General features: G+C 37.5%; 4 protein-coding genes, 1 non-coding gene and 1 pseudogene across 8 annotated transcripts; 4 read left to right on the forward strand and 2 right to left on the reverse strand.

The window, feature by feature from the left end:
* Positions 1-72495: 72495 nt before the first annotated feature.
* On the forward strand, positions 72496-938661 carry IMMP2L (inner mitochondrial membrane peptidase subunit 2). 4 transcript variants are annotated; one of them, XM_032304756.1, is made up of 8 exons: positions 72496-72550; positions 73084-73156; positions 108601-108659; positions 115577-115713; positions 142494-142597; positions 659854-659919; positions 730610-730712; positions 937788-938661. In XM_032304756.1, the coding sequence occupies exons 4-8, from the start codon at positions 115579-115581 to the stop codon at positions 937905-937907; spliced, it is 528 nt and encodes a 175-aa protein (XP_032160647.1). In that variant the 5' UTR covers positions 72496-72550; positions 73084-73156; positions 108601-108659; positions 115577-115578; the 3' UTR covers positions 937908-938661. The 4 variants fall into 4 exon arrangements, with proteins under 4 accessions (XP_032160647.1, XP_032160644.1, XP_032160646.1 ...); XM_032304753.1 differs by lacking the exon at positions 108601-108659; XM_032304755.1 differs by lacking the exon at positions 108601-108659 and having other exon boundaries at positions 72538-72559.
* On the reverse strand, positions 220792-221408 carry LOC116568922 (annotated as a pseudogene).
* On the reverse strand, positions 476277-512441 carry LRRN3 (leucine rich repeat neuronal 3). The gene is made up of 2 exons (XM_032304750.1): positions 511802-512441; positions 476277-478842 (listed from the first exon to the last, which is right to left on the reverse strand). Exon 2 carries the CDS (start codon positions 478481-478483, stop codon positions 476357-476359), a length of 2127 nt encoding a protein of 708 aa, XP_032160641.1. The 5' UTR covers positions 478484-478842; positions 511802-512441; the 3' UTR covers positions 476277-476356.
* Positions 641553-642921, forward strand: LOC116568920 (annexin A2-like). The gene has a single exon (XM_032304752.1). It carries the CDS (start codon positions 641603-641605, stop codon positions 642620-642622), a length of 1020 nt encoding a protein of 339 aa, XP_032160643.1. The 5' UTR covers positions 641553-641602; the 3' UTR covers positions 642623-642921.
* On the forward strand, positions 884159-885977 carry LOC116568919 (transforming growth factor beta-1-induced transcript 1 protein). Its single transcript, XM_032304751.1, has one exon. It carries the CDS (start codon positions 884167-884169, stop codon positions 885559-885561), a length of 1395 nt encoding a protein of 464 aa, XP_032160642.1. The 5' UTR covers positions 884159-884166; the 3' UTR covers positions 885562-885977.
* Positions 919135-919281, forward strand: LOC116569708. The gene has a single exon (XR_004277148.1). It is a non-coding gene; the product is annotated as a U4 spliceosomal RNA (small nuclear RNA).
* Positions 938662-1153433: the final 214772 nt, after the last annotated feature.

Genomic DNA, 1153433 nt, shown 5'->3' on the forward strand with positions numbered 1-1153433 from the left:
CTCTGTGGAAACCAGTATGCAGTTTCCTCAAGAATTTATATATAGAACTACCATATGATCCAGCAATTCCACTTCTGGTTATATATCCAAAAGAAATGTAATCATTATCTCGGAATGCTGTCTTCCCATGTTCACGGCAGCATTTTCATATAATCAAGGTATCAAATGGTATGAAAACAACCTAGGTGCCCATGAACACACTGTTAAAGAGACATGGCATATATATTCCAATATATATATATTGGAATATATATATATATATATCACTCAGCTGTGTGATGGCCACATGCCAAAGGAAATTCTGTCATTTGCAACTACATGTATGGGGATTTCCCCCACCCCAACCAATTCCAACTCACCTACCAGATAGGTGTCCTACAATTCAATTCTGACACTACCTGGAGTTAGCACAGAACCCACAGGATAAGGCTCAGTTCCCCTAGACTTCCTCCCACTTCAGGTGCCAAGAGTAAGTAGTCAGACCCTGGATGGCCTATATAACCGCCCAACTTGGCTACAAATTGGTGGTTCCCATGACTGCCTCCTCAGGTTCAGTAATTTGCTGTAATGATTCACAGAACTCCAGGAAACACTTGTTTGCTGGTTTATCCCATAAGATATGACAAAAGACACAGTTGAGCCACATCTTGAAGAGGTGCACAGAGTCTGACAAGGAAAGGTCTGGACTTCCAGAAGCTTCTGTGCCACCTTCCCAGGCCGGGGATATGTTCACCAACCCAGAAACTCTCCTACTCCCAAGCTTATGGAGGCTTTGCAATGTAGTGTTGTTTATCATCTCAATCTCTGGCTCCCCTTCTCTCCCCAGAGGATGGGGAGTAGGGGTTGAAAGTTCTAAGCTTCAAACCATGGCTTGGGCTTTCTTCTGGCCAGCATTCATCCATAAGACCAGTGGGAGTCACCTCATTAAGACAAAACATGCTCTTATTACCCAGGATACACCAAGGATTTAGGAGCTCTGTGCCAGGAAATAGGATCAAACACCAAATATTGAAACAAAGGATGCTCCAAGCACTTCTTTTATTTTACTCTTATCAGGAAATGACAAGGGTTTTGGGAGATCTGGGTTAGGAACTGAGGATAGAGATGGACACATTGTTTCCCTCAGTTTACAGAATGAAACTAGCATCTATAGTTTAGTTAAGACTATTCCATCAATGTCTATTTCCTGGGTTGGGTATTATAGCACAGCTATACAAGAAGTCATCACTGGGGAAAGAATATACAAGACTCTACCATTTCTATAACTTCCATTGAGTCTTCTGAAACTATTTCAAAGTAAGTAGTTGTTTTTTATTTTTATTTTTTAAGTACACTTGATCTTTCCAGAAATGCAATGATTATTTTTAAGACCAGGGACATGACATATGTGATTTCTACTCTATCTACTCGAATGTGCAGAAGCACAAGCACATTTCTGTTCTCTACCCAAAAAGTGTGAGAAAATCATCAACAGGTGTGAACCTGTGTAAATTTTCTCAGAGATGCTAACAAAAATCCATTCTCTGGAGCTAGAACAGAAATATTTGCCATAAGAATTAGTTCGTCTCCTGTTTACCTGCTGAAGTTGCAAAAAGGATACTTACGGCCAAAACTTTTTGAAAGGATGAAGAGAGGAAATACCAACATAGCCTCTTTTGCAGAGGAAAGTCAGCAGCAGGGGCTGCTAGGTTTCCGTCTGGCTCCTGCAGGCTACTCCCACACTTCGACCTGCTGGGTGTGCTATAGGGTTGGGGTCGGGAGAGAGACACATTTCTTCTCTCCAGGGAAACTCATCACAAATGAAAAATAAATAGGTGTCAATCGCGGTGAAACTCAAATCCCCCATCCCGAGGCAGCTCATTTTCTTGTTTCCCTTCCGTGGCCTTTGTCTCATCAGCCACTCCGCATGTGGGCGCTCCGTGAGATTGCAAACACGCATTCTCACATAGTGACCCCCCTTAACTAACTTGAAAATTCTTTTCATCTAAAAATCCTGGGACTTCAAACTCAGAAATCATGTCTGAAGCAAAAAATAACAAAGGAAGCCTTGTATAAAGGCAGATTGTAATGCTCCTTAGGTGAAGCCACTTTCAAAACCGTGGAAGGATCTGGAAAATCAGCTTTGTTCTGTGGAGTGAATCAGGCTTTGAAGGTTCTGCAGTTGTCAGAGCCCCAGAAGGTCTTTCTTGCGGCTGTCACCTCTCAGCACACTTGAGGGCCCAAGGGCTACATTCCCAGAGGAGAATTCAGGTGATTACCTGGACAGCTCAGGTCTTCCCTAAACCTCTCTCATCCTTGTGAATGTGACCTGTAGGGAACAAGTGGCTTGGGTTCACAGGATTCCGTCTACACTCAGGTGAGGCTCCATAAAGCCATTAGAGTCACCCGGTACTCGAGGAGCACGAGCGGATTATTACTTCCCTGGTGAATACCAATCATGAACTTCACAAACATTTCTGCATGCAGGAGAAGCAAGGACTTTGGTGCAGAAATGGCGTACAGTGTACTGAGGCCCGGGGCTGACTTGGTGGGTTTTTAAAAAGTTTTCATTCTTCCACGTACGCACGGCCCAGAGTTAAGCTACTAGCTCTAGGACCAATTTTTTTTTTTTTTAAGAGATTTTATTTATTTGACAGACACACAGCTAAAGAGGGAACACAAGTAGGAGGAGGGGGAGTGAGAGCCGCAGGCCTCCCGCTGAGCAGGCAGCCCTATGTGGGGCTTGATCCCCTGGATCCTGGGATCGTGACCTGAGCTCAAGGCAGACGCCCAACGACTGAGCCACCCAGGCACCCCTTTAGGACTATTTTCCAAAGGCTACATTCCCCTGCTTCCCAACTATCCATACGAAAGCTTTTTCTCATGATGAAGCAGAGAAACGTTTTAAGACAACAGTGTGAGGAGAGGCTCCTGTGTAGTTCAGCCGGTTAAAGGTCCGACTCTTGATTTTTGGCTCAGGTAATGATCGCAGTTTTGGTATCGACCCCATGCACAGAGCCTGCTTCAGATTCTCCCTCCCTGTCTCCCTATACCCCTCCCCGCCCAAAAAAACCACAACAACTGTGAAAAAACAACAAATGGGGGGAGCATCCGCCTCTTGTCAAGGAAGAGTAGCACGCAACTGAACACAGCTTTGAGCCCAGAACTTGAAGAGAAGCCGGCCTTACAGATGGATGTTTGCAGCCTTTGAGCACTCGATGTCGGTCACCAAACATCTAAAGACATATATACCAAGAGGTGCACTTTCTATCCTGAACTTAAGGATCATGGCCTTGTTTTAGTTTCCTCTTTCTGATCTAACAGACAACGTCAGCAACTTAAAACAACCCAAACCTACTCCCTTACAGTTCTGCAGGTCCGACGTCCGAAAGACTTACTGAGCTAGAGTCAAGTGGTTGGCAGGGCTGCATTTCTCTTTGGAGGCTCCAGGCTAGAACCGGTTTCCTTACCTTTCCCGGCTCTTGGAGGTGGTTCGTGTCCCTTGGCTTGTGGCCTCCTTCCTCCATCTTCAAAGCCAGCGAGAGGAGTTCAAGTCCCTTTAATGCAGCCATGTCTCTGGTTTTCTGCAGCTGAGGATGCTTTTCTGCTCTTAAGCATCCTGTGAAGAGACTGGATCCACCTAGATAATCCAGGCTAATCTCCCCATCTGCAAAGTCCCTGTTGGCCCCGTGGGAGACATTCACAAGGTGCAGGGATTCGAATATGGGGCTATTTTGCCACCACAGGCCTCTACACAGACGTGCGCCAGGCTAGACGTATACGGTGTGTCTCAGTCAGTCTGGGCTGCTGTAACAAAGCAGCAGAGACTGAGCGAGCGGCTTATAAATAGCAGAAATCGATTTCTCACAATTCTGGAAGCTGGAAATCTAAGAGAATGTTGGCAGCCTGATCAGGTTCTAGTGAAGGCCTTCTTCCAAGTGGCAGACCATCAATTTCTTTCTTTTTTTCTTTTTTTTTGTTCAGACTGTCAATTCCTTGTTGAATCCTCACATGATGGAGAGCAGAATGAGAGGAAGCCAGTGCTCTCATGTTTTCCTCTAAGGGCATCCAGCCCACACCTGAAGCCTCCACCCTCATGACCTAATTATCCCCCAAAAGGCCCACCTCTTAATACCATCACACTGGCGGGTAGGATTTCAGTGTATGAATTTAGAGGGACACAAACCTCCAGCCCTTATCACCATAGTACCCTCTCCTGGTGCTCCTGTTTTACCAAAACACAGATAATGGGGAACTTCGGAGGTGACTGCAGTCGACTCTCATCAGCCGTTGCTACTCAGAAATTTACATTTCAAATCATGCACAGCCCTGTTGCTTTGATGACGAGGCTGTGGCTGTTTTCACAGCCCGGGAATTTTTAGATCATGTGGCGGGAAGCTCATGACATACCATCTGAGGAGAACAAGAGTTCACCCAAATTAAGTTTCTACTCTTCAAGGAGACTCATCCTTACGAACGGTATCACACATGTGCATTTGCCCTCTGCTTAAAGGGTTGGTCAAGGTCTGCACTAGCAGATGGCAGGGGTGTGATGGGAACTTGAGGAATTTGTTGTCAGTCCCCAACCCTTTTGAGCCCGGTTTGGCAGTACCTATCTTCCTCTACCTGAGGTTAGAACTTCTACTGGCGTTCACCTCTCCCTTGGCTACAAGTCTTTCTTTCCGGGTTTCGGGAGCACTCCTTCCTTTCGGTCCTGAAGGTTCAGAGGTTGTAACGGCCCCCACTGTTGCTAGCCTGTGTATGCTTCACCATTCCTTGCTGATCCTGCTTATTCCTACCCACACCATGACAAAGACTTCCTTTATTAAACTCTTTTCCATTATCTTGTTTATATGTGCCAACCATCCCTTGCCGGTGCCCCGCCTGATACGACTGGATGTGTCAGGATCTTGTGATCTTGGCCTAATTACTCAACCTTCTCTAACCTCAGTATTCTCATATGTAAGATGGAGATAAAAATAGCTACCCCTGTGATGGTGGCAACAACTAAATTATTTAATTCATGTACAGCTTAACTTAACACAGTGTTTGGCACACAGTGAACATTTAAGTGTATTTTTGTCAAAATAAAGGAAATGAATTCTCTGAGGAACTGAAAGCTCCATCTGGATCCAAATGTTCCACCACATCATTTCTTAAAAGGTACTTTTGGTTCCATGAAAAAGTACTATTTTGAGCAACTATTAAACTCAGGTCTTCGGATTTACCAATAACTAACTGTTAATGATGCTGCTCAAGGTATCACCCAAATAGTCCTCATGCACCAAGGGATGTACAAATTCAAGTATATTTACTTTTTAATTTGATTTTCTGGAATTACCTAGATACTGAGTCTCTGCTTTCTATTTTTTTGGATATGGAACAATTTAAATAATGTAAGCAGAGAACTGTTATAGTAGAATAGATAATATTTAGGAAATAGAAGTCTGTCTATAAATCAGTTCAGACTCACTAACTGCTTCTCAGCTTACAAAAGTTTACACCATGATCTACTTACAGCTATAAGAATATAAATATAGAATTTTTAAGAGGACATTCAACTTTTAAAAGGTGATGCTCATCATGGAGTCAGGAAAAGGATGAAATTGTAAAAGAACTACAAGAAATCCTTCAGTACTTTGGTACACGCAGATCCAAGTTGAAAGAGACAGAGACAGAGAGGTATCTAGAATTGGAACGTCCCACGTCACCTTTCTAGATATGGATGAAAAAAACTTTTAACAGCTGGTATCAGGCTCTTTTTCTTTTTCTTTTTCTTTCTTTTTTTTTTTTTTTTAAAGATTCTATTTATTTATTTGAGAGAGAGTGAGGAGAAGACTCCAGGAGCATGACCTGAGCTGAAGGCAGACGCTTAACCGACTGAGCCACCCAGGCGCCCCTGGCATCGGACTCTTTAGGCAGTATAGCTGTTGTTAGTTTCAGAGGGAAAATGAGCCTCTAAGGGTACGATCTATATGAACTTCTCTGAATAAAAAGTAACAGAAATTTGGTGGTGAGAGAAAGCAAGAGAAGGAAAGGGAGCAAAGGTGTGGGTGGCAGATACAAGAAGAAAATCCATAATAGTTGGCTAGAAGCTATATAAAATTTAAGGTGTTTGCCTTGCTGTGATTTAACTACTCTCTTTCCCAAGGTCTTTGGTAAAGCCTGCTACACACACAAATGCCTCATCTGTGTGATTTTCTCAAGAAGGAAATGGGGCGCTAGTCCACATCTAGGTCAGTACGAGTCAGAGAAAAGAGGCGTGGGGGTGGGGAGGTCAGACAAAGGACACTAAGAGGGCAGCACAAGTGGGAACAGAGGGCAAATATATCTATAGAAACATGAGTTCTAAGACCGTTGTGAAAGTATCAGGGAGAGCACTAGACTTACCATAGGAGAGAGAATGAAGAATTTCAACCCACTTTATTTAAATCTGAAAGGACAGGGTGACCTCAGCTGATATCTGAATTACAATTTGTCAGGGATCCAAGTGAAAAAATAGATATATGAAATTAGACCTACTGGTGTCAATCTGTTAGGATAGCTGTAGTTTTATTGCTAGTATTTTCTTGACCCCGTATTTCAATAGTTCTGACTGAATCTGTACAAAAAACAGAGTAAGAGTTTCAAGTCCATTAAAAGATGAGTCAGTTTTTCTTTCTTTGATAAAAGACAGCCATTGCTAAAACACTGTATCAACTGCAGAGAAAACGTGGTTCACGGCCTTGGACTTAATCACACGAAGACTTTAAAATGTCTTATTTTGTTAGTCAGTCACTTACAGTCAAGTATTTATTGAGTTCGAAATCTATGCTGGCACATTAAATGACCACAAACCATTGCCTTATCCTGTGATGGCTCACAATTTAGGGGTTAACCACAAAATACTAGATGATATCTATGCTCACGACTCAAGAGCACTGTTTTTCAAAAAAACAGGAAGACCTGTGCCCCACCATCCACACGCACAGACCCACACACACCCTCTTAGTCTGGAGATCTACAGGGTTTTTTTGTTTTGTTTTGTTTTTTAAAGATTTTATTTATTTATTCAACAGAGAGAGATCACAAGTAGGCAGAGAGGCAGGCAGAGAGAGAGAGAGGAAGAAGCAGGTTCCCTGCTGAGCAGAGAGCCTGATGCAGGACTTGATCCCAGGACCCTGAGATCATGACCTGAGCCGAAGGCAGCGGCTTAACCCACTGAGCCACCCAGGTGCCCTGGGAATCTACAGGTTTTACAATGATCTCTAAACCCATGTAGTTTGCACTGGTCACAACGGTTATGAAAATCTTAACAATTTGTAATGATCATAGCCTCTTTGCAGACTTCTTGTGGGGCTTAAGATTTTTGCCTAGGGCTTATGGCTTCACGTGTTTCCCCAAGCTGAGAAGAGCATTATGTAACATTGACATTCTAGGTCATTGTCCATCAAAGAACCCAGGTTCCGTTGAGCCACCTACAGTGGAAGTCATTGCTTGGAGGATTTTTCCTATTTACCTCTTAGCTTGTGTAAAAAATCGAATATGACCTTTTTTAGAAAAGTAACTGAGGAGCGCCTGGGTGGCTCAGGCAGTTAAGTGGCTGCCTTCGGCTCAGGTCGTGATCCCGGGGTCCTGGGGTCAAGCCCTGCATTGGGCTCCCTGCTCAGTGGGGAGCCTGCCTCGCCCTCTCCCTCTGCCTGCCACTCTGCCTGCTTGTGCTCTCTCTCTGTCAAATACATAAAATCTTAAAAAAAAAAAAAAAAAGGAATAAAGAAAAGAAAAGTAACTGACTAAGCTATATAACAGAATAGTTCTCCAACATAACAGAGAACTTTAGTGGTGAAAGTAAATTTTTGATTTTTATTCATTATGTTCCCTTGGCGTCATTATACGAAAGTCACCTCATATTGATCAATCACATGGCACCTGGGTGACTCAGTCGGTTAAGCATCCAACTTTCCATCTCAGCTCAGGTCTTGATCTCAAGGTGGTGAGCTCTGGCCCCACATTTGACTCCACACGGGGCATAGAGCCTACTTAAAAACAAACTAACTGGGGCGCCTGGGTGGCTCAGTGGGTTAAAGCCTCTGCCTTCGGCTCAGGTCATGATCCCAGGGTCCTGGGATGGAGCCCCACATCGGGCTCTCTGCTCAGCAGGGAGTCTGCTTCCTCCTCTCTGCCTACCTCTCTGCCTACTTGTGATCTCTGTCAAATAAGTAAATAAAATCTTTAAAAAAAAAAAAAAAACTAACTAACTGGGCGCCTGGGTGGCTCAGTGGGTTAAGCCGCTGCCTTCGGCTCAGGTCATGATCTCAGGGTCCTGGGATCGAGTCCCGCATCGGGCTCTCTGCTCAGCAGGGAGCCTGTTCCCTCTCTCTCTCTCTGCCTGTCTCTCTGTCTACTTGTGATTTCTCTCTGTCAAGTAAATAAATAAAACCTTTAAAAAAAAAACTAACTAACTAACAAAAACAACACAACAACAAAATATTTATCCATCACCTACTTTCCTGGAAATCTGTGTGCCCAGGGAGTTTATAGATAAGTACAGAGGCAAAGCAAGCAAATTCAAAAAAATTTATATTTGGAATACCCTACTAATGATGTCTAGCTTTGTGTGTCAGCTTTGCTAGGCCACAGTGCCTACATTTTGGTTAAACATGCTAGGTGTTTCTGTGAAGGTGTCTTTCAGATGAGATTAACATTTAAACTGGTAGACTTCGAGTAAAGCACGTTTCACTCCATAGTGTGGGTAAGCCTCATGCAATTGGATGAAAACCTTAATAGAACAAAGACTGACCTCTCACCCTCTCAAGAAGGAATTCTGCCTTTGGACTCAAACTACAACTTTTCCCTGAGTCTTCAGCCTACTAACTTTACCCAGCAGATTTTGGTCTTGCCAACCCTTTACAATCAGATGTGCCAATTCCTTAAAATAAATTATCTCTCTTTTTCTCTCTCTCTCTATATATATCTCCTGTTGGTTCTGTTTCTTTGGAGAACCCTAGCTAATATACTACCAAAGCCATTTTTATAATTTACTAGAAGTAACATCCATAACAAAAAGTCTTGGCCAAGTACTCACACTTGTAGGATTATTCTAGAGGAAAATTTAGATGTTGTTGATTGAGTTTTAAAGTATTTCAGGTAATCCTAGTTTCAGTTTGATCTCCTGAGGCAGACGTTGCCACTCCAAGAAATTGTGCCTGGTAGTCCTTCAGCAACAAATAGGGTGGGGGTGGGGGTGGGGAGCTATTTTATGCAAAACACTGTTGTAAGCACTGAGGATAAAGCAGTGACTTTTGAGACAAAAATCCCCATTTTCATGGAGTTTTTATCCGAGTAGAAGGAAATAGACAACAAATAAATTTATATTAGACGGTGATGAGTGCAAAGAAATTAAAATAGTCACCCTGCTTTAGGATGGAGAATGATGAGATCATTGTGTTTGTGTGATTTCACAGAGGGTGTTTGGAGTAAGTGACATTTCAGCCAAGACATAAGTGTCATGAAGGAGAGAGTCGTGCCGATTTATGAGTAGGAAGGGTTCCAGGCGCTGAGAACAGGAAGGGCAAAGGCTGTGGGGCAGAAATGAGTCCAGGGTACCAGAGAAACACAAGGAGGGCAGTATGTTGAGAGAGGAGTGAGCAAAGCAGAGTAGAGGAGACAAAGCCAGAGAAGTTTCCATGACTTGTCTGTGTAGACACCAACAGAAATGAAAAGTCTGAGGACATAGTCTTGGGACACTCCAGAGTTTAGAGGTCAGGAAAGGAGTTGCATGGAGTCAAGGGGACGGAGGAGGAGGAGGAGCCAGGGAGGTAGAAGAAAAACCCACAGAATGCAGGGTCTTGAAGGAAGTGTTTCAGGTAAGGAGGAGTGGTCAAAACAGGTCAAGTAAAACGAGGACTGGGCGTTATCATTGGGTCTATCCAGTGGAGGTTTATTATCATCTTGCTAATAGGAAGTTGAGTACAACAGAAGAAAAAAAAGCACAACTAGAGTCTGTTCAAGAATGACTTAGAGGAGAAGTAGAGACAAAAATATTGGCTATTCTTTTCACAGTTTAAGGCAAAAGAGAACAAAGAATGAAGTTCTGGTAGTGTTAGCTAGAAAGGGACATAGGCAGGGGTTTTAAAAATGTTTTGGGGGGGCACCTGGGTGGCTCAGTTGTTGGGCATCTGCCTTCCACTCGGGTTGTGGAACCCACATCGGGCTCCCTGCTTGGCAGGAAGCCTGCTTCTCCCTCTCCCACTCCCCCTGCTTTGGTCCTTCTCTCGCTGTGTCTCTGTCAAATAAATAAACAAAATATTTTAAAAAATATTTTGGGTTTTTTTTTTTTTAATTTGTATTAGGCTAGAGATTTCCTGACATGCATGTACCCTAATGGGAATGACCCAAGGAAGGAGGGGGAGAGGTGTCAACTCATAAGGCAGGATGGGAGGGAACAGAATCAGGCAGAGCTCGATGCTAGAGGAAAAGGGGCAAAGTTTGGGATCTAGATACAAATACGCTTGTAAGTTTAGGGATAGGAATGCGGGGAAGCTCTCTTTTAACTGGCCTGTTTATTACAATGAAATATAACACACGAGTGAAGATAGGGGAAGAGATGTTAAATGCCAGAAACTTTCTTTCCTGACAGTGAGTCTCTGTTTTCCTCAGTTGAGTTTACAAAATTATAAGTGGGAGGCTTTCTATCCTATCCTCTGCAAGCAGAAGATATTTACAACTGAGGATATATTTGAATTTTTGAAAAACGATTGACCAAGAACACCTGCCAGCTGTCTCATTGCTTAACCTGCCACTCCACTGCTCCAGGTACCAGGGGCTGTTTAGTGACATTACTAATGGGAATACGACTTTAGACTGATCCTGACTTCTTCTCTGTAATCTTAGATAAGAACTTATGAATAAGAACTGTGTTTTAGATATTGCACTGGCTCTTGTTACTCCTGCCTTGTTCTCAGAGGAGGATCTAATCCCAAAGGAGTTAAGAAACCTTTTTTAGAATTATTATTAAAAACTCATTCCTGGGAAAGGGAGTGAGGGGAATGGGGTAGGGGATCAAGAGATACAAACTTCCAGTTATAAAATAAGTAAGTCATGGGGACTGTAATGTATAGAAGGGGAAATACAGTCAATCACATTGTATTAATCTGGTGGCAGATGGTAACTGGACTTATTGTGGTGATCAGTTCGCAATGGATACAAATGTCGAGTCACTATAATGTATGCATGAAAATAATAAAACACTGGATATCAATTATACTTCAATAAAAAATTCATTCCTTCTGACAACTTACAAGGCAAATACAGCAAGCATCTACTAAGTACCCACCATGTGCTTGGGACTAATCCATTTTTTTAAAATCATAGTTGATATACAATGTTATATTAGTTTCGGATGTGCAACATAGTGATTCAGCTATCTATAGGCTATGCAATACTCACCACAGTAAGTGTAATCACCATCTGTCACCATACATTATTACAACATTATTGACTATATTCCCTGTGCTATACTCTTCATCTCGTTGGTTTGTTTATTTTATAATTGCAACTTTGTATATCTTAACCCCTTTCACCTATTTTATGCATCTCCCTACCACTCCCTGCCCTGCGGCAACCACCAGTGTCTTCTTTGTATTTGAGTCTGCTTCTGTTTCTTTGTTCTTTTGTTTTGTTTTTTAGACTCCACACATAAATGAAATCATATGGTATTTCTCAGTCAGACTTATTTTGCTTGGCATAATACCTTCTAAGTCCATTCATGTTGTGGTAAATGGCAAGATCTCATTCTCTTTTAAGGTGGAGTAATATTCCATTATGTATATATATCACATCTTTATCCACTCATCTCTGGATGGACACTTGGGTAGTTTCCATATTTTGGCTAATATACACAACACTGTGATAAACATGGGGGTACATCAAGTATCTTTTCAAATTACTGCTTTTGTTTTCTTTGAATGAATTCCCAGTAGTGGAGCTACTTGATCATATAGTATTTCTATTTTTAATATTTTGAGGTACCTTCCATACTGTTTTCTAATATGCAGTAGTTGTGCCAATTTACATTCCACCAACAGTGCATAAAGGGTTCAGCATGGGATTAATCTTTTCTAAGATTCATGAAGTAAAAGCAGCAGTAATTCTCTGACTCGCACTGACCTTCAGCCGGTCAATTTCTTAAAATTTTTAAAACCTTCCATTAGCTAATTAACTTTGAAACATCCTTGCAAAAATATTCCACTTGATGACTAAAATATTATTAAGGGATAATGTTTTGATCTAACAGAGGCTTTAAGGCCCAATGCTAATATTTTTGTTTCTTGGAAGATTCCGTTTTCCTTGTGAATCTCTGTATTGAATTCAGGGCTCTTCCCTCCCAATTCTAGCCCCACTACAAGAGTGAGAAAAGAGGCAGGAAGAAGAAAACTAACATTTACCATCCACTATCTGCCAGGTACTTTCCAGGGGTTATTTAAATTTTAAAAGAATATCACAAAACATATCTCCGAATCTCCATTTTTGCAAAGTAGGAAACGGGTATAATAAAAGTAGCTCTAAACCACTTGGCATCATAGAGAGCTGTTACTTAATTATAGTGCCTCAGAAAATTCTGGAAATACAACACTGCTGAATTTTGCTGCAATATGCCACAAACTCTCCTGCATAGAAAATCTGCCCACTGTGTCTTGGCCGGGCATCTGGGCGTTGAGATTGTCCCACTCTACCAGCCTGACTTAATCAAGGTCATTGAAAGCTGTTCCTGTCGTGCCACTGTAAGAAGCTGCTCCAGATTGATGTTATCAGCAAATTTATTAAGCTTACGCTCCCTTCCATCACTCTGTGGATAACTCTGGCCCACAACTAGCCCTTATGGATGGACACCACTTGACAAATGTTCTCGGGATGAGAAGAAGGCATTGATAGCTGTTCGTTGATTGCGACTCTTCAGCCACTTGACAGCACTGTGATCCAAGCTATGTATTACCAGCTCGTTGAAAAAAAAAAAAATGTCATGTGAAATGGTATCAAAAGCCTGACTGAAGTCTGGATTTATATCATCTAGCCCTTCTCCTTTGTCAGTGTGTCAAAGAAAGAAATTACACTTACTGGCTGGTTTCTCCCTAAAGATAGGTTGGTGACTACCTGACCACTCTCATTTTGCAAATTTGCCTATCAATGGATTCTTCCTGTCTTGCCCAGGTTGAGGTTTTTGCATTGCAATGAAGGAGCATCCTAACTCCACATTCTAAAAACCTTCAGATACTTTTAGATGGTCTTTCTTTAGACTCTACTCTGACTCTTTAAGGCAGAAGAATAAGCTTTTAAGATCCAGGGAGTGGTGAAAATATTCCCTTCGTCCATTCACATGTGCTCTATTTAAGCTCACTTCAGACAAACAACTACTGGCCGCTGGATAAGAATGTCTTTATATTCCAGTTCTGACTGCATTAAAGAGGTGTTTTTGTCAGCAATCACCCAACCTCTGTGAGAAGGGGAGGATCGGGGTGCAAGTGTATTGTGTTTGTGTGCGAAAGATGATACAGAGGGGAGAAGGAGCCAGGCTCTTTCAAGGAAGGGTGAATTCTTTCCTACTACTCTGCCTTCATTCCTTCCCTTAAGTAAGGTCATAGAGAATTTTCCTCCCAATTTTCTACATTGCTAATGAGTGCAATTCAATCTACAGAGTAGGAACTAAACTTAATGCACTTGGGTGTGTGTTTTTTTTTTAAAGATTTTATTTATTTGATAGAAAGAGACACAGCGAGAGAGGGAACACCAGCAGAGGGAGTGGGAAAGGGAGAAGCAAGCTTCCTGCTGAGCAGGGACCCCGATGCGGGGCTCTATCCCACAACCTTGGGATCATGACCTGAGCCGAAGGCAGACGCTTAATGACTGAGCCACCCAGGTGCCCCTGCACTTGTGTTTTGAATGGTAGATTTGGTTTGCTGTTTCCTGTCATTCCCAGTGACAAGTCACCTCTTTTCCCTGACATCACTTCCCACTTCTTTGCCCTGATGTCACTTCCCATGTCACCTCCCTCATTGTGGCCACCAACTCTTTTGATATACTAATCAACATCCTCCCATTCCTGGTGGAGATGATTAGGCTTTGGGATTGATGCTGAACCCTTTCATAGTTCATATTTTTCATCATGCTGTTCTTACTTCTGGGAAGGCGATAGAGCATGGCTGATAAAATATATGGCACTCCTCCTCCATGTAGATAGCAGACAAAAAAAAAAAAAAAAAAAAAAAAAAGTCAATCCAGCATTCTTTATTCCTGAGACTAGCACAGGAGTCTTCCCAACATAATACCCTAGACCAGGGATCTGCAAACATTTCTGTAAAAGACCAGACAATAACTAGTTTATGTTTTGTGGACATACTGTCTTTGTTGCCCCTACTCAACTCTGCCATTTCAGGGTGAAAACAGCCACAGATAATATGGAATTGAGAAAGGGGCAGTTGGGGCTAGGTAGGGAGAGATAGATAGGGAGCTCTGTGATTAAGTTCACAGAAATCCCCCAAATTGTGGATGCATAAGAAAACTAGAGATAAGGGAACACTCCAGACCACCCCGCCCTAAGTGTCTGAGGGGAGAGTCTTATTTATGACAGACTCCTGTATTCAACAGAAAATAGCCAGACCCTAAAAAGAAGTAACCCATTAAAGATGTTATTACTAGTCCTTAATCAATGGTGCTGCCAGTAGAAAAGTCAAAAAGATTTAAGTTCCCTGGCTAGCTTTCTATAAAAGACCAACCCTAAAAGCCCTCAGTGGCAATCCTGTCAGGACCCTCTCATTCCTGAGAGTTTTTTTCTTTATCCTTGCTTAATAAACTTCTACGACTTTACTCTCTCTCTTTTGTCCATGAGATTCATTCTTTGACTCCGTGAGACAAGAACCTAACTCTCCTGCTTCAGAATGAATGAGCATGGCTATGTTCCAAAAAAAAGTTATTTACTAAAAGAGGGGACTGGTTGATTTTAGCGCATGGACTTTTGTCTATAGTTTGCCAGCTATAGTTTGCAGGTCCTTACTCTAAATACCTACCACCAACCAAAGTTGCCATCTGAAGATGAAACCTATCCAGTGTTCTTGGGCTCAAGTACAAGATGCTACAAGGCATCAGTGTTGACTCTATTAACCTGGAGACTTCCACCCACGGAATTGATAACCCAGTTTTGGACCCTCTACTCTGAGTGTCTTAAAGGGAAAAGTCACTTTGGGACCAAGGAGAGCAAGTTCCAAGCTCTACCCATTTTCATTCTCTTCAACTTTGTCAGTGCGGCTAGCATGGGAATTCTATACATTCATTATCCAAACATGCAAAAAAAAAAAAAATGACATGAAATACCTCCATCATTGCCTTAGAATAGGTACTATTATGTGTAACATTCCAATGAACCAAAAGTTCACCCCCCTCTTCCCCATCAGATTAAAAAGAGGCAAAACAACAACCAAACAAATCTAAATTACATTTTAATAGGATAGGATGAAATGAAATTCAACTGCAGCCTGGTAACCACCAATTATATCTCAATTATTTATGAGATTTAAAATGCTCAGAAGTAGATTAAACCATTCTATTCCTGATTCTTGTGGGCTCTTTAGCCAAACAGACCACTGAGGTGAAGATAGATAGGGCTTTGAAAACCTAAAGGGGCATTTCAGGCAAAAAATAAAATAACAGTGCCTGGGTGGCTCGGTTGGTTAAGCACCTGCCTTTGGCTCAGGTCATGATCCCGGGGTCCTGGGATGGAGTCCAGTGTTGGGCTCTCTGCTCAGCTCAGAGTCTGCTTCCCCCTTTCCCTCTGCTACTCTCTCCAGCAAATAAATAAGATCTTAAAAAAAAAAAAAAGATAAAAATAAAATAAAATGAGAAAGATTAATTTTTCCCAGAAGAGTATTGCTTGAATTAAATGTCTCTTACTGTCTTTTAACAAGGATAGTTAATAAACCCATTAGACCTGTTAAATATTATTATATAATATACTTTCATATTTAAAAAGAAAACTTCTCTGATTTCAATGATAGGATGTTAACATGGCTCCTCTCTTAGGAAGTTGTTTAATGGAATTCATTCTCCTCTCTTAGGCTGGCACTAATCATCTACATGCATTTTATTCTTCTCCTGCCATCGCTTCCAGCAGAGATCATAAATGTCCTCTTCTCAGATTATTATCCAGAAGAAAAAGCACAAAATTCTTCATTTGATCCTTTCAAGCCCGACATTATGTGAAAAGACAAGAAATCTATTTTTATATCCACTCATTACCCTCAAACTCTCTTTAATGCAGCTTTATCAATTTGGACAATAAAATCTCATTAATTTGTACTCCATCACTTTGGAATTTGAGATAATTTGGGCAGGGCTAGCCTGAAGATGATCTGTTCAATATTTATGGGAAAATAAAATTATTCATGCTGATGATTAATGCAAATAACCTACCAAAGCAAGCTAAAAGTTCAACTGATATTATTAAAGTTTATACTCATCAGTAGGCTTTCAAGGTCCTCTCTGAACTAGCCAGAACATACTTCCCCAGCTTCATGCCCCAACTCTATGTAGCTACTGCCATAGCCAAAGCCAAAGATCACCTTGTGTTTTCCTTTTTCTGCCCTACATGAACTGTCCTCTCTTGGAAATGCCCTTGTCTTCTTCATCTGGTTCTAGCTCTGAAAATCTGATTCTTCCATCAAAAACCAAACTGAAACATCACCAGCACTGTGAAGACCTCTCCAATACTGCAACCAAGATGAACTCTCTTCTGACATTCTGGGACATGACAGTATATGTGACACTGGCATACTGGACTACACGTGTGGCTGAGTCACTGACAGTGATTTCACATATAGGTCCACAAGTCTGACTACTTCATTATGTTTTTATGTAAACATGTCTGAACAATTACAAATTGATATAGATATTTTCTCCTTAATTACTTTTCTTTATTCTTTGTCTTACTGTTGGGCCATTGCGTTAAAAAAGTTGAAAAAATACGTATATATGTAGGTTAAATGATCCATGAGTTTTCAGTATAGTCAGAGGATGTTACAAATTTTTTATGTAAAAAGAACATGTTATATTTGATAGGGCTGAGAATATCTGAAAGGGATTATGGAAAGATCTGTTCCCCATTCATTGATTTCTATTTCAGAGAATGATACTACCAAAATGAAATTTTTCAAGTTGGGAATTTTGATCAAGTCGGGAATTTTAACATCATAAATTCTTCCTTCCACCTCCTCCCCCATCTAATCAGTTACCAAGACTTGTTGGTTCTACCTATGAAGAGTCCTGTCATTTCCAGGCCTCTGGCCACAACTGTTAAAAGACTCATCAGAGTCTTATAATCTGTGATACAGATTATTTCAACTCTACCAGTTTTCTGAAGATTTTTAAAAAACATGTAAATCTGATTATATTTGCACTCAAAATTATTGTCTACTCCCTATGGCATACAGAATAAATAGCCTCTTAACATGAAAATAAGACCTTTTATGATCTAGCCCAACATCTCTACCCAGTGTCGCCTCCTATCTAATGTCCTCTCACTCCTGCAGTTCTCACCTTGCACTTTCCACTCCAGCAACATAAACTACGCTTTAATTTCCAACCTACCTTGCTCTTCAAACCCTCAATGACTTTGCACATGCTACTTCCTCTATTTTAGATGTCACCTGGAAAACTCTCCTCTAAAAATATCCTGACTTCCTAAGGAACACTTTTCGTTTTCACGAAGGTTGTCCTATTTTCTTCCACTTTGCCATCCTCCCTTTATGTTACTTTTTCCTTTTGCATGTGTGGTCTTAAGTTAATAAATAACCAGGTTTTCTGTTTCAACAGTTAAGTTTAATTCACATAAAACACCCATGCTAAAAATATTTCCTTCCATTTTAGCAGAAATAATTTTAAAAGAAGGTCTCCTTTTAGAAAACATAGAAATCTCTCCCTGGGCAATTTTATTCCCAGATTTACAATTTGAAAAAGACAGCACACTTAATATATAATATACGTATTACATATATAACATTCATGGCATTATTGTTTATCATAGTAAACTGGATAGATAAGAAATGAATTAATTAAATATATTTAATGAAGTGCTCTGCAGCAGTTTAAAGGAATGAGGTAGAGCTCTGTATGCTCTATAGAGATGTTGGGTTACATTAAGCTAAAAAGATGAAGAACAGTAAACATAGTACAATTCAATTTCTGTGCATAATACAAAGAATATGTATGTACATGCTAACGTTTTTCTGGGGGATAATGAGAACCCTATAGTAATTATTTAAGGGAGCGGGAGTTTGTGTGTGTGTTTGTGATGAGGTAAGGGAGGTTTTACCTCTAACTTTCTGTTTTACATGAGTATACATTTTTATCTTTATGACAGGAGTAGAATTATGGGCCATTTTACTTTCTTATACTTTCCTGTATTAAAAAAAGACATATAAAATTCATATTAAAAATGAACATACACAAGTGACTCTCAAATTTTATTGTGTATCAGAATTACCTCAAGTCCTTTTTAAAAAGCAGATTCCAGATTCCTACCTCAAACTTCTGTATTAGAATCTCTATATGTTAGGGACCTAAGAAGATGAATTTAACAAGGATCTCAGGCCATTCCGGCACAGGTGCTATGAGCAATATTCTCTGAGAAATTCTGCAGAGCAACTAACTGATACTTCAGATACATACCTCTGTATGTTTAGGGCACCTCTACCAGTCGTTATAATAATAATAAGTTCTGAGGATAAAATTAGATAACGCATATAGATCACTTAGTGCAGTGCTATGTGCTGAGCAAATGCTACTGGGGGAGTGGAGGTATCCATTGTTTGGTTTAGTCTGGTGTTTTCCTTATTGTTGTCCATTTCTACTTTTAGTTTAAAGATTCCCAAGAGGGCACCTGGGTGGCTCAGTGGGTTAAAGCTTCTGCCTTTGGTTCAGGTCATGATCCCAGGGTCCTGGGATTAAGTCCCTGCATTGGGCTCTCTGCTCAGCAGGGAGCCTGCTCCCCACCCCCCACCGCCAACAACTGCTGCTCTGCCTACTTGTGATCTCTGTCTGTCAAATAAATAAATAAAATCTTTAAAAAAATCCCAAAAGGAAACCAATTATTTAAATAAGCTGAGACAAGAAATTGTACATTGAGAAAAATTGTTCTTTGAGAACTTTTTAAAAAATGTTTAGTGTTCTTTCCTATTTTTCATTGAAAATAGGTACTTTTTCATTTGGAATAACAGTTACATATAAAATCATATGTAACCATTGGATGCTATTATTTTATTATAAGGTTTTATTTTTCCATTACATATATGAATTTTCAAGATGCTTTAGAATCGAGGTTTTATCTCGTGTGACGATACATATCTTAAAAAACAAAAAGTCAAAAAAAGGTCAGTAGCAGATTATTATTTGATTTACAAGAGTGCAGTCTTCTTCACATTTTTTCAAAACGTATTACTATTATAAGGTAATAAACAAAACTATGGGGGAGACCTACTGCTGATTCTACGCATTATGATTCATACTCCATTTGCCATTTCTCTGGTGAAGAGGTTCAGAACGAGCCCCCCCCCAACTTTGTCACATGGATTATTTTGAGCTGAAGACAATCAAACCCCAAAAGACTCAGGAAGAGCTCTTTATGTCCTCCTTAACTAAAAGAATTGAGATAGAGAGCCTGGTCTAGGAAGAGAGCTATCACCAGGGATACTAGAAAGAGTATGGACTAGTAGTGGTGGGGTGAGGGTGGAGTTTGGCAGGGCAGGTTTGTTCAGATTCCTCTCAGCATCCAGTTGTCTCTGCAGGCATGGCAAACATCTAATTATCAAACATCTGCTCTTCTTGTCATCTTGTGAATCACCTTCCGCCCCTTTGAAGTCCGAAGTCTAACCTATTCCTTAGCTCAGGATGGCATTTAAGCCTCAACTGTCTGACTCATCCTTGGGTCTCATATTTTTTACGGGGCTCCTGAACATATATAATTAAATTTGTTTTCCTCCTGTTAATCTATCTTAGGTCCATTTAGTTAATAGAGCAACCAAAAGAATCTAGAAAGGTAGAGAAAAATTTTTTCCTCCTCTATACTAGCATAGAAGGTGTGTGTTTGTAAGTCCTGTGGTCAAAAGATAGATAGTAAATATCCTGGCAAACACTGTAATCAGCTTCTCATGCTACATGTTCACCAGAAAACTGACAGTGAAACACAGCCAAGAGCACAAAAAATAGCTAGTGGATTTGTAGCCAGTTGTAAATCTCGATCGACCAGCTTCACTTACTCCATCTCTGATGACATCTTTTGAAGTTCCAGGGACAAGCAGAGCAGTCTGTCACATATAACTCATTTAATCTTTCAAGGCATTGCACAAATGTTATTGCTATAAAGGAAAAAGGGGCATAGCTATGCATTTTTCAGGGTTCCCCTTTTCAAGGGTATTCCGATGGCCACCTGGGATCTGGTTTAGTGGAGTTTTATCTGAACCTGCCCTCAACAAGCAGCCTTACTTAGCACATATCTTGGCTTCCTCATCAAATGTTAACTCTACTAATGATTTGATCCAATCTGACAAACTATATCTATAAAAAGTAGCCATAGACAGATTACATGGTAACAGGATCCCTGTACTACCTAAATCTAAAGATTGAACTAATGTGGAAATTTGGGGCTCTAAAGTCAGTGAGTAGGGAAGTGTTTGTCTTTTGTTTTATGTGGTGTTGGGACTTTGAAAAAACATATTTTATACTCAACATTATCATTTTATATGTTAAAAAATAAAAAACTCCATCATAATGTAAGCTGTAGAAAATAAAGTCCTCAACTCAGAAGAGATTCAAAGAAAAAACTTTGATGTTCTTCTTTTAAAAGATTCTCATTGAGGGAGGTGGAAGCTTCCCCAGTGACCAGTTGTTTTCATCAGGGTGTGTGGGAGTGTTAATGATTTTCAAAGAGCACATGAACTGAAGAGGTTAGCAACATTTCACTAGTCTAATTAGTCTGTGTCCTGAGTGATGTGGCTGGGCGTGCCCACTGATACTTCTCTGTCTTTCCTCTTCTAATTTCTGGGCCCTGAAAATATATAAAAGGGAGTTCTTCCACTAACTCACCAAGCCCAGCCTTGTTACTCCAACTCCAATAACCTTAAAACTTTGGGATATGATCTTTATATACTCTTTTTACTAGGAATACTATCTGATACAAAGCATTCTTTTACTTTTAAAATATTACTCAAAGGAACTTTTGCTGAGGAGTTCTACTCTTTTTAATAAGGTAATTTAATACACCCTACTAAATTGTCCTGGAAAAAAATCATACCCTCTCAAAAGAGAGCAATCTACTGGCTTCTTACCAGCAAACTTGAGCTGAACTCAAATGTCTTTTGAGCCTGACAACTCGTAAGTGAGTGATTTCTTGATTGATTTTTAGACTTCTAACAATGCTCTTCAGAGCTCTCATTCACTCCCTGAAATGTCACTAACCTTGGTTCTGGGGTGCTGGGAAGTCTATTAGACAAAATAATCTAGAAAATAGGATTCTCTTTGTCTGAAAGAGTTAATACAATACAAGAGAGGAGAAGTGTAATTGCTTCTCATCCATAGGTTTCTTAAATTCTTAAACATTCTAATTTTAGTAACCTGCCAGTACATAAGACAAGGATAGCAGTGAACGAAAGAACCTATGTAATGGTTTTGTTACATTCTTAGGTAAGATTTACGCTTTAAGATATGTACTGTTAACTGAATATGAAAATGTTTAGGGAAATATGAAAAATGGTATATAGACCTAAAAGCACTGGCATTCTTTAGCTTAGTATATATATTTTATATTAAACTACAAAATAAATGAATGGTCATTATTTGATCATTTAGAAACAAATGGAAAGAAAGTGTACTCTTTCTTCTTGCACATTATTGACAGAGTGTGAAACAGTATTGCAGAGAATAAATTTTTTTTCCTAGCATTTCTAAAATGCAAAGGTAAACAGAATTTAAAGTTGCTCTCTAATCACTAATATATTTCGAATGTTTTGAGCTGTATTGTTTCCATTAAAATCTGAAGCTACGTGGTTAGAATAATATGGAGTAGAATGCTAAAAACATCAGAAAGTTAACCAAAAACATAGTTAAGAGCCACCAGTGATAGGTAGGCACCTCTTTCTTCTAATCAAGCACTTCAAAGTAATCATCTCCCTCTTAAAATCCTTCACACAAGAAGAGATCATGTACCGCTGTGAGCACAAATATCTGGGCATTTTCTCCCCTGGCTGACATATTATATAATAAGAAACCAACATGACATTACAAATGAGAGCTTCTCTAACTGCTTCCAGGAGTCCAGGCCAACCAGCCCACCTGAGAGTCCAGAATCATTCTGATACAATTTACAAATACTCCTTCCTGGGAGAAGATGAAGCGACATCGGTGTTGAGCGGCCTCAGACAAATGTAACAGGGCCACACACCATGCATGCTATCATCTGCTCTTTCCCTTTCTTCCTTGGCATTTGAGCAAAAGGCCGGTGGGTGTGTTGATAAAACATTGCAGATTTTACATGCACCATAAATACTCTCCACAAGTCCACCACAGTGTTCCAAACTGAAGTCAAACTCCTGCCCTTAGACCTACCTTAGTCTGTGGATATTTTTCTCCAGGTAGTTCATGATTTCTCATTGTTTCAAAGTCCTCACAAACCAGGGCAGATTTTTCTAAGAAGTGCATCTAAGGACAGGATCAGAGATCTATAGGAATATAAAGTTTTCTCAAAAGAGTAAATTGAAAAAGTTTTTAAGGAGGAAGTTAAAAATTTTTTTAAATGGCATTGGAAGAACATAGTAATGAGAAAATGGCTGAGACTCAGGTATTTAAAACTATTTTTGGAGCCACTGGTCTGATACAGCTTTCTCTTCCATCTAAGTTCACAAAACTGCTCTCCCCAGGCTGCGAATCCCTTGAGAGAGGCTCTCACTGGCTCTGGTTGGAAGAGCGCAATGGGCCAAGCTTGTCTGGGGTACCTCTGCTTCCGCCGGCTCCTTCTTCTCTAACTGCCTCCCTGTCCCATGTTCAAGCGCTTATGGAGCCCCTTGGTGTTGGGGTCCTATCTCTGAGTAAGGAGCCATCCATATTTAAACCCTTTCCTCTGTTTTTACCAACCCCACCCCACCCCTAATTCAATGTGCCCCTCCCTCACATTTTATTCTCATAGATGAGAAATTCTTTTTTTTTTTTTAAGATTTTATTTATTTATTTGACAGACAGCGATCACAGTAGGCAGAGAGGCAGGCAGAGAGAGAGAGAGGGAGAAGCAGACTCCCCGCCGAGCAGAGAGCCTGACATGGGGCTCGATCCCAGAACCCTGAGACCACGACCTGAGCTGAAGGCAGAGGCTTTAACCCACTGAGCCACCCAGGCGCCCCATAGATGAGAAATTCTTAAGAGGCCCCTGGGTCGCTCAGTCAGTTAAGATTCTGACTTTTGATTTCAGCTCAGGTGATGATCTCAGGGTGATGGGATCAAGTCCTGCCATGAGCCCTATAGAAGGCTCTGTGCTCAGCAGGAAGTCTGCTTGAGAGCTTCTCTCCCTCTGCCCCTCTCTCCACTTGCGCTCCCAGGTTCTCTCTCTCTCTCCCAAATAAATGAATAAATATTTAAAAAAATTTTAACAGCATGATTCATTTTCTAGCGAAGCTTATCAGATTGGGGCCAGTAGGTTTTTGAGTCACGTATCCCTCTCTCTCTCTCTCTCTCTCTCTCTCTCACACACACACACACACACACACACACACACACACACACATCACCGTGGGAATGATGGGGGAAAGGTATCCTTGGCTTCCACTCCTGGTACCCACTAAAAATTTATAAGTGGAGTAGTAGTTAACAAAATTGCCTTGTGAGTGGTAATGTAGCAGAGAGCCTTGTGGCATTAACAAAGTAACTGGGACTTGTTAATGAATCAATGAATTTATACTAAACTATGTCTAAACTAAGATCCATTTTATTCTAAAACCGTGTAATCCTTTAAAAATAGAACTGATTTCAATGTTGAGAATTAGAATAGGTTGGATGGGGCAACATTTTGAGGCACTCTTTCTATTTCCTAAGAGGCAAAGACCTCCTCCCTCACATAAACCTGGGTGTGTGGAGTTAGCCATTGAATATGGACACACACAATGGGGTGAGTCTTCCCTAAAGACACAAAAACAAAACAACAAAACCAAATCCTGCCACAACCCACACAGTAAACTCCAGATAATATGGCTGAGGCTGTCCCTTCTCAGAAGGGACTAGAAGTTGAATTTGGAGAATTCTAGCCAATACATGGATACTTAATCTGTCTTAGATGGGATGAGACAATGAAGCGGTACAGTTGGGTACTGATGTGTCTCTGCCCTACTCACCTACCCCCTGCTTCCACTGTTCAAATCCTCAACAAGGATCATGGCTGCAGGATGAAACCAGAAAAATAGGCTGGCTCTATTAAAATTGTTTTATACTTTTTCTAAAATACAATGGGAAGCTATTTGAAGGATTTTGAACTATGGAGATGATATTAAATTCAAATTTTAGAGAAAAATCACATTAAAGTAAGATAATTTAACATTCTAGTACTAACTACCTGAGTTAAAATCCTGTTATAGTTGGGCACCGCTGATTCAAACTTTAAATTCTTATTAATTCTTATTATTTTTCTATTTTATTCTTTTATTTCTTAAAGATTTTATTAATTTGACAGAGAGAGAGAGAGAGAGAGCACAAGCAGGGGGTGCAGGAGAGGGAGAAGCAGGCTCCCCACTGAGCAGTGAGACTGATACAGGACTCGATCCCTGGACCTTGGGATCATGACGTGAGCCAAAGGCAGACACTCAACTGACTGAGCCACCCAGGAGCCCCCTTTTCTATTTCATTCTTGACAATTGAATATCATTTCTTATTTACACAAGTAGTTCCTAATGCTATGCTCTTTCTTGCTTTTTGTCTACACTCTTCAGAAACTTCACTGTGATTCCAAATGTTCAAAATATTTATATGTCTTTATTTATATCTAAATACAAATGTTATTCAGTAAACACGCACTATTCACTGAGCAGTACAAACCAACAAAATGAGATGGCTTTTCTCCAGTGAGCAGTGAATTCAAACCAGAAGTGGTGGGGCTGGAGTATTAGTGCTCCGTCTTGTTTTGTTTAAATGCTGACGGGAGCCAAACTTAGGAATTCAACGTCAGCAGAGAAAAGCAAAGGGTCAGGGTAAGAGTGGAAGAATTAGCTAAGAGGAGCTGGAGAGGCCAGGTATGCCCTGATTTGTGTTACAGTTTTAGATTTTTTAAAAAAATTTATTTGACAGACAGAGATCACAAGTAGGCAGAGAGGCAGGCAGAGAGCAAGAGGAGGAAGCAGGCTCCCTGCTGAGCAAAGAGCCTGATGCAGGGCTTGATCCCAGGACCCTGAGATCATGACCTGAGCCAAAGGCAGAGGCTTTTTTTTTTAAGATTTTGTTTATTTATTTGACAGACAGACATTACATGTAGGCAGAGAGGCAGGCAGAGAGAGAGGAGGAAGCAGGCTCCCTATTGAGCAGAGAGCCCCATGTGGGGCTTGATCCCAGGACTCTGAGTTCATGACCTGAGCCAAAGGCAGAGGCTTAACCCACTGAGCCACCCAGGCACCCCAAGGCAGAGGCTTTAACCCACAGGCACCCCTGTGTTACAGTTTTAAAAGAGAGGTTGCCTGCAATGTAAGAAGAAATAAGGGATGCAAGCCAAATAGTAATTTTTCTCAAAGCTGACTAAAATTTGACTGGGATTTATGAGCCTTGAGAGCTCTCTATGACTGCTCCATGTTTCTTGTATGTTTTTTTTTTTTCTTTCTGTGTATGTTTTTCATCCCTTGCAGTATGTTAACTTTGGAGTTTCTTAAGAATTAAATTAAAGAATTAAAATAAGCCTAATAAAAGTTCTGGGAGTAGAATTTTTGAAGAGTTTACAGGATGGATGAACATTTCATGTGACATTTACATGTCTCTACATGGAAATACAGCTACATGTTTATTTTATTATTACTATTTTTATAAAGATTTTATTTATTTATTTGACAGACAGAGATCACAAGTAGGCAAAGAGGCAGGCGAAGAGAGAAGGAAGCAGGCTCCCTGCTGAGCAGAGAGCCCGATGTGGGGCGTGATCCCAGGACCCTGGGATCATAACCTGAACTTAAGACAGAGGCTTTAACCCACTGAGCCACCCAGGCACCCCAGGTTTGTTTTTATTATTGAACCAGGAAAAATCCTTGCCTGAATATATGATGTCAGATCTTACACCACACTTGCTAACTTATAATTTTCAAAAATGTATAATGATAACTCTTACAGAAATATAAAAAGAACACATGTCAATTTTTTTAAACTCGTTTATGAATAAGGGAACTGCTAAGATGTTAAAGCTAGTTCCCAAAAATGTGAAGAACAAACATCCACACGGGCTACCAGAATGATTTCATGAACTTGTTAATACATGCAAATTGGCTATTATTCTATAGACCATAAAATGTAATATTTGGGGATCATCTTTTCTGAAAGGTGGAAATCAAATGTAACTCTGGCAGACAATATTTGCTTGGATTTTTATAAAAAAGGAACATTTGCATTATTATGGATAAGAAACATTTGCATTGTTACCCACTGCCTACAAGTAACTGCTTTCTCTGTAGGCTGTAAGATGAACTAACCAATAAAGGACAAAGAGGGGCACCTGGGTGGCTCAGTGGTTAAAGCCTCTGCCTTTGGCTCAGGTCATGATCCCAGGGTCCTGGAATCGAGCCCCACATCAGGCTCTCTGCTCAGGAGGGAGCCTATTTCCTCCCTCTACCTCTCTCGCTCTGCCTGCCTCTCTGCCTACTTTTGATCTCTCTCTGTCAAATAAATAAAATCTTTTTAAAAAAAGGACAAAGATACAATATTTTATATCAAAAAATTACTATTTCCCTCTGGCAAAATAGGCAATCAAAGGTTGTGGCACATTTACTTTTTTCCATGTTATTCTTCCCAAACTTAATACCCCAAACTTCAAATAATCTATTATCTTCTTTTCTCTCTGAAAAGCTCCATTTTCAACTTAAACATTTCAGATCAAGTACACTCACTCAAATTCTTTCTGCAATGTGCTCTCAAAACACCCTGTACTTTTTATTCTTCTCTATTTCCATAATTTTGTTTGATTTGAAAAGCTACTTGTGTAGTTAGGTCTCTCCACCTGACCCTAGGTCTCACAAAAGCAAAATGCTTGTCTGTTTTATTCATAGGTGTATCCTTCAGCCCTAACAAAATGCCTAGTACATAGTAGATGCTCAGTTAAGTATCTAATGAGTGAATGCATGTATTGCCTAAGTGCATCTCCTCCCTCTGTTGGCTTCCAAGTAGGAAACTGACAGAGGTAGAATAACATTGATTTTTAAGAGGATTTTAATATCAGGTTGTCTGGGCTAGAATTTTAACTCCCCACCATTTGTTAGCTACAGTAAGGACAAACACAAATTAAAAATAAAAGACTTAATTCTTGCAGCACCTGGGTGGCTCAGATGGTTATAACTTCTGCCTTCAGCTCAGGTCCTGATCCCCAGGTTCTAGAATGGAGTGCCCAGTCAGGGTCTCCATCCCAAGTCAGGTTCCCCAAGTGGGGAGCCTGCTTCTGCTCACTCTCTCAAATGAATATGTAAAATATTTTAAAAAGGGGGGGGGGCTTAATTCTTCCAGTTAAAAATAAGAGTAGAGATTTGCCTTCCATCCTTTTCCTTAAAGCCTTTACTTTAGAAAACTTTTAATCATAAGTACTTTCTCCTCTTTTTGAAATGCATATATATCCTTTCGAAATCCAGATAAACCTTTTGTCAGCTTTACAATGCAAGAATGTTTTTCTGAAAGACCTGAGAGCCATCTCTTTGAAGTGCAAACATTAAGGGAGTGAGGGCCCGTTTCCCAGTTTCCAGGGAAGTCGAGGAGTCTCGCTTAGGTGGGCACCTTGCTCCCAGCTGCAAAATTCTCTCGCCATAAATAAATAAGAAGTTTGTTCCCTCTGAATAAAACCAATTTGCTAACACAGATGGCTACCCCAAGTGCCAGGTAAAGTTAGGATGAATTCTGTATGATTAAAGGTACTAGCCGGTCCTTACCAGAGGACTAAGTTATTGTTTATGTAAAGAACATGTACGTAATGGGTTGTATCTGCTTGGCTACCCAGAAAAGTGAGGTTTCTTCTGTTTCTGCAGTCTCTTCATGGATTGCCTATCATGCATATCGCATTCTGCTTTGATGCTTATTCCATATTAACACCGTTTCCTTTCTCTTCTACCTTTGTGAAGAGACTTTTCTGGGTTGGCAGGTTTTGTTTTTAATTATCTTGCCCCAACACTGTAAGCATATGTAAGTTATTTTTAACTCTAAAACAGTGCCTCAGAGGGCGCCTGGGTGGCTCAGTGGGTTAAGCCTCTGCCGCCAGCTTGGGTCATGATCCCAGGGTCCTGGGATCGAGCCCCGCATCGGGCTCTCTGCTCGGCAGGGAGCCTGCTTCCCTTTCTCTCTCTGCCTGCCTCTCTGCCTACTTGTGTCTCTCTCTCTGTAAATACATATGTAAATACATATGTAATTTTATGTAAATACATAAAATCTTAAAAAAAAAAAAAAGAACAGTGCCTCAGTTGCCTTGTCTATTAAATAAGAATCATAATGGCGGGGGGGGGGTGGGAGGTCGGGGTACCAGGTGGTGGGTATTAGAGAGGGCACAGATTGCATGGAGCACTGGGTTTGGTGCAAAAATAATGAATACTGTTATGCTGAAAATAAAAAATAAATTAAAAAAAAAAGAATCAAATTGGTACTATTTGTGGGGTTACTGTGGAGATTCAGTGAACGAATACTATTGGGGAGGAAAAATTTCTTCTGCCCTTCAAGGTCCTTCTAGCTGGACTAAGAATCAAATTGACCCGAGACAGATTAATAGGAGAATATCAAATTTAATAGTGTGGGTATGGGAAATCCACACAGATGTGGAAAGTCCAAAAAATGAGGCAATTTGAGCTTATATGAGCTAAGAAGAGGAATGGGGGGGTCAAGGATACAAAGGAGAGAAAGACCATTAACAGGAAGGTGAAAGGAGATGTTTGGAAAACAAAGATTGCCCTGTTAGATAGATCCATTTCTTAGGTAAAGAGGAATCTCTGTTAATACCGCTCTTCTTGGTAAAGTGGGCAGTTGAGAGGGAGATAAAGATCTTTCCTGAATCTGCTGGGTTTTTATTTCTTTTAACTCTAAATAATGTTTGTGCCAAAGTGGCCCATTTTGGGGCAGCCTGCCCTTGGCTCCTACAATACTAAAAAGAACTTGAAACCAATCCTGCTGCCAAGTGCTAGGCCTGCCTTCTATAGCAAGTCCCCTGCTCAGCCACAGGGATCTCCAGTTGCAGGGCAGGTCTTGGAGCAGCACCTTGGTGAGAAAGGAGTGCAGCATGGGGTCTCCCAAGGAAACTGGAGGCAAAGCTCCCCCCTGAGGGGGGAGCCACTGGCTGTTGCACACTTGCTACGTGGCCACTCTAAATTGAGATGTGATACAATACTCACATTGGATTTTTTTTTTTAAAGATTTTTATTTATTTATTTGACAAAGAGAGAGACATAGCAAGAGAGAGAACACAAGCAGGGGTAGTGGGAGAGGGAGAATCAGGCTTCCCACTGAGCAGAGAGCCTATTGCAGGGCTTGATCCCAGGACCCCAGGATCATGACCTGAGCGGAAGGCAGACACTTAATGACTGAGCCACCCAGGCGTCCCTTCACACTGGATTTTGAAATGAAATGTACACACTGGATTTTAGAGATTTAGTAAGGGGGGAAAAAAAAGAACTTAAAATATCTCAACAGCTTTTATATTAATCATAGGCTAAACTGGTAATATTTTTGACATACTTAGTTAAATAAAACACTGTTACAATTTCAAAACAAATAAACAATGCCTCCTTGAAGCTCCTAGCTGGCTCAGTCAGTGGAACATGCGACTCTTGATCTTGGGGTTATGAGTTTGAGCCCCACTTTGGGAGGTAGAGATTACTTAAAAATAAAATAATTAAAAAGAAAAAAAACACCTCCTCTAAATCAGGAAGTCGATAAACACTGGTTAGTAATATCATACAAAATTGATCACCATAGCAGCTTTGGAGATGATGCTCTGAGACATATCTGCATTTAAAAATAGTAACCCAGGAGCACCTGGGTGGCTCAGTCCTTAAGCATCTGCCTTCAGTTCTGGTCATGATCCCAGGGTCCTGGGATCGAGCCCCACATAAGGCTCCCTGCCTGGGGGGAAGCCTACTTCTCCCTCTCTTGCTCCCCCATCTTATGTTCCCTCTCTCGCTCTGTCTCCATCAAATAAACTTAAAAAAAAAATTAAAAATAGTATCCCAGAGGTCACTGTGTTCTAGACGGAAGTACTATTGGAGGCTTGACAGGTAGAAAGGAAAATGTTGCTGCTTGGCTCATGTTTGTACTTTGCTGCGTGTTAGTTTCCCATCTGTTCACGGTTTATGGGGAGTTCTGGACATACTTTTTCACATTTTGTAGTTTAACTTTTGGCTATTTTTTTTTTTAAGGCAAGGACAGAATTTTTATTCTTATTTGTCTTTTCAAACTCGTCTGATCACTCAATATTTTCCCAGGTTCCAAGTGACCCCTTTTGGTTATACACCAATTCTACCCTTAGCCATTTCTGTTTCAGCTGTGTTTTCAGTATTCTGGTCTTGTGTTTTTAGCAATTCTCATTTCATTATGTTTCTATTTTAATTTCTTCTCAAACAGTTTTTTTTTAATGCATTATTAAATAGGAGGCAAGGCAATTTGAAGGGGAAAGGAAGCTATTTTGGTGATAATACAATAATAATAATTTTGTAACAAATTGTCCCTGGGGGTTATATGATAAATTCCAAAGCTGTAAAGTATGTTAGCCGTAAACATTTGCAATAAAGCCAATGCCAACTGCATGGAGGTTATTTCAGAAGTTGTAGGTCAGTGTTAGGGCTGAGTTCAGTTAACTAGAGACAATTCTTTGACATTAACAGCTGAAATAGGGCCACATTAGAAGTGCTGTTGTGTGATCACATTTTAGTGCCTATTATGTCTTGATTAAGACTCCCCTGGATATTCCTTTTTAATGGAATTTGAGGAATTAAAAATGGCTTCACAAATCACTTTTTAATCTGGTGAAGTAAGCAGGGAATGAAAAACACCACGCTGTCATCTTCAAGTGCAAGGAAAGTTGTAAATAAAGAAAACAAATTAGTGGCTGGTTCACACCTCATCAGCTACCTAACAACCTGTTACCAGTTAATTACACACCTTTAAAACGCATGTACAAGGGAAATTATTCAGAAAGGGGAGGGTGGCAGACAAGTACCATTGCAGAAGAGGCTCTATTTAACTATTTCAATAACCAAGCATAAAGGGGAAAATTTTTTTTTCTCAAGAATTATAGTCCCGAAAGCGTCATCTCTTAGTAGTCTAGCCCCAATGGCCTCCACACCAATTATTCACTCTAGAACAGAAAAATATTAGTTGTGGACCTCCTGGGAAATACAATCTCTGATATTCCCTTGTGACCTATTCTAATCTCCTCTGTCAGCAGCCTCCACTGGTTGTTTACTATGTTCAGAGCCCAATCCCGAGCAATGAGAGAAGAATTAGACCACAGATGACCAAGCTAAACACCACTGCCGAGAAGTCCGAACAGTCTCGCTGTGTTGCTTCCCATTCTACAATATGCCAATTTCCTCTTGCTTTGCTGTAGTTGGAGTAGAAGGCAATTGGAAACTGTGTCTACTGGACAAGGAATGAATTTGGGGTGGAAGCTGAGACGATTATATGACCTTGTCTATACAAAGCCTTATGGAGGGACTCACGTGTGCATGAGTGTGATTTATTTTTTCAAAATTATTTTCAATAAGTGAAAGACACCAAACTGTGGCTTGGTAAATGCTAATGATAGGAGAGAGCTGTCCTCCAGGATTTTGGTTTTGATACTGGCTTTGACTTCATGGCTTATCTGGAGTCAATCCTTTTCTTACTCCATGCTCCAAGTTAGTCCTGTTAAACCAGGATAATCATAACCTCACTGGACTGCTTAGAGGTACAACTGATGGAAATAATCCCAATGCACTAAACCTGTGGTAAAGGTTAATTACTATTATTTTCCATGGTATTTATGAAGAGTGAGTGATGAGATTGGTTTTGTTGCCTGATCAAATCTATTTCTCATAGCTCTTACTGTAGCTTATGATCTAAATTTTTAAAATGGTAATATGCTACGTACCTACTAAAGGTTCTACCTCAAATTAGTCCATTTTGAAATTGATAGTCTAAGCAGTTTGAAATCAGTTAACTCCACAAATTAATATACTGTATGTTCATTTCATTTGAATTATTTTTATTCCTAAGTGAATATTTACATGATGTGTATCCAGGGTCAATTAGCATTAATTTATCATCTAGCAACTTAATTCTTCAGGGGGCACTATAGCCAAAAGACATCTAGACATTTCCGTTTAAAAAAATATGTATGTCGGGGCTCCTGGGTGGCTCAGTGGGTTGAAGCCTCTGCCTTCGCTCAGGTCCTGATCCCGTGGTCCTGGGATCGAGCCCTGCATTGGGCTCTCTGCTCAGTGGGGAGCCTGCTTCCCCCTCTCTCTCTGCCTGCCTCTCTGCCTACTTGTGATCTCTGTCTGTCAAAATAAATAAATAAAATCTTTTAAAAAAATATGTATGTGTCTATACAAACTTATGTACACGCACACATTTTTCCACAGTCTATAAGCTGTTCAAAATCATTTGGGTAAAATTCTCCTGGTTATTTGCCCAAAGGCATTTGTTAGTTGGTTAGGTAAATGGTTGAATGCATGATTTGAGCAGGATGTATGGATTTTTATTAAATCTTTGCTGAGATATTGAGCATATCCATAGCAAATCTTCTCAGAGAGTAATGACCACTCTGCCCCCATGTAGGTCAAATCCAGAATGCCTTCAAAATTATTTTAAAATAACACTCCCCAATCTCACTGATAAGCTTCCTAAAAAACTAGTTAGTTAGTATGATATGGTTCATCATGGAGTAGTGGAAAAGATACTGCATCAAGTTTTGATTCTCTGATAATTGTATCTTCCATATATTATTCTAGCATGTTCTAAAAGTAATGCAAACATATAAAAAACATAGATCAAAGGACTCCCATAGTTCCATCCCTCCAAGATTACCACTTTATATATATGGCTTTTAAACAAAAAAATGCATTATTCTATATACTCTGTTCTGAAGCAACTCCTTACTGATGAGAATTTAGGTTGTTCTCAAGCTTTTCTATTATAACAATCCTGGAAATAAACATCCTTGGACTTACTTGTCACTTACTTGTGCAAGTATCATCACTTACTTGTGCAAGCCTTTCACTGGTTAAATACCCAAAAGTAGAATTGCTCATTAAAGAGTATTCACATTTAAATCTTAATAAATATTACGGATTAGTCTCCTAAAGATACTAATGAACGCTCACTCAGAAAGCAGGAATTTGCTTTTTCCTGTCACTCACTTGCTTGTACCAGTTAGTATCACTCTTTCATGTGTTTGCCACTCTCAGATGAGAAAAGATAGATCTTATTTTTTATTTGGGGTAAGACTATTATGGGATTGACCACTCATTCACATGTTTTTGGTCATTTTCATTTATTTTTCCATTAATTATTGTTTACCTTTCACCTTCATCTCACCCCTATTTTCTAGTTCTATCACTTTGGACAATTCAACCTCTCTGAGATTTTATTCATTATCTATACATTGTCCAAATGAGATACATCCAACACCTGTGCTCTTACCTTTGTCTCTTTCTCACCAACCTGATTTTCATCTCCATCTCACTTTGAAAAGATAATCTTTGTGAAAAGATATCTTTGTGAAAAGATAATTCCACCCCCCCCAAAAAAGGTAAAATGATGGCTCTCATCCCAACATAAAAATGAACATATTTTGTAAATATTTTACTTACTTATTTGACCGGGGAAGCAGGCAGATGTTATACCAGTTCAATGAAAAGTCAAAGGCACATATCTCTGTGGAGTCAAGCAATGGAATTGCAAATGGAGGACATAGTGGTCTTTTCCTAAGGGAGGAAGGAAGTCAGTTGAAACTCCATCAGACAAGACAGAATGTACTGTCTATCAGTTTTTAAAGAGTTGTAAAATAGTTCAAAGACTAGGAAAAACTAGAGTTTGATAACACTGAAGTTTATGCCATATGTAGATACTGCACAATTTTCCACTGAAACATAATATTTTCTACAGTCTCTTCCCTTTTGATCAAAAATAATCTCAAAAGATTATTCTTGACTACAAAATAAGAATGGTATTAGTGAATTTGGCCTGGTTATTTAAATAGGAAACACTGCTTGACCATAGAGGTATTCTTACGTTTGCTTTGCAGGAAGATTTTATAAGGAATCTCAGAACGGACTGTTAAAAGCCCCTTGTTATTTGCTATTCTGACATTAGGAGACTGGGGTAAGAAATCACCACTAGATTTCACCTGCACTATCTATAAATCTGGGCAAATTCTTCTCTTTTTCAGTTCCGCAAAATACCCTGACATTCCTGCACCTACCAGGAAGTGACCCTCCATACTCGCTTGGAAGACTGGGAACTCTCTTAGCCAGGTACCAGGACAGTTTGCTTAATAGGGCTTTGTAAGCACTTGTGCATGAAGTCTATTAACGTTACCTTGTTTAAAGTACATGGTCACTGGGGCGCCTGGCTCAGTCAGTTAAGCAGTCAATTGATGATTTCAGCTGAGGTCAAGATCTCAGGGTCCTGGGATCAAGCCCTGGGTTGGGCTCCATGCTCAGTAGGGAGTCTGCTTTAGGATTCTCTCTCCCTCTGCTCCTCTCCCCACCCCAAGTAAGTGAATAAATCTTTTTTTTTTTAAGTATGTGGTCATATTTGATTAAATTAGCATCATTCTCAAATATAATGCCTGGGTGTCCATATACAAAAGAATAAAGTTGGACTATTTTCTTGCATTATACACAAAATTGACCAAAAATAGATTATGGACCTAAAAATAAGAGTTGAAACAATAAAACTCTTAGGAGGCAAATCTCTGTGACCTTGGGTTAAGCAAACCCATCTTAGGTATGACCCCAAAAACATAAATGGTAAAAGAAGAATTTGATAGGACTTTATCACAATTTACTTCAAAGGGCACTATCAAGAAAATGGAAAGACAACACACAGAAGGGGAGAAAATATTTGCAAATCATGTATTTTGTGAAGGACTTGGAGCTAGAATATATAAAGCAATTCAATGATAAAAATTAATAATGCAATTTAAAAATGGGCAAAAGATGTGAATTAATATTTCTCCAAAAAAGACATATGAATAGCCAGCAAACCCCTGAAAAGATGCTCAACATCATTACTTATCAGGGAAATATCAATCAACATCATAAGGTTATACCACTTTATACCTATTAAAATGGCAATAATCAAAAGGCAGATAATAAAACTGTTGGCAAAGAGGTGGGGAAATTGGAGCCCTGATATAGTGGAATATAAAATGGTGCAGCCATTTGGAAAACAGCTTGGCAGTTAAACACAGAGTTACCTTAAAAACAGTTAACATGGAATTACCATTCGACCCAGCCAATCTACTTCTAGGTATATACCAAACAGAAATGAAAACATCTGTCCACACAAACACTTGGACATGAGTGATTATAGCAGCATTCCAAAAAGTGGAAAACAACCCTGAGTCTCTTCAACTGAGAAGAAGATAAATAGTGTTATATTCATACAATGGAATGGTATTTGACAATAGCAAGAAATAAAGCACAATCACAAGGAAGGAAGGGAATCCAATCACAAAAAGGAAGGAAGCCAATCATAAGAAAAATAACCCCACATATTGTATGATTCCATTTGTATGAAACATCCCCAAAAGGCAAATCCAAATTGGTGAGTTTTTGGAACAATGGGGAGTGACTGCCCATGGGTGCCAGATTTCTTTCCGAGGTGATAAAAATGTTCTAAAATGGATTGTGCTGATGTTTGCAGAATACACCAAGAATCACTGAATTGTACACTTTAAATGGCTGAACTTTACAGTACATGAATGGTATCTCAATGAAGCTATTACATAAAGAAGAATAATTGAAAGAATGACTGACCATTCATTCATCTGATAATCTGATTCATTCAGACTGTTGTTGCCTGATATCAAGCAAAGCAGTGCCAGGACTCTGATAAATGGAAACACATTTTGGGCAGTGAGGGCATTAACTAAATCTCTAGGAACTTCATTGTCTGACTTCAATTTCTGAAATGTTTGTATTAACAAGACTTTACTCATGTAAGTTTTACCTAGGATAGGCTAAGCATCTCTTCTGGACTTGACAACTCTTCCCAGACAACTGAACAATAATAGTATATCAAATAAACCTACTTTTTTTTTTTTCTAGCACCTCCCTTTCTATTACATGAAAGAACAAATCTTTGTGATTTCAAAGGAGCCCTCTGAGAGATTTTATAGAAGATTTTAGTTCTTTGGGGGTCCTCTGTTGACTTGAAGAACACAAAAGAGTTTGGACACCAAAGATGACCTACTCCCTTCTGACAAAACTAGTCTTCCTTAAAAAATAAAGAAGTACATACACAGCTGAAGTTCTCTAAAACTATGGCTCCTAAGTATGATCTAAACCACATTAATTCTAACTTTTAATAAAAATAACAAACTTCTGGGACATGTGGGTGGCTCAGTTGGTTGGGCCTGGGCAGATGCCTCCGGCTAGGGTCATGATCCCAGCATCCTGGGATCTCGTCCCACATCCAGCTCCTTGCTCAGCAGGGAGCCTGCTCCTCCCTCTGCCTGCCATTTTGTCTGCCAGTGCTCACTCTCTCTGACTAATAAATAAATAAATGAATAGTCTTAAAAAAAAAAAAGTAACAAACTTCTAATTCAGAGAAAACGGGGGAGGGGCTAATTGTCTGTCAGTCACACATCAGCCTTTTGTAGCACAGTCGGAGAGCTCATGAATACACATAAGGCGGCCCTCTCTACCGCCACTTGCCATCATTTATATACATTTCCCAAAGTGGCAGAAATGAGCCTACTCATTATGGACCCAAGAGATAGCCTCATAAAAATGAGAAGCAAATGGATATAAACTTAAAATTATGATCACTAATCAGTATTTCAGTATTCTATCGTACTATCTTGAGATACTTGCTATCATACTAATTATCAAATGAATGTCCTTTAATTAACTCAAGTTAGTATTAGCCTAAGGTTTTAAGTTAACTATAGATCTTGTAAATTGTCTTCAAACTGACAAATGACAAAATGTAATTACTGTTGAAATGGAGTCGATCAGAATAATGATTTAATTTGGGTAAATACAAATTTACATATTTCATAATCTTAAACATTAAATAGAAGTAACATAAGAAACTTCAATCAGTAAATCTGTTTAAGATTAGAAAGCATATATCCAAGTAAAAATTTACTCTTTTATATACATGTATATTTATATATATGTATATGTATATATCACTAACAAAGCAGAGAAGACATAGCTATTTTTTAAAAAATAAAACAAGTAATCCTAATTTGTCTCATTTAGTAAATTCTGTGAAAGTGCATTCTTAAACATTTCTGGGCTGAATACTTTTTAAATCCATCACATTGAAAATATGAGGAATTCAATTTCCTTATTTTCTGAGAGTTTTGGGCTTATTTTAGTGATATGTGTTTAACTTTATAAGTCAATCAAAATAAAATTTCTTTAATTTAAGAGACTTTATAATCTAATTTATTAACACTATTGAAAGTAAGAAAATAGTACATACTAACAGAGTGAGAAAGAAAGGTTTTTCTGAATTATAGTAACATATACGCACACTGAGAGAGAGGAAGAAAGCTTCCAACTTGCAATCTGAAATTTTAGCCATGGGTCGAGTGTAAACAGAGAAATATAAAACTCATCAATTTAAATATCACCTTCCCAGTGGGCACAAAATTCTTAGTTAATTTGATCTCAAAATAGACAAACAGGAAAGACTGAAACACCAGATTTTCTGCCATCTCTCTTCCAGCAGAGATCTCTATAAACTATTAATCCACTTACAGAGATCTTCAGATAATCAGATCATAAAACCAAATTCCCATTAATTACTGGAAAATAATGTATTGGCTACTGTTAAATAACAGAAGTTCAACCAAGGAAATTTAAAAAATCTAATTGGCTTTATTAATCAATTCATGAATCAGGCAGCATCCTGCATAGCAACGAGAGGGGAGCTCCAAAGGGCGACAGGAAAGGTTCTTAAAGGTATGTAGGGTGTGGAAAAAAGGAAATTATTAGCGAAGGCCAGGTCACCCTACCATGGTGAAGAGAAAGGGCTTATCAGTAAATTTCCCAGTGCTGATCAGGAAATAACCCGGTTAAAGGTTACATTCCTAAAGGGGTTGAAACTGTAGTCAAGTTAGGTATTAAGTTAGGTTAACTTACTTCTTAACCTAAGTAACAGCTTTTTGGGCCTTTTTTTTCTTTTCTTTTAAAGATTTTATTTATTTCTTTGAGAGAGAGATAGTGAGAGAGAGCACGAGAGGGGAGAAGTTCAGAGAGAGAAGCAGGCTTCCCCTGGAGCTGGGTGCCTAATGTGGGACTTGATCCCCGAACTCCAGGATCATGACCTGAGCCTAAGGCTGTTGCTTAACCAACTGAGCCACCCAGGTGCCCCTTTTGTTTTGTTTTGTTTTTAAGCACCGCAAACAACTGAAAACCGAAACCCAAAATATAAAACAGGAGGAGAGGAAACTTAAAATTAGAAAAGCAGTGAGCAAAATTCTATTGCTGGATTTGGATTCACTTTTCGGAACCAAGGAGAAGTCAACTTGGGCATACACTGCCTACAGAGTGTGCTTCTCAGCTTATGAAGTTTTCCTGTCTCTGGTAGGTAAATCCACTGGGTACCTCAGTGGAACCTCAAACACTGTTAAAAGATAATTTTCTGAGAAAGGTAAAATCACGACTCTCATATGGATATAAAAATGAGCATGTGTTAAAGATTTTATGTTACTCATTCAAGGAAGGAACCAGGTAGATGTTATAATAGGCTTATAGAAGTCAAAAGGCACAAAGGAAACGGAATTGCCAATGGAACCAAAACCACTGTTCACACAAGAGGATGGGAAGTCTATTGAAATTCTCCAGAGCAGACAGAATGTGCTTGTCTCTCAACTTTTACAAAGAGTTGTAAAGTAGTTCAAAGATTTTGAAAGGCTAGACTCTAATAACCCAGAAGGATATATGCTATACGTAGATCACGCACGGCTTTCTGCTGAAACACAAATTTATTTTTTCTGCAGTCTGTTCTTCTGGACGTCTTTATATAGCAGCTGTTCATGTCTCCTGTAGACCCCATAAATGTTTAATTGCTCTTCAGAAAAAACCTGGCTCTCACAGAACTAGCAGTTGAGAAAAGATTTCTACTTATGTGGTAAATGCAAAGTGGTTTTATTAATACTTTTCCCCTTTATGTGATATTGAGCTACCCATTTAAGTGATTTTTTTTTTCCATTTCTCTATTATTATTATTATTATTGTTTGGGCATCATTATAGATAATATGCAAAAGAAAGTAAATTGCTTGTAGCTGGGAACAATTGAAGTTATAGGCTGAAGTAAGAAGAGGCCCAAAGATCACTTAATTAACGGATTGGTTGATTTCATAATCACTCATGGGTTGTTCTCCGTGTGCTAGGCACCATGCTTAAAAAAAATGCAGTTTCAGCATTCAATAATTTTGAGTTTATCTGGGGCAGTAGATGAGGAAATAAGCACCTATAGAGAGCGGTGAGGATATTTATTATAATACAGGTATGCAAAGGATGTCTTAGGAGCACAGTCGGGGAGTCAAAGTCACCCAGACACCTAAGCTCAATCCTCAAGGAGCGAGCAAGGTCAAAGATGTCAACAGGGAGATTCAGGGAGAGCAAGTAACAAGGCCAAGGGTCGGAAAGCAAGACAGCGGACTTCATTCTGGAAACGACAATTCCTTCCCGGAGCTGGAGCAGGAAGAGGGGTGTGGGAGGTAAGGAAGGGCGGCCAGATGAGGTAGGGGAGGAAAACAGGATCACACCGTGGAGGAACTGAAGAACCAGGGCCCTCTCCAGCAGGTGAAGCATTTTAAGTTAGGGATTTCCACGATCAAATTTGCATTAAAAAAAAATCAGTCAAACAGCAGGGGAGGAAATGGATTGGTAGCACTAATGTTTCCCAGTGTACATTTCATTAATGATTCAGCACAGACTTTTAACTGATGCTCTGGTTCCCCCCTGCAATCTTTGTTTACAATGTTTTTGGCCCCTAGCCACAGCTTTGCTGCATTTTGAGTGTAAGACTGTGACTTTGACATATGGAGGATGAATGAAAAGAGATGAAGGGAAAAATGATGAAATGAAGCAGGGGGCCGCCAAGTATGGCTTACAGGTCAAAGTCCACTGCCCATCATTGTAAAGAACTCTTTATGGGCACATGGCCACGCCCCTGTCTCAGCCTTGTCCCTGGGTGCTTTCTCGTCACACAGTGGACCTGAGTAGTTTTTTTTTTTTTTTTAAAGATTTTAATTATTTATTTGTCAGAGAGAGAGCGAGCGGGAGCGAGCACAGGCAGACAGAGTCAGAGGGAGAAGCAGGCTCCCTGCAGAGCAAGGAGCCCGATGTGGGACTTGATCCCAGGACGCTGGGATCATGACCTGAGCCGAAGGCAGCTGCTTAACCAACTGAGCCACCCAGGCGTCCCGGACCTGAGTAGTTTTGAGAGGCTGTACAGAACGCCAAGTTTGCCCACCCCTGATAGAAAGGGTTGAAACGTCTGTTAACTTAGTTAGTTTATCTGATCACTTATTATTTATTCCCGATATTCCAGAGGATTTATGCAAATATTTGTGGCCAGCCCAGTGCAAATTTTCTAACCTTGAAAGCTGGGCTGGTCATAAAGCTTTTCAAAATGACAATATTAATGCCATGTAGAAGATCATCCTATAGGACATTAATTCTTCCAAAATCTTCTAAGAAGGAACAGAAAGATCTGGTTTATATGCTATTGAGCTTGATTTATTTTCGTTCAAGGAGAGATACTTGGAAACAGATACATTTTTAAAATAGTCTGTAAAACTTTTAGGACCTTGAATTTGACACTCTCAAAGACAGAAAGTACAGTTGGGGCACTGAGTATTAATAGTTATGATTTTTCCTGGATTCCTGTTTTAATATATCTGGGCTTAGCATCTAACACCCCATTGGTGGGAGAAATACACTGTAGTGTTTTGTCACTGACCAATTTTAGCATCTTCTCCAGTCCCTATTCTAAATAAGACTGCCTTGGATTGCATCAAACAGGCACTTTGCAGAGGCTACAGACTGGGAGAGCTCACACAGTTCACAGCGAGGGCCTGCAGTGCCCTTCACCAAGCCCCACAAGCTACCTGCTCAGCCATCCTTAGCTCAGACACTTGGAATATTTGGAAATTTAAAGAAAAGGAGCAAAAACCTGTTAGGTTTAAATCTTCTGTAGTGTCCTCCGGAGACTGACTGGGGACACATGCATGAGTAGCATTTACTTAATAAGAAACTCCTTTGAGTAGAGTGGAAGCCCAGAAAACAGTGATGTTTAAAAAAAAAAAAAAAAGAAGAAGAAGTATATGTCGGTCCTTGATTGAAATTATCCAACATTTTGGGAAAAGTCAATTTGCATAACAGTTGGTGTTTCACCTCCTGGTGTTAAACCCATCTTCCCTACGCTGTCTTTTTGGATCTGTTAATCAAGTTTTCTGCCTTCTCTAGACAGCAGTCTAATTGCTTATGTCCTGCAGAAACCCCTTACTGAGAAAGAGATTTAATTTGTACCTTAATCCAATATTTTTATGCAGTATGGTAAAACACTATTACTTGCTACAGTATTTTGTCATCTTCATCATTAGTTCCTAATAGAATTCCTTCCTTGACCTTAATCTGACTTTTATTTTTCTGCCACCTCTGTCACAACTTCTGCGTTTTTTTGTTTGTTTGTTTGTTTGTTTTGACCCAGCATATCCTTTTCTGCCAGAGACAAATCATCATCACCACCACAAGAAATATTGATTGCTTGCCCGCAGGGGGCACTTCACTGTACCTTGTAGGGTGGGATTTTTACCAGATTTCATTAGCTTTCTTCTGTGATGCAACAGAAAAACCAAAACCAAAACCAAACCAAAACAAAACAAAAAACAAAAAAAACACCCTCAAACAAACCAAACAAAAATGCATTTAAAAAAACCCCCAAAACCAAACAAACCAAATCCCAACAATCACCCACTTTGTGTCATTCCTTATATCTCGAGAAAATGAAAAAACACTTGGCCGCAGTGTGAACCACACACTAATGTGGCTCTCAAGAGAGGTGATTTAATGAGAAATGTATTTAAACCTCTAAGTCCATTAGCCCTGCCCTTCCACCCTCTTTGGTTTTTTTGTTTTCTTGCAGGCATGACTTTCTCTTCCATCTACCCTTTTCCTTTTGCCCCCCTCTGGCCTTCTGACAGCAGCAGAATGAGTGTTAGCGATGTACTATTATTTGACATCCTTCTTTTTATAAAATTGAATTTCTTTTGATAAATGTCAGAAGGGGACACACATTCTTCAGTAAAATGAGCTCAGCCTGGAACAGATTTGTCACTGCCACCTCTCCAGTGCTCTCTTTTGCTTCTGACAAATACAGTATGTCCTGAGCTTGTCTGTCCTTGGTGACCTTAGAGAAATGGAAAAGCGATCCCATCCTTTCTGATTTCAGCACTCCGAATTGTCAGAGAGGGCAAGTGAGAGATGATTTAAATGTTTACATATTCTTCCTTTGTTGCTGTCCTCTCTGAGCCAATGTATATCTGGAAAGATGGCAGAAGAGAGCAATGTGAAAGGCATCACATTAAACAAGGCTCTTTTGTATTTTGGTTTGGAAACTGTTAAGACCACAAAGATTCTCTCAGGTGTTCATTTCCTTTCACATTCCTTTTAAGTATCCTGATAGAGGGATCAGTTTGAAACACAGCTGATTTCTCAACATGGACGTCCTCTTTATGGAATAGATTAGAAAATGAAAATTTACATGAAATAAACTTCAACTTTACTGCAGTGTAGGGAGGAAAACTGTCTTTTTCTTCTATCTTTCTAAGGTCTCTATTGGGAACCCTTCAACAAAAGACATACTAAGGAAAGAAAAGCATACACATTTATTTAATGAAAGTTCTGTTGGGTCCGTAATCAAAGGAACAAGGCTGATAGAAAGCGAAAGTCAAGCAAAGCTTTATTTCGCGCCAAGCATCGAGAATCAAACTGACCTTTCAGGGCCACCTCTTACAGAGAGGGCGACCACCCCCAGCCTCACAGACAAACTTTTAAAGGGCAAAGGCCATGTGGTTGAGCCCGGCCACACACAGGTGGCCAATGAGATTGTAACACACAGAGAAAGCTGCACAGTCATGCTAGGTCACACATGGGTGGCCAGTTGAATTACAATTTACCCTATAGTAGATATTTGAACTAGCCTGTCATCTTGGTCAGAATTGGCACCCAAAAGGCGCCCAAAAGGCAGGGCCGCACTCCTTGGTAGCTAGGGAAACAGTATACGTGCTTCACTGATTGGATGTCTCCACCTGGCCTGACCCGCCCTTGTATCTGGGCTCTGTTACCTGGGACTGCTTTTAAGTAAGTTCCTGGGGGTTCGGGGGCAGGGTTAGTTTAAGTATTACTGCATAAACAACAAAATCACTGTTTAACTGGATGGAGCTGCTTTGGCTAAATAGGCCCTTACAGTCTATGTAACATGGAGTCTACACAAAGAAACAACGACTCAAAGAAACGGTTTCATCTGAGTGTTTCCATGCTATGTGTGATGAAGAGCAGGAAGTCATGGAAAGCTAAAACAAGGTAAAGAGTCTGAGCTAAGTGTAGTGCACTGGGGAAGAAGTGGTACGTTGTAAAGCCTATTCATTCAGATTTCTTTCTGGGTCCCTTCATCTTTGGAGATAAGGATGCTCCTTTCCTCCAGGTGTAGGTAAGATGAAGAAGCTGAAGGACTCCTTAAAAATCTGCTTTTTCCTCCTTCTCCTGCTTCTGTTCTTGCTGGGACCTGCACTCCCACTTTACACTTGACTCATAATATATGTCCCCTTGTAAAGGGCTAGGAGTTAATGATTTATTTAGAGACTTTCAGTGGAATAGATAACATCTAAGGAGGAACCAGGCAAGAATAACCGGAAGCAGCTGTCCTGTGCTTATTCCAGACCACTGGTGCTAGACATCTAGGTACCAAGATCCCACGGCTTCAAGAAGTAAGTGACTTACGGAGGACACCTGGGCCCTTGTCCTTGTTCTAACCAGTTCCTGGATGCACAAAAGGACACATACACCAAACCACAGTCCTCAATAAAAACCTCAACCCTGAGCAAAGATGAGACTCTCTCTCCTTTCCTTTCTGAGTCTCCCACTCATCTGTTCTTGTGCTCTCTCTGTATCTTCAGTGAACTCTGCTCTCACCTGCCACTGCCTCCCATTTGATTCCTATCTTAGGCGTAGCCAAAGCCCCTCTAGGCTCATCCTCCCAGACCTCCTCTGGGTCCACAGACCTGGCCTGAGAGGGAGGGCACCTCTCACAGAGCATTGCATGGCCTGCTGCAGGGGAAGTTTAGGAAGTCTCTCCCGTATGTATCTTTTCCCAAATTTCTTCAGCTCAAAATATTTAAGACATCAAGTTGTCATATTTTGGGGTAACCTTTCCTGAACCCAGTGAGTAGATCAGTCTTTTTCTGTATGCATGATAACATTGTTATGTTATTCCTGTGTCAAAGCAGCCTTGAACAGCAGAAATGGGGTAAAAATGATTATGCTAATGTAGTGAAACAAGGTATTATCTTCTTTTCAGGTAGTTATGCTGTTTGGTGAGTTAGAGACTAAGGGGGGTGGGGGGAGTGTCACACAAAGGAAACTTGATTTGCAGCAAATATGGGGATAATTTCCAAAGCCTTTACTTCCTGAGCAGAGATGAGTGGGTTCCTTTTATTTAGGGTGAGGATGAATATTCAGAAAGGGGAGCTTTGTCATCTCGCCTAAAGATAGCCAAGCCTATAGGAGTATCCTATATTATGTTAATGAGGCTTAGGCTCCTCCTAGGGCAGAGACTTTAACATTATAATAAAGTAACTCTGGGGCCAGAGGAAGGAGCTCCAGATAAGATCCCAGATCGAGAGCTGGTATCAGCTGGACGGGGTCTTTGGATCCACAGCTCCGGAAGGAAAGAGGCCTTGCTTACTTTTGAAACAGCACTGAGAGTCTTTTTTTTTTTTAAAGGTCTTATTTATTCATTTGAGAGAGAGGGAGAAAGAGGCTCCCGGCTGAGCCAGGCGCCAGATGTGGAGTTCAATCCCAGGTCCTGGGGATCAGGAACTGAGCCACTTTGGTGCCCCAGCACTTGGGAGTTTTTACCACTGGTTGTGTCTGATGTGGTTAGGTTAGAGACTGTTCGTTTTTTTGGATTCCCTTTGTTCCCTTAAAACTCTTTAACTACTCAAAGTTTTACATTTCTTTGTGATTTTGACACCTCCTAGGAAGTTCCGTATTAAGTGTCTTAGGACGAGTAGTGTCTGTACGGCATAGATCACAAAACTAGCTGGGGGACTAAAATGACTTCTTGTTCTTTTTCGGGGACCCCTAACTTTTTCTGCTTACAGCCTGTCCTGGAAATAATACCAAGTCCTTCTTTTCCAGATCTGCCTGAAAGACGATTATTACCACACCTTACCTATTTGTTGATGGAACCTGGACTGGATCCTGGCGCAAGAACCAAGCAGCGCTCGGAGACGTGGGAGGATGGCAGGTTTATGTGACGTCGGCAAGCTCGACAGCTAACACCAAAACGCCTAGTTCAAAGTCAAAATGATAGGGGGAAAACTGTACTCTCAGATAGCCGACCAAACCAGCAAGGGAACTCCAGTCCCTGTCTCAAAGCCCTTCCGGTTCTTCTTTCCTACCCCATTTCGTGCGCGCAGGGGCACGTGTCAAAAGTACCTAGTGAGCCGAAGGAGAAGGGTATCAATTACCCTCCCTGCTGGTGCTCGGGGCTCAGAACTTTGGAGAACAGCCTCCTCTGAGACCCCCGGTGTTAAATAAACCTCCGATCCTCCAAAGTCACCGAGTGCCGCTTGGTTCTTCCGCCAGGATCCAGTCCAGGTTCAGTAACATTTGGTTCCCTGACCGGGAAACCCAACCGTGCTGGCCCACTGTTGCCGCAGGTTGGGGGCCATGGTGGGGCAGTGATGGAAGGAGGGATCCTCAGGGAGAAGGTGCGCCCTGCCTAATCTTCCGCTGTCTTTCCCCCGTTGCCTTAGGCTGGTCTGCCGTGATGTTCTCACCCAGACTCAAAGGAGATTTGGCAGGTGAAGACCCGGTCCCCCCGTTGGATTCTGGTAAGACTTGGGGCCCCAGGACCCAGTCAGGCCCACCCGTGAAGGTGGAAGGGGTAATTGATCACTTCCCAGATACCTCTTAGAGGCCTCACAGGTAGGGACTCTGGTGGAGGTAGGGGGAGGTCCTTAAGGTCAGGAACCCCCAAAAGGTCACGATCCCAGGTGTCCCTCAGGATGGGGACTTTAAGGAACGTTCCCGAGCATCTGCTGAAACTCCCTTTGTTTGGGGGAAATTCCCTGTCTTATCTGGCCGGACATGGACTGCTATCCCCCACTTGTTGGCGGGAAAACATGGCGTCTGCTCCTTTGGAGCTGATGAGCTCCTGAACTCGGGAACCCTTTCTCTGCCCTTTGGAAGCATTTTGTCTCTTCTGCCTCCCCAAACCCCTTCTCCTGTTTCTGCACCACCTTGGGTGCCTGCAATAACTGGCTTCTAGACGGTCCTCGGTGCCTCAGGCACCATGGCTCCTCCCTTCACTGTCAAGGAGCAAGAAGAGCACACCCAGGACAGAACACGAACCTCTCCAGATTTCCCCATGAAAGTTGACCATGGAGAGGATCCAGGTGGAACATAATTCAGCATTTAAACTAAGTTCGTTGGTTTAGTTAAGACAGATGTGTCTTTTAAGTTATCTGTGGTAAATGTGAAACTTTTATTCTATCAAGGTTTACTGAAGGTCAAATAACCTCGTGTTATCTCTATTGAGTTGTTGGTAAAAAGATGACTAAAATAGTAAATTGTCTCATCACAGTTTTCATCGGCAATTGTTAAAATAGTTTTCAAAGTCTTTGGTAACCTGAAACTTTATAGTTTTGCTTGGATGACAAATGGAATCAAATTTGTTGGACATCTGGGTTTTTCCAAACAGGATAAAGTGCTAAAGCATTGATTGCTGGACATAGGTTTGTGCTTTTGACTTACTGCAAAGAACTGAGGATATATAAATCTGTTGGTAAACATGTTTTGTACTTAACTGATTCACAGATTTGCCATTTAAGAATTCTGGTATAGGGACACCTGAATGGCTTAGTGGGTTAAAGCCTCTGCCTTTGGCTCAGGTCATAATCCCAGAGTCCTGGGATGGAGCCCCTCAGCCCCTCTGCTGAGCAGGGAGCCTACTTCCCCCTCACTCTCTGCCTGCCTCTCTGCTTACTTGTGATCTCTATCAAATAACAAAATCTTAAAAAAAAAAAAAAAGAATTCTGGTGTAACAGTTCACACTTGTTTACTCCTTAGTCTTCACTAGAGATCAAGGTTTCCAAAGAATGCAAAATTCTGCTAACTCTAAGACTGATGGAAATAAGGGAATCAACTCTGTATGTGGAAAAGTAGGAGATATATAAGAAAGATAAGGAATGGGAATGCATTTTGTTGAAGGTAAAAGAAGGTAATTTTGTCCTAAATGAGATGGTTGTTTGGAAAGAAATGGCTTGGGACAAAACCTGAATGCGAAGGAAAGTTGTAGAAGATTTGTGAAGGAGATCTTTGGAAATGAATTCTAGGTGTGATCAGGATGGACTAAGATTGAAATGAATTTTAAAAAGACATGGGTATAGAAAGTTGGTTTTCTCTCTGTTCAAAAAGACAAAGTATTCTCAATTGTTGGTCTGCTCTTGGTAAGAAAATGCAAATAGTTGTTTTCTCTCCGCCTGCTTAGAAAATTCAGTTTCTATGTCTTGTGTTTATCAGGTCTTTAACATCCCTAATCCTATGGAGGCATGTGCTTTAAAACTTTCTAACATTTTAACAAACTTCCCCAAGATTTAAATCATGAACAATGTCTTGTTGACTAATTAGGCTTGCTTGTTTGGTATGTAATGTTCCGCTTCTGGCTATTGAAGTGTTATATATCACAGAATAACTGAGTTTCCTTGTCAATTGTATCATAGTGAACTCTCCCATCAGATCATTAACCATGTCATTTCTGAGTATGTCATTTATAATTGTTCTAATTCTCTTGTAAAATGAGTTATATCTTCAAAGAGAGTCATAAAAGGACTTTTAGGATAGATACACATATTCAGTATATTAAAAATCCTAAAACTGAAGTGAGTAAGAACTTCCAGAACTAAGAAGCTGCATTCAGACTGAACAAGAATCAGTAACATGGGACTAAATGAACCAAAAAGATGATTAAAATTTTATTATCCTTGTTTGAAAAACATTGATGCTCCTTAATGTTCACTCTTCCTGATTAAGGAAATGTAATATTTCTACAACATACAGAAACATGATAAAATAATAATTTGTAAGCAAATTAAACCATTCAACTTTTCTCTCTATCTGAACCCTCTGAAACTCAAAAGGTCTCAGTAAGTATTTCTTCTTCCATGGCCATCAGTCGTTTGCATAAGTTTAGTGAGAATCTGTTCTCTTGTAACAGGACACCATTGGAAACATGGGTTATTTTTCCAAGGCTTTGACTGGAATGTCATATTTGAGAAAGACATGCATAGATTCAGATATGACCAGATAGCTTTAAGGAACCAAGTTTGACTTTATGAAACATGGAGCCATAAAGGCTCTTGGAACTGTTGGCCTGATATCTTTCTTAGAGAGGTCCCAGGAACCTCATCAGATGCATAAACAATGTCACTTCCTGGCAGGTACAGGACCCTCAGGATACTTTGGGGACTTCATGAAGAGGAATCTGCCCAAATCTTAGAGGTATTGTAGGCATGTCTGATGGCAAGTACATGGCTTGGCTTCTGGCCTGGAGAGGCTACTAAAAGTTCAACCTAGTGATTCATTATAAAGTTCTACCAAAGCAGATTCTAAAAGTTCTATATGGTCACTCACTGTTCTTGTTGAGCTAATGTAAATAATTGGGCCACATTTGTTAGAACTGAACTTATTTCTCAAGTAATTAGTCCTGATTCGACTATCTCTGGAAATGAGGGTTATTTTAGAGAGAAAAATTACATTTAAATAACACAACTTTGTGGAGGTAAGTTCTAGATTTGATTGTCTTTAAATGATTGTTGTTTACCTAAGCTAGACAACTTGAGGTAAACTTCAGAGAAGTTGCACCAATACCTCATTTAGACAATCTTCTTGTTTTTATTCTGTGGGGATAATAATAACTGGACCCCATGGCACATGAGTAGACAACTGGAAAATGGGATTGATTCCCCCCAAATTGTATAGCTTATCACCTTGACCAGTTCTGTGTGGCAGGGATAATGAAATCATTATCATCATGGTATCAGAGCATACCCCACTCCACAGGGTTAACTATGGACTTGCGGGGATAATGGATGACCCCACTTTCTTTATAATTGGATTAGGTAATGCACTTGGGGATAGCCTTATCTCCTGAGACAAGTTTTTTCCCACTTGCCAGTGATTCTTTGTAATTAGAACATAAACTCTTTACTTCAAAGAGGTCTTACTGGTATTTTTCAGTAATATTTATCCTAGAAGCCACCTCTATTGAGGTACAATTGCAAACAAAAGCTTTAGCTAAGCATACAACAGTGCTCCTGGTTAAAGACATCTCAAAGCTCACTATGTGACAGCACCTGACTGTAATGACTTCATATCAGGTCCAGAGTGTCTTAGAAACCAAAGGCCACCATTGGATGAAGGAGGCCTACTTATTAAATACCAAGCTATGCTGATAGATATGCCCGAAATAACACCTAAAACCTGTCAGACTTTAAATCCAGCTACCCTTTTGCCTGGACCTAAATGTCGTACTTCTATAGAGCATAACTGTTGGAGTTCATTGATCTTGTTTATTCTAGTCAACTAGATTTAAAAGATTGCTACAGCTATAATTCACCTCAAAGGCTCTATGGCAGGCCACCCCTGTAATAAGTAGGCTTAGAGGAGACCTCCAACAGATTGGAAACTTAGAAGTGTCCCAACACCTCCAAGCCCTGGGAAAAACTCAAAGGCACATCTCCCGAGAAGCTTTAGAAAGGACTCTCTCCAACCATGGTGGACAGGACCCCACACTGTTGTTCTAACCACCCCTGCTGCCCTCAAGGTCTTAGGTGTCACCCAATGGGCCCACTACTTTAGAGTAAAGAAGGCTCTTACCATTTGGATGAATCACACCACTGGAAAGCCCATCCAGATCCTATGGACCTGCTCTGTCTCCACCTTTGATGAGACCCCACCGACTGTTGGACATCTGTTCACCATGGTCCCTGGCTATCGTTGGCACAATATCCCTCACCTCAGGAGTTGGACTTTACGTTGATGCCTCTTCTCCCAGAAACTTTTTATTGTTGTTGCGTACCAGGCAGCCTTAGGAACCTAAAGATGGATTACTAAGTTCATAGAAAACATTGTTACCAGGCGAGCCACTCCCCAGATACTAGCCTTGCAGGACCATTGTAATAGATGATAATGATGCCCTCTATACTAGGTGTTTAAAAGGGCATCAAAAGGGGGGAATGGTAAGGGAAAAAACTGTGCTCTGTGATGGCCAACCAAACCAGAAAGGGAACTCCAGTCCCTGTCTCAAAGCCCTTCCGGGTACTTTTTTCCTATCTCATTTCCCATGTGCACATCAGGAGTACCAAGTATGCAGAAGTAGAAGGGTATAAATCCCCCTCCCTGCTTGTGCTCGGGGCTCAGACCTAGAGAACAGCCTCCTCGGAGCCCTCCCGGGGTTAAATAAACCTCGGATCCTCCAAAGTCTCCGAATGCCACTTGGTTCTTCTCGTCAGGATCCAGTCCAGGTTTTATAACATTATGAGAAATATTTCAATTAGATTTTACAAATTCTACAATAGTTATTCAATAGTCATTGAATGAAGTGGATCATTGAACAATTTATTGCTTGGACAAACTGTTAGTAACCTTTACTAGATGAATGAGGCGCTGAGCAGAGCATGGACGGAAAACTAGACAGACAAGGTTCTTGCCTGAAAGGGACTTAATTGTTAGTAGCCAAGTAAATTAATCTACAGATTAGGACACTGTCACCAGTTGAGGTTGAAATCAGATCACGATGGGTCCTCTTCCCCATCATGATTATTTATTGTTGATGAACACCTATCCTTACCATTTTAACTAATGTCTGGCTTCATCTTTGACACTTACAAGGACATGCTCATTGGGTATAGGGCCCATCCTAATCTGGTGTGATTTCATCATGATCTTTACCTTATTTACATCTGCAAAGATCTTCTTCTTTTTTTTTTTTTTTAAATTTATTTGACAGAGGTCACAAGCAGGCAGAGAGGCAGGCAGAGAGAGAGAGGGGGAGAAGCACGCTCCCTGATGAGCAGAGAGCCCGATGTGGGGCTTGATCCCAGGACCCTGAGATCATGACCTGAGCAGAAGGCAGAGGCTTAACCTACTGAGCCACCCAGGCACCCAAAGATCTTATTTCTAAATGAAGTCTTATTTTGAGGTTCTGGGTGGACAGACATTTTAGAGGGACACTGTTAACTCAGTCTACCCCATATACTTGACTAGTCATTATGGCAAGCTATTGTCCACCTAATACCCAATGCCTCTTTATTCCAGGATAATTACATCCCCTCCCTGCAAAAAAAAGACAATGTGATCAGCCCTTAGTTCTAGACCATGGTCAATCTTGGGCAATCAAGACATTCCTGTTTCCCACTTCCCCAGTGTCTGCTGTGGCTAGAGGCTGCCATGTGACTCTGCTCTGGCTAATGACACCTCAAGTCAGCTGTGAAGGAGAAGGTTGTTCAACAACATGATGCAAAAACAAGAGAACTTAGAAATGTTGCTAATATTGTCAAAATTCTGTACCAACACCAGCACCTGCCTACCTGCAACTGCTTAAGTAAAGTAAGCCTCTACATGGGAAGCCCCATTTAGCAAAAATTCTCTACCTTGCATGCAAATGCATCTTTAATTGATTTACTCATCAAGTTCAGTTAACAGGCCACCCCAAAATATGCCAAAGTGGCATATTGATTATTCTGAATTAAGATTACTTGAGAAACAGCTGGTGCAAGAAAGATACCCTGACCCTGCTTTCTGTCCCCCCGAAAGCAGGAAATGAATCTCCCATGCGTGCCAGGAGATAGAGTGACATCCTTATCAAGGAGATAGAAAAGTCAGAAGAGAGAAGAGAGAGAGAGAAGACTCTGTGAACAAACTCTGCTTAGCCTAAGTTTCTGGTCTTGTCAGTTGTTCCCAAATTTATTGTTTTGTTTTTGTTTTGTCTAAAAGGTATAAAGAAGCCTACTTTGGTTGCTTTTTGGGTCCTGTATCTATGAGACCTCCATATATATGAAATTAATTTCTTTCTCTCCTATTAATCTGTCTTGTGTCAATTCAATTATTAGACCAGCCAGAAGGACTAAGAGGGGTAAGAGGAAAATTTCCCCTCCCTGACACTTCCTTTCCATTCAATCAAGTCTTCCTCATTTCTCACTAGACAATTATAACATCCTAATTAGCCTCCTAGCCTCCCTGCCTCATTCTAGACTCATCTATTCCCTATGGACTCAGGAGTAATTGCTCTGAAACACAGATTATGCTCTCTGCTCAAAAACTTTCCTGAGCCCCCAGTTACTAAGAGAAGAATGTCTAAACTTGCCGGCACTAAGGATCTGGCCTCAGTCTATTGTTTTCTGGTCTCATTTATATCCACGTCATTCACGCCCTCTATAGTTTGCATATCAAATTATTTTCCTAGACATATTGTATATTCACGTCTCAGCCTCTCTCCTCAGTTGGGAATAATTGTGGGAATCTTATTTATCCCTCCGAATCTAGCCGTACGTGTCCTCTTCCTTGAAGGCCCCCATAGTCATCCAAAGGAATTCATCCGTGAACTCACGTACCATGTTGTTTGTTCTTTTTGTCAGGGAGCAAGAATTCCTATCTCCTTCGAGGGTCCTTCTAGCAGGACTAAGAACAAAATTGACATGAGACCATTAACAGGAGAAAATCAAATTTAATAGCCTTTGTATGGGGAATCCACACAGACATGAAAATTCCAAAGACATCAGGCAAAATGAAGTATATACATCATCCTGAACTAATAAGAAAGGGGGGCGTCTGGGTGGCTCAGTGGGTTAAAGCCTCTGCCTTCAGCTCAGGTCATGATCCCAGAGTCCTGGGATCGAGCCCCACATCCTGCTCTCTGCTCAGCAGGGAGCCTGCTTCCCTTCCTCTCTGCCTGCTGCTCTGCCTACTTGTGATCTCTCTCTCTCTCTCTGTTAAATAAATAAATAAAATCTTAAAAAAAAAAAAAGAAAGGGGTTGGGGTCTAGGGCTTCAGAGGAAAGGAATGCAGTTTACAAGACAATAGGAGTAAGAGCAAATGTTTGGTAATTAGATGTTTGCCCTGTCATACAGGTGGGTCACTAAGATAAAATTTATCTCTGCTAATAACCCTTATTCTCGGGAAGACCCCCAATTTAGAGTCTTCTATGTAGTTAAGGAAGGAATAATAAGTGCTCTATGCCTGCAGTCTCTCTCTCTTTTTTCTTTCTCTCTCCCTTTATTTCTTTTTCTTTTTTTAAGATTTATCCTTTTAATTTAGACAGGCAGAGAGAGAGGGGGTGTGCATGTGTGCATGCGTGTGAGCAGGGGGAGGGGCAGAGGAAGAGGGAGAAAATCTCTAAGCAGGCTCCCACCTGAGTGTGGAGCCCCTGGGGATCCCAAGATCATGACCTGAGCTGAAATTAAGAGTCAATCACCCAACTGAGCCACCCTGGCACCCCAAGTCTTATGGTCTTGATTGCCCTTAGCTTGGAATAATCTTCAGGGTAAATTGGCCCATCTTAGGGCAGCCTGCCTTTTGCCCTTACATTCTATTTCAGGTGGTCTTAGGCTTTAGAATGTTTGACTTTCAGGTAACTTGCACCTCAGTCCAGTGTACACATCTACACATCTCCTTTTTCCTATGCTGAATGTAGACTTTCATCTTTCACTGATAAACATTTTCCATTTTCATAAGGTGCTTCTGACTGTCAGATGTTTGATCTTAGCAACGTCATTATCTCCTTTATAATGCTGGTGCAATTATTTAAGTATCCTACTGCATTTTACTCAATATTTATAAACATGAAAGTGATACTATTAATGAAACTATAAATGAGACGAACATTAAAGTCATGAGTTGTCTCAAATTTGCTCTATCTTTAGATCTAATAAAATGCTATTAAGTACAACTTAATTGTTCTTAAATTGGTACACCATGTTTAATTGGGAAGAAATGGTACAAAATTGGAGAATATGTAGAAAATGCCCGAGTACATTGTTGAAGGTTGTGACTTGAAATCCAGGTCTAGTAATGGGAGAAAAGGAGACATATTTTAAATGGTGGAAAATACATTGCAATTATTGCAGTCATCTGCAAAATACATTGTAATTATCCAAAGGCAGAGAGAAAAATCACAGGTCCTGAAAGCTGTTAATTTCTTCTCTCAAGAAAAAATGAGGATTGATGCTCTTTTTTTTAAATTAAAAGTGTTTAGACATTACATTCCACCATTTTATCATCACAATTTTTTTTTTTTGTGAAATCCCCATTAGTAAGTCCTTCCCAAAATAGAAATAACTTTTTAAAAAGGAATATTAAATGCCATCTAAGAGAGATAGAGAAGTGTACACTGAGGTAAGAAATTACTTTAGAAAATTACTTTTATTGTCTTTATTTAATGTTGTATCTACAAATAAACACATAAACATTCTAGAACACTTAGGGATAAGATAAACCACACATTCGTACCATAATTACAGATTGCATAATACATTTAGCTCTGTATAAAGAGAATCCTCCACTTTTGCAGTCACAGGAAAGGGGGGAGATATCAATTAATTGGGCTCTAAGAGAATAAAGAATTCCTGATCCAATAAATTTAGGAATACTGGTTCCTAACTCCTGTTTTGGAGATTCAAAATACATATTAGCATTTTGAAGAAGTTCCATTTTTTAAAAAATCCATTTAACTTTGTTTAATGATTTATTTGTTAAGAGGAAGAATTTTTTCCCTCAGCATACCTATTAGCAACTCTTTCAGGATGCCTGGGTGGCTGGCTCAGTGGGTTAAGCCTCTGCCTTCGACTCAGGTCATGGTCTCAGGGTCCTCGGATCGAGCCCCTCATCAGGCTCTCTGCTCAGTGGGAAGCCTGCTTCCCCCGCCCCTGCCTGCCTCTCTACCTACTTGGACAGATCTCTGTGTGTCCAATAAAAATAAAATCTTAAAAAAAAAAAAAAAACAACCCCTCCCCCAAAAACCACAATTCTTTCTCAGCAAAAGAAAGAAAACCGTATAAAAAGCTAAGCAGCTTTCTCTTAATCTCAGTTTGAGAAGAACTAAACCATCGATTTCAGGGAAAGAAATAAGTCTTATATTGAATTTTCTACTGTGCCTAGCACAGTGTTTAGTATAAAAGCTCTCAAATGCTCATTAATTGATTAACTTCACAAAAGGAAAAAAAAAAAAAATGGGAAGACAATTTGGAGTGTTTGGTGCTCCAAAAGAGTTTTGAAACCTACTTGAGTTCCAGGTAATAATCTTTGTATGTGTGGTAACTACACATAACATAATTTTTACCCTTTCTTTAAGAGTACAATTTTAGAGCATTAAGAACATTCATTGTAGTGCAACCACCACTGCTATCTATCTCCAGAACTTTTTTATCAAACAGAAACTCTGTAACTATTATAGGGGAGGAATAAAGTTTTCCTTGACTTTCTTAGGGTCCCTGGGGGCATCTGGAAATTAAAATGACAAAGACAAATGAACAGAAAAGCATACAAGTTTATTTAATGTAAGTTTTACATGACATGGGGACCTTCATAAGGAAATGAAGATTCATAGAAATGGTTAAACCTGAGTTGTTTTTTTCTTTAATTTTTTAAAATGTTTTTTAAAAAAATTATTTATTTATTTAACAAAGAGAGACACAGTGAGAGAGGGAGCACAAGCAGAGGGAGTAGGAGTGAGAGAAGCAGGGGGGCAGGTGTGGGGCTCCATCCCAGGACCCCAGGATCGTGACCTGAGCCAAAGACAGACATTTAACGACTGAGCCACCCAGGTGCCCCATTTTATTTATTTATATATTTTTAAATATTTTATTCATTTATTTGAGAGAGAGAGAGAGCACAAGCTGGGTGAGGGGCAGAGGGAGGGGCAGTCTCCCTGTCCAGGAAGGACCCCAATGCAGGGCTTGATTCTGGTACTCTGGGGTCATGATCTGAGCTGAATGCAGATGCTTAACTAACTGAACCACCTAGGCACCTCAAACCTTTTATGCTAGGTTTGGTGAAGAGAAGACAGTCATGGGAAGGTGTGATAGGACAAAGATGACCTAAGTGTAGTAAACTGGGGAAAACCTAACAAGACTTGTTCATCAGATTCTCCATGATGTTCCTCCTTTTTAGAGATAAGGATGCTCTTTTTCTCTAAGCATAGGAGGATTCCTTCCATAGGAGGGTTTTATGACTGGCTTCAGGGGAAGGTCATAAAGTCCTTTCTGCACATGCCATTTCTCACATTCCTTTAGTTTGAAACATTCAATATGGGGGAAAAAAAAAGTGAATTGTTTGTATCACTTGGTCCAGATTCAGTGTTCCAGGGAAGAGAATCAGATTGGTTGAGTTTAAGTCATCTGTCTTTGTTCTAAAAACCAAAGAGGTTAGAGCTGGAATTTTTGCCCACCCCACCTGAGATTCTCTATAATTAGAAAAGTGTTGGGGCGCCTGGGTGGCTCAGTGGGTTAAAGCCTCTGCCTTCGGCTCAGGTCATGATTTCAGGGTCCTGGGATCAAGCCCCACATCGGGTTCTCTGCTCAGCGGAGAGCCTGCTTCCTCCTCTCGTTCTGCCTGCCTCTCTGCCTACTTGTGATCTCTGTCTGTCAAATAAATAAATTAAAAAAAAAAAAAAGAAAAGTGTTTGGATGCTGGACAGATACCACTGATCAGGGATAAATTAGGCCAATCAGATTTTCTCCTTGAACATTGCTGAATGGAAACTGCTTATTTTAGCCTACCATCCTTCATCTGTCAAGTGAAAGAGGTATAAACTTGGGAGATGTTGAATGGCCATGATCTACCTGGTGTATGAGAAAGCAGAGGAAGCCTGTCTCCTGAGGGAGAAAAAGAAAGCAAACATGCAGAAGAAGAGATGAGAGATGAAGAAAGAACTGGTAGATTTTCAGCTCCTTCCTTGGGCTTGACTGCTCTTCTATACTATTAAATTATTTTCCTGCTGAGGTAGGCTCAAGATAGTTCCTGTGGCATATGGTTAGGGGCAACAGAGGCTTCTCTTTATTTTTTTTTAATTTTTATTTTTTAAAGACTTGATTTATATGACAGACAGAGATCACAAGTAGGCAGAGAAGCAGGCAGAGAGAGAGGGGCAAGCAGGCTCCCCGCTAAGCAGAGAGCCTGATGGGCTCGATCCCAGGACCCTGGGATCATGACGTGAGCTGAAGACAGAGGCTTTAACCCACTGAGCCACCCAGGTGCCCTGAGATTTCTCTTTAATACAAAGTTTGTACCAGGGGCAGAGTTTGGAATAAGACATTCTTAATCAGAAAAAAATAGTGAAGTCAAGGCAGGCTGTGTAGCGGAGGGAGCAGGGATGCAGGGAAGAGCCCCCCCCACAGCCCCAGGGTTGGTATAGAAATTTTTTGATCTTATGCAGCATTAAAGTAACTAGTTAAATTTATTTATTGTGTCACAGAGCTGAGACCATTGTCCATCAAACTAACAGGGGCCTTATTAGAAAACATTACATGAATTTTTTTAGCTGTCAGTAAAAGAAGAATTTTTTTTCGCTGTCAGTAAAAGAAGCTAAAAGCAGAAGAAACGCCATCAAGTTGAATTTGCATGACTGGAAGTATAAAGAGAAAATCTGAGCTTCCAAACAGATTGCCGAGGTTCAGATGAAGAAGGAAATCAAGGGGGTGTGACTCTCCTTTTTGTGGATAATAAAAATGTCCTAACTGGGATTCTGGAAAGAAGAATGAGGATATTCTGGAGGAATCAGAAAAGTTGGGAAACACTTATCTTCTCCTTACCTCTTCACCCTCATCCTTCCAATGTACCTTTCGCTAGATAAAATGGAACAGGGGCCATGTACCGCAGCTGATCAGAAAGAAATTCTGGCAGTCTGACTGCCACACCTCTGACCAGGTTTTAACTCACATCCTGGAGCACAGTGTGGATGACAGAACCTTCAGAATTGCTTCAAAAACAAACAAGCAGGGGCGCCTGGGTGGCTCAGTGGGTTAAAGCCTCTGCAGTTGCCTCAGGTCATGGTCTCAGGGTCCTGGGATCAAGCCCCGCATTGGGTTCTCTGCTCAGCAGGGAGCTGCTTCCTCCTCTCTCTCTCTCTGACTGCCTCTCTGCCTGCTTGTGATCTCTGTCTGTCAAATAAATAAATAAAATCTTAAACAAACAAATAAGCAAATAAGCAAACAAAACATAGAGGCCTGAGTGGAGTGGTCAAGTCCTGGTTATTCAATTTCAGAAGGTGGAAAATTCTCAGTGCATAAACTAGCCAGACTTGTTATGTTGGATTTCAGCAAGTGGAGTCTAAATGAATGTGACAGCCAGCCAAGAAAACTTTATAGGGGTTGCAGTGCCAGTAAAAAAAAAAAAAACCTAAATGTGGTAAGAGGGACCCTTAGTTGACTCAAACCAGAGGGAAATGGAGACTCAACTCTCAGGAAATCTTCCAAGCCAATCCAAAGGGATAGTAACACCAACTGAAGTTCACCATGGCATCACTAAGAACATTGCCAAAGGATTTAAGTTAAAATTATGCTCTTTGAAGTCACTGGTTCGTTTGTTTTTCATATCACTGGCTAACAGAATAAATCACATGTTCTGAACCAGTAACCACTATGTGTTTTCTGTTTCTCTACATGGGCATTTCCCTCCAGTATAATATATTAGCTGTATTTGGGGGCGGTTCTATTTGTAAATCAATCCACTCATTGTAAGAAGATGAGAACAGAAATAAAACTGGTTTAGAGGAGTAAATGAACATCACATGGAAATCATGTAGAAGAGAAATGGCCCTCAGACATCATTTTGGGGTGTAATGGATTATCCGTTACTTTGAGTAGTCTTCCGCTGGGAAGCATATATGAGTAATGTTGTGTGTGCTTGTACTTGAACATGGAGTAGTTGGACATTAATATCAGGAGTAGCTTTGTAATGTAGAGTTAAAAATGTGTGCACTTCTTAAATGTGTGCAAAGAGAGAGCGTTTAAATCCTGATGCCTTCCCCATGCAATGACGTGAGTATACTTATTGGAATATCTGCCTAGCCATTTTTCCAGGAATTGCCTGTCCTATCCATAATAGCTATCTACTGCCAGCCATGGGTTTTCCTTGAGTGACTGTGCTAGACCTATAACTGGACCTAGATGACCTATAACTGGTTTGGAGTGAGCCAATTGGTTTTCCTATTTCCAGACATAGAAATTGGCAATTGTGGGAAGGGTATCTTCTTTCCATCTCCATGCCTTAGTCCATCATATAAAATTCTCAATCTCTTGAAAATACTGTGGAGAAAGTTTCTTCCCTTCTCTCCATCTTTCAGTTTCTCATTGCTGTGGAAGTTGATGGAGTGTTTCATTTAATGGGTGAGTTTAGGAAAAGCGTCATTGAACGTGTTCTGACCAAGTTCTTTTCCCTCTTCCGGTATGTATGTAAGTGGAGTGTGCTCACTTCCTGCATGCCTTCCCTGTGAGGTAAATGTGAGATAAGCTCACCAGGTCAGGCCTGCTTCTGAGATGGAAGAAATGCAGTTGCTTGTTAATCTGTCTGTGACTGAACGCATTCAGTTCAAGGAGAAGTTGCAGAAAACTCTGTTTCTGCCCCAAGTACAAATCATATTCTCCAGTCTAGTCTTTGGAATCAGAAAGGAGAATGTTGTGATGAACCAGCACGGTAAAGTCCAAAATAATTGAGACAGCAGGTCCTTCTGGGTTTGTTTCTTAAATAATAGAGATGTAAACTAGGGAGGTTGGAGTAAATATCTTCTACCTATCATGTGGCTCGGAAGCACAAAAATTACATCTGTAGAGAAAGAGAATGAGCAATTTATAGAAAGAAGCAGAGTCAAGACACAGAGCTCTGATGCCTTCTGTCCCCATTTGGAGCCCTTCTGCAGTAAACTAGCCTTAGGTTCTCTAAAATAGCACTCAGTCTTATCCTGTCTTTTATTTTTGCTTAGGCTAGCTGAAGTCGCTTTTACAATTTACCAAGAATCTTAACCAATACACTCTCTGAATTTCATTATTCGTATCCATAAATGGCAATTTTAATACTTGCCCTATGTATCTCACTAGGAGAATAAAATGAGATAATAGAGACAGATAGAATCATAAAGTCTTAAGAGGCCCTTTGATAATATCCCCAATAAGTGGTTGTCCAGCCTTTTTCCTTGACAGGAAATCACTATTTCTTGAGGCAATCTGTTCTCTTTTCAGAGTTCTCTAGTTGCTAGAAAATGGATATATATATGAAATAAAAATTTTCTTCCCATCTCATTTATCCTAATTCCATCCTCTTGGGTCACAGAGAATAAATGCAATCTCTCTTGTTCAGGACAGCCCTTGAAGTATATGAAGATAGCTATGAAATTCTCACCTACGCCTTTTCTGCTATAGGCTGTGTGTTTTCAGGTTGTTTAAGCATATATCATCATTTCCCCACATCAGAGTGCCTAGAGTGACCAAGTGGGTTTGGACACGTGAGTTGGAGAACGAAAATATTTTGATTAAGTCCTTATCATTGAACAAAAGAAAAGAGTCTTTTTGTTAATAAGGCAATCAGTCAAGAGCAGCACCTTTTTATAGTGCTTCCAGATTCCTAATAGATATCTTCATGATTCAGGAGAAAAGTAAGAATTCCCAGAAATTCTCAAATCATAAGTTATTATGTATTCTTTATTGTACTTACGTGTTTTTAATAATGATAGGTGACTATAATAACAAGCAGCGTATCATTTTTCAATGGTAGGGCTGTACTAAAAGTTTTAGAGATTTTCTGTAAACATAAGGACAGACCAGTAAATGCGTGTTACAGGAGTATATATTTCAACATGTCAAAAATGATCTTTAACTGGTAATAGAAAAAATTTTAAAATTAACATTAAATATAAAATAGAATTGATTTAAAAATTGACAAAATATTAACAAAAATATTTAAAAGTAACAGGTATTTGGGTGCTTGGGTGGTTTGGTTGGTTATGTGTCTGACTCTTGATTCAGCCCAGGTCTTAGTCTCAGGGTCATGAGTTTGAGACCCTGTGATGGGTGCCATGCTGGGTGTGGAGCATACTAACCAAAAAAAAAAAAAAAAAGTAATAAATATTTTAAAAATTTCTAAAATAAATATAAATTTCACGTTTATATATATAAATTAAGTTATAAAATAACTTCTAAAATGAAAAAAATTTAGAATGCATAAGCATAAATTGCCCGATCTGGTAGACTCAATCTCTTTTGTAACAAATGACCTATACATAGAAAATTTTCTTCCATGTTAACATTTGTGGAATTGTTAAAAATGGGTCCAAAAGCATCTTGAAGTTGGTATTGTAGCACACATAACTTCATATAGGGTCATTTATTTTGTTTGCTTGCCTTCATTTTGGAAATTGGTATTGATAATTTGCTTTTGATACTTTGGATTTTAGATTAGTTTCTGATTTCATGTTGTAATAGTTCACAACAATTCCTATCTTCTTTGCATTTCCTCTCCTAAAGTAAATACAAAAAGGACTTCTGGTTCTGGCCAAATTGAAATATCCTCATTCCTTCTAGGTCCTAATTCCTACAACTAAAATCCCCAAGCATAGTTCAAAAATAAGCATAGGAAGACTCTGTAGGTTCAAAAGGAAATGGACTATTTGCACATCTTGGAACTTGAGGGTTGACATGGCAATGGGTCTCCTGGGTTTCGTTGTTGCCTCTCGCGTGTCCTGGACAAGGCCCTGCAGGAACTTCTAATCTGGAAGCACCAACATACACGTAACAAAAAAAAAAATTAAAAAATAAAAATAAAATGGACTCCAAGAAAAGCCTGTTTAGGCACAACTTTTTGGCATTCCCTGCCCTACTCCAGTCAAATACCAGTGGAAAAACAGTGCTCTTCCCTTTCTTGAGGTTTTATGAAGGCGGAGGAGAACACTGACTCTCCACCCCATTCACTGAAGGCAGGCAGCCAGCCTCTGACTCCCACACGGGGTGGTGTTGATTGGTTGCGTGGGAGCTGACCTCTGACCCCTTCTGGCAGAGGCAGGTCTTCTCCAGTTCTTCATCAGTGTGGTATCAACAGGGCCCAGCACTGAGCTGAGCTTACCTCTACACTTGGCAGCAGCCAGACTTAATGAGGTGAGGCAGTGGGGTGTAGGTTTGTCACAACAATCCCTGGGTTCCCACCTCACCAGCTACCCACTGCCAGGTCAGTGGGGCCTAGGAGGGAAAGCCTCCATTCCCACACAGTACCAACAAGACTGAACAAGTTGGCGGGATTCAAGTCTAGTCAGTGCTCCATTTTCTACCTGAGCCCCCATACCCACTGTTAAAGGGCCCAATAGGTTGCTGAGCCTCTACTCCCAGAGGAACGGCTAGTTGTATCTCTGCTTTCTCCCCCTGCTATCAGTGAGGCCTGGAACAGAATTCAGAACTAAGTGCCACCCCAGTCCTGCAGTAACAAAATGGTGTGCATCGCCTGTCCACTTTCCCTCTCCCTGGTGGCCCTTCCTTTCGGGCATCTAGGCAGTGCAAGTGAGTGTTTCACTTCCTTTGGGAAGGCACCTCACCTGCCGGCATTGGGGCAGTGTGAGTGTGTGTTCCATTTCTGCCTGTGGTATTGGTGGGACCCAGTGGGAGGCTGAACAGAACAAAAATCCCCTGGCCCTCCTGCTACACCTTAGCAGGGCACTCACTGCTTGTTTAAAAGAGAGTAAATGAAATCCAGAGTCGTAGAAGAGCCACAGCATACAGGATATAAGTGAACATTACCCATCACACAAGAACAACAAGGAACATCACAGCTTGAATGAGAAAAGAAAATCAGAGGCCAAAACCAAAATGAATGAGATGTTGGAATGAGCAGACATAGATTTTAAAGCAGCCATCATAAAACTGGTTCAATTAACAATTGTGAGTTCTCTTGATACAAATGAAAAAAGAGAAGAAAGAAAAATTCTATGTATTAGAAAAAGAGCCACACAGGAATTGCAGAACTAAAAAACACAATAACAAAATAAAAACCCTATTAGATGAGTTCATTTGTAGAGTGGAAATGAATTGGTGAACTTGAGGACAGATCAATAGAATTTACCCAACCTGAACAACAGAAAGAAAATAGACTGGGGAAAAAAAAAATGAACAGAGTCTCAGGAGCCTGTGGACAATAACAAAAGAGCAAATATTTGTATCCTTGAAGTTCCAGAAGTAGAGGAGAAAGAATGTGAGACTTACAGTATTTAAAGACATAATAGCTGATAACTTCCTAAACTTGGTGAAAGACATAACCTTGCAAATTTAAGAGGTTGAGCAAACCCTAAGTAGGAAAAAGAAAAAAAAAAAAGAAACAAACAAACAAACAAACAAAACAGAGAAATCCATTGGCAAGACATCCCAATGCTTCTGCAAACTAAAGACAAATAAAAAAAATCTTGAAAGCAGTCAGGGAGAAATATTACAGTGTTTACAGAGGTATAGCAATTTGAATGAGAGCAGGCTTCTCGTCTGGCAACAGTGGAAGCCAGAAAGAAGTTGTCTTTTCCTTTTCAACATTTTTCAACTATTGAAAGACAAGGATTGGCAATTCTCCATCTGGTGAAAATATCCTTCAGGAATGAGGGAGATATAAAGACATCTTCAGATGAAAGAAAAGAGAGAATTTGTTAATTATATACTTTATTCATGAGCAGTTTAAGCTGTTGATAAATTATTTTATATTGATTATTTCTACTAACACAGTGTTTTCAGTTTTCAGAGTTATCAACAAGAATGAATTTGGGTTTTTTTTTCCCCCACTTTAACAAATTTTTGCTATGTGCAGTTTTCTTTTGAATTGTTTCTTCCACAAATAATTATTATGGATTGTTGGTTTGTAATTATCCTCTGACTAATTCATGAGAGAATGTAAGCCATCCTTTCAGATATGTTAGGATTGTCAATCAAAAGCCAGTTAAAAGGACTGCAAATGTTACCACTGCATAGTGCCAGGAAACCCGTGGACAAAATACATGGCAGGTCAGGGTCCTCGGTGTCACGATTTCCTTCCTTTGTGGATCTAAGGATTTGTTCAGCTGTTGATAGGAGAGAATCATTTAGCAAGGCTTAGACCTTTCCATTCCTAAGAGATAATTTACACAAGTCATGCATGATAAGGGAAAGAAATGAAAAAAGAATGAAAGGAATGAGCTATTCTTTAGCCTTTAAGGTTGATGCTGTTTATCTTGTTTGCTGCTTTGTTATGTCTCTGTAAGAGAATGGAAGAACCCTGCCTCTCAGTGTACCGAATACAAATAGCCACTTGTTAGCTGGACGGCATCATTATTAATTATCTTGTATATGAAAAAGTGAGGTAGGTCTTCTATCTGTGGAAGAGCAAGGAAGGCCTGTCCACGGAACTTGATTTTTGATGCTTCTCTCTTATTCTAGTGGTTACCAGACCTTTAAAATCCAACATGGATAACGTCAAACCATGAGCAGAAAATGTAGAGACTTCGCTGAAAATGCTTCTGATCGATTTTTATGTTTTAGGAGGTCTGACTCTTTACCTGACTTGTACAAATATCCCATTAATTAATTTGGAGGAAAGGCAAAGAGAAGGAAATGCTCTTTGACCATTGATCAAAAATCATCCTATACCACTCAGAGAAAAAAGTACTATCTCAGAATATGTGAATCTGAGTCATTCATGTGTTCTAATCGGTGTGTGGACTGGGTCCTGACTGTCCTCACTGCAGGCTGACCAAAGAGCAAACAGCAAAGAGTGAAGACTCTCAGGGGTTAAACAAGGTAAAATTTTTCTGCTTCGAATTTGGCAAGGCAAGGCGGACAGATTCAGACCATAAGGAAGCAATAAACCATTTTTTAGATTCAAACAGGTTATGACTTACTTACATAGCAAAAGCAAGTGGAGCCGAAGGTGCCAGCCCCCATGTTATTTACATGGGGTGACAATGAAGAGAGGGCCCAGCTAACTGTAACTCGGAGGACAGGACGCTCTTCATTTGAGAGTCAATGCCATGCTTCACATAAGCAGTTTCATAGCCTGCAGGCCTCCTTTCAGAGGGTGAGGGAGAAAGTTTCCTACCTCATCAGAGCCCAGGAGGCATTCCTCACAGATAGGGAGGCAGAAGAGAATGGTGTGGCCGACAGCCGCTGTTTACAAGCCTCTCTGATCCCGTGTTACGGGAGGATCGAAGGTCATTCCACTAAGCCTGGGATCTGCTGTGGTTAGGCCTTAGTAGGACTGTGAGGAGATGTGTAAGCTTTCCGGGGCACCATGGTAGAGCCATTCCTCTACATTTAGTTTCTGCAGCCATTTGTGTGATTGTGATTTTGTTAATCAAAAATAATGACTTTGGCCTGCACAAAATTTCTGAGATAAAAAAAAAAGATCAAGCAGAATGATTATTTTAGTAAAAAGAAGTTATATTAATAAGAAAGTCTTCACTGAACCTGAAAGTCAGTGATTGGTTTAAATTCTAGATTGTTATAAGAAATCAATCTCAGGGGCACCTGGGTGGCTCAGTGGGTTAAAGCCTCTGCCTTCAGCTCAGGTCATGATCTCAAGGTCCTGGAATCGAGCCCCGCATCGGGCTCTCTGCTCAGCAGGGAGCCTGCTTCCTCCTCTCTCTCTCTCTCTCTCTGCCTGCCTCTCTGCCTACTTGTGCTCTCTGTCAAATAAATAAATAAAATCTTAAAAAAAAAAAAAATCTCAATCTCAGTCACTTTATGAGATTCCGTTATTTCCCTCTTGGTTTCTACTCTCCTGCCCACTTCTACCCCCAGCCTTTTTCTCCACGTTTGCCCTGCTTTGTGATGAATGTGATGAACATTGATGAATGAGAAACAGAAGGCAGGAAGAATCTAGTAGAAAAAATTGCTTGTTTTTTCTCCTTCTGAAGGACAGTTCTGCTACAGTCCCGGGTGGTTTCATAGGTCTTCCTGAGATGTCCCTTGTGACCAAACAGTCAACTGTATACGGAGTTGATCCTTGAGCAACACGGGTATGAATGTCACAAGTCCGTTTACAAAAGATTTCTTTAAGGAAATACAGTGTTGTAAATATATTGTCTCTTTCTTACTATTTTCTTAATAACATTTTTTCCCTCTAACTTACTTTATTATAAGAATGCAATATATAATACATATACAAAATTCATGTTAATCCGCTGTTTATTTTATTGGTAAGGTTTTTGGTCAACAATTGGCTATTAGTGAAGTTTTCAGAGAGTCAAAAGTTATATGTGGAGTTTTGACGGAGAGGGGCTTGGTGACCCAAACCCCCCTAGTTGTCAGTAGTGGACTGTACTGTGAACCTAAAACCAGCAGGTAACATACCACCTACATTTTCCTTCTTCCTGTCCCTCCCTCCCTCCCTCTTGCTTTTCTAGGACTGGCCCCTCCACACCCAATAAAGGTTTAGCAGGTAACTTTCTCTCAGGCACTGTTTTCCAGGAAATCTGGGCAAAAGCCGTCACATTTAGTTTCAAAACTGGATTATGAAAAATGTCAGACACATATGAAAGCTGAGGAAAAGTCCAATGAACCCCTGTACATTCATCACCAGACTCAATAATTACCCATTTTTTAAAAAGGTTGTATTTATTTGTGACTCCCCGTGGAGCTGGGAGCCAGATGCAAGACTCAATTCCAGAACTCTGGGATCATGGCCGGAGCCGAAGGCAGTTGCTTAACCAACTGAACCACCGAGGTATCCAATTATTACCCATTTTGGCACATATATGTCATTTATCTCTTCTCCTTCCTTTTTCTTTCTTTTCTCTCTCTCCTTCCTTTTCCCCATCCCCATTTTGCACCCTCTCTTCCTTCCTTCCTTCCTTCCTTCTTTCCCTTCTTTTTTTTCTTCTTTCCTTGTTCAAAGTATTTTATTTTATTTTTGAAAAGATTTTATTTATTTATTTGACAGAAAGAGAGACAGTGAGACAGGGAACACAAGCAAGGGAGTGGGAAAGGGAGAAACAGGCTTCCCGCCGAGCAGCGAGCCAGAGCTGGATCACCACCAGAGCCAAAGGCAGAAGCCTAAGGACTGAGCCTGAGCCTTGTTAGAAGTATTTTAAAGCAAGTCCCAGGGAGTATGTCACTTCACTTCAACATACTTCAGAATGTCTCTGCAAAGATGATGGGCATTTTCTTACATAAACATAATGCCATTATTACACCTACTAAGACAACAGTATTTCTTCAACATTGTCTAACAACAGTCCATGGTCAAATGTCCATGATTGTCTTACAAGTCTTTTTACTGCTGTGTGTTTGAATCAGGACCCAGACAAGGTTATTGTATATTGGGTTGCTACCTGTCTTTAACCTAGAGCTTCTCTTCATTGTTTCCCTCTTCTTTTTGTCCTGTTACTAACTTGCTGTGAAGATAATGTCTGTTGTTTTACAGACTGTCTTGCACTGTAGATTTATCTGTTACTTTCTTCATGGTGCCATTTAACTTGTTCCTCTAACCCTCATGTTTCCTGTAAGCCTGTGAATAGGAAGTCAATTTTAAGGCCTGCTTAGATTCTGTTTTTTATCTTGTTTTGTTTGCAAGAAGGCTTCAAGGGGGTGTTGAGTGCTTCAGATGGCATCAGATTAGAAGGCCCCCAGTGTCTGGAGTCTCATTCTGTAGCACTACTTAGACAATGAGACAGATGTAGTGACACCCTGATTTCCATTGTAAAGTACATCATTGAACTTTTCATGTAATGGTTTCATCCACTGAAGATTGCTGCCTGAACCTTTTACTTCACAAAGGATTGCTAAATTGTAATATCTTAATTCTCTTACTTATTTCACATTTATTATAAGAACCATGTTCACCTCAACAGTGATGTGATTTTCTGAAATACAGTTCAAACAGGAAAGGCAATATGCGTTCTCATTCTTTTCCTTTCTTTTCTTTCCCGTTGAATATGGAGTTAGTGCCCTTGTTGCTTGCAAAAGTGTCCAGTCACTTGTTTGTTTGTTTTTGTTTTTGTTTTCTCACCTTTGGAGTTTCATTAAGTGCTCTTGGATTTTTATATATTCAGTATGTTTCAGACAATTGCATTCATTATTTTTGTTGGTGCTCAAATTGTCCCATCTCTGGCCAAAGCGACTCTGTAGTTTTGGTGTTTGTGACCTTTTGACACCTTTATTTGTTATAAATGAATTTCTTGGCTTTGTAGCACAAGATATCTCATACTCTATATATCCTGCCACAGACCTGGATGGATGTTATTTTATTTGTAGTAAAAATGAGAGCTTATATATCTAAAATTTTATTTCATGGCCGTAGCTTTAGAATCTAGTATTTATTTAGGTAATAAATAAAACTATAATTACTTGTTTTATATATTATATATATATATTTCAAATTATTTATATAAAAGAAAATGTACACATTTCATTATAAGTATATGGAAGATTGGATTAATAACTGTATAGCAATGTTTCATTTTTCCAGGTGGCACAATTTATATTCAAAATTTCCCAGGAAGTTTGAAATGAGGAATATAAAGGAAATCTCAAATGTTTTCATATGTATTCAAATAAGAGTATCAGTTTCATCAGAGTTGCTATAGTAAAAGCTTTGGAAAAACTTTCAGAAAGGTGATGGTTTGATAGAGCTGTCAAATTTGAGTTTTAGCTTGGAATAAGTGAAGGGCTATAATTTCAACTGTTAGCAGACTTTGGTGTGGGAATGCATAATATTGAATTTAATGAATGCAAAATTTGGCTGCAGTTCTCAGAGTAAGTTTGGAGGACCCTTGAGGTTACTGAGACCCTTTTTAGGGGGTTTGCAGGTATTCCCTTTTTCAACTACAAATTTGACTAAGGGCTGCTTTTCTTCATTATATTCTAGCTGTAACAACATATTGCAACAGATTGAATGCAGAAGTGGAGTATAGGAATTCACCTGTTTCTCTTAAACCTGAGAGTAAAGAGATTTGAAGAAATGTAGAAAGTCTATTTTTTCTCACTGAGTTTTTAAAAAAGGTAGTCAGTATTCAAAAAAGTTCATTATAATAACATGTAATAGGCTTATATATTTAAAAAATAAACACATATCTAAAATTTTTGTCTTAGTTTTTAATACAGTAAATATAGACATATATAACCCATACAAAAAAAAAAGCTCTTTAAAGTTCTCTTTTTAAGACTATAAAGAAATCTTGAGACCAAGAAGTTTAAAAACCTCTGTGATATCTTGGGCTATTTGCTTACCAATTGTAAGTATGTGTGAACAGAAATAGATTTGAAATATATATATTCATAGAGTTTGTAAATTTAATTATTTCAGGTTAACTTTGCTTAAATATCTCCTTGAATACTAGACGTGTCTAACCATACTTTAATTTTATACCTTAGCAAGGAATACATATAGGATTCATTTTCTCTCTGATGACATTAATGCTGTATGGAGGGCTATTTGAATATAAAATGACAAATCATTATATCTCAACTCCACAGATAAAGCCAAATATTCAGTTTAGAATTTAATTGATGGGTTGAAGAAAATGGGATGTTCTGAGGATTTAGCCCAGCTTCATTTTTAACAGACTATTTTTTAGAGCACTTTAACAGAAAAATTGAGCAGAAAGTATAGTGCCAATATATTCCCTGACCCATTTGCACGGCTTCCTCAACTCTCAATATCCCAGCACCAAAGTGGTATATTTGTTACAATCGATGAAGCTACATTGACACATCCTTAACACACATTGTTACTCAGAGTCTATAGTGCATGGTTACTGTTCACTCTTGGTGGTACATTCTTCAGGGTCTGACAAATGTATAATGCTATGTATCACCCTGATAGTATCAGAATATTTTCACTGCAATAAAAATCTGTGCTCCACCTACTCTTTCCTCCCCCCAGTCCCTCAACCCTTGGCGGCCACAGTTTCTTTTACTGTCTCCATAGTTTTACCTTTTCCAGAATGGCACATAGTTGGCGTCATATGCTATACCATAACCTTTCTAGGTGCCTTCAGCTTCTTAAGCCCATTTGATGAATCTCAGTGACGATGTTCAGTCAGATTTAGCAACACATCTTGTATGTTAATTAACTTTCATTATACTAAAAATCACACATACCTGTCTTTGTTATTTATCCATGTACATTCCATTCCAAAGAGTCAACTATAATGGCCAGGAACTCCGTCTGTTTAATTTGGGGTCATCCACATTGATTATTATTAGTACTGTTAACCTAAAAAATAAAACAGCCACTTTATCAATAAAATGGGTTTATTTAGGAATAGTAGAGAATTGTGGTTTTGGACATGCAAGCTATGGCAAATCCACAGGCAAATACAAAAAACAAAGGAGAGGACTGTTATTTTATGGGGAAGGAGGAAGTCTGGAGGTGTTGTTTTCGACATAAGCCCATTGGAGAAAAGCAAGAGCGTAGAATGATGATGGTTTCTCATTGGCTGGGTTCCTCATTTCTTGTAGGAGATGCAGTGTACATCTTTCCCTGTTAAGGACTGTCATTGATGATGCTTTCCTGTTGAGGATTGCTCTGTTGGGGTTCTGTAATTAATGTGGAGTGGGTGGTACAGTGGTAGCTTCCCAACTCCATTTTAGTAAGGTTTCCCTTTATTAATTTCACAAGAGAGTGCAATCGAGTTTGTAGACAGGTTGCCAATGCTATTTGATGATGGTGGTCCTCACAGCTAAGTGCACATGGAATTAAATCCTTAAGCTCTGGCAGAGAAGAACTTGCCCTACAGTAATTCTTTCAGTGATGAATGAGAAAAACTACAAAACTGGCACATACCCTCTTTGCAGGAAAGCAACTTTATTCTCAGGAGATGCCAGGGGTTCTAGCTATCAGGTTGAGTCTCTGAGTAGGTTCTTAAACCTTTAGAATTGATTTTGACAAAAGTTCAAACAAAAGCATCTGGTACTAACATTTGTATTAAATGATTTGAAAATGTGCAGAGTAGTTTGTCATCATTCGCAAGATAAAGACAGAAATAAAGAGGGATATAAAGGGGAGATAAAAGAGAGAATAAATATTTTATATCTGTTTGGTAGGTTTAGGTTCCATTTTGTTTGTAGGTTGTTATAAACCCATAAATTTGTACCACTTGAAGACAAAAGCTTAGGTATGAAATTCCAGCTTTTCCAAAGTAAACCCCCCTGTTCTAGATTATTCGTTTTGGTTTGCCTAGAGAAAGCAAAATTGAAATAGTTTTCCTGTTTACACTTTAGTAGAAAAAATGCAGTAAAGGTGTCCAGAGGGAGAATCTGGAGAAGCTCTTTGCCCCTATAACCGTACACTCCAAGCAACTGCTGGGGTCTCCATTTCCTGATTTCTATAATAAGGGAGGTGGACGCCTGGGTAGCTTAGTGGGTTAAGCCTCTGCTTTAGGCTCAGGCCGTGATCTCAGGGTCCTGGGATCGAGCCCCCATCCGGCTCTCTGCTCAGCAGGGAGCTTGCTTCCCTCCCTCTCTCTGCCTGCTTGTGATCTCTGTCAAATAAATAAATAAAATATTTTTTTAAAACTTAAAAAAAAAAATAAGGGAGGAACTGAGACCAAGTTTCACAGAGTTTCGGCTCCCTCTTGTCTTTTCTGTCATTAGTACAGTGTAGACCTTAGAGTAAAGGCTCAGCTATTGCTTGCTGAATGAGTGTTACCTTTGATCCGTTGGAAATCCACGACGGGTTTTGGGTCTAACCCAGGCGGGCTCCCGCGTTAGCGGGGGGAGGAGAGGGTGGTGCCGGTTTTCCGCCGGGGGCGGAGCTTCGCGCGGCTCCCGCGCGCCAGGGAATGGAGGCGGAGCTTTCCGCCGGCGGTGGGCGGGGCTAGCGCGGGGACTTCCCCTGGGCTGAGCTGCGCAGCGGGTGCGGAGGGTGGGAGCCCGGTGGCGGTTCGGGGGGGGCTTTCGGAGAGGATGGAGGGGGTGGGTGGGTGTTCAGCCGCCGGCCTCTGGCGGTCCCCGGGGCTTGGGACCCTAACGGGGGAGTCGTTTCCAGGCGGGGCGGGAATTGCTGGGAGGTTGAGGGCTGCTCGGCCGCGAGTCCTGCGGTGTCGCGAGCATGTGTGCGTGCGCGTGTTTATCTGAGGCCCCGCGCGGCCGCCGGCCCTGCCGCCTACTCCTCTGGCTAACCATGATTGCAAACCGGCGCCTAGCCGCGGCGACACCTAGCCCGGAGGCGGCTCGCTCTTCCCCGCCAAGTGGGCACTCCCCGATCGCGCCCTCTCCTCGTCCCCCTCGTAGGGGACAACTCGGGCTCCAAGCCCCGGCCGTGAGAGGGAGCGCTGTGGGGACGCGCTGTCCTCTGCCTTGAACTGTTGGGCTTGTGGTGGGAGTCCCTGAGGCTTGAACACCAGGGTTTTAAAGCACCTGTCTGTCTCTTGTCATTTTTACTTTTAGGGTTTTGGCCAAATTGGGCGAGGGCACAAAATAACCACTTACCCCTTCTCACCGAGGACGAACGGGAGAAAGGGTAAGTAAGGAATGATCAGGGGTGGAAGGAGCTAGGGCTGTAGGAAGCAAGACCAAGGGAGAGAAAAATCCAGATCCACAACTGCCCCTGGGGGATTTAGGGGCTAGATTGTTCCATTTCATCAGGAACCTGAGGCCCACTTTCAAGGGTCACAGGCTCCAAACCCAAGAGTTTTTTCAGGCCTGGAATCTGTAGCTTTGGCTGGGAGTTTGGCGGCTTGGCAAAGATCCCTTTTAGCCATTTGACCTGATAGAACTGTCCTTACCCTTCCCGTCTTTGGAACGTGGGTCTTGGGGTTGTCTCTCTCCAGGCCATGTCTCACTCGAAGCTAACTTTGATTAATCCCAGAGACTGAGTATTGAAGATTCAGGGCCCTGCTCAATTATGGACAGGATCTCCACCCACGGATCTTTACATTTTAAAAAGGGACTCCTGTAAAAATTCTTTAGAACGCCAAAGGGTAAAATTAATTAGCGAGGTGATACCTGTTGAAATCCTTTTAGGATCTTCTCACAAGCTCATAGAGGAAGATTTTTTGTTTGTTTGTTTTTGTTTTTGTTTTTTTCAGTGTCGAGGTTGACATTACCAGGCTGGGCCTTTTACTCTTGACTTTCACTTTGATACCCCTCACATATTCTATTCACTTCTGAAAAGTAGCCAAACAGCACACTGAAGCCCTTGGAGGTTTGCTGTGATTTTCAGTGTGATCTCTTTCAACAGTTGTTTTGTGCAAATTTTCCGTCAGTTTTCCAATATACCACTCCTTCTACCTTCTTACTGGTGAAATGAAACAGCCCCTCTCCAAAGTTTGGGAATACCTTCTGTATCCTATGTGTCCTGTATCAACAAACATTTTAAATTAGCTAGAATTCAGGTTAGCCACAAGCAAGAATGTTGCAAACCATTCTTGGATACTTACAGAGGAAAGCTAGAATTAACCTCTGTGTCAAATTGACATTGGCTGCCTATGCTCTGAATCTGCCTTATTTGTCTGGACTTAAGTGATAGATAGCCATATAATTTAGGTAAAACCAGAAAATAGTTGTTTATTGATGATGGTTCATTCATTGATGCAGTAGTTATTTATTCTTTTCCCGCCAAGGTGTGGGACACTGATACATTAGTAGGATGGTAAAATGAGACTGGGTTTGGAGATGGCCATTTGGAGCAGGCCTTTCTCCAGTTTTCTGTAGGTTTTTGGAGTACTTAAGTATTTAATGTACAAGACCTTCCCTGTACTATTGATCTTAGTTATGTGCAGGTCTGTACGTGTTGTGGGGGACAGTACTATTTTTCTGCCTTCTAGTACTTTCAGTGATAAACTTTCAAGGATTACTGACCATGGTGATTTGTGTCCTGTTTTAGAATAGTGTTACTGGACAGAGAATCAGTTGCAAACTCAGGTTTGGCTGCTGGCAGCTTGAAAATCAATACTTGAGAGCTAGGTGAGAGACAAATGGGAAAGAAAAGACTGTTTTATTCGGGAAGCTGGCAACCTGGGAGGATGGTGGACTAATGTCCCAAAGACCACCTTCCCAGTCCAGGTGAAGCTGAAGAGTTTTAAAAGGGAAGATGTGACAGACGGGGCAGGGGGCCCAACGTGCAGGAGAAGCTGGGGCCCAGGTGGTAATTGGTAGGTCGACAGGATCCGGAACAGACTTGCTGGCATCAGCAGCAGCTGTTTTCAAATGTGATTAGGCATTATCTTCTGGGAAAGTTTAGTCCTTCACTCCTCAAGGCCAGCGGTTTGCAAATCTCAAGAAAGTAGGTTAGTTTGGCTGCAGACCAAGGGACTGAGGTTAGCAAGTAAGGAGTGCATAAGCTTGAGACGGGTTAACCCTTAAGAGCAATTGGAACACCATTATAGCTTTGTAGTCATTTTGCAGTGTATTAAATATAACAGTATAAAGATCAGATGAGGATAATATTTTGGATTGTTCCATAAAGATGACATAAGATGAGAAAACATGGAGTGTTAAGGATAATGCACTTAATAAATATTAGATTGTTCACGTGTATGAGTTTCTGTACATTTAACCTTATTTTTTATTTAAGATAACTTTTTCTGGTTACAAAGGTTATATAAGATTAAAAAAAGTTATTTAAAAAGGAGTCTTGCAGGGATATAAAAGGTAGAAAGTGAGTCTCTTATGAACTCTCAGAGGAACCCTTTCAACTATTTGTGTTTCTTTCTTCAACTTTGTTTCATGTTATATGTTACTATTTGGCAAAACTGTAAATGTCTGCCTTTTACCTCCATATTCTTGGCTATGTACCACCACTCCTTGTTCCATCCCCAGTCCCCATGTAGAAGTGACATGTCTTTTAGAGTCTTCTAGAAATGGGTTCTAGTCCTGGCTCTTATCTCATTCGCTCTGCGACTTTGTGCCAGTTAAAACTCTACTCCCTAACTTCTCACCTGTCAAAACAGAACAATGAGTATATTAAAAAGTATGCAAAAAGACAGCATCTGGCTTACGGATACTAACTTAATTTCCCTCCCTTTTTATTTGGTCACCTATCACATTCTTAATTATCCTCTTTGCAACTGAAGCAAGGGATCTCATACTCAACATTCCTGCAGGTGGGTGTTTGCATTTTCACAGTGATCACCTGTTAAATCGGATCCTCAAATTTCTGGGATAACACTGGCACCTGAAGTGGTTTGAATCCCCCTCCCCATTCCCGCCTTGTAATCATTCCACAGCCATGTCTAACGAGTGTCAGCTTGAAAAATGAAGGGAAGGAGTTTCTATAAATGTGTTTAAAAAGCTCTGACACTGTTCCCAACGTGGGAAAGACATAGTACCGCATTTAGCTGAGTGCTTAAATTTAGGATTTCTATTTCAGAAATGTCTTTGGTTTATAAGAATTACAATAAAAATGCTGATGCTTCATGTCCAAACTGTCATGATTTTTGCCAACTTGTGGGTTTAATATACAGCTAAGCTGTGTGTTTAGTGTGTCTAATACAGCTCTGGAAGCCAAGAAAGACAAGTCCACAGACATCAGATTTTTACACCAGACATCTGGTTTCACTTTGCTAAGGAGTACATTTTGTCAGTAGATTATAGGCATATCAGCTGTACTGGTGTAGTTTGTGGCATTCTATCATAAGGTCTGGGTCTGTAGGGTTTAGTGTGATGTTTTATTCAAACGACAGCACACTATGAACGAGCACCTGGTCAGATAAGCATGCTTCCCACAGGTGTCTTCTAGTGTCATTGTTCTTACACGTTAACAAGGTAAAATCGTTTCTATCCTTGGGGTTTTTTTGTGGAAGAAAAATATTCTTAAAAGCCTTGCTAAAGATTAGCCCGTTGTATTCTAGAAATTAACTTTCAAGTCCATTTTTGTTTGTAATGTGGAACAGTGTACTTACAGGAATAAAATAACAAATGGCATTTAGGTTCCCAGATCAGGACCCCAAAGCTATTTTATGTTATGTTATGTTATGTTATTTGTTTTTTAAAAAAAAAGCTACTCCGAGATTAAGACCTGAGCTGAGATCAAGAGTTGGACACTTAAACCACTGAGCCACCCAGGTCCTCCACCAAAGCTATTTTAACTCATTGTATGCCTATTATTAGTGGTATACTATAGACTTTAGCCAAAAGTTATAATAGTGTTTTGGAGAGTGATATATTCTGAGGTGCCACCTAGAATAGCTAGACCACATCTCTTTTCATTTTGAGGTAGTCTGGAGTATAGAAATACTGTTATCTCTGGGTCTTCAGGTAGGCTCTGTGATTACTTACCTGTGATCTTGGATACAAATTCTTCATCTGTGAAATGGGATAATTACTCATGGTTACTCTGAGGTTTAGTGAGTGTTTGTTAAGTAGCACAATATGTAGTACAGAATTGGCCCTCAGTAAATAGTAGTTTCATTTCTTTTCTCTAGGTCCTGGCCACAAGAACAAAGATGGCAACCTCCTAACCCCTGCCTTATATCTCAGACTAATCCACTGGTAGGACCTGTGGCTCCAGCAGAGGGATCTGAAATTTGGGAATCTGGGATTTAGTAGTGGGGGCTGGGAAAAGGCTATGGAGAATAATGACAAAGGGGAGGAGTGGTGAACTGACAGAGAAAGTTGCCAATCTTTTTTTTTTTTTAAGATTTTATTTATTTATTTGACAGAGAGAGATCACAAGTAGGCAGAGAGTCAGACGGGGGTGGTGGGAGGGAAAGCAGGCTCCCTGCTGAGCAGAGAGCCTGACATACTCAATCCCAGAACCCGAAGATCATGACCTGAGCCAAAGGCAGAGGCTTAACCTACTGGGGCTTAACCCAGGGGCCCCAGAAGTTGCCAGTCTTTTGATCAGTCCATGGATTTAGCCGGATGAATTTTTTATTTGACGAGTAGAAAGAACCACCTTCATCTCTGGCTTTTCAGTTGATCTTTTGTTAGCAGCTCTATTGGTCTAGCTCTCCTGTCTACCTCCTTATTGCCTGCTTAGCCTATTGATAAGTTCTTTTTTTGTTTTGTTGGTTTTTGTTGTTGTTGTTGTTTGTTTCCTTGATAATACCTGAATAATCATTTATTTCTATTTTTTTAATAGGTGTGACTTATTAATAGATGTCCGTACTTCCCTAGGATCTGGACTTCTCCTATACTTAAAGTCCAGTTGATCTTCTTATCCTTTCATTGGTCTATAGTTCATTAATTCCTTGTTTTTCTTTTAAACTATTTGCTGTGTACATTGAACTTGTGCTGAGGATATAAAGATGAAGTCACTGTCCTTGATCAAGGATCTTATAGTCTAGTAGGACAATAGACATCTTGACCAACAGTCCAAATATTATGTGCTATTTCCCGTAATGGAGATATAAGTGCAAAGCAAGGCTAGCAGGAGCTCTTGACCCCTGATGGGAATGCCAGAGGAGGATTTTAGCAGTGGTTGTGTTTGAGCTGAATCTTGAAAGCTGAGTAGAAGTGAACAGGGTGACAAGCAGCAAAGAGCATTTCCACACAGGCCTAATGGCATGAATAGTTGTATGGTATTATGAGGGCCTGGTGTGTTCAGGGAGCTATATGTAGGTCAGTTATATTGGAGTATGAAGGGCAAAATCAGCAGTGAAAGGAGATGAAACCAGATAGCTAAGTCAGGGCATACTTCCTATGCCACGTGCAACATTGTGAGTGACGTGAAAGGTCACCATGAAAGCGGTGTGCTGTAGATTCAGGGGCAGTGAGGGGCCGGGTGGGGAGGAAGACTAAAGGCCTGAGCTGACGGTGCATTAGTATGGAAACCTGAGAGCTGAGACATGGCTGGATGTAGTGAGGATACTTGGAAATTAGAAATTTTTGGAAAAATATTTAGGAAGAGGGAAAATTGGTTGGTCTTTGTGACTGTTTGAATGTAACAGGAATGGGAGCCTGAGGATGCTGCAGTATGGGTAGTGGGAGGGAAAAGTGAAGAGGAAGTGGGTGTGAGGGTCAGCTCGTGAGTTCAGGTTGGGACATGTGATTAAATTGCTTGCAGGACAATTTAAACTTGGCGAGTTGGGGCTGTCTAGGAGGTGGCTGGATATGAGGTCTTGGAGCATCAGGAAGAATGTGGAGGCTGGAGATGCAGATTTCTGAGTGCTTACTCTATGGAGAGTCGTTAAAGGTGTAGGTAAGGACAAAAGGCTTAGAGGAACTGCATAAAAAGAGAAGAGAAAAGGACTCAAAGTAAACCCTGGAGAATATTGAAATTTTAAGGACAAACCAAGACAAAGACAGAGATATGGTTGCTGAAGGGGAGTGGCCAGAGGGGCTGGCAGGAAAGAGAAAGCATAGCTTTTCATGCTGACTTGTAGAGTTTCAAGAAGTAGAACCCAGTTAAGCTTGAATCATCAAGTACGCGAAGATTATAAAGTGCCTGTTGGAAGTCAGTGGTTCCCTTGGACTGGTGGGGGCAGAGACTGCACTGCATGGGCAGAGGAATGAGTCCGAGGGAAGGAAGGGAGGAGAGTGGAGGTGCGCCTGGGCCCCTCCTCAGATTCTGTCCTCATCGGTCTTCCGTCCAGAATTTTCAAAGCTCACCAAGGGATTCTAACATGTGTCTGAAGATGAGAACCACTGTGGCCCACTGCTTTTTTTGAGGGGAGAGAGAGCATGTATTTATGCTGAGAGGAAGGAGCCCCATAGAGAGGGAGGTGTTGAAGAGGTGGTTGCCTGTAATCACTGTTCTTTGTCATGTTTTCTTGTGGGTAAAAATCAAATTGTCACTGTCTTTGCCTAATCTTCCTTTGAAACAAACAAAAGGCATATATGACCCCATCCTTCAGTATCCTATTGACCCTTTTTCTCCTGGCTCAGAGTTCCACTGCTAACTTGCTCTCCCCAAATCTGGCCTTTTTCTATAAATTATTCTCTGACCTAATCCACTTGTGGGGGGAAAAAAGTCCCCATTTATTAAAAATGGAAAAATTTCAAAGGACTGTGTACTAGGAGGGTAAGGGGAAATTTATCAGCCAAACATTAAAAATGATCTGATTTAGCAATACTCATTAATAATATCTGCTGTCTTCAGGGCTATCTATGTAAGATGGAACCTTACATAAGATGGGAAGGATGAATGTGATAGGGATTCTGCCCTAAAGGACTCCTCAGGTCAGTGAGAGCAATGGATGTATGAGTAAGTGACTTATGCAATATATGCTGTTACATAGGTTCAAAGTAAGATGGATGCAAAAAAAAAAAAAAAAAAAAAAGAAAGAAAAAAAGGCCTTTCTTCTAAATGATCCTGAAGACTTCACAGAGGAGGCAACACAAGCTAGAACTTGCAGTGGAATTAAGGCATGGGATGCTGAGGTTCAAGGAGTGGGATTGAGGGAATAAAATATTTTGGTGGCCCCATGAGAGTGGCAGAATGGGTTTGAGTTTTTCATCTCTTCTTCCTCCTGTTCTACTTGGTTGATTGCAAGTTATCTGTTCTTTTAGGGACCTTTGGGGGATAAAGATGTTTTAGCTTACATGGGGAGATATCTGCAGTTTCTCCTTTTGTAGTCTAAGCTTTCTGTGAATTTACCACTACCGGTTTATTATATGCTCGATGGCCAAAATAGACCAGAGTAATTAAATCAGTCTCTGGGGATGACGTTCAGGTACTGATATTTTTCAAAGTGTCCCCAGATGTTCTAATGGCAGCATGGGTAGAGAACCAATGGGCTAAAATACAATTCAGAAGAAAAGATTGGGACTTGGAGCTAAAAAGTTATAGGCTGGGTTTCTTTAAAAAAATATAGTTGGATTTTTATGATTCTTTTTAACAGCATGTGTCCTCAGTTAAGTTACTTAGACTGCTCTAAGCCCCATCATCCTTTAGAAAATGGGAGTGGTAGTAAACCTGTCCCACCTTGTAGAAATGTGTGGATCAAAAGAGGTGATTATATCAAGGGACATTGCATGCAGATGTGGTTGTGACAATGAAATATTCTGTTGACTTTTTCCAGGAGTAGACAGGCTAAGAGCTGGCCACCTTGCCTGGTAAGGTAGTAACAATTTCATGAATTAGAACTTAAGATTTCACCATCATGAACATTTTGCTGCTCTATTTTACTACATTTGTGTAATGCTAAAATGTTGAAGACCTAAAGCAAAAATGCAGATCCTTAAAAAATCAGCTATTGAGCATTTCTTGTCTGACATATTATTTAAAATGATACAGATGTTTATTGTGATTAAAATTGTAAAGTATATGAATATTTTCAATGTCAGTAATATGATTGTTGAGTATTAAATGCTTTACAGAGGTTTTTGTTCTTAAAGTCTGTACATTAAAAAAAAACAAACAGAAATCAGGGCGCCTGGGTGGCTCAGTGGGTTGGGCCTCTGCTTTCAGCTCAGGTCATGATCCCAGGGTCCTGGGATTGAGCCCACAGTGGGCTCTCTTCTCAGTGGGGAGCCTGCTTCCTCCTCCCCTTCTGCCTGCCTCTTTGCCCACTTGTGGTCTCTCTCTCTGTATCAAATAAATAAAATCTTAAAAAAACAAAACCAAAAAACAGAAATCTTCTAGAAAACAGTAAAAAGCCCACTAAGTACCATGGAATACCATGAATTCAATGATATTGCAGGTCTCATCAAGTCTGTCAAGTATATAGGAACATATGCTGTGCCTCTCTCTCTCTCTCTTTTTTTTTTTTAAACTGTGGGATACCTGGTATTGGTGCTTGTGGTATAATCACACTGAAATGATCATTGTTATGGTATTATAACTTATTTTACTTGAGAGGTAAGTTTAATGGCAAGAAAACTGAACCTAAAGCTTAGAGATTAGATTCCAGACCTGGTTTCCCTGCCCACTCCTAAATGGTAGTAGATAAGTTAGTTTCTCGGAGACTCACATGCATCAGTTCTCTGTTGCTTTGTAACATAATCAAAATCTCAGTGGCTGAAAGCAACAATAATCATTTTTTAAAGATTTATTTATTTATTTATTTGACACACACAGAGAGAGAGAGAGAGAGACAGTGAGAGAGGGAACACAAGCAGGTGGAGTGGGAGAGGGAGAAGCAGGTAATCGAATACGGTACTAGATCCCAGGACCCCAGGATCATGACCTGAGCCGAAGGCAGATGCTTAATGACTGAGCCACCCAGGCACCCCAGCAATAATCATTTATTATATCATGTTTGTGTCAGTAGTTTGGGTGGTTCTGGCTCAGGATCTCATGTGGTTGCTGTCAGATGCCAGCAGGAGGTGCAATTATTGGAGGACACACCTGGGGCTACAAGGTTCCTTTCCAAAGTGCCTATCACATGGCCGGCAAGTTGGTGTTGGCAATTTGGTTCCTCTCCATAAGGGGCTTTCCATGGGGCTGCCCCTCCCTGGGAGGTTATGGGAGCTGGCTTCCCCAGAGTGACATACATGAGACCAAGGTGGAAACTGAAGTACCTTTTATGACCCATCCTTGGAAGTCCCCTAGCACCATTTTTGATGTCTTAGTGGTCTCATGGGCCAGCCCTGATTGAGAATGAGACACAGGATAGGAAGCATGTATCATCGGGGACCATCTTGAGAGGTTGGTTGCCTGACAGGTTGACAGCCTCTACCCAGCATAGCATAACTTTGGGTTTCAGTGAGGAATTTATGGAAAATCATTTGCAAAACATTAAAGTAGCAGATAAATTTTTCAAGTTTTTCACGTCTTCTAGTATAGAAGTGGTACATCTATCTCGTGGGAGAAAATTATGAGCATGAACAGTAACCATAGCAAGACCCTGTTGGTCAACTGGTGACCATAGGTTTTATCCAAGGTAGTCTGTCTCCTTGATGAAATCTTGGAATGTCTGTTTTTATGTCTCTTTCTTGGCATTTGCTCTACTTTGCCTTGGTACGAGTCATGTATGGACGTGTCTCACCCTGTGTTGGACTGGAAAGTTTTAGAGTGGGAACTACATCTTACTCTTCATTGTCTTATGGCATTTTTAACTTAATGCTTGGCACTTCATTGGTGTTTAATTTCTATTAGCTGAACTGAATTGGATCACTAGCACAACTCCTGTCTTTATGCCTCCCCTGAAATTTCAGATGCAAATAATGAAATTATTATCAGATGGTATTGATGGGAGTGGTAGCTCCTTCTGGAACCATCTCTAAGCCTGTCCAATGGGTCCCTGATTTGCCCTGATAGCCTTTAGCCTCTCCTAAATGGCTCACATATTTGGATGTGTCAGGGGCTTAGCCTGTTCTCATTGATGACCAAAGCAAGCAAGCACACACACTGCACAATCATTCCTATATGACTGTTTCAGAATCTCATTGTACCCACACCCCATTTGGTAACTCATACCAAATTTTCGACTTCTTAGCTGAAGAATGCCCAGAAGATAAAAGTTTATATCTTTCTTCCATGTAATAAATCATAAAAATTTAATCTTCACCATTTTATCCAAAAGTTTATTTTGAGAGCTAGGTCTTTGTATGGCACTTTGACACACACCCTTTCATACATCTTTTTTTTTGAAAAATGTTTGTAGCATTTATGGTCAGCTTTTGAAAAATCATCCTGCTTGTAGCTGGAGGACACATTGTAAACACATTTTCAAGTTCTAGTTCTTTTTTTTTCTACTTTTAGAATTGTGTTCAGCAAAGCCTTTTTTTTTTTTTTAAAGAAGGCAAATGTTTGTAACATTGTTGTATTTGTTACAGCAATGTTACATTTGTAACATTGCATTTTAGAATAATCTATTTCATACGGTTTTCACGTTATGTAGACCAATACATTCAGAGTATCTCAGGACTGTTTTCTCCTTTCTGTTCTCTCATGTGGACTTTCCTGCTGATTACCCTCGTTAGGAACTCTTTGCTTCCTTCTCCATCACCTGCCTTCTCTGTCAGTTGTCTGTACCAAATTTTCTCCCTGTCTTTGGACTTAGTCTACAATGCCACGTTCGAGTATGAGCAGGCTGCAAGGGGCAGAGCAGGCATTGTGATTAGCACTGAGTGTAAAAAGAAGAGTTCAGCTGACTGTTAGGGTTGATGGTCAAAGGTTCTTTGCTAAGTAGGTAATAGTGGACCTATAGAGCAACATGTGTTAGGAAAAGATTAGAGATGCCACAGTTAATTTGTCTTAATTTTTGAAAATAGATTTTTTTTAGCCCAGTTTTTTTTTTTAAAGATTTTATTTATTTATTTGATAGAGAGAGATCACAAGTAGGCAGAGAGGCAGGCAGAGAGAGAGGGGGAAGCAGGCTCCCTGCTGAGCAGAGAGCCTGATGTGGGGCTCGATCCCAGGACCCTGAGATCATGACCTGAGCTGAAGGCAGAGGCTTAACCCACTGAGCCACCCAGGTGCCCCTAGCCCAGTTATTTTTATAGTAAATTTTTTTTAGCCCAGTTTTAGGTTTACAGCAAAAAAATACAGATTTTTCCTATGTACCCCACATGCGTACATGCGTAGCTTCTCCCATTATCAACAGTACCTACCAGAATGATACATTTATTACGACCAAGGAGCCTACATTGACACAGCATTTACATGAGGGTTCACTCTATGTACATTTGAATAAACGTGTAATAACATGTGTGCATCGTTATAGTATCATACAGTAGTTTGACTGCCCCAAAGTCTACCATATTCTGCCTATTCATCCATCTCTCCTCACTAACCCCTAACAACCATAGATCTTTTTACTATCTCCATAATTTTGCCTTTTCCAGAATGTCATGTAGTTAGAATCATACAGTATGGAGCCTTATTTCCTTAAATTTTAGTTTTCCTGGTTTAGCAGATTATTTAAAGCATTTTGGTGTTTTTCCAAGAGTTTATTTTTTAATGAGTTTTATTAGTGTCAGATTCAAATACTGAGTTAATGTTTTTTAAAGATTTTATTAATTTGACAGAGATCACAAGTAGGCAGAGAGACAGGCAGAGAGAGAGCAAGGGAAGCAGGCTCCCTGTTGAGCAGAGAGCCCGATGCGGGGCTCGATCCCAGGACCCTGGGATCATGACCCTAGCTGAAGGCAGAGGCTTTAACCCACTGAGCCACCCAGGCGCCCCAAGTACTGAGTAATTATTATTCAGTTTTGTTTAATAATAACTATTTTGTATCATTATATAAGGATAGTTTGAGGCATTTCATAAACTAGCTTTCTTATGAGTCTATTTCTCATGTGTAAGAGAAGTTCTATAGTCTGCACACACAAGTTATGACAGTAATAGTTTGATAGTTTGAGACGTGTATATGACTGCATGATGTTAATATTCTAAACATTTCATTAAAACCTTTGTTTTAAAACTTAAAAAATAGATATTAAATATAAATTTCTAGACTTTAAAGAGGTGCTGTATGGTGAAAAGAATGTGGCTTTATTCGAGTGCTAGCTCTATCAGCAATATGAACGTGAATTTTTTTTTGTCTCTGAATTTCATTTTTTAAAAAGATTTTATTTATTAATTTGACAGAGAGAGAGAGAGAGAAAGCATAAGCAGGGGGAGCAGCAGAGGGAGAGGGAGAAGCAGACTCCCTGCTGAGCAGGTATCCCTTTGCTGGGCTCAGTCCCAGGGCTCTGGGATCATGACCTGAGCCGAAGGTGAACACTTAATTGACTGAGCCATCCAGGTACCCCTGAATGTCTTTTTTTTTTTTTTTTTTGAGAAGTGGAGATAACTTGTACTTTATAGGTTATTTTTGAGCACTATATGAGCTATTGGTTAAAATCCTATGTAAATATTTTTTTTAGAGAGCGTGAAAGAAGGAAGGAGTGAGGTAAGGGGCAAAGGAAGAAGGAGAGAGAGGGAGAGAGGGAGAGAATCATAAACAGACTCCGTGCTGGATGTGGGGCTCAATCTCATAACCCTAAGATCATGACCTGAGCTGAAATCAAGAGTCAGATGCTTAACCGATTGAGCCACCCAAGCAACCCAAAATCCTATGTAAATTTTAACTTGTTCTAAAGAAATGTAAGGAATTAATCATTTAATGAGTTGTACTTAGTTATTATATCTTAATTCTTCTTCTTCTTTTTTTTTTTCGTTTTGCAGACAAGTACTAAAGGGGAAGAATGATTTGGGTTTAAGAAGGTGATACTGCTGAAAAGATGGTTATTTGAGTGTGTCTGAGAAAAAATGCATTTTTTTTCTCTGAATATATCTTGTTGATTAAACCTTCTTTTTTCTTATTAAAAACATCTATACTTTGGGATATTCAGCATGTGTGCTTGGCTCCTAATCATACTTATTACGTAGTTGTCAGTTTGAGATGTTAGTCCTCTCTCCAAAAGAACGAATTATATTGCCACCTTCTGTATGGGGTCAGAGACACATTATTTACTCTTTGTGATGAGAAAAGGCTAGATTCTAAAGTTCTTGTGACCGGTCTCTATGTGACTGAAGCAATGAGGGCAAGGCAGAGTTAGGTAGAAAGATTTTGGGGGAAGAGAATACAGATGGTCTTCTGAGGTTGAAATCTTGAGGCAAGTGATATATTAAATGCAATTCTAGTTTCAAGGTGTCCTTCTAGTTTAGAATACTTAGAGGAGTGGTCAGTGACATACTCATGCATTATGGCTAGAGAAAACTCTACACTTCCGAGTTTGAGAATGTCAGTGTTGATTAGTTCAAGATAAAACTCTTATTCCTATTTATTTTTTCAAAAAAGATTTATTTATTTATTTAATTATTTGAGAGAGGGAGACTGGGAGAGAGAGTGCCCATGAGGAGGGAGAGGTCAGAGGAGAAGCAGACTCCCCACTGAGCAGGGAAGCGCGATGTGGGACTTGATCCTGGAACTCCAGGATCATGACCTGAGCTGAAGGCAGTTGCTTAACCAACTGAGCCACCTAGACGCCCCTCAAGATAAAACTCTTTATAGTCATGTCCTTTATTATTAACATTTTTATTATATAGCAACCTTATTTTTTTATATCTCTACTGATTTAGAGTTCTTTTTTATCTTCAAAATATATTATACGGCCAAACACATGACAAAGTGCTATTTCCACCACATCTGCTGTCAGAACACACACGTTTATTGGTTAAATTCACTGTCTTTTCTGGGCATGATTTGTCGTGCTTGCTCCAAATTGCTTGTAATTGCTCCAAAGCAATTACAATAGTAACATCAAGGATCACTGATCACAGATCACCATAATGAATATAATAATAGTGAAAAAGTTTGTGAGAATATTGTGAGAATTACCAAAATGGGATACAGAGATATAAAGTGAGCAAATGCTGTTGAAGAAATGACACTGATATGCCTGATGCAAGGCTGCTACAAACCTTCAATCTGTTAAAAAAAAAAAAAGCAGTATCTTTGAAGAATGATAAAGAGTAGCACAGTAAATCCAGGTATGCCAATATAGCTTAAAGTTATTGAGGCCACTGTCTGTTCTAGGTTGACTTTTCCTTGCTCTGATCTCCCATAGCACAAAATTCATTTGCTTTTATATAATATAAGAGACTCACACTAAATAGTTCTTGCATCCGTCTGTGGTTTTGTGTTTGTGGAAAGAGCAGAGAGATCATCTGGAACTAACCTTTGAAGGAAGAAAGAACATTCAACATAAAAGATATGGTTTGAACAAAGACATAGAAGAAGGACCTTCTTCCTAAATTTAGAGGCAACGAGAAACTATTTGACTACAGTAAAAGTCCATGGGACATGTAGATTGAGGTTGGATTGTGAATGACACAAATACTCAACTTAGTAGTCTGTCAGACTGGCAAAGAAACAAAAAAATTGAGAACATGATGTGCTATTGAGGGTATAGAGAAATAGGCAGGGTCATCATTGCTAATGGGATTTTTGCAGGTTTCATTGAGACCAATTTGGAAATAGTTATCAAAACTTAAAATACACATATCATTTGATTTCTTATTAGAATTTATTCTACAGGTCTTGTACTTGGATGAAATAATATATATTTAGAGATAGTCTTTGCAGGAATAAAAAACAACTGAAGTTCCCATTCTTGGGGGATTGGACAAACAAATTATGGGACATTTAGTAGATATGTAGTAGTTGTTAATAAGGCAGTTTATGCTGAAATGGAATAATTGGTAAGTCAAAAAAAGGTGCAGAACAGTTAATAATGGTGGTTAATATTTTGGAGGAAAATAAATTAAGATACATATTTTCTTGTATATGCACAGAATTTCTCTGGAGGGAATTATTAGAAAGAGGAAAATGCCTCCAGTGGGTAGCAGGAGAACCGGGATGGGAGAGTGTCTTATTTTCTATTGTATACCCCTTTTTGGATATTTTGAATTTTACATTATACAAAATTTTTTTTTAAAAAGAAGACACACATTCAACTCAAAATGTATTTCTGTATTACATATAATCTACTCTGGAAAATTAGGGAATAGAAAGGTAAATTAAAAAAAAAACCTTAGTGGTTCATTTGATAGGAGGTTATTTGATAAGGGATTAATATTCGGAGTACATAAAAACTCCTAGAACTCAACAACAACAACAGAATAACCTAATTAAAAAATGAACAAAAGGGGACCTGGGTGGCTCAGTGGGTTAAGCCTCTGCCTTCGGCTCAGGTCATGATCCCAGGGTCCTGGGATCGAGCCCCACATCAGGCTCTCTGCTCTGCAGGGAGCCTGCTTCCTCCTCTCTCTCTGCCTGCCTCTCTGCCTACTTGTGATTTCTGTCAGATAAATAAAGAAAAAATCTTTAAAAAAAATGAACAAAAGATTTAAGTAGATATTTCTCCAAAGAAGATATATAAATGGCTGATAAAAACATGATAATGTGCACAGACTCTGCTTGAGATTCTCTCCCTCTTCCTCTGTCTCTCCTTCAGTGTCACTAATCATTAGGAAGATGCAAATGAAAACCACAATGAGACACTATGAATGCCCACTCATTAGGCTAGCTGCTATTAAAAAGTATTGGTGAGGATGTGGAGAAATTGTAACTCTTGTGCACTCTTCATAAGAATGTAAAATGGTATAGACACTATGGAAAACAGTATGGCAATTCCTTAAAAAATTGAAAATAGACCTCTCATATGATCTAGCAGTTCCACTTTTGCAAATATATCAAAAGGATTGAAAGTGGGGGTCCCTGGGTAGCATAGTCGGTTAAGTGACCACCACTTGGTTTTGGTCAGGTCATGATCCCAGGGTCCTGGGATTGAGCCACTCCGTGCACAGACTCTGCTTGAGATTCTCTCCCTCTCCCTCTGTCTCTCCTGCTCATGCTTTCTGTCTCTCAAACAAATAAATCTTAAAAAAAAAAAAAAAAATTGAAAGCAGAGTCTCAAAGACCGTGTTCGTAGCAGCATTAATTACAATAGCCAAAAGTTGGAAGCAACCCAGGTGTCCACGGTTAGTTGAATGGAGAAAGAAACTGTGGTATATACATATAATGGAATATTATTCAGCCTTAAAAAGGAAGGAGATTCTGAAATGCTACAACATGGTTGATCCTTGATGACATTAACTAAGTGAAATAAGCCATTCACAAGAAAACAAATACTGTATGATTCCATTTATATGGGGTACATAGAATAGTCGGATTCGTAGAAAGTAGAATGATGGTTTTCAGGAGTTGGGGGTAGGGAGGAATAAGGAGTTTAATGGGTACAGAGTTTCGGTTTTGTAAGATGAAAAGTTCTGGAGATTGGTTGCACAATAATGTGACTGTATTTATCACTACTGAACTGTACACTTAAGAACAGTTAATAGGGTAAATTTTACCACAATTTAAAAAAGATAACCTATCCCCCCCTCCATGAGAACCCCTAGGTATAGTGGTGGGGAAGATGAATATGTAAAATAAATGGGTGTGATTCAGAATATAATCTAAGTGTCCACAGTGAGATATAAACAAAGCTTTGGGTGCGATAGGGTGGAGTGTAAGAGGTTGGAAATTGCCTGTGACTTCACAAAATAGATTTTAAACTTGTATTAGGAGACTGTGGCATTAAGTGAGTGGAGAGGTTGGAAGGAAAATCTAGGCTGAAGGAGTACCACGAGTGAAGGTGTAGAGAGGGAAGGTGCTGGGAAAGAATCCCATCACAGGCTTTTCTTTGAATGTTGACTCACATTTTTCCTACTTACGTTTGTCTCACCCTTGTTTTGTTTGGGGTGTAAACCACTTTCAGGGCTCCTTTAGTCCTTCTGCGAATTTTTTTCTACCAAAGCTGATTGTTTCCTTACATTCCTTTCCCTGTAAAAAACCATTTTTACGTATGTCGACTGGAAAATCCCTCCTTCCCGGCTCCTTTTCTTTCATCTTGTTGTGCTTCTCTCTTACAGAGGGCAGAGTTGCCCTCTGCCCCAGAGGCCATCTTTTTTGATATTGCTTCCAGCCAATGGAGCAGAATATGTTTAGTATACAAAAAGCTAAAGACATTGTATTTCAGAGTTTTTCCCTAAATAAATCAGTGCAGTATAAATTCATTGGGCCTTATTGATTTTCTCTGTGACAGGTGAGGTATCTAATTTAGTTGCTTGGCTGATATGGCACTGTTTTTTCTCTGCATGCTATCACCTTTTCATTAAAGACCTGAATTCATAGAGTTGATAGAAACATACTCAATTTTAAAGATAGAATTTGTCCTGTAGCCAGGCATTAGATTGCTCTGTTTGTTTCCTTGATCTCTTTTTCTTCCTAATTTTCAGGTGTTGAAGGCAGTACATGGGGATGATGTGCATTCTGACTTCATCTGTCTTGCTAATTTTAATCTCCTGGTAGTAGTGGTGCAGGAAAAAAAAAATCTGAGAAAAAGTGTTTTCTGATCAGCTTCTGCTGAAACTACTTAATCAAAGTAGTCAAAGGGGAAAGATATATTCTCAACGATTGCTACTTATGGAATTAAAATTGTGAGAGTGGTGATTTATCTCAAGTGTGATTCTCTCTTGGGGAAAGTTTGCCATCCCATTAGCATCTATTTGCATATCTTTTACTTTTAACAAATATATGATTGGATCTGAAGATAGAAGACTAGATTTGCTCTTACATAAAATTTAATTTTATGGTAATATTGACTACCGAATTATTATCTTTGCTTTCAGTATCTTTGACTGAGGAGTCTGGTTGGTTAGAAACATTATGTTGAGATCAGTGCCTTGGAATTAATCAAGGTGGTCCTGTTGCCTTACAGAGAGGGCTCATCTTGGCCCTTGTTCTGAGGTTTATTTTAGTTCTCAAGTAAACGGATACAGCTAAATTAGGGGAAAATCAGTCATACTGGTAGGCCTTACAAATTACAGAAAGTGACTGGGCTTGGGTGATGGTTCTGTCAGCTCTGTATTTTAAAAGTGAAGCATACCAATATGGTTATGAATGTTTGATAATGTAACTACTGCAGAAAAAGTGGTGGTTTAAAATTAATTGCAGTTTTTGTTTAAAAAATGTGGTTGATTTTTAAGTACTTTGTTCTGTATTTGCTTTTATGTTTGCTGAAAATATTACACATGAAGACTATGCTTTAAACACTATAAAATGTTTTTCTACTATTAAGTAAATGATTGTGGAAAATGTTACACTTTAAAGGTCATGTTGATTTTGTGGCATTTCCAATTTTATATTTTATATATGCTGTTGAATTGGTTTAGCTCCTAGTTGAATGTTTAAAGATCTGGGTAATAAATATAGAAGGGAAATTGCAAAAGAGTACATTGTTTTGGAATGCACATATCTTCCAGCTTTCTTTTCTTTAAACAGTGAAATTTTAGATTCTGAGAGCCAATTCAGAGGGCTGAATGGATAGCAGGATAATAAGAGTTTTCAGTACTTGTTAGGTCTACAGACAACTCTAGTGATGTCTTTCTATTAATTGATGTTGGAGATAAAGATTTGTACTTTTCTCCCTTTAGTACCCCTCTTCCATTTGGAAATTTATTAGAAATTAATGAGACTTGAGCACTTACCTTTTATATAGTGGATTGAACTAATTGTGTATTCAGTGGTTGTGAAATAAATAACTCTTGTTATGTTTATTGGGAGTGGTGAACACTTACTGGGGGTGGCAGCTAAGTGGGAGGCAGGGAGCATAGTGCTTAAATGCCAGGCCTTGGGGTTAAATAATGTGGATTTAGCTTTGCTGTTTACTGTGTGTGTGACTTTAGCAAGACTTGTACACTGCGAGCATTAGTTTATGTCTTTGAAAATGGTTTATGTATGAGATTAATTGAGGTAACAAAATAGGTTAACAAAAATTTTTATTTTAGTATTATTATAGTGCTACAGTATTTTAGATACCACAAGTGAATATTCTTTACTGGAATGAATTTTTTTTTCCATTGGTTTCAAAGTCAAATTGTTTCTTACAGTTTTTCTTTCTGTTTCCAATTAATGCTGCTTTTAGAGTTTACAGATCTGATAATAATTTGTGGAAGAGTATTTCTGACTGATTTTGAGAGTGGCTTCCAATCACTCCATCCTTATTAAAAATGAAACAAAACCTCATTGTACTGTTAGTTAAAAAATTTTTTGTGACTGTTTAATGTTTGTACTGAAGTTAGCACCCAAAGTATAGCAAAATGTTGGTATAATTTTGGCCAAGGAAAAATAGTATTTTAAATATTGTCTGGGGGATTCTGTTATGTCTATCTCACTTTTAAACTGACCTTTCATCTGTGATTTTTTTTTTTATGGCTCTTTTTGATAGACACATCTGAAGAGGTGAAATTGCCACTTTTCTTTGTAATTAATTGGATAACCAATTACTTGGCTTGGGAAAGGGGAAGGGCCCTGAGTGATATGCTTATTAGTTTTTTGTCAAACAAAGGTGACTAGATTCTGAAAAACTTCATTATTCAAAACTGATAGATATTAATTTAAATTGCTTTGAATTTCTGTATGGCTCATGTATTTTTATCTAGCTCATATACTTCCTAAAATATATCAAAATCATTACTAAATTTTCTTTCTGAGCCATTTACCATAACAGTCATTGTGATGTTCCCTAATATCATTTGATGTTGATGAAACAATAAAATTAACTTTGATACAAAATTGGAAAGATGAGGGAATTATTCTCAGGGCCACTGAACTGTTATGCTGACAATAACCTATTTGGTGACCTGTATGAAAATAATTTTATTTATTATTATTTGTGCTTATTTACAAATGGGGTTATACTTCTTTTTGCTGCTGAAAGCAGAAATGTATTAGAAGTTTCCCCAAGTGTGTAGGTTATCTTGTATTATCCAACCAGCCATGTGACATGTGTTTGTTAAATGAGCACAGGTATGAAAATCAGTCAAGAAATTTAACCATGTCATCATTAGAAGTGAACGTGATTTCATGACAAATACTAACCTTGCAGCAGAAGTCAGAAATGATCTTGGAGCAGGGCGTGATGATGATGATGATGATGATGATGATAGGGTGTAGAATGGAAGAGGGGTAATTTTAGTAGTGGGGAAAAGAGGCCATTCCATGGATTTCTGATATGAAAGGTAAAGGCCTGATGTTAGACTCAGAATCACAGATGGTTGAAGCAAAGAACCTTACAGGTGGTCTTACTGAAATAGATGAAATGAATTGCTGTGCTATTGACATGGCTTGGACCTGAATCCAAGTTTTCTGATCTCTCATTTGGTACTGGGCATGGAAAGAAAATTAACAACTTGGCTCTAGAATAAGATGGGCACTTGGTTCTTTGAGAGTAACACATACAGGGAGGTACTGTATCAGATGGTTGGGTGGCTCCCAAAAGGCCGCTCTGGCCACCCAGTTCCTCTCTTAGGCTCCTCACTGGTATTTAAAGGAATGGAGTATCTGACACAGTCATACCACACTGTCTCTCCAGCAAGATTACAAGTGGGTGGTAATATAAACCATATCTAAAATTAAGCAAACATTCAAGAAAAGTTTACTTTGCACCTGCAAATGCTAAGACCTTCAGGGTTTATAGAGAGGACTGAGACATGGTACTTACCCTTTAGGGGCTTCCAGTGTAGTTGGGGAAAATGGACATAACTATAAAAAGATAACTAATAATACTAGGTGCCAAATGAGGGTTTGGCTAACATATACCAGAGGAGTTTGGGGGTGGATGGCAGTGCTAGGGTTTAGAGTACTTATCTAAGACTTCTTGGAAGAGATGAAAATTAGGTTGGTTGCTTCTCAGCTCATTAGATCTTAGGCATAATTATATGTGTTTAGCTCTAAAGATTTGGATTCACCTCGGGTGCCTGGGTGGCTCAGCGGGTTAAGCCTCTGCCTTCGGCTTGGGTCATGATCTCAGGGTCCTGGGATCGAGCCCTGCATCGGGCTCTCTGCTCAGCAGGGAGCATGCTTCTCTTGCTCTGCCTGTCTCTCTGCCTACTTGTGATCTCTCTCTGTCAAATAAATAAATAAAATCTTAAAAAACAAGAAAAGATTTGGATTCACATAACTTAGGAAGTTACAGAGCTGAGAGTTTTCTAGTATTTACCTGACTTGTAGTTGAATACCATTCCACAATTCCAATGACATGGTGCAGAGGATGGCTGAAGGTATCCGTTTAGAGGCTCCCATTTCTGCTTATCACTCCCGAGTGCGTTTACCAGAAGATAGAGTTCTCCCTCCTGATGTTCTGAGAGGTCTTCTAAATGTTGCAATATCAAGCAATCCCTGGTTTCAATTATTCCCCCCCCTCCTTTTTTTTCTTTGTTGGCAATATAGTTAAAATTGCTACTTAAGGGTGAGTTTGGTGAAATTTCCTATTTAAGTTGACATTTCTACTAAGAAATTATTAAAGTGGGGTGGGATATTCATCTATTGAACATAAAACAGAGCTGTAGCTAGCATTTACAGTGGGCTTTTCTGTTGTTCATTATATTATTTGGGTATTCTGTGTTATGAATCATTAACTTGAAACTTGGTACATAAACAATGCCATTAAACATTACAAGATAAATAATCTTATAGCTGCATTAGAGAATAAATACACTTCTCAAAACCCATGTTTTCACTCTACCTGGATATCTCTGCATTCAAATGCTGTTTCTCCTTTTAGTGCTATAAATAAGGGCTTATAAACCTGACGGAGATGAATTTAAATAAGAAATATGAAAAACATTAGGGCTTGGCTTATATAGTTTGAGCCTCAATCCACATCTATTTTTTAAGGTAGTGGTTTTTAACCTTCTTTTCTTCTTATTTTTTTATGTAGTGAATCCTTCAGAGAAAATATTTTTTTGGAATTCTGTTATTTAAAAAACCAAAAGATAGAAATGTGTGATTTTGACTGAAGAAGGAAATCAGGACTTGGAGTTTAGGTTTCTTTGTGCCCGTTCCCTTTGTCCCTTGTGCCTCTAGGGAACCCTTAGGGCCACCATAGAGTTTGGACTGTAAAACATTGCTTTTAAGGAATAACATGCTAAACACTTCCTAAAAGTGACCTTTCAATTGAAAGAAGAATTCTTGGGGCACCTGGGTGGCTCAGTGGGTTAAAGCCTCTGCCTTCAGCTCAGGTCATGACCCCAGGGTCCTGGGATTGAGCCCTATATTGGGCTCTCTGCTCAGCGGGGAGCCTGCTTCCCTTCCTCTCTCTCTGCCTGCCTCTCTACCTACTTGTGATCTCTGTCTGTCAAATAAGTAAATAAATAATCTTTCAAAAAAAAAAGAAAAAAGAATTCTTGATGTCTTACAGTTGAATAGGTTATGAAAAATTACTTGACCTTTGTTACCCCTCTTTATTGCCTTTGGACATGAGTGCTGTGCTATGATTTATTGAAGAAAAAATACCCCCAAATCAACCTCTTGAAGTTCAGTATACATAAACATACACATACATAAATATATATAATTTAAAAAGAAACAGTTTCCCAGTAAGTATTTTCAACTGTCAAGTAAAGCTTATCAGATGAGAGACAGGGTCGTCAGACACATGAACACGCTCACCCGTGTGCACCGACCCAGCACACACACACACATACAGTTTGTTGCATGTGGTTAGGCAATGCCTTTCTCTCAGTCTGTGCCTCCACCACGTCCATCATGTCCTGAATATAGTGCAGATAGTCTGTATGGACAGGAAAGCATGTTAAAAATTATTTTCAGTAACGATTGGAACTCATTTATTGATTTTTTTCAATAAAACTGTATTGAACATCAAACATTTCAGTGCAAGGTGCTGAGATCTGGTAGTGAACAAGAGGCCATCACAGAACTCAGAGCTGATCAGAGGTAAGGATGAGACTATCAGGTTTGGTAAATGCTGTGATAGAGGAAGCATAGGATTTTATGGGAGCACATAGGAGGGGCATCTAATTCAGACTTGGAGACTCAGGGCAGACTTCCTGATGGGTGACATCTAAACAGACCTGAAGGGTCAGTAAGAGTTGGTCAAGGCAGGAGTGTCTGGCTGGCTCAGTCAGTAGAGCCTGCGACTCTTGATCTCAGGGTTATGAGTTTTCAAGCCCCACATTGGGCATAGGGCTTACTTAAAAAAAAATATAAAAGAAGAAGAAGAAGAAAAAGAAGACAACGATGAAGAAGAAGAAAACAAAAGAGTTGGCCAAGACAAAAGAAGGTGGGACGATTGATGAAGACAGAGGAGAACATATATAAGGGCCCAGAAACAAGTAAAACAGGCTACTTTGTAGGAATTGCATGTTGTTGGGTGTGGAGCATGATGTGCTAATGAAAGATAAGTGGATGCTAAATGTAAGGAGCTTGATATTGTGCTGTAGGATCTGGAGAGTTACCGAAGGATTTCAAGCAGGAGGAAGTTGTGATTTGTGGTTTTTTTTTTTTTTTTTTTTCAGTAGAGGGCAGTTTGGCTAACTACTGTGTTGACCTTGGGGCAGCCATTTGGATGATAGAGTCATTTTCTGACAGTAGAAGGACCAGAGATTATAGAATACTGTGTAGTTTGTCTTTCTATAACCTCCCCAACAGCCTATCTCTTTTATAAAACCTATCTTTCTTCATTTTAGTTTTATGGCCCTGGTAACCTTATCACAAGGCTAGATTAATTCAAAAGAACAATGTTTAATGTTCAATATCTATATAGATACACAGTTATATCTTCATTCTTTCTGTATAGAAAGTGGCATAATGCCTTGTACATAGCAGGTACCCAAATGTTTATTGACGTAAAAGAAATACCAAAGGAAGAAATGCCAACTTAATTCTCTCTCGCTCTTTTTGATGATCACTTCTCTGCTCTTTCCGGTGCTCTGTACGCTTAGATAATTTCAACACCAGCTGTTTCTTAACAAACCACAGGGGTCTGACTGTTGTATACTAGGACTAATGATAATAAAATGTGCATTTAAAATAGTTCGAATTCACACCTTTGTATTTTACCACTGGATCTCATAGTCATGTAACAGCTGGACATGCAGATATAAAATCAAAGAATAGTGGAAAGCCTTCTTTACACATCTCAATAATTATACTTTTGGAAATTATATAGATGGATGATTTATGAAATGAAATTTTTTTTTGTACCTGCAAGGGAACTAGCTTCATTTAAGATAATATTTTGCATTTTATTAAACTTAACAGTTTTTTAAAGACTTTCACGGTATTACTTATACTAAATAAAATTCGCATTACATAATTTACCTTTTGAGGCTAAATACCCAGTTCTATAATACTACCAATTTCAGAAAATAAGCAAATCCAAAGGTACTTTCTTGTAGTTTATAATTATTACTGATGTTAGTTATTTAGTGATCAAATTTTCCTATCCTTCAGGCCGGCTCCTGGGTCCTGCTGTTCTTCCATCATTTTTCTGAGCACCTCTTTACTTAGTGGTGTAACAAAATGTTCCAGGCTCATCTTGTACCTTCCCAGGCCCAGCCCTGGAGTGAACTCTTTCTGTGAAGAGCTTGAGTTCCTTATAGTGAGGAATCGTATTAGAAGCTAAGATCCAGATACTAGAAATACTTGTCTCCTCTGGGTTATCTTTGCTTTTAGGTCTCTAGAGGATTTTTTCTTGACTTCCCTGTGTGTGTTTATAGCTCTTCTTTCCCACCGCACCTTGTTTTCCCGCTAACTCCTTAATTCCTCTGGTCATTGCTACAGTGTATCTAAAATAGTTTGAGAGCTGCTTCCCTCACTGTTTGCATTTCTCCTTCCTTCCCTCTCGGCTGAGGCTATATAATTGAATACTGTATTTAAACTTAATGGGATTAAAAGAGGGTGGGAGGAAACTTTTGCAGTTGTCGGGTATGTTTGTGGAATATATTGTGCTGATGGTGTCTCCAAACTTTTTAAGGAATATCCATTAAATAGGTGCAGTTTTTGTATGTCACTTACACTGCAATAAGGTGTTTTTTCTTTTTAAAAAAAGGAATGATGATGGGTGAACTTCCCTGATGGACAGTACAGGGTCAGAATGAACTGCCTGCCTCTGGAATTCCTTTATATGAGAAAGAAAGAAATATCCCTCCTGTTTGTGCCACTGGGGTGGGGGTGGGGGGAGTTAATTGGATTACTGACTCTTCCTTAGTTGATGCCTGTTTAATTCTCTGTCTTGTTTAGATTTTAAGTAGATAGTGGAACAAAGGCCATTTCTTTTTCTTTATATGTGTAACATGCAATAAAAGTATGTGGTATAAATCATGAATATTGAAATTGTTTTGCCCTGTGTTTCAAATCTTTCATTAGAAACTATGGCTGAAGCAAAATAAAGTTTAACATTTCATTTCCCTTTCTTTCTTTCTTTCTTTTTTTTTTTTTTTAACTTATGGAATGTTTTTTCTACCTCTTTGCGTTTTACTCAGAATAATATAGACATTTCTCTATTAATGCCACGTTTGCATTCCTGAAAGATATTTAATTCTGCAATATTGTGCATTTCTTCATCTGCACTCTCAGCTTCCTCCGGTAGCTTAACATACACAGTGGAAGTCTTGAAACCACTAAATGGAATTTTTCCCATTAAGTGTGAGAAAACTTGCTCCCGATGTGCTGGGGATAATTACATATGAGCCAATACAACTGATACCATTTTCCTGCATATGAGCTAATTTACACTGAAGAATTATCTGTTGTAGCAGAAAAGACTAATGCTAATTTGCTTTAGTTTGTAAAGATAATATGTACCCATTATTGAAAATTTAAATAATACAGAAAAATACAACAAAGAAAGGGAAAATCCCTTGACTACCAATAAACACTCCTGTCATGATTTTGATTCATATTCTTTGTCACATGACTTCTTTCCAAATTATGATGATGATGATGCTCTATGTGTGTATAAAATTTCAAATAAACAAGTTCTTATTATACTTAGAGTTTTCCAGTTTTTTTTTTCAATAGTGAATGTCAAGCAATATAGATATACAATATACTTTTTAATGATTATAAATGATTCTACTTCATGCATGTCATAGTCTACTTATGTATTCACGGGCACTTAAATTGTTTTCAGGTTCACTGTTAGTAGTAACGGAGCACTGAAAATCCATGGTCATATCTTTATACCCAAAACCTGCACAGAGGGGTGCGTTCATGTAACATGTTGGTGCACATTGTCATGTTACATTCAGGAAAGATTCTACCTGTTTGCACTACCAAGAGAACATGAGAAGTTGTATTTTCACACCCTGGATGCTTTTAGTTCTCTATATCTTTGTCAGCTTGATAGATTAAAAAATGTGATTTTTACTTCTATTTGTTTTATTATTAGTGTGTTTAAACATCTTTTTATATCTGTATAAACTTTTTATATCGCTATAAAATATCCATATTTTGCTTTCAGTGAAATGCCTTTCATGTAGTTTGCTTACTTTTCACTCAGAATGTTTGTCTTTTTTCTTATAATTTGTAAGAACTGTATAATTTTAGACACTTTGAGGATTAATACATATTGCAGCTTTTTATATCATGCTGATTATCTTTTAACCTTGTTTGTGGTATGTTTTGATTTTTATGTAGTCATACCTGTCAGTGTTTTTCTTTTATTTTTTTTGGGTTTTGTAAAATGTTCAGAAATGCCTCTTTCCACCCCTAAAAGACTGTTTGCCTTTATTTTCCTTTATTAGTTTTATGTGTATATTTTTATTTTTTATATTAATCTTTAGGTTATGTGGGTTTTTTTTTCTGTAATGAGTTAATTAAATATCCCCTTTGATTTTTTTTTTCCCCTCTTCAAGTTGTGCCTGGTTATTTCAACATGATTTGTTAACTCAAACCCGTCAATATTAATATCCTCATCATATAACATGTTTCTTTGTGTCTTTGGATCTATTTCTGGGTTTACTATTTTAATAGGTGTGTCTGCCAAACAAGTTACCCCCAAGTGCCGTGGCTTACAGCACGTATCATCTCTCAACATTTCCACGGGTCGGTGGTTTAGGAGTAGTTCACCTCTGCAGTTCCGATTCAGGGTCTCCCTTATGGTTGAAGTTAAGATTTCAACCCAAGCCACAGTCATGTGAAGGCCTGAGGCAGGAGGACCGGGCCTGCAGTTGGCTCACCCGCATAGCTGGCCAGGGTAGTGCTGGATATCTGGGGAGAGGGAGGCCTCAGTTCCTTTCCAGCTGGGCCTCTCCTGTGGCTCGCTGTTCTCTGGATGTGGTATTGGCTTGCCTAGAGATAGTGATGAGGAGAGAGAGCTGGAAGGTAGCATTACTTTTTATAACTGACCTCACAAATCATACAGCATCATTTATGCCACCTCTTTGCTAGAACCCAGTCACTAAGTCCCACCCACCCTAAAGAAGATGGGGATTTTGAAAGAGGCCTGTCAAGGAATTTGACGTAATATTTTGAAGCCACCATAGCTCCCTTTTGTTCCACTCATATTTGACCATCTCTGCCCTAATATCGCACCCCTTTTTATTTTTTTTAAGATTTTATTTATTTGTTTGACAGAGATCACAAGTAGGCAGAGAGGCAGGCAGAGAAAGAGGAGGAAGCAGGCTCCCCGCTGAGCAGAGAACCCAATGTGGGGCTCAACCCCAGGACTTCAGGATCATGACCTAAGCCAAAGGCAGCAGCTTTAACCCACTGAGCCACGGAGGCACCCCAATATCTTACCTTTTAAGAGTCTTGTGCCAAACCAGTGGAATGTCACATAAAGCTATGTCTACTGTGTTTGACATCTATTGGCACTTACTGGTCATATATCTAAAAACAGGTGTACAAAATAGTGTTAATAATAATCTGGTGACATTTTAGGTTGCTTTATCTTCCCAACTTCTCATGCTTTTTTAGAATTATGTAGTAGGGATCATTATATTTCACTGAAGGTGCCCTGCTTACAGCCTTTTAGAAAAATTGTTTTCCATTATTTCATACTGCTGTGAGTAATTTTGAATGTTTTGATTGGCAGATAGCCCTAGCTTCAGGGCATTGCATTTTGATAGTTTCACAGGTATCTTAAATAGTTACTCATAATCAGGGCACCTGGGTGGCTCTGTGGGTTAGAGCCTCTGCCTCCAGCTCAGGTCATGATCCCAGCATCCTGGGATCCAGCCCTGAATCGGGCTCTCTGCTCAGCAGGGAGCCTGCTTCCTCCTCTCTCTCTGCCTGCCTCTCTGCCTACTTGTGATCTCTGTCTGTTAAATGAATAAAATCTTTAAAAAAAAAATTACTCATAATATACAGGCAAGTAGGTAAAATCAAAATAAGGCATTTATATGTGGGGAGCAATCTAAGTAACATCTCAGCTCCATATGCTGTATACTCACCAGGGACTCATTATGATCCCTGGACTTTCTGTGCAGCAGACACTTGAGTCCAGAAAGTGCTGTGCTCCATCTGCCTTCATCTCCAGGCTGCACGGGATGAGCCTCTTGGTACCCTGACCTCTTGGCTGCTATTTTTTTTTTAACTTATGTTGCCTGCCGGGCCTTTGTTGCCATGTCAACAAGTGTGTGTACCCCACCCCCTATGCTTGCGCTTGCAGATTTAAAGGATCCTAGTTACTTCTTCCAAAGGCATTAGTTATTGTTGCTTTTACCTTAAATTGCATAAATCTTCTCATCTGGCTTGCATCTTTATCCAACACTGAGCCTGCACTGCTCTTGTTTGAGCTCCCTGTGGGCATGCAGCTGCCATAGATGGGCTGTGGGCAACCTTCCAAAGCTTCCGACCATTTGGACAGGTTTTATTTTTGACAGACTAATCAGAGCTTTAATATGCTTCCCTGCTGGGGGAGCCAGTGTTTCTAATTTTTATCTTTATCATTCTGTAAACAGTAATAATAATCCCTGGGCTGGTGGTGTTTGCTGGTTACATTGTATTTAACAGTCCCACTTTTTTTTTTTTTTTTTTTTTAATGACCTTGCTTTCTCATCTTTGCCCCTTTAGGGTCTGGTTGGCCTGGGTTATTTTGAGAAACTTTCATACTTCCCATCCCCAAACCCAATCAAAGGAAAAGCTGTGTTTTTCTCCTTATCTCTTAATGTGAATTTGAGCTGATGTTTTATATTCATGTACAGGCGTTTGTAGCTCAGTAAAGAAAGCAGTTTATTTGAGGCATGAAGGGTAGAGGTCAGAATAGGATTTTCATGAGACCCTGAAATCATGCTCTTTTTAAAAAATTGCTTATTGCACTTACTCTCGAACCCATTAGAGACCCTGTACCATTTAGAAATAGGGCAGAAATAGGGTTAGTGTGAATAGTAGCTAAGATAAATGAATATGAAGCAGTTATGAGAGAATAGGCCAGAATCTGAGATCCCGAGATAGGTAAGGAACAGCAAAGCTGATTCTTCAGGTAATTGTGCTCCAGGAACTGTGTGTCACCTGGTGTTTTCAGGGACATTTTCCCATTACTCATGTTATTGCCTGATGCTTACTTTCCAATATTCTTCTTATTTACTTTATGCCCTTCTTTTTTTTAGGTTCTCAATGTTATATTCTTCTCATTATTTCCCTTCACTCGATTTCTTAGTTTAGATTTTTAAAGTGTTTTGAGATTTTCTTTTTTGAAAAGGATACTTTTTTCTTTTTGTAGGCTATTAATTTTTTAAAAGCCAATTTCACACATAGTGAAATACTAAATAATGTAGTTTTTTAAAAAAGATTTTATTTATTTTTTTGACAGGGAGAGAGATCACAAATAGGCAGAGAGGCAGGCAAGAGAGAGGCAGGTTCCCTACTGAGCAAAGAGCCCGATGTGGGGCTCCATCCCAGTACCCTGAGACCATGACTTGAGCTGAAGGCAGAAGCTTACCCACTGTGCCACCCAGGTGCCCCAGTAATGTTTTTTGTTTTTGTTTTTGTTTTAAAGCTACTCAGTAAGTATTCTGATGCTGAAAGTATGTTATTTTGCTAATTCAGAATGTTATTGTTTCAGGAATAAATAGGTTTATGGTGAATAGTCCAAAATTTTCTAATTATTTTGTTTGGATTGTAGATGAGTACCTTGTCTGTTTCATTTACACATATATTTAAGTTGCCATATTGTTAGCTTAAAATCCACATTGCCTTTAGCTTCTACTTAATGACAGAAGTTATGCTTTTCTATTAAACTAAAAAACAAAAAGAGTGCAGTATTGATATCTAAATTTTGTGATTATTAGAGTTGAAGCTTACCAAGCTTCTCCTTGCTAATGGCTATCATTTAGTAGGGTTTTTCTCATGCTATAGAAAGCTATTCACTTGCCTGCTAATTCTTATGGTAAACTAGTTTTGCAGAATTTATGGCATTTTAATAATTGAAATTTGAGATTGGGCCTTAGTTGTAAATGTGGCCGAGTGGTATCTATATGGAGTTAAAGAATAAAGATAATTTATAGGATTAGAGTGGACTGCACCAACTTTTGGAGAGGCTCATAATACCATGGTATTGTGGATTTAGTTTTATATGGTTTTCAAAAATATTGGAGTCATGGGGTTTCCATATTGCTAAGGAACAAAACGTAGTAAAATAAAAAATAAGTATTAAAACCGGCCTTATTCCTCAATTCTCTTAACATGCGCTGTTTCTTGGCCTGGGCTGCATCTCAGTATCTGAGGCCGTAGATGAACCTTTCTTTCAGAATCATATTTTCTTCTTGTCTAGAAATTTACCAAATATAACTTATCCTTCTTTTATTTCCCACATTTTAATGGCGATTTTTAAACATAATGGCAATTTTAGCAGATAGTCTTAAACCCACCTTCTACATTTATTTTTTAATTTTTAAATTATTAATTATTTTTATTAACGTATAATGTATTATTTGCCCCAGGGGTACATGTCTGTGAATCGTCAGGCTTACACATTTCCCAGCACTCACCATATCACATACCCTCCCTGATGTCCATAACCCAACTACGCTCTCCATACCCTCATCCCTCCAGTAACCCTCAGTTTGTTTTGTGAGATTAAGAGTCTCTTATGGTTTGTCTCCCTCCCGATCCCATCTTGTTTCATTTTTTCCTTCCCTACCCCCCAAACTCCCCACATTGCCTCTCAAATTCCTCACATCAGGGAGATCATATGGTAATTGTCTTTCTCTGATTTACTTATTTCACTCAGCATAATACCCTCTAGTTCCATCCATGTCATTGCAAATGGGAAGATTTCATTTCTTCTGATGGCTGCGTAGTATTCTATTGTATATATACACCACATCTTCTTTATCCATTCATCTGTTGATGGTCATCTAGGTTCTTTCCATAGTTTGGCTATTGTGGACATTGCTGCTATAAACATTCAGGTGTATGTACCCATTTAGATCACTACATTTGTATATTTAGGATCAATACCCAGTAGTGCAATGGCTGGGTTATAGGGTTGCTCTATTTTCAACTTTTTGAGGAACTTCCATGCTGTTTTCCAGAGTGACTGCACCAGCTTGCATTCTTACCAACAGTGTAGGAGGGTTCTTCTTTCTCCGCATTCTTGCAGGAATCTATCGTTTCCTGACTTGTGAATTTTAGCCATTCTTACTAGTGTGAGGTGATATCTCACTGTGGTTTTGATTTGTATTTTCCTAATGCAAGGGTGATGTGGAGCACTTTTTCATGTGTCTGTTCGCCATTTGGATGTATTCCTTGCAGAAATGTCTGTTCATGTCCTCTGCCTATTTCTTGATCAGATTATTTGTTCTTTGGGTGTTGAGTTTGATAAGTTCTTTATAGATTTTGGATACTAGCGCTTTATCTGATATGTCATTTGCGAATATCTTCTCCCATTCCGTCAGTTGTTTTTGGTTTTGTTGACTGTTTTCTTTTCTGTGCGAGAGCTTTTGATCTTGATGAAGTCCCAATAGTTCATTTTTGCCCTTGCTTCCCTTGCCTTTGGTGATGTTTCTAGGAAGAAGTTGCTGAGGCTGAGGTCAAAGAGGTTGTTGCCTGTGTTCTCAAGGATTTTAATGGATTCCTATCTCACACTGAGGTCTTTTATCCATTTTACATCCAATTTTGTGTGTGGTATAAGAAAATGGTCCAGTTTCATTCTTCTACATGGCTGTCCAAGTTTTCTAACACGATTTGTTGAAGATACTGTCTTTTTTCCATTGGACATTCTTTCCTGCTTTGTGGAGAGATTAGTTGACCATAGAGTTGAAGGTCTATTTCTGGGCTCTCTCTCTATTCCATTCCACTGATCTATGTGTCTGTTTTGTGCCAGTACCATACTGTCTTGATGATTATAGCTTTGTATTAGAGCTGAAAGTCTAGAATTGTGATGCCTTTGGCTTTAACAGGTTTGGCTTTCTTCTTCATCATTCCTTTGGCTTTCTTCTTCAACATTCCTTCTGGTTCCATATAAATTTTAGGATTATTTGTTCCATTTCTTTGAAAAAAGTTGATGGTATTTTGATAGGGGTTGCATTAAATGTGTAGATTGCTTCAGGTAGCATAGACATTTTCACAATATTTGTTCTTCTAATCCATGAGCATGGAATATTTTTCCATTTCTTTGTGTCTTCCTCAATTTCTTTCACAAGTACTTCATAGTTTTCTGAGCACAGATTCTTTGTCTCTCTGGTTAGGTTTATTCCTAGGTATCTTATGGTTTTGGGTACAATTGTAAATGGGACTGACTTCTTAATTTCTCTTTCTTCTGTCTTGCTGTTGGTGTATAGAAATGCAACTGATTTCTGTGCATTGATTTTATATCCTGACACTTTACTGAAGTCCTGTATGAGTTCTAGCAGTTTTGGAGTGGAGTCTTTTGGGTTTTCCACATAAAGTATCATATCATCTGCAAAGAGTGAGAGTTTGACTTCTTCTTTGCCAATTCAGATGCCTTTTATTTATTTTTGTTGTCTAATTGTTAAGGCTAGGACTTCTAGTACTATGTTGAATAGCAGTGGTGATAGTGGACATTCCTGCTGAGGCAAGGACTTCTAGTACCATGTTGAATAGCAGTGGTGATGTTCCTGACCTTAGGGGAAGAGCTTTCAGTTTTTCCCTATTGAGAATGATATTCGCTGTGGGTTTTTTCACAGATGGCTTTGATGATATTGAGTGTGTACCCTCTATCCCTACACTTTGAAGAGTTTTGATCAAGAAAGGATGCTGTACTTTGTCAAATGCTTTTTCAGCATCTGTTGAGAGTATCATATGGCTCTTGTTCTTTTTTTTATTAATGTATTGTATCATATCAATTGATTTGCGGATGTTGAACCAACTTTGCAGCCCAGGACTAAATCCCACTTGGTCGTGGTGAATAATCCTTTTAATGTATTGTTGGATCCTATTGACTAGTATTTTGGTGAGAATTTTTGCACCTGTGTTTATCAAGGATATTGATCTGTGATTCTCCTTTTTTTCTTAAAATATTTTATTTGTTTATTTGACAGAGATCACAAGTAGCAGAGAGGCAAGCAGAGAGAGAGAGAGAGAGAGAGAAGCAGGCTCCCTGCTGAGCAGAGAGCCCCACATGGGGCTTGATCCCAGGACCCTGAGATCATAACCTGAGCCGAAGGCAGAGGCTTTAACCCACTGAGCCACCCAGGCGCCCCTGTGATTCTCCTTTTTGATGGGGTCTTTGTCTGGTTTTGGGATCAAGGTAATACTGGCCTCATAAAAGGAGTTTGGAAGTTTTCCTTCTGTTTCTATTTTCTGAAACAGTTTCAGAAGAATAGGTATTAATTCTTCTTTAAATGTTTGGTAGAATTCCCCTAGGAAGCTACCTGGCCCTGGGCTTTTGTTTGTTGGGAGATTTTTTGATGAATGCTTCAGTCTCCTTACTGGTTATGGGTCTGTTCAGGTTTTCTATTTCTTCCTGGTTCAGTTTTGGTAGTTTTTGTGTCTTTAGGAATGCATTCATTTCTTTCAGATTGTCAAATTTGCTGGTGTATAGTTGCTCATAGTATTTTCTTATAATTGTATTTCTTTGGTGTTTGTTGTGATCTCCCTTCTTTCATTCCTGATTTTATTAATTTGGATTCTTTCTCTTTTCTTTTAATAAGTCTGGCCAGGGGTTTGTCAGTCTTACTGATTCTTTCAAAGAACCAGCTCCAAGTTTCATTGATTTGTTCTACTGTTCTTTTGGTTTCTATTTCATTGATTTCTGCCCTGATCTTTATTATTTCTCTTCTCCTGCTGGATTTAGGCTTTCTTTGCTGTTCTTTATCCAGCTCCTTTAGGTGTAGGGTTAGGTCATATACTTGAGACATTTCTTGTTTCTTGAGAAAGGGTTGAATTGCTATTTACTTTCCTCTCAGGACCACCTTAGCCGTGTCCCACAGATTTTGAACAGTTATATTTTCATTTTCATTTGTTTCCATGAATTTTTTAAATTCTTCTTTAGTTTCCTGGTTGACCCATTAATTCTTCAGCCTCCATGTATTTGAGTTCTTTCCAACTTTCCTCTTGTGATGGAGTTCTAGCTTCAGAGCATTGTCTACCTTCTACATTTATTTTTTATTTCTTTTAAAGATTTTATTTATTTATTTGACAGAGAGAGAGAGAGAGAGATCACAAGTAGGCAGAACAGCAAGCAGAGAGAGAGGGGGAAGAGGCTGCCTGCTGAGCAGAGAGCCCGATGCTGGGCCTGATCCCAGGACCTTGAGATCATGACCTGAGCCAAAGGCAGAGGCTTAACCCACTGAGCCACCCAGGTGCTTCTACCTTCTACATTTAAATTCATTTTTTTCTTTATGCTTTTTCTCCTGAAAAAAAAAATTTTTTTTTTCCAATTATAGCACCTTTCTTTCTTCTTCGTCGTCTTCTTTTCCCCCCAGTGGCTATTTTAGAACTTGTTCCTGTGGTCCAATTTGGCATTAAGTCATAATTTTTCCTTTATTCTGCTTTTAAAAAACCCTCAGATCACCTAAGACAGTGCCATGATGTTGGCAGTCCATAATTCTTGTTAATTAGCCAATATCAATAAATATAATAGTCCCTAACCAGTTAAATCCTAGAAGAAAATTGAGTTAAAAGCAGAACAAAAGTATCACTCTGTTTAGTAGGTATTCCATTACTGTAAGATGAGCTTTACTGGTTTTATTGCATGTATCAAACTTCCTTAAGTCTATTCTTTTTTTTTCTCCCTCACTGAGGCATTATTTATTACAGCAAAATACTTGAAAATAAACTAAATGCTTACCTTAGAATTCTGTATTATCAGTATGTATGCAAGTCTAATGTTCTTTTTCAATTTGTTACTGCTAACCCCTTTCTTTATACATGGCTAATGCTTTTACCTGGAGAAATATCTTTTATTTGATGATCCAGCCTTTGTTCTTTAATATACAAATACTGTATTCAGATACTAGCTTTATGGGACTTTATTATTTTTCTTCATACTTGCTTACTTTTTTATTTTTATTTTTTAAATTTTTATTATTTAAAAAAATATTTTATTATTTTATTTTATTTTATTTATTATTTTTATTTTATTTTATTTTATTTATTTATTTGACAGAGAGAGATCCTGTCAATCCTAGGATTGAACCCTGAGATTGTGACTTGGGCCCAAGGCAGAGGCTTAACCCACTGAGCCACCCAGGGTCCCCTACAAATGCTTACTTAAACAGAACAACGTGTGTGAACATTTTACACCTTCAAAACAACCTGCACGTTTTCTCAGATGAAAAAATTATGCGTCCAAAGTCACATGATTGAATCATGATTTGAACTGAGGCCAGTTAGATATAGAGGCCACCAATTTTATACTGACTTTCCCTCCTTGCTGATACTCTCCCTGCAGAGCACAGCTGGCCTCTTCTCAGACAGAGGGAGGACTCCCCTTCTGAGGCAGAGATAAAGGTGAGCATAAACGCTGTACATTTGCAAATTGGAGTCCTTACCAAAAACTCATGAAGTTTCATATCCTGGGTGTTTTCTGATGGTGTTTTCTCTCAACACCAGGTGTAGTAGGGCATAACCCTGGAATTCACTTGTGTTTAAACATTCCTGACTTAAAATTAAATATGTCAGTTTTAATCTCTACTCTCTTAGTATCCAGATGCGCAGCAGTTTTAGGTCAAGACGGAGGACATTATTATCTTCACTAGGCTACTAGTGTTGACTTTTATTGGGTATCTTTGCCAGAATATGGTTCACTTCATGTCTAACTCCATTTCATTTATCCTCTTTATTATTTTTGGCTAGTTTTTCTTTATTCTTTTTTTTTTTCTTAATGTCGTGTCCTTTCTGAAAATTTTTGAGTGAGACTGCTAGCTAAGTCACATGAGTTAAAAGATAAAGGAATTGATGCTGGAGTTCACATTCTGAAGATTATCCATTGTCTATTTTATAAGATTGTTTACTTGTCACGTGAAAGGAGCATGGTGGCCCTGAATTTTTTAAAAAATTGATTTCCATAGATTACTTTCCTAGATCTGCTTCCAGTAGAATCAAAGTCGTTCTCCTTTAGGGGCACCTGGTTGACTCAGTTGGTTAAGCAACTGCCTTTGGCTCAGGTCATGATCTCAGGGTCCTGGGATCAAGTCCTGCATTGGGCTTCCTGCTCAGTGGAGAGTCTGCTTCTCCTTCTCTCTCCACCCCTTCCCTGCCCCCTGCCGACCTCCTCAACCCTGCTTGTGGGTGCTCTCTCTCCTCTTTCTCAAATAAATAAAATCTTTTAAAAAGTTATTCTGGTTCATTAGTTATTATTTTTTCTCTTGCATTGGTTTGTCCAGATGTATCCAGATTCCTCCTGGGTTCGCATGTTTAGGTTGTTTGTAGACTGAGGTTATTGGTAGCAGGAACTCCTGGAGAGATCCATGGAGGAGGGCAGTCTGATCATGCATGGTCATCTACTCATTTCTTATGATCTTGTAACAAGTCCCCCTTGGATGGAACTTGACTTTGGCTTGTCTTTTTACCTTTGGTGTCTTAGCATATAGTGTCTAGCAAAGTAGATAATGTAGCAAGAATGAAAATGTAAGCTCTGTGTAGCCCAGGACCACACCTACCTTGTGCATTGTGTACTCATCCCTTAGCCCAGTTCCCAGATGCTTAGTAGGTGAACAATAAACACATATTGAGGAAGCAGAGAATTGGGTGTCTGATTTGCTTGGATCCCTGTTCTTATATTCTCTGATGTTTATAGTTTGATATATGGCTTGAGTTTAGAAGTAAAATCTTGATTTGGTTATCCAAATGTGCAAGCTTATTATTATGATTGAAAGATTACATTTTATATAAGATACTGCCTTGTAATTTATTATTTTCCTCTTACCTTCAAACCTCCCACACAATTTTTAAATAGTCCTTGTAATGAGGATTACTTGAGGTGTATTTATCCACCTGGTTGCTATGGATGAGTGACTGGTGACTTTGTAGAGGCTAAAATGTAGGCAAGTTTAAGAATCATTTTAGATGAATTCATGCATGATCAAGCCATTACAAGTCATGAGAGGAAAGAGGCATTTATGGCATAGGTCATTATGTGGTTGAGGTCAGCATCACCAAAAAACTTTCCTTTGCAGGTGCTATGTGGCAGGTGGCAAATACGGTTTCAACTGAATCTGAAAGCTTATTTAAAAATATTCTCAGTTCAGCAATGAAGCAGGTGTGCCTACCACTTAAGCATCAATTTTCTCAGGAGCAATGTTTTGAACCTAAGTGACTTGCGTGGTTACTAGAAGAATGAGGTTACTGATAAAAATTGTTTCCTTTTTGCTGGGGATAGTTTTAGTAGCATATTATCATTGCTTAAAAGAAATTTTCTCAGAGGAAACAGGTGTTAGGTGCTTATTAGTATGGAGGTTTTAAACATTGAGGGTGTGAACAAAAGACCACATCATTCCAATGATTCTTTGGCAGTTTCTACAGAAATAAAAAATACATGAACTTTAACAAAATATGAATGCCATAGAACTTTAAACAATTTATTTGTACAATTTGACATGGAAATGTAATATTTGTTTTCACTTATGTATGGTTTATCTTAGTGATAGTTAGAAGCTTTTAAAAGTGTTTGACTTTTATGTGGTAGAGGTGTGGTTTGCATTTCAGGTGGGACAGGAGTATACTGAGGCTTTTGAGCTTCTGAAAATAGTGACAACTTGTTTGTAAGGTAGCTTAAGTTTTTCCCTTGGCTTGGGTAGCATCTGTGCACCTTCACATTGGCACTTCTCCCACATGCTTTTTGAGAGTCTCACAGTAGAAAAATACTTGTCTTGACTCTGTTGTGCAGGAGATGGTCAGCAGTGGAGTTATGAAGACAGGAAGTGAAAGAACAGTGGCTTTCACTATAACTAAATGTTCTTTGACATGATTTGCACTTGGTCCAGCTTCTTCTCTGTCTCTTTTTTTTAACTAGCTGTTTAATAAAAGCAAAGTCTTTTTTTTTCTTTTTAACACTTGGAGTCTCAAACCTAAAAGGCAAACGCCTGTCTTTTCTTAGTAATAATCTGAGTGACTTTTTAAGACTGAAGCTGGGCACAGAAAGAACCTTAGACATTGAATCTAACTTCTCTTTTTACAGACAGGGAAACTGAGGCCTGAAAGTGAGTTGGTGAGACATGCAGCTAGTTCTAGGCCACCTCATGCCCTGGACTCTCATTACTATGATCCTTCCTGGGGGCCACAGTGACCAAATGGAGTAGCAGTGTATGAGAGAGTGGATATTGGGAAGGAAGGGGAGGCGCAAAATTCTGGGACTCCAATTCTAATACAACTTACATTCTTCTTTCCCTTAATTTACATTGTAAGCACGCATGTTGCCTTATAACTGGGATAGCTGCGGCATCATCATATTTGAAAACATTCCCAGTTTCTATTCTGCCCATATCCCTACTCATTTAGTGAAGGTCCATGCATGCAGGAAACAAGGAACAGCAAAGATAGCACTTATAATTTCATTCTGTCTTATGTTTGCTTTTTTAATTCTAAGAGCCACGGATGTATAAGAGCATGTTTTTCTATTCACATTTGCTTAATAATTATTAATACTTATTCTTGTTTAATATTTAGATGAGCATAGGTTTATATGTTTCAAAGCCAGTTTATTAATTACTTAAAATAGTCAAGTTGTCAGGTTGGTTATAATATGGGTTGTCAGCAGGTTTTTCCTGTTTGAACCCAAATGCTACTATGGGTGAGAAGAAAGGTTGGACTTTCTAAGGCTTTTCAAACTCTCAAGAAATTTTCCAAAGCATGTAATATTCCAACATAGACTATTTTGGTTACATAAAAGAATTGCAGTCAGTTACATTGATTGCTGCATAATTAGGGAAGAATCTTACTCGGTCTTTTTTGTTACCCATAGAACAGCATAGAGACTGGACTGAGAAAGGGTAGTTTATCATGATAGGAAATAGATCAAGACTGGCATCATCCTGTAGTATCTATATACTAAAGTGACTTCATAGCACCATATTTCTTTTTTAAATGCTAGAAACCAGTGGAAGTTCAAAGAAGAAATAGTCATCATCTACATTTCCAGCATCTAGGACGAACCACTCAGCATTTTGATAAGTCTGCTTTTTCTATCTCTTTTTGTTCTTCACTAATTATACAAGTGACATGGGTGGTTAGTAAGTAGTGAGCACAATAATACGAGTAATACTCTATTTTAAATACTTTTATATGCTTATACAAATTTACATATAAAATATAAAATATTGTTTTTGAGAGTTTTTAAATGATATTATATTGTATGCCCAGCCATCTTTATATTCTCTTCCCTTAGCATTGGTGTTTAGCAGTCAATAACTAAATGTTTACTAGAGTAGGGTATCTGGGTGGCTCAGTTGGTTAAGCGTCTGCCTTTGCTTGGCTCAGGTCATCATCCTAGGGTCCTGTAATCGAGTCCCGCATTGCGCTCCTTGCTTGGCAAGGAGCCTCCTTCTCCCTCTGCCTCTGCCTGCCGCTCCTTCTGCTTGTGTTCCATCTCTCTCTCTCTGCCTCAAATAAAAAATAAAATCTTTAAAAAAAAGTTTACTAAAGTAAAAATTGAAGATCAGCAAATAAATTGTGTATATATTTTATCCAAATTGAACTTCTTTTTGTTTCTTAAAAAGCTACATTTTACTTCGCTCCTAGGTCTTTACATATGCGGCTCCTTGTGCCTGAAATGCTCAGGTCCCACCTCAGTTGCTGTTTCCTTGGCAGCCCTTTGCTGATCGATTTCTGACGGAGGGACTTCCTTGCTCCATATTCCCATGCTTCAGGGCATGGCCCTTTTCAATACTCATTTCCATTTAAGAATGTTCATTCAGGGGCATCTTTCCGGAATACTGTTAATCCTTGAGAGCAAGGACCATATCTACTTTTCCACTCCTATATTCCTAGCGTCCAACTTATGGCCTTGTCCTTAGTAAGACTGAGTAAAGGTTTGAGAAATTGAATTACGAGCATGTTTTTATTACTTTGGAATGCAGTTCAAATGCAATTAACAGTCCTTTCATAGGTCACTACTGCCTCTTGACACTTCTTCTCTTAGTTCCTATCCCCTCTCCCTCCATTGCCCATCCACATCCAATCCTGTCTTTTTAACCTCCAAAATATGTATCATAAGTCTGCTCATTTTTTTTAAGTAAGCTCTGTGTCTCATATGGGACTGGAACTCACAACCCTGAATCAAGAGTTGCCCGCTCCGCTGACTGAGCCAGCCAGGTGCCCCAAGTCTGCTCATTTTATTCCATGTCTGTCAGCACCAGTGTGGTCCAGACTACTATCATCTCTTGCCCTGGACCACTAGAATAATCTGGTCTCCTGACATTCATCTTGTCTCATCCAAGGAAACAGAACAGACTAAAATGATAGCCTACTATGTGATAAGTACTGTTTTGTGAAACTGTTTTCAATTCTCATTTGCTGCACTGTGAGGGTGTATGTGTAAGTTGTGTGTGTATGTGAGTATTTGAGTACTTGGTTGCTCTATAGAATGTATTTCTTATTATAGGATATGGTCAAAACCGTTGGAAAGCCATTGTCCTATACTGGTAACTCTGGAGAATTCTTGTGCTCTGTCAGGATCAGAAGACTACGTATTTTTCATTACCACGTGACCCTCTTTTGTATGTGTCTTTAAAGGAAACATTCCTTTAAAATAAAAGAAATGAAGTCTTTTGAATAAAGCTGTTGGGAAGTGGTCCCATCCTTTCTTTGTATGTTCCTCTGTCTCTCCTTTCAAGTTTAAATTATATAGGTCAGCGGGTAAAATATTCAGATATAAGTACTCAGACTGAATTTAACTGTAATTTTTCTGCTTTTATTCACTTATGCAAATAAGTAAATATACTTATTTATTTATTTATATTATTTTCCTGCTCTGTCTCCCTATATTGCTCATGAATATATTTCTTAGTCTTTTTCTTCTCCTTCTTATATTCTTACCTATTTTTGGCTTCTTTTCATGTCTATAATATTAATATTATTATAACACTGCTCTCATTGGAAGTGTGACTTTTGGGAAATTAAAAATGAAAAGCCTGAATACTGTCCCAGTGTATGCTTTTCTGGTAGATGCCTGGTGCGAATTGCATTTCTGGACCCTTTTGAATCTGCTCTCAAAAGGACAAATAATCTTCAGTTATCACTTGGAAGCAAACTGATATGTGGGTTTAGGTCTAAACAAGCCTTGTGGTTGTATTAGAGAACTTTTCAGTTGCTCTGATCTAGTGGCACACTGCAAAGGAGAGGTCAAGAGACCTCTAACGTTAGCACCCCCTTCACCTCCTCCTTCAGTCTTGGGTAGCACATGGAGCTTGTCTAAGTAAGACTGAAAATAAAACAGTCATTTATCTTTCTCAACCATGAAGCTTCTTCATCTTTGGACTGTGTTCGGCTCCTTTTGGTCTGGTAGGGTAGCGTATCTTAATGTCTCGCTATTTTGTTTTTCATTGCATGAGACAATTAAGGGATTGCTTATCCCTAGAAAATCTGAAAATTAGTCCAGTGGTTATAGGGTGAGTGTTGGTAATTATTTGTATTGAATCCACATGCAGTGGTTTTTTTCTTTTATTATTTTTTTTTCTTGATCTATCATAGATTTCATTGTTGTATTAGGATCAGTTTGGCTGCTGTAACACAGACTCATATAGCAGTGATTTGGTCATGATGGAAAGTGGTGGGTCTCTCATTTAATATAATAGTTCAACGGTAAGCAGTGCAGCACAGTTATAGTCCCTCCACGGTGCTGGGAATCCAGGACCCTTCTATTTTGTTGCTTTGCCATCTTTATCTTGAGATGGCTACTCCTGCTCCTACTACTCCATTGTTACAATGGTATCAAAAAAAGGGAAACAGGAAGGGCCTCCCCATTTTCTTTTTCAGAGCACAGTGTGGAAATTTATCATTTTTACTCATATGGTATTCATCAGATGTAGTCACATGGTCACAGTTAGCTGCAAGGGAGGCCAGGCAGCTAAAACTTGTGGGACTGTGGAAGAGAACAGATGTCAGAAGTGTGAGAAGCATCTCCACCGTAATAGCCAACAACCTGAAGGGATTTACTTTTGGACTGCTTCTTTGTTTTCTAACTTACGGCTTTGTGAAGAGAGAGTTTCCACTAAAGTTATCAAGTGGACTTCAGTTACTGAAAAGAGTTCATCTGAGTTAGTGTATTTGCCTTTGGGATTTAAATCAGATTTATTCCACTGCTTGTAGGGATGCATGTGAAATATATTAAGAGATGAGGTTGTTTTTCCTTAACTCTTGCTTTTCCTGTGCTGCTTTTGTTTTTTCTTTTTTTACCTTTTTTTTGAGGCTAATTTTGTACTTGTTTTCAGGTATGGCACAGTCACAAGGCTGGGTGAGAAGATATGCCAAAGCATTCTGTAAGGGCTTTTTTGTGGCGGTGCCCGTGGCAGTGACTTTCCTGGACCGGGTGGCCTGTGTGGCCAGAGTGGAGGGAGCATCAATGCAGGTAAAAACGGATGTGGCTTCATTCTTTATAGCACATGCTTCATGGTTTCTCGTGTACTAGCAGTGGGAGTTCTGTATATTATTTCTGTGCTGGGAACTGAAAAGTTTTGAAAAGGCCTTGACCTGAAATTTAACTTTACTAAATTGTTTTAAAAGGTCTTTTAATGTAATCATATTATAAACAGGGTGGAGGTGAATAAACATAATTATCAAATCGTTCTCTATATCTGTAGGGTTTTTTTTTTTAGTTTTTATTTTATTTTATTTACTTTAGTATTGTAAGTAGAGATTCTAAGGCAATTTTACTAAATGACACCATTTTCTGTAGCTATGACCTGGGATTTTAAGATATTTTAATTATATTTGAATCCACACTTAAATATCCTTTGATATTGTATTGATAGTGTAGTCATAGGATGGGTTTGGGTCAAATTCAGTTACTGTGTGTGTATGCATATATATATGTATATATATACATACAGTTACTGTATCTATCTATCTCGGTATCCATATACATATTAGTATGCATATATATGTACTTACACCCAAAGTATCTATATATGTATAAAAAATATATATACTATATTTATATACAAGGGTGTATACATACATAAATACACATATGTGTTCATGTATATATATGTATATATGCATATGTGTATAAACATACACACTTTCAGTAGGTAGAATAGTGTAGAACACTGGTCCCAGATATTCTGGGTGTGTTCTTTAAGTATGTTGCTGATTGAAAAGATTAAATGCACTTTATGTTGGAAGAATTTTGCAGTGGAGATTTCCAAAACTTATGTGCAAATAGTCTTCTGGAATAACAGAGAAGACTTTGTTCTAAGTTGATGCTAATAACCTAGCTGTATGAGTAAGTTTATGTAATTAAGATGATTTTGCATTTTGTGATATGGTTTGTTTTCTTCCATTGTGAACATGTATTAAGTTCACATTGTTCTAGATAGCTGTATAAAACAAATAAGTAAAATGAATATGTAAACTTGTAAGAGCTTAAAGTTAAAGTTATATAAAGAATAAATATTTATTTTTTTTTTGTTATTGTTTTTAGTCAGAACTAGTTCCTTAACTAGTTCCTTAACTCCAGCTTTGAGGAGTTAGAATGAGTATGCATTTTAAAATGTAATTATTGTATTGAAAATCAGATCTCTTCCTGAGTTCTGGTAGTGAGTGCTACTTTGCTATACAACCATTACTATACTGAGATAGATTTTTCCAGAACACAAAGCCTTCTTACCTTGGATCTAATGATATTCCAGAGGATCGTGCAACAATCATAGTATCCTAAACTTGATGATTTAGGCCAGTACAGACCCACTGAATATCTTTGTTCATGGCTTGTGCTAAGAGGGAATTCAGTAAAAAATAAAAGAAATTGATTGTCTTATGAAAAGACAAGGCTTACCCCCAGTTAAGAAGACAGTGAAGAAAGTGTTAAATATTAATGTCATTCTGAAATGCCAGTCTGTTAAATCGGATTTTTTGCTGCAGGTACATTTCCTGCAGATACATTTCTTACAGTGTTCCTGGGCCCTACTCCCAAGAAGTCAAATTTGTTACCTTGTAGTTTGTCTGGTATATTATGTAGAATTTCCTTGGCTACTGATTACAGGATAAGAGCTTGAATTGAGTTAGATATACAGGAGAGTTTATTGGAAGGTTTATTATGTACCCAGGAGGAAGGCAGAAGTGTGACAATCAGCAGGGACAACTGGAACCAGGGATTTGGACACCGCAGGGTGCTCTGTCTTCTGTGTTTCTGCCGTCTGTTTCTGTCTGCATCTTTGGCTTCGTTCTCTCAGACCGGCTTTCTTCACCATGCTGGGCACAGGGCTGCTGGCAGCTCTCATGCTTTAAGATGCCCCATTTCGTCACCACTTGAGAGAGATCTCTCCTTTTGCCTTAATTTTACTTTGAAAGATCTTGGGAAAGGACTGTGATTGATTGTTTCAGTCATGTAGCCTCATCTATACAAATATAGATCAACTTTGACCCGTGGGTTAAGGTGCCATGATTGGCCCAGCTTCAGACAGGTACACAGCCCTAGCCAGGGCTAGGCTCAATAAGAAAATGACAGAATATATTTGAATCAACTTTCGGGGTAAGGAAGGGGTGACATTTCCCAGAAGAGAGGGTATGCTATTTTCAGAATAAAAGAGGAAAGGATATTCTGAGAAGAAAATAAACATATATGTTTATTACAGTTGGGTCTATATTTTAGGATTTTTTGACTCCTTCTAAGTATAATAGAGAATTTATCTATAATTTCATTAGATATTACTAAACCATACTTAAAATTATTTAGGAGCAGAAATTGCAATAATGGGATATAGTGATTAATTAATTCAGCATTTTTGAAGACATCTTTGCTACTACACAACTTTGATGAACTGAACATGTTTAGACTGTGGAATTCAGCAGAATTTTTGACCAAAAATTTGACAAAAATTCTTGTCTTCAAATTTCTGTAATGACACAAGTACTAAATAGCTGGCAGGGTGTGTGGTCATGACTGGAAGTCCCCAAGCATCCTGCAAGGAACACACCTGCTCTTATTGACTCTGAGGCCCGAGAATTATATCTGGTATTTGGCAGTTGGTTGATTTGTTGTGAAGGAACGGAGTTCTCTGAATGTATAATGATGCCTTCTTGTACCAGGTTTAGAAGTGAGAGAAAGGGAGAAAAAGCAAGTGGCAAGAAATGAAAAGAAGTGTGGAGAAGAAGAGGAAAGAAAGTTACCTAGATCGGTTGGGTGATAGAGGACAATGGAGAAAATGAGACTGGCACAATCAATGATCAGGAGGCAGCGTGGCAGAGAGGACCAGTGTGAAAAAGACTCAAGATGGAAATGTGCTCCCCTGAAGGCTTTGCTGGGCCCCCTTGTGAGACCTGCCTTGAACGCTGACATAGCTCTGTGGCATGTTTGTGTGCAGCGCCATGAGACATGTCATTCTACATCTCAGTATTCATTGAAGGACTCTGTGCCTTTTTTTTTTTTTTAAAGATTTTATTTATTTATTTGACAGACAGAGATCACAAGTAGGCAGAGAGGGAGGCAGAGAGAGAGGAAGGGAAGCAGGCTCCCTGCTGAGCAGAGAGCCCGAGGCGGGGCTCGATCCCAGGACCCTGAGATCATGACCTGAGCTGAAGGCAGAGGCTTTAACCCACTGAGCCACCCAGGCACCCCTACTCTGTGCCATTTTGAAGGAATTCATGTTGGTGTAGGTTACCAGTCTTGAGCATCATTCATTGTGCACTTTAGAATACATGTGTGTTCAGGTGGAAAGATCATATCTAGTCATTTCTGTCATTTCAAGTATCTGAATCATTTTGTGACTCAGGAGGTCATTTTGAGATTTGAACAATAATGAAAAGCAGAGGTAACTTTGAGTTGGAATAGGGAGTCATTTATCAATGGCTAAGAAGTGTGAAACACTATTTTAGGTGTGGTGGGGGATGGCGAATCAGGTATGGATTCTGTCGTCAATGTACTTTTACTTTAGTAGAAGAGTTTCAAGGCTATTAACCCTGAATAATGGATACATTTTCAGATGAGAAGGTATCAAGCTGTCAGATGTATTTGGCCAGTGCCTGGTACTGAAATGAAAACTGGTTTGCTTTAGCATACTATTTTGGAGCATAGATCTGGAAGTTTTAATTTGGAATAGAGTGGTGCCGAAGAATAATACCTTGAGCCCTTTTATTGTTGGTCATGGTATTAACTTTTACTATAGCAATAAACTACCCTACGATTTCAGTTGCTTGCATTCAAATCATTATTTCTTACTCATGGGTGGGTAGATTAACTTTAGTCACTCTGGACTCTGGGTTTGGTTCATTCTACTTCATGTATCTGTCTTTGTGGGACCTACACTGAAGGAGCCATGGCTACTTGGGGGTATGTTTTCATGGGTGATAGCAAGATATCAGAGGGTGAGTAGAAACACTCAGAACCTCTTAAAGACTCTGTTCAGAACTTCGACTCCTCTGTTCAAATAAGTAAGTCATGTATCAAAACCTAAAGTCAGTGAGATTGGGAGTCATGGCAAAGTGAGGAGGGAAGGAAAAAACTGAGTAGGTGAGTATACCTACTATAGCCACTATGACTTCAATGGTATTTGGTTGACTTCAGAGGTAATCTAAAAAGTTATTTTTCACCTTTGAGTCTACCTACAATGACCCTAGTCTTTGAAGTCAAAGACTGACAAGATTGGAGTAGATTGAAATTTTGAGTCATTGCATTCTGGAATAGGTTGATCCATTTTAGATGTCTTTAAGCTGGAAGTCATCCAGGGCCACTTGGATCATCACTTTAGAGTGACTTTTCATAAAGGTCACTCTGCAACTTGTAGACATGTTATTTAAGAAAATCCAAGGACTGAAAGATCAAATCTCATTAAAGAGATATATTGTACCAGTCTTTGGAGTGTATTGAATAAATGCTGTTATAGCAACACTGGAAATTCACTTTGGTAGCAAATTTTTCATGAGAACTGTTTTTTATGTCTTTTTAGAATTCTGCTGGCTTGGGATTTAATAGGAGAAGCTTGTTTTCAGGATTCCGTCTTACAAGAAATCTTTATTTTTTGAACACTATGGAGTAAGTTAGGTTTCCCAGCATTAATTTATAATTTATTAGGTATCTGAATAGAAGGACAGAGGTGGTCAAACATGAGGACTCACAGCTAGTTGAAGATAAGTCATAAATGAAAGTAAAGTTTTTAATGATAGAATGACAATTTGATGGGAAATATGGTACAGTTTATCAAACATTTGATTTTTAAAATAAAGTTGTATAGGTATATCCACTTTATTGGATGAGATGTACCTTTTGCAATGCTCTACACACAGGGAATGCTGGCAGAAATTATTGGTTAATGATTACTCATACTGAACTATTCCCCTCTAGTGTACATGAATCACTTCTACTAGTTGCTGAAAGGTTACTATGAAAGTGGATGCACTTTTTTTTTAAAGAAGCATCGCATTACTCAATATTAATTTAACTCAGGAAATGAAGACTGATACTGCATACAGTTGAAACTACAGAGGGAATTTATGTTGGTGGTATGCAATTATTCAAATTAGAAGTTCAATTGCTTACTGAGGCTTTTAGAGTAAAAGAGGTGCCCTAGGAATAGTTTAATGACCTCATACCAAAGTTTTAGATTTTATTTGAGTGAGAATGCCTGTAGCAGGGTCACTGGTTCTTATAAAAGGTGTATGCCTTCTTCATTTAAAATTAAGACTTTAAGGGGCACCTGGGTGGCTCAGTGGGTTAAGCTGCTGCCTTCGGCTCAGGTCATGATCTCAGGGTACTGGGATCGAGCCCCGCATCGGGCTCTCTGCTCCGCAGGGAGCCTGCTTCTCTCTCTCTCTCTCTCTGCCTGCCTCTCTGCCTACTTGTGATCTCTGTCTGTCAAATAAATAAATAAAATCTTTTTTAAAAAAATAAAATAAAATAAAATTAAGACTTTCAGAAAGCAGGTATCACCGTCCTGTTTTGTTGGCGTTGCTATCTGTAGCATATAGTATACCATCTTCTTTTTTCCAGTTGGCATAGCCGGAGGGGAAAATACTTGAAAATATTATTCCACAATTATATCTCTCTAGCTCAGACTTCAGAGAATGATTTATGCAGAATAAATTAGAAAGTTAGAGAATGGGAGGGAAAATGGTTTAATCAGCATTGAGGTATTTACTAATCAATAACACACTTCCCTTGGTTCAAAATTGTCTTGACTTTCAGCTATCTGCAGATGATCCTGAAGAGATTGGTTTGTAAGAAACATCTTAGACTCCTGCTTGGCTCTTTGCAGTCATTATCTGAATTTCCTGCTGAGCTTAAAATTAAAAGTTCTGTCAAAAAAAGCGAGCAAAAAGGCTCACGCCCTCTCCTTGTCACATTTATTTATTTTATTTTATTAAAAATATTTTAAACCTGTAGAGGCCTTAATATTCAACAGTTATCATTGGTTATAACTATTATTTTGACACTCTGAGAAGCTAGATACAAATATAGACTCTTAAGGAAAGAGATACATATATTGTGATTTATGCGCCAGAATTTATTGTAGAGTTAGGGAGCTTTATGCTACCTGCTGAATTTGCACTTCCAAGATGCTGGGAACCACAGGGCACACATTTCCTGCGATGCTGAATGCTCTGTGTTCTTACTCCCCTTGGTCGTCTGCGGCTGACTTTGGAGGAAGCTGGGAGTTAATGTTGGAATGCTTTCTCAGCTGATGTGTGAGCTTTCTTCCCAAATTACCTTCGGCTCAAAAATCTCACCTAAGGTGTTTACCCATCAGGATGTTATACATTTTTATGTAGTTCTGCAACCTGTCATTAATAGAGAATTCAAATAGATCAGTTTGTATTTATAGCAACAAACATATGTGAGATTGAAACAGTTGGTGAGTGATAACTTCATAATGTCCCTTCATGGATTTCCTTTACTTCCCATGATAGAACAGTATGCTTCTGTTTTATGTAGCCAGGGTTATATCTGTTATTTAAATGCTGACTTCATAACACTTTTAAAAAAGATGTTGAAGTAATTTCAGGCTCACAGAAAAGTTGTAAGAGTAGTACAGAGAACTCCCATGGGTTTCTGCTCAGATTCATCAGTTTTCAATATTTTGCTGCCTTTATTTTCTCCCCTTTTCTTTTCCCCTCCTTCCCCTTCTCTCTCTCCCTCCCCTTCTTTTCCTCTCTCTCAGACATGGGTATTTGTGTCTCTCTGTGTACACACACACACACACACACATACGTATATACATGTATACACACTCACAAAAACATTGTTACTGAACCATTTAAGTTGCGTACACCATGTTCCTTTAATAAGACTTTTGTGTACTCTTCTGAGTCATGATCATTGCTGATTGGCATACTAAGAGTTTTCTTTTACATAATTTTAAATTTAATACTTTATTCAGATTCCCATGGCTGGAACTTTTTTTTTTTTTTAAAGATTTTATTTATTTATTTGAGAGAGAGACAGTGAGAGAGAACATGAGCGAGGAGAAGGTCAGAGAGAGAAGCAGACTCCCCGTGGAGCTGGGAGCCCAATGCGGGACTCGATCCCAGGACTCCAGGATCATGACCTGAGCTGAAGGCAGTCGTCCAACCTACTGAGCCACCCAGGCGTCCCCCAACTGAGCCACCCAGAACTTTTAATACATGAAGGTATATTGACTCTAGCTAAACTATACATTTAAAAAAAACTGAGGCCAAACATTGGAGATAATTTACCTAAGCTCACACAGCCATCAAGTTTCGGAACTGACTCCAACTAACTCTGGTAAGGCTTTCCATTTTACTAAATGATAACTAATAAAAGTCCTGCTGTATCACTGTTGTGTAATGCCTCCCTATAATAATGCTCACAGAGATATTTTGTTCCATTTTATTTTTGTTTTTGCAGTGGTCTGATTGATAAGAAGTTATTTAATTTTGGGTGGTTCTGTGGTACTTTTCGATCTTAAACAAAGATAGAAATTAATGTTATGGTGGGAGGTAAAAGATTTCAAACTTTGAAACCTAGGTTGATGGAAAATGCCCTATTCTAGACTGAAGATTATAAACTTTATTAGGCTTCTTAAAAGAAGGAATTAGATTTCATTTTCTGGAAATATAGCAGAGTAGCTATCTAGAAAATATTCTCAATGCAAAACTCATAAAAAAGTATAAATAAAACATGAAAAATCTTTAAAAATGCATAGTGACCTTGCAGGGAGGTAAGGGAAATGATCTGAAACCACAAATAAAGGGGAATACATTTCCAGAGTAGTCAGTATGCTTTGAAGTCTGAAGCGATCCTACAGACATTTGTCAATTCCTGGTAACTCAGAGTTTTGTTTTATTTGTTTGTTTTTTTGTTTTGTTTTGAAGATTTTATTTATTTACCTGAGAGAGAGAGAGAGAAAAAAAGTGTGTGTGTGTGGAGTGTGAGAGAGATTGAGAGAACATAAGAGGGGAGAGGGTCAGAGGGAGAAGCAGGCTCCCGCTGAGCAGGGAGCCTGATGTGGGACTTGATCCCAGGACTCCAGGATCATGACCTGAGCTGAAGGTAGTTGCTTAACCAACTGAGCCACCCAGGCGCCCAGAGTTTTGGGTTTTAATAGCCACATGGGGATCAGAAGACAACGCCCTGGGCTCATACAGGGTTGGGAGGTGGAACAGAAATTCTGAATAAATTTAGGACCATGGAGGAGACACATATTTAGGGAAGGCGTACACTAAAACCAAAATCTGTTCTGCAAGAAAAATTTTCTAGACTCTGAGTAGAGGGGAAAAGCCCCTAGTGGCAGACTGAGGTTTGAATTCACCTTCACCGCAATTAAAACACCCTAATTTGAGATTGTCAGTCACTTTGGACTCGCCTCATGCACCTGGTGGGAGCGACCACTGATCCTCCTGGGCACAAAGTTTGAGGAACAGGATCTCACAGTAAAAATATCACACAAGGAAACGAGCACTATTCTAAGTGAGAGTCCATAACATCCTTTGGCAGAATCAGACCTTAAAGACAAGCTCTTAGAACTATCAGCTGCTAAATGTGATACGTTTAAAGAAATAAAAGACAAAAATGAAAATATGAGAAAACAACAAAAGATTATTTAAAATGGCCAAAGTACTATTTTTATCAGTTGTGCTTTAATATATTTTTTAAGGTATAAAAATTGTATTGTTGTTAGTTTGAAAAATCTTCTATAGTATTTGTCACATAAAATTTGCAGTAAAATGTGTAATAGCTGAGATTTACTTTATTGTAATACGGGAGGAGGAAGAGTGGAGTGATGTTCAGATGAAACGAGACTGGCCATGAGTTCATAATTTTGGACCTTAGATGATGGGTAACAGGGTAGTTTATTATACTGTACTGTCTGGTTTTTATTATTTTTAAAAAATATTTTGTTTATGTATTTATTTGACAGGCAGAGAGGCAGGCAGAGAGAGGGGGGAAGCAGGCTCCCCGCTGAGCAGAGAGCCGATCTGAGGCTCAGTCCCAGGACCCTGAGATCATGATCTGAGCCGAAGGCAGAGGCTTAACCCACTGAGCCACCCAGACACTCCATCTGTTTAGTTTTTTAAAAAACAGTTTTATTGTGGGCTAACTCTATACTGTTGAATTTCTCCATGGTGAATGATTTAGTAATTTTTAATAAATTTATGGAGTTGTAGAATCATTATCTTTTAGAACATTTCCAACCCCCCCAAATGATCTCTCTTGTCTATTTGAAGTTAATTCTTACTTTAACTTATGCTTTTTCTGGGCATTCTCTGCAACTAGAACCATTTAATATGTGGTCTTTTGTGTCTTGCTTCTTTGACTTACCATAATGTGTTTGGAGGTCTATCCACGTTGTACCATATATCAATAGTTTTTTTTTTTCTTTTTTCTTTTATTTTAATTTTTTTTTATTTTTTAAGATTTTATTTATTTATTTGACAGAGATCACAAGTAGGCATAGAGGCATAGAGGCATAGAGGCAGGCAGAGAGAGAGGAGGAAGCAGGCTCCCCGCCAAGCAGAGAGCCCGATGCGGGACTCGATCCCAGGACCCTGAGATCATGACCTGAGCCGAAGGCAGCGGCTTAACCCACCGAGCCACCCACGCGCCCCTTTTTTTCTTTTTTAAATTACCAAAAAGAATTCCATTGTATGGACTTTTTTTCTTCCATTTTGTTTCTACTTGCCAGATGATGAACCTTTAAGTTGTTTCCACATTTTCGTTATTGTGAATAACGCTGCTAGGACTGGAATTGCTAAGTCGGATGATATATGTTTCATTTTTAAGAACTTGCCAAACTAATCCTGGGGTAGCTGGTAGTGTGTGTGCTGACTAACATGGCCTGCATTTTCATTCTACCTCTTGTTCCAGGACTGGGGGAAGTGAAGGGAAAGTACCCAGTCTCACTGATGCTGCCTGTGGCTGGAGCCCCAGTTCCCTGTTCCACCCATTAACACTCTGGTGTTGGGGCAGAGTTTCCTTCAGTGTTTGCCTGGATTAGGATGGTCTTATAAGAAGTGTTTTCTGTTCCGCTTGGGTGTCCTTTTCCTGGCCCTGTGGCTGGAAAGTAGCATTTTCTTTCTTTCTTTCTTTCCTTCTTTCTTTCTTTTTCTTTAGATTTTTTTGTTTATTTATTTGTCAGATAGAGAGAGACAGTGAGAGAGGGAACACAAGCAGGGGTAGTGGGAAAGAGAGAAGCAGACACCCCACTGGGCAGGGAGCCTGATGCAGGGCTCGATCCCCGGACCCTGGGATTACGACCCAAGCTGAAGGCACACACCTAACTGACTGAGCCACCTAGGTGCCATGAAAGTAGGCTTTTCTTCAAGCTTTTTTGTTCTGCTTTTTGGTGACTCCTGATTGCAGGCTTCTCCAGTGTGTTATCTAGAATATATGAGAAGCAAAAAGAAAACCCAGGAACTTGCCACCATGTCATTCCTTAAGTCTTTATGTCCCTAGCCTCCAGTCTTCTTGCTACCTTTTAGAGTCATCCTCCATTTGTTCTTTGTCTTATGTTTGGGGTATTTTAGTTGTAAGAGAAGTTATACACCAAGTGTTTGAGATTCTTTTTATAGGCCGTTCACCTTGTTTGGCTATGTAACAAGACTTATTACTATACCTTTTCCTTTTTGCTTTTTCTATCATGTGCTCCCTTTTTAGGTTAAACTCAAGCCCTACCTTCTTCATGAAACCTTCCCTAATTCCATCGTTCACTTACTTGAACTCTGACAGCACTACACGTTTAACTCATGATTGTAAATGTTTTGTATTGTTCTCTAGTCTTCTATTTATTTCATGGGTTAATGCTAACTCTACTTTGTAAGCTTCTAAAAGAAAAGGGCCATATTCCTCTCACCTACCCTTTCAGAGTAATGTTGAATAAATGCATATTAAATTTGTTCTTTGAAGCATTGAAGTGCCTGAATAATTAAACCCCACAGAAATATGATGAAATGAAATTATCATCATTAAAATTTTTTTCTTTGACTTTGAGGGTGTTTCTGCACTCTTCACCTGAAAACTTTTTAGTTTCTTGATGAATCCATCATATTCTTTATGGCAGAGGTTTTCAAACCTTTTTACTTATGACTCATTAAGTAATATAGTTTTTCACTGTACATATATACACACAACTGAAACAGAAGTTTCATGTAACAATACTAAAATTGTAATTACCGTCATTATGTGCATTGCCCTCTGATATTTTCTATTCTGGTTGCATCCCATTAAATTGATTCTATGACTCACTCATTGGTCATGACCTGTAATTTGAAAAATGCTGCTTTATTGCTGGAGGGAGGCTTGAAAGGGTAAAGCAGCTCAAATTGAGCTATAGCTAAGGGAATGGAGGATTTTAGCTTTTGAGTCTGAAATTTTAAATGTAGGCTTGTCCTAAGGGCTTCAAGCAATAAGTGCAATGCAAAGGATGAAGAGGCCCGTGGTCTGAGAAAGCCCTTTGAGAGTTAGTGTCATCCTTAGGTTTTTATTAGTACCACCTGGGGTGCCTTATTCCTGAAGGCTCCTGAGCCCTGTCCCAGTGCTATGAAAATGGAGTTATTGCTACGACCTCGGAATCTGTGTTGTGACAAGCTCTGTAAATACTCAAGTTTGAAAAAAAATTCTTCACTCTGTATGGTGGTGGATGGTAATAAGACTTACTGGGGTGAGTCATTTTGCAATGTAGACAAGTGTTGAATCACTGTATTGTACATTTGAAACTAATATAATATTATGTCTCAATTATGCTTTAATAAAAAAAATATACTTGAGAAACCTTTTGTTGTAGAGAGCCCCCAACTCTTGGGTAGGACAAGTTGTTGGGGCATTTGCCAGACGTGGGAACTGTTTTTGCTTCCAAACTCCTGGTTCTCTGGGTTTGCTAAGCTTTTGAATTCTAAATTTTAGTACTTTTAAAAGTGTATTTTTCTTGTGTTGCCTAGGTGGGTCATTCGGTTAAGCATCTGCCTTCCGCTCGAGTCGTGATCCCAGGGTCCTGGGAGAGAGCCCCACATTGGGCTCCCTGCTCAGCAGGGAGTCTGCTTCTCCCCCTCCCTCTGCCCCATCCTCTAGCTGATGCTTTCTGTCTTGCACATGTTCTCTTTCTCTCTCAAATAAATAAATAAAATAATAAGAAAATAGACATAGAAAGAAAGAAAATAGAAAAAATTTTCCATTCTCCATACATTGGTCTGTTAAATCATTCATCAAACATTTATGCTAATTTTAGCTTATTTCATTTCTTCTAATCCCTTGTATCAATGGTTATATCAATGTATAATTTTCATTTTTTATTTTTCTTACGAGTTGTAATCTTTGTTTTTATTTCTTCTTTCTAGTTTTAATTTTGTATTATCTTGTTACTTTATTTTTTAGCTTTTAAATGTGTGTTCTATACTTTATAGCTTAGCATGTTTATCTTTTAATTTTTTGTTTAGTTTTTTATTTTGCCAGCTAATCTTCTTTCTTTCTTTTTACAATATAAACAATCTTTCACTTTTGTAGTTTTTAATTTATTTTTATTTTAAAAAATATTGTATTTATTTGAAAAAGAGAGAGAGAGCATGAGTGGAGGTGGGGGGGCAGTCAAAAGAAGAGGGAGAAGGAGATGCACCGCTGAGCAGGGTGCCTGATTGGAGGCTCAATTCCAGGACCCTCTGTGACCATGACCTGAGCTGAAGACAGGCACTTAATTGACTGAGCCACCTGGGCATCCCATCTGTAGTTTTTAAAATGACCAAAAAGAAGCATAGAGTGTCATCTGAGAATGGCCCATTGACTTAGCACGGGAAATGTGTAGATTTTTACAGTTATGGCTCCTCAATGAATCACATTTCCTCCCACATTGAATCTGGCCATATGACTTGCTTTAGCCAATTGCTCATCAACAAATATTACTCGAGTAGGAACTTCATCAGTGCTTGTGAGTGGGGAACATGCAAGAAACTCAGGAAGTCCTGCTAGAGGGGACACTGGAGAATAAGTGAGCATCCTGGTCAGGGAGTTCCTGTTAAGTGCTTGATGTGTGAGTAGGGCCATCTTGCCCTTTCCAGCCCTTTTTGAGACACAGATGATGGCAGCCACATGAATGGCCTCAGGAAAGAGAGGCTGACAGAGGATCTGCCCCTCCGAGTGAAACTTATGTTGCAGGATTATGAAAAAATAAATGGTTTTTCTTTTTAGGTTCATAGTTTTGGAGTGGTTTGTTAGGAAACAAACAGGTAACCCAAATTAGTGAGGTGCTGCCTAAACAAAATTCAAGAATAGATGGCATTGGTTTGGGGACTAGATGGCAGCAGAGGGCCTAGAAAAACAGTAGGGGATTGTTGGCCAAAGTTGGACAAATGGTATACAACTCTTACTAAAAGCTGGAAAGGTGGTGATGAAACTGATCTTGGAGACTGGAATAGTGGTGACCATGTGTCATGGTACTGTTGTGGGTTTGCTTGCACAGTGGAACTTGTCCTCTGGGACCACTAGTATCTCCACGATTGTAGCTGCCTGAGTGGTATCACGTCAGTCTAGTTGACTTCCACCTAGCTAAGCAGAGCTTAAATTGCAGAATCAAGAGCAAATACACAGTTTTGTATTAGGTTTTGTAATGTTTATTTTGTAGCAATAAAGAAGCAATATAAGGACTTCGGTCTCTTTTATCTGTCTCAGTGCTTTTTAATTCCTTTTAACATGCTGTTTGTTTCCTACGCAGTTGAACCTGCTAATTCTGATTGCTTTGATTCATGTAATTCAGGGGTCTTGAATTTCTACTGATATACTTTTCTACTGCTAGAATTTTTTTTTTTTTTTTCCTATAGGATGCCACATCGAGTAGTAATGAGGAACTAAAGATCTAAAACCACGGTCTCATCTTTTTGTTCACAGATTTTTTCACAGATGCTGTACAAGTAAAGTAAATAGATAGGTATGCCCTGGTACCTGGGACCCATTAGAGAGATTATAGAGCTATCAGGGAATAAGAAAGCTTCATTCAGTTTTATGAGGCAGTTACGGATTTGTCAGTCTGAGGTGTATCTTGGTGCCAATGTATGGGTGTATCCATGTAGCTGGTTTATACTGCATATAATAGCCTGTCTTGTTGATAATATGTAGAGATGTTTATATAAATTTTATATCTCATTAATTATACACAACTTATTTCTTGTCATGATTAATTAGAACTATTAATTTGGAAAGCTATGTCAATATCTGTTTTATTAGCAAGGAAACACTATACATATATTTAATGGTAGTGTTTAATAGTTATTGGACTATTGCATTGAGCCAGAAAGTTTGCTGTCTAGTTACAGAGATCTGAACTAAGGGGATGCTTAAACACTCAAGAAAGTTGTTAAGGAAGAAAACATACTTCATAAATACTTGTAATAAAAAGATGTAAAAATCAGATGGTTTTTCTCTTTAAAAAACTAGTTCTTACTCTAAGGCATTGCATATTGATTGAAGAAAACTTGGAAAATATAGAAAAATATGCAAAATGAAAATAATCTATACCACCTTACAGAATAAATTAATTTTAAGATGTTATTCTATAATAATAGTAGTTGGAAAATATTGAATGATCTCTGTATTTTGGGTGTTAGAATGTAGTATTCACTGTAAATATACTAGTAAATTTAGTATCTCCCACAACCCTGTGATGAAGGCACTATTATCCATTTTACAGATGAAGAAATAGGAACAAAAAGATTAATTTGTTAAGAATTAAACAGATATAAGCCCAGGCTTTTGACTTCAAAATTTGCCTTTCTCAACCATTATAAATTCTTATCTTTTTCTGTACTGTTTTCCTTCCCCCCCACCCTCTCTCCCTTCTTTCTCTATATTTCTTTTTAAATTTATTATATTTTCACCTAATTTATTTTGCCAAACATATCCAGGTATCCTAAAATGTATTTTTAAAGATTTTATTTATTTTTACTTGCGCGCGCGAGAGAGAGCAAGAGAGAGCACAAGAGCAGGGGAGAAAGGGAGAAGCAGGTTCCCCACTGAGCAAGGAGCCCGAGGGCTCCATCCCAGCACCCTGGGATCAGGACCTGATTTGAAGGCAGTGGCTTAACTGACTGAGCCACCCAGGCACCCCGCTCCCTTAAATATTTTTCTGTCATGTGATTGTTAATGGCTTTTAGTATTCTTGTACCATATTGTTTAACCAAATGTAACACTTCCAGGTCTAAGGATAAGACCACTTTAAAGACTTTAGATATGTTTTGGCAAATTACCTTGTAGATAGTTTGTAAAGATTTTTATTTGTACAAGTAATATATGAGAATGCCCGTAAAATTGTGATGTGTCACTCTATGTGCATAGAAAAAATCAAAAGTTTAGGAGAATAAAAAATTAGCAACCCATTACACTTCCAAATTAAACTAATATAGTGTATGTCCACTTTAACTTTGTTTTAATATAGCTTTAAAGACCTGCTTTTTAAAGAAAAAATAAAGTATCTACAGAAGTACACGTTATTTTATATGAGTGTGATTCATGCAGAAATGTCAAAAGGGGGAAGAAAATACCCTAAGTGGGGAATGCTTGCTTGAAGAACTGGACATGTATAAAAAAGAGGATGAGAGGGGCGCCTGGGTGGCTCAGTTGGTTGGGCGACTGCCTTCGGCTCTGGTCATGATCCTGGAGTCCTGGGATCAAGTCCCACATCGGGCCCCCTGCTCAGCGGGGAGCCTGCTTCTCCTGCTGACCTCTCTCCTCTCATGCTCTCTCTCTCTCTCTCTCAAATAAATAAATAAAATCATTAAAAAAAAGAGGATAAGATTAAAACAAAGTTATTTTTAAAAAAGACTCTCAGATCTCTGAATAAAATGTGATTAGGCCCAAATCTGGATTTGCAAGGGTGAAATATCCCATTGCCTAGCACAGTGCCGGTCAGAGTTGGAATTCAGTAGTTTTACAGCGACAAAGGAATGAACACATGAAAGAAAACATGAATGAATTTTTTTTTTAATAGCTTCACATCCTTACCAAAGGCTTCCTTTTCCTTTCCTGTTGTTGTTTAAGTTGCACATGTGGAGAATGTATCTCTTGTCCTGCTTCTGTGGGGCCTGTCTTGAGTCTACACATGTGCAGAAAGAGGCTGCCAGATGGTTTGGACAAGGTGTTGTGCCTGGTCTAGAGCAGAGCTCTCAAGTGACTCTGTAAGGGGGCGCTTTCTAGTGGGGACTTCATGATATCGCCAGACACCCCTGTGGGGGAACATCTGGAAGCTGGAGCAGGCACGAAGAACCCATTATTCTGTACTTATTAATAAAGTGTCAGATGTAACTTCAGCTTAATAAGTCTAAACTTCCTGAGATGCCTTGGGATTTGCATTTCTTCTTTCCACCCTCAAGCATAATGAGTGTGTGACTCTAGGTTTTAATAGCCTTCCCAAAATAAGGGACCTATGGGTAAAAGTTTGAGTAATTTTTGAATTAGATGGTTGGTCACTGAAAGGGGTCAAGTATTAAGGGGTAGGGATAATAAGTATTCTTTACCTGAAAGGAATGGTCCATTTCTAACTTAAATCTTCATGCGGACTTGGACACAGTTATTATTCATTTTATTTTGTATACTTAGTGAGGCAAATCCAAAAACTCTAGAAGCCTCAATAACAAGGGAAGGGGGCACCTGGGTGGTTCATTCGGTTAAGCATCTGCCTTCTGCTCAGGTCATGATCCCAGGGTCCTGGGATTGAAACCCTCGAGTCAGACTCCCTGCTCAGCGGGGAGTCCCTTTCTTCCTCTCCCTCGGCCCCTCCCCACCATACTCTGTTTCTCTCTCTCTCTTTCAAATAAATAAATAAGTAAAATCTTTAAAAAAAATAGGAAGGAAGATGACATTTTAGAGCATTTTACCTATAGTCTTTCAAAAGTGTGGCTTCTCATAGTAAGAATAATCTATTATCAGAATATACATTTATTTTAATGGTATTTCATGCTTCTTCGCCAGTGCTGCAGTTAAAAAAAAAAAAAAGACAACCCTGATTTCTCTAATAATGGTTCTTCAAAAGAAATCTGAGAGCTACTGCTGGTTCCTCCTGGTTGTAACTGGGGACCATCTCTTTGAAAAGCACCATATGTAATATTCAAACATTTTTAGATTGTATATTGCCAGTGTGGGTGGTGCTCTTTATAGGCCTGAAGGGGTTGAAAGCACTGTGCCCAGAGAAGTGAGGTTAAAACCAGGCTTTGTTGGTAGGTAATAGGCAGTGAATTACAGGTTGGGAACTTTTTTTTAAATTAAAAAATGAATATACAGAAACATTAATAAAAATTTATAGAAAAAATCAAAATCAGAATAATATCATTTACTGATTGATGGCTGTGGCTAAATTTTACAAGGTAAGAAATCCATCATGTCTCTCTTCAGTTCTCTAGGGGAGTTTCATTTTTCTAAACCAAGACATAAATTCCCCAAACTGTCATTTGGCTTGAATTTAGACACAAGTTGAGAATTTAGGATACCTTGACAATAATATTTGTTTGTAGGAGAAATAAAAATCCTTCTGCATAGTCTTTGATCAGAGATAGCATTAAAGCCCAACTGCTGTGTTGTACTTGTTCCAAAAGTAGGTTTGAAATCTGCTATTTCTAGGCTTAGCATAATTTATTAACATCTGCTGAAATCTGCTGACTTATGTTGTCTTTCTTAGCATGAATGATATAATACTTAGGGCAGAGGAAATCATACCATAACCTTTTTAATGTTACAAGAATCCCCCAACCGCCCTCCCCCCACCCCAAAAAAGGGGAAAAAAAGGAAACCATAATCTCGTCAGTCAGAGCTAATGACTTGGATTTTTGATGAATATCTTTTTATATATGCATGTGTATGTGTGTATGTTAAAAATGGTAATTTAAGACATAATGGATATAAGATTTTTACAGAAAATATTTTTAACTAGTTGTGCACATTAAATTTGGGGAAGATTAATTCCTAAAAGCAGAATAATTGAGATCCAAAATAAAAGTATAATGACTTGGGGTGCCTGGGTGACTCAGTTGGGTAGGCTTCAATTTGGCTGTTCAGTTTCACCTCAGGTTGTGATCTCAGTGTTGTGAGATCGAGCTCCTGGTCAGTTTGCACACTGGGCATGGAGCCTGCTTAAGATTCTCTTTCTCCCGCTCCCTCTGCCCTTCCCCCCATCTCTCTCTCCTTCTTGTAAAAAAAAAAGGTATGTTGACTTTACCCTCTTAAAAGAAATGGAGAAACAGTCCACCAAGCATTTAGAAATAAGTGGTAGAATCTTCAGCCAGAAGACTGCCAGTGTAGTATTTAAAAGAAAAAACATCCGGAGCCGTATGCAGAAGCTTATTCTTATCTTGAATCTGACAGAAAGAATACTGTGCTTCCTTTTGTCCTATTGTTGCTGGCATCCTCTTTATCACATTAATCTGTTGACTGTTTACTCTCTATCATGCACTGGGTTAACCCTTTGTGGACCCTGTCTTTATTTCTCAGGACTGCCCTGTGACGTGAAAATGAGGCTTAGAGGGGTTTCATGATCTGTTTAAGGTAATCTGGCGAGTAAGGAAACGGTGCCAAGATGTAAACGCAGTTCTCTGTCTTTGGAGCAAGGGCTATCCAAAAGACTTCTCCAAGTTGATTTTTTAAAAATTTAAATTTGATTAGTTAGCATGTAGTATATTATTAGTTTCAGAGGTAGAGGTCAGTGATTCATCAGTCTTGTATAACACCCAGTGCTAATGACATCATGTGCCCTCCTTAATGTCCATCACCCAGTTACGCCATCCCCCAACTCCTCTCCCCTCCAGCAACCCTCAGTTTAGTTCCATGATTAAGAGTCTCTTATGGCTTGTCTCTCTCTGATTTTTGTCTTGTTTTATTTTTCCCTCCCTTCCCCTATGATCCTCTGTTTTGTTTCCTAAATTTCACATGCTAATGAGATCATGTGATAATTGTCTTTCTCTGATTGACTTATTTAGCTTAGCATAATACCCTCTAGTTCTATCTACATCATTGCAAATGGCAAGATTTCATTTTTTTGATGGCTGAGTAGTATTCATACACACACACTTATCCCTCATCTTCTTTATCATCTGTAGATGGACATCTGAGCTCTTTCCATACTTTGGCTATTGTGGACATTGCTGCTATAAATATTGGGTGCAGGTCCTCTTTTGGATTACTACATTTATATCTTTGGAGTAAATACCCAGTAGTGTAATTGCTGGGTGATAAAGTACCTCTATTTTCAACTTCTTGAGGGATATCAATACTGTTTTCCAAAGTGGGTTCACCAGCTTGCATTCCCACCAAAAATGCAAGAGGGTTCCCCTTTCTTCACATCCTTGCCAACATCTATCATTTCCTGACTTGTTAATTTTAGTCATTCTGACCAGTATGAGGTGATATCTCATTGTGGTTTTGATTTGTATTTCCCTGATGTTGAGTGATGATGAGCATTTTTTCATGTGTCTGTTGGTCATTTGTCTTTTTTGGAGAAATGTCTGTCTTTGTCTTCTGCCCGTTTCTTCATTGGATTATTTGTTCTTTGCGTATTGAATTTGGTAATTCTTTATAGATTCTGGATACCAGCCCTTTATCTGATATGTCATTTACAAATATATTCTGACATTCTGTCAGTTGTCTTTCAGTTTTGTCAACTGTTTCCTTTACTGTGCAAAAGCTTTTGATCTTGATGAAGTCCCAATAGTTCATTTTTGCATGTGTTTCCCTTGCCTTTGGGATGTGTCTAGTCAGAAATTGCTGTAACCAAGGTCACAAAGGTTGCTGCCTGTGTTCTCCTCAAGGATTTTGATGGATTCTCCTCTCACATCTAGGCCTTTCATCCATTTTGAGCCTATTTTAGTGTATGGTATAGGAAAGTGGTCCAGTTTCATTCTGCATGTGGCTGTCCAATTTTCCCAACATCATTTGTTGAATAGTTTGTCTTTTATCCATTGTACATTCTTTCCTGCTTTGTTGAAGATTAGTTGACCAAAGAGTTGAGAGTCCATTTTTGGGTTCTCTATTCTGTTCTATTGATCTATGTGGCTGTTTTTGTGCTAGTACCATATTGTCTTGATGATTATAGCTTTGTAATAGAGCTGAAGTCTGGAACTGTGATGCCACCAGGTTTGGTTTTCTTCTTCAACAATCCTTTAGCTATTTGGGATGTTTTCTGGTTCCATACAAATTTTAGGATTATTTGTTCCAATTTGGTGAAAAAAGTAGATGGTATTTTGATAGGGATTGCATTGAATGTGTAGATTGCTTTAGGTAGCATAGACATGTTCACAATATTTGTTCTTCCAATCCATGAACATGGAAAGCTTTTCCATTTCTTTGTGTCTTCCTCAATTTCTTCCATGAGTAGTCTGTGGTTTTCTGAGTACATATCCTTTGCCTCTTTGGTTAGGTTTATTCCTAGGTATCTTGTGGTTTTTGGTGCAATTGTAAATGGGATTGACTCCTTAATTTCTCTTTCTTCTGTCTCATTGCTACTGTATTGAAATGCAACTTATTTCTGTGTATTGATTTTATATCCTGCCACTTTGCTGAATTCCTGTAAGAGTTCTAGCAGTTTTGGGGTGGAGAACTTTTGGGTTTTGTGTAGAGAGTGTCAGGACATTTGCAAAGAGTGAGAGTATGACTTCTTTGCTTTTTTGGATGCTCTTTCTTTCTTTCTTTCTTTCTTTCTTCCTTTCTTCCTTTCTCCCTCTCTTTCTGATTGCTGAAGCTAGGACTTCTAGTATTATGTTGAACAACAGTGGTAGTAGTGGACATCGCTGCTGTGTTACTGATCTTGAGAATGATATTTGCTGTGGGCTTTTTGTAGATGTTCTATGAGTAATGTTCCCTCTACCCCTGCCCTGTGAAGAGTTTTAATCAAGAAAGGATGCTATACTTTGTCAAATGATTTTTTTTTTTTGCATCTTTTGAGAGTATCACATAGTTCTTGTCCTCTCTTTTATTAATGTAGTGTACCGCACTAATTGATTTGCAGATATTGAACCACCCTTGCAGCCCAGGAATAAATCCCGCTAGGTCATGGTGGATAATCCTTTTTAATGTACTGTTGGATTCTATTGACTAGTATCTTGGTGAGAATTTTACCATCTGTGTTCTTCAGGGATATTGGTCTGCAATTCTCCTTTTTGGTGGGGTCTTTGTCTGGTTTTGGGTAAGTTGTTGATTTTTAACCTTACTGCTGCATGGTGGGAGCCCATGAATAGATTGCACTTGAAGATGCCAGTCACTGAAGGAAAGGTGGGCAGAACAGCTGTGGGGTTTGTAATCCCAATGATTATCAGTGTTTTTTTCCTTACAACTCAAAATCTCCTTGACTCCCAGGAGGAACACGTATCATAGTCACACATTTTTGAAATGGAGGTGGAAACTCCTAGATTAAATATTCTCAGGTTTCCTTTCTTTCTTTCTTTCTTTCTTTTTCTTTCTTTCTTTCTTTCAAGATTTTATCTATTTATTTGAGAGAGTGAGAGAGAACACAAGAGAGATGAGGGTCAGAGGGAGAAACACACTCCCTGATGAGCAGGGAACCCAATGAGGGATTCAATCCCGGGGCTCCAGGATCATGTCCTGCGCCGAAGGCAATGGCTTAACCAACTGAGCCATGCAGGTGCCCCATTCTCTGAGGTTTCTTACTTCCAAAGTTGATTATCTTAAGTTGGTTATAATTTTGATGTTGTCTTGGCAAATCTGGGATTTAAGGTTTTAACAATATGGCAAGAAAATACAGACTCTGGTTACATTAGTCTCCAAAAGTTTATGATTTTTAATTTAGATTTCATGTGTGTAACTTCTTTGATTTGAAAAGATTACTTGCTCTGTTTGAAGCATAAACTGCCATTCCCACAAGGAAAAGTGAGATGTAAAATTTCTAAGTAATAACATGACTTACTAATTTTTCTGAAATAGCATTATTTGAATGAGCTTTTCATATAAATTTTTCATTTTGAAGTTAGTGCATTATTTTTCTTCTCAAAAGTTGTTTTAGGAAACTCAGGAACTTAAGTGCTTCTTCTTTTTAATAAGTTTTTAAATTGAAGTACAAAGAACTATGGTTGTTATAGTCCCATAGAACAGTTTCCCAATTGAAGAAAATTTTTCTATAAGTATTATTCATATTCATAAATGAACAGTGAAGAAAAAATTTTATTCTGTTGTGAAAATTTTATTCTGTTTTATTCTATTTCACATAATGAATTCTACGCCAGCATTATTTCATTATGCATAATAATAAAGCACTCCTCAACTTTATTGCTAGTGTTTAAATTGCCTAACTTGATGCAGCACAAAAGATTTCTTACTAGACTTACCTAGAATATGTTTTTATGAAAAGAAATGTATATATTGTTTAGATAATGTACATTGCCTAGGAACCATCTTATTTAAAAATGCTTTTAAAACCTTTAATATTTTAAACTTTTAAATACAGAAATACTATTTTCAGCTCTTCTTCGGGGCACACAAACATGGGTAAGCCATGATTTCTGCAAGTGAAAAGCTTACAATTGAATGAAGGAGTCATGTATGTAGGCAGGTACCTATAACGAGGTTTTAAGAAGTATCGTTGAAGTCAACCTCAATAGCAAAAGGAGCACAGATGGGGGAATGATTAAATGTAACCTTGTAGAGGAGAGGAAAGGTAAAAGAAAACTGTATTGTTTCCTTTATAAAATCAAACAAGGTTTTCCAGGTATTGACTGATGATTCTAATATTTTACTGTTTGAAATTAGACATGCTTCCTTCTGGGATTTTTTCCCTATATAGATGTTTTGTTTGCAACTCATTACCTTTTGATTCTAACAATTGGAGTTAGAAAAGTGACAAGTGGTTGACAAGTGATCTATAAGGAAAAGATGAATCCAAGTGTCAGGATTGGAGTCTATGGGGATTCTTTGTCCTCTGGCTTGGAGCACCAGTACGTAATTTCCTAATTTCTATAAGGGAACTGCAGGTATTTTTTTGTTTGTTTATTCAAGGCTTCATACAGAAGTCATCATCCAAGCTGTGCTTTGAGAGATAAGTAGAATTTTCCAAGTAGGAGAAAGGTATTCTGGGCAGAGGAACAGTCAGATGATGAGAGACCAAAGGGAGAGCAAGAAAGTGAAGCTAACTCAGGAGTATTTTAGTCTGTGGAGCAGGGTGAGTGGTATACTGTTAACTAAGGAGGGGAATACAGAAATAGAATTGGGAGCTGGAGTGGAATATGACCTTTCTTCTGGGCATGTTAATTTAGGAAGTTTGGGGGGAATTTCAATAATTGATATTTCTCAGCCTTTCCACTGAAAATTATTAATCACCCTATGTGCCTAGATGTCAAGTACACAGACATAAGAAACAACATATTCTCAAAAGGCTTACAGGATCTTGGAAAGAGAGATAAAGCAATAATTAGAATGCATATTAAAATATGGTGTGATAGAAATGATCACAGGTTGGTGATGGGGAACTTGAGAGTTTTGATTACGTAATGGACACTGAAGCTGGCAATAGGGAGAAGCAGAAATGAGGGTTAGGAAAGAATTCCTGTGAAATTGCCTCATGAGATGCAAATGCTCTTTTGCTGTGTGAGTTAACAAGATGGCAGAAAGTGGAAAAAGGGAACATTTCAGGCAGAAATATTTGCTTATATGATAGCTCGGAAGTGTCAGTGAATACGCTACTTATGGTTTAATTTAACAGGTAGGAACTATGTAAATGGGGAATGATAGGGTCCTGCAGATCATGTATGTCCTGATTTTGATTTTGAAGCCCATCATATTGGTAGTATTAGGAAGTTAGTGAAGGATTTAAGGTAGGGGAATGACTTAACCAGATGAGATGTCTAGCAACCACTTAGAGCTGTGAGTTCTAAGAGAAGTAGTTGGTGTTGGGAGTATAAAATAACTATGGGTTACCATGATGGATAAAAATGCTTCTTGCTTAGTTGTAGAGACAGACAGGTAAGCAAAAATTACATTACAGTCTGCACGTGCTATCTTGTGAAGTGCTGCAGATTGAGGATAGAGAAAAGTGATTTGGGGACTACACATTTAGATGTCATTGGTATGTGGATGGTATTTGCAACTGAGAATGTTGATGAGACTTTCAGGGGAAGAATTAAAAAACCCTAATGAATGAACTAAAGGTGGAATTCTGGAAAATTGCAACAGTCATAGGATAATGGTTAAAGAAGAATTGTCTAAAGTTAGGATTTTAGCACTGTGGAATGCAACTTACTAGTCAGTTGCAAAATCAAGACAGTGGATGTGAACTTAATTTGGTTGGTTATAGACAGAATTTTCAAAACAGATTAGGAGAGAATAGAAAATACCAGGGTACATGTCATAAAGGTAATTATTGTCTTGTGGAATTTTGTTCAGAATTGTGTTTGTCCATGTGTGTTAAATGCATTTCTCATTATGAGCGGTAGCCACAAACTTTTGAAAAACAGCAATAAAAGAGACTGAAGAAGAGCAGTCAGATTACTAAATCACTTTGTTCTTCGTTAATCTGGTGTCAAGGAGAAGAAACAGACCCAGTGTAAGTACAATGAGGAGATTTTTCTCTTTATGGTTCAGATGGCCTCTCTTATTACATCAGTTGTATAGGGGGAGAAATAGAAAGAAATAAGGGAAAAAGACTTGTAAGATAGTAAACTCAAAGACAGAGAGGGAGATAGAGAATAGGAATGAGAGAGAATGAACCCCCATGGAAGCTGAATTTTTAATCTAACCCTACTGTGTGATGGCAAAAGTTCCATTCCTTAGCACATGGCCCGAAAAAGCCCCTTGGATTCATCCTACTGTATCAGCTCTGTTCTTTATTATGGAGCCAGAAGAACCTGAGAAAGGACACAAAACTACCTATCATTAAAATTGTTTAATAAATATTACCAGTTATAGAGATTACTGAGAGCTTATCTGTGGTTCAAGAACTGTTCTATGCCCTTGAAGTGAATGATCTCACCAAGTAAGTTAATATTTGTAAAACTCTTAGAACAGTGCCTTGCACATGGTAAGCACTCACTATGTCTGGTTATCATTAAAAGAACAGTTGAGCACTTGGTCATACTGGTTATTATTGTGTATTATTACTAATTAGCTAAGTTACTAATTATCACCACTTTACTAGTAAGGAAATGGAAACATAATAAAAAAAACTAGCTCAAAATCATATGGCTAAAAAGAAATGGAATCATTCCTTTCTGATTTGCAGGTGAAAATGATTAGTTATATGACAGTTGGTGCTTCAGTTATGTTAATGGGAGAGGGAAGAGGAAAGATGGACCATAAGTGAAAGACTTCATGAAGAAAACAATAAAATTCCTTAGTTTGGTGATTGGTTCCATATGAAGTAAAAAGATAACCAAGATTTTTAGCTGGTTGACTGGGAAAATGGTAACTAAGATATAAGAAAATAAGAAAGAAAAGCTTTTTTTGGTAAGAAAGAATGACAATTTCCATTTAATTGTGTTGAATTTTACATGAGATAGTCAAGTTAAATGAGTAGCCCAGAATTTAAAAATAAAGATAGTGATACTTAGGCATATCACGTAAAGGAGTTGGTAGAAGCTGTGGGAGTATTTGAGATCTTCAGAAATGTCCAGTATATTTTGGCCATGAGAAAATGTGGGGAGTCACAAAAAGATCACGATAATTGCGCCCACACAATATTTTTACAGCTTTGCTCACATTGGCTTTATGGAAATCTTCAAATAATTTCAGGAGTCTTTGAGAAAGAGTGTATCCCTCCTGCTCCGGAGGCTGGCTGTTGTGTGGCATCCACTGTTTTCCGGGCTTCTGCCCTGGGCTGTGCTGCCCCTGTCAGTGAGGGTGGAGGGGCTCCACTGTGGTTTGGCCCTTTCCCCACTACCACAGAGACTGCGCTTTCCCCTCGTGGCATGCCCAGAGACCTTGGAGAGTCAATGGCAAGAAAGCTATCCTAGTTTTCCCTATTCTCTTTTTATTTTCTCTGTTCCCACCTCAGGTTTCAGACTTGTTATTTACTGGCTTTTTTGGCACCCCTGTCCAAGTGACAGGTGTGTTGTCTTCATGGTTCCTCAGATTTTTATGCCTTAATGGTTCCCGACCTTCAGATGAATTCTTACATAAAACATGTTTCAGTTTTTGCCCCATCCGTCCTCAGGCACATCTAGACTCGTATGAATCCTAAGGTGAAGGTCACTTACTAGGTTGAAACTGGGACCTGGATACTCGCTCCCTGCTCTCTCTAGAAGAGAGAGGTCAACGTGGGAAATGCCCACATCTCCTATGATTGTCCCATCCCTTGTTTCTTCTGTTCCCTTCTCTTTTTCATATGGCTGTTTCCCTGGTTGATTGGAGATTATTTATTCTTTTTCCCAAATGGAACAGTGATGTGCACTACTGTGGCATTAGATCCCATCTGAATATTCCTTTGGGAGGTATGATTCACTTCTTCCTCCTTTTTTTTTTTTTTTTTTAATAATCCTTCTTAAAGCTTTTCATACCTCTTTACTGGAGCTTGTAAAGATTTGAATATCTAGCACATTTTCCTTTCAAATGAGTATTGGTGATGTATTCCCCCCCCACCCCATTCACCTGTGAAGAATACCGATGAGTCTTTTTGAAAACTCATCATTGGCAGTTACTTTAGAACAGCAATTCATTGAAAGCTACTATATTAGAAATGTTTTATTGCACTGCACTAAAGCTGTGAAGTGCAAGGAACCATGAAGATTGAAAAATACAAATGATAGATGTGTCTCTTTCTTCTTATTTTCTAGCCTTCTTTGAATCCTGGGGGGAGCCAATCATCTGATGTAGTGCTTTTGAACCACTGGAAAGTGAGGAATTTTGAAGTACAACGTGGTGACATTGTGTCATTGGTGTAAGTAATCAGAAGCATATTATATTTGTATATAAAGATACTTATAATTGGTTTAACTGATAATTTGCTGTTAATATCATTGCTAATTACTAAATTAATAATACATGTTAAGTTAATATATTTTTAAAAATCAATTTTGAAATGTAACAATGCTATAAAAAAGGATTTTTCTTTTATATTTAAAATATATCAGTTGGTCGACATACTTGAATTTGGTAAAATGTCTTTGACGATATGTTGATTAGAAATTATATTGGTGATCTAAAGTACATGTATTTGGTATCAGTTTGGATTATTTTGAAATTTTGCTCTTGGAAGCAACCTTAATGTTAATTTCATTTTTATTAGTTTGTGTAGGTACACAATATTTCTAGAAGATGATAATTGCGACATGAAGTTCAGTGACATTTTTATGGGTGTCTGAGTGATTGAACTGAAATAAGGCAGTTTGGAAGATTAGTAGACTGGAGGCTTTTGTTTGGGACCAAAAGGTGGCACTGTTTCTCTGTTAAAGTATAACTTGTCAGGAACAAGAGTTTCATGCCAGTCTTAATGTAGAAAAAGAACGCCCAAGTGTGCATGACTGATGCAATGATATAATACATAGACCCAGCACGTGCTTAAATGGTTTAGGTTTGAGATTTGTTTGTTTTAAAAGTAAATTCACACTTCAAAGACTAACAGAACTTGCCTGATTTCTGGTTTCAACCACTTATAAAAATGTTTTCCTATGTTTCCCTGTGACGGCAGTTAGTACATCTGGGTAGCAATTAATACGGCAATTACTGTCATTTGTTTTAATGATACTCAAATCCTGGTGTTTGGTGAAGACTTCCAGTTTATATTTCTGGTTCTTTAATTGGAATATTTGTTGTTTTTTTTTTTGTTGTTGTTGCTGTTGGATGAGAATGTAATTGTTTGGTAAACATAAAACATGATCTACTTGTTCGTACTTACTTTTGGCTAGCTCTTTGTGGAAATAGATGTTTCACAAAGGTGTCTCCTTCAAGCCTGTTGTACCAGGATTCATTCAAAAACATATTAATCAAATCTGGTTACTAACTGATAAAATAATTACATTTGAATGGAGTTTTGTATGGCAGAAATCCAAGGGTGGGGATTTAATGCTTTTCATGTTATTGAGGGCTTTCTTTAATATAAACCTACTCTTTGGACTCTACTTCTGTTTTGTCATTCAGAGTACTTGTTTTGCAACCTCCTTAACAACCTTTTCCATGCTGGGTTAGCCTGTTGTGTGCTCATTATTCTTTTGCCTTCGGTTTGACAAGGTTACATTCTCACTTAGTCAGTGATGGAGAAGGATACCCACCCAAGTGAAAGAGGTCACACTATAAGCAGACAATTGTGCAGGGTTTTTTTTTTTTTTTTCCTAGAGAAACATGCTGACTATCTCTAAGCAAGTAAATTTGAATAGGTAATTGGGAAAAAAAAAGGTCCCTTGAAATTCAGGGTTGCTTGGGTCCATAAAAGTATGCTAGCATGTTATGGACTATGTGAGAAAGAGAATAGTATTCTCTTATGTAATTATTAAACTAATTGATATTTATTATATAAATTAATTTAAAAATAGTATATCTGAATTGGGGTTGATATAATAAATTATAACTCCTTGGGTTGAACTGTATTTTTAATGAGTTAATTATGTGTTGTATTTCTGTCATGTGCAAATAACACAAATTTTCTTTCATAATGCTGGTTGCTAGAAGGAACCGTTTACGTAAAAGAATGCTTAGTGATTGGTATTATATTATTTAACAACAAATAATCATTAGGTAATGATTTTTTTTTGAGAAAGAAACAAAAAGTCTTTTGCTAAATTCTTTTTTACCATATAAACACATTTAAAATATCTTTTTAGTTTTATGAGCAAAAATGTTTTCTAAATGTCCTTAAATTATATTTAGACATTTTATAGACTGCTTCATTTGAAAAGACTGATGTTGGTTTGATTAATATTCATGAATATATATTTAATTCATGTCAACACTGAATATTTGCTTTTCTTACAAAATGTATCAGTCTGGTTTTAACTTAGATGATAATTATCATTGTTATATCAGAACATTCTGTCTATTTAAGAGATGTGTGATTCAAGAAATGAATGACTCAATTTGTATTTAAGGCTAAATAGAAAATATAGTTCCTCATTTTGTTTATAAATTGATATGACACATTTCATTGACACATAAAATCTTTGGAAACAAGGTAGTAAGACAGTTTATATCTAAAAAAATCCTGGGAGAGTGCTTTATATATTCAGTGTATATGGAAATACAGCATTTTTATTATTATATATACATTTCTGGAAAAATTACAGTTTGCAAATTCATAAAGTAGTAGGGCTAATGCAACTTTGTAACTAGAGCACTAATGAAAACAATAACAATTCAGTAAAACTGCTAGCACAATTGAAACAACATGAAATTTTTTATAAATAAGCAGTGCAGTAAATGTAGGATATATTTAAAACGATAAAGCTGAAGGTAAGTTGGTGGAAGGCAATGTAAGGAAGGGTTGAGCTTGTCTGTGTATACAAGGGCAGAGGGACATTTTCATCAGAAGTTACAAATAGTGAGAAGATTACAAGCTTTGTACAAAATGTACTGATACCAGAGGTTTATCCTCTGCTTATTGTTCAGTGTTACCTTCATATATAGATATATATGTATAACATAATATAATATATAATATAAATAATATATATTATATATTATTATATATGTGTTTTACCTTCATATGTATATATAATTATATATAATCTGTTATATATAATATAATATAAATATATATATATGTATATATATTTTAAACAAAGATCAGGGTTGAACTTGCAATAAGCACTTGTAAGAGAAGGATCAAATATATAATACTGATTCCTTCCTGGCTTATTACTGTTAGTGTACTTAGCCTTCAGTTGCTATTATTAATGAGGCAACACATTAATGATCTGGGAAAAAATTCCATGTGAACTAATGCAGCTTCTGCATTCTCCCTAGTCCCTATGAGCCGATTCATGTTACAGAAACACATGCTGTAGAACAGACTTTCTTTTTTATTGCAGTGGGTTTTGTTCAGAGTTTATTGACCAAGGCTGTTCCCTAAAGGGTGGAGGGTCTGAGGAGGTACATATTAGAATATGCTTCTTTGCATCTCTTCCTTATCTTTTCCTGTTGCTTTCTTTCTGTGAAAAGTTGGTCTCAGTGGAGCTGATATTTAAGCATGTTATTCAATAATGTTAAATCAAAAGATACATTTGTTTAAAAACATTGCTTGTCACATAAAACATGACTTGCTGTCATCAAGTCCTTGGTATTACTGAATGTATGTAGGTGACATCATACTCTCTTAGTGGATTTGTGAATTAATAGTGGTGATTAAGGTGGATTTTCTATACCTTGGAATTGACTTTTCATTAACTTGTGTGATGGCCTTACTGCAGTAGGCTTAACATAAGTAGCATATTTACAGTGATATGTCAATTAACAAATCCATTGGGACAGAGTTTTCTTCATAATAAAGTCTCAAATAATCACACTTTAAAGTGTTCTAGCTTTTTAGTTTGAAATGATACTAGACCTGAAGAAAGGTCATAAAAATAGTATAGAAAGTTCCCATATAACCTCTAGTGTTGTTTTTTTCAGCTTTACTGACGTGTAATTGACAAATGAATTGTGATATTTAAAGCACACAGTGGGATGATTATATATATATATATATATATATATAATGATAGGATTCACCCCATTGAGTTAACACATCTGTCACCTTACATAATTACCTTTTGTGTGTGAGAACATTTAAGTTCTACTTTCTTAGCAAATTTTAATGAAACAACACAGTGTTCTCAGCTGTAGTCACCATGTTATCCCTTAGACCAGCAGACTTTTCATCTTATACCCCCCTAAATTAACATTGTACATTACCATGGTACACTTACTGAGATGAGGAACTTGACCTTGATACAATAATACTATTGTTTATTTTATTTATTTATCTTACTCACAGACCTTATGTGAGTTTCACCAGTTTTCCCACAAATGTTCATTTAGGATCTCATATTTCATTTTGATTTTTTTAAAATGTCTCTAGTCTCCTCCAATTTGTTACAGTTCCTCATTTGTCCTTTGTCCGTTTTGATCTTGACACTTTTGAAGGGTTCTGCCAGTTATTTTGTAGAAAAATCTTCACCTTTAGAAATTTTGAGGTCAGTGTATGTTCCAGTGGGGAAGCATTGCTGTTGATGGCACTTGCTGGGGAAGCTGTAGCAGTGGCAAAGCTACAGGCAGATGAGATAGGGACAGAGAAGGAAATGCTCTCGCCTAAGTCATTTTGGATTCTAAGGACTCCATACTTGGGTCATGACTAAGAGACTCCTGGCTTCCCGAAGTCCACACAGTCCCGTTTACTGCTGCTAGGAAGCAAGGAGGGAGAGCTGTGCAGGTAGAGGAAAGGCTAAAGCTTATAGTACAGATGGAAGAGAAGGAACTAAGGCTGGCTCATAGATCATACTACATTGAACCCATGTTCAGTTCTAGAATAGAAGATGCGGGTAGGGAAATTCTCATTTTATGAGTACCCCTGTATATCAGACATTGTGCTATGCACTTTGTGCATGCCATTTTTACTTAATTCTCATAACAGCATCTGGAAATGGTTATTTTTAACACAGTGAAAATGATATTTAGCAAGTAAATAGCAAGTGAATAGCAGAGCCAGAATGCAAACCTAGGTCCACTTGACTCTGAACCTGTCCTGTTTCACGTAACAGGCAATGTGACTATTGAGCAGCTGAAGTGGTTATTGCCCCTTGTTAAAATGGTATTTTGGGTATATGCAGTCAGATAAAGTACCTTATTAAAATGAACTTAAATGTTGCTTTTTTTTTTCTTTTTAATGTGGCTACTAGAAAATTCAAAATTGAACATGTGACACGCACTGTTTCTATTGGACAGACATCACTGTGTCTTAACCTTTTCCCATCAGCCACTGCTGCTTTCCTGGAGTGTGTCTAAGGTCAGCTAATGTGAGATCCTAAAGTCTGTGGTGGTACAGTACTGGGATATTTGCTGTGAAGCAAAGGCAGACATCCCAAGATAGTGAAACACTTTGTATTGGGAAGAGTATTGGGGTGATCAGGTCCAAAGACAAAGAAAAAAGACATGCAGTCTATGAGAGAGAGAAAAAAAGGTATCCTCAGCAGTTGCTTGTTTGTTTTTTAAGTAGACTCCATGTCTAGTATGGGGTTTGAATTCATGACCATGAGATCAAGAGGCACATATTCAACCAACTGAGCCAGCCAGGTACCCCCACAACAGTTTTTAATATGTATTGACTGTTGTTTTCCAGTCACTGGGTTAAGAGTTCTATTTCGTTTTTATTTAATCCTTATTCTAACCACCCCTGACTATAGGTCCTGTTGTTATTCCTATGTTGTAGATGAGAACAGTGAGGTATAGAGAGAATAAGCAAGTTGCTTAAGGACATACAGCTAGTAAATGGAAAAGCAAAGTTTTGAAGTGCCTCTCATCAACTCCTGTATTCTTGACCTTCAAACTATAATGCCTCTATGTGTTGTGGTGGTGGTTTGGTTGAAGACCCTTACTCATTCTCAGCAAAGAAGTCAAGTGGGCCCTAATATCTCGGCATCTATCATATCATTTCTGTAATGAATTTCTGATACAGTGGTTCATGAAATGTAGTCTCTTTGTTAATAGTGATATGACATTACTATGAACATATAGTTTGCATACAATTTCTACAGCTGGTTTGTGACATGCTAAACTGATTGCCATTTTCTGACACATGGCCGCTATAATGGCTACCTCTCTAGCAGAGAATGTGAGCAAAGACTTCAGCCCGGGAAATAGATGAAACAATTGAGCCTTTGGAAAAAATGAAAGGTGCTAGTTTCTTTGTGTCTTGAGTGCTTGTAAATCTTTAAAGATCCCTTAATCCACCAAGGTAAATTAATCTGCTAAAAAACCAAATTCAGGTTTTGAACAAAATGATCAGAGCAATGACAATACTGAATCATGACCTCTAATTGTATTAAAAGCCAGTTATCTGTTGAGCTGGAGGAAGGTAATTGTGGATGCTTATCTGTTGAATCTGTACTCATTCACAATTTGTCATTTTGTTTATAGCCAAATATTTTTCTTAGTTTGTAGGTAATATTGTACGTTTGAGGAACACAAAGTTACAAATACCGTGACTTTCAAAGAAAGCTTCATAAGCAAAATTTCTTATCTTTTTTTTCTTTTTCTTTTTCTTCTTCTCCCCCTCTTCCTTCTCCTCCTCCTCCTCCTTCTTCTAAAATTAATTGACTGTGAAAATGGTGGACAGTGAAATCCATTTTGCAGTTAATTTTGATGAGACATTTAGTTTTCAGCACTTTCAATTACCCATTGTAGTTTGCAGTCATTACTAGGTATATTTACAAATGATACTTTAAAAAATAAGACAGTTTATTTATGTAATAATAAATATTTATAAATAAATAATAATATTTATTTAATAATAAATAATAAATATTTATTATTATTTATTGCTAGTATTTGATATAGAGTAAACTGATTTTGTAACTGCTCTGTATAGGCATACAACAAGTTAGTACCTTTAAGGTAGTCTTTAATATTAATTTGCTTTTCTGAGTAGGATAAATAAACTGCTTCCACAGTTGTTATACATTTAATTATGCAACAAAACATTTCCTCAGTTCTGAGCTAGGAAATGTTTCAGTGATCATAAATTTCAATTTTGAATTATCGAGATTTTATGGTAATACAACTATAGGAGATATTCATAGCTTTTGCTCAACTCATTTCCTAAATCTTATATCCTTTGAGCAATAATGGGAAATTGTCAAAGAACAAAGTTATACAGGCAACATTCTATGAAATAGTAGCTACTTATGTTTGTAACTGTTTTATAGTAAACAGTTACTTATGTTGTAACTCTTTTATTTTTACTGTGAAAAAATCTGGTATCTGAGAACACTGTAACTTTTATTAAAAAAAAAAAAAGAAACCTCAGGACAGCACTACGTATTACATGTAATCAGTCAGATTGAACTCTTAGGGAGAAGCATTTTGAATGTAAGCTTAAATAATAATGGTAGCAAAGAAATAATTATTTTGGAGAAGCAGACAATTTAAGTTTCAAACAGTAAATATAACTCAGAAAAATAAACTGTTACATAGTTTATTTAAATACATATTTATTAATTTTTATTTAAATACATATTTATTTAAATACATATTTATTAAAACAGGCCAACCTGTTTTAAAATTCTTCTGAAACCATTAAGATATAGATACATATATAAAGATAGGCTACTAAGATCAATCAATATCTGATTTCTATTTTCATCTGGGTTGGACTAGATTATTTCAAACTAAGGGCTATACTGAGAAACATAAGAAAGCTGCATTAAAACAAAACAAAACAAAACAAAACAACCTACATGCATTGTGGCTCTGTCAAAGAGCAAAGATGCCAGAGTGAAGAGAACCACATTGAAGTGCACCCTGTATTCAGTGCCACCTTTTATCTTGGGTTATTTGTCACTTTGTGGCACCTTGTGAGTGGCAGCTAAGATAGTGAGATGCTGAGTAGAATCTTTGACAGTTTTATACCCCTAGTGAATCAAACTAGAATTCAAGGAGGATGAGGCAGGACCTTGTTCAAATGCTCCATATTTTTATTTATTTTTTATTTTTTAATTTTTTAATTTTTTTAAGATTTTTATTTATTTATTTATTTATCAGGGAGAGAGAGGGAGAGAGAGCAAGCACAGGCAGACAGAATGGCAGGCAGAGGCAGAGGGAGAAGCAGGCTCCCTGCTGAGCAAAGGAGCCTGATGTGGGACTCGATCCCAGAACGCTGGGATCATGACCTGAGCCGAAGGCAGTTGCTTAACCAACTGAGCCACCCAGGTGTCCCCCTTTTTTTTTTAAGATTTTTTTTTAATTTATTTTCAAATGCTCCATATTTTTTATTGGGAGCCTTGAACGTATATCCCAGGAGTTGTGGAGAACTAGAAATAGACCACGACTTACAAAAATTGAAATGCAGCCTCTGATAAACTCAATCCTGATTTTAATGCAATCTGCCTTTACTTAAACTGTCTTTGCCAGAAGCAAGAGACATCATGCAGAGTTTCTATAAGTTTTTGTGCCCAATAGTTGGCATTCAGTAAAAAATCACCATGCATGTCAGAAGCCAGGACCAAGACAAAAACAAAATAAAACAATAAATAATAGAAACAGATCTTATGGTGATCTAGCTGTTGGAATGATCAGATATGGGCTATAAAATAATTATAATTAGCATATTAAAAATTGGTGAAAAGATGGATAATATCATCGGAGAATCAGAATGTATTAAAAAAACCAAAATGAATTCTAGAAGTGAAAATTAGGATAAATGAAGGTTAGAATTCAGTTGATGTGGGCATGCCTGGGAGGCTGTCATTAGGCATCTGCCTTCAGCCCAGGTCATGCATGATCCCAGGGTCCTGGGATTGAGCCCCTCATTGGGCTCCCTGCTCAGCAGGAAGCCTGCTTGTGTTCCCTCTCTCACTATGTCTCTCTCTGTCAAATAAATAAATAAAATCTAAAAAAAAAACCCCAAAACAAAAAAAAACAGAAAAACCTCAGTTGATGTGATTGACAGCCAATATGATACAGCCATGGAGAGGATTCATGAACAGGGTGAAAGGTCAGTTAGAAAATCTCTACACTGGAGTATGGAGGGATACAAGATTGTGATATACAATGAATAGTGCAAGAGGTATGTGTAGCACATAGTGAAAAAGGTTGATGTCCATCTAATTGGAGTAGCAGAAGAGGAAGAGGAGGAGAGAGAGTGGGACAGAGGAAGCAATATAAATAAAGGCCAAGCATTTTCCATAACTTTTTAAAGAAGATTTTATTTATTTATTTGTCAGAGAGAGAGAGAAGAGAAGCAGTCTCCCTGCTGAGCAAGGAGCCGGATATAAGACTCCATCCCAGGACCCGGGGATCATGACCTCAGCCAAAGGCAGACAGATGCTTAACTGACTGAGCCACTCAGGTGCCCTGCATTTTCTATAACTTATGAAAGACATTGACATATAGAATCAAGAAGCACTAAAAACCCAATCAGGAAAAATACAGTGAAAAAATACATTTAGGGCACATGCTAGTCAAACCCCTGAAAGCCAAAGAAAAATAGAAAAATCTTGAGAAGAAAAAAAAAAGGCATATCATCTTCAAAGAAGTAAAAAGATAGCTGACTTCTTAACCGGTGGGAGACAGGAGATAACTGAATGATATCTGTAAAGTGCTAAAGGGGGAAAAAAAATTCCAGCCTAGAAATTTGTACCTACAGGAACTATTCTTCAAAAATGAAAGAGAAATAGCCTTCTTTTCAGACAACAATCCCGTAGCATATGCTCTATTGTCCTATTGGACTTCACTTACAAAATACATTCAAAGTGATAGGAATTTTAAGATGGCACCTGAAGAGCATTAAACCCCAAAACTGTGGTTTGTCTCAGCCTCAGATCCATGTTGACTGCATTGGTCAGTTCCTTCTGAAGCTTGCCCTGTGATTGGCACAGGCGGTCAGCATTGGACATCAACAGGGCTGATCTGAGCCATTACTGGAGATAGAGATATAAATATTAGGTGAAAAGTAATATTTTTGTTAGAGTTAAGTGTGAACAATATGGATCTGTTAAAAAAAAAAGTCACATTTCCTTGGGCGTCTGGGTGGCTCAGTTGCTTGTATCCGATCTTGATGTCAGCTCAGGTCATGGTCTCAGAGTTGTGAGATCAAGCCCCATGCTGGGCTCCGTTCTTGTGGGGAGTCTGCTTGAGATTCTTTCCCTCTTCCTCTCCCTCTGCCCCTTCTGTGCTCTGTCTCACTCTCTCTCAAAATAAATAAATCTTAAAAATTCCCAAACCAGTCACATTTCCTTAAGTTTGTGTAATAAAATAGATGCTAAGTATAGTAGGCAGAATTTTGGTCTCCAAGAAGATTCTATACCCTAATCCCCAGGACAGTGAATATGATGAGATATCATGCCTGTGAATCTACGACCTGTGTTGCCAAAAGGACTTTGCAGATGTCATTAAGGTTGACCTTTAGTTGAGCATAAAATAATGAGGTTATCCTTGATTATCCAGGCCCAATTTAATCACATGAGTCTTTAAAAGCAGAGGCTGAAGTGAGGGAGATATAGAAGAAAACGTCAAAGAGATCCAAATGCAGGAAGGATTTGAAGCGTTATTGTTGCTGGCTTTGAGGATTCTAGGGCCCTGAGCAGAGGAAAGTGTGCTGCTTCCAGAAGCTGAGCATAGCCTCTGGCCAAGGCCCCCACAGGAATCAGGACCTTAGTCCTGTAACTACATGGAATTGAATTTGGCCAACAACCTTATAAGCCCAGGAATAGATTCTTCCCCGTTCTCCAGATAAGGGTACAGAGCAGCTGACACCTTGATTTGGACTTTCTGAGACCCTAAGCAGAGTACCCACCCAGACTGGCCAGACTTTCCTAGAGAATGGTGAGTTAATGAATGGATGCTGTTTCAGACCCCTGTGTTTGCTTTAATTTGCTATAGTGGCAGTAGAAAATTGTATTAAGCAATTAAAAATAATAAACAGTTCTAATACTACCCTTAAACTGTATGGAAAAGGAAAATGAACTTTTACAAAAGATTCTTTTCTTTTTTTAATCTTTTATTTTTTATTTATTTATCCGACAGACAGAGATCACAAGTAGGCAGAGAGACAGGCAGAGAGAGAGGAGGAAGCAGGCTCCCTGCCGATCAGAGAGCCCGATGTGGGGCTCAATCCCATGACCCTGGGATCATGACCCGAGCCGAAGGCAGAGGCTTCAATCCACTGAGCCACCCAGGTGCCCCGTTACGAAAGATTCTCATAAGCATTTGCGAATACTGATTTTATTTAGGTACTCGATTAACTAATTAAAAATTATTTTCTTTTGCATAAAACAACTCTGTCAGTCTCTACCTGCCAATTTCCTGGCACAAAACACAGGACAAAGCTTTAGGAGATCTTGTTTTTCCTTCAGCTGCATTACTTGTTAAGTGGCTTTGTGACCTCAGACCGGTTATCTTTATTTATTCTTTGTGTCAGTTTTAGCATCTGCAAACTATGAAGTATAGACTAGTCGATCTCTAAGGTCTCTTTCATTTTAAGATTGCATGACAGTAGTTTTGAGGAGCTGGACATAAGAATCAATCACTCAGAATATCAGAAAAATGCAGACATTTGCATCCTTTTGAAGCTGGAGTCAAAACCAACTGGAAAATTTTGGAAGAAAAGAAGCCATGTTGGTACCTTACACAGAAGTTTTAGAATGGATGAGGAGACTTTGAACACCAGCTCTTTTGGTCAACAGCATCAAATGAATCAGTGTTTATTAAGATTATGTCTTTGGTGGAAATGATTGAAAATGGAGAAATTAAAAGTTGGCAGGCAGGTGTTTTACAGGAGGATGAGAGCAAAATCCTTTCTTCCTTGCTTAAAATCATTTAAAGTAAGAAACCTGTAGAAATCTTACATTTATTTAGTCCTTATAATTTACTCTGGGAGTTGAGTTTTTAAGACTCTAATAGTTAATCTTGTCCTGGTTATCTCTGTTTTGTCAGCTTACAATGCACTTCCCACCAGTAAACACTCTGTTCACTTGCTCTTACCAGAAATGCTAGAGTCCACAGTCTGTTTCATAATTCAGGTCCCGGAAATGTGGAAGGAATCTCAAAACTTGAGCATAATCTTATTCGATCCAAGGTCAGTAGTTACCTCCTATTTTTCTTTACCTTTTATAAAGAAAGGCACTGTTTTTGGTGACTGGAGGTGGCAGTTGCTGGGAAATGTGGCTGTGGCTGATAAGAGAGGGAAAGGGCTTAAAGCAACAGCCACCAAACTTTATCTGTGCTTTGGAGCTCAGGGAAACATTTCTGTCCAGGAAGGAAGAGGAATCCTTTTTTTTTTTTGCTGTTGTTGTTTTTTGCTGTTTATTTCCATTAATAAGAAGCCTCGGTGCCCTGTATTATGAGAGATTATTCCTTGCATAATCTAGTGACAGGTTTATTCACATTCCGAGGTCATGTTAATATTTACTGAAGGCACCACAAATATAAGTTTCACTTTATTAAAAATTGTATGGATGTTGAAATTGCTGACAGAGAAGCTGGCTCAGTTGGATTTGGCTACGGATATGATAATTATAATATGGCTTTTTGTGCTTTTAGAGGTCATAAGTTACATTGCAAAGATTTACGTATTTGGATTGCTGTAAAGTTACTGTAGAGTGTTACGACAAAACAGTAGGAAACATTTCATTGTGAGTAGTATGTCTCATGTAAATCTCATTATAGAATTAAGGAAGAATCATTAAAATATTCCAGGTTTATTAAAAATTCATTACTCTACTAGAGGATCTTTAAAGTGCAATAAGAACTTGAAGAAATAATAGAAAAGTTTTGGTAACTGTGACAGTGTGTTAATTGAGTGGAAGGAAGGTAAAAAATGTATTAACAGAATGGATCCAAATTTGGCAAAACAGATTTATAATAAATCAAGAAGGGAAATCAGTTAATAAAGAGGCCAATTATCAGTGAAGGAGGGGTATATATTTAATGATTCTAAATGAAAGGTTAAACTGCTCTAGTGAATTTCAGTTGAACAAAAAGGAAGAAAAGCAATATGGATAATTAGGCAGTAATAAGATCATACTGAAAAAAAAAATCAGAAAACTGCCTTAGGTGTTAGGGGAATATTGGCTAACGAACTTAACCTCCTGCAATTATCTTTGAATACTCACTTTTACTCTAGAAACAGAGGCTAGTGATGTTTTTAGTTATCTTCAGAGTCATATGATTTTTTAAACACATTTATTGTGTGTAGATTTTTAAATGGTAACAAATAATGAAATGGAGAAAAGTAATTTCTCATGAGAATAATATCATAATCCATTAAATACTGTAATTTTTGCTATAATGTATTTTTTGTTCTTGATCAATTCTTTAAATTTGGATTCTCTTCTGTGTTTGACAATTGAAACATGTTTAGAGTCTGCAAGCCTAATTGAAGCATTCAGAGAAATGCAGTATAGGAAATTAGGATCTCTGTAAGGGTTTCTCAGTTCAGGTCTTACTAAAAAAATAAATGGGTAGAAATCCCAAATATTGTCTAAAGAAAGATTTTTTTCTCTCAAATTAACCCAGTAATTTATATATACATGGAAATTATTAAAATTTTATAAAGATGTTGATAAATTCTTGTTTTTATAGTTTTTATTTTAGGCCTCTGAATTGTGGGAAGATCTGGGTAATCATTTCTGGAATCAATATAAGGTCTAATTTTACATGACCTTTGTACTGATGATCAGATAGAATGGTAATCAGGATAATTAAGTTCATAGATGATTCCAAATTTAAAGATGGTATGAATATAGAATTTGGGCTAATCTCTGCTTCTGTGATGCTATGTTGAGAAAAAGGTCATCAGATTCATACAGAAATATCTTTTATAATTACAGACTTTTTTTCTGGTCACTGATAGTCTTATAATTACCTTGATTTTTCTTTTATTAGATATCATATTAAATGTAGTTCTGCATTGTATATTAATGTGGAAAACCAATGAAAAAGTCTGCTTTTCAAAATAATGGCAGTTCCTCAACAGGTTATTGGCTCAAGTAGATAATAACCCAAGGGGCAATCATGATTATCTACTCAGAAAAGATTTGGACAAGATACCAAGAGACCTGGGTTTTAGGCTAACTCTGGCACTAAGGGACTGTGTGTCAATTAACTTTGTGGATTTCTTTTTTTTTTTTTTTTTTTTTCATAAAATGCAGAGATTGCACTCAATAATTTCTAACATGCCCTTTAACTTGACAATTTTTTTTTCTGTGATTATTTTATTTTCCACATGTGTAGGTTAATTATTTTATAATATGAGGCATATCAGTTTTTAATGGATACCTATATACCATTTTATTATATTTAAAAATGTTGACAACTTATTAATCTGACAAATACTTTCTACGGGATTACTCTGGGCATAGAACTAGCCACTCTGATAGAACAGTAAGGAAAACAGGCAAAAGCACCTCCTTTTGTGGGACTTAATGATTCTGCTGAATGAATGTGTCTTGAATAAAAAAGTATTTTTGAGACTTGTCAAAAGTGTGGCAGGTGGGCATATTAGGAAGGAAACTACATATTCATTAATTAAGCAGTTGTGCCCAACATCGTACATTGTCTTGAACTGGCTCCCAAGTCAGTGTGTGCATTTCCTCACAACACTGCATTTGGTGATTTCATGTTGGTAACCTGAAATCAGTGAGTATTTGTATGAGTGTGAGTATTTATATGGTGTATTTGTATCATGAAAATTGGTGAACACTACACATCAGGGCTTTAAAAAAAGGTTTTGTTTTTGTTTTGTTTTAAATTAAGTGATATGGTTGAACCGTACACCATTGGTGGTGAGTGTTTTTAGATGGCACAGCGAAATGGAGGCATAGTTTTTACTCTTGTGTGTCCTTGATCAACGTAGAGGTGAGACAAAGATGTGGTGTGTGATGAGTTTATGAGTCACACAAAAGTTACACAAAATGTGGTGTGTGATGAGTTATAGATGTGAGTTACAAAAAATGTAGTGTGTGATGAGTTTATAGAACCCTACAAACAGTCATTAATAAGATACTGAGACTAGGGAATCCCTGAAGGAAGAGGAATTGAAAGAAAAATAGATGAGAATTTGAAAGTAGGTTTTGAAGATGGGGTGGTATGTACTTGATCAGAGAAGCAGCAAGAGAGTTTTAGAGATGGCACGTGTGAAGATTTTGAGGCAAGCATGAAAAGTTGTGTGGAGGAAGTGGTGAATAGGTTTGTTGATCTAGAACAAGGTGTTAGAGCTTAGCCTCATATGAGTGTGACCATGTCTAGATCCCGTATTAACCTGTACTAGTGAAGTCCTAACCAAAGCTGGGTTTTTCACTACTAGCAGTGAAAAATGGGACTGTCCCCGAATTTAGTGACCTGATCTCCATGATGCCTTCAGAGTTAAGGAAATAAAAAATCCCTTCTACCAGATTTAGGCTTCATATCAAATTGATGGACGTTATGTGTAGAAGACTGAAATCTAGTCTACTACCGATCCTTATGCAACCTCCCCACCCTCCCTGTTAAGTCACTTACTCTTAATATAAAGTCGGCTGCCATAAAAATGCCCAGCCCTGTGATGCAGCCTTCCAGCATTGAAGGAGAGTGATGCTCTGTAGTACCATGCTGGATTAGGCTTTGTGAAGAATGGATGACTGTGGGACCCTTAGTACCTACTATGCAGTAAGCTACATGGCACATACAATGAGGGAAAACTGGAAAACTGTTCTAAGGATGTCCTGCCTCTTGGCTTTAAATGATGCCTGGATCTGTACTTTTAGATTACTGCAACCCGTGGGCAGGCTGTCTTCTGGGGGTCCACACTGGAATAGCTTTGAAATGGATGAGAGCACAAACTCCAGTTATTTGATGAGGGGCCCCAACTAACAAGGCAAAGAATTGAAAACATGTAGATCAAAATTGAAAACTTTCTTTGAAGTGCTCAGTCACCCCGTGTGTGCCTAACTCCATGCTAGGTTCACATCAGCGTTTTATCTGTGTGATACATTGAGATAGCAGCCGATATTCAAGAAGTGGGGGCTAGGATTCTTCATTTCTGTCAGTCTCCATAATGTCATTCTGGAATACCAACAGTAGATTTGTTTTTTATTTTTATTTTTATTTATTTATTTATTTTTAAAAAATATTTTATTTATTTATTTGACAGAGAGAGATCACAAGTAGATGGAGAGAGAGAGAGAGAGAGAGGGAAGCAGGCTCCCTGCTGAGCAGAGAGCCCGATGCGGGACTCGATCCCAGGACCCCGGGATCATGACCTGAGCTGAAGGCAGTGGCTTAACCCACTGAGCCACCCAGGCGACCCGGGAATACCAACAGTAGATTTGTTTTTTAAAACAAATACAGGGTGGGTATACAGAATGAAATAAACATGCTGTCTTATCAGACAATCTATTTTTCATTTTCCAGCTCTGTATTTTGGAGCAATAACTGTATGCTGAAAATAACTATCATGATTTTGGCAGTTATTAGCTTATTAAGCTATCTCACAAAATTAAGTACTGTATAGAGCTTAAAGTGATGTTTGTTTTTCAATTTTCGCATGGAAAATTAGCATGAAAAGGAAATGTCATAAATGTCATTCCTTTCCTCCCCCGCCCCCTTCTTAATGTGCCCTTTCTTATCTAAGACATGTAAGTATATTTACAATAGCTTGGAGTATTCAAGAAAATATAGCCAGAGATTTTGGTTGATTATAATTTTTTTTTAAGGATTTTATTTATTTGACAGAGATCACAAGTAGGCAGAGAGGCAGGCAGAGAGACAGAGGGGGAAGCAGGCTTCCCGTTGAGCAGAGAGCCTGATGTGGGGCTTGATCCCAGGACCCTGGGATCATGACCCGAGCTGAAGGCAGAGGCTCCAACCCACTGAGCCACCCAGGCGCCCCAGTTGGTTATAATTTTGTTGGTGATCATGAAACTGAGGTTGACCTTTGACCTTTGACTATTTCGTCCTTGAATGAGCTTTGAAGGTTTCATTGGGAGAACAAGTGTGGAAATGATACCAGATATTGAAATGTGGTTTATGATCATATATTACAGGAATACTATGAACTTTCTCATTCTTAACTTGCTAGAGTATTGTACTTAGGCACACAATAGTGTCTTAGTGAGTTACTGCTCGCAGGTAATGGCACAATAGTTAAGAAGTAAATTCTTTGAGGCACCTGGGTGGCTCAGTTGGTTAAGAAGTAAAGTCTTCGAAATTGTTCACATATGTTTTCTTACAACTGTTTTTCAAGAGGTATATACTTGAAAGCGTGATGCTGGCTTTAAAATTAGTGAGGAATTAGGTTGAAGTAAATTCAGAGTGTATATATATCCAAAGTAAAACAAAAGCAAAACAAATCCTGGGTTGATATACCTTAAATTCTTATATCATAGGTTGGCTGGTGCACATAGGAAACTCAATGTTTATTGAGGTCATGATTTTAATATGTTTAGAGGTTATGTTTTTTATTATAAGTAGGCATTTTATTGGATGTGGTATAGAATGAGATGTACATAATAGTGAAGCTACTATAGTTTTTAAAATTCAATTTGTTAAATTTTCACTGCCATCTCAAGAAGTGAAATAATAGAGGTAAACTCCTAGATGAGTTCTCTGAGTTTTCCTTCTAATGAGACAGGTGACCTGAGTAAGCCATCAAAATCAGTTAGGCCCTTAGCTTCCTCAGCTACACAATCATGAAGTTTTCCTGGGTGTCCTCTTTAGAAACTTCAGCCTTAATGTGATACGTACGCAAGGGCCGATTTTATTATTTTTTTAAGGTTTTATTCATTTGACAGACAGAGATCACAAGTAGGCAGAGAGGCAGGCAGAGAGAGAGAGGGGAGGAAGCAGGCTCCCTGCTGAGCAGAGAGCCCGATGCAGGGCTCGATCCCAAAACCCTGGGATCATGACCTGAGCTGAAGGCAGAGGCTTTAACAAGGGCCGATTTTTACAGAGCCTTTCTGATCCTGCTCTTTTTCCAATCTCATATGCATTCTCTAGATCAGGGCTGTCCAATAGAAATATAATGTGAGCTATATAGGTACTCTTGAAGTCTAGTTGGCGCGTTAACAAAGTGAAGAGAAGCTGGAGAAGGTAATTTTAGGTGTAACAGAGTAACACTCTTGCACCCAATAGTAACAGATTCCAGTCCCTGGAATCAGTCATGATTTTGAATCAAATTTGTACATTTTCTTTATTTTCAAACTTCTAGAAAGGGTAGTCTGTGAATTCTCTTCAATTCTAATTCACTTATTCCTTCAGTCCATTGAAATCAATCTAGATCTTAAGATTAAGGAGTTTCCATAGAAACTCCTTGGGAACAATTCCCATACCTTCTCAATGTTTACGATACTAATGCTTCCTGATATCTTAGCAGAATCAGACACTGTGTATGTACCTCCTCCTTGAAACTTTCTTGTCCCTTGTCATACACTACACTCATGGTTTCTTGGTTCTTCTTTGAGCTCTCTATTTTGCTAGTTACTTTCTCAGTTTTCTTTGCTCTTTGCCCACTGTCCTTGACTTCTTGCCTATTGGACTTCTTTCCTAAGCATCATTCCTTAATTTTTAGCTGTCTACTGGGTGTATCTGTATGATGATATTCTGTGCATTTTTTTCAACACAACGTGGCCTTCTCTCCCATACCAAATGTATTCTCTCCCTCTGTGTATAATTTTGATTTTTGACATTACTGTATTTAGTCACAAGTCGCAGTGGGAGACATCTACATAGAGTTAGATACAGAGTCTTTTGGCGTCCACCTGTGAAATATGTATTCAGTATTTCTCTCTTCTCTTTCTTGCAATGTTTCAGTTCAGGTCCCCTCACTAAGATCGCACATGGTCTTTCTTTGACTTTGTTTTTTCTAATATATTTTCCATATTGCTTCCAGAGTTCTTTTCAACAGAACCAAGATAACGAGTCTGTTTAAAACTTGTGCTGATTCCATTTGTTCTCTTCCTATGTGGCATATAAATCTTAACTGACTCTTCCATTTCTAACTCTGGATGTTCTCTTCTGTATTTCCCTCTCTTCTGAAATCCTTTAAGACTGAAATTCATTTTAGTGATGAAACTTGAGGCTTCTTGATGGTTTGTGAAGATACTAGTCATGAAGTGTGATCAGCATGTCCTGACAGTACACCTCTACCCGTAGCAAATGGTCAAGTATGTGGTTTACTTATGTGATATTTATAGGAGCTAGGTTAATAAGTAGATTTATTTGGTTTCTCTGTAAAAGAATCCCTCTAGAGATAATTTTAGTTCCTGAGCAACAAGATTAATGACATCCTGATAACAATGAATGACGTATCCTTTATTTACAGATAAGCTTTCTATACTTGAAAACTATTACCAAGAAATACCTTGGTTAAGCTATGCAGCTTGGCTGGCTTTTATAGGAAAACAATAGATTCCCTGAGGTAATACTAATATAAGTAGAAAGTAATGCTGGCAGTTAGTAGATCTAGTTGGGCTGAGAAAGAATGATTTTAATTGTCACCTGTTTCTTAATATTTTTATAGTTGGTTGTCTCCTGGCTTCTTAATTCTTCTAGCATATTTCAGTTGGTTGAGATATTCATTATTTATAATGTAACATATTTTTTCACCTGGCTAAGTCCCATTGTTGTTATCCTCCTATGCCTTAGCTGGCAACTGGCTTCCCTTTGGCAGCCTAGTCGTCGATGCTGTGAGGAAGAGAATAAATATTAATTGGAGGGTGTTACTTGTGGGAGACCTTTAGGAAGGACTAAATATGCTGAGGGAAGTGGTTTTTGCTTCTATTTCATGAGTGTTTGTTTAAAATCTAATTGCTTGATTTGAAAGAAAACTAGAGGTCATAAACAGCAATGAATAAATTGTCAACGGGAATATTTTTATATTTAGTAAGAATGTTTTGCCCTTTTCTCAAAAGGAAAACAAGGCAATGGCCAATCATCATGCTTAAAATGGTAATTAACCTTCTCATCTTTGTAATTCTAAACAAGTCCAGCCATGAACTTGGGATCTGGAATATTATCTCCAAGGTAAACATCAGTGATCATTGAAAATTTATTCTCTAAAATCACCTGTACTGTGTGTGTTTAAGCGAGTGTAAGCAGTGTGACTCATGGAAGTAGTAGGAAACGAGCCAAAAACTGTTGCTGCAACAAAATTACTCTTGTTACAACCAATTCCGTCGTTGGTAGAACTGTGTATAGTTCTCAACAATAGATAGAGTAGGAAATTTTAGGACTACAAGTTTCTGAGGACCTACTACGTGATTGTTCTAAGTGATTTATATACATTACCTCAATTAATTGTCCCAGTAACTGCGTGAGGTAAGAAATGTTGCCATACAGTGAGGAAACTATGCATGCACAGATGAGTTAACCTGCCCAGGGTCACCCACGAAATGCTGGAGTGAGGATTCAGACTGGGGCCTTTTTCCCCTCAGAGCTGTGCTCTTGGTCATTCAGCCTTTCTGCCAGTTAGTCATTTAACCAGGCAGTCAGTCTGCTCTTATAACAATGAACTCTACAGCTACTACTCTCAATTAGACACAAACAGTACATTTCAATGTATCTCATGTGTTTTATACAGTAACAATATTCACTTTTTGTTCATTATAGTTGTTGCAGCTGAGTTATGTTCTGCTAAGCCAAGTAAGGGCATTTTTTTTTTTTTTAAAGGCTTGTGTTTATTTTTAAGTTAAAAGAGGGGTTACAGTTTCCAAATACCCGTAAGATTTTCTTTTCACAGGTTTTCTCCACAGCTCCTTACCCATTCCTAAAAAGCTACTAAATTTGGTGTTTTCTCCTGTCATTTTTGCGTGATGTCTGAGCTCAAACAACATCTGTTTCCCCCACAATTAAACAAAATCAAGCATAGGGGTGCCTGGGTGGGTTAGTCGGTAAGCGTCCAACTCTTGATCTTAATAATTTGTTCTTGATCTTAGCTCAGGTCTCGATCTCAGCGTCGTGAGTTCAAGCCCTGTATTTGTCTCAATGCTGGGTATGGGGCCTGCCTAAAAAAAACAAACACAACACCCACCACCCCCACCATCCGTGGGGTTACTGGGTGATGGGCATTAAGGAGGGCAGGTGATGTGATTAGCACTGGGTGTTGTATGCAATTGATGAATTATTGAACATTACATCTGAAACTGATGATATACTATATGTTGGCTAATTAAATTTAAATTAAACCCACCCCCAAACAAAACAAAGCAAAGCAAAATCAAGTATACACATTTGGGGGTGAAAATCACTATAAAGTGCCATTTCCCTGGCTAAAGGAAGGATTTGGTTAGCTTTCAAATGCCTGAATATAATTTGGGGTAGTGAGTTGAGAGTGGTGTCTTACATCCACCCAGGAGTAGCCTGGCTGGGGGGAGTGATGAATATCAAAATCTTGACTGACAGTGAAGTAATCAAAAATGAATTATAAGGACATAAAACTCCTGAGGATCTAAGATGTATCTAAGATAGGGGTCAGAGATCCAGTTATAGCAAGAGTGACAGGTCTTATTGACCTTTTGAATGATAGGTAGTTTGGGTAGTAAAAGTTAAACCCTTTGGCTCTATGTTTGTATATTCCTAGCATACTTTTGATAGGGGAGGTAGGGTCCACAGAAAATAATTGAGGCTAGATTGACTTGGTTAATGATTGGTTATATGTTGAGAGTTACTTTAGTTGTGAATTTAAAAAAATATACATTTAGAATGTTTATTGTTAAAATTAAGGCATATAAATGAAGATGTTTATAAAAATCACTGGTAATTTCAACCCCCTAAGAAGACGCCATTTTTATTAGTATATGCACTTCTAGGGTTTTTTTCTTTTCCGTGTGTGTGTGTACATATGGGTATGTATATAATATATGCAAGGCAGAATTACGTCACATAAACATTTTTGTAGCCTACATTTTGAAATACTGTGCAGCCCCTGGAAGTGATACAGTAATGATTGCTTCTAATTTTTGCTAAACAATACTATGATATAGTTTTGCCTTGTAAACAACAGTATATAAATACCCCTTAGATAAATCATTGTGTTATCCAGTTGTTGTTCTGACTGGAGTCATCTTTCCATGATGAACAGAGCATATAAAAGCAATTGCTAGTGTCAAGAATCAAGTAAAAACTCAGAAACCTATCTCGATAGAAAAAATGTGTAGGAGGTTAGAGACACATGCCAAAGTCAATGTATAAACAAAGACTCGAAAGAAAAGAGGATGTAAAGAAGCCTTCACAATAAACCTTCAGGTTATGTTGGGATTAAAAATGATTACAGCCCTTAGGGAAGCAGTCTGGCAATGTGCCTCAAGAGCCTTAAACTTCCATCTTTGCTAGAATGAAAAAAAATTTCATATTCTTGGAATGTGGTCTGCTTTTTATTTTTGTTTGAACATCTTATTCTAAAAATTTTTAACATGCATCATCTTGTTTCATCTGTACTTCCCATCCACTTCCCTGACCTGTATTAGTTTGTTACAAACCCAGAAATCATATTGCCTTTTAATTTTGATTATCATTTTTGATATGTAGTAGTTCAATTTTGAGGAACATATTCTAAGAAAAGATTTTGAAATACAAGAAAAACTTTTTGCCCAATATGTCCTTTACAGAATTATTTATGATGGTAAAAGAAATTGAAGGCAAGTACCCAGCACTAAGGCAAAATATAAATTGCGAAATGCTCACTTGATGGAATGTTGTATTAAAGTGAAGCCTGTAAATAGATTGAGGTAACATGAGTAAAAGCTTATGTTGTTATGTTTCATAATAAAAAAGAAGAATTAAAGTATATAGAAACAAATGAACAAGCAAAAGCTTCTTTGGGAAAAATACAACGGGGGAAATATGCCATATACCAAGATATGAAGTAATGATTCACGTAGATCACAGTTTTGGAAGTGGTATTTCCCCCCTTTTGTCTGCGGTTTATTGTACTCCATAGCTCCTACCTTGACCATAAATTAGTTTTATGATGGAAAAAATATTAAAATAAAAAATTTTTAATATAAATAATATAAATATACTTATATATTTCTATATAATATAAATAAAAATAAAAAATTAAAATAAAAAATTAAAAAAGCAAACATTTATTTAAAAGTCTCTCCGAAACACCTTTACTTATGTAATACAAATGAAACAATTAAGAAAATATCCTACTCTTCTACCTTTGTGAAATGCCAATTGATTGGCATTAAACTTGCTTCTCATTTCCATTTGGACTTTCTCTAAATTCTTTTAGGTCTTGCAAGTCACACTAAAACTCTTAAACACCAATGTGTTTAGCTGTAGAAAAAATATATTCTTTATCTAATGGGATTTAGATCATAATGGTTCAAATTTCTTCAGAAACTCAAATTACATGCCCAGATCTTCATACATTTGTTTTGTTTGGTTTATTTATTGCAGTTAAAATATATCAAGTTGAAGTATATTTTATATCTGAGGCTCTGGTTACCTTCTCTTCTTTATCTCCTCTACCCTTATGCTCGGGTGCATTTCAGCCCATATATAGGAATTTTAAAATGAGGCACGTTGCCTGGTTTCTTGATGCTTTTTTGGGGCTTCTAGAGCTGCAATAAAACTATCTTTGAGCTGCACTATGAAGCGTTTTTATTTCACTGAAATCTAGCAAAACTTTATTGGAATTCTCTGAATTAAAGTATTCTCTGATTTTCAAAGTCAGCTTGATCTCAAAGCAGAGTCAAGGATGCCTTCTGACTTTAGCAGCTTCCTTTATTGCTCCGTATTTTTTCTTAGGACTGGGACTCCACACCTGTAATGCTCCTATCAAAAGGCCTTCCCGCATGGAGTTCTTTTTAAGGGCATTATCTGCAACTTTGTGCTTAATAAAAGGGAGCATTTCAAGGAAAAAAAAAAAAAACCTTTACACTTTACTATGTGAAAATACTAATGATAAATAATAATTACATGAAGAGAAACATTTATCTGTTGTCTTGATTGCTCTCACAGGGAAAAAGAACATGGCAAATGGCTCTTAAAGCTTTTGCCTGAAAATATCTCGTGTCCTTTTTGCTCATATTTTGTTGGTTGAAAGTTGATATGGCCATTCTTAAAGGGGAGTGGAAAATAGAGCAGGGATTGAAAGGATTGTTTACTTAGTATGGGTAAACACTTTCATAAGGCTTATTGGCTGATTGATTCATATATTTAACTAAAATTTATTGAGCATGTACTGTTTGCTGCTTATTGTTGTATTACCGGTGCTTGTAGTACACAGAAAACAGACAGGATCCCTGTCTCCTGGAGCTAACATTTTATGATAGCACCATTTTGGAAATCATCTTGTCACTGTTAATCAAGAATCTTAATCCTTATACCTTATCATCCAGTAATTCCGCTTCTATATTGCTAGACTAAGGGGTTATTTTTGAACATGAAAAGAATTGTAATAATGAACATTGTAATTTTATTTTTAATACTGAAAAATTAGAAACAAATGTTCAGTAGGGAAAGAGTGAACCACAGTACATTTACTTACAGACTACTGTGAACCCCAGGAGTGCCTGGGTGGCTCAGTCGGTTAAGCTGCCTACTCTTGATTTCGATTCAGGTCATGATCTCAGGGTCCTGAGGTGGAGCCCGGCATCTGGCTCCTCACTCTGCAGGGAGTCTGCTTAAGGATTCTCTCTCCCTCTTTCTCTGCCCCTTCCCAACTCTCTCAAATAAATAAATCTTAAAAAAAAAATACTATGAACTTTTCAGTTTGTATTCAAAACAGTCATCATAATTTTTGTATGTGGCTATTTACCATGACATTTTAGCATCCTGCAATGAAATAAAGCAGTCAACCTAATTGATTCTGGATTTGTGGTTGGCAGTATGGTGAGGATTTGAAATTGTTAGGATTACTTAGGAGAATTAGATGTCCCAAAGTATGAGATTAGGAATAGCGAGATTGGGAGGATATAGAGAAACTAGAAGTTTTGAATTCTAATAGAGTATTATGTCATTCAAATAGACCTATCCTGAAGGCAGCTGGAAACACAGGATCAGAGATTGGTCAGAGATGAGGACTGAAATGTTCTTGGGGATTCACCGGTGTAGAAATGTTCGTTGAACTTGTGGAAGCACATGAGCTATGAAGAAGTGAAGTAAGAGAAAAGCAAAATGGACAGAGAATCAAAGGGGAGAAAGGATGAAAAGGATCCCAAAGAAAGGGATGAAAAGATCGGAGAGATAGCATTAAAAAAATTGGTTCTTTGGGAAATTTTTATTTTTTTAAAAAAGTTTTATTTATTTATTTATTTATTTAGCGATCACAAGTAGGCGGAGAGGCAGGCAGAGAGAGAGGGGGAAGCAGGCTCCCTGCTGAGCAGAGAGCCCGATGCGGGGCTCGATCTCAGGACCCTGGGATCATGACCTGAGCTGAAGGCAGAGGCTTTAACCCACTGAGCCACCCAGGCACCCCTCTTTGGGAAATTTGTAAAGAGAGAACTAAAAAAAAATTTTTGTAAAGATTTTATTTTTTCAAGTAATTTCTGCACCTAACATGGGGCTTAGACTCAACCCTGAGATCAAGAGTCTCTTGCACTCTTCTGTTCCTCAGAGAGAATTTTTTGAAGGACATAGGTCAGAGAAGCAAAGGAGAAAGGGATTGGAGGAATCTTGTTACTGATAAATTAGGGCAATTTTTTTGGTACATTAGGGTAGTACAGTGGTAGTGCATTTCTTAAAGCATTATCATAGGAATTTGATGGTAGTAACAGTAACATTCTCTAAAAATTTATCAAGGTTTTTTTTAATGTATCTTTTTCTTTTTTTTTTTTCTTATTTTATTTTATTTTTTTCAGTGTTCCAGGATTCATTGTTTATGCACCACACCTGTGCTCCATGCAATATGTGCCCTCCTTAATACCCACCACGACTCACCCATCTCCCTATCCCACTCCCCTCCAAAACCCTCAGTTTGTTTCTCTGAGTCCACAGGAGTCTCTCATGCTTCTTCTCCTCCGATTTACCCCAATTCACTTTTTCCTTTCCTTCTCCTAATATCCTCTCCACAAGTAAGTGAAACCATGTGATAATTGACTTTCTCTGCTTGACTTAGTTCACTCAGCATAATTTCCTCTAGTCCTGTCCATGTTGCTACAAAAGTTGGGTATTCATCCTTTCTGATGGAGGCATAATATTCTATTGTATATATGGACGATATCTTCTTTATCCATTTGTCTGCTGAAGGGCATCTTGGCTCTTTCCACAGTTTGGTGATTGTGGCCATTGCTGCTATGAACATTGGGGAACAAGTATCCCTTCTTTTCACTACGTCTGTATCTTTTGGCTAAATACCCAGTAGTGCAATTGCAGGCTCATTGGGTAGCTCTATTTTTAATTTTTTGAGGAGTCTCCACACTGTTTTCCCAAGTGACTACACCAACTTGCATTCCCACCAACAATGTAAGAGGGTTCCCCTTTCTCTACATATTCTCTAACATTTGTTGTTTCCTGTCTTGTTAATCTTTGCCATTCTAACTGGAGTGAGGTGTTATCTCAGTGTGGTTTTTTTTTTTTTTTTTAAAGATTTTATTTATTTATTTGACAGAGATTACAAGTAGGCAGAGAGAGAGAGGAGGAAGCAGGCTCCCTGCTGAGCAGAGAGCCGGATGCGGGACTCAGTCCCAGGACCCTGAGATCATGACCTGAGCCGAAGGCAGCGGCTTAACCCACTGAGCCACCCAGGCGCCCTCAGTGTGGTTTTGATTTGAATCTCCATGATAGCTAATGATGATGAACATTTTTTTCATGTGTCTATTAGCCATTTGTATGTCTTCTTTGGAGAAGTGTCTGTTCAAGTCTTCTGCCCATTTTTTGACGTGAATATCTGTTTTTTGGGTATTGAGTTTGAGGCGATCTTTATAGATCTTGTATATTGGCCCTTTGTAGTGTCATTTGTGAATATCTTCTCCCATTCTGTGAGTTGCCTCTTTGTTTTGTTGACTGTTTCCTTTGTTCTGCAGAAGCTTTTATCTTGATGAAGTCTCAAAAGTTCATTTTCACTTTTGTTTCCTTTGCCTGATCAAAGTTTTTTAACCATTTAAAAACTACTTTTAGTGACAGGCTCAATTGACAGAAATGGTTTCCATTTTAATAGAAATTTACTTTTACAAAGATGTACTCATACAAGGAAAATTAGCTCATATAACCCTTTTCATGCTAACCAGGTAGTCCAAAATACCAATTGTTTTAATTTACCAATTGAAAATATAATTTATATTTTGGAGATTGAAGGAGGTTAAGTGGCCTAAAAGCTGCAAATGAGGGGGAAGAGGTGAGAAATTTGTTTTAAATCTTTTAGGCAAAAACATCTAGGTATTTGCTTCTATTTAGAAACTCAATGATTTTACATGCTATATCTTGAAGCAACTGAAGGACATGGTGAACATTTTTCATATGTCAGAGTATTTTATATGTTTGCTTTAAAGGACAAATTAGTGATATTTGGAGACTTGACAATAACTTTATGGGAAGAACTAGGGCATGTGTAATGAGAAAAGTGTAGTTTTGCCATGTACAGAAAAAGGATGTTATAAGCTAGTAAAATATAACAGCATCCTGTATACCTAGAAGGGCTTCTGTGACAATTGTGTCTGTATAGATCTCTTTTATCAAAAAACCTGCTAGTTTGAAATGAGTATAGTCAGTGTCCTTAGCCAGGCAATGGTTGGAATTTATTAAAATTTCTGTTTATGTATTCTCTGTTTTTCTCCCACTATAGAATTTAACTGTTAAGTTTCTATAGTTTCCTCTTGTTCTTTCAACACATTATGTAAGACTAAATATCAAGAGGTAGAAAATTTAGCAGGAGATCTGATTGTTATTGATAAGGATTTAGAATATCAGGCTTTTAATTAGGAAAAGACCTTAGAGATCATCTTCATTTCATTGTGCTTTTTGCAAAGGAAGAGTTTGAGGCACAGGAAAGTTAAGTGTTGAAGTCCCACCGGAATCTGATCACCTGACCTTCAATATTATATATTTCCACTAGTCTCTGCTGTACCTCATATTACCATATCGGTGCTAAATGCAAGTGTAATCAGGTAGAGAATTATCACATTAATAGTAACTAACTCCCCGCTGAAGGGTTTTTGTAACTGAGCAAGCCAGATCTCAGGAGAAATATCATTTGTTATGTGAGGGAAGAGAGAAGAAAGGAAAGCTCCTAGCCATGGGCATTAAGTCTGTGATTATATTCTGGACCCAGAGTCAGAGGGCCTGGGATTCAGTTGTGACAACTCTACTTATTAACTGTGTGACTTTGGGCAAAGTCCTAAACTTAAGTTTCTTCATGTATTGAAGGGGAATAATGATTGTTGCCATACTTACTTCACAAATTGATGGTGAGAATCCAGGTTATTGTGAGCAGTCATGGTCAAATTTACTAATGGTTATGACTACTAGGTATTGTAGGCAGTGTTGCAAACCTCAGCAATAAGCACTTAAAATTTTATAAGTTTTATGAAATTATAGAAGGCCAAAAATTAAGAAATAAAATTTAGCAGGAAATCTGATTGATGTCATTGATAAGTACTTAGAATTTAGGACTTCTGGAAGAATTTTGTCTCCTATATCCTCAAGGAGATTACAACTAGTTGGAGTTACAGTCCTTTAAGAAAAAAGCCTTTTATTATATTAATTGAGGTGGTTGTTAAAATAACAACTTTGGAAGCTGTTACTGTTCTAGGTAGTTTGGATGACTGAAAATGGGAAAGGTATGTCACTAGTACCTCAAAAAGGGGAAAGGTGATTATTTGCTTAAGGATGGTAGTGATTGGGGTCCCTGGGTGGCTCAGTGGGTTAAGCTTCTGCCTTCAGCTCAGGCGGGGGGCCTGCCCCCCCCACCTGCCTCTCTGCCTACTTGTGAACTCTCTCTGTCATATAAATAAATAAAATCTTTTTTTTTTTTAAAGGATGGTAGTGATTTTTTTCATTATTCTATTTTAAGCCCACCCTTTCATGCTGTATCTTTCTTGGCCTGTGACTGGAGTCAAACATCTATTACTATTCTTTCAGTCAGTAAGAAGTAGATTAACCTGGGTTCATTCAAGGACCCCACATTTTCTTTTTACTTCTGAAGGGCTGTTTGCCTTCACTGAAATTTTGGGTCTTACTTTTTTTTTTTTTTTAAAAAAAAGATTTTATTTATTTATTTGACAGAGAGAGAGAGAGATCACAAGTAGGCAGAGAGGCAGGCAGGTTGGAGGGAAGCAGACTCCCTGCTGAGCAGAGAGCCCTATTTGGGACTCGATCCTAGGACCCTGAGATCATGACCTGAGCCAAAAGCAGAGGCTTAACCCGCTGAGCCACCCGGGCGCCCCCTTGCTTTTAAGATATATACGTTTCTAGCATTCTATGTGGAATTTATTAGTTCCAAGATTGAAGCAAATGATGACCGTCTAGTGGTAGGGTTTCTGACTGTAACCCATTTACCTTTTATAATCATGTTATATAGATTTATACATTTATCACAATGGTGTTTTGTGGTTTCTAAGATGGACATTTTTATTCATATGTCAGTGTACCTGAAATTAGGATGCATCTTTATTATTTTATTTATTTATTTGTCAGAGAGAGCGCAGCAGAGGGAGCAGCAGGTGGAGGGAGTAGTTTCCCTGCTTATCAAGGAACCAAATGCGGGACTCGATTCCAGGACCCTGGGATCATAACCTGAACCAAAGGCAGACGCTTAACTGACTGAGTCACTCAGGCATCCCAGGATGCATCTTTAAATTGGGATGCATCTTTAAATTGATAGCTTCTTAAATTCTCTGTTGACCCAGTGGTGATTTTTATGTCATTGTCATTGTTTGCATATGTGTGAATATGTTCCTCGTGTCATTGCTTTAATTGAGATAAGTGTATTTTAGGTACTACCATAATTTCCAAATCCTATGATTTGGTCTTGGAAAGATAAATTATATAGATACAGAGGTATGGAAATTGAGCAATGGAAAAAATGATAAACAGAAAAAAAAAACAAGAAATCTTAAATGATAGGAAAGCATTGTATCATGGTTCAGTTGTCAGCTTTTTTCCTTTCTTACTGGTATATGAACAATTAAGGAACATAATATAATGACGGTGTTTTGGATTCATTAAAGCATACTATATTATTTTAGCTTGAGTGATTTACATGGGGTGTATTTGGAGGGCAGAACTAAAATTATTATAATAAAATACATATTTCAAAATTGAGCATAAATTAAAATTAACTTCCTTACTGTTTTTGACTCATTAATTTTGGAAACAAGTATTTATTCTCATTTTCTGGTAGCTATGTGACTGACATAAATTATTACTGGAGAATTATTTGATTCAAATCAGAAGTGTTTCATTTTATTGTAAAATTGGCTCACAGTGGTTTGATGATGTGTTAGATGTGTACGAATGCATGAAGTTCCTATTGAACATAAAGATATATTTATTTAACCGTTATTATATTTATCAGTTGGTAATATACATTTTGAGTTCTAAGCCTTTACATATAAAATTCTGGCATTTAATTTGGGCTGAATTTACTTAACAAGTATTTAATGAGTGCTTACTGTATACTTACTATATTATGAATGCATGTTATTTTAAGGAGCTTTTCCTTTTCACAACTAAAAGAACAAGAATGATTGGGTTTTGCTATATGAAATAGTCATTTTTGGGTTAGCTTGAGACGTTGATTGGTAGGAGGTAGACGTTGATTGGTAGGAGGTAGCCAGTCACTTAATACCCGCCCTGCTCAAAATCACCTTGGTGACAGCCCACTCCCCCCACTGCCTCAGTCTTTTTTTCCTTTTCCATCACTGATTCAAGGGCAAATAGTGGAGCCCTGGGTGTTGTTCCATAATAACAGTAAAGTGAGCTGTTCGTTTCACTTGTTCTGAGGTAGCATTTACCTTCACATGTATCAGTTTAAAGTAAAGCTACAATTTGCTAGGAATACTTTTATATTCCTTTCATATTCCTTTGCATGTTATAGCATCTACTTATATATGCTAAATAGATTCACAAATGTGTATATGAATCTGCCACTAATGGACTTTTTCAGTTTTAAACACCATCTGAGATCAAAGTGTTGACAACGCTGTTTTCTTCAGAGGTTTTCTTCCTTGCCTTGTAGATGACTGACTTCTTGTGTCTTCACAAGATCTCTCCTCTGTCTTTGCACATGGCTTCTCCCAACTTTCTTCTTAAAAGGACACCAGCCATTTGGTATTAAGGCCTACCCTAATGAGCTCATCTCATCTTACTTACCTTTTCTTCTGCTAAAATGGGCTTTGTTGGAGTTTTTTGAGGGACACTGTTATTGGTGAAGGGAAAGTCAGAGGAGTAGGTCTACTGTAAGGGTAGGGAGAAGGCATAATGGATAAGGTACATAGAAATGGATGGAGGTAGTAAATTTAAAGAGAGAAGTATTCAGGGGAAGAGACTCTGAAGACATTGTGCAAGGAGGGAAAAGAAACAAACTAAACTATTAGATGTTTGGGTTTCTTGTGGCCATAAAATGAAGTTAGCCAAGAACATAAGTATTTTTTTAGGGTTTTAATGAAAGTTAAACTGTGGAGATACCACTTCCAGTTCTTGTGGCAACAAACTCTTACCCATGGCAATGACATTAGGGTGAGAAAAATCACGTGCAAATTAAGTAATTAGAATTGGAGCAGCGTGTGGTTTAGTTTGTGGCACCTCAGATGGGGAGTTAGGTACAGATAGAGCCCTAGGCAAAGTTAAGAATTAATTGATTCAGTGTGTTTTGAGTAGCTACTCTGTGTCAGGCACTGGATAGGTCAGGGAACAAAATTGTGTAGATCCCTGCCCGTGTGTTTACTTTCTTTCTAGTAAGAAGAGACCATTTAAAAATATATATATGTTTTATATATATATATATATATATATATATTTGTTTTATATATATATATATATATATATAACAAATGTGTAAATTATGTATTATGTTAGGAGAGAAGTTGTAGAATAGTTTGGTGTCATGGGGAACCAGGAGTGTTGGAGGAGATGACGGCGATACATAAAGGGAGTAATAAGTTGGCTTTGAGTTGGAGGGTGGGAGGAACCTGTTAATCAGATTTCCTTCCCTTCCCTTCCGACTCCAGAGAATGGGAGTTGGGCCTGCCCAAGAGAGGTTAGTGGCAGGGGAACAGGAAGTGACTGCTGGATATTTTTCAAGATGGCAATAAAATTCACTAATGACATTAATAAAAAATATACATGTAATGCTCCTTTGTCCTTTCTTTTGAGCAAGAGAAAGGGGACAGGAGATTGTCAGAGTTTAAAAACTGTGGTATTCTGTTGGAAATTGGTCTCATTTAGGGAAGATTTTGATAGCAATTGAGTCATAAGTTTTATAGGAATTTTATGACAATTTTATGTAACAAGTTTGTTGAGGGAATTCCAAGTTTTATCTACTTTTCAAAAGACCTGTACAAACAGTGTTTTCTTGGGCAAAACTTTGCATATTTTGACAGCTTTTTAAAATAATTGTTTGCTTCTGGCTTTTAATTTCAGATGTAGACAATAAATCATAAATTGCCATATAACTGAGTCCAAACTCATTCTGCTTGCCACACAATAGGCCTATAAGTCAAGCGTGAGATTTGAGCTCCTTTTATGTTAGAAAGAAAGAGTGGGGAACGGGAAGGGGTTGGAGTCAAAAGTTGACGGACATCTGTAGACATCTGAGCAGGTCTTGTGACTTCTTTGTCCTTGGTCAGTGGATCTTTGTGTACAGGAATCTGGTCATGTCATTCCTGTAAATCTCAAAGATAGCATAGTCTTTTATGTACACACTTCCTTATCTTCTCAGATGAAGTGGAATTTGGATAAAAAGCAATTTTTGCAGATCTTAACTGGAACATGTCTATATGCAGGACTAAACAGAAGTTTCTAAGCTACAGGTCACAGCAACAAGGAAAATAGAGGCAATATGGAGTCCGACATGCTAAGTATCTCCCTGCCTTACTCAATGTGATGTATATGTATAGTCATGGTAGATTATACAGAATTGTTGCTGATAAGAACCTTATAGTGAGGCTCAAAATTAAACTATAAACCTGCATCTTGATTAATATAGAAATGTTACTAGGAAAAGATAAGTCTAAACCATTCCATGTAACACTGAGTAACGTAGTATCTCCTAATGGTATCTCTCTCTCAGCTCTACTGCCCATTAGTGGCCAGAATTGTCTTAAGTTTGTACGTACAGACACCATTCGTTTTATATTCTCTGTGACCTATGTATTTTCTCTTAATTTCTGCTTAAGTCTGCCTTTTTAAGAAAGTATTAATTTCTTTCTTATTGCTACTAGTGATATATCCAGAGAAGTTGTAGGATTTCTTTATTGACAAAGTAGAATTTAGGCACCTTGTTTTGATGATACGGCATTCCAGTCATTGAATATGCCCTCTTAATTTGTGGCCTTTATGCGATTGGTTTCATAGGATTTCTTCCTTTAATATGAAATCCGTTTGCCTTGCCTCCTTTCTCCTTTCTTTTTTTTTAAGATTTTATTTATTTATTGACAGAGATCACAAGTAGGCAGAGAGGCAGGCAGAAAGGGGGTGAGGGGGAAGCAGACTCCTCGGTGAGCAGAGAACCTGATACGGGTCTCGATCCCAGGACCCCGAGATCATGACCCGAACTTAAGGCAGAGGCTTAACCCACTGAGCCAGCCAGATGCCCCTCCTTTCTCCTTTCTTTCCCACTTTACTTGTTCTTGTTGCTCCCTTTTCTTCTGTTAATCCTATTTTCCAACCTCTATCCTTTCAGCACTCCGCAAAAAGGATCCCCTAATTTGAACTCTGAAACATATCTGAAAATGCTCAGAATGTCTCAGAGAATGAGCTTGAATTCCCATTCTCTATTTGTACTTTCAAGTTTCATTATTCTCACTTCTCAAATTTCTGGCTCTTTGTTATTCACCAGAACCCTATATGGTTTTGCTCTTTGAAGGCTAAAGCAGCTTAAACTAATGTATGTATGCATGTGTCTATCCTTTCTTCTTTTTTTTTTCCCCCCATCCTTCTTCCAGGAAGGAGGTGGGCAAATTGTTAGGAAGGAGAGGATGTTTCCTCACTTGGGGAGAGACTCCGCCTTCAGCAGAGAGTGCAAATGGTGAAAAAATACACGAGGGGTTGTACTTCTGTGTTTGATGCTCCAAGGCTTTTGCGTCTCAGAACAATATACTGTAGTATGCCTAGGGATCTATGAGACCACAACTGTTTTCCTATAAAGCAGGAGAGAAGGGACAGAAGGGTAGTAGGGAGAAGGTAAATGGGAAAGGAGATCCCACTTGGAAGGAGCTTTCTCATCTCGATCGATTTTAGGAAACTAAAACTTTTTAGGTTTAGGAAACCCAAACTAGTTTAGGAAACTACAACTACATTGTACTATGCAGTTTCTGTCCCTGATTATTATTTGTACTCTCTTACTTATTTGTGTTAGGAGTGTACATTATCATCAGGGTTAAGTGTGACCTGTTGTTTTCTGAGTGTCAGAAGTGCATAAACATTATCTGTAACATTGGGTTTGATATTAAGCATTGGTAAAGACATTGCCAGAGAAATGATGATGAAGAAAAGAAGAGGGAGAGATGGAAGAAAAAGGAAGGTAAAAATAACTTTCAAAAATTCAACACTATTCCCAGATACTTAAAAGTGCCGTACACTCTTCTAATCACTTTACAAATAATCTATCTTTATTTAGTCATATTAGACCCTAAGAAGCAGTGTATTATTACTATTCTCATTTTACAGGTAAGGAAACTATGGTGCAGAGAGGTTAAGTAACTTGTCTAAGCCTGTGAATTTTACCAGTGTATTAACAGAATATAAATATGGGGTGTATCAACAGGTAAATAAATAAATGGAGATTATTTTAAAATATGAGAAAGGGCATCTTAATTAAGGGAGAAAAATAAACAAATTCAAGGGTTGATAATAAGGGAATATAGAAAATAATAACAAACTTATTTCTTTCAAGTGATAAAGAAACTGAGTTTTTATAAAAATGCTACATTTAACAATGACTCTTTGAGAAATTAAGGCTGCACATTTAAGGTTGTGTGATATATTTAGAGAAATAATTTATAAATCCAAATAGTTTTTACCCATTGAAATTTGATGCTGTCGAGATTTACAGCTTGTTTTACACCCTCTATTGTTTTACAGCTCAATTTTGCATATATAATGCCATTTACAATTTTCCTCCCTTTATAATGGATAGAAAATCAAATTATCCCCCTTTTAATTCACCACTTCTTTCTGTCATGGCTGTGTAGAAAGAAGTGACAATGCCAAAAGTATTAGAATATTTGTAATAATCCCTACATTTAAAAATAAGGAAGTGGTAGCAGCTGTACATATTTCAGTTAAAAGTTTTTGACATTTTGATTTATTTTTGAGATTTTAATAATTTCAGCCTTTTCAGTGTTAAGTCAGAACATTTGAAAAAAGGGATTCTAAAGTCCCTCTTAGGTATTTTTGAGTCCAGTTTTGATCTGCAGCAGCCCAGACTGAGAAAGAATATGTCCTCACGTTCAAAAATGTACAGAGGAGGATTGATAAATGTAGGAGTTCTGTATGTTTAGCTGTACCAAGTCACTTCAAATTTACCATGTTTCTTGGGAATTCATTTTAAATCAGAGACCACGACTATGTCTGCTGCGTCCTTGACCAGCCCGCTGAAGTTTCCTCCTCTGCTGACAGGAGTCCTAATACTCTGTCTTGAAGGTAGCTTGGTACTTTGGTAGATTTGTAAAATAATTTATTCTATTGTATTTGAAAAATGGGCTTTTTCTGTTGCCTAGGGCTAAATAATAGAGGAATTCTTGTCTAATTTATTGTGTGGTCTTGGGTGAATCACCTTTTCTTGCTTTTATTTTCTCATCTTTAAAATGAAGGGGATTGAATGAGATAATCTTAAGCCTCCTTTTTAAAAAAATATCAATGCTATTATGTGTATATATTTTTACTAACAGATTTAAATGTTTTGTTGGATGTTCTGGAAGAAGAAAGTGAAGTGAAAAATCCTCTGTATTTTCAAAGCAAATGTGAAATTGAGACATTGTAGATGATAGTGTGAGGCCTCTGTTCTGCTTTGTTATTGTTTCTGTCAACATAGAGACTTTTGTTCTTTTGTACTTAAATGGTAATTATAACTAGGTCCAAGCCAGCTCCGTTTGACTTTTCAATTCACAGGACTTGCTTGGGCACAGCAGTTAACTATATGGGGAACTTGAATGTTAAAAACACTTACCGTCCTATGATTTCCAAAGGACCTCCTGGCATGCAATTTTAGAAAATTCTGTTAGTATTTATATTCAGCTTTGTAGTGTTGTATGCTTTATTAGCTGTATTGAGTCCATTTTTTTGTGCCAGACTTTTTTTGTTGGTACTTGGCAATCATTTGAGGTAACTACACATACATACTACAGTAAACACCTGGGTCTCCTCATTAGCACAGGCCATTACTGAAGGTTAGGGATGTACTTTGTTGCCATCCTTAATCTGAAGGCTGGTTTCAGGGTTATTTTGTCCAATATCCTGGCACTGATGAAAGTTTATATTGGGAGCAGAAGGTCATTAAAAGGGTAAAATTCAGTATTGGGAAGGTCTAGAAAATCAGTCAACTGCAAATGATACAGTTCTCGAATATATGTCCCTAAAGCTGCTTCCAGTGATTGAAGCTTCTTTGAGAAGCCAAAAGCCTGAAATAGTTTTGACTGTAAGTTCTCATAGATAAATGCACTAAGGCTACCTTTGGATCGATTTGTGGTACATGGCTGGTGGCTTCCCAGAAGGAATCCCTACTCTACAGTAAATATCTGTATATCTTTGGACATTTTTATAATAAAAAGCTCAGATCACATTACCTGAAGAGCTGTCATATGTTTTCATCCTGCTTTATTTTCTAACTAGATGTGTATCTGTCTTTCTCTTATATCATGTGCCGACACAAATTTTCCCTCCTAGGTCATCAGGTCTGGGAGTGCAGTTTTGAGGTGTGAGGACACTTGAGGCAGAGAGAGTGCCTGAGATGGGGACCTGGGAGTTCTAGAGCAGGGACTGGAAGGGGCCATTGGAAAGCACCATACTGAAAAGCAGAGATGAGAATATTAGCTGTGGGATAAGGGGCTAGAAGAGCTAGGTAAGGAGACTTATCTCCAAAGGAAGCTGTCCAAGAAGAGGATTGGATACTGGGATGCAGAACAGCATGGTCTGAGGTTAGCCTGCCCTGAGTCTAGGAGTAGAAGGGCCAATTCTGACTGTTGGGCCCCATCTTGGTTTGACCTTGTGCTGGTGATTCTTCATTGTCAAATAATGTCCTCCTATGAGTGTGAAGCTCCTTTGGGGGCAAGTAGTATTTTCCTAGTCCTATTTTATTGTCTTGTACATAGCACATAGTAGAGAAATAAAAATTTGTTTCATTCCTATTTGCCAAGTTCTATTTTATGTGGGTGTGTGGCGTCTGGATGAAGGAATGAGAAGGTTATTGTTGAGTAGCTGCTAGTCATACTGGTCAGCATTTGTCCTGTAGGAAGAAGAATGGCCAATCCTATGCATTCTTTTCACATTGACCTTTGTATGCTTTCTTTTGGTTATCAGCTTTGTCCAGATTGTAAACAATAACCTAGAAGAGAAAGGTTTTATATTCCATTATCATTTCTTGTAGCCCCACAGTTTTGTGTGAATAGGCAATCTCAAGTAAAGGAGCGATTGCTTATTTTGTATTGGGTTTCCCAGGAAACAGTTCTTAGCCTTAACTTTGATTAAAAGTGGAGCTTTTGTTTCCTGTAGGATTTTCAGACATTATTATAAGAAGAACTATGTTTGGAAACAGTATGGGACACCTGAATATAATAATTTAAACTCCAAACTCCATACACACTTTTACCCCATGAGAAATGGCACTCTTTAAAAAAAAAAAAAAAAGAGAGAGTAGTTCTATAGTTTTTAATGTTTAGAATCTCTTCCTATGCTTAAAATTCTAATGGATTAGATTATGGTATACATGTAATAGTGTTCTTTGAAACCGTTAGGAAGTTATTTTAAAAATAAGTAATATGTACCTAGTGCTAAACAATTGAGTAATTTTGGGGTGAAAATATTTTAAAAAATTTACTGTGATCATGACTCATACAGATTGGCCTTTAATAAGCAACTCTGTTGGATTGGCTTCTGTATCAGAAATAGTTTGCTTTTATAAATTTCATGGAATAACAAGGGACAGATTCCTACATGCTTATGTGAAATAATGTTAAAGAAAATTTAGGAATTGAAAACTTAGAGGAGCAACTTTTTCTGACATGCATGTTGAGAGTGAAATTGCCCTCACCATGGAAGACATGGTAGTGTTAAGATCACTGGCCTTTTATGACACATATGATAATTATCCATAGACAGGCTTGTCATATTCAGTTGCACAGGTTGTACATTGTTTAACTGTAGTGAGGTACTACTATTCACGTACGTGAAACCTACATGTCTATGTGTGGCGACTCCTGGGGTTATTAATGAGGCAGAAAACACACTTTTACCCCATGAGTCTACTTGTTAGAGGACCAGATAGATGATACATAAATGAAAGAGATATGTATCAGTGAAATCAAGACTATATGAATAATTAAAACAGTGTGATATGATAGTGGCTTGATGGCTAGATTAGATTAGGTGACCAGGAAGAAATACTAAAATGAAAAGAAATGGTAATTTAAAAGTAAAATCTTTGCAAAGTGGCACCATTAAATTTATTCCATATACATATCTTTGAGACTGTCATTTTTATACTTTTATTACTGAGGATACTGAGTCTGACACAGTTCTCTATTTGCTCTCTGGATTTTTTCAAGCTGTTGTAGCAGTGAGTTTTTTTCTTTTTAAGAGCTGTTTTGGCTGATTTTCGTAAAAAAACAAGTAAGTGTAGTTTTGTATAATGATTTAGCGTTAAATTCTTTGAGTTTAACTCAGTGGAATGATTCCACATAATAAAATGGTTTTTAAAAAAATCTGAGTGACTTTATTTGGGTTTTTACATAAAGAGAAAAATTCTTTAAGTATTCAGTGATTATGTATATCTAAGCATAAGGAGAAAATATTTGGAATATAATTTAGACCTATCTTAGTTAAAAATGCATGTTTATTTAGTCTAACTTTTCTAGCTTCTTTAAGAAATACCATGAGGAACAATTTTGTTTTTGTGTTATTACAACATTTGGCTAAAACTGTTCCTTCTTTAAGGGATAGTGTAGTTTCTTTCAATCTATTGTCTATTTTTTTTTTTTAACAAAACATTTCCACATCACTACATGGGTTTTATGTCCATCATTTTGAATGGTTTCAAAATGGAAGGTCAAGTGGGTATGCCACAATTTCCACAATTATTTTGTTTTAGTAATTTTTAGTTAATTCTGGAGTTTTACTGTTAATGATAATTTTGCATTAGATATTTTGTGGCTTACAGCTTTTTTCTGTATGTTAGAATATTATATTAAGTTAGGTTGTCCACAGTGAATTTCTAAATCCTAATTCTGTTGTTGCCCAAAGAGCATAAACATTTTAAAAAAGAAATTACAGAAGAGGCACCTAGGTGTCTCAGTCGGTTGAATGTCCGACTCTTGGTTTCAGCTCGGGTCCTGATATCAAAGTTGTGAGATTGAGCCCTTTGACAGGCTTGCTGCTGGGCGTGGAGTCCGCTTAAGATTCTCTCCTTCCTTCTTCCTCTGTCTCTCCCCCTTCTCTAAAAAAAAGAAATTAGGGAAGTTTTGGTTTTATGGTAACTTCAAATTATGATTAGGCATTCTATGAAGGTTTCAACTGGGAAAAACAAGCAAAAAGAAATCTGAAGAGAAACTATAATTCTGTGATTTTCTATAAAGTTTTAAACTAGAGATTTTGGTAGAGTTTTGGTAAAGTCTGATGCAGGCAACTCTAGTAAATTGGATAATCAAAACCTGGAATTATATTTATCAAAAAACAATTTTAGGATTCAGCTGATCTAATTTATCTTCTCATATCTTAATTTCTGTCTCTGGAATCCTCTGAAAATTTAGTTCTAGTAATGTAAAAGGTAAAAGCAGATGGTTCTTTAACTAATCTTCAACTGTGGCAAATTGTTTCTTTTGCTTCCAGTCTTCAATTTTTACCACATTTTTATGAACCTCTCACCCTTTTATATTCTGCCACATTTTATGGACTTATACAACGATCATACTTTTTAAAAAAAAAAAGATTTTTATTTACTTGAGAGAGAGAGAGAGAGAGAGAGCGAGCACATGAGAAGGGAGGAGGTCAGAGGGAAAAGCAAGTTCCCCATAGACTTTGGAGTCCAGGAGCATGACCTGAGCTGAAGGCAGTTGCTTATTAACCAACTGAGCCACCCAGGTGCCCTGCAACGATCATACTTAAGAAATTATAGAAATGAAGAGTAAATAGACTGGAAGGAACATTTGTAATTTTGTGCTCTGCACATTATTTTTTGGCTAACTCCTATGGGTAGATGTCAGGATACCATGATCTCTTCCAAAAAGGTTTGTAGATGCATAAAATTCATAATAAATACTTTATTACATATGAGACCCACTGAGCAAAATGACTTGCTCATGAGTCCATAATTTTCTTTTCCACTGACCAGTAAAATCTTAAGAAAGTCCAAAGTGCACTAGTGATGAATGTTATCCTACTGAGGGCTGCACTTCCTTTCTGGTTTATCTGGGTTTTGTTATCTAACAAAAGCTCTATAAATCCTGGCTATATCCCATGGAAGTGATGCATGGAAAGTAACTAATGCTGAAATGGAGCCCATTTGTCCTCAAGATAAAAAAGGACATAGCAAATTTAAATTTAATAGTGTCCATTGTCTGTTTATTTCCTGTAGTAAGAGAAAACGGTAAAAATAATCATACACTGGTACAGGTTCTAATTTTGTACACTTAGCATCTAGGAAAATACTTGGTTACCCTACTTAGATCTCTTAAAGCTTATTTTTGTAAATAGATAGCTTAAAATAATTATCCTACTACTTTTCCTAAGTGATTAATTTTACTTGTCTTACTCAAGTAAGGATTTTGGCTTGAGATTGGACTCTCTGGCAAATTAAGGAAGAATTAATAAGAATTTTATCTGTTTTTATCTCTCCCATAGACTAGCATCAACAGATACTCTGAGACCCTATTAAAAACTCAGATGAAAAAAGAAATATATTGGACTAGGCTAAAAGGCATACTTAGCTTTCCCTAAAAATTTACATTTACTTTCTTTTTAAAATATTTTTTTTTACACCAGGAAAGATAGGAAGAATAGTATTTTGGTGTGTTATTTTTAGATTAAATAGCAGTCATTTTCAGGGATATGTTATTTAGCATACCTAGGATGCACACTGCAGAAATTGTGAAAATATCAAATACATTTTCCCTACCTCGTTAATAATTTTCAATATCTTGGGGTGCCTGGATGGCTCAGTTGGTTAAGCTCCTGCCTTCATCTCAGGTTATGATCCAGGGGTCCTGGGACTGAGCCTCACATTGGGCTCCCGGCTTAGAGGGAAGCCTGCTTCTCCCTCGCCCTCTGCTGTTCCCCCTGCTTGTGCCCTCTCATTCTCTCTCTCTCAAATAAATAAATAAAATCTTAAGAAATAATTTCCAATATCCTTAGGTATGCTCCAGTTTTGATTTTAATTATAGTGTTCTAATCAGGATTTCAAACAGGACTTTGTTATTTATGAGATAAAGCCAGAGAGAGAGATAGTAGAGTGATTCAAGGCTATAATGTATTCCCCTATGTTTGTTTTGTATACATGTCGCAGCAGTGACTGAAAGGCAAATTATATTATGATCACACTTGCCCAGGAGTTCACACTCATCCATGTGTTGTTAGAGCTAAGACCCTATGTCTTCTGATTTGATTCTGGTCCAACATACTTTCTGTAATACTGTGTTGCCCTTTACCTCGTGTGAATTTGCTTCTTGGGTCTGCATTTCTGCCAAGTGTGAGCTGATATGTCCAATAAAGAAACTTGGGATATTATTTGCCGTCATGATAAATGTTTGTGAAAAGCTCAGAGGGGATCTCTGGGAAGACCTCATTTCTCCAAAGTTCTGCTGCCTTTGAAAAGCAAAATATAGCTATTGGAATCTCAAGTTAAGAAACACAGAGTGTTTCATCTGGGTTGGAGTTCAATTAGATGTGAATCTTTAAATCCTTTATTTAATTCTTCCAGGCTATTATGAAAGGCTGATGTTTAATAAATAGAAATCAGGGAGGCTATGTTGAATTATTTTTTTTTCTGACTTTCAGTGCTTTTCTTACGTACTGAGTGGATATTATCCTGCTGCTCTGAATTCAGGAACCATACCTAGCACCATCTGTGAATGCCAGAGCTTCCCTATATGTATGGAAAGTGCTTGTTCAAGCTGCTTTGCCAGCTTCTTTTTACTCAGGCCTTGCTTCTTTGGATGGTAGGTGAAAATCTCCCTGGCAAAGTACACTTTTAAAAAGGAGTAGGTTAATTGTTTCTGGAGATCAAAAGAAGGGGCCCCTTTTGTTAATATACTCTAATAAAGAGAGATATGATTCTGTGCATCCACATGTTATCTTAAGGCACATTGTGGGAACTCAGGTGGTGCTAAGAATTTTCCTTGCGCAGAGTACTGAATGCTGATAACTGAGAACTTTTGTGTCGTAACTTTAGTCTTATTAAAAGCAAATTTTGAGGTCAGTGCCCACTTAGGCTTTTAATTTCATTGAAAAATAGTCTTAAGCAGTATAGTTGGAAATTATACTGAAGGCAGCTAAGAGTTCTGTTGTTAAGTGAGTACCCTGAGTTTGAGTGTGTCCTTAGTTTTTCTTGATATTATTAGTATGGTTTCCCAGCTTTGAAAAGACTACCTAGCATTGCTCTATCATTTAATGAATCATGCAAAACACTTTACAATAGTGGGTCTAAATCATCTTTTAGGTCGTGATACCTTTAAGAAGTCTTAATTCCAGTAAATGCATCAGTGAATGTCTGCACACACACAAACTCACACTCACCCTCTCCCTCTTTCATACACACGTTCATGTGTCTACCCACATCAACATGCATCTCTCTCATCTCTCCCTCCTTTATAGTTCATGGTGATTCATAAACCCACTCATGACCTTGACAACCTGTGGACGAAGGACTGCTACAGGTACTAGTGAAAGGAGGAAAGAAAGGTTGCATTTATTTATTTATGTTTTGCTTTGATAGATACCTGTCCTTCTGAGCATCTTTTGATTCACCCACCTGTCTATCCAGCCATCCACCATGTATCCACTTATAATCTACCTGTGCATCTACCCATCTTTTATCACATGCTTTCTATTTGTGAAAACGTGATACATTTTATTTTTCTACTTATTTTTTTCTTTCCTTTAAATCAGGAACTACATTGCTTTTTAAATACTTGTGGAAAATGAAAGAATAAGTCATGGCAACTGTGATGGTGTTCAAGTAGGAAATATATAAATAGTTGTGTTGTATAATAATATACTTTTAAGCTTTGACATATTTGGGAAGGTAGTATAGCTCGTCATTTCAGCTGTGGCTTGATGTATCCTAGACTCTTTTCTTTCTTTCTTTCTTTCTTTCTTTCTTTCTTTCTTTCTCTCTCTCTCTCTCTCTCTCTCTCTCTCTCTCTCTTTCTTTCTTTCTTTCGTACTTGGAAAGTCTTCCTTTGAACTTTTTGTACCACTCTAGTTTTAAAATGAAGCATATTGTCAACCAGTAAAGCAGAGTAGGGTTTTCTGGGGTAAAAAGATTATCAGGCACCTGGCCATTTCTTTAAAAAGGTACTCTATCAAAGTCCTCTTTAAAAAGTTTTAACTGAAATCAGATTTTATTCCTTTTACCAAAAAAGTTTCTCTTTTCTTTTTGAAATAACAGATTTATGTATTTCACATAGGAATCATTTTGTAAAGGCTTTTTTAGGATTGTATGGATTCAGAAAGTATTTTTAGACATTCAAATTTTTTGTATCAAAAATTTTTTTTTTTCCTGGTCATTACTCTTCCAACAATTATTATTAAAATCTCTGTATCTTCCGACTGTTTTAGTATTTATTTTTCTGCTACCTTATGTCTTCCTCTTTCAGTTAAGGAGCCAAGCATCTGTTTCTTTATATCCATCCATCCATCCATCCATCCATCCATTAGACAAGGGAGGCCGAGTGACTTATTTGCTAAATAAGGTCCTAATTGTCCTATCATTTTCTTTAAGATCAAAATATAAGATCAGGGAACAATAAAGAAAATGACTGTTAGAATATTGCAAATAAGAGCAACAGGAGGCTTCACATGCATGCAGTCTGCTGGCAGGATTCAGCTGAGGTGGGTAGCATGAGCACAGCTGCTCACAGCCCACTCCGATCAGGAGCATATCATAAAGATGAAAAAGTGAAAATCAGGACTAATGGCTTTTAGGTTTTTAAATGAGAATAATTAGCATTCCCTCAAAATAAGATTTATACCTGTATCTTCAATTCAGCATGTTTTAAGAAAAGAAAATGTCAGTGTTATGGATACTATTTGCTTTTATGGCATTTGTAAGGTTTAACTATTTTTTAAGTCTTTATGATATGTTGGACTAGATTTGTAATTTAACAATAAATATCTAGAATATTTAATTTTTCACTTAGCGGGAACATAACATGGAGATTAATAAACTGATCAATTTAAAGATCATTTTGCAAGGTTGTTCCCAAATTTACAGACTACTGTGACACTGCACACAACTGTCACCTTCTGTTGAAGATTTATTGACTTAGGTCACTTAACTGCATCTCAAAGTATAACCTCAAATCCTCACTTCTTTCTAGCTCAAAGTGATAATGTACTTTACTATTAAATAGTAACAGCTATTATATGTACTAACAAATGAAATCAGACTTTCTATTTAAAAATTTTTCATCCTAGAAATATCCTTTCCCTAGGGTCTCTGAATATTCTTTTTATAATGCAGCATTCAGTCCTAAGAACTCCCCTAATATTATCTTTCCTAACTGACTTTTTCAAAGCCTCTCAGAACAAAACATCTCATTCAGCCTAGGGATCATTTGAAGGTACCTATAGAAAATGGTTTGAAACAAATTACAAAGCATCTTGAGTCTGAACCTCTAGCCCAACTCAGTCACTGGGAATTTTTTTAGAGGATTATTTGAGGTCAAGGTCCAGTGATATTTCTATTCTCAGCCACTAACGGATAAATGATAAAAGAATTCTAAGGTCTTTGCTAGTGAACTCTGTAAAGAGTGCCAGTCTTGGGTGAGCAGTGAAGTAAGGAGTTTGGATCTGAAAGGGAGCAAATGAAAAGCTATCATGACATTGAAGTGGTCAGTAATGCAATGATACTAAGAGTTAGGACTTTGTAACTAAACTGAAAAGATAAGAAGAATTCTGGCTCACTTTAGCTTGTGGCCCAGAACAAAAAGCATGTCTGTGTAATTGCATGAATATGTATATGGGTAACTGTTTTTTTTTTTTTTAATATTAGTTACTACTATTTATTGAACAGTAAGTACTAATTCCTTTTCATTTTTTAAAATCTCATTTAATTTTCACATTAAGCATGTGAGATCTGTGGTGATATATACATTTTACAGATAAAATTTATTGAAGTAAACCCACAGGTATTAGTATTTTGTTTTTTAGAGAGACAAAGTAGTCATTAAAGGAAATGGGACCATCTACATGCCTTAAAAGGGAAGATATAAAATATTAAAAATACCTAAATAGATTGTCTACAATTTAGACTGTTCTTTGATATTTGTCCTTTGTGCATTTTATATTGAGCTGAGTTGCTATGTTAGCAATTTGCATTTTTAGTTGTTGCCTGGTCTGGGAAACTTTTTAATCCCTGAGTATTCACTCTTGGAATTTCAAGACATTACAACGGTACTTCTGGTTGTTAGTTCCAGCTAAAAAGCTTCTTATAGAAAACCCTTAATTAGTAATAAAATTAAAGGTAGACCAACCTTTAAATATTTAAATGCAGTACATGTAGTGTGAGGTCAATGGTAAAAAAGGAACACCTAGATTTATATTGGTGACTGAAAAGACTTCAGAACCTTCCAAAAGCAGTATATCAGGTAGTGGAAGGAGGGATCCAATGTATGTAAATTTATTTTAGATACTTTGATAAATTTAAGAAGCAACTACCATAAACTTAATTTTAGCCATGAAATAAAGTTTCTGTATTATATGCTTACTTATTCAATTTTTCACAGTCTAGAATTAACTTTCCCCTCCTTGGACTCCATCTGGAAAAATCATACTCATTCTTTATGGTCCAGAAAATGCCCTGCCAGCCATATTCCTCTAACACTTGATAAATATCACATTGTATTACAATTAAGTTGGCTTTCTTCCTTTAGCACTGTAGACATCTGGTACATAGAAAGTGATTGACAAGTATGCGTGAAATGAATGAAGGAATGGATGAATGAACTATATGTTTAACAATGTTTTTATCTAATGCTAACTATTTGGATCAATTTTCATAAATATCTAAAATTATCAAGCAAGGTGGTAACTAAGGTCATGGGCAAAATCTTTGGGAATGCTTGCTGATGCCTTTTTCTTTACTGGGTGAATATTAAGGTAGAAAGGATTATGAAGAAATTACAAACTTTAAGATGTTTTATTATGGAAGTTTTCAAACAAAGATTTTTACAGTGAACAACAGAATACCACTGTTCATATTTTAGTAAACATTTTCCCATGATATATCTCTCCATCTTTTCATCCAACTCTTCATCTGTCAATCCATCTTATTTATGATGCATTTCAAAGTAAATTGCAGGCACTTATCCCTAAATACTTCAGCATGTGTATCATTAACTAGAGTTCATTAATATTTTTTTTTTCCTCTTGAGGTAAAATTTAAATACAACAGACATGTATAAATCTTAAGGAAACATTTGCTGTGTTCTGACATATGTGTAGACCCATGTAACCCAAACCTTTATCAAGGTACAGAATCTTATTATCAGCCCAGAAAGTTCCCTTATGTTCTTTACCAGTCAAATTTTGCTCTCAAGCCCCACTGGGGACCATTTTTCTAATCATGCCCCATCCTCCATCCCAGTTAGTTTTGCCAAAAAATGACATCTTTAAGGAATCAAAATATGTAAATGTTTGAGTAATAAAACATGGAGAGGTGAATTACTTTGTGATTTGATCGTAAGAATGATGGCTGAAAAACCCGAGAGGGCAGTTGATGAAGAAAGCTGAAATGATTTATGAAATGACTAGTGACATGGATTGAGGGAAATGCCAGAAGTACCCACAGCTAGCATTCTGTTCAGCCTGTAATTGCTTGTAATGGCACAGACTGTATCAACCGGAAAGTCACCTGACCGAGGTTTTTGCCTGGTGGTCAGCAAAAAGTGACACAATTTTATGGCCAAAACAATCTTATACTTTATAAAGGCTATAAGTTGAAATACAGTGATTATTTCAGATGTTTTGCTTTGTGATAGAATTGCTTACTATTTGGTTTCAAAATGATCTATTATAAAATGTTGATGAAAATACGGAATTTTAATTATTACACAAGGAAGAAACTAGCTTTGAGATATGTAAAACTGCTCTGTATTAAGACTGTATTTAAAATAAAGTTTTAATGGTGTAGTTGTACATAGGTATGGTTGTTGTGAATACCAGGCGTTAATCACACACTTTGTATATATTGCTAACATATTTAAATTCAATAAAGAAAGAAGTCAGCAATAAAACTTACAAAATATCACAGCTTGGTCTGGGCACTGGCCCTGCCTGTCCATTATCGACTTTCAACCTCTCTTCTTCTTCTGTACAGCACAGTCAGATGCTGAGTACCAGTTGATGGGTTGTGTGTGGGAGCATATAGAACCCATTTCCCCAGCTTCCCTTTCCTCTTTTCCCTCAATTTCCTCCTTCCCTCTCTCCTTCACTTCCTGCTGATTAGATGGATATTTATTGTCCACCGCCTAGGTAATACTGTGCTAGATGGTAGAGTTACGGGAACCTTTATCTCACTGTAAAACAGGTTCTGCAGATGCTACTCAGATTATAAACATAAACTTCTGATAAATTAGGACTCATTTTAAAAAAAATCATGCATCCTAGAATTTGTGAACAGGTTTTCTAGAATACAGGTCATGTTGGTATCTGTGATAGGGTAGATTCTTGGAAGTTGATTGCATGTTCATACTGTTGACTTAATTCCTTTCTCTCCATGACTAAACAACTGGGCTTGCTGTCCTGTTGATCCCTGCCCGCCCCATCAATTGTTCATGCTCAAGGTGGTGATACAGTTTGCTATCTTTTTTTTTTTTTTAAGTTTCACTCGAACCTCTGTTCTATTCATAGCTTTTTATTTGTTGCGAAATAAGTATATTTTTAGAGAAGTTTGGAATTTCTTAGGTGATCTCTCACTTCGTATAGTGGTAGAGAAAAATGTTCAGACCCTGAAGTCAAGAAACTGAGTTAGTTTTTTTCACTGAATAGCTAGAACTTTTAATGATTCACTTAAGTACTTAGTTTCCATTATTTAAAATAAAGTACTTTTCAACTCAGGCTAAATCCTAGAAAATTTAAAAAAATACATATAAAACTGTAAGTATATTTACTTTAGAACAATTAAAAAAATTTTCAGTGATAAAATGTATATAACATAAAACTTATCACTTCAACTGTTTCTATGGCATTGAGTATATTCTCATTGGACAACCATCACCATTCATCTCCCCAAACTGAAAGTATGTAGCTATTAAAGAGTAACTCAGTAACTCCTTATTCCTCCGTCCCCCAGCCCCTGACAACTACCAGTCCACCTTCCACCTTCTGTCTCTATGAATAAAGATTTTTTTCTTTTAAGTAACAGTGACAAGTTATCTCTTTACTTCCAATCCTCTTATTTCAGTTCGTTCTTTTTTTTTTTTTTTAAAGATTTAATTTATTTATTTGACAGAGAGAAATCACAAGTAGATGGAGAGGCAGGCAGAGAGAGAAAGAGAGAGAGGGAAGCAGGCTCCCCACTGAGCAGAGAGCCCGATGTGGGACTCGATCCCAGGACCCCGAGATCATGACCTGAGCCGAAGGCAGCGGCTTAACCCACTGAGCCACCCAGGCGCCCCAGTTCGTTCTTTTTATCAAGCACGGTTAATCAGGGAAAAGGAACATACTAGAGTATGTGTATTCCAAGTCTAATTTCAGTTTATTTTTTAACATAGCCCTCTGATTTTTGTTATTTGATTGAAATCTTTTTGCCTTAACTGCCAATGTATTGTTTTTATATTAGACTAACCTTATCCTACAGTTATAGGAGGCAGCAACAAAAACACTTTTCAATAACTGTGCCTAGGCAATTAAATAAATGCAATCCATTTAAAGCTGCAGCCATTTATGTGAAATTAGGCATTTCATTTGATTTCCACCTATGGCTATGGCTTTCAGAAATTTGATTTACAATTTATTTGATGTAATTTCAGGCTGAGAATATCTTTGCAATACAATAATGAGAAATTAGGTTATCTGAAGTATGGTTTAATGAAGTGTAAAGGGTATGAAATGAAAAATAAAATGTAACTTAGGGAATATTTGCATGAATGGCATTTAGCTATTGGACATTTTTATACTCCTATGGTAAGTACATTTTCATAATACATAAAGGTGGTTTTATAATGTTGGTATCATTTAAAATAGACTTCTAAATATAATTAGAAGACTGACATTTTTGTTTGTCTTTTATTTACTTAAATGAATTGGCAAAAAACAAAACCTTGATCGTTTGAATAACTATAACTGTAATTGTATTAAGAACTTAACTGCCATTAGCAGTACAAAGCTCAGAGGCACCCAATGTAACTCAATAACCAGGACTGACATTTGTATCCATTCTAGTGAGGTGTGAACTTTTTTTGTTCTGAAGGTTGAAGAGATATCAGATAAGCTTCAGAGAGAATGAAAGGCATATATTTCAGATTAGCCCCTTCAAATTCTGGGATTCAATGATAGTGATGTGACTGGGTTATTAACTGTTGTAACACATGTGGAGTAAAGAAACAAAAATGAGAAGATTGCTAACTGGAAAGTATGTATTTTAATCAAGACATAATTTCCTAGTACCAGGAGTAGATCAGGTTTTTTGGTGGACCTAAAAAGTAGACCTTTTGGGTGGTGGTAGAGGGGGAGACTCCTCTTTAAGAAAGAAATACAAAACTACAAATACAGGTTTATGTATGAAAGTCAGCATTTATTTAGAATGAAAAAATGATTAGAGATTGCAAAAAAGGTGGCTACTGACATAATTATGACAAATGACATTTTAAAACTGTTGATTATACTTTTAAATTATTTTTTTCTACAACTATAGGATGTTTAGCATTTCATGGCTTCTCTCTATCACAATGCTTTTATAATATGATTTCCTACAAAGAAACTAGAAAGTCTTTGCTGTAGCCCAGCTAATAAAGTTTTGTTTTTATTGATGGTGAAGTGTAAAAAACATGCAATTTCACGGACAGACACATCTAGTTATTTGTAAAGTGTTCATTTGTGCTGTATAGAGTTTCAGAAAAGTTCCATTTCATGAATCCCATCAAAAAAGAAAAAAAGAACATGGTACATTTGTAATTATATTATCAACTATATTCCTAATAAGAGAAAATTTCTGATTTGACCAGGCATTGATTAAAAATCAGATTATCTGCTTATACCGTTTCCTCTCTCATGATTGGAAAAATTTCCCAACAACTTTTTTCTAGCTGCCTATGTTTTGGACGGTTTCTCTTCTTATATACCTGTGGTTCTAGTTGCCATGAGACACATTTATGTCGCCTCTGATGTTCGATTTTGCATCTTCATCTCATGCCTCCAGGTAAGTTTGAAGCAGTAGGACAAAGGTATATTCCCAGAAGCCATTCCTGCAGTGGGACATATGACATTAATTGATCACACATGGAAATGACTGAGAACCACATGCTTACGTCCCATAACCCCAAACTGAACAGATCTCTAATCCACCTTTCTCTTTGCTGGAACCTCATGTTACCCACTCACACCATTTAACACAGATGAAAGGGTGGTGAAGTGTAAGTTGGAGTGGCAAGAGAATTTTTTTATTGTTAAAACATCTTAATTTTGTATCATGTGTAAAATGCATCATTATGAGAACCCATTGCTAAAGCTCCTTCCAGGTCCCTGAAAGGGCCTTTTTAGGGGAGGATCCCTGAAGCTTCAGCTTCGTGAGGCCATTTTATGGTAAACAAGTCAAACAAGTGCTGTTTCTGCATTGATGGAAATCTGCTGTTCAGTAGAGTAGCTGCTAGACCTTCTGTGGCTGTTGAAGACTTGAAATTTGATTCGTGCAATTGAAGAAATGAATCTTTAGTATGCAGTTCTAATTATTTTAAATTTAAATAGATGTATGTGCTTGATGGCTACTGTATTAGACAGTGTAGGTCTGGCACCCACTTTAATACTATTTTTGTATAATATTAGTACTCATTTAATTCTATTAAAGATAGTACGTATTACATTTTGCTTAACTTACGATGTCATTTAGGTGTAAATTCCCAGTTGTAACCTACATTCTGTATCACATATGATACACTTATTGCCTACTGAGTCAAGTAGGCAATTCTCATAATTAAGGACAAGATTTATGCTTGTAAATAAAGTCAAACTGAAAAAATACTTTTGAAGCATTTCTTCTGATTGGAAGGTTTTGATTGTCTTGCTAGAAAATCATCTTGAACCAATCATACTGAAAAATCTTAAATTATGGGTTACAATGTGTGTTTTCGAAGTAGTGGTTAAGATCTTTTGTATGAATTACCATGTTTTTCTCTTTGGAAATTTAATAAAATGTTTCCAAAGACAAAAGGAAAGTGGATTATTTGGTTGATATGCTTAATATTTTATTTAACTTCCTAGTTTGCTAATCCTAGTAGTTCAAACCACATTCCAAAATTTGGGTTAAGTCTTATCTTGCTACAACATGGCATTGGGCAATAATTTATAAATATTGAGTTGGTAGAAAAAGGAGAAAGCATGCATATTGTTTGGTACAGTTATGTGAACTGCCTCTGTGGTATAACATTTTATACAATTTTTGAAAAATGTTACAAATATTACAATGTCTAGCACAGGACAGAACATTTTCATTATTGTTCATGCAGTGAACAGATGACCTTTCAAGCATCATGTATAAAGTTTCAATGTGTACTTAAATAGGATAGTTAATGATTTTCTGTTCATGTGCTAGTGATTTTTATTTGCACAGTTGAGTGTTGTACAGAGAACATCTATTCCCAATTTCTGTCACCTGTATGTAATAATTCAATATTTAGACTAGATCAATTTTTTATAATTGAAGTAAAATAATATAAAATTATTTCAAAGTATACAATTCGTTGGTATTCACAATGCTGAGTCCCTTCTTATTTCCAAAGAGCCATTATCACCAAAGGAATCTCCCATACCCGGAGTGGATTTACCTATATGAATATTTTATATAAATAGGAAGACATGTGGTCTTTTGTTTCTGTCTTCTTCACTTAGTATAATGTTTTCAGGGCTCATCTACCCTGTAGCATCTATTAGTACTTCATTCCTTTTTTTAAAAAATTAATTAATTATTTAAGTTTTAAAATTAATATAGAATGTATTATTTGCTTCACGGGTACAGGTCTGTGAATCATCAGTCTTACACAATTCAAAGCACTCACCATAGCACTTACCTTCCCAGTGTCCATCACCCAGCCACCCTATCCTTCACCTCAACCCCTCAGCAAACCTCAGTTTGTTTCTTGAGGTTAAGAGTCTCTTATGGTTTGTCTCCCTCCTTATCCTGCCTTGTTTGATTTTTTCCCTCCCTACCCCCCACAACCTCCCACCCTGCCTCTCAAATTCCTCATGTCAGAGAGATCATACAAAGGAAAATAGTCAACAAAACCAAAAGACAACTGACAGAATGGGAGAAGATATTTGCAAATGACATATCAGATAAAGGGCTAGTATCCAAAATCTATACTTAATTCCTTTTTAAGGCTGAAGAGTAATTCATTGTATGGCTATACCACATTTTGTTTATCATTTCATCTGTTAGAATAAATAGAATTGAGACTATGTTTTTCAGTAATTTGACTTAACCGGTTCTAAGCCTTGGTTTATGATTTTAATAGCTTTCTTAAAGTCTTTTTGTGTTAACTTTACCTTTTTTATTTCTACATCCATTTTGATCAACTGATTCCCTCTCTCCCCCACATATGGGTATTATTCTCTGCCTATTTTGCCTGTTCCTAATTTTTTTAATTAGATAATGAATATTAGGGGGGCACCTGGGTGGCTCAGTGGGTTAAGCTGCTTCTTTCGGCTCAGGTTGTGATCTCAGGGTCCTGGGATCGAGTCCCGCATCAGGCTCCCTGCAGGGAGTCTGCTTCCCTCTCTCTCTCTCTCTCTCTGCCTGCCTCTCTGTCTACTTGTGATCTCTATCTGTCAAATAAATAAATAAAATCTTTTAAAAAAAGATAATGAATATTAGGATTCACATTATTAAGCTGAAAGTTATGGCTTTGTTTCAGTAGTGTTTGACTTTTATTTTTTCTTTTTTCATTCAGTTATTTGCAAATCAATCTGATGATCTCAAGGCTCATCTTATGCTTTTATAGAATGATCTAGGGTGTTATTTATTCTGGACCTAGTTTACTCTCACTACTAAGGCATGAACTTTCTGGAGTCTACAGAATGCCCTGATTATTCAACAAGGTCTCTACATTTAGGAAATTGTTCACTTGACAGCTTCTCTGAAATTGATTTTTCCTTTCTAGTTGTTCTTCAGCTGACCTCTTGAAGTTTCACCCTAAGAAGCACAGCTTGGTATTTGAAGCTGTAAGGGGATTCCTATGCCAGTTACCACAGCTTTTTTCCCTGCACAGCTCCCTTTTCACCAGCACTGTGTCCCACAAATTCTAGCCATCTCAGCCTCCTCGAACAGTAGTTTCAGTATCTCTCCTTATTCGGTCTGTGAGGCTCTTTTTGGGGCTCCCTTTCCTCTATCACAATCTGGACTTTGCTTCCAGTATAAAATATGGGCAGTTTTGGAGAGCACCTGCTTTCTTTCCCTTCTTCTAATGATTACAGACCTGTCTTGCCCTTTTCCCAATATCTGAAATAGCTTCATATAATTTGCTTACTTTTCTAGTTGCACACATGATTGGAAGAGCAGTACTGCAGCAATCTAGCACAGTTGTTTTTTTTCTTCTTACATTTATTGTAGTGAATGTAGTTTGTTTAAACCTTAATATCAAATCTGGTTATTGTTAGAAGCAAGCTTTTTGTTACTGTGTATTTTTATTTTCAGGAATTTCAAAGAATTCTTTTATATGGAGACCAGAACATTATTTAACTGCAGTATCAAAGTTACACCAACATCTTAAAAAAAAAAAATTGGGCCTAATTTTTTCAAAGAGGTTAAGATAACTTTTAGGTCATTTCTTTTTTTGTTGTTTGTTTTTTGTTGTTATTGTTGTTTGTTTTCATCTTGTGGTTTTTTTTTTTTTTTCTGGTGGGCGGTGCAAGTTGGTGATTTCATTCATTACATTCACAACACCCATAAGTTCTTTTAAAAGGGCTGGGACTCAAAATGAGCACATGCTGTTGTAATGGTTCTTACCATAGTATGTATTGAATTATGAGAAGTACTCGTGGCTATATGTTACCCAGGAGGACTATTTAATATACTTGGTTGTAGAGATTGCAAGTTTTTAGCTATGTTCTGTTATCCATATTGAATCATAAATTTATTATTGAGGTATTGCTTTCTAGGCAGTCATGTTATGCTGTAGGAGAATTAAGGATAAGAATTAATTTTCTGTTATGGAATGTTTTCTCCATCTATAAATGAATGCATTAAACATACACATTACTAACTCCTAGAACTAACACTAAGAAAGTTGTTTAATTATTAGTTTGGAGCATAAATTAATCATAAAGTTTCCTAATAAAGGTACTAGAGAAACATTTAGGGAAAAATATTTCTACATTAATGCAATTTAACTGACAGAAGCTTGTCAGCACTTAGAAACATTTATTCTTAGTTATAAATGGTGCATTTTTCAGCACCATTTTTATTCTAGCTTTCTATCGATATATCATTTAGACAGAAAGTGCTGATGCGGGTTTTTCAGTCGTAGCCTGCAAATGTATTGAAGGTGAATGTGGTTTTAGTTAAATAGCCTGTTTCCTACATAGTCTGGGTATTGGATTTTATTAGACTGTTCAAAAGACTTTGTTGTCAAATATATAGGCTTGCTGATCATTTATATGAAGTGCCTTAGTTTTAAAAAAATTAACTACATACGGGTGGTTCATTTATCAGCTCTCTTATCTAGAGCCATTTCCAAAGTTGGAAGTGTATTATTGAAAGACATGAGAAGTTATTGTCATCAGGTCTTCCATTTATATTGGTTTACTGCCATGTGAAATTTATAACTAAACTTTCATATGAAGAAGATAAAATACACTGTCATCTCATTTTGTCCCATTGTACTTTTCAGTTACAGGAACAATAATATGCCTTCAGTTTGATGACATGGTGAACTAGAAAAATCTATATTACTTGGTATATGTCACTCAGTGTATATGTTTGTGAGTACGTTTATACATGACCCTTGCAGAATAAAGTTGTATTTATACATATCATGATGATATTTTTGTAGCTTTATGAACACACAGATTCAGTAGGTTAGATCATGAATATTCTTTGTATTTGTTTATAGTAGTTAAGTCCCTCAACAAAAGTGTTCCAATTACTGACCAAACTGTCTTATAATGAGCATATATTAATGACTGGTTTTATTGGCTAGTAGAAAGAAGTATTGAAAACTGGTCACTTATTAGACCATCTTACATATGCTACTTATGGTAAATTTACCATGTTTGTACATATAAGATGTTGTCTTGGATTTGTTGTATATAAGTAAATGCTGTTACTTACATTTCAAGGTAGAATTAGTTATTTTTATGAGTATAAATTAATACATTCTTGGTATATTACTTCTCTGATTTTGGGTTGCTTACTTCCTTGTGCCTCACTTATCTCATATCTGAGATGGGGATGAAATAGTTTCTATTTCATGGGATTATGGTGAAAATTAAATGAGTTAATATATGTAAAGCTTTTAGAACAATTCTTGATTCCTAACAAGCTCAGTGAGTATTTGTTATTATCATTATTACTACTTCAGATAATTCAAGAATCTACCCACAATCTTTTTTTGCTCTTTCCTTTGTATATATTTATTAATGTATAATTTATATCTCCTAAACTCAGCCATGCTAAGTGTAGAAATCAGTGATACATAGTGAATTTACAGAGTTGTCTAGCAATCACCACAATCCAATTTTAGAGAATTCTCCACTATTTTTAAGAAATAGTTTATTTATGAGAGAGAAAGAAAGAGAGAGGGAGTATGCCAGTGGGGGTAGGGGTAGAGACAGAGGGAGAGAGAGTGGGAGAGAAGCAGACACAAGCCTGATGTGGGGCTTGATCTCATGATCCTGAGATCATGACCTGAGCTGAAACCAAGAGTCAGATGGTTAACTGACTGAGCCACCCAGGTACCCCAATATTTCCATCATTTTAAAAGTATTCTTATGCTTATTTGTAATCACTCCTCTTACCTACCCCCAGCCCCAGGTCACCAGTAATTTATTTTCTGTTGTTAAATGTTTGTCCTTTCTGGGCATTTTATTTGCATAGAATCATAAAACAAATGCGCTTTTGTGTCTGGTCCCTTTCATGTTGTAGAAGTGTCAGTGTTTTATTCCTTTTTATAGCTGAATAGTATTCCGTTTATGTACTCCACTTTTTAAAATCTATTTGCCATTTGATGGACCTTAGGGTTTTTGCAGTTTTTAGGTATTATGAATAATGCTGCTATAAATACTCATATTTATAAGACTTTCTATAGAGTGTATTTTTGTTTCCCTTGAGTAGATTCCTAGATGTAGAATTGCTGGATTGTGTGGTAAATTTATGTTAATTTTTCAAGAAACTACCAAACTGTTTTCTAAAGCAGCTGTGTGTAACAGTTCACATTCTCATCAGCAATGTGTGATGGCTCTAGTTTCTCTATATCCTCGCCAATGTTTGATATTTTCTGTGTTTTGATTATAGCTATTCTAGTGTGCATAAAATAGTATGTTGTTGTGATTTGAATTTGCATTTCTCTAACTTCTCTAAAGCACATTTTCATGTTTCTTACCCCTGGTTTATGCCCCCTTTTGGAAGTACTGTGCATCTCATAATGCATCAGTATATGGGCTTAAAGACCCAGTCCTTTGCCTCAACTGGAACAATTCTGAAAGGCTATTTCCAACTTGAGGTTTTTGTGTCATTGGCGAAATCCTCTGTTACAACTGCATTGCAGTCCAGTTTCCTTCTGCCTGTCCTGCTTCCTTCATTTCTTTCCAGATGTTGTTCCTGAAAGCACACCCCCAAATGCATGCAAATCTTAGTCTTAGAGTCTGTTTCCCAGGAATCCAACAACAGCAGAAATAAAGTTGACAGGAGTCACTAAATTAGAGATGGCCTCTAGTCTGAAATTAATATTTGGGCAGAGCCCCATGTAAAAGGAGGAAGTGAGCCAACCAGATATCCAGGGTAAGAATTTTCCTGACAGAAGAGTGAGTATAAAGATCCTGGGCAGGACCATGCTTGACAGCAAGGAGCCCCATGTGGACAAACCAAAGAGAGAGAAGTGGTTGTAACCAGGGGCCAGATCAAGCAGAGCTTTGACAGCCATACCCTCTGTGGACCTTGAAGTATTTTTGGCAGCAGGATTCCATGGTCATTCTACATGCTCTGTGAAAATAGAATATAAGGGACTGAGAGCAGAATTAGAGATGCAATCTGGAGGCTGCAGCCATAGTCCATATGAGAAATGGTTGTTGTTGAGTCAGATTGGTAGCAATGGAGTAGGTTAGAAATGGCAAGATTCTGGATATATGTTGAGGATGTAAGTTTTTGATGGTTGGGATATGGAATGTGATAGAAACAGAGAAATGAACAATGATTCTAAAGCTTTTGTCCTGGGCAATTGGATGAGTGGAAATGTCTGTACTGAGAAAGGGAAGGTGTAGGAGCAGGTGGGGGTAGGTGGAAATCAAATTTCCAGTTTTAGACGTGTGAAATTTGCATGCCCATTAGAAATTCAAGAGTAGATATGGCCTGAAAAGTTGGAATGCAATTCTGGGTCAGGACTGAATTTAGAATTTTTGAGTTGTCAAGACATAGATTTAAAGTTGTGGATCTGAGTGAGATCCCTTAGGCAAGGGTTTGCATACCTTTTCTGTAAAAGGTCAGGCAGTACACTACACAGTACACAACTATTCAACTCTGTCCCTGTATTGTGAAATATGATAACAATAATTAAATGGGTATGGTTATATCCTAATAAATCTTTATGTATAAAAAAATAGGTTGTAGGCTGGACTTGGCCGGCAGGAAGTAGTTTGCTGACCTCTGAGCTTGACAGTGAGTAGAGAAAGAAGAGATTTTAGGCCTGAACCCTTAGCCCTGGTAGTCTAACTTAGAACCAGGAAAATGAGAAGGAAAAACCAGTGATATCAGAGGGAAACTCAGAAAATGTGTTCATGTTATAATTTATGTTTATCCTCGTCTCACTTATTTGTAAACTGGACAAAAATTTATATATAAATTTTTATAGAGATTTATATATAAATCTAAATATGTAATATCCTGACTGCCTTTGATCTTAGACATACTATTTCTCTGATAATTGTTCTTCATTGACCAATTTCTAGAATTTATGGATAGTATCATGTAAAATGCTCAGAACTCTTCAGATATTTTGTGCATGGAGTTCTATTCAAAATTTTTAGTACACTGTTCTTTTTTTTTTTTTTTTAAAGATTTATTTATTTAACAGAGAGAGATCACCAGTAGGCAGAGAGGCAGGCAGAGAGAGAGGAGGAAGCAGGCTCCCTGCTGAGCAGAGAGCCCGATGTGGGGCTCGATCCCAGGACCTTGAGATCATGACCTGAGCCGAAGGCAGTGGCTTAACCCACTGAGCCACCCAGGTGCCCCCCTAGTACACTGTTCTAAATACTTTTTTGTTTGTTTGTTTGTATAATCCAATGTGTGGGGTTATTTGTTAAGTTGATGTAGTTGAAGGTTTTTTTCCCCTGAATTTTCAGGTGGTCACTGTGTTGGGAGCACCTACATTCTCAGGAATCATCATAAGTCAAAGAAGAGTGCAGGGGCAACAGATAAATATTAAGTTGAGTATTTCCATTTCTCAAGACCTTTGAAATCTTAGTTGAAGAATGTAGTTGCACACCATCTATGAAGTAACTAAAAAATGAGCTGTGTAAGCACACGTGAACTCAGTAACCCAGATGGGTAGAAGGGATTTCCTGGACTTTTGGGATCTTGACTCAGAAAGACTACTGATTAGACATTAGCAGAGATCCTGGTTAAACTTGTATTTAATTTGTAGAATTGTATTTATAGCAAGAAATTCCTGGTGTGATTTTTATTTTTCTGATATTGTTATAAGAAATGGATTCCAGGTGAAGTAGGAATTAAGGAACTACTTAAGATACACCTTTTTTTCAGTAGCTTTTTGGAGTTCAGACACCAGAAGTGATTCTATATTGCCAACTGACAGACATTATGTATAAAGAACTCACATTATTGTAGGTCACTGAATTAATTTAAGAAAGACTGATTGACATCACTCCTTTAGGGAATTGTGGGCTGCTATTTGATATTATTGTCTTTGTCCGATATGAAAGTTTAAAATGAATTTTAGTTTTAGTGTGTAGGGACTTTAAGAATGAAGTGATGTCCTTTCCAAATTAAAAAAAAATTTTTTCGAATAGACAAGAAGTGGAGTATATAGACTTTGTTTCTACCTCTTTTCTCTAGGATAGTTAAGTGCTTGAGTGTAACAGACTATAGTCAATCATTCTTAAATGGAAAGAGAGAGTTCTAGGAAGCATTGAAAACACTTTATAGTTTTGCTCAAAAATTAATTTTTTTATTTGTGGGAGAGGGTGGTCATAATTGGTGTCCCTTATGTGCCTATTATAGTTTGAATGCTTTTGTATTCTGTCAAATATAATGTGTTCTGGATGAGATCATCAAGAAAGAACATTTTTCATTGTCGTTACTATAGCAGTTGGGCAAACATTTTTTGCTAAAAGGCTCTCAGTAATTCCTAACACTCCTGTTGTTTAAGCTCTTTGTGGTAACCATTTTTTTTTTTAAGATTTTATTTATTTATTTGACAGACAGAGATCACAAGTTTGCAGAGAGGCAGACAGAGAGAGAGAAGGGGAAGCAGGCTCCCCGTTGAGCAGAGAGCCCAACTCGGGGCTCGATCCCAGGACCCTGGGATCATGACCTGAGCCGAAGGCAGAGGCTTAACCCACTGAGCCACCCAGGTGCCCCATGGTAACCAGTTTTAATTGTGTTACACTAGTATATCATTCCATGGTATACTAATTACCTTCTCAGATGAATTTATGTTCTTTGTACTCAAAATATTTTAGAAAATAGATTGACTAGTATGAATTTATGTGGCCATCTATTTTCTAACCAAGAAGATAAAGTTCTATGAGCTAGGGCAGGGTTAAATATGATGGAAAGGTCATGCCTTCACAGTAAAACTCCTTGTATGTTATACTGTCATTTGCTCTTAGTTCATTACTAAAGGTGTATGGGGTTGTTCTAGGTATGGCCCTTATAATAATATGTCAGTTAAAAAAATAAGCATAAGCCATCCAAAGATTTCAAAATAGCGTGGCCAGTTTAGCCCCAATACTACATTTAGGTATGATAGCAATTCCACATTTGGAATTCAAGCTGCTTTTTATTGTTTTATTTTTCTTAAGAAAAATAAAGCAGAGCAGAGAGCCCGATGCGGGACTCGATTCCAGGACCCTGGGATCATGAGAAGAGCCGAAGGCAGAGGCTTTAACCCACTGAGCCACCCAGGCACCCCTCAAGCTGCTTTTTAAATCAAAGGATCCTAACTTTTACAGTATTACATGGGAAAGGATCCTTGTGTCTACCCTTCTAGGATTCTCTGCAGGATTCCTAACCATCTTAGAAGTATAGAGCTTTGGGTTTTGCGTTTGGCTTTCAAGCTGTGTGTGATTTTGGAATATTACTTTTTGTTCTCTGTTTCTTCATGTGTAAAAACAAAGCTTTTAAACTCGGTTATTTTATTGACCATTTTAAATAGCACATATATTTTGAATAATTACTGTTTGCCATGTGATATACTAAATATCCTAGGAACTAGGACAAAATAAAAGATAAACCCTCTGACTTTGAGAATTTTAACATAGAATTGCTATGAAAATAGCTGATCATAATTTAAAACAACATTTAGGATAAACTGACGGAAGGAAGGGAGTAAATATATAATAAGGAAGAAAGTAGTATGGGTTTGAAGGACCTAAGAGGACTTTTTGGAAGAAATTGTTTTGAAGTTGATCTGGGTTTGGATAGGAGGTCGATAATTTGCCATGTGAGGTTGGCCATAGAGAAAACAAGTGTAAATAGACACAATTTAACTTTATGTGTGTGTGTGGAGCTCGTGAGGTATTGTGGATGGAACAGAAAATTCCTATAGGGAAGGTAATAGGAAACAGGTTGGATATATAGATACGGAGGATCCTGAGTTCTACCTTGAGGAGTTTCAGTCTGATTTTGTGGTAAATGGAAGCTTTTATGTTTCTTCAGCAGAGAGTCATAAAAGCAGTATCTTAAGGAAGAGAGAGATTCCATTTCATTATTTAGATAAAGTCTAGATAAGAATAAGAGACCTTGATGCCAGACACCAGGAATACCAGAAGAGGTATTTCATAAAAAGGTAGTTTCAGAACAGAAGGCTTTTGCTTTGCTTTGTTTTGAATGTACAGGATATTTGCAGGGTAAATGTATGAAGATTTTATTAGTATTATTAGTATTATTTTTTAAACCATGAATCTATAATATGGGAGACAGTCTCCTAGAGAACATTTTCCCTTGATTTTATTTACTAACCTGGCATTTCAGACGATGTTTAGAAGATTGGAAATTCTAAATGTTTAATTATAAACTTGTCTTCCCAAATCTGCTGCGTAATAGCTCTTAAGTTATTCCTGCCACCTTAGTAGTCCTATAGTTGGTTTACCAGTTGAATTGCTATGTATGACCATAATTTGCCTGACATTTTTCTTATTCACTCATCGTGGATGGTAGAGGGATCTCCTGAACAGTAAGCAGTCGTCCTTTCCCAGTCAGAACCCATTTTATAGAAGTGCTACCGGATGCGTAATCAGCAGTGTATCTTTGGAAAGGACATGGTTGGGTGATTTCCCCCTTCCTTATTGCTCAAAGAAGTTCTTGAAATTCAGAAGGGTATTAGAGCTACAGTTTTAATTCTCTCTACTTACCTATATGTACTTTCAATGGTAAAACTCTTTCATGCCACTGGAGAATGTAGTTTTTGTTTTTGTTTTTGTTTTTTTTTAAAGACCATTTTAGTCTACCTTGTATTATTGGTAGTTGAGTCTGTCTCCTCTACACTTTGCACAGGTTGGCAATAGAAAAATTTGTTTAATTAAAATGCTGTTCTTAATATTTGCATATAAACATTCACTAGCAAATCAGAATTATATTTTTATGAATTTCTTTCTTTCTTTCAGACTTCAGTTTAACTCATGTTATAACTTGGATTACATTTAGAACAAGCTGAAATTTTAAGACTTCTCAGAAAGATACACGATCTCACCACATGCCATCAAATTCTTAAAAAATAAAAGCAAGTCTGTTCAGTCCAAAGTGACATTACTCTGAAACTTTATGGAAGTATTTTGAAAAACAGAGATGGCAGAAAAAGTGGAAAACACAAACATAAAAGAAAATGGTTCTTTATCAGAATAAATTTGAGAAGGGCTCATCAGTCTAGTCCTTTTTTTCTTCCTTTTTGGTTTTTTCTTTTTCTTTTGCTTTTTTTTTTTTAGTGTGATTCTAAAATATCCTGTGTCCTTTCTGTTGGTGATCATTATGGAAATGTGAGTAGTAAAATTATAAAATAGCCTTTACTACAGAGATAATTTATTTCAGAGCAGAAATGCAATCATGCCTCATGCTGTATGCTTTTCCAAAGATGCAGGCAGCATAAGCTGAGAGCTACTCTACAGACTTAGTGCTGGAAATCTCACATCACTAATACCTTCCCGTTAAGCCACACAGTGCGCCAGCATGTAAACTTAGCACAAGAAAGGTACAGTAGAAGGTATTGTCATTCAGATGACAGATAAAGGTGGTTGATCACTTACAAAAACCCCAAGGAGAGCAGGGTAGGAACATTTGAGATGGACTGTGGAGTAGGCAGGAGAAGGTCAGGACAGTTTAGAAGGACCAAACTGATCAGAACTAGGGAATACCATCAGGGCGGAGATAAAGCATCAGGGAGTCCAAGACTGGGTTCTGGCAATAGAGGTTATGTCCTTACAGAATTTTGATCTTGGAGAGATTCAGTAGATAATCTTATTAAGAAATAACCCATTTCTGAATTTGACGCCAGTGACTTATAAAGGTTAAATGACTTGTTATTTTAATCATTAATCACTGACAGACCTGAAAGAGCCTAGAAATCTTGAAATCTTGCACCCATGCTTAACCGGTATTATACGGACTGCTTTCTGTTAGCTTAGTGATAGGGATAAAATGATGCCTGAGATGAAGTTTTTACCTCCGAGGCTCTAATGGTTTAGTGGGGAGACTTGTGTGTAAGTCAGAAAGTGAAGTACAAGGTTATAAGTGTTAGGATCAGACATGTTCAGGTGGCTTGGAAAGCCCCGGGAGAAGTCCTTCAAGGAGCTGGACTGTGGGACTGGGGCCAGGAAATGCTTCTGGGGCAAGTTGACATTTCATCAAAGTTTACTCCATGCCATGTTGGTATACTGGAGGTAGTGCAGGCATTTTCATGGCAGTTTAAGATAGAACTTAGGTAACCTTATCCTCTGTTTTCACTTCTGAATCTTGTTCAATAGCTAGAGGATTGAGTATACTTTTAAGAGTAGTACGTTACACTGGGGTGCCTGGGTGGCTCAGTGGGTTAAAGCCTCTGCCTTCAGCTCAGGTCATGATCTCAGTGTCCTGGGATTGAGCCCCACATCGGGCTCTCTGCTCAGCAGGGAGCCTGCTTCCTCTTCTCTCTCTGCCTGCCTCTCTGCCTACTTGTGATCTCTGTCTGTCAAATAAATAAATAAAATCTTAAAAAAAAAAGAGTAGTATGTTACAGACATACTTGGCATGTCTGTATATTGAGCCAAAACATAGAATTTTTCTTTATAATATAGAATATTCTGTTGATTCTTTTCCTTTATAGTGCTGATAGGGTAAGAGTAGGAATGGAGGAGAATCTTCATTCTGTGCTCTGGAAAGAAGCTAAAAACATAGGATATGCTACTACATATTTATACCCTAGATTTAAAAAAAAACAAAAAAAAGAGGTGTCATAAGGTGTGAAAAGACCATTAATAATACATTTAATTTAAAAAGTGTTGATCATTTAAACTTGGTGTTAGAACAATTCTGTCTGAAAAGAACATGACTAGGTCTCCACTGATCCTATATGCAAAATACATTTTAGATGAATTAAGAAATAAATGTCCAAAATGGAAACTGTAAAATACTTAGAAGAAAGTATGGGTGGATCATTTGATAGTGGCACAAGGAAAGCTTTCTTTGGTAAAAAAACAACAACAACAACAACAAAAAAAAAAACAAAAAGGAAATGATAATGAAGGAAAGTTTGATAGATTTGATTATGCAAAATGGAGATGTCTTATTTGTCAAAAAAAAAAAAAAGCAAATGAGAACCTTGAAAAGTATTTGCAATATTGAACCTATCACTCATGTATGAAGAACAGCCACAAAAAAGGGAGGGGCAAGAGGTGTGGAGAAAAAGCATTGACTTTGAAGGAAAGTGGGCAAAGGTCATTGGTAGACAGTTTGGTGGGGGCATAAAAAGCCTGGAAAATGTTTACATGACTTTATTTAACATTTTTCACTTCTAGACATTTTTCCTGAGAACCAGAGACCAGAGAAAAGGGAAGGGTTTGTTTACTCTTACGCTATTATGGCAGTAAATGTTCTAAATGTCCAAAGTGGTCACCTGCTAAATAAACAATGACCTATCCAAATGCTGGACTGCACAATTGCAGCCATTCAAAAATCATGTTTTTGAAGACAATGTAAGGATATTGAAAATACTATTATATGGTCAAATTTTAAAAATAATTTACACGTGCTGTGTGCTATAATCCATTCTTTTGTTCATTCATTCATGCATAGGTTTTATTTATTTGACAGAGAGAGTTAGTGAGAGGGAGAGCATAAGCCAGAGGGGAGACGGAGAAGGAGAAGCAGACTCCCCGCTGACCAGGGAGCCCAGTGCAATGCGAGGCTTGATCCCACCTGGGATGGATGGATGTATGTATAGACAAAAGACTAGTTGAACATAGACCGTGTAATGTGAATATGTGTCTTAAAGTGATTTTTCTTAGAACTTAATATGCTTTTCATGTTTCCTTTGGAGAAAAATTAAAATTGCGGACTAGCAATCTATATTGAATTATAATCATACTGTATTTTTACAGATGATTTTTCAACTCTTTTTCTCTGTTCTTAGGGCAATATGATACATCAAAATTCAATAATTAGAATTATAGTTAAAGTTTGTTGAATAATACTTGTTTAGGTGAGTGTCCAAGTTGAATCAATATCTAATAGTTTTTGCTTGAGAATGTTGCAGAATGTTACTACAGTTGGCTATATACTTTTTTTACCTGACTAGAGAGGAAATGATACTGTTTTCAGTTAAATTATTTTAAATATGAGAACGGCAAAAACCATGAAGAGCTGAGTAAAGAAACAATTTCATATATAAAAATACCAAAAAGCTATATTTTTTGCCTTATTTACTCACCTTTAGAAATCGTGTAACTGTATTATAATTTTCATTAAAATCTGAATATTTCTTATATTCCCACATTCATTGACAGGTAAAATAATTCCAAAATTACTGTATGAATCCGTATAAAGTAAAACAGTATAAGTAGTAATATGAAGGCAAATAAAATTGGTCTATAATTTTAAAAATCAATTGATTGCTTTCTAATTGAAGGAGAGATCCATTTCAAGTTACTGTTTATGGAAATAGAAAAAAATAGCTGAGGGTAGAATTGCGATGTGAAAGAAAATAGCTCACATCATTTAAAAATAGGTCTTGGTACATTTAGTAGGGGAAAACAATGATAGATAGAGACATTTTCAGAGATTCCTCACTAAAGAATTGTCTTATAGTCTATTTTCCAATGAGATTCCTTCTTTTTTGATTTGGTAGCTAGTGGAAGGATCTGATGTATAAATTCCTTTGATTTGAAAATATCTCAACCCATTGAGCTTGAATACTATGAGCTGTCATTTAGCACAAACTTTAAAAATTCCATCAGACTTTTTTTTACTGTTCTTTCATGGAGACAGATGGAAACTTTAGAAAATTAGGACAGAAACAAATAAAGGCACTCAAAGAAAAAAAGTAGAATAAGGGGAGTACATCTGAACTCTAATTTAATTTACCTTTTTTTCTGAAACTTCAGTTATTGGTTTAGAAACATGATAATGATAGCAAGTAAGATTTATTGAGCACTTACAGTATGCCATTTCCAGTGCTCCCTCCTTCACGTGGATTATCTCTAGTGGTCAACCAGAGCCTGTTGGGAGAGGAAGTTATTTTGTCAAATCTCAGGTGTATCCTTGTTTTATGTGCCATGAAGAAAGAAAAAAACACTGTCACTTAGACTATACTGTCATTGACTACAATATATATCGTAATGCGAGAAATATTTGAAGAATTATGATATATTAAATGCATTGGCTGGTAGATGTGAGACTTGATTAGCAGACTGATCATTAGCTGGTTCCTATCTTGAAGATTTTTTTTTTTTTTAAGATTTTACTTATTTATTTGACAGAGAGAGGCACAGTGAGAGAGGGGACACAAGCAGGGGGAGTGGGAGAGGGAGAAGTAGGCCAAGCAGGGAGCACAAAGTGGGGCTCGATCCCAGGACCCTGGGGTCATAACCTGAGCCAAAGGCAGAGGCTTAATGACTGAGCCACTGAGGCGCCCCTTATAGGCTAGTTTTTAAAAAGGTTATTATCACTGAAAGGAGAAAATTTTACAAATGTGTAAACATGGAAGTAAAAAACAATGCTTCAATTCAGAATGAAAGTGAGTGTCTTCCACACATATCTTGGCTAACTTTAGGCCTGTCCTTCCCGGGAAAAGTATACAACACCCATTTATGTGAACAGAGAATAAAATAATAAGATTCCAAGGGGTCTGTCAGTCTTCAGTGAGGGATAGCTTTTTCTGTAAGCAGATGCTAAGCTTTAATTTCTGCTGGTTTTAGACATTAGATTGCAAAGTTGTACGCCTGGCAGTGAGGATTGGTGAAGGGGAGGATTTTTAAAGTAAAACAGTAAATGGATATTGAGAAATAGATAGGTCGTTACCAGGGGAATGTTCTTCCAGAGATACGGAACCATAAGCCATTCTTATATATGAGACTTTGGGAGCAGAATAAAATAACCCTTACTAGCATACAGAGTTTACAGATTGCATGTATTCTCTGAGCACAGTTGACAACAAAGTGTAAGTCTAATTGAAAATACGTTGTGATTTAAATCCTGCCTATTACCTGGTACAGACCTGAGGAGGGAAGAGGGAAGGAAGGAGAAATGGAAGGTGTTTTGTTTTGTTTGATTGTTTGTTTGTTTGTTTTGAAAAAAAGGTAGGGGCACCTGGGTGGCTCAGTGGGTTAAAGCCTCTGCCTTTGGCTCAGGTCAGGATCCCAGAGTTCTGGGATTGAGCCCCGCATCAGGCTCTCTGCTCAGCAGGGAGCCTGCTTCCCCCTCTCTCTCTGCCTGCCTCTGCCTACTTGTGATCTCTGTCAAATAAATAAATAAATAAATAAAATCTTTAAAAAAAAGGTAATACAAGGGGAGCAGTTGTAGGCACTAGATACTGCAATATCTAGTACAGTTTGTTCCCAGTTCCTGGCATAGAGCTCCTAAAACCCTAGGAATTTTCTAAGTGATAAAGATAATATGAGCATCTTTTGTCTTAAGAAGGCAACGCTTGGTGGGCCCCTAGATAGCTTCAGATGGGGGCTTGTCTCCAGGATAGCAAACCTTGATAGAAGCTTATAAATTTCAGACATCACACAATCCTTGGGGAAGGGAGAGGGAGTAGAGATTGAGTAGATCATCAATAGCCAATGATGTAATCAGCCATGCCTAGGTAATGAAGCCTTCATAAAAATCCCTAAATGACAGGGCTCAGAGAGCTTGAGAGTTACGCCCACGTGCTAGGATGGTGGCACACCCCAACTCTGAGGGGACAGAAACCCATGTGCTTGACCTTGCCCCATGTACCTCCTTCACCTGAATGTTCATCTGTATTCCTTGTAATTAACCAGTAATAATTATGAAAATGTTTTGCAGAGGTTTCTGAGCCATTTCAGATATTAAATCTGAAAGAGTGGGGATTGGGGGACCCACCCCCGGTAGGCAAGTTGGATGGAGTGTCTTGTGACTAATGTCTGAAGTGGTCATTCTTGGGAGACTGAGCCCTTGAACATGTGGAGTCTGATGCTAACTCTGGAGAGTTATCAGAATTGAATTGAATTGTAGGACATCCAGTTGAAGTCAGACTTCGTTGGTGTCAGGAGTGATGTGAGTAAAAGTAACTCAACCATAATTTGGAGAAGTGGGTAATGAGGAACCCATATATACAAAGCAGGCAGAGGACAGTGAAGCAAGTAGGGGAAGAACAATCTTTAACCCTTCACTGCCGTCCAGGAGGAGTTAGCCTGTGATTGAAGCAGTGCATATTGCAGATCAAGGGACAAGGGGGTTATGCTCGGTGCCATCTCTAAGAAGGCTGGAATCCCACCTGGAGAGTGGAGGCAAGTCAGAGAGAGGAGTGTTTGTGTTGCTAATATTAAAGATTTCGGTCTAGGCTTCGTTGAACTCATATGTTTGTCTCACTTATTCTTTGTCATTTTTTTGTTGTAAGGCTGGAGCTTTTTCCTTTTGACAGCCTGGAGTTTTGCATAGTCATTATTGAGTAAAGCACAGACAATGCATTATCTACAATTTTCAGTTTGGGTTATTAAGAGCAAAAATTTAAGACACAAAGCAATCTGCACGTAGAATACTTTCTAGATATGAGTAATTGTTTCCTTAATTGTCCAAAGTCTAGCTTTGTTCATACTCAATTTGTTCATATTTTTTTGTGATTCATCTTTATCGGATCTTTGCAAAACATTGTAGTTATTTTGCTAAGATACAATAATTCCTTTTTTGCACTTATATTTCATCAGATAGTGAACAGTTTAATTATTGCCATTATAGCAAGAACAACTGATAATAAGTGTGGGAACAAAACACTGACTCTCAGTGAGTGTACAATTTGGGGTGTAGGGAGAAGAGCGCGTGTATAGTAGACTGAACAACAGAGTGTCCTGCCCCAGGGCCTTGGTGTGCATGTTTCACAGGGGGAATGGAGAGCTTTGACTCCCTGGGTATTAGGTGAGATCTGGGGCTGTATTTGTGATGCTCACAAACTGTCCAGCTCCTTTGTTCCTAGGAATTGTAGAGATTCAGAGGTCTTTTGAAAATCTCTCATTTATATATTAATCATCATCCATGTTTATAATTATTACTAAAAATGAACATAATGGAATATGTTAGTAGTTGGAGCTGGTATTAAAGCAGATAACAGACTTTCAAATAAAACTTGTAGGAATTCTCAAATTTACAAGTAAATTTTTTTATGATAGTTGAATGTATTTTGGCAGTAATGGTAGGGAGTAATACTGCAAATTGATCATTGAAATCTGTCTTTTAAACTTATCCTATAATTAGAGTTTGACTCTTCACATTTCTGTGTATATGAATTTGTCTGTGTTTGCTTTGTTTTAAAATGTGAAACTAAAAATACACAGAAGTTGAAATTTAGTCCCACTGCAGTCCCATAATCTCCTCCTATTTTGTTCTGTTGCTAAGCCAGAAATTCACATTTACTAGATTATTATCTATTGCCATGGAAATCGTTTTGTTATATTTCAATTTCACTACAGGAACAAGCAGCAGGAGCTAATGGACCATAAGAGGGAAATTTGTTGTTTAAATAATGATTATCTTTTATATTTGGCTAACATGAAAAGGGGAAAGTACAATTCTTTTGTCACACAGCATGAGAAGGTAAATGGATGAGAGTTAGAGGCAGAATTCACCTCAAGAAAATTCATGGCTGTCTTGTGAGTCAGAAATTACATGACCCACTCACAAGCTGAACTGTAAAAGGTGTCCTTACAGAGCTGTGTTTCATCAAATAACAAAGGAAGTCCTCGTTGTGGGTTTGGCTCCCCAGAGGTGAACAGTGAGGTGGAGTTTCGGGTGCAAGATGTGCGTCAGGGGCTGTGTGCTGTGGCTGGAAGGGGAAGCTGCAGGATTGGCAGTTCCCATGAAACTCAGGTGGTATTGCCCTTAGGGTTGCCTCCTGTTGCCCCTGCCTTGTCGTGGGATGTGGGCAGCCCCCATGTGGGCTACAGGAGATTGAATTCTCTGGACATGGGCACTGTCTTCTGACCACACTCCCCGCACGCGGCAGTCAGCCGGTCCATCCTTGAAGGCTTATCTTGGAGACGAGTCTGTCTACGTGATCTTTTCCTTCTATGAGTATCAGGAATTTCTTGCAGTTTTATCCTTATGGTATTTATAATTCCAGGTATACATCACCTTGAATCAGGCAAGTGTTCACATTTTTTTAGACATATTGGTGATAAAAGCCCTTTTAACGTTGTGATTTGGTTTAAGTGCTTTTTGAATTATGTAGATTGTGTTCTGCCTCTAGCTATAGCATACCCTTTTTTTTTTTTTTTTTTAATTCATAGCGGACTGTGGCCCTCTATAGAAAGTTAAGGCTTTTCTGAATAGTATGTGACCATTTATAAGTGGACATATTTTTTTAAACTTTTTATTTTATAATGATTTCAAACTCAGAGAAACGTTTCAAGAAAAGGACAAAGAGTTAACATAAGTTGTTCACGCCCATTCCCTGTTACTAGTATTTTACTACAGTTGCCATATCGTACTCTCCTCCTCTCTCTGTCTCCCTCACCCTTTACTCTGATACATTCTTGTTTTGGAGTTTGTTCATTTGTTTGTTTGTTTTCTTGGGTTGAGATGAAAAATTGCAGACATGATGCCTTAGTATTCCTTTGGTACTTCAGTATTTCCTAAAAATAAGGATGTTGTTTCCTTTGCCTTTGGAGACATATCTTGAAAGAAGTTGCTGTGGCTGATATCGAAGAGGTTACTGCCTATGTTCTCCTCTAGGATTCTGATGGGTGCCTGCCTCACGTTGAGGTCTTCTATCCATTTTGAGTTTATCTTTGTGTACGGTGTAAGAGAATGGTCGAGTTTCATTCTTCTACATATAGCTGTCCAGTTTTCCCAGCACCACTTATTGAAGAGACTGTCTTTTTTCCACTGTATATTTTTTCCTGTTTTGTCGAAGATTATTTGACCATAGAGTTGAGGGTCCATATATGGGCTCTCTACTCTGTTCCACTGGTCTATGTGTCTGTTTTTATGCCAGTACCATGCTGTCTTGGTGATCACAGCTTTGTAGTAAAGCTTGAAATCAGGTAACGTGATGCCGCCAGTTTTATTTTTGTTTTTCAACATTTCCTTAGCAATCTGGGGTCTCTTCTGATTCCATACAAATTTTAGCATTATTTGCTTCAGCTCTTTGAAAAATACCGGTGGAATTTTGATCGGAATAGCATTAAAAGTATAGATTGCTCTAGACAGTATAGACATTTTAACAATGTTTATTCTTCCGATCCAAGAACATGGAATGGTCTTCCATCTTTTTGTGTCTTCTTCAGTTTCTTTTATGGGTGTTCTGTAGTTCCTCGAGTATAGATCCTTTACCTCTTTGGTTAGGTTTATTCCCAGGTATCTTATGGTTCTTGGTGCTATAGTAACCAACTTCATCAAGATCAAAAGCTTCTGCACAGCAAAGGAAACAGTGAACAAAACAAAGAGGCAACCCACAGAATGGGAGAAGATATTTGCAAATGACAGTACAGACAAAAGGTTGATATCCAGGATCTATAAAGAACTCCTCAAACTCAACACACACGAAAGAGATTATCATATCAAAAAATGGGCAGAAGATGTGAACAGACACTTTTCCAATGAAGACATACAAATGGCTATCAGACACATGAAAAAAATGTTCATCATCACTAGCCATCAGGGAGATTCAAATTAAAACCACATTGAGATACCACCTTACACCAGTTAGAATGGCGAAAATTAGCAAGACAGTAAACAACGTGTGTTGGAGAGGATGTGGAGAAAGGGGAACCCTCTTACACTGTTGGTGGGAATGCAAATTGGTGCAGCCACTTTGGAGAACAGTGTGGAGATTCCTCAAGAAATTAAAAATAGAGCTTCCCTATGACCCTGCAATTGCACTACTGGGTATTTACCCCAAAGATACAGATGTAGTGAAAAGAAGGGCCATCTGTACCACAATGTTTATAGCAGCAATGGCCACGGTCACCAAAGTGTGGAAAGAACCAAGATGCCCTTCAATGGACGAATGGATAAGGAAGATGTGGTCCATATACACTATGGAGTGTTATGCCTCCATCAGAAAGGATGAATACCCAACTTTTGTATCAACAAGGACAGAACTGGAAGAGACTATGCTGAGTGAAAAAAGTCAAGTAAAGAGAGTCAAGTATCATATGGTTTCACTTATTTGTGGAGCATAACAAATAACATGGAGGACATGAGGAGATGGAGAAGAGAAGGGAGTTGAGGGAAATTGGAAGGGGGGGTGAACCATGAGAGACTATGGACTCTGAAAAACAACCTGAGGGTTTTGAAGGGGCAGGGGGTGGGAGGTTGGGGGAACCAGGTGGTGGGTATTGGGGAGGGCACGGATTGCATGGAGCACTGGGTGTGGTGCAAAAACAATGAATACTGTTACGCTGAAAAGAAATAAAAAAAAATAAAAAAAAATAAGGATGTTGTTCCACAGAGCCCAATATAATAATCAACCAGGAAATAAATATTAATATAATATTACCATCTGTTTCTCAGATCTCATTCACAACTCACCAGTTGTCCCAGTGATGTTCTTCATGAGTCCAGAATCCGGGATCACACCTTGTGTTTAGTTGCCTGGCACAACTGGTCTTCTTCAGTCTGGAACTGTTCCTTAGTCTTCTCTCATTACATGAACTTGATATTTTGGAAGAGTTCAGCCAAATCATGCTTCTTCTCTATTTGGTTTTATCTGATGTTTCCTCATGAATGAGTTCAGATTATTCTGGGCAGGATTACCCTAGAAGTGATGCTTTGTTCTTAGTTCATCATGTTAAAAGGTAGTCAGGCATGTCTTATACTTTTCTTGTTTGTTCCAGCCTTGGAATTACTAAGAAATGGAAAATAACATTTAGACATTTAGAAACCAAGGTCTGGGTTCTAAAGATGCTCATTGCTACTGGAGTATCTTTCCTGCTAGGTCTTCTCAGGGAATGGAATTAGAAAATACAGGTTTTTACAAACTCTCTCTCTATGTCTGTCTGTCTGTTATCTATCTATCTATGCCTGGATCCTGTTAACCTCAAATGTTTACCTGTTTGCTCATTTCCCCCTGTATATAACCAATCTCTCATCTATGTGGGTCACCAATGTGGCTTGGCCCTGCTATCCCCAACCAGCTGGTTGAATATTGGGTTTTGGCTTTGCTGGTGATGCCAAGTACTTGCTCAGTCACAACCAAGAGGAAGGGACCCCAATGCATCTTATGTTTCCTATTCCTATTATTACTTTTCTGTAGGTATAAAGTACTGCAGTGATTCCAAAAACAAAATTCAGCAGAGGAGGTAGTATTTGTTATGGGCTATATTATAAAAGACATTCTAAATTAAAAATGGGATTCTCTAGTGGTTTCTTTTTTAGTTTTGTTTTTTCAAAATGAGTACTATTCTAAGATGTGAATGACAGGATTTTCGTGCTTAGCTTAAGATTCTGTTAAGGACAATAATAATAGCACTGGGATATGTGCTAAGCATTTTGATATTAAATATAGTTTCTGAATAAGAAACGATTTATATTGTTAAGGCAGATCTTTCTTTGGTTTCTTTTGGATTTATTTCTTGGTCACTCAAGTGATAGCTATTAGCAAAAACAATTTTTGTTGTGCCTTGTTTGTTGGTTTGCAATAATGAGAACAGTTATTGAGTCCAATAATTTTGTGCTTTTATTTTCAAGTAAAAAAGTGTTCTTATTTTGTGATGATACTAAGGAAAGGCAGTTTAAAAGCTAGTTTTAAAGGATCTGTAGCTTTGAGAGGTTATAATTTAGAATGGAGGCATGGTGGTCAGAGGAAATGAGCCAAAGTTAAAAGCCTTTTCTGTGCCATTGAATCTGTAACCATCCTCAAAGTACTCTGCACTTTATGTCACAAAAAAGCCTCAAATCCCGTGGGTAAATGTTATCTGCAGGAACCTCATCATTTCTGAAAACAGTTCTTTTATTCTTAGAGTGTTTGAACAAGAAATACAAATAATAGTATTTTCTTCTCTTTTTGCAGGACAACATATGGATATAGGGGTTCTGCTATTTTTGAATAAGTGCTTTGTGATATAAAAAGCAAAATCAAATTTAAAATTAATGGTTGGTTAGACAGAAACTTAAGGTGTTGGTTAAATCTCTTTTGCCTCCTTTGTGAAGCAGGGGTGTCAGTTCTCTTTTCTTGTGGGGTTGTTTTGTGCTTGATTTTCTTTTGGAAGATAAAATATAATTACTTGTCAGCCAAACAGTTATGGCATAGACATTTTTGCAAATAGCTTTAAAGGTAGATCTTGATTATATATAAGCTGTGAGGAGCACACAAGATGTGGGCAAAGCACTTGATGAGGAGTGAATGTGGTTGTACAGAGGAGAGGAGTGAGTGAAGGCTCACATCATTCTTGTGCTCTAAATATGTTCATATTGTCTCATGAGTCTTTTATGATTTCTGCTCTCCTTGTCCAGCATAACTTTAGTTGCTTCTTACCCCCTTCCTCGTCTCCTTTACTCTGTCTCTCTCCCTGATATAAACTCACTCACACACAAATACACATACAGTCATACTTGAACTTAAATAATTGGTGTGCTTAGATGTGTTCACAGCTGGAGGCCAATGTCTATAATTGTGTGTTTGTGTATACACACACATGCACACACATTCCATTTTCAAATAGTGGGCACTGAAAGTACTTGGCTTACCGTAGTACAATATGCAGCTCACGTTTGTTGAGCGAAGGAATTTGAGTCCAAAAAGACAAGTAATATTAAGGACTGAAGTGAACCGAGTGAAGGAATGGGCAGAGTCTCGTGAAGACATGATTTCTTCTATGAAGATTCGTTTGTTGTACGGATGGCTTCTCCATAATGATCTAATATTCATATGGAACAGTTGTTAGCTTGAATCCACTGCTTTTCCTCACCTCTCTGAACCAAAATTTATTTCTGATTGACAGAGGGTAGTTCATTGAACTGTCCCGATACGTCACTGGAAAGGGTGTATCACACCTTAGATGAAGGCAGTGATCTGGGTCCGGGGCCAGATACGTGTCCTTTTCCCTCCTCTCGATAGAGGTCTTCTTACTGCAGCTCATTTTATGTCTTTTGACAGCCAAGTAACACAGAGTAGAGTGAAATGACTTTTGTGTGACAGAAACCATAGCAAACGACGCAGGACATTTGCCTTTAAAAACAACAATAAAAAGATCAAACATTCTCTAGTTACCATTTTAACAGTTTACAGTTTGGAGTGGTACTGCTAGTCCTGTCAATGAAAATTACCGCTTGGCATCTTTTTGGAGTATCTAAATGTGTGGTCAGGGACCCACTTGGGCACAGGGTAGTGCTGTAAGTCCAGTTCATGATTTTCTGTACTACTTCCTAATGTGTCCGAAATGCTGAGAGCAGGGCACTGCTTCCCCTGCTACTTTTTTCGAATGTCAATATCTTCCCCTTTCTTTCCATGTAGAGTTATATTTATTCCATGGGATAGCAGCAAGTCCACTTCTAACTTACTGAAACCATTTGCCTCCATTTGGTACTAAGTCCAAAGTTTCAGGGACAAAAAAATTCTTCAAGTTGGTTATTAGGTGTAATAGAGAGTCCAGCGAAAATGCGTACATGTGTACAACAAAAGATGTACACAAGAGTGTTCGTAGCAGCATTCCTCCTAATAGCCCCACATGGAAACACCTCTAAGGTCTGTCAACAGTACAATGAATACATTGTGGTATATTCATCAAATGTGGTGTAGTCATTCATTGTATAGCAATGGAAACAAATGAACAGCTGGTCCAGGTGGCAACGTAGATGAATCTCAATCATGTTAAAGGAAGCCAGATGAAAAAGAATATATCACATATTCAATTTATATAAAGGTTAACCATTGACAAACCTCATTTTTGGTTTTGGAAACCGGGATAATGATTACCTTTGGGAAGGAGGAAGAGTAGTGACTCAGAACGGGCAGACCCGTGGTGTAGTTACTAGTGTGGGTGGCGGTTACATGGTTATCTTCACGTTGTGGTAAGTCATGCCGAATCATCACCTTTGTGCCCCTTTCTGTGTGTGTTATGTTTCCATTAAAAAACTTATTTTTAGGGACGTCTGGGTGGCTCAGTTGGTTGGACGACTGCTTTCGGCTCAGGTCATGATCCCGGAGTCCCGGGATCAAGTCCCGCATCAGGCTCCCAGCTCCACGGGGAGTCTGCTTCTCCCTCTGACCTTCTCCTCGCTCATGCTCTCTCTCACTGCCTCTCTCTCAAATAAATAAATAAATAATCTTTAAAAAAAAACTTATTTTTAAAAATTGATTATTAAAAATTATTCTCTTGTGTGTAATGTCTACTTTTTTCTGGATGCTTTCAAGGTGTTTTTCTTTGTCTTAGTTTTATGTTTGACTGTAACTTGTATAGGTGTGATTTTCATTATAATTTTCCTCCTGTGTTTCACTGAGCTTTGCGAATCTATAATTTCATGCTTTTCACCAAATTCAGAAAGAATGCTGCCAATATATTTTTAAATTAGACTTAAAGAAAGTAGAGGGACTAAGCTCACCTACATTCGCACACCCTCAGGAAAAGACGACACTGTATATACATTATTCGTTTTAAGCATATACTTTGCTTTATAGGTCAGCATCTCAACTTCACAAGTTCCTGCCTCCCAGCTGGCCCCGTAAAACTGAACTGAACCAGTTTTCCCATTTGTTCTAAGTTCTTGTCTAGCCTGTCAACTCTTAAGCCACTAACGACTAACCAGTGTATACCCTTACCTTAGACTATACCTCCTAAAGCTCTTCACAGTAGAAGGCTTTCTCTTTACCCCTGTGTTTCAGGGGCCGCTGAAGACTGGTGGTGTTGTATATATACAGGTGTATGTATAGGTGTTGACCACTCACACCTAGCTTTTGCCAGCTTAGTGCAGATCCTTTTGTGCATGAAAAATACCCATCCTTTTTTCTCTTCCATTAACTGGCCAGAGGGAACTTCTTGTGATGCCAGTTTATGTGGACTGAGGGAAAAGTGCTGAAGCATTAGGGGTAGGTACTGTAATAGTCTGAGTCATCTGCTTATTCAGCTTAGCTGTGGCCATGTTCCCAGTCTTCGAGGGAGTGGAGTGCTGTTGTGCCCATCTAGTTTTATGGTTTGGCAAATCAGATAACGGCAACTTATGATGGTGGTTTGATTATTCACCTAGTCCCTTGATGTCCTGTGGTCAGGTGTTCCAGCTCTCCCAGGGACCACTAGCAAATTGGGGGAGCAATCTTAATAAGGTCCCCAAGAATCACATGTGATTAGCACTGACGCATTGCACTATGATATTGACCATGCAGTTGTGCAGTGGCCATTTCTAAAGGCACTTTCTGGTTATAAAGCATTCACACATGTTCTATCTCATAGGGCACGGTATCCTTTCTGCTGGCCTCCAGGTCTATAGATGTAAAGGGCCCAATGTGAAATCAAGATTACACAGAGGACCTGGCTATTCTGGTGGCTCTGCAGTCCATGGTGCAACTACTACTACTACTACTATTACTACTGTTAACTACTACTCCTACTACTATTACTACTATTGCTGCTGCTGCTGCTAATACTACTACTACTACTGTTACTATTACTTCTACTACTATTACTACTACTTCTCCTCCTTCTTTTTCTCCTCTCTCTCCTTCTTGAATGAGAATTTAATGTTGGGGAAGGAACTTAGGGTGTAGCCTTTGGCAAGGGGACATGCTGGCCCTGATTTTGGGCCACAGATGCAGAAGCAGGCAGGGTCTGACAGACAGGTGTGCAGCCCAGGTGGCACAGATCAGGTATTTGTACAAGCCATAGTGACTTATGGTGCCATCTGAGTGCACAAACCTGGGGTTGACATCCAGGAAGTGGGCCCACGGGTGGCCAGTCAGTGCTACCCAGACCAACCCATTCACCCATCAGTTTTTCTCTTAAAGTGGGTTAGGGTGCTGGCCTCTGGGAGCAGTCCTGACACCATTGGTTCACCAGTTGGACGATGGTCTCGATGCCACCAGTCACTTGCTCTGCTATGTGCCTGTGGTGGTTGGTACTCACTCCAGACCACTACAGTCTTGGGCCAGATTTGTTCCAGCTCCTCATTCTCCAGCTGCCAAAGCACCTATTATGTGCTGTCACTACCAATACTGAAGTTAAGTGTGTGCAGAGAATAAAAGAGCTCCCGCCAGATCTTGCACAGGTGCATTAGATGGACCCAGGAGTCCTGAGTAAGAAGACTTTGTGTTCCTTATCTTTGCTGTGGGCTATGAACCCAGGTGTAGGGACATTCAGTGTCCATTGCCCTGCATGTCCTATACCCGCAGGGACTTGCTGGTGCCTTCTCCTCTTCACTCATCGTGGTGCTACAGCTCGTGCTGGATCCAGTGTCTTTTTTAAAGGCCAATTGCCGTATTTGAAAGAACATAAGCAGTAGAAATCCAAGATTTGGATAACAGTTGAGATTAGAACCCCAACTACTTGATTCTCTTCCTCTCCATTTGAGTCTCTGCTCAAATGTCATTTTGGCTCCCAGATCAGAACCATTAAGAGTAGAGGTAGAGGGAATTTTAGGTTTCCATTTTTAAGGCACAGTAACTCCACCAAATGGCTTAAACTGTGGCTAAGTATGATAGCTTTGTAAGTATGTATGTAAGTATTTAAGTATGTAAGTATGGCGTTGTGCCATACCCTCCACTCCAGATGCACATAGGTGGAAATCCTAGAGGGACGTAAGTGCTTTCTGACCCAAGACACATTAGACCACATTTTCTCCCTACTTTCCTCTTTGAGACCAATGATAATCACTTCTTACAGGTGTTTTGTTTGTTTGTTTGTTTGTTTTTTGTATTAGAACATAGTAAATCATGGGCCATGGAGTAGACAGAAGTTAGCTTGCTCTTAATGTGACGAATCTGTGCCTTTGGCTTTAAGAACGTTTGCTGTATGTAAGAATGAATCAGATCCTTGGTACTATAGAGAGCAACATTTGTAGCTACCATTAACCAAAGGATCCCAGTGATGACTTTATAACCTGAGTAAAGTCTTAATACAGAAAGGGTTTTTACCTGCATCTGAATTGTCATCTCTTTAGCCACTTTCACATCCATCTTTGTGGAAAACATGCTCTTTCTCCTGTTCAGAGCTGTCTGTACACCTGTGTTCTCGGTCTTCTCTTTCCCCAGCTCCTTATGCCATTGTTTCATTAATTACTTAATGGCCTTTTGAACTAGCCCCTCTTCCCTGATTGCTTTTCTGAGCTTTTGAACATGATCAAGTTTTTCTCAAGTCAAAACAGAGGTACTCAGACTCTCCCTTAATTTTGTGCTCACTGCTTGATGATTCTTTTATTCACAAGTAGGATTCTAGAAACAAGCCACTCTACCTGGCCTCTCCACCTCCTTGCGTCCCCTGTGTTGTACAGCCTTCTGCGATCTCGCTTGTTCACACAGCTCTGCTGGGAAGGTCATCAATCTCTGACTTCCGAATGTTATCAGTCTCTCACTTCCTAAATGTTAAAGGTCATCAGTCTGTGACTTACCAAATGTTCAACGTTTTTCAGTGCTTCTTTGAAAACTACTCTTAATACTTGATTCTGTTGAGTGTTAGTTCATTAAAACATTCTTCTCTTTTGGTTTCTGGGACTCTACCCTTCATGAGTTTTTCTCCTTCGTATCTAGCTACCCCCTGTTAGTGGACTTGCTTTCTACCCTTTCTCTCCTTTGTGTTGTCCTTAGTGTTCTTCCTTGGACTCCTGGCCCTTTCTACTCTAGAGCTTTCCCCTGAGTAGTCAGAACCCCTTGTAAGGATCAGCAGCCAATTATTATGGCAATTATATACTAAGAACTCCAAACTCTCAAGCTTTGGCTTAGGCCATTTTCCTGATACTCAGTTGCTTCCCAGATATTGCAATAAATATCCTGGAAGATAGAAGAAAATAAATTGAAGAATATCCAAGAATGAGGTGATAGACACATGTGATGATAACAGAGCTGTTCTTCCTCCTTTATTTGCTATTTTGGTGTGTGTAAGAACCTTGACTCCGTTTCTCAGCCTAGAATGTTGATAGGCATTTCATCCTTCCATTTAGCTCACAATAGCACAACCGGCATGGTACCTGTCATATCCTAGGCATGCAGTGTTATGTTTGGATGAATGAATGAATACATGACTTCTTTTCCTCCATCCCTTACATTCATTCAATCACCAAGTTCTGTCCCTTCCACCTGGCGTTCTTTGCTTACTGCTAGTGGAGTTTCCTCCCTCCACTTCTTCATCTCCACTGTTACTTGTCTAATTGAAGCTGTCTGTGTAGCTTACATATATTCTGTTAGCCACATTAAAAAATAAAACCGAAAGAGGTGATAGTGATTTTAATAATGCATTTTATTTGATCCAGTATATCCAAAATATTATTTCAACATGTGGTCTAATCACATTTCAATGTCCTCAACCTATACATACCTATTCTCTTTGTCTGGAAGCCTCTGATCCTTCTACTCAACAAACTTGTTCATATGGTATCAGCCTGAATGCTGTTTCCTTCATGAATCCTACCTTGAGTTATTTTGGCAAATTTCTTATACTTGTGGCTTTTGAGCTTTTTTTTTTTTTTTTTTTTTTTTTGCCATATCAAGTAGAAAGCATATTTTACATTGTGACCAAGATGTAAGCGTATGTGTGTGTGTCTTCCCATATTTTTGCCTATAACTGTACTGAAGTCTCTGTGTCTGTTTCTAAATTTATACCTATGAGAAACTGGAACAGAAGTTCAAACTTGTTTTATTTCATTTTGTACACATAAATCTATTATTGCATTTACCAGGCTGCACTAATTTATTTATTTTTTGCATATATCTCCTTCCTATTCTCTACACCTTTTCATAAAGAAATTAATAAATAAATTTTTTGTGACAAGTCCAGTGCCTGGTCAAATGTGTGTACTCAGTATATATTTATTGACTCACTCAAGTCTAGAAAAGCTGTTCATATGGGTTCAAAGACATCATTTTAACCATCAATATTAATAAGCTACAATAGTTTGTGCTGGGCTGTTTCAACCCTGGCTGACAGAAATACAAACACCTGGGTGATAGAAAGGTTTTCTTTATTCCCCGATCTTCTTATATCTGAATAAGGATCTCAGATATGTTCTCTTATTCTGGCCACATGGAAGCTGGATAGCAGTGAGAACTTGATGTTTTTCACTTAGAATCAACTCCAATACTGTAGAGAAACACATTTTGGTACTTCTTATGAAGGGAGCTGACGTTTGTACTCTGAGGTTAGCAGTTTATGCCTGGTATTTAAAAAAATTTCTGATGACATGATACAATCTCAGAGCATATCAGAGAGAAGCCAGATGGCTCATTTCTAGACCAGTTTTACTGCTAATTAAAGGGCTAATTTTTCTCTCACAAACTCAAGAGTGTGAATGTATTTATTGTCAAAATACTCGATAGCTGGACAAGCTAAATTGGTTCACGAAGACCTAATTGGGTATTTTCCATCTTGCAAAACTCTGGTGCTGATATTTAAGAGACCCTGGGGAATAGCTGTTAGTAAAGGTATTGATTACAAGTCTGCTGCTTTTTAATAGCTGTGTATTAACTCAAGAAGCTGGATTTCAGGAGACTAAAATTTTGAAGAAAAATAACATTCTCAACAGCTAGAACTAGTCCTTTCACTTCCACTTATGTGAATAGTTTTGCTTTTATTACATTTTAAGTGTTGCTGTCAGCCTGAGTGAAGAGACCCACATGACGAGATTGCTCTTACTCTGACAAAAGATCATTATCTGGCTGGAGCATATTCTAGGAATCAATAAATATATAATATGCTATTTCAGATTCTTTGAAGATATTAAGTAAAATCTCATTTTGGATGTAGGAGGTGTTTCTTAATAAATATTTAAAACCTCTATTGGCAGGGCCTTAATGTGACAGCTAATAAATACACCATTGAATAAGTGTTAACAAAAAGACATATTATGGTGAAGTACCTTCAAATTATGTAGGTGAAATAATAAAGTATCACCTTTTCCTCACAAACAAATTAGCGATGATTTAATTCTTTCATATTAATTGATGTTGAGGAATACACACAGCAAAGTTTTTGATAGAACTATTTTTACCTTCTCTTAGTAATTTACTTGGGATTTTTATTCAGATAATTCATAAACTAAATTATCTTCAGAGAAGATATATTGCCACTTGCAATATATATATGGATTTTGTTTTTACCTAAACTTCATGTACATGTATGAATGCTGTTACAAATGTTAGGGAATATTTAACCAAGGTCCTGACTTAGAAAGTTGCCTTTCATCTAAAAATTTCAAACTTGAACTGACTTGCTGCTTTTTCTTACTTTAAAAAAACCTTTTTTTTTTAGAAGATTAATTTATTTAACAGAGATCATAAGCAGGCAGAGAGGCAGGCAGAGAGAGAGAGAGAGGAGGAAGCAGGCTCCCCGCTGAGCAGAGATCCTGATGCAGGGCTCGATCCCAGGACTCTGGGATCCTGACCTGAGCTGAAGGCAGAGGCTTTAACCCACTGAGCCACCCAGGTGCCCCTAAAAATTTTTTTATTATCATATAATGTATTATTAGCCCCAGAGGTACAGGTACTTTTTCTTACTTTTTAAAATGAGTTCCTGTTTATTTGGTGAGCAAATAGTTTGCATTTACATGTTAAACAATTTTGTTATTTAGAGTTCATAATATATACCATTTTGGTATCTCTGGAATTTTCTGTCTTGAAGCTGAAAGCCTTCAGATAGATATTGTTACTATTAGCTATTATTATTTGAGAAAATGACTGGTCTTTCCACTTGCCTTTCAACATGGTAACCTTCCACTATATTCTCATCATAAGGGAACTTTGTTTTTTGGCTCGGTAAAATATGGACGGTGTTTTTCTGAGGTGCTGCCAGCTAATATGAGACTGTTGTAGGTACAATGTTATGAAATTTTAATTCACCTTGTAAGCATCATGGCCTGTCTTGCTATTGTAAAATGACTTGTATTTAAAAACCTGTAACAAGTATAATCCTGGAAAATGAAATAATAATTCATATACTCTCATTAGTAAGTCTTTGACTAGACTATAAATTTTCATTTACCTATCAATTTAAGTGGGAAGCTGACATTGTACATGGTCTCTCTTATCTCTAATATAACTTTATTTTTTACTGTAAGGTTTATGAGAAGCTTTAGGTGATACTTTATTTTTTAATTCTGGTCTTCTCTTGCTCTGGATAGATGCCACGTATCTCATTCTTCAGCTAAACAGCTCATATTCTACTGTCTCATTAGCCTTTCAGTAAATGGGATGCAAAATGGTCTCATTAGTCTTTTGATAAATATCATTTTAATTAAATATGCATAAATATGGAAAGACCTGTGTAACAATGTCTTTAAGTAATTACGATATATTTTATATTATTTTGCATTATTATGGAATTGTGTACCTATTTCTGATGCAGAATAATTACACCATTAGGAGTTTATACTAACCTGTTTTTTGTGTTTATAAAGATCACAAGTTTATCAAGTAGGTGGCTTGAGTTAATTTGATTTCACCTTTATCACAGTGCTAATGGAATTGATAGTGTAAGTTCGCCTGTGCCAAGAAGTAAAGAACTCAGATTTAATAACAGTGTTGATTCAGAAAAATGATCTGTTGCCTGTAGTATTTTTCTTAAATATAGATTCTTTAATACAATTGAATATTGTAAAAACTCTTCCACTTTACTTCTTTAGCTACTCACTAAACTCAAATTTATGATATTCCAGAGGTATTGGTTAAGAAAAGAGTTGAGAGAAAGAAAGGTCTAACTTGGATCTTAGATTTGCCATTTAGTATCACAGTGCTTTTGGGTGATTATAATAACAATACCTGCCTCAAAGGATCCTTTTTTTGAGAAATAATTAAGATAAGATTTACTAAGTGTTAAATATACAAAGTACTAGTAGTTTTATTATCATAATAATAAAGTCATGAGCTTTTCCCCCTAAATATATTTCATTTTGCTGGAAATTTTATTGATCAATATTTGCATTGTGGCAATTACAAAAAGTGGATAAGTATACCACTGTAAACTTTTTTTTTTTTTTTTTTTTTGGACCTCTTGAAGGCCCGTGTAATCAGCACATTGAAAAACATTACATAGTTCACATTTAATGAAGTTGAATTTAATTTGCATGGTTTCAACTGGTATAAAATGACTTTCATGCAAATATGCTTGTTTCCTGTTGTATCATTATTTTATAATAGTTCTGTATTATCTGCCAAAGTAATTGTAAACAAAAATTGTTTAGAAATTATTTTTTAGCTTCCTCTTACATATCTAAAAGTTTGTAAAAAAATTTTTTTTCAACCACCAAGTCTATTTAGTAAATGTTTGCTGGATTTTAACCTGATACACTTTTTTTTTTTTAACCTGATACACTTTTAAATATTTATTTTTATTTAATTTTATTTTTAATTTAGATTTTGTTAATTAACAAACAGAGCTTTCCTTCCTCTCTCTCTGCCTGCCTCTCTGCCTACTTGTGATCTCTGTCTGTCAAGTAAATTAAAAAAAAGAAAAAGAAAAAAAAATTAATGGGGTGCCTGGGTGGCTCAGTGGGTTAAGCCTCTGCTTTCCGCTCAGGTCATGATCCCAGTGTTCTGGGATCAAGCCCTACATCGGGCTCTCTGCTCAGCAGGGAACCTGCTTTCCTTCCTCTCTCTCTCTCTGCCTCTCTGCCTACTTGTGATCTCTGTCTGTCAGGTAAATTAAAAAAAAAAAAAGAAAAGAAAAGAAAAACAAACAGAGCATATTGGTTTCTGGAGTAGAATTCAGTCATTCATCACTTGCATGTAACACCCAGTGCTCATCACAAGTGTCCTCTCTACTGCCCATCACGCATCTAGGCCGTCCCCCACCCACCTACCTCCAACAACCCTCAGATTGTTCTCTATCATCAGCAGTCATTTATGGCTTGTTTCCCTCTCTCCTTTTTTTCTTTCCCCCTTCCCATATGTTCTTCTATTTTCTTTCTTAATTCCACATCTGAGTGAGATCATATGGTATTTGTCTCTCTCTGACTGACTTATTTCACTTTTAATACACGCTAGCTTTATCCATGTCATTACAAATGATAAGATTTCATTCACTTTTGTGGCTGAGTAATATTCCGTTGTATATATACAGCACATATTTATTCATTTATCAGTCAACGAACATTTGATGGGTTCTTTCTGTGTCCCTTGATTTTAAAAGGAAAATGGATAAATAAAACCATTATTCATGGAGCAGTAATAAAATCAATTATGGTATAGTCATACTACATATAGTATTAAGATGTTAAGACATTTATATATATTTTGTGCATATGAAATGATACATGCATAGAAAGAATTGTATTATGATTCATCGCAAATTATTGATAGAATTACTTCTACAGTAAGGAGTGGAGCAGTGTAATTCTTGAGTGTATATCAAGTAGAGTTTCACGATTGCAAGCAACCTAAATTGAGAGATGATCTAAGCAAAAAAGGGGAATTTATTAATGTTTGGCTGTATCACAAAATTGAAAATTGAATTGAATAAGTAGGCCTCAGGAAGTATAGATGTAGAAACAGCTCAGAGAGTTAAGTGGCAGTAATTTGTGAGTAGTTTCTATGGCAGGAGAGGGATTTGAAGACTTCTGGAACTGATAGCCCTACTAGAGTGGCACAAAATGGGGGCAGGGTGATGGGGTGGGGGATGGTAGTTCACCAAGGGAAAGGGTACTTACTGTTCATGAAGAGCGTCAGAGATTTCTACTACAGAAGGATGTTTTCCTTTGTAATTTCCTTTGTATTAATGTCTTTTTTTTTTTTTTAAATAGCTTGGTTGTGATTTAATCCATATGCCGTATGATTCAACCATTTTGAGGTATATAATTAAATGACATAGTATTAGTCACAAAATTATACATTCATCAGTACAATCACTTTTTGAATACTTTCATTACCCCAAGAAGGAACCCCATAGCCCTTAGCCATCACCTCCAAGCCATCTCTCTACTCTCAGTCTGTAGTAGCCACTAACCTGCTCTCTGTCTCTATATATTTCCCCATTTTGAACATTACTTATTAATGAAATTATACAATATGTGGTTCTTTGTGACTGACTCCCTTCCCTTAGTGCAGTATTTTCAAGGTTCATGAGGCTATTGCATATATCAGTAATTTATTCCTTTTTATGACTGGAAAATTTATTCCGTTATAGGGATATACCACATCTTATTTATCCCCTCATCAGTTAATGGGCATTTGGATTGTTTCCACCTTTTGGCTATTATGAATAATGCTGATATGAACTTTCAGCTACAAATTTTTGTCCGATTACCTGTTTTTAGTTCTCTTGGCTATATAGTTAGGCATTGTATTACTGGATCGTATGGTAACTCTATGCTTCAGCAGTTGAGGAGCCACCAAACTGTTTTTCAGAAGTCCTGCACTATTTACAATCTCACCAGCAGTGTCGGGAGGTTTCTGTTTCTCTACATCTTTATTAACAGTTTCAGTGTCTTTTTGGTTATAGCCATCGAAGTAGTGGGTATGAAGTAGTATCTCGTTGTGATTTTGAATTGCATTCATCTGGTGACTATTGATGCTGAATGTTTTCTGTGTCCTTTTTGGCTATATATATAGGTATTTATATACATATATTTATATACATAGTGTGGATATATATCTATATAATTTTTTAAAAGTAAAAATGTCAGATTTTTTTTTCTTACCATTACTTTTCATTCTTTATAATTTTGGATGTGTGTTTAACACAGAGTTAGTTGTGCATAATTTTTCTGTGAGCTGAGTATTATGACATTAAAAATAAAAAGAGCTTAGAGAAGGTAAGTAATTTGCTCAAGAACACAGGACTAGTAAGTCACATAGGCTCTGAATCCAGGCCATTTTAATTCCAGTGCCTGGTGTCCTAAACACGAGACTGTAATGTGTATTAAATCATATGTGTTCTCAAGTTTACTGTATTGTTGTTAGTTTGTTTTGCCTGCCTTTATAATCTTATAGAAACAAAGACTGAAATTGCGAAGAGATCTCATAGTTCGTCAAGTCTCACCTCTACCCAGTGTAGGTAATCTGCCCACAGGTTTGCTAAGGCCCGATTGTTTAGCCAGGATTGTATGTTGTTTTCCACCTACATCAGAATCAGCTCAGTTGTTTGTTAAAATTGCATATTTCTACGCTTCACCCCCAACTTCATAAATACGCCAGTTGAGTACCGGGCCTAGGAAACAAAATTTTAAGTGAGTGGATTGAGAACCACTCCTCTGGTGGCAGGCATCTCACCGTCTCACAAGAGCATTATTTTGCTGGACGCTTTTCATGTTTCCTGGTAGCTTTTTATCATTTGATCTGCCTCTCCTCTATAGCAACACTCAATAGGCCTGTTCTCTCTGATGCTTGGCAAATATGGCTTCAGCTTGCTGATAGAGAGGACTTTTTGTCTTTCGTTTCCATCCTGGGAGTTCTGCTGAGTTAATCATTCAGTTAAGAATCTCTTGCTCAGCACCTCCTGAATAGGTGGGAGACGGCACTGCTGTGCATGACCTCTGCTTTGAAAGAGGCAAGACTCTGGTAGGAATTTTAAGCATTAACCAAGAATATTCAAGTCCATTTAAGCATGATAGCATCTTTGAATGTACCTGATATGAAAATTTCATATTTTCTTTTCTCTGAAGACAGAAGTGTAGGCTTAGTGGTGACAGTTTTACCTGATTTCACATAAGAAGTTCCCTGAACAATGTGATGACTGCGGCTTGTATCAGATGCGGTGTCCAGTGTCTCTGCACAGACGATAACCCCTACGCTTTGTTGTCTCACTTGGGTTACCAAGCTAGGAGAGAGTACTATTAAAGGGTCAGAATCATGTGTTCAGGCTCTATTAGCTTTTGATTTATGACCCAAGCCATTTCACTTATGTCTTTACTTGTCTGACTCTCAGGATTTGACTGTCCTTTGGTTTTAACTCAATGAGAACTGTATGGATTGCTTTCTTGCCTTAATACTGTGAACAGTGCAAGGAGCCTTATGATAACTTGTACATCAGACGAGCTGTGATTGTTAGATAAGAGGATGGTAATAATGTGAAGATAGCATGGATTTGGAAAAGCTAATTTTGTAGATTTGTTAAGTTTTGTCCTCCCCCCCCCCAGTGTTGGATTTTTTTCTCCTTGAGAACTAGCTTATCACCACATTCTAGAGCTTTTTCTCAGGCATTCTTCTAGAAAGCCATTCTTTCCTTTCTCTTTCTTTACTGTCATCAGCCTAGTCCAGGACTTCAGCAGCTGCAGCATGATCAATAATACGAAAGGTTAAAAAGGTCAGAATTGAATTTATTACGCAAGTATTCTCTTGATTTATGCAAATGCATTGTCAACAGGTTACCAATTTGCATTATTCAATATTCATTTACAGGCACTTATGACACTGTCAAACTCAAGCATGTGAGCAATTTTTAAAGACTGGCTTGTGCTTGGATAGTTCAAAGCAGTTTCCATTAAATAATTTGAAGTGACTACGATTCGGACTTGTTCGTTTTTTTTTTTTTTTTTTCCCCAGGAACTGAATGGGGTCTTTACTGAAGAGGAAAGTGGAAAGGGTCAGAGCAAACCTAGAATCAGAAAGAGGTGTTTGGCATTTTTTCCCCTCCGTGATTAACAAAGCAGGAACAGGAAAGCACTTTGACGCTTCGATTTGATTCAAAACAGTGTTTTCTAAAACATAAGCCGTTCTTGTCCTTAACTTAAACATAGGTTCATTTAAATCACTGATGTATTTCCCCGTGTTCTTCATTCATTCTTAGGAGGCAGATGAATTATGAACTACCGTACTCAGCAGAGGAGAAATTAATTTGGCACAAAATATGTAGAATCATTTTTTTTTTCTCTTCTTTTTTTTTTTTTGGTAGAAGAATTCATTCTATCCTCATCTTCCCATCCTTGAAGGCATTTTCTTTTAGTTCATAATCTTCACTAACCTATTTATATCTTGTAGGAACTTAAAAGCGTTAGCAAAGGTTATAACTGAAGTTGTCAAGAAAAACAGATGAATTAAATCTACCCCAGAGCAGTTTTGCATGTGCCAGAATCTGGAGCAGCTAGGCACCAGGAAAGGGGATCCTGACTGTAGTGCCTCTTTTCCACTTTGTCTTACCTTGTAGCATTGAATGACGATTCTTTTCTCCTTTATTCAGTGTTTTTCTCAGTTTTACATTTTTACTACCTGGAATTTGCCAGGTACATTTACAAACATTATCTCATCCAGTTTTCAAAAGAGCACTCCTGGGTTGTTGGTAGCAGCCTTTATGCCAGTGAGCCGTACCCCTGGACCTCTATTACACTAGCTTTTCTGACCATTTCTAGTATTTTTTCTTTTTTTCCTTTCCCTGGAATGTAATTTCAGAGAAATTTAAGAAATACCCATTTAACAACCACTCTGTGGAAGGCATGCCATCACTCTTTTCCTATGTATGATTTTTTTATTTTTTTCTCCATTATTTATGCCACTTTTCAGTATTTGGCATAAATCACTTAATCCTCTATACTGAGAAACCTAGATAATTCTGTAGGTCCCTTCCCCTAACAAGTAACAAAACAGAGGTAATCAACACTTGATTGTCACTGTTGCCCTGACTAGTCATTTACTTTATGCGTGTAGATCTATGGGTACTTGTGAGAATATGATCCATGATCTCACAGCACTTGAAAGAGGAAAATGAAACTGATCAGAAATTCTGACTGCTCAGGTTTTTCTTTCTCTGTTTTGTTTGCCTGGTGTAGAACTAACGTCTCTGAATGTTCTTGCTCATGCATAGTGTTCCTGACCTCTTGCGTGGACTGGGAGGAAAGGGGATGGCTGTTAGAGCTCTAATTTTTTTAGATAATTCCCATATTCCATGCCACCCCCCCCCCTTCCCCAACCACACAGAAAACTTCTCCTATTAACAGCTTGTGTTAGTTTGGGGCATTTGTTATACTTGGTGAGCAAATAGTGATACATTGTTATTATCCACTCAAGTCCATAGTTTACATTAGGGTTCACTCTTTGTGTTGTACAGTTTTATGGATTTTGGCAAATGCATAATGTCATATACCCACCATTATAGTATCATATCTTGCTGCCCTAAAAATGACCTGTACTCTACTTGTTCTTCCCTTACTCCTTCCCAGCCCTGTTCGCCACCTTGTGAGCCCCTGTAACCACCATTCTTTTTGCTGCCTCCATAGTTTTGCCTTTCCTAGAATGTCACTTAATTCGGATCATATAGTATGTGGCATTTTCACATTGGCTTCTTCTACTTAAATGTCTATTACATTTAAGATTCATGTTTTTTTTTTTTTTAATATCCTGAGAGCTCATTTCTATTTATCACTGAATAATATTTCATTATATTGATATACCAGAATTTGTTTATCCATTTCCCTGTTGAAGACTATCTGTTTGCTTCCAAGTTTTGGCACTTATGAATAAAACTGGTATAAACATTTTTTGTGCAGGATTTTGTATAGACATATGTTTTGAACACACTTAGGCAAATACAATGATGGTTTTTACCTTTTAAAAATATATATTTTTTAATTTATTTGACAGACAGAGATCACAAGTAGGCAGAGAGGCAGGCAGGCAGAGAGAGAGGGGGAAGCAGGCTCCCTGCTGAGCAGAGAGCCTAATGCTGGCTCTATCCCAGGACCCTGGGATCATGACCTGAGCGGAAGGCAGAGGCTTAACCCACTGAGCCATCCATGTGCCCCTGTTTATACCTTTTTAACACTTTAGAAAATTAGAATGCTATGAATATCTTAGAGCCTTAAAATATTCCATATCAAAGATGGAAGACATGCTCATTAAAATGATTCTATGTCTTTGGTTCTGAAATATACATCGTGAACAATGGAAACCTTTTAGAGATAATTAGGAAAAAAGTTAATTTTTGAATTTTTGAAATTGAGAATGTTTATATTTTATATGAAGAGTTATGATAGAAGTAAAAAGAGGCCAAAGTAGTTCTTTTCAGATCAATGTTCCAGATCGACATTCATAAATTTGGGTAGTGTTTATGTGTGTTGAATATGTTAATTCTGTATATTATGACTCCAATCCCTCCCTTACTCCCAAAAGACTAAAATCTGGGAAGTCTAGAAAGAACAAATAAACAAAAAGACTTGTTCTCATCCCAGCATTTTTGTGTTTAAATCTTTTGGATAGTCCTTCACTGAACAATGTGAATGTACTCTCAGTGTACAGGGGATACAGCACTTAATAAAAAGACAGTTTCTGAAGGGACGGGGGGTGGGAGGTTGGGGTACCAGGTGGTGGGTATTATAGAGGGCACGGATTGCATGGAGCACGGGGTGTGGTACAAAAATAATGAATACTGTTATGCTGGAAATAAAAAAAAAAGATATAACTGACATATACCATTGTATAACTTTCTAATATACAAAATGATAACTTAATAAACATATATATCCCAAATGATAAAAAAAAAAAAAAAGACAGTTTCTACCCTCACGGGGCTTACATTTTAAAGGAAGACACCGATAAATAGAATCCACTGTGCATCACATATTTATAAGCAGTCAGGGAAAGCATAAAGTCGGTATGGGGGAGGAAGGGTCGCTGGTGGCTTTGGGGTGGTCTCACTGCCCACAGAGCTGTGTGGGAATTAGACACGACCTGGGTCTGGGTCTTTTCTGACAGCTGATGAGAAAGGGAAATGAGGCGAAATAAGATGAGTTCTGCTAATCTCTGGGACTATAAACGTGTTAAGGTTGTGAGCACTGCTGAGGGAGAGGCGGGGACGGCTGTTGGTTTGCCCTCCTGCCCGTGGCTCTGTACATACTAAGGAGGGGCCGTCCTGTCTGGAGCTCCTTGGCCTCTCCCTTTTATTCAAGCTGATGGAGACCAGGAGTCTGAGGAGGCAGTTTTTTTTTTTAAAGATTTTATTTATTTATTTGAGAGAGAATGAGGATGAGTTGGGGAGGAGGAGCAGAGGGAGATGGAGAAGCAACTCCGTGCTGACTAGGGAGCCTGTCGTGGGGCCAGATTCCAGGACCTGAGATCATGACCTGAGCTGAAGACAGATGCCAAACGAGCTGAGCCACCCGGCGACCCTGAGGAGGTGACGTTTTCTACAAAATATGAAAGCCCCAGGGGTCTTTTGTGCAGGTATAAGCTAGGTCATGTGTAGGTGAGGCTTCATCAGTGCCTTGACTGTGTCACCAAAGTCCCACCCTAGTATCCCTTCTCTGCCTTCCTTGTCATCTGCTTTTCTAAGGTGACCCCTGTCACCTCACAGATATGCCTTCTACCCACTCATCTGCAGAAAGAACAAGAAGAGATGGTAGTTCTTTCTTTCATGCGCCTCCAGTTTCTTACATACGTAGTCACCGCAAAACAAGTTTATTCCAAAGTCTTCTTGGCTGTGTTTTATTGTGTAGTTTGCTTGCCACTTTTACATTTGAGGCCAGAACCGAACTGTCAGGGTAGTGGTTGTGCAGTGCCCCTGCCCCTCCCTGGTAAAATCGGGATGCGGAATCTCTGAATGATATTTGCCAGGGTGATGGTTCTCTCCTCCAGAACTGTGGCCGTTTGTTAATGTAGTCTGAGTTTCACAGCATGAAGATGATCCCTTATGGTTGACTAGCGGAAAGCTAAGACATCCTGTGGTGCACATCTGATGCCGACTGGTTCGACTTTCAGAGTAGACCTTTCACAGTGTGTTTTGTTTGTATAGATGTTTATTTTGTTTTGCTTTAAAGAGTAGTTTCCCAAGCTGAGCTTGTTTATTCTAAAACATACACACATACACCCATCTCTTCACAATATTTGGAATATTAAATTTCCAGTATATGCCATATATACTTGTCTCCTGAGTCTTTAAAGAAATGTCCAAACTTCGTGGAGTGACTTGTCAGTTACATTTCTGTATATACAGTCTCTATGGTGAGACAGTATCTTTAGTTCTGAGCAGCCTGTGGAAGGTGCCCAACAGTCAAACGGTGTGTCTTAGAAACCATGTGGTATGTACTATGTCATAGTCCTCTTTTTTTTTTTTTTGAGATTTTATTATTTATGAGAGAAAGAGAGAGAAAGAGAGAGCATGAGCAGGGGAAGGGGCAAAGAGAGAGGGAGAAACAACCTCCTTGCTGAGCAAGGAGCCTGATGTGGGAATTGATACCAGGATCCTGTGATCATGACCTGAGCCAAAAGCGGATGCTTCACTGTCTGAGCCACTCAAGTGCCCTGCCGGAGTCCTCTTTTAAAGAGTGACTTACACATATAGTATCAGGTTGTTGTTGTTGTTGCTGTTGTTTTAAGATTTTTTTCGTTTATTTGACAGAGAGGAAGACAGTGAGAGTGGGAACACAAGCATGGGGAGTGGGAGAGGGAAAAGCAGCTTCTGTTCTGCCAAGCAGGGAGCCCGATGTGGGGCTCGATCCCAGTACCCTGGGATCATGACCTGAGCCAAAGGCAGACGCCTAACCACTGAACCACCCAGGTGCCCTGGTTGTTGTTGTTGTTGTTTTAATAAATCATGTGACCCCATTATCTTTATCACTGATTATAGAAAGGCAAGCAAAGGCACACAGTCACTGAGGGGGCTGGGCATGAGAACTCTGTTCAATGGGGTTGCTTTATAAAGGAGCATGGCCACAACCCCAGGAAGACCTTATCTCATAGGGAGAGGAATGCAGTGCACAGAATGATGCAGAAGTATGCAGAATTTCTGAGAGAAGGCAGGCAGCAGAATCCAGGAGCCTGCTGTAGCTGTGAGAAGACATTGCTGTGAGAGGGTGGGAAAGGGCATATGCCAAGAAATGAGTAGCTTAGCAAAGGAGAGAGCACATGGAGAAGAGGAGTCCAAGCATGGAAGACTGAGTTGCCATGTGCCTCCTCCCGTCACGGTGTATTCTGAGAACAGGAAGATTCTGTTCTACCTCACCTCATCTTGTATCCTTTCAACACTCTGGGTTTCCTGACATACTCAGAGTGAGTTTCTTTCCTGGAGCTGCCTGAAACTGCTGATGTCTCACAATTGCTTATTGAATAATAAATCAGTTTTTGAGAAGTGATAATATATAACTCTCAAATAAAGACCTTGTATAATAAAATAGATCGTCTAGAACAAGGCTGAAAAATAACAGGGAAGTGGAATCTCTGAAAAAGAAACGAGATTGTAGGCTTTTGTGTTTTTTTTTTCTTACCATGTACAAATTGTATGTATCTTGAAATAAAACTTATCTGGTTATAGCTCTAAAGAAACTGTCAAATGGCTTAAATGAAGGAGAAAAGGTGTGTGTATACTAAATTGGTTTAAGAGAGCTCATTAACATACTGCCTTTTTGTTAAGTCACTAAGATGCACTGATTCAGTGTGGATTTAGAGAAACCTATTCTGATGGTGAGGTTGCCAAATACACTTCATCTATAAATTTCTCTTTGTGTGTTAATTTTCATAGTTATTTCAAATTTCCTAGTTGTTACATATCTTAACACATGTAAAACTCAGAAGGAAATCATGTATGAAGAAGGAGACAGCAAAGTGTTTCAAATGTAATTTTCTATATAATTTCCTAGGGATTTTGGCTTATTTTGTTCACTGATATATAGCAGGTGCCTGGAACAGTGCCTGTCACACAGTAGGTACTCTATAAATATTTGCTAAGTGGGGAACTCCAACAGAGGTAGAAGTTTCCATAATTTGATGTAAAATACAGATTCATGTTGGAAAATGAGAGGAAATTAAAGCAAGACTCCATGACTTCCATCACAGATTAGGAAATTGGGGTCTAGGGAGGTGAAGTGAATTGCCTAAGATCACAACTAGTGAGTGCCAGAATGGGGGCTACATTCTGGATTTCCATTTCCAGACAACCTGGTCAGTGTTACATGGCCAACAAGGGAAGGAAATGGGGTTTAAATTCAGATATGACAGGATATCTGAATATAAGATAAGATGGATATAAGAGTTTTAGTATTCATATTTTTAATATTTTAAAGATTTTTATTTATTTATTTGATAGAGAGAGATCACAAGTAGGCAGAGAGGCGGGCAGAGAGAGAGGGGGAAGCAGGCTCCCTGCTGAGCGGAGAGCCCGATGTGGGGCTCGATCCCAGGACCCTGAGATCATGACCTGAGCTGAAGGCAGAGGCTTAAACCACTGAGCCACCCAGGCGCCCCTTTTAATATTTTAAATAAAGGTTTAATATATCAACGTTTTCTTTGTAGTCTTTTCTCTGCTCCCAAACAGAATTAATTGCTTCCTTGACAGATAATGCTAGATACCATCTCTTTTCTAGCATTTATCATATTATATTGAGTCTGTTTTCATGGCTGTATGTGCCTTAAGGCCAGGGACCAATTCTTATTCCTCTTTGCTACCCTGGAATTTGACATAGTGACTTACAAGATAGATGGAGTTCTCTGTGTTTTTAATTGTGTTGAGAGTTAGTAACAAATAGTATACTCAAGCTTAGATTTAGGGGCATAAAACTTTCATGACAGAAACAAAATCTCATTGGCTTTCAAATACAGTTAATGCTTGATAAATGTTAATATTAAATAACTATTATTTTGTAGACTTAATGATTATCAGTCTTCTTGGTTTGAATGGCTTTTTGAGGATGGCTCTACTTTTGAACTTTTAAAGAATTCATACTAGTACTCCTCTGTGGATTTTTAAAAAAATTTTATTTATTTATTTGACAGAGAGAGAGAGAGAGATCACAAGTAGGCAGAGAGTGGGGCGGGGGAGCAGGCTCTTTGAGCAGAGAGCCTGATGTGGTGCTCAATCCCAGGACCCTGAGATCATGATCTGAGCCGAAGGCAGAGAGGCTTAATCCACTGAGCCACCTAGGCGCCCCTGTGGATTTTTTTTTTTTTTTTAAGATTTTATTTATTTATTTGAGAGAGAGAGTATGAGTGGAAAGAGGGGCAAAGAGAGAGGGAGAGGGAAAGGGAGGTAATCTGAAGCAGACTCCGTGCCAAGCCTGGAGCCTGCTCTCGCCACCATAAGATCATGATCTGAGCTGAAACCAAGAGTCAGATGCTTAACCATCTGAGCCATCCAGGCATCCCTTGTCTTGGTTTCATACTGAAACTCTTGACTTCATGATATGCCCTCCCTTTGGCTGACTTTGATACAAGTAATTTTAGGTCTCTTTAGAAAGACTGAATCCCTGGTACTGTTAAGGATATATTACCTAGTCAGTGAACCAAACAATTTTATACAGAGTTAGCAGACATGTCTACCATACCACTAATGAATTTTTATTTATTTTTTAAATTTTATTTAAAATTAAAAAAAAAAATTGACAGAGAGAGAATGAGCACAAGCAGGCAGAGTAGCAGGAAGAGGGAGAAGCAGGCTCCCTGGGCAAGGAGCCTGGCCTGGGGCTCAATCCCAGGACCTTGGGGTCATGACCTGAGCCAAAGGCAGTCGCTTAACCAACTGAGGCACCCAGGCTCCCCCGACTAATGAATTTTAAAAGGAATTATTTATTCCCTTAAACTTGAGACTTTTATCTAAGGATGGCAATTATGCCTTGGAAAACAAGAAAGAAAGCACGTTTCAGGAAAATATTGTGATATTAGAAAATGTAAAAATTTATAGAAGATGCATTACTTTGCCTGTGATCTTGTAAATATAATAGTATTTACTGAGCAGTCCTATTTCAAATCTGTGTATTTCTTACAGCTAAATCTTCTGAGGCATGGGATGTTATTCCCTTAGGGAAGTAGTCTGAAACTCTGTGATTTCTGTTTGTCATATCAGAAACAACTATAACATTTTATTTGTGTGAAAAACAGTGTTATTTAAGAAGAATGGGAAATACTAAATTCAGTAACATCCATGTGCTAATTTCTTGAAAGAAGATGTATACTATTGTTATTATTATTAAGAATCTGATCTTTTCTACAAAACATAGTATTTTATGAATGCAAGAAAACTTGCAGTTCAAACTACCTTAATATATGGATGAGAAAAAAGATATTAAGAAACAAGAATGAATTCAACTTTAAATGTTAGAGCCAGTTGGTGGAAAGCCTGGACTAGACTCCAAATCTTCAGATTTTTTGGCCAACATATTTTCCACTCTACCAAATCAATGGATAAGAATAAAAGTCATTGAAGAGACACCTAGGTGGCTCAGTCTGTTGAGTGTCTGACTCTTGATCTCAGCTTAGGTCTTGTTCTCAGGTCGTGAGTTCAAGCCCCACGTTGGGTTCTATGTTGGGCATGGAGCCTGCTGAAAAAAGAAAAAAAAGAATAAAAGTCATTCAAAAAAATGCTAAATAAAATCGCATAATTTTATCCCCTTATGTCTTTATATTTCATTTTATGTATTTATCACCTTTGTTATTGTCATTGCCCACACAAGAAATGGACTCTGACTTAAAAGCAAAAAAGGAATTTATTAGAAGTATCTGAGATGGGAGAAGCTCCCCCAGTTGAAGGAAGGCTACATAGTCAGTCTTGGAACAGAGGGGAGACAGGGAGTTCTGAAGGTCTTGGTAGCAGAAATACTCCACAGAAATACTCAGGCTTGGTTGCTGACCCGAATCAACTCTAACTACATCTTTAGTATGTGTATGGACCCTGCTTAATATACCGAAATCCCAAGAGATTGTGTCTGACTGGCTAAGCTTCGGTTATGTGCCCACCAGCCTACACCAGGCAGGGAGCAGAAGTTCTCTGGAAGCAGTCTGCAAGGGATGACTTTGGTTTCCATAGTTAGAGAGCATGTACTTAGATGTATGCTCCCACCAGGAGAACATGGTATGGTAGAAAAGTCCCCCTAAGGGACTTGAGGTGCTGTCAGGAAGGGGCTGGGTGCTGGGTAGCCACAAAATGACTTATGGCCACTGTTTATCAATGATCACACCATATTAGAAGCTTCTTTTTCTGTATCCAGAAAAATCAGCCTTTTTTGAATAGCATACGAAGTATTTTTTTAATGTAGATTATCCAGTCTATATAGATTGAGAATATTTTAATACTGTTTCTTTTCATTGCTTTGTCTCTGGTAGCATTTCAGTTATTCAGCAACACACCCCCACCACCACCCCATGAGTGGTCAGAGGAAGAAACAGGGGAATTCAAATCTAAGGCAGTGTTAATTTCTAAATTTTAAATACAGCATTTTCTGCCCACACTGAATAGAAATAATAGCCATAATTTATGTTTTACATACCAGCTTAGAGTACTGGACTTAAAGTCCTTGGTGGGCATTTTACCTATGTTTTCAGTGCAAGAATAATTTGAGGTTAGAATCTTAAGTAGGGGAAGGTAATAAAGACACAGCGAAGCATGCTGTTTCCAAGTATGGAGTCTGGAGTGACATCCTCTGCATTCACATTCTAAGTCTGACCCTTGCTAGCTGTGTGACCTTGGGCAACTTACTTAACCTTTCTGTTCCTGGTTTTTCTCCAACTGAAAAGAGGGGAAATAAGACAATTTGTCATAACAGTGATTGTTAAATTTAAAGATAGAGAACAAATGCCTATTAGCATGGCTCCTGGCACATAGCAATATGTTAACTTTAATAACTATTTGTATTAAACTTGCTAACTGTACTACGTGTTACATTTAAAGAATACAAACACCGGTTGAGGGGGAAAAGGTACTATTCAATTGAGGGGGAAGAAAGAAAACTAAAGAACTGGTCCTAAAACCAGTATTAAATTTTTATCCCTATGTAATAAGAACAGACTGATGATTATTGCATTAGAAATACTAATTAATCCATGTTCTTTTATGCTTGCCTTGTGAGGGCTTTTCATATCTTACAGTAGTTTTGAAGGAATTAATAAAATGATTTACAAGAGCATTATTTTTTTCTTCATTCTCCTTTCTAATGTGTTGTTTTGCACACATAAGAATATGTCACAACTGTATAGTTATAAAGTGGACTAAGAAACGGAAGTCATGCCCCTGTCACCAAGACCATGGATAGCTCATGCCCATCCGTCTCTTCCCCATCTGATTCCTCTGCCTCCCTCACATTTGCTGGATTTTGTGTTTACCAAAACGTTTTATTTGGAAACAATTTTAAAGTTGTAAGGATAGTACAAAGAACACCCATATACTTGTATGTATGTATGTGTGTGTGTGTATATGTGTGTGTGTATATATATATATATATATATATATATTTATATATGCACTTATACCTTTGTGTACACTTACACACAAATGTGCTTTTGAGAGTGATTTGCTGTCATTGCCCTACTTTACCATTAAATATTTAAGGGTCACTTCCTAAGAATATGGCATTTTCTTATATCACCATGGTATACTTTTGGTTCTTTTTTTTTAACTTCGGTAAATCAAGCATCGTTGCAATCAGTTATCTCACTAACGTCCATGTTTAAAGTTTGCCAGTGCAGCCAGTAATGTACTTTGGAAGCATTTATTTTTTCTCTCCTGCACAGGATCTAGTGTAGGACCAAGTATTACTGCATTTTGTTGTTGTGTTTCCTTAGTCTCTTTATTCTGTAACAATCCTGCAGCGCGTTAGTCTTTTATAACATTGGTATATTTGAAGAATACAACATTCTACCTCTTTTTGTTTAATAATGTGCCTGTCATTTGAGATAAATCTATTTCTACATGATTTTCATTCAGATGATACCTTCCCAGGGAGAATACTCTGTGATACTTCCTTTCCAGATCTCACATCTGGAAGCACTCACAGTGCACCTGGTCAAGGTGTTGTCCAGTTTCTCCATTATATCATTACTAATTTTTCCCTTGTTGCTGGTGAGCCATCTGAGGCATTTTGAAGCTGTGCCTATCTTCTGCTCCTAAAGGAAATTTCTCCTCCTGATTTAGCATCTGTTGATAATTCTTGCCTGAACCCGGCTTTATTGCAGCGGTTGCAAAATGAGGATATTTTAATGCCAGCGGCTTCTCCATTTTTACCAGTCAGCTCTCAGCATTCTACTCTAGGAACCTTCCCTCCACTCACCATTTCCTTCTATATTTATTATTTTCCTATTCCCCTCTCCCCCCAGTGGTTTATAATTCTAAGTTCTTGTGATATTTTCTTATCATTTCTGTACTTCCTGGCATAATCAGGTGCTCCAGGGTCATTGGTGTGCCTTCTCTGCCCAGCCCTGGGGTCAGCCTTTTTTTTTTTTTTTTTTTTTTTCCTTCCCCAAAGGAATCTTTGTTCATTTTCTTGAGGAATGGCATTAAAACCCAAAAATCGGGTACTGGATTTACTGGCTCTGCAAGTTGATTAAATTGTGCTTTTGAACCACTCGGTGATTGTTTCTTCTTCTCATTCTCAAGCAACCTGGTTATTTATTGCATTTCTCTGACTTAAGATGCATCCTTCATCACCTATGATGTTTTAATACTCTTTGCTTTATTTATGGTCGTTTATGTAGTTGTGATAGTACTTCTCATGAGTGTGAGGATTGGCTGCCATGTTGTCGGACATCCAATCAGTGTTCTGGTGTGGTAGGAAAGGAGCAGCTGTATGAGATTAGTAATGATACCTGTCACATACAGGGGGAATAAAGCATCATGATGTGGGATTGTTGGAAAGGGTAAGCTCGAAAATATTTTCAATAAATGAAATATTCATGACAGCAGCTTGTGGTTTCAGAAGCTGGCCAATTTCAAATAATCACTTATTTTCTACATCCTTTTTGAAGTACAGGAAATGAAGGAAATACGGGATTGTGCAAAGATCCCTCTAGGATATTAGTATTATACTGAATTAAAATTTCAAAGTTCAGCAGGAGAAAGGTTATGACCTAATCATTTAAAGTCTGTCTATTTCTTAAGGCATTCTCTGTTGGTTTAAAGTTCTAATCAGTAGAATTTTTGCATATTGCATATGATTTTAATAAAAACAATTACTATGTATATAATATTTATATGCAATTTTTCACATGTATCCCTAATTTGATACTGCCTACCTAACATGCTCTTATAATTACTATTAATTAATATAAAGAAACTGTGACTGAGACAGATAATGTAATTTCATCAAAATCACAGAGCCATGCTCTATGGTTATATTTGTACCCTGCATATTTGCAAAAATAATTGAGGTAGAATATTAAACACACACACACACACACACATACAACTACAACAACAAAATAAAACCAAAACATAAAGACCGTCCGATAACATGAAAACACCAAAAGCATAAAATCAGGGAAGAAGCAAGGGCTATTAGAGTTGGTGCGATTAAGAATTTAATTGTATTTTGTTCAGTTGGACTCAATACTCATTACCTGCTTTACGCCGCTTATTTTTGTCAGTCCATGGCGCTTACTATTTATTTAGGGAGAAAGACATTTAAAGAAACAATCTGGATATAAAATAAGTGTTGTGGGAATACAAAGAAAATAAACTTTGCCATGTGTGTGTATGTGTTTGTGTGTGTGTGTGTCTGTGTGTTGGGGTGGTGGCATCCAGAAAATCTTCCTGGAAGGAAGATGCTTGACTTGGGCTTTGAAGGACAGTTAAGAATTAGCCAGGCAGTAAGTGGGGCAGGAGTATTCTAGGGAGGTGGACAGTGTAATAGACAGTAGGGAGAGCAAACCCACACGAGGGCGAAATTCTCTGGGAAAGTGAGAAAAAAATGAGCTCGAGCATAGAAGTGAACAATGTAAAATTTCTTACTCTTAAAGAATGTATTTTAAAAATGGATGGTGGTATATACCAAACTGGTATGGAATTTAGATTCCTTTGGTACCTCTTAAAGAGTGATGTAACTGTTGTTTAAAAACGGCATTATTTGCAACATCCTGAATATTACAGCCTTTGTAACCATTGAACTTGTGAAGAAAAATTTTTGATCTCAACTAAAAAAGTTTATTGCGGAGTTTTAGAAAATTCTTTCTAGAGTATGGGAGAAAAATCAAATGGAGATGATTGCTTGAGCTTGCCTTTCTCACTTTTCTCACCTCTCTTACTTTCCACAAGAAGACTTTTTGTAAATTTAGATGACAAAAGGAGACTCTACTCTTTGAGAGCTCATTATATTGTTGGTAATGGAGAGGATATTTCTAGGGTTTGAATAACTGATAAGTGACGATAAAGTGAGTCTTCTGCTCTCTAACGTGAGTATTGTAGATAGCTCTCTTGAGGGACTCTTTCTTGCTGAAATGTAGGAGTAGCCCTAGACTTTACCCCCAGATACCCCCACATAGTCCTGAGAAAGAAATCTTTGGATCCACGTGGGCATTTGAACAAAGGAGTATTTTGGGCGCCTGGGTGGCTCAGTGGGTTAAGCCTCTGCCTTCGGCTCAGGTCATGATCTCAAGGTCCTGGGATCGAGCCCCACATCGGGTTCTCTGCTCAGTAGGGAGCCTGCTTCCTCCTCTGTCTCTGCCTGCCTCTCTGTCTACTTGTGATCTCTCTCTCTCTCTGTGAAATAAATAAATTTTAATAAAAGAAAGAAAAAAGGAGTATTTTATTCAGACTCTGTGGAGCAAGGCAGATGGGATTTGGTCCAGGAAAAAATTGTGTGATGGCCTCAGCCATACCCAGCTAAGCCACAACTGCTGCTATAGGATCTGTAACTCTGAACAGCGAGTGGCTGGGAAATCGACTCCCAGATAATCAAATTAGCTAATGTCTATAATTATATAAAAATTACTCTATATAATCCTGGATAATTAAATGTTCAAGAATGCTTGAGAAATGCAGTGATTTTAGTTTTGATATGCTTACTGTTGAATTTGTCATATTGGTGTAAGTGAGAATAATAGGGACCAGATGCCAACCTAGCTAACAAGTTGTGAAACTGGTATTTAAATCCATGTATTCAGTACCATGTTCTTTCTCCTCCAGCAGTTAGAAAGGCTGCCTAGTATTTTATACATTCAGAAAGCTGGTTACATTTAAATAGACTTTATTGTTTACTAAAAGGAATTCTGGCAGTCTTACAGGGTTTTGCTAATTTGTTTATACTTCCTAAAAACTCTTAAAAAGGACCCCAAAGAACTTTATGGGCATTTGTTTCATCGATATTTAGCATATTATAGATTAAAACTGAGAAAATTAAAAATATGTGTTGGATTCACTAAAAAAACAATAAACCTATCATTATGTTAATGTAAATAAGGTGTTCTTGTGAGAAATAACTACATTTTTTGAAACAAAAATATTTAGTGAGAAGAGTAGCACTGTTTTACATTTTTATAAATCTCTTTAATGTCTGACTTAATAGAAACAGCTGGATTCCCATATCTGCTTTTGCGTTCAATCTGCCGTGATATGTTTTTTTGGTTGAAATATGTGCAAGAAAATCTGTCCTCACACTGATAATATATTCGGGAAAGGGAGACCTTGTGGAACCCCTCAAAGGTTCTTGGGGACCCTGAGAGACATTCGGACCCACACTGGGAGAATTGCTGCTTTAAAATACTGTCACAAGTGCTATATCATAATTTGCATGCTCATAGTAAAATGGCGGTACAGTTTTTCGAGTATGTGTTATTTTGATGTTGTCTGTCTTTGATTTTAGCTTCATGTATTATGGAAGAATTTTTCCTCAACTCTTGGATGTATAATGAAGTTTATGACAAAATTATAATCTTAACCTGAAAACATTTAAGTAAAATTACAGGGTATATAAGAATATAAATTTCAACAGGATAGAATTGTGAACATTTATCTTTAACAAAATCAATAGAAAAGATGTTCCAATATATTATAATTAAGTTAAAGTAGTTGTAATGATAAAAGGAATTCCAAACTTCAGGAAAATCTTTTTTCCGTAAATCCTTTAAAATATTCTAGATCTGACCATCCTTTTTAGTGTTTTCAAGCCTCCCTCCCTCTTTTCCCTTTTACTAACTAGGAAGCCATAACTTCTAGAACAAAGAGATGAAAGCATCCACTGGTTCAAATACAATAAAACTTTATTTCTTGCTACATCCAATGAGCATCTTTCTTCTGGTGGAGGGACTGTTCTTTGCAAAGGTGGTCAGACAAGGAAACTGTGGTTTCTGCCATATTTAGGAATCTGGAGAGTTGGGAGGCCAGCTCCTAATTGCTGGCACAAGGGCCACATCATCAGTGCCATGATTAACCTTAAAACAGTAAAACAGATGACTGGCCCTGGCTCTTGACTCTCATGAAAAGAGGGTTTGGACATTAGGATCTATGCTGCAGAGAAACCAAATTTCTCTCTGACTGATTTTTTTAAGTGCGGCAGCAGCCAGCCTGGCCTCTGCCTCACTGTGTTAACTTTCACTCAAAGTCATGCCATTGCATCTGCTTGGCCAGAGCTGGATCATGTGCCCCAGTCTAGCTGTCAGGGAATTCAGGAAGTGAACTTCAGCTTTCTAGCTTAGCCTTCTAGCTGTCTGGCCGGCAGGCATTAAAGAACACAACAGAAAAGGAGTTGAGACAACCAATCTACACATAGAACAAATGACTGAAATGAAATGTATTAAAATGTTGTTGGCAGGGACGCCTGGATGGCTTAGTTGGTTAAGCAGCTGCCTTTGGCTCAGGTCATGATCCCGGCATCCTGGGATCGAGTCCCACATTGGGCTCCTTGCTCGGCAGGGAGCCTGCTTCTCCCTCTGCCTCTGCCTGCCACTCTGTCTGCCTGTGCTCGCTCGCTCTCCCTCTCTCTCTCTGATAAATAAATAAAATATTAAAAAAAATGTTGCTGGCAATTATCCCTGGGTAGGTCAATCTACAGGACTTTCTCTTTTCCTTTACTTTCTTGATTTCTGTCCTCATCTGTGCTAATCTTTATTATTTTGAAAGAGACTTCATCTTCCCCCAATTCCAAGTATCTGATTATTAGAAGAGCACAGGGCCAACAGTTAGAACTGGTCATTTTCTAGACTTTACTTTTACCGTGAGAACTATAGAAATTTTACCCTTCCATTGTTCTTATGGGAATGGGGGTCATCTAGTGAATTGGCTAAATGAGTCTTTCAGTGAAACTGTGTATATGTTGAAATATGTCAGTCTACATCTTTACCATTTCACTTCCAGGTGTGGATTCTTTTGGGTTGCTGACTCCTGAGCTAGGACATTATGGTAACCACTGGAGGAAACCAAGATAATTTTATGTTTTGTGATTTTTCCCCTGGGCATGTCAGAATCAATCACTTTTCTCTCTCCTGCACTACTGCCTGGTGAAGATTCTATATAGTTATAGTACATAATGATACTTTGATTAATACTTTGGAGTTTCCTAAATAATTGGTTGAATCAGTAATTTATCCTCAACTTTGGGAGGTATCTTAGTCTTTGAGAGACAAATAGAGGATATTAAGATAATACACCTGTAACTATGGTGCAGGTGAAGAAACATGAATGGGTAGTTTAGAAAGAAAGGTGAATCTACACATACTAGGGTTTGCAATTCGAATGGTTTGTTTTAGAGAGTCAGACACCCAGAGGATGAGGCAAAAACAAGCCAAATGGTTTTATATTCTGAATCGAAAAGATGAGTTGTTGAGAGCCCAGTAGGGAATGGGTTTCCGGAGCTGAACTAGGGTGTCTAAAAGGTCCAGATAGACCTAGGGTGGAAAACTGGGTCTTCATGGCTCATTAGAGATTGGTGAGTATAAGGGGAGGTGAGTAAGGTGGTCATGGTGTAGGGGTGGTACAGGAATAATTTCAGTGCTGACTACTTTGCTTTGACTTCAGTTTCCTTCTTTATGGGGAGGTAAGAATGTCCCAGATGATTAAAGGTACCAGATAGAAATGGACAGTAGCACATATTTATTTTTCTGTACATTCTTTATGACGGTTCATGTTGCCAAAGGCTAAGAAGGCTTTTTTTTTTTTTAACACATTGTGCACCTCATAACAATCAGGTTGATGGATGTCATTCCATTAATCATTTGATAAAAAATATTTAGACTTAATAGCTAGAGCTGGTGGATGTTACCAGTAATATAGATTAAAAAACCAAGTGCAACATTCAGGCAAAACAAGTTAATATAGTTGACACTACTCTGCTTTATAAAAGCACAGACCAGCTTTTGAAGGGAATGCATTTAGGATTTTTAATGTGGCAATTAAACATGGTTAGGGGGCTATGTAAATTAGCATGTTTTTAACTGCATTTATGGTCATCTTAATCTGATATGGCTGACTTAATTTCATAGTCATTTGAGGATAGTTAATTCTGCTTTATAGTTGCTTACCAGGAAATTATGCCTCATGCTGTGTGGAGAGGCTTTGTAAATGAATTTAAAGAAAATTGTTATTGTTGGAAAAAAAATTCATTGTTTAAGCACCATCTAAAGTTGCTGCCTCTAAGGGATCATTGCTGCATGGTATTTAAAAAAAAGATTTTAAATGTGTTTTAGATCTTGTCAGTTTTTGAGTAGAAAGACACAGATATGTGTATTTAACAATAACAACAAAAATCTTTGAATACCATGTTGGCCTAGACTGTGTTCACATCTTCTTCTTGAAGTGGATAGTAATTAATCCCATGGCAAAGATAAGTTTGCAGTTTATGCAGTACTGTACCAGTTCATGATAATCTCCTGGTTTGTACATACATATATTTAAAATCCTGCAAAATATCTATAAAAATGTCAGATTTTTCCATCTTATTTTTTTAAACAAGGATTTTTTTTATCCTAGCTGTTATAGAAAGTTAACTAATTTTCTCAAAAACAATATTGCATATATGGGAATTCTCCTACAAGCTTTCAAATCGGGGTTAAAAAGTGAACTTTCTGGATTTGGTATTAAATAAGACATTATGTCAATGAGTTGAATGAGTTGAATTTATTTGTCTAAAAAGGAATTTGGGTCTATTTAATTTATAGCTGTTTATGTCTTACCTAATATACTGCTTTAAGTGTGTGCGCGTGTGTATAGTGTGTGTATCTAAATCGGTAAATTCTGCCTATTTGATACCCCATGTGGCTTAATTGTTGTCCTTTGGAGTTTGTTTTTCAGATAATCATTACATACTCATGAAAGCAGATATTTTAAGAAATGCAAGATTTTCTACCAGAAATAGATATTTTCAGATAAATATAATTGAAGACCTATTGTTATAAAAAAGACTTAAAGAGTACTATTACTAATGTTTAAATGTGAATTTGAGAAATATGAAGCAAAATTAAAATGGATCATACTGTATGTATGTTCTCTTTAATTAAAAAATTGCTCTTGGTTTGCTTGAATCATTCCTCCAAAGGAGAATGATTTGTTGTATTACTGAGTACAGACTACATTTGTTGTAGAGATGAAAAATGGAAACCTGACTATCAGTAACATTTCTGTACATCTTATGAGTGATTAGAAGATTTTAAAGGTTTTTTTTTTTTGGTATGTTCATTTCTTTGTTCTTCTTTGTTTTTAAACTACTTTTCTCTTTTGAGTTGAAGTTTTTTTTTAAAAAATGGTTTTAAGTACACCTGGGGAAGTTTATGAAGGGAAGTGAAGAAAAGTGAGAAAATTTGGAAAAATACTGAATTACTAATTGAGAGGATGTGCATACATTCTATAAACTAAGTAATGCTGCTCAATGATCTAGTTTACATAGAGTTTTGAAAAGAAACAATGCTTTGCCCATGTATAGTACCTCCGGCAAAAGACTCAAAGTGAATAAATTACTTATTTTCATAATTAATTTATGAAAAGAAACTATTTTACCCAACTTATTTTATGCATTAGTATTATCACCTACATTATGTTGTGTTTAAATTTTTAATATTAGTTTCACTTTTTAAAAAATTCCATGTTTATTGTAGAAAACATGATGATTGTTAAAATGACAATATTTAATTTCATCTTTCAGAGGCAACCACTCTTACTTATATTTAGTACAACATATCATGTTTAGTGTAATAGAATATATTCATGAAACATTCATAAAATGTTTTCTATTGATGATGGTGCTAAAGATTAACGCGGGGAAAATGGAATTCAGTAGCATTTTCCCCAAGGGGTCTCCTTCCTTCTCACTTTCTCTTTATTCTCTCATAGTTTATTCTAGTACCTATACAATTTTGTTGATTCTGTTGAGATCTTTAAGACATCTGGAATTTGTTTGGGAGTTTGATACACAGTAGGGATTTAATTTTTGGTCAAATGAATGATATGTCTTCTTTTTTCAGAACTTTTATGTCCTTTGGTAAAATTTTGTAGTATTCTTTATTTACACTTGCATATTTCTTGCACATTATATTTATTCCTACTTATTCCGTAGATTTTTATGCTTATGTTTCAAAAGATCTTTTTTCCCCAATAAAATTTACAATTGATTATTTCCGTGGATGGGAACATCATTTATGTCGATCTTGATTCTTGCCATATTTCTGAATGTTCTGATTCATTCTAATACCTTTTCAGTTCATCGTGTCTATATTTCTAGGTAGACACAAGCAAAACTTTATACTTCTCATTTTTTCTTTCCTTTTTTGACTCAAACCTTCATTCCCTTCCCTCTTGACCTTCTTGGGAACCCTTTTAGTATTTACCGTTAAATGTAATATTTCCCTTGGCTCCTCATATAGAAGTAAAGAAGGGTTCTTTATTCTCTGTTGGTTAAGAGGCTTTTCTGGTATTTGGTTGTTAAATGCTTATCTTAAAGTGGAGGTTAGATTTTACGTACTTAAGCCTTTGTACTAGACATCAGTCAAGATAACAATAGGTATGTTTTGTGTTTATCTGTTAATACAGTGAATATATTACACAAATAGATATCTTTAAATTTATGTGTCTCACATTCTTGTGAATAATCCCATTTGGTCATGAGGGCATATTTGAAACTATGCAACTGGATTATGAAGATTTTACTTTGGTATTTATAAATGAGAATCTATAGAGCTTTGGGGTATGTTTATTCATTTTTGGTATTAGAGATCTTCTAGACTCATATCTCCATTGCTTGTAAATATAAAGCTCTATGCCTCTATGCTCTATTCTTCATTTTACATTCTTCCTAAATAGTAGTTGTTATCACCACTCCAATTTATCTACATTTACTATCTCACCAGCTAGGTTCCTACCAGAGGATGCTCTGTAGGCAGGATTATTTGATATTTCAGATGTTTTCAGAGGAGTGAGGGGAACAGAAGAGGAGGAGAAGGAATATTAAAATTTCTCAATAAAACCAGTGTTCCCTTTTCATAAATAATATGGCATATATAACTGACTACGTTTGTGTATATGGCATCTGTTATTATACAAATGTGAACAGATTGTCTTTTGATATATTAAGCTGTATGATTTTTATAAGAAATCCTTTTTTGTTAACATATATGTACTTGTGTGTATGCATATGATTTTAATACTCAAATCCCTTTTCCCTGTTAGATCGAAGCTTATGACATTTACAGTCTTATGTCTGAGAATAGAGTTAAGCTTTTAAAACAGAGTCAAATTCTTATTTTTTGAGTTCTAAGTAGGCTGCTGAAATTTACAGTGGATGTAAAAGTCTTGAAATCCAAGATGTTTGGGTTCTTTCTATGAGATAGAAAGGGTCTTGAGTTTTTAAAGTAAAGCTCTGAAAATACCAGTACATAAATTTATTTATTTTTTAAAACTTAAACAGTAGATTGGAATGAAAATTAGCTGAAAAGTGATATGATCTCATCGAAATGTTAACTAAGTGTTGCTTGGCTGGAAGGGGATTTGCATTGGAAGCAAGAATCAGTAGACATGGTAGTCCTATACCCTACCTTCCTTTCCTCTTCAGACTGAGATGTGGGAGGGATGATGATAGAAATTCCCTTTAGGTGAAGATTTGAGCTTCACTCTCTTGGTAAAAGCCAGGAAGATGGCAAGACTTAACATAAAAGCGTACATGGTCCTTTTGACTATGGTGTGATAGTAGCATTGGAATAGTTGCACCTCCCACTTCTCTGGAACTCTAAGAAGGAACAGTCTCATGGATTGTGTCCTACACTAAAGTGACATGGGGGTGAGTAGGGTGGAGATGTTTATGAGAAGCATCTAGAGACAATGAAGATGTAATAATAACCCCCAGTTTACTGGTGATCTAGCGAGGCAGTTGGAACTTCCTGCATTCCAGGGCAGGGAAGTTGGTTGAGAGACCAGTGCTTGAAAATAACTCTCTGCTATGATGAGGGGACACAGCCCAAAATGGCAGCATGGAGTACATGACTGGAGGCCAACAAGACTATGGATAATTACTTCTCTGTAAACCAGATTACACAAATGCTGTTTACCAGAGCAGGGTACCACAAATCTGATGCCTCTCAGTGATGTCCTGTGGCTGCTGTGTGAACTGCCCCTCAACATGTAACCCTCACCTCAGAGAGAAGAAAGATGAAGAGTCATGAAATTGTGAATGTAGGTTAAACAAATTACTGAGGAAACCCAAAAGTGACTAAGTTTATGTAGAAATGACTAGATTATGTTTTCTGACGTTAGGTGGAAGAGGAGGAGCTTGAGAGATGTTTGATAAACTCTATAGTAGAAAACAAATTTTATGTTATATATCCGAATTTTTATTTTATGAAGTTATACATACACAATATCAATAATACACTTTGGAATCTAGGGTTCTTAAAATGTGGTTGAAGAAATGCTGATGGCTCTCTGAAGCCCTTCTAGGGTACCTATGTGGACAACACTATTTGTGCAATAATACCAAGAATTTCCTTGCCTTTTTTACTCTCTCATGGATGTATACTGTACTTTTAAAGAGACTACAAGACATGTGACATAATGACAGATTAAACCAAAAGCAGAATTGAGAATTGTTTCCATGCCAGATGTGAAAGGGATTTTCAAAAAAGTAAAACAATGCCACTCTTAACTGTTTTGGGGAAAAATATACTTGTTTTAAATAAAATTTTGCTTTTGTTAAAAAATGTAATGTTTGTATTATTGTTCTTTTTAAGTGAATTCACAAATATTTTATGTTCTCAATTTTAATTTTTAATGTGGCATAAATTAATAGATACAATCCATGTTGTACAAAGAAAAGGTTTTTGGGATCTTCAGTGAATTTTTGAAATGTGAGGGAGTCCTATATCCAAAAAGCTTGAGAACCATTGGCTCACACTCATTAGGGCCAGCCCCTGGATTGGAGATTGGAAAGTAATGAGTATAGAGATTGAAATCTGACTGTATCTGAATCACACTGGGTATGTTTCTCAAATTTTCTAAATCCCACATTGCTCATTTATAAAATTGGGACAATAATGTCTCAAGAACTTGTGGAGATTAGAGGTGTATGTACATTGACCACTCTAACATGCTGTTCCTACTGAGTGCTTCACTATTGGATAGATGAATGTTAAATATTTATGTTTCAGATACCATCAGGGACATCTATATGGAAATGGCCCACAGTTTTCTTTCCTACTTACTACAGCTTTTGAAGCCCATTCAAAATTAGAAAGAAGTTGACAAGATTATTAATTTTCTTTCCTTTGAAAAAATGAATACATTTATAGATACAGATTTATAGACACAGATATAAGATTCTCTGTTTGCCTAGCATTTTTTGAGCCAATGATCAATCATTAAGTATTATGTTTCCTTATGTGATGTATTCTTAATTCTTCACTGTGCATTTCTACTAACTGGCATGTCTAGATTTTTGTCACCTCTGTACTATATAAATATATATTTTTTCTCACTTCTCCCATAGCCTGCCAGACATCACCCTTACATCTGATGCCCCAGGTGTATGTGCGCTTGATTCCAAACATGCAGCTGAGTGACTGCATTTATACATTTCATTCACAAGTCTTGGTATTATGAATACATTTGTTGTCTTAATGAGAAGCAGACTGATACAAAATTCTACTTTAAAACAAAGACACCAGAAAAAGGAAGTATTTCAAGGTAGGTGAACATGTTTAAGTAAGTGAACATCATTTCTCTGAGGAATTGCAGCCTAATCCAATTCATTTTTATATTAATAAATCAAATAAAATATATTGAGATACTTGTAGCAGCTGTCTTGAAATACACGAGTCAAAAAAAATCGAAAGTGATATTTATTGGATATGTGGTACAGCAGGGATGAAACTGAGATGGATTTACTCATCTCAAAAGCATGGTTTGAAATTTAACATAACAATGAAATAATTAGATAATGAGAAAGAACAGTGAGTGTGTGACTTCCTTTTTGCAGTCTCACATTACTATAGCCACTCATTTAGCAATTTTTATCTGTAGCAACCATTTGGAATTTGCATATGTCAGAAGGAATACTTTTATTTTATTTTATTTTATTTTATTTTATTTTATTTTTTGGCCAGGAATGGAAGCAGAACTTGATGACAAAACGATCTTGGTGATGAATTGCTCCTGTTGCTGGTTATCTTGAATTGGGAGTTATCTACAATGCAGTATAAGAAAAAAGATGCCATCCCCATTCATTCTGATTTAATGGGTTGGTGTAGAATACAACATACCATCTTTTCCCCCAGTGTACATTCAGTAGTGAATTGAGCAAAAATGTATTAAGTAAGCTTTTTAGTTGTACATCAAAATCAATACCAGGCTGTTATTGCAAATTTTAACATTATGGTTTCCTCATCAATTTGTGTGGTACTTTCATCTCTTACTACATAGCAGCTGCCCATCTAACCTAATAATATTAAATATAATAATATTAAATATAATGATTGCTCCCCAACAGTTATAGGGTTCATCGTTCCACTCTAAGTAAACAGAAACTCTGAGGAAATTAATTTAATAAAATTAAAAGTAGAATCAAAAGTATAAGAGGGGAAGATCCTCATGAAGACTGTGAAAAAACTATTACATGTTTCAGATTATTTTTGGAAACATGTGAGATTCTCTTTTCATTTACTATGAAATATTCTGTAGAAAGGGAGTCAGAAAGTTGTCCTATGATGAGCTAAAGCTAAAAATCTCCTAATCAGTTAGCCACTTCAGATAAAATCGGTCATTGTGGGTCTGATTACTTACAGAGAATAAAATTCTTACAGAGAATTACTTACAGAGAATAAAATACAGAGAATAAAAAAGATAATTAGTAAGCACCTAGGTCCTCCTGTTGGTGGGAGGAATATTGTCCCATTGTAATGTATGGAGCACCTTCCACTTACTGCTTTACACTCTGGGGGGTACTAAGAAGATCCCGCCCTCAAGGTGCTCATTGCTTAATAGTTTATAATACTGTATGGCAAATAGAGGGATAGGTCCAGCAACATAACTATATATGCAAATTTAATTAAATGAAATATATTTTATCATTTTAATAATTGACATCAGGATTCCTCTTATGGAGGGAGCATCTTTGAATAAAACCACGATGAGTACCCACGGAGCAGAAGAGAGGGCGGAGAGTGCGGAGACTTCTGCGTCAGAGAACAAGGGGCATTCATTTTGCTTTGGACAGGAAGAGGGCCTCTGGGGGATGTGACCAGAGGGCTGGACTGGGAGAGCGGAGTGTCAGATCCTGCCCAGAAAAGACCGTATCTTTCTCAGGCCTGTGACTTTGTCTCCTGCCCTCAGTGTCTAATCCTGCTCTTCTTCCCACCGTACTTTTCTCACTGGTCCCACTCTGCCCCTCTTCTGCGGACATTCTTAGTTAAAGCCCGCTGTAGAGGTTCATCTGTTGGTGTTTTAACACCTGCACAGTTAAGGCTCTGAGGGCGCTCTGAAAGCCAAGACAAATTATTTGCTTGACTAAAGTTTTGAGAGAGAAGCTGATGTTTAATGTTTGAAATTTAAAAATACAAAATAAACAAATAAATAAATAAATAAATACACCTGTTTTAAATTAAGTAGCTGCATTTGTTGAATTCTTGCTCAGAACTCCTGAAGCTATTTTGTTTTTTTTTTTCAGGTATGTTCTATCTCACTTGCCTGTGTAATTCCTGGAGAGAAGGAATAATGTTTCCTGTAGTTTCATGATCATTCCTATACCTAATGTTGCAGCTGTCCAACATAGGTGCTCACTCACATTTTTCAAATAATTTATTGCTGTTAATATTAACAATTAATCTTTAATTCCCCTCTCCCTCAAATTTTAGAGAAAAACAGAATTGAGATAATAGTTCTATGTTCTGCTCCTGGTAATTAGGACTCTGGGAGGCTCCTCTGTTTTGATAATGTGATTGTAGCTCAAAAATCATCCTTTTCCTTATGGCACACTACTCAAATTGCAGGAAAACTATATCTGGAAATAAAAGAGCCTCTGTGTTCTACATGCAAGCCCAAGCTTATAAAGTATTAACTAGTACACACAGAACTCAGTCTCCTCAGGAAGAAAATGAATACTTGAAAGGATTTTTGATGAAGAAAAGATTTCTTTGCTAGTTTAAAATTATTCTAGGGAGATCATTAGGAGTCTATGATATGTACACATAAAGACAGAAGAAGAAATATTCCTTGCTTTCAGATATCCTAGCTTTTGCATGGCAGCGTCAGCTTGTAAGGAATGGCAAAGGTTCATTTTCTCCAAGAACATCTAGGGCCTATGTGGCATAGTTTAAGGCTATCTTAACAGTTTCTAAAGAAACTCACAATTCTGGTTCTATTAATGAGACTAGTAATGCCATTTGGATATGATATTAATTTAAAAAACTATAGAGAAAATGACCTTACTCATAGGGCAGATCCCTAAACACTGTTTGATATTAGGAAAATTTTTACAAATTTTCTCTCTTTTACGTAGATTTAAAATGACATCGTTGGGTTTCTAACACACTAAAATGAGGAAGTGGATGGCAGTAAGTCCAGCCAGATGACTGGGTAACTGGTTTGCTGCTTCTGAGAAGGAACGGACCATCTTCTGTGTTTTAGAGAAATTTGGCATTGAACTGAAACTGATGTCGTGGGGAAGATAAACATACAGATATTTTATCAAAATAAATGCTTTAATTGAATTTTTAACCCAATGTTGTAGGAGAGATAAAAGTTGAATTTATGAGAGAAGAGTTAGGAAAAATTCCACAGGGGACTACTGGGCTCTGAAAGGCAGGGGTGGCTTTCCTTGGTCATGCTCACCCTCCGGTTAGTACCCCAAACTTGGACTCCATACTCCAGTGCGTCTCCTTCCTCCCCAGCCTCCCTCAACTCCCTTGGATCTCAGGTTATTAGGAAATATGAACATTGTAGAGAACCTCCCTCACTTTCCTGCCATAAACCTATCCATGCTTTTGCTTTTGCCGCTTTCCTGCTTTTCTAGGAGGATCTTTGACTCCTATTCCGGGCTTATCCCAGGTGCCCATTTCCCTTCAACTGCTCTGAAACCGTCCCACCCCCTTAACCCCTTAATCACCGATACTTTCCATCTCTCCCTGTCTCCAGGCGCTTCTCTTCCAAACTGTAAAATACTTGTGTCATCCATCAAAATAAGCCACTTTCCTTCCCTGGCTCTTCCGTGCTTTTTACTTCCCTTCACAGCCATGTTTCTTTAGGAGGAACTGACTTCAGGGGGGCATTGACTTCCTACTCTTCAACTCATTGCTGCCTGGATAACCTCAGTCAGACATCTCAGGCTCCTCCTCGTCCTTCTGAGTTCACGGTCTACCTCCTCGAGCCTGCCCTTCTGCCCTGTTCCGGCTCTGAATTCACCCAGCCACTGAGTGGAGACCTTGGAGCCACCCATGACTCCCTTCTTTCCTTTCCTTCCCCCTCTCCCTTCTTCTCCATCATCACCACTAATACTCAGTGAGCATTTCTGACGCGATGGGGGACTTCTCTGAAGGCTCTGTGTCTGCCGTCACAGTTCGAGTCACCAGCATTTCCTCAAATTAGGTACTCTTGGTCCAATTTTACCGTGGCCAGCACTGAAGCCTGGCTTCAGTCACACCAGTTGAAGGGGTGCAGCTGTAATTCAAACCCTGGCGTCGGACCGGAGCCCACAGTTTACAGTCTAAACCGTCACCGAGTACTGTCGCTGCTGCTTTTAAATCTCTTGAATCCACGTACTTTGTTCCATCACCACACCACTGATGGAGTCAGACGCTTGTCCGGAGTTCACTTGAACTATTGTGAGAGCTTTCTTACTGCTCTCAGGCCCTCCTGTGGCTTTCATTTTCTCTCACTATCTACTTTCAGAGCAATCTTTTAAAATAATTTTAGTAAACGTATCATTCTAATGCTTAAAATACTCAATGGCCTCAAAACTCTGTGGTACATTCAGACTTCTTTCTGGAGCACTTGGAATGCTCCATCTTCCTCCTTGCCTAATTTAGACCTTTTTTCCCAATTAGTGGGAAAAAATGTAGTTGGTTCGTTGATCACGTAGGGGCTCGAATGTGTGGGTCAGTTTATATATTAAATAACAGAATCAGGGCTTAACAGATGTTCAAAAGGTTCTCTTACCCGTTTCCTACTCTGCCCCGAGGTAGTCCAGGAGAGGGGCTAGGCTTTGGAGTCAGGCATGGGTTCAGCTCCTGAACTTCCTCTATTTCTGTAATCCTCAGCATGTTCATTATATGATGGCGATTATAATTCCATCCTTATTAGGATTTAGTGAACTGAGACATGCAAAACACTTAGTACAATTATTGGTTCTTATTGGTAGGTTCGTACATTTGGCTTTGATTCTTGAACTAGAGCAATTGCAACAAATTTAGAAGAAACTAGTTTGGTAATTGAAGGGACTCAGCACTATGTTTTACAATAAACATCACAATTGAATATCCTACAGTGGTATATTCCAAAGACAATGAAAATGAGGCACGAGGGCATATAATAGTTGTCTCCAAATATTTGTGGGGCTATGGAAGATTAATTTGATTTATTCTGTTGGTTCTAGGGGTCATAACCTAATGGCATAAATTCAAGAGTTGAGGTAGATTTTTTACATGGTGTAGAGAACTCTGTAACAGAACTGCTTCAAGATGACCCGCCCAGTGTAGCAGGCAGTCCAGCAGAGGCCGCAGATGTCAGATGGTACGTCAGTACTTTGACTCGGGGTTCGGAACTGCTGCGTGTTCATCGCCTGGTGCCACCCCTCCCTGATGCTTGATGAGTCACTCTGTTTGTGTATAGCATATTTCCAGCCTATTCCACCCAGGCCATTTACAGATCATAGTTTCTGTGGTAACCAATCCCGGTAATAATTTGCAGCCCTCAAATAATCAAACACCGTGCCTTGTTTCTCCTTCTGTAGTTGTTTGATGTTCTTTTATAGTTCCCCAAAGTGTTAAATCTGGCCTTTAGGAATCAACATCCTGTAAACCCCCGGAGACAGTCTAATGTTGTCTGCAATGTGGGGATATTGCAAACAGCTGCTTGTGGCAGAGTGGTGGGTAGCAAATTGTACCTCAAGTGACCAACATAAACGGAATCTGTGTGCAGCAAGCTGTGCTGAAGCACAACTAAAACAGTTTGCTCTAAGCTACGTCTACTTGACATTTTCACCTGACCTCAAATTAGTAATATTATACATTCAGTGACACTAGACTTGTCCAGGAGTTATAAAGGAATTGATTGACTCATAAAATCTGGATTACATTCTGTGAGATCCTGTATGAAATTTCTAATTTTCATACTAAGTATTTCTGTGCAAGGAAGATTCTAGGAGGAAACATGAACTGTGGAATAATCAGGGTTTATATTTACTGCTAGTTCTGTCTCCCTCACATTTACTCATATTCATAGTCCTGGGTTTCTGGGACTCATATGTTGTTTTACTTCATTTTCTCTTCCAAAACCTCATCAGGTGACTTCTCCTATACTGTCACTCTTACGTGGCACTTCATTTTAGAACTTCCTGACTTACTCTCCGAAGCATTTTATTTTCTGTTTCCTCCATGGTCCTACTCATTTTCCAAGGTAACAGCTATCTGCTTTCATTAACTCAATTATATTATCCTATGCCTTATTTTAGATAATGTATGTAGTAACAGTAGACTTTGAAACAGGAGGCATCGATCCAGTTCTAGGGGTAGATGTTAGACTGTTGAAGGTGAAATTTAGAGAAAATAGGAGACCTGTGTTCACATCGAAATAGACTGCACATGTTCTGCACATGTTCTTCCCATGTCCAGGTTCCCTTCTTTTCTTCTGCCTTCCAGAAAGAAGTTCAGTTTGTCTGCTGTGTACCCAGGCATGACTCTACACATTAGGAATATTCCTAAAGGTAGAGAAGGAAGGAAAGATCTGTGTGTGGTGGTAGAGAATAATAGGAATGTGAACTGAGACAACAGTTTAGATATGGTGGACAGGAGGGAAAGTCCTTCATAAGAAATATAACACCGAGAGGCACTTGGGTAGCTCAGTTGATTAAGCATCTGCCTTCTGCTCAGGTCAGGATCCCAGCATCTTGCGAATGAGCCCTGTGTGGGGCTCCCTGCTCAGTGGGGAGCCTGCTTCTCTCTCTCCCTCTGCCTGCCACTCTCCTTGCTTGTGTGCTCTCTCAGTCTCTCTCTATCAAGTAAATATGAAATCTTTTTTTTTTTTTTTTTTAAGAAATATAACACTGAAACTGAAGGCAGGAACCAGTCCTACCAAAAAAAAAAAAAAAAAAAAAGAGGCAAAACGTGTGCTAGGCAGAGTGAAAAGCATGTGCCAAGACTCTGAGGCACTAAAAAGCTTGGCATGTGGCAAGATCTGGAAGGAGGCCAATATGGCTGGAGCTGTTTTCCGGCAAAGTTGGATGAGATGAATTTGGAGAGGCTGTTAAGGGCCATATCATTTAATAGAGCAGAAGAAGTCTTTGTTGGAGATCTTAAGTAGAGTGATGTTCAGTTTCTAGTTTGATAAAGATTCTCTGACTATGATAAATAAATTGGATGAGGTAAGAATGGAAATAATACACTTACAAATCTAGGAGAGAAACTGGATTACTGTAGGGATGGGAAAAAATGGAGAGAAATGGATGGATTGAAATACCTCTTCAGAGGTAGATACACAGACATTTTAGTTGGATTGGATATGGTAGGAGAGGGAGAGAGAGGAAACAGGTGTGGGGATTGGTTTTCTGGTTTGATCCATGAGTGAATGTTCGCCCTATGTAGGGAGATGGTGAAGTACCCCAATTAATAGAAGAGGAAGATAAAACTTGAAGAGGTCAAGTAATTTCCCCAAGGTCACCTCTTTCTCTATTCTCATTTTTCATTTTTTGGCAAACACCTATACTATGAAATTATTTGTGTGGGGAATATATTCTTATTTTGTGTTGTGTCCCAAGGACCCAGCATTTACATCACTTATATTGAGGGCTGACATTCATATCAGCCCCTCAGTTATCCAAGTGATAGTGAATTCTTTAAGTATTACTGGGTAAGAGTAGTGACAAAGGGAAATAAATGGTCCCTTGTCTTGCTGACAGTGAGGAAGGTAGGCCATTAAGCGATACAGCCCAGTATGAGACTGTGGTAGGAAAGAAGCACTGGGTATGAAGGAGACCAGGAGAATCTTTTCAGTGAAGGTCATATCTCATCTTAGCTGAACATTGAAAGCTGAGGAGAAGTTAGGAAGGGAGATCAGGAAATCATATTCTGGATGGAAGCGACAGCTCATATTTCAATCGAGGAATCCACAAAGCTCGGAGAATTTGAAATTAGAGCCTGTGGTTGAAAATTTAAATTCAGATGGAGTGATGAGAGATAAGTCTGCATAGGTAAGCAGGGCATGCTACCTCAGAAGTTACTTTAAGAAATTTGCATGTGATCCTGTGATAGAAGGGAAGCCATCCTAAGAAGGGGTATGGCTTTGCACGATCATCCTTTTAGAAAGACCACAGTAACTGTAATATGGAAAATGGGTTGGATGGGGGTACAAATAAATATTTGATAATATCCTACAAATGTCTTGTATATACAACAGGCAGTTATAAGGATTTTTAGTTTGGTTGTGTTCAAACTATGATAGATGATTTAAAACCATTATGGTATAGTATAAGCAGGGCCTCACTTATGATTAATTAATGTTTAAGCAATCTGATTTTAGTATATACATAAGTTTTTTTGAAAGTTGACTCTTTTTTGCACATCTTTTATGCTAGAAGGATTTTAAAATAAATTAAAAATAGACCCTGTAACTTTTTAGAGATTTGTATCTTTTTCTATTAAAAAGGGTGTATTTACTGACACAAACATTCTTTTTAACCTATCCAAAATTCCAGTAAAAATTAACATATTTAAAATTCTTTTAAACATAGTATTCAAGAAGAAAAAGTAGAAGAGGGATATAAAATTTTGTTGTTGTTTTAAGGTCTACAAGATTATACTGCATAGTTTAAATAACTTATGAATGTAAGATTGTATAGGGCATTTGTCATTTAATTAGTGTATATGTGCAGTAAATATTTTAAAAGCAAACGATATTTTAATTTATTTTCAAAACTCCTAGTTGCTAACTCCTGTTCTTAAAATTAAATCCCAGAAGGGTCTTGTAGGTCAAATCTAACCTCCCTCCCAGACACAATTTATTTCTCTACAATCCAGTATCAAGTTTCTCTGTCACCCCATCTTTTGAAATGTTTTGATTATTTGAAGTTCTTTGAAAAATCTGCCTTTTTGGTTCCAGCTCTATCCTCTGTGGTTTCAAGGATATGTTTAAATATTTCGTATGTTATCAAGACTTATTCATGAAGATTTATGCTGGAGTGTTAACCCCGGGGAAGGATTTACTTCAGAGTATAATGAAATGGTTATTTAAAGCTATTTTCCCTTCTGTGTTTATATGTGCTCAGAAGTGTTCAGACTGGATTGAAAGTCTCATTTGGTGTATACTTACATATTTTTTTCCCCAAACTCTGATTGCAGTTTACATTATGATTCATTCATTTATTGTGTTTGCTGCATATTTTCCATTTCTCTCCACCAGAATATAAGTGACAGGTGCCTAGAACAGTGTTTTGTACATAGTAGGCTCACAATGAGTATTTGTTAAATGAATAAAAATGATGTAATGTCTTCTTAAAAAAATCTTCATGATCTCAGTGAGGTTTATTGACTATTAGACTTGCCACTGAAAGGTTAAATTATATTGAAGATCACATGGCTGGTTAGGAGAAAAGTCCTTCCTAGAGTCTGGTAATTCTGGTTACTATTGCTGGGATGAAGTCCTTACCCCAGGATGTACCCTGAGAACAAATGTAATACACACTTAGGGACTCTATCGCCCTCAATGCTCCTTCTGTGTCACTGCCTCACCCAGATGATTTTTATTTCCATAAATTAGCTCTGCTTGTTTCCAGAAGTGTGTGTAAGTTGAATTATATAGTATATACTCTTGCTGTCTGACTCCTTTCACTCAACATTCTGTGGATAAGTTTCATTCCGTGTGTGTACAGCAGAAGTTCGGTTTTATTGCTCTGAAGTAAGATGATTCCAAAATTTATATTTCATTCTGCGTCAGTAGACATTTGGGTTGTTAGGTTTTTTTGTTTGTTTGTTTGTTTGTTTGTTTGTTGTTTTTGGTTGTTTTTTTTGTTTGTTTGGTTTTTTTTTTGCTGCTATAGATGCTGTTTAAATTTTTCTGTACATGTCTGAATTTCTCTTGGATATCGACCTAGGAGTGGAATTGTGGGGAGACAGGGTGTGTATATGTTCAGCTCAAGGAGATGAAACTAAGGATTTTTCTAGAGTGTTTGTATTATATTTATATTTTAGAATATGGTGAACACCAAAGATGTGTTTTGATGAAAAAAGGGGTCATATGGCTAAAACCATGAACCATTTTAAATTTTGAGAGATCTAAATGTATATAATTAATTAATTTTTAAAACAATTTTATTTATTTGAGAGAGAGAGAGATTATGAGAGAGTGGGATAAAGGGCAGGGAGAAGCAGGACTCCCTGCTGAGCAGGGAGCCCAATATGGGACTTGATCCTGGTACTCCAGGATCATGACCCGAGCCAAAGTCAGACACTTAACTGACTGAGCCACCCAGGCACCCTATAATTAATTTATTTTTAAAAACAACTGGAGTGGGATGCCTGGGTGGCTCAGTTGGTTAAGCGGCTGCCTTTGGCTCAGGTCATGATTCCACGGTCCTGGGATCGAGTCCCACATTGGGCTCCTTGGTTGGCAGGGAGTCTTCTTCTCCCTCTGCCCCTTCCCCTGCTTGTGTTCTACCTTGTGCTCTCTCTCTCTGACAAATGGATAAATAAAATCTTTAAAACAAAAACAAAAACCAACTGGAGTGATGTCTTCTGTACTTCTCTTTTTGTCCCAACTTTTCCATTTCATCATGGGAAAAAGTAGAGCAGGTAAGTATATTGTCCTGCAGCAGTCATCTTGAAGTACAAAGATATCTCTGTAACAGCACTTTAAAAAATGAATGCTCAGGGAACATTTTAAATTACTAAGGATGTCCTTGATGTCCAATAGTGATGATTTTTCTTATTCTTTGTACACTATAAAAAGTGAGTGACTCATAGACTTGAAGTCATGAAGAAATTTAAAGAGTTTCGTTCATTTGACATTCAAATTTTTTTTTCTTTTCCTCTCCTATACTAAGGCTTCTTGGTTATGTGTAACATGTTACAAACAATGGACAGTGTCTACAGAATTTTATATACTGAAGAGCAGTGTTAGTCAACATAGGATTGATACCTCTTTGTCAATGATCATTGCCTAATAATCCCAAATTAGCACCTAGGGCGTATATGCATTTCACCATGTGTTTTAAAACATAAGCGTTGTACTAAATACGGTTTCAGAAGGCTATTTAAGCATCAGGTACTACACTGAGCAGTGTTTGGAAGGTATTTTGATGTACTAAAGAGGTTAATTGCTCAGTTTTCACCAAATTCCTTTACTAATACAAGAGCAGGTCCAGAAGAAAAACTTGAGCTGAAGGTTGTAAGTGAGATTGGGGGATGAAAACATCACTTCCTTTCTTTGTTTATTTCATGGTCAATTTTACTTTAATTTAGCTGAGAGCAGTGGTGTAATTTGATCACCACTCTTGACTTTTGTTTTTTTCTATCAGTATTTCTGTACCTTTGGGCAAACCTTTTATTTCAGTGAGTCTTATTTTCCTTACTTGTTAATGGAGTGTGGGCCTAAGCTGATCCCTTCTAGAGCTAATTTTTGGGTGATATTAATGTATGGCGTTAGATGTATTTTTAACAAAGCATTTCTTGGAATGGCCTCTCTGGTTTCCTTTCTTCCTTGCAAGTGGAAGGAAATATTTCGGAGAAAATAACTATCCTCCCCTTTCCAGAGCTTCATAACTGGTGCTAAATGAACCAAGTAGGAGAGAGATTTGCTAAATCATGGCATTGAACTTGGTGTTGTAGGCATTATAATTTCTGATGAATGGTGTCTCCTGAGACTTCTGTAAAATGATACATTCTGACATCCAGTGACCTTTTAAACTAATATTTCTATAATATAATTCAGTTGCTTCTGTTTCCTGGAGATAATAACATTAGTTTGTACAGAGGTAGATAATGATTTTGTTAGCAATTTCCTTTGTGGTAAGTGTTTTTAAAGTAATTTAGTTTGAAGGAAGAATCGTTTATACAAATAAAATCCAAAGGAACTCACCTGTAGTGTACTATGATTAAAAAAAAAGAAGAAGAAGTAGGCAGTGACTCCTGGAACAACATTTTTGAGACTCAAGGTAAATAGTCATATTGACTGATTTATTTTTAGGAAAGCTCTTTGCCAACTATAAATATTTTTAAAATACACACATACAATATTATGGTAAAGGGATAAGACTGTGGAATCAGACATATTGCTAATTCTCTCATGAATGAGTATTAGACACCTGGATTTTTTTAATCCGCAAAACAACAGTAATAATACTTCACAAGTTTATGTAGTAAAATACATGAATACATGAAGTGATAACTGGGAGCATACACTACAATCCTTGGCATACAGTGGTGGTCAATAAATATCAGCAAATTTTTTTTTCCTTCATGGGAACTATAAGGTCTTAAATGGCTTCTAAGTTATCGAAGACAGTTGAAGTTATGTTAGTCAAGTTTAACATTAAGTTTAGCTAGTATATTCCGATTGTTTGATTCCTCTTCTGTTAACTGCTTTACCAAAGTTGATTGCTCAGAATACCTCGTCCCTTTTTATGACTGAAAACCCTTCGCTGTAGCTAGAATGACAAGGATAGGCACTTGACCTATAGTCTTAGATTTTTATCTTAAATATTTACAGTCATAGCAAAACAAGGACGTGCTAAGAAAAAAGAAGTAGACTTTGTTTCCCTCCACAGTTTGTGTCTGTTCTTTTCTCACCCACAGTTTCTGCCCATCTTCCCCCCATGCTCTCTCTTCTACATAGACCTCGTCATTGCCCATGGCCATCATCTCTGCCAGTGTGCACCAGACAGCATAACCTTCCCTTCTCCACCATAAGGCCTCCCCTCCTCCATGAAATGCTTGCACTGTGCTTCTTGTCTTCTTCCTCTGTCTCACCTTCTTGCCTCAAATTATAATGTGTCCTATGATGTGTGTTTTAAGACTACACCTGCATTATGTGTAGAGGTGGTCTTTTTAATTCTTTGGTGTATCTGACGAAACTCAAAGAGTCTTTCCCAGAGAAGGTTTGTAGTGAAAGTTTGCTGGTGGTGTTGCGGTTTCTACTCTTGCTGTTGTTAAAAAAGAATGAAAATCTACCCCTAGGGGTGCTTGGGTGCCTCAGTGGGTTAAAGCCTCTGCCTTTGGCTCAGGTCTCGATCCCGGGGTCCTGGGGGTCCTGGGATTGAGCCCCACATTAGGCTCTCTGCTCAGCAGGGAGCCTGCTTCCCTCCCTCTCTCTCTGCCTGCCTCTCTGCCTACTTGTGATCTGTGTCTGTCAAATAAATAAATAAATAAAATCTTAAAAAAAAAAGAATATCTACCCCTAGATGTATGGCACTTTGTGTAACTAAGACACTCTAGGTTTGATTAATTTGATGTGGACTTCGTTCTTTGAGCTAAATGGTTGATTCATTTCCATTTATCTGTTTGTTCATCTGCCCATCCATCCAAATAATCTATTTAATACTTTGATTACAAAGTATGTGCAAGGAGCCATGGGAAATAGAAAAAACCAATTGGTAAGGGATGATTACACTAATTACTAGTATTGGCTCTTCCTAAATAATTGTTTTGTATCTTCAAATAACTTCAAAAGACTGGCAACTCAGGATTTATTTATGTTTCTAAGTTGAAGTAAACTTTTTAATATACTGTATTACTTTTTATGATTCCTTGCTTTTAAAAAAAACTAAGATACTTCCACTTAACTCATAACTGCTGATCCTCATTGCGTTAGTTAGAATTTTAATCCTAATATAAAAATGTTAGTGAGCCAAGAAAGTACTGTAGCATTTCTGAAGGCTAAAAATTCAAATTTAAAGAATAATAATGTAGCCTTGCTTTTAAACAACTTGATTAAAATTTAAAGATGGAGTTGAAACAAGATTTGAACAACTGAGATTAAATATACATGATGTGTGCTCATCTGGTTTTGGTACCACTCTCAATTATTTGGTCTACCTTATAGGGGCTATTTTCTGTTGGACCATTTTACCTTATCCACTGTAAATAACATTAAAAAACAGAAAGTCTGCTTCTGAGAAAGACAATCTGATTAATTAATAATGGGAACATAAATTTGCTTTTTACATAAAATTAGTTTAATGGAAGGGTCTGATAAAGAGTTTAAAATAAGTGTGCTTGATTTTTTTTTTTTATGGAGATAAGTGAAGAAATTACTTACAGTGAATTAGAGCAAGAAATTTTATAACAACAAAATAGGCAGAGCCAAATACGAATGTATAAATGTAAAAAGGAACTAATTAAAAACTGTAGAATTGAGGGCTGCCTGGGGGGCTCAGTCAGTTAAGTGTCTGCCTTTGGTTCATCTCGCTTTCCCTCTCTCTTTCTCCCTTTCTCAAATAAATAAATAAAATCTTAAAAAAAAAGAAATTGTAGCATTGAAAAACATTGTGACTGACAGTAAAACATATCTATAGACAAGATAAACTCTAGAAAATAAACTGTTAGAATTTTTGAACTGGAAGACATGATTGAGGAATCTATACCAAAATCAAAAATAGATAAAAATAGAAAAGCATGAAAATATTGTTGAGAATTAAAGATAGATTGAGAAGTGCCATCATGACTAAAAGTATCTAAAATGTCTTAAGCCCATATGATCTTCATTTTTTTAAAGTCTCCCATTCACTTTAAAAAGAACTTATTAAGTTAAGATTATATAAGAATATATGAAAACATTCTTGGCAGAAAAACTCAAAATTAGGTAAGACCATATTGAGTTTAAAAGTGTAGGTACCTGGGATGCCTGGGTGGCTCAGTGGGTTAAAGCCTCTGCCTTCAGCTCAGGTCATGATCTCAGGGTCCTGGGATCAAGCTTCGCATCGGGCTCTCTGCTCAGCGGGGAGTCTGCTTCCTCCTCTCTCTCTGCCTACCTCTCTGCCTATTTGTGATCTCTGGCTGTCAAATACATAAATAAAATCTTTAAAAAAATGTATAAACCTGGCGATTCACAGACCTGTACCCCTGGGGCTAATAATACAGTATATGTTTATAAAAAAATTAAAAAATTATTTAAAAAAGCAAAAAAAAAAATTGTAAGTAACTCTTTACTTTTGTAGCCATCCACAGCATCCTTCCAGACCTTTATTTTTGTATAAAATTTTCATATCATTACGCACCTTTTTATTTTAAAAAATTCACAGTTAAAATTGTATCTCTTTGTAATTATGTGCATCCCCAGAACAGATGATGAGAAATGGAAATAATATGGTATGCAAATTTTAAATTTTGTTAGGTCCTGGCAATGTTGCTCTCCAATAAAGTTGTACCATTTTACATTCCCACCAATATTGTAAGCGAATTAATGACAGTTTCCCCACATTCTCCGTAACACAGGGATGTTATGAAGTTATTAAATTTGTAATTTCATGGAAAGAGTATTTTCACTTCTTAATTTATTAGTGATGTTGGACATCTCTTCAACATCTTGTTTATTTTTATTTCTTCTGTTAAGTGAATCTTGGTAACTTTACTTATCCTTATTTTGAGTTTTTCTTTTTTTTTAATTTTGAGTTTTTCTATATAATGAATACTAATCTTTCATCTGTTACATGTGCTATAAATGTTTTCTTCTCATTCCTTTGCCCTTTGGCTTTGTTATATTTCCACTTTGTAGACATTTTACATTTCATGTGTATAGTTGAGTTTTTAGAGCTCTTCAGGCTTATAGCCTATGCTATAAGCTTATATGCTACAGGCTTCTAGCCAATTATCCTCATTGATCTTACTAATGATAGGCATCATTTCATCAAATATAGTTTTAAATATCTTAGTTATCCATTAAGAGGAAAGGTTGAAGGAGACTACGATAAAGCTCTAGTTTGTATGTCATCTGTCGGAGTCCCATTCCTGTCTCCCTGGCTGCCTGTGCCCGTGTTAAGCTTATATTCCAGGAGAGCATCAGGAAGTGTGAATCTCTGCTGAGCTCATGGGACTTGGCCCGTTACTTGTTCTTGCCTTAGGGCCAAAGGCCAAGGAAAGCAGCTTGTCAGAGCTCTCAACAGGATGATTAATAACACAAGAATGATGTGACTGGAGAAGGAATAGGGGTGTCTCAAAATTTTGGTTTCTCTTGTTACCTGACCAGTCTTACCTAAAATCGACCTGCCTTTTCTTTCTGACCTTCTGTGTCATGAGATATGATAGAAAAAGGGAGGGAGATGGAATAAATAAAAATGATGTGATATGGCATACAGACAGTAAAAGTGAGAGATGAAAAAGGAAGGTACATTTTGTATAGTCTTGGGATCCTGGATGCTGGGATAGTGGGTGCCGCGTACATGCAGGGAGTTCCATTCCCAGCAGCTGCTGTGCACTGTCAGGGCCAAGCAAAAGGAAGCAGAGAGAACTTGCGGCGTACCTGGATACTGTTATTTCTGGAGTCATGCAGGGCTGAAACACCGTGTTATACAACTTAGTTTTTATTTTGAACACCCTTGTGAGCTGGGACTTTAATTTTTATCTACATACATACATGCATACATATATATGTATGTATATATCTGTGAATTTGTTTTCTCTCTCATCTCGGGTTTGAAGGTGTATAAGTTGTGTTTATGTGTGTAATTGCTGGATAACCCAGAATGTATATTTTACTGAAATTGGCAGAACAATGCTCCCCACACCCCTCAAAAGGTTGTGCATACCCTAAACTTCAGCATCCTTGAATATGTTATTTTGCACAGAAAAGGCACTTGGAAGACTTGATTTTTTAAAAAAAGATTTTGCTTATTTATTTGACAGAGAAAGAGAGAGATAAAGTAGGCAGAGAGGCAGGCAGAGAGAGAGAGAGAGGGAAGTAGAGTCCCCGCTGAGCAGAGAGCCCCATCCGGGGCTTGATCCCAGCACCCTGAGATCATGACCTGAGCCGAAGGCAGAGGCTTAACCCACTGAGCCACCCAGGCGCCCCAGAAGACATGATTTTCATTACCAGTCTCTGGCTGTGGATATTAGCCTGGACTGTCAGGGTGTACATGAGTCCTAAAAAGCGAAGCACCTTTTCTGACTGGTTCAGAGCTGGGACAGGAGAAGAAAGACATGGGAAGTGTGTGAGGGCCTAGAGCTGTCACTACTTGGCTTAGATGATGATTCATATACTTTTATTCTTTCAATTTCATTGATAGAAATGTTGAAGGCTATGAGTTTTACTCTGATTTGTGTTTTCAAAACATTTCCATGTGTTGTAATTTCATTTAGATTTTTAAAAGACATTATTATTTCAGCTTATATTCACCTTCTCACCCAAGAGTTGCTTTAAAAAAAAAAAAACAGTTTTTTTTTTTTTTAATCCAGGTAAAAGGGCCTTTTATAAAATTCCTTAAATAATTTCTAGTTTTATTTCACGGAGATCAGAAAGTGTTGTTTTCTAATACTCCTCTTTTGTGGAACTTACTGATCTCTTCCTTGTGACCTAAAATAGGATTAATTTTTGTGGGGTTCCAAATGTATTTGAGAGCAAGGTTAATTTTCTGTTCTCAGTATGTGAAGTTTAATATATACCCCTGAAATCAACATTATTAATTACATGTTTAGGGTTGAAAGAATCTTTGCAGGTTTAGTCTACGTTGTCTATCTTGTACTGAATGGTACGTGAAAGACTCCTATTACTAGTTTTGCTTTGTCTTTGTCTCCTCTGAGGCTTTTGTTTTGTTTTGTTTTGTTTTTAGTAGGCTCTATGCCCAGTGTGGTTCTCAATGCAGCAGGGCTTGAAATCACAACCCTGAGAGCAAGACTCAAGCTGAGATCAAGAGTCAGACGCTTAACCAACTGAGTCACACAGGTGTCCCTGGGTGGGAATACAAAGAGGGATGCTGTGTTATTTGCTACATAGATATTTATATTTATTATATATTTATTGTATTTTTGGCTTTTAACATTAAAAAGTGCCCCTCTTTTTTTACATTTAATGGTTTCTGTTTTGCATTTTATTTGTTTGCTGTCAATGTGACTTTTCATTCACCTATTGTTTTAATTTTACTGATGTATTTTTGCTTATCCCTTTATATTTGGGCTTACTGACTCATTTTCTTTTAAGGCTCTACCTTATATACAGTGTATAGTTAGGTTCTGCTTTATGAGCCAGACTAAAACATCTTTTCCTTAAAATGCATTAAGTACATTCAGAATTATTGAAAAGACTGCTGTGTTTGGTCTTAATTCTGTCATGTTATTTCATTATATATGTTATACTTGTTATTGTATATTCTTGTGAGGGTTTTTTTTCTTTTCTTTTTTTTCTTTCTTTCTTTTTTTGTTTTGTTTTTAAGATTTATTTATTTATTTGTTTGACAGATAGAGACCACAGGTAGGCAGAGAGAGAGAGAGAGAGAGGAGGAAGCAGGCTCCCTGCTGAGCAGAGAGCCTGATGTGGGGCTCGATCCCAGGACCCGAGGACCATGACCTGAGCCGAAGGCAGAGGCTTTAACCCACTGAGCCACCCAGGCGACCCTTGTTTTGTTTTCTAGCAAAGTTTTATTTTTGTTTTAGTGATCACATTGAACTTGTGCCTTTGTTAGTGCCTTTATTCCCAGTTGGAAGGTTTATGCATTGAATGTATGGTTTGGTAATATTTACTAGTGTACTTACTGTTGCCTGTACAACAAGTGTATTCTACTTTGTTTTCCTCTCATTTCTTATTTCAGTGTTTTTTTCTTCAGCATTATTTATACTTTGTGAGAACATTCAGATCATAATATATCAAATATAGCATAATATTATTTTCCCATGCTTAGTTGTCCTTGTATTTTATAGCTATAAGTGAAGATATAAATGTATACTTATTAGTTTTTTGCTTAACTTTCACAATCACTGCTTAGTTGGATTAAGTTCATCTTCTAGTATATTCTTCAAGGACTCATGGACACTGAGTTTTTTGAGCTATTATATGTTTAAAAGTGTTTTTCAGTAGCTTTGATACTCAAAGGCAGCTTGGCTGGATATCAGTCCTGAGATTGCACTTGTTTCCTGGAGTTTTATGAAAATGCTGCTCCAGTGGTGTGTTACTTTGTATCTTGTTTTTGTTAAGTCTGTTGCCAGTTTAATTCTTTTTCTTTAGTACACTCCTTGAAATTTTTTCCTGGAGACCCTGAGAATTTTTTCTTTATCTTTAATGTCTGCTACTTTTACAGGGATTATCTCCAAGAAGATCATTGCAGGTCCTTTCCTTCTGGTACCTCTTCAGTTTGTAGATTCAGGTCTTTCATTTTTGAAAATCTTATTGAATTGGAGTTTTCAGGTATTAATGCAATTCCATTTTCAAAAGTCTTATTTAGGAACTTCGTTTATACACATACTTTGGATTTTCTTTTGCCTCTCTTTCCTTTTAGTCACTTTCTCTCTGATCCTTCTTACTTTATTCTCTATTTCATTTTATTCACTTGGTTGTTTTTGCTGTTTTTCCAATATCTCTTTTTTTGTTTTCATTCACACCTATTTTTCCATTAGCATCTTGCAATTTAGTTTCCCTTTGTGGTATGATTTTGTATTTTTTGCCTTCTTTTTCTGACTTCAGCTAACTCTTGTTTTATTTCTTCCTTTATTCTTGTCATGCATTTTTTTCCTGAGTTTTTAATTGCTGTCTCATCTACCTAAAACTGGGTCTGTGGGTATTTAATTAAGCTGTGAATATTACGTTAAAGTTTCCATCTGTTTTGGCAATCAGTGGATGGGGGTGGAATTTTCAGCAACTGAATTGTTTGGGTTCTCACTTTCAGTTTTCCTTTGAAAGTAGCTTTTTGTTGACTTCTTTTCAGTGGTTTGGGATAGTTATGATGTTCGTAGTTCAAGAGCCACCCTCTTCTATCATTGTAGACAAATCTTTTTTCTTTCCTGGATGGCATGGCTCTTGAATCTTAAATTTTCTTATGTCTTCTGGGATTCGAAGTGTCCCCCCTGCTTCTATATCTCTCTATGTAAATTTGCCAAGGAAACGTTTCCTTCTGTTTTAACTCTCTTCTTGTTCCACACGAAATTTTTCTAGGGTTGCCTTGTCATGGCCCCAATACCTTTGCAAGTCCTCGTTCTTACCAGTGCTCTTATCTAAGTGTTGACTTTTCAGTATTTTCATGTGGGGGGGTCAGTTTCTAGCAGTGGTTTTAAGGTACACTTAGGCCTGTTATTAGCTCCCCTTTTCTAACTTGCAGTGTAATTCCTCCTGAACTGCTCATAGTACCCATGAAGCTTGGTGGCAGGAGACCGCTGAGATCTTACGGTGATTTAATGTTCAGTGTTGTACTTAAGAGTAAGTTGAACTTTAGAGGTTTTTGTCTGCTGGTTATGTTGAAGTCATGTGTAGTTTTATTTCTTCTTCCTATTCTTTTTTTTTTTTTTGCCCCAGAATATGTTGGGACTTTGAGATTTAAACCATTGCCACTGCTTTGATGACCCAGAATCTTCTCTATACACCGATAACACCCCAATCCTGTAGCAATTTGAATGTTTCTTAGCTTTGCTTATTATGAAATTTAAATCTTGAATATACATGAATGCCTTCCAAATGATAATGAGAAGATATTTTAACTAATTAAATTCATACATCACAAACTTTATCAGACACATAGGCTGAGAAGGTTAGGAAGAAATGGATTCTGAGGTCTTAGCAAGGTCTTAACTAATGTAAAAACCAATTGGTTTTTGTCTTTCTATTATTAATATTTAGAGTCCTGAGTGTGTTTTGTGAGGCTAAATAATAAAACAATGATCTTCTTTTTCAGCGTGATGCATCATTGACTTCTGTCTTTTTGCTAAGATTATTTGAGACAACTACGTATGTTTAGTAGTCCAAGGGCATGTTCAAGTTTCATGTGGAATAGTTACATGGGAATTTGCTGAAGCAATTACTCTGCTGTTTAATGACAAGTAATTATCCACATCACTTCCCACTTCTCTCTTGCCCTTCAGCATTGCGAACATCCCACCCATTGGCATGCACATTTATTTTGCAGAGTATCCAGCTGTTACCTACTCTAAGATGTAACACACCTCTAATTTATATAACTAAATCTAACCCTTGCTTTTGGGGCTTGTAAAATCTTCCTTATAACTGATGTTATGTATTCTTCAAACTTTGTACTACTTTTAGAATCTGTGGCCCCTGAATTGGTTTTTGTACCACTAAGGACCAAGAAGGGATAGTAACTTTCCTGCTGGAGAAAACAAAGTCATCTGAAAATGCATTCCTATTGCCTAGTCCAGCTGCCACAGATTTCACTGTAACATGTCATAATTGCACTCATATTGTTTAAATTGTTTTTCCTGAATTATATCAACTCTTGGAGCTTCTTTAGTATTTCTCTGTAACCTGCAGCAGAGTTGAAAAGAACCCCAGCCGTACTGACAATTTTCAAAATAACTTTGAAAAGCTTGTAGGAGAGTACTCGGAGAGAGCTGTTCCAATGGTGCTGTTTTTAAAAATCATACAAGTTTCTCTGAGTAAGATTGAATCATTGCACTTTCATTAGTTCTGTTAGGACTGAGAGGTCAGGAAGTGGCTACTGCAGTTAGCTTTTATCTTCTCCAGCTTAGCACTGAAAAGATAGAAAAAAAAATAGGAGCAGATCTTGTGCTTCATAAGGCACCTATTCCTGTACTTATTTCTATTATTATATATTACTATATTTACCTCCTCTCTCCAAACAGGTGATCATGTATGTTGTTTAACCCCCACTTCCGTGTTGAAATTAGATGCTTTTTCATAGGTAGATATCTGGGGAGTTCAAAATTTCTCATCTCATATGCTCCATGTTTTTCTGCTTTCACTTCTGACCTTAAGCAGTCTATGGCTCTCTTACTCTACCTTTGCATTGATCTTGGATAAACCAGAGGATTTGATGGTAGCATTTAAGTCATCAAGATGCCATAAGATTACTTTCTGGCATCTAATTTATCTCTGAAAATAGTTAAAAATACTTTTCAATTCAGAATCAATTGGTGAGCTAAATTCTCCCACTTTTTTTTTTTAATTTTTAAATTTTTTAATAAACATATAATGTATTATTAGCCCCAGGGGTACAGGTTTGTGAATCACCAGGTTTACACACTTCACAGCACTCACCATAGCACATACCCTCCCAAATGTCCATAACCCCACCACCCTTTTCACCACCTCCCTCCCCCTGGCAACCTGCAGTTTGTTTTGTGACATTAAGAGTCTCTTATGGTTTGTCTAATTCTCCCACTTCTATGTAACTGTTGTTTGTTCATATAATCATGTATTTGTCTATTCACACCAGATGCCATGAAAGATTTAGTTCAGGCTTCAGGGGTGTAATGAGGTAGATGGATAAATTCACGATTACTATACCTCATAGGAACAGTTGTGATCACTATCTATAGCAAGGCGAGAGCATGCTTACACAGTCCTAGAAAATTTCTTTACAGTGACACATTTATGTAAGCTACATTATGATTTACTATAAGTTGAGTGAAAAGTCAGATAAAGCAGGCTAAATGAGTCATTCTATTCAGATCATATTTTCTCATACATAAATTTTAAGAATTAGTATCTTGAATTAAACCTTCCCATGTATTAGTTATGTTTTGTGATTTGAGTTTAGGAGATGTCTATTGTTACCATACCTAACTAATTTTAGTTTTCAAGAGAGCAATTTGGAATCACACATTTGAAGACAAATACTTAAAATGTTCATACTTATAAAAAAGAAGAAAAACATTCTCTTCTGTAGAACTGTGACTACATCCTTGTGCCAAAGGAAGTTAATCTTGTAATATCATCTAATATTTGGTTCACAATTATCCCCAAAATATCTTTTTTATATAGTGTTTTTCTGATACCAAAACCAAAGTTCGAAGAGTTGTTGTATCTTGTACTTTTTTTTTTCTTATACATCTTCTTGAATAAAATCTAGTGCCTTCTGTTTGATACCTGTGACTGTGATGAAAAGCAGTGGCTCTCACCTAGGAAATAGCACCCCTCTCTCTCTCTTTTTTAAAGGTAGGTTGGGAGCATTTCCCACAAAATCAAAGTGGCACAAATCATAGTGGCTACATACAAGTGGCCACTTCTTTGCCTCCATTGTTGATCCAAATGGGATTAACAGTGGAGGAAACGATATTGCACAGCTCCTTTCTTTTTCTCCCCCTTTCACTTTTGTTCTCCTCTGCCTTTGCGCTTTACCCTTGGACTTCTTCTCTTCAAGATTCGTGAAGCAAGAATCTTAACATGGAATGAAAACAGCTAAGAGAATTTCTGAATCAGGTATTGTAGGAAACAACTGTAAATTGAACTGTCTTGAAACTTGACTTCAAGGGGGAGAGTACATGTTGACAATTTGGGAATTAGACTTTGATGAGTAAGACGGAGATTTGAGATTTTAATTCTAATCTCTTGTCTTTATTAAATTTTTTTCTGTGGTTTCAAGAAAATGGAAACATTAATTTTATCATTTTAAAATTAATTTTATTCATTTTATCAACTATTAATATTTTATTAATTTTATCAACTATTTGCTAACCTGCTAACATTTTGTAGGCCCCTATGGGTATCCCAATATGTATTCGCTCATTTAAAATTTCATTTTGGAATTTTTTACTGATATAATAAAATGTCTTCAATACTAATAGTAAATAAAAAAGAATGGAATACAAAATTATATTTATTGTGCCTGCTTTTACGTTGGTAATTTTTCAAAAAAATGTATCTCCAGGCAAGAATATAGAAACAAAATGTACCAATTATTACTTATAATTTAAATATAACAAATTTTTAAATGGTTTCTTTTTATGTATTTTTTAATTTATTTGGAATTTTTTAAAATCCAAACTTTAACCATTAAGAAACGTTAGTTTAAAAATAAAGAGATACTTGTTTTAAAAAGCTGTCACAATTAGCTCAAAGAATATACCTCTTTAGCAATGCATATACATTATTTTGTAATGAAAAGCTCAGATTACCTCTTTTTTGTGGACTAAGCTATTGTTGGGTTTTATGCTGGTAAAAAATATTCACTAAATATTGCATTTTCTATGAGGTGCATTTGCAAGACTCATAAATTCAGAGAACACAATTATGTCAGTGAATTGAAATTAATGAAATGGCATCTCACACAGGCACCATAATTTGCATATTAATTTCAGTTAATGTTTTTATGGATGTGACAGACTTACCCCAGTCATATTTGAAAAAAAAAAAAAATAACAGATTGTGAAGCAACCAAATGCTGAGCAGTTGTTCCAGTAGATTCATGGGATCCCAAAATAATTTTTGATGTGCTATTGTTTGGCACTTTGACTTTTGGTTTGTTTACATTTTATTGCTTTTTTAAAAAAAGTAAAAATATATTTTGTCAATAAGTAGGTATTTGTTGTAGTGAATATTTATTTTTTAACTGCTGAAGAGTATTTCTTCTCTTTTGAATTGAAATTAATCATTTAAAGAAATTACATTTAAATTAAAAATTATATTATACATGATTTTAAATAGATTTTGCTATTTGAATCCTACTACTGTTGTTAAAAATATTCAGTGGCTTTCTTTTGAGGTGACATCCCTCAACTTAACTTAAGCAATGTCTTAGGAAGTATGGTCTGTAGATGATGAATTGGTTTTACCTCTTTTCTATGCATTTTCTCAGTGGCATTCTCTCTCTGTTAAGCTCAGTTTTCCCAAATTGAATTTTACATCACTGTTTTCAAATTTGGATACACAGTAGACTTTCCTTTCATCTTATTCTTCCATTCATCTTTCCCTTTATCTCTTTGCTTCATCTCTTTTGATGATTACTTCTTCCTTGTCATGTCTTATCATTTTGTTCTTGGGTGTTCTACTCCCTGCCCCCCTCCCCTTCCCTTCGCCTTTTTTGGATAGGTTGACTAGTAGTTTGTCTGTTTTGTTGGGTATTTCAAAGAACCACTTTAAATTTTTTTCTTTTATTGAGGTACAGTTGACATATAACATTATATTAGTTTCAGGTGTACAACTCAATGATTTGATATTTGTATACACTGTGAAATCGTCATCACAATAAGCTTAGTTAATATCTGTCACTATACATAATTACAGAAATGTTTTTCTTCTTCTGATGAGGGCTTTTAAGATCTACTAAGCAACTCTCAAATATGCGATATGTTAACTATAGTAACCATGCTGTACATTATAGCCCCATTACTTATTTATTTTATAGCTGCAGATTTGTTCCTTTAGACCCTCTTCAACCATTTTTTCCTCCCCTCTCCTCTGGAAACCATTGATCTGTTCTCTATAAGCTTGGTTTTGTTTGTTTGTTTTATTTCTTGGATTCTTTCTTCTTTTTTTCTAGATTCAATATAAATATAAGATCATATGATATTTATTTTTCTCTGACTGTCTTCATGTAGTGTAATGCTTTCAGGGTCCATCAGTGTTTGTCAGAAAGCCTTCTTTTTTATGTCTAAACAATGCTCTGGTGTGTGTGTTTATGTGTGTGTGTGTGTGTGTATGCGTGTATATATATATATATATATATATATATATATATATGCACATACATCTATCAAAGGACACTTAAGTTATTTCCATATCTTTGCTATTATAAATTATGCTCCAGTGAACATAGGGGTGTATATATCTTTGCAAATTAGTGTTTTCATTTTCTTTGAATAAATATCCAGAAGTGGAATTGCTGGATCTTATGGTAATTCTATTTTTAATTTTTTGAGGAACCTCCATACTGTTTTCTACAGTGACTGGACCAGTTTACATTGCCACCAACAGTGTACAAGTGTTCCCCTTTCTCTACATCCTCACCAACACTTGTTAATTCTTGTCTCTTTGATAACAGCTATTCTAACAGGTGTGAGATCATACCTTATTGCGGTTTGCATTTGCATTTCCCTGATGATTAGTGATGTTGAACATCTTTTCATGTCCCTGTTGCCCATCTATGTATACCTGTTCTTTGGAAAAATGTCTGTTCAGATCCTCTACCTATTTTTTAATTGGGTTATTTGTTTCCTTGCTATTGAGGGGTATGAGCTCTTTATATATTTTGAATTTTAACCCTTATTGGATACATGGTTTGCAAATATTTTCTCCTGTTCAGTAGTTTGCCTTTCCATTTTGTTTATTATTTCTGTTGCTGTGCAGAAACTTTTAAATTTAATATAGTCTCCCTTGGTTTTGTTGTTGTTGTTATTTTGTTTTTTTATTTTTTTTATATAAATTAGTTTATTTATTTTCAGAAAAACAGTATTCATTATTTTTTCACCACACCCAGTGCTCCATGCAGTTCATGCCCTCTATAATACCCACCACCTGGTACCCCAACCTCCTACTCCCCACCACTTCAAACCTCTCAAATTGTTTTTCAGAGTCCATAGTCTCTCATGATTCACCTCCCCTTCCAATTTACCCCAACTCCCTTCTCCTCTCTAACACCCCTTGTCCTCCATGATATTTGTTTTGCTCCACAAATAAGTGAAACCATATGATAATTGACTCTCTCTGCTTGACTTATTTCACTCAGCCTAATGTTTGTTTTTTGCTTCTGTTGCTTTTGCTTTTGGAGTCAGATTCAAAAAAATCATTGCCAAGACCAATGTTAAGAAGTTTACTGACAATGTTTTCTTTTAGGAGTTTTGTGGTTTCAAATGTAATATTCAGGTCTTAAATTCATTTTGAGTTAATTTTTATATATGGTGTAATATAGTAGTCTAGTTTCATTCTTCTGAATGTGGCTGTCCATTTTTCCTAGCACAATTTATTGAAGAGACTGTCCTTTCCCTGTTGTGTATCCTTGCCTGCCTTGTCATAAATGAATTGACCATGTATGCATGGATTTATTTCTGGGCTCTCTGTTCCTTTGATCCGTGCATCTGTTAAAAAGAACCAGATCTTGGGATGCCTGGGTGGCTCAGTTGGTTAAGCGTCTGCCTTCATCTCAGGTCATGATCCCAGTGTCCTGGGGTCGAGTCCTGCATTGGGCTCCTCGCTTCGCGGGGAGCCTCCTTCTCCCTCTGCCTGCAGCTCTCCCTTTTTGTTTTTGCTCTCTCTCTGACAAATAAATAAAATAAAATCTTTAAAAATATTAAAAAGAACCAGATTTTTACAATTCAAAATGGATGAAAGACCTAAATATGAGATAGGAAACCATCAGAATCCTAGAGGAGAACTCAGGCTGTAACAGCTACTTACTAGACGTGTCACCAGAGGCAAGGGAAAGAAAAGCAAGAAATGAAGTATTGGTACTTCATCAAGGTAAAAAATCTTCTGCACAGTGAGAAAACAATCAACAAAACTAAAAGGCAACCTAGAGAATGGGAGAAGATATTTGCAAAAGAGATATCAGATAAAGGGTTAGTATCCAAAATCTATAAAGAGCTCACCAAACTCAACACCCCAAAAACAAAAACTCCAATTAATAAATGGGCAGAAGACATGAATAAACACTTTTCCAAAGAAGACATCCAAATAGCTAACAGACACATGAAAAGATGCTCAACATCTCATCATTAGGGAAATACAAATCAAAACCATGATGAGATACCACCTCACACCTGTCAGAATGGCTAAAATTAACAACACAAGAAGCAACAGGTATTGTGAGGAAGCGGGAAAAAGAGGGAGCCCTCTGGTTATTGGGAATGTAAACTGGTGCACTTTGGAGAACAGTATAGAGTTCCTTAAAAAGTTAAAAATAAAACTATACAATCTAGCAGTTACACTCCTAGGTATTTACCCAAAGGATGCAAAAATACAGATTTGAAAGAGTCAAGCACCCTCTTGTTTATAGCAGCAATATCAACAATAGCCAGACTATGGAGACAGCCCAAATGTCCATCCATTGATGAATGCATAAAGAAGATGTGGGGGACACCGGGATCTCTCAGGCATTTAAGTATCTGACTCTTGATTTCAAACTGAGGTCATGATTTTAGGATTATGAGATGGAGGCCTCTGTCAGGCTTATGTTGGATGTGGAACCTACTTAAGATTCTCTCTCTCTTTCTCTCTCTCCCTTTGCTCCTCTTTCTTCTCTCTCTAAAAAAAAAAAAAAAAGTAAAAAAGATATGGCATATATATTATATATAAATAAAAAAATATGACATATATACATGTACACACACACACACACACACACACACATATATATATATTCATTTATTTATCTATTTTAGTGAGCGAGGGAAGAGGAATATTACCCAGCCATCAAAACTAATGAGATCTTGTCATTTCCAATGACATGGATGAAGCTAGAGTGTATTATAAGTAAAAGAAGTCAGTGAGAAAAAGACAAAGACCATATGATCTCACTCAAATGTGGAACTTAAGAAAGATACAGATGAACATATGGGAGTGGGGAAAAATTTAAAAAGGGGAGAGGAAAACAAACCACAGGAGACTCCTAACAATGGAGAACAAACTGAGGGTTGATGGAGGGCGGCGGGTGAGGGATAGGGGATGGGCTGGGTGGGTGCTTGTGTTAAAGAGAGCACTTGTTGTGATGAGCACTGAGTATTGTATATAAGTAATGAATCGTTGAATTTTATTCCAGTATTGCTCTGTATGTTAACTAAAATTAAAAAAAAAAAAGAACCAGATTTTTAAGAAGATTTTATTTATTTATTTGAGAGAGAAAGTACATGAGCAGTGGGTAGGAGGAGAGGGAGAATCAGACTCCCCACTAAGCAGGGAGCCTAATGTGAGTTTTGGTGGATCCCAGGGCCCTGAGATCATGACCTGAGCTGGAGGTAGACGTTTACCCAATTGAGCCACCCAGCCACCCCAGGAACCATATCTTTTATTATTCTCTTGCTTTTCTGTTTTTTTTTTTTTAATTGCTTTTAACTTCATTTTTCCCTCCCTTCGCCCCATGAGCTCCCACCCTACCTCTCAAATTCCTCATATCAGAGAGATCATGTGATAATTGTCTTTCTCTGATTGACTTATTTTGCCTAGCACAACACCCTCTAGTTCCATCCACATCGTTGCGCTGGAGCGGGGAGAAACAATCTCAGGAAAACTACTGAGGCTGCTGGTGAGGAGACGGTGGGGGAAGGATAGGGCGGCTGAGTGATGGACATTGGAGAGGGTGGGCTGTAGTGAGTGCGGTGAATTGTGTAAGACGCGATTCACAGACCTGTACCCCAGAAACAAATAATACATTATATGTTAATAAAAAAATGCATAAAAACATAACGTGGGTTAATGGAAGGTATAGGGGTTCAGGGCAGACTGCCTCAAGATGGGCCCCTTTCGCATAAAGATTATTTTGAATTAAAAGTAATCAAAACCGAGGAGATGCAGGAAAAGCTCTCTGGGTCCCCCCAAACACCCTAAGTGTACATTGGAAAGCAGAGCATATACCAGGAAGAGAGTTTTTTTTTTGGGGGGGGTTGTTGTTGTTGTTTTGTTTCTTTTTAAAGATTTCATTTATGGGCACCTGGGTGGCCCAGTCTTTGGGCTCTGCCTTCAACTCAGATTGTGGTCCCAGGGTCCCGGGATCAAGCCCTGCATAGGGTTCCTTGCTCAGTGGGGAGCTTGCTTCTCCCTCTCCCACTCTCCCTGCTTCTGATTCCTCTCTTACTGTATCTCTGTCAAATAAATAAAATCTTAAAAAAAATTATTATTAATTTCCTCCTTCTACTTTTGTTTTACTTTGTTGATCTCTTTCTAGCTCTTTGAGGTGAAGGTCTAAATCACTTCCTTTCTTTTTAAAAAATATATACTTATGTAAATAAAACACTATGGATTCTCTTTAAAGAAGTGCTTTTGTCATGACCTATAAATATTAATTGTTTAATGTAGCTTGCTTTTTAATTTCCAGGCGAAAAGTTCTTTTTCACTTTTACATTATTAGGTAAGAGGTTGTTTTGTTTTGTTTTTGGTTGTTGCATTGTGATAATAGAGCACTAGTTAGTATTTGTATATACTATTATAGCATTAGTATTAATATACTAATCTTAGTATATTTCTAATTTTTTTGGATCTTCTCCCTGCTACCAATCAGACTTTGAGTTCCTTCTTCATTTTTGGCACCTGGATATTTTTCTCCCTTCATATTTGGTTATATCACCCAAAGTTCTTTTGTTATTCCCTTCTCCCTCAGTGTTTCACTGATTTGGAACATAAGTGACAGATGATTCTGTCTGCACGATCCATTTAATATTATGCTAAAGTTATGCTTGTGTATCCTTCAGTTTCAGGGTATCTTTATGATGGAAACTAAAATTCTACATACCCAGTCATGGGGTTATTTTGACCTCAGTAAATATTTACTGGGAATCTCTTATCTGTTATGTACTAATCCAGTGGGTCAGACATAAAGAAATTACTGAGACAAGCTCTTATTTATTAGTGATTGTTCAGTGGATGTCAAGTCCTTAAGTCACAGTGTTCATGTTTAGGACTAATTAGTACTTCAAACTGGAAGCCATTATCTTACATTCCTACAGGGATATCTCTTGGCATTGTTTTCTTTGGCAGAAATCCTAGAAGTTCAAACATAAAGGAAAGTACGTTACTGTGAATGAGGTATACTGCTTATAATGCTTTAAGTTTTAAAATGCATTAGGTTGGCATGCCTGGGTTGCTCAGTGGGTTAAAGCCTCTGCCTTTGGCTCAGGTCATGTTCTCAGGGTCCTGGGATAGAGCCCCGCATCGGGCTCTCTGCTCAGCAGGGAGCCTGCTTCCCCGTCTCTCCCTGCTTGCTTCTCTGCCTACTTGTGATCTCTGTCTGTCAAATAAATAAATAAAATCTTTAAAGAAAACAAAAAAAAATGCATTAGGTTTTAATATAAGGCATTTTAGGCTTAAGAATTTATATCATTATAACAAGTTATTTTAAGGTAAGTTACTTAGTCATCAAGGCAAAGATGAAAGTAGTCTTAAAATATTTTACAGAATCTTTAAAAAGGCATGCTGAAGTTTTCTGTAGTAATCACTGTATACTATACTTTTTAATTAAGTAAACTGCTGTTCATATTGTTTCCTCATTCTTGGACTTGGAAGAGTCTGTTAAGAGGATGCTTATATTGAACTCACATTCAAGTGGTTTTAATCCAAGGACTTATGAATTCAGACATTTGGGACATAGTTACCTACTAATTCCAAACTTTATATTCAGGACTACGATTTTCATTTGCAGCTTTTAAAAAGAACTTCTTTTTTTTATCACTCCCAGGATGCACTGCTAACACCTAAGTAGCTCAACCTTAAAGATGAAAATTTAGGGGGAAAAAAGGTAGTTGCAGGGTTTTTTCCCCCACTTGAGAATATTTGCATTTGATTTAGGACATTGCATATGTTATCTCAAATCAGAGATCTGAGCAGTTGTGCACTTCTAAGGAGCTCTCAGAATGGATGGAAACATTCTTTATAATTACTGTCATTTATTTAATCAGTGTGCAATGATTAAATCATGTAAGGAAGCAGGATTTTGATTAAAATCCTTTTCTTTCAATAGAGGTTCTAATCTGCTGACACTGAGCCAATTGGGTGTTGACTTAAATTCCTAGTATGGACAGGTGCTTATTTGTTATGGTGGGGAGACAGTCAGGGGCAAGTTGGATCTAAAGGTCAGCATGAATCTATAACTTCTTGATCAGTAAACTTTCCTGGATTCACTAAGAGTGTCCTAGAATTTCTGAGAAACTCTTAGCTGTTATTTTTTATTTTTTATTTTTTTTCATTTGGTAGCCCTGGAGAGTAGCTTAGCATAGTTCATAGATATTTTGGTGGACATTTTTTTTCTTTGAGGAAACACACATTTGCCTATCATCCCATCTCCATATTTATGCATTCTTTCACTCAGTAAATATTTATTGAGAGTTTCACATGTTCCAAATACTGTGCTAGGCACCATGATATGAATATGAATAACGTTTCTTCTACTTTTAAGGATACTATAGTCAGGGATGGAAGGAGGGAGGAAAAAAAAAAGGGAAACAGGACAATATAGCATGATAATTATAAGCACAGAGTAATTTTGTAGCACATGGATGGATTACAGGAGAGGTCTAAGAATGTTTTCTGGAGGATTAAAGCTGAATTACACAATGAGGAATGAGAAACTGTGGAACTGGGTGTTAAGAGAGTATGGCCAATTGAATTACCCCTAGTGCTTTGGCACTGTTGGTATGAACTGGTAAGAGACCAAGATTGAGGAGCCAACAGAATCCAATCACCAAGAGTCTTAGGTTATGTTATAGCGTTAAAACTTGGCCCAAGAGCAGTGAGATACCACTTCAAGGTGTTAGGAAGATTACTCTGGCTGTGTTTTAGAGCATGATTTTGTGTGTCACAGAACCAGAGGCAGAGAAACCAGTTAGGAAATTTGATAAAATAACCTGGATTAGAAATGCTTAAGCGGGGTGCCTGGGTGGCTCAGTCAGTTAAGTGTCTGACTCTTGATTTCAATTTTGACTTAGGTCATGATCATAAGGTTGTGAGAGTGAGCCCTGCATTAGGCTCTTCTGGACATGGATCCCGCTCAAAATTCTCTATCTCCCTCTCCTTCTGACCCTCCGCACCCTCTCTTAAAGAAAGAAAGAAAGAAAGAAAATGTTTAGGCAAATGCCAAGGCATTTGGGCAAAAGTGAATAGATTCAAGAGCTAACAGGAATTTGGACTGATTGACTGTGAAATAAAAAGGAAGAAGCAGGCATGACTCTTAAGTTTTTGATTTGGGTGAGAAGGTGGGTGGATAGTGATGCCTTGAATGAGTGAATGGAGCAACATGAGAATGCAATTTGGGGTACTGGTCTTTATCAAATGGGAACCATAGAATTAGCTCTCTCCTGGAATGATGTTCCAACCAGATGTTCTCTCTCCATTTTCCAGCCATATGCCGTATCCAGGTGTGATCTGCTGGTGTTGAAGGCTCACATGACTTAAAGTTGGGGATGAGTGATTTGTCCTCTCTTTCTGAGTAGATGTCTTCCCTTCAGGATCGGGTATAATGTGATGAGGGTATTTTTTTTTAAAGAGGCCATTATGCCTAGGATACAGTAAAAAGCTAGTCAAGAAGGGAGGAAAGGATCCCATTTAATAGTACTAAAGTCAAAAATATAGGTAAGAGAACAATAGCCAAATTGTGGAAAGAGCCTGTATGTCCATCGGCCGATGAATGGATAAAGAAGATGTGAGATACGTATACGTATATGTATATGTATATATATGTGTATATGTGTGTATATATATGTATTCGTATACGTATATGTATATATGTGTGTATATGTATATATATGTATATACACACATATATATATGATAGAATATTCTGCAGTCATCAAAAAATGAAATCTCGCCATTTGCAATGATGTGGCTTGAACTAGAGGGTATTATGCTAAGCAAAGTAAGTCAATCAGAGAAAGACAATTGTCATATGATCTTGCTGATATGATTACTTGGGAAATAAGTAAGAGGCTCATGAGGGAAGAGAGGAAGAAATGAAATGGGATGAAACCAGAGAGGGAGACAAGAGACTCTTATTCTCAGGAAACAAACGGAAGGTTGCTGAAGTGGAGGGGGGTGGGAGGGATGCGGTGTCTGGATGTTGGACATTGGGGAGGTCTGTGCTATGATGAGTGCTATGAATTATGTAAGACTGATGAATCACAGGGACGCCTGGGTGGCTCAGTTGGTTGAGCAGCTGCCTTCGGCTCAGGTCATGATCCCAGCGTCCTGGGATCGAGTCCCACATCGGGCTCCTTGCTCGGCAGGGAGCCTGCTTCTCCCTCTGCCTCTGCCTGCCATTCTGTCTGCCTGTGCTCGCTCTCTCTCCCTCTCTCTCTCTGACAAATAAATAAAATCTTAAAAAAAAAAAAGACTGATGAATCACAGACCTGTACCCCTGAAACATATAATACATTATATATTAGTAAAACAGAACAAAAAACCCCAAATAAGGCTCTATTTCTAGGGTTGTGTACAGATACAAAGAAAAAAATATAGGTAAGAGAGAAATATGAAAGCAATTTTCATGTAAAGTCATTATTACTACATCCAACAGAATGTTGCCCCTGAAATATTAACCATTTAGATATTCTCTAAAAGACCTTGGCTTACCTTGAAGTACACCCTGAAGGTATATTTTCAACTAATATTCTTGCCTTCCTTTAATTTTCTTGCTTACTTTTTTTATAATAACTGCTTTCTTGACATTTCAGGAAACTTAGTTTCAGTTACAATTAAAACCTATCTCTTTCCTAAAATGTTACCTATCCCTATAAAAATGTATTCTTCCATATTGAAACACATTATGAAATTGTTCTTCAGGGCTGGTCCTTGGAACAGTCAAGTGTATAAAATTGTTATGAGAATTTTGTTAGTTCACAGTAACATTCTCTTTGGACTCTGCTTCCTCTATATCCTATCCTAAGTCATTCCTACTACCTCACCAGGCAGAATGAGTCCTACTTTGCTATGCTATACTGTGAATCTGTTACTGTTCTAGAAATAATATTGTATCACATTTGGAAGATATTGAAGAAGTCTATACTATGTATTTAGTATGTAGCATATTAGTGTAGGAGAGTCTTCTACTTCTTATGCAGAAATGGTTTTTAGTGCTTATGAGGACTATAATTATGATCTTTAAGCCATGAGACCTCAGGGTTATGACTTGATATTGCTGAACAGTTTTCTGGATGCTGTGAGGGTGAAAAAAGGATGCTCTCAGCACTTTGTGGAGTGTGACATGATTACAAATGATACTTCACAAAGTCCTGTAAGTGTAAGCATGCCCTGTGCCTTGCCCTTCCACAGACTACCTGGTAGCTTCTACTCAGACTATCAAAGTCTTAACGTTAAGTCACGTGGTGATTTTCTGATTACCATGATGGTATGAGAGGGATGTTTTCTTCCTTTTGTTATTACAAAAGGAATTTTGTGTGGACAAAATTTAAGGTAATGTTAACAAAGATAGAGTTGGTATAGATGGCTAATTTCTGTCTAATTCGCATACTAATCTAAGAGTTATTCAGTGAAGTCTGACTAATACTGAATCTTGGGAAGAAGAGACAATGTATTTGCTCATTAATTGGTTTGAAAGAACAGTTCTTTCCACACTTGAAATGTAAATAACACGAACTATTTAATGGTCCTAATTTAGTAACTAAAATATTTTTAAGAGAATCTATTAACTAAGAGCAATCTTTCTTAATTATGTTATGGTTAGTTGGTTAGTCTTGAAGTACCTTAATAAGGTATTGTCTTTCAAAAAAAAAAAAAATGCTGCCTTCCAAGTTTGTCATGTACCAGAGCTAGAAAACCCATTTCTCATTTGAGGGGAGCCATGTCAGTGTCTCACAGTGAATGGCTTTGGTCTACATTGTGTCACATTGAGACTCACTGATCTGAGGGTTATGAGTGATTGTGTCACTTCTGTGGTAAAATCTTTTCGTGGGGAGTGGGTTTCCAGAGCTCCCCTTTCCTGGTTTCTTCAGACACCTTATGTACCTGCTATTTGTTACTACCAGACTTTACCCGCGACCCTCGTACTCAACCCTGAATTGTTTGTGTACTCAAACCCCATGCTTCGCACCCTGTTCGCTTTCTCATCTGTACTAACGGCATCTTGGGGAAAGGCTGCCATCTGCTCGGTGGACAGACTCTACCTGCATTTTAATTACACTGATGTTAGGGCCTCTTAAAGGTTCTCGCCTGGCACCTGTGACCCTCCTTCACACTTAACACTTTTCAGATTTTGACCTATCTTGGAAAACGTCGCTGCAAATTTGTAAGCCCACAAACTCTCTACTTCTCTAATCCTCCATAACCCAGGTAAGTATTGCATTAGAAGGATTGCATCATAAGTAAATGTTTATATTCTGTTGATATTTCTTTAACATACTTGGTGCACGGGCGCCTGGGTGGCTCGGTTGGTTGGACGACTGCCTTCGGCTCAGGTCATGATCCTGGAGTCCCGGGATCGAGTCCCGCATCGGGCTCCCAGCTCCATGGGGAGTCTGCTTCTCCCTCTGACCTCCTTCTCGTTCACGCTCTCTCTCACTGTCTCTCTATCAAATAAATAAATAAAATCTTTAAAAAAAAAAACATACTTGGTGCTCATCAAAGGGGAGGTTGGAAGAATGTATATTTTAGAAATAGAACTGTCTATTTAATGTTTTTCTTAAAAGTAAAAAAGAGTGAGAACATGTAGAACCTCTAATGAATTTTATTCAACCTTTCTTGACACTTTGAAAGTTTGATTTAACTCTGACAAATTTTTTAAAAAACATTTTGTTTATTTATTTGAGAGAGAGAGAAAGTGAGAGAGAGCACAAGCAGGGTGAGGGGTAGAGGGAGAAGCAGACTCCCCACTGAGCAGGGAGCCTGATGTGGGGCTCGATCCCGGGACTCCAGGATCATGACCCAAGCCGAAGGCTGTTGCTTAAGCAACTGAGCCACTCAGGCGCCCCTAACTCTGACAGATTTAAGGAAGTAATGAAATATTAAAGTCACAAACTTAGAGAATCTGATCATTGGTGGGTTTAAGGAACCTGCTTTAAGAGTCTATTTCCCTTAAAGCAACTCAACAACAAAATAAACATCCTTTACTAACCTAATGAAATCAGTGACTGACAGGCTGTCCCCAATAGTCTTATAATGGTCTCTTTTGGGCCATGATAATTGGCCTTGAGAGAATGAAGATGAATTGTTGATTTTTATAATGTTTTTTAAAATCTCATATTCCCTTTGCAAAGAAACGTTGCCTTTACTTTTTAGCCCATTAAATATTTTGTTACTAGTTTGTTCTCGTCTCTGCTTATTACTATTATATCTTCAAAATATTGAGTATATAGGGGCTCTAGGAGTGATAAACCTTGATTTCTAGGGAGTCAAATAATTTTTTTTTGTTTTGTTTTTATGATACTGAGTGTTAACATATAGTTCTTGCATTTGACCAAATCACATTCTACTTGGCTAAATCTTTATTTCTGCATTTATGTCTGTATAATGATATTTTGACAAAGTCTTCATCTATCTGTAGATCAGAATGGCTGTAAAAGTTGTTGAACTTTGTGCCGTAGCTGTCTCCTAGATGCCATGAGGTAGGCTGGATGGGGAATAAGATGTAGGGGCAGAGGTCTGGATGGCAAGCTGGCTCTTCCGTGTCCACTTAACCTCTTTGAGCCATTTTCATGCCTGTTTAAAAGAGTAAGCAAAACCGCTTTCACAGAGGTTTTGTGATAATTGAAAGCTAATATATATGAGGTCCTTTACCAATTCTCTTTTATCATATTGCTTATAAATATGACAATATTTTTCTTACTTGAGTATATAAATATTTGAGAAAATATATATTGACTATCAGATACACTCATTCATTTTTTAATTTCCCCCTTCTTCTGTCTACTTTTAAAAAATGTGCTTATTCTCTTTATTCCTTTAGAAAAGAATTTATGTGTGAAACTGAAGTCCCTGGTAGCTTGAGTCTTCTAAGCAGTAGCCCTTCAGAATGGAGTGCTAAGCACGTATAAGAACTACTATAGTGTTATAATTTCATGTGTAGCTAAAGAGTTGGAAAAGATTTTCTTTTTTCCCTATCTATGTGTTCATCCCTAAATGATACATTTAAAATCACATCAAAGAATTTTACTCTCTTGATTCTTAATACAATGAGATATATACTCTCAAATTCTTACTCCTGTTTACTTTTTGCTATATATTCTCTTTGTCTATGAATCTTCACTTAGAATGGCTAGCGTGTGCTTTGAATATATCCACTACCTTATACTCTTTGTCTCCTGTGCCATCTCCCCCTTTGCAGTTCCCTTCCACTCTTGGGGTTCATTCCTAGCTTATAGGCACGGTGTAAGTCTTATCTCTTCCATGGAGTCTATCCAGGTCACTATAGCCAGAATGATTATTTTGTCTCTTTTCTATGTAATGGTGAACTCTAACATTCATCTTTTTATTAGTTGACTAGTGAAGAACCCCTGATTTTTGTTTTTGACTTTTGTTTTTTTGTTTTTTCTTAAAGTCTCTAAGAAACCTTTCCTGGGGTGCCAATGGCCTAAATTGACCTAAGTCATTCATTATTGAAGTTTTAGTAGGTGGTGAAGGAAGGTATCGCCATGACTGCTTTAAGCAGTGCTTAACTCTGAAGCTGGGATGGAATGAATTTTGGGGACTAAAATGCATTGTATATAGTGATACTCTGATAACATTCCCCCCACCACCCTCACCTCAAAAGTAACCATGCAAATGTTTAAGAAACCCAAAAACCTTAGGAATAGTTATAAAAATATAGGTCCTTTTCTAAAGAAAAGCAGTATTTCCAGAAGCCCACTGAAAATTTTTCAAAATTAATTTTTGGTATTGAAATGAAAAGCTATGTTTATTTATGAGTGAGAGGACTGTGAAAGAATTAGTTTATTTAAAAAAGGAATTATTAAAGATTAGATTTCCTGGAAAAAGTGGAGGATAATATTTTGTCTTTGAACTTTTTCCTACTTCATCTTTTAATATTTGTCCCTTCTTTTCACCAACTATTTCTCTTCCCTTTCTTTTCTTTTCTTTTTTTTTTTTTTAAGATTTTATTTATTTACTTAGAACGAGCAAGAGGGAGAGACAAAGCGCATGAGCCAGGGGAGGGGCAGAGAAGCAGACTCCCACTGAGCAGGGAGCCTGATGAGGGACTCCATCCCAGGACCCTGGGATCATGACCTGAGCTGAAGGCAGACGCTTAATGGCCTGAGCCACCCAGGCGCCCCCTCTCTTCCCTTTCGTTAAGCATTTATTCTGCATTTATTTTGTGGCCATCCTGGGCTATGGGCAATGAAGACAAGGAATAATAATTGTTACTGCTGTCAAGGGTCTCTTATGCTACTGGAGGAGTCAGATAAATTTCGGCAAAGTGTGTTAAGTACTGTAATACAAGTATAAGCAAGATACTGAGGAAATACCACTGTTCTTCCTTGTCCTTCTACCTGTCAAGGCTAGTTCCCTGTTTTTTGCCCTCTTTGAATCTCACTGTGCTCAACTGCCCAAATTTTCCATATCAGGAATTTAATAAAATATGTTTTATGTAAAACTATTGATTGTAATTGAATAGGGCTAGCTCTTTCCTGACCAGCTGTACAAAGTAGATGTGATAGCATCACAAATAATTTGCCTTTTTTTATGAGATCAAAGAAGTCTGCGTTATTCTAGGGGAGGAAGACCTTAAAAGCAGTAAGAATCGATTCTTAATTTTTCAGTGGGTGGTATTTTTCACTGTGTTTTAAAAATACTCTCCTTTTGGTTTCCTTTGGGCAACTTTAGTTCTTCGAGTTAATATGTATGAGGGAATGTGACAGAATTTAAATGATAACCCAAACAGAATATTATTAAGAGGTAGATTTGCTGTAAAACAATCATAATGAAATAGGCAAATAAAAAACGGAATACATTCCACAGCTTAATTTACATGAACTTTTCCTACCTACTCTTTTTAGTTCCAGTCCATAAGTCTCCATCTTTTTTTTTTTTTAAAGGAAAAATCTGTAGGATAATTTTATTTACTTAATCTCAGTAGAGAAATACAGTTATTAAAATGGCACTGAAAAGATATTCATAGTTTTTGGGGTGCCTGGGTGGCTCAGTTGGTTAAGTGTCAGTCAGTTAAGTGACCTTCTCGGCTCAGGTCATGATCTCAGGGTCCTGGGATCAAGCCTCACGTCAGGTTTCCTGCTCAGTGGAGAGTCTGCTTCTCCCTCTCCCTGTGCTGTTCCCCCTGCTTGTGCTTACCCTCTCTCTCTTAAATAAATAACTAAAAATCTTAAAAAAAATTAGTAAGTTTCAATGAGGCTTAACTGACAGATTGATCAGAAACTAGGAAACTTACCTATGGAAGGACGAGGAGAGCCACCCTTTTCTTAGACTGTGGCTATAGGATGCATGAGGATATGTTCACTTTACTGCACCTTTGATGCCATTTTCTTTTGTTAGAATAGCTTTCTCACTGATCTTCCATTCCCCCAGTCTTATCCTGCCTAATCAATCCTCCACTCCTCTGGCAGTCACCTTACTGGAATGCAAACCTATTCTTACTGCACTACTGGATCAAACCCTGAAACATCCTCTGACCAGCTGCAGGACAGAGAGAGAGAGGGTCGTACTTTCCTGATCTTAACTTGTCCAGCCAACTTCTCTTCTCACTTGCCATACCAACCATATAGAGTTCTGCCACTTTCCAGGACAGCCCATGCTTCGTCATGGCTATATGCTGCTGCTCGTGTTGCTTTCTGACCTGGAATACCCTTTTCTTTCTGTGTTCTGGCCAAGCTCTAATTTTCTTCTGAGAGTCACTTTGCTGCAGCCTTCTGGACTCTTACTGTCAGTCTGGTTCTCTCCCCATCTATACCTGCCATGTATAGCCTGGTTCTTAATTATGACATTGTATTTTGTTTCTTTCCTTTGAATCTATTTTCCAACTAGAGTACAAAGTCCTGTAGTTGATTTTGCATACATATACTGCCAGCATCTGAAACAATATCAGGTACAATAGCTACAGTAAATACTTGTTAAAGGTTAAGAATGCTGAGATTAGATTGGAAATGCTATTTTGAGCGCTTTCATGATATTTGGTTTTCTTTACAGTTATCATTAACGCCATTGAAATTACTTTATAGATGGCTAAATAAGGATAAAAATGGTCATAGTTCATTTTACCAGTAGTGGTTAGTTTTTTTGTGCTAGTCAGTGCTATCATCTCTCAGCTCCATACCTGCCCATTTGCACTCTGTGGTAGTGATGAAACACCTGGGAATATGCATGCCTGACGCCATTGCTAGTAAGTTTTCTCTCTCTCTCTCTTTTTTAAATGATTTTATTTATTTATCTGACAGAGATATCGTAAGTAGGCAGAGAAGAAGGCAAAGAGAGAGGGGGAATCAGGCTCGCTGCTAAGCAGAGAGCCCGATGTGGGGCTTGATCCCAGAACCCTGGGATCATGACCTGAGCCAAAGGCAGAGGCTTAACCCACTGAGCCACCCAGGCGCCCCACTAGGAAGTTTTCTCTTATGTGTGGCCAAAAGAAGGCAATGGTAAAGGACTGGGAAATCTGTTCTTGTAACATATGTATAGTAATAATAAATAAAAATTAGCATTATTTCTCATAAGGATGATAATTTTAGAGTTAGCGATAAGTCTAACAATGCTCCAAAATACCTGTACTTTCTGTTGAGCACAGGTACTGATAAATATTACTGTCATTTATTGTCTGCATTCCTAATGGAGGGAAATTTAAATATTTACTAAGATATTAGAGAAAATAAACATAGGATCTTTTTTGCCATCCCAATACAGAATCACTCCCCGCTTTCCTGAATTCTCTCTGTTGAACTCTTTGGTGTTTGAGGGGTAAATGAATCTCATTTAGAGAACCTCTACTCTAAATACATTTGTATAACAAGATGGCCACTATCTTTGGAACTTATCTGCTTAATCATATATTTTACCATAATACTGCATATACTTTATGGGGAAACAAAATTCTTTTAAATAATGGAAAGAGGAGACCAAGTGAGTCTATGTGACTAAGTATTAATTCTTTTGGTCACTAAGATGTTATTGTAAATTAACTCCTCTAGTATGCTAAACAGTGCCTCACGGACCTTTTGCAGTGAAATTGTGAAAATAATGTTGTTGTTTTCCATTTTATCAACTGGTTCAAGCTCATTTACTTGTAATGTTCAACTAAACTGGCTACATAACATTTAAAATTTTGTTTATTTCCAAACGATTGGGTTTCCACAGTAGTCTTCACTAATTGCCTGTTGTAAGATTCTTACTCAAGTATTTACAAATGTATTATTTGTTGTGTATTTGTCAGCTTACTCAAATAAAACTGGAAATAATGAAAACAATTGCATTTTACCCATTATAGCTACAAAATAATTTCTATATTTTTTCTTCCTTCTTTACAATGTCAACCCTGAATTATGACAATTTTACCAGCATTTGAAAAATTATTATGTTTATTGGATTATTTGCAGGTGGGGCTCTGTGCTTTAGTCTACAAATCAGTGGTTAATTTAATGATGCACTAGTTTATATTTAGCAAAATGAAGCATAACAAGCTCAGCTGAAAAAATGATTCTTGCTTTAACCAGTATCTTCACACAGCTGTTTAAATACCATATTGTACTTGTTTTTTTTCCTCTTTCCTTATTTAGGATGGCACATGGTACTTGTGTAATCTTTGCTTATTTTAAGCTGGCATAAAAGAATGGCTCTCAGCAAATTGGAGGCAATTTGCAAAACTAAAGGATATTCTTATGAATTCAGGCCAACTTAAATTATTATTGAAGAATATATCTTTTTCTCCCCCAATTTTTTAAGGAATTTTTTTTTTCATTATAATGCTATGTTTCAAAGTTTATGACAGTGGTGCCTTTTCCCACTTGTTCTGTGTAATTTTCTTTCTTTTGTCTGAACATGCCATTAAAGTCAGATTGGCCCCGAAAAGTCAGATCTTTTGAAATTGTAGTAGTTCACACTTTGTGTGATCAATTTTATAATAGTTTTCTTCCTGGAAAAGATTGGCTCTTTATAGACAGATGTAAATGAGGTCCACGGAGATGGAAAGTTTTGAATAACTTTCCGTAACCATTTTTTGTCCCTCCGGACTCATCCTTACTGCTTGTCTCTTTGACTCCCCACTCCAACAGCACCAGATAAGATGTGGTTTTCTTTCCTTTTGCATTTGTGCCTACTGTCCCACAAGAAACTTCCTCAGAAGATGCCATTGTTTCATTTGCCCTTCTACACTTCCTGAACTTCCACATTTTCATGAAATCTACCATTACAGTTTCATATCATTATCATTTAGTCCCAGGACCTCTGTGACGTGGGACACAGTGCTGTGTCTGGATCTGACGTCTGCTTCACATGTGGAACTCCTTCCTGTGTATTTGCTGACCGAAACACACCCTCTGCTAAAAAAAACCAGACACAACTGAGATGGGAAGGATAAGGAAACAGACAAGTGAAACAGTTCTGTTGGCATCTCCATTTCCTGAATTGTGGAGTGTCACTTAAAATGTTCATTTGTGTTCTATGTAATTATTAGGGATTCTGGATATCATGAATATCAGGCCTGATTTTATTTAATTTTAAAAAATTATTTATTTGAGAGAAAGAGAGGACAGGGAGGAGCAGGGAGAGAGGGACAAGCAGACTCCATGCTGAGTGGGGAGCCTAACATGGGGCTCGATCTCATGGTTGTGAGATCTTGACCTGAGGCGAAATCAAGAGTCACATGCTTAACTGACTTAGCCACCCAGGTGCCCCTGATTTTGTTTTGTTTTATTTTATTTAAAAAATTCATTTGAGAGAGTGCAAGCCAGCACAGGTGGGAGGTGGAGAGGCAGAAGGAAGAGCAGCAGCAGATTCCCCACTGAGCAAGGATCCTAATGCCGGACTCCCTCCCAGGACCCAGAGATCAGTATCTGAGCTGAAGTCAGACGTCAACCCATCTGAGTCACCCGGGTACCCCCCGGGCCTGGTTTTAGTTGATCATTTTTTATTAGGTAGAACAATTGTGTTGTTGTCTTAATACTACGCTTAAATCTAACAGCTAAAAATACTGTCCTAGGAACTGTTACACCGGTGAAAGTTGTACTGCTATGGGCCTTCTAAGGAAATTAGAAATGCAGTGAGGACGTGTAGGAAACAGTTGTAAGTAAGAGAAAAACAGCCTGTCAAAGAATAAAGATAAGCAGTGTAAATTATGAGTATGGTTAAAACTTAAGGGAAACTTAGGGACTTGAAAATTATTCTATTAAATTGAACAGTATTGTACTTATAATTATATTTTATTGCAATACATTAAATTTTTGAGCAAAGTTTGTGTATTATACATAGCATGTATAATTTGGGGAGGTATTACTTTGGAGCCTTTTATATTTTGACCTGCTGTGAGGTAGATAATCATAGCTTTTCCTAGTTGAATTTTATAATAGAATAGAGCATATATGAACATGCTTTGCACAAAGTACATGATCAGCATTTTTTTTTTAAAGATTTCACTTATTTATTTGACAGACAGAGATCACAAATAGTCAGAGAGGCAGGCAGAGAGGGAGGGAGGAAGCAGGCTCCCTGCTGAGCAGAGAGCCCGATGTGGGGTTCTATCCCAGGACCTGGGATCACAACCCGAGCCGAAGGCAGAGGCTTTAACCCACTGAGCCACTCAGATGCCCTCATGATTAGCATTCTTGAGTGAAATTCGAAAGAACAGAACCAAAAATCAAAACTCAGTGGCTTAAAAGTAATGATAGAGACTATTAAAATAAAAATAATAATTAAATTATGACATTTATGCTACAGCTCTCAGCCAAATAAGCCAATGTTTAAATAAATTAAAATTTTCTGTTGTGAGATACCTCAATAAAAAACATTTAAGGGTTAAAAAATTACAGTGAGGTATTAAAGTTTTGTAGCATAATTGAAGATCTTGGATATATGCTTTTCCTTTTGACATTTTTAGTTTTGACTTTGAATTTTCCATTTTATTTCTATGTGAAAAATGGACTGAAATGTTAAAATGCATGGAGCACTGGTGTGGTGCATAAATAATGAATCTTGGAACACTGGAAAAATAAAATTAAAAAAAAAAGAAATGACAAATAATAGAATTAAAATTACTTTAAAAATGCTTCTTAGAACTAATCATTTCTTTAGACATCAGAGAGGCTTTTTAAATAATGAATGATCAATTCCATAAGTATAAAATTTAAAACTTCAGTGCTGATATATAGTGACATTCACTATAGTTTTCTCCTTCATTTTGCTGAGGGTAGCAGGCTCCTAATCCTATTAACTTATTCATTTTCACTGATTCACCCCAAGGGATAAAAGTTAGGAGACATCACCAGATTGATAGAATAATTTGTTCAAGAACTTGATTCCTGGGCCCTGAAATAAAAACAAACAAAAAAACAAACAAAAAACATGTAGCAGTCAACATCCATGTGTGCCTCTTATTTAGAGCATAGTTCACAGAAATAGCCGCTATTTCTAGATTTCGTGTAAAGACATGTAGAAAGAGGGTGACAGGCTCTATCTGGTTTTGCTTTTTCTTTCTAGACACTGTCATGAGATTATAGATCCTGATCTTACTGAGCCACCTTGAAACTAGTAATAAAGTTTGGCCATTGATTGTGCTTAGTCCAGTTCCCGAAAGTTCACATCAAAATCCCTCTACAAAACTGAGAATAATTGGCTCTTTTTATCAAGCTCCACAAAAAGCAGAACTGCTGAGTTTCAGCTGTCATTTCATTCAGTGAACTCAATTTCTTGGTAGCTCTTATATGCTAGACATTCTGGTAGCAATGCAAACACGAATAGCCCTTGGATGTTGCCCACAAGAAGTAAACACACAGTGGGGAGCACACACACACGCTTGCATGCACACACATACATATGCACACAAGGGCACAGCCCTGGGTTTTGAAGGTTGTGTAGGAGTTTTATATGTAGAAGAGAAGGAAAGGGGCCCTATATGTCATCATATGAACAGTGGGAAGAAGCATTAAAATTTTTCAAGTTGAAGTGTAATACCAATTTATGAATTGATATATTCTGTGAATATATCAATGAAACTGAAATTGCCTCTAAAAATTATAGATAAATTGTTATAACTGTGTTCCAGTCCCTGTGCTAGTATGGTACATAGAAAATGAGGTGCATTTCTTGCTGTCTCCCAACTCACTACTGAATTGGGGGGATATAGATAATACAAAATCAACTATAATTCAAGTGCTAAGCGCTGTAATAGTGTCATAACGTGCTATGGGAAAACTCTAGGTAATTAACTTATTGATTTTGTAGATTTGCTTCTCTCATGGGTTGTTTTTAATGTCTTTTTTCTTTTTTTGGAAGATCAACTCCATTGAGGTAAATTATATAAAATATTTTTTTTCTTTAAAGTTTTTATGTATTGAGGGAGGGAGGGAGCAGGAAAAAGAAGACATGAGCAGGGAAAGGGAGAGGGAGAGGAAGAAGCAGACTCCCCACTCAATAGGGAGCCCAAAACGAGACCAATCCCAGGACCTTGGGATCATGACTTGAGCTGAACGCTGATGTTTAATCAACTGAGCCATCCAGGTTCCCTACAGCACACCATTTTTAAAAAAGGGTGGAAAATATGTAGGTGAAGAATGAGACTTAGTCCTATTCTTTATAAGAAAACAATGTGAATTTGCCAATGCCCAAATTTGACTTCCTGTATTTAGATTTTTATAACATTGAAAGTATACCTATATTTCAGAAACAGGTCTGAGAAGGTATTATGGGAGCATCAAATTGAGGTGTCCTTCATGGGAAGAATAGCAACTGCTGAAGTTTTGACTGAGAGGGACGAAAAAAACAAATCAAAACAAAACAAAACCTTTATCTTTCATGCTATTTTTAAAGTACAGAGTAAAAAAAAAAAAGTATTTTAAAAAGATATATAAATTCTGAAAAGACGTTAGTTCTAAGAGTATCAAAGAAATCAACAGTAATAAACACTTCAAGGTTTTTCCAGTTAATCAGGCTAAAGATTGAATGTACTATGTATCCTTTATGTGCCTCTGAATGTATGAAATCTCAGTCATTGAGTAATACCCTAAATATTTGTTCAACCACATTATTTTATCAGGAGAGGCTGTCGTGATAGCATCTCAATCCACAACCTCTTCTGAATTACAAAAAAATGTACAAATCTATCCCATTGATCATCAGTGTGATCCCTTTTACAAAAATGAAAAACCTTTAAATGATTTCTGAAAATTTCTTCATGTTGATACCAGATAAAGCCAGATCTATGCTAGAATTTTTTCATAATTTTTTTCTTATTAATGAAATTATATATGTATTTTTTGGAAAACTTAGAAATACAAAGTAGAATGAAGAAGAAAATAAGGAGTCATTACACACACTTTGATCTCAGTTAGATGTATTTATTTATTTTAGCTTTTTAAAGTTTAAAGATCTATTTCTTTATTTTTTAGAGAGAGAGAGAGCAGGAGGAGGGACAGAGGGAGAGGGAGAGAGAGAAACTTAAGCAGGCGCCCTGCTGAGCACAGAGCTGCTGCTGGCTTGATCCCGGGATCCTGAGATCATGACCTGAACCGAAATGAAGTCAGGCGCTTAACTGGCTGAGCCACCCAGGCGCCCCTAAGTCAGTTTTATTTAAATAAAGATACCAAAATAACCCCGGAATGTTTGGGTATTTTATTTCACATTTCATGATATTTAGAGATCTCTACTATACGCCTGAAATTTGTGGTACTTTCCAGAGGCTATCTATGTTTTCTTCCACCACTTTTTCTCAGAAGCATCCTTACCTAATTCTCAACTACTTTTCATGTTAAAACAATGCAGAGAGACACCAAAGGAACGGAGCCCGCATCCAGGGTGGTGGCAGCCTCAGAGGGAGGCTGCTGTTTCAAGGACCAGGTTCTAGGATTCGGTTCTCAGCTTTGCAGGTCCTGAAAGTTGATTGCTCTCGTATGGAAAAGTTTATCAGTCTTTTTAGAATAGACCCAAAACAAATTCATGAACATATATGATATTACTGATACATACATCAGTGTGCAAATTTATTCATTGCCATTCTAGTTTAGCCCTAAGGAAATGGATTTCTTCTGGAAGCCCTGAAGCCAGCTGGTCCCATTGAGCTTCACGCTGCTGCCCTGAGTTCCTGCCAGAATGCCAGTCCTTCTCCAACAGTCTGGCCCCCTCTCCTTGCTCAGTTCATACTCTGATCCCTTTTTCCTCCCTCATTTCCCACTCTTCCCAACCCTTGCAGCTCTCTAGAGACCTCACTTCATTGAAAAACAAAAGAAAACAATATCCCAAAACAAAACAGTCCCCCCCCCCCATATTCTTAAATTTGTCAAGAAGTTCTCTTACTCCACTTCCTGTCACAGTGAAAATCTGAACTCTGGAGCCACTGAAATCTGGAAAGAAGACCCTGTCTTTCTTAGATAGTCAAACTTAGAAATTCTTATTTCTGGGGCTTTTGTTTTACAGATGTCCTATCGATCATTCTTCTTTGGGCACTTTTTTTTTTTTTTTTTTTTTAAGGAAAATTGCAAGGATCATAATTAAGTTTTCTTATTTATATTTATCTTCTATCATGCTTCCTAAAGTAGCTTATAGGTCATCTTGGTTTGGATATTGATGCCCAGGTCGTTTAATCTCCTGTTTCCAGGCTTTTTCTCAGGAAAAATATTTAACATGTAATATTTAATATATATATGCACACACATACATGTATATGTGTGTGTGTGTGTGTGTGTGTGTGTGTGTATAAATGTATATGAATTTGAGATCATGATGTTTCTACAAATGGCTAAACATTACTTTTTGACCCATCTCAATTCATTCTCAAGGTATTAACGACTTCCATTTGGGCTGCAATGTCTGCTGTCCTCCTTTTTCTCCACCCTACCGCCACTAGTATATTTTTGCTTTGGGAAAAGCTATCTCTGTAAATACCGTGGCATTTATTTTCTGTAAAAGCTTTAGTGCACATTTTACTTGGACATTGATTTCTCATCATATGACAGAAATGGCTAGGTTAGCATTTCAGAAGAGCTTCTCCTCTGTTAACAATATCTTCATCCTCTCATTAGTTTAATTCATGATAATAATCCAGACAAGCTTTGACCATTAAATCCTTTTAGACAGCAAAGTTTCCCAAAGCCCATTCTTCGTTTTTGAATAATTAGTTTTTTCAATACATTTTAGTGTACAAAGCTAATAGGATATGGGAATTCATTTTCTTCTGATGCTATAAACTTTCCATTAATGTATGAGGTTAACTTTTGTGTTTCTTTTTTCTTTTCCTATAGAGCTGACTGTTAGAGGACCCAATTGAGTATTTTGTAGTATTCAGACTAAAGCTCTTTTGGGGGGTTTGTGGTTTTAATCGGTGTTCCCTCAACTCTTCCTTCCATCACACCTTTTTCTTTTATTGCACTGGAAATGATGAGGTCGCTTCAAAAACCATTTATGAAATCCCTGGAGATCCCTGAGATTGATTTTTGTGTTTCCTTTTAAAAAAAAACATACTCAAAGAGATTTGAGAAGCTTATATCTTTGGGAAGGTTAATATTAAAAAAAACTGTCTACCCAGTTCTGAAAAATTGCCTTGTTATGCCATTATTATTTCTGACAAATGGATTGGGTATGGTTCCATAGAACAAGAGAATTAACCTTAGGTTTTTTCTTCTCAAAATTAGAAGAGAGTCTCGCAGAATGACATACAGGATATTCCAGCTTTGCATGGTCATGATTACAGAACAGAAATCTCAAAGCACTTTCTAGACGCAAGGAAAGCATTGCAGAATAAATAATCAGGATTGGCTGCTTCCAAACAGCAAGTGTAAGTCATTAAACAAATTTCTTTATGAGGCTTAGTTTTTTCATTTATTCAGCCAAAGGTTCATTAATCTTATTTTTTAAATGTGATTTTTGTCTTGAAGGAAAGACAGAACAAATTCATACTTCAAGAGTTGCTACTAATACTTACTAGGTGATATAATGGTGAAATAATTTTTGAGTAATTAATGTCTTATCTTTTTAGAACTCTACATTAGAAAGAGAGAGAGAGAGAAAAGACCCTGAAAACTCTTAGTAGAACAGAACAAGGCAATCAAAGGTGGAAATTTTATACTTAATGCATTTGGGTTTTTAAAAGTTTGCATTTTGGATATTTATGCAATTTCAGAATTCCAAATGATATTTATATAAATCCATCTTTTACTTTCTAAAGCTTTAAGGATGGGGGCAAAGGAAGCAGTATAATGAGCTATTTTAAGGCTAGTAGGATGTAATTAAGTTTGAGAAGAAATTTAACGAATACTGTGTTTGGAATTTAAGTTGCTCGGGTAGAGTGGAAAGCTACGGGTGTTGTAGCCCCAGTAATTATCTCACAAGTGAGTCATGTTGAGCAAATTCTCCTTAAAATCTATTCAATGTCATAACCTTTCCTGATATAGCAATATTTTTATAAGGGACTAGAACTAGAAGTAATCAAATAAAAGGTGCTAAGTAGTAGATGGTGGTAACTGTCAAAATCTCCATCAGAGAAGCCAAAGAGAAGAAAAGAGAATATTCTTTATTTCCGTGCTTTTTTAGTGTTGATGACTAACCACACAAACAGCCTGGGCCTGACTTCTTTCTCTGCTGGTTGGTAAGATGGATAACCTTGCTTAGGTATTTAATCCATCTGTGCCTCAGTTTCCTCATTTATAAAATGAGGACAGCAATTAACACCTCTTATGGTTATTGTTAGGACTTAATGAACACATATATCTTGAGTGCGTGTGTGTGTGTGTATGCGAGCACATTGGTATGTGTACAGAGAGATCTTAAAAGGGTCCTATAGCTAGGTATTAGTTGTTACCATTATTACTATAGTTATTACATCTATGCTAGACTTCATAAATACTTTCAACTTATTCAGCAGATATTAATTAGGCTCCTGTATGTGCCAAGCACTATTCTAAGTACTGGGCATGCCATAATGAATAAGGCAGTTAACGGACCCTGTGTTCATGGAACTTATATTTTAGTTTGGGAAGTCAAGGGAGACAATTCAACAAGTACACAAGTGATAAAAATAGCTTAGGGTGCTAACAGCCATATAGAGGATTAAAGAGGAGTGATGGGGTAGATTGGGTAGTCAAGGAATACTTTTTAAGGGAGGTGACATTTAAATGGAGAGCTGATAACAAAGAACAAATCTTGTAAAGATGTGGGGCAAGAGCAGTCCAGTGAAGAGTTTCTAAGATGTGCTGGGATTACAAAGACTGATGATGGGTAGTAGTCTGGGCCTGAGCACTATGAGATAGGATCTGAGAAGATGGATAGGGGAAGGAGGAGGTATTTGTGTCTATGAAAGGACAGCAGGAGGGATCCTTGTGGTGATGGATGATGGAATCATGGAATCACTGTGTTTCTTGACCGCTTCAATGTCAACATTCTGGTTGTGGTTTTGTGCTATAGTTTTGCAGAGATAATTACCTCTTGGAAAAACTGGATAGAAGGCACATGGCTTATGTCTGTAGTATTTCTGAAAACTGTATATGAATCTACAATTACCTCAAAACAACAAGTTTAATTAAAGAAAAGAACACATTGTTTTGATTGATCAGTAGAGAATATAGAGCCTCCAGCCCTTGGTTCTGATTTAACTGGTCAGGAGTGGGGTCTGAGTCTTGTACTTTATTATAAAGAGCTTCAGGTGATTCTACTGTGCAGACAGGATTGAGGAGCTCTGCAAAGCTGCAAGCAAATCCCTGTGGGCTTTAAGTGCATAGTGTTACCCGTGGTTTCTTTAGGTTGTGATACTTGTTACAGACTCTTGACGTTGCAAGTCTGTGATGTGATCCCAGCAGACCAGTGTCACTTCCTCAGCTGAGACCACAGAACTGAGAATGTTTGAAGTATCTATGTATCTGTGAATATCCTAATATTTTCCCCTTGAAAATAAGTTTTACTCTAATGTGTTTTTTTCCCAAAGTCCATTCAGCTTTTATTTCAGATACTTGTTGAAATAATTACTTTAATCAATTGCAGTTACTGTAATTTTTTTGATAAGGGTGCAGGCGCTGCTTATTCATGTTTGCAGATTGCTGTTCATCCTTTTGTTTTTCTTTCTCTTTAATATGGCCCCTGGATGGGCAAGAAAATCCTATGTGTACAACAGAACACATGCAAGTCTTCTTGCGTGGTAACTGCAGGTGTCTTTTTGGAAAAAAAAGAGAAAAAAAACTAATTCACATATGAAATTCCTCTTTTGAGTGCATGCTGTTTATGATTAGAAACCACAGAAATCATTACCGTATGAATAAGTTTAATACTTGATTTTCCATGAGACTGGCTTGCTTTTCATCTTTTTAAAATAGAGAAACACACCTTTGTTTTTCCTCTGACTCAGCTACACGTTTAAAGAACATTCTGGTAAAACCCCCCTGATAATAGGTTGTATTTGCTCCTGAAATTGTCAAATTCTTGTTTAATTTTTAGTGACCACTTAATTAGCATTGCATTTAGAACTTGACTTATTTGATATAGAGTTCCGGAACATGTAGCACGTAGTGGGCATTCAGTGATTGTTAACGAATTCAGTGATTGTTAGTGAATAAGACTAACAGTTATTTAGGTATCACTGCTATGCGCCAGCATTGTGGCCAGTCCCATCTTCAGTTAGCTTTCAGTTTTGTGCTTAGATACATAAATAATGAGAATCATTCAAGACTTACCATAATTTCCCACTTATTGGACTTTATGGAAACTCTAAAACTTACTGAATCCTCTTGTTTGTATGTATGTGTACTTATGTTTGTGTATGAAACAGTATGCTAGCCTGTTACCCTCTGTCTTTGCCTTTTGTCTTCTTCTTTCCTATACTTAAGTCTTATCATTTATACACCTGTTACTTATGGGTCTTATAGTTCAGGAAAAAGAGTGAAGTCTGTAGGTTGTTCCTTGAATCAAGAATGGTCCAGATAATTTTGTCTTTTGACTGTGCTTTTTCCCCCTTCGTGACTTCTAGTGCACAGAATTAGTTTGCTCATGGCAGACTCTCATCATTGATCAGTTTGTAGCCCCTCTTTTAGTTTAGTTTATTACTTCTTTTTCTCCTGTCTGCATTATTCTACCTTCATTAAGTGTCAATTTCAGGTATTTAATAGATATCCTACAATATGCTCTCTATCAGCTTCTTTAGATTTATGTGTATCCTCGAAAAAGGAATATCGTGTTTTAGTTTTTGGTATTTATTTTCCAAACAAATAGTTATATATAGCATTTTTCACATCCCAGATGCTATTTTAAGCTTTTGCCAACATTAATTAATTTAATCCTCACAGCAAGGCTGTGAGGTAGATACTGTTATCTCTATTGGCACAAAATGAATACCAGGATATTGTGTTGTAAATCCTACTTGTTTCTTTCCCTTTTGTCCATTTTGCCGTGGGTACATGAGATTCATGACCTCTGATTGCTATCTGTTAACTCTGTTGTAATACCACACTTTACAAACAACAACTTTATTGAGGTAGTATACATACAGTAAAATAAACTTATTTTAAGTATGTAATTTGCTGGGCTTTGAGAAAGGTATGCATCCTTATAACTAGCATCACAATCAACATACAGAACTTCTCATTCCCCTTGAGATACACCCTGGGGCCCCTTGCCCCCTGGGTTCCACCTCTGGCTCAAGACACCATTGATCTTTCTGTCACAGTAGATTGGTTTTTCCTATAATAGATTTTGCATAAGTGGAATCAAACATTATATGTTCTTTAATCTGGCTTCTTTTGTGCAGTATGATTTTGAGATTCCTTGATGTTGTTACATTGTTACCACACAATTTTACATGGAATGGATGTACCACAATTTTTCATACATTCATCTGTTGATGGACATTTGGGTTGTTTCCATTTTTTGACTCAGATTGATGAAGTTCTAGAACCTAGGTGAGGTTCGGTGGGCTGAGGTCCGGAGCCGATGACCAAGAAAGAATTCTTGAGACATCTTTGGTGCAAAATGATGGTTTATTAAAGGACCCGTGGGCAGGAAGAGCTGCTGCACTGGGTTGTGAGGGATGGCAGGTTATGTACCTTGTGGTTGGGGGAAGGTGAGGGGAAGGGAGGTTTCAACGGAGTTTTCATATGCTAAAGAGGGCCTACAAGGTGCCAGGATGTCCAAGGCCTACCAGGCCTTGCCCTTGTGGCTTGATCAATGTTGTCTTTAGACCAGCCATTAACATTAAGATAGTTGGGAGACTTTTTGGTGGGGGGTCACAATCCTGCTATCAATCCTCTTTGTTAGTGAGATTTAGGACATTTGTAAACCAAGGGAGACTCCTGTCTAGCAGGATTGTGAGCTCTGCAAGTTAACTATTTGCTTATTGTTCATGGCAGTCAGGGCTGCCTGAGGGATGCTACACATAGGACTGAGGGGGAGCGGATGGAGAGGGGGGAGCAAGGCGCCAGCTTTTGCTTTGTCTTCAGCCAGCCTTGTGCTCCCTCATCAAGATGAATAAAGCTGGAAAGAATATTTGTGCACAGCCTTTGTATTGACATATGTTTTCATTTTACTTGGGTAAATACCTAGGAATGGACTTCCTGTGTCTTACGAGAAATATATGTTTAATATTATGAAAAACTTACAAAATGTTTTACAATATGCTTGTGTCATTTTATACTTCCACTAGTAATGAGTAAGTTTGAATTCCTCCACATTCTTGGCAACACTTGGGGTTGTTCATCTGTCTCTTTTTTTAATAGCTTTTTCTTTTGGAATAATTACAGAGTCATAGTTGCAAAAATAATACAGGGAGGTCCTGTGTACTCTTGACCTAGTTTTCCCGCTATGGTAATATCCGGTGTAACTTTAGTACAGTGTCAAAACCAGGAAATTAACGCGGGTACAATTCAAAGAGCTTATTCAGATTTCATTAGATTCACACACACTAATTTCTTTGTACATGTATGTGTAGTTCTGTGAAATTTTATCATGTTTGGATTCATGTAACTGCCACCACAATCAAGATACAGAACTGTCCCATCACCACAAAGATTGCTCCTGTTCGCCGTGTGACGTCAGGTTAGTCACACTCATCCCCCATTGGCTCCCTCCCCTCACCTCTTGCTGCTCCCTTTGTGAAGCCCTGGCAACAGTCTCTTCCCCATCCCTATAATTTTTCATTTTAAGAATGTTATGTAAATGGAATCATACAGAATTTAATCTCTTGAGATTGGCTTTTCTTTTCCTTCTTTCTTTCTTTCTTTAACCCAGCATAATGCCCTTAATATTCATTGTCTTACATGTCAGTAGTTTTTCCTTTTAATTACTGAGTAATACGGATGTGGCACAGTTTGTTTAACCACTTACCCGTTGAAAGACATTAGGAGTGTTTCTATTTTTCACTGTTACAAACATGGCTGCTATGAACTAGAGTGTACATGCTTTTTTTGCAGACATAAATTTTACTTTCTCTGGGATAAACGCCCAGTAGGGTATGTTAAGTTTTCTTTTTTCTTTTCTTTCTTTCTTTCAAGAAACTGCCAAACTATTTTCCAGAATGGTTGTGTCTTTTTTGCATTTCCACCAGCAATGGATGATTTCTCCTGTTTTTCTGCATCCTTGCCAGCATTTGGTGTCGCTGTTATTTTTTATTTTAGCCAGTGTAATGGTTGTGTAATAATATCCCATTTTGGTTTTAATTTGCATTTTCTTAATGGCTAATGGTGCTGAACATCTTTGCATGTGTTTATGTGCCATCTGTATATCCTCTCTGATGAGATGTCTCTTCCTGCATTCTATCTACTGCCAGTGTTGAATCTTAGCCATTCTATCGGAGTGTACTGGTATCTCACTGTGGTTTTAATCTTTGTTTTCCTGATAAATCTAGATGTGAGCATCTTTTCAAGTCCCTATTGGCCATCCTTACATATTTGCGAAGTGTACGTTCAGATTTTTTTTTTTTGCACATTTGAAAAAAAGATTTTATTTATTTATTTGACAGAAAGAGGCACACAGAAAGAGGGAACCCAACCACAGGGAGTGGAAGAGGGAGAAGCAGGCTTCCTGCCGAGCAGGGAGCCCGACACAGGGCTCAATCCCAGGACCCTGGATCATTACCTGAGCTCAAGGCAGACACTTAACTGACTGAGCCACCCAGGGGCCCCATTTTTGCACATTTTAGGTTGGTTTATTTGTCTTAGAGAGTTATGAATTCTTTCTGGGTACCAGTCCTTTGTCAGATACATGTTTGTAAATATTTTCTTCTGTAATATGGCTGGCCTTTCTCATTTTTTACATAATTTTATTAGAGGAATAGTTTTTAATTTGATGAATTTAAATTTGTCCGTTTTTTCTTTTATCATTAGTGCTTTCTTACATCCTTCTAACAAATCCTTGTCTACTTAGAAGTCATGAATATTTGTCCTAGAAATTTTATAGTTGTAGATTTCATATTTAGGTCTACGATCCATTTGGAGTTAATTTTTGCCACATTTCAGTCTAATTTCCTAGTGAACTGAATAGTCACTGGGTTTACCAACATAAATAGCAAGGATGACACACTATCACACGTGGTTCCATGGGGCTATGCAGAGAAGTTATCTCACTCAGGGCACACAAACTGTATCCATGATGGTTGTACACATTCCTATGCCTGCTAGCATGGCAGGAGAGTTCCTGTTTCCTTTTTTTTGACTTCTTATCAATAATTGTTTACTGAGATTTTCCTTCACCTGCTTCTGATTTTATATTATGTTGGTCTCAGCCTGCTTCCCTGTGGCAGTCTAATGAGTCATTTCCAGTTTTTTTATAATATTTTGTGGAAGGGAAAATCAGAACTCTTACTTTGAACTGTGTCTAAATTGTGAGTTCAGAGGCTGAGTGCGTGAAGGCCTTAGGGCTGGTTCGGTGTGCAGGCATTAGAATACGTATTTTGCCACCTGGACCACTCCTTTATCTCCTTTTTTGTTCTCACCTTTTCATGATGTTGAGTTGATGACCTCAAGTAAGTCAGATATTAATACCTATAATTAAGCACCAAATTGTGTGAGGATAATATTATAATATAGTTATGAATGCCATATAACTTTAGGTGAAAATATATATGAGCAGATGGTGATGTGAGCAATAACTTAAGTACTTCAATACAGGTCACACCTTAAAAGTCTCTTATCTAGTAAAGGACAAAACCATCACGTTATAAATATGCTGCAAACTGCTGTAATACACATTTTGAAACTTCATGTATCGTAAGAAAAACTTGTACTGAACAGATGTTTCAAGTCGTAAGGGTTGCAATATAAACTAGTTAAATTTACATAATGATTTTATAGGCTAAAATATTAGTTATCTTCTCACTGAAAAGTCCATTCATTGCTACATAACACTTAGCTGGGGTAAGGAATACTCATACTAATCTTCACTGTGAAGTTCTGACTGAGAAAATGACATGTGAAAGTAAAATACTCCCTTTTTTTAGGTGTCTTTGCTAAGTTCTTTGAATATTAATATTAATATTAATTATGAATTATATTTATAGAAGCTGTTACTTGCATTAAATGTGGCTTGCATCTGGTGAGCATTATTTTGCAGGGTCAGCAATTTAGTTTAAATCTGCCCTTGCTAGTTTTGGTATCAAAAATGAAAGATATTGAGAAATCTTTGTTCATCTTTGTTTCTTTGCTATGCTTGCATAAAGTGTTATTCCCCCCCCCGTCCCATTTCTCTGGTAGCTTAGTGTTTAAATTATACAAATATCAAAACAAAAAGAAAAAAAAATAGAAATAGGGCTATTACTTGCTTACAGATTTATATGTAAGTTCAAACTGCTCTATTTTAAGAGAGAGAGAGACTTCTGTTAATACACAAATGTTTTCCAGCCATGTTTGCTTAATAGAAAAGTTTTGTTTGTTTCTAAAGCCATACTCTGTACCTTCTGGTTTGCCTAGGACAGTTCAGGTTTACATCTACCTTCCTGGTGTAGTTATTGATAGTATCCCCTTTCACTCCAAAGTGAAATATGCCTTATATTTCTCAGATCAATTTACTTTCAATATCCCCGGACTCTTGTTCTGACTCTGCCACCACTGGCCATATGACTATGGGTACAGAAAGTCATCCAAACTTCCTTTGAGTTTCTTCATCTATAAAGTGAAATAGAACAGTAGGACTAAATGATCTCTGAATATTCTGAAAAGCTTTAAAGTTTTATTTCCAGATGCTTAGTTACTTCCAGTATAACAGAGGTATACAGAAGTAGCTTTCAAAAAAAAAAGTTTATTATTTTCTCTTTTACTACTTATGCTCCTATTCTGTTCTATTCTATTATATCCTATTAAAAGAAATGCTGGTCATGACCCACTAACTCGATTTCATGACCAGAACAACCTAGTTGTTCTGGGTCAAGATTCCTATCTTGATTAGATAGTCTTAAGTATCTGTCCTAGCTGCACCCTAAACAGTGACTAACCTTCTGCAAATTTCTGTTTCCTCATCCACCCGTGTGAAGGAAGTTGTGAGGGTTAAATGACATAAGCGGCAGGACCTGGTGTGTGAAAGAGCTTGTGGCTTGTTGGTTATTCTCTATTCGTGTCGTAAACATGATTTTCCTCTGGAAAGAGTATGTTACATAGCATATGACTGCTTAAGTTTTTACCATGTTATTGAGAGATCATTTAAAATCACAGTAAAGTTATATTCTTGTAAACTGGCAATTTTGCTGCTATCCGTAGGTGCTTGGTCAAACAATAGCTGTGTTTTTGTAGAACTCCTGTGAAGGAGGGAACTCTTCAGCTGTCCGTGTGAGTTCCTCGTCAAGAGGTGACCTGTCAGGGAAGTCATTAGGGAAGACACAGTAATTCAGAAAATACAGAATTCCCTGCCCTGTTCTAGTTGGGATTAATTTAAATCTTCTAAAAAACAGAAAAGAATTTTAATCTTGCTTTTTTTTTAAAATACTAGCCCCTTGACATTGAAACATATATGCCTTTTTGAAATATTAGAATCAAAACTTGTTTTCACAGAAAGTGAAAAGCATCAATATTTTCACTGTGGTTGAACCAATAAGCCACTGTCTTTTGTAAAATGAAATGTTAAATTTTTATCTGAATAGTCTTGTATTCTAATACTCCTTAGTAACTGGGGTAAGTAGTCAAAGTTAGATGTGTGGCTTATTTTGCCTCTGTCAGCTTGCTGTCTTCTGAGTTTCCCCATACTTCTTACCTGTGCACCAGAGCTTATGGCCCCTTCTCTGTGTTGTTTCTGCTGTCCTTCCTGAAAAACAGGGGCTTGTGAGGTTTATGTTGAGAGTTAAGTCCTTTGACTTTCTGCTATTACTTTGTCCAGCATTGCATCCTGCACGTTGAGTTTCATTTCTGAAGAGGAATGAGCCTTCTTGACCTTTGCCATGGTGCTGTGAAAGTAGTTCAGAATGGCAAGGATGGTTGTTCTGTGGAAGGTAAAATAGTAAGTCCATATCAGTATTACGGGAGAGTACGTATCACTCTGCCATATTCTTTCCATTATTAACTCAGTTCCTTTCTCATGATGGCCCTGTGAAGTAGGTTTATTATCCTCAGAAAAGTCCAATATTTGTCAGACAACCCTGAAACTAGTAGAAGGCAGAGTTGAAATTTAAACCCAAGAGTGTCCGATATACATGATTTTAGGCTCATCCCAGGCAGTTTGTGGAAGTGGATTCTGAGTAATACTCCACAGATCACAGTTCTGACCCTGGGATTATTAATGGCCAAACCAGGCTAGGATCCTCGTACTCTGAAAAAGAAAAGTAGGTTCACAATTCCAAGATTATCCTGGTGAATTGTGAGAACTAGTAAATGTAAATAGCATCGCTTGGTAGAAATCTACGCAGGGCAATTCACATAAGGAGAAAAAAAAACAAGGGTTACAAATGCAAGAATAGAACATAAGAAGCTACCAGACAATTCTCTTTTCCTCCTGCAGCCCTGGTCATGACTTAATTATGTAGAATTTGGAGAGAATCCAGAGGAATCCAGCAGAAAATATTAAAAAGGTTGACAAATTTGCTCTGTGATGGAAGACTGAAGGACTGGGTTTATTTAGCCTAGAGACTCGAAGTCTGAATAGGGACTTAATTACAGTCTTCAGGTTCAGTGAAATCATAGACACAGAGGCCATGAGTGGTTCCCAGGAGAATTGTCTTTTGACAGGCATTCTCAAATATGGTTGTTTTCTTGGTTTTCACTGTGTGTGAAAGGATATTATATGAGTGATGATGAGCAGCTGTTCTTTCTTCGCTGCAGGGGGACAAGCAAGAAAGAGCTTAAATCACCACAGGAGTGATTTAAGGAGAACTTTTCAGCTGGTGGAGACTCTTCTCTCTAAGCTCTGTAAAAGTATGAGAGCACCTGTCAAAAATAGGGCCGGATGATAGGCATTTTCATGTTCTAATTTCAAGCCTAGTTCAGTTTGGTGGAACAACTTGGGAACTTTCTGAGGTACCTGTGGGCCAAGGCCTAGGAAGGTCCTGATTTTCAAGAAAGGAAATACAGATGATGTGAGTGGTCTTCTGTAAAGGCTTCTCTATTTTCTTTCTCAACCTCCTTTTTTGTTGTTTTTTGTTCCTTGAAAGCTCTCTTATGACTAAATCTCCCCAGATTGCAAAATCTTATTTGTCACCCTTCACTGCCTCTTTATATCTGGAAAAACATTCATTTCCTTACTAGTTAGTCTCATCTAAGTTTTAAGGGAGGGTTAAGGGAGGGTTGGTTTCTAATTAAAGTGACATAGGAAGGTATGGAATGCAGACAAATACCTCCTATAGGATCTGTATTTGGATTTACTTCCTTTCTTCCTTCCCCCTTTCCTTCATTTCTCCCACGAATAGCTTCTGAAATCCTGCTAAATTCTGACACTGGGGATATAAAACAGACAAAAATCTCTGCCCTGGAGAGGTGGATAGAAAATAACATATAGTGTGCTAAATAGTGATAAATGCCATTGGGAAAAATGAAGCATAAAAAAGGGATTATACAAGATCAAAAGATCAATTTGAAATATATTTGTCAGGAAGACCTCACATATCAAGGCATCAAAGACAGGTTTGAGTTGCCCATTCTGGGCTTCTGCTGCTTTTCCCGCCATACTTGCCAGAAACGGGAATCAGCAGCTTGGCACATCTCTTCTGTAGGCGTGCTGACCTCTGATACAAGTAGAGTCTGCAAGACTTACATCACTGACTTCATTTTTTAAAAAGTCCATCTATCAAGTTTTAATAAACACTAATTGTCTTTTAAAATTGCCTCTGAAGGCATTTAAAACATCCCAGTAATGATACAAATAGGGTCAGAATTTAACAAGTACATGAAGCAGTCTATTTGCGTCATTCAGTATATTGAGAAATATTTCTCTTGACTTTGTATTTTATCTCATATTGCATGTTGCACACGTGAGTGATTTTTTGCAAAGGGCACCTGGCTGTGGAGTGTGAAAGGATTCAAGAGCCCCACTCCAGAAAGCCCACTGAATACACATGATCCAGGGCTGGTGGGTCAATAGCATAACCTTTATACTTGAAGAAAGCTCTTTTAAAACAAAATTAAGACTGATGGGGAATTACTGCAGTAAGCATGGGAAGCAATTGAATTACATTCTTATTTTCTTTGTGTAGTAGCAAGTTAGGGTGGGGAAGACATTAAGAAATAAGGGTATAGGTTAGAGATTTGCAGTAATGTCTAACCTAGCAGAGGTTAGTAATTTGCAGTAGGTATGTTTGAATTGGGTATGACCCAGTTCAAGGCTTTCCCTTTGAGATGATGGATATTAAGAGAGATTTAACTGTGATAATAGTTATTATATTCATTAATAAAATTCCAATTCAAATGGCCTTTAAACTGGGGGTGCCTGAAGGCTTAGTTGGTTAAGCATTGGACTCCTGATTTTGGCTCAGGTCGTGATCTCAGAGTGGTGAGATCCAGCCCTGCATTAGCACGGAGCCGCCTTAAGATTCTCTCTCTTCCTACGTAACCCCCTTCCAAAATGAAAAAAAAAAAGTAAAATCTGGGGCTGTGTCAACATCAAAATTTTTCTGTGGGTGCAGAACACTTGAATGCATAGACTAAACAATCAAGGATAAGGGAGGTAGTTATATTTGCAATTTTTGAAGAAAACCATTGGAGGATGCTTTAGGTTTCTCTCTGGAACTCCAAAATAGTTTGGATCACTTCCCTAAAATTCCCAGAATTGCTTTTTTGATTTGTATATCCCTTTGGAATCACTGAAAGAAAAGCTGGGAAACTTGCCCACTATTGTAATTTCATGTCCAAGTTCAGGTCCACACCATCACCATTACTCAAACCTTGCCTCTGTACTTGAGGCCAGTCAGACTTTGCCATCAACTTGTCTTTCCAGGCTTTTCCCTATTTCTTCTTCTTTGTTGTGTTTTTTTGTTTTTTTAAGATTGTATTTATTTGTCAAACAGAGAGCACAAGCAGTGGGAATGGCAGGCAGAGGGAGAAACAGACACCCTACCTTGCTGAAGAAGGAGCCTGATGTGGGACTCAGTCCCAGGACCCTGGGAATCATGACCTAAGCAAAAGGCAGGTGCTTAACTTACTGAGCCACCCAGGCATCCTTTCCTAGGTTCTTTTTTATTTTTTCTTCCCTAGTTCTTAAAAAATTCCCTAAGTCCTAATTTTTTTAAAAAAAATGTCCTACATACAGGAATTGCCTCTTTTAGAATACATAATTCTTTTTGACAAAAGTTTGGTGTACCCTATAATGACCATGGTTATTCCTGTTTAAGGTTGCTTATCTATAATTGGATGCAGTCTCCTTTCTTTGGAACTCATGTAAGCACTTTGTTTAATATATATATCTCAGTGCTTCAGAAGCAACTGTAACAACAAAAACAACAAGCAAAAAAAAAAAAAAAAATTCCAAATCACATTGTAAGACAATCTTCTTGTGACTCTTCAGTAGTATAAGGTGGGCAATTTTTGATGTTTACTTATGGAGTGAATTTGATTATTGCATTTAAAGAAACTTAGCTCCTCTTGGGTTTACATTTCTCAGCTTCATGGACCAAGATGAAATATTGCACACTTTATAGACTTCAAGTATTCCTTCTGCTTTCTTGTAATTGTTGTATAGGAGGCAGCTCGGTGAATTTCCCCTGTCTTTGAAACTGTTTGAGGACAGTTTTGAAGGTCCTGGGTCCATTCCTCACCCTTGTTGGCTCTACGCTTCTGGTTCTCTGTGATTGGACACAGAATCTATGTCCTTTAAAAAAAAAAAAAAAAAGAAAAAAAAAAAAGAATGACCATCTTTTCCCCAACACTGGACCCAAATCAGAATGTCTGGCAGCTTTTAAGTTCATGGAAACTCTGAACAAAAATGGCAAGGGGTTTTGCTATTTTCATACTCAAAACCTTGGAGGCAATATCTTCTTGAAAGTGAAGACTTTGTTTTATTATTATTGTTGTTGTTGTTGTTATTTTGGTGGGGGAGTTTTGATGGGGCAGTCTGGGAGGGAATGAGTGGTCTTCATTTGTCCCGGAGATGGACACGGTCCTCACAGCCCAATAATCTACACTCTCTCCATCTGCCGTGTGGATTCTCAGATGGCGGTCCAAATCTTTCATGCCGTGGACAGTTTTGAAGTGGCAACCTGGAGAGCAACAGTTGAAGGTCCTTTCTCCGAGCGTCACCATTTGTTCCTTGGACTCTGAGGGAAGCACCAAGGCAGGGGCTTTCTGGGGTGGGGGAGTCTTGATTTTGTGGAACAGAAGTCCAAGTTACGTCTATGTTTATGATATAGGTGTCCTCCTCTCTTCACCCTGTTATGGTGCCTTTTTATCACAGTCACGGTGCCTAACAAGACGGTCAAAATCAGAATCTGTTCATGTTTTCCTGATAGCTTAGTCATTACTTCAGGCAAGTAAAGGAGAATTACGTTTGGGATTCCACTTTGTGTCTTAATAGCTTGATTCACTACTAAGTGAGCAGGGTGTATGCTCCTTCTCACTTTTCTTCCCACTGAAAGAAGAGAAAAAAATTTCTCTATATGCTCTTTTTGGAATTTATTACCACAAACTAGGGGTGGTCTATAAAAAACCCTGCTACTTAGCTGTAATTATTGTCATTAAGAATGGTTTCATGGAACTTGCTCTAAAATCAGTTATAGACATCCTGTATCATTTTATTAGTTTATTGCTAACAGCCATGTAGAGCAAATTATCTCACTTATCTGGGGAGAGTACATTTTGCATACAGTTTATCTTGAAAGATATCTTGAAGCATTGCCTAATCCTAATTATTTAAAGATGTTTTAGCAAGTCTTTTCTTTCAGAGTTTGGTGTTTGGGAATGCTGACCTTGAAAATGACTTCTCCTAAAATTGTGACCAGGCCCCAAGTCTCTAGGATCTCAAGCACCCATTCATGAGTATGCTTATGAAAACCCAGGACTGTTTCTGAGAGAAATCTAGCCTTCCTTTGCTTAAGAGTGGGATGATATCCACATGTGGCTTTTAGGTCTGCATGAGATGGTGCATTCACGGCTGTTGGTCAGCGAATTAGCAACGTTCATTATGCCCTTGATCGAGTCTTATTTCTTCTCAGAGACCACAATTTCTAACTCTGTGCTGCTTTATTCTTATCAAAACTCAGTCATGGTAAGTAATATTTGTGGACTATTCCTGAGGAATATGTAATACATCCATTGTGCTAGAAATTCAATCTTTTTACTTAATTCAGATCAGACCATCTTAGAGCTGTGTTTGGCCTCCCTTGGGAATAGCTTTGACTTTGCTGTATTGTGGCATTAGGTTATTTGCCAGATAGAGGGTGGTTCTGAATAAGCAGCCTCAGGAAAGTGATTATTGTATTCATCACAGCAGTGTTGGTAAGGAAGTGGTCCACACAACACATGGTGTTTGCTTAAAGGCCTCATTGTCAGGAAAAGCTGAACTTCAGAGCACCTATTGCTGAGAATCCATTAGCTCATGATTTTCCTGCACATCTGTAAGTAAACGTCTGTTAGACTTTTGTAACCTGCCTTGATTCCATCTTGGGTTTTTGTTACTTTTACTTTACTTCAATAGCTAGCCTTGTTAGTGTCATGCTGAGTTTCCATAAGTGGTTAAAAATCCTTTTGAAAAAAATCCTTTTGGAATGAGGTAGGGAATGAATGAAAAAAAAAATCACACAAATGAATCCTTTGATTGCACCTTCTTCCTTGATTTTATATTAAAGTAACATTTCTTTACTGAACCTCCCTACCAGATGTGAGGTCTTTTGGGGAGAGATTGCGTTTCTCATTTCTTTATTGTGTAAAAGTATTAAACACAGTGTTTTGCACTTAATAGGCTCTCCATGAATATTTTTGCATTAAATAAATATGCATTTATTGAATCTAAATACAGTTGAGTATACACATATCAATAAAGTATGGTGTGTAGCCTTAGGAAATTTAGTGATAGTTTGGAGAGACAGAAAGAAGGCTGTGTTTAAGCGCTGTCCTATGGTGTGGAAGTCTTGGGGAGGGAAGAATGGATTCTGATGGGTGAAGGTGTAGCAATGGTCCACACAACACCACACACCTTGGGGATGTTCATTCTTAGCATTGAACGTTGATTTGGGTGAAATCCATACAAATTTTGTATGCTCCAAAATCAGTTTTTCTTCAGGCTTCAAGGATTTTCCTTGAAATTGGTGTTCTAGGGACGCCTGGGTGGCTCAGTTGGTTAAGCAGCTGTCTTCAGCCCAGGTCATGATCCCAGCGTCCTGGGATCGAGTCCCACATCGGGCTCCTTGCTTGGCAGGGAGCCTGCTTCTCCCTCTGCCTCTACCTGCCACTCTGTCTGCCTGTGCTCATTCTCGCTCCTCTCTCTCTCTGACAAATAAATAAATAAAATCTTAAAAAAAAAAAAAAAAGAAATTGGTGTTCTAAAGTTTAGAGGAAAAAACCTTCTTGATGTCATGATTTTATAGACTTCAGTCTTCTCCAGCCCAAACTTTACAACCTTCATCTTTGCAGTTTATCTTGGCATATTTACCTCTTCCCTTCATTTTCTGACTATTTTAAAAGCTTTTATTTGGACCTTCTCAAATCATGTGAGATCTTTTCAAGGAAACCTGATTTGGGCTGTGGTTTTATAAATGACGATCTCTGATTTGGGGGGCACTTTTTTTTTTTTTTTTTTGGTTTTTATATTTATTTATTTATTTTTTAAATTTTTTAAATTTTATTTTTATTTATTTATTTATTTTTTATAAACATATATTTTTATCTCCAGGGGTACAGGTCTGTGAATCACCAGGTTTACACTCTTCACAGCACTCACCAAAGCACATACCCTCCCCAATGTCCATAATCCCACCCCCTTCTCCCAACCCCCCTCCCCCCAGCAACCCTCAGTTTGTTTTGTGAGATTAAGAGTCACTTATGGTTTGTCTCCCTCCCGATCCCTTCTTGTTTCATTGATTCTTCTCCTACCCTGGGGGGCAATTTTTGTTTGAATTTTCTGCACAGCGCATCTTCTTTAGAAGATGCCTTTGAGGTTGTTCTTTGGGCTGTGGCACTGTATTAAAGGCCATCTGTGGTCTCCATCCTGATGACCTTTCCAGCCTTGTATCCTTCCCCTTCTTCCTCATAAACCCCGCTGTTGCATGTCACAGGGAGCTGCTGTCTCCCCGGAAGCCTTGTTACATGATGCTCTCTATGCGGATTCCTTCCCATCCCTTCCATCCTCCCTGATGCTGTGGTCCAGCTGTAAAGCCTTTTGTGACCCCATAACCCCGTCCCTGCCTCTCATGACTCTAGGCACTTGGCTCCATTCTCTGTAAGATACGAGCTCCTAGAAGGCCACAGCCGCATTTTACCTGACTTTCTCCAATGCTTTGTAGAGGGAGCCTGTTTCTCTGTATTTGTAATTTTCTAGCCATAAAGATGCACAGTCTCACAGTATTTCACAAACCTTTTGAACTTTCATTGCCTCGCAGAGCTTTCTGTCATGGTCAAGCTCGAGATTTCACTCTGCGCTTCTTTGTAAACATGTTGAATAACCACTGTCTTAGAAAGTTTCTCTGAGGAGCGCTAGTTTAAACTACTTTTATCAGAGAAGTTCATGTTCATTACTGTCTTTTTTTTTTTTCTTTCCCTAAATAAAATATTTATTGTCAATATAAATTTAGGCAAATGCTGTTAAATGGGTTTTTTTATTTGTTTGTGTTTTTTGTTTTGTTTTGTTTTGTTTTGTTTTTGTTTTTTGCAGAAAATTTGAAGCTTTTAATTAAAAGAAAATTTGGAACATATTTTGTTTTATCATACTGATTTTGGGTCTTTGGAACTATATCCTGGCTACCTGAATAATGTTAGGCAAAGCCTTCACCTAGTTTGTGTGCTTCTAAAGACTTCCAGTCCCATAGTAAATTGATTATTAAAATCCTTTTAGAGTAAAACTTGACCAGATGCTTCTCTGCCTATGGGCACCCCTTTGGGAAATTCATATAGGTTGCTCAGATGTCGTGTTTCTTAATAGAGATCAGGAAGACCTGAGGTTATGTGTATTTAGGTGGCCATGGTTGTGCATCCCATTTACTAATAGGAAAAATGTATTGCCAGTTATCTTTGAATTTTTCTTCTGTATTCATCATAAAACTGGGTGCAAATTTATTTACTATTCTGGTTCTGTCTTTTGCTTCACTTATTTCGCAAATGAGAAGAAATTCTTAGTATAGTTGTGGGAATTGACAGCAAACTAGAAAGCAGAGACTGTTTACAAATTCTTAAAATAATTCCTAGACTTGGTCCCCACACATGGTATCCCTTCTCACTGAGAGTTGGACACTTAGTGGTCTCTTGAGATTTTTACAAAGGTAAGCAATGTCTGGGAGCCCTGTGGGTGAGAGGATTTTAGGATGATGTCTTCCCCAGACAATATGTATTCAGACAGTTTTATTTTGTGGTTATTACTATTTTCTTGCAATCATTTTGATTTTTTTTTTAAATGTCAGGAGAAACCTCTATCTGTGTTGCTTTATCCAGTTGATTTTGGAGAGTAGAAAGTGCATCCTGACAGTGTGAATTGTGTTAGGCAAAACTGGGGTTTAACTGTATGCTCTATAATTCCTTGCTGATCAAAGTCTAGTCTAGCAACCAGCAGCATCTGTACACCTGGGATATTCAGAAATGTGGGATATTTGGTCTCACTTGAGATCTACTGAACCATATCTGCATTTTAGCAAAATTCCAAAGTGATTTATAAGTACACTAGAATTTGAGAAACATTCCTCAAAGGCACATGCCCATCCCACATATTTTGAAGGTTCTGAAATCTAGGTCCTTATTACTGTTAGCAGTGTGCATACCATTATGGAAGTGTCACCTGGGAGCTTGTTAGAAATCTAGACTTGTAGGTCCCATCTCTGACCTCTTGAGGCAGAATTTTAATTTTAGCAAGATCCCCTGGTGGTTTCTAGGAACACTGAAATATGAAAAGCATTGATCTAGATTACACCATCTTCTTGAAGCTAGCTTAAATTGAATTCTAGTTTTAGAATGTGTGTTACTCTTTTTTCCAAATGCCTCTTTAGTAGTCTTAGCTATGACATGGCCAATTTAGTAAATATGACCACAGTCTCTGAATACATAAATGAATGAAGAAAGAATCTATTGCACTTCCTTAATAATTGATATACACCTCTGACATTTGCTCTTGACTCCTTAATCTGAACTCTTTAGTGGGTAATTCTACTCTCACTTATTCTCATGAAAATAGAGGAGTATGCCATATCTTTTTCCTACTCATTATGATTTCCAGAGCATTGTTCTGCAGAATTATTCAACAATCGCTCTTAAGATAACACATCTCCATGTGCATTTACTTCTCTAGTCCTGTTGTCCCAGCCTCATCCCCCCCTGTCTGCTGTGTCCCTCTGTGCGGGATCTTAGCTCCTCTTTGAGCCCTCAACTTCCTCTCAAGGCCTGCTGCCTCTCTTGTCTGTGGTGTTCTCAGTGCTTCAGGTCACAGCCATTCTCAATGGTATCAGCTTTATTTCCTCTTCACTCTTCCCACCCTTGAGTAAAGTCCTTTTCATCATTTCACTTTGCCCCTCTCCAAGATTCTTCTTCCACGAACCTTGAATTTCCCTCAAGTTTCCTTTTGGTGAAGTACAGCCTTCCCTCTCAATTTCTTACTCTGGTTCTTTCCACCCAAATCTTGGCTTTCACCACCACCTTGAGGGGTTGTATCAGTGCCCTTACTGACATCTTTGAAGGTTCTTTTGACTTTTCCTAAACTTCTCTCTTAACTCTGAACTGCCTCTGCTTTTGTTTTCAGGCGATTAAGCTTTGTTTGTGAAAATCATAAAACAGAGATGATTGAGTCAGGTAACATTTTTGGCTTTATAACCAAACCAAGCTGGACGGTCCCGTCTGCTCTATTGTCCTTTTCCACATTTGCTGTAGTCCCCAGTCCCATGTGCATGTTTGTAATTTCTTAGGAGAGGTGGGAGATATTGTTCTCATAGCAAACGGTGGTAAGGATCTTTGCTTTTAGATTAAATTTGCTGGTAGGTCTCTAAATCACGGTGCTTTTATTTCATTACAATTTTTTTTCTACAACAGTTACAATAAACGTAATATATTTGGCACATTGCTGTGTTGCAGATTTTATTATGGTCTTTAGATGCAGATGACTTTTACCTTCTTGTGGATATAAACCACAGTAACAAAGATCTGGTGCTTAATTGGTCTCATTTCCTATTGAGCATTGTCACTTTAAAAATTGCTACACAGAAGTAAGAGAAGAGGTTATTAAAATTTCTTTCCTAGTGGCATTAAAGAGTAAGGAAGCATAATTCAGTTACAATTTGTTCAGTTATATTGGATAGCCAACAAGACTGAGTAAATTAAAAAATGAAAGAAATGCTTGTTAGTTTATGGGCAAAATATCTCGAGGAATTTTGTTCTGTTTGTGCAGTAAAGAGGTAATTGTTTTATTACAGTGCTTCAGTGTCCCCAGCATTATACCAGTAGAGCCAGAGGAAGAACAAGGTATTTTATCTGACTTGAAAAGCTTATATTATACATTGAAGAGAAAATCGTAATACACATGAATACTGTGAGATGGAATGTGATATAAAACACAAGCTGATTATGTCACTTCCATTTTTACAAAGGTTAGTGTTGTCTTGTTACCCAAAAGAGAGTCCATACTGCATGGAATGGTGAACTTGCTCATTAACCACTTGGTCCTGCCCACCCTTTCTAGCATCATCTTCCTCCACTGCCTGTGCCTGCCACGTGCCTGACCCTCTAGTCAGTCACTGGGATGTGCTTATTATTCCAGAATGTATCATCCACTTTAATACTAGCTTTGGTAATGGCTTTGTTATTATTATTTAATTTCTATTGTTTTTATTTGCTTTCTTCCTGCCTTTGTCAGGTTAATTCATACTTGTCTTTTAAGATCTACTTCAAATGTTGCTTCCTCTGCAGAACTTTCTTTCATTTTCCTGGCTAGAATTAGTATCTACTCTTTATATGCCCTTTTATCTCCTTGCTAGCTTGCTTTCTATCATTTGCCACATTGTTTCTTTCTGAGCTTCCTTTTGATTTTTTTTTTCTTTGCCCCATTGGGTATTTAGGAGTATCATTAGTCATTTTGAGCTGCAATAACAAAATACCATAAACTGGGTGGCTTAACAAGACCAAGTTAGTTCTCACAGTTCTGGAGACTGGAAATCCAAGGCCAGGGTTTGGTTAGAGTTCTCTTCCTGATGCACATGGCCATCTTTTGTATTTTCACATGTCAGAGAGCAAAGACCGGGGGGGGGGGGGAGGCACTCTTGTTCTTAAAAGGGGACTAGTCCCATTCTTTTTTTTTTTTTTTAATTATAAACATGTATTTTTATCCCCAGGGGTACAGGTCTGTGAATCGCCAGGTTTACACACTTCACAGCACTCACCAAAGCACATACCCTCCCCAATGTCCATAACCCCACCCCCCTTCTCCCAACCCCCTCTCCCCCCAGCAACCCTCAGTTTGTTTTGTAAGATTAAGAGTCACTTATGGTTTGTCTCCCTCCCAATCCCATCTTGTTTCATTGATTCTTCTCCTACCCACTTAAGCCCCCATGTTGCATCACCACTACCTCATATCAGGGAGATCATATGATAGTTGTCTTTCTCTGCTTGACTTATTTCGCTAAGCATGATACGCTCTAGTTCCATCCATGTTGTCGCAAATGGCAAGATTTCATTTCTTTTGATGGCTGCATAGTATTCCATTGTGTATATATACCACATCTTATTGATCCATTCATCTGTTGATAACTAGTCCCATTCTTGAGGGCTCCACCATCATGACTTAGTTTCCTTCCCAAAGCCCCTCCCCCCACCAACACCATCACTTTAGGAGTTCAAAGTGTGAATTTTCCAGGGGGGCACAAGCATTCAGTCTGTAGCAAGGAGTGTGTTGTTAAATTTCCACACACTCATCAGTTTCTCTGTTACTAATATTTAACTCCATCCCATTGTTGTTGCAGAAAATAAATTGTATTATTTCTATATTTTCTGTTATTTCTATCCCCACCATATAGTCTGTCCTAGAGAATGTTCTGTTTGTGCTTAAAAATAATATATATGCTGTTGTTTGGTGGAATGTTCTATAGATATCTGTTGGGTTAGTTGGTTAATAAGGTCATTCAAGTCTTCTGTTTCCTTGTTGATCATCTATCTAGTTGTTATATCCATTAATGAAAATAGAGTATTAAGATCTCTGTCACTGTAGAATTGTCTTTCTCTTTTAATTTCTGGAGGTTTATGCTTCGTGTACTTCAGTGCATTGTTATTGGCCACATATATTCTTATTCTTGTTATATCCCCCTAGTGAACTGACCCTTTTATCACTGTGAAATTTCCCTCCTTTTTTTTTTTTTTAAGTTTTTATTTATATATTTCAGGCAGAAAAAGAGAGAAAGAGAGCACAGGCAGGGGAGAGGGGTATAGAGAGAAACAGGCTCCCAGCTGAGTAGAGAGCAATTATGGCACATTTATTGTTACAGTTCAACAGCATTATCATCCCTATAAACACAGGAATGGTTGTCACCATTTCTGTGGCCTCCTTCCAGGGCCCTGTCATATTCTGAGGAGTGTTGTTTACTGACTTACCTGCCTGATAACCTTAAGAAATGAAGTTTGTTCGGCTTTTGTTTTTGGTGCCGTTTGACATCAACTTCTTTCTGTGACTTGCTGTGTAGTACTCTGATATATTTGATTCTGATATACAGTGTATTTTTACACCTGTTCAATCCAGCATTCTTTCTCGTAAACATGGGTGTGGTAATACGTTTTTTGTTGTTGTTATTCAGTTTAGGCAAAAATGATGTTTCTCACATTAGTCATACTGGGTGAAACTTCTATGAAGCTTAGTAAACCTCCTCAGTATCTCTGCTCAGTACTTAGTTTATGTTTGGTTACCTTTGGATAAGCCAAAAACTAAATTTTGAAGTAATTTTGAAGACTAAATGTTATGACAGTATTCCATGGAACTGAAGCTCTAAGGCTTGGGAAAAATTCTTGACTTTCAATATCCCTGTTCCTGTAACCCATGTATTTAATGGGTTGCCAGATTTTATTGCCTTTATCTTCTAGAGGTCTCTGTATTTCAATTTTCTTTGCTATTTTTACCTATTCAGTTTTATCCAGGCCGTAAAACACTTGTCACTAGTTTGTACTGGTAGGCTCCTAATTTGTCTTTTCTTTAGTCTGTGGCTTTTTAGAAGACATACTGTACTCTACTACACAGACCAAGTTTCTTAGAATTCTAGTCCATCGTGCCATTACCTTAATGCTCATCAGAGATGTTTTCTGGTGTTTCTTATGTGCCAGTCGCTGTTCTGGCTGCTGTGTTTTAGTGGCAAAATGTTTAGTGCGTTTTGTGGACATTCTGCTCTTTTTTTTTTTTTTTTTTTTTAAAGATTATTTATTTATTTATTTGACAGAGAGAGACCACAAGTAGGCAGAGAGGCAGGCAGAGAGAGAGGAGGAGGCAGGCTCCCCGCAGAGCAGAGAGCCCGATATGGGGCTCGATCCCAGGACCCTGAGATCATGACCTGAGCTGAAGGCAGAGGCTTTAACCCACTGAGCCACCCAGGCACCCGGACATTCTGCTCTTTGTCACAGTAGATAGTAAGCAAGTAAATGAGATGCTTATATCGTGGTAAGAGCTATGGCAGGAGTGAACACAAGGATGGAGTAACTTCGGGGCAGCTCCTGCTGCTGAGTGAAGACCTCTCTTAGGAGATGTCACAGGAGCTGGGACGTCAAGGATGAGAATGAGCTGGCCACAGGAACTGGGAGAAAAGGACTCTTGGGGGAAACACCAAGTGCAATGCCCCTTGGCATGTTTGTGAGACAGAAAAGAGGCTGTTTCTCATTGAAGCGTAACGAAGGATGAGAGTTATGATGTGAGATGATGTTGAAGAGGAAGCCGGATCGTGGAGGACCTTGTTTTGGATTTTATTCTAAGAGCACTGGGGAGCCATTGATGATATTTTAATATCAGTGAGATGATTTGTTTTTAAAAGGGAATGTGGCATTGTGTGGAGAATGGTTTGAATGGGCAAGAGTAGAACTGGGAGACTACTTCGGGAGGTGGTGTTTGTTCTAGGTGAGTGATGCTGGTAGTTTATTCTAGAACAGTGTCATTTAAAGGAGGATAAAAGCAGGTAGATTCAAGATATGTGTCGAAGGTGGAGCCCATGGACTTGGCAATACCTTAGAAGCCTAACCCGTTTGTTGTTTCAATTTTCTGTGTCGTGGGCAAAATCTTTTATCAGTTTTTTCAAGGTCTCTGTAACCTGACATTTTTATATGTCAGTTTATTTTCCTTTATTCCCCAAGGTGCACTTTTTTCTTCATGTAAAAGAGAGTATAATATCACCTGCTGTGATGCCAGACTTTTGAGGTTCAAATCTTGAATTTGCCCCTTTCTATTGATCTCAGATTGAACATGCTTTGTACCTGAGTCTGGAAACAGTAGTATTTCTATTTCCTAGGGTTGCTTTCAGGATTAAATAAATTAATCCATGACAAGTATTTGGAAAACACTCTGCCATAGTAAGTACCCAATAGATGATTAGTATATTCATTTTCTAGGGCTGTTTTAACAAACTATGACAAACAGAGTGGCTTAAAACAACAGACATTTATTCTCTTGCAATGCTGGAGGTTGGAAGTCTGAATTCAAGGTATCAGCAGGATCAGTTCTGTCCAGAGGCCACGAGGAGAATTTGCTCCATGCCTCTCTCCTAGTTTAGTTTGTGGCATTCTTGAGCTTCTAGAAGGAGCCATCCAATGTCTGCCTTTTTCCTCACATGGCCTCTGTCTTGTGTTTCTATTTGTATCCCCTTTTCTTCTAAGGACCTGTCTTTGGATTTAGGGTTCATTTTCATGCAAGGTGCTCTCATCTCAAGGTCTTTTAGTCCAAAGATCTTTTTTCTCAGTAAGATCACACATATAGTTTTTTAGGTTTGGACATGGGCATATAATTTTATTGGGTTCAGGGGTCACTATTCAACTCACTACAGTTGCCTAAGACCCCGCTTAGGACCAGTTTTACTCCTATTCTGACATCTCGTAAATCTCAGCCAATTTTAATAGTCTGGTTTCAGTCTTACCACTTCCATAAAATAGCTCCTATTCTGTAAGATTTGTTCTTTTCCTCAGGTAAAGTCAGATACAAAAATATTTTTGAAACCCTGTGATGATAAAAACAGTACAGGAGCCTTACAGGAGACTTGCGCCCCAACCCCCCCCCTCCACTCCCCCCCTGCTTCTTTTTTTTTTTTTTTTTTTAAAGATTTTTCTTTATTTATTCAACAGACAGGGATCACAAGTAGGCAGAGAGGCAGTCAGAGAGAGGGGAAAGCAGGCTCCCTGCTATGCAGAGAGCTCGATGCGGGGCTCAATCCTAGGACCCTGAGATCATGACCTGAGCTAAAGGCAGAGGCTTAACCCACTGAGCCACCCAGGTGCCCCCCCACCCCTACTTCTGTGCCTTGCCTTTTATTGATCATTCAGGTACTTCAAGTTCCCTTCTCCATGTTTCCATTTTTAATTAATTAATTAATTAATTAATTACTTTGAAAAAGTAGGCTCCATGCCCAATGTGGGGCCTGAGCTCACAGCCACGGGATGAGTAATTGCATGCTTTATCGACCAAGTCAGCCACATAGGTACTCCCTCCATTTTTTACCCCTTAATCATTAGGAAAAATATTTCGTTCTCATCAAAACTTATCTCAGTGACCCAGAAAGTGTTAAAAATTATTATTTTGAATTATTTTATGAGGAATAAGATATCTTGAAAGTTGGACTGGGGATAGAGGTGTTTTTTGGTTTTTGTTTGTTTTTTGTTTTTTAGCTTATATGCAGAAATCTGAATTTTGTTTTATTATTAATGGTGTATGAAATTTCTTTCACCTTTACAACTTAGTATTGATGTTTTATGTAAATTAAGAATGTTGTCAAATTTGAGAATACCTCTATAAGATCTTTTCCATATATGAGCTGTTGGATTTAGCTAGCTCTGACCTTGTGCATTTCAAAGATTATTTTCTTTTTTTTAAAGTATTTTTATTAACATATAATGTATTATTTGCCCCAGGGGTACAGGTCTGTGAATCATCAGGTTTACACTTCATAGCATTCACCATAGCCCATACCCTCCCCAATGTCCATAACCCAACTACTCTATCCCTATCCACCCCCCCAACCCACACCAGCAACCCTCAGTTTGTTTTGTGAGATTAAGAGTCTCTTATGGTTTGTCTCCCTCCCAATCCCATCTTGTTTCATTTTTTTCCGCTTCCCTATCCCCTTGGGGATAGAGGTTTAAGTCTAACTTCTGGATGCAAATTAGGTGTAGATTTTAGGGAAGTGGGTTTTGGTCATAAAAAAACTAGATCTCCAGTGTATGTGAGAAAGGTAAAGTAATACAATACCTATGAACTAAAAAATTATAAAATGTGTTATAAATAAAAGACCATACTTAATTGGGTTTTCCTTCCTAATTTGAATTTGTAGCTTAAAGATTAAAAAGTATTTGGTTGTAGATTTCATACAAATATGTGTAAATTATAAATGATTACAGAACTTCATGCTTGATGTGTATAACTCATGTCTGTGTATATGCCTAAAGACATAAGTGGAATAATGTTTATTGAAGCATTCACAGTGGTTATGTCTGAGTTGTGGGATTTCAGGTGATTTTTTATTTTCAACTGTCAGTTCTTTCTTTCTTTCTTTTTTTTTTTTTTTAAGATTTTATTTATTGATTTGACAGTGAGAGAGGGACCAGAAGCAGGGGGAGTGGGAGAGCAGGAAGGAGCTTTCCTGCTGAGCAGGGAGGCGGGAGTGGGGCTTGATTCTAGGACCCTGGGATCTTGACCTGAGCTGAAGGCAGTTGCTTACCCCACTGAGCCACCCAGGCGCCCCTCCACCATCAGTTGTGATTGAAATTTTAACAACATAAAAGTGTCATTTATAAAGATGGTGGTTGTAGTGAGGGAAACGCAAAGTTAGAGAGGGGTGGGACCCCCAGGTCAGTTACTTCCAGTTGCACAAGCAGGTTTGCAGGCTTACCCGTGTTCCATACAAAGGTCACAATTTTCTCTTTATGTCCCAGGGCAGAAGAGGTTGGGAAACACTGCGAAATATACATGCTCCAACTTAGTGTTGCCTTGTGAATACTGCTGGGTGCAACACACACACACACAGAGCAGTACAAGTAAAGTCTGATTTGTTAAAATTGGAATTTTTATTATTCAAACTTTAATATAATTACCTGTTTTTCTTGCCACCTCCCCACGAATATTTATGGAGTGTGGGGCAGTCACTAGAAGTAGCTCAAGGAGAGAAGTACTAGTGGGGAACAATAATTTTAATACAAAGCCATTAGGAATTCAATCTAGAACATAAACTACCTTTTTAACAAGCTGATTTCCCTTGGAAATATTTGGGTTTGTTGTTTATGTGTTTTACTGTTATTTGCCTAGGAAGAGCCATTTGGGCTACATCCATGTCTGGTTAGAGGGCTCCCCCACGTTAGTGGGCGCTGTGAGCTTACTGACTTACAGGCAGCAACCTGCAGTCCGTAAGTTCCTCTGAGCAGATCTTCTCTGGGATTCCTATGAATATGCGCGGTGCAGTTTTGTGTGTGTGTGTGTGTGTGTTTAACATGAAGAAATTCAAATGGGCTGGAAACTTGCCAAGTTTAATTTTGACACATGTCAAGATTAGAGTGTCTGTGTAAATGGAAGGTCAGAGTTGTGACTTGGGGCTACCACTTTGAGACCCAAGACTCTGGGATGTCCAGCAGACAGAGCTGTAAATGCTAGTGCATGAGTGCTGTACATACTGATGGGGAATGCTGGCATCTTTCCATGTCATCGCTCTCTCAATTCTCTGAATCGCTAAAATGTTACTCTTTCTGTTGGGAATGGCCTGAAAAGCTATTCTCTCTGAATTCCCTGCTCCTGGGACATGTGCCTATTTGCTTAAAGACTGGTCTTTGAATTTCAGGTTGCAAAACACTTGTTCAGAAAACAACCACAGCAGTCTACTTCAGAAAACCCTTCTCTCTTTTGAGATATAACTGGATTGGTGATTCAGGTCTGTTTGTTAATTGCAGTGAAGCTGCTATTGTAATTTAGAATGCTTGTTAAGAATAGTCCAACAGTCCTCTAAGGGACAATAGATAACCTGCTATGTGTCTTGCTTAGGGAGCTGGTAATTATTTTACTGTAAATGAATCTAACAATAGCCCATTGGAAAACCACAAGAGGGACAAGCATTGAGGGAGGAATGTAAAAATCAAGGCTCTTCTTTATTGACTACATTCATCAGCCCAAATTACTGGCAATAAAGTTTTTAGAGAGGTTCAAGTAAAGTAAGTAAAATAATTAAGGTTCTTTTCAGTTACTGTAAAAAATTCTTTGTATGAATACATCTTACTTACTCATTTTCACCTTCCTTTTAATGGAAGTTTTAATGTTTTATATTAGGTAATGGTGATTTTTTACTTTTTAAAAGGCTACCATATCAGATCAGAGACTTATAAATTATTCTTGTAGGAACTGCTAGGCTTTTCTCACTAACTTGACATGTTAGAGCTGCCTGCTATATTGAATTTTTGACTTATGCTAATTTTTTATTTTCTGGGGAAAAAACAGGTGTAGGTAAAAGTCAAGTACGAGTAAATAATTTTGGGTGGTGTCACTAGAGTAAATAAAGGGTAAGTTAGAGAAGCACATTTTCTTTCCATGCAAGGACTTTCAAAATGATGTGTTGGCTGAGGAAACTCTAGGTAAATTATTAATTTTCAAAAATTTCAAGAAATACACACATATACATATTACTCAAAGCAAAACAGCTTGTTGTATGTCAAGCTGATGACTCAGCTATATGCACCCTTCTAGCATTAGGTCAAACCACCTTTTGGTTCCACTCTTTTCACTCTGTCCCTTTATGTCACCTGTGCTCTCCCCAAGCACAATTATTATTTCTTAGAATATTCAGTGCACATTCAAGGTTTAGGGAATAATTTACCCTCAGCCTTGAATGTTTCTAATCCCAACGTCTGTATGCCTAAAGCTTAAGACCCCTTCAAATCCCACTCCCTCAGGAAGTTACCCCTGATTGGGTGGAATGAATACCTCCTAACTCTGCAGTCCTACACAGTGTAGGTCAATCTCCATGTAACCTCAGAACGGAAGCTTATATGTCCTGTTTATCATGACCCCATTCCCGTGGTAAGATCATGGTTCTTTTGTCTCTTAATATTTCCTTTAACTTAGAGTGTATCATTCTTTATTATGGTTTTCCAGATCGTCCCTGTCACGCTAGGTGTTCTAACTTCTTACATGCATTTCTTCTCCTCCATTCCTACTGCCTCTCAGCTTCATTCAAGCCCTCATTTTCCCTCTGAATTGGCTGCAGCGACCTCCTTTGTGCCTGTCCCCCATCTTGTGCCCTTGAATCCCTTCTCCACACTGTCCTCTAGAGGTATCTGTCAGAGTTCAAATCTGACCGTGCTGGTCTTCTCCATAGGGGCCGTTTGCGATGAGAATAAAGTGTAATCTCCTTAGTGTGCCAACTTAAAAAAAAGGCTGTTTGTGATCTGACCCCTGTCCTTCTCCTGGAGACCAGATTCTTACTACTTGGGGCTTTATACCTTATATTCCAGCAGAGCCGAGCTAATCTTATATCAGTATGAGGCTTCTGATCTGTTTGATTCTGGACTTCGCTCAAAGTGTTCCTTCTGGTTGTAATGTTTTTCTTTAAAACATAGTTAATTTCTGACCGTCCATCAAAGCTCCATTATTGCTTCCTCCAGGAAGGCCTCTAGCTCAGTTAGGTACTTTCTGGAGTCTTAGAGCATTTCAATCTATAACTTGTATTACATTCTTAGTATATCTTGGTGTATTATATTCTTAGGTGTATTATAATCAGTGATATTTTTATAAGGAAAAGCTAATTTCTTATTTATGATTGCTTTCTTAAGGTCTAGCCTTGTATTTGGCACAGTGGATTCCCAGTAAGTGTTTGAATGGACGGATGGAAGAGCAGAGATTAAGAATATCCCCCACAGGCCATACGAAGAAAGGCCAGGAAGACAAATCTTGGGGAAAAAAAATCAAGATAGTAGTTTTATAGCAAAGATTCTGTTGGTGGCTTCGAACTTAAGAGATGAGTGTGTGTGGGGGATAAAGGCTAGCAGTATAACTCTTGTGGAAGGCCTGTATTGATTCTGCATAAATGTCCCTTTGGGGCAGGTAGCTGCTTAGGGGAAAGAAGGCTACCTTTCAAGATTCAGGGACTGGGCTGTGGTTGAGAATGTCTTAAAGGGATAGCCTGGATTTCATCTTTATTCATTTGGGATTCAGAGGTAGCCTGGATTTTGAGGCACAAAAGGGCTTACTGGGGAATTAGGCTGAAACGCAGGCTGAAATCTTGGAGGAGAGCTGGAGAAAAATAGAAATGGTCGCAGGCTAGCTGTATAGAAACTTGACTACTGCAAAGCTGGGCTGCAATATTTAGAAAATGCAAAAGGATTGCTGAGCAAATGAGAAACTGACTTGCAGATCTCTTTGTTCTTTCTGCCAGGGGCCTGGATTGGTCTTAGATTCTGGGGTGGGTGGGCATCAAGAGGAGGGCTTAGTGAGCACTCTTAAGAAGGTAGGAGGTCTGGTGCAGAAGCAATATCAGGCTGGACATTCCAGTGAGCTTGGCTAGGCTCTTTCTTCTTTTGCTCACTTCCCATTTCTATTAACATATCATTTTTGCTATTGCATTTGCATCAGCCAGTCAGTGATTACTTTGGGCCTCTTACTACATTTTAAGCACTGTATAAAACTTTGGGATTCGAGTGGTGAACAAGACATAATGGTTCCTTATGGAGCCTAACTAGCGAAGTAAAAGTGCTATGAACAAATAATTTCAAATGTAATTAATCACACGAAAGGGGTAGTGCACAGCAACTTGGGAGAATATAGCTTCAATTGAATTTATTCTGGGGAATCAGGGAAGGTTTGTAGTTGACATGACATTTAAGTGGAGATCCAAGGAATGAGGAATCTTCTAGGAGAAGTAGGGTGGAGAATGTCTAGCATCCTCGGTGTAAGCAGAAGTCCTGAGGTAGGATAGAGAGGCCAGATAGCAAGGCCAGCATGGTCAGGAGTTTATATGAGCCTGAAGAGCTATAGTAGAGGCTTTTTCTTGGATGCTAAAGGAAACCACATTAAGGCTTTTAGACCTTGTTCTAAAAGTTACAGAAGTCGACTACTGGAGAGTTTTAACTTCATCATGTTTGTTTTAGAATGATTGCTCTGTCGGCAGTATGGAAAATAGACTGAAGTGGGGCAAAGGTAGAAAAGGAGTATCTGGTTAAGAGGCTATTGTGATCCAAGCACGAGATGATGCTGGCTACATCCAGGTAGAAGTGGGGAAGACATCCATGGGTAGATGGGGAAGATGGGCAGGAAGAGAATAGTCGGTTTTGGCCAATTGATTAGATGTGGCCAGAAAGAGAGAATCGTTAAGACTGACTTGTAAACTTTGAGCAACTTGCTACATGGTGGGGTTCTTTTATTTTTCTTTCTTTTCTTTTCTTTCCTCTCTCTCTCTCTCTTTTTTTTTTTTTTTTTTTTTTTTGAGGTAGGTTTTGCATAGAAATTTTGTGTAGGGTATTCTCATGGGGGAGGGCTAAGTGCTCTTTTTCGAGATGCCTCTTTTGTATGCATAACATCAGCAAAATACAGTTGTATCTTTCCAGAGGACTGAAGAAAATGCTGTGAGTAAGAAAATAAGCAGATAAATACTCGTATTTTCATTACATGGAGGTCTTTTCAGGTCAAACTTGCCGTCTGTAAATTATTGAAACATAGGTATTGTCTAGAACATACTTTGATTAAACTCTTTACCTTGGAAACTACTTTCCAAGGGGTAGGATGTTATTTGGTAAGCCTTTTGAAAGTTGCTTTTGACTGCTGATTTCCTCACATAGTAGCACCAGGTTTCTTCTCTTGTGCTTCATATTTTTTTAAAAGAGGAGAAAATGTTTTCCTTTATAATGAACTCTGATAAATATGAGATAATTGATGGATTATATCTGCATAAAAAGAATCAAGTGCTAAATACAATACTCATGATAAATGGAATACATTTCGATTTTTGGTCTGAGATTGCGTTCTGTAACTGTGCTCAAGAATAATACTGAACATTTTGAACAAATGAAAAGCACATCAGTAGAAGAGGTTTCTTTAAGGTGATACTGAAGTTTATTTATCATAATGGGAGGCAGGTAATGATAACTTTCAAGTAATAGAATCTATACTATAATGCATTCACTTGACACATTTTCTCTGAATGTAGTTTTCTTTTTTTTAAATGAAAGATAAGGGAGAGCTTCCTCTTGCCCCACTTAATGGGCAGCTACATTGTAGACACTACAAAAAGCAAATTAGTGGTTTTCAGATCAGTGGAGAAGATACCCATACACACGCACACACACAGAGACAAACACACATCCAAACAAACACACACACCCACACACCTGGATAGTGCAATGAGTAGGAATTACAAAGGTTAATAATATGCAAATACCAGAGAGAGATGTCTACATTGAATCTTGAATGGCAAGGATATTTAACCCGTATGGAGAAAGGTGTTCTAGAATCACAACATAGTATGTGGAAAGAGCAGATGGACAGAGGTGTTAAAGACCATGGCACGTTCTGGGAAGTTCAGATTGTTCGAGATGGTGTGACCAGAATATTGGGTGCTTAAGAAGGAGATGCAGCAGTGATGCTAGAGAAATAGGTAGAAACCTGACTGCAAACACCTTCCTGTGCAAAGTTAACAAGTCTGACCTTTATCTTGAAGACTTGGTGGTTATATAAGGGTTTTAAATAGGGAAGTCATATACTCAGATTTTCATTTTAGAAAGATCACTGCACAAGGTTTTGTTGTGTAGCAGAAGGGACAAGCCTGGGATAGACATGAGTGGCTCCCAGGTTTTGGCTTCGAGTGAGAAGTTTGATTATCTTTTTGCTCATATCTTATTTATCAACACAGTCTCATGCTTATGAATGTTACAGAATTGGGAAAAAAGACCCAGGAAAAGTCCCAGAGAAGCATTGATCAGACAGGTAAAGGATAAGAACATGGTTTCTAGATGTGTGCATGCCTCAGAAGTGAAGAAAGAGGTTTCAAATAGAAACCAGTGGCCAACAGTGTCACATATTAGAGACAGATTGAATAAGAACTAAGGTTTCATCAAAGGGGGTGTCACTGGTGAGTGTGAAAAGAGCAGTTTTGACTGGGTTATTGAGTGTGGGATTGTTGAGAACTGGAGACTAATTATACATTGTAGTTGGGGTATATAGTTGTTTCTTCAGTTAGCTGAGCGAGAAAGGAAAAAGGGACACAGTGATAGGACATGGTGATATATGAGTGGAGCGGTTTTAAATTGTAAGAGGTACTTCTTTGGTTAGGTATAGTACGGGAGAGAAAGAGAGAGAGAGAGAGATTGATTAAAGATGCAGAAGAGGGAAGGCAACACTGATGGATGGTAGTCCCTGAGGGAAGTAGAATGAATGAGATCCAACACCAAGGTGGTGGGATTGATGATAGAAAAGATGGATGTGTTTCCCCTGAGGAAGGTGCAAGTAGCCAAGAACAGTGTAGCTCCAGGTATGTTTGTAAGGGGACTTTGATTAGGAAATGCTTAGGGAAGCATTTCTATGTGGTATCTTTGTTCATAGTCTTCTTGTGGATGAGTTAGTAGGGCTTAGTTGGAATGAAATATATGATTCCATATTTTGATAACAAAATTCTATAATTTGTTACCTTATCTCATGATGTGAACATTAATAACTTGTTTTTTAAGTGTAATACATACTCTAGCAATTAAAATTCATTTTTAACATATACATAGAGAGGAAAATACTTTTATTCATTATATAATGCTAAAAATACAACAATTATACTTTTTTTATTCTTACACTATAAAATGAAGTAAATGATACTCTCTCTGAAGAGATAGGCCATAGTATATATCAAACACACAGTTTTTGTGTTTGCTACTTATTTTTACAATTATTTGCACACTAGCATGTTTTCCAACATAATATGAGTCTGATTTGGCTTAAAAATCTTGTCATTTGCTCATTCTTCTCCATGAATTTTTTTTTCTTATACAAATTGCATTTGTTAATGCTTACATATTTTTTGAGCATGTTGAGATAATATAATAATACAAAAATTTAAAAAAGATTGATGTTTGTTGTGACAAGGAAATGAATCAAATGATGGTGCTTCTTAGATGGGCAGATGCTGCTTTTTTTTTTTTTAATTTTTAATTTTTTATAAACATATATTTTTATCCCCAGGGGTACAGGTCTGTGAATCACCAGGTTTACACACTTCACAGCACTTACCAAAGCACATACCCTCCCCAATGTTCATAATCCCACCCCCTTCTCCCAAACCCCCTCCCCCCAGCAACCCTCAGTTTGTTTTGTGAGATTAAGAGTCACTTATGGTTTGTCTCCCTCCCAATCCCATCTCGTTTCATTGATGCTGCTTTTGATACAAATTTTCAGGAAGCATCTCTCATCTCCACAGACTCTGCCCTATCACATAATCAATCGGCCTGGGTATGTGAGCTTAGATGCTGGATGCTTTGCCGGCAGACCCAGTCCTGATGCTAGTGTTCTGAGCCTGGAGTCCTCTCTCCCTGGGTGGGCTTGGCTTTTGCATCTTACATGGTCACAGGTCCTGGCGGTACTTAATTTAGAAGCAATAAAGAATGGGCAAGATTTGCAGATGCCTCCAAGTTACCAAGGACCAGCAAAGATTGTAGTTTGTACAGAATTGTAAAGTTTTACTCATATCTCTACCCTAGGGGTACAGTTTTCATTTTCTGGTTTTTTTGTTTTGTTTTGTTTTTGTTTTGTTTTTTTCCCCCTGGGGTTGAATTTTTGAAGCCAGCAACTTTACCTTTTTGCCATTGTGTTTTCCCATTGCTCCCACCACAGAGCTAAAGTCTGTTACTAGAAGGCTGCCCTGGGCCAAACTGTGAAATAGGTGAAGTTTGTCTTAAACATCCGCTACCTCTTTTTCTAACTCTCTGCCCTCACCAAACACATACTCCTAAGTTCCTCCTGTCTATGGGGTTTCATGCAGTGTTAAGTGATTGATTGCATCCTAATATCCTAAATCATCAAAGGACATAAACTTTTAAAGAAATTGTCTGGGGGGAGTAACATCTCTAATACCAGAATTTAAAGTTTCATTTTTGGGGGCGTTGATGAGTGAGAAAATTGGGGACAAAGACCTTCTAATTCTAAAACAAATGTATAATTGACTGCTTCCTCTGCTCTTTTTGAAAAATTGGGGTTATTAATAATTAGTGCCAATTAAAAATCCCTTGAATTATCATACTGGAATATGATATTATACAGGCATGAATGGGCCAACTTTTCCTTATTCTTCTGTGAAGAAAATACTCTGTAATGATATGAAGAATGAACTGAGACTATTTTTATACAATGGCTCATGAACTCACAGACACCAGGGAACAATCATTGTTTAGCATTTCAATTTGTGGTCTATCTTGGAATCATATTTTAATTAACCCAGCCAACACTTTTGTGTGTGATAAGTGATATTATCCCTGGAGTATAGCATATAGAAAAAAAGTGTAATCTAATCTAAAAGTATGAGAGGGGGGAAAAAAATACTGCTCTTATCAAATCTGTTAAAAATTGGGTTAAAGAGATAGCTCAAGGTTAAGGGTCTCCTGCTAAGAAGTTGCCCAGTTAATCAGTAAGAGAATTGGGATAAGAGCATCTGAGCTTCTGGCCTCTTTGGGCACAGAGTCACCGTTTCCTTTGAGGCTCTGTTAATAATCACAGTAAGTGACCTCAGGAGACCATGGCTTCTAGCAATGAAGCAGATGGCATGCTTCCCCCATCACCCTACAGCTCATGAGCTATAATGCTACCCAAGTGGGATGCGAATGTTAAATAATAACAAATTAGGCTGTGTTGAAATCATGGCTTTGAATATATCTCAATAACTTTCTGTTTCCAGAGGACTTTAAGTTATATTTATAACTCATTCAAACTACTTAAAATTCCTCTAATTCAAAATCACTATGCTTCTTTTCAGTGCTGAAAGAAATAGCTATCTGGTAGGACCATACATACTCTGATGGTGAATTTGTATTTATAAGGAAGAAAGGTTATCAGCCTCACAACTGGGTTAAGGTCCTATAAAAGTTTATAGAAATATAATGTATTAGTACTAAAACTTTATAGAAATATAGTTTATTCGTACTAAAAGGAATCTAAGAGGTTAGGAGGAAATGGATTTGTAACTGGGATCTTCAGACCAAACTCATTATCAAAACCACATAGATAACAGGGATTTAAATCAGTTAGTAATAGTCTTTGGAGGAGCAAGCTTTCTGGAACATTGGAAAGCTAGGGCAGAGAAATTGACCAAGGACACCCAGGCTCTGACTCTGCTTTCTCCATATGGAGTGGAGGCTGTGACCTTGCTCATGCTGGGTTAGAGTCTACAACAGGAAGAGCTGCTGTTTGTAAACATGCCTTTAAATGGAGGCACGTCTGTGAAAGCCCACGTTCTTTCTGGGTAAGTGATTTTAATCACATGTATTAAAAAAAGGGCAGTGGCATGACAAGCATTTGGTCATCTCACAGACCTGGCAGTAAGATTCCACATCCTTGGCTGATTAAACCAGGGATTTGTCTAATCCCACAGCGGGCATATGTAAATTCAGTTAGTCCCTGATTTTACAGATGAAGGAAATGCAGTTTAGAGAAGAAAAAAATGACCTCTCTAAAGTGACAGACATCTTTGGTATCAAAGCTGGTGATAGAACCTAAGTCTCCTGACCCTGATAGTCTATAGCCTCAAAACTCTGATAACACTCACCCCATGTTTTCTCTTAATGACACCTTCATATTTCAGTCACTTTTGCCTTCATTCATTTAACAAGTATTTAGTAAGTTCTTGCAGTGGTAGAGGTACAGTAGGGAACAAAACAGCTGTAAGTTCCTGCCCTCACAGCTCTTATAGTCCAGGAAGACAGACTAGTTGAGTAAGATATGGTTGAAAGTATGTTTCAGTATGTTTGAAGTGTGTCTGATGGCAGTAAGTGTAATGAAGAAGATGAGGTGGAAAAGAGGCATGGAGTTGTGTGTGTGAGCGGGCTGGGGTGCTTTTCAGTAGAGTGGTCAGGGAAGACCTCAGTGGCTAATTAGTCACCTTCCTAGTCATGTAGTCATATAGGGTCTACTCATGCAGTGTCTACCACTTCTGTCTTTCCCTTTCCCTGAATAGAAACAGAAAGCTCCCACTTCATCTCTTCCCGACCACAGGTTCTCCCTCTCTCTCTCTCTGTCCTCTCTTGTCTTATTGCGAAGCATCCATTTTCTTGCTTCCAGCCCAGTTTTCAAAAAAATCGAACCTGAGTCATACCCCTCCCCGCCTCTGAAAGCTTCAGGGACTCCTCATTCCACACAGGCTCTTGACCAGGATGTTCAAGTCTTTCCCTGTGGCCGTATCTCTTCTTCCCTCCAGCATCCCCTCCTGCCGGACAGGCCACTCTTTGGTCTCCCTATCCATCTTGACCAACTCTTTCCTCTTTTAGGATGCTCTCCTACCAGTTGAAACTTTGTCTGTCTTCAGAGTTCATCTCAAATTCTCAAATGATGTCCCTTTCCGTGAAGTTTTTTTTTCCCCCCTCTGATCCTTTCCTCCTCCATCCCTGCTCCTACCCTGAAAAAAAAAAAAAATCCAGTTTGTGACTTAAGGCTAAGAATTGGTCTTCTACTCATCTTTCACTAGCGGAACTTCTGGTCCACTGTAACTGCTCCGTAAGGGTTTGCTGAATCAAATTGAATGATACTTAAGCAGATTGGACTGACAGTCAGGTATCTCAACAAAGAATTGACATTTCAGTGTGGGTTCAATATACTGCTCCTGAAAATGTTGCCAAAGTATAGGAGAAAGAGTATTTAATAGAACATATTTCAAGCAGGAAGAGACTTTCAGGAATACAGCCTCTTCTGCGCTCAGGGACAGTTGAAGAGAGAATGTACTCACGTGAGTTTATGTGGGAAGCTGGCTGTCAGCTGAGCCATGTGGAAATGAATCTGCCTTAAACTGTTTTCTGCTAAAATAAGCAACATTTAGAGATGTTGTCTATCTCCTTAGGTTAGTACTAAATTATCCCACAGCTTTCTGAATCTCATCAAATTAATAATTGTTTCCAGTGATCTGTAAATAGGCTTACTTTAAGCAATTAACCCATTTGCTTTGTGAATATAAAAGACTGCAGGAACAAAGGATTAGAAGTTGACCAGGTCAGTTGAGGATAACTGGGTCCTTGCCCATTGGTTCGTCCCCTGACTACCGTGCCGCACAGCTGTGTACCAAAGACTTGCCTCTGGAAAATTTAGCCTTTTCTCCACCTGAATCCACATTTACCATGACGTAGGAGCTGCTTTTTCAGCAGTGAAAAGAGTCTGGGAATGGACGGCTGCTTCTATCAGCAGTATTCGGTCCCTGGCATCAGGGTGGAGGGGCAGCCTGTGAATTGGCCACATGAATTTTCCCTGGATGCTGACCTTGCCCCCAGTCTTTTCTGTCTTAATTACTCGGTCTGTCTGTCTCACTTTCTGGCTTATAATCCGTTCATGGCTGGTACTGGTATTTAGCCCTGAATTTTGCACCCATAGGTTGAATTCCTTTTGGACAGAAATCTAAAAAAAAAAAAAAAATTCCTGCTCAGAGGATTAGTTTCTTCTGGGTAAATTTTCTAGAAGTGAATTTGCCAAGAGGGTACATATAAAACAAAACAAAATAAACAAAATCTCCATCTGCTCTTTCTAGCAGAAAGGATTTGGAAGCATCTTTCCTACCCAAAGGATTAGACTCTGTTGGGCAAGCTCACAGACTCAAATCTGGATCTCTTCTCCTGGAATGATGAGGCCTTTTAATCCTACATAATTTTAATCCTACATAACATAGATGAGCCTAGTACCCTTATTCAAGTGGTAGTCATCATCTCATTTGAAGAAAAGACAGATGAAAAACAATGAGTTGTTATGCTTTGAGACACTTTTTTTTTTTTTTTTAAGTTTTCTGTATTAACATGTAGGTGTTTCACTTTAGGGGTTAATACTTTATTAGTTAGAAATTGGGAATTTTTCTTACACTCTGAAGCTAATCATGGAGAATCAGGACCATACTCCCTATGTCTGTCTGTGAATATACTATGGCTCACCCACTCACCTTAATCAGAACCTTAGGAGCCATTTTTAAATATCTAAAACCTATGTGTTCTACCTTTTAAATTTCTTTTTGTATTAGGGTCACCTGTGGCATTCATTTTGCTAAATTCATTTAAAAAGTCTCAGTCCTCATTTTTCTTGCCTACCAGTGAAAGTGATACAGACGACAATTCCCTTTTTCCTGAAATCAGTTTGTTTGCTCGGTGTCCATGGAGCTTGCTCTCCTGGTTCCTCCTATTTCCCTAGTCCCTCCTCATTTTTCTTTGCTTGTTCTTCCTCTTTCTGATCTCTCATAACTAGAGACCCTGAGTGCTCAGTTCTTGGATGTTTTCTCAAACAACACTAAGTCTCTTGATGATTTCCTGCAGGCTCATGGTTTTAAAAACCATCTGTATGAAGATCTCTCCCAAATTTGTGTATCTAGCCCAGACTTCTCTACTAAACTGCACACTCATTTATGCAGTGGTTCATTTCTCATTTACATTTAGATGTCTAATTAGCTTTGAAGTCTAATATATAAAGTTGAACTCCTGATCATTTCTATGAAACCTGCTCCTCTCATAGTTCTCATCTCAGTAAATGGCCATTTCATCCTTCGAGGTTCTCATAACCCCATAACTTGGGGTTATGCTTGGCTCTTCTTGACTCTTCTCTTTTTCTGACATTTAATCTGTCAGCAAATGTGGTTGGTTCTACCTTCAAAATATATCCACAATATCGGTAAATTCTCACTACCTCTACCTCTCCAAATTGCCATTATCTTTTACCTATTTTTTTGTAATGATCTCCTAACTGGTCTCCCTGTTTCTGGCTATGACACTGTACAGCCTTTTCTCAAAACATGAGTCACAATTACCATGTCATTCTCTACTCCAAACCCTTCAGTGGTTTCCCATCTCTCTCCAAGTAAGAGTCAAAGGAATTACAACCACGAAAATGGCACTATAATAGCCAACCCTTTAGTTAGCACTCTGAAGTCATTTTTCTGTGACTTTCCTTTCAGTCGTAATATGGCAGCCTCACAGGCCTCCTTGTTATCCCTCCCTGAGCCTACATAGAGGACCAGACTGTCAAATGAGACAAACATGAATCAGTGCTCTTAACCTGTACTAACTCTATTAGATGATATCAAGGACACAAGCAATCAGAAAGCTTGTACAAACTAGAGAGTGGTCCCTGATATCAAGGGCACCTCCTAAGGTCCTTCTTACATTGGACATGATCCTCTGGCTTGGAATAGATGAGGTTTCCAGATGAGGTTCATGAGATTACCTCAGACAGAAGGAATATTTAAATTCCGAAACATCTCCATTTTGTACTCTAGGGTGTTGTATTTGTATATGGTACAGATATGATGCATATCTAATATCATGCAGGGAGATATAACTCATAAATGTTAGCTTTTATTTACTTAGGTCATCCTTAACTAGGGACATCTTGCTATAGGCATTTCAGAGATGATTTCTTCTTCCTGGGTAAATCCCATTAGTTTAATTACCCAGAAGTCCAGATGACGGGTGTTGAGGTAGTTGTGACCCTTTTTCCCCCATCCCCCTTTCCTCCGGCTCATGCAAGCACAGTCCTGCTTATAGGGTGATCCTTGAAATGGTCTGGGCCAAGTTCCTCTCACAGCCTCCTCCTTAACTTCCTTCAGATCTTCACCCTCCTTCTTGGTGAGATTTGAAGCCCACTCCCTAATACATTCTCTTCCTTTTCCTGACTTTTCCCCTTTGATACTTCTCCTGATCTGCAATCCCATGATTTTGCTTATAGATTGTTCATGCAGTTAGAATGTCACTTTCACGAGGGTAGGGATTTTTGTTCATAGCTCTATCTGTAGTGCCTGGAATAGCATGTGACCATGGTGGGTTTGTACTTTATATTTGTTGACTACATGACTGTGTGTGTGTCCCCAGTGCCACCACCATACCATGGTTGGGGACCTCATCATTCCTCACATTGATTACTGCTGTCATCTTCTAACAGACTGCTGGCGTATTGTTTCCAGCGTGATTTCTCTCAAACTCAAATCTGCTCTGTGGTCCTATCTCAGTCCTGCTTCAGATTCTTCAGTGGTCCCCATAGCCTTCAGGATGAACTCCCTATTTCTTAGCATGACACTCAGGGCCTCTCCACTGCTCTAACCCCAGTGCAGTTTCTTTCTCTCACTCACACTTAATGTGCCTTTTCCTTTCATTTTGTTCCTGAATTTTTGTGCCTGAAATGATCTATTTCAGTCATCTGAATAGCTCCATAGTGATTTAGCCTAAAGCTCTTTCCTGTAATGTCTTACCTTATTCCCTTTTGTCTGGATTAAGGGTTCTCCTTTTGTAGCCTCAGTGCCTGCCTCTGCTACACCGTTTACATGCGATGTCGTACTTGTCTTTGAATGTATGTATATGTCTTATTCCCTAGACTCCAAGCTTCTTGAGTTCTATTCATTTTGCACCTCCAAGACACTTGATAATTTAGTTCACAGTAGATCCTCAAAATGTGTTGAATGAGTAAAGCCCTACACCAAAGAATGAAGGGCATTTAGATAGGGTAGCTTTAAAAAATAGTTCTGACTTGGTTATACGAGACACAGAAGATTGTCTCCTCCATCTCACAGATCGTGTCTCCTAGAAGGATACACAAAGAATAGCAACTAAGTAAGTATCCCTGCTAGGATCAAGTCTGGGAGGAAATGATGTTGGTGAATGCTCAGAGACTATTTTGCGATGTGTTTCCTTCAAGGTGTGGAATTGTGAGCAGGGAACTTTGAGGAGGAGGCTTATTCGTCTTTATCCCATACTTAAAAGCTCTGGAGAAATTAGCCATAATTAAATCCTTGTTGTGTTGTTAAATAGGTCAACTTAAAGAAGTTAATGGAAATTTTTGACCCATGATCTTGTTATATTATGCTGTGAGTCAAGTGTTAACTGGAGAAGAGCGCATTTTCCACTGAAATTCACAAGTCTTGGCTTGCTGGAATTGTTATTTTTGATTCTAAATGTCCAAATTTATCATTTTCAACACCACAGTTATCTCCGTGAATGTTTACACTGAAATAATGATTAATAAAAATAATCATTTATAAAATGTCATTTACCTACTGGTTTATTAATTTAGGCTGGTATATCTTTATGAAACTCCTACACATAGGAAACCTGATAGGGTAAATTGAAAAATTCTATATTTTCAGGTATTTTTGAATATAATTTATGTTCCTGTAATCTGTAATATGTTTCAATTATTGCATTGTCTTTTTTAAGAAAACAGATCTTGCTCATGTATTTCATATAAAAGTGACTAACACAGTTTTGTTTTTTCTTTTTTTTTTTAAGTAATGCAATCTGTTATAATTAAAATGGTTTAGGACATAGATTTCAGGGTGTAGAAGAGAACTGATATGAGAAGATCCTTTAGAGATTTAGACCAGCACGTTGCCTTACAGGTGTTATCCCAAAATATTGCCTTTTTTTGCTTTTTAAATCAACATAGTCTTCTTAGATTAAGTCCAGAAATGATCTACCTTATTCTGTTCTGTAGCGAATGGCTCTATGAGCAGTATAACTTAATCTCAGTATTATAGAGTTTATTTATTTGTTTGTTTATTTATATATATTTTTGTATATTTAGATTACACTTTAGATAATTGTTTCCTCAATTATGTGAAAATATACTCTTCTTCAGAAAGCCAGTATTTTAAAGGAGACTGTTACACCTATGAGCTATTATATGGAAGATATACAAACATGAATGAACAAAACAGAAGGTTCTTAGTGATTAATTGAAGTTCTTCCTGCTGTTCTGTGAACATATTTTTTATTTTACTCTTGGTCTTTTTTCAATCAATCTCTCTTTTTTTTCCTCCTCATGTATGTACGTTGTACATCTTTGTGATCACCCCACATTTGAGGATGACATGTTAGCTGATCTTTAATTTATTACTCCAACTGTCTGTTCCATTCAGATTTGTGATAGAAGGAAAGAGAGAAGGAAAGAACAATCTTTAGTTATTATCTTATTGATATTCCAAGAATTTTTAAGTTATTCTTTACTGGGCAAAGTTTAGTACAGTAATACATTTTTGTGCAAGGGAAACATGCCTTGCTTAATTACTGAATCAAATATCCTTTGGAAAAAGGTATTTTGAAGGTTTATAGGACATATATTTTATACCAAAGTAATCATTCACTGTGTGTGTTTAAGTTTATAAGCTAAATAAGCTCATGATGAGTTTTTAATTTCTAAAGAAATGAATCAGTAGGGCAAAGGGAGGTGTGAAGTCTTAGAAGAGTTTGCCTTGTGTAATAATTGAAAAATCACTTGGGTAAAATCCACACTGATCTAGCTTTTGTTGGACGAAAGAATGCAATTATATTAAAAATTAATACTTCAGTGTAGTATGAAACCAGTGCTGCCTGAATTATTACGTGCCAAATTAGGTTGCTGTAAACAATAACAAAATGGGTGACTGTGCAGATGGAAGCTCAGATTTATTTAAACTTGCAGTGCCTTGTTTAATGAGATGCATTGAGAGCAGAAAATGTTTAATTTAGTAACGGGTGACCTGAATCACTCTGTCCTACAGAATATAGGCTTTGGATTAATTTTCAGTTAAAATAAAATATAACTGAGTAACCACTCCTACTAATATATAAGGTAGTCTATTTTATATTATTCAGTTTTTAGTTAGAGAAATGGCAGCTTTCACTGGGGTTATTATGGTTTTTATGTGAAACACAGCCAACCAAATTAAGTCTTTGTTGTTTTTTTCCCCTTAGAGAATCTGAGAATGCTTTCTGTTTCTTTCTGGTTGGATTACATTAAGATAATAATCTAATAAACACCTTGAAGGAAATCTTATTTTGGTATTTGTCTGGAATATAATTGTGTAAGTCTGGTCTGCTTTTATAAATTGTAGGTGGTTTAAGATGATTAAATAAAAACAAGATGGACTGATCTTGTATTTAGAAAGATCTCTGGAGTCGATGATCGACCCAAATATTCTTTGGTTAAGTACCTGAAACTGCTTCTTGGCATTGTTTTCCATCTTTTAGAGTTAGTGCGCTCTCCTTAAAGTTTGAGTATTTTGGAAACTTCTCTCTCAGGGGGTATGAATTCACAGTTTTTGATAATTAAATGTGGCAGTTTGGGGCAGGAAGTTGAATTATTGAAGAACCACTTCGCGTCACTTAGGGATACTCAGGCTTTTTTTTTTTTTTTATGGTTTTCCTGTGATATGGAAACACACACTTACATTCAAAATTAAAGATTTTCACTCTGGGCGGCATGGTCCTCTATGAACAGTGGACATGAAGTGAACATCTGTGGTGAGAATGAGAAGTTGCAAGTGTGGTTTGAACTTCTTTGTAATTGTGAAGTACAGTTTATTATTTTAATCCCTCCTTCAATGGAATGACTCCTTGTTATATGTTATTCATTTGAAGTTGGTTTCCAAACTAAATTAAAAGATAAAAACATGTGCCATGTTAATGTAGTGAATGAAAAAGTGTCCCTAGAGTGACTTGTGTAAGCTTTTAGTGTTAGGGATGTGATTGTGTTTCCTTTTCACATCTGAACTCTGCTCAGTTACAACGTGGTATTTTTAGAAAATGTTGAATATTAGATTGAAGCATTTTTCAAATCCAAAAATTATTATAGTTCATATGTGCGTGTTTCAGGTATGGAACCTGAGATCTGTTTGGCTTAAAGGCAAAACAAAGTATTACATTTACATATGCCATTTTGTAGCTCTGTAACTTTGGAAATAAATGCTTTTGTATTGAAAAGAAAAACAGCACAATACTTTAAAAGAAGAAAAAAGAGCAGATTATTTTATGAGCTTGCTAGAATATTCTCTAAATCGAGTGACTAATTCTTTTGTTTTAAATAAAAACAATATCACTTTTCCAAGGAGAGAGAATTGAAATTTCAAGGTTTATTCTTTTAAATGACAAGACTTTAGAATGTTATAGCTATTGAATATCTCTGAAAAATAGAAAAAAAAAATCAAAAGTATTTATTGTTTCCAGAGGCAGTCCTTGGTAATTGTGGCTTTGAATAATAGGATCCAGAAAAAGCTAGTCTGTGGAGTTATTTTTTGGTTAGAAACAGCATGTAGAATTCTAATATTAAAGCTTTTGGTTGGGGTAATAATTATTACAGGATACTTTCTGCACTCTGAGTGTTCTAGAAATGCTCATATTAACCAGAGCATGAGATTTGGCTTAGTAGGCTTTAGTTCAAATTCTGGCTCCTCTATCCCTGGTTCTTTTGTTTTTCAGATAATAGACATGTTGCTCGCCTTTCCTGAGCCGCATTTTCCTCACTTGTGAACCTGTGTTTATAATTCATGACTCACAGGGTTTTTTTAAGACTTATATGTGAATGTTTTTGTTAATTATATACTATAATATCATTATTATTTATTATTACTAAAAGTTTCTTTGTAAAGGAATCCTATATTGGATCAATTAAAATGGAGAACTTCTTTGTAAAGTGCTTACCCTACCACCTTTCTTTCTTTCCTTCCCACCAGTCCTTTGTTCCACTAATTTTGTACTCAGACATTTTCAAATGCTGTGTTTAAAATTGTGTCTGTTGGTATTGTACGTGTGTTGTGTTTGAGAACACATTCTAGCCTCATGGAAGAGATAGTATTCAATTTGTAGTTGTGGTTTATTTTGTCTTCTTTAATTAGGATGTTTGCAGTATTTTTTGGAAGAGAAGTTAGTCTCTCAGTATTGGCACCTTCAGAGAGAACTCACATGCCAAAGTGGTAGGGGGGAGGGGCAGAGGGAGAGGGAGATAAGCAGACTCCCCAGTGAGCCCCAACACAGGGCTCTATCCTAGGATCCTGAGATCTAGATCTGAGCCCAGATCAAGAGTTGGATGCTTAACCGACTGAACCACCTAGGCACACCAGTACTGGCACTTATTTTGATCACTGTGGAAAGAAATGTTTAAAAAAATATATTGGTAATATGCATTTAAATTTACTGCATGTCTTTTCATGGCTTGATAGCTCATTTCTGTCTAGCACTCAATAATATTGCATTGTCTTGATGTACCACTCTATTTTATCGATCCACTTACCTACTAAGGGATGTCTTGGTTGTTTGCATGTTTTGGCAATTATGAATAAAGCTATTATAAGCATCCATGTGCAAAGTTTTGTGTGGACATAAATTTTGATTCCTTGGGGTGAATGTAGAGGAATTTGATTATATTTGCAATCCATTAAAATAAATGTTGAGGGTGCCCGGGTGGCTCAGTTGGTTAAGCGTCTGCCTCCAGCTCAGGTCCATGATCCTGGGATGGAGCCCGCATCAGGTTCGCTGCTCAGTGGGGAGCCAACTTCTCCCTTTCCTCCCCTGTTCCTGCTCTCTTGTTTATTCTATCTCAAATAAATAAATAAAATCTTTTAAAAAATTACATAAACTTTGAGTCCCAATTTAGCAAAATATTATTCCCCATAAAGAATCCCACTGTTCTCATTAGTAGACTTATATCACAAAAGAGCTCCACTCAACTATTATTATATATGTGTTTTTGTCCATAAAAATCTCTGGACACAGAAAAAATATGTGTTGGTGGTGGTGGTGGTGGCTATAAAAGTAGGTGTTGTTGGGCGGAAGTGAAATTGCCATAGAATTAGAAATTTGATTGGCTCAGAACTGCTGATATATTAATTTGGAATAATGGGTTAAAGATGTAAAGGGGTTATATCTGGATATGAGGTCATGGGCATATAAAAAAATTTCCACATCATGTTAGTTAAGTTACATTTGAAAGTTGCGTATATGTTTCCCATGCAAAAATTGACATTGATAAAGAGCTAAAGATTTTTTCTAGAAACGAAACATACAAACTAGATAAGCTTTGTATGTAGCTTGGTTTTTCTCTTTTTGCCTCTGTTAATACATTGGGTTCATTGTTTATCCGATAAAGTAGTATTAAGTACACCAACAGTCTACCTGAGGATTATATTATATTATATTTAGCACTTTGAGTATGGTATAGGATAATGAAATGTCCCATTTCAGTGGGGTATTTTACCCATGAAGTAGCATGTTTATGTTCCTTTCTGTTTACCAGATCAGATATTGATTGATAGGTGAAAACAAAAGTATCCCATATTGTTATGGTCCATATTTGTATGCTTTCCCTTGGGCAGATTTGTATATGTTCAGAGACTTGGGATCACTGTAGGATGCTTAGAGCCATCCACCTGACTTTGGGATGAGCAAAACCAAACAAAACAAAGGCAAACAGATTTCTGCTCAAATGAAAACTAGTTAACTTCTTTTCCTCTACCATTCATAGCCACCAAAGCAAACTTTTTAAAGCCTTTATCACTCAGAAATCCCTTCCAATGAGTCTATTTTGGGGAAAAAGTGCTTAGCTGAAATCAGAGGTAATTTGATGCGTGTCTTCTGTGTCTTAGTGAATTGCTTCTAAATGGCCTTGAAATCTGTGCAGTTAGATAATTTCTGCAAATATTTTCTTTAGTACTTCAGTGTTTTGCACAGCATTGATGTGGTTGCTCTTATTTAAGAATCAATGTATTTCACCTAAGAATCCCAATTTCTTTTTTTTTTTCTTTCTTTCTTTTTTTTAAGTGCTTCACCAGGCCATTCTGTACGCACACCTCTGACTGGCAGTGGTTTTCTGGGGCTGAGTGAACATTCTCCTCCTTACTTCACTAAGGGTCCCACTGGGCCTGTTCACTTACTTCTTTTACTTGCCCAGCTTTTATAAACATTTGACTTTGTCAGCCTTGGCCTGAGTACTTCTCTGACTTGAAAGTTGTCTGTAGCAGGTGTTGAGGGCCTTGATACACATTGATAGATATTTTGTGATCCTTTGGTAACAAAGTTTGACCCCACCTAGTTGGAATGATCTTTCTGAAACCCAAATTTGAGATTGTCCTGATTAAAACTCTTTGAGGTTTAATGGGCTCCCTTCGGATCTTTGATGTTGCTTTTCCTGACCTTGGCCTTGACTTTCTCTCAAGGGCTTTATTTTCTGGGAGTCCCGACAAACCAACAGAGTCTCCTCTAACCTCGTCCTACCTCTGAACCTTACATTTTCTGTTGTCTGGAGTGTGTTCTCACCCCCGATCATCTGGCTTAGAGCTCCTTCTCTTCCCTGCCCTCATGCTCACTCTTCCTCCTGGAGCAGGGTGTCCCATCCTGCTGGCTGGGAGCTCCTTGAGATCTGGAAGGGTCATCTTTTGCTGCACTCTACACCTACTCACTGGACTTAGGACTGTTCATTTAGTAAAGGGCTCCTAAAAGTTTCTTTTGTTTGTTTATTTTTTGTTTATGTGTGTGTATGTGTGTGTGTGCACGTGTGTGTGTGTGATTTGCCAGTTATAATTCGTTAAAACTTAGATAGTTTACATATTGAGAAATGTTTAATTTTAGTGGAGGAGTGACAGATTCCCCTCCCTCTGTCCCACAGTAGATATTCTAGGCAAGACCTTTATCACATAAAATTTTATTGTATGACAACAAGTCTTTTTCATATCCTCTCTCGTTTTAACCATGTTTTCTTGATAGATAGAATGGGAAACATTTGTAGAAATTAGAGGAAAGATAGGAAGTATTAGTAAAATCTGTGAAAATTTTATAACTCTAATCATATAATTTTTACTTCTAAAGGAAGCCACTTACGTGGACACAACCTAAATCTTTATTCTTTTAAGTAATGATATTGTCAGTCTTGGAACTTAGTAACTTTTATAACACAGTCTCCCAGCAAGACTCTTGTGTTTTAAAATAACATGCAGTAGAAAACGCCGTTTTCCGGTGCTTGGGGCAAAAAACCAAATTCATGCATCTGAAACAATATCAAAAGATATCTCTGAATAATTATCTGCATATTGTGCCAATGTTACTAATCTTAAATAGATTCTTCACAGGTTCTCAAAAATAGAATTTTAATTCAAATGCTCAAAAAGCACAGTTTCGTGTTGGCTTCGAGCCTAATGCAACATTGGAGCCACATATGATTCCTCAGTGGCTGGTATTCTTTTCCTCTCCTACCTCCTATCCCAAATTATTCCCTGTCCCCTTTCCCTTTTTTTACTGGTGATATCTGCTGACCTTACTCTTCTCTAATCTTACGTCAGCTATTTAAAATATTCTTATGACACTACTTAGGGTACTTGTTCATCTGCTATAATAACTTGTATCTCTGGAATCTGTTGTCCAGTTCTGAATTTATACTGCATAATTCAGAATTTATTCCATTGGCACATTTCTGAAAGCCGCATAACATGTATTTATGAATACTCACATGCACGCGCGCGTGCGCACACACACACACCAAATTTGTTGTTCTTGTTGGTTAATGTTGTCTTCCTTTTGGATGTACCATTATCTAAATAAATTGTTACTCCATTCGATCAAACTCATTCCTGAGGGAAATAATTCTGTGTGTGGGCTTAGCATAGAGATGAACATCATTTTTTTACTTTAGAATGGAGAGGAATACCACTTCACTGTAACAAGAGATGATTGGTGAGATTCTCAGAAATACTGTCTTCTCCTAGTTAAAGCAAATTCTGTTCCTCTTTTCTGCTCATGCCACACTTTCCCAGATGGGAAAATTTTTGTTAGAAGAGGGTGTCCTAGGTTGGCCTTCAGAGAGGTTCTTTGTTAGGGAGTAAAACTGGTGAAGAAAGGGGTGACAAGGACATTACCTTTTTAGATACAAGATGGGTGTTCAATAGAAAAAGTACTCCCAACCCAAATGAATAGTTTAATATCCTTAGAAGCAGTTTATAAACAGTTGTGATAAAAAGTAGGACATATGGATTTGTCTTTTACTTCTGTAAAGTTGAAAATTTTACTTATCTAAAGTAGGTAACCTTCTTTGTCATATACGATGGCAGGGCTTTAAAATCTGGCATTGTGGGAATTACGAATCCATGCGATACCAACTCTAACAACTTGGGAGTTTACTGGTGCGGTGAACATTTCTGTCTGTATGCTTCAGTTACACTGCCCCTTATAATTCTGTAAGAAAATTAAATGGAGAATTACCAGTGATAGTGAATACTGTAAGCATAGTCTTTTGGAATTCAACACATTAATAAATACATAATATCTCACATATTAAATATTTCTAGAATTAGAGAATGACCAGTGAACAAGGCATACTATATAGACATATATTAATTAATGCTGTTTCTTCTGCATCGGCTACTTACATGGGGTAAAATGTAAGTAAAATGAATAAGGTAGTTCTTTGGCAACAGTATTTTCACCTTCAGACATATGAGTCCCAAGGAAAGTACACAGAAAGAGATTTGTTATATGACAGAAAAAAAAATCATAAGGTCTCTTTTTTTTTCCTAGTAAAATACAACACAATAAATGTAAAAAATTAGGAAATAGAGAAGACCAGATAGTAGAAATTTTCTAAATAACTGAGTCATTACAAAAAATGATAATATGCTAGAGTCCATACTTAATTAATTGAAGAATATTTATAAATTTACTTCTCTTTCGTTTTTGGAAAAATTCTAACATGTTCCTGGTTTTAGCCTTCCATGTTTGCTCTCCCTCATGCCTCAGGCATGATCTAGGTGTGCTGTGGTCTTTGATTGAGTTGGGGGACATTTAGCGTGGTCATCTAACATGTCTGGCAGGCAATTCGGTGATGCACGAAGCCTTCCAAACTAAGAGCGATGGCAAAAATGCCCCCAGGAAGCTCTTGGGTGTGATTGGAATGGCTCACTAGGTGACATACAGCTGATGCAAAGTACCGGGGGCGATTCAGGGTTATGAATTGTGCTTTGTTGCCTGTTTGATTTTTCAGCACTCCAGTAACCGCTTTTCCCACTGTTCCTTTAACTGGTCCCCTGGATGGTGAAGTATTGTTGAGATGCAGGTCCGTTGTGTTTCCCTTTTATCCTCTGGAGTTGGAGCTATGAAAGGCAGATTCATTTATTGTTTAGTTGAATCAGAACGGCTGTAATTCCACAAACAAATTGGACTTCAGTTAGGAGTGCTTTGCCATAAATAATCTTAGAAGAGATTGGATTCTCTCCTAGCTGATGTGCTTCAACTGTACATTAAAATCAGTGTCTCAGAGGGACTGACTTAACTGGTGAACTGAGTGATCACTGAGCATTGTACACTCGCCCTCACCCCACTCTGCTGTAGTCATCTCTATTTCCCTAAAGCGCATTCAGCAAAAGTTTATGGTAAGGGAAGCAAATATTCTATTCTCTGAATTATTCTTTTCATTTTAGCCTCCATTTAAAAAAAGTCAGTTCTAAGATGCACCTCTCTTTTGGTGAATAATTCTTATGATCTGGAAAGAAAACCTATTTCATAGATTGGTTAAGGGCATTTTCCATGGTTGGGTCAGGTGAACCACATTTTTCACATATAAAGTTAGGACATTTTAATATTTAACAACATGTTTTTGCTAGAGGCTTCAAATACCTTAGCTATACCTGCAAACACCTCTTTCCGTTGACTGTAAAAATGTTATTTTTTTGTCGCCATTAAAAGTATATTTACTTCATTTTGTTTCAAGTTATTCGGTTCCATAAATCATCTGGAGACAGAAAATCCAATAGTTTTCCTCCTTGGTGGAACATACGTATATATAAGTTGTGCACCCTATGCGTATGTAAAAAGATAAAACTTAAGCTAGTTACAGTTGACCAGACCCTTGATATTTAAGTTTAAATGCCACAACAAGTAGCACTTTGCTTCCTTGATTCATAAATGCTGCTGTGGTCAGTTACACTGTATCTGTAGGAATCAGTTCATGCAAGTAGGGTGCGTTGGCATTAATTTTTAAACATTTTTTTTTCTAGACACTTTACACATGTTCTTTAACTTGAGGTAAATATTATCTCCATTTTTGCAGGGGGGAAATGTAACACTTAGAAGGGCTAAATGATACACCCTCATATCACACAGCAAGCAAGTTGTAAAACCAGAATTTGTGCATAAATCTAGCTTCCAAAGTTTATATAGTGCATCTTTGCCTACTATTCTTTGTCTTGTATAAGAATAAGGTTTTACAAAACAAAGAACAATTTTATACATGACAGAAAACACCCTTGAATGTGTTTTCTTTTTTTAAAAACTGAATGTGTTTATAGAGTAATTTTTAAAAAGATCTATTTGTAACTTTGAATTATTTTTTTATTATTCTCAAGTGAGGTACACCTATAGTGACTTGGAGTGTATTGACAGTTGTTTTATGTGGACACACTCTTGTTGGTAATATTCAAGAGGATATTCAATTAACAGTGCTTAGAAAACATGATGGAAATGTAAATTTTTGCCTAATTCCAGCATAAAACATATTTTGCCTTACAGTGTTTTGTAGAAGAGTTTCCACATAAGACTGTAGGATTTGCCTCTGCTGGGTGTGCTCAGTTATTACTGTACCATGTGTATTTTAGGTACTCCATGGTTTGCATTTTAAAAGCATTTAGTATTCATAGCACTTCAGTGTCTAAGACATAGGGTCCGAGTTGGTGTGATATCTAATGTGATGTTGATAAACACTTTGTCATAGTAGAGACTTAAGAGTGGGTGTTGCAATGAGAAAGTTAATGTTTAATTTTTCTGACATCAAACTTGTAGGCCTCACAGAGAAATTTAGCAAAGGTAATCAGATTGAGTACCAGTATAAATTAGGTCCATAGCCTAGACCCATGAATACTAGCCTTTATAACAGATTTGACAGCAATGCAAATCTGCTAAAAGAAGGAGAACCGTCCCTGATATGAAATAATGGGATTGTCATAGATGCAACACACTGTAGTTTTTCCTTTTAATTACCGTGTGAGAACACAATCATTTTTTGCAGCTGGTCCTTCCTCATGTTCATTTGCCTTGAATAAATCTCACGCCCTGGGGTTTAAAACATGACATACAACAGGTGTGAATCTGTACCTAATAATTGACTGCAGCTTCTGTCCTTCCTGTAAAAATTAGTGAGGTTGTAAACATCTGTAACAATAATAAAGGCAGCCTTTTTCCCCCCCCTTAAGTGTAACATGTTTTTTGAACCATTGTTAGGTTATATGTTGGAATCAAATCATAAACTTAAATATGTCAAGTTATTAAATTACACTTTCTAGAAGAATAGATTGTAAAGAAATGATGAGTTTCAGTAGTTGAAGTAGAGTTGGCAAGCAGCCATTCATTATGACCTAGTGTGACATTGATTTTTGACTAGAAGAAATGGAAAATAGCAGGAACTATGTATCCTTAAGGAAACATTCTATAGTTTTGACACACTTGGTTGCCTAAAGAGCCACTACCAAAACTTTATTCAAATTGAATTTTGACCGTACTAATGAGGAAATCTATTCATTGCCAAAGTCCAAATATATGTTGTGAAAATAAGATGCTAACCCCAAACTATTATCTTAGTGACTATTTCTACCATTCTTTAAGGACACAAGATGTTTTATTTTAGACAAGACCCCCTTTTTTTTTTCAGCAAAAATTACAAAATAACACTTAATTACATTTCGTAAGAACACTTAGGCTTACTCATTGTGCAGATAGTCTATCGAAACAAAATCAGTTGATTTGGCTCATTTTTTCCTCCTATATTTTCTCCAGTGATTACTGCTCTCATCTGCTTGCCAAATTGATGGGACTTGGCAGTAAAAAATAAGCAGTTGAAAATGTGGGAGATTAAGTTTTCTGGATTTCATAGATGATCATCAGAGATAAAGATTACAAAAAGTTGGTTTTATCAGGTTGGCATGCTGCATAATGAGTTTGTCCGTTTTCAGTCACAATCAACTAAACCTAATTTAAGATGCCTTGCCTGAAGAGAGAATGTTGTTTTTATTTCCCAGATTTTCATAAATTTGGTGGGTTCAACGAAGGAGGTGTTTATAATTCTTGCACGATTTGTCTTTTGTCTTGCCACGAAGTGTGAGAACATTATATTCAAATTGTATTAAAAGTGTGTGAAAATTCACAGTGGATAGTGGTACCCCATTTAATTGGAATAAAATAGGTCTTGTTGAAATTAGAGCCTAGGAGGTTGAATGCTAGCTTTGAGGTGTGATCATACTGAATGCTTTATGTAATAAAGTTTATTTGTGTAAGGGGAAGAAATGAGGGCGGTGATTTCAGGGAAACTAGGTAGTACTTATTCAAACCTGTAGCTTGCATAGCAAATTGGCTACTAGGTAATGTTGAGTCTAATGTGAATTTGAATCAGCCATTCGAGTTCCAATTGGCAGGGACTTGAAATGAGTCGAAAGTCGCAAACGAGCAAGATGTTATGAGGTGCAGCCACTGCAGCTCTTCGGGCATAGTGACCAGAAGCCCGATTTCATCTTCCTCCGCTGAGTGGGGGACGTCTTGATCTCTGCCCCTCTACTCCAATCATGAAAGCTACAATTCCTACAATTACAGCAAGTCCATCATGTGTATTCCGGTTTAGTGTTAAGAATAATTCTGGGGGCGCCTGGGTGGCTCAGTGGGTTGAGCCTCTGCTTTTGGCTCAGGTCATGATCTCGGGGTCCTGGGGTTGAGCCCCACATTGGGCTCCCTGCTCAGTGGGGAACCTGCTTCCCTGTCTGTCTGCCTCTCTGCCTACTTGTGATCTTTGTCAAATAAATAAATAAAATCTTTAAAGAAAAAAAGAATAATTCTGAAAGGTAGTTGTTACTATGCTTATTTTATAAATGTGAACATTAAGTTTCAGAGAATTTAAGGAATTTAATCAGGGTTATTCAGCTAATAAGTGAATTTGGACTCAAACTAGGTCTTTCTGATTGCAAAACCTTGACTTTTCCATTCACCACACACTATTACAAATTACTCCCCCCAGATCAGAATAATTCCTCTATGCAATGTTTTCTATCTTGGGTCAGCTTTAAGTTCAGTTTATGTTAAAAAAGCTAGTTTCTGCATATGGATATTTTACCCTTGTAGACGTATTTTATCACTCTAAAACACTTCTAGATCATTTGGGATGAGGACTTAAAAGAGAGGCAGCTGCAGGAATTCTTCTTTTTTTTTTTTTAAAGATTTTATTTATTGATTTGACACAGAGAGAGAGAGATCACAAGTAGGCAGAGAGGCAGACAGAGAGAAAGGGGGAAGCAGGCTCCTTGCTGAGCAGAGAGCCCAATTCGGGGCTCGATCCCAGGACCCCAGGACGCTGAGATCACGACCTGAGCCAAAGGCAGAGGCTTAACCCACTGAGCCACCCAGGTGCCCCTGAAATTCTTTTCCTGGACTGACCCAGGAAGTTACCCCTGTCCTGTTTTATCTCTCTCTATAAACATTCGTTGGATGATTTTACCCCCTTCCAGTCTTCCTGGTGTTTATAATATGAACATTTATTTAGTGTTCACTGTATGTAAGGCTCTGATACATTTATAGTATTAAGTCACCAAATCACAGAAAGAAGAAGAAGGAAGAGGGAAGAAGGAGAAAGAAGAAAGGAATGTAATGGTTTGAGAACTTGAACATATCTGAGACAGATTTAGTGGATTTAAGATCTGCCTTTCCAATCCCTCTCTGGTGTCTGTGTTGCTTTCATACCAAGCTGAGTTCTCTCCAGGTGATGGCTTTGGAGTTCACATAAAACTAAGTGATTAAAAATCTCTTCACCTCCCCTCCACCCTATGAGTTAATATGGTGAATTACTTATGAAAATATGTGCACTTCTGTGGGATTTGTAAGCTATTGTTATTTGCATTTTGTTTGTGAATTCTTAAAATTCAAGATTCTTCCTCACATTTTAAACTACTTCTAGGATTATAGATACAAGCGTACTGGCAACAATTCTATATGCTCAGTTTTCTCTAAAGTTTATGAGAAGGATAATTATGTTGAAGTGTCACATGTAAATTCATGTTACTTGTCTACACTTAAAATTCTGAAGAAAACAGTTGTAGAAATATTAGACATTTCTTCATTCCTTCCATATTTATTGAATTTTTCTTTTGTATCCTTTATGTTGTATTTTTTTAAAGATTTTATTTATTTATTTGTCAGATAGAGAGCACAGAAGCAGGGGGAGGGGCAGAGGGAGAAGCAGGCTCTCCGCTAAGCAAGTAGCCCCATGTGGGACTCGATCCCAAGACTCTGGGATCATGACCTGAGCCAAAGGCAGACACTTAACCAACTGAACCACTCAGGCATCCCTCATGTATGATATTGAATCTTTGTGTTTGTGAAACTGATTATGTTTAGTAGGAGTTTTTATTTGTGAGAATTTTTTTCCTTTCCTACTTTCCATTTTGAATGGTCTTAAGATTCAAATTGACTTCCTGAATAGCACTCTGAAACTGAGCAGTATTCTTCATAGAAAAAATTATTATACCTGACAGGTGGATCATATGATGTTCCTTGAGAATTTCTCAGAGGAGTATTTCAGTTATTTTCAAAGTGTCTTCACTTACAGAACTTTTTTTTGGTGAACATTATAATACTTATTTATTTATGGTTCTCTAACTTTATTTTACTCATTTACTCAGTCATCATTCATTTTCAGTTAATAAATATTTGCCAAGCCCCTAACATATGTGTTGTTCTTCGTAGATAAACCAGACATGAATATTTTCTCTCATGGGGTTTACACTGTTTTCTCTGTTGGGGAAGATAGATTAAATAAATAAACATCAAAACAACTTAGTAACTAAGTTGACAACTGGTGTGAGGAAAAGAACAGTGTGTTAGGAGAGAGGCAGCACCCTCTTTAGAATGAGGAAATGAGGGCTGGCTTCTCCAGGTCAGTACCATTCGGTGGTATCTGACTCGGGGGCTTGGGTAACTTGGTAGAGACTTGGGAGTGCACCTGTGTAATTAACCTGAGGAGGGAAAAATCTAGGCTTTTTTTTTTTTTTTAAAGATTTTATTTATTTATTTGAGCAAGAGTGCGCGTGCGCACATGCCAGTGAGAGAGAGAAAGAGAGCAGGAGAGGGGGTTGGATCAGAGGGAGAAGCAGACTGCTCAATGAGTGGTGAGCCTGATTTGCGACCTAATACTGGGACTCTGGGATCTGACCTGAGCCGAAGGCAGGCACTTAAAACCAAATGAGCCACCCAGGTGCCCAGAGCTAGGCTTTTTTGAAGGATCAAACAAGACCTGCGTAGCCCTCAGAGTGAAGGCTAAAGTCATGGCAGAGAGAGTTTGCAATTTGATGATTCCCATTTCCAAGTATGAAGCGGAGTTGTCGAAGCATTCATGCACTGTCGCGGTGATTATATGATGGTTACGTATCAGAATCCTTTACTTTAACTGTTCGGAAGATGGAGACATTTGTGTCACCTTTGCATAACTGGTTAAAAAGGATAGGTTATCGGTTAATGCAAAGCTTCACACCTTAATTATTTCATTGCTTTAAACCAAAGGAATAAGCAATGCACTAAAATACTGTGAGTTGAAGTTAGATCTAAAATATATAAATATTGAGATACCACCTTACACCAGTTAGAATGGCTAAAATTAGCAAGACAGGAAACAACATGTGTTGGAGAGGATGTGGAGAAAGGGGAACCCTCTTACACTGTTGGTGGGAATGCAAGTTGGTGTAGCCACTTTGGAGAACAGTGTGGAGATTCCTCAAGAAATTAAAAATAGAGCTTCCCTATGACCCTGCCATTGCACTACTGGGTATTTACCCCAAAGATACAGATGTAGTGAAAAGAAGGGCCATCTGTACCCCAACATTTATAGCAGCAATGGCCACGGTCACCAAACTGTGGAAAGAACCAAGATGCCCTTCGATGGACGATTTCCCTTACCAATACTGCCACTGAAACTTAGTTATGACTGGATCTGCTTGTAGACCTGAGGTCTCCCCAAGAGTCTTGGTCTGCTCTGTAATCTGAGGGGAAAGTCTTTTTCACATCACCTGCTTCCTTCACTGTCTACATTCCAGTTTCACTATTTATTTTTGTGCTTTGGTTATCTCATGCTTTTTTTTTTTTTCCCCCCTTCCCAATACCCTCCCATCATAGGGATTCTTTGTATTTCATCATTTTTTTCAGATCTCACCTCATCCCTGTTAACTTTTCCTCATTGTTGAGTCTCAACTCAGGTATTTCCTTTTTAAGGAAGGTTTTCTTTATCCTGCTTCCTCTGGTAACCCCAGGTCAAAGACCGTTTCCTGTGTCACGAATATCCCTAGCTCTGTGTTCCTTTCTTTAGATGGTATTTCATTTTGTAGTTGCACAGTTGGTAGTGTAAGTGGTTACAGTCTCATTCTATCACACCTACTCACTAAACTGAGAGGTATGGTAGTATTATAATATCTTTAGGGATGGGCACAGAGCCTGACACCTGAGTGGTAGTTTATAAATATTTGGTGGGGAAAAAAAAAAGAGTGAGTGTATGAATGAGTAAATGTAATAGTACCTCAGCTTCAAGTATCCTATGAAACAGAGCTAGCCTTGTTCTGCATTTAATTTCTTTCAGGATAAACTATGAAGTTTATTTAAATTTCTTGAAATGACATGTTTACGAATATATAAACACTATCATCAAAATCATCTTTTTTTTTTTTTAAGATTTTATTTATTTATTTGTCAGAGAGAGAGCGAGCGAGAGCGAGCACAGGCAGTCAGAGTGGAAGGCAGAGTCAGAGGGAGAAGCAGGCTCCCTGCGGAGCAAGGATCCCGATGTGGGACTCGATCCCAGGACGCTGGGATCATGACCTGAGCCGAAGGCAGCTGCTTAACCAACTGAGCCACCCAGGCGTCCCCAAAATTATCTTAAAGAGGGACGCCTGGGTGGTTCAGTGGGTTAGGGCCTCTGCTTCCAGCCCAGGTCATGGTCCCAGCAGGGAGCCTGCTTCCTCCTCTCTCTCTGCCTGTCTCTCTGCCTGCTTGTGATCTCTGTCTGTCAAATACATAAATAAAATCTTTTAAAAAAATTATCTTTTAAAGATAAGAATAAAATAAATATTTCACCTTGTTGATCTTCCTTCTCCATTTCTTCCCTCTTAAATCTCTTTGTTTCTCATATCTATGGGATGTTTCTCATATCCCTATGTGATTTAGGTTATGAAGGACCTTGCTAATTTTGAGTTGATACCAGACTGCCGGAGGTACTTGTGAAGTAAGGAAATGAATTATTTACAGGACAAGAGGTTGTCCTTCACATTTATTAAGTTAGTTGCAGAAGTGATCTAGTGAGGAAGAATGCTGAATGCCCATTTTCATGATTAAAACAAATGCCTTAGGTACACATTTCTTTTTCTGTGCCATCAAAACAAAGACCCTGCCATACCACAACTCATTACTATTTCTTTTCTATTTGGTGACGTTCAAAGAGATGTTCTGTGGTTGTGGTTAGAAATTTATGGAAACTTGCAAAGCCCTGTTGTTCCATAAAGCTCAAAATAAGCCATATGCTAGTCTATCCCACACTGTCCAGAGTCCTTTTTGGGAGTATATCTAAGAGCTGAGAAAATGTAACAGAGATTTTTACCAAAGCTTACATAATTTTCAGTTCTTTACACTTGGGCTTTTTCTGAGCATTTCTCAAATGTGACATTTCCCACATATTTAAACAGTGAATTTAAAAAAAAAATGATTCTAATTGAACCTTATCAAACATTTGCCTTTGAAATGGAAAAGCCTAGTGTATACTAATAGTGTCAACTGTTTTATTTATTTATTTGAGAGAGAGAGAGAGAGAGGGAGAGTGGGAGGGAGAAGGCGAGAGAATCTGAAGCAGACTCCATGCTGAGTGCAGAGCTGGAGGTAGGGATGGATCCCAGCCCTGCAGGATCGTGAGCTGAGCTGAAGAGTCGCTTAAGCGACTGAGCCACCCAGGCGCCCCTGGGCTATTTGGATATATACAATAATTACTTTTTTTTTTTAATAATACGCAGTTACTTTTTTTTTTTTTTTAGATTTTATTTATTTATTTGACACAGAGAGAGAGATCACAAATAGGCAGAGAGGCAGGCCTAGAAAGAGGAGGAAGCAGGCTCCCTGCTGAGCAGAGAGCCCGATGCGGGGCTCGATCCCAAGACCCTGAGATCATGACCTGAGCCGAAGGCAGAGGCTTTAAACCACTGAGCCACCCAGGCGCCTCTATAATAATTACTTTTGTCTTTCAGTCAAACACCCTGAAAATTCTCCGGTCGATCCACTTTTATCCATGGTTGGGGTCACTCTCAATGATAAATTAAGTGCTTAAGTGACACATATTAGCCTAGAAAGATGGAGGAAAACGATGGGTGAGCGGTATGGGGTAAGGGACATACGAATATTTGGAACAACTGTAGTGAATTGATTGGTACCCTTCCTATCAAACCAGGCATGATTTTGATCCTAAGAAAAAGCAGTTTTCTTGATCTCCTGATTGAATTTTCAGACCCAGAGTTGATAAAATCATGACTGGTAGATATGTATCCCCATCCTAAACCATAGTTTAGATGCTTTTAATAATCTTAGTCTTTTTTTAAAAAGCAGAAATTAATAATTATTTAAAGTAACTTTTAAAAAAAAATTACAAAATTTAATTATTGAGAATTAGTGTTGCCATTGGAGTGTATCTGTCATCAAGGTGAGGAAAAATTACTTTGCAGTAATGGTGACTAAGAAGAAGACCTTATAGTTTGTAAACTATTAGTGTGTTGGTAAATTGTTCATATTTCAGATATGTGATAAATCAGGCTTAGTATGACATTAACAGTGGGTGGTAAAGAGAGAGACTAACAATGTGAGTGCTTGTCGATTTACTTCGTTTTTGTACTTCAATGCTTACTAATATGTCTTGGTTGTTTTTGAAAGGTATAAATTGGTTTACCTTTGCTTTTACATATATCTTTTAATATTTTTTACAAAGTAACTTTAAAAAATGTCTTTTACCTGAAGTGGCTGAGGACTTTAGTTAAATTTCTTCTTAAAAATGGGTATCTGTGGGATGCCTGGGTGGCTCAGTCCATTAAACAAAGGACTTTTGATTCCAGGTTAGGCCTTGATCTCAGGGTTGTGAGTTCAAGTTGCACATTGGGGGATGTATAAATGAATGAATCAATAAATAGATAGATATAAGATCAGGGGCTATAGGGGCACCTGGGTGGCTCAGAGGGTTAAGCCCCTGCCTTCGGCTCAGGTCATGATCTCAGGGTCTTGGGATCGAGCCCCGCACCGGCTCTCTGCTTAGCAGGGAGCCTGTTTCCTGCTCTCTCTCTCTCTCTCTGCCTGCCTCTCTGCCTACTTGTGATCTCTGTCTGTCAAATAAATAAATAAAATCTTTAAAAAAAAAAAAGATCAGGGGCTATATTTAATTATAGTCTTCCTTGTGTAAATAACTGGAATATTTATGCATTTAGATGTTGTTTCAGGGGCAGAAATGCTGTCCTTGATCAATTTAGGACATCTCACACAAAATTCACCAAACTTTCCCAATGTACAGTCAGTTTCTCAGAATGGATGCAAACGGGAACTTCAGCTTGTTCCCCAGTCTTTTTTTTTTTTTTTTTTTAGTGATTTATTTATTTGAGAGAGAGAGAGAGAGCAAGCATGAGAGGAGAGAGATCAGCGGGAGAAGCAGACTCCCTGCTAAGCAGGGAGTCCGATGTGGGACTTGATCCCAGGACTGCAGGATCATGACCCGAACTGAAGGCAGTTGCTTAACCAACTGAGCCACCCAGGCACCCCAATTTTTCCCCAGTCTTTTTGTACCTCGAACACACACTGGAGAGAGCTGTAGAACATGCTATTGAAACTGAGACTTGTCATGTTAGACTCTAACAAGTACAACTAATGAAAAAAAGATTAGTAGTAGAGAAAAATTTTCAAATATTCTGAAGTATTAATTCACTTGAAATGTTAGAAGTACTATCTGTATTAATACTAGAATGGACTACTGTACAATATATTTCCTTCTGGTAGATGCTAAAATTTTATTTTTAAGAATGCCTTAGTGATAACAGTTTGAATGTGAAAAGATGCATATTGATAATTACTTATACTTCGCATCAGATGTCTGTTGATGCTTATAGTACTAGAAGTAGTTTATTCCTGGCTTATATGGAATTATGAGAGCAGCTTTATTGATTCTTTTTACTCAGCTTTTTGTCTTTATAGGCACTGACTTTTTGTAGACACGTATATACCTTGGGATTCCCTTTTACCATTGTCCTGTGAGACTGGCAAAAGAAGTTTTAGGTAGATACGGATTTGTCCAGAACAGGTTTCTATGACTAGCATTCCCTCTTGGGTGCTCTAAAAATAATGGACTCTTACAGTCTAAGCCCCAAAGAAGACAGGTAGAAATTCTGTAATATATCCTACTTCCTTCTTTGTTTATTGATTTTTGGGAACATGTATTGACTGGAGACAGAATTTTGTGGTCTCTCAATGATTTGGAGAGCAACTGAAATATAGATAAAAGGACAGAGGCTAAAGAAGCAATGGTAATAGAATAATGTAAAGTAGTAGGAGGAAGCATCGTGGTCCAAACGGAGCACTGGTGTGTAGAAAATGACAGTATGGCTGGCGCTGAGGTGGAACCAGGTAGCCATGCCTGGCAAGTGCTGTTCTCTGTGACATCAATGCCCAGGAAAGATGTCTGGAACCATCAAACGCTGCTTGTTTACTTCACCTCTCCTCCCGTCACCTCCTTTTTTATCTGCCTCATTATTTCCCCGTGTTCATTCTTCCTCTCATCCATGACCTTTCTTTATCCTGTTCCCTCCTATTTCATTAGATATCTCAATCCACCAGTCATCTTCCCTTTTCTAATGGCATTTCTTTTCCTATCCACTGATTATTAACTTGACCTATAAACTTGCTCACAGTATTGCTATATTATTTCTGTCTCTTCTATCCCATCATGGTATTGCTATATTATTTCCATTTCCTTACAGCCAGTTTTCTAGAAGAATGTTACAGTGGTGGAGACTCAGAATTTTATAGCTGATCATATCCTTTCTGAAAAATGAACCAAGCGTCGCAACTGAAATTTGTTTATCAGTTTTTGTTGGCAGAGTTAAAATTTCTTTCACATTTCATTCACTTCACATTTAGCCATAATTAGGTTAATATAAAATGAAATTGTACATTAACCTTCCCATAACATGAGAGTCAAATGGGTCATCGCTTACCAGAAATGTAAAGAGCAGCATCGATCAAACAATTGGATGACTCTTTCCTGGCCATCTGATGTTGGATTCCCTAGAAGCAGATACTAACGTAAGGATTTACTTGAGAAGAATTTATTAGAGAGAGAAATCAGTTAGGGAGAGATGAACAGGAAAGGACAGGGCAGGGAAGGGGAAGAAGAGCAAAGTGTCTCCGTTTAAGCTTTCATGGGAGCTCTTTAGTATGAATTTTGCCTCTGTTCATAGCTGGGAGGTGAGGGAAGAACACTGACAGGTGCTGCTTTTTGGAAGCAAAATCCCACCGAAGCACGGAAGGCAAATATGTATTGCAAGGTGCACAGGTCTTCTTGAAGAGTTTTGCAAAACTGTGTGATGGAAATGGGTAATTTCCTTTCTTTTCCACCCCACCACTCTACTCCACTATTCTCCATTCCATTTTTAATTTTTAAATTTTGCTTATTTATTTATTTGTCTTTTTGGTCGTAAACAACTTCACTGACTACAGAAGGGAGGAACATTTTAATAGCACTCTTGGGTAGTTGTGGACGTTCTTTTTTTGTACTACATTAAAAATAATCAATTGGCATGTTTGTAAAGATTAATTGCAGTGTGGAATCTGAAACCATGTTGATGAACGTTTGTTTTGTTGTTTTAAACCCTCTGATCTTTCACTTTGAATAAATATTTAACCCATGTGTGATATTTTAAATCATGCATCGGTCATACTGATTCACTTGAGTTTTGAAGATCCTCCAAATGTTGATGCATTTCATTACACAGCATAAACAAATCCCGTTTCTTGAAATCACCACCGATCTCATCAGAGAAAATTATGATGGGAACCTGTTTTTTGCTCACATAGGCCATTATAAGACTTTCAGACTTATAATTTTTGCTTGAAAACTTTAATGTTGTCATTGGCAAGGAATACTGTCATTGAATACAGAGTCACTCATTTTAAGCAAAAATGGCCACCCAAAGCCCAAGTTTGAATAATTGTACTTGGTCTGTCAGTTGTCCCTCCAAGTAAAAAGGATGTTTCATGAAAAAAGTGGCTGGTTCAGCTTGCAACTAAAACAACCATGCAGGTACTACTCCTTAAAACAACCCTGTAGTTTATATGGGGCAAGTGCTTTCTGTGTATTTGCCCTTTTACTACACAGGATAAAACATGACTTGAACTTAAGAGTTGAGATATAACAAAATCAAGATTTTTTAAAACTCCTTCATCAATGACATTCTTGAGTTAAACTGGTTGTGTTTGTTGCTTTGTTTTAACGCATGTGCGTGGCAGTAAGAGTACAATGATGACTAATACAGTTTGGTGCTGTGGCTCTGATTTATGCTAAAGCAATAACAATTCTCCCATCAGTGGTTTCGTACCATCTGTGCAAATATCCATACAGCAAGAAAGGCGATGAACATCTTAGTGTTACTGTGAAAATAATTTTGCCCTCACAGATTCCTGAAAGTTTCTCAGGGACCCTAGGAGTCCATGAGTTCACTTGAAGAGCCACTGCTTTAAGGAAAGCAACAACTCTTAACATTCTTCATCTTGTAAACTCCTTCATCTAGGGCCTACTGTAATTTTTGCATGCAAATTGAAATTGCGATTTAATTTAGTCCTTGAGAAATTTTGGAAAAAAAAGTGCTTCAGACACCTTTCTTCAACTTCCTTGAATAATCCTACTTCGAACAGAGTTCCTTCCTTAACTATCATTAACAGTTGTTTATGTTCTCATGGAAGTTTTCCTTCAACAGATATGCTTGCTCATGTACAAACTCCAGCTTGTTGAGGTTTCCAACTTAACTACTCTTATCTCTTTGTTTCTGAGAATTTTATGGTATTCATTTTACAGGTACGTTTGTTTAGTTCTCAAAGGATCAGAATAGTGGCAATCACACGTTGTGGTTTTTGAACGGTTTACCGTGGACAGAGTACTTTCCGTATGCATCATCTCTTTCCTGCTCCCGTCAATCCTGTGAGGTTGTCAGGACATTTGTCATGTTCTCCACGTGAGTAATCCCAGGTTGAGAGAGGGGATGTGGGTTGCCTAAGGCCACGAGTGAGTGGTAGAACAGCACTGAGATACCCTGTTTTCTGTGTCTCGCTTCTGCCACTGTAGAGCAGTATTGCTTTTCTTGTAACAATTTAGAAGGCATTTCATATTGTTCTCCATGGACTAGGCAGCACGGTTTTGTTATCATTACCTATCACATGACGCCGGCATAGGCTGTTGACTTAGATAAAAATACTGTGCAACTGAAGGAACGGCAGCAACCTATAGGAGCTGCGGGCTCAGTGAGGGCCTGATACTGCTCAGAATTCTGCTGTAACCATGAAGGTTAATACATTTTTAGCCTTAATAAATATCAGCCAGCCCCAGTACAAAATTTTCAGCTGTAAGGAGAACTGCAGGAAACAATTTAAATAAACCCTACAGCCAATGTGAGGCAAAACAATACAGAGAATGGAGATGTGCTGGGTAATTAAGCATGTTACAAAGTAAAGTTGACTGACTAATCTATAATCATATGCTGGGATTAATAATACAAAAGGCTGAAGTACATGGTGAGAATTAATGAAAAGGGGTTTTGAAGAGTTTATAATAGCAGGGAGTGTTTGCATATTATAAAAATTAATTAAACATTAGTTTATTATATTTCTTTGTGGTACTCCTTTTTGGCCAAGAGGGTTGAACTAAGCTTCCTGGAGTTTATTTTGTTTAATTAGAAATCAAAAAATTCTTTTATTTATTAGATAACATTTTTGAAACACTGCAAATGATAGAGCATAATAATAAATACCCATGTAGTCACCATCCGGTTTTATCATATTTTAACATTCTGCTATGTTTGCTGCTTTTCTGAAATAAAATATTTTGTGACATGGGGTTCTCTGCGTACCTCTCCTAAGGCTGTGCTGCTTATTCCCCAGAGTTGTTCATTATTCTGAACTTACTGCTCAGTGTTCGGAATGCTTGCTTTTGTATTTGGTACATATAGTGATAAATGTATGGCACTTTTTCATGTTTTAATACCTTATAATTTGGTGACATTTTGCAAGATTTTTTTTTTTTTTCTCTTCAGCGTTGCCTTTAAGTTGGCCCACCTGCACTTGTGTAGCTCTGACCTGGGTATCCAGTGAGTGTCCATTAAGGACAGCCCCACAGCGCATGCATACATTCTATTGATGGTAATAGAGAATGTTTCTTATAGCGAGAATTGGGAGAAATGTTGTAACAGACCTTCTTTTTTTTTTTTTAAATTTCTTTTCAGCGTAACAGTATTCATTGTTTTTGCACCACACCCAGTGCTCCATGCAATCTGTGCCCTCCTTAATACCCACCACCTGGTTCCCCCAACCTCCCACCCCCCACCCCTTCAAAACCCTCAGGTTGTTTGTCAGAGTCCACAGTCTCTCATGGTTCACCTCCCCTTCCAATTTCCCTCAACTCCCTTCTCCTCTCCATCTCCCCATGTCCTCCATGCTATTTGTTATGCTCCACAAATAAATGAAACCATATGATAATTGACTCTCTCTGCTTGAGTTATTTCACTCAGCATAATCTCTTCCAGTCCTGTCCATGTTGCTACAAAAGTTGGGTATTCGTCCTTTCTGATGGAGGCATAATACTCCATAGTGTATATGGACAACGTCTTCCTTATCCATTCGTCCGTTGAAGGGCATCTTCGTTCTTTCCACAGTTTGGTGGCCATGGCCATTGCTGCTATAAATGTTGGGGTACAGATGGCCCTTCTTTTCACTACATTTGTATCTTTGAGGTAAATACCCAGTAGTGCAATTGCAGGGTCATAGGGAAGCTCTATTTTTAATTTCTTGAGGAATCTCCACACTGTTCTCCAAAGTGGCTATACCAACTTGCATTCCCACCAACAGTGTAAGAGGGTTCCCCTTTCTCCACATCCTCTCCAACACACGTTGTTTCCTGTCTTGCTAATTTTGGCCATTCTAATTGGTGTAAGGTGGTATCTCAATGTGGTTTTAATTTGAATCTCCCTGATGGCTAGTGATGATGAACATTTTTTCATGTGTCTGATAGCCATCAGCCTTTTGTCTGTACTGTCATTTGCAAATATCTTCTCCCATTCGGTGGGTTGCCTGTAACAGACCTTCTTAGATACACTTCTTTGGGCGCATGGAAGGTATATACTGTAAGCATATCTCTTTTAACATATGTAACTACAAGTATAGATCTGAAGTACATGCTTGTTCAGTTCTATTCATTACTGCTATTTTTTTTAATTTGAAAAAAGTCTGCCTTTTTTTTTAAATTTTGAAACAATTTTTAACTTAATGAAAGCTTTAACAATAGTACAACAACACTCACAAGGCGTTTAACCCAGATTTTAAAAATGTAACATTTTGTACAAATTTTAACATTTTTGTCTGTTATTGTGTGAGTGTGTGTATAAACCATATTTTTCCCATCAGAGCCATTTCAGAGTAGGTTGCATTGATCATGCCTCTTCACTTTTCAATATTTCACTCTGTCTTTCCCAGAACCAAGAACATTCTGCCCAGTAACAACAGTACGGTTATCAAATTCAGGACATTTAACATAGATATAATACTTTAATCTGTAGTCCATATTGCAGTGTTGTTAACCGTCCCAGTGTCCTTATAGCAGGTTTTGTTTTGTTTGCCGAAAGTGGGATGACTTGGGATGACATATATTTAGCTGTCATGTCTCTTTAGCCTTTTTTTTTTTTTAAAGATTTTATTTATTCATTTGACAGACAGAGATCACAAGTAGACAGAGAGGCAGGCAGAGAGAGAGAGAGAGTGGAGGAAGCAGGCTTCCCACTGTGCAGAGAGCCTGATGTGAGGCTTTATCCCAGGACCTTGGAATCATGACCTGAGCTGAAGGCAGAGGCTTTAACCCTCTGAGCCACTCAGGTGCCCTTTAGACTGTTTTTAATCTGGAAGATTCTTCAGCCTTTCTTTGTCTTTTATGACACTGATATTTCTAATAAATCAAGGAAATTATTAACGGTTTCTCAATTTGTGTATCCAGTGTTTTCTCATGATTACATTCAGATTGTATATTTTTTGGCTGAAATGAATGTTAGTGATGATGTGTTCTTCTCAAGGAATTGTTCCATATTGTTGACATTATTCTGATTATTTGGTTAAAGAGTCATTTAGTTTCTCTACTGTATTTGCTTTTATTTCTTTTGAAATTAACAGGTAATTTGTAGGGAAATACTTTGATATGTTGTAAATACCCTGTTTATAATCAAACCTTTCCCTCTTCGATTTTTTAAAAAAGATTTTATTTATTTATTTGACAGAGATCACAAGTGAGCAGAGAGGCAGGCAGAGAGAGAGGAGGAAGCAGGCTCCCCGCTGAGCAGAGAGCCGGATGCGGGGCTCCATGTCAGGAGCCTGGGATCATGACCTGAACCAAAGGCAGAGGCTTAACCCACTGAGCCACCCAGGCGCCCCTACCCCCTTAGATTTAACATCTTTTGATGATCATTGCCTGAATCACTTTTTACAAGTATAGTTGCAAATATGTGATTTTCTAACTTCATCATTCCTTTGTTCCTTCTACATTAAGTGACATCATTCTTTAGTAAAACTTGAAGAAATACTGTGAGGGTGAATTCACAGTCTAAAAATTAGATTCAGAATTTATTTTGTGAAAATTCTTTCCCTATTAGACTTTTATTGGCTTCTGAGAAACAAAGTTAAAATGATATTCCCATTGCCTGAATCAATCTAAAACTGCTCTAAGATCACTTACTTGTTTAAGATTTATACCTCATTTACTTCCGTTAAGAATTTGAGGAAGCTTTTTCAAACTAAGCACAATAGAAACAGGACAAAGAAGGTAAAAAAACACAATTAGGTTTCTGTGATACAGAACAGATAATGTGGTTCTGTTTACTTCAGTTGAACATTGATTTCAGATCATAGAAAATTGGCAGCTAAGGCAAAAAAGACAACCATATTTAATTAGGTGTGATTTCACTGTTTCATAAGACAAGGCATCTTAGAAGAGCTTAATAAAAATGTCATCAGGAGGGCTAATTTTTGCATTGAGCTAACTCTATTTATTTGAAATTTATGCAGTGGCAAAAACAACAGCTCAAACCAGTGCAGGCTAAGTTTAGAATTTTTGTTTGAGGTTTAGGAACCTATTGGTTCCAATTCCAGATATTATGGTTCACTAGGTCCTGGGAAGAGCCTGAAAATCAGCAAATTGAACATAATAGGTGCTCCTGGCATCAGACTTTGAGAAACAGTGTCTCAAATGAAAAACAAAGCAAAACAAAATAAAACAAACAAAAAAACCACTTATGACTTAGTGTAATTGGGTCAGTATTCCAGACTTCATGAAGAGACATTTAAAATTCTTTCTGTAGTCTGATATTTAAAGCATAGAAAATTGGAAATTTTGATATAAATAAAACCTCCTTAACCTCTTCTTTAGTTTTAGTGGCTCAACATAGATAAATTTTTAATATGTGTAGACTATTCTAAGTTACAGAAATATTTGTTATGTCAACTTTTAAGCACAGTCCTTCTTCTTTTTCTTCTTCTTCTTTTTCTTTTTTTAATTTGACAGAGATCACAAGTAGGCAGAGAGGCAGGCAGAGAGAGTGACGGGGAAGCAGGCTCCCTTCCCCGCTGAGCAGAGACCCCGGGACCATGACCCGAGCCGAAGGCAGAGGCTTTAACCCCTGAGCCACCCAGGCAACCCCCCCCCTTTTTTTTAATATTCATTATTTTGTATTTGAAAGGACAGGCCACTGAATTCTAAGATTTATTACTCTTTTGCAATAACTGGCTTTAGCCAGAGGCCCAAATTTCAGAACTGATCATAGGAAAGTAATTTCCATTGGTGTCCTTTCTAACCAAGTGAGTGACTTTGACACACATAGCTCTGGCCTACAACTGGTCATCCTGAAATAATTAATAAGAAACAACAACTATTTTAGTAACTGATTGAATTCCAGCCTTACAGTTTATAAAATAGGTTAATTGGATATCTTTCAACAGTGGAGACTTTCACAACTCCTCTTGGGTTAGTGAAATATTTTAGATCTAGCAGAATGTATAAGCCTTAGACATTTCTGTGATTTCTTTTAAGACTGTATAGGGGACATTTTATTTTTGTTCTCTCTGACATTGCAATGAGACTGATAAAACTTCTGAAAATATGCTGAAAGTTTACCCCTTTGTCTCATTAAATGTAGCAAAGATAGGATATAATAGCACAGGTACATGTGTTCTTGATTTGCAGCTCTTTCAGGAGGAAGACATTTATTTTCATAAGAAATGTGACATTTATAAGAATTGAACAGCTTAAAAGGGTATGCACAGAAATTGGAAGGACTTGTAAAACGTTGGTTTACCAGGGCTGGTTGATGCCTTGTGCAAGAAAACTTTAGGACAGGAGCAGAGACTTAGTTTCCAGCTTGGAACTTCGTTTATGTTTGGGTATTTATTTTTAAGACCACAGATGCCAGGCTAAACCAGTTTCACATGGTGAAAGGTTGGCTAAGGAAGAACGTTTTCATTATTGTGTTTATGATTCAAATTTTCTGTCTACCATACAGTCCTTTGAGTTTTACTGCTTATTGAAGGATAACAAAGAGATAGCAATTTCTTTAGCTCACGATTTTGGAAAGAAAAGTGAAGACAAGCAGAGATACTGTTGCTTCTGAGTGCTCTAAGCACCCCACTTCCCTCCCCTCAACCACCCCAAAAGAGATATTGAAGACCTTCAATTAATAGTAGAGAGCTACATATTCCAAAACTGCTCAATTTAATTTTATATCAAATATGTGATTTCTAGAATATGTAGGGGAGGTTGAGAGCTATTTCCTCTCTAATAGTTTTTCTGCCTTGCATTAGAGTTTTATCCATAGTGAATATTTTGCAGCTTCCTGATTTTGAGGTGAAAGGTTTCCTATAATTACTATAATTTGCTTCTAGTCAGAATATAGCTCGCTTTGTTGTTGTTTACAAACAGAGAAAGTAAAGTAAAAAAAAAAAAAGTAAAGCATTGAGTTACAACTCTCATTTTGATCAATGGTCATCGGTTAGCTGTCTGCCCAGCACCCGTTTCTTTTTGCCTCTTTCCTCGCTGCACCCTTGTTTTCCTGATGGCAGCCGCTCTGCTCTTCTGCAGGCCCACTGCCTCCCAAGGAGCTGAGCCCAATCCCAGCTTCAGCAATGGGTTTGATTTGTCTAAGGCCAACCCCATCTTTTGGTATTTTTCACAGTTTCATATGAAAAGGCTCGAGGGATGATCAAAGCTGCTGATGTTAGGAGTTACGCTGCTGGTGCTTTTTTGGAAAGGTCTTTCTTATTCTGACTAAGAGAAACCTTCCTGAACTGGTCCTCTTTCCCTGCTGCTGGACTTAACTGGCTGCATCTTAATACCAAAAGGAAAACTAGCTTTAGGACAAAGATACGCTGTGGATCATAGAGCAGAAAAAAAGAAATATTCCGGATCAGGAACACTGTAACTCTGTGTGCGTGCGTGTGTGTGTGTGTGTGTGTGTGTGTGTGTGTGTCTGTGTGTGTGTAAAAGAGAGAGAATGAGAGAGATAGATAATCAGTCAGTGTGGAATATCCTGGATAATAAGAAAGTACATCTGCATTTATTTTTTTCTAGAAATTCACAAAGGGAAAATTAAAGTGTACAACTTGGGTTTTTACTTTACATATTTATACGAACTAAAAGTCATCTGCATGCATTTAATAAAATGTCTTTTCTTCTGTTCCCTTTCCCTTCAAAGATGCTTATCGTTCTCACTGAAAAATTTCAGTGGTTGACTGGCTATAAAATCATAAAGCCAAGCCTTCTGAAGTTGAAAGGCTTATTTGCCTAAAATGATGTTTTTTTGATGATATAGTTAGTTTTCTAATGTTTGCATTTTTTTTTTAGTGCCTCATGTAGTAGAATTGGTCTTCTTATCTTTTGCCCAAAAGATGTTAGAATCTCAGAAACTATTTCCCTGCAAATTCCAATCCATTAGAAATTATATCACCCAAATTAAATTTCAAAGCAAATCTAAGATGAGGAATATACTTTGAACCACTCCCTCTTTTCCAAAGGAAGAAAGAAAAATGAGATTTAGTTAGTCCTTCATGTGATATCCTGTTCTTTTGCCTCGGTAGGCACCATTTTAAAACAATGCTCTTGAAAAGAGACTACTTCAAAGGATATCTGCTTGGGACCTCATGAAAGGGATGTGAGATGGAAAAATTGGCGATGTGTGACTCCATGCTCTAATGACAGAAAAGATAATTCCAGCGAGGTATCCAGAGTGATTTAGAAGTGAATTGGAATTTTACAAGAGAGAAGGAAAGTGCATTTGTGAAAAAGAGGGACAGTTGGAGGGAATGTTACTTTAGCCACATATTCTAGCTTTACATGACTTAAAGAGTATGAATTTCAAGAGGACAATAAAAAAGAAATTATAGTAATCAAGATAGGAAATTATTAAGGGATAGGAGAAAATTTCAGCTGCGAGGGAACGTGAAGATTAAGTATAAATTCTTGTAGTCTGGTTGACAAGTTGATGAGCACATTTACAGATGAGAAATGGAGAAGAAACAAAAGGGTGACTTCAACCGTTTTGTGTAAAAGCCAATGTTAGGTTTGTATTAAAAAGAATGAAAGTCGAATTTTAGCAGACATGTTTCTGAAAAAAAGGAGCAAAGTAATGTTTTGCCAAAGTTTTCTCGCGAGGTTTCCTTGAAGATGGACATACTTTTGTTTCACAGGTGCCCAGTGGTGGGTGGGCTGATGCTTTATCTCAGCTTTCTTTGACTGTTGCGGGGAATAAGAGGAAAATTCAGAGAGGAGAGCTGTGTATCATTTCAGAATTTAGACTGAATGGATGCCTTCCTTATGTTTGCATGTTGTATGGAGTAAATTTGATCTTGTGATATAAAAATGGCTGTATTCAGAAACTAGAATAACTCCCAATTTGTAATTCCTGTTTGGGAGAAGTGACAATTACTCATTTCCTAGCCATATTAGCTGTACCCAAAGCTGGAAAAGCACTGGATTTTAGGTCTGAAGATTCAGATTTAAGTCTGGCTCTTCCATTTAGCAGCTTTTTGACTCTGAGCAAGACAATTACTTCGGCAGGATATGGTCAGATATGTGTGTGGGAGGCTCTCTAGGAAATGGAATGGCTCATGTAGATGATCTAGAAAGTACCTACAATGCTGAGGAAACAGTACTTGTGGGTTTTTTTTTTTTTTTTTTTTCTGATACACTTATAATGTCTCTGTGTAGAGGCAACCATAGCACTTTGAACCAGTGGTTAACACTGAAGAGTGGTGGAGACTATGGCAAACCCATGGCTGTATGCCAGGACTAGAGAGTGTAGTTTTTTTCTCAGCTCAGTGTGGTTATTGACATGTGGGACGGCAGGCCTAATTTTGCAAGAACTTAAGGTGGTTTTGTTTTGTTTACGAGAAGACTGAAATTTGGATTTTTTAGGGAAATTATATATATATATATATATATATATATGTATGGGGGTGCAGAGAGAGAGAAAGATACAAAGTTCATCAAAAAAACAATATTTCGGGCACTTGGGTGGCTTAGTGGGTTAAGCCTCTGCCTTCGGCTCAGGTCATGATCTCAGAGTCCTGGGATTGAGTCCCTCATCGGGCTCTCTGCTTGACAGGGAGCCTGCTTTCTCCTCTCTCTCTCTCTGCCTGCCTCTCTGCCTACTTGTGATCTCTGTCTGTCAAGTAAGTAAATAAAATCTTGAAAACAACAACAGCAACAAAACAGTATTTCCACACAGTTGTGGGCTGAGCATAACAAGTCTCTGGGCCAGAGGCCATCTATGCTGCACGTTGGATCTTCTACTTTAGTCTCTTTTTCTTAGATATGTATTGAGATACTGATAAGCTAAACAGCATTGTACTAGACTCTTTTTAAATGTTGAACAATATTCCAGGAAATTTCTAATGTTCTGTATTTTGTTTAGGTAAGGTTTAAACTTTTACTTAAATGTGAAAAACAAAATTCTTGATTTGGTTGAAAAAAAAATGTTATTGAAGCACAGGAAGGATTGTAAAAGAAAGGATGATTGATTTCATTTCTTTATTTCTATTGACTTATTACCACAAACTTTGTTTTCAAAGTTTCTCATAGAATTTTCTGAATAAGGAATAAAAGATATCTTTGGAAAGTACTATGGACACTAAAGGGTGAAAGATGGAGAATCCTTTTTTTAAAAATTTATTTATTTAAGATTTTATTTATTTATTTGACAGACCGAGATCACAAGTAGGCAGAGAGGCAGGCAGAGAGAGAGGAAGGGAAGCAGACTCCCTGCTGAGCAGAGAGCCCGACGTGGGGTTCGATCCCAGGACCCTGGGATCACGACCTGAGCCGAAGGCAGAGGCTTTAACCCACTGAGCCACCCAGGTGCCCTGGAGAATTTTTATTAAAAAAAAGTCTGCTCAAAGGATTTAAAGATTTTACTTATTTATTGGAGAGAGAGAGTGAGCAAATGAGAAGGAGCGAGAGAGCATGAGCAGGCAGAGAGGGAGAAGCAGACTCTCTACTGAGCAGGGAGCCCAATTTGGGGCTTGATCCCAGGATCCTGGCGATCATGACCCGAGTCAAAGGCAGACGTTTGACTGAGCCACCCAGTCACCCCTCATTATTTCTATTTAATTGACTTCATTATTTGTGTGATTCAAGTCCTTCATGCTTTTCTTGCTATTCTGTGGCCATAGAATTGCAAACGAAGAATAATTTAATTCTGGCCATTTGATTATGTTTTGGTGTTAGAGAAAAATCTAGAAATGGAGGAAGCAGCCATATTATTTGAATCAAATTACCCTTACAGATGATTGATCTGGGAATGGGGCCCTGTTCCAAAGATAGTCAAACTCTGTAGGTCACTGGCCCTGTGACTCAGCCTGACTGAAACATGGGAAGGGTTTTATTCCATCAAGAGAAAGAGTTAATAATTGAACCAAGGCTGAAAGAATGCCACGAGGTAGCAGATGGCCATGAAACAGAAACTGTGGACAGAGGAAGAAGAAGATGAGGCAGAGATGAAAACATGCAGGGTGAGGGGTAGGAGTGTTCCCACAGAAGCCAAGGCAAAATCCAGTTTCTACTCGCAGAAGGTGCACCCAGAACCTCTGAGTCATGTTGATGGCAGAGCACCAGATTGAGGATGCATGATCACCAAGGCGGAGGCCACCAAGAGCCCTTTCAACTCCTGATCCTCTAGCTTCATCTTCTATCAACTCTCTTTCTGGGATTCCTCCCTCCCAGGGCGTTCCTTTGGCACTAATCTTTGTACACACTCCCCTTCCTTCTCGAGGGACCGCAGTTTCTGGGCCTCCCCTCCCCTCTCTGCTCCCTCCCGCTTCCACTGTGGCCAGCTCTTAGTCAGCAAGTCTCGCTCAAGATTTCTTTTCCTCCAAGAAGGCTTTGCTGCTTCCCTCCTCCTTTTTCTCTTAAACCCTGGATCCCTTCTTAGAATAGGTTGCATTTCAGTTTTTTTTTTGCCCCTGCCATTCTTCTGTGTTTACACCCTCTAAATTTTGCCTTTCTCTATCTCAGCTGATGCAGCGTAGAGTCCTTATTCTTTCACTTTCCGGATTATAGGTGTAGCCCCTAAGTGACTTTTCTGTCATTCCCCCTTTCCAGAATGCCGAATACTTTTTCATAAAGTAAAGGGAAAAATCCTGTCATTCTGCTGAAAAAATTATCATGAAATCTCTAATTCGTATACAATTAGGTTTACATTAATTAAGCCTATTATTGCAGACATTCCAAAAGGAGAGTCTAGTTTCCTGTCCAATTCTTTTGACCCCTGCTCACCTGTGAGGATTTTCTGAGGGCACCACATTGCGCTGCTTGCTGTTCTGTTCTTCTCCGCAGTACCTCTGTTCACTCCATTCCCATCATCTGGATGTCCTCCTTTGCAAGCCCTGCTCCATTTTTTTTTTTTTTTTCCTTAGCAGTCATTTAGAATCCTACTTCTTCCATTCTGCCATTATGTGCTTGTTTTTTGTATGTGGGTTTTGGGTTTTGTTGTTGTTGTTGTTGTTTTTAACTCACATATACAGTCTCATGTGCAAAAGGAAATAGATCACAGTGATTAAGAGCACTGGCCCTGGAACCAGAGTGTTTGAGGTCCAACAGTTCTGTCTCTGCTTCTTACTCTCTGGCCTCAGAGATCTTCCATCATCACTCTTTGCCTTTGTGTTCTCCTCTGTAAAAAGGAAATAATTAGTGCCTATCTTACAGGGTTGTTGACTAGATTAAATGAACGCATACATGAATACATGGCCCCTAAGACACTGTCTGGCACCTAGTAAGTGCTTAATGAGTAATGTTACTGTTACAGATGATCAAAGTGATGAACATCTCATTGGTAATAAACAAAAAATAAAAAATCAATACAGACTCATCGCTGACAACACAATTTAATTGAGTAAAGATTTAGTGATTTGAAAAAAAGAAGATTTAGTGATTTGGTAAATCAAGGCATTCTCTGCTTCATTTTGGGTTTGGGTATTAAGGCAATAAACTAAGAACCATTTCTGATTTTGAATAGTTTCTTCTGGGACTTTAAGAGTTTCATTAAAGATGAAATGTAAGGATGGCTACTTTTTCTTAACTGAATTTTTAAGCTCCTTAGAGTAAAGGTAGGGTCTGTAGTTATTTTTCCTCATTCGAGCTTTTGATGTCTTTCCTCTTTTATACCACTTCCATTAATGAGAATGCCATTCAAATCATGGTTTAGCCTGTCTAGTTAATTGTGTTCTTTAGGAATAACAGGCTGTTTTATAATAATTGACTGAACGACTAGATTAAAAAGGAAGATGAGAACAAGTTGAAGACATCATTTCAGTTTCAAAATGCGACTTCCAGTTGACCCTTGAGAAGTGTGCTGTGTGGAATGGGTTTGCCTAGACAGAAGCACAGGTCAGTCTTAGTTTCTGTAGTTAAGTATTAAAGGTGTTGCCTATGGTGAGGCAAAGACTATCTCTAATTACATTTAATTTTTAAATGGATTTGGAATATGAGAGTGCCCTGAAGCCGAGGCCATGGTATCATAGCAGATGCCAGATTTCTTTTCTCTTCTCCAGTGAAGCTAACGTCAGGCTCCCCCATCGTCTCTCCTCACCTCCCCTTTTGCGCAGCCCCCAACCTCTGGAGCCACTGTGCTCAGCAGCTGGGTGGTATTCGCACTGCACAGACCACTTTATTCTGTGCATGGACATCATAACACATTTGTGTATCTAGAGGTTTTGGATTCCAAATGGCAGAAATCTCAATCCAGTTACCTTAACATTTCAAGGGAGGGATTAGGAAATTTGGAGGGTGGTTTATTGACTCACGAATCAGGAACTCCGGGGGTGAAACTGACTTCAGCAACTCCATGTACTCAGATGCTGTTGTCACATTTTCCTCTTCTTCCCCATTGTCCCTCCTTTTCAGCTGGGCTTCTCTGTGTTTATTATTTTCCTCTGTGTGAGGTAAATTTTAGGAGGGGCGCCTGGTAGCCGGTATCTGCAAATACTCTCAGTCTTACCTCAGTTCCCCAGAAAGAAGACTGTTTCTTTTGCTCAGTGAGCATTTATAAAGTCCCAGGGAACAATATGAATTGCCTCCTTATAATCTTGTGGGATGTTAGAGAGAGAGAGAGAGAGAAGGAGACATACAGTTAGAGTGAGGGGATGGGAAAGAGAGAGACTGGTTCAGTACATCAAGGAAAAGGCTGGGAATATGGACAGTTCGGGTGATTTAAGGATTAGCCAGTGTCATTCATATAAAAAGACAAGAGCAGTACTAAGCATGGTTTCAGTCTTCGAATGTGGATTTTGGAACTCCTAACCTCCCTTTGCACAATCTTCCCCATTGTTATGTCTCCCTCCAGGTGACAGGGCCTTTCCACTGCTGTCTTAGTATAAGACTGCCGACATGTTTGTACTCTGGGCTTTTCTTTTCTGCTTCAGAACTATCTTTTTTGGTGTTCTCATCCCTCTCAACAACCTACTTGAGGCAAATTCTGCCAAAACATTTTTGAGGACCCCCCCCCAAAAAAAAAAAAGAAGAAGAAGAAGAAGAAGAAACCTTCCATAACGGGTGTAAGTTTGTAAAATGTAGAATGCTGTGTTCCATAACAGGTTGGTTCTCCCACTGTCACCACATTAGCTCATGACTACTCCTGCATGACAGTTATAGCCCTTTTAGGGAAAAACTGGACCACGGACAACTTAGTCCAGGGATGCTATGATGTTGTTATTTAGAATGTGTCCTCTTGATAAATCTTTCTCGGTATCTCACAAAGGCTGCTTCCCCTCTGTTCACTTTCGCTAAGTTCCAACCCTTTCTCGGCAGAGTGTCTCTTTAATTGTCTAAAACCAACCTAGTATTTTGATATAAAGTCCTCCACCATCCTTTTTCTGCCCCAAACATTTACCGAGGCCTTTTAGCATATTCCTTTTACCTTCTATGATCTTGCTTAGGAAATGATTACCTCCTCACTCCCATATCTCCCACTGCTTCCTTTCCTCTGGCTAAGTAAGGCATTATGCAGTGTTCCCCCACCTTTCCTTTTTCTTTCTTTTTTAAATTTTTATTTATTTTTTAATTTCTTTTCAGTGGTTCCAGAATCCATTGTTTATGCACCACACCCAGTGCTCCATGCAATACGTGCCCTCCACAATACCCACCGCCAGGCTCCCCCAACCTCCCAACCCCTCCCCTCCAAAACCCTCAGTTAGTTCCTCAGAGTCCACAGTCCCCCACCTTTCTTACAGTCCCTCCTCAGGCCCCTCTTCCTCCCTTGTCATCTGGTTTCTACACTTGTCGCTCCCCTGAAATGGCTGCTTTTGAAGGGCTACAGATTGTTGGGTTCAGTGGCTTTTTCTTACTGTTTTTCTTCCATGAACTCTCTGTGATGTTTGTATTACTGACCAGCATTTTCTTCTTAAATTCCTTTTCTTTGGCTTCAGGCTCTCTGGGGCTATTTCCTTCCTCTCCTGTGTTGCCTTGGTTGTTCACCAATCTACCTGGACTCCTTTTTGAACTCCTTGTGCATTTGAACTCTTAGGTTCTCTTCCAGACTTCTTTGGTCTCTGTTTTCTCCTTTTCGATCTTATCCTCATTAAAAAAAAAAAAAAAAAAAAAAAAAAAACGGATCCTATACTAATAGCCTACTAAATATTGTTATATACAATGGATTTTGGAATACTGAAAAAAATAAAATTTAAAAAACAATATTGCTAAATCTATATTTTTCAGCCTTAGTGTTCCTTTTGAGTTCTTTCTTATTTTTAATTGCCTTTATCTAGTATTTTCTTATTTTTTTTAAATATTTTATTTATTTATTTGACAGAGAGAGATCACAAGTAGGCAGAGGCAGGCAGAGAGAGAGAGGAGGAAGCAGGCTCCCTGCTGAGTAGAGAGCCCGATGCGGGACTCGATCCCAGGACCCTGAGATCATGACCTGAGCCGAAGGCAGCGGCTTAACCCACTGAGCCACTCAGGCAACCCTAGTATTTTCTTATTTTTAGCTGTCTGTTAGCTTCCATCTCATTGGTACCTCACCAAACCTCATCTGCTTTATTTCAATTAATGCATAGACCTCCCAGACACAGAACAATACCATAGTTCTTCTCTTTCGTTTTATATTCATTCATTTTCCTTCTCATTGCTTTTGTATTCATTTATTTTCCCAGTTATGTCAATTCTGAAATGTGTCCCAAATTGATTTAAATTTAAAATATGATAGTAAATGTTAATATTTTAAACACAGAAAATGATACATGCAGCACACCATGTAAATCTTGTGTTTGTGTGTATAAATGTGAGTGTGTGTATGCATAGTAACAAAATGAAAACCCACAAACCTGTTATCTAATCCAAGAACCAGACCATTGTGTTTTCCAAGTTTATTTCTTCCTTTGTATTCTATTGCAGTTTAAGCTTTGTGTTTCAATAATCATTTCTCCCCTTGTTTCATATTATGCTTTAAAACTATACTACATTTTGCTGCCAAGGTTCTGATCATATGCCCTTGATCAAAAGACTTTTCAGGTTCCACATTACTTTTAGAATAAAGTAGACTGAGCCTAACAGTCATGCCTTTTTGATCTGGTCTGACCTATGATCCCAGCTATGAAATATACCTGTTCCCACTGAACCATTCCATACTTTGAACACAAAGTGTCTTCCTGCCTTCCTTCCTTCTTTTATTTCTTTTTCTGAACAAGTCATTACTCTCTTGTTTCCACACTTTTGTTCCTATAGTTGCACATTGAAAAATTCCTTGGGATGATTTTACCTTATTTTCTTTGGTTAAAATCCAACTCATGCTTTAGGGCCTATCTGGAATGCTTTCATATCTGTGCAGAGCAATCATGTATGGTTTCTTTCCTCTAAACCTTTGTAGCACCGTCTCTGTTATTGCCTTGAAATACGTATAGCTTTCTTGTATTTCTTCATATCCTTCTCTGATGGCACAAAGTCTTATATGTAGATTGAATTCAATAAATATTTCTTAAGTGAATTAGTGGATGGAACAACTGAACTGATATATATTTACAAGATTATATATATATATATAGAGAGAGAGAGAGAGAAAGAGAAGTAGGTAACTTCTGCTTACCTTAAAATTCTTCCTCTACTTCCTTTTCTCTTTCCAGGTAAGGCTGAAGTCCCTCTCCATATCTATATTGTTGGGGGAACATACCACAAAATTCTCAAGTTCTCAAGCATTATTTTCCATTTTGACTAATACTTTAGTTCTCTCAGAAAGAGATTGCTTTTTGTTATTTTGAAGATTTCTTTATTGAGAGTCTCACTTCAAAACTCATGCTGCTATCATGGTACAAGGTCATGTTTCCTTTGAGACCTTCCCTTAAAGGCAGTACTATTATTGAAGACATAAGTATAGGTATATGCAATATGTCTTGTGTTTTAACCAGTTGGTGAAACTAGAGAAGGAGATAAACTTAAAAATGTGTGCTACTTATAAATATATCTGGCACAGAGAGAGAGAAATGCTTCCTGCTTATGGCAGTGAGAAGACACCTTAATAGATTTATAAAATAAGTTTACAGATAGTAGTTAGAGTTTTGTAAGCACCTATCCTCGTGGTTGAAGAGACTTCTACCTAGAAATATTGGAGAAAATTAGATGAGTTTTGTAAGGTGTTCTGGTTTTCAGTTTAGATGTGAAACACATGCAGCTTGGAAATTTCAAACTGATGAGTAAAATAGAGACCGTCCTATAATCACATTGAAAGACTATTCTTTTCTTTAAAAAAGACCTTGATAGTTTTTAAGACAAATGTGCCAACTAAATTTGTAGTAATCTTTATGTCAGGGATCTCTTCTTACAGAAATGCCAATGCTGAGATAATTTTAGTTAAGATGAGGCAGGGAGTCAAGAACATAAAAAAAAAAAAAACAAAAAAAAAAAACAAGTCTCAACCCAAAGGACTTACTTAGAAGAGAGGAAAAAGAGAAGGCATTGATCATTCACTCTTGGGAAGAAATACCTTGCTTGGAATCTGAAAGGACAGAATGAACACTTGGCCTCCTTTCACAGGTTGGAAAAGGGCTGATAGGCAGGAAGGATGGGGCATAGAGACCAAGGACACCCAACCGGTTTTCTTTACTTGATCCAAATCCTCAAGCCTATCTCTAAGTGTCCTACCTACCTGTTTCTGGGCAGAGTCTTGATGTCATATTTGTGCATGCTATAAAGATCAATGAAGAAAAGTTATTTTATAGTTCAAATACTTTTCTACATTGTTGCTAGAGTAATCAGGTAGATACATTCTTTAGAGACTCATTTAATACAATTATGTCTTCTAAAAAGTCATTTGCTCTTAAAGGCTGATTGAACCGTACTTTGTGTTATTATAGGAAGGCATCTTTTCCTGATAAAAGTGGTAATTATTTATCTAGCTGAGCAATCTTGTTGATTGAATATAGCTAAATGTTTGGCAGTTAGGCTAAGAAATAACTTTAGGCTTTATTGGTATGTGAATAAATTAAAGATGAACATTAGTGTTACCACTTTTCTTGGCTGAAACTACGTGTTAATTTTTGAGTTTAAAAATAATTAGTGATTTCTTACTTTCTGAAAATTAAAATTTTTGAAGAAATAAATCATGCTCCTTAGGTTCTCATCACTGTATTTTCATAAACAATATTAATTTTAAATGATACATATGGAACCAGTACCCGTGATAGTCAGGTAGTGAATGTTTAAAACCATTTGTGCATAAGCTTCCTCAAAGGATAATTAGATGATTATAATGGTACTTGCTTTGAGATAGCTAATTAAAAAAATCTATTGCTCCCAAGTCTAATTATTTGAGTAATGATAACATATTAGCAGCCTTGAAACTTCAGTTACAGCCAACCCCATTGAAGAAAAGAAAAATAAATCCGTTAACATTTTCTACAAAGACCCAAAGAATGGCACCAGACCAGTCTTCGCATTTCCTACTCTGTACTCTATGCCCAGTCCTCCGTACGTGTGGGTGCTCTGAACCACGTCCATAAGTATCATTCATCTGATTTCACTCTATTTGTTTTCATTTATTTTATAACTCTTCCTGGTTTTGGCACCAGGGAGATAATTTTCTCCCTCGTCTCAACCCTTTGTGAGCCTCTGAAAAAAGGCTTTTGTAATTAGACTTCATAGCTTTAACAAACATTTCATAACCTGCCAGTAAAAATGTCGGTTCTCTGGGCCAGGGCATAATTAAATGATTAAGTATCAATGTGGTAATTCAGCCACAGAATAAAATAATTTAAAGGGGTTATTAATTAGGGTCCACTTTGATCTTGGAATTCTAATCAATAGTGAGCTGTGCTATGGATAAAATCTTGCTTGCTTTCACCATTCTCATTACTTGGGCTGTTAAAAATATCAAATAAAACCACATCAGTGAAAATTTTACTTTATTGTTCTTTTCCTGAATGATTAATCACCTAAGAGGATGTTGTTAAAATAACAACAGATTGGATATGGTAAAAAAGAAAGTTTGGCTGTGCACCTTTAAAACTGAGCTGAGTGAGTCAAGGAATATATAAAACTTTGTAAGGGACTCCATTTGAGGCCATTACTTCTCGACTGAAGGCTGAAAAAAGAGCAAAAATTGAATGTTGGGAATGTTGGAGGCTAATAATAATTATTTGGTAGGGGATCCTCTGAGCTGAGAGCAGGAAGAGGAGGAAACATCAGTGAAGGGTTTGATACTGTTGGGATGAGGATGGTCAGGATAAGTAACAAGGAAGGGTAGCTCTTGGAATAGCAAAGAATGAAAAGTTAAATTTGAGAACAAACCAAAAGGCTGATATAGTCAATCTTTTGAATAAGAAGGATCCCTCTTGTTAGAGATCAGGTGATTGTGTATTTTTAAAGAGCTCTTTCAAGTCTGGGAATGACAAGGGTGAGCAGTGACGTAGAACCCGGCATAGTAGTGAGCAACAGTGAGTGAAATCTTCATTCTAGAAGCTGCAGGAAGTGCTTTATGGTTATCATTTCAGTCTTTGCAATCCTGTGAAATAGGTCATTCTCACATAAGGAAACTGAGGCGCAAAGTTACTTAGAGTGGCTGAGCTGAGGTGTTCGACCCACAGGCAACCCAATTCCTTTTATTTTTTAATTGTATTTGTTTATTTGAGAGAGAAAGTTAAATCATGAAATAGATTTCCTTGAATATCTTAAAAATATTTTTTGTTAAAATTACTTTTATTCAGAAACATTGGAAGACTGATAAATGGCAATTGCTGGTCTTTTATGTGCCTACGGGAAATTTCTGCTTGATATGCCCATCCAGAGCCTAAGAACAACCCCTCAGGACCTAAGTTAAGTCTCCCCTGATGAAGCTTATTGTTTGTTGGTTCTGATCTGTCCTTTGTCATTGTTCTTTTGCTCAAAAGATGGGAATAAGCTTCTAAGGCTGTGCTCCCGCTTAAACAAATCTGGAGATCAGAGTCACTGATTGGGCTACTCTAGTCCAAAAAGAACAAAAGCATAGACCCTACCTTTACTGGTAAATTGCCTAGCAAGTCTGGACATACGTTCGCTGAGAGCTGGAAAGCTAAGGGGGACTTAACTTGCATGAAGGGATATTAAAAGAATCATGTTTTTGTTTGTTTCCTCTGGATGGATTGAGAGGAAAAAGGCTTAAGTTAAAGCGAGCAAGATCTAGTGTACTAAGACAGATGTAATGAGAAACCTATGGACTTCACTAATACTGAGATCTGAAGGAGTTTAGATATTTTTTTTAAATCACAATTGTTCAAGCACAAGACAGCATATGAGGTAGTTTGAAAGCAGTCTAGTGGATCCTTAGGAAAACGGATTTGGTGTCATTGGGCTGTCTTTGCAGTCGAAGACGGTGTATTGTAGTGTGTTTTAATTGTGGCGTGCACTGGGCTTGGAGCTGTGCTGGCAGTTCTCTGCTTAGAGTGATTGCACTTCTAGATGATGCGGAACGGCGGCCAGCCAGTTTTACCCGTGTGATTATGTAATGGCCCTTAGTGCAAGCCGGGCACAAATGAACTCACCCCAGCTAGTCTGATTCCTGACGTGAATGAAATAAGGCCCCTCATCAACAGCCTCAGCTTGTTCCCATGGGCTCCTCTGTGGAACTCTGAATAGAATTAGATTCAGCTCCAGAGCAGTGGTAGCTAAGAGAGAGCACAGAGGGACCAAAATAACCCAGGCCACACTTCCTGACTTGACTTTCTAAGTGTATAAAGCTCCTGGTATTTAGTTGTTGTTGTTACTTACTGTAACTTAATGTTATTCATCGTTTGGGTCCTGAAATGGTTGGGTTGTAAGTTTCACTTATGAGATCAAAGAGGCAAAATGGAAGGAGGCAGGAAAATGTGTATTTGGTTACAAGAAGAGACCTCTTTGACCCATAATGTCCTGCGACATTTAGTGGGCCTTGTTTCCTTGAAGAGCTGGTCAGTGGACTCTGCGATAGTCACCATAGAGAAGTTCTAAAAGTGGCAATGACAGTGTCTTTGAAATAAATATATAGCCTGCCCAGCAAAAATACTTCGAAGGGCTGCATTCATTTGATGTATGAGGTTTGATGTATTATATGTATGTTTTATATTTGATGTATTTGTGAAACTCAGTACTGTATAGTCATGCCTTATATCCCAGTATACCCTCAAGAAAACAATAAAAACAGACCATCCAGCAACAATGTTTAGTAATGACTATACCAATAATACCGTTTTTAGGTAGGAAAGAAACACTTGATTATATCAATTTTGTACCTTTGGTATTTGTCATTATTTAGGTCAAAGCTTTAAAGTGGGTTTTTTGGGGCACGTGGTGGCTCAGCTGGTTTAAGTGTCTGCCTTCAGCTCTGGTCATGATCCCAGGGTCCTGGGATCGAGTCCTGCATCAGGTTCTCTGCTCAGCAGGGAGTCTGCTTCTCCCTCTCCCTTTGCATACTTGTGCTCTCTCTCTCTATCAGATAAAAAAAAATAATAAAATCTTTAAAAATAAATTAAAAATAAAGTTTTTTTCTGTTGTTGTTGTTGTTTGTTTTGTTTTTGGCATTGAGAAGAAATCCTGTAATGAGAGAGATCAAAGAAAGGAAAATTTAGTGCCATTGAGGATCAGTTCACCCGTGAAGCTTTTGCATGTCACCCAAAAGCAGGCTGTACATGGTAGCACAGACACTAGGGGACACATACTGCTTCTCTAGGGAAATTTGCTTTGAGAAAATGAGAGTGGTACAATAAATTCTTTTTATTTATTTATTTGTTTGTTTATTTTACAATAAATTCTTTTAAAAATTACAGCTGCTGTCTGGAAAAGCCATCAGGGATTACTGTTTGACCCCGAATCTCCTCTGGAGCCTTCTGTCCTTACATACTCGTGTTATACACGTAACACTTAATATTTTTGTATTATGATTGTTTTTATTTTCCTTTTTCCTCTTTTTCCTGTCAAAAGGACTCCTTTAAAGATAATACCCTTGCTTTCTTCTTCTTTCTTTCTTTTTTTTTCTTTTTCTTTTTTTTTTTTTTTGTGCTTTTCTTGCCTTTCGTTGTGCCTATCATAGAGAGGTATATGGAATACTTCTGTCTAGTACATGTCCTACTCTCAGAATCTCCCTGTAAGTACCCCAAGTCTGTCCTTGAGGTTTTTCTCCTGTTTCTTGAGTTACTTTTTCCTTCTTTTTGTTTCTATAAAAATAAGTCAGGTGTACTTGGTAAAGAGCATGTAACATAGAGATTATCATTACTTTTAGATGTCTCAGAACTATATGATTTATAGATACAGATATCTCAGAACTATATGATTGATAGTCTATAAAATTTTTAATTAAAGATGCTATTTTGTTTCTTAAGATTCTTTTAGCATTAGGCCTTTGGTAAGGATTATAATCTCATAATTTCATTTCTTTGAGAAAATAGCATCAATTTATATCATTCTGATTTAATGATTTTGTTTTTTTTCCTGGAGGGATTCTGCCAGTTGACTGTGTAAGATTGGGGTTTGAATCCTAGGTTCTTACTCTATGGTCTTAGATATGTCCGTTAACTTCTCTGAGCTGCAGTTTATCTTTAAAATGGAAGTAGCAGGACGCCTGGGTGGCTCAGTGGATTGAGCCTCTGCTTTCGGCTCTGGTCCTGATCCCAGGGTCCTAGGATGGAGCCCCGTGTCATGTTGGGCTCTCTGCTCAGTGGGGAGCCTGCTTCCCCTTTCTCTCTGCCTGCCTCTCTGCCTACTTGTGATCGCTATCAAATAAATTAAAAAATCTTAATTAAAAAAAAATGGAAGTAGCAAAATATACCCCACAGGCTGTTGTAAAGACTAAGTGACTTATTTTATGAAAGTATTTAATGTGGTACCTACAAGTAGGTTGTGGTCAAGAAACTGTGGGTTTTTAAAAATAATTTGTTCTTTGTTAATCTAAATAGCAAACTATAGTATTAAACAATTTTCATGGGAAAAGAGAGCTTTTAGATCATTGAAATATTATCAGGTATAGTTTTTATGTTTATGCACTAATATACATAATAATCAGTCAACATTATTGAGTACATAGTATACATGGCAAATTGTACAGAATATTTTATTTTAATCAGATTTTTTTTTCATGTGTATTTTAATGCAGAGGTGACTGTATGCTCTGGAGTTTATTATAAACTAAAATGAGATTTTTGTTTTATGACTTGCTGTTCATATTGTAATTTATTTAAACAGAAGGGGATTGTAAATTGCATTTTAAAGGTAGATGCCTCTCATGAGACATTTGCATCAGTGCACACTGTGAACTCTGGAAAGTATTTTCAGAGCTACTCGCAGCAGGATTTGTCTCAGTCATTGAGAAACTCTTGGACAGGACATAATAATTTCTCATCCACTGGAGAAATGATATTATTTTAGGATAATATTTTAAAATGCAGATCTTGTAAAAGGTGATAGATGACTATTTTAAAGTGAGTTTTATTTCCTTCTGAGTGTAGATTAGGATGGATAGACTTTAGGAGCATGACTGATCTGTGAGTCTGGTCGATTCAGCAGTTCCATAGTGTGTAGATTCTTTGTATTCATAAAGTAACTATTTTAAACTTATTCCCAACAAAGCTTTTACAAGGGTAATCCCTTGTAGTCCCAAAACAAACAAACAAAAATGTTTCCAAGAGAAGTTTTAAATTTTAGTGATTTCTCAAGGAGTTGGGAGCTGTTTGGGGGGGATACCATTGCTTTGCTCCTAAACGTACTGCATGATATCCTGAAGATCCTTTTAGTTTTTGTGTTTCTTTGTATGAGATCGATGCCCCTCCCTCCAAAAAATAGAAAAGAAGAAGCCAGAGATACATTATTTTTCCGTGTTTGACAGTGACAGAGGCAGAGCAAATAGCACTGGAATCTAATTTCTTGGTTTCTTTGCTCCTCCAGCTTTAATTATAAACAAAACAAAACAAAACACTGACTTTTGAAAATGTAATGTAATCCTACCCTATTCTTTCCCAAACATTATTGCTTATTTTCTTTAAAAACTTACACTTTGCCTCCACTGACCGTGTTATTTAATGTAACATCTTCCCCAACATTCCCTATCTTACTGGCCTTCTTTATTTTGAATTATAGCACGACTATTACCTGACTTACTATATTTTTTTCTTGTTTGCTTATTGTCTGTCTCCTCTACTAGAGTAAAAACTCTGCAAAAGCACTAATGTGTATCTGTTTTGCTTACTGCTATATCCTATTTCCAAGAATAATGCATGACATAGGATACCTTCAGTTAAAAAAAATGGAGTTAAAACAACATATAGCTGATGGCTTGCTTATTAATATTTGAGTTCTTTTCATGGAAGCATTTGTTTCATGAATCGATTCATCTGAAACAAAGTATCTCTTTATTAGCCATTTCCTTTTCCTGCTATCTGTATCTGAATATATATTTCTAGTTGGAGAACTTTCCTAGATAGCAAATGGCTTTTTTGCAAGGGTAAGTAAGTAAGTAAGTGAGTAGATTACTTCCCCTTGATTATCACTTTTTGTCATTTGGGGTAGGAGAATACCTCTCAAGTCATCTCTACTTGGTCTCCAAATATGGTGGGCATCTATGGATTTCTTTATCTCTTACTTGCTTGCTTGTTTCTATCCACCATTTTCCAAGAATTTTAGGTGGCCAGCTGTCTACAAATGCCCAGCGTCCCATGCACACTCATCTCCGTTTTTACTCTACTAATCAATCAGTATTGGGTCAACTAGAGTTCATTGAGTAAAATTGCTTATTATCTCTTTATCCCATTCCTAAAGAGAAGTAGTCCATTTCCCCAAACTCCCTTTCTGCTCGGGTAATGTTTTCCTTTGATGCTATTTTTTTAGCACTGTTTCAACCAGTCTCTGTGAAGAGTCAATTCTACATATCCTCTTTACTGCCGATCATTAGAGCACAGCAACCTAGAACAAAGTAGAGGCACTTGAATTGCTGCCTGGGTTCATGAGTGAAACTAACTGTGAGGACACTCATCTTTGCCCCTCTGGGTATATTTGGAGTAGAATCAGTTTAAATGATAGGCTTCCACAGGAGAAAGGAAGACTCTTCTCTGACAATGAATTCTACATGACAGGAAGCTACGAGTGCATGACAAGTATAGTTATTTTTGATTCTTGAAAGTTGTCATCAGAGAATTGTTAGCAAGGTAGACTTAGGGGCCAGCACTCCAGTTAATTGTTTCCTCTTCTAGACAAATTTAAGTTCCATCAGTGGATTTTAATTGCACTGATGTTTTCTGCCAGGAGTGGGGATTGTAGAAAGTAATAACCCAATATTAAAGAATAAAGAAATCCTTCACTGGACTTCTGATTGTTTCTCAATTCTTCTTTATCTTAGGAGTGATGTATTTATTACAACACTGAAAATATGTTTTGTCAAGTAAAGAAGCTACTTCTTGAAAGATGTGCTTTGAGATTGGTGTCTAGTTTTTCACATGATTAGGGTAGAGTGTAATTCTCCAAAAATTGCATAAAGATTGCATTCCTGAAATTGAGGCAATTGCCTGTGGATTTGATATGATAAATGTCGGTTGGGGACAACACATTGATTTTCATTATAGAGCTGTAGGACGTAGGCATGCTCTGCATATCCATTTAAAGAAGAGTTGTGTTTAAAAGATGCCTTTGGGCCCTCCAAACATATGCGTGTGATGCAAGATTTTTCAAATGACTTTTCTTTCTTTCTTTCTTTCTTTTTAAAGATTTTATTTATTTATTTGAGAGAGAGTGAGTGAGAGCGCAGGAGCAGGCTTCTAGGCGCAGAGGGAGAGTGAGAAGCAGACTCCCCCGTGAGCAGGGAGCCCGATGGAGGACTCCATCCAAGGACCCTGGGATCTTGACCTAAGCTGAAGACAGATACTTAACCAGCTGAGCCACCCAGGTGCCTGTCATATGACTTTATTAGATGAATAGACACGAATTGTTCCCAAATACCTGAACAAGCTAAGATGAGAATCACGATGATATGAATTGGATCTGAATTTGCCTTTGTGGAAGACTTAATCTAAAAATTAGTTGGTAAAAATGTCCTTGTTTTTTTAACCATAGTAGTATATTTCTTTTGAGATTGTTGTTACATACAGTAATAAAATATTGGTGCAGTGGTACTGAACTTGATTAGTCATCATGTGCGTGTTCTTCTTACTGTTCACAGAGCCTTTGTATCTTTAATCTGTTTGGTGAACTCCTAATAATCTTTTAGGTTCCCCATGAAGCAGCAGCATTTCTATGAAATCTTTTTTCTGCTAGGCAGAGTTGGTGCTCTTCCTTACTGGCCCCATTACTGCTCTGCATTACCTATTCTAGATACAGGTATCTATTACAGCCATATCACAACAGATTATACACATTTATATATCTGTTTCTTCCTTTTCTCTAGCAGATAGTGAGTTTTTCATGGGCAGAAATAGTGCTGTCTTTACTTCTTTAGTATCAGCTCCTTAAATAAGACTGAGTTTATAATGGGATCTTGAGTTGGGACAAGGGAAAGTAAACAATCCTAATTGTCTATATCTGCCTTTAGTTCATTTGTAATAATCCCTTGCTGTTGGGCTTGGATTTGACATTGATGGTGTAAATAAAGCCAGTCTATCTGACAATTTTATATGGATGTGCTAGGACTAATAAAAGGACTGATTAAAGATCCACCAAGTTAAATTATACAGTGTTACACTCTCTACTGCACCAATAAGTCAATGTAAAGGGATTTTATTATACTTTGTTCTGAAAAGGCAGTATCACAAGTCCTGTTTTATTAATACCTGAATATGTTATATACCTTGATATAATCATTGATTGGTTTTGAGAGGTTTTTTATGATGGAAAGGATGTAGAAGGAATCAGATTAGAAAGAGATTTTAATCTTCTTTACTTTTCCCTGTGATTTTGTAAATGGGCATCCCATACACGCCAGTAAAAATAACTCTATACCTTTATTAAAACTTCAATATCTTCATTTATATTTAGAGTGGTAGCAACATAAAATTGAAACCCGAGAGTTGTGAAAGATATAAAGTCATGTTTTAATAGAGAAACTAAATTGCTCCTTCAAAGAGCCTATAAAACTGAAAAGCATTCATTATAAATGTAATAAAAACTTATGAGTCCCATTTTATTAAAACTACACCCTGTTTCCTGAAGGGACTGGATCATTTAGAGGTAAACTAGTGACACTTTATGTCTAGCAACATCCTGTAGGTGAGATAAGATAGCTACTGAAATGAAGTTGGTGGTTTTAACATGATCCCTAATGGACACCCATTCATGTTATAAGATTAGAATTTTTATTTTAGCAGAAGTTGCAACTTCTGATGATAATGCACCCCCATCAGGTTAATAGCAATAATAAATTACTTACTTCTCTAAGTTCCTTCAAGAAACAGAACAATCATGAAAGAGAAAGCTTATGCTTCTACTAATTGGTGTGTTATATCATTCTATCATTCTATAAACTTCTTTCTGAAGTCAAATTATATAGATTAACATTGTTGCAGGATAATAACTTTCTAGTGATTACCATTAGCCTTCTCCCCCTTTCAGATACAGTAATATTTTTAGTATTAAAGGAGAATCTTTCCCTTTTAGACTCTGACTGCTTTTCAGCACTTTTAACTTCCACACATTTAATATTTGATTCTATTTTACATATTCCATGCACCTGTTTTCCTATTATTTTAGTTGATTGTGGTTGTATTGTTGCTAGTGGTCTTAAAGTACAAAAGGAAATATGGTAAAACTATAGGTAGATTGGCCATTTGCTCTTACTTTTAGAATCAAACAGCTTTAAATAGAGATTCTTGGATGTTTAAATGAGAGAATTGGCGGGTGGCTCACTTGGTTAAGTGTCTGACTCTTGATTTCAGGCCAGGTTGTGATCTGAGGGTCCTGGGATGCAGTGTCACACTGGGCTCTGTGCTCAGCACAGAGGCTGCTTGAGATTCTCTCTCCCTCTCCCTCCCTCCCGTGTTTAAAATAAACAAATTCTGTTTAAAATAAATAAATGGAATTTAAAAATAAATAAATTAATAAAATCTTTGAAAAATGAGAGAATCAAAGTATTTGAATTAATATACATTTGTCATATTGATTTATTTAGAAAATAAGGCAAGATTTCTGGAAATGGTGGCAGAGAAAAAAATGTGTTTATTCTATTTCTTGAAACACACCCCGCATGTAAATAAATGCAAAATTATGGGAAGAAATGTGCAAAAATTGTATCACCAACAAAGCTAGGGAACAATTATATTTCCAAGACACAATCATTAACATATTTGTCACGTTCAATGGAATTTACACCGCATCGAGGGAGGACACAGAGAGCTAAAACATACTTTTCCAGACCTTTGCCAGTTTGTACATACCTTTGGAAAAGCACATAACTCTCTTCTCAGACATTCACTTTAGTGTTTGGGCCCACCCTGGAAAGTACTGAAGAGGTTGCAAAGATAAGTAAGAGTGTACTCTCAAGGATCTTATAGTCTAAAGAGGAAAAAAATATAATAAGGACATACAATTATAAGGACAGATAGAATACTCTGGGAATATAAGGTCCTACAGTGAATGGGTTCCTGTAGCAGATGAGGACTGGGCTGGAGGCGAGGGGAGGCTATTACGGTGTAGCATTTGCAAAAGTGTCAAAAGGAAGGTAAAGTTACAGTAGCTAATGATGGAGGAATCGATTATGGAGGAAGTAGTAAGAATGAAGGCGGAAGCCTACAATGCGTATTTAGGGAATACGTACTGATTCCAGCCTGGTTCCTGTATGAGCTGCCTGCTGAAATGGAAGCATCACGGCTTCCTAACGAGCAATGGTTCACTGGAGTGACCCAGCACTGTCCCCTTGAGTTTGTCATCTCAGTGAAGCCACACTGTAACCCTATGAGATAATAACCGCGTGTACAGGTTAGGAAAACAAGACTCGGAGACAACTTGCCTGAAGTTACTCTGCCATTGAATGGTTGAGCCAGGGATATGAACACAGAACTTTCTGACCCATGTTCTCACTCACTGTATTAGATGATTCTGTGGATGGGTCTGGAGCTGTATTTAGAGAAATCATCATGTCACAGGCCAAACTGTCAGTCAGTTTATGACGAGGAGAGAGAACATTATTTTCTCCTTCTCCTTCTTCCTCCTTTCCCTCTCTTCCTCCATCTCTGCCTCTTCCTCCTCCCCCCCACTCCTCTTTTTTCAAACTGAGTAAAAAGAAGGTTTTGTTTATTCTCCTGTTAGTAATTGCATTCTTGTGTCCTGGAGAATAAGAAAAGAATACCTTCCTCAAAATGCTTTGGAGGAAAATTTTAATAATAACCTAAGTATCCCTGATGTTGGCTTTTCTACATCATCTCCATTACCCTGTGCAATGTCATCTGTCTACTGATTTCAAAATTATATTCAATCAGCATTTTTCCCTTTTTGTTGGTTTCTTTTGTTGCTGTAAGGCAGATCTTTGCCTCTAAATCCCTGCTAACCTGTGACGATTCCAAAGTATGAAGAACCTTTTAATTTGAAGAACAGCGGCTTGGTGCCCAGGAAATTTTCAGGCAAGGAAATTACTTTAGACTTTTGAGACTGCAATTTCAGCATTAGAATTGGGCCAATTTATCATTTGATAGAATATAATGGTACTGAGTAAAGTTCTGGTTCTAGTAGGTTTTTAAACATGATTATTTTCCCTGTCCTTCCAGCTGATCCCTCCTTTATGGTTTGTTGGGATTGGTTCTCATATTTCATTTTTAAGTGATGGTAGATTGCATCTTGGTCTGCTGAAGCCCAGTTCTGCAATTATGTTTATCTTTGTTTACCTTTTTAAAGATTTATGAAGATTTCTTTGTCAGATAATTAGCTGTGTTGCTCTGAGAATTATTTTCTTATAAATACCTGGTTTATTTACAAAGTAACTGATTGGCTTATTGGACCTTCATTATAGTTTCTGTATTTATTTCCTCGACATTTTCAGTATTTTTAGGCCTCAGGTCATGTAAAATAATATCCCATTATTTCAAGAAGTCTGTGTGAAATCTGGAAAATTAAGGAAATTTAGGGCAGCTTTGTAATCGTGAAAATCTGGAACTGATCTCGTAAGAATGAAATAAATTGTGAAATACCACTTTGGTGAAATACTACACAGCCATGAAAATCAGTAAGTGAGTTTTGTATATATCACCAAAGATGTCTAAGATAAATGAGTGAGTCAGAAAAAGTAAAATTTGAGTGCTGTGAAGTGTGTAAACCTGGCGATTCACAGACCTGTACCCCTGGGGCTAATAATACCTTATATGTTTATAAAAAAATTAAAAAATTAAAAAAAAACCAAAAACCATTTTTGAAAGTAAAGTCCTAATAAAATTGTGTATATGTTTATAAAAAAACAAATAGTAAAATTTAAAATGCAAATAGTATGAGAATATTTATGTAGAGATAGAGCTATATAGATACAACATAGATATGGAAAAAAAATTTTTAATGTCCAAGGAACAATTAGCAAATAACTTACTTCTGGGGAAAGAAATTAGGAAAAATGAATAGCAATTGTATTTTCATGTATGCATTTCTATTTCTGTACGCTAATTTGCTTTTTCTTTCTTTTCTTTCCTTTTTTTTTTCTCTCTCCCTCTCTCTCTTTATTTTTCAAAGAGCAGGTATTCCTTCTAAACCAAAAAGCTTTTTTTGAAACATACCCATTACTTAGAAAATAAGAATATGAGATTTTTTTTGTGTGTCCTCCATAACCTTTTTTGAATTAAAATTCATTATCTTCTAATATTTACAATGATTATAAGAAAGCTATAGGGAAAAGCACCACACCATTTTTGTTTAAAACTTCTAGTGCTGAATGGGTTATTTTATTGAACTTTCCCCCCTAGTTTGATTTTGTGGTAGGTTTCTGAAAATGAAGAGCAGGACAATGCCTTCACTTGTGTGGTGCTGTGTAAAAGCTTCCTACCACAGTGCATTTTGTTCTTTTGAGTGAACAATGTAAGCATTTACTTCATTCTAAAGGATTAAGTATCTTTTTTTTTTTAAAGATTTTATTTATTTATTTGACAGAGAGAGATCACAAGTAGGCAGAGAGGCAGGCAGAGAGAGAGGAGGAAGCAGGCTCCCCGCTGAGCAGAGAGCCCGATGCGGGACTCGATCCCAGAACCCTGAGATCATGACCTGAGCCGAAGGCAGCGGCTTAACCCACTGAGCCACCCAGGCGCCCAGGATTAAGTATCTTTTTTTAATTAACGTATAATATATCTTTTTTTAAATTAACATATAATGTATTATTTGCCCCAGGGGTACAGGTCTGTGAATCATCAGGCTTACACATTTTAAGGGATTAAGTATCTCGATCATTTAGCTTTTGTACTTCCATAATTAATCATGGTTTAAAAAATTAATTTCAACTGCACGTTGCAGCATTTTATTCCGACTCCCAAAGTAAATTTATAGATTTGGAGAGAACTCAGATAAACTGCTCTGAGTATGTTGACTTTAATTTATATTTTTCTGATAATTTCTAAACATCAAATCCATAATGTTTGGAAGGAACATGGATTTTGAAATCATATATACTTGTGAAAAGGTGCTCACTGAATAATTAAATGAAAATAAATGAGATAACATGTGTTAAAGAATCCTGAAGAAGGACTTGATTAGATGATAGATCTTCAGAAAACTATTTGTGTGTGTCTATTTTAAAAAATAAAAATACCTTCATAGTTATACAGTAAAGGAAAGTAATATAGTAATTGGTGAAGTGATGCAATTGTAATTTTACCCTGAATTTTGATTCCTGACTTTGAATATACTGATTCTTTACTCTGGATTTAGGAGACACTATCATTGTCTCTCATATTCTCCTAGCCTGTCTCATTTTTATTCCTTGCAACTGGATGCTTTTATGAAATTAGTCTTCAGAAGCAACTGATAATGTCAGTCCAGTGTGTAATGAGATCATAGAAACTGGCATCACTGGAAGCAGAACTGATAAGCTAAAAAAAAGTTTGTTTCTAACCTCTCATCCCATCTTCCAAAGATACTAATGGGATTTAGGTTTCCACTGTCCTTATTACTTTAAATTAGAGTAAATGGTCTTAATCCAAATATTTAATAAAATCTTTGTAATTCTATGTAAGTGTAAATGAAAGCCAAAAATCTATTAACTTGGGTGTATCTTTCCTATACTTTGCAATGTAAGCTTTATGTAATGTCTGCTACACCTTTAGATACTAACATATTAAGTAACAGCAAACATTAGCAGCTTGGTGTTACTTTAAAAGAATATATTCTTTTTCAATAATTCACTAAAATGCATTATTCAAAGATTGTTATACCTATAAAAGATATAAATAATATATTCCTGCTGAGGGAATAGAACCTCCGAAAATAAGTGAAAAATGTTTTATTGCAAGTTTTTGGATAGCCTAAGTGTATAGCAAAGTCAACTCTTTGGTGTCTGCATGCTAAATGTAATTACAGAAGCTGATACTGTCTGGAGCTAGGCAGATACATTCTGTGTAAGTGGTTTTGTAATTTGTAATGTAAGGTTTGAAATAATGCCAAATGTGCCTACCTCACAGAGTTGGTGAGAATAATTTATAAAAGAAATTTTATAAAGAAGATACTGTATGTTTCAGGTATTACCTTTCATTTAGAAACAAATACTGATTAATATTTTTATTAGCTGCAAATGGATTTATTGAATAGTGAAGAAACAAGTACTATTCATTTGCAAACATTTATCAAGACTTGCTGTGTACTGGACATTGTGCAGGGCAGTGGGTGTGCTGATATAAATGATGTTGGAGTCCATAGGTATTAAAAGGGAGAGAGCATGAAAAACAAATAATTATGACACATAGTCACAAATATTACACACAGATGTAGGGGTCCAAAGCGGGGATGGATTCTGCTGGGGATCTCGGGAATCCGAAGAAGCAGGATAAATAAGAGCGTTAACAGAGCTGAACAGTAATGGTTTTCAGAGATAGACTGGAATTAGGTAACTGTTTATTCTAATACTGAAAGAATACTAAATGTGGAAGGGGAACAATACTGAGCTCATTAAGTGTTTACTGAACAGCTCCAAGGAACAAGTCGCTGTGTTAGCCACCGAGGGGCTAGAAAGCTGGAAAAGGCGAGTGCCTGCCCTGGAGGCACTCATGGTCTGGTCTGTGTGCACACAGAGAGCTGTGCACAAAGCAGGTGTCAAGGAAAGGCACTGTGGGAACTTCGTGCCATCTATCCCGGCCACCGTGTGACTGCTAAGTCCCAAAGAGACAGCTGTGACTTTGTAAGTGAGTTAGCTTCTTGAATACTGAGTTAAAAATGGATTGACGTGAAAGAAGAGAGAAATTTTAAGAAATCAATAATAGTTTAAAATCACATATGTGGCATAGCTTTGAAGATTCACAGTGAATGGGTAAGATACAGTTTAAATAATGGCAAGTAGACCCATAGCGTGGTCAAAGTAAGTTTTATAAAGTAAAATAGTAGGTACCAACAAGTTACGTCAAAAGGGATCTGAACTACACTCCTAAAAATGCTACTGGCTGACCCATCTAGAATCTCTTAACCAGGTTTACTGGTCCATCTCCTTACCAGGAGTGTCCCTATCGATCTCTAAGTCATTGCTCGCTCAAATGTGGAGGCTTTTTACCAACCGAGCCCCAACACTCTCTAGTTAAGATCTCTGGGTGATGAGGACTCCCTAGGCACAGGACCATCCTCCGCTTCTTAATCTGATATAATCATTCCTGGAATCATAAAACCTGGGTGAAGTAAGAACTCTGTTTTCCTTTTTTTAAAAAAGGAAATGGGGAATGGGTGCTCAATGTTTTACTGTTTTTAATAGCATTTCTGAGTTTTCATTTCTGAGATTTCATGAGAAATCTTTACCATATCTTTTTCACCACCGGACATACATTCTCCCAATTTTATTTTGACTGTACCTTTGGATGTGTTTATCCACTCAGTCTTTCTTTCCTTACTCACCCGTGGAATGGGAAAAAGGCATTTGAATTCACTTCAAAGAGCAAAGCTTCCACCTGTGCTCTCCTATCACTGTCTGCTTCCCAGCAACTTTCTTCTGTATTTTAACTTTTTTTCCCCCCAGAGCCCTCAAATAGGCTAAATCATTTGTTGGGGGCGGGCGGAGAAAAGAGGGAGGAACTCCCTCACTCAAATTTTTCCATTTGCTTTTCTCTTCCATCTTTAAATGGTTGGTTTTCCTCAATGTGTCTATTTATGCATTTCCTATTAACACTCCATGCACTGAAGCCTGGCTGCTGCCCAGACCATCCATTCTACTGCTCACGGAGGTTGCCATGGACTTCGGGTTGCCAAACTCAGCCTCTCCTCCGGTGCTTGATCGCTGCCCAGTCTACATGGTCAGCCATCTCCTCTCCAAACTCCTCCTTTGCCTGATCAGCTGCGACTTCCCCTCCCCCCAGCCTTTTTTTTTTTTAACCTCTGTGACTTGTTTTCAGTCTTAGCTGTTTCTTCTGTCTTTATCCTGTTCAAAAAAGTGGCTATTCATTTGAGCTCTGTATTTGATCTTCTCTTTTTACTCTTCGCACCCTCTTGGGCAGTCATCCACTTTCCTTGATTAAACTGTGCATATGACTCCCAAATCCAGAGCTTCTGTCCAAATTTCTCCTGAGCTCTAGACTCGCAGCTCCATCTGGATGGACCAGGCACTCCAAACTTGGTATGTTCCCAACCCTTTACTCATTTATATCTGGTGTCAGCTAGAATCAAGACTTCTGTCTTTCAAAACAAACAATTCATGCGCTTTTGTTTAAACTGAATATTTTGCATATTGGAATATTTAATATTTTGTTGGAAGAAGTAAGAAGAAAAGAAATTAGGGAGGGTGGAAGTTTTAAGATTTTTCAGTTTGCAGACTAAATACAAACTTAGGGAAAGAGGAAACAAAAATACAGTTTTTTGAAAGAAATTTGCATAGGATATTTTTAAAAGTTATCAGAGGAAACAAAGAACTTTATTGCAATTCCTTATACTTATGTCTTAGTGTAGTATTTTTGTTTCAAAATATTTGCCTTTGGGGTGCCTGGGTGGCTCAGTCAATTAAGCATCTGACTTGATCTCAGCTCAGGTCTCCATCTCAGGATCGTGAGTTTAAGCCCTGCATTGGGCTTCATGCTGGGTACAGCAGAGCCTACTTAAATAAGAAAAAAAAAAAAAATTGCCTTTGACTTTAATATATGGGGGATGGGACCTCATAATATTTTCAAGACATAAGGTCATCTGATCATAGTTGAGAGTTATAAAAATTCATTATATTATTCTGATTTTGTTGGTTTCTGGGTAAGTCTGGGAGAAAAGTACTCCTACTTGGATAATAGTTGATCAGCCAAGCTCTAGGTGATATCCCATGGGAAGTAGCTCCATGTAAATGCAACTTCTCTTTGCACTGGTAACCTTCTACTGGATCTTAATACACGTAGGTTTCCGTGTAGTCACCTCCCTCCCCTGCCTCTATGACCAGTCCCCTTCAACTGCTTCTGCCACATTGTTTCTGGCTATAGAAATAGAGCCAAATAGCCTTCTTTGGGCGGAATGAATGCTTTCATCCTTAAGCAGAAATGGAGAATGAGAGTGGGTTATGGGTGGAGGGATGTGTATACAAAGGATATAACATGTGAAGTGCCCTTTTTGAGAAGTTTTCTTGCTAGCTCATCGAAGTTCCAATTTTTGTTGAGCCTGACTTCATTTTCTAAAGGTACTCACTAGTCCCAAGACATGTTTAAGAGTAAGAGATGCGACAATTGTCTTACTTTAGAAACTGGATTGTGCTACTAACCTAAAACACTTCCAAGTCAGGAGGAGGAATACAAAGTTATTTGCCTTCACAGAGATTGCTTTTAAGAATACATTAGAAGTCAGGTTCAGTCAAAGTGGTTTGTTTAGAAGTAAAAGTGTGCAGGTGGCGTGTGTGTGTGTGTGTGTGTGTGTGTGTGTGTGTGTGAATTTAAGCAGCAACATCTTACCTAGCTGCAGATTTTAACTATGTTTCTGGAGGTGTTCTGTTAGCGAATGTGACTGTAGATGTAACGAATGCATTTTACATGCAGTAATGGAATTTAAATTGCTTTGTGAGGCTAAGTAAAACCGTTAATCTGTTTTTGCCTTAGTTTCCTAACCTGTGGTTTGGGGGAGGAATGCTGCAAAGAGTATTTTTTAAAAAAATGAAATCGTTCAAAATGCAAAGTAATGTACTATGAACTGGATTAAATCATTTAACTTCATTAAGCTGAAAACTTGTAAGCCGGGCTGGCCTTGGAAGAACATGTGAGCAAGACAGTATGCCTTTGTTGCTTCTTACCCTCCCCGACCCTGTAACATTCTATTACCTCTTATTTCAGATATGCAGCTCTTCTTCAAAGCTTGCTCTAAGGGAAAGAAAGTAGCATGATTGATGTTTGCTGTGTCAGACTTTATATTAGATGTTATACATGTATTCTCATTTGGGTCACTAAGATGTCTGTCAAACTTGGGAAGGTCTTTTTCCCCAGCTTCAAACTCCAGTTAGACAAACTGCCTGGTCATGATCATTAGGAGACTGATTTACATTAGATAATGATAGACACAAATACCTATGTACCTACCTACTTACGGAGATGAATAATCCTGTTTCATATAGAGAAACAGTATGCCCGTAGTGGTAAAGAGTGTGGCTTTTGAAGCCAGACTATTAAGGAAAGCAAGGCTCAAGAGATTGCCATCTGCCCAAGGTCACATATTATTGGTGACATATCTATGAAAGGATTTGCTCCTGAGTGTGACTGACTCCAGTGCCCATGCTTTGAACCACTTTTAGCTCTTTACCCTGTTTTTCTATTTGTTCTATTACTGCATAAAAGAGTGAAGTATTTTCTGCAATCCTGTATTTTGTGTTATATATATCACATATTGTATACAAAGCAAATAATTTTCACTTTTGTTGAGTCTAAAGTATATTCGATGATGAATGAAGAAGCTCTGTAATTTGAATTTGGTGATATGGTAATGCTAGATTTAATTTTAAACTGAAGCCTGAAGGACTGGTAGAATCAGAGAAAACCTTGTTTTTGCTTGGATGTCATTGTTTACCTTGAACATGAAAAATAGAGTGAGTAGCTAGAAAGCTTAGAGGAATAAAAAATAATAACCATCATGCTGCCCTGGAAATAAAAGGAAATGATAAAGCATACACCTACCAGCTCCATGATCAGTGATTTTAGCTATTGGCCAGACATTTAATTTAGTGTAAAAAATGGTGTGTGATGATGCTTTAAAATGTATATCTGCAGACAGTTTTCTCATCATTATTTATTTTGATATGCTGACAACTGGCCACTTTAATTTGTAGTGGTAATACAGCTCTAAATAATCTCATGAGCATACACAGATACCGTGCCACCACTGCCCCCCCGCCTTCAACATGTAGGTTTGTCCCGTAAACAAAACTTCATTAAACTGAAACTGATTAAGGCTAATCTATGGTAGCGGTTTGCTTGAACAAGCATTTAGAAGAGGAAAGACATCCTTTCCTCTTAAAAGGTGTATTAAGTCTTCCTGCCCGCACTCCCTCCCCCCTACCCCCAGCCCTTCGACTCTCTGTCACTGGGGTGGTTTGGAGGTGGAGACATAACCCCAAGCCAAGTGAGTTCAAGATCATAAAAGCTATGAAGAATTGCAGTTCTCTGAAACTTCACTGTATTAAAAATAGCATCCTTATTCTCTTACCTTCATCTCTGTCCTAGTTCCTCGCTGAAGGATGCCATAATTTCTTTAGTATTTGCAGTTTAGGAGAATGTGGACTAGTGCATCGTTCTTTTTTCTCTTCCTTTCTGTACGTGGGTTATCAGTGACAGGAAAGTTTAAAATCCACGAGTAGAGTACAAAAACATTAAAGGAAAGCTCTTGAGAAGATAACTCTGCCATATTTATTAAGCAATAGTACAGTCATTAATGTTGAGTTAATTTTCTTTCTGGCAGGCCCGAGTAGTATGTCTTTCTTCCTTGTTTTTAATTATAAAAAGGTAGGTTCCTTGAAAACAGTGAAACCTTTCAATGGTTGTAATTGATACAGAGGACTCTCAGACCTCTGGGACCATAGAGGCAAAAGTTTCTGCTTTTGAGACTGCTTTCTCTGCCTTTTTCATCCCTCACTAGTTGTTTTCGTTATTGTGATTGAAACCTCTGCTTTCAAGAAATGGAATCCTATAGAGCCTTGATTAGGAAATGACCACAGTAGAATGGCAATTTTCTCATGTTTTTCTGAGTAGCACACTTTAACTTGTGGTGCATATAGACTACTCTCGAGAGCTCACTCCCATTTGCTACTTGAGGGCAATTTTCTCTTCCGTTCTCCTAGAAGGATGATTAACATAGCTGGCTGATGTTAGTAGAAAATACTTATCTCTTAACTGGTAAAGGACTTCTAACTGGTTTCTTCTGGGTTTCCATCTGTGCAACTAAATGTTCATCTTTACCCCGTCTTGTGCATATCTGCCCACCCTGCCCCCAATCCATATTTCAGAGTGCTCTGTCGGTAGCATGGTACTGTATAGACATCAAGCTGCTTGAACAAGAGAAACTTTTTTAATAGGCAATTTTTGTAGGTCTGATCTGACATGAAATTAGTCAACTGGGATAATGTCCATGGCTTAAAAATATCTTTATTAGGTAGGAAATATTTCTATTGAGCAAGGAGTGGTTTTTCTTGAAGATTAATAATTAAATAACAAGCTAGTGTGTGTAATGATAGAAATCTCCCTCTTTTGGGGTGATCTATAATGCCAGGTTTGTCAAGTGGCCATGCTCTGGGTCTCTTCCCATCGTGCACATGTGCCTGACTGTTTCACTGGGAGATTGACCCCTGGTTTCTCCCAGGACAAAGCAGTTCTTCCCATGAACCCAAAGACCCAGCTACTATAGGCAGAGCCCTCTACTGAGCACTGGGCATTGACCTGAAACATATGGAATCCAGTCTTTATGAAGCCATTGTTAAAAGAACAACAGGGAATTTAAGTCATACTGCAACTGAGACAGTCAGGTAATAAAGGGAGGAAGAGGAGTAGAAGCTAGCAAGGGGAGACAAGGCCTGACATTGACTGTGTTCCCTAGACCCTGACTGGTAGGTCCCAACCCTTCCTTTCTCTGACTGGTTTAAACTTGGTCTCCACCATTTCTGATCCCCTTTGAAAAAAAAAAAAAAAAAAAAAAAGAGAAGTTTTCCTTTTTAAGCAATGACATCACTATAGATGTGAACCTTATTCTGAGTTGGCAGGATGGTCACGTGGTTAAGGCGTCATACACTGGAGCCAGCCTTCCTGGATTTGAGTCCTGGGTCTATAGTTACTGCAACAGTGATTTGGGGTAGAGAATTCCACATCTTTGGAATCTTTGTAAATAACCCTTGGAGGCCTTGTGAAGAGATTTAAGTGAGTTAGTATTTATAAAGTGCTAAAACAATACCAGTCTTGTGATAAGCCCTTTTTAAGTGTTTGCTGTGATGATGATGATGACAATGGTGGTGACTTAAAATATGATCCTGACTGCTGTGTAAGCCACTCTCTTCTATCTTGTCCTATCGAATACAGCATCCATTCACTCACACAACAAATATTTGTTAAGAGCATAATATGTGCTAGGTGTAGTATTTTATCCTGTCTCATCCCCAGTAGACTCCATACTATGAGGAAAACCAAAACTAAGTCTTATAATCTAGCAGTCTGAATGTCTGCCTCTGTACTTTGTTTGAAATATAAGAGTGTAAATGGCTTTTATTCACAGTCTTTGAAAAAGGCTAGTGCATAACTTTAGCTTGGGTTATGTTGCCCTGGAAGTCTGGGTACTCTCCCTAAGTGGTAGGGTTCGATTCCTTTGATGCTAAAAGGGAGCTGGAGCTCACCCGTAGCCTCAGGCAGCAGAACCTCCCTTGTCCATGCAGTGACTCTGCTCCTGAGACTCACTCCTGGGAGGGTGAAGGCCCTTTTGACCAGAAAAGGAAGGACCTAATTTCCCTGAGGGGCACAGGGCAGTGGAGGGACCCTACCTCATTTCCTTTCTACATCATCTTGTGCCACATACTGCATGCGTTCAGTGATCCCAGACAACATTGCTGACTGAGATTTTACCCAGATATTTTAAGTCTTTTTTGTCTGTGTAAGTCGTTTTTGCATACTCGTTTGGGGAAAAAAAGAGCCCACTACTAATTCTTCTCCCAGAACCAAGTGGACTAATTTATACTATGCTGGGGGAGATGGGAAGTATTAAAGCTTTAAAAAAGGCGGGGGGAGTTATTAAAAACTGGAGGGGGAAATTTTCAAAAGGCAAATGTTGCCTCTTCCCAGTGTTGTTTCAGTCTGACCCTGGCCTTAATACATGAATCCTAAAAGTTCTTGAAGAATGGGGCAGTAAGAACCCTTAGGTTATATGTTGAAATTGATTTCCTCACCAATCTATCTCATAAACATTGAGATATGGCCCTGGATGCTTAAAAAAGTAAAGCAGAATGATATTAAGGTATGTGTTAGAAAAGAACAAAGAAGGCCTCATTAGGCATGAGGGACTGAGTAGTCCCACGGCTGTAATTCCAGGTGTTTTGACAGGCATGAGCCAGAAGCATATATATTGGCACCACTGTCTATGTGGTTTTCCTTGAAAATGATAACAGGCACCTTTTTTTTTTTTTTTTTTTTTTTTTTTTTTTTTTGCCTTGTGCACTCCTTTGGTGTGAATATAGCTTATATTCAGGCTGTAGCCTATAGACCCCTTCTCAGAATAAATTTTTAAATGCATAAAATAAAATACATAGAATTACAAGAGAAACCAGTCATACTGAATACATTTATCAAAATATTTAAAAATTTATGATGCCCTATCTGTATGCTTTTTCATGTTGTATTTAAATATATTGAATGATATGATTTAACATTGGGTCTAAGAACTACCATGATTTCAAACTAGTGTTGAAAATAAAATGTATTTTAAGATACATGGGTGATAAATCACAGGAACTGCTAGTATGATTGTATGTTGTATGTTTGTTTATTTGTTTGTTTTTTTCCTTTTCTTCATAATAAAAAGATGCTTAGGCAGAGGTTAGCAAAAATAAAGATGTACTTTTCCTTCCAGTTTGCAGACACTCCTGAATTCTGTGTGTGGGCCCTTGGGTCCATGAATCCCAGGTTAAGAGCTGCGTTGCTACAGCACTGAAGGCTGTACCTACCACCAGAGTGGGAACGTTAGGTTAGATACAGTGACAACAGTGGAAAATTCTACGTTGTTGACATGCTGTATGATGATGGAAACTTTCTTTCCATTTTTTTTTTTTTAATTCAAAGATATACTATTTTGTAGGAAGATGTTCTTCAAACTTCTAGGACCTTTTCATTTTCCATAATAGCACCTTGATTTCTCTAAAAAATCATAGTACCATAGGATCTTTCTGGTTTAACCTTTGAAGATTTGATAGCATAATAAGAGATAATTTAGGATTATGTTTTTCTATTCTGATGTATGTGCTTATACCTCAGTATAGGAGTTAAAATGCATTTCTTTACCTTTCACAAAGTTAAGCTAATCACGTGTTTCTGATTTTACTTCTCTTATTTAATCTAAAATGCTTAGGACCATTGGAATAAACATTTGAATGAGCAAAGTGGTTGGGTAATAATGCAAAGGAATATGGCATCTGCTTTTCTGTAGTGTTCTTGATATTCTTTGCATTAGGTTATGGACATTATGGTTTCCTATTCTTGTTCAAACCTAAGGAATATGCTCAGAGTTTGAGTTCTGAGTTTTGGTAATTGCTCTTCGCTTACGTATATTTATCTAAATATATTTTTATGTTTAATTGCTTAGCTCACTTAGAAATAAATGTTTGGAGGTAATATGCCTAGAACCTATAGATTTTATTTTATTGTCATTTTTAAGATCTTCAGTCCTCATGCCTCCCAACATGCAGACTTATTTTTCCCAGTGTATTTTATTTCCAGTTGCTAAATGCAATGAACACAGTCAGAAATAGTCAAAAGAAAAAGGCCTGTGAGTTATGGGTGATTGCTTTTATGTATTAACAGTGCCTATGGAGGGTCTCATTAACACACACAGCATGGGGACTATTCGCAGCTACCACACAGAGCTCAAAACCCACTGCAAAGCTGACTTGATTGTTTATGTCTCCGTATTTTTATTTGGAGATTTAAAGGATGCTAACAAAACTTCTTGGGGCAGGTGTGATGCCATATGGCACAGGGACTGGACCACCGCCATAGCTTTAGAGATTTATCGAAGCTTCTCCTTCTAGTGGGAGTGATGTGAGTCCTTGGACTGCTTCCATTCAGTGATGACATTCACGTACAGATCAGCAATAAACTACTTAAAAACAAAACACAACAGCAACCGTTTAGAGAGAGACTTCTTGTTTTAATGTAGAGTTACCAATAGGGCCTGAAAGAGAGCATCTTTATTAACAGTGTCTTTATTGGATTCAAAACTTTTGTGCATTTATTGACTTGTCCAGCTTTCATACAGTACTACTGTGGGGTAATGTGGGGGTGGGGTGGGGCATATAGATGAAGTGTTTTTCTCTATTCTAACCAAATAACCCCCAAATTCAGATGTTATGTTTTCCTGTCTCTTTCTCACACACACACATTTTCACATCGATGGAGAGTTCTGAAGGCTGATATGGCCGTTGAGTAAGCGGTGTCTGGGGCTACTGGAGGTAACCCCAGAAGTCACACCACTGATTGAGGTTTACCATTGACACAACAACCTTACTCACTGTGGGGTTTTTTATGCCAACCTTGAGGCAGGGTGGAAGGCACTGCCACTGCCGTGCCACTTGCTACAGTGCTCCTCATGGTCTCTGCAGCAGTGCTGAGATCAGAAGCTTGAGAAGGAGAAGTCAAGTCAGGGGAACTTGTTCAATGTGTAAGAGACCGAACGGAGTATGTCCTTGTTTAATAGAATACAGAGACAATCAGTATTTGTACATATGTCATTGACTTCAGATTATCAGTATGTATGTCCTGGAATACTCTCCATAATTTGTTCTGTGTAACATAGTTTTTGTAAAGAAGGAGGCTGACATTTTATATGAAAATTGGCACTACAAATAATTTAAAATAAAGATTAAAGAATGTGGAAGAACATTTACTTATTGACTGAATTTTCACTTTTGTTTCCCCCTATTTCTCTTTGATTCCTAAAGCAGAATCTTAATTTCTCTCAATAAGACCCCAAAATATTCTTTGATTCTTCATGGCTGGTCATACACTTGTAATAAGTAGTGAATCATGATACTAAAAAATGTCTTTCACTGAATATAAAATGTAATTACTATTTATGGGCACTTTCTGTTTTCATAAATGAGCTACATGATTTGTATTTGCTTTGTTTTTGCAACAACGGTGCAAACTAGGTGCTACCATTTCCATTTGATAAATGCCAAAAATGAGACAAAGAGAAATTAAGTAACTTCCTTAAGTTCCTTAAGTGGCAGAACTGGGTTTAAAAAGCCATTCTCGGTCGAACTCCAGAGTCCATGTTCTTTTCTGTCTGCCTAAATTCTGTCTCTTATTTCATGGCAAATACTTCCTGGGGATTTGTGATTTCTTGACTTGGGCACTTTGCCCTTTCGAATGAAAAGGACCATAGGATCTCTACAGAAGTCCTATGGAAGGAACTGCTTTTTTAACAACAACAAAATCTTATAAATGAGAGGTCATGCTAATGGACAGCGTCGCTGTCTAGGAAAGTGCCAGCACAACTTCTGGCTTTAAGTCTGAGAATATAGCTTGTGCTTGTCCCAGTTAAACTGTGAATGCATATGCAGTCATTTCTCTTTATAACTCCCCGTGGACAGAGTTTGCAATATCAGATGTGAGATGATGGAAGTGACTCCCAGGAAAATGAAGCCAAGGAAGCTGTGGCCTAAAATATAAACTCTTTTTTAAAAACTTGTTTCCTTACTGAGCTTGCCAATTTCCATAATTAGTCAGAGGCAATTAAGTACTTTAATTAGGTTGATCTTTATGGAATTTCCAGCATATTTTTGTTTTATAATCAGAACTAAATTTGAGTATATGACTAATATCCCTTATAAAGACTGACGTTAACATGCATCAAAATGGTTTACTTCCCTTCCAGGAGAGAGATATTTTGTTGGCATAATTGTAACGTGCATTTCGTAAAAATACAGTGTTCATACATTATTACTTATTTGAAATACCATGACATCCATCGGCAGGCAGCATGGGGTTAAGCAGAATATAATGGCTTTTCTTCATTTTTTGGTTTAGAAGCAGTCACAGAATAAACATTTAAGATGCATTTATAAATAATATGTCTCAGCATTTAGTATAAATGATACTTTAAATTTTTGGTATAAAATACTTGTTACTATTAAAAGTTTATGTAATCTTCCAAGGAACCAATTTAAGAGAAAACTGCCAACCTATGTCTGTAAGATTTAGCATTCAAATCGTAGTACAAATTAAGGTTGATTTGATTAGTGAATTGCTGACTTCCAAATTTTAATTTACATAAGCACTTGACAGAATCCAAACTACTCAGAAACTAGCCTGAGTCTCTTACTTCTTGTGCATGCCTCTGCTTCGAGGTCCGTTGGATATATAATGAAGATTTTTTTTTTCTTTCTTTCTTATTTGCAACTAATTCCATTCTTGAAAGTAGGACTGGCCTAGATTCATACCACACTCTTACCTTTACTCTCCACCCGAGAGCTTTTTTCTTTGAGGAACATGCTTGATTTTCTTTATTTTCTTGACCCTTAATTTCCTCAATTTTTTCATCTCTGGGAATGCTTTATGCTCTATGGGCTAATTCTCATTTTTCAAACTTACTGACTTCCTTTTTTCCTTTTCAGTTGGTAAATAAACTGACAAACTCTATCTTGGACCCAAGCTGAATTTTTGAAAGACTCTGAGGATTCCGTTGAGTGGAATGCATCACAGAGGTTGGGGGGCACTGGGCTCAGTAGCAGCCTGCCTCCCCAGTAACTGACTCCTGTTGGGGCTTTGGTACATCCTCTAACTTCCTTAGATCTAATAGGATCAGAGAAGTGGTAAATACCTGGTGGTAGTAAAGACTAGAAAGCACACAACGGATTTAGTTCCATTAGTGCTCTTGGCTTGGCAGCTGGGAGTTCTGCCCCAGAGTTCCATTGAGCATGCTAAGTAATTGAGTCCAGAAAACATGACAGTAATGGCCACTTAAAGAATTGACTTTACTGAGAATGGGATGCGGAGAAAAAAAAAAAAGATTCTACGTTTTATATATCAGCTACACACTTGTTCCCGCTTTTGCCACTTGAGGTAAAAAAAAAGTTCAAAAATCTTTTTAAAAAGAGACCAATACAAACAAACAAACAAACAAAACTCCAAACCAACCCAGACTCCTAAATAGAGAGGACAAACTGGTGATTACCAGAGGGGAGGTGGGTGGAGCATTGGTGAAATAGGTGAAGGGGATTTGGATGCGCTTATTGTGATCAGTGCTGAGTCATGTGTAGAACTGTTGAATCACTGTATCATACACCTGAAACTGAGATAACACTGTGTGTTAATTACACTGGAATTTAAAAAACAAAACAAAAAACCTTAAACCTACAACAACCATATGACCCATATATTCCACTTCTAATTATTAACTAAAGCGAAGTAAAAAGCTGTCCACACAAAACGCATCTTCTTTAAATGCCTTTTATTTATTTTTATGCTTATTTCTTTTGTTGGAGTAAGAAATAGTTGTGTATATTGAAATGTTTATTTTTAGGGCTTTTGAATCCAAAAGGTTTTATTCAATATTCTTTCTCTTTGTAAGCAAGGTTTGAGCATATCTGGAGTGATAGATTCGCTGGCTACAAAATTTATGGCTATTGGTTTTAACTATAAGAAGTAATCAGAAATGTGGAAGCAACGATAAGAAGGCCTTAGTGTACTTTATTCTTGTGTTAGCTATTATCATGTTACTAAAAGGAGTTACAACTCCTTTTAGTAACATGATTTGTGGTTATGGTTTGTGGCATACAACTAGATTAAATAATACCAGTCATTTGTTTAGGGTTGTATAAAACCTTTACATTTGTTTCAGTATCCACTTTCAAAATTGGAAAGTTCAATGGTATATTTTAGGGCATTGGAGCCTTCCTTCTTGCCTCTTAGTGATCATCTGGATTTGGACTCTTTATTGTGCTGCCAAAGAGTGGCTGTGTATGTGGGGCCAGTGCCTGTGCTGAAGCTGGGGGCATCCATGAAACTGTATATATTCGCTACTCCACATTGCCTTTTCCAAGCCACTACCTCTTTCAGCACTCAAATACATGATTCATTCATTTACCATTATCTATTTATTGAGCACTTATGATGTGTTAGGTGATATTTAGAGAGTTGAATATATAATGATGAACAAGGCATACGAGATCCCTGTTCAGAGCTTATATTCAATTAACATCCTATGAACATAAATAAGAAAATATCAGAATAGTGGCAAAAGTGACAGAAGTATAGGGCTACTTACCAGAAGCATGCTTCTTAGTTAGTTAGGGGAAATAGTATCTATTTCTACTTTGGAAAACCACATGAAGATCTTGCTTTATTTCTTTTCCAGCCAAACACAAGAGAGGAAATTAGGCTCAGTGATCATTAGGTATTCTTTTTTTAATGTGGATTATAAATGTATGTATAAATTGTTTACTTACAACAAAAATAATATGGTATTAAAGATAGCAATTAATGTATACTAATTATATTTAATAGATGTACATATAGTGACGATTATGGCAAGATGAGATATTCATAATGGTGTAATAGTAAGATAGTATAAAATAATGGTATATTTGGTGGTTGTAAAAGCTAAATATCCTTTTCTTCTTTCAATAGCATCAACTAAGCACCATACTATATATTACTTTAGTATGCTGAATTTAGCTTCAACGAATAACATTTTCTACCCTGGAAACATCATAGAAACCTAATAAACAGTATGTCAAAATTGTTTCTTTTAATTTATGCAATGCAGTACATATCCTGTATAGAACAGCCAAAATGAAGAAAAAAAAAATTGGAGGCTTTGTCAATATGTATGCATAATCAAATCAAAAATAATTAGTACATTCGTTTCAGCACAATTTTATATTTTGGTTCTGTGATTCATGAGAAAGATCCTTGCTGGTTCTTCAGAGAATGTGGATGTCCCCTAGCTAGTTGGAAATGGTAATGTGAAAAGGAATTAGCATATTCAAGCCCATAAACTATGTTCCATTGCAGGTATCAGGTGCTTTCTTGTTTCACTGGTTGTTGGTATGACCTCATTTTTACAGTAAAAGAAAGTGAAGATCCAAGCAAATGCACACAGACTATACGAAAGCTCGGATTGTTTCCTGTCCTCTGACTCCAGAGTCTCTCTTAGGCCCTTCCGTTCTGCAACATGAAACCTCCTACCTCATCCTCCTGTTGTAGATGGTGTTTCTGTATGTGAATAAAAGTGATCTGACAGATACCTAACTGTCAGGGAACCTTTTAGGGCAAAGGCTAATCTAGGTAAATTAAATTTGTGGGTCATATCCAAAGGCCATTATAGCAATAGTTTTAGTTACTTCATGAACTAAAGGATCTACAATTAGAATGTAATGACATGGATCTTTAGTTTTATATCCTATGACTTGATTTGACACCCACAGCTTTGAAATGTGGATAGGTGTAAAAGATAGAAAATAATAATTAATGGAGAGAAGGACAAAGAAAAGAGGACAAATTTTCAATCCATATTTTTCCAATCCAAATTTTCATCCATATTCACCAATGAAATTGAGAATTGTTTATCATCAAATGAGGTACATATTTGGTATGAAAATAATTGAGTAGGGTGCCTGGGTGGCTCAGTCTGTTAAGTGTTTGCTTTTGGCTCAGGTCATGGTCTCAGGTCCTGGGATCAGGCCCCACATTGGTCTGCCTGCTCAGTGGGGAGTCTGCTTCTCCCTTTGCTTTGCAACTCCCCCTGCTCATGCTCTTTCTCCCTCTTTCTCTTTCTCTCAAATAAATAAAATATTTTTTAAAAAAATAATTGAGTAAATGAGAAGATGTTGAGATCACACAAATTGTCCTTTTCTTTCTGATTTTCATTATGTTTATAAAATAAATGAGATTAAGTAAATAGTGTTCTCTAACTGGAAGAGAATCATTGAAAAGCCATGGTAATGAAAGAGTCCACACCACAGACCATTCATTTTTTTCTTTATTGTTTAAATGAGTTTAAGTTATTTTACATTATTTTTAGGTAGCATATTGTGATTTTCATGAGTTAGCAAAAGGTGGAAGTTTGATGCCTTTTTGTCAATCTGCCTTTGCAAGTAGATTTACAATATGCTGTAGACTTAACAAATGACATTCATATGCCAACACTAAATTTTCTGACACTTCATTTCATTCCTGACACATCTATGATACTTTAAAAATGTAGGATACTTGTAGATCATAATGAGGTAACTGCATTTCTCCTATTGACTATTTAGAAATTTATTTCCCAATATAAAGTCACATATTCTGCTTTTCATAAAAGAATACATGTATTTCTTAATTTTCTTCCTTACTCTATGTACTTTTGTTTTTAAAGTCCCATGTCACAGATCTATTTTGCTTTTCTTCAGGGAATTTATGATATTGTGAACTATTTGATTTCCAATGCCATATGTATTTTTTCATAAATAAATTATAGATTCTTTTGGACAATAAACCTAGGATGATTATTACTTTAAAAATGTATATATTGTATAACTTAGGAATTAAAATAACAAATAGTCTACTTAAACTTGAGTGAGTTTACAATCTATGCATCAGAGAAAGAAACCCCTAGGAAATGACTTTGATGATGATGATATTAATAAATAGTAAATAATATTAAGTCTAGGTAATATAGTTCTGATACCTCAAAAATTAAAACTCAAATGCATTAATTCTGAGAAGAATAATGCACTGATATGATGGAAGAGTTACCAGAAAATGCTTTATTTTTTCATTTGTCCCCCTTTGGAATAATCCATACTTTTTTTTTTTTTTTTTTTTTTGCTTAATTTTCATATAAGTTTTCCTTCAGTACACAGTGTTACAGTTTTGTTTTGTTTTTGTTTTTAACCTCAAGAAAGCTCCTTTTGGCCCATAATTTTTAAGGCAAACATTTCAATTTCTAAGTTGTTAGTGATTTTTAAATGTATTTATTGAGTTGCAACTCACAAATTATAGAATTCATCAATTTCATTTATACAATTCAGAGGTCTTTAGTGTATTCACAGACATGTGCAATCATTACTACAGTCTGTACCAGGACATTTTCATTGTCTCTAAAAGAAATCCAATACCTGTTAGCTTTCACTCCACTCCTTTACATCCATCCTGCTCAAAAATCGTAAAAAGACAACTGATTTTTGTATGTTGATTTTGCATCCTGTAACATCATGGAACTCGTTTATTAGTTCTAATAGCTTTTTAGTGGATTCTTTAAGATTTTCAATATACAAGGTCATGTTACCTGTGAATAGAATTGGTTTTACTTCTTCCTTTCTAATAGGGATGCCTTTTATTTCTTTTTCTTGCCTAATTATTCTGGCTACTACCTCTAGTACAGTGTTAACTGGAATTGGCAAGAGCAGATATCCTTGCTTTGCTTCTGATCTTATGGGGAATCACCCAGTTTTTCACCATTAAATTATTTGTGTGTTTTAATGAATGCCCTTTTTCAAGTTGAGGATGTTCACTTCTGTTCCTAGTCTGTTGAATGTTTTTTGGTTTTGTTGGCCTTTATTCCCTTTCGTGAAATGGTGTCAAGTTCTGTCTAAGGCTCTTTCTCCCTCTATTGAGATGATAATATGATTTCTATTTTTTATTATTTTTGTTTGAAATACTACATTAATTGATTTTTCAGATGTTGAACCAACCTTGTATTCCTGGGATAAATCCCATTTGATCATGGGGTAACAAATCTTTTTATATATCGTTGCATTTAGTTTGGTAGTATTTTTTGGTCTCTTTTGCATCTATATTCATAAGATATATTTGTGCTTTTCTTGTGATGTCTTTGTTTAGTTCTAGTATCAGGGAAATACTGGCTTCATAAAATGAGCTAGAATGTGTTCCCTCCTCTTCTATTTTGTGAGAGTTAGTGAAGACCTGGTATTAATTCTTAATATGTTTAGTGTACTGTCAGAATGGCTAAAATTAGTAACATGGGAAACAACAGGTATTGACAAGAATGCAGAGAAAGGGGAACCCTCTTGCACTGTTGGTGGGATTGCAAAATATGCAACAGCTCTGGAAAACAGTATGGTGTTTCCTTAAGAAGTTACAAACAGAACTACCCTATGGATCCAGCAATTGTAATACTAGGTATTTACCCAAAGGATACAAAAATACAGATTCAAATAGGTACATGCATCCTGATGCATATAGCAGCATTATCAACAATAGCCAAACTATGGAGAAAGCCCACATGTCCATCAAGTGACGAGTGAATAGAGAAGACATGGTAATATATATATCTACAACAGAGTATTACTCAGCCATCAAAAATAATGAAATCTTGCCATTTGCAATGACATGGATGGCACTAGAGAGTATTATGCTAAGCAAAATATGTCAGAGAAAGACAAATACCACATGATTTCACTCATATGTGGAATTTAAGATACAAAACAGAACATATGGGGGTGGAATAGAGAAAGAGAAACAAACCCTAAGAGGCTCTTAATGATAGAGAACAAACTGAGGATTGATGGAGGAGGTAGTGAGGGATGGGTTAGATGGGTGATGGGGATTAAGAAGGGCGCTTTGAGCATTGGGTGTTGTGTGTAAGTGATGAACCACTGTATTCTATTCCTGAAACCAGTATTTCACAGTATGCTAACTACATAGAAGTAAAATTTCCCTGAAATAAGAAAAAAATATATTTGGTGTGATTAATGAGAAGCCAGCTGGATCGGAGCTTTTCTTTCTGAGCATTTTAAAAATTTCCTCTTTAATCTTTCATTTTTTAAAAAATTTTATTTGAGAGAGAGAGAGCACACACGGGAGCTCATGTGCAAGAGAAAGTGAATAAGCAGGGGGAGAGGCAGAGGGAGAAGCAGATTCTGCTGAGCAGGGAGCCCAAAGCGGGACTCAGATCCCAGGACCCTGGGATCATGACCTGCGCAAAAGGCAGACACTTAACCACTTGAGCCACTCAGGTATCTCTAGTCTTTCATTTGTTATTGGTCTTTTCATATTACCTATTTTTGAGACAATTTCAGTATAGTTTGTGTCTTTCTAGGAAATTGTTTTATCTAAATTATCTTATAAGGTGCCATAAATATTGTTCATAGTTTTCCTTTATAATCTTCTTTATTTTTGTAGGGTCAGTAGTAATTTCCCCTCTTTCAGGGTGAATTCTACTTTATGTAAATTATGCCTTAATAAAAGAGTAAAAGCAAAATTAATGTCTTACCTATTTTTTTTTTACTTAGTTTTATGAAGAAAAACTCTATTTCCTCCTCTACTCTGTAGTATTACCATACTTACAACAATCTGATGCTAGATGTGTAGGTTTCCCCATACTGACCAATTCTCCAATACCAGCTGGATGTCATCCAGTTTAGCTTCATTCTGACACTGTCTACCTGGACTTAGCATCAGATCTCACAAGAGCTCAGTCCTATAGACTGCCTCCACTTCAGATACCACCCACAAGTCCCAGGTTTTCACCTGTATGGATGACTAACCAGACACAAATCAGAGTTCCCACCATTCTCTCATCAGGTTTAACAGTTTGCTAAAATGGCTCACAGAACTCAGGGAAATAGACTTATGTTTACTGATTCATTATATAATAAAGGGTCTGATGAACAGCCAGATGGAAGAGGTATGTATCTTGAGGTCCAAAAGGAGCCTGAGTATAGGAGGAGCCTTTGGCATGTGGATGTCTTCACTGACCCAGGAGCTCTCTGGACCTTTTAATTTTACCCTGTGTTTTTAAGGAGGCTTTATTACATTGGCATGATTGCTTATTAATTCAGTCTCCACCTTCTTCCCTTCCCTAGAGGATAGGATGAGGGAGCTGTAAGTTCCAAGCTTCTAACATCACTTGGTTTTTCTGCTGACTAGCCTCCATCCTTGCTATCCCAGAACCCACCAAAAGTCACTTATTTGAACAAAGATGCTCCTATCACCTAGAAAAGTCCAAGGGATTTAGGAGCTCTTTGTTGGGAACTGGAATCATAGACCAAATATTAGAATAAAGGTGCTCTTAATAATTTATCACCTAGGAAATTACAGAGGCTTTAGGAGCTCTGACCAGAAACTGGGGACAAAGACAAAACATATTTCTTACTAGGTCACAGTATCACAGTCTTCAGATCAACTCCTTGAGTATAGATAATCTTCATTTTAGAGAAGAAGAAGTAATCAAAACATAGAAAAACATGAGGGCTTACCTTGATGCCTGGGAAAAAGGCAGGATCTATTTCATTCAGACTTGGTTTTGCCTTTATCTCTTCTGGATGAAAATTGGATTTTAAGTTTAAGTTTTAAACTTCAAAAGTCGGAAAGCTTTTATTCCTATTGCTAGTTAAGGAAAAGTTTTCTGGCTCTTACATATGAATAGTGGCTTCAAACATAGTTTTTGTTCCTGAAGTCAGACCTATATCTATCAGAGTTAACTCACCTCCCCCTGAATTGACATAACAATTACTTGGGCTCTTGTGCCTCTTCTCTTTGAGTGGGTAAGGAAAGTTCCTAGTTATGGTGGGAGAGAGTGAGATGGTACTTTGGCTTTTTTTCTTGAATGTGGCTAAGCTGGGATGGGGAAGTGTTGGCTTCTTTAGTAAAATGTTTTCCTTGACCTTTTCTGCTGGTCTTCATACCGAATGGGTCAGGCATGGAGGCAAAAGGTTGCAAGGGGCTGTGTAGTTAATGTTAATCTGTCTACATACAGTTGGGATATATAGTTTCATGAAGACTCTGAAATGAAGGCAGTAGTTTTTTCTAACTTTCACTTAATTTATGTATAGTTTTCAGCTTAATAGAATTCAGTAGCTGTTTTCATGAAATGTAAAGGCTCTTTAAAGCAATAAAAAACTATTTAGTCCCTGTTGTATGTCTAATATTCCACCAGGGGTCTTATCTATCTTTGATTTGTTGGCTTTTTATTCTTTATTGGTAAGTCCAGCCCACTTAGAAGAATTCTTTAAATGCTAAGCTTTATATATGTACACCTCCCCTGACTTTCATATTTCTTGGTGACTATTTACTGCACATGTATTGATTTGAAAATATCTTTCAGATTTCTTTCTTGGCAGTTTTAATTTGTGCATCTTTGCCAAGAAGGGATTATATTTGTTGCCATGCACATGCTTTATGGGGCTGTGTTCTTTTTTTTCAATAATTGTTTTACTAGAGTCAATAGGAGGCTGGTTAATAGTTTTTCATATGGTAATAGAATTTTCTGAAGCAAAGAAAATGTAATTGTGAAATTTTAAAATAAGCAAACAAGGGCCAGAAGATTTAGGCAGTATATTTCCTGTAAGTACTGCGAACTTTGAAACCAGCAATATGTTTTTGCATTGGGGGAGGTAGTAGCTTCAAAAATAAAACATATAATAAAAATATAAATTATGGCTGTAGGCGGTATGCATATAAAGGTGCTCATGTGTCTGCACGGTAATGTGTGTTCAGTCAGGGCTTAGAAGACGAGGTTTTGTCACTCACCAGCTCTAAGAGTCATTAAATCCCTGTCTGCCTCAGTTTTCTAGTTCATAATAATACCTACCTTGCCCATCTCATTTCTAAGTAGGTGAAGAGATTAACTATGTGAAAGGACTGAAAATTATAGAGTCACTGAATTGCAAAATATATATATATTTTTTACTGTGAAATATTGTTATAAGTCTGTGTTAATAGCCAATACACCATTGATTGTAGTATCATTTTAAAAGGACTAAAGCCAAGTTCCCAAGATTTTAAAAAATACTCTTGGGACACTTGGGTATCTCAGTTCATTAAGCATCTGACTTCAGCTCAGGTCATGATCTTGAGGTCTGGGATTGAGCTCTGCACTCAGTGGGGAGCCAGCTCCTCCCTCTCTCTCAGCCCCTCCCCCCCATGCATGTAAGCTTTCTCTCTCCCAAATAAATAAATAAAATCTTTAAAAAAAAAATACATGAATGTGTGTGTGTGTGTGTGTGTGTGTGTAATTTTTCTGTATCATATTAGGCATGTAAAGAACTTGAAGGATGGTATTCCGTATGGATGAATGTCCATGGGAGGTACCTATTTATGAGAAGTGTTGATATTTAGAATTTATTTTAAGAGATGTTTAAAGTGATAAGCAAGCACTGTTACATTAATATATTTAGCCTCATTAAAGGTGGATAGTTTTAGAATAGTTTGAAATTTTCAGTTTCTTTCCCTTTTTGTAGATGAGAAGATCATGAAATGATATAACAGAAATGCTGATTATTGCTTGTCATTCTCTAAAATCTTATTACAATCTTATAAGCTTCCTATCTGAGCTACATTTTCTTGATAGATGTGCTCCATAATTGATAAACCTTCAACTCTTCTTATTTTCATTTAGTATATGGATTACATTTCACTCCTTGCTTGTTCTTCTGATAATAAAATAAACATCCCAGGCTGCACAACATATCTCCTCTTCCACTAGAGATTGGAAGTGACACATTTACTCCAGAAATGCATTCCCTCTTGCTCTCTGATAGGACATACAGGTTATAGTATATTATTCACCAACCATGAGGAAGAAATGAGTGCATAGGTCCCCAAACCATTGTGGTGGTGATGAGTTGTTCAAGTAATATATAAAAAGCACAAACTTTCTCAGCAGCATTTTTCTTCTCTTGTGCAGACACAGCCATAACATTCTCAGTATCTTGAAAAAATCTGAGAAGTAGCTCATAAGCAATCTGTGACAGAATGGGTGTGTGAGGCTACAGTATGGACAAGTAACTCAGTGATTTAGGTTATCTCAACTTACTTCTTGGCACAGCAGTGTTTATTCCCTTGCAACCACTTGTACTCGGTCCTTTATAAACTGTTACAGGAGGTTATGTAAACTCTTCTACAGAAATCGTTAATAGTAACCCTGCTGTGTACCCCTGATAGCATGTGTGTGCAGTACTTGATTAACTAAGACATCTGTAGTACCAAAATGGCAGCCATAATAACCATATGGTGTGTTTGCCATCATTTTCCAGTAAAGGAAAGTAAAGCAAAGGGAAGTCATATCACTTTTCATGTAGGTACTTAGCAAAGCCACATGTTAAACTCTTAAGAGTCCAAGCTCTTAATTACTATTTTATGCCACTCTCTAGTCATTTAATCAAATTATTGGTGATGGTAAATGCTATTTTGCTTAGAAAATATAGGAGGTGTCCTTCATTTTACCGGAAAGGAAAGTATATCATGAGGCATACTGGTTAATACTTGGGAGCGTTTGCAGTCAGTAGTGTCTCAGCATGCGGGACAGAGAAGTAATCATACACATTTGCAGTTTTTTCAGTTTACCTTAGGTTTAGAATGTTGCTTGTGGTGGGTGAAAATGGTAATCCTTCCATTCTTTCTAAAATTAAGTAAAACTTGAAGAGTGAGACATTTTGGCTAAATTGTGCTTTGATTCTATTAGATGCCATGCAGTATTATGAACATAGAACACACACTGGAGATTAATATAATGTCATTGTTGACAAGCTACTTAGAGCCTTGCGGTAAGCAGTGTGACCTTTGGCAAATTAATTTCTTATGTGAGTATGTAAGACTCTTGGTCTATAAAATGAAAGGGTTATTTTGTTCATCTTGTATTGTGCAATGAGTTCTTAATTATGAATTACATATAAGAAGTATAATAAAAGTATAAAATTAAATATAATATAATATTTATATTTTATATTTGTATTTGTAAGTATACTTATAAAATTAAGTATAATAAAATAAAAATTAAGTGGGCATACTTCGACTTGATGCCAACTTAATGCTTCTTAATTAGATATTGAATCATTTTTTTTTGTTTTTCCGTTTTGCATTAGTTAATAATTTTGTGTACTGTTTATTCTTAAGTTTTTTTGCATGTGGAAAGTTGTATCAATTTACTGGGAAGTGCAGTATTTAACAAACAGATTTATATTTTATCTAAAGAGAGACTAGGTTTTTAGGTGCCATTGCCTAATTATGTTAAATTCTGAAAAAGGAAGTTCAAGTTATTAAAAATCTCTCTCAGACTAGAGCACTTTGTTCGTGATGTTAATGCTTTGAGAGAAAGCTATACATCTAGGAGATTAGAATCTCTTGGGGCTTTTGTGACCTACACTCTCAATTATTCTTTGCTGGAATTCTTACTGACTTCATTTATCGGTCATTTGTCTCTAGCATATGGTCCAATAACATTCCTGCAGCAGGTTAAGCTTCCTTCTTTGCCATATAGAAAACATAGTAGTCCTGCATTACATCCATTGTCAGCACGGTGCTTTTTCCACACTTTACCATGCATTTTCTGCCATTTACTTAATTTCAAGTTGATTTTAATTAATTTGATAGTATGTTGCCTTTTAAAAATGTTTTTTAAGTGTATACCTCCAGATTGAAGAAGTGTTGACAGAGATAAGAAATTGCATCAGAGAGTGTTTTAATTTGTAGATTAAATTCAGTATTGAATGCAACATCCGTAATAAATAAAGCTGCTGAGTTTCTTTTTTTTTTTTTTTTTCCTTCAAAGAACTTGAAGTTGAGTGGATATTCTGCTTAGGACCCAGCACCCTGGTACATATTTGTATTATAAAAGTCTCTTACATTTTGTGCTCTTTACCAAACAGATTTAGCAAGTGACATACAGGATTTTTTTTTTTATTTGTACAATATAGTCTCAGCAATACTCATGTTCACAATATTGAAGAAATTCTACAGGGCCTATGTTAACTTCTTGGTTGAGATTAATACTGTTTTCTGTTAAGTCAGAGAAAAAAATATTACCAAATGCCTGTGTCCATTTTTCACCAAAGCCATGTTCCATTTATTCTTTTCTTCAAATTACTGATTCCTTGTTCCATTTCCCAACCCTAACCTTACTTTATTACTGGGCCCTTCCTTATCTTTTAAATTCTTGATTTAAGATTTTTTAGTTATATTTCTGTCTGTTTTCAGTGTGAACTGCCTCTTTTATTTTAAGAAGTAGATTGTAATTAAGAAGAAAAATTGTTCATGTTGTTTTCTGTCTAATGAGCATTTTAAGACATACCCTAAGAAAATCCTGGCCTAATCAGGATGTTAAGTTTCCTTCAGGATTTTAGGCTTTCCCCCTTAAATTTTTCTGTTATAAGCATGATGACTATAGTCTTTAAACACCAAATGTCATTTCATGTGTTTTTCATTGAATATTGTATTGACCATGTTCTTTTTGAGGTAGAAAAATCTTGAGCTTTGGGAGTGAAGGAAAGCTTTACGTGACTTATGCTCTACAGGTTGTCCCTTAATAATTCTATTTGCCTTTTTGGGCTTAAAAAACAAACGTTTAAAGTTTTGTTGTGTGATATTTATAAAATGAGAATACACAAAAATCATTTCTCTTGATATCAGTGATTCCCCAGAATTAGCCTTATGCTACCACAACAAGTTTCTAAGAATTTCAAGGTGGTACAATGTTGGACATGCCTTAGGAGAAAGTTGAATATGTGGTAATTTTAAATATAAATATGTACCATCTGGTTGTGTGTGTGTGTGTCTTGCGTGCACAATTTTCTTTTCAGAGAAGGGTTGGTCAAAGTGCGTTGGGATGGAAGTTGATTACATTTCATTGCTTTACTCTTAGAAAAATTTTGGACTCTTATACCAGTTACTAGAGACAAAAATGGACCAATGAAATAGAATCACACATTCAGAAATTCTTTTCTTCTTTGTGGGCAACTGTAACTATTTATAATATCCTGATTGTAAAATCCTTGTCTTTTAATACTGTGATCATGTATCTCAAGCTTCATGTTTCTGCTGTAAGAATCTTTCCAACTACAAGGAAACGGTTGTAGGCAAAGTGATCCCGTTGGTGAAGCAGGAGCTCGGAAAGTCATGACAGGAAAACGTAAGACATTGTGACATAGATGTGCCAGGAAATGGGTGGATTTGTAGGATTTTCATTGCTAGAGCTCTTCTGCCTGTTAGACCACATTCTCTGCCTTTCCGTGTCTAGAGCATCTTCTGAAGCTCTTAATTTCTGGAAATGACTGTCACAAGCTTTCTCTCCTGGTCTCAGCCTTCTTTCAAACAGCTGTGTTTCTGGCCTTTGTGTTCCTGCTAGTTATTCTGGACTTGGCTCCTGCCATGGTCATCTGGGCAAACTGAAGAAGTAGATGTCTCTCTTCTTAAATTGGCCTTTATATACTTGCCAGTCCACCTGTTGGCTGTACTCCCAAATTCCCTGTTTTGGAAGTGGCCTTGCATTCTCAGCTTAGTAGCTGGGTCTTCTGGTGGAAGAGGAACTAACAAATTAGCCAAGAAAGAGACCTTGCTTTCTTTTTTTGGGAAAGGATTCTCAGTATTAGTTTTATTTTTTTTCTTCCAAGTGCTAATCCATAATATATGCAAAAATAGAATTGTTTCAGCAGTTTTGCTTGTGAAACTCTAGGTTGCTTTTTAAAACAAATCTTGAATGTAGGCATATATATATAAAGAAAAAATCAGGTATGATTATATTTCATCAGGAGTATATATGTGTTATTACAGATACTTCAAAAAATCTATATATATATCTTTTCTGAACCTGAATTAAAGTGCTTTTAAAATCTAATACAGAAAGCTAAATCAATAACACCAATAAATAAAGACATAGCAAAAGAGTAGAACCACTGGATCTCATAGAAATATGGAAATACTAGGATGCCAGGGTAGTATATGATATTTCATGAATTAATTTTGTTATGGGTTGAATTGTGTCCCCCCAAAAGATGTTGAAGTCTTAATCCTCAGTACCTGTGACTATGACCTTATTTGGGAAAATAGTCTTAATAGATGATCAAGTTAAGATGAGCTCATTAGGGTGGGCCAAAACCCAGTATAACTGCCCCTGTAAAAAGCAGAAGTTTGGACTCAGAGACAAAGGGAGCGTGCCATCTGAAACTTGAAATTATGCTGCCGTTATCTACGGAAAGTAAAAGATTATCATTGCCGGCAAACCACTGGAAGCTAGGAAAGAGGCATGGAACAGATTTTTGCTCACAGCCCTCAGAAGAAATCAAACCTGAAGACACTCTGATTTTGGACTTCCAGTCTCCAGGCTATGAAATGGGAAATTTTTGTTTATTTTGCCACCCAGTACTTTTTTACGGTAGCCTTGGTAGACTAACACAGATTTAATTCAATAACACAAGATCTAGTATCCATTTAAGAAGCTATAGCAACTTTACTCTTAGTATCAGCTGTAGAGTCTAGACCATTTCTTCATGACAAATTATTTCCTATAAAATGAATTCAAGGAAAGGCTAGACTACCATTTACAACCTCGCTTGAAAGGTATACAAGTAGATCTTTAAGATTATCTTTGGATCTGCTTTTCAAATTAAAGAAGACCTTGTTAAGTCAAATCTATATAGCAGTATGGAAGATGCAGGGGTAAAAAAGCAAAATAAATTTAGCCTAGGTCAATAAGTGTGTACATTTGCCCAGAAAGAAATGTAAGCTGGCTAAGCAGCAAGACTCCTTTCTTCTTTAATGATGTGCTGGTTTAAAATGCACTGACCTACTCCCAACCTGTAAGACTGGCTCACGTCCAAACCTCCTGTTTATAGATGCTGCTAGGTGGTTTGCTTAGCAACATACTTAATGGGACCACAGGGAATTTGCTTTTCCAGCTAAATAAGTTTAGAATGCTGAAATAAAAGCAAAGGTTAAGATTAAAAAAAAGAAAAGAAAAGAAAAAAACTTAAGAAAGCTCACAAGTAAAAACCCATCATGGATAATTAGATCATGTGCAAGTAGTTTTTTGTGAATTTGTATTTATACATCATTTTACTACTCAGAATTAAATCCATATTTTTACAGAAAACATATCCAGTAGAAAAATAGTTATCAGGTTTTACCAGAAAGGCTTAAACATCTAGTAGCACTCTTTAAATATACCTAAATGAATTTACAAAGAAGAAAACCTTGTGTTTTTTTTTATTAATAGTTATTTTTAATTTAAAAATAATAAATTATGTGGTGCCTGGCTGTCTCAGGGTCAAGAGTCAAGCATGGGACTCTTGGTCATGAGGTTATGAGTTCAAGCTCCACGTTTACGACTAAAATGCTTTGTTTATTGAAAGTCTGGTAAAACCTGCATCTAAAATCTCTGATTCTGGTATACTTGCTGTGGAAAGATCTTTTTAAGCTAGAAATTCCATTTCTTTAATTATTGTAGATATATGTGGATTTTAATTTTTTCTTGGGATTGATTATATATTTCATAAAGATATATCTATTTCATGGAAGTTTAAAAATTGCTGGAATATAATTATCCATGGAACTATCTTAATATTTTTAAATTGTTATGTCTCAGATTATGTTTTATTTTTCATTCTTAATATTATTTATTTAGCCTCTCTCTCTTTAATTTTTCAAACTCATCAGAAATTTATCTGAATGAGTTGTGGTTTTTATTTTTTAATTTTTTAAAAGATTTTATTTATTTGACAGAGAGAGAGAGAGAGAGATCACAAGTAGGCAGAGAGGCAGGCAGAGAGAGGAGGAGGAAGCAGGCTCCCTGTTGAGCCTGCCAGGCTCCATCCCAGGACCCTGAGGTCATGACCTGAGCCAAAGACAGAGGCTTACCCTACTGAGATACCCAGGCACCTCTGTATTGTGTTTTTTAAAGAGTCAACCTTGAGGGGTGCCTGGGTGGCTCAGTGGGTTAGAGCCTCTGCCTTCAGCTCAGGTCATGATCCCAGGGTCCTGGGTCAGGGCCCCACGTCGGGCCCTCTGTTCCAGGGGAGCCTGCTTCCTCCTCTCTCTGCCTGCCTCTCTGCATGCTTGTGATCTCTGTCTGTCCAGTAAATAAATAAAATCTTAAAAAAAAAAAAAATTCAACCTTGATCTTAGTGATTCTCTATTTAATCTTTATTTTCTATTTATTTTTTGTTCTTTGTTTTGGCCTTTTTTCAACTAATTTTAATTTTTATTTTTCTCTAACTTCCTAAGTGCTATACTTAACTCATGAATTTATAGCCTTAATTCTGTCTTAATAAAATATTAAACGTCTTTGAACTTTAGCAGAGAGTTCTCTTGGTATCTGTGATAAGGAGTAAAGAGCCAATTGCTTTACAGATAGATGTGCATTCATTTAGTTGGCTTATTTATAAGCAAAGTCACTTGCTCACCACATGAGCCTTAAAGACATGTACGATTTAAATTTGAGTATTAGCAGAAACATCTTGTAATGAGATGTCTTGTATATTTGTATATTGGGTCCTAAAGTATAACATACATGTTGGATTTTGAAAAATCAGTAGAAACAAAAGGTTACAAAACATCTCATTAATAAATTTTATGTGGAATACATGTAGGAGTTAAAATATTTTGGTTAGGGGTGCCTGGGTGGCTCAGTCATTAGGCCTCTGCCTTTGGCTCAGGTCATGTTTCCCAGGTCCTGGGATTAACCCCCGCATCGGGCTCTCTGTGGGGCGGGAAGCCTGCTTCTCCCTCTCCCACTCCCCCCTGCTTGTTGTGTTCCCTCTCTCGCTGTCTCTCTCTCTGTCAAATAAATAAAAATCTTAAAAAAAATTAAAAAAATAAAAAATATTTTGGTTATATTGGATTAGTGTATATCATCAAATTTAATTTCACCTTTCATGTTTACTTTTTTAATGTGGCTATTAGAAAACATCAGACTACATGTACGGCTTACCTTATGTATCTGTTGAACGGTGCTGGTCTTCCTGTAAGCTCCCATGGCGAATTGGTGAGAAATGGAGAAAGGAAACCAGACCTGTCGATTTGCTATCTAAGGCTCAAAAAAAATAATTCGTTTTCTTCTCTTGCCTTCTCTTGAGTGAGTTTATTTTTGCTAATTGAGTGTTTTCTTAATTTGGAGAAGTTAGCAAATGTAACAGGAAAGGCTATCATTTTCTCAAGTAAAACATATGAACCAGATAAAATGTTAAATTATAAACAATATGAGCAACATTTAGAACAGAAAAAAGTCTTTGTTAGTAGGCTTCCCCAAGCATTTTTAATTTCAAAATAGTTACAATTTTAAGTGACCTAGCTTAGAATTTCTGAAGGTACATTATGACACTCAGTGAAATAGGTATCTAGATAGTAAGCATATGCTCATAGAAGAAGATAAGAGTCTCAATTTAATTTTCAATACGCTTATTTCATTGATAATGTAAATTTAGGTGAATCCACAAAGCGTCGGTGGGAGAAAGGTTAGACCCAGCTCTGATTTCAAATTACATTTTGGGTTATCCCTGGGTTGAATGGTTTGAAATGGAGGCTTAGATTCTGCTTTACAGAGCAGCCTCTTTGCCTTTCAGTTTGATAATTAAAAGAAAAAAAGTGGAATAAACACTCCTATTTATTATCTACATGATTTAACAGAATACATATTGTGGATCTTAGAGAAAATGTGTGCACAGTATAGCTTCTTACCTGTTTAGAAACAATATCACGGAGTGTTACATAGCATCCATGAATATAGCAATGTTCTAAAATAACTGAAAGCAGTGTGATTTGAAAAATTAGCATTTTGGATAGAAGTTAAATTTGCATTTCATAACAGTTTTTCATTCTAAAATTACACTTAGCAATTGTAAAAGCACATAATTACCTCAAAGCTTAATTACCACTACTTTCTGTATGAAATGAAAAGTGTTTAGTCGTAAGTGCTATACTGGATTATATTACACAATTAAAAATCTCACCCTTATGAATTATGTGTTGACTGTCTATCATTGGTGTTGGGTTTCTTTTGTACTCAACACTGTTTGGAGATGATCCGTGTGTATCTTCCTATATCTGTCTCTATCTATTATTTGTCTATCTATCTATCTTCCTATATCTGTCTATCTATCCACCCATCTGTCTATCCATCCACCCATCTATCCATTAAATTACTTTGAAGAGTTGGAAATACTGGAATAAGGTTTCTTTGACATGAACAAAAAGGTAATAATCTTATTTTATAGTTTTCTAATTTTGTGCCAGAACACGTTTGTTTCTTGAACAGTACAAAGCTAAAATTTTGTAAATAGACTGTGGGTCCAGAGAACACTCACATGCTAGAAAACTAATAAAGATTGAGATAAGCAGTGCTGACAGCAGAGCCTCGGAGGGGTGTCGTCACTGAGGTTAGATTTTTCCCTGCTTGTGTTAGCATGTAGCTGAATAAGTTCCTGTAAGTATCTAATGACCAGTAATAGTCTCCAGAAGATGTACTTGACTATTAGATTATGGTTTTCTTCTTTCTTGGATCTTACAATTGTGTGGTATAATGCTGTTTTCAAAGTGGAAGATAAAGGTTCTGTCACTTGATAAACTTTTACCTTTCCCCTTCTTTGCAAAGTGTGTTTTGTCATGCAGGAAAAATCAATTTTTATTAATGGATGCTTAAGATAATTCACACCAGAGAGAAATTTAAAGAAAATTTTACCAGGATATAGTTCTAGAAAATGATAGATGCGTTGGACCAGTGTCAGTACTTCTGAGTAATTGTTCAGAATCACAGCATTCAACCAGAGGCCACTCTTCCAGCCAGAGCAGAGAATTCACATGTAAGGCAGATTGTGTTCTGACCATCATAAGTGTGTAAACCTGGTGATTCACAGACCTGTACCCCTGGGGATAAAAATATATGTTTATAAAAAATAAAAAATTAATTAAAAAAAAAGATGAAAGAATAAAAAAAAAAAAGAAATCTAATGATTTCTAAGGAGAGCAATTTCATAGTTTTCATCAGTATAAAGTTTTGACATACAGAATTCTATAGACATTACAGCATACTACAGGATCATTTTGAATATTACAAGGGTAAGTCCGTCAGAGGACAAAGGTCTTATCATATGTATGCTCTTTGGTGACACATGTGGAGAAGAAAATACCTGTTTCATTATTTATAATGAAAAATAAATGGTTTTACATCCTTTTATGATATGCTATTATATAAGTAGTTATAAAATAATAAAGTAGTTGTACATGTGAGTCTTTTTATATTTTTAGTGCTATGGTGCTGAATTCATAGAGTAAAATGAGTTTGATATTGTGTTCTGTAATGTGTTGGGGGACCCATGAGATTAAATTCTTCCAAGAACAAGAGAACACTTTTGTGATTAGAATATCCTATATGTGCAAAAAATATTTAATATTATGATTTTTATCTTACAAACTTAAAGCTATAACATTTGATTGCAAATCTGCTTTTTTTTTTTTCCACATGAAATGTTCTCCAACTGGGGAAGACTACATTGGTGCAATTTATCTAGACAGCAGTATAGCAATATCATTAAGATTAATATTGACTTTCTAAAATTTATTTTATGGAAATAATAAAAAATGTATATAAAGATAGCTGTGCAATAATGTTTATATTGCATTTATTTTTAAATGGCCAGAAGTTGGAAACAGCATAGCTTGCAGAAAGAAAGTAGTGATTGATCTTTTAGAAATTACGAGAATGTTCTTGTGTGGAAATGACAATGTTATTTTAAATAGCTCCACACTAAAAACAAATGAAATATCTGTCTGGAACAGGATTGATAAATAAGTTGGGGATATAAATTTAAATTTCATGGGTCAGTGAAAAGAAGTAAAATATTACAACCCAGAGAGCGCGTGTAAATTTCACACGTATGATCTAGAGCAAAAGACATCAGGCACAGAGAGTACATCTCATGTATTTCTGTTTATATGAGTTCAGAGACAGGCAAGGTTAATCTGGGGGGTCGTGAGTGGAAGTTTTTGTTGCCGTAGAGGAGGAATAAATGACTGGGATTGGGCCTGAGGGAGGCTTGCTGCAATGCTATATTCAAATGCGTTCATGTCAGAAAAAGACATCCAAGCTAGTCTTAAAATGTGTGTATTTTTCAGTATTTACATTATGCAATAGCAAAATGGTTTTAAAACTAAGTATGTGCGATTTTAGTTCAGTTGAAAACATGCATTGTGATGGAAAACTGCAGACAATTATGTGCATATAGAAAGACCGAATGTAAGTGAAAGTCTTTCTAGTGAAACAATTCGTACTGACCCTTTGCTTTTCAGGTGGTTTAGGGTTTGGTCAGAAGAGACCATAGCTTACTCATCATGAAGTCCCCATTTATTTGGCCAAAGTTACAGGATTTCACAAAAGGATAATGCCTACCTAGAACAGGTCTAAATACTGCTTCTTTTAGAGAGGATATTTCTTAGCCCCTTGGTTTCCTAGCAGACAGGCCGCTGCCAGTCACGCTTCCACACAGGGAGAGCCAACCAGGGTTGAATGTTACGATCCAGCTTTGCTACTGCCCCGGTGTTCCCAGGACATGTGCCACCCCCTACCCCCCAAAGAAAGGACATGTTCTCTGCGCTTCTGCCCTTCTGCGTAGGAAACATGACAAAGTTTCAGCTCTTCTATTTCATAAAGCAAACTCACAAACACGAAGACCGTATCCATCCTAATCCTGGGGAAGAAGGCAGATTTATTGCACCTACATCTCTGAATCTATCTCTACCCCCAGCATAGTTTTAATAAGAACTCATTTACAGTGATTTTTATATTACAACAGCCTCCTTTGTGAAATGTAAACTGGAACGGCTACCTCAGGAGTTTATTCATTATCCCCAGTGCCCGGCGATTAAGATTCAGAGCACCGAGTCTCTGTATTCCAATGAAAATTCCTTTCTGTAGATGGTGTTGCTTGTATGGGTCCATCATTACCGTTTTCTCCTTTCTGAAATTGATTTGAAAGCCAGGGTTAACAACTTCAGTGATAAAAGGGGATTTTATTTCCATGTTGACGTATGGGCTTTCTTGGTGTTATTTTTCTTATCCTACTTTAAAAACAGAATTCTGTTTACTGATGTGATGCTTGTAATTCTTATTAGGCTAACCCTAAGCAGTATCTCCATGGTGGATAATAATGCTAATACCCATCTATCTACCGTTATTTATGTCTCTAAAAGAACTTCAAAAATCTAAGTGAGAAATAAGTAGCTAGCTAATCAGTACATGATAAATCATAAAAGATAAGGCAGTAGTTAGAAATTTCCATTAAAAGTATTTTAGAGTAGTTTTAATTTCATTTTTAACTTTTTCTTTTCTTTTTTTTTTTTAGCCAACTGTTGAGCATAATAATGTGGCACAACAGGGCATATGCATCTTTAATTTTCATAGACTAAGAAACAAGATTAAGTAATGAATGAATTATTGTACTGTGAAATTAGTGGGGATCCTTTTCTTTTTCATGAAAAGCAAAAAGCAATGATACATGAGAGTCTTGTTAGTATGAATCTGACTGGGAGAATAATTGGATGAAATGTGAAGTCTATCTGCAGTGCAGTTTCTAGTCCAAAGAATCTGAATAAGTGTTAGGAAATATGAATTTGTTTCTGCTTCATCTAACTAGATTTGGTACAATGGGGTGTGCAGTTAGGGGGAAAAATTCCCTGGTACTTAATAAGGCAATAATTCATGCTGAATGGGTATGAGCAGTCATTCCATGAAAAATTGGTTTTTATAGTGTCCTAGACTTGGTAACTTTTGGAGATTTGTGTGCTTATTGTGTAAGTACCATAAAGAAAATATATCGTTTTCATTAAGAGGTGAACACATTTTTTTTTTCTGGACTTCATATATATTTGTTAAAAGTTTAACCATTTTTCATTTGCAGTTTTAGATGCTCTATAGTCAAGAACAATGTAGGTAAAGAAATAACGTGGCTTCAGAGTTCACAGATTTTTCCTAGTCAAGAGTGGCTTTATGCATAAACTAATTTTCATCTTTACCAAGGGAGGTCTAGTTTTACGTTGTGAATCAAGATACCCTTTCGAAAGGTTGTAAAGTCAAGATTTCTCATCAGAAAGTTAGACTCATTATTGAGTATGTCGTAAATCAAAATGCAGCACTAATTCTACATAGTAGCCTAGTTTATTTTTAGAGCATGTCGTAATCTGTAAAACAAAGAATTCATCTTTAGGTATAATTCCTTGGGTTGACATTTTAATAAGAGAAGTTTGAGTACCTATAAATTCATCTGCTTTAAAATTTCCAAAGTTGCGATGACTTTTAGATATTACTTTGATGAGAGCTTTCTTTTAAAAGTGGAATGACTAGGTGTTTGCCATCAGGCAGTAATCCCAAATATCGAACATGCTCTTTTAAGGGGATGTGATTATTTTCCTCTCCTTGTAATATTTATTTTCTTAAATGCCTTTAGAATTCTTTACAGTAAAACTGGAGGGTTTTGCATTTACATTTTTTTTTTTTATTTCCAGCATAACAGTATTCATTATTTTTGCACCACACCCCGTGCTCCATGCAATCCGTGCCCTCTATAATACCCACCACCTGGTACCCCAACCTCCCAGCCCCCGTCCCTTCAAAACCCTCAGATTGTTTTTCAGAGTCCATAGTCTCTCATGGTTCACCTCCCCTTCCAATTTCCCCCACATTTAATCAGAAACACACACACACACACACACACACACACACACACACATACAGAAAACATTACTTTGGAGTTGGATGTGCATCCATCCAAATTAAAAATGTGTTTTGTTGTTGTTGTTGTTGTTTTTTTAAATTTCATTTTTTATCTGGCATGGTGCTAATCCCTAGGATACTAATTATAATTGATTCCTAATGTGTTCGCTCATAACCTACTATAGACAGTAATTTAAGAGGAGAAGCTGAAGAGGTGGGATTAGAAGAAAGTAAAATAGACATTGGTGATTTTGGTCGTAGACCTTGAAGAAGGTGAAATAATGGCCTTTTTTGTCCATTAGGAAGAGCTGAGCTGTGGAAAAGGGACACAGAACATCCTGCTAGCATCTGCCTTGTTCCAATAGAAAGTTTTATGGGCAGAGCCGAAGCAAAGAAAGTAATCCTGCTCATTAGGGAGGGTGATGAAGGAATGGCTTTTTGTATGTGTAGCTGCGATTTTTTACTATACCAGGCCAAGGAAGTTAAGATTTACTTTCCTAAACTATTTTCTACTGGAGAGATTGCCAGTGTGAGAAACACACAGTGCCAACATGGGACGTATGCCGTAATACGGGTCTGCGCAGGAGGCAGTGGGAGGAAGGAGCGACACACATGTGATGAACTGAGGAGGAGTCTGAGAAGTGCTACCTGTGAAGAGAGGGAGTGTAAACACAGCCAAGGTGCTGGTCATTTTAAGTGCTCATGAGTACCGAACCCCCAGCTTCGTAATTCCACTTGATTGCTCCCCTACAAGATTTTTTTAAAGCAAATCCGGACACATGACATCCCTTCAGCTGTAGTTTTATCTGTATCTGTCAAAGGTCTCCAAAACATAGCCATCATGTCATTGTCACTCCTAAAATTTTGATGGTCATTCCTTAATATCAAATATTCAGTGTTCAGATTTCTGTGATTACCTAATAAATTATTATTTTTTTTTTACACTTGCTTTGTTCCAATCAGGATCCTAAACAAGATCCACATTTTGCATTTGGGTTATGTCCTTTAAGTATATTTTAAAATCCATAACTTAGTCTTTTTCTTTCTCTCACTACAAATTTACTTGATGAAGAAACCAAGTTAGTTGCCTTGTAGAAAGTTTCTCACATGTTGGGTTTTACTGAATAAATCCTTACGTGCTCGTTGAACCTATTTCTCTGTGCTTTATATTTTATGTAAGCTGGTAGTTAGATCTTTCTAGGTATTTTAAAGATTTGGAAAAAAGAATGAAAAATCAAGTGGATTATCCCCGGTGGGTATCAGTAGCACTGAGGCTGTCCCTCTCTCAATTATTTAAGGCTAACAAATGCTGGTTGAATCTTCTCTATGCTGAGGTACGCTGATAGGTGTCCTACGCATTATAGAGATCAATAAAATTCCAGTTCTCTTTTCAAGTGCTTATAATACTTATAATAGCTTCCCATGATACAGGAGCAACACCGGCCAGCTTGCTCAGGACTCCCTGGGACAATTTTCTCTATAATTTCCTGACCCTAACAAAGGCAGATAGAGCAGCTCTCTGGTGGGAAACAGCTTTTCCTATGCATAAAAGCCATCATTGCTTATAACCTCTCCAGGCATTAGGAATGGACTGTAGCTAATGAAATGGCACAGTTGGTCATGTGGAAGCCGTACAGGAGAGCAGGCAACCCCAAGTAATCTGTTAGGAGAACAGGGAGAAAACTGAGCTCCAGCAAGAATAGTACAGTGATTTGAACAAATCTGATTATTTCTCTGAGAAAAGATGGCAGTAAGGCTTGTTTCTGCGATAAAATGAATATATACATACGTATGTCAGTAGACACACATACATATTTATATAGGTAGTGTTTTTACTTCAAGGGTGCAAAATTACAGAGCAATGAACATCTTGGGTGCTTAGTGGAAAAACAAAGTGCAGAAAATATCCAAACCTTGCTTCTCCTCAGTTGGCTTTGTGTCATGTTTGCAATGAAAAGCCAACTCGGTGGCAGAGCCAATTAAAGCAAAGGTCTGTCAAACTCAGTCCCAAGGACTCAGTTGGAAATATGGTCCAAGTTTGTACTGTCGAGATGAGTGGTTTGTTACATGATCTTAAAGGTAACAGCAGATAACATACTCTTTAATGCTAGGAAGTTCATTTGACTGCTGTGGAAAGGGTACAGCTGTGGAAGGAGGTTTGTCCGTGTCTCAGAATGAGGGCGCCTGGACCCACTCCCTAGGGATGAGAGCACAGCGTGTATCTTGCAGATGATTGGGAGATTAAGGGATTGTTTGAAGAGATGATGAGAGGCCGTATTTGAAAATTCAAAATCTATGTATCTGCGGTGGCTTATTATCAACGCCCTCATCAAACTTTAATGCGGTATTTAACCCTGGAAAGAGTTCATTGTATTCTGTTTGGTTTTCATGTCATGGGTGAGATTTTAAGTTTTCTTGAAAATGCCCACATGGTAAGGACAGGTGTGACTAAGTCAAATAAAACAAAGTAGTCCTGAAAATTAAATTGGAAAAAAAGTAAAATAAAATTCTGCTGAGGTTTGGCTTTCTGACATCTAAATTTATTGGCAAACTGACAAAGTATTAATTACATCATGGACTATGAGAATCACTAGAAGTTGTTGTTAGGATGGTTTCAATAGATAAGCGACTAGTTGTTAGTGCCACCTGGTCCCCCCCCAAAAAGTAATCTTGAGCATAAAGTTATCCCCTCTTTTTTTCATATACATGATTGCAGAGGACTCAAATATCTACTTAATATTTTATTTTATTTATTTTGAGAGAGTGTGAGAGGAGGAGGTGCAGAGGGAGATGACGAGAGAGAGAATTTCAAGCAGAGTCCATGCCCAACACAGCCAGATGGGGGTCTTGATCTTACAACTCTGAGATTATGACTTGAGGCAAAATTAAGAGTCAGACGCTTAACTGACTGAGCCACCCAGGTGCCCCTATTTAACATTTTATTAATTTTGTTACAATAGTTATTTAAAATCATATGTGTGTGTGTGTGTGTAATTCATTAATTTCAGTGGTTTTTATCCTGTTATATTTTGTAAAGAACGCATCTTCAACATTGGTGTTTTCCACGCTGGAGCCACATTGAGGATTCCATAGTGTTTCAGAGTGCACCACCTGCTTTTATGTCTAAATTGAGTTTATGCATGATGTTCTAACTGGATATTATATCCCAAGCTCTAAGAACCTGTTTACAAAACATGAAGAAGTTGTTGTTTTCCATTCTCCTTGTGATATATGTTTGTGATGTCCTCAACATAAGTACTTACTGTGTTGCTTTTTTTTTTTTAAAGATTTTTATTTATTTATTTGACAGAGATCACAAGTAGGCAGAGAGGCAGGCAGAGAGAGAGGAGGAAGCAGGCTCCCTGCTGAGCAGAGAGCCTGATGTGGGGCTCGATCCCAGGACCCCTGAATCATGACATGAGCCAAAAGCAGAGGCTTAACCCACTGAGCCACCCAGGCGCCCATTGTGTTGCTTTTAATGTACTATTCAAAGGGGTTTATTACAAAAGCAGCATGGCATGTGGTTCAAAGCACAGGCTCTGGAGCCGATCCCCGATCCCCCAAGGTTCGAATTTCTGCTCCATCACTTCTATCTGTGACCTTGGCCTCATTAATCTGTTTAGTTTTTCTTTGCAGTTAATGATGATGCCAACCTCCTAGAGTAGCTTTGAGAATTCAGTGAGCTATTTCACACGAAATACTTAGAATGACTGTATGTGTTTGATAACTAAGAATGAGCATTTGATAATAAATAAACTAAGATGAGCATTTGGTAATAATACTACTCTACACACATTCTATTTGCATTTGTGAGATCATAGTCCCTGAAGTAATTTCTAGAATGAATGAAACGGAAGTAAACAAATCTGTCATGTGGCCTTTGTTAACCTCAAACTACAGAAATTATTTTAAGGTTTTTTGTATGTTAATATGTCTTTATATGATATTTTTGGTCGAGATAAAAACTGTCACCTACTGAAATGTTTTAAAAATCACTTTACTGGGGCGCCTGGGTGTCTCAGTGGGTTAAAGCCTCTGCCTTCGGCTCAGGTCATGATCCCAGGGTCCTGGGATCTGGTCCCACATTGGGCTCTGCTTGGCGGAGAGCCTACTTCCTCCTGTCTCTCTGACTACATGCGATCTCTGTCTGTCAAATAAATAAATTAAAAAACTTTACTGAGCTATAATTCATATAGTATACATTTCACACTTTTAAAGTATATAATTCAGTTTTTTATACTGACACATTTGGGTAGTTACCACCACTGTGTAATTTCAGAACATTTTAATCACCCTAAGGGGACACCCATACTCTTTAGCATTCATTCCCTGTTCTGTTCTCCCCTCTGCCTTGGCAAGCGCTTATCTTCGTCTTTTGTGTTTATATGAAGGATTGCCCCATTCTGGCCACTTCATATAGTGGAATCATACAATATGTCTTCTGTGGTGACTGGCTTCTTTCACTTAGCATCTTTTGAAGGTTCCTGATGTTACAGCATGTGTCAGAACTTTCTTCCTTCTTATTGCTAAACAAAATCCCATTGCATAGACCCACTAAATTTTGTCTTTTCCTCACTTGATAGAGATTTGGGTTATTACTACTTCTTGCCCATTATGAATAATGGTGCTGTGAACACTGGTGTAGATGTTTTTGTGGAGACATTCTGTTTCCAGGTCTCAGGGGATTACCGGGTCATATAACAATTCTCTGTTTAATCTTTTCAGGAAATGCCAGCTTGTTTTCTGGAGTGGCAGTTAAAATACCACGGAACTCTCTGATCTTAGGAAAACCCACCCATTATCACTCAACAAATGCTTCTCAGATTGTTGCAAGTCTTTGGTTAATTTCCAGAATTCTGAAAGAGTTTGTGCTGACAGTTGTTTGTGTTTTGGTTGCTTTTATCGAGGTCCTTACTTCACCATTCCAGACAGCATTCTCTTATCTACTGAAACTGAAACAATTGGCCTAGAGAGGGATAAGGTCTCTGAAGTGATTCCAGGTCCAAGAGCAGGACTAAGACTGAGATGACTAAGGTTCTCTGAACCTTCACAGTAAAAGAGAGGGGGAACAAGAACTGCCCAGGAGAAGCATGTGCTGTGGTGACCCACAGGGGAGAATCCCCCCCCAACTTTTTTTTAAAGATTTTATTTATTTATTTGACAGAGATCACAAGTAGGCAGAGAGGCAGGCAGAGAGAGCCGGGCCGGGCTGAGCAGAGAGCCTGATGTGGGACTCGATCCCAGGACCCTGGGATCATGACCTGAGCTGAAGGCAGTGCCTTAACCAACTGAGACACCCAGGTGCCCTGGGAGAATCCCTTTAGATGTGGATTCCTAGGTGCTGCCAAGATGGTTTCTGATTTTCCCTGTGCATGTTGACATAAGTCCAGTTCTCACTCTTACTTACTTTTCATTAAATGGTATGTTATAGTAACTAGTATCAATTATGTACAGATCCCCTCATTCTGAATTACAAATTTTTATGTTTTTAGTTACCTGAAAGATATTTTAGATACTATACTCATCTGTGGATATATCACATTGCATTCTCTCTTCATTCAGTTTTTCTATTCCTTTGATTTTTTTTTTTTAATTCTGTAAAAAAAATTATTTTTGGTTCATATTCCTTTAGTCTATCTCAGGAAGTCAGGATGTCCATGGTCCAGCTTCCATACTTTCCAGTAACTCTAGCTAAGTTGACTTCAAAGGAACAATAGAGCCAGCCTGTCCAGAGAGCAGCTATCCATTAGGATGTCATCTCCAAAACCATCCTTTAGAAGAATGTTTTTATTTATTAATTTATTTTTAATTGCCTGTCTTATACATTGTTTCTCCCACTCCCCCAGATTTTGCTTCACAGAATTATGCTCCTTAACAAGAAGTGGCTCAGGGCTCTAATGGTCCCTTTGTTGCGTTTTCATGTCTGTGATTATCAGACTCTGGAGTCACCCTGATGCCCAGGTGACACCCCGAGGGTGAGTAGAAGAGTTCATCTAATGACTCATCAAGGAGACAGACCATTCCTGTAACGTCATCTTATCTGGTAATTCCTGGTTTTGGTGATCCAGCTAATTCATATGTCCATCCTGGGAGATTTCTTTATTGTTACCACTTACAAATGGATATTTGCCATCTGTGACTTGTTTAATAATGAGATTCAACCTTCCAAAATGTCAGTCCGATCTTGGCTCAACTCAGTGTGCCATTTTCTGTTGTTCAAAAGGTATCCTAGATCTGTTTTTCCTTCCCTTCTCTTTTGATGAGACTTTACCAAGATCAGTATATATTATTAAAATTTAATTATTTGAAAGAAGAAATAGCTATTCCCAATTTAATGTTAATACATTAAAGGAAATTACAACAGGGGATCACTCTAGGTGGTGTCATTTATACCCATGGCTTCATTACAACATATATATGTTTTATATATATATATATATATATATATGTTTTTATTTATTTATATGACAGAGAGAGAGAGAGAGAGAGAACGAGCAAGCAGGGAGCAGCAGGGGGAGAAGCAGGCTCCCTGCTGAGCAAGAATCCAGATTTGGGGCTCGATCCCAGAATCCCAGGATTATGACCTGAGCTGAAGGCAGACACTTAACCAACTGAGCCACCCGGGCACACTACAACTTATATGTTAATAGCTCTCAAAGATATGGCTTCAGCCAGGCTCTCTCCTTTGAACTCCCACTATTTGTACTTGACATCTCCATTTGGATGCATTAAAGACACTTCAGATGCATGCTTGTGAAAAGCAGATTTTCAGTCCCTACCTGATTGTCTTTTAGTGTTTTCTTATAGTGAGTGATACCACCATCCATACAGGAATGAGTCAGAGATCAAGGATTCATTTTTGACAGATTCTCTTTCTGACCTCCATTATGTGATCCGTTAGCAAGAGCTGTTGATTTTATCTTCTAAAACTGTCACCATTCTAAGTTTTTACTATCTCCATTGCTCCCTAGTTCTACCCAAACCACAGCAGTAGCCTCCTATTTATTTCCTTAGCATTCACTGTCCCTCTAATCAATTCTTCCTAGTAAAGCCAGTGACTGAAATTTATGTAACATTGTTTTCTTTTACACAGATAATGTAAAAAGCACAAAGATAATAAAAATTCAAAAGGCAGGACAGGCAGTGCAGAGAACAGTAGCCTCCTTCCTTCTTCTGCCATACAGAGACTTTTAGTTTCTGTCTCTGGAAGCACTCCATGTATTTCTTGCAGACACATGACGTGAGTTATTAGCCAAGCACGTTCTTATTGGATAAGACCCAAAGCCACACTTAAACATGCCTGCCTGAGTATGTAAGTGCTCAGCACGTTCTTTAGTTCTCTCTCCTCCACCCATATTTCATCACTACCCCTGCCTTTTATTTATTTATTTACTTGTTTATTCATTTATTTATTTATTTATACTGCTTATTGACGTATAATGTATTGTCACCTTCAGGTGTACAAGTCTGTGAATCAGCAATCTTACACAATTCACAGCACTCACCATAGCACATACCCTCCCCAATGTCCATCACCCAGCCACCCCATTCCTCCCACCCACTTCCCATTCAGCATCCCTCAGTTTGTTTACTGAGATTAAGAGTCTCTTTTGGTTTGTCTCCCTCCCCGGTCCCATCTTGTTACATTTTTTCCTGCCCTACCCACCATGAACCCCCAGACTTTCAAATTCCCCATTTCAGAGAGATTATATGATAGTTGTCTTTCTCTGACTGATGTATTTTGCTTAGCATAATAGCCTCTAGTTCCATCCACGTTGTCGCAAATGGCAAGATTCTGGGGTTTTTTTTGATGGCTGCATAGTAGTCCATTATATCTATATCTATATCTATATCTATATCTATATCTATATCTATATATATATATATATACCACTTCATCTGTTGATGAATATCTAGGCTTTTTCTATAGTTTGGCTATTGTGGACATTGCTGCTATAGACATTTGGGTGCACGTGCCCCTTTGGATCACTACATTTGTATCTTTAGGGTAAATACCCAGTAGTGCGATTGCTAGGTCACAGGGTAGCTCTATTTTCAATTTTTTGAGGAACCTTCATACTGTTTGCCAGAGTGGCTGCACCAGCTTGCATTCCCACCAACAGTGTAGTAGGGTTCCCCTTTCTCTGCATCCTTGCCAACATCTGCCATTTCCCGACTTGTTAATGTTAGCATTCTGACTGGTGTGAGGTGGTAGGTATCCTACTGTGGTTTTGAATTGTATTTCTCTGATGCTGAGTGATGTTGAGCACTTTCTCATGTATTTGTTGGCCATTTGGATGTCTTCTTGCTGAAATGTCTATTCATGTCTTCTGCCTATTCTTTGACTGGATCATTTGTTCTTCGTGTATTGAGTTGATAAGTTCTTTATATATTTTGTATACTAGCTCTTTATATGATATGTCATTTGCAAATATCCTCTCCCATTCTGTAAGTTGTCTTTTGGTTTTGTTGACTGTTTCCTTTGCTGTGCAAAAGCTTTCGATCTTGACAAAGTCCCAGTAGTTCATTTTTGCCCTAGCTTCCCTTGCCTTTAGCATTGTTTCTAGGAAGAAGTCGCTGTGGCTGAGGTTGAAGAAGTTTTTGCTTGTGTTCTCCTCAAGGATTTTGATGGATTCCTGTCTGACAGAGGTGTTTCATCCCTTTTGAGTCTATTTTTTGTGGGTGCTGTAAGGAAATGGCCCAGTTTCCTTCTTCTGCATGTGGCTATCCAATTTTCCCAACACCGTTTGTTGAAGAGACTTTTTTCCATTGGATATTTTTTCCTGCTTTGTTGAAGATTAGTTGACCATAGAGTTGAGGGTCTATATCTGGGCTCTCTATTCTGTTTCATTGATCTATGTGCCTGTTTTGTGCTAGTACCATACTGTCTTGATAATTAGAGCTTTGTAATAGATATTGGAGTTCCAGAATTGTGATGCCCCCATTTTTTTTTTTTTTTTTTTTTTTTTTGTTGTTGTTGTTTCTTTCAACATTCCTCTGGCTATCTGGGGTGTTTTCTGGTTCCATATAGATTTTAGAATTATTTGTTCCATTTCTTTGAAAAAAGTTTCTGGTATTTTGATAGGGATTACATTAAATGTGTAGATTGCTTTAGGTAGCATTGACATTTTCACAATATTTGTTCTTCTAATCCATGAGCCTAGGACATTTTTCCATTTCTTTGTGTCTTCCTCAATTTCTTTCATGACTACTTTATACTTTTCTGAGTATAGATTCTTTGCCTCTTTGGTTAGGTTTACTCCTAGGTATCTTAGGTTTTGGGTGCAATTGTAAATGGTAATTTACAAAAAAAAAAAGGGGGAAATTGTAATTTCTTTCTTCTGTCTTGCAGTTGATGTGTAGAGATGCAACTGATTTCTGTGCATTGATTTTATATCCTGAAATTTTACTGAATTCCTGTGTGAATTCTAGCATTTTTGGAGTGGAGTCTTTGGGGATTTCCACATAAAGTATTCTATCATCTGCAAAGAGTGAGAGTTTGCCTTCTTCTTTGATGATTCAGGTGCCTTTTTTTTATTTTTGTTGTCTGATTGCTGAGGCTAAGACTTCTAGTACTATGTTGAATAGCAGTGACAATAGTGGATATCCCTGCTGCCTTCCTGACATTAGGGAAAAGCTCTCAGTTTTTCCCCATTGAGAATGATATTCGCTGTGGGTTTTCCATAGACGGCTTTGATGATATTGATTTGATGATTTGATGATATTGATATTCAAAGAGTATCCCTACCCTTTGAAGAGTTTTGATCAAGAAAGGATGCTGTACTTTGTCAAATGCTTTTTCAGAATCTATTGAGAGTATCATATGGTTCTTGTTCTTTCTTTTATTAATGTATCCCATTGATTATTTTGCAGATGTTGAACCAACCTTGCAGCCCAGGAATAAATCCCACTTGGTCATCTTGAAAAATCCTTTCATGCCATGTTAGATCTTACTGGCTAGTATTTTGGTGAGATTTTTTGCATTCATGTTCATCAAGGAATTGGTCTGCAATTCTCCTTTTTGATGGGGTCTTTGTCTAGTTTGGGGATCAAGGTAATGCTGGCCTCATAAAATGAATTTGGATGTTTTCCTTCCATTTCTATTTTTTGGAACAGTTTCAGGAGAATAGGTATTAATTCTTCTTTAAATGTTTGGTAGATTTCCCCAGGGAAGCCGTCTGGCCCTGGGCTCTTGTTTGTTGTGAGACTTTTGATGACTGCTTCAATCTCTTTGCTTGTTATGGGTCTGTTCAGGTTTTCTATTTCTTCTGGCTCAGTTTTGGTAGTTTATATGTCTCTAGGAATGCACCCATTTTTTTCAGATTGTCAAATTTGCTGGTGTATAGTTACTCATAATGTGTTCTTATAATTGTATTTCTTTGGTGTTGGTTGTGATCTCTCCTCTTTCATTCATGATTTTATTAATTTTAATTTATTAATTTTATTAATTTGAGTTCGTTCTCTTTTCTTTTTGATAAGTCTGGCCATGGGTTTATCAATCTTATTAATTCTTTCAAAGAACCAGCTCCTAGTTTCGTTGATTTGTAACTGTTCTTTTGGATTCTATTTCATCAATTTCTGCTCTGATCTTTATTATTTCTCTTCTCCTGCTGGGTTTAGGCTTTCCTTGCTGTTCTTTCTCCAACTCCTTTAGGTGTAGGGTTAGGTTGTGTACTTGAGACCTTTCTTGATTTCTTTTTTTTTTTTTTTTAAAGATTTTTATTTATTTATTTGATAGAGAGAGATCACAAGTAGGCAGAGAGGCAGGCAGAGAGAGAGGGGGAAGCAGGCTCCCCCGCTGAACAGAGAGCCCAACATGGGGCTCGATCCCAGGACCCTGAGATCATGACCTGAGCCGAAGGCAGAGGCTTAAACCACTGAGCCACCCAGGCGCCCCCCTTTCTTGTTTCTTGAGAAAGGCTTGTATCACTACATACTTCCTTCTTGGGAATGACTTTGCTGTGTCCCAAGGATTTTGAATATTTGTGTTTTCATTTTCATTTGTTTCCATGAATTTTTTAAATTCTTCTTTAATTTCTGGTTGACCCATTCATTCTTTAGCAAGATGCTCTTTAGCTTCCCTGAATTTGAGTTCTTTCCAAATTTCCTCTTATGATTGAGTTCTAGCTTCAGAGCATTGTGGTCTGATAATATGCAGGGAATGATCCCAGTCTTTTGGTACCAGTTGAGACCTGTTTTATGACCCAGGATGTGATCTATTCTGGAGAATGTTCCATGTGCTCTAGAGAAGAATGTGTATTCTGTTGCTTTGGGGTGGAATGTTCTGAATATATCTGTGATGTCCATCTGGTCTAGTGTGTCTTTAAGGCCTTTATTTCTTTGTTGATGTTTTGCTTAGATGATCTGTCCATTTCCGTGAGGGAGGTGTTAAAGTCCCCTACTATTATTATTTTATTGTCAATGTGTTTCTTTGATTTTGTTATTGATTGGTTTATATAATTGACTGCTCTCATGTTAGGGGCATAGATATTTAGAATTCTTAGATCTTCTTTTTGGACAGACCTTTTAAGTATGATATAGTGTTCTTCCTCAACTTTTATTATAGTCTTTGGTTTAAAATCCAACTTCTCTGATATAAGCATTGCCATCCAGCTTTCTTTTGATGTCCACTAGCATGGTAAATTGTTTTCTCCCCCCTCACTTTAAATCTGGAGATGTCTTTGGGTCTAAAATGAGTTTCTTATGGACAGAATATTGATGGGTTTTGTTTTTTTTGTGCATTCTGATACCCTGTGTCTTTTGATTGGGCATTTTGCGATTTTACATTCAGAGTAACTGTTGAAAGATATGAATTTAGTGCCGTTGTATTGCCTGTAAGGTGACTATTACTGTATATTGTCTCTGTTCCTTTCTGGTCTATTACTTTCAGGCTCTCTCTTTGCTTAGAGGACCCCTTTCAGTGTTTCCTGTCAGGTTGGTTTGGTGTTTGCAAATTCTTTTAATTTTTGTTTGTCCTGGAAGCTTTTTGTCTCTCCTTCTATTTTCAATGGAGCCTAGCTGGATGTAATATTTTTGGCTGCATATTTTTCTCCTTTAGTGCTGTGAATATATCATTCCAGTCCTTTCTGGCCTGCAGGTCTCTGTGGGTAAGTCTGCTGCCAATCTAATATTTTTATCATTGTATATTACAGACTTCTTGTCCAATGCTGCTTTAAGGATTTTCTCTTTGTCACTGAAACTTTTAAGTTTTAGTATTAGATGAAGGGATGTAGACCTATTTTTATTGATTTTGAGGGGAATTCTATGTTCCTCCTGGATTTTGATGCTTGTTCCCTTTGCCATATTAGGCAAAATCTCTACTGTAATTTGCTCCAATCTACCTTCTGCCCCCCCCCTCTTTTTTCTTCTTCTTCTGGGATCCCAGCTATTCTAATATTATTTCATTTTAGGGTATCAATTATCTCTCAAATTCTCCTCTTGTGGTCCAGTAGTTGTTTGTCTCTCTTTTGCTCAGTTTGTTTATTCTCCATTATTTGGTCTTCTATATCACTAATTCTCTTTTCTGCCTCATATATCCTAGCAGTAAGAGCCTCCATTTTTGATTGCACCTCATTACTAGCTTTTTTAATTTCAAACTGGTTAGATTTTAGTTCTTTTATTTCTCCAGAAAGAGATTATTTCTCCAGAAATGGATTCTTTAGTATCTTCCATGCCTTTTCCGAGCCCAGCTAGCACCTTGATAATCATCATTTTGAACTCTAGTTCTGACATATTACTAATGTCTGTATTGATTAGGACCATAGCCATTGATATTGTCTCTTGTTCTGTTTTTGTGGTGATATTGTCTGCCTTGTCATTTTCTCCAGATAGGAAGAGATGAATGAGAGAATAAAATACTGAAAGGGTGGCAAAGACCCCAGAAAAAATATACAATAACCAAATCAGAAGAGATCTGAAACTGGGGAGAGAAGAAAAAGGGAAAAAAAAACTAAAAAATGAAAAAATATATATATTAACTGGTGAATAGAACAGAGCCACCCACTTGATTTTGGGTATATTCTTGTCTCTTAGGTGAAACTACCTCCCAAAATTTTAAAGAAAGAAAAATGTGTGTATGTATATATATATATATATAGGTAAACATGAAAAGGGGATGGAATATGATTGTAAAAACAAAAAATTAAAAAAGACTCTTAAAAATTGATAAGATAAGTTGGTTGGAAAAAGGAAAAAAGAGAGAATATGATCAGGCTGGAGGTAGATTTAGAGTATATTTTGATCTATTAGAAGAAATTGTATCCCAAAATTTTAAAGAAAAGAAACCTATATGTGTACAGAAAGTAAGGTTAAATACAATGAAGGGATAAAACATGAGTATAAGATTTTTTAAAAGATGTTATTTATTTGACACAGAGAGAGAAAGAGAGATCACAGGTAGGCAGAGAGACAGGCAGAGAGAGAGAGAGACAGTCTGAGCAGAGATCCTGATGTGGGGCTCAATCCCAGGACCCTGAGACCATGACGTGAGCCGACGTTATAGGTTTAACCCACTGAACCACCCAGGCGCCCTTAATGAAAATTTTTTTTTAATTATTGATAAGATACAATAGTTAAAAAAACTTTAAAGGAGGAAGGAGGAAAAGTTATAAAAAATAGAATAAGAAAATAATAAAATTTTTTAAAAATTTAACTTTGCCAGACTAAAGGATCATGGGGAAAAGCCATGTGTTGCTTTCCCCTAGCTCTGAAGTACTGCATACTCGTTAACCGGTAAACTTGGTCTTGGCTAGATGTCCTTGCTGATCTTCTGGGGGAGGGGCCTGTTGCTGTGATTCGTAAATGTATTTGCCTGATGTGGAATTGCGCCGCCTTTACCAGGGGCCAGGCTAAGTAATCTCTCTGAGGCTTTTGTTCCCTGAATGCTTTCTGTAGAGCTTTGGAGGACAGGAATAAAAATGGCAGCTTCCCAATCTGCAGCCTGGAGGAGCCGAGAGCTTGGGGTCCCACTCTTCACTATGCCCTTAGAGAAAAGCAGTCAATCCCTCCTCTCTCCCGGGTCTCTGTGCACACTCTGTGCTCACTGGGTCTGTGACCACGCATTTCTTTCTCTGGTGCTTGGACCTGTTTGGGATCTGCAAACCCAGCAGATTTCTGCTGTGCACTCCCGTGCCACACCTTTCAGAGATGGAAGGAGGGGATCTCTCTGGATCTGCCACTTGTGGGGTCCCTGCTCAAAGAGTAGTGGCTGACTGTGTCTTGGATCTTGGTTTACGGTAACCCCGAGCTGAGAGCTCACTCCTCAGCTCCGTCTCTGTAGCTGGCTTCCCTGCTCTGATACCTGGCAGCTCTGCCACACTCAGACACCTCTGGTCTTTCTGTGACTGCGTGGGTTCTGAGGGCTCAATCCCCACTTAGCCTCTGGAGCAACATCCCTCAGTGCGGCAGATGTCTAAGAGTTCTGATTTTGTGCTCCACTGCTTCACCACTTGCCGGAAGCTGCCTCCGCCTGCAGTCTATCTTCCTAATGCTTTGGATTCACTTCGCCCGTCCTACTTTCCAGAAAGTGGTGGATTTTCTGTCCATAGAATTGCTGCTTTTCTTCTCTTCTATCTCCTGTTGAGTTTGTAGGTGTTCAGATGGTTTGATAACTATCTAGCTGAACTCCTGGGACCTCATATTTCAGTCTCCTACTCCTCCACCATCTTGCTTCCTTCATAATTTTTTTTTTTATATTTAGTGATTGGTTAATTTATTTCTCTGTTACAAGACTGTGTTTTGTTGAACTGTGTTGCGTAGTGTTAGCACATGAATGGCCCATAAATACAATGGAATATTACTCAGCCACCAGAAGGGCTGAATGAGTACTATTTATATTGCCGTGGTTGGAACTGGAGGGTGTTTACTGAGCGAAATAAGTCAATCAGAGAAAGACAATTATCATCTGGTTTCTCTCATATGTAGAATATAAGAAGCAGGGCAGAGGTCTGTTGGGGAAAGGAGGGAAAACTGAATGGGAGGTTATCAGAGAGGGAGACAGACCATGAGAGACTCAACTATAGGAAACAAACTGAGGGTTGCTGGAGAGGAGATGGGTGGGGAGATGGGGTAACTGGGTGATGGGTATGGAGGAGGGCACATGATGTGATGGGCACTGGGTGTTATACACAACTGATAAATTATTGAACACTACATCTGAAAATGATGAGTTGGCTAATTGAATTTAAATTTTTAAAAAAATGAAAGAAAAAAAAAAAACCCTCCCTCTCACCTCAAGAAAAACATATCTGAAGGGGATAGCTCATCTTTGGGAAGCACTTCCTCCGAATCACCTAGATCATTTGTTTCTTCCTTATCTGTGGTTTCTTTAGGCAGCCAGTCCTCCAGAACTCCCACCCTCTGTGGGTTTCAGGTGTTTTACCTCAGCAACCTTCAAATAAGTAGCAGTATTTTAGATAGTAAGAAAGTCTATAAAATGAATTGAAAACTATGTGGTCTCCCCGGGAAAAGGTGATTCTTGGGTGACACAAGTTGTATTTGAGCTAGTCTGCCAGTCAGCATTATCATCAGCCTCTCTGTGGAAGGTATGATTTTCCTCTTAGCAAACACTCCAAATATATCCACTTCCGGCTTGTATGGCTTCTCAACTCTAAGATCCACGAGGGCAGAGATGGTGATCTGTCTTGCTCACTGCTATATTCCCACTACTTACTGCCGTGCCTGACAAATAGGCACTGAATAAATATTTGCTCGCTTGGAATTTAAATTGAATGCGGCTGCATTGTATTCGACTTAGAAGTATTGTAGAAAAAGGAATAGTTATTCAGGGAGAATCTAGCACATGGGGACGCATAAAAAATTGTTATTTGTGCTCATAGTTTGGACTCTGCTTTTGTCTAGTAAATGAAGTAGATTTCGTCATAACAGGCTGAGTTTGCCTCGCAAGTAAAATTGCCTTATAATAATACAGAGATTTTATTAGGCCAGCAAGTAAATCTTGTCATTTGACAGGGTTGCAGTGTATAAACCATGATACTAACACTGAAATAATAATTTTAAAAAAAATGTTTTCCAAAATGGAGCAGGGTAAAGAAAGAATAAAATAAAACTATTTTGAAGCTTCAGTTATATCACTAGTTTGTGCATAAGAGTAGTATGCTCTTTGAATATATAGTATCTGAATTGGTTTTTCTCTAAGGCACAAAATGATTACTACTGTTATCATTTAAAATGAGAATGCATTTCCCCCCAGTAGATAGCTCCACAGATATCCCGAGTCTCATAATGGCCCTGATGAAAGGATCAGTTATTGGGTGTGGTTTCAATTCACTTATGTTTCCTTGAATTTTGAGAGCCATTTTCATTAAAGCTATTATTCTTTCTCTTGATTTCAGTCAGGACTGTCTGTAAAGAATGCTTTCATTTGACATCAGTGGAACAAGAGATTTCGAAGCAAAGGAAAATAAATTTCTAAAAAATATTTGTAGAATGATCTAAGGAGAGTTTTTAAAATGTGGACAGGATAGAACATTTCTATTTTTCTTTTAAAAAAAAAATGTGATCCAAAAATTGTTGGCCTTTTACTGGGACTATCTTGTCAGCACTGGTAGAATAGCCAAGGTGTTATGAATTTATTTCTGGACCTTTTGGAAGAGTCAGTGCTGCATGGTTGCTAATCATGGGTATTTACTGCATTTATTTAGCCTGGGAATGGTTTGGGGAGATGGGATTCCTCAAACATGTATCCGAAGAGTAAGTTACTTCCTGATAGTTAAAGATTATCATCATTACACACTGTCACCTCTTTGTAACATCAGTGCTTTACTTATTTCTCGTTTGTAGAATAAAATAGCTATTTCTCTTGATGGATTTTTTTTTTGACTTTATAGTTTTTTTTAAATTTGTGAATATTGTTCTATCTTTTTTGACCTCAAAATAAACATATAAATATCAAGTATTAATTGGATCTCACACCAAAGTTAAGAATTATGGTACTTCAGCTGCTGAATAAAGGTGAACTTCAGATATATATACTTTTTAAATTTAAAAAAAAAAAAACTTAAAACTTAAAAAAATACACAACTCTGCCATGTAGTACAGGTTATGTTCTGCATTCTGTTTGTAACAACAAAGATGTCACAATCTAAAAATAAAATGCGTATGATGAATATCAGTGACAACAATGAAAGTTTTGGGGCCAGGAGAGTTGTTCATCTAATTGAGGGCATTGCTTTTTTCCTGTCCTCAGGTACAGAAGATAACAAACAAATCCATTTTAAGCCATTGAGGTAAAAGGGCTTTATATTTCAAATTGCAAGCTAATAAATGCTCTTTTTCTCATTAACACACATGACCTCTATGATTTATGCTCGCATGCATACTGGCCCAGTTTTTCGGTCTCTGTTAATAGATGTTGAGAATCTCTGTTTAAAGTGAATTATTTTCTAACTGAACTCCTATAAATTTACAAAAGATATTCACTGTAGTGATCTGCTTGTCCTGTTCAGGAAAGAAAAGTATCAAAATGAACCCAGCTTACTGTGCCTTTTCTGATTTCTTCAACATGTGTCTAAAGTGGTTCCATTTATAGGAATTATGCAGGCAGCTTTTTCATGCTTCTGATACTAGAGATAATACATGAGTTTCTTATTTCAAATAATAAGCTATTTGCTGTTCAAATAACAATTAGTAGAGCTGGAATGAGAAAGACAGATGAAGGATAACTGATAATTAAGTTTAGAGGGCTCTGTTCTATTTTATGTTCTTAATTTATGGTGGATTAAATATTCTCATATTGTCTTGCCTTCTTTGACACAGATGGCTATGGAATTTGGATTTAATTCCAAATCCATAATGTCCACAGTAAAGTCCTAGAAAATGATAATAAATGCATTCCTAAATCTGCATAATTAACAGATTGTGTTAATTTTTAGTTTGTTAAAGTTAGTGAAAAAGATAATTTAGAGAACCAAGTTTTAGCAAAACATGCAGCTGAAGGCAAGCTAATACTATAGCCTCCCCCCCCATCATTTGACTATTGGATTACCATTTTACTATCATTAACACAAGGATATTTGTGATTGCCCTTATTTTGACAAATCTAGAAGGTGATAATTTTGGCAGCTGGTAAAATCATTCCATAATTGGGCAAATGAATAGCAGATATTTTCAAACCCATAGAATTACAGAATATTAAAGTTATAAAGTTGCTAAGGAGGTCATCCAATTCAATACCTTACTGATATTCAGGAGGGAATTAAGACCCAGTGAGATACAGTGACTTTTCACTGGTATATTGCCAATTTAGTTAGGAGCCAAACTAGAATTCAATTTTTAATTTTTTTTGTTTTTGTTTTTGATCACCTCAATCTTTCTCTTAATTCATTCCTAATAAGAATGTATTTATTTCTTAATTAAGGTTAAAGAGAAAGTAGTGAATTTGCCAAATATAATAGAGAGAAGATATTATATAATAAAGAATTCAGATAGTCTCTGTCTTAGGTTTCTGGTACAGATGAATGACTTTATTATTCATGAGCTTGCATAACATCTGAAGTTATGTTAATGAAGTGACTGATGGTAGGTTTGTAGATAGCAACAGGATGAGGGCTGGTCATACTGCAAAGACCAAACATTTGGTTAGAGTGTTGGAGCTTTGAACCATGTGATATCATCCCAACCTCCCAACCTCCAAGGAGGTATGGTAGATTGAAATCCCAAAATCCCAATAGAAACCCTGGACATTGAAGCTCAGTGGAGCTTCTTAGTTGGCGAACACATTGTTGTACTGGGGGGTGACATGCCCTGATTTTATAGGGAGAAGGCACAGAAGCTCAGGGTCCAAACCCTTCAAGACCTTTCCCTATGTGGATCTTCATTTGGGTGTTCTTTTTGTATTCTTTATAATATAACTCTGAGCTGCCTGGGCGGTGCAGTTGTTAAGCATCCAACTCTTGGTTTTGGCTCAGATCATGATCTCAGGGTTGTGGGCTCAAGCTCCACATCATGCTGCATAATCAGTGTGGAGTCTGCTTAAGATTCTCTCTCCCTCTCCCTTTAGAGCTTCTTTCCTGCCTCTCTAAAATAAAAATAAATCTTAAAAAATTATACTGTAACTGTAATTGAAAGGATAGCACTTTTCACAGTCCCATGAGTCATTCTAGAGAGTTCTCAAACCAAGCAGGGTCATTCAAAGCCCCATATTTGTAGCTATTTGATCAGATATGCAGGTGACTTGAGAGCTTACTTATGGCTGGCTTCTGAAGTAGGGCCGTTTTTTGAAGACTGAAACCCTTAACTTGAGGGGTCTGTGCTAACTTCAAGTGCTTACCATCACTGTTGAAATGTATTGCAAAATGCCAGTTGGGGTTGGTGTCAAATAGAAGTACCAGAACATACATGGACTGCAACTCCCCAGTACGCCATATGACCTTTTTGTTGATAGCTGATGGGTACAGAGAAACTGGTCAAGTGTGAGTCAGGTTGACTATGGATTATTTGGGTGGCATTTTGCTTTCTTTAGTAAGGAACTTGTGCTCAAAAACGTGGGCTAGAAAACTTAAGATATGTGCTAAGGATATTTTTCATGTTTAAGTAGGTCTCCTCTACTTTCTGGACTTCCGTAACAAGGTTAAATGATGTTTTCTGAAATGTTTGCTTAGATGTGTAGTAATGATATTTGCTTAGAGTGTAGTTCTTAGAGACCATCATCACTGGTGTTGTTAGGGACTTGTTAGAAATGAAAACTTCATCATAATCTGTAGTTTAACAAAATCCCCAGATGAGTCTTATGCACATAGAGCTTGAGATACCTTAATATTCTGAGATAATGAGAGAGTGATTTCTATTAAACTAAATCTAAATGCTTTACTTGAAAAAAAAAATAAAAATTCAGGCTTATTTTTAGATCTGTTATTTTCATTGAAAATCAAAATCGATTTGTAATTGATAAATTCTTCCATGCCTACTCTGTGTTGATACTCTGTGTTTCATAACTTTTGGCATTTATTAACATCTTTTAATGTTTCAATATTGCATCCAGGTACTAAAAATCAGTCTCTAGCTCTTTGTTAAATATGGTTGATAGAACACATGCATGTATCTGCTCTCCTCAAAATGTCACTAATGAACCAATAAAGAATAAAATGCAGAAAGAGAAATGAAGGAAATAATCCATTTACAATTGCACCAAAAATAAAGTACCTAAGAATCAATTTAACCAAGGAGGTGAAAGATCTCTACTCTGAAAACTATAAAATGTTGATGAAAGAAATTGAAGATAACACAAACAAATGGAAAGATATTCCATGGTCATAGATTGGAGGAACAAATATTGTTTAAATGTGCATACTACCCAAAGCAATCTAAAGATTTAATGCAGTCCCTATCACATTATGATAACATTTTTCACAGAAATAGAGAAAATAATCCTAGACTTGTACAAAGCATTGAAGACGCTAAAACCAGAGCAGTCTTAAGAAGGAAGAACAAAGCTGGAGCTATCACAATCTCAGATTTCAAAATATATTATAAAGAGGTAGTAATCAAAACAGTATGATACTGGCACAAAATAGATGTAGGTCAGTGGCACAGAATAGAGAGTCCAGAAATAAACCCACACTTTTATGGCCAATAATCTGCAATGAAAGAGGCAAGAATATACAGTGAAAAAAAAAGTCTCTTCAACAAACGGTCTTGGGAAAAGTGGACAGCTACATGTAAAAGAGTGAAACTGGACCACTTTCTTACACATACACAAAAATAAACTCAAAATGGATTAAAGACCTAATGTGAGGTCTTAAACCATAAACTTTCTAGAAGAAAACATAGGCAGTAATTTCCTTGGATTGGCTTTAGAAACATTTTCATAGATATGTCTTCTCTGGCAATGAAACAAAAGCAAAATAAACTATTGGGACTGTACAAAAAATAAAAAGCTTCTGCACCTGGGGCACCTGGGTGGCTCAGTGGGTTAAGCCTCTGCCTTCAGCTCAGGTCATGATCTCAGGGTCCTGGGATTGAGCCCCGCATGGGGCTCTCTGCTCAGCAGAGAGCCTGCTTCCACCTCTCTCTCTGCTTACTTGTGATCTCTGTCAAATAAATAAATAAAATCTTAAAAAAAAAAAAAGAAAAAGCTTCTGCACAGCAAAGGAAACCATCAACAAAAGGGAAAATAAATCTACTGATTCAAAGAAGATATTTGTAAATGATATATCTAATAAGGGGTTAATATCCAAAATACATAAAGAGCTCCTACAACTTAACACCAATAATAATAATGATAATGATAATAATAATACAGTTTAAAAATTGAATAAACATTTTTTCAAAGAAGACATAGAGATGGTCAGTAGATAAATGAAAAGCTCAATATCAGTAATCACCAGGGAGATGCACATCCAAACCACAATGAGATATCACTTTATATGTGTCAGAATGGCTGAAATAAAAACCATAAAAAAAAAATAACAAGTGTTTGGAGGCGATGTGGAGAAAAAGGAACCCTTGGGCACTGTTGGTAAGAATATAAATTGGTGCAGGACCTGTGGGGGGAAACTCCCATATGGAGTTTCCTCAAAAATTAAAAAATAGGATTGTCATATGATCCAGTAATTCTACTACTGGGTATTTATCCAAAGGAAATGAAAATACCAACTCACAAAGATAAATGCCTCCCCCCGATGTTTATTGGAACATTGTTTTCAGTAGTCAAGAAATGGAAGTGACCTAAGTGTCCATGAATAGAGAAAGAAGGTATAGGATATATATTTATTATGGGATATTACTCAGACATGAGAAAGAATGGAATCTTCCATTTGCAACAACATGGATGGACCTCGATAGCATGTTAAGTGAAATAAAATCATCCAGAGAAAGACAAATGCCATATGATTTCACATGTATATAGAATTTAAGAAATAAAACAAATGAACAAAGGAAAAAAGATACAAATGAACTCTTAAATACCGAGAACAAACTGCTGTTTTCAAGGTGGGGGTGGATGAAATAAAGGGAACTAAGAGTATACTTACCTTGATGAACACTGAGAAACGTGTAGCATTGTTGAATTACTGCATTATATACCTGAAACTAATAAACACTGTATGTTAAATATACTTGATTTGAAAAATATAAAAGGGGTCTTTTAAAAATGAAAAATAAGAATAAAAAGTAAATATTAACCCACAGTTTTAAAGAGAATGGGAAAGATACTATATTAAAAAAGATACATGGTTCTGAAGCAAATTTAAGGATAAATTGTTCTAGATACATAGAAAATTAAGCAAGTGAAGAAAAGAAAACAAGGCAGTGATTATCTGTAGGGAATACAAAATTGTGTAAGAAACAAAATGTAATCATTGTCATACTACTGTGTGGTTCAACTCTGATATCAATGTTGATATTAAAAGTTGTGATAATGGACATTCTTGTCTTGTTACTGGTCTTAGGGAGAAAGCTCTCAGTTTTTCACCACTGAGTATGAAGTTTACTGTGGAGTCTTTATATAAAGCCTTTATTATGTTGAGTTTTCTTCTCACTAAACCCACTTCGTTGACATGAATGGGTACTGAATTTTGTCAAATGCTTTTTCTGCATCATATGATTTTTTCCTTTGTTTTGTTAATTTGGTTTATCATGTTTATTGATTTGTAAATATTAAACCATTCTTGCATCCCTGGAATGAATCCTAGTTGATTGTGGTCAGTGACCCTTTTAATGTATTGTTCAGTATTACTAATCACCAGGGAAATACAAATCAACACTACAATGAGATATTGCCTTAAACTGCTCAGAATGGCTAAAAGAAAAAACACAAGAAATAGCAAGAGCTGACAAGTATGTGGAGAAAAGGAACTCTTATGCAGTCCTGGTGGGAGTGTAATTTGGCACAGGTGCTGTGGACAACAGTAGGCTGGTTTTTCATAAAATTGAAAATAGAAATTCTGTCTTAGCCAATAATTCCACTACTGGGTATTTACACATAGAAAATGAAAACACTAAATCAAAAAGAAATATGTACCCCTACCTTTATTGCAGTATTATTTACAATAGCCAAGAAATGGACCGGAAGTAATCTTCCATTTCAATCTTCCATTGAGAGGAGAATAGATAAGGAAAAGGTGATATACACATGCACACACACACACACACACACACACACACCCCATGGAATATTACATAGTGATAATAAGTGATATCTTGGCATCTGCAACAGCAGGGGTGCACCTAGAGGGTATTATGTTAAGTAAAATAAGTCAGATTGAGAAAGACAAACACCCTCTCACTTCACTCACATGTGGAATCTAAAAAAAAAAAAAAAAAAAAAGAATAAATAAACAAAAAGCAGAATCAGAAAATAATCTGATAATTGCCAGAGGTGGGGGGGAGGGGTGGACAAATGAGTGAAGGGAAGTAGGAGATAGAGGCTTCCAGCTACGGAATGAATAAGTCACAGGAATAACAAGCACAGCAGAAAGAATATAGCGATGTATGACAACAGATGGTAGCTGCACTTGTGGTGAGCATAACATAATGTATCGAAAAGTTGAATCACTATGTTGTATATTTGAAACTAATGTAACATTGTATGTCAACTATACTGAAATAAAAATTTGTTTTAGGGGCATCTGGGTGGCTCAGTTGTTTAAGTGACTGACTATTGGTTTTGGGTCAGGTCATGATCTCAGGGTTGTGGCATTGAGTCCTGCATCGGGCTCTGAACTCAGGGGGAGTCTGCTTGAGATTCTCTCTCTCTCAAATAAATAAATCTTTTAAAAATTGTTTTAGGGGCACCTGAGTGGCTCAGTGGGTTAAAGCCTCTGCCTTCAGCTCAGGTCATGATCTCAGGGTCCTGGAATAGAGCCCTGCATTGGGATCTCTGCTCATCAGGGAGCCTGGTTCCCCCTCACCCCCACCGCCTGCCTCTCTGCCTACCTGTGATCTCTCTCTATCTGTGTCAAGTAAATAAATAAAATCTTTAAAAAATAAATAAAATAAAAATTGTTTTAAAGTTGATAAAATTATATTGTGAGGAAAGCATGGGAGGGAAAACATAGAGAGGTATAAGAGAATGAAATTCTTGTTCTTCATAGTATTATTTTTAGTCAGCAAATTTTATCTAAGACTTTAGTGTTAATATCAGTGGTATAGGTATGGAAGGTGGTGACAACAGCCAGAAATAATAGCCGAGTTAATGTTAGTTGTCTCTCTGTACTATCTCCCAGTTCTAACCATGCCCAAATTTATGGATATTGAGGCATAGTGTAGAGACTGTCGGATTAACAGTAACAATCTGAGCACTAGTCCTATTCTGCCACCAGCTAGGCATGTATTTTTCAGTTAAAAGAGGTATAATATTCCATGATTCTGATACCATTTCATTATTCAAGTTCCAAAAGGCAGGTCACTGATATTTTCCTCTGCTGTGAGCATGGTGGACAAGAAGAGACTTTTTCTAGCAGGTCTGTCAACGGTATTAATTTTTGCTTTGCTTTGTCACTCTGCCACTTACCTAAGTGGCTTCACACTTGTCGGTGAAAAACAGGCAATTTTTCTTCTCAAGCAGCCAAACAGTTTTAATAACTTGGAGAACAGCATGGAATTGCCATAAACATGAATGAGGAGCGATAGTTCTTATAGTTGAGGCAGATGGAAATAGTTTTCAATTCTTACACCCTGTGACATTTGTGAAAAGTTCAGATATTTCCAAAATTGCAAAAAGCCATCTGGCCAAAATACCTTGGCCCTGTTAACTTATTTAACCCTTGCCAGTTACAGTTTTTTAGCTTTCCCATTATTTGTGTTGCAGATTTTTTTTAGTTTGTTCAACAACAAACATATTAAATGAAGTACTCTGTTTTTGAAGGGCGCATAGCTATCACTTTGAATTTCATCATCTTTCCGAACCCTACACGTTGAATGTGCAAGGAGAAAATATCTAGTATTGATTCACCAGGGCTCAGGAATACATGATCCTGTCCAAAAGGTTCATATTAGCCAGGTCATTGCTGCTTAATGTCGTATCTGTCTTTGCCAACCAATTTTTAAAGGACAGTAGGGGACAGGTGATAATAGACCCAAACTAACGTTAGGAGAGAGCAAATAAGCTATCAGTTCATTCAAGTAGACATGGAGCTTCATTCTCTTAAATCCCCCTGAATCTCAGTCTATCTCTCTCCCCGCTTCTTTCTCTTGCCCCAATTCTGTTTGTATCTTTTTTCTGACCTTGCCTTTTAGTCTCTTGTATCTGAAATTTTGGGGATCAATTTGCTCTGTTTATGTCTTTCTTTTCTGCTCCCTATCCCTTCCCCCCTACTCCTGTTCATTATAGTCCAAGGAAACAATGTAATTAGGAAATTGAAATGTAATTGTAACTGGGGTTTCATAGGTGAGGCACTGTAGAAATAAAATGAGAGTCTCAGTTTTTGAAGAAGAGGTGATGCCAACAGCACAAGGTGATCTTACCAGGGAAAGAATTATCCTAACTTACCCCCCTCCCCGCTGCCCCCTCCCAGGGAATTGTGAAGTGAACCACATTATCAGCAGGTGAAATATATCTTGATAGCTGATTTCTTTTCCTAGCTCAAAATAGGTTTTTAATTCAGAGCAAAATGTATTTTTTTTCTATTTTAGAAAATAGAAAGTTATTGCTATTTTTGTTCTAAAAAAGATGATTTTGTTTACCTTCTGTTATAAAAAGAACAACTTTCTAGATAGGGGAGATAATTAACTTGAGTATCAGGATCAGGTTAATTACTATTATCTGGAATTCTTACAAAATGTATCTGGAAGCTACTTAATTGCTCCAGTATTCCTTATCTCTTTCCTTCTGCATAATTTTCCCAACCATACAGAATTCTTTAAACCCTCGCAGGGAAGGTGCATATCTGGTCTATCTTTGTATATCCTGAAGCTTCTAATATTTCGATTTCTTAGTCTCTGGCCATGGTTCTAGTTTATTACCTGTTCATAGAATCATTTAGGATTTTTGCCCCTGGGTAATGGTGCCACTGAGATTCCTGAGCAGTAAAATTGTGTCTTCATTTAGTCTTTTATTAGCTCAGTTCCAACAACTTTTCTTCAGCGTACAATGTAAATAGGGCAAATATAAAGATTTCAGGTTTATCCTTGGCTTATCTGTTGCTGAAATACTTGACATCAAATGGATATAGTATTTGTTCATTTGTTCCTTTATTGTCACAATAGCCATAAAGAATTTTAAATAAGGGGATTAGTAGTGACAATTTTTTTAAAGATCATATTAACTAAAAAATACTTAGTGGTGTTTTTTTCCTGCTGTATTTGTGGTATTTGAATGCATCATAATGTTCAATATTTTATTCCCTAAAATGTAGATGCAGACAGTTGTCTTTTGCCTTAAAGTGTTTTACAAGTTATATTATCTGAAGATGCACAAATGGTAGGCTATTTCAAGCAAGTGACCGCAAAATTTTTGGCATTCTTCATTGGCAAAGCAACTAACTATACTTTTTGGTTTGTAAGAATGGAATATGACTTGAGATGACTTAAAAAACAAGAGGAGTATATGTTGGTAGAACCTTATCTCTAATCTTTTTTTAGCTGTGTTCCACTTTTCTCAAAGGACTGTTTTAATTTATCGTAAGTCATTTCGCAGGATTGTATCTATAAATTACAGCTAACTTGAAACAAGTTATGCTGTTTGTTTGTTTGTGGATGGCTATTAAAATTTAAGACGGGTTAAACGGTTAAATAAGAAACAATGAATTATACTGCCTGTGTCATAAAAGTAGGTACCGCAGCTAAAGAGAAAGGCACACTGTTTCCTTCTTACTTTGGTCCTGTGGCCCCAAGAGTTAATGTGAGGCACAACGTACCCCTGCTGGAGGGTTGCCAATTCATTGGACAGACTGAGTACCTTCACTTTTTTCTTTATGAGACTGTCATCCTTGTTGTGCTACTGCTGAACAGATAAAAGCAGAGGAAAACCTTTAGCTGGAGGGATCTTGTTTCCTACAGTAGAACAAAGGCAATAGGCAATAGGACATTATCCACATCCACCAAATATACCGAAAAGAATGAATGAGATAACTTTCTGTATTTTAAAGGAGCTTTATACAAGAGTGTGGCAAATCCATCTGTATTCCAACTGTATTTTGAAGCAAGATTTTATTTTAAGTATAATTTCTTATTCGTATTAAAGCTTGCACAAAAATTCAACACTGATTTTTGTTCTTTGGTAAAGCTGTTGAAATCGCACTTGGTTTTAAGAAAACTGAACTGCTTTTGACTATGTGCTTTTTATCATTCATAACATTTAGGTGATAATTTAATGTCTTTATCCTTCAAATAAAATTATTTTTTTTCCTATCATTTGCTTGGCTTCTTGGCTTATCAAGCTTGATTACATTTGCCTTTTCTTACTTTAGCAATGTGGTCTGAAAGTGTGAAATAAAAAAAAAATTGATCTTCCTAAGTATATAAAGCAATATGCCAGTGTTCTGTATAAGTTTTATTTTGCATAATGGAAAGTTGTAATTTTGGCTTGACATCTTTTTTTTGCAATGATTAGGAAATGGTGAAATGAATCAAAAGCAACTAAATAAACACTGATTAAGAAATCTTAACTTCAAACAGAAAAAAAATTTTTTTTCCTAAGGCATCTGAATGGCTCTTCCAGCATGATAGTTAGTATAAATTGCATGTAGAACGAACTCTTCTTGAAAATTAATTTTACTTTATGTTTGTTTGCATTTCTGTTATACCATTGTAAATGTTATCAAAGAATTGAGTTGGAGAGGATTTGACACTGTTCTACCCGTACTCTGCTGCTACTAGAAGTTGAACCAAGCCAGCGTATCTTCACAACATTCCAACTTGACTAGAACTGTATAATTGACACCCTCGACTTCTGTTTTTCTTTCTGCTTGTAGTGGGTTAAAGTGTGTCCCCAGAAGAGACGTAGTCAAGTCCTAACCCCAGCACCTGTGAATGTGACCTCATTTTGAAGTAGGATCAGATTTAATCAGATTAAAATGAGGTTATACTAGAATTAGTCCAATGACTGGTGCCTTTATAAGAGAGAGCAGAGGAAGATTTGGGCATAGAGGCACAGAGACATAGGGAAGAAGGCTGTGAGCTACTTTCTTATAGCAGCCTGTTCACTTCTTTCTTTAAATGAAACTCAGGAAAACATTTCTAGTTGAAAGCCATGTAATCTATAGTCGATGTTCTTACTTAGAAATCTAGAGGGAGTTTATCTGAAAATTTACTGATTTAATTACTTTAAGACTCTTTTCCCCCTCTCCTTTGAGAGGTTTTTAGTATGGTATCTTTAGACAGATATATTTTAGACATATTAATTGTATTCCTGTAGTCCGTTCTCTAACCTATGAAAAAAACTAGGACCTTTGGAGTCATACAGATTAGGGTTCTAGTCCCAACGAATTCTTTTGGGCATGTTATGCAGCAATCCCAAGCCTCAGTGTGTACATGGCATGCTGACCTTCTTCTATGCCTTCACACAGGACCATTTTGTCACTCACTATTGTCATCTTTTCTTCCCTTTTCCTTTCCATTATTCTCCTGGAGTAAAAAGAAACAGTATTAAGCTTTGAACTGATACAGACAAAAGAGAGGAGCGAATTGGCACTTCCGCATTCATTTCTTGACTCGTGCTTTCTTTCTGACTGTGGCTGTACTAGTAGGTGCTCCGTGTTTTCCAAATGGCAGATCCCGACTTACTGGTATTAATGAAATCAATTAATATCATCCACCATTCAAAAAGAACTAGAATAGAATAGATACTACCGGTTTACATTGTCCAGAATAGGCTGACATTCTTTGTCATGAAACTTCAATTGTGTGTGTGTGTGTGTGTGTGTGTGTGTGTGTGTTGCCTTCATACTTATTTGGATATGGAGGACAGTTTAAAACAAGTTCAAAAGCCAAGTAGCTAAATGAAAACAAGCTTCAGTTTTTCTCATCTATACCCTTTCCTCAGCATGCTATTAACTCCTGGTGAGGACTGACTAGTGTCATTAAGTTAAATTGTACCAGGAGATATACCAGGATATATGGGAATACCTCTAATCAGTTTTCTTTTTGATTAGCTGGTGTCTTTCTGGTTGTGACTGAAAGCCCTGTAGCTCTGTGGATTTCTCTAATGATTATGGTGTCAAAGATGGCTCTGCTTATCTTTTCTTGTTCTTAGTTTGAGGCAGGTTTTACTTGAGAAAGTAAATAATCAAGAAAATATGATTGTTAACTATAGAGATTCTTTTTTTTTTTTTAAAGATTTTATTTTATTTATTTGACAGAGAGAGATCACAGGTAGGTAGAGAGGCTGGCAGAGAGAGAGAGAGGGAAGCAGGCTCCCTGCTGAGCAGAGAGCCCGATGCGGGACTTGATCCCAGGACCCTGAGATCATGACCTGAGCCGAAGGCAGCGGCTTAACCCACTGAGCCACCCAGGCACCCCAACTATAGAGATTCTTAATTCTCTGCTGTAATGATAACTTCTGAGGCTAATAAAGTTGCCATAAGGCCCACTCCTACTGCCTGCTGAATGACCTTTACCTAAGAGGTCGTATTAGTTCATAAGATAAATTCCAAGGTGTCGTGGCCAGCATGACAAATTGACCAGGAACGTGAGGGTAAGAGGATGGTGAAAAGAAATTAAGAGACAAAGAGATGGGGGCAGGAGGAGCACTGAGGAAGATGTCCAGCAGTGCTAAGTTTATTCAAAGCATTAAGGCCATATATATAGTGATAGGAGAAACAATACACCTGTGTCCAGTTAAACAACCACGAGTTCCCATAATAAGTTTCACATTTAACTATAAGCAGACCTCGTGACACCAAATGGCTGATGCTAGTACAATTGTTCTGTATTGATACAGCCAACCTGAAAGTAATTCATGAGCAGTACTTGCAGTACTAGGGCAGCAAGGACCAGCAACGAACTTTTGACCCCAACTGAATTGTTCTCAGTTGTTCAGCAAGTGTGTGGGAAGTCACGTAGGCGAGCACACAACACATAACACAGACCCTTTCGCAGTGCTACTCAACTTTTCCCATCCTAAACCTTTTGTTAGGTTATTCGGACTTTAAAGGAGGCACAAGTCAGGGCCTGGTTTGTTCCTTGTCTCAAGCCTTATTGCAGCCTCCCACACTAAGGTTTACTGTAGGCTTTAGTAAGCTAACAACCAATCAGTTTACTTTTATAAAGTCTAAATCCCTTTCATCACTGCCTATAAAAACTAACTTGTGAAGTTTTGGTAAGTTACTTAAACTTTCTAAACCTAAAATTTCTCACCTGTAATATAAAATATACTATTGTTAGATCTTCCTCATAGAGGTTAAAGGAATTTTTATGTATTCCAGGACTTAGTATTTATTAAATCCTGGTGATGGTGATATTGGTTATGTTGCTAGCCACAAGATTTGACATCAAGTATATTTATTGTCTTTCGTCTGCCTAGAGTTGACTGTTTTCACTTGAAAATAGTGGAAGAATTTGATTAACATTACTTCTCAACCTAATAAAGAGGTTAAGAGTTTAGCATACCTGGAGGGTTGCATTCTGTTTCTAGACCTTTATTTTGAGACTTCAATGACTTGGATCATTTCCAGAGAAGAATGACCGGAATTATGTTAAGGACATGGATTTCTTCAGTGTGGAACAAAGACATAGGGGCATGATGGCATAGTGAAATTGTAGGGTTGTCCCATGGTACATACATTATGTTAATTCTTTTCTCTTTTGTTTCCTAAAATAAAACTGGTGTAGATTAGAAAGAGGGAAATGCTCAGTTTAACATGAGAGGAACATCTGTTTACTCTCAGAGTGTTGAAAAATGTAATAGGCTGACGTATAAGCAACTGATCTAGTTGAGGAGGGTAACATCTCTTAACCATTTTGTTAGGGGATTTGGGGGTTTGGTGAAGTGATGGGGTGAGCACTGAAGTCTTCTTTCATTCCAAGTTTGGATGTCTTTGCCACTTTTTAAGTCTGGGCAGCTGTAGCCAGGATTAAAAGTGAAGGTCATAGAGTCAGATATTGTAGAGGGCAAAATGGCAGGCTTTTGTGAGAGCGTATATGGTAGACATGCAGATTGTGAGGCTCTCTTTCCTGCAGTTTCTTGATATTATATAATTATGTGTTATAAAATATATTAAGATAATATACAATTATGTTTTTAAAATATTACATTTTAAAGGGATAATGTGACATCCTGATGATATGCTTAGAATTTTAAGTCAAGGAGAATTCTAGGAGAGGTTTAATATAAAAGCTCCTTTCTGAAGTCAGATTATTTAAAGATCACAGGGTTGTCTATTCCCAATGTAGCAACAATCTTTATTGATAAGCCTGTTGCCACTGGGAAAGGCATCCACACATGTTTGATAGTGCTTACTTTGGAGCAGAGGAAAGATTCAGTGGGTTTGAAAATTTGCCTGATGATAATTTTATTTGATACCTTCTTCCTCATGACCAATAATTCATCAAGGTAGGTTAGCATAATTTTTCTGACATCACAAGGTAGTTATGGGTAATATATTCAAGCACCAGCTATAATGTGTTTGAAAATGTCTTATACCTTCAGACATACTTTACAGATATATAATCAGTAAAATTTTATAACCTCCTCATAAGTTTAAGATTTTCACTTCAGTTCCAAAGTCTAGGGCTTCTGATCTCAGACTTTCTAGTATTTTGTATCTTCTGGTTTCAGTGAAGTTCAAACATTATTTCAACAATGAGATGAGAGTTTGAATGTGACATACATATTCTTTTTTTTAATAAGATTTTATTTATTTATTTGACAGAGATCACGAGTAGGCAGAGAGGCAGCAGAAAGAGAAAGAGGGAAACAGGCTCCCCACTGAGCAGGGAGTCCGATGCGGGGCTCAATCTCAGGACCCTGGGATCATGACCTTAGCTGAAGACAGAGGCTTAATCCACTGAGCCACTGAGGTGCCCCATAACATACATATTCTTATCTGGTGTTTTAAATATTCACACTAACAAACAGTAGACTGACTACCATGGTCTTGGCCGGGGGAAGAGTTACTCTTATCAATAAAATAAAGACCACTGTGTCATTACACTTATTTGGTAATCATTTTGTCTAAAAGCTCCCTGGCTCTTCTCTATTATCTCTCCCAGAGTGAAATGAAACAGACACATCTGCCATGTGAGTTGGCGCCCTCTCCACAAATTAGCAGCTAGCAGCAGGATACTGTACAAGTTTTTCTGGGCATACTCAGACACTGGCATTTTGTTTTATTTTATTAAAATTTTTTTTTAAAGATGTTATTATTTATTTAATTACTTACTTAAGAGAGAGAGCACGAGTGAGCATGAGATGGGGGAAGGTCTTGGGAGAAGCAGACCTGCTGAGCAAGGAGCCTGATGGGGGACTTGATTCTGGGACCCCAGGATCATGACCTGAGCTGAAGGCCGTTGCTTCACCAACTGAGCCACCCAGGCACCTCAACAATGGCATTTTAAATATCTTGAGAAAGTAGAGATGTGCTTTTACCCCGTTTATATTCTGTTTGGAATTGCCCCTGTAGTTTCAGGCGACAGTCTCCAACATTTTCAAACAAGATATTGAAGAATTGAAAAATAACTAATTTAATAATCTGTTTATCACAGTTCTCTCAGAAGACTGCTGAGAAAATTTAATAGCAGGAGTCTCTACAAATGTTTATTCTAATGTTTATCTCTTATATTATGTTACATTCTGTTTGTTATGTCTTTTAATGTGTAGCTCCTCTGTTAATTTTTAAATACGTCTTCAAAGTCGCACTTTAAATCATTATGCTACAACGTACTTCTTTACTCTGAAAACCTATATACTTAGAATAGACAATCTTGATAAAACCTTTCTTCTTGAGAGAGTACAGTGGTGAGAAAGCAGAGAAAATCTAAAATGAATGTCCGATTTGAGTGAGTCAGTATTTCTACAAATATCTTTCCTATTTTAAGTTATTTTGAGTTCAAGGTCTCAATTAGAAACATATAATACAGGACAATTTTTTTCTATTATCTGAGGAAAGTGATACCTGTGAGATCTCATTAGAACTGTTTCTGGTCTTGCAGAAAACATAGTCCAGATAAGTGAAACACAGTATTTTTTCCCCCTGGTTTTCCTACGTCTATTTTTATACTCATACTTATTAGAGTCTGTCACATATTTGTGAATCTTCTGAAAGAGAAATACAGTTGGCAATGAAAATGGAACTAGAACAGTCTTAAAATCAAAGACGTAGACCTTAATTTTATATCACCTTTGGGTTTTTATGTATAAAACTTCTCAAAACACCTATGGTCTCTTTTATTGATCTGCCTTTTGGGGAGAGAATGAGGAGCTGTAGTGACATTTTGATCCTCTGTTGGTTTCGTGGCAGATGTATTTTAAAAAAATCTGAAATGAGAATAACTTGCAGGTAATGGACTCTGCTAATCCCACACATGAAGGGTGTGCACCTGAGTATATGCTTGCGAGGGTGTTGAGTGTGTGTTTCAGATTAGGGAAGGCCTGCCTGAGAGGGTATTGTATAGACTGTGTTTATATCCAGTTCCTTTTTCATTTCCCACTTCTCATGTGTTCAGCTGTGGAAGACTAGAGATAGCGCCGGAGACTAGAGCATGGCTAGAGAGAGAGACAGGATTGAAAGATGGAGAATTAGTATTTATAGCCTTATCAATTAGTCCTGGTGTTTTAAATATAACCTTGTCATTTTCCCTTGGATATTAGTGTCCACCAGATTATTTGTTAGCAACAAATTAAAGTTTGATTTTTTTTTAACTAATCTTTCCATTTTTCTTTCTGAAGTCCAGCTCCAGCTTTTTCCTTCCTCAGAACTTTCAGTTACTCAGTACCCTGATCCTGTTCAAAGTCTTCTGCATGTTGTCACTTTCACACTGCCCCTAGCCTGCTCTCTGCATTTCTCTGCTCTTTAATTGAGAGGTTGTGTAAAGACAGTCTTCCTTGTTAGAACCCTTTCTGGGCCCTCTTATAATAACATGTGTCCCCCAAATATATGTAAGTTATCCCCATGCCTACCCTATTTTTATTAATCTGTATTGCAATTACTAGATTCATTTGTGGTTATCTACCTGTAGATGATAAATGTTTATCATGTCAAGGAATTTGTCTGTCACAGTCATAGTGATTCTCTAGTAGTTAATATTGTGGCTAGCACTTAGTAGATCCTCACTAAATGAAGTATGCATGGATAAGATTCATATATGAATGAAAACATGGGCCACATCTTGCTTTTCTGTTTAGGAATTTTGCTGCTATTATTTTCCAAATACCAGTCCTCAGAAGGAATTCTACCATACCAATGATTCATTTCAAAATAACCAAAGTGGGGGCATATCATTTGGAATTGGAACAATTAATTAAAAAAATATATGTATATTAACATATATACACATACATATTCATATATAGATTCCTTTATATATATATATATAGAGAGAGAGAGAGAGAGAGAGGAAGCACGTTCTTCAGTATGCCTGACATGCTAAGATGGTAAATGTTCATTTTCCCACATTTCTTCTCCTTTTTAGATCTCAAGTGGATTTCTTAAGACCATAGCAAATCATTTGTTGAACACATGCTCAGGATTCAGTGAATGTTTCTCTTCTTACTTCCTATTTTTATCTTGCAACTCAAGTATATATTAATGCATATTTATTCAAATATAATAATATGGTCATAATGTATTTATTCATTGCTGCATTTTATGTGCCAGGAAAATATCTGAAGCATCATATTACCACTTCAGGACAGAGCCTGGACTGAGACACACATAATCCATTGGACAGAAACCCTAATTACTGTTACCTTCACACAGTTGTTTTGGTGTAGTTCCTCTTTTCAGTGCAATCTGTTATTTTTATTAATAAAGATTTCGTTAGTAAGATGGAATGAATGTTTTCTTTCCTTCTATACTTATACCTTTCCTGTATCATATCTATTATTTTTAATGGATAAAAATAGCCATCATTGTTTTATTTTTAAGCTCAGTGGTTTGAATTGGGTAGTTAAAATCACATAATTATATAAATTGATGCATTCTGTTGTAAATGTTTTTTAAAATCTGATAAAATAATTTAATATGAAAATAACATACATGAATGTTGTCTTATTGATTAACCAACTGGTAAACAGGGAAGGGGACCTTAGAAGGCTGAAGGTTCTTTTGGAGATATGTTTTCATGTTCTTTATTGAGTATGTGACTTGTGTCTGCAACTATTATAAAAAGAATGCTTAACAGAGGTATCTGACTTGGATCTGAATTCTCATAATAAATTTCACCTTTATAAAATATTCTTTTGAAGAACTCCTTTGGTGTGTTTGGCCATATTGCTTTAATATTGATAACTGTCATGGTTTAAGAACCATTTCTCCTTACTAGCTCTGAATCTGGTACCACAAATGACAGGGAGGTTTTTTTGTTGTTTGTTTTTTTAATACTTTCATTCTCTCAATGCTAGGATTAGGATAGTCAATTTATGTCCCAAGCTTGCTCTGTTTTTTGTCCAGTGGCTAGTAAACATTATAAATGGATATTGCAATTGGATTTTGAATCAATAACTTCAGACACTGAACCATATGTTTTAATGAGAAGCTGGATTTTCCTTACATTGGTCACATAGTACGATTAGTTTTTTTGATGATATATTAGAGTCAGAAAAGACAAATATAAGCACAGAAAGTACCATGAGGTCTTCGAATTCTATTACAGTTCATTCTCGTGAAATACTTGCCAAGGTCAACCATAACTCTCTGTGCTATGCTTTGTTACTTTGGGCCACTCGACAATAATTTTGAAATCGTATATGAAATTTGCTCTGAATGTATTACCTATTTGAATACCTCAGCTGACTCTTAGGAGAAAATTGTATTGATATATCTTTGATGTATCTAACCCCTTAGTTGGTATTAACTGTATGGCTTATTTCAAACATAGCTTTAGGAGCCCTCTGATGTGCATGTAAAGTGAACCAGATAGTAAATTCAAATCTCTGTGGACTTGTCTGTTTTCACTAGGAATAAAAAGGAATTGTATTCCATTTCATATGATCTTCTTACCTGAGCATGCTGAATGCTTACTAGTCAATCCAAGAGCAGGTCTGTGATGTTATTAATAAAATATTTAAGCCAGATTAGGGAAATAATCTATATTTCACTGGAATATTCTTTTTGAAACATTTATCTTTAAATTACTTTTCTTAGGGTTGAATATGTGTATTGTGACTTTCAGAATGAACTCTGATTTTTTGTGATTTTGTGAACAAATAGTGTTTTTATTTTTCCCTTGCTTCAGAGGAATAAGGTAAATCAAAGTAGTGGTCACCCTTAATAACAGATGGAGTCCTCATTTTACAAATGAACACACAAAAGCAGCCACTATTGTGTTGAAAGCCCAATTAGTTTCTTTCTTTTTCCTGAGCTCCATGGTGCTGATTATAGCATCTTGATTCTAGGCATGGTTCTTTCATTCCACTACAATATTGACATGATCCCAAGCAACGACCTAGTTAGCAATGCATTAGTCAGGGTAAAATGATAGAGTGTACGGTTATAGAACTAAGAGTGAGAATATTATCATCTGATAAGGTGGTAGAGAAGAAGATCATTGTAGTTTATGACCATTTGGATTGTTCAATATAGTAATCATATCTGGCAAGTATATGCTTAAAAAAACTTTTGCTTATTTGCTATAATTCGTTATGGAAAGTGGGGGGAGAGGGAGAGAGAGAGAGTGGGAGAGATTGAGATTGGATCAAAGAAAATGTAGCCACAATTTAATCACTATTCACTATTAACTATCTCCTAGACTGCCAACACTGGGATAATCCTGAAGATGCTGTTTAATAGTGACATATACAATGAGGATTTTGGTTTTTTTTCTGATACTTGGTGATGGCTGTGAGGATATTTCATTGCAGTTCTCCCTTTCTTTAGCAAGCATATCTTTTTAAACTTTTAGTTTTTTATTATTGGCTTTATTTGTTATTCACTTATCACTTCTGATTTTTCATATGAAAGGCTAATCTATGAAATTTTAAGGTTTTCCTTCATAGTAAGTAGACATGCCTCTTGACTTAACCAGTTTAAGGATAGTATTAGGCTGGTATTTGTGTGTGAGTGTATGTGTGTCTGTGTTAAAATCCATAATAAATTTGAATTAAGTTCTTATATCAATATAAGTAAAACCCTTTTAGATTTAAAAAAAAACAAACTGTGATTTTTTTTTTTTTTTGAGTATTATCATTCTGTAAAGGTATGTATTGACACTGGGAAGAATCCTCCAGAGAACATCGTTAACACATACTTGTGAAAGCAGCAATACATAACCAGCATGTAATCCAGTAGAATATAAGCCCTTTAATGGTGAAAAATTTGTCCTGTTCACTTCTGTTTTTTCAGTGAGTAATAGCCATGCAGTAAATATTTATTGGAAGTAACCAAAGAAAGTATAGTTAAGTAAATAGACTAAGGAATGATAATTCTAAACTTATGCTTTCTGATATGTAATTTTGCTTAAAAACTTTTTATCTAATTAGAATTAAATTTTAAGAATGGAAACAAGTATCAAAAGATAGATATATGTACCATAAATGGATTTCATTTCTTTCCTAGGCAAAATAGCACATGACTGGCAGCATATTGCTGGTTGGCTTTACTGACCATGACACATTTTGCTTTTTTATACATTATTTGTATTCAACTAGACATGCTTATTTTCAGAAAATTTGAATTTTATTATATAGTATAAATTAGAAAATATATAATACTTTTAAAATCATTTTTGTGAAAAATGTTTTCTCCATACAAGGTGAGAAGATCAGTTGACATTCACAGTGGTAAAACTTTAGAGTTTTATTTTTTTAATAGGTAAAGTTTGCCATTGCATCTGTATGGTATCACCAAATTGTAGGTTATATGGTTTGAGTACTTGGACTAGTGCTTAATTTTATGTGAGGCTTAGAATATAACATAGGGAGTATGAAATACATTCTTATTATTGAAGCAAATGTCTTTTTGCTCTTATTGGCAATTTAGATGAAATTTTAAGCAAGTAAATAGAATCATGATTTGCTTTGAGCATCTGTATTTATTTGGCTGTAACAAAAATACTTCATTTCAGTGTCCACTGTTAGATGATTTTTCTGAGAAAAATATAGCTTGAAATGCATTTTAAGCTCTACACTGTTTGTTATAGTCCTTCAGGCAGGTAGGTTCAAAAGAAGCATACAAGATACCTGAGCAAGTTTTTGCTGACCTATGCAATACCTGCCTCCTAATAGGTCATATTTCAGCTCCTATATTTGTGACAAATAGCCTGGCTCTAAAAAGCTCTGTCCAGGGTGCTGAAACATCTCATGATGTATGAGCATGTCTTATTGATAAATTCTAATGTCAGCCTCTGGGTGATAGTGATTCATCAGGGTGTATAATTTTTGTTTGGAAAACACACTGAATTAGCAAGTTTGATATTTTGGATGTGTTAAAATTAACACAGTTTGTCCTTTTGTTTTAAAGAGTTCATAACAATTACCTTCCAGATTGTCAAAAACAGCAGGATTTAATTAGAAGCTGTCAAAGCTACCATAAAAGCAAATGTCTACATTAACAAATAAATTGGTATGACTACAGTGCTGGAAATGTTTACAGGCCAGTGACATGTTGATAACATGCAGCAAGTTATTGTAAGAAAAGTTAAACACTTGATTATGAGCAGGCACAACAGCAATTAATGTAGAAGCCTTTTAGCTTTGTAGAGATAAGTGATTTGCCTATAAAAAGTATGGCTTATTATCTTAGATGATTTTTTATTATTTCAGGATTTTTTTTGTTCACAAATATATTTATTTTGCAGGACTGTAGGTTTTTGTTTGGAAATATGACTTAAAACCCTAAAAGATTTTCATTATTTTCTCCAAGTGAAATATTTCTATTTCTTATTTTAGATTCTTTGTCACTTCAGTGATCCTCATTTTTTAAGCTGTGTTTTTTAGGTGTTTTAAATATAGGCATAGAGAACTACACTTAATATTTTTCTTTTCTTTTTAAAAAAGTTTATTTTTTTGAGGGGGAGTGAGACAGAGGGAGAGGGGAGGGAAGGGAAGAACATGTGTGTGGTGAGGAGGGGAGAGGAAGAGAGAAACTTAAGCAGACTCTGCACTGAGTTCAGAGCTGATGTGGGGCTTGATATCACAACCTTGAGTTCATGACATGAGCCAAAATGAAGAATCAGATGTCCAGTTGATTGTGCCACCCAGATGTCCCTCTTTTCCTCTAAATTAGTCTTAGAAGCTTTTTCTTGTATTATCGAAACTTTGTTCTCAAATTTTTATTAAACTCTGGAATTATGTGATTTATGTCATTTTTATATGGGGGTGAACCAAATAAAAGGCCAAATTTTATAAAATTGAACCTGATAAACTTATTCAACTAATAATCCAATATGTTTAAAGTAAAATTTTAAAATTCTAATCTTGGAAAATCCTAGTCTTCTAAAATCTAAAATTCGTTGTCATCCTGGGGAAAAGAATCATTCAGTCTGATCAGAACAGACTTCAAGTCAGCACAAGTAGGTTAAGCTGCTATGTAAGTATAAAAACCTCTCTCTTTTGGGTTCATGTGAAACATGTTTGGTTGTTAGATTTACAACACCGAAAATTATTAGATTATTTGCTTATTACTGCAGTGAAGCACATCAGGTATTCAGAATCAGAGATTTGAAAAGTAGACCTAAGTCATAAATCCTACCAAAAGTTTGCAATTTTTTTCTGCAAAGCAAGCAGCTTACCTTTGAACTACTACTAATTATTAAAATGAAACTTCCAGTTCCTCAGATATTGGATTAACATTATGTGAACTTACCAATTAAATCTGCTCTAAAACCTGCTTGTTAAGAAAATATTTAACTGAATGCATGATATCCTTGAGGATTTGTTTTGGTCAATAAAGGGTTAAATAGAGTGTTGTTATTGCCTTTCAGTACAGATAAAGTGCTCTAAATTCATTTTTGTGCATTATAAAAATATAATTACAGAACCCAAAAAGTGCCTTAGCATTCAAAATTTCATTATGGAAAAACACTTTTAAAAAATATCATTTAAATGATACCTGATCAGATGACATTTCCCAGAAATTATTCTTTATTTAGAAACAAAAACAAGACAAAAGCAATTGATTTTAATCCAAAATGTATTTTTTTCTTATAAAAGAGGCCCACATACTCACTGTGTCTACTCTACAGAATTTGTCCATTTTATTACACCACGTGTCAATTCAAGTTACCTAGTCACTGCAAAAACTCGTGGCTAATATGTGTAATACAACACAGGAGGAGGTATTGCTCAGTTCAACTACTCTTATATACTTAAAAAAAATACAGAAATGTTTTGTCCACTTTAACTGTAGTCCAGACATAAAAGTTACATGAAAGTTCTAGAAAATGGAATTATTTTATTTGGTTGCCAGTACCCTTTGAAGCCAGTTAATTAAAATGCTGAACTTGTACATATTTTCCTTGGTCTGGAGCAGCATTGGTGAAGCTTAAACTTCTTTCTAGAAAGCCGTATTTCTCTGCCTTTTTTTTTTTTTTTTTTAATTTTTCAAGCACAGCTGCAGTCTTAGCTTTTCTTTGAAGTAGGTTTAGTTAGTTGTTTTTAGGACATATTTGTTGGCACACCTATAACAGTTGCTTTCACTTCCAGTGCTGTACTTTTTTCTTTGCCTGTTTCCCAGAGGTTGATAAGAGGAGGGTAAAGCTCACTGAATGTGAAGGTTGGTTTCTGTACGTATTTCCTCATATAGCCATGTCCGCCATCACAATTCATTTCTTGTGAGATGCAACTGAAAAGACATATCACACCAATAATCCCCAGAAAGCCTCCAAGGCAGGCCATAAAGGTTGTGGTGTTACTCTTTTCATATTCTTTTCGATCAGGGTCCACACCTTTTGTGGTGACATTTACACATTGTTTTCTGGTTTTTTGATAGATGGTGGGGATATCAATACAAATTCTGTACTCAGTTGATGGGTTCAGATGAGTAAGATTATATACCTTGATATCAGATGGTATTCGGGCACTCTGGGCAGCATGGGAATGTTCAGTCTTGACAAAGGCGGTCCACTTAACACTGGATTTGAGAATTTTAGAACTTGCTTTCCAGGACACCAGAACTGAATTGGCCTGAACATCTTTTATTTTAATATTTAAGGATTCATTGTTATCCTGGGGAAAAGAACCATCTACTTTGATCATAACAGACTTCAAGTCAGCACCAACCAGGTTAGTTGCTATACAAGTATATAGACCCCCTTCTGTTGGAGTTATGTCATTTATATCTAGTGTGCCTTCAGAATGGACATAGAACTTGTCTTTCAGAGTATTAGGTAAGAGTTTTTGACCAGAAGGTGTTATCCAGTAGATTTCAGGCTGTGGCTCTGCAGTAGCTCTGCAATGCAAGGAAACATAGCTCCCAGATTCTAAATCCAGATTAGAAGGAAAGCTCTCAGGAGCTATAAGAGGGAGACAGATTTCCATCATTTCCCTGAAATGCACCTGCCGAACATTTTGGCCTTGGAATTCAGGTGGGTCCACACAGAATAGTGAGTCTGGCTCCATGAATCGAATGTTAGTTTTGTTCATATTAATCCAACGGATGACACAGTCACACCTGATGGGATTGCTGTGTATGCTGATCTCCTTGAGGTTTGGCAGAGACTCAACTGTACCATGGTAGAGGGCACTAAGGGCGTTGCTGTTGAGCATCAGTGATTCCAGCTTGGGTAGCCTGAAAAATGCATTTGGGTGAATGTAAGACAACCGTGGGTTGTTTGTAGCTTCTATTTTTCTTAAATCTGGCAGGTTATCCACAGCAAGATTGTCGATGGAAATCAGCTCAGGCATATTATTTATTCCCAACTCTTTTAAGTGTAGCATATTGCTGAAATCACCCCTCCGTATTCTATTAATGGGATTTTTATTTAGATCCAAGAATTTGAGGTTTATAGCTTTCTGGAGAGCAACATGGGGCACTTTAATAAGCCTGTTGTCATAAAAAGAGATGCTTTCTAAGTTTTCAAGTCCAGCCAAGGCATTATCTGGTATTTCCGTCAGGTTTATACCAGCTATAACCAGGCTGCGAAGATTGATAAGCGGCTTAAAGTTCATGTCTTTGATTCTGATGATTGGATTTTCCCCAATCATCAGGATCTCCAGATTGGGAAGAGCATCAAACCACTTACTGTTGATCATCTGCAATCTATTTGAATTGAGATGAAGTCGAAGAAGATTATGGAGGCCAATAAAGGCTCCGGGTGAAATTGTAGAAAGCAAGTTGTGATTAATATAGAGTTCTTGTAAGTTGCTCAGTCCAGAAAGACATTTTTCAGGCAGCTCAGTTAGTTTGTTTTCCTCTAAATACACAGAAAGAAGCTGAGGCATCTTTTTTACATTAATATTGGTGACTGAAGATAAATTGTTTTGAGATAAGTCCAGGCCGGTGAGGTTTACTGGAAAGTCTATGGAGTATTCAATTTTTGCAATATTGTTAGTCTGTAGGAGCAGAATCTGTGTGTCAGCAGGCAATCTGGCTGGGAAATTTAAAAGACCTAAATCATTACAGTCCACTGTAGATGCTTCCATATAAATGGATCTGGGTGTAAACCAAGGCCTGATTTCACATGTACATAATTGTGGGCAATCCACTTTTTTATCTACAGCTTGTACTAGTGTAGTGATAGCTAGGCCAAGTAGCACATGAATTCGGAGTGGCATGTCCTTCATCTTAGCTTTCTTCTTCAGAAATGTAATGGGCCCTCAAGGATTCCACAGTCACTGCTAGAAAGTTAAGTAAGACTTGATTGATAAGGAAAATAGTTGCATTTGTCAAATGATGAATGCCATAAAACTGCAGAGTTTTTCTTCATGGAAATACGTGCTGGTGCCACAGTTGTCTTGTCCAGAAATGCCATGCATGTTGGAGAAAAGATCACTATCTCCCTTATGAGAGAATACTGATACAGTTTTTGAAGATGGAGTATGTATAGATGGTCACAGGAAATTGAGCAATTCATTTATTTAGGAGTGTAATATTCAAATCCCATGCTTGTTCAGTCCTTGCAGGAATAGCAGTGTGATGCTGACTATAATAAAATGGAACATAAAAGAAAAAAGAGAAGAAGAGTTAGTCCAAAGAGGGAAAAATACCATAATTAAATCTCCATTAATTAACTATGATTATCTTATATATGATATTGTTTAGGGTTTATGATTAATTCACTATGTTTTGGTGATGCTGTCCTTGTGACTGTCTCTGGCCTACACATTGGACAGGCTGAGAAATTGAATCGTTAGAAGGCTGATGTTAGGGACGCCTGGGTGGCTCAGTTGGTTAAGCCGCTGCCTTCGGCTCAGGTCACGATCCCAGCGTCCTGGGATCGAGTCCCACATCGGGCTCCTTGCTTGGCAGGGAGCCTGCTTCTCCCTCTGCCTCTAGCCTGCCACTCTGTCTGCCTGTGCTTGTGCTCTGTATCTCTCTCTCTAACAAATAAATAAAAACCTTTAAAAAAAAAAAAAAAGGCGGCTGATGTTATAGTAAACATAATGAATATGTTTCCAGAATTTTTCTGTTATTTCCAACCTTCTCTTGTTTATACCTGGTCATTTTGTTTATTATATTTGTCATTCTCTTTGATAAATAGTTATAGGGAAAAAGAAAAAAAACCTTTCAAAGGTGATATCTTGCTTTTTCTCTCTTAGAGAAGAAAAATTAAATGCTTATAAGCAAGTAATATTGTTAGGTTACAGTCAAATGATTTAGCCTGTGGTTTCTTGCGTTCCCAGGAGACAATATTTAGAACCAAATTCATGTTCACGCAGTGAACTAGTAGTAGTAGTAGTATTTAGCTGGATTTCCCATTTTCATTCATGTTTCTTTCTCGTATAAAGTGACTTGAATTTTCCAGTATTTGGAGGGGATTTTCTAACTTGCCATAGATGTGCCTGTACATTGTCATTCTTTACTGAAGCGCAGATTAAGGTTTGACTGTTTTATTTTTCCCTGAAAATAACTTACATTCCATTAGTCACTAACAGTGTAAAAGTAACTTTATTACATCAGTAAAACAGGCACTTAAGTATTCCTTCTTTTAAATGGATACTGATGCCTTTATCACATAAAAATAAGCAATCCAAAATCAAGTTGCAGTTTCGATATGTACCATATTTTAAAATACCGCACTAATTTTACATATACACTTCATCAGTTGGACTGCTGGTGAGCTCTTCCTGCAAATGTCCAGGATGGCCGGAGCCGGCCTGGACTCTTCATTCTGGGACTTTCTGCCTCCCAGCAATGGTGGTCTGCTGATCATTTTGTAAATACTGTTGACTCATTCTAAGATAAGATGGGTGTTTCAACAACAGGGATAAATATTTTTGGAGATGTAGTCTCTAGAGAGAGAGAGAGAAACATTTTTTAAGCCAAAAAAAAAATTTTTTTTCCAAAATAAAAAATTTACAGTTCAAAATCAAACCTAATTTTTCTCTTATCCTTTAAGAGATGTGATTTTTTGTTTTAAAGGTTTTATTTTGAAGTAGTCTCTACACTCAACATGGGACTCAAACTGCAAATCAGGAGTCACATGCTTTACTGACTGAGCCAACCAGGTGCCCTGAGATGTGATTTTATCTGAAATCTGGATCCTAAAGTCCAGATTGCTAATTGTCTTGAATTAAAAGTGTCTTTGCTTTTCTTTTTTTATCACTTCATCTATTTAATGATCTAAAATTCCATTTTTTTTTAGTTATTTTTTATTTTTAATTAAAGAATGGTTGACATACAATATTATATTCACTTCAGGTATAAGGCGTAGTGCTTCAACAGTTATATACATAACAAAATGCTCATCATGATACGTGTAGTTCTCATCTGTTGCCATACTCAGTTATTACAAATTATTGACTATATACCTTATGTGGAACTTTTCATCTCTGTGACTGATTTACTTTATCACTGGAACTTCAAACCTCTTAATTCCTTTCACTTATTTCACCCATCTCCCCACTCCCCTCCCCCCCTGCAGCCCCCAGTATAGTCCTAGTCCCTAGGAGTCTATTTGTGTTTTTCTGCTGTTGTTTTTCATTTGTTCTGCTTTTTAGATTTCACATATAAGTGAAATTATATGGTATCTGTCTTTCTCTGTGTGACTTAGTTCACTTAGCACAGTCTCTTCTAGGTCTATCCACGTTGTTTGCAAATGGCAAGATTCCTTTTTCTTTTTTTTTTTCTTTTTAATGGCTGAGTCCTTTTTTGTTGTTTTGTTTTTAAACTGGACCTTCTTCTGGCTATTATTATTAATCTCTTTCAAGTAGAGTCTGAGCCCCTTGAGGAGCGAATCCAATACAGCTCCTTCTTCAGTGAAGGTTCCTGATAAATCCTTGGGCCATAGGACCCTCCACGATCTGTGGTGTCTCTTCTCTTTCTCTGTATCTGTTCCTCACCTTCTGCCACTCTGCATACGGCCTTCCCTCTGTCAGCAGTGCTCTGGGTACCTCATCTCGCTGCCTGGAATTCTCGTTTCTTTGTTGTGAATTAACTCTTACTGTTACGTCAAACCTCAGGTCCAGCATCACCTCTCCGTGAAGCCTTCTGTATGAGCCCTCCCCTCCAGCTGTCCCTGTACCTCACTGCCCTCCGCAGTGATCCCGTGGCCCTAGCACACACCTCTGTCACACACCTAGCACCCATTCTCTGCCTCACCAGGTGTTTATCTCCCTGAGATCCTGAGGCCTGCCTGCCTTTCCATTCCCAGCTCCCAGGCATGGTAATTAGAATGTAGTAGATTCTCCAGAAATGTTTCCAGTGAAAGCATAAATGAATTATATTAATAAATGTATATATTTATCTTCTCTACATATAATTTAAGCAATTCAATCTGTTTAATTGACTAATTTCAGTATTCAGCTTCTTCAACTTGCATAAATCTATTACACAGAATGTATGTTGCAATATTACTAAAATCCAAAGACTAAATTTTAGTATAATCCAAAGGAACACATTGGACTTTAAAGAAAAGTCAATCTAGGGGCGCCTGGGTGGCTCAGTGGGTTAAAGCCTCTGCCTTCGGCTCAGGTCATGATCCCAGGGTCCTGGGATCGAGCCCTGCATCGGGCTCTCTGCTCTGCAGGGAGCCTGCTTCCTCCTCTCTCTCTGCCTGCCTCTCTGCCTACTTGTGATCTCTGTCTAATAAATAAATAAGATATTTAAAAAAAAAAAAGAAAGAAAACAAAAGTCAATCTAACGTTATGTCTTCAGTTTATTCCTTAATTTTTTCAGTCAGCATTTAATGAGTACCTTCTATGTTCCAGTTACTGAGTTAATAGCTAGAGGTTAAAAAAAATGACCTGGACATGTTCTCTTCCCTCCTTAAGTTTTTAGTCTGGAGGAGGAAGCACAAGTAAACAGATGGTTACAATTCACTGTATAGCTGATATGGGAACACATAGGAAGGATACCTGACTACAACTGAAATAGAAATCTACTTCCTCTTTCTTCCCAAAGTGAAGAAACACCCAAGGTACAAGGTACAAAATACATTTCTGCGTGTTTCCATAAATCAGTCAGTTGAGAACTAAGAAAGCATAACTTCTGCCAATTAATCAGTTAACTCAACTTTCACCAGTCGAGCAAAGAGAGGCCTATATCCCTATGTTATCTAGAGGATTAGAAATATTTTAGATGAAACCTTCTTTTGGGGCACATTAACCTAATAATGCCCAATAATGCCACTTTTTAGTTTGAAATTATTCTTCTCTTTTCTTCAGTTTATATCTTTGTTTAATTATAAACTCTTTTCTGACCTCATTTCATTATCTATATAACTATATGTCAGATACAGCCACATTTGAACTAGATTTATTCTGGAAGCTTTTGAAAATAAGGAGAGTTGTGATAATAGTGAGCAAGGTCAAATTTTATTTCTCCAGATCTGTAGGAAGAAATTGTGAGTATGAGAAGCACAATGGAAGGTGTGGAAATTTTGCTTTTCTTCATTGTAATATTGATTTTTTTTTCTCATGTCTTTGGAAATTATTATGATGCTTTCACTAATGGACTTTTTGGCATAGATTGTTTGCAGAATAGTAAGGCAGTAATAATATCTCATACCATAGTGTTTTATGGTTTTCAAAGCCTTTTCTTATTCATTGTTTATTTTATGTTAATAAGGACCTTGTTGCGTTGACAGGAAGGTAACTTTAATTCCGCCCCCCCTTTTTTTAATGTAAGGGTTTATTTGAGACCTATCAGCTAGAGATCACACAGCTAATAAATGAGGGGTGACAATAGAACCCAGGTTTTGTCTTTAGGCCTAGGAATCTCTTTCTAATAATCCACACTGCATACATACATAGAGATGAGATGAAATAATCCTAACAAAAGGGTATTATAGTGATTTTATTTCTCAGCAGAGCTGTCATTCCCTTGGTGTTCAGCTTTTCAAGGTTGGAAAATTAATTTTATCAATCTACTAATAGTGATTAATGTGTGGTTCACAGTAACCAAACTCACAAGGGACACAACCAAAATGCCAGTATACTACAATGAGAAATATGACTGTCAGAAGAAATACGAACCCCCAAACCTGCTGGTGAGTTCCTTTGCTTTGTTATTAAAAAAAAAACTTGGAAATACAAGTTACGGTTCTGCAATTTGCTTGTGAACATAGGTAATTTGACATAACTGCTTTAGTAAAGACTATATATCACAGGCTTCTTGAGTCTCATGGCCCTTGGCACACTCTTAGCCCCCAAGCCCCTGTGCTGGGAGACTTTTCCTGGGTTCTACTGAATATAAAATTGTCAGACATTAGATTGTTACTCTTATCAGACATGAGATTATTTGATTATTATTACCTCCCCAGATTATGAGATTATATTATTATGGGCTGTGTTCAACTTCCTTTTGATTTGATTATGTTAGCACATTTGATTGGTTGTTTAGTACCTAACCGAGGACCTCCAGTGTAGGGGTCGTTAATCAAATATGTGCAAAATAATAACTCACAAATGTGTCTTTCTATAATTTGTATTGGATGATAGCATATAGAAGAGTGATGAAGATGACTTCTTTTTCTTCCCAAGTAACTACCAATAAGCAACACAGCCAGAACAGAATAAAGAGAAACAGATATACCCCCAGAGTCTTATGAATTTTTTTTCTTATTGTCTGATAGTTAAAAAGTATAAACATCACAATTGTATTACAAAGCATCCACTAGCAAAACAGAAAATGGTTTACTTTATAGGCAATGATTTGAAAACATAGCTGTTCTTTAAAGCCACATTTTAGCTTTACTGCTGAGAAAATGGTTTCTGCTGTTGGTCATTTTGGGATTTGGGCTAAATAATTATAATGGTGGTATTGATTTTAGGAGAGATTTTCTTCTTTATTAAATTTTTTAAAAATTTTATTTTATTTTTTTCAGTATTCCAAGATGCATTGTTTATGCACCACACCCATGCTCCATGCAATACGTGCCCTCCTTAATACCCACCACCAGGCCCTTCCAACCTCCCACCCCCTCCAAAACCCTCATGCATCTATATAAAAATTTTAAAATATATTAAGCTAAATATATTCCTTCAAAATAAATTGACCAATTTCATCCCATTTTCATTTTTGAGAATTTTAATGCCATGGACCCTCTCACTTTTAGCCTATCTCTCCCCCAACTTTCCCTCTCCCATTTTAACTTTTTGAATGCATTGAAAAAAATAATAAACTTAAAAATCTTTTCAAGCTTAGAAAACTTACATCTCATGGTTATTGGTTTACTTCCATAATTTCCCCATATTCCATCAATATACTGGGGAATTTTTTCTTCTAAAATAAGAGTAGGAAAATTGTACTTCAAAAAATTAGTATTTCAATTTGTATTTTAAAGGCTTCAGGACCGTAGTTTGCTTTGGAGCCTAGCATAGGGACTGAAGCATAAGTATTCAATAAATATTATATTATGAATGGCTAGATATAAAGTAGATAACATATAGGCAAGGTATTTTACTTTTCTTCCTTAAAATATAGTAAATAATTGGGGTACCTGGGTGGCTCAGCTGGTATAGTGTCTGCCCTTGGCTCAGGTAATGATCCCAGGGTCCTGGGCTCACGCCCTGCATTGGTGTCCCTACTCAGGGAGTAGCCTGTTTCTCCCTTTTCTTCTGATCCTTTCCACTGCTCATGCTCTCACTCTCTCTCTCTCTCTCTCTCCAATAAATGAAAAAATCTTTAAAAAAAATATGGTAAATAAGCCACATAAGCTATTTTTACTGACAGTGTGTATTGTTACTAACATCATATACATTGTCATATACTGATTCCCCTTTTTTAGGTTGAACATTCATGTATATGGTCCTATTCTTAGGACCAACTCATAATTAACAAGTTTCTTTTCAGTTGTTTGTTTGTTTTTTTTTAAAGCGAAACTATTTCAGATAATTTTTGTACCTTCTTTTAGTTTTAAACACAACTGAACCTTTATTATATATTAAAGCAAATAAATTATAATTGACTACTATAAAACGTCAGAAGATAATGTTAATGACACATCTCCAGGAATGAAAACAGACATCTCCAGGGAATGAATTATAGAAAGCCTCTTTTAAATGACTTGAACGAATGAGTCCTACAAGTTTAACGTCAGCCCTCATTAGAGCTTATCATTTATCTACTCTTTCATTTATTCTTCTATTTGTCTTTCCCTAAATATTTGCAGAGGCCCTACTGCATCAGTCAGTGTGTTTTCATTTGTAATCTTGTAAGATTTGTGAAAACTTGGAAGATTAAAGATTATTTCTCATCGATGGAATATAATTTGACAGTTAAGGCTTTTTTGTGTGTGGGGTGTAGTGGTTGAGAAGACTTTTTAGAAAAAGTTTTAAAAGCATTTTAAGATGTGGAATTTTATTCACTTAAGAAACATTATTGACCAGCTATGTTTTGGCAGGCAATAAATCAGATGTAATATCTACTTTCCAAGTTCTCAGTTATCGAAGGCGTGGCTAGCAAAAGATGCCATACAACAGATTTGACACAGTGAAAGTGTATGCGCTTCTCTGTGGATGTACCCAGGAGGGGTACTTCTGCTTCCCACAGAAGCAGCCTGAATGTTCTGTGTTTTGTTATGATGCTGACTTAAAAAATCAACTGAAGTATACTAGGGAAACAAGGGGCGGGGAGGGGGGAGAAGATTTAAAATCCACTGTCAGAGGAATTTTTATAATGCTAAAGCACACAAAGTGTGTCTTCTTCTCTGTACCTCATTTTTTTGTATTATAAAGACTATAGAGCCTGAAGAAGAAAAACATTTAGATATTTAAGTTCAAAAATTAGTGGAGATAGGAAGTTGCCATGGCTACATTAAAGCCCAGTTTTTCCTTTTCTTCTATAGCAAATTGCTAGCTAAGTTCATTTGTGTAAGGAACTTAAATTCTGTTTTTCCATTATCTGACTTTATATTCCTTTGTTGCAATACTCAATCTTTCTTCAATTTTAATTGAAGGTTCCATATCCCAAAAGTGTTCTTGAATTATATAAATGCATTCCTATAAAAGGGTATTCATTTTTCCTTGAGAAATATTTATTTTCCAGTTTTTCAGAACTAATTAATTGTTTGAATTTATAGGTCAACTTCCAGGAAGGAGATAATGGTAACTAGAATAGTTTAATGAATGTTATCTTATAGTATTTATCTGTTAATAAAATCAAAGTCAATACATGGGTGCCTGGGTGGCTCAGTGGGCTAAGCCTATGCCTTTGCCTCAGGTCATGATCTCAGGGTCCTGGCATCGAGAACCGCATCGGGTTCTCTGCTCAGCGAGGAGCCTGCTTCTCCCTCTCTCTCTGCCTGCCTCTCTGCCTACTTGTGATCTCTCTCTGTGTCAAATAAATAAATAAAATCTTAAAAAAAAATCAATACAGATGAAGAAAATTTGCTTTGTGATATGAAACATGGGTCAGGTTTATTAGATGGTTTTATAATTGTGGAAAGGACATCTTACTTTCCTCTACTTCAAGTTATGGATCGTTTAAATTTAGAAATTGGTTATATGGTAGTTATGGTTCCTTACCATTCTAAAAGGTGTATACTTCTCTGTGAGCATGAAAGGTTTTTAAAATTATGTCTAAAAATAGTTGTGGGTAAACTGACTTATTCGATTTAAACCATTGTATTTAACTGATAGCGAGTTTACATTTAGTACTGTAGATCTATGTTATTAAAACATTAAGGTCAGTGAACTTTCGTCATGAGGTTTTTAAACACTGTCAGATTAATTATATGGGGTTATTCCTACTTCATTTCATGTTTATTTCTACACAGTAGTAAATAAAGAAGAGAGTTACTTTAGTCATCAAATTAAGGCACACTAACCAAAGGGCAAATAAATTGCCTGGATTAGGTTCCTTGATTGAAAAATAAGTTGTCATTAACTATTAATACTGACATATATACAAATACAACCATTATAATTATTTGCTGAATTGAAATCTAGGGACTTTTTTTTTTTAAGATTATTTATTTGAGAGTGAGAAAGAGAGAAGGAGAGAGAGAGAGAGAGTGAGAGAGAGAGGGGGAGGGAAGTGGGGAAGGGAGAGGCAGACTCCCTGCTGAGCAGAGAGCCTCATGTGGGGCTTGGTACAGAGCTTGATCCCAGGACCCGGGGGCTTCATGTAGAGCTTGATCTCTGGGCCCCGGGATCATGATCTGAGTCAGAGGCAGATGCGTAAGTGACTGAGCCACCTAGACACCCAGAAAGGTAGGGATTTTTGATACTCTTGAAGTTTCAGCCACCTGGATATACTTGGTAGTATCATAAAATCAGCATATTTTTGGTGTCGTAAATTCTTAGGTGGAAATGGATATAGAGATCCATTGGTTCTCAACCTCATTTCAATTGAGAAACCCTTCACATAAATTCTTGTTCACATAACGTCTCACCTGTATTTACATTAAGTCAAACATAGGAGAGAAGATCTATTCTGGTTAGCACATGAGGTAGGATGGTGGTGGAGAGTGTGGAAAGGCAGACATCTGGAAAGATCTAGATGGTACCCAGGTTGGCTTTCCTGCCCATAGCGTCTGATCCTGAGTGGGCTCCAAAGACCTCACTTTCTGAACGATTTATCCTCTCTTAGAAATAAAATAGTGGAGGCCCTCAGATGTGAAATGACTCGTGCAAAGATGGCTTATTCTAAAGGACTATTGAAAATATGGAGGGACTTTGGGCATTCTTTCTAGTGCAGATTCCCCCAGCATCTCAGTCTACAGGCCTGTTGCAGTTAGGTCCGTTTCCCTTGACTCTGACCGAATCCAGACTGGCTTCTCTCCTTGCAAGGTGGGAAGATTCCCCAAGTGGGGTGGGATAGCACTCAGCCTTCATGGTCAATGTTAGCCCCCTAAGGGATGGAGCAGGGAAAAAGGAAATGCTCAGGAAGAGAGTGGGTTTAGTGGTAGCAGTTAATAATAATACATCAATGCCACACATACCCCAGGTGCCACTGGTCTCACACCTTACGTGCATTCTCACAGGTAATCCTCGGGTCTGCTCTTTTTGTAGACACTGTCATTACCCTTACTTTTTGTATATAGGGCCAGAAAGGTTAAATGACTTGCCAGATCGCTCTTCCTCAGATGTACATTCAGATCCCTTCATTTTGCTTCTGAAGCCCCATCTTAACCTTTAACTTTGTTAAATTAATTAAACAAGGAGGCAGTTAGACTAAAGTGGCCCTAAGGTTACCAGGGGCCCATGCAAGCAAACCAAAATCTAAGCTAGTCGATGCCTCAAGGTTATAAAATTGAAACCAACCAGAAACGACCAAGTTGGCTTTAAACCAGAGTCAATCAATAATTCTCTGTCTTTGCTCCTGCACTTTCTCTATAATAAAGTCTCTCTCCAAGTGCCTGTCAGTGACGGCGCTTCCTGGAATATTCTTCAGTTTATCCTTTAATACTAGCAAACTCTACTTTCTCTCAAATGTTTATTAACATAGCACCCATCACTTTATTATCTATTCAGAAAGGTCTTCCCTCTCACTGGATGGGTACACTGGTTTTTCTTATTTGTTTCTCCTATGGGGGAAAAATATGCAAATGAAATTTCAAAGGCAGCCCAGTGGGAGCTAGGAAAAAAATCCCATTTTCTGGGTCTAGTTTTGTTGTGCCAGTCAGATAAACCGTATTGTTCTTTTAGTTCCATGCTAAATGTGTGGGGTTCAAATGAAATTTTCACTGTTGTTTCCAAATTGATTATTAATGTTCTTTGAAATCCCGTAGACATTTCCTACATATTTGCCATTATACAGAAGTCTGTTAAATAGAGCAAAATTATTTTTGTTATTGGACAGAATTTGTGTACTGAAATGTAATGGATATCCATGCAGTTAATGGATCCTATCATTGAGATGGATTTCCTTAAATTCTGGCATTATCAGATTCTCACATCAGATATTTTGAGATTCTCAAACTGGCTTGGATTCTCCCCTGTCCTTGTGATAGGAATAGCTATAGATACAATGAAAAAATAACCAGGTGGGTAGATTTGATATTATTTTGTGTCCCTCTCATGTTCAAGACCTTATATTTGAATACAGAGAACATTCCTACGGATCTTAAGTCATGTACTATTTCTATCCCTTATGAAATTAAGCTTGGGATGAATTTCTCTTAGAGAAACCAAGAGTAACTTAAATAGCACAATTCTTTTTTTTTCCCAAATCTTAAAATATGCTGTTAGGCAGATTTCGAGGGAGTCTTGGACATTTTATCTTTTTTTCTTCTACTGTTTTCAGATTTGAGGCTTGTGCTATGTGGGGAGATGCACAGGAATAAAGTAAAACAGGGTCAGGATAGTTTTCTTTAAAAAAATTATTCCAAATGTGGAACCCCCAAAACATGAGATTTGTGGAAGCTAGTTATAGCATAGTGGCAACCGAGAAAGATAATTTTCAGTGCAGAGATTCATCCTTTATAATTTTCTTTTAGAAAGTGGAGAATGAAATCCGAGTCTCATAAGTTTCATACTGGTATAGTGATTTCTGTTTACTCACAAATTACCAGCTTGTCATGATACTGTCATTTCTCATTATGAAAAGAATTCTGACTTGTATTTATTTTTAATTATAGTTTTTGCTCAACCAAGCACTTCATTAATAGCATTATATGTGAAGTTGATTTTTGTACATGATTAGCAAAACAAATGATATTTCTAAGCCAGAACTCATCTCTTTAAGCTTGTAGTCTGTGAGAATCACTTCATGTATTGAGGAACTGTATAAGAAAGCATAACAGCCCTTCATTCAATATTGTGTGAGAGCCAGTGGATTTTGGTTGCCTGATCTACTTTTTTAACTTCTTTTTTATTATTTCCTTGTTTGTTTAGCCCAGAGTGTAGGTGTCTTTGGGGAAAAGCACTCACTTATGCATTATCGTTAACATTCACTTATCTTAGACTGGAGTATAAGCATCTTATTTTCCAGTTTGGGAGCAGAGTAATGGAAAGCTTGCTTCAGGTTATGATTGAACTACATAGGTCTCTATTTGGGTGATTGACAGTGCTTTGACAACAGTGTCCCGAAAGCTTGTAAACCCAAGAATTGAGAAAAGACCTTGTGACCTGTAGTGGCTTCATTTCTAAAGATGCCCCTTAAGTGCTACTTTTGTTATACATAATTACATAATTTTTGTAATACTTTTAAATAATTTTTGTAATACATAATTTTTGTAATACTTTTAAATAAATAAGCTCAAAGTCCTTCCAACATTTTCCCTGATGTAAATAGAGTCTTATTGATAGATAAATTCACATAGAGATTTTAGTTTTTTTCAGGTTTTCATCATGTTTACATTTTACACGTGTGTCAAACGAAGGCATACACATAGGGTATGAATTTTACCAGGATCAGAAGTAGTCTATGAAAGGATTCCTAAGACATTTAAAAATTCATAGAGAATTTGAAAATTTTTTTATTTGTATCTCAAAATAATTTATGTATTTATATGGGAAAAATAATTATTCTCTTGGCAAAATGTGTGCCTGCATGTATATGTCTATACGAAGATCCCTTTAGTTCTGTTCAGAAAATCTTCAGTGTGATTGGCTAAACTCTTGTACTGAAGTTTCCCATTTTGCTCCAGTTTTTATTCCTATCAGTAGGTATGTAGGGTAATTAATTTCATCATGCATGAATTTGTATTTAAAAATTTCATGTGGCTGAAGAGGAAAGCTCTTCCTACATAAGCTTTCCTTTTTTCCTTGATATTTTTGATTTCAAAAAAGCTCCTTCTTATTGGTCCCTTCCAGCTTATTTGGGAAGCTAGTGCAGTGGGATGATTTGTATACGATGCCATCCTTTTATCTTCAGAGACATTTCCAGCTACATTTGGAGATAGTTTCCCTAGCAATCCTGATTGAATGACAAGAAATAGTCACAGTATTGCCTTATTGTACAATGGTTTGGAAATGCATGTCTCCTGGAGACCTGCTATCAATTATCCTACATTTCAGATGAAAGCATTTGGGATAATTATGCCGATAATTCAAGCAATTTTTAAATCATTTTCTTCTTCCTTGGAAGACAGCCAAAAGCCCTAACCTAAGTCTCTGAGGTCTCCAGTCTTTGATTCACCTAAGACTGTCCATATTCCTGGTGTAGTTAAAAGAAAAGAGTGATTCTATGCACCAGGTACATGCACGCTGCCTTGTGTTTCTGATCTTACAAGCATTGTTCTCCCTTGGTCTTAAATGTGAGAACACATGATGAACATATATATGTACCCCTCCCATCTCTCCAAAGAAACAAGAAAAATAGTTTTTTCTATATTGGTGCCACAAGTAAATGCTTTCCTACTGATTTCAGGAAGGGTGGCTTTTTAAGCAGAGATACGTTGCAAAAGGATGGTAGCAAAAAGGTTTTTATTTTTATTTTTTTTAAAGATTTTATTTATTTATTCGATAGAGATCACAAGTAGGCAGAACAGCAGGCAGAGAGAGAGGGAGAAGCAGACTCCCGGCTGAGCAGAGAACCCAATGTGGGGCTCGATTCCAGGACCCTGGGATTGTGACCTGAGCCGAAGGCAGAGGCTTTAACCTACCAAGCCACCCAGGTGCCCTGCAAAAAGATTTTTATTACATCTGTACTCCATGATTAACTCAGTTTGGCAAAAAGTCATTGGTTTCTAAGGAAGATAAGAAAGCCTCTGGACAAAAGTCCTATGATGTACTACAGGTAGAGAATGAAGAACATTTTGTCTGCGATATTATTAGAGAAAACTCAAAATTACATTCCAGAGAAGAATGTTCCTCTGACAAGAACTCAGGGCAGAGAGTCTCCGGGCAGTTCAGTTTCTGTTCTGCCTGTGATCAAATATTGTTTTTTTCTTTGCTACTAAACATAACAGCATAGATATCAGTGTATTTTCTATTTTTACTGAGAATTATGAAAATAAATTTTGAAAGGAATTGAAATAAAATGAGCTCCTGTGATCAAAAAATTTCTTCAAATGCAGTGAACAAGAGAATAAATCACAGCACCACATTTCAAGTGTGTCATGGGTCAGCACGTGGCTGCCACGAATCCAGCCATAGATGATGCTTTTCTGTTACTGTAACTTAGAGCTGTAATCCTGATACGGTCTGTATCATTAGTTCCTTATAATGAGCCTGGCATTGTTTGTCTATTTTCATTTGGACAGTGCCAGATTTTCTTCACGCTGTGTGATTACCCCCTAACGGCCCTGACAAACTGCTTCGAACAACAGGGCCATATTTGTGTCCAGAGCTGTAAGATTTTAGAACAGAATGACAACAAAAACTCCACTGAAAGCTTGACAAAAATCTTGCTAGATCATGGTTTTGAGTTTCGAAAGTAATCTTCTAAGCAAGGTACAGAGGCAGTTTAAATTGTCTTCGTGCATGTGGGCACATCTTTTAGCGAGAAGACACTCATTGGTAGACCAGTCCTGGACTCTTATCTAACACTTGGGTTGACAAGTGATGAATTGGAGATGACCTGGTGGTTCTGTGAAGTCTGAAGGGGCAGACAGAGTTCCTTCTTGACATGCAATAGATCATATGTTTCATGCATGGAAATAAGATACTATATGCAAGTTAAAGCTTTGAGTTTCCTTCTTCCTGTCACCTAACTTATAGCCATTAAGTTTCCAGTGATATTTGACCACTGTCCTCTCTAAGGATTAGGCTACATCTGGGTAACAGATATGTGAGGAAACCTGAGATCCCTAAAACCAGTGACATAAAAAAGGAAATGTGTATTGCCTTTAGGTAGTGAATAGAAAGGACTAAAGTTAAATGACGAAGTAAAAAAGGCAAAATGGCCATTTCTTTGAAATGGAAAGTAGTACAATTTGTGGTGCCTAGCAAATCTTAATTTTGTATTAATGAGCGATCTAGGCCCTTGCTAACATTATTACTTCTTTTACAACAGCCACCTCAGCAAGAACTTGGGCAATATGCCACGTTAAGCATCTTTTTAGAGGGTTGCAAATGGGTAGAGGACCAGTCATGCAAAAAGAGTTCTAGATCTTAATGAGGAGAGAGGGTGCTTTCAAAATACTGTAAATTTGGACCCATTTTACACCTAAAAGCCTAGAATCCATTTCATACACAGATTAGGTGAAAACTAGGTGGAAAATCACCTATTTGGAAGAATTTCTTAGTGATGAATTCTCTATAGATAAGAATATATTTCAAACTATCATTTTAGGCTACGAAAAGCAGATGGTTTTATATGTTATAGTAGCTTCACAGGGTAGGATATAATATGCTTTTATGTTTGATTATTGAATTTCAGTTATGAGAAGACATTTTCCCCTATTACATGATTCAAAATCTAGAATCCTTCAAATCTGATCTGGGACGTTCACCTAGATTTACTATTCTCCTGTGTCCAACCAAAATTACTTTGTGAAATAAAGTTAATTTACCATTAACTTCTATTGCAGGAATATATCATATTACTCAATGAAGAATTAGTCAACATTGATTTACATTATGGGCAACTTTTCTGAAGCTTGAGTTGTGTGTACTTTATACTTACTTTTAAAAAAATATTATATTCATATTTTACATATTTTCTTCAAGTACAACCATGTAATAAAGTTTAGATCAAACTACTGTGGATTGTATTTCAAGACATAAATTACAAGTAGAATGAATTTTTTTTTTTCTGATTTCTGTTCATTGTAATTCATGTTTCTGGTTAGTAAGATACATTTTTGTGATAATTCCTGGTGTTGTATAGATTTTCTTGGAAGGTAAAGTTCTGTTTCGGTGAATGAAAGCTGTCCTTAATACAGGAGAACTAAACTGTGTCAGGATAATGAAGAATATGGAGTTGAAAAATTTTAGTTTGAGATTTTCTTTAATGACTAATTCTCATTAATTGTCTAGAGAAACACAGATTAGAAAAAAAATGTAATTTTCTCTAATGTAGATCTAATTCCAATATCCATGGGCAGATAGGGTCTTTGATGATTTATTTATCCTTTCATAGTTCACTACAGTCCTGATCCTAAAAGTTCTCTGAAGTCCTTGTCATTTCCATTAATTTCCTATTTCTCTCCCATAACAATATCAGCAAACAACAAAAACAACAAAAGTAATGGCAGTCATAATGTGCGACATTGCAAAAATTCAGTTCAGTCTTCACATATGTCCTTATTTGGTTCCCACAGTAATTGGCGTGTGCTGCTGTACCCTCTTTACAAGTGTAACCCGATTATACTCCGACTTACCAAAAAGTACTGCTTCTGAGTCCCTATCCCTGTTTCATTTTCCTTGCATAGCCTCAAAAAACTACAGGATATGATTTATTTACTTTTGGTTTACTGCCTGCCTCCCACCAAACCAATTTTCTTGAGGACTTTTCTCAACACTGACAGATTCTTTGGTTTGGTGTGGATGGACATCAGACCTTGTTGGTTGACTATTGATAGTGATCAAGGGGAAGAGTCATTATCTGAACGGTCTCAAGTCTGTGTCTTTAATGAAGCCTCATTGGAATAAAGAATCTGTGCTGGAAAATGATCCTTACAGAAGATGCTGCTCCCCTAAATACTTTGGGGCATAAGAAAACACCCTTGTTGTAATGACATTCACCTGTACTCTGTTAAAGACCAAAGTTAATGCAAACCAAAACAGTTAGCTGCCGTTAGTCAAGATCGGGCAAATACTGTTGGCACCAAGTTTCGGCAGAAGCACCCAGAATTCATGAAGCACGTATGAAATGAGTAAAGTTTACTTGAAGATTTAAGCTCTGTATACTAGATTCTATAGGATTATCAGCAGAGCTGGAAGTACAGAGGGTGATCAGAACTTTGAAATGGACAGCTAGGCGTGGCAAAGAAATATTTGGGGATTCATAATGATCCAATAGTATTACTAGCTTACTAGATTTGATAGAACAAATCTATGGCCTTGGCATTTAATATGAGCTTGAAAAACATTTATTGAGTCTCCTAGTTGAGATGAGAACTTCAAGAGCTCTACAGTTAAAACATGTGAATTAAAAACATTCCTTTCAGACATAGTGAGATACAAAATTACAAAATGCTCATTGTGCACGTGCAGAATCTTTTCATTCATTGCTTAGTATTCCTTCGTGTCTAGTCGGCTCTTCTTGAACATGCTTATTTTGAGTTTTTAATGACTAGAAATGGATTTAAAGTAAGTGTACAAAGAACAAACCAAAACTTTTTGTGTGTGACGAAGGGCCCAGAGGGCTGAAACTGCCCATATTCCTCCCGTGGCTGATCAATTGAGCGTAAACTATTTATAACCGAACGTTGTCAGGAAGTTTCTCCCTGCCGGAGGACTGGGACAGAGACGGGAGGCGACTTGACATGGCTGCGTCATTTCAAGTATTAGGCTTTCAATAAAAACTCTTCCTTATTCGGAGTGCAAGAAGAAAGGAAGAAAGAGATGGAGAGAGGGCAGGAAAGAGAACGGAGGAGGGAAAACGGGAGGGAGAGCAGGAGGGAGGGAATTTCTGAATCTCCACCAGCCTCTCTTTCACTTTCGAGTGAGAGAAACTCTAAGTATTGTCTATTCATGAGCATCTGCAAATCACATTGCAGCTTAACTGTCTCTTCCCTGATTTAATAGAAACTTTGATTGTTTTCTAGGATTTACATTCAGAGTAATTGTTTTTGCATTTTAATATAGTAAGAAGTAGATTGCATAAATGCATAACGTATTAGAAATGCTATTAAGCAAATGATTCTATGTGGTACTGTTGAATGAATGTTTTCCTTTTCTCTTCTGAACAAAACACAAATTTCTCCAATTATTTTTAAATTGATTGTTCTCTATTGTTGCCCCAGGAAAAGTGAAAAAAAAAATCTATTTGTGTGTTCATTCCATTTCTTTGGTATGATTAAATGGAGCAGCAGAAGACTCATACAGCAGACAGTCAGGTACTTTTTTCCCTCCAAGATCTGCAAAGGGCACTTTTATGTGCCTACTGCACAACACTGAAGCTCCAGTTCCTCCTACCTTATTGTGATTTATACTATAAATCCCTACTATCTTTTAGCAGCCATACCTCACACCAGTGTTTGCCTGAGTTCCTGCCTCAAAATAATGAGTCCTTTAGTCCAGCCTAGGGTGGGGAGATACCCGAGAGCCTTTTCATAGGGCATTCATGGTGACGGTGGGGGACAGACCTGTTTGTTTTTTAAGTGGACCATTTTTCTTAGCCTGCTCAAACTCCCGGAACTTCCAGAAGGAAGAGACTTCTATTGTTTCGGGAGCTGATAACTGAGCTCTTTCAAAGAGTGGACCTTCCCCCACCCGAGCACTATCAGGGGAGTTGGAAAAGTTATCTAAAGTAACATTCCCTAAGGAGAACAATGACTGGAGCTTTCATTGTTCCATTTTCAGGGCCTTAACGTTCTACATATTTGCTTTCACTCTCGTAGGTCCCAGGGGAGAAGCAAGTACGTAAGAGATGAGTATTCTTCCTGCTTCAGTGTGGAGCTGTTAATTTGCTTGCTCCATGGTGCACAGATGTTGGTAACCTGGTGTGTTCTAAGGTCCCACGTAGCATCTTTGTGAACAGACTGTGTTATGTGTTACTGGGAGATTAAGAATGTGCGTCTGTGAAAATCAATGATCTTCTCTTTGGCCCCTGCTCTTGTCTTCAGTTCAGAAAAATAAGCTTCCCTTGCTGATGCTTTAAGAGTCAAGCTCTTAGTATATTCCTCGGCATATCATGCATGAATTTGATACATACATCAGTGGAGTTACATTGGCTAAAGGAGCTGCCGATGATAAAAGTGGGGATGCTATATATGACCACGGCCCTATCACATTCATGTGACTCAGGCAATCTGTATCCATCTCCTTTATATTTCTATGGATTTTTTTTCTTTCCTACTTGCATTAATTTGTAGTATACATGGTAAAAAATGCAAATGACAGAAAGCAAGCCCATTTTTAAGTCTATGAAGAAATAAATCTACTGTCAGGAGATTCGTTCTCTTGGGGCCGAAGGAACAATAAAAAAGGCATGCTGTATTTGTGTCTTAAAAGATACTTTGAGGTTTTTGTTTGTTTTGTTTCTTCCTTCCAGCAAGCTAAATAGCACATGACAGTTGCCACAGCAACCCATTTTTGTGATTTGCAGAATAGGGAAGAAAACCAGATGTAAATTGTCAGTCAGTAAGTATCTGTTGTCATAGAAGATGGTAACATATGCAGTCTCATTTGGTCAATTTATATACTTTTGTGGTATTTTGTTCTCATCTGCTCCTTTCCATGTGCTGTCCTGAATTAGTATTCCATTCTTTGGCTGCATAATTTCTGAGTTTCATACATGATGTTAAGTGGGATAACTAGATGTCAGATTCATCGAAGGTGGTTATTGCAAAATTAAGGTTATTTGACATCTGTTTGGTCATTTTTCAACATACTGACACTCGGATTCCTTGGTTTATCTTAGAGGATCAAAGGACTCTTAAAGGGCACTTTAAAAGGTTTTGTGATTATTTTATTTGGAAATACAAATTTATTTCTAAATTTTCAATCTACAGAAATGAGTACATTTCTGTTTTCCTGATTTCTTTGGTGTAGCAATAGAAATCGTTCTGCCCTGGGAGGGAGCTCTTGGAAGTCTGCGGTCAAGCTTTTTTGTCTCTGTATTTTCACAAGTGGACCCGTACCTTTTACCCAGATCACTTCTAACTGCTATTGTGCCTGCGGCTCCTTTTCCCTTCCCCTTATTTTTCCTTCTCTCATGTGCATGCATCAGACTGTCCCCTTCCCTCTGCTTGCTTTTCCTTTATTACCCATTGTTCCTGAAGTCATGACTCTCTAGTTTGAGATTTTGCTTCTGCTTCCAATGGAATGAGAGCCTGGGTATCTGTGTGCCTATTTTTAATTAATGAATGGTGCAGCTTACAACTTACCAGAATACATTAATATATCTTTCCTGCTTCCCCTTGGCAAGTCCTCCACATTTTCCATCCCTACTAACGTTAACCCTCCTTTTCCCCCACATCTAAAAATCTTTCTTTAGCAGGTGTTTCAAAAAGCCAAACCCCAAAAAGACTAGGTAGAGGGATTAATGATGAGGCTTTCCTATTATTTAGCACCATTTTAAACTATTGCTGGCAACCATACTTAATACTTTTATGTGTAATATCCCCTCTTCCCTTTTTAAACAGAGCAGCAGCAATTGAAATGATGGTGTTAGTTACTCAACTGACAGAATAATGATACTCAAAATATATAATCTGGGAGCACTAGCAGCAGATGAGAGAACATTTCTAGACCGAAAGGTTGTATTTGGTAAATCTAAAGCAGATGACAAAAGACACTTTCATTCCCTAGAATAATACTAAACTGTGGCTTACAGAACTATACATTTATGGGACAGCAGGACACAGAGGGAGTGGGAGAAAAGAGAATTGTGTGACTTCTATCTCCTTTCTACCTGGGGTTCCATCCTTTCCAACTCAGTAAAACCAGCTAGAGCTGTGAAAAATGAAGGCATGCATGAAGGAATGACAGAAGGAATTCTTCAACAGTAGGAGTCTTTTTTTTTTTTTTTTTTAAAGCAAGGTTAACTTTCAGAAATGTTGCCTGAGAATAAGCCCACAACCCAGATACATGAGTGGTGTTATGCTTGAAAATTGAAAATGAAAGTATAGCCTTTCCTCCAAAGCAGTATCATAGGAATATCACTTTTCACTGTTCCCACTTTGCCCCACACTTAACCTTAAGATTTCTTAACTAGCCAATACACGTGCTTGATCTAGTTCTCCTACTCTCTGACTCTTAAAATGGTGGTCAGTAGATGAAGTCTAGTAACGGAAGGATCAGACATGGACTCTAATTCTCTCTCTTCCTTTGACACTGATTCCTTATGTATTAAAAGATGGGTGATAACAGTATCTACACGGAGGCATGTAGTGAAAATTAAAAGAAAATAATGCATTAAAGATTCTTAGTACAAAAAGTTCCCATTACTGCATCAGAAACATACAAAGTAATCACTAAATGTTAATCACTATCAAACTAATAGTCAGTAATGGTTATAGCTTATTAGAATTTGTTGTAACTTAGACTAATTTTGAAGGTGGAAATGTGAGAACAGGAGAAATGGCAGAGCAAAATAAAGCTACTTGAATGGGCTTTGACTTAATTTCCATTAAAGATTGCAGAATTTTATTGGCCAGTGGATTTTTTTCCCCACCGTTTTCTATGAAAATAACTCTTAAAAGTCACCACAATACTTGTCATCTCAGTTATATGGCATGTCTTTAAAGCAGAAATATTATCTGAGACCAGGTACAAGTAAGTGGGGCTAGACTTAATTGAAATGTTTGCAAATTAGTAAGAAATTGTTAGCAGTTGGCAAATTGTTTTAAGTCCAGTATTTGTGTTTGTGCATGCGTGCTTATATTAAGATGGCATTGGAATAGATAGAGAAATACAGTTGTTAACTAAATCTACAAAAATGTTAATACAGCTTTTCTGAGATGGTAGAATAGGATAGTTGTCTTTTCTTAAGATGTGGTTACATTTTGGGGAAAACAAAGTTAGATTGCTAAAGTGTAACTTAAACATTATTCATTTGTGGGGCACCTGGGTGGCTCAGTGGGTTAAAGCCTCTGCCTTCAGCTCAGGTCATGATCTCAGGGTCCTGGGATTGAGTCCCACATTGGGTTCTCTGCTCGGCAGGGAGCCTGCTCCCCACCCCCCACCCCCCGCCTACTCGTGATCTCTGTCTGCCAAATAAATAAATAAAAATCTTTTAAAAAATTATTCATTTGTATTCACAAGAAGGATTTTTCACATGAGAGAAAAAGGAGAACTATGTCTATGAAATAACTATAATAAATGGACACAGTGGTACTGAAGATTGTCAGCAATGTAAAAATTTTAGTCAGTGACTCAGGGGCTTGAGTGTCCATTATTCTAGATTCTGCATTCTTTGGGGATGAAATTTACATCAGGGGCTTAAAAGTTCACAAAAGTAACTTGGCAATGCGATTTGTAATTTCAAAGATTGCAGTTATTTTGCATGTGTTACAAAGTTTCTTAGGGCCCCAGCAAAGAGGATTGGCATAGAATAGTCTCTTTTACATTTGAGATGGAATGTCCCAGAAGAGAAGAAATTTCCGGTGCAGTAGCACAAAGAACTGGGATCATTTTATTTCTGTTTTGGGTAAATATGAAACTTTTTGTATAGTTGCCATTTTTTGGTGTGTTTTTCCTTTTAAGAATTTCTCTCTTACTCCCTCTCTTTCCGTGACTTAAAAGAGAAACAAAACAACTCTTCAGCTAAAATTGCTCTAGGGCACATATTCAAAACCCCAGTCCCAAATACTTCACCATGCTTGATGCATAACAGCAACAACATGTTACTGTCAATGAAATGCCACTCTAAAATGCATCTTGAAAAGTGACTGGAGAATGAACGGGGCATCTGTGAGACTCCCAGCAGCTAAGTGAGGTTGTACATATATGGGCCCTTCACAGAGAAGGTGCGGCTGAATTTCCCTGCAGGGTTGACTTTGGGAACTTTTGGTCATAATGGTGCTTAAGAAAATGAATGATTTGATGGGAGCATATGGCCCAATCTTTCTGAAACCCTACCATCACAGTCAATGTGCTGTGAAATAACCACTAGGCAAGGACCGAATTACCTGGTTTCTGGTTCCAGTTATGTATTTAAGTAATGAGTCACTCGGAGCAGTGACCTAATATCTATAAAATCTCTCTCAGTTTGACAATTTTGTTATACCAGTTCTGACTCCTTGTATTAGTTGGTGACATCTGAAAGCAAATCAACAGGCAGTATAGAATTCATTCATTAACGGTGTCAGTGGGCAGTCTCTGGGTGACCTTCAGTTGAGTTGCACGTGAAATGTGCTATAGTACATGAAAATAGGAGTTCACGAGCATGTGGGAATAAAACATATTGCCCACTTCTGGTAGATACTTCCCCTAAGGATCTGTACCCTACCATGCTACAGGCATTATCTGAGAGCCAAGAAATGACTTTGAATGGCAGTGGAGATAGGGACTCTCGATATGACAGACTTACAAGCATATTACTAAAAGCATCCACTTGAATGTCTGTCAGATCCCTTATCAAAATCCCCAACTCATTTAGCCATATCCTATCCCCAATCTTCTCTGGGGAAAAGCGCCACATAGTGTACCTGTTTTATGCATATTTTGTATCAATTCAGGCAATCAATTGTCACAAACAGGCAATCTTTACAAACCTGAAATAACAGTGGCAGACAATGGACAAAGGAAAAGGGCCTGAATCTTTAACCATCAGTTCTGAAACTTGGTGCTGAATATAAATAAATAAATAAATAAAATTAAAAAAAAAAATCATGAGGGATTCTTACATTCTTCCAGAGATTCTAATATTCTGTGTTAAAAATAAGCACCCAAGTGAATTTGATGTAATTCATCCCAGAGACAGCCTAACAACCTTTGATTTTATATTAAAAATGAAGCAAAATGTACAAACATATATATAACATTTAGACAATGAATGTATTTAGCAATAGTTTTGGAATATGGTACCTTCCAAATCTTGATAGGATAGTACCTCTTAAGATGGGAACTTTAGATAGATAGATAGATTTGGTTCTATTTGCTGTGTCATACATACATCATTCCTTATCAATTCTTGAGATTCCATTTATTGATCTGCCTGTATCTGTGGTGATTGAGTAAATGACCATGATATGACATATCTAAATGAATGCCTAAGTGGTATATTATCTTAGAATATATCTCCTTTCAAAGATTCATGGACATCTCAATCAAGTAAAGTACAGAGTATCGCACTGATTTATAATTTAACATGATTATGTCCAACAGGAAGCTCCTTGCTTAAGTGAGGTTAAGAACTCGATACACCATTCCCTTCATTATGGTGTGGAAAGGGGAGGGGACAGGATGTGGAAGTCAAGGAGCTATTACTGTAGACAGGAAAAATTCTTTATGGGGAAGATTTAAACTTGTAAGTGTTCATCATCTTTCCTAGGTGTTTACAATATTTAAAAATAGAAGGAAGTTTTCAAATATTTCCCAAATCTGATAAGCATCATTCAGGGATGAAAGATGGAGTTGAAATCTTGTTCTGTGTTTAATTTGCGAGATATTCATAGTAAAGAAAAATTCTCTTATTTTGTTACTGTTTTGCATTCCCTAAGAAATGATAAAGGTCTTAGCTGTTCATAAGTACTTCTGGAATTCAACCATGATTTTTTTTTAAAAAAACACACTATACTTCTAAGGTGATACAGATTAATGAGAATGTCTGAGTAAAAAAATCCCCAGGTAATACTTTTATTTTAAGTTAGTTGAGTTTTGTTAAATGTTCATTACGTCATTCTTGAAATACTATCAGGTTGCACCAGGTGGTAAAACTGTTAAGTTTGCTTAATTATTATATAAACTCCCTTTGATCTTTCTGAGAAGCTTAAAACTATAGAAGGAACCTGCTGTTGGATACTTCTGCATAAAAAGTATAATGCTCCTCAAAAGAGAAATGTATTATGCTTATTCTAAGAAATATGGGCTGTGGGAGGCACAGTAACGTGGTTTTCATACAAGAGGTTTTGGAGTCAGACATTTGCTTCTCCATTATGTTCCTATATGGGGCTGTGCACTTGGGTGACATGGGGTATGAAAGAACATAACTAGGATCCAGGCCATGGTACATGTTGAGAAGCCGGCCAGCATTTCCTCTCTACTCTCTGCTCCTCACTGTTGTATAGAAATGTAAGAGGTCGTAGGGAAAAAGAAAAAAAAAACTAAAACTTTAAACTAAAATTTACACATCTTTTATTTCTTAGATGTGTTAAGTTGGGTTTTTCATGAGACATGGATATCTTTGCTGTTTATCACCTCAAACTTGAATTCATTTTTCATTTGTCCAATTAGTTACATTTAAAAAAAAAATCTTCCTTCTGAAAAGAAAATATACACGAACATGAGCTCTTGAAACCCTATTCCTAATCATGGGATGAATCCTTAGTAACATTTTGGCCTTAATTTCACATTCAGCTTTTCCTATGTAGGACACTCACGCTGAAGGACTCCCCAGATAGCTCTTTGAGGAGGTCACTCAGTAAGAAATGCTGAAGTTTTGCAAACAGCTGGCGTCGAGAACACTTCTGCTGAAGTTTTAGGTTTGGCTCAGCATGCTCAGTTTGAAAAACAGATTTTGTCTATTAACTTTGCAGAGCTAGAAGCTTATTAATACTGAGGAGGATTGATGAACTTCATTGAAAATTGATGATCATATTAGAAGTGAAATAGTATTCACTGTTTTTTGTTTTGTTTTTAAAATATTTTATTTATTTGACAGAGAGATCACAAGTAGGCAGAGAGGTAGGCAGAGGAAGGGGGCGGGGAGCAGGCTCCCCGCCAAGCAGAGAGCCGGATGTGGGACTTGATCCCAGGACCCTGAGGTCATGACCTGAGCCAAAGACAGAGATTAACCCACTGAGCCACCCAGGTGCCCAGTATTCACTATTTTAAAAGAGAATTCATGCTTCTGGTTTAAAAGAGAATTCAGGAGTAAAAAAGGATCCACAGATTGGAATTAGGGTTGTGGACAGACTGTTCTAAATTATGACAATTGAGACTTACAAGCTAAGCTTTGTATTTTTCCCATTGTGCCAGTTATTACGGTGCATGGCCACAGGTGAAGAAGCATGTTGAACTCTATTGATGGAAAAAACGTAGAAGAGGACTATAAGCTGCCAGTCTCAAGTCTGGTTGTGAACCAATCGCAAAAATCATTTGAGTTAATCCAATAGTGATACCCACATATAAATAAGTCAGTCATCCCTCTTCCTTGAGAAACAACAATAACAAAAAGACAATAGGAATGAATCTTGCGAGATCATATCCTCGTCTGAGCAGAATGCATGGCATGAGATGAGAAATGGAATGATTATGTTTTCTTAGCGAATCCTAGAAGGCAGTATGGGGGGCACCTGGGTGGATCAGCGGGTTAAAGCCTCTGCTTTCGGCTTAGGTCATGATCCCAGGGTCCTGGGATCGAGCCCCACATCCGGCTCTCTGCTCAGCAGGGAGCCTGCTTTCCTTCCCCCCTCTCTCCCTGCCTCTCTGCCTACTTGTGATCTCTGTCTGTCATATAAATTAAAAAAAAAAAAAAAAGAAAAAAAAAGAAGGCAGTATGGGCGACTTCTATTAGGGCGCAACCAACAAGAGGCAGTGTTGCCACATTTGCACAAAAGCCATGTTTTTTACAGCCAAACCGACCTAGGTTCCTTTTCCTGTTCTGCCTTTCATGAGTGGAGGCAAGTTGCTTTTTTTCTTTAAGCCTTAATTTCCTCATTTGTAAAGTGGGGTTAGTAACAGTATTTGCACCATGTGGTTATTATGAGAATTACAAGGGAAAACACCTGCCAAGTGCTCAGCACAGTGTTGGGCACAGAGAACGCCTGTCTGTAATAAACGAGATCTGCTAATATTACAACCATGCCCTTATTAGCCAGCAAAGGGTTATCGAAGAGATAATGCGATCTGAACTCTTAAGGTCTCTACTGGAAGTATTTTATGTCATAAAACATTTAATTCTTCACTTCCTTGAGTGTTTTGTCCAACAGTAGCACACTCTGATACAATTTATAGTGTAAATGAGAGCTGAGCCTCGGATGGTTACATGGAATTTGCTTGCTCATTAGAAATAAAGTAACTGATTATGGAAATTGAAGTTTGCCAAATGCCTCACTGATTTTAAAAAGTTAGCCGAACGTCACCTGATGACACTCCTTGAGCAGCTGTAGTGTTTGTGTAAAAAACAAAACAAAACAAAACAAAACGCAGGGGTGATAAACTAGAGAAGAGGAACAAATATAAATTATGTGTTTAGTCAGTTCAGCTATTCACACACGAAACGGACTTGTTGGATGACTGCAGTCTAAGCTCATGTCTTATAATGGCATATGATTTTCATTCAAAAATCACTGGGAATAGAGCTTCCAAGGTCTGTATGTGCTCAGAATGTCTTTGTCCCCCACATACAGCGGTAGCATTGTTCTTCTCTTTCCATCCTACTGCGCTTCCTCTTAAATGATGCAGCACGGTAACCGGGACTGATCCCCATTTTGCCTACTTTATTGTTTTGTTCTCAGTCCGTAGGCAGACGCAGTGGAAGGCCACTCACCCCTCAGCCTTTGTAGAAATCAAAATATGATCTATCTAGATGTATTTTCAAATTACCCCTTGCAACTACTGAAATCCCAATAAAGGCCACTGTGGTTCCATATACTCTTTGTGGAATAGATTAAGTAACTGGTGATTCTGGGTGACCAATTTTCGACGAAAATAAAATTCGATGTGGAGCCCAGAGACACTGTTAGCAAACAATGATAAGATCATTGTGTCTTGGGCATATGAATATAGTGGCGAGAAAAATACCCTAAGGAGATGTAAAGGCCAGTATGAATTGTGTCTCTCAAAATACATGTCTGTTTTAAAATGTTTTTGAGTTTTTTATTTTTTTCTTAATAAATGTAAAGCGTAAATTAGCTGACAATGTAATTTAAGTGCCTTGACCTTTCAGTATTTATGAGACTGTAAGATATTATGGATAAATTTTACCTTGTGGAATGAATCGACCAAAATATTTGCCTTTGTTTCTTTGCAGTCATTATATTAATGCAGTTTTGTAATTTTAGAGAAAACTTGTAATAAGCGCAAGTCAATCTTCTCTACCACAATGAAAATGAGGCGTCTTTAAATATTTTCAGTAGTCAAAATACATAGCAATATGTAAGTCATCGTAAGCACTGGGAGTCCTGAGCCTTCCTGAGGGCCATTGCTTAGTCCGTGGCACATTTGCAGGCTTGGTCCCAGGGGAATGAATGCATTTCCCCTGTTCCTGGACTCTCTGCAATGAACAAGTCAGGAAACACTGCCTCCTCTCTTACTCTTCAGGGAATTAAATCCCAGGGGTTTCAGGCCTCTGGAAACAGAAAGTGTTTCCTGTCAATGCTAGGCCCTTAATTGATTCAGCAGGTCTTTGGGGAGTCCGTGAGCCTTTTCAATTCAGACATGGAAAAAAATGGTAGAAAAAAATGTTTACACTCCTTCCTACCAAGGAAGGATTATTATGTGTGGAATACTTCCCTTTCTGGAAATAAAACTTTGTATGACAACCTTTCGTAAATGTATTTTAGGCGTTTTCACCTATTCGAGGACAGTATTACTTTTGGAAGACACAGTTTCCCCTAGAGGGCTCTAAGAATAATGTGAATACACCTACTGGCATATTGAGGTCTTTGTATGTCCTTATCTCCCTAAGACAGACTAACCAGGAAGGAGATGCCAAAGTTGCTTTTATGTTGACACTTTACCCATTGGTGATAGATACATCAGGTGATTTTTGAGGACTTTGTTCATAATTTTCCAGCAACGTGGAACTTGCCTAAGTAATTTATTCATTCCATTGTATCCAGTTTTTGAGGCCTTTGCCAACTGTTTATCAAAGTGTTAATGCTGTCAGACAAACCTATAGATGAGTCGGTCGAACAACATGCAATATTTTTCTCCAAGAATAGATGTTGGTTGTGTTTTTCATGTTTAACTCAGTCATATCATTAGCTCTGAATTAAATTAAGAAGTACAGATTTTTATTTGTAAAAATCTGCCCACCTAGAGTGATATGGTGCAAAGGACATAGAACTTAGAAGGTTAAGTCTAGAGTGGGAGTACAGGAAAATGGGAGGGCATATTTCTAACAGACTCTAAGCCAGGTACCAGGATCAGTGCTATACCCATCTTTGTAGTCAGAAGACCCTGACTTCTCCACATGTTAGCTCCCTGCCTGTGGCAAATCTCTCACCTCATGAGACCTCCTTCTCTAATCTTAAAAGGAAGAAGATAGCATTATACCTGCCTTACCAAATTGTCGTGGGGAGCAAATATCGTTGTTGAGAAGGTGCTCTGCAAACCAGTATTGCTCTAAACAAATATTCACAAGTATTATGTTTCCTTTTTAATATCCTTTTTTACTTTCCCAAAGTTTTTGAGCCAGTTCATTACTATTATCCTAAGTAAAATTTGGAGAACACATTTAGAAACCAAGAAAAATTCTCCAGAAAGGGGAAAAAAAAGGGGGGGGGCTGTGAAATTAAGGGGGAGATGTCATTGCCCAGAGAGTCTCACTCAAACTTTGGAAATGAAAAGGTAAGGCCAGATGGGGAGATGGAGAGCAGGAAGTCGGGATTGCTATCCTGAGAAATGTCCTCACTGTTTTCCAGTAAGATGTGGAAGCTGAGCACGGACCCCGAGAATAGACACTGTATTTAATGAGAGCACATGTAAGTGCCTTAAAATGTTACAGTGAAACCCACTAAAAAAGGAGGTTGAGATTCTCTTCAAAATTCCTGGAAAAACTTCTCATGGATGACCAATAGTTGAATCTCTATAGCTGAAGAGTAGCAATAATGCTATTAAGGTGTTTTTAAAAACAGGGTCTTATTTTTATGACTCTTTACAAAACATAGTGGACTATATCCAAAAGATGATCAGTTTGAAATATTTGGGTGTATATACTTAAGAAATTGTTATTACTTCTAGGGTTGAATGCCTGCTTTTGCTTTTTAAGTATCTGACTATCTGATAAACATTTCCTTAAGCTTTATTATTTTTATTTATTTATTTATTTTTTGCATAGATCTATATGCTTCTTTCTTTTAAAAAAAAATATGTGAGAGACTGAGTAGTGGAGTTTTAACGGAGTGCTGGAGGGAGCGCTCTAAAGGGACCTACTCTAGGCCTTCATAAAGAGCTATATGATTTCGACTAAATGTGTTAAAACCTTTGTGCCTCAGTTTCCTCACCTGTGAGATGAGCATATTAGACCATCTTCTAAAGGTCCTTTCCATCCTAAAGTTCCATTATTATATGAAAATATGTTTTCCTTCTTCATTCTCTTATGCCAAAACCGTGTATGTGATCTTATTAGTGGCACCTTAAAAAAAGGAAAAGCCCTCCCTTATCGTGGCCTAAGATAAATTAACATACTAGCAAGCAGTTCTGTACAAGCATAACGGTTATGGAAATATGGTAGATGACTGACTGGGTACCGTATTTCTTCATAAAGATTTGAGATGAGCATTTTTTTTCTCACCCTGTATTTAATGACCTCTAAATAGCATCTCCCAAATCTTCTTCCACCCCTCCCATCATACGCAAGAAAACATTTTTATTTCTCCATTACTTTTCCTATCCTCTGGCACCACCTACTTTCTTTATATTAGAATTCGATTTGCTTTTACATTGTGGTCAGAGGAAGGACTATTACCATGTTCTACTTCCCGGATGTCAAGGCAGACATTACTTTATCAGAAGAGAGGCAGGGAGGAATCCACGGAGCTCTGTGCGGGACCTGTGTTCAGCTGCAACACAGTGAAGCTTTCTGAAGTACTCACTGGCTAGCCAGGATCAGAGAGCTCTCTCTCTGACAGCACACACAAAACATGCTGATGTCTTGCCCGGTGTTTACCTGCTTTATTTAGTTTCATGGGACTAGAGAGTGATACCTAAGTGATGAAATCCTTAGAACCAGGTAGATTTGGAACATTGTGGTGGACTGCAGATGTGTCCCTTGTTTCTTCAGATTGGCTAAGCTACATCATTTTAAATTATTCTTTGGAGGCATCCTTACTGAGGCTAGACTCATTTTTTTAGTATGCTACCTTCTTTTTAATAATCTCCTTCAAATTCCCCAACAGATACCTTATCTGTGACCATCTTCAGGCGCTGCTAAGTAATAACATTTAACTTACATAATTGTTATTTTTTAATCTCAGGTTACAAACATTTCTGATCAACTTAATTCGTTTGCAATAAAGATCACCATGCCACATCACATAGGAATTTTGCACTAGAAAAAATTCAGAGTTGGGGGGGCAGTAAAACACCAAGCCCATTTTGTGGCAAAAGAGAAAAAAGGAGAGAAAAAAAGAAGCAATAGGTGTAAAAAAGAACAAAGAGATAATAAAATACAGTTAACAAATTGTAAGTTGATTACCTTTTTCCTAGATCCCTAAATTTCTGGTCTAGAAGGCAGATAACACTGTTTATGAAGCCAGTAACAGCAACAATAACAACCAAAGGAAAAAAAAATTCCACCTACTCATCAGCATTCTAACTCAGTGTGTGTCGCCTGTGACAAGCGACACTCTTGAAAAGATGGTCCTTTGACGCTTGTCTTGCCAGAAAGCTATTTCTGGTATAGCTGCATGACTGGAAAGACTATGGCTAAGTCTTCCAGGCATGTTCCTGTGTCCATCATCTGGCATTGGTAGATGCTGATCAGACCACCAAACTCACCGGCACACACAGGGTGACAACTCGGGGGGACGGGAATGATTGTATTTCTAGACTCAAGTGGGCACAGTGTTGATCTGTGAAATCCACAAAATATGTATGTGAGCTTTACCAAGGTTAAAGAGTGAATCCACTGTTCTTAGGTATCATTGATTGCAATTTAAAAATAGACTCTGTCGGATTTGAGTCTGTCTATGTTTGGTGTGGAAAGTTTCCCTGGAAAAGGTCTAAGAAAAACTGAAATCAATACTGCAATGCTACATTATCCAGGAGTTTGAAACCGGGAGGCTGAATGTCTACTTCCAGCTTTTCCTCTTGGTTAGGAACTTAGCAGCTACCTCAAAATTCTCCGATTTGTTCTGTGGCAAAAGCAGCACTTCTCATGAATAGCAGAAAAGCAAAGAAAACCCCTTTTCCTCTTTGCAATAAATCATTTTGTTTTTTCTATAGATCGCATGTGGCGTTTGAGGCAGGGTGAGCAAGGCTGCCAATACTGCGAGCTAATGCTTCAGCACCTTTCATTTTTCACTCTGAGCAGGAAACCTCTTCTTAAACTTGTTCATTTTACAGAGAGAAAATCGAAGCCAGTGGCACATTGTCAGAGCTGCTTTATTGTCATCATTTACAAAGGTCACTGGAATTAATTGACTTCTTACATATTGTAAAGTGACTCATATTTTGACACATTTATGGGAAAGTGGCAGGATCTAAGGGACTGGTTATTGTCTTTTGGTTTTGGCTCATGTTCTAAACTAAGAAACCAATCATAACTCTGAAATCACAGTTGTAGGGGGAAAAAATACCATGCAGTTGGAAAGAAGCTGACTCCATTAACTCTTTGGTCAGTTGAACTAAAGGAAGGGAAGAGAGAGCTCCAGAAGGCGAAATGCAAATACTAGGTTTAATGTCTCTACAGGACCCATTAAAGGGGGGAATCAATGTTTCCATGGACATCCTCAATTGATGTTGTCTCTTTGAAAGCATATTCTAAGTAGCTGGCTTCCTTTTAGAAGACTGGAAGTAGAAATTAACCCACACGGTATTCCATGAATCATCAGTACATAGATGCTCATAGTTTACTGAGAGTAATTCTGTCTCAAAGGCATTGCCTCTGAAACTAAAGAGAAATGTAGGATATAGTAATATTTATAGTGCCAGGACAGGCACACTCTTTCCTAGGTAGATATTTTGGAATCCTTACTTCTTGCCTTTTTATTCTTCACATTATCCCCTTTTCTCTAAATTAGGAAGGTTCTACTCACATTCATAGCATGCTCTCCCTAAAATTCGAGGCATGGAAACAAGGGCATATTGTTAAAAAATAAATAAATTAGAGGCAAATTAAGCCACATAGCTCAATAAAAGCAAAGGGAATATAGTAGTCGGTCTGAACAAAAATCTTCTGAAATAGCAAATGCACTTTAAAGCCACCCTGCTGTGATTCTGTTAATTACCAAAGAAGATGAGAACTCTGCTGGTTCGTGGGCTCCTTTTACCTCGCGCCTGTCGGTTGCAGCTGCATTAGCAATCGGACGTTTGCCCTGTCCCTTCAGACCAGCGGGAGGATGTTATTAAAGGGAAGTCATTTACCCCAATCCATAAGATGTAGCCTGGCAGAAATTCAATAACTGTTTGTGATATGCTCATTCCGCCACTCTGCTTAATGGTTTTAGCTCTTGACACACAGCAGCATTTGCCTTAATCTCCACCCGCTGGGTGAAAGGGAGAAAAATGCCCCATGTGTGTGTGGGGGGTGGTTTCAAAATACAGACCGATGTGTGAACCGCTTTTCATTACAAATAATGCGAAGGAAAAAAAAAAAAAAGAAAAGAAAATTCCCCCCTTCTCCTTCCTCCCCTCTCCACTCCCACTGTCCCCTTCTCCCCTCTCTCCCTCCCCCCAGCACTGCTTTTTCTCTCCCACTCACATCCTCTGATGGGCGTTCAAGCTAGTAAAATGCATGTTGGAGAATCCCACAAACACAGCTCAGCATACCCAAAGCCAGAGGGCTTTTGCGTCTGAATTTCTCCTCCAAAGTAAAAGGGAAAGAAGAATGCTTTAGAATTCAGACGTGAAGAAAACATCAAAGGAGAATTTGGGTTTGGGGGTGGGGGGGGCCAGCATCAACCAAAGAAGAAACAGAGCATATTTAAATAGAAATGTATATTTTAAACTTACCTTGCAAAAGCAGTTCCTGTGATGCACCACCTTCCGTGTCCCTCTGTGCGGGCTCCCTCAGTTCTTCAGTTGCGATAATCACATGGTTGTGTTCTTGCCCGGGTGTAAATAGGTGCGTGCGTGTGTGTGTGTGTGTGTGTAATAAAGTACACACAAACATGTACTAGAGGTGGGCGCACATGCAAGCCAGCTTCTCTCGGTATTCTAAGATGAAAAGGAAGGCAGGCGGCTGCAGCCGGGGTCCCTTCTTTTCTCCGGGAACTCTTGCTGTCCGTCGGCAGGCTGAGGCTCTCAATCCCGTGAAGAGAGATCCTGGGAGCTGGCTTGCTTTCTCCTTGTTTCCATGGTGGTTAGTGGTGCATCGTTCACCCGATCAGTTGTCACACTGACATGGTGCTGCCTGCTCAGCGGTCATTAATAACTGAACACCCTCCGCTCCCCAGAGAGGAGCCAATCGCTTCGGACTGCCAAGATGTAGCACTCGCAGCTGCTCCCGTCTGGTTGGCTGAAGCAACCTGTCTGTTCTATGACACTGCTGCTTAGGATACAAATAAATGAAACCGGCTTGCATATTTTCCTAGGTACCCTTCCCTTCCTGCCTGCCTTCCTGCCTGCTTTCATCCTGCCTGCCTGCCTCCTTTTCTCCTCTTCTCCCTTTCCTTCCTTCCTTCCTTCCTTCCCTCCTTCCTCTTTTCCTCCCTGCTCCTTCCTCCATCCTTTCTCCCCCCCCCCCTTTTTTTTGAGAGGAAGAAATGTTGGACAAGTTTTCCCATTTTTAGGTTATCATTCACCCAGAGAAACTGTGTTTTCTCTCTGAAAATAGCAGGATGTGCTGCAAATAAGCATTTTTCCAAATACTAAAAACACCTGGGGGAGACGCAGCGCCTCTGATTCCCTCTTTGTAAAGTTCGCCAGGGGCTATACGATTTAAGAAGACTAACTTGAAACTGTTTTGAGAGGCATTTGGGTTTCTGTAGATTCTACTTAATTTGGTGTTGATGTGATTATTGTTCAATAGCCTTTTTTAAAGCTATGACATTTCTTATCTGAATTGACCACATTTTAAAAATAAAGCATATGTTTTTTCTCCATAATTCACAACACTGGCCTATGAGGGGGTATTTCAAAAAATAAGTATTTCCAATTATAGTAATTTCTTTATATCTGATGCAGTTAATCTGACGGCCACAGATAAGCGGATACATGTGTCAAGGTGTTTGTGTATTTCTGTGTGTATGTATTTAGGAGTGTGTTGGGAAATACTTCTTCTTTTTTTTTTTTTTAAGATTTTATTTATTTATTTGACAGAGAGAGATCACAAGTAGGCAGAGAGGCAGGCAGAGAGAGAGAGAGGGAAGCAGGCTCTCCTCTGAGCAGAGAGCCTGATGCGGGACTCGATCCTAGGACTCTGAGATCATGACCTGAGCCGAAGGCAGCGGCTTAACCCACTGAGCCACCCAGGCGCCCCGGGAAATACTTCTTGAGGAAGTATTTCAACTCTGATTAATTAAACCCTCAGGAAAATTGTTTCTCTTTATTCTTAGACTTAGTAATTCTGAATTTATATTTACCGGGAAAATATGGAATACATGCCATGTATGTAAAATGTATCCAGTTATCAGAAATTTAGAAAAGAAACACAGAAAAGTATAGCAGTGTATATTTCTGAAAGAACACCTGTGAGTACATAGACAGCAATTTTAAAAATGCTTGTTTTACCACCTTAATTACTATGCTAGAGGAACATCTTGTTGAGAAGACTGGAACATGAGAATTAATTTATCAACAGGTCAGAAACAGGCTAGATTCATGGCTCCAAGCCCTAGTTTTGAGAGACTGCCCTCTAGTGGAGTAAAAAAAAATAACATTTTCATGTTAATAGATGGGGGGGGGAGGTAGAAAAGCTTCACATCTGATTGTTCCTCAAGAGTTTATTGAAATGACATAGACCAAGTTAAGTTTCTATAATCATAATACCCGTAAATTTATAAAGACATTAACTTTGTCTGTAGGGTTTTTTTTTTTTTAAAGTTCTCAAGTGCTTTATTTTTTCCTTCTCTAAAAATTTATTCAAATGGTTGCTAATCTTTTGAATAAAAATGAGTTCAAGACAAAGGTAGTTTCTTGCTTAACCTACTAATACTCATTTCAGAAAGTGTATTGTAAGGCTTTATTCTTTACTAGCAACACTTAAATGTTGCTCTGTGAATGGTAGGGATTATGGCCAAGTGTTGGGGATGTTGAGAGGGAGTGTGTCTACATATGGTTTAATGTACTTGTAATAATAGTGACAATCATCCTCATTACCCACCCTTGATTTTACTTTCCCCAACTTTAATTCCTTATATATTCCATATCATTTCAACATCTGCAGGGTTACATTGCCACATATTGGAAGAATTAGGATAAAATTGTGATAATCATTTAAGAAAGGAATTTTAGTTTTATACTCTTGGTTCCTTAAGAATTCCATTTTGGTTGATTGGTATTGACTGTATAATTGACAAATTCAGTAATCAAACCAATTATAATGCACTTCCATAATGAATGTAAGTGGCGATAATCAGATGCATGATTAAAACACTTTCTTGGTTTATAAATGAAACCTGCAATCATACCTAATATTTTAAATTTCAGTCTCTTTAAGAAATCAAAGAAAAATCTAAGTTTTAATTTAGTGCAAGTTGAATATTTTTAAATGCTACCTTATGCTATCTCATAGGAAATTGTTTTCCCTCATTGTTTAGCTTTTCTTCAGCATATGGGGATGCGGTTGCTTTTTTTTGCAATTGTCCTTTTGCTGTAAGCACATGACAAATACAAAAGATTTCATTTTTATCGTTCTCATACCATGGAACATTAGAAGTGAGATTGTAATGTGAGAAAGAAAAATAACTCTGGCTTTGTACGAAAAGGGTGACGAGTTTGTTCTTTGGCTGTGGTTTCCTTCTCGCCGCAAGAACTTCAGGAACTTCCTAGAATCAGTGTGTGTTCAGGTGATCATCAGTTATCAACCATTAACTGGAGATACGAAAGGTAGCTCTCCAAAAAAAAGTGCTAAAAACTTAATTTCTTTAACACCTCTGTATAATGAAGTGCCATGTAAAAACATTAAACTGTGACTGAGGAAGGATTTCAGCAATTTTGAATCAGTACAGTTGTGAATAGTTTCAAATGAGAACCACGGACTCTTTAGACTCAAATACCTTGAGTCCTAAGAGGTCAAGCTACTTGTCTAAGTGCACAGAGCTGGTCAGAGACAGCAAGGGTAGACCCCGCCATCTTCCAAGGTTTTCCTACTATGTCACCCTCTCATCTACTGAATAATTGATAAGTTTCCACTTTTTCTTCTTTCCCATTTCCTTTTTTTCCTTCTTTTTCTTTTCTTTCTCAAGTTTTTATCTTTACAACCTACTAAAATTTCAGAGCAGTTTCACATTCCAAATATACTGTGTTATGAGGTTGTGTAGGTCAGCTGCCTCGTAGTAAATATCTTCAGGGCTTCCTGAACTCGTATTCAGCTCTAATAACAACGTATTTTAAGGATTTTAAAACATAAATGAATAATTACAGCTCTTAAAGTATGTTGAAAAAGTTCGGCCTTCATCATCAAATAAACAATAAGGGTGTAATAAATATTTATGTGTTGATTTAATAGTTGAAGTTCCTATTAATATGGGAAGGTTTCTTGTTTCCTGGAATCCTGGGCACTGCTCTTCTGTTCACTTTCATTAGAGGGGTGATCTGGGTAGTGGGTCAGAGTGCACTTTTTGGGAACAGGCTACCTGGGTTGGGTTCTTACCTTTCCACTTCCCAGCTTTGTGACCCTGAACAAGAACTTAGCATCTCTGCATCTCAGTTTCCTCCTGGGAATGTTATGAGGATTAATGTAGTTAATATGTGCAAAAGCTTAGGAAAGAACTTAGGATATAATAAGCTTGAATGGATGTTTGCATCGCCATTATTGCCATTCTTGTCATTGTCACTGTTGTCGGTCAGTGTTATTACCATCATCATCATCTGTTCCAGTTCTCTGCTTTGTTTGAATGTTCTTTCTACCTTCCCTCTGGGTCATGGCTTCTATCTGGTCCTAAATAAATGAGCTCAGGGCAAATGCTACTTCCCATGTGAGGTCTTTTCCGACCCTCTAACAAGACATGATCTCTCACAATCACAATCTTTATTCCCCCCTACCATTTATGTTTTTAAAATATATTACAGTTGTTTCTATAATTTGGCCCATCTCCATTTTTAGTTTATAGAGTCTCCTGGGAGAGGTCTATATTTTATTCGTCTTTAAGCACTGTAGCTTGCATAAACATGGAGAAAACAATATTTGTTGAATACTAACTGTGTATGTTTTAAAAGTTATTGAATCCCTACAACATAAAATAGATGTTTTATCCCCATTTGACAGTGTAGAAACATTGGCTCAGAGAAGTTAGGTTTCTTGCCCAATGTACGAAAACCATGAAATAATGGGGCGAAAATTTGAACTTGGTTCTGTCTGCCCACCGAGCCAAGGCTCTTTTACACTACAACCCACTCAATATTCATTTGTAAAATAAATGAATGCTTGATTGATGACTGAGCCAAACAATTCAATATAGTCAGCAACAAGGGATGCTAAAAATAAAATACTATTTTAAAAAGGAATGAATTTTTACACTAGGCAGTGGATGCTTTCATATAGTTATGGTTGTTCAGTATTAATGAAAGAATTTGCTGGCTCTGTTTGAGAAATAGAGCTCTGAAGAAAGGCAGTGTCTAGTTGGAAAGTTAGTTGATATGCTCAGAAAGCTAAATAACTATGCATGGGCCACACTGATGAGGAGGGACTGACATTGTACTGAGAAGATCTTCAGTGACATGGTCCTTTGTAGTCTAATTCTGATAGCAGATTAGCTCTTAATTAAGTTAGAAGCATGATGTAAGGGGAGTGGCATTGGCTGTTTGTTAGAATGTTGAACAAAAGCACGTTGGATCAGAGAGTTCTCATTTTCTTTTTTCAAAAGGGTTTTAGAAAGTAGAATTGGAAACAAGAATGATTCCCATTCAACTATGGGTCTTATTTTTTATTATGACTTTCTTCTTATGGTAAAATATATAGTGTAAACTTAACCATTTTAACAGTTTTTAAGCTCGTAGTTCAGGGGCACAAGTGTATTCACTTGGTTGTACGACTTCATTAAGGCTTTTTGTGAACATTTAGAATCAGAGATCCACAGAGTATCTGAACTGGAGAAGAAGGAGATCTTTACATACTAAAATATGCAAATTTGACTATCAGAATTGAGCAGACACAAGAAGAAACAAAGATTGTTAGAGGGGAGGTAAGAGAGAAAAATAAACGAAGCTGGCATGTCCTCCCTCTATGAAAAGTGAGCAAGACGTAAAAATGTGCTGATCCCTCAGGGACCCCCCACCCCGTCCTTCTGCCTCTCCCAAGATGACCTCTTTCCATGCCGAGGGTGATTAGGGACATAAGATTTGTATTTTTCTATAACCCCATATAGGTCTTATTTTTTTTTTAATGAGGGATAGAACCCCACTTCAAGAACAAAAGTAATTTTACCACTGAAGGAAATTCACCACCAGGAATGAGAAAGATGTCAGAAATCAAGGAGATAAATCTCTCCGTCTCTTCCTTAGACTTCCTTCTCCCTCTCTTTCCTTCTTGTCTTTCTCTGTAGCTCCCAACTATCGCTTATCTTGGCTTCTCTCTGTGCATCCCTAATTTTTTCATTTGGAGGATTAAATATTACTTCTCCTCTAGCAGGTAAACAATTAGTGAAATAAAAGAGTGAAAATCACTAAAGAAAATATAGCAGGTAGACAGGTAGATAGATAGGTAGACAGTTTGTAAATTACACAAAAATAACTGAAAAGAAATACATCAAAAAAGGAAATACACCACAAACCCCTAGCAGTAGTTATCTTTGATAAGACAATAGGTGGCTTTTATTTTTTTATACTTCTCAAATGTTCCACCGTAAGCACATAGTATTTTTATAATCAGAAATACAGCGGTTACTTAAAAAAATAAAATGTGAAGTTCTTCTGAGGTGGAACTTTACTTCTACAGCTGAAGCAGTCTTGTTTGGTCAAATCTCGGACCTCCTTAACTTAGCCCCCCAGCTCTTCCACGACATGATAATGAGGGCAGCAGCAGTAACAGTAGACCCCACTTACTGAGCACTCCTTCTGTGCCAGGTGGTTTGTTAGGAGTTTTTCATGAATTGTCTCATTCAGTCCTCCCTATCAAAGTACTAGCTGTTAGTTTCGTTTTGCAAATCAGAAAACTGAGGGCTGAGTGTGCAAAAACTCATGAAGTTGCCCATTGGTAGGATCCACAACCAAACCAAAGCGTTTCTGACTCTGAGGCTGACACGTGCAGCAGTTCTGCTCCATCAGCCGCTATGTGTTTCCCATGTCCCTGGCCATCCTTTCTGTCCCTGATGCCAGCACATCCCCTTCCTCAGCACAGCACAGCACAGCACAGCACAGTACAGGGCTGGTCATTTCCAGAACGTATCTTTTATGTTGCCTTTACTTAGCTCTCTATTTTTTCTTTGAACGGGCCAGTTCTGTAAGGTTTCCGCTACAAGCTCTCATCCTTTAAGAAGCTCCCCCCATCTCAGTGCAAGGGAGTGTTTTCCTTGTTTTATCACATTTTAAATTTACTTTTTATTTTGTTTCTCTTATTCTAACACACGTTATCGCGTACGGTTTATTTATGCCTCGACAGAAAGCAACTCAAAGGCAGGAGTAATGTTATTTGCCTTGTATATTCAGGAGTGCATTTTACATATTAAAAGGTCAGTATTTGACTAATTAAACCTCACTGAGTGACTCAAAGAGTAAGTTACTACTCTCTTCTGTGTGCTGGTTTTGTTCCAGACATTTGAGTAAAATCAGAGAATTGTTTAATGAAAATCCTCCCACCCAGGGAAATAGAATTTGTCAGCCCAGTGACTTCAGTTACACACGAGGTTATTTCTAAGAGAGCTGTTATTTATGGGAGAATAGAGTGTGTCTCTTTTTTTTTTTTAATTTTTTTAAATTAACATATAATGTATTATTAGCCCCAGGGGTAGAGTGTATCTCTTCACTTAGACTTTTTCTTTGCTGGCCACTTTCTCTTTTCATCTTCTTTGATTAGGGCACATTAAATGCATCTGGTTTCATAAAACTACTAAGATACATGTAAGTTCTAGGCAAAAATAAAACTTCAAGAACCAAGGAGTCACGTACATTCATGTAAATTCTAGGCAAAAATTAAGAACAAAAAATGGCATGAGATAACAGTTTGCCCCTGGTGTGATATTTGTCTGCAAGGTCTGTTCTGAATTTTCCTGCTTTCACATGGAGCCCTTTTGTAAAGGTGAGTTAATGAAAATGACCCATTTATATCTAAACAAGAGATCAAAGCAGGGATTTCTTTGCAAGAGAAAGCAAACACTTTTTGTCACTAAAATATTTAGGCATCCAGTTATAGTGCACCATCTAGATGTTAAAGGGTCATTTGAATTTTCATGAATATTTTATGTCACTTTTGCTTCTCGACTTCTGCTAGGCCGGAGAACAAAGGTGACTGTTAGCATTCTCATCTGATTCTCTTCCTTCATTGATGGAGAATGCAGGAGGCCCAGAGCTAAAGTTCTCTGTCTAATCTTTTAGTGATTGTTCATAGAGTTATTCCTTTTAGTGTAGGGAAGGTACTTTCACGAATGAAAGGCACTTACTATACCTCTCAAGGATGGCAGAATAGATGGGAGATTCTTGTAGTTATTGCCTACACCGGGGCCACTGCTGCATTTTCAGCTTCAAGTTCTATCTCATAATCCTACTGTATTCTACTGTCTGGGGACGGGGTGGGGTTGGTACAATCTTTGGTCTTTAAACTCTCTTTAAAAATGTGTTGATCGGGGATGCCTGGGTGGCTCAGTTGGCTGGACGACTGCCTTCGGCTCAGGTCATGATCCTGGCGTCTCAGGATCAAGTCCCGCATCGGGCTCCCAGCTCCGTGGGGAGTCTGCTTCTCTTTCTAACCTTCTCCTTGCTCATGCTCTCTCTCACTGCCTCTCTCTCTCTCTCTCAAATAAATAAATAAAATCTTTTAAAAAAAAAGTGTTGATTGGGGCGCCTGGGTGGCTCAGTTGGTCTTAAGTGTCTGACTCTGGATTTTGGTTCTGGTCATGATCTCAAAGTCCTGGGATGGAGCCCCAAGTCGAACTCCCCAGTCAGCAGAGAGTCTGCTTGTCTGCCCCTCCTGCCCTGTGCTCTCTCTCTCTCTCTCTCTCTCTCTCTTTCTCTCTCTGAAATAAGTACATCTTTAAAAAAAAAAATCTTAAATCTTAAAAAAACACAAAAAACAAAAAAACAAAAACCCAAGTTGATTAGATGAGCAAGTAGAGGCAGTTATGGGCATATACTTGACACTCAGTGTACATTTATTTTTGAGAGCTCCTGCTTCATTTATTACCTTCTGTCTATGTTATTCAGGGCTGAACTCTGGATTCAGCCTGTTCATCAGCTGGTTTCTGATTCAGGGAGCTAGAAGAATTCTGGATAGTACAAGGAATGCTCAAATCAGGTCAAATACATATGGGTCAATGTGCAGACTATGCTGACAGAATTTAAGTGTTGTCTATCGATGGCGTTTATTGACCTCTGGGTGTTTGTAGGGTAATCTCCAAGGCATCTTGGAAAGGGGATAACAACTGTGGTCTTTGCCAGTCTCCACTATTTTAAATTCATTAGTAGCTGTCCACACTATGGATACTTTTGGCTGCCAGCGAGACAAACCCTATTTAAACTAGCTTAGATTTAAACTAGTCCAAGTTCAAAGGTGAGGTTGTAGCGAGGTAATGTAGCCTCACATGCTATCGTGTGAGCAGAGGGGAAACTGGGCCTCCGAGACAGACAGGCCACAGACTGAGATGCTCCTGGGCCTGTGGCTGTCCTCCCCCATCTGCTCTTCTCGGAGTGTGGGCTTTATTCCCTGTTACTGCAGACCAGCTTTCTTCCCATGTACAGCAGCCTGGCCTCCACCCACTCTCAAGTCCTTCATCTCCCAATTTTGCCACCAGGGAGACACTGTCCTTTCTCCTTGGTTTGAATATGAAACTTTTGCGGGGAAGATCTTCCGCTAGCCTACTTGGGTGCTGTGCTTATCCCTGGATGAAGTACTCTTCTGTCATTTCTACTCCTCTTCCCCAAATAGAGGGTAGGAGACAAGGAGTCATTCCCTGGGAAAAGGAAGGCGTCCAGTATAGTGAGCAATAAGGACCTGGTAACACTAGGTACCATTTTCTTGAGAGCTGTATGCCAAGCGCTGAGCTAAATAAACACTTTCCTGGCAGCGTCTCTGTTTCTTATAGTTAGCGTGTAAGCAGATGCTGTTTTCTCATTCTGCAGGTAGAGGAGGCAGGTTACGTCACCTCCCGTGGTAACATGGCTTGTGAGTGGCTTAGCCAGGCTCTGGAGCCACATCTGTCTGGCTCCCTCCCGAGCTTGAGCTCTGAACCACTTGCTGTGCTAAGTGTCATGTTGTCATCCAAGGAAGCTTGGAGCTGTGTTCACTGAGCACATGGCCCGGCAGGGTTGTGCAGCCCATCGGGCCTGTGCTTCTTGGCATCGGAGCCTCAGTGCCGGGGATCGAGGGCTGCTGGCCACCTCCTGCCCTGCCTCAAAGGACTGTGGGTCAGGCAGGGTGGGCACTGAACCATGGCCTCTCTGCTGTCCTCAGAACTGTGAATAACCTTTAGCTGAGATCGAAGCCCTGTCACCCTCACCATCTGTCTGACTCTCCGTCAAGTCCCTCTCCGAGACTTGGCCTTTTGTGGTCCTGTGGATACTGGGGGACTTTGAGGCAGACCTCTTCCCCGTGCTGCTCCTGTTGCATGGCCTTCTCTGTCTAGGGTAACAAGGCCTCTAGCATCCTCTCACATACAGACCGTCACGTGGCTGCTGCCCTCGTCTTCATCTACATGAATCCTTGAATCTTCCCTGTTCTTTTCACTTTTCCTGTCATTCACTCATCAGCAGATCTGCCACCCTTTCAACTACTTCCCAAACCACCCCTTCCATTTCCTCCATTAACTGAAATCCAGTCTCTTTTCAGGACCTGGTTATTTTTGTGATCTCTCTGCTTGGTGACCACTCACTGTCCCACCTCTCAGGGCTGGGTGTGTGGGTGCCTGCACCCGCCTCTGTATGCACATTGGTGGGGGATTATGTTCTTCCACATCCTCTGGCTTCCCAATACCAACTTCAAGCCATGAATTATTATACTTTTCTTTAAGGCACATACCACTCCTTACTTTCCCACTTTGTTCTCATCTACTTGTCAGCAGGTTCCCAACATGATACCTGGTGAAAAATATTCTGTTCTGCCCCAATACTGCTAAAATCTCAGGAGCTTTCAACGTTCAAGTATAAAACCAACCCCAGATTACAAAGTTCCTTAAATGGAAATAAGTGTCACTTTTACTTCATTTCAGAAACCCATTCCCAGAGATGCTCCCCTGATCTTACTGGTAATTGGAATTGTCCTACCTTGGAAATCTTGAACTGAAGTCTCCTGCTTTCTACCGTAAGTCTATCTATCTGGCTGTTTTCAAACTATGTTCCTTGTAGGTCTGCTTCTTGACACCACAAAGATCTCAAATCCTCAGAGACCAGTTCTCACCCAGTCATCTTTCTTTCTCTTTCTTACCTACCAAGGTTGGTCGTCTAAACTCATCAGGCACCCAGATTCTATTGTTCCAGCCCTCTACCAGGCATAGAAATGCTGAATAATACCATATTGGTTCTTCTTTGCTCCTGGCTCCAGGAGGTGAAGTGTTCCTGGAGGAAATCATGGGGTGGTGCACACACTATACCCCCAACAGATGCAGGGCATCGTGGTTCGGCTGGCTCTTCGACAGTCCCCTTCCATTCTGGTATCCATCCTAAGGCCACTCTATCCCAACATCTACGAGAATGATTCCAAACTTTAACCGTCTCTGCAACATCTTTTTTCAATCTAAATATTCTTAGGAAATGGTCATTGCTTTGAACTTCATTGAACTTGCTCCTTTAGGTGTGAATTCCCTTTATTTCACACCCTCTTAGCTTACTAATTCCTCTTTATCCACATGCATCGTTATCTCTCATTTGTAGTCTTAAACAATGAGACTTTTTCTTATTACCAATCTCTATGTCCCTCCCTTTTTTTCCTCCAGATTCATCCACTTCTATGTTATTAGGAATTTGGCTCTAAAAGCCTTTTCCCGTTCCACTGTGCAATTGACTTATTTACACCAAATCCATAAGCATGCTTCTTACTCGTGCTAGAGTATTAACAACAATCCTCCTTTTAACCCTTAACCCTACTATGCCATTCCATCTCTCTCCCCCTCATAAATTTCTCAAGAGACCTGTCAGCATTTGCTACTGTTGTATTTGTCACTTTCTCTTTTTCCAGCTCCTTTTTATCCAGCTTCTACTCTACCCATGCCACAGGAACTCCCCTTTGAATCTCAGTGAGCAGGGGCACCTGGGTGGCTCAGTGGGTTAAGCCGCTGTCTTCGGCTCAGGTCATGATCTCAGGGTCCTGGGATCGAGTCCTGCATCCGGCTCTCTGCTCAGCAGGGAGCCTGCTTCCTCCTCTCTCTCTCTGCCTTGTGATCTCTCCCTGTCAAATAAATAATAAAATCTTTAAATCTCAGTGAGTGCCCTCCCAACTTGGTTCTTGCTCCTCAAAGCCTCCTGGTCCTGCTAATACTTGCTGGCGTACTCTGCCTGTTGACAGATATGGGCTCACTTGTCTCTTAAATATTTACACTAGGTTTCTTCTTTTTGCTACTGCTCTTCCTATGCTCTCTTAGATAATGTAATCTCTTCTTATGTAATCATTACTCTCAAATGTACATCACTGCTCCTTCAAATAACATTCTTCTTGTATGTATATATTGTAGATAGTTCTCACATTGTCTAGTAAATGTCCCTACTTTAATGAGCCCAGACTCCTCATGCCCTCCGTGTCTAAAAGTGACCTCTTAAGCTTGCCTGTTTACTGGCTTTTCTTCCTTTATTTTTTATTTATTTCAGTTAGAGGAGCACTGCCCATTTAATTCAGGGAGGTTCAGCATCTTTGATTTTCCTTGGATCTTATATCCTGAGTTCAGTAGGTCTAAATCATGCTGATTTTACTCCCATATTTCCTTGAATCTTGTTCTCGATCGGCTATACCACCATCATCCCGTGGTCTGTCTGCTGCAAGCGCCCCTAACTTCCTGCTTCCAGAGTGGTCCTCTCCAGTCCATCTTCTGCAAACAGAACCCATTATGTGCCTCATCACAAACGGAAAAATATCCCAAGCTCTTTAGCGTTCTGTTCTCGTAACCCGGCTCTTGGATCCAGGAACTCATTACGTGTCGCCTTGTGCTCCCGCCACATGAACTGTTATTCCTTAAGTGCCGTGCTGGTTTTTCTCTGCTTTGTGTCTTTGCTGATCCCACTCAGGGTGCGTGGAGTGCTTGGCCCCCCAACACACATGAGGCACACAGCTCTCGTTAGCAAGGCTGTTCACCTTTTATCCTCAGTCTAAATAGCCCCTTTTGTGGGAAATCTGTCCCTGCTCAAAGAGGCTGGGTTTAGTGCTCTGCCTCTGGGCTTGTAATGTAGAATAATTGATCAGAATGCATTATTGAATCAATGGATGAATGAATTTTGAGTAGAGGTTTAATGGGTAAGAAAGTAAAATTGCAAAGTGTTTAAGCATAGCAGCACTGAGTCTTTAAATCTGTAAGAGTGGATGTGCAGACTTTAAATGAGAGCAAGGTTATGCTTTGGTTCTTGTGTAAGACAATTAGCCATAATCCATGGCCAGCTGGGTCAGAGATGTTTGTTCTTGATTGCATAGAGAGCCTTTGTGCAAATAGGAACCACGAGAAGGAGCCCATCACAGTTCCTGGAGAAAAAAAGCTCACTACTATCAATGATGGGGATGCAATTTTCTCTCTGATAGCATGTTGTTGTTATTCTGTTGTTACATTTATTATTGCTGTTGCTCAGGGACATACAGATGATTTTCCTTGAGCTGTCCACAAACCACAATGGAATAGATCAGAATTTGAAATATATACTGCTTTGCAAATGCAAAAATTATGTATGCTGAAATCATAAGGGCACCTAATGTAATAATAAATATTATTTGTTGAGTATTAACCTCATGTCAGACACTGAAGTGTGTACAGCACTGTGTACATACGGTTTTATTCTTATAAAACTGTGAGACTTTCAGGAACGTTCCCCTTTTCATAGAAGAGCAAACTGACCTTTAGAGATTTCAGTTAATGTTGGCAGTCATGGAGATTCAGGGGCTAAGGCTGGAATATAGGTCGAATTCTAAAGCCAGCACTCTAAAAACCATCTTTTCTTCCCTCCAAATATCTATTGAGGTTCATTCTCCTCTTCTTTGCATGTTTTATAGCATAACTTTTGCTTTTTGTTTATTTGTAGCTAGATGCATGGGAGAATGCTAACCATAATTTGGCTATATCTCACATTGCTCACTTGAAAATCTTTGACTGTATTCCTATCTTCTTAAGTGAGTGATTTCTATATAGTGGGGCAATATCTATAACCCATTATCCTCGAAACAGACATCATATCAACTCTGATAATTTTTTTTTAATTTTCATGTTGGTTTTTATTCTAGGATAGCCTATATTTGACTGCCCTTTCACATCAATATTTAAGACGAATGGTGATTGTATGACTTTGTTAAAGAAGTCAGGTTTTGTGTGTGTGTGTGTGTGTGTTTGTGTGTTGTGTTGTTCTGAAAATAAATAAATAAATGGATAAATATGTACGTATACATAAAACTTCAACAATGCTATACATAAAACTACTGTTTTATTTTTAAACTTCATTTGAGACTGCAAAAAGGCAAAATACATACCCTTTCCAAGCAACAGAATTTCGGAGCTTTACCAAAGATGATTGCTGTACAGAAAATGGGAAAATCAGAAGAAGCAGTCTTTAGGCTTTTTTAGGCAGAAAAATAATACGACAAGCTTAGGTTTTTTAAGACAAGGCAATGTTTTAAAATGTGCTCAAAGGAAAACATGTGTCTGTCTCTTTGGTGAGACCTCTTATTTTTCTTTCCATTCCATGACATGATGCAGAAAATGAGTAAACGAACCCTCACCATTAAGAGTACTTCTTGCATCCTTAACCTTTTCTAAAGGGTACGTTTTATTAGAAATGCAATGAATATTCAGTGTTTTAGCCATTTCCGACTTTGGAGGGGCTCCCCAGCTGTATAATGTTCACTGAGAGCCTATGTGAGAACTGCAAGGCGGGGAGAAGCCTGGCTGGCTGGAGGGGCTGTGCTTTCACATAGTTCCCATTACTAAGGAAACCACTCGTTTTGTCTGAACATGCTCTGAATAGATGTCTCATTTGAAGTCTAGTGCTCAAACCGTGAGGATTGCATTATGGAGCCTAGAAAGAAATGAGGGGAACAAAAAATGCTTGAAAATGCCACCAAGCATTCACAAAGCATCTTACTGTAATAACATTCCATGAGACAGAAGGTGCATTTATTTTTGCCGCATTCCAAGTTATTTTGGTGTTATAAAAGCGAATTCCTTTGCCTGCCCACGTAATCGAAAGAAGCAAAGCAGATGTTCTTCTGACCTATTCGTAATTCCTGCTCTTGTTAGGGTCTCACTCAGAAGTGTATCATACAGCCCAGGCAGGACGAAATATGGACTCTCCTATTAATCTAGATTTGCTCCGTGGTGCTTTGTAACTCATTGGTATAGTGCTATCTCTGTGCCCATAAACACAGGCTCGGAGTCAGACCTTGGAACTTGCAGCCTCCAAATTGTCATTGTTAAATTCAGAATGGCTACTGCAAACTGGTGCTTGGTGTTCCTTAATGAGCATCCAATTCAGATAAGAAGTGAGAAAACACTGCTTCTAGAAGGCTCCTGCTCTATTCTCTAGCTCCTGCTAATCCACAGTGAAGAATGTAGCTCTTGCTGAAAAATCAGACAATCTTCCTTCTTCCTCATTCTGCAAAGTAGGTTTATGGGACTTTGGTTACAATGTAATCAGTTTCACCCCGTCCTCACTCTGCATGAGATGCATTTCTTAATATTGACATTTTCTTAAATGTATGCAAAGTCCTGTGCAGACACCCCAATGTGAGGTTGCCACCTCTAAACCCATAACAGAAGTCAGGAGGGAGGGGAAGAGAGGCATTATTATTTCCATTTTGAGCCACTTTAATCCTTCCAACAAATAAGAGATGTGTCAATACATCAGTTAATCCACAAATGCAGAAATTAATACATATTTATACATTCCTTGCCATTTTGCTAGATTGCTGATGCTCATAGCCCTTAAATGACTTGTCTGCACGAGAGCCAGTGACTGAGTGAGACCTCTGGACTCGTGGCCCAGCCCTTGAGCTCTGCACTCTGGACAGTCCCTTTGTGAAGAGGCTGCTCAGGTGTGTCCTAGGGCACCGGTGTTACAAAGTCTAAAACCTAGATGCGAACAGGGTAAGCAAGGACAAGTTTATTTCCTTCCTAAATTCTTAAAGATCAGTGGTGTAAAATTAATAAATGTACAAAGCCATCAGCAGTGGCAGAGAGACGTGTGTGTGTTTTAATCTTTTTCTATTTTCTGTAGTACCCTTACATATATTGTTGGTTGTGCATCTTTCATAAACGTATTATTTCAAGTAGATGTCTTTCTCATGCTTCCTGCCTGACTAGGTTTAAGAAACACCATACACTAGATTGTTTTCTAGAATCCAGTTGCATCCCAACACCACTTAGAGAGCCCTAGATTTAAAAGAAAGTTTATTCTCGTGAAAGTACACAAGTACTTCTCCTGTTGATAATATCCTCACTAGTTCTGATTATGAGCCTTCAATTCATGTTGAAATGAACAGCCTGAAGCCGCCAGCTGTGTCTGATCTGATGTGCCTACGGAGTATTTACTTAGAGTGTATGTTTAGCACTTTAGCTATCGTGGCTGCTGACAGGAGAATTCTAGTACTGAGACTTATTACAAAGTTTCCGTTTTCAAGATGAATATACATTAGGTCCCTTCTGGGTTACCCTGGCATGGTTTGGCAGAGATCGGGATACATATGTCTTCATATTCTCGGTACTCAGCACGATGCCTGGCATCCAGTGAGCAGTCTTAGAGGGGACTGAAGGGAACTGTGTGATAGGAGCAAACTCAGCATTTATTCTTAAATTTTTATTTATTATTAGCCTGGCTTAATGGAGTGTTAAATGATGGAAACATCCAATGTTTGACTTGATTTAACGTGCAACTAATAAAGTCTAATTTTTCCATGTCCCTTCAATCACCTATTTCCCTTTTTGAAATATTCTTTGTATGTTTCTAGAAGTGACACCATTTTTTTAAAGATTTTTTTTAAAAAAGATTTTATTTATTTATTTGACAGAGATCACAAGCAGGCAGAGAGGCAGGCAGAGAGAGAGGAGGAAGCAGGCTCCCTGCTGAGCTGAGAGCCTGATGCGGGGCTCGATCCCAGGGTCCTGGGATCATGACCTAAGCTGAAGGCAGAGGCTTTAACCCACTGAGCCACCCAGGTGCCCTTAAAAGTGACACCATTGCACTGAAAGGATTGAGTCAACTCTGTCCAACAGTCTTGGCTCTGTTTCAAGCTGATGGGGTTATATTTCTACTTCATTCTCTTAGTGGGAGAACTCTCCAAATGTCTCCCGGTGCTAGGAATCATCAGATATTCATTATATTTCTGTTTCTGCCTGAAGCAAGAATATCAGCAGTCTCTTGTAACAATTATACCTTTGATTGACACCAAGCATCTCCTATTTGGAGACATAAGTCCCATTTAAAAGGCTTAAATTTGTTAGTAGATGAGAGAGATTATCATCTGAATAAGAAGGGAGAATTTGCAGTTATAACCTAAATTGCTAGTATATAGCTCTGACTTGATAAAGTTAGAAGTTTATTTAGTAATTTTTTGGAAAGTTAAAGTCTTTAATATGCACATTCAAGCATTCATATGTTTTGTTATGAAGCGTGTATTTCATATATAACTTAGGACATTGTGTTAAGGCCCAAGTTAAAATTTACCTTCCTAGAAGAGAAAAAATTGTAAGGTTGACCAAAATATAGTGAATTTAAAAATAAGTTAAGACCCATTCATGCAGTATTATATTTAGAAAGCGTGAGTTTTTTAAAAAATTGTCACATTTGACTCAATGAAACTTGTATTGATTCTCTATTTCTTTTATACTATTTAACTAAATAAATGTGGGTTTAGAAATGTTTATTAACAAAATAACTCAGGTGTATTGTATAAAATTTGGAAAATTCAGAAAGGATCAGGAGAGGATAAAGCATATTTATTCACCAAAGGAGGCATGGCATATACTTCAGTATACTTTGTTGTGGTACATTTTTTTTATCCTTAAATAATAAAAAATATCCCATAATTTAAAAATTAAATCATAAAAGAAATCTTAATTATGTCTAGCACATATATTAATACCATATGGATGACTCATTCCCCAAATTTTAGACATTTGCTTTTTGCAGTTTTTTTTTTTTAGCGTTTCATATTGTAGATAATGCAGGGATAGACAATGTGGGATAATTGCCATAATGACCTTCTGGACTGAAGAATTTGGGCATTTTAGACTCCCAACATGCATCACAGCTAGTTCTCCTGAAACCTAATACCAAATTCACATAGCGGTTTATGAATCTTTTTCCTACCATTCCCTTGCCAGCATTCATTCATTCATTTACTTAAGAAATATATTTGAGGGATGCTTGGGTGGCTCATTGTTAAGCGGCTGCCTTCAGCTCAGGTCATGAGCCCAGGGTCCTGGGACCGAGCCCCATGCCGGGCTCCCTGCTCGGCAGGAAGCCTGCTTCTTCCTCTCCCACTCCCTCTGCTTGTGTTCCTCTCTCGCTATGTCTCTGTCTGTCAAATAAATAAATAAAATCTTAAAAAAAAAAAAGAAATATATTTGAACACCAAATGCTCTAGCAGGTGCTAGCAATATAAAAGGGAAAAGTAAAGTCACCGCTGTCGAATTTGTTGTTGTTGTTGTTGTTGGGGACATGTAGGAGATAGGTGATAAATACGCAATGATAAACTTGCAAATATATAATGAGATGATTCCAGAGATTGGTATATGTTGCTTAGGAAAATTAGAACAAGCTAATTGCATGGTGACTAACAAAGAGGGATGATTAACATATAGTATTAAAGAGGTTCCACTGGAGAAGGTGACATTTGAGCCCAGACAAGAATGTTAAAAAGGTGAGTCAGGCTGTAACACCAGGGCAAAGTGTTCCAGACAGAACAGCCATGCATACATAAGTCTGAAGGCAAGAATGTGTTGAGCACATCCTAGGGACAGAAAAAGGCCAGCGTGCTTAAATGTGATGTATATAGAGGAGGTGGTGGGACATGAAGCTCAAAGAGGGGCAGGACTGAGTCCATCTTTGGTCTTGCAAACTCGTAAGACGGAACTGGATTTTAATTGGATGATCAGCCATTAAATGGTTTTAAGTAGGGAAGGGATATTTCTGGATATATCATTTTTTATTTTCAGTTTCAGGAATTACTAGGCTGCACTCTTGAGAACTGGTTAACGGAAGGTAGGAGTTAAGAGGAAAAACAGGTAGTGGCTGGACTTCCATGGTGGATAAATAGATGGTGAGGGATGGTAGGATTCCAGAAGTATTTTAAATTTAGACCTAAAAGGACTACTGGTGGGTGATGTGTAAAAGATACACAAGCAAGACTCCTACATTGTAACCACCTAGATGGATGATTGGTTTCGCTATTAAATGAGATGTGGAATTCTATCCCCATCCCCACACGGATTCTGTTTTGCCTGTATAATGGAGGGGTAATATTTTATTTTATTTTTTAAAAGATTTTATTTATTCATTTGATAGACAGAGATCACAAGTAGGCAGAGAGGCACACACAGAGAGGGGGGGAAGGGAAGCAGGCTCCCCACCGAGCAGAGAGCACAATGCGGGACTTGATCCCAGGACGCCAGAATCATGACCTGAGCTGAAGGCAGAGGCTTTAACCCACTGATCCACCCAGGTGCCCCGGGGTAATATTTTAAAAAAGCTTAAAATGCGTTCACACTTTGCTCTGCCATGGAAAGCAAAAACCAGAAAAAAACAAAAACCCAAACACACCAACTTTGCCCTCTTCAGTTCTGGTCATTCATTTCCCAGAATAGAGACGGAAGTTTTTAACAGAAGAAATTCAACACCCAATATTCAATATGAGTTTTTACTTTGCCCTAAGATCACAATGTGCCTCCAAATGTAGACCTTTCCTAATTATGCTTTGTGTAGGAGATATAGATACATTTTTCTACAGACTACCATAGATCCTTGCTTTGTGAAAATGATATTTCATTCTTTGGGAATAGTATCTTACTGTAATCTTAAACCGTACTTAAATAAATATAAACTGTCTAAAAAAATGGAGTTCCAGAAAGTCACTATAACATTTACCTCTGGCAACAGTTATACATAGGCTATAAGGTGTGGATTTCTTAAACCAAATATGGCAAGCTAGGCTTTCCTCTGGAGATAGGATATCTTTTGTTCTTTTGATTTTCTGATAGCTAGCAAGTACAAGGCTTGGGAAGACTGGCTGTAAATAAAAGTGAAAAACTACTTTTTTTCTCTCTGCATTTCAGAATAGTGAGTTAATCTTGGGTTGCTTTTTAGCCAAATAATGGCTACACTGCCTTTTGGAAGTAGGAGCATGGAGCCTAACAGAGAGATCAGAGTTGTGGATATAACTGTAGAAGTCACCCATGTGTCTTCAGATAACCCCCCTGCGGAAATGGCATACAGAAAAACGACAGGGAGGTCTGGCAATTCGACCTGAGGCCCTCCTATCCTTTCTTCTGAGCCCAAAGTGGGAAAGTTTCCAGAAGAAGAAGGGAAGGAGCAACTGGCCAGGAGAGAACCAGAAGAGCTCAGTGTTACGGAAGCCCAGAGAAAAGTGGCTGTTGTAAACGTTCCTGTGATTTTGAATTTTATGAAACCAGAATATTGATCATCAGATTTGGCAACTGCTAGTAGAAATGTATGACATATACTAATAAAACTTTGGAAAGTTTGAAACCAAGCTAACTAAAACTATCTCTGCTAGACTTTTCTGCTTCAGTGACAATCAGACTCCATGAGGATGTTGTCTTAGAGTCACACTTTCCAGCTTCCCGTCACGTCGCCTTCATTCCACTCTGACTGGCCTTTGATCACTGTCCTTCCATCGAATCGTTCCTAGCAGTCACCTCCATGTTGATGAATTCCTCTAGATTTCCTTTTTTCTTACAGATTCTCTGCAAATAGATTGTCTCAAGATTTTTTAGCAATTCCCTTTTTTGATTATAGCAGAAAGTACTCCAAAACTACCCATATTGCTGAAATCTGATATGTGATTACAATCTTGGCTGGAACCAGACGTGGAAGGAAAAATAGGCATTGACATATTTTTGGAAGTAAAAAACATTGTATTTTAAGAAAAACTGGGACTCTATCACCCTCTTCTTTTGTAATCAAGCCCCATTAGCAAGAACATTAGAATGTTGATTCCCAGCAGTGTCTGTACGGATGAGATCTCTGTGAGCCAACTTCTCTTTTCTAAAGTGAGCTAAATATTGTTCAGAGATTTCTAGGTAGTTGGCAGAGGAACAAGCACTTAGGCAGAACTATGTCCAAAAATGAGAGGGCTAAAGATATGCTTTTTGGGCCCATGCATTTTTTTTTTATTATGTTATGTTAGTCACCATACAGTACTTCATTAGTTTTTGATGTAGTGTTCCAAGATTCATTGTTTACGTATAACACCCAGTGCTCCATACAATCCATGCCCTCCTTAATATCCATCACCAGGTCAACCCATCCCCCCTCCCCCAAACCCTCAGTTTGTTTCTCTGATTCCACAGTCTCTCCTGGTTCACCTCTGATCCCCCTCCCCCCAACTTCATTTTCCCCTTCCTTCTCCTAATGTCCTCCATGCCATTCCTTATGCTCCACAAGTAAGTGAAACCATATGATAATTGGCTTTCTCTGCTTGACTTACTTCACTCAGCATAATCTCCTCCAGTCCCAGCTGTATTTATGTAAAAGCTGGGTATTCATCCTTTCTGGTTACCGAGTAATATTCTATTGTATAAATTGACCACATCTTCTTTATCCATTCATCTGTTGAAGGACATCTTGGCTCTTTCCACAGTTTGACTGTTGTGGACATTGCTGCTATGAGCACTGGGGCCCATGTGTTTTGCTTGGGACCAAGATTACCTGGGTTTTGACCTAAACCTGAATAAATAAAGCTCTTTTAACTTTGTTAGCTATAAACTTTGCTTTCAAAGATGATTGTGAGTGGTGTTTATGAAAAGCAAATTAGTATTCTATAAGTTCTCATGGACATTTAAAGTGAAAACCGGCTAAAGGAAAAAGCCTGAACCATTTGATGAGGAATCGTGGAAGGTGGAAAGATTATAGGTCAGGAAATGAATAGAGTAAGTTTCTTACTCTAGTGCTGACCTCATTTTAATGTATTAGTTTGGGCAGGTCATTTAACCTTTCTGACCATGTTTCTTTATCTATAAAATGAGGGAATTAAACCTGGTTGTCTCTGAGGTTCCTTTCAGCCTTGATGTTTTATGAGACCATAGCTGAACAGTCAAAATCAGTAGGTAGAATCGAGGAAGTGTCTTCTGTATGTAAGTTTGGTGCATCTGAATGATTGGCTGTCAGAGATGAGACTTTCATTGTTCTAGGCCCTCAGGACAGGCCAAGGGATGGAGCGGAAGAAACTTCTGGCCAAATCAGTAAACACATATGTTCTTAACGTTTAACAATTTTCTCCCAATTAGGATATTTCCCAAATTTCCCAAAGAAGCCAAAGGTTAATAATTAAAGGAAGTTGGAGCACAGACCATTAGAAATAAATACTGTCTTTCTGAGTGGCAAGGTCTGCTGTATAATTGGGAACACATCTAAGAAAACATTTGAGGGAGACCTCTATTTCAGCAAACAACAGTTAACAGAAGATTCCTCTCAAGGGAAGCAGTGGAATCCCACACATCTGAGATTCCTAAAAATGGACCCAAAATAGCAGTAAAAGTGATGCCATGGGGAATAATCTTGCACTGGCAAGCAGATAGACTCAATAAGCAAAAAGAAATTTCTCATTGCTGTTTGCCACGTTTCTAAGAGGAAAATAGCAATTAGGAGAGAATATGGCTGAGAACACAGTCTCTGATTTGAACAAGCTTACAGGCTTGAGTGAAAATAAACTTGTCTCAGAAACACAATTTTAAAAAATAGTTTTTAATTTTGGGAAAAAAAATGTGCAAACTTGTCATAAAGTTGCAAAGATAGTACAATGAATTTCCAGATACCCTCAACAGACTTGGCACATTTGCTTGTTTGTTGCCCCCCCCCACCTTGTCTGTGTATGTGTGTGTGTGTGTGTGTGTGTGTGTATGTGTATGTGTGTATCTATATACCTATATATGTGCATTTATATAGGTATATGCACATATTGTTGTTATTGTTATTACCGTCACTATTGCTGACCTACTTGAAGTTGCAGATACGATGACCCTTTAGCCCTAAATCCTTTCTAAGAAGTTTTTCTTTTATATAATCATGATACCTTTATCAAATTCAGGATTTTAACCTCAGTACAGTGTTATTATCTAATATATTGTCCATATTCCAATTTCCCAATAATTGTCCCAATAATATTCTTTGTAGTCACTTTTGTTGTAAGAATCCATCTGATTGGAATCGTGGAAAGTGGAAAGATTATAGGTCAGGAAATGAATAGAATAAGTAGAATAGAATAAGTTTGTCTTTAGTTGTTTAGGCTTTGTTGATTAAGACACTATTTTTTTTCAATTTTATAAAATCATCCTTATTTTTGGTGGGAGGTGGGGTGCCTGAGTGGCTCAGTGAGTTAAGTGTCTGCCTTCAGCTCAGGTCATGATCCCAGGGTCCTGGGATTAAGCCCCATATCCCGCTCCCTGCTCAGCGGGGAGCCTGCTTCTCCCACTCCCTCTGTGGCTCCCACTGCTTGTGTTCGTTCTCTCTCCCTCTCTGTGTCAAATAAATAAAATCTTTAAAAAAAATTTTTTTTAAATCTTCCTTATTTTGGGTTTTTCTACTATTTCTTCATGATTGGATTGAGGCTTTGCCTTCTGGAAGTAGTAGAACTTAAGTACATCATATCAGGAGGCACAGGATGTCAGTTTGCCCCAATCTTAGCAACATTGCCCTTGATCCCTTAGAAAGGTAACATCTGCCAGGGTTCTATGCTGTAGCATTAACATGTGTGGGTCTGTCTTAAGTAGCATCTTTCAGGACACCTGGGTGGTTCAGTTGGTTAAGTATCTGCTTTTGGCTCAGGTCACAATCTCGGGGTCCTGAGATTGAGTCCCGCTTTAGGCTCCCTGCTCCATGGGGAGTCTGCTTCTCTCTCTCCCTTTGCCACTCCCTCCCCTCCATGTCCACCATCCATGTTCACTCTTTCTCTCGTAAATAAATGAAATCTTAAAAAAAAAAAAGTAACATCTTTTATGTATATGTTCTATTCCTTATCAACTTTGATGCAATGGTTTTAGCATCTAGGGATGATTCTTGCCTGAATCAAGTACTATTATGAAACTTATTGCAAATGGCTCTTTCTAACTCTATCATTTCTTTTATATTTATTAGTTGGCATCCTTTTGTAAAGCATAGCTTTCTGTTCTCCCTTTTTGTTTGGTACCAGTAAGGGCTAATGGATTCTTTTTCCCCACAATGAGTTATAAGCTATTACCATCATTGTTCATTGTGATTCTTACATTGTTCCAGATTTGGCAGTGGGCAGTCTTTCCTTTTAAAATTCTCTTTCACTCATTTGTCGTGACCCCATCATTTTTTATGGACACTTATCAGCAGCAGAGTCTTGGGAAGCCTGCTATGAACTTTAAAAAAAAAAAAAAAAGTGAAAATCATATAACATAAAATTAACCATTTTAAAGCAAACTGTGCACAATTCAGCTGCATTTAGTATACTCCTGATGTTGTGTGCCCACCACTTATATCCAATTCCAACCTGTTTTTACCACTCCCCTAAAAAACCCTGTACCCCTTAAGTAGTCACTCCTTGTTCTCTCTTCCCTTTAGCTCTTGGCAACTGCCAATCTGATTTCTGACTCTGTGGATTTATCTAGTCCAGATATTTCATATAAATGAAATCATATAACGTGTGACCTTTTATGTCTGGGTTCCTTCATATTATTTTTTTAACATATTGTTTTATAGGCTCATCTACATTGTAGCGTATATCAGTGCTTCATTCCTTTTTATAGCTGAACGATATTCCATTGAATGGGTGTAGTGCATTATAGGGTCAGTCACTTACAGACGTTTGGGTTGTTTCCACCACTTGGCTATTATAAATAGTGCTGCTGTGAGCATTTATGACAAACATTTGCTCGAGTGCCTGTTTCCAGTCTTAGGGGTATACACCTAGGAATGGAATTGCTGGGTTACAGGGTAATTCTATGTTGAACTTTTGGAGGAGCCACCAAACTGTTTTCTACAGTGGCTGTGGCAGTATACATCCTACCCACTGTATGTCAGGGTTGTAATTTCTCTGCATCCTTGCCAACACTTGTTATTTTCCTTTTCTTAAAAAAAAAAAATCTTCTAGTGGGTATAAAGTGATATCTTGTGATTTTGATTTGCATTTCTTTAATACCTAAGCATCTTTTTATGTGCTTATTAGTCATTTGTATATATTCTTTGGAAAAAAAATCTATTTAAGTCTTTTGCCTATTTTTGAAGTGGTTTGTTTTTCTCTTATTAAGTTATGGCAGTTCTTTGTATATATTATAAACTTGTAGTGATACATATCATATAGTTAAAAACAAAAATGTACAACAGGGACACCTGGGTGGCTCAGTGGGTTAAGCCGCTGCCTTCAGCTCAGGTCATGATCTCAGAGTCCTGGGATCGAGCCCCGCATCCAGCTCTCTGCTCAGAAGGGAGCCTGCTTCCTCCTCTCTCTCTCTCTGCCTGCCTCTCTGCCTACTTGTGATCTCTCTCTGTCAAATAAATAAATAAAATCTTTAAAAAAAAAAAGTACAATAGATGAAAACTAAAAAGTGCAATTTTTTTGATTTTTCTTCTTTGTTTGTTTTTTTAATTTATTCACTTGACACACAGAGATCACAAGTAGGCAGAGAGAGGGGGGAAGCAGGCTCCCTGCTGAGCAGAGAGCCCGTTGCCGGGGACTTGATTCCAGGACCCTGAGACCATGACCTGGGCTGAAGGCAGAGGCTTAACCCGCTGAGCCACCCAGGCACCCTGTGCAAATATTTTTAAAGTCATTTTTTTCTGATCTGAAATATAAGTCCAGTGACTTAAATTAGTGTCAAGAAAAATATCAAATACATAATCCTTGTTAATTACTTAGCTGAAATTTGAATATATATTTTTATAAATGATTAAGAAACATGTGCTTGCCTATCTTTAAGTGTCTAGGGTTCAGTGAAAATATTATATAATAAATCTGCTGCCCAAGGCACTTTCAGTATGGCCATCATTGCGGCGCAGAGACGTTTGAGGGTGTTCCCGTGAATCACTAGTTCAAACTTAACAGGGAAAATCACTTTACACTCAATTAGTATTTCCTTGTTGAGTCTCAATTTGGCAGACTTGGAAAGTCTGGTTTGAAAAAACAACCTACCCTGGTTAAGTTTTTGTTTTTTACCAATTTCTATTTTCTTAATTAAAAAAAGTTCTCCAGTCACTAGTTTCTTTCTAGACAAATAACATTTTTACTTAGCCAAAAAAAAAAAAAATTAAGAAAAAACAAGCTTTCACATATAATTACTTTCCTATACCGTTTTTAGTAAGCAGATGCCTAATCGCCCTTTGCCATGACAGGAAGCGGCCACTTTGGTGGAATGTTTTGCAGCGTGTTGGTTTGCTGACATTTTCAGATGCAAAGATCTCCTTTTGAGGTAGAGACTGCAACCTTTTACAGTTTTGCGGCACTATTTTTTTTTTTTTCAAGTAGAATTTATAGCTTTCTTTTCAGTATTCAAAGCTTCTCTGGACGTTACACATTGGCAGGTGTTCCTCTCACTGTGGTTTTACATCTGGTCCTCGATTTCTGACAGAAATGTGAACTACTTTTGCTAAAACTGTTTTCCTTTCAACCTATAAATCTATGTTGCGTGTTTCTGGATAATATTTGTCACCTCTGTTCTGTTATATATGGACAACCTTTGAGAAGGGCAAGGGTGGCCGATATCGTGACTACGAAACCTGATGGAAGGTCATACTAGAGACTGGACTGTGATGTCTCGTGAGGTATTTGCAAATCGTAAAAGAAATTTTGGGGGACGTTGTCCTTTCTTTGTCCCTGGAAACTGACTCGGTATCACATTCTGGGCAGATCTGAAAAGAGCCTGGATATCAATTCTTTGATATTGGTGCAGCTTTTTTGTACCTTAGCTGTCTCCCCAGGAAGGAGACTAGTTCCAGATGGCGCATGTCCCCTGGGCCTCTGTGCACTAAGTGATAATTTGGTGGGGATCAGTGAGAAGTAGAGCCAAGAGTGCCAGGAGAATCACTGCTTTGTATATCTATATGCTGGGAATCCAAGTGCTACTTACTATTGGTCAGTATAATCAAAGGGCTTGTTATAATTATTAATCTCCAAATAGCAATTAAGATACATTTAAAATCTTTCCTACCTAGAAACATAGAATCTTCTAATTTTAAGAGAATCCAGCTATTATATCCACTATAACTTTCCAATTTTAAAGATGTAAAAACTCGAGTCCAGTGCTCTTTATGGTCTATTGTTATAGATCGGTTCATTATTATTCCTTGTTATACAAAATGTGTGAGTTCAAAGGATTTCTAACAATCACCTAGCAAATAAACAGCATTTCCACTGCAGCTTGCCCATGGCCGACCTTTCTAATTGATCAAAGTGTTTTTTCTTACTGAGCTCCAAGCCTCCTCCTCCTGACTCCTTGCATGCCCAGCAGTCATTACTAGTAAAAAGGAGTTGGTACAAGGGAAGGAATCCATTTGCCTTACCACATCTAGGCCAGTCCCTTCAATTTAAGGGTGAGGAGATTAAAGAAAAACAATAGTGAAGTTGTGTGCTTAGGTTGCAAAAGGAATCATTTGTTGAGCAGACCTCTTGACTCTTGGTATAGCATCGGGTCTACTTTGCCGGAGCATCCACACACCCAGCCTTCCCGCATAGCTGAGTACCAGGCTGAGGGCTAAGGAAAAAACAACTCTCTCAAGGAATTCCTTTTTTATTGCTATTGGCAGAGAGATAGCTGGCTTCACCCTCTGATTAGCCCATTAATCCAGTGAACAAAAGAACAAAGGGATTTGAGTTAGACTTCAGAGATGTCTTTCCTAAAATTAGAATGACCTCATGATTTGTTCTCGGAAGTTTAAAGTTTGGAAAACAGACAATCAGGGTGTCTTTCAACATTACTATTTTCTATATTAAATTTTAGTTGGATATTAAGGGGAATCTTTTAATTGCTTTTGATAGCACTAAGAGGCTTTTCTTTCTAATGCCTGAAGTTGACACACATGCTATTATAAATAAAAAACAACAATAACTTGGAAAGATCATAATTGATTGGTCGATGTGCTTCCTCAAAAACATTTTTTGTTTGACCTAAAAATCTTCGCTACCTTTTAGATCTCATACTTTGTGCTTTCTGCCATTTTATCCCCAGGAGTTGGAAAGCAGTACTATTTTACACAATATGCCTAAAATGACAAATTTAAGCTGCATATTGATTACACGAAAATCTGAAGATAATCAGCATTTTTCCTTGGTTATTTTTGCATATTAAATTATATTAACTTGGAAATGTGGGAAATTGTTTCATAGAGAATACATTTTTCTCTGCCCAAGTTTATTGTGAAATGTTCCTTTTCTACAATGAAAAATGCTGCCCATCAGTCATGAAAAAAATTTTTTAAGTAGGGTCCACACCGGGCCTGGAGCCCAAGTGTGGGACTTGCACTCACCCCCTGAGATCCAGACCTGATCCGAGATCTAGAGTCAGGTGCTCAACTGACTGAGTCACCCAGGTGCCCCAGTGGCAAAATTAATAGTAATACATGAAGTAAATTTAGCTACTCGTCTTCTCACACATTTCCCTTCCCTTATTCTATATTGTCTGTGGTCTCTATATAATGAATGTACATGAATGTAGGTAAGTATGTATGTACAGATACATAGACTCTGTTTTCCATGATTAAATGAACCTTGATAATGTTTACGTGATTTTATTTATTTTTATTTTATATATTTATTGCTGCACACTTCAGATGTCTGGGTGGCACACTGGTTTAATTCAGGGATTACTAAGCCCTCAATTATTCTTTAAAGGATTTTGTATCTTTCACGCTGCTCCTCACTTCCCCGGTCCCTTGCTGAAATATTTCTATCTGTTACACACTGTAACCATGCATTTTTCTGGTTTTCTGCCTATTTCTTTTGCTTTTCTTTCTTTATTTCCTTTGTCAAATTTCCTTCTGTTTATAATGAAAAGAGCACATGTTCTGCCATTAGATAAACCTCGGTTTAAATCTCACTTTTACCCTACTTGATGTAACTTTAAACAAGTTATTTTTACCTTTTTGAGCCTCTGTTTTCTTGTGTGGAAAAAAAATATAGTGCTTTCCCTTGTCTGTAAAGCTCCCCAAAGGGGGAGAAAAATGCCCACTCAGTTTAGAAAAAATTCAGAAGAATTTATTTACAGAAGGACCGATTGCAAAAGGGGGAGGGGGGAGGTTCCTAGGGGAATAACTGGGGAGAATAGTGCCGGAATCCAAAGCCAGCATTGTCAGAGCGGCTGTCACCCTTCCTCACTTCCACACCTTCCATTTCCAACCAAAGGGAGAAGGGGAAGGGAACGTTAACCAGACTCTAGGGGAAAAAAATTGTGTAAGAATCACGTAGACCATTCTGCCTTAAAAGGAGTGGTGACCTTCTACCAAAGAGGGACTGAGCCAATCTGAATCCCATTGGGAGAGGAACACATGAATAAATGCCAGTTTCTCTCTCTACCTTCTCTTTACCCTTCATATGGGCTTCCCATTGACTGCACTCAACCTTAAGCCAAAGATTGAGCCCATTTATATAATCCATACAGGTCAACTTCCCAAGTCAGATATCATAGTGTGTGCAAGAGTTTAAGCCAGTCACAAAGTTGGAGGGAATAGTTGCCAAGACTGCCTCACTTCTAATACCTCTTGCATTCTGGGAGGAGATTCTCAAAACCAGCCTACAGGTTTGATAATTTTCCTGAAGGACTCACATGACTTAATGAAAGCTGTTGCCCTCATGATTATGGTTTATTATAGATAAAGGGTGCAGATTAAAATCAGCCAATGAAGAAAGCACATAGGGCAGAGTCTGGGAAAGTACCAAATGCAAAGCTTCTATTATCCTGTTCTTGTGGAGTCAGGACATGTTATTTTCCTGGTACTGGTGCATGATCATATGTTTGTATTATTGCCAACCAGGAAAGCTCACCTAAACTTTGGCATTCAGAGTTCGCATTGGGACTCTATTACCTAGGCAGGACTGATTGATTGATTTTCTGTGTGGTTGATCTCAGTCTGGAGGTTGACTGAGACGATGTGACCCTAAGACCCCATCCTAAATCACATTGTTGCTTTTTATGGAGTGGCCAGCCTGTACCCCACATCATATAGATAGACTATCCAGCATGACCCAAATGTCAGAGAAACTTCTAACATCCCCTGTGAATAGAGATTATGTTCCAGGGGCCAAAGGCAAAGGCCAGATCTCTTCTTAGCCAAGGTTAGATTATTGGCCACACAGTGAAAAAGAATGAGGCCTGGATCTGAAGGGGCAAAAGTCAGCAATAGACCCATTGCCTTTAAGCATTACTTGAAAGAGTAAGGAAAGAACCCATGCCAGGTACCTCCTGTGATACCTGAACATGGTCCCTGTGTATTTAGAATGTTGTCTTTCTGTATGTGTGTGTGTGTGTATGTGTGTGTGTTTATTTATTTTTTAAAAATGAACATATAATATATTATTAGCCCCAGGGGTACAGGTCTGTGAATCACCAGGTTTACACACTTTATAGCACTCACCATAGCACATACCCTCCCCAATGTCCATAACCCAACCACCTTCTCCCTATCCGCCTCCTCCGGCAACCCTCGGTTTGTTTTATGAGATTAAGAGTCTCTTATTGTTTGTTTCCCTCCCGATCCCATCTTGTTTCATTTATTCTTTTACTACCGCCCAAACCCCCCATGTTGCTTCTCGAATTCCTCATATCAGGGAGATCATATGGTAGTTGTCTTTCTCCAGTTGACTTATTTCGCTAAGCATAGTACCCTCTAGTTCCATCCACATGGCAAGATTTCATTTCTTTTGATGACTGCATAGTATTCCATTGTATATATATACCACTTCTACTTTATCCATTCATTTGTTGATGGAAATCTAGGTTCTCTCCATAGTTTGGCTATTGTGGACATTGCTGCTATAAACATTTGGGTGCACGTGCCCTTTCAGATCACTAAATTTGTATCTTTAGGGTATATACCCAGTAGTGCAGGGTATATACCCTGTAGGTCACAGGGTACCTCTATTTTCAACTTTTTGAGGAACCCCCATGCTGCTTTCCAGAGTGGGTGCACCAGCTTGCATTCCCATCAACAGTGTAGGAAGCTTCCCCTTTCTCGCCATCCTTGCCAACATCTATCATTTCCTCTTTTGTTAATTTTAGCCATTATGACTGGTGTGAGTTGGGATCTCTTAGTGGTTTCGATTTGTATTTCCCTGATGCCAAGTGATGTGGAGCACTTTTTCATGTGTCTGTTGGCCATCTAGGTGTCTTCTTTGCAGAAATGTCTGTTCATGTCTTCTGCCCATTTCTTAATTGGATTATTTGTTCTTTGGTTGTTGGGTTTGATAAGTTCTTTATAGATTTTGGATACTAGCCCTTTATCTGAAATGTCATTTGCCAATATCTTCTCCCATTCTGTCAGTTGTCTTTTGGTTTTGTTAACTGTTTCCTTTGCTGTGAAAAAGCTTTTGATCTTGATGAAGTCACAATAGTTCATTTTTGCCCTTGCTTCCCTTGCCTTTGGCGACATTCCTAGGAAGAAGTTGCTGCGGCTGAGGTCGAAGAGGTTGCTGCCTGTGTTCTCCTCAAGGATCGTGATGGATTCCTTTCTCACATTGAGCCCCTTCATCCCTTTTGAGTCTATTTTCATGTATAGTGTAAGGAAATGGTCCAGTTTCATTTTTCTGCATGTGGCTGTCCAATTTTCCCAACACCATTTGTTAAAGAGACTGTCTTTATTCCAGTGGACATTCTTTTCTGCTTTGTCAAAGATTAGTTGACCATAGAGTTGAGGGTCTATTTCTGGGCTCTCTATTCTGTTCCATTGATCTATGTGTCTGTTTTTGTGCCAGTACCATACTGTCTTGATGATGACAGCTTTGTAATAGAGCTTGAAGTCTGGAATTGTGATTCCACCAACTTTGGCTTTCTTTTTCAATATTCCTCTGGCTTTTTGAGGACTTTTCTGGTTCTGTACAAATTTTAGGATTATTTGTTCCATTTCTTTGGGGAAAAAAAAAGGATGGGGTTTTGATAGGGATTGCATTAAATGTGTAGATTGCTTTAGGTAGCACAGACATTTTCACAGTATTTGTTCTTTCAATCCATGAGCATGGAACCTTTTTCCATTTATTTGTGTCTTCCTCAGTTTCTTTCATGAGTACATTGTAGTTTTCTGAGTATAGATTCTTTGCCTTTTTGGTTAGGTTTATTCCTAGGTATCTTATGGTTTTGGATGAAACTGTAAATGGGATTGACTCTTTAATTTCTCTTTCTTCGGTCTTGTTGGTGTAAAGCAATGCTACTGACTTCTGAGCATTGATTTTATATCCTGACACTTTACTGAATTCCTGTACAAGTTCTAGAAGATTTGGAGTGGAGTCTTTTGGGTTTTCCACATATAGTATCATATCATCTGCCAAGAGTGGTAGTTTGACTTCTTCTTTGCCAGTTTAGATGCCTTTAATTACTTTTTGTTGTCTGATTGCTGAGGCTAGGACTTCTAGTACTATGTTAAATAGCAGTGGTGATAATGGACATCCATGCCGTGTTCCTGACCTTTGTGGAAAAGCTCTCGGTTTTTCTCTGTTGAGAATGATATTTGCAGTGGGTTTTTCATCGATGGCTTTGACGATATTGAGGTATGTACCCTCTATTCCTACACTTTGAAGGATTTTGATCAGGAAAGGATGCTGTACTTTGTCAAATGCTTTTTCAGCATCTATTGAGAGTATCATATGGTTCTTGTTCTTTCTTTTATTAATGTGTTGTATCACATTGATTGAATTGCAGATGTTTAACAAACCTTGCAGCCCAGGAATAAATCCCACTTGGTTGTGGTGAATAATTCTTTTAATGTACTGTTGGATCCTATTGGCTAGTATTTTGGTGAGAATTTTCGCATCTGTGTTCATCAAGGATATTAGTCTGTAATTCTCTTTTTTGATGGGATCCTTCTCTGGTTTGGGGATCAAGGTAATAAAAATTCATAAAATGAGTTTGGAAGTTTTCCTTCCATTTCTATTTTTTGGAACAGTTTCAGGAGAATAGGAATTAATTCTTTTTTAAATGTTAGTTAGAATTCCCCTGGGAAGCCATCTGGCCTGGGCCTTTTGTTTGTTGGGAGATTTTTGATGACTGCTTCAATCCCTTTACTGGTTATGGGTCTGTTCAGGTTTTCTATTTCTTCCTTGTTCAGTTGTGGTAGTTTATATGTCTTTAGGAATGCATCCATCTCTTCCAGATTGTCAAATTCGCTGGTGTATAGTTGCTCACGATATGTTATTATAATAGTTTGTATTTCTTTGGTGTTGGTTGTGATCTCTCCTCTTTCATTCATGATTTTATTTATTTGTGTCCTTTCTCTTTTCTTTTTGATATGTCTGGCCAGGGGTTTATCAGTCTTACTAATTCTTTCAAAGAACCAGCTCCTAGTTTCATTGATTTGTTCTCTTGTTTTGTTTTTTGGGTTTTTTTGTTTGTTTGTTTGTTTGTTTCAATTTCATTGATTTCTGCTCTGATCTTTATTGTTTCTCTTCTTCTGCTAGGTTTAGGCTTTCTTTGTTGCCTCCAGCTCCTTTAATTGCAGGGTTAAGTTGTGTACTTGAGACCTTTCTTGATTCTTGAGAACGGCTTGTACTGCTATATATTTTCCTCTCAGGACTCCCTTTGCTGTATCCCACAGATTTTGAACTGTTGTGTTTACATTATCATTTGTTTCCATGAGTTTTTTCAATTCTTCTTTAATTTCCTGGGTTGACCCATTCATTCTTTATAAGGTTGCTCTTTAGTTTCCCGGTATTTGGACTCTTTCCAAATTTCCTCTTGTGATTGAGTTCTAGCTTCAGAGCCTTGTGGTTTGAAAATATGCAGGGAATGATCCCAATCTTTTGATGGTGGTTGAGACCTGATTTATGACCCAGGATGTGATCTATTCTGGAGAATGTTCCATGTGCTCTAGAGAAGAATGGGTATTTCTGTTGCTTTGGGATGGAATGTTCTGAATATATCTGTGATGTCCATCTGGTCCAGTGTGTCATTTAAGGCCTTTATTTCCTTGTTGATCTTTTGCTTGGATGATCTGTCCATTTCAGTGAGGGGAGTGTTAAAGTCCCCTCTTATTATTGTATTATTGTCGATATGTTTCTTTGATTTTGTTATTAATTGGTTTATATAGTTGTCTGCTCCCATGTTAGGGGCATAGATATTTAAAATTGTTAGATCTTGTTGGACAGACCCTTTGAGTATGATACAGTGTCCTTCCTCATCTCTTACTATAGTCTTTAGCTTAAAATCTAATTGGTCTGATATAAGGATTGCCACCCCAGCTTTCTTCTGATGTTCATTAGCATGGTAAATTGTTTTCTACCCCCTCACTTTAAATCTGGAGGTGTCTTTGTGTCTCAAATGAGTTTCTTGTAGACAGCATATTGATGGGTTTTGTTTTTTTATCCATTCTGATACCCTGTGTCTTTTGATTGGGGCATTGAGCCCATTTACATCAGGGTAACTACTGAGAGATATAAATTTAGTGCCACTGTATTGCCTGTAAGGTGACTGTTACTGTATATTGTCTCTGTTCCATTCTGATCTACTACTTTTAGGTTCTCTCTTGGCTTAGAGGACCCCTTTCAATATTTCCTGTAGAGCTGGTTTGGTGTTTACAAATTCTTTTAGTTTTTGTTTGTTCTGGAAGCTTTTTATCTCTCCTTCTATTTTCAATGATAGCCTAGCTGGATATAGTATTCTTGGCTGCATGTTTTTCTTGTTTAGTGCTCTGAATATATCATGCCAGTTCTTTCTGGCCTACCAGGTCTCTGTGGATAAGTCTGCTGCCAATCTAATATTTTTAGTATTGTATATTACAGACTTCTTGTCCAGGCTGCTTTCAGGATTTTCTCTTTGTCACTAATACTAGTAAATTTTACTATCAGATGACAGCGTATGGACCTATTCTTATTGATTTTGACAGGGGGTTCTCTGTGCATCCTGGATTTTGATGTTTGTTCCCTTTGCCATATTAGGGAGATTCTCTACAATAATTCTCTCCAATATATCTTCTGCTCCCCTCTCTCTTTCTTCTTCTTCTGGAATCCCAGTTATTCTAATGTTGTTTTGTCTTATGGTATCATTATCTCTTGAATTCTCCCCTCATGGTCCAGTAGTTTTTTGTTTCTCTCTCTCTTTTTTTTTTTTTTTAAGATTTTATTTATTTATTTGATAGACAGAGATCACAAGTAGAGAAGCAGGCAGAGAGAGAGAGGAGGAAGCAGGCTCCCTGCTGAGCAGAGAGCCAAATGCAGGGCTCGATCCCAGGACCCTGGGATCATGACCTGAGCCGAGCCGAAGGCAGAGGCTTTAACCCACTGAGTCACCCAGGTGCCCTGTTTGTTTCTCTTTTACTCAGCTTCTTTATTCTCTGTCATTTGGTCTTCTATATCACTAATTCTCTCTTATGCCTCATTTATCCAAACAGTAAGAGCCACCATTTTTGATTGCACCTCACTAATAGCTTTTTTTATTTCAACTGGGTTTGATTTTAGTTCTTTTTTTCTCCAGAAAGGGCTTTTATCTCTCCAGATGGGTTTCTGTAATATATTCCATGCCTTTTTTGAGCCCAGCTAGCACCTTGAGAATCGTCATTCTGAACTCTAGATCTGACATATTACCAATGTCCATATTGATTAGGCCCCTGGCCTTCGGTACTGCCTCTTGTTCTTTTTTTTATGTTGAGTTTTTCTGTCTTGTCATTTTATCCAGATAAGAATATATGAACGAGCGAATAAAATACAAAAGAGTGGCAAAGACCCCAGTAAAATGTGCTTTAACCAAATCAGTGGAGACCCCAAATTGTGGGGAGAAGAAGGGGGGTAAAAAGAAGTTCAGAAAAAAAAAATTAAAAAGAGAAAAAAAGATAAAGAGAAAGTATAAAAAAGAAAAAATATATATATTAGACTAGTGACTAGAACAGGGTCACCCACTTAATTTTGGAAGTATTTTGTTCTCTTAGAAGAAACTACCACCCAAAATTTTAAAGAGTAAAAAACATCTGTAAGGGTAAACACAATGAAGGGATGGAATATGAGTACAAAGATGAAAAAAAATTTTTTTTAATTTCTAAAAAAGGAGTTGATAAGTTGGTTGGGATAATAAAGAAAAAGAAAGTGGAGAGAATTTGCTCAGGCTGGAGACTAGAACAAAGCCCTGTGCTAGATTTAGGGGATATTTTAATCTATTAGAAGAAGTTGTATCCCAAATTTTTTTAGAAGAAAAAAACCCTATGTGTATACAAAAAATAAAGTTAGATACAATGAAGTATAAAAATGTGACTATAATAATGAAGGTTCAAAAAAGATTAAAAAAAAAAACCATTTTTTGGGGAAAGGTATTGTTAAGATAAACTAGTTAAAAAATGCTAAAAGAGCGAAGAGTAAAAGTTTAAAAAAATTAGCAGAAAAAAAATAAAATTAAAAAAATTAATTAACTTTGCAAGGCTAAAGAATCATGGGGAGAAAACCGTGAATTCCATGCTTTGTTTTCTCCTCCTCTGGAATTCTACTGTTCTCCTAGGTAAGTGAACTTGGTCATGGTTGGATTTCTTGCTGATCTTCTGGGGAAGGGGTCTGTTATAGTGATTCTCAAGTGTCTTAGCCCAAGGCAGAATTGCACTGCCCTTATCAGGGGCCAGGCTAAGTAATCTGCTCGGGTTCCCTTTCGGGAGCTTTTGTTTCCTGACCACTTTCCATAGAATTCTGGAGGATGGGAATGAAAATAGCGTCCTCCCAATTTCTGGGGGGAAGGAGCTGAGAGCTCAGGGCCCTACTCCTATGTACACCCTTGGAGAAAAGTGCTCAATCACTCCCGTCTCCCTGGCCTCCAGCTGCGCTCCGAGCTCATCCAGCCTGTAACCAAGCATCTCTGTCTCTGGCACACAGCTCTGTCTGGAGTCTCCAAACCCTGCAGATCTCTGAGCTCTTCCAGGGGAGTCTCCCCGGGTCTTGTGGGGTCCCTGCTCACAGAGCAGTGACCTGTGCTATGGATCATGATAAAGTAACCTTGCATTGAGAGCTCACTCCTCAGGTCCATCTCTGTAGCCGGCTTCCCTGCTGTAATACCTGTGAGCTCTGCAACACTCAAGACACCCCCATCCTTTTGTGACCCTGCAGGACTTGAGACCACACTGTTCCTGCATGGGCTTCACCCCTGTTTAGCCTTTGGAGTGATGTCCCTCAGTGGAGCAGACTTTTAAAAGTCCTGATTTTGTGCTTCATTGCTCCACCGCTTGCCACGAGCCGGCCCCTCCCCCCACAGTCTATCTTCCCATCGCTTTGGATTCACTTCTCCTCCAGTCCTACCTTTCAGAAAGTGGTCAATTTTCTGTTTCTAGAGTTGCTGCTCTTCTTCTCTTCGATCTCCTGTTGGATTTGTAGGTGTTCGGAATGGTTTGATAAGCTATCTAGCTGATCTGCTACCTGATGTCGTCTCAGCCTGCTACCTCTCCGCCATCTTGACTCCTCCCCCTCTCGAATGTTGTTTTTCTAAGCAGTTTCTTTGATCCTTTTCTTCCTTTACTTCAAAAATAGCATTTGTTCCTATGACTTCTTTAGTTTTTTATTTAATGATTCTTGTATTTTAAAATCTTATTTGTCTATTCTTTGTTCATTGACTTATTCACTAAGTACTTATGGAGTGCCTTCTTTATCCCTGTCTTTACACCTGACTTAGCCCAGACCATCTGCCATGTTTACCATTGAAATCTTACTTATTTTTGAAAACTAACTGAAAGGCGATCTTCTCCATAAACCTCCCCCCATCCCCAACAGTACCCTGTGTAAAGAACTAGACTAGGAACACAATCAGATGTATGAAAATAAATGCCATTTTATTCCAAGTTTATTTTATCTTCTATTATGCATAAGAGATTATAGAAATTTCAGAATTTTTTAAAGGATTTATTTATTTATTTGAGAGAGAGTGCTAGCGTAAGTAGGGGGAGGGACCAAGGGAAAGGAAGAGAGAGAATCTCCAGCAGACTCCCTGCTGAGCACAGAGCCCAGATGAAGAGCTCAGTCCCTTGACCCCTAGATCATGACCCCAGCCAAAACCAAGAATTGGGTGTTCAACTGACTGAGCTACCCAGGTGCCCCCAAATTCTAGAATTTTTAAAAAAGGGCAGTGGATCCTAACTTGGTCTAAAATCCAGAAGCCTAAGGCCATGGTTTCTTATAGTTTGTGGGAGTGAAATTCATCTAGGTCAGGGACATACCTAAGTTTTTAAAAAAGACAGGATCTGGGGACACCTGTATGGCTCAATGGGTTAAGCCTCTGCCTTCTGCTCAGGTCATGGTTTCAGGGTTCTGGGATCAAGCCTTAAACCCTTCCCCTCCCCCTCTGCCTGCCTCTCTGCCTACTTGTGATCTCTCTCTCTCTCTGTCAAATAAATAAATAAAATCTTAAAAAAAAAAAAAGACAGTATCTGAATCAAAACAGAGATAAAGCAAGCTCTGAAAATATATACAATATCCATTTTCCCAAGTGGCTGTATTTTAAAGCAGTGATCCATATTGACACATAATAATAATGAACTTTTATTGAGTTCTTACTGTGTCACAGGTATTGCCCTGGCACTTTACATGAATTAATTCATTTAATCATTTGAAGAAAACAGTGAGGTGGCTAGATACTAAAAGATCTCCTCCATTTTGTAGATATAAGACTGGGGCTTTAGAATATTAAAATAACTTGCCCCAAAGTCTTACAACTAGCAAGTGCTCAAGCCAGGACTCAAACAGCTTGGATTCAAAGTGTGCCCAGCCCCATACCCCACTATGGTGATTCTTCATAGAATCTCCATGTAATACAATCAGTGTAAAGCTGACGGTTATATGCAGGCATGCTGAGGGAGAAAAGTGGAATTCTTGAGCATTATTTCACTTTGCAGATTTATATTATCGGATTTTTCCGAAAGGTCAGAAAATAATAAGGTACATGGGTAAAATAATGTGATTCCTCATATAAAATCCACAGGAATGCAAAATTGAGGGCATTTTGAAACTTGAATTGTAGTACTACCTGCAAATGTAGTTGGGATAAATGAATGTCTAGTTCATATAGTCTTTCTGAATTGTCAGTAATAGGCTTAGGTAAAAAGGTCATATCCATCTTGATAGCAAATGAATATTTATTTTTAAAAAATTTGCTTTTTTGGCCTCCTTGGGTTTATTACACCACTATTTACAAAAATAAATCAGTGAAGACTTGGCACGTTGCAGACTCTGTTTTCTAGACACTGAAAGAAAAGCTGGCAAAGTTTCTATTAGCTTACTAACTAATGAGACAGCATTGGCTACTTTCACGGGACTTGGATTCTGGCAAGAACAGATTTTTTTTCTTTTTCTTTTTTTACAATTAGGTATTTAATCTTAAACTTATCACCATATGCTGTAGAGTCAGAAGGATATTTATATGTACGTACCTGGAAAGAAAAGGTTCTACCTTCTTATAGCAACAAATGGCTATAATTTTAGACACTTGAAGTCACCAACATGGAAAGGTAAGGATATTAAGGTTACCCTTAGGGAGAATTTACTCTGTGTTCTCCTGCTGAAATTTTGAGCATTAGCTTAATGCCTGTCCCACTTGGTCAGTGGAAGATGTGACAAATGTCTGTGCCAAAATATATAAAATCAATTCCTTGAACATTTAGTGAGTGTCCTATAGGTTCTAGCCACTTTCCTATGCCCTGGGAGAAGAGAGGTGATGATAAGATAGAGTCTTCCTCTCATGAGGTGTCTAATCTAGCAGGGAAGATAGGTCTGTAAATAAATATTTTGAGCAACTAAAGCTAGGAACTATGGACTGTTATAGTGCACTGTAGAAGGGAAAATGCTTAATTGCCCTGGCACAATTAGAGAAGGCTTACTTCCTTCATAATCCCATATAGGAGTAGGTAAGTTTAAATACTTCAGACAACTTTAATTTCATTTCAGTTTATCATCCTATTTCCTATGGCTAAGGTACTGCCTATTTAACCACCACTGTTAAGATGTGAGGAAAGGGCATAAGGAGGGAAGAAGCATGGTGAGAAAGCAGCAAGGTGAGAAAATATATAATGTATTTTTTTTAAAAGAAAAAAACAAATCATTTCAGTTATTCAGTGCAGTTGTCAAAGGTTTAGTTATTTAAAGCAGAAAATTGGTACTAAGTCTTAAGTCAGTATATGCCGGGTCATTTGTCGAAGGTGGGTGGTTCCCTAAGACTTTTGTGAATTTCTTTGAAGGGCAAGGAAGATGACAATAATTTTTGGATGGCTGTTCTTGGGTTTCTATATGCTGGTATCTTTTGGAGTTTCTTTCTTTCTTTTTTTTTTTTTTAAGATTTTATTTATTTATTTGACAGAGATCACAAGTAGGCATAGAGGCAGGCAGAAAGAGAGAAGAGGAAGCAGGCTCTGAGAGCCCGATGCGGGACTTGATCCCAGGACCTTGAGATCATGACCTGAGCCAAAGGCAGCGGCTTAACCCACTGAGCCACCCAGGTGCCCCTCTTTTGGAGTTTCTTAAAGCTTCATACTTAAGAAAGACGGGCTAGAAGTAGTGTGACTAACTGGACTCTAAGGATTTATTCTTTGCCCTCAGTTGTCTCATTGTCATAGATACTAAGAGCTTAATTTTTTAAAATATGTAACATAAAGAATCATGTTCTCTTTAATTGTAAGATTATATACAATTCAATTCTGAGTTCATATTTAATGGAAATATACTGTGTCCTACAAGCACCAAGAATTCTTGTTCTTTAAGCTTGTTCTTTTCAAGAACTGTTTGTTCTTTTATGTATGAAGTTTGAATTACTTCAAATCGGCTTGCCAGTGCATTTCAGAAATAAGTTTAAAATGCACCTTATAATTTGTTATAGTCATGGTGTAAATCTTTATAGATACATTTTTATTAATTATCTTTTATTTGGACTCATAACTGGAAATAATCTTTGACTGCAGTGACAGCCTAAGTTACAAAGGATTTGGCTTTATTTTCCCTTCCGGATGCCTGCATCTACTTTTATGTGGCTTTTGAGAAGAAGAAAGGAGACAGGTTTATGAGTTTATGGAAATTCAAGGCATTATAATTTTTAGTTGGCCAAATCCTGCCTCTTGCAGAGATGAAAATGTTGGTTACCTTGGGCCTGCATATTGAAAGGGTGAGAAGGCCACCAAAGAGCCTAGGTAACAAAATTTTGAATAATCTTTCATTGAGAATACATATAATATACATACACACACAATGGTGTACCTAGGTGCATATATAAAATTATGTATAATTAAATTTTATGTATATATACATAATTGAGGAAATTTGTCTCGGTAAAAATGTGTTACAGTGATTATTTGATGATTTTCTTTCTATTGCCGGATTATCAAATGTGGTATTTCATCTGACTTGAAAGCACCAAATGATACTTAGTGAACACCCAGTTGATGAGAATTTTGACCAAAGACTTAAGCCCAATTAATATTCATGATCCCAGGGAATACATCGGTTAGATTTAAGGGTACTAGTGCCTCCAACGTGTTATGTCACCGAAAATCTTGCCTTATAGGTTGTCATTTATTCAGTTCTGTTTAATATGGATACAGACTCCTATGAATGGTAAAAAACTGTTAAGTCCTCTTTAAAATAGATATCTGTAGGATATTAACCAAGAGATCATTTTTATCTGTCCTGTTACTTTACAGATCCTTGCATTTCTCTCTGGTGAGGCTTGTTTTGGTGTGAGGCTGTAAATGAACAAGAATTGCAATTGAAAAATATTTGAAAAATATTCAAACCAACTTGTTACCACCTTTTATTCTCTGAGGATGATTAGCTCAAAGCAGTTTAAGTCCCTCCAGTCTTCTGGAGAGATGGAGGAGGCAGATGGCTAATGCCTATGGCATGGAAGACATCAGCCTGCTCTAGGTGAATGCACCATGCCAATCAAATATAGGAAACAGGCTCTGAGAAATGCAGCAAAGGGGAGGTGTGATGCATGAGAGAGCGTTCTTAAATTAGTTACTATCACTGGAAACCAGAATGCCATGTCCTTCATGAACTCAAAAAAAGCATGTTATTTACAACTTGGAGAAATTATACCTCTGAGCAAAAATGAAAGAATTCAAGGTAATTACATCTAGAAGTGAAATCCAGCTGGACATGATAAACTCTATCATGTAGATTTGGGGTTCTGGTATGATTATTATGAAAGGGCTTTCTAGCAGACCTTTTACATATCTAAAATTTAAAGCTATTTGGGATGGTGTTGATATATCAACATATTTAGAACTATGTAACCCTGTGAATATCTTTCCAGTAAACACGGTGTGTAACTAACTCTAATAAGAGCTTCCTTCTCTTCTGCCTTCCCATGTCGGGCTTCATTTTCAGCTCCAGACCAAAGAGGCAGGAAGAAGATATCACAGAGCAAAGTCAATGATACTGTTGCTCAGACTTATATGGCTGACAAAATGCCATTAGTGTAGTGTTTTGTATAATTGAATATGCTATAGATGGTACAGCCCACATTAGTGTTATTCTCTTTATTTTTACTAGAAGACTTTCGTTAACATTAATGCTGTTAAATGCTATGCCATACTAAATAGGTATGAATTTTCTCAGAGATATGTTATTTTTTTAAAAAGATAGATTTATTTATTTGTTTGTTTGTTTGTTTATGGGAAGGGGGTGGCGCAGCAGAGGAGGGAGAGAGAATCCCAAGCAAACTGTGCACTTAGCATGGAGCCGGACATAGGCCTCCATTCACAACCCTGTGATCATGACCAGAGCTGAAACCAAGAGTCAGATACTTCACTTACTGAGTCACCCAGGTGCCCCAGAAACATGTTATTTTTTTTTTTTTAAGATTTTATTTATTTGAGAGAGAGAGAGAGAGCACAAGGAGGCAGGGGGCAGAAGGTAAGGAAGAAACAGACTCCCTGTCCAGCAGGGAGTCTGTTGCGGGGCTCAGTCCTGGGACCCTGGGATCGTGGCGTGAACCAAAGGCAGACGCTTAACCGAATGAGCCACCCAGGCACTCCGAGGCATATTATTTAAAAAATAAATAAACAAATAGCTTACCCCGAGGTGTATCTTTAAATATAAGATTAGAAATGCATTTTAAATAACAATTTATTGATAATTTAGGCTTTAGTTGATAAAATATAAATCACACCAAATATCAAAAAACAGTTACGTGCCACAAGTTTTTATGAAACATACCAGCTCAAAAGCACTAGCTTCAGTATGTTATTGCCAAACATCCATCAGTCTAATACATTCCTGGTATTAGCATGTTCTAGCTGCTAGAATTTACCCATCATATCCCAAGATTAGAAGAAGGCATGTTTAAATAAATACATGTATCTGGTGGTTAGGCAGGTGTGTATAGGCTTACAAGTCACTACTCTCACCCCCTGAATTCCCTCCTTCCTCCGCTCACTGTATCCTTCAAAGCCTAATGAACTGTTTTTCTTCCAAACACTGTTACACCTTCTACTGAGAACAACAATGAAGCTAGTGCAGAGGGGCCGAGAGCTGCGTTCCAAGCATCCAACTAAGAAAGCAGTTGAGTGGTTCCCTAAGGCAGGCAGGGGTCCAAACAGAGTTGGAGCCAACACCCAACAGAAGGGCAGAGTGCAGCGGGGAGCAGAGGCCAGGCAAGGGCTTCCGAACACGTTAAGGTAAGGAATCCAGTTGGTATCTTAGCAACAGAGAAAAGCTTCCCAAGAGGAAGTAAGGGCAGAGATGCGATTAGAGCTCCTGCCTTCTGAGATGGGAGTTTCCAGGCCTAGAAGCACATGCATGTGCACAGACCAGCTCTGTGACTGGAGAAAGGAGTAAGGGGAGGTCAGTACTACTCTTGGTGGACCCCTGTGAGCCAGACTATTGAGTTTCCTGTTAATTTATTGCTGCTTTTCATTTTTCAAATGAAGAAGCTATCCACTGAGCCTATCATTTTACTAATAATTATATCCTTCCTTTACTTTCTTTATTTTCTCCTTCAAATTTATCACATTAAGAAGACTTTTTCCGAGCTATTGAGGAATTATTGTCTGTTGGAGAAAGGAAACATGATAGAAAGGAACCATGTTCCTCCCGCTGTTGGTTTTAGGGTCTGTTGTGGGGCGTAAGTACTCTTTCCAACAGAGGAGGCGCTGGGGGTCTCATTTTCCTCTGGCCATGGCACCTCGCCAGGAGAAGGCGTTTACCATCACTGTGTTCAGCTTGAGGAGTCTGCTCTTCTGTAGTAACTAACATCCTCCAGTGTGTGTCTGAGACAAACCTCTGCAGGGATTTATGTGCTCAGTTCCTGAGGCATAGCTCATTGGTAAAGATAATTCTACATGAGGAACCATTTGACATTTCTTGGGTACATTTAAATCGCGTATTGCAAAGACTACAAATGGTTTAATTGGGCCATTTGGTGTGCCCTGATGCCAAGCATATGTGCCACTTGATGCCCCTTTGATAGTTTCTCCAAAATGAAGTATATTGGAATGTCTTCAAGACAGGGGGCTTTTATCATTGTTAAAAAAAATAGCAGAAAGAGAGAAAAAGACATATACAAAGCCAAAACAACCAAATGATTAAAACACATCTGTCTCTATGGCACAGATTTTTTTTGTTTGTTTGTTTAAGAAAAGAAGTGAGGTATCTATGTATAGGTGAATTTTTAAATGCCTATAGATTAAAATATATCAAATAGAATTCTTTTTATGTGCAGTCTTAAAAATGTGTTTTCATAAAAAAGATGGTAATTTTCAAGATTTTAGTGCACTGATTTGCTCTTTCCCTAGTGACCCATTTTTTCCTTTCCCTTTTATTGCAAATTACCACTTCACTGATTCTTCTCTTACTAATGATTCATATAAATCTAATTTCTTTTTGAAAATGATTTGTTTTTTCCTGGATTACTTTACCTTACTACCATAAAGACCTTGATTAATTTGAATTAAAATACTAAATACAACATGATTAATTTGTTTAGCAATTAAGAGCTTTAATATTCTATAATCTGATATCGTTCCCTCTTGCTAAGTCTTGTGCAATTGATTCAACAGACATACACTAATTTATCAGAAGATCATTTGCTACATTTTACACTGTAAATAATACATTAAATAATACAGTCTCCTATGTAGATGTATTTCTTAAGATTCTTTCTGGACTATGTATTATTGTCTGCTCTCTACTACAGAGCTAAGCTTGTGGTGCTGGATTTGGAGGGGGAGGAGAACAAACCCCCTAGGAGGAAAGGGAAAAAACAGGGAATGACCAAATGTAAAGTGAAGCTGATTATTAATTTTGTCCCTAAAGCTGGAAAAGCATCTATTCAGAAGGGAGAATCAGACTAGAAAATCTCTCTCCTCTCTCTGCAGGCTGGTGATATTTTACCAATATTTTTTATCACTTATTCTAAAAAGGAGACCATTTATAATTAACCATGATTCATCTTAAAATGGCACAGTCTAAGGTTTCAAAATAAAGGTGTTTCAATATATGGCTGCTTTGAAGTTTTTGTTTTTTTGTTTGTTTGTTTGCTTGTTTTTTATAGTGCCTTGTGTGATGAGTCAATTAAAGTGGATCCACTTTCCATGTTCTAGCCAACCTTTATCTCAAAAGATAGACACTTCTCAAATGTTTCCTCCCACCCCCAGGAGATTTTTAAGTATGAAAGCATGAGCTTTAGTGAATTGCTGAGAATTTTTATACAGACATATGCAGACTTGTATTTATAGAGAAATTTTTATTTAAAGGCTTCAAAACATTTTAGATAAATGTTTCCTGATGATAAGAATAGATGTCACTCTTAAGAATGCACAGAACCAAGACTGAGCCCAGGTTTCTTTGTCATGTGTTCCATTCACTAGATGCGTTTACTCAGGAAAATTCCCTGGCGTCTTTCTCAGGCTCCCCAGGGGAAATATGCTTTGGTCTCAGAAACAAAATAACTTAGTGACATAAGAGAAAAACAAGTATGGTTTTAGTAAAAATGCTGACAAAATAGAAATAAACAGTCATGTGCTAGCCTCTCTGTCTTTGTTTCTCAACTGGAGGAGTTGTATAAAAATACTTAGATCATTTGAAAAAACAAAACAACAAACACAGAAACTATCCCACACTCTCCCTTTGTAGGATGCTGAATATGTTTCTTTCATCCTTGGTTTCCAATAACTCTTAAGTCAGCTTTCTCATTTGTTCATTTCTTTTCCTGTAATCAGCCCATTCGTTTTCACAGAGGTTTTCCAGACAAGAGGCCTGATCAGTAAAACAACTTGAGTGTATCCTATGTGTTTCAATTAACCCACTTCCGATGTCTTTTAGGGATATCCCATGGATACCACAGAGGCATGTTTTAGGGATACAAAAATACTTTTGAAAGGATATGTTACACATTAAACACAAATGTGGTTGAACCCAAAAGGATGTATTTTTTTAGGCTTGCATCCATAGTTAGACAGTAATTAGGCCCAACATTGAGTCATCTATAAAGCTGAGACTTTACTAAAATCCACATGCAGTAGATAATTCACAAATCTGGCAACATCACTTTAAGGAGGCTGGCAATCTGCCAGACAAAAAAACAGAAAAAGAGGTTTTCACTTTAAACCAGACCCTGTAATGTTAACATACCCAAAGAAAGACTATGGATAGGAAGGAGGTGACAGAGGGTGGGCTAAAATTTTCAGTACCTTTTGTTATTATGCAGATACTTTACATTGTGGTTTGTTTGTTTGGTTGGTTTGTTGGTCACAACAACCCTTTAATTAGGTCACAGATGGGAGAGCTGAGCTCATACAGGTTAATTGAATTTGTCCCAAAGTTTTGGAGGCAGAAATGACAGAGTAACAATTTGAAATATGGTGAATTTGGCTTCAAAATATGTCAGGTTCTTTGCTCTAGTGTCCCAGCGACATCACATTCTGTGTGGTGAAAGCTTTGGGGGAAATTAGAGCTGGGTTTTGTGAAGGGATCCAGGCTTATCCAAGTGCTTATTGAATGCTAATTACAGACTTCATTCCTGAAGTGAAACTTTTGGAGCGTAATCATTTACTTGAATACCATAATTAGGATGAAATAAATCTGAAATTTGAGAATGTACTCTGGTCCTTTTTTTTTTAATTTTATTTTTTCAGTGTTCCAAGATTCATTGTTTATGCACCACACCCCGTGCTCCATGCAATCTGTACTCTTCACAATACCCCCAGGCTCACCCAACCCCCACCCCTCCTTCCAAAGCCATCAGTTTGTTTCTCAGAGTCCACAGTCTCTCATCGTCCATCTCCCCCTCTATTTCCCCCCATTCGCTTTTCCCTTCCTTCTCCTAATGTCCTTCATGTTATTCCTTATGCTTCACAAGTAAGTGAAACCCTATGGTAAATTGACTTTCTCTGCTTGATTTATTTGACTCCACGTAATCTCCAGTCCCATCCATGTTGATACAAAACTTGGGTATTCATCCTTTCTGATGAGTACTCTGACCTTTTTAATCAGTCTTCTTCACACCTGGTTTAGGGGGAACTCAGAACTCAAAATCTTTGCCTGGGAGAGATGAGTTAGGAGGTTCCTTAGATTTCTAGGTGGGGCTCAGACCACTGGTCCACTGTGCTCCCAAATGGCGTGTTCCAGGGGCTCCTTTGATTCCCAGCCCTTTAAAAAAACATCTCTTGAGGATCTAGTTTTTCCAAAGGGAAGCCTTCATACCCTTGAAGTGGATGCTGAACTATAAAACTTTTTTTTTTTACCCCTTCCTTTTCAGTCCTGCAAAAGCGAGCTAGCATTTTGCCTGTGTTTTGAAATGTGTTTGGGAAGTACTTTAACTTTGAAAACTTATTTTCAACCTGTTGGGGCTTCAGTTAAATTGAGACAAGGAGACCCAGTTTAATATCCTGTTGTTATACACTATTTTACAAAGAAAGAAAATTCAGTGTATAATGTAGAATATAGGTGACTCAAAGGGAAATGATGTTCCAAGGTCATAACTGGCTTCTTACTAAGATTAATCGGTTACTAGAGTTTAAAAGGAAGTAAAAAGCCACTTAATTATGGGCTGACATCATAATAACCCATAACACTTTTTGGAAGTATCACAAAAATCAATGCCCTAAATTTTAAACTGGAGCAGTTTCTTTAGCATTGTAATTTTATTATTATTTTTTTAAGACTTTACTTATTTATTTGACAGAGAGATCATAAGTAGGCAAGGAGGCAGGCAGAGAGAGAGAGGAGGAAGCAGGCTCCCTCTGAGCAGAGAGCCCGATGCAGGTCTCAATCCCAGAACCCTGAGATCATGACCTGAGTCGAAGGCAAAGGCTTAACCCACCGAGCCACCCAGGCGCCACAGCACTGTAATTTTAAAAGAGGCCCTGGAGGTAGCTTGATATCAGATGTTAAGGTACATAGTTAAGTTAGTCTCTGTTAATGCCAGTGCAATGACTCTTGGGTCCACTTAGTAGATGGTTTTTCTTAGATTTCAAACTGATGCATCTAGTATTTGGGTGTGTTCTGAACCCCGTCAGTGGTATTTCTGGCTCGTGTCAGAGGGCACAGCTCAAGAGTCACTGTAGAAGAAGAACAGGTCTTGAATCAGTTTGCTGTATCCCGCACTGGTTGTAGCAACATATTTAGCTAAGAATGCTTATAATTGATCAAATAAATAATCTAGAGAAATATATATATGTATCTAAATTTACTTATTTACTTGAGAGAAAGAGAGCGAGCAGGGGTCGTGGTGAGGTCAGCAGGAGAAAGAGAGAGAATCCCAAGCAAACTCTGCACTGAGCACAGAGCCTGACATGGGGCTCCATCTCACCACCCATGAGATCATGACCTGAGCCTAACCCAAGAATCCAATGCTTTATCCGACTGAGTTAACCACGTGCCCTGAGAAGTGTATTTTTAATAAAAAGCTGACTTCAATACATAGCCCTACCCAAATTACTCTATTTTTTGAGATTACCATAGTCGTTAAAAAAAAAAAAAAAGAATCTATGTTCTCTTTTCACACACAGTATAGAAAAGTTGGAAGTCTTAAATCTGAGTGAGGCCAAGAAGATGCATTTACTTGGGTTCTATGCTGTGGGGCAGTTGTCAGTTTGAATCGTGGTGAGAACAATAGTAGATTGCAGAGTTTAGGGGTTGGGTTTCATAAGCTGATCTACAAACCCCTTCTCAAAAGCTGGGGAGAGAGTTCTGGCCAGCATTATCCCAAGTCATTCTGTGGTTCATGGTTTCCTTAAATAAGGAAAAAAGTCACTGATGGTCTTTTCACAAGAGACTAGTCACTTAGCTCCCACTTCAAGATAGTTGTCAATACTAATACATTGTTGTCCCAAGTGAAATAACCAGATACCTTCCTTGCAAAGTGAAATACATATGCATTTGATTTTCCTGCTGCTTTTGTCATCCTCTCTGATACAGGCTATCTTCTCTCTGACTCCTCTCTTTTTCCCTGGATGGGTGTTAACATTTGAACCCCACTTGCCAATCCCTAAAGAAATACTCTGTGGGAACTGGCAAAATATTCATCAGATCTATATCCTGACTTTCCAAACATGGTGTTTCAATAAAATGCTGAGCATGCCTCTGTTACCTAAACTTAAGCAAATCTCAGGAACATTTAGAATAGTTGTATGTGTAAAGGATGTTTTCCATCTCTTTCACTGAAACCTCATAAAAATAATTCTCTAAAGATGCAATATGTTTCTTACCTCTTTTAGTTGCTCTGAGACCTTGTCTTTAGCTTCGCTATTTATGGGCGTAGTGGGTCTCTGATGGATTACAGTTTAGTGATTAAATGGTCAAAAAGTTTCACCAAGATGTAGCACCTTTAGATAAGTGGTCCCCACACATGGCTATACATTGGAATCCCCTGGAAAGCTTTATGAAATATTGATACCTGGGCCCTACTTCCCTAGTTCTCTGTGAGTGCGGTCTGGGTTTAAAATTTTAAAAAGGATTTCCTATTAATTCCAGTATGTAGATGGTTTGGGGGACCACTACATTACAGTCATGTAGGAGCTTTGAAGAGCACCTCTGCGTCAATCCTAGATCAGACCAGTTCCATTGGCAAGTTTGGGGCTTAGGTTGGTGTGTAGCTGGAATCACCAACCACTCCTTCAGACAAATTGAAAAGTTGATATTGTTCTTAAAAATGGAGGGTTTCAATGAAACTGATAATCATTGATTAGTCCTCCAGTCAGTTTTTGAAAGGTTTCTAAATAGTCAGGCTTATGATTTAATTCATGAAGCACTCCAACTCAACATGCTGTTAGTTATAAATGTGTGTAGTCTATCCTGTGTCTAAGGAAGCTGTAGAAAATGAGTATGGTGTGGCTCACTACTGCCTTCTCATAAGGACTTTGGACAAGTGAAGAGGTCTGAGTCCTTGGCTGTGAACTGCCTTGCTTCAGAATCATTCTGCCTGTCTTTCCTACAGAAATCCCTGTCATCTCCTCAGGTAGCCCTGACTTGTGGCTGTGGGTGTTGCTAGGGTTCTACAGATTTACCCCTTCAACTTAGCGTAAGAGTCATCTGTAGCTAAATCGAATGTGGTCAACAATTAGCCCTCCTTACCAAAAATTTCCTAACTTTATAGAGGTTCACTTCCCTTTGTTCATTAATTCTACAAGTATTATTAGCATTTTCTATGCACCATGATGGTAGATACTGGAGATACAGTTAGTGACTAAGACATAGCCCCTGGTCTCAAGGAACTCACAGGCTGTTCCAGTTCATTATGATGAAGTAGTAAGAGAGTGGTAAATACAGGATGCTAAATATCTTTTTTTCCTTTTTTTTTTTTTTCTTTTTAACACGGCCACTAGGAAAAATGGCTCACCAGGCAGGAAACACTTGCTCCTTTCCTCTTTCTTTTTTGAAATTGGATTCTGTAGGTTTCTTCACTGTCCTCAGGCAGAGATAAACATAGCCATCCTGTATCGCTTTGCCTCCTTAAACTGATCAGCAGTCCACTGAGGAGAGAGCCTTAAATAAAATCTCAACACGGATAACATATTGTTATCTATTACTATGTCAGTTCACACACATTTTCTGTATACCTCTTAAGTGGCAAATGGAATATATTCTCTGAAGAGCTAGGCTTGTTTCAGTTTATGATTCTCATTTAGTTTATTTTATAATACTTCCTCTGAGGTAGGTGCCTTCATTTCTTTTCCTAGGTGGGAATAACAAAAACCTACATTAAAAAAAAAATGACATAAACATTGAAAAGTTATTACCGTAGGACTTTGTTCTATGAAGCACTTCCTTCATATAATATGTGGAGAGCTTCCAGGCTATTCTTTGAGTGGGTTTTGGTGATGCTTCCTCATACTGAACAACTGCTATCATCTCAAGCAGAACAAGCACTAAGGGGAAATGTCTTGCCCTATGAGATGTTTAAGGACTTCTAATAGTGGGTGCTGAGCCTTGCTAACTAGAACCCTATTGCCAACCCTAAAGGCATGACCTAGCTGGATTGAGTGCAAAGCCAAGAAACTCATTTGTAAAGGGAGCAATTCTTCATTACTCTCAGATTATAAAGAGGTTCAATTAATAGGTAACCCACCTAAAAATGTACCAGATTTTTATAAATTATAAGTCTATGCTTTTGAGGCAAGTGATTCTCTGCATTTCTGCTGTCTTCTTTACAAAGTCATATGGTACCTCTAAACCACCCATGTTAATATGAATTAGAATAGTTTGGTCCATCTTTTTAAAATACAAAATTTACTTATTTTTAATACCCTGTTATCAGTTCAGCTTCTGAAAACATTTTCATTTTCTGTGTTTACTATTACTTCTGTTACTTGCTCTGACTTCACTTTTCTTTTTGCTGGAATCAAGGGCAAGTCTGCTTTTATGGAGCCTGCAGATAATTCACTTTGGGGACCTTATTTTAATAAAATACAAAATTAGGAAAGGAACCTTGTGTTTTCATTTAGAATAAGAAAAGAAGACCCAGTAATCACTCAAGCCTTGGAAATTCAGTCCGTTCCTTCTGAAATCTCTCTAGGCAGTTTTCCAGAAATACCTTATTGATATGTTTTGCCCTCTCTGTCTGGAACACTGCAATTTCCAATAGCTCCCAGCGTTATTGGGTAGGGGACCTGTGCACATGAGGAAACTCATGTTTACATGTAATCCCCCTCTGACTGATATCCATCCTTTATTTGACTTGTTCTTGATCAGTACTTAAGGGGTTAGTAGAGTTCTATTTCCTTCAACACTCTGAAGATAATATTTAATAGTCTTCTGTAATCTGTTGCTAATGAGAAATCTGCTCCCGGTCTATTTGTCATCTTCTGTAGATGATCGTTTCCTTCTGGTGGCACTTAAGTGTCTGTCTTTATCCTGATGTATTACGATTTCCCTGTGATGGTTCTACAGGTTGCTTTATTTTTTTGGTTTCCTGTTTGGTCCTTTGTGTTACGAATTCCCACATAACCTCCTACAGTTCTAGAAACTTCTTACCCATTATCTCTTCTGATGTTTTTCTCTTTACCTTCCTCACTTTTGTATCCTTGTGTAACTCCTAATGGATGAGTGTTGGATCTTTTCCAACTCCCCTCCATGTCCTTTATTTATTTATTATTATTTTTAAATGATTTTATTTATTTATTTGACAGACAGAGATCACAAGTAAGCAGAGAGAGGGGAGGAAGCAGGCTCCCTGCTGAGCAGAGAGCCTGATGCTGGGCTCGATCCCAGGACCCTGAAACCATGACCTGAGCTGAACCATCCAGGTGCCCCTTCCATGTCCTTTAAATGCTCTGTCACATTCCTATTGCCTTACTTTTCTGGGATGTATTCTGAGACTCTGGAATTTATTTATCCTTTCTTGGATTGTGATAAATTTACAAATTATTCAATCTGTTTTTTTATTTCAAAATTTTATTTCCAAATTTCCAGGTTTTTTAGAGAAAAGTGTACTTGGTGTTGTTTATGTCTCTTAAATTTCTTATGCTTCATCTTATGGACTTCCTCTTTCTCTTATCTTTTTGATTTAAAAACTATCCTTATTTTCAAGTCATTTTACATTATATTTTTTTCAGGTGAAGACTTCCTCCCAATTTTATTTTATTTGCTTTCCTTCTTATCATTATTATTTTAGAATGTATTTTGGTGTTTTTGTCTGTATTCTTATGTGGGAGGTTTAGTTACAATCTGTATTAGTTTCTTTGCTGTTGTCACAAATTACCACAACTTTAGTGGCTTAAGACAACATAGATTTATTATCTTACAGTTTTGTAGTCAGAAGTCTGACATGTGTTTCCTAGGCTAAAATCAAGGTGTCTGCAGGGTTTGGTTCCTTTTGGAGGCTGTATGGAAGAATTGGATTCCTTGCTTTTCCAGCCTCTAGAGGCTGCCTGTGCCCTTGGCTTGTAGCCCCCTTGTGTCTTCAAAGCCAACAGTGGCCTCATCAGACTTCATTATATGGCACTGGTCTGACACTGACTCTTCTGCATCCTGCTTCTATTTTTAAGGACTGTAGTAATTACACTGGGTCCACTGGATAATCTAGGATACTTTCTGTATTTTGAGGTTTTCTGATTACCAATTTAATTCTGTGTGAAGCCTCACTCCCCTTTGCCAGCTCATGTAACATGTTCATAGTTCCAAGGATTAGGACCTGGATGCTTTCAGAGGACCGTTGTTCTGCCTACTATTTTGCTGCCTGGCGAACCCCAACCATTGTTGCTGTCTGGCTAGTAATTTGCATTGCCTCCAGCCTGTCTTCTGGGTCATGCAGTCTGTAACTCCCAGATGCATTTACACACCTCTAGATCTGGGGGCTGGCAGCTTGGAGCCTCGGGCTTCTTGACCAAGTGATGTTTCTATTCCTGGAGGCTGTGTTGGACAACTCAAAAGGTGCACCACTTACATGTAAGCTGTACAGCTTATTATTTTTTGGTAAAGATGTTTGTGTAGGTGGGAGGGTTAGATGGTTGATTTGCACTGAGATGCTGACTTCTTTTCTTTAACATGGGAATTTCTTTTTAATTTGCTCTTCTCATATTTATCTCTTGTTGCTTTGTGTTTGTTACAGAGGCATGGCCTCAAAGCATGAAATCATAGTGTGATCTTGGCTGACAATCTGTCCAAAGTTACCTTCTATAAAGCACATTTGTCAAGCCCTCGGTTCAAGTAGGAATGGGAGTGAAGTTAGGTTATTTCCTACTTTTCCAGTAGGATGGACTCACGAATGTGCCATATTTGCCATAGCCTCACTGCCTAGAGTAGCCACTTTTCGTGTTTGGGAAGTAAACAGATTTTCAAACTCATTGCTTCTCCTTTCAAAATCTTGCTTAAGAGAAACGATTTTGTGGAGAATATGGAGTTCAGCGATCCTTCTAGACCCTCTTAAGATCAACACATTGATTATGTCGGACTCCAGGGAGCTGAATGCTGGTAGTACATGCACTGGCATTCACCCTTCCTAGAAGTTGCTGTTGCTGAATTATAGACAGTCCTGTCACTGTTGGCTTATACTCCAGGAGAAAAAAAAAAAAAACGTCATTCATTTATTGTGGAGAAGTTTTGCTTGATCGCAGCATCTGGAATTTTCATGGTATTGAGCCTGACTTCGTGTTATGGGGTTGACAGATTCTCTCCTCACAGGAAACATACATTTTAGTTGACAACAGGGAGACAGACAATGAACAAATGGCCAAGGAAATTAACAAGATAATTTTACTTAAAAATGTTGTGAGGAAAATAGAACTTGTGTGAGTGTCTCAATGTGTGTGTGTGTGTGTGTGTGTGTGTGTGTGTACACAATTCCTTTGAGTTTTTAGTAAAGTTCTCCATAAGAAGGTGATATTTGAAGTGAGCCTTGAAGAAAGGTGTGACTCATGCTAAAGGATAAAGACTAAGTGTTCTAGGCGTGAAGAGTAAAGGCCTTGAAGCAGGAATGAGCTTGGCGTCTACTGAAGAAGAGAACAAATATGCTGAAGAATGGTGGACCAGGGGAAGAGTCACAGGAGAAGAGTTCAGAGAGGTAGTCCACGTCCAGATGAACAAAACTCATGGGGAAGGGTTTGCAGTTACTTAAAAGTACAGTAGCAAGCGGTGGACCATTATATACAATAGAGAGGCAAGATTTGATATGTGTTCTTAAATGATTCTGTTGTTTGCTATGTGGAGAATAAATTGTGGGGAGACCAGATAGGAAGCCCTTTGAGTGATCTCAAAGAGAGAAGGTGGTATATAGGACTAGGGTGACGACACGGGATGGAGAAGAATGACCATATTTTGAGGAAATATTTTGGCAGTAAAACCTACAGAATTTACTAATGGAAAGTGTGGACTATGAGGGAAAAGGAAAAACCAAGGATGACCCATTGCTTTGGCTGAGCAGGCCAACTAGCAAACCCAAACATTGTGCTTCTGCAGAGAACCGGGTTTTGTTTTACCTCATAGCTGTTGTGATGTTTGTGTCTGAAAGCTACGAATGCAGTTAGTGGTTTCCAGCAATTTCTTCCAGCAGGGTTTCATTACTGAAATTTACATATTAATCTCCTTGTTATCTCCTTAATACTTTTCTATGTTTGTATTCTATCTTTCTCACTTCTAAATTATTTTTCTCATTGTATTATTCACATCTCCGTAAGCTGGTTGAAATCAAGGTAGAATACAAATAAACTAAAAAAAAAATAAAATCATATAGCATCCTGAGTTGTCAGTGAAGTGCTGTCCACATATATATCCTTCAAAACAATCATTATTTATTTGGCTTATCATACACACACTTGATGATATAAAAAATTTTTAAAAATTAATCAATTGTGAGTTTTTGTGTGTCAGTCATTTTGGTTTCTCCATAATCCAGTCTTGTCTGGATTTATTGTTGTTCTGTCACTCATTAGCCAATTTTGAATAGTCAAAGAAAATTCATGAATAGGAAGACATTCTTAGGTTGACGAAGGGTTGATCTAGTATTTCCACAAAGATATCCAAGATTGCAGAGTATGTACAGCAGTAGATTCTGAATTTCTGGAAGTCAAGAGCAGGACTGACTTAATTTTTTCCCATCCTCTTCATTTCATGCTAAGTGAAGAAGAGATGGTAGTGTTGCTTTTAATGATGATGTTGAAGAAACTTCCAGATAGTTCAGGAGGCATCTAAAGAACAGTAGTTTCACTTCACTGAAACTGCTTCAGAGAACCCAACTGTTAAAGATTTTATTTATTTATTTGACACACCGAGAGAGAGAGAGAGAGAGAGAGATCACAAGTAGGCAGAGAGGCAGGCAGAGAGAGAGGGGGAAGGATGCTCCCTGCAGAGCAGAGAGCCCGATGGATGCAGGGCTGATCCCAGGACCCTGAGATCATGACCTGAGCCGAAGGCAAAGGCTTAACCCGCTGAGCTACCCAGGTGCCCCTGACATAACATCTTTTGATTGATACTGAAATAACAAGAATTAACTTGCTGTGAGTGTTTCATTGTTTTATTATTTTTCTTAAAGGATTAGTACCCCTTGAATTATGAACTTTCTTACACATCTCTGTCAAATCCCTTTACTGACAAAATATTCATCATTCGCTTATAATTGAAGGCAGAGTGATGCTCTCTATTAATATTCTTGTCCACAACTCTTTTTGTCTCATATTTACTAACTTTTTAAAAGTGTTGTCTCCTATGTTACTTCCTTTCTGGAACATAGTAACCGAAACTTCTTTGTTATACTTCGGCAGGGATCACATGAAGAAAGCCGTAGACATAATTATTTCTGTTTTAGTCCAAAAAACTGTTTTATCAAGGGTCACGCAATAATACTGCCATTTTTCAATATTGAAACATGGCTTTTACTGTTCTGTTTGTTCTCTTTTTTATATCTAATTTTTAAACCATAGTAATTATTTAGAGCGAGTGAGTTCATACCTAAAGAAAAGTCTCAAATTCAGCCAAGATGGAGAACATAAAATTCAGCAAGACTGAAGTGGCAGATGTCACATTTGCATCTCCTTTAATGTTTATGTATTTTCCTACGGGCATTTTTGGGTACTGTATAAATAAACTGTTTAGATGTTAATTTTGGGAGGAGGAGGGTAAGAAGGTGGGACATTAAGTAGCCATGAAATTCTAGGCTTCTTGGATGAGTTCATTATAATTCCACATTACTGTACTATGTTAATACTTTTTGTCACTCTCTTGTTACCTTTTAAAAAAACCAACCTGTTGGGTATGTTTAATTCAAAAGAGACCTTTAAGAAAGGAGCTTATGTAAATATTGGTTTTTCTTTTCATAAATTTAAAGGAGGATATAAAATGCCCTTGGAAGCTACCACAGATTGGGAAATCAGCTGCCACTACTAAGTATTACAGGAGTGCATGTGGATGGCATGAGATGGGGGGTGGGTGTGGTGTGTGGTTGTTTCTGAGGTCAGTAGAGTCAACAGAATTAGTTATAGAAATAGGAATTTGACTTCTTTTTCCTGTTTCACTTTTGATCTTTATCTTTTTATTCAAGAACTATTTATTGAATTCCAGTTATGTGGCAGGCACTCTGCTAGGTGCTAGAGTAGAGTGAACAGGACCCCATCTCTGCCCTTTTAAAGTGTATAGCCATCTTTCACCTCTTTATTGTTTTTCCTAGCTTTGGAATACCAGAGGGTGGGAAGAGAGAAAGTTGTCATGAATTAGAGGCAATGGAGAAAAGTGGAGATTTAGGAACTTCCTTAAAAATCCTGAAATCCCAAGTTAGACATCAACTATCTCTTGTAGCTGGTCAGGCCATGCTTTTCAGGTTGTTGGTGGTCATCACTAAGATCCTAGGCAGAGTCTTAAATAAATCAAGCTCTTACCTGGCCGGCCCTACATCCTTTTTCTTGCTTACTCTGGACCCAATGACCCCTGCTACCATCTAGCTTTCTGTTTAGCTTATTGTTTCCCCCAAGTACTTGAAGCTCAGATAGCACCAGTGAGTTAAACTTTTCCAGAAGATGAAGTCTTTTTTTTTTTAAAGATTTTTAAAAATTTATTTATGAGAGAGATCAAGAGAGAGGGAAAGAGCCTGAGCAGGGGGTAGGGGCAGAGGCAGAGGGAGAAGCAGACTCCCCGCTGAGCAGGGAGCCGGATGTGGGACTCGATCCCAGGACCCTGGGATCGTAACCTGAGTAGAAGGCAGAAGCTTAACAGACTGAACCACCCAGGCACCCTCCAGGAGATAAAATCTTTAAATGTCATATATGATGACATTTATATTATTTATATACATATATATATATATATATATATATATATATATATATAATTAATCAAAACATGTGGCTTTACCAGTACAAGTGTACATAAAGGAATCATAAAATCTAAGAATCTTTAATTATTTTACTTATTTAACAAAGACTTTATTCACCACTTACTGTGTGCCAGCCTCCATTCTAAGCTCATTGAGTCCTACAGCAGCCTTCCAAGGTGGATCATTATTATTATCTCTATTGTATTGATAAGGAAACTGAAGCACCGTGGGGTTAAATAGACTGGCTCACATTCCAGTGACGTGGGATTCAGGCCTGGGATTCAGACTCAGGCCTCCTGGCTCCAAATCTGTGCTCTTAACATTAACTACATGAGATCCTGTGCAGGCTGTCCAGATGTCAGTGGCCCGGTAGAAATCCCAAGGAAAGGCCTGGGCCCCCAACCGATCAGAACTCATGTGCATGTGGATGGTGGTTGACGTTGTGACAGTAGCTAAAATCCCTTCAGGAAGTGCAGACGGAATGATGAGAGTAGCTCATCAAGGTTAGGGCCCTGGGCTCCCGCAACATTTGACTCCTGAGAAGAACGAGCAGAAATATAGACAGAGTGAAAAGATTCAGAATGATGACACCTTGGAAACCAAAGGAAGACTATAAGAGTTTAACTTTGTCACATGCATCACATTAAAAGAACGCAAACTGGAAAAAGCCACTGTATCTGGCATATAAGAGGTCGTTGCTGCCCTTTTGTACAGTTGGGTGTTTAGGGTGAAAAAGATAGAATAAGCTCCCACAAAGACACATTTTAAGGCAACTGCATGCATAGACTTTTTAATTTAAGCACAGTTAGTTATTACTCATTCTGGAAACAGAAGATTTCAATCTTTTTTTTTTTTCCCCCTATAAACTTATTCTTTTGACCACAACTTGGCTTAAGTCTCATATATTTTACCTTGTAGGCACTTACATATTTCTTCAATAAAAGAATATCAAAAATTTATAAGCCCCAGGAAAATAATAATTTAAATTTCCTTAGGTGGTACATGGCCATCAGAATTAGCCACTAATCCCTAAGCAAGATTATCTTCAGGAAGATTTATCATACCAAAAATACCAGCTGTGAATCATAATTCAGAACAGCCATAATTATATGATGACATTATGCATTTATAATTGAATGCATGCTAAAGTGAGAGATTTGAATATTTCCCTTCAGTGCAATATTTGAGCCAAGTAATGGCAACAATATTAATTTATGATATTTTCTGATGTAACTAAAACTTGATTTATGTGCTTTATTGTGCTTTACTGCCATAGTTAAAGTCTTATACATCTTTGTTACGTGTCATTCTTAAAGAATATGTCCTAAAATGCGGGAGCAGTCATAAATTCTCGGGGAAAAAAGTTTCAGATAAAAGCATATTGAAGGGGATGCCTGGGCGACGCAGTTGGTTAAGTGTTCACTTTCTGATTTTGGCTCAGGTTATGATCTCAGGATCCTGATATTGAGCCCTACTTGGGCTCTGCACTGAGTGCAGAGCCTGCTTGAGTTTCTTTCTCCTTCTCCTCTGCCCCTCCCCACTGGACTCGCATGCAGGCACGCGCTCTTGCTCTCTCTCACTGAAATTTAAAAAAAAAAAAAGTATTTCAGGATATATAATCAGATATTAAATAAATTTGTTAAACTCTTTGCTATAATTGTTTGGTTCGATATTTTATTAAACTTGGGGGAGAAAAATCTCCTAAACTCTTGGATTGCTTTAGTAATTATGAAAGCTAAGGTTATTTGAATTATTTTCAATGTTATTATTATTAATACTCTGGGTATACTGATGTTTCCCAACTTGTAAAATGTTGGTCACTGTGGTAACTCCCAAAACTATGGAAGTAATTTAGTTATTTGATAGAAATATCAAATCCTTAGTATGTAAATCATTTTGGGAAATTTAGTTTAAAATTCTCAAACATGGAAATAACATCTAATATGGCCGTGCCTTCTTCAAGATGGGCCTGGTCATAAAGGACAGGGCTGATGTGCTGCTGATATGTCACATGATAGCCAATAACCTATGTGGAGAAATGGAAAAATCCCCTTTAGGTAAAATTTGCACATGATTAAGGAGTGAGCAGAGATGTTGGTATTACTTCCTTACTTCCAAATTTTTGTGAATTTTTGATTATTAGTGTAGCAATTACTAATTTTTGTGTTGCCCTTATTTTATCATTACTATGCTAATACTTTATTTTATAGGCCAATTCATAAATAGGGAATACAAAGAGGAGAGCCCACTGATCTAAATTTACATGAATTTCCTTGAATTGGGTTATCCACACTTGATGCTAAATATAATGTTATACTATATGGGTAACACCTACCTACTAATGAGTGTTATTAAGAATAGCATCTTAGCGTGTCTTCCTTAAAGTGCCATAAGTACAATATTTATGTTAATCATAAAGGTTAATAGATTTACTCATGTTTATAGAAGTATATTCTGGTTTTATTAAAAATAGCTGTTTTGAAATTTTTTTATGATTCTCCTAGTGGAACACTTTATTACATGTTTTCATTCCAGTTATAATTTGAATAATTTACTCTTAAATAAGTTCTGAAACTTCAGATTTGAGATTTTATAAGTTTTCTGAAATTAAAGTGAAGCATGTGTTCTGAATTAATGGTTGGAACAGATGCAGCACCTCATATATAAAAACATAATGACAAAAGATAGGAGATCAAGGTTATCTTCATATTATGAACACAGACTGTCCTATTCTGTGTCTTGTGGCTATCAGAATTTGGAACAGAAGTTGGATTTAAAAAGAATTGATGCCTGTTTCCCAAATATTTTAAGTCAGAGATGAAAAAGAAAAAAATATTACCTGAATTTCCAAGGTTTAAAATATATTTCTATTACCTTCTTTTTAATATTAGATCCAAGTGTAAACCTGAATTTTAGTTAATGAGTCATCATGCCCAAGTTTGACCTTAGCTATTATTTATGCTGAGAAGCGTCCCAATATCTTGTTCCCCAGATTTCTTAATTTGTTCTCTTAAAAAAAAAAATTGTTCTCTTTTAATAGCTTGATCTATGAGAATGATCTCCTTTGATTTTAAGCTATGTTCCATTTCCACTTATTTTGGATAAAAAATTGGTTTTATAGAAGCATCAAAAGTAGTATCCTTCTCCATACATATTCAACTTAAAAACCATTATACCCTTTTACTGTTCATTAAATTTCCTTTGTATTTTTGCAGCTAAAAGCAGTTGTGTGCCCAAGGTTCTCCCATTACCGAACAATGCTTCACCTCTTTTCATTTTCGTTTGATGCTGGTGCCTGAGTCGTTGTGCCTGCTCAGTACACCCTATACAGGATTATAGTTGAGCTGAGTGGGTTTGCTAAACTACCTTCGGGTCTTTGAATGTACCCTTTCACTTCAACCAGCGGATGGTTTCAGCACCTTGGGAAGAGGGTAACTTTCACTCCCTTTCTTTTCTCCCTCCCTTTTAGTGGTAGTGGCTGATGAGAGTAGAACCCCCAAGAAGTAAACCAGGTGGGGCTGGGCATTCTCTCTGTTTTCTTTTGCTCTTTCAGTTTCTTTTCCCTTTATCTATTGCTTATCTTTTCATTTTTGCCACCCAGGGATTCCAAATAATTACACTTAGTTTTTATGACGATAAAAATCTTTGGACCCTCATTCCCTTTGTTCTGTAAATTCTGTTCCATTTTCTTGAATGGACAGAAGCTCTGCCTGATTTAGGATATAGTGCTATACCCCCTCTGATGATGAGAAAATATTTTGGTTTCAAATTAGGGTTCTTCATTGCAACATGTGCTAGCTGTGGTGTGGTTGATGCTTTACCTGTTTACTCGTATTCTCTAAAGATTTATTTATTTGGGAGACAGAGAGTGCACGTGCATGAGTTGGGGGAGGGGCAGAGGGAGAGGAAGGGAGAGAATCTCAAGCAGACTCCCTGCTGAGGGTCAGAGTGCAGGCAAGGGGGAGTGATCCCAGGACCCTGAGATCACCACTGAGCTGATATCAAGAGCCGGATGTTTAACCGACCCAGGCGCCCCAATGCTTTACCAGTATTTTAGCAATCTCATACTTATCTTCGGAAGAGTTTTCTGTGATGGATAGCTGTTTTTGGCACAGATACTAGGTAGGGTACATCAACACATCTTTTTTATTTCTTAAAATCATTGCATTTTTAACCTGTCATCTGGAATTAGACATGTGAACTTGAACACATCTGTTATCAGTTTTCTGCAAATCATTAGTCTCTTTTTATCCCCCCCCCCTTAAGTTTTAGCAAAGTTTACTTTCTGTCTGCTGTTGAAAAGGCCAAGAGTTTATCATGTAAATCTCAATAATATGAGAGAACCCAAAAGTAAATACTTGAATAATAATCACATGCTTTGAAGACAGCTGAATTTATTTATATTGTAAATGTTTCTTCACAGTCTAGTCTGTTACTTTCCCATGTAATAAAGGCTCTGAAATTAAAATGACCCCTTTTCACAAAATAGGGCTGTGGCATTCATTTACTACAAAGCTTGCCTCAGTTTGATATTACTCCTCCTGAAATAGAAAATGATATCGTGGTAATGCATCTGAAGTGGGCTTTAAAACCATCTAAGGCACTCTTGAGAAATTAATGACTTCTGCTTTTGGCCTCAGTTAGATATTGTGATGCTCCTGCACTATTCTTACTTTTCCTCTGTTTCTCCTCTGACATTGTAATATATCTTATCGGTTACATTCCAGATCTTTTAGAAACCTCCACGTCAGAAAGAGTATGTGTTTACAGCTGCCTTGAAAACCTTTAGACCTTTACAAATTTGAACACATAATTCTTAAGACTGATGCTCCACAGTAGATATGGTAGTTTAAGGTCATCTTGGCTTCTTAAATATATAAGCACCCAGCAGCTTGATGAGGAAAATCAGCTTACAACAGAACAGCATGGTGACGACAAAATGTTAATTAAATTTTTCCTTGTATAAAATTTCATTTTCAGTCTGAGTGAGCTTATCCCACTGTGTTGCTGGCTAAGAGGGAGCGGTCTGAGGGTTCTCAGCAGTTCTGACTGCTTATTATTGGTCCTTGACATTTTGCATATTTATTCTGTTGTGAAACACTGTATCACTTGAAAACATAAGTAAACAAAAATGTTTCATTTTAAGCACAAGACTCCTATACAGTGATCTTCTGTAGCATTAGGGAGAACTTTATCATCTTAATGGATGCAGTAGGAATGTAAGTGACACTGATTTTGAAACATGTTAAGGCCCATGTTTATCTACCCAAAACTACAAAAAGTGTAAAGTTATCTGGTTTGCAAAATACTCTTGTACATGGGTACATTACACTTAAAAATACGCTTTTGCATGATAGAAGTAAGCAGCTTTTGAATTAAGTAGCGGTATTAATGAAATGTTTTAAGTGTAACATCAATAAAATTCCAGATTGCTTCTTTAAGTACTGATGGCTTTATTAATCCTTTATTTTTCACTCACTGGACATGTTTTGGCTAATCGTCTAATTTCTGAATGAGCAAAGTGCTATAAAGAGAAAGGAATAGGAGAATGAAGATCCTGCCCTAGAGGATCCTGATGCTTATAATCTAGTTAAGTGTCTAGAGATAAATTCTGAAGTGTCAAAAAGCCAAATTTATAGTGTCATATAAATACATTAAAGAACACCAAGGGATTTATTGAATCAGAATATTAGAACTAAAGGGACCTCAGCAATCTTCAAGTACAAACACTTTATTTTAGAAATGAGGAAGCTGAGGCCACCAAAAGGAAGGTGACTTATCTGGGGGCTCACCAGCTGTCCTTGGTAGGGCTGGGACCAGAGTTTAATTTACAGTGTTTTCTCACTGTCATGAAGGGGCCTTGTTTTTGTAGAAGAAAGTTTCTGGGAAAATGCAAATCTTGAGCTTATAGTAAATGTCTAATTGAATTCACAGCAGTGAATTCAATCTAGCCATTTGGGTTTCTTGTTTCAGCTCTAGGGCTTTTCTAGTTTTAAAATTCCCTATTCCTTTTTTTTTTAAATGTAGATTAGTATGAAAGAGGGAATAGTATGAGTAAATAATAATGAGACATGGTAATAACAATAAGGACTTAAAAGTTATAGAACTTCCTTTGAGCTGGGCTCATAGTGCTGTACATTCATTAATTCATCTCATCTTCACAATAACTGTCTAAGATAACTGCTGCTGTCATTCCCATTTTACAGATGGGGACACTGAGGCCCAGAGAAGTAAACATATTTCAGTATCAAACATGGAATATAAGAAATATCAAAATGGAATGTGAGAAGAGAATATATATACAGAACGGCCAGCCTAGTCAATGTCAGGTGACTCTCTTTAGGATTGGAGGTATTATGTTGGTTATTAGAGAGAGTTAAGAAGGGCTTCTTCATTGAGAAAATTTTTTTGGAAAACAACAATAATAACAACAACACTTGGTATTGCCTTACTGTTATGCAACTTGGTCGCATCCAGTATTTCTGTAGCTTCCCCCTAAGTAATAGAGGGAATAATCAGTAATTTGAAAAAGTGTCCAGCCATAGCTTGTGCCCATAATTCTCAAAGATGTTATTGTTAGCATTTAACTATGTCAGCATGTATGTGGCTGAGGCAGGAAATATGGCTGCGTAAGCATGAGCCCACGTGTATTTGGGCCTTTTCACTTGGAGATGCAGCCAGTGTTAATTGCCATGTCCTTTGGGTCAAGATCTCATTCTAAGCAACCCTATATCTGAAAGTGTTTATAACTATCTACTAATTCATGTTGCTCTATATTTTTGTTCAGAGTTGTGTTGTCTTCCATTTCTTTTGTGCTCTTGGAAATTTTGTTGACCTTTTTTACTTTAGTTTACTGAACACCAGTTGTTTATGTGGGAAGGTGTGTACTGATTATGCCTTCTTATTCCTGTCCTTGTCTTTACATTTTAGGCATCTTCCAAAGTTCTTTGTCAAAGAGAATGAGGCAGTGGTAGTAGTTTAAGTAAAAGTACCCATTTCTGTAGGCTTGGGGAAGCTGATGCCTTTTTGATGCAGAACTTTATTTGATCCTCTCAAAGGATTATTGGATTCCTTAATGTTCTCTGGTTTCATTTAACATCTTATTATTGAATTGACTAATAAAATGGTTTAAAAAATAGTATAACTGTCCAGGGTGTGTAATGGAAATACAGTTTAGTTCTATGTGTAGTTTTCCTCTCTGTAGTTCAATAAAGTTTAATTAACAATCTGTTTTGTTTTCATTCAACAATATTTTCTTCCCACAAAGCATTAGGTACTATTGTAGGTGCCGAGGTGTGTGTCTGCTCCTACGGTGGTTAGCCTGTTATTCTAGGTTAGACATTGAAGTAGGTAAGTTTCTCATAGGATCAGATTTAAATGTTTACAGCTAAGGTACACAGCAGATATGTAGTGTCAAACAGTCTAAATTTATTCTAGCTGTTCTTCAGAAATTATTAGACATAAAAAAACAAGATAATAAATTTTGTGGTAGAAATTCTGCAGTGTTGCTGTTCTATAATACACAATTTTGTCTATAGCTCTTTCCTTTTCTTCTCCCCCTCCCACCTCCCTTCTTTTCTTCCTTTATAGAACCAATAGAAAAAATTTAAAATTAGGTGTATAAATTAAATGTATTTTCTATTCAAGAGAGTGAAAACCACACTGTTATTTGGGACATTTTGTGATATCTAGAGAATATACTGAATAAACTCTAAAAATCTGCAAAGTATATTTAAAATTTAGAACAATGTTTTATAAGTTAATATCAGAACAAATGAGAGCTTGCTAATCAGTTATATAGAAGTTGATAAACTCATAAAATTTATGTCTATCTTCATATCACCTTTCTTGATGTGTCATATCTGGGATGACCAACTCTTCCCTCTCTGCCTCAAATTTTCCCAGTTTTAGCATGAAAACCCCTTGGTCCTGAGCTGACCAACTGGATGGTTGGTCATTCTTAATTGTATCTAAGTTGGAGGATTTAGTTTTCTTAGTTTCATGAATGAAGTGATTAATGGGCAAAATACATTCAGCTAAATGGTGCATATTTATTTAACTATATAGTAAATGCATAAATATACATTAAATGCCATTAATTTCCAGTGATAGAAAGGTGAGGGAATGGGGCACCTGGGTGGCTCAGTGGGTTAAAGCCTCTGCTTTCGGCTCAGATCATGATCCCAGGGTCCTGGGATAGAGCCCCCCCGCATCGGGCTCTCTGCTCAGCAGGGAGCCTGCTTCCCCCTCTCTCTCTGCCTGCCTCTCTGCCTACTTGTGATCTCTGCCTGTCAAATAAATAAATAAAATCTTTTAAAAAAATAAATTAAAAAATAAAAAAAAGAAAGGTGAGGGAATAAGTAGTGGATGGATAGGTAGATAAATATATAAGAAAATGACTATGTCATCAGGATCACCTGTTAAAATCCTAACTACCTCTTAAGTCCCAACATAGTTGTCATGTTTTTGTCATGATTTCTCTTGCAGAATTAATCACTCTCCCCTATAGCTACAAAATTCTGTTATGCATCTATTATTGATTTAACATAGTTATATTATAGTTGCTTATGTACATGTCTATCTTTTCCACTAGACTATGAATCCTTTTTTTTTTTTTTTTTTTGAAGATTTATTTATTTATTTAGTTGAGAAAGAAAGAGAACACAAGCAAGAGAGTGTGAGAGAGAATGAGCAGGGGTAAGGGACAGAGGGGGAAGCAGACTCCCTGCTAGGCAGGGAGCTGGATTCCGGGCCAGATCCCAGGACTCCAGGATCATGACCTGTGCAGAAGGCAGACACTTGACCAACTGAGTCACCCAGGTGCCCCTAGACTATGAATTCTTTGCAGAGCCTTGATACATTGCTTCACTTCAACTCTTGCATACAACTCCGGGCAGGGCAGAGCGAGGACTCAATATGTGCTGCAACATTCATTCCCCTTCCCCAGTTTGGTAACTATTATTTTTGGCCATCTTTATTGCGATATAATTTACCTACAGTAACATTCACCAAATTGTAAATGTATAGTTCAGTAAGTCATAACAAAATCAAGACAGAGAACATTTCAGTCCCCTCGATCCCCGTGTGCCCCTTTGCAGTTACTTTCTCCCTGCCACTCTGGCCCCTCCCAGCCAGCGATAGATCTTATGTCACTACAGTGTTGCCTTTTTCAGCATTGCATGTGAATTTCATATATCTAGCTTCTTTGACTTAACATAGTACTTTTTGAGATTTATCCATGTTTTTGCATGTGTCAGTCATTTGTTTCATTTTATTGCTGAGTTGTATTCCATTATATGAATAATACCATAATTTGTTAATCCATTAACCCATTGATGGGCATTTAGTTATTTCCATTTTGGGGCTATTATAAATAACACTACTGTGAATACTGACATATACATTTTTATTTTTATTTTTATTTTGTTTTATTACTTTTAAAATTAACATACAATATATTATTTGTTTCACGGGTACAGGTCTGTGATTCATCAGTTTTACACAATTCACAGCACTCACTATAGCACATACCCTCCCCAATGCCCATCACCCAGCCACCCCATTCCTCCCAGCCCCTTCCCATTCAGCAACCCTCAGTTTGTTTCCTGAGACTAAAAGTCTCTTACGTTTGTCTCCCTCTGGTTTCATCTTGTTTTACTTTTCCCTCCCTTCCCATATGATCCTCAGTCTTGTTTCTCAAATTCCTCATATCAGTTAGATCATATGATACTTGTCTTTCCCTGATTGACTTATTTCTCTTAGTATAATACCTTCTAGGTCCATCCACGTCTTTGCAAATGGCAAGATTCCATTTTTTTTGATGGCTGCATAGTATTCCATTGTATATATATACCACATCTTCTTTATCCATCCATCTGTTGATGGATATCTAGGCTCTTTCCATAGTTTGGCTATTGTGGACATTGCTGCTATAAATATTCAGGTATTCATGCCCTTGCAGATCACTACATTTATATCTTTAGGTAAATACCTAGTAGTGCCATTTCTAGGTTATAGGGTAGCTTTATTTTCAACTTTTGGAGGAACCTCCATACTGTTTTCCAGAGTGGCTGCACCAGCTTGCATTCCCACCAACAATATAGGAGGGTTCCCCTTTCTCTGCATCCTTGCCAACTAATTGTTTATTTTATGGTTCAACACACATAGTGTTCTATCTAAGAAATATTTGCCTAACATAATGTGACAAAGAATTTCTCTTTTATTTTCTTTTTAAAGTTTGATAATTTAGGTTTTATATTTAGGTCTAGGATCCATTTTGAGTTAATTTACCTTGGCAACTCTGTAAAAAATGATAATAAATGGACCATATAAATATGCATCTATTTTTAGACTAATTTGCTCCATTAACCTTTGTGTTTATCTTCATGCCACTAGTAGTATCTTTATTAAAATAACTTTATAGGTTTTTTTTAATATTTTATTTATATGAGAGAGAGAGAGAAAGAAAGAAAGCAAGAGAAGTGGAGGGTCAGAGGGAAAAGCAGACTCCCTGCTAAGCAGGGAGCCCGATGTGGGACTCAATCCCAGGACTCCAGGATCATGACCTGAGCCAAACACAGTCACTTAACCAACTGAGCCACCCAGGAGCCCCAAAAATAGCTTTATAGTAAGTCATAAAATCAAGTAGTGTTAAGTTGGTCAACTTTGTCTTTTTCAAAAATACTTGGTCTATTTCAAGTCTTTTGCACATCTGTTAATATCAGATTGTTAATTTCTACTAAGATTTTTATTCTGGCATTTTTCCTTCTTTTGTATTGATCATATTTCCATCTAGGGTCATTTTTCCATCTGCTTGAAGAATTTCTTTAAACATTTCTTCTAGTGCAGACCTGGTGATGAAAGGAAGTTACAAGAAAAAAAATTAAGATCAATGTTATTCATAAACACAGGTGTAAAAATGCTTAACAGAATTTTAGCAAATCAAATCCATGAATATATAAAAAGGATTGTATATTGTGACTGGGCAGGGTTTATTCCAGGAATGAAAGATTGGTTTAACATGAAACAACATAATGTAATCTACCAAATTAATAGGCTAAGAAAGAGAAAACATGATCACCTCAAAAGATGCAGATAAAGCACTTGACAAAATTCATCACCTATTCATGACTTAAGAAAAGAAAAGGAAAAAAAAACTATCAACAAAAGGAATGGAGGGGAAATCCTGTGGTCTGGCTTTCCAAGAGAACCACTGGAAAAAAATCTATAAGGAATGTCATACTTTATGCAAAAGATTGACTACTTCCCTTTTAAGATTAGGGAAAGGAGGCTACGTGATGGACATTTGGGAACGTATGTGCTATGGTGAGTGCTGCAAATTGTGTAAGGCTGGTGAATCTCAGACCTGTACCCCTGAAACAAATAATACATTATATGTTAATAAAAAATTATATATATTAAAAAAAAGATTAGGGAAAGGATGTCCACACTCTTCTGTTCAACATTGTTCTGTTCAGCACTGCCCTGGAGGTCCTGGCCAGGGCCAAATCTTTTTTTTTTTTTTTTTTTTTAATTTTCTTAAGAGTTTATTTATTTATTTATTTGAGGGAGAGAAAACATGCACAAGAGTGGGAAGAAGCAGGGAGAGGGACAGTTATACTCCACACTGAAGCACAGAGCCCTCTGTGGGCTCAGTCCCAGGACCCTGAGATCATGACCTGAACCAAAATCAAGAGTTGGACACTTAACTGACTAAGTCATCTAGGTGCTCCTCGTCTGGGCCAAATTGAAAAATAAATTCTAGGGTAAACATATCTTAATTCATTCTTTTATTGTGTGTGTGTGTGTGTGTGTGTGTGTAATTAAAAAAAAATTATTGGGGCACCAGGGTTCTGGGATTGAGCCCCAAATCGGGCTCTCTGCTCAGCAGGGAGCCTGCTTCCTCCTCTCTCTCTGCCTGCCTCTGCCTACTCTCTCTCTGTCAAATAAATAAAATCTTTAAAAAACAATTATTTATTAAGAACTCTGCTACGTTTTAAAGTTGTACTCTCTTGGTAAATATATTGTTAATTTCCCCCTATATCCTCCTGGGGAACATAAACCTTGCTGTTGACTGCAACATTTCGTACTTTTACATGTACGCACTAGATAATTTATGGGAAATCCAATGAAATGGATTGGATATATTATAGGAATTAATATATAAAATAATGGACTAGTTACATTATGTAGACTACATGGTTGCTCCTTACAATAGAGGAAAAATGTGAGTATTATAGCTATAGACATACTTCTTTGTGTAGTATGAAAAAACATTACTCTCTTAATCACTTTTGTAATATAATACAAACTACTGAATCAAGATTGAACAACTTTCCATTTATAAAAAATAGTTGTAGTATGGCAACAAAATAATTTGTGTATATCAAAATAACATCTTACAGATGTCATCAAAGCATATTGGAGCTATCTAGAGAGAAATGTAATTTAATTTTGTTTCAGGCAGATTGTTTGTTAATAATTAATAATTAGTCCATTCTTTTCCTGTTCAAATACTACCCATGTATTAGAGACCAGCTCAAATTTCAGCTCCTTGAAGTTCTTCCTAATCAACCTCATTGGAAATTACTTCTGCCTCCTCTAAATTTCCTTCAGAGCTATAATCTCTACCACTTAATGTGTCAGATTTTACATTGTATTGCAATTTAGCTTTTATTGTCATATATGTAATAATTTTAATTTAATAGACTATTTTTTAGAGGAGTTTTAGATTTATGCAAAAATGAACAGAAAATACAAAGTTCCCCTATCATGAACATCTTCTGAACATGGTACATTTGTTACAATTGACAAGTGAATATTGATATATTACTATTAACTAAAGTTACATTTGATTTTACTCTTTGTGTTATACATTCTTTGGGTTGTGCCAAATGTATAATGACATGTATCCACAGTGACAGTATTATACAGAAACATTTCCCTGCCCTAAAAAATGCCCTCTGCTCTGCCTGTTCATCCGTCCCTTTTCTCCCTTGATCCCAACCTCTGGAAACCACCGATTTTTTTTTTTTTTTTTTAACCACTGATATTTTTATTACATCCATGGCTTGCTTTTTTCAGGATATGATATATTTGGACTCATACAGTATGTAACCTTTTCAGGTATGTATGTATGCCTTCTTTCACCATGTAATATGTATTTAACATGCTTCCATGTCTTTTCATGAGTTGATAGCTCATTTCTTCTTAGCACTTAAGATTCCATTGTCTGGGTATACCACAGTTGAAATATCCATTTACCCATTGAAGTATGTCTTAGTTTCTTCGAAGTTTTGGCAAACAAAACTGCTCTGTGAGCAGAACTTCTATAAACATCCATGAGCAGGTTTTAGGGTGGACCTGTTTTCAGCTATTTTTGGGTAAATACTAGGGAGTTTGATCACTGGATTATATGGTAAGGGTATGTGTAGTTTTGTAAGAAACTGCCGAGCTGTCTTCCGGTATAGCTGTATCATTTTTTATTTCCACCAGCAATGGATGAGACAAGTAGGCAGAGTGGCAGGCAGAGGGAGGGGGAGAAGCAGGCTCTTCGCTGAGCAGAGAGCCTGATGCGGGACTTAGTCCCAGGACCCTGGGATCATGACCTGAGCTGAAGGCAGATGCCTAACCAACTGAGCTACCCTAGCACCCCTGCAATCCTTATTTCTTTTAGCGACGTGTCTGTTCAGATCTCTTACCCACTTTTTAATCTGTTCTTGCTCTTATTACTGAGTTTTGTGGGATTTTTAAGGATATATTCTGGATATAAGTCATTTATCAGAAACATGTTTTGCAAATATTGTCTCACAGTCTGGATTGGCTGCATTTTATTAACAATGTTTTTCTTTTTTAATAATTTTAATGAAATCCAAGTCATCTATTTTTTTCCTTTCATGGATTATACTTCTGGTGCTATATCTAAAAAGTCCCCCGACCTGCCTCCTTAGCACATTAGGCAGCACATCAGTCTCCTAAAAAGTCCTCACCAGGGCACCTGGGTGGCTCAGTAGGTTAAGCAACTGCCTTCAGGTCAAGTCATGATCCTGGAGTGCCAGGCTCCCTGCTCGGCAGGGAGTTTGCTTCTCCCTCTGACCCTCTCCCTTCTATGCTCTCTTTCTCTCTCATTCTCTCTCAAATATATAAATAAATAAATAATCTTTAAAAAAAAAAAAAAAGGAATCTTAAAAAAAAAAAGAAAAAGTCCTTACCAAACCCAGAGTCACCTAGCTCTTCTCCTAAATTATCTTCCAGACTTGTATAGTTTTGTGTCTTATGCTTAGATCTCTGATCTATTTTGAATTAATTGTCATGAAGGATGAAAGGTCTGTCTCGATTCGGTTTTTTGCAGGTGGAGTACCATTTGCTGAAAAGACTATCCTTTCTCCATCAAATCTCCTTTGTTCATTTGTCACAGATAGTTAACTATATCTGTCTGAATCTCTCTCTGGGGTCTTTATTCTGTTCCACTGATCTATTTGTGTATTCTTTTGCCAATACCACATTGTCTTGATTCCAGTAGCTTTCTAGTAGATTTTGAAGTCAGACGGTGTCAATCTTCCGACTTTGTTCTTCTTCAACTTTGTGTTGGCTATTCTGGGTCTTTTGCCTTTCAATAAACTTTAGAAACAGTTTGTTGATATCCATGAAATAACCCGCTGTGGTCTGGATTGGAATTTCATTGAATCTATGTATCAAGTTGGGGAAAACTGGTATCTTGACAGTCTTCAGCCTTTCTATTCATGTACATGGAATAGCTCTCCATTCATTTGGATCTTCTTTGATTTCTTTCCCCTGAGTTTTGCAGTTTTCCTCATATAGATCCTGTGTGTGTTTTGCTAGATTTATACCTCAGTATTTATTTATTTTTTATTTCCCTTCTTCCCTACCCACCCTTCTTTCTGTGTATGCTTGGATTAGCTAGAATTCTCCAGAGAAGTAGAAACCAAGATATGGAGGTATTTTTGCTCCTGGGGTTTTTTGCTTCTAAGCTCTCTCACCTTATAGAGCAAAGAAATGTATTTATCTATTACTTACTTATGTATATACACACAGTTATAAACATTTTTTCATGTATGTACATTAAGTTAAACCTGAGGTCATACTGGTGTCTCCTCTTCTAATCTATTAGCATGTGGATCATCTTAGTCTCCAGTCCCCTGCTTACCTCTGACCTCCCCCGGCAACACTGAGGGATCTGGCTCCCACCATTCATTACCATTTACTTAGTTGTTCAGTGTGTACAGTTTTTTTGTTATCTTCATTTTGACACATACTCTCTGAAGTTCTTTAGCCTTTCTTGTTTGCCCTTCGTGTATCAGGTTTACTCCAGGGCCAGCCATTCAAAATACACAAATGGAGAGTAGCCATTTATATAGGAAAATACAGAAAGTGTACAAGAAAGTGCTTTTCCCCTGGGACGTACTATAAACCTATAAGAGTGGTTATCTAATTGCGACTAATACAATCAATAGTTTTATTGATTGTTCTCATTTTATCAGGTCAGGAATTCAGCATGAGAGTGATTTTATAAAATCAGAATAGTATCACTGATGACTTTCTTTAACATTCAACTTTTGTTCATTCCATGTGCGTTTTTGCTTGATGGTATGGTAAATACAATGGTAAGTTTACCGTGCAAATCATGTTTTACTAATGTAAACTATGTTACTATTCAGCCCATACTTGCTAATTTCAGTAGCCTGCCCACATTCCCAGGAGTTTCTGAGCTTTAGTATTACTGACAGCACTCAATGAGATTTCTTCAGGTGCTGCAAAGCTAAATCTTTAATATGATCTCAAAATTGGCATCTTCTCTGACTTCACCCTGTTTATTCTGTAGAACTTCCAATGGCAGCCACAATGTCCATGTAAAGAAGAGGAAAAGAAGCAAAAATATTTCATGATAACACAACTAATCACACCATCTGTCAACATTTATTGTCTGACCACATGACCACATGTTTCCACCTGAAGAGAGAAATAAGAATTTACGTCATGGAAGGAAAAAGCTTTTTAAGTGTCACCAATTTTCAATAGATTAATTTTTTTGTTTTGTTTTGCTTTTTTTTTTTTTTTTTTCCATTTTAGATCATGGGGAAATTAGAGAAGGTGGCTGCTTTTTTTTAAAAAAGTCACTGATTCAACTCTCTACTTTCCTTTCGGTGATTAGATGGGGTTTTAACCCCAAACTCTGCCCCTCCTTCTCACTGTCCTTTGGCTCTGGAGGGAGAATCTCCCAGGCAGGACCCAGGCTTCCTTGTGTAGTAGGGAGCTGGTGAGCAGGATAATGGCTTCCTGGAAGGAACCGGGAACTTGGGAGAAGCAGTAATTCTGGACGACTGGCTTTGAGAATTCTTTCACTGTGATTCTGTCACTGTTCCATTACAGTGACTGCCTTTTTGTTCTCTTTTTACACTGCCTGTGAAACATGATCTGGAATCTGGCCAGAAACCCCTCTTAGGCTGTCAATATCTTTTTAAAAAGCTGTTCCTCTCTTTGACTAACAATGATTTTCTTAAAAATCAGGAATATCAGGTTCACTTTTTCAGTCATTTCAGAAATGTGTTGCTGGATTGAAACGGCTAAAATTGTAGCTGCTGTGGAAAGTGATGAACCATAAATTGAAATACCCAAATACCTTATTTTCTAAGTGTAACAGTCATTTCATTTTTCTCTAACCTGGTAGGCTCACTTTACTCTACGCTTTTAGATTCATGGCAAGAGGGTCATAAGGAGTTTGACCATTATTAGAGGACTCTAGGTATTGATAGGGTAATTTGGTGTATTTAGTTCTCTGCTGAGGTTGGATGAGCTTAACCTTTGGTTCTTGGGATGAAACAAGTCTTTGAAAGGAGTTTATTCCTGCTTGTCCAGAGCTACCTGATAGAGAGAGACAAGTAGCTCCATTTCTCTGACTGCTTATGGGTAGTTTGACCTGAATATGTCACTTGACCTCTTTATATTTCAATTTTTTCAACTCTAAAATGGAGAGAGTGCCTCCCTCAGAGGACCCCACTTCTCAGAAGAGCACTCTGGAAAGTGTGGAGACATTTTCTGTCCTGATCTCCACCGGCCCCAGGAAGCCATGAACTCAAATCACCTCTCTCCCTGAGGTAATTCTCTGCTTGACCTTCCTTGAACTATGCCCAGTGGAGGTTGTTAAACTCTCCATTATTGCATCTAGGTAATGCTACTGGTTTATGGAAATTGGATCAATGTCCACAAGTTTTAAATTTTTTGAAAACTCATGTGATAACTGACTATTCTAGAGTGACTTCTGATCAACTGTAACTATTTAGAAGAAGAATCTTATTTGTTCCCAGTAAATTAAGTCTGTCTGATTTCTTCAGTCTCTTAAAATAGTGATTTTTCAGAATACTGTTTAATAAAAGCTGTTTACTAGAACTTATTACATGAAATGGTCTTTAAAAATTTTGAGTATAGTTGATACACAATGTTACATTGGTTTCAGGTGTACAACATAGTGTTTCAACTGCTCTATACCTTGAGCTGTGTTCACTGTCAGTGGAAACATTTTGAAGATCTCTTTAGACATTCCCCTTGGATACTAAAGAGTAGTAAAGATTAGAGAAAGATGTGAGATTATGTAAAGATTATTTAATTTTAATTGATGAACTATATGTCCTAATCTATTAGGGTATAACTCAGATTTTCTTAAAAGGGAGGTTCAGATTCCAGTGACATTTGGAGAAAATCTTAATTTCTAACTTTGTTTTCATATACTACTCACCCAATTTTTTTCCCCCATCCCAAACCCAATCATTTGAGATTGCTATTATATGTCATTTTTTCCCTTTTTAAATACATAGACTTTTCCTTACCAACATATTGTGACATTAAGAGAAAATTAAAGGGAAAAGGCAAGGAAAACCATGAATACTAACCAAAAGCTTAGTATGTTAGTAGCAGGTAATACCTGTGAGAAAACCAAGTTCTCAAATAATGAGGCCTGTATTGAACTACAACTTAGTTTATTATTTTTTTTCCAGAGAACTCTTTTTTGTTGGCATTTTTAATAAGCAGATTCACAGACGTACCATCTTCATTGTACAGTTTTTCTACTGCATAAAAAATTCATCATAGCCTTTTGCTATTATCTTTGTTTGGAAAGAAGATGATTATTGAGTATATGCAACAATAATGGCAGTCACAGAGATTTCCCTGTGCTGATTTTTCTAATGCTGATTGCAAAATCTAATTTGTATAATTTGTAGAGCAAGAGCGGAAGGGAGAGGACATGGCAGAGTACAAGGAAAAAGGCATTTGCCAAACAATATACTGACAGTTTATTACTGACCCGTGTGTTCAGCATGAATGTGTTTGATGTGGAAGCTAATGGCAGAGCTGCCGAGTTTATGATTACTTGCCTTAATAATGCAAATTCATTTTACCAAGCTTTGGCTAAGGATACATAAAATCTCATGTACCGTGCTGAATTTGGTGACTTATTTGCAAACATTGATAAAAAGTAGTTTTACCCTTCAGGGTTGTTCATATGTCTTATGAAAAGAAACAGCAGAAGTTGATTGAAAATTGCACTTTGATTATTTTCTTAAAATTTCATCTGCCATTTGTTATTGAACTTCTAAAATTCGTAAGGATATAAACCTTTAAACACTTGAAGAAAGTAATTCTCTGTAATACACAAGACTTACTTTTACCGTTTATTCAAATCTGTTAGCTAAATATCTGTTTCATTTTACTTTTGCCTTTTATTTTTTTTTTTAAGATTTTAGTTATTGATTTGAGAGAGAGAGAGAGAGAGTACAAGCAGGGTGGAAGGGCAGATGAAGAGGGAGAAGCAGACTCCCTACTAATCAGGGCTCTATCCCGAGACCCTGAGGTCATACCTGAGCCTAAGGCAGACACTTAACTGACTAAACCACCCAGGTGCCCCCTCCCTTCCTTTTACTTTTAAGAAATCCATTCTCCTAGTCTAAGTTGTTAAACTTTTGAGATTAAAGATAATAATACTGCTTTAGTCTGTGAATTTAGATTTTTCTATTCTGAGATCATCTGCCCCATGAAATATGAATTTAGCATTTTTCCTTCTGTACATATATCAAGATTTGTGTCTGAACACTGTGTAACTCAGAGAAGCAGTATTAGACTTCCTGCATATGGTTGATATCCAGTGATATACCTGGTTTATCAATTACAGATGAAACTTACATAGTGATCATTTTTACAATGTAGATCATGTTGATCAATGGCTCTCCTCGTGCCAATTACAGAAGACTTTCCATTTACATATAAATAGCTCAGAAATGTAGATCATGTAGATCAATGTAGATCATGTAGATCAGTTCTGTTTCTGGCATGTGCACTGTCTAGAATCTACCTCCAGACTTCCCACTAAATGCCTATTTACAAGAATGGTCTGCAGCTTCTCTCTGTCTCTGTCTGTCTCTGTTACTCTCTCTCCTTCTCTCTCTCTCTTTCTCCCTCCTTGCCCCCCCCCCCCCACCATTGCCCATCATTATTAGGAGGAGAAATTCTAGCCATTTCATCTACAAAATTCAGTGAACTAAGTATGTCCAGTGATTTCCACAGAATAAATGATTGTTATATATTTTGTAAAATATAAAGAAACACCAGTATTATTTCAATGCATGGGCAGTTAGCAAAAGCAGCCTCCTTTTCTCTGTGTGTCTATCTAGCCCACAAGCGAATTGAGAAATCTGGAAATCATTCCATACCAGTCACATGCAGAGTTGTTTGTTTATGCCACCTGTCAAATCCAGTTGTGAAATAGCAGTGGAAGTTGAAGTGGCTGTTTTTAAGCAATAGATTAATAAATGTTAATTTATTAATGTTAAATCTGTGGTGAGTTACCGGTTAGAGACTGCTGATGAGGTTACACTCATTACAGAATGTCTTCCGGTGGGAAAGAACATGACAAGGGCTAGAAACTTAAACCAGGTTGCAGAGAAAGATAAAAACAGGTTCTGTTAGCAAAAGGCACCCTGATTCACCTGTACCTTTTATAAGGTACTTGCTAGTTCAAGACCCATCTCTAATACAGACAGGCAAAACCTGAGCAAAAACAAAAACAAAAAAACTGCATTATGTATCCCAGGCATCACACCACCATTCTATACAACTACTTATTCCTTTTTTTTAAGAAAACACACACACACACACACACACACACACACACACACACACAAAACAACAAGAACAACAAAATCAAACCCAGACAGCATGCTAAAAGAAACCTTGATAGAAGGATTTAAGAGCATTGTGGGAATAATTTCAATAATTTAAAAAGATGTTGCTTTCTGTAATAAAAATTGATTCCATTTCTTTTTTTTTTACTTGAACACATGCTTGTTGTAAACACCTTAAAATTAAATTGAAATGCACCTAATCCATGTTTTTCTGAACTACTTGATTCAGTGTTTTCAAGTACATTTGTGTTGGAATTTCTGAGCTATTTATATGTAAATGGAAAGTCTTCCGTAATTGGCACGGGGAGAGCTTGCTAGAAGTCCAGTAATCTAATCTAAGTTGCACATTTTTTTCTTCTCTGTTATACATTCATTGTGGCATTTGAGGGCAAACAGTTTGATCCTTATGTCAACATCACTCTCTTTTGCAATAAGGCAAAGGATAGGGAAACTTTGTTTTAAGGATTAAATGGTGAAATTTTTCTGTGACACACCATCTTAGACTGAGCTGCCAGGTCTTATAGGGAGCAAGAAGATATCGTTAACTTCTAACTACTTCGAATAGGAATTTAAATTATTTGCTTCAGGTAGTAGAATGAAAGGAAGATTGCACAATTGTTTGGGCTGTGACTTTTATTGAATTTTATTTTATTTTTTAAAACATGTGCTGCTTGAGGCTTTGGTAGCGATGGTACCAAAGTCAGTTTTCTGCTTCTGCGTTTTTCCTAAATATTAGGAAATATTTTGGGGGGGGGCGCAAATATTAGCAAGAGGAGCTGTCAGACAGACATTTAACTATGCTAATTACCCAGGGAGCTTGTTACATGCCTATTCTAAATCATGGAATGTTTATTTTTTATTTTTTAAAAAGAATTTATTTATTTGAGACACACAGAGAGAGATCACGAGAAAGAGCATGATCAAGGGAGTGGGGGCCGGGGAGGAGAGGGAGAAGCCCACTCCCCCTGAGCAGGGAGCCCAACATGGGGCTTGATCCCAAGACCCAGAGATCATGATCTGTGCTGAAGGCAGACGCTTAACGCCAGGCACCCCTAACTCATGGAATGTTTAAACTTTGAGGCATCTGAGAAGATGCCAAATTCCGTGTTGCAGCAAGCAATGGTAAGAAGACGACTTAGTATTAAATTAGTTAAAACAGAGACTTGTTATTCATCCAGCCCTCTAGCTATCCATTCAGGTAATCTTCATTCATCTGTTGCTTTGAGAAACATCGTGCCCAGCTGGGCTTGAGCACCAGGCTGGATGCTGGGAGTCCAGTCATAACTAGGAAACTCACATTGCCCACATGGGGAGTACTGTCTTCTAATTAGATCTGTAAGCCAACGTACACAGCTGAATGAAAACTACATTAAAAGTGTAGCTATTTTCATAGCTACATGGTTCTGAATTATTTTCGATCTACAGATAAAGCGTTAACTGTTTTAGATGGAAATCTTTCTACTATATGACCTCTATGTAGAAAGTATTAGGTATAATAATTCTGTTTTCAGAATCACAGGTTTAGATACTGTGGTGACCTGTAATTCAATACATAAACAACCTAGATGGTCAAATTACTCTTTTTGTTTTGGGTTTGTATTTCTTTTCTGACTACCAGACTATCAGATGCTGTATTCTGGCTGGTCATTGTGTTTGCTTCCATAGCAGAAACTTTCCTTCTCTCCTTCCTCTCATTAATCTTTTTAATCTCCAATGGTATGGACACTGGACTACTAGGTTTATTAAAATAAATATAACTATTTTTAAAATGAGAGCTCCTTTGTAATATGAGAACATCTTCTGTGAATAAATGTATCTTCTTTGCTAAATTTATTTTTGCTGCTTACAGGTCTTCTTTGATTATGTTCCTGGCCCTATTCCTAATAGATGAAACGCTAATTTAACCATACTTTTAACAGTTCAGGAAATCAAGTCAAAAGGATGGTAGTACCAAAAATTCAAATGTAAATCAAAGAATGTATCTTGTAAGTATTTGTAATAGCCCCAAACTAAAAACAACTCAAATATTTATCAAGAGTTGAATGGATAAACAAACTCTGGTATATCCGCATGATAAAATATTATCCACCAATAAAAAAAAAACAAGAGAGCAATTGATCTATATTGCAATGTGGATGAATCTCAAAGTAATTACGCTGAGTGGAAGAAGCCAGACGAAAAAAGAATATGAATCAATGTCCTATGGCTGCCATATTGAATTACCACAACCTTGGTGGCTTTAAACAGAAATTTCTACCACCTTCGTGGCTTTAAACAGAAATTTCTTCCCTCACAGGTCTGAAGGCTAGAAGTCAAACAATCACGGTGTTGACAGAGGTGCAGTCTTCACAGAGGTTCCGGGGAAGACTCTTGTTCTTTTCTTCCTTCAGCTTCTAGTGACTTTGGGCATTCCTTGTTTTGTGGCTTGGAACTGGTAGTCTCTGCCTCCCTTTGCTTCTGTGTTGACATTGTCTTCTCTTTTTTTTTTCTTCTCTGTGTGATATCACACTTATCATTAGATTCAGGGCCCATCTTGGTAATCCAGGATGATTGCATCTCAAAATGCTTAACTCAGTTGTATCTGCAAAGAACCTTTTCCTAGAAGTGGCAAAGTTCACAGGTTCCAGGGATTAGGGCATAGATGTATCTTTTGAGGGATCACCATTCAACCAAATGTACTGTATGTTTTCATTTATATAAAATTCTGGGAAATGCAAACTAATGTGTAGCAACAGGGCCAGGGCTAGAGGATTCCTGAAGGATCATAAGGAAACTTTTAGAGATGATGGACATGGTCATTATCTTGATTACGGTAATGGTTTCACAGGTGTATTCATGTGTCAAAACTTATCTAATTGTATGATTTCCATATGTACTATTTATTGTACACCATTTATAGCTTAATAAAGGTATTTTTTTTTCCAGAATAAGGGATATCTTACTGAAATTGTAACCCAGGGGTGCCTAGGTGGCTCAGTGGGTTAAGCCTCTGCCTTTGGCTCAGGTTGTGATCTTAGGGTCCTGTGATGAAGCCCTGCATTAGGCTCTCTGCTCAGTAGGGAGCCTGCTTCCCTCTCCCTCTCTCTCTGCCTGCCTCTCTGCCTACCTGTGATCTCTGTCTGTCAAATAAATAAAATAAAAAATCTTAAAAGAAAGAAAGAAAGAAAGAAAGAAAGAAAGGAAGAAATTGTAACCCAGATTTTTTGTTTTTGTCTTTGGAAGCACATATATTTTCTTTTTGAGTTCCCCCAAGATAATAAATTCCTGATTCATAATCTAATAGTAGAGCTCACCATGGCCCTATATTTTGAATCTATTCAGGTATGAGTCTAATGTGGCCATCTATATATAACTGATATTTTGTTTTCTCTTACTTGTGGCATGGGATTACAATTGAATATACCTTGACTATTCACTCATTTCTCTAAATAAGTAATTCTTAACCTTTCTGGAGTCATTTACCCTCTTGGAAATTTGATGTCAGTCATGGACTTTTGGCCTATAGAAATACTCAGGTGATTCCAGGTCTTTTCATAATGCTCTGAAAGTCCATGCATTGACTACCCAACCCCAAATTCATGAAGTTTGAGAAACCATGATTTGAAGGAAGTTACAAATTTATGTGTTGAAATGGGGGCATTTTGAGCTAATAATCTGGATGATTTATTTATGTATTTTTTACCAAGACTATGAGCATATGGGTGTTTAGGTATTAATTTAACAAAGAACTGATGTTATTTTGTTTGCACATGTGTTTAGCTGATACAGAAAATGGATGAAATCAAAAGTTTACTTTGAGTAAGTGCTCACATTAATGCAGATGCTAAGCAAAGAACAGAGCTTGCCTTCAGGACACTGTTAAAACAGATGCAAAATCTCATCAGGTCCAGCTTCACACACCGCATCCTCGTGTCCATAGCAGCAAATTTGCTGGGTCTTCTGTGACCCCGTCAACAGTTTCACTGCTACATTATGTATGACTCTTTTATTGAGGGCATGAGCATTTGGTACAAAGCTGAGAGGGTGATTTTGAATTGGATTTGGTCAGAAATGAGTTGCATCTGCTTTGTCTTTCTCATTCCATTTTGTAACATTTTCCCTTTATAAAAAGAAAAAAGAAAAAAAGGTCAGCATTAAACATGAATGAAATTCATTTTTGATCAGAGTTTCAGGATGTTTTTTAAGGTCATCTTAGGTCTGTTAAATAGGAGGTTGGGGAAAGTAGCCAATTTGGTGACCCAACAGCTGGGTGTCATGACATGACATGAATTGGTGACTCCTCTGCTTCTATTTTTGGTCCTAGAACTATAGGGTGTAGTTCATATCTGAGAAGAGTCAAGTGTTTTAGTGAGTGCAGATCAGTGTTTCTCTTTCCCCCATCCCCCAACATTTCAAGGGTCAACATGTCCCATGTTGATTTCACCATCAACACCAACTAGTGTTTAAGATTTTTAAGGGAGCAGGGTGTCTCAAAATGTCTGAAGAGGAGTAGAGATTAAGAAGTCCTACCTTCTCCCTACACCTCTGGCATCTTTGCTTGAGTTAATGAACCTATTCATCTCCATGCCCCCAGGTTGAAAGCTACTTATGGATTGACCCATGACATAACACTTGTTGGAGGATCATGGCAATGTAGACCAAACTTTAAGCTCTGGTGTTTCCTTAGTTGGCTTGATGAGGACTTCAATTCTAAGGGTGTTACTTGAATCCTGAAATGATGATGCCAGAGAGCTGAATTTCTGCCATAACCTATCACCCTAGTCTCCTTAGGAATTTTTAAAGCTGAGTTCATGCTCCCCCTCTACTCAGGTGGGAAATAGCAAATTTAGAAAATGGCTCTATCTTCAGAGGAGGGTTTGTTGACACAACTGGACCCATTTTAGTTCTGGTGAAAGGATGGTAACGTAATGCTCAGCACAGGCCAATCCACTTAAGAAACTCTGTTGATTGATTAGGATAAGCAAGGGATCGAATTTTGGAGAATATTTATTTATACCCTGCTTGCTTTCAGATAGAATTTTCTGAGGCTTATGTGAGAAATAAATATTTGCTAAATAAATGAGAAAAGGAAATGAGAAGAGGTAGAAGAGAAATAAGTAAGATGGATTGAATCATCTCCCCAGAGAAAGTCACTAACTTATAACTTACGTGGTTTTTGGGTGTAAATGATAGTGTATTGTAGACTCGCTATCTACGTTAAGCAGTATCATTCTCAATAGTGTGGTCACTACTGGGTGATTTATTAATTGCACTGGGGTTTCCATCACTGCCTTTGACTGTTTGGGAGATTAAAGTCAGATGAGGAAGTTCTTAATCTAGTCTGGTTATTATGGTTGTCATACTTTCTCAAAATGAGCAGGAATTTAAGAAACACTTAATGACATACTTATTTAGGTTCCTTTGAGAATAATTGGAATTATGTCAGTCACTGATTTTAAAACTACTTCCCTCTGTCCCTCTCCCTTAACTTGTCTTAGTAAATACCCCTTTGGGGAGTAGAAGCTTCATAATACTTCCTTTAATTTCTTTTTTTTTTTGTATCATTTTTAATATATTGGAAATTGAAATGGACTTTCTCCTTTCCCTTGACCAAGTGTATATACGTTTCCACTTTTTCGTGTCTCGAATGTGTGGTGATAGATGAGAATTTATGCCAAATCCAAAGGCAGAGTTGCCTCCCACAAGTTCATCAAAGGCAGCATGTGCCAGTATGATATGGAAGTCCAGATTTCCTACTGATTTCAAAAGGTTGAACTCTTTGTTTGTTTGTTTATTTATTTATAAACATTGCCCAGTCTGGGCAAGCATCTTTGCTAGGCAAGATGAGATTTCAAAAATATGAGCAACATGAAGGCTGCCTATCACAAGTTTATTGTTCAATAAGAGGGTTATAAAGATAGGTAATGTATGGTAAAACAACTATAGCTCAATATACAATGTACAGTGGTAGAATGTGATGCTGGAGTTTGTATCTGTTCTGCTCATCGTTCTCTCCAGGGTCTAGAAAGAGAACTTGGCACATGGCAGGTGTGGAACATATGTGTGTTGAGTAAGTGAATAGGATATGCAGATGACCGCTAAAAGCTACCCAGACAAAATGTCATTCCGGTGATCAGGAAAGGCTTCACCGGAAGGATAGCATTTTGGCCGTGATGTGGAGAGATACGGCAATGTTCCAGAAAAAGGTGAAGATATGATTCAGGAAAGCCAGGAGAAACAAGGTCATTGAGTTTACTTTCAATTTATGCCCTTACTTCCAATAACTTTTTTTCTGGGAATAATTAACAGTGTCAGCAGTCTGGGCTCCAGAACCCCATGGTAGCATGTCCCTTTCCCAAGGCATTAACTGCTGATTTACGCTGGCTCTTAAAATGTGTTTTAACTCTAGGCATGGATCCCACCTTCCTCTGTGTTCCCTTTCAACCCTGCCTTTTCTTTTCTAACATCATCTTCAAAGGGAGACAGAAGACCCTGAGTAAGAGGAGGCAAAATCCTTTTTACTTTCAGTTTGACCTCTTGGTTCTTTGTTTGAGAAGGTTTTGTCGGGGGGGGGGGGGGGGGGGGGGGAGGGGGCTTGCCTTCTGCCTCCCACTCACTCCCTTATGCCATGCCTCCCTCTGGCCAGTGCTCCTGAATGGGGGTGTGACTCAGCCGCTGCTGCTCCCCTGCCGAGGGGCCCTCTGATTTCTGACTTCACTCTTGGCTCTCCGGGCCCCTTGCTCTGCTGTCTGAACTCTTTTCAAGCACAGCAAGATGCAAGAGGCCTGGGCCATGGAGTTCTGCAAAGAGTAAGGAAGCCTCGTGGCAAAACAGCAATGAGGAGCTGGGGGGGTGGGGGGGTGGGGGGGCACCACTCCCCCCCGCACCTTCCCCTTCTGTGTGCTGGCGTCTCCTGCCACCACACATTTCCTTTATGTGGTGTCGATTTATTTACCTTCGATCCTCGTTCTACCCATTTCTTGAATGTTTACACTAGGTTAGGTGCTCAGCATGCAAAGATGGCAGTCCCTGACTTTAAAGGCAGAATTATCCGTGTAGTAACAGGGCATAGAATAATGGATCTTCTCAGAGGACTCTGCCATTTGACTTGTCTATACCTCGTGCTTCGCTGAATGTGTTCCCTAATGTAGCTGACAATTTGTCTTAATTAACCAAACATGTTTTTTTTTTTTAAAGATTTTATTTATTTATTTGACAGAGAGAGACACAGCGAGAGAGGAAACATAAGCAGGGAGAGTGGGAGAGAGGGAAGCAGGCTTCCAGCTGAGTAGGGAGGCCGATGTGGGGCTCAATCCCAGGACCCTGGGATCAGGACCTGAGTCAAAGGCAGTCCCTTAATGACTGAGCCACTCAGGCGCCCCTAACCAAACATACTTACTGGAAAGATTAAACCACGTATATGTAGTAGCTTGTGGGATTAAAAAAAAAAAAAAAATCAATGCCACTGTAAAATGGAGAGTCATAAAAAAAACACTGATACTTGAAAGAAAATACACACTGCTCTTTTTATTGGTTGGGAGCACAGACTTGGAAGCCATACCATGTGATTCAAATTTTGATTTCTCTGTCAACTAGCTGCGTGGTATTAGGTAAGTCATTCCATTTCCCTGAGTCTCAGTTTCTTTGTGAGAAATGGGAATGATAATGCTATCTATGTCTGGGGGTATTTGGGGGTATTTCAGGATGAAATGAGTATTTGCATAGCCCTGAAAACCATAGCTGGTGCGTACAAAGTGCTGTGTAAGTGTTAGTCATGATTGGAAGTGTTTCTACTTTTTTAGGTCTTAACCATGGACTAGGCTGGATTTCAGTGCCTTGTTTGAACATGAGAAAGTATTTCTTTTCCCAGAAACTGGCCTATGTTTCTGTGTCCTACCTTCTATACACCATTTCACACTACTTCAGTGAAGGATCTAGAGATTCCTGTGTATGTCATCAGGCACAATCTACAATCAGTATCAACGGTTGTTCCTCATAGCTGCTAACACTGTCGCATTAATTCCAGGTCCCACCGTGCTGCCTGGTGCTTTTAATGAACAGCCGGGCAGACTCTGCAGCAGTGAACATTGTCTTGCTACGTTTCATAATAATGAACTTGTAGGAGATTATTAGATTTTTTCTTGCTTCTGAGGAATAGCTTGAGTTCAAGTAGTAGCATAGTGATGCTGCCTTAGATTTGAAAAAAGAAAAGCAAACGGAGACAGTTTAGGAATAGCCGTGATTTGCGGGTGATGGATAGCCCACATTGGAGTCTAAACTAAAGATACCCATCTCTCTTTCATTTGCCAAAATGACTAACAGTTTGTCCAAAAGATATCGTTAAGTGGATTTGTTGCTTTGAAAAGAAATAAGCCTTTGTGAAATTCAGAATCACATCTTTTTGTAAAGTCAGGAGCCTTTCTTTCTGCTCAATGGGTGTTTTCTCTGATGTGGTTTCTGTAAGATCCATTCTCCCGGTGGTTCCTGCTATATTGGTCTACTTTCTAGGGGCCTTATCTGAACCCCGGGTGGAGGCTTCGTGGTGGGTCTTGAGTTGGGTCTCTTGGGGGAGAGGGCCGGAGCACAACACCAAAGATCAAAACCAGAGAGGCCTCCATCTATCTGTATGGCTGGTAGAGAAAGGATTGTATCACACATACGAGCAAGTTGAAAGTAAACTGAATGGGGAATAAAAAGAAAGGATAATAAAAAGAAGAGGCTTGAAGACAATTTCTATAACCAGGACTGGGATGTGTAAGTCTACTGTTTTTATTGTTCACTGATCTGTGGTCTTTGAGTTGACAGGCACAAGACTGGCATACACATAGCCCTCCTTCTGGCTGACCCACATAACAATTTCTGTTAAAATTAAGAGGCATTATAAGTGACTCTTAATCTCACAAAACAAACTGAGGGTTCCTGGGGGGAGGGGGTTTGGGAGAAGCGGGGTGGGGTTATGGACATTGGGGAGGGTATTGCTATGGTGAGTGCTGTGACGTGTGTAAACCTGGTGATTCACAGATCTGTACCCCTGGGGATAAAAATATATTATATGTTTATAAAAAATAAAAAAATATATGTTAAAAAAAAAAAGTAAGAGGCATTATATTATCCTGGACTTTTGATCCTGGATTTTGATTACTGGAACATAAGTAATACCAATAGAGTTAAAAATAAGCAAATATGTTTAGAAAATACAATTTGAATTTCTGTTGATTATAATCATTATGAATTATCTGTTGAGATGAAGTGATTGCTGTCATCTCAGTAAAATTTCTACTTTATTTTTCAGCTCAAAAGATTTTTAAAGTCTAAACATAATGTATCTTCAAAATAGTTATCGTGTTATTATAAGGTATTTACCAATTAATGAACTTTTCTTTTTTCACACTCGAGGGGGAAGTGAAGACAAATAAGCATTCTTATAACTAATCTTCATCGTACTGAATTCTTACTGGGGTTTAACCTAGATGCAACACAAAGCTTTCAGTGCGAATTGAAGATGTAGTTTTAATTTTAGATGTTGAGATGAGATGTCAAAACATCTTATTCAAGCTGAATGATCCATATAGTTGTTTCTGCAATGCACACTAGATCTCAAGCAAGGGAATTTCATATTTTTATCCTTGAAATTCTCTGGCATTATGCCATTGTTTTTAGCCTAACATTGTTAATGCTGCATTCGAGTTTGTTGCCTTAGAATTCCTAGGGAGCTGAATGCAGTGGCTCAAAGAAAATAATTATTAAGATACCCGAAAGAAGTACTTTATATATTAGTGCTTGAAGGGGGTGCTGAATAGTGGGGAATTGTTCAAAACAGTCTTTGTTTGGCAGCTAAGAGAGGCTGTATAGGAGGGAACATAAGTGTCAATCACTAGACATCAAAAAGCCTCTTAATTGCACAATTTAAAGGTTTTTAATATGTTCACAGAGTTGTGCAAGCATCACCAGTACTAATTCCAGAACATTTTCATCTCACCTTAAAGAAACTATATCCATTAGCAGTCACTCCTCATTTCCTCTTATCTCCCCAGCCCCGAGCAGCTGTTAGTCTACTTTGTGTCTCTCTAGATTTGCCTGTTCTTGACATTCCATATGACGGAATCTTACAACATGTGGCCACTTTTCTTTTAATGTGACAAAAATCAGAAAACTTAAAATGGACCATTTAAAAGAGTCTTAAGCGTTTTTAAGTGTGCAGTTCAGCAGTATGGGCACATCATGGTGACACACATCTCCAGAACTTTTCCATCTTGCAAATCTGAAACGCTGCAGCCCAAGAAAAAGCAGCTCTCTACTCACCCCCTTCTTCCCAGCTCCTGTGAACCACTATTCTACCTTCTGTTTCTATTCATTGGACCACTTTAACTGCCTCATGTAAGTGGTGGGATCATATAGTATTTATCTTTTTGTGACCGGCTTGCTTCACGTGGCATAATGTCCTCAAGGTTCATCCATGTTGTAGCGTGTGGCAAGACTTCCTTTTTAAGGTGGAATAATGTTCCATTGTATGCACAGACCACATTTCATCCACTCATCTGTCAGTGGGCTTTTGAGTTGCTTCTACTTCTTGACTCTTGGGAACAGTGCTGCTATGAACATGGTTGTACACATAGCTCCTGGAGACCCTGCTTGCAACTATTTGGGATGTATACCCAGAAATGGGATTGCTGGGTCATATAGTAGTTCTATTTTTATTTTTTTGAGGAACCTCCATACTGTTTCATCAGTTGCAGTTGCATCATTTTACAGTTGTCCCACAGTACGCAAAGGTTCCAATCTGTCCATATCCTTGCCAACACTTATTTTCTATTTCTTCATTGGTTTTTATTATAGCCATCCAAATGGGTGTGAGAGGATATGTCACTGTTCTTTTGATGTGCATTTCTCTGATGATTAGTCATGTTGGCTTTTTTTTCTTTTTACATATTTATTGGCCATTTGTATATCATCTTTGAAGAAATGTTTAGTCAAGTCCTTTGTCTATTTTTGAATTGGATTATTTTTGGTTTTGAGTTGTAGGAATTCTTTTTAAAATTCTAGATGTAGCCACTTACCAGATGTATGATTGATAAACATTTTCTTCCATTATCTAGGTTGCCTTTTTTCATTCTATTGCTTCTGTCCTTTAATGCACAAGTTTTTAAGTTTGATGTCGTCCCATTGGTCTGTTTGTTTTTGTTGCCTGTGCTTTTTGTCACATATTCGAGAAATCATTCTAAAAGTCTTTTGCAAATGCATGTGCCTGGCCAACTTCTGCTTGTGAGAGCTAACAGGTCAATAACTCAAAAATTAATCCAGGAGTCATTTGTATTTACATTTAAGGTGCAGTTTTTATTTAGATCTGATTATATGTATACCTGTAGTTCTCAGAAGTAATTGCCAGCAAAGTAATGAAGCTTTGCTATGAATATATGAGTCAAGGATAGCTAAAAGTATGTTTGTTTTTTCCTGGCTTGAACCCCAAGTCAAGACCTATCTGAGGGAGTTTTTCCCATGCCTGTCTTTCAAAGAATTTTCTTGGTAGGATGGAGACTACACAAGGAACACAACAGAAATAAAACCAGACTACTTCATGTTTAATTTGTTGAAATATGCCACAGGTAAATTAAAATTGAATGTAAGATCTGCGTAACCTAAGATTTAACTCTATAATAATGCCCAAATACAGGAACTTAGGCTACTTTGCTATAAAATAAATTCTTTTCCCTACTTTCCAGCAGGGGTAGTATATATTAGTTTGTATGTGGAAGGGGTTAGTTTGGATCGATGTTTATCCATACTCAGTGATTCATTGTTCTCTTCCATGTTTCTTGTTTGTTTTATGGTTTTTATTTTATTTTATCTTATCTTATTTTTTAGAGAGAGAGAGTAAGTAGGGGGAGGGGCAGGGCAGAAGGAGAGGGAGAGAATCTCAAGCAGGCTCCGCGCCCAGTGCAGACCCTGATGCAGGGCTTGACCTGAAACCTGAGATCATGACCTGAGCCAGAATCAAGAGTCGGTCGCTTGACTGACTGAACCACCCGGACACCCCTGTTTTATAGTTTTTATTTGTTTATTTTTTTAATGTGTGATGCCTTCCTATTTACCTTACTTATTGAAATAGGAAGCTGGGCGCCAGCTCTCAGCCTTCATCCCCTCATATTTCACGTCCATTCATTCGCAAGATTCTTTCAGTTTTACCTCCAAAATATAAGGCCACTCGCTGTCATGATTCCTGCTTTCCTTATGCAAGACATCGTGTTCTGGCTTCGATACTACAGCAGCCTTCTCATTGGTCTGGCTGCTTTGACTTGCCCCTTGAACAGAAGTCGTCTTTCTAAAACACAATGTGCTCACATCTCTCTTCCTTAAAACTCCTAACATGTTGTTCTTAAGAATATTGTTACGTTTCCTGGCATGACTCAGAAGGCCTTCTGCAGTTGGACCCATGTACCCCAGCAACCTCATCTGCTGTCATTTACACATCCCTCTCCAAGTCTTTATTTTGGGGTCTTCCAACCACCTCCCTACCTATCTGTATCCCTCGGTGGACTGTGGGGTGCCTGAGGTCAGGAATCCTGTCTGTGTCATCCACTACTATTGCCCAAGAGCTTGCTTGCCTAGCACCATGCACAATACAGGCGTCCTGCAGTAAGAGTTGTTGAATGAATGAGAGCTGCAGTGTGTAGGCTTACAGAACCCCCTTCCTCTTCCTAATTACACATTTTCTTACAGTAACTTAGTACTTTCACTATTTTCTGCCTTCTAAGGAGCCTTGAACAAGTTCTGAAGACGTAAGACACAGCAAATTCTTTAAGCTTCCATTTCCTCATCTGGGAGATAAAACTACAGCCTTTGCAGATAAATCTGTAATCGAAAGGGGTTAGACTGGGTCATTTCTGAAATTCAGTTCCGTGAGCCTATATAAATGTAGCCACTGTCACCTCACTTAAAACTCTCTCTTTACACATACATATGTATATATGTAATATGTTACATATTTATTTCTAATATCTGATAATATATATAATTTATATAAATATATATGTGCTACTTCTAAATCTATATTTATTTGCCTTTTAAGGCCCAATCTCTGTTAAGGTTTGTTTAAATGTTTTTTTAATGTCAGCTGTGTGTCCTTTTCAAGTTATATTTGATTTGCCTCTCTGTGAGGATCATATATATATAAAGATTATTTTATATATATATATATATGTATGTATATATATATATATATATATATACCTTCAATGTGAACTGAAAAGCTATAAAAGTTGAGAAATTAATGCATTCATGTTTATTTGCCTATATGAAATAGTATTTGTTTTTATTTTACTAGCTGCATTATTATGAATTAGTATTACCACTCTAGGGAGGATATTTCTGAGGGCAACTGCCGTATCATACAAAGTAGTGAATCTCTTTGGAGAAATAGCACAATACAGATTAAAAATAATAACAGAAACAACTGTATTGCTTACTCTGAAAACTCATGCTTGGACTTCTCATTAGAAAGGTTGCGTATAAAAATTAGCTAGATCAAATAGTCACTGAAAAAGCCAGAGAAATTTATTTTACTCGTGTACTTCTGATCTACAACACATCTCAACTTCTCTGCTATTGGAATTCTCCTTCCCTGTGCCTCTTTTCACAAGCAACCTCACCATATGCCTGTGTGGCCCACCACGGGCAGGAGCTAAGAACTGAACATGACTTGCCTCTCTAACTCCCCAATATGCGGGTAGAAATGGCTCTGGAAAAGCGAGCCCCACTTATGTGCTTCCAGGCTTGAGTCCCAGAGGGAAATGTGGCATGACAGGGAGTGACTTTGGCTCTGGTCTCCTACCAGAGACCTACTATTTCTGAGCTGATGTCCTGTCCTTCTCCCCGTAAGGCATGGTTTCTTTCTGGTGAGAATGGATCCCTCACCTCCCAAAAGCACATAAGCAGATGAATATTTTCCCATTTGGTTCATTTGCTTATTGCCTCATTCATTCTTTATGGAGAAACTAATCACTTGACACTCTGTCTCTCAGTTGTTGAAAGTCTTCAGTACAATAAGGTGCCAGAATTCACTCTTTGCCTGGTGCAAAGTTACAAACTGTCAGATCATGTCAGAGAGAGGTCTTGGCTAGGAGGGTAATTACTCAGCTCTAGTGAATGATCATGGGCCACAGAAGGAGGCTTTATTATCCCACAGGCTCTCCCGTTTATTACCTCCCTCCCCACAGGTTTCATTTCAGAGGGATGACATAGTAAGGGGCCTCTTTTCTTCCGCAAACTGTTTTTCAGATGTGCTGCATCCCTGCAGGAAAATGTCCCTTGAGCATGTGTTTTTATTCTTCAGTGATATTGCATGTACCTGTCCGTTTGGGGTACACATGGCTTTAGGAAAAGGGCAAGAGCAGAATCTCTCTCGGTGAACAATCTCACATTAGTTATAAGTGTCACTGAGTTAGATATTAATGAACACTGCTCTCAGCTAATGGAAGCCCCTTGAAAATTTAGTCCCTGTAACACTGCATGATTAAACCAGCACACCATTAACTCTCTTTCCCATGGTGACTGGGCCCACATATTTGAAAATCCTCTCTGATTTTTCTTTATCTCTACGGTCACTGCCTGTTCCTCTACCCTTTTATGTTACTCCCTTCTACAGCCCTTTCCTAATTGTCACCCTCGTCTGCTGATCTGTGGAGCGCTCTCTTGCCATCCGTGATGATGGGGCACTTGACACATCTCATCCTGGGGACACTGTCGGTACCTGAGTCTGCGTCTTGACTTTTTTTTTCTTTTCTTAAATCTCTGATAGCCTCTTTAAATACCCATCTTTGAAGACATCCCTCAAACTTGGCATCTGTTGAAACTGGGCTACCTTTGTGGTCTTTGGGCTACCAAAGGTCTGTGGGCCACCTTTGTGGAAAGAGCCTAGAATGCTCTTTCTCAGGCCAACACATGGTCTGTGCTTGCAACTTTCTCCTACCTTTCTGCTCGCTAGCCCACCCTGTGCACTAACATGAGCTTCCGTTACCTGATTTCTCTCAGTATACCTGAGTGGGTGACCCAGCTGGCTGTATGACCTTGAAACATCCATTAGATGCCCACAAACCATGGTTTCCTCCTGTGCAAAATGGTTTTCTGGCCTAGAGCTATGTGTTCCCTTCCAGCTATAAAATTTTATAAATTATGATCAGTAATAAGAGTTTTTGAGGTAAGCATGCTGAGTTGAATTATAAATTCTCTACAGCTCGAATGTGAAGTATCCATTTTTGCTCTCTTATACATGCATGTGAGAGTGTGCTACTTTATGATTTTTTTTTTTTTTTCTCATCTGAAGACCTCTCAGTGAATATACTGCCATGTGGATGGAAGAAATCATTGAAATGATTAAACATGATTATTGGCACTGGGAGGAAAAAGAAGCAGGGTAACAGGAAGGAAGTTAAGGTCCATCTCCATATAAATAATTGTTAAACTAAAATATCTGTTAAGTTCTAAAAACACAAGACTCTGATTTCGCTAAGCCCCTTTATTTGTTGTTAATGAAAACATTTATATTTTTAAATAGCAGGGCTTTGAAAATGTGTGTCAAAAATGAGATAGAACTAAGAAAAATAAGCAGAATGATACACTAAACATTCCACAGAACCTTCTCTGCTCTAAGACTCTCTTTACTATTTTCTTTGCATATAAAATCTATGGGAAATGCTTGGAATATTTATCTAAGGAACCTGCAGATATGCTGATATAGTTAAAACCATAACTGTTCAATTAGGATTCAATTGTAAATCAGCCGAGGGCTACGTTATTTTGGTAGCAGGGACACTGACACGGGGAGTTCATTTCTTAATTTCCTAAGTAAATGAGGGCATACATTTAAAAGTAAAAATGTTGCCTTGAAGCAGTGTTACAGAACACAAATAAGGTTCAGAGCCTTTGTTTAATTTCTCTTCAGTGCTTTTGCGGTGCTCTCAAAACCATAGCATTTATTTTTCAGCTTCTACTCAGGCTGCTCCAAGAACCCGAAATCCTTTCTCCATGGTGGGATATGAATATGAATGGAGGAGTGGTTTTGTGAGCCTTTGCACTGTGCCTACAGTTGCCAAAGCTTGACTCTCTCTTTTTATTCACTTTGGAGACAGACTGCAAACAAACACAAAAAATAAATGTGGTTAAAGCCATATATAACATTTTCAGTATGTCAGAATTTTAAATTTGCACAGATTAACAATTTAAATTGGAACAATTTCATCTGCAAGATACTCTTCTATACGTGTGCTTCATGCCATGGTTCATCCTGACTGCCATGATTTTAGGGCCTCTCATGTGTGAGGTACTTTACTCCGTGTCCTGAACCACATGTAGACTCTGCCCTGGTGGAATTTCCAGTCTTAGGAACATTGTTACCATCACAATTAATATGAAAAAAATCAGCTGAGAACGATATGTATGTTCTGCATTACGTTTGCAATTGATTTGACTTGCTAATATAGTGTTATTAATATTATTGTATTATAGCTTTTCCCCAAATGATTGGGACACCCATTTTGGCTGAACTAAAAGAATGGTCTGTAATACTAAAGGTACTCAAGCGGCAAATTTTTCTTATCTAGAAGAATCCGATAAGGCCAGATAACCGAGGTTTTTTATTGTGTTTAGAGTGAAGAAACCCTGATGGGTCGTTATGGCAAGCACATAGTAGATAAACAATAAATACTTATGATTACATTAAAAGAACAGCCAGAAACAAAATAATATTGAAGTAAATGCTAGGCCATGTGTTATAGATCATACATGCCAAAAATATTTAGATGTGAAAACAATCAGTGCATGCTGAGACCAGTGTGTGTCTGGGGCAGGGATCCTTCTTGACTAACTGACCTCCAAGATCACTAAATGGGGCACAGGATTTGTGTATATTTCTGCTTTTGCCTGTTTCATTTTTGGGAATCTCCAATTCATTCTTTCTTTCTTTATTTTGTTTAAAAGATTTTTATTTATTTATTTGACAGAGATCACAAGTAGGCAGAGAGGCAGGCAGAGAGAGGGGAAGGGAAGCAGGCTCCCTTCCGAGCAGAGAGCCCGATGCTGGGCTTGATCCCAGGACCCTGGGATCATGACCTGAGCAGAAGGCAGAGCCTTTAACCCATTGCGCCACCCAGGTGCCCCATCCAATTCATTCTTTATAACTCAAGAAAGGCCAATATTATATATTGCCATTATATCTTCCTCCCCAATACTCACCCAACAAATAGTTTTGAGTACTGACTATGGGCCAGGCATTATTCTAGTTCCTGAGGATGTAGTAGTAAACCCGACTGACCAAAGTTCCTGTCCACATGTAACCCACAGTGTTCTGTGTGTATGTAAGGATTGGGGAGGAAACATAACAGTAAACAACAGCAGTAACCGTGTATGTGTGTGTGTGTTTATGGCCATGAATGTAAAGGTTAGGGTTAAAAATAAGGTTTAATATGGATAGAAGGTGCCTAGGAGCCTGCAAGAAGGTGTCTTTTTTATATAATTGTCAGAAGATTTTTCCAATACAACATTTGGCCAGAGACTTGAAGGAAATGAGGGAGAGAGCCCTGCAGATACCTGGGACAAAAGTGATCTCGGCAGAGAAACTATGAGCTGCAAAGGCCCTGAGATAGTACCAGTTGCTCCATGCTCAGAGCACAGATAGCCATTGCCAGTGACGGTAGAGCCTGAGAGGGTGGATGGAAGGAGATGACTGCAGGGAAAAGCTGGGGAGTCTTTCGAGGCCATTGATGGTGGTGGGCAGAGGACTGTACTGATCTGGCATGGGGAAAGGTTGACACTGGTGTTGTGTTGAGAATGGAGAATAGGGAGGAACAAGAAAAAAAAATAGAAAAAAAAAAAAAGGGTTAGGGGGCACCTGGGTGGCTCAATGGGTTAAGCCTCTGCCTTCGGTTCGGGTCATGATCCCAGGGTCCTAGGATTGAGCCCGCATTGGGCTCTCTGCTCAGCAGGGACCCTGCTTCCCCTTCTTTCCCTGCCTGCCTCTCAGCCTACTTGTGATCTCTGTCTGTCAAATAAATAAGTAAAATCTTTTAAAAAAAAATGGTTAGGAGACTCTCTCAATAGTCCAGAAAAGAGGTGACTGTAGCTTGGGCCCATGGCAGTAGAAGTGGTGAAAAGTAGTTGGATTCTGGGTATATTTTGAAGGGAAAGTGAACAAGATTTGCTGATAAATTGGATATAGGTGAGACCTAAAGAGAAGAGTCAATAATACCTTCAGGTTTTAGCCTGGAAAGATGGAGTTGCTATTAACTGCAGTTTGGAAGACAGAAACTGTGTGAAAAGTGAAGAATCAGGCTTTTTGTTAGGGATATGTTAAGTTTTAGGTGCAAGTGGGGATAACAACTAACTAGTTGGATACACAAATGTGAAAAACTGAGGAAGAAGTTTGCAATGAATATACATACATACGTATACATATATTTGCACTTACGTGCATAAATGTACACACACGCATGTATGGCTGTCAGTGGTATTTAAACACATGAGACCAGATAAGGTTAAGTCGTGAGCAAGTGGAGATGAAGGGAAGCATGAGTTCAGCCCTGTGGAATTCTAACATTGAGAGGTCAGGGAGAAAAGGAAAAATTGACAAGGCCGACTGAAAAGGTGCAGCCGAAAAAGCAGAAGGAGAATGAAGAAAAGACTGTATTTCAGAAACACAGTGACGTTTCAGGGAGAGCGCTTAGCCATGTCACCTGGAGAGGCCCTAGCAAGAGCTGTTTGGATGGGAAGGTAGGAACCAAAGTCCGCGACATGGGTTGAAGAGAAACAGGGAAGAGCATAGGGAAGTCAGGTACATGGAGAAGATGTGGGGTCAAGGGAGCATATGTGTGTGTTGATAGGAGCAGAGACAAAGACATCGATGAAGCAAGTGATAGAGGGGAGAGTTTCTAGAGCGATTTCCCTGCTTGAGTGAAAGGAGACGGCTTCCCAGAGCTTCCGTGATTATAACGAGGTTTCAGGAAGGGAAGGAGAAGAACCTGGTCTCCAGAAGTCAGAGCCTGCTGGTGGTCGTCGTCCAGGATATGGACGCAACTGGAACAATTACATTCTGAGATCCTGGAAGGGACTGGTGACAGTCACCTGGTGACAGCAAGGACTTGGCATCTGGGACATGGAATTAAGACTGTTGCTCATGAAAGAAATAGAAAAGCAGGGAAATATGCTTCCCCCAGTGTAGCATCTGTCAACGATTTGTGCTTAATAAATGTCTCATGAATGAATGAATATTAAAATAAATGGCTGTTGTGGGAAAATGTGCTTTTGCTTGAGGGGATTAAACTGGTAGTTTTATAAAATCACTTTTTGTGTTAAAAGTCTATGAGCCTATTTTTTTAAAAAAGCACATTATACGATGCAGAGGGCAAATAATATGATACAAGTGCTGTCATTTTTCCTTTGTTATATCCTTATCAGTCATAGTACATCAGCCATTGTGCTCTTTTCTTTCTCAATTAGTCTTAAATTATCCTTAAAATATTTTTTAAGTTGTTCAGCTACTACTTTTTGATTGTTTCGGGATTCAAGATCAAATTTATATATCATCACTACTATATATATTCATAAGATGACAGCAACAGTTGAGTCTTTCTTAAGCCACATGTGAGGTGTCGACCCGAAAACATGAGCATACCTTCCAGGCCCAGATGTAGGTGATGCCCTTGGGAGTCAGTAGAGGTAGGTGACCAGGTGTGCGGAGTGACGGAGCAGCTCAGCTTTCATCAGCAGTGATCCAATACCAAGCAGTCTATAGTTTTAAAAAATTGCAGAAAACCACTGGCCTAGTTGAAAAAACTAGTTTCTACATTCTACCCCATGTTCTGTTGTTCACTAAGCCATGCTCACTAAGCAACTAGTTCAGTTTTCATGCATCCTGTAGCTAAAAAGAATTAACGTGGAGGGCAGTGATAAGTGTTTAGTGACTAGAAAGGAAGGCCTTTTCAAAGAGTGCACTTTCATTTTTCACCCCCTTCTGAATGACTGTCTTCAAAAATCACACCCAAAGAAAGGGATTAAGGGTCTTTAGTAACTGTTTAATTACAGAAAGCAGTCTGGCCATTCACAGTTGTGACTCTCAGTAAATCATGAACTGTATAGACTAATTATCTGCTTAATTGAGGCAATTGCAAATTCAGGACTCTGATTGTATGTGATCAACAGATGCTCCGGTAGTTTTTGTGTAGATTGGGACATAAATACTAGATTTAAGTGGTTTCTCAAAACTGTATCATAGCAAGGTATGCATATGTTTCTTTTCTCTTTGTGATTTAAGTCTTATTTGGCTTTACATTTAGGTTAAAACTGCTCAGTGATTTCCAAGGGCTGCTTTACAAAACAGAAGTATTGTTGCTAATAAGAAACTCTGTATCTAGGGGTGCCTGGGTGGCTCAGTCACTTAAACATCTGCCTTCTGCTCAGGTCATGATCCTAAGGTCCTGGGACTGAACCCCACTTCAGGCTCCCTGCTCAGTGGGGAGTCTGCTTCTTCCGCTCCCTCTCCCTTTGCCGCTCTCTCAACTCTGCTCTCTTTCTCTCAAATAAATAAATAAAATGTTAAAAATAATAATAATAATAATAAAGCACCATATCTGATCTCCCTCTTTTTAGCCTATAGGAGAGAGAGCATAATGCTGGAACAGTCTTGACTGGAGGCATGCCAGCCATTCTGGGTAGACCAGTTTGCAGACCTCCAAAAAAGCAGGTGGGATTCTAAATGTAACCACCAACTTGGAAAGCAGCAGAGTGAAATACTGCAGTGGTGGTCACATAGGTAGGAATACCGGTATAAGTGCTTTCAGTCTGTAAATATTAAATTCACAGATTCCAGCCCTTCTGGTGATAAAAGTAGCTGCCCTTAGGGTGGGCTCCTGAATTGCTCACGACTTAGGAGCTGTGCCATGTATTGGATCTTTTGCAACCTGGGACAGATTGAGATAGATTTAGCTACATTTATTTAATAGCTTTGATGTGATAAGTGACAATATTTTTGTTTTCCTTTGCACATCCACCCTGAGGTTTCAAAATCTAACTTCTATATATTCTCAAATGCCTAGTTATTTTATTAATGAATTTATTTCTGGAGAGTAAAGAAATAAACCACCTCTACAGCATGCACTGAAGAAAAAAACCATGCCCAGATATAGAAGTCACTGAGTACATAAAAAATACATGCTTCATGCAGAATCTGTAAAGCTTCGCCTTCTTGGAAAGGGGACAGGTGGTCGAGAACATCTTTCATTTTATTCAGCTCTGGTCAGATGTTATGTGCCATGGTATTGCTTTCATTCTGGGGATAATGATTTGTTTCTCAGAAGATCTTAGAACATTCTTTTTTGCAAGGAGGTAGGAGTGGAAACTTGAACTGTAACAACAGTCATGTCAACTAACATTCATCAGATGTATACTCCGTGGCAAGTGCTAAGCTAAGCGCTTTCTGAGCATTATTTAAGTTTCATGGCAATCTACGAAATTTGGATATTATTTCCTTTTTTTGACAATTTGCATAAGGTGACTAAGATAATATGTGATGAAACCAGTGTCCCTGCTGAAGTGGTCTGCCTCCAGAGTTCAGACTTCACGGAGCTGTATTGGGGTGCACTGTTTTCATTGTCTCTTGCTTTTGCAGAGAATCTGTGACATTTGGCGATGATTCAGAGCTTTCTTTTTAAAATGTATCAATATGTGCTAGTTCAGAATATTCAAAGTGGTAACTTTTGAAGGCAGAGGCTTAACACACTGAGCCACCCAGGTGCCCTCAAAGTGGTAATTTTTGAATAGTTAAATACTTTTTTTTAAATGAAAATTTGGTTTAAGTAGAATTTCCAATCACAAAATAAGAGATGCATTCAGAGGAGTGGGGAAAGAATACTTGATCTGGAATTTATGACACTGAATCACTCAAACTTTTTTTTTCTTATTTTACCAAATTTAGTGTTTGTTGTGATGTTTTGTGATCAACTATAATCTGTTTGGAATTTACATGATTAAGAACACTGACATTTTAATGGCAGTTATAATTTTTTATTTGTATAGTACTTTATAGTTTAAAAAGATGAAAGATTTTTTTTATGCCCTCTGGCTTTATCTAAGAGATATTTTGATGATATTTTGATTAAGAAAGGGAGTGAGTGAATATGTAAGAATTAAGTAGTTTAGTAGCTTATACTGTTCTAAAAAGAATATATTATTTGGTGTTTTGATCACACAGTCCTCTAAGATGGAGAACAGAGGATATGGATTAATATTCTCTCCACTTATAGTGAAGAAAAATTAGGTCAAACAAATTATCAGTAATAAAATTTTAAAACCTTGGGGTACCTCAGTGGTTCAGTCAGTTCAGCATCCAATTCTTGGTTTTGGCTCCAGTTGTGATCTCATGGGTCATGAGATCGAGTCTTAAATCGGGCTCCACGCTCAGCACAGAGCTTGCGTTTCTCTCTGCTCCCAAACCCCGTGCACTCTCTCTCTCTCTCAAATAAGTAAATAAATTTAAAAGAAAAAAAAATTTTAAAATCAGACTAAACCCAGATTGTTCTAGTTCAGTGTATGAGAAAATGCTAACATAAACTAAGAGTAATAAAAATAACAACAAGAATGACATAGTAGTATAAAAATTCTCTCAAAGGGTACTTATGGTTTGAAGGTTCCAGTGGCAATGTCTGTAAGCAAGAGAATGTTCTGGTTTCTCAGAGGAGGTATATAGGGAGGCATCACATGCATGGCATCATGGCTACCGTCCTGGGATGTTCAGCTTGGGAAACTTGGGTTTTACCCCCATGCCCCAGGATACGGGTCTCCTGTGCACTGGCTCACCCTCACTGACCTCTTAAGAGCCACTTAACGCCAAGATAAAACAGAGTGCAAGTGTGTTATTTCCAAAGAGAATCTTCCTGTCTCTTGACCTCAATTGCTTGAGACTACAGCCCACGATAATTTCTAGAGCCAGGATACAGGGAAACTGAAGTGCTATCTGGGATACCGTGCAGTGAATTTGCAATCAGGACAGCAGAAACAATTCCAGCTAAGCCCGTGGTTTTCCCCTGTTTTTAGACATGTGGATGAAGTGTACATCCAATAAAAACGGAAGTGTTCTAGACTCTCCAGACCATGCACCCTCCCCCATTTCCCGCTGCCACTGCTGAAGGGCCTGCACAAACTCAAGGGGCCATAGAGAATTCCGAAGAAGCATCTTTGTCTTAAAACAGACACACATCTTTAGTGAAAGGGACAGGTAGCCTTGCTCACCAAAGTCATCCTCTCTCTCCCTGAAGACCTTGTTGTATAACACTTTGGCCAGTTTGGTTGCTCCCTGACTTCTCTCATTCTTTTTTCCCCGACCAACATCATCCATTAACATGGTCTTCTCCTATATTGTTTATGTGTTTGGGTAATAGCCGGCCTTGCTCCTCTCCTTGTAGACTCGAGCATTCTTGGGGGTAACTACATGTATCTGACTTTTATTCCTGGGTGTTGATGTTATTAAACGTCTTTTCACAATTCTGCCGGTCTCTCACAGGATCTCTCCATTTATACACCGGGCACTTCGCTGTCATGGTGTCTGGAAGTTCAGTTAGTTTTGTCAAGTAAAGGAGAAAAAGTTACAACTATTATAACATATTGATGTTTTACCCATCAGGGGGCCCTGAGGTTCCCTTTTAGTTTGCTCGGTTCTATTATAGCTCCTTGAGGCCCTGTCTAGGTGGCATTGGAGTCCTGGGAGAATTTGGGTATGGTCAGTTTTGTCACCCATAACTGTCACAAGTTCTCTACCCCTAATTCTTTTCTTCTATCTTACAAGCATCGAAGTGGATTGTAGGTCTGTTTTCTTAGTGACTGGTCTTGGGGGATGATGTCAGGCAGAAATCTTTTGGTGAGTAAAAAAGTCTGAGTCCATTACAAATTGGGACTTGTAGCTTGACCTTAGTGTGCCACTAACACTGTTAATGGCTTATATTGGAAATTGGCCTGACACTTAAGTATCATTTTCATTGTATTTTAGTCATGGAGGATTTTGATACATTATTAATTGTGAGGTTCTAATAAATGTTTCTTTAATTGAGTCATGTTAGGTATAATCACTCTCCAAATTCCATAATAGTAGTTATTCAAATACTTAGTTATAAAGAAACAAGATCTCCTTTTTGATATAAAAGCAGCTGATTTTAGCCTGCCCTTGCAAGTTTTTTTTTTTAATCTTTAAACGAATCTGTCAAAGCATTTTTAAAGGACCTGCTTTATTTCTTTAATAGTTTTATATTTTTATCGTACTTTCATACATGATTGACTACAATAATATAAGGTATGAAAAATATGTAAGTTGAAGCTATGCCTCACTGGCTTTTAATTATATTGGGACCCTCATGAAAGATTGCTTAAAAAGATGTTTGAAATAATTAAATACTACATTATTTTATTTTATAGCAGCAAAGTACTGTTTGTATAATAACAACTGACAGATGTTTTGGTGCCTGTGTTAGAGATTTAGAACTGATGTTTTGGTGAATTCTCTGTGACAGTGAAGTCTGTACCCTGATTGTACTTGCAAAGGATAACCTGGGACTCCTTGATAATGCTCTGTCTACACATTACCATCAACTTTTGGCACATTTATGAATCGGCCAATCGATATCATTGTCAACATAGAACATTGATAAGTGGTTCTTGTTAACACTCTTTTTACTCACTTTGGCTTTTCTAGCTCTTTCATGATCTGTTTTTGAACATTTGCAAAACAGATAAGACTATGTCAAAATATTGGTAAGACATTCCATGCTTTCAGCCTATCCCAGGGGAATCACCCATCTGTTTTTAATGAGCACTTGTTAATACATTATAAATGGTATTTAATAAAAGGCATTTACAAAATGAAATCCTGCCTTCATCCAGATATATTATCACCCAACTTCCTTTTCTGTCCTCTCACATGATCTTCTGGTGATCCTTTGAACTTTGTAAAGGCAAGAGCTATTACCCCTGCTAAGTTGGGACTATATATAAAAGATTATTAAGAATTTTTAGTTAGAGGCAGTAGACTAGGAACATGTGCTTGCCTTCTGTCTCTCATGAAATATTTTAAAAGTGATAAACCTTTCAAAGGAGAAGGATTCTAGTCTGAGAGTTAGCAAGGTCCATGGGAGTTTTGGTGAAAAGTGAAGCTCTAAGCGGGGATTAATGGAGAGTCCTTCCATTCCTCTCCCCGGTTTCTGTTCTTCGAACAGGCTTGTATGGCACCTGCTCATTTGAAACACCACCACCAGCAGCAACAAAACAGAGGGTTCTTCTATAAAGAAAATTGAAGGATGGCCTTGGGAAAGCTAAGGCTTCTTTATGGACGTTGATGTTCCAGAGCAAAGAAAGTAAACCTCCTCTTGTTTGGTCAGTTGAAAGGTTGTGGGGGCTTGATTAAACCTATCAGGTGGTTTCCCACTCTTTTATCTTCATTTGTGAGATATAAAAACCCTTTGACTTTGATTCCTTCCTTCCATGCTGCCCTATCCCAACCAAATATCCCAGTCAGGATTCCCACTCATGGAAAAGACCTCATTAGGTCTTTTCTAAAAGATATAAAAAATCTTTCCTAAACAACTACAGATGAAGCCTACACTAGCAACTCCTTCTTCCTACCCAACAACATGAAAGTGAAAGAACAAATAAAAAAAAGAAGAAAGCTGATCCAGATGAAATTTAATAATTCAGGGAATATATGTATGTTGTTATTTATTCATCTGACATTCGGAAGTATTTGAGAGCATTTTGTATTCTTAAACTAAGAATTAAGAATATAAAATAAAGGGTCCATTAGAGAACTAGAGTGCACTCTTAAAGGATGAAAAATATGATTGTCAAAATTATATCAATAAAGTTAGAAAATAACTCTGAGGAAATCATGCAGAAAATGGAGCAAGAGGATAGACAGAGAAAACGTATAGAAAATAAAGCTGTAAGGCATAGATACCAATAAAGGAGGTATAATATAGAAATCTTAGAAAAAAATATGGAAAAAGAAAAAGACTTAACAAGAAAATAGTAGAAGACAGTAACCCAGACCTGAAGAAGGAAATATGTCCTTTGATGGCTCCCATACAATAATCCACATGATGATACTGAATTCTTGAAACACCAAGTATGAGGTCGTAAAAATCTCAAACCTCAAATAGAGCATTGTTTTTAAAATCCTGAAGGAAAATCTCTTTTTTAACATTTGATGATGTCTGTCTTTTTTTTTGTAATGGCAGACTGAAGGCATTTTCACATACTTAAGAACTCAGACCATTTCTCTCCTAATCGACCACGAAATCTTATAGTGGATTAAAAGATTGCCAGAAACTCTTTAACATACTGTGTATTGAGAGATGTGGTCCTGTATCCTCTTTCCCTTGACTCTGAGTCTGTTTTCTGGTGGCTTTGGCCAGTTCAAACACGGTAGAAGTGACACTGTGTCAGCTGCCCATCCCAGGGCTTCAGAAAATATCAACTTGTACTTCCTGTCATTTGGAAAACTCCTTATGGGATCCCTGAGTCACCACACTAGGAGTCCAGCTACCCTGCAACTGCCTTCTTGAATTGGCCCCCTTTGGGCTTTCTAGTTGATAGTCCCGGCTGAGTCCAGCTTTCGAGTCATCCCTGCTAAGGTCATGTGAGTGATGCCATATTTGAATTAAAAAAAATTTCATGAGAAACGACTTGAACATAGGAAATTTGAAAGAGCAGGGTATATATATTGTCAAGTAAGCAAACTTTGATTACTTAGATAAAATATTTACTATTTTGCAGCAATGAACAGATAATTGCAAGAGAAAGGAGATGTGGAGAAGGCATTTCATTTCAGAGTAAGAGGATTATGTGCCTTGTGTTAATAGAACTCTACATGCTCTTCATTCCAATGACAGCCCCAATCTAGGAGACCAAGTATAATCCTCAGTGTTGGAGCCTTTTGCCAAGTCTTTCTGGAGGTAATTTCTGGTGTGTAATGATTGTGGTAGAAATTTTAGGGCAGAGGAGTTAGGAAGGGGGAGGTACTTTGGATCACACTATGGTAACCCTTCAATACTAGGTTGATAAATTCATACTTTTTATAGGCAGTGAGGATAACGGAAGATTTTTGGGTTGTTAAGAAGGAAAGATTGCTTACAGGACATACTGGAAAGAGGACAAAAGCTTAGGGATGTAGGACCCATTGAGAGAAACATCAATTTTGGACAAGGAGATATGCTCTTATTCGTATTGATTACTCCTAAGAATAATGATGTATTATGGAAAGAAAGAGTCCAAACAAATAGTAGGCAGATGTGGTGGTTGCAGGGCAAACCATATGCCCCAAATATATAAGAACTCTCAAGAATTCAACAATTAAAAAAAAAGGCCAAACAATCCAACTAGAAAATCAGCTAAAACTACTAACAAAAAAAAAAATAATAATAATAATAATAATTGAAGGGGATATACAGATGGCAGTTAAGCACATGAAAAGATATTAAACATCATTAGTCATTAGGGAGACACAAATTAAAACCACAATAAGATGTTACTACACAACTATTACAATGAGTGAATAAATAGTGACAGCACCAAATGCCATCCTGGCTCATCTGTACATTATTGGGATGTAATGTGTGAAGTAGAATGTAAATGATCCTGCAGCTTTGGAAAATGGATTAACTGTTTCTTGTAAAACTCAGCATGGGACTGTACCACGATCCAGCAATCGTACACTTAGGCAGTTATCCCAGAGAAATGAAAACATGTGTTCACACAAAACCCTGACCATGAATGTCCACAGCAGCTTCACTGGTCATAGCCAGAGGTAGAGAAAATTCATAGAGCCTTCAGCAGGCAAATGCTGAAATAAAACTCTGTATGTCTGTACTGCGGAGTAAAGAGAATTGAGCTATTGACACACGTGACAACTTGGATGGACCTTTAAGGATTATGCTGAGTGAAAAAAAAAATCCAAAAAAGGTAAATTTGGTATGATTCCATTTATATCACATTCTTGAAATTACAAACCTATACAGATAAGAAAACAGATTAGTGGTTGCCTGGGTTTAGGGAGATGGGAGGGTGTGGGGAAGGAGATGGGTGTGGGGATTCAAGGGGAACAGGAAGGCCCCTTGTGATGGAACTCTTCTGCATTTTGACAATGACCACAGTCACCTGAATCTATATATGTGGAAAATGGCATAGAACACACACACACACACACACACACACACACACACACATATACATATCTGAATAAGGTCAGTGGATTCTATCAATAGCAGTATTCTGGCTGAGATATATGATACTGATGCAAAAGGTTACCATTGCTGAACTGAGTGAAGGTTATACAGCATCTGTCTGTATTATTTTTTACAACTGTGTTTGCATCTGCAATTAAAAATTAAAAATTGAGAAAAATAAGAAAAAAAGGCCTGTGTGTTTTTGTAACCCATTCAGATAGAAAGAAGCTGTTAAAGATACCATTGCATAAGGAAGAACTGCTTAGTGGTTCTGACTTCTGATCCCAGAATCAATGACCTAAGTCAGTGTCTACCCAGCTCAGGTGCTCTTTCCCACCAGTGATGATAGAACTAATATTTACTTAGTACTTACCATAACCATGTCATCTGGCTGCCTCCAAGGCCTTCATCGGTGGTGGCTTGTGCTGTCCTATCTGGTCTGACATGTGCATACTTCTCTGATTTCCTTTTATGCTAAGCTCCACCCAACCCGTGTGCTCCGACTACAGTTGCCTTCTTTCTGTTCCAAAAAATGTGCTGTACTTTCCTCCCACCACAGGCCATTTTCCTTGCTGCTCTCTTTACTCTGAACACTTTGCCAATCACTGCTTCACCACTTCTATCCTTCAGATCTTAGCTGTAATATTACTTCTTCAGAGAAGCCTTCCTGATTTTCCAAACTAAGTCAGGTGCCCTGTAAATCAGGTGACTCCTACAGTTTTTTTTTTTTTTAATTTTTTATTTTTTATAAACATATAATATATTTCTATCCCCAGGAGTACAGGTCTGTGAATTGCCAGGTTTACACACTTCACAGCACTCACCATAGCACATACCCTCCCCAATGTCCATAACCCCACCTCCCTCTCCCAACCCCCCTCCCCCCAGCAGCCCTCAGTTTGTTTTGTGAGATTAAGAGTCACTTATGGTTTGTCTCCCTCCCAATCCCATCTTGTTTCATTTTTTCTTCTCCTACCCCATTAACCCCCATGTTGCATCTCCACTTCCTCATATCAGGAAGATCATATGATAGTTGTCTTTCCCCGATTGACTTATTTCGCTAAGCATGATACCCTCTAGTTCCATCCACGTCGTCACAAATGGCAAGATTTCATTTCTTTTGATGGCTACATAGCATTCCATTGTATATATATATACCACATCTTCTTTATCCATTCATCTGTTGATGGACATCTAGGTTCTCTCCATAGTTTGGCTATTGTGGACATTGCTGCTATAAACATTTGGGTGCATGTGCCCCTTCAGATCACTACATTTGTATCTTTAGGGTATATACCCAGTAGTGCAGGGTATATACCCTGTAGGTCACAGGGTACCTCTATTTTCAACTTTTTGAGGAACCTCCATGCTGCTTTCCAGAGTGGGTGCACCAGCTTGCATTCCCATCAACAGTGTAGGAAGCTTCCCCTTTCTTGCCATCCTTGCCAACATCTATCATTTCCTCTTTTGTTAATTTTAGCCATTCTGACTGGTGTGAGTTGGGATCTCTTTGTGGTTTCGATTTGTATTTCCCTGATGCCAAGTGATGTGGAGCACTTTTTCATGTGTCTGTTGGCCATCTGGGTGTCTTCTTTGCAGAAATGTCTGTTCATGTCTTCTGCCCATTTCTTGATTGGATTATTTGTTCTTTGGGTGTTGGGTTGGATAAGTTCTTTATAGATTTTGGATACTAGCCCTTTATCTGAAATGTCATTTGCCAATATCTTCTCCCATTCTGTCAGTTGTCTTTTGGTTTTGTTAACTGTTTCCTTTGCTGTGAAAAAGCTTTTGATCTTGATGAAGTCCCAATAGTTCATTTTTGCCCTTGCTTCCCTTGCCTTTGGCGACATTCCTAGGAAGAAGTTGCTGCGGCTGAGGTCGAAGAGGTTGCTGCCTGTGTTCTCCTCAAGGATCGTGATGGATTCCTTTCTCACATTGAGCCCCTTCATCCCTTTTGAGTCTATTTTCATGTATAGGGTAAGGAAATGGTCCAGTTTCATTTTTCTGCATGTGGCTGTCCAATTTTCCCAACACCATTTGTTGAAGAGACTGTCTTTATTCCAGTGGACATTCTTTTCTGCTTTGTCAAAGATTAGTTGACCATAGAGTTGAGGGTCTATTTCTGGGCTCTCTATTCTGTTCCATTGATCTATGTGTCTGTTTTTGTGCCAGTACCATACTGTCTTGATGATGACAGCTTTGTAATAGAGCTTGAAGTCTGGAATTGTGATTCCACCAACTTTGGCTTTCTTTTTCAATATTCCTCTGGCTTTTTGAGGACTTTTCTGGTTCTGTACAAATTTTAGGATTATTTGTTCCATTTCTTTGGGGAAAAAAAAAAAGGATGGGGTTTTGATAGGGATTGCATTAAATGTGTAGATTGCTTTAGGTAGCACAGACATTTTCACAGTATTTGTTCTTTCAATCCATGAGCATGGAACCTTTTTCCATTTATTTGTGTCTTCCTCAGTTTCTTTCATGAGTACATTGTAGTTTTCTGAGTATAGATTCTTTACCTTTTTGGTTAGGTTCATTCCTAGGTATTTTATGGTTTGGGATGAAACTGTAAATGGGATTGACTCTTTAATTTCTCTTTCTTCGGTCTTGTTGGTGTAAAGCAATGCTACTGACTTCTGTGCATTGATTTTATATCCTGACACTTTACTGAATTCCTGTACAAGTTCTAGCAGATTTGGAGTGGAGTCTTTTGGGTTTTCCACATATAGTATCATATCATCTGCCAAGAGTGGTAGTTTGACTTCTTCTTTGCCAGTTTGGATGCCTTTAATTACTTTTTGTTGTCTGATTGCTGAGTCTAGGATTTCTAGTACTATGTTAAATAGCAGTGGTGACAATGGACATCCCTGCCGTGTTCCTGACCTTCGTGGAAAAGCTCTTGGTTTTTCTCTGTTGAGAATGATATTTGCAGTGGGTTTTTCATAGATGACTTTGATGATATTGAGGTATATACCCTCTATCCCTACACTTTGAAGAGTTTGGATCAGGAAAGGATGCTGTACTTTGTCAAATGCTTTTTTAGCATCTACTGAGGGTATCATATAGTTCTTGTTCTTTCTTTTATTAATGTATTGTATCACATTGATTGATTTGCAGATGTTGAACCAAACTTGAAGCCCAGGAATAAATCCCACTTGGTCGTGGTGAATAATTCTTTTAATGTACTGTTGGATCCTATTGGCTAGTATTTTGGTGAGAATTTTCGCATCTGTGTTCATCAAGGATATTAGTCTGTAATTCACTTTTTTTGATGGGATCCTTGTTTGGTTTGGGGATCAAGGTAATGCTGGCCTCAGAAAATGAGTTTGGGAGTTTTCCTTTCATTTCTATTTTTTGGAGCAGTTTCAGGAGAATAGGAATTAATTCTTCTTTAAATGTTTGGTAGAATTTCCCTGAGAAGCCATCTGGCCCAGGCCTCTTGTTTGTTGGGAGATTTTTGATGACTGCTTCAATCTCCTTACTGGTTATGGGTCTGTTCAGGTTTTCTATTTCTTCCTTGTTCAGTTGTGGTAGTTTATATGTCTTTAGGAATGCATCCATTTTTTCCAGATTGTCAAATTTGCTGGCATATAGTTGCTCACAATATGTTCTTATAATAGTTTGTATTTCTTTGATGTTGGTTGTGATCTCTCCTCTTTCATTCATGATTTTATTTATTTGGGTCCTTTCTCTTTGCCTTTTGATAAGTCTGGCCAGGCGTTTATCAATCTTATACTAATTCTTTCAAAGAACCAGCTTCTAGTTTCATTGATTTGTTCTATTGTTTTTTTTTTTTTTTTGGGGGGGGTGGTTGTTTTTGTTCTTTTCTTTTTTTTTTTTTTTTGGTTTCTATTTCATTGATTTCTGCTCTGATCTTTATTATTTCTCTTCTTCTGCTAGGTTTAGGCTTTCTTTGTTGCCTCCAGCTCCTTTAAGTGTAGGGTTACATTCTGTACAGACCTTTCTTCTTTCTTGAGAAAGGCTTGTATCACTATATATTTTCCTCTCAGGACTCCCTTTGCTGTATCCCACAGATTTTGAGTCGTTGTGTTTTCATTATCAGTTGTTTCCATGATTTTTTTCAATTCTTCTTTAATTTCCTGGTTGACTCATTCGTTCTTAAGAAGGTTGCTCTTTAGTTTCCAGGTATTTGGACTCTTTCCAAATTTCCTCTTGTGATTGAGTTCTAGATTCAGAGCATTGTGGTTTGAAAATATACAGGGAATGTCCCAATCTTTTGATTCTGGTTGAGACCTGATTTATGACCCAGGATGTGATCTATTCTGGAGAATGTTCCATGTGCACTAGAGAAGAATGGATATTCTGTTGCTGTGGGATTGAATGTTCTGAATATATCTGTGATGTCCATCTGGTCCAGTGTGTCATTTAAGGCCTTTATTTCCTTGTTGATCTTTTGCTTGGGTGATCTGTCCATTTCAGTGAGGGGAGTGTTAATATCCCCCACTATTATTGTATTATTGTCAATGTGTTTCTTTGACTTTGTTATTAATTGGTTTATGTAGTTGTCTGCTCCCATGTTAGGGGCATAGATATTTATAATTGTTAGATCTTTTTGGACAGACCCTTTGAGTATGATATAGTGTCCTTCCTCATCTCTTATTATAGTCTTTAGCTTAAAATCTAATTGATCTGATATAAGGATTGCCACCCCAGCTTTCTTCTGATGTCCATTAGCATGGTAAATTGTTTTCCACCCCCTCACTTTAAATCTGGAGGTGTCTTTGGGTCTCAAATGAGTTTCTTGTAGACAGCATATTGATGGGTTTTGTTTTTTTATCCATTCTGATACACTGTGTCTTTTGATTGGGGCATTGAGCCCATTTACATCAGGGTAACTAATGAGAGATATAAAGTTAGTGCCACTGTATTGCCTGTAAGGTGACTGTTACTGTATATTGTCTCTGTTCCTTTCTGATCTACTACTTTTAGGTTCTTCCTTTGCTTAGAGGACCCTTTTCAATATTTCATGTAGAGCCAGTTTGGTGTATACAAATTCTTTTAGTTTTTGTTTGTCCTGGAAGCTTTTTATCTCTCTTTCTATTTTCAATGATAGCCTAGCTGGATATAGTATTCTTGGCTGCATGTTTTTCTCGTTTAGTACTCTGAATATATCATGCCAGCTCTTTCTGGCCTGCCAGGTCTCTGTGGATAAGTCTGCTGCCAATCTAATATTTTTACCATTGTATGTTACAGACTTCTTGTCCCGGGCTGCTTTCAGGATTTTCTCTTTGTCACTAAGACTTGTAAATTTCACTTAGGTGATGGGGTGTGGCCTTTTCTTGTTGATTTTGAGGGGGGTTCTCTGCACCTCCTGGATTTTGATGCTTGTTCCCTTTCCCATATTAGGGAAATTCTTTCCAATAATCCTCTCCAATATACCTTCTGCTCCCCTCTCTCTTTCTTCTTCTGGAATCCCAATTATTCTAATGTTGTTTTGTCTTATCATGTCACTTATCTCTCGAATTCTCCCCTCGTGGTCCAGTAGCTGTTTGTCCCTCTTTTGCTCAGCTTCTTTATTCTCTGTCATTTGGTCTTCTATATTGCTAATTCTTTCTTCTGCCTCATTTATCCTAGCAGTGAGAGCCTCCATTTTTTATTGCACCTCATTAATAGCTTTTTTGATTTCAACTTGGTTAGATTTTAGTTCTTTTATTTCTCCAGAAAGGGCTTTTATATCTCCCGAGAGGGTTTCTCTAATATCTTCCATGCCTTTTTCGAGCCCAGCTAGCACCTTGAGAATCGTCATTCTGAACTCTAGATCTGACATATTACCAATGTCTGTATTGATTACGTCCCTAGCCTTCGGTACTGCCTCTTGTTCTTTTTTTCTGTAGTGAATTTTTCAGCCTTGTCATTTTCTCCAGATAAGAGTATATGAAAGAACAAGTAAAATACTAAAAGGGTGGCAAAGGCTCTGGAAAATATGCTTTAACCAAATCAGAAGAGGTCCCAAATTGTGGGGGGGAGAAAGGGGATAAAAAGAGGTTCAGAAAAACAAAGAAACAATTAAAAAAAGAAAACAAATTAAGAAAAAAATATATATATATTGGATAAACTAGTTAAGAATGTTAAAAAAGAAAAGGGTAAAAGTTAAAAAAAATTAGCAGAAGAAGGAAAAAAAATTGAAAAATAATTAAATTAACTGCAAGACTAAAGAATCACGGGGAGAAAGCCATGAGTTCCGTGCTTTGCTTTCTCCTCCTCTGGAATTCTGCTGCTCTCCTTGGTATTGAAACTGCACTCCTTGGCAGGTGAACTTGGTCCTGGCTGGATTTCTTGTTGATCTTCTGGGGGAGGGGCCTGTTGTAGTGATTCTCAAGTGTCTTTGCCCCAGGCGGAATTGCACTGCCCTTACCAGGGGCCGGGCTGAGTAATCCGCTCTGCTTTGCTTTCGGGAGATTTTGTCTCCTGAGCGCTTTCGCAGAGTTCTGGAGGACGGGAATGAAAATGCCGGCCTCCCAGTCTCCGGCCCAGAGGAGCCGAGAGCATGGGCCCCACTCCTCAGTGCGCCCTCACAGAGTAGCACCCAATCACTCCCGTCTCCCTGGCCTCCAGCCGCGCTCCAGGCTCACTGAGCCTGCGACCGGTTCAAGGTAACCCCGAGCTGAGAGCTCACTACTTGGTGCTGTCTCTGTAGCTGGCTTCCCCGTTCTAATACCTGCAAGCTCTGCGACACTCAGACACCCCCGATCCTTCTGTGACCCTGCGGGACCTGAGGCCACACTGACCCCGCGTGGGCTTCGCCCCAGTTTAGCCTCTGGAGCGATGTCCCTCAGTGAAACAGACTTTTAAAAGTCCTGATTTTGTGCTCCGTTCCTCCGCCGCTTGCCGGGAGCCAGCTCCTCCCCCCGAGGTCTATCTTCCTGTCGCTTTGGATTCACTTCTCCGCCAGTCCTACCTTTCAGAAAGTGGTTGATTTTCTGTTTCTAGAATTGCTGTTCTTCTTCTCTTCGATCTCCCATTGGATTTGTAGGTGTTTTAAATCTTTAGGTAAGCTATCTAGCTGATCTCCTGCTACCTGATGTAGCCTCAGCCTGCTACTTCTCCACCATCTTGACTCTGGGGATCGACTCCTACAGTTTTTTGACTTGTCATAGCACTTACTATGGATGCAGTTATATGCTTGTCCATGTTAGTTGATCTTAATTTTGTAGTATAATACACGAAACTCAGAGATGTTTTTTAAGTTCCCCCATATTCCCTTCTACTTTGATAAAGCTGAGATTTAGCCCCAGGTCTGTCTGATGCAAAAGCCCACGCTCTTACTACTATTTTCTATGGCATCTTATGTGTATTATATCTGGAAGGATATAATACTTCAGGATTTTATAAATGCTACAAAAGGATTTGTTGAAAATGATCTAACCTGTAGAACTATATTTCTTTACTGTTGTAGCTGTGCTGGTGGATTATAGACAGGTAGGGAACACATACACAGCTTGTGATTCACTTGGCTGAGGATACCAAGAGTAGCAGAAACTAGGAGGGAGTTGTAGCATATGTTAGTCAGTCTTTCCTTAATCCATAATGTCCATAATGAGGCTCTCGGTTGCATGCGATGCTGAAAAGAATATTTAGGGTCTTGCCAGAACTGAGAAACTATCTGCTTCTTAGAGAGTTGAACCAGAAAGAATTGAAATACAGAATTTGTGTACCAAACATGTCTATTTCAAGGACTATTTCTGGATGCTGGAATCTCTTTTTCATTGAACCAAACTCAGGAACAACAGAGCGCTGTCTTATCTCAGGGAAGAAGCAAAGTGATTTTGGTGTGTCCCTGATCACTTTGTTGGCCTCTTGCTGATCAGCATCTGGGGAAAACCATTTTCTCACAACTACTGTTTAATGTAAACACATAGATTATTAATAACCAGATAACCCTAAGTGTGTTTCAATGGGGTTCAGCTGTCAGTTCACGATGGTTCCTTACCACAGAGCTTATCGTAACATTTAGCTGAGGTTCTACATTTGTTCTGATCGCTGGTTGGTTCTTCCTGTGCTATTCCAGTCCACTGGCCTCCCTCACCAGCCCCCGTAACGTGCGTTCTCCAAGCCAGCTTGCTGTGGGGTCACAGCCTCGTCCTTCCTGCTCCTCATTTCCCATTTCTAAACCCTTGTATGAGCAAATGAGTGATGTTCACGTTGGTTTTACTTCTCTCTGTTGTGCTCTTCAGAGTGTCTCCTGTTCTTTCTAACAGAAATGGTGTGTTGGCTGTAACTCTCTAATTTTCTATCTACCTTGACTGCACTGTAGCTGTGAACCTTTTTCAGGGAAGATTTATTTTCTTATTAGGGCCCCAACTGCAAATATGTTTTTCCATTTCTTGCACTGTATTCCTCTCTGTGTAATACCAATTAAACCTTTTTCATGACATTAGAAGGTCAGGAGTGTTACTGCTTACCTCTTTTTTTTTCTATAGAGGATCTCACAAGCCACACAGGCATCGCTTTTCACAAGTAGGAGAGGTAATGAAGAGATTGTGTCTATAAGATGGCCTGTCATACTGGCCAATTTAACAGAAACCCAAATAACAAAGTCTTAAACAAGGTAGAAGTCTGTTTTCTCTCACATAAAAATATCCAAACAGTGAGTAGCCTGGAAAAGGGGGGGGGTCAGAGAACATGGCTCTGCTCAAGGAGGGTCTTTAGGAACCTCCTTGTTGTCCTGCAGCCCCTAGGGTGTTTCTGGCACCTGCATTGTCAGAGATGCTAAGTGGGAAAGAAGTGGAGGGCATACTCCTTCCTTCTAAAGACACAATCTGGACGCTGTGGGTATTTTATCTGCTTGCTTGTATCTCATTGGCCATAATAAAGTCACATGGTCACACTCAACAATAAGGGAGACTAGGAAATGGCATCTTTAGCTGGGAACGGAATTTTTTCTGTTGTTAAGCACAGTAAAATGAGAGTGGTAATGCAAGAACAACTTAGCTCTTGTTGTGTTTAGGCTCAAGGGAGGATATAGAATCCCAAGCACATAGTTAACAGTAGGCCAAGTTCCTATGGTCTATGGCAAATGAAGAGCATAGGGAACTAATGTCAACTGAGCAAAGGTTAGTGGGGGTCCATCAGTGGAAAGCCAGGTATGTGGTTTCTCTAGAAAAAATTACAAAAGGAGAATGTGAATATTTAAGACCTGAGTGAATAATCAGAGCTATTTCCTAGTACATTAACATAAGACTGGAATTAGAGATTAAATAGCTAGGGGTAAACAGAGAACTTTTTCTTTTTATTATAAGAAAGAACTGGCCCTGGAGATTTTTTGGTTGTTTGTTTGTTTTTTAAGATTTTATCCATTTATTTGACAGAGAGAGAGGTCATAAGTAGGCAGAGAGGCAGACAGAGAGAGGGGGAAGCAGGCTCCCCGCTGAGCAGAGAGCCCAATGTGGGGCTTGATCCCAGCACCCCAGGATCATGACCTGAGCTAAAGGCAGAGGCTTTAACCCACTGAGCCACCCGGGCACCCCTGGAGTATGTTTTATGAGAAGGGCAGAGACAGGAGAGACACTGGAGAGGCAGACTCCCCTGAAATGGGTAGTGAGGGTCTAGAAGAAGTCAAATCTGACACTAAAGTGTCAAGCGTGTTCCTCTAGGAGGAAAGTGTCTTCAGAAGAGAAACAGGGAAATCAGGACAAGTGTTTTGTTCTCTCTCTCTCTCTCTGTGTGTGTGTGTGTGTGTGTGTGTGGTTTGTGACAGAACTAGAGAAGAGGAGGGTGTGTATTTGATTTTTGACCATTTGAATTTGAGGTACCAGTGCAGTGTGCAGGTGGTTACGTTGACAAGAACGTCAGACTGTTGGGTGGGAGAGAAGGAGAGCTCTAGAACTGTAGGGGAAAGAGATTTTAGATCTTCATGTCATTTTTATAGATCTAATAATTACAGACGTGAGGATTCCCAGTGAAGAGAAGAAAAGGTCAACTTTGGGAAAGACCTGTTCCTTGAAGGGTAGCAAGAAGAGCTAGAAAAGGAACGAAAACAAACAAAAATCCCAAGAATATTTATTAATGTTCATGGAGAGAAGCAGTCACCACCAGTGTAGAATTTCTAGAGAAAATAAGGAGAAGGAAATCAGACCAATAGATTTACTCATTGAAAAATTATTATAACATTTAAGAGACCAGTTTTAGGAGAGTGGTAGGGATATGAGCCACGATGACACAATTATCTAATGTGCAGAGTGGGCAGCCAACAGAAGGGGAGGCAGGGTGCTATGTCTTTCCTGTTTCCCATTTAAATGGCATGTATCTATTATTTTGAGCTCCAAGGAGCTGGCAAAGGTTGAAAGTTTGAAAGGCAAGAAAGTCTTAGGGAAACCTGGCCTTTTTTTCTTTAAAAATTTTTGATAGGATACTGTAATACTACTTTCATCTCAATTAGTTACATTATTTGCATTGTGATTTTAAAATAGATACATGGTCTTGTTTTTCTTAACAGGTTTAGACTGAGAACTCACTAAGTACATGTAACTAGGTTATTATTTTTCTACATTATGTATCCCCTTTGATGCAGTGAATTCTCACTAACAAAATGATCTTTTTCCCTCCTAAGTGATTTGTAGTTGGAGTCCAGCCAAGTTATTTTAACTCCAGGGACTGAATACAAGTGGTCTGTAAGAACAACATTAATTTATTTGCCAAGAAGTTGGCAATTTGAATAAGCATTAATTATGGCATTATTTTTGAATATATTCTTAATTATAGTTATATTGATATTGGCTGAGAGTTTTGATACATTTGGATGAACTTTCCATATGAACAAATGCCTGAGTGATCTGATTAAACTTTCTAATGAATCTGTTGTATATTTTAAAGCTCTTGCCAAGACATTTAGGAACTCAGTTAAGTTAAAATTAAAAAAAAAAAAGTAATACATCTTTATTTGAATTTCAAATATGGATTAGTTTTGTTTGGAAATTCAACTAGATCATGACTGTGAGTTATCTTACTTTTGAGGGCTGATAACATTATCGTTGCATTATTATTAAACTTCTTTCTTTGCTTAATATTTATGAACTATGTATTTTATGCCTGGCATACTTGAAATGGATAGCAAATCTAAACATTATTATGCATGTCATTAATAACTCTGCTGTTTAGTACATGGTTGGGTATTTAAGTTACCAAAACCACAAAAAATATTTACTTCAGCAAGCGTGTTGCCAAAATCTGCAATTACTGAAATTTCTAATTAGTATATATTCATTGAATGTTTACCATATGTAATACATTTTGCTGGGGTCACAGATAATGTAGAGATGTATATAAAGTTTTCCTTGTCTCTGATAGAGTTATTGTCCTGGGGGAATAAAAGAAATACGCATATAATTGTATCCTATATTATAATTTATGCAGTGAAAAATACCTGGCATATGATCAAGGTTTTAAAAAGTCAAGAACACCAACAGTTTCATAAAAGAGAAGATATTTAGAAAAAGGTTTGACCAATGGTTGTGTTTTGGTTGCAGAAATAAGAAGGATTTCCCAGGTAAAGTGGACAGCCTCAGCAAAAGCAAAGAGAAGGAGAGCATGATCTAAATTTGGAGTTGAAGAGGTAGGCTGGCTGCAGGAGGCAAGCCTGAAGAGTGATGGGGAGGGAGTTATTGTGGAAAGCATGTTAGTGAGCAGAAGGTATAGGCTCATAGGTAATAGGAAGCTGTTTGGTGATGATCATTATTCTTAGAGCTGTGTGTTTCCTCTGCATTTAGCGGAGTCTAATCATAGTAATGTCTTCCAAAAACTAGGAGATTAGTCTGTTGGTCTGTGTCTGCAGATGGGAGCTTGAACCATGGTTGGGGTAAGTGGGGGGGGGGGGTTCATCAGAATGGCCCTGTGGACCTGGTTTCCCATTGAGAAAGGCCTAAAATGAGACTTCAACATCATCATAGGGTGACAAACACACGCTGACAAGATTGAAAAAAAAAAATGGTCATCAAAATGCTTTAAGCTTTGCTCCTGTTACTGAAGCACCTTTAGTAAAGTGTGAAATAGCCATTGTGATGATAATGAATCTTAATTATTTCGTGAGTAGCACAATTAGATTGTGTTGTATTTTTAAACATTGAACATGTTAATTTGTTAAATATAAACATTTAGGACAAGCTACACTCTATATAGTCATGTTTTGGCTCTTCTCCACTTTTTAATATGCTGAGAGGCTCAGAAAATGGAAGCGGCATGGGCCTGCCTTGACCTCTGAGAGGCTTTGTCAGGGCCATAACATTTTCTTTTATGTACAGAGCATTATCATTTATTAATCTTCTGTAGACTTTGCATTGATCATCCTAAATGATGTGGTTTGAAATACCAGTACTGTGTAAACAGTTGATAGGATTTGTGCTAATCCAGTGTAACTCATGAAATTTACTTTTAATTAGGAAGCATGCATTTTTGTCTTATTGCATAAAAATTAGAAAAATTTCTGAGGAGAAAGAAAGAACATTAAAATGTGCTATTAATAAAAAGGTGCCACACGCCTGGGTGGCTCAGTAGATTAAGCCACTGCTTTCGCTCAGATCATGATCTCAGGGTCCTGGAATCGAGCCCCACATCGGGCTCTCTGCTTGTCGGGGAGCCTGCTTCCTCCTCTCTCTCTGCCTGACTCTCTGCATACTTGTGATCTCTCTCTCTGTCAAATAAATAAATAAAATCTTTAAATAAATAAATAAATAAATAAATAAATAAATAAATAAATAAAAGGTGCTGCATATGATTTTGAGTTTATTCTTGTCCAGTAACACTTTAGAATTTACCATTAAGAGTGCACAGTTCAGTGCAGTAGGGTCGGGGCTAAAAGTCCTAACATCCTATATATCACTTAACTGGAGAACCAGTAAAGATTTTTAAGTAGTAAATGATGTCCTTAGGCTTCTGTGCTTACAAGCCAATCTGGATAGAAGGGTAGCTAACAGCAGATCAGCACGGGAGTTAGGGAGATTGGATAGGAGACTTATGCAGTAATGCAGCACAAGATAAAATTCAAAACCAGTCCGTGTGATGTCAGCACCTATGGTATGTCTGCGATTCCATGCTGGCCATGAAAAATAAGTGTAGCAATAAGAGTCCTGTCCTCTTGATACTTACCATCTAGTTAGGATATAAGTAAAATAATTGATTATTTATTTATTAAATATTTGATTATTTATTTGATTATTTATTTGATTAAATATTTAGAGGAATGTGGATAGCTATTAAGACAACAGTGGTGACAGATGTAGGTATAAGAATATGTATGTATGTTCTTCCATGGTCTTAAATATGGCCTATTCAGATTTCCTATTAATCCACTGCATTGGAATATTTAAATTTGAAAATTTTTTTTGCTAGGATTATTTGTAGGCGTAATGGCCCTAAATTTTAAGGCTTTTTGTTTGTTTGTTTGTTTTTTAATTTTATTTATTCATTCGACTGAGAGAGATACAGCAAGAGGGAACACAAACAGGGTGAGTGGGAGAAGGAAAAGTGGGCTTCCTGCAGAGCAGGAGCCCAGTGTGGGACTCAATCCCAGGACCTAGGAATCATGACCTGAGCCAAAGGAAAACACTTAATGACTGAGCCACACAGGTGCCCAAATTTTAATGTATTTTTTTTAATTTTTTTATTTTTTATAAACATATATTTTTATCCCCAGGGGTACAGGTCTGTGAATCGCCAGGTTTACACACTTCACAGCAAAATTTTAATGTATTTTTAAAGAAGTTCACAAAAATAGTTACTTAGGTGTTACTTAGTATTTTCTTGATTATAGAAGACAATTATAAATTACTTTATAGTTGCAAAGCATTAAGGATATTAAGGATATTGTCACAATATATTTACTAAAATTCCTTATTCCTCTGGCTGTGGGATCCTATGGATATGACTATAAGTAGAGATTTGATATGTATGCTTAACTGACTGAACCACTCCAGGCATCCCTAGGCAGCATTTTTTGTTGCCCTTGTTGTGCTTTATGACTTTTTCCTTACTGGTACAACCTCATTTTTACCCCTTTTCCCCCTGTACAGATGTAGCACAGGCTGCTGTCTGTTCACAGACACCTCTACTTGTCCCTTCTACCTGTGGGTCAGCTGGACCACATTTCACCCCTTCCTCTGTAGTTCTTGTAGTCACATGACTTACTGTAGCCAAAGAAATATGAGCAGGAGTGATGCTTGCCAACTATAAGTCTGGCCCCTAAAGGTCTCCCATGCTTGCACCTCTCTTTTCTATTTTTTTCCCACTGACTGGGATGGAGGCCACCCCTAGGATGATCTGGGTAGTTGTGTGTTCAAGAGGAAAGGGCCATGACAGCACAGCTCCTTCCCGACAGCACTGAGTTATGTATGTCCCATAGTGTACTTCAGATTGGTATTTGAGGCACAAGTGAATTTTGGTAAGGTTTAATGTGTTTTGGGGTCACTTTGTCAGAGCAGTTGGCTTACACTTAATGTTATGGCCCTAACGCTTCTTCCTTGAGAAGAAGTGAGTCTTTACTTTGCCCTCCAAACTCAGCCTCCCATACTTCTTAAACATCTCTTTTTCCTTTCTCCCATTACTTTCTGTGGCATTCTCTGTTAAAGTGATCTAGAACCAAGCTATTAGAGATAGATAATGAGGCAATATGCCATCTTTCTCAACAGTATTTTTATGTTAGTAGAATATTCTGGAAGATTAAAGACCTTAGTGAACAGGGCAACTGCAGCTTTTAATTACTATCTTTAAATGAATGTAATGCTTCTTAACTAAATTGTAAAGCAGTGCCGTCCATACCATCTGTGAGATGTTAACACATTTTCGGCAAAAAAAAAAAAAAGAGATTCTATTCTTGAAGACATTTTGGACACCTGCATACTCTATCCATCTGTTAGCAACGTATAGTTCATATTAGCAGATGAAAGTCTCTGAGAAACCTTGCAGTGAAGAAGCCCCTCTCCTTTCTCTAACCTCGTGTTTCCAAAGCTTAAATGCCCATAGATCCCTTGCCTTAAGGTTCTATCATCGTAATCACGGAAAACCAGTATTTCCATGATGTACCGTTCGGGAGGTGCTATCCCAGGATATTAGAGTCAAAGGAAACTTTGAAGTGGCTGACCAAAAAAAAAAAAAAAAAAAAATCAAATGGAAAGACCATTGAAAAAACTGTTCTGGTTCAAATAGCATTGTCAATTGCGTTTTCAAAAAACAGGTTTATTGAGTGGAATACGGTGCATTGTGAATACCTGTCAACTCTGATTATCCTTTCCTCTGTCAAGAGTTTAAAAATAACAAGAACACTTGTTTTTGTGAGAATTCAACTCTTATTTTCTTCCTTGACATTTTTATAAATATTATAGATTATTTAATTCAGTTAGGTAAGTTGTTCAACCTGTCTCTTCCTTGAATTTTAATTTGTTACCTGCCCCTACACTATAGGTGAATTTAAAAGTGATGAAGTCATCTGGAAAAGGAACATTTTTCGATACTTTTAAGTTTTTATCCTCCCTGTCCACTAGTTTGATGTATATTTTTCTTATTTTACTGTTGTCGTTTGGGTTAAGAATTTCTATCAGCAGACATTAACTGGAGGTCTGAACTATCATATCTCCCCATAAGAAAATAGGTAATCCAAAAGGAAAAAAAATATTTAGAAAACAAAATATATGGAGCATTACAGCAAGCCCTAGGGTGTTTTTTTGAGGGAAACAAAATTATTGTTTGATTTTTTTTTCTTTCTTTCTTCCTTTTTTATTTTTTTTCCTTTTTTTAACCAACTGTGGAGATGTGCTTTAACCTGCCATTGTCAGAGGGCCACAGCATTGGAGGGGGTGTGGAGATCACATTTTACAAATAGATTTGACCAGGAATCAAAGCTAAGTTTCTCGAATCTGAAGAGTGTGTTCTCTCCTCTATAATAGCATATTGTTTCTCATTTATCTTCTAAAAATTCTGTTAGCTGAGACAGGCTTCACCTCAGGGATAGTAGATGACAATCTGTATGGTAGGATTTGCAAGAGACCTGGGAAGCCCAGATATCCAGATTATTTCTCCCACAACCTGTCCTATTTGACATGACAGAGACAGACTCCTCCATATCTTTAATGGCTTATTAGTCTTTAAAGGCCTCTTGTTAAAATGTAACTATGCCTGGAGGAATCTATCCTAAAGTCATGCTAGGCTCAAATTTTGTCTCAGCGATTAGTTGATGAAATTGTTTTCTAACCAAGAGGGCTGAGAGCAACACCCCGGGGAGAAGAGGAGACACTACAGCTCAGTGGGGGCTGGTGTTGGGTTGGGGGGGGGCAAGGTAGGTAACAGGGTCTAAAATTTTGCCTACCTTGTAAGCACAACCAGCCCTGTATAAATTGTTATTCACTCACTAGATTTGAAATCAAATGGATAAATTCTGAGTGGCTAGATGAAATCACTGATATTGCAAGACAGAAATTAGACCCAGATGGCAGCCTGGGTTTGCCAATGCCCAGTCTATGCTGAAAGCTTAATTTCCCTCAAAGAATGAACAAATAACTTTTTTTAATGTGTGTTTTTCAAGCTTTAAAAGTTCTGCCTTCTACTCAGTATGATAGCTGGCTATACCTGTAATACTTGGTTTTATTTATCTATTTTATTGACAGAGATACAGCAAGAGAGGGAACACAAGCAGGTGAAGTGGGAGAGGGAGAAGCAGGCTTCCCACTGAGCAGGGAACCTGATGCGGGGCTGAATCCCAAGACCCTGAGATCATGACCTGAGCCGAAGGCAGATGCTTAATGACTGAGCCACCCGGCAGCTGCTTGGTTTTTTATTTTTAAATGAAATATTTCCAGTGAACTTCATGTGCTTGCTCAAGTTTGCAAGTTGTGTCATTCTTAAACTACCATTAAGTTAGTAAATGTGACTGGCTATTTTGGATTTCTGTTATAAACATTGTACTTTAATAGCACTTATCCTTTTAGGGTTGTATAGTTTTCACTTTTTTTCAGTGACAAGTACTTTCTGCCTGTAAATATCAAATAAACTATAGATTTTGTTGACTTAGTGGGAAACTGCGTTCATCAGTTTGACTTTGATATTCTAACTCACTTGAGGGGGGAAAAAACCCTTTTAAGAGCCTTAGTGTTTCATGATATTAATTTTTTTATTTCATTGCTGACAACTAAGTTTATATTCCAGAAATATTAAAGCATACACACACTTCTAAAAGTAGTTTTATATTTGAGTAACATATTTTATTTATACTGTCAAAGTAATATCATCAACTTTGACTATATTAATCACAGAGATTGATGGGGGAAATCTACATGTCTTTGTACTTGATGTGTGATGCCAACTAACTATTCTTTTGTTTTTAATTTTAAGATTCACTAGTCATTTCAAACTGGTTGTTAAATTTCACAGCAATAATCCGGATGTGTTAAAATATAGATTCTTGAGCCCTAGATCCCTGAAAAAGGGACAAAGCATTGGTTCTCTGATCTTACTTCTGTCAACACACCTCTTTCTTTGATCCTTTTTTTTTTTTTCTTTTTTCTGCCTTCCTCTTCCTCTTTTAATGACCCTACTGATTACACTGGGCCCATGGGAATAATCCAGAATGGTCTATTTTAAAATAGGGACCTTGGGGTCAGCTGACGTGCAGCCTTAATGTCCTTCTGCCTTATAAACGAATGTATTCTCGGGTCCTGGGGATTTGGAGGTGGGCATCCTGGAGGGCCTTCTTCTGCCTACCACACTGGCTTTAAATAAAAATTTGAAATGCAAGATCAGCCCTGAAGATACTATTAATTTTTGTTTCTTAGGCATTTTTACTGCACTGAGTTTAAGCCCCTAATTGTCAGGTAATAACTGAGGAAAATAGTAATGGTGTCCTGGGATCAAGTCCCGCATTGGGCTCTTTGCTCAGCGGGGAGCCTGCTTCCCCCTCTCTCTCTGCCTGCCTCTCTGTCTACTTGTGATCTGTCTGTCAAATAAATAAATAAAAACTTAAAAAAGAATACTTTTAATAAAATAGCTGAGCATAAACCTTGCCTATTAAATACCACTAAAAGATGATTTAATGAAACATGAACATTTAAGTAAAATTATTACTCATCTTTTCAAGTTTAGTCACTATTACAACTGCTTTTAACAGGGCGTAAGTGATTATCTTCATTCTTATGCAATCTAAATCATTAACTCCCCTGGGGTATATTGTCAATTCTAGTGTTTTAAGATTGAATCTAAAACACTGTATTTAAAAATACGTGCTTATTTAGTTTGATAATCCCAAGTTTTCTTGAATTTGATTTAAAGACTGATAGGAGTTCGCTTTTACTGATGCTCCTTCTTAAAGATCAGGCTTTGGTGTGTGTGGTACGATGAAACACTAAACCTCTAAACTAGCATAAGCAAAAAGTGGATATTTCAAATGAATCTGAGGTCTGAAATACCCATTTCCCTATTTGCTAGGTTTCGTTGTGTCAGAGAGTACGCTACCGTACATGACTACCTCACAGAGCTACACTTACCCTCCGTCTGTGAAAGTCTCTTTTCTTTTCTTTTCTCTTCTTTTCTTGTGTTATGTTAGTCACCATATAGTAGTACATCATTAGTTTTTGATGTAGTGTTCCATGACTCATTGTTTGCGTATGACACCCAGTGCTCCATGCATCTGTGCCCTCCTTAATGTCCATCACCAGGGCTCACCCATCCCCCACCACCTCCCCTCTAAACACCTCAGTTTGTTTCTCGGAGTCCATCCTCTCTCATGGTTCATCTCCCCCTCCGATTTCCGCCCCCTTCATTTTCCCCTTATTTGGCTAATGTCCTCCTTGCTATTCCTTACGTTCCACAAGTAAGTGAAACCGTCTTAAGACATTGAGTCATGGGACGGCTGGGTGGCTCAGTCAGTTAAGTGTCTGCCTTCAGCTCAGGTCATGATCTCAGGGTGCTGGGACTGAGCCCCATGTAGGGCTCTCTGCTCAGTGGGGAGCCTGCTTCTGCCTTGCCCCTCCCTCTGGTCAGCTCTCGTATCTGAATTCCAGTGGAAGAGATTTTGCTTATTCTAGTTTGTGGCAGGTTTTTGTTCTTTACTAAGTCCTGAGTGACCGGCAGGGATAAGATTACAGAGCTTTAGTAAATGTGGCATCTGGAGGCCATGCATGTTTTATTGTTGGGAAGTGGATAAGTGATCATGAACTGGGGAGATGAAAGCATAAAGAGATTTTTTTTTTTTTATTGTTTGTCTATTTATTTATTTTTTAAGATTTTGTTTATTTGACAGAGAGAGAGATCACAAGCAGGCAAAGGCAGGCAGAGGGAAGGGAGGAAGCAGGCTCCTTGCTGAGCAGAGAGCCCGACGTGACGCGGGGCTCCATCCCAGGACCCTGGGATCATGACCTGAGCTGAAAGCACAGGCTCAACCCACTGAGTTGCCCTAAGTTTATTTATTTTTAAGTAATTGCTACACCCAGCATGGGGCTGGAACTCATGGCCCCAAGATGGAGAGTTGTATGCTCTTCCAACTGAGTCAATAGGGTACCCCAACATACAGAGTTTAAATACTAAAATATTAGTAACTAAATAAACAATAAGGGAGGATTACCTCTCTTCCCCATTTCTTCCCTCGATGCTGCCTGAATGTGCGTGGACATAAGGTACTTCAAAGTGCTGGTGTTCAGCCAGTATGCACTGGTATACTTAGGTGGTCATTTACAGCCTACCTTTCTTGTAATTGGTCTCTGCTTTATCATGACATTTCATAAGTAGTTTGAATTTCATCTCTAGTACTTGGTACAGCTTCAGCAAAACAGGTAGAGTCCAGTATTTAAGTCGCATACAGGAACTAAGAGAGATTGTACGATAGCACCTATTTAAAGCATTTCTTACCTGACTCTTGTTGATCGCGTTCCTTGATTCTGGTAATTAAATTTCTAAATGATGGTGGGGAGGGAAGCAATATATAGAAGCAGTGATTTCTGAAATGAACGTTGAGAAGATCCTGTTTTTTAAAAGTTATTGTAAAGAAACAATGTGTACTGTCAATCTGCCAAATTAATAGCATGAAAACTATATTGACTATTTTTTAAAAGGAGGGCATATTATTTGTTATAATCATGTATATGCTATATGTGAACAATCAGGCTATTAGGCTTCCGTGAAGTCTGGTTAATAATGTGCTTAGTCTCCTTTCTCTTGATACTTAGTTTTTTGTTTCATGTAGAATAATGCCAGTAACTTCTGCAGAACTGGCCAATTTATCTGTATTTCTTTGTAAAAATGACTTGCGTGGAATTCATCAGATGTTTTCATTTCAAGGAGAATTTGTTGGTTGACAGTTACATGAGTATAAATAGAATAAAAATTATGTATGGGTAATGTTTAATGACGATAAGCATTATTTTAAGGATGAGTTCCTAAATCAAGGTGGAGGAGAGTGTTAAGAGGTTATAGTTAATGATCTTTAACCTATGGCTTTCGGTTTGGGGGAAGTAAGATATCATAGCTAATGCTTCTATCAAAGGACTTTTAAAATTAGGTGAGAAAAATTGCGTGACTTTAGAAAACTGACAAATTACCATTTCCACAAGAGACTTGAATTGCAAAAAGCCTATCTAAAAAAATACCTTTAGTTACTTGATGCAGTTGAAACTGGATTGTTTAATTTATGATAATTAAGAAAACCTTAACTTGTAAGAAAAAATAAATGTAGTTGGTATATACTGTTCATGTTTTTTCTAAATACATATTAGTTCTTACAAAGCATGCTTGTGCAGTCACAGTGAGTCTTTTTAGGTAGTTCATGGACTCTGTTGTGTTAGCTCCTTCATGATGCCCACCAATTTGGTTCATTTTTGACCTAGTAGGACCACCTCCAGGGATCAGAGAGTTGCTGGGTCTTCATGTCTATTCAGCCCCAGGATTCTCTACTGAGACTGCCAACAGAGGTGCAAATTTTGATGTTCTATGTATCTTTTCCCTCCTAATATGAGCACTTATGCAGTAAGAACTCAACTAAAACTACTTGACTTTGAGTCGTTACTCAAACGAGTGATCTAGCCAGGGTCAAAGTGTTGCCCTAAATGGGAGTTCCAAATCAATGGCTTCTTCATGGAGGCGTGTCCCTGGATATATGACCCGATTCAGTTTTATGCCTTTGCCTCAATGACGCAGCAGGGTCTAGCTTTTGGAGGATGGTGGCTGAACTGTATCTGTATTATTTTTGAAAACATGAGAGAGTTACACAGGACAAATCGTTATGTTGTCTTAGGTTTTCTCATTGAACCTAAAATTAGATGCAGATATTAATGAATTTGCAGTGAATACATGACCAGCCCTCACATTTAACATTTAAAAAGCCTTTGAAAAAGACCTTGCAATGTATGTTTCACCCTAGATGTCCTACTATTAGTTTTGTAATTATCCCCTCTATATTTAGCCTCCCATTCCTTTTTCCACAAAATGAGAGAACAAAGGTTAAGAGAAGGTACTTATTATTCCAGACATTGAATGTTGTTGTTTCAACTCTCCTAACTGAGAAAGTGGCAGGTGTTGCTTTTGTGTAGGGCTTGTCTCCATGGAGCAAAAATAAGGAAGGCGGCAGAAATGAAGAAGACCAGATGCAGGCAAAGAAAAGGGAGTTAGGAGTTAGTAAGACAACCCTCACATTTATTTTAAGGATTTTTCCATGCCCTAGGAGCAGAGTTATAATTGTTTATTTTGTCAGTCCCAATCTTAATTGTAAGCAGAGCAAAGTTTTCCTAAATGCTGTAGGAAGCATGAACAATTGATCTGAATTGCCAAATGCAGACCTAACTAACTGTAGGCAAGAACCATTAATCCCCCACATAATTTTAACAGTGTGACTGCTGCCAAACCCAGTAAGTCAATTACCTCAAAACCCTAATTTGGGTGAGTATCTCATCGAACATCAGTATTGATGGAATGAATCAGATAATCACAAATCTTTCACTTTTAATTTGTCTTAGTCCTATCTGAAACTTCTCATTCTGTTGGAAGCTAAGAAGTAGAAGAACTTGGCATAAAAAACTGGTAAATTTTGAAAAAAGCAGATTGCAAAACATCATATACAATTTCCTTTTTAAAATGTTAAGTATGTAGGGTAGTTGTATGGACAGATGGTAGCCACATGCGAACATAGCATAACCCTATAGACTTGTTGAGTCGCTATGTTGTCCACCTGAAACTAATGGAACATTGTATGTCAACTATACTTCAATAAAAATAAACAAAAACCTTTCTCAGGGAAAAAAATATCGAGAGAGAGTCAGGAAAGAAATGAGAAATGGTGAATACCAAAATGTTGCTAGCAGTTATTCCTGGATGATGGGAACAAGTGCGATTTTCCAGAAAAATCAGAAATTAGTGAAACCAAAAGTACTGGGAAAGTTGGAGCGATTTGTAGTGATAGCTAGACAATACGGTACATTCTGCTCCAGAGAAAATTAGCTTAATATACATCAGTTTATGTGAATATTCATGTTGTACATATATTCTTGGGAAGTTGTATATAAATCATATGAAGCTCATGAAGAATACCTTATTGGACCAACAGTTGGTCCGACTTGTGATCCTCTCTAGGTGTAATATCAAGTGTTGACCTTAAATTGTTAATACCACCAACCCTTCTTAATTTCCTCTATAGATCTTTTCATTAATTAATTTAAATTTCTAATAAGAATTAGTTTAAATTTATGTATTTCTACTTTTTGAACTTTCACACAAATTTTAAAATAAGATGCGTCGGATTTAGCAAAATTATAGATTTTTCCTCTTTAAAAACAGAGCTTTGTGGTTTTGAAGTACACCTTAGAAACCGAGTTATCAATGGATTTTAGAGATCAAGGAGTCAGAAAATTAACTCGAGGGCTCTACAGGGTTTTTGTAGCAACCATTAATCTACTCAAACTGAGATTAAGTAATTAATTTTTCTTTCTCACACGAAAATATAGAATATTTAGTGTAGATGATAATCTTATTTTAAATAGGATTTGTCACTTTTAACAATGAGTGGTTTGGTACATTTATCTCATATCATTTATTGTGGATATAAACTTTTTAGAAGAATGAAAATAATTTTGGGCTGCCACCACTGATTTCTCTATGTTGGTGTTACACGTTTCTTTATATTGATTCTTGTTGTTATCATCACTGAAAACTCATTGGAAATAATAATGACCACCATGTGAAATTATAATATAGTGTTCCAAGTAATAGATGGTGAGTCTCATACCCATCTTCTTGGTTTTAATTCTAATCTGATTTGTGTGTTTTAGAAAATGCTAATTGGTCTATGGTGTACCTTTCTTGTTGTAAAATATAGATGTCCATTATTTCACTCTTTTAAAATATTACCATAATTGGCTCTACAACTGAGGACGCTCGCTGCTCTCGGCGCCGGGCCCAGCTTCCTTCAAAATGTCTACTGTTCACGAAATTCTCTGCAAGCTCAGCTTGGAGGGTGATCACTCCACGCCCCCAAGTGCATATGGGTCGGTCAAAGCATACACCAATTTTGATGCTGAGCGTGATGCTCTGAACATTGAAACGGCCATCAAGACCAAAGGTGTGGATGAGGTCACCATTGTCAACATTTTGACCAACCGCAGCAATGAACAGAGACAGGATATTGCCTTCGCCTACCAGAGAAGGATCAAGAAGGAACTTGCATCAGCGCTGAAATCAGCCTTGTCCGGCCACCTGGAGACAGTGATTTTGGGCCTATTAAAAACACCTGCTCAGTATGACGCTTCTGAGCTGAAAGCCTCCATGAAGGGACTGGGGACTGATGAGGACTCCCTCATTGAGATCATCTGCTCAAGGACCAAACAAGAGCTTCAGGAAATTAACAGAGTCTACAAGGAAATGTACAAGACTGATCTGGAGAAGGACATCGTTTCTGACACATCTGGTGACTTCCGCAAGCTGATGGTTGCCCTTGCAAAGGGTAGAAGAGCAGAGGATGGCTCTGTCATTGATTATGAACTGATTGACCAAGATGCCCGGGATCTCTACGATGCCGGAGTGAAGAGGAAAGGAACTGATGTACCCAAGTGGATCAGCATCATGACTGAGCGGAGTGTGTGTCATCTCCAGAAAGTATTTGATAGGTACAAGAGCTACAGCCCTTATGACATGTTGGAGAGCATCAAGAAGGAGGTCAAAGGAGACCTGGAAAATGCTTTCCTAAACCTGGTCCAGTGCATTCAGAATAAGCTCCTGTATTTTGCTGACCGGCTGTACGACTCCATGAAGGGCAAGGGGACTCGTGATAAAGTTCTGATAAGAATCATGGTCTCTCGCAGTGAAGTGGACATGTTGAAAATTAGGTCTGAATTCAAGAGAAAGTATGGCAAGTCCCTGTATTACTACATCCAGCAAGACACGAAGGGCGACTACCAGAAAGCGCTGCTGTACCTGTGTGGTGGGGATGACTGAGGCCCACGACGGTTAAGCATCCAGGAGTGTTGCTCCTTTGTTTCCAGCTAACAATTCTAGAAAGTAGCTTATGACTAATAGTCCCCTTGCGCCCGTCCCTGCAGGGATGGCGTTAGTATCACCCGCTCCCCATCCTTATTGCAGTTGCCTAAGTATTGCCTGCCTCTCATGTCTAGTCTCTCCTTTTAGCCAAAGAAATGAACATTCCAAGGAGTTGGAAGTGAAATCTATGATGTGAAACACTTTGCCTCTTGTGTACTGTGTCATAAACAGATGAATAAACTGAATTTTTACTTTATTAAAAAAAATATTACCATAATTAAGTCAGAACATTTTGAAATACTCAGAATAAAAGCCTAAAAAACATTTTAAAAAGTAGCATAGTCCATTATCCTAGAAATGCTGAAACAATGAATATGGGACTGAAAAGTGGACAAATGTCTGTCATTTGTCAAATTTCTAGTGGCTTATGCTAAATATCTCTTAGGCCTTGGATTTCTCCATATGTGCTTGTTTTCAAGGATGTTCTGTGAACTCTGCTGTATTTCCTGAGCATTTTAAATACAATATCATTGTCTTCATTCTGTTACTTCATTTTTGAGTGAGGAACAATTAATTAAAATACAGAACAGATAGAATAATTAGATTCCCTTCACTTTCCACACAAAATTGGTTGATTGAACTTTTGCATTTCACTGGAACAATTAAATTGCCCACTAAAAATACATTTAGCTACAAATTTAACAGCTCACAAACTAATGAAAAGAAATCAACAGATTACTGGGCCTAAGAATGGCTTCATCTGTGTATACCATCTTTAGTTTATTAACAAGATACTATGAAGAAGGTTCTGAGGAAGGAAGGAAGGTGGAGAGAAAAAAGGTAAAAGGGAGGAGGAAGAGTAGAAAAAAGGGAAAAAAAGAGAGAAAAAATTAAACAACTACCGACATTTATTTAGAAGTATTTGGAAGTAGAATCAAGCTTTCCATTTGGTGGGACAGTTGTTGTTTGGGTGTAACAGACCACAACGCACACTTCACAGAAAGTTACCTGGTGATCTCTGTAGTGAGAAGTTCATTTTGTGGTCTTAGTTTCAAAGAATATAACTTCTCTCCTACTTAAAGTAGGAACCGGACGACTCTAGTATAATTTATTATCACATTCTGAGACTCCTTCTATAAAAATCAGATGCTTAGAAGTATATGTTTAATAGCTCATTTGATACCTACAGCAGAGTCGAGGGTAGGGGGTGATCAGCAGTACCGGTTGTCATCACTTCTTTTTACTCATGAAAAACTAGATGCTAAGAGAGGTACATGACTTGCTCATGATAATACAGCTAAATACTTTAGGGCCTGAATCCTAAAAATACCATGAGTGCCGTAAGTTGTAATAAGGGCTGTTGAGTAATCTAGTACCTTAGACAGAGTGCTTGGGACCTGATTGTCTTTTGCAAATATTTGCTGAATGGACTAATGACCCTAAGAAATAAAATCTTCTGTATGTAGTACCACAACCTTTCTGTTACATTATAGTTTCTGGTCATTGTTTTTGTTCTGAGTGCAGTTTTTATATTCTAAGAAGCACTGGAAATGGAATGTCTTGCTCTTTCTTACTTGAGTTACGCTGTTTAATAGAAGTCATAGATCCAGTTTGAGGTTGAAGCTAAATATAGAATTATTAGAATTTTTTTTCTAGTAAGAAACATTTGCCTTCCCACTGATTTAGAATTGTGTATATATTTAATATTTGTATTGTTATGTTTATTTTGAAAATATTTCACTATGGCCTATATCTTTATTGGTGTGGGGGTGAGGGGAGGCTATGCTGAATTGCATAGGATTTTCATTTGAGGGTTCCCAGCTATGTTTATAAAAGGGGGACTAGGACCACCTTCATCACAGTCACTTAAGTGCTTTTCATTTATTTATTTTTATTTGTGTGGAATTACTTATTTTTTACCTCGGTGCTTTTTAAAATGTGGATTCTAAATTTCCAGGGCTCAACCCTAGATTTTATTTTATTTTATTTATTTTTTAAAAGATTTTATTTATTTATCTGACAGACAGAGATCACATGTAGGCAGAGAGGCAGGCAGAGAGAGAGGAGGAAGCAGGCTCCCCGCTGAGCAGAGAGCCCCGATGTGGGGCTCGATCCCAGGACCCCAAGGACCATAACCTGAGTCAAAGGCAGAAGCTTAACCTACTGAACCACCCAGGTGCCCCTCAATCCTAGATTTTAAAGTTTCAGAACCACTTATCTACCACCAAGATTGGCAGATGATAGAATCATTTATTTTCATGTCAGTATAAATTCCTTAGGAAGGAATTGAGTAGTTATGAGGTTTTTGTTTTTTTCAAAACTTAAGTTTCCATTTAAGAAATTAGATAATAAGAAATATGCCAAGATACTATTACTGGGTTGGTAAATCATTTTGGATATTCATGAAATAACTAGTATCAGTCATAAAAATGACAAAGAATGACATTCAGATATATGCAACACCATGGCTAAACCTTATGCTAGGTGAAATAAGCTAGGCACAAAAGGGCAATTATTGTATGGTACCACTTACACAACATGCCTGGTAGCAATATCTTGGTAGATTTGTTATGACCTAATCATCATCAAATAATGATAATATGATTATTATAATTATATAAAATATTACTATTATTGCTATTGTTTTTTGAATGCCATTAACTGACTTAGGACTGGATACAATGAGAAGGTTCAAACAATCACTGTTTTCACATCTTATGATATACTTGTGGAGATAGGAATAATTTCTAAATAAACAAATATTTAGCAAATGGGTACTTCTAAAATGTTACATGGTAGTATAAAAGGAATTGAAAGGAAGTAGGAAGATTCTTTGCTATCTTTTGGCTTTGTGGCTAGTTTTTCACATTTAGACCTTTACTGGTATCAGTAAGACTTTGCATATACATTGCAGAAACCTTTTTTCATATTTACTTTGAAGCTATTTTGTTGTTCTGGTTTGGGGTTTCAGGATTTCAATATGAGATTATACTACTGAGTTCAATTTAACTAGAAGTACGCAGGGAAAGTTAAAAGTACACTGGAAAAACCAAAATACTATTGGGGTGCCTGGGCGACTCAGTTGGTTAAGTGTTTGCCTTAGGATCAGGTCATAATCCCTTGGTCCTAGGATCAAGCCCCACATGGGGGTCGGGGGTGGCCCTTCCTGCTCAGCAGGAAGCCTGCTTCTCCCACTCCTTCTGCTGTTCTCCTGCTTGTGCTCTTGGCTCTCAGCTCTCTCTTCTCTCTGTCAAATAGGTAAATAAAATCTTTATAAAATACACTATTAATTTACATGCCTTCAGTGTATAGTGAAAGCCTTTCATTTTTGTTTGGTAAGATTCCAAATGAAACCAGTGTTTCGCCATGACCGGGACACCACAGCCCCTGGTGCGTCTCTTTACCTATAAACCAAGGGAAGAGTTTAGAACCCAGCTTGCTGTTCAGAATGAAAAGGCTCTCTTGGAAGCTGATGTGCTACCAGGTCAATATGTTACTTTAGCTGACTCTAGCATAAGACACGTAGGAGCTATGGGCCTGAAAATTAGCTTTCTGGATCAAGATGGTTTATTAGGTGGCAGTTAAGAAATTCCGTGTGCATTCTCCAAAGCTAAGGTTAAGGTGATAAAGCAATTGAGCCTTTTAACACTTAAAGAAAGGTGGAGGTGAAATGAAATAGCCATTCAAAACAGCAAATAATTAATTGAGTCTCTTTGTTAACAGGCAGGAGGTCAAGTACACATAACCACAGCAGCCATCCAGTCTGCATTCTAAACAGCTGAGTCTTTGACTTGAAAGTGATTAGATTGGATTGTTGGGAACTAATTAAAATGAGATTTTAATTTAGAAGAGTAGTGATATAGTTTGAAAGATACTATAAGGAAAAAAAAAGAAAGATACTATAAGGGATTGAAATATGGCCATTTACCTTATTTATTGTCTTCTCTCACAATGTGGGATTGTCTTCTCTCACAACCTTTGAGTTCCATTTCCTTGCCTTTTCTTTTATTCAATCACGTTACCTATTTGTTTTAAATCCGTAATAATTCTGCAGTTGCATATTGATTAAGTGATTAGGTCAGTGTGCCTAGGAGCAGACAGAATTTAAGTATTAAAAGTTAATGAAATGGAAGCTTGGCTTTTCCAGAAGCATTTGAACTAGCTACTTTTCCACCATAGGACTCCTCTGAATATAGTGTTCAAGTCCTTAAAGCTCGGCATTATGAGGATTTTGTTGAATTGTAATTGTAAAAGATGAGGTAGCCAGAAAGTTTTCGTCCTATGTGTAACACAAAGCAATATAACAGAAAATCATTGTGTGTGTTTTTTTTTTTTTTAAGATTTTATTTATTTATTTGAGAGAGAGACAGTGAGAGAGAGCATGAGCAAGGAGAAGGTCAGAGAGCGAAGCAGACTCCCCATGGAGCTGGGAGCCCGATGTGGGACTCGATCCCGGGACTCCGGGACCATGACCTGAGCCGAAGGCAGTCGTCCAACCAACTGAGCCACCCAGGCGTCCCATCATTGTGTTTTTAACAAAGACCAAAAGCAAACTTGCACGTTACCGAAGGCAGTCGTCCAACCAACTGAGCCACCCAGGCGTCCCATCATTGTGTTTTTAACAAAGACCAAAAGCAAACTTGCACGTTACTCCGGGACCATGACCTGAGCCGAAGGCAGTCGTCCAACCAACTGAGCCACCCAGGCGTCCCATCATTGTGTTTTTAACAAAGACCAAAAGCAAACTTGCACGTTACCCAAAAACGGTATCTGAGAAGGATAAGTATCCAAAATATACGGGGCGGGGTGGGGGGGCGGTAGTGTTGAGAAAAAATCTTTGCAAAGAATTGGAAAAGATGCGGGACATTGCTTGGATTGTGCTGTAAAGAGTTAGAGGGAGGCATCCAGGTGCCAGTGAACAGCCTGGAGGGGTGGGCAACGTGCTGGAAAAAGCCAGGCAAACAGATGGCAGTGGAAAGAAAGAACTGATAAAAGGTGGGAGAGAGAGGGTATATACATCAGCGAGGATTTGGGGCTATACATTTTTAAATGAAGCTGAATCAGAAGATTTTGAGAGAAGTATTTTTATGAATCTGTTCTATCCTTTCAAGGAAGAGATTTTATCTTAAAGAGTAGGTTTAGGTTATTTAAAAGTCCAAAATAGAGTTTAATAATGTTATATAAATGAGAACATCGCTCTGTGTGGACAGTCCGAAACATGATGCCATTGCCCATAAACCTATCCTAAAATAGATTAGACCCCTGAAAACATATTTTATACTGGAGATCTTTCTTAATCTCTGATGTTTGTGCTCCTGCCTCTTGGCAAAGCTCCAATGCCACAGTGAAATGAAACTCCTTAGTTTCTACCATTTGGATGAGGAATGGTGGGTGGTGAGCATATGTTTCTGAGAATCTGCTTTTATTTAAATCAAAGCCTTCTTTATACGTTTAACCCACAGGCATGTAAGACCAGTTGGAAATTATTTCCCTTAATTCTATTCGGACTTGTTTTACTCGATTGTCGAGGTATTTGAGGATTATGAATGGTTGTACCTGTATCTGGAAGATACTCATTAAGCTTCAGCTGTGGGAACCATATGGAAATCAGGCCCCCTCTGAATTTCCTGCACACGTGAAGATGAGGGTTCGCTCCCGTTTTGATTTAATAATCTCGCGCTGCTGTTCTGGTTTGAGGAGAGCTGTTGATCATGTTTGAGCTGCAGAGTGGTTTCAGAGCCTGTGAAATGTACAGCTCTTAAAGAGCATCAACATGACAGCTGGAGAGATTAGAGTCCATTTTGTGTGTGTACAGAATTAGGCGACTGATACTCAGAAAAGCAGGCGAGCCTTCTCACATTAATCACTGTCTTTCATTCCAGAATCAGAGTGACTTCCTGTAAGGAACAACACATGTGGGTAGTCATCATATGTTCCATTTTAAGTGGGTGCCCATTATTTGAAATAAAATTTTATGGACTAAAAAAAAAAAAAAAAAAAAGTGACAACAATGTGCTGCGTATACTAAAGAATGGTAGGAAGGCGTTAACTAACCTGGCAAATTGTCGCCTCAGCATAACTCTGGTTTTACCCAAGAAGGAGTATCCTTGAGCACAGTTGGTAGTTCTTGTTCATGGCCTACAGTCAACTAAAAACAGCAGGACAGTCCTTAGCCTCGGGAAAGGATGCATTACAGGTGGAGATATGGTTGTCGTTTTTGGAAAGGGATTCCCTTGACGCTCTAGATGGAGAACACTTGCAACTGGCAGTATTTTGATCTCTGAGTTTTCTTACAAAAAATAAAACTTTTCCAGGATAACCTAAGAAGGGAAAGGACAATCATGGGATTGTAATAACAATGCAAAAAACAGTCTCTGATTCCGAGGCTCTGTTAAATTGCTAGAAGGCAAATTTAGTAACTCAAAGGGGCTTTGGTCTCCAAGTGGAGCTGGCAGTGCTTCTGTGCTCCCTTTGGTGAATCCATTGGCACGCCACTCTCCTTCCCCTGGCTGTGTTTCTCTAGTCACGGCTCTGTTCCTCTGTGGTTGGTTTACCCTAATCAGGTAACTTCTGTTAGTCCTTGGAAATATTCTCTCCATCTTCCTTTCATTGTCCCCACAGTTCCTCTACAAACGCTCACAATTCTTTTAACTCCTCCTCAAAGTTTTTGCCCTTCTCAACTTTCCTCTTCTCACCGAAAGACGTTTATTCCCAGCCACTCAAAACTCTTTCTAAATTGAAGCCCTTCTAGCTTCTCAGACATTACATTCTTCCCATCCTCCATAGCTCTGTGGACTCCGCCCAGCTGAGGGGAAGAAGAGCAGACATGCTAGGAGAGCTGGAAACAAATGCATACACCATTGAGCAAAGGAGTTAGACGTTAAATTTCACATTCGTATTTTTTTTAGTTTAAAGCATTGATAAACTATCATAGGAACAGGTTATCACAGTATAAATAGCAGAAAAAAATTACAGAGATAAAGTTTATGATAGCTTAGTCACTGGAGCTATGTAAGTAGCTATTGAGCTGAGCGAGTAAATGATGTTGCTGTTTTCAGAGGTGACCAGTTGCTGTTGATTTTGTAAAACCCCAGACCTCGTGGATTTTCTTTTTTCTTTCTTTCTTTTTTTTTTTTTTTTCCTGGAGACAATTTGTTAATGCTATTCAGTTTCCTATTGGGGGCATAAAGTTGACATTTTCAAGGGAGCAAATTGCATGTAGTTATTGGAGCCTAACTGCAAACTCTTCCACCAAGCAATAGTACTATGCAGCATTTTAAAAATTAATAAGTTCGACAGGGCTGGAACAGAAACAAGCCAGGATGCTTCATATTCTACTCATCCTTCTGACCTCCACACTGTCAACATTCTCCAGGAGACTGAGCATTTTGGAGGAGTTATGAGACTTTCAGTGATCACGTGACACTTCACTTCTCCCCGCACACATACTCAACTCAGTTTTACTAGAAAAATTTGAATCCAGCAGTCACTTGAAACATTAATAGTGCTTGTCACCACAGTCGCTAGAGAGTGTATTAGTGCACTGATATGTGCTGGAATAAAGAAAATGGAATAGGTGCACATTCTTATGTCCTAACAATAAGGTACGTAAAACTATATAACTTTATTTTGCCATTACTGGAATTTAGCTTTCTTCTGGCAAGCAAAACTGTATTCCTTTTAACTCAGGGTGGGGAGCTCAAGAGCTTTCGAAAGTAATTAAAATCAAATTAAGTCTGTTTATGGTTCTTCATCTTGTCAGAATAGAGTCTTACCTCTGGGGAGTCCCTAATGTGATAGTAGCAGGGGAGGGACACCTGAACCTCAAGCGGACATCTTACCCATTGAATGGTAAATTGGCCAGTCTGGTTGTAAAGATCTTCCCACCCCGACACCCGTGCTGGCAGCCACTAAAATGCCCCCATCCCCATCTGACTCTCCATTGTCTATTGCCTGACTTTGGACAATGTCATATGGTAACCATCATCATGAGACAACAAGGTGGCAGGTGGGCATGTCGGTGTATACCTCACATCTTTGTATAAATCCAAAAGGTTATACTGAAGATGCTCTAGCCATGTTGCTTGGGGTGCATAGCTGTAATGTACTTATGTGAATTCCACAGATTCTGTCCATCACAAACAGCTTTGAAAACAAGTAGATTTCAGAAGCTGACTTCATCAAAGATAAAACATTCATTTTATATTTGTAAGGAAAATAACCCTGTTTTCTTTTTGTGGGTATCTGTCCAGTGAGACGTTAGTTATGGGTACAAGTTAAATGGTGGCTCCATGTAAATGGTCAAGACTGCCTTCATCCTACCTCTCCTCACTTTTACCAAAACACTTCCTGCCTGAAGCTTGTTCTCTCACACCCCAGCGAGAGCCACATAGAGGCCTATAGCAAGTAGGATGTTAGACACAGGCTGGTCCCTGAGCCGTTCTTGCAATAGCATTCTCTGGGTGACTGCACATGCTACGGACATCTTGCATCAATGTTAAGTATTCTCACTTCCGCTCTTGTGTACTAGTATTTGTTTTATATCTCAGTTGGTCTGCCATTTCCATGATTCATTGATGGATACAGATATGGCTTGATGTAGAAAATGTCAGTTCCTTGTACTTTCAGGATTTTTCATGGTTTCCATATCCTTCAAGACTACCAAAAGAATGAAGCACTATTTGCTAATGTGGTGGAAGCTGTAAGTAGAAAGCCAATGAACTTCATTGCAGTATTAGGGTTATGAGGCTTATTTGATGATTTGATTCCTTTGAAGACCAGTTAATTTTTATTCTGTGGCCTTAACTGGTGCTCTGTTACAAAGACATATTCATTGAGATAGTGTGGATAGAGGGGCAAAACCTGTCTTGACTGCAGTGGAAGCAACTCAGACACTCCCAAGTGCATGTTGTACTTTGGGAATAGAGAAGTGGTACTTCTATGCAAAGGTCAGCACTTCAGGAGTCTGATTAAAAGTGTAGTCAGTATTCATATTTATGTTACGTATTCATCTCCTCCACAATTCCTCTACAAACGCTCACAATTCTTTTAACTCCTCCTCAAAGTTTTTGGCCTTCTCAACTTTCCTCTTCTCACCGAAAGACATTTATTCCCAGCCACTCAAAACTCTTTCTAAATTGAAGCCCTTCAATGTGCCAACTCTAAGCATATTCAATGTTCAAAAACCCAGGTTTATAAAATAAGATCAGTGATTGTATTCTTCAGTCCAGGAGTTTCATTATAGATCAGAGGAGTTTCTTTAAATAGCAAGATTCCATATTGTATGGTAGAATACACACACATACACATACATATATATGTATTACATACATGCTGTATATTTTATATATGTGCTATATAAATATATTCATTTACATACAACCACCCTAGACCATGAGGTGTAGTTGTCATTATGTTCAGTACCTGAAAATTGCAATGTTCTATTTTGACATACTTCAGTTAATAAACTGGTGGAAATTAATTCATGGCTATGACTATACTAAATGCCTGAAAAATGTTTACAGTTAACTGAGAACATTTATTTCAGAATCAAAATACAAAATTACAAAACGATTTCAGCTCTTTTCAAGTACAGAAGTCAAAAGTCATACTACACATTTGACAGAGTTCACATAATCAAGGCAGAATTACTAAGAAGGCCAGTTGTCACCATTTGCTTATTAAATTTCTTAGACTCCTAGTTAGTGACAGCGAAATAACTCTTCAGTTTAACCAAGAAAAGTTTGTTTCAGAAAAAAAAATCTCAGTTCTCTGAAGTCGATGCTCTTGTCGTTATCAGTACTGCTAAAATGCCTTTGCGTAAGGAATTATAGAAGATAAATCTGAAACAGCTTGTTGCTCCTACTGCCATATTCTTAGATCACTTCGAACCCCAACTGGAGTCTCTCAGGTTCTCTGAGAGACTCTCTTGCTACTGCTCAGTGGCCTGATTCAGGGAGCAGGTGCTGTGAGAAAATAGCCAAAGTATGTAAACTATCCCTTTCGTATCCTGTCCCTACCCTACATAGGAGCCTGCTAAAGAGTACTGACCCCAGTGCTCAGAAACTCATTTTACTGCTCAGAGTTTTCTATGCACATAACCACCCGGTGCCTCTGACTGATGGCACCTTTCCCATGATCTCCCGTCCCTCCAAGACCCGGTCCCTATCTAAGAAATGAAGGTGTTACAGAAAACACATTTGTAACATTAACCTGGTTTTTCCAACCTCATCTGTAATTCACCTTAATAATAACGAGGATGTTTGGATTGGGGCACTTTCTGAGGTAGCAGGGCAGAAAGGACTGTTTGGGATGGGAATGCAAAATAATACATAAAAGCATTGAACATTATATTGAATATTGAGTATATAAATATTACACTAAAATACAGAATAATGAAATTCTGAAAGTATATCTGAAGTTATAAGCTCCACATTTGTGACTGTATATCAAGAATGAACCCAAAGAGCAACACAAGTCTACGTAGTTTCTTTTGTTTAAATTTAGAAGATTCACACGATACAAAGCAAAATCTGCCAGGGACAACAAGAATGCAACTGAAATAATGACCTAAGTAAAAGGTTTGGAGAGTACTAATTAATAAAACTGCCCTGAATTTAAAAAAAAATGAATCATTGCAAATGCAGCTGTATGTACAAAATTCCCATTATTGATAATGAAGCAAGTATACAGAATCCAACATTGAAAATTACTCATTTTTATCTTGATTTTACAGATAATATCCATTTAAGACTAATCTCTGCTTTACAGCATGAGTAGTATTATATTTAGCTTTAATGTTCCTTTAGTTAATTGTATAATAAAACTTAACCAAACCTTTCAGATGCCTTTCTTGCCTTCTAATGCAATAGACTGTGAAAATCCCTTTATTAGAGGGTTTTTGAAATAAATATTCTCTGAGTCTGAAAGAAGGATTGTAACTGTTTGCTAGGGCCCAGTTAATTGATCTCCTTTATGAATTTATTTTAGGAAAAGATAGCTCTAGAATTTACTCACTTACTGTGAGCTAGACTTCCCCTGGAGATTTCAAACCTGTTGACTCAGTAGTTATTACGATAATAGAGGTGAAAGAAATTGTCAAGATTTCTACAGATTCCTAACCTCACAGGCCCTCAGGCACTAGAGATTTGTTAAACAAGCTGTTGGTACTCTAGCACATCCTCCATATCTGCTTCTCAGCTCCAGTGGACTTTCTTTCATGCAAGAATGTGTGCCTAAGATTGCCAGATCTTTTTTTCAAGAGGAACAAGATATAGGAATTTTTATGTCAAGTCTCCTGCTTGTTTGGCTAGTTCAAGATTAAAAAAAAAAAAAAAAATGCATGAACCAAACAAAACATTTCTACAAGCTAGCCTTGATTTTCTGACTTTTTCTGACTTCTGGTTTGGGCCTCTGCTCTAGTCTTTTCTCCCTGAAAATGAGAGACCCAGATTGGTTAAGTAGGGTGCCTACACTCAGTGGCTCACTTGTAGCAGGATAACCCTTAGTAATGAGGTTGTACTCCATGGAAATTGTACCCCACTTCATGCCTTTGCAAGGAACAAGGTGACCCAGTAGAAGCACCTAGGCCAAGGAGAATGGGTGAAATCACAAGCACTCATGGGCCTTTCTAGCTCTAACCGTGTATAAAAATGATGCCAAACCCAGGCAATATTTTCCAAAATCTAAAAAAAAAAAAAAAATTATAGCTATGTGTGGTGATGAATGTTAACGAAACTTCATGTGGTGATTATTTTGTAATACATACAAATACCAAATCATTATGTCATATCCTCAAAACTAGTAAAATGTTGTATGTTAATTATATCTCAAAATAAAAGGAGGAGGGAAGTTCTAATTTGATATGACTTTCTTTTTATATGAGTTTTTATAGCTGTTGAATGGACTTTTTATTCTCCATCTTCTTTTGATGATTCAAACAGCAATGTTTATTTTTTACTGTGATGATGTCTTGTGTTTTGATACATGACCATTCTTTAGAACAACAAAAGATGACCTAATACAAGACATTCCCAGATATGAGTTCTCTTATTAATGAGTTAAAATTTAGACTGCACAGTGATATATGTAATTAGTGGCCAATACACTGTGGTATTTTTGACGGATTAATCCTTACATTAGATTCTAGCTAAAATGACTTCTAGTAATGATGTTAATTCTGTTACAATCTGGGCCAATCCTGAGCCGTGCAAACATAAAATTCTATACAGTCCAGAAGGAGGTTTTAGGATTTTACTACAAATAGGGGAAGCATGAAAGCCTAGAAACAGGGTTAAGATATACATTCGACGTCAGGAGGAGCATGGAGGCAGGAATCGAGAGCGTGGCATAGTTGCTAGTCTTTCCATTCCCATGAAACACAAGAAGGTCTCTCCTGGGTATTCTAAAGTACCTTCCTCCTGCTCCAGTACCTTCCTACTGCAATTTACAAGGTACAGCAAGAACATGCAAGAACATGAAATCATTACAGAGGTGATGAGACCAAAGACATGGCTCTGTTTGCCCTGTAACAGGGTGAAAGCTGCATTTTTATCAAGATACGAAATGAAATTCAAGAAGAACATTAAATATTATAGATGTCTTTGGACTCTGGTAGACCTTATTCCCCTTTGTACAGCCATTCCAATTAGACACATTCTGCCACACCAAACTGATGGGAGACCTATGCAGACAATTCTAGGCATCCTGTCCAAGCCTCTGGAGAAATCTTGCCTAATTAAACCAGTGGCATAAAACAGAATGCTTAACAGGCTCCAGAAACAAATATTGTTAAAACAATGCTTATTATGAAAACACTGAGATTACAAATTTAAATACAAATTTTAGTATTTATTGGACAGCATATATTGTATCCCTAAAGGAAGGCATATAATCCTTCACTTGTTATTTCTGACACTTCCCAGGAGATAGGCAAATGGCCAAGAAAATTTAGACAAAGGGAAGTTCAATGACTTTCACAGTGTAAATCTATAATAACTTTCATACCACTTCTACTTACATTCAACAGCCTAATGATTAAAATATAGAAATAGATTTTGAGCAGTAATGGGATTAATGTTAGTAATAGCTTTTTTTTAACCATTTTGAATCATTTGATTAGATTCATGAGTTTAATATTACATTAAAATTTATAGATATATTTCAAGTGGTAATTCATAAGACTTTAATTATATAGATAGCTCACTTTGCATATTCTGTTTTGCCTCATGATCTTAAAATATACATTATTTAAAAATATAAAGTACTTTTCAAGTCCTCTAAAGCTTACAAGTTGTTGGCATTAAATATTGTTTTATGGTGATAAGAATTGCTTTTCATATTATTTCATTAATGTTAGTACTGTGTCCGTATTAGGTGGGGGAACTTTCCTTTGTTGGAGCACTTCTTCTCATGTAATGACCCAAACAGTTGTCATCTGTTCATATACTTCCCACAAATCTGAACCAAAAAATCTAGGCATTTTTTAAAAAACCATATACAGAACTTCATACCCCTCAGCTTTGGTTTTATGCCCTTCCTGATTTTTTGCTAGTACAATCACATGTGCATTTTCTTTCTCCCAATTATAGATATAAGGTCACAGTACACATAATATTCTCTATTTCCATTTTTTAAATCTTTTAAAAAAATATTTTATTTATTTATTTGACAGGCAGAGATCACAAGTAGGCAGAGAGGCAGGCGGGAGGGTGGGGGTGGCAGGGAGAAGCAGGCTCCCCGCTGAGCAGAGAGACTGACTCGGGGCTCCATCACAGGACCCTGAGATCATGACCTGAGCCGAACGCAGAGGCTTTAACCCACTGAGCCACCCAGACACCCCTTCTATTTCCATTTTAATCTATAAATTATGTTGATAATTTCACAATATTAAAAATCCTTTTATAACTTTTAAAGACTGGAAAATATTTTACTATGTGGATAGACTTTTTAACAAATCTACTCTTACTGATTTTTTAAAATAGGTAATATCCATATAACTAAAATTTTGTATATACACATAATCATTCCATTAGGACAAATTCCTAAAAATATAATTGTCACATTAAAGAATATAAAATCTTGGGTGCCTAGGTGGCTCAGTGGGTTAAGCCTCTGCCTTCGGCTCAGATAATGGTCTCAGGGTCCTGGAATCGAGTCCCGCATTGGGCGCTCTGCTCAGCAGGGAGCCTGTTTCTCCCTCTCCCTCCGCCTGCCTCTCTTCCTACTTGTGATCTCTCTCTCTCTGTCAAATAAATAAGTAAAAAATCTTAAAAAAAAAAAGAATATAAAATCTTGACACTGTTTTACAGAAAAGCCTGTTAATGACCATTTGCTTTATATAGAGAGTACCCATGTCCCTAGACCTTCAACAGCAAACTGTATTCTAGTATTGCTATTATTATCATTATTATGTGTTTGTCAGTATAATAGGAAAATGATATTCCATTGTTCTAAAATCCAGCTCTTTGGTGATCACTGAGGCTTAATGTTGTCTTATACATTTTTGGTTATCTAAAACAGATAGACATGGAAGGGGAATTTTCTAAATGTCTATAAGTAGTCCTGCACAATTTCATCAGCGTCACTGTGCAGAGATCCTTTAGCTCAGGCTGTATGTAATGGCAGTAAAATTATGGAAATATAATGGTTAATCAGGCAGTGAAAGGAACAGTTCAGTCAAAAACTCTGATCTAATTTCCTTTAAAAATAAAGAATATTTATAATTTAGTGAAAAATTGTGAGACTAATTTTCACAAGGAGATGCAAATGGTTTAGATGATTTCATTTTCTCTGCAAGATATAATATGAAATATAAATCTTATTGAAACTGCATATTTACTTTGGTGAAGTGTTACATTTTGAATATATTTAATCATTTCAGTTTTTGTGCATTTACTTTCCTTTTTAAAAGCAACTCCATTCAAAATGTGACTTGAATTGAGAATATTTTTATCTGTCCTTGATTTCCAAATTCATATTAAATGATCATTTATGTGATGATGTATGAGATGTTCCTTGAAATGTGTCTGTTCAAAAACTTAAAATGTTATTGGCAGGAAATTGGCCTTATTAAGATTTAGTCATTGCTGTGTAACAAATTACTCCAACATTTCAAAGCTCAAAACAACAAATGTTTATTATCTCACACATTTTCTGAGTATCAGGAAGCCAGAAGCAACATGGGTGGGTGGTCTGGCTTGTGGTCTCTCATGAGACTATAGTGACACTGTTTGTTAGAGCTAGGCTCTGAATACTTGACTAAGTCTGAAGGTTCTGCTGTTAAGCTCACTCATATGATTGGCAGACCATATTTCCTCAGTAGGGCTGCTCAGGATGGACATGGACTTCCCCAGAGTGAAATTCCAGGGATAGAGTTGGATGTCAGTACCCTTCTTTTAGCACTCCAAATTACATAATTTTCAAATGGCTAAACCTAAATGCAGTTTAAAAGGATTTTCTGATACATACAAATGTCTAACAGCCATGTGAAAAAATGTTCATGATCATTAGCCATCAGGGAATTCCAAATCAAAACCACATTGAGTTACCACCTTACACCAGTTAGAATGGCAAAAATTAACAAGGCAAGAAACAACAGATGTTGGAGAGGATGTGGAGAAAGGGGAACCCTCTTACACTGTTGGTAGGAATACAAGTCGGTACAGATACTAGAAAACAGTGTGGAGATTCCTCAAAAAATTAAAAATAGAGCTACCCTATGACCATGCAATTGCATTACTGGGTATTTACCACTAAGATACAGATGCAATAGAAAGAAGGGCCATATGTACCCCAATGTTCATAGAAGCAATGTCCACAATAGACAAACTATGGAAAGAGCTGAGATGCCCTTCAACAGATGAATGGATAAAGAAGATGTGGTCTATATATACAGTGGAATATTACTCAGCCATCAGAAAGGATGAATACCCAACTTTTGCATCTACATGGATGGGACTGGAGGAGATTATGCTGAGTGAAATAAGTCAAGCAGAGAAAGTCAATTATCATATGGTTTCACTTACTTATGGAACATAAGGAATAACATGGAGGACATTAGGAGAAGGAAAGGAAAAGTAAGGGGAGAAACCAGAGGGGGGCAGATGAACCATGAGAGACTGTGGACTGGGAGAAATAAATTGAAGGTTTTAGAGGGGAGGAGGGTGGAATGTTGGGTGAGCCTGGTGTTGGTATTAAGGAGGGGACGTACTGCATGGAATGCTGGTTGTTATACGTAAACAATGAATCTTGGAACACTACATCAAACACTAATGATGCGGGCGCCTGGGTGGCTTGTTGGGTTGGGCCTCTACCTTCGGCTTCGGTCGTGGTCTCAGGGTCCTGGGACCAAGCCCTGCATTGGGCTTTCTGCTCAGCAGGGTGTCTGCTTCGTCCTCTCCCTCTGTCTACCTCTCTGCCTACTTGTGATCTCTCTGTCAAATAAATAAATAAAATCTTAAAAAAAAGAACTAATGATGTATTGTATGGTGACTAACATAACACAATTTAAAAAAAAAAGGATCTTCTGATTTTTTTTAAACATATTTCACCTTTATTGTTTTCTTGAGGATTTAAATCAAATTCCACTGTTTAAATGAATTAAAGAAACTTAAGTATGTGATTTTAAAGAAGTGTTTAAACATTTTCTTATGTATGAATCCTCTTTCTTACAGGTGCTTAGCTCTAATGTTAAAATTCTTATTAATAATAATAATAATATCAATATTATTCATTATATGTTAATAATAATTAATAATATTATTCTTATTAATAATTGTTATTATTAAGATTTTATTTATTTACTTGAGAGAGAGAGAACATGAGAGGGGAGAGGGTCAGAGGGTTAAGCAGACTCTCTGTTGAGGAGGAAGCCCAATACGGGACTTGATCTTGGGACTCCAGGATTATGACCTGAGCCGAAGGCAGTCACCTAATAACTGAGCCACCCAGGCACCCTCCCTCTGTGTTTTTTATTTGAATAAACTTTCAGCATGGCTTCTTCTCCTCCAAAGGTTTAAAATGAGAATGACGTCAATAGTAACTTTCTATTACTTGAGACCTAGGTAGGATTGATGTCACTGTCATGGGTGGGAAGGATTTTAATATAGCCCTTTTGTTACAAAATTGCTTTTCATTGTCTTTAAACAATAGATACTTAACTGACCTAAAATAACCTCATTTTATTCTAGGTCCCCTAAAAACCCAGAACAGAAGATCATTAAAAGAGTGATTGCTCTTGAAGGAGATATTGTAAAGTAAGTACTGAAACTGTTGTTTTTAAGTTCAAGTTATAAATTCTAGAATTTCATTGAGTTTTAAATCGTATCACTTGGGAAGTTCACTCAATTCAGAGGACCAAAGCTTTGGAGACATCCCAAATGAACTGGTATGTCTTCAGTGAGCCTCATCAACCATTTCAGGACGTAAGGCAAATATAGCCTCTTGATTATATTATTATCTTTTATCTGCAAGGCATATGAGAAATAAATATTAACTGAAATTGACCAGGTTTTCTAAACTGACCACTAAATAATTGTGTTTTCAAATATTAAAATTAGCATGATTGTTTTAGGTTATGTTATTAAGGTTTATTTTAGACAAATTTATGAACATCTATTATTTCAGAAGCAAATACAGAAACTTGAAGTGGGAGATTTTCTATATGTGTACTCACAACCCTGAGATCACAATTTGAGCTGAAATCAAGAATCGGATGCTTAACCAACTGTACCACCCAGGCACCCCAATATTCAGAAAATTTTCTGAGCCTGTTTGCCAAAAAACTTAATTCAAAAATATCTATATTAATGACCCTATGGATTAAACAATCTCATTAAAATGAATCTCAGTTGGTTTTAACACAGAATCAAAGCCAGCACTTCTCACAGGATGGCCAGAGGATCGCTGGGCATTCCCAAGACCCTTTGAGAGGGTCAGTGAGATCAGAACTGTTTTCCTAATAATACTAAGATGCTGTTTGCCTTTCACTCTCATTTTCTTTTGAGTGTACAGTGGAGTTTTCCAAGGTTATGTGATGTGTGCGATGCCATCAAATTGAATGCAGGAGTGGATATTGGAATATGGCTGTCTCCTATTCATCCAAACACTAAACGGATTGGCAAAAATAGAAAGAAATGCTACTGATCTCACCACTTTTTTCTTTTGTTTTAAAAAATAATTATACTTTTCATTAAACACATCTTTGTATGTGTTAACATATAGGTTTATTATTTTTTTTAGATTGAATCTATAAAGATTTTTTTTTTAATTTACCATTTTCGTTTCCCATATGGTAAATATTGACAGAGTGTATTTTCTAATGTGGTAAATATTGACGAACAGTTCTTTGAGAGCCTTGGTTATTTTTACAAGTATAAAGGAGTCCTCACACTGTTTGCAGTGTGAGAACTTGCTGATGTAGGAATGGATGGCAAAAATGTTCATGTCATGATAACCTGTCCATGAGTAGTGTGCGTTACATGAATGGAGCTATTGCAAGATGGTTTGAATGGTTCATATTTATGAATATTTGTACAGTCTTTTTTGTTTTAAAAGCTTTTTTGAGGTAAGATTTATATACTGTACAGCTCACCCATTTTAAATATACAGTGTAATGAGTTTCAGTATATGTATATAGAGTTGTGCAAGCCTCACCACAGTCTGATGTTCGAACACTTCCATTACCTTTAGAAGTTCCCTCCTCCCATTTGCACTTACGTGAGGCTCCCACTAGTCCCAGTTGGCAAGTCCCAGGCAACCAGGGATCTGCATCTAAATAAATGGTATTATACAATGTGTAGTCTTTTATACCTGTGTTTCCACTATGTATGTATATCTGTAATTTTTACTTTTATGGTTCCATTGTATGGACCTACCGCATTTTGTATGTTCATTTATGAGGTAATGAACATTAGAATTTTTCCAGCTTAGGGATATTATGAGTAAAGATATGAACATTTATATAAATGCTACAGACGTGTGTCTTCGGGTAGAAATGCGTTTTTATTTCTACTGAAATGTATTTGCATGTATCACTGTTAAAATGCCTATATTCCTAGAGATGCTAGCGATTATGGTGAAGTAGATGTTTAACTTTGGTTAACTACCAAACTGTTTTCAAAAGTGGCTATAATATTTTATGTTCTATCAGCAATGCACAAGGGTTGATTTCCTTTGTATCCTTGCCAACACTTGGTATTGTGATTATTTCTCATTAGCCATCCTCATAGGTGTAGAGTAGAAACTCATTGTGGTTTTGATTTACATTTCCCTGAAGGCTACTGATGTTGAGAATGTTTCCACATGCTTACTTGCCTTGTGTATATTTTTTTTTTTGTCTTTTCAATGTATTTGCTCATTTTGTACCGGTTATTTAGTATTTTGAATTATAAGAGGTCCTTTTATTTTGATTCCATAAATAGATTGGGCATTTAGGGGAGGATGAGTATGTATAATAATGTGATTTTAGTCAGGTTTGAGTGTATTTATATCAAAGAATTTAGTTTTTGTTATGTGTAGGATCTGTGTGGTCAGTTTGCAGAATTTGGCGATTGCTTTCTGTTTTGAAGATCCTGTCCAGTCTTCTGATTTCAGTAAGAAACTGTGAAGAGCTGTAAATTTGGAAAACTATTTGATATACATCCATAAATGTCCAAAATGTGCTTTTTTATTTTTTTTAAAGATTTTATTTATTTATTAGAGAGATAGAGAGAGACCACAAGTAGGCAGAGCAGCAGGCAGAGGGAGAGGGGGAAAGCAGGCCCCCCCAGTGAGCAGGGAGCCTGATGTGGGGCTCGATCCCAGGACCTGGCGATTATGACCTAAGCTGAAGGCAGCTGCTTACCTGACTGAGCCACCCAGGAGCCCCCAAAATATACTTTTAATATTTGGATGACAGTTTGTGTGGATGTGATGCAAATCCTATTCAGGGAATGAGTCAGCATATAAAATATACGTCATATTAAAAGATTAAAGCTGATCACGAAAGACCAGCATTGGATTATATTTATGGTATATGAAATGTCCAGAATAGGCAGATTCATAGAGGCAAAAAATAAGGGTTCCCAGGGGCATGAAAAAGGGGATTGAGAGATATGGGTACAATTTTTTTGTTGTTTTTTGGTTTTGTTCGTCTGTTTGTTTTTGGTAGGTGGTATGAGAATGTTGAAAATAAATGTATGAAAATAAAGTATGATAGTTCCACAGCTCTGTGACTATATTAAAAACAATGCATTGTACATTTTAAATGGGTAAGTTACATGTTACATAAATTACATCTCCATAGGCTATTTAAAAAAAAAAAAAAGTTAGTCAACAAAGAGAGCAAAAATTTTATCTATGTCAAATAATCTAACAAGATTAGGAATGTCAAGGGATTCATTTTACATTATAATCCAAAGAGAACACAGCTTTAATTCAGATGTATCATTATTGGTCACTAGCTGAAGAGTCAACAATGTGAGATGGTAAAACTTGGTCAGACAAAAAATACTCTTTGTAATTAGAAATCAGTATGTGTAAATACTGTGTTGGGTTCACAGAGTGGCTGAACTAGAAGGAGGGTTATTGGTACCGGGCTGGGAGATGAGGGGAAAGGAGATAGGGATCTATCTTTTTTTTTTTTTTTAAGCCTTGCTTCCCCCCCCACCCCCAATTGCAACCCACATGGGGAAAGGCTGGCTGCTTTGTTGTGTGAAAATTAACACTTTGGACATGTGGCCCTTTTTGTCTCTTTTTACTACACTTCTATCATGAAGCAATGAGTAACATAGGAATGGAAGTACCAAGACTCAAGACTTTCCCAGTATGTAGGCTCTGAAACCTTTGTGATAATTGATTAGAAAAATAAATTTTTTGTATTTCATGTTTTAAAAAAAAAATGAAAATTTTATTCTTCTGAATAAAATAGGTGCTTAAAAATTCTAGGCTTCCTGGGCTTCAAATTAATAATTGGATATATTCCTGTAAAAATTTCCTAACAGCACTGAAAAATATTAAGAGGTATTAGGTAAAACAGTATTATTTACTGATATGCTTACCTCTTTTTGTCTATGACCCATTTTTTAAAATTATTTTTATTAACATGTTATTAGCCCCGGGGGTACAGGTCTGTGAATTATCAGGCCTACACATTTCACAGCACTCACCATAGCACATACCCTCCCCAATGTCCATAACCCCATCTCCCTCTCCCTACTCCCTCACCCCTCAGCAACTCTCAGTTTGTTTTGTGAGATTAAGAGTCTCTTATGGTTTGTCTTTTTTTTTTAATGCTGAAGCATATTTTAAAAAATTTAAAAATATGCTGTCTTTCTTCCATTAGAAATAATTTGTCTATTGGTGTCCTAGCTTTTGGTAGACAAGGTGCTTTGGCCTGTGATGTGGACTTTCCCTTCCCGGTCTTACCTTGGGTAATACTTGATTACTTATTAGACAAGCTAAACCTGAATGCACATCACCAGATTTTTTTTTTTTTTTTTGGAAAGTACTTGGTATTTCATAAAATGATCAAAGAAAAAAATCTGACTTATTAGGACTCACCCTTTTCATGGATTTTGTAGTATTTTTATTGTGAATTATACATAATTAGTGGGTAGAGAGGAAACAATTATCTTTTCAGAGCTAAGCAATTTCAAGACTTAATCTAATTGTCAATTTAATGTTCTGTTAGTTATAAAAAAAAAGATACATAGTAAAATGTAGTTTAAAGAGCATTATTTTAAAGATAATTCAGCAGATGGTTGACTGATGTTTTGTTTCTGCCTGGTGAAAGAAGTGTGACAGAAGCCAGGGATCAGCCTCACCTCACTGAAGACTAGAAATGGGACTACGGCTAGATTTCCGGCTTCTGTGCACCTGTACCCTCTATCCTTCTGTTTGCCTGTCTTGCTTGTGTTCCTATTGGCTTTTGCTCCATTGCCAACTGTTGACTTCCTTGGATGTGCCTTTTGTTTAAACTACCTGAGAGAAAGCTGAGTATGTCCCTCTGAGGTGCAGAACTAGTTTATGTCCACCTGACATGCCACTGGTCAATCAATTCATGAGCTGCCGTTGGGGCGGGTGCCCTTCCTTGGTCTGGCCCGTTGTGGCTGTCTTGGCCAGTCACCTAGTACAGACCCTTTGGCTCTAAGGAACCTCTCTGAAGGGGCTTGTATGTCTGGCAGACACTGTGAGGCCTGCCAAACTGGGACACTGTAGTCAGCACTCACTTCACTTAGCTTCAGCCTTTGAAGCCTCATGTTCAATAGAACTATAAGCTGTTCTCCTTGGTCATAGCTTTGACCCTACCCTCTGGGGAAGATTGAGTAACTGATTTAAATTACAGAAATAACACAAACTGGAAAAATTCAAAATGCTATCATGAACATTGTTGCACACATACTTTTGGACAGTAGTGTGTTTATTGTTGTAGAACGGATAGCTAGAATTAGAAATACTAGGTCAACGTATGTTGTTGTTATTGTTGTTGTTTTTATTTTTAGTTCTAGTGTATACAGCCAGATTTCCCTCCCAAGAGGTTTGCTTCCCATCTCACCAACCTATTTATACTCTTACCAAGGCTGCATTTGAAATGCAAACGAAATGCAAAATACGCATTTCAGAGGAGGCGGGTTTAAAGATCAAATGCAATGAGGGAGTGGTGGACTTCAGATTCAGAAGTCAAAGCATTTCAACACCAGTTCTGAAATGAGTTTAGATGATTAGGTTCTATTTACTTTAATCAGATTGCTGACCAATAGGCCTTAGAAACAGTCATTTAAGGAACACTGGTGTAGCCACTAGAGAGACATAATTGAAGAGAAGAGACAAAGCCCCTGCTCTCGTGGAGCTTATATCCTAGTGGTTAGAAGCAGATAACAGGCAAATACATAACACATAATGCAAGACATAACACTGAGCTAGATGTGCTAAAGAAAAATAAAGTCAGAAAGGGTGTATAGAGTGGAGGTTCAGGGACCGCTATTTTAGGCAGGATGTTCACTATGAACCACTCTAATGAGCAGATACGTAGCAGACTCTTATATTACGGGAGGAAGGAAGAGAGCCATAGTAGGATCTGGGACAAAGGCAGTTCACACCAAAGGAATAACAGATTTAATCCTGAGAAGGGTACACAGTAAGTGAGTTTAAGGAATCGCGAGAAGTCAGGATATCAGACCCAACTGAACGAGGAAAATTCAGGTAGGAGACTAGTATCAGAAGTTCGCAGAACTCCGTGGGTCATAGGAAGGACTTTGGATTTTATTGTAGTGGGATGGCAAGCCCGTGGAATGTTTTGAGTCTTGAGTGATCGGATGTGATTGGCATTTTTAAAAGATCCCTCTGTGCTGTGTGGAGAATAGACGAAAGGGAGGCAGTCTGACCCAAGTAACTGGTCAAAGTATTTTTCTCTTGAGGAAATAATACATAGCTTCTTCTAAAAGTGGCTAAGTATCTTTGTTTGTGACATGAATGATGACTACTTTGATTTGAGATTTTCAGAGTGACTCATAAAAGTAGTCACATTATTTGTAATCACAGTCATTATGGTTATATTGACAAGGCAAAAGTAGAGTTGAAGCATTTGTTCAGTGAATTCAGCCAAATACTCCTAAGATGGTAACAGAGGTGAGTTTTGCAAGTCTGAAATTTCTGTCATGATGTCAACATTGATTAACATCACAAGACAGTTGCTTGATTGTGTGGAGAACTTAGCTAGAAATCTAGCCATTTTCATCAAGTTTGCCCAAATGGGTCTGCTTATCTGTAACAGGAACAGTAAAAAGCTAATGAAAGTAATATTTAGACAAGGCCATTAGTTCCACCAAAATATTTTTCATAGTTATTTGCTTTTTCTTATTAATTTGTTATGACTCACATAGAAAGGCTATTTTAGAAAAAGATAAAATGAATACAAAGCACCAAACTGCAGGAAGTCAATATGAATCAACCGCAACTGAAATTGTAAGACATCAACATTTTTTACTGGGCACTTGTACTTCTGTTTCACAGATTTTCTCAGCCCCGTCAAAAATGAAGCCTTTTATCATTTCCCTTCTTACTTACTAAAATACACTTTACAGATAGATACTTGGAATCTGGGAATCTATGTCGTTAGCGAGCTCCAAGAAGTAAATCGCCAGTGAATCCCCAAACTAGGACACTCTTAAGAGTGAAAGGGGATGATGATTATGTTGGAATAATTAGCATGGGGGGGCTGCCAAGACAAACTGCAACAAATGGTCGCCCTACCAGTGAAACGTAATCTACTTTATAATTCACTTTACATGATTTGATTTTCTTTAGTTTGTGGTTCGCCTTGTTCAGGAGAATTCCAAGAAGGGTTTGTAGAGAACAATCACTTCCTGGCCCCAGGGAGGCCTTCGGTTGGGCAGGATCAATGATATTGTGGAGAGGCCTGCCCTGCTCACAACACAGTCATTTCCATGCTGGAAAGGACAGTGTAGGACTTTCTGTAACAACTACTGATCCTGCAAAATATCTTGCATTAAAGAACCATGAGACTTCTCTCACTGTAAAATATTTAAATCATAATTCCTCTTCAGGTCTGGAGACTATATTGTAAAATGTCCAAACACCCTAAGTTATTAAAAATAACTATCTGATATTAGCAAAAAAAAAATCCATTGAATCACTAGAAATGAAACATTTTAAAACTTGTTGATTTTAAGTGTGCTATTGAAGATACGGAAATCAATATTAGCCTATCACAGATGGTTGAATCATATTATGTTCCAGGAAAGGATGAAGCTTTATAGGAAGAAAAACAAAACTAAATTGAGTTTTCCCCAGTAAAACTAAAAATGATGCCTGTTTAATAACTTTTTTTTTTTTTTTTTATGCAGTAGCTCTGAATAATAGATTAATTTATCTCTGTGGCACTCTGAAGACCGTGTATTGATTTATGACATTTTTGGTAGATTAGGATTTAGGAATATGTTCTTTCCTAAAAGAAAGGACAGAATAAAGATGAAATTTGAAAAGATACTTGTGTCCAGGACCCTGATAAAGATTGTGGAATAGAATTGTTTCAGAGCATGGAAGCTAATGGTTTTATTTTATGGTTCTCCAATGGGACACAGGTAAGTGGTTGCTTTTGAAGACAGGAAGATATTTGTACACTGGGCCTTAGCTGTTAGTGATTTGAGCAGAAAAGACTTTCACAAATTTCTGAGCCACTTAAGCCTGGTTTAGTTTGAATTCTGAATTTTCTCAAATCAAAATGGCACAGCACATCCTTGTTAAGTGCTTAGCTTCTGACCAATTCTACTATTTAATAGGTAAGATCTTGAGCATGGAATTAAGTATTCCAGGGTCTGTCCAATAAGGGTTAGTTACCACTAAATTAGAGGCATTTGTGAAAAATCATCAGTTTCGCTCTGATGTCGACCTGAGAAATTATTAATTTCTCCTGGACATTCTTCCCTTCCTCTTGAAAGAAAGAGAATTCTTTACTAAAGAATTATGGACTGGTAGGTAACCCATGGCTTTTTGGAATCTTTCTTTTTTGTAGATGCAGATGATTATTTCTCACACTGCTGCTGTATCTGTGAATAAAAATAGAATTGCTGAGGGGCGCCTGGGTGGCTCAGTGGGTTAAAGCCTCTGCCTTCGGCTCAGGTCATGATCCCAGGGTCCTGGGATCGAGCCCCGCATCGGGCTCTCTGCTTGGCGGGGAGCCTGCTTCCTCCTCTCTCTCTCTCTCTGCCTGCCTCTCTGCCTGCTTGTGATCTCTGTCTGTCAAATAAATAAATAAAATCTTTTAAAAAAATGGAATTGCTAATAAAAATTCTGTGCATTAGCAGTAGGTAGTTCTTCATCACCACCAGAGAGACAGCCACTTTAAGTTTATGTGCAAAAATGTTGATCTGGATTTTTTTTTAAGATTATTTATTTATTTATTTGACAGAAAGAGATCACAGGTAGGTAGAGAAGCTGGCAGAGAGAGAGAGAGAGAGAGAGAGAGAAAAGCAGGCTCCCCGCCGAGCAGAGAGAGCCATGCGGGACTCGATCCCAGGACCCTGAGATCATGACCTGAGCCGAAGGCAGCGGCTTAACCCACTGCGCCACCCAGGCGCCCCTGATCTGGATTTTTAAGGTCGAGATTATTTCTATAATCGATTTAGCAGCATAGGGAGGTTTTCAGAGGCACTACACCAACTGCAGTGTGTACATGTTCACGTAGGAGGGTGCGGTTGCTGGAAGTCAGTAGGCTACTTAGACTGAATTGCTTTTTCTAATGATGGTGACAGCGAGGATTGTGGTCCTCTCCTCACCCCCATTAGTGGTTTCTCTTGCTTCATTTTTGAACTTACTCTGCCTGTCTCTTGAATAGGATTCTTCTTTAGATAAAAAATCATCACTATTCATTCTCTTATGCATAGTCATTGATTCATTCGGTATGTCATGGAGGTCAGGTGCACAAACTATAAATTCAGACTTCCTTGGTTTGTATCCCAGCATTGCCACTTCTTGCGATACTTTACCAAATTACTTAATTCTCTAAGCTTAATTTCCCTCATCTGTAAATGGAAATTACAGTAGTACTCCCTGGAGTACTCTTCAGGATAACATGATATAGTGGCTATAATTTGGCGAGCACAGTGCTTGACACCTAAGAATGTATTCAGTAATTATCAGATATTCTTAGAAGCAGTCACGATTTAATCATTGTTTATTGAGTGCCTGGAATATTTACTGTGTGCTAGACACTGTGTAGGATTCTGAGGTTGTGAGTATGAAAAGCCATCGATAGTTCGTGCCTTCCTGACATTGATGCTCTGGTGGAAAGGCAACAAAAGCAACAAAGAAATAAAATTGCCACCATAAAAATGTACAAAGGTCCCTGGAACATCCCTGTAGGGACAGCATCTGGTCTACCTAGGGAGCTGGGCTGTGTCGTACTCAACTTTCTGGTTAAAGTTTGAGATGAATAGGAGATCTCCAGCTCCCTTCTTTTTCTTTTTCTTTTCTTTTCTTTTTTTTTTTTTAAGGTTTTATTTATTTATTTGACAGACAGAGATCACAAGTAGGCAGAAAGGCAGGCAGAGAGAGAGAGAGAGGGAAGCAGGCTCCCTGCTGAGCAGAGAGCCCGATGTGGGGCTCCATCCCAGGACCCTGGGATCATGACCTGAGCCAAAGGCAGAGGCTTAACCCACTGAGCCACCCAGGCGCCCCTCCAGCTCCCTTCTTAATTGCAAAAGCAATACAGGCTTAGTATAATTTAGGAAAATTGAAACGATAGTGGAACATATGGGGTAAAATGAAAAAGTCTCTTTTCCCTCATACTTCTAATCACACTCCCAGAGGTATATATGGTTTGGATCCTGATCTATGTCTCCTGGTAGGAGATTGGAAGGTTTAGAAAAATATTTATATCATAGCATTTTTCCTTGAATATTCCAGAAGGAAAAAAACACATACTTCAGATATATCTATAATAATTTATGTGTTCTGGTGTGTGTGTTACACAGATAGGTACACCTATTTTATAGTAATATACTTGTATACCTCTCCTAGGTAGGTATTTGAAAACATGGCAACTTCAGAATTGCTTATTTATAAAGTTCCGAATAATAAATTATACTCCTAGGAGTAATGTACACAAAGATACTGTGTGCAAATTATTGGGTAACAATAATATGTGACCCAGACAAAACCATTTATAGAAAATTACAGGCAAGAGAATGAAAGTGAATAGTAAGTAATATCCTTATTATTTAATGTTCTTCCTATTCAAGTCATCATATCTAAAAGGAATTAGAACCATCATGTTCTCTCCAGGCAGTATATAACCTGAAGTGACTGGGGGTGGGGGTGGGGTTCAGGGAGGAAACCCATTGCTTAGCTTAATTAGGGAAAATTTTCCGCACCTGGGAGCCTAGCAGGATGCTCTGGTCTGGCTCCATCCTTGTTAACATCTTCTTGCTGCCCTCCAGAATACAGTAGTCAGTCTCTAACCTGGATGGTTTTCACTAAGCTCCTTTCCTCTGTTTTTGGGCTGACTTTGGGGACTTTACTCCCCAATTCTGCCACGAGCCTCCCCCGCCTCCCCCAGTGCAGACAGATCATGGGAGGTGCTGTCACGGAGCCTGATATTTCCTACCAGGGAGCACATCACACTGGGGGCTGGTCAGTGCATTAATCTAGTCGCCTTCTTCGCTGCTGGCTTAATTAGACTTCTTAGTAGTATAACTTTTTGAAGTTGTGGCCTGCAAGTAAAAAATGCAGAAAAATGCTGACTTTTGTACACTCCTTTGAACAAAGTATTGATTTTTATTTATTTATTTTTTCTTTGCTCACAGTGACGTAAGTCTGTCAAATATTTGGAAAAGACATATAAGTATCATTATCTTAGTAGGAAACTAAAAAGATGGTCTTAAAATACCTTTTTAACGAAGCTTAAGAAGCATGCCAGAAAGATTTAAGAATATTTCAGCCTGAATAATTACTTAATAATTAAGGAACAGATAGCTCTTCTAGTTTGGCACAGTTTCAGTTAACCTTGTTTCAACCTAACGTTGACCACACTGTTTCTCTTTTAAAATGTTTAGAGAAAGAATTTCATGTGACGGAGCAGGTGTGTTTAAGGTATTAACTTAGTTAGTTATGGATGCTGTTATATTTTTGTAACTTCTGTTGTATGAGAGCTTTTTTTAGGTGTCTGGGGTAATAAGGGGTAGCATGAAAATAGTAGAAGGAGTGTACCCTCGGAGTAAGATGATAGATTCAATTCCAACTCTGTTTCTTACAAACTGTGTGACCTTGGAAAAGTTATTGACCTCTCTGATTTTAAAAGGAAAAAAAATCTCTATTTTCAGAGTGATTTTAAAGACCAAATATCTCCCAATACTTTGTAAATTTTAACACACTAATAACTGTAGTATATTATTAACTGATTTTCTATTTGGCGTCTCCAGAGCTTAACAGAATGCCTTGCCCATTTTAGATTATCCATTTATTCTGTCATCATTGAAAAAAAAAATTATTCTATTGCTCAATCAAGATATAGGTCCATATTTGATAAATTCTGAAGTTGGAAGAAAACCAGTTTTACTGTGTACTCAAATGCGGGCTACTGTATTTTTCACATCTTGAACTGGTTCTTCATGCACAGTTACCTGGTGTTTGTAGCAGGGGTCAATATGCTTTTTCTGTAAACAGCCAGATAGTAAATATGTTTTATAGCTTTGCAGGCTATACCATCTCTGACAAAACTACTCAATTCTGATACTGTAGTATGAAAGCAACTATGAACAGTACATAAAATGAATGTTCCAATAGAACTTTAGTTACAGAAACAGATACTAGGCTAGATTTGGCCCCCGGGCCCTACCTAGTTTGCTAATTCTGGTCTTTATTATCTACTTTCATTCCTTTAACCTTAGAGATAAGTAGAAAATACTGACCTTATTTTCTAGTCCCGGCCAGCAGTTTAAATAGTAGGGAGGAATTAGCTTAAAAGGCTTGGGTTCTTGGGTTAAATGCTGGTCGAGACAGAGTAGCTGTGTTTTTCCAAGTGAGGTTTTTGCTGCATTGCTCGAAGCCACATGGGTACACCTGAACAGTGAAGATATTTGTCTTGAGCTGGTTGGGGAAGAGCTATGATACTTTAAGAACACTGCAGAGAGTATCTTCACTGGCGAGGAGCCACAATGCTCATAAAAGAGTAGAATAAATTTCATTGCCCAAATAGTTTCTTCCTAATACAAAAGGAATATCCCTACAGATGGGAAAATGTTTTATCAGAATACTACGCCAGGCTATTTAAACTCTTCTTATAAGCCCAGCGTTAGAACTCTAGTGATCTTCTGTCTGTTGTTTGAGCTCGATCTGGCTATGCCGGACTAAACTGACAGTGAGGAGAAGAAGGGGCTAATAATCTATAGGATCCTTTTTTTTTTTTTAAAGTAATTTATTTTAGTTCCTCAATTTATTCGTTGTATTACGGAAAATGTTCAAATGTTCTCTAATTTATTACGAGGGATACCTTTATATATAATAGCATCTTAGTTAGGCACAAGTGGTAATCATTCCCATATTTAAAATGTCGATGATGAAATTAAAGTCTATGTTTGCAGTTTTTGTAATATTGGAAGACGTTTGTTGACAGAAATATTAATCATAAATTGTTGATTTAGAAAATAGAGTGTCTCCCTAGTTTTTTTCCCCTGAGAATCTAAATGGTTCACACTAGCAGAACTAATAAGATTTTGAAATTGATCATCCTCAACTCAAAGGAGAATTTGAGTGAAAATAATTAATTTTTTTTTTCATTATTAGGGGAGCTGACAGTTGTTGATCTTTCCTTTCAGAGGAGTCAATTGTGTGATGAAAGTTGTATATCTGGGGTATGATGAATAGCAAGTCATTAACTCTGGGTTTCTGCAACTGGACACTTGGGAACTAAGGAGATTTTCTACTTTGCTTATTACAAAAATAAATTCTACTCCCTGGCCATTATGCGATACCTGGTTTTAATATGCAGCCCAGAGCCGGCAGTGATAAACGCCGCGTCCCACACTGCTACGCCTCAAGGTGTATTGATGCTTCCAAGGAACATTTCTGCAGTTTGGATTCCAATATTACATACATCAGAAAGTAAATGACTATTTAATCTGTAACTATAACATGAAGAGGAGCAAGTAATACATACTGCAATGGAGTTTAGTAGGATGGAAAGCCAACCTGAAAGATTTTCTATTTGAGATGAAAGTATAATAAGCAGTAAGCTTTACAAAAGCGAGGAGTGTGATAATAGAAGAGGAAATGAATGAACAGATTAGAATTTCGCATGTGTATGGGAAAGTAAGGTGACCTTTAATGGATTTCTGGGACTGTCTTTGGGGGATTATGTAAATCAAGCCCGCACTCTAAGTCTCACAAGGCTATCATTAAAATCAAGAGAATGCTTTCTGCCTAATGGAAATTGAAGTGACTCCTGACTTGATGTATGGGAGCTCTAGTATTCTCACATGACTTTTAAAAAATAATGATTTTGTTAAAATTAAAACTTGCAACTTCCTTGCCTATAAGAGGCAAGAGAAATAAAGAGGATATGCATATGGAACTTAAATGAAAGTTTCACTTTTCACATTCATGGCAATGTATGAATATTGCACAGTATATTGAGCCAGTGATAAGTACTAATGTCATTTTTGTCTTTGCTAATACAATAGGTGAGAAGATGTTTCTCATTGCTGTTTTCATTTATATTATTTTCATTGCTAATAGGAATGAGTATTTTATTAATCTTTTTCTTCCTTTTCTAAGAATTATTTCAGAATTCCCCATTTTTAAATGGCATTCAATGTTTTCTTATCAGTTTGGAGAATGATATAGATACAGATTTGGTTTTTGTTGGTTTTATTTTGCCTTTTTTTTTTTTTTTTTGAGAGAGATAAAGAGCATGTGTACAGGGGAGGGGGTGCGAAGGAGGGGAGGCAGAGAGAACGGGAGAGAGAGACTCTTAAGAAGGTTCCACACCCAGCGTGGCGCCCCACATGGGGCTTAATCTCATGACCGTGAGATCATGACCTGAGCCAAAATCAGGAGTGGGTCACTTAACCAGCTGGACCACCCAAGCGCCCCCATCAGTTTGAATACATTGTGTATGTTAACCCCTTGCCATCTGTAGATAGAAGTTATTTCTAGTTCATGATTTGCCTTTTAGTTTTATTCATTCTCATAGGTTACTTAAGGAAATATGTTTTTTTAAAGCCATTTAATTTTATTTTTGATGGCTAAAGGTCCATGAAGTAGACCTTTAGAAACTGAATTCTTTGATGTAACTTTTATATGTTTGTCTGCTAAATTAATGCTATTAGTATGTGTTAATCCTAATCTAAGAGTTTCACAAATAAAGACAAATGGGACTTTAGTATAAAGCTTGTAACATGTTTTTGTCAATATGTTAAAGTCATAAAAAAATCTAGTAATCCTTTATTGTGGAAGACCATATATATCTACATATGTTCTATAGGGAACATAGCTACCATATGGAGGGTGGCATTGTTCTAGTAGAATGTTCCTCTAAGTGTGATCTCCAGACTGTAGCATCAACATCACCAAGGAACTTGTTAGAAATGCAAATTCTTGATTCCCACTTCCCCGCACTGCATCAGGAACTCCGCGTCTGGAGCCAGCAGCCTATGTTTTAATAAGGTGATTCTGATGCATGATGAAATTTGAGAAAATGTTCTAGTATTAGGTCCCTCACCAATGATCTGTTTTAACTTGAGTAGTTTAACCTATTTATATTTCGCTCCACTTATTTAGGCATGAAATGATGTTTTCTTCATTGTGACTCTATTGCTACCCTGCCTAAGCTTAAACTTCCAGTGATGTGGGGATTTTGGGGTGGGAAAAAACACAATGGTGTCATGACCGCCTTTTCCCTTTCCAGGCTTAATGAAGTGTTCGATCCTGAGCATCAGCCCACCCCAATCTTTTCTTTAGAAGTTCACTCTCACTTTCTTCAAAATCTCTGCCCTCCCTGTGATCTCATGCTTTTAGGAAAATGGAAAGCACCTCACAAATTTGAGAGCCCTTGGACTGTTATATGGAACATGTTTTCCAGCTCTTAAATTCTATGATATTTATTCTGTCGAAAAGAGGGAGGCAGAGAGTACACAAATCTCTGTAGAAGGATTAGCACCAGGAAGAATGTTTTCCGACTCCAGGGTAGAGAGGCGGATCCCGTCACCGCGTCGCTCCCTCGGGCTGCTCCTATACCATGAGGCATCTCAGACGTGGGTCTTGGAAGTCTCCCCAAAGGAGAGGCGAACAAGAGGCAAGCAGAGAGGACTTGCCTAACAGTGCCCAGGAAGATGGGTTAGCAGGCCTTCGTGATTTCCTCCCTGGATTACCGTGTCTGTATCCTCACTGATTTCCCTTTCATATCTTTGCCAATCCATCTTCCACACTCTCACAAGAACGATTTTTTTTTTTTTAAATGTTAATCTCATTATGCCGTCCACACTCACGAACCGGGTCATAAAGATCCCTCATGATCCGGCCCTGTGTCTCTCCGGCTGCACTCTCCCCACTGTGTTCTCGCCACACTGACAGTTTGTTTCTGGGCAGTTACGGATCTCCTCACACACCTTTGCCTTTACAGGAAGCAGCCTCACTCTTGTCCTGTTCCTTTGCTTTGCTTTTGCCTGGCTAAGTCCTACTCAGCAATTGTATCTCTGGGCATTAATCTGGTAGATAGATCTGCACCTGAGTGCCAAAGAGTGTGTGAAGGCGGCTACTTGCACAATTGTTTATAATAGCAAAAGATTGAAACTTTCTGAATGTACATCCATACAGTTAAGGGCATGGTGATGCGTTCATGGAATAGAGACACAGTTAAGAAGAAAAGGTAAGATTTATACGTATACACACCCACGTATATGAGAAAACTACCGCACAGTAGATCTTGAACCCCAGTCCCACCCCCGTCATTTTTCCAGGAGTTCGCGCTCACATTTTCCGCACTCTCAGTTGCTCAGTAATTACTAGTAAATGTGTAACTTCCACTTTTGGAGGTGGGAACAAGAGAGCTGGAAGAGCAGGCGTGTGAAGGGAATTTTACAATATACCCTTTCATATTTGACTTTTAACATTTCTCTGTCTCACACATCTTACGTGTATAGATACGTGCCTACATACGTGCACATCCGTGCAGATGTGTGTGTAAGCCAAGGATTCCATTCCCGCACCTCTTTTTTAAAACCTTCTAAGATTTAAAACCTTCTCCTTCTCTTTCGCGCTGCTATTGAATACTAGCTTCCTTTTTCATAACATTTACCGTTCACTGTGGGTGGTTTTTTCTTTTGTCTTCTTCCCCTGCCCACTCTTCTTATACCCACGTGCCTGTGTGGGTGGGTGGGCGCGCGCGCGCACATACACACACACACACACACACACACAGCTATCATCCTTCTCTGTTCATGCTCATGTTGTATCCCGTACGTGGCAGGCAGTTCACCCTCCCTCACCCATCTAAAAAAATCCTGTATCCTCACCCTGACCGAAATGATTGTCCTCTTCTCTGTTTTCAGCGTACGGTATTGATCGTACAGGTACAAAATGCATCTAATTGTATTAGAGCCTGTTGTACATGCTTCTTTCTGCCTGTGCACAATTTGCATTAAGGGCAGCAACTCCGTTCTGGAGCCTGGCATCTCGCACAGTCCTGTCTTACAAAATTTAGCATATTGAGGGTGTGCGCAATAAGTATTTGGCAAATTAAAAATGACTGCAGAAAGCTCTGTGCAATATTTATAAAACATCAATCCCGAATATCACTCTGTGAAATGATTCTGTTTATTCTGGAAATAGTTCAACTTAGTCCAATTAGTATAAGTCCCAAGTCCTTATCTTTAAAAATGTAAGCTCTCTAATGTGCTGAACATTTTCAACGTTGCTGAAGGTTAAGGAAAGCGAGTGGTAAAGAACACAAGTCTCAGCCATCTGTTTTTCTTTGCTCTCTCCAGCAGCGTAAATGCTGCAGGGACTGTCCCCGCACAGCAAAGGGGATGAGAATATGCGTGTTTATTATTGAGAAGGCTTAAATGGGTGCCCTGTCAGTCAGTTTAGGTTAACTTATTCCGTGAGAAAAAACGACCTCCAAATCTCAATGGTTTATTATAGTAGATGCTTGATTCTCACTCTATTATAATTTTGCCATAGGTTGCATGAGATGCTGCTCCATGTTTTCTTCTCTCAGGGATTCAGGGTGACAGGGTATTAGTAGTCACAGGTGAGATGGAAAAGAAAGCATGGTAGAACCATGGGGTGGATCTTGAGGCTTCTGTTTGGAAGCGGGACATATGATTTCTACTCATGTGTCATTGGCCCAAACCAGTCACATGACCCAACCCAATATCAATATGGCGGGTGTATACAACTCTCTCTCAGGGATGGGAGACACACATTTTGAACAATAGTACTCTACTGAAGCCTCTTTTAGAGTTCTTCTCTTGAAAACAAATTGGTTTTGTTTTTGTATCAGGCTGCTTATTTCACACATATTAGTTGAATGTGTACCACAAACAGAGCCCTGTGCAGGGAGGGACAGTGAGGTTAAGTCCAAGACTCTTTTAAGGAACTAACTACCAGAAGGGTGTCAAACTACCTCCATGAGCCAGTGGTCAGGTAGGTAGTGGTGGCGAGAGCCCCTGGGGGAGAGACAGCTGGAGTTGACATAGCATGAAATCATATGTGTTAGCTACTGATACCGGAATTAATTTTATATTGTTACTATTTTTTAATCTCACATGGAAAGGTGTGCTGTTCGAGGATTCATCATATCCATTTGCCCTTCAGTTATTTTCACTGGTTTCAGAAATCATATGTTGTATGCGTAGGTATGTATGTATATACTCATATATGTACTTAATAGATATTTATTTAATAAATATTTGCATGTTAATGATAAAGTGGTGACACTGATCAAAATATCTGCTGTAAACATCTACAGCCATACCACCCTGAATGCCCCCAATGTCAAAATATCTGGTGTTACCGCATTAGTCATACTTCTTAGGTATTGGATGTGTATGGTAATATCCCAAGCCCACGAAATACTGTATTTTTAAGCATTCTGCTTATTTGTCTGTTTCCTTATTTGTTGTTTTATGTAGCTTTTTTTTTTCCTTGAGAATAAAAATCTGCTCATGCCCCATGTGGCCTTGAATTTCCTAGCTTAGAAATTACTGTTCTGTCTACACACTGAATACATAGTGCTGATGCCTTAAGCTGCTAGTGTTTTTCTGTTGGTAGATTATTCCTTGTCCATTGCCTTTTAAATATATATTCAGAAGGATCATACTTTAAGAAAGGATTAAGTATTTCAAGGGAGAAAAACCATTCTGCTGTTTCTAAAGCATACACAGCTGTTAAACTTTAATTAAACAGGTTTGTAGGAAAGGGGACTGGAGACCAAGTTCATAAAACCAGACAGATATGCTTTGGAAATGAAGAAGAAAGTTAATTAAGCCAAGCATGGCAGCTTAATATTAATTTTTAAAACGCTTCTCGTGTATTTGTTGTAAATCTTGACACTGCTATTGCATATTTCCTAATGAGTTATTCTACAATTTAAGTTCAGCATTTGGATGTCAAAGATTCCTAGTCAATTGGAAAATTATAAGATCTTCCCACAGAGTGTTAATATTTATTGCAAGAAACTTAACTCTTGAATGAAGTGCAACTCATCGATGAAAATAAATGGTGAATTTATATTTTTAAATAGAATTTGTTACATAAGACATGAAAATAATCCAGAACAACCCACTGGTTTTTAAAAACTTATTTAATTACCAGCAGATTCTGAACATCACAACGAGACTGATAAAACAGATTTAATATTCAGTTGTGGTGTTTTGGAGCTTATCCTTAAGTCTTTTAACCAAGTCACAATTTTTTTTTTTAAATTACTAGAAGAGCAGTATGCCATTTTACAAAAAATTGAGCTCAACAGTACACCCATAATTCTGTGAAGGAGAAGGAACAAAAAAGGCTAATGAATTAGAATTTGTTACTATACTGTCAGACCCTAAGAAACTTGCACATGCATTCAGTTACTGAATTGAGTTCATGATTTTCCTTTGTGTTTTATTATGCATAGAATCTGTGAAGGAACACTTTTAAGATTTAGATTTCACCTCTCATACAGGAAGGCATACAGGAAAAACTTTAAAAGCATAAAGGTGTTTAAATTAAGCCTGCTGGGTATGAATGCAGTAAATAAACCAAATTGTGATTTATTTAAATTATTCACAGGTTTAAACCTCTTGTTCCTCATGCAACAGTATGTCCTGCTTTATCCTCTAAATAGAAGTATGAACTGTAAATTAAACATTGGCTGTATTCTTAAATGCATTAAGGTAATTATAAGAGTTTCAAACCATGACTTCGTCTTCACTGCACAGATATCTTTTGCTTATGTGAAGCAAAAAGGTTTATAGGCACTGTTTCTTCAAAAGACCACCAAAGAATAAGAAAGACGTTTGAGACCATCAACAAGTTTTTCTAGACAGTCACAATAGCTGCAAATAAATGAAGATTTAGAAATGAATTGTGCTAAGCAAGGTAAATTGTGTGGCATGTTGCCTTTAGAGCTTCAGTTGATACACCGTGAAGCTGTAATACTGTCATCAACAGAATATCCCTGAAAATGGGATGTTTCTCCCAGTAGGTTGCTGGGTAAAATGAAATGTTTTACTTATGCTGGAGATGAGAAATGCACAAGCCACTCCTGTGACAGATGCATTCAACATATTACTTTAGGTTCTGGTTTCCATTTTAAAGACAGTATTATCCCTGATTACGCTGAGCGTAACTGTGCAGAGTAGGGATTTCCTTTGTCATGCTGGACGAGTGTTAACAGCGATGATCAGTCCCCAAATTGTCTTCTCGGGCCAGCTTCCTTCATGCAGCACACTGTCAGCATGTGATGTGGTCATGATTGAAACACCACTTAGAAGTGTATTCGTCATAAAATCTTCCTAAATTCTCCCCCCCCCCCCCACTGAGCCATCTAGTCATCCAAATATAATCTTGTAGTTTTTCTTTCTCACAACACCCGAGCCATCTCCTGATAGGCAAGTGGCTCTAGGAGGTCAGTCTTCTTCTCTATAACGGACCCTGCTGAGTGGTCCAGCACATCGAAGGATGTCTATTGTTCAATTGCTGGTTTACTAAAAGAGAGTGATAAATGTTGGCATCACTGGGTCTGAACTTTGGAGACAGAGTTCAGTTCCCTCCTGTTATAGATAAGGAAACTGAAACCTGAAAAATTGTGTGACTTGCTCAAGTTTACCTAGCTAGCTAATGAGCTAAAACTTGGCTCCCTGCCCATGTGGTCTAGCCTGATCAGATGGTACTTATTGGGAGTCTGTGAATTTCACTGCCACTGTCCTTTGTTTCATTGGGTGGATGTGTGGTTGGACTTTATTTCTGAGCTTCTTTAATTTTATGATTTCTAATGTAGAACCACAAGCTATGCATATTTGAAATTTTATTTCTACTTGTGTATATTATTACCTAATTATTTGTTATTTTTTTTAAGTCTTTTTTCATGGTTACCTGACTATGATATTTCTGAAATTTGATCTCCTTTATTTCCAGATGTGGGGACTTTGGGCTAATGGTGGACTTATAATGTAGTGCTACTGTTTTGTCCTCATGAGTTTATAATGTCAGGATTTGTTACACCTTCGACACCCTCTGCTGTGTGTCTGTATTGAAACTCTCAGTGGTCTTTTATGTGTAAGATCTCTTTTTGCCACCCTTGCACTTTGATGTGCCACATGGCAACTTTTTCTAATAGCCTGCTGGGTCCTTGGATTATTGATATAATGAGTATAGTGAGATGCCTGCATTTTATTTAAAGTTACCTACTGGGCTGTACCCTAAAGCCTGATTATATGGCTACTCAATGTGGATATGCTTCCCTAGGGGAGGATGTATTTCTCTCCCTTAAATGCGGGGAGAGTGGAAGTTATTTGGTCTACCTTTTAAGGGGAAGGGTTCAAGAAGTGGAGTTTTGATTGCTGCTTTAGGATGTCGTCAGCATGACTTTCCAGGTAGCTTGGAAATCATCAGGTCTCCAGGGCCCTTTGCCCCACAGAGCAAGGAGTCACCGTACATGCATACATAATTTTCTGACCCTTATACTCTAGGTTTATGACTTTTGGAACCAACTGACTTTGCTTTCTGCAGTTTTGAATTAGATCAGTGACTTTTTAAAACCTGGCCAAACAGGGATGCTCTCGGGACACTTTTAAAAACACAGATTCCTAGAAGTTGCTTCAAATCAACTGATTTGGAAATAACTAGGAATGGAGCCCAGGAATCCATCACTCTTCAGAGCTTGCCTGGGACACTTAAAAAAACAGTGGCTGAGTTCCCTGCCAGGCCAATTAAATCCGAATTGATGGAGGTGATGCCCCAGAACCCAGCACTGAAGAAGCTCTCCCTCCCCCTCCCCCCAGCCCCCATGACTCTCTTATGGAACCAGGGTGGGAAACCACTTCTCCAGATTTTCCTCGGCCCCTAGGATTTGGCATTTTTTGTTCAGGGTATCCAGTAAGGTAAGCTTTGCTGTTCTAGAGCAAATAGAAGAATCTCTCTGCCTGTCATTTGAATGTTTGTGAGTAAAGTGGTGTGGTGATCTCCGTGCTATCTCTTGCAGAATTTATACTATTATGTCTTACTATCATAGCACTTTAGTGATATATCTGGACTTCTGGAGGGTTTCAGGGAAAGTGATTTGCATCCAAAATGATCTGGCATTCTGGCCTCCCTTGGATCTCACCCTCTGCCAGCTCGTCTTCTGGTAGGAACTAAACATTGTATTTTAAGGATATTCTTCCTCTTAGGAGAAAAAATCCATTTTCTTTTCAATCAAAATTCTATCAGTGTTTACCTTATCCAAATTATAAGCCCCTTGGCATAGATACATGAATGAGTTTTAGAGGAACTGTGTGGATTTTTTTGTTGTTTCATTTACAGAAGGGTGTTTATTAGAAACACATTTTTAGTAAAGATATATGTTTCCTGTCTTATCATTCCCAACTAAGTTTGGCTCAGAAAATGCTGTCACTAGCATGTATTCCCCATGCCATAACAGTATTGTTTTTATTATTAAATGTCTGCCTCCTAGCTAGACTGAATTCCTCAGCCAGGAGGCATTTGGAGCCCTTGTTTTATACTCTTCCCTCTCTCCTAGCAACTAGCATGATGCTGACCCCACAACACTACACTGGTACGCCATAGACTGAATCATGCATTGATAACCTGGACTGCATCATAAAGAGGATAGATCCTGCTAAATTGTTTTGCCATCTACCTAATAGAGGATAACATGGAAACTGGGGGGGTCAGGATCCAGCAAGAGCTGAATCTGTGTGTGCAAGCGAAGGTTACAGACCTGGGAGTGAGGTGTGGGAGGCGGTGTGAGGAACAGGAAGGGAAGAGGGTAAAAGATGACAAGAGGCCACTCTGTAGACTCCAAGTTTTTCTAATAAGCCTTTTCAAATTCAAATGCCCGGTGTCCGTGCATTTCTTGTAGAAACCAGCAGGGACTCTGAATGCATTTTTGTGAGCAGAGGTGAAACTTAGACAAGATTCATCAAAGGAGGGTCCAGAGGCCAAGGTTCCGTGAGAGCATAAGAAGTCCCTTTTCTGTTCTGCCAGGACATGGGATAAAGTCCAAAAGGGGCTCTGTACTTTCACCAGCAAGAAATTGGTGGTATGGATCCCACTGAAATGGCTTTGGGAAGTGAACTCCTTCCCACTCCCACCTCGATAGTAGGAGGTTGGATCAAAAGATACTACCATCTTGTCAGTCGAGTATGGTCCCATTGAGCACTCGCATGGTATCTGGGGTGACTAGAATCATTCCACAGAGACTCTTGCCATTAAGTCTCAGAGCTGTAAGTCACTCCTAGAATTTGGAGCTCTGAACCTTGCCTCACATGTGTAAGGTCTTGCAATTGCAGCCCCCAGTGGCTTGAGTCTGCTCACACCCATGCTGCAGACTGGGTGCACATGAGCTCAGTGGTCCACTCCTGTTTTTTCTCTTTCTTTTTATTCCCTCTACAGAGCACTCCTCTGAGGGAAGGGGCAGAGGGGGAGCGGGCAGGCTCCTGTCCAGCACAGAGCTTGATGCAGGACTCCAACTCAGGATCCTGAGATCACAACCTGAGCTGGAAACAAAAGTCCAGTGTCTGACCGAGCCACCCAGGCACCCCGGTCTACTCCTCCTAATAACAACATTCACAGCCTGAAAGGGGACTTTTATCCAAAATACCGTTTCTTACCGTCATTTCTTTTTGTGCTTATTTTCATCATTAATTAGGAACAGTCATCTAAAGAGGGAGAATGTGTACTTTCTCTTTATTGAAAAAGAGCCTGGGGCCAGGGAGAGCCCTGTAAGTAGTTGAAGCCCAAAGAGTTGAAGCCCAAAGGCCTTATCCGCAGAGAGAGATTTGAAGAGAGACTGAAAACATCTCCTGGCCAACAGAGGTACAGTCTGGAATTTTAGAGTTAAATTTTAGAGTTAAAAAGTGTGGAGTTAGGCTGACAATTTAAAAAATCATCATGTGTCCTGTTTTTAAAAAGTACATACTTTCTACAAAAGAATCATAATTTCTCTGTTCTTATATCATAGGAAGACTTAATTTAATTAATTATCTATTATATATCTACTGTATTCACAGACACAGAAAGGTGTCTGGGGGTAGAGAAGTAGGTGGGGGAATTTCTTTAAAGGAGGTAGAAATTATGCAAAGACACATCATGGTCTTCACCACATCTTTCCTTGGGTCATCTGCCTTGAGCACTTCTAGATATTTCATCTCTGTTCCGCATAGTGTGAGCCAGAGACCCCAGTGTTTGATGAATGCCCTATTACCGCCCCACCAATCTGTGGGCATCTGGCTATAATGTTCGAGTTGAGTGCAGCTATGTCTTCCGCAGGCCCTTCTGCCAAGTCTATTTCTCTATGTAGCATGCTATGAAAATGAAGGAGAGCTGCTTTCAAGTGTGCTGAATACTTAACTGTACATGATAAAGTTAATATAGCTGTCGTTTCCACACACTTCTTATTTGTGATTATGTTTCAAGTAAGCACAGTAACAGCAATCTTAAAAACCCTGTGGCAAAACTGAAGAGAGTTAGAGCTCTTCCCCGATGTAATATTCTGAAATAACATTTTTGCAGGTTCCCCTTATTACTGAGGGCATGTATAGTAATATATCATGCTAGAAAATTCTATCACATTCTCCAGAAAGGCAACATGGAGTTTTTTACACTATGCTTTCAATTATCTCTTTCATCCTCACATTGTAATTCTGAGGTTAGATTCCCATAGGGGGAACCACAGTATTAAAAGTGTGTGTATAAGAGAAACGTAGGTGACATATCCTCCTTTCTTTGCTACGGCAAAAATATCAAATATTTTCTCATCTCATCTAAGAATGTAAAACCGTATTCCACACACTCTACAAGTAAATTCTTAATAGCAACTGCACAAAGGGCTTAAGCACATAAGACTATTCATATGATTCATTCATCACGGAAATAGTTATCGAGCCTCGCTATGTACCTGGCGTTCTAGACAATGTGGTAAATTAGAGATCCAACTCCCATGAGTCTATATGAACAATGACTTAAGGAAATAGGGACAAGAAACAGGACACAAAGATGACACACAAGTAAATAAATAACTGACAATGGTAGGAGCTATGAAGAAAGTAGGAGACATGGTGGTATCCATTGACTGGATACGGTGGAGTAAACCTGTCTGACAGTTTAGATGGCCCAGACTTGAGTAACTGGAGTACTCCTGGGAAGGTCCGGAGTTGATGTAAGGTAGAGGAAAAGGTAAGACTATAAAGTGTTAATGAGCTGGGCACATATGACAGAAGGAAAGAAAGGTCCTTCTGTAGGCTATGAAGTAGACAGTAGTAGAAGATGAGCCCAGAGACAGAGGTAGGGTAAGACCACATAAAGCCAGTGAGCCATGGCAGAGCTTAAACCTTATTTCAGTGAGAGAAGAAGTCTCTAGAGTGTTTGAAGGAAGAGAAGGATGTGATCTGATTAATATGCATAAATGATCATGAGGCTGGTATGTATAAGACAGGAAGAGACAAGAATAGAGGCAGGAAGCTAAGTAGTGGAGGTGCGGGCTTTAATAATCCAGACAAGAGATGATGGTGATTTCGATGAGGGTGAGAGAGTGGAAATGGAAAGAAACTGCAGGAGGTAGAGTTGGGATGTGTTATGAAGATTCAGTCAGAAGACTTGCTGAGGAGTAGATATAGAGGGAAAGAGAAGAATGGAAGGTGGCCCCTTGCTTGGGTTTTGGTCTGAACAATTTGCTCCATGGTAGGAATGTTCACTGAGAAGGGGTAGATAAGATGGAGGGTGAATCGAGTTAGATGGGAATGTGGGTCAATGGGAATGAGGTATAAATTATCTCAACACTAGGGTGCCTGGGTGGCTCAGTGGGTTAAGCCTCTACCTTTAGCTCAGGTCATGGTCTCAGGGTCCTGGGATCGAGGCCCGCATTGGGCTCTCTGTTCAGCAGGGAACCTGCTTCCTCCTCTCTCTCTGCCTGCCTCTCTGCCGACTTGTGATCTCTGTCAAATAAATAAATGAAATCTTATAAATTATCTCAACACTACACTCAATTAAGAATGGTTACTTTTGTTGCTTGTTGCCAATGACATCCCTTTTTAGGGGTTAGCGACATACCTTCATTTCAGTATGTCTTAGGCCAGGGAAATTCCTGATGGTATCTCTTCTTTGTCCCCACGGAAACATTTGGAATGTTTTTATAAAACATATAATAAGGAAGTAAAGTGTATGCATCCAGCCTAGGGCTCTCATCCTAGTCCTGATGCTCTACTCTCCATCATCTTCTTGCCTTTCTGAGCTCTCCCTGAGTGTAACCCTACACCATTTAGCCCCCACTCCATCCTGCCCTGCACTATTACCACTTTTCTGTTTCCCCCCACCCCCAGAAAAATTGCATTTCCGTTCTTTAGATTTTACGTAATTACACTCTTTAAGGCCTTAAGAGGGTATTTTGAGATCACATAATTTAGAATTCACTCACTCATTTTATATTAATCATTTTTATGGATAACACTGTGTTTGGCACTAAAGAAGAAATTTTAACTTATATGAACATAGCTGTTGTTATTGATGAGGTTAGAGCATAATTGAAGATATAAAACACATTCATAGGAAATAAGAAGAGTAGATAATTAAGCTTTGTGGAAACCATAAGGCTGAGTTTACCATCCAATCCCATATGATTGCTTGCTTACTTGAGTATGGTTGTAGTGATATCATGGTAATTCTGATCTTCTGCTATGACTTAAAAACTATACTAGTAATGCAAATCATGGCTGTGATGATTAAATGCATTGGTTTTTTTGTTTGTTTGGTTTTGGGGTGGGGGGGTGGAGAAGCAGGCTTCCCGCTGAGCAGGGAGCCCGATGTGGTACTCAATCCCAGAACCCTGAGATCACAACTCCAGCCGAAGGCAGGCAGATGCCTAACAACTGAGCCACTGAGCCACCCAGGTGTCCCTGTTTTTTTTTTCGTTTTTTTTTTTTTTTTTTTTTTAATCACAATTTAAGTCTTTGTGTCATTTCCTGGGATTCTGGGCAAGTTTCTTAATTCTTCCAAATCTCACTGTCCTTCTTAGTAAAATGGGAATAATGGTATTATGACTTATATTGTTTTTGTGGCAAATGTATGAAAAAATCGTCAGACCTGTGGGGAAGACTTAACTCAGCTGTCCTCCTCCTTCCCGTCAGCATTATCCTCTGCCGGCACGAGTGATGGAAACACAGTTTCCAGCTATAGCCTGCCTGACGATCGGTCAATTCTTGGGGCAGGTAGAACTGGGAAAAGAGACCGTGACAACAGATCTAACGCTGCCCAAGACTACGGCACAAGGGAAGAAGGGTGACGTTGGTGGAAAAACATAAAAGAAACAAGAGCCACCAAAGGAATCTAATTGCTAGAAGAGGTGGTCACCGTCTTTCTAAATAACTGTACTGCTGAAGAAAAGGAAATCTAGGTTTCAGCACAATAATGAAGTTATATTGTTGTGCCATCTTGAAGCCTCTCTTAACTGTGTATTGACATAACAGGGTTTTTTTATTTATACTGCTCAGTCCTAAATATAATGCAGTTATTAAGAGCGGTATACTCATTAGCTGCAGAGCTGATTACTTCTGAGCTAAGACTAAATCTACCATCAAGACTCTGATAAATTTGTCTCTTGACAGACTAGTATTTAATAGCACTTATCTTCCCCCAATTACCACCTCCTTTTATGGTCATTGTCTTGTTATTGGGGACTAGAAGAAATTTACAATTCAATCATTTTATGACATTTCTTTTTGTAAATGGCACCTTCTCTGTCACTTCCTGATCAGAGAAGAATCAGACAGTAAGTGACTCATTCCTGATTTGTTAATGCAAAACCTTTTTGTTATTTAATCATTTTGAGGCAGCGTTGGGTAGTTATTTAGCTTTGCAGATTCTTATGTCATGAGCCTTCTTAGGCAGAAGATGTTCAGTAGCTTGTTGAATTATGCAAAGTTAGGTTCAAAAAGTCAATCTTGATTTACAGCTGTTGCATGAACAATTCAGTGCAGGCTCAGTGAAGCACATTATCTGCAAATAATACTCTGTACTTGTATAGAAACAGCCTGAACAGAAAGAGACTTCATTCTATATGATTAATGCACAAGTGCTTTATAAACTGTGACAGACTCTACTGATATAAAGTGGAATTCACAGGCAACATTAACGTGAATGTGGGTTGACCTTTCCCAAGGATAATGAGGACTTCATATTGAGACCTTACTTTCTCAAATAGGTATCTGAGTACTACTTAATCCCGTACACTGCTTTACAGGGGTCCATGTTTTATTGATTGTGATGATGAGAACAATTTCAATAGTCATTAAATCCTATGGGCATCAAACATCTACCTTTGTTGAGAGGCAAGGGAAGTATAAGACATAGTCCTTAAGAATTCCTAGGATTTTGTTTTCCTTCCACATTGATTCTCAGTAGATGAACCTCTTTGCTAAGTCAAGGGATTCTGCGGAAATGGTAGTATACACACGTAAGCATCATTTTTGTTTCTCTTTTTTTCTGGCTTGTCCTTGCTTGACATGCAAAGTAACTTTGTTTTTACCCCCATGTGAGGGGACTCTTCTGACATTTCTTTGATAAGCAAAATTATACAGACAGAGCTGGACTAGTGGCCTCAGTAAGGTGTCCCAAAATACAAATTACGATATTGAAAGGGAGTAGAAAACTGGCCAGGTGGGACATAGCAGGAGTCTATGGCTAGGTCACTTTGTGTTGTGGCTTTGCTTGGTTCATATGCTTTGGAGCAAGACCCCAGCCAGTCGCATAAAGTACGTAGGAGAGACGGATGCACATTTAATAGGTTGTACCCCCCTGCCCAGGGGTGTAGGGCAGGCCAGGGGAACTGAGGCAGAGGCCTAGTGACATGGATGTGGTCCATATGGTGATGATTGCAGACAGGTGGCAGGTAGGGGGACAGGCAGGGACAGAAAAGTCACCTACAGTCACAGGAAGGATCCCAGTTGTCAGGTGAGGCTTCTGCTCTGCACTTTTGGCCCTGGTTACCTCTGCCCCTGGTTTCTGCAGCTGAGAAGACCTGAGGAGGTCACCAAGTGTAGACAGCGGTTGCTGAGAGATCGACGATTTCCCCATTGTTATTTTTGAATGTGAAAATCCACTGTACTCTCGGAAATTCTCAGTGAGAAAATCTCTAAAAGGCACATGCTAGGAGCGTTCCTGACGCCATGAAAGCCCTTCTCTCTTTTTTTTAAGTGTACCTCTTTCTTACGCATTTTGTATGTATCCCTGTTTGATTCTTTATCTCCTTTGTGTCTCCGTGAGCACCTACGTGTCTCTCTCTCTCTCTCCCTCCCTTCCCTGTGATTCCCAACATTTTAATAGCATCTCCTTTTTCCTTCTGTTTCTGTGTCTTTCTCTGTCAATTCCTTGGTTTTCATTTGTCTCTTCCTTTATTCTCTCTTCCTTAAGTGGACACAATACAAAGCTGAAATATATATAGTATTAATGTTATATATATATATATATTTATATATTTATTATACATTTCTAATATTAGAAATAAATATATAGATATATATTAAGCATAAATATAATATATTTATATAAATAATAGATATATAAAGGGGCGCCTGGGTGGCTCAGTGGGTTAAAGCCTCTGCCTTCAGCTCGAGTCATGATCCCAGGGTCCTGGGATTGAGCCCCTCCTCGGGCTCTCTGCTCCGCAGGGAGCCTGCTTCCCCCAGTCTCTCTCTCTGCCTGCCTCTCTGCCTGATCTCTGTCTGTCAAATAAATAAATAAAATCTTTTATAAATAAATAAATAAATAATAGATATATGTTACATATATTTCTATTTATTTATATGCATAAAATGTGGGATAGATACACATAGAAACATGTGTACATACACAGATTTTTTTTTATTACATTTTCTATGGGAAATTTTTATTTCTTATTCTTAGGTTGAAAAACAAAACTGTTAGACACTTTATTTCCCCATTTTAGAAAACATCAAACTAAATTAAAGGCTTGCTCTTGTCTTCAGTTGATGCTGTCCATAGCTATTGATCACCTTTAGAGGTTCTGTTTTGTTTTTAACAGAGAAAGAGAAAAGATACTTTTCCTTTTATCTACTTCATTACTTCTAGTAGGTTATGGTAAATATATCATTTTAATCAATTTTATTTATCTATTAATGGTTCCGTTCTAAAAGGATTCGAGGTAGTTTAAAAAATCGGCATAACAAAAGTGAGGGAATATCAAGAAAAAGGGAAAATGAGGGTGGAGAGAGGAGGTCCTGGAAATTTGCCATCGCTGGTTCTTTGATTTGGTTAAGCTTCCTGTGGGCTAGATGTGAGCATTAGGCAAGGTCACTGACTGTCTCAACTATAGGATGGCAGGTAAGAAAGCCCCCCAAACTTAGAGACTTAAACCAGAGTATAGACTTTTCTCTTGCTGCTGCAATGAAGCATCACAAGCTTAGTAACTTAAACAACATCTATTATCTTAAAATTGTGGGGGTCAGCAGTCCCACGTAGACCTATGCTAAAATGGAGCTGAATTTCTTTCTGGAGAAAGAAATTATAGGAGAAAGAAATTATAGGAGAGAACCTGATTCCTTGCCTTTTCTAGCTTCTAGGGGCTACCCACATTATTTGGCTTATGGTCCCTTTCCTCCATCTTCAGAGCCAGTGATGTCACATCTTTTTGACCCTGCTTCTGCACTTCTTTCTCCTCCCGGCTCTCTTCTGTTTCCCTCCTCTTTTTAAAGTCCCTGTTGATAACTTTGGCCCACCTGGATAATCCAGGATATAAACTCCCTATCCTGAGGTCAACTAATTAACAGCTTTAATTCCATCTGCAACTTTAAAGTAGACTTTTTGCCATGTAGGCTAACATATTCATAGACCTCAGGGAGCAGGATATGGGCATCTTTGGTGGGGCCCATTATTATGCCTATCACATAAGAGTAACAACATTTATTCTGCTCATGAATCTGTAATTTGGGCAGAGCTTAATGGGGACAGCTCATTTCTTTACCACCTGGCATCAGCCAGCTTGGCTGGAACCCTGGGGCTGAAATCATTTGAAGTTCTTCCCACTCAAATATTTGGCAGTTGATGATGGGAAGACTCAAAAAGCTGACACTGAGACAACTGGCATTCCTTGAGCATGTCTGTCTATGTCTGTATGGTTTGTTCCATGTGGTCTCTCTAGTACAGTGGCTCAGGAAGCTAAATTTCTCACATATGTTGGCTGAGGTCTCCAAGGCATGGTGGTAGCAGTGGTGGGCAGAGAATGGGTAAAAGCTGTGCTGCCTTTCATACTCTAGCCTCCCAAATCTCACAACTTCACTTCTATCACCTTCTGTTCGCTAGAACCAAATCACAACAGCTAGGCACATTCTATGGAAGGGAATTAGATTGAAGAGTGTCAGGGAATTTGTAGACATGTTTTAAAACCACCACAGTCACCTAAAAGATTTATAGTGTCCTCTAAACATCTTTTCTTGGGAATAACAAGTAAATAAATAATTTTTTCATAGGTGTCGTAAAAGGACATTGGTGTGGTATAAAACATGATGGCCTCCCCAGTATCTGTGCCTAAAAAAAAAAATGCATTAATAAAATTCATAGAGGTGTTTATTATAGCATTTCTAGGTGCTAGCACCAAAGTATATTTCAGGAAAAAAAATGCTACAAGTTGCTGAAGCCTTTTTCCAGAGTATACAGGTCTCCAATGGACTAAAGAGAATCCAGGCAAAAATTTAAAGGTGTTAGAAGGGAAATTAATGGACTGTACATCCTTCAACCAATCCTTCACAGGTATATTTTATGATAAAATATTTTAAAAGATTTAGTCATCCCAGCGGTCAGGATTATATTCTTTGACAAGAACCACGAGTAAGAATAATCTTTTTGGCTACTTTAGGGCAGGTCTTTTGGTTTTTAAACTAGTTTGACATTCAGTTATTGGATTAAATAAATAAACTGTGCTCCTCCTCATGTAGTCACTAGTTTCAGACAGAAATAAACACAGACCATGTTTTAATATATGGAGGATGAAAACATATCAATTTAAAATGACTGTTTTCAAGTTTCATCGGAACAGCCTTTTTAGCAAATGTACATTTGCTGCTCTTGAGTTCCCATTCTTGTGCATAAAATGGTTATAGTAATCAATTTTCATCATCAGTATTTTCTTGCAGATGTTTAAAATTTGTGTGACATATTTTTGTTTTAATTTAGAGTATGAACAAAATGAGTAAGATCAAGTGGAGGAGTTAACTAAATTCATCCTTCTGCTCTCTGTTCTTAAATCAGGCTTTACTAATAGAGCAGTATAAACTTCTGTTGACTCTGCCCTCCTATTTTTGCCTTCTTTCTGTCGTCTTCATTAATATCTTTTTCTCTTGTGGATTGAGATCAGGGTCATTCAGTCACTTACACGTTTAGCCATTAGTGTGCACACGAAAGCAGTCTACTCTTTTCTTTGCAACGAGTGATGCAGGATGCAGCCTGTGAAATGAATGAGTAAAAGCTAATTACGTGGTACACTTAAGATAAAGCCAAGTTCACCAGCTTTTAATGTTCTTTAATTTAAGTATCCATACTTGATTATTGCTGTGTTTTTTTTTTCCTTCTGCTACCCAATAAAACAGGAAATTACAAAGATCTTCTGAATGCCTGTCAAGTAGTCTCATCTCATTTTGCCTGAGACATAATGACAGTAGATCTCCATGGAAATGGAAGGCAGCCTGTCCTATAAAAATGTGTGACAAAGTGGAGTTGTGACAGTGTTTAGGGGAGGGGCCCTCCAAGGGCTTGATTTTCTTTTTAAAGATAGCTCCTTAGATACTCTTTAGGCCTAGAAACACTGATGTCCTTGTGGGAGGCCATGCCCTTGAATTTAGACTTAGCTCAAGACCAAATATCCAGAAGTATGCACAGCTGTTCATTTTCAGTTCACCCAACCTACTAAAAGATAACTTAGTTCACATGTTTGAATTTGAATATGCCTGTGTGGAAAAGGAAAGCTGGTCTTCTTTTACCCTTACTTTTTAGCTCTAATATGTTTCTGATCATCTTTTTTCTCAACACCCTTGTGCCATCTGTATATCAATTCTGCTTTGGAGTAATAACAACACAAAGATGTGATTAAGAAAATGAAACATCCAACAACTATCCACATATTTTTCTCTCACTTGAGATTCCTATTCTCCAGGTGAGAACCTTATAATCCACAGTTTATTTATGTTTTTAGAATATCCAATTATTTGTGATCAAACCTGCCTGTGCAGCTCTCCACTGTGACAGAAACATATGGTAAATCTGGTACCACCAGCCAAGAGGGCCCCATGACTGACAGGAAGGGTGGGGCCCCTGCAAGGCTTTTGCAGGACTCTTTCGGCAAAGTTACGACTGGATTGGAATCTTCAGAAGCCTTCTAACATCTGGAGATCCTTTCCCTGGGGATGCATAGTGAGTTTAAGATACTGAGGGAAACACAAAAACAAGTAAATCCTGATCCCTGTTCGTAGCACTTTATGTGCCTACGAAACTACCGAAGTTTTCACCAGACCTTTTCTCAGTTTTCCTTTAATGAAGTGGATCAAAGAAACTCTGGAGAAGAAAAGAAACAGTTTGTCCATATCCTCATTGGTCAAAGCCTGGCTTCATGCTGATAAAGGCTGGCTGTTCAATAAAAGAGGTATATCGTATAAAATTACAAAGGGAGGCGGGGGAAGCAAGTTATAGATAAAACACAGAATTTTAAATCATCCTGGGAACAGTTACTTTGTCACATGTTAGACTCAATCAGGTGAACTTGCCATTGAGTGACAAGGTGAGCTGAATGCTACCTTAAAGCCTATGAGGAGGTTATGCTTTTAACTCCCCCATACAGCCATGGGGGACTACTCCGGGGCAAGTGTGAATCTGGGCTTTTCTTGTCAATCAGGAGGATTAAAGCTACAATGTGAAATAATCCACAGGACCTTGGGATATACTGTCCTCATTAACCTAAGTTCTTGGAAATCAGTTTCCATCTATCACGAAGGAGCACTTACACAAAGATTATAAGGAGGTAGTGATAAAAAGAAATGTTCTAATTAAAAAATAAGATCTCTTTGAGTCAGAAGTTAGATGAAATGAACAAGGTGTTGACAATGTATTTTAGGTATTAAGCAAGAATTAACTGTGACCAAAATATTTATGTTTAAAATTTATTTGATAGACTTTATGAGAAAGTCATTCTTTATTTTTTTTTTAAAGATTTTATTTATTTATTGGAGAGAGAGACAGTGAGAGAAAACATGAGAGGCGAGAAGGTCAGAGGGAGAAGCAGACTCCCCATGGAGCTGGGAGCCCGATGCGGGACTCGATCCCGGGACTCCAGGACCGTGACCTGAGCTGAAGACAGTTGCTCAACCAACTGAGCCACCCAGGCGCCCGAGAAAGTCATTCTTAAACATAGTAATCTCAGTGAGTTATTTTTAAAGTCTTAGTAATATAAGGGTACAACTCCTTTAAAAGTAAAATGATAGTAAAGACTCCTTTCAGGTAAAAGCCACTGTATTTAAGAGTTTACTTTTTATGAGTTCACTTGTTTGTTTTGGTTTGGTTTGGTTTGGTTTTTTTTAAGAGTTCACCTTCTATTTGTTTCTTTTCTTGTGACACCAAATGTATACGTGCTCTGTCTTTATATGGAAAGGTAACTGGTTGGATAAGTGACCCTAACAAATACTTTATTTTAATTAATTCTCAAAACAGTGCTTTTAAACAGGAAATTATCTTTTTTCCTGGATTTATGGTCAAGATAAAGAAGTTTTCTCTAATAGTACAAGAATTGCGTATTCTTTTTATTTTAAATTTTGAATTCCAATATAGTTAATATACAGTGTTATAAGGAATTGCTTATTCTTAAGGAAAAAACATTTTTTAAAGTTACATTCATCATTTCTTCATCACTGAAGACTGATTCATGATCAGCAAATGACTCACTGTTTAAGTGTCCTTTTTCCTTATTATGGTCCAAGAACTAAATTCAAAAGAGCTGGTGGGACAAGTGTGTTTGTGCTTGTGGGCCTGGCTGGAGTACCGTCACCACAGCAACGGCCTCAGGCTTGCTTCTTCCCAGGGGGATATTGGAAATGGGGAAACTCTGTGAAACAGCTAATCTAATTGTTGACTATGCCATGCAGTGGGGCAAATCAGAAAATCAATCAGACTCCACCAGTTTCCAGCTTTTGCCTTGTTACACACCAGATGAAAGTCTTGACAATCAATCTAATAAGAAAATGTTACATCCAGAATTTAAGAAGAAAGCAAATGACTTGCTTATGCTAAACGTCTAGAGCAATAGGTCGGCCTCCTAGTCTCAGAAAGTAGGGGAAGAATTTTTCATGACTCTAAGTGCTGGGGTATAGAAAACAGGACACAGGATCAGGGTCTAATTTCTGTGGTCTCTTCAGCCAAACCCAATCAACAGAGTAAGTGGAGAGGTGAAAAGAATAACACTTTAAAGCTTCACTTAATTTTTAAAGTCTTCTCATAGTGATATAAATGTGTCAAATGGATTTAGATGGCTCAAGTAAATTACAAAAAAAAAAAAACAAAAAAAAAAACCCCGCCCTGGTAGCATATGATAACAAATTATAGCAAGCTCCATAGTGATTAAGGGTTTTATATCTTGTATACAGTATATGTTTCTATTATGTTTACTTAAATAAAATTAATGACTTTGCCATCTCTTTTTACTGAGAAACTCCTTTGGACCAAAACCATTAGATGGTTGACAAACATCTTAGGATTTTCATACATGAGGGTCTGTGGACAATACAAAGATGCAGAATTCCACTGAAGCCTGAAGTTGACACACTTCTTTACAGTTTGAGAACATTAGCACATAAATTCTCTTTGAAACCTCGGCCTTCAAACAACTTCTTAAATAAGTAACAATTATTTCCATAACTTTATAAATGCTTCTCTTTTCAAAGCAGGATGAGATTATTATTTTCATAGCATCTGGGTGGGAGTGATGGAAAACACTAATGGCCTGAAATTTATTCTTATTTAACCAAAGGAAATACTTTGCTATTAATGTGTTTTTCTAGCTAATGGACCAAATCTATAAGGCTACAAATTCCAGCAGAGTGACGAGGGCTTCGTAGCACACTTGGGAAATGACACTGCAAGGAGAGATTATTTCTGACTAATGCCAGGGACTCTGGAGAATAATAAGAAAGCAACTCCCTGACCAGTTATGTTGAAGTCGTCTACTGTTAACTTCTAGGAGAGATGGAGTATTCTCCTTGTGCTAGAGCAATTTTTACTCCCAGTTTTCATATATATGTCAAAATAATATTCCTTGTGGTGTGCCATGGGTAGTTGAGCACATTTGTTATTCTAAGATCCAAGCTTTCACATCACTGAATAAATGAAAATATAATGCGATCCCAGCAAATGCTACCGGTCTGAGAAGGAGAACGGAAGAAGAAACAAACATGGGGGTGTTTTCTCGGGCATTTCTGTCTCTGGCTTGGTTTTCTTTCATTATTTTGTGCCGTTTAAAATGAAACCCTTCAGGGGTGCCTGGTGGCTCAGTCGTTAAGTGTCTGCCTTTAGCTCAGGTCGTGAGCGTAGGGTTCTGGGATCAAGCTCCAGGCTTGATCAGCAGGGAGCCTGCTTCTCCCTCTCCCACTCCCACTGCTTGTGTTCCCTCTCTTGCTGTCTCTCTGTCAAATAAATAAACAAAATCTTTAAAAATAAAATAAAATAAAACAAAATGAGATGAAACCCTGCAAAGAGAGAATAGTATGAAGTAAAACACCTTGGAGTCTGTTGGCCAAAGAGATAAGATAAAAAGAGATAAGAGATAAATGCAGAGGAGAAAGGAGGGATTTCAGAGGTTTTGGTGACAAATCTCCTCTTGCTTTGATGTTGGGCAGGAGAGGAGCTCTTGCTTCTAGCAGATGAGAATCTCAATGAGGGTGTCTGCAACGGCCACTCTCCTGCTAGAACATGGCACTTACAGGTGCTACTTCCTTGTGAAACCTCACCAGATGGGACCGAACCTTCCACCCCTAGTGTAAAAAACCACCTCTGGTTGGTAGAGGATGGAACTGTGGAAATGTATGTTTCTGCATCTCTTCTGTGTCACAGAAGAGCCAAGGTTATATGATGGGTGGATATAAAATGACATTGGGCAAAGCTTATCTCTTTGAACAAAGCTTATGTTTCAAAGCATAAAACAAAAACTGTTCTTAACTATGACTATTTCACTGAAGAAGTTGGCAGTCCTAATTCCTGTTCCTTTTTCCTCACTCAAATAACTGGTCATTCACTAAATTATATATATTTTTTAAAAAGTCAAAAAAGAAAACATGTTGAAGAAGGAAAAAGATGTCAGTAGAGCTGCTGAAATCTAAATAAGGTTAGTAGTTTAGTAAATCATTAAAAGAAATTAAGCCCATGTTAAGTTCTTAGTTTTGGTTATGTAAGCTGTTAACATTAGAGAAATCTGGATGAAAGATATATGGGCACTCTCCCTACTATTTTTGTAACTCTCTGTAATACTGTAATTATCTCAAAATACTTTTTTGACAAAAAGCTCCGAGTAGTTACTGGGGGGCAGGGGTGACATAAGAACTAAATTAGTGGGGGTATACCCTGTCATGATAGCTTCTTTTTAAAAAAAGCCACAGTATAATGAGAGCTAGAAGCTTAGGAAAGCACATCAAATACGAAAATGTCATTTCAGAAATACAGGATTGCGTATGGGCAATTTTCAGCATTCAAACTTTTTTGGATTTACCTGACACCTGGCAAGCACCTCAATAATGTGGCGTAAATTCTGAGATACTTCATCTGAAAGAAGCAAAAGGCCAAATTACTTCCAAAACTTTTAAAAGAATGGCTCTTTGATCACCTTTCTCAAAGATATCTGGGAAAAGTTTCTGAACCTTCCAGAATAAATGAGCCACACCCATCTGTGCCGTCCACATCACCCCAACCTGACACACTTAACACCTCTCACTGTATCCCTAACTAGGGTGCCTACCCCTCCAGGCAGAGACCTACCTATTGTTTAACTTTCCTCACTTCTTAGTGCACAGTAGGTACTTGTAGAATTGATTTTTTTTTTCAAGGAATCAGTGAATTTGATTGGTGGGGCAAGGGTCGGATGGCAGCGGATGGGGCGAGTCAGCATGGGGTGGGTGATGTGCACATGGTAAACGCTTCTGTGTAAGACCACCTTTGGTTCCGTGTTCTCTTGAGTTCAAGTGAGAAAGAAACCATGAGAACAGCACTTCTCTGAAGCCCTTGCCTTCTTGAGGGTGCTTGAAAATATGCCCTCCCTGCTCTATAGAATTAAATAGAAATGAGCCCGAAATCAAGAGGTACCTTTATAAGAAAAGCCCTGGATAGCGTTGGCTCAATATATTTGCAGATATGTTCTTTTAAAGTTCCATCTGTGGATCTCTAATACTGAAATCCTGGTTACTTGAAGATGTACGTTAGTTCAATCTATCTCACAAGTTCAACCCCAGCCAGTTTCAGAGTTGTCCTACAGCAAGTCAATCAAAAATCAATTACCAGTTATCAGTTGGTCATTTTAAACACGGTATTGAAAGTATAAAGGGGGGAAAAATACCACTTGAAAGTAAATACACTGAGCAGAGAAAGTCATGCAAAAGTCAGCATATGGAAATGGATCATCATCGACGGCCGGCCCTGAATTGGCTTTGGCTTCCTCGAAGCATCCTCTTCATGGTTGGTGCATTTAGTATGCAACATGGCTGCTGCTGTTTGAAGGTTATTAAGTTTGACCTAGATTTTATTGGTGTTCACTCTAATCTACTCAATTATCTTTGGGGGTTTGCATGTGTCTCTGAGAAAGATGAAGCACTGACTTCGACTGGCTTATTGAGTAGTTGTAAAGATTTGATAAAATGCTAATTGATAATAATGAAAAGCTGAGTCACTATTTTGATAAAAATTTGTTTTCTTATTATTAGGGAAATTCTTTTTTTAATGAAAAGAAGGATGGCTTATAAAGAACCCCAGGAAGAGAAATATAACAATAAGGATCTTATTTCTTTGGTATTTTTGCAGCTCCCACATCTTCGACTGGAGGATCATGGTGAAAGGCACTAAACTTTTAGAGCCCTAGGCTCAGGAATCACTGTCAGAGGCCATAAAGATTTCCTTCTCTGAATTCTAAGTCTAAATGCAAATCACTCAGGACAGAAAGTCTCCATTTTCTTAAATAACATCCCGAGAACACCGATTTATAACTCTCTTGACAATAATTTCATAATCTCTGTTGTCAAGACACCTGATTTCTCCTGTCTCTTGGGCTGTATTATCAAACTTGTAAGAACTCCAGCAAGTAGAAGACAAATGCCCGAGGGGGAGAGAGCCTTGCACACTTAACACCAGCATCTATAGCTCCTGTTGTTCACTGGTGGCCTCTTGTTGGTGATGTGGTGAATTCTGAGGAGGGGAGCAGAAGATGACAAGGTAGCACAGAGGAAGAAGAGGCTTGGCTTTCGTTTAAATAACAACAAAAAGGACAGCAGCATTCTAGTAGTTTCCCAATACTTTTTTCACACGTTTCCCTGTTTTCTAAGTTTGGGCAGGATTTCAGTTAAATTCTGAAAATGGTTCCTTTTACTTATAAATTTTTATTTTCACTGATTTCTTGTTATTCCTTTAGAGATTCGATTTTTTTTTTCTTTTGCTAGGCAACCACACTTTTCTCTTGATACTGATTTTTTAAAATATGTAATACCTTAACATGCCTCAGGCATTTTAAAAAAATGTGATAAGCTTTTATTTATTTATTTAAGAGAGAGACAGTGAGCGAGAACATGAGCGAGGAGAAAGTCAGAGGGAGAAAAATGTGATAGAAAGCAAGATACTCTCTTATCTTGTCTTTCCTCTCCCTCCCCCTCCTTCCGGAGACTTTATAAATGCGTATGCAAGCAAAGAAGTATTCATTTACTTTATACTCGTCCTTCTTCTCTAGTATTTTTAATGGAGGAGCGTGGCCTAGGATCAGACTGACTTGGGTTCTCAGTTTCTTCATCTCTAATGTGAGCTAATAATGTCATCTTCACAGGACGGTTAGAAAGGTTAAATGAGAAAAAGAATGTAAAAAACTCCTCACAATTTCTGACATACAGATAGTGCTCAGTGAACGCGATTATCATTATTCATAGCCTTTGAATGAATGGAGAGGAGTGAAAAGGAAAAAGCCTATTTGTTTCCAAGGGCTGCCAGAACAAATTACCACAAACTTGGTGGCTTAAAACAACAGAAGTGTCTTGTGTCTCATTTCCTGAGGCCGGAAGTCTGTTTACAGGGAGGTGCTCTTTCCCCAAGGCCCTTGGAGACGCTCTGTGCTTTCTTCTTCCACTCTTGCTGGTTGGTAATGTTCCTAGGCTCCGGGCTGTCTGCATTGATTTAATTTCTGCCTCCCTCCTCATATGGCCTTCTCTCTTCTCTGTGTGCTGTTCCCCTGTACCTCTCTTACAAGGACTTGTCATTGGATTTAGGGCCTGCCTGGATAATGGAGGATAATCTCATCTCAAGATCCTTAACTTAATTACATCTGCAAAGACCCTTTTCCCAAATAAGGCCCCCTTTGGGGATTACAGGTAAATGGGATTATGATGTGAATTTATTTTTTGGGTGGGACACCAATCAACCCAACTAAAAATGTCTTTTTGTAACTCATTTCATGATGATGTGTTCTTGAGAACCATTAATGTCCTCCAAACTGTAATATTGTAAATATGGAGGCATTAATTGGCATTTCATTTTATAGCAGTATCACACACAGAAAAAGTTTACTGGCAACCTATGAAATATAAAATTATCAAATTGATGGTAATAAAATAGACGTAAAGTTAGAAAAATGTATTGTTTCTGCCCATATAGTTGTTTGGTTTTCCTGCCACCCTTTGGTTCTATATGTATGTGAGGGTGGGGGGGAGGAGGGCTGGAAATAGAGTGGGAGGTCAAAAAAAAGAATACACTGAGGGGGTTTTAACCCTGCTTAAGAACGGAAACTTGGATTGTCTTGTCACTTCTTCAAGGATTCACTTTTACTCTCTGTTGTACATTTCCTATCCCAATGGGGACCTGCCTCCTCTATATACTAGTAGAATGGCTTATTCATTCTGTCCTAGCACAAAAAGAGGTGTAAGGTATAGTATTTTCTATTATCTTTTGCAATAAAAAAAGTAGAGAGAATATTTAATTTTTTTTTAAGCATATGACTCTGCTTCAAAGAACCACCGTTTCTAAGAGAGAAAACTCTTGATTGTTCTATAAACATTCAAACAGAGGGAACACATGCTGTAAAATCTTTATTTCATCTTGCCGGTATCATCATAATCACTGCAATGTCCTATAATTTGTGTATGACCAAATCGTCTGGCCAATACACTGCTTTCTAATTCTGATTTCTTTTACAGTTGATTAACTTACAGCAACTCCATATGTCCATAAAAGTGATCGAGTGCTAGAGACATTGTCTGTGTTGTTAGCATCTAAATAAACATTTTTTTAGTTGGCAGAATGTAAAAAGTATTGGCGGTGTTAAACAATTAACCTCTCACTGGATAAGAAATGCCTTACTAGTCTTTTTAATTCACTACTCAGCCTGTGTGTTAGGAATACTTTAGGAGATATATGATTTCTCACTAGTAAAGAGCTTCCAATGTATTATTAAACTCTTCACCCTTAAAGCTTTTCTAAATCTGGGGTGCCTGGGTGGCTCAGTGGGTTAAGGCCTCTGCCTTCAGCTCGGGTCATGATCTCAGGGCCCTGAGATCGGGCCCCACATTGGGCTCTGCTCAGCGGCGAGCCTGCTTCCTCTTCTCTCCCTTTCTGCCTACTTGTGATCTCTTTCTGTCAAATAAATAAATAAAACCTTTAAAAAAAAAAAAAAAAAACAGCTTTCCTAAATCCTTCTTAGAGATATGCTTTCCTTTCTTAATTAACAGAATATTTTCCATGATGAAAATTTTTCAGGAAGGTGAACCTTAGTTCTGTTTGATATTTGTCCAGCAAGGTATACAGTTTATTCTTGGTCCTTCAGTGTTCATGAAATCTCATTGTCACATCAAAATCTAAAGGGCAGGGCCTGTGCATGGGGTCTCACCTGTTGTCCAGTACCCCGCTGTTATTCATCTACCAGGACCTCCATGGGCAGAAGTGAGACATGTGCTCTCTATTTCCTTCTTATCCATCCCTGAGGAAGACTGCACATGTCCAAGCAGTTCTTAGTCAGACTTCAGATTTTCTTTGACAACAGTGTGTGAAAAACCATAAGTACCCAACTTCACTGTTCCCAAGGTGTTTCGTTCTAACTGTTCTTCACTCGCAGACGTCTACTGCGAGATAGTCTCAGCCTTCCCAAATGTCATTTGCCACTCTCTGTTCCCTCTCTGGCCATGTCTTCCCTCCCTGCCATTGCTGCACACGAGGATATGGAGTCACTGGGCAGATGCAGAGGAGCTGGTTTTCATTGCATGGTTGGGACAGCAGGGCAGAGAAGAGGTGGCTACCTCAATTTGAGAGTGCTTATAAACCTTGATTAGTGATGTAGGCGCAAACAGCAACTACTTCCCAGAAACTCTCTGGCATTTAGTCAACCTTTTGCTTGCTTTCTTGTTCTCACATGACATTAAAACAAAACAAAACAAAACCCAAATACTGAATTGGATAAAATAAAGATAAGAGTTTCTCTTCCTTAAAAAAAAAAAAAAAGTATCCTACGCTCAGGAGGTGAACAATCCTAACATTTAGATGTCTTTTTCTATAATTTTTAATGCTCATAGAAGCACATTATGTCCAGAACTAAATGTATTTGATTTTTTTTTAAATCTGAAATTTGGATTTTCTTTAACTTGGTATTTCTAATCTGAGATCTGTCATGAACATATCTAATTATCTGTAGCCTCATAAACCTAATGCATTATTTGTCATCTGTGCCCATCATTCCATAGCTTAAATGTCTTATAATTTTTAAGCCATTTATTTCTCGTTGAGCACATATTGTTTCGTATTTTTCTGCTATTACAAGTAGTGTTGCAGTGCTCGTGTTTGTAGAAGCTTTACAGTTGCTTCTGCTGTATGGAGTCCAGCGTTTGCTGGGCCCAGAGATTCATACTTTTAAAAATCTAACAGGTCCAACCAAATGGCATATTTAAAAAAGAAGAAGGGGAAGGATGAATGATTTCACTGGCTTTCATGTACAGTGTTCCTGAGAGTTTTCATCTTTGGGTTTGCTTGTATTTTTGTTTCTTGCATTTAGCTGGTTACTGGAAAGGAGTATATCTGTAAAGTCTAGACCCATGCTTTGGGGTATGGATGCCTAACTATGCTTAACATTGCACATACCATAGAAAGCCTTCTAGGAACTCCTTCCACCTCCCAAGACGAGAAATTTCTCAGTGCATTTACTGTGATTTCTGTAGAGGAAATTACTTTGATACATATTTACTATCCCATCAGGTCCCTGAAATAAATACATGAATTTTCCAGGAAATCTTGAATAGAAATTGAAGGATTAGGCAGGTTAAAAGTAGAGAGCAGTAATAATTATCTCTTTCTTCCTTGATAAATGTGGGTAAAGGTAGAGAAAATATTTTTGCATGCATTGCCAGGAACAGAGGCTAGGAATATTGTTGTCAAAATGGAGAAATAAAATCATATACAGTTCTGTGCTGTGGCATGCCTTTAATCCTGACTCCAGGGGATTTTTTGCAACTCCCCTTTCAGCCTCTTTTAGCCAAGTTGGTGTATTAGGGGTACTTAGCACTGACATGTATAAATCTGTTTGTACACTCTGATGTACTGTTTAAACAAAGACAAATCATTGATTCTTTATTCTTGTTTTCCTGTCCATGAAGATAGAATAATTTCCACATAATTGAAATTAGACTATGACTGCTAAAATCAAGTTTGCTGAGTGCTTAAAAACCCTTGGAGGGAAAGGCAATTTTAACATAAATTAATGTCTTTTGATTTACATTTTGTAATGTATTTTTAATTTTACTTAGAGATGAATTTGAATTCATACATTTTTATAACTTCTGTTTTTTAGATTTAAACTTCTTACCATACATGATAGCTTAGGTAAATGGTGGTGAGAAAGCATGGAATTCATGGTTGAGTAATTTCCTATTCTTGGCTATGTGTATATTCTAATTTTAATTTCTAATTGCTCATACTTATGCCTTGTCTTAACTAGCAAAAAGTATTCAAGATACCTTTTAAAGATATGTGTGGAATTATTGATGGTTTATTTGGGTGGTGTCTTGAAGAAATGCTTGAGATATATATATATATATACGCACACACAGACATGCATTTATATATCTAAATGTATGGATACATATACAAACACATTTATTTCTGTATATACATATAAGTGATTATGTATATTCATAAAGACATAAACATACTTCACATCTACTTAAGAGTAAATTATAGTGTTTTTTCCTAAATATCTTTGATTTTCACACATCCTACCATCCTCCCATTTGGTACCTTCTAAATTAAATCTCATTAACGTGAGCCTGCAGGCAGGATATTGAAATAAAAGCTTCTCCTGAATCAAAAAATATCTTCTTCAATGACTAGGTGTAATATTATGTGTCCCTACTACTAGAATTATGTGTTGTCAACCAAAAATAATGAATGAGAAGAGAAGATTATCATGAGCTCCCTTTGTCAGTGGGACGTCTCTACTGCATGAGGTCACTCATCACCTGGGCAAATTTGACAGAGGAGATTCATCACCTTTCCCCCAAATGTGACCCAGTCTTCTACTTGATGTAACAATCTCTTCATCTCATAGACTTCAAACTATGGAGTCAGCTCTGATGCCCTTTTCTCAGCTCAGTGATTAATCTCTGATAAAAATGTCAAAGTCTCAGGGATACTCCCTTTCTTTTCACAGTGTTGTCTCCCATCAAACTTTTCAGCATTTATAATAATGAATATCTCCCTGCTGGTGTATTATCTACCCTCCGTAGCACCTAGCCCTATGTTTGGGGGTCATCATAGGAATTAAGTAAATATATGTCGAATGAGTGGATAAACACAATAAGATTCATTGTAGTAGTTTATTGAAGTACAACTCTCAGCAAGTCAGTCTGCTGCCAGCACATTTGTAGTAGATCTCAGAGAGCTACTGAGCAAAGACCAGACACCTCACTGTGGTGTTTAAAGCCATTAAGAGCTTGCTGTCCTTTTCAAATCTCCTCTGAATATTCTTTTGCAGTCATCCAGATTTTTTCAGTGGGTCTTCATATTTCCTGCTTCATCCCAGGTTTAGCATGCATTGTTCCTTTAGTTTGTGTTTTCATGCCAGATGCCAGGGTTGCTCACTGCAGAATGACCTAACCCGTCCATTCTCCTCCAAGCTTAAGGCTTAACTCCCTGTACTTCAAAGTTCTCTAGCAGTTCCTTCCTTGGCGCCCCCAAGGAACTACCACTCTTCTTTAACATTGCTCCTTTTCTTGAATATTAGGCTTCTTCTCCTAACTCATGAGACTAAGAATCTCTCTACTCTTCCCTTTCCCCTGGGAATGAAGATCTAGTTTGTTGAGCAGAGGGAGTGGTAGGTGGGGTTTATAATCCCTGGGTGTCTGCAGGTAGGGGATGGAGAAGGATCAACGGAGTGGGAGGTTGCAGTGTAGAGCCCCATCAGGCTGGAGGGGAGTTCCAGAAGGCCTGGAGGTTGGGACAGTTCATGTTAGGCCCAGAGAGTAGCCTGTGAAAGAGAAGGAAGTCCACCAAAATAAAAAGCTCTACCGTTCAATGTTTCCTTCTTCAAATTTTTGCTTTAATACAGTCTTGTTCCTGGGCAGAAGTAGAGTAATTTCATGGCATTGTACTCTGACTGCTAATGCACTGGAAGTTTTCTTAGGAACCTTTAGGTGAAAGTCGTATGACCTCATTACACCCTATCATGCCTCATAAGGTACTTCTCTTAGGGCTATCAGTAAGTGGATTTCTATATAAAATGAACTCATTTCTCTTCTGACTGAGTATGCAATTATCTCATCTCCCTTGACTAAACTATTTATTCAGGCACCTAACCAAGTGAATAAACAAAATCACTGTACTAATATTCTTAATTCTCCCAGCAAAGTGAACCACAGTTTGGCCAGTGCCCCAACATCTCCCTCATTTCGTAACACTCTTCCACTCTCTTGGCCTTCCTGCCACTCTGACTTTCTTGGAGTGACTCAAGTGCCCAAGATTTTCTCCAGACACAGGACTTTTGCATATGCTCTCAATCTACCTGAAATGTCCCTTCTATCTACCGTCACCTTCACTCTCCCAGAGTAGGTCAGATTCCCTTGTTAGAAGTATTTGTGGCTTCAGGTACCCTTCTTTCAGAGTTGTTAGCACAGCTAAGTTCTTAGCACAACGTTGGGTGAGTCCTTGATCCTTTAGTCAAGGAATCCTTTAATCAAGGAATCCTTCTTTCCCACTAGAGTTGAAGTTCTTTGAAAAGGCGGACTATATCTATTTTTTGCTCACTTTTTTTTTTTAATCCCAGGGCATGGTACCTACAAGGTACTCAGTAAATGTTTATTAAATGAAGTGAAGTGAGAATTTAAATTCCGCTTGTGAATCCAGTTATTTTACTCCATAGATACAGCTTTCTGTAATATCGTTATCCCCGTTCTCTAAACCCTCTAAAATATAAGAAACCCAAATACATGGGAAAAAGCTTCTGAGCATAGGTACTTGAAAACAGGGCTTTGGTAGATACATAATTACCTATGTAGAAAATAATCATTTTTGTCTTTTATGCAATAAAGAGGGTTAACAATTTAAAATGTTAACAATTTTAAGGAGAGGGTCCCTTTCTCACGCTGTGTGATCTTAGAAACCTTAAATATAGCTTAAGTATCAATATTTGCCTGATTCCAGGGAAGACTATACACAGAAACATCTGAAACATCCTCAAAGCCTTTTACATTTCAATAGCAGGAGAATAATGCTTTTACTACCTGACTTTGTTGTAGAGTTTTCTCGGTAGAGTGAACACTAAATCAGTTACCCAGCAAGTTCATATCTAAGGAAAGATGTTCAAAGAATTATTCCATAAGACTTTTCATGCCTGGATCTTCAATGAATGCCTGCATGGTTTAGTGAGACTAAACTATAAATAATTTTGAAGGGGAGAGTGAGGTTTGATGGCTTAATAAGAAAGGGGTCAGTTCACTCTGGACACTGAGGTTGCTTGAAGCAGAGCTACTGTTTATAAGGATAAGGCTTTTTCTCCTTTTGTAGCCAATTTAATAATTTCTTATTAATATTTGCTTTGCCTTCCTTACTACTTTCCTGAGTATACCCGTAAACAAAAACATAGGTGGTGTTTGAGTGTAGCTCCATAGAAAGCAGCATGCATGATCAATGGTTTCACCTCCTCCCTCTCCCTCATGAGCCACATGCAGTCAGGAAGCAACTGCTATCAGTTCTGCTACTGCGGTGTCTTGACTCCTAGTTGTCTTCTACCTTTCCATCCTGGGAGTGTCCGTGTTCAGCATCAACGACCTACTAAGCATTCTCCACTTTGAGGTTTGGCCCCCACCCACTCCTCAGTCCCTCCCTCTCCCCCTTGGCATTTCTCCTTCTGAAATACAAATCTGATCGCCCTATCACTTAAAACCTTTAAATGGCCCATAACAATAACAACAAATTAATGTAAAAATTGTATCACGTGCCAGCCCTGTTCAGAGGACTTTTCATATATGAAGTCCTGACCGTATCCTGGGACTGTCCTGGGACAGTAAATCTAGAAACTGTTACTCATCATCACTTTTGTATAATAATAAAGTTGACGTTGATGGAGTACCTGTTTGGACCAGACACTGCTCTAAGCTCACATTTTGCAATATTAACTCATCTAGTCCCAACAACACCTCATGAACAACAACTTTTTTTTAAATTGTGGAAACGGAATCACTAAACAAGACTTGAGTAGCTTGCCCAAGGTGACATGGTTAATGAGTGGAGAGAGAGCATTCCAACCCAGGCAGACCAGCTGCAGAGTCACGTTCCAAAGCCCCGCTCAGAATACCTTTCCAAATTGGCTCCTTGATTTGAGCCCCTACCTCACAGTGCCTATCTTGCTATTCTTGCAAACCACAGTTTTCACTGGTGTTGCATTAGCCTGCCTTCTGTTCTGTCACACTGCACCAAACAGATGGTCTTGTAAATGAATCTTCTCCTGGACCACCTCGATTCACTCAAGCTCTTCATTACTTCTGGAAAACATTTGTCTGAGGTTATGACCTAGCGTGTTCACAGCTGAAAGGTTACACCTAAGTAATACTATGGACTCTTGCTCCCACCCGCCAAAGTGTGTAGCCTAAAGAAATCAGTTGTGGTGATTCCCAAACATATTTATGCTAGTTGTACCTACTATGGTACATATGTACTTGAATTATTCTATGAATTGGTGAAATATGAATAAGAAAAAAAGTCAAATGTCTTGAGAGACAAATGTACAGTGACTTTTCTTTTTTAAATAGCTATCACATGTGGTCAGACAACTGTGAATGCCTAGGAAAAATTGGTAAAAGTCTAGAAGGGTTCTTTATTCAGATTTTGTTACAAATACCATTTTTAAGTTTTCACTCCAATGTGAAGAAGCTAAAACTGGGAATTCTAAACAGTGTTGTTGAATATGGTGTAGGAAAGACTTATCAGACCTTCAACTTCTGAGCTTCAACCCAAAGAGAAGGACTTCTTATCTCAGGAGATTGAATTAATTGAGCATCAGATGTTTAATAATACAATGATATAATTAAGAATTCAATGTATGAGGGGTGCCTGCATGGTTCATTTGGTTAAGCAAATGCCTCCTGATTTCTGCTCACGTCATGATCTCAAGATCATGAGATGCAGCCCTGTGTAGGGCTCTGAACTGGGTGTGAGGATTGCTTAAGAGTCTCTCTCTCTGCCTTGCCTTCTGCCTGTCCTGCACTCTCAGGTGCCCTCTCTCTAAAAAAAAAAAAGGGAAGAAAGAAAAATGAATGTATGATTTTTTTTTTATATTTTTTATTTTTTATAAACATATATTTTTATCCCCAGGGGTACAGGTCTGTGAATCACCAGGTTTACACACTTCACAGCACTCACCAAAGCACATACCCTCCCCAATGTCCATAATCCCACCCCCTTCTCCCAAACCCCCTCCCCCCAGCAACCCTCAGTTTGTTTTGTGAGATTAAGAGTCACTTATGGTTTGTCTCCCTCCCAATCCCATCTTGTTTCATTGATTCTTCTCCTACCCACTTAAGCCCCCATGTTGCATCACCACTTCCTCATATCAGGGAGATCATATGATAGTTGTCTTTCTCTGCTTGACTTATTTCGCTAAGCATGATACGCTCTAGTTCCATCCATGTTGTCGCAAATGGCAAGATTTCATTTCTTTTGATGGCTGCATAGTATTCCATTGTGTATATATACCACATCTTCTTTATCCATTCATCTGTTGATGGACATCTAGGTTCTTTCCATAGTTGGGCTATTGTGGACATTGCTGCTATAAACATTTGGGTGCACGTGCCCCTTTGGATCACTACGTTTGTATCTTTAGGGTAAATACCCAATAGTGCAATTGCTGGGTCATAGGGCAGTTCTATTTTCAACATTTTGAGGAACCTCCATGCTGTTTTCCAGAGGGGCTGCACCAGCTTGCATTCCCACCAACAGTGTAGGAGTGTTCCCCTTTCTCCGCATCCTCGCCAGCATCTGTCATTTCCTGACTTGTTGATTTTAGCCATTCTGACTGGTGTGAGGTGATATCTCATTGTGGTTTTGATTTGTATTTCCCTGATGCCGAGTGATATGGAGCACTTTTTCATGTGTCTGTTGGCCATCTGGATGTCTTCTTTGCAGAAATGTCTGTTCATGTCCTCTGCCCATTTCTTGATTGGATTATTTGTTCTTTGGGTGTTGAGTTTGCTAAGTTCTTTATAGATTCTGGACACTAGTCCTTTATCTGATATATCGTTTGCAAATATCTTCTCCCATTCTGTCAGTTGTCTTTTGATTTTGTTAACTGTTTCCTTTGCTGTGCAAAAGCTTTTGATCTTGATGAAATCCCAATAGTTCATTTTTGCCCTTGCTTCCCTTGCCTTTGGCGTTGTTCCTAGGAAGATGTTGCTGCGGCAGAGGTCGAAGAGGTTGCTGCCTGTGTTCTCCTCAAGGATTTTGATGGATTCCTTTCGCACATTGAGGTCCTTCATCCATTTTGAGTCTATTTTTGTGTGTGGTGTAAGGAAATGGTCCAATTTCATTTTTCTGCATGTGGCTGTCCAATTTTCCCAGCACCATTTATTGAAGAGGCTGTCTTTTTTCCATTGGACATCCTTTGCTGCTTTGTCAAAGATTAGTTGACTGTAGAGTTGAGGGTCTATTTCTGGACTCTCTATTCTGTTCCATTGATCTATGTGTCTGTTTTTGTGCCAGTACCATGCTGTCTTGATGATGACAGCTTTGTAATAGAGCTGGAAGTCCGGAATTGTGATGCCACCAACGTTGGCTTTCTTTTCCAATATCCCTTTGGCTATTCGAGGTCTTTTCTGGTTCCATATAAATTTTAGAATTATTTGTTCCATTTCTTTAAAAAAGATGGATGGTACTTTGATAGGAATTGCATTAAATGTGTAGATTGCTTTAGGTAGCATAGACATTTTCACAATATTTATTCTTCCAATCCAGGAGCATGGAATATTTTTCCATTTCTTTGTGTCTTCCTCAATTTCTTTCATGAGTACTTTATAGTTTTCTGAGTATAGATTCTGTGCCTCTTTGGTTAGGTTTATTCCTAGGTATCTTATGGTTTGGGGTGCAATTGTACATGGGATTGACTCCTTAATTTCTCTTTCTTCTGTCTTGCTGTTGGTGTAGAGAAATGCAACTGATTTCTGTGCATTGATTTTATATCCTGACACTTTACTGAATTCCTGTATAAGTTCTAGCAGTTTTGGAGTGGAGTCTTTTGGGTTTTCCACATATAGTATCATATCATCTGCGAAGAGTGATAATTTGACTTCTTCTTTGCCGATTTGGATGCCTTTAATTTCCTTTTGTTGTCTGAATGCTGAGGCTAGGACCTCTAGTACTATGTTGAATAGCAGTGGTGATCATGGACATCCCTGCCGTGTTCCTGACCTTAGCGGAAAAGCTTTCAGTTTTTCTCCATTAAGAATGATATTTGCGGTGGGTTTTTCATAGATGGCTTTGATGATATTGAGGTATGTGCCCTCTATCCCTATACTTTGAAGAGTTTTGATCAGGAAGGGATGCTGTACTTTGTCAAATGCTTTTTCAGCATCTATTGAGAGTATCATATGGTTCTTGTTCTTTCTTTTATTGATGTGTTGTATCACATTGACTGATTTGCGGATGTTGAACCAACCTTGCAGTCCTGGAATAAATCCCACTTGGTCGTGGTGAATAATCTCTTTAATGTCCTGTTGAATCCTATTGGCTAGTATTTTGTTGAGTATTTTCGCATCTGTGTTCATCAAGGATATCGGTCTATAGCTCTCTTTTTTGGTGGGATCCTTATCTGGTTTTGGGATCAAGGTGATGCTGGCCTCATAAAATGAGTTTGGAAGTTTTCCTTCCATTTCTATTTTTTGGAACAGTTTCAGGAGAATTGGAATTAGTTTTTCTTTAAATGTTTGGTAGAATTCCCCCGGGAAACCGTCTGGCCCTGGGCTTTTGTTTGTTTGGAGATTTTTAATGACTGTTTCAATCTCCTTACTGGTTATGGGTCTGTTCAGGCTTTCTATTTCTTCCTGGTTCAGTTGTGGTAGTTTATATGTTTCTAGGAATGCATCCATTTCTTCCAGATTGTCAAATTTATGGGCGTAGAGTTGCTCATAGTATGTTCTTATAATAGTTTGTATTTCTTTGGTGTTAGTTGTGATCTCTCCTCTTTCATTCATGATTTTATTTATTTGGGTCCTTTCTCTTTCCTTTTTGATAAGTCGGGCCAGGGGTTTATCAATTTTATTAATTCTTTCAAAGAACCAGCTCCTAGTTTCGTTGATTTGTTCTATTGTTTTTTTGGTTTCTATTTCATTGATTTCTGCTCTGATCTTTATGATTTCTCTTCTCCTGCTGGGTTTAGGGTTTCTTTCTTGTTCTTTCTCCAGCTCCTTTAGCTGTAGGATTAGGTTGTGTACCTGAGACCTTTCTTGTTTCTTGAGAAAGGCTTGAACTGCTATATATTTTCCTCTTAGGACTGCCTTTGTTGTGTCCCACAGATTTTGAACCGTTGTATTTTCATTATCATTTGTTTCCATGATTTTTTTCAATTCTTCTTTAATTTCCCGGTTGACCCATTCATTCTTTAGAAGGATGCTGTTTAGTCTCCATGTATTTGGGTTCTTTCCAAAGTTCCTAATGTGGTTGAGTTCTAGCTTTAGAGCATTGTGGTCTGAAAATATGCAGGGAATGATCCCAATCTTTTGATACCGGTTGAGTCCTGATTTAGGACCGAGGATGTGATCTATTCTGGAGAATGTTCCATGCGCACTAGAGAAGAATGTATATTCTGTTGCTTTGGGATGAAATGTTCTGAATATATCTGTGATGTCCATCTGGTCCAGTGTGTCGTTTAAGGCCTTTATTTCCTTGCTGATCTTTTGCTTGGATGATCTGTCCATTTCAGTGAGGGGAGTGTTAAAGTCCCCTACTATTATTGTATTATTGTTGATGTGTTTCTTTGATTTTGTTATTAATTGGTTTATATAGTTGGCTGCTCCCACGTTGGGGGCATAGATATTTAAAATTGTTAAATCTTCTTGTTGGACAGACCCTTTGAGTATGATATAGTGTCCTTCCTCATCTCTTATTATAGTCTTTGGCTTAAAATCTAATTGATCTGATATAAGGATTGCCACTCCTGCTTTCTTCTGATGTCCATTAGCATGGTAAATTCTTTTCCACCCCCTCACTTTAAATCTGGAGGTGTCTTCGGGCTTAAAATGAGTTTCTTGGAGGCAACATATAGATGGGTTTTGTTTTTTTATCCATTCTGATACCCTGTGTCTTTTGACAGGGGCATTTAGCCCATTAACATTCAGGGTAACTATTGAGAGATATGAATTTAGTGCCATTGTATTGCCTGTAAGGTGACTGTTACTGTATATGGTCTCTGTTCCTTTCTGATCTACCACTTGTAGGCTCTCTCTTTGCTTAGAGGACCCCTTTCAATATTTCCTGTAGAGCTGGTTTGGTATTTGCAAATTCTTTCAGTTTTTGTTTGTCCTGGAAGCTTTTAATCTCTCCTTCTATTTTCAATGATAGCCTAGCTGGATATAGTATTCTTGGCTGCATGTTTTTCTCGTTTAGTGCTCTGAAAATATCATGCCAGCTCTTTCTGGCCTGCCACGTCTCTGTGGATAAGTCAGCTGCCAATCTAATATTTTTACCATTGTATGTTACAGACTTCTTGTCCCGGGCTGCTTTCACGATTTTATCTTTGTCACTGAGACTTGTACATTTTACTATTAGGTGACGGGGTGTGGGTCTATTCTTATTGATTTTGAGGGGCGTTCTCTGAACCTCCTGAATTTTGATGCTCGTTCCCTTTGCCATATTGGGGAAATTCTCCCCAATAATTCTCTCCAGTATACCTTCTGCTCCCCTCTCTCTTTCTTCTTCTTCTGGAATCCCAATTATTCTAATGTTGTTTCGTCTTATGGTGTCACTTATCTCTCGAATTCTCCCCTCGTGGTCCAGTAGCTGTTTGTCCCTCTTTTGCTCAGCTTCTTTATTCTCTGTCATTTGGTCTTCTATATCACTAATTCTTTCTTCTGCCTCATTTATCCTAGCAGTGAGAGCCCCCATTTTTGATTGCACCTCATTAATAGCTTTTTTGATTTCAACTTGGTTAGATTTTAGTTCTTTTATTTCTCCAGAAAGGGCTTTTATATCTCTCGAGAGGGTTTCTCTAATATCTTCCATGCCTTTTTCGAGCCCGGCTAGAACCTTGAGAATTGTCATTCTGAACTCTAGATCTGACATATTACCAATGTCTGTATTGATTATGTCCCTAGCCTTCGGTACTGCCTCTTGTTCTTTTTTTTGTGTTGAATTTTTCCGTCTTGTCATTTTGTCCAGATAAAAGTATACGAAGGGGCAAGTAAAATACTAAAAGGGTGGCAACAACCCCAGGAAAATATGCTTTAACCAAATTAGAAGAGATCCAAAATCGTGAGGGGGGAGAAAGGGGATAAAAAGAGGTTCAAAAAGAAAGAAAGAAAGGAAAAAAAAAAAGAAAAAAGAAAAAAAAAGAAAAGAAAAGATTTTAAAAATAGAAAACACCTAAGAAAAATGTAAAAAAGAAAAGATATATATGTTAGATAAACTAGTAAAAAATCGTTAAAAAAGAAAAAGGTAACAGTTAAAAAAAAAATTTTTACCCGAAGGCAAGAAAAAAGAAAAAAAAAAAATGAAAAAGAAAAAAATTAAATTAACTGCCAGACTAAAAAAAAATCACAGGGAAAAAGCCATGAGTTCCATGCTTGGCTTTCTCCTCCTCTGGAATTCTGCTGCTCTCCTTGGTATTGAAACCGCACTCCTTGGTAGGTGAACTTGGTCTCGGCTGGATTTCTTGTTGATCTTCTGGGGGAGGGGCCTGTTGTAGTGATTCTCAAGTGTCTTTGCCCCAGGCGGAATTACACCGCCCTTACCTGGGGCCAGGGAGAGTAATCCGCTTGGATTTGCTTTCAGGAGCTTTTGTTCCCTGAGCGCTTTCCGTAGAGTTCCGGAGGACGGGAATACAAATGGCGGCCTCCTGGTCTCCGGCCCGGAGGAGCCGAGAGCCCAGGGCCGCACTCCTCAGTGCGCCCTCAGAGAACAGCGCCCAGTTACTCCCGTCTGCCCGACCTCCGGCCGCGCTCCGAGCTCACTGAGCCTGCGACCGGTTCAAGGTCACCCCGAGCTGCGAGCTTACTGTCGGCTCTGTCTCTGTAGCCGGCTTTCCCGTTCCAATACCCGCAAGCTCTGCAACACTCAGACACCCCCGATCCTTCTGTGACCCTGCGGGACCCGAGGCCACGCTGACCCCATGTGGGCTTTGCCCCAGGTAGCCTTGGAGCGATGTCCCTCAGCGGAACAGACTTTTAAAAGTCCTGATTTTGTGGGCCATTGCTCCGCCGCTTGCCGGGAGCCGGCCCCTCCCCCCGGGGTCTATCTTCCCGTCGCTTTGGATTCACTTCTCCGCCGGTCCTACCTTTCAGAAAGTGGCTGTTTTTCTGTTTCCAGAACTGCTGTTCTTCTTCTCTTCGATCTGCCGATGGATTTTCAGGTGTTTGCAATCTTTAGATAAGCTATCTAGCTGATCTCCGGCTAGCTGAAGTAGTCTCAGCCTGCTACTTCTCCGCCATCTTGACTCCTCCCCCTGAATGTATGATTTTTAAAGTATAAATCCATGCCTTGCCAACTTAAAAAGATATTAATCTTACAAATACCAATATGGATTGTGTTGAATGAGGGGATTTCTAATATCTTTGAAATATGATACCATATGTACCTTCACACCCATGTGCTAGCCAAACCACAGAATTCAGGATTCTTCTGGTATTTATGTTGAGGTGCTTTCTGAAGTCTCATTTTCTGACTTTGAATGTGCTTCCCCTTTGCCTGAAATGCCTCTCCTTAACCTTCTTTTTGCTAACTGACTCATCTGTTGGTTTTAGATATTACCTAGTCTGTAGTATCTTACCAGACATTTCAAGATAGGTTGTATACTCCTCTAAATGTCTATTACAAACGACTACCCAGACAAAACATACTATAATTAAAAATTTGGAGGAAATTAATGTATTCAGCCCTTTTTTACTTTTATTTCCCCCCTAATGGGGAAGACATGATAGGACAGTTTTTAAAAATGTAAAGAAAAGTAATAAATTAAACTTTTCTAATCCTACTATCCTATCCAGAATGAATCTACAGGGCAATCACAGACGTGACCATGACTTAAAGATTAATAATATTATGGTTCTGAGAATAGAACCCATATAACAAAGGAGTCATGTGAAATTTTGACTTGAGAATGATGAGCTTCAAAACATTTTCTTTTTTTAAGGTATTGTGGTCAGTCTGATTATGTGTAAAAGGGAAAACAGGTTACAAAATATGATACATAACTAACTATCAGTAAACAGCAAACTTGGGTTTAGGTGGATGTAGTGGTTTCCATGGCAAGCCTCCTTCATCTAATCAAAGTGATATTTTGTAATCATGAAGAGGATATAATTATAAGCATTTATTATCTAAGTGGGATGATTTTTGATAAGGGTGAAACAGGATTGCTTTTATTAGAATGAGATAGAAATCCAATCAGAAGATATAAAGATTATGTTAATTATGTGGTTCTGGTGCTTAAGAGAGAACATACACTTCTCTTGGACTCACTTTCACCAGCGAATAGCCATTTAACCTACGATGTGCTAGAGCTGAGAAGCTGAAGTGCTTAAATATTGTGCCCCCCCCACCCCGCTGTGATCTGGATATATAGCAAGCCCCAAACAAAGGGGTGAGATGAATGCAATTATGTCTCAGTAAGAACCATCACCCAAAGTGAAGTGGCCACATACCATATACACCAAAATATTGTCTCCAAGAAATATTTTCTCTATAACCAATAGGTTTTGTGCAGAAAGCAAAGACTAAACTCTGGAGATTAGTGGATTTGAATGTATCTGGAAGAATGGTTTTTATTGGCAGCCGAACTTTCAGCTGTGTCCATTTTGCTCTGGGCTGTTAGTCCTATGAAGATAATTCTGTATGACAAGATCTTGTCACTTCTTATTAACACCCTTCAAGTGTCCCCCATTGCCTACAAAATAGAGTATATACTTCTTAGATGGATATTTAAGTTTTGCTACAGTCAGTCCATCCCCAATTTATAATGTATGTTTGTTAGCTTCCATTAAACTGCATTCTAGCCTAATCAAAGAATTCAGGGTTTTTCTAATATGAATTCTTGATACACTTTATCATCTATGTGCTTTTAGTCACATTTTATACCACTCATGCCCATAACTCATATTTTTCTAATTTCCCCGATCAGTATCAGCTCGGTCGGGACTAATCTTTTTCTTAAAGGGGGGTACAGTACTCATTAACTGCACAGGTTTTGTGTACCTAGGTTCAAATGCTTTACTATTTTCTCTGTTTGACAAAGCCTAAATTACTGTCATTTAGTGTCCTACCTCTGTAGTAAGTACTTAGTAAATAGTACCTTATTATCATAGTCATTATATCTCACATCCAGCATTTATCATGTTCTGCTTTCAGTTGTAATTTCTGTGTATATCATTCTTTATATTGTGTTTCTTGAGGTCAGAGGCTTTGCCATACTTAACTTTATAATCTTCCTGAACACGCTTTGATCAAATTAGTTTACAAACTCCATAAAATGAATGCGTTCAGATGTTGATGCCAGTTACCTAATTCTACACTTTATACATTTTGAGTTATTTTAGTTTATAATCATAAATTAATTGCATTTCTATAAATTATAAGCCACTGTGTGCGTGTGTATGTGTTTCAGTGATTCCTTTTACTATCTGGTGTGTTACTGAGGGAATTTCCTATCTGAAATCTAAGACAAAATGATCTTCACTTATCAAGATGGCAACCTGTAGCCTTCTTAAATAATTATCTTAAACTCAATACCTATACTTATGTTTGATTGAAATTCCCTAAAAAATTAATTTGTAAATGAAGCTTCCATCACTGTGGGTAAAATGCCCATGAGGAGGATTATAAAGAGAAGCTTTAAAATTTGGTATTCATCATTTTGATTTTTTTTTTTAAAGATTTTATTTATCAGAGAGAGAGAGGGAGAGCGAGCGAGCACAGGCAGACAGAATGGCAGGCAGAGGCAGAGGGAGAAGCAGGCTCCCCGCCGAGCAAGGAGCCCGATGCAGGACTCTATCCCAGGACGCTGGGATCATGACCTGAGCCGAAGGCAGCTGTTTAACCAACTGAGCCACCTGGGCATCCCCATCATTTTGATTTTTAAAGGTCAATTAACACAAACTAAGTCAGTTACTGTTGACAAACTCATCTCTCCAGGTCTCTGATTTCTTACCTGTAAAATGACTTTGTTTTCTGAAGGTATAAAATCCTTTTCAGTTCAAGATACTATGTGATGCTGTTGTCAAAAATCAGAAAAAAGAGCAACCTTATTTTTTCATCGTATTATAAAGAGGACTATTACCAGAATTCTCACTCACCCATTTAGTCAGTATATATTTGTTGAGCACCTATTGAGAATACAGACAGGCACTTCCTAATTCCCAGTTTTAGGAATTAGGAAGACTATGTTGAACAAGACATTTAAAGTTTCTGCCTTAATAGAATTTACAGTGAAGTCCAGAAGATAGACAGAAAGCAAGTAAACCATGAGACAGGTTATAAACCATGAGACAGATAGTGCTATGGAGGAAATATGCTGAGGGGGAAAGGATGACAAGGAACTGTCTAGACAGAAGATTTAAATAGGAACATAGAATCCAAAGAACATTCCACACAGAGGATAGCAAGTGAAGAAAAGGACCAGAGTCAAGAGGTCTCATGGTGTGTTGAAGGAATCGAAGAGGCTAGTGTGGATGATGTAAAATGAGCAAGAGCAGTTGAGGTTGAAGGTGTAGTGAAGGAACAGATCCTGTAAAGCAGAGATTCCCGGGGGGGGGGCAGTTTTGTGCCCTCTACCCCTATTCTGGAGATATTTGGCAATGCTTGGCGACATTTTTGGTTGTCAAAACTGTTAAGGAGATGCTGTCGTTACTGAGATCTAGTAAACAGGGGCCAGGGATGTTTTACTGAATATCCTAAATTACACAGGTTAGCTCCTCTTGACTAAGAATTTTCCGGCTCAACCTATCTAGAGTGCCAAGACTGGGAATGTTGCATGTAAGGCTTGCAGGTTCACAGTAAGCAATTTGGATTTTATTCTGTGTGATGGAAAGCCATTAGAAACTTTTCAACAGGCAAGGAGTATGACACGATTAGACTTGTGTGGCGAATGACTAAAAATAGTGGAAAATAGAGACATAAAACCTAGTGAGAAAGTGACTGCAGCAGTCCAGGAAGGAGATTAGCTATGGACTTTCTCTCTGGTTTCCAGTTTCACATGGTGATTTGTATTTTTTAAAAATTTTCTTTAAGAGGACAGCAGTGTGTCTATATAGCAGAATGTCTAGAAGATGTGATTCTGGTGGACTGACTCTTCAATTTATATGACACAACAATATGAGCAATCACATCTTTTCAAGGTTCATGTTATCCACAAGAATCTGATTTCTTACAAGCCAGACATTCTCCGTTACAAACTCAGTTGTTATAGAAGTCTGTTTTATGCTGTTTGGTATTATTCTGGGTTATGTTAGAAGTTTAATAAGACCTCATTTAAAGTGATTTCCTATTCTTCCTATCCGAATTGAACCTTCCCTGAATTTTGTCTTCCATATGGAAAAGTCAGACTTACGCTCAAGACCACATTTCTTGGAAGCTGAGAGCATTGCTCTCTACTTACTTGAGGCTTGGTCACTAATAGCAAATATTCAAGAATTAAGTATTCAACAAAATATCCTAGGAAGTTTTAGGTAAGTTTTATGTTTACAACAAAACAACTTGGCATGCAGGTATTCTGATCCAGAATTTCGTTCATTTTCAGTAGCCCAGAGTCTTCACTGGTTGGGACTGTGCCGCCATGTCATAGTCCCATGTAGGGGGAAAGAACAACATCTTTTCTGATTTTCAAGCACTTCACTCACACGTTTACATGGTATCCTGGTATTCTAGACATTAAAATGTGGTTTTATAACATAGGTTCATGTAGGCTGAAACAAGTAAGGCTTGAATTAGCAAGCTCTCCTATTGGTACTTCCTAAAACCTGTATTATTCTTATTTATATTTTGTGAAGAGTAATCTGTAGCTGTCATATGTGTAATGTAGTAAATCATTATATTCTATCTCTATAATACTATTTGTTTGAATAAAGCTGTTAAATAAAGATGTATTAAGGAATATTCAGTTGGAAGAAATAATTGATGATTAAATGAATCCCTGGTGATATTAATTAGGTAGCTCTGCTATTTTGCAGTATTGTTCATGTAAGAAGAAGGGTCTCAATTCAGATTTAACCAAATTCCAACTGCCTCTTGTGATGTAGCTGTATTTAGAAATGTTATTGGTGTGTAATTAAAACTTTAAAAAAAAGGTGATTTAAAAATTAATTACTAGTAATCAATTACTAGTGATTTAAAAATTAATTACTAGTCATTTAAAGATTAATGACTAGTAGTTAGTCCAAAGTCTTGTTAATTTTGTTTGTAGGAAATAAAGAAAATAGCGTATATTTCTTTTAATGTTAAAAGGAATATTCAGGTTGCAAGACTGAGATCAGAGCAAACAGATGGAAAATTATTCATATTTCCTCCAATATCTAAGGACCTTACATTAAAAAGCACTGAAATATATTTTTCCCCCTGTATAAATAGCATGTGAGAAAAAGCTATTATAGTAAATGATGAATAATACAGATACCCAGGAATTTATTTTGAGAAAGGACTTTGTAAACAAATGCAATAATGCCATTTATAATAAATATTGATTTTTTTGAAATATAAAATTATGCATTACAAACCCGCTATTTTATTTAAATTGGTATGCTAGGAAGATTTCCATTGAATAATGATATGAGTCACTATTTCTATTCCTGGTAAGATCCAGTTTAACAGTAGATAAACTGATTATGGTGTTTAAACCTTTGGCATTTCATGTTTTTATCATTTTAGCAAAAACTAATTTTAAATATATGCAAGTTAGATACATTCTTATCTTTTCTACATGGAGTTATCTTTTCTATATTCAGATAGCTGATATAATGTTTATATAATATATAATAGCTTATACAATGTTTATAATTATGTTCTAACTCAGTAATACATTTACCTACTTAAAAATTTTGACTTAATATGATCTAAGATAAATTAATACTGGGTATGTCATAATAGCATAGCATAGAAGAATAAGAAGGAATTAAGGAGAATGAGAGAAAAAGTCAATAATATCTTTAGAATGAAATAATTTCAATATGTTTGACTTTCCATCCTATTGTAATGACTTGAAGTCTTCACTCTAGAGTGGCTTACAAAATATTCCCCTTAATTTATGGTGCTGTATTTCCAGGAAATAATGCACTAATGAAAAGGAAATCTTTTTTTTTTTTTTTTCTGTAAGAGAATGAGATTTGAATTACATACTACCTTCTTTACCTGTTAGCTTTTATCTATCCCCTCTTCATATCTTGATTCAGATATTCATAATGCCTTTTCCTGGCTATTTCAAACCAAGAGAATACCATACTTTGAACACCTATGTGGTTAGAGACATTTCATTTATTGTTTTCCTCCTTTCATCAATCATTTTCTTGCAGATGTTTCCAACTTGTTAAATTTCATCTATGATAGTTTGGATTGTCATATGTATTTTACAGACTTTAGTTGCATATGTTTGCATCATGGTAGAAGTTATAATCTTGGTAGTAGGGACAAGATCTTACTCTTTTCTGTGCTCTCATGCATACCCATTATAGTGTTTCACACAGTAGTCATTCAATAAATGTTTGTTTCTAGCAGGAAAGAAAAAGCAGAGTCCACATTCTTACAGCATCCATAAGCTTATCCTCATAAACTAACCCTAACTCGCAAGGTAATACAGCATAAACTGCCACCTCATTACTAGATTGATCAGCATAGCCTAAGTATGTATTATATATGTGGCCTGACCTAGCATGGATGGAATCTAGTGTTTGATGAATGTTGATATCTTTCTCAAATTTTCACTAACAACTACAGTGATTTTTATGGACAGCCATAGATATTTTTAAGATGTATGTGTAATAGGAAAAAACATTCTATTAAGGAAACTGTCGCATCTATACTCCTATAATCCAAATTTAGGGGAAAAAAAAAAAAGGACATCAGGAATATTCACTAAAAAAATTCTTGGCTGTACTAAGAGCATTCATATTAAATTTATAAAATTAATTCCATAACTTTATTGTGAATCTGTATAAACCTTATTTCTTGTTTAAATGAACTAAATAGATTTGCTCTAATCACCTAGCAACAATCTGCAGTCTATTTAGAGAATGACATTTCATTTTTTTTTTCCCCACTGAAAAGATGTTAAGACCTATTCTTTGGAATCTCAAATAGTTATGATCTATGGTGCAGTGGAAAGGAAATTATAGAATCTGGTTTATATAGTCTTTAATCTGCCACTGACTAACTAGGTGACTTCACCTAAATGCTTTTTGCCTCTACTTTATGTGTACCAAGAGGAGTTTTATTAGGTCATTGCTGGTATCTTTCCAACTGTGATCTTAAGAAGTGTCCTCCTTACAGGTAGCTCTAAGTGATTCAACGTCCTAGAATTATTATCACCTAATTTGCTTAAATTCACCCTCTATTAATTACACACATTTTTTAAAATTACATGCCATTTCTAATTCAATATAAGCTCCAAGGGAAGAGTATTGAGTCTCCATACCTTAGCATTTTTCTACTAAGCAAATATAACAATTGGTAGCATTTAAAGTTAGAAGAGAGAACGGATATATGGAACAGTATTAAAGCTTACCATGTTATTAGAGCAGAGATCCTTTGACTTTCTAGAATATTGACCCTGACCATGGATTTTAATTAAACAAAATTTAACTTTACTCATGAAAGAGTTTTAAGCTCACTTCCTCCTTAAAATCTTTCTGTAGGATAAAGTAAGCTTCAGTGGTTTCCTGATCAGGTCCTATAAACACTTTAATCTTATCATACAGACCTGATTTCATTTTGTCTGAGTGCTAATGATGTATCATTTTATTATGATTAGCAAATTCTTGGTAGCCTTTTGTTTTATGTGTCTATTTTTATGAGCAGCATGTAGCTATAATTTTTACATAGTTGGACAATAATTTTTTTCAGTTAGCTATATTAGTTCATCTACTTTTATTATGCTTAATGATATACTTAAATTCCATCTTATTTTGTGCTTTCTATTGATCCTGCCTTCCCTACTTACTTTTTAATTTTCTGCATTCTTTTGCATTAACTGAGATTTTTAGAAAAGATCGATTTATTTTAGAGAGAGAGAGCATGCAAGAGTCAAGGGGAGACGCAGACGGAGAGAATCTTCAAGCATACTCCCCACTGAGTGTGGAGCCTGACATGGGGCTCCATCTCACAAACCATGAGAGCATGACCTGAGCGTAAACCAAGAGTCTGAAGCCTAACCATTTGAGCCATCCAGGGGCCCCTGCATTAACTGGGATTTTTAAATTCTATTTTTGGTCTACTGGTTGGGGAGTTATAAACTACATTTCTGCTATGATTCCTAAAATTATTTAAATCCATACCAAACAAAGTCCAAAGATGATAAATATCTCTATTCTTCACTAGAAAAATTCAAAAACCTTAGAAAAATTTATTTCCCTCTCCTCCTTTTCTGCGTGTTATTCATATAAGTTGTCACATGGTAATAGAGTGAGAGGATGGGGTGGACAGTAGGGGAAGAAGAGAGAGAGAGATCACTCTAGCTTTTTCTAGTCCCTTCTTATAAGGGTACTAATCCCCTTGTGAAGGCCCTAACCCTCTGTCCCCATCTAAACCTCTCTCTCAAAGGCCCCATCTCCATGTGGGAAGTAGGGCTTCAACATTTGAATTCTGAGGGGACATAACTTAGTCCATAGCACAAGGTAATTCAGTTAAGAAAAAATAATCCTTTTTAAAAAATGGAATTAGAAAATGTGGATATTCATTTGCAAGAAGAAAAGAAAGAAAGAAAAGAATAACTAAGCTTGAACTTTCTTTTGTGCCTTATTTTTTAAAAAGGCATAAAACTAGAAAGGTAGAAGAAAAAAACAGAAAAAAACCTTTGTGACTTTGGATTAGGCAAAGATTTTTTATGGCATAAAACATATTATAAAAGAAAAAATTACTAAATAAACCTCATGAAAATTAAAAATGCTTGTTCTTTGTAGAAAACTGTTAAGAAAACAAAAAAAATGCCACAGATTAGGAGAAAATAATTACAAAAACATAAATCTGATAAGAGTTATATCCAGAGTATATAAAGAAGTTATATAACTCAGTAATAAGAAGCAAACCACTGAATTTCATTTTTCAAAGCTTTAATAATTCACCAAAGAAGAAAGCAAATGACAAATACATACTCAGAAGTATTAGTCATTAGGGAAAAGACAGGTTATCATTCAGTTACCATATAGCCCAACCATTTCACTTATAGATACTTGTCCACATAAATATATATGCTGTAATATTCACAGCTGCTTTGTTGATGATAGCCAAAAACTGGCAATAGCCCAAGTGTTCATGAACTATTGCTTGATAAACCAACTGTATATCTATATATTGTTAAGAAAAAAATGGTATCAAATTTCTAATACATGCACTATCATAAATTGATCCCAAAAGCATTAGACTACTTTAAACAAGCCAGAAATAAAATAATGCATGCTGAGTGATATCATTTGTGGGAAAGTCTAGAAAGGCAAGACTGTAGGGATAGGAGCAGCTCAGTCCAGTTACCTGGAGCCAAGGATGTTAGTGAGAGCAGAGATGCCTGCTGAAGGATATGAGGAAACTTTGTCGGATGATTCGAGTGTTTTATACACCTTGATCTAGTGATTATATGATTGTATCGATTGCTAAATCTCACTGAATTGTATACTTAACATGACTGGGTTATATTTCATGTAAATTATACCCTAGTGTGGAAACTCTCCTGTTAGTTTGGAGATAATCTGCCCTTTTATCCTCTGGCAGCATCTCAAAAATTTGTGGAGGCAAGAGGGTCTTTAGAGTTTTACAAATGCCTTACATTGTATCAAGGTGTGATTTCTTCATTTTCTTATTTTTCTTGTGGTTGGTTCACTTTGCAGACTCTTTGAATTTATGCTTTCATCGATTTTGAAAAGTTCTCTACCACTATCTCTTTAAATATTGCCTTTCCTTGTTTTCTTTTATTCTCTTCCTTTGGGACTCTGATTACACTTAGGTTACATTTCCCAATAATGTCCTCTATGTCTCATAACATCTCTTCTATTTTATTTCTTTACCTCTCTGTTCTAAATTCTAAATAACTTTTTCTTTAGCTTTTAGGAATCTGCTTTTTGCCCACCTCCAATTCAATTACATACAGTTATATACAGTTATATACAGTTGACCCCTGAATAACATGGATTTGACTTGGCTGGGTCCATTTGTATGTGAATTTCTTTTGATAAACAGGGTACACTACTATAAATGTATTTTCTTTTCACGATTTTATTTTTTTTTTAAGATTTTATTTATTTATTTGACATTCAGAGATCACAAGTAGGCAGAGAGGCAGGCAGAGAGAGAGGAGGAAACAGGCTTCCCACTGAGCAGAGAGCCCCATGCGGGGCTCAATCCCAGGACCCTGGGACCATGACCCAAGCTGAAGACAGAGGCTTTAACCCACTGAGCCACCCAGGCACCCCCATTATGATTTTCTTAATAATGTTTCCTTTTCTCTAGCTTACTCTGTTGTAGGGATACAGTGTGAAATACATATAACAAAAAAAGGGTGAGTTGACTGCTTATGTTATCAGAAAGGTTTTTGGTCAATAGTAGCTATTAAGTTTTAGGGGGGTTGAAAATTTTACAAGTATTTTCTACTGCACTGGGGGGTCAGCACCCAGCCCCCACATTGTTCAAGGGTCCACTGTATTTTAAAAATTAGGAGTTCTATTTGATTCTTTTTCAAATGTCTGCCCTTAAAAGTAGGGTACTGTTTCTTGCTCACATTTTTAAAAGTTCCCTTTTTAATTCTTTTTAAAGATTTTATTTATTTATTTGAGACAGAGATCACAAGTAGGCAGAGAAGCAGGCAGAGAGAGGAGGAAGCAGGCTCCCTGCTGAGCAGAGAGCCCAATGTAATACTCGATCCCCGGACCCTGGGATCATGACCTGAGCTGAAGGCAGAGGCTTTAATCCACTGAGCCACCCAGGTGCCCACCCTTTTTAATTCTTAAAAAAGTACTGAGATATGCATAATTTGTATTCTATGTCTGATAAATCCAGTATTTTAAGTCCCTGGGGATCTAATTCTGCTGTTTATTGTTTGCCTTGACTCATTAATACTGGCTGTTTCCTTTTGAGTTGTGTTATTTTGGATGATGAGCTCTTACTGGCTGGGACTTAACTATAGAAAACCTGAAAACTCTGACATGAACGATTTTTCTTGAAGAGACTCATATTTCCTTCTGCCAGATTCCTGGGGCCAATTAAAGTTAACTCTTAATTTCCTTAGACCACCCAAGCAGTGTGAATTTGAACCCCAATCTCATCTGCAAGCAGGATATGGATTCTCAAGGGAGAATTATTGTCTCTTCTAGATGCCAATCCTTGGTAGACAAGTGTCCTTGTTTTCCTTTCCTGATGGTAGATTTTTTTTTTTTCTAGTCTAGTCTATTAGTGATGATGATGATAATAGAGATCTCATTCCAGTTCCTGATATTGCTAAGTCCTGAGAGTTCCTTCAGGATAATGAAAACCAGGGGTCTAGGATTCAGGGAGCAGTAAACATATTCAGGGAAGCCACTACTTTGGACAATGAGAATAATCAATATAATTGTTTGAAAAATAAAGAAACAAAAATATTTAACAAATCATGAATTATTAATACTAATTACACAAGTTAAGAATGTGTATGTATTTGTGTGTCTATTTGGAAAATACTTTAAATACAATTTTTTTTCCTTCTTGTGGTATCAGGGCTTATATTGATAATTTTGTATTCAACTGATGACACTCAAAAGACTCTGAAATTTTTTAAAAAATGTTTTCAAGGTCAATTCAAATTGGAGGCAATCATTCTTCATTCCATTTATAAGACCTAGTAACTTGTCTTGGTAAAGCTAGTACTAAAAATGCCTCTTTGTAGACAAGTAGTTAAAATACCATACAGAACTCATTTTTGACTGTCAAACCAAAATTATTTGCAAGCCATAGATACATACAACCTTGTATGCTGACACCTCACTTAACTGTTAAATCACCTGAAAGATTATCTTGTCTTTCTTTTATGTGAATTCAGAAGCACAAAGCTATTTAAAATTCCTTCTCCAGAGGAATTCTATTAGGAGTATTATATTTCTTTGGCAGTCCTAAAAGGAACCAGCTCGATATTTTAGCATCATATTTTTTAAAGCTACTTTGGTTATTTTTTAAAAAGTTAGACTGGAACCGGAGAAATATGCACTATGCAAATGAAATGAATTTTATCAGAGTTCTACAGCTCAAAGTGTTCTTTCACACCTGTCTGGTATCAAGGTAAACCACTCCTATTAGCACTGTGACATTCAAAAATGCAAGTGATTAGTAAGTGAAAACCCAAATAGATTGTGTTTTCACCTACTACTCTCTGCATCTTTAAATATGCACAAGCAGATTGTGTTTTCCCATATAAGTTTTAGAAACCCCAGAAGAGCATACGAATAAAAAGGAAAAAAAAGATTTATTGTAAGATTAAAAAATAGTCTGTAGTTACAGTGCAACTGTGGGGGAAAGAAATTATTGAGGCATAGTTCAGGTAATTTTAAGAGACTGATGCTAATAGATAGTGGAGGCTGAATACATTCTGAATTATGAAAAGAAAAAACAGTGGACAACAGAAGACAATAGCAATGATAACTACCACTTATTGGGTTCTTACTATATCAGAACTATATGAGTGCCTAAAAACAGTCTCTACTATATGAGAATCCATTTGTCAAGTGTTTAATACATAACACTTTATTCATGAAACAACTTTTTGAGTTAGGTACCATTATTTGCTCTGTTCTTCAAATGAGAACACTGACAGAATTACATCAACTTTCTCAAGGTCACGTGAACTTGAAAGTGTTCAGTCAAACAGAGAAGCCAAAAGAGGCTGATTGCAGAGACTATGCTCTCTTAGTGACCTCTCCAGTATATTCTCATTTAACCACTGACTTCATCTCAACCCAGTTGGGGTATGTCTTATTCATCCTATCTTAAAGATAGACTGATGGAGGTAAACACTAAGTGACTTTCACAAGATTACTTATGAGTTCTAGTAGCAAGATAACTAGTTTAGTCTGGTTTCAGATTCTGAACTTTCCATCCTATTAATCTGCCTTTGTTATGGTATTTTTTATTCTTCAGTTATTCAGTCATTTGGTCATTTATTTAACAAATATCTGTAGAACTCTTTGTAAAATGCTTTCTTCTGGGCTCTGGGGATACAAAGAAAGTGAACAAGAAAGGCAAAGTTCCAAAGTTGACATTCTAGTTGGCGGGGTGGGGGTGGGGAGGTGGGGTTGGGAGGTGGGGGGGTTGGGGGGTAAGGATGGGCAATAAACAAAAGAACAATAAGTGAATGTCTAGTGTTAGTAGTTGCAGTGAAGAAAAATAAGGCATTATAAGAGGCTAGAAAATGATGGGACGTTGGGTGTATTCAGATTTTTTAGGTAAGATGGTCAATGCAAGGAAATGTGTAACTGTCACTGGTAATTTTATAATACTGTCATTTTCTATCGCAAGTATCTTGACTCCCTGGTTCATATGACATTGAAACTGAATCTGAGTTTTATATCAGTCTTCTTGTTTCCAGAAGAATATGTTTGACTTAACATCTACCATTTCATTACAGAGATGGTTTTATGCTGGTTTTATTTCATAATTCTGCTTGAAGAGACAAAATGAGTAATTGTTTTCTTTCTAAATATCCAAAATAACCAGCATAATAAGGTGAACAAATGTTTGGACTTAATAGGAAAGTGTGCCTTGCCAACAATTAAGTAAAAGGGTCTTCTCTGGTCATTAACACTTGATGTGGGATATTAGTTCTTAGAGACAATCTCATGACAAAAGCAGTAGTGATGTCAAGAACTAATTGACAGATTTTAATTGAAGAACTCTTGTATTACAGAGTATATGATGGTGAGATGTGTTCAACTTGTTTTCGCTTTTCTTTAGAAAGCTGAAACTCTTCTTCCCAGTAGTAATTAAAAATAAACGGCAGTCATTAACTTACTGTGGGCTTCTAATGGCCACAACATTGCTTCCTTGCATGAATGATTTACTGATTTCAAGCAAAGTAATTCAACACTGAAGTTATCTTGAAAATTAAAAACCATTCTAGATAATGAATAGTTTTAATTTCTATAGCACCAATTTATGTGTAGACTTCTTCTTCTTTTTTTTTTTTTTTTTAAATGCATTCTTCTGGACACATACAGCTTCCTAACTAACAAAAATGGTCTGAAAGGGATTCTATACCAAAGAATAGCTCACAAACCTCAGTGTCTATGCTTAGTTCTGTAGACTTAAGGTGACATTCACTCATTCATTCATTCAACCAACATTTATGGAGAAGCTTTTTTAGGCTAGGCATTTTCCCAAATGCTTTGGGAAGTAAAAAACAAAACAAAACAAAACAAAAAGTCTCTGTCCTCAGAAGAATTTATTATTATAGAATTGGTTAATATTTTATTCTAATCTTGTTCCTTTTATTAAATTGGTTGTATCATAATTTATTTAACCATTCCCATGTTGTAGAATATTTAGGAAATATGTATATGATATTAAAAAGCTTGTGTTAGAAAAAAAAAAAAAAAAAGCTTGTGTTGAGGATGTGAGGGAGATCTGGCTGCGATATCTGTCACCTCATTGATCGCCGAGGTCGATTCAGCTGATCTGGCTGGCTAGGCAGGTGTCCCTTTCCTCCCTCGCTGCTCCCTCCTGACAAGTGCTACTTGCTCTGTGGAAGAGGAGGACCTTTCCCAATAGAGGAGCACTGTTCTTTGGTCAAGGGTATGAGATTCCCCTGCTAAAACCTGCAAAGGAGCTGCCCAGGTCCATTTGTAGAACGTAAGGTAGTTAAGCTTCCAAGACTCCAGACACATCCAAATAGGGCACTGCATGTGGCAGTCTGTCTGTCTTTAAAAAAAAAAAAAAAAAAGTTTGTGTTGAATATTCCTGATAATAAATATTTATTCACATTTCTCATTATTTCTTTGGAATGGATTTCTACAAAACAGTGTAATAATTAGGTTAAAGGCATGTACATTTTAGTCTCTTCACAAATTTGATGAAAATCAATCCCAAATTGCAAAATAGGAAAAAAGGTTGTATCATTTTATATTGCCACCAACACTGTATGAGAGAGCCTTTCCTTATTCCATTTCCTTGTCAACCTTAAGAATATACAATGTTCCTGGGGACCTGGGTGACTTGTCAGTTGAGCATCTAATTTTTGATTTTTGCTCAGGTCATGATCTCTGGGTCCTGGGATGGAACCTTGCGTTGGCTCCACACTCTGTAGGGAGTCTGTTTGAGGATTCTCTCTCATTTTCCTTCTGTCCCCCCAATAGTATTTGGTGCTTCTGCTTTATATTTTACCAACCTTTTTACCTAGAGAAAAGTGAAAAAAAAAAGTGAGAAAAGTAAAAAGTGAAAAAAAATATACTGTGCATAGGTTTTACAAGGTCCTAACCCAATGTTACTTAAAAAAGAAGTTATAAGTAGCTTCATGGTTCATCTGAAATTATCTGTTGCATATTTGCAACAGCATTTTTGCCCTTTATTTCTTTGTATGCTCAACTACTTGGTCTTTCTGTTCTTATCTCAGTGGTTATGTATGTTGTTTATTTCTAGAACCATCGGACACAAAAATCGGTATGTCAAAGTTCCCCGGGGTCACATCTGGGTTGAAGGTGATCATCACGGACACAGTTTTGACAGTAATTCTTTTGGGCCGGTAAGTCAACTTGTTGCATGCTAATAATTGGATACACATAAGAACAAACTTATGTCAGGTGGGTTGCTCAGGTAATCCAGCCAAGACTGTGAATTGTGTAGTGAAGCAGTTTATATTTGAAAAGTTCCTTTTTTTTAAAAAAAAAAAAATATATATATATATAGATATATATTATTTATTTATTTATTTGATATACAGAGATCACAAGTAGGCAGAGAGAGAGGAGGAAGCAGGCTCCCTGCTGAACAGAGAGCCTGATGCGGGCTAGATCCCAGGACTCTGGGATCATGACCTGAGTCGAAGGCAGAGGCTTAACTCACTGAGCCACCCAGGCGCTCTGAAAAGTTCCTTTCAAATATTATATAAATAATATAAACTGTGAGGGGGTGAGTGTGTGTGTGTGTTTCATGGAAAAGAACTTAGATCCTTTAATAAAGTACTGAAGATGGTTTCCACTGGCTAACTAAATCCCTGTAGGAAGTTCTAGGGTTTTTTTCCTCCACAGAAACACTTTGCGCTTTATGTTTCCAGTTAGTGTTTAATAGATACAATGTGTAAAAGACCTATATGCATCAATTTTCTATATTTGTCAAAAATGCAGGTATGTGGAAATCATGTTGGTAAGTCCCATTTTGTTCACAATTAATAACAAATGCGCACACTCCTTATGCCTTGTTTATATTCTATGAAACATGTGATTAAACTGATATTTTGTCATTGTTTTCATTTTGAATGCTTATGGAAGTTCTCTGTGAACTCCTGAAATAAAGCATCATATAAAGTGCAGAATATTTTAGTTAGTAGAAACTGACTACTAGTTACCTAGGTCTGTTTAAAAACTTGGGTCTTGAGCTCATTAGATTTTTCTATAGCTAGACCCATCTATACTTGTTATGTATGTGTAAATTAATATCGAGCATGTTCAGCTATGTTTGCAAAAACGATCACCCCCGTGTTTTTGTCTAAAACTAAATGGTGGTCTATAAAACAATTTCTATCACGTATTATGAGTGAACACTATTATTGTCACTAGAGGAGCAGTCACATTGACTTACCTTTGGCTAAAAGAACAGTAAGAGCGGTGGGTTTGGATGGGTGTTATATGGATAAGTGGAAGAAAACTTTATATGAGATTACTCCTACTTCTTTTTGGAGGGAGGGTTTGCAGTGATGATAATAAAATCTTCTAAGGCCTTCTTTGCATTTTAAAGCAAAATTTTTGCTTTTAATTATTATAAAAATGCAATTTATTCTTCTTAGGGTATATCAAAGATGGGATGAACAGATTGGAAATGTTGTAGGTCATTTAGGGTGTAGTAGAAGTGACTTGGGAAAAAATTTAGTAGCAACTTAAAAGTAAAAATAAATCATCTAAAAAGTTTTATTTCTCTCTCATCAATGAGATTAAATCTCTTGAGTCTATCGTGTTGTTGGCCAAATCCACATTAAAATTTTGGTTAACTTTGGTTTGGGTTTTAATTCAATAGGATATTGACTCTGAAATCAAGTGTTAAAATTATTGTGTTTTATTATCAGGTGTGAGGTGTGTGGTGAATAATTAGGTACTCATAATAAAGTCCTGAAGTTTGAGATTGCTTTGCATTTTCTTTATGAATAAATAAAGCCAATACAATATTGCTTATATAACTAATATTATTGTCAATCTATCATATTCCGTATGCTTCTTACTTGGGAGAGAAAATGATAGAGTTGATAGCCAGAATCCTGAGAATTGCCTATAACCCTCAGTGTAATGATCTTTAAAAGAAAAAGAAAGTGGGGCACCTGGGTGGCTCAGTTGGTTAAGCGTGGGACTCTTGAGTTTCCTCAGGTCATGATCTCAGGATGTTGAGACTGAGCCCACATTGGGCTCCTAGTGTAGAGTCTGCTTAAGTTTCTCCCTCTACCCCTCCGTCTGCCCCTCCCCCTGCTCGAGTGCATGTACTCTCTCTCTAAAAATAGATAGATAAATGCATAAATAGAGAAAGTAAGAACCATTATGAAGGATCCCATTTGTTTATTATAATAAGAATCTACAGTATGCAAAACATTGACAGATAGATTGTGTGCAGCCCTTTAATGCCATTTGGCTAAAATTGTGTTTTTAAATGAAGTCTACTTGTTCAATATAATATGACTGGTACAAGATTCTGAGGCACAAAACCATTGTGAAATTTAGCAGTTGTTTTCCTTTCTTTTTAATTGTTATAAACAAACAAACATTAAGTCCCTTGGTTCATGGGGTGGGCTAAGCGATCAAAGTCCATTCACTTAACTAGTTTTATTTTAATTTGTCAAAATTAAGTGAAGAACCTTTCTAGGATGAAGGAAAACATTTGTCATGTCCTGTATAAAGCTATTTGTATCTGATGAGTTACAGTAAATCTTTTTTTTTTTTTTACTTTTATAATGAACTCTTCTGTTTTGTGTACCAATAGCATTTATGACTAGGAAAATTATTAATATTGATGCTCCCAAGCACATCTTAAAAGGACAAAAGGGGAAACGAGTGAAATAAAATGCACAATCCTTATTTAAAGCTAAATTGTGGTATTGTGAAATCACTGTGACAATAGAGTATAGAGTTTTCTTGCTGCATTTAAAAATATATATATTTTATTGATTTATTTGTTGTTTATTTATGTGAGAGAGTGAGATCATGAGTGGGGAGAGGGAGAGGGAAAGAGAGAATCTCAAGCAGACTCCACACTGAGCATGGAGAGCCATACAGGGCTGGATCCCAGGATCATGACCTGAGCCAAAACTGAGTCAGGCACTTAACCAACTGAGCCACCCAGGTGCCCCTCTGATTCCATTTTTGATTAATAAATGGTTATTGGAATATTTTGGTGATTATTTTAAAGTTTTTATAATTCTAAAAAATAAAAAATAAGATTCGGTAATTCTTAAAAACTAAAATAATTCTGAATTTTAAAATTCATACATACTTGAAAATTATTATATTTTTCCAATAATTCTAAGTTGCATTTTTTGGGTATCATTCAGTGTACTTGAGGGTCATATGTGGAAGGTCCATCAGTAAGCTCTAGGCTTTCTGGATGGCTGATTCATTTCTCCCCTTGGAAGGAGGGAATGCATATGTTTTTGATGTAAACAATCCATCTTAGGGCAGCCAGGATTGTCTCTGATATGCTTATCTTGACTTTTTGGAAACTGGTTGAAGTCTTTATCCTTCATTTGCCTCCCAAATAATTACAGAAATGTATTCATATAGTTTTACATGCTTTAACTCTTTAAATAATAATTATACTCTGTAATAGAATTTACCTAGTTTGTTTTAAATTTTGACCTACTAGAAATCATAATGGAGCTGACTCTTTCCGTATTCAGGTAGACTTTTGCTTGAAATCTAAAGAAGAATAAGAAAGAATGTCTCATTCTGGTGTTTTTCTACTTTGCTTTACTATTTCTTATTTATTCTTTAACATTTCAATTTGCTTTTCTGATTTGTTTTATTGCCACTCTATGGATGCTTTCAAGAGGGAATGAAATAGTTATGAGTAAAAGATGAATAATGGATTATGAATTTAAAGATAGCAATATTGATATAGCAATAGAGTACATACAGTAGAACAAGATTTAACAGCTATAATTTTAAATTATAGAGAATGACATTATAAAAAGAAACAGAAAATCAGATAATTTTGGTTATGGAACTCATCAATCAATTACCTTGTATGGGTCTACATTTCCTCATGTATAAAAGGAAGAGTTTTTTCTTCTCTGAATCCATCTTAAATAAATAAATAATAAAAGTATGTATTTTATCTCAATGAGTGATAAAATTTATTTAACTGTACTCCTATGATATATATAATCCAAAGACACATCATCACAATTTTAGTAAACATCCTCAACAACCTAAAATAAGAGAGTATCTAAAGTGTGGTTCATTCAGAGGTTGAAATATTGGGCAGTCATTAAAAATTATATTTGTGACATTCATGACATAATGTTCATGGTGTTGTTTTAAGTAAAAGCATTATAGACCAAAATATACAACTTGTGTTAATTGTCTCCAGATGTTATGACTATGGTTGATTCTTTTTTATACCTTTGTACTTTTTCTTTGTTTTAAGATTTGAAGCCAGTTTTTATTTTTATTTTTTATTTTTGTTTTTAATTTATTTGATAGAGAGAGACACAGAGAGAGAGAGGGAACACAAGCAGGGAGAGTGGGAGAGGGAGAAGCAGGCTTCCCGCCTAGCAGGAACCCAATGCTGGGCTCAATCCCAGGACCCTGGGATCATGACCTGAACTGAAGGCAGAGCCTTAAGGACTGAGCCACACAGGTGCCCCTTTATTATTTTTATAATTAAAAAAAAATAATTCTTTTAGAAAGTAAGATAAAGGCATTTAAAGTAAATGACTTCTAAGTTTCATTCTCACTCTTAAGTTTTATAAATATGTTGATGGTTTTATGACCGGCGGGAAAAATATCACATATATCATTAGGTAGGAAATGTTTCAATCATGAAAAATATCTCTGTGGACTATCTTCATGCTAAACCTCTTGAATACATCATCATAACACAAAGATAGAAAATATCCTATCTTATAATATGGATTCCCTAAGGTATGACTTTAGCTTAGATTTCTAGTGTGAGAAAGAGCTTCTATAAATTTCCTCTAAAACTATGATAATTATCTAGAAGTGTTTTCCAGTTACGTTGTTTTACTGGGTTGTAGATTAAAAGTATCTGATGACTCTGGTATTCTGGTATATGATTGCTTAGAATATTTGATAAGCTCTTCTCTTACCAATTCTTTTGTTCTATGAAATTAGTGTCTTTCTCTTTGCCATCCCTATTTCCATGTAGAAACTATTAAGACACTTTCTCCTGTAGCCATGTTGTTGTTTTTTGTAAGCACGCAGAAGTAACTGATTATCATCGATATTGATGAATTTTCTGCTTGCTTTAAAATGAAAGTGCATTGGGGCCCCTGGGTGGCTCAGTCTGTTAAGTGTCTGCCTTTGGCTCAGGTCATGATCACACTCCTGGGGTCCCTGTGTTGGGCTCCATGCTCATTGGAGAGTCTGCTTCTCCCTTTCCCTCTGCTCCTCCCTCTGCTCTTCCCCCTGTTCATGCTTTCTTTCTGTCTCTCAAAATAAGTAAAATCTTTTTTAAAAACTTAAAAATGAAAGCACATTAAAAGCAAGTATTTGTGTGTATACATGCATAGTTGTGAATATTCACATAGTAATTTTTAACTATTTCAGATTCGCCGATTTTCGTCAGTTAAAAATGCATATGGCATTTCATTCTTTCATTTACTATATTCTTCTCAGTACTTATATTTGAAATATCCTCATAACTATTCATTCCTTGTTGGTGAAAACACAAATGTGACTCCTGCCATGTCTTCCACTGGGTTCATCCATTTTCTCTCTTTGAAGTTTTTCTTTCATTCCATCTAGCTCTAAGTCACAAGCCACTGAGATCCTCTCACTGTTTGCTATGTAGTGATTTCTTGTAAGGCATATATGTTATAATTCTAGTTACTTAGTATCTAAATCAAATAATTCATTTTTACTTCATTGAGCAAAGAACATTAGAAAAAGAACTTTGGGCTTAAACATTTCAAGGCAAAGATAACCTTTCCAGAAACGTATAAAAGTGTTTTGATTTTTGGGTTTGTGATCATAGTGTCACCTTGTGAACAATTTGTGTGCAGGTACCATGAAGCAGAACTGAACAATTTGGATGTAGAAACTATGCATGATATACTGCCTTTATCTGAGAAGGGAAACTGCAAGTTGTACTAAGTATGAATTCTTTTTAGTTCCAAGTCATTTGGAAAATGGCTAACCTAAAAAAATCATGGATACCTAATTAAATAAAATATTAACCCCCTAGAATGTTTTCTTGAAGGAAATATACCTAACAGGAAATTATAGTTTTAGAATAAATGAGGAGTAGAAATATTTCTTATTAATTAAATGAACAGATTGTCTACAAATGATGATATATAAGCAATAATTGAAAGGAAGATTAAAATTCCATAGAATTTCCTTTGAACCTAATGAAGATCAAAGTGTTTTACTTTTTAAAAAAAGGTAGTGAAGGGGTGCCTGGGTGGCTCAGTCGGTTAAGCATCTGCCTTCAGCTTAGGCCATGATCCGAGCCTTTGAGTCGGGCTCTTTGCTCTGTGGAGAGCCTGCTTCTCCCTTTCCTCTGCCTGCTGCTTTGCCTGATTGTGCTCTCTCTGTCTCTCTGTCAAATGAATAAATAAAATCTTTTTTAAAAAAAATTTAAAAATTTTAAGAGCTAGTGAAAAAGTAAAGAAAATGAACAAATTTTGTATTTTTACGTTATACAAGTCTTTCTGTTAAGTTGTCTAGGCACACTTTGAGCATCTATTATTTGTCCACATTTGATTTTGGCCTGGATTCTGTTGGCTAGAATGGACCAGGAGAAATGAGGATTGGCTGACCAGACATGGGCTGCTAGATTAGGTAGTACATGTGGAAAATGAACATTTTAAGAGGTTTACTATCTAGTCATGCCTGTTTTTAACTTTTCCCCTACACTACACATTTTTGGTAAAAGAGAAATACGGTATGTGATTAGGGCAGCAAAACAGGATTCTTGGAGATGCAAGAAAGCTGAAAGAAAGATAATAGGTAGGGACATTTTTATATTTTTGAGAGCACAGGACAAAGTGGGGAATTGGGATGGAATCTGGGGTTTACAATGTCCAGAGGTTCTAAGGACCGGGATCCAAGTCCTGCATAATAAGGAGCACGTTGAACTTGCGGGTCTCCCCAGACCTTTGGTCTCTGTCATCAGGGATGCACTGATGCCTGGAAGGAGAAGGGATGAGAGTCAACAGATACAACAATGACTGAATTACAACTCCAATTTCAAGGAAGGATCTCTAGGGATGAGGCAGACAATCAGGCAGACACACACAGTGTAAGAGGTGCTTCAAGTCGGGGCACGACGGGGCCTCTTAGAGGAGTAGATGTTTGTGTACTAAAAATCCAGAAGAGAGAAAAAAAAAAAAAACCCAGAAAATTTCCTAGGAGGATTTAGTAGAACAGAGTGTTCTGAAATCTGTGAAATAATAACTGTTTGGTAAAATCTCGTGTTGCATAAAACACTTTAGATGCTGCATGTTTTGTGAATGAAGTGGTTTAGGCCTGGAGTGCTTAATTGGTTTCAGCTGCATTGAAAACACTCGGCTTATACAATACAGAATAATCTTATGGACGCAGGAAAATGAATTGACATTTCATTTTATTTATTGTTGAAGTGTAGCACTTTGCTTGTGTAAGTTCTCTTGAGCAGCTAGAGTAACTTTTCTTTAAAATCAGCCATTTTCAAATAAAGAAGAAGGTCATTAGATTGTGTTGACAGGATCCAAATAAAGTGTTCTATTCACACTTTCTTTGAAACATGTTGCTTAAACTTTAATTGGTGATGTTTTCTTGTAGTACATGCTTTTGTTCATTTAAAAATTTTGTTAGGAACTAAAATAATCTATATTTTATAGAAAAATAATGATTCTTAAGTGTTGTAGCTTGACATGTTCCTTTGGTTGTTTCTCACAGTTCCCCTTAAACAATGCTGGAACAGAACAACTTCCCATTTTATTTAGATATAATTTTCATTTGGCTGATGTCAACACAGGCATACATTTCATAAAAGTTCAAAGGCAGTTAAAGAAATGCCACTATAATTAAAATAACTGTATAACCAAAGATAGCCAAGAGTCGGTAAAGAACCCGTTCTCTGGAGGGATATTCAAAATGGAGAAAGGCCTGTAAAACGAAAGACAAACAAAAATCCCTTGGGATTATTAGTTGGATTTGTTACTGTACAGTTAGGACATCAAAATAAAATAGGATTTAAAAAAAGAGAGTATGGAAAGATGATGTCAACCAAAGATGGTGGTGAAGTAAATAATATCATCCTCTCATACACCCCACGGAGAACAGAGACAATCTGAGCTTCCATTTCTACCAAATCAAATTTTGCTTTCTGTCTTAATTATTCCGTTAGTGTGGAAATCATTTTCCACATGACTTCATTTTCAGATAGGAGAAATGTCAGCAGAATTGTCATTAGACTTCATTGCTATGGCAGATACCATTCCTTTGGGCTGTTTAGTTACAGAATTAAGCATGTTCATTTTATTAGAAATGTATATTTCCTGACAGTGGGTCAGGAGCCAAGATTTGGTGAAATCCATGCCGTGTTATTAATTTAGCAATTTTATAAGCTCTTAGAATTTTTTAAAGTGGAATTGAAACCTTTATCTTATTATTTGTGAGGCATAATTGGTGTTTGTCTGCATAACTGGTGTTTTCACAGAAAAATAAAATGGGAAATAGGAGGGGTCCAGAATAAGAGAAAAATCTGCTCTTACCTAGTCTGGACAATAAAATAGGAGGGGTCCAGAATAAGAGAAAAATCTGCTCTTGCCTAGTCTGGACAATGAAAGGAGAAAAAAAAACCCTGCTATTAAATATAGTGTGATTCAAGGTTTGAGATTGAATTTCCTCTTTCAGTGAATATCTACTTATAAAATATTTACTGGGTAAATTTTTGCTCTGTACTTCTCTAAATACACAAACAACAAACTATGTAAATGACTGTCTTTTGACTGAGATTCTGGGAGATAAGTTTCTTTGGAAGTTTTAAATTTTCTTAAAGCTTATAAGATAATCTTAAAAAAATGACTGTGCTTTGTGTCAGCATCTTATTGGCTATATTTATTAAAATGACTTGAAATAATTAAAAGATCAGTTTGATTGTCAGTGACTGGTGTGATTTTTTTCTGTGTGATAGAACCATATACAGAGCTGATAATGAATCACAGTAACCACAGTTTTAGATATTATTGACAGGAAGACCCATGGGGGTTTGTGGTATATTAAAATTTGTCAAACTTGGTGGATCGAGTGAGTGAAAGTACAGTTCTCTGATACAGTAGCCAGAATCAGAGCCTGGAGGCGTGTTCTACTGATGGGGCTTTGGAGACCCTGTGTCATTTGCACCCAGTAAATGATTCCCAGTCCAGCAACTCCTGGATAATTCCACTCCAGCCCATCCTGTCACTAAGAATTTTTCTGAGAAGAACTCTGATCACATCGTGCCACTTCCGAAAGCAGTTTCATCAGCCTACAGCATCTATCATAATTAATGAAGAAATATATTAGAAGTCTTTCCCTTTAAATCAGAAAGGAGGCAAGAAGGTCCAGCCCCACTGCTTCTTTTGAATGCTGCGCTAAAGGTCATTGCCAGCGCAGGTTGAGGCAAGAGAGAGAGATAAAGGATGTTGAGCTTGGAAAGGAGAGTTCCAAACTGTTTTCCCCCCTTTAGGATGTTATTATCTACTTAGAAAACCGAAGAAGGATCTGAAGAATTATCCAGACAGTCTTGCAGGTTTACTAGTAGGAGAGCTGTCACATACAATCATCAACCATGTGTAGACATCATCAACAAATAAAAAACATACCCTTAAAGAATTTGCCCTTTAAAATAGCAATAAAGAATTCAGGACAGTAGTTCCTTTTGGAAGAGGAGGGAGTGAATGTGATTGGGGAGGGGTGAACAGGGATAGCAAATCACTGGTACTGTCTTATCTCCTACATAGGGAGTGGGTAAATAGGTGCTCATGATATTATGCTTTATGCCTTTTATGTTTGAAATATGATAGAATATTTTTACTATTTTTTAAATTTAAATTTTAGGTAGTTAACGTACAGTGCAATATTGGCTTCTGGAATAGAATTCAGCAATTACTCACATACAACACCCAGTGCCCATTACAAGTGCCCTCCTTAATCCCCATCACCCATCTAGCCCATCCCCCACCATCGGTGCTCAGTTTGTACTCTGTAGTTAAGAAGTCGCTCACGACTTGTTTCCCTCTCTTCTTTTTTTTTCTTTTACCCCTTCCCATATGTTCATCTTTTTTCTTTCTTAAATTGCACATATGAGGGGGGCCTGGGTGGCTCAGTGGGTTAAGCCTCTGCCTTTGGCTCAGGTCATGATCCCAGGGTCCTGGGATCAAGGCCCACATCAGGCTCTCTGCTCAGCAGGGAGCCTTCTTCCCTTCCTCTCTCTCTGCCTGCCTCTCTGCCTATTTGTGATCTCTTGTCTGTCAAATAAATAAATAAATAAATAAATAATTGCACATATGAGTGAGATCATATAGTATTGTCTTTCTCTAACTGACTTATTTCACTTAGTGTAATACACTCTAGCTCCATCCATATTGTTGCAAATGGCAAGATTTCATTCTTTCGATGGCTGAGCAGTATTCCATTGTGTGTGTGTGTGTGTGTATCTATATATATATCTGTCTCTATATCTATATATATCATCTCTATCCATTCATCAGTCGATGGACATTTGAGCTCTTTCCTTTATTTCGCTAATGTAGATGATGCTGCTATAAAGATCAGGGTCCATGTGTCCTTCGAATCAGTATTTTGTATCCTTTGGGATGCCTACTAGTGCAGTTGCTGGATGGTGGGGTAGTTCTATTTTAACATTTGGAGAAATTCCATCTTGTTCTCCAGAATGGCTGCACCAGCTTGCATTCCCTTCAACAGTACAGGAGGGTTCCCTTTCTCTGCATCCTTGCCAAGAGCTGTTGTTTCTTATGTTGTTAATTTTAGCCATTCTGACAAGTGTGAGATGGTATCTCATCATGGTTTTCATTTGTATTTCCCTGTTTATGAGTGAGGATATTTTTCATAACTACATAAACAAAAATATTAAAAGTTGGTATCAGTGGCTATACATCATATGGCAGTTTTCCTCCTAATATTTGTGGGTCTTCCAAAAATTTAAATGACTTTTTAGTGCCTCTTAAATGTGTATCTTTGAAGTTCAGGATATAATATGCATGAAGCACAACACTGACTCTTTCTTTACGTGGACAACTATATAGAAATTAAACCCTTAACCAGTAAGTACACTTATGTTGATTTTTGTCTTCCATTTCAGCAAAATCACTGTGCTATTATAATATAGATTTTCACATAATTTGCATTGCATTTATAATAGTTATATAAAAGATCAAAATAATATTTAAACACATTTGCAGTGTAGAAAATCTGATTATATGTTTACCGAAATGTAGATGAAAATAAATATAAACAATTAAAAAGTAACTTATTTTGAAATTTTCCAAAAACAATTTTGGAAAATATCAGAAGTTCCTTTTAAAAACAAACAGCAAGATAATATGACTACCAACAAACAAAAAAAATCAAATTATTTGAATAAAACTAAATTTTTAAGTATTTTAAAAATCAGTTAAATCTTATATATTGTTATAAAAATAAGTGTATTTACTGGTTAAGGGTTTAATTTCTTTACAGTTGTTCATGTAAAGAAAGCATCCAGTGTTGTGCTTCATGCACATGATATCCTAAACTACAAACATACGCATTTAAGAGGCACTAAAAAGTCATTTAAATTTTTGTACAGGAGGGCAATAAGAAAGAAGAGGCATCTCAGGAAGACTGATTTGGGAAGATTATGAATGAAAGATTAGATTGCAAACAGGCTATTGGTAGAGAACACAATTATTGATGATAGCATTGGTTCAAGAGGGAGATGATTAGTCCCCAGACTAAGGTGACTGTGATAAAATATGAAGAAGGGGATTGATTTGAGGGTTCTTAGAAACCAAGAATTGATTGGATGCATGTTAGATTCTGAGGCCTGAAATTAGTTCACCATATCTGTTAGAGAAGTTTACCAACTGAAATACTGAACTGCCTCCATGTTCACCTTTGATGGATCAAACGTACAATTAAGCGTGAAGAGCGTGAAGCATACCCATATATTTGTGATCCTTTTTATGTAGGCGACCAAAAGATGGAAGTGACGAAGCAATGCAGAGCACTAGCTGAGATGTTTCAGTGAGCAGTCTTGGCTACCTGATGAGAATTAGAGTGCCTCATCATGATTACATTTGCTCTCCCAGCCCTGGGAGGGATAATCGAGTTGTGGTCATGACTCATTAAAACTTACAGGCAAGTATTATTCTGTCAAAATTCTGTCCCCATACAGGTAGCATCCACACCAGCTGAGGTACTACCCACCCATTTCACAGACCTTCTCTGTTCTTTCTCTAAAGTTCTCACATATTTTGTATTTCAAGAGGTGAAGGCAATTCCTAGAAATGTGAAGGCAAATGAGAAGGAAATATATTTTGTAAAAGCAAATATTTTTATTGTCAAACTGGCTGACAGAAAAGCAAGTTTAAAAAAAATTTCCTTGCAGGGCTCCCCCATGGCTCAGTCCATTAAGCACCCAACTCCTGATGATGGGAGGTGATCTCAGGGTCCTGAGTTGGAGTCCCGCGTTTGGCTCTGCACTAGGCATGGAACCTGCTCTCCCTCTGCCCCACCCCACCCCACCTATGCACTATCACTCTCTTTAAAAAAACAAAACAAAACAAAACAAAAAACTTTCTAATTTTATTACTATTTAAAATTCTTATTTAAGATATAAATATATATATTTCAAAATTTAAAGTATTTTTTTAAGATTTTTATTTATTTATTTCATAGACAGAGAGAGATCACAAGTAGGCAGAGAGGCAGGCAGAGAGAGGGGGGGAAGCAGGCTCCCCGCTGAGCAGAGAGCCCGATGTGGGGCTCGATCCCAGGACGCTGAGATCATGAGCTGAGCTGAAGGCAGAGGCTTAAACCACTGAGCCACCCAGGCGCCCCTCAAAATTTAAAGTATTTTTAAAAAGAGAAAAAAATTACCCATTTTGCTGATGGAATGATACAGAATATCCACACTGATACTTCATAAGAAGTTTAAATAAATTTTCAAGAGTAAGTTCTTCTTTGATTTTATTATAGTCACATAATACTTCTCTATATTTGAATTTGAAAAAAAAATCACCAAACTTTATCTGCAGTCTTTTTCCCTGTGGATGAAACTACTCTTTGATTACAGGAAATTCCCTCTATAGCCTTTATATATTTCACATAACAATAATGTTAATGTGAAATTTTATTATTTGTCTCTATACTCTCTCATTACCCCTGTCTCACTCCTCATTCTTTTGGAGTTCATTATCCATGATATCTTTTTTTTTTTTTTTTTTAATCTCACCAAAGGAAACTTGGTATTTAGTTTTAAGAACAATTATGAATAAGATATTCCTTTATGGAAGGGACTTAAATAGGATATGCCTGTGTATGAGGCTATTATCCTGAATTGATATATTGTTAGCCTTTAGTTTCAGGAGGATTGCCCTTCTAATAAAATTATTTTCCATATTCTCTGTTTTTAATTCCTCAAAGTCTCCAATGTGGCCATGGAGACTGTTATCATGACCCTTTGATTAGTGTATCTGTTCAAACATGCTTTTCTATAACCTCAGTCCAGTTTAAAAATAAACCAGCCAAAAACATCATGAGTCATGGAAGGCAGAGTCATTTTCAAATAAACGAGAAATACACTCTGTATATTCTTCATGCTTAATTGAAAGTAAACTGGGCCTAGAATAAATTATAGTATCTTCAAAGCTCATCATACATTTCATGGTCCTAGCCCCTGATTTCTCTTACTCCACAATATAGTCCCTTCTTCTACCTTAGGAGGCTGATCTCTTTTGCTCTCAAAATTCTCTTTCTTTGCCCCTCTCCCAAAGGAGGAAATCTAGTAACGTTCACAGAGCGAGTTACTTTCAACTTCTTGTAAATGTAGCGTGAACGTAGCTCTCATCCACTCAGCATCACCGTAAAAATTAAAACAAACAAACAATAAAACCATAGATATCGACTAGTGGGCAGTGGAATTATTTGTGTGGTTATACTCCCTCAAAGTATCACAAGGGCCCCTCCCTGGTTTCTGAAGGCAATGGTGAATATGCTTTGAGAATGTTTTGAACTGTGAGAGCTAAAGCCTCATGCTGACCAGATGCCTGTCTCCCCCATCTCAAGGCCTTCAGAAGCTGTGGGGAAGTCCAATCCCATGGCCATGGATCTGGACAGCTTCCCAGTTTGAGTGAGAGGAGAGGGGATAATGGGACCTCTGGCTCGCAATCTGCAGGGTCAGTTTGGGTTATATGCCAGTCCTGAACCAGTTAACACCAAGGTCTAAAGGAGAAAGGACTATGATTGGCCCAGTTTGAGTCAGGCGTGCACCCTGGAACAATTATTGTAAGGTAAGGGGTGGAACACTCTGGTAACTGTAGTTTAACAGTTGGTCTGCAGACCAACGAGTATGGCTGGGGATAAGGGTATATAAAACACTTGGCAGCTCCTGTTTGGTTGATGCTGACGCAGAGAAAGGGCTGGTTGATCCCAGCTTCTACAGGGTGCTGGGCAGATGAAAGAATATACCACGCTACCATATAATAGAAAGTAGGAAGCATACGTGCTGTAACAGAGACAGAGACAAAACAATCCAAAGTTCATAGAAGTGGTTATTTCCAGCAGGAAAGGCTTCCCGGAGTTCAACTAAAGGCAGAAGGCAAATAAGCAAAAGCAGGGAGGGCCCAGTGCATTCTGGCATACATCGTGGGTATTTGAGCAATCTTCTGTAGGTAGAGAAGTTCAGCTATGGGAAGGGCAAAGTCTGACGTCATGACTAAGGACCTTGAATGTCACACAAAGAAGTCTGGACATTGGCCTGTGGGCCATGAAGCATCCAGCAAGCTTTTGAGCCTAGTAGAGAAATGATTAGAACAGCAAGTGAGGAGCTACATCTGGCAGTGTTGTGTAAAATGAGTTGGAGAATGAAGAAACACAAGGTGAAAATCCTAAACCTATGGAATCCTACCATATAATCCACAGACTCCAGTCTACTAGAAAACACTTGGGTAGCTTATTAGAATTGCAAGTGTCTAGACCTGGCACTTGAAGGCTTTGGGATATTAGAGTGAAACAGGGCTTTCGGGTTTCCTTTCTTCTTTCTTTTCTTCCTTCCTTCCCTTCTTTCTTTTTTTCAAGCACCAGGGATCCGATGGATGTGGCAAAAGCATTGAGAAACACTGATCTTGAGAAGTGATTTGGAGAATCAGTTTAAGACTTACTTGAATCTCAAAGAACCCTTGTTCACCCTTGCAACTTGCTGAGCTTTCTGAGTTCTGGAAGTCAGTCCTGGCCTTGGTGTAATATACAGAGCCAAGCAGAAGGTTGAAGGTAGAAGGCTCACTCCTCTCTACAGTCTACGTGGGCTCTGTTTCATGTGGTGCCGTCTCTCTGTGGATAAGTCAACGAGAAATTTTACAGCATGACTCACCCGAAGAATAGCATTGAGTTCTGCAGTTACAGTGGGGGAGCGGTGCCAGAAAAGATTAATGTATTCTGTTTTAAGACTAAGTGTGATTATTTTACATGGCTTCAAGATTCTGTTCTCCACTTGCAACCTATGCAAATTCAAATTCAGTGCAATTTAAATGACAAAGGGTGATTGGGGCTGTTTAACACAGGGGAGATTGGTATTAATCATCTGGTTTTGGGCAGTTTTTCTCTGGAAAGAGGGAGGAGTGGTCAGTACTTCCATAGAAATGGAGTATTTGTAGATTTTATGTGGCTATTCTTTTTTAAGTAATTATGTCTTTTTGAAAATCTCCTTTGGTCTCCTGAATTAGGAGCAATAACATGGTTATCTCGTGCTGATAAATTCTAAGATCTATTTAAAGCTCTCCCTAAGAAAATCGACCCCATGTCTTTCATTGATGCTCTTATGCTCAGATTTAGATCTACGGGTCATATCAGACTTGGATGTTTGATGAGCGTCTCAAAGTGAACGTGTCTACAATGAAACTTCTTCTCATCCCACTCCTGTCTTCTTTCCTCAAACTTCCCCCACTTCAGTAGAGGGCATCACCATCCACCCAGTTACACAAGCCAACCAGTGAGGAGGCCTCTTTGAGGTCTCACTTTGTATTACTCCCAACTGCAGCCCACCATCAAGGCCTATCAGCTCCTCCACCATCATATATTTCAAACTCATCTGTTTTCTTCCATCTGCTCTGCTGCCTCCCTAAGTCAAGGCATTGGCAGATCTCTCTGTAATAGCCTCCCAACTGGCCTATAGGCTTCCCTCCTCAAGTCTTCTCAATTTCATTGTCTAGATTGTGGTTTAGGTCATCATCCCCTCAAACAGGTCCCTCTCCTAAAAGAAACAAATTGATGGCTTTCTGTTGCTATTTGAATGAAAAACCTCCCTCACTAAGTTTTCTCTGACTCATTTGGCTATGGCCTTTAGGGGCCTCATACATATGGTCCCTGCATATTTTCTCTTCCCTGTGCTGGCACTGCTCCAGTCTTTTTTCGGTTTAGACCTTGAGCAAGCCAAGGTCTTCTGCCCTAGGTAACTCTTCTTTCTTGAATTTCCTTCTCTTTGGTTTTTTTCATAGCTGGCTCCCTATCTTCCCTACTTCAAAAGATTTGTCTATGTACCCATTATAAAATAGAACACACACACATACATACCTCTGCCGTTATTATCATTACTGTTACTTTTTTCACAGTTTTTTAAAAAAGATTTTATTTATTTATTTGAGACGAGAGATAGAGAGGAAGGATGGGTAGGGGGAGGGCAGAGAGAGAGAAGGAGAAGCAGGCTCCCCGCTGACCAGAGAGCCCCACACGGGGCTTAATCCTAGGACCCTGAGATCATGACCTGAGCTGAAGGCAAAATACTTAACCCATTGAGCCACCCAGGACCCTTTTCTTCATAATTCTTATCACTATCTTACATTTCATTTATTTATTTACTTTCTTTTTTATTTTATCTCTTCCAATAGAAATTAATCTTCATGAGGTCAGAGACCTTGTCTTTTCGGGTTCATACAGTAAAACAGTGCCTAGTTCATAACAGGTACTTAGTATATGTTTTTAAAATGGATAAGTGAATTTTGTTCTCTAATGAACTTAGCTCTATACACACACACACAAACACACACACACACAGTGGTTTATAATTCAGCCATAAGAAAGAAGATATTCCTGCCATTTAGGACAACATGGATGGAACTTGAGGGTGTTATGCTAAGTAACATAAGCCAGACAGAAAAAGACAGATACTGCATGGTATCACTTATATGTGAAATCTAAAAAAAAGTCAAACTTCATAGAAACTCAAAGTAGAAAAGTGGTTGCCAGGCACGTGGGGTTGAGGAAATAGGGAGATGTTGGTAAAAGTTAAAGGATACAAACTATTACCTATAAGATGATTAAGGCCTGAGGATCTCAGGTATCACATGGTGACTGTAGTTAAATATATATATATATATATATATATATATATATATATATATATATATATATAAATAATGTGGGAGGTGATGGATGTATTAACTAACTAGATGGGAGGAATACTCTCACAATACTTACATATATGAAATCACCACAGTGTGTACCTTAAATATCTTACAATTGTATTTGTCAATTGTTACATGATCAAGCTGGAAAAATTTTTTAAAAATAGAAAAGACAATGGGGAAAAATAAAGTAAAGCTAAATTAAATAAGTATTTGCTCTTAAACACGCATGCTCTGGGGCGCCTGGGTGGCTCAGTTGGTTAAGCGTCTGCCTTCAGCTCAGGTCATGATCCCAGGGTCCTGGGACCAAGCCCCACATCAGGCTCCCTGCTCAGCACAAAGCCTGCTTCTCCCTCTCCCACTCTCCCTCCTTGTGTTCCCTCTTTTGCTGTGTCTTTCTCTGTCAAATAAATAAATAAAATCTTTTAAAAAATTACTTAATTAATAGTGAAAGAAGCTGACCAAAGGAAAAAAAAAGAAACAGATGATAATGATTTAATCAAAAGCAGATAGGACAAGGAGAAACGGGACCAAGGAAGGATTTCTTGTAGGTGGCACACAGGGCTTTTGTAATAGGTCAGTGGACCAGGCTAGCTGAGACCTGGAAGAGGGGCAGAGTAGAAATGGGGTGATAGGAATCTATCGCACCACCAGAAAACTAACTTCCTCATCTGGAGGGTCAGCAGTGGGACTTTAAGATACTGGTGCTCTCAGGGTATCACTGGGTTGGGAGGAAGGCATAGGACAACCTGACATCTAGGGGTACATAAAATCTCCCTAGGAGGGCAGAAAGGATGGAGCCAAAGTTTGTGATTCCATTCTGAAGCTTTCTCAACAGAATCCTTTGAGCCATGCTAAAATCTTACAGCAATGTTTTGCAAAGTTTAGGGTGTATCAGGAACACCTGGGGATGGTAGTGAAACACGGAGATTTCCTGGCCTCTTTAAGATCCTGTTTTAGACAGACTTGTGTGGGTCTTGGGAAGCAGCATTTTAGCAAGTATTTGCCAAATCGAACTAAGGCCGCTGTAATGCAAGGTCAGGCCATGCCTTGATAAACACTGGCTTATAGAAGCCCATAGTTTTATCTGTTCTCACATAGCATTTAAACAGAGTTCACTACTATTGGGAATGCTGAAGTTTGTGTGTGTGTGTTTGGAATTGTTGGTTATGTAGATATAGTGGAACTCCAGACCCATCTCATTCTAAGGATTCAGGGTTCTCATTTTTACTACACTTACACATACTCTGCCTTTTTTTTTCTTTTTTTTTTGCTTAGTTGAATTTTGTACAATGTAATTAGTTTCAGATAATTTACAAATTATTTGAATTTACAGAATCAGACTTTAAATTGGGAAATTAGAAGGGACAAATGGGAGAGTATGTTAATTAAATATGTATTTTCTCTTATTAGAAGCTTTAATGGCCCTACATATAATTGCTTCTACCCAACATAATTTTCCTGAACTCTGGGAGCAGAATTTCCACTATTTAGTATTTACTTAATCAGTTCATGTATGACCAAGAAGAAACTATTTTTTTTTAAAGATTTGTTTATTTATTTATTTGAGAGAGCGAGAGAGCGAGCAGGAGCAGGAGGGGCAGAGGAAGAGGAAGAGAGGATCTTAAGCAGGCTCCACGCCTAGTGCAGAGCCCAACATGGGGTTCAATTTCATGACCCTGAGACCATGATCTGAGCCCAAACCTGGAGTTAGACGCTTCACCAACTGCACCACCCAGGAGCCCCTGAAGAGACTATTTAAATTGTAAAAAAAAGGGCAAAATGATTGCATTCCCTAGAGAAAAACCTTCTTGCCTTAGAAAAACTTAGAGCTTTCTTTTCCAAGTGAATGTTAAAGTAATTAGAGGCTTCCCTGCTCCTTTTTCCCCCAGAAATTTTGTTCCTTTTTTCAGACGTTTCTCTCTGCATTCAGATCAAGAACTGTTAAAACTTGGCCATTTTCCAGAATAAGACATTGATTAGATTGCAGAAAGAATAATGGGGATAGGCTAGTTGATTCAAGGAAAATTGCATGTGTAAAAAGCACCAAATACAGTGTTTAGTGATGTATTCTGTGCATCACAATTACTCATTTAAAAAGACAGTGGCTGACTGACTCCTTGTATAAACAGAGCAGTGCTTGCCCTATGCCACTTCATATATTTTACTGTGAGAGGTTTCTGGAAATGGAAATGTCTTAGTAATCTTTGTGTCTCTTCTTTTTGCCGACACCAAATCCTCACACTCAAAGGCTTAATGAATGTCTAGATTTGACAAGGGCAGCTTGGAATACAGTATGCAATAACTGTGCTGTGATTCGAGCCCACCTAGCCCCTGGGCCCACATTTGATGATCAAAATTATGACCCGATAATCTCCTAGATGGCTGATATACTTGGGGTGATTGATTTTGGTTCCTGTGGCTGAACTAGCTCAGAGACTTGTCTTGATCCAGCATAGTTACTATTGCTGTAATTACTGAATCTACAAATTTCATGCCTCTTGTTTCAAACAGGAAAAAAAAAAAAAAAAAAAAGAGGGGGAAGGCTAGGGGAATAAGAAAAAACAAACAAATCTTTAGCCAAAATAATATACACCAGGTGTTCTTTTTCTCGGCTTGATTTAGTTAGTCTTGCTCATCTGAAACCTCATGCTTGTCTCTATCACTGAATTTTAAAGCTGGTTACACATTTTTTTTTAATGCCCAAGAACTTTATATTCAAAATAAAAGGAACTTTAGAGAAAAACTTTACAGTCTGAGTTTGTGTGTCTTTGAAGGTCAGCTGCTTTTAGTTAATTGCTCTCTTTTGTTACTTGGTGTGTTGATTGTTTTCCTCTGGAGCCAAAAGGGGGCGGAGTGGGGGGCTGTCGTTCCTAAGGGGCAGGGGTTGACGGAGCAGAGCAGGAGAGGGGCAGGGGACTGTCAGCATCAGAAACCTCAACAGGAGGGTAATGAGTTTAGGCATTTCAGAAGCCAACCAGCTTCAGATAATGGCACTGAAGTATAGTCATGCTTATTTTTGAAATATAAGAGCTTGAGGCTCACCTACTAAAATAAGAAGCTTTCAAACAGAAGCCTGGAGGAATCTGGATTGGTGGTTGCTTTCACGTGCCCGGGACTAGCATTGCCATTCAACTTGATCCAAAGTGAAATCTAGAGATGGAGGCAAAGAGAAGATACACAGGGACAGTTAAACTCACAGGAACTTGTTTTTTTAAAAAAATGGTAAGGGTTTTGTTTTGTTTTGTTTTTCTGGTAATAATTGTGGTCTTCTTTCTCTTTCATCTCTGCCGTACACACATGCATTATTTTATTACTCATACATATTATTGTAGAAGAGTTTTAAGAAGTGCCCTGTCACTGCTATGGCCTGAATTGTGTCTTCTCATAATTCATATGTTGAAGCCTCAGCCCCCAGTGTGATTCCATTTATAGTTAGGGCCTCTAGGAAGTAGCTGGGTTTATATGAGGTCATGAGAGTAGGACCTTTGTGAATGGACTACACCCTGATTAATAATGAGAAGCTAGAGCTCTCTCTGCCATGGGAGGGCACATGAAGAAGGCAGTCATTTTGCAAGCCAGAAAGAGAGCTGTCATCAGAGACTGACCACAATGGTACCCTGGTTGCTAACTTCCAGCATCTAGGTCTGTGGGAAAATGGGTTTCTCTTGTTGAGGCCACCCAGTCTATGGTATTTTGTTAAGCCATCCTGAGCAGACTAATACACTCACATACTAATAATTACTTACCATAGAAATGGATTATGTGGTAGGGAGTATGTGAATAAAAAGATCTCACCTAAATAAAATTTTCTTTTAGCCATCAGTGTACACAGAAGGGTAATATCTATCTATCTACCTTTCTTTCTTTCTTTTTCTTTCTTTCTTTCTTTCTTTCTTTCTTTCTTTCTCTTCTTCTTCTTCTTCTTCTTCTTCTTCTTCTTCTTCTTCTTCGGTGTATGAAAATTTATCATTGTGTTAGTAGTTGGTAACTGTGGTTTGAGGTTCATTTCATTTATTCTGGCTTCTTGGAGCATTTTGTAAAATCCTGCCCTGGCTGGTGTATACAGCAGAGCAGGCAGCTACATGCCGGTGGTTTGATTTAGGGAACACTGAAATCTCCTAAGAGCCGCTCCATAGATGTGAAATGCTCAGGATTTGAGATTCATTCCTTTAGGTTTAAGGCTTTAAGGAAACCCTTGGTAAAATGTCAATATTCCTGAAAGCATAATAAGTTGTATCTTTGCTATTATTTTTTTCAGCATGGAGTAATCTTTAAGATTGGCAAATTGCTATTTTAGAAGGAAGAGTTAAGCTACTGAGGGAGAGGAGATTAGAGTAGGGAGATTGCACAGTGAGGGCACATGACAGGGATGGGGAATTAGGGAGAAGAGTACTCCACGGAAGAGCGCAGGTGGCAGAGGGAGAGCTGAGGGCCCCACGCACCTGGAATGTGCCCGGAGGAGAAGGTCCTCTGCCCTCTCCTCTCCGCTCTGTGGCTCAGACAGTCCCCCTCTCTCTGCCATTACGCTGTAATCTGGATATTCTGAAACTACCACCTCTGTGGGATTTTTTTTTTTTTTTAAATCCTTGCTGCCATCTCTACAACTCAGTACCAGGTCTGTATATGACCCTTATACTGACCCATATACTGACCCTTACATGGTGCTTATCCCCGTTTCCCTTTCTGTCACCGAGACATCTTACTGAAATTAATGGTTTCCATCTTTGCTTCTCTTTACCCAATGAGAAATTACCCAAAGTATGGTAACAGCAAAAAGCCTGAAATTCCAACCAAAGCAACAAATAGATCCTCGTGGGTAAGGATTTGTGATCAGGTTTTGCTACTGAAAAAAAAAAAAAACATTTTTAAACATGTCAATTATGTTCTTAAAATATTATCCAAAGGATGGAAGTCCTAGAAATCTCTGCGAGACAAAAGCCTTGAATTGATTTTTCTCAGAGATACTTTTGCCTTCTCTCTACTCCTTCACGCCCAATGCTTAGATGTACCTTGAGATACTTAGATGATTTTTGAAGTAATTCTGCTTTGAATTGATTATTAATCTATACTTAAGTGCACTGATGCCCACATACTCCTTGAAAAAATTAATGTGAGAAATAAATGCAAGGTTCTTAATGTCCCTCATTAAAAATGGAGCTGAAATCAGGTTAAACACTATGAGTGGAAAGCTGCCTCAACTGTTAACCTGCTCAGTTAATGAAAAGAGAAGAATACAGAAAAGTCTATATCTAAGATGACTTTTTTTTCTTTGGGTTCATCAGTGCTGCCTAGCTGATTGTTTTTTGAAGGAGAGTGTCTTTTGTGATTAAGTCACTTGTCAGATTTGCATTGATATGCAAAGTCTCATTTTATATCTCAAGAAGCTCCACCATCTGTTACTAACATTCTTGCAGCAGGAAGTTCAAGAGAATAGCATTTGTAAGGTAAAAATACATCAGCGATAGCTAGAGCTTCAAACAATTGTTCGTAATTAAGAAATAGAACTCAGAGTAAAAGCTGATTGAATGTAGTTGATAAGAATGAAATGAAGGATAACCCTGGAGAGCTGAGACAAGATGTGAAGGACAGGAAGTGTGTTTCCATTTCTTTTCTGGAAAGATTTCAGAAAAATTGCAGTCTTAGTTCTTTTCTTAAGAAGATGGTTAAAATTTAGTGTTTGTCTGTATTTGTCTTTTCACTCATTCAATTAATACTTATTGGTCCCAACAATGGGTGATGAAGTCTGTAAGTGTGTGTGTGTGTGTGTGTATGTGTGTGTGAGTGTGTATGTGTGTGTGTATACACAGAGATACATGTACTTCTTGATGTTCAAAATCTCATGTAAGTAATAAAGAAATAGCTAAAATTTATTTTTAATATATAGACTTCAAATACTGCAGTAAAAACACTTATGATACATGTGGATGAGAATAGTTAAATAAATATCCCAGATAATGTTAGATAATAGCATGATAATAGATAATATTTAGCTATTTAATCATTTAGATAATTTAGAAAATAACCCTTGAGTGGAACATAGCCACTTTAAAAAAAAAAAAAAGTTGTAATCAATACATCAAGGTACATGGGCTTGTTAAATTGAAGAGAAAATAGTTAATGATGAAAGGCCTTTAAGAAGGCTTTTTTAAGAAAAAAATGGTAGAATGGAGTTGATTGACAGTTTTAAAATCGCAAAATTATGACTTTTGATTTGAAATTATATAGAACAAGTAGATAATTTTTAGTTAGTCCATTGGCTTCAAAGCAAAACATGTTTATTTCATGTCAAGTTAAAGTATAATATGTGGGAATACACAGGTAATGAGTTCAAAGATCTTATTTGATGAAAAGATGGCTCACAAGATGATTATGTTTTGGGGCACCTGGGTGGCTCAGTGGGTTGAAGCCTCTGACTTCGGCTCAGGTCATGATCCCAGGGTCCTGGGATCGAGCCCCACGTCGGGCTTTCTGCTTGGCGGGGAGCCTGCTTCCCTTCCTCTCTCTCTGCCTGCCTCTCTGCCTACTTGTGATCTCTGTCTGTCAAATGAATAAATAAAATCTTAAAAAAAAAAGATGATTATGTTTAAAATAATTCATAGGAAAAGTGGTAAATAACCCTTTATGCACCATCTTTTTCTTGCTTATGATCTGAGAAAAACAGAAAACTTCAAAAGGGAATGTGAGAGAGGCTAAGCACAGATGTTAAAGAATTCTCAGAGCTTTGGTTACAATTATTAAATTATAGTTTGGTCAAAACTTTGCATTATGTATTTATTCTGTTAGCAGCAACAAACATATTTCTCCTCATTCTTTCAGAAATATATATTTTATGTTTGTGAGTCCCTGTGCATATTTGAACACATGCATATGAGTTATACTATATTTATTTCAATTTATATACCATCTTATTGAGCCCATTTCTATCCTGTCAAGTTTTAGAAAAATAATCATTGAGGTTTGGTATATTGTTTGCTATCATAATTATAATACAGAACAATTAGTAATAACTTTGAAATATTGAGAAGATCTTTTAAATTTTGGTTTTGTCCTAATACAAGTAGTTATTACGTTATGCCCTATCCTAATATAACTAGTCCCAATTTAACTATAATCTACTGAGTGTGTTATGTGTCTCCAGTGTTCACCTTCCTTTCTTGAAAGAGAATTATGCATCACTGCTTTTTTCTATATGGGATAAGAATACTTTAGTCCTTCTGTGGGAAGAGTATACTTCGCCCCATTGATATCAGGCTTGTGAAGATAGCAGAGTATAAGAGAAAATGATGGATGCCATGACCAAATAAACACTTTAAAAACCATATTGAGTCTTCTCCATTGCTCTATTCTCAGTGCCAGGAGAACAGACCTGTCCCAGACTGGGGCTGTTCTTTTTTAGCCTTGGAAGAAGATAAAGGGAGTGGAGCCAAGCTGACCTACAGTGACCCATGGCTGATACATAAAGTGAGCGCAATGTAAAGAAACTAAAAAAGAAGCCTATCCCATGATAAGCTCCTGAGAGTTGGAGATACTTGTTAAGAACTGGGAAGGGTCTGAAATTTTACCCTACTTGCAAACTAATGAGTTAATCTGCAGTAGGATCATGGATGCTGGCAGAAGACCAAAGACTCCTGGCCCAGAGACAGAGGGGAGTTTACTCTCACAGCAATCCCAGTAACTAGAGGATCAGGATTTATGCTTGTTTTCTGAGTCCAGTTTCCACAGGACGATGTGAAGTGGGCCTGGTGACAACCCCACACACAGTGCATTATGTTACAGGAGAGGAATCCTGAGCTTAGGGAACGTGAATCTTCTGTGAGGAGTGGTAAGCATGCAAGCGCATGGCTTCTGAGAGAGATAGCTCCATCTTCTAAGGCTGTAAGCAAACCTGGCCTGTGCTGGTAGGGGGGATGTCATGTTCATCTTCCAAGGCTCTTTCCGGTACAGACATGCTTGAAAGGAAGCCTAGAATAGAGACAGTCTGTGCCAGCAGATGAACTGTATTGCAAGAGACCTACAAGGAATGGTCTCCCAACAGTTCTTAGTTCAGTAGAACTTAGAAAAAGCTACCAAATACACTGTGCTGGAAGGAGAACATCTCACATCCCTTAAGGACTCTTCACTTTTTGCGTTACCATAAGAATGACAATAATTTATTGAATACTTACTATATTTGTGCACTGTACAGTACTAGGAACCAAAACACGTAGAGCTTCTGTCAGCAAGGTGGTATTCTTATTTCTTTCCTGCATATAAGAAAACTAAACTCCAAAGAAGTTAAATAGTTTGCCCAAAGGTTTGCTACCAAACCTTTCTGATGAAATCATTAGCAAAAAATGAGCAAAGAAAAAATTACCATTGTAGCTTAGATCTACTTACTCATCAGTAAATACTTTCTGGATATGAGTATTTTAACCAGCTATGAATCCCCCCAACTGGATTGTCTTCCGTCCCTCACATTTCCATTTTGCCTGTGAGATTTTCGCCAACTACTCAACTTAGCCATCAAGTAACTCAATCACAAAAGAGGATATAGGTTACATTGGCATGTCTTTTCTTGTATTTTTCTAATTAAACACAGGTTGGGCCCCTTTAAACCATTGGTTTCCTTTCGAAGTGTTGTATATGCGCCCTTGGTGTCTGGAACCTACATTTTCAGAATTCTTATGTAAAGAACAAATGTAAGCAAACATTAAGCAAATTGGATTTTTGAAAGTTAAGAAACCACTTGAAACACTGCCCTTGCTGATTTAGGATACATAACAAAAGAAACTAAGGAATAGATATTCAGCACAGCCCTGTAGCAGTCTCACGATTTGTTCTGAGAACAAAATAAACCTCTGAATGAATGCTGGTATATATTCTTTTAAGAGTTTGTATATGGAATTTTGCATGGCCTGATTCAAACAAGTTAATTTGGGAATATATTCTTTGTTGCTTCTGGAGAAATTTTATTGAAATTTTGTTTGTGTTTATGTATGTATATATATTTAATATACATTATAATTTTATGTATTATATATATTATATAATGCTAAGCTAAGAGGAGGACAAGACAGAAATGGGATCTGCCTCCGCAGATCATTTGTATAACCAACAGAAGGTAAGAGACATTCGTAAGTAGTATATAAAAAGATAGCCAAAACAAATGCTACAAAATAAAACCCACATCATGCCAAGAGATCTTACAAAAGAAGTGAACCAGTCTCTGTGGGGAAGGTAATCAGATACTATTTTAAAAATCATTACCCATAGCTAAAGAGGATTGGATATAGCAAATATGCCATAGATAATGGTCTTTTTCCCACAGACATCTGTATTCCAGGAAATCACCAATCTGAAAAAGAGTCATCACAATTTCTATGCAATGAATAACAAGGGAATTTTCTTTTCCAGCACCTTTAAGTTGTCAAAATCATTTGAACCTGCAAACCTGAAGGTTGAGATCAAAGTCTCCTGAACAATTGTATCAAATAATGCATTGAATGCTGGAAACTAGCCCAGCCCTCAAGGAGCTTCCATTCTAGTTGGAAGGTGGGGGCATGATACAGATGAGTAAGTATAGGCAAAAGCAAGTAGATAAAAGTTGTGTCTCCTGACCCTTATAAGGAGAGGCATTAGACTGTTTTTTTTTTTTACAAATTCAAAAGGCTGAGACCAAATATCATTTTTTTCTTTTCTGTCCTGCATAATTTTTCCATCAGTGATACAGAACAAACCATGACATTAATCAATTAAGAAGAAAATATGTTCAAAATTTTTACCTTCTCATGACAAAAATTTAGGTATTTGTTGCATTATCATTAAATACATTTAGAAAGTGTAATAGTTGATTTTCACTGAAAAATACTGCTTAAAATAAGTTAATGTATTCAGAAAATACAGAGGTCTTTATAGGCACTGGAATAAGGGTAAAGTTTAATTGTTTTGAGAATCAAAATTAAAGTTTTTCCTTTTCTCTTGAATTTCACTTTAAAAATCTACCTTAGGGGTGGCTCAATGGGTTAAAGCCTCTGCCTTCAGCTCAGGTCATGGTCCCAGGGTCCTGAGATCAAGCCCCGCATCAGGCTTTCTGCTTAGCAGGGAGCCTGCTTCCTCTTCTCTCTCTGCCTGCCTCTCTGCCTACTTATGATCTTTGTCTGTCAAATAAATAAATAAAATCTTTAAAATAAATAGATAGATAGATAGATAAATAGATAGATAAATAAATATCTACCTTAAAGAAATTCCTGGGCACCTAGGTGGGTCAGTGAGTTAAGCATCTGCTTTCTGCTCAGGTCGTGATCTCAAGGTGTTGGGATCGAGTCCCACATTGGGTTTTCTGCTCAGTAGGGGAGTCTGCTTCTCCTTTTCCCTCTGCTGCTCCTTCTATTTGTGCTCTTTCTCTCTCTGTCAAATAAATAAATAAAATCTATAAAAAAATTTAAAAATAAAAAAGAAATTCCTATCCCCCCTGGGGAACAGTGGCTGTGTAAAAATCTGCATATATGTATATGTGCACGTGTAATGTATGCTGTTTTAAACCTACACACAGTTTGTTTAAGAAGACACATGGTATACTGAGATGGAAAATTTTCTACAACATTAGTTAATGTGTATATGTACCACATAAAATATATATATTTTAGAAATAAATCATACTGGCCATGTGGACATAACTTACAATTTCTATAATATGGTAATGTTAATTTGAATTAATAACTTTGTTTTCCATGTTTTCTAAATCTGCTCTAGGCATTTGGATATTACAATAAATACTTATATTTTTATATTACATTTCTTTGGTCATTATATTGAAATTTTTAGTAAGAATATGCTTTCAATTGGTCAGACTCTAGAATTAGTTGAGAAATAAGAAATACATATTTATGATTTGTTTTTCTTTCTGGCCTATCATTAAGTCACAAGCTTTGGGGACTTTTGAATTATATTTACAGATTATCAAAATTCAAGTTCTTAATAATTAGTGTAAGAAAATGACCTCACCGAAAGTTTGCCAATGTTTTGGTATGTAAAGCCTTTCCTATTTTTTTTTTAATGATTTTTCTCCTTAATAAAAGCCATCAAAAAGCATTCTACTGGTAGAAATGAGTTGATTTCCTCCTCCTGATGGAAACTAAATTAGCCAAACTGACTTTATTTAGCTCATTTGTCTTCTCTTTCTCTTGCAGTAGATCCTTTCCTCACACATAATAAATCCATCAGTGGGACAGCCCCAAACATGTTCATCATTCTTTTTGCTCTTGACTTTGAGATAAAACAAATCTCTTCAAATAATTTGTAAATTGTTTGTAATCAGAAAATATTAATGTCAGGAGTGCCTGGGTGGCTCAGTCAGTTAAGCATCCCATTCTTGATTTTTGGCTCAGGTCATGATCATAGGCTTGTGAGATCAAGCCCCACATCAGGCTCCAGACTGGGTGTAGAATCTGCTTAAGATTCTCTCCTTCTCCCTCTGGCTCTCCACACCTTTCAAAAAAAAAGAAGAAGAAGAAAGAAAGAAAATATTGATGTCAGTATTTTTTCATAGTTGCTTGGATCCTTTATATACACTTTAACTGCTTAATGTAATTAGTCTGACTAATTTCATGTAAATGTAACTATTTGAGTTTTCAAAATTGAAAGCACTGTTTTTATTTATTTTGTTTTAACTCACAAAGAAAGTTAATTCTGTTTTCGTTTTCTTAGTTTGTTGTTGTTGTTGTTGTTGTTGTTTTCCCTAAAATGGCTTTGAGAAACGCAAAGGAAGTGGGTGAGTTCACTCACAAAGTGTGTTTGGAAGAGAGCAAGCACACTGTGATTTTGGAGGTATTGATGACAGATGTAAAGGCTACTGCTGCTGTAAATTTAATCTCTGTATTAGTGAACTGTGAGTAGAGTTGTGGCATCAATGAGAAGATAAATTATTTTTCCTTATTTGTATAGGAGATGATGCTAGCTCTAATCCAGCTGCATGAATCTTAGAGGTACACTTCTGATAATGCCTTCATTGTACTAACTATATAGTAGTGACAGACATACTTTCAGGGAAGAAGATATTTTTTCTTTGGCTTCCAGGAAGTACATTTTTCAATTCTCTAAGTGTGTCTGTCAACATTAAATTGGCCAATAAAAATATTACCCTCAACTTGATATTGCTTTTTAAACTAATCTTCAGGAATCCAAGAACATTATATATGCAAACACCTCTCTGTAGGAGACAATATTCTCTATCAACTTATTCCTCTATTCATAGCATACTCAGATGACTGAAATAGCTTAGAAATATGAGGAAAAGTGGAAAATGTGTTATTTAAAAGTTGGGTAGTTTAATCCTTTAATAGTTTCTTTTCTCCCCCCAGTGTGGCTTATTTACCTGCTCAACAAAATGGAACAGAATGCTGCCCAGGAGTTGATTTGTTTGTTCTGACCATATAAAACATTGATGTCAATATCTGCTTAATCAATTCAGAATAGACTAAATATTGAATATAACAATGGCAAAAATAAACAATGATGCATATTGCAGGTTAGTTCATGAATCCCTAATATCAATATTTTAAACCAAAGATACTACTGCAATTTAAGCCCATTGTAGACAAGATCAAGTAAATTTATAATTCAGGATTCTGTATAAGTGTAATTATGAAGGATGATCCCTAATAACTTAGATACCTTGCATTTTCTAAGTATAAAACTGGAAAACTATACGGTTGACAAAGGGGGCAGTTTTGAAGCTTGTATTTGTATGACATTTTATTCCCAAAAGATGTATTTTTAATAGACTTTGTTTTTTGGAGCAGTTTTACTTTCACTGCAAACTTAAGCAGTAGTTATGGAAATTTCCCTGATAGCCCCTGTCCCTACATATTCAGAGATTCAGAGCCCCCCCCCCCACTACTAATATCCCATGCCCGCATGGCACATTTATTACAATCCGTGAACTTGTCCTAACACACCATTATCACCCAAAGACCAAAGTTTCCATCAGGGTTCACACTTGGTATACATTCATTCTCTGGGTGTTTTGTTTTGTTTTGTTTTTAAAGATTTTATTTATTTATTTGACAGAGATCACAAGTAGGCAGAGAGAGAGGGAAGGGGAAGCAGGCTCCCTGCTGAGCAGAGAGCCCGATGCAGGGCTCGATCCCAGGACTTTGAGATCATGACCTGAGCCAAAGGCAGAGGCTTAACCCATTGAGCCACCCAGGCAAAACCCCATTCTCTGGGTTTTGATAAAGGTATAAGAACTTGTATTCACCATCATACAGAATAGTTTGACTGCCCTAAAAATCTTTAATGTTCTCTCTGTGTATCTCTCACTCCCCACTAACACCTGGCAAACACAGATTATTTTTTTACTATCTGCATAGCCTTGCCTTTTCCAGAATGTTGTATAGTTGGAATCATACAATATGCAGCCTTTTCAGATTGGTTTCTTTTACTTAATAATATTCCTTTAAGTTCCTCCATGTCTTTTCATGGTTTGATAGGTCATTTCCTTTTAGTGCTAAAAAACACTCCATTTTCTAAATGTATCATAGTTTATTTATCCATTCACATAATAACACAGGGCATCTTGGTTGCTTTTGAGTTTTAGCAATTATGAGTAAAGCTGTTATAAATACCCATGTGCAGGTTTAATGTGAACACAACTTTTCAGCTCCTTTGAGTAAACACCAGGGAGGGTAATCACTGGGTCATATGGTAAAAGTTTTATAAAATATTGCCAAATTATCTTCAAAACATCTGTACCATTTCTCATTTTCACCAGCAATAATATGAGAGTTCCTTTTGCTCCACATTTGAACATTGCCCATGCTCGAGATCTGGTCCATTCTGATAGATATGCTGGTATCTATTATTGTTTAGATTTGTAATTTCCTAATGACTCTGATGCAGAACATCTTCTCATATGCGTCTATGCCATCCATAGATCTTTACTGGGAAGTGTCTGTTGAGCTCTTTTGCCCATTTTTTAATCAGATTGTTTGTTTTCTTATTGTTGAATGTTAGGAGTTCTTTATATATTTTAGATAGCAGTTCTTTATAACAGAGGTATTTTGCAAATATTTTCTCTCAGTCTGTCGCTTGTCTTCTCATTCTTCTGACAGTGTCTTTAACAGAGAAGTTTAAAGTTTAATGAAGTTCATCTTACTAATTTCCTTTCATGGATCATGCATGGGTTAAGTGTTATATCTTTAAGTCCTCACTGTATCTAATGCCATCTAGGTGTTTTCCTGTGTTACTCTTTAGGAGTTTCATAGTTTTGTGTTTTACATTTAGGTGTATGATCCATTTTTAGTTAATTTTTATAAAGGGTCAGGGTCTGTGTCTAATTTAACATTTTTCATGTGAATGCTAGTTCTCTGAGCACTGTATATTGAAATGTCAAATTTCTGTTGGCAAAAATCAGTTTGTGGACTAAACATTTCAATATCATACTTTCCCTGAAATGTTTCCTAAGAACATTAGCTGAATTTCTAACAGCTTGTATTTAGGTTTTTCTATATAGCAGATATCAGACTACCATGAAAAAAGGGACTTTCAAAAGCTCTAAATTCTCTTATATGGTTTCCTCAGTCAAAAGGCTTTAAAGAGACCTTGGAATCCTCAGAATTTTGATGAGCATTCTCAGTTTTATCATGAAATTGTCATTTTGGCCTACAGGGTTTAATATGACCACTGTCATTTGGCATTAGTTTGATTCTGAGCTTCCTGGAAGCCCAGGGGAAAAGGGAGATTTTGTGAATAACAGTTTTTGTAATTAGGAAATTGAATTCAAATGATTTCTTAGAAAGAGTTAGAGTTAACACTAAGTGTTATACTAGCAATGCCCTTCTTAACATTATTATAGCAAAGACAGAAGCAGAAATCACATGGCAGTTTGTGATAGTGACCAAAATAAAAAAGATTATGTTTTAACATTGAAACACTTACAAATCAAGCTAATATTTCATTAGGTGAAGCTGTAGTTAAGCTCTGCAGAGGTTTAATGCAACTCAAAGACAGAAGAGACTCAGGTACCTTGAGGACTGACTGAATTCTGAATTCCTTAGGCTGGTGGGTCTTCCATTTGAGTGTTCATGAAAATCTAATAAAGTCCTTGTTTAAAATAGAGATTCCTGGGCTCTTTTCCTGGAATGTCTGATTTAGTAAGTTTGAGATAAAATTCAGCCATCTGTATTTTTAGCACGTCCATGATACAACTATAATTCAACTATTCAAACTAGTGCTTGAAAACCATTATCTTGGACTTTCTTTTTTCACATTTCTTTTATGTTAGTCAACATTCTTATAGGAATTAAATAACAAATAATGCAGTGTGATGCTATTTGAAGACAGCTAGATGGCAGGTGTTGTATAGTGCTGATGAAGGGCAGATCTATAAATGATCATGCAGATGATAGGACTTTCATTCTATTATAAAATTTACAGAGCAGACCTGCACCCTTGGCTAGACAACAGGCCAGCCCACCTGTAGGTTTCTTCTGGTCAAGGCCAGATTTTCCTCAAGAAACAATTTAGAGTTTGCTCCAGCACTTAGGTCACTAACGAATTCAGATGGCAGGTTAGAACCGGTCAGAGAGAGTTTTTGTTTGGAAATCTTTGGAAAAAGTGTTACCAATGTCACACCATAGCTGTCTAAAAAGCCTTAACGATGACCCCGTGCAGGTCTCCAGATACGTCTGCCCGGATGAGCAAGCTGCTAAATGTTCCCCAGACAATTGAACACATTGACCTCTTATATGGTGCTATTTAATATCAATCAGAGGAATGTTCATAAATGTCTGCCAGAGGCAGTGGTTTTTGTTTCATCAAGGTTAACGGTTCTTCTAAACAGCTGGTGGGTCCCAGAACCCCTTGTCTCTTCAGACGACTCCTGTTTCATGAACATCAAGCCATTTTGTCAACATTTAGGAGACCTAAAATACTGAGTCTTTATTTCTTAGTCATTAAAGGCCCCTGGTCCCAGCCACTGATGGTTAACTTCAGCATGATGATAACATTCTAAAGCATACCGAGATGTGAGTGTTCATTAAACACCACTATTGTGTTTTGTACCAGAAAGATGAGGTGGACGTTCTCCCTTTTTTCAAATCAATTTCCCTTAAGTGGAAGATAGAGTTGACATGTCAGATCTTGCTAGCTGCTGAAGACACTTACATAATTTTTGATCTCTTATAAGAAAATAGCCTGATTTTCCCTTTTCATGAATTTGTATCAGATAAAATAATGTCACTTCCAATATACATCACTAGACTTATGGACGACTGCTTTTGTCTTGCCATAATTTCTAGGGGCCTTACCTCATGCTCTAGGTGATGGGTTTCTCTTCCAGAAATTAACATGGGTTTTCTACCCATCTTGGAAAATGGCAGTACTAGGCCCTTAACTAAGTGTATTTATCAACTTCCAGAATCTGTACAGACTTTTTAGTTGAGTTAAAAAAAAAAAAAAAAAACTTTTGACACAAAAAGGACCCTTGCCTTAAAAAGATAAAACCCCGTAAACTGCCTTTTTGCATATAATCTCACTTTAACAGACTTGATGATGAGTGGTTTCAAGTGGTAATTTTTATACAGTTCTGTTTTGTACTGGAAGTTTTATAAATGTGGTAGCTTTGAAAAAAAAATACTTTAAGTCAGAAAAACAGTGCTGTAGTGGATGATTGGCTCAAGCCTCATAAGAAGTATGAGGAAGAGGAAATTTGAGACTAGATATTTTCAAAACTTTTTCTAAAACATATTTTACTGTAAGCACACAGTTTTCCATTGTTGTGCCTATCACATTATTTTTTTGAGCACTGAGTTGATTGATTAGTTAATGCTCCTATATTAGGTATAATTTGTGTAGAGATTACCCAGATAGGTACCCCTATATAAATTAAGACACAGATTGACAAGTGCCTGTTTAATTTTAACTTTAAGGAGTGGCATAGCTAATTGAACTATTGTGGGACTGATTATAGTGATCAAATAAAGGTGAGATGTTTGGCAAGGAATCATGAAGAAGATGAGTTTTGACAGATTTTGAAAGAAAGAGTAAGGACAAATTTAGACTGAGGAAAGAGAAATATCATCCAAGTTGAACAAATGGACAGATGGCGAAGGGTATAAGGGATACTAAGTGTTCTCTGTAGGATCATGAAGAATGACCTCCCTCCTCTTTCAGGGTTGGCTTCTGCTTAGATCGATTCTTAGCACAGAATCAGAAGTACTTGGAAGATCGACTGAGTTATCCTGCATATTGCCCCTTATGAAATGAAGCTTGACAAGTGAGCTGACTTTCTACAGGTCAAACAATGGGCAGTAGTGTTATGCCTGAGTTTTCACGTCTGAGAGACCACTAAGGAGCCAACACTGGTGTAATCACACGAGGGTTTATTTGACAAGCTTAAGCTTGGGCCCAAGTATACCCAGCACAGAGGAGTAGGGACTTGGACTGGGAGTTCAGTTAAGGCAGGGGTATTTATGGGTTCCTGTTACTAAAGCAGGGTGGGGCTTCCTGGAACCAAAGCAGGGTGGGGCTTACTAAAGCAGGGTGGGGGAAAGTTCAGCCCTTGGGTACAGGGGTCTGAGATGGCTGCCAAAGCAAAGATGGCTGTACCTATGCTAAAGCTAAACCTGACGTGGGATGGCCTTGATTTTTCTCAGCCTCCACAGTAGGTGAGGTGGAGCCAGAATGCCCAAATTCTGATACAGAGTTTATTTCACTACACCACTCCTCTCTATCACCCCATAGGCACCGAATGTCTATTACCCTAAACATTGTAGACTTACAGAGAAGATAGAAGTGCCCAGTGTGCAAGACTTTAGGTTATGTAACTTTCATTTCATTACCTATTTAATCTTTTTTTTTGTTCCTATTTCAAGCTATTTCTCCTTGGGCAAAAACTTTAGTAATCATTTAAGATAAGAGTGATTCTCTATTACAGTGGTAAATTTTCCCTGTATCTTCTTAATGTGTAGTCTTAAATTGACTGGATATTTTCGGACTGTTCTCATCTTGGTGTGTTTTCTTAAATTGTGATGGAACTGGCCTTAAAAAGACGTAACCATCCTTTCATAGGATTCATCATTAACATGGGTTTGGCAATATAAGATTTTTTTTTAGAGAATAAACCCCACAACTCTCGAAACTTGACTTTCTTTGTTTTATTCAAGAGCAATTTTTTTTTCTTTTTTTTTAACATTTGCTATATATCAGTCATGGTCTAAGCACAGGGAATACATACCTGTGTGTGGCTACTGATTCCAGAACATTGCAGTCTGGTAGGGAATGATCTGAATAAGCCAACAGATCCGAGAGACTCAGGCAAACCATTGTTTTTCAAGAATGTGTCATGTAATTTGAGGTCCATTGACCATTTGATAAAAATCCCTTTAGCCAATTCTTATGTATCAATTTTGATATATCTTTTAAAGTCATGATAATCTTGGAATCTTAGCATGTTCACTATCAGTTATCTTTTCTCTTTATTTCATTTGGCCAGATTAGCTATTTGTCATGGAATCAAGGTCTAGTAATATTGTGTCCTATTGAGTAATGTTTTAAGTGTACTTTTAAAGCTACAATATTATTAGGATGGAGGAACAAACAGCATATGTGTATTATTTTGCCTGAATGAACCTTAATGTGTGACAATTTTAGAGAGCCGAATTTTATTTTAATAGTAAGAAAGACCACATGGTTCTTTCCTGTGGTTTTTCCAGAATTACTCAGAGTAAATATGTGTTCATTGTTACTGTCCCACAGGATTCATTCCAGAGGGATTTAGTAAAGCATCGTGTAGTATTAAATTTATTTAAATTTAGTGTAGTATTAAATTTATTCCTTGATTTTTGCTGACACATAATGATTGTCATTTTTTTTTAAAAAGGGAAGTGTAAGTATGCTAAGTGGAAAAGTAGGCAGTTAATTATTTCTTTCTAAATTTATGGGAGTATTATATACTTGTAGAACATTAGAGTGCATATGTTTAAAATACATATGTACCTACCTGAGTAATACTAATTAGTTTTAAGAATTTGGAACTACTTACTGATGATTATAAGAAATACATTCGTTTGTTTTTGTTTTGATTTGATAATATTCTTAATAAAAAGTTAGACTTTTTAATATACATTTTCTTTTTATTACTATTTTTTTTTAAGAAGCTCTATACCCAAGATGGGGCTTGAACTCACCATCCAGAGGTTCAGAATCACATGCTCTAGCAACTGAGCCAGCCAAGTGCTCCAATGAGTCACACTTCTAAAGAAGAAAACAATTCTGGCTAATGTTAGAACCGCATTTATAATATGTGCTGAAGTCCATAGATTTTTTTGGTTATTAATTACTATAGAAGTTATAGTTTCTTTGGCTATTTCATAATAAAGTACATTGTCCAGTGAACTACAGGTTTGATAAATAACTTACTTAAATAGTCATTTTAAACTCTTTCTGGTGTTGAATTTTTATTTCATGAAAAATGCTATGTAAAATTATTGTATCTAACATTTTATCTTTAACAATTATAATTTCAATTTTTAGCATTTCTTAAATCTCTTCTTAACATGTACTTCTAGAGAGAAAAATAGGAACATGATAGTTAAAATCAAATTTTAAAATAATAATAGAACAAGTGCTATCTATCTTCATATATGGGAGAGCACTTTCTTCTTTATAAGTCCTCTAAAGGTCCTATCATCTCACATGGTACCCAAGGCTGTAGAAAAATGGCCTGACATTTCTACTTTAAAAGAAACCAGCTTTTACTATCTAAAAGCATTCCCACTGCTATCCTAATTACCTCACATCACTATATATGGCCTCAGTGCCTACTCTTTATAGAAACCTGGTGGGGTGGGGAGGTAGAAAATATAAGGAAGACTAAAAACTTATGAACATACACTCCAGAGAGTAAGGTATATATGCACTGTTTTATAAAAGCAAAAATATTTTTTTTTCTGATAAAGCTAATACATCTTTAAAATAAAAACATTAATTAATACATATATGTACAAAGCAGAAATTTCAAGTCCCACCGAAATGAACCAGTGTGGTATATCATCATAATATTTTTGTGTTCGTGTTAGTCTGCTTTCCCTTTCTGTGTCTTTCTATACATACTCAGATATATGTCTTAATCGAAACCAAGTTCTTCATTTCATTCTACAACTGCATGTGTAGTTTAATTTGTCATGGACATTTGCCCTTGTTCCTGCAATCTATTGCTGTATAACAAACCACCTCAAGATGCAGTTAAGGGTTAAAAACAATAGTAGCATCTTCAGTCTTGAGTAGGACTCACCAGGGACAGCCCCTCCCTGTTCTGCCCGGCATCAGCTGGAATGGCTCAAAGTCTAAGGCTGACAAGTGAAAAACTCGTTCACTCGTGTATCTGGCAATGGATTCTGGCTCTTGGCTATGCCTGCCCATGGAATGTGTCCACTTGGGCTTTCTACATGGCCTGGGGGACAATTATCCATGAATATCTCATGCCTTTACATAGCCATGTTGTATCTCTGAACAAAGATAGTAACAGCCAATTTAGAAGTGTTTTTATAAGCAGCTATTCCAGGAGATGGTAAAGCTTAGAGACATCTTCCTCTCTGGAGATAATCAGGGTAGTAAATATAAAAACTTGTCTTTCAGCTCCTCAGAAGTTTTTATGTTCCAGAACAGAGATAAAGCCAATCTCTTTCTTCTAAAGGGAAGATTGGCATATCACAGCTGCTCTATGTAAGATCAGAGTTTCCTATTTTGGGGGTTTCTATCCTATAATACACCCCACTGCATATGCAGCAACCCTCTGGACATTACTGTGTCCTCCAGCAGGGTGGGACCGGGGGTAGAACCAGGGCTGAGAAGCCAGATGTTGCTCTGGTTGCTGCTTTTGCTTAAGAGTTTTCATCCCTAACCCAGAGGCCTCATGTTTTCTGTCTGTCCCTGTGTGTGTATCAGATAATATTCATTGTATCATAGATGTGAGTATGTATATATCTGTATACATACGTACGTACGTACATACATACATACATACATACTGTGACAGTCTAAACCATTTACTCACAGGTAGATGAAATTTCAGACCCTTCATAGTTTCTGACATAACAATTTCCCCGCAAAATGGTGGCTGTCCTCAAAAGGCAAGTGATATCCCTTGAGAAAGAGATAGAACCAGATAGAAGTTGTGTCCCCTTTCATAGCCTCGATTTCAACAGTTGCTCACTCACAAAGGCCTGCCTAGGTTTAAGGGAGGAGGAAGTAGATTCTAAGTCTTGGTAGGACAGGGGCAAGATTCTGGAAGAGAATGTGAAACCAAAATATTGCCAGGAATATTTGGACCATTTAATCCACCACATGTATGAAAATAAATAAAAGGATCTCATCCTTTTTAATTTCTACATAGTTTGAATTCCTAATGATGGACATTTAAACTTTCCACTGTTCTTTTAGCCTGGAAATTCCTAGGTAGCAATGTATAAGGCAAAGGCTTTTATGTCACAACTTTATGGGTTAGTCCAGCCCAAGGGGGTAGGTGGGAGAGAAAAAAAAGGAAGTGAGACAAGGATTGCAAGAAGAACCAAAATGAGGATGATTCATTGAACTGACCACTCAGTATCCAGCACAACCGACTGCTCGGTCTTGCAGAACTGTGTCCTAAGAGGCGCCATAAACATTGTCTTAGGACAAGGAGGGAGAGTCAAGAGGGAAGAGAGAGTCATTCAGCCACTGACTCTTATCTCCCATTGGTCCAAGTGTTCTCATTGGACATTCATCCCTCTCTGCATCTTACGCTACTTAGATGATGCCTCTTCTGCATCAAACTTAGTAAATCTGAAGCAGCTTTTTTTTTTTAAATTTTATTTATTTATTTGAGAGTGGGATCGCGCTAGTGAGTGGGAGTTGGAGGAAGGGGCAGAGGGAGAGGGAGAAGCAGACTCCCCACAGAGCAGGGAACCTGATGATGTGGGGATCAAGCCCAGGACCCTGGGATTGTGACCTGAACTGAAGGCAGACGCTTAACCAGCTAAGCCACCCAGGTGCCCCTGAAGTGGCTTATAAGAAGCGTTGAACATTTATTTTTTATATTTTTAAAAAATTTTTATTCTGTTCAGTTAGCCAACATCATTCGTTTTTGATGTAGCTTTCAGTGATTCATTAGTTGCATATAACACCCAGTGTTCATCACGTCACATGCCCTCCTTAATACCCATCACCTGGATACCCTATCCTCCCTACCGCCCTCCCTTCTGTAACCCTCAGTTTGTTTCTCAGAATCTAGAGTCTCTCATGGTTTGTCTCCCTCTCTGATTTCTTGAACGTTTCTTTTTTTTTACCACCATGAATTTTGGTGGAAAGATTGTCTAGCTACAGAAATCCATGTGTACTTGCCAAATTACATACTTAAAATAAGTTATAGAATCGCAGTCTCAAGATCATTGAATATATATATTTTAAATCTTATTGTTTATTGACAAATGTTACTTATTTCCCATCTGTAAATTTATACACATTCATGTTCTACCTAGGAATCAAAAAGAAAACTTAATCTCATACTGTAGACTTAATCAGTGTCCTAAATACTGCCAATCTAATAGGCAAATGAAAAAAAAGATCTTTTTGTTTTCCTAGCTTCTGTTTGATTTTTTTTCTGGTCAGGACAAACGTCTTTTTTTTTTTTTTTTTTTTTTTTGAGAGAGAGAGAGAGAGAGAGGAGGAAGCAGGCTCCCTGCCTAGCAGAGAGCCCGATGTGGGACTCCATCCGAGGACCCTGAGATCATGACCTGAGCTGAAGGCTGAGGCTTAACCCACTGAGCCACCCAGAGAGCCCAGGACAAATGTCTTTTCATATGCTATGGATCATCTTCATTTTCCCTTCAGTAACTTGTTTTTCATATCTTTTTCTGGTATTTTCATAGAGGGCATTTTCTTTCTGATGTTTTTGCTTACTATACGGATTATGAATAAGAAGTGTTTGTCTAAGTTTGCAAGTATATTTCCCAGTTTTCATTCATCTTTTAATTTTATTTATCATCTCCTTTGTCAGAGGATGAAAAATCTGTCTTTTTCTTTATAGTTTCTAACTTTTGAGCACTCAGTCTTATGTTTTATTTTATATTGTATTTCCTGATTTGTTTTAGCTGCTTTATATATCTTTTTTTCTCTGAATTTATTTCCTTATTAGGCATTCTACTATAGGTTCTAGTAGTTTTCCTACTGATTCTCTTCAAATTTCTAGGTAGATAATTATATCATCTTCAAACACCACTATTTTCTAAATACATTTTCTTTTTTTTTTTTTTTAAAGATTTTATTTATTTATTTGACAGAGAGAGATCACAAGTAGGCAGAGAGGCAGGCAGAGAAAGAGAGGAGGAAGCAGGCTCCCTGCTGAGCAGAGAGCCTGCTGCGGGACTCGATCCCAGGACCCTGAGATCATGACCTGAGCCGAAGGCAGTGGCTTAACCAACTGAGCCACCCAGGCGCCCCTCTAAATACATTTTCATGTGTATATTTTGAATTTTTGCCAAAATGAAATATTACATTATTTTTTTTTATTTTTTTTTAAAGATTTTATTTATTTATTTGACAGAGAGAGATCACAAGTAGGCAGAGAGGCAGGCAGACAGAGAGAGAGAGAGGAGGAAGCAGGCTCCCTGCTGAGCAGAGAGCCTGCTGCGGGACTCGATCCCAGGACCCTGAGATCATGACCTGAGCCGAAGGCAGCGGCTTAACCCACTGAGCCACCCAGGCGCCCCTCTAAATACATTTTCATGTGTATATTTTGAATTTTTGCCAAAATGAAATATTACATTATAAACATTTCCTACGATCACTAAAAAAATTCGCCCTTAAATTACTGAATTATTTCTAACTATGTAGCTGGATCTAATTTGTAGATGTCAGATTGTTTGCATTTTTTTTTAACATTTTGAAGTAATGCGAAAATAACCATCTTTATAAATGAATTTTTTCTACACTTCTGATGATTGCTATGGAACAGATTTCTAGAGGTGGAATTAGTGGGGTAAGCCTCTTCCTGCGTGCCATGATATTGTCAAACTGCTACATAATTCACTGAGAGAGTATAGGAACACCCTTCTCACCTGCATCTTAAGGGCACTGAGTTCTATCCCTTATTTTCATTTATATTACTTTGATAAATGCTAAGTATCATTGTCTTAATTTATACTTTACTTTGATCGTTAGTACAATAGAACATTTTTTATAGGCTCATTAGCAATTTGTGTGTCAGCCATTATGTTTCTTTCATGAACTTAGTTCATTTTTTATTTTGAATGTGTGTTTTTTTATGTTGATTTATGTAATAAGAACGTTACTAGATTGTGAGTTATAATTTGGGAGCAAGTATTTTTTCTGCTTCATCGTTTGCCTTTCCATTCCATATACATGTATACTTCCTATTTTAGTATGGTCAAATGTCTTGATTATTTTACCTTTCTGATTTCTTTCACTTCTTGCAAGTTCATTAAGAAGTCAAATAGACACGCTGAATTGCTTTTTTCAATTAAAAAAATGTATAATCTAAAGAAGCTTTAGGTTCACAATAAATAAAATGGAAGAGGGAGTACAGAGAGTGCCCATCTACCTTCTGTCCCCATGTATACACAACCTCCCCCAAAATGGCCGTCCTGTACCACAGCAGTACGTTTGCTACAATCAATGATCCTACATTGACGCATCATTACCATCCAGAGTCCGTAATTCATCTCAGGGTTTGTTCTTGGTGTTGTATGTTCTCTGGGTTTTGACGAATGCATCATGACATGTATCCACCATCGTGGTATCCTATAGAATAGTTTTGCTGCCCTAAACTTTGTCTGTGCTCTACCTAGTCATTCCTCTCTCCCTCCTAACTGCTGGTAGCCTAATCTTTTCGTTGTCTTCACAGTCTTGTCTTTCCCAGAGGGTCAGATAGCTAGAATCATGCAGTTTGCAGTTTTTTTCAGATGGGCTTCTTTCACTTAATAATACACATTTTCATTTCTCCCATCCCAATCTTTGAGTCTTATAGTTATTTCATTTTTTTCCTTGACTTTTGGGTTTTCCTTTGCTACAGGGTAGACATGTCCTTGAGAACTTAGCCTCTCTGAACCTCAACTTTTGGCCCTGGTCATTAATTCTGGACCAAGACTCATTCATTGCCCTATTACAAAGAAACAAAATTATAAAACATATATGCCAAAATATTTCAAAGTGACTAGAGAAAGGAATGCATTTTACTTTCCTCTTTATACTTTCTGTATTGTCTGAGTTTTTTTCCCAAATGAGCATTCATTATATTTATTCTAATCAGGCTAAAAGAAATATATTTGAAATAAAATATAAAATGCTAGAGCAAAAATACAAGAAGAAAATCAGTTGCTTTGCATGTATTACATTTCATGTCCCCACATCCATGCTATACATTTTCAAAGGCCTTTCAAAAAACCATCCTTCCTTCCTTTCTTTTTTTCTCTTTCTTTCTTTCTTTTAAGATTTTATTTATTTGAGAGAGAGACAGAAAGCAAAAGAGCAAGAGAGAGGGAAAGAGGGGTAGTGGGAGAAGAGGAGAGAGAGAAGCAGACTCTCCACTGAGCAGGGAGCCTCATGTGGGGCTCGATCCCAGGATCCTGGGATCATAACCTGAGCCAAAGGCAGACACCCAACCAGCTGAGCCCTAGGTGCCCCTCAACAAACCTTTCTAATGTATGATGGCTTAGGTTTTCCTAAACCTCATTGGAAAAATCCTATACTTTTAATTTACTAGAATATATGTAGTTTGATTTTTAAAAATCAGTATGATTCAGTAAGTATTTCCTTAGTATGTGTGACAAGCAACCTTTTCTGTGCCTATGTATTGAGATATATAAAAATGCAACATTTGAAAATGTGATCTAATAGTCAGTCATTTTATAGGATAGGAGTTCTTCACCTGGCTTCAGAGGAGAATGACTTGGGAGTTTTTAAGGTTTATTTATTTATTTATTTTTTATTTATTTGACAGAGAGAGATCACAATAAGGCAGAGAGGCAGGCGGGGGGGGGGGGGGAAGCGGGCTTTCCACATAGCAGGGAGCCCAATGCAGGGTTCGATCCCAGGACTGTGAGATCATGACCTGAGCTAAAGGCAGAGGCCTAACCCACTGAGCCACCCAGGCGCCCTGGGAGTTTTGTTTTTTTTTTTTAATTTTTTAGAAGATTTTATTTATTTATTTATTTGACAGACAGAGATCACAAGTAGGCAGAGAGGCAGGCAGAGAGAGAGGAAGGGAAGCAGGCTCCCTACCGAGCAGAAAGCCTGACACGGGGCTCGATCCCAGGACCCTGGGATCATGACCTGAGCCGAAGGCAGAGGCTTTAACCCACTGAGCCACCCAGGTGCCCCAACCCTGGGAGTTTTTAAAAAATACTGATGATCATGCCCTACCCTAAATAATTAAATCAGAATCTGTGGATTGGGGAGAAGAACTTCCAAAAGGCCTTGGACTGAAAGAAAAATAAATAATTAACATGTATTTCCATTCATCCATTCAGTCATCAATTACTATCTTCATAAATAAACATCGCACTGATATTAATTCAGTGTATACTCCTTGCTAAGCACTGCGCTGGGTGCTGAGGAAAACAGATATGCAAATAAATAATAGACAATGAAGAAGGACAAAGGGGAAAGGAAGGTGAGAGAGAGAAGTCTGAGCACCTTCTGGTACCAAAGCAGCTGCTTTCTCGGATGTCAGGTTGAAACGAAGTTATGGCACACGCCACTTTAAGATCTCAGCTGGTGAGAATCTGCAGGTAGAAACTGAAGGCATCCAGTTTTGTAGATAAAATGAGGAAGTCCAAAAATTTGTGCTTCGGGCTCCCTGGTCTCCTTTTCTGGGACCTGTCTTCCATTCCTCCTCGTTACAGACTGGCTCCAGGGGCTCTTACATTGTCCTTGGTGTGCAGGTGACCAAACCTCGTGGCTCTCCGGTAAAATTCCTGGCTATTGGTTCATGGTGGGAGAAGCCAAGATAAATGTGACGGAACTAGGAGGGCAGTTCTGTCCATCCTTGTCGTTTCTATATTCTCCGTTAGGTCATGTCTTTCCTGTCTTCGTCAGCTGGGGCTGTGATAACAAGAGAACATAGACTGGGTTACTTATAAGCAAGAGAAATTTATTTCTTGCAGTTCCAGAAGCTGAAAATCTGAAATCAAGTGTGCTAGTATGATGGGGTTCTGGTGAGAACCCTCTTCAGGGTTTAGACTGCCAACCTCTTAATGTGTGCTTACATGGCAGAGAGAGAGAACTACTTATCTCTTCTTCTCAGGGCGCTAATGCCATTCATGAGGGCTCCAACCTCATGACCTAATCACTTCCAAAGACACCCCCCCCTTTTCTAATACCATTACAGTGGTGTATATTTTTTTTATTTATTTAACAAAGAGAGAGGAGAGCACAAACAGGGGGAGCAGGAGACGGAGAAGCAGACTCCTCACTAAGAAGGGAGCCAGACGATGTGGGGCTCGATCCCCAGGACCCTAGGATCATGACCTGAGCTGAAGGAAGACACTTACCTGACTGAGCCAACCAGGTGTCCCTCTTGAATGAGTGTTACATGAATACACTGACCAGTGTGCTCTGGGAATCCAGAGACCTCTGCTTTGCAACACTGTTGGCTCCGCAATGACAGCACTCTTACAAAAGCACATCTAATCTTGTCACCTTCCTGCTTAAACCCATCCAAAGTCTCCATGCTTCATGCAGATTCTAAACATTGTCATGAAATCTACAATCTTTACTGGCCTGGAGTCCCTTTACCCTTCGTTAGGCTCGTTTCTCTTCCCCACCCCCTCCATGCATCTCATGCAGCATGCCTAGCCGCCCCGACCGCCTTTCCTGCCTCAGATATACGGTGCCTCCACCAGGACTTCTCCCTCCCCCCTTTGGAATGATTAGCTCTTCCTTCCTCCAGTTTCAGGTCTTGGCTTGGACATCACTCCCTTACCCTCATCCAAATCACATTTCTCGAGGATCACCTTCCACTGGTGACTTTCTATATTTTATGGTGCTCATTTCCATGTATAATTTATATTTATGTTATTTTTGTTTAATGCCTGTCTTGTTTACTAGCCTTTGTTCTCCATTACAGCAGGGACCTTCAGCATTTTGTTCTAAGATGTATTCTCGGCGTGGTGCCTGAAACTTATTTGCCCGGTGAATACAAATGACTGAGTGACAAGCTTTAGGATGGTTCATACTATAGATACTTTTCTCTCCCTCTCCTCTCCGTTTATTTTTAATTCTGATGCCCCGTGCTTATCGAGTAAATATAATATTCTTTTGACTGTTTGGCTGGCCCTGTCAATACTCATATTGTTATCACCTTTAAATCACAACTGTTTTTGCATAAATCTTAACTCAAATGAATAATATATTAGATTATTTGGTTTTTTTCCTCTATGTTTTTGCCCAACAGAGTAGAAATTAAGATTTCCTTTGTTTTTTTTGTTTTGTTTTGTTTTGTTTTGTTTTTCTTAATGATACTTTGGCCGGGGAGAAGTTATTAAAGCATCTTAAAATCTATACTGTGAGATTAGGAACAATGCAGTACTATTTAAAGTTCTTGCTTAGTATCTTCTTTGCTTTTTGTTATTGTTATTACTCCTCATAAAGGCTAACTTGTAGAATCACCAGTACAATGCTATACAGACTATCTTGGGTAATCCACTAATAACCATGCATTTTATCTTAGATTTTTTTTTATCTGATTCGATAGAGCTAATTTAGTTTTTCTAAGCTCTGGTTTTAAATCTAATTAAGACATCTTAAATTGCTCAATTTCCATTCGGGTAGCCTGCTTTGCCCATAATTTTCAGGTTTCAAGACTTCTCTAATGAATTTCCACCATTGCTTTTCTGCAATTAAGCTCCTCTTCCATTAAGCTCTGTCAGACTTAGTCATAAGGCAGACTGATAACCAATCAGTCTCATTAATTAAGAGCAATGTAAGATTTCTAAGAAAACCCCTTTGTGTACAAGGTAATTTAGAGGAATGGCCTATCATTTTCAAATGCCCATATATGCTTTTCTCAGCTGAGCAGGCTACGAGTATTTTGGAAACTTGACTCCTCACCTCTTTGGTCTCTCTGACCTCTCAGAGTTGCCCACCCCCACCCCTAAAAGGTTCAAAACACAGTCACCAGCCACATGCTAAGATAGAGCAGGGGCAGGAGGAAGATGGCATTTGATCCGCCCTTTGGCAGCAGAGTACAGCAGCTCTTGGCAATCCTGGGTCTTCCTAGCTGAATGCATCACTTGCACATCGCAATCTGCCTCTGTTGTCCCGTGGCCTGTGAACCTGAACTCAAGCCTCTATTTCAAAGGCATTTTGTTACAGCACACCATCTGGTCAGCTGGCCCTGTACTCAGAGAGATTTGGAATCACAGTGTAGAGCAGCTCATTATGTTCAGTGAGTGTTTCATGATTTGCTATTCTAGCCAAATCAACAAAAATAAATTATTGAAATATTTCCTTTCTGTTCATTCTGTTCAACCGATTCAGAAGTATAGGGGGAAAAAAAATCCATCCCCAAATAGTCAGAAAATTATTGGGGAAGCTGTTGAGTCCATTTTGCATAACTGATCCTGCATATGTTCTAAATTGTAATCCTTTTGGATTTGAGATTGATAAGAATATTTAACGTATCTCTGCCCTATTTTATAGCGGATGGTTTTCCTGTTAAGTGCTCTAATGTATGTCCGTTCTGCTAACGTATCACTGGAGGCTAAACAGTTCAAAGTTTTGAGCGTATTGTATGAATTTGAGATTTATTGACCCCATGTTTATTTTAACTAAAACATATTTATGTTTGTGCCCTTTTGAAAACCAGACTATTGGGACAGAGGCAAGTTTTACAATCTTACATCTGTTCTTACTTGATAATGTGTGCACTGTTTTTTATAATTATTTATGCAAGTACTTAAGCACTTTTCCTTTGCCAGTCCAGATATAATCCAGGTATAATCCAACTTGTACTTAGTAATTCTTACCTGAACATTAATTTTCTCCTAAACTCTAGTTTCTAAAAGACTTCAAGTGATAGTATTTCAATATTTTTTTAAAGATTTATTTATTTATTTATTTGACAAAGAGAGAGATCACAAGCAGGCAGAGAGGCAGGCAGGCAGATAGTGGGGGGAAGCAGGCTCCCCGCTGAGCAGAGAGTCCTCAATCCCAGGACCCTGAGACCATGATCTGAGCCGAAGGCAGAGGCTTAACCCACTGAGCCACCTATGTGCCCCTCAGTATTTTTTAATTCCCTAGCATATCTATTTGAAATTATGTAAAATTTGATTTGAAATGCAGCATGAATGACAAATCTATTATAATAAAAGAAAAGCTGGAAGCTAGAAAGCAAGCAGAAACATTTTCATGTAGGAATATTTGTCTAAACTCCAGTTAAGCTAAGTGATTCTGGATTAGCCTTACTAGTTGTTTTAAAAACAACAACAACAACAACAAAACCTAGAGAGAAAAGATCCTACTTTGTAATCTATCAGTAATTTTCATGCATAGATTTCTTGTTATAAATTTTAAGGATAAGAGCTATGTCTTTTTTTAAATTATCTCATCTGTTGTTTACATATTGACAAAATATAAATGCCAGTTAAAATTTTTAAAGTAAATATTCTATTAAGAGGTGTGTATTATACAGCTGTTAATCCAGCTAATTTACCACTAGGGCCTTAAACTCTAAAGCTAACTATAAATGTAAATGTGCTACTTTTTCTAGTTTATTGAATGGGTGCTTGAATTAAACAAGCGCGGTCGAGTAACGTCCTTTTTGCTTGAAAGCTTAGTGTCTTTTACTACAAGAATACAGCCAGTTGTTCTCTATAATCAAATTGGTACCCAAATTGAGTCCATCCCCACCAAATTGCAAAAATGTATCATTTTGTAAATTCCAGATAATTTTTTAAATCCTATGAAAGTGACTTTTATTATGTGGGCTTGTATGTAGAAGTTTAAAAAAACAAATATTGTATAGGAAACAAGATTTTTTTTTCATAAAATAAGTATACATGAAATTATTATTTGGGGCTAGGCACATAATTTTTAATTGCCCTGCCAAATATCACATTGCATTTTAAAGATATTTAAAGTCTTACTAAAGTGTTTCTACGTATAGTTTCATTCTGTCATATGTAAATGAATTATTCCAATTTAGCCTGTAGATAACAAGTCATCCCATGGAGTTTTCTACCTTATCACCTACATTGATGTGACAATACTATCACCTTCTCAGTTGTATTAACTGAAGAAGTGATATCAGAAGACCACACTTCTCTCCTACACTCGATTATAAACTGTTTGAGAGTGAATCAATTTCTAATTTACTTTTATGTGTCCTGGAGCCCTTAGTAGATTTTTTTTTGCATATATATGTATTGTCAGGATCCCATAAGGAAATAGATGGCCTGCTTAATTGGTGTAATTGTGGGGTGTTTAATAAGGGCGTTATTTACAAAGGTGGGAGCCAAGGTAAGGGGAGCCACAAAGACCGCAAAGCATTCTTGGCCTAGCAAAAACAGGGAGCTATTACTGTGCCTTGGTCAGAGGGGCAAAGCTGGGGAGAGGTCTGCAAGACTTGTAGCTGAGGTTGTAGCTAAAGGAATTCAGCTAAAGAAACTTTAGAGGAACTCAGTTACTGCAGAACAGAAGCTCACATGAAAGAGACTGAGAAAAAATCATAAAATAGCTACCATTTCTCTTCATCAAATATTAAGTCAGATTATTGATTGACAGGAGCACCTGGCTGGCTCAGTCAGGGGAGCATGCAACCCTTGACCTCAGTGTCGTGAGGTCAAGCCCACACTGGCTGTGGAGCCTACCCCAATTAGTGATTGATGGTAGGACATATCTTTTTGTTATAAATAAATTTACATTTATTTGGAATGCATGTTCAAAGATACTCTAGGAATATATGATTAAAGCTACTGACTGAACGTGATTATTTAAGGGGCTAAGAACCAGTCTATTAAAAATTCTAACTACTATCTCTGCCTAAGACAATAAGTATATATTTGAAGCCAAGGCTTGTTCTGGAAGAACGTTGGCATTTAATTAGCTCAGGGATTTATTAGTCAAAAACAATCTAGATGCCTCTAGTCTAGGCTCAGCCATCAGGAAGAGTCTTCTATAACCTATAAATCAAAATTTACAAGTAGAAATTGAAGACTCATTTGCCAGTCCTTCCAGGCCTTTTCATGTCAAGACTGTGCTGGACTTTCCACTGGAAAGGAAAGCACCTTTTAGTCTTTACCCTCAACTCTACTCCAGCCATCTTAAATCTTCACGAACTAAAAGCTGGTTCCTTCTCACCGAACAGCTGGCGTCACTACATGGTCTACATCACTCTGTCTTTTTCAGATTATTTTACTGCCATTTTTCAACAAAGACAACAAATGTTATTCATGTTCTCTATAACCAAATCATTCCCTGCAGAGCTGTATTAAGAAAAACTTAACCTTCCTTCTGTGTTATTACTCTGAATACCCACTATTAGGTGGTTACCTACAGCATAGGATTCCTTCTCTGTGCTCATATAAAAATAGACAAACACATAAATAAATTTTGTGTTTTCCCTATACTTACCTCTTTCCTTCACGCCTGCTTATTCTCCACCCTTTCCTCCTCTCCCACTTTCTCCCTCCCCATCCTAAACTGTGAATGATACTATACATACATTCTATGACTCGCTTCTCTTTGTACAATGTACCACAGACATTTTCCTGATGCTCATACCTGTAGACCTAATTCATTCTTTTAACAGTCATATAATATTCCATGTGGATGTATCATATTTAATCATCTCTCTACCATCAACATTCAGGTTGTTTCCAGTTTGGTGCCACTACTAACAGTACCAGAGTAAACCACTTTCTACCTGAATATTCTTATGCATGATCCTATAAATATGTGCAAAAAATCTCCCAACCCAAGAAAGCTGATTCAAAAGGTATCTCTACCTTTAAATTTTATGTTACATTACTATATCACTTTCCAGAAAGGTGGTGGTGGTAAACATGGCCATTAGCAGTGAATGAGTTTCCCGCCTCCCTAGTTATCCTTACTAGTACTTAATGATATCAGTCTCTTCCATTTGTTTCCAACTTGATGGATAAAAATAAAATAGGATACCATTAATGCTTTATGTTTCATCATACCATATCAGCCTCTAGAAACACAAGAGCAGTAAACAGAAGGCCTACGTCACAAAGGTTTTTAAGGGATCTTTAATAATTCATGATGCATGAGAGAATTTTGCCATATGTGTTTATGTGTCTACCCCCTCTCTTGAAATTACTACAATACCTATAAATTGAGGCCTTACCCTCAGAGAAATTCAGGGAAACAACTAGCTGGAACATATGAATCGAGTAGGTTGACAGAACAATGAGAACACAGGGACTGATATTAACTCAACCTTATCATTTCTTACTTGCTTCTAGAAGAATTCCATCCTACCAGGCCGTATGTTTACAAAGAGCTCAGCTTCTATGTACCCCAATTTATGCAATACTGACTGAGATTTGTTATCCTATTAACTCACCACAGGATCTGTAATTCATTAATTTATGTCATTTGTAGGTGCTTCCAGATTCACATGAGAATGAACAATTGGGTGTTGCCTTGGGTCTAAATGTAATTACAGTGTTCAATTCAGCATATGCCATGCTCTACAAAGTCAATGACCCATCAGGGTAGATAGCAACCCCCCAATGTGAGGCATTTACAGAAAGACTTGTTAAATGGGAAGAACAAGAGAAAACAGACCATGAGAATAATAAACAGGGTTATTAAAAACTTTTTAATCTTCTATTCTTTAGCATGTATTAAATATAGTTTCACATATACAAAAATCATAGCTCTCATTCCCATCCAGTTGAATTCACAAAAAAAGGGGGAAATGATTTAGGAAAAGAAAAACAGCTACAAAGTTTAGCACAAAACTATCTTTAGGAACAAAGGCAAGGATGTCAACTGGAGGAATAATTAGAAATTTATAGCCAAATAGCTTAATTTTTCTGGCTTTGTTATCCCTGGTCATCGTCTTTGGTTTCTGGTTGCTCCTGGCCTGAGGGTTCTCTGCGTGTTTGGGGAGAACAAGTGGATGAGCCAGAGACACTTAACTTCTGGGCATTTTTCTAAGACCCTTTGTTTGATAATCCGAGACTTCTGAGGACAAAAATTTTCACAGTCTATATAAAGCTCCACCATACCCCATATAAGGTAGGTGATCAGACCTTTGGTCTCAGGTAATGAATACCTTTATTCTTCAGCCTATGATAAATAGTCATACCACCCTTATCCGGGCACATTCTTGCAGGATGTTCCCTAAAGTGGGCCCCTGGGCCCTATCTGTTTTGAGCTATTTGCCACAAGAATTTGTTTTATTTTTATTCTGTTTCTTTGGTGAAGCAAATGCTTTTCCTGCTCTGAGTGCTGGAGGTGATTCGTTTCCTGTCTTACGAAAGTGCTGCTTCCTGAGTTACTCTTATGGTAATGTTACGAGCCCAGATGCCACGCTCATATCCAGGAAGAAATTTCCAAATGAGTGCTTCCCTCTGAACCCCACCCCTACAGGTGGCTCTCAGGGTTTATCTCTAGTCTGTTCTTTGAGGCTGACTGGTTACATGGTAAGCGCAAGGCCTTCTGGCAGGTGGCGAAAGGCGCTTATATCATAGAACCAGGTTCTGCTTTGCTCCATAACATCAGGATTGCTGAGAAAATCACCACAGCTGACTCTAATCAATTTTCCTAGTGCTTTCTATTAATTTTTTATTAATTTCTACAGTTTCTCTTTGTAGAGGAGGAAACCCTAGTCCAACCCAGTCCCAACCCTAGTCCACTTTCATGCCCTGCACTGTCACATTGCTGTAACTTTCCCTTCTTCAACTTGGCTGGAACTCACAAGTTTTTGATTATATTATAAACACTAAACAACAAAAGTTATAGTTCTTTGTCCCAAAATGTTACACTGATGACGCAGTTAGAAAGAAGACAAAGGTTTCTTCCCTCCAGCAGTTGTCTCCTATTCTGTTGTCAGATTGGTTGCAAGGACGATGATTGTCTAATCATCCTTCCTTGCAGGACTAATTTGGGCTAATTTATACGTGTACTGTAGGGGAGGAAAATCTTCCTCCTGTCCTCTCGGGGGCTGTGATTGGGCCTGAGAGTTAAACTAATCTAGGACAGATCAACAAGAGAGAAGCATCAAATTTTACTCAATATTTTTATGGACACAGGAGAACACTCATAAGAAAAATGAAGACTCAAAAAAGCAGTTAAAACGAGAGCTTATAATAATTATTTTTTCAAAGGATGATAAATTTGCAGAGAAGTGACGAGACAAAGGGATTTGGGTTAGGGGCAGTAAATTGTGGGAGCATTAGTAGAAAATGTATGGGGAAAACTAATGAAAGAGAAGGGCTGTTTTAATAGGTTTTTTGTATAGATCCCTTTTGGCAAGATTTTTAGTCTCCAGTGTTAAGATGTTCTTTGTCTTGTACAGAGAGTGGATGTGTCTCATGGGATAATTTTGAGCTGCTTTTAGGTGGAAAGGGACAGATCAGAGAGCCCTTCCTGCATCTGCTGTCTCTTAATTGCCTTCAGCTCAAAATAATCAATATGCCAAAGCATTATATGTTAGGGTGACATGTTCTGATCAGTATGTAATGTGTACGTAGGCTTAAACCCCACTTAACTTTTTGATTTAATATGATGGGTAAGGTCTAATTGTTGTCTAGCAGCCATTCCTTAAATTACAGACAACTGTGCTAGGTTGTGAGTGGCTTCTATTAAACCAAGAAACCTGTATCTGGCATATTTCTGGATAAGCTCCTATTTTAACAATACAAGTAAGATTTATTTATTATTTATAAAGAAGATTTGAGAAAGCTTTAAAATAAATTGCAGTAATAAAACAGAAAATTTGAAATAAATTCCAACAAGGCAGATATAAGGAAAAAAGAGTTAGAAGCAACTTCAAGTAGATTTATTAATGTAGATGAGCACTAAGCTGAATTCTCAAGTTATTGGCAGCTAAAGCGAAAAAGAAAATATTTTACTTTATTTAGATCTCATTGTTTAACTAAAGAGAGCTCCCATATTTATTCAGGGGCCCTGAGGACCCAGACTGGTAGGTAAATAAGTGAAGAGTCTGGCCGTGCACCAGAGATCTTTTCGTCCCATTCAAAGGAATTCAAACTAAAACCAAACTGGAACAAAATCCTTACTGGCTGAATAAAACCAGAGGTGGGGGATGGGGCTAGACCTTAATTCACAACTCTTTAGCTGCAATTGAAATCCAGAAGAAATGTATCACATGTCTGTCATTCTGTAACAAAAATACAATGGATAATGCATAAGGTTATTTTATTGAAATAGCACAGTAATAGCCATTGCTTTAAAGGGTACTTCTAAAGTTGAACTTGTGAAAAAGCTGCAGATTTAATATTATTATTTTGCCTTAGTGAATGTACTATGAAGTCTCTGGAAATTGAATATGCCCCAAAATGGCCTCAGAATGCCCCTAGGTGGCAGGACACACTTAATTAAGGATACTTGCCTTTAGTGACTAAAGCACTTCTAAGAGCTTCTGTTTTCCTTGTGCTGGAGTGAATATCTCCCATTACTGGAAGTCAGCAAGGCAAAAAAAAAACCCAAACAAACAAACAAACAAACAAACAAAAAAACTTTCTGCAGCCGTTGAATTAAATAAGAAGCAATGCCTTTCAAGGTGTATTGATTACACCTTGTGTTTGAGGAGCCTTGTATATCATCTATAAAGTTCACAGAGGAAAACAGATCAGGAAATGTACTGGAAGGATCAGAAAAGGCTCCTCTAATCCTATCTCCTCCTACTGGCCTGGTTACCTAAAGTTAGCTTCTCAGGTCAAAAAAAAAAAAAAAAAAAAGTTATCTCCATGTTACATAAGGTTGTGTGTCATTTGAATTCCCCACCGCCCACCCCCTGAACTTTCTTACTATTTAGTGACTTCTGGTTTCTAGAATCCCTATGAAGAATTCTAAGTTGCTTGGTGGTACTTGTGAAAAAGCAAACTTTTCACCATTAACAGTGTCAGATTTCTGTGAAATCCCCGTCCAGGGTTGACTGGCAGGCCACAGGGTAGAAACTCAGTTCCAAGTGCCCAGGAGGGAGGTTGCACAGCACAGGGCTTGGATTTCACAATGTTCTGAGTTGACCAATAGCCCAGAACAAGGAAAGCTACAGTCTGTCCCCAGCCATCCCCTTTTAGATGGTGAAACAAGGGAGTCTGCCTTGTCTGCTGAAGAGAGTGGTCTAACCTCCAACTATGGACAATAGGACAAGGAACACCATAACTACTGGGAATCTGGCATTCTTGGATGGCTTACTTTGCTCAGATGTTACCTAGCAAACAAAATCCAGGAATATGCCAGGATCGAAACCGCACAGTACAAGTACCAGCTACGAGAAGAATGGCAGGGTGGTGTTGAAGTTAAGTCAGATTGGAAGCAAGTTTCTCAAGCTCCAGCGGGGATCTTTACATTCAACCGGGGACTTTCAGTGAGGCTGTCCACAAGACTCAGACTGCTGTTTATTCCAAAGCGCAAAGCTCTCTAGATAGACTTCGCCGGGAAGTAGTAACACCTGGCACCTCTCAGTAAATCAGTGACCCCAAATATCTAGGGAACGATGAAGCTTCTGCAGGCTCTTTCCCTGTGGTATCTTCGTCCGGCCAGGGCATTCTTTCTTTTACACTTGGTATCACAACTCTTTATGGTTTTATTGAAATGTTCATGATGTCTCATCATGTTTTCTTCATTTTTGCAAACAAAATTTTATTTACCAATTTGACTGCCTGCACTTTGTGGCTCGATGTGTGATATATTTTAGGAGCCCTAAGAAAGTTTGTTTGAGAGACCAAGAGTTCATTCTCATGGGGTAGGGGCAGAATACTGAAGGTGTCCTCCCAAGACTTCCATCCTTGTATTATTTAATGAAAGACTCACCTAGAAATTGCTATGGAAGCACTTTGAACACCGAATGAAGGTTAGTAATCAGCTGACTTTAAAATAGGGTAAGGAGGGACGCCTGGGTGGCTCAGTTTGTTAAGCGGCTGCCTTCGGCTCAGGTCATGATCCCAGCATCCTGGGATCGAGTCCCACATCTGGCTCCTTGCTTGGCAGGGAGCCTGCTTCTCCCTCTGCCTCTGCCTGCCACTCTGTCTGCCTGTGCTTGCTCTCACTTCTCTCTACGACAAATAAATAAAGAAAGAAAGAAAGAAAGAAAGAAAAATAGGGTAAGGAGCCTGGATTTTTCCAGGTGGGTCCAATATAATCACAGGAGTCTTTAAAATCAGGGGTGGGGGGTGCCTGGGTGGCTCAGTGGGTTAAGCCGCTGCCTTCGGCTCAGGTCATGATCTCAGGGTCCTGGGATCGAGTCCCGCATCGGGCTCTCTGCTCAGCAGGGAGCCTGCTTCCTCCTCTCTCTCTGCCTGCCTCTCTGCCTACTTGTGATCTCTCTCTGTCAAATAAATAAATAAAATCTTAAAAAAAAAAAAATCAGGGTTGGGGGGGTGGGGGTGTGCCACGCAGACAGAGTAGGTTCACGAGGAAGGCAGACATAGTTTTGAGGCATGAGAAGGGCTCAACCCCATGTCACTAGCTTTAAAAAATGGAGAAAGTGGGATTAGGAGCCTGTCAAAGCTGAGAAAGACCCCTGGCACTCAGCCAGAAAAGAAATACAAGCCCAAGTCCTCCAGCTCTGTGGAACTGAATTCAACCAACGACCTGGATGAGCTTTCAAAACGAGTTTACCTCCAGAGCCTTTTCTGCTGGTACGTTGATTTCAGCCTTGGGAAACCGAGGACAGCCCATCCCACCTTCTGATTTACAGAACTGTAAGGTAATAGACATATGCTGTTTCAGGCGTGTATTTGATCTGAGTTGTTTTAAGTTTGTGGTACTTAGTTAACGGTAGCAATAAAAACTCATACCTGTAAGAAATAGAATGCCTTGGGGTACCTCAGTGTCCTGGGTTACTTGAATGCATCTGTAACTAGTCAGGAAGAGAGAAAGAATGAGAACAAAGGAAAGAGGAGAAAAGAGGTCTAATGTGACAAACAATGGAAGCAAGTTAGCGTCCATTTTTCTTAAGGATTTTTGCATGCCTCTTGGTATTAGTCTCTCATAGGACTGAGTATAATTTTAATACTTAAGCATATTTCAGTTGCTTGCTGTTGTTGTTATAAGATGGACTTCTTTATTATAAACTGCATTTAGTGCATTCTATTTGTGTGTACAGGGTTATATTTGCAAACCCATACCTCCTGTGCTTTAAGGAAAATATAAGGGATCCTCAAGGATTGTTTGATTTTAGGCCATTTTTGCCTATAGGCTGATTTTAGAAACAAACTCGCATATAGGATATGCCATTGTCCACATGCTGTCTCTGCCAGCCATAGCCTTTGGAGAATTTGAAGTTCTAGAAGGATGCCGTCCACAGGAAAGTGAAGCAGCCTCCCCATCTGTTGCTAGAAACTCCTGACGTTTGTGGACCCGGTCCGCAGATGAATTCCCTCAACTCTCCTGAAACAAAAGTAGACCATACATTTCTCCTTTCTGAAAACAGCACTAATTGTTCCTTTTTAACCTTTTGCTCACACAAGGTAATGTGAGGTGTCAGTGATAAGGAATCTGATTCAGTCTACGGACAAAATGGAGGAGGACAGGGAAGAGGGAAGAGGAAGCATACCTGTGGTTTACCTCAGTGTAGTTTCCCCCTTGGTGTCCCTTTCGCCAGGGAACAACAAGCCATCGAAGATGAGCGGACTCATCCAGGAGAGATTGTGTCTTTGCATGATGCAGCTCCTGTATTCCTGCTTTCTCAGATCTCCTTGTAGTTTTCTATGTAGGTGTCCCACAGAGGGACTCATTTAAAAAAACAAAAAACAAAAAACAAAAAAAAACAAAAAAACTTTTCTTCAACCTCCAGGAACTTTCAAAGGTGAATTTAATTATACATATTAAAAGAAGAAGCCAAATACAGAATTTTGAGGATTTCCATTCTAAAACCAAATTTATTATGTTCAAAGTTGTGTCTGGATAAAAGGCAAGTATAATGTTAAAATATTAATCCATTCATGCCATTTAGCGATTTAAATTATTCACAGTCGCTTATATTTTATTTTTATAAGAATTTGGCTTTTATCTATGAGGCCAATCACATTGAAGGATGTGACTTTTAGAGTCCTCACCAGTGGAATTAGTTTTAGTATAGAATACCCCCTCTCCCTTTGTCCGTTTTATGAGGTGTATTTATAAAGCATTTGGTTGAAGCACTTAACAGAAAAACTAGGTAAATTGGACACTAGTAGCTAAAGCGAAATTCTGGGCTACTATTTCCTAATTTAAAGCGCTTTGAAGCTGTTAAGTTGTTAAATCCCAGTCCCCCAAGCTCTCCTTCTCCCTAGGACATAAAGGAGATGATGTTGTACAAAATATTTGGTGCTGTCTGTGTTCGGTCTACGTTGGTTTTTTTTTTTTTTTTGGACAGACAGAGATGAGAAGTAGGCAGAGAGGTAGGCAGAGAGAGAGAGGAGGAAGCACGCTCCCCGCGGAGCAGAGAGCCCAATGCGGGACTCAATCCCAGGACCCTGGGATCATGACCTGAGCCGAAGGCAGAGGCTTTAACCGACTGAGCCACCCAGGTGCCCCTTGTCTACGTTTTTTAAGCTGATCTGGGAGCTTAGTTCTAGCCTCTCCCCCTTTTTTAGGATATTGAGTAAAGAATCTTCTAGATAGACAATAAGCCTTTTGATTTTCTGCTATCTTATTTACCAAATGGTAATATTTATCTTTGCCAGTCTCATGGGGCCAGGAAACTGAAATGATAAAATACTTAAGATCGTAAACTCCATAGTTATACAAATACACAAGATTAGTGATGATATTTAAACATTGTTATTAGCAATAATTTTATAGACTTCTAATTCAGAAGGCACAGAATTGATAATTGTTAAGAATCCAGGAACCAGAGAGATTATTCTGACCTAGAATATTTTTAATCATATTCTAATCTTTGATTCCAAGCATTTATGAAGTAATATTACTGAATTTCTGCTTTCCACTCATTGCCCAGTTCTTTTAAGCATAGTCACTTTGCTAAAATTTCCAAAAAATTTTAGGTGGTGAGTTGCTTACCCCCGGACAGACTTATTAGTGTTTTTCTCAGAATTGAACTTGACTTTTGTAGAGTAAAACAGAGCTGCTCCCTCTTCATTTGAGGTAAACATCTCTATTAAAACTATGTTCATTTTTTATCACGGTCACTCTTTTGATTGCATGATGTAGTGAATTAGGAATGCTTGGGAGAGCAGAGTTACTTGGTAGTGACCCTTCAGATTTTAGAAAGGGTCATTACTGGTCATAAAATCTAAAGAGTTGATCTGATCAAGCAACGGGCAACAGAGTAGTCAAGCAATTGGCTTAAGCTCACACAGTTTTTGTTTTTATCAAGGTAGAATTAAAAGCCAGTTCTCCTAATTCTGAGTCTAACGTGCTTTCCAGTGTGCACTAAGGAGGAGAAGGATACAAAAAGAAAAATGGCTTAGAGCAGCCACCAGCGAATGATGACCTCTGAGTTCTATGTGACCCACCACCTATTTTATAACCTTTTAATGGAACACTCCTTGCTCAGTCATTTACATATTGTCTACGGCTGCTTTCCTCCTATGAGGGCAACGCTGAATAGTTGGGTCAGAAACCATCTGACCCATGAAGGGTAGAATAGGGACTATCTTGCCCATTGCAGAAAACGTTTACTGCCCTCTGTCTTAGAATAAAGGTGACTGAAAGATCTGTTTGGGGCACTTTGTGAACACCTTCTTCAGTTTGCATATTTTGTTTCAGTTGTAATTTAGAATAAGCTGTTCAGCTGTTAGACAAAATTGTCTGACTCTCAATTAATCACCGGTTAATGTTAACAAATGGGAATATATACTTGGGAAAGAGAGGTCCATACATATGTTCAGAAGGCCTTTCCCGTGATACAGGGATTTGTTTCCTATCCTCATATTCTTGAGAGCAATGGAGATCTTTAATACAAAGTAGTGGAAACTTACGCAGGAAACAATAGCTATATTCAGGTGTGTGAAGGACCGTTGTGTGAAAAAAGGGATTTGATATATTTGGCCTTCAAGTCCAACTAAAATGCACTTCTGCTTGTAAGCCCCGATCCCCCTCCTCCTTTCTTTGGGCAGAATTAATCACTCTTCTGTGCTTCCAAAATACTCTGTAGAGAGTACCATTATGGCATTTATCACACTGAATTACAGATAGTGGTTCACACATTTGTCTCCCAATCGATGGTGAAATCCTTGAAAGTGAAGACAGTACCTTATTCATTTTGGCATCCCCATCATGGGGCTGAGTCTCTGACTCATAGTCCATCTAAATGCTTGATGAATGAATGTATATCACACTCTGAGAGGGCAAAGCAAGGACCCATGTGACATGTTAGTATAAAGAACTTCGCAACAGTACTGGCAACTGATAGAATGATGTCCTAAGCTGCACCATCCTCAGAGACCAGAACTTGAGGTTAGAATGTCTGAGTTTGAATTTTAGCTGTACTGTTCACTGTTGGTCTTTGAGAGGATCACCTAAGGTCGGCACCTCAGTTTCCTCGCCTTCCAAGTGGAGTGATAGAGGCAGCAGTGTTCTAGGTATGGTCTGTAGAACCCTGGGGATCCCCAAGATCCTTTTAAGAAGTCTGTGAAGTCAAAACTATTTTATAAGAAACCTGATATGCCTTTCTCACTGAGTTTCATTGGTAGTGCAAAAACAATGGTAGGAGAGCTCCTGGTACCTTAGCACAACTAAAGGAACCAAATAGAACCAGTCGTAATTATTTTCTTTTTCACTATACATTGGTAGAAGAAAAAAGCATGTCATTTAATTTAAGAATGTCCTTGATGGAGGAGTAAAATTACTAATTTTAAATTTCAGCCTTTGGATATATAGTGATATATTTTGTGTGATGAACTGGGAAGTATGTATAAATCAGTTTTGCTACATTTTGAAGTACATTTGTGATCTTGAAAAGTTCTTGTGCTACTGAGTTGCCAGCTGAACTAGCCACTGTTTTTTACATGAAATGCCATTTTTATTTTGAAGAATTACTAACAAATTAGAGTTATTAGGGGTATGTTATTTGTCAGTTATCTTCTCAAAAGTTAATATTGTGAACTTACCACTTCAAGAAAAACAACTAATAAAGTTCGTTGCCAATGATGGAATTTGTTTGCAATATTCTGAATTTTGGAAAACTTGTATCTTCCACCATGAGCCTGAGAACTTCTCGGTACTCAGACTTTTCTGAAGAGATTGGCAATGATGTACATGGGATTTTAGACTATTGTATAACAAGACAGTATTTGGAAGCCCTTCCTAATTTAAAGAACTGGTATTTTCCAAATGACCAGTGCATGAGGTTACAAAATCACGCACAGGTAAAGAACCATTCAAGGTACAATATGGATGTGCCTCAGTTAATAAATTTTAATGTGGGAATCATTACATTAAGGGTTTTGATCGAGTTTCAGATTTTATATTGCAATGGTTCTTTCAGAAAATACCACTGTCAAATTTTGGTGTGGTATCAAAGAAGAATATCTGCAAATATGTGAAAGGGCTATTACAGTGAACTTTCTTTTCTAACTACACATTTGCTGTGCAAGGCCACTTTTTTTTCATATACTTAAAGCAAAATAGCATCCTTAACAGATTGAATGCTGGAGCAGATAGGAAAATCCAGGGATCTTCTATTAAGGCTGACATTAAAAAAGATGTACAAAAAATGTAAAACCACTGTTTCCACTATTTTTTTTGTTGGTTTTTACTAGATTACTTAATTTGTGAACCTCAATTGAGATTATAGTTACATAAAAATGGGGTTATAATTTTCATTTTAGGCAAATACTTCTCACATTTAATTTTTAATATGTTACATATTAGTAGATAAAAGTCACATAATAAAGACTGAATTCCTGAATTTTTAAGAGTGGGTAGGGATCCTAAGAAGAAGTTGGGGGAATGGTCATTCTATTATACTAGTGGTGAGTGTAAATTTGTATTAACTCTTTGGAAACGATTTGGCAGTTGTCTGTCAAAACGTAAATTCACATGGATGTTGAGTCAGCAGTATAATACAATGTTTTTAACAGCCAAAGAAGGAAATGAGAGCAGCTGGGTGGCTCAGTGGGTTCAGCATCCAAACCTTGATTTCACCTCAGTTCATGAGATTGAGCCCCACGTGGAGTGCTGTGCTGGGCATGGAACCTGCTTAAGATTCTTTCTCTCCTTCTACCCTTTCCCCGCTTTCCGCTCTTAATAACAACCATCCCCCACTAAAAAAAAAAAGAAATAAATAAAAAATAAACCAACAAAGAAAAACACCATGATAATAGAGGCAGGTTAAATAAGTACATCTATACAGTGACATAGCTTGTATGTTGCAGACATTAAAAATAGGTATTTATATGGAACTGTGAAGATATTTTCAAGATACTGAAGTATGACAATACTTCTTTAAAGATCCAGAGAATTTTTTTCAGTAGGATTTCATTGTGTATATGATTTGCATGTTTCTGTCTATAGAACTAAATGGCCAGAAACTAGGCACCAGAGTTGTATTGGGGAAGGAGTGATAAAGGATTGGGGATGGGGTAGTAGGGGGCATTCACTTTGTATTTCATACCTTTCGATATTTTTTCTTTAACACATGTGCTTTCTTTAAAAAATTGAGATGATGATACTTATAATGAAAACTAGTTGAGATAATGTTAAGTCTCTTGGCTTATAAAGTATGCTCAGTATTGGCTGGACAAGTGAATGATTGCTTCATGTGTTTATGTGGTGCCATCAGTAGGGAATTCTCCAGGAAATTTCTAAAAAATATATCTGGACAGAAGTATTCTAGATGAGGGTTGAATTCTGATACACTCTGATCTCCATATTTCTGAAAGAATAGCCATAGTATTTTGAGAATGACCGTTCTATACCAAGCATCTTCCACCAAAAGTTTCTCCCTGAGCTACCTTAAAAATCTTCATAATTTCTTTTCCATCCATTAATTCTCACAGCATTAATCGTTTCCCGTCAGTTTTGTACTCGAAGTTTGGAGGGGCTACTGGGACAAATAGACTAACATACACTTAGTTGGGTGCTCCGTCATGGTAAGAAGGTCACTGTCCTTTATAATGTATGACAATTTAGTATGCTTGTTTCATAATAGCTAATGCCATAAAGTAGAATTTATTTAGTAGGGTGCCCCTATTCTTAGGATAAGCTTATCTTTGTGATGAGTTTAGGCTAAAAAGAAAACACTTGCCTTCTTAAAGAGCATTCCAGATTTTATTGTATTCCTTAAAAATCACTTAGTGATTACCAGTACTGGTTTTTGAAGGGACAAAATATGGTTGCACAAATGTGTACAGACTACATGAAAAAATTATTTTTATAAAACATTTAGGGCTTAGGTTTTTGTGTGAAAAATGAATAGACCTTTCTGGAAGAACAGAAATTAATAATTTATCCCAAGCATCTTATTGAAAGGCAAAAGCCAGTTTGAATAATGTTGGGGGATAAAGCATACCAGTATTATTCTTTATTTCTTATATTAATGAATTAGGATACAAAAAAATTCAATAAAAATTACATTAAAAACTCATAAACATTGTTCAAATCTTTCTTTCCCTATTAGTCATGTTGATGAAATGAGCGTTTGTATTTAAATGGCAGTTAGTAACAATAGGATTTTAGTGAACCAAACAATACATGGGATCATTCATTTATTCATCAGACATTTGTTGCATTGCCAGACCATGTGCCAGATCCTAAGACCTCAGTGTTTAATAAGATTGATTTCTTGCATTTTTAGAGTTCAATGGCCAGTGTAACAGACAGACATACAAACATGTAAGAAAGTACTATGGTAGGGAACCTGGGTGGCTCAGTTGGTTAAGCGAGTGCCTTCAGCTCAGGTTATGATCCTGGGGGGTCCTAGGATCAAGTCCTACATCAGGCTCCCCATTTAGCAGGGAGTCTGTTTCTCCGTCTGACCCTCCCCCTTCTCACATTCCCTCTCCACTACCCCCCATAAATAAATAAAATCTTAAAAAAAAAAAAAAGAGAATACTCTGGTAAAATAGGATGAGTATGGGGTTTTGAGAGCAACAAATTTAAAATGTGGACTTTACCACTTCTGGATTATAGTGTTCTAACCTCTCCTTGCTTCAAGGATTTCATCGATAAAATGGGGATAGTACTTTCATTGCATGGGTTTTTTTTGTTTTGTTTTGTTTTGTTTTTTTGTTTTTGTTTTTGTTTTTTTTTTGATTAAACAAAGCCTAAAACTAAGTCTCCCAAAAGGAATGTACTTGTTACCCTTAGCCTACAATATGAAAGGTACTATATTATGGGCAACAAAGAAAGAGTGATGAATTGAAAGCTGGGAATAGAAAGGAGAGATTTCTTAGAGGAGGAAGTATGCAGTATAAGAAGGTGTTGGTAAGAAAGAGAAGAATTCCAGGCAGAAAACTTTTCATGCACAAAGGCATGGAACTTACGCTAAAGTATGAGGAACAGGGAATTGTTGAGGAGGTTGTAACCTAAGGTACAGAAGAGATGAAATGACAAGGGTAGTTTAATCGTCCTCAGTCACAAAGGACATTTTCTGTCCTACAAATGATATATTGCAATAGGAATGACATGGATAGATTGAGCAGTATTTTGAAGGTAGATTTTATGGAATCGAGTGACCATGTGAGATTGTGGGAAAGAAGAAATTTACAGATTTTTTACTTAGGGAAGGAATTGTTGGTATCATTAATCAGAAGAAGGAATTTAGAAGAAGTATGTTTGAGAGAAAACAATGAATTTCATTTCATTTTATTAAATCTGATTTGTCAAGACCTTAGGAGAGAGACCTAGGTTGGAAAAAAGATTTGAGAATGCTAAACATTTAGACAAGAGAAGTTAGGCATCCCAAGTTTCTAACCTGGCTATTATATCCATTGGCTTTGTTCTACCATGTTCTATGAGAGCTTAAAAGTAACTAACTTTGCACTTAGGAAATATCCTCAATGTCTGGGTTTGAACTCTAAATTTTCTCATAAAGGAAATTCAAATTAAAAAACCTATTCAATGTTCTTCACAAAGTGGCTTTAGGAATCCCGTTTTTTGGTAGCTCAAATCCCTTTAAAATGTTGCACATGCAAACAGAGAATGACAAAAATAGCAATTAAAGATTTAAATTCAGGTCAGCAGAAATGGAATTATTAGTAAATTCATTGACTAGAAGTTCAGTTTATAGTTTTGTTGTAAAACATGATCACTTTTCATAAAGTAGCATGACCGGAGTGTGAGCTCAGAGTCAAGACTGTCTGGATTTGGATATCAGGCACTTACCTCTTGGACTTTGGGCAAGTTATTTAACCTCTGTTCTAAAATGGAAGCAATTGGACTGTATACCGCATAGGTGGTTGTGAAAATTAAATGAGTGTGTATAAAGTATACAGGGTAGTGACCAACCTGCAGTTAAGTCCTCTGTGTGTAAGAGATACTGTTACTATCCTCATCAGAGGCAGTCATAGCGTCATCATCCTTTATTACCATCAACTGGAAGATGTTAGTGCAGTGTGGGGAGAGGGAGAGATGTTGGAGATAATCATGTCAGTTTTAGAGATGAGGAAAAGGAAGCCCAAAATATTTAAGATATAGTCCAGCATGTAACCTAGCAAACGCCAGGACTGAAGCTCAAGTCCTGTTCAGCTCAGCACACTTCTTGCCACCCTTTGTTAGAGCAGTACCTTGTGCCTTCATGAGTAGGTTAAAAATATATACAATAATTGTCGTTGGTAATTTGGAGGTCTCATGCTCAATAGAATTGGAAATGTTATGCTTTGTTTGTGAATTTGCCAGTGATCAGAAGTTCCTTATTCAGGGATATTACCTCAAGTTGAGCATGAACTATTATTGGGGCATGTACATGTGAAAATTGGATAATATTCAGAAAATAAATATATACAAATAATATTTAATAGTTACTCAGTAATAGTTTCAAACTTCCCAGCATTCAGTGGGAAACAAAGCACCAAGATACTGGAGACATTTTCTTGATAAGACTTTGATTTTATAAATTTTTCTGATTTATTAAGTTAAAATCCTACTTAAAGAGGATACTTTCTTGTTTTCTAGGTTTACAAACTTAAAATATCAGACCTGAGGCTAAAGTTATTGAACTTGCACATATGCACATAAAACACTGATACCATCAAAGAATATTATTTAATAGTACTTGAGTTTCATATAAAATATTTTCACCTGCAGAGCCCAGAGCATTTCATAAATATAGATGCTGTTAATCAAAGACTTGAATAAATAGATGGATTTTGTATTGTACCCTGAAGATAAGTAGATTTGGATTCTTATTGAATTTTTGTAGTCTACTTTAGGAGTTAGGTAGAAGTGATAAAAATGAGCACAGACTTTTATCATCTGCCCGTAATAAGTGGTACCAAATAAAACCTTTGAGAGGGTTACCAGACAGTAGCTGAATTGTCAGACCTTAACTAGGAGAAACTAAGGTAAATGTGGCAAATAAAACAAAATGAACAATAAGGTAAATACTAATTAAATGGTATAGAGAAATTAAAAGACAAAAGGAATTGATCTCAACACATGCTTACCCAGGCTTAATTTAAGCACATTATGAAAATGAATAATTATAGCTTTGCTTGGAAGGTATGTTTTATAATTGGAGTTTCCTCCTCTTTTTCCTTTTCTGTTACTCATTTTTTTCCATTCCGATTCCTTTAGCTTTAAAATTCACATTTTTTCCCCAGTGGGACATTTTACTTAGTAAAAATTGTTGAGGCCTACCTTCTAAAAAATATTCATACTGTGCTGTTTAAAAGAAGTTCATAGTGAATGAGAAAGATCATTCTTTTTGATGGTTGAGTAATATTTCATTGTGTGTGTGTGGTGGGGGGAGCACAGAATGGATAAAGATATTATCTTTATCCATTCATTAGTCAGCGGACATCTAGGCTCTTTCGTAATTAGGCAGCTGTTGATTGCCGCTATAAACTCAGTATACATGTATCCCTTCAGATCAGTATTTTTGTATCCTTTGGGTAAATACCTGGTAGTACAAGGGTAAAGACTTTGTGGTGCAATTAAAATGATGTGGGTGATGGGGTGTCTGGGTGGCTCAGTGGGTTAAAGCCTCTGCCTTCGGCTCACGTTGTGATCCCAGGGTCCTGGCATTGAGCCCCACATCAGGCTCTCTGCTCCGTGGGGAGCCTGCTTCCTTCTCTCTCTCTGCCTACTTGTGACCTCCGTCTGTCAAGTAAATAAATAAAATCTTTTAAAAAATGATGTGGATGGAGCTAGAGGATATTCTAAGTGAAATGAGTCTGAGAAGGCCAAATACTGTATGATTCAACTCCTACATGGAACTTGAGAAACAAAACAGATGAACTTAGGGGTCGGGGAAAGAAAGGGAGGCAAACCAGAAAAGAGATTCTCAACTATAGAGAACAAACTAACAAACTGAGGGGTCCTGGAGGGGAGGTGGGCAGGGGAATGGGTTAAATGGGTGATGGGTATTAGGAAGGCACTTACAATTAGCATTAAGTGTTGTATGTAAGTACTGAATCACTAAATTCTACACCAGAAACCAATATTATACTTCATGTTAACTAACTGGAATTGAAGGAAGAACTTGGCAGAAAAAAGTTCTTCGTGAATCTCTAGCAACCTCGTGCTACTGTAGTCACTGGTCTTGTTGCTCTGTGATCTTGGCATCTTGGGTTGGCCCAGGTGGATAAAGAAAGTGGGTGAAAGCAACCCTTCATCAACACACGTACGTTATTATCCTGTTCTTATCTCTGCCACATTTTTACCAGACCTCCCGAGTATTCCTCCTCTGTTCCACAATGCCCCGCTTCTGCATACCAGCCAGAAGAGGTGCCTCACGTTGTCATGTAGAGTAATGTGCAGCTCACATACTGACAGCTTGGTTTGAAGGCCTTTCTCAGCCCTGTCATAGCCTCATCTTCCGCAGCCCTTGTGGCCTCTACAAACACACCTGGAGCTGCTTCTCTTCTCTGCTGACTCTCTACCCTGTTTTCCGTCAGGGTTCCACACAAGTCTCCATTCTTTCATGAACCCTGTGTAGACGTCTCCAGTCCACATTGATTTATGATCTGCTACTAGAGCAGTCTCTCCTGGCACCTCACAGTTGAGCAATTATTGTTCAGTGTGATTTTATGAGGCTTGCTATTGTCTCAATTATATTTTAAGCTGCTAAAGGAAAAGGACCATGTGTTTCATTTCTGTAACCTGCATAGTACCCAGTGCAGTGAGGAGAAAATAGATTAAACGTCATAATAAATGCCTGTTAGCAAGTCAAGTACTGTGACTTCATGGTGCTTTTAAAAGTCCATTTTATATTTACAGTCCTTGTTTATAGTGAAATTACACTTTTTCTGAGCTATCAATTATTAGCAATTTACATAAACTTACATTTTATTTGTATATAGCTCTATACATAACATAGTTTTTGGTGAGAAAGAAATCAAATTGTCTTGGGAAGTGTAGAACATGTAACAATCAAAATAGCTGATACGTTTGCGATGGTATTTTTTAGACCTAAGCACTACCTGTTTTAATTTCTATCTATTCATATGCTCTGATAATGTGTTATTGTTGCTGTTTTCTGTGTAAAACTGTTTTACTTTGTTTTCTCAAAGGTCCTAGATGTTTCAGTCTTAGAGGGAAATAAATTAAGAGCAGATACTGTTATTCATGCTTTGTTTAGCCATAATAAAAGAGAATTCTGTGCCACAATATGCAAAACTGATGGAAATATAAAATTCAAGTGGGCCCTACTTAATGATTTTGCTATCAACCCAAAATGGCAGTTGCAGATCAAAACATTATATCCTATTTCAGTGACCTAGGAAAATTTCTCCATTGGGGAAATATAGGAATGGCATTTGGAAGGGTGCTTGACTCTTCTTCGAGAGCTGGTCCTGAAAAGAAAAAAATTGGAATAGAAATGAAGCAACTTTCTGGCTAATTTCATAAGCAGAGAGAGCTCCATCCTGCCAATCAAAGCAGGAGTGCTCTTTGCTTCATTGGAAATTAAGGTCTTTAGTTAAACTATTTTTTTTTAATGCTTTTGAGTATAGACTCTGTTCTAAATCAAGTACAGAAAATATTTTTCTGTCTAAGAAGTTAGTTTACATGAAAATATTTTATCTGCAGAAACAGTACAGTAAAATGACTTACCTTTGGGTGTAATTTTAAAGCATTCTTTTTTTTTAATGTTAAACTTAGATAAAGTACTAAAAATTTTAGTAGTGACTTAATAAATATTAAATTAGCCAAGGGCAGTATCTATATAGAAATGAAGAAATCTTGAGTATTTACCTGGAATTTTTTATCTTTCTATGCAGAATTAAAACCTTGGCTTATTATGTCAGATCTACAATTAGCTACAGTCAAACATCCTTCTCCTATCCCCCCTGGTAGCTCCACTTTGATTTAAAAGTGTTTTACCTTGATGTTTTTAAATAAATCAAAATGTGCAATTAAGAATTATCATATTCAGCACAGACCTGAAGTAATTCTGCAATTTTTTTTTTCCTCTGCTGAAATGACCCAGTCAAAAAGGAAAAGTAGTTTGACCTCTTTTTTTGCTCCAGTGAGGAAAGTTTCATTTAGAATGGGAATTAGTTATTGAATAAGGTGCAAAAATAAGATGAGTTAGAAAAACTCTTCAGATATGTCTTTACAATCAGTGTCCTTTGATTTTATGACAACTTTTTCACAGCGTACTTAATCCTGATAAGAAAGCGTAGCCGTAGAGTAAAGGGGCAAACACTTCAGCTGCAGAGTGATTTCTTGTAACTCTTACTCCGTTTCAGGCTGCTTCCGGTCTGCCAGGGGTATTTATTAAGAAAATGAGCTGGGTAAAGAGAAACAATACCATTTGAAAATGCCAGTTATGTGAGTGTACATATACCTTGATAAAATAAAAATAGACTTGGCATTTGCCTGACTTGCCTTTTTAAGAAGGGAGAAATGTCTAAGAAAGTACAATCTATATATAGAATTTTAGGTAAGAATGGAAGAAAAACCAAATGGAGTGATTATAATCTCCTTTTCAAACTGTGTCCTATTCTTTGCAAGAAAGATCTCCTCTTCCTGGAATACTTTTACTGGTAAATGTACATGATTTTGAAACGAGGGTTTTTTTTTTTTCTTCTTCTTTAGGTTCTTTTCCTGTGTCACTTCCTTCCTTCATTTGCTTCTCTCTTTCCCTGTCTCCTCCTTTCCCTCCGTTTCACTGCTCATAGATACATTGAATGAAATGTATTGACTGGGTGAAGCTTACACCATGTGTGTTAGGCATACGCGACAGGAAAAAACAGCTGTGGTCTCTGTCTCTAAGGAACTTAAACCCTAAAAAACGGGGGGGGGGCTTTAAGCCAGTTATTCCAGCTAATTAAATTTTCAAAACTAGGAAGGGTGAGGGATATCAATTTTCAGTGATTATTCTGCATATAAGAGAATGAGTATGTATAAAAATTTGTGTCTGTGGAATATTGAGTACATACAGTTTCAGATGTAAGGAACTGATACTTTAAGATGTACTAGTTGCTAGGGCTCACCAAGGGACATTTTCTGTGTACTGGACATTTGGATGAACCTGTGCAGTTTTGGTCTTTCATAAGCTCAAATGTGAGCCCATGAAAGCCAGTGGTCCTATGTCTCAGTCTTCACTTAAAATTTCCCTGGATCCTGCTTTCATTCACCTCCACAGCCTCCGGCTCCTGTGAGTCCACAGAAATCACCATTGCAAACTTCTAGTCCTGATCCAGAAGTCCTAGCTCAGGTCCAAGGCTAACCTGAGCTTAGTTTTACTACAACCATTGTATGATTGTTGTCCCCCTGAGAGTGCTGAAAATCTCTTCCTACTGGACCATACCTTCCCAGATGAGAATCTGAGAAGACAGCAATGACAGCTGGTTCAGAATGCACTCTTTTTTTTTTTTTTTTTTTTCCCTCAGTTGTCCTGAGTTTCTGTGCTCATTTTCCTCAACCCCACCTTCTTCCCCAGGACTCTGTCCCTTCTGCAGGGACTCCTGCTCAGTCTGTGGTACTCCTGGGGTGGCAAATAATGATAGAGAGTGTGTTCCAGAACTGAGGTTATTGCTCCTAGCCGGCCTCTTTCTCCTTTAATAGCTCACTGTCGGACAGAATATCCTACTGGTTGTTTGATAGATTGTTTGCTGTATGTGGTGGAATATTATGCAGTAATTAAGCAAATTAAGGTACCTCTGTTGCCCTTAAATGGAAAGAGGCGAATAACCTAAGCATGAAAGAAAGAAGTAAATTCGTTTCATATACTCTATCACTCTAATTAGAAACTGCGTGTGTATGGATATTTACGTACATAATGGTACGTATAAATATATATACACATATGTGCATATATGTATATGGAGGCTTACCTGTGGCAGAAAAATAAGCCTGGAATGAAATACACTGAATCAATATCAGTGATTATCCTTATATAAGAGAAGCAGAGACAGAAGTAGCAGCAAAGCTCTCAGCATGACTCCTGGTAAATGGCTTGGATTCTTGGCATATCTGAGCCAATCTCTGTGGTCAGATGGCTAACTTACTGTTAGTGGGAGGGCTCACCCTAAAGCCAGACGGTAGCATCAGGTCCACCCAAACCACAGTGTCTGCAGCTGGGGAAGGGTGGCTTTTCCAAAAGGAAGGGGTACCAGGTGCTGGACAGTAAATACAGCAGCTGTCCATGATAATTCTTCCCAGTTTATTTGATTTGGTAACAAGATTTCCGTACTACTTCAGTAATCAAGGTTCCATATGGTAAATTGTAAAATAAATAAATAAAAACACAAAATACACAGAATATTTTCAGTCTTCTTAAGTTGTTATAAAAGTTGAACTATTATGTATGCCAGAATTCATAAGAATAAACACCGAACAGTAAAGAAAATGTAAAGTTGCTTCTGACCTCACCCCTTGCCTGTACCCTTTGACGAATAAACCCTGTATGCTGTTGCTAATTGCCACCCTCATTTGTTTACGATTATATTACCCTTTACCACAATTCTCACTAGACTAGTGGTTGACCCTGAGGTCTCATAGATGTAGATTTTGGGATTTTCTGTGACCTCCTCTATTATAGTCACGAAGCTTATTCTAGAATTGCAAAGTAAAAGTTTTTTCATTAAACCTCATGGTGCTTTTGGATTCCATGCGGAAATTAAAGTATTTTGCAATATTGCAGGAATATAGAAAATTGCTAAGAAGTAATAATGTTCCCTAAGAAAAAGGACTAGCAATCCAATAAAGAACTAATACATTTTACTGGTCTTATTACCTGACAAACAAGTAAAAAACATCCAAGCACATGGGAGAAACCCTCGTCCTCAGAAGCGGGTCTGGGAGTCTTTCATTAACCCTAGCCTCTGTCCCCGGTCACCAGCCTCCTCCTCTTTTGTCCTCCTGGGGAATATACATGCTGTTGTGTGTTCCAGGACTAACAGAAACGGAATTGGCTTCGGCTTAACCCATTTCAGAACATTTTTCAGAGAAATACAGGCTTGTAATAAGGAGTCATGGCACCCATAATTGAAGTTTGAGAGAGATTAATTGGATTATTACTTTGAAGAAAACCACATATTTGAGACCCAAAAAAATGTCCCTGTAGTCTATCACGAATTCAAGTATCTTTCATCATGACTAATCCACTCTCCAGATAAATTAGGCTATAGGCTCTTTCTCCTTCAGCTTCAAACCCCGCTGCTGAGTAGCAACAGCTTCCTAGCGATATCAGAGGCCCATCAAAGCTCCCGCCACAGCCCAAGTCCTGAGAAGCCGCTGTGTACCTTAGACTTCAACCCTCATCCTCTATTCAAAAATTGAACGTATCCTTGTAGTCTGTGTAGTGACTACATCCAGAAAGGGGTCACATGCTTCTCAGTATATTAAGATTTTTTGGAGGGGAAAAAAATCCGCTCTTTTGGAAACGTACCCTATCAACTTTGCACCAGTTACTTGCTCAGTGTGGCGCAGTCCTACCCTTCTGCCTGAAGGATTCAAATGGAGTCTTTTTTACTTGTTGGGCTGGAAATGATAGCAGCAGCCATATGCGAATTCTGTATAGTCCTTTTTAGCTGAACATTGATAAGTGAATTAAATGCAGCCGTTGTAGTGTTTTACCAAGTTAAGTGAAAGGCAAGCAAGTGAGAAGAAAGAAATTAAGAGGCCTAAACAAGGGATAAGCAAACACACTTTGAGCTGAGAGTCGGGCATGAGATGGATGCTGGCACGGCAGAGCGGCGAGGACGCCTGCTCCAGATGGCAGGCATTTAGGAAAAAAGACGTCACACCAGCGACCAACCACTTAGAGCTGGCGTTGGCATAGTTTGTCTTTGCTTTTTTCATGATGCGAGGCTATTGCTGTTTTGCAAAGTGTGTGAAAAGCTTATGGAACTCAAGTATGGGGAAGAAGAGAGCAGTGGAGAAGAGGTAGAGTTTTTCTTTTCTTTGAGGTTATTCTGGGTGTGATGCCATTGGCTAATAGGGCTTCAAAACAATTGTTTTGCTGTTTGCAGCTCAAGAATGGACTAAGTGATAAAGCACCTAGTTGCCCTGTTAGAGAAATGCAGTAATGGTTACTTTCAATTTTTGAAGGTCTTTATTTTAATACCTGATTTTCTAAGAGGTTTGAGAACACAGATATGACTGTATTTTCCTAATCTGTAAGTTTACATGGAGTAATGCCATAATTTGGTTGGAAACTGCTTGCTATTAATAATGAATATAGCATAGTCTTTTAAATAGATCTCTTCTAGAAAAGAAATATGTTAGTTTTAGAAAATCCAGATAGCATCTAACTAAAAATCAGAAAAGTAACCCATAAATAGTAGCCATAATCCTGTTCTTAGTTTAATCCCTGATCAGAAGCTCCAAGTGGTGATATTTTGATCGTCTTTCTAGTTATACATGAAGTACTAGTGTGTATGTTTATATGCATGACAGTATTTTGTTATTGCTATAAGCCAACGTCTAGAGGAGTGTCAAATGCTTATCTGTAGACAGATTTGTTTTTAATGTTAATATCTTAGTGTGTCGTTAGACTTAACATACTATTAATACCTGTGGGACTATTCAGAGGCCACCCCTATTCACTGATTTGACTTTGCTCTTTTCCCGTCTAATCACCAGTCTTCTACTTAATATTTCCTTTCTGCCAGAGTAGAATAAGGGAGTGTGAAGTTGAAACGGTAACTGACTTCACTGCACATCTTTATTTCAAGGGAAGGCAGTATGTTAGGTTGCCACACCAAAAGAAAGAATGAAGGTTAACAGATGTCTCCATGATTTTCATGTAACTCCTCTAGGGAAAGGTGATTTCAGCTTTACTCATTTCCGCTTATTTTCAGAAACACCTAAACTTTTGATGATGTCGAGGATTATGAATCATGACACCCAGGAACGACATTTCAGAGAGATTTAATTATATTGTTACTTTGAAGAAAACCACGCAGAACCGTATTTAGGTACAAACTCAAAATCATTTCATTCAGTTTTCACATCTCTGTTTTCCTTTTAAACTCTGGTAAACATCCAGAGATTCTGAATGCTTCTCTCTGATAGATGCAAAGAGCATTTAAGCTAACACTCAGCTGTTTGTTTATCATGTTTTCAAACTTTTTCCAGTTTCTGTTTAGTATTCAGTGAAATGGTGTAAAGAAAACCATCTGCACTGCAGCTGCAAAGGGATTACCTTTGGTTCTTCTTTTCAAAAAGAAGCCAAATGCCCCCTGTGCACTGCCCTGGACAGTTGCTTGGATCTTGCACCATATGTTTGAGACAGTCATCTTGGAGCTAAGTCAATTAATAGCTCAGAAGATACAATTAGCCTTTTAGTGACTGCATTCATTAATAAAGGGCTGCCTAAAACAAAGAAACTCTTGATTCCCTGCCCCTATTATAATTGCAGACTAAAGGTTTCAAATGTTGGATGACAGCAAATGTACAAGATCAGTAGCCCGTGGTGGAGGCTCTGATTTCTGCAGCCTACCACCATGCCAGGTTCCTAGGTGTGCGCTAGGATGCTGGCACACACACACACACAAAATTGAAATTATTCTCAACAGAAGGTATTTAAATGGAATTTTACAGTCCTTAACTTATCTTAAGACAGCTTATGTCTCTATCCGAATATATATTTTAAGCGGACATTCAGTGAAGAACTTGTACTGAAATGTAATTATTGTAAGAAAATCATTATTTTACCATTCCCTGTCCTTACCTTAGTAGTCTTTTTTTTTTTAACATAAAATTAAAACCCTTTGAAAATATTTCAGCTAACTCACTTGTAACTTTTTCTTAAGCAAGAACCTCTAGGCCATGTGTGGCTCTATAAACCATTATAATCCCAACACAAGGATATTAAGCCAATGCATATCATCAACTGGGGCAGAAGTTACACTGATTTCTTCTGACTTATATCAGGTTTGAAGGAAGGTCCAGAATGAGTCCGTGGGTTAGCGGGGGGTCAGTTTTGTGTGGATGACAGGAATTCTATATAGAATTGATCAGTGGTGTTTACTAGGTGGACTGACACTTTAACTACAAAATGAATGAGATGGCATAAAAAAGATGAATTTAAAGATTTCTAAACATTAAGTCGGATTTTTTTTTTTTTAAGTTTTAATCATCTTAAAAATAGTGTGTGTGTGTGTGTGTGTGTGTGTGTGTGTGTGTGTGTTTAAATGATTTTCTCAGATAACTGTTTGGGAAATAGCAGTTGCTTTCATGTGAGTCCTAAGTCATTTATTTCAAATTATCCAGTACTTCCGTGGCAGAAATTAGGCTTTGTGTCTGGGTGACTATGAGGAGGAAGGTGCCACTAACAATAGGAAATCATTAAGAAGACTTCAGGGTATTTGTTCCCTCTTTTTGTTTTGTCCAAGATGGAGATTGAGTAGAAGAGTGTTTTAAGATACATGTTGGAAAATTTAGATGCACCTCTAAGTTGTTTTTTTTTTTTTTCATGGCTAAACAGAGAAATGTCTTTCTGGGTTGAGAATAAGAGGCTACTGAATTAGAAAAAAAAAAAAAAAAAGAAAGAAAGAAACTAACTCTAAGAGTTTTAAAATGGAGCAGAACTCCATGAGGACTAGAAGAATCTGCTCCAAGAATAAAGCTGCTCAGAAAAGGGAAAACCAGGGTAAATGTCTTCAAGAGTGTATAAAATTAGAGTATATTATTGGCTTTAATGTGCACACACAAAAATTTTAAAACTAAGGGTCATATTTAGCCAATCAATAGTGACCAAGAAGTGATACAGAGATGGATACTGACTAATTGATTATGGGAGCAATTCATCCTAAGAAAATATTTAACTTTTTCAAAACACTTTTTACTTTCTCAGATTCCCTTGTAAATTCTGGCAAGATTGAGATTTTCTCATCTTTCACATCACCATTCTCTGAATATGCCAGAAAATGTGAGGGCTTTTTTTTTTTTTTTTTAAGAACATTTGAATTGGATCATATTTCTATATTGGGAAGTTAACCAGAAATTTGGCAGGCGCAGATCTGAGCACAGAAATATCTTATTATCTTAATTGCTATTTTAGTGTGTAGTATCCCTTTAATTGGATATGTTTTTTGAGGCCAACCATCTTTTTTTTTCCCCTAAGATTAAAAATTCTTCATGCTTAACATAGAATGAAGAGGATTATCTTCTAAAGCACGCAGATAATAAGGGCTGAGACGTGGAATACTTCTGAAACTATGGATAAATCTTGTCTAGTAATAAAATAGGTGTAATGCTATCTTGGATCCATGCAAGATCATCTTTCCATAGTCTTTGTTCTATTTTATTATATTTTATCATGTTAGTATTATGGTAATGTTTCCATGAGGTAAGTGGATGGGATATAACATGTGCATAAGATCTAATGAAAAATTATGATAATAGTGATGTCCAAAGTGAGTCACCCAGAATGATGAACTTCAGAGCTAGAACATGAACCAACTCAGTCTTGAACACGGACATTTGAACTCCTTGCCCTGAATGTATACAATAGGTCTGCACTGCTTTCCTAGTGTATAATAGTTTTATGGATTAACCCATCCATCTTATGGCTCCCTTAGTGATCAATAAAAGACTTCCTAGTAAAGGGTGCAGCCTTTTTCCTTGAAATGGAACAAAAATAGCTGGTCCACTGATGGATTTATTGGACTAATGGTTTGCCTGTTTAGCAACTGATCCAGTTGGACTCATTTATGAAAGCTTGAAAACACACCAGATAGTGCCAAACATAAACTCTTTTTGACCTTTTTACCTGGTATTAAATATGTGCTTTGGGTTTAGCAGTATGCCTCTTCATTAATTTATAGTTTTAAGCTAAGTTTCAAGATCCAGTCTCTAAAACTAACAGGTCTGATGGTAAGGCCAGTGTTACTCCATTGTTATAAGGAAACTCACTGTGTTTATTCAGTTGTGATAAAAAATAGTTTCATATTCTGTATTTTTCTCAATAGCTCAATTGTTCATAAATCTTGAATTTAAGTTCAATAGCAAAAATTGTGTTCATTAGTGGATACATGGGATTTTTCTTTATGTAATAAAAAATACTTGATTATAGTTTATTTTGAGAAGGTTTAATGTATTCCAAGATATGTGAAAATCTTTGAATATTCTCTGTATCTGCCTATTCTGATCATCCAGATATTAGAGCATGAAAGAAATCATTCTTTCCTCCTATACTCTTAAGTAGTGCCTATTATGCACTAGGAATTTTTTCTGGGTTCTGTGGATTTAGCTAATACTTCATTCATTACCCTCATGAAGCTTACCTTCTACTAGTGATTTTGTACCAAAATTTACCAGATACCATTCTGGCCAGTCTTGGCCTTATAAATTTAAGTTTTTTTATTAAACCTTAAGTAACGTACATTATGTTGGTTGTAGGTGAAGCACTTCCTGGGTATCTTTGTTATTTATTCTGTAGGACTTCTGAATTACTCTTGGATCTTTGAAAAACTGGTGGCACTTATTTATACTCTGTTCAGGAATAGGAAACTCTTCAATATGGCATCCGTGATAATATTTACCAAAAAAAAAAAATATTTAAGAGCCATGCAGGAATATGAAGGACATCAGTAACTGCACTTCCTTACTTAATTACAGATACAGTCTTGTGACACAGTTGGCTGTACACACACAAGTCAGAGTAAAGGTAAAGCAGTTGAACAGAAATGGGAGAGATTTGTTTCTCAAATTTCAGTCCTAGACTGGCAGAGTTGCTTTGCATGTTTATACCATTTGGAGACCCAGATTCCTTGTATGCTGTACTTATATCTTCTAAATTATCCTCATCAGCATAGTCAAAGCTAGATTCCTGCTATATCTGCATTCCAGCCCCCAGTGAAAGTGGGTTGGGAAAGAAGTTCAGGGAAAGCTGGTTGCCTTTCAGTTGAAGATAACCAGAAATTGTGTGTTTCACTTTTCTTACATTATACTGACCCAGACTTACATGTCCATTCCATGCTGCAAGGAAGGCTGGGAAGTGTCATTTCTAAGTGAGTCACCATGGGCCCAGGAAGAATAGGAGAATGCATTTGGGGCTTAGTGTACCATAGGATTTAGTGTACATTAGAAACCAGACTTCCAGAGCACCCTGGCTTCTCACTGGATTTGTTCAGGCCCATGAGTGATAGGTGAACCATTAATCTTCCAGACATCAGACTCCATGAAGTTAGGCTTTGCTCCAGAAACCCAGAAGAGCCTGTAAGAGAAGTGTTTAGGGTAACATGAACTTGTGCAATACACATACTCAGCGTTCAGAAGGTTCTTTTAGGAAAACGATGCAGAATTTTTTTTAAAAATCTGAAAATAGTAATTGGAGTGAAAGGATAGTATTTAAATATTAAATATTCAATCGCATGGTCATAGTGTGAGTGTTTACCAATCCTGGATATTTAAGTTTATTAGTATAGAAATAATAGTGCACCTTCTTGTAATTCTTTGTTTTTGTTTAAGAGGGTTTACATGTAGATTCAAAGCAGTACAACTAAGAAGTGGGATGTGGAGCTTTGGGAAATGAGACTGTTCCTTCATTTACTCACTGATTTATTTTTTCAGTGTGTCTCCTAGGCACCTGGAAGCCTAGGTGAGTAAATTCCTGGATGGTCCTATTCCCATAGAGGGTGTCACTCAGTCTTGTGTGATGTCGGAAATTTTGTGTATCTAACAAGGCCTCAGGTGATGGAGTGTTGCTGGTAGCAAGCCCACATTTCAAGAGCTGCTGTACTGCACTGTCATCTTAAACTGGCATCTGTAATTCCCCAGATGCTCTTTCAAGGAATGATTTGTCCCAGCTCCTGGGAAGGCTACCATGGGACAGACAGTTGGCCCCTTCAGGGATTGTCGTGGTGGTAGAGAGCTGTCTGGTCCAAGGTCATACCTGATCCCAGAATAGCCCACACACAATGACAGCCTGCAACAGAAGTATAAAGACCCAGCACCAGAATACTCTTCCTGGCTCCATGGCCGTTTCTGCTGCAGAGCTTCCTGTGGAGTCCGTGGGCTTCTTCCGGGGCCCCATTGTTCTTTCCCCCACCTCCTGCCCAGGTGCTGATCCCAAGAGCACTCTCTAATAAATATCCTGAACATTAAGCTTTGTTTCAGTGTCTGCCTTTCTAGAGAGTTCGCTCTTCAACAGTAATGATTCCACCGCTCGTATGTCTCTGTGGCTATCAAGTGGAGTCCCAGCTCTACAGTTTGATATTCAAGTCTGACCTCAACTGACCGTCCCTGAACTCACACCTCATGGCTGCTTTCCCATCCCTTATCTTCTATTTCTCCAGTCCTTACCAGCCCTACACAGCTCCTACTATGGATTCCTGTCTCAGGGATTATGGGCATTTTGTTTCCATCTCTGAAAATGGCTCTTCAATGCTCTTCTTTTTCCTGTCCCAATCCTATGTGTTCTTTAATGCTCAGATCCAGATTGCCTTATTTTAAGGAAATCTCCCTAAAAAACCACTACGGAGCCGATCTTGACATTGTCCTAGTAGTTACCTTTATAACCTATACTTGTGCGTATTTCTACAACATCATTTTGTTGTGAGAAATGAACATTTTCCTATCTATCCTTCCAGACTCTGAACTCCCTGATGGCAAGGGGCGTGCCGGTAGTTCTCCATCAACAGATAGCTGATGCAGAAAGAGGCACCTGTTGTGCAGGGCCTTCTGCCAGGTCTATGTGCCCTGGACTTTCTCTACTAGCCTTGTGTGTGTATTCACACTTCATTCTCGTTATAGGTTCCTCAGGGACCAGCTTTGTTTCCTGCCTTTATGTTCTCATGGTTCTGAGTGCTGTTGTTTGAAGAAAGCAGATGTTCCATAAATACTTAGTGAATAAAGGAACCTTGTATAGTTAGTGGTTTTTATGGCCCATAACAAAGAACATGCTAATAATATATATCCTGAATAGAAGACCATGTCTTAAAGTTTTATTACGCATTTCTTAGTATTTGAGTGCTTATAGTATCCCCAGATAATGAGCTCTTTGTAATCTAAATATTTTATAGTACATATGTAAATAAAATTATAAAATAATTCTATAGGAAATTAATTTGAAGTAAATCACAGCCCTCTACCTAATAATGTGGAAAAGATGTAAAAAGTAGTGCTGGATCTACCAAGTTACACATGCGTGCACATACACAAATTGTCTTTAAAATAAAAATTCCTTTTAAATGTAATTATACCACTGAGTTCACCGCAAGTCTTCCAGTTTCATAAAAGTTGAGAAGATAATTTTTAGTCACCTAATTTTAACTTAATTCTAAATCCTACTTTGTATTTCTGCTAGGCTAGACCAAGGAGTCATTTAGATCCAAAGATGGACAAGATCATTGACTTGGAGTTAATTCAAATTTGCTTTTATTCTGTTGTGCTTCTAACACAGTTAAGAATATATATTGCAAGGGGTATGCCCAGCTTCATGTGTTTCATAGAGACACATCTGAGGTTTTGGTGATGTTGGCTGCCACATGGAATGAAACCTCTTTGCCCAGTGAGAGGATCCTAACACTACAGACTTGCTGCCTTCTCTCCCAGCTGGCTTGTCAGCACCAGAAAGAGCCATGCAAAGCAGTAATTCTGCTGGTCAACAAGTCATGTTACTCAGCCCATTATCTGTTATCCATTGTTCCAGCCCTTGACAGTCCTGCTGTGTCAGCACTAGGAAATTGTCCTTTACTAAGGCATGTATACAGGGCCTAGGTATTTCATTTATAGCTGTAATGGGACTTTCTTTGGACATCACTAGCCATTTACTTCCCTTATTATATGTTTCAGAGAATTTCAACTGGAATTATTGAAGATTGAGTTCCCTTCACATTCTACCATCCTATTCAATGTCTACGTCTCCTTTTTTCTTTTTTAAAAAGATCTTATTTATTTATTTGACAAGTAGGCAGAGAGGCAGGCAGAGAGAGAAGAGGGAGCAGGCTCCCCGCTGAGCAGAGAGCCTGATGCTGGCGGGACTCCATCCCAGGACCTGGGATCATGACCTGAGCCGAAGGCAGAGGCTTTAACCCACTGAGCCACCCAGGCACCCCTCGATGTCTCCTTCTACTTAGAATTTTAAGTAGCATCAATTGTTTTATAGCATTTATTGTGGCATTCTCTTAACCATCTTGTAGCATCTGATGAAAGGACATTACTGTTTATGGTTTTGTTTTTTGGGCAATCTTTCTTCAAAATCTCAGTCAACCAACTCTGTTTTCATGAGAACAACAGCAAAAGTCTTAGTCAAGCACATGGTTGGAAAATCCAGTTTTGGGAACAAGCTCTACAGAGTATACATTTCTAATTTGGGCAATTCAAGTAAAGTTCACACAAGCAATATATGAAAAGACTCCATCTAAGCAACTTGGTATTTTCAAATAGTAACACGCCCCCTCCTAAAATTTAACTTCATCCTTTGTAAGTGGGAGATAGCATGTGTGAGCTCTGTGTCAGAGGCTATGCATGGTTTTGATTTTTCTAGCCAGACCTAGAAAGCTACAGGAAAACTACGGCTGGCATCATTTTCAACTATGCACAGCAGAGTCAATGAGCTAAAAGGAATCACAGATAATAGCATGCTGTCATCCACATATAAAAATGAACCTACTAATAAGTCTGTATGCCTAGGTGCTTTGATTTTACTTGATTAGGGTTTTTAAATACTTGATCCACATTCCCTATTAAGGTACCTCTTATGACTAGTGGCTCTCATTTATGAGGTAGTTAGCTAGTTGGCTAAGGCAGTAAAACAGAGCAGATTCATCTCTGGAGCCGCTTCCTCACCCCACATAATTGGCATTCTGCCCTTTACCAACAGCACCATGAAAAAAAAAATTATGATTGGCTATCATCTAATAATCTAGGTATAGGAGTCTTGAAATGGTAATGTGGTTAGGGCCAAATGTTTCCAACCTGTTACTGTTTCTAAGAAAACGTGCAGATGCCCTTTGTAACTATGAATAAAAATAGTATAATAGATCATTAAAGTATTGTGTTAGGGAAAGCTTGTTATGAGAAAAAATGATTTATATAAATATATTTTTTTATTTCTAATTTTATTTATTTGACAGAGATCGCAATTAGGTGGAGAGTTAGGCAGAGAGAGAGAGAGAGAGGAGGAAGCTGGCTCCCTGCTGAGCAGAGAGCCCGATGTGGGGCTCAATCCCAGGACCCTGGGATCATGACCTGAGCCAAAGGCAGAGGCTCAATTCACTGAGCCACCCAGGTGCCCCTATAAATATATTTTCATCCGAACAAGAGTATAAACTTGGTGGGCCGAACCCATCTTCATTCATTCTTTTCATAGCCTCTCACGAAGTTGGTGGGCATGCACATATAGGGGATACTTTATACATTTTTGTTGATTTCAAGTTTTTGATGTCTAATATGTTATTTGCATGTTTTCTGGTTATGTTCTCCATCTCCCTTTTTGGTCATTCAGAAATTCTGTACAGATCCATGGTAAACAGTAAAAATCAACTCACACAGAGGAGATACTTCATGAGATCAGATGTACTTGCTATTCAGCTGTGGGTGGGAGGAAGCTTGATTATTTGCCTTTTGTAATGTCATACTTGTTTTCAAACTGCTTCTAAAACTCCAGTTACATCTTATTCCTCAGACTTCTCGCTTGATACTTCCCTCACATTTCCTAAAGATCTCTTTTAGTTAAGTGCTTTTTTGGAATACACACCCATAACAAATTAGAAACCTGGAAGTGATAAGAAAATCGGGATTAGGAAAAAAGCAATCAGATTTTTCTGTCAAGTGCATGAATTCTGTGTGAACAGATATGATTTTATAATAAAGAAATGATGAATACTTTAAATATGAATTTAATATTTTAGCAGACCTTTAAGGTCAATTTTGTGTTAAAATAATTCATAACACAACTTCAAGGAACTGATAAGAAAATGAATTTCAAATCTTACGTTATTGTCGTGGAATGATTTATAAAGGATTTGGACTGGCATACAGCTACAATGGTTGTGAGAAACTCTTGGATAAACTGAAACAAAACTTCAAACAGTGGAATTGATAGCTCAGACAAAACTATTAATATTGCCAAGGAGTCCCCCATCCCCTTGCCTCTGCTGTCTTGACTTGGCTTGTAGATGCTACTACTAAACATTTTCTCTTTAGTTTGGAGAAACAAAATAATTGTTGGTAAAGAAAAATGGTAGATTGATAATCTCTGATCTTCTGGAAATCATATTCTAGTTCCTTGAATAAATGTGATGCCAGTATGCGCTTCTTTACTAAAGTAGTTGAGAATTTATGTAGATAATTCTAAACGGTGATAATCCATACTTGACATGAACTGCTTCCAAAAACAAGTTCAAAGCTATAAAGATATGAGACAATTTTTAACCTTTAAAAAAAATAAAGACTTTAAAATCTAAATTGGTCTTACAATGTCCTCAATAAAGTAGTCTTAAAAATATGATCAAAGCAAGTCGTCTACTTTTTTATTGAATTATCAAGTTTCCCTTTGACTTGGCTTCAATGAGAGTCCCCTTTTTTTCAAACTGGTTTTAACATCCTCAAATTTAGACTTTTATTTCCTAATTCTTCCTAATTCTAAGCTTAGGAGTAAATGTGGGAAGTATCCGGTTAAGAAACATAGGAGTCCACAGTTTGAGTGTTCTTTGCAAAGACCTCATCCTTGAACTGACATCCAGCTTCTGCCACTAGCATCAAGGGGAAATGACTTGCACTTGAGATTGACGGTATTCAACACTTACTCCCCAACCTTTTCCCAAACTTTATTTATGTTAAAGTCATCAGAAAGCAGTAAGCTTAACTGCCGATAAAAATGCCTTGTCGCAGTTACAGTTTATTCCCATCCTGTAGGTTTTTATCAAGTCTATTAAAGCAATGGACCCCCGAAAGAGCTTTTGTCCATCTTTTGTGAGAGGCTGTTGGCATTGTTTGCCCATTAAGATATCCAGAGTTCCTTATATATAAATTATATATATGCATATAAGGTTATGTAAGAAAATTTTTTCTTACAATAGAGTTTCAAGAAAATATTTGTTTCTCTAAAGACCGGTGCTTCCTTTAGTCAGACAATAAAAACTGCAAAATTAATTGCTTCCCTTTTCTCTTGAATGCTAGGAAACTCAGAAATAGATATGATGTGTTGACAGTAACCATCTTTCTTTTCCTCCACTTTTACTGGTTTTTTTTTTTTGCTATTTGGTTTCTAATCTCTTTTTTTAGCTTCATTCTTAGCTGTCCCATTGCAAATTGGTACTTTCTTTCTAGGGGTAAGTTGAAACAAGTTAACTGATAAAAATGTCAAAAGTTAGGTATTCTGTCATTCGTTTGTTCAATTATTTATTCCTCCAAGTTTATTTCTTAACAATATTGACTATCTCTTTTGGGCCAGGGAGTATACTGGGCACTGTGGCTAGATCTGTGAATGAGGTATATTCCCTACCTTCAAGGAGCTTCCCTCCTGAGTCTTCTTTGGACCTTCCGTACTGTCAAGCACAGAGTAAATGTTCAAGAGGTATGTGTTATCTGCCTCTTCTCTTAATTATTTTTCAGGCTTCATTTATTTGTTTTCAAATAAGATAAATTTCACCTGCCCAAATTAGTTAATTATAACACTTAAACTTTAAAACATCTGCATTTTCCCCTCCCTGTAATTGTGTCCTAGTGTTATTAGTTGCATGAAGAACACAGTGTTTTATATTTTGTTTAGTAAAAGTTAGTCATAAACTCTGACCTCCAAAGAGTTCTTATGACTTTGTGATCAATTGCAAAGCATACCTGATTCTGTATTTTGATATTTCTTGTATCTTAAACATCCCTCATTTTGCCCTTCTGTTATTCTCAGGCATAGTATTCTTTAAATTTGTCTTCCTTGTTATTTAACTTTTCAGAGGCAGATGCGGGAATTTATTTAAAAGCAAATAGCCTGTGTTGGGTAATGTGGTATTTCTTGATACAGACATGACCCTTACTCTATGTGGTCATGTACTGTAATCACCGATGTGTGTGTCTTCCATTAGATTTCAAATTCCAGGAGATCAGGGATTATTTTATAACTTGAATGTCCCATAGAGCCTAGCAGAGTCTCTTCCCCATAGTAGGTGACCAATAACAAATAGATAAATCAGGTCCAGTGCACAAGGTAGGCATGTGCAATGGCAGGTACACTTGGACCTACTGTGTTCACACTTAGAAGTAGGAGCTTACTCTGGCTCGCCAGAAGTGTGTTGTCTAACTCACTGCCTCTTATTTTTAGGCTGAATGTATTTAAATGTAAGATAAATTTTACCTGTTTGAATTAGTTAATTACATACAGCAAGAACAAGAAAGATAGGAAGATTATGTTTTAATTCACTCTAAAAATTCAAACTGTCTTCTTGTTTTATCCTTTTCCATAAAGGCAGTTTTTTTTTTGTTGTTGTTTTTTGTTTTTTTATTCTAAAGATTCTATTTATTTATTTATTTATTTATTTATTTATTTATTTGACAGGCAGAGATAACAAGCAGGCAGAGAGGCAGGCGGAGAGAGAGAGAGAGAGGGAAGCAGGCTCCCTGCTGAGCAGAGAACCCGATGCAGGACTTGATCCCAGGACCCCGAGATAATGACCTGAGCCGAAGGCAGCGGCTTAACCCACTGGGCCACCCAGGCGCCCCTTTGTTTTTTGTTTTTTGTTTTTTTTAATCCAGCATTATTTATCCCCTTAAGCTGCCTCTGGTATTCTGCATAAAGCATATCATGTGATTTTGGTGAAGCTTCAGGTTAAGTAAGATGTTCCATTTAAATTTGAGGGTTCCCCCCCCTCAGATTTTTCCATTTGTTGAACTGAGATAATAATTTAAGTTTCATAGCCGGGTTTTGGGTTCTTTTTTTTAATATGCTGAGACAGAAACAAAGACAATTTATTTCCTGAGCAAAAGGATCATGAAAGATAACCTCACTCTCTGCCTTTTACATGGAGAGTTGAAGCTCTCTAGATGCCTGCATGTTAATAGTTCCCAAGGAGTCGTTTACTAAGAGGTGGTAAGGAAAATGAGAATTTGGCAGTGGGCTTTTTTGGGGGAGGGGGTTTGTAAAGAACTCACTCATTATTTGGTGAGCTCCTAATTCTCAATTAGAGAGTAGCTAATGTGGGTTAAGGCCTTTAGCTGTATCATGTATGCATTGAAAATGCTGTAGTTTCTGAAGGTCTTGGATAACAGCCCGTAAGTAGGCAATCTTAGTCAGTCTAATGTTCAAAGAATAAAGCTTATCCTTTCCTCTGTTACCACTGCAGGCCTCGCTTATGACATAACTGGAGCTGTGGGTTGTGACACCCTAATTCTTGTTGGTCTGCAAGACCTGTTCAGGTTCTTCCTTCTCTAGTTTAAATGGTTTTCTCTTCCCTTTAAATACTGTGCTGGGTGTCTGGCTGGCATAGTTGGTGAAGTGTGCGACTCTTGATCTTGGGGTTGTAAATTCAAGCACCGCCCCCCCCCCCATGAGGTATAGACATTATTTTTATTTTATTATTTTCTATCATTATGTTCAGTTAGCCAATGTACAGTACATGATTAGTTTTTGATGTAGTGTTCAATGATTCAGTAGTTGCATATAACTAAAATAAAATATATTCTGTGCTATAACATACTGTATATTTTTAGTATTTGGGAGAAATCTCTCAATTTGAGATTGTGTTTCAAGCTATCATCAGATGGGAACATAGTTCAATGATACTTAGAAAGTTCGGGCTAGATCTCCTTCTGAAAGTTGGAAACAAAGATTTTTAAATCCAAGAAAGAGGGAAAAAATGGGACCAAACAGAGTATTTTCATTTGGGGATACCACACCATGCCAGGGGTCTGGAGACTGGTGTTCTGTTTTGCCACTACCTTGAACTCATTATCTTTCTATGTCTTGGCTTCCAGGAAAAGCACTGGATGAGTTCTAAACCAATCTATCTCTGGCTCCGTGCTTTGTAGGGCTCTTTGTACGTTCTTCCTGAGCGTAAGAAAGGTGGTTCATCCTCTGTCTCCCAAAACCTGGGACTTAGTAGCTACCTCTTGAATATTGGTTGATTCCTGTTGATTCATCACATTTATGACCAGTGTTAGAGTGATTCCTTAATTCAATGTGCAGAACATAGGACTAAAAAAAAAAAAAAAAAAAGATAAAAGCTTTAATTTCAGAGTAGTCAACTTTCTAGTGCTATTTTCTCTTTTGGTCACAGATTTCATGTGTCTCCATATTTCCAATTATGCAACTATTTCTCTATGGAAGCAATGCTTATGCTTGAGTTGGTTGTCAGGGTTGTTAAGTAAAAAAGCTTTGTCTGCATATTGTCTTGCCCTCGAGAGAATTGAGGACAATGTTCATGATTACTGCTACAGAAAAGTCCCATGCCTGTTTCTGGCCTATTTGCTCAATATTTCACATTTCAACCATGATAGCATACTGATTTTTACAAATGCATTGCTTGCTTTGGATTTTTAATCATCACTAAGTAGAAATGGAATCGGTGTGATAAATGCTGAGCGAATGGCCAGGGAAGCTCTAGAAACTGGCTTCTGTGATCAGGATAGGGCTACAGTGCGTACAGTAAACTCAAGAGCATGATGTAATCATAGCGCATATTTTGTTTAGGACCTTACCACAAAATTAGCAGTGTTGGTGTTCAGAATGTTTGGGCCACTTTTCACGTTCATCTCTTATCTCATTCTTTCTGTTGTCTCTAGTCACCCTGCGTCTCCACCATATCCCCTCCTATGCCTAGGAGAGGAAGGAGCTCAGAGCCAGAAGTCTGAACACAGTTAATCAGAACACTAATTAATTGTGCAACTTCAAGTCATTTAACCTTTCTTTATCTTGGTTTTGAGATATTTTTAAAATAAAGGAGCTGGAAGTATAATAAAAATTTTTTTTAGCTATTTACATATATGATTTTAAGGATCTTCATCTCATGATCCAAACATCTGATGCTTTCCACATGCCCTACTAGAAAACCTGGAAAGCACTTTGCTCCATGGGGATGTTAGCCATGTTCATGTGCTGTGGTAGAGTTGTCAGGAACTGGAGATACTTGTTTCGTGGTGGTGTTTTTGCTTTGTTGTGGGTGTGTATGTTTTGAAGATTGATGTCTTAAGCATTCTAAATTAAAAAAAGATATATATATAGTATATATTGATATATATATAGTATTTATTGATATGTATATATAGTATATATTGATATATATATAGTATATATTGATATATATAGTATATATTGATATATATATAGTATATATTATATATTGTATTATATATTTGTGTGTGTGTGTGTGTGTGTGTGTATAAAATTTAAGCAATGGGCGGGAATAATGGAAGTTTCTTGTTGTTGTTAGAAAGGAATCTTTTTTTTTTTTAAAGATTTTATTTATTTATGTGACAGACGGATCACAAGTAGGCAGAGAGGCAGGCAGAGAGAGAGAGGAGGAAGCGGGCTCCCCACTAAGCAGAGAGCCCGATGCGGGGCTCGATCCCAGGACCCTGAGATCAAGACCTGAGCCGAAGGCAGAGGCTTTAACCCACGGAGCCCCAGAAAGGAATCTTTAATCAGCACTAAAACAAGACCTGATAAAGCTGAGATTTAGTCCCAGTGTCTGTTAAGATCAACCAAGTGGCAAAGTTGTAAAGTTTTATTCAAAAAAAATGTTAATTCCTATATTAGTCTTGAAACAGACTTAGAAAAAAGAAGATGCACGTATTGCATAGAGCACTGGGTGTGGTGCATAAACAATGGATTTGGAACACTGAAAAAAATTAATTAAAAAAATAAAGAATATGGCATTAGTTGAGCCCTCATAGGCCAAGCCCTTCAAATTTGTTTTTATCTGATTCCACTAAAACCCTAGGAGATAGTATTGTCACTTTTCAGATCAAACAAACAAAAAGGCTTTTGCTTAATTCCATAAGCTAGAGATGCAGGTAGTAGATTTCAAACCTCTTCTTCTGCATCCGTGCCCCAGTAGCCACCAACCACCTCATTCATGTATGTCAGAAATAGTGAAAAGGGAACACAAAGGTAGAAGACTGTTTTTTGTTTTTCACTTTAAATCCAGCTCCACAATTAAAGATAAAATTTAGTTCCCATGTCCAATTCAGGAGGGTCAGATGGAGGAACATTTATTCCTAACTCTTCATGTTTTCATGGAGGAGGGTAATTTCCACTCCATTTCCCAGGAGAGAAAAGCACGGGAGGAAGGCGTCTGCTTCTCTCCACCTCATTATTTCCTCCTTCCAGGGTTGAGTTTGGCAGAAGGAAATGATTATCCCCAGAACCCGCCTTTAGGCTCCTTCCTCTCTCTGACACAGACATTCTCTGCTCCTCTCTCAGTGAGTTTTCAGGACAGGGTCTCCCCTGAGTGGCTGGCAGCTATCAGTACTGCTGGCAACTGCCCAATTCAGGGGTATTAGAAGGTGTTAGAGGGCTCACTGTGGTTGCACCTGTGAGCCACATTCTTTGATCAGCTTTATCAGTAATAAAGCTGACATTTGATCCTCTTACTTGTCTGTCTCTCGGTTGGTTCCAGACTAAGAGAAGAAATTCATTTTGTTTTTTTGGCCACTGAAAAATTCAAGAATAGACAGGACAAAGAAAGTCCAGATGGGGGCACCTGGGTGGCTCAGTGGGTTAAAGCCTCTGCCTTCGGCTCAGGTCTTGATCCCAGGGTCCTGGGATCGAGCCCCACATCAGGGTCTGTGCTCAGCAGGGAGCCTGCTTCTCCCTCTCTCTCTGCCTGCCTCTCTGCCTACTTGTGATTTCTGTCTGTCACATAAATAAATAAAATCTTTAAAAAAAAAAAAAAGTCCAGATGGTCAATATTTAAAACAAACAAACAAAATGTGTGTGTGTGTGTGTGTGTGTGTGTGTGTGTGTGTGTGTGTATCAGAATAGTTGCCACTAAAGATAGTACAGTAATAGTATTCATTTCTACTTCTAGAGAAGAAAGGAAGAAGAATGACTGCCAAAATATTTTCAGGGAACTGAATTACAAATATGTTAAAAGTCTTAATAGTTTATGGAAAAGAGAGATTTGGGAAAGCTTACTTTTTCTGCTTGGATAGCACCAAGTCACTGGAGCCCATTTGAACGGCTGCTCCCTACAGAGCTATACTTCTTGTAAATGGTTCAATATTTTACATTCCTTTTTAGCCCTCGTCAGCAACTGTCCTCCAAATTTGTTTACTTTTATGTGCGTGTTGGGAGAAAGATGTGTGTAAGTACTTAATTCTTTATATGAGTAGTTTCATATTGGGGTTTTAGTGTAATTTTTTTTTTTTTTTCCTGGAGCATCTATAAATGTTCTGAAAGGATATGTCTCCATGGGCAGAAAAGTCTTTGTCTGTGGAATTTTCTCGATGGCTTGCCTGTCAGATACCAAGTTGTCAGTCTTTGGGTAGTTTTAGGCCATCTATGCACACAGGTTTGAGGGGGTGCTTCTCCAAGGCTGTGCATATATGGGTCTCCATTATGTGAGGGTGTCACGGTTAACCTCTTGGCATATTTTATTCTAGTTTAGGTACCGTGTCCAGGGATTTCTGAGAATCAGTATTTACCCACAGGTTCTCAGAACTTGTGTTTTTTATCTAAACCATTATATAATTGAACATTGCTTTGAGACTTGATTGCCAACTCTGAATTCATCATATGAAAACAGGACCCTTGTTTAAAGTAAAAGTTCGACTAAAACAGTACCATAGTGGAACCATTTGCTAAAGCCAACGATCTAGTAGTCCTCTGTGATTGCTCTCATCATCTTATATCCAAACTATCGGTCTGTTGAGCTCTGCTTTCAGAATACATCTTATATCTGACTGCCTAGGAGCCTTTTGTCATTACCGTCACAGGCCAAACCACCATAATCTTCTGCTTGTCTGAATTACTCTTAAACCATCTAAACTGATTTCCCTGATAGTTCTTCTCTTAGTCTTCATACAGGCTATCTTCCACAGACATCCCTAGTTACATTTTTAAAATATTGATGAGATCACATCACTGCCCTTCAGTTTTTCCCCCTTGGTTTTTGCTACAGCCTTGTGAGGACCTGCGTGTTCTGGTCTTTGGCTTCCGCTGTGTCACCTGATTTGCTCTCCCTGATGCATACTCTGTTCTGATCACACTGTTTCTTTTCTTTTCTTTTTTTTTTTTTTTTACGATTTTTATTTACTTAATTGAACCACAGAGAGAGAGCACAAGTAGGCAGAGAGAGAGAGGGGGAAGCAGGCTCCACACCGAGCAGAGAGCCCAATGCAGAGAGCCCAATGCGGGACTCAATCCCAGGACCCTGGGATCATGACCTGAGCCGAAGGCAGAGGCTTTAACCCACTGAGCCAGCCAGGTGCCCCGATCACACTGTTTCTTAAGCAAGTCAAGCTGGTTCCTATCTCAGGCCCTTTATGCTTAATCTTCTCTTTGCTTGGAATGGTATTTAACAAGATGGAATTTTTATTAGGTTCTGCTATCACAAGGGACTACTGTAGTTCTGGGGACTAAAACTTGAAATAAGACAAAGTTTTTGTCCTCAGGAAGCTTTCCTCCTGAGGAGAGAGACCATAAGCGGAAAAAGTCAAATGTATAATCATTGAGGTGATAATAAGTCAGCATAAAAATAGAGAATGATGTGGAAAGGAGTGGGCGGGGGGATAGGTGAGCCCCGTGGTGGGTATTAAGGAGGGCATGTATTGCATGGAACACTGGGTGTGGTGCATAAACGATGACTCTTGGAACACTGAAAAGGTAAAATTAAACTTTAAAAATATTTTTAAAAAATAGAGAATGTTTGTATAAGGTATGCTCTATTGTATAAATTGTTTGGGGAAGACCTCTTTGACTTTTGACCACAGAATCTGGGAGAGATGAGCAAGTTGTCACATTACTATTAGGGGGAAGCATATTCCAGGTGGAAGGAATAGCAAGTACAAAGGCCCTGAGGTATGAGTGCACAGATGTTTTTAAGGAAGAACAAGGAGGCCATTTGTACCTAGAATGCAACAAGCAGGGCAAAGAGAGTAGAGAAGAATAAGGTTAGCAAGTTGCTAGAGACCCAGATCATGAAGTGCCTTATAGGCCATAAGGACATTAGCTTTTAAGCTGTATCACAGAGAATGCCACTGGAGGGTTTTGAATGTTGAAGTGACATGATAAATTTTTAGAAAAGCATTCCTTATATCATGTGGAGAATAGAATGGCAGGGAAGGTAGAATCAAGACTAGTTACGAGGCTACTGTAATAGTCCAAATAAGAGAGAGAGAGTGGTGTGAAGTCCTAGATCTTAGATCTATTTCAAAGGAGGAGCTCGTTTTCACAGGGTTTGCTGATAGATTGAATATACTTCTGAGAGAAAGGAAAAAAAAATTAAAGGTGATTCTCAGGGTTTTGTCCTGAGGAACTTGTAAATCCATTCCAGTTACTATTATTGTACTAAAATTAGTGGCATAAAAATATCCACATTATTTTGCTCACAGGTTCAATGGATTAGGTTCAAACAGGGTCAAGGGGAACGCTTGTCTCTCTCCTACAATATCTGAAGCCTCATTTGGAAAGGTGTAAAGCCAAGAGTTGACTTAACAGTGTAGAACTGGAATTATCTGGAAGTATCTTCATTCACTTGTGTAGCAGTGTATACTATCTTTGGGTGAGGACATCAGCTTTGTTGTTAGCTGGAACACCTACACATGACCTCTCCAGGTAATCTTTCCATTTGGGCCAGTTTAGGCTTTTACATAGCACGGAAGGTAGGTTCTGAGAGTGAGTGACCCCAGAGAACCAAATGGAAGTTCATGGAATTTTCATGATCTAGTCTTAAATATCACATATCATGTCCTCCATACTTTATTGGATAAGGCAATCACAAAGGTACACCCAGATTAAAGGGAAAGAGACAAATATATTACCACCTAATGGAAGACATGTCAAAGTCACATTGCAAGAAAAGCACATGGTTTGGATGCAGTTGTGGCAGCCATATTTGCCACAATGAGGAAGACTGTAGAAGTATCAGTTGTGTGTGAGAGTGAAAAATTAAGAATTAAATTTGAGACATTCTATTTTTGATAGCTATTAGACAATGAACTAGAGATGTGAACTAGCAGTTGGATATCTGAATCTGGAAGGGTTCTGTGCTCCAGGTACATTTGGAAGTCCTCTGTCAGTTGAAAAGCATGGCCTGGATGAGCCAGGGTTAAGTGTTGATAGGGAAGGGAAGGTGCAGGGATGGAGGCCCGAAACACTTCCATGACCTGAGTTAGGATGATCAGAAGGAACCAGCGAAGAAGACAGAGATGAGTAGTGCAGTGCTGCAAAGAGAGTGGTGTGCTCAAAACCAAGATAATGAAGTATTTCAAGAAGAATCCACTGTGTCAAGTGCTGTTGGAAGGTGGAGACTGAGAATTGCTTTTGGCAATAGGAACATCACCAATGACTTTGAAAAGCTATTTCCCTGAGTAGTGAAGTTCAAAACCAGCTGAGAACAGTGTAATCAGTATTTGCTTGACCTCCTTCCTCACCTTACCTAGATTCCTATTCAAATGTTCTCTCCTCAGAGAAACCTGCTTTAACTACTCTATGAAAGCTCCTACCCTATTCTCTTTACTTTCTTTATTGTTCTTCATGACATTCTTCCATTCCATATTTATCTCCTATCTTTTCATCAGATTGTAAGCTCCGTGAGGGCAAAGATTTTGCTCATCTCATTCATTGACCTATTCCTAGCACCTAGATCCTGGCATAAAGAGGGAACTGAGGACAATGTTTTGAGTGAGTGACTGCTAAATGAATGGGAGAGTGCATATTTCTATCTGAATGACTTTGTTTCAGTTTAGCACCTTTCAAAATTATTTTACAAACATGAGAAGTTCAAATGTGATTTTGACATCCCTTCTTAGGGCACCATTTTGAGACTTGTGAGGATGAAAACAGGACTTATTGGGAAGGTAATTTGGCAGATTTTGTGCTGCCTAGTACTAAGTTCATCCTTAACAACTTGAGTTCTGAAAATAAATCCTCATTTCACAGGCTCCCTAGGTAAGGAATGGCTATAAAGTAAGTTTGTGTGGGTTCTGCCACTCTCCAGTCTTCAAGCTGAACAGTACTGTTGCTCAGGAGAGAAGACTAAAATTCAAGAGAGAAGTTATAAGGAAGGTTCTTAGAAAAGTACCTATTCATACTCCAAGTCCTCTTACTTGTTCAGAAATAGTGCATGATAACCCATTGATGCTTCACTGGGGGTTATGTATTATCAATTAATGTTAGGGAAGCATTTTCAAATCCTCTGATAACAGACACTCCAAGTTCACAGTTGTCATTGTCATGGTAACTATGACAAATGAAAACATTCACTTCACTTTCCTTGCTTACATAAGTCACTTCATATTGGTGTCATGTCAAATAATACCGTATTTTATTACACATCTTTTTTCTCTTTCTACGTTAGAGTAAGAAAATACTTTCACAGCAAGAGGAGAATACTGTTTTGTGGAGTATCACGCTGTATATCCCAAGTTTCTTTTATTTAACAAGCACTCCAAATTCAAATATCGACTTACAAAGCTGTGTTATTTTTCATTATGTTATGTTTTTGGCTTTCAGTATTATGGAGAAATGCCTGATTAAAAGGAAGCCTGCAAGTTAATTCCCAACATGCCCTTTGGCAGCTTTTTCATTTCACTTAGAGGTGGGAGCAGGTGGTGTCATTTAGAATTAAATACATTATGTCTCAGTTGGCAGGAAAACAGCATTCAGTGATGAAATATCCTTGCAATGAATCTCATTAATTGTTCACCAATTTGTGGTAACTTTATTTATATTTGCATACTGTAATACAAGTACAATGAGGTGCCGTATATTTAGATTATACTTAGTGTTAAGCTTAACCATACACTGTAAAAGGCCTTTGTTGTAAGGGCGCTGAAGGGCTGGCGTGTGATTTCCAATCCGTCATCTACAGGAGGCCCCCAGAACAGACTGCTTTCATTTCCTGCATTTTCCAGTGAACTGATAGCAATTTCACAAAACTGGCCCAGCTTAAGCCCGTGCTATTTTTAGCATTTTACTCTGCAAAAAGATAGAACGGATCTTATTTGAACTCTGAGTCTCCAGAGGAATAATACTCCTGCAAATTACAATGTTTGCTAGCATTTAAATGTCTGAAAATTCCATCTGATCTGTTTTCTCTGACAAGATACATATTTAGGTTCAAATAACCATGTATTATATTTTATACAGTTTATTAGAAAATTAATCCTAGGAACATTTTACTAAAATAATGATTTTTCCCTTTATGTGCCCAGTTCCATTAAAGAATATTTGAGCAAATATGGAAACTTATGTTAGTTTGTACTCTATATACAAAAATATGGCAATCTAATAAGTATCATTTTTCTGAATTCCTTGTTTTCATTTATAAATGGATTTCATTTATAAATGGATTATGGCACGTCTATTATATGCCAAGTTCTGGGCTGCCTTGTGGATTATACTTCACTTAACCTCTCTTCTCTCTGAAGGAAACTAAAGTATTTTGAAAAACTAGATATCAACATAAGAAAAAGACCTCAATGTGCAACTGACAAATTACGTGAAACAAACAAGTGTTATGGGTCAGAGTAAAGTTGTTTTGTTGTACTATTTTCCATTGTTAACACCTTCTTCTTAACACCAAAATTTACTTATATCTATATCTGTTGCTGTAAAAGGATCCCAGAATTCTGGGATCAAGCCCTGTGCTGAGCTCCCTGCTCAATGGGGCATCTGTCTGTTTTTCTTCCTCCATACTTCTCCCCACCCCTCCATCCCAATAAAATCTTAATAAAAGGAATATATTATGGAATTAGTGGCAAATTATACTTGATTCATTTCTGATTAACTATAGCTTCTGATATCATGGTTCAGAAAATATACTACAAGTACATTTTTAGTATCCTATTGAAAAGATATTATGACTTTTACATGGAAATAATAATTATAATTTTCAAACCTATCAGCAGTTTCCAGTAGGGAAATGAATGTGCATGTTCACATACACTAGTTTGAATCTAGAACCGTGTGACTTCCAGCTCTGCTTTTTATACCTCTATGATCTTAGCAGAATAATTTCATATGGCTGACGTCAGTCTCCTCAGTTATTAAGTGGGAAACAGTAAGAGCTACCTTCCATGGTTCTTGTAAGAAGTCATCAGGTAAGTAGGCAACTATGTCATCTGCAAAGCAACACTCAGTTAAAGGAAGAAAAAATGTTGACCTCAAAGAACCAAAGTATTACAATAAAATTTCAGCTGAGGAGTTGTTCGTAGTGTTTCCTTTTGGTGACTCCGTGGTTCATTGTTTAGAGCCATTTACTTTTTTTCATCTAACTCTGGTTGGTTACCAACAGCTGACTGGTCGAATCGGGCCTGCCACTTATTTTGAAGTGAAGTTATATTGAAACCCAGCCCTGCTCAGTCATGTATGCATCGTCTATGGCTGTATTCATGCCATAATGAGAGAGAGGAATGTTTGCAACAGAGACCGTTGGCCCACAAAACCTAAAATACTCGCTCTCTGGCTCTTCACCGGAGAAAATGTTTGCTGACCTCTGATCTAAATCATCGTATTGAGTTGAATCATGTTTAATGAAAAATGTTGAAAGATTAATTTTCAAAAGAAAATTGTAAATCACTTATTTGAGATTACACAGGACAAAGTAGTTCTCCAACTAGGTCAGTGAACCACGTACTTTAGTTTAATTTCCTTGAGCACCCTCTTGGGAGTTCCATCATGTACTCTTAAAATAGGAAAAGTTGAATCTTACAGAGTGGACAATTCAGAAAGAAAAAGACCTCACACCCCATTGGCCTCCTTCACAGAGACTCACTTTGCAAGGATGAAGATCCAATGATGAGTTGACTGGGACTCAGCTGGGTTTGTTGGGTAAAGCTGGGGAATGAGGGTCATGTTAACTTTTCTTAAAGCCTCTCTTTGCATTGAATACCATCATTATGTATTAAAATTGTAATAAAATTAAACTTGTTCAAATGCCCTTTCTCTAACAATAGATTATATCAAGATGATTTGAATTAGCCATCTAAAGTATTGACCACAGTGGGGCACCTGAGTGGCTTAGTGGGTTAAAGCCTCTGCCTTCGGCTCAGGTCATGATCTCAGGGTCCTGGGATCAAGCTCCACATCGGGCTCTCTGCTCCGTGGGGAGCCTGCTTCCTCCTCTCTCCTCCTGCCTTCTGTCTATCTGTGATGCCTGTCTGTCAAATAAATAAAATCTTTAAAAAAAATAAAATAAAGTATTGACCACAGTAACTCTTCCACGATGTAGCATATCTCTTAGAAGTATAAGGGCAATGCTTTATTTATTTTGCTTTATATTTGTGTTGTAACCGTTAAAACATTGACATTAATTATTGACATATATACATATATGTCATATATATATACATATATATGTCATTAGCCAACTAATGGTTGCACTAAATGGTGTGCATATGTATTGTATGTGTACACATAAATACAAAATTAGCTTATACTCCCAGAGTATCACTATAGGAGGAGGTAGAAAATATATACATATATGCATGCAGGCGTGTGGGTGTGTGTGTGCGTGTGCAAATGACTTCGTAGTGTGGGGACAAATGTTTTATAAGATTAAATATTTTATTTATTTGACAGAGAGAGTGAGAGAGAAACACAAGCAGGGGGAAATTGGAAAGGGAGAAGCAGGCTCCACTCTGAGCAGGGAGCCTGATGTGGGGCTGGAGACTGATGTGGGGTTCCGTCCCAGGACTCTGGGATCATGACCTGAGCTGAAGGCAGACACCTAATGACTGAGCCACCCAGGTGCCCCAAGATTCAATATTTCTAATACGGCTGTTTGGCTGTATCTATGCTTCTTATTTTGGTGTTAGGGCCTTTTTTTTTCTTTCCGTTCTTTAGCAGATATATAAATGCAATTATTATGCCAAAGCAGATACGAACCTCTGTTTTCCTAGGGCTTACTACAGCAGAAATGGACATTACGTGGTCTCAGAAATGTGTGTGTGTGTGCGCGCGCACGCACACGCATTTGCCCATTGGAAAGGGATGTGGTCCATTACTTCTTCACATGAGATCTGAAGGATAACTTGGAGGTAGCCAGAAAAAGAAGCAGAAGAATGCAACCCAGTCAGAGGGCAATGGCCTTGTGGTGGAAGGAACAAATTGAGGGTCAGAAGCTAAAAGAAGGCCAGGGTAAAGCAGAAGGAGAAGTGGGAATGTGGTGCTGGTTAAGGCTCTACAGTAATTCTGTCTGATACAAAGTTATGGGAGCCCCATCTGTGATTTAGAAGTTTCCATGAGCCACATTAAGAAGTGGAACAAAACGTGTTTTCATATTATTTAAATTAACACATATTTCCAAAGTCTTATCCTTTGATAAATAAAAGGATGTGAGGCATTTCACTCTTCTGCATAGTAAGTCTTCAAAACCTAGTCCACATTTTACAGTAGCAGTGTGTCTGTATTCAGACTAGCCACACTTCCAGTGTGTAATGGCCACACGTGGCAAGTGGCCTCCGTATTGGATGAGGCAGCTCTAAGGCACGGATTCTAGCCCTGGTGGCATAGGCTTGCTGTCGGTGGAACTTTTGAAAAAATCTGGCTGCCTAGCCCCACCCCAGACCAATTACATCGTCATCTCTGAGGGGGGAGCCCAGGGATCAGGATTTTTTGTGTGTTTTTTTTGTTGTTGTGTTTTGTTTTGTTCTTTAAACTTGCCAGGTGATATCAATGTGCAGCCAAATAGGAGGACGAGTGTATGGACTGGGGACCTTGTTAAGGGGTTTTGCTTTTATTTTAGGACAATGGCTGATCTTTCAAAAGTCTTAAACAGGGATATGGCATAAGCAGGTTTACATTTTCCAAAAGGTGTCTCTGATGAAATCACAGAGAACAGAGTAGAGGGAAATGAAGTACATATAAATGCTAATGGATCCTTTAGGTAGATTTGGCAGCAGCCCAGTTCAGACACGATGGCTTCGTGGTAGACTGAGGTGGAATCAAGAATCATTTAAAAAATGAAAAGTCTTGATTACAGATTAAACGTGGAGTAGGAGGGAGAAACACTGTTTATTCAGTGGGATGGTGGATGCTGCAAGAAGATGGAAAAGTTACATGATTCTAAAAGGTCAAACACACAAGTTTTTTCATGTCATGAGTTTTGAGCCCATGTGTCCAGACACTTAAAAAGGTGAAATAAGATCTTTCCATTGCTGAAGATGCCCAGAGGTTTTGCTGCCACATGTTTAGTTCATTAACTATAGCACTGAAGGAGTTTAAGAATTCTGTCACTAGGGGGGCTCCTGGGTGGCTCAGCGGGTTAAGTCCTCTGCCTTCAGCTCAGGTCATGGTCCCGGGGTCCTGGGATCGAGCCCCACATCAGGCTCTCTGCTCAGCGGGGAGCCTGCTTCCTCCTCTCTCCCTGCCTGCCTCTCTGCCTACTTGTGATCTCTCTCTGCCAAATAAATAAATAAAATCTTAAAAAAGAAAAAAAAAAGAATTCTGTTACTGGAGACCTATTACTTGTTCTAGTCCTGTTATCTAGAAGGTAACTCATCGAAGGGAAAGGCAAATTGGAGAGTAATTCCTTGATCATTGCACTCAAGATCCTTGGGAGGAAAATATTTATTTGTTCCAGAGTTATAGCATATTATAGCTCTCCCTGTTTTGCATGTTTCTGGGAGCTAGGTTTAAGCTCATTAGAACTGAGAGAGAGAACAAGGAAACTTGTCATCATATACCCCTGTCACAGTTCCTGTTCCTGGTCCAATCCCAGTGTATTCAAGAACTCCCATCTCCAGCCTATATCCTCCCGGGAAAAGTTACCATTATCCCTTACTTATTTCTCTTTCATGACTAGAAACTATGCACTAAAATTTATTTATTTAAAGGGCTTCTGGCCCTTTCTGAAGCTTTATTTTCAGGGTCTTTGATATTTTTTCTATATCCCGTTTCTTTGAACTTCTTCTCTTAGTCCAAGGAGGCAATAATTTCCCACTTTACTGCAAATACCGTCTAGCCATTTTCTCTCTTCACGGCAGGTGATAGTTTTGTATGTATCTGAGGACTGAATGTCGGTCTAAACCAGGATTTTCCAGAGGGTCTAGTGCTCTGAAACAAATTCGTATGGAGTTAGCTGGTGCACTGCCTAGCACACAGCCTAGTTTAAGTTTGAGGTTCTTGTGGGTATTAACAAAATTGGGCTACATATTTTTTTTTTTATTATTGAAAGGACTGAATATGTGCAAATCAACATGCCGTAAAGGGAATACTATGTGCAGTTTCCTTAAAGACTGTCAACACAGTATTAAAAAAAAAAAAAAAAGTTTTGAAAAGGGCTTACATGGTTCATACAGGTGCCTTTCCATCTGTTCTCCCTCCCCAGCTAGGTTGCATTAACACATTTAAGCAAACAACATATTGTCAGAAAAGGAAGCTGTCAAATTGGAAATGCTAATGCAAAACCTCCTAAAACTGTCAGAATCACATGGCAGGTTATACTCTTCCCCTGTCTGATTTTCCCTCTACTGTTAATTCTAATTTAAAGTAGTCCTGTGCATTACCCATCTTTGAAAATATAATCTTCCTGAGGATTGAAATTGTACCTTGTCCACCTTGGGCTTAAAATATGCTTGCAGTCCTAAGTCTAGTGAGAGTCTCTGAATCTCTTTTTTTGTGTATGTCTGGATTTAAAGGCTGGAGATAGCCAGGGAGTCCTATTGAAGCAAGGTTGAAGGGAGCAGAGACGTTACTGCCCTGGACTGGATCATACCCCATTCCAGGCACTAATAGGGCTGACTCAGCCAGTGGCTAAGTTAATCTTCTAGTCTCATTTCTTTTACCTGCAACTAGGTTAGGAAGAAACGGGTAACAAGCTAATCTTTTCCCACTTTATATTCAAGGAGAAGGCTTTAAATTAATTGAATAAAGTGACTATTCTCCTTTACTTGAAGAGAGAATTTGATTTCTATTGCCTATTTTTCAAAGAAGTTTAAGGACTATATAGCATATCATGTTAGTATATAATTATAATGAAACTTTATATGTACTTTTTGTTATTAAAATAAGTATAATTAGATAGGCTGACTTCCCTTATAATTATCTCTTTAAAGTTTTATTTCAGGCATAGGCTATTGTTAATATTTTATATGGGTCTGTTTTATTTTGGAAGAAGATTTTTGACAATTCATAACATGTTGTTAGATAAGTTCCATTTATATCTTACATAAATTATATTTGAATATGGAAAATGAATATTTTAGTTCATTTTAAGAACATATTCTATGCATGGTTTTCTTGGGATGAATTATAAATTGTCTTTATCTTAGTAATAAGGAATTCAGTAGGCATTTGATTTTATTGATAACCAAATAATAATACCATAATGGCAAATTAAAATTAGGTAATTTATTTTATGACATCTTTAAGTTAGAAAATACATTTTAATGTACTTAAGGGCAAATCAATTCATTTAATTGATTTTAAAATTATTTTTAAAATTCCAGTAATAAATACAATATCTAGAATAAGGCATGTTGCACTATGCTGAGAATTTTTACTTAATATAGTGACTATAGATGTTCTACAGTATTGGAGAAAAGAAAGTGGTATAGTTCTTCAACTGTTTATTTAATAAATGAATGATTTTATGTAGCACAAGATCAAATACATTACTAAGGGAAATGTACATGCTTTTCATTTGCCCCTATTAATGTCAAACATAACTGAAAGCCTTTTCAGTGATCCATGAGTTCTTGTAAAATTATAATCCATAATTATCCTTATATTTTACAAGGTTAACAAGTGGTCCATATATATAAAACCTTAACTCTGAACTTCTTAGTCTCCTAATGGAAAGTTGGCATTAGCAGATAATTAGCCTACACTAGTAAAACTACTGTATCATACAGCTTCTAACCTCAATTGACAGTGGATGCAAATCATGGAGAGTCAGGGACTCAGAGGGAGAAGGCTGGCACTCTAACCCTATGCTATGGGGACCTAGTGGTTTGTGGAAGTCACACTCCTTCCTTAACGGAGATACGATACACATTTTTTGTTAACACTTAGTTAATTGTTGCTTTGTTTAAAGTTTTTATTTAAATTACAGTTAACATATACTGTAATATTTGTTTCGGGAGTAGATTTTAGTAATTAATTGCTTATGTAAAACACCCGCTGCTCATCACAAGTGCCCTCCTTAATGCCCATCCCCTGTTTAACCCATCCCCTGCACACCTCCCCTCCAGGAACCGCCGTGTGTTCTCTATAGTTAATAGTCTCTTATGGTTTGCCTCCTTCTCTCTTTTCTTCTTTCCCCTATGTTCATCTGTTTGTTACTTAAATTCCACATATGAGTAGAATTTGGTATTTGTCTTTCTCTGACTTTTTTCAGTTAGCATAATACACTTGAGCTCTATCAATGTCATTGCAAATGGCAAGATATCATTCTTTTTGATGTCTGAGTAATAGTCCATTTTATATATATATATATATATATATATATATATGCACATATGTGTATATATAGGTGTGTATGTGCATGTATGTGTGTGTATACACACACACACATACACACACACACGTACATTTATATAACATCTTCATCAATTTATCACTTGATGGACATTTAGACTCCTTCCATAGTTTGGTTATTGTTGATAATGCTTCTAAAAACATTGGGGTGCACTTGCCCCTTCGAATCAGTTTTTTGTGACCTTTGGGTAAATAACCTAATAGTGGAATTGCTGGATAATAGGGTAGTTATAGCATTAACTTTTTGAGGAAACACCATCCTGTTTTCCAGAGTGGCTACACCAGTTTGCATTCCCACCAACAGTGTAAGAAGTTTCCCCTTTCTCCACATCCTCATCAATATCTGTTGTTACCTGTGTTGTTAACTTTAGCCATTCTGATACGTATGAGTGGTATCTCACCGTGGTTTCGATTAATATTTCCGTGATGAAGAGTGATGTTGAACATATTTTCATATGTCTATTAGCCATTTGGATCTCTTTTTGGGAGAAGTGTCTATTCATGATTTTGCCCATTTCTTAACTGTTTTACTTGTTTTGTGGGTGTTGAGTTTGATAAATTCTTTAAAAATTTTTGGATACTAACCCTTTATCAAATACGTCATTTGCAAATATCTTCTCCCATTCTTTAGGCTGCATCTTAGTTTTGTTGACTGTTTCCTTTGCTGTGCAGTAGCTTTTTATCTTGATGAAATCCCAATAGCTCATTTTTGCTTTTGTTTCCCTTGTCTCTGGCAGCATGTCTAATAAGTCTCTATTCTATGGCTAAGGTCACAGAGGCTTCTGCCTATGTTCTCCTCTGGAATTCTGATGGTTTCCTGTCTCACATTTAGGTCTTTCATCCATTTTGAATTTATTTTTGTGTATGGTGTAAGAAAGTGGTCCAGATTCATTCTTCTGCATATTGCTGTCCAGTTTTCCCAACACCATTTGTTGGAGAGACTGTCTTTTTCCCATTGGATATTCTTTACTGCTTTGTCAAAGATTAGCTGACCACATAATTATGGGTCAATACTATACACTTTTGAATTTAAGTAAGTCTCCCAAAGAAATTTTGAGGTATGACTTGTAGATATTTTTAGATCAGCTGACACTTTTTAAGAAGCAATTAACTTCTAATTAAGAACAAATCACAATGGAAATGGATATGGGGTAGAATTGGCAGCAGGGAAGGGGCAGCGGCAATGGGGAGACATTGTCTAGGTAGGCAGGACTGTGTGCTTAAAGAGTTATGAAACAAGAGGTGATAGAGCTTCAAATCAATAGGAGTCCAGACATTCACATGAATATACTCTTGATGTCTGTAGGAGGAGTTAGCTCTACAACATTTGCAGATAGAGACATTGGGAAATGATTTTCTTAACTAATACTTCTTTGATTTTGTCAATGGTGAATTCTCAATTTTCTTTTCAATAGTGTAAACCATAATATTTGACTTTTTTTTTTTTAACACAATACCCTTTTTCCACCTAATACATAGGAAAATAACCCAGAGAGTCAGTTTCTAATTCAATTACAGGAGTTGAATGGTACACTTAATTTTCAGAATACTGATTTGGGTCAGCCTTGTTTCTGAAGCTGTGGTGCAAACGCTTTATTATAATAAAGCAGAGAAAGGAACAAGAGGATTTCAACAATTGCTAGGAAATTCTTACTATGCTAGCCAGATAAATAGCTTGTGTGTCAAAGATGACTTTCAAGACAGTACAAAAAGTACAAAAACATGACCTACTGATTTTATTTAATTAGAATTAGAGGATATATCCTTGGTAGTATTCAAGCTAAGAAGTGTGTGGGAATTGGCCATTTCATGTATTTGTTTTGTAGCCAGCCTGCAGTTTAAAGGGGAAAAAAAAAATAGAAAAAAAGGAACCTGTAAGTCCAGGTTTGCTACTAACATCATGGGTAGAAAGTTCTCTAGGAACTTTATTTTTCTGTTTCTCTTATTGTAGAAAGAGCAGTAGCAATTATTACTGTTACCACAGCCCGTTAATGAATAGGATCCTGCCAGGAAAAGAAAAAAACATCAACTCTGTAGGTCACTTGAGTAGCATGTATTCAATAACACTTTATGGTGTTCTATGGCCTTGAGAGGTGATAAGCCATCAGGTTGTTCCTAAAGTGCCACTTTGTGTAGACTCTTTTACTACATACACTGTTGATAGCTTAAGAACTAGTTGCTTACATTAATTAGCATGTGACCAAAGATGCCCATGAGATAGAGATACCATATTCCCCCTGTCATACCTCATTCCAAGTCATGCCCTTCTCAGTAACTGAACCCCCAGTATTTAAGTTTAGTAAAGACAGACCCTGCGGACCCAAATTTGCTTTGCCTCCACCATGATGTGTTTGTGATAACACTGTATCTTTCAGATGTGGAAGAAGTTTTAATAAAAAGAAAAATTATTACAGTCATTATATTTTAAAAATAATTTCAATTCAGTTGTGTTGGCATATAGTAACAGGTATAAGGCAAATAGTGGAATCTTTCTCTTTATTACATACATTTCAAACTTGCACTAAATGGATAAAAGAGTCAATATGTGCTAGAGCTGACTTGAACTGGCTTGTGGGAGCCAATTACTAAAATTTTGAGGAATTTTGTGAATGGTTGATGAAACACCTGTCTTTAAGTTATATTTTATAAACTTACAAATCAACTAAACTAAAAAGGAAGGTAATAAGTCCTCAAAACCTCGCTTTCTATGTATTTGACTATGACATTCAGTGGACCTAATGGTATGCTACTGAGCATGTCTTCCTAGACCCATGCTTAGTGATTACAATGTTGGTAGCTTGAAACTGGCCACACTGTGGGTATTTGCATCATGAATGTAAGCATACACTACAAATTAGTATCAGCCTATCCTACTGAGAGTCCCTTATTGAATATTCTCTAATACACCACTTCTTCCAGCTGAGTTTTGTTGGAAAAGAGTGGGTAGGTGCTGTTATAGTTCTTAGGGTGGCATATCTCTAATGGTGGTTCTCACAGTCCCTATGTTACCATCCCCTCCTGGACTCATTTAGAACTGCAAGTTTTTTGGTTCCACCCCTGAATGTTTTCGTTCTTTTGTCCAAGTAAATTATTTTATATGCTGAACTTTGAGAACTCTCATAAAGCTTTCTAAACTATGACTGAAGTAATAATAATTTTGCTCTGCTCTATTTTAGTTTATTTTTACAATGAAAAAGGAGGTTAACTCACATAACAGTAGTGCAAAAAGGATAAGAATAAAATCATTCACTAACTCTGGGATGCCTGGGTGGCTCAGTTGGGTGAGCAGCTGCCTTCTGCCCGGGTCATGATCGTCCTGGGATCGACTCCCACATCAGGCTCCTTGCTTGGCAGAGAGCCTGCTTCTCCCTCTGCCTCTGGCTGCCTGTGCTCTCTCACTCTCTCTCTGACAAATAAATAAATAAAATCTTTAAAAAAAAAAAAAAACCATTCACTAACTTAAACAGAAGTAAACTATTATGAACATATGTATCCTAAGAGATTTTATCTCCAGTGCTTCTAGTTTTGGGCATAGATGCTAGATAGATGTTCCTTGAATTAAACACAACATTCTGGATTGCTTTATGTCCTCTATTTGCTATATTGTGTTAAAACAGTTTCCTTTGAGATTCAGACTTATACGTGTGAAAACACCTACCAAATTTCAATTCTGTGTTTCTTTTTTATTCACAAAAGCTTTCAGACTCTGTGTCCATTAAATTTCTCCGCTTGAAAATTTATGACTAAATATCTTTCAAATCCTTCATTTTTGCCCTCATGTGGTAGCTCTAGAAGCCAGATGTTCATCTTAGTAAAGGTGACATATTCTCTTCTTCTTCTTCTTTCTAACCCAGCACTGCCTTAAAAACTGCCAAGAAGTTTTAAGTGTGGGTGTTTCATTAAAAAAAAAAAATTCACTGCTGTCCATCAGTTAGAAAATGTTAGGTTTCCTTTTTTAGACTGGCAGAACAATAAATGAAAAACAAAGTCTTAGAACAGGAAAGACTTCCTTCCAGCATCTTAAAATTAAAATAATTTTAGTTTTAAAATGAGACTGCATCTATAACCAAAAAACTATATCTTTTTTGACAGTTTATTTTGTATTAAGATTATTTTCTCTCTTGTAACTGTCAATATGGAATTTTTAGTATGGTAGATCTGCAAGCCACCACTCTTAACAGATCCTCAGAATAACACATATTGTAGCAAAAATAATGCAGAATGACACTTCTGCCAAATGTATTTATAGAATGAAGCTTATATAACATTAAGACATCCTATTCTAGAAGCAGTGTTCATTCTCTAGCTCGGCAGCTTTCTCAGCAGTACTCTTCAATATTATTTTTGGTATAGAACATTCATATTAAGTTAATGGGCTCAAGAAACTTCAATTTATGGGGTCTTATTGGAGTGGAAGGTTTAAACATTTTTTTTTTTCTTCTGGAGAAAAATTTAGCGTGAGAAATGTGTATGAGAGGCAGATTTGATTGCTCCCAAATTGTCCCAAGTAATTGCATCTTGCTTATTAATATGGCTCCAAAGCCATTGTTCCCTCAGAGGAAACAATGGCTTCTGGGGCTGTCATAGCTCAGAAGAGTCACATTCATGTGTTTATTTATTCCTTCTCTTTGTCAAATGTGGCGAGCCCGGGTGATTGTCAGGCATACCCAGTGAGACAGGCTCCTCTGACAGTTGCACAGGGTTGCAGAGTCTTATGCAAAAAGCTCACAGTCCAGAATAGTGTGGTGATACAAAGAAGACACATAGAAGAGGATCTGAGACATTTCCCAGGAATTTCCAGTGAAACTAAGCCCTCACTACTTTTTTTTTTTTTTTTTTTTAACCCAAGTTTAACATGATGGCTTTGTCAAATTCAGAGCTGCAAGTATTAAGGAACACCATCCCGGGAAGTAAGAGGAATGAAGTTAAAATGGCCCCTATGCTAAATTTTAAAGTGTAAAGAGACATAATTAGTGGGAAAGACACAAATTAAAAAAGTCGATACTTCCCAATGGGATAGAATAAACACACTACCATATACAGTGGGAAGCATAAAAGAGAGGTTAGAAAGCTTGGCAAAGAAGGTGACCCTTGAACTGGGTTATAGTGTAGTTGTCAGATTTTTTGGTTAAATACCAGTAACTACCAGAAATTGAGGGTGAGTGTGAGATACAGAGTTACTTACCCTCTTATTCAAAGAAAAAGTGAGGGTGCCTGGGTGGCTCAGTTGTTAAGCCTCTGCCTTTGGCTCAGGTCATGATCCCAGGGTCCAGGGATCGAGCCCCGCATCAGGCTCTCTGCTCAATGGGGAGCCTGCTTCTCTCTCTCTCTCTGCCTGCCTCTCTGCCTAGTTGTGATCTTTCTCTCTGTCAAATAAATAAATAAAATCTTAAAAAAAAAAGAAAAGAAAGAAAAAGTGAGTTTTATTTTGAATCTTGCCATACTTTTATTAGCATGCAGGCACAAAAATCAGTCTACTCTTGGCTCATTTAAGAACTGCCAAGAAAAGGACACCTGGGTGGCTCAGTTGTTTGAGTGTCTGCCTTCAGTTCATGTCGTGATCTCAAAGTCCTGTGTTCAAGTTCTGCATTGGGCTCCTGCTCAGTGGGGAGCCTTGGTTCTTGGTTCTTGGCTCTCCCTCTGCCTGTTGCTCCCCTTGCTTGTGTGCTCTCTCTCGCCCTCTCTGAGAAATAAATAAAATCTTCAAAAAAAAAAAAAATCTCCCAAGAAGCAGCTTTGATAAAAGCTTCCTTCTAAAGAAAGTGAAAGCGTAGTGTCCTCCATTAAAAGAACACACAGCTAGAATTCTAGACCTTGAGTGCTGTTTGGCTAGTGGACCTACTGGGTTTTTATATTTTGTGCATGGAAGGGCAGAGAGACCTGTGCAATCTTTCTAGGAAACCCCTTTTCATAACTATCACTTATTTTACTAAAGAATATTTATTTTTAACATTCCTTAAGCCTCCTAACTCACCTTGCGGTATAGATATACCAGCGGCATTTTAAGTGTATGACATAGTCATCTCTAGATAACTCACATGCTAACTATCCTGAAGTGTGAATTACTGATTGGGAGTACTTAAGTGTTCATGAAACTTAAGGGCATAGATTAGAGATAATTTGAATATACTCAGTCACCGTTTATTATGAAATCTTTTTTATAAGAACACAATTTATTATTGGCCAGAGTGTGCCATTTTAACTCTGTTTTGAGGTTTCTAGGTTCTTAAGAAGTCATTTTGTTCACAGTTGTTTGTGTGTGTGTATGTGTGTGTTGCTTTTTGTTTTCTTAACAGCAAGTTGACTTTGTTACCTCCAGGCTTGCACAGAACTAGGGTGATGTGTGGGTATGGTATACTAACAAGGAGAAACCGTTTTTCTGTTCAGGAACAGCTCCCTAGGGGTTTTTGTTGTTGTTGTAGTTGTAGCTGTTCTGTAGGAGAAACTGAGATTCTTTTGTCTCTGGTGACTGCTCTACTTTTACTCTCTATTTACTCACCATTTAATATTTTGTGTTCCAAGTAAAGAAGAGTAACATTAAATGCAACAAAAGGAAAATAAATTTTTCTTCATCATAGCCTTCAATTATGAAAGAATGGCACTTGAACAAGATGAAAGTGGTTGAGGGTTTCTCTACGAATGGCTTTGAACTAAAGATAAATATGTTTGAAACTTTGAAACATTCAACTTACATTTTTTTCTTAGAATATCAGAATGAAATCCACATAGCCTTTCTTCAGTAATAGTTTTCTCTACCAATTTAGGTCTAGAAGAGACTTCATAAAATTGCCCTCTTCCTTAGGTTTCCAACTGCTATGAAGTGTTTACTTGGAATTTAAATAGGTGACATTACTTTTAGTAAAAAACTCAACCTACTGTCAATTCTGTTTTTGAAACTGTTTTCTCTTTAAACTAGGAGTATAAGCCAATGTTAGAACCACACACAAATATATGGTTGATTTAAGCATTACATGCTCTTTGGAAAATGTTGGAAAATTAAGAAAAGTACAAGAGTATGCATGATCTTGACGTAAAGAGATGTTAATGCTTAAGGTATTAATGGTTAATGCTTGAGGTATTAACGTTACCTGCTATTATTTTCTATGTGCATACTTTGTTATTTATAAATTACAATACATTACACAAAGTTTGATATCTTCCATTTCACTTGCTATGCCCGTCTATCCCTAAATAATCATTGAAAGTATTATTATTATTTGTTTCTGTATAATATTCTATCCTATGGAGTTATCATGATTTATTTAATGATTTTGCTATTCCTTTTGAAATGATGGCGTTTTTGGTTTAAACAGAAGATGTATTTTCTAAATATATGTGTGTATACATATATTTAAGTTGATTGTTTCAAAACAAGATTTATATTATTTTGATAGAGTAAGGGTTTTTTCATTTGCATCCAGATAAAAGTAATACAGTTATCGTTAGAGATGGAATATTATTATTATAGATGACCATTTGCATCGGGGCCAGACCAAGTAGCTGGTGATATTCACTTAGTAACATGTTTATGTGTGAATTTCGCTCTTCTCATCCCTGCTGGGTCCAGGTAGCCATTCTGAAGCACAATTACAACTACTAGCCAACCAAAGAGCATGATCAAACTCTGTAAAATTTAGGATTTACAAATCACTGATTTTACTTTCTCCTTTTAAAATGTTTTCCACAATTATGTGGACTAGTTATTTTCAAGTTTTATGAAACTACCAAACAGCAGACCATACCTTTATGTGACACACACAAAATTCTTCAGTCTGTCCTGTTCCCAAAGCATTGTTGAATATCAACATTTCAAACAGTGACAATTAGCCAAGACAAAAAGGAAGTGATTTCACTTCTAAAGATAAGATAAATGTGCTCATTTCCAACACTACCCTTTTGAAACGGCTAATCACATAACTTTTCAAAATCTTTCCTCCAATATTATGGCTTGGAAGAAGCAGGAAATAGTTTATAGAATACTATTGCAGAAACTTTTAAAAATATGTATATATGTATATATTTATATATGTATATTTTATATACATATATTTATATATAAATATATATTTATATGTGTATATATTTATATAATGTACATTTATATACATATAAATATGTATATAAAACGCTGTTCAGTTGACTTTGAGCTTGTTTACCCCGCAGGACCGTCTAACCCCTCAAGTGAAGTGGATGATTGAATTATTCCGTGCTAACCTACAGCTTCTAGGTCAGATGGCCAAGTCGCTGGATCTGTTTCTGAACAAACTGGTCAGGTGGTATAATATTAGCACGGATTTTTGTCATCATGGCTGTTTTTGTGTTTGTAGCTCTTTGGGAAATACAGTCTAAGAAAAATTGTTCTTAACAGCTGTATGTTTGTTGTAAGATTGCATTTGGCCAAAGTTCCAAATTTAATCTACTTCTGCACCTGACACTTAATGACTGATTTTCTTAACCTTATAGGCAGGACCCTGATGTAAAATGTTTCATAATATTAGGTTGATATGCTGGTTCAGAATGTCTTCTTATAAGAGTGATCTAATGAATCATTTTTACTATTTCCTGAAACACCTGAATTTTCTGTGTGTTTCAGCCAATTAGGAGGTAGATTTAGTGCTTTTTGCTTAAAGCAGTTGTAAGATTATAGCCCTAGGCAGGTTGTGAACATTTTGTCAGTATAGAGACCTTGAAATATTGAAAGGTTCAATATTTCATTTGTTTATACAGTTGACAATCCTTGGTTTTCTAGCATACTCTGACTAAGCTAATACCACTTTTTCTGCTTCAGCAGGCTCTTAGAAAACCTTGTTCCAAAATGACCGGTAACCTTTCTAGGTCTGGTTATTTGGAGCTTATATATTGCCTTGGGAATATGTATACACAAGTGTGCCTGTGGGTACATGTATGTATATGTGTGTACATATATGTGAATACATATATGTATATGTGTATACATACACAGATGTTTACTTTCTAAATTCCGTGTTTGTAATTACTGTAAGAGTAGCACACATTTGAAAAGACAAAGAGAAAAAGAAATGAGAATGGCAGTGTTTCTGGTTCTAACTGGGGCTTCGCTCTACCTAGTTCAGAGTGCAAGTAATTTACTGCAGTTAGTCCCTGGAATGCAGTGCTTGAGGTCTTCTTCTAGTAACAGTGTGATGCCTGGATGTCTGAGTTTTTCCCTCCTGGTGCTCTGTACCCCTGGGTTGCATGTGCTTACAAATGACTTGAAAGGGAGTCAACATTGACTTGGTCCCATCTCACAGCAGTCACGGTGTCCTGGCTATTGAATAGAAACTGGCCTTGGTGAGCTTTGTCCAAAGCCAGAAAGTCTAACAACAACAAAAACAACAAAAAACCCTCCAGTAGTATCCACAAATGTTAGAGCAGCATCATTCTCTCCGAGAGAGAATTTGCTGATTGCTCAGCATCACATTCATGGAGGGGACTCCCAGCCAAGCTGGCCATGCTGTGGAGCTGAGAGGAGGGAAAGGTGAGCGGTGGAGGGAGCTGCGGGTCAGGAGGAGGGGGCGGCTGCCTGTGTTTGAGAGAAGCTTTCCAGAAGGATCCAGCAGGCAGGAGTCAAATCCTGTGACCAAACACCAGAGTGCAGCCTTTAGGATGAGAAGAGAGAAGGCTATACTCTGGCATCATGCTCAGACACAGGCCCTTGAGTCCTATAAACACTACTAGATTCCTGCAGCCTGTAGGAATCACCATTCTCAACGTGTAGGCTGAGCCAAGTCTCAAGGCTGAAAATCTCAGGAGCACCAGGCAGGATTTGTCTCACTATCTACCACCTCAGGGATCCAGAACCGTTGTCTTCCACTTAACGCTGTCGATTAAAGACTGATCATCATCCACAGGGGACCAGGCAGCTTTGTAAGGGTTGATATGCTGCCAAATTTCCTTATAAGAGTGAGACCCTATAGAAAATCCTGGTTTAACAGGTCATGACTAAAATATCTCCATAATAATACAGAGGAGGAAGTCTAACATACGGTTAAGAGCACAGATTTTGGAATCGAGTGCCGGGTCCAGATGTTAGTTCTCCACCTCACTTAACCTTTAGAGGTCTCACGTTCCTTTGTAAAGGGAACATCGTAGGACTACTCACCTCATGGGGTCATTATGAGGATTACATTGAACAATAAGTGTTAAACCATTCAAATAATACCTGGCATATACTCTGTGCCATAGGAGTCTTAGTCATTGGGTTTATTTGTTTTCATCCTTCTAGGGAAACTTACTCTCATAGTTCCACAACTTTGAATATTAGGTACCATTCGAAGTATGTTTATATTTCACCTCGTTTAAACATCATGACAGACCTAAGCAGAAGATGCCCAGTTATCCTTGTTTTCAGATGAGGAAACTGACATCCAGCTGGGTTCAGTACCTTGCCGGAGGGCACGTGGCTGAGATGTGGCAGAGCTGGGTGTCAGGCGGTCTGGTGGTCCCTGCTCTTAACCATTCTACTATACTAACTCTTCATTTCCAAGGCCTTCCCATGACTCAGTAGCCTCACTTCCTCCTATTTAGATGAGCCTTGTCTTTTCCCCAATACTTCTCAACGGCAGAAACACCAACCCCTAGCAAGGAATCCCTCTGCATCCTCCTGACTAACATCAAACTAACGCTTTCCTGGATGCTACTCATGGAGACTCTCATCTAGGGTCTCCACCACAAGCAGCTTTCTGGACCTCATCTCACCTCCCAACTGGTAGTAATTTTGCCACAAAATCACTATTCCTTCTTTGGGGAAACTCAAGGTATTTACTGTTAGGATGCATTATGATCTTCCAGAGATAACATTTCACTGTTCATTCTTCTATGTTTTCTTTTCCTTCTTACTGTCCACTTCAGTCTCAAGCTCAGACCTTGATGGTTAAGTCAATTCTGGATACAAACCCTATGAGTACAACACAGGCTCACGGAGCAAGTGCCATATAAGTCCCACCAGGGAGAAATTGGCTCTGCGAGAGCCGTATTAATGTTAATTACATGGCAAATTTGCCAGAGGGATATTCTTTTTACCATAAAGTGACATGTGCTACACAGGAGTTACCAATCTTCCTGGAACGTCTGTCAGAGACTCAGATGTTTCAGTAGTGTAGATCCACCTGATAAGACAATTTCTTCACATAAACATCTTTAACCCAACAATTGTCTTTTTTTGAACGTTACTAGTATAATGGTTAAATAAACAAGAACAGTAGTACAACTTCTAGTACCTTGCTATGAAGATGCAGAACAGTTCCAAAGTAACATGCACTATATATACGTGTATATATACTACTACTAAATTACCTGTGTATGTGTGTGTGTGTGTGTGTGTGTGTGTATTTATATATAACTCTAGAAAAATCTACTACCACCAGACATCAAAAGGATTTTGACAGGAACAAGACAATGCATGACAATATAAGGATTTGTACTTCTATGAAGAAGTTTGGGGGGCGCCTGGGTGGCTCAATGGGTTGAGCCGCTGCCTTCGGCTCAGGTCATGATCTCAGGGTCCTGGGATCAAGTCCCGCATCGGGCTCTCTGCTCAGTGGGGAGCCTGCTTCCCTCTCTCTCTCTCTGCCTGCCTCTCCGTCTACTTGTGATTTCTCTCTGTCAAATAAATAAATAAATAAATCTTTAAAAAAAAAAAAAAAAGAAGAAGAAGTTTGGGAGGTGCGCTGGAGGTTATTTTGTTGTTAATTTTAATGTATTCAGAAAGGCCTTTGAAATAAAATACATTTTCACTGATGTTTTCTAATTATAAACAAAGGGTAATTTCTCTTAAACCTTTTAATATATTCACAGAAATGTTTGTACATTCGCTAATGAGTGCCATTATATTGAGGGGCACATTGCACACAGAGGATCGCATTTATGCAAGAATGACCCTGCATAAATGCAGATGGCTTCACATTCACTATCAGGGAATTAAGGATGAGAACCTCCATCCCCTGAGTTCTTCACAGAAAAGTTCGTTATTGCTTTACTTAAGTGCCTTAGATTTCATAGCCCTAGTTGTTTTTTCTTATAGATTTTCTTAAAAATTGACTCTATAGATTCCTGCGAGATTAAGAAAGAAGTAACTTTATGCCATCCCGTTGTGTGTCTAAGTCTGTGGGTCTGTTTGTGTGAACATATGGGGGCTGGGAACTCTGCAGTGACTCATATGTACATGAGCAAAAAAGACCATGATAAAGCAGAACAGTTCAGAGAGTCAACCTGTTGGTCTCTGGGTCTATAGTGTGCTTAATAATCATATGCTTGTTTATCTGTCTGCAGATTTGCATTGTTTCCCCATCATGAGATACAGTCAGTGGGAACTGCTTCAAATCCAGGGCAGTCTTTGGCTGAGCCATTATAGCTTCTATCTTTTAGCTCTCTTTTTCCTTACTTTTCGTTTATCGCTAACTTTTGGTTTTTTTTCTCTTTCCATATTCTTTCCAATTATCCATACTAAATGGTAACTAGAAATAGCATGGATAAGTGACATTCATGGACAGTTTATAATTCTCAATTGAGCCAATAATTTCAACCTTCTCTTCCATCACTTCTTTTTATGAGAACTGCTCAAAATGACCAGAGTTGATTAATTTGCATTTCACTGCTGCCCTTCATCTCTGCCTATTACCTAGTGAAAAAAATGAAAATGTTAGGGCTAAAAGATGGACAGTGAAAGAGAATGAAGGAGGAGACCTAGGTAATCTATCAATTGCATAATCAATTCCAGAATAATTAGGAATTAGCTGACTACTAAATTACCTAGATGCAAATGGTTGGTGGTATATAGCAGTGTGTGTCTTTTCTGTGCAAGAAATCATTTCATTTATGCTGGATGAATACAAAATGCCACAGAAGTGAATGTGGAAGATGATGAGCCAAAGCAGCTGGGCATGAAATACAAGCTGTAACCAGCAAGAGTGGATATAGTCTAAGAAGGTAAAGAAAATAACAAAGAGCATTTGCAATCAAAAAACAATTAGAAAAATAGCAGAAAAGAGTGGAAGAATACAGTTGTACTGTAGAAATGCTTGCTGTAAAAATGAAAATGCATTCAAAAGATTAGGTCAGAAGGATCAAGGTACTTAGGAAATTATATCAGACAAAGAAGTACTAGGACATTTATAAGGATTTGAGGAACATAACTCTGTTTATTTTCTTTGAAAAATTTTTAGTAGAGGGGCGCCTGGGTGGCTCAGTGGGTTAAAGCCTCTGCCTCCGGCTCAGGTCAAGATCCCAGGGTCCTGGGATCGAGCCCCACATTGGGCTCTCTGCTCAGCAGGGAGCCTGCTCTCCCCCCTCCCCCCGCCCTCTGCCTGCCTCTCCGCCTACTTGTGATCTCTGTCTGTCCAATAAATAAATAAATAAACCTTACAAAAAATTTTTTTTAGTATACATACTTCTGTGTTTCCTTAAAGCCATCTATCTCTACTGCGAGCCCTCAATAGTCACTAAAAAAATAAAATCCTTGATTTATCTAGAAAATACATTTTAAATATCTGCTCTACCTTAAAGCCCTGTGCTAGTGCCAGACAAGCAGTAACCAACGAAGCAGAGCATGTTTTCCAGAAGCTGATGATCTGGTGAGGGCCATAGACAACTCAGCATATTAAAATAAGTGCTCTGATGCTAAAGCTTGTCAATGGAGAGAAGGATGCCTATCTCAGTCTGGGACAGAGAAAAGACTTCCTTCATATAACGATATCTGATTGAGAGATCCAAAGGGTAAGTGGAAGCGAAGAGTGAGGGAAGGAGATGTCAGCAAAGATATTCCAAGCAGGAGGAACATGTGTACACACCCGGTGAGAGAACATGGAACTCTGTTACCGAAAGTAATTCAGTATGTCTATAGCATGTCGTGAGAGACAAGAAAGGGAAGAGGGCTCAAGGGAGCTTTTATTTGACATGTATTTTTCCAAATTTATTGAGATATACTGGGCATACAATATTGTGTAAGGTTAAAGTGTACAATCTGATGATTTAATACATGGGTATACTGTGAAATGTTTATCACAGTGAGGTTGTGTAATGCATCCTTCACCTCACAAAATTACAGTTTTGTTGTTGCTATGGAGAATGTTGAAAATCTACTCCCGTAGCAACTTTCATGTACATAACACAGTATGGTTGACTATTTTCATTAGATTCTCAGGACTTAGTCATTTTAGAACAGAAAGTTTATACCCCTTTACATCTCCCCAGTTCTCCTTCCCTTTGGCATTCACACTGTTACTTCTGAAAGTTCAATATTTTTAGATGCCACATACAAGTAATTTCATACAGTATTTTTCTTTCTCTGTCAAATGTATTTCACTTAGCATAATGCCCTGAAGGCCCTTCCATGTCATTGCAAGTGATAGACTTCCTCCTTTTTATGACTGAACAATATTCCATTGGATATAAAACCACATCTTCTTTATCCATTCATCCATTGATCAACACCTATGTTGTATCCATGTTTTCACTATTGAAAATAATGCTGCAGTGAACATGGGAGTGTAGATAACTCTTTGAGATGGTGATCTCATGTTTCTGAGGTGTACACCTAGAAATAAGATTGCTGGATGCTATGATAGTTCTACTTATAATTTTTCTAGGAACCTCCATGCTGTTCTCCATTGTTACTGTACTACTTTACATTTCTATCAACTGAATAGGTTTCTCTTTTCTCCACATTCTTGCCAACACATACCTCTTGTTTTTGTTTTGTTTTTGTTAAGTAATAGCCATTGTAACAAGTGTGAGATGATCCCTCACTGTGGTTTTGATTTGCATTTCTAGGATACCTAGTGATGTTGAGCACCTTATCATGTACCTTTTGGCCATTTGTGTGTCTTCCTTGGAAAAATAACTGTTGAAGTTCTCTGTTCATGTTGTAGTTAGATAATTTTTTTACTCTTAAGTTGTCTGAGTTCCTCATATATTTTGGATATTAACTCTTTATCATATTTATGTTTTGTAAATATTTTCTTCTATTCCATTGATTGTCTTTTCATTTTGTTGACTGTTTCTCTATGTAGAAACTTTTTAGTTTGATGTGCTCACACTTACTGATTTTTGTTTCTGTTGTTTGTGCTTTGGATGTCATTCATATCCAAAACATCATGTCAAGACCAATGTCAAGGAGATTTTTTCCCCCTATTTCATCTTCTAGGACTTTTATAGTTTCAGCTTACATTTCAGTCTTTAATCCATTTGGATGTTTTTGTAAGTGATATAAGATGGGGGTCCAATTTCATTCTTTGGCATGTGGGCATCCAGTTTCTCCAACACTACTTATTGAAAAGATAATTCTTTCTCTATTGAGTATTCTTGGCTCCCCTATCAAATATTAGTTGATCATCTTTGCATGGGTTTATTTCTGGGTTCTTGATTCTGTTCCATTGGTCTATGTGTCTGTTTTTATACCAATATACTGTTTGGGTTATTATAGTTTTGTAACATAGTTTGAAATCAAGATGTGTACCTCCAGCTTTTTTTTTTTTAAAGTTCAGGTGTACAACATTATTAATTCAACCTCTAGATATACTACAAAGTGTTTGCCCCCAAAGTCTACTTACTTTCCGTTACCCTAGAGTTGACCGACTTTACCCCTTTTGCCCATTCATCCTTTTCCCCTCTGGTAAACACTGATCTGTTCTCCACATATGCTTGCAATCATATGGTATTTGTCTTTTTCCTTATGACTTATTTAACTTAGCATAATACCCTCAAGGTTCATCTGTGTTGTTGCAAATAGCAAGATTTCATTCTTTTTAATGGCTGAGTAGTATTCCATTGTGTCTGTCTCTGTCCACACACATAGACACACACACACAATTCATGGACACTTAGGTTGTTTCCATACCTTGCTTGTTATAAGAAATGCTGCTGTGGACATAGGGGTGTATTCATCTTTTCAAATTAATATTTTTGTTTTCTTTGAATAAATACTCAATAGTGGAATTGCTGGATCACATAGTAATCTCATTCTTAAGTTTTGAGGAATCTCCATACTGTTTTCTATGGTGGTTGTACCAATTTGCATTCCCACCAGTGCACAAGGCTTTGTTTTTCAACACATCTCTCTAATACTTGTTATTTCTTGTGTAATTGATAATAGCCCTTCATATATATTTGATCATAATCTAGTCAGTGTTGTGTGATATCATTGTGGTTTTGATTTGAATTTCTCTGATGATTATTGATGTTAAATATCTTTTCATGTGCCTCTTGGCCATCTGTATGTCTTCAGAAAAGTGTCTATTCAGATCCTCTGCGCATTTTCATCAGGTTTGTTTTTTTGTTGTTGAGCTGTATAAGTTCTTTATATATTTTGGTTATTAACCTCATATCAGAGATATGCTTTGCAAATGTCTCCTCCCATTCAGTAGGTTGCCTTTTTGCTTTGATGATGATTTCCTTTGTTGTGTAGAAGCTTTTTAGTTTGAGGTAGTCCCACTTGTTTATTTGTACTTTTGTTTCCTTTGACTTTGGAATCTGATCCAAAAAAATATCTCTTAAGACCCGTGTCAAGGAGCTTACCAACTGCTTTCTTCTAGGACTTTTACAATTTCAGATCTTGCACTACATATTTTGAATCTGTTTGAGTTAGTTTTTATGTATGGTGTAAGATAGTGATCTAGTTTTACTCTTTTGCATGTAGCTGACCAGTTTTCCCATTCCCACTTATTAAAGAAACTGTCAGAGAAATTAAGAAAATCCAACTTTGAGCTGCATCAAAAAGAATAAAATACTTAGAATAAATTAACAAAGGTGGTGAAAGACCTGTACACTGAAAACTGTTAAGACACTGATGAAGGACAGTGATCTCTGAAGCTTTGTTCTTTCTAAGATTGCTTTGGCTATTCAGAGCCTTTTGCAGTTTTATACAAATTTTAGGGTTGTTCATTCTATTTCTGTGAAGAAAGCCCTTGGAATTTTGATAAGATTTGCAGTGAATCAATATATGGCTTTGAGTAGTATGTATATTATAACCATATTAATTTCTAATCCATGAACATAGGCTATCTTTCCATTTATTTATGTTTTTTCATTATCTTTCACCATTGTCTTAAAGTTTTTGGTGTATAGATGAGGAGAACTTTTAATGTAAGTCAGGTTATTCCTCTTTCTACTTGAGCACCCCCCCCCCCCAGTGGCTTCCCACTGTGAGTAGAACAGAATTGAAACTCTTTATAATGACCTGCAAATCCTTATGTATCTGGCCACCTTTCAACTGGACTCATCTTTTTTTGCTCTGGTCTGTCTTTTCTTCTTCTTTCTGTCCCTAAGACATATTAAGCTCTTTCCAGCCCCAGAATCTTTAAATTAAGGTTTCCTCTGGTTTTTACGTTTCTGCTTATTATTAAAGTCTTCACGCACATGCCATCCTTTCCTTAAGTCCTTTCCCAGCCAGTCTTAATTAAAGAAGAACTTCAAGTCACTGTCCATAATTTCTTCTTATTTTATTCATAGCATCTATCAGTCCTGAAATTGGTAAATATGTGTTCATCTCTAAGCTTTCTACCTTCAACCCCTAATGGTAAGGCCTGGTGGGCAGGGACCCTGCATATCAATTATTGCTGTATTCTCCATATCTAGAACAGTGTTAGGTTCATACTAAGTATTAAATAAAAGCAGCAGAAGAAGAGATCAGCTCCATAAAATGTCTTAAATACCATGCTTCAGGTTTTACACAGAAAGCACTAGGTTTTAAGCAGAGTAGGGACATTATCAGAAGTTTGTGCTTTAAGAAAACCATCCTTGCATTATCATGAAGCATGAATTTGGGGCATGGTGGAAGAAGAAAGACTAGGTAGGAAACTTCTGAGGTTATTTCAATTTTCTCCTCACCCCAGATGCTCTCCTGGACCACAGGAATGGCACTGGAAACAGTGGTAGAAACAGAATACATTGAACTTGATGTTTAATGGGATAAACCTAGAAAGGAAAAAGAGGAGTTAAGATGATATACAGGTATTTTTCTTGCATAAGTGAATAAAGAGAAAAGTATGCACAGGAGATCTGGAAATGATTGTCCTTAGCAAATGAATGGCAAACAAAATCATGAACCTGGCTGAGGTCAACCTGGGGGAGAGGGTGGGAAAAAATGCGACTAAGAGAGAGTTAAAGCTGAAATCCTGAGGTACACATATAAATTCAAAATAAAAAAAATTTTTTTTTCTTAAACCCATATTGAAAGTAAAGTAATTAGAAAGTTTGGGTATGAGGTTGTAATTCCTCCCTTGTGTGAAACCTCTTTCTGATTGTTTGCTTGTGTCTCTGATCGATATTTTCGACTTTGCTAAAACTGGTAAACAAGTTCTGGAGTAGATAAGGTTATACTGACTGACTGACTCATAAGCAAAAACAATATGAGTTAATAGGATAAATAAATTATATGACAGACTGAAAGGTCAGTTTTGCATATTGCAGAGTAAATATTAGCACAAGAAAAACAGGAAATACTGATAGCATTATAATGACTCTAGTTAATGCTTTCAGGTAATCATTAATCAAATCATTTTAAATGCCAAACAACCAGGACCCTGTTTTCCTTCCTTCACACAGACAGGATCCAATGGCCCAATTAAGCATTAAAACTGCCAGAAGTTTCATCAGTAGCACCGGGAACTCAAGCACCAGGTCCTACCCTCTGAATACTTATTGCTTGAAGTTGCTGATTACAATTTCTCTGAATTCATCAGAATTTCTAATTAGTTATGATTCTGTCTTCTTTCTAAGAGACTCGAAAGCCAAAATATTAAGCATGTTCCTTGAAGAAATGAAACAAAAAAAGAAAGTTAGAACAAATGTAAATTTGTTTTCATAAGGGAAATGGAGTTCAAAAGGGATTTAAAAATGATAAGTTAATGTGATTTCATTCCCTCTCCTCATCTCCACCATGAAAATCTCTTATTCCCAAATAAGAAATGAAAAACTACTTTTCTAGGTCACATACATTTATATTGTTTCACTAATACTTGACAAGTTAAAGCCCTTCAGAATTGGAGTCAAATATAAATTTATTAAGAGCCAGAAAATAATTGGGTATAACCTATATTTAGCGTGTATTTCACTAATTCATTTAAATGATCTCTGTGTTGTTTGCAAATGTTTAATTTATTCTTACTTGCAGATAACTCAATAGTCAATATAGTCACAACAAATTCTTGTATTTAATAAAGTCCTAAGAAGCAAGAATTATATGGCAAACAAATTATAACCAAGTGATAGAGAATTTCTGCTATAACCTTATACATGTGATCCTGAAAATACAACTGGAAAAACCACACTCTGAAAGAGACCAAGTTTCTTTCCAAGGGGAAAAATAGGCTTGAGGTAGACCAGTGAAAACTTAAGCAACATTGCAACCAAAGGACTTGCAAAAACAAATTTGAAAAAAACCTAATCATAGTACTAGCCTGGCTGGGGCATGTGGGTGCCTCAATTGATTAAGTGTCCAACTCTTGGTTTCAGCTCAGGTCTAAGTCTCAGGGTTATGAGTTCAAGGCCTGCATTGGAATCCATGCTAGGCATGGAGCCTACTTAAAAAAATTGAAAAGACATGTGAAATTCGTATTTCATATGTAGGTCAATATTTTAGCAAATGTAGGGTTTACTGTTGAAAGAAAACTGAAGGTAGCTTGTTGGAAGATTCAGAAGGAGTTTGGAGGCTATTGAATTATAAAAACAAGACAAGTACACAGGAGAACTGCATTAAGCTCTTCTCGGGACAGGTAAGGTAGACAACCCGAGCCAAGAAAGATTGAATGAATTGATTGGGCTTCAGGTACAGTACTGCATTCAGATGTATTCAGCTATTATTTCTTCTGGGAAAAATATTAGAAAACTGCATATGATACAAAGCTACATCAATGTTTTTCTGACTCCATTCCTTAGCAGAAGAGACTATACCTATGAATAAGTAAATGATACAACACTATAATGGGAATTTCTGCCAAAGTTGATAATTTTTAAATCTATAGCTTATAAAGCTTTTACCCTAATGAACCCCAGTTTATAACTTCTTGCTTCAGAGAGATGAACAATACCTTTTGAAACAAAATGCTTGATTTCAAGTCCAGGGTCTTCTACCTCCAATCTGGGTTGTTTGGGACAAGTTATATGACTTGTAGCCCTCTGTTGTTGTAAAATGGGGCTAATGACACCACCAGCTTCCTATGTTAGGAAGGTTACAGAAGATATGCGGGACAAGGGCTTGCCAAAGTAGCTGACACACAAGAAGTGCTCCATAAAGTGCATTGCTGTAGTTAAATAAAGACCCTTTGTGACATTCAGCCCTTTAAACTTCCTACATCCTTTATTCACCTTAAAAGCCTTTCCTTAGAGAAGTTCCATCTTTTCAGTCAGAAGACTTCATCCTGGTCAACTTAGCACCAAAGGCTTTTCTCAAAGGAATGGGTTAGGTACCTGAAGACCTCCAGATGGGTGCTCGTTCTACCCCAGAAGGATGGATCCCCTTGTGGCATTTCTTCATAGTCAGTTAGAAAAATGAGGGGGGAAAAGTCTAGATTTAATAAGCTTTGATTTTTTTTGTTGTTGTTGTAAATTTAGCTGTTTTGAGGTCTTTATAACATAGCCCTTTCTCTACACCCCTAAAGGCGGCGGGGAGAACCTTAGGAAATGACCATTGAGATCTTTCTCATCTTCACTTCTGAAAGGATAATACAGTGAGTGGAATATTTCTTTTCACAAAGTTAGTAATGATGGGGTTTTGCTTTATAATCTTATTACTGTAATTGCTCTGCTATACATTTTGTAGGAAGGTCAGAAAAACCAGAAGTTAAACAATACCGTCCCTAAAAATAATAAGAGACAAAGAATGAAAACATCCCTGAGTTTTGCTTCTGCAAGTATAGGAAACTCTTTATTCTGAAAGACTTCTATAGCAGTATAACTAGATGTGGAAAAAGTACACCAGAAATTATTTGTAATGCCTTCTAGACTGAGAAGTAAATGAGACATTTCCACAAGTTAAAAAAAAATTCATAACCCTATTGTGAGATTCTTTAAATATTAGTAAACCAAGTCTAGCAATATGTAAAATATATGACCAAAGGGGTTTATTACATATTTGCAGGGTTTAACACTAGAAAACACAAAATCTAGTTCATTTTTATCAACAGATTAAAGGACAAAAGGATATGTTTATTCAGATGAAAAAACATTTGATAATATTTGACCTTCATTTATTGTCCTAAAGATTTTCCAAAGAATAGAAGGGGACTCTGTTGTCCTAATAAAATGTATCTATCAAAAGTGAACAACAAAATACCATTCCAAGGTAAAAAATAAGAAGCCTTTCCTTTTACAATCAGGAAGAAGATCAGGATATCTGTTACCATCACTTCCTTCACCCAGTAATATAGATCTTCTTCCCTATGACCCTGCCATTGCACTACTGGGTATTTACCCCAAAGATACTGATGTAGGGAAAAGAAGGGCCATCTGTACCCCAGTGTTTATAGCAGCAATGGCCACGGTTGCCAAACTGTGGAAAGAACCAAGATGCCCTTCAACAGACGAATGGATAAGGAAGATGTGGTCCATATACACTATGGAGTATTATGCCTCCATCAGAAAGGATGAATACCAGCTTTTGTAGCAACATGGACAGGACTGGAAGAGATTATGCTGAGTGAAATAAGTCAAGCAGAGAGAGTCAATTATCATATGGTTTCACTTATTTGTGGAGCATAACAAATAGCATGGAGGACGTGGGGATTTAGAGAGGAGAAGGGAGTTGGGGTAAATTGGAAGGGGAGGTGAGCCATGAGAGACTATGGACTCTGAAAAGCAATCTGAGGGTTTTGAAGGGGCGGGGGGTGGGTGGTCGGGGTACCAGGTGGTGGGTATTATAGAGGGCATGTATTGCATGGAGCACTGGGTGTGGTGCAAAAATAATGAATACTGTTATGATGAAAATAAAAAATAAATTAAAAAAAAGGAATGTAATGAAAGAATTGGAAAGGAAGAAACTAACAAAATTAACATACTGAAATTTCTAGGGAAATCACTAAAGGAGAAAATACAGAATGGGAACTGTCAAACTAGTCAAGGAAAAAAAGTGAAATTGTAAACCAGCAGGGCAAAAGAACCAAGAAAGGAGAAAAATAGAAAAGGTAGAATAGATTTCAAGTACATCTGTGTCTGTGTGTGTGCACGTGCACACACACACACACACACACACACACACACACACACACAAAGATACTGGAAAGGAATCTAAATGTTTCAGTAATTAAAATAGAGTAAAATGAACTAGTTAGAAACTAAGTTTTTTTTTTTTTTTAAGAAATAAAATGATAAGCACAAAAGGCTGGATAGAAATGATCACTTGGAAGGACCACAGAGAATGAAATCAGGATGAAGCATCATAGACAGTATTTGCCATTAGTAATTCTGATATAGAATGATGAGACCTTGGGTATCCTTTATTATCCCCCATATTAGATATACAAATAAGTAATAGGCTATCATATGTCACAAAATTTAAAAATATATTTAAACTTCCTAAGGAGCCTTCAAATGTAAACTAAAGCCCTTCCTTTTAAGTGATTCTAACAGTTTTGGCAGCATAATCATCCTGTACATAAAATGGAAAAATATTTCAAATAAATAGAATATTGACAGAAGTAGCTTTGATACCAAAATACCCTGAAGTCCCAGATATTCTGATTAATGCATAAAAATGGTTAAATTGGATTAATGTAAAAAAATTGTTAGAAACTGGATTAAATCGGTGACAATAAAGGTGAATCTCAGTATTTGGATTTTTTTTTAAAACTGTTCTCTAGTACTAATGTAACTTGTTATTTTAATAAAGCTTACCTGTCATGCAAAGATTGCTTTAAAAGTAAGCTTTTTATAGGGTAAGGACATGTATATATGCAAGTATAATGTATATAATGCTAGTAGGTACTTTAAAGATAACCTTGAATGAATTTTATCTGCAGTGGTTATGACCTAACATTACTGCCATCTAGTGGCAGCTACCCTAATTATAGACGCAAAGTACTGCATGCTAAACTTTTAAAAATCTTAAATATAAAGTGATTATGGTAATGTCATGTTGAGGAAATCATTTGAAAAATACTCTGCATACTCCTCTCCCAATACTGACCCCCCCCCTCACTTTTAATAGGCATGTATACTTAGAGCTATAACTGCTTCAGCCTACCCGCAATTTTTGCAAACGGGATCTCATTAGTAATCTTGCCTCCTCTTCAGGGATATAAATATGCCTATCACTCTCCTCTGTAAGTATTTAAGTTCCTATGATAATATTTATGGTTAGAAACTTCTATTCATCATTAACCTTAGCAATCTGATTTACTCTAGGCATGTAATACTTTATGAAGGGAAAAGAAAACCATGCCTCTTATTCTACCAAGTTGTGTATTGAAATCCTGTACCCTCAAGTGCACCAGCTATCTTGTACCTTGACAGTGAATTGTATTACAGACACTAAGCTTTTTCTTTTCGGATTGTTGACTAAGAATAAACCAACGGAATATCTAGTTTGACTTTTTTTTTCATTTTACAAATGAAAAAATTGTGGTTTTGAATTTGAGTTTGAGCCTTCACTAGAGTGGTATGGATTTCAGTAGCTCTTCCCTTTGTCACCTTGGATCAATGAAAGAAACCATAAAGTTATTAGGCAGTTTTTAATATTTTTAATAACATCTTGGTTGGCTAGAAGATTAGAAGTAAAAGGAGAGTAGTTATTTTGAGTTTGATAGATTTTTGAGTACTGTGATTCAGGGGTAGTGAAGCTCTATTTAAATACTAACAATTTCTTCTCAAATAATTCAGCAACACAAAAAAAGCTGGATACTTGTTTTCCTTCTTTGGGGTCGTAACTCTTTCATGGAGGTACTCATTTCTCCTACATTTGAATTTTTTATTATTGTAATTAAGTGCTACTTTATGGGCAATCATCTCAAAATACATGTTTGTTGATTTGGCAAGTTCACAATTTTTTTTACATGGTTTTGTTGAAATGAATTATGGTTTATATGGAGAATTCCCAATATCAATGAGTTACTTAAAAGCTTAAATGTGATATGCTGATAAGAAAGGAAAGACTTTCTGTAACTGTATAGTCTCACTACTCATTTTCCTTTCGGTGAAATAAATGGGTATGTTTGGCACATTGGAGAAGGAAAGGCTCTTAAGTTTTTGAACTAAAAACCTTAAAATCAGAAACTCTGGTGTTTGTTAATATGCAATAACATACATTTTTATGTAATGTTGTGAGCCTCTCTGCAGCTAAGAAGGGAGGATATGTGACTTTTTTTCCTCTTTAAATGATTGTGTAGTTAGCATTGTCAGCGGGTGGTCAGAGTCCTTTGATTTTGCCAGGAGATCCACTTTGAATGTGATTTCAATGTTGGCAGTAGTTACCCAGTTCTTTTACCCTGCATTCAAGTCAGATTTACATTTCTTGATTGTTGTTTTCATTAAATGGAAACAAGGATGTGTTGCTTCATTTAAGGCTCCTGTGAGTTCAAAGCTTTGAGTAAAACCTCATTAATCTGTACCCCATTTGTTCAGAGGATGTAATAATTTAGAAAAGTGCTGGGCTGAAGTTTACTTTCCTGCTATCTATAAAGAAAGGATTACTAACCTATTAACCAAATTAATAGTGCAAACAAGATTAGAAGAACAAGTGGTATTAAACACCCTGAGGCACTTTAGAAGCACCCATCTACCTAAGACTCTCTGAACTCAAAATATAAAATACTCCCAGTTGTTTAAAGGAGGATCTCTGTCCAGCAGCGATGCTGAGAGTTTAAAATGGCCCTTGTTTGAGAGACTACCTTAATTCACCATTCCCCTGCTTTAAACCCTGTTATTCTAAATTAGTGAGGCTTAGCTGAACTGGGCAGGCAAATTATGATGTTTTATAAAGACTAGGTTTCTTGTCAGTTTTACATAACAATGACTAGACAAGTGGAGAAGATTCCTCCTGATTAGTAGTGTTCAGGTATAGCTTTGGGGTCCAGCTTCTAGAACAGCCCTCTTTTTTAAAGGGGACTGTTTAATTCATTCTGTGTATAATACTCATCTTTAAGGGTTCTAATTCCTTTAAAGACCTTAATTTTTTTCAGAACGGCTTTTAGGTTTACAACAAAATTGAGAAGGAGGGACAGAGATTTTGCATGTACTTTCTATCCCCACACATGCCTAGCCTCCCCATTAACAACATTACTCACCACAATAGTACATTTTTTTTGTTTTAAACCAAGAAGCAATGTACATTGTCACATCACCCAAAGACCATGGTTTACCTCAGGGTTTACTCTTGGTGTTGTGCATTCTGTGGGTTTGGACAAATGTATAATGACCTATATCCATCATTGTAATATGATATAGAATATTTTTGCTGCCCTAAAAATACTTCATAACTTATGTATTCATCTCTTCCCCTCACCCAGAAGCCATTGATCTTTTAGCCATCTCCATAGTTTTGCCTTTTCTAGAATGTCATGGAGTTGGAATCATACAGTGTATAGCCTTTTCAGATCGACTTCTTACACTTAGCCATATATATATTTAAGTTTTTTCCATGTCTTTTCATGGCTTGATGGCTCATTTCTTTTTAGCACTGAATAATAATCCATTGTCTGGATATGCTGTACATTAGTTTTTCACAAAAATTGACCGTACAAAAGTCCATGGCCTTGGACCCTAGCATACTGCCTACTACATGGCTTCGCTTGTGAATTGTAAGCACCCAGTGGATTTTGAATGAGTGAATGAATGAATGGATCTATTTCAGTAATGTGCTGTCAAGTGTGGCATCAGGGTAGAGAATTCTTTTCTGCTCTATTGAATAGGAAATGCATTTTCCATCTCTTTAGGGAACTAAAATAAAGGATTTATTTCATACCTTGAAATTCTACAACTAGCCTCCAACAGTTTAAGCTTGCTTTTCCCCTTGACGCCATACCCCTTTCTTCCACTCCCAATTGCCTCACAAGACAGTGGACTTCTTTCACAGGATACTACCCCAAAGAAGGAAAGAGACCAAGTATAGAATTTCATCATTTTCTCCTCCTCCTCTTCTGAACTGTGATCACACACTGAAAGCTCCATCCTGTGCTGATGTTTGAGACTCTGTTACCATGGAGCTATTCCCTAGCTCACAGGATGGTTTTATTACATACAGTGTTACAGGAAAAGAGAATGATTTAAATTAAACCTTAAAAAAAATGCTGATTAATAATAGACATGGAGAAAATGTTTTCCAAATCAAATATAAGATGGAGTACAAAACATTTTTATGGCTGCCCTTGATCTCCAGACATTGCCTTTTATTTTTTGCTTTATGTTTTTGGGAATTGTGTTGCTTCTAAAAGTCCCTGCTGTCCACTAGCTTCTGGGCAAATGTCCAAAATACAAGTGGACATTAACTCAATTCAGCAGGTAAGATTTCCTTAGAGACCTCCAGAAGACTTCACTAGTTCATTTCTACCAACCTGCCTCTGACCTGTGCCCTCTCAGACAAAGCTACTTAAAGAAAAAATAATAAGATTTGGTGCTTGTGTGAAGATTAAGATGGACCCAAAGGAATGAAGGATAAATACAAAATATTGAGGCAAAGGTGACTTGGAGAATGAGGGTAACCCTGACACTAACGTAAATCTAGAGGGCATATTGAGGCAATGTGATAAATTGTCCAAATGAAGGTCTGTATCATAACCTGCCACTTTACAGCCAGTAATGACCTTACTGTGCAGGCTGTGACCTGTTTTACTTCCATGGAATGAGAGATCAGGATTTATAGTTCTCATGGGCTTCCCCCCCCCCCACAATTTTAGCAATTTAGAATTTTTCCATTGTACTATAGCTCAAGTATTTTGTACATTTTATACCATCTTGAAATACTTTAATGATGAAAAAAGTGGTATGTTTACCAAAAGCCCTTTTTCCTCCTCTGATAGAAACACTGAAAAGTTCATTTTCACCACCATTAGGGAAAATAAAATTTAGAAATACATTATGAGGCAAATGAAATGAGTCCCAATTAAATCTTTTAAAATGCTTTAATATAGCTGTTAAGATATTTTCATGTTTCATGATTCTTTGGAAGGTTAGGGATAATGTCTCTGTTGGAAAAAGAATTCAAGGCATTCTCTGCTTAGAGGACATTGGTCTAGATAGAAGCTCCACAAATGTGCTGGGACCTGATACTGGCCAGATGGACTACAGGCCATATTTAGGTATAGAAAAAACGGAACACTAAGTATATCATATAGACCTGACCATTGTCATGATGACACCAGGAGTCAAAAGTTAGAGAAATGAACAGGTTTTGACTTATAGTCAGTAGTGTGGCATAGAGGTTAAGAGCTCAGGCTTCCAATTAACAGCTAGGTGTGTTTGTTTAAATTCTTTAAACCTCAAGTTCCTCATCTGTGAAATTGGATTCATAATTCTATTTACCTCATAAGGTGGTTGTAATGATTAAATTAGATGATACATGTAAATTAGATTAGTCATTTATGTACAGTTCTGAGCCTAGAGTAAGTATCTGATGAGTATAATTATTCTTGTAAAAATTTAAAATCTACCTGATGGATGCATATCTACTTCAATTTTATGGTGTTCCAATTCTTCTTTAAAATATGTTGAGTTTTGGAGATCATTAGGTTGGACTCAAGTATATTGTTCTTGATTTCTTCTAACCAGTGTATATGGGTCTAAGTGTACCTTAATAGTATATCTCAATCTAGGTGAAGAAGTCAAGATTTTCTGTCATAGAAATGACATTATTAATCATGGGAAAGCTTTATTCTCTATGTAATCAGTGGGCTCGATGTAAGGTGAATAAAAAGGAATTTCTATACTTTTCTCTTTTTTACCACTTCCATCCTCAAGATGTCATGACTTCTTTTAAAGCAGTCCATTGTTTTTCTGGTGGAGTGGTAGGTATCCCAAAGACTGAGAAATCACTAGCAGTCCCATGTGGAATACCACCGTGTTAGGTTTGCAAAGACCAAACACTGAAGATTTGATGGGCTGAAGGTCGGGCTACCTTGAATCTCAGCTGCCCAGGGAGACAGCTGCTGTGATTCCACCAATAATTCTCCTTGTCCCTGACTCAACAGCAAGTTCCATGATTGGCAGCCAGTGCTTTTAATTCACTAATGTTTCTTGCCATTAGTGCATTGTAGTGTATGCTCTCTTTTTTCCTCCACCCCAGTAAGCCCATTTATGTAACTCAGAAATCTGATTTGACCTATGGTCTGGCTTCTGTGGTTAGTCGGGCCCTGGTTTTCTCTGGGATCTGCAAGGTGCTTGTAAGGTACCAGTGGCAGTGACCATAGGTGGTGTTCTACACTTGTAGTAAGAAATGAGTGTTCAGTCAGAAATGTAATAGTCAACAAAGCTTTTGAGATTTTCTGGCTATTGAGGGCTAGGAAAGATTTTCAAATAAACATGGTATAGAACAAAAATAAAGCACACAAAAAGTCCATTTCTGTGGTGTGTTCAGAGGAAAACAAAAGTGGTTTTGTTTTCTTTCCTTCCTTTCAGTATAATCTGGTATCTTCTAGGCACTTCCTTCCCAGTAGTTGCCCTCCGGGAGTTGGGGACAACAACAACTCCTTTTTTTAATAAGCTGAAAGCCGTTCGTAACAGATGAGAGCTTTGACTTCCTAGTGGTTGGTGTGGGCATTTTATTTCTGACCTTCAATGTATTTACCTACACAAGCAACTGATAATGGAAAACATCAGCTTCAAAGCCTTTCACAGCTCTGAAACATTTTCATCTATTGCTGAATTATTACAGTTTCCTGAAGACAAATGGGATACAGATTATCTTTATTAGAAAAAAAATGTTTCCAATTTAAACTTAATGTGAAGGGTGGTCCAACATCGGATGTAAACAACTTCTCTGAGTCAGATGCAGATAAACACTCACAGAAAAGGAATGATTTTATCTTAGGCAGGGTGTGGAAAATTAAGACTGAATTCTCAAGGCGGTGCAAAGGCAAGTGAATTCTTAACCCAAGGCTGATAAGGAGATAATAATTAGAAAAATAAAAAAAAATTTTTTTGGATGACAAAGCACAGATATCTCCACTAGATTTCATATTAAATGGAAGGCTTAACTGCCATTGTTGGGAAGGTGGGGGGAAGGACAATTTTTTTCTCCTCAGAAAGTGCTGAAGCAGATTGTCTATTAAAAACTTAAGAGGATTCAAAGACAGAGACCTCGCAGCAGGAGGAAGAGAGGAAATAGGTTGGGAAAAAGTAAATCTGATAACATAAGCAACTTTAGTTCTGTCAGGATGTGCAATGCTGAAAATTGACATAATGTAAAGCCAGTGCATTTGTATGTTCTCTTATTTGAGGATATTAGAGCTATGCCTTCAGTAGTTCATTGCTGTCAATATTTCCCCAAAATAAAAGTCGAATAAGGGCATTTGTGTACTTAAAGAAACTTGTAGGGCGCCTGGGTGGCTCAGTGGGTTAATGCCTCTGCCTTCAGCTCAGGTCATGATCTCAGGGTCCTGGGATCGAGCCCCACATCGGGCTCTCTGCTCAGCAGGGAGCCTGCTTCCTCCTCGCTCTCTGCCTGCCTCTCTGCCTACTTGTGATTTCTCTCTGTCAAATAAATAAAATCTTAAAAAAAAAAAAAACCTTTAAAAAAAAAAGAAAAAACATGTAAACCCTTCAGTGTGTATATAACATGTTACAAAGAGAGGAAGCAGAACAGCTCAGAAATATGCTCTTAATATTAAAAAGCCTAGTCAAGAAAGTGTTCCTTGATTCTGTTTACCAAAGCAATCTTTGAAAACTAGAGTGTTTTTATAAAATCCTCAGAATTGATAAGTGTATGTACTATGAATCTCTCTCGTGGACATGTACACACACCTTCTGTACCCACTTACTCCATTTCTTGACTTGCATATCATTCCATTGTATTTGATCAAGCTCCATTCTGAAATGTATACATTGGCACTCATTCATTCAGCAAATATTTATTTCATATCTTTTCTGTGGAAGTCTCTGATAACTCTGGAGAGAATAAGATAAGGTGCTCATAGTCTGAAGGAGGAGACAGAAATGTCAACACATCACTCCAAGGCTGCCTGATCTGTGTTGCAACACAGGGATGAGCAGAACGAAATGGGGACACAGGAGACATTCTCACCAGGGAGAATGGAATCCCTTTGAGTGGCAATGACCTTTGAGCTGGCTCTCTAAGGATGAAAAGGGTGTATTTAGAATCCACAGTTAAGCATAGCATGCAAGATTCTTGTGGAAATAATGGCAACTAGATTAAATGTATCCTGTTCATATAAGAGATAAGTCTTCTCAGAAATGAAACTCAATTTTAGAGAGTGTTAAGTCCTAGAGAGTAAATATTTTTCATTTGGAGGAAATTTAAGAAGATCCACAAATAGGAATAGTGTACCATGAAAAGACCTCCACATGACTCTTGCTAGTAGGTAGACATCTGAGTCTATAAATAACTTTCATTTTTTTCTCTATATGCAGTTCTATAGCAAGCAAACATCAGAGAAATTTGGAGCCTGGGAAGGTTTACTTGTATAACCTATTAAGTTTTCCAGGCACTGCAATGACCAGGAGATACTGTTATTTCATAATCAAAGGCAAACTAAGTCATAGAAAGGTTGGATGTCTTGTTTGGGGTCTTGGAGCTCATCAGTGACAAAACAGTAAAATGAACTTCAGGATCTTAATTATACACTAATGTCCTAACTATTCACAAAGTATTAGGAGTTTTTATTGTGGGAAGACTGAAAGTCAATATTGATTGATTGGCTATTTACTAAATAGCTCAGTGTCACATGTCCTGAGAACTCTCTCTGCTTAAAGCTAAGACTGGTACTTACTAGAACTCATCCCTTTTAACCTACAAGGACATCACTGCAGCAATTCTTAACCTCTCTTCTGCATCGTCAATATTTTCCTGTCTATAAGGTCTTTCCTAACAGCATGCTAGCAGGCTGTTACTTAGTCCATTGTTAAAAGTCTGTCTCCTCAGCTTCTACCTCTAATAACTTAATACCTCTCTCCTTTTCTTCATTGTGAAACTCTTCTCAGATAATTGGCTGTACCCAGTGTGTCTTTCCTCTCCTCTGATTCTCACTCAGCCCCCCTCTCATCAGGCTTTCACCCACACTACGCCACCAAAACTGCTCTTGGGAAAATTAGCAGTGCCCTCCAAGTGGTTGGTTGCAGGGTTTTTTTCCCCAATCTCATCTCATCTCTCCTTCCTTCCTCCTCGAAACACTTTCTGAACTCCCAGGACAGCATGTTTTCCATCCTCGTCCTAACTGTTTGGGTGTATAATCCACCTTTAAAGCTTATAAAGTCTGGGAAAAAAAGAACTTCCATGTTCTGCCATTCCCACCCTTAGGTCCCTAGTCCCTCCCACCGGCTTCCCCAACTCCGTTAATGACAAGTCCATACTCCCAGTGCTCATTCAGGACAACTACAGGCGTCAGTCAGTCTCACAGCTCACATTCAATCCAGCAGCAAATCATTTTGACTTTACCATCCCAACCCATCTAAATGCTGACCATCTCTCACCAGTTTCAGTGCTACCACCCCCCCCCCCCCCGGTCTAAACTATAATCATTTCCATCCTGGCCTTCACACGTGTCCCTTACTGATCTCTCTGCTTCTTTTTCTTGCTTCAGACTATCCCTAAGGCAACAGTCTTAGTTCCCCTGGTGAGATAAAAGTCTTCTCCTTGGAATTTCCCAATTTCCCATTCCAGTGGCTCACAAGGCTGTCGCTCCTCCACCGTCCTGTGAGCTCTGCAACATTATCATCTATTTTCCTCCTTTCAGCCATGAAACTCCAGACTCTCTGGTCTCCTTCCTAGTCCCCTCACTCAGAGGTTAGTACATCCTTTCTGTCAACGGAAAAGGAAGTCAATAATTCAGGTTTTGTGGGTATATGGTTTCAGTCACAACCACCAAACTCTGATGTTGTAGCACAAAAATTGGCCGCAGATAACACCATGAATAGATGTGGCTGTGTCCAATTAAGCTTCGTTTACAATCAAAGACTGCAGCCCGGGTTTGTCTCACTGTGGTTTATAGATCCTGTCTGATTCAAGAGGCAACCCCCTACCTTGGAACCCCGGCTGTCCCCCGTGCCTGGGATCCTTTTCCTCCACATGGCTGCATGGCTTCTCCTTCAGCTCTTACTGAAATCTACTCACGTAGATCTACTCAAGGCACCTTCTTAATGAGGTGTTTTTTTTTGTTTGTTTGTTTGTTTGTTTTCCAGTCAGAGTAGTTGCAGAACACGGATGGCCTACTCAAGTGAGAAAAACTTCAAGTTTAACAGTGTTGTGGGCAGAGAATAGAGAGACCGGAAGGGATGTGAATATGCCACGCCTCCTCTCGCAGAGCCTTAGATGGGCCTTAGGTGGACAAGAAGTGGGAACATCTGCAGAACCCAGAACAGAGGTGGTAGACAGGGGCCCCTTGAGAGAAGCACCAACCTTTTGAACTCCCGCTTAGGCTCCTTATTGTTTGAACCAGATCTGAAGCCAGAGGGCAAAGGAATTCATTGATAAAGTCTATGTGGTCAGCGCCCTCGACAGAAGAGTTGAGAGGAAGCTTGAGAGTACATCTGGGGAGCCACATGGAGGATGCCACACACGAAGGGCTTCCTCATCCACTGTATGTACGTTTGCAACCAGGTCTGACTATATCATTTAAAGGGCCAATTGTTAAAAAGTTACTAGGGTGTTCAAGTTGGTGACAGGGCAGCTTCAAAGACAATGTGAAGGCCTTCTGAGCGTGAGGCCCTGTGTGACAGTATCGGCCACATATCCATGAAGCCAGCTTTGATTGTTAGCCCTTCAGTCCACCACTGAATTTCCTACTCTCCTTCCCTACTTTATTTTTCTCCATTACACCTGTCTCGATCTTAATGCTATATAATTTAATTTACTTAGCTTATTATTATACATGTAATCCCTCAAACACTCCCTGGTACATAGGAAATGCAATAAAAATGTGTAAATATATACAATTTGCATGAATAAACCCTTCTCCTGTAAAAGGGAAGCAAGACTACTAGACGGGACCGTCTAAGGATTTATGCTGGTAAACAGTCCTACTCTTTCTCTTCGCTAACTGTAACTCAAAGCTAAGTGCAGGCCTGCATATCCCATTAGAAAGGGTAATTTTTTAAACTCTCAGTATTTAAAGTTCTCTGTCTTAACAATTTTCTATGTAAAGGCAGTTATCAAAACAAGGTCTCCAACAAATTAACGGTTGGTGTTTAGAATAAAAATGTGTCCATGAATATAATTTTTAAGTTTTCTAAGGATTATTTCTCTGAACGAACTTAGCTGATATTCTTTGTGGTTTTCCCATTCACTCCACAATCAGTGTTTTTCAGAGTCAGTGGTTGGCCTACTACTTTTCTCACTATGCACTACCTGTAGCCAAGTCCGCTATAACTGTGGGATCAAAACAGTGCTTTAAACAAATGGGGCACTAACATGATCTCTAGCCTGTATCTTCCACATGAACTATGAAGTGTATGTGCCACAGTCTAAGTGCCTACCACATACCATTCCTTGAAGATTTCCTAGAGATGTCAAACTCACGCAGAAAGGATGTAATTGCATATCCTTTCTCCGACTTCCGCTGCAGCCTCCTCTTCTGCTTTGTCTCCGAGGGTAGGATCTTTATACCCCATGGATGGCTTCAGAAATCTGGGACTCACTGGTGGCTTCTCCCTCTTCCTCAAGCACCACCAAATGAACCCCAAAGAGTATTGCCCTTTACCTCTTAAATACCTCTCATATCATTGTCTTCCTCCTCACCTTTCCATGTCTTGACCTGATTGATTTTGATAGTGATTTCTTCAGTGGTCTTCTTGCCTTTAACATGTTGTTAATTCTGGCATTCACAGTGCTGCTCAAGTGACCTTCTCACATGAAAATCTTACCATGTCTCTTGTTTATAAAGCTTGTTCTGCAACTCCTCCTCACCCATAGTACAAAGCCTGAGCTCCGTTAGATGGCAAATAAAATCCTCCAAGGTATTCTCTCAAAGTCTTTCCAACTTACACTACTTTAGCAGACAACTGTACTTAACCAGATCTTTTCCATTCTACCAAATGTTGTTCATCCTGTGGAGGGTGCTTTCCTAGGCTTACCAGCCCAAGAAACTTCTGCTTCCCCAGTAAGACTCACTTCCCTCCCCGCCTATTTCCATTGTACCTTGTAGCAACTCCATGATAGCCTTGCATAGTACATTGTAATGATCTGTTTAGATATCTTGCTCTTGACAAGGTTCCAAACTCCTTTGGAAAAGAGACCTCTTTCTGTCTTTATATCCCTGAGCCTGGCGTAGCAACCGGTACATAGTATAGGTGCTCGATAAATAAGAGAAGAACAGATGCTATATTTAGATTTTGGCTATTATAGAATATGCATGTTTGTGCAGAAATAAAAACAGGCTAGAACAAGACAATCATCTTTTAAATACTTAAGTTTTAAAGTCTTCTAAACAATATTCTAAATAATCTGTTAATCAATTATTTTTGTCTGTGAATTATTAAAGGAAACTAGTTTTTTTTTCTAATGATGTTGAGAAGTAACTTTATAAGTAAAAAAATTACTAGTTTGTAATTGTTTATTGAAAAGATTTAGAAAGAGAATAAATAGATCTCTCTGGATATACACATGTATATCCAGATGTATCCATGTATATATACATATCCACATGTATATCCACATGTATATCCATACTTAATCACACTTATGAATAAAATATGCCAAGAGTTAAAAAAAATTGTATGGTCTAAACTGAGGATCAACCATTTTTAATTAAAAGTTAGTATTTAATACACACAGTTTATGTTGCAGTAGTTATATATGTCTTAACCCCATAATTGGGTCATTCTGCATCAAATAATAGCTTCATTCTGTTCAAATATATACTAATTTTAGGATATATTATCAGAGCCTGATGGTCAGATTAAAATTTGGCTGTGTTGTTTGAAAAGAGTAGCATGTGCTAAAACTGTGCAGTGCTCCCTGGTTTTCTGAGGGGCACATTAAAAGGATAATGTTCTTGTTGGAGGAATATATAGGGCAATAAACAGTTTTGTGGGTGATTAAACAGTGAAGTGAAGCCGAATCTTCCAATTACCAGCAAAAGGCTCTTATTGCAAATATGTTACAGTACCATGAAAATTTCCTTTTGTATATTAGTTTTTATTACATGTTATTTAATGAGCTTCATTATTAGCTTTATACTAAGCAGTAAGCAGATGTGTACACTTAAAATATCCTAAATTGAATTTCCAAAATCAAAATCCAAGTCAGTATCACTAGACCCCAAAATAATTTTTCACTTTCTATGAACTATTTCTGTGCCCATAGAAAAGCAGGAAGAAGAGACGAGAGGACTGACATTTAATCTAGAATAGATATGCCTTTGGGTAGAGATAGCTGCTGAGTAAAGCTGACAGTTTTCTACAAAAAATACAGTTTGTAGATAGAAAAACTGTACATCTATAGGCTATTAAATCTGGACTTTCTGAACAAAGACAATCTAGCTAACCCCCGTCATCTCTGAAGTAAGGTGTTATTACTTGTACTAGCATCAGTATTTACTGGTTGATTAACTGGAATAGGATTATTTAAAAATTAGCAATAAAATACAATAAGAGGTAGAAAGCCATTACATTTTCTTCTCTGGTACTGTGAATTGAATGTTGATATCTTCTACACTTTGACCCCATTTTTAAGGACAAGCTTCAAAAAAGAGATACATTATTTGATGGGAATGTGTAAGCTTGGAGAGAAGATAGGGAAAAAGTTACCCAGAAGAATTTCCCTCATACTGAAATACACCTGATGGTGGTTTTATATTCTGCACCAGATACTGTAGAAAGAAATTCAAGACCAGTCTACTGGGAAGCCTGGGGAGTGCTCCAAAAACTTTAAAACAAGAAGTAAATGTAGCTGGGCCTCCATTTGGCCGTCCACATCCATTATAAAGTAATTCAAGATCAGATGGGCCATCAGTTTATTGCAATGATGTTTACATGCAAATTCCTTCTAGTGCCTACATTCTCTTCCTATTTCATTGCCTTTCTCTTCCATTAACTACATAACCACACACAGACACCCAGACACACACGTATGTATGCACACCCTTTTGAATGGAAGCTTCTTAGTTCTGTTGCCATTTCTCTTTGGTTGTTTTCCTTTGAAAAATCAGACATGATGTACTGTCATGTGTCCTTGGTATGTACCAGTATGAATGTCCGTTTAAGATCTGGGAGTCACGAATAAGTTATGATTTCTGTGTGTGGTTAGAAAATGGAGGTATCTTGACATTCGCCTGTTGGTTTAGCATTCAACATTTCACTGAAACACGACATTCTTTATATATAACTCCATTAGAACATTGTGTGGAATTTTTTGTTGTAAGAGGTTAAGAGTGTTAGAAGGTATTTCTCCTTTTCAGGGGTCGGTAATGAGAATAAACTGGATCTTGGCCTCTTGGTTATAAATTAGCAAATAAAAAGAAGTCTTGTGTTCAAAGGAAGCCACCACGGAACATGCATACTTCCCTCTACTCCCTTTTCTTTTTTTTTTTTTTTTAATTAAATTTTTTATTTTTTATAAACATATATTTTTATCCCCAGGGGTACAGGTCTGTGAATCACCAGGTTTACACTCTTCACAGCACTCACCAAAGCACATACCCTCCCCAATGTCCATAATCCCACCCCCTTCTCCCAACCCCCCTCCCCCCAGCAACCTTCAGTTTGTTCTGTGAGATTAAGAGTCACTTATGGTTTGTCTCCCTCCCAATCCCATCTTGTTTCATTGATTCTTCTCCTACCCACTTAAGCCCCCATGTTGCATCACCACTTCCTCATATCAGGGAGATCATATGATAGTTGTCTTTCTCCGCTTGACTTATTTCGCTAAGCATGATACGCTCTAGTTCCATCCACGTCGTCGCAAATGGCAAGATTTCATTTCTTTTGATGGCTGCATAGTATTCCATTGTGTATATATACCACCTCTTCTTTATCCATTCATCTGTTGATGGACATCTAAGATACTTTTGACTCAAGTCTTCTATTTCCGTAGGTAGTTTGAAAACTTATTAGACTCCTAACTAGGCTATTGGAGGGAGAAAGATTTGAGGGGATTTAAAAAGTAACTGTTGATTTACAATAAGATTTAGGGAATATTTGCAGTCTTTCTTCCATCTTCCTTACCTTCAACTTCCCTGAGATCAAACATTTCCATACAGCATAACTGCTATAGAGAAAAGGCTTATATACTCCGTTAGGGGTTAAAGAGACTTCATGAAAACTGTAGTAGCATGACTGTGATGATCCACGAGACCTTTTCTTTTAAAGGACCTAACAATTTATCTACCCTCTCCTTGCTTTTCACTCCCTCACTGGTAAAATGAAAGGTCTCATTTTTTTCTGTCAAAAATATTTTTTTTTAGCTTTAACCTTCTATAATCTGTGGTATTTAGTTTGCTGCCGATTCAGTTCTCCTTGTTTTCCAGCAATGGATTAAAATATATTCTCAACCCAACCTCTTCCTTATGCAAGCTGTTCCTTCTTCTCCCCCAAATCCCTGCACAGTGTGGAGGTTTCCTCCTCGGCTGGTTGTAGGTAGGCCTGCGCAGAGAAACGTGTATCAGAGAGTCTTCACGATACCAGGACAGCCATGCTGCATGGCAGTGGAGGGTGGAAAATCCAAAGATGCTGGATTGCTAGACTTGAAAACAATGGCAGCATTTACAATAGAGAGTGTCCCAGGCATTCTGTTTAACAGAATTGAAACCAGGATTTTAACGTATTTATGGTCAGATATCTAAACACATAAATATAGATAGGGAAGAAGTTAATAACCATAGGGTTTTATAATATAGGACACTGACACATTAAAAAAAGTCAGATAAGCTAATTTTTAGACATCACAAGACAGACGTTCAGACGTTGAAATGTGCTTTTGGTTGGTGTTTTTTGTTTTGTTTTGTTTTGTTTAGTGTTTTGTGTGTTTTTTTTTTTTTCCTCCTGAAGTAATGACCAATCATGAGCCCTAAGCAAGCTGTCGTAATTACCATGAGTCACCCTCAGTTTGACTGAATCAGGAGAAGAGATCTTTTGGCCCTTGAGGTGTTGTGTTGTTGATTGCTTTTGTAATTCTGAACCTCAAAATCTATCCCATGAGCTGTTTTTAAAATCCCTGATTAAACCTCTGCATTCAGCAGTGGTTCTCAGACTTGGACATAGAAGCATTACCAGAGCAGCTTCTGAAAAATGCAGTTTCTGGGGTTCTAAGCCTAAGGACAGTGATTTAGAAAACTTAATGTTGGACTTAGGAATCAACGATTTCAATAATCTTCCTCCACCAAGGAAGGGAATAGAGCCCCTCAGAAGTTAATAAAATTTTCTACATCTTCTAAAGTCATATCTGCACATTCATTTCTTTTAAAATAGCATTAATAAAATAGTGCTAATATATTTTTAAATTCTTAAGATAAAAATGAAATAATCATATAACATAACTAGCATAATGTGTAATAACAATAACAATTTAAATGAATATAAAATATTTAAATGTTACATGTGATCACTGAATTACTAATTTGAAAGTAACTATTTTCATTCTTAGAATAGGGATTAAAAAAACTAGTCTTTAGTTCATTAAGTATCAGAGTTTCCTGGTTATTAAGTTGCTATGTCACAGTTACGAGGTTACCCTCTTTACTTTATTACCATTTATTATGTTACAGTTAGATCGAGTTTCAGTGTTCTAAGGAAAATTTCCTGGAGCCCTGACTCGTTGTGAGGGCTATTCTTTCTTCTCTGTAGTGTTCTTGCTTTTGTTTCTTGTGAATGTTTCATCTTATTTCCTCAAGGCCTCTTAGAGTGCCTGAATGTTGGCTTTTAAAAAGACTGTTTGTACAAGGCTTGGGGAAATAAGTTGAAATGTCTCGACAATGAAAAAAGGAGGTTAGCCAAATATTAAATACATGTTTCTAAAGGAGTATCGTATGATTTTTAAAAGTTTTTTTCTGATGTAACCGTCCATCATATTTAATGAGATTTGCTTTGTAAATACCAATGCATTTTTTTTCCATAATGTCTTTCTTCTGAAGATCTGTGTCTCACACCCACAAATTTTTTTTCAGTCACTTAGTGAGGGACAAAGTGGAAATATTCTGGCTGGTGTTTTGCCATGATATTCTCAAGAGGAAACTAGGTAGAGATCCTAAAGTATTCAAAATAAAGATGGTCTACAAAAAAAGATTTGTCTTCTTTCATTCTAAAACATTTCTTTCCTGTAATGTTAAATTCTCTCTTTTAAAAAGTAAGTTATAATTAACATGTATTAACATAAATTAACATTATATGAGCTTCAGGTTACAACATACTGACTTGATATTTGTATACATTGCAAAGTGATCACCACAGTATGTCTAGTTAACATCTGTCAGCATACGTAGGCTCCACTTTTTTTTTTCTTGGGATGAAAACATTTAAGATCTATTCTCTTCAACTTTCAAATCCGGAGTATGGTATTACTGACTAGTCACCATGATATACAGTACATCCCCATGACTTAATTTGATACCTGGAAGTTTGTACCTAAAAATTGTTTTTTTAACATGGAATTTTTTTTTGTTATTTCTACTCAAACCAAGTAGTAGTTGATGTACACTTTCTGATCCATTTCATCTAAGTTAAAATGTGATTATTTTCTTTTTGGGTTTTTTGCATTAGTTTTATTTTTTAGAATATTTCATTAAAATGTTGTTTATCTTGATTAAGAATGGTTTTTTTGGTCATTTCTCAAATTTGTTGCCTGAAATAAATGGCTAAGTGGTCTCCCTTTAGACTGGCCCTATTCCCTATTTATTAATGTGCTGTGTAGAGAGGAAGTACAGTATCTAGGAAGCATTAGTAGTAGACATCAGCAACCAGCACACTGTCGAACATTCCTCATTAAAATGAATTAAAATTTTGGTCAGCTTTTTGTTGTTCCAAGTTTTTCTTACTTGTTACTGTAAACTTTACTGAATGAATTACCTTAATTGTCATCAATTTATTATTTTCTTGGTATTTATGTTCCTTTGTATTGCTATAAAATAAGGGCCAAGAACATTTAGTTGAAATGTATAAAAATAAAGACAGCGTAATGTATATTTAAATATATATGTTAAATATATATTTTAAATGCACTCTTTATTTCTCTTTGCAATATAATCCAAAAATAGTCCAATAGATATTCAGAATTTTCCCAACGTTGTTTGTCTTTCCAGGGGTTTCATTGCTCCTCAGAATCATTCTTTTAGAATTTGCCCTTGAATAATCCCTTTATGGAAGTGAAATAAACAGTGCTGAGTCTTCCTATAATGTAGTGACCTTGCTTTGTATTGACAGAAAAATCTCTTACAGCAGGTTCTTATGTACTGCATGTATTGATGTGTTTCTGAAGGCCCAGATCAGCGAGGAGAAGCTATAACTGTACACTCTCTTTGTAGATGTTAAAAAAAAAAAAATCCTTTAGACCACAGAGATTTTTGGCAATATCATTTCAGATTGAATTTGCACTTGGAAACTTAAACCAGGTAATCCTTGTAGTGTTTATCTATTGGAAATTTTTTATATTAGTGACTTATTTTTGCTGCTATGGTTTGGTCCTGGAAGCTTTTCTAAGTAAAATCATTATTTTCTGGGCTCTGAATCTTAGCTGCACAGTTTGCTTTGAGCTGAAGTTTAAGGTAATGACAATTGTTGAACATAATGGTTTAAATAAGTAGCATTTTTTTATTTTGATTAACTTTAATTTAACACTCTGAAAGTTATCTCTAACTAATACGAATATGAATTCTGCATATTCAAATTCAAATGCAATATTTGATAGTGTTATTATCACTATACTATGAACAATTGCTGTCTAAATTATAATTTAGATATTTCCTTACACAATGAAATTGACTACCTGAATGTCCTTCATACTCCCTTTCTGAGATCCAAGGACTATGTGTCTCTCTGTTGCTTGCACATAAACCTATAATGCTCATTTTAATATTTATCAATTTTAAGAATCTACATACTTGTATTTCCTGTCAAGATAACTTTCAATAGGATTGATTTTCAGTAACATTGAATCCTAATTATATAAATGTAGCATGTATTTGTGCTAGGAAATTTGGAAGTTACAGAAAACTATAAAGAGTAGTAACAATCATCACTAATATAACTCCCTAGGCAACATAAAAATTTGTGTTTCATTTTAGGCCATCGTCTAAGTAATCTTTTTAGGAATGTGTATGGTAAGAGGAAGAAAGAGGTGTGTTTATGGATTAATTTCTTACATTGCTTTCCTCACTTACTATTATATCATGGGCATTTTTCTTATGTCATAAAATAGTCTTTGAAAATACAATGCTTAGTAGTTACTTAGTATTTCATTGTATGACCATATCATGATTCACTTCACCATTTTTGCCTATTTTTGGATATATAAGCTGATTCTAATTATATTTTATTATAAATTATTTTATGCTGAGCACGTTTTATTTAGAAACTTACATCACCATATATCAGATCATTTTCCCAAGATTAATTCATATTTTTGTTATATAATACTGACATTTGCTGCATATGTTAAAGTTATAATTCTTGAGGCTATTAAAGCTCCTAATCTTGCCAGTAGTCACAAATAGTCCAGCTCTCCGAGTGGTAGGCCTAATGGAAATAGATTATTTCCTTAATAAACTAGGGAATAGCTCATACAGACTATAGGTTTTTTTTTTTTTTTTTTAATTTATTTTTATTTCCAGCATAACAGTATTCATTATTTTTGCACCACACCCCGTGCTCCATGCAATCCGTGCCCTCTATAATACCCACCACCTATAGGTTTTTTTAATGTTTTCTTGCCAGTCCATAGAAGTAATATCTTAAGCGTTTTTACTAATTGTCTCCTTGAGCAGTGACTTTTCAAAGCAGATCTTCAGTCTTTTGAGGTTTGAAAGATTAATACCGAAAATGTTACTTATATTTTTTATTCTTTAAATTCTTTGTCCATATTTTGTAATTTCCAAAAAATAGTATGTAATAATAATAGTATGTAATAATAATAGAATAATAGAATGTGTATAAAATTTATAAATAAACCAACATATGTTGTGGTTGTAAGTTCATTTTTTTTTCATTCATGAGTGTAAACTTATGGCAGAGATTGAGAATTGCCTTTCAAAACCATCCATCCTGTCTTACTTTCTTCCTTCTTCCCTCAAAAAACCATACTTTCTTTCTCAGCTGTACACTTTGCCACCTATCTTGAAAATTACATTCCCCAGCCTCTCTTTGCAGTTTGGCAGAGCCTCCTGACTAAATTGTGGTCAATAAAATTTAAGCAGAACTAGGTACATTTCTCAGAGGATGGTTTTAAAGGAGGAAAGTGGAGATTCTTCACCTTTTTTCTCCATCTTACATCCTAAACCTAATGTGATGACTGGCACTTCAGCAGCTAGCTTGGACTCTGAGGCCATCTGGGGGGATAGCAGCTACCATGATAGTTGAGATAGAAGTGGACTAGTCCCTAAGAACCGTGTGGAGCTGTCACACTAGTACTAGACAGCATAACGACAACTCGTATCTTGTTTAAGCCACTGTTTGGGGGCCCCGTCTTTCTTGCAGCCAAATCCAGTCTTAACTGATAAGACATCGAAGTTGCCACAGATCTCTTTATTCTTAATTTAAGAAGGATTCAGAGTTGCTTGTTTTAGATCTTTGTCCTCTTTCTTTTTAATTAAATTTTGGATCTTCTCAGAAAGCAACTAGCTATTAATACTTGAGTGTTCATTCTTCGCATTTAGCAACCCTGAGACCAGATGCCTGGGTCATTTAGCAGGCAAGGAGTATCTAGGTCCTCGTCCTGCCTTTAGGAAATCACTACCTATCAGCGAACTGAACCTGTTGACATGTTTCTAAGAGTCAGTTATTTAGCTTAGGGAACACTGCTTTTCCCAGGAGTTTCTGGTGTTGGTGGACAAAGGATAAAACCCTTGTGAAAACAAACGGGCATAAGGCCCAAAGACAAATCTCCTTCCTGCATTCTGTGTCCATTCTTGGTCAGAGAAGGTGAGTCCGTACACTTTTCCAAGCCCTCTGAAGGCACGCTGCCAGACGTGGGGAGAGCCATGCCACAGATCTCTTTATTCTTAATTTAAGAAGGATTCAGAGTTGCTTGTTTTAGATCTTTGTCCTCTTTCTTTTTAATTAAATTTTGGATCTTCTCAGAAAGCAACTAGCTATTAATAATAGAGGGAGAGAAATGAATGTGCTTGCAACACAAGGAAATATTTTTATGTAATATTATTACTCTTAACATTTCTCCTGAGAAGTCCTAGCGTGTAAGAGCTTTTATGATCTGTCTCAGGTGGCCTCTTCAGTACCCTCTTTACTAACCCGTACTCCCAGGGCAACTGAGTTCTTCATGCCCTCCAGTCCTCTGAATGTCCCCATCATATCTGTTCCCCTAGTACAATTCCCCACACAGCCCCCACCTAAGTTCCAGCTTTGACATCACTATGTACAGGGAACTCTTCTGAAAAATGCCTGCCTTGTGTGTTCTCACAGTCTCTTCTACTTTCGCATTCCTAGAAGCTCCCCAACTCTTTCCCAAGTGCTAGTGAATTGTTTGTATCCCTAACTAGTGTAAAAACTCCTCAAAGAAGACACATTTTATTCAGTACCTAATTCAGTACCTGGAACAGAGTAGGTGCTCAATAAAAACAGAATGATGACTACATGATATATAATTACTTGTGGCTCTTTTACCTATCTCATTCTGATGTCAGTGGAGAAAAGTTTTCTTGATCTCCTAGTCATGACACAAACACCATAAAATTTGAACATGTGAAGAATTCTTAACCTAATTATTAGAAGGTATTATTTTAATGTCACTTTTCATGGCCACATTTGTGTATTTACCATTAATAAGGATCTCAGAGTGTAGACATTTATTTAACATTTTTTGAGCACCCTCCATGTGTCAAGCACTATATGCATTTGGGCAGCTAAATATTTATCTTTAAATTTTTTATGATAATTTGCATATTTGTAATGTCTTTTATAATAAACATAGTGATAACATTTTATAGTTTTTTCCAGGGAAAAAAGTAGTTTTTACATGCAGATATATAAAATTTCATTGAAATTTTAGATGGATCATCTAAATTTTAAATGGATCACCATTTTAGATATCAGGAACCTGAGGCCAAGAGGTCAAAGAAGACACGAGATAAAACATGACTGCCCAGAATATTTCACCTGATTGGCTGTTGTGCTTTAAGTTCATTTAAATTTCTACCTCTTTCTAATCACACCCATTAAATAGTGAACCCATCAGTTGCAGTAGGTTTAATTATTATTGGGTTTTATATGTGTTCCAACATGAAAAATCTTTAACTTAAAAATTAAAAGGCAGTCTTTGATTTAACTATACAATGTTGAATAGATTCTAAAAACACTTAGAGAACATGAGTAAGAGGGATTGCTTCTTCCTAATTCATTGCTTTAGGGTTACTAATCATCTTCAGTGAAATCCCTTTGACATGTAGGCTATTGAATACTTGGTCCCAAGATGAAACAAGTTTTTACTAATAAAGTGATTATCTTTAGTTGGCAACATGTCCACAATAACTGTTTATCCTGGTTCTACCATATACCAGTTGTGTTAGCATGGAAAGTCCTTAATCTAAGTCCTCGTTTCTCATCAGTAAGGTGGGGATAACAAGTAAACCACTTCCCTGGAGGGTGGTGAGGAATGACTGAGATACTGCGCTCAGAGGACAATGCATGGCCATAGCAGGTTTTCAGTAAACAATAGTTGTTATTTTTGCTTTGGTTTCTGTTTTTTTGAGGCTGGACTACTACTGTCTATTGGATGGGAGGAGCTGTGGTGGCAAAATTAGGATCTTTTGATTTGATAGTAGTGAGGTGATTAGATCAAGCCTAATAGTGGTGAGCTTCCTGCTGTAGTTGTTCTTTGTAATTCAGGTGGATCAATCCTACTAATAATAGCAACAACTAGTGGGGCAAATACCATTTACAGAGTGTTTACTGTGGGTGAAACAGTATATTGAAGCTCTCTCCGGGCACCTGGGTGGCTCAGTGGGTTAAAGCCTCTGCCTTCTGCTTGGGTCATGACCCCAGGGTCCTGGGATCGAGCCCCACATCGGGCTCTCTGGTCAGCGGGGAGCCTGCTTCCCCCTTTTTCTCTCTGCCTGCCTCTCTGCCTACTTGTGGTCTCTGTTTGTCAAATAAATAAATACAATCTTAAAAAAAACAAAAAACAACTCTCTCCTATTATCTTGTTCAGTCCTTCCAACAACTCTGTGAAGTGTCAACAATACTCCTGGTTTACAGGTGAAGATGTTGAGACTCACTCAGGCATGCTGGCTCCAGAGATCGGCCTCTGAAGCCCCGTATGGCGCCCTTTACACTTTGAACAGAAGTGAGCAGAACCACACATGTGCAGATGCTCAGTGTAGAGATGGTCATATATGTAGCTGTTAGGTTGACTAAGAAACTTGCTGAATGTAATTATAGATTAAGTTTACTTTAAATCCCTTTAAATCCTCTCTGTGAAGCAAATTCTTTCCTTGCCCCTAATGTAAGTTCAGGCAGGCTCCATGACTTCTCTGGATAATGTATGTCCTCTAGTGCTTATTGGGCAAAAACACAGATCCAATTTAATAATTTGAATATTCAGGCTGTGGGATATTTAATATTCTAAACTTTATTTAAAACTCTCCCCTTGTGCTCTGAGCTCAGGCCTCCTGGAGGCAGGACGCCTGCCATGGGAAGAAGGTATTTGCTCTCCTGTCTCTTTCCCTGCCTGGCCTTCAGCTCCTCAATCCTGTTTGCTAACATCAGATTCTGACTCCTCTGGGTCTGAATGGATGGAAAGGGAGTGGGAAGAAATAGGGACTTTCTTCCTTAAATACTAAAGTATTGATCTAGTATGTGGCGTGTTCTAGCCTTTTTTTTTTTTTTTTACTTTGATGCTTGAAAATTTTTCATTGACCATATTTATCTGCAACAAAGTAGGTACATATGTTGATTTTTAAAAATTTTTGAGGGATTCCTGGGTGGCTCAGTCGGTTAAGTATCTGCCTTCGGCTCAGGTCATGATCCCAGGGTCCTGGGATAGAGCCCCACATTGGGCTCCCTGCTCAGTGGAGAATCTGCTGCTTCCTTTCCCTCTGAAGCTGCCGCTGCTTATACTCTCTCTGTGTCTGTGTCTCTTTCTGTCAAATACATAAAAAATAAAATAAAATAAAATCTTAAATAATTTTTGAGTATAGTTGACACACAATATTGTATTGGTTTCAGGTGTACAACATAGTGCTTTGACATGTTTACACATTATACTCTGCTCACCACAAGTGTAGCTTCCACCTGTCACTATACAATGCTCTTGCAACAACACTGACTGTATCTCTTACGCTGTGTCTGTTATTCCCATGACGTACTCATTTCATGACTGGGAGGTTGTATTTCTCGCTCCCTTTGACCTATCCTCATCCTTCCACCGCCCCCACCCCCCGCAAACATCACTTCTCTGTGTTGATAGGTCTGATTCTGCCTTTTGTTTATTTGTTTAGTTTTTTTTTTATTCCAAATATAAATGAGATCTATGGTATTTGTCCTCAGCCTTCACTTAGCATAGTAACCTCTAGACCCATACATGTCATTGCAAATGGCATGATCTCATCCTTTTTTATGTCTACTTAATAGTTCATTGTGTGTGTGTGTGTGTGTGTGTGTGTGTGTGTACACATACATACTACATTTCCTTATACATTCATCTATCTATGAACATTTAGGTCGCTTCCATATCTTGGCTAATGGAAACAGTATTGCTATAAACATAGGGGTATACGTATCTTTTCAAGTTAGTGTTTTCATTTTCTTTGCGTAAATATCCAGTAGTGGAATTACTGGATCATATGGTATTTTTATTTTTAATATTTTGAAGAACGTCTCTTGTTTTTTCCATACTGGCTATACCAATTTACATTCCCACAAACAGTACCTGAAGGTTCCCTTTCCTCCACATCTTTGCCGACACTTGTTTCTTGTCTTTTTGATGTTAACCATCCTGACAGGTATAAGGTAATCAAATCATTTGATTTGCATTTCCCCAGTGACTTGTGTTGAGTACCTTTTCATGTGTCTATTGGCCATCTTTGGAAAAATGTCTGTTCAGTTCCTCTACCCCTTTTTAAATCATATTGTTTGGTTTTCTTTGGTGTTGAGGTATATGTATAAGTTCTTTTTATATTTTGGATATTATCTTTATTGGATATGTCATTTTCAAGTATCTTCTTCTACTAGTAGGTTGTCTTTTTGTTTTGTTGATGGTTTCCTTTTTTGTGCAAAAACTTTTTGTTTTGATGTAATTCCAATAGTTTATTTTTGCTTTGTTTTCCTTTGCCTTAGGAGACTTACCTAGACAAATATTGCTGCAATCAATGTCAGAGAAATTACTACCTTTGTTTTCCTAGGATTTTTATGGTTTCAGGTCTCACATTTAGGTCTTTAGTCCAGCTTGAGTTTATTTTTGTGTATGGTGTTACAAAGTGGTCCAGTTTCATTCTTTGGCATATAGCTGTCCCATTTTCAAAGCACCACTTATTGAAAAGACTGTCTTTTCTCATTGTATATTCGTGCCTTCTTTGTCACGATTGACTATATAAAATTTTAAATGTTTTCATTGGTTATTTGTAGAGTCTCCTCTCTGTGTTTTTGTTTTGTTTTGTTTTTGAAGATAGAGAGCTCTTGTGCATGTGAGCAGTGTGTGTGTGTGTGTGTGTGTGTGTGTGTGTGTGTGTGTGTGGCGCATGGGGGTGGGAGGCATGGTGCAGAGGGAGAGAGAGAATCCCAAGTAGGCTCTGTGCCCAGTGTGGACCCCAATGCAGGGCTTGATCTCACAACCCCCAGATGAGGACCTGAATCAAAAATCAGGAGTTCAATGCTTAACCAACTGAATCACCCAGGCACACCCCTGCAGTTGTTTTAATGGGGAAAATCATCCCTTTTCTGGCTAATAACACAGAAGGTCTCTAGTTTTTGAGATCTGTTGACCTTATCCAGGTGGTCTTTTTGGATATAACTGTAGGTGACCTCATTCTGATTCCGTCTTACAAAATGCCCATATCTGATCCACAGAAAACAGACATACTGTCTACCCCAATATATTCTAAGAATTAGGTGATTCCCAATATAGAAATCTCCCCTTAGTTCCACCCTAAATGGAACTAACCGATAACTTAGCATTTAGGTTTCTCATGGATAAATCAGACACTAGTTCCCATGCCCATCAAATTACAGGGGACACATATTAAATTATCCAAAATGTCCTGTTAAAGTCTTTCCCCCCCAGAAAACAAATCCCATCCTTTAGATTTTTAATTCACAGCTTATCAGTCCAAATAAATTCTTTTCCCTAATTTCTGAATTCAGAACATTGGTGTAGATGTGGCATTTAAGAATTGTGTAACTGGTACTCAGAATCCTGCTTTGGAAATTCAGCATATGGTCAACACCTCCTTTGGAATGTGTTAATTATTGTCTTGGTGCTTCAGCCAGGACTTCCATTTTAATATTTTACTATGTATGTAATAATTCCAGATAAAATGGATTTCCATGCTTTGCATGCTTTGTATCACTTCCTTCTCCTTTTATCTTTCCTGTTAGAACAACTGAAATGGAGACCTATGGTGGGAGGAGAAAAGGAGTGCTGTGTATCTCACATACCTACTCAGATAGAAGCATGTTCAAGGAGCCCACTGAATCAAAACGGCATAATCATTTATCTCCTAACATCATGCTGTGTTATCATTCCCTCTGCTTGGGTTAGCTTGTTAACCATCCTCTTTCATGAATTTCCATATGGGGGACAGTTTGATGAGATAACTGTGTGCACACTCTAGGGCTGGACCATCTCAATCAAATCTAAGCTCCCCCACTTTTTCTAGTCGTGTGTCATTTGGCAAGTCATTTAATCATTATAAACCTCAGTTTTCTCATGTGTAGAATGGGGATAATAGTACTTGCTTGCAGAGTTATGGTGAAATTAAATGAATTAATGTATATGTGGCTCTTAGAACAATGCATGCCGTATAGCAAGCACTATGTGAACAGCAGCAGGATTTGTAATTATCATTATTATTACTACTATTTATCACTTAAGGTTCAGATTATCACCTCTTTATGAAGTCTTTTGGAACTGGGAATTGCACAGATTGTCCCATTCAGAATAAGTTTGCCTTTAATCTGTTGTCTTAAAACACTTTCTTTTTCTTTCTTTTTTTTTTTTTAAAGCTTGTATTTATTTATTTGAGAGAATGACACAGTGAGAGAGAGAGAACACAAGCAGGGGGAGTAGGAGAGGGAGAAGCAGGCTCCCGCCCTGAGCGGGAGCCCAATGGACCTTGGGATCATGACCTCAGCCAAAGGCCAACACTTAACAACTGAGCCACCCAGGTGCCCCTTAAAACAATTTCTTCACTTTACTACCACCCTGGTCAGAGGGTAACAAGGTCAATGTTAGCCTGTTACCTTTGCCACTTGACAGTGATCGTTTCAAGGTCATGGTATTTCTTGGTGGGCACAATGCTCAAATATAGTAGACATGGTCAGTGAACATTAGTTTCTTTCCCCTCTCATTTTTGTTGAATGGTTAAATCTAACTCTTAATATCTAAGTCAATTTATAAAATATTTAAAGAATATTATAAAGTAAGAATATTATTTTAAAAAGTAGTGTGTAGAAGGCAAATACCATGAAAATTAAAACTATTTTATAATTATTAATAAAGTCTGCCATACATTTGTAATTGATATTGGATCAAGAAAACATTTTTGTTTTGTACTTAAAGTAACAAAAGCCAAAATTTAACAAAATACTGACTTCTTAAAATAAATAGAACAGCAAAATATTTAGAACAAGAATTTCTTTAATAACTGAGTTACATATTAGTGAAAAATGAATCTGGATTCAGTAGTTTATACATATTGTCATTTCTTTCTGGTTTAATAGAGGTGGACAAGTGTGATATGTGTCTGAAATGGTTTTGTGGCAGTAGTGATAAGGTGAGCTTTAGCACAATCAGTGTACCTTCCAGAGCAAAGACTTTGAAAACACCACAACTAGTTATAACAAATGTGTTGTTTAGACAGGTTCTGCCTCATTTTATCTGTCTACCCCAGGGGACTTGGAGCTTTACTATTCTCATACTCCCTCAGTCTCAGACCTGTCATGCAGTATAATGGTGTAGTTAAATGAATTGTACTTGGAAATCCTTTCACTTTAGTGAAGGTCGTGAAGGTTTTAACATCTCACAGCCAAGTCTTGATAAGCCACTCACAGGTATATGAGGCCCTTAATGTTAATGATTTCTTGAGTGAAGAGGAGAGGTCAGGTGATTCTTGATGGTAGGAAGCTTCGTTTAATTCTTGTGAATTTTGATAGTTGTTTCAAAACAAAAGCTCTGAAGGCTAAGAACCATACTTATGAAAACATATTTACAAAACTATTAGGATGATTGGAATGCTTTTTTTTTTTTTTTTTCTTCTCTGCATCTAATTTTTTTTTTTTATAAACATATATTTTTATCCCCAGGGGTACAGGTCTGTGAATCACCAGGTTTACACACATCACAGCACTCACCAAAGCACATACCCTCCCCAATGTCCATAATCCCACCCCCTTCTCCCAAACCCCCTCCCCCCAGCAACCCTCAGTTTGTTTTGTGAGATTAAGAGTCACTTATGGGCGCGCCCCGCCATGGAGGACCTGGATGCCCTGCTGTCTGACCTGGAGACCACCACCTCACACATGCCAAGGTCGGGGGTTCCAAAAGAGCGGACCCCAGAGCCTCTCACAGCTCCCCTGCCCTATGGCCACCAACCACAGACAGGGTCTGGGGAGTCTTCCGGAGCCTCTGGGGACAAGGACCATCTATACAGTACGGTTTGCAAGCCTCGGTCCCCAAAGCCTGCAGCCCCTGCGGCCCCTCCCTTCTCCTCTTCCAGCGGTGTCTTGGGCACAGGGCTCTGTGAGCTAGACCGGTTGCTTCAGGAACTTAATGCTACCCAGTTCAACATCACAGATGAAATAATGTCTCAGTTCCCTCCAAGCAAGGAGACTGTAGGGGAACAGAAGGAGGACCAATGTGAGGACAAGAAAAGGCCCAGCCTCCCTCCCAGCCCGTCTCCGGTGCTCCCAAAGCCTTCAGCAACCTCCGCCACCCTGGAGTTGGATAGATTGATGGCTTCGCTGTCGGATTTCCGTGTCCAAAACCATGTGAATCAGCTTCCAGCGTCTGGGTCAGCCCAGCCGCCAGAGCCAAGCTCTGTGAATGAGGACTCCCCATCCTCACCAGGGCCGGCCAGCAAGGGCAGCCTAGACACCATGCTGGGGCTGCTGCAGTCTGATCTCAGCCGCCGTGGTGTTCCTACCCAGACCAAGGGTCTCTGTGGCTCCTGTAATAAACCTATTGCTGGGCAAGTGGTGACTGCGCTGGGCCGGGCTTGGCATCCTGAGCACTTCATTTGCGGCGGCTGTTCCATGGCCCTGGGAGGCAGCAGCTTCTTTGAGAAGGACGGAGCCCCCTTCTGCCCTGAATGCTACTTTGAGCGCTTTTCCCCACGATGTGGCCTCTGCAATCAACCCATCAGACACAAGATGGTTACTGCCTTGGGCACCCACTGGCACCCGGAGCATTTCTGCTGCGTCAGTTGTGGGGAGCCCTTCGGAGATGAGGGTTTCCACGAGCGAGAGGGTCGCCCCTACTGCCGCCGCGACTTCCTGCAGCTGTTCGCGCCGCGCTGCCAGGGCTGCCAAGGCCCCATTCTGGACAACTACATCTCGGCGCTCAGCGCCCTGTGGCACCCGGACTGCTTCGTCTGCAGGGAATGCTTCGCCCCCTTCTCGGGAGGCAGCTTCTTCGAGCACGAGGGCCGCCCGCTGTGCGAGAACCATTTCCACGCGCGGCGCGGCTCGTTGTGCGCCACGTGCGGCCTCCCGGTGACCGGCCGTTGCGTGTCGGCCCTGGGCCGTCGCTTCCACCCGGACCACTTCACCTGCACCTTCTGCCTGCGCCCGCTCACCAAGGGCTCCTTCCAGGAGCGCGCCGGCAAGCCCTACTGCCAGCCTTGCTTCGTCAAGCTCTTCGGCTGACCGCCTGCGGGGCTTGGCTCCGCGAGAGACCAAGGCCCTAATGACCCCACCCTTCCCCCAAAAGACCCCACGGCCTCGGCCAAGCTCTTTGAGCCGGGGGTCTCTCCCCAGCCCACCCTGGGAAGCCCCACCCACTGGAGAGACCCGCCCCCGAGGTACTCTATTCTATACTCTTCAGTTCTCTAGGGTCAGATTCACAAAAGGGCCCGCCAACTTCAAGACCACATAGGTGGGTCCTGCACTGCAAAGCAGCCTACCTGAGGTCTCCACTTTATCCCCACCCTTGAGGGAGCCCGCTGACTGGAGGCGGGCCCTTGCAAGTCCCACTAACTAGAGGACAGGCCAGGACATACCTGCTCCCCGCACCCTCACTGTTCTGTGCACTTTTTTTTCTACCTACATAAAAACACATGCCACATGAAAAAAAAAAAAAAAAAAAAAAAGAGTCACTTATGGTTTGTCTCCCTCCCAATCCCATCTTGTTTCATTGATTCTTCTCCTACCCACTTAAGCCCCCATGCTAATTTTTAAAACACCTCTTTTCTGATACAAAAACAGGCTAGGACATTTTCCCTAATACTTAGCAACCTTGAAGAACCACCTACCCAGCATTTCTCAGGAACCTGTAGTGTTACTCTCAACAGTGTATCCGACTATTGCTTTCCTACACTAAAGCAAATAGACACTTTGGTTCCAGACTGTTCCTCAGTGAAGCACAGTGACAGTTCTCAATAGGGATACTTTACAAAAGATGTCATTGAAGGGATCCGGTTTGGAAGTTAAAGCATTTACTCTGACCTCTAGTGTTTTCCCCATGTAAGCTTAGCTTGCTAAGGGTTGGATATGGGGCAAGATCTCACTAAGAGTTCTTCACTCTGCTGAAGCATAATTCTATTTCCTATGGCAAATCACAAGCCCTAAATTTCAAACCAAATAAATGGTGATCTTTTGAAATCTATTGTATAGTTATTAATAAATCTGACAATGTTATCCATGCTTAAAATATGAAGTGATATTTTGATATCATCACACAGCATTTTAAATTTCCTGAGTGTTCTACAATATTTTGAGGATTGGTTGATAAGAAGTAGGTAAGGAACAGAAAATAACTAGAGAAGATTTTAGTCAAAGTAAGATCTCAGAATTTAGCAAAAACACTTGAGTAACTATTATTATTCATATAAATTATTTATAAGCCCCTTTCAGCATTTGCAAATGTGTCTGCCAAATATTTTCTAAGTAGTGTTTTCCTCTTAAATTCCTTGTTACTAATCCAAGATACCTGTTCTTAGGGATAGGAATATTTGAGATTATAGCTGAAGGTTACATAGGATATCTCTATAATTATTTCTGCTTTCTAACTCATTTGTCTTTATGACCATAACCAGAGGCTATAGAATAAAGGTTCCAGTAAGTGTCTCTCAATACTGTGGGAGTTGTAATTTTTTTACAAAAACATTTTATTAACACACATTGCCAGACAAATACACTGTGTCTTTTCCCATCAGTGGCTTTTTAGAACTGCTTCAGTTGTTAATCAGCAAAGATTCATTAACAGGATTAAAAAAAAAAATAACACTCAAGAATGAATCACTTTCAGTTACCTTTTATTCCTTTTGGTCAGTGAAAATGATATTGATCTCAAAAACTTAAAAACCAGACACTCACACCCACATGGGTTTAAATTTGAATAGGATTGTCCTGTGGCAGGTGCATTGCAACTGTAGGAACAAACGCTTAGGTCAGGGCTTCTTTGTATCAGACTGGTGGTAGTTTATTCCATTAACTGGTGTGACAGTGACTTGTAGCCATCATCTTTGCTTGGAGGAGAATGTTTACACACATACATAATTTCTGCCCCTATTGGTGAATTACATCAGGGTCCTTACTCTAATATCATTTGACATTCCCATTTACGGTCCAGTGACCAAGGTTTCAGACTATAGTGTATTGGCCATTTTATTATCTTTTTTATTGACAAAAGACCATTTTTTAACTTAGAGTTGGTGTATCTGTTTTAGAAAATGCAATGCAATATCCTAGGTACAAGGAAGACTTGATCAGGAGACAGAGCTGGAGAGAGCTTTGATGATTTTGTTATGGCTGCTCCCTAGACCATTTTTTCCCATCCCAGTTATACCAAAGTTTTGTGGCCTTAGAAGCATGATCGTCAAGAATGAAGAACTTTCGTTTTCAGGAACTTGCTTTGCTCACACATTCCTCTGCTTCACAACACCACCCTATACTCCTAGCATTTATCTTCAAACCATCCTAGTTGGTAATTCATAGGAAAAGTTGGCTGAGTTAGGATCTCCTCTCTTGTCATTCTCAGAAAGGCTTAGAAGACAGGCCTTGATTTCCTGCCAGAAAGAACGATAAATGTTTTAAGTTTGCCTTTTAAACTCTTAACATTTTCCATAGAAACAAAAGTTTGACTAGATTTTCACGTTGATCATGAAGTATGACATCTATTTTCCAAACAAACAAAAATAAATCCAACTATGTGTAGAGGATGGATTATAGGACTTCTTAGTTTTCATTTTTTTAAACATGTTACTTATTTGTTTTAGAAATAGCAGGAGGGCAGTGGGAGGAAGGGAGAGGGAAAGAGAAAATCTCAAGCAGACTCCATGCTGAGCACCGAGCCTGACATGGGGCTGGATCTCATGACCCTGAAATCATGATCTGAGCTGAAATCAAGAGTCAGACGTTTAACTGATGAAGGCACCTAAGCGCCCCCTTAGTTTTCATCTTACAGAGAAAATAATCATGTGAATTGAATAAATTGGTTTTAAAGTCAGCGAGAACTGTTGGGATTCTGGTTTTAACGCTCACTACCTATATGACTTCTGGCAAGTTCCTAACCTTCTTGCACCTGGTTTCTCATTCTTCAAAACAGGTGATGCGCATCTTAATGACTTATTTTTGAGAATTAGATATGACCATGAACATGAAGTGCTTATTAGGGGCCTGGCACATAATGGGTAGTACATAAGTATAAGCTACCTAAATTCTGCTATTACTGATATAATTCCTGATGTCGCTCCTACTGCTGTAGTTGTATTAATACTTGTTATTAGTCCACTCCACTATTCAAAACCCTTCAAACGAGATTGGGTGCATTCAGGGTAGTATGGCTGTAGACTTCCAAACCATTCAGACCTTCCACTGCTCTAGCCCAACCCTATTCTCCTTCCTTGAATATTGCCCTTACAATTGTTTTCCAAATATTATAAAATGTGTTTGTGTTTATGTTCATTCTGGAATTTTCTCCTGCTTCTCACCTATTCATATCTTACTTATCTTGAAAGTGCCTGCTCAAATGTGTTTTCTCACTAAATCTTTATCAGTGTACCCAGTTAAAATCAATCCTTCACATAGCTGTGCTCTCAAATCCCTTGGTTTTCACCTTTATTATAAAACTTTAATTCATTCTTATCTTATGGCTGTCTACAACTCTCTCCTTGTATTGTAAGGTATTTGAAATACTTTCTTGCTTATCTTGATCTTCTCTTACTACATAGAGTCTTCACCAATGAGCACAAGTCTTTTCTCTGTGGTCACAATTCAATCAATATTTGTTGAATTAAATTGTTATACAGAAATTCTCTAGTTCTTTGCTAATAAAATGGAACTTGATGGCCACATAAATAACTCTTAGGCAATATGAGACACTGAAGTATTCTCTAAATAATCAAATCACATTCAACATGTTTTTGAATTGTTTTTGTCATATTCTGTTCTTTCACTAGTTGGTCATTCATACATGGTATATTAGTTGGCTAGGGATGCCTTAACAAAACACCAGAGACTAGGTGCCTTAAACAGAAATTTATTTTCTCCTGCTTCAGGAGGCTAGAAGTAGAAGTAAAGGTGCCGGCAGGGTTGGTTTCCTCTGAAGCATCTCTCCTTGGCTCGCTGATGGCTGCCCTCCTGCTGCTTCATCACATGCTTGTGCATCTGTGCATGTGTACCCCTGGTGTCTGTCTGTCCTTCTTTTAGAAGGACACTGGTCAGGTTGGATTGGGGCCCATCCTAAGAGCCTTAGTTTAAGTTAATCACCTCTGTAAAGCCCCTGTATGCAAATACAGTCACATTCTGAGGTACCAAGTGTTAAGACTTCAACATAGGAATTTTGAGGAAACATAGTTTATTCCATAACAAATGACAACTCATTTTTAACCAGGACCTTTGATTAACATGAGAACCTCAGGGAGGTCCTGATAATTAGCCTCCCTTAAAATAATACAATATTTGGGGGGCGCCTGGGTGGCTCAGTGGGTTAAAGCCTCTGCTTTCGGCTCAGGTCATGGTCCCACGGTCCTGGGATCAAGGCCCACATCGGGCTCTCTGCTCAGCGGGAGCCTGCTTCCTCCTCTCTGCCTGCCTCTCTGCCTACTTGTGATCTCTGTCACATAAATAAATAAAATCTTTATATATATAATCTTTGGTCCTATAATTCCTCACAAATTAAATCTTCAAGTCATAGAAGAGAATACCTGTAGAGTACTTTATGTTGCTTATTAGTGAGCAAAATCCCCTTGTATTCTTTATTTACTATTACTTCCTATGGTTTTTATTGTGGATATTTTCATTGAATAAACTATTTGCAATAATCAGTAATATTACCAGGAACAATAATATTAAAAATGGCTGGCCTTAACTTCGTATCTGCCAGATACGAAGATATGAGACACTGCATTGTGAAGTGCTTCAGTAGTATCTGAGACCTAGGGAGGTGTTAAGTTTCCCAAGGTCAAACACATAGAAAGGGATGCTGTCTGTTCCCTTCAGCTTATCTCTGGTATGGGTCCAAGTCTGTCTGATGCTCAAACCCATGCGGTTGACCAATATATTGTGCTGCCACTCAGTAAGGACACTAGAAATAGGATGGGTATAGGGTGGTGATTCCTTTGGAAGAGAAGTAAGAGAATGCTGCCTGAAGCTGACCTGGTATAACAAATGCTACTTTTGCATGTTGCATGTTGCATATTAATCTTAATGGTGCCTAGGGGCCAGGGGCCATTGAGAGAAAGAAGAAGGGCTTAAGCATCACTTGGTTCTACAGTTGCTAACAGTCCACAATCACAACAGGAAAGAAGTCTGTGTTCCAACATATCTGTGAATGAAAAGTCACTTTTGAATTCCACCTATTCTGGAAAAACAGAGTGGCAAGAATCCAAAAATATTTCTTTGCTATTTTAAAGTAGTAGTCATAGCCACTAAGTGAAGTACATTTAAAAGATTTCAGAAATATTCAGCACAAATATTACATACCCAAGAGTCATATTCCAGTGAATATAAGACAGTTCACATAAGAACAGACGGGCCACAGGCTCAGCTCCACACTGTGGTTGCAGCCAGTATCATAATCTCAACCAATACTGATAGAGCAAAGACCACATTACATCTTATGTTTCAAAATTTCAGTTGCTCTAGTACATGTGCATAAATAATTCTGGGGCTTTACTGAATTATTTTAAAATAATAACACTGACATAACCATTTTTACTTGGAAAACCTCAGAGATTCCTGACAACATTCCCTTATAGTGTGAACTGTTCCATTATTGTTTATTTTCTTGATTAACTCATCCCTCCATTCCTCTTTTACTTCTTTTACTGTTAAAACAGCCTTGAGGAAGAATGATTACCTTCTACATAAATGTTTTGTTAGAATAATTACCAGACCCAACTGGGGCTCTAACTCTATCCTTAGCTGACTTTTTTTTTTTTTTAAGATTTTATTTATTTATGAGAAAGAGAGAGAGAACATGAGTGGGGGTGGGGGTTGGGGCAGAATGAGGGGGAGAAGCAGACTCCCCACTGAGCAGGGGGCCCAATATGAGGCTCCATCCAGGACTCCAGGATCATACCTGAGCTAAAGGCACTTAACTGACTGAGCCACCCAGGTGGCCCCTTAGCTGACTTGCTAGAATAAAATAGAGTGTATGTTTGTTTCATCATCCTGCTGAGAGGCACATCTTAATTCCAGTTGGGTGTCTCTCAAATTTTATTGTTTATAATCTCTTGTTTTTGAGTTCTTATTAATGGTCCCTTGCTATGATACCCCTATGAATTTCATCCAGTAACAATGACCTGCTCATGTCCCTCTAAGCTAATTTCCCAGACATCATGAGATTTCCAGGATTTTAGTTGGAGTGCATCTGGTCATCCAAAATTGTGATTTTTAGACTTCAAACACTGAGTTGTAAAATAACTCTTGAGTTTTACAGCTGTCAGAAGTGAGAACATATTGAATCGGTTTAAGCCAAAAATATTTCATCTCCAATTTGATTTACTGGATATTTTGGTTAGAAGTGCAGAAATGCCATAAATAGTGATTTACAGTGTAACTACATAAAAGAGTGTCATAATTCAGAACTATAGGATAGAGCATGTGATGAACTCTTGTTATTGTAATATGGCCAAATTAACAGCTTCTTCTCATTTAAAGCTGTTTGTTTTCTATGAAGATCACAGACGAAGGTCATTTGATAATGCAAATGACATTCTGCTTGTTCGATCATTCCTTCTAAGATGTTCACGCAGAATAAAGCATTTCATATCCTACTGACACACAGGCAAGGCTATACTTACAAGCATCGCAGACTTAAATGAATTTCCTGTTAGTTTGTGCTGTTGCCAAACAGAAAAATATTAGAATATATTTTTAGAAGTAAATTTTTGTATGTAAATGATGGGTTGAATTGCTTCTTTCCCATAGAGCACTATTACTTCATTCGTATAAACTCTACGGTTTTTGTTTTTTGATGCCGAATTGTTTAAAAACTCTACAGTTTTAAATTACCTATGTTGTTAAATTTCCTGATTAAATTTCTTCTAATACTTGGTTTTGTTATATGAATAATTAAAGCTAGTGGAAGTAAGCCTTACTGCTTATCACCTTGAAATACTCATTCCTGGGTGCCTGGGTGGCTCAGTGGGTTAAGCCACTGCCTTCAGCTCAGGTCATGATCTCAGGGTCCTGGGATCGAGTCCGGCATCAGGCTCTCTGCTTAGCAGGGGACCTGCTTCCCTTCCTCTCTCTCTGCCTGCCTCTCTGCCTGCTTGTGATCTCTCTCTGTCAAATAAATAAATAAAATCTTAAAAAAAAAGAAAAAAAGACTCATTCCTGAAGTTAGGGGTCTCCAAATATCACCTCCATGTTCACCAACTTCTGTGTTGGCTCATCAGTGGATCATAGGCCCATGTCAGATGGCACATAAGAGTTGTAGACTCTTTCTTCATTCCTGTCCTTGCTTTTTTTCCCCCCTGTCCAGTCCAGTGTTTGCCTGTGTTCAGATCCTAATATCTTTGCTTTTGGACCTCTCAGCCTTAACTGTCTGACCTATGTCATTAGTCTTTCGATTTTCTTAATGTTGTCCTTCAGTGTTTCCCAAGGCAGAGTTTTCCTAAATCAGGGTATTCTGGTGTACAGGAAGTGAATGGATTGGCATAGGTAATAGGTGTGTCTGGGATGTTTATCAAACGGTAGGTGACCCCTCGATCCAGTCATCGAGAGCTGCAGGCAGCCTCATTTCTTTATTCCTGCATGCCACATTTTTAATGTGCGCCCTGACTGCCCTAGTGTTCTTACACCTGTCCTCTTGTTCTTGCTGACTCTGGCATTTCCGTGTAAACATCTGGGCCGACCTAATGTCCACCCTGGACAATTCCATTTTGGTATGGATGCATACCCAGATAAATCTGCCTTGTATTTTGGGCCCCTTCTCTCCCAGCCTGATGGAGGGATTCAGGACCAAAATCTTGCAGCTCTGAGGCTCCCGCACTCTCTTACTCCCTCTACTCCCCTTCACACTCTGGAAGCACTTGAGTCCCTGCCGCTCTTCTCTTGTAAACTTAAAATATTACCACTCTCCTCCCTTTCCAAATAGTCTAACTTCCAGGTGCATCGGTTTTAGCAATGTCACCTCCCTGGTTCCTACCCATTCTGTCCTACTTCTCTGTCAACTTCTAGCTTTGAATTAAGCCTGCCATCCACTTTTTGGTTCTCATATCAGGGCTGCTGAGTGCCACTATAGAAAATTAAACCACTGAGACAAATTGGTAAAACTAACCAAAATCTGTCGTCTCCTCTTCATTTGGACAAGGCCAGCTGTTTCCATGTATCCCTATTTAATTCCCTAATCTAGTAGCAGAGTTTAACCCAATTATCCACCACTCTTTTCACAATCCCTGCTTTACCCCTAACCCTTCTAAAATGATGGAATCACTGCTATTTAACTGAGAAATTGAAAGCATGAAAGCCCTCAGACTTCCTATTTCTATGCTAATGATCGTGCCTGCATTCACTCTTCTTACCTATTTATGTAGGTATAGAGGTAAGAGGTCCAGGTCACCACCATATATCAGAAACCTCAGTGTTATTCTTGACTCTTCTGCTCACTCCCTACATTTACTCCTTCTGTAAATAGAGAGGACTTTGCTCTGATCTTCGACTGATTTCTCCTTCTCTGATCTAGAACTCATTCCCTTGTCCTAGGCACCATTCTTTATCAATCTCTACCCCCCCCCTTTTTTTTTTTTACCTTTTCGATTTCTTCTGCCTTTTGGCTTTTTCCCTAGCACATAAACCTGCTCATATCTCTCCCAATTTATGAAAAAGATCTCAGTACTATTTCCTTCTTAGATTTATCTATTAATAATCCCTGTTCTTCTCTGACATTCTCTTTGAAAAAGACCTCAGTCTTCAACATCTTCATGGCTTCATCATGCATTTGCCGTTCAGTGCATTCCTTTATTTTTAAATTTTTTTTTTATTTACCACCAAAACTCCGCAGAACTTGTTTTTTTACGGTTTTGTTTTGAAGCAATCTGTACATGCGACATGGGGTTCAAACTCACAACCCTGAGATCAAGAGTCACATGCTCTACTGACTGAGCCAGCCATGCACCCCTCCATAGGAGTCATTCTTGCTAAGATTTTTAATGACTTTCTGATTGCCAAATCCAGTAGTCCCTACTATAAATTATTTCCTCCTTGACACGCTCTGTGCGTTCAGTTTGATAGGACACTACTCTCTTGGTTGGTTGCTCATTTAGTTAACAAATGTTGATGTGTTGTGTTCCAGGTAGTATAACAGGTGCCCTGAACACATAAAATGACAAGAAATATAGCATCATGCCTGCCCTTTGAGAGCTTACCTGTATATTGTTCATTTTAAGACTGTGTCTTTCTAGTCTATTTAGATGCCCCCTCATCTTTCAAATAAATTCTTAGATGCTGTTGGTCATTAGGATTCCCTCTTCTGTCTTCTTACACATTCCAGGTCATATCCTTACACACCCAAATCTTCAGCAACTTCTGTTTCCCATGTTCTCATGACTCTCGGATGTTTCTTTATTCCAGACATCTATCATGAACTTTAATTCCATACTTCTAAATACTTACTACTTACCGTGTTTCCATTTTCAATGACTGGCAACACACCATCGTATATTAGAACTCCAGGAATGATCTTCGACTCTTGACCCACCCCCTCTTATTTTCAATCACAGCTCATCAGCCAAGATATTTTACAGATTATGAATCTTTTATCCTTAACATTTCCCACAGCTTTTTTCTCTTACTAGAATTGATCATTCCTTTCTTTGATAATATTAACACCAGAAATACTGGGATTTTTTTTTCAAATGACTGCACTGGCATAACACTGAAAACGTACGAAACAAAGTAGTACTTTTACCCTCCTCAGCCCTCTGCATTTATTTTGACATTTGGTAACCTTTAATCATGTTGGCAATATTAATTACCTTAGAGAATATCTTTTAGGACTTGGATAAATCAGTTCACAGCAAGTAGATACGGTGTTCTTAGTAAATAATAAAAGTACCCTGAAGTAAGTTTAAAATTGTACTTTTTTCCGCCAGTCTGAGATATAATCAGATATTTTCTTTCTGATCACCTGAAACATTACTAGAAATCCTTTAACAGTATCCTCTAAGCCAACCAACTGTTGAAAATAATATATTTGATGAGATGTTGGAGGCTTTTTAGCCAACTTTTGATCATTTTGGTAATGGATCAGCATGGATGAAAGATATTAACAGATCATTTTAAACTGTCTTTTTAGCCAGCAGCTATAAATTCCTTGATAACTAAACCCCTCATGATGCAGAAAGTGTGTGTCTAGTTGGATCTCCTTTTAGTTCTCTATTATTTCTGACAGAAATTATAATAATGAACTGATTATGTATAAAAGTAACTACTGACTTTCTATCACTAGATTATAAAGTAAGTTGAGTTTTGGTTTTTTTTAGGTACTAGAAATTGGATCTGGTCTAAGCAATTGCTTTACTGAAAGTTTTCTTAGATTTGGCATGTGCTGTGGAATCAGGGTAAACAGTAGTAAGTACCCAAGTGTAAAATGCAGTGCAGAGGGGCAGTGTTAGTCAAAGAGGATGAAGCAAGAATCTCAATTACCTCCCAAACTGGTTAATTAACTTAAAGATGATTCTCACCAGTACTTAATTTTTTCCCCAAGAGTCCTCTGAGTTTACTTTTCCTGATAGTCTTACTTCCTTTGCTTTTCCTTGAAAAAAGCAATTTATTCTTAGTCTAGCAAAACCAAGTGGAAAGAAATCAAGTGAATAGAAATTGACATTTGGAACACAAAAACTTGACAAACTGGGTCAGACAAAGTTAATCACTTAATGAGTAGCTTACCGTGTGGTCTAATGTTCTGTGTTGTCACCTGAGTTCTGGTAGGGACAGTGTGAGGGAGAAGTGCCATAGTAGTAGTTCTCCATGGTGATGAATTCACCACACAACAAATGGTTAGGATAAGTCTCTTAGCAATTAAGATGAGAATTTTATTTCTGAGAATAATTTATAGTTTCACATTGTATTGAAAAGTTGCACTATTTAATAGGTGTGATAATACTGTAAGAGAAACTTAGAAATGTTAGAAAGGAGTGATATTCCTAAGGGAAATTATTCAATCTAAAGTAACTTAGCCTTAGTTTTTCTTATTCCGCCATCTAACGGTTGTTATTAACACATTTAATTGGTGATTTTCCACCACACACATTTAACAAATACAGTTACTTTGACTCTTTTCCTACGAAATTATAAAACCAATTGAGAATATTAGGAATTTGAGGAGGTGACACTTAGAATGTTTAAAATAATAATAATAAAAAAGGCCCCTTTAAGAACAATTAGAAAACTGTCCTTTTCTATTTAATTAGAATTCTGTAAGATTTTGACTCTATGTTTTATTTTGAAACCTGGTCAATTATATGAGCAGTATTCTTCATCACACAAAGACTTATTTGAAAACATCGAAGTTATTTTCTAAGCACAGTATCTTGACGATATTTTGAATTTCTTTGCACCCCATTGCTTCTCATAGTTCATACTTATAAAAAATTATTTCTACAAAGCCAGCTGATTTTATATTGATCTATTTTAAAATAGGAATGAGCTACGCATTGAGGTTTTGAAACACCTAAGTAAAAGGAATTATCTGTGGGGGATGGATGTGTGGGGAAGTGAAGCAGAAATTATGCTGGTAAAACTACTGAATTCTGGACATTTATTTTATTTCTAAATATAACCATATATAAAAAGGAAGAGGAGGAGAAATACTTCCTAACTCATTTGAGAAGGCAGTAATTAATTGATTTCAAGCCTAGACAAAGACCCTAAGTGGAGAGAAATCTACAGACCAATACTCCTACAAACAAAATCCTTACCAAAATATTAGCAGATTGAATCCAACAGTATATTTTTAAAAGAATAATATATCATAACCAAGTGGGGGCTATTTCAGAAATGCAGCATTGTTTAACTTTCAAATGTCAATCAATGTAAATTACCATACTAACGTAATGAAGGAGCAAAACCAATTATCTAAATTGATGCAGAAAAAGCATTTGACAAAATTAAACATCCATAATAAAAATTCTGAGAAAACTAGGAATATAAGGGAACTTCATTATTCTGAGAAACATTATCTATGAAATACTACAGTAACTACACAGTTAATCACAATGCTTTCCTTAATCATAAAGAATATCATAACCATAAAGCATCATATTGAGATAGGAAATAAAGCATGGATAACTGATCTCACCACTTTTTCAGTGTTGTGCTGGAGGTCCTAGATAGTATAACACTACAAGAAAAAAATAAATAAGAGGCATACAGATAAATAAGTAAAAAAGCAAAAGTTTTTTTTTTATTGTGTTATATTAGTCACCAGAAAATACATCATTAGTTTTTGATACAGTGTTCCAAGATTCATTGTTTATGTACAACACCCAGTGCTCCACAACATGATTATACTTATATAAAATATTAAGGTATGTATGAAAACACTACTGGAACTAATATGAAAGTTTAATAAGATTGAAGATTATAAGGCCAGTATTCAAAAAAATCAGTTGTGCCTGTACACTGGAAATGAACAACTGGGGTTTAGAATTTTAAAATATTATTTACAATAACATCAAATACTCAGGGATAAACAGTAAAATATGCACAAAATTACTCTCCGGAAACTACAAAACACTGCTGAAGTAAATTAAAGTCTATTTACTTTAAGTAAATAGAAAAATATTCAAGGTCCTTGGAAACTCAGTATTGTTAAGATGTCAGTTATCTATAATTTAATTTACAGACTCAGTGAAATCCCAGTCACCCTGGTTGTATTTATGATTAGCATTGGCTGTTTTCGTGAAAGGGTTATCTATGATATATCTAGCACTTTTTATTTATAAGTAATTGCTGCAACACAAATTTCTGTTAATGCGTAATACACATACACACATATACACTTATTAGTGTATTAAATCCAAATAAGATGTGAGCTGAAAAGAATGCAGGTTTTTGTTTTAAGTTAATCATACATGCTGTATTTCAGTGCAACTTTAAAACTTGGGAACCTTACAGCAGCACAGTTTATTTGACCATGCAGACAAAGGAAATGAATTAGACCAGCACACCACAATAGGAGATGTTGGAAAAGCCTGGGCTTAAATCCTTATTTACATTTTTGTTATCTTTTGAAGTTTATCTACTGTCTTTAATCTTCTAATTTCTCATCTATGAAATGGATTAATCACTCTTTTGACATCATGTTTTGCCCAGATTTAATGAGATAAGGTACATAAAACATTTTAAATAATGCCTTACTTTTAGTAAGCAGTAAATAGTTGGTGGCTTTTTTATTGATAATGACCATAATCTATTAAAGGCAGTAAATACTATGTACTAAATTATATACTACAGAAAATAAGCAGTATTTGCTGCAATTAATTAATAAAAACTACAGTATGATAGATTAAAGCACATAACTTTCTCACATGAATTTGGTAATGAATGATCATTTCTTTCCTGTTCAACATAGCCTCAAGATGGCCTCAAGTTTATCAGAAGTGTAACACACATCATAAAACAGATTTGTTAATTATAATACTTCATAACAATTTAGATTTGTAAAAAATAATAGATTTGCAAAAAATAATAGATTTGCTTTTTTAAAAAGCTATTTCAAGGCCTATAAAATGGATGCAAACATGTTGTAAATATTCCTTTGACATTACAATTCATTTCTATTGCCCCCAAATTGAACATATACAAAATTAAATTATATGTCTGTATCAGTATATAGAAGTACTAATAGGCTGGCCAGACTTAACAAACATTTAATACTGAATTTGCTTTCTTCTTAAAATTAATGGGTAGCCCTTTGTTTTTGCTTTGTTGTTGTTGATGTTCTTGGCAGTTTTGTTTTGCTTTCTTTTAGATGTAGAAGGAAGGTGTAAGAAAGTCTAGAATCCAATAAATATTGTAGTCTCAAGATAAGAGTTAAAGTAAACACATCTACAGTGAGAGTCTCCAAAAAGGGAAAAGATAACCTAAGAGGTAGTGATGCAAGGAATTGGAGATGGGAGGATTAGGGGAAATATTTCTAGTAATCCAGGCTGACAGGTGGTTATTGACCAGGAGACCCATTCATGAGTAATGTCTGAATACTGGACAATCTTTGGCCAAGCTCCATGAGGGATATGAGAATTGCAGTAGTTAAGACCTGTATATTTAGAAATGTGGGATTCACCAAAGTAAGGTGGAATCTACAAGGCTCAACAAGTCTATAGGTTGACAAGTATGTGGGAGGGTGTGGGTTTGTGTAGGAATGGAGATAAGATCTCCTACGATTAGTGTATTCATATCAATATGACTCTTTATCTTGATTAACAGTTTTCTTAAGTAATTGGCTGCTCCCATATTGGGAGCATAGATATTTACAATTGTTAGATCATCTTGGTGGATAGTCCCTTTAAGGATTATGTAGTGTCCTTCTGTATCTCTGACTACAGTCTTTAGTTTAAAGTCTAATTTATCTGATATGAGAATCGCTACCCCAGCCTTCTTTTGAGGCCCATTGGCATGAAAGATGCTTCTCCAACCCTTCACTTTCAGTCTGGGTGTATCTTTAGGTTCAAAATGGGTCTCTTGTAGACAACATATGGATGGGTCTTGTCGTTTTATCCAATCTGCAGCCCTGTGCCATTTTATGGGCACATTTAGGCCATTCACATTGAGAGTGATTATTATTATTATTTTTTAAAATTTTATTTATTTATTTGACAGACAGAGATCACAAGTAGGCAGAGAGGCAGAGAGAGAGGAGGAAGCAGGTTCCCCGCTGAGCAGAGAGCCCGATGTGGGGCTCGATCCCAGGACCCTGAGATCATGACCTGAGCCGAAGGCAGAGGATTTAACCACTGAGCCACCCAGGCACCCTGAGAGTGATTATTGATAGATACGTTTTTATTGACATCGAGTTACCTCTGAAGTCTTTCTTTCTGTAGACTGTCTCTATATTTCTGTTCAATGCTATTCTTAGGATTTTTCCTCTTTTATAGAACCCCCCTTAAAATTTCCTACAGTGTCGGCTTGGTGGTTGCATAGTCTTTTAAACCTTGCCGGTCTTGGAAACTCTTTATCTCTCCATCCATTTTGAATGTCAGTCTTGCTGGATAAAGTATTCTTGGCTGCATGTTCTTCTCATTTAGTGCCCTGAATATATCTTGTCAGCCTTTTTTGGCTTGCCAGGTCTCTGTGGACAGGTCTTACATACAGAGGCTTCCCTCTGTACGTAAGGAGCCTCTTTGCCCTGGCAGCTCTCAAGAGATTATACCTACAATTATAATTCCTCAATTTGACTATCAGGTGTCGTGATGTTTTTTGGAATGTATAATCTTGGGTGGAGACCGTTCAGCCTCTAGTACATGAACGCTGGTTCCACTCGCGAGATTGGGAAAATTTTCATGAAGGACTTGTTCCACTATATCTTCTAGACTTCTTTCTTTCTCCTCCCCTTCAGGGATTCCAATAATTCTGACGTTGGAACGCTTCATGGCGTCATTTATTTCCCTGATTCTGTTTTCGTGGTTTCTAAGCTGTTTGTTCTCAGAAAAGTGACCAAAGCTAAAGCTATAGTGCTGTGGATTAGAGCTCTTCAATTCGAAGGGCTTCAATTAGGAGAGCACTGAGAAAATCAACCCTGGGCTGCCTGGTCCAGGTCAAGTTGGAAGCAAAAGAGGCTTGCGAGTATATTCATTTGCTATGATTCATAACAAATTACCACAGGCTTATATTTTGAAACAAGGCCTGTTTATTGTCTTACAGTTCTGTGAGTCAGGAATCATGATTGACTTAGTTGGATCCTCTGTTCAAGACCTCTCAAATAATCAAAGTGTTCTGTAGGCTGTGGTATTATCTGGAGGCTCGACCGGGAAATAATCCATTTCCAAGCTCCTTCAGGTTATTGGCAGAATTCATTTTTCTGTGGCTGTAAAACTGAGGCCTTTGGCTTTTCACTGGATATCAACTGTTTGCCCCAATTGGATCATAGAGATTACTTTCAGTTCCCTAATATGTGGCCCTCTCTGTTGGCTTTTTTTTTTTTTTTAAGATTTCATTTATTTGACAGAGAGAAAGAGCATAAGCATGGGGAACAGCAGGCAGAGGAAGAAGGTGGCTCTCCGCTAAGCAGGGAACCCCATGTGGGAGTTGATCCCAGGACCCTGGGATAATGAGCTGAGCTGGAGGCAGATGCTTAACCGACTGAGCCCCCAGGTACCCCTGTTGGCAGTTTATAGTAAGGCTGTTTGCTACTGTCGAGACCAACAGGAGAATTCCTCACAATCCAGCATGCTAAGACAGAGTCTCATATACATAGTATATGTAATCATAGAAGTGACATCCCATTACTGTTTCCACATTGCCTACATTAGAAAGAAGTCACAGTTTCCACCTGCACTCAAGGGCAGGGAGGCTGCTCAGTGAGTGGAGATTATGGATGTCATCTCAGAATTCCTCCTACCACATGGAGTAAGCTCAGTGATGTTCCTAGGAGTAAGAAGCCCAAGTCTTAATATGTGACTTAATAGTTTGGGTCCCACTGAATGGGTTATTAGAAATGATAGGTACTTTAAAACTCAGTTGGGACTGATACAAGTCTAAGGCAGAATCATTTCTACAACTGGTATCATCTCTGAAAACAACTGAAAGAAGCTTGGGGGAACTGAGGCTAGGAAAAACAATAGGATATGGAAGGATTATGGGGATGGGTAAACATGATTTTTTCAGTGGATACCAATTTTTATCAGCTTGGTATCAGAACAAATCAAGGCCACCATGAATAAGGGCTTTTAAATCCTGTCACCTTCACTGCCACAGTCTATTTGACACTTTGCTGAAGCTGTCACACCATCTCACCCTTCACTGGAAATTCATCAAAATAATTACCATGCTATTAACATTTACTTAAAAAGTGGAAATTCAAAGTATTCTCAAAGTAGATCATATGGACACAAGGCCATAGACTATCCAGGCATGTGATGGTATCTTTCTCTGCCTTGATATTTGCAAAAACCTTTGAATGAATTGCAAACATTATAATTTTGAATTAGGTAACATCTTAAGATGAGAAGTGTGTAGTGGAAAGGTGAGAACTGAATACTGGATGCAGTGTGCCTTACTTGTAGTTAAATTTAACTCTATATAACAGACCATCCATTTGGCTTTCTCCTACTCCTAAAAAAACTCAGAACACCTGTTTCTCAGCCCTGTCCTCCTCAGAGCACCACTTTTAAAGACAACTGAAGTTTCCGTGTCAATTTCTTTGGCTACTAAGTTTCTGATGCCAGCATCACTCCTGAATCCTAGAAAGGATGAAAGGAGAAGGCAGTGGAAGGTAGGGGAAAGGGTATCCTCTTAGTCCCCCCTTGAAGATCCTTTGTTCTACCCATTAACTTCTATTTTTATATCACTGGCCAACCTTGTAACAAGGGAGGCTTGGAAATTCCGTCTTTACGAAATTCCATCTTTACTAGTTGCCATAGGAGGAAAATCAGGATTATTGTAATAAAAAAAAAAAGTTGGTTATGCAAGTAGAAATCTCTCCTACATACTACAAAACTATGATCTTGTCGTAGTGTCTAAACTTGGGAAAGGATTATCCATCTGTCAATCTGCTGTCTGTCCATTCATCCATCCATCCATTCTTTCACAATTCTGTATTTTAAAGTTGAGTTAAAATGAAATAGTGCAATTTATATATTTAGGGTAACTACTTTGTAAGTGTTTTTAATAAGAGACAATATTAGTGGGACACCTGGGTGGCTTAGTTGGTCAAGCATCTGCCTTCGGCTCAGGTCATAATCCCAGGGTCCTGGGGTCGAGTCCTACATTGGGCTCCTTGCATAGTGGGGAGCCTGCTTCTCCCTCTGCCTGCCATTCCCCTTGCTTGTGCATGCTCTCTGTCAAATAAATAAATAAAATATATTTTTTTAAAAAGATGATATTAGCCTTCTGTTGTATATGGAGACAATATCTCAAGACTAATGATAACTATTTATTTTATTGGGTGGCAGTTAGAGATAATGGATTTCTCTTTGCAGGGAATATGCCATCTTTGTTAGGTACTTTCCTAACACCTTATTTTCAGTGTGTTTTGCAGTTATATATTGGCTCTTCCTCCCAGTACAGAGAGCCAGTGATGTTGGACTATGGAGAGTTTGGATAGGAACTTCTGCATCTTTCCTTGTGTTTAATTCCCAGGTCCTACCACTTCCTCGTGGACTCTGAGCAATGAATTCTTCAAATGCAAATAGCTGATGACTTACAATATTGAAGGACATTTTTTAAAAAAAGATTTATTTATTTGACAGAGATCACTAGTAGGCAGAGAAGTGGGCAGAGAGAGAGAGAGAGAGAGAGAATGGAGGAAACAGGCTCCCTGTAGAGCAGAGAGCCCAATGTGGGTCTCGATCCCAGGACCCTGGGATCATAACCCGAGCTGAAGGCAGAGGCTTTAACCCACAGAACTACCCAGGTGCCCCTGAAAGGCATTTTTTATAACAATACTTTAACAGAGATTAACATACAATGACATATACAATTAGGTATGGTATTTGAACAGCAAAACTTTTTGGCCTCCAAAATTATTAAATAGAAAACTTCTGTGTATACACTGTACAAGGACAACAGCATGCTTTTTTTTTTTAAAATCAGTTTCCTTCCAAATAATATTCACAAGGAACTCTATCTTACTCTTTTGAAGTAATTTCATAAGAATAATTTCTGTGGTCAGTCTTAGTGAAATTCCGAACCATCAAATGGCACTTTAAACCAACAAAATATTTTGTGATAGTTCTATTGGAGTTTAGTTCCAAGTATCCAGTGAGATAAATAGGCCATTTCTCTAGAGTAATACCATTTTCGTATAAAGTTAATACTTTTTTAGGCTCTTCTGTGTTTGTGGTTCTGTTGGTACAGATGCCACAATCCGTGTACTTCAGGTATGATGACTCAATCCACTTTGATTCAATCCCTATCTGCTCTTGCCCCGATGGGTTTCTATTTTGGCTGTAATCACAAAATACTTGTGAAATATTTAGCTAAAATCAAGATACACGTAGTCTAGAACACTGGTCTGATCTATAGTCTAGTCTATAGTCTTTCTTGTCACAAAGAAATTGAAGTTGATCTGGCATAACTAGTTGGCAGCAAACTTGTACTTGCTTCTGGTTGATTTCATTTCCCCAAGAGCTCACTGACCATCTGCATAAAAACCTTCAATCAAGTTTCAACCTTTAAACCTTTTTGGATGCCTACTGGTTTTCTGATCTCCCTCAGGCTTTACTGCTGTCTATTAGGCATCTTCCCTTGCAGGTTCCTCCAGCGTTTGAAATGTAATAACATATAAAATGGAACTCATGTCAGTGCCATGTCTGCCTTCTGTCTAATCACCTATGATACTATCTCTTAACTAATGACCCAGTCACCCTCCTAGTCTCCCCAAATTAAATCCTTAGAGTATAGTCTTTGTCCCCTACTTCTAATCACCTTTCTAATGCATGTTTTTATCTGTCCCTTTTCTTTCAACCCATGGTCATTATCTCAATGCATGTGTTATATTCTCTTACATGATGATTATGGTCAACTTCTTACTGCTCTTTTACCCTCTCATCAACACTATACACGTCTGCCAGATTAATTTTCCCGAAGCACAGCTTATGTCATTCACTACTTAGCAATCTGCATGGGTCCCCATTAACTAATGAATAAGATCCAGACTGTTCAGCTTGGCACTCAGGCACTAGTCTGGACACAGCCTTCCTGGCCAATCTCATTGCTTATAGGTCTCTGTGTCTTCATGTGCTCCTCTACCCTCCTTCCCCCGGCCCCCATCTCTGATCATTCAGCCAGGGACAGTGCAAATGTTGATGGTTTTTGCTGTTCCCAGTTTTGAAAACCAAGTTCTGCTTTCTCCAAATGATCCTGACATCTGTATATTTACCTTACTAAGGCACACAGCCTTCTGAAATTCACAGCTCTAGTAGTGTTAGCTTTCGGAGACAGTGACCTTCCCTTAGTGAACCTTTGCTATACGCACAGTATATGTCCTCTGGGCTAGACATCATTCATGTATTCCTTATGTTCTGCATCCTTGATTGGAAAGCATCGTTCTTAATGGTCTAACTAGGCTGTCTGTATCTTCTTTTTATAATTCTGTCGCTTTGGTGTGTCTTGTCTGTAACCGTTGGCCTCATGAAGTACTCTACACTGCTTTTTTTCTATCATGTATTGCTGTTCCCTCTTGGCCCTTTCCCTCCCTGTCCATAAAAAATTTAAAAAATTTTTCAACCTTTCAGACTGTATTTATTTTATTGAGATGATGTTTACATCACTTTATTTAAAGTGAACAATTTGTGACATTTTGTACATTTATAATGATGTGTAGCCATTACCTCTATCTAGTTCCAAAAGATTCTCATCACCCCAAAAGGAAACCCTATACCCAGTAAGCACTTATTCCCCATTTCTCCCTCTCTCTGTAGCCCCTGACAGTGATTAACCTGCTTTCTGTCTCCATGGCATTACCCATTCTGGAGATTTCATATAAATGAAAACAATATTTGACCTTTTGTGTCTGGCTTCTTTCACTTAAAAGAACTTCTCTTTTGAGGTTCATCCACATTCACTTATAAGTACTTGATTCCTCTTTATAGCTGAATAATATTTCATAATATGTATAAATCACCATTTGGTTATCTGTTCATCCACTGACAGATTTGGGGTGGCTTCCACTTTATGCTATTGTGAATAGAGCTACTAATGCATATTTCTGAATAAGTATTTGTTTGAATATGTACCTATTTTCCATTCTTTAGTATACATACCTAGGAGTATAATTCCTGGATCACAAGGTAATTCTGTGTTTAACTTTTTGAGGAACCATCAAACAATTATTTTCTCTGTTTTAATCAGTATGTGTTCAGTCCTGAGAACCTTCTTGCAAAGCCTTAATAATATCCAAGAGATCACATTTACCCTTCTGTTTCAGAACATATGCTCTGATTCACAGACAGTTAAGGATCTAAATAGTAGACTTAATTTCCCTTTCCCTTAATTTTCTTGGAGCCTTACTGAACTCTATCCTCCACTGCAGTTCTTTTTTTCTGTATTACATCTGTTGTTCTCTTTTGTATTTGATTTTTTCTGGGTTTACAACATCTTCATCCAGTGGACAAGGCTGCCAAATACTTCCTTCTTTGTCTCCTTGAGATTGTGTTCTGTCCCTGCCAGGATCCAATTATTCTAAAATTAGTCATCATCCAGAAAAACAAATTCTAGTCTGTTTCTCTTTTTTAGCTAGCTATTCATTTGTATGTGATCTTTCCTTTTTCAAAGGCAAGTACTTTAGAGAAAAGGAAGGAAAAAACTTACTCCTGTGTATTCCAGGGTTTCACAAGTCTATTTCACAAGGGAAATAGTTTTATATTTTTACAAATGTGTCTTTCTCCCATGGCCAGTCATCAGAAGTTGTGGTATCTGTAGTCTCCTGTACTGGGGATACTTGTCCCAGGTAGGAAGCCTAGCACCTGGTAGAGAAAATGGTCCACAAGCATCCTTCACCAGCACATGACCTCCTACTTGCTGGGGTCTCTATAGCTCTTCTTGTGTCACTGCTACTGCTGTTATTCCGGAAGCCCTGGTTTAACCTTCTGTCATAAGAAACTGATTCCTGTCAAATAGTTCCAGAGGCTCAGAAGTTCTTTCATTTTTTCCCCTTTGCTAGAAAATTCTTCTCCACATCAAACTCACATCAAACTGGTTTGATTTGTGCAACATCCATAGGGCATCTTTGTCTCTAGATTATTTTCGTATTCTCTTTGGAATCCTCTATCTTTTCTAATAATTCAAATGGAAGAGAGGCCTTCCATAAGCCCTTTCATTTATTTATTCAGTTAATATTTGTCAAGGCTCTACAGAGTCCATGTTTTCATAGTTTTACAGCCTAGTAAGTGGATTTAGACCCAGAAAAATTAATAATTATCTATTATATAATATTTACGTATGAATACGTATGATCTCTGATGCATGAAATGGAGAAAAGCAGCACAGGGTAAGGAAAACCGAGCGAGAGACCAGAGGATGCTATGAAGGCCATGGAAAGCTTTCCTAAGAAGGTGACATTTGAAACTAGTCAGGGGCTTAATGCAATAGTTCTGGTAAAACAGAGGATGTCTCAGACTAGAGTGGTTGGGTAGATGTGATTTTCCTCTGCTGTGTTCTCTTAAAGCTGGGATATAACTCAATATTAAAGTCCACAAAACTCCTGCCCTTCTTGAGAAGTAGACAATTCAGTACATAAAAGGTATCTTTGGTTTTCATTCTTCTTTGTCACAAATGGAACTTGTAGTCTTATGTTATGTTATTCCTATGTTTTCTCATAAAAACTGTTACTTTTACATGCTTAACCAGTTAATCTCAGGCTTGAATGTGATGAAGTATCATCAGTAGGGACTGTTTAAAATGGAGATTCAGAACGCCTGGATGGCACAGGCAGTTAACCGTCCAACTCTTGGTTTTGGCTCGGGTCATGATCTCAGGGTGGTGAGATCAAGCCCCCATCGGGCTCCATGCTTAGTGTGGAGTCTGCTTGAGTTTTGCTCTCCCACTCCCTCTGCCCCTCCCCCCCAGCTTGTGTATGCTCTCTCTCTCAAATAAAGAAATAAGTCTTAAAAAAAATAAAATGAAGATTCAAACAAGCACCCCGGATGATTCATATGCTTATGTCTTGGACTGCATTTTGGGAAATGCTGCTCTTAGCCAATCCATTTTAATAACAAAATCAATAAAATAAGTCAAGCAGAGAGAGTCAATTATGATATGGTTTCACTTACTTGTGGAGCATAACAAAGAGCATGGAAGAAACGGGGAGTTAGAGAGGAGAAGGGAGTTGGGGGAAATTGGAAGGGGAGGTGAACATTGAGAGACCATGGACTCTGAAAAACAATCTGAGGGGTTTGAAGTGGTGGGGGGGTGGGAGGTTGGGGTACCAGGTGGTGGGTATTATAGAGGGCATGGATTGCATAGAGCACTGGGTGTGGTGCATAAATAATAAATACTGTTATGCTGAAAATAAATTAAAAAAATAACTAATGGTTATCAAGCAGTGTCTGTCTTCTGATCATCATAACTCTAAAAGAATGTATTGTTAATATCAGGTTAAGTTTTGTACAAGTTCACACAGCTTATCACAGGCAGATCTGGTATTCAAGCCTACACTGTCCTACTCCTTAAACAGTGCTAGTTCCTCTGTACCATATTGCTAAATTAATAGATTATCATATTACTAGCAACTAACAAAGAGATTACTAAGTGATTACAAGTGGCATTTAACATATCTAGTAGCCTATCTTGCCTTCCATAGGAATAAGTGATATTTTAATTTTCTGCTTCTAGCAGTTTTCACACTGGTTCAATTTTCTCTGAGTTATAATGCTTCCTAGAAAGAGCTATTTGAACCTCTAGCAATACTCTATACCAAATAAATAAATAAATAAGATCTTAAATTATCAACAAGGTTTGACCCTGCTTTAATAAGACTTCAGCTCCTAGGATCAAATGCAGCTGCTCTAATTAACAATCTACAGATTTGAATCTGAGAAACTATATTCAGCAGAGCCCATTTTTAATAACCGAATAAAAAAATAACTGCAAGAGCAATATAACAACAGTAAAGAAAACGTGGAGGCTCCATCAATATGACGGACTGAACTAATATGAAATTTCCCCCCACCATAAGCACTTAACAATTTTTTTAAAAGATTTTATTTATTTATTTGACAGAGATCACAAGTAGGCAGAAAGGCAGAGAGAGAGAGAGGAGGAAGCAGGCTTCCTGCAGAGCAGAGAGCCCGGGGCGGGACTCGATCCCAGGACTCTTATATCACAACCTGAGCCGAAGGTAGAGGCTCAACCCACTGAGCCACCCAGGCACCCAGCACTTAATAATTTCTGACCTTGAAGGGGGGAAAAAAATGTGAGAAGACATGAAAACTGCAGGGGTGAACTCAAGATGTGAAGCTGGCGTTCGGAGGATGATCAGGTCCTCGCGTCACAGGGTGGGAGATGCGGCATGGTGTGAACTGAGGGGTTAGTGACACTCCACATAAGGCCTGTGCCCTGAATGGTCTTGACCCTCATTGAAGGGCCAACCAGGAAATTTATCCAGGGTAGAAGGAAACAACAGATAACTCAGCTGTGTTGACCTCGGGCACTGAACAATAATAAAAAAAGGGACTACCATGAGAAAAAGAGCCTCGGCTCTTAGTCTATAGTCTAAACATCACCTCAGAATAAAAAATTAAAAACTACATGATGAAAACATCCACCATGAAGGTGGGCCATTCAGCAGGTAAAACAAACATGACAACTAGCATACAAAAAACCAAAACACAAAACCTTAAAGTACAAGAATGATCTCAACGAGACTAATATAATGTGTACTTACAGTGATGAAAGAGATGAAAAACAGGGATATGCCCCAAGGGGAAAAAAGGCCATTATGAAAAAAAGTAGACAAAACTTTAAAGAAGTAAAAAATAAACAAAAAACTTTAAGAAGTAAAAAATAAAGCAGCTTGAAATTAAAACTTAATGGACAGGTTAAACAGGCAAATTAGAGCCAAAAAAAAAAAAAATCAGTAAACTGAGAACTAAGTGTAGAGAGATGAAGGACTGCAAAATAACAAGGCTAAAGTGTATGAATAACAGAATAAAAGAAAGGGAAAAATGTCATGTGATACCACCTTAACCTTCTTTTATTTTGATTTTGTTTTAAATAGCTAGGTAAACTTTTTATAAAGGAAACATTCACTTTAAAAAATCTAATTCCAGGGGTGCCTGGGTGGTTCAGTTGTCTGCCTTTGGCTCAGGTCATGATCTTGGGGTCCTGGGATTGAGCCCTGCATCCAAATTCTACGTATGAATGAAATCATATGGTATTTGTTTTCCTCTCACTGACTTCTCTCACTGCACAGTATACCCCTTAGATCCATCCATGTTGTTCCAAATAGCAATATTCCATTCTTTTTATGGCTGAGTAATATTTTTTGGAGCTCTATCTATCTATCTATCACATCTTCTTTGTCCTTTCTTCTTTTGATGGATCCATGGGTTGCTTCCATAATTAGAGTATTATAAATAATGCTGCAGTAAACATAGGGGTGCACATATCTTTTCAAAGGAGTGTCTTTGTATCATTTGGGTAAATACTCTGTGGAATTCCTGGATCATATGGTAATTCTGTTTTTAATTTTTTGAGGAACCTCCATACCGTTTTCCACAGTGGCTGCCCCAGTTTGCATTCCCACCGACAGTGCACGAGGGTTCCTTTTTCCTCTACATCCCTGCCAGTACTTGTTGTTTCTTGTGTTTTTGATTTGAGCTCTTCGAAGTATGAGGTGATACCTCACTGTGGTTTTGACTTGTGTTTCTCTGATGTTAAGCATCTTCATGTGTCTGCTGGCCTTTTTTGGGTCTTCTTTGGAAAAACGTCTGTATATGTCTTCTGCCCATCTTTTAATTGGATTATCTGTTGTTTTGGTATTGAGTTGTATAGATTCTTTATATATTTTAGATACTAACCATTTATAATATATCATTTGGAAATAGCTTCTTCCATTCAGTAGGTTTTCTTTTAGTTTTGCTGATTGTTTCTTTCACTGTGCAGAAGCTTTTTTATTTTGATGTAGTTCCTACAGTTTAATTTTGCTTTGTTTTCCCTTGCCTTAGGAGATACACTTAGAAAGATGTTGTTATAGCCAATGTCTAAGAAATTACTTCCTGTGTTCTCTTCTAGGATTTTTATGGTTTTGGGTCTCATAGTTAGGTCCTTAATCCATTTTAAGTTTATTTTTGTGAATGGTGTGACGAAGTAGTCCAGTTTCATTCTTTGGCATGTAGCTGTTCCCTCTTCCTAACACCATTGTTGAAAAGACGGACTTTTTTCCACTGCATATTCTTGCCTCCTTTACCAGATTAATTGACTATATAATCATGAGTTTATTTCTGGATTTCCTGTTCTGTTACATTGATCTGTGTGTCTATTTTTGTGCCAGTACTGTACTGTTTCAGTTACTACAGCCTTGTAATATAACATGAAATCCAGAACTGTGATACCTCCAGTTTTGGTTTTCTCTTCCAAGATTGTTTTGGCTTTCAAGATCTTCTGTGGTTTCATACAAATTTAGGATTGTTCTAGCTCTGTGAAAAATGACAGAGAGAGAGAGATTATTTGACAGAGAGAGAGATCACAAGTAGGCAGAGGCAAGTAGAGAGAGTGGGGGAAGCAGGCTCCCCACCGAGCAGAGAGCCCGATGCGGGCCTGGATCCCAGGACCCTGGGACCACCACCTGAGCTGAAGGCAGAGACCTTAACCCACTGAGCCACCCAGGTGCCCCTGCTGTTGGCATTTTGATAGGAATTGCATTAAATCTGTAGACTGCTTTGGTAGTACAGACATTTAAACAATATTCTCCCATGAGCATAGACATGTCTTTCCATTTTTTTGTATGATCTTCAATTTCTTTCACCAATGTCTCATAGTTTACAAAGTACAGGTCTTTAACCCTTTTGGTTATTTGTAGGTATTTTATTCTTTTTGGTCCAGTTGTAAATGGGATTGCTTTCTTAATTTCTCTTTCTGCTACTTCATTATTAGTGTATAGAAGTGCTGCAGATTTCTGTAGATTGATTTTGTATTCTGCAACTTTACTGAATTCATTTATCAGTTCTAATAGTTTTTGAATAGAGTTTTTAGTATATAGTATCATATCTGCAAATAGTTACACTTTTACTTCTTCCTTACCAGTTTGGGTGCCTTTTATTTATTTATTCATTTATTTATTTTCCATCTGACTTACACTATTATGACTAGGATTTTCTATACTATGTTGAATAAAAGTGGTGAGAGTGGACCTCTTGTGCCTGACTTTAGGTGAAAAACTGTTTTTCCCCCATTGAGGATGATATTAGCTGTGGGTTTTTCATAGATAACCTTTATTATGTTGAGGTATGTTCCATTTAGACCTACTTTCTTGAGGGTTTTTATTATGAATGGATGGTATACTTTGTCAAATGCTTTTTCTGCATCTGTTGAAATGATCATATGATTCTTGTCCTTTCTGTTATTGATGTGATCTATCACCCTGATTTGTGAATATTGAACTGCCCTTGCATCCCAGGAATGAATCGTACTTGACCATGATGAATGACTTTTTTAATGTATAGTTGGATTCAGTTTGCTAGTATTTTGTTGAGGTTTTTTGCATCTGTGTTCACCAGAGATACTGGTCTGTAGTTCCCTTTTTTGGTGGGGTTTTTATCTGGTTTTGGTATCAGTTTAATGCTGGCCTCATAGAATGGAATCTACAAGGTTTCCTTCATCTTCTAATTTCTGGAAAACTTTGAGAAGAACAGATATTAACTCTTCCTTCAATGTTTGCTAGAATTCACCCGAGAAGCTCTTTGATTCTGGACTTTGTTTTGTTGGGAGTTTTTTTATTACTGGTTCAATTTTACTGCTGGTAATTGGCCTGTTCAAGTTTTCTACTTCTTCCTACTTCAGTTTTGGGACATTATATGTTTCTAGGAATTTATCCATTTTATTCTAGGTTGTGCAATTTGTTGGCATGTAATTTTTCACAGTATTCTCTTAAAACTGTTTATATTTCTGTGGTGTTGGGTGCTATTTCTCCTCTTTCATTCGTGATTTTGAGTCCCTCCCCCCCCCTTTTTTTTATGAGTCTGGCTAAATGTTTCTCATTTTTGTTGATGTTTACAAAGAACTGATTCCTGGTTTCATTGATTTCTATTATTTTTTTTTTATTTCTGGGGCGCCTGGATGGCTCAGTCATTAAGTGTCTGCTTTTGGCTCAGGTCAGGATCCCAGGGTCCTGGGATGGAGCCCCACATCAGGCTCTCTGCTCGGTGGGGAGCCTGCTTCCCGCCCCCTCCCTCGCCCCCGCCCCGTCCCTGCCTCTCTGCCTACTTGTGATCTCTCTGTCAAATAAATAAATAAAATCTTCAAAAAAATTTTTAAAATTAAAAAAATAAATTATTTCTAAGCTAATCTTTATTTTTCCTTCCTTCTGTTGGCTTGAGGTTTTGTTTGTTCTTTTTCTAGCTCCTTTAAGTGTAAGGTTAGGTTGTGAGATTTTTCTTGCTTCTGAAGTAAGCTGATATTGCTCTAAAATTCCCTCTTAGAACCTCTTTTCCTGCATCCCAGAGATTTTGTACCATTGTGTTTCATTTTCATTTTCCTCCGTGTAGTTTTTGATTTCTTCTTTGATTTCTTGGTTGACCTATTCATTGTTTAGTAGTACTTTATTTTACCTTCGTGCATTTGTGCTCTTTCCAGGTTTTTTCTTGTGGTTTATTTCTAGTTCCATAGTTTTGGGGTCAGAAAAGATACATGACATGACTTTAGTCTTCCTGAATCTATTGAAACTTGTTTTGTGGCCTAATATGTGATCTCTTCTGGAGATGTTCCGCGTGCACTTGAAAAGAATGTGTGTCCTGCTCTTTCAGGTTGGAATATTTCTGAATCTATCTGTTAAGTCCCTCTTGTCCAGTGTGTCATTCAAAGTCATTGCTTCCTTGCTGATTTTCTGTTTGTATGCTCTGTCCATTCATGTAAATGGGGTATTAACGTCGCTTACTTACTTTATTACTTTCAGTTCCTTTATGTATGTTATTAACTATTTTATGCATAGAGGTACTCTTACATTGGATGAATATTTATAATTCTTATATCTTCTTGTAGAATTTTCCCCTTTATTAATATATAGTGTCCTTCTTTCTCTCTCCTTACTGTCTTTGCTCTAAAGCTTATTTTGTCCAGTATTGAGTATTGCTATCATGGCTTTCTTTTCACATCCATTTACATGATAAAGTTTCTCCATCCCCTCACTTTAAGTCTGCATGTGTCTTTAGGTCTGAAATGAGTTTCTTATAGACCACATATACATGTATTATTTTTTTTTATCCATTCTGTCATTTTGTGTCTTTTGATTGGAGGATTAGTCTATTTACATTCAAAATAATTATTGGTAAGTATGTATTAACCATCATTTTGTTACTTATTTTGTGGCTGTTTTGTAATTCTTCTCTGATCCTGTCTTCTCTTGCTCTTTCACATTTTTTTGACTTTCTTTAGTTATGTACTTGGATTCCTTTCTCCTTGTTTTTTTATATATATTTAGTACTGGGTTTTGATTTGTGGTTACCATTAAGTATTATATATAACATCTGCCATATATAGTGCATATTGTGTTGATGGTTACTAAAGTTTGAGCCCATCCTTTACTCCTCTTTTTGTTGTTGTTGTTGTTGTTGTTTTCTATCTCTTTATTAAGGATCTCCCTGAGAGCCTCCACTCTTTTCTCAAGTCTAGTGAGTATCTTTATGATCATTACTTTAAAATATCCATGAGGCATATTGTTTGTCTGCATTTTGTTTAGCTCTCATGCTGAAATTTTGTCCTCTTCTTTCATTTGGGGCATATACTTGTGTCTCCTCATTTTGTTTAACTCCTTGTGTCTGTTTCTTTGTATTAGGGAAGTCGGCTACATCTCCTGCTCTTACAAGTAATGGCGTTATGAAGAAGAGGTCCTGTAGTGCCCTGCCATGCAGTGTCCCCTGTGCTCCAGAGCCTGACTCTTCAGGGGTGTTGCCTGTGTATATAGTGTGCATCTTGCTAATGTGGCTGATTTGTATTTGTCTTCAGTTTGGTCATCTGAAGTAGCTCTCTTCGCCTTTTGTGGACAGGGTTTGGTCTTTGTATTATTAGTGGGCCAGTCTGGGGTTCCCTTGGTCTTAAGTTGAACCAGAGCAGTAGTTTGCCAGAGTTGCAGTGCTCCAAACTGTAAAATGATCTGCATGTGTTCTTCCCTAGAAGTTTTTATTGGTGGGTAGGGCCTGCAATCAGACCAGATGCCTGCCCCTCATCCACTGCTGATGCTGCAGTTGAACTGGTATGTGTACCCTTTCCCTGGAGCAGAAGCCCTTGGAGTGCTGACCGCTGTCCAGAATGCTTACACACTGCCAAGCTTGTGGTGTCGCTTTGGATGGACTCCCACCCAGGGAGAATTGGAAGGGGCAGGTCTACACAATACAGGGGCAGGGCACACTGTTAGCACACCAGCTAAAGATTATTCTGCAGTGGTTCCTGCAGGTCATAGTGTATCTAAGTTGGGGTGGGAGAGGGAAATGGTGCCCACCACCTCTTGTTCTTAGAGAAATCTCCCCAAGATACCTGTACCACCAGCACATGCTCTGAGATGAATAAACACATCTCCCTACTGTATACCCCAGACATTTTTCTTTTTCTTCTCCTCCTCCTCCTCCTCCTCCTTCTTCTTCTCTCTCTCTCTCTCTTTCTGTTTTAAGAGAGTGAGGATGAAAGCCAGAGTGGGGGTGGAAAGGCAGAGGGAGAGAGAAGATTTCAAGCAGGCTCCATGCTGGAAAGTCTGTTCTGTCAATCTTTGGGTTGTTTTCTGGGTTATTTCACTGATGTAGGTGTTAAATAGGTGTATCAGTGGAATGTGGTGAGTCTCGGATCCTCTCACTCTGTCTTAATTGGAAGTTCAGGAAACTCACTTTTTAGAAATTAGGCAATGCCAGAAACATATTAACTTCCTTAAAAATCAGAAAATACAGCCAGGCTGTAGTTCTCAAGCTTTAGCTTATATCCTAGTTGTCTGATAGCAGTGTGGAAGCACAGAATGCTGAACCTACACCTAGAGTTTATGATCAGGAGGCAGAAGGCAGGACCTGTAAATTTGCATGTCTAACGAGCTCCCAAATGATGCTGATTCTGTCACTGGGGGTGCATACTTTGCAAACTGCTGCCTTAAAGTAAAAGAAAATAGAAATGACCTATAATGCCACCCTTAAGGATAATGACATATTGATGTACATCTTTTCGGACTTTTTTCCTGCAGAAAAAAGTAAGTGTGTGTGTGTGTGTGTGTGTGTGTGTGTGTGTGTGGAGGTGGAAGGGAGGGGACCATTAAGTATCTTTTCTTTAATAACCCAAAATAAGATGGTAATGTTCTTCTAGTTTTGTAATTGGCATTTAATATATAGTGTACATTTTTATTATCATTATAGCTATATCATCATTTTTAATGGCTACATGGAATTTTAATATTTGCAAATTTTCTGTATTGTTTAGTTACATTCTATGTTTCCTGGATGGTTTTTAGCTTATTGTATAATTTACTCTTGAGTGTAATTTCTGTAATGGAGGTTTGACTTTGGAAAATATGACTATCTCTAATATTTTCCTATGGACTTTTTTTTTTTTTGCTAAGGATAAGACTAAAGAAAAATTAGTAAATTGGTCAGTATTAGGCTTTACTCAGCATCATTAGATTGCAAACATACTGATTTTTTGTACAATTAACTGTCTCTTTTGTAAGCATACCATTTCTTTTTGTTCCTGCGTGACCACAGCTCTACATGCCCTAAGTGATGATAAGTAGTGTTTCTATCATAAATTGCTATTTAACACAGTACACCAGAATTTAGTGATCTAAAACAACCATTTTATTTTGTTCACAATTGTATGTGTTAGGAAACTGGGAAGGAGTTGTCTGGATGGTTTCTGTCTGACTCATGTGGTAGCAAGTAGAGTAGCCAGAGCTGAAAGATCCAATTCCAACATGGTTTCTTCACTGAGATGTTTGGTGCCCAGTGTTCTTTGGCCTTCACTTTTCTCTTTCCATATGGCATTTCACGATCCAAGTGTCTCAGTATGGCTTGGGCTTCTCACAGCGTGGTGATCTCAGTTACACTTGTGACATGATGGCTGTTTTCCAAGAGGCAAGAAGAAAAAGCTGCCAGGCCAGTTAAGTGCTATGCCCAGAATTGATCAAAGCAGTCACAGGTACCCACCCCCAACCAGATTCAAGCAGATGAAGAAATAAATTCCACATCTTGAAGGGGAAGTAGGTTGGAAAGATCACACTGCAGAGAGTTTTTGAATTGGGAGGTATTTTTTTGTCATCATCTTTGAAAAATTCAAAGTTCCACAAGTTGGTTGTTTACATAAATAAGTAGAATTGTTTATGTATACGTGCATTGGCTATTTCATCAAAAAGTGTAAAAATCTTAATTTAGCTTTTAAAAATAAGCTGCTATGACTAATGAACACATATAAATTTTAAATATTATGAAATAAATTTTATGCTAAAATTAATAACACATTCCTTTGTCAGCCATGCACATGTAGTTCCTTCCTAACCTAGTCTTGTCTAAGAGAGTGTCATTTTTGACATTCTATTTGACAGTCTATCAAAAGATGTTACATTGAGTTCTTTAAAGAATAAAAGATAAATTAGACATGAGTTCTGCCTTATTGGATCTTATAGAAATCTAGAAGACATGGGGCATAATATGTAATTATAAATAAGGTAATGAGAGAAACATAGAATTGGAAATGGAAGAGAGGCATTTTATAAAAGCTTTATGGAAAATGTCACTGGATGTCAAGGGATGGGTACAATAAAGATATGGAGATGATGATGATACTTTAGAGGAACAGCAGGAGTAAAGGCATAAATACAGAGTAGCCAAATAATAATTGTGACCATTTCAGTTTGGTTTAGTTTAGAGCAGTAGTGCTCACGCTTTGGTGGACATTCAAGTCAACCTGGAGAACTTGTATGGAGCTTGTATAGGGTACAAGGTAAAGGAATCGTGAGCAAAAAAAATAGAAAGATCAGAAGTGGCCATATACTGTGGTAGTTCTTGAATACCAGGCTACACATCTTTTGTGTTAGTAGGAAGTGAGGAACCATTGAAATGTGTTAATCATGAGAATGACCTGATTGAAGCAAAGCTTTAGAAAATTATTCTGGTACCGGAGAATATAGCAGATGGAGCAAAACAAGGTTGAAATTGAGGAATTTGGTATAAAGATGACTGAGGAAGAGGAGATATGAACCTGTCCCTTGATGATGGCTGTGTGAGTGGAAAGGAGCAGAGGAATTCAAACAAGGAAGAATCTGTTAACTAATTTGATATGAAGATGGTAAAGCACAGACAGAAGTCTAATTATGGATCTAAAGTTATGGTTAAAGCTGGGTAGCTGAGAAGCTAGGATAAGATACTAATTTGATAGAATTGATAGTTGAGAGCTATCAATGATAGAATTGAGAGCTGGTGTCTTGTGTACTTCATGTTTGTGTAATAAGGAGGACACCCAGAATCAGATCTGGAGGTTGAGAGAAAGGTAAAACTGGAAATAGAGATTTGAGGGATTTTTGCCAGAGTAGGACTTAAAGAAATGGCAGCGGATGAGTTCACCAAGGGAAAGTATATAAATGAGAGGAGGAAAAACAAACAAATAAACAAAGAAAACATAACCTAGGGAAATACTTACATTCAGGAAACAGGTGGCTGATAATGAGGGTACAGAACTTTACAGTGTGTTCAGAGCACTAAGAAGAGAAGTAAGGTAGTCATTAGGGTGGCTTTCTAGCTGGGGATGGTCAACAGGGTTGAAACTGCAGAGGAAGGTGGAGACTGAAAACATTTCCTTGGAAATGTTGATCTTCAAAAACACAATTCTGTTGAATAGTGAAAACAGATGCCAGCAAAGGTTAGGAACGAATCAGTGGTCAGGAACTGGCACCATTTATAATGCTTTATTTTGCTAAGAAAATTCGTATTTCCAAGCTTTGCACAGTGGCAGTATCATAGCCAATGAGGTTTATCCGAGGCGCGATTATTGCTAATAGAAAATTCATATTTCCAGTGGCCCTTTTAACTGGTATTGTGGAGCTGGGAGAAAAATCAAGAAAATAATGGTCATTTACCTAAAAGCCATTTTTTTGTGATCTGTCAGATAGGTAATTTAAAGCAACATGGAGTCCTCCTCCTCTCTCTCTCTCTCTCTCTCTCTCTTTTTGTGTTCACTGCTGCAAATGCCTTTTTACCAGAGGCAGAGGTCTCTTAGGGATGTTACCTTAATCCAAAGGATTTCGTTTTTATTGAGCTCATCTTAGTACATAGAAAAACTCCTTCAAAGTTCAGCTCTGCATCAAAAAATGAAACATAACAATAGCCATGTCTTATTGCTGTTGGAGACAGAGTTCCTAAGCAGTAAATTTATTGGGACAAGATTTCTTGCAATCATTTTTATAGTTATAAACCAGTATCACAAGTTAACCGAATAGAATTTTTCTAAAATGCAAAACTCCTAATTGGTTATCATTAACAGTTACCAATGGGATGGTATATATTGTAGCTATTTCAATACCTCATCTTTTTATCTCTTGTTATTAATGTATTAAACCTCAGGCTTCATCTGTACCTGACTTATTATGGGACTGTCAGAGCAGTTAGTGTGTATCAGGGCTCTGTGCTAGAACAATGCAAACTTTACAGCCTTTAATTCTTGTGGCAACCTCACAGAGCTCATATTGTTGCTCCCATTTTGACAACGAGTGAAGACTAAAAGAAGTCAAATAACTTACCAAAAATGAAATAGTTATTAATTTTCCGAGTCTGGATCCCTAGATGGTTTTCTGACCCCAAAGCTTATTCTCTCTGCATGCTGCTTACCAATGGTTCCCCACTCCTCTTCCTTGGACCATATGTACCTCATGGTATCCCAGGAACAGGGACAGTGTGCTACTGATGCTGAATTATCAGGGTTTCTGATAATTAGAGAGGATCTCTTCTGACTTTCTGACTGAAGAATAAGTTTGGATTGGTTAATCCCCTCCATCCCATTGAGTTAACATCTCTTTAATGAAGCAATTGTCTTTTCAAGTTATAGAAGACACAGAAAAGCCACCAGAGAAAAGAAAAACAAAGGAAAAGGAAAGTTAATTGTAACTGTAGTTTCATGTGTCAGTACTAGATCCAGTGGGCTAAATATGGCCAGGGATTTTCATGAAGAGACTTCATCCAAGGACAGGGCAGTGTCTATTCGTGGTGCTTCGTGCATACCATATTCCTCTCCAGTTTTTTAGAGGAAATGATTGATGACAGCTTCCTAACAGTGGGCGGGTGTCACATTGCATGCATGAAGACAAGAGTGCCAAATCTGTGGAACCTTCATCATCGGGATGATTTATAAAGCATCAGAAGTTTTCATTGTAAATCTCAGCCTATTGCACTATCAAAATCAATCTATGTATCCCTCAAGTTTGCTTTATAAAAAATTGCAAATTAGAGTCAACAACTATCTGAGTTAGTGGAATCGTCATGTATAATCCATAGCAGTGGCTACTCTCTAGTTAATTCGTAACTCTATACTGGAAAAAATGAATTTGTTTCTGTTGTATTTTTCTTAGGCTACTATTGAAGTTATCAACCTTTCCCCAGGCATAGATACACAAATGTAAAGAAAAGAGACATGCTGTAGAATTAATCAAGCAAATAGCAATTTGGAATATAGAAATTTTAATAGGTTTTTGTCTGGGTCTTTATAGGTTCTCTAGGCTCAGGAAGAAGAACTAATAGTTGTAAATCACCTTTAAAACTGCAGCTATTTCCTCCCCTAGTCTTTGCTCTGTTCTGCTATGCCTAATGTCAATGCTTACCTTTTTACAGCTGAGCAATATGACTCTACTTGCACAGAAATCTCATGAGCTCTGGTCTATGGGAGCATGTGTTACTGTTCAAGGAAGTTTATTCTTGCATACAGCTGGTAGCTTTCTAGCATTATCTTTGAAATGCTGTGTTCCCCTAGGTGTCTGTCCTTAACACTCTCACTTTATTCTTCTCTGGGAGAGCATTTTCATTCCCATGAATACACCAGATGATTCCTAGATCTCTAAGTTCTACTTCACACAGTTGCCTGAACTCGCAGAGAATGGTCTGTGACATTCTGTGACATTCAATAGCAATCTCAGATTGAATAATACAAAACTGAACTCATTGTTTCCCTAATCTGCTCCTTCTGCCATGATCCCTCTGCTGTTAAAGTAATTACCATCTTTCCAGACAGGGGAGAAATCAGTCTTCTCTGTAATTCCTTCTTTTCTCAGTCCCCATGTCCAATCAGTTGTGAAACTGTATCCAATCTAAATGCATATTGTATCTATTTCACTTCTTTAATCAACATTTTTTTTAGCTTCTTTGTATTTTCATGCCATAGCTTTAGAACGTGAGACAGTGTCCACTTCAAGAAGCTCACACCTAGTAAGAGAAATAACAAAATAGACTATCCATGGACAGTATGATAATTACTAGTTGTCATTAACTAAGCACCAGTTGCTGAGACTGGGAGGAGAAGGTGGAAACCTTCCACCTCCAGGAGGAAGTGGTATGTAAGCTACATCTGGACAGATGAAGTGGGTGACCTAGGTAAAGGGCAGAAGGTAGGAAAGTAGTATAAGCAAAGGTACAAAGATGTGAGAGAGCAAGGCCTGTTCAAAAAAATGTAAGTGTGATCCAAGTACATGTTAAGGAGTACCAAGGAATAAAGTACATTTCTGAAGTGTTGTGTACACTGTGCTATGAAATTTGTATTTCATTCTCAAAGCATCCTTTCCTTCTTCCCCAGAACATGCTCATATCTCTTGTCAGCACTGTAAGCCAACAAATCTCCTGACTGTTCTCTTTCTCTCTACTCTTGCCTTTTCTTTCCTTAGATTGTAGTCAGAGGTGGCGCCCCTGTTAGAATTGAAAACCTGTCTCTTTCCTAATCCTTCACTGGCCTGTATTACCAGATTACACTCCCGTGCTGCAACCCTCACTTATGCCAAACACATCCCATGGATCAAGCGTGTGACAACTGTCCTCCCCTCTAAGTTACAAACTCCTTAAGGCCAGAGCCCATGGCTCCTCCATCGCAATAGATTTAGAATCCATGTCCTATACTTGGTACATAGTAGGCTTTTATATATCGATCTCACTGAGTAAAAGGAATGCACTTTAGGGTCTCCGCATTTCTTAATTTTACAAGTGCTTTTATGCACACGGACATAACCCCATCGCTGTCATCAGCACCGGCTTTCTTGTCCCTGCCAGCAAGTGTTCCTTACAGCCCAGTGGCTTGTCACATGCCCTGCTGCTACACAGCAGCAGCAGTTCCCAAACAGAGTGGCACGGATGTATACAAACCTTCCTGTACAATGTTTGTTTTTTTCTGCAGAAAATGAAAGGCCTCGCTTTTCCCTGGGGTAAAAGCAGGTTTAGAAAGCACTGATGCAGGGCCCCTTGCCAACATTTGCAATCTCCAGGGCTCTACACCTCATTTCACTGACAGGTATCTTGAACAGGGCTGTGGGCTAGGAGCCAGGGCTAGGATTTGCATCCCAGCCTCAACTAACTAGGTCCCTACCTGTAGGCAACATTTCTAAGCCTTGATTGCATCACCTTTGGAATTAGTACTTAGAATTAATTCCAAATATCCTTATCAACATTCTTTTACTAGTATTTTCATGGTAGCGTATCAATCAGTTATCTTGCAACAAAAATCACAAAGCCATCCTGACTTTCTTTTTTTCATCCTGACTCGTTTAAGCAGAAAAGGTGTTATTGGAAGGATACTGAATAATCCTCTAAAACCAGGCAGAGGAACTGGACAGTCAGCAAAATAAGCCCTTATGTTCACCCAGGAGCAGGGCGATGAGTTTCGCAATTGGTATCACTGGACACTTCCTGGCGTTCATCTCTCTGCCAGTAACTCTCATGGTTTCCGAGTCTCTGCACTGCTCCCTCCATGTTCAGAATCCCATATGTGGGCATCCAATTGGCTGAGCCCAGAATCCTTCCATAGGATCTTCTGTGGAAGAAAAATACAGTTGAGGGCATAAAATTTAGAAACGATTATTTAAAGGGTGTGCTATCTCTCCAGGCTTCCAGATAGTAAATTCCTATCATTGGAATAAGATCCCTAGATTATATACAAGACTGCATTGCCTTAGTCTCTTGAAGAACAACACTCACCCAATTGCCTGCAAGGTGAATTCTGCTGTAACTTTCTGGGGGAACCTATGGCAGGGACGTAGTCCCTCGTGATACTTAGAGTATGCTGTCGGGGATCCGATGTGAGAAAGAGCTTGCAGAAACTGAAGCAGAGGACAACTTGCATCTGGTCCTGTGAGAACTGTGTAAGTTAGCATGTTTCTTTCTTCACATTGGCCCTTGGTTAGCTAAGAACCACGTGTGGGGCTCTGCACTGCTACTGTCTTCACCCTTGTAGTTAACATTTTTATTTACCTTCTTTTGTTCCTCGTTGTTTATTTTGTAAATCTCCTCACATTCTTTTTGAAAGAAGGAATAAAGAAGGATGGGAAGTGGGGAGAGATGGATGCCAACCACCCAGTGAACACAAGTCACCGTGGCAGCAGGACTGGCAGTGGAAATCAGTTACCTTGTTGTCCTGAATTCCTGTATCGAGGCAAACTATTCTACTCCTGTAGGTGCCTGTCCACTTGGTCTAAATATAGTTTAAAACAGTGTCAACAACAAAGGCTTTCACATCTCTCCCTTCATGTATTTACATGAACTGTTTTATCTCTTAGTAAAAATAGGATGCGGGACATCAGCTACTAGAGAGAACACAAGTAAACAATGAGACATCAGTAATGTCATCCAACTACTATGGATTAGTGTGGATACTGAGTTGCTAACTATCCAAATGATATTCAAGTATTTCATGACCTGTTTAATCAAGCTGCAAAATAAGGAGTTAGAACACTTCAACTCCAGTGATTTGATTATGTGGTGAAGAGAGTGGTGCATAAACATTAATCCTGGGAAATTAATTCATGAAAATTAGCTGAAGATACCCCTAGGGGCCTGTTTTGTATCTATTTTTGCATAAAATGTTGAACTAACTACTTACTGAAGGTGTCTTGGGGGAACTAGAATGATTATGCATGATTCTGTAGTTATCTAGAGAGAATCATGAAGAGGCCACGAAGTGACCTGAAAATGCATTCTGATTGAAGCTAAGTCTTGAACAGGAAAATTGCTTTGAAATGATTAAAGTTAAAATTGTTGGTAATGAAGGAAAACACTTGTGCTAGAATGAGGACTTTAAAAGAGAGAATCTCATTTTGAGTCTTTTGTAAAGCATATGGCTTTACTTTTTCATTGCAAAATATTGGGTTGTATAAACCTATCACATTGTCTTAATTTGAAATTCAGTGGAGGGCAAGCAAGACTTAGAGAGTGTTACTGATAAAAAGTCTGGCAAGAGATTGTCATGAGTAAAAATCCGCCTTCAGGAGAGGGAGGTCTTCAATATCCTTTAGAGCCACCGAAATGTACCCACTCAGTGGAGCCTTCCCAGGGGTTGGCCACAGTCTCTGCTCAAGGTACTTAGTTCCTTTGTATGTCTGCTTGTCAGGTTGTACATTGATGGTTTGTGGAAACATCTGTCCTTTCCACCAGATCATGAGATCCTGGAGGACAGGGCTCATCTTTATTGTGTATATTTCCAGCTTCTAGCAGAGTGCCCACCCTGCCCAGAACTAAATTCGTAACTCTGATTACAGTTATCCTCTTTAATAAATATTCACCTTTTCATAGATTTAAAGATAATATTTTATCTCAAACCTTGAAAGGCAAATGTGTTTCAGACTTCAGACTTCTTAGATTTTGGAAAGGTGATATCCATATCTATCAAGAGTATCTATAAACAATGTCTATATCATATATACCGTAACATTCCAGCATAGTCTGGGGAAACTTCTATAATCAAGCACAATAATTATGCATCAAAAACATAAAGAGGATATTGTGAAGTTGCAATAAACATAGGGGTACATGTATCTTTGCAAACTAATGTTTTCATTTTCTTTGGGTAAATACCCAGAAATTGAATTTTTGGATCATATGGTATTTCTGTTTTTAATTTTTTAAGGCACCTCCGTACTTTCCACAATGACTGTACCAATCTACATTACCACCAACAGTGCATGCAAGTTCTTTTTTCTTTACATCGTCCCCAATACCTGTTGTTTCTTATCTCCTTGATTTTAGCTATTTTGACAGGTATGAGGTGATAGCTCCTTGTGGCTTTGATTTGCCTTCCTTTCATGATAAGTGATGATGAACATCCTTTTATGTGTCTGTTGGCCATCTGGATGTGTTCTTTGGGGAAATGTCCATATCTGCTGCCCATTTTTAACTTAGATTATTTGTTTTGTTTTGGGGGTATTGAGTTGTATAAGCTCTTCATATATTTTGGATACTGACCCTTTGTGGGATATGTCATTTGCAAATATCTTCTTCCAATTCAGTAGGTTGCCTTTTAGCTTTGATGATTGTTTCCTTTGCTGTGCAGAAGCTTTTACTTTTAATGTAGTCCAAATAATTTATTTTTGCTTTTGTTTCCCTTGCCTCAGGAGATACATCGGGAAAACTGTTGCTATAGCCAATGTCAAAAAAATTAGGGCCTGTTCTCACTTTAGGATTTCTATGGTCTCAAGTCTCACATTTAGGTCTTTCATCCATTTTGATTCTGTTTTTGTATATGGTGTAAGAAAGGGGTCCAGTTTCAGTCTAGACAACAAAATGTAGTTGTCTACTTTTCTCAACACCATTTGCTGGAGAGATTGTCTTCCCATTGCATGTTCTTGCCTTCTTTGTCAAAGATTAAATTGACCATATAATCATGGGTTTATTTCTGGGCTTTCTATTCTGTTCTGTTGATCTTTGTGTCTACTTTTATGGCAATAACATACTGTTTCAACTACTAGAGCTTTGTAGTTTATCTTGAAATCTGGGATTGTGATACCTGCAGTTTTGGATTTCTCTTTCTATTCAGGATCTTTTTTGGTTCCTTACAAATTTTAGAATTGCTTGTTCTAATTCTGGAAAAATGCTGTTGGTATTTTGATAGAGACTGCATTAAATCTATAGATTGCCTTGGGTAGTGTGGACATTTTAACAATATTCTGTAAATCCATCAATGTTTCATAGTTTACAAAGCACAGGTCTTTGATCTCTTTGATTAAGCTTATTCATAGGCATTTTATTGTTTTTGGTGCAATTGTAAATGGGATTTTTTTTCATTTCTCTTTCTACTGCTTAATTATTAGTATATAGGAGTACAACTGATTTCTGTATATTCATTTTTATATCCTGCAACCTTACTGAATTCATTTATCAGTTCTAGTAGTTTTTTGGTGGAGTCTTTTGTGTTTTCTCTATATAGTATCATGTCATCTGCAAAAGGAAAAAAAAATTTTACTTCTTCTTGCTAATTTGGATGCTTTTAATTTCTTTTTCTTGTCTTGGCTAGGACTTGCCAGTATTGTGTTGAATAAAAGTGGTGAGAGTGGACATCCTTGTCTCATTCTTGACCTTAGGGGAAAAGCTCTGAGTTTTTCACCATTGAGTATGATGTTCATTGTGGGCTTTTCATATATGGCCTTTATTATAATGAAGTATGTTCCCTGTAGACCTACTTTGTCGAGAGCTTTAATCATGAATCAATCTTGTACTTTGTCAGATGCTTTTTCTGCATCTATTGAAATGATCATATGGTTTTTAATCCTTTCTCTTGTTGACATGATGTGATCATATTGATTCATTTAGCAAATACTGAACCATCCTTGTAACCCAGAAATAAACTGCACTTGTTCATGGTGAATGATTTTTTTTTTTAATGTATGTTGGATTTGGTTTGTGAGTATTTTGTTGAGGATTTTGCATTTATATTCATCAGAGACAGTGGTCTATAGTTGTTGTCCTTTTTTTTTAGTGTCCTTATCTAGTTTTGGTATCAGGGAGAATGCTAGCCTCATAAAATGAATATGAAAGCTTTCCTTCTCTTCTATTATTTGGAATATTTTAAGAAGAATAGATATTGACACTTCTTTAAATGTTGCTAGAATTCATTTGTGAACTGTCTGATTCTCAACTTTTGTTTCTTGGGAGTTTTTTGTTTACTGATTCAATTTTATTACTGGTTATCAGTCTCTTCAAATTTTCTATTTCTTCCTCCTTCAGTTTTTGGAGTTTATGTTTCTAGGAATATACCCATTTCTTCTAGGTTGTCCAATTGTTGGCATATAATTTTTTTTAAGATTTTATTTATTTATTTGACACAGAGCAAGCAGAGAGGGGGAAGCAGGCTCCCCGCTGTGCAGACAGCCCGATGTGGGGCTTGATCCCAAGACCCTGAGATCATGACCTGAGCCAAAGGCAGAGGCTTAACCCCCTGAGCCACCCAGGTGCCCCTGACATACAATTTTTCATGATATCTCTTATAATCTTTTGAATTTCTATGGTATCGATCATTATTTCTCCCCTTTCATTTTTAATTTTGTTTGAGTCCTTTCTGTTTTTCCTTTTAATTAGTCTGGGTTAAGTCTGTCAATTTTATTGATCTTTTCAAAGAGCCAGCTCCTAGTTTTATCTGTTTTAATCTTTAGTATTTCCTTACTTCTGCGTGTTTGGGGTTTTGTTTTGTTTTGTCTTTCCACATCCTTTGTGTGTAAGGTTAGATTGCGTGAGATTTTTCTTGCTTCTTGAGGTGGGCAGATCTATATTGGTATCAACTTTCCTCTGAGAACAGCTTTTGCTGCAATCCAAAACCTTAGTCTACTGTGTTTTTAGTTTTACTTATCTCCATGTATTTTTTTAATTTCCTCTTTGATTTCTTGGTTGACTCATTCATTGTTGAGTAGCCTGTTATTTAACCTCCATGTATTTGTGCTTTTTCCAGGTCTTTTCTTGTGTTTGATCTCTAATTTCATAGCATGTGGTCAGAAAAGATGCATGATAAGACTTCAGTCTTTTTTAACTTGGGATACTTGTGTTGTGGCCTAATACATGATCTGTTCAAGTGCACAGGGAACATTTTCCAGAAAAGAATGTGTAATTCTGCTCTTTCAGGATGGGAATGCTCTGAATATATCTGTCAGATCCATCTAGATCCATCTGGTCTAGTATATTATTCAAAGCCACTATTTCCTTCTAGGTTTTTGTTTAGATGATCTGTCTCTTGATGTCAGTGGGTGTTAAAGTCCCCAACTATTATATTACTATTGATTAGGTGCTTTATGTTAGTTATTAGCTGCTTTATGTATTTGCGTGCCATACTTACAATCGTTATAACTTCTTATCATTTGATCCCTTTATGTTCTTCCTTGTCTCTTAGAGTCTTCGTTTTAAAGTCTATTTTGTGATATAAATATTGCAACTCCACTTCTTTTTTCAACTTCCATTTGTATGATAAATACGTTTCCATCCCTTCACTTTGAATTTGCAGGTGTCTTCAGGTCTGAAATGAGTTTCCTGGTAGGCAAGGTATAGATGGATCTTGCTTTTCTTTTTAAAATCTATTCCATCATCCTCTGTCTTTTGATTGGAGTGTTTGGTCCATGTCCATTGAAAGTAATTATTGACAGTTACATACTTATGGCCATTTTGTTACTTGTTTTATGGTTATTGCTCTTGTTCTGTTCCTTTCTTCTCCTGTTCTCTTCTCTCACAGTGTGTGTCCTGCAAGAGGGGACCTACAGCTGCCCCAAGCAGAGGCAGGCCGGGTGGAGGGAGTGGATTAGCAGAAGCACGAGGATGGAGGTTTGTGAGCACACGGTTAGCAAACGAGATAGCAAGTGTTGGCTCCGGTTTCTACAGATACCTGTGTATCTAGGCTGGGACATGGGGAAGGGAAATGGCTCCTGTCAGCACTTTTCTTTTTTGAGACATTTCCCAAGGATTTCTACCCCTCCAGAACATGCTGTGAGATTACTGAACAAATCTCTCTGCTTTATACCTGAGCCATTTTCAAACTGCTGCTTCTATGCTGTCTCTCTGCAGGCTCTTTGTTGTGCTGTCTCTTGAAAGGCATGGACTCAGTGTCCTCTAGCCTTTCTTGTTCCCCCAGAGCAGAGCCTGCTGATTTTGAAAGTTTTAGGTGTTCAGCAACCCCCCCCCCCTTATTTTAAGAACCCTTGAAATTTGGCCCCTCTCATTTTCAAAGTTTAAAGTTACAGGAATTCATCTTCCCCATGAGGGTTCTCCATGCCTGGGGTACTTGTTATGAGAGTCTCTTTCTTTCCTTTCCCCGAGGGAGAATGCCTCCATCCAGTGGACAATTCCTGCAAGTCTCTTTAGCTCCCAGTCATGTCTCTGTTCTTTCTTTCCTCTTAGATGTGGCCTCCTCTTTACATTTAGCTGCGGAGAGTCTACTCTGCCAGTTTCAGATTGTTTCCTGTGTAATTTACACTGATGTGGGAATTATCTAGTTGCATCAGTGAGAGGCAGGGAGTTTAGGGTCTTCTATTCTGCCATATTTTCCAGAAGCCCTTGGTCCTCCCCACCCACCCCCCCGCCATTTCTTTTTAAGTACCTGATGCTGGGTAGACCAACACCAGGCCTCAGTTCCTTGGGCAAAGAGGAACAAATGGAGGAGAACTGCGGTGGCTGGGAAGGACTCTGTGGAAAATCTGGACTAAAGTGGGTTTTACAGGAGGGGTCCCAGAGGTATGAGGAAGGGGATTACAAACAGTACAGCAGTCATCAGAAGCAGGAAGGTGAACAAGGCATGTGCTCTTAGGTGTACCCTGAAGAAGCCCTTAGAGTAGAACTTCCATACTGAGATATAATGCAGGTAAGTTTGGAAAGATGTGGGTAAAAAGGGCTTTGGATGGCAGAGTGAAAGCTGACTGACCTCTTTAAGCTCTGGTAAACCAGACCTTTTTTTTTTAAACAGTGTTCTTCCCAGTTCTAATATTGTTGCAGTTTGATTTGACTTTCAAAAGTAATTGTAGGTAATTTAATATTATAGAATAAATATCATCTGACTGCTGCCTTGTTTATGTGGAAATTTTTCTCCTTACACTGCTAAGTAAATTCATTACAGACAGATTTTATTTGCTTATACTGCATATAAAATGTGTTTGTATTTTCTTTTGGAAAATATTTTAATCCAAGGAATTTTTGTGCTTCTTCTCATTTCTCATCCTGATCCTCTTGTGACCCTGGCTCTAGTTCTGAGTATCTCTTTTGAAAAGTCTTTGCTCCCATTTACAGTCATCTTCTTCCTTCTTTCCTGTGTTTTTCCCTCTATCCTACCTTTAGACTCTTGTACTTTGCTTATTCTTATTTTTGCAAGCTCTTCCTTCAAGAGAAGGTGTCCTGAAGCCAAGAACTAGGAGGGTGCTCCATAAACTACAGGCCTATGAATAGGGGGTGGTGGGAACCATAGCAACACACACCTGTGCCTCTGGCACCTGAAGAAAAGTCGGTGCTCATGAAGGCTGCGTTTACCACATGCCAACATAACTTCTCAGTGGAGCCAAGTCAATCAAAAACGGGCAATTCACTGCAAATTTAGTCCATGTGCTTCCTTGGCATTGTGTCGATAAAACAAACTAGTTGACTAATAGCACTGATCAATTTTCAGCTAGTAATTTTGGTGTTTCCTAGAACAGAGGGGATCAGGAATTGGCAAAGGGTGTGTATAATGATCCCCTGGATGCAAAAACAAAAAATTAGAACTCTTGAACTGAACAAGTAAAAGTTTAAACTTTCCTAACATTTGGTTTTTATGGAATGCTTATATATATGTGTATATATATATATATATATATAAGCAATATATAATTATAATATATAATATATATTATATATATCTATAACTATATATATATTATCAGTTATATATTATATATTATATATAACTGATAATATATATAGTTATAGATATATATAATATATAACTATATATTATTAGTTATATACATAACTAGTTATATAACTAATATATATATAAAATTCTTAAATATTAAAGTCAGTTCTCTAATATTTTTGCTATTAGAATACACAATTAAAATAGACTATTCTAGATCATTGATTTCCAATCTGCAACAGAGTTATTGTAAGAGGCCTATTAATATATGTGGAACTATTTTCTCATTCAGCAGACACTAAAAACACAATGATCTGCTAAGGGATTATAATGATTTAATATGATTCTGTTGTATTCTAAAATTTACCATAAAGGTGGATTCCTTATGCCTAAAAATGTTGAGTGCATTGAAGAGGAGATACAGTTAAACATGGGACACAAAAAAGCATAGGGAAGAGTCAAGTCCCAGTAAAATACTACATTGTTCGGTCAGGGTAATTTAACCTATTGAGAAAATTTTAGTCATACTTTAGAGATACCATGGTTCTGTTCTAGATTGCTGCAATAAAGTGAATATTACAATAAAGCATGTTAAATGAATTTTTTGGTTTTTCAGTGCATATAAAAGTTAGGTTTCCATTAAACTGTATTAAGTTTGGTTTTTGAAATACAACATTATTGCAATGTACATACTTCAGCCTTTTTTAGAAGGTATTTTTTAATGAATGATAACCTGAGCTTTCAAAAAGTCTTATTTTTTTTTGTTGGTAGAGGGTCTTGCCTCAGTGTTGATGGCTGGCTGGTGGTTGTTGAAGATTTGGATTGGCTGTTGGAGTTACTTAAAATAAGACAACAGTGCAGGTTGTCACATCAATGTACTCTTATTTTCATGAACAATTTCTCTATAGTATGTAGTGGTGTTTGATAGCATTTTCAAAGTTTGAAGCCCGACACTAACTTCTCCTCTGTAGCTATGAAAAAGTCTTCCAATAGAAGACTGTTTCATCTACCTGAAAATCTGTTCATTAGGGTAGCCACCTTCATTAATGATCTCAGATACATTTTATGGATAATTTGTTGCTTTACCTTGTCCTTAGGGAGATGGCTTCTTTCCTTAAACCTCATGAACCAGCCTCTGCTAAGTCAAACTTTTCTTCTGCAGCTTCCTTACCTTTCTGGATTCACAGAACGGAAGGGAGTGAAGGCCTTGGTCTGGCTTTGGCTTAGCAGAATGCTATGGCTGGTTTGATCTTGGATTCAGACCACTAGAACTTTATCCACATCAGCAGTAAGGCTGTTTCACTTTTTGTATCATTTGTGTGTTCATAGTAGGTTTTTGAAATTTCTTTTAATTTTTTTCATTCACACCTTGGCTATTTGGTGCAAGAAGCTTAGCTTTTGGCCTGTCTTGGCTTTTGACATGCTTCCTCACTAACTTTAGGGATTTATAGTTTGGATTCTTCGTTTCCCTATTTTGAATGAGTATTGGCACATCTTAGGGAACTAACTTCCAGTCCAGTATTCTTTTTTTCATCTCTTAGTTTGCTAGGGCTGCCATAACCAAATATCATAGACTGCAGGGCTTGAGCAATAGAAAATTTCTCACAGTGCTGAAGACTAGCAGTCCAAGGTCAAGTGTCAGCAAGTTTTGTTTCTTCTGAAGCTTTGCTCATTGGCTTACAAATGACCGATGTTTTGCTGTGTCCATACCGTACCCCTGTTGTTTATGTGTCTTAATATCCTCCTCTAACAAAACTCCAGCCTGATTGGATTAGGGCCACCCTACTGGCTTCATTTTAACTTAGAACCTTTAAAGAGATAACTATTTGCAAGTACAGTCCTATTCTGAGGTACTGGGGGTTAGGGCTTCAACATATGAGTTTTGAGAAAACAATGCAGGTCCTAATAGTAATTTCCCTCTGATTAATCTAGGTGTTTCAGGGAAGTATGTGGGACAGCAATATGATTAAGCCGACCTTATCTTTGATGGTCAAAGTGTCTCATTTGGAAAATAAGTATTATGATGGATCCTGATAAAGATCAAGGGGCAGAGGGCCTGCATAGAACAAAAGGCTGCCCTCCCACACTTCAGTCTTGGCTCAAAAAAATATATTATTCTATGCCCAGGTTTCCTCCACCATGGAGACCATAATAGAACCTGTATCACAGAGTTATTGTGAGGATTAAATGCATCAGGATGCCCAAGTCACTCAGAACACTGCCCTAGGTGTAATAAGCATGGGGTGTGACACTGAGTAAGGAGGAGGATTATATTTGTCAGGTGTCATAGTTAATTTTATGTCTCAGTTTAGATGGGCTATGGGGTCCACCCCTTTGAAGGTTACTTTAAGGGTATTTTGGGCTGAGATTTACCTTTAGATCAGAGGACTTTGAGTAAAGCATTTTGTTCTCCAATAGGTGGGTGGACTTCATCCAGTCAGTTGAAGGCCTGCATAGAACAAAAGGCTGCCCTCCCACAAGCAATAAAGAATTTGCCAGCAGACTGCCTTTGAAATTAAACTGCAACTCTTTGCTGAGTCTTCTGGCCTTCCCCATTAGATAGATTTTAAACTCACCAAGCCTCCATAATTATATGAGCTAAATCCTTTAAATAAATTTGTTTCTGTGTATGAACACATGTCCTACTGGTTCTGTTTCTCTGGAAGACCCTGCTTAATCCAGTATGTGTGGAAAACAAAACTATAGCTGAGGTATAGCTTTTAGTTTTCAAGTTCTTTTACTTCTGAATTTTCTGTGCTTTACTCACTATGTTCTTTGCATGTCTGTATACATACTAATAAGGATCTGTGACAAGACTGCTAGAATACATAGGCACTGTTTATTAGTCTTTCTTAAAGAAATTCTTAAATTTTGCACTCCATACCATACTTTTAAACAATAATACTTTACATCTGTGAGGTTCTCCCCAACCCCTCCCCACCCCACCCAGGAAGCACGTTGTATACCTAATAAATGTTTGGAATAAAGAAAATCCTAGGCTTTAGTAAAATGAAAGTTGATTTTTTAAAAAAATTGAATCACCAGGCAAGCAAGCAAATATATTGGCAGGAGTCCTGGCAAATCAACCATATGAGAAAAGTTAAACCAGTTGGAACAGCAAATAAAGGCTTGAGGAACAACCAAGTAGCAGCTATCAAATCTAAAAAGGGTTATTGTGGAGAGGATGGAGACCAGCTGTCCTACAGTTTCACTGAGCCCAAACAAAAACAAAAATAGCTAAGAAGTTCACTATGACAGACCATTAGATCTAGGCTCCTGGCAGTTAACCTGGCTGAAATGGTTACTTAGCATGTTCCAGAATATATTCAAAGGATTCTTTAAAGTCCGTTAAGCTTGCTGCTTCTGGGTGTGGTGCTAAGTGGCAAATTCAGATCCTGAATTCCCAATGAGGCTAATTAGAATCACTAAAGGGAGAGGGGTTGTAAAAACCATAGGCTCCCTTTCAATGAAGTGTTAGGGAATGGTTTCTAAGATATCCGGGTGAGAATAAAAACAAGGTGCAAAAGTGAATGTTAGGATTCTACATTTGGTATGAGGGAAAAAAATGGGAAATAAGAAAAATATTCTAATGAAAACAGTTCATCTTCTAGAGGTGTGGTAGTGGATGGGAATGCAATTTGTATTTCTTGTATTAGTTTCCCACTAGATTGACACAAATATAGTGGCTTAAAACAACCTTTATTTTATAGTTCTGGAGGTCATGAGTCCAATATGTATCCTTTGGGCTAAAATCAAAGTATCAGCAAAGCTGCATTTTTTCTGAAAGCTCTAGGGGATAATTGCTTTCCTTGCTAGTTTCTAGAGGCCACCTGCATTCCTTGGCTCATGGCCCTTTTCTCCATCTTCAAAATCCAGCCGTATAACATCTTTGTCTGACTCTAACTTTTCTGCCTAGTTCATCTACATTTGTGGATTGTTGTGATTATATTTGGGTTCATGGAATGTTACAGGATAGTCTCATTATCTTGGCATCAACTGATTGATCAGCAACCTTAAGTCCATCTGTAACCTTAATGCTCTTTGCTCTGTAGCACTGCATATTCATACCTTCCAGAGATTAAGATATGGACACATTTGGAGTGTGTGTTAGATGGGGCATTCTGCCTACCTTACCTTTTAAGAATAATTTTGACTTTTGAACCATGCAAATGTTTATGTATTCAAAAATAACATTTAATCAAAAAGGATAGCAAAAGCACACTAAAATCGAATACAAGTGGAAACAAACTGAACAGTGCTTAATATAGCTACACTGTGGAGGACAAAAAGGACAAATTCCAATAAATATAACCCTTAAAAAATGAGATGTATTTTAAGGATTAAAATAGTTGCAAAGAAACCTTGATTTTTTTTACCCAGTAAATTTGTGGTTGGGAACCAGAGAGCTGACTTTAGAAGAAGGGAGAGAGAAATATTGAATGGGGGAAGGTGAGGGAAAACCTTGAGGTTTTGTATTTTATTTTTCTTCTCTGACACCTTTAGAGCAATGAGTACACATAGTAGCAGGCTTTGGTTTCTAAACAATATTCCTGGTTAAAACCAAGGCTTCTTTATAAGATGTCTGATTATGGCTAAACAGGTATAAAGTACAAGGAGGCCTGCAACATGGAGTGGTACCAAGAAATAATGAAGTGGTTGGGGACTGACAGAGACCTGTCCAATGTTAACCAAGAATTCATAAGAAGAAATATTGAAAGAGGGATTTGGGATCGGAAGAGGAATCAATTTAGAGAAGAATGATGGCTAATAAATATAAAAGGAAAAATAAATTTGGAAACTCCTGTTGTAATCATCAATGTGCTAACTAATTCAGGAAGGATCATCGATGGATGTTAAAATCATGAGATGGTTTAGAAACTAGCTTCCTTGAGAAATAATAAAATGACTAGATGAAATGTTGACACAGGACAGTTACATGTTTCATGATACCATCCCACAGATTAGTTACTAATTATAAAAAGAGAACGATTTGTTTACAGAGGAGAAATCTGGTCCGTATCACCTTAATCAAGTGATCAAACTTCATATCCCAAGAATGGGACAAACAGATACTTTGTGCCTTCTGCCATGACAGAATAGGAAGAATGCATTATCAAGTACATTGTGTTCTTGCCAAGAACATTTAACTTGAATCTTTTCAGGAGGAAAAAAAAAATCAAGCAATTATAAATGTAGGATATCTTACAAGGCAACAGGCCTGAACAAAAACAATGACAATTATGATGCAATTGTTGATCCTTAAGAATTAAAAAAATAGCTATAAAAGACATTATCGGGGCAATTGGAAAATTCTGAATATTGGCTATACATTAATATTGTATCGTTAAGAACTGGCAATGTGTTTATGTAGGAAAGAGTTCTGAGGAGACACATGGAAATATTAGGGGTAAATTCAGAGTATCAGCAAATTTCAAATTGTTCAATACAAAAAGTATATATATACAGATAGGCATACAAGGAGAAAGTAACAAATGCAACAAAATATAAGTAAGTAGTTTGATTTTCAAAATAATATTCCTTTATTGGACCCCTGGGCTTCTTGATAGCCATTGGGCTTATTTGTGTTCCAACATGTTGTGAAGTTTGTTTAAAAAAAAAAAAAAGTGTTTCTAGTTATGTTTTTAGAGTCCCTCACCTGCCATCCAGTTCTTTGACTCTCTATGCAATGTGATTTCTCGAATGCATATGCTAGTAAATAGTACTTCAATGAAAGCAGTCTTGGATGTTAATCTCTATGGAGCTCCAATTGATTGGAAAAGATTTGAAAATAAAAAGTGGACCCATAGTATCGGGTTTATAGCTAGCACTACATAGATGTGTGCTAAGTGTACTTTAAGTTTTTTTAACTACTATTAAAATATTATCCGATAGTAACAACAATAGCATCAACAACAAAAGACACAGGTTTCCAGACCTTGCTTCACTGCAGGGTGATCTGAGAATAGGGCCTTCCTGGATCTGCCTTTTAAACAGGTTTGCCTGCATTCATCTGCCCACTGCAGCTGATGGCCCTAGGGAGCGCTACTGCGTCTTAAGGGCTCCTTCCTTCTCAGGGTTCAGTGCTTCCCTCTAGTGACCTCCTCTTAAACCAGGCACATATCTGTTGATGGGGGTTCTTTGCCATCTGTCGTCTTTATACTTGATTCCTATCCTCCAATGCTGGCTTTCCCTTAGTTTTCCACCTCCCTCTGTGATCACTAGTTCCATGTTGCTCCATGTAGTTTCCAAGGAAGGCCTTTAGTCTCACTTTAATCTAACTCATGCTGCTCAGCCAGTAGATGGGACAATACTTTTCATAAAAAATATTTTTTTCATGTCTCTGACTTATCCACATAGTAAAGTCCCCCTAAAATACTGGTAACTCCATAGGAAATTCTGAGAATGCAAACCAGATTTATGCTCCCTGGCTGTATGCAAACTGAGGATGGGGGGTTAAGGTTGCAGACCCTGGGGTTGGACAGCTCAGCCCTGAAGCCAGCCTCCACCAACTAACTGGTTGCTGTAGGACTTTTGGCAAGTTCTTTAACTTGTATTAGTTTTCTCAAATGCAAAATGGGTCTAATAACTACCTCCAATGGTTATGAGGATTTAAAGGCATTCAGGTATATAAATCACCTACAAAAGTACCATATAAATGTTTACTATTTTTAATCATTATCTTTCCAACGAATTTCAGACCTGGATCAAATTCTGTCTTTGAGATACTAATTCTGATAAAATAATTTCTTGCTTTCTTTGTGTCTCCATGGGTTCAGGTTTCCCTCGGACTTCTACATGCCCATGCTACACATATCCTGTGGCCTCCAGAGCGCTGGCAGAAATTGGAATCTGTTCTTCCTCCAGAGCGCTTGCTAGTTCAGAGAGAAGAGGAATAATGGCATGAAACTCCCTCAGCTGCTGGCATTGGCAGGCCAAAACCACCCATTACAGAAGGGATGGAGAAGAGGAACCTTCAGAAGGGCAACGTTTGTTTCAAATGAAATGATCTGCATTATTAAAGAAAAAGTGTTAAAATATTATATAGTATTAAATAGCAACTGATTTTGTGTTCAATTGTAATACACTATTGCTCAATGCCAAAAAATTACAGACCTTTGGGAATAGGAAAACTTTATTCCCATGTCTTACAGGGAATTTGTTATGTGTACTTAGTCTCTCGATTGTTGGGTTTTAATTTTGGTGCTTGCTGCTGAGAGAATATGAAAATTAATATTTGATGAAAGTAATTCAGTAATGTCATTTACTCTTTAGAACATGAAGAAACATACAGTGATGGAAATTATATTGTAATTGACAGTATGTACGAGGCAGTGACTGCTGGCTAAGAAGAACAGTAAACTGTGATATAAAAATAAAACTGATTTGCTCAGGTACTGTTTTGGGTATTAATCATTTAACCTGTACCTCCCTTAATGAGGAATAATTTTTTTTTGGAAGCAAGGAATTAAAGTAAGGAGAACCAATTCTATCAATATTTCCATACAATTAAGGCTTTCTTATTAGCCCTTTTAAATAAAAACTTCTGAGTGATCTCTTGCCTGTTCACATCCATGAATAAACCTATTCATCAGTATTCAGTCACTATTTGGTAAAATGTTCCGAGTGAAATTTAAAAAAATTCCTGTTTGACCAACTTTTTTTCCTCCCAATGATTTTCAGTGTTTACCTCTGTAAATACTGAAATCACCAATTGCAAAGTGGGTTGATAATGGCATCATAGATCCTCTAACTGCAGAGGTAAGGCAGTAAATCCCTTCATACGAGTCTATATTCATTCTTGCAAATGTGGATGTAAGTTTCCTTAGTGGTCAGGAATGCAAAGAGTAAGGGTAAAAATATATATATATATATATATATATATATATATATGCCTATTAACAGCAGCTGTTACTAACAATTCTTCAGCATCATAGTAGCACATTCAACAAATATCAGTGAGTACTTATGTATAATGAAAAGTGTTGTTTTTAAAAGGAGATCTGCTTAAAATCTTTTGTTGGACCCTTATCAATTCCATTTCTCTCTATTCCCCAACTTCTATTTCATGCTCTGGCCTTTTAACTCCTATTTACTAAACAGTCAGTACCATTTCAAGGCTTGTAACTTTTGTCTCTTGGCAAAGGGCATCCCCTGGGATTATGTGTAAAATATTGAGTGCATAAGGGCAATGACCCTTTAGTTGCTAAAAAATAGGGAACTCTGGGGCCCACAGAAGAGGGGTGTGGAGGTGATACTGAGGACAGGCAGGGTAGAGCAAATAGAGCAGTTCTGGGAATAGCTCCTATTTATTACCACCTGGTGAGGAATTTGATATTTTAACAGTTCAGCAAACTGGTTATCATCCTTGCTGCCTCACTCACTACCTCTGATTCCTATTAATTCAAGATTGTAAATCTTCAGAGAGAAGATAAATGCTCTTTATTTAATTTCATATTCTCTAGCCATCTAACACATCACCAGCAGAGTTAATACTTGATGATGTCGAACAACTCAGCTTCTAAGTTACCTCCTCAAAAATGCAACTCTAGGCAGACTTAATCACTGTTATCCATTCTATACTTTTATAAGAGCATCAGTCACCTAATATTAACCAATGCAGAAAGAGTTCTTCACCAGCTGCCACCCCCAGGATACAGCAGGAGTCAACAGACCAAGGAGCCCAGTCTTTCTGTGAAAAAGGCCCGTTATCTTATCTTCAAATTAAACACACATCTTAGGCCTGACTAATCTTCAGAGACCTCAAGAGCACAGGCATTATCTTTGTACTCTTTGCCACATTCCAAAGTGCCAGTATCTCCCAGTCAGAAGCCTATATGCATGTCTGGTGCTTTGTTTTTTTGTTTTGTATTTTTGTGGTTGCTGCCCAGAGGACACTTCTGGATCAACTAGCTGTAGTAACAATCTGAAAGAGAGTTCTCATCTGTCTACACCCCCAGGATGCAACACAGAGAGCGGACTGAAACATACCACCTTCTTTTGGTAAAGAGGCCTATATGCTTGTCCTGGAGCTTTGGCCTGAGGGGCACACATATGGTCTGGTACAGACCTAGGGACCTAAAGATGTAGGGATGCCAGGGATAGAAGTCAGTGCACACCGTCTTAGCACTCTCCCTCACTCCAGGTTTCCACCACCCCAGAAAGGAATTTCTGTACTTGTCTCCTGCTCCTTTTTTTTTTTTTTTAATGACACCTAGGGGACAGGTCTACATTATCTAGCTGTTGTAGCCAGCAAGACATGTTGTCCCACAGAACTGTACACATTTGCATACTTCAAAAGCTGCTACCTAAGGGTTTGTCTTCCAAAAAGCCTGAATCTAGGTGCTAAGAATCCCCCACCCCCACCCCAGGAGCCATGACAGGTCTTGGCATACCTTCAAATATTGGGAACCACCAGAAATAAAGTAGCTTGCTTGGATAATCACAAAGGTTTGAGAGACAACCAAGAGCTAGAGAAGGATAGAATGGTAAGGTTTATCTCCTAAACAAGGTCACTCCTTCAAGACTGGGAGTGATGACAGCTAATGCATAGAAGCCAACAGAGAGTCATGAATATGAAGAAATAGGAATGTGTGCCCAATGGAAAAAAACAAAATAAAACCTCATAAAAAGTCCTTAAAGACAAAGATAGAAATGATTTACCTGTTCAAAGTTCAAAGTAACAGTCACACAGATGCTCACTGAACTCAGGAGAATGCATGAACAACTGAAGATTCAATAAAAAGAAAATAAAATGAAGTATCATATAGAATCACAGAGCTAAAGACTCCAATAAGTAACCTAAAAAATAAACTAGAGAGAGGCAACAGCTGACTAGGTAAAGCAGCAGAAAGAATTAACGAAATCAAAGCCAAGGTCATAGAACTCACCCAGTAAGAGCAAAAAGAACAAAGAAAAAAAAAAAAAAAAGCTAGTTTAAGGGACAACATCCAGTGAACCAATTCTCATGTTAGAGGATTCCTAGAAGGAGAAGAGAGAGATGGGCAGAAAACTTATTGGAAGAATTAATGCCTGAAAATTTCCTAAGCCATGGAAGGAAACAGAATTCTGCATCCAGGAATCTCAGAGTTCCAAAGAGACTCTCACCAAGACACAGTGTAATTAAAATGTCAAAGATGAGGAGAACATTTACAGGCAGCAAGAAAAAGCAACTTATTGCATACAAGGAACTCCATAAGACCATCAGATTTTTCAGCAGAAACTTTGAATATATCATCTCCCTCCCTCTGCCCTGCAAAGTGATGAAAGAAAAATCCTTCAATCAAGAATACTCTACCTGGCAAAGTTATCATACAGAATTGAAGGGGAGAGAGTTTGACAGACAAGCAACAACTAAAGGAGTTCATCATGACTAAACCAGGCTTACAAGAAATTCTAAAGGGACGCTTTCAAGCTGAAATAAAAGTTTACTCAGTAATGGGAAAATGTTAAAGTACAAATCCCATGGGTAAAGGTAAATATACAGCAATATTCAGAGGTGGTGGCCTGGCTCAGTAGGAAGAGTATACGACTCTTAATCTTGGAGTCATGAATTTGAGCCTCCATTCAGTGTAGAGATTACTTAAACAAAGAGATAATATACGTGTGTGTGTATCCAGAATAATATTAGAAAACATGAGAGATTAATCACTTATAAAGCTATATGTAGATTAAAAGACAATATTATAGCTATAGTTATTTTATTATTAATTATTTAAAGAATACAAAAGACAAAAATGTAAAATGATGTAAAATATGACATCAAAACCTGGGGAGGGAAAAGTAAAACCTAGGGCATTAGAATATGTTTACACTTAAGTTATTATCAACTTAAAATAGACTATTACAAATATAAATTGTTATACATAAGCCTCACGGTAACCACAAAGCCAAAACCTATAGTACATATACTAAAGATAAAGGGAAAGGAAATAAAGCATACCACTAAAAAAAGTCATAAAATCACAAAGGAAGGGAACAAGAGAAGAAAGGAACAAAGGAATTATAAAACATACAGAAAACAGAATGTCATCAAGGACTTGCCACTAAGAAGAGATTCACTTCAGATTTAAGGGGACACACACAAAGTCAAGGGATGGAAAAGTGTATTTCAGGCATATGAAAATCAAGAGAAAGCCAGGGTTCCTATACATAGGAATTCAAAAATACGTTAAAAGGATCAAACACCATGATCACACAGGGTTGCAAAACTGGTTTAACATGTGCAAATCAATGTAATAGATGACATTAATGAAATGAAGGATTAAAATCGTGATCATTTTAAACAGACACAGAAAAAATACTGGATGAAATTCAATATCCTTTTATAATAAAAACTCTCAACAAAGTGGGCATAAAGGAAACATGTATCAGCCTAATAAAGGCCATATATGAGAATCCCGCAGGTAATATCATACTCATTTGTGAAAAGATAAAGCTTTTCATCTAAGATCAGGAACAAGACAAAGATGCCAATCCTTGTTCCATTTTTTTTTAATATAGTGTTAGAAGTTTTAGCCAGAGCATTTAGTCAAGAAAAATAAATATAAGGCATCTAAATCAGAATGGAAGAAATTGTCACTCTTCACAGATTATATGCTATTATATATAATATGTATATATAATAGATACATATTATATATAATAAATATATATATAGGATATATAGAATAAAATCCTAAGGACTGCACCAGAAAGCTTTTAGAATTAATCTACAAGTTCAGTAAAGTTGCAGGATACAAAAATCAATATACAGAAATTCACTGTGTTTCTATACACTAATAATGAACTATCAGATAAATTTGTTTAATCCCATTTACAATTGTATCAAAAAGGATAAAGTATCTAGGAATAAATTTACTCAAAATTATGAAAGCTCTAAACACTAAAAGCTGTAAGACACTGATGAGAGAAAATGAAGACAGAAATAAATGGAAAGATACCCCATGCTCATAGATGGAAAGTATTAATATTGTTAAAATGTTCATGCTACCCAAAATAATCTATAGACTTTATAGAGTTTCTGTGAAAATTCCAATGGTACTCTTCACAGAAATAGAACAAATAATCCTAAAATTTGTATGGAACCACAAAATACCTGCTTTCCCCACCCAGCCAAAAGCAATCTTTAGGAAGGAGAACATAGCTGGGGGTATCACGTTCCCTGATTCAAACTATACTACAGAGCTTTAGTAATCAAACAAATCAATAGTATTGATTTGTATCAATACTATAGTATTGATACAAAAACAGACACAAAGATCAATGGAATGGAACAGAGAGCCCAGAACTAAACATACACATAGATAGTCAATTACTTTGTAACAAAGGATCCAAGAATATAAAAACAAGGAAAGGCCAGTCTCTTTAAGAAATGGTGTTGGGAAAAGTGGATAGTCACATGCAAGAAAAGTAAACTGAACCACTATCTTATACCATGCACAAAAGTTAACTCAAAATAGATTAAAGTCTTAAACATAAGATCTAAAATTATTAAACTAGAAGAAAACATAGGCAATAAGCTCCTGATGTCTAGTACTGGTGATGATATTTTGGATTTGGCACCAAATGAAGAGGCAGTAAAAGTAAAAATAAACAAGTGGGACCACAGCAAAGAAAAAGCCATCAACAAAGTAAAAAGGCAACCTGTTGAATGAGAGCATACATTTGAAAACCATATATACATTGGGGAGGGTATGTGCTTTGGTGAGTGCTGTGAAGTGTGTAAACCTGGTGATTCACAGACCTGTACCCCTGGGGATAAAAATATATGTTTATAAAAAATAAAAAATTAATTAAAAAAAAAAAAGAAAACTATATATATATATATATATATATATATATCTCCAAAAGAGATAAGGAATTTATATACCTTAGCAGAAAAACAAAGCAAAACCTGAAAATAATTAAAAAATGGGCAGAGGATCTGAATAGACATTTTTCTAAAGAAGACAAAGAGATAGCAAACACACATGAAAAGATGCTCAACATCACTAATTATCAGGGAAATGCAAATCAAAACCACAACAAGATGTTACCTTCATAGCTGTTAGGATGCCTATGATCAAAAACACAGGAAATAAAAGTGTTAATGGGGATGTAGAGAAAAGAAATCTTATGCACTAATGGTAGGAATGTCAACTGGTGCAGCCACTGTGGAAAACAGCATGGAGGTTCCTCCAAAAAGTAAAAATAGAGAAGTACCACATGATCTAGCAACTCCACTTCTGGGAATTTGTTGGAGGAAAATGAAAGCATTACTTTGAAAAGATATAAGCCCACCCATATTCATTAAAGCATTGTTTGCAGTAGCCAAGACATGAATACAACCTAAATGTCCATGATAGATGAATGGGTAAAGAAAATATGTTGTATATATCCAATGGAATATTATTCAACCATAAAAAGAAGGAAATCTCACTGTTTTTGACCACATGGAAGGACCTTGACTGCATTATGCGAAGTGAAATATGTCAGAGAACAACAAATACTGTATCTCTCTTCTACGTGCAATCTAAAAACAAAACCAAAATTCGCCCACAGATACAGAGAAAAGGTTCATGGGTTGGCAGGGCATGGGGATGGGCAAAATGGGTGAAAGGAGGTCCAAAGTACAAATTTCCAGTTAAAAAATAAATTATGGGGATATAATATATAGCATGGTGACTATAGTTAGTAACACTATATGGCATGTTTGAAAGTTGCTTCACAGAATAGATCTTAAAAGTTCTTGTCACAGGAAAAGAATTTTAATTTTGTAGCAATGGACTTTAACTAGATTTACTGTAGTGACCATTTCCTAATGTATATATTGAATTACATTACCCATCTGGAACTAAGACATCGTTATATGTCAATCATACCTCAAATTAAAAAAAAAAAAGCCATTTGGAGATATCTGTATCAGCAGTTTGGGTCTTCATTCCTCGATATCCTTGATATCCTCTCTCTTCTCCCACTAAAACCAAGAGGCAGAAGTGAACCAAACTACAGATTCTCCAGCAAGAGCCACCCTTTCACACTACCCATTATCATTCCTAAAGCCATAAGAATAAACCTCTGTTAACAATGTGTATTTTAAAAGTCAGAAATTTCTTGAGAAACTCTCTCACAATGGCATTTGAAAAAAAATTTTTTTTCATTTTACTGAGAGATCGAGTTCAAGCAGGGGGAGCAAGAGTGGGAGAGGGAGAAGCACACTCCCCACTGAGCTGAGAGCCCTATGCGGCACTCAATCTCAGGACCCTGGGATCATATCCTGAGCTGAAGGCAGACACTGAAATAAGAGAGCCACCCAGGCACCCCACAAATGGTTTTGATTAAAAAAAAAAATCCTCTCTAATGTCCTTATCATCACATAGTCACTCTCTCGTTCTTTGGTATGGCAGAGACCAAACACTTCACCAAAACCATCTTCCTCTTTTTCCTAAATATCACTTAGTTATGTTTTCTAGGTTATGACCATGTTTCTGCGTTTTTGCCAACTCAGTTATGATTAAAAGTGACCATAAGCTGGCGGCACGCAAGGCATTGGTGATGGCCACAACACCCAGATAAAATTACAAGGTGGAAAAACTCACCACAAAAAAAAAAAAAAAAAAAAAAAAAAAAAAAAAAAAAAAAAAAAGAACAAGAGGCACCGAAAACTAGGGACCTAATCAATACGGACATTGGTAATATGTCAGATCTAGAGTTCAGAACAATGATTCTCAAGGTGCTAGCCAGGCTCGAAAAAGGCATGGAAGATATTAGAGAAACCCCATCTGGAGAAATAAAATCCCTTACTGGAGAAATAAAAGAACTAAAATCTAACCAAGTCGAAATCAAAAAAGCTATTAATGAGGTGCAATAAAAAATGGAGGCTCTTACTGCTAGGATAAATGAGGCAGAAGAGAGAATTAGTGGTACAGAAGACCAAATGACAGAGAATAAAGAAGCTCAGCAAAAGAGAGACAAACAACTACTAGACCATGAGGAGAGTTCGAGAGATAAATACCATAAGACAAAACAACATTACAATAATTGGGATTCCAGAAGAAGAAGAAAGAGAGAGGGGAGCAGAAGATATATTGGAGAGAATTATTGTAGAAAATTTCCCTAATATGGCAAAGGGAACAAGCATCAAAATCCAGGAGGCACAGAGAACTCCCCTCAAAATCAGTAAGAATAGGTCCACACCCCGTCATCTAATAGTAAAATTTACAAGACTTAACAACAAAGAGAAAATCCTGAAAGCAGCCTGGGACAAGAAGTAGGTAACATACAACGGTAAAAATATTAGATTTGCAGCAGACTTATCCACAGAGACCTGGCAGGCCAGAAATAACTGGCATGATATATTCAGAGCAATAAACGAGAAAAACATGCAGCCAAGAATAATTTATCCAGCTAGGCTATCATTGAAAATAGAAGGAGAGATAAAAAGCTTCCAAGATAACAAAAACTAAAAGAATTTGTAAACAACAAACCGGCTCTACAGGAAATATTGAAAGGGGTCCTCTTAGCAAAGAGAGAACCTAAAAGTAGTAGATCAGAAAGGAACAGAGACAATATACAGTAATAGTCACCTTAGAGGCAATACAGTGGCACTAAATTCATATCTTTCAGTAGTTACCCTGAATGTAAATGGGCTAAATGCCCCAATCAAAAGACACAGGGTATAAGAATGGATAAAAAAATAAAACCCATCAATATGCTGTCTACAAGAAACTCATTTTAGACCCAAAGACACCTCCAGATTTAAAGTGAGGGGATGGAAAACAACTTACCATGCTAGTGGACATCAAAAGAAAGGTGGGGTGGCAATCCTTATATCAGATCAATTAGATTTTTAGCCAAAGACTATAATTAGAGATGAGGAAGGACACTATATCATACTCAAAAGGTCTGTCCAGGGCGCCTGGGTGGCTCAGTGGGTTAAGCTGCTGCCTTCGGCTCAGATCATGATCTCAGGGTCCTGGGATCGAGTCCCACATCGTGCTCTCTGCTCAGCAGGGAGCCTGCTTCCTCATCTCTCTCTCTCTACCTGCCTCTCTGCCTACTTGTGATCTCTCTCTGTCAAATAAATAAATAAAATCTTTAAAAAAAAAAAAAAGGTCTGTCCAACAAGAAGATCTAACAATTTTAAATATCTATGCCCCTAACATGGGAGCAGCCAACTATATAAACCAATTAATAACAAAATCAAAGAAACACATCAATAATAATACAATAATAGTAGAGGACTTTAACACTCCCCTCACTGACATGGATAGATCATCCAAGCAAAAGATCAACAAGGAAATAAAGGCCTTAAATGACACACTGGACCAGATGGACATCACAGATTATTCAGAATATTCCATCCCAAAGCTACAGAATACCCATTCTTCTCTAGTGCACGTGGAACATTCTCCAGAATAGATCACAACCTGGGTCATAAAGCAGGTCTCAACTGGTACCAAAAGACTGGGATCATTCCCTGCCTATTTTCAGACCATAAGGCTCTGAAGCTAGAACTCAATCACAAGAGGAAATTTTGAAAGAACCCAAATACATGGAGGCTAAAGAGCATCCTACTAAAGAACGAATGGGTCAACCAGGAAATTAAAGAAGAATTTAAAAAATTCATGGAAACAAATGATAATGAAAACACAATGATTCAAAATCTGTGGGACATAATAAAGGCAGTCCTGAGAGGAAACTATATAGCAATACAAGCCTTTCTCAAGAAACAAGAAAGGTCTCAAGGTCTCAAGGTCTCAAGTATACAACCTAACCCTGGAGCTGGAGAAAGAACAACAAAGAAAGCCTAAACCCAGCAGGAGAAGAGAAATAATAAAGATCAGAGCAGAAATGAATGAAATAGAAACCAAAATAACAATAGAACAAATCAACGAAACTAGGAGGTTTTTTTTTTTATTTTAAGATTTTATTTATTTGACAGAGATCACATGTAGGCAGAGAGGCAGGCAGAGAGAGAGAGTGGGAAGCAGGCTCCCTGTTGAGCAGAGAGCCCGATGCAGGGCTTGACCCCAGGACCCTGAGATCATGACCTGAGTCGAAGGCAGAGGCCTAAGCTACTGAGCCACCCAGGCGCCCCTAGGAGCTGATTCTTTGAAAGAATTAGTAAGATTGATAACCCCCTGGCCAGGCTTATCAAAAAGAAAAGAGAAAGGACCCAAATAAATAAAATCAGGAATGAAAGAGAAGAGATCACAACCAACACCAAAGAGATACAATTATAAGAACATATTATGAGCAACTCTATGCCAACAAATTTGACAATCTGGAAGAGATGGATGCATTCCTAGAGACAGATAAACTACCACAACTGAACCAGGAAGAAATAGAAAGCCTGAACAGACCCATAACCAGTAAGGAGATTGAAACAGTCATTAAAAATCTCCAAACAAACAAAAGCCCAGCGCCAGACAGCTTCCCGGGGGAATTCTACCAAACATTTAAAGAAGAACTAATTCCTATTCTCCTGAAACTGTTCCAAAAAATAGAAATGGAAGGAAAACTTCCAAACTCATTTTATGAGGCCAGCATCACCTTGGTCCCAAAACCAGACAAGGATCCCATCAAAAAAGAGAATTACAGACCAGTGAACACAGATGTGAAAATTCTCACCAAAATACTAGCCAATAGGATCCAACAGTACATAAAAGGATTATTCACCATCACCAAGTGGGATTTATTCCAGGGCTGCAAGGTTGGTTCAACATCCACAAATCAATCAATTATATACAATACATTATTAAAAGAAATAACGAGAACCATATGATACTCTCAATAGATGCTGAAAAAGCATCTGACAAAGTACAGCATCCTTTCCTGATCCAAACTCTTCAAAGTGTAGGGATAGAGGGTACATACCTCAATATTATCAAAGCCATCTATGAAAAACCCACCGCAAATATCATTCTCAATGGAGAAAAACTGAAAGCTTTTCCGCTAAGGTCAGGAACACGGCAGGGATGTCCATTATCACCACTGCTATTCAACATAGTACTAGAAGTCCTAGCCTCAACAATCAGACAACAAAAAGAAATTAAAGGCATCCAAGTCGGCAAAGAAGAAGTCAAACTATCAGTCTTTGCAGATGATATGATACTATATGTGGAAAACCAAAAGACCGCTCCAAATCTGCTAGAACTTGTACAGGAATTAACTAAAGTGTCAGGATATAAAATCAATGCACAGAAATCAGTTGCATTTCTTTACACCAACAACAAGAAAGAAGAAAGAGAAATTAAGGAGTCAATCACATTTACAATTGCACCCAAAACCACAAGATACCTAGGAATAAACCTAACCAAAGAGGCAAAGAATCTATACTCAGAAAACTATAAAGGACTCATGAAAGAAATTGAGGAAGACACAAAGAAATGGAGAAATGTTCCATGCTCCTGGATTGGAAGAACAAATATTATGAAAATGTCTATGCTACCTAAAGTAATCTACATGTTTAATGCAATCCTTATCAAAATCCTATGCATTTTTTTCAAAGAAATGGAACAAATAATCATAAAATTTATATGGAAGCAGAAAAGACCTCAAATAGTCAAAGGAATATTGAAAAAGAAAGCCAAAGTTGGTGGCATCACAATTCTAGACTTCAAGCTCTATTACAAAACTGTCATCATCAAGATAGTATGGTACTGGCACAAAAACAGACACATAGATCAGTGGAACAGAATAGAGAGCCCAGAAATAGACCCCCAACTCTACGGTCAACTAATCTTCGACAAAGCAGGAAAGAATGTCCAATGGAAAAAGACAGTCTCTTCAACAAATGGTATTGGGAAAATTGGACAGACACATGCAGAAAAATGAAACTGGGCCATTTCCTTATACCACACATGAAAATAGACTAAAAATGGATGAAGGACCTCAATGTAAGAAAGGAATCCATCAAAATCCTAGAGGAGAACACAGGCAGCAACCTCTTCAACCTCAGCCACAGCAACGTCTTCCTAGGAACATTGCCAAAGGCAAGGGAAGCAAGGGAAAAAATGAACTATTGTGACTTCATCAAGATCAAATTTTTTGCACAGCAAAGAAAATAGTTAACAAAACCAAAAGACAACTGACAGAATGGAAAAGATATTGGCAAACGATATATCAGATAAAGGACTAGTATCCAAAATCTATAAAGAGCTTATCAAACTCAACACCCAAAGAACAAATAATCCAATCAAGAAATGGGCAGAGGACGTGAACAGACATTTCTGCAAGGAAGACACCCAGATGGCCAACAGACACACGTGAAAGTGTTCCACATCACTTGGCATCGGGGAAATACGAATCAAAACCACAAAGAGATACTATCTCATACCAGTCAGAATGGCTAAAATTAACAAGTCTGGAAGCAACAGATGTTGGCGAGGATGCAGAGAAAGGGGAACCTTCCTACACTGTGGGAATGCAAGCTGGTACAACCACTCTGCAAAATAGCATGGAGGTTCCTCAAAAAGTTGAAAATAGAGGTACCTTATGACCCAGCAATTGCACTACTGAGTATTTACCCTACAAATGTAGTAATCCGAAGGGGCATGTGCACCCGAATGTTTACAGCAGCACTGTCTACAATAGCCAAACTATGGAAGGAACCTAGATGTCCATCAGCAGATGAATGAATAAAGAAGATGTGGTATATACATACAAGGGAATACTATGCAGCTATCAAAAGAAATGAAATCTAGCCATTTGTGACGTGGATGGAACTAGAGGGCATTATGCTTAGCGAAATAAGTCAATCAGAGAAAGACAATTATCATATGATCTCCCTGATATGAGGAAGTTGAGATGCAACATGGGGGGTTTGGGGGGTAGAAAAAGAATAAATGAAACAAGATGGGATTGGGAGGGAGACAAACCATAAGAGACTCTTAAGCTCACAAAACAAACTGACTGTTGGCTTGGGGGATGGTGGTAGGAAGAGAGTGGTGGAGTTATGGACATTGGGGAGGGTATGTGCTATGGTAAGTGCTGTGAAGTGTGTAAACCTGGTGATTCACAGACCTGTACCCCTGTGGCTGATAATACATTATATGTTAATAAAACAATTAAAAAAATTTTTTTTAAAAAGTGACTGTAATGTATCTGGGACATAAAACTTCTCGTGATCTCCTCCAGCCTTTTCCCATTTCTTCTAGTGGGCTACCCATGATTATAAGACCCTAATGGCAACAGAAATACAGTATGGAAAAATGTACAGGTCCCTGAATGATCATCTGAAATAGAACAAACCCAACCTGAACTTCCTCCCAGGACCAGGGAGTGAGCAAGAAACAAACTTCTATTGTGTAAAATTGCTGAAATAGTGAAATCTGTTAGCACAAGCAAGTCTACTCTAATTAATGTAGGTTAACTAAGAGAGGTTTCTGTACAAAAAAAAAAAAAATTAGTGTAACTTTAAAAAGAAATGTCTTTTGATCAACTGTGCTTTGAGTTGAGTTGAGAACCATCCTTAAGAGATTACAGTTTCTATTTGCCAAATTTGATAACAAACAGTATATACATTTTCAGTCTGAAAATCAGCTCATTACTCAATTTTTGATCTTTGAATATGCAAGACACTATTCTGAACCATTTTGATATACACACAATTGGACAAATAATAGAATGTGAACTTTCACTTGGGAGACAAGATGCAAAGGGTATCAAATAACACAGAGGAAAAAATATACCAGATTTGGGAGAAATAGTGTCTATGTTGGATAGTTTACATAATCACAGAGAATTTAACTGGTTTTCCATATTAATTTGACCTCACATTTATGTTGAGGTAATAGCAATTTTATTATTGCTTTATTCACATTTAATCATAAGATTAGCAAGTCTTTATTCATCCTGTTAAGATCATAAGAGGGTAGGATCTAATCCCCAGATGCAAAGATTCCAGATTTACCCATTACAGAGCTGGAGTATATGCAAAGAATCTAAGGACCCTAACCAGAGAATTCATCTCCAAACACAGCAACCAAGGGCTGAAAATAAGTACGGCCACTCTGACATCCTCTAACACAGGTCTCCTGCTCCACTCTTCACTCTTCTCACAAAACTTATATCCTGAATTCTTGATGGTTCTCCAAGATCACAGAAGAAAATGGAAGTACTAAGCATACCTATTTTCCCCTCAGATCATATCCACCCACTCCTCCTTTCTGCAAAAACAAAATTCTTCGCACCAATTTTCTCATATTCCTGCAGTTTCTGCCTTCTTTATCCGGAGCATTACTCTTTCTGGAGAGATGTCATAGATAAAAATGCTGTCCAGATTCCAAACCACAGCATATCTCTATTCTTTTCCCACTATACTTACCCAGTTCATCTAATTTACCTTCTTAGGAGATGAGTTAATTCCTTCTCTCACAAATATTTTACACCCTTTCCTAATGCTCACCCTGAATCAGTAATGTTGCTTTCAATCTAATGAAAATATATAAGGAGTAAGAAGATTCCATGTACTCTGCTTCCTTCCTGTTCTTATGGATAAACTAATTAGACTGTACTTTTCCATTTCAGAACATTAAATTCATGACTGGGAAGATAAATTTGAACATACATCCAGACTCCAGTACAAATTACTTGAAAAAAAAAAAAAAGTGTACATATAAGAATTATCTTATGTCCAATATATACTAAATCTAAGCCGTCTAACCTAGTCAAGGAAATTCCTCCAATAACTGGCTACTCTCCCCTATATCATCAATTTTCCTTTTCTCCCAATCATTCCCATCAGCATATAAATATGCTACAGTTTCTCCCACCTAACAGCTCTTTCCCTTGACACATGCCCCCTTGTGGTCTAGTCCCTGTTGTAGATCTCTTCTCCCTTTATAAAACATCTCAAAAGAGTTGCACATACACCTGGTCTCTAATTTCTTCCCCACTATTTTTCTTTGAAACCAGTCATTTCAGCTTTCACTCCCACCACTCAACTATAATCTTGCATGTCAAGGTCACCGAAAACTCCACTATGCCAAAGTCAATTCTCAGCTCTCATTTTCCTTGACCTTTCAACATTTTGATACTACTTTTCATTCCTTCCCCTTATATATTTTATTCACTTGCCTCCTAGGAAGTATTCCTTGGTGTCCCTATACTTCACTAACAATGCCTACCCAGTAGCCTTGGTAATCTCCTTCTTATCTTGTCAACTTCTTACTGTTAGCAACCTCTAGGGATCTTTTCAACTTCTTCTTTTTTCATGTAGAGTCATGCCATTAGTGATCTCTGAGCCCGGGGGAGAGGAGGATTTCTGCTCAGGAGGCTTTGACCCTGGAGCCATCTGAGAATCACAACTAGAAAAATAATTCATTGCAAATATTTTCTTCCATTTCACTTGCTGCCTTTTAATTTTGTTGATTTTTTCCTCTGCTAGGCAGAAACTCTTTAGCTTGATGGTGGTAATTACTTTACAATGTCTATCATATCAAATCATCACACTATACACCTAAAACACATATTTGTATTTGCCAATCATACCTCAATAAAGCTGGGAAAAAAAAAAAGAAAAGAACGGATAGTAAAAAAAAAAAAAAAAGTTTTTCAATTTTCAAAACCAGCTATGAGTATTAAGATCACCTGGAAAATATTCTCAAACCTTATTTCCAGAGACAAGATCATTCCAAAATACTGTTTGAGTGAGGAAATTTGAAATTCCCATTATAATTTTTAATTAAATGTAAAGAACCACCCCTTTTCTAGTAGGGTATCTTACATGTGCAATAGAGAAATGAGCCTGATTCTATACTAACCCCCACCAGCCATCAACATAATGACCATGGTGACAGGTGCATCGTGGCTTTGTAGGAAGATGTGATTATTCTTAGGAAATACATGTGGAGGTAGTTAGGGCTAAATACTACTAGGGTTATGGCTAGGTATTCTACAAAAATGTTCAAATTGTTGAATATGAGGGAGGGGCATATAGGTGCTCATCACATCATTCTTTCAATTTTTGTATAGGTTCGAAAGCTCAAAATTTTAAAAATGGAAGTGGGAAGAAGAATATAAGAAATAAGGATAAAACAATAGCTTTCTGCTTTACGGCTCTCCCTCCACACCTTCCCGGGAAAAGTATAAATAACACCACGACACTGATACTGCAATCTGTTTCAGTACCGTCTCTATGCTGCTTTTTCAGGGACTAGTTTATATTTTTTTTCTTATCCTTCCATAACAAGAAAGTCTTCCTAATTACTTTCATGTATCATCTGCGAGAAAAACCAGGATAGAAAACTGGGCAAGGGGAATCCATCACGAAAACAAAAACAAAAACAAAATATTCTTTTAAAAAGCTTCCAGGAGAGCTTACTAATCATGACTCAGTTTTCTATCTAGTTTTACTCTCCCCTCTTGCCTGGTTTCCATTCATTTGTTCTGTGGGTGGTTTGGTACAGGTGGAGCGGAGTACAGTGGAAATCACGTGAAGAGAATTTGCAAGCGAGTAGAAGCAGGGAAGGAGGGGGAAAAGGATGGGAAAAGACTAACAAAATAAGTATGTCCGCGGAAAAGTTATTGATTTTTAGATTTTGTAGGACTATTAAGAAGTCTTCCTTTCTGAGACGAGATATTGTCCCTTCAGTCATAAGAATTATTTCTGTCCCGAACCGTTTTTGTGTTTCAGAGGGAAAAGGGTAGAAATAGTTGCCAACAGAAAGAGGAACTGAAACAATCTTCAGAGTGAGGTACGTAGGGAAAGAAGGTTCGAGGTTGGTAGGGAAAAAAGGGAAAGAATAGTTGGCAGAGGCATTTTAAACACTGACCAGTGTGAACTGAAAACAGCCTAATTCTCCAACCTTGGCTTAAACAATATTGAGATGGAACAAATATTAACCTAGTTGCAGTATCTGTTCTGGAAATTAAGATGGTGAACTGACCAGACAGCTTACTCATCAAGGCTCATTCAAGACTGTCACTTTGCTTTCTCCACTAATCCAACGCTATTATGTCATATTATGTCACCTTGTCTAGTCCCAAGAAGTTCCTCCTTCTTGTCAGATCCATCTTAAAGTGATACACCCCAGGTCCCAACTCCTTGAAAATATCCTCTCATAACCTCCCCATTTTGAAATGTCACTAGTAAAATTTTGGGAAAGCTCTATTCTCCCTTACTGCAGTACATCTACAGGTGTGGCTTTGTTTGATCAAGTTTTTTTTTTCGGGGGGTTTTTTTGAGAAGCTGGCAGTCAAAACATGGAAGAGGGATATTGTACGAGTAGAGAAGCCCTGGCAATCTAGAAAGAAAAAGGATTTAGGTAGTTGTGAGATAGAAAAAATACGTGAGGATATTATAGGGGAAGAGAATGGGAGTTTCTAAAAATGTATATCATCCTCATAGTGAAAATCTTGAGATAGTTGCAGCAGAGAATTTCAAGAGATAATGTGTTTGAATTCCTTCCTTGCTGCAGAATTTTAACAGAATAATTTTTTAAGATTCTCTGTTAAAATTCCATCGAAAGATACCTTGAGAGCGGCCTAAATCCTCGCATTTCCTTGGGAGGCCAATAGCTTCTGGAATCTAACACCTTTCTGAAAAGCAAAACAGTATTTTTTGCAGGATTCTCCACTCTTTCCCATGCCCTTCCAATTCCTCCAGCACGCGGGGGCATTGCGAGTACACTAACTCAGTCACTCTATTAACTGAGCACTGAATTCCCCAAGATCCTTGTCTTTATATAAGGTGCAAGTCAGGACCCCCAAACATTAAATGGTTCACAGATGTTTTATTTTAATAGAAGGCACATCCTAATGCATATCTCACAGTCTAAATCTTTATTTGCCAAGAAGTAGAATACTGACTACAGAGAAAACAAAAACTATTACTTTTTTCTTTAAAAAATATAATTTGTAGGCCAAATGCTAAGTACCAGAGAAGAATATATTACTTTCAAATGTCCAAGAAGTATTTTTAAAAGTTACTCACACCACAGGTTACAAAGAAAACACTGACAAGTTCCCCAAACAGAAATTATTATAATCACATTTTCTGATAAGAATTTAATAAAGCTTGCTATTATCAGAATTACATAGATGTATGCTCACACACACACACATATATATTGGGCAAATTGGGAACCTAAAACTCTAACCTTAAGAAAAAGAAAAAAGAATCCTTAAGCTTAGAGGTGAAGAACTAGACAAATACAATTTAAAATATAATTGAAATAAAACAGTATACATAAAAGTTAATAAATGCAACCAGAGTGTGCTTAAAGGAAATTTTTTATAACTCTTTTTATAATATTTAAAAGAAAATGTGTAGAGGAAATTTATTAAGCATTTTGCTCAAAACCAGAATTAAAACAAATGCGTAGGCTTAAATTAATGTATAAGAAAATGTTTTAAAGCCATACTATGGATGAATACATTCACACACTAGTTCTTTGCAGAGAGTGACTTAAGACAGACCTCCGACAAACATGATCATAGCCACGGTTGAATCCCTAGGCCTTGGTTCCAGTTCAGAGCCCAAAGTAACTCAAAATATGGGAAGGGGGAGAGAAAAATATCAAGAAAGTTGTCTTTCAAGCCTTCCCTAAAGGAGAGGCTTTCAAGTAACCTTTGTTCTCTCTGTGTAGCTTCCCAAGTTTTTCTCCCAATACTGACAAAAAAAAAAAAAAAAAATGAGGAAAGAAGGTGTAGTCTTCTAATCCAATTTGGTTTAATGACAAACTTGCCTTGTGTTTTTAAGCAGCAAGTTACTTTCATCTTTTATCTCATTTGGAAGGGCTTCTATTTCTGACTATTGAACTAAACCCTTGGGGTAGAACCTAGCAACACCTCAGAGGAAAAAAGAAGGAAGTTTTCTGACTGAACTTAAAAATTCCTTCTAAATAACATCAGGCTTATATGAAGAGTATAATTCATGCCAAGAGGAAATACAATGTGAAGAGGATATAACTATGGGGGTAGGGGTTACAGGAAAAAGGAGTGAAAGGGAGTGGGAGAGACACGCTTCCAGTTACGGAATGAATAAGCCACAGGGTTGAAAGGTAAAGCATATGGACTATAGTCAATGATACTGTAACACTGTATGGTGACAGACGGGAGGCACACTTATGGTGAGCACAGGATAACATAGAGACTTGTTGATTCACTATGTTTTACACCAGAAACTAATGTAACATTGTGTGTCAACTACACTTCACAATAAAGTTGACTGTTTATCTCCCCAAAATATGTAGGAGTAAGAATTACAGGGCTATGTCAGGTAGTTAACGAAAGCATTTTTTCCTGGATCTTATAATTTTGTGGTATTTGTTAGATTAAATTTTTTTTTAATTTGCTTTATTTCCTTTTCTCAAATTCCTTTTCTCAAGTTCTCAAACTCCAAATATTTTTTAACATTGTACCTAATTTTGTGTCTATAATTTTGTGCTCTTTTTCTTGAACAGAGTGCCCTAAAATATATATGTAAACTTCAAATCAAAACCTGTGTGTAAGCATGTATGTGTGTGTGCACACACATAGGACGAGAGAATGAGTATGGAAGAAAATGCATCAAATTTTTATCGGTGATCACCTTTTTAAGAATTGTGGGGGACTAAGTTTTTATGGCATGTGATAGAAGAATATATCAGAATTACATAGATGTATGCTCACACACACACACACACATATATATTGGGAAATTGGGAACCTAAAACTCTAACCTTAAGAAAAAGAAAAAAGAATCCTTAAACTTAGAGGTGAAGAACTAGACAAATACAATTTAAAATATAATTGAAATAAAACAGTATACATAAAAGTTAATAAATGCACCCAGAGTGTGCTTAAAGGAAATTAAGAGATCATATAATTCTTTTAAAATTGAGATTAAATTCATTTATTCCTGATTATAAATTAAGTTTCAGTACATTAAATATAATATATTGTATTTCTATTGCTGTTTTTTTCTGTTTCCTACTCTATACCAGGTATGACATTATTTCCTTTTTACTTGCTTGTAAATAGAATCCTCACATTAGGTAAATAAGTATATATGCTATTTACCATCTTTTCTTTCTCTCTCACTACTGTGTTTTATAGTTCCAAGAGAGATTGTTTCATTATTTTAAAATCCTTTTAGTACTTTTATTTCATCTAATAAGAGGTTGATTTGGAATTTAGAATAATAAATAGAACAGAATCCTAGCTTTATAACATATTGGTGAGATAAAAATAAGATGCTAAGCCCAGAGAGTTACAGAGCAGAACTGATATGCTTTGCTGTCTACACAGTGTAGATACACTCCAGCCATAGCTGATCCTTTTCCCTGCTGTCCTTGGGTGAAGCCGCTTTAGGGTACTGGTTCATTTTTAAGAGGTCTTTCAGTAACTATTAGGTAATGCATGTTGGATTTATTTTATAAACAGATGCTCTCTGTCACGTCCTACAACTAAACATCCATACCCTGTAAGGTAATGCTAGGAATTCCACCCAAGTTTGACTTTATTTATTTATTTATTTGACAGAGAGAGATCACAAGTAGGCAGAGAGGCAGGCAGAGAGAGAGAGGAGGAAGCAGGCTCCCTGCTGAGCAGAGAGCCCGATGCGGGACTCAATCCCAGGACTCTGAGATCATGACCTGAGCGGAAGGCAGCGGCTTAACCCACTGAGCCTCCCAGGCGCCCCCAAGTTTGTCTTAAACTGAAATTCTGATTATACAAGTGTCTCCTGATTCGATCTATGGCATTGAAAGTTCAGAGTCACAATGTGCTTTCCCAACACTTTAGAGCTCAGGAACCATTTCTGCCCTTGGGAAAGCCCAGAACCTTCGAATGGTTCTCAGCCTATTTCGTTCTAAGTTAGACTGAGGATCTTAGGATTTTGAGGTGAGTCTATACAAATTATAGGTATCCAGATCCCAGTTTAAAAAGTTCTGAATAGATTAAGGGCCTGAAATCACCAAAGGGCCTGCTCACCAAAACACAAGGAGATTGTGCTAAATGGAAAGTTGTAATAATGTGAAGTCCCTCTCACACCTTTCTACTTTTGGGGTGTGAGGCTTCAGAAAGAGAACCATTTGAGCCATTTTTTTTTTTTTTTGGCAAAATCTTGCTGATTATTAAATCAAGGTGATAAGTTTATGGGGATTCTCTTTATTTTGTGCATGTTTGAGATTCTGTCATAATAAATTTATGTGTAGGCAAGTCTCAGGACAAAAAGGTTCTGGAGCATCAATAAATTAACATAAGTGGGGAGTGTTGAGTGGGCGGCACACTCTGCAAGGAAAATGAAAACTGTGTGCTCTCGAACTGGAAGGAGTTTTGCGGAGATGGGTCGATGACGCTCCTTTTTTTCTTAGGCTCTCCTCCAAGTGACAGCACTGGAAAGCCCCACCCTGCTGGTGCCAGAGAGCTGGCAAGAAACAGTTGAAAAGCATTATTTATCTCTGTATCATGAATTTCCAGCTCATGAATTCCAGTACATACGTATAGGCTGCAGGTTAGGCTCCTTTATTAACTTGTTTATTCATTCATTCATTCATTCATTTAGCTAACATGTACTGAGTACCTATTGTTTTTCAGGTTCTATAAAATTGCTGAGAAAACAGTCATGCTCAGGATCCATTCCATGTCCTCAAAGACTCACCATCTAGTGAGGAAGATACATGTAGAAGTAGGTAACTATAGTAAAATGCCCTACAATCTATAATAGAGAAACATGTAGAATGCTATGGAGAGAATATAGGAAGAAGCCACTCTTCCACTGTATCCATGAAGATATTCCTAAGGCAGAGGGTGACAGTACAGTAGTGCAGTTTCAAGGCTTCCTCTATTCGCTGATAGCCAGAGAGAAGGAATAAAACAGGTGGGCTTAAATAATACCCAATTGTTTGCCCAGAGGTAGGAATGATTAAGCATTAATGAGTAGTTCAGTAAAGGTCAAACCTATAATTAAAGAATCATTGCACGGCATAGCAGACATTAAGCATCAAAAAGTAGATGGAAAAAATATTTGGAGCAAGAGGCTGTCTCCCCACACTGACCCTAGAACACATAGGATCAATTTTGATACCATTACCTCCCCATTTACTCGTTCACTCTCTCTCCTTTGAGTGGCCATAGTGCTTTATCTACTCCTTTCACAAGGCATTTATTTCTAAGCCTGAAATAAGCCTTGTCTAGTAAAGCTTTTTGAAGTTTTTGGTCTCATTTCTGGATCTTTCGAAACACCTTCCTAGAGTCTTGCATAGAGAAGTGCTCAATAAATACTGACAGAAGGAATCACTAATAGGGAAGATAATACCAGAATTTGTAAATAATGTTATTCACTTAGATTTATGGTCTTTCCTTTTCCATATTTGAGAGATGGAAGAAATAATGACAAAGTGGAAAATGAGACAATCAGGAAATGAGGTGAGAAACAGATGGTAACAGGGAGGTGGGGCAACCATGCTGAAAATGTTGACAGTCACAAGGAGAAAGATCTCATTTCATTTCCATGATTCCCTTGGAGCAGCTCCAAGATCGCTAAGATTGCTGCTTTAAATGTATTCTTATAGAAAGCCTCACTCTAAATTTACTGTGCATGTATGTGTGCACAATTACTGCAAGGATCTTTAGAGAGCTGGGCTTTTGTCACCAGTTCCCAGGCACCATGACAAAGAGAATATTAAAAGACTCAAACTGGCCAACATCCAGGGGAGAGTAGACAAACTGAAAAGATAAGGCAGGTAGTTAATCTTCTGGAAGGTACTGCAAGAGAAGACAGGCTTGTTCACCCAGCTTGCTGTCTCAAGACTACTTTTGTTTGATTTGTTATCTTACCCAATGGGAAATCTATGCCTTGACATTGAATCACAAAGTGAGGAAGGCCGGGGTCACTAAATAAGGTTAGTCAATGAAATAGAAAAAGCCTTTAGTCAAACTTTATGCCAGAACAGAAATCTAGGCAAAATTTGGTCCCATGTGTAAACTCCTCTAAGCACATTTATTATGACTTGAGGAAAAGAGAAACCAATGAATTGGCAATGACTTTTATTATTACAAAGCAATCTTTTTTTTCTCATCATTCAATAATGACTCTAGATGGATATCTCAGCCAGAATATTGCTCTCACTGCAGAAAATTATATTATATATATTACCATAAAGATGACATCTCAATTGTCAAAAACATTAAATGCTACCTAGGTGGATAGCATAGATACTACAGAATTCTCAAATAGGGGAATGTTTCACATTCTCTAATGTGACGATTCTTGGCTTGATATAAGCAAATGTAGTACTTTAATAGAACTAATGTTATATCAGCTTGCAGGACAAGCTTAAGCATTTTTGTCATCTTCTAAAATACAGCTTACACTGTTGGTATAAAATGCTTTGCTTCCTCCAAAAATGTGCACAAGAGAAGATTTACATATTGTGCAGCTGACATTATGATTTACATCTGTACATCTATTTCAAGTTTGTGTGCTTTTTGTAATATGCAACTTGGGGGGCTGACCCCCCACCTCCAGAGGTAAGCTCTGATTAACCCAAGATAGTCAGGATAATCTCATGGGCCTTGCTAAAGTATTTGGTTTAAGGATGCATAGACTTGGAATTTTCCTCTACATAGGCATTGGTTGAGAAATTGATATGTGACTCATTCCAAAACACTGAGACCCAAGAAAAGACTTCCTGGGTTCTTCTAGAAAGAATATTTTCTCACTCTTGTTAGAGTTTATTTAAACAACTTTCTCCCTTCCTCTCAGCGCTGTGGTTTATGGTTGCAAAGCCAAAGGGAAACGGGTGATGAACAACCAAAGGACCACAAAGAAATGGAGCTAAAGTCATTGAATTTTTGCTGATCCAAAACCTTGGTGCCAGGACATCAACCCTTCCCTCCCCCCACCCCGCTTGATCCCAGGACCCTAAGGTCAGGACCTGACCCAAAAGCAGACGCTTAACTGCTTAACCATCTGAGCTACTTAGGGGCTTCTCGACCTATATTTATGTGAGTAAATAATTCTGTTACTCGAAGCCAACATTATGCAAATACATGGTGAATAGGTGCCTATTTAAAATAACTTAAGGGGCACCTACCTGGGTGGCTCAGTTGGTTGAGTGTCTACCTTCAGCCCAGGTCATGATCTCGGAGTTCTGGAACTCGGGAGTCCCACGTCAGGCTCCCTGCTCAGTGGTGAGCCTGCTGCTCCCTCTGCTTGCTGCTCCCCCTGCTTGTGCTGTTTCTCACTCTCACTCTATCTCAAGTAAGTAAATAAAATCTTAAGAAAATAAATAAAAAATAAAATAAGTATGTTTTACAGTTACTTAAATTCTCTGCCTAAGAGAAAACAAAAACCAATGGATAAATCTGGATTAGAATGGAAGGGAGAAGAGAGAGGAGGAAAGGATGAAAGAGAGGTTGCGAGGGAAAGAGAATGGAAGGGAAGAGCCTGGTTATACAGTCGGTCTATGTTTAACTTTCTTTTTTTAATTTTATTTTTAAAGATTTTATTTATTTACTTGACAGACAGAGATCACAAGTAGGCAGAGAGAGGGGGGAAGCAGGCTCCCTGCTGAGCAGAGAGCCCGACGCGGGACTCGATCCCAGGACCCTGGGATCACGACCCGAGCTGAAGGCAGAGGCTTGACCCACTGAGCCACCCAGGCACCCCATATGTTTAACTTTTTAAGAAACTACCTTCACTCTTTTCCATAGTAGCTGTGGTAGTTTACATTTACATTAGCAAAGTATGAAAGACAATTTTTCTGCATCTTTACCAATATTTGCTACTCTCAGTGTTCTTTTATTTTAGCCATTCTGATAGGTGTGGAATAATAACTTACAAGGATTTTCATTTTCATTTCCCTAAAGGCAAGCAATGATAAACATCTTTCCATGTGCTTATTTGCCATCCATATTTCATCTTTGGTAAAGTGTCTGTTTAATTATGTCCATTTTGTTATTGGATTGTTTGGTTTCTTACTATTCAGTTTATAGGGCTCATTATACATAATGTATGCAAGCAATTTGCCTAATATGTGATTTATAAATATTTTCTAGTGTCTGAAAAACTTTATATCCTCTTTCCCTTTTCATCTTCTTAACGGGATCTTTTGCAGAGCAATCGTGCTTTGTTGTTTGAATTTTTATGAAGTCTAATCCATTTTTTAAAAATTTTATGGATCATGCATCTGGTATTACATCTAAGAAATCTTTGCCTTATTCTAGGTCACAAGTAATTTTTATTTGTTATTGATGTCCTCCTACCCCATCATATATTTGGCATTTCCACTTCTTCTTACTTTTGGGTTCATTCCCCTCCTCCCTTTCATGATCACCCGGTCTTATCTCAGCATATGTAGCAGGCCACAGAGGCAATGTATCCGTCCTGGGCCAAGTCCCTGTCTTTGCACGGATCCCATTCATAGACATCTCCATATGGGTCCACTGTAGCTCCTAATCTGTGCTTGGTTCTTTCGTTTTGGTGGCCTGTTCAGACCAACTTCATGGTTAGGGTTTCCTTCCCTTGCTGAAAGAGCAGGTATAAGGTAGGTTTATCTGGGTAGCTGGAAAGGCTAATGAAGTAGGAAGTCAGGGTCCCCTACAAAGTCAAGAGCAGCTACGGGTACAAAGGAAACAAAAGTCCAAACAAGAATAGTTTGAAAGAAAATATGTGATTTTGAAAAGATTGATTAAAAAAAGAGAGCGAGAAAGAGAAGGTAAAGCAGAGAAGCCAGGGAGGTAAAGGAAATATGAAAACTGATACAGGCAAGAAGTACTAAACATATGTACTGATATTAAGTTAAGATAAAGTTAAGTTAAGTTAAGTTAAGTTAAGTTCCAATTAGCTTTAGAAATAAAGTTAATAATAATAATAATTTAATTAGATTCACTCTATGTCAAGTAGCTTTAAATACTTTCTATCAGCTGTCCTCAACGTGTGATCAAGGGAATCCTAATGGATCTCCAAGTTCCAATCTTTTTCCATAATAATAGCAATACATTATTTGACATTTTCACTCCTTACTGTCTCATGAGTATACAGCTGAGTTGTCCAGAGCCAACATAATTGTATGATATTGCAGTGGGGTGAAAGTAGAAGTAAATATGAGAATCTAGCTGTCGTCAATTAGGCCAGACAAAAGAATAGATGGGGGGTGGAGAAAGTAAAGTAACACCACTCTCCCCACAACTTTTTCCTTGTTTTGGCACAGACAGCTAGGTAGGTAGAGCCCTAGGTAGAACCAGAGAGAAACACAAATGCTCCAATGAGGGAACCCTTTGTGGATTTCATTTATGCCCTTCGGACTTGATGAAAAGTTGTATTTAGTTTCCAGTTTAAAGAGTGTGTTCTTTTGATTACATTGTAATCTCTTTCATGAATTTCTACATCATCATGATATTCTGTTGAACTCTCTATTCCTCTGTGCTAGCTGAAGTGTGGGGGTACCGCAATAAAGGAAAAAGCATTCACAGAGGGCATCGTGATGCTCCTGGACGACAGATGACTAGCCTAGAGTTCCAGGGACTGACTAGCAACAACTGTGAAGATGAGAGTTACCGATAGCAACTGGACAAGAGCAGAAAATCTAGCTGAAGCAGAGACAAAAGAAGGAACAGGTGTAGGCCAAAGCTCACCCACCCTCCCATACAGTAAAGGAAACAGACCCTTGAAAGTGGGATGGCAGGCAATTAAGTTATAAAAGCAACACTAACAGTAGTGCATGGAGAAAGAGGAGCCAATTGCCAAGAATCCCTGAGGAATGTGAAAGGAAAAGGAAAGCCAGGCTGTGTAGTCCTAAGAAGGGAGCAGATAAATGGCCTATTTAAAGTAATTAATTAGCAAACTGATATTAAACATCAGCTGTATGTGAAATAACTCTTCTTGACCTTAGGTCTCTATTTCTCAAACTGGAACACACCTATAGTGTTCTGGGATGAGAAACTTCTGGAGTGTCAGTTTTAACTGAGGGTAAGTAATTTAAAAAGTATATTTATATTTATATTAAAACTACAATATATTAATGTTAAAACTACCATAACTATATTACTAAGTAGAACACAAAATCCACATCCTATATATATATAGGATGATATAGATCAGAAACTTGATCATTCCTTTAATGTGTCCCTTTTACACAGCTTAATTTATATATATATGTATAAATACATGTATTATTTGTTTCAAATTTTCTTTTTTTTCTTTTTAAAGATTTTATTTATTTATTTGTCAGATAGAGAGAGAGAGAGAGAGAGAGCAGAAGCAGAGGGAACAACAGGCAGAGAAAGAAGCAGGGTCCCCAGTGAGCAAGGAGCCCGAAGTGAGACTCAATCCCAGGACCCTGGGATCATGACATGAGCTGAAGGCAGACACTTAACCAACTGAACCACCCAGGCATCCCTATTTGTTTCAAGTTTTTATTTAAATTCTAGGTAATTAACATATGTGGTAAAATTGGCTTCAGGTACAGAATTTAGCATTTTATCATCTACATACAACACCCAGTGCTCATCACAAGTGCTCTCCTTAATAAGCATCACCCATCTAGCCCATCCCTCACCCACCGACTTCCATCAACTCTCAGTTTATTCTCTATAGTTAAGAGTCTCTTATGTTTTGCTTTCCTCTCTTTCCCCCCCTTCCCCTTTATCTATTTTGTTTCTTTAATTCCACATAAGACTGAAATATTGCAGCCACTCTGGAAAACAGTATGGAGGTTCCTCAAAAAGTTAAAAATAGAACTACCCTATGACCCAGCAACTGTACTGCTATTTACCGAAAGGATACAAAAATACTAATTCAAAGAGGCATGTACACCCCAATATTTATAGTAGCATTATCAACAAGAGCCTAACTATGGAAAGAGTCAAAATGCCCAGTGATTAATGAAAGGATAAAGATGCGTTATATATAAAATGGAATATTACTTAGCCATCAAAAAGGATGAAATCTTGCCATTCATCAGATAGAGCTAGAATGCATTTTGCTGAGCAAAATAAGTCAGCCAGAGAAAGAAAGAACCACATATATTTTAAAGGTGAAAAACAATTTGATGGGGTTTTATTTGCTGTCAGTCTTATAGGAATCAGACAAAGTCCCTAATTTACTAATGCTATGCCCCCATCTTCTATTGCCAGGACTTTATTTCATATATAATTACTGTCATTTCGTTCAACCTTTTATCTTGAAAAGGAAATACACATTGGTGTTTCAATAATACAGAAAAAGTATCAAGGGGAGATTATTTTTTTATAATAGGAAAATATCAAAAAGTTCCACTATTCTGTATGTCTGAAACTTGATCATGCATTTAATGTGTCCCTTTTATATAGCTTAACATATGATCTGTTGCTCATCTCTCGTTTGAGAGGAAATAATAATTTCATAAATGATAGTTAAATAGAAATACTTTATAGCTATATTAGTACAATAATAAAATTATTGTAAATAGTAATATTTACAATAGTAATTATTAATATATTGTAAAATAGTAATATTTACAATAATAGTAAAATTATTAGTACAATAATTTTATTATTGTACTAATATAGCTATAAAGTATGATTTATAATAATAAAAATAAAATATAAAATTACTTTATAGCTATATTAGTACAATAAATATAACACACTATGTGTGTTTCATCAGGAAAAAGAAATCCTACAGTGGGGATGTGTTTTTCAAGGGGCATCAAGCTTATTCTACAATAGTATTTAACAATAACTATCTCTTCTTTAGATATTTTATTTATTTGTTCGTTCATTTGTCCGGGAGAGAGAGAAAGAGCACAAGTAGGGGAAGTGGCAGGCAGAGGGAGAAACAGGCTTCCCGCTGAGCAGGAAGCCCAATACAAGGCTTCTTTCCAGGACCCTGAGATCATGACCTGAGCCGAAGGCAGAGGCTTAACTGACTGAGCCACTCAGCTGTCACCAAACAGTAACTATCTCTTAAGCACAGTAAATAATGAGTCAGAACCACACATTCAGAACTGGAAGAAGATTCAGAGATTATGAACACTTTACCAATGGTACTGGTTGAGAAATGAAGCAAACCAAAGTATTAGAATGTGTACTCTTGAAGTAAAGGGTTAAGAGCCTAGAGCATTCAGTTCAGAGGTAGACAGACTTTGATGCTTATCCTGTTCCACCACTTATGGAACTACATAACACCAGAGGTTCCCCAATGTTTCTAAATCTCAGCTTTCTTACATTCCTATGTTGAGATAACTACTATACCTACACTTTGGTACTTAAAACGTGCTGACATTGAATGTATTTTACAGGGAGAACAATGTTGTAGAGTAAATGTAGCATTAATTTTCTTAAAAGCTTTATTAAGCTCTAGACTATATTTAGTTATATCACAGATTTAGGTAGAGTCATAGAATTAGATTAGTAATGTCATGCATCTCTACCATGTTAAAATATTATCATGGCTAAGAAAATTATGACGTGTAGAATAGACAAGAGAGCTGAAACATATGAAGGACACCAATCTCCTAATTATACATATAGGGAAACCAAGATACATTTTCAAAGTTTAGACTAGAAAGCAGATGGCATATAGTCTATACCCATATTAAAGTTTAAAAAGATAATACATCCAAACTTACCTGTTCATATATTAATGAGTCCTGAACCCTCATGGTCAGAATGAACTATACAAGATTCCCGATATTCAATCAGGAATAAAATAGTGATAATATAAATGACAAAATGAAGAAGTAGGAAAAGAGAGGTAATGTAAATGTAATAAATTCCTCATCCTAATTTTGATAATCCATGCAGATATATTATTTAATGGGTTAGAAATATAATATTCAAAATGGGACTGAAATTGGGAACAGGAACTGGTGCGAATATAGAGAAAGATTTACTTTATCATGTATATTTTTCTACATTTTTATAACTTTCTTCTATGTTACTTCTATAATAATTTTTAAAAATAAGTTATTTCATATTTCATAATACCCTGAATTTTTACGGCTACTGCAAGTATGAAGCTCTTACCTTTTAAGATATGTTTTTAGAATTCTGAAAGTATTTCCAAATTGCTCTTAGAGTCATACTTTCTTCTTTTACAAAAAAATTAATCTCCCCTTAATTCCAACTACAATTTTATCTTTTGTGCTTAATTTTTTATAATGTTTTGAGGGAAGCTATCTTTATAAAAGGACAGTTGTACAAATCTCTTATTCCATGTATGAAGTAGGTATTGAACTAAGAGATACAATGAATCTCATACACAGCAAAATTTGAATTTTACTTTTTAAAAATTTTACTCTTTAAATCGAATGTATTGCCTTACTAAGAAAACCACAATATTGTAATTTGTCTCTTTTTCTTCACTTCCAATATCAAATTAGCATATGACATTTATCCATTCATTCATTCATTGGAGTGGACAAAAAGCCGGAAAAGGGTTTTTAATTTGTTTAAACTTTTAAAAATAGACTTTTTAAAAGAGCAGTTTCATGTCTATAGGAAAATCAAGGCAAGTAGATTGCCCATATACCCCTCACCCTGTGCCCTGTGCTACAGTTTCCCCTATTATGAACATCTTGTATTAGTGTGGTACATTTGTTGCAATTTATGAACCCATGAATTAGAGTCATTTAATTTCCATTTACTTATCTATAATTGGCTTCTAAATTACTCATAAAGTCTGTTTCTAGAGAAATCTGCCCAATACAACATTTATTTCACACTCACACTATATGCACAGTATAAGGCTCTATTCCACCCAGTCATTCAGGGAACTTGGCTGGGAAAGTTTTTATTGTCTTGAAGGTGTCTCATTTAGAAACTGGCTGCTCAAAGCATGGTTTGTGGACTGGCATCACGGGTATGATTAGGAGTTTTGTTAGGAATGCAGTCTCAGACCCAAGTCAGAATCTGCATTTTAACAAGATCTATATGCATATTAAAGTTTGAGAAGACTGGGACTAGAAGATGTACTTGGGTTCCTACACCAGGGGAAGGGAGATGGAAAACTTTACATGGACATTTCACTGCCTCCGCCCATAAGGGACAAAACTGCTTTCCTTTCAAATCCATTTACTAGAATCAGATGTACTTGGTTTCATCTAACTGCAAGAAGGCTGGAGAACACAGGAGAACACATGGGCTGTTTGATGAGCATCACTACCTCCACACAATATCCTAGCTTAATTTTGTAAATGATTATGAGCAAAACCTCTGAGAATCCTGAATGTGAAGGCTCTTCATTTTTACATATCAATTATAAATTTATCTTTTCCGTTTTTGTTAATATGAATAGGTAATGTAACTGCTCCATACCAAATGACGCAGTAAATTTGATTAATCTATGTGCTTGATTCAGATGTTCTAGGAAAAATTCCAATTCTACTTAGCTCCTTTTTCATCATAAATATTGATGTTCAGTATCAAAATTGATGTATATGTGACACAATATTTACATACCCCAAGAAGTTCCTGGATCGTTTATACACTTCACATTCTTTGAACAAACTGTAGTAAAATCAATTACAGTCCTCAGGCAATAAACTCAACATCAATGATCATTTTTATTCAAAGCTGATCTTATGGCTCAATATTTTTCCCTGAGGTTAGCAGAGCCCTTATGTGTCCCACACTGGTCACAGCACAGTACCAGAGATGAGCAGGTAAACTAAATAACACACAAGCAAGAGCAGAGTTTAAAAATGAAAGGTCTGTTATTGCATATGAGACTGTAGGAATCTAAGAGCCTTTGTAATCTTTGTCTTGGTCAGAAACTGAACTAAAGGGCAAGATAATGATATACTAAGGAACGGAGGTCTGAGCAAAAATTTTAGGTCAGTACAACTTTGGAATATGAAATCATAAGAATGATTTGAGGATGCTCTTAAAGGGCTAGCACAAAATATCAAATTCATTTATTCACTCAGCAATATTTATTCTCATCTGTGCTATGAGGAATTTTAAAGCCATTGCCTGTTTTTTCTCATTTCCTTTGTTCAGGCATTGTTTCTTATCCTTCATATCTTTTGAAATAAATTATCAACCATACTACATGTGAGACAAACATTTCCTATAACAGATGAACAAATATAGAACCTTCATGTCCCATGTTAGAATCTGGAGTGGTTGCTTATGAAGATATGTAGCATTCCAGGGACATCTTAATTACATAGGGCATAGAATCATATGTTCTTTAAGTTGATAAGCACCACAATATAGTTCAAGTCTTACGGATACTAATTCAAATCCTGGCTCTGATACTTATCACCCTGGGTTAGCTATTTAAACTTTTTATCATCTGTACTGAAGATAATATCTACTCCTTGTATAGAACATGAGTATAAAAATTTAGTGCAGGGCCTGATACCTGTTTAACATTCAAGAAATGATAGCTACTATTATTTTAGAAAATAACTTCTGCTGTTAGTCTCATCTAACTTCTTACATAGTGTAGATGCCACTGCTATAATCTTTCTGATTGAGACTTAACCATTCTTCATTAAAACATTTCCATTGACACGGAACTCACTAGGCTTACAAGACTAGCCAATCCACTCATGGACAATGCTAATTTTAAATTTTTTTCTTGTGCAGATCCCTTCTTATGTGTATAGTTCTTCTTATAACATATATATGTACATATATATATATATATCTTATATATATATAAGCTCATCTCTTGTTCTGGATTCAGATTCTGGAAGGCATTCACTTGTGATAGAGAATCAGAATTCTCCTTTGCATATATATATATATATATATATATATATATATATATATATATTTGGTCTTATTAATGCCCTCTAGAGTAATCCAATATAAATATACATATTTTATTTTAGATCAAAAGTAATTGCAACAGGAACATTCTTTGTGAACCAATTAGATGTCTATTAATTCAATATGCCCCATATTTAAAGTCATGTTTCAGAGTTTATTTTCCTAGACTCAACCCCAAGATATCCAAGGAAATGGTTAAGCCATTGACTGCTACATAGAAAAGCAAGTTTAGGTCATGTACACAACAAATATAAGGTACTTTCAAAAGAAAGAAAAGTGATGCACTTCTGGAATTGTTCATTGTTGTTTTCAACCTAGCTACATATAATACAGGCTTGTCACAAACAATCTCATATTCTGAAAAAAATGAGCACTAAAAGTAACAGAACCTATGGAAAAACAGAATTGGTAGAACTTTGTGACTTGAGCTCTAACAAAAACAGTAACAATCCTAATTTAAAGGATCCTAGTAAAATTAAATCTCTGCTAGCTAGCATCATTGCCAAAAAATCCTTTGTAATGTTTTATCTGTGCTTCCTGCTTCCGATTCAGATTCTGGAAGGTATTCACTTGTGATAGAGAATCAGAATTCTCCTTTGCTACATTATTTTAATTAAGGGTGAAATGTCTCCACATCTGCTTCACATGCACTTTCCCAGACAGTTGAACACTATGGAAATCCTAACAGTTCTTGAAGCAAGTAAACAGACACTTCTTCTTCTAAATGAATGCATTCGTATATTGCAAAGGCGGTCTTTTTAAGTTTGAGAAGCTTACCCCTGATTGCTTCAAAACACTATCAGGCTGGGCATAATTGTGTGTGAACCGACATAACTCCACATTATAGTCATACCATTAACCTAATTTACCAATAGCACACGAGGCGGTTCAACTCAAAGAAATAGATTGTATTAGAACAGACTGTATATTACCAGGTATTTCAGACCCTGGGCATCTTATTTCTTCAGCTCCTTTTCTACAGTCACAGGACAGAAACCCTCAAGGACACATACTACATTGATCCTTGAGCAGGGGGTTCGTGGGCTAATGGCACTCATTCCTCCAAAATAAAAAAAAGGAATGTACTTAAGATGTCTTTGGAGGTGAGCAGAAGGCATTTTAAAATTTTATTTATTTGAAATTTACACATCACGTACTTCCAAAAACGACTTTAGGTAACTGCCAGAGAGGAAGGGCCATGTGCCAAAGAGAATTTCATGCTCTTTTTGTTTGTCATAGCATATAAATCAGACATAATTTCCACCTAAATTTTAGTGGCTCCAAATGGATTGAGAGCTTAGTGATTAAGATCATAGATTTTGGACTCAAACAAATCTAAATTTGAATCTTGGCACATCACTCACTAGCTCTGATATTGAGTTCTTCCCGTCTCCAAACCTTGGTTCCTTTCTCTGTGAAATGAAGCTAAAAATATTTCATAGTTTTCATGACAGCTGGGTAAAATATGTAAAACAATACAACAAATAACTATTTTTAAGTTAGTAATATTCAAAACTATATTTAATCATTAATATTATTAATTATTTAAATTATTACTACTTTGCCTGTCATCGAGAGTGGATCTCATTTGGTGCAATCATATATATATCCATGCAACAACTATCTATATGCTAAATGGCTTCAAAATTTGTAGTTCACAGAAGGAATTTATTTTTAAGCTTCTATAGGCCCTATTTTGTTTTAAAATGCTAACCTAAACTTATAATACATCTTGGCATCATTTCATAAGTGCTCAAGGTCATTGAAAGCACAACACAGCTATTGTGAAACCAGACAAGTAAAAGTGAAATGTCAAGTACTAAAAGTAAGGCAGGGAACTCACTTTGTTTAGTCAATAAAAGTGATTGGACCTGGTTATCTTCCCTGCCTCTTTCATTAGCCCAGGAGACATTTGGAGGTTATAACTTAAGCTGTTTCTAACACAAGATAAAAGAACGATTCTCTTTCTGAGTATTAATATTTTAACAACCAGTTGATAACGCTGGCTTTCTAAGTGCATGTGTGAGAAAAATAAAAGGAACATGAACACTGGCTGAACATCTTTTCTAATTTATTTATTTATTTATTTATTTATTTATTTATTTATTTATTTAAGTTTTAACGGAGGCTTTTAGTAATGATCCTGGTTTGTGAGTCAGGAAAACACATCACAGTCCCCTAAAAACATGTTCCATCCTGGCCCACTCCTAGATGATGCCTCTCAAATTGTTACCTCCAGGCTCTTGCTTCTTAAAGTATCAAACCCGGATCAGCAGCAAGCATCACATGGAGCTTGTTAGAAAGACAAGATTTTGGATCCCACCCAGAGTTACTGAATCAGAATCTGCATTGTAACAATATCCTGGGCTGATTCCAACACATTTCAATTTTGAGAAGCCCTGCTTTGTGTGTACCATTCTCTAAAGAGCATCATCCCAAGCTCCCCAACTAACACCTTGGTGGCGTTTAAGAAAATTTCTACTATAACCCTATTTATGTATTCCCCTACGTGCATGTTTTTCAAAACTGTACTAAAGCAACAGGGTCAGGTTTGGGGGGATAAACAGAATTGGGAAGACTGCTCACATTCTAGGCTACTTGGTAAGCAGAGGCACTAACCCAAACCGTAACGGGTACTTCCAGAGATAACTTGGACAGCTACGCAGGCACTCAGCATGACAAGAGGCTGCTCTGAGGACATGAAAAATTTACAAACAACAATGAAGTAGGAATGCTGGCTTACAGGTGCAGAGACACTGCGGATGGAACACAGGAGGATGAATGAACTGCCAGAAGTGGAGAGCTGGGTAAAGTAGGGGTTCAGCTTTCTGGAGATGCATCCCAAAGTGTAAGAGCTCATTTTCCACTGTCTTAAAATATAGCCAAAAGGACTCTCATCTGTGAAGCATTGAAGTGAATGGATTTTTCTTTTCCTGAAGAAGTTTCTAATTATTACTACAGCAGCTCTCTTTGCCTAGAATTAGTCATACCACTCAGTGTGACTTCACCTTTATGTTGACCTCTTTCCCATATTTATAGTAGACATCAAGACTGTAATTGTTAGAGAAACAGATATTCTGACACTATTTACAGCCTTTTCTGGAAGAGGAAAAACGAAGTGTCCCCACGAACTAATTCTCACTAAGGTGTTAAGGACTCCTTCTAGCTGTATTTGAAGACAGAAATGAGTAATATTCAGAAATACATTTCAGTGATGGAATTGCAGATATTTTAGAGGAGGATTTTAAAAGAGGTTCCTCTCAAAAATCCTTTAAACTACACAACACAAGCAAATACGTACACCCTGCTGTCATCTTTCTTCCTTCTTCCTTTGTTCTTTTCTGCCTACCTTCCTTCAACTATTATTTAAGGAGCATCGACTACATGCATGGTATTGTGTTGGATGCTCTAGATAAAAGGTATCTTACAATGGGAAGAACATTTTTAAGAAAACTATTTGGAGATCAAGGGAAGACCCACAAAAATTGATCAAAGTTTTTTTTTAATATAAAATAAAATCTATACAGAAACATTAGGAGGAAACAAGTTATTTATCCTGAATAGGTTGGCAAGGGGTCACTTCATGAATGACTGCAAGTATCAGGAAGGCTATTTGATCAAGAAGGTTGTCCAGCAATTCTTGGGGATCCTTCAGAGAGAACAAAGAAGGTGACTTAAAAGTGAGAAAAAGGGATTTGATCGGTGTTTAAAGGACCATCCTAAAGTGAGAGATATTAAATGTGGTAATGGCGTATAATGCTTGAAATGAGGAAAGCCAGCCAACTTAGAAGGAGGATTATTACCCAACAGAAAAGCTCATCCTAGTTCTCCTAAATACATTTTACTTTGCCCTTCTAGGGCATGCGCTAATACGTCACTCCCCGAAAGGTGAGCAATCATCATTTAGGCCACACCAAGTTATATAGTGTTTCGGTCCACAGGAGAATTCTGCCCTGGGTCAGGCAAAAAGCCAGTGATGCAATTCTTCGGCCCCTTAGCCCGTGGCTGGCAGAAACTCCCCTTACGTGTGTGACACCATCATCATTCTCTTTATCACCACTGGCACCCCCAGTCCACAGCAAACATGTACTAAGGCATTAACTATGTGCCTGACATTCACTCTACTTAAGAGCTTCACATGCATTCTCTGATCTCATTCCCCCAAACCAGACTACTTCATGCCAATGCCCATGTGGACTGAAGGACACTGCAAGTGAGACTGTGTAAGCTCATATCTCATTCAAGGCAGCCTGAAATCCTACTCCCTTTAGGCATTCGACATTCTGGCCTGTCGACAAAGTTTCAGTTATATAAGATCAAACTGTTTTGGAGATACATGGATAGCAATGTGATGGTAGTTAACAATGCAGTACAGTATCCTGGAAACTTGCTGAAAGGTAGGTCTTAAGTGTATTTACCCCCGAAAGAAAAAAAAGGAAGGAGGGGAGGAAACGGTTAACTATGTTAGTGATAGGTGTGCTGAGTAGCTTGATTGTGGTTATTATTTCACAATGTATATGTACATCAAAACATCACCTTGTACGCCCTAAATACACAATTTTAATTTTAATGTTTAAGTCATACCTCAGTGAAGCCAGGGGTAGGGAACGGAAAGGAAGTGATTGCTGCTGGCCAGGTACTTTATAAAGATGAACATTAATCCCCCATTTGTATTTCTCTCCCTCTGCCTTACAGGTAGCTTTCTCTCCTAAAGGGACTGGCAGTGGATGTAACTACCTAAAAGATTTCCAGGTAGACAAATTTCATAATCTCTTTCGTTTCTAATTCTATTCCTCCCTCTAAGACAGTGGGAAGCTGTTCCAGCTATCTTGCCTCACAAATCTGATCCATTTAATAAATTCAGTTCCACAATAACAAAAACCAATTTGGGTCTTTTGGTAGTCATTCTAGATATTTTAAAATAAGCCTATATGAAGTTATTTCTATTTTAATTTTGAGTTTGCCATAGATATGTATTAAATTTATAATACTTATTGCTGGTAGGATAATTTTGCATCTTTATGGGTAAACAGGAGGCTTTCCCTCAAGGAAGTAAACTTAGTTACTCTCCTTAAAGAGTAGATAACACATTATTTTAGCTGTTCTGGCATGACAGGACACAGGATGTGTATATACCTGCCAGAAGCCCAAATTCAATAATCAGCTTCTCCTCCATATATCATGTCTATTTCACACAGACAATAGTTTCTCCTTGAGAGTGAGTTTGCATTCAACCCCTAGGCAACCTAGCACTTCTATTACCTGGGCTCCTGATGCCCCTTACATACATTTCTTCCTATTTATCATAGATTATCTAGTCTTCAACCTCTTCTGCCAAAATTGAGGGAGTGTAGAAAGCGTACAGCTAACCATCTCTCTCTTACACACACACTCTCTCTCTCTCTCTCTCTCTCTCTCTCACACACACACACACACACACACACACACACACACTTGTGTTCTTCATCTGTGTGTGTGTGCTCAAAGTATATGGTTTTGTCTCTATGTGTTTCTGGTGTTATAGGTGTTATAGGCATGTATATAATATAATGAGAGAAAAGAGAGAGAGTGACACTAAGAAGAAATGAGAATAAGAGAAAGCAACCTCTAAAATCTGGGTTCAATATATCATCTAACCCTAACCCATAGAATGTTCAATAGCACTGCATTATAGTTATGCATGAATTTACTACCTTAATGGCCAAAGTGAATATCTAATTTCACTATCAATCTCTTTCTTTACCCCGTCGAACAACAAATTAACTATCTTTAAAGGTTACCCTTAAGTGAACTAGTCATTTTTACTCAGCAGAAGTTGAATACATCATGTCAGTCTTTGTATTTTTAATTTCATCAACAATTTTTAGCTTAATTATTCCTGTATATATGCATTTTGAATATTTTAAGTTTTCCCAATGATTTTTTTTTTCACTTACAAGAATACAGAGATGAAAGAGAGCAGATAGGTAGATTCACAGACTTTCGAAAAGTAGACCTTAATTATAGGTGTTATGCTTTAAGAAAATATTCTATGCAAATATTCCTATAAAACATTAATTGCAGACATTAAATATAAAAAATGAGCTTTATAAATTATAAATTTTATTTTTTTCAATTTTTAGCGCATTTAATTCAGCAAATGATCTTTAAGTAATGTTTGACTTTCAAAAGACCAATGTTTTTCATTAAGCCTCTGAATTATTTATTTAATGGAATCAACAAGAAATTTTTGTAAAAGAGCAAAATTAACTAATTTTCAGAAATAAATTTGAACCAAATGTGCAGTTATATTTTCTTTAGTCATTATAAATAAAGTATCAGAAAAAAGCTGGGTCTTTATTCATTTTTTATATCCTAGAGTTTTAGTGTAGGATGGAGAGTAAAACAATTTGCCTCCTTTTCTGTTTTAACGTTGCTTATTTCAAAGAAATGGAGTTAAAGGCGAGAAAGAGTCTAAGAGGTCAATTAATCCAACATCTAGCTAATGTTTGATTAATAACCTCTTTAGAATTGCTTTAAGCAACAGCTTCTGTTTGAAAATACTCAGTGAAAGAAAAATTACCTCCTCTCATGGCTCTCTTAATAAATTTTGTGGAATTTTTTCTAAGAGCACCATTCAAGTTCTGTGAGGACTGTCCTCCAAGAGCCCAGATCTCTCTCATATACAGTCACTGTGAGAGACCAAAAAGTGCTTAAATATAGAACTTAAGCTTAAATAAAACTGCTCTAGCCATTTAAGTTAGAGAGACATAAAGTCTGATGGAGAGAGCTTGGTCTAGCTGGGTGATGGGTACCTAAACTTAGTGGATTATAGTTCTTTCATCTCAGTAGACTTACTATCATGTATGTAAGCCAGATTAAAATTTTTATATACTTTTTCATGTATTTTATCTTGGTTTTGTTCAAAGCAATGATCTATACAACATGCAGATATTTTCCCTTCCATTCTCCAGTTCCAAAACTTCAGGCCCTCAACTGACATTTAGGAAGAGACTACATTTGTCTTTCCTTAGGTTCTCCTTTCTCAGGTCCCTAGCACTGATGTGATGATTCTTAGCACAAGGACTCTTCCCTCAATGTTCTTAACTCTTCCCGTAATGTTCCTTCCTTAGGATAAATTACAGACTTTACTAACGATGGGATATCAAATGGGAATCTGAGAGAGGAGAATTCTTTCTCCTCTCTCAGGTCTGTTTTTTTCCTACACTGTGTCTCTTTACTCTGATAGTCAGAAATGTTTTCAGAAAGGTTCTTTTTGCCTTTCCTTAAAGTCTATAGGCTTCTGTCTCTATGTTCTCAGCTTAAATTCCCCAAAAGGAAGAGTCAGTTTGGTTCAAGCATGAATAATTAGAACTGAATGAGAGACTGATGAGAGAGATTCCTCATGTTGCCATGTCATACAACAGTCAAGACTGACCACTCTCAGCTCAGAGGTTCAGCCTTAGTTTTAGCACCGGTACCTAGCATGGTAATGTTCATATGGTATTATACATCATGACCTACAAAGGTCATGATGTATAATCATTATGATTATACATCATACCTACAAAGGTATGATGTACGTAAAGCCATGTAACTGACCAGTGTTTGTATGGCTCATTGAATATAAACATATTACCAGTAATAGAAGACATGGGTCTATCAGGCAACTTGTACATGAATTATTATATGTCATAAGATTTCAGAGCAATAAGAAGGTAAATTTTATATTCAGCATAAAAAAGATTTTTTAAAGGTTTTATTTATTTGTCGGAGAGATAGAGAGAGAAAGTACAAGCAGGCAGAGTCGCAGGCAGAGAAAGAAGCAGGCTCCTTGCTGAACAAAGAGCCTGATGCGGGACTCGATCCCAGGACACTGGGATCATGACCTGAGCTGAAGGCAGTTGCTTAACCAACTGAGCCATCCAGACATCTCCCTAAAAATGATCCTTAAGTGGAAAAGATGACAACAGAGGGCAGAGCAGGAGGGCACAGGCCAAGTCATGAAAGCAGGAAAGAGAAGGACAAACATGCGTGGTTAGAGAGGTATGACTGGGTTGATTAATTACTATAAAAGATTACTGGGATCTCAATCTTTTATATGATGGATCTTATTCAAGCTTAAAACTCAACTAAAATGTGACATCCTCACTCAGAGGGGCCTTGTCTGACCACCCATTCTAAAAGAGAATCATCTTTGTATCTTCTTACATGCCAGCTTTTTTCTCCCTTTTGTAGCATTTACCAAATATTGATTTGTATGGAACCACAAAAGATCCCAAATAACCAGAGCAATCTTGAGAAAGAACAACAAAACTGGAGGTATCACAATTCCAGGTTTCAAGATATACTATAAAATGGCAGTAATCAAAATAGTATGGTAGCGGCACACACGAAAAAGGACACATGTATCAATGTAACAGCTTTCTATTCTGTTCTATCTGTTTCAATTCTATCCATGATTGTATGGTCAATTAATCTATGATAATGGAGAAGAGAATATGCAATGAGAAAAGAACAGTGTTAGGAAATCTCGACAGCTTCATACAAAAGAATGAAACTGGACCACTGTCTTACACCATATGCAAAAACAAACTCAAAATGGATTAAGGAACTATATGTGAGACCTGAAACCATAAAATTCCTAGAAGAAAACATAGGCAGTAATCTCCTTGATACCATTTATAAAAGCATTTTTCTAGATATGTCTCCTAAGGCAAGGGAATCAAAAGCAAAAATAAACTATTGGGACTATACCAAAATGAAAAGCTTCTGCACAGCAAAGATAACCACTAACAAAACAAAAAGACAACCCATCAAATGGAAGAAGATATTTGAAAATGATATATATAAAGGGTTAATATTTAAAATATATATATAGAACTTATACAATTTAATACCAAAAAAAAGAGTAATCCAATTTAAAAATGGGCAGTAAACATGAGCAGAGAGTTCTCCAAAGAAGACATACATATAATGAAAAGACACATGAAATGATATTTAACATAGAGATGCTCATTAATCATCAAAGAAATGCAAATAAAAACCACAATGAGATATCACCTCACACCTGTCAGAATGGCTAAATCCAAAATGGCTAAAATCTGGGGCGCCTGGGTGGCTCAGTGGGTTAAAGCCTCTGCCTTTGGCTCAGGTCATGATCCCAGGGTCCTGGAATCAAGCCCCACATCGGGCTCTCTACTCAGCAGGGAGACCACCCCTCGCCCCCTGCCTGCCTCTCTGCCTACTTGTGATCTCTGTCTGTCAAATAAATTAAAAAAAAAAATTTAATGGCTAAAATAAAAAACAGAATAATTATTTATTGATTTATTATTATATTTACTTGTTTCACATAGTGGTTAAGTATGTCATTCTGCAGGAAGACTGGCTGGATTTAAATAGTAGTTTTGCTACTTACAAGTTTGTGACCTTGGACAGGCTTCTCTGTATCTCAGTTTTCTAATCCATATAATGGAAATAGTAATACTATTCCCCATTGGGTCATTGAGAAGATACAACAAAGTGATATAGACAATCTTCATAGTTTTACAAATAAAATCCCATGTCTTGATATTGGTTGGCATATATTAGGCACTCAAAATTTGAATGTGATCAAGCTGTAAATAGCTTATAAGAACTACAGGAATCTGAATGAACAAACTTGATGACTTTTAGCTAGATAGACTGAAAAAGAAATAAGAGTCAAATTACTAAAATCACAAATTAAAGTGAGGACATTACTACCAGTTTTATAGAAATAAAATGAAAAATATTGTAAGACAATACTTTAAACAATCTTATGTCAATGAATGGGATAACCAAGAAAAAATGGACAAATTCCTAGAAATATAAAACCTATAATTAGTAAGGATATTGAATAAGTTATCATATATCTCTTAGTAAGGAAAATCTCTGGGCCTGATGGCTTCATCGGTAAATTCTACCAAAAATTTAAAGAAGACTAAACACCAATACGTCTCAAACTTTTCCAAAAAACTGAAGAGCAAGGAATAGTTCCTATCTCATTCTGTGAGGCCAGCCTTACCCTAACACCAATACCAAAAGCACTAGAAGAAAACTATAGACCAATATTCCTTTTAAACATTGATACAAAAATCCTCAACAAAATACTCACAAATTGAATTCAGCAGCATATTAAAAGATTTTATGTCAAGATCAAGTGGGGCTTATTATACCTGTTATGCAATTATGATTTAACTTACAAAAACTGAGCAATGTAATATACCGCATTAACAGAATGAAGGGGAAATAAACCTTATGATCATCTCAAATTGATGCCAACAAAGAATCTGACAAAATTTAACTTTCTTTTGTCTAAAAAAAGAAAAAAAACTAGGAGTACAAACTACCTCAAAATAATAAGGATCATGAATGAAAAATATGCAGTGAGCATCATACTTAATGACATAAGACAAAGTTTTTCCTCTAAGATCAGGAACAAAGCAAGAATGCCCACTTTCACTATTTCCATTCAACAAAGTACTCAAAGTTTTAGTCAGAGGCAAGAAAAATAAATAAAAATTGTTCACATCAGAAAGGAAGAAGTAATATTATCTCTGTTTGCATATAATACTATTATGAATATAGAAATATCTAAAGATTCCACAAAAAAAGTGAAAACTAATCAATGATTTCAGCAAAGTATCAGGTGACAAATATAACACACAAAAAACAGTTACATTTCTATATACTAACAATGAACAACTGAAAAGGAAATTAAGGAAACAATTCCATTTACAGTGGAATCAAAAAGAATAAAATACTTACAAAGTAACCAAGGAGGTGAAAGACTTGCATAATGAAAACTGTAAGATACTGCTAAAAGAAATTAAAGAAGATATAAGTAAATAGAGATCCCATGCTCATTGAAGATTTAATATTGTTAAGACGTCAATCTACCCAAAATGATCTACAGGTTCCATGCCATCTCTATCAAAATCCCAATGAATGTATTGGAAGAAATATAAAAATGACAGATGCTGGCGAGGATGTGGAGAAAGGGGAACTCTCCTACACTGTTGGTGGGAATGCAAGCTGGTGCAACCACTCTGGAAAACAGCTTGGAGATTCCTCAAAATGTTGAAAATAGAACTACCCTACGACCCAGCAATTGCACTACTGGGTATTTACCCTAAAGATACAAACATAGTGATACGAAGGGGCACTTGCACCCGAATGTTTATAGCAGCAATGTCCACAATAGCCAAACTATGGAAAGAACCTAGATGTCCATCAACAGATGAATGGATAAAGAAGATGTGGTACATATACACAATGGAATACTATGCAGCCATCAAAAGAAATGAAATCTTGCCATTTGCGACGATGTGGATGGAACTAGAGGGTATCATGCTTCGCGAAATGAGTCAATCAGAGAAAGACAACTATCATATGATCTCCCTGATATGAGGAAGTGGAGATGCAACATGGGGGGTTAAGGGGGTAGGAGAAGAATAAATGAAATAAGATGGGATTGGGAGGGAGACAAGCCATAAGTGACTCTTAATCTCACAAAACAAACTGAAGGTTACTGGGGGAGGGGGATTGGGAGAAGGGGGGTGGGGTTATGGACATTGGGGAGGGTATGTGCTATGGTGAGTGCTGTGAAGTGTGTAAGCCTGGTGATTCACAGACCTGTACCCCTAGGGAAAAAATATATGTTTATAAAAAATTTTAAAAAACTCATTCTAAGTTCTAAAACTCATATGTAATCTCAAGGGAACCCAAATAACTAAAAACAGTCTTGAAAAAGAAGAACAAATGTGGAGGACTCACACTTGCTGATTTCAAAACTTACTACAAAGTTACAGTAATCAAAATGGCATGGTACTGATATCAAGATAGTAGATGGATAGATCAATAGAATAAAATAGAAATCCCAGAAATAAACCCTCATATACATTATCATTTAAGTTGCTAAGGCCATTCAATGGGGAAAGGAGAGGCTCTGCAACAAAGGGTGGTGGGAAAAGTGGATATCCACATGAAAAAGAATTAAGGATATAGCTAACACTGTATACAAAAATTAAGTCAAAATGGGTCAAAGACTTAACATACAAGAATTAAAATAATAAGACTTTTAGAAAAAAACCTAAGGCACAATCTTCGCAACATTGGATTTGGCCATTGGATAGGATGCTAAAAGCATAGGCTACAAAAGAAAAAAATAAATTGGACTTAATGACAATTTTAATATTTTGTACATCAAAAGACACTATTCAACAGAGTGAAAAGGTAACCCCTGGAACGGGGGAAAATATTTGCAAGTTATATGTATGGTAAGGGATTAATATCCAGAATATATAAAGAACTCTTAAAACTCAACAACAAAAAACAAACAATACAATTCAAAAATGAACAAAGAACTTCAATAGACACTTTTCTGAAGAGGATATACAAATGGTCAATAAGCACATGAAAAGATGCTCAACATCACTATCATTAGGGAAATGCAAGGTCAAAACTACAATTAGATACCATTCCACACTCATTAGGATAGCTACTATAAAAAAACCGAAAATAACAAATGTTGGCAAAAATGTGGAAAACTGGGGTGCCTGGGTGGCTCATTGGGTTAAAGCCTCTGCCTTTGGCTCAGGTCATGATCTCAGGGTCCTGGGATTGAGCCCGGCATTGGGCTCTCTGCTCAGTGGAGAGCCTGCTTCCTCCTATCTCTCTGCCTGCCTCTCTGCCTACTTGTGATTTCTGTCTGTTAAATAAATAAATAAAATCTTTAAAAAAAATGTGGAAAACATAGAACCCTTGTGCATTGTTGGTGGGAATATAAAATGATACAGCCACTGTGGGAGGAATAAACATGGTTGTTCCTCAAAAAATTAAAATTAGAATTGCCATTATGATCTATCAATTCCACTTCTGATTATATTTATAAAAGAATTCAAAGGAATGTCTCAAAGAAATAATGGACATTGGACACACTGTGCTGATAGCAGCATTATTCACAATAGCTAAAATGTGCAAACAAACCAAACATTCCTCTGGAAATGAATGGATAAGTAAAATACAGTGTGTGTGTGTGCATGTGTATACACTTGTATATATACACACAGTGGAATATTATTCAACTTGAAGAAATTCTGACATAAGCTACAACATGAGTGAGACTTAAGTGAGACTTGAAGACATCATATGCTAAATGAAAAAATCCAGTCACCAAAAGACAAATACTGTATTCCATTTATATGAGGTACTTAAGAAGGGTCAAAATCATAGAGACAAAAACACAGTGGTGGTATCTAGGGACTGGAAGGAAAGGGAAATGGGGAGTTACTATTTATAGAGTTCAGTTTTACAAGATGAAAGAAGGTCAGAAGACGGATGGTGGCTACAGAAATACAACATTATTAATGTACTTAATATATTGAACTGTACATTAAAAAGTGGCTAAGATGGTAAATTTTTTGTTATGTGTATGTTAGCACAATAAAAAGGAATTGGAAAAAAATAAATATAAGTAACCCTAAGAATACAGATAATAATACGGTTAAAAAACTAGGGGAAAAAAAAAAACCCTAGGGACCTGAATTTCACTGTAATAAAATGAAATGTGCAAATCACTTTTCTTTATGGCAAGGTACTCAAAATGCCACTGTATTGAATGTTAGGCAGAGTATCATACTAGGAGCATCTTCCAAGGACTAAAAGACTATGAGAGCAAATTAAAATGTGCTAAGATCTTCATTTCACTCAAAGAGGAACATCAAACCCAGCAGGTGACCAGTAGTATTTATCATTAAATATTCAGGAACAATGTCATATTAGCTAGTAGATAATTAAAACAATAATTAAAATAACCCTCCATTCTGGCCTCTATCCACAAACTTAAACTTTCTAATAGACTAGCTTCCCACTTATTCTCTCATCAAATCATAAATACTTAATATTTCAAGTTTAAACTATCTGAGTTATATTATAAATACATATATTATATTACAGGTATACTGTGATCACAATTGGAGCCCATAATATATTTCTAATTTAGAGGAATTAGTGAATAGCTAAAATCAGAGATTATGTGATTACTCAAATAACCATTAGGTGTTTTTTTTTTTTTTTTTAATTTAAATTCAGCTAGCCAACATATAGTACTCATCAGTTCTTTTACTAATTTAGTGAAAATGACTGGTAGAGGTGTTAAATGATTTGTTTTAATGGACAGAAAAGATTTGCAATTTTTAAACCAAGGGCAGTGTAATATTGGGTGCAATTTAAGAATTTTAAGTGTACCTTAGAACATTTTTCAAGAAATTTTAAAATGCTCTCAATCATTTAGCTTCAATTATTCAAATGTTTAAAATATTTTATAGATCAGTTACAGAGATGCACATCAGTTCAAGCTTAGTCCAAAATAATATAAATTAGTCCAATATAATATAAATTCTTGAAACTCAAGGAGACTTTGTGGCTGGTTTAGTATGAACAGAATCATGTTTACTATTGATCAAGAAAGCCTTAACATCCCCCTCAGCTTAACAAAACTTTAAACAAGCTTCCTTCTAACATCAGGCCCCTGGCAATCCCTTTCTTAGAGCATTTGCTTTAGAAAACTTGTACATTCTTTCTCTGCCCCTTTGAGACAGAAATAATTTAAAAATCCTCTTGCTAGTTTTATAACCCAGGATCTGACAGCTAACTCTTTGAAATATAATTAAGGAAGATAGCTACCCTATCCCCGAGTTTCTATGGGAGAGCAGGGACCTAACTAGATGGGTACCAATTAGCCAACACAGATGACCTAATCATGAAGAAAAAGCATTTCCTAATTCAAGAATAACTCAATGTGCTAGACATAACCCATGGATTGGTCTCCTTCCCTCACAGCCTTCAAACTTAACTCCAATGCTTAAAATCACTCATATACTTTCTTTTTTTAATTTAAATTCAATTAGCCAACATATAGTACATCCTTAGTTCCAGATATAGAGGTCAGGAATTTATCAGTTGCATATAACACCCAGTGCTCATCACATCATATGCCCTCCTTAATGCCCATCACCCAGTAACCCCATCATCCTACCCACCTCCTCTCCAGCTGGTAGGAATGCAAGCTGGTATAGCAACTCTGGAAAATAGTACAGAGGTTCCTAAAAAATTAAAAATAGAACTACCCTATAACCCAGCAATTGTACTACTAGGTATTTATCCCAAAGATAAAAATGTAGTGATCCAAAGGGGTACCTGCTCCCTAATGCTTTTAGCAGCAATGTTCAAAATAGCCAGACTGTGGAAAGAGCCCAGATGCCCACCGACAGATGATAAAGAAGATGTGGTGTATGTATGTATGTGTCTACACACATACACTCACACACACACACACACACACACACCCTCATATCCTTTGTTTAGAGGAGATGAGTTGTTTCTTTCCCCTACTGCAATAACCAGAGGAAAGTTTTCCTTGCTTAATTTTGTCCAATGCAATTATTGCATTGACTCAAAGAAAGATATGCTCCCCCAAAGAATTCCCCATCCCTCAAAAAAATCATTATCTGAACTGCTGTTTTTGTTGTCTACAGTGACCAGCTGTAGCCTACCTAGGCTAACCAGTGGGCCTCAGGGACAATTCTGTCAGTGAAAGCTTATTTAAATAGAACCACCTCATCCAGCCTTCCAAAAAGTAAGAGGCTCGACTGAATTGAAAGAAGGAATATGCAATCTCCATGCCAGTTCTGGATTTCAGTAAGGGTTTTATAGGGGAGAAAGGGAAGCAGTTCTCCTGAATGGGACAGCCCAGAAAAAAGAGAAGCTCAGTCAACCACAGAACATAATTTTACACTTTAGTCCAACCTATTTTTAGGTGAACAACAATCCACACAATGATCAGTATAAACTACTTTTTGTAGGACCAAAAGTAAGAAATCCTTACAAACCAAGGAAAAAATAACCTTCATCTACAAGACCTGAATCTAAAAAGGTCAGCATAATTATAAAGAACTTTATATATGTTTGTAAGCAAAACTCTTTTTGTAGTTATTCATTCCTTTTTAGGTGGATGATAATTTACTGAAGTTTAAAGAATAAAATGGACAAAAGAATATTAAGAGAAAATTGGACAGAGTATAGATAATAAAAGAGGATTCTGCCTTTCATTTTTTTCTGATTCCTCAATAGACTATTAATTTACTAATCCTACAGAATAGTTCTTTTTCTATAGACTCCCTCTGCAAGTGGAGGAAATTTCTAAGTATATATGAATATAAAGGTACTGGTGAGATAAATTAGGACAGAAAATTGTAAACTTTTCCAAGTACCCATGCTTTACATTAATCATTATTGTTTTAAACTACATGATTTAACAAAAACCCTTATAAAATGCATAATTACTCTTGTCCTGTTATTAGCTCAAGAGGAAATCACCCAAAGGCAAATAATAGAAATTCATTACAAGAGGGGGAACCCGGGTGGCTCAGTCAATTGAATGTCTGCCTTCAGTTCTGGCCATGACATCAGGGTCCTGGGATCAAGTCCCACGTTGGGCTCTCTGCTCAGCATGGAGTCTGCTTTTCCCTCTCCCTCTGTCCCACCCCTCACTCATCCTCTCACTCTCTCTCATTCACTCTCTAAAATAAATAAAATCTTTTAAAAAATAAATTCATTATAAGAGAAGTATTCCAAAAAATTAAGTTTAAACAACTTGATGTGAAGGAGAAGATGACATGATTCAGCTATGAATTTTCAGTGCAACTGGAGGCAAAATTTTAAGGTAAATCAGTTTAGTTTCTAACTAACCCTCCTCCCTTTCTACTGGTCATGTTTCCTCTTGCTGTTTCTGAGAAGAACACAGCCTGAGACCACTGGTTGGGTATCTGCTCTTCATTTGGAGCTTCTTACTGACCAAAAAGCCCTCAAAAGCAAAAAATAAAATACCCAATATTTATCTTTCAGGTCTTTGCAGGAGACCATTTTCTTTGGAGGGCATATTTTGTGTGCACCTTCAATTTCAATAACTAGATCATCTCTGATGTCACCTATTTGTCATTGGATGCTTTATGTAGAAATAAACAGCTTATCTAATGACTATTCTGAAAAGCACTCATCATTCAGAAAACCATAATGATTATTGGTTGTCTACTCCAGAATTCTGCGATGGTTAGGACAACTAAAATTAGAGAAAAAAATTTTAAAACAAAACTTCAATGCCATGTAAATGTTTAATTTGCTCTGATTTAAAAATAATCAAGCTAGTTTTCCCTTATGTTTAATCTACTTTGGGGTCCAAAAAATGTATAGGGATTGAAGAATTTCCTTTATTTTTAAAGACCTAAAGAGAGAAGTTCTAAATAAGATAGAAATTTGGCCTTAGGTTAATCACAATTTGTGGGACTGTAACAAGTGTTTCATTATTTGAAGACAATGTAACAATGAAATTCTAGGTGGTGATTAGTGCCTCTTGTTAGAAAGGACAACAGGTATAAAACCCAAAATTATACCCTCAACCATGTCATTTTTCCATATTATGCTCTATTTTCATGGTTGGGAAAATTGTTCTGTTTTGGAAAATTTAAGCGAAAGAGAAGGTAAGGAAGGTACATATACTATCAAAAACATCTATCCATTAAGCTGGCATGAAATTTAACTGAAGCAAAGATTTATAAATGCACACATAAAAATTAGCTGAGCAGTTATTTGTTAACTACTTCCAAAAATATCAGGAAAGGCTTTTAAACAATAATTCATCACTACAGAATTGGCTGTCAGTGAATACAATAATCTCTTTCAGTAGAACAATGTACTTATTAAAAAGTATAATTTGCTGTTTCATCATACCTTCTATCCACCTTGGATTTGAAATGCTAATCATTCATGTGTTGCTGCTGTTGTTTGTAACACCTTTAAAATTCATTACAAACTATAACAAGATTGTAAACACTTGTATATTTCTGCATACATATGTAGAGAAAATCAATACTACTATGCTAAAGTGTTTGAAAAAATATTACAACTATCTCAGCAGTTCTACTAACCCATTACTACTTTTATTTCCCTTTATGGTATTTTTATGTTTTTACAATATGAGAAAATATATGGTTCCAGTTTATTTATCTTTCTTTTTTGGGAGAAAGATAGTTCACCAAGTCAATTAAAATTTCCTTTGGATGTGCATCTACCAAAGTGTAAAAAAGTCTTTATCCAGATGTTAAAATGAGCAAATGAATATTTAACATAATTTAACAGGTCCTTCCACAGGATCCTTCCTACACACTAATTCTCAAGCTACAGAAAAAAAAAAAGAAAAAAAAAGAGAGAGAGAAAGAGAGAGACAGAGACAGAGAGAGAGAGCGCACGAGTTTCCTTGGAGACAATACTGAATAAACCAACCAACATTCCTAAGCCTTTGTTTGGATGTTTTCCAATTGTTTTAGAAAATTATCATGGGAATCTATGCAACCTTCCTTTTGAGAACAAAACATTAGCTGGCTCTTAAGTAGTTTTGCCAATTTACAACAGCCTATATGAGGGGCATTCATTCATTCATCATTCACTTATTCATGTTAATCCAAGAACTCTAGATTTTTAAAGAAGATAGTCTGTAAATCAGGTGAAAATAGGCCCATTTTGGTGGATAAGAACAAGAACCAAACCATTCTGAAGGACTCCACTCTGAAATGTGGAGTTTAAATACCACATTTGAACACTCGCCTTCTAAGGACATGAAATGTAAGTTACATTGTAAATGTTTCTGCTTAAGAAAGAGAACAGGACACTGTATTAGATGACTTCTCATTTCAGTACTACCTTTTACCAACGTGTCTTTGAGTAAATTACTTACCTTCTATTAGTTTCCTCATATGTAACTTAAGGACAATTTTGTCTACATTGACTAACTACTAGCATATAACTGGTCCTACTGGTCCTAAAAAGTATTACTTTATTCTGTTTTTATTCTCATAATATTATTTAGTCTCTTTTTTTATTCTAAACTTAGGGAAAAACAATAGCAATATATAATTCTGTGACACACTCCCATTTAAACCTCCTAGTCTACTAGAAATCAAGCAAAGAAAGCAGTTATTTCTACTCGGGTTTATCAGGGATAAATCCAAAGCATAATTTGCACAATGTCATACAGGAAATGGTGACTAGTGGCACTGGGACTTGAACCCATTTTCCTGAGATAAACCCAGAACACTGCCATGCCTGAGTCCTAGCTAAATGGCCATACAATGCTACTAATGAGGTTCTTCAAATTATCCCAGATCTAAATCATTTCCTTAATTCCCAATTTTTGTCCACATAAAATAAGTGGCATATTCACTGTTTTGGTGCAGAACTACTTTCTCTACCTAAGTGACACCACCACAAGTGATTCTTTCTGTCTCATAATAGTTCAACAAACATTCACACGTGTTGTCAGGAAAGCCCAGACCACTGAAGTCATTCAAATGGAAATACGCCTGACGAGGGTATTAAGTATTCTGTAATAAATGTAAAGTTCTGCAAGAGAGAAAAACTGGAAGACCATTAAGCCCTGGAAAGCCGGGTGCAAGATGGGCCAGATGCTCCTCTTCCCAGAAGAGCCTGCCCAGCATAGCATGAGGGTTATTTAGCATACTAACAGCTGTGCAGGGGACACTGTCAACATCATGGGGAAATTGGGAGCAGTCCAGAGACGCCCCACAATGTGCAAAGACACTGTGAGCTGAGAGCTGATGAAGAGCCATGTCTCCTGTTAATTTCCCTCACAGCACTTATTACTATCTTTTCTTTGTTTAACATTACTTGTATATCCCTTTTCTAGCCACCACCTATAAATGTGAACAAGGCCAATGCCAGCACCACGTCCGTGGTTTTATTACCACTGGCTCCTTAGTATCTGCAATAGGGCTAGGTACAGAATCCATCCTTACTGAGTGAATAAATGGTGCTCAGAGCAATGTTAGAAACAACATGCAACGGTCAGAACAAGGGAACTGTTGGAGGGTTTGCGGCTCTAAGTAAGGGATGCTGAATGACAGGCTGTGCTCTTGTATTTTGTTGGGGGAGTACATATATCCAGTGAAAGCCAGCTGACAAACATAGAAAATTTTTAAAAAGTCTTTTAATCAAAACCGAGTGGGAAGAAATCAGACAGGGAGATGAACCATGAGAGACTCTGGACTCTGGGAAACAAACTGAGGGTTACAGAAGGGGGGTGGGTATGAGGACAGGTTAACCAGGTGATGGGTATTAAGGAAGGCAAGTGTTGTGATGAGCACTGCGTGTTATACACAACTAACAAGTCGTTGAACACTATATCAAAAACTAATGAATCATTGAACACTGCATCAAAAACTAATGGTGTACTTACTATATGCCGGCTACCTGAACATAATAAGAAAATAAAGAAGGAAGGAAGGAAGAAAAGGATCAGAAGGAAAGAAGGGTCGGTCCTGAGTTCAAGCTCTGCATTGGTCTCCAGGCTCAGTGTGTGGATCTTACTTAAAAAAAAGAAAAAGTTTCCTCATCCCTACTATATAGATAGCATAGCAGTATAATACTAGCAATGATTTCATGCTTTGTTAATAATTCGGCACATAAAAAATTCTTCTTACTTTATCAGAAAAAGAAAATGTTACCAGATATTTTACCTATGCAGTTTGATGTTTGGAAGACATAAACACTCTTAGTTAATTCAGATTTTAAAAGATAGTTATACTTCATTTACCAGGTATTATCATCAGCAGACACAACTACCAAATTCTCCTCTGTACTACAATTTTATGCTTCCCTCTGACAATACTGTTGATATTAAAAAAAAAACCTACAACCATTGCCAAAGTCATATATAAAAGAACTGTGATTGAAAATTTCTTCTATCAGTGCACTGTAATTCTAAAATGCCTATATTGTAAATCTAACATGTAAAAAAATATTCTTCCTACCACCAGAGTCCATATTCTGTCTCTTCTTTGGTAGTAACTGAACAAACAAGATAGGACAATTATGAGGGAAAAGCTACTAAAGAAACCAATCAGACTTGTTATTTTAGTTTCACTATGTCCTCTTAAAATTTTTGGTAGTAACATGTTTGCCTCACACCAAAATAGAGTCTGGCAGCAAGTCCTTTTTTTCAGTTAAGTTAATGGGCACTTATCAGGAAAGAAAGAATTAGGGAATTCAATGATGCTTCATGAAACTGATATTCATAAAAGCTCTGTACAAGAGTGGATTAGATTGCTACTTCATTTGAATTACAGAGTGATTAGGCTTCTCCTTTGGGGAATATTTTCACATATGTGTTTAGAAATAATTATTTTAATGGAAAGGCCAAAGTGCCATTTGAGGTCTTTCACTGGCACTCAGATGTCCATTTACTCATTATTTCATTAATTCCTGTAATGAATGCCTACTATGTGCCAACCATCATACATGGGGTTAGGGTTTATAGTTAAAAGCCAAAAAAAAAAAAACCAAACAAACCACCCAAAAAAAAAAAAAAAAAAAGAAAAGACTTTCTATTCACAAGCCTTTTACTATATGGTTAGGAACTACAAATAAACTGGTGAGTACAATGGTAGGTGCTACTCAGGAAGTTGCAAATAAACAAGATATAAATGAGAACACGTGGGAAGGTGACCTCATAGCTAGGACAATGGGGTGTACGGATGGAGGATGTTGGGAAAACCTTCTATGATAAACTGATACACTGAGTCTGGAAAGCCAAGTTTATGTGATGGAGTCAGATAAAGGAAAGGCCTCTCAGATGTGGAGGATGGCTTGCTAAAGACAAGGAAAGTGGGGGGAAAAATGGAAAGCTGGAAAGCTGCTGTTCCTGCTTCTGTAGATGGTTGATGTGGAAACATGAAGGTGTTGTGTTGACTCTAGAAGGAAGCCACACCATTAGGAAGATGCCAAACAGTGAAGCTGCCATCTGTTCAATCAGGAAGCCATTGTTAGGGCTGTTGGCTCCAGAACCATGCTGCTTCTGCTACAGTCTTTCCCCACACAGTGGATCCTCCTCAACCTCAGGTTATCCAGTTATGAACCCAGGTCTTATTCAAGATTGCATCTCATTTGTGTGCAGAACCATAGCTGTAAGGGGAATCTGAAAAAGGGAGCTTTCAGCTTTCTAGCTTTCATGCAGAATGAACAGTGAATGACCCAAACCCAATTTCTGTCATGGATTTCAACTTAAAATCAAAAGTCAAAATAATTATTTATCTATTCTAAAGATTTTACTTATTCATTTGAGAAAGAGAGAGAGGGAGAGAGCATGGAGGGGGGTAGGGGCAGAGGGAGAGGGAGAAGCAGACTCCCCATTGAGCAAGGAAACCTGGTGCAGGGCTCGACCCCAGGACTCTGAGATCATGACCTGAGCTGAAGGCAGATGCTTAACCGACTGAGCCACCCAAGCACCCCTATACATGTTAAATAGCAATTTGAAGGCCAGCCTATTAACTCATATATGACAAATTTTTATTAAATAGTATAAGAAATATAAAATACTAAATATTACAGATTTTTTAACATAAAAACCATTATATACTGCTTTTAATCTTTTTAAACATTCCTATTCTTAATTCTACATATTTGCAGAGTTGAATAAGACTTACTTATTAGGGAGACATTTATCATCTCAGTTCACCAAGGACATAATTTTGACAATATTTAAGTTTCTATACATGAATTACAAAATTTAAGAGGATGGGGATTCAATACTCCAAGTCACTGACTGTCAAGCATTTTATTAATTTCACATCATGTTAGCCTATAAGCCCATACTGTGACCACAGCACATGCTTTGTTTCCTCTGATCTATTTATTGCTTTATTCTCTTCTCAATTATTTTCATTTTTGTTCTATTATAACCAAAGTTCTACATATATTAAAATGCCATTTGATTAAAGTTTTAGCTCTTATGTCTTGACCTGTGGTTAGCACTTCTAAGGTCACTGTTCTGACAAGTCAAGAAGAATTCTGAATCAGGAAGAAGAATTAAATATCAATATTTATGGAAAGGCAGAATTAGAGGACCCTAAAAATAAAGGAGTAAACAAAGGAATAAAACAAAGAGAGCATAATGTCATGAGATCAAAGGGAAGAAGAGTTTGGTTAAATGTGTTTAGACCAATAGAATTAAATGCCCAAGTCACAGAAAAGGAAAGGATAGGGGTACTTGGCTGGCTCAGTCAGTAGAGCATGCAACTCAGTCTCAAGGTCATGAGTTCAAGCCCCACATTGGGTGTGGGGCCTCCTTAAAATAAAATTTAAAAAATGAATTTAAAAAAAGATAAGGGATAGAAGCAGTCTCCTAGGATTTGGCAATTCAGAGATCAACTGTGAGGAAAACAGTTTCAGCAGACTGTGTGGAGAGGGAGGTTGGCTTTAAAGAGGAAAAAGAGTGACAGTTGGACTGAACACAAATTTTGAGAATTTTTGTTTGGTGTATGTTGATTTGGTTTGTGATAAAAGATCATGGGGGCATAATTAAATGCCACAGAACACGTTTTTAAGAACCATTCCCAATGTCTAGTCCAGTCTGAGAATGACCTCACTACTTATTTGACATTTATATGCTGGGTTGCCAAAAAATAGACTGAAGTTCTTCTGTCTTCAGGCTTGAAAGAGCCAATAAGCCTTGACATATTGGGTGTTGTGAGCACTGAGCAGAGTCAAAGACTTGTTGACTGTCCAGCCATTTTTCTGGGAACCCATCAATGTCACACATACATCAGGAGTGTTTAAAACAATGTGTTTGAGAAACTAAAAAAAAAAAAAAGAAAAAAAAACTCTTACACATAAAATAGAAGATTTAGGTTTTTGCTAGTGATTATAGTATTAAGGAAGTCTTCAGGTAAGAAAATTGATAGGAAGTGAAATTGTTTTTAAGAGACAATAGAATTCACAGCTCTTTATGGATCAATAAAAAATAAAAAGGTGAAGGAGAAGGGGTGGGAGGAAAGAGAAAGAGAAAAAGAGAGAGAAAGATAGATCTCCAGAGGGACCATTTAGAACAGTTAAAAGGATGATAAGGATGATAAAAATTCATCTATTTTAGATTTTAGCATATAATGAACAATTCATACAGTTACTCTGATTTGCAAAGGAACTTAGATTCCAGTGTTATGCACATTAGTTTCATTTTCCTGGGGAGTTAAAAAAGAGAATGTTATAAAAACATTTAAGAGGTTTTTTTTTTTTTTAAAGTTCTATGTGTAGTTATTCTCTATGCATAGTTCAGTTTTGTAGTTACCACCATTTTGTAGAGTTCATTTTATTTAGAAAAATTAATGGCTTGATAAGAAAAAGGTTTGGAATCCTATGCAAAGCTATCCTTAATAAATGCTTTTAAAATCATTTGTAAGCCACACTATGATAGACTATCAAAAGTATTTACCCTGAACATTTTGAAAGTGAATAAGATGCCCTACATAAAAAACAAGTGGAGGTAAGCATTTTATATCTGAGTCAAACTTAACAATAAGAATGGTCATATCTGAATTAGTAGATAGTTCATAGGAGATAAAATCATTAAAATATTACAAATCGATAGGATTTTAGGGACCTGAAATACTAAGTTCATTACTCTCATTTTAGTGCTGAAGAAGCTAAGCTCCTGGTAGGGTTCACCCTTCTTATATCTTGTCACTAGTGGCAAGATTTCATTCTTTTCGATGGCTGAGAAAAATTCCACTCTATGTGGGAACATATATGTGGTTTATACCATATACCGCATATATGTTCCATTGTAATATTCCATTGTATATATGTATGTGTGTATATATGTGTGCATGCGTAGGGAAGAGGAAGAAAGAGGGGCAGAGAGGAGAGACTCTTGGTCTCCTGTCCTAGCCGAGGGCATCTTCTCCACTTGAGCACTGAATCTCATGCCTGTTCCACTACTCAAGTACATGACTCTAGCAATTCCTCTCTCTCCTGCAACACCAATATATCCATCTCTCTTCTTTGTAGCCCTTAACATACATGTTTCTCATCTATTGACTGTAATAATTTAAAAAAGCCACGGATTTCAGTTTTTCCAGTCAAAGAGCTCTTTCATTTTCTCACCTTTGTAACAAAATTCTTTAAAGGAGTTACCTAGATTCACTAATGCCAACATCCACTCCTCCGATTCTCTCTTAACGGAGGTCTCTGCGCCACCATCCCTCTAAAGTTGCTCATATTCACCAATGGCCTCCATGCTGCTAAATGCAATGCTTCATGCTCAGGCCTCATCTCATTAGGCCTGTCAGCTTTACTGAACACAGCCGATCAATTCTTGTAATGCTTGCTTCACTTGAGTTCTGTAGCACCACTCTGCTGAATTTCTTCTTTATAATCACTGCTTTCACTCTGCATTGCTGGTTCCTCTTCTTATTTCCAAACATAGATGGGGCACCCCTGGCTTCAGTCCACAGACTAATTGTCTACGTATACTCATACATTTAAATACCAGAGAGAAGTAGATGAATCCCTAGACCTCAACCTTGAACACCAGTCCCACTGCCTTCTTGGTAACTCTACCTGTACCTCTCATAGGCACACCAAAATTACCATGTTCTAAAACAAATTCATGATCTTCATCCTCAAACCTGTCTCTCTTGCAGTCTTTACTATCTCAGTAAGTCGTAGTAACTTTCTTCCAATTTTATTGGCCAAAACCCTTCACATTGTTCTGAACTCCCTTCTCTTAACAATCCTTGTATATTGCTTCAGCAAGTCCTAGTAGCTGTGCTTCCAAAATTCTTCTGATCAAGACTCACTACCTCCACTGTAGCACCTATGGTGCACTGTTATTGTCAACCATGAGCTCATCTGTATTATTACAATAGCCTTCTAGAGTTCTCCTTGCTTTCCCTCTTGTCCCTGTTCCTGCTATCTGTTCTTTACATGCCCACCAAAGGGATCCTTTCATATTGTGAGCTTATGTCACTCCTCTGAATAAAACCTCTAGTGGTTTTCTAACAATTTAGTGCCAAGTCACCACAACAGTTTAAAGGCATTTCATCATCTGGTCCCCACTGTTTCTCCAGCCTCATTTCCTACTGCTCTCTTTCTCCTTTACTTGGCTCCAGACAGGCTGTTCCGCCATTTCTCAAACATGCAGACATATTCAGCCTCATCATTCTGCTTTCCCCATCTCCTCCACCTGCAATGTTCTTTTTAGAGATGTCTACATGACTGGCTCCTTCATGTGTTTCACGCTTTTACTCAAATATTTTCATGAGACCACTCCTGATCATTCTACTTCCAATTCGAAACCTACCCAGAACCCAGCCCTCCCTAGTTCCTCAACACTCTTTTGTGTTTATCTGTAGCATCCATTACAATTTAGCATACAACTTTCACTTGTTCATTTGGTTTATTGAATATTTGCTGCATTAAGAGCAAATATTTTTATCCATTGCATAAACAGCTGTTATAACCCCAGTACTTAGAATCAGGCCAAGCATGTAGTGGACACTTAATATCCCTGTCTGACCCTATATTTGACACCTTCTCAATAACTATGTAGGGAAAAAACCCACAAAAATCAAGTATCTGAGGACAAAATATTAGAGTCATGGTGAAACTTTTGCTTTTGAGAAGCTCATCTGTATTTATCATTTTTAAAGTCCCTTGAGTTTCATCTACCACTGATTAAAGTTAAAGTAAGAAGTAAAATCTCCACTAGTTAAATGCAGAACATCAGTATGTATAATCAAGTTTACTTTATTTAATGCTGAAATTTAAAAATGCATTTAAAAAAATATTGAGTTTCCTCAAAAAGTTAAAAATAGAAATACCCTATGGCTCAGAAATTGCACTACTACATACTTACCCAAAGAATACAAAAATCTCAATTCAAAGTGATACACGCATACCAATGTTTACAGCAGTATTATCTACAATAGCCAGATTATGGAAACAGCTCAAGTGTCCACTGACTACTGAATGGATAAAGAAGAAATTGGTGTGCGTGTGTGTGTGTGTGTCATATATGTATGAGTGTGTATATGTACGTACATACATACATATGTGTATGCATGTGCATACATATACACACTCATACATATATGCATGCACACATATATACACACATACATATATACAATGGAATATTACAATGTAACATATATGCAGTATATGGTATAAACCACATATATGTTCCCACATAGAGTGGAATTTTTCTCAGCCATCGAAAAGAATGAAATCTTGCCACTAGTGACAACAGGGATGGAGCTAAAATATATTATGCTAAGTGAAATAAGTCAGAGAAATCATTCTTCATATGATTTCACTTGAATGTGGTATTTAAGAAACAAAATAAATCAGCAAAGAGAGAGAGTGAGTCAAATCAAGAAAAATGCCTCAAATACAGAGGAAAACTGATGGTTGTGGGGGAGTTAGGTGGGCATTGGGTTAAATAGATGATGGGGATTAAGGAGGACCCTAGTTGTGATGAGCACCAGGTGGTGTATGGAAGTGTCGAATCATTATATTGTACACTTAAAGCTAATATTGTATTGTATGTTGACTGAAATTTAAATAAAAACTTAAAAAAATATGGTTTGTCTCCCTCCCAATCCCACTGGGGATAAAAATATATGTTTATAAAAAATAAAAAATTTAAAAAAAAATTAAAAAAAAAAAAACACAAATAAAAATAATGAACAGGATGAGCTGACATTTGTTTCCTAGGGAGGCTAGTACCAAGTTCAGAGTCAGTCCCAGGCATTATTAAGACTGAAAATTATAGCATCTTCTACATACAAATGGCTAACAGACAGATGTAAAAATGTTCATCATCATTAGCCATCAGGGAAATTCAAATCAAAACCACAGTGAGATACTACCTTACACCAGTTAGAATGGCAAAAATTGACAAGGCAAGACACAACAAATGTTGAAGAGGTTGTGGAGAAAAGGGAACCCTCTTACACTGTTAGTGGGAATGCAGGTTTGTACAACCACTTTGGAAAACAGTGTGGAGGTTCTTCAAAAAATTAAAAATAGAGCTACCTATGACCCAGAAATCGCACTACAGGATATTTACCCCAAAGATACAGATGTAGTGAAAAGAAAGTCCACATGCACTCCAATGTTCAAAGCAGTAATGCTCACAATAGCCAAACTGTAGAAAGACCTGAGATGCTCTTCAGCAGAAAAATGGATGAAGAAGATGTGGTCCATATATACGATGGAATATTACTCAGCCATCAGAAAGGATGAATACCCAGCTTTTGCATCAACATGGATGGGACTGGAGGAGATTATGCTGAGTGAAATAAGTCAAGCAGAGAAAGTCAATTATCATATGGTTTCACTTATTTGTGGAACATAAGGTATAGCATGGAGGACATTAGGAGAAGGAAGGGAAAAATGAAACGGGGGTGGGGGGTGGTCAGAGTGGGGAAAGGAACCATGAGAGACTATGGACTCTAGGAAACAAACTGAAGGTTTTAGAGAGGAGGGGAGTGGGGGATGGATTAGTCTGGTGATGGGTATTAAGGAAGGAACATATTGCATGGAGTACTGGATGTTATATGCAAACAATGAATCATGGAACATTATATCAAAAACTAATGATGTTTTGTATGGTGACTAACCAAAGCAAGCAAGCAAGCAAGCAGCTGGAGATATTGGGAAAAAAATTATAGTGTCTTCTATCTCATGTTTACACATATTCTAAAAAAATACTAAATTGTAAAATGGGGTTGGAAATTTCTCCAGTTACTTGTATTTCATATAAATTCCCAAAATATCAAATGTCTTCTTTAAAACATATTCAGCAACCTGGTGATTCACAGACCTGTACCCCTGGGGATAAAAACATATGTTTATAAAAAAATAAAAAAAATAAAAAAATAAATAAATAAAATAAAACATATTCAGCATCCTTGCTGTTGTCGACTGAATGTTTGTGTTCCCCCAAAATTCTCTGTTGAAACCCTATCCCCTATTGTGATGGTATTAGGAAGTGGGATCTTCAGGAGGTTATTAGTAGAAGTTAAGAAACACTCATGAATGGGATCTCATAAGAGTCACAAGAGAGCTTCTGTCCTCTCTCCACTCCCCACTGTGTAAGGATCCAATGAGAAGCTGGCAGGCTGCATCTGGAAAGAGGGCTCTCACCAGAATGTGACCATGTTGGCACTCTGATCTCAGGCTTCCAGCTTCCAGAAATGAGAGATTTAATTTCTATTGTTTGTAAGCCACCCAATCTATGATACTGTGTTCTAACAGCCTGAACAGACTAATACATTTGTTTTACTGAAGTCTTACAGTATTTGCTTATTCTATAATTCAGCCCTGAATGTATCAGAAGAAAGACTTATTGGAAGAAAAAGTGAGTAACTATTAATCCAAATGGATTATTATTATTATTTTTTTATGTTAGGATGAGTCAGAAAATAGAGCCTTGTCAGTTAGGGGTAAATTTAAAAAATTAATGTTCTCTGCTTCTTCTTACCTCATACCCTGGAAGAAATCTGACCTATCTCTAAGTATTAGTTATACTCTAATGACTCCCAAGGAACCATCTCTAACACCATCCTTGAGATATAGGGTAAGATACATAACTGCCCAAGTGACGAACGTACTTAGCTCCTCAAATTTAGCTTACTCACACTGAGCTCTTTATCTTATATGCCCCACAAACCTTCAAATCTTCTCTATCTCATGGTAGTACCAATATTCACCTTATCAATCAGGACAAAAAAATTCAAGCCTCCCTTTAATTTTACTTTTATCTCATATTTATTTCTTCATCAATAAATACACATCTTCATGTATGTCAAGCCTCCCTTCCTCCACTATTACCACCCTTTCCAGGATTTATGACCAAATTATTTTATCAGCCTCCTAAGCATCCTTCCTGCTTCTACCCCCAAACCTTTAAGCTCATTCCTTATACAGAAGCCTGAGAGGTCCCCTTACAGATCATGAAACTCTCATGTAAACCTTCCAGTAGCTTCCCAGGGTTTCACAATAAACTCCAAGCTTTTCCCTTTAGAATTCTTCCATGGTCTGACTTTGGTCCAGCTACCCAGTCTCACTTCCTGCCTGTCTCCCTCTTTGCTTGCTCCATTAGAACCCCATGGCCTTTTCCAAATCCAAGCTTCAGGCTTCACGGCTGCCTTTGCACTTGCTCTTGCCTTAGCTGACAGTGCTCATGCTCAGAATCTGTTCAGGACTCCCTTTCTCACTTCTTTGAGGTCTCTGCACAAATGCCACCTTTAACCAACATGGTTTCCTTTAGGTTGGCTTCTTCCTGACTTCAGGTCCCTGTCCCCCCTTTTCTTAGAGCATTTTCTTTAAAAAAATGTTCTCTGTTCAATTTGAGACATAAATCTTCTTCCAGTGTCTTGTCAGTTTTGCTACACAGGGGTGTGTTTCTTAAGAAAAAAAAAAAAAAGCCATCCCTATGACATGTAATCCTCAAGGAAGAGAGCATCACTACTTCCCAGTCTCTGGGAGGATAGGAGCCTAAATTCCATAAGGGAAAATTAGCAAATATAGATGGCCAAATCATTTGGCCACCTACCTCTAACATCCTCTAGTACTTTTCCACTAGGCTCCCCCAAGTGTTTCGAGCAGAGTTGAGCTCAGTCTCTTTCTTCTATTAGAATAGTCTTGACTCCATTCCAGTAGTCCTGGATACAATCTTTCTTGCCTGTTTACTTCCATCCAGAGCAATTTTTCTTTAACATCTATTCAGACAGTCTGCTCTGACCTTTGGGTGACCATCACCCACCCTCCTCACACCTCAATCTAGTACACTCTTTGTGCCTTGCTCTGTTTTATTTTCCTTGTACCACTTATCAATACCTGACATTATGTTATACATTTGTTTATTAGTCTCTCCACTGAAATATGAGCTCCGTGAATCTGTTGATTTTGTTTTTCATATTGTCACCACTGCATCCTCAAGACCTAGGACGGTACTTGGCATGTTGTAGGCTTATAATACCTATATGCTCATGGAAGGAAGTGAGAAAAGGAGAGAGGAAAGAGGAAGAGAGGGAATGAAGGAAGGATGGATCTCAGAGGGTATAGAAAATTTAATGCATCTTTTCATTCAACAAACATTATGGAGTCATGGGCATAGGACAGTAAACAAAAGTTGAGGTTCCTTCCCTGTCCTCATAGCCATCATGGAGCTTCCATTCCTAAAAGGGAAGGTATACCTGCAGTGATTACAACAATGTAAATTAGGGTAATGGGAGAGGAACTGAAGGGATAATCATAGAAGAGCCTAACCATGTTTAAGGACCAGGGAAGTCTGACACCTAAAAGAAAAGTGGGAGAAAGCCAATGAGGCAAGATTATGTTAAAGGAAAAAGAAACCACACGGCAAAATGTAGGATTAGAGGTGAGAGACCCTGGGGAGCATTTAGTTTGATACAGATAGAGTGTGAGAGATAAAGATGGGGACATCAGTAGGAAATAGATACCACACAGTATTACAAACCAATGTTAAGGAATCTGGGCTTTTGAGGATAATAATATTACTGAGGACTATATGGATGTCTTCCTTTCAGAAAGATCATTTTGTCTGCAGTGTGGACTGTACATTAGAGGGAACAAAAATGGAAGCTAGGAAGATCATTTTCAGGGCAGATTTAGGAACCCAGGCAAGATTTGGTGATGGCGAGTTAGAAAATGGAGTGGAGAAAAGTGAATAGATGAGTTCATCATTATTGTAGCATCTGAAATTTGAATTGAGAGAACATGAGAGAGGGGGGTTACAATCTGTTTCCAGGTTACTATTGGGTGTCCATTCACTAAGATGGGTAATACTAGAAGAATGAGATTTGGAAAAAGGTATTATGATACCTACTCGTTTTGATCAGAGCATTTAATTGTGGCCTATATCCTCCTGCTCCCCAATACAGGCCAACACTCATAATCTTCAAGATTACATAGATTTGCAAACTACGTACGGTGTTCAGCCTCCACCTAAGCTGCTTCCCAGTCATCTATTACTGACATCAAAGGAAGGGCAGCAGTTTGATGCCTGAAAACTGATGGGTAGGATCCTCCTGGTTACAGCAAAAGTCTTGGGCATGTATTGTCAGCCCTTGAAACTAAACCCTGACAGGAGGCCATGGAGCCTCTGTCTTATTATCCTGTTGCTACTCTAGATTTCAAGATGCAGTTTACAGTTGCATTTCACACTTGTCTTTTTTTTCTTCTCCCTTTCTTTTTCTGAGGATGTAGATATTAGAAATGCCATGGATGGAAAAAAGGAAATAAGCTCCCATGGAGAAAAGACTAAAAGATGTCAGTGAACTCTTTTTTTTTCAGACAGGAGGGCACAGCAGGGAGTTCTTCTTTTTCTAAGCCTAGAGCTGGCCAGGCAACTACATTGTACTTGATGGATACATTTTGGACTCATTATTTCCTCTTTGGAACACTGAAGATTTTATTCATATTGAAGGGCTCACAATGGGCAAAGGTTAGAAAACGGGAAGAGTAATAGTAATTGAATGTTCCATTTAGAACATAGGCAGGTCACAAGGGCTGAAGAGCAGAAATAGGCTTTCAGACCGAGTCAACTTCTACAACCCAGGTGAGGTTGCTACTGAGGGATTTCTGATCAAGTAAAACCATTGGAGTTTTAGCTTTTAGAGGATGCTTATTTACACTAGAGTGATGATGGATGTCTGAGACAATGATGTCTGCATAAAGCAGAAAGCATAGTAACAAATCATCAAGTCACCATGGGTTTTCTTATGACAGACAGCATTGCTAGGTTTAGAAGTTCCAACTCCAATATAAATACTGAACAGACAAGAAGCATCCAGCAAAATAATCTCTTCAAACCTCATTTTTACATATGAAAATAGTATACATTATTTCAACAATGAATAGAAAATTTAGAAAAGGACAGGAAATATTAATATATGTAGCCTCTCTGGAACTGAGTGTGTATTTTTGCCCTTTTAAATTTTCCAAATGTCTTTTTTTTTTTTCTATTTGTTCTAGGATTTAAACTGCAGTAACAGGTATGTAACTACTCTTGCTATTCTTAAAAAAAAGGATTTGCAAGTGTCAAAAAAAAAACCCATAAATAAATAAAATCTTTTTACTTACTGTAATGTAGCAGTTCAAAATCCTAATTAAAAAGTAGTATTAGGGACGCCTGGGTGGCTCAGTTGGTTAAGCAGCTGCCTTTGGCTCAGGTCATGATCCCAGCCTCCTGGGATCGAGTCCCACATCCGGCTCCTTGCTCAGCAGAGAGCCTGCTTCTCCCTCTGCCTCTGCCTGTCACTCTGTCTGCCTGTGCTCACTCTCTCTGTCAAATAAATAAATAAAATATTTAAAAAAAAAAGTAATATCAAACTTTTCTCATCCCATGCCAGCTTAGAATTGGTCCTTGAGATAGCTGTCCTCAAATAAAAATACCAAAGTGGAGTAAAAATTATGGATCTTAAATTGGATAAACTCATAAAATTTTATTTTTTGTCTGTAAATTGACCTTGAATTATATCAAGAAATAATTTAAGGGAGCCCAAAATTGAAACTGAGGAAATCTAAGTACTCTTACAAATCCAGGAAATCTAAGTACTCTTTGGCAAATAGTGCAGAAATGTTTTTATGTTATCTGACAATTGTATTTCTCTAATGAACCATCTATAATCACATCAACATAATCTTTCTTTCTAGGCTCACCATAGCTCTTGGTGAGCTTTCTTCATATCATCATCCCAGTAATTAATGAAATATATATAGTCACCATCATCCCTGAGGCTCTGGGACCATTTTCACCTTCCCCTCTCCTTTGCATTTGCTGATTTCACTGAAAATTCAGCTTGCGTTTAGTATATAGAAATCTGATTTATTTTTCAGGTAGGTATCTTGGGGTAGGCAAGACAGAGTAAAGAGGTCTGAAGTTTTAATTCCCTCCTTTCTAGGGTAAAATGATGATTTCACCCCATATTCTGCTTGTATTAGGGATATAATAGTCTACCTAGTTTTCCAGGTAAGGAATCTGCGGGAAAGCAACTTAGAGAAATCTAAATTCTCATCTAAATGACCACAGGTAGCTCACCTGAGCTAATTATAATTGTATAAATCTTTGATTCTTAAGGAAACCCTGGCTATTCTGGCTGGTTAGTCCAGACTGAAGCTGAAACTATTTTCCTTATCAACTGACAACTCACCGTTTTTCCTCTATGATTTCCTAATGTACACAGAGACACACAGTATGTGTGTACATGAGCATAAGGTGCGTGCGCATGATGTCTGTGTGTACAGCTATCTATACTCTTTATTAGTGTTCTCTCTTTGGGTGCCCCAGACCATATTACTCAGATGATTTCTCCAGCTCTCGCTGTTGAATAAAGAATACTCACCTTCAACAATGGGTACTTAATTCAGAGTTATCCTCCTCTATTCTAGAGTATTTTTCACCCAGTAACTCCCGTGAGCACACGTCTACATATACAACCATAATATCCATTACTTTAATGTTTTGTAAAATTTTTCAGCTTTATTAAGCTATAATTGACAAAAATTTTACCTTGTACATCATAATAATTTGCTATACCTCTATATGGTGGAATGGTGACTGCAATCAGGCTAACTAACATATCCATTACCTCACAGTTACCTTTGTGTGTGTAGTGAGAACACTTGATATCCACTCTCTTAGCAAATTTAGGTGTGCAATACAGTATTGTTAACTATAATCACCATGTTGTACATTAGATGCCCAGAATGTATTCACGTTATATCAGAAGCATGTATCCTTTTACAAAGTCTCCACTGGCTAATTACTATCTACTGTGAAAATAACTTTTATAAAACCCATATTTACACAGGCAATAGAGCAATAGCTCCTCTATTTATGAAAATAGGAGATGAGTAAAATAGACATACCTTTGAGAATGGGACAATTCACCATAGGTACCATTTTATAAAATTGAGCAAATCAACCATTTCCCAAGGAAGGACTGTTCAGCAAATGAGCTCTACCAGTGTTTGGCATCACTTAGCCACCATGGGATAAACTACAGGCCCTGTAATTTTGCGTGAATAATGTTGCTATCTCTATTTACTGGAACACAGGAAAGGTACTCCATGTATATAAGGTTTGATACTGTTGCAAGTGAGAATTCAATTTTGATGAAAACATCTTGGCACAAAAAAGCCTCTGATAGGATGGGTTAAGTGAATAAAGAACAAATGAAAGAAGGGAGGAAAGAGGGGGCTGGGAGGGGAAAGAGGTAGACAGGAAGGAGACAGGAGGAGAGGGAGGGAAGATGTTTCACCTTAAGAAGGAGTAAAAAGTTAGAGGTACTCTAAAAAAAATTTTAAAGTGGGGAACTTCTAAAGTGATTTGGCTCAGTTAGGCAGACAAGATTCAATAAAGAACAATGCGGTTGGTAGCCAAAAATACACTCACAGGAATCAAGACCCATGAAGTCTGAATGTAAATAGTTTTACAGAAAGAGAGTAGAGAGATATGGTTCTGAAGGTCTGTAAATATGAAACATCTGGTCAACCGAGAACTGAAGCAGAAATAGACACAGACACAGTAAGAATCTGACCAATGAATTAAGTTCCACAGATCCATTTTAAATAATAAATCTATGTATTAGTAAATTATTCTCTATATTGTTTAGATAATTTGGGGTGATATAAATTATACTTTGTAATTGGGTATTTTGGCCTTGTGTTGTCATTAGCTCAAATTCAAGTCATTCGTCTCTTGTCACGGAGTACAGATTATTATTACACAGTCCTGTCACTTCTCAGTCAGAACAATGTAAGGTTAAATACAGTAATATAAGATAAGTGTAGAGTAGCTGTAAGATATGAGACCACTTAAGTGAAAGAGTGAGTAACATTTATTTCTAAGGTTATAGAGACTAGGTCTTTATATCTAAACTTGGAATATTAAAGCAAAATAATCTTTGGGAGTATAAAATTTGAGGAGGTAAACAACTAGATCAATGATCACAAAAGAAAACACAACTCACAGAACTTTAAAAGTCCCTCAAAAGATATTAACTCTTATGGATATGCCTTCTGCCATTCAATGTTTTAATAGACATAACTACTTCTATCAATATGTCATTAATCTTCAAGAATGCAAGTGGAAATTGCCTCCAGAATATATCTCCATCATGTAATTCCTTAGAGACAACTAAACATAAAGTATTTCTTACCTCATCATTTTGAAATGATTTTTAATTTTTCACCTGCTAAATTTTACTCTTAATTTGTAAAAAGTGATTTTAACTATAGTATTTTTAAGGCTCTAGTGCTTTAATATAAAAGAATAATAGTATTTAACTATAGTTATACCCTGAAAATCCTCAATTACAATATATGCTGACCAGTAGCTACTGTTTTACTAATAGTCTACTGAGTTTTCATCTTTTTCATGACTTTGGAAAATTGAAGATTTCTTTAAAGAAGAAAGTGTTTGCTCTTTTACTGAAGTTGAGTCTGGCTGTATTCTTGGAAATCTCTTATGTCTTGCATAGAATTTGAATCTGGTTGCTCATGAAATTCTGTGACTGATACAAAGCTAACCAGTGTCAACCACTAGAACTAATCCATCACATACAGTTGTCATAGCACAAAGAATGTCAATTATCTCTCACAAAGTAACTGAGATGGCAAAATCGATCCAAGAAGGTGCAGCAAATTATGTTCTAAATATAGCATGAAAAGCTAGAGTCTGTGGTGTTCTCCAAAGTTGCTTCCTTAAAGAAAAGCCAAATGACAGTCTGTTAGACAACACACCAGATACCGAGATTTGAAGACCTGAATAAAAAGCCCTAAAAAATGGGAAAATTCCAAGATATCTCAAATGGGAGAATCCAAGTATAATATAGAGGTGAAGAAAAGCAATAGTTCTGTTATGAGCTAATGTCTTTTTTCTTGTTAGCCCACTGAAATAGGATTTACCTTAGTTTTCTAACTGAAGAAAGAGAAAGGAATGGCATTCACCTAGAAGGGTATTCTTTTATTTCTGATTTATATAAAAAAATCCAAACTCTCACATGTGGGACTTGGGTGGTGTAGTTATGACAAAACCTAAAACACAGTTTTAAATCATGCTTCATGTAGAAGTTTAAGGGCAATCAATGCTCTAGGTTAGTGAGTAAAATAATAAGGGCATAGTTAATTTGTATAAACCACTAAAGGCCAGACATTTACAACACTTGCTTTAGAATTTGGATACTTAGTGTGAGTACAATAAGGTCAGAAACATCACTTATTTGATGTTTACTGAGCATTTATTATATCGAGCACCGGACAAATGAAATACAGTCTTGAACAAGCTAGAAAGAGCTACCACCCCCAAAGAGCTTACACTTGGTAGAATAAAATGTAGTTCTTAGGAAACATAACATGTACCTGTTACAGGATTTCTCCCTCTTTGTGAGGGTTATTATATGCCTGCTTCCTTTGTTGAGATGCCTACCTACTGGTTTTAATAATAAAAGGAACTTGTTCTGATGAGGTAAAATCACACCTAAGCATATGGCAATTATTTTATAGTGCTGAATAGAAAAAACAAGAAAGGGAATTGAACTCAAGCCTCCTTTGAACAAAGAGGACTAACACTTTTTATTAACAGTTTAAAATGGAAAGAAAACTTGTGTTTAATTCTGCTTAAGGTTTAATGATCTCCACAGGAAACTTGACAATTAGAGGGGAGACCCTAAGAGATCCATTATGGGCCATAAAAGTGTATAAATTAGAAATTTAATCAGTGTGTACAGTAGAAATTATAGTAACCACATTCCAAAATATATTTATTTATTTTTGACAGGTGCAATTTAGCTTCAGTTAGTTAAGATAATTTTGGTAGTATTGTGTTGCTGATCTTGTAGAACATTTCAGAAAGCTGGCTTATTTATTCTTTCCTAAGAAATTAATAGCATTGATGAGCACTTTTATGGGCAAAACTGGGTTTTCAGATTAACAAAATAAGAATTGTTGAGTCTTTACAAACACCTATTTTATTTCTTAATCTGTCTATAAATCACCCAAACACACTGAACAGACTGATTTTTTCTAAAAGGTATGGTTTTCTGTGGAGGCAAGTAACTAGATAATTGGTAATGGGTTATCACATACAAATGAGCCATAAGTCCGTTAAAAAGCCATGACATTGTTAAATTATAAGATACATAAAAAGGAGGGAGTGGAAGGAGAAGGAGCCCTTGAAGCTTTGTGTACGCCATTTTTAAGTAATGTAATGGCACCCCAAAGAAGCAGTAGGCCCACATGTATTCATCTTTCTGGCTTAGATTAATGTTCTTAAGAACTATGTTTAATGAATAAACAGGATCTTATGGTTTCCCAATGATCATTTAAGAAATTGGCATGAAACTTCTTGACTCTCTGCTGCTAGGCCCTAGTTTTAGAATCCAAAAGGATTCCTCCATGAAATCCTCTCACCCAATGCACTATTCTGTTGAGAAGCAAAGAGTTACAGAATGTACATGTTTGACCTTGGTATTTTGAACACTGCCAAGAGCAATATTCTCTTAAATTTTCTCCTCCTAATTAGTACAAGCTGTCTCTTGCTTTTTATCTCTCTACATTTAAGTGGAAATATGAGTCGAAAAAAGACAAATTGTTCTTTGCTCCTTTCCTAGCTGCCACCAAGACAAATGATGCTCCTATAGGTTATGGGAACACTTCAAGTAGCTAAGAGCCCTTTATTACTTTTTACTAGTGCTATGTGTAATAAAGGAATGAAGAATTAGCAGTATAGCACATCACTTAGATAATGAGCACCTACTGAATTTGAAGCATTACATGTTCCTTAGTCAACCATTCTATTGCTCATTCCTTTATTTTTATATATTTGGAGTAGGAGAAGTGAACAGAAAGAAAGATATATTATATACATCTATGTGAGTGTATGTGAAGGGGTTTGTATGTATGTGTGCATTCTGCTAGGCAATATGCTGGTGCAGATGCCTAAAAATAGTGTCAAAATGGCAAAATACAGTGCCAGTCTTAAGAAGCACATTTGCATTTAAATTCCACACACACACACACACACACACACACACACTCACACACACACATTTTCATGGTACATGGCATAAAAAATATTGCCAAAAACATTTTCGCAGGAGTTCTGCATACCAAGCTGGATCATGGAGAGGTAGTACTAGATGTGGGCCTTAAAGGATGGGTAGAGATTCTATGTCTATATGGCAAGCAAGATCATGCAGAAGTATGCCTTAGTACTCCCCGCGCCTTGATTCTGCTCCAGAGAAGAGAAAATTGCGAAAGCATCCAACTATATATATAATTTTTAGATAAGATTTTTTATTATGTTCAACCACATATCTTTTATAGATCCAAAAAAAAAAGATTAGATGGGAGAATATAAGTCAATAAAGATGATGGTGTAACCTATAGTAGGGGAGAATATGGAGAATGAGAAATGAGACTAGAGCCAGTGATTAAAGACCCTTTCACCCTCTTTACAATGATATTTTATTTCTTTTGACAAACAAAAAGTCTGTAGAAAAAGATGCTAAATTATTAAATGTTTTTCATTTTGAGTGGGGAGAAGATGGATATTTATTACATTGCTATTTATAATTACATTTTTCTTTTGAAAAAGAATGGATAGAATTCTCATAGATATACAGAAAGGGAATGGGAAAAGTCCACTGTACATATTGAGGAAACGGTCAGTAATTCAGCAAGACCATCAAGATTTATAAATCAGAAAGTGTTACTGTGCATTTTCATTACCAGAGTAAGACATCCGGATTTTTTTCAATAAGAAGTAGCTTTACAACGTTTTTGAAAAATGTAATAGAAATTGTTCTTTCAGATACTGAACATAAAAAAAAACAAACAAATTTATAAGATTCAATTCTTGAAATATACATGTATTTATCATGTGTTGATATAACCCAATGTTCTTGTTTGGGCTGGAGAACCAAAGAAGGGAAAGGTAATAGGAGTCTATTCAAATATTTCAGTGAGATGGCAGGAAGGGACTGAGCTAAATGGCAGTAGAAAACAACAGATGAAAGAGGCATAACTCATTGGGTGTAGCAAAGGTATACGGAGGAGACAAGGATAGCTCTTAGGTAAGGGCGTACTTTGAGAGAAATAAAGAAGCTAGATTATTTTGAGATGATATTACAGCTTTTTTATCACTTGATGGGAATGATCAAGATAAGAAGGAAAAATGGGTGCTGCAGGAGAGAATGACCTCTTACAGGAGCCATGCCATAAGGTGGGCAGAAAGCATAGAGCCTAGTGCCTCTTTCACAGACCTAGCCTTAGATAAGGGTCACTGAGAGTTCCTCCATTGTCACGAAACGTGTGGTTGGATAGATTTTGTTGTGGCAGTGTGTGTCTGTTCTCATTGTTTTTATGTTTTCAGTGAAATAGAAAGCAAGTTTGTTATCTTAGGGAGAAGGTGGTGGCAGAGATGGTTGGGTGATAATGATGAAGAAGGTCTAAAAGAGTTATCCAGCAGAGTAAGAGAAAATTTACAAAGAAAATCAATAGGGTTGTTGGACAGAACTAGGATCAGATTTGTGGATAATGCTCACTTATTTGAGATAAGATCAGGGAGTCCTGGTGTTTTCTCCAGACATGTGTAGATGCAAAACAAACTGAGAGCTGAGTTAGGACCAGCACTGGATTTTCCAAGCATATAAGAAGGTGCAATGAAAAGGGCCAAGGAAATGAAGGCATAAACTAGAGATAAGCATAAACTATAGAATCTAAGTTTAAAGGAAGGAAGATGAGAATTTGAGGTAGATGAGAAATGTATGAGTTGAACAAGTGGTATGGCCAGTGGACTGAAAATTCAGATGGGTCAGTGAATTGTTTGGAAAAAGAAATAGAAGGAATGTGTTAGAAAAATCTGAAGACTGGATGGGAGAGGGGTGTTTGACATTGAAATTGTGGAGAGAGAGCTATTACCTAATAACAAAGTCTAGGATAACCCCATGAGAATGGGTAAAGTATGCAGAGGATAAGACTCTAGCCAAAAAAGAGAACAAAGATCTAAAAAGTCAGGATATTAGCAGGATTGTGTGCATGAATATTAAAATAAAACATTGTGACAGAAGTAGTGATGGAATGAATTATATAATAAAATCTTCATAAAATGAAGAAAAATAGTCTGGAAGGTGGTTAGATAAACTTCAATAAGGTGGGATAGTGGGTGATCTTCTGGCATCAACTTCAAAAGGAATCAGAGATTTTAAAGAAGAAGAGAAGAAGGAATAAAAGTCTGATAGCAACAAAAATCATGAAAGACAATTATCCTATCCAGACACAGTAGTATAAGGTGCCACTGCTACTTGAGAAGACTTTTTAGGTGTCCTCAAGGGAAAGTCAGATTTTAGTTAAAGATGGGACTACTCTGAGAAGAGCTTACATGTGAAGGGAGGTTTTTCTGAAGTGTGTTCCAGAGGGTAAAGAGGTATGATTTGGGTTGAGGAAGGTGGAAGATAATCTTGATTACAGAATATTCCAAGCTTTTTGAGAATGAGCATCCTTGTGGTCCTGGGCTCCTGTGCGATTTAAAGAAATTCAGACAGAGGGCACAACGGAGTTGATACTGGTGTTTTCCTAGGGGGTGATAGTGCTTTTGGCATTGAGTGGAGAGGACAGCATTTTGATAGGAGTATCCATAGCTAAGCATGTCATTTCTTCAGTTGCATCAACACAAGTTGAAGTCTAAGAGGAACACCAGGAGCACACAAAGATCTTTTCAATGTGCCCTGCCAGCTCCCTCATAATGAGGGTCAATCTTCTCAGGAGCTCATGGGCCACTTAATACTACCTTTTGGTATTCCCTCCCCATCAAGAGCTTTAAAACCTAGGACAGCCACCCCAGTATCTTCTACCAGCTATTGTTTTTTTCTATCGTACATATTTCCATCAATTTCCCCCCTCAGCCACTGTGCAAAGCTTCCCTGGGAGTTATGTGTATAGAGTGAGCTCATCAAACTTGAACAAAGGGAAAGGGAAGGCTATGCCCTGGAGAGAAATTTTTGGATCTATAAGCAGAAACACAAAGAAGAGAATGGGCTCTAAGCAGGATTCTAGTCTCTCCAAAAAGATTAAAAGACTAGAGAACTAGTAGTTGTCAGAGGTAAGAAAAATAAACAGTGGCAGGTCAATGACACCACAGCTGCATGCCTCAGTTGCTAGTGGTGGGGAAAGCAAACAAGTTAGAAATAGGAATTTCTAAATCTTTTTTGGCATCCTCTCACTTAGAGAATTTAACAAGACTTTTATCTTTTCTATTGGCATATTCAGATGAGAACCATAATAAAGGAGTGGTTACTCATGTCTGTGATTTGGGAACTTCAAATCCATCTGCAAAGTAAAACCATGCATTGACTATCAAACCAGTTTGGATGACCAAATACTGTCTTTTAAAAAGAAAACATGGGGCACCTGGGTGACCAGTGGGTTAAGCCTCTGCCTTCCACTCAGTTCATGATCTCAGGGTCCTGGGATCGAGTCTCGCATTCGGGCTCTCTGCTCGGCGGGAAGCCTGCTTCCTCTTCTCTCTCTCTCTCTCTCTGCTTGCCTCTCTGCCTACTTGTGATCTCTGTCAAATAAATAAAATCTTTAAAAAAATTTAAAAAATTAAAAAAAAATAAAAAGAAAACATGAACCCAAATGGCTTTTCTTTTTCTTACTATCAAGGCCTTAATCAGACAAACCAATAGATTCAAATTTTGACTTACTTTGCAGAGCAAATAAATTCAATGAGAAAATGTGAAGTAGTTATTCATCATAGACAGGAAGGAAAGCCCACGTTAGGATTCAGAAAAAGGGAGCCAATCACTCTACATTTCCTGAGATCCCCAGTCTCTCCTAGAGTACCTCCTAAGCTTGCAGACCCAACAGTGTCCATACTATGCCCCTTCTGAGAACGTCAGCATGTGCTCCCACCTCCCACTCGAGGTGTCCATGTTTATGATAATCATCTCAGAAAAGCTCCTTATGCAACACCATGTATGTCAAGGTTGGTACAAAATATTAACATTTGCACTTCTTAACTCTCAAGTTTGTATTTTCAATTTAAACATTCAAATGCTGTAGGGGTTCTCATTTTGTTTTTATGTGCATTTACATATGTATATAGAAACATATCACACTGCATGACTAACCACTTCCTTCAGGCTCATAAGTATAAATTTCCTAAAGACAAGTATTTTCAACTCACCAATGTTGCAAATATCCTGAATAACCATTATTCTGAAAATACGCTATTGTACCATCATCAACAGCAGCAAGGAGAAAATAGTTATGACTCTGGTATGCTTAATTTATTATATTTTTAGCAATTTTCTAGGAAGCATTCTGTATTGAAGCAAATTTCTATTAGAGAGAGATTATTTCCCAGGTATCAATTCAGCTAAACCATTAGTTCCTTAATGGTTCTTTTAAAAAACTGAATAATTAATTTTAAAGAACGTCTTTGAATGTTCCCTCAAAATGTGTCCATATTCATTCTGTTCAAGGAAAAAAACCTTAATGGTTACCTTTGTAAACCTGCCAAATTACTAGGATAAAACACATTGGTCTTTCATTGCATTGAATCAAGAATCATTTTCCTTGCTTAAGGATTTAGGGGAACTTAGTATATAAATGTTTTAAAAGTATTTCCTAGAAGTTTCCTTGGCCTTCTAGTGATAATGAATTGCCCTTTTGGGTCAACCTAATTCCACCCATAGGTCCTAGATAACATAAAAAAGAAAATCTATTCCATCTTCTTTTATCATAAAAAAAAAGCGCCATAATATGTCCAACACAATGTGAGCATTTTCTCCTTAAACTACTGATATTAATATTAGCATGCCATTTTTCACAATGAAACAAACAAATTGATATGTAGCTCATCTCCACCTTTTGCTTCCCTTCATTATCAAGCCAAAAAATATCAAAGCATGTGTTCAGAGAAGCAAACCATCGAACAAAGAGGTTTGCACATTACTTTTCATATGCATACAATTTCAAATCATAATCTAGGAATGTAATAAAATCTGTAACTTGATTAGATTCATATGATTTGGTTAATATTTACACAGTCAATGGTCAAAGGATCACTGGCTGAAATCAGGAGTCCTGAGTTCTGGTCAATGTTCTGATACTTACTTTGTGAACTGAGAAAGCCTGTATCTCAACTTCCTTATTTGTAAGTTGTGAAAATATCTTCCTTTATAGAGTGCGAAGAGCTGTTATAAAAATCAATTTTTATATATACCTAGATACATAATTTATTAATAAACCTTTTGTAAATTGTGAAGTTAAACATTAATGTAAATCATTACTGTTGATATAATCAATTATATATTGTTATAATTGTTATTGTTATGTGCTTAAGATACATGATGGACCAAGAGATGAGTTATTAAAAAATTATTACTAATTTGTATTTCCATTCACTTACTCTAATAGCTAAAAAAATAACTATTCATGCATGAGTTTCCATTTTTTTAAAAAGAGACCAAATCTAACAGCGTCCATACAATATACTCCAAAGATTCACTGCTCTTCTCAGATATTCTCAAAAATTTTCCCTGCATTTTTCTCCCTACTCTACTGAAGTTTAAGAGGTTCTGAAATTGGAAACAAATGAGCCATTTATTGTTTTACTGTCACAGCCAAGAAGTCTGACAATTAGAGCTGGAGAGGGTATATACAAGAACCTGTGATCTTTTATTTATCATCCTGACTGTAATTTTTTTTCAGTTTTTAAAGTCCAGTCTTTATTTAAATTCCAGTGAGTTAATATACAGTGTATTATTAGTTTCAGCTGTACCATATAGTGACTGAATACTCCATTCATCACCCAGTGCTCATCAGGACAAGTACCCTCCTTAATCCCTTTCATATTTCACCCATCTCCTAGACCCCCATGACTGTAAATTTTTAGAAGTCTTTCAAAACACTTATAATGACTTTTAATTAATTATTGCCAAGATGATAAGATTTAGATGCCTATGAGGCTTTGTTACAATGTATAATGCTTTGCAGGTTGTTCGCAGAAACAGTTAACAGGAAACAAGAGCAGGATTTATTCTCTTGGAATATCCAAGGCCAGAATCAGTATCCTTGGGACTATATGACCTACTCAGAGTCTGAGCTTAGGTGAGAGAGGTCACTTTATTTACACTGGCAGATCCAGAAATAAAGAAAGAGATGATGTATTAGTTTCCTAGAGATACCCTAACAAATTACCACAAAGGTGGTAGCCTAAAACCACATAAATTTATTTTCTCCCAGGTCCTGAGGCCAGAAGACTAAAATCAAGGTGTCAGCAGGGCTGCCTTACCCCTGAGGTTCTTCGAGAGAGTCTACCCTTGCTTCTAGCTTCAGGTGGCTCCCGGGGTTCCTTAGCTTGTGGTAGGTTTAACCCCAGTCTCTGCCTTCATCTTTACATAGCATTCTCTATATCCCTGTCTCTTCCCTTCAGTTCAGCCTTGCTGTGTTTCTAGAGATGAAACGTTCTCAAAACCTTATAGGCCCACAGTGCCTGTCATATGCATCCACAACGTTAGACAAGAGGGTCCCCCACAGAACTTTTCCGGATAACCCCCTATCTATTGCTGGTGTCTTCTAAAATGGGCAGTTGGACCTATGTGTCCCATTCTTCATCCCTTCAGAAGAAGGTTTTCCAGCCACACCCCTGGCCTTTTCTCTAGTACATGTTTTCTCCGTAATCATTTTTATAATTGTAGCAGCCTTTGCGATCTGGCTACACTGAGAACCTCCCAAATCACCAAGGGTTGCTTCTTTCTTGCTCAGCAGTTACTACTTCAATTCTCTTTCCTCTTGTGTCTTACTATAAATAGCAAGGAGAAATCAGGCCACATCTTCCATACTTCGCTTGGAAATCGCCTCAGCTGAATATTCAAATTCATCACTTAGAGTCCTGCTTTCCACATAGCAGAATACGACTTAGCCAAGTTCTCTGCCACTCTATAACAACACTCACCTTTTGTCCGGTTTCCAATGAAGTGTTCCTCAATTTGTTGAGACATTACCAGAAGTACCTTTAACATTCCTATTTGTTAGTATTCTACCCACGAAAATATATGTATTTTTTAAAACAATGGAAGATTTCTCTACTGTACTTTTCACTCCCTTTTGAGCCCTCACCAAAATCACCTTTAAGGCCATGTTTCTACCAACCATCTTTTCAGTGCCATTTGGGCTTTCTCTACCATGCATATCAAACTTCTTCCAACCGCTCCCACTTTCCAGTTCAAAATCAACTTCTACATTTTTAGTTATTTATTACAGCAGCACCTTACTTCCAGGCACAAAGACCTCTATTAGTTTTCCAGGGCTGTTGTAACAAAGTACCACAAATTTGGTGGCTAAAAACAACATAAGCAGAATCTCTCCCAGTTCTGGAGGCCAGAATTTGAAAATCAGGGTGTTGACAATGCCACAATCCCATCAGATGCTCTAGGGGTAACATCTCCTTACTTCTTTCAGCTTCTAGTGTCTAGAATGGTTTTCTGGTTTGGGGCTGCATGACCCTCCATCTTAGCATGAACTTCTCTCCTGTGTTTCTGTGTCCTAACTCCTTAAAAGAATATCAATCACTAGGTTTAAAGCCTGCTCCAAATCCAGGATGATTTCATTTTGCAGTTCTTAGTGTAAAGACCTTATTTCCAAGTAAGGTCATATTCATAGGTATTAAGGGTTAGGACTTGGACATACCTTTTTTAAGAAACCTATTAAACATACCACAGATGGAAACTTATGACTTTCACTCTTAATATCTACCAATACTTTAGAGTTTCTGGTTTTTCTCTGAAAAATTTAACAGAGATTATCTCATTACTCATTATTACAGTAACATGAGTTTGGGGAAGGAAATCCTATCTAGACTTTCTGGAGAATCAGACTTCCAAGACTTTGGAAAGGCTTTAACTTCCACAAATGTGTAAAGAGTGGATTCTGGATGTCTGGAATGAAATGGGAGGGGGGAGGAGGAGAAGGAGCTGGTACCTGTTCTTTTAAGCCAAGTAAAGAAGTTCTGTCAACAATAATAGTGCCTAGAAGTACCTTGCTATCTCTAGATCTCAAAACATTCAATTGCATGTTGATTGTCACCAATTATTACCCATATGTCTGACAAATCTTTTTCATTCTTGGCATTAATCTAGTGATACCAAGCAAAAATGATCAGTATTATTGAAGAGAAGGAGAAATGTAAACAAGACATTACAGAATACTATTGAAAATGACAGTAACTATCAAAAGATATGAATTTAGTGCCATTGTATTGGCCTGTAAGCTTGCTGTTTTTGTAGGTTTTCTGTTTCTTTCTAGTATATGTGACTCCTGAGGTTTCTCTCTGCTTACAGAACTCCCCTTAGTATTTCTGGACTCTGGGAAACAAACAGGGTTATGTGTTTTGGGTAATGGGGTGACCGAATGATGTGTATTAAAGAGGGCGTGTGTTGTTATGAACACTGGATGTTATATACAATTAATGAATTGTTGAACTAGTACTACACCAAACTAATGATGTACTATATGCTGGCTAACTGAACATAATTAAAAAAAAAAAAAGAAAATGACACATTTCTTTGCATTACATCATTCTGTTATATAATAGTTTTCAGTGAAGCTAGTGTTAGTAGCATAAAGAAACAAATAAAATTCCAAAGCTGATCAAGTGTCCTTTCAAGGCACACAATAGCACCCTGACTTGGAACAGGAAGAGGGAGGGGTTTGTATCTGGTCAGTTAAAAAACACATTTGGTTCAACGATGTCACCAGCAGTTTCATAGCTAGTGCTGTAGTTCTAAAGGATCACAAATTTCACCAGTTTCTGAAATTATTTAGAACAATCAGACCAACTGTCCATGAATAAATTGATGAGATGTATCTGTTGGCAAACCCTCATTTTTCCCATAGAGATGTATAAACAAAAATGAATAAGAGATCTCAAGCAACTTATGGCATTTTAAAAAAAAATTATTTATTTGACAGAGAGAGAGCACAAGTAGGCAGAAAGGCAGGCAGGGGTGGGGGGAGCAGGCTCCCCGCTGAGCAGAGAGCCCGATGTGGGGCTCAATCCCAGGACCCCGAGATCATGATCCACGCCGAAGGCAGAGGCTTTACCCACTGAGCCACCCAGATGCCCCAACTTATGGCACTTTTTATTGAGGGGGGAGTAGCCCTCTCTTTAATCCAATATGTGATTATAGGTTACTTCTTTTTAAAATTGAGAAATGGATCAGTTTTTTATGTTATAGAAGTCATATGCTTACTGAAGAGAAAAGGCTAATGATTTAGAACGTACAAACCTACCTCTAGTCTTGTTCCCAGAAGTTACCAGTAACAATTACTGCTGTCTTTATTCTAATATTTCCATGCTCATATCAGCCTAGATTTAGGGGGGGAGGGTGGAATCAACGTTGTTTGATCTTTTGGGTTTTTTTAATTGCTGTGATTGTTTTACATAAGGGATACTTCCTATAATATCCCCCAAAGAGATACAGCAACAAGAAGTTGCTGAAATCCAGAAACTGAGTCAACCTGGGATTTGCCTACTTCAGTAAGTCTTACCCCTCACTTCTCTTTAATCACTGCTGTGGAGTGGGTAGAGAAGGTATCTTCCACAGTGCTACCAGAATACCCCTACATACACATGGCTTTATCATTGTATCCCACAACACGGTTAAATTATCATATTTTATATGTGGTATCTCCCACGAGACCTAAAGAGCTTTCTTCCATTCATGGGCAGAGCAATCACAAAAATGAAAACAAAGGAGATTCATAACAAGCCATACATACACAACCATTTTGGGATGAAATCAATTCCTTAATATTCTTTGATCATGGCTTTCCAATCAATGCAATTGTGCTCATGTTTAGTTCTCTTTTTTCGTTTTTGTTCACAAGGATATCAAGATAAACACAGTAATACTCTCCCTGGTTTGCTAAGCTAGTAAACCAGCTCCATAAAGGAAATGAGTTCAGGTTGGCATGACTGCCCTTATTAGAAACACAATTGAATTCTCCACACTATAGAAAAATCCCTGGTACCTCAGAGAGTATAAAAACAAAGAGAGTATGGTCGAGTTTCATTCTTTACACCGTACACAAAGATAAACTCAAAATGGATAAAAGACCTCAACATGAGACAGGAATCCATCAGAACCCTAGAGGAGAATATAGGCAGTAACCTCTTCGATATCAGCCCTAGCAATTTCTTTCAAAATATGTCTCCAAAGGCAAAGGAAACAAAAGTGAAGATGAACTTTTGGGACTTCATCAAGATCAAAAGCTTCTGCACAGCAAAGGAAACAGTCAACAAAACAAAGAGGCAACCCACGGAATGGGAGAAGATATTTGCAAATGACAGTACAGACAAAAGGTTGATATCCAGGATCTATAAAGAACTCCTCAAACTCAACACACACAAAACAGACAATCATATAAAAAAAAAAATGGGCAGAAGATATGAACAGACACTTCTCCAATGAAGACATACAAATGGCTATCAGACACATGAAAAAGTATTCATCATCATTAGCCCTCAGGGAGATTCAAATTAAAACCACATTGAGATATCACCTTACACCAGTTAGAATGGCCAAAATTAGCAAGACAGGAAACAAGATGTGTTGGAGAGGATGTGGAGAAAGGGGAACCTTCCTACACTGTTGGTGGGAATGCAAGTTGGTGCAGCCACTTTTGAGAACAGTGTGGAGATTCCTCAAGAAATTAAAAATAGAGCTTCCCTATGACCCTGCCATTGTACTACTGGGTATTTACCCTAAAGATACAGATGTAGTGAAAAGAAGGGCCATATGTACCCCAATGTTTATAGCAGCAATGGCCACGGTCACCAAACTGTGGAAAGAACCAAGATGCCCTCCAACGGATTAATGGATGAGGAAGATGTGGTCCATATACACTATGGAGTATTATGCCTCCATCAGAAAGGATGAAGACTCAACTTTTGTAGCAACATGGACGGGACTGGAAGAGATTATGCTGAGTGAAAGAAGTCAAGCAGAGAGAGTCAATTATCATATGGTTTCACTTATTTGTGGAGCATAACAAATAGCATGGAGGATAAGGGGAGATGGAGAGGAGAAGAGAGTTGAGGGAAATTGGAAGGGAAGGTGAACCATGAGAGACTATGGACTCTGAAAAACAATCTGAGGGTTTTGAAGGGTAGTCAGGGGGTGGGAGGTTGGGAGAACCAGGTGGGTATTAGAGAGGGCACAGATTGCATGAAGCACTGGGTGTGGTGCAAAAACAATGAATACTGTTACGCTGAAAAAAATAAATGAACTTTAAATAAATAAATAAATAAAATCTAAAAACAAAACAAAACCAAAAAACCAAAAAAACAAAGAGAGGAAGCTGACTGCGTAGTCACAAAGTATCTTAGGGAAGGTCTTCTGTTTCCATCCAGAAGAAAGACAGCCTAAAATAGTTAATCCCTCTCATCCCCACAACATAGAAGCAGGAGTAAAGGCATGCCCCCATGACAGAAAACTCCAAGAGGCATTTTTACAGAGTGATCGAGCATTTGCTAACTCGCTAGCCTGTCAGGGCTGGGATATAATTATAGGAGAAGGGATTGGCCAAGAAATTTTAAAATAAATAGTTGATGAAGATCATAAAGAATGTGTCAACCTCATAACCCTGGAAATTTCTTTGCAATTACTCTACTGTAGCATACAAGGTCATGACATGTCAATGTTCACAAGAGATGTAGCAAGGTGAAATAAAACTAGGATGGAAAAACTAGGGATAAGACAATCACATCTTTTTAGTCAAACCTGTCCAAGTAAAGATCAGTTATTTTGTGAGTAGAAAATACAAATTAATGCCCCAAATGTATAGTAGACTATTTGCAGTTACATGTGGGAAGTTGTGATGGTTAAATTTAAGGGTCAACCTGGAAGGTGTTTTTGGATAGCATTAATATTTAAATTGGCAAACTCTGAGTAAAGCAGATTGCATTCACAATGTGGGCAGGCCTCGTTCAATTAATTAAAGAACTGATTAGAACAAAAATACTGTTTCCACAAGCAAGGATTTTTTTCAGCACACTGCCTCCCGACTTCATGTGAACCACTGGCTCTCCTGTGTCTCCATCCTGTCATTGCAAATCTTGACCTTGCCAGTGTCCATAATCATGTGAGTCAATGCCTAATAAGAAATCTCTTACTATATATGCACACACATGCTGTTGGGTCTGTTTCTCTGGAGTACCCTACTACAGGGATCAGTGCACATACCTCATATATATCTGCTTTTGACTAGCAGTTTAGTGAACTGTACATAGTGTATGAACATACACATACAAATTTATGGTCTTTTATAAATAATTTGTTCTATTTTTGAGACTGTTTAAACTTTATTGTTGAATGCACTTTATCCAAATGATTTTTTTTAATTTTTTTTTAAATTTTTTATTTTTTATAAACATATATTTTTATCCCCAGGGGTACAGGTCTGTGAATCACGACGTTTACACACTTCACAGCACTCACCAAAGCACACACCTTCCCCAATGTCCATAATCCCACCCCCTTCTCCCAACCCCCCTCCCCCCAGCAACTCTCAGTTTGTTTTGTGAGATTAAGAGTCACTTATGGTTTGTCTCCCTCCCAATCCCAACTTGTTTCATTTATTCTTCTCCTACCCACTTAAGCCCCCATGTTGTATCACCACTTCCTCATATCAGGGAGATCATATGATAGTTGTCTTTCTATTCTTGACTTATTTCGCTAAGCATGATACGCTCTAGTTCCATCCATGTTGTCGCAAATGGCAAGATTTCATTTCTTTTGATGGCTGCATAGTATTCCATTGTGTATATATACCACCTCTTCTTTATCCATTCATCTGTTGATGGACATCTAGGTTCTTTCCATAGTTTGGCTATTGTGGACATTGATGCTATAAACATTCAGGTGCACGTGCCCCTTTGGATCACTACTTTTGTATCTTTAGGGTAAATACCCAGTAGTGCAATTGCTGGGTCATAGGGCAGTTCTATTTTCAACATTTTGAGGAACCTCCATGCTGTTTTCCAGAGTGGCTGCACCAGCTTGCATTCCCACCAACAGTGTAGGAGGGTTCCCCTTTCTCCGCATCCTCGCCAGCATCTGTCATTTCCTGACTTGTTGATTTTAGCCATTCTGACAGAGTGAGGTGATATCTCATTGTGGTTTTGATTTGTGTTTCCCTGATGCCGAGTGATATGGAGCACTTTTTCATGTGTCTGTTGGTCATCTGGATGTCTTCTTTGCAGAAATGTCTGTTCATGTCCTCTGCCCATTTCTTGATTGGATTATTTGTTCTTTGGGTGTTGAGTTTGCTAAGTTCTTTATAGATTCTGGACACTAGTCCTTTATCTGATATGTCGTTTGCAAATATCTTCTCCCATTCTGTCAGTTGTCTTTTGATTTTGTTAACGGTTTCCTTTGCTGTGCAAAAGCTTTTGATCTTGATGAAATCCCAATAGTTCATTTTTGCTCTCGCTTCCCTTGCCTTTGGCGTTGTTCCTAGGAAGATGTTGCTGCGGCTGAGGTCGAAGAGGTTGCTGCCTGTGTTCTCCTCAAGGATTTTGATGGATTCCTTTCGCACATTGAGGTCCTTCATCCATTTTGAGTTTGTTTTTGTGTGTGGTGTAAGGAAATGGTCCAATTTCATTTTTCTGCATGTGGCTGTCCAATTTTCCCAGCACCATTTATTGAAGAGGCTGTCTTTTTTCCATTGGACATTCTTTCCTGCTTTGTCGAAGATCAGTTGACCATAGAGTTGAGGGTCTATTTCTGGGCTCTCTATTCTGTTCCATTGATCTATGTGTCTGTTTTTGTGCCAGTACCATGCTGTCTTGATGATGACAGCTTTGTAATAGAGCCTGAAGTCCGGAATTGTGATTCCACCAACGTTGGCTTTCTTTTTCAATATCCCTTTGGCTATTCGAGGTCTTTTCTGGTTCCATATAAATTTTAGAATTATTTGTTCCATTTCTTTGAAAAAGATGGATGGTACTTTGATAGGAATTGCATTAAAAGTGTAGATTGCTTTAGGTAGCATAGACATTTTCACAATATTTATTCTTCCAATCCAGGAGCATGGAACATTTTTCCATTTCTTTGTGTCTTCCTCAATTTCTTTCATGAGTACTTTATAGTTTTCTGAGTATAGATTCTGTGCCTCTTTGGTTAGGTTTATTCCTAGGTATCTTATGGTTTTGGGTGCAATTGTAAATGGGATGGACTCCTTAATTTCTCTTTCTTCTGTCTTGTTGTTGGTGTAGAGAAATGCAACTGATTTCTGTGCATTGATTTTATATCCTGACACTTTACTGAATTCCTGTACAGGTTCTAGCAGTTTTGGAGTGGAGTCTTTTGGGTTTTCCACATATAGTATCATATCATCTGCGAAGAGTGATAATTTGACTTCTTCTTTGCCGATTAGGATGCCTTTAATTTCCTTTTGTTGTCTGATTGCTGAGGCTAGGACCTCTAGTACTATGTTGAATAGCAGTGATGATAATGGACATCCCTGCCGTGTTCCTGACCTTAGCGGAAAAGCTTTCAGTTTTTCTCCATTGAGAATGATATTTGCGGTGGGTTTTTCATAGATGGATTTGATAATATTGAGGTATGTGCCCTCTATCCCTACACTTTGAAGAGTTTTGATCAGGAAGGGATGTTGTACTTTGTCAAATGCTTTTTCAGCATCTTTTGAGAGTATCATATGGTTCTTGTTCTTTCTTTTATTGATGTGTTGTATCACATTGACCGATTTGCGGATGTTGAACCAACCTTGCAGCCCTGGAATAAATCCCACTTGGTCGTGGTGAATAATCCTTTTAATGTACTGTTGGATCCTATTGGCTAGTATTTTGTTGAGAATTTTCGCATCTGTGTTCATCAAGGGTATTGGTTTATAGCTCTCTTTTTTGATGGGATCCTTGTCTGGTTTTGGGATCATGGTGATGCTGGCCTCATAAAATGCGTTTGGAAGTTTTCCTTCCATTTCTATTTTTTGGAACAGTTTCAGGAGAATAGGAATTAGCTCTTCTTTAAATGTTTGGTAGAATTCCCCCAGGAAGCCGTCTGGCCCTGGGCTTTTGTTTGTTTGGAGATTTTTAATGACTGTTTCAATCTCCTTACTGGCTATGGGTCTGTTCAGGCTTTCTATTTCTTCCTGGTTCAGTTGTGGTAGTTTATATGTTTCTAGGAATGCATCCATTTCTTCCAGATAGTCAAATTTGTTGGCGTAGAGTTGCTCATAGTATGTTCTTATAATAGTTTGTATTTCTTTGGTGTTAGTTGTGATCTCTCCTCTTTCATTCCTGATTTTGTTTATTTGTGTCCTTTCTCTTTTCTTTTTGATAAGTCGGGCCAGGGGGTTATCAATTTTATTAATTCTTTCAAAGAACCAGCTCCTAGTTTCGTTGATTTGCTCTATTGTCTTTTTGGTTTCTATTTCATTGATTTCTGCTCTGATCTTTATGATTTCTCTTTTCCTGCTGGGCTTAGGGTTTCTTTCTTGTTCTTTCTCCAGCTCCTTTAGGTGTAGGGTTAGGTTGTGTACCTGAGACCTTTTTTGTTTCTTGAGAAAGGCTTGTACCGCTATATATTTTCCTCTCAGGACTGCCTTTGTTGTGTCCCACAGATTTTGAACTGTTGTATTTTCATTATCATTTGTTTCCATGATTTTTTTCAATTCTTCTTTAATTTCCCGGTTGACCCATTCATTCTTTAGAAGGATACTGTTTAGTCTCCATGTATTTGGGTTCTTTCCAAACTTCCTTTTGTGGTTGAGTTCTAGCTTTAGAGCATTGTGGTCTGAAAATATGCAGGGAATGATCCCAATCTTTTGATACCGGTTGAGTCCTGATTTAGGACCGAGGATGTGATCTATTCTGGAGAATGTTCCATGTGCACTAGAGAAGAATGTGTATTCTGTTGCTTTGGGATGAAATGTTCTGAATATATCTGTGATGTCCATCTGGTCCAGTGTGTCATTTAAGGCCTTTATTTTCTTGCTGATCTTTTGCTTGGATGATCTGTCCATTTCAGTGAGGGGAGTGTTAAAGTCCCCTACTATTATCGTATTATTGTTCATGTGTTTCTTTGATTTTGTTATTAATTGGTTTATATAGTTGGCTGCTCCCACGTTGGGGGCATAGATATTTAAAATTGTTAGATCTTCTTGTTGGACAGACCCTTTGAGTATGATATAGTGTCCCTCCTCATCTCTTATTATAGTCTTTGGCTTAAAATATAATTGATCTGATATAAGGATTGCCACTCCTGCTTTCTTCTGATGTCCATTAGCATGGTAAATTCTTTTCCACCCCCTCACTCTAAATCTGGAGGTGTCTTCGGGATTAAAATGAGTTTCTTGGAGGCAACATATAGATGGGTTTTGTTTTTTTATCCATTCTGATACCCTGTGTCTTTTGACAGGGGCATTTAGCCCATTAACATTCAGGGTAACTATTGAGAGATATGAATTTAGTGCCATTGTATTGCCTGTAAGGTGACTGTTACTGTATATGGTCTCTGTTCCTTTCTGATCTACCACTTGTAGGCTCTCTCTTTGCTTATAGGACCCCTTCAATATTTCCTGTAGAGCTGGTTTGGTGTTTGCAAATTCTTTCAGTTTTTGTTTGTCCTGGAAGCTTTTAATCTCTCCTTCTATTTTCAATGATAGCCTAGCCAGATATAGTATTCTTGGCTGCATGTTTTTCTCATTTAGTGCTCTGAAAATATCATGCCAGCTCTTTCTGGCCTGCCAGGTCTCTGTGGATAAGTCAGCTGCCAATCTAATATTTTTACCATTGTATGTTACAGACTTCTTTTCCCGGGCTGCTTTCAGGATTTTCTCTTTGTCACTGAGACTTGTAAATTTTACTATTAGGTGACGGGGTGTGGGCCTATTCTTATTGATTTTGAGAGGCGTTCTCTGAACCTCCTGAATTTTGATGTTCGTTGCCTTTGCCATATTGGGGAAATTCTCCCCAATAATTCTCTCCAGTATACCTTCTGCTCCCCTCTCTCTTTCTTCTTCTTCTGGAATCCCAATTATTCTAATGTTGTTTCGTCTTATGGTGTCACTTATCTCTCGAATTCTCCCCTCGTGGTCCAGTAGCTGTTTGTCCCTCTTTTCCTCAGCTTCTTTATTCTCTGTCATTTGGTCTTCTATATCGCTAATTCTTTCTTCTGCCTCATTTATCCTAGCAGTGAGAGCCTCCATTTTTGATTGCACCTCATTAATAGCTTTTTTGATTTCAACTTGGTTAGATTTTAGTTCTTTTATTTCTCCAGAAAGGGCTTTTATATCTCCCGAGAGGGTTTCTCTAATATCTTCCATGCCTTTTTCGAGCCCGGCTAGAACCTTGAGAATTGTCATTCTGAACTCTAGATCTGACATATTACCAATGTCTGTATTGATTAGGTCCCTAGCCTTCGGTACTGCCTCTTGTTCTTTTTTTGTGGTGAATTTTTCCGTCTTGTCATTTTGTCCAGATAAGAGTATATGAAGGAGCAAGTAAAATACTAAAAGGGTGGCAATAACCCCAGGAAAATATGCTTTAACCAAATCAGAAGAGATCCCAAATCGTGAGGGGGGAGAAAGGGGATAAAAAGAGGTTCAAAAAGGAAGAAAAAGAAAAGAAAAAAAAAGGAAACGAAAAAAATTAAAAAAAAGAAAACGAATAAGAAAAGGGTAAAAGTTACAAAAAATTTTACCAGAAGGCGAGAAAAAAAACAAAAAATGAAAAAGAAAAAAAATTAAATTAACTGCAAGACTAAAAAAAAATCACAGGGACAAAGCCATGAGTTCCGTGCTTTGCTTTCTCCTCCTCTGGAATTCTGTTGCTCTCCTTGGCATTGAAACCGCACTCCTTGTTAGGTGAACTTGGTCTTGGCTGGATTTCTTGTTGATCTTCTGGGGGAGGGGCCTGGTGTAGTGATTCTCAAGTGTCTTTGCTCCAGGCAGAATTGCACCGCCCTTACCAGGGGCCGGGATGAGTAATCCGCTCAGGTTTGCTTTCAGGAGCTTTTGTTCCCTGAGCGCTTTCCATAGAGTTCCGGAGGACGGGAATACAAATGGCGGCCTCCTGGTCTCCGGCCTGGAGGGGCCGAGAGCCCGGGGCCCCACTCCTCAGTGCGCCCTCAGAGAACAGCGCCCAGTTACTCCCGTCTGCCTGACCTCCGGCCGCGCTCTGAGCTCACCGAGCCTACGACCAGTTCAAGGTAACACCGAGCTGTGAACTTACTGTCGGCTCTGTCTCTGTAGCTGGCTTTCCTGTTCCAATACCCGCAAGCTCTGTGACACTCAGAGACCCCCGATCCTTCTGTGACCCTGCGGGACCTGAGGCCACGCTGACCCCATGTGGGCTCCGCCCCAGTTTAGCCTGTGGAGCGATGTCCCTTAGCGGAACAGAATTTTAAAAGTCCTGATTTTGTGCTCCGTTGCTCCGCCACTTGCCGGGAGCCGGACCCTTCCCCCGGGGTCTATCTTCCCGTCGCTTTGGATTCACGTCTCCGCCAGTCCTACCTTTCAGAAAGTGGTTGTTTTTCTGTTTCCAGAATTGCTGTTCTTCTTCTCTTCGATCTGACGATGGATTTGCAGGTGTTTGCAATCTTTAGATAAGCTATCTAGCTGATCTCCTGCTAGCTGAAGTAGTCTCAGCCTGCTACTTCTCCGCCATCTTGACTCCTCTCCTATCCAAATGATTCTTGATCAAACTGCAGCTAGTACGCTACTCTCTAAAGTTTCTTTTTTTCTTTTTATTTTTTTAAAGATTTTATTTATTTATTTGACAGAGAGAGATCAGAAGCAGGCAGAGAGGGAGAGGAAGGGAAGCAGGCCCCCTGCTGAGCAGAGAGCCCGACAGGGACTCGATCCCAGGACCTGGAGATCATGACGTGAGCCTAAGGCAGCGGCCCAACCCACTGAGCCACCCAGGTGCCCCTCCCCAAAGTTTCTTTAAGACCCTTATTGAATGTTGTCTTAAAAATGCCTCTTCCTTTCTGGTTGCAGTCCATAGCACAACCACTCCTACATGCCCTCCTTTCTTTTCTACAGTGTTTACATTTTACCTTCAGAAATAGCAGTATTATTATGTATACATTTTTATTCTAGAAAAAGAAGGAAAACATCCAGATATGTAGAAATTTTGCCTAGAGTTCTAGATTTTTAGACTACTAGACATTCAACTTTTGGGTATTCTAGAAGTCTAGATTTTTAGGGGATCCATTGTAGTGAACTCTTTGACATCAGCTCAGCAACATGGGTCCTGGAACCCCCTTGCTCAGAATCCTCTTCCCCATATAATTCTGGATAATAATATTCCAATGAGAGACACTTATTATAGAAGGCAGAAGAAAAGGAGAAAACAATGTTTGCTGGCAGCAGTTGCACAACTGCCCACTTTGGTGCCTTACTAGTTTGCCCGGCTGCTATCACAAAATACTGCAGAGTGAGTGACTTAAACAAGAGTTTTTTGTTTTGTTTTGTTTTGTTTCCCTCCTTTCAGTTCAGGAGGCTAAAAGATGAGCTCAAGGTGTCAGCAGGTTTAATTTCTTCTGAGGCCACTGTCTTTGACTTACGAATGGCTGTCTTCTCACTATGCGTTCATATGGTTGTATGTCTCTGAAAGCATGTGTCTGGTGTCTTAGCATCTTCTATAGGACACCAATCATATTGGATTACAGCCCATTTGGTGACCCCATTTTAACTTAATTCCCTTTTTAAAGGGAATTTAAAAGGGAATTACAGTCACATTCCAAGATAGTGGCAGTCAGGACTTGAACACATAAACTGGGAGGTGGAAGGACACGATTCAGCCCAAAACAGCAGGCAATAAGAATGAGGCAGATAAGACTGAGATCCATGGCTGTTTTTAGGGAGAATGACTCCCGAGAATCACCCCCTCTTTGATACATCAGGTGAATAAGATGATCATCCATGCACCCCACCTCCCCCAAGGCCTCAGATTCACAGTAGCTCTCAGGGGCATGCCACTTCTTAACCCTCTGGCAGTGGCTTCCCTGATCTTTGCTCCAGAGTTTGAAAGCCCAGGTTCCATGTGTTAGAAGTCTCCTTTTTGGAACACTGAAAGGGCCTCTCACACATTTAAGTTATGCTAATTCATCCATATGACCTCAGAGGAGAAAAAAAAAAAAGAGAGAAGGATATAAAAATGTAAATCATGTCAGTGATTCCGCATATATCTCATATTGAACGTAAGACAGAAGATTAAATCCCTTGTTCCTTCAGCTAGTGTCTCTACTTACATGCTTTTCATAGTGCGGTATCTCTTCCTGCTGATTGAAATGTAATTCTTCATGAAATTACCACTCCTTGTACAAGAAAGGCCCTAAATACAAGCCTAATACTTTCATGCCCAACTGAAGAAACAGTCCTCCGTCCCCACTGAAGACAGAACTGACAGTGCTGGACTTAACCCAAAGTTGATGCAGGCACTTTCCAAGTAATTTTTGAGAATAATTTCGATTCTATGCAACATTTGTCTTATGCTTTGACTTAGAGCCTGACCCTGACATAAGACCTACCTCTGCTAGATATAAAGCAGTATAAATACTTGGTGTCCAGGCAGCTGTGATCTATGTGGAAATACTTCGCAGAGTTTCTGGGTCATAGTATGTACTTAGCAACTAGTAGAAGCCTTCCAGTGTAGGGTTAGAGACATGGACCTAAGTGCCAAACATCTCAGGTTAAATTCCACTTCTACCTTACTAGCTGTGAGATATGGGGGGAAATGGTAGATTTCTTTACATCTTTTGTCTCTGCTTTGTAAAATGGAGGTGATTTTAATTAAATTAATTAGTAAGTAATAATTAATAAATAAATGATATTCATAATATTTATAACTATTAATTAATAAATTAATAAATTAAATTGAGTTAGTTAATTAAAATGGAGGTTATTTTAGTGGGTTCTTCTGGCAATTAAATATTATGTACTTTTATAATATTTAAAGCACTTGAAAAATGCCTAACACAGAGTCTGAAATGAATATGTTCTATAATTACTACTACTTGTTAAATTTTTCTCCCCTTCTGCCTTTCAAAAACATTTTTATGTAAGTATAGTACACATACAGAAAAGAACACAAATCATAAATAAATAGCTCAATGATTCAAAAGGTAAGTCTACCCATAGACGCTCCACCTTAAGTCATAAGCCACAAATATATTTTCCTAATTACTACATAATACCCGTCTTCCTCTCAAAAACTATCCTGATTTCAAACCATAAGATTACATTTGAGGTTTTGGAAGTTCATACAAATGGAATTACAGTATCTATTTTTTAACTCCATATTGCACTCATAATGACTCGGATTCTTGCACATAGCTATAGTTCATGTATTTTTCATCACAGTATACTATTCTTGTTATATAAATATATTACAATTTTCTTATCTATTCTGTCAATAGACATTTAGTGTCCAGGTTTTTTTTCTTAATAAAGTTAAAATATTCTTACATAGATCTGTCTCTTGGAGTATATGTATGCATTTCTGTCAGGCATAAAACTAAGAGCAGAATTGCTAGGTCATAGGATCCATGTACAGTTAATTTGAACAGATGCTCCCAAGAAATTTTTCCAAAGCACTTGAATACATTTTACTCCTACTAGCCTATATGAGCATTTTAAAATTTTTCCTTCCTGGTGGTGATTCCCTTTAACGACCAGTTTTTATCATTTTCAGGCAATTTAGCAATCTCTTCTTTATCATGTCCATGGCTTGGCACTAAAATGGGATCCAACTATGATGCCAGATGGGGACATTTTTTTAACCAACTGTGACATTTTATCATTGGGAAATTTTCTTTAGAAAGTGTTGATGTGATAAATAGTAAATCATTCAGTAGCTAGGAAAAACTTGGAAACCAGTAACTCAACTTTATATATTACGATGCAAATTATTAAGATTTTATTCAATGACAATCTACAATGTCCTCTTTGATTGTTAATGAGATTTTCCCCCCTTCCAACATATTCTTGGGGATTGACTGATCTTTCTTTATTAAACCTTCCTATCCTTTAAATTTTCTATTTCAGTCTCAAAGGGCCACTACACTTTTCACTTATATATGCGTTGCTAAATATATTATTTCTGCTTGCAATTTTCATTATTATTATATATCAATAACACTTCTGCATCACTCTATCTGTGAAAAAAATTTTAATTAGCATTACGTAGGTGTTTTGATCTGCCCACAGTACAAAGTGATGAAGTAGCAAGCACGGAAGCTACTAATCATTGCAGACACACGTGTCTGGCACTGTACTATGTACTTCACTTACCCTATCTGGATTAATTCTCACGACAACCTTAAGATATAGATAATATATAAATCAGAGGTTAGTTTTTCCTGAATATCTCTGTTTTTCTTTCTTATAAATTTCATTCCAGAGCCTAGCATTGCTTTTAGCGTTCCAGGAAAACAACAAACAAACAAACAAAAAACCATTTATATTGAAAGAATTACTGAGCAATACAGATTTTAGCCAAGTTGTTCTCAAGGAGACAGAGTAGAGTATGACTCCTTCTCATACAGCCTTCTTTCTATTCCTGATCTGCCTAATCCAGTATATTCATCATTTCTGCCCCTTCTCTCTTCCAATCTCTTAATTATGCAAAGGAATGTTCTTTTTTCCACTGGAAATGTGGGCCTCATTGTTAGACATTCTTGTACTCCACATAATTTATGAATACCTTTTCTCACTAGCTACTAAGAAAATAAAATTTCTCCATTTTGTTACAATCAGAAATCTCTAGTTTTACCCTGAGTAAACTAAGCTTCAGAGATATGAAACCAGTTTCTGTAGACTACTTAACTGGCAATGTTTGCACAAGGAATCAAATCCAAGATGCCATGATATAAACTACCTCCACAATTACCAACCTATTTTTTTTTTTTATTTTAAGTATGGTTTTTGAAAACTGCAGGAAGTTTACTTGGTACCTGGTTTTCTGATTGACTTTTCTAGTTCTCCAATCTTGAAACACAGTGGACCAGCTTCTGCATAAATGGTACATTTTAAGTAACATATACAATTAAAGAAGGCAAACTGTAACTCCTAAACCACCTGAAGTATGAAAGACATAGTTCATTCACCAGTAGGCAGTTATATAGAAAAATTCAGACTTGTCACTGCATGATTAAATGATCAGATGAGGGGTGCCAGGGTGGCTCAGTGGGTTAAACCCTCTGCCTTCGGCTTGGGTCATGATCTCCGGGTCCTGGGATCAAGCCCCACGTCGGGCTCTCTGCTCAGTGGGGAGCCTGCTTCCCTTCCTCTCTCTCTGCCTGCCTCTCTGCCTGCTTGTGATCTCTGTTTGTCAAATACATAAATAAAATCTTTTTAAAAAATGATCAGATGATGGCTGTAGATTCTTAAGGGTAAATAGAGGCCAGAAGATTCTTCAAGTATTGGGAAAATAGTCTGATTCTAGTAAGAAAATCCTAAAAACCAGTTGTATATGTAGAATGCCTTCAAGTCATGATTTCAGAGAAGCCACAAATCTGATCTTACCCACTCCTCAATAAAGGAAAGGATTCCTTTATATCACAACTAGAGTTTACACTTAAATTTAAATAGCCTCTGACAAATGTGGTACACAGATGATCATGATAAAAATCACTTATTCTTATACATACAATGTCTGATCCTTTCTGGAGAGCACATGGTATGAAAACCAGGAGTGTGACTGGAGAACTGAGGACCTTAGAGTCTATTTGTTTTGGTATCACATAGGTTAGAATAAATAAACATATAAATAATTGATTAATTTCATTTTATTTATTTTTAAATATTTTATTTATTTTAGAAAGTGAGAGAATATATGAGCTGGGGAAGGAGCAGAGGGAGAGGGACAAGCAGATGCCACACTGAATGAGGAATCCAAGGTAGGGCTTGATCTCATGACCCAAAGATCATGATCCGAGCTGAAATCAAGAGTGGACACTTAACTAATGGAGCTCCCAGGTGCCTCACAAGCTAGAATAAATTTAAATCACAAAAATCACAGAGTATTAGTGTTGGAAGTAATATTAGGGTTCCACTAATTGAGTGATTCTGAATAAACAGGTGTCATATCAGGGTAGGGTGGATTCATCTATTGTTGGAAACAAAACAAAACAAAACCCAAAACTCATTTAAGGTCCTAAGTTCTTAGCTATTACTATTTTTATCATTCAAGCTTGTAAAGTAATACAATCTGGAACTACAAATTTGGTGGAGTGAAAGTGAAGGTAAACTATATATTCTTTGTGTTGGTGATTCCACAGAAGAGAAGGGGTTATCTTTTTATGGAGGTGGAGGAAGCGGCATAATCCCCAGAATAGGATATAATTTTTCAAATGGAGGCAAGGCTCCTTTTTTTAAAATTTAAGAAATAATGACAATTCATGCCTATAAGTTTACCTGTGAAATACTGAAGCTTACAGACACTAAAAACTAAAAAGAACTTTTTCACTCTATTAGTTTTTATTGTTATGTAACAAATTACTACATTGTAAACTTGAAACATAGCACATTTACTGTCTCACAGTATATCTAGGTCAGAATAGGGTATAACTTAAATGGGTTCTCTGTAAGACTGTCATCAAGACATCAGCCAGGGCTTGATTCTCATATGAAGGCCTGACTGGGGAAAGACATATTTCCAAGATTGTTTTCAAAATTCATCTCCTTGTGTTGTAGGATTTATGTCTCTGTTTTCTTGTTGCCTGTTAGGCAGAAGTTGTTCGCGTCTCCTGAGGCCACACAGAGTTCCTTGCCATATGGCTTTCTTAGAGCATGGCATTTTACTTCATCATTTCAGCAAGGGAGAAAACTCTCTCTCCAGTCAGATAAAATAGAGTCCTCTATAATGAAACATAACAGTGCAAGTGATATTCCATCACCTTGGCCTTATTGACTTGATTAGAAGTGAGTCACTGGTCCCTCTCCCACACACCAAAGACAATGGGACTATACAAGGATATGTATCACTGAGGGTTCATTTGGGATGTGTCCATCATATCCAAAAATAATTTTAAGAATTTAGAGAAAAATCAAGATCTTCTAAAGGCACACCTACCATGAGACACACATGTAGGTAATAGAATCATAGCTCTTCCCACTGTGTTGTTACCACTGGTGGCTTAGGTGAGCAGCATCAAATGGAAAGGAAAGAGATAATTTCCAAGTGAAGAGGAAGAATGTCATCATATAGAAAGTCAATGTGCTGAAAAAATACAGAACTGGATGGGCATAAGCTACTCTTGCACTACTGTGGGGTGTAAAAAAATACAGATATACACAGATATGGGGTATAGAGAAACACAGAATACAGATATCTTCACAGATATCTGTATTGTGGAGTTACTTTTAAGAATAAGACTGAGGTGGGGAGGAGCAAGATGGCAGAGGAGTAGGAGAACTAAATTTCATCTGGTCCCAGGAATTCAGCTAGATAGTTATCAAACTATTCCGAACACCTACAAACTCAACAGGAGATCAAAGAAAAGTATAGCAACAATTTCTATGAACAGAAAAGTGATCACTTTCTGTAAGGTAGGATGTGTGAAGAAGTGAATCCAAGGCAATATATGGGAAGACAGACTGTGGGGGGAGGCGAGGGAGCCTCTGCCATCTGACTCATGGCAAAGGTACATCAGCAGAGCATAAAATCAGAACTTTTAGAAGTCTGCTCCATGAAGGGATATTGCTCCAAAGGCTAAGCAGGGAGTGGAATTCTCACTGGGACATTGTGGTCTCAGGACCCTCGGGATCACAGAAGGACCAGGGGAGCCCGAGTGCAGCAGAGCTCCCAGGTATTAGAATGGGGAAGCCAGCTGCAAAGGCAAAGCCGAGGAGTGGGCTCTCAGCTCAGGGGTGCCATAAACCATGACCTGCAGCACAGTAGGGCCACTACTCTTTGAGCAGGGACCCAAAAATCAGGAGATCCAGGGACACCCCCCTCTTCCTCTGGGAGGATCAGCACAGGAATGCAGTTCAGGAATCTGATGGGTTTGGAAGCTCCAATGGGGTCATGTGCCAGAGACAGAAGTGCTCTGTGACAGGCCAGGTAGTGCAGAGTGTGGCCAGAGACCAAGGAGAGAGAAGTGATTGACTGCTCTTCTCTGAGTGCTCACTTAGGAGTGAGGCCTTGAGCTCTCAGCTCCACTGGGGCCAGAGATTGGGAGGCTGCCATTTTCATTCTCATACTCCAAAGTTGTATGGCAAGGTTTCAGGAAACAAAAGCTACTGAAAGTGAACTCCAGCAGATTACTTAGCCTGGCCCCTGGCAAGTGCGGTGCAATTCCACCTCAGGCAAAGACATTTGAGAAACACTGCAATAGGACCTTCCCTAAGAAGATATCCAGCCAAGACCAAGTTTACTGATCAATGAGAACTGGAATACTCCACTGCTAGAATATAGCACATAGAATTCATGAACTTTTTTCCGTGACTCTTTAGTCTTTCCAACTTAATTTTTAAAATTTTCTTTATTTTTCTCTTTTTCTATTTGTTTGAATTTTTCTTCCTTTCTATTTTAACTGTTGTATCAATTCACTTTTAAAATCATTTTTAATTTTCATTATTGCAGTCATATCCTATTCCTTCATTGTATTCAACCTCATTTTTTGTATATATATAAGTTTTTTCATTTTTTTAAAAATTTTGGGATACAATTTCTTATAACAGACAAATGTACCCTAAATCTAGTGTATGGCTTTGTTCTAGTCTTTCACCTGTTCACATTTCTACTTTTTTTTTTTTTTTTAGATTTTTTAAAATTTTTATTTATTTATTTAACAGAGAGAGATCACAAGTAGGCAGAGAGGCAGGCAGAGAGAGAGAGAGAGAGGAGGAAGCAGGCTCCCCACTGAGCAGAGAGCCCGACGCGGGACTCGATCCCAGGACCCCGAGATCATGACCTGAGCCGAAGGGAGCGGCTTAACCCACTGAGCCACCCAGGTGCCCCACATTTCTACTTATTTTTTTAACTTTTTTCTTTCTTTTTCCAACCAACTTCTTATTGATTCATTTTTTCAAAATCACTTAAATTTTCATCTTTACAGTCATAGTCCATCCCTTCATCATATTTACCCTTATTTTTGTATATATATAAGTTTTCTTTCTTCAAAATTTTGGGAAGCAGTTTCCTCGAACAGACGAAAATACACCTAAAATCTAGTGTGTGGCTCTGTTCTATTCACCAGCCTGATCATACTTTTTCCTATTCTTTTTTTGTTGTTGTTCCCTTCTTTCTTTCCCCCCGTTTTGGGTCTGTTCTGATTCAGTTAGTGTATTTTTTTTCTGGGATCGTTTTTACCCTTTTAGCATTTTGTTCTCTCATTCATCTACTCTTCTCTGGACAAAATGACAAAATGGAAAAACTCATCTCAAAAAAAGAACAAGAGGCAGTACCAATGGCTAGGGACCTAATTAATATGGATATTAGCAAGATGGCGGAACTAGAGTTCAGAATGCCAATTATAAAGATAGTAGCTGGGTTTGAAAAGAATACAGAAGATACTAGAGAATCCCTTTCTGGAGAAATAAAAGAACCAAAATCTAACCAAGTTGAAATCAAAAAGGAAATTAATGAGGTACAATAAAAAAATGGAGGCTTTAACTGCCAGGGTAAATGACACAAAAGAGAGAAATAGTGATATAGAAGACCAAATCATGCAGAATAAAGAAGCTGAGAAAAAGAGAGATAAACAACTACTGGATCATGAGCGGAAAATTCAAGAGATAAGTGTTACCATAAGATGAAACAATATTAGAATAATTGGGGTCCCAGAAGAAGAAAAAGGGGGGGGCAGAAGGTATATTGGAGCAAATTATAGTGGCCAACTTCCCTAATTTGGGGAAGGAAACAGGCATCAAAGTCCAGAAGGCAGAGAGAAACCACCTCTAAATCAATAAAATAGGTCAATACCCCGTCATCTAATAGTAAAACTTACAAATCTTGGAGACAAAGAGAAAATCCTGAAAGTAGGTCAGGACAAGAGGTCAGTAACCTAAAATGGTAGAAATATTAGACTGGGAGAAGACCTATCCACAGAGACTTGGCAGGCCAGAAAGGACTGGCATGATATATTGAGGGCACTGAAAAAGAAAAATATGCAGCCAAGAATACTATATCCAGCTAAGCTATCATTGAAAATAGAAGAAGAAATAAAAAGCTTCCAGGACAAACAAAAACTAAAAGAATTTGTAAACACCAGTCCTCTAAGCAAAGAGAGAGCCTAAAAGTAACAGGCCAAAAAGGAAGAGAGACAATATACAGTAACAGTCACCTTATAGCCAATACAATGGCACTAAATTCATATCTTTCAATAGTTACCCTGAATATAAATCAGCTAAATGCCCCAATCAAAAGACACAGGGTATCCGAAAGGATAAAAAATAAGACCCATCGATATTCTGTCTGCAAGAGACTCATTTTAGACCCAAAGACACCTCCAGATTTAAAGTGAGAGGGTGGAAAACCATTTACCATGCTAACAGACATCAAAAGAAAGCTGGGGTGTCAATCCTTATATCAGACAAATTAGATTTTAAGCCAAAGACTATAATAAGAGATGAGGAAGGACACTATAGCATAATTAAATGGTCTATCCAATAAGATCTAACAAATTTAAATAACTATGCCCCTAACATGGGAGCAATTATATAAGCCAATTAACTAAAAAAATCAAAGAAATACATCGACAATAATACAGTATTCATAGGGGACTTTAATACTACCCTCACTGAAATGGACAGATCATCTGAACAAAACACCAAAAAGGAAATAAAGGCCTTAAATGACACACTGGACTAGAAGGATATCACAGATATATTCAGAACATTCCATTCCAAAGCAACAGAATACACATTCTTCTCTAGTGCACATGGAACATTCTCCAGAATAGATCACATCCTGGGTCACAATTCAGGTCTCAATAGGTACCAAAAGATTAGGATCATTCCCTGCATATTTTCAGACAACAATGCTCTGAAACTCAAACTCAATCATAAGAGAATAGTAGAAAAAAACTCAAATACAAAAAGGTTAAAGGACATTCTACTAAAGAATTAATGGGTCAACCAGGAAATTAAAGAAGATTTAAAAAAAAATTTTTGTGGAAACAAATGAAAATGAAAACCCAACTGTTCAAAATCTTTGGGATGAAGGAAAGGTGGTCCTGAGAGGAAAGCATATAGCAACACAAGCCTTTCTCAAGAAATAAGAAAGGTCTCAAATACACAACCTAACCCTACACCTAAACAAGTTGAAGAAGGAACAGCAAAGAAAGCCTAAACCTAGAAGGAGAGAGAAATAATAAAAATCAGAGTAGAAATCAATGAAATAGAAACCAAAAGAACAGTAGAACAGAACAATGAAACTAGGAGCTAGTTCTTTGAAAGGAAGATTGATAAACCCCTAGCCAGACTTATTAAAAGAAAAGAGAAAGAACCCAAACTAATAAAATCATGAATGAAAGAGGAGAGATCACAACCAACACCAAAGAAATAAAAAAAAAATTACAAAAACTTATTATGAGTAACTATGTGCCACCAAATTAGACTATCTGGAAGAAATGGATATATTCCTAGAGATGTATAAACTATTAAAACTGAACCAGGAAGAAGTAGAAAACCTGAACAGACCCAATAAGGATATTGAAGCAGTCATCAAAAATCTCCTAACAAACAAAAGCCCAGGGCCAGATGGCTTCCCAGGGGAATTCTACCAAACATTTAAAGAAAAATTAATACCTATTCTCCTGAAACTGTTCCAAAAAATAGAAATGGAAGGAAAACTTCCAAACTCATTTTATGAGGCCAGCATTACCTTGATTTCCAAAACCAGACAAAGACCCATCAAAAGGAAAATTACAGACCAATATCCCTGATGAACATGGATGCAAAACTCTCACCAAATTACTAGCCAATAGCATCCAACAGTACATGAAAAGGATTATTCACCACAATCAATTGGGATTTATTCCTGGACTGTAAGGTTGGTTCAAATTCACAAATCAATTAATTATATATAATACATTAATAAAAGAAAGAACAAGAATCATATGATCCTCTCAATTGATGCCAAAAATGTATTTGACAAAGTACAGCATACTTTCTTGATCAAAACTCTTAACAGTGTAGGAATAGAGAGTACATACCTCAATACCATAAAACTCATCTATGAAAAACTCAGAGCAAATATCCTCAATGGGGAAAAACTGCGAGTTTTCCCCTAAGGTCAGGAACATGTTAGGGATGTCCACCATCACCACTGCTATTCAATGTAGTACTAGAAGTCCTAGCCTCAGCAATCAGACAACAACAACAACAAAATAAATAAAAAGCACCTGAATAGGCAGAGAAAAAATCAAACTCTCACTCTTTGCAGATGATAGGATAATTTATGTGGAAAACCCAAAAGACTCCACTCCAAAACCGCTACAGCTCATACAGGAATTCAATTAAGTGTCAGGATATAAAATCAATGCACAGAAATCAGTTGCATCTCTATACACCAACAACAAGACAGAAGAAAGAAAAATTAAGGAGTTGATCCCATTTATAATTGCACCCCAAACCCTAAGATACCTAGGAATAAATCTAACCAAAGAGGCAAAGAACCTGTACTCAGAAAACTATAAATTACTCATGAAAGAAACTGAGGAAGACACAAAGAAATGGAAAAATGTTCCATGTTCATGGATTGGAAGAACAAATATTGTGAAAATGTCTATGCTACCTAAAGCAATGTACACATTTAATGCAATCCTTATCAAAATACCATCAATTTTTTTCAAAGAAATGGAACAAATAATCCTAAAATTTATATGGAACCAGAAAAGACCCCCAATAGCCAGAGGAATGTTGAAAAAGAAAGCCAAAGTTGGTGGCATTGCAATTCCAGACTTCAAGTTCTAGTACAAAGCTCTCATCATCAAGTCAATATGGCACTGGTACAAAAACAGATACATAAATCAATGGAAGAGAACAGAGAGCCCAGAAATGGACCCTCAACTCTAAGGTCAACTAATCTTTGACGAAGCAGGAAATAATGTTCAATGGAAAAAAGATGGTTTCTTCAACAAATGGTGTTGGGAAAATCGGACAACCACATGCAGAAGAATGAAACTGGAGCATTTCTTTACACCACACACAAAATTAGATGCAATATGGATGAAAGACCTGAATGTGAGATAGGAATCCATCAAAATCCTTGAGGCGAACACAGGCAGCAACCTCCTCGACCTCAGCGACAGCAACTTCTTCCTAGAAACATTGCCAAAGGCAAGGGAAGCAAGGGCAAAAATGAACTATTGGGACTTTGTTAAGGTAAAAATCTTTTGCACAGCAAAGGAAACAGTCAACAAAACCAAAAGACAACTGACAGAATGGGAGAAGATATTTGGAAATGATATATCAGATAAAGGACTAGTATCCAAAATCTATAATGAACTTATAGAACTCAACACCCAAAGAACAAATAATCCAGTCAAGAAATGGGTAGAAGACATGAACAGACATTTCTACAAAGAAGACATCCAAATGACCAACAGACACATGAAAAAGTGCTCAACATCACTCACCATTTGGGAAATACAAATCAAAGCCACAATGAGATACCACATCACACCAGTCAGAATGATTAAAATTAACCAGTCAGGAAATGACAGATGTTGGTGAGGATGTGGAGAAAGGGGAACCCTCCTACACTGTTGAGAATGCAAGCTGGTGCAGCCATTCTGGAAAACAGTATGGAGGTTCCTCAAAAAGTTGAAAATAGAGTATAGAGCTACCTTATTATCCAGCAATTGTACTACTGGGTTTTTTATGCCAAAGATACAAATAAGCTAAGTGAAGTAAGTCAATCAGAGAAAGACAATTATCATATGATGTCACTGATATGAGGAATTTGGGAAACAAAACAGAGGATCATGTGGGAAGGCAGGGCAAAATGAAACAAGATGAAACCAGAGAGGGAGACAAACCATAAGAGACTCTTAATCTCAGGAAACAAACTGAGGGTTGCTGGAGTAGAGAGGGGTGGGAGGGATGGGGTGCCTGGGTGATAGGCACTGGGGAGGGTATATGCTCTGGTGAGAGTTGTGAATTGTGTAAGACTGATGAATTATAGACATGTACTCCTGAAGCAAATAATATATTATATGTTAATTTTTTAAAAAGTCTCCAGAAAAGTTTTTTAAAAGACTAAGACTAGCAATGAAAGGAACTATAAATTTTAATGTGGCTTTATGTAACAGAATTGTTAACTATCATCAAACTAGAAATGCGGCCAAGTGTATTGCACAATTTCTAAGTTTTGCATGTGCCACACTCTGGTAAAGCACTCTATATGTGTCTATACACACATAAACACTTAACATAATAATTTTCCATAAAGTTATTGTCATATAAAAGAAAATGGCTCTGAGGGCCTCTCTTCTGCGCTAGAATATCTTTCCTTACCTTTCTAAAAACTTCTGTTATTTTGTCTGGTTGTACATCCAGGTCCAAATTACTTCCCCCAGAAACCTTTTTCTGCTAAACTCTGTTGAACTGGGAGTACTAGCTGTCTAAGGGATTTTAAAACACACCTGAAGCAGTCCTGGTGGCTAAGAGAAATTTCATTTCTGGCTTCATTTGCTCAGGTGCTAAAACAAAACAAAACAAAACAAAACAAAAACACTCATCTGAGAACTATGACAGACTTGTCATAGATTAGAATTGAAATTTCTAGAAATATGGACAAGTGGTCTCCAAAATTGGATGCATGTAGCCCCGGTGGTAAGGAAGACAACTGAAAGATGGAAGAATACTGGAGTGTATATGTTTAAATATAAAAATAGAAGAATGATGTTTTACCACTAATTAATATTATTATATTGGGCCTTGGGTCCTTATCAATTTTCATGTCACATAGTCACATGTCATCTACGCATCTGGAGTATTCTGAAGGAAACGCGATGGTGAAGACTGACAACTGAGACCTCAATCATTCACTTGCTTTTAGCATACTGTGATGTTTTACACTTCCTGCATCTGGTTAAGTAGAGATATTATATAATTCTAACTAAACTAACCCTGTTGAAATGTCTGGGAAGCCTTAAAATGTTCCCATTAAGGAACGATGTATAATCAAGAAGGAGGCAAACCATAAGAGATGCTGACCTCTAGGGAAATAAAAGGGTTGCTGGAGGGGAGGAATGGGGGGAAGGGATAATGAGTGATGGGCATTAAAGGGGACATTTGCTGTAATGAGCACTGGGTGTTATATGCAACTGATGAATCACTAAATTCCACCTCTGAAGCTAAAAAGATCATTAAAAAAAAAAAAGACACTTCTATTCTTGAGATAGGATCTCCAAACACCACAGAAAAAGGATTTGGGGGCATTATCAGATCTGACAAGAATCAAAAAGGTTACTTAAAATATGGATTCATGACCACCATTGTTAATGACATATTGAGTTCCATGTACATATATTATCCCTTCAGGTATTATTTAATGTAATTCAATGCCATATTCCATTTGTTTCTGATTTATCTTTGAGGTAACTTTAAAAAAAAGATTTTATTTATTTATTTGACAGAGAGAGACACAGCAAGAGAGGGAACACAAACATGGGGAGGGAGAGAGAGAGAAGCAGGCTTCCTGCTGAGCAGGGAACCCTATGCGGGGCTCGATCCCAGGACCCTGCGATCATGACCTGAGCTGAAGGCAGACACTTAATGACTGAGCCACCCAGGCACCCTGAGTTAACCGTTTTATATGTAACAGTCATTTAAAACAAATATGGAAATAAAATCAACTTAGAACGACTCTTTTGACTCACTGTAGCACAAATTTTAGCACAAATTTTAAACCAGGATTTAAACCAAGAATTACAAGAATAAAAAAAAAATTAATCAAATTCTTCACTAAAAAGCATCATTAATTAAAATCCTATGGCAAGAGAAAAATGTTAACTTCTAAAAAAATAAATATATGTATTTTAAATGTTTTAATTTTTCCCAACTTCTGGATGTCTATTTTATGTATGCTATAACATATTTAATATATCAGAACATGATAATATAATCTATAAATAAATGGAATGGATTTGTTAGAGTTAAGTCCTCAAAATTTTGGAAGCCCTGGTTTATATTCTTGCCTGTTACTGGAGTATTCATAAAGGCTGTTTTTTCCTTCCTTAAATCGTATAAAATTTATTAAACTATGTTCCTTGGAGCTAATCTTTTACATGGAAAAATAGAGGTTAAGAAAGTCAATTTTTTTTTAAAATCTAGACATCTCAAAGCATTCAATCATCTAATTTGTCAAGTCAGTCTCTTAAGAGGAGATTGGATATGCAGCATTTCTCAGTTTTCAGTCCATGGAACCCTATTTTCATAAAACCTCTCATGGAATCAATGCTTTGATTAAGACATTTTGGAATACACTGGAAAACATTCTTTGATTTTATCTACTACTTTAGAACTCTAGTAAATAATCCTGTAGCTTTAATGATTAGCTCAATTGTGATAAAGGTAAAACTAACTCACATAGCTCTTCTACTTCCTAAGTTAAATCCTTCTTGCCGTCAATCATTCTATGCCTATAGTTAAACTCCTAACTCTCCTGATCCAATGTTATCATCCATTACTTTATTTACTCCCTGATTCTGAGTCCCCTAACATCTAATTTTAAGCAACTTTCCTTTCTCAACCACATTCACCAACTTATACTTGAACACCATCTTATCCCTTCAAGGCCAGACTATGGCCAAAGTATTTATTATATGATAAAATAACTCAGTATAATTGTTTCTAAGTGTTAAGGTCTTCTTCATAGCTGTTATGAAAATCCCAGATCTAGAAGGAAGGAAGACCTAAATTGAAATCAGGAGATTCAAAAAGAAATACAGAGGAGCGAGCAAATCATTTTAGATGAATTCAGAAGAGTGCTGCAGATAACCCAAGGATGCTGGAAACATTTTTCTGTGAGGCTGGTTGAATTCTGTAGGGATAGCCTAGAAACCTAAAGACAATTCTCTGTAAGAAACATTCATTTTAGTAGAGCCTTCAGTAACATCACTCTAGGGAGTTAGTGATGTTGTCATGTAAGCCAAATATGGTAGAATCAAGTGAGGAAGCTGCTGGAAAGGCAAGCCTGGGGAGTGGTTCTAAGGTTGTTTTGAATACCAGTAAAGAGACAGCTGCTCATTCAGCCTATGTGTATAGCTGGCTCTGCACTGCCACTACAGCTCATTGCCACCTGGATCACATGGTCCATTTGTTCAAAATGAGCTCTTTATCTCTCATGGCTACAGGCCAGATGGATCTGTCAGCTGTAGTGACAACCTAATGCTCTGCTGGCATAGGATAGTCAGTCCTTAGCGGGATTCACGAATGGAAGCTCCTGGTCCACAGTTCTAGAAAACCTCACATGAACTTAGAAAGGCTATGCCACCTGATGATCTAGCAAAGAACAAGATTTACAGCAACTAAACTAGTAAGTTGTCCCATAACTAGTGCATGGGCAATGTTATCATTAGTACAAAATATATTAATGTGAAAATTAAAAAAATCAGGGTGTAGTCAGAAAATAATTATGGTATTTTTATGAACATATTTAAACCTTTGGGGTGAAATTTTAAAACATCACAAAGGGATTTGGCTGCCCAGTTTCTACAAATGCTTTAAAAATGCACTCCTTGCTGAATAATTTTCTAACAGGAAATAAATAACAACCTTGAGTTTATGGGCTCCAGTACATTTTCTTTGGCAGCCCTATCCTACTCTCTCAGCTGATGGGAATTAATTTATAGCAAGAACACTTGGTATACAACATTTCTTGTTGTGTCCTGTCTATAGTGCACTTTGATGTCAGAAACTCTGCATTTCACAGACTTTACGGTCCTGTTTATCATGAACCTGAAGATTTCTTTGAAAGATACTTTCACTGGATAATTTTACAATAACACAGGGACAAAATGTTATAAATTTAAAATCTGAGAATTTTCATGCTGTTTAAATAAATGATGAATATGGAGTTACTTTTAATCTGTCTTCAATTATATAATATGCTGATTTCAGAGATATTTTCTTTAAATGCACATCTTAGAATTGGTAAGACCTTTAAATACAATGGGCCTCAGATCAAAAGTTACTTAAAAGCTCTCTTCATATTATACTGTTTAAAAGTAACACACATTTTACTGGGATCATTAATCTTTATCCTTTTTTTAAAAAAAAGATTTTCTTAATTTAGGGAGAGAGAGTTTATGTGCATGTGAGGGTCGGGGGAGCAGGTAGGGGCAGACGGAGAGGGCAAAAGAGAATCCCAAGCAGACTCAAGAGCTGGGCACGGAGCACTACGTAGGGCTTGATCTCACTAACCCAAAATCATGACCTGAGCTGAAGCTGAGTTGGAGGCTTAACTGAACCACCCAGGCACCCCAATCTATATCCTTTTCCATATAAAAAATAAATGTGGTTTTGCATGTGTACCCACAGATGCTTCCTTTAAAATACATCTCAATTCTATCTGTCTTTCTACCCACTGCTTTCAGCCATGCCTAAGTCAGGATCCAATGTCATCTCTGGCTTGGGCTATGAGGATGGTTTCCTCATTGGTTTTCATTCTTCCATTCTTGCCCCAGCAACACCATAAAGCAGACAACCTAAATTGAATTATTTCAGTAACCTTCTATCACCCTTATAATTAAATCTAAGCTCCTCATTGTAGCTTATGAAGCCCTGAACCAACTAACACATGTTCTCCCACCTCCAACCTGTCTCTGAGTCATTCTTTCCTTCTCTCTCTCTGCTTTATCATTTTAGCTTTCTTTCATCTGGTAGATCAAGTCAGTATTTTTCCTTCCTTTGGACTTGAAGTGATGGGACTCCTTCTGCTTGGATGGTTTTTCTACTCTACCTGTTGTCGTCATTGCATTCTCCTGGTATTTATAAAATTTCAGCTTTTATGTTATGCCTTGAAGAAGATTGTCCCTGCCATCCAACTTAAAATGGGTCTTCTTTGTTATTATACAAAGTCAGTCAGACAGAGAAGTACAATTATCCCATAGTATCACTTATATGCAGAATCTAAAGAACAAAACCAACAAACAAATGAACAAAAACAAGAAATAGACCCATAAATACAGAGAACAAAGTAAGGTTGCCAGAGGAGTAGAGGGTGTAGAAATGGGCAAAATGAGTGAAGGAGAGTGGGATATACAGTCTTCCAGTGATGGGATGAATAAGTCACCGGGATAAAGATAAAGCATAGGGAATAGAGTTAATGGTATTAATAGTGTTGTATGGTGACAGAGGGCAGCTCTTCTTGTAGTGAGCATAGCATAACGTATAGATTTGTTGAATCACCATTGCCTACCTGAAACTAACATTGGGTGTCAACTACAGTTTACTTTTAAAAATACCAAAATAACTCCTTTTCATTCTTCTCACTCTCTGCCCCATAATTTTCCTTCATAACACTTTTTCATAATTGAGAACTATATAGTTCTATGTTTACTTGTTTATGGTCTATCTCCTTCACTAGATGTTAAGCTTGAAATAAGTAGGGCTCAGACTGCTCTTGCTTAGTCTGTATCTAGCACCCAGCAGAGTAGATTCTCAATAAACATTTATTGAATAAATGAGTGGTTTTATACCTTCTAACTGCCTACATCTACCACATTCATCCTTCTCTATCACTGTATTATCTTCATTATTGAGCACATATTTGTTTTGGCCAACCACTGTGCTAATAAATGTAATAGCATTTATATTATCACCTTATTTAAAATAGCTAATACAGTAGGACTTCTTTTTACTATGTGCTATAACTTGCAATAAGGACTGAAGCACAGAGGAGTTGGATAGCTTGTGCAAGTTCTGTATCTATGACAGACAGACAGACAGCCTCAGCTCAGAGTCCCTCTTCTTAATCACTAGACAATGGGGTATCTGCTGTAAAAGACATTTAACGCCTTCTTGTTCTATGCCAAGGATACTCCTCAGGAGGCTCAGAATTAGCTTACAGGCTCACTGATGACCAGCACACTCAGAAGTGTCAATTATAAATATGTGTTTATCTTGTTATGTCTCCCAAAGCCTCAAAAAAGGAAGCCTAATGCCACTTAGGTCTCTTCTATTTGGTCTCTGTAGTAGTGGTTGGTTTCTGGATAAACTAGATCATATCCTGCCCAGGAGGTCTGGTCAACCCCAGCTATTTCTCAGATGTCTTTATTGATTTTTGTATTGCTTCTGGCTTGTTTTCAGCACATCACTTTAGTGTCTTATTTGACAGCCCTCTGACCTATTCACTACTGAACTGTTGTTCAGGAATGTACTCACTTGTCTTGCCTGCAGAATAGAGCTGAATTTCTACAGTATTCTGATCAGTTTGACACTTTAAAGGGTGATCCTATCAGTACGGTGAAAGTTTCCTTGGTCATAATTTAGTAATATTTAGCAAAAATGGTTTCAGAATGATGAATATAATGTTTCTTCTAATGTTTTGTCACATTATTGCATCTATATTAACTGACCTAGTTTGTTCAATCACCAGGTATTACTGAATATTTATTATCAAGCCAGTGAAAAATATATAGTGCTCTTAAAGAAGGTATAACCTTATGGGGAAAAATTCATTTAATAAACACCTTAGATAATTTTCTAGGATAGTATAAGATCAAGTTCTGGAAATGTTGTAAACAATGTGTACAGTTGAAATTAAAAGAAAGCATTTATGGCTATGATAGGAATTTATAGTGAAAGCTTTATGAACTTGCAAGGATATTTGGCCTATGGTAGGAAGAAATGTGGCACGGTGGTTAAGAGAACACAGGCAGGAGCTAAGTACCTAGATTCAAATTTGGATTTCTCCATTTGCTAACTGAAGGGCTATGGGTAAGTTGCTGGTTTCTTATGTCACCAATGATTTGTAAATTTATAATAATAGTTCTTACCTTATAGAGTCAGTTGTGATCAGGATTAGAGTGCATATTATATGTAAGTTTAATTTAGTGACCAGACACAGAAGATATTGTATAACTACCATTAGCTTATATTATGAAGGCTGCTTGATATTTGCATGGGAAGATGGTTGAGGAAAGAAATTCAGCGAAGGGAACAGCACCATTAAAGGCCAGGAGCTGGGAATGCCAGAAAGGAGAGAGAGGACCTGCTTCAATGGAATCTACAATAGTCTAGTACCTTCTATCACATAGTCTTGCTTTTGGACAAAAAGTACAACTATTTGCTTTTTGGAATACTCAAAAATTCCCCACCCTGTCTCCAAAGAGAATTCAAGTCCACTCTCACTGTGAAGTGTTGATTTTCTTTGGCACGACACATTGCTCCATTACCATTCCTGCCAGTCTTCCAAGAGATGCTCCCACGTTCTTAATGCAGGTTGTTATCTCCCCGTCAAAAGATTCCTCAATGCAAGGAACATTCTCAAGTTACACAAACAGCTACAACTTTTAGGTCTGGACTTAGACTAGCAAGCCAAAGGCAGAACAAAGTGTAATATATGCCTCTGTCTTATCAGCTCTATGGTACATAGAATCATTTCTTTCTATTTTCATGAGATTGTCTTTGTGTTCCTTTACAGTAGATTTTATCAGCAGCTACAGTGAGATGTTCAACAGAGAAGTTAGACTGTATTTAAACTCTTCTATGAAGGCATGGATGACAAATGTCAGCCTTGCTGAGTAAAAGGTGGGGAGGGCTGAATGGCAAGAAACTAATCTCTTCATATTAGAAAAATTACTCCTTATTTCTTTCTATAAACAACAGGACAATTCTCCCACTCCATCTCCATGGAGTCTGTCATGTGGGGATACAGTCAAATAGCCCGTGAGAGGAACAGTGCTGGTGTTCTCAGAAAGATATTGTGAGCACCTCACCCTTTTATCAGAGAAGCTCATAATACCTTCAGAGAGTCACATGGCTAACAGACCCTTCCAGCCAGGCTTAGCTTTAATCTCTTCTAATCCTCCCTGTAGCCTGTTCTGTCAGTCTTATTCTTCCCATTCAGTCCAAAGCACATGGAATGTGTAGAACCCTCTGTTCAGTTTGTGTTGCCAGGTATCCCATACCTCGCTGCCCTGTGCCACTAAGATACCTAATGATCCAACACTTGAGTACTGTGGCTGTGGAGAAAGGGAGCTGGGCTACAAACTGTGCTGTTCTGACACGGACCAGCCTAAAGGGAGAAATGTGGAGCAAGGTTTTTTGGCTCCACTCATACAGTCTGGGACTGGCTGGAGAAGAGACAGATGTTCTAGTGAGGGGCAGAGGGCTTTGAGTCACTTCCCGCTTAAGATTCAAATCCTTAAACTGAGCTACATTAGACGCTATGGGATGGTGAAATAGTCACACACACACACACACACAAAAAAAAAAAAAAAAAAGAGAGAGAGAGACTGCAAATAAATTGTCCCAGACTATAAGATTCTGGAGTTGTGTCGACAAAAAGCCATTTGAGATTGGGTGAAATATTTATTTTTCTTTGGGACGTGCTGGCATTCCACATAGAGGTAACTCCTCTGATGGCTGAGCAGAGTGAAAAATGGAGAGCATCCACCCTCTTTAGCTACTGATTGGCAAATATCTGCCTGCAATGCTGTTAGGCTTAGAGGGCCTCAAGCAGCCAGGCCTGGGCATGGGGGGCTCCATTTTCCTTTTCAGAAACTGACAGCCCTCAACCCATACCCATAGGCTATTTTGCTGCCATAGCAATGTCCAAAGAAACAAGACCCGCTCACAGACAATTATCAGAGAGACAGTGGACCACCCTACATCAGAGCCACATTTGGACACTGAAATCCCATTTTTAATAAAGCCAAGCCATATATATATATATATATATATATATATACATATATATGTATATATATATGTATATATATATATATACACACACACATGTGCGCACACACACACATACATACACATGTGTTTGTATATAGCTTATAAAAAGTGTGTGTGTGTGTGTGTGTGTGTGTGTGTATAGCTTTTAAGATAAAACTGGCTTATTGGTCTTCTTACATTCCCTTCCTGGGAGAATAAGAAGGACTGGCCATGTAACTGAACATTTGGGGGTATCTGGATACCATGTCAGCATCTGTGCTTATCCAAATCCAGTTTCTGTTGAGCCCCCAAACGTCAAAATTCTGTGGCCAAGGAAGACTGGAAAATGTATAAGTCATGATTTTGCTCCTGGGTACTTTAGCCGCAGTGATGAGACGCTTCGCATCCCCTACCACCTGCATTCTAATGGGCCATAAGCTATTCTGGTTTTTCTGAGGCTTTGCTGAAAGTAAAAAGGATAAGCAGCATGCTCCATCTTTAGTATTCAGAACTGAGAAGAACTGCACTATAAGCCATCTCTTATGCTTTCCTGTCAGCACAGACATGCAGGGGAAGGGGGTCCCACTATATTGGATGGTTTTAGAATAGCATCCAAAGTGATCTTGAAGTAAGAGGCCACAGACTGCTTAATGCCTGTGGTGCTCATGACATTTGTTTCAGAGTTCTTCATTGTTACAGTCCTGAGACAACTGTAACTATGATGGCCACAGATAACACACGAAGAAGGTAGAGCTTACATTAGTCTTAAAGTGTCGCCAGCCATGCGCTTTGTTCTCAGTTTCCCACTATGCCTCAAATGGCCTACCAGCAGTTAGGCACAACTTTTCTGATGTTGTATGGGTTCTAGAAGCATCATAGGGGAAGCGCTAACATCTAACAGCACAGATCCTATGAGACTTTATAAAGGGGACAGAAGTCACATGCAAGAAGTAAGCTTTGCATCTGACATCCTATGGTGTTACAAAAAAGTAATTTTTAATGCAAACTGAAAACCAAATTTCAACATACTTTTCAAAAAGTTGACATTCTAAAGCATTTCTCCTACAACTTCCTAAGAATTGTTATGTTCATGCTGCAAATGACACTGAAACATTTTTAAGATACTGAATACAGAGAGCATTTCATAGATAGCAGAGTTTGGGCTTAACCTAGAGCTAATCTCTTAAATTGATCTTGGAGTTTTATGTCCCATTTTAAACAGGAACTAGGTAATGGTTAGTTGGGGAGAAAAAAATGGGATCTAGTTTCTTAATAATCAACATGACATTTTTTTTTGTTCTCACTAGCCCTAAGTTTCTATTTATTGACACCCACGGGATAACAGTGTTGTCTCTCAGATTCACAGTTGGGCTCAAATGATTCTGAAGAGCCATCTCTCCTCTCAGCTTTCTTGTTGATTCATGTAGGAAGGCCCAGAGCATAATTAACACTAATTAAGTTATCTCCCTATTCTTAAAACCCCTGCTCTCTGGAGGAAGCCAAAGAGAGAGGCCTCAGACAAATTCTTCTCTTCTTCTTTCTAGTGTTAGCTATGTCTTGTAGCAATTTGAGACTGGGGACCAATTGTGTAGAAGCACTAACTATATATTCACATTTGTCATCTAAATCTTCTTTCAGTCAGTAAAAATTTACTGAGCACCTATTACATGCCAAACAAGAGTTTTTGACACTATGGCTAGAGGGATAAAAGAAAGACAAAAAAATGTCAGCCTTCATGGGATTTTTATTTCCACGGGACAGATATATAACAAGCAAGAAGAATAAGAAAAATATGGACCTGATAAATAATGCTAAGTGTTAAGTGCAGAAAGAAAAGAGCCCAGTATGTTTGGGTTAAGAAAAGATTGTTGAAATTTTGGGTAGGGTATCCAGGAAGAATCACTGAGAAAATTTTCTGAGTAAGTATTTGAAGGAAGTGAGGAAGCAAACTGCACAATTATCTGGAGAAAGAGCATTCCAGACAGAGAAAATAGCAAACAGAAGCTCCCTGAGACACAGCATGTTCAGGAAATAGCAAAAACACCGGTATGCCCAGAGCAGAGCAAGTGATGGCAGAGAGTAGGAAGAGAAGTTAGCGGTCACATCATGTAGAGCCCTGGAGGCCTCATATTCTGCTTTTACTGAATAACATCAGAAGCCAGGAGAGGCTTTTAAGCTAAATAGTTGCTGTCTTCTTGCATTTTAATAATATCATGTAGACTGATGTGCTGAAACCAGACTGTGTACAGAGCAAGGATGGAGGACCACGTAAGATGCTGTTGCAATAATCCAGTCAAGAGATGACAGATTTTGTCCTAGAGTGTTGATGGTATGGACCGGAAAGGGAGGGTCAGATTCCAGATGTATGCTTATATGTCGCTTTAGTCAAAGTAATACTAGGTCAGGTTAATAAGTGTAAGAAACTCCTTTTAAACACTCATAGGGTACAGAAAATATATGATGTTCTCTGAAAACATATGTAGTGAAAAGATCTACATAAATTCATATTCATTCCTTACATTCACTTACGTTCCCTACTCAGATTGCATATTTATTCTTAGTTATCCCATTATAAGAAACATCTTGATTCAAACAAATTTGATGACTTAAACTTCGAGTTCCTTAGGCAAAGCAGATTCTATATACACATAATTTTAGAATACATTTTCATACTTATGTGTAATTACCAAGTGGAAATTCACCACTGCCATCTAATATTCATACTCTATACTATTTCTCTGGTGACTGCCATAATTTGTGAAAAACAGTATAAAATTCTGGTTCTCTAATGCCATGCCTGTCTCAGTACTTAGTCCTAAACAAAATAATCAGAAGTTACCTTTTGCAGAAGTGAGCTGTTTTTCACCTAAGTTTGCATCTCCTCTGTGGGATAGACCACATCTAATGACTGCCCGGTGCAGGGTACAAAGACATGGCCAAGTTGCCTGGATTCACAAATTAGAAGTGCCAGACCTCTCTGCAGGCTAGCCCACATCCAATGACTTTTCTGTGAAGGGTACAAAGACATGGCCACCTTACCTGGATTCACAACTGGAAAGTATCAGACCACCTCTAGAGCTCCCTGTGGCCTTGGCCAAGGTCTTTGTTGCAGGTCCGTGATAGTTCAGCTTCCCTCACTGCCCATCCTGCCCTTTCCACTTCCTCACAGGTGTTGTTCTGAGAACGTTCACCCAATAAACTTATTGCATGTAAATCTCTGTCTCAAATTCTATTTTTCAGAGACCCAAACTAAGATATTATGACCATATTTATACAGCTGTTGTTTAAGGAAATTAAATAGAGACACCAAACATACAGAGTTTCAGCCACTTAGAAAAAAAAAAACACACACACACACACAACAAAAGGAATGAATTTAACTACTACTATTTTACATTTTAATTCTGATCTAATCTCCAAACTGCTTACTATATCAGTCCGTTATTTATTTTAAGGAAAACGCTTTTAAAACGAGCAGCTAGCTTTCAAGGGATAATGTTTTGCCACTATACAGAATGTATTCCCTACTCCGTAAATTATGGAAAACATATATGCAGAATTTAAAAATAGTTGTCCTTAGAAATCAGAAGTATGACATAATTACTTGAGCATGCATGCATCTTGGAAGGAGATTAAGGGAGTTATATTTGAAATTGTTCTCTAAGTTCCTCAACTACTCAGCCATTAATGAATTGAATACATTCTCCCTATATATCCATATCTTGATACCTACAGTCAAGTTCATATCTTCAAAGGGTACGTATTCATAGGTGAACATGCTTAGAAGTGCTCTCTTGATTGGGGATTCTTTTTTAAAGTATTTTAAACAAAAAGAAACACTGCCTGCCATTGGAGACGTCTGTATGCCACTGTTAGTTCATCTCCCTGGAAACAGTAGAGAGGTTTATAATATAATGTATTCTGGTAATAGCAGTCACCCTGATAATATATGACATAGATATAGCAATTCTAACTATGCACCACAAAACACTTTATATATGCATTAATACATTCCAGTAAAATTGAAATACAGTCCGTTGGAATTATTTCTTTTCTCATTTGTTTGACTAACAGCACCTAAGATTAGAGATTCATATTCTCATTCTCTCTCTCTCTATCTCCTTCTCTCCTTCCCCCACCCCATTTTGGTTTTTGTTTCGGAGGGATTTCTGTTTTCTCTAATGTTTTATAAAAACCAGATAAACAGACTGTTCTTTGGGGGAGGGGGAGAAATTACTGCATGATCACAACAAATCAGTATAATGAGACATATAAGAAATCTGAGAATAATGTGGGGACAGTTCATTCCTGCTACAACATTTCCCTTGTCATACTTGGAGGTATATCATTCCTTTTTATAATGTTAGAATTAGAAATAATTTTTTAAGTTACCTATTTCAAATTACTACATCTTCAGAAGAAAAAAATCAAGCCCCGTAAGATAAACTATTTCAAGGTCATAGACTCTTTGTTGTGAAATAAAGCCTAAAATTCAGATGTCCATCCTTTCAGGTTGATGGACTGAACACAAATTTAACTTTATTCTGTCTAAACACACCACACAGCAATGGAAAAGATGTAAGAAGAAATGTAACTCTATATTTTTGCTAAGAATCCAAAGAGGGTATCAGCAGCAGAACAGAAATGTTAAAAAACTTCTGGAAGACAGATATAAGTAGTCTTCTCTGTCTCTGCAATCCATTTGTATACATGTTGAATACACTTGTCTCTTTCCTTGCCCTGTTCACTGAACTCAACAAGGTGGACCTCCCTGATTAGAGTCAAGAAGGTGGTTTTTCGGCCAACTGCCTGGTACCCAGTAGGTAGATTCACACAAGAGTGAGAAATAGATCATTCTGACAGTTCATCTTGTTGCGGAAGTTTTCTTTTCTTTTTTTCTTATTTTATTTTAATTTTTTTAGATTTATTTATTTATTTATTATTTGGAGGGGGGAAGATGGGGCAGAAGGAGAGGGAGAGAGAATCTCAAGCAGACTCCCCACTGAGTGGAGAGCCTAATGTGGGGCTTGATCCCTTGACCCTGAGATCATGACTTGAGCCAAAACCAAGAGTCGGATGCTTAACTGACGGAGCTAACTAGACCTGCTTTGGGAAGATTTTTAAAAAGACATAACCACTGGCTGACCTGTGAGCTCGACTGGATGCTTGGAGGCTCTTCACCTGCTCCCCTGTCCGTGGAATGTGGGTTCCACTTGCCTTTCCCACTCCCAGAGGCTGTTCCAAGGACACATCCTTGAGATAGTGATGTGGTATTGAGAACACCTGCAGAGTATAATGACTGAATTGAAGGTCTCTATAAATCTTTCAGATTTGGCAGATGGGTTCAGGGATCCACTCATCTTGATGCCACCTAAGACATACCTCATATTAAGATCCATTTATTTATTTAAACTATTACCTACTGACCTAGAGTAGACCATTTCTTTCTTTGGTCTCTCCCTGCCCTCCATGTTTGGGGGCCAGTTTCAGTTTCCACCTGGGAAGCTCCCAAGGAAGTTATGAACCAACGCATTCTAGGACAATTCAATGTACCCACCTGGAGCCACTCTGCCTCTGTAAGTAACTGGGACTCATAATCATACTGACTGTGAATCCTGACCATATTAATTCCTTCCTTGGAGGCTCAATTTACTTATCTGTAAAGAGTTAATAATAATATACCTACTTATGCAGCTACAATTACGTTGTTTTTGTTGTTTTTTCCCCCCCAGGTCTCAAACATAAATACTAAAGAGAGAAAAAAAAAGCTACATGAATATACTCATGAATTCTGAAACCAGAGCAAAGCACTCCATATTCTAAAACAGGCACAAGAGTGGATTGACAAAGTTGTGAAGTATTCCCCCAAATGAAGCTGCTAAGAAACTCTGCATTTAGAAGTAATAACTATGAAGAACAGGAATAAAAAATGCAATGATGTCCAGAATAACTAATTATAAAATTTTCTTCCAAAAAGCTGAGATAATCTGGCCACTCCCCATCCTCACATGTAAAAAGAGCTGACTGCGTATTTTCTCCTAAGGATACAGCCAAGGAAACATTATCTAAATTAGAAGTTAATTTAATTGATCTGAGGTAGAACTTCAACTTCCAAATCTTTTAACAGTTCTCTGGATGACTCTGGAGTTAAAGGCCATTTTCCTAAGCTATGCTTCTCAAAGTGTAGTACCTGGGACAGCAGTCTCATCATCGTTTGAGCACTTATTAGACATGGAAATTATTTGACCCTATGTTAAATCTGCTAAATTGCAGATTCTGTGTGTGTAGTCCAGCAATTCGCGTTTTAATAAGCATTTGGGTAACCCTGATGTATGTTAGTTTAAGAACCACTACTCCTAGTGAAGTGAAGAATCTAATTTAGAGAACTCTTATTGGCCTGAAGACTTGGGTCAGAGCCTAAATTAGAAAACGATTATAAAACTCCAGACTCCTGTGATAAGAAAAAATATGGGTGAGGTAGGGGTAAAAGGGATAAAAAATTAACTCTATTCAGATAAAATAATAACTTACTTTGATAGTACCATGTATTGTTAGTCAGTCAGCTTTCCCATTTATAAAAAATAAATGATGCCAATGTAATCGGCTGTGTGACCAAAAAAGACTCTTAACAACTTTTATATATTAGGTTAAAAAGTTATATTCAAAAGAATCAAATTATATCAGGGCGCCTTGGTGGCTCAGTGGGTTAAAGCCTCTGAGTTCGGCTCAGGTCATGAACCCAGGGTCCTGGGATCGAGCCCCACATTGGGCTCTCTGCTCAGCAGGGAGCCTGCTTCCCCCCCTTCTCTCTCTCTGCCTCTCTGCCTACTTGTGATCACTGTCTGTCAAATAAATAAATAAAATCTTAAAAAAAAGAATCAAATTATAAAAAATTTTGTATCTGAATAGGCAGTATTGGAAACAACTTACGCACAAAATCCATATTTAATCAAAGAAAAAATATATATTTGGCCATATGAGTATCCTCCATATAATCTACAGTGACTTATCTATAAAAGGAAAATGATCAAGGGTCAAGAATACAGACAAATCACAGAAAAAGAAATCCAAATGACTTCTGACATGATACCCAATCCCACATGTAGCCAGAGAAATGCTAACTAAAACCATATTCCACTTACGAGATTGACAAAAATTAAAAATTGCAAGAAAAATTACCAAGAAAAAGACAAAGACAAATACTGTATGATTTCACCCATACGTGGAATCTAAAAACAAAAACAAAAGCAAAAACAAAGAAAAAAAAAACAGAACTAGATTCATAAATATGGAGAACAGATTTATGGCTGCCAGAAGGGAAGGAGGGAGGGAATAAGTGAAAGGATTAAGTGGTACAAATTTCCAGTTATAAAATAACTGAGTCACAGGGATGAAAAGGACAGCCTAGAGATTATAGTCAGTAATACTGAAATAACTTTGCATGGTGACAGATGGTAAATATACTTACCATGGTGAACATTTTAAATGTATAGAATTATTGAATCACTATGTCATATACCTGAAATGAATGTAGTATTGTATGTCATCTATTGATCATAAAAAAAAAAGCTGCAGTAATACCCAGTGGTGCTGAAAGGATGTGGTGAAACTGACAATATCAAATGTTGTTAATGGGGATGTAAATTCTATAGAAAAAAATTAGAATAATCTATGTATCTGCTAAAATGAAGTAAAATAAAATACATACATTACAACTAAGAAATTCTGGTTTTGGCTATCTCTTTTACAGGTTAAAAATGCAAATATGTAATAAGTGGAAGGTATTTTTACTATAGCATTGCATATAGTAGCAACAAATAAAACTATCAATAGGGAAATAATAGATATAAGAATTTTTACCTCTTCTGTGTATTATTATGCCACCATTCAAAATACGTATTTATTTTTAATGATTTTATTTAATTATTTGAGGGGGAGTGAGCAGGGGTGAGCATGAGCAGAGGTGGGGGAGTGGGGAGGGGCCGGAAAGGAAGAGGGAGAAGCAGGCTCCATGCTGAGAAAGGAGCCTAACTCATGGCTTGATCCCAGGACACTGGGATCATGACCTGGGCCGAAGGAAGACTTTTAACCAACTCAGCCATCCAGGCATCCCTATTTTGTGTGTGTGTGTGTGTGTGTGTGTGTGTGTGTGTGTGTGTTTATTTATTTATTAATTTTAGAGAGAGCGCATGAGCAGTTGGAGAGGCAGAGAGAGAGAGAGAGAGAGAGAATACTTAAGCAGACTGAGTGTGGAGTTAGATACAGGGTTTAATCCCAGGACCCTGGGATCACGACATGAGCCAAAACCAAGGGCTGGCTTCTCAACCAATTCAGCCACCCAGGCACCCCTTAAAAATCCTTATTTTAGACTATATCTAAGGCCAGGAGAATCATTAATAGTTAAATGAGAAAAATATGTAAAAAAGAAAAAAAAAAGAAAAATCTGTCATCTGATGTCTTTAGGACATTATTTTTAATTTTAAATTAAAAACAAAGGAAACCTCATGTATTTGGGTATATGTGGTTAATTTAGCAGAATTAACTTACTTGGGATTATCATCTCTTCACCTCTCTATATACATATACAAATACAGTCACACAAAATTTGAAGAGGAAATGTGGTGAAATTATACTGAAAAAATTAAAAATACCTAAGTAAACATAAAACTGAAAAGAGTTCCTTGAAAATTCAGGAGCTAGAAATAACAGGACACATAGAGTAGGGTGATCAGAGGTTGCAGATAAATGGTTTACAAGCCATTACAGGCAAATATGAACTTCAACGTTGAAGGGCTGTGGAAAAGGGGAATGGGTGCAAACAGTCCAAACATCTCCTGGTACTAGAGTTGCTCTAGGAATGCAATACTAAGAGACACAAAAGACTTCAAAGAGCAACTAGAAATTCCTCCAACTGATTCTGAGAATTTACTAAAAAGCTTACAGTTTTGAAGAAGACATACAAATGGCCAGTATACACATAAAAAAGTGTTCAACATCATTCGGCATTGGGGAAATACAAATCAAAACCTCAATGGGATACCACCTCACACTAGTCAGAATGGATAAAATCAGCAAGTCAGGAAACAACAGATGTTGGTGGGGATATGGAAAAAGGGGAACCCTCTTAACTGTTGTTGGAATGCAAGTGGTGCAGGCACTCTGGGAAACAAAATGGAGTTTCCTCAGAAAGTCAAAAAATAGTGCTATGCTATTACCCCATAATTTCACTACTAGGTATTTACCTCAAAGATACAAATTTAGTAATCCTAAGGAGCACCTGCACCCCAATGTTCATAGCAGCAGTGTCCACAATAGCCAAACTGTGGAAAGAACCCAGATGTCCATCAACAGATAAATGGATAAAGAAGATGTGGTATATATACACAATGGAATATTACTCATCCATTAAAAATGAAATCTTGCCATTTGCAATGGCATGGATGGAACCAGAGGGCATTATGCTAAGTGAAATAAGTCAATCAGGGAAAGACAATTATCATATAATTTCAATCATATGTGAAATTTAATAAAATAAAATAGAGCAGCAAGAGGAAGGGAGGGAAAAATAAAACAAGATGAAATCAGAGAGGGGGAAAAAAAACCTTAAGAGACTCTTAATCATAGGAAACAAACCAATGGTTCCTGAAGGTAAGAGGTCTGGGGAATGGGGTAACTGAATGATGGGCATTAAGGAGGACACCTAACGTAATGAGCACTGGGTGTTCTATACAACTGATGAATTACTGAACTCTACCTGTAAAACTATATGTTAATTAATTGAATTTAAATTTTTAAAAAGAAGCTTACAGTTCATATAGAGTCATGGATGATAAAAGAGTCAACCAAAAGAAGCTGGAATTCTAAACTGAATTAAGTAAGACCAAAACCCAGTAGGTTAATATGAAAATAGATAAGAAGTGGTAAAACTCATGGAGCCAGATTGAGGGAAATGGGAAACCACATTCTAGAACTGGCTTCATAAGAGGAAACTTGCAAAGGAGAACAAAATAGCAGCAAAAATGAATTCACTGAAGATAAGCACACAGTGTATAATAATGAAATATACATAAAAAAATACATAAATCCTGACTTCGATGCAACTAACATCACTATGCAAAACATGTAAGGCAAAAACTGACAGAATTACAAGGAGTAATTCAGTAATCTGCCATCCAAGCAGAACATTTTAAATTTTCTTTTAGAAACTCAGACTGAACATTTTAAAGCTAGTGTGGCTATAGAGAATTTGAACACCACACATTACCACGCTGTAACTACTAGGTATGTTTTGAATTCTGCATTCAACTAATTTTCAAGTGCATGTAAACATTTTCTTTTCAATTAGCCAGCATATGGTACATCATTAATTTTTGACGTAGTAGTAATAAATTTTTTTGATTTAATGTTCTGCACATAAAAAATTTCAAAGACTGACCACTCACTATTCACAAAGAAGTCTCAACAAATTCCCCAAAACAACAATTCTATAGATCATATCCTATTATCACACAACAATTAAATTAGAAATAGCCAATTATAGAGATATTTAAAAGTATGTAATTAAAACTTATACTGCTAAATAATATATAGGTTGAAGAATAAATCATAATGAAATCTATGAAAATTATGTATTTAGAACAAAATAACAAATGTCAAAATAGACTGCAGAATACATAGAAACCTGGTATATAAGATAGAAATGAACTAAATATCATGGAGAAAGTTCAGATACTTAGTAAATGGCACAAGTCAATTGGCTTTCCATATGGAAAAAGTTAGATCCTTACTTAAAACTTTACTTTGAAGTGAAATCGAGATATTCTGGAGGACGAAATGAAAACAAAACCAAACCCAAAGAACAAAAAGCCTTTGAAACTCTCAGAAACAATTTACAAAAGACTATTTTTATGACCTTGACATAGTAAAGGATTTCTTAAACAGGACACAAACAGCATAATCAATGAAGGAAATAGGTTGCAAAATTTGACAATATCAAAATTTTAAAATTCTGCAAGACAAGAGACTCCATAAACAAAATTAAAAGACATATTAAAGATTACAAGAATACTTGGCAATACATATAACAGTTACAAGATTTTCACTCAGAATATCAATGAACTACAAATCAATAAGGAAAGGTCAAATCAATGAAGAAAGTCTATGAAGGTACAATACACAGAGGAGGAAACTAAGTGACCAATAAACTTATAATATGCTATACCTCAATAGCAATAAGGAAAGTGCAAACAAAACAATAAATAAGTACCAAAGGCTATCAAAATGGAAGTCTGAATATACCAAATGCTACGAAAGTTGGACCCAACAGGAACTCTCATACTCTGCGGGCAAGAGTGTCAAACTGGACCAGTTTTGCATAGTAATCTAGCGAGTCTGTTAGAGGGGATGTTTAGTCACAACCACCTGTTCATCTCCAAAGCCCATGCACTTTCCCTTACAAAACAAATATAATGCATTTCTTCCTGTGTAACTCACAAATCTAACCTAATAATATACTCACAGGGGCCTCAAAAAATATTGTAGCTGCAGGTTAGGAGCCCATCTTACGAACCCTAGCTGAGCTATCGTTTTGGTGCTGGGGGCTCCCTCTTCAGCATTTGTAAATCAAATTAGGTTCTCAGTGTCTCATCTATTTCTACACATTTCAGTCACTAGGTCCAACAATGTACCTAAAACAAGGTGGTTTTGTCAAATGCAATAGAACAAGTAATTGGCAGGTTATTACATTTTGTAACTCCAAAGAGAATTTTCACACATGCAACGCGAATGCCAGAGTCCATACTCACTCCGTAAGTTCCTGTAATATTGTGGCTTCCAGTCCAGAACTGGCTTGGTTGACTACAAACTTTTCCATCAAAAACGTCACTCATCCCATTTAATCAGTGAGAACTTCACGATCTACTATGCGAATAAGAAATTTTCATTATTACTTTAAGAATGCGAATGAAATGAAAACATTGGATTTAACGAACAGTGAAAAATGACGGATCTCATAGTATTTTGCTGAATTTTACTTGGAAAAAGAAAAATATTCTAAGAAAATAGAGCATATTAGGGAAGCTGGATTGTTAATATTAGCCCTGAGATTTTAGCAGATTTAAAGACTCCACTACTGTATGAGTACATTTGTAAAATTAATAGGGATGAACCGTAAAAGCTGTTGGGTTAAGGTACTTCTAAGAGACTAAGCGCAAAGGGATCTGGATGTCTTCCTTTTGAAAAAATACAAAAAAAAATAATGAGCAGAAATCAGTATTTATATTGGTCTTATATAAAATTGGTTGATGTACATATCATTTTGTGAAAGATTGATATTAATATCTAATAATAGAGGATAAAACAGTAAGGGAGAATTCCTGTCTGTATGGCCCCCAAACTCTTCCCTTCCCATCCTAAAGGCAACCTCTCTGCTATCACTAACTGAGTGAATTTATCTCAAATATTTTCTTTTACCATTTCATAATGTACATGTCTATCAGTAATATATTGGGTGTTACCTTCTAGGTTTTTTAAATCCCTACGTTTCAAATTTCTTCCATGTTTTTGAACTCCATCATGCTCTAAGTGTACTCCTGTTAACTTTTATACAGCATCACATTGCTTGAACGTATCCTTTATCCATTACTCTTTATGGATATTTGGTTTATATCTAATTTTTCATGTTTGTCAACATTTCACATTTCAAAAACTAGTGAATATCTTGATGCATGTCTTCTGGTAAACATATGTAACTTCTATTGTTACGGATCTAAGAATTTAAACATGAGTTCTGGGTTATGAGCATTTCCAACCTTAGTGGATATTGCCAGAAAAACTGAGTGAGAAAGCAGGTCTTACAAAGTATTGTAAGCAATGAAAATTGGTAGTCTTCATGACAGCAATTTGGCAAAATATACCAACATTGATAATACATGTAATTTTTGAGTGAAGAATTCTAGGTCTAAAAATTGTTAATACATGTAATTTTTGGCTGAAGAATTCTAGGTCTAAAAATTTATCTTTACAACATACTTGCTCAGATGTATATAAATGTATTTTCAGAATATTAAATGTAACATTTTAAAATTTTATTTTTTTAGAGAGAAAGAGAGTGAGCATGAGCAGGGGGAGGGGCTGGGGATGAGAGAGAATCTTAAGTAGGGTCCACATTGAGTGTGAAGCCCACTGTAGGGTTCAAAATCACAGCCCTGAGATAGTGACCTGAGCCAAACTCAAGAGTCAGACACTTAACCAACTGAGTCATTTAGGTGCCCCTAAACATATCAATTTTTTTGTAGTAGTGAATAGTTAGAATAAAATTTGATATTCTTTTTTTATAACATTTATAAGCAATACCATAAATAATTTTGAAGTCTAAAATCCCAACCTCCATACACACACACACACACACACACACATTGAGCAGTTGAAAAAGAAAAAAAACAAACACACACTAGGTTTTATGCCTGGGACTGTAATTTCTATTGTTTCTTTGTTAGCTCAGGTCTAACTGAATGTCTAGGATTTTCTATCATTCTCCTTCTACCTTCTCTTACTCATGATGATACTTGGTGTCTGTGGAACCTACTGTATCCTCATAATGGTTAAAGGGACAGTTCAGAGGGAGTTTTGGACAGGTGCTATTACCTGCCATGGTTAGGTCTCCACTGAATGTCCTACTGGTAGAATTCAAAATCTTGTCTCTTCCTTTGATTAAGATCAATTTCCTTTCTAGCAGAGCAGAGGCCTCCTGTTCCCTAGCCTTCTACATAGGACTCCTCTGTCCTAGACTATACATATGATGAAACCTACAAATCCATTTGCCTTTCTGCATGGCAGCTTCAGAGAAACTCCACTGTGTCTCAACACATCTATTTTCAATTAGGGGGCTGTGGGAAGATATGGATTCTATACTGACCCTATAGAAACTGGTAACATCTCAGAAATTTTAAGTCTTGTCTCCCTCTTGTTTACCCAGGCTGCACTATTGAATTTACTTTAATGGGGTCACTCCCAAGTTATTGCTGTTGGCCCCATTGGCGATAATATTTTTCCAATGACAAATTAGGATAAAAATTCAGTATATTTTGTCAATGTATCTAAAACTCCTCTGACATTGTAAGCCTAAATTTGGAGAATGGGGATTGGGAACCACATACTTTATCCCTTCCATTTTTCTCCATTCTCCAAGCCATAGCCTCTGCATTAGATTTTCTCTAATTTTTTCTTCTCTTCCCATGTTATCTCTCTCATGTCATGGCAATCAAAGGTGGAAGGGAAATTATATCTCCCTATATTATGTAAGTTATTCCATAAATAGACTCCTTTTTACTTTATTCTTAATACAATGAACAGTCTCTCCATATAATGCCTGGCTTTCAAGGTTTGTGTTTTGTTGTAAAATTCTATTTTGGAAGTTAGAAGCTGAAATGGTTCTCACTGAACTCTTGCTGTAACACTTAGTTCAACCACCCCCATTCCCACCTCCTGTCCTGTCCCTCCCCCAACACACACACATGCATGTGCACATACACACGAACAGACACATACACACATACACACACACACCCTCTGAGCAAAAGGATGCCTTATTTTCACTGGAAAAGAGCAGGTGTGAAAAAAGGCAAAAGAGAAAAGTATGTTAACATGTTCTAGTGCATTGCATTCATTTCCTCCATGTACATGTAACAGAATGTTAAGTAGAACTTTTCTATAATCCTAGAATTATCTGCTAGGATAAAAAACTGTGGACAAAGCAGCTTCAAGTATTTTGCTTTCCAAAGAGACACACCAATGTCTGTGGTCTGACACACCAGTGTAGAGGTGTCAGAAACCTCCCTCAGAGTTAATTAAGAAATTAAGTTAATTAAGTAAGCTCTATTACTCCAACCACTTCACTAGCTCTTCTCTTCAACTGCCCCAAGTCCTACTTCCAAAGTGGAAGAGTAAACAAAAATAAGTAAGTAATTATTGGAGTTGAAAGAGTCCTCAGGAGTGCAGGCTCCACAGATAACAAGCAGCGTTCATCCCCTAAGTGGAGTTAGTCCCATTTCTTCCCCCTCTTTCTGGCCCAGAGGTAGATGAGAATTCTGTGCGAATTCCCAGGTGCAGGAATGAGGAGTTGGGGTATGTGAGCAGACCACGCAGCTCTCACTCTATGGTGAGGGAGTAGAAAGAATGCGAAGAGCAAAGCAGACTCTCTTCTCATGCCCTACATCTGAAACATGGCTAAAGATGAAGCCAAGAAAGTACTTAACATGGGATAGGAGACAGAAGTTCTCAACTAGAGAAGGTAGCAGTCTATTTTGCGTTGTTTCTTCTTGTTTATTTGCTCTAGTAACTGGAAGTGACCAGGAAGTTTTGGAATCTATGCAAGTTTTCGTTAAAGTATTCAGCAACCTAGTCTACAAGATAGGCAGTAATAGGAGAAAAATTAAAGATTTCATGTTCTTACTCCACAGTGTTTGGGCTACTGAATAAAATATGCAGAAAAATTAAAAGACTGGAGGAGTATTTAGTGATATAGTAACAGATATTAATTCTTGTTGGGAAAATTATGAGTGATTACTTTTGTTTTTATAAAAGATTCAAAAAGTATAAATGTGTTCTGTAACATACTTTCAAAGTCAGAATAAAGCTCACTCTTTCAAAAAATGAACAAATGGGTAAAAGAGTTATATATGTAATACCTATATTTAAGGTGTTATTGCGTACATTTTATTTATATTTAAGAATTATATTTAAGGTATATTGCTTATGAATGAGTATTCAAACTTAATTCTTAAGACAAAGAGCAGTGGTAATCACAACTATCATTGTACATTTGGAAATTAGTTTCTGAACACCAAAGTGAAAACAGAATCATAGAACTGATTAGTACCCCAGTAGTAGAAGAAGAAAAATAAAAAGGGGTTGTAACACTTTCCCCTTACATCCTTGAGACCTGCTGGATTTCTTAAAGCATGCGATAATCCACCTAAAGGAGGACCTGAGACTCAGTAGAGCTTCAACTGCCACTGGACACAGGCACTTCCTATCTCCCCATGCCACGGTTTCACTTCTATGGTCTTCAAAGGATTTCTTATCTGGACACATCAGGTGCTTATGAGTAAAAGACTTTTGGAAACTAGAAGCCCCTACAATTCCTTTCATAAAGAAGGCTATTAATGCAATGTTTCCATGGAATGTGATCTTTCCCTGAGATCAAAGTGCATTTCTGTTCTCATAATTAAAGGGACGCTTCCTTGATATTCTTACTACCACAGATCAGAAAGTATTCAGTGAAATCAAGTAAAATTTTGATCATCTTAATTCCAAGGATATTATCTCCTAAATTATTATTTTGGGGAATATTATTATTTTCTGGGATATGGTCTTTCCATATGGATTATTCTTTATCAAAGATTTTAATGTAGCAACTTTATCACATTTGGTAGATCTTATACTACACCATGCAGGCCAAATAGGGTGGAAAGAGAAACTAGGTTAATAACTGAATTATTATTTTATCTTTAGCCCAAAAAATTCTTCAGACAAAGCTATAGATAAAGCTATAATTCACTCAAAGCTAAATTAACAAGTAATTTACTCTTTTATTCTTCATTTGACATTAATGTCTCTTTCTTTTAGTCATTCTTATTCTATAATAGCAAATTCTGGGTCACTAAATGAAAGAGTAGATTTCCAGCTCCTAATCCTACAAAACATAATTAGATGTTGAAAAGAAAATTTTCATTTTTAAAAGATATAAAGAAAGAAAAGACAATTTCATCAGGACTAGCGGTTTTATTTATTGGAAGAAACTTGTTAACTTAACCTCTTCTTTTATTGGCCACAATAAACTCAGGTTGGATTATTAGAGGAGTTTTGTTTTGTATTAAAAAGTCTCTTTGAGGGGCACCTCAGTGGGTTAAAGCCTCTGCCTTCGGCTCAGGTCATGATCTCAGGGTCCCGGAATCGAACCCTGCATCGGGCTCTCTGCTCAGCAGAGAGCGTGTTTCCCTTCCTCTCTCTCTGCCTGCCTCTCTGCCTACTTGTGATCTCTCTGTCAAATAAATAAATAAAATCTTTAAAACCAAGTCTCTTTGAATCAAGAAGAATCAACAAAGGAAAATAATGACTCTAGCATGGGGAAAAGTGGGTAAGGAGAAGCCCATATGCTTCCCTTCCTCTCCTGCGGCCTGAACATACAACTGAAAGCTGCGTGACTCCGACAGAACCATGCTGACCTCTGACATATATGTCCAGGCTGTTGGACCTCATGCTGAGCCAAACCTCAGACAAGACCTGAAGGAAATAGGGGTAACTCCTTTTATTTTAAGAACAATATTTCTTACTGTATTTTATAATATTTAATATTTTATAATATTTACAATATTTCTTTATTGTATTGTATTGTATTGTATTGTATTTTAAGAACAATACATACATGGTCAGTTCATCAGAAGTGGACTCAACAATGCCACAGCTCAAAACTCCAGGCCTGGAAGCCCAGAAGGGAGGAGGCCTCGAAGAACAGTAGCTTCTCTCTACCTCTTGGTCACTCAAAGTGCTTGCTCTAAGTTCTCTTGTCTCTGCTTTAAACAAATATAAGGAAACCATAGTCTTGTCTAGGGAGAATGTCCCTGTTCCTGTGAAACATCCCTAGAGCCAGGTTTAATTGCAAACCTGAAGGGAGTATTATGACAGGAGCCTCTGCATTTTTCTGATAAGGTGCAGTTCTTCATTTCCCTCAGGTTTTATGATCCTCAGGGGTCAGAAAATGCTGACCATGTAAGTCAATGACCACAGGTGCTGACTACCTAAGTGTTGATTTTTCCAAAAGGTAGAAGGACAGAGGTGGTCTAGGAATTAAAATTGTGATGAAGAAGGAAGCGTGACCATGGCAACAGATTTGGATATTAGAGAAGGAAGAAAGCCTTCAAAATGAACCAGTATCTCTCTATATAACTAAGTGCAAATTAAGGAGAAAGATAAAAATATTTTGTCACCAAGGCTACATTACTGGGAAAGGCTTGGTGTCTGTATCCTTTAGCTGGAATAGTAACATTGTTGCTGCTACTACTACTTCTATTACTGTAAACAGTAAAAATAATCCTAGCTGCCATTTTCAGAGTGTTAATTTGTGTACCAGGTTTTTACACGTGTCATCTCAGTAATTTTCACACATTGCTCTGATATGAGCTCTATCATCATCCCCATCTTCAAGAACCTGAGTCTCAGAAAGATTCTGTAACTTCCCTCAAATGAAAGAGCCAGTAAGTTGCAGAGTTCTAGCTACATCCAAGTCCTTATGTCCTTATGCTGGGCTACCTCAGACTCACTGTCACCAGGATCCCTGAACATCACTGTCATACTTGGTACTTCAGGCTCCTGAAAGGCAAAAGAGAATGCCAGCCAACCAGCAGGTCTACCCTCTATTCAAAACTGACCACTACTAAACCAGACAAACAAAAAAACAACAAACTGGCTGCTCCTGAATGAACACCAACCCCTTCTATGTTTATTATTGTCAAACCCCCTCCCCTCAAGTGGGCCTTGCTTGTAACATAGCTTATGACTATATCGTGAAACATTCAGTCCAGATGGGCACATCTCATTTAAAACTGTGTCTTGCTATGCCGTTATCACAAATAACTCCCAGGCGTCTCTGTGATTTCTAACAACTCAACTAGTCCTCTAGGCTGTAAGAGCCTGACTGCAAAAATCTTTCCTTTTCAAGGTTTTAATAGTCATGTTGAAATGACAACCCTTGGCACAGTCCTTTGCAAGACACAAAAATCTGGTGTTCTTTCCCTGATGCTCTCTACAACAAATGTAACCAACAAAAACACAAAATAATTCTATCAAATCATGAAAGAATAAGCTAAGTAAGTTCTTTACTTGTTGGAGAGCAGGGCACAATATGTAAAGTATGTTTCAAAGTTTCAAATTTCAGGTTAAGTTTATTTTTTTTAGGAGTGTATACTTCAAATTAAAAGCAGCATTATGAAGTGGTGGGGGGGTGGGAGGTCGGGGTACCAGGTGGTGGGTATTACAGAGGGCATGGATTGCATGGAGCACTGGGTGTGGTGAAAAAATAATGAATACTGTTTTTCTGAAAATAAATAATTAAAAAAATAAATAAAAATAAAATAAAATAAAAATAAATAAAAAATAAATCATGAATGGATTAACAATGGAAAAAAAATAATAAAAGCAGCATTATTTTTACTACTTCTTCTGTGCAAGACTCTGTACTAGTTTCAGTGAGAAATATAGTCTATAAAATGTCATCCTTCACTTCTAATTGTTATCTAAGTTTTGAATTCACACAATTTAATAAATAATACAAACAGCTCCATGTAATGTAGACAAAATATTTGAACAGATACTTCATTAAAGATTATACAAATAGCCAATGAGCATCTGAAAAGGTGCTCAAGATCCTTCATCATAAGGGAAATGCCAATGAATGCTAGTAGTATTCAAAGTAAGACCACACAACCATTAAAGTTAAAAAGTCTGATAAGAACAGGTAAGGAGGTGGCCTGACTGGAATTCTCATATATCTCTAGTAGCAATGTAAAATGGTAAAACTTCTTTGGAAAAGCGATGTCTAGAGGTTATTTATTTAAATAAAAGTAAGCATACATATACCTTGTAGTGCAGCAGGTATTTACCTAAGAGAAATTAAAATATATGTTCACCAAGAAATTTGCACAGAAATGCTTACAACAGTTAGATCATAAGAGCCTGGCACTGGAAACAGCCAGAAGTGCTTCTACAGGAGAATGTGGGATATTCTGTGGAATATTTAAATCATGAAGTTATTTTCTACAATATACAATTAAATTATTTTCTACAATATACAATTTTAAAAAATTAAATCATGAGATTATACTCTACAATAAAAAAGAATACTGTAATATAAAATAAAAAATTTCAAAACATGCTAAGTGAAAGAATACTTATACAAAACATATTTATGTTCTCATTTATAATAAGGTCTAACAAAGCTAATATGCAGCAATAACTAATCAGAACAACAGTTTACTCTGGGATAGTGATAGAGGAAATTGAGTGGAAAGGAGCATGAGAAAACTTTCTGGAAAAATATTTTAATGGATGTGTGGGTTACATAGCTGTATGAACTTGCCAAAAATCAGCATGTATTTACTTGTGTGTTTTTCATTGTACATCAATTTTATCTTAAAAAGACTATTAAAAAATTTAAACTTTTAAAATATTTTTATTTAAAATTAGTATTTGTTTTTAATATATTTTATAAAATATATTTATACTGAATTACTTAAAAGGAGTTGAGCTACTGTCTTCAATTTAAGTTTATCAAGAAATAAGATGGATTGAGGATTACTAGAGGGATAGATGAATAGATACATGATAGAGTAAATATTATAAAACAACGGTAAAATAGTCAAAATCCACTTAGTGATGTGGCTGCTGTAAAATTCTTTGAATTCACTGAATGTCTGAAAATGTACATAACAAAATGTTGGAAAAAATATGCTTACTCCTTCAGCCTTTATCTATGTGAAATGATTAAAGAGAATGTAATGAGGAAGGAAAATAGAAATAAAATGGACAGGAAACAACATGCAGGTAGATAAAATTTTCTTTCTCTCTCTCTCTATAATCACTAGTTTCATTTCATTGCTACACAGTCTTTATCACACATTCAGCAGATATTTATTGAGTTTCTACTATGTACCAGCCTGTGTGTAAGATAAACAAGAAATACTGATTTCAAAAAGCTTAGAGTACAGTGGCCTTCAAAGATTCAATATACATAAAATTTTTAATGAGGCACTATTATCATGCAGTATTGGTTTCTAAACTTGGAATAATTTTTATACTTGGGGAATTATTACTATTGATCAATAGTACTATAGTGTTGGTAGCAGTTATATTAAAATTAAATATATATCATAAATGTATAATTACTCTGTAATTGATTATTAAGCCAATGGATAGGACATTTGCTTAATTATGATTTTAATAGAGTAGTGTGTCCTTTAAAGGAGCTAAATTTAAAATATCATGATCAAATCTTAAAAATTACAACATTGAGGGGTACCTGGGTGGCTCAGTGAGTTAAAGCCTCTGCTTTCAGCTCAGGTCATGATCCCAGGGTCCTGGGATTGAGCCCCACATCGGGCTCTCTGCTCAGCGGGGAGCCTGCTTCCTCCTCTCTCTGCCTGCTTCTCTGTCTACTTGTGATCTCTGTCTGTCCAATGAATAAATAAAATATTTAAAAAAAAAAGAATTACAACATTGAGTTAACCTTATCTAAATCTATAGCTTCAACCACTAGCAATGATTCCCAAATATATATTTTTGGCCAAGAGCTCATTTTTGAGTTTCAGAAATTTGAAACCAGTACTCTGCTAGACATTTCTACCCAGCTACCTCAAGTATTTCCGTTTCAGCAGCTTCAAAATAAACTCAGTATCTTCTCCCAAATGGCTATATGATTAGTTATCTAAGTCCCAAATTAAAAATGGTTAGCCTAAACCCTTCCTTCATACTTACTAATATATGTAATATAATTAATATATGTAATATAAATCAATGTCAAATCTTACTTATTTTAGGTTCTAAATATCTGCAAAAGTTTATTTTTCTTATAATGAAAAGGCTTATGAAATAAAATCCAGAAAATGGTAAAAAATTTTACTATGCAATAAGTACAATGCTATGTGTTCCTGCGACACTTTTGTCCCAAATCATAGTTTTATATGTTTCTTTTTTTCACTTAGTAAAAATGTATATAAATGATTTAGTACCATGGTTTTTAAAATTTAATATTATAACTTGTTTTCAATTGTGCAACTTAGTCCCCGTAAACTCTATTTTTAAGTAACTACAGAATATTTAATTACATCATGTTCCAACTGTCACAGACTGCATTCATGTTCACATCAGTTTTTTTCCATATTATAAAAGTTATTTTAAACATAACCATATTATAGAAGTTATTTAACCTCTGAACTGTGAAATAAGCAGTCTAAGACATATGTAATGATAATGGGGCCCCAAAGGATGCAGGGTGAGTACAGAAAAACATTTTTTTTTTAAGATTTTATTTATTTATTTGACAGAGAGAAATCACAAGTAGACGGAGAGGCAGGCAGAGAGAGAGAGAGGAGGATGCAGGCTCCCTGCTGAGCAGAGAGCCCAATGCGGAACTCGATCCCAGGACCCTGAGATCATGACCTGAGCCGAAGGCAGCGGCTTAACCCACTGAGCCACCCAGGCACCCCATTTTTTTTTTTAATGGCCAAATCTTTTCAAGGAAAATGCAAACAAATAAACCCAATGGGCTTACTGAATTCAAAGCAAATAAATGAATAAATAAAGTAAATAACATAAGGATAATAATAAATTGTTTAAAACCAGTAAAACATCAAAAATCTAAAAAAAAAAAAAGTCTAGGTTGAAAAAGGGGGGGAAGAATATCCCTTGTGCGAAGAGAAATAAAGGTAAAATGACAGACTTCTCATCAGAAGTAATACTAAACAGAAGAGCATGTAAAACCTCTAAGGTAGAGAAAGTTAAAAAAAATCTACCAATCTGGAATTCATTAACTGGTAAAAATATATTTCAGAAATTAAGGGGGCGCCTGGGTGGCTCAGTGGGTTAAAGCCTCTACCTTCAGCTCAGGTCATGATCTCAGGGTCCTGGGATTGAGTCCCGCATCGGGCTCTCTGCTCAGCAGGGAGCCTGCTTCCTCCTCTCTCTGCCTTCTTCTCTGCCTACTTCTGATCTGTCTCGGTCAAAGGAGTAAATAAAATCTTTAAAAAAAAAAAAAAAGAAATTAAGGTAAAGTTTTTTTGAGATCTGTAGAAATTGGTATAATTCAACACCAGCAGAACTGAACTACTGAAAAAGAGAGAGAGAGAGACAGACAGACAGACAGATTCAAGCAGGAAGAAAATGAAGCCAGATGGAAATCTACATGGAGAATCTACATGAAGAAATGAAGAGCACCAGAAAGGTTAGCTATGTGGGCAAACATAATCATTTTTTAAAAAAATATAAAGACCCATAAAGACAAAGTAACAACAAATATTGAGGCATTATAATACAGTAGACATAATTTGTGGTAATAATAGCAAAAAGACCAGGAGAAATGAAAATAAACTGTTGTAAAATTCTTACCATGTATGGGAATGGTATTATATTATCTGAAACTAGATTGTGATATTTTAAAAATATATGCAATAAATCTAAAGCAACCACTAGGAAAGCAAAAGTAAAATAAACAGAACAAGGTGTCTTAACTTTTAAATCAAAGAAAATTAAGTGGAAATTCAAAATATTCAATACAAAAGCAGGAAGAAAATAATTAAAAGGGAACCAAGACATATGGAAAAATAGACAATAACAAAATGATAGATTTTAACCTAACCACATCAGTAGTCATATTAAATATAAATGATCTAAAACCCCAAATGAGTGTCAGATATCACAAGATTAGATGAAAGAAAATCAAGATTTAACCAAGGCTAGCTACAAGAAACCTAAAGGCATTGTTACTTAAAAGTAAAAGAATGGGTAGAGAGATGTCAAGCTAACACAAATCAAAAGAAAGCTGGAGTGACTAAAATAATATCAAATAATACAGATTTTATAGCAAAAACTATAACCAGGGATAGAGAAGGCTATTGCAAAGGGACAAAGAAATCAATTAATCAGGAAGACCTTAAGAAATCTAAACATGCAACAGCAGAGCTTCAAAAACACATGCAGCATAGCCAATAGAACTACAAAGAAAAATAGACAAATCCATAATTTCAGTCAGACATTTCAATATTCTTCTCTTTCAGTTAATTGACAAGATGAGTAGATTAAAAACCATTAAGGATAAAATAAGACTTGAATAATACTGCCAACCAATTTGATAAAACTGTCATTTATAGACTTCTTCACCACATCAAAGTAAAATGCATATTCTTTTCATGTGCACATGGAACATTTACTTAGACCATATTCCAGGGCACAAAGTCTGAATATATTTGAAAATTTTCAAATCAGACAAATTATATTTCAGACCAAAATGTAACTAAATTAGAAAGCAAGAGCAGAAAAAAACCTAAAAATTTTTTGAAAACCAAACAACAGATTCAAAATAACTCCGGGGTCAAAGGAGAAACTAAAAGGAGAAATTTAAACTTTTTTCAATTCACTAAAATGAAATTATAACATAACAATATTAATGAGATGCAGCTAAAACAGTAAGGGGGGTTATAGCATTAAATGTCTACACTGGAGAAAGAAGATCTTGAATCAGTAACCTCAGCATCAAACTAAGAAACCAGAAAAAGACTAAATTAACTAGATAGGGAACAGAACAAAGGAAATACTAAAGGTAAGAGTAGATATCAACAAGTTCTTTGAAATCAGTAAAATACATACAGCTTTTACCAGAATTACGAGGGAAAAGAAAGACAACATTGCCACAAATTAGAGACGTGACATCACTACAGATTCTGCAAATATTAAAAAGATAAGGAAATAATATAAACAGATGTATGCCCTCCAAAAACCAGTAACTTGGATGAAATGGACCAATTTCTTGAAAGACACAAACTGCCAAAGCTTACTCAAGAAGAAAGAAATAATGAGTAGACCCCTAAGTATTTGGGAAATTGAATTTGTAGTTTAAAACCTTCTCACAAGGAAAAATCCAGTCCAGATGGCTTCAGATGTGATGTCTACCAAGCTTTAAGGAAGAAATAATACCAAATTTATACAGAGAATTGAAGAGGGACTATTTTTAAATGTATTCTAAGAGAACAAGTTGGCCCTGATATCAAAACCAGACAAAAATTTCACAAGATGATTACAAACCAAAATCTATCATGAACACAGATGGAAAATTTATTATTTTAGCAAAAAAAAATTCAACAGTATATAAAAAGCCTAATATATCATGACCAATTTGGGTTGATCCCAAATTGTATCCCCGTACTAGGAAGTACAAGGCTAGTTTAATATTTGAAAATCAATGTATTTCACTACATCAACAAACTAGAGAAAAAAATACATAGTACTACCGCAATAGATGCAGAAGAAAACATCTGACAAAAATCTAATGTCTATTCCTATAAAAAACTCTTAGGCAAACAGAAAAGGGTACTCCCTCAACTTGATAAAGGTACATATTATAAAAATTAATTGAAATTTGATCATTACCTAAATACCAAATCAAAAAATCTAAAACTTCCTAAAGAAACACAAATATTTTTGTGATCTTGGTTTAGACAAAGACTTCTTAGGTACAATACCAAAATAATAATCCAGAAAATAAAATACTGATAAACCCCAAATTAAGAAATACTGTTCTTTAAAAGATACTCTGAGAAAATAAAGAATAAGCCACAAATTAGGAGAAAATATTTGCAACTCACATTTCTGTGAAGGACTTATATCCAGAATATGCAAAGAACCTTCTAAATTAAATGATAACAAAAAGAAAAGCAAATGAGCAAAATATCTGAATAGAAACTTTACCAAAGATGGTATGTCAGTGGCAAACAGTCAAAGAAAAAGATGTTCAACATCATTAGTCATTAGGGAAATGCAAATTAAAACCAAAATAATGTACTGCTACATATCTACTAAAACACTTAAAACTCAACTGTTTTAACTGGAGATATGAAGCAACTGGAATTCTCACACATTGCTAGAGAAAACATGAAACAGTTTGAAAAAAAGGTTGACATTTTCTTAAACACTAAACACCTATTATATTGTCCATTTATTTCATTCCTAGATATTTACCCAAGAGAAGTGAAACCATGTTTGCACAAAAACACTTTATGTGGGAATGTTCTTAAGAGCTTTATAAACCAAACAACCTCAATGTGCACCAACAGGTACATGGATAAACAAATGTGGTATATTCATACAATCAAGTATTGGACAACATTATTATTCTTTTTAATTTTATTTTTTTAATATTTTATTTTTTATAAACATATATTTTTATCCCCAGGGGTACAGGTCCATGAATCACCAGGTCCACATACCCCACAGCACTCACCAAAGCACACCCCCCCCAATGTCCATAATCCCACCCCCTTCTCCCAAACCCCCTCCCCCCAGTAACCCTCAGTTTGTTTTGTGAGATTAAGAGTCACTCATGGTTTGTCTCCCTCCCAATCCCATCTTGTTTCATTGATTCTTCTCCTACCCACTTAAGCCCCCATGTTGCATCACCACTTCCTCATATCAGGGAGATCATATGATAGTTGTCTTTCTCTGCTTGACTTATTTCGCTAAGCATGATACGCTCTAGTTCCATCCATGTTGTCGCAAATGGCAAGATTTCATTTTTTTTGATGGCTGCATAGTATTCCATTGTGTATATATACCACCTCTTCTTTATCCATTCATCTGTTGATGGACATCTAGGTTCTTTCCATAGTTTGGCTACTGTGAACATTGCTGCTATAAACATTCAGGTGCACGTGCCACTTCGGATCACTACGTTTGTATCTTTAGGGTAAATACCCAGTAGTGCAATTGCTGGGTCATAGGGCAGTTCTATTTTTAACATTTTGAGGAACCTCCATGCTCTTTTACAGAGTGGTTGCACCAGCTTGCATTCCCACCAACAGTGTAGGAGGGTTCCCCTTTCTCCGCATCCTCGCCAGCATCTGTCATTTCCTGACTTGTTGATTGTAGCCTTTCTGACTGGTGTGAGGTGAGGTGATGTCTCATTGTGGTTTTGATTTGTATTTCCCTGATGCCGAGTATTATGGAGCACTTTTTCATGTGTCTGTTGGACATCTGGATGTCTTCTTTGCAGAAATGTCTGTTCATGTCCTCTGCCCATTTCTTGATTGGATTATTTGTTCTTTGGGTGTTGAGTTTGCTAAGTTCTTTATAGATTTTGGACACTAGTCCTTTATCTGATATGTCATTTGCAAATATCTTCTCCCATTCTGTCAGTTGTCTTTTTATTTTGTTAACTGTTTCCTTTGCTGTGCAAAAGTTTTGATCTTGATGAAATCCCAATAGTTCATTTTTGCTCTCGCTTCCCTTGCCTTTGGCGTTGTTCCTAGGAAGATGTTGCTGCGGCTGAGGTCAAAGAGGTTGCTGCCTGTGTTCTCCTCAAGGATTTTGATGGATTCCTTTCTCACATTGAGGTCCTTCATCCATTTTGAGTCTATTTTTGTGTGTGGTGTAAGAAAATGGTCCAATTTCATTTTTCTGCATGTGGCTGTCTAATTTTCCCAACACCATTTATTGAAGAGGCTGTCGTTTTTCCATTGGACATTCTTTCCTGCTTTGTCGAAGATTAGCTGACCATAGACTTGAGGGTCAATTACTGGGCTCTGTATTCTGTTCCATTGATCTCTGTGTCTGTTTTTGTGCCAGTACCATGCTGTCTTGATGATGACAGCTTTTGATAGAGCTTGAAGTCCAGAATTGTGATGCCACCAACTTTGGCTTTCTTTTTCAATATCCCTTTGGCTATTTGAGGTCTTTTCTGGTTATAAATTTTAGAATTACTTGTTCCATTTCTTTGAAAAAGATGGATGGTACTTTGATAGGAATTGCATTAAATGTGTAGATTGCTTTAGGTAGCATAGACATTTTCACAATATTTATTCTTCCAATCCAGGAGCATGGAACATTTTTCCATTTCTTTGTGTCTTCCTCAATTTCTTTCATGAGTACTTTATAGTTTTCTGAGTATAGATTCTGTGCCTCTTTGGTTAGGTTTATTCCTAGGTATCTTATGGTTTGGGGTGCAATTGTAAATGGGATGGACTCCTTAATTTCTCTTTCTTCTTTCTTGTTGTTGGTGTAGAGAAATGCAACTGATTTCTGTGCATTGATTTTATATCCTGACACTTTACTGAATTCCTGTACAAGTTCTAGCAGTTTTGGAGTGGAGTCTTTTGGATTTTCCACATATAGTATCATATCATCTGCGAAGAGTGATAATTTGACTTCTTCTTTGCCGATTTGGATGCCTTTAATTTCCTTTTGTTGTCTGATTGCTGAGGCTAGGACTTCTAGTACTATGTTGAATAGCAGTGGTGATAATGGACATCCCTGCCGTGTTCCTGACCTTAGCGGAAAAGCTTTCAGTTTTTCTCCATTGAGAATGATATTTGCGGTGGGTTTTTCATAGATGGATTTGATAATATTGAGGTATGTGCCCTCTATCCCTATACTTTGAAGAGTTTTGATCAGGAAAGGATGCTATACTTTGTCAAATGCTTTTTCAGCATCTATTGAGAGTATCATATGGTTCCTGTTCTTTCTTTTATTCATGTGTTTTATCACATTGACTGATTTGCAGATGTTGAACCAACATTGCAGCCCTGGAATAAATCCCACTTGGTCGTGGTGAATAATCCTTTTAATGTACTGTTGAATCCTATTGGCTAGTATTTTGGTGAGAATTTCGCATCTGTGTTCATCAAGGATATTGGTCTATAGCTCACTTTTTTGATGGGATCCTTGTCTGGTTTTGGGATCAAGGTGATGCTGGCCTCATAAAATGAGTTTGGAAGTTTTCCTTCCATTTCTATTTTTTGGAACAGTATCAGGAGAATAGGAATTAATTCTTCTTTAGTGTTTGGTAGAATTCCCCCGGGAAGCTGTCTGGCCCTGGGCTTTTGTTTGTTTGGAGATTTTTAATGACTGTTTCAATCTCCTTACTGGTTATGGGTCTGTTCAGGCTTTCTATTTCTTCCTGGTTCAGTTGTGGTAGTTTATATGTTTCTAGGAATGCATCCATTTCTTCCAGATTGTCAAATTTTTGGCATAGAGTTGCTCATAGTATGTTCTTATAATAGTTTGTATTTCTTTGGTGTTGTGATCTCTCCTCTTTCATTCACGATTTTATTTATTTGGGTCCTTTCTCTTTTCTTTTTGATAAGTCTGGCCAGGGGTTTATCAATTTTATTAATTCTTTCAAAGAACCAGCTCCTAGTTTCATTGATTTGCTATATTGTCTTTTTGGTTTCTATTCCATTGATTTCTGCTCTGATCTTTATGATTTCTCTTCTCCTACTGGGCTTAGGGTTTCTTTTTTGTTCTTTCTCCAGCTCCTTTAGGTGTAGGGTTAGGTTGTGTACCTGAGACCTTTCTTGTTTCTTGAGAAAGGCTTGTACCGCTATATATTTTCCTCTCAGGCCTGCCTTTGTTGTGTCCCACAGATTTTGAACCATTGTGTTTTCATTATCATTTGTTTCCATGATTTTTTTCAATTCTTCTTTAATTTCCCAGTTGACCCATTCATTCTTTAGAAGGATGCTGTTTAGTCTCAATGTATTTGGGTTCTTTCCAAACTTCCTCTTGTGGTTGAGTTCTAGCTTCAGAGCATTGTGGTCTGAAAATATGCAGGGAATGATCCCAATCTTTTGATATCATTGAGTCCTGATTTAGGACCGAGGATGTGATCTATTCTGGAGAATGTTCCATGTGCACTAGAGAAGAATGTAATTTCTGTTGCTTTGGGATGAAATGTTCTGAATATATCTGTGATGTCCATCTGGTCCAGTGTGTCATTTAAGGCCTTTATTTCCTTGTTGATCTTTTGCTTGGATGATCTGTCCATTTCAGTGAGGGGAGTGTTAAAGTCCCCTACTATTATTGTATTATTGTTGATGTGTTTCTTTGATTTTGCTATTAATTGGTTTATATAGTTGGCTGCTCCCACTTTGGGGGCATAGATATTTAAAATTGTGAAATCTTCTTGTTGGACAGACCCTTTGAGTATGATATAGTGTCCTTCCTTATCTCTTATTAGAGTCTTTGGCTTAAAATCTTATTGATCTGATATAAGGATTGCCACTCCTGCTTTCTTCTGATGTCCATTAGCATGGTAAATTCTTTTCCACCCCCTCACTTTAAATCTGGAGGTGTCTTCGGGCTTAAAATGAGTTTCTTGGAGGCAACATATTGATGGGTTTTGTTTTTTTATCCATTCTGATACCCTGTGTCTTTTTATTGGGGCATTTAGCCCATTAACATTCAGGGTAACTATTGAGAGATATGAATTTAGTGCCATTGTATTGCCTGTAAGGTGACTGTTACTGTATATGGTCTCTGTTCCTTTCTGATCTACCACTTGTAGGCTCTCTCTTTGCTTAGAGGACCCCTTTCAATATTTCCTGTAGAGCTGGTTTGGTGTTTGCAAATTCTTTCAGTTTTTGTTTGTCCTGGAAGCTTTTAATCTCTCCTTCTATTTTCAATGATAGCCTGGCTGGATATAGTATTCTTGGCTGCATGTTTTTCTTGTTTAGTGCTCTGAAAATATCATGCCAGCTCTTTCTGGCCTGCCAGGTCTCTGTGGATAAGTCAGCTGCCAATCTAATATTTTTACCATTGTATTTTACAGACTCTTTTCCCGGGCTGCTTTCAGGATTTTCTCTTTGTCACTAAGACTTGTAAATTTTACTATTAGGTGACTGGGTGTGGGCCTATTCTTATTGATTTTGAGGGGTGTTCTCTGAACCACCTGAATTTTGATGCTCATTCCCTTTGCCACATTGGGGAAATTCTCCCCAATAATTCTCTCCAGTATACCTTCTGCTCCTCTCTCTCTTTCTTCTTCTTCTGGAATCCCAATTATTCTAATGTTGTTTCGTCTTATGGTGTCACTTATCTCTCGAATTCTCCCCTCGTGGTCCAGTAGCTGTTTGTCCCTCTTTTGCTCAGCTTCTTTATTCTCTGTCATTTGGTCTTCTATATCACTAATTCTTTCTTCTGCCTCATTTATCCTAGCAGTGAGAGCCTCCATTTTTTATTGCACCTCCTTAATAGCTTTTTTGATTTCAACTTGGTTAGATTTTAGTTTTTTTATTTCTCCAGAAAGGGATTCAGAGGGTTTCTCTAATATCTTCCATGCATTTTTCAAGCCCAGCTAGAACCTTGAGAATTGCCATTCTGAACTCTAGATCTGACATATTACCAATGTCTGTATTGATTAGGTCCCTAGCCTTCGATACTGCCTCTTGTTCTTTTTTTAGTGGTGAATTTCTCCGCCTTGTCATTTTGTCCAGATAAGAGTATATGAAGGAGCAAGTAAAATACTAAAAGGGTGGCAACAACCCCAGGAAAATATGCTCTAACCAAATCAGAAGAGATCCGAAATCGTGAGGGGGGAGAAAGGGGATAAAAAGAGATTCAGAAAGAAAGAAAGAAAAAAAAAAGATTTAAAAAAAGAAAACGAATAAAGAAATGTATAAAAAAGAAAAAATATATATATTAGATAAACTAGTTAAAAAACGTTAAAAGTTAAAAAAAATTTTAGCAGAAGAAGAGAAAAAAATGTAAAAGAAAAAAATTAAATTAACTGCAAGACTTAAAAATCACAGGGAGAAAGCCATGAGTTCCGTGCTTTGCTTTCTCCTCCTCTGGAATTCTGCTGCTCTCCTTGGTATTGAAACCGAACTCCTTGGTAGGTGAACTTGGTCTTGGCTTGATTTCTTGTTGATCTTCTTGGGGAGGGGCCTGGTGTAGTGATTCTCAAGTGTCTTTGCCCCTGGCGGAATTGCACCGCCCTTACCAGGGGCCGGGCTGAGTAATCTGCTTGGATTTTCTTTCAGGAGTTTTTGTTTTCTGAGAGCTTGTGTATAGTTCCAGAGGACGGGAATACAAATGGCGCCCTCCTGGTCTCCGGCCTGGAGGAGCCGAGAGCCTCGGGCCCCACTCCTCAGTGCGCCCTCAGAGAACAGCGCCCAGTTACTCCCGTGTGCCTGACCTCCGGCCGCGATCCGAGCTCACCGAGCCTGTGGCTGGTTCAAGGTAACCCCAAGCTGTGAGCTTACTGTCGGCTCTGTCTCTGTATCTGGCTTTCCCGTTCTAATTCCCGCAAGCTTTGCAACACTCAGACACCCCCGATCCTTCTGTGACCCTGCGGGACCTGAGGCCACGCTGACCCCACGTGGGCTTCACCCCGGTTTAGCCTCTGGAGCGATGTCCCTCAGCGGAACAGACTTTTAAAAGTTCTGATTTTGTGCTCTGTTGCTCCGCTGCTTGCCGGCAGCCGGCCCCTCTCGCCAGGGTCTATCTTCCTGTCGCTTTGGATTCACTTCTCCGCCAGTCCTACCTTTCAGAAAGTGGTTGTTTTTCTGTTTCTAGAATTGCTGTTCTTCTTCTCTTTGATCTGCCGATGGATTTGCAGGTGTTTGCAATCTTTAGATAAGTTATCTTGCTGATCTCCTGCTAGCTGAAGTAGTCTCAGCCTGCTACTTCTACGCCATCTTGACTCCTCCTCCCAACATTATTGAATATGAAAATAACTATGCTGAGTGAAAAGCCAGATTTTTTTAAGTACTTACTTTGCCATTTTTTTATATAAATTTCTAGAAAATGCAAACTAATCTATGAGGAAGAAACACATTGCAAAGAGGCAGGGGGAGGGCTCTAGTATGATGGATACATTATGTTGATTGTGTTGATGCTATTGTGGATATAGAAATGTGTGATAATTTTACCAAATTTCACCTCTTAAAGACATATGGTTTATTTTTATACCTAATAACAATTTAGAGAGATTGGGAGAGTGTGGGGGGTAGGGGGGCAGGTAGAATGAAGAAAGGGAGGAGAAAGGAGAGAGGAAGGGAGGAAGAAAGAACCCCTAGTGCCTTCCTGGCGTTCTCAGCATAGTGCCTCATCTTACATCACGTCCATGCCCCTTCATGAAATGGCTCCTGTTGCCCTCTTTAGTTCTCTCTCATAACATCCTCTCCCATTTAATATCAGTCCCTTTCACCACATACTGGACATTCTAGTCTACATTATCCCAGACTCTGTTCTCCCTAACAACCCCAGCAACTCCTCTTTGTCTTTCAGAGCTAAATGTTAGCTATATTTTCCATGATACTTGTGGCAGGCTAAGTTAGTCACCCTGCTGTGCTCCCACAGAACAAGTGGCACATCTGCCAAAACATTCTTCACTCTACTTGGTGACTGTTGACTCACTTTTTGGCCTCTCTTATGGAGAAATCCTTGAGGAATAAACTGTCTGGTCTACCTCTATTCCCTCCAATATTTCATGCAGTGCCTGTACATAGTATGCACTTAACATAATTTGTTGCATGAAAGAATGAAAGTAATTATGCTAATGAATACTCCATTCCACTGGTGTCCTTTCAGTGCCATAGCACAGGAGGAGGAAGTCCCAAAGGTAGGCAGAGCTATTACTCCAACATTTGTTTCTATTAGGAGAAAAAAAGAAAACCTTCGAATTCTAAATGCATGAGACCATTAAAAGTGTTCACCACATCATAGAAAAACGTCTCATCTCCAAGGTTCACAGTGGGCTACATAGATTCACAGTAGAATCCTCTGCCAAACAAGTTGATGTTCCAGGCAGCTTAAAAAAAAAAATTCTGGGACATCTGGGGACATCTGGGTGGCTCAGTTGGTTAAGCATCTGACTCTTAATTTCACCTCAGGTCATGATCTCAGGGTCCTGAGATGAGCCCTGTATATGACTCCATGCTGGGCATGGAGCCTGCTTAAGATTCTCTCTCCAACTGCCCCCCCCCCCTTTCTATAAAGAAAGAAAGAAAGAGAGAAAGAAAGAAAGTCAGTCCTGATTGTTACCTTTTTTAACAAATACAGTAATTACTGAATGGGGTAAATTGCATGTGAAAGAGCTAACAACCTGCTTCTTTGTTCTGAGTACAGAGTGCTTACTTCTGAACTCTTGAAATCCAGGATTTAGTTTGACTCACAATTTTGCTGTGTCTGACAATCAAGAAATAAGTTAATCTAGTTCTCAGAACAATTTCAAGTAGGAATTATAGAAGAGTGAAAGGAATTGTCTTGGATGAACAGATGTTTTTTCATGAGAATGTTTTTCTGCCTATTATGACAGTGTTTATGAACTATTAGCAAAATACACATTTACTGTAAACAGGTACTTTGTTGACCGCTTATGCTTAGGAGCCACATTTCCTGGAATTGGCTGGAATGAACCCAGTTGTACTGTTTCTGCATGATCCAAAATTGAAGATCAATATGAAAGAAGTTCTGAAATGTCACTGGACTGGATGCTAAATGTAGTCCATTGTGAAATGAATCTTGAGAGTACAGCCACTTAAGATATTGTTCTGTGTCATTTAGGTCAGACAATAGAAGCAGTATAGAAAAATGCAAGCAAAGAATTTTTTAAGTCAAGCCTTTAAAATATAGCTAAGAAAACTTGGGTGAGGATGTGTGAATTTCCAAGCACCCTGGGAAGAGTTGAAAATTAAAATCTAACTGTAATTCCCTCCAGAACAGGTTGTTTCTTCCTCTTAAAACACACAAAGAAGAAATCAAGCACCAAGTACGGCCAAATCCCTTTAAAGCTTTTGTTAGTACTAGGTTCATTTATTTTTCCCCTGAGCAAGCATCTTCGGATTCAAATGGAAGTCTTGAGGCATGTTTGCTAGATGATAATAAATGATGAACAATCTATCTAGTAAAGTCACAGTGGAAAATCAGAATGGTAAGGTTACTTTTACAAACATTTATTTAATAAGGACATGCACAGAAACCTGAAGGCAAAAAAGGTTGATGGGAAACAATTATGATATACCTAGGGGCATCTTTCAACATCTATTTCAAACTGATGGGAACTGGAGAAAAAGTAACAGTAAATGAAATCCTAATCAGTCAATCATAAGAAACACGAAAAATAGTAACATGAAAATATCAATCATTTTCTGCATACACAGAGATTAGGGGAAGTCTCCTTTGTAGAATCTTATTTCCAGTCATGGCAATAAAGTTAGGGTAAATGAAAAGAAAATAACAACTGTCCTGGTCTGAAACACAGCCCATTATATCCACCTGTTACCTATTTCTGAATAGTTTCTTGAAAAAAAAGTCGATAGCAATTCATCTGTTTCATCAGTATCAGACATGATTAAAATATATAAGGAATTTAACTGCCCTGTAATGGAATATGTGTACATGTTCGCAGCTGAATTGCATTAAGCAATGATGGGTACGTATCAATTACCACTTCCTTTTATAGCAGATCACCTTTACTCCTGAATTTATGTGCCTCTCAAATTATAGACAGAAATGTTGCAGAAATGGCTCATGACAAGGCTTATTCTCCAACAACCAAGTTTAGAGGGTAGGTAAAATATTCTAAATGCTAAAAAGCTTTTCTGCAGTGTCAGTAGCAATTCCAGAAGCCTGTACATTTTAAGGCATTTATTCTTCGACCCAAAGGGTATGAAGTGGCAAATTTTAAACAGCAGCACCTTGAAGATATTTTTTAGAGAGCAGTCTCTTATGTGGCACTACGCCTAAAAACTGGTCTTTTTTTCACTTAAAATCATGGGCTTGAGCCAGAAGGGGAATATATGACAGACTAGTCTGCAAATAGCTACCATGCCCTGGGCATGAGATCCAGCACAGTGCATACATTATCTACTTTGATATTTGCAACACCTTGAATCAAGTGTGACCCACTGTTTTATAGGGGGAGTACTGAGATTTAGTTTCTCTAGCCCAGACTGATCCACACAGGTAGCCTGGCTCCAAAGCTGAGGTTCTTAACTCTGTTATCAGTTCATTCAATTCTGGATCCTGTTTATGTTTCCACCATGGTTTCATTCTAGCAAGTCAAACATCAGATCAATTTCTATAGAAAGTCCTTTGTTACAGTTCCCAGACTATACTTCTGCAGTTCCATATGCTCCAAGCAAACTTCAATCAGAATACTGAATGTATTAAATTATTAGATCAATCCTTGTTAGAATGTAAACCCTTTGACAGTGGAACCAAAGTCAGTTGTATCTTAGGCACTTAGTAGAGTGTCAGCAATGGAGGAGGTGCTTAACAAATATTTGGTGAGTGATAATTGAACTGAGAGGATTGGTTAGATAAATAATTTACCATCTGTGCTCCATGGAACTTTAGAAATTGTTTGGGGCTTTCTCGGTGGGAGGAAAGGGACTAAAATTACAGGGAGATGGTGCTGATCAGGCAGGAGTCTGCACAATCACCAGAACCACAGTCAACTCTACATCAGTTGGGCTGTCTTCTCTTTAATCTTTTTTTTTCTACTGAACATAACATATTTCATTTGCACAAAGAAATGTATGGCTAAAAAAAAATTTAGACCTATTGGATTAGATGGTCACAGTTTTACTTCCAAAATTAGGTCATTGATATCCACTTTCCTCCTGAGTCCATAGCTAAATCCATGTAATCAATGCATGCTAAGCCTATATATAACTGAAGTTGCTGTGGAAACTGGTGTTGGTGGATGCAGTATACTTCTTGGGTAACATGTCCCACAATCTCATGGAAGAAAATTGTGGAATAATGCAACATGTCAAACTAACAACGTTCTAGAACATGAGGTTTTGAGTAAGATTCCTTCATCTGATCTTCAAGAGTGTTTAAAAGGACATCATGATTGAGAGGCACGAGTCACACCAAGTTTGGGGTGTTTTCCTAACAATCATGGACAACAATAAATTCCAATAGAGATTATTCTCTGAGGAGGCACTTCTTTTTTTATTACTATTTTTTCTGCAGTGTTCCAAGATTCATTGTTTATGCACCACACCTAGTGCTCCATGCAATATGTGCCCGGAAGAGGCACTTCTAAGAATTCCTTGTTGCAACAGAAGTTGACATCATAACCAGTGGAACAGTCTTCTGAAGTAGCTATCCCTACATATAAAGAGGAGAGGGAAAAATCTAGTTTTAGCTGATCACATGGAAACTTTTACCTTCATGTCAGAAAGTCATAAGTATGCAGAGCTGATTATAAAGGCAAGAAAAACCCAGAATATGGTTGGAGTTTGAGCAGGGGCTCAAACTGGAGTCACACTGCCCATTCCCCAACCTCAGATGCCCTGGCAAAGTGAGCACCCTTTATCTCCCAAAAGCTCATGGCTGTCATTAGGAGGTGAGCATCAGGCAAATGAAGTGAAGAGTAATTAGAGGCAAAATCAACTGTGGCTTCCTCCACACCATAAGAGGGTGTTTACGAAAAGGTGTTTAACACAGAAAAATACTAAAGTTGCAAAGGAGAAATGTTTAAGTCCATGTTCTCAGGAGTGTTTCTGAGCAGTGGACATCGGTTAATTTATTCACTGAATCAGGTCAAGGCAGCTCAGCCAATAAATACTGCTGTTTCACATTCATGGCTTTTGCTTGTCATCAGGGCTGCCTGAAGGGAGCTAAGAACTGGCTAAATGTGACATACTCTCTTCTGGGGCCTTGGATGCACACATTTGTCCTGAGACCAGAGCAACTTCTTGGCCTTAGGCTTCAGTTGCTCTTGCTGTCCTCATTCTCCCCCTGTGGAAATCGGTATAGGACTCTCCCCAGAGGGAAGTGTTAAGTGAAGAATCATCAGTGACATGAATATTTTGATCACTGACTTTGTTCTAGGACACAAGTATCCCTGTCATCCACACTTTGCAGAAGAGAAGTCATACGGAATTTAGCTGCCCTGCCTAGTGCCCACACAAGTTAAGTGATATGCTTGGATCTGAACTTTGTTATGTCTGACTCCAGGACCGAGGTCTCTAAAGATGACTTTGAAACCATTTCTTCTAACACTGCATGCTCTCTCTTGTTGAAGTCTTGAATCTGGTGATGCTTCTAAAGGATGTGGGAAATCACCAAGCCTAGAGATATATAGGGCCACCTCCAAATGTGGAAATGATCTGTGCTAAAGAAACAGTCAAGCTCACACCAACAGAGGGTGGACAGTAAAATACTGAACAGTAGTTGAGAGCATAGTTCTGCAGACCTGGGCTCAGGTCCTGGTTCTACTGTTAACTCACTGACCTTGAGAAAGTTATTTTTTCATCTACAAAAGCTTGATGGTATAGCTGTAAGAATGAAAAGAAAAAATGGTATAAAACCTTGGCATAGTGCCTAGTACATAATAAGAGCTTTATAAGTGCCAGCTATTATTGATGCTACTATTATTATGTTTGCCACAATTAGTATATTTGCAACTATGTTTAAATATCACATTTTTCTTTTCTAGCAAAAAGTTTTGCCAGTTCAATCCCTTCTCATGGTCCCATAGGACACAACAGACATCTTAAATATATTTACACCTAACTGCTTTCACTGGAGAACTCTAAATAGAACACTAGAGAAAAGATCTTTCATTACTGATATCTTCTTACTGATAAAACTAGTAAATTAACTCTAGTGAATACCATTATGTATGCTTGTATGTACCAAAGATACCAATATTCTAGCATGAGAGCAAAGTGAAAAATAATGGAGAAAAAGTTAATTGCTAATGCTAATTTCCTTAGGAGAGATAATGGCAATGAGGCCATGTAGGAGAATGCCATCAATCTTAGGGAATAAACATTAAAGTATCTCAGAATAAAGTGTGATGATACCTGAAAGATTAGCTTGCAGTTCCCTTACAAAAGTTTGAGGTTTCTTAACCGTAACCCAAAGCTATTGTGTGCACTGCATCCAGCTGGATCTGCCTCTGTATCACTCCTATAGAACTTGGGGATAAAGGAACAAACAGGAAAATAAAGCTCATGATACCTGCTGTGCTGTGAGTTATAACATTTTGATTTCTGACCGAGGATTCGTATGTCTTATGCTAATCATCCATGAAACTCAAATAAGTTACCTTGGTGGTTTTCAAATAGGGTAAAAAAAAATCTTGGGCCCCTCAGTTCTTGACCTCAGCTTTCACATGTTTGAGCATGTGAAATAAACATGTACTTAAGTGTACATACTGAGACCATAAAAAAAATCAAGAGATTAATTAACTCTTTTGAGAACACAGACAGAATAATCTCAGCTACAAATCACTGAACTCTACACTTGAGTCTATGGTTCCAAGTGAAAATGGAAAGAAACCAGATATTCCCTGGAGCTGTGTGGGCTTGCAGGCATGGAGTGACTCTCTCAGGGAACTCTAGCAATAGCTTCAGGTATGAAATTAAGAGAAAATGCACTCAAAAGGGCCTCAGGGGATCTGCAGTAGCATATGTATCTAGATCAGCCCTTAAAAAACACTCAGGTACTGTACTGTGGTTAGTAAACTTGTTTCTCATAAGTCTATGGGTTAGTAATTCTGAAACCACTTGATACACTGATATTATGTACCCTCCCAGGGAAGTACATCACTTGAAGTTTTTTGCTGAAAATGCATAGCCTCAATCTAATCACGAGGAAAATATCAGACCTGAACTAAAGGACATGCTACAAAAGGACTGTACTCTTCACAGGTTTCAGTACTCTTATTAAGTTTCAAAGTCTTAGGAATAGAGAAAGACTAAGGAAGTGCTAGAGAAGACTTAAGGAGACTAAATGCAATGATGGATCCTGGAACAGAAAAAGGAGATCGATGGAAAATCTGATGAAATCCAAGTAACCCAATTGTTAAAACAAAACAAAACAAAACAAAAACAAAAACAAAAACAAAAACAAAAATAAACCCTCCAAAAAGCAACAAAACAAAACAGGTGAATATTTAGACAGGCAGACACGTTATTTGCATACTGCCTTACTCTTTAACCCTTATGCACATGATCACCAATGTTTCACAGACATTTGCTAAGGACTTTATTTGTGCCAGTTATCACAGTAAGTCTTATAATAACATTGCAATAGGTGGGTTCGGATGTATTATTAAAACTTTTTTTTTCTTTTTTGTACAAGAAGTAAAGCAACACAAAGTTTAAGGATTTGCTTGAGACTCAGAATGATAGGGCTAGAATATGAATTATAATAAAATCTTGACATCTTCCAGTAGTCCATGAATTTTGTATTCCAATCCATATATCAGAAAGGTTATTAGGGTCAGCTTTGTGCCCTCCTTTTGAATTTAGGAAAATTTAACATGGAAAAAGATCTTTTATTATTGATATCTTCTTACTGATAAAAAATCTACAATCTACTTTATTTTAAAAATATATTATCTCATTTTATATACATATATTTAAAGACTCATTCTTCTCATGGAACTTTCTCCAGAATAGACCATATGCTGGGTCGCAAGTCAGAGCTCAACCAATACCAAAAGATTAAGATTATTTCCTGCATATTCTCAGGCCACAATGCTTTGAAACTGGAACTCAACCACAAGAAAAAGTTTGGAGGGAATACAGACACTTGGAAGCTGAAGACCATCCTGCACAAGAATGGATCAACCAGGAAATCAAAGAACTTAAACAATTCATGGAAACCAATGAGAATGAAGACATATCAGTCCAAAACTTATGGGATAAGGCAAAGGTGGTCCTAAGGGGGAAATACATAGCCTTGCAATCCTCACTCAAAAAAAAAAACAACCCTGAAAAATCTCAAATATACCAACTCTCTTTATACCTTAAGGAACTGGAAAATCAACAAATTAAGAAAACCACACACACAAGAAGGGAAATAATCAAGATTAGAGCAGAGATCAATGAATTAGAAACTAGAGATACAGTAGAACACATCAACGAAATTAGAAGCTGGTTCTTTGAAAGAATTAATAAGATCAATAAACCACTAGCCAAACTAATCCAAAAGAAAAGAGAATGGACCCAAATTAATAAAATCATGAATTAAAAGAAAGAGATCACAACTAACATGAAGGAAACAGAAACAATCATCAGAAATTATTATCAACAGTTACATGACAATAAGTTAAGCAACCTAGAAGAAATGGATGCATTTCTGGAAACCTATAAACTTCCAAGACTGAAATAGGAAGAAACTGACAATCTGAATACACTGATATCTAGTAACAAGATTGAAGCAGTGATCAAAAACCTCCCAAAAAGCAAGAGTCCGGGACCTGAGGGATTCCCTGGGGAATTCTACCAAACATTCAAAGAAGAAATAATACCTATTCTCTTGAAGCTGTTTCAAAAAAATAGGAAGAGAAGGGAAACTTCCAGACTCTTTCTATGAAGCCAGCATTATCCTGATCCCCAAACCAGGCAAAGACCCCATCAAAAAGGAGACTATCCCTGATGAATATGGATGCCAAGATTCTCAACAAGATCCTAGTTAATAGAACCCAACAGTACATTAAAAAGATTATCCACCAGGACCAGGTGGGATTTATCCCTGGGATGCAAGCATGGTTCAACATTTGCAAATCAATCAGTGTGGTAGAACAAATCAATAAGAGAAGAGAGAACCATATGATCCTCTCAATTGATGCAGAAAAAGCATTTGACAAAATACAGTATCCGTTCCTGATTAAAAGTCTTCAAAGTAAAGGGATAAAGGGAACATTCCTCAACTTTATAAAATCTATGAAAAACCCACTGCAAATATTCTCAGTGGGGAAAAGCTGAAAGTGTTCCCTTTAAGATCAGGAACATAACAAGGATGCCCACTCTCACCACCATTGTTCAACACAGTACTAGAAGTCCTAGCAACAGCAATCAGACAAGAAAAAGAAATAAAATATATTCACATTGGGAAAGAAGAAGTCAAACTCTTTCTCTGCAGATGACATGATACTTCATACGGAAAACCCAAAGACTCCACCGCCAAACTACTAGAACTCATAAACCAATTCAGTAATGTGGCAGGATACAAAATCAATGCACAGAAATCCACTGCTTTCTTATACACTAACAATGAAAATATAGAAAGGAAAACTAGAGAATCAATTCCACTTACTATAGCACCAAGAACCTTAAGACACCTTAAAATAAACCTAACCAGAGAGGTAAAGAATTTGTGCCCGAGGAACTACAGAACACTCATGGTAAAGAATTTGTACCCGAGGAACTACAGAACACTCATGAAAAAAACTGAAAAGACACAAAAAGATGGAAAAGCATTCCATGTTCATGGATTGGAAGAATAAATATTTTTTAAATGTCTATGCTGCCCAGAGCAATCTATACTTTCAAAGCCATCCCAATCAAAATTCCACCAGTATTTTTCAAAGTGCTGGAATAAACAAACCTAAAATTTGTACGGAACCAGAAAAGATCCTGAATTGCTAAAGAAATGTTGAAAAAGAGAAACAAAGCTGGGGGTATCACATTGCTTGATTTCAAGCTTTACTACAAAGCTGTGATCACCAAGACAGGATGGTACTGGCACAAAAGCAGACACATAGACCAGTGAAAGAGAGAGTCCAGATATTGACTTCTATGGTCAAATAATCTTCAACAAGGCAGGAAAAAATAGCCAGTGGAAAAGAGACAGTCTCTTCAATAAAGGGAACTGGAAAAATTGGACAGCTATGCATGGAAGAATGAAACTCAACCATTCTCTTACGCCACACACAAAGATAAACTCGAAAGAGATAAAAGACCTCAACATGAGGCAGGAATCTATCAAAATCCTAGAGGAGAACATAGGCAGTGACTTCTTCAACATCGGCTACAGCAACTTCTTTCAAGACATGTCTCCAAAGGCAAAGGAAACAAAAGCAAAAATAAACTTTTGGGACTTCATCAAAATAAAAACCTTCTGCACAGCAAAGGAAACAGTCAACAAAACAAAGAGGCAACACACGGAATGGGAGAAGATATTTGCTAATGACACTACAGACAAAGGGTTGAAATCCAAGATCTATAAAGAACTCCTCCAACTCAACACCCAAAAAACTAACATCAAAAAATGGGCAGAAGACATGAACAGACATTTAACCAAAGAACACATACAAATGGCTAACAGATACATGAAGAATGTTCATCATCACTAGCCATCAGGGAAATTCAAATAAAAACTACATTGAGATACCAACTTATACCAGTTAGAATGGCCAAAATTAACAAGAAAGGAAATATCAAGTGTTGGAGAGGATGTGGAGAAATGGGAGTCCTCTTACACTGTTGATGAGAATGCAAGTTGGTGCAGCCACTTTGGAAAACAGTGCGGAGATTCCTCAAAAATTAAAAATAGAGCTACCCTATGAGCATGCAATTGCACTACTGGATATTTACCACAAAGATACAGATGTAGTGAAAATAAGGGCCATATATACCCCAATGTTCATAGCAGCAATGGAAACTGTGGAAAGAGCTGAGATGCCCTTCATCAGATGAATGGTCCATATTATACAATGGAATATTATGCCTCCATCAGAAAGGATGATACCCAACTTTTGTATCAACATAAATGAGACTGGAGGAAATTATGCTGAGTGAAACAAATCAAGCAGAGAAAGTCAATTGTCATATGGTTTCACTTACTTGTGAAGCTAAGGAATAACATAGAGGACATTAGGAAAAGGAAAGGAAAAGTGAATTGGGGGAAATCAGAGAGGGAGACAAACCATGAGAAACTACAGGCTCCAAGAAACAAACAAGGTTTTGGAAGGGGGTGGGATTGGGAGAATGGGTGAGCCTGGTGGTGGGTACTGCATGGAGCACTGGGTGTGGTGCATAAACAATAAAAAATAAAAATATAAAGAAAAAAATCTACAATCCACTTTATTTTAAAAATATATTATCTCATTCTATATACATGTATTTAAAGACTAGTTTGAGAATAATTTTCCACGTGTATAATAAGTACATTCCCATTATTTAACCACTATTTGGAGACCTTTTTTAAGCTATTCATAATCTTCATGTACTATCATATTAAGCTTGGGGAAGTTTGTCCAGTTTTGGATCTGTAATTATTTCAATGGATTCGGATTTGTACTTAAAATGTGTATTTAGGTAAAGTTCTCATTCACTATAAAGTTATAATCTTTCTAGTCAGTTGACTTGGGGAACCCAAAGTAAGACAAATATAATATATGGCCAAATCATTTTGTTGGCAATATGCCATCTGACATAGATAAACCTGTATTCAATATCATCTTTTGAGTATATTCAAGTACCAACTAATACCTGTCACTAAATACTGTTTTTAATCACCAGATTTTTATCTGTATGTGAAATGTGGCTACTGGTTCATAAAAGTAAGTTCAACTGATCCCAACCTGGATTATTCATAGACTGACTTAGATTTGAAAACATACTGTTGGTTATTAAGCCATCTACATCCTTTGGGTTTACTATGTAGGATAAACTGTCTTAAAAAGATTGACTTTCTCATATGATTTCTGATATTTTCCCACTAAAAGACAATAAAACAGTCGATTATTTTCATGATATTTTATCATATTTAAATAGAAAGTATTAACTATCAAAAAAGAACACTCGATAAGAAGGAAAACAATAAGCAGCTAGGACAGATACATAATAGTTATATCTATGCAAAAGGAAAGAAAGAAAGATAAGGGGAGAGGAAAGCAAAGGTAAATAAATGGAGACAGAATAGCTCTTGAATTAATATAACTATTGTTTAGATGACCTGGCTAAGTGTCAAAACCAGAATATAGAAAGTACGGTGCTTGTCCTATGTTTATAAAACTGTTCATTGATGATTTGCACATGTTGCATCTCAAGATTTTTTTGTTTTTAATATGTGGTCCAGAAGTATTAAGCAAGAAACAGGGTTGTCAACCATTTCTTTAACTTATTACTACTTTGAATAAGCATAAAAACTTCATAAATTGTTAGAGATTCAGACACATTTTAGGAGGTCACCCTGTCTGTTGCAAATCAATCTCTTTTATGTATCCCCACCAAGTCAAAAATTCTGTCCAATTTTATTGTCAGTGACTTTCCTTCTAAAACCAATAGATATGTATTTCTTTTCACAAGAAAAGTGATACAATGGAATACTATGCAGCCATCAAAAATGAAATCTTGCCATTTGCAACAACATGGATGGAACTAGAGGGTTTTATGCTAAGCAAAATAGGTCAATCAGAGAAAGACGATTATCATGTGATCTCTCTGATATGAGGAATTTGAGAGGCAGGGCAGGGGGACCATGGGGGTAAGGGAGGGGAAAAAATGAAACAAGATAGGACCAGGGAGGGAAACAAACCATAAGAGACTCTTAATCTCAGGAAACAAACTGAGGGTTGCTGGGGGGTGGGAGGGAGGGATAGGGTGGCTGGGTTATAGGCAATGGGGAGGGTATGTGCTATGGTAAGTACTGTGAATTGTGTAAGACTGATGATTCACAGACCTGAACCTCTGAAGCAAATACATTATATGTTAATTAAAAAATTTAAAAATTTAAAAAAATGATACAATGTTGATTATGCTTTTTCAAACTGTACCTTAACTCTTCCCTGACATTTTGATAATCTCTTACATAACAGAACAGAATAGTATCTGCTGTTTAAAAATTTCCTAATATATAGAGACAGCATTGTTGGCAATTATTTCATTTCAAAGTACTTTTTAGTTAGTTGGTATTTTTATAATTGGTCTGCTGTAAATTGTTTGACTGCTAATAAACTGTCATTATTTTTTGAGAAATAAACTTTTAATAGCTTCACAAATATTAATAACATCATTTATCAGCATCTACTGCACATCGTGAGGTATTCAATCTAGGTAGAGTAACTGCTATTAAAAAATGACAACAATTAACCTCTATAATGAGATACTCAGGCTTAATTGATAAAGCATGGTCTATGCCATATTAACATGCATACAAAAAATACTACAAAAGTACAGATGTCATGTTCTAGGTACATAAATTTATGATATGTAAGAGTGCATCAACTATATAATCAAGACAACCTAACTGGATGATTGAAGAATACTAAAAAAATGGTATTGTTTTGCTGGGAAAAATATGAAAGAATTCCCTGAATTTTATACCAAAATGTGTAAAACACTCAATAGAAAAATTCACACATATGTAAAAAATAGTTAAAAATTTTTCTCTCACCAGACTGATAGACAGAAAATAGATTATTGTATTGAACCTGAATATAGACAGACATGAATAGCATTCATCATGACCATTCTTGGGTGTTTTATACAGTAAACATTGAGCAAGTTTCTAGTCAACTCTGGACTTCAGGGATTTTACCTGAAGAATTAAACTAGATTATCTTTTCTTACAGTTCCTTCTTGTTCTGATATTATCCTGCAGTTCCATGAAGGCACCCAGAATTCAATCTCTTCCTATACCAGTTATCTTGGAACTAAAAGGAAAGATGTTATCCAATCCTTATTTAATCTCCTTCAGTTTGAGCCTGTGTGATCTGAAGTGTCAACCCCAAATTTTACAAGTTCTCTTTTTATTTTGTAAACTAGCCTGAATATAAAGATATGATTTAATGTTCTTTTTTATTTTGATTTTGATCTGGGAATTGTGTCATTTGCTACTATTTCAACGTGGAATATACGACATACATACACCCATACACTGAATAAACTTTTATTCAAATGTTGGGTTTAAAATGCTGACGCTGCCATGTTTAACAGTTTTCTCTGTGTTTGTCAGTGAGTTATGGCCTGCCCTGTCTTTTTAACCTAACATCTATGGAAATAAAAAATAAATGGAAACAAAGATCTTTTTGAAATGATTCTGATTAAATAATACAACACTAAAAAACAGTTTGAATATCTTTTTCTCATATACACAAAACATTACAAATTGTCAGGAGATATGATACCTACAAAAATTTAACACAGATATAGGTAGCACTTCACACATATTGACAAGTTTTCCATTCTCTGCTTTCTATCATTTAGGGCACCAGTTCCAGCACATGGTAAAGCTCAATGACTGTTTGCTGAATAAGTAATGATCTCTCTCTTCATCTTATAGGTATGAATATTTAAAGAGATTACCTCAGGGATGCCTGGGTGGCTCACTCATTTAAGCATCTGCCTTCGGCTTAGGTCATGATCCTGGAATTCCAGGATCAACCCCCATATCCGGCTACCCACTCGGCAGGAGTCTGCTTCTCCCTCTGACCCTGCTCTCTTTCTCTCAAATAAATAAAATCTTTTAAAAAATTAAAAATAAAGAGATTACATCTCTTTATTTGCTAATTTATGGCAAATCCAGAATTAGAATCCAGCCCTTCTGAACCCATAGTCCAGTTGTACTTTTAACATTATACAGATATAAGAATTTTGATATTGGTTACAAACACAATAAAGAAGTATTTAGATATTTGAAAATTTCCATTTAGAGCCTGAAGATTTTTAAAAGTCACTGCTTCAGCCGGAACCAAGAACACTTTGATGTCTTTACAGAGCAGAGCAAAGTGGTCAGGGATTAAATGGGTTGAATAATGTTCTCAGTAAGGGCTGCCTCCCCATTTCAGGCCTTATAGGGGGATGCGGTCTATATGCTTTGGTGGAGAGTTCCAGGTTTCAATAGAGGATCTAAAATCCATTAATATTCTAGAATTCTGTTTGACCTGGTGGATCTTTATGAGAACCTCAGAACTGGAAAAGACTTAGAAGTTATCTTATTTAACATTTGACCTAACACATGAATCCTTCATACAGCAACTCCTATAGACAAGCACCCAAACATGGCCAGAACTCCTGTTAACACTGTTAACAGGAAGCAAGAGAATGGACTGAAGACTTTGAAATTAAAACATGTAAGCAATAACCATAAATGTTCTTAACTTTGTTGAGCCTCCATTTCCTTAGTCTTTAAAATGTAGGTACTAGTATTTGCCTTGCCAGTTACTAGGAAGATCAGATAAAAAAAAATTTATAAAGATCTCTCCCACAGTAGATAGTCATATCTTCTCCACAGATACTTTATTAATAAATTTAGACAAATAAGTATAACATTGTATGTTAATTATACTGAAATTTAAAAAATGAAAAAATAAAACTGGACCTATAGTTATCAAAAAGGAAGTGACACAAAAGCAAAAGTTGAGTGAAAAGGAGGAAATTGAATAATGGTTTATATGTCATGATCTATTCCCTGGAAGTTTAAAGTTTTAAATCATAACATAGTACTGCATTTTGTAGATATATGTTTATGTGCATACATACACAATGTATTCACAAAGATAGTAATGTATAACAATACACACACATACATACTTGAAACAGAAATACACAGACCAAATCAAAGATACGGATTATTTGGGGGGAGGGAAGAAAGGTGAAATATTGTATGGAAAAAAATATTTGCTTCTTCCTAAACACATTAGTTTTCTAGAGCCATAACGATTACTACACACTTGATGGCTTAAAACAATAGAAATTTATTCTCTCACAGTTTTGCAGCCCATAATTACCAAATTAAGATATTGGCAAGACCATGCCTTCTCTGAAGTTTTCAGAGGACAATTCTTCCTTGCCTCTATTTTCTTCTGATAGTTGCTTATATTTTTGGCATTTCCTGATATACAGACACATTTTTCGAATCTCTGCCTCATCATTACATGGCATTATTCCTGTGTGTCTCTGTGTTCAAATTTACCTTTTCTTATAAAGACTTTGGTCATTTTGGATTGAGGGTTCTCTCTAACCCAGTATGAACTCATCCTAACTTGATTTTATCTGCAAAGATCTAATCTCTAGGTTATGTCTCATTTGCAGGTTCTAAGTAGACATGAATTTATTTTTTTTTAATTTTATTTATTTATTTGACAGACAGAGATCACAAGCAGGCAGAAAGGCAGGCCAAGAGAGTGGAAGGGAAGCAGGTTCCCTGCTGAGCAGAGAGCCCGATGCGGAGCTCCATCCCAGGACTCTGGGATCCTGACCTGAGCCAAAGGCAGAGGCTTTAACCCACTGAGCCACCCAGGCGCCCCGTAGACATGAATTTTGATGAGGATGCTATTCAAACCCAGTAGAGTTGATATGACAATTAGATGAAACATTATACAAACTGTAAAGGACAAGTTGATTCCATTTCTCAAATTTCTAATTGTTAGGTAATTTTCATTTTTATGTAGATGTATGGAAATGAATTATTCACTCAAGAACTACTTTCAAACATTATAAAAAAATCATTTACCAATTAAAGAAAAAATGAGATAATTCCTATCTCAAAATAAAGTTATAAAAGAATACAAGAGAGTTTTTATGTCTAGTATGACATTTCATTATGTAAAATTAACTCATTTTGGAAAATCTATAGTCATGGTATGTATGAGGCAAGAATTACAACATATTGAATATCAAGTTTAATTTTCCATTAGTTATGTTGATGATTAAATTATGTTGATGTGAGGGTTAGCGTGCCCTTGAGTCAAAGCTCAACAGTCCACTTGCAGTTTTTTAATAGAAATTTTTGAGGAATTCTCATTCTGTCACTTTGTAACAGCAGGAATAGATTTAGTTCTATGATTATCTACAAATATGTAAATGAGAAACATATAGCATCAGTCATCTTTTATAATCCTTATATTGGTTTATATAATGAAACCTTGGGACATTTCATTTATGCTTAAATTGTGAACATGGTATCTAAGTATCAGCATTTGAATTAATATTAGCAGAACACCTGAGTTGGGTGAAGTATATTCTTCAAAGTAACCTGTAGCAAATCAATCAATGTCACTTGAATTTCTTCACTCTTACTCCCAGTAGCTTATGATTTTGACTGAGTGGCACTATGTAAAATACTTCTCGAATACTATGATCAGTCTTGGAAGAGAACAAAAAAGAGATGTGTTTTGCAAAGACAGGATGTGATCATAAGAGTACTTCATACTTCCTGAGTAGAAATAGATAAATTCATATAAATAGTAAAAGGCTTACATTTTTATCATGAGCTATGGTACTTATGTTTTGAATATTTAAAGACACATTGGGGCTATATTTTTTATATAAATAGCCTATTAGAAAATGAGAATTTTTTTAATTATCTAAAAGGAGAGTAAGGAAGACATTAAAAAAATCTTCTAAAATCCTTACCTTCTAGTATATAAAAAAATAACCTCTCAGCTCACAAATCCTCTCCTAGAATCAGATTATCAGGTATATAAAGCTACACTAACTTCAGCAGATATATATTGTACTATTCACACTGCCATTGTCCTCAGCCTAAAATTTTCATTACTCTTACCTGAAACTACAGTATATACTTCATAATTATGCTTCCTGTCCTAATCTTTTCCTAAATCTACTCTATTCCAAGTTTCAGATTAATCTTCCTATAACATAACTTCGCTCATGCCATTCCTCTGGGGGAAAATCCATGTGTACTACCATCGTATGCAAACCATCATTACTCCACTCCAATCCATCTGAGATTCGACTCTAGAGAGTTTCTCCAGCTTTATTGCCTACCGTTCACCCCTCAAGAGGTTTTCTCCCTCAAAATCCTGCACTTAAGACAACCTAGATTCTTCACCACGGCCTTGAGCTAGTCAACACTTTCCATTCCTTCTGCCACTGCTGGATTATTCTGTTTGAATTGACCCTTTCCAATTCAAACCTTTTCAGACCCACTCAAATGTCCTTTCTTTTGTAAAGCTTCTCTGCTTCAACCTCTGTCCTCACAATGCCCTCACAATTATTAGGTGTCTGTTACAGTGTTGAGCAAATCCTGGTTTATTTTTTTACCAAGTTCCTTATCTTTCTTCTCCTTTACTGATCTTGCTTGCACAGTCTCTAAGATGAAAAATCATTCTTTCATTATCTATGCTAGCAACTAGCATGATACCTTTATGGGTTAAGTCAAATGAGTTTTTCATGTCAATTTTTGAAAAAATTCCACAGGAGATTATCACGTCACAGAGACAAAACTATTGTAAAACTCCTTCATAGATTACCAGGGGAGGATGGAAGAATTAAAAGAGGAAGAACTTGGAATTATTACAAACATATTAGCTCTGAAAAGATAGATGAAGGGAAACTGTATATAGTAGATTCTTAACTAAATATTACAAGGACTTTCCTTAAAATCTGTACATTCTACCTTCACTGAGTAATCATAGCTCATAATTTATCTTCTTTATATTCAGGGTTTTCTTTGCCAAGTTTTGCTGTAATTCTAAAACACAAAATGAAGGTGAAATTTGGAAATTTTTAGAATTTCTAAGTTTCTTTGTTGTCATCACAGATTGACCCTTGGGCGTAGGGGATAAAGGAGCCCACTTTAGATAATATGCTTAGGAAGATGATATAAAAAAGTAAGAGTGACCAATATTTCTCCCATTGCTTATTTATAAGGCAGAGAAAGGACTAAAACAAAACCAGGGTTATTGAAATGCCATTCAAAGGTATTGGAATGTTTTAAGACAGTCCCCACAAAACAGAAGTTGCCTTTCTTTTCATCTGGCCTTCATTCAAACACTACTAATTTTGTTGAGCTCTCTTTACAGCAGAGCCCCCTCATGATAGAAAACACAACTTTACATTTTGCCAGTGGAATTGCTTGGCCCTGAAATTTTGCCTGGATGTTCCCCTATGAGAAATTCACTTTCAGTATGCATTGTTGAGCATCTTACTGTGTATTTAGATAAAGCTTTTATTGCATGATTTCCTGGTTCCTCTTCTTTATGAAATCCAGGTAGTGTAAATCAGCCCTTTTGACTTATACATATTAATTAGAGCAGTAGTTAAGAAAGAGCATAAAAGAAATCCTTCCTTCCATTAAAATGGAGGTCAAAAGTGGCATATTACTACTCCACAGGGAATTTAACCAAATTTAAAGGAGTAGTGAGCTGTTTGGCAGATATTAGGCTCTGGAGAACAATTAAACTCCCATAAACTTTCTGGGGAGAAAAAAAAAAAAAAAGCCTCACTATCTAATAGGGAATGAGGAATGAAAAAGCTCTCAGATTTTAAAGTATTCGATCATGTCATAATGTTTGCCACTGTTCCTCATAAGAATGTTATTCATTAGAAAAAACTAATTGGGGCACCTGGGTGGCTCAGTGGGTTAAAGCCTCTGCCTTTGGCTCAGGTCATGATCCCAGGGTCCTGGAATCGAGCCCCACATCGGGCTCTCTGCTCAACAGGGAGGCTGCTTCCTCCTCTCTCTCTCTGCCTCTCTGCCTACTTGTAATCTCTGTCTGTCAAATAAATAAATAAAATCTAAAAAACAAAAACAAAACCAAAAAAAACCCTAAACTAATTGCTTTGCTATTGCCTCTTATAGTATTCATTTGTTTTGAGGGTTTTTAAAAAAGTTGTTTTGCTTTGTTTGGTGTTTAGGTATGTTGGTTTCCTCCATTTGATATTTATATCTTCCTGTTTTAATTCCAGGTCCACTTAATCATATTATGTAGGACTGTAACATGTAATATTCTGTCACCTAGATTTTTTTCCCCAGGACTCAAATACGAAAGAACAGTTATGCTCTGTATGTGTCAACAACTTGTATAGAAACATTTATGGCATTTGATGAGATGTTCATGCATAATGAAGCTAAGAGGGACAAAACTCCATATGTATCAAAACTAGGATCCAAAATACCACAAAAGGCTTAAGTGATACTCCAATTCTAACAAGTTAAAGCTTAATTAGGTTAAAAGTCCTTAGAGGGGAAGGGGATGGGTAAGCCTGGTGGTGGGTATTAAGGAGGGTACATATTGCATGGAGCACTGGGTATTGTACATAAACAATGAATCTTGGAACACTGCATCAAAAACTAATAATGTATTTCATGGTGACTAACATAACACAATAAAAAATTAAAAAATAAATAAACATCCTTCAAGACTTTAAAAAATAATGCACAAGTAATTCAAAGACTTATCAAATGAATATGAACAATCTCAGAGCTATTCTATGCCCCTTAAGTAATAAGGAAATATATGTCCCTGTCAAGAATGACATGATTAAAGTAACTATTACCAGTAGCTGCCAAGAACACCCACGTGAGGTCTCCAACCCCGTACCAGTGAGTCATGACATTACCACACATGGGACAAAAACTGGGGATTGTTAATGGACTCAAATCTCAAAATGTGAAGTAATTACCAAAAAGAAATGTTCTTTTAAATCAAATTAAGAGAAGAATAGTGTTCAGCACTAAAGATAACATTCTCTATGGATCATACCTCAAATGGAGATTTACATAGCTCTAGATATAATTTCTTGACTAGCAATTCAATAAAACACCTTCAACTTAACATTCCTTGTTTCCCTTTTCCCAGTCTCTCACTCCTGTTCCTTGGGCTCACGTCTGAAAAGCAGCATCAGCATCTATATCCTTGCCCAAGGTTTTCTTTTGAGAAGAACCATGATAAGACATAGAGCATTGGCCACAAGGGGGCCTAGCATGCTGAACTTCACAATTTATTTTACTAAAAAACAATTTTTTACTTAAAAAAAAAAAGACTTTATTTATTTATTTGACAGAGAACGATCACAAGTAGGCAGAGAGGCAGGCAGAGAGAGGGGGAAGCAGGCTTCCTACTGAGCAAAGAGCCTGATGCAGGGCTCGATCCCAGAACCCTGAGATCATGACCTGAGCTGGAGGCAGAGCTTTAACACTGAGCCACCCAGGCACCCCCACCCATGAAATAATTTTTTAAAGTTGTTTATCTCAGGCTTTCTGAAGAATACACTTAGGGAAACAGAGAGCTAAATTTGTTCTCTTCCAACTTAGAATACAATCTAAATTCCCTACTGTGACCTCCTACAAGAAAATGTGAGGCGGAAATATGACCCATCTAACCTGATGCCCAGCTATCTTGTCGTGATCACATCCTATCTCTTTCCTTTCCACTCTCTTCACTCCTGGTCTGCTGTTCTTATCTTAAATATGCCACAACATTCCTGCCCCTGGGCTTTCGTTCTTGCTATTCCCTCTACCAGGAACAGACACTTGTCCGGCTAGTGGCCTGACTCGCTTTCTCACTTCACTCCTGTCTTCATCTAACTCTTGCTTCAGTAGAAATGCTTCCCTCAGTCCCTAAAATAGGACCTCCAGGCACTTTCTTTCATAAAACTTTACTTCAAAGCACTGGTCTCTATGAAAGCACTTTGCCCTCCTGTGTCTGTTGGTTGTCACTTGATTAGTGGGTAATCACACACGCATTAGAGGGTAAGCTTCACACAGGCAACCTTTGTTCATTGTTGTATTCCTAATGCCTGGGAAATCTGTGTATCTTTAAAATGTGTGTGTTCCTTATCATTCTTTTGTTTTGTTTTGTTTTCATTTGCTATGTAGCCTTGCAAATGCAGTTGCAAACTAACTTTTGGAAAACATTGTTCTGTAGTAATTTTCTCACCATTACATAATACATTACTCATTCTGTCCTTCCTTTACCTCTTTTTGCTTGTCCTCCTCATAATCACCTTGAGAATTCTTCCTCTCAAACATCAGTTCCAGCATCCTACCCTCCATGAAACCTTGTTGATGCTTTATACATCAGGGTGTATGCTCTGTCTTGTGGGTTCTTGGATCTGTGTTCTGAGCTCTCTTGTCTGAAAACATGTCATGCAGGGACATGCGATCATGTCCCTGGACTCTGTCCTTTGCCACTCACTGCATCTTTATTACCCAGAGCAATGCCTCTTTCAAAGCTTTTCCACTACTGCCATCCTAGTCTGATACACTGTGCTGTTAAGGAGAAGAGTTTTCCTTTTTCTTTCCAGTTTTTATTTAAATTCCAGTTAACAGTATAATAATATACAGCATAATAATAGTTTCAGGTGTACAATATAGTGATTCAACACTTCCATATAAAAGTCAGTGCTTATCACAAGTGCACTCCTTAATCCCCATCCCTTATTTAACACAACCCCCCAACTGCTCCCCTCCATCAGTTTGTTCTCTAAAGATTCTGTCCCTTGATTTACCTCCCTTTCTGTCTTTCCCCTTGCTCATTTGTTTTACTTCTTAAATTTGTTTTACTTCTTAAATTCCACATATGAGTGAAATCATACACTATTTATCTTTCTGTGACTTATTTCACTTAACACAATACTCTTTAGCTCCATCCATGTCATTGGAAAAAAAGAACTTCATTCCATTTTATGGCTGAGTAATATTCCATTATATATGTGTGTGTGTGTGTGTGTGTGTGTGTGTGTGTATGCGCCACTTCTTTATGTGTTCATCAGTCAATGGACACTTGGGCTGGTTCCATAATTTGGCTATTGTATATAATGCTTCTATAAACATCAGTGTGGAGGTATCCCTTTGAATTCGTATTTTTGTATTCTTTGGGTAAATACCTAGTGTTGCAATTGCTGAATCATAGGATAGTTCTATTTTTAACTTTTTGAGGAAACTCCATTCTGTTTTCCATAGTGGCTACACCACTTTGGATTCCCACAAAAAATGCCAAGATGGTTCCTTTTTCTGCACATCCTCACCGAAACCTATTATTCTTTGTGGGTTTTTTTTCTTATATTCTTGATTTTAGCCATTCTGACTGGTGCAGGGTGATATTTCATTGCAGTTTTGATTTGTATTTCCCTGATGATGAGTGATGTTGAACATCTTTTCACATATTTGTTGCCCATCTGTAGGTCTTCCTTGGAAAAATGTCTTTTCCTGTCTTCTGACCACTTTTTCTTAAGTAGGCTCCATGCCAAGCAGAGAGCGAAATGTGGGCTTAGACTCAACCTGGCTTAAACTCGCAACCCCAAGATCAAGACCTGAGTTGAGATCAAGAGGCAGATAGTTGCTCTACCAACTGATTACCAGTGCCCCTAGCCATTTTTTAATTGGATGATTCATTTATTTGAGTGCTGAATTTTATCAATTCATTATACATTTTGGATACTAATCTTTTACCGGATATGTTTTGCAAATGTCTTCTCCCATTTCAATGGTTTCCTGTTAGTTTCCAATTGTTTCGTTTTCTGTACAGAAGCTTTTTTATTTTGATGGAGTCCCAATAGTTTATTTTTGCTTTTGTTTCCCTTGCCTTAGGGGATATATCAAGAAAGAAGCTGCTATGGCTGATGTCAAAAGGTTACTTTCTGTGTTCTCCTTGAGGATTTTGATGGTTTCAGGTCTCACATTTAGGTCTCTCATCCATTTTGCATTTATTTTTGTGTATAATAAAGTGGTCCAGTTTCATTATTTTGCATGTTTCTGTCCCGTTTTCCCAACATCATTAATTGAAGAGACTGTCTTTTTCCCTTGAGTTATTCTTTCCTACTTTGTCAAAGAGTTGTGTGTTTTTTTCTGGATTTTCTATTCTGTTCTATGGATCTGAGCATCTATTTTTTTGTGCCAGTACCATACTGCTTTGACCACGACAGATTTGTAATTAACTTGAAATCCAGAATTGTGATACCTCCAACTTTGCTTTTCAAGATTGCTTTAGCTATTCAGGATTTTTGTGATTTCATACACATTTTAGGATTATTTGTCCTAGTTCTTTAAAAAAAAATGCTGTTGGTATTTTGATAGGGATTGCATTAAATGTATAGACTGCTTTGGATAGTATAGCTATTTTAATAATATTTTTTCTTCCAATCCATGACTATGGAATATTTTTTTATTCTTTGTGTCACCTTCAATTTCTTTCATCTATATTTTAGAGTTAATAGAGTACAGGACTTTCACCTTTTTTGGTTATTTCTAGGTTGTCTTATTGTTTTAAATGGGACTGATTACAAAGTACAGGTCTTTCACCTCTGGTTAAATTTATTCCTAGACATTTTATTATTTTTGGTGCAATCATAAATGGGTTGTTTTCTTCATTTTTCTTTCTGCTGCTTCATTATCAGGGTACTGAAATGCAACAGATTTATGCACACTAATTCTGTATCCTGCAACTTTAATGAATTTCTGTATCAATTATAGCTGGTATTTGGTGCAGTCTTTTGGGTTTTCTATATAGAATATCATATCATCTGGAAACAGCAAAAGTTAGACTTCCTTACCAATTCAGATGGCTTTTCTTTTTGTTGTCTGATTACTGTGACTAGGACTTCCAGTACTATGTTAACAGTGGTGAGAGTGGTTATCTCTGTCTTGTTCCTGACTCAGAGGAAAAGCTCTCAGTTGTTCCCCATTTAGGATATTAGCCGTGGCTTTTTCATAGATTGGCTTTATCATGTTCAGATATGTTCCCTCTAAACCTATTTTGAGGGATTTTATCATAAAGACTTATTGTACTTTCTCAAATGCTTTCTCTGCATCTACTGAAATGACGATATAATTATCTTTTGTTAATGTTGTGTATCACATTGATTGATTTGTGAATATTGAACCTACACAACCCAGGAATAACTTTCACTTGACCATGGTGAATTTTTTTTAATGTATTCTTGAATTTGGTATGTTAACATTGTATTGAGGATTTTTACATCCATGTTCATTGGAGATATTGGCTTGTAGTTTTTGTGTGTGTGTTTGTGTGTGTGCATGTTTGTGTGTGTGTGTGTGTGTGTGTGGTGTATTTACCTGGCTTTGATATCAGAGTAATGCTGGCCTCATAAAATGGATTTGGAAGCTTTTCTTCCTTTTCTATATTTTGAATTAGTTTAAGAATAGGTATTAACTGTTCTTTAAATGTTTGGAAGAACTCACTTGTGAAGCCACCTGGAACAGTAGGATTATTGTTTGTTAGGAGTTTTTTTTTTTTTTCTTCTTAAGATTTTATTTATTTATTTGACAGAGAGAAATCACAAGTAGGCATAGAGGCAGGCAGAGAAAGAGAGGAGGAATCAGGCTCCCCACTGAGCAGAGAGCCCGATGTGGGGCTCGATCCCAGGACCCTGGGATCATGACCTGAGCCAAAGGCGGAGGCTTACCCCGCTGAGCCAACCAGGCGCCCCTGTTAGGAGTTTTTGATTACTGATTCCAAATTCTTTGCTGGTTATCAGTCTGTTCAATTTTTTTATTTCTTCCTATTTCAGTTTTTGTAGTTTATATTTTTCTAGTAATTTATCCATTTCTCCAAGTTGTCCAATTTGTTACATATAGTTTTTCATAAAATTCTTTATTTGTACTTCTGTTGTATTGGTTATTTCTCCTCTATTATGATTTTATTTGGGTCTTTTTTCTTTTTGATAAGTCTGGCTAGAAGTTGATCAATTTCATTAATTGTTTCAAACAACCAGCTCCTGATTTCATCCATCTGTTCAATTGTGGGGTTTTTTGGTGTTGTTTTATTTTGTTTTTTAGTTTCTATATCATCTATTCCTGCTCTAATCTTTATTTCCTTCCTTTTACTTAGGTTTCATTTGTTGTTCTTCTTCTAGTTCCTTTAGGTATAAGGTTGGGTTGTTCATTTAGGCATATATGCCTAAAGAAGCAAGATGGATTAAATACACACACACACACACACACACACACACACACACTGTATATGTGTAATATGTTTCCCTTTTAGGATTGCTTTTGTAACACCCCAAATGTTTGGAATAGCTATGTTTTTATTTTCATTTATTTCCATGTATTTTTTAATTTCTTCTTGACTTTCTGGTTGATGCATTCATTGTTTAGTAGCATGTTGTTTAATTTCAATGTACTCATGATTTTTCTAGTTTTTCATGTGTGGTTCACTTCTAGTTTCATAGTACTGTGGTCAGAAACTTTGGTTGGTTATGACTTTGATCTGTTTGTATGTGTTGAGACCGGATATTTGACCTAATATGTGATCTATTCTGGAAAATGTCCTATGTGCACTTGAAAAGAAGGTATATTCTGCTGTTTTTGGAAAGAACATTCTGAATGTATATGTTAAGTTCATCTGATCCAGTGTGTCATTCAAAGCCATTGTCTCCTTGTTTATTTTCTGTTTAGGTGATCTGTCCATTGATTTAAGGTGAGTGTTGAAGTCTTCTACTACTACTGTGTTAATATCAATCAGTTACTTTATATTTGTTATAGTTTTATATATTTGGGTGTTCCCATGTTGGATGGATAAATATTTATAACTGTTATATCTTCTTGTTGGATTGTTCCCTTTACGTTTATATAGTGCTTTTGTCTCTTTTATAATCTTTGTTTTAAAGTTTAGCTTATCAAATATAAGTATTGCAACTCAGCTTTTGACATCCATTTGTGTGACAAATTTTCTTCATTCCCTCAATTTCAATCTGCAGGTGACTTTAGGTCTAAAATATGTTCCCTATAGGTAGCATATAGATGGGTCTTTATTTTTAATCCATTCTGAAACCTTAGATCTCTGGACTGGAGCATTTAGTACATTTACATTCAAAGTAATTATTGGAAGATATGTACTTATTGCCATTTTATTACTTCTTTTGTTGTTGTTATAGGAGATTTTCTCTGATCCTTTCTTGTCTTTGTCACTTTTAGTCTCTCCTTTGAATTCAAAGAGTCCCCTTCAGTATTTTTTGCAGAACTGGTTTAGTGGTCATTAACTCCTCTAGTGTTTCTTTATCTGGGAAGCTACCTTTTATTCTGAATGATAGCCTTGTTGGATATAATATTCTTGGCTGCAAGCTTTTCCCATTTTGAATATATTTTCCCATTTTGAATATATAATGCCATTTCCTTCTGGACTGTCATATTTCTCTTGAGAAATCTGCAGCTACCATTATGGATTTTTCCCTTATAAGTTAAAGACTCCTTTCAACTTGCTGCTTTTAACACTTTTTATCACTGCATTTTGCAAATTTACAGGTGTTGATGTGCTTTTATTGATTTTGATGGGAGTTCTCTGTGTCTCCTAGCTCTGGATATCCATGTCCTTCTCTAGTTTTCATAATATTAGCTGAAAACTAGATCTAATTTTGGATTAGATCCAATTAGATTTGGATCTAATCCAAATTCAATCTAATTTGGAATAGATTAATCCAAATCTAATTTGGATTAGAAAATCCAAATAAATTTTCTGCCCTCTTTTCTCTTCTTCTTCTGGGACTCTTATAATATGAAGATTATATTTGATGGAGTCACTGAGTTCCCTAACTCTATTCTCACATTACATAATTCTTCTCTTTCTTTTTTGTTAAGCTTCATTATTTTCCATCATTTTGTCTTCTGAGCCACTAATTTGTTCCTTTTTCTTCCAGCCTGATGTTCATTGCATCAAGTAGGTTTTAAATCTTGCTTATTACAGTCTTCGTCTCTAATTCTGGTTTAACTCTTTTATCTCTGTGGTAAGTGTCTCATTGATGTCTTCTAATATTTTCTCAGGCCCAGTGAGTAGTCTTTTGATTGTTGCTTTAAATTCTCCATCAGGCATGTTACTTATATTTGTTTCACTTAGATCTCTAGCTATGGCTTTAACTTGTTCCTTCATTTGGGATAAATTCCTCCATTTTGTCATTTTGTCTTAATTGCTGCCTTCCTCTGCGTTTTAGAAGAGCCAGTTATGCCTCTGTTCCTGAAAGTAATGGTCTTATGAAGAAAGAGTCATAGTGTACAGGGCATGGTGCTTCAGAGATTATTGCCAATGGGTGCTTGCTGCATGCACTCTGCTGCTGTGTTTCAGCTGCTCTATCCTTCAGGCCAGTCATTTTGGTCCGTGGCCTGAATGTGACAAGTTTTAAATAGGTGTGCTCTGGTCTCTTTGTGAAATGAGAATTGACACCACTTCATTTTTGTTTTTTTAAGATTTTATTTATTTGACAAAGAGAGAGAAAAAGAAAAGAACACAAGCAAGGGCAGTGTAGGAGGGAGAAGCAGGCTTCCTGCTGAGCAGGGAGCCCAATGTGGGGCTTGATTCCAGGACCCTAGGATCATGACCTGAGCCACAGACAGATGCTCAATGACTGAGCCACTCAGGCACCCCACTTGACACCACTTCCACCAGAAATGAAGCCGACTGATCTCTCTGATTGGGAGACATGATGTGGGCAGGAGTTTGTGTTGGTCTTCTGGGGAGTGGCCCATTGCACTGAGACTGAGTCAAGCATGACCGAGGACAGTCACACAAGAGTGGAGGGGGATGGACTTGAGGTACAGTTTCGGTAGCCAGTTGTGCTGTTTCTCACAGGCAGCTCTGTGTTTATGCTGATGTAGTGGTGGAGACAAGGCACCAGCCAGCTCCTTTTCTCCACAGAGATGTTTCCATGAATGCCGCCTCTAAAGGACTAGCTCTGAGTAGAGTGAATAATCTTCTCTGTGCCCCAGGCATTCTTCATATTGCTATTTCCACACTGTCTACCTCTGGATTGTTTGCATGCCTTCTCTCTAGGAGCAGCACAGTGCCCTCTGGGCTCTATCTCAGCCAAGCTGCTGAATTTAAACTTCAGGCTTTAAGCCCTGCTTGTTGCAACAATTTATGAAATTTACTCCTCTTGTTTTCCAAGACAATGGCTTTCAGGAAATGTTCTCTTTGTGCATTCCCCTGTGTGCTCCTATTTCTCTTGCCCTTCTAAATGAGTACAGTTCCCTCCCCTTCACAACACCCAGGATCAGTTTCTCCCTAAACCATTTCTCCACACTTCCTACTATCTTCAATATGGCCTCTTCTCCCTAGTTGTGAGGTTTGTTCCATCAGTCTTCAGGTCAATTTGTGGGGTATTTAGGATGATTTGATAGTTATCTATTTGTGTTTGTGGGACAAGACAAGCCTAGGGTCTTCCTACTCTGCCACCATCTTCCTCATGAACAGAACAGTTTTGAATATGCTATGTTTTATCTTTTCTTACCAGACTATCAAATTCTATGTCAAATGTCATTTGTCCCACAGGGCCTTTAATCTTCCCCCCCCCCTTAATTATGTTTTTATAGTTTGGGTAAAATGAATTGTAAATAATACAGTATATTATTGGACAGCTTTAGCAACACATTTATATGACTAATCTGTATCATCTCTGGGGCTTCTTTATAGCAGGGTTTTCATCACCAACCCAGAGAAACTCACAGCTCTAGGACCTCAGGACCCATCTACTTAGCTCACTGTAGCCAATGTGATCTTCTGTAAATGTGAATCTGATCAGGTCATACACTCTTATTTACTATACTGCTTCCCCTCACAGCCTTTGCCAATACAATTCCCTTTTTTGAAATGCTCTTTCTTCCCCTGTCCATTCCCATGGCACATATCTACTCATCTTTCAATCTCACAGAAGCCTCCTATTCTCTGTAACTATTATCTACTATAGGCATTTATAGTACAAACCACCTCATCTCTCAGCATCTTTCACATTTGTTATTTCACTTTGATCATATGATTAATGCCTGTTTCTCCCCAAAGAGTAAACTCCAAGAGGAAAGAGTCTGTAGTTTTTATTCATCTAGCATGGTGTTAGGCACAATATGTAGTCAACAAATATTAGTAGGGTTAATGAATGAATGCACGAACAAAAGTACTTACAATCTAACCAAGTTCCCAAATGCACAATAATAGGGTTGCTATGGAAAAAGAAAGCATTTTTCAGTCGTCTCAAGAGGATTTTGGTTTCTAAAGGAGACTTAAATTCTTACAGAGTTAAAAAAAAGTTGTAGCTTTTTGAACCTGATCATTTTTAGAATGCTAGCCTAGGCTGTAAGTCAAAGGGAGAAAGCTTTATGTTCACAAACCCCAAGGGGTTAAGGGCACAATCCAGGGAACCTGGAAGAAAAGTCTGTCACTGAAGCATGAAAAACCCACTGTAAAAGGACTTTCAATTCTGGTCCACTTGTTAGGAATTCTAAGTTTTACAGTCCTTGATCCTCTCTGTATCAGATTACTTTGTAACTCAATTGTTTCCCCACCTCAAAAGGACATGATTTTACTTTTTTTGATTCAGGTGTTGGGTGAACTGAAAAGATAGAGAATAAAGAGATTAATTAAAGTAAGATAGCAATGGTCAAGTTTGCTCTCTGCTGAGTGTATCGCCCTCATCTTAAATCTTCTTAAACCACACGCAATTAATTCGAAAGCCTGAGGGCACTTGCATGGAAAGGATAATGGGGTGAGACTTTAAATGATATAAAGTTCTTAATGTGAAGTCTCTCTGCTTTATTGGTTTATGTTAACACCTTACTGATTAATCTTGTGATGACTAAAGCTATTTCTATTCACAGATATCAAATTGACTGAATCTATTCTATTTTTGGTCATTTTAAATTCTTAGTCACCATGCAATTGATTGAATTGACTATACTATAATCTAAATTATAAAGCTGCAGGAAGCACTGGATTGGTCATTGCTTAATTCAATGGATATTGTAGACATAACTAGTCTCTATGATATTTTCTGAATGTTTAAGAAGTAGGTAGACATCATACATCCACAGCCACAGAAGATTAATTTGTAAACTACCTCCATGTACAACTGTTAATAGACTGATCTGTAAATTAAAAATAGTGTTTTCAGAGACAAGTTAATGACATGGGAAATGCTCACATAATGTTAAAGAAAAAGGCAGGTGACAAAGCCACATAAAGAGTATAAGCCTACATTGTTGGGGGATATATAGAAAGAGGGAATGAAGAAGGGCTCATAGGTAGGAGAGAAAGGAAAAAGGAAGAAAAACAAAAATAAACCACAGTGTTACCACTGTCTAATTGATGAAATTATAGGCATTTTTTCTTTTATTTTCATACTCTTTTCTATATTTTCCAAAGTAGTCTGTATGCTACTTCTATAATCTGTAAAAGTCAGCATTTTACAAGTTAGAATACATACTCTATGATCTTCACATGAAGAAAATAATCTTCAGAAAATTCTCATTGCTTGGGTAGGCTCACTGTAGAGAAGTGGGGAGGAAGAAAAATGATCATCACCCATGGTCTTTGCCACTACTAACACATGCCCTGACTCTCCCTCAATTTCCATTTCCCCAACACACACATACGCGTGTGCACGCGTGCACGTGCACACACACACACACACACAAACTCACTCACTCACACACTCACTCACACACTCACTCACTCACTCACTCACACAATGTTGCTAGTATAGGCTCAGTGCCTTGACATCTAAAAGCTGTGCTGGACCAGAGTCACTAACTATGGAAATCCAACCATGTGTTCTTAGCTGTTAGTAACCTAGAAGTGATGCATCATTTGAAGCAGAGTCCTCTCCATTTTTGACTCTACGGGCTCTGGTAACCAAAGGGCTGTGGGGCCACCATCAACTGTGAAAAAAGAGAAGGAAAAAAAGGCAACACAAAGACTCACACAGCAGGGTCTCTTCTATGATAGAGTCTCCATCTCTGGAAGATAAGGATTTTTTTGAAAACCAAGATGTACCAGAGTAGCCAGCTTGTATGATGTAGCCTGACACTGTGGAGGTTTACACAGGTATGCTTTTCACTCAGCCTCTTCCCAGGCCATGAACACTTTTTGGAAATCCACAAAAAAAGAAAGGAAAAATAGAAGTGATCCTGATAACATTCTACAGAGCAGGCTATAAGACTGCAGGGTCCAGAGTAAAAAGAAAATGTGGGGCTTCTTTTCCAAAAAGTAGAAACAAAAGCACTGTTAAAGGTGCTAAAACAAAACTTTTTCCTTTCTTACTGGTCTTTCTCCTGACTTGTCATGGCATTTGTTTGTTTGTTTGCCATTGAATGTCATTCTAAGAAAATACTAATTTTTTTATTATTAGCATGTATTTACCATTCTTGTTTACATTGTAGAATACCTATCTTAAATGCAAACATTGGAAATACTTAACTCAATTGCAGAATCACCAAAATTATATGATTCCTATTTTGTAGCTTGTACATGTATATACAAACGGTGTCCTTAGCAGAACAATGGAAATACTGCATAACCTATTTGTTTTTATTTCACTTCTTGATATATGTACATATCACTCTCTACTTGAGGCTTATGGATGAGTAAAGAAGGAAAGCAACTATGGTTTCCCTGTCCATTTCCTTCTATGTCATTTTCAGCATAAGTGGTTGGTTAATACAGGGAAGTAACATGAGCAAGAAAGGATATAATATGATTCCTTGGACACTGTATAGGAAAAATACTCTTACTCTTTCTTTATTACTCAAACATAACACTTCACTTCTGACATTTGTGATCACTAAGTGTGTGTGTGTGTGTGTGTGTGTGTGTGTGTGTTAATGGCAGGGGTTTCCCATACCAGTAATTTTCCAACACCAGATAGGTATCTTGAACTCTGATACTATCTGGAGATCCCCCATGTTAAGGGCTCTGTGCTACAAGAGTATCTCTCACTGGGGTGCCTGGGTGGCTCAGTGGGTTAAGGCCTCTGCCTTCGGCTCAGTTCATGATCCCAGGGTCTTGGGATTGAGCCCCACATGGGGCTCTCTGCTCAGCAGGGAGCCTGCTTCTTCCTCTCTCTCTGTCTGCTTCTCTGCCTACTTGTGATCTCTATCTGTCAAATAAATAAATAAAATCTTAAAAAAAAAAAAAAAGAATATCTCTCACCTATACTTCAGATGCCAATCTCAAGTTCCAGATTGTGTCCTGTGCTTTGGATCAATGGCTATAAATGGGGGTTCCCATGATATACTCTTGGTTTCAATAATTTGTTAGAATGGCTCACAAAACTCAGGAAAACACACCTGCATTTACCAGTTTATTATTAAAGGTTAAGATAAAGGATACAGATAAATATCCACATGGAAGACATATATAGGGCAAGGTATGAAAGGATCCCACACAAAGGAGCTTCTGTCCTATGGAATAGGAGTAGATCATCCGCTTGGCACATGGGTGTGTCTACCAACCCAGAAGCACTCCAAACTCCACACTTGGGATTTTTATGGAAGCTTTATCACAAAGACATGATCTATCATGAACTCAATCTCCAACCCCTCTACTTTATCTGAAGGATAGTGGTGGAGCGGAACATTTCAAGCTTCTAATCATGGATTCATCTTTCTGGTGACCAGCCCCTATCCAAAACTATGGAGTCTACCCGTAGACACACCTTACGCCAAAAGACACTCCTATCTATCACCCAGGAAATTTCAAGGCTTTAGAAACTGTGTCAGGAGCTATGATTAAAAACAAAAACAAAAACAAGCAGAAGTACGAAAGATGCTCCTAGTGTTCTTATCACTTTGGAAACTACAAAGGTTTTAGAACTTCTATGCCAGGAACTGGGGCAGAAACCAATGTACATATTTTCTATTATTTCAGAGTCATTCTTTTTTTTTTTTTTTTTTTTTTTTTAAAGAGTGCCGCTGCCCTTTTTCTGCATTTGAAACAAGTTCAGGTTCAGATGGAAAACACAGCAACCCAGACTGGTTCACAACTGCTAGCTCAGTTGTAGATGTAACATGCTTAACACTCCCTTTTTGTTCTGCTGAACATCCTTACATTGTGCATCCACCAGACTTCTGTGCTCACAGGGCATCAAACACTATATGCAAATAAGGTAGCCAAAAAGGTGAGCATACATTTTGTGCTAATCTCCTCTACTCACAGACATGCTCCACTGCCATGAAATGCCACTTACAAATACAAGTTCAAAGACAGAATTGTTAAGAATTTCAAACCACCACTACCAGACCATTAAATCGAAGTTAGGGCTGTTCTGATTACAGGCCCTCTGTGGCTACTCAGGTTGCACATCCATGAAACCAGCCCTAACATACTGCTTTGGCTTTTTGGCCCAAGGTTTTTTTGTTTTTGTTTTTTGTTGTTGTTGTTTTTTTTCTCTCCCTTCAGTGCTCGCAGAAGCTTGTAATAGCTACTTATCTAATTAATGAAAATATGCGAGATCTAGGGGCAGAGCAAGATATATTCACACTGAGTTCTACATGAAAAGAGACTAGGACAGATTCATTGAGTAAGAGAACTAAGCACCGTGATGTGATATCCACATAACACTATATGACTAGTTCACCAAAATCCTGCCTCATAATCTATGGAGAAAGCCAGCAGTGGATGAGAGATTGGGGAGCAGCAAAGAAGGAAAGTTTGCTCACTGGTTATTTTAGATGCAGTTCCTGAGATTGACTGGGACACTAATTGGAGAATCATTAAATGAGAAGGCACAGCCTTACATATATCAAAGGTCTGTTTTCTTTCTGGTTGACAAAACGAACAATTCCAGGAATCATGCTGAACACTGTAATCTGATAATTAAGGAAGGGCTCAGTGGAGCAAGGAAAGGAAACAGGAAAATTAAATTTAGAAAGAAGCTGATGAAGAGCCAGGCACCAGCTGACACAGAATCGTCTGTGGAAAATGTTCTTAGAGAAAAACTGAAAATGCTCTTCATAAATAAGATTTAGTGGACAGGAGGGGAAAAAAAAAAAAAACTTGTGTAAAACAATACTTAGGCTATTAAGGCAATGCTTTTCTTAACCAAGCAAGTTAATACTGCTTCTTGTCTGCTGCTCGCTTCAAAATGAGTGAGGTCAGCCTTATAAAATGATCAAATCAAGTGCAGTTTAAGTGAATTGTTTATGCACACTCTGTAGCCCTCCACATACATAAAGTGACTGTCATAATCAATAACATTAAATTAACTAGAAGTCTTTTACCACACACTGATTTGGCACAATTTTCACATCAATTTTCCTAGTTTTCTAGTTCTCTAGTCCCCTTCTAAACCTGAGGTCTGGACATAAGCCACAGCTTCTAGCCTCTCTAACAAACCATTTTTACCTGAGCTAGATTCTGCTACCCATGCATTCTGGTGTGGCTCAATCTCCAAAATTCACACATGGAGTAACCTCTGTTGGCCAAAGGGCATGTGATTGTGTTACCAATTGGATACCACTATATATCTCTCATTTTATTTCCACTACCATCATCACTAGATTATAGCTCCAGGTTTGGAAGACCTAACCCAAATTATCCCTGATACGTTGCCTTGGACCACCCAGCTCACAGTTCTGAGGTCATTCCTTACCAACCTATGTTTTCTCAGCCCTTTAATCCACAAACTAAGAAGGTTATCTCCATCTAATATCAGTTTGTTCTATTGCTGTTGGTATCATATTGTCAAGATATCAACTCATTTTTAATCTGTGTTCACCTGAAATAGTAAATTAGTCTCAAGGTTACGAGTAGCATTTCAGTATCTGTTACATAACACTTTTCCTAACTTAAATTCTAACCCTAGAGGTGGGGAGCACTAATCTTCTTCACCAATGGTGCTTGCGTAGTCAATGTCTATGCCCTTAGCTCCCACTGTAATTTGGGGGAATGATAAAAAGTACAGCTGTAAAAACTGAGAAGTATTAAAAAGATTTTTATCTCCAAAATTGCCTCAATCCAGGTGCCAAATATTTGCAATAATCATAATTTAACTCAACTCAACATAAATTCTTTTACTACTAACCAAAGGAGACACCATAGGGGATTCTATAGATAATGAAGATAAATAAAGTACAGTTTCTACCCTTGAGAACCTCAGTCCAATTAGAAATAACATAATTATGGGACATCTGGGTGGCTCAGTTGGCTAAGTGACTGCCTTTGGCTCAGGTCATGATCTTGGAGTACCAGGATCGAGTCCCACATTGGGCTCCCTGCTCAGTGGAGAATCTGCTTCTCTCCTGACCCTCCCCCTTCTTGTGTTCTCTCTCTCATTCTCTCTCTCTTTCTCAAATAAATAAATAAAATCTTTAAAAAAAAAAGAAATAACACAATGGTTTTACATATGAATAGAAACATTTATGAAGTATTATGAGAATATAGATTGAAGATCATTTTTTTTTAGTTAATCCTTGCTCTTTTCCAGACATTATTTTATTCAAATTATTCCAAGATGCAATACATCAGTTACTGCAACTATCAGGACCTTGCCTCTCCTCCAAGCTGTGAGGGGAGTGATAAGTAGTTTAGGAAAAATTTAAGATAAGAGGTATCAAGAAAATATTCATTAATGCAGTCATTCATGCATTCAATATTCATGCATTAAACACCAACTCTATGACAAATACGGTGCAGGATGAAAAGTTATATCAGGCACAGCTACCTATTCTTTGATGTTGAAAAATCAAGTTGGGACTTTGTAATTTAGAGTTTAATAGTGGAACTTCTAATATTTCAAGACTTAATCTATTTTCCATTGTACAGCAATTTCCTGTAGGTACAGACCTGCCTTATACCTTTTATTCCAATGGGTTGTCTGTATTTCTTTTCATTCCTCTTGTAGTCCTTCAGCTTCATTTCTACCATATTATTTGTTGTTTAAAGGAAACAATTCATTGCTTAGACCTATATTTCACAAAATGGAGTCGTAACTACCTGCATCAGAAAGAATAACTTGGGTATTTATGAAAAAAAAAAAAAAACAGAAAATAGGACTCAGAATCCCTCAGGGTGAGATTCTACAGAAATCTCAGTAATCTCCGTTTTTAATAAGCACACAGATATTTCTGAGTAACGCTAAAGTTTCAGAACTACCACTCTAGCACAGCTTTATCTTATATTCTTGGGGATTTAGGTCATTCATCTTTTAAAGGATGTGCTGCCTCTTGGGCTCATATTTATTCAGAATATAATGATTAACCAGTTTCTTTTTGATTGTTGTGTTTTGTTTTAGGAGAGTGAGGGAGAAGAAGAAAGACAGTCTTAAGCAGGTCCCAAACTCAGCACAAAGTTCAACGCAGGGCTTGATCTCACAACCCTGAGATCATGAGAGCTAAAATCAAGAGTTGGATGCTTAACCGACTGAGTCACCCAGGTATCCCAATTAAAGAATTTCTAATAGATGTGAGAATTCAATTTTCTCCACAATGGGGCTATAAGGTCCCACAGATATAACTGCTGCTTTCCTTTCCAAACTCATTCCTCACTATTGTAAACTGTGCCCTAGCCACAATGTCTTCCACTTTTCTTCCTTTTTTTGAACTCCTCCCCTGCCCATGGTTTTATACCATACCATGTCTAATGTTGAGAAGATTCTTCTCTCACACTCTTTGCCTAGTAAACTACTTTTCATTCTTCAGTGATAAACATCCTTTTCATGGAAAGACTTTTCCTAAACACTCAAAGTTAATTAATTCTTGCTTAATATTCTTTTTTTAAATAAAGCCCAGTTATTTTCTATCAAGGAATTTATCACAATTTATTATTATAAATTTGTATATATTTTTCTTAATGCATATGTCTTCTGCTATTGTAACCTGCATGAGTGAGGATGGTGTTTACTTTACCAATATAGATTATCTCCTAACATAATGCCTGACAGAGTAGATATCTAATGAATACTTGAATAAATGGGCAAATGAGCAAATACTAATTACTTCATACACAGGGAGATAGGAACAAGAACACTGCATAAATTAAATATGTGAAATATGTAACAATATATATATGGTCAATTATATGCAAATCATAAAATGGTTTAAGAATTCAGAGGGCAGAGAGATCAATATACATTGAAATGGTCAAGAAAGACTTAGTAGATGAAATGGAACTTTAGCTGGGCTCCAGATAGTAATTAAAATAAGCAAAGAGGACAAGAAAGAGTTCACAGACAAAAGTTCAGAGGTCAAAATCGAAAATGTCTAAGTAAAATTATGCCAAGATTATTCCACATCAGCACATTCTCTTTATAGATAAATGTGGTGAAGAATTTTTTATTTTGATTGATTCTCTTGTCCCTGGAGGAATGGTCCACAGCAAAGCAATATTATAAATTTCTCAGTGGTTTTATTGATCCCATCACCAATCCCCAGAAATGACAGCTCTGTGGGATTCAAAGTATGAGAGAGGTTAAAAGAACATTAAAGTGTGATCAGATACCTAAGCAGATATTATGAAACTTGGCAGAACTGATGTAAATACTGAAAGAAACCACATTCAACTTAGCAGGGATTTAAATCAGAACAAAAAGAAATTAGTTCCTCTAATGCAAACCAGGAATCTGGACATCAGTCTCCTCTGAACTTGAGAAACTTCAGAGCAACTTTTCCACTTTTATTTCTGCTGAAATTATTTCCCTATACAGATGAAAACCAAGAAAATAATGTCTAATAAGCATTATTATCTAAATCCCTTGCCTAAATTAAAGAATCCAAACTTGGGAAGTTGTAAATATGAAACGAGTTTGCTTTTTTTTTTTTCTGTTTGTTACCAAACATATTTTGAAAGCTTCCCCTTCATATAACACTGATATCACTTTCAGACATTAACAGACACCTCTTGACTTGTCACTGTAAGCCACTTTCTAAGGCTTATATACCACACTGAAGCAAGCAATTTGGTCTTGCCCATTCCCTGTAAATAGCCAAAAATCTAAAAAAAAATCTTAAAAATCTAAAAAAAAAAAAAAAAGAGGTATATGAACTAACTTCTTTTAAGAATTGAACATTGTGATCTCTGAGAGAAGGAAAACCAATGAGTGCCTTTCAATCTTCCTGGCTTTTGGCCTGAAGAAACATTCTAGACTGCAATATATGGAGGGGAAACACAAGCACAGCCTGTGGGTTTCATTGAACTAAGGCAAGGATCAAACTTAGGACTTTCTTTCTTTCCTTTTTCAAAAGACTTTTATTCATTTTAGAGAGAGAGACAAAGGGAGCAGAAGCACGGGGAGAGGGAGAAGCAGACTCCCAGCTGAGCTGAGAGCCTGATATGGGGCTCGGTCCCAGGACCTGGTGATCATGACCTGAACCAAAGGCAGATACTTAACCATCTGAGCCACACAGGTGCTCCTAAAATTAGGGTTTTCTACAGAAGCTATGGTTTTCCAGAAAAAAGTATAGACAGGACTAAGGCAAAGACAACTGAGACTATAAGAGGCCCCTCCCCCAGAAGACCAAGAACATCCAGCCAAGACCAAGTTTGTGAGAAAATAGAACTTCAAAGTGCCAAAAAGTTCTTTTAGAATTTTATGCTCAGAGAAGAAGAACAAGAACAGAAGAACTCATATTTAGACAAATGAAAGAAAGAACTCTAGAAAACTTTTTGGTGTTCCTAAGTTTGTTTTTGAATGCTAAGCTATCAAGCATAGGATGAAATTCCATAATCCAAGCAAAGAGTTAATAGAGAGCTGATAAGAACTATTCCAGAGATCAAACTGCCCTGGGGGGCACTCACATACCCATCAGCAAGGGTGGAGAACCCTTGTTGAGTAATCACAGCAGACAATGAAGACCTCAGATTTGTACTTGAGTGCAAACTAAGTGCAAAAAACACTACAGAGGGGCACCTGGGTGGCTCAGTGGGTTAAGCCGCTGCCTTCAGCTCAGATCATGATCTCAGGGTCCTAGGATCGAGTCCCACATCGGGCTCTCTGCTCAGCAGGGGCCTGCTTCCCTTCCTCTCTCTCTGCCTGCCTCTCTGCCTACTTGTGATCTCTCTCTGTCAAATAAATAAATAAAATCTTAAAAAAAAAATAACTACAGAGATATCTATCTATCTCTCTAAATAGTCTCTCTACATATACATGTACACACACACATACATACACATATAAATATATATGTGTATATATATTTATGTATAAGTATACATATAAATGTGTATATATATTTACATATGTGTATATATATGTGATATATAAATTCCATGACATAGCAATAGAAAATATCCAAACTAAAGCAGAAAGAAGGGGCGCCTGGGTGGCTCAGTGGTTGGGCCGCTGCCTTCGGCTCAGGTCATGATCTCAGGGTCCTGGGATCGAGCCCCACATCAGGCTCTCTGCTCAGCAGGGAGCCTGCTTCCTCCTCTCTCTCTGCCTGCCTCTCTGCCTGCTTGTGATCTCTCTCTATCAAATAAATAAATAAAAGTCTTTAAAGCAGAAAGAAAATGACTAAAAGAAAAATGAAGACAAAGCTATAGTGACCTGTGGGACAATTTAAAGTAGTGTAACATGTGTGTAATTTAAGTGACAAAAGGGAAATCAGCAAAAATATCTGAAGAAATAATGATGTAAAAAATTAAATGACTCAAAAGCAAGATGAAAGTGAAATATGATATAAACCACACCAAGGCATGCCATCATCAAATAGAGAAAATCTTTAAAGCAATCAGAAAAACAAAACTTTGTATATATATGAAAAATATAAAAATGACTTGAGACTTCTTGAAAAACAATGTTTGCCATGAGAAAATAGAACTTCAAAGTGCCAAAAAGTTCTTTTAGAATTTTATGCTCAGAGAAGAAGAACAAGAACAGAAGAACTCATATTTAGACAAATGAAAACTGACAAAATGTATCACCAGCAGACATGCATTAAAAGGAATGGTAAAAGAAGTTCTCCAGGAACAAAAAGAAAAAAAAAAAAGAAAAAGAAAAAGAAAAAAAGAAAAGGAAAAAAAAATTATATCAAATGGAAACTGATCTGAATAAACCATGAAGAACTTTTCAAATGATAAAAATGTGCAAATATAAATGATATCTTGCACATTTTCTTTAAAGATTTATTTATTTTAAAGGGGTAGGGATAGAAGGAAAGAGAATGAACAGAAAAGCAACACTTTCTGGAAAGTAGGACATGTGGAGAGTTGAATCCAAAGCAATATAGCGGAAGATAGACCTCAGGGGCAGGGGCCAGCTCCAGAAAAGCAGTAGAACAGTGTAACACAAAATAAGAACTTTTAGAAGTCTGCTCCACTGAGGGATGTCACTCCATAGCTAAGCAGAGGGTGGAATCCTCACTAGGACAGTGTGGTCTCAGGACCCTCGGGGTCACAGAAAGACCAGGGGTGCCTGAGTGTGACAGAACTCCAAGGTATCAGAGCAGGGAAGCCTGCTGCAAAGATGGAGCCTAGGAGTGAGCTATCAGCTCAGGGTTGCCATAAACGTGATCCCTGGCATAGTCAGACCACTGCTCTTTGAGCAGGGACCCCACAAGTGACAGAACCAGGGAGACTCCCCCTCCTTCCTCCACTGGGATGAGGGGTGCAGGAACACACTGCAGGAATTGTGGGGTTTGGAGACTCCAGAGATAGAAACGTTTTGTCATAGGCTGGGTGAGCTCAGAGTACAGTCAGAGACAAAGGAGAGCAGAGTAACAAACTGCTTTTCTCTGAGGGTACACTAAAGACAGAAGTCCCCAGCTCTCAGCAACTCAGGGGATGGAGATTGGGAGGGCGTAATTTTCATACTTGTCCTCCAAGGCTGTACGAAAAAGCGCCCAGGGAACAAAAGCTACCAAGAGCAAACCAGAGCAGATTACTTACCTTGGCCCCTGGCAAGGGTGGTGCAATTCTGCCTTGGGCAAAGACAACTGAGATTATAAGAGGCCCCTCCCCCAGAAGACCAAGAACATCCAGCCAAGACCAAGTTTGTGATCAATGAGTACTGTAAAACACCAGTGTTAGGGGAATACAGCACATAGAATTCATGGCTATTTTCCATGATTCTTCAGTCTTTCCAAGTTAAATTTTTTAAATTTTTACTTCTTTCCTTTTTAAAAAATTTTCCTCTTTCCTACTTTATCCGATTTTAACTATTTGGTCTTATCAATACCTTTATAAAAATATCTTTTTTAATGTTCATTTTTATAGTCATATTCTATATCGTCATTGTATTTAAATTTGGGTTTTTTTTGTATACATATAGGTTTTTCTTTCTTTAAAATTTTGGGATACAGTTTCTTCTAAAAGACAAAAAATATACCCTAAATCTAGCATATGGCTTTGTTCTAGTCTCCACATTGGTCACATTCTTGCTTTTTTCTTTCTTTTTTCAACTAATTTCTTATCTTATCAATTCCTTTTTAAAAATATTTTTAAATTTTCATCTTTATGGTCATATTCCATTCTTTTGTCATGTTTACCCTTAGTTTTGTACATAAATATATGTTTTTCTTTAAAGTTTGGGGAGGCAGTTTCTTTCTAGCAGACTAAAAGATACCCAAAACCATGTGGCTATGTTCTATTCACCACTCTAATATTTATTTTTTTCCTTTCTTTTCCCCTCAGTTTTGGTTCTTCTCTGACTTAGTGTATATTTTTCTGGGGTCGTTTTAACACTTTTAGCATTTTGCTCTCTCATTCATCTATTCTTCTCTGGACAAAATGAAAAAAACAAAAATCACTTCAAAAAACAAAACAAAACTAAACAAAAAGAACAAACCAAACAACAAAAACAAAACCCAAGAGGCAGTACTGGCTGCTAGAGACCTAATCAATACAGACATCAGTAAGATGTCAGAACCAGAGTTCAGAATGACAATTATAAAGATACAAGCTGGGCTTGAAAAAAGCATAGAACATACTGGAGAATCCCCTTCTGGAGAAGTAAAATCATTTTCTGGAGAAATAAAAGAACTAAAATCTAACCAAGTTGAAATTTTAAAAAGTTATTAATGAGGTTCAATAAAAAATGGAGGCTCTTAGTGTTAGGACAAATAAGGCAGAAGAGAGATTATGATATAGGAGATATAGGAAATGATGGAGAATAAAGAAGCTGAGAAAAAGAGAGATGAACAACTACTGGATCATGGGGGAGAATTTGAGAGATAAGTGATTCCATAAGATAAAACAATATTAGAATAATTGCAATCCCAGAGGAAGAAGAAAGAGAAAGAGGGGCAGAAGGTATATTGGAGCAAATTATAGCAGAGAATTTCCCTAAGGGAAACAAAGGGAAAAGCGTCAAAATCCAGGAGACACAGAGAAATACCCTCAAAATCATAAAAATAGGTCAACACCCCATCATCTAATAGTAAAAGTTACAAGTCTCAGAGATCAAGAGAAAATCCTGAAAGCAGCTCGGGACAAGAGGTCTGTAACATCCAACCTTAGAAATATTAGATTGGCAACAGAACTATCCACAGAGACCTGGCAGGCCAGAAAGGACTGGCATGATATATTCACAGCACTAAACAAGAAAAAATATGCAGCCAAGAATACTATATCCAGCTAGGCTGTCATTAAAAATAGAAGGAGAAGTAAAAAGCTTCAAGGACAAACAAAAACTAAGAATTTGCAAACACAAACCAGCCCTACAGGAAATATTGAAAGCAGTCTTCTAAGCAAAGAGAAAGTCTAAAATTAGTAGACCAGAAAGGAACAGAGACAATATACAGTAACAGTCACCTTATAGGCAATACAATGGCATTAAATTCATATTTTTCAATAGTTACCCTGAATGTAAATTGGCTAAATGCCCCAATCAAAAGACACAGGGTATCAGAATGGATAAAAAACAGGACCCATTGATATGCTGTTTGTGAGACTCATTTTAGACCCAAAGACACCTCCAGATTTAAAGTGAGGGGGTGGAAAACCATTTACCATGCTAATGGACATCAAAAGAAAACTGTGGTGGCAATCCTTATATCAGATGGATTAGATTTTAAGCCAAAGACTATAAAAAGAGATGAGGAAAGATATTATATTAAAGAGTCTGTCCAACAAGAAGATCTAATAATTTTAAATACCTATGCCCCTAACATGGGAACAGCCAATTGTATAATCCAATTAATAACAAAATCAAAGAAACACATCAATAATGATACAATAAGAGGAGGGGACTTGAACACCCACCTCACTGATATGGACAGATCATCTAAGAAAAGACCAACAAGGAAATAAAGGCTTTAAATGAAACACTGGATGAGATGGACATCACAAATATATTCAAAACATTCCATCCCCCCAAACAGAATACAAATCCTTCTCTAGTGCACACGGAACATTCTCCAGAATAGATCACATCCTGAGTAATAAATCAGGTATCAACCAGTTCCAAAAGACTGGGATCATTTGCTGCATATTTTCAGACCACAATGCTTTGGATGTAGAAGTCAACCACAAGAGGAAAGTTGGAAAAAAACTCAAATAGAAGAAGCCTAAAAAATATCCTAATAAAGAATTAATGTGTCAACCAGGAAATTAAAGAAGAATTTTAAAAATAAATGGAAACAAATGAAAATGAAAACACAATTGCTCAAAATCTTTGGCATAAAGCAAAGGCAGTCCTGAGAGGAAAGCATATAGCAACACAAGCCTTTCTCAAGAAACAAGAAAGGTCTCAAATACACAACCTAACCCTACACCTAAAGGAGTTGGAGAAAGAATAGGAAAGAAAGCCTAAACCCAGAAGGAGATGAGAAATAATAAAGATAAGAACAGAAATCAATGAAACATAACAAGAAGAACAGTAGAATCAATGAAACAAGGGGGTTGTTCTTTGAAAGGACAAATAAGATTGATAAACCCCTGGCCAGACTTACAAAAAAAAGAGAGAGAGAGAGAGAGAGAGAGAGAGAAAGGACCCAAATTAATAAAATCATGAACGTAAGAGGAAAGATCACAACCAACACCAAAGAAATACAAACAATTAAGAATATATTATGAGTAACTATTCACCAGCAAATTTGAAAATCTGGAAGAAAATCCTGGAGACATAAAACCACCAAAACTGAAATAGGAAGAAATAGGAAACCTGAACAGACCCATAATCAGTAAGGAAGTTGAAACAGTCATCAAAAATCTCTCAACAAACAAAGGACTAGAGCCTTTGGCTTCCCAGATGAATTCTACCAAATATTTAAAGAAAAATTAATACCTATTCTCCTGAAACTGTTCCAAGAAATAAAAATAGAAGGAAAATGTCCAAACACATTTTATGAGGTCAGCATTACCTTGATCCCAAAACCAGACAAAGACCCATCAAAAAATTACAGACCAATATCCCTGATGACCAGGGGTACAAAAATTCTCACCAAAAATACTAGCTAATAGCATCCAACAGTACATTAAAAGGATTATTCACCACGACCAAGTGGGATTTATTTCTAGGAGGCAAGGTAGGTACAACACCCACTAATCAATCAATGGGATACACTAAGAAAAGAAAGAACAAGAACCATATGATCCGTTCAATAGATGCAGAGAAAGTATGAGCATCCTTCCTTGATCAAAACTCTCCACAGTGTAGGGATTGAAAGTACATAATAATAACATAAAATCAATCTATGAAAAACCCACCATGAATATCATTCTCATTGGGGAAAAACTAAGAGCTTTTCCCCATCCACTATCAGCACTGCTATTCAGCAAAATACTAGAAATACTAGCCTCAGCAATCAGACAACAAAAAGAAATAAAAGCATCTGAATTGGCAAAGAAGTCAAACTCTCACTCTTTCCAGATATGATACTTTATGTGGAACACCCAAAAGACTCCACTCCAAAACTGCTAGAACTGATACAGGAATTCAGTAAAGTGTCAAGATATAAAATCAATGCACAGAAATCAGTTGCATCCCTATACACCAACAAGACAGAAGAAAGTGAAATTAAGGATCTGATCCCATTTACAATTGCATCCAAATCCATAAGATACCTAGGAATAAATCTAATCAAAGAGGCAAAGAACCTTTACTCAGAAAGATATAGAGTACTCATGAAAGAAATAGAGGAAGACACAAAGAAATGGAAAAACATTCCATGCTCATGGATTGAAAGAACAAATATTGTAAAAATGTCTATGCTATCTAAAGCAATGTACACATTTAATGCAATCCCTATCAAAACACCATCAATTTTTTTCAAAGAAATGGAACAAATAATCCTAAAATTTATATGGAACCAGAAAAGACCCCCAATAGCCAGAGGAATGTTAAAAAAGAAAGCCAAAGTTGGTGACATCACAATTCCAGACTTCAAGCTCTAGTACAAAGCTGTCATCATCAAGTCAATATGGCACTGGCACAAAAACAGATACATAGATCAATGGAACAGAGCAGAGCGCCCGGAAATGGACCTTCAACTCTATGGTCAACTAATCTTTGGCAAAGCAAGAAATAATGTTCAATGGAACAAAAACGGTATCTTCAAAAAAAGTTGTTGGGAAAATTGGACAGCCACACGCAGAAGAATGAAACTGGAGCATTTCTTTACACCACACACAAAATTAGAGGCAAAATGGATGAAAGACCTGAATGTGAGATAGGAATCCATCAAAATCCTTGAGGAGAATACAGGGAGCAACCTCTTTGACCTCAGCAACAGCAACTTTTTCCTAGAAACATCCCCAAAGGCAAGGAAAGCAAGGGCAAAAATGAACTACTGGGACTTCATTAAGGTAAAAAGCTTTTGCACAGGAAAGGAAATAGCTAAAAAAAAGCAAAAGACAACCAACAGAATGGGAGGTAGATATTTTCAAATGATGTATCAGATAAAGGATGAGTATCCAAAATGTTTAAAGGACTTATCAAATTCAATACCCAAAGAACAAAGAATCCAATCCAGAAATGGGCAGAAGACATGAACAGACATTTCTGCAAAGAAGACATCCAGATGGTCAACAGACACATAAAAAAGTGCCCACATCACTCACCGTCAGGGAAATACAAATCAAAAGCACAATGAGATACCACCTCACACCAGTCAGAATGGCTAAAATTAACCAGTCAGGAAATGACAGATGTTGGCAAGGATGTGGAGAAAGGGGAACCCTCCTATACTGTTGGTGGGAATGCAAGCTGGTGCAGCCACTCTGGAAAACAGTATGCAGGTTCCTCAAAAAGTTGAAAACAGAGCTACCCTACAACCCAGCAATTGCACTACTGCATATTTACCTTAAGATACAAATGTAGTGATCCGAAGGGGCACGTGCCCCTGAGTATTTAGAGCAACAATGTCCACAACAGCCAAACTATGTAAAGAGGCTAGATGTCCACTGACAGACAAATTGATAAAGAAGTGGTATACACACACAGGAATACTATGCAGCCATCAAAACCCCTGAAATATTGCCATTTGCAATAACGTGGACAGAACTAGAGGTTATTATGCTAAGTGAAATAAGTCTATCAAAGAAATACAATTATCATATGATCTCACTGATATGAGGAATTTGAGAGACAATACAGAGGATTATAGGGGAAGAGAGGGAAAAATGAAACAAGATGAAAGCAGAGAGGGAGAAAAACCATAAAAGACTATTCTCAGGAAAGGAACTGAGGGTTCCTGGAGGGAAGGGGAGTGGGAAGTGTTATGGACACTGAGGAGGTTATGTGCTATGGTGAGTGATGTGAATTGTGTAAAATTGATGAATCACAGATCTGTGCCCTGAAACAAATAATACATTATATGTTAATTAAAAAAAAAAAAAAAGAATCGGCCACTTAAATGACTGAGCCACCCAAGTACCCTTTTGTTCACATTTTAAAATTTCTTTGAGAGATAAAATATGAAGGATCACAATATATTGCAGGGTTATTCCTTATGTAGAAATAAAATGAATTACAACAAAGTATAAAGAATAGGGGGGGAACTAGAAACAAATTGTCTTAAAGTTTTTACAATATATCATGTTTCTGAGTAGAATCTGATAAGATGAAGAAGGTTACTCTAAACCCTACCATAACCAATAAAATATAGATGAAATAAAGAGTTATAAATTATACTTCAATAATACATTTAAAGTTAAAGACAAAAAAAATTCAACCCAAGGGAAAGCAGGAAAAGAGAGAAAAAGGAATAGCAACAATAACAAAACCCAGAATGGTATGAAGAGAAAACAAATATTGTTTTGCATTTAAATTCAATCACATCATATTTTACATTAACTATAAATGGACCAAACAAATTGATTAAAAGATAGAAATTATTAGACTGGACCAAAAGCATGATCAAAATATCTGTCCACAAGAAATGTTGTTGTTTTTTCTTTTTTTACAAAAATGTCTAAATGTAAAGACATACATAGCTTACAAGTAAAAGGATGAACAAAGACATGCTACAAAAATGTTAATCATAAGGAAGGTGGAAGTGGGTATATAAATATCAGACAAAGGAGATTGCAGAACAAGAAATTATCAAGGATGGAGACAGAAATTTCTTAGTAATAAAAGGAAGCATTCATTAAGAAAACGTAATAATATAAATGTGTTGGTACCATTCTTGAATGATGACCTCAACACATTTTGTTCAGTAATCATTAGAAATAATTGTAAAAATTCAAGATCAAAGAAAAATTGAATCACGCTATCAACTAACTTGATATAATCAATATTCATTGAACACTGAATCTGATATTTTTTGTGCAAATGGGACATTTACCAAGAATAGATAAATCTGTAGGACCATGAAAACAGTCTCAATAAACATAAAAATACTGAACTCAAATTGAGTAAGCTCTCTAAATACAGCATAATTAAGTAAGCAACATGATGGTTTTTTTAGTTCCATGGAATACTAACAAGTATTTTGAAAATTAACAGCACTACATCAAATAACCCAAAGATCAGAAAAGTCATAAAGCATATTACAAAATATTTTGTACAAATGATAATAAACGAAAACATGTAAACCACTGTGAGATGTAAATAAAGCAGTAGTTAGAGGGAAATTTATAGCTTTAAACATTTATATTAAAAGGTAAGGAAAGCCTAAAATCATCAAAGCTTCAATCACAAAAAGCTTGCAAAGGAGAAATTAAGGAAACATAAAGTAAATCAATAAAAGGAAAAAGAGAAACAATGAAATCAAAAGCGATTTTTTTAGAAAAATCAATTACATTGATAAACCCCTAGCTTGACTAACAAAGAAAAAAAGGTCTATATCAGGAATAAAAGATGGCATATCACTACAAATTCTACAGTCACTGAAAGGATGCTAAGGAAAATTTTGAAAAATTTTATGTCAGTTTAGGCAAAGTGAGTAAATTCCTTGACAGATGCAAATTACCAAAAGCAAAAAAAGAACTTAGAGAAAATATGAGTAGCCACATATCTATTAAAAATTGAAAATACAGGGGCACCTGGGTGGCTCAGTGGATTAAAGCCTCTGCCTTCGGCTCGGGTCATGATCCCAGAGTTCTGGGATCGAGCCCCACATCGGGCTCTCTGCTCCCCGGGGAGCCTGCTTCCTCCTCTCTCTCTGCCTGCCTCTCTGCCTACTTGCTATCTCTATCTGTCAAATAAATAAATAAAATCTTAAAAAATAATAATAAAATAAAAATAAAAATTGAAAATACAGGGGCGCCTGGGTGGCTCAGTGTGTTAAGGCCTGAGGCCTTTGGCTCAGGTCATGGTCCCGGGGACCTGGGATTGAGCCCTGCATCGGACTCTTGGCTCAGCAGGGAGCTTGCTTCCTCCTCTCTCTCTGCCTGCCTCTCTGCCCACTTGTGATCTCTCTCAAATAAATAAGAATCTTTTAAAAATATTTATAATACAATTAAAATCTTTCCACAGGCAAAATTTCAGCCCAAATAGCTTCTTTGTTATAATATACAACATTTAAAGAAAATATAACAGCAATTCTACACACAAATTATTTCGGGAATATAGAAGGGGAACACATTTTAAATCTATTTATGAAGTCAGAACCAGACCAGTATGAAACTGGTGCAAAGCAGATAAAAGCATGACACCTAAAAACAAGTCAATATGCCTTATGAACAGAAACAAAAATTTTTAACAAAATATCTGGGTCCACAACATGTATTATAAAAAGATACCATGAGCAAGTGGCTTTTATTTTAGGAATTCAAAGATGCTTTAATAATTGAAAACAAGTGTTCTCCATCTTAAGAGAATAAACAGAGAAATATGATTATTTCAACAGATGTACTTTTCCAGACCAAACACCATTAAAATAAATTTCTTAGCAAACCAAGAGAAAAAGGACACTCTCAATCCAACATGAGCATACATACCTATACTAGTGTGTTTTCCAAAATCTAGATAATAATGTAAGAAATGAAATAGTTGGAGTGCCTGGGTGGCTCAGTCAGTTAAGCATCTGCTTTCAGCTTGGGTCCTGGGATCGAGTGCTTCGTTAGGCTCCCTGCTCTACAGGGAGCCTGCTTCTCCCTCTCCCTCTGCCTGCCGCCCCCCCATCCCCGATTGTACTCCTTTCTGTCATATAAATAAATAAATAAATATCTTAAAAAATACAATTTTGGTTTTGTTTTTGTTTTTAAAGAGATGAAATAGAAATGACTAAGTCCAGGGTGCCTGGGTAGCTCAGTAGATTAAGCCTCTGCCTTGGGCTCAGGTCATGATCTCAGGGTCCCGGGATGGAGCCTAGCATCGGCTCTCTGCTCAGCAGGGAGCATAGTTCCCTCTCTCTCTGCCTGCCTCTGCCTACTTGTGAACTCTCTCTGTGTCAAATAAATAGATAAAATCTTTAAAAAAAAAAAAAAGAAAGAAAGAATTAACTAAGTCCACAGGCAATGACAACCTATGAAAGTTTTGATGAAAGTTAAAGAAATTTTAGAAACATTTATCTAATAATAAGGTGGATCAGAAGGGAAAAACTGAGACAAGAGACACCAACTGGGGAAGCTACTATAATACTTTACACAACAAAGGGAGAGTCCCTCAACTAGTATTAGGCTTGAAAATTTGGAAAAGTCTTCCATCAAACAGTTTGCCTACTGACGAAAGATGACATGTATTATTGTTAGCTATAGGAAAAAGTTGCAACCCAAAAGTTGTGAAAGTCTTCATTTTTGTTCCATTAAGAGGAATGTTCACAGGAAGTCTGGACAAGGACAAATGGAGATACATGACATGCAAAGTTAAGAATCTGATGCTCTTTTCATATATATATATATATATATATATATATGTGTGTGTGTGTGTGTGTGTGTGTGTGTGTGTGTGTGTATGAATGATATTTATATAATGTAAAATGGTATATAAATATATATTTATATATAAACATATTTATGTTTAGTCTTTATTCAGTAGTAGTAACAAGAAACAAGTTTTTTATTTTCTTGTTTTAAAGATTTTATTTATTTATTTGGAGATCGAGAACAAAAGATAGCGCAAGATGGGGAAAAGCAGGCAGAGGGAGAAGGAGAAGCAGGTTCCCTGCTGAACAGGGAGCCTGACGGGGTTTCATGCCAGGACTCCGGCCAGGATCATGACCCAAGCAGAAGGCAGACATTTAACTCACTGATCCACCCAGGTGCCCCAGAAACAAATTTTTTATTAATACAAGTTGTATACCTCCACTTAAATCTGAAATAAGGAATCAGATGTGATGAATAAAATAGAAATTTAAATATATTGTCATCAAACTACAATGTTCTAAAACCAGAAAACTGCAATGTTCCAAACCATAATAAAAGTATTTAATTAATAAACGTACTCAATCCTAGGAAACACGACACATCATGCATTATTCAGTTTCAAACTGATAGCTGTCTGCAACCATTAAGTAGCTGGGTTTGGTAGCTGTGCTGTTTTTGTATAGCACATCTTGTATGGAGAGCCACAAAAGTTCTCCTTAAAGATAAATTGGCAACAGTGAGGGGAATTGTCTGTTCACTCAAAGGTGGCAACTTTCTTAGGAATAAGACCAGTCATCTGTGGAAACCTGAATTAATTGACAGCTTTTCTAACTTACTTCTCTGATATGTTAATACATTTCATAAAGAAGCAACTTGATCACATCATATGTCCAGCTGGTCCAGCTCCGAGGACCATTTTTCACTCACTGTTTTGGGGAATAGAGTCCTCGATGAGAAAAGAAGTTAAAAGTGCTTCTGCCTATGTGGGTTTTTCTTATTAATGTCTCTTTCTCTCTCTTTTCTAATATTTTAAGCTTTTGTTTTTGTTTTGACTGTTGTGTGGCTGCTTCTCTACCCTGGGGGGGGTGGTGTCACTCTACTTTCTAACAGATACCAGATAGCTGGGGCACAGCCTACAGAAAAGGAGGAATCAAAACATTGTCTGAACTAGACTCTTTAATCCTAGCTTTCCCAGAATCTAACCCATTGGTCTCAGAGGTTGGCATGCCTCACAGTCACCTAGAGGGAATGTGAAAACACAGATCCCCGGGGCCTCTTCATGAATTTGACTAAGTCTATAGTAGAATGCTACAAGTTCCCAGGTGATAGTAACGTTGCAGATCTGGAGACCATAATTTACAAACCAGTAATTAATTAACTCATTGAGGCGAGAATTCCACCGAGAAGTTTGGGTTCAAATCCCCAATATTTACAAGTTTTTTGTTCCCTTTGGTATCTTTTTTGGCCTGGCCTTGTCCTTTGTAATTCTCTTATATACCTGTAGTGGTTACAGGATACCGACTGAAGAATTCCATAAAAGTTCTAAATAACTCTCTGTATCTTTCAGCCTTGGAGATATGCCTGATGATAAATGGTGGGTCTTGTGGCTCCCCACAAAATGATCGTGATTATTTTCATTAGCATTATTATGTAGCCTCTAAGAATGATGTCTGAAATTGGTTGCTTTATTGCCTTTCTCATGAATGTCAGGAAGCTGGAATCTACTGTACCACCTACTTAAGGTAGGTGGACAAAGATTTTAGCCAAGATGGACAAGCTCTAATACCTTGCCTTGTGTGGAGAAGCAGTTGTCAAAATGCATTCCTTACTACCTAGTATACAATTTATACTGCAATGGCTGTCATCATCAGATATTATCTAAATAAAAAATAGGAGTTGAAGTCTACTAACATATTAAAAGGTGTCAAGAAAATGAGAAATGTATCTAGGAAAAATAATTTCAGTCCACAGTTATACACAATGTAAATCAAGAAAAAAGGACCTATTCAGGAAAAGTTTGTGGATTTGATTCATCAGATTCAGAAGGCCAGTAAGTAGGTGAAAAAATAGCAAACTCTGGTAGGATTAAAGATGCAGAGATTTTAAGAAAAACATTGGGGAAATTAAGGAAAAATTACTGTGCAGACAAGTTTACTAGAAATACATTATACCTTCTATACCTTAAATATAATATGGCTTTATTCTCAGATAAATAAATAACATTACAGATTATATTTTTTAGTAAGAGGATAAAAGCAGGGGGATGGAGTCAGGCATACAATGAAAACATCTTTACCTCAATCAAAATATTTGGGAATCCTGGATGATAGAAATCTAAATAATATAAAACTTGATTAAGGAATGTATTTTATTAATCTGGGACAAGAAAATGGTGATTTGTTTGAGGCTTCAGATTCAACTCTATATCCTAGGAGCTGTTTAAAATTGACCCAGGCCTGACATTTGTCATTTGTCCCCCTGCATTTATACTCATTAAGAATTAGTGGTTTGAATTATAATCTTGAGGTACTATAAGATAATTCTAAAAGAATAATTTATATTTTGCTGTTTAGATAAATATTAAACTTAGAAAATCTTTTAGAAAGCTTTCCAATAACCAGAACTGAACCAAAAGGAGATTTTGTTTAACCCAGAGTTAACCCAACAAGAAGCACATAGAAAGTCATCTCGAGAGAATTTGCTGAAGTCAGACTTCCTGGATGCTTAGGCAGAACCTGTTCCTTTACATTTTAAAAGGCGAAAGATTTATGCGATCTGAAGAGAAACCAGAGTATTCACTTACATTTTAAATGAAGCCTTAATTTTTACATCTCTCAAATGGAGCTAAAAAATGTTGTGAGATTTAAATTAGATTTTTGCAAAAGTTTTTATGCTGCAGGAGCATTGTAAGAGGTCAATAAATATTAGCTGTTTTATTATTGCTAGTAGTTGTCATAATATCAGAGTTGGAGTTAATGTTTTTTAGTTTTCTATATTGCTATATACTAGCAGTATACTGCTGTTATAATAAATTGCCACAACATTAGAAACTTAAAACACCAACATCTTATGGTTCTTTCTGACCAAGTAGAAAAACATGAGAGTAGGTCAAAATTCTAACATGGGTTTTACAGGGCTAAAATCAAGGTGTTGACAGAGGTATGTTCCTTTTTGGAGATTCTGGGCTAAATCTGTTTTCTTACACCTTTTAGCACCTAGAAACATTCCCTTGCTCCTATGTATCTTCAAAGGCAACCACATGTACCCCTTGACTATTTTTCTTTAGTCACAACTCTTCCTGACTCTTCTGCCTCCCTCTTCCACTTATAAAGACTCTTGTCATTTCACTGGGCCCACCATGAAAATCCAGGACAATCTCCTTATCTCAAGGTACCTTAACTTAATCACACTGACAAAGTCCCTTCTACTTAAAGAGTAGCATATTCACAGGTCCAAGGGATTAGAGTACAAACATCTCTGGGACCATGACTCTGCCTGCCATAGTAAGTTACTCAATACATGCCATTCATCTGGTATTCTCATTGAGGTTTGTTTCAAAACAGAGAAGCAATATAGTCTAAGGTCCCAGGCTCTCTCTGTCCTTTCCTACTGGGATTTTTATCATGGTAGCTTTTTGTTCTCATAGTTGTTTCCTCAGCGAGTATAGTGTGGCTGTTGCTATTCCAAATATTTCATTCCCTATCAAAGACTGAAAGTAGGAAGCAAAAGCTTTTGCATTTCAAGTCTGTGTCTTATTTGGGAAAAAAAGTCTTTCTCAAAAGTCCCTCACAGATCTCTTTTATTTCATAAGGTACCAGTTCACAAGCCTGGGAAACCTGGCAAAGGGGAATGGGATTGCAGTGCCTGAGTGGGTAGGCACATCGTTTACCCTAATAAAATCATGGCTCTTCTAGGAAGGAAGAAGGAAGGAATGAATGGTTGTCAGTATGCAACAAATTATGCCACATGTTGTGAAACCTAAAGTTATTTGTTCATCTGTATAAAGAATGTACCCCAGAGATCTACCCTGTATCTGCCTTATGTCTATTGCAATCAAAGTTCTTTCCTATTATATTGTGGAATAAACTGTGTGGACTGTTAAAAAAAAAAAATCTAGGTTATCTAGGCTACTTATGTTTTAAATACAACCACAGAAGATCATTCTCACTCCCTCTCCCCACTTTTTGAAAATCTGCTTTAGGGCATTAGTTACTTTCAGTAAACATCTACACAGCCCAACTTAATTAGAGTCTTTCTACTTATATTTTTAATATGTGGATTTTTTTTAAAGCAATGTATTCTGCCAAAAATGCAAATTAAACCATAAATACTGAGATGAATATTACAAGAAATTACTAAATATCCTTCCCTTGCTTATAAACCTCAATAAAGATATTCTGATTTTAGAAGTATTAATTAATCCCATTAATTCCAGATTTATAGAAAGAGAAAACAATTAAGAACATTTCAAAAGCATTGTAATTTGATGGCAGTTTCATTTGGTATAAAGAGGAAGAAATGATTATACTTCATGTTTTTCCTATTTATATGTTTTTCTAAACATAGAAATTTATTTATAAGATATAGCAAAACCACCAAGTAGAAGAACTTTTGTGAGCTCACCAAATATTATACAAAAACAAAATAACTATTCAAAGATGGTCAGATACTATGACATGAGAAAGTATAATTTGTCTGTAACCTGAATATACATTCTTCTAATAAGGGTAGATTGATGAATCTAAGTGTTTAGAACAACTACTTGGGAAAAAAACGGTATTCAATTAATGCAAATCACAACCACTTCTATAGTTCTCTGTACTATTGATTCTTCTCTATGTGCAAAGTTATTCATGAATAACTCATAAAAGAACAGCAGCATTCATAAATGCGATAGGATATATATGGCAAGAAATATTCAGCTATTTACTCAGAGGAAAGCTATTTTATTACTACTATTTCATAATAATTCTCAGTAATGGACAAAAACAAAGCATGAAAGCACACTCTCCTTGCTCTTAACAAATGCTTATTTTTATTTCTAAGATTCACAAAAAAATAGACGAGTATTTGAAATTATCCATAATTAAATGATAATCCCTAATCACTCACCATTAAGTAAAACATATGTTAATTAGAGAGTCTAAACTAATTGCAGGCTGTCAAATGCATATGTGTAATAAAAATTTCTTATTTTCATAATAGTCTATAATTATATATTTCACAATAGACTAATGGATTTTCAGAAGCCATAACGTGGTGCAGTGCTCACTCTTATTAAACAACAGGAAGAATAATTTAGCAAGAGTCGTTTTCTTTCTTTATGCTATCAAAAATGAATTAAAACCAAGTAAAATTCAGGTTCAGGAAACCATAGATCAATTCATATTAATAATCTAAAGGAAAAAGATCAAGTTATTCCTTGACAGGATGATTTTTTTTTTAATTTTTTAGTAAGTTGAATCTCTGTACAAAGCACATCCTTATTACAACCCATCCAGTGGGATTTGTTGGTTGAACTAATAACCACTTTCAGTAATAATTTCCCCAAAGACTATGAAAACTAATTCTTGGCTATTTCTTTAGATCTTATTTTGTCCTTGGACAGAATTAACACAACTGAGAAGGGGAATAATGTAGAAGAATAAAAGTAACTTTAGCATGTTTATATTATAGATCTTTTTGGCATGGGTTTCTTTAGCCTTACATCAGATTCTCAAACACTTTACACTCCATGGGCCATGTCTATACTAACTTAGCCCAACAGGCCATAGGATGTAAAATTGATTGTGACAAGATCAATCTGTGGAGTCAGTACTCACAATTGTCATGGATACCATTAGTTCTATCGGTGATACAATGATCCCTATTACCTTATAAAACCAAAACAGCAATGAAAATAATTTTGGGTTTTCAATATTCTTCTCATTTTTGTCCTATAACACTGTAAGAATAGTATTAAGAGAAAAATCAGGCATACATGCATCATAAATTTTTATCTTTAGCAAAATAGAAGTGAGAGACCACCATTCATATTTCAACATTTATTTAGCACTAAGTTGCAGAACCTGGCAAGACACTCTCAGTTACTACTTCATCCTATCACATTCTCTCATGTAGGCTTAAAATCATCCTACTACATTTTCTCATGTAGACTTAAAAGTGGAAAATCTAGGGTACTTTGCAAGTTAAACATACCAATATTCTTGTTTTCCAGGGAAAAGTTTCAAGTAATTATGTCACTTTTTGTTATTCTTTAATTATTCTAAAGTTTCTTTCCATCTAGCTCTTTATTTCACGTAAGTAAAAACAGTCTGTGATTCACCTAAAATTCCCTTATAATAATGTTTGGGTTAGTATTTATACTTGTTTTACTGGTTTTAACTGATAATTATTAAAATTATCTTTTCTTTAAGAATAAAAAAGTTCAGACTTCAGAATAAAATAATTAGTACCCTTGGTTCTAACACATTGGTTCTGATGATTGAGTCTGTAGAAGTTTATCTGTATTTGTTTAATGTAGTAATAAAAATATTAGAAATTTTTCTAGCATAAGAAGGGGAAAAGTTGACTTCCTAAAAAGAAAGATTTGTGAATAACAGCTATTTCATGAGACTGAGGCCATAAGTTGGGCTTCATGGGTCCTTGTGAAAGCTGAAATTCATAGTGGATATACCTCTATAGTTAATTAAGTAGTATTTATGTAATACCATCCTCCTCCACCCTACCAAGATGTCTAAATTTTAAAATTGTCTATAGTAAAAATTATCACTTTTCACTCAACTTCTAAGATGAACCAGTCCTTTCTCCATATCATCTGGGAGCAAATGAATTGTCCTTGGTGTTTCTACCCCAACAGAAAAGAGTGATTTCAAAACAGGAGTAATGATCTAAAACCACATATAATGAAAATAGCTCACGGTACCTTGCTGGCCTGAGGAAGCATTTAGGATCCTTGTTGAGAGGACTGAGAATTGCAGTCAGGTCATTAGCAAGCACTTCAAACTGCAGAGAGGGATCAACTGTCATCATGGCTCACCTCTGTAGGGCAATGGCATGCATTAGAACAAGTGATTGTGTTTCCACTCAGCCTTGACAGGCTGTCCTCAGACACCAACTCCAGACTCTCTCTCTTGGTCATCACTATCCGCAAAAATATCTGATAGTTTTCTCTCCTTGAGCGTATGTGTAAACTAACAGGAGAGTATGGCCTGTCAAAATGACAATGTACATCGATTCCTTTTATCTTGATGTCTTTGGGACAGCAGCTTATCTCAAATTTACAAAAGAAGGAACTCAGTATCAGTGTTTCTTCATCAATAAATGACAATAGCAGGCCTGGTTTATAACTAATTGCCTATTTCCAGAGCAACATTTAAAATGTAATGCAAAGCATCCACCAACTATAAACTGATGGGAAACTACTTTGCTTTTGAATAAATAAAGCCACATTACTTAGATGGGATAAAAGATAATATGATTGCTACCCCAACAGTATAAAAATATACATAATTTTAAGTAATGATCATAAAAGTGACCATAAAACTAAGTACTAAAGTGTAAGTTTGTAATGTGTATATTTATACAAGTACAAAGTATAATATGTGAATTACAAGTAATATAAAGATGTACATTACACATAAAGGAAAATCTCACTAAGATGTAGAGTGGAATTTACCACTAACTATCAGGCAAATGCAAATCAAAACCACAAAGAGATAATACCTTACACTTGTTAGGATAGCTATTATCCATAAGACAAGATATAAATGTTGGTGAAGATGTGGAGAAAACAATTGTTCTACACTTTGGGGGATGACTTAAATTAGTTCAGCCATTATGGAAAGCAGTACGAAGATTCCATTAAAAAATTACATCTTGGGGCACCTGGCTGGCTCAGTGGGTTAAGCCTCTGCCTTCAGCTCAGGTCATGATCCCAGGGTCCTGGGATTGAGCCCCGTATTGGGCTCTCTGCTCAGCAGGGAGCCTGCTTCTTCCCCTCTCTCTCTGCCTGCCTCTCTGCCTACTTGTGATCTGTCTGTCAAATAAATAAATAAAATCTTTAAAAAAAAATTACATCTTATGATCCAGAATTAAACTGCCACTTCTGGAGGATTTATCCAAAAAATTAAAGTCAGAATGTCAAAGATATTTCATGGCACTCCCATGTTCCTTACAGGATTATTCACAATAGCCAAAATATGAAAACAACATACGTGTCTGATAGATAATTGAAAATAAAATATATGCATAAAATGGAACATTACTAAGCATGGAAAAATGAGAAAATCCAGAATTGAAACAACATAGATGGATCTGAAGAGCATTATGCTAGGTGAAATAAGCTAAGACAAAAAGACAAATTTTGTATGACTTAACTTATATGTGAATCTAAAATAGTCCAACTCGGAAGGAGAGAGCAGAATGGTGGTTGCTTGGCAGAGGAGAAAATGGAGAGGTGATGGCCACAAGTAAATAAAATTTCAATTATATAGGCTAAATAATTTTGAAAGATTTACTATATAGCATAGTGCCTAGAGTTAACAACTATGTATTGTGCAGCTAAAAGTTGCTAAGATGGTAAATCTTAAGTGTCCATATAGAACTAACAATAATAATAGGGTTTGGAGGAAACTGTGGGAGGTGGTGGATATGTTATAGACTTGATAGTGGTGAAAATTCCATGCTGTGATAATTCCAAACTTGTTGAGATGTATACATTAAATAATGTGCAGCTTTGCACATGTCAATCATTTCCATAATGTTTTTTATATAATTATAATTAAAGTAATCCATATCCATTTTCTCTTATACTCTTAACTTTTTCTGTTGTTTTTTTTTTAATTTTTAAATATATAAAGGTTGGGATAGCATCATATCACCTACCAAATATCAAAAACTTCTGGTATTGTATATGGGTAAATTATTAAGTGCAATTGACTAATGAATGATAAAGGAAGACAAAAAATCATCAACTTAACACAACCACCACCTTCCTACCACTCCATCATATATCCATTCTAGATTATTCCTTAAACTGTAGTGTGAACATTGGAATGGATATAATAGTATGCCTAAAAGAAAAAAAAATATATATATATATATAATTTATAATCGGCTCGATATCCCTAAAATGAACAGCTATGGCTGCTTGCAATCTTTTAGCACTTCTGGATTTGTGGGTACAGTCCTTCAGCTTAGGACCTAGATATAAATAGCTAGTAAAGAGTCATCTCCAATTGCTGGGCTATTCCATCTGGGGTTTTATATCCATTCTGATCTTTAAGTTTGGTTCCAGGTTGAAATTAATATGAACTGCTTGACTCATAGCAACTTCTAACAATATAACCATGGGCAAAGTATGTATTTTCTCTGTACCTGTTTATGTGTAAAGTGAAGTTTATTTATTCCTCAGGTGTTACTGGGAGGTAAAAGGAGATATTCAAAAGAAAGTTCTTGGGGCAATGCCTAGCATATAGTAAGTTTTCAATAAATTTACAGTAAAAACAAATATAATGGTTAATAGCTATGCTTCAGGCCAGTTCTTCAAAAAAGACACTACACATCAGTTGAATTTAATTAATAAATTATTCTCCAGAATTCAGAAGATACCCTACCACTTAAAGTTTGTACAAGTGTTCAAAAATGTTAACCTTGAGTTCTTGAAGTCACTTAAAGTCAAAGAAACTCTGAGATTCTGGCAGTACTTTATGCATCAAATCAACACCTCTGTTTGGATAACTCGTCCTTGAAATGTGTAGTCACAAAAAAAAATTAGAAAACATGGGGCTTTGTTATGATACGTCTCTCTCTCTCTCTCTCTCTCTTTTTTACAGAGCAAGGGTTAGGATAGAATGAGTACATAGTTTATATTGATAGAGTGATGCATCCTTTGAATTGTGAATACTTTGTCTCTATTAACATTGACAATTGATAAGTGTTTCTAAATTTATTTGCCAGCTACCCATGTAAATAGAAATAGCTTTGGGCGCCTGGGTGGCTCAGTGGGTTAAGGCCTCTGCCTTTGGCTCGGGTCGTGGTCCCAGGGTCCTGGGATCAAGCCCCGCGTCAGGCTCTTTGCTCAGCAAGGATCCTGCTTCTTCCTCTCTCTCTCTGCCTGCCTCTCTGCCTGCTTGTGATCTCTGTCTGTCAAATAAATAAATAAAATCTTTGAAAAAATAAAAAAGAAATAGCTTATAACTCTGAGAATACTGAATTACAAACTAGATGGATTGTATCTCAAATAGCCAAACTAATCCAGAGAAAGAAGAACAAAGCTGGAGGCATCACACTCCCTGATTTCAAATTATATTACATTGCTGTAGTAATCAAAATCATATGGCATTGGCATAAAACAGACAGAATAGAACACAAAGTCCAGAAAGAAATTCATGTATGGGCAGTTAACTTATGAAAAATGAGCCAAAAATGTATAATGGGAAAAGGAAATGGTACTGGGAAAATTAGCCAAATGCAAAAGAATAAAACTAGGCCACTATCTTACACTATACACAAAAGATAACTGAAGTGGATTAAAAACATGAATGTAAAGCTTGAAACCATAAAACTCTTGGAAAAGAACAAAAGTGGTCATCTCCTTGACAGTGGTCATGGTACTTCTTTTTTGAAGCAAAGGTAACACAAGAAAAAACTACAAACTTTCTGCACAGCAAAGGAACCCATCCACAAAATAAAAAGGCAACCTAGTGAATGTGAGAACACAGATGCAAATCATGTATCTGATAAGGACTAAATATGTAAGATATATTAAAAACTCACACAGGGGTGTCTGGGTGGCCCAGTGGGTTAAGCCTCTGCCTTCAGCTCAGGTCATGATCTCAGGGTCCTGAGATCAAGCCCTGCATCTGGCTCTCTGCTCAAAAGGGAGCCTGCTTCCCCCTCTCTCTCTGCCTACTACTCTGCCTATGTGTGATCTCTCTGTCAAATAAAAAACAAAACAAAACAAAACAAAACAAAACAAAACAAACAAACAAACAAAAACCCAACTCATACAACCTAGGTGGCTTAGTCAGTTAAGCATCTCCTTCAGCTCAGGATCTTGGGATCAAGCCCTGCATCAGCCTCCCTACTAAGTGGGGTGTCAGCTTCCCCTTTTCCCCCAATCCCCACAGCTTGTGTGTGCTCTTATCAAAAAATAAAATAAGGGGCACCTGGGTGGCTCAGTGAGTTAAAGCCTCTGCCTTTGGCTCGGGTCATGATCTCAGGGTCCTGGGATCGAGCCCCACATCAGGCTGCTCTCACTCGTCAGGAGCCAGCTCCATGGGGAGCCTGCTTCTTCCTTTCTTTCTCTGCCTGCCTCTCTGTCTACTTGTGATCTCTGTCTGTCAAATAAATAAATAAAATCTTTTAAAAAAAATTAAAAAAATAAAATAAAATCTTAAATAAAATATCATACAGCTCAATAGCAGGGGAAGAAAGAAAGAAAGAAAGAAAGAAAGAAAGAACAATAAAAAAATCTTATTTAAACAATGAACAGAGGATCTGAATACACATTTTTCCAAAGACATACAGAGGGCCAAAAGGTACATGAAAATATGTTTGACATCACTAATCATCAGGAAGAAAAAGAAAAATCAAAATCACAATGAGCTATCACCTCACAACTGTGAGAATGGCTATTCTCAAAAAAGAAAAAAAAATCTAAGAAGTGTTGATGAGGATATGGAGAAAAGAGAAACCTTGTGCATTACTGGTGGGAATGTAAATTGCTACAGCCACTAAAGAAAAGTGGAGGTTCCTAAAAACATTAAAAAATGTAACTACCACATCAGGGGAGGAGCAAGATAGTGGAAGAGTAGGAAACCTAAATATCATCAGGTCCCAGGAGTTAATCTAGTTACCAAAATATCCTGAACAGCTACAAACCCAACAAGAAATATAAGAAGAGCAGCAATTCTAGGAATAGAAAATTGACCACTTTCTGGAAGGTAGCATGTGCAGAGAAGTGAATCAAAAAGGCAACATTTGGAAAGACAGGCCACAGGCAGAGGGGCTGGCTCCTGATGAGTGAGAGAGCAGTGGAGCACAAAATTGGAACTTTTAGAATTTTGCTCCACTGAGGGACATCACTCCAGAAGCAAAGCTGGGGTAGAGCCCTTGTGGAAACAGTGTGCTCTCAGGACCTGCGGGGCCATAAAAAGACCAAGGATGCCTGAGTGTGGCTGAGCTCCCAGGTATCGTAGCAGGCAAGCCAACTGCAGAAACAGAGTCAAGGAGTGGGCTCTCAGCTCAGGGGTCCCATAAACCATGATCAAAGGCCATGATCAAAGGCCAAGGAACAAAGGCCGCTGACACCAAAACCGAGCAGATTCCTTAGCCTGGTCCCTGGCAAGGGCAGTGCAATTCTGCCTCAGACAAAGACATATGAGAATCACTGCAACAATCCCCTCCCCCAGAAGATCAGCAAGAACATCCAGCCAATACCAAATTCATGAATCAATGAGAACTGCAGAACTCCAGAGCTAGGGGAAGAAATAATAGAATTCATGGATTTTATCCCCAAGATTCTTTAGTCTTTCAAAGTTAATTTTTAAAATATTTTTATTATTCTATTTTTTTAAAATTTTCCTCTTTCCTATTTTAACATTCTTTAATTTTATCCTTTCAATACCTTTTTAAAAACCTTTTTTATTCTACATTGCTATAGTCATATTTTATCCCTCCACTATGTTTAACCTTATTTTTTAAATACATACAGGATTTTTTCCTTAAAATTTTTGGATACAATTTCTTCTAATAGATCAAAATATACCCTAAATCTAGTGCATGGCTTTGTGCTAATCTCCACCCTATTTACATTCTTTCCTTTTTTTTTTTTTTTCATTTTTCAACCAATTTTTTACCATTTCCATTTTTAGAATATTTTTAAAATTTTCATCCTTAGAGTCATATTCCAACCCTTCATTGTGTTTACCCTTGTTTTTGTATATATACAAACTTTTTACTTTCTTTAAAATTTTGAGAGGTAGTTTCTAACGTATCAAAATGCACGCAAAATCAAGTGTGTGGCTCTGTTCTATTCACCACTCTAATACACGCACACACACATACGTACATATTATATATATATATATTTTTTTCTTTTTCTTCTTCTTCTTCTTCTTCTTCTTTTCTCCTCCCTTTTTTCTTCCCCTCAGTTTCAGGTCTCTCCTGACTCAGTTTTTTCTGGGATTGTTGCTACCCTTTTAATATTTTGTTCTCTCATTCATCTATAATTATCTGGATAAAATGACAAGGTGGAAAAACTCACCACAAAAAAATGAACAAGAGGCAGCACTGACAGCTAGGGACCTAATCAATAAGGACATCAGTAAATTGAGAATGACGATTATCAAGGTGCTAACTGGCTTGAATAAAGCATGAAAGATACCAGAAAATCCCTTTCTGGAGAAATAAAATCCCTTTCTGGGGAAATAAAAGAACTAAAATCTAACAAAGTTAAAATTTAAAAACCTATTAATAAGGTGCAATAAAAAATGGAGGCTATTACTACCAGGATAAATGAGGCAGAAGAGAAAATTAGTGATACAGAAGACAAACGACAGAGAATAAAGAAGCTAAGAAAAAGACTAACAACTACTGGAACACGAGGGGAGAATTTGAGAGATAAGTGATACTATGAGACAAAACAATATTTGAATAATTGGGATCCCCGGAGAAGAAGAGAGAGGGGAAAGAAGGTATATTGGAGCAAATCAAAGCAGAAAATTTCCCTAATTTGGCTAAGAGAACAAGCATCAAAATGCAGAAGTCACAGAGAATACCCTTCAAAATCATAAAAATAGGTCAACACCCAATCATCTAATAGTAAAAGATACAAGTCTCAGAGACAAAGAGAAAATCCTGAAAACAGCTCAGGCAAGAGGTCTGTAGCATCCAACCTTAGAAATATTAGACTGGCAGCAGAATTGTCCACAGAGACCTGGCAGGCCAGAATGGACTGGCATGATATATTCACAGCACTAAACAAGAAAAATATGCAGCCAAGAATACTATATCCAGCTAGGCTGTCATTGAAAATAAAAGAGAAATTAAAAAACTTCAAGGACAAACAAAACTAAAAGAATTTGCAAACACCAAACCAGTCCTAAAGTAAACACAATATTGAAAGGGGTCCTCTAAGCAAAGAGAGAGCCTAAAAGTAGTAGACCCAAAAGGAACAAAGAAAATATACAGTAACAGTCACCTTACAGGCAATACAATGGCACTAAATTCATATCTTTCTATAGTTACCCAGAATGTAAATCAGCTAAATGCCCCATCAAAAGACACAGGGTATCAGAATGGATAAAAAACCAGGACCCATTGATATGCTGTCTTCAAGAGACTCATTTTAGACCCAAACACACCTCCAGATTTAAAGTGAGGGGGTGGAAAACCATTTACCATGCTAATGGACATCAAAAGAAAACTGGCGTAGGAATTCTTTTATCAGATGAATTAGATTTTAAGCCAAAGACTATAATAACAGAGGAGGAAGAACACTATACCATACTTGAAGAGTCTGTCCAAAAAGAAGATCTAACAATTTTAAATACCTATGCCCCTAACATGGGAGCAGCCAATTATATAAACCAATTAATAACAAAATAAAAAAACACACATCAAGAATAATACAGTAAGAGTAGGGGACTTTAACATCCCCCTCGCTAAAATGGTCAGATCATCTAAAGAGATACATCAAGGCTAAAGAGCATCTTACTGATGAATGAATGGGTCAACCAAGAAATTAAATAATAAAAAAATTAATGGAAACAGATGAAATTGAGAACACAACTGCTCAGAATCTTTGGGACACAGGAAAGGTGGTCCTGAGAGGAAAATATATAGCAATACAACCTTTTCTCAAGAAACAAGAAAGATCTCAAGTACATGACCTAACCCTACAACTAAAGGAGCTGGAGAAAGAACAGCAAAGAAAGCCTAAACCCAGCAGGAGAAGAGAAATAATAAAGATCAGAGGAGAATTAAATGAAATAGAAACAAAAAGAACAGTAGAACAAATCAACAAAACTTGGGAGTTGGTTCTTTGAAAGAATTGATAAGATTGGTAAACTCTTGGACAGACTTACCAAAAAGAAAAAAGGAACCAAATTAATAAAATCATGAATGAAAGAGGAGAGATCACAACCAACACCAAAGAAATACAAACAGTTATAAGAACATATTATGAGCAATTATACGCAAGCAAATTTGACAATCTGGAAGAAATGGATGCATTCCTGGAGACATACAAACAACCACAACTGAACCAGGAAGAAATAGAAAACCTGAACAGATCCATAATCAGTAAAGAGGTTGAAGCAGTCATCAAAAATCTCCCAACAAACAACAGCCCAGGGCCAGATGGCTTCCCAGGGGAATTCTACCAAACATTCAAAGAAGAATTAATACCTATTCTCCTGAAACTGTTCCAAAAAATAGAAATGGAGGGAAAACTTCCAAACTAATTTTATGGGGCCAGCATTACCTAGATTCCAAAACCAGACAAAGACTCATCAAAAAGGAGAATTACCAATATCCCTGATGACCATGGATGTAAAACTTCTCACCAAAATACTAGCCAATAGAATCCAACAGTACATTAAAAGGATTATTCACCATGACCAAGTAGGATTTATTCCTGGAATGCAAGGTTGGTTCAACATCTGCTAATCAATGTGATATAATACATTAATAAAAGAAAGAACAAGAATCATATGATCCTCTCAATAGATGCAGAAAAAGCATCTGACAAAGTACAGCATCCATTCTTGATCAAAACTCTTCACAGGGTAGGGATAAAGAATAATTACCTCAATATCATTAAAGCCATCTATGAAAAACCAACAGCAAGTATCATTCTCAATGATGAAAAACAGAGCTTTTCCCCAAAGGTCAGGAACATTGCAGGGATGTCAACTATCCCACTGTTATTCAACATAGTACTAGAAGTCCTTGTGTCGGCAATCAGACAACAAAAAGAAATAAAAGGCATCCAAATTGGCAAAGAAGTAAAACTCTCACTCTTTGCAGATGATACGATACTTTATGTGGAACACCGAAAAGACTCCACTCTAAAACTGCTACAACTCATACAAAAATTGAGTTAAATGTCAGGATATAAAATCAATGCGCAGAATCAGTTGCATTTCTATATACCAACAACAAGCCAGAAGAAAGAGAAATTAAGGAGTTGATCCCATTTACAATTGTACCCAAAACCATAAGATACCTAGGAATAAATCTAACCAAAGAGAAAAAGAACCTGTATTCAGAAAGATATAGAATACTCATTAAAGAAATCAAAGAAGACACAAAGAAATGGACAAATATTCCATGCTCATGGATTGAAAGAACAAATATTGTGGAAATGTCTATGCTACCTAAAGCAATGTACACATTTAATGCAATCCTTACCAGAACACCATCAATTTTTTTTCAAAGAAATGGAACAGTTAATCCTAAAATTTATACAGAACCAGAAAAGACCTCTAATAGCCAGAGGAAAGCTGAAAAAGAAAGCCAAAGTTGGTGGCATCACAATTCTAGACTTGAAGCTCTAATACAAAGCTGTAATCATCAAGACAGTATGGTACTGGCACAAAAACAGATACACAGATCAATGGAACAAAATAGAGAGCTCAGGGCACGTGCACCCGTATGTTTATAGCAGCAATGTCTACAATAGCCAAACTATGGAAAGAACCTAGATGTCTATCAACAGATGAATGGATAAAGAAGAGGTGGTATATATACACAATGGAATACTATGCAGCTATCAAAAGAAATGAAATCTTGCCATTTGCGACGACATGGATGGAACTAGAGGGTATCATGCTTAGCAAAATAAGTCAAGCGGAGAAAGACAACTATCATATGATCTCCCTGATATGAGAAAGGGGAGATGCAACATGGGGGGTTAAGGGGGTAGGAGAAGAATAAATGAAACAAGATGGGATTGGGAGGGAGACAAACCATAAGTGACTCTTAATCTCACAAAACAAACTGAGGGTTGCTGGGGGGAGGGAGGTTGGGAGAAGGGGGGTGGTTATGGATATTGGGGAGGGTGTGTGCCATGGCGGGTGCTGTGAAGTGTGTGGACCTGGCGATTCACAGACCTGTACCCCTGGGGATAAAAATATATTATATGTTTATAAAAAAATTAAAAAAAAAAAAAAGAATAGAGAGCCCAGAAATGGACTGTCAACTCTATGTCAACTTATCTTCAACAAAGCAGGAAGAATGTCCAATGGAAAAAACATTCTCTTCAACAAATTGTGTTGTGAAAATTGGACAGACAAATGCAGAAGAATGCAGAAACTGGACCAAATGCAGAAACTGGACCAAATGCAGAAACTGGACCATTTCCTTACACCACATGCAAAATTAGATGCAAAATAGACAAAAGATCTGAATGTGAGATAGAAATCCATCAAAATCCTTGAGGAGAACACAGGTAGCAACTTCAACCTCAGTAGCAGCAACTGCTTCCTAGAAACATCACCAAAGGCAAGGGAAGCAAGGGCAAAAATGAACTATTGGGACTTCATTAAAGTAAAATCTTTTGCATAGAAAAGGAAATAGCAAACAAAAGCAAAAGACAACCAACAGAATGGGAGAAGATATTTGCAAATGATGTATCAGATAAAGGACGAGTACCCAAAATGTTTAAAGGACTTATCAAATTCAACACCCAAAGAACAAATAATCCAATCAAGAAATGGGCAGAAGAGGGGCACCTGGGTGGCTCAGTGGGTTAAAGTTTCTGACTTCAGCTCGGGTCATGATCCCAGACACATTGGGCTCTCTGTTCAGCAGGGAGCCTGCTTCCTCCTTTCTCTCTCTGCCTGCCTCTCTGCCTACTTGTGATCTCTGTCAAATAAATAAATAAAGTCCTTTTAAAAATGGGCAGAAGACATGAACAGACATTTCTGCAAGGAAGACATTCAAATGGAAACAGATGCATGAAAAAGTGCTCAGCATCACTCACCATCAGGGATATATAAATTTAATTTCATGAAACAAACCTAATTGCTGGGGGACATGGTGGTGTAGGGATAAGGTGGCTAGGCTATGGGCATTGGGGAAGGTATGTGTTATGATGAGTGCTGATGAATGTGTAATCCTGATGATTCACAGACCTGTACCCCTGGGGCAAAGAATAGATTATATGTTAATTTAAAAATAATGTAACTAACACATGATCCAGCAATTCCAATTCTGGGTATTTATCTGAAAAAAATGAAAACCCTAGCAAAAAGGTATATACAAACCAACATTCACTGCAGAATTATTTAAAATAGCCAAGATAAGAAATAACCCAAGAGTCCGTGGATGGATGAATGAATAAAGAAACTATGATATACGTGTATTTGTTATTTAATAGTGACAGATGAGGACTCTGAACCCTTAGAAAACACCCAAACCTACCTATTAATCCCATAATTCCTCTTGTAGTAGAACTGAGGACTGATTGAACTACTCAACAACCCAAGATAGTATGTCAAGAGAACAGCAAGAGAGAAAGAAACACACTGCTGTTTAAAAGGGTAGTTAGCATACATAGCCATAGCTCCAGCCAATGAGTATACTCTCTACATAGAGGATACCATACACAAAACCAGTACTTTGAGTTTAGGAGAAGTAGCCATTTTGCCTAATCACAGGAACACAGAAAATAATGAAAAATGGGGAGATAGGAATATGCTCCCCAAAAGAGAACAAGAAAAGAAATTCAGAAAAAGAACAAATGAGAGAGATAAGCAATATGCCTGATTAAGGATTTAAAGTAATAATCATAAAGACTCTCATGTAGCTGGAGAAAAGGGTGGAAGAACACTGTGAGATGAGACCTTCAATGAAGAGATAGAAAATATTAAAGAGAATCAACCAGAATTGAAGTATGAAATAACTGCAGGAAATCAAGAATATATTAATGGATGCAGAAAAATGGATCAGCCATCTGGAAGACAGGATAACAGGAATAATGGACAGTATATAGCTAAAGAGCAAAAAAAAAAAAAAAAAGATATATATATATTTTTTAAATGAGGATCAATTAAGAGACCTTATGGACATCAAGCAAGCAAATATTTGCATTATTGGTGTCCCAGAAGAAGAAAGAAAGTAGGAAGATAAAAAAATATTTTAAGAAATAACTGAATTTCCTAAACCTAGGGAAGGGAATAGATATAAAAGTCCAAAAAGCACAGAGTTACAAACAAGATGAACCAAAGAAGTTTACACCATGGCACATACTAACTAAAATGTCAAAGATTAAAGATAAAGAATCTTAAAAGCAGCAGGAGAGAAACAGAAGGTTACCTACAAGGGACAATCTATAAGGTAATCAGCTGATTTTTCAGCAGAAACTTTGCAGGCCAGAAGAGAGTGGCATGATATATTGATCCAAGTGCTGTAAGGACAAAAAACCCACAACTAAGAGTACTCTATCCAACAGGATTATCAGTTATTCTTGAAGGGAAGAGAAAGTCTCCCAGACAAATGAAAGATTAAGGAATTTATTGCTGCTAAACTAGCTCTACAAGAAATGTCAAAGTGATTTTTTTAAATAGAAAAGAAATGGTCATAATTAAACATAAGAAAAATATTAATATAAAATTTACAATATAACAACATATACATAAAATGTGGAGAAGGGAGCAAAACAGAAAAGAATGTGAAAAAGAAAAAAATACTTTTTTTCTTTCTCTTAAGAATGTGTTTGAATTTTAAATGACCATAAAATTTATATAGACTACTATTGATTTGGGATATTATAAATGAACTTCATGGCAATCCCAAACCCCAAACCTAGGATACCCAAAAAATAGAAAGAAAGCCAACAAAACACTGAAGATTCTCAACTATCATAAAGAAAGAGAGCAAGAAGGAACAAAACCAACAAAAACAACTAGAAAACAATTTTTTAAAATAGAAATAAATACATACCTCTCAATAATTACTTTTAATATTAAGGCCCCAAAGGCTCTAATAAAGACACAGAGTGGCAGAATGGATTTAAAAAAACAAGATCCATCTATATATA

The sequence above is a fragment of the Mustela erminea genome, chromosome 11, assembly GCF_009829155.1.
Source record: "Mustela erminea isolate mMusErm1 chromosome 11, mMusErm1.Pri, whole genome shotgun sequence".
Classification (NCBI taxonomy): Eukaryota; Metazoa; Chordata; class Mammalia; order Carnivora; family Mustelidae; genus Mustela; species Mustela erminea.

Excerpts from the sequence above, each read along its gene's own strand:
- IMMP2L (XM_032304756.1), top strand. The coding sequence starts at position 115,579 with ATGGCACAGTCACAAGGCTGGGTGAGAAGATATGCCAAAGCATTCTGT. Across the intron at positions 142,598-659,853 it reads GGTGACATTGTGTCATTGGT|GTCCCCTAAAAACCCAGAAC; the intron begins GTAAGTAATCAG and ends ATTTTATTCTAG. Across the intron at positions 730,713-937,787 it reads ACAGTAATTCTTTTGGGCCG|GTTTCCCTCGGACTTCTACA; the intron begins GTAAGTCAACTT and ends CCATGGGTTCAG.
- LRRN3 (XM_032304750.1), bottom strand. The coding sequence starts at position 478,483 with ATGAAGGACATGCCACTCCGAATTCATGTGCTACTTGGCCTAGCTATC.
- LOC116568920 (XM_032304752.1), top strand. The coding sequence starts at position 641,603 with ATGTCTACTGTTCACGAAATTCTCTGCAAGCTCAGCTTGGAGGGTGAT.
- LOC116568919 (XM_032304751.1), top strand. The coding sequence starts at position 884,167 with ATGGAGGACCTGGATGCCCTGCTGTCTGACCTGGAGACCACCACCTCA.